The sequence below is a fragment of the Vicugna pacos genome, chromosome 5 (genome assembly GCF_048564905.1).
Source record: "Vicugna pacos chromosome 5, VicPac4, whole genome shotgun sequence".
NCBI classification, from domain to species: Eukaryota; Metazoa; Chordata; class Mammalia; order Artiodactyla; family Camelidae; genus Vicugna; species Vicugna pacos.
The window spans coordinates 54,419,145-55,572,577 of NC_132991.1; the positions used below are offsets into that span (position 1 = coordinate 54,419,145).

Here is a 1,153,433-nt window from a genome sequence, read left to right on the forward strand (position 1 = left end):
CTACTGATCTGTCATCTAGCATGGCCACATTTGCTCAGAGCAACCATCTGAACTGTGAGGGCTTAAACAATGTGTTCATAGGGATTAGAACAGTGAGGAGGTCATCAGACTACATTTCCTATAGTAATTGAGTCCATCTAGCTGTCTTTGAACCAGGTATCTTTTCCTTCCCAATTTATGAAAGAAAAAAAAAAACTCTTTTTAGGTTTAATCTGTCTTGGTGAAGTTTCTCCCAGGCCAATTTTGTGTCTGATCTTTGATGGAGAGCATTAGAAGTCTGATACATTGCATAAGATATATTGGTGCTTAGCCGCATCTAGAAAACATGTAAATGTTCTTTGCAGGAATGTGAACTTAGTAGAGATTATGGGACATAATATTGTAAGGTATTAATCTGTACATTTTATTCTTTATATATTCCTATTACCTTCCACCCCTGCTCTAGCAGATGGCAAATTTCTTCAAGCAGACAATCCAGAGTATGCTCTGGGAGGAAGGGGCAGAGGAGGGGCAGAGAAGTAAGGCACATCTTTGGGTCCTGAAGTAGAGGAACCTGAACCAGCACACGCCCAGAGAAATGGCCGCACTGGAGCACAGTCACCCTCACAATATTCTCACTGCCTCTGTGTGACATGAAAGGGGCTGGGGAGCCCAGTCCTAAAATGTAATAGGCATCTCCTCTGTTTATATTTACAACCAAGGCACAAAGGACTCTTGTCTACATTCTATACCATTAATATCTTGGTAGCAGCTAAGTTCCCAAGAGCTAGAAGTGGAGGAGAAAAACACCGAAAGGGAGATCGTCTCCTCTAGCCTGATAGAACAGGAGCTTAAATCCAAAATCCAGTTGTCACAGCTAAAAAACAAAATGACATTCCTTGCACAGTTGACCTTTACAGCCTGAAGTTCATATGCACTACATGTAAGTATTTTAAATTGTGTGCCCAGTGAACAACACTGAAAACAATATTATCTCCAAAAATGCATGGGATGTTCACATAACTTGCCAGTGTAATGTGCCATAAGGGTATATTCCTTTTAAAAAACAGAAATCATAGCATCCATATTATCTGACAACAATGCAATAAAATAAAAATTAGAAACCAAAGAATTTAACCATCCTAACTTCATTAAACTATTAATTTGGAAACTATAATAGCTATCTTTAAATAGTTATTTTATTATAAAGGAAATAAACAAAACATTAAATTATGTGACGAAGACAAAAATAGAGTAGTACATATTCAAATATTCATGAAGAGAGGAAACAGTAAACAGAGAAAAAAATACAGCCTTCAATGAATTTATTAAAAAGTAAACAACACCATGTGAACTTGCTATTCTAACGTCTATGTGTGCGTATGATCCTGACCCAGAAAACCTAGCAAATCATCAGTTTTTATTGTGTACTGACTCTGATGAATCTTCATGAAAGATTGGGTCAAGTGGCATTATTAGTTGTGATGGTTAATTTTATGTCAACCTGGCAGGGCTAAGGGATGCCCAGATAGCTGATAAAACATTATTTCAGAGTGTTTGCGAGGCAGTTTACGTAAGAGATTAAATTTTGAATTTGTAGACTGAGTAAAGAGCATCGCTCTGGCCAATGTGAGTGGGCATCATCCAGTCCCTTGAGGGCCTAAACAGAAATGAAAAGTAAGAGAAGGTCAAATTTGCTCTCTGCTTAAGCTGGGGTATTCATCCTCCTCTGCCCTTGGACATCAGCACCCCTGGTTCTGGGGCCTTTCTGCTCCAACCAGGACTTAAAACAATACCCCAACCCCGACTCCCCTGTCTTTGGACTTGGACTAAATTACACCACTGGCTTTCCTGGTTCTCCAGCTTGCAGACAGCAGATCATGGGCCTCCATCATCAAAGGAGCCAGTGCCTCTGATAAATCTCCATAAAGAACAAACTATTGGTTCTGTTTCTCTGGAGAACTCTGACTAATACATAAGAGAATTTATCCAATACTATAAACACAGTGGGGTTATTCATACATCATACGATTTTCCCTTACTGTTTTTCATTCCTGAACCTTTGATAGACCCTAGTAAGCTGCTGAGTTAGAAATGCAGCAGTTAAAGCTGGAGTCAAATGTTGACCAAGACAAGTACAAATCTCAAACATATCCTCCCATGTGCTAGCATTGCTCTCCCTCTGTGACTCTTTAAAGAAAGGATGTATATTCTTCTCATCTTTATTGTTGCTTATATTTTATGCATATATCAGCCTTCTTATCTCTTACTTTCCTAAAACAAAAAACATCTCTCTATTCCCTTACAGATTTGATCAATGTGCTAAAATATTTAATACTCCATTAAAAGACCAAATTCCACTTTGTGGAGTTAAAACTTGACCTCCCTAGTCTTGCCATATTTTGTGATTAATATTGACAAAAACTGAAGAGCATAGTATCCTAAATTTGATTTATCAATATATGATATTGATATCGATAATATATATCAATATATTTAAATAATCTAGCAAAGTTTGAATGCCTTCAACTATACTTTACTATAATTCACTTCGTTTCGTATTTTCAGAATCACGATTAAGTTTACACACTTTTTTTTTAGCCCCTATATGAGAGAGCTGTTCAGTAATTTTAATAGCATTCCTGTCGTTTTTTCCCCTATCTGATGCTGGCTAAAATTCAATTAGTCCTATTTTCTTTAGTGGGGAATAATTTCAGGGTTTGAAATCTAACACTAGGTGTATGTGTTAGAGTGTTTGATGTGATTATTAGAAATTGCTTTGGAGATATCTGTGGAATCTTAGTTTTTTGATTTTTGGTTTTTTTCTTTTTTTTTGGTGTATGCTAATATTCACAACTCTACCCATAATAACCAAAAACTAGAAACAACTCAATTTAATATTTATTAACTTAAGAGTAAATATTCATTAACATGTGGATAAAATAGCATGGAACACATACGTAAAACAACACGGACGACGTGGGCTGCTACCCAGCAGTGAAAAGGAATGGGCTGTTCCTGTGTCTAAAACATGCATCTCTCAAAAGGATTAGGCTGGAGGAGAAGCCAGACACAGACCACATACTACGTAACTCCATTTGCAGAAGACCCTAGAAATCCCACAGTTGTGATGACAGTTGGTGGTTAGTGGTTACAAACGGGAACATGAGAACTTTCAGGGTGACAGGCCGTTCTGTATTTTGTTCATGGTCATTACACATGGTTGTATACACTTGTGAAAACCTGTGCATTTAAAATGGTTTAGCTTTACTGTATGTATATTTTTCCTCAATAAACATGATTAAGAAATAAAAATAGTAAGGAACATGGAGCCCCAGATACTAGAACTGGAACTGACTCCATCACCGAGAAGGGAAATCCATTTCCTGAGCATCATAATTTCTTTTGTAATATCTCCTAGGCTTCCTTTACAGGTATTGAGGATTCATATTTAAATCAGAGAGAGAGAGACTGTGATACAAATCCCAAAACACACAAATGCTATGGCCATCTTACGATAACATAAACAATACTGTCTCTTGCTTTAGTAGTGTATAAGAAGGCTCTCAGCTGTGTAAAAGGAAACCAGAATGGTTAAACGGATCAGGGTCTCTTTTTCTCCCGTGGCGGGAAGTCCTGAGTTTGGTGGTGTAGGTATGGTATTCTTGTTCAAACATGTTATTGTAGATGGAGGCTCTGTCTCCTTCATCTTCCTCAGAGTTTGGGCTTTTGTCTTCTGGCTTGTCACCTCATGGTCACAAGACAGCTGCTCCAAACCTAGACATCATACCCATTGTCTAGGCAGGAAAAGGGAGGAAGACAAAGAGGGAGAATGGCTTTTCTTCATGAGATGCTGTCCTTTTATCTGGGAATTAAAGCCTTTTTGGACTTTGTAGCGGATTTCAAACCCTCACGTCTCCTTAGGCAGGATTTCTTGCACACCACTGGGCCATTGGTGGCCCAGGGGATGCAAATCCCGTGACTGCTTTAGACTAAGCACATTAAAGGCCTTCTGTTCCGAGATCAAGAGATGTCTGTGTGTACCGGGAAATGGAGGGCCCCTGTTAGCAAGAAAGCGAGATGACGACTTTGGACAGGGAGTGAACAGGCTCTTCCTCACCTACCTTTTGTTATTTCACATGCATTGCTGTGTTCCCCAATGAGATTATGTAATAAACATGTAAGAGAAGACCATATCATAATTTTCCATGGGTCACATTCCTTCACGGAGTGTTATGCACATACTGAGAGTGTTTGTTTATAAAGTCCTTTCTCCTAGATTATCTCATTTGATCCTCAGAGCAACACTGTGCGGTAAGTACTGAAAATTTTAGCCTGAATTTCCACATGAGGAAGTTGAATAGAGAGGTTAAAGCATTTGCCAAGACATGGTGGAATAGAAGTTCGTTGGGTTCAAAGTCAGTGCTGGTTCCACGACATCACACTGCCTCCCACTGGAGGGGCTGGGGAAGGACACTCACTAAAGGCTCCCAGGTAACACTGCTGCCCCCAGACCAGAGGCAGCAAAGAGCTGGGGAGTCTCTTGATGTGCCACTGGCTCCAGCAGCTACTGGCAGGGCCATGCCAGTGTGAGCTGGGCAAAGGGACAGGGAAGGAGCTGAGTCACCCAGATGGCAGCGGGGCCCTGTGGTCAGAAAGTGGAGCTACACTGCTGGACACCCAGGCAGCACACAGCAGACGTAGAGAGAGTGCTGACTGGTGCCTGGAGACCTGGCAGAACACAGAGAAGGGGCAGAGAGCCAGCAAAGCAGTGCAGAGCTTTCTCTGCGCTGTCTGGGAGTGGCAGGAAGGCGACCTGTCTTAGCTTATTTTTTATTCAAAAGAGGAGCCTTTCAGAGACCTACAGTAATGTGATGTGACAACCTTTCACCTTCAATTCTAAGACGTTAACTCAAATTTATAGGAAAATAACAACAAAATAAATTTAAGGAAATTTGAAGAAATCTATTGATTTTTAAAGAGCAAAATACACTGTAATAGAAAACCAATACATTGTGATCATAAAAATGTACTTTAGTGATCTCTGACTCCCCGCCAGGAGTGTAATTGCTAACAGCCCAGTGGCTGCCCTTTGAAATCCCTAACTGCGTTCCAGCTGAAGCCACACTTTGCAGGAGCTCCTAACCAATGGCCCAGTGTAACCAGGGAGCCTAAGGCCTGATCCCTGGGAGGTGGCACTCCTTGGAGGGGTGACTTCGGCTCAGAAACTCCCTGATAGCCTTGCCATGTGTCTTCTTAGAATTGCATTATAGTCAAAGATACTTCCACCCAACCTTCCTCCCATTTCCTTTCACAGGCTTTATTCCTAACAAATCACTTGCACTCCTAACCTGGTTTTGTCAATAAAGGTGGTTAATATGTATAATATTTTGTATGGTAAATATTGCAAAGGAGTAAAATAAAGTAGAGAAGGGATAAGATGTGCTGGTGCGTGGGTGGAGGCTGTCGAAATTTCAGATAAAGTGGTCCGAAAGGATTCACTGAAAAGGTGATATATTAAGTATTGACCTCAAGGAACTGAGAGAATGGGCCCTATAAATATATGAATTTACCAGGGAAACTTCACTCAAGACAGAACAGCAAAATGCCGTAAGCCTGAAGCAGGTGTGCTCACTGTGTCTGAGAAACAGCAAGGAAGTGTCTTTGCTGGAGGGACCTGGGGGAGAATGGGAGAATGGGCGTTTGGCGTCTTAGGTCAGAAGGTTAACTGGATAGCACATCTTTTAGGTTTTGTAGGTTCTAGGAAATTTTATTTTTCAATAAGTGAAATGCAATGATCTATATTTTAACAGGATCACTCTGACTCCTGTGTTGAGACTAGACTGCATAGAATCAGAGGCTAAAGCAGAGAAACCTGTTAGGAAGCTATTCCAATATTCGAGAAGAGATTAGGGTGGCTTGCAGCAAATTGAGAGCAGTGCAGATTTCGATAAGTGGATATATCCTTAATATATTTTGGAATTAAAACTGACAGAATATACCAACACCTTAGAAGTGAGGTGTGAGAAAAAAGAAGAATCAAAATTAATTTCCTTTTTTTCTGAGTAAGTAGTTGCCTAGAGTTCTTATCTATTGATTTGAATAGAGAGAGAGAGAGAGAGAAAGAGGATGGTTGGGGGCAGGGGTCTTCAGGAATTTAATTGTGACTATGTGAACTTTGAGACATTTTTTTTAGATATCCAAGTGAAACTGCCCATTAAGCATTTAAATTCCATGTTGGAAGTTTAAAAGAGAGGCCTGGCTAAATATTTATGTTTGAGAGTCATTTTCATTTTGATGTCAGGATAATAAAAGGGATCATTAAGAAAAGTTGTGAATTAAGCAAAATATGTCCAACCACTAAAACTTTGCAGGCAGGGAAAGCAGTCTGGGGAATTTGGAGGAAGACACAAAGGAAAGTAAGAAGCAGCAGAATGTGAAGAAGGAGAACCAGCAACTGTCCAGGAAAACAGGAAATTGTCTATGGATGATCAGAGTTACGTGTGTTACCCTGCTGATGAGTCACGCGAGGTGAGCTCAGAGAACTGACATTGGAGGAATTGATCACTTTGAGCATTTTCAGCGAAACAGTAGGAGCAAAACCTAAAACTGGGAGGAAAAAAACTCAAGACAGCAAACAATGTGAAATTGTTTCAGGGAGTTCTCCTTAACAGGAGGGAGAGGAATGGGCCAGTAGCTGAGGGAGGAGTGAAGACAAGGAAAAAAAAAAAGCAAGGGGGAATTAAGAGCTTATTTTTAAATCGTCTTTCTGGTCATCAACATGGGAAATGGCTATTTTAAAGAAATCATCTTGACAACTAGAGGCCACAGATTTCTCTTTCATGGAAGTACAGAGCAACTTCTGTGCTAAAACAATACCACACAGTTTAAAAAGGGCTGTTCCACATGTGCTGTGAGTCTATGGTAACAACAGGATAACCTTAAGTCAAAAAATTTTGAAAATTCTGTTTCCTTTTGCTTTCGAAGCTAAGAAACAAACCCATAGTACATTAAACTAAATCAGTAGTCCTACACCAGGGATGTGTTGAACACCCTTGGGACGTTTTGGTTGTCACAATTCGGGAGGGGGTGCTGAGGCATCTAGTAGGGTGGAGCCCAGGGAGGCTGCTGAACATCCTACAACACACGGAAGCACTCACAGCAAAGAATAATCCAGACCCAGATGCCAACAGTGATGCATTTGGAAAACCTTGTTACAGATACAGAAAGGCAACATAGGGAGTTAAAATAACTAACATTCCTAAGATGAAACTCTGACATATTATACGTCTATCAAAAGAGAGACCATGTCCCTCAAGAGGAAAGGTGGTGAATCTCAGACTCATCGAAACACGAGCTCTTCAAACGCCACTGTTGGCAATGACTACCATCAGGGCCCAGAAGGTAGGGGACCTTCCTCAACAGACTTAACTCCTACTGATAAGGGCAACTCTCCAGAGGGAGGAAGTCAATCAACTGTGTTATCCTGGATACACGTAGTTTATCTGACAGACTCCCATTGTTCTGATTTATTATTTTTCAATATGTGTTTAGACTGCAAATTGGCTTCCCATGGGGGGAGTTGCATATCACAGGAAGAAAATACATTCATCACAGATAGACAGATATACTGGTCCTGGTAACAATAAAATGTATTAAACCGTATAAGTTATTTTGTATTATAATCTGTTATCCATATAACTTTAGTAAGTTAGGCAGAACACTGACCAGTTCTTATGAGGATTACTGTCCATATTTTATATTATTTTTAAAGTGTTCTATAATCCACATCACTTTTTTGCATTGGTTAAGTCACGTCCATCTTTGAAATCCGCACCAACTCTCAAAGAGCTGAAACAGTAACATTTCTGAAACTTTAATGTTAATGTCCAAATTCTGGGTCACACAAAATCCACCAGGGAAAGTGATATCACTTTCCTGAGAAATAATCAATTGTTCCTTGATTTCACTGTGTCTGGACCAATCATGTTCCTTAAAGTTCCACAAATGGTTCTTTAAAAATCTATGCTTTATTCATGTACTCTGTATTGTATGTATGTTCTATCATGTGTACCCTAAGATGGCTTCAGGGGAAACATTAATATGTTAGTCACTTTAAAAATGCAAAAATATTAATGAGCACATATTTTCTTTCCTGAATTTTTCTGTGCTTATGAAAGACATATAAGATCCCTTGACATTAATTGAGTTATTAAATTTCTCAGAGGCATTTCTGTCAAAGCTGGTAATAATTTCACAGGTACATAATTATATTAAGCTCCCTCTCAATCTAGCATCTATCAGGGACTTGTTCTGTTTGGAAAAATAAAAATAAAAAGGTGATGACTCAAGTAAATTCTGTTTCCTGTTATTGAACATATGCTCCTTAATCTTATCCTCAGCAGGTGGAAAAATCTATCTACTTAATTTTATTAGTAAATGATTTTGTGGTATCCGAACACATCTAATACATCTAATAAGAAGAAGATAGCATATAAATTTCCAGGAAATATCAAGTGTGGGTACTGAGTATTAATTCAAGATAACGTCTGAAGGAATTTATAATAGTGCTCGGGAACTAGCTGGACCAACAAACCCTGTTTTACCTATTATGACAGCGCCATGAAAATCAATATTGTTAAATATTCAGCAGTTAACAGAAGTTCTTTCCCTAGCATTCATTTTCAAAACAAAATTCCAAAGCTGTTAAAAGCTGAACCAGCCATAAAACAGCAATGGCATTTAGATGAATGGTGGAAATACACATGTAAAGGTCATTTTAAGAGTGTGAAGGCCAAGCCTTTCTCAGTTAGTCTCACGAATTAAAATTGGCGAGATCTCTACTGTGTAAAGTTATATTTTAAAGAGCATATTGTAACATGGGTTGCTTCTTTTTGTTGTCTCCAATATCAGCCGGACAAAGGAAAAATAAAAGTATCTATACATAGCAGCAACTTGTGGATCAGCTCCCAGAGATCCAAATAAAGGGGGTGAGCAGGGTGCAGCACTGGGAATCCACTGTCAGCACTACGCGTAACTCCACATCATGCTGGGTGAGCTTCAGCCCAAACAGTAGACATAGATCAGATCAAGAAAGAACTTCTGCAGCAAAGCTGAGGCAGCAGCCTCACCGCGCACCCTGAACCTTGGAACAGCAGACTCAGGAAGCAGCCCCTCTCATCTTAATCATACCATCTAGGGAAGCTGGAAGAAACTCTTTTTATAGCTGAAATATCACCTTGCACAGCCCAAGGGGGTAGAGGCCCAGAAGTCAACACACAACCAAATAAGACATTCCAGACCCTAGTTTTATGGCCCTATTTTTCTGAAGAGTCTATAATAATTGATTCCATTGCTTCTCCCTGGGCATCTCAGTCACCGTAATAGTCATCATTTATCATTTTGCCGCAGTTTTCCATAAGTTTATTTATGGTGTCTCCTTGTCCTCCATCCCTTTTTCTCTCTCCAGTACCTTTGCACTATAGGCTCAACTTTTGCTCTCTTAGCACAGTCACTTTGTCTTCAACACCATCACAGAAAAAAAAAAATATATATATATATATATATACACACACACACACACACACACACAACTGAATCACTATGCTGTACACCAGAAACTAACAACGTTGTAAATCAACTATACTTCAACAACAGCAACAAACAAGAACATCAGATTTCTGTGACCTACTGAACGTCTTAAACTTGCTACGTATTGTATGACTACCCCCTTTCCCAACAGCCTGTTTCCCACCACCTGTTAGTTATCACCTTCCATTGCCAAACCCTGAACATCACTGCTTCGAGAAGTTGCTGCACCACTTCTGAAATCCCAATTTTCCAATCTCATTTTCTGGTCTCTTTCCCTATAACTCACTCTCTTTAATATCTTAAACAATATTTAGACTTTTTGGAAATAGCCAATATATTGATTCCACTGATTTATATTTCCTACTCTGCCCATTCTGTTTTACACTCTTCCTTGTCCACCTTAAGTTCCATGACCTATCTTTTGCTATTATTTACAGAGCAGTTCTATCAGTAAACCCTAATCTACCCTGAGCAGGGGCCAGCAGTGTATTCAGAATCATAAGCTAACATTGGCCTGATTGAGACTACAGGACAATTTCTGCAGATTAGCTGGATAACTATAGGATTTCCAGGCAAGTAAAATCTAAAATATTCATGATTGTGAAGACGGAGGGGAGATGAAATTGTGTCAAACAGTATGGTGAAGACAAATACTGGAAAACAGAGCATTTCTTCACAGGGCAAAATTAGAATGGTGCTAGAAAATAACTTAAGAAAAGCATTTGACAAAAATTTCATCCCACTGAATTTGTAGGGTAGAATATAAAATTCATATAAACATATGTGGATTTGAACATTACATTCCATAAGGATGCAGTGTGTTTTTAATTTTAAAAGTAACTGGCATCTATTTAAAAATTAAAACAAAACAAAATTTTTAAGTATATGAAACTAAACAAATCACGTCAAGGTGCTGGAAAGTGGTTTCAATTTACAGAAATCTTAGGAAAAGTCATACTAGTAGAACTTCAGAACAATACACTTATCAGTTGTATTCTAAAGAGATTAGGATTAGTAAGTTAATATTTAAATTTGTACAGAGGAATAATAGCCAAGAAATGATAACCAGTTACAATAAACATAGAATATATTAATATTTACTGTACACATAGCCACCAGAGGAAAAAAGCCTATTTTGAGCCATTGTAGATAGTATATAATATTTTAAAATTAAATTTTAGTAATAGATGTGCTATCATAATTACTTTTGGAATCACACTGACTGATTTTTTCAATTCCATAAATTTCCTAAGAATTTATTTTAAAAAAAAAAAAACCTTTTCATACATTTTGCTCTACCAAATGGTAGGTGGAAGAATTCTCTAATTATGTACCAAAGTACAAAGTAGTATGGTGTGTGAGGGGGTGTGACCCATAATCTTTATTTCATGACTGGCAGTGCTTATAGAAATTTTCAAAACTGTAAGGGAAAAAACCATAAATGAGTTATTTTCTATGTTAAAGAAAATGTGCTAAATCATTTGTTAAAGTTCAGCAATGATTTTTTTGGCCAGATTACTCTGGAGAGAATCATCAGTGCCCATTAGGTCCCAGCAAATGCAGAGATAGAAGGTAAGTAGAAAAAAAAAATACACCCCATCATTAGTGGAGGAAGAAAGAGCCTAATGAGAAATATGACCTGATTTAAGTTGATCTTAAGTCCTTTTTTTAAAGCTTTGCAACCTTGGGCTGTGAATAATTAATAGACAAAGCCCTTCTGAGTTCCTTCTTTCTGCTAATGTCAGTAAGATGCTGGAATCAGTTAGTAGGCAGAGATTTCCTCTCCATGTCCTTCATTTTTTAATTTGTCACCTAGTCCAATTATTTTTCTTAGTTTGTAAAACTTTTTTTAAATTTCCCTGAAATTCCAATATTGTTCCACTTAAAACCATATAAAATTTAAATGAGGTGCTATGATCAACAGAATTATGAAAAATATTAAGTGAATTAATGATTAGCTACCTTTGGGGACTGTTACTTATTTAAACGAAAGGGATAACAACAAAGATCACTTCTAGGATGCTCAACACCACAGTACATGTCATTCCAAATAGCAATCACACGTTTTCAAAATACTGACATTCAATTCTTCCTTTTGTATTTTTTCTTTGATTATAGTAGGACAATATTCAATTTCAGACTTACAAAAAATTGCAGTAGTAGTGCAAAGAATTTCTGTGTGCTCTTTACCCAGATTTCCCAAATGTTAAAAGTTTTATTGTGTTTAACTCAAGATAGACTTTTTTTTTTGAGTCATGTGAGAGGAATTTACAGGCAAGGTCCTATTATTCCTAAATGCTTTATCTTCTGTTTTCAAAAATCAAGACACACTTTAACATAACTTTAGACTAGTTATTATAATCAGAAAATTAACATTGTAAGATAATATATAATCTTCAATATTTAATTAGATTTAACAGTTTGATAATTATCTCCGTAATATTTTATAGAAAATTCCAGACTTAAATTCAACTTAAATTCAGTTGTCATTGCTTTTTAATCTCCTTAATCCTCGACAGTTTGTCCAACTTTGTGTGTCATGAGACTGATTTTTCAAACAGTAGGTCTGTTATTTTGTAGAACATCCTTTAGGCATGGTTTATTTGACATTTAGATTGTGTATATATATATATTTAGAGAGAGAGAGAGAGGGAAGAGTATCACATTCCTGATGTTGAATCCTTTTCTGTGCATCGTATCAGGAGGAACATGATTTTGTTTTATCACTTGCTGGTGATAGTCCGGCTTTGATCACTTGACTAAGACGGTGTCTGCTAATTTTCTTCATTATAAAAATGAGTATATTTCCCATTGTAATTAAACATGTCTTGTGGAAGGATGCTGCAGGAGGAATTTTGAGTCTATGTAGGTTTCGTTACCCTTCAAATTTTCACCACTAGTTTTAGCATCCATTAATGACTATTGCCGAAATCAATTATTATGAGAACCAAGTGATTTTAGGCCAAGGGCAGGAAAAGTAAAAGACATGCTTAGAATATCTTTGTAGTGACAGAAAGTAAGACAGCACTTAGAGATTAATAAAGGCATCTCAAAGAATACAGAAGCCATTTAAAGGGACTCCACTGGTCAAAACTGGGACAATTTGAGCATCAAAATAAGTAATACTAGTAAAGACTAGTCATCATGACTAAAATAAGAATCAATCAGACCATTCTGAAACAAATAAATTAAGAGAAAGGTTTTTCTTATAGTAGATATTCAATCAATAAATACAGAAAAAGTAATGGAATTTAAAAAGTCATCATATGAAGAGTTTTAATAAGGAATAGCATCCATGCTAGGGCTTCAGAGAAAGAAAGAGAATATCATCAAAAATCTAAATTCTACAGATGTTGAATTACAAGGTCACTGAAGAAGTTTGTGTACTTTTTACAATTTTGTCTAAGATGAATTCTGTTCCAGGTTTAGATCTAATTTGAAATGCCATTCCTGGGATGATTTGAAGTTAAATAAGATGTAATAATAAAAGCATGCAGAGTTGTAACCAGGAAAATAGAATGGACTTTAATGGAAAATCATCAAGGATGATGCAGCTGGCTGTTTTCCAGTTAGCAAGATCTCATAAACCTGCTAGAACTCTTAGAATCGTTGTCATACTCCTCTAGCTGGTTAATATGCAAGAATACAAATGTACAACTATCCCTTCTAATGAGAAAGAGAACATGACTTCCATAACCGAGATCTGCTGGCCTTCACTGAAAACTAGCGTATTCCAAGGACTTAATCAAATTTACTAAAAATAGACGTGCATAGGACATAGGATCATTTCAGATAGGTGTGTAGATGCTGTCTATGTAAAGACAAAGCATGCCTTTTGATCACTTGATGTGAGTGTAAGAAAAAGTGTGCATTCTTTTCTTGGAGAGACAGATCTGCCATCTTTGTCATCTGTTCTTTAAAGAGACAGGCAGATAAATTTCACTGCCTTTTATGAAATAAGTTTTGTTTGGCAAAAAAATGTGCACTTACTAGCATGATATGAGGTTAAGAAAATCCTAAATGTGCAATGACACGTGGTGGGGTGCAGGAGGGAGAACAGACTTTATTTTCTTTCTTGATCCAAAAGTTATAGAAGGCACCCAATAGAGGTCTAATACTGGGCTGTAACTGGAATATGGCATAAAGCAAGCATGACTGAATCACAGTCCCCAAGAAATGAAGCTGAACAATTGATGAAAAGTGAATGATTGTTTTGTAGATGAGTGCATCTGCAACAAACAGACTCAGACATAGTAAACAGTCTTAGGGTTACCAAGGGGAAGAGGGTGGGAAGGGATAAATTTGGGAGTTTGAGATTTGCAAATGTTAGCCACTATATATAAAAATAAATTTAAAAAACTAATTTCTTTCATATAGCACAGGGAACTATAATCAATATATTGTAATAACCTTTAATAAAAAGAATGTGAAAACAAATTTATGTATGTATATGCATGACTGGTACATTGTGATGTAATGTACACCAGAAATTGACACATTATAACTGACTGTATATATATGTATGTATATATAACAACAACAATAGTGAATACCTGGCAGAAATTAGTGGCCTAGGAATTAGAGGTATTACTGAGTTGGAATAGTATAGTATAAACGACTGTACTAGAATAAAACGTTCTCCCTTTGTAGTATTTTTCCCTTTGCGAGTCATATTCCTGCCACAGTGATCTTTCAGTTCATCAAATCCCAGCTTTCCCTAGCTCAGGAAGCCTGCACATGCTGTTCCTCTGTTTGGAATACCCTCCACCGCCTTTTCACCTATGTGATTGCTAACACCATTTAAATCTCAGCTCTATTATTCTGTCCTCTGGAATTCTTCTCTACTCTTCCCAGCCTGGTCAGATTCCATTATAAATAAGTCCTTATTTAATAATTATAGTCACACATTGGTTATAGTTGCAATTTAACATTTATTTGTTTGGTCCCTTAATTAATGATTGTCCCCCTCACTGTTCTATCATTTCTAGGAGATTCAGCATTACTTTTTTTTTTCTTTCACTTTCTCAGTATTCTCTAGGATCTGGATATTTCCTGGCACACAGCATATCCAAACTAGTGATTAAGTGAACAAAAGGTACTGAGGAGACGCTACACGTGAATATAGAAATAAAAGCTGATGCTGCATAACCAGGAAAATCAGTCAAGAAAATAACTGCTAAAGCAATTTCATTCACTTTTCCAGATGATTCCACTTATGTTCAGATATCTTTTAAGAAGTCAAATTTGGCATCATTGTCTCACCGTCTCAAAAGCATTAACCAGAAACAAACACAAAAATTGTAAAAATTCTTAATATCAAAACCATCCTTCTAAGTTACTAAAATACATTCTAAGTTAATTTTGTCGTGTGTGTTTTAATGTAACTCTTTAAGGTGTGTATTTTACTCCCTTTTAGATGAGAAATTTCTGGTTCAGAAACATCAAAGCTTTTACCTAAAATCACAATTAATATTGTGGTTCAGCAGAAATTCAAGCTTCTGAATTTGTGTACTGGGTGTTAGGTAGAAATCACAGTGCATCAACAATTTAGTTGGTATAATTTGTTAATAGTACACTGTTACACGGAATTTTTAATGATAATTGGATGCTTAAATTTCACCTCCCTAACACTGCCAAAGGTAAGCATGACTAACATTTACAGGTTGGTTGCAAAAGGGAAATGCAAAAATGCTGAAATAATCTTTAGATTGTCAGCTAGACAGCATGTTAAAAGGTGTTGGCATGACAAATATTACCACTGGTATTTGATTCATATATTGTCATTAAAACCAAATTATATTCTAAAATAATCAATTTATGTGTTCTGACCTCAAAATAAAAGCATTTGTAAAATATCAGATTCTAGAAACTAAACAGTAAATAAGATTTTGATGTCTGCTAGCTAAATTTTAGTGTCATCCTTACTTATATGTGGATATCCTATTATGTCCCTGATTCCTTTATACCCTTATTCACTTAATATGTGATCCTAAACTATTTCAAATGGGTTGTAATGAAGGTGTTTATTAAAAGTTTGTGTACAATGTATAATGAATAAGTTTTTAAAAAGAAACATTTATGGAGGCCTGGTTGTTCCTTGGCATGTCTATAATCTATTGAGGCAATAATGATATTTTGAAGAATCCAAGTGACTTTTAACAAATGAGCATCAGGCTTATGTAAGAGATCTATGTTTCCCACTAGCTCATGAGTGTTGCATATTGGGAGAGGATTTTTCCATCTTTAAAATAGCTTATATAGAAATGCTTATTTATGCAAAGCAAAACTTTTACAAAATGACGTAGAAAACATTCATTGTATCTCCAAACTTAATGCCAAGGAGAATTCCATTTTATCACTATATAGTTAAAATGCATCCATTTTTTCCTTTCTTCATGCATTCAGTTTATATTTCCCACATTTTTTCTTAAGAAATCTGAGATACCAGGCCATTTCTTTGTTTGATATAGCCATACTATATTAAATTTCCATCTTCATAATTTATTAATACCCTACATTTGTGTAATTTTCTTCACTTGCCCAGTGACTGTACCACATTTATCGCTTTAATTACAATAATCCTATCATAAGTAGGGCAGAAATCTGTTCCTTTTTACCCTTTAGGAGATGCACACTTAGAGATTAAAAGATTGTCTAAGATCAGACGGGGAGTAATGTGTGACTCTTAACCTTGAATCCAGTTCTTCTGGATCCAGGGATTCTGCCTGTTACCATAGGCTGCTTTTTATTAAATTTTGTAAGGTCCTATTTGCCTCAAACCTTAAACTTGCAGAAATTCCCTTTATCCTAATAAGTACTCCATTTTCATTCTGTGATTAATTTAGAATCCAGTAGAGGTTATGTTATTAGAAATTTAGGCCTTTATACAGTTGACTAAGTTATTTACATTGTTCTTATATGCCCATCAATTGTCAGAGGATATGAAGAGTAAATGTACTCAACCCACATTCAACATCATCATACAGAAGTAGAAACAACTACAATAGTATAGGATATGCAGAGTGCAGTGGGAACATGCAGAGCATGGGAGGCCTTCCAGGAAGGGAATGGAGTCTTCTCAGAGGGCTTGGATTAGACGGGGAGCTTTTTACGGGTGGTTGTGCAAGGGAATGAGGTCATCAAACCAGATGGAACCACCTCTGCCAAAAGTAAAGCATGAAGCCAGGGAAAAGAATTTAGCTAAATTTCACCATGATTTAAAGTGTGAAAAAGGTGGTATAATCCACTGTACATATTTTTTATACATGCACAAATATTCATATTTTTCCTTTCTTCATAGAGAACACATTAAGGTCAAGGACTTTATATTAACAGTCTCTGTAATTTTCTTGACACCCAATGCAGTAAGTGCTTAACGAACAAACTAAAGGAACTTGGTGTTTCGGTTCATACCAAAACAATAATGGGTTTTCATTTTCTGAACATCTCTCTTCCAACTCTTCACTTGTTTGAATTAACAAGTAAATTATGATTTTTTAAAATTTTTATGTTTGTACTGATGTCCCAGTCAGAATGAAATGAATTTATGTACAATAACCATATCATGGGAAAGTGTGTAATTAATTTTATCTTTTCAATTTAAAATAATCTAATAAAACTTTACTGAGTACCTACCAGATGGAAGAGAACAATGTTAGTTCCCAGAAGTATATGGGGATGAATGAATACATGGTAGCATTCCTGAAGAACTATTCTGTCTAAAAATCCTCAAAATTGTCTATGATTTTCATTGTAAGTATGTTTGGCTACCAGGTCAATAAAAAGTTTTATACACATACACGGACACACACATATATAATTAGTTAATGTAGCAAATTACTTTATATAGTTAAGTTTGAAAATTGTGGTAGAGATTAAAAAAATCACTGTATATTTATTTAACTATATTGTCAAATTAGAAAAAAGAGAAAAACATCTCATGGAGTCTTTGCATTTTTTAGCAGTAGCTATGTGTGACAGACATGGGGTGGGGGAGGCAGCCCACAGGACTCTTGCGCCCACGGGAATCTTCCTTTATTAGAATTTGTATGTGTATTTGTTTTCTCCAAGCCCTTTACATCCTCTAAATGATTTATGAGAGTAAAATTGCACATTAAAAAAAAATAACTGTGGGTGTAATTAGTTTCATAAACTAACTTACCTTCAATTTTAAATGCCAAACTGTCCATCCAAAACTACAATTAGCCACTTGTAAAAGAGAAGTTCTATTTGGAGAACCCCTTTCAAATGTCACTATAAAATTTTATTTTGCAAGATAATTGCTTGTTTGAATTGCCAAAAGTAATGTACTTTTCTAAGGAGGTTTCATAAAACTCTTTAACATCTTTATTTTTGTCAGAGATACTCAAAACTTGTAACTATTTCCAACTTTGCTATTACTTTGTTTTTGTTAATGTTCTTAATCTGTAAGATTTCACTAGAATTTTTCAAGACTGGAATGTGACAGTCAACATGGAGACAGTGGTCTGGCTGTAGGAAAAAGTGCCCTCACCAACATTCTACAAGAGCAAAATGGATTTTGATACCTTATTAAGAGTAGACATTTGTATTGGAGAAACCTACCCTCAAGGCCAGGAAGCTACCCACTAGGAAAAGATTTTGAGTCATATTTCTTCCCAGGGCCCATGCTGGAGACTAGCGTTCATTTTCTTCAGGACAGAGTTTAAAAGACATCCTTCCATCAACACTCTTAACTGATCCTACTCTCTTAATTATTCAGCATTTACTTATATATGTACTAATTCATTGTAAAATATGTATTATAGAGTATATTGAAGATGTAAAAGAATATATAAATATATGAAAGATTTAAAGAATAAGAAAATTAACCTACTTCTGTTCCACATTCCACATGAAAAAGTGAACATTGTTAATATCATCGTATCAAGTCACCATATTTACCATGTGCCAGTCGCCATTTTCATCCCCTTCCTCTCCTTTCTCCAAGTCACCAATATAAACTTTGTCTATTATTCCTTTCCTTTATTCAAAATGTTATATTTTCACATGTACAGTATTTATTTTTTAATTTTTTACAACACATACATGGAACAATTTAGTACTTTTTCAAAGTTTGCTTTTAGATTAATGATTAAATTCCTGCTCCTCCCAAGTGATACCTTCCCTCACCTATCATTTATTTTCACTGCCGCAGGATACCCCATAGTACAAGCAAGAAAAAGTTATGGTACATTTATCCACCGTGTCAGTGGACATTTGGGCATTTGGAGGCTTAGCGGCTGTCACTGTTATGAACAACAGGATATGGCCTTTACACATCCCGTATTGCACGAGTCCAAGGACTCTCCTAGAACAGAACTGATGAGACATGGGTATGTTCATTTTCTACTTAACTAAATTATTCCCAGTCATTTTCTAGTGTGCTGGTAGCAATTTCTTTTCCTTCTACAACTCTGCTGCTCTGCATCTTCACAAGTGTTGTTATCAGACCTCATTACTTCGCCAGCTTAACGTTGGGTAGGGGGCGGTTATCAAGCAGATTTCACTGTAGTTTGAGTTGATATTACTCTCTTTACTGAGATCTTCCCACATGTTGACTGAGTTTGCACATTTAGTATTTTCTTAAATTCCATTTCTTCTGATATTGATGTAACCACTAGGTTTTGTTGCATAATATTTTCTTTGTGTAAAATTTCCCATCATTTTATATTCAATACTTTTGTTTTTAATGTTTTAAGTATGTCTCTTGTAAGCACTAAATAGGTAAAAATTTTTTCTCACTCATAAAATGTATGCCTATTATCTATCTACCGATCTATCATCTGTTATCTACCTGTCATTAAATCTATCTATCATCTGTCCTTCTAAAGAGAATACTAAGAATCCTGGTCACAGCCTACACTCTGCTCTTAGAATCAGATGTCAGCAATCTTAGCATAGCTTCACAGTTTTGTTTGTTTGTTTGTTTTTCTGGTTTTACTAGGGTACTGAAAAATCCACAGACCATAGTGTTTTATATTTGTTTTTTTAGGATATTACCTACTTAAAATTGGATCCCTTAAAAGAATGGAGAGTTGAATTTGAAACAAAATACTCTTAACTAGTTTTCAGAGGAATGTGAATCAGAGGTCCATACTGACCCTTGGGTTGTATGAGTTTACAACCAACCACTTTACTGTAATTCATATAGTCAGATTCTCATATGCCTTTAGATCTTGCTCTTTCAACTATGCATTCTTAGTATTTGGCACAGGGTGAGCACCTGTCAATGCTTTCTGAATGAATGAGAAAAACTGTATCAAGTGAGTCTTATTTTACGAGATACATTGTAGTAGTAGTTGGTCTGAGTCACTGCCTCGGGAAAATGCACCTATGTGAAGAGGATAATAAAGCGAGTGCAATTCCCAAAGACTCATATTGCTTAATGGGGTATGTGTATTTTAACAGGTATAAAGCTTTAAAAGTGAAATTTTATCCTCAGTTTTGTAAAAATCTAAGTCCAAAATTGCATCTAGAGCAGCTAAATTAAGGAAGGAAATTATTCACATGTAGCACAGTTTCATTTTATAAATATTAATCTCAGCTCATCAATGAATTTGGTAAAGTTGCAGAACACAAAATTAATAAACAGAAATCTGCCACATTTCTATACACTAACAATGAAATATCAAAAAGAGAAATTAAGGAAACAATCCCATTTACCATCACATCAAAAAGAATAAAATATCTTGGAATAAAACTACCTACGGAAGCAAATGACCTGTAGTCTGAAAACTAAAAGACACTGATGAAAAAAACTAAACACCACACAGACAGAAATGTATACCATATTCTTGGATTTGAAGAAGCCATATTGTTAAAATGATCATACTACTCAAGACCATCTACAGATTCAGTGTAATCCCTATCAAACTACCAATGTCATTTTTCACAGAATTGAAACAAAAAAAAATTTAAATTTGTGTGGAAACACAAAATACCTTAAATAGCCAAAACAATCTTAAGAAAGAAGAATGGAGCTGAGGGAATCACTTCAGACAATACTACAAAGCTACAGTAATCAAAACAGTATAGTACTGGCATAAAAACAGACACATAGATCAATGAAACGAGATAGAAAGCCCAGAAATAAACCCATGTAATTAACCTACAACAAAGGAGGCAAGAATATATAGTGAAGAAAAGGCAGTCTCTTCAGTAAGTGGTGCTGGGAAAATTGGACAGCTACATATAAAATAAGAATATTCTCTAACACCATATACAAAAACAAACTCAAAATGGAGTAAAGGCCTAAATGTAAGACTGGGTACTATATAAAACTGTTAGAGGAAAACGTAGGCAGAACACTCTGACATAAATTGCAGCAGTATTTGTTTTTTGATCTGTCTCAGAGTAGTAGAAATAAAAGCAAAAATAAACAAATGGGCCCTAATTAAACTTAAAAGTTTTTGCACAACAAAGGAAACCATAAACAAAACTAAAAGACAATCTTTTGAGGTTGTCATGATTGAGGGCAGCATGCAATTCTAAAATGATTACTGTATTAAGAAAATATATTTTTTCCCACTAATAGTTGAAGAGCGACCAGGGTTGAGACCTTAAAGTTGATTAAAGAGACAAAAGTACACTTGCAACTGTGGAAAAAATAATGTTTTCCCAAACCACTGGGAAATACCTGTGAATGGTACTTGTGATGGTCACTGAGAGTCATAAAATTTCATATTTTTTAATTAAGTTAAACTTAAGAGGTAGGCTTTAGAGAATAAATAAAGCTAGTGCCCATATGCTCTGAGGAGCAAAGGAGTCAATACGGATGGACTCAGATAAATTTTGTTTGGACCTTAATGAAAAAGTAACCCTAGAATTGGAGACACCCACTGAAAAATTGTACAATTTTATTATGTTGTGATCATTTTTTTCTTCTCTCTCTGCTTTAACACTTATTTTTATCTGGATTCACCCTCTACTATCCCAATCTTTCCAACCCCTGCTTGGGTCTATGAAAAAAGATGTTAACTTTTGTGGAATTTTCCCATTTCATTAAGATACCAATTAATTTCCTAATTGAAATGCTCAACCAACACCATGATTCTATGGGTATTTTCTCATAAAGTCACAGCTAAATTTCAATTACATTCACTTGTAAAATTTCAAGTGTTACCCAATGGGGCCATAATGCTTCTAATAAGTACTAACTTGTTAAAGATCGTGTTTCATAGGAATAAATCTTCCTACTCCCTTTGGTTCCTTAGGAGTAGTCCAAATGCAAAGGTGTTGGCTCCATGTGAGTATGGCATTGATTCTAACTGTAGGAATCTTTAATGACAGATGCAAGTTTCTCAGAAACAGAAGCATCTTCTATTTGGCTTCATATTTCTACACTGTCTTTTATTGTCTTACTCTGTTAATGAGAAAAGGAAGGAAGGAAAGAGGAACAAGGGAAATTTCTTATTGAGGGAAAATACCTTAATTTTGTGTGCGTGTGTGTGTGTGTGTGTGTATAAAATGTTCTATTGAGAAATATATCTAAGAGGTCTTTGAAATTTAAGCCAAGAAAAGGAAGTACCATCTTTTATACTTATCCATTCACTTATCCATACATTTCCTACTTCCTGGAGTCTGATGCTTCCCATTAACGACCTGACCAGCTGATTGAGTAGAAGAGGATATCAACTGAGTAGTCTAAAAGAGAGACTGCATAATATGAATAATAGTTTGTAATCCTAAAATTAAATCTGTCTAACAGATCTTAGAAATGATAAATTCCAAGGGATTTATTTTACTTAATCTCCTAAAATTAGCCTTGGATCAAGGACTTCTTGTTAACTATAGCAGCTGTTCTGAACCCAAACCCAACCAAGTTCTATAGGACTCTCACCTTCTGTGATTTATAGTGATACTTTCTTTCATAAGAGGGAGAATTTTTTTCCTTTTTCTTTTCCCTGCAGTACAAATTTAAAATTGCTGGTGTTGAGTTATCTCTGCTGAAGTGAGGGAGGAGTGAGAGAAATAAGCCTTACTGGTAAACACCTGACATGATGAAGCTCGTTTTCTTATGAATTACACTAAAGGAATAGAAATAATTAACCTAGAACAAGCACAAGTCCTAAAAAGCAATGGATTCTTCTGCAGAATTGCTATGGTGAAAAAAAATCTCTTTTTTGCATTACACAGAAAGGGTAGAAAAATGATTAGATACATTTTACAAATACTCTTACATAAGAAACAAAAAGTTAAAATATACTAAATATGCTAGAAAAACACTATTTAAAATAGAAAGCTACATACTGTTTGTTTGGTATAAATAAAAAAAAACCTAAAATGCCATTTTAGTGAGATGCAAAGAGCTCCACACCAATTCAAGAAATCTCATTTTGGTAATTAATTTATCCCCTAAAGAGCTCTGTGCTCTTCTGCAAAGCACATTACTTTCTCTGTGTTAGTGTCATGTGTGAGAATGACAAATGTTGAATTAAATGAAATTTGAGGTCCTATTTAATTCTAACATTTTATAATTTGTGGAATCTTTTGTATGTTTTATATATTTATAAGTATATCATGTTTAAAATCTTTAATTGTAGTAAAAAGTATGGTGTGAAATTTACCTTCTTAAACATTTTTGAGTGAAGTTCAGCAGTAAGTATATTCACATTGTTGTGTGACAGATCTCCAGAACTTCCACATCTTGCAAAACTGAATTCTATCCCAATTAAACATCAAGTCCCCATTTCCTCCTTTCCTTAAGCCCCTAGGAACCAATATTCTACTTCTGTTTCTGTAAATTTGACTACCTTAGATACCTCATGTAAGTGAGTCATACAGCATTTGTCTTTTTGTGATTGGTTTATTTAACTTAGCATGTCCTCAAGGTTCATCCATATTGCAGAATGGGACAGGAATTCCTTCCTTTTTAAGGCTGAATAATATTCCACTATATGTGTATACCACAATATTTTTATCTGTTTACCTGGTGATGCACTTGTGGTTTCCTTCTACTTCTTTGCTACTGTAAATAGTGCTACTATGTGAATGGATATACAAATATTTCTTTTAGATCCTGCTTTCAATTCTTTTGACTATATACCCAGAAGTGAGATTGCTAGATATATGGCAGTCCTATTTTTATTTTTACTTTTTTGATGAACTACCATACCTCTTTCCATAGTGGTTGCAACACTATATATGCATTATATGTTTTTAAATTACATTTAATGTATTGCATCTATATATTGTGGTTTTATTTCTTAATCCTTAAAAATTAGGAGAAATTCCATAAGCCTTCTGAGTAGTCATACCCAGAAATCATTAATGTTTCTGGTACTATATCAAACCCTGTTATGAGACATCTGTCTAGGAAAGTTAACTGGGAAAGTTATGAGAACTAAGGTTTCTTATCTTACATTTGCAGCTACTGATATAATCAGTGGAGATTACCTACATCTTTTATTTTCCCATAATTTATTTGTATCTGTCTAAATAACTATTGATGTAACACAGTAAAGAGAATTAATTTTTCTTTTTATGAATGGGGGAAGAAGGAAGCAGATGGGGCCAAGTGTGATCATTTGCCTTTCAAACTATCTGCTCAGAATCCTTAAAGCACACTGTGACTTTCAAGGAGGAAGAGAGAATGGTGCCTGTACATTCTAGGATCCAGAGATGTTCTGTTCCTTAATCATTTGGAAGTTGTGGTATTGTGGATAGAAAGATCTGAGAAAACATTTTCTTTTTATTTGGAGCTGCTACTGTGATTCCAAATTCTCTCCAGGGACAGAGTTGCATGCCAGCGTCCTCTGGGAGGCTTCAGCTAAATTAATCCACTGACAAGAATCTGGATAAGAACGTGCGTCTTTAAAGCCCATATTCCAGGAGGAATATGGTTTAAAAGGCATGTGGCTTTCCATTTATTTCTCTGCTGCAAATATTAAGAAAAGAATAAGTAAGGTGTATTTTATCATTCAAAATTGCATGGAGGGATATAGGCTATGAAAAATTATGTACCATGGGAAGTTTATAAAGCATTGAACTTTTTCAGTGTTCAATTTTATAATTGTATTTAAATAATGCATGGACAGGAAGACAAAAGTAAACATGACTACAAGTTTTTATGTACTTACATATTCAATCCATCAAAAACTATTTAAAAAGTACAAACTTCCAGTTACAAAACAAATGAGTCATGGAGATAAAATCTACAGGGTGGGGAATAAAATAAATGCATTGTTATATATGTGAGGCATTGTTTTGAACCGTAAGGAGCTAGAACAGAACAATAACTAACTCAAGAAGACAGAAAAGACAAAAATGGACAGAAACCAAAAGTGTGCAATGAGCGTTAGGATAGAGGGCTGCTCAGATATCCATGATTTCACAGAGAAAGACCAGAAAATTAAGGGCTTTGTGTATTATGGTAATTGGTTTGAAGTCTATGGTGAACCACTGAAGGGTTTTAATTAAGGGTATTATACATTCAGGTTTATTATGGAAAGATCATTCTGGCAGTTCTTGGAGATTATATTACAATGAGGTAAAAGTGAAGTAGACATACTGGCCACTGTAGTAATACAGGTAAGAAGTGAGGGCAGATTTAGTGTGGAAATGAGAGAACAAATACCGAATGTATTTAGGTGACTAAAATGGACATAAGTGGTGTTCATTATGGATGAGGGGCATAACAGGACAACTCAAGCATGCTTGTAAATGTCTCTAAACAAGGAGAAATAGGCTCCTGACTTTGTGTCCAAGGTTCCACACTTAGTATGTATTATTAAGTTTACTTATCACCAAAGTCATTTCTATTTATAGATCCAGTCTTCCCGAGAAGAACGAACCTCTGGAGGGCAAGAAGGCAGTCTATGTAAACCACCTAGCAAGGTGCTTGTGGATGATACTGTTCTCACTACGAATAACCACCTCTTAAACGCCAAAGGGAAAAGGTCCTTTCATTTGTCCTTGTGCTGGACTTCTCTGTGGCTTTAAACATTACTGATAATCCCCCTCTTGAATTTTCTCTTCCTCATTTCAGTATCTGGAACATAATACTTATTCAATGATATTAATCTCTTCACCCCACCTGTTACTTTCTTTCTTTCCAAAGAGCCAATCTGCCCTCCCTCTTTGATAAAACATGTTCACTCAGTCTCCATCACCATGTTTATTTCCTACATCTTCTGCTTAAACTCAGTTGATTCCAACTTTCTGTTCTTGATCCTCTTGTTTAATTCTTTGTTTTCCCTTGGTAATTTCGTCTACTCTCATTTCATTTCTCTACTAGTATCCATAAACGAATGGTTTTTGTTTTAGTAGTCTGATAACTTTTCAAGTAAGTGTGTCTCTGTAAATGAATTCTGGATGTCAATATCCCAAGCACTACTTACGCTCATTGCATGTGGCTATCAGCAAATGGTCGTGTGGAATGTAGCCCAGGAATTGATTTCCTGGTGGGAAATCAGATGGGATTATCTTTAAAACCCAATTTGCCTCCTCTGTGCATACACAGAAATTGACTCTCGTACCCATCAAAAACCGTACCACTCCCGTGCTTCATGTCAACAGAAACAATTATTCATTTGGGGAGAGATCCTAGCTTTGTTCTATTACATGTCCAAGGCCAGGATTTTTGCAAAATGAAACTTGCTACAAAACACATGGAACTAGGATCACAGCTCTGAGCAAGTTGGGTGTCTTGTCTGGTGATGAGGAAATGAGACTCTTAAAATTATATTAAATAACATGTCTTTGCATTATGTTTTCCCACTGATATTAATTTTTCTTAAGTTGCATAGAAAATTTTTAGAAATGTTTTCACCTAATCACTAGTTTTAAAAGGCAAACAGTGTACTACCTAATAGTGCTCTAATAATTCTGCATTTCTGTTTTGTTTCAAAAAACCATAAAAGAATCCACCAAACGTTCATTGAGCTGCAGATGTATCTATAGTACTCCTTATCTTATTTCTTTTGGGGGGGTGGGGGGAGTAATTAGGTTTATTTATTGTTGGAGGAGGACGCATACATGCTAAGCATGTGCTCTACCACTTGAGCTATACCCTCCTCCCTGTTCTTTCAATATTAAAAGTTTATGTCAGCCTCCTTGTTCCTAATGTTTATCTTTCTCTGATAAACTCTTTTTGTTTATAACTGAACTTGCCAAATGTTTATTATCTTATCAAATTCCAGCATTTGGTTTTGTTTATCCAGTCAACTCTTGGTGCATATTTTGATTTCTTTTCATTTAGGTAACTTTTATTTTCTTCTTTATTAGTTCTTTTTTACTTTCATAGTCCTCATATAGCATTGGCTCTAGGAGCCAGTCAATGTTTTAAGAGCTTTGACAATATTAACACATTTAATCCTGATATTAGTTCTATGAAGAAGATACTACTATAGTTCTATTTAAAAGATGGGGAAACTGAGGAAAAGTGAGTTAAGTAACTTTCCCAATGTCTTACAGCTGGTGGGTGGCGAAACCTGAATTCCAACTGAGGTAGCCCGAATCTGGAGACCAACTTTAACCACAATGCTAGGCTATTTCCCTTGTATTAAGTTTGGATTTCCATTATTATGTCTAATTATAACTTTTAGAACTAAATGCTGATTTCACTTACAAATATAATTTCTCATTTTATAAAGAGAGCTTTTAAGGCAATACATTTTCTTCTGAACATCTCTTTGGCTACATCCAACATGATCTGGCATAATGCTCCCAGTGTCCTCATTCATTACTTTTCCCTTTGATTCAAGAACAATTTTGAAAGTTTTGTTTTTAATGTTATGGGGGGTGTTTTTAAAAAGACTTTTTAGAGCAGTTTTAGGTTTACATCAAAAAAAAAAAAAGGTACAGAGATTTGCTAGGTACCCTCTACCAGAACACATGCACGGCCTCCCCCATTATCAACATTCCCCACGAGAGTTGTACATTTGCTGCAACTGATGAAGTTACATTGACACACCATAATCACCTTAGGAATCTATAGTTTACCTTCAGGTTCACTCTCGATGTTGTACAGTCTATGGGTCTGGACAAATATCTAAAGACACATAGCCATCATTATAATTCCACACAGTATTTTCACTGCCCTTAAAGTCTGTGCTCAGCTTATTTATCCTTCTGCCCCTACTCCAACTCCTTATAACCACTGATCTTTACTGTCTATATTTTTGCCTTTTCCAGAATGTCACAAAGTTAGAATTATAACAGTACATGGATTTTCTAGATTGGCTTCTTTCACTAAGTAATATACACCTAAGTTCCCTCTGTATTTTTTTTGTGCCATATAGCACATTTCGTTTGAACACCAAACAGATTTCCATTGTCTCGATGTACCACAATTTATTTATCCATTCACCTACTGAAGGACATCTTGGTTGCTTCCAAGTTCTGGCAATTATGAATAAAGCTGCTATAAACATCCCTGTGAAGGTTTTTGTGTAGATGTCTTCTAAATTTCTAATGTAATTATACTACGAAATATATCAAGTAGAGAGAACAGAAAATAATTTTCAACACCTATGTAGCTACCACGCATATTTAATGAATGTTAGTATTTGCCACACTTTTTTTCAGGAAAAGATATTTGAAGGAAATAAAGGTCATAGACATAGTTGAAGTACTCTTTTTATCATTTCCTAATACCCTTGTCCTTGTTTTTCTAGAGATCACCATCTTTCCTGCTCAAGGGTTTATACTTTTTCATATACTTAAGCATAGATAATATTGTATATTTTTGTGTGTTTTTAAAAAGTTATTCTATAGAGCCAACTGTCACTTGCTTTTTCAACCCATCACTGTTTTCAGTATTTGAATGTTGATAGTTATACAAGAAATTAATAATTAAAAGTTGCTTGCAGTAGCTTTGCTATAAAAAAAAAAAAACAATTGCATTGAGGACATCCTGATGCTTGTGCTCATGTCCACAGATCTAAGAGTTCCTCTGGGGCATGTCCTTAGTAGAACTGCTTTTATTGTATAGTACGTACATCCACCAGTTTACTAGGTGTTACACAGCTCTCAAGAGTGAGTGTAACAATTTACTCTCTCATCATTTGTATATGAAATTCCTCTTTTCTGCAAATCCATTCTTATATTTAGGACTGCCAAACTTTCAAATTTTCTTCAACTTACAAATTATAGACGTGATTTTTTTCCTTACGTTTCTATGATAATGAATAAGGTAGAACATCACAGATTTACAGTCATTCTGGCTTTCTCATTTTTGAAACAACTTTTCAAACTTTTGCCTAAGTTTCTTCTTCCTTTTTTTTTTTTTGGTTTTCTAAAAGCTTCATAAAAATTACTTACATATATTCGATGCTAAATCTTGCATCGGTGTGTTGGTTGTTCACAATTGCATTTGGTTGGCTTATATTCGGGATGCAGTTCATATTACAACATGTGTCTCCCACGGCAGAGAAACAGGATGTGTTGCTGCCAGGCAGGCAGTCTCAGCAATTTGTTTCCTGAGGTTCAGAGGAGGCAGGACTCCATCACTCCTGGTGTTCTCGAAGCCAGCCAGGATTCTGTATGATTTGGCTGCTCAATACAGCAAAGGGAGAGGTTGACCTGTCGATCTCCTATTGATCATTACTTGAGGCTTTCTGCACTCCCATAATTGGCTCCCTCCGCTCTACCTCGGTGGAAATTCTCATCTGGGCTAGGTTTGGCTTCTGGCTTCCTCTAACTTTTCGATTTAATCTTTTCTAAAAGATTTCAGAAATTTTCCAAACCTCTGCCTTCTAATATCATCTATTCTTGATTTCTAACAGTTTTGGATTTAATTTTTAATTCCATATCCTTTTTGTTATTTTTAGAGTTTTAAGTAGGAAGGAAACTAGGGACATATATTAAACTGCCATTTTGGCTCACCGTCCGTACATTTTACTGAATACTTTATTTTTAGAGAAGTTTTAAGTTCACAGCAAAATTAAAAGGAAGTTAGATTTCCCTTATACTCCCTACACCCCCACATGCACAGTCTCGCCCATTACCAACATTCCCCATCAGAGTGGTACATTTGTTGCAATAGATGAAGTTACACTGACACATCATAATCACCCAGAATCCATAGTTTACCTAAGGTATGCCCACAGTGTTGTACATTCTATGGGTTTAGACAAATGTATCCATCATTACAATATCATACACAGTATTTTCACTGCTCTAAAAATCCTGTACTCTGCCAATTCATTCCTCCCCTCCCATCCCAATGCCTGGCAACCATTGATCTTTTTACTGTCTCTATAGTTTTGCCTTGTCGACATTTTTTTAAAATAGATCTCTGGATTATGAAGACATGCTTTTCCTTATATCTGTCAATCTGAACTGTGACTTGCTAGCAATTGTGGAATACCATATTGACTCCTCCTCATTCTAAGCTTTTAGTCAGAGGACTAAAAGAATAACTATATAAAACAAAACAAACCAGATAGCCTTAATTAACTTTAATTACTGGAAATGTCTTTGGAATCCTGATATTAAAACTGAAACTTAAATGTTAGCTAGCAGGCAGTGGCACCATACAATAGCTGAGATCAAGATTTATAAAATCATATATGAAGGACTACCTTTCATAATGAAAGATGATTTATAATTCTCAATGTATAATGCAGATTCGACAAAAGTAGCAGATAACTTGTGGTTATGTAGAATTGAATGGACACATTTCTCTCTACTCCTCGGTAACATCCTACATTAATTGTTATAAAGGTTCAAGAATGGTGTCAATTCATCAGACCAAAACAAACAAGACCTTTATGAAAATGTTACAAGTTAGAAAGCATAGGAGCAAGTACTAACTAATTTATCTGATCATAGGATAGGGAACAAGAAGAGAGCTGACTGGCTGGAGAAGTACATAATAAGAATTACACACGGGGGAAATCTGAATAAGATGGGTAGATTATACTCAGGTCAATATACAGTTTATGGTGTTATACTACAGTTTTGCCAAATGTTACCTTTAGGAGAAATTGGGCAAAGTTCATATGAGATCTCTTTGTATTACTTCTGATAGCTGCCTGTACCTTACAATTGTCTCAACCAAAACTTTAAAATTTTTTAAATGAAGGTAGAGCTTGCTTTCTAGTTCAACTGCATAAAATATTTATATTGTCATAACTAGGAAGAGAGTAAAGGAGGGTAAACTGTGTGTGTGTGTGTTTGTGGGGAGAGACAGAGGAAGAGAGAGTATGTGTGTACAGCGGAGGTACAAAAGTTACATAGCTTTACATGTTCAACTATGGGAAGTTGAACAATGATACCTAAAACTGAAATATAATTAAAAGATCATAATGATGTTAGTAGATAAAGTAAATTAAACACTACAAATAAAAGTTGATGGAGATAAAAGTGCTTGTGCCTGGCAAGTGATATTTGGGGATAGTGTTAGGAGAGGCAGAAAATAGTTATCTTCAATCTTAAGCTTTGTTGTTATCTTCATTTTTAAATTTATATAATAAATCATTGTACCTTGTTAATATCAAGTTAATAAATTAACAAAATAAAAAGATCATGTAAACATTAAGTGAAAAAGCAGTTTGAAAAATCTAATGTTTAAAAGTAAATACCTAATAAATTAGAACATACAGATATGTAAAAATGGGCTTATAATATTAATTACTCTTATCTCTGAACAACTGCAATATAAGTAATCAATAATCAATCCATTTTGTAATAAAAATTAATAATGCTTAGAATATTAGAAAACAGTTAATATATTCTTGGTTTTTAATACCTGGGTATATGCTGATTCCTAGACACTCACTTTTTTAAACTTCTTACATAATTTTTTTACCTTGTTTTTATAGAAAGAATATACCTGAATATAAATAAATGTAGATCCACGCAATTGTATTTACATTTATTTATGTATTCCTGACATGTTTGAAATAAAATTATCTTAAAGGCAAACAATAGACTTCAATATTATGGGTTTGGGCATGTTAGTCAGAGCAAGTGTTGAAATATTATTCCATTACTATTTTTGATTCCTGCATGTGCCCTATTCCTCAGCTCCAGGAAACCCATTGTAGGTAATGAGTCAGGTATATGTCTGTTTTGCTTATCCTTACCTCCCCAGAACTATTGCCTGAAACATATTAAGTCCCTAATAAATATTTATTGAAGACTTAATAAATTTCTATAGATACAAAGGCTGCTTCTACCTTTACTGTCATTTCAGAAAAATTTCCACATTCCGACTTCATAAAAATATTCATGCACATTTTATTTTGCTTTTAATATTACTTATTCAGTGTACATTAACACCTTAACAACTCTAGAATGTGGTTTTGCTACGGCATTTAAGGAGTAGCCACATACTTTTTTTTCTAAACACATAACTAGTATTTTAAACATTACTTTTAATTTTTTATTTTGGGGGAGGAGGTAATGAAGTTTACTTATTGAGGAGGTACTGGGAATTGAACCCAGGTCCTCGTGCATACTAAGCATGCACTCTACCATGTGAGCTATGCTCTCCTCTCCTCAAACATTACTTTCTGAATAACTACAATATCTCCACTGATTTCAAATGATACCCTTATGTATTAATATAGCACATTTCATTATTTGCAACTTTGTCATTTGTTTGCCTTCTCTAGTGCTCATATCATACAGAATTAATCACTGTATTTTTATTAAATGCTTTAATGTAAGACACTTTCTGCTTCTTTTCCTTCTCCTTTATTTTAAACAACTAAATATGAATAAATGTTCAGGGTCACAATTCAACTAGAGGCAGATAGAATGAAAAATTAAAGACTGATGTATTTGAATTGTGCTTTTTATACCACTTTTTCCCATTGAATACTTTCTACTTATATTCTATTTTATCCAGTAGTCATGTTGGTCCACCAATGTGTATTACTTGTGTTGGTTTTTCATGGTATATTTACTACCATCTCTTTCCCCACCCTTTTGCATTATTTTATTTTGAGTGAATCACTTATAAAGAGTATGTAGTTACTCTTCTATTTTCTTTCACTAATGCTAAGTTTGTCTTTCAAAGAAATGTGGTTTTCTAAATGATAAAAAAAAATCAAATTTAAATAATAAATACTTTAATATGTTACCTTAACCTACACCACATTCTGTAATTTAGGAAAAGTCACCTTATTTCTGTTTGAAAGTTGTGACATCACTTCATCCTGTCTCCCAAGCCTTCTCTTTATCTTCTTAATATTTCCAAGAAAACTGACAGCTATTCAGAGATTTCATCTTCAATTTCTTTCTCAGCATTCTTGAACGGATGTCACCCAGGCCAAGAGATTTGCATTTTTATAGAGCAACTAAGAGCCCTCTAAAAATATCCTTTCTTAAAACCTTCTCTCCTCTCTTAGGCTTCATATCACTTTTACCAATGTAGACTCTGCCTTTTATTGTCTGGGTGGCCATCCATCTGGCCAGAAAAAGCTGAAAACTTGTGTAAGTTTTTACTCATACTTTAGCAATAAACAATTATCTCAAAGTAAACTGGGCTTTGTGTTCAGTATTTTTTGTTTTATAGCAAATATATTTTAAAGGACCATTTTATGACCATTTAATACTTTTTCACAAGAATCATTTCATACTACCTTTGCTTTAAGAATCTATCTTTACAAGTTCATGTCAATTTGTTATAATTAGCTAGATTATCAGGCACTCTGTTCTTCTATGCATTTAATTTCAGTAACTGAACTCTCCATATATCTCACTATTTTCTCCTGTCTTACGATCATTCCTAACTGTATCTTCAGAATTTATTTCTGAAAGCAATCAATTAGCATGTTTCCTATTAATGAATCCTATATTGCTCTGTAAATGCTAAAACTTCAGTAAGTGTTTTTGTTATCTCTTATGATAAAAAAAAACCTTTCCTTTTGAAGAGTGTATATTTGACTAAACTCAAGTAACGAAACTTGACAATAATAAATCCTAAGAGTTCAAATTGAATCTCTTCCAGATTTTCTGTCATTTCAACTTCCCTGCCAGTCAGTTACTTCTTATTGGTTGGAATTAAGTACAGAATAGCAGTTCCTCTCATCATTCTCTCTGGCTTCTTAGAGATTAAATTGACAGTAAGGTGAGCCAAGTATTTACCAGACCCTGCTTTTAACAGAATGAGTTTTGTGGAAGGTCTGGAAGATTAAATCTCACCTCTTTATAATATTGTCAGTTCTTTAAACTCTGAGTCTCTTTTCCTTATCTGTAATGTGAGACTAATACTTTCTCCTGTTAGTCCACTTTACTTTTTTTTAAGGAACTTAATGAACCAAAGAATGTTGAAATAATTTGAAAATCTTTTAAAAAAATCCTCTATAAATATGCTATGGCTTTTATTTTATGTATGCATTTTGAAAATGGCTTTGTTTATTTGGGCCATAAATCCTATAAGATCAGAACTCAATGGAACACATCTGAATAAGTAGGTTATCAAACACCTAATTTGCTTTAGTATTTATCACGTAACTAGACACCTAATTAGACCCATAATAAATAGTTAATTGATACACTGAATTAATTTGAATAATTCAGGATTTCACAGGTCCTCTATTTAGTAACAGCAATAAACTTCCTCAAAGATGTCCTCCTCTTAATCCCTGGAACCTATGACTATGTTAGGTTACATGGTAAAGTGGAATCAAGGCTGCTTATCAGCTGAGCTTACAATAGGGAGCAAATCCTGAGTTATCCAGGTGGACCGAATGTAATCACAAGGGTGCTTACGAGTGGAAGGGGGAGGTTGTTGAAAGAATCAGTCAGAATGACACAGTGTAAGAGCAGCTGGCTGGAGGAAGCTGATTGCATTGAGGAAGACTGCCGTGAGTCAGGGAATGTGAGTGGACTCTACAAGCTGAAAAAGGCCAGGGATCAGTTTCTGTTAGAAGTTCCAGAAGGAATGCAACCCAGACACCACCTTGGTTTCAGCCCAGTGAGACCCATGTCAGATTTCTGACCCCCTGAACTCTTAAGTGTGCTGTTGTAAGTCACCACGTTTGTTTCCTTTCGTTTCAGCAGTCATAAAAAACGGATGCAGTCTATATTAGTTTGTTTTATTAGCACTATAACAAAATAAACATGTTTCTGAATAAAACCACTGCTGACAATGATATGAATTGAGCAACCATGGTTGTGGGGTTGTGAAAATAGGTGTCTTTTACTATTGTACTGCAGGTGCATTCCTTTTTGGTAAAATGATCAAATGAGAGGAGAGACAAAACAATTGCTGTATGTCTTTCCTGAGATCGATACTTAAGATGATTTCTTCCTTGGCAGTTCTCTTGCTAATCAATATGAAGCACTTTATTGCTTATGCAAGTCGCTAACCATTCAACAAAGTACGAAACTTCACCATTTCTCTTTGTTTTCAGTAGGTAATTCTCTAAAGCATATTTCTTGTGAATATATCACTACTAACAACTAGGAACTATTAAAACAAATTAGATGAAATCATAAAATTAAAGTAATTAACACAAAATACTGTCTTCACAAAAGTATATGCATACATGAATGCACAAGCCTGTGCATGCATGCAGTAAGGCATGAGTCCATGGCAAAAATCAGGTGGTTTCATGACAGACAATATTTGGCTGTATATTACATAGATAAAGAATTACCAAGAGATTTGAATTTAGTAAACTCAGGTAAGCTTTCTTTAGAAAAAAGAAGATACTTATTTTTAGAAGGAATGTTTTCATCATTTAATCAATCTATAGTTTACTATTTCTCATATAGTCTTAATCTCTCCAATTATACTAAAGTTTTTAGAAGTTATATATCTTTTCGGAGAACTTAAATTATTTGATGCTTTTTTTGTTAATTTATTAATGTCTATTTTCCTCAGTATATCATAAGCTCAGTGGAAGCAGGGTCTGTAAGTGTTTATTATTTTATCTCTAGAGCCCAGGCTTTTTGGTGGAGTAGGCATCAATGAATATTTGTTTAATGAAAGATTTTTGTTATAGAATGAGGTTTTAATATCATTGAGGTCTTTCATTTTCTGAATGTTCTGGATAGAAAAACTTCTATCTTTAAAAAAAAAAACTAAAAAACCCACTGGACTAAGTTTTTTCTATGTCAAATGACAAAGAAGCTAAAGACTAACATTCTGTAGCTTCTCTTGGATGATGTCTAGGAAATACATGTCAATCACCAAGAGAAAAAAATCCAAATTTAGGCTCCAAATTAGAGACTTCAAAATGATTCACTGGATATCACAGGTTGTCATCTATGGCACAGATATCTAAGAGTCTTATGTTATTAGGAAACAGTTCAGCTTCTGGTGTCTTCCATTAAAAAAAAGAAAACAGCTATTTTAGGTAACTACAATTTGCAGTGCTGTAATACCTGTAGACTAAAATATTTTAAATTGATAAAAATATTTTGGGATATTAAGTTTTTAATGTATTTTCAAAGATGCTATAAATAAATTAGATATAAAAATTGTGGATCAATGTAATACTTCCAGCAGGATTTTTAAAGTATGCCTCTTCTTTTACCCTAAAGACATTAAATAAATCCTTCAAAATGCCTATTCAAATGCCTATTCTATCCTATAGACAGGAAATGAAAATGGCAAAAAGGGGTGCCCACATGGTGTGATTACATGTTGAAGCATCATTATCAAAGCAAAGGCTTTTTTTTTTACCTGAAGTATAGGTTTTTCTGAATTCAAGGCAATCTACTGAGAAGAAACCAGAGGAACAAAATAACCTAGATGTTTTTAAATGGAAGAAATTATTAATACAAGCTAAGTTCCCAAATTATGTTCTCACCTGTTACAATATTTAAATATCTCACATCGTTTCAGGATCTAAGTTGTGTTTAATAATGTCAAAGCAGCCAGGGGGAATAGTTCAAGTGGAATAAGAATCCTAGTTCTGCTCAGCAATACAACCAGCTTACTGAATTTTACACCATTCATCTTTCTGACTAGTGTCCAATAAAGCTGCAATTTTTTTTTACTGATTTATACTCAGTTATAAATGATAAATGCACACAAATGTGTGGGTATATGTAGTAAAATAATAGAGAATACATACGGAAATTCAAAGGTACAGCACTTACTCTTCTATTTTCCAGACCATAATCAGAAGGAAATTCAAAACACAAAAAAATCAAAACGTGCATATAGAATAGCAGTTTGAGATGTTTACGCTTATTTTTAAATTACGTAAAATTAATTAATTTTTAAGAAGTTACGGAAGGTTTTACTACACTGATCATGATATATCTTCAACTGAAATGTGAGATAATATACTAATGTTTATCATCTTGTAATAATCAGGATATGATATGATATGATATGATATGATATGATATATATATATGTCTAATCTCAGTTCTACGGCTAAACAGGCTTGCAGCCTAAGTCTGTTTACCCCAGTGGCCTTATGTATGAAATGAAGATAATTCTTACCCTGCACATTTTTTGATAAAGATTTGAGATATGTGTAAACTGGCTCAAATGGTATACAGTATGTAGCAGACTCATAACATATGTAAAATAGAAACATGTTATTGGTTAAATGTGACTCATTCAATTGAAGAATATGAATTCCGTAACTAATAAGGATTTTATGGTGATATAATGAAGAGAATTCTTTATTGAATAGGAAGGATCTTAAACACAGACATGGGCACACACATATTCTACATGGTTTCATTTCAAGGAACAACAGGCTTAGCAGTGCTAGAGTGAAATCCATCCAGGTAAAATATACCCTTACACCACTGGCCATAAAAGTTTAAAGTTCATTTTCGGTGATCCACTTAGTAAACATAAAATGGGCCATTGATTTTGTTGATTTTTTTTTTAGGGAAAAATTACAAATAACTAAGATTTTCCAGCTCTAATACCCATGGCAAATACTTCAATAGAAAATGGCCTTTCTATAAAAGTGGAATAAAATAATAACATTCTTTTTGTATCCCTAGAGCAATAAACTTTACTTTTGTGCTCTCAGCCTAAACTCATTCTGAGAATTACTTCACTGTGCAAGAACGACATTTTGCTTTTTAACTGTCATGATGATCCCTGAGGGTTTTATTATTCAAATGTGAAATGCATTTTTAAAAAATATAAGGGCTTTGATGGTTGGTTTCTTATTTCTCATTGTTTCATATAAATTCCATTTTATAATGGGAAAATCATTACCTTTATCTGTAGGTCTCTTGAGATTTTAGAGTAAACTTGCCATATCATATTGCAGTCCATTTTTAGAAAACATTACTCCCTTCTAGTTTATGGTCCATTGCAGTTCAGAAAGAAATAAAACTAGAGGTTACAAACAACACAAAATAAAAAGAATAACTGTTCGTTTTGGTTTCCTTTACAGCCTGGGTCATTGTATTACACTGGATTCAACTAGTCAAAGTTCTTATTAAATAGTAATGCTTTGGAATTTTTTGAGAACAGCTTAAGGAGTATTCAAAGTATTTGGGGAAGTGTTATTGTCATTCATATTGTTTTTATATCAATTTGTTTTTATATTCTAGACAAATGTGAATATACCTAATATATACACATATATGTATCTTATATTTTATTTTAAAAATTATGATGTCCTTAACTTCATACACTAAGAATAATATGATTCCTAAAGGGGAAAAAGATACATATATTTGTTGATGATGGCTGTATTAGTCTTCTAGCACTGCCATAACAAAATACCACAGACTGGGAGGCTTGAACAATAGACATTTATCTATTTTCTCACAGTTTCCGAGCCTAGAAGTCTAAGATCAAGATCAGAGTTGGTTCCTGGCTAGGCTTCGCTTCCTGGTTTGTAGACAATCACTTTCTCACTGCGTTGTCACATAGCCTTTTCTCTGTGCATTCATGGAGTGGAAGAGGAGTGGAAGGAGAGGGAGGGAGGAAGGAGAGAGAGAGAAAGAGAGAGAGATCTGGGCTATCTCCTCCTCTTCCTATAAGGACACCAGCCCTATTGGATTATGTCCCACCCTTATGACCTCTTTTAAACTTAATTACCTACATAAAGGTCCTATATCTCCAAATATAGTTACATTAAGGGTTAGGGTTGTAAAATATGAGTCTCAGGGCAGCACAGCTCACTTCATAACAACATATGTTTTCATGTGTTTATGTACTCTGCATTTATTAAGGATCTGCTACGAGCCAGGCATTCTGTTTAGTGCCAGGGTACTATGTTAAACAGCACTGACACAATTCCTCCTGAATGGAACTTACATTACAGCCAGGAAGATGCAATGTTAAATGTGAGAAGTGTTAAGGGGGCACATGGTATAAAATGAAAATGTAAATGAGGAGATCTAACTTAAAGTAAGTTAATGCTAGTGATAATCCCTGCTTTCATAAATTACCATTCTAGAGGAAATAAAAATGTTTCTTGTGCATAAATGTGATATATTTCATACCTTTTCAATTTGCATGTTATATGTATATGTTTCTCTCTTTGGTTATAATGACCACAATAACTGAATGGTGAAACAGGCAAATGTGCATCAGCTCTTTAGTCTATATGAGAATTTGCATTTGCTTAAATGCTTAAGGCACTTTAAATCACATTACACTGATTCACACAAATATTATAAGGTAGCTGATGTAGGTCATGTTCAAAAGTGGTAGGTTCACTTGAAAAAAACCTCAGGATAGGATAATTCAGTGACTTCTGAAGATAAGCAGTACTGTGGTGATTTAAATCTTAATTGATTGATTTAAAATTTAATTGTATATCTGTTGCATCATGCTGACTTTCTTAGTCTAATTTATTCTTTTCAGGAAACTGACAGGAAAATTGTTAGTTTTAATGTTTTATAAATATATTGTCTCAATTTCTATTCTATTGTTGCACAATTCCTTATTTTGATTAAATTTTTAGGGAAGATATATGCAAATAAAGAAATGTATAGTTAAGTAATCTGAACTTAACTAACTTCTTAATAGGTAAATACTTTCATAACAAACCCATCTGTTATTTCAAGGAGAATTGATTATCAAATTCCATCCTCATTAGATGTCTAAAATATTCAAAATAACGTATAGGCACAAGGAGTTACTTCTTTGTTTCAGAGGGAAACTTACCACTAGTGCAGAATTCAAACAATTTTAAAAGGTATTTAAATAACCTGTGATAAATATTATTATAAACAAAGTCTATGGGCCTAAGTTGACACATACAAAATTATCTCAATACATTCTTCAGTGGGTTTAGGAGTTTCATATATTAGAACTTTTACCAGGGAATACTGAAATTTACCTAGATGAAGAGTAAGCTAAAGATGGAATAGTGTTTGCAAAGACCCAAGAATAGGGGAAGCATAAATACTAAAGCAACTGCAGTAAGTGCTATATGGCTTACATGAAGAAGGTGAAGTGGGAAATGACCAGAGGTGGAACAAAGGAGATGATGTGCCAAACCTTTCTCCTAAGTCCTTACATGGGCTATCTCAGGCATTCCTCAGAACAGCCCTACAGGTTGTTCAATAAATATTGTATGCTCAACAACATATATTTGCTAAGACATGGCACGGCAGCTGCACTGCCTATCAATTATTAGCTGTGCAACTCTCAGGAAGTTACTTAACCTCTCTATGCCCTCAGCTTTCTCACCTGTAACGCAGGGTAACGGCAGCCCACCTACTTCATAGTTATATTGAGGATTACGTGAACTAACAGAGAAAGCTCTTAGATAGTACCCAGCACATAGTAAGCATGTGTTTTAGTTATTAAATGGTATTACTTTCCACACATAATTTTTGCAGAAACTATTAGGGTGTTTCTTCAAAATATAAATTAGAATACATTACAGCTCTGATCAAAAGCCTGAGTTGAGTTCTCAGTTCACACAGAGTAAGAACTCAATTAAAGCCCTCAAAACCTCAGTTTTTACAGCCTCCTTACTTCCTCCACAAAAGCTTCATTTCCCACCTAGCAATTAGTCAAACATTCTGTTTCAGAACATTTACCCTCATTAGTCCATCTAACCAGAAAGCAATTCCTGCAGATATACTCATAACTTACACTTTCATTTCTTTAAAATTTCCTATGAAATAGGTTTTTAATGACCATGTTCTATGAAACAAGGAGGCCTCTCCAAGTGGAGGGAATTCAACTAGACATGTATACAATTTTATGACATATACCGATGATTTTCAATTTAAAGCTCAAGATACCAAGGACAATATATATGAAATAACTGTTTTCAGAAAATGGACAACAAAGGACTGTGATTCCTTAAAGAATGGAAATAAATGAGATGAGGACTAAGATTAACACTGCTCTCTTCCCAGGGGCAATTTCCGATCTGAGGGGGCAGAGAGGGAGAATCTAATCAGAATTTTGCAGATTTTCTAAGTTGAGAAGACAGAAGTCAGAGTCTGGGGAGCCTGAGGTGACTGGAAAATGACAGAAAGAGCAAGAAAGAGGAGGGAGCATTACAGAGAAAGAAATCCCAGAGATTTGCACATGGGTCCCCTTGAGTTTTTTGCAAGGCATGCCTAGAGTGAAACTCTACTTATTTGGGCAAAAACAGACTAAGGAGTTGTAAGCTTAAAAATTCTCAGAACTCATACACAATAGGAAACATCTGAATTCCATTCAGCCAGCGATCACAGGCATAGCCAGTAGCACTCCCAGAAGGGGACATGCCTCAGTAATAAGACTGAACTTTCCATGAAGTAGAGGATACTCGAAACAAACTTCTAGCAGGCCTATGAAAGATAAAATTAATCCACATGTAACCTATCATAACAGAAAATAGCACTCATTAACTGAATACAACAGAATCCAAATCACCAACAACATAACATTGATTCAATCAGCACTGGTCTCCTTGGGCTGCCATAACAAAATACCACAAACTGGGTGACTTAAACTACAGACATTTATTTCTTCACAATTCTTGAGGCTAGAAGTTCATGTTCAAGTTGCTGGCAAATTTGGTTTCTAGTTTGGGCTCTCTCCTTGGCTTGTAGACGGCAGCTTTTTTGCTGTGCATTTACATAACATTTCCTCCACGTGTGGAGGAAAATCTCTGGTGTCTCTTCCTCTTCTTAAGACATCTATGCTATTGGATTATTGCCCTACCTTTATGGACTCATTTAACCTTAATTACTTCCTTAAAGGCCTTATCTCCAAACATCATCACATTGGGAGTTAGGACTTAAACATACAAATTTTAAGGAGACAAAAGTCCATAAAAATATCCAACATCCAATCAACTATGACAAGATATGTCAAGATGAATGTACATGAAACTAGACGCAAACATCAGTAAACTGATCAGACCCAAAGATGACAAAGATGAAGTAAATAGCAGACAAAAATGTTTAAAAGGCTACTATATGTAACATAAAAACAAAATGAAGAGTTAGAAGACAAAAAGAGCTAAAGAAGCTCATAAAAATGAGTACTACAACATCTTAAATGATTGTATTGGTGAGATTTACAGAAGATTACACACTGCAGATGAAGTTAGAAATACAGCAGTAGAAATGATCCACAAGGAAGCACAGAGGGAAAAAAATGTAAAAAAGGAAGGAAGGAAAGAAAGAAGGAGGGGACAGAGGGAGGAAGAGAATACATTGGGGACAATCAAATGTGGTCTAACTTATATGTAATTAGAGTTCCAGAAAGATACAAAAGAATGGGTGTACAGAAAAAAGCTTTCAAGAAAAAAAAATCACTGAATATTTTCTAATTGATAAAAATATAAAGTAACATATACAAGAAGCTAAACTATCCCAAGGATGGAAAACAAACATACCAAAAAAAAAAAAAAAGATTTAAATAGCTAAAAATAATATTGAGAAAGATAAATATTACAAGCAGGAAAAATAAAATGCACTTTATATACAATGAAACAAGGATAAACATGAATGCAGAATTTTCCTGAGATGCTAAGGCAATCAAGAACAGAATGGAACAATATAAATAAAATAATGAAAAAACAAAATAAAGTCAATCTAGAATTGGCAGAAAAAATAAAAATACCATAAAAATGCCTTCAAAAATTAAGACAAAACAATTTTTTCAGATCGGTAAGATCAAATATACTTCGTCAAAAGCAGAATTGTACTATACAAATTGCTAAAGGAAGGACTTCCAGTGTGTAGAAAATACTAATAATAGGTGAAAACTTGCATCTAAGTAAAGATAATAGTGTGGAACATAGAAGCTTTTTATCATAAAATTTTTAATTTAAATTATTTTTGTTCTTAAAAGACTATAAAAACAAGACCAGATTTTATTTCCTGAAAAGTCAATTAAAGTGATAATTTCTTGCTAGACTGATCAAAAAGAAAAAAAAAAAAGGAAAAGGCTAAAGGGACCCACAAATAAGGATTGAAAAAGGGGACATAACTACACATCCTACAATTATTAACCATAGATAAAATAACTATAAATAACTTTTACGTCAATATATTTGTCAACACAGATGAAACAGAGATAATCCCTGAAAAACACTATTAGCAAAATCAATTCTAGATAAAATAGCATAACTGATTTCACAGTCTACTGTTTAAAAATTCAGTTTCTAATTTAAAATCTTTCCAAATAAAAAACTCAGGTGAATTTTGTCAATTAAAGAGTAAATAATATCAAAGCAGCACAAACTATTTCACAAGATAAAATACAAGAGAACACACATCCCAACTCAATTTAGGAGGCTGCATTTATACTGATATACAAATTAAAAAAAGATGGTACAGGAAAACTAAACCCTGAAACTCCCAATAAACGTAAATGCAAAATTCTTTTAAAATATCAGTAAATTTGTTTCAGCAAACTGAGAAGAGAAGGGACCCTCTTCAGTCTGATAAAGGTCTCCAAAACCCTAGCAGATATCATACTTAATGAGGAAGTACTATACGACTTTTATGAATTTTTCCAATCATAAGAATACCAGTTCTATTCCTATTTAACACTGTGTTTGAGGTCCTAGTCAGAGATAAAAATTGACTTAGATATTTAAAAATGAACAAATAATGTTTTACGTGCCCAATATTCAAATTTCGATGGGACTTTGCCAAGTTACCTGAAAGACTCCTGTGCTATAAGAATGAAATAAATGAATGGTAGATGTGTCCTGGGTAATACATTATAAGAAAAGAAAAAAGTGTGGGGGCTCTATTTCTTAAAATAATCAGAAAAAAATTGCTTAATATTTAGCCAAAAGTAAGTGAATTTGAAGTCAAATTGGTTTGGGCAAAACAAACGTATTGTTCTTACAACTAAGAAGACCCAATGTGAAACGAATTGATCCAAATACTTAGATATTATCATCAGGTTGCTCTAACTATCTAATTTAACTTGCTTCCTTTAGTGTTAACCTTATTATCTCATTCTGCATGTAGGCTTTCTCTGTATTACAGGAAAAAGAACCATGACAACAATATCTTTAAGATTTCACAACAGCAGGAAGTTATCATTAAACTATATGTACCAAAGGAATTCTCTATCTTTATATATATACATATATATATATATAATCATTGGAATATATTTATGTATTACAATGTATTTTATAATCATGTAATATATTAGATAATAAATTCCAATTGGCCAAGGGATAGGCACAAGATTGGTAAATCAGATCTGATTCATAAATCTTACCCCAAAGAAAGGAAAGGAGAAGGGGTGGTTTTATACTTTGGTTAGCATCCAGAAAAGGTTAAGAATCGTTTCCTAAAAGGATTGTGTGACATTAGATTATTGTTTGTAGAGGGAAGAAGGGACACTGGGTGACCAAAAATAACATGTACATTACAATTCAACTGTGATTTATATGATCTATTTCAACTTTAAAATTATATGAGCATAAAGTCCTATGTTCTTTAATGTTCTTATTGATTTAGTGGCAGTATGGAACCTACATCAGTACATTTATGAAATATCTTACTGATCTATGGACTTTCTTGAATCTTAACATTCTCTAGGAATTTCCTTATAACAGATGCAATGTCATGTAATTTAGGTTCACAGCTCTTTTGTAGGAAAGGCAGATATCAATCATTCCTATTTGTACTGTTAGTTTAATACAGAGTCTAAATATCTCAAACATCTTTGCCTCTTTGGAAGAAAAACAGGAAACTTTAATTAAACACATAACAACTTGTAGTTTAGTTAACTTTTGCTTCTGCTCTTAAGCTAGAATGCTTTATTCTAACACCAATCCATGTTTTTTTCAAACTTGAAATACCACAATAAATGATATATTTTAACCAAAAAAGGTGACACGTTTTCCTTAACACTTGCAAAAAAAAAAAAGTAAGAAATTAAAAAGATAAGTTTCATTTAAAAGATAAAAAAATGTAAGTAAATAAGAATATCTAGTAAATCTTATTATATTTGACTTTAAATTCAACTCCAAGCTCTTGATATTCCCTGGGTGTGGGGTAAGTGATACAATTTATATAGTTTAATTAAAAAGAAAGGGTAAAACTCAGATAAAGAAAACAAATTTTTGAAACTATACAAAGTTACTGATTGACCAATACATGAGACAGATCAGAAAAGTAAAAAGAAGCCTTTAATCTATGTCTTATAGAAGATACTAGTGTCCTCTGAGACAATTTATTTAATGTATCTCCACTCCAAAGATAAAACAGAATAATATTGCTATAATTCAGAAAAGTCACTTCTTCAGGGAATTGGAAGTACGGAATTGTAAACTGACCTAAACTGATTTATCAACTAAATTAAGATATCTCTAGTAGAATGGATATTTAGCTTGTCTCTGGGAAAGTTTCCCACTATTGCTTACTTTGCAAATAGGTCTGTGATGGCAGTTATGCTATAGACATTGATTTGAGACCTAGCTTCTGAAATATTAATGTTGTTTGGTGTTTCATGAAAAGAGGGTCTAATGCAGTTATATTTTATATTCTTGAGTGTGACTTTTATATTCTGGACTAGAACCTCACCTGGCACACAGTACATGGTCAATAATATTTTGAATGAATGAATAGTAAGAGGCTAACTCACATCTACAGTAGAATACAAGATAACACCCCAAACTGCCGATTGCATAACTTAAATATATCTAAAGCATAATTCAGGAACACCTTAAATGCTCAAACAGATATTTAACTAACTTCTTTAATTTCAAATATATAGAATGTTTTTAAAACCTAAGTACTTTTAAAAGATTTTCAGAAGGCCAACAAAACTGAAAGCAGAGAGAAACAGAAATCTGGATAATTCAGGCTATGGAGTTCTCATTAGACCAGGGTTGAGTTTAGTGCAGAGTGGATATGATAGGGCAGACAAGGAATATAATTAAACTGTTTGATTAACTATGATTTGAAATAAAAATCCAATATAGTGCTGGAAGTCCTAGCCAGAGCAATGTAAGAAAAATAAATAAAAGGCATCTAAGTAAGAAAGAAAATTGTCTCTGTTTGCAGATGACAATACCTTATACATAGAAAATCCTAAAGACTCCACCAAAAAAACTGTTAAAATTAATAAATTCATTAAGGTTGCAGGATCAAAATCAACACAGAAAAATTAGTTGCATTTTTATACACTAGCAATAGACAATCTAAAATAAATTAAGAGAACAATTTCACTTGTAGTAGCGCCAAAAACAATAAAATACTGAAGAACAACTTTACGGAGGTAAAAAAAAATCTATACACTGAAAACTATACAACACTGACAAAAGAAACTGAGGAAGACATAAATCAATGGAAGGATATCCTGTGTTCATAGAATGGAAGAAGTAATATTGTTAAAATGTCCATATTACCTACCAGAGAAAGTTACCTATCAAAATTTCAATGGCATATTTCAGGAAAAAAAAATCCTAAAATTCATATAGAATTTAAAAAAGCATCCCAAGTAAAGTAATATTGTCAAAGAAGAACAAAGCTGGAGGCATCACATGTCAGTACCCACATATAAACAAGTGTGTCTTGTTATCTATCCATTGTCAGTCTTGTTCATAATAACTGTAGAGATACTAGAGATATCTGGACTAAGATACTTCCATTCTCTGATTTCTGTTAGTCTACTCAAAACCAATGAAAAAAAGAAAGAAAACCCCAAATATTCCTAATTAGGAAAATAAAAAATTAATGTATTTTGGAACATGAAGACTACTTCCAAGGCTATGTTCTAACTGTTAGGATGTGCGTTGTTAGAAAGCTGCATATTGAGAGGACTTGTTTCTATAAAAATATATTTCAGCAAGCCATGGAAAGTTAGAAGCATCTAATTTTTTTTTTGAGGATGACTACATCTGGAATTTAAGTACAGTTGGGAGTAAAATAACTATGATATTGAGTCATAAAATTTTCTGCAGAAAAAATGTTGAAATAATGAGTAATATAATTAGGTTAACTTGTTTACATAATATAAAATACTAATAATATTGAAAGAAAATCAGTCTTTATTCTAAAAATATTCAACATAGCTAACAGATACTTTATTATAATTGTTAAAATTAAATAAAAAGGAGTCAATTACTAAGAAAATCATTAAAATATATATGCATCTAACAAATGAGAGTCAAAATACATGAAGTGACAATAATAAAACATAACGGAGAAATAAACAAATCCACTATTGTAAGTGGAGACTTCAACACCCCTCTGTCAGTAAATTATCTAGAAAGCAGAAAATTATTAAGGGTATAGTTAACATGAATAGCATTCAACTTGATCTAATTGACATTTATGGAATACTTCATCCAACAAGAAAATGTACATTCTTCCCAAGCTTATATTGAACATTCACCAAAATAGATCACACTTTCAGGCCAAAACACACTTTAATAAATTTAAAATAATATATGTTCTCAGACTATAAAGGGAATTAAAATGAAATCAATACGAGGAAGAGAGTCAGAAAAATCACTAAATATTTGCAGAAAGAACACTTCTAAATAGCATATGGACCAAAGAAAACTCCTAAAAGAAATTTAAAAATACTTCGAGCTAAATAAATTTAGAAATATAGTTTACCAAAATGTATTAGACGTAATGAAAGCAATAGTTAAGAGGAAAGTTGAAGCATACATTAGAACAAAAGGAAAGTATTAACTAAATGTCCTAAGCTTTCATCTTAGGAAACTAGAGAAAGAAGAACAATTTAAGCCAAAAGAAAACTGACAAAAATTAATAATAATTTCAGCAGAAATCAATATAGTTAAACTTGAGAAAACAATGATGAATATTAATGAAACAAGAAACTGGTCTTTCAAAAAGATTAATAAAACTGATGGACCTCTAGCCAGGCTAACCAAGAAATGAAGAGAGAAGACACATATTACCAATACTTCCTCTTTCTAAAATGAAAAAGGGACATCACTACTCATCTCATGAATATTAGAAGGATAATAAAGAACTGCTATGAAAATTATATGCCCAGAAATTTGATTACTTAGATGAAATGGACCAATACCTTGAAAGACAAACTACCAAGACTCTCACTGGAGTGGTAGATAATCTGAATAGCTGTATCTGTTGGAACATTTGTATCAATAATTAACAATCTTCCGAAAACATAACACACAGTACAATGGTTTTATTGGCAATTTTTCCAAATATTAAGAAATAATGCTAATTACTTAAAACAGAGAATATTTCCTAAATCATTCAAGAACAGAATTACTTTAATACTAAAACCATAAAAAAAGACATTACAAGAAAGGAAAGCTACAGACCTGTACATGTATCTTATTACCATCAGTGAAATATCCCCAACAAAATAATAGCAAATTGAATCCAACAATGTGTAAAAGTTACACATCACAACCAAGGACAATTAATACCAAGTCTGCAAGTATGCAGGGGTGGTTCAACATTTGAAGATCAATCAATGCATGCCACATAAACAGAATAAGAAAAAAAATCATCTCAAATGACACAGAAAATCATGTGAAAAAAACCCCAATATCTATTTATGGTAAAAAAAACTCCCAGTAAACTAGGAATACAGGGAAATTTCTTCAGCCTTATAAAGAACACTAACAAAATCCTAAAACTAGCATTATACTTAATGGTGTGTGATCTGAAATTTATCAGAGACCTGTACTGGTCAAAAAGTCCTTCCTATGACTCTTTTTGACAATGAAGCACTTTTGCAAAAGCATCAGGGTATAACAATAACTGTCTATAAATGACAAAAGACTTACACAGCCATGGTTCAACACCTGATCACAATGCAATCCATAAAGAAACTTGATTTCTATAACTGGAATTATGACTGATTATAACCTTAACCCTTGAAAACCTTAATCTCTGGCAAAAACCAAGAAGCAAGTATTTGTGAACTGTTTGTCATAACAGCATTTCCTGATGGAAAAACTTACACTTTAGTCTTCTCCTAAGAAGGCAACGATAGGTTAACTTAGACTTGCCCAGCAATTAACGTTCCAATATTTTATTGTATCTGAAATGACCCAGAGAGTCAATAAATTCCCTTCATTTAACTTAGTTTAGTTTCAGGTTACCAAAATCTGGAGAGACTATTTTAGATAGACATTCTCAAAACATAATTATTCCTATAGATTTTACCTGAAAGCTCTTATCTCATTTACATTTACTTAAAGTTTCATCATATCAAGTTATTTTCCTTGCTGACAAATCTGCAACAGATATAATAAGATCTTATTTGACCTCTGGCAAACCTAGGTACAACAGAAGTATTATACTTAACACTGATGACTCTAAAGACATGTTTTTATTAATCAAACCAGCAAGCTTAAGTAGCTTCAATACCAGACACTGATTCAGTACTGAGTATTTCCCAGATCATGTCAAACTGAAATTCATTCTGTCAATTTGCAATTCATTCTTTCACATTTATGAGAATTCATATAATCACATAAGCACATAATTTCTTTTAAGCCAATTAAACAGAGCTCACCCACAAACCAATCTTAGCCATGCAATTTGGAGGCAGAGACATCTTTATAAGGTACACATAGACATGCGTGTATCTCTATAGACACAGAGATCTCAGTTTTCCTGCTACAGCTTAAAAGACCTTGTTTTCTTTCACTCTCAGCGATTAAAATTCCCTCAAAGGCATAGGAAGAGAAATATCAATTCCTTATAGAAAGCTAACTTCTTCTAAGAGTATATGCAAAAACCAGTTTTAGAATATCAAAAGATTCCCATTTTGGCCATTTTCAGCGATTATTTTTTTTCCAGTTTCTAAATTCAGTGCAGTTTAAACAAGTAACAGTAATAGACAATAATACATAGCATTCACTCACAGTCATATGCCTCGCCTTCAGAGAAACATGAATCAGCATTCAAGTTAACCTTTGCCTCCACTGTTAGCTTAGCCTCTGTGGCCTTTCATAACGGCCACTGGGCAGCCGCATATAAACCAATAAAGTTAGAAAACTCCTTCACATCATACACTAAAATAAATTCAAAATGGCTTAAAGACTTAAACATAAGGCAGAACACCATAAATCTCCTAGAAGAAAACATAGGCAAAACATTCTCTGACATAAATCATAGCAATGTTCTCTTAGGGCAATCTACCCAGGCAATAGAAATAAAAGCAAAAATAAACAAATGGGAGCTATTAAACTTATAAGCTTTTTCCCAGCAAAGAATACCAAAAATAAAACAAAATGACAACCCATGGAATGGGAGAAAATATTTGCAAATTATGCACCTGACAGGAATTTCCAGAATATACAAACAGCTCATACAACTCAATAACAAAAAATAAACCTAATCAAAAAATAGGCAGAAGACTTAAAAAGACATTTCTCAAATGAGATATATAGACAGCCAATAATAGGCACATGAAAAAATGCTCAATATCCCTAATTATTAGAGAAACGCAAATCAAAACTACAATTCGGTATCACCTCACACCAGTCAGAATGGCTATAATTAAAAAGCTCACAAATGATGAATGCGGGAGAGGGTGTGGAGAAAAGCGAATCCTCTTACACCGTTGGTAGGAATGTAAATTAGTTCAGCGACTATGGAAAACAGTATAAAGATTCCTTAAAAAACTAAAAATAAACTTACCGCATGATCCAGCAATCCCACTCCTGGGCATATGTCCGGAGGGAACTTGAATTCAAAAAAGATAAATACACCCCAGTGTTCACAGCAGCACTGTTTACAATAGCCAAGACACAGAAGCAACCTAACTGTTCATCAACAGATAACTGGATAAAGAAATTGTGGTATATATACTACTCAGCCACACACAAAAAAAGGAATCATGCCATTCGCGGCGACATGGATGGACCTAGAGATTATCACACTAAGTGAAGTCAAACAGAGAAAGACAAATATCACATAATATCATTTATATGTGGCATCTAAAAAAAAAAATGGCACAAATGAACTTGTTTGCAAAACAGACATAGAAAACAAATGTATTATTACCACGGCGGAAAGGGGAGGGGAGGGATAAATTAGAAGTCTGGGATTTATATTTACTAACTACTATAAATAAAATAGATAAACAATAATATCTTACTGTTTATTAGCACAGGGAACTATATTCAATACCTTGTAATAACCTATAGTGATAAAGAATAAGAAAAAGAATACATATATATATGTATATCTGAATCAATATGCTGTATACCAGAAACTAACACAACATTGTAAATCAACTCTACTTTAATTTAAAAAAAAAAAAAAAAAAAGGCCAGCCCACAGCTGTGGCCGCTCCTTTATCATCAAGCTTTTCTCCTTCATTCTAATGGCAGCCAGTATCTCCACAATAGCCTTAGGGTGTCTGTGAGTTCCCGTACTCTCCTGGTGGCCCCACTTCATCACGGACAGCCACCACAGGGCCCCACATACTAGCAGACGGACACCCCAGGAGTCCCTCTGCAACCTTCGGGCCCCATATGTTAGTGGACAGCCCCGCAACTTTCCATTCCGTTTTTATTTCTAACATTTCGGCGCTCAGCGGAGTTTCCTTGGTCTCCTGGCTGGCTTTGCCGATTGTTAGGCTGCACCACACAGGCCTGTAAGCCATGTACTTGCCCAATTTCAAGAGTCTGGAGTCTGTGACAGAAACGTCAATAGTTTAAGGAATAGGGGGATCTTACCTGTCTGAAGCAAGGTCCTGCAGCGACTCCCCACCGTGTGGGGCGGATGGCAGGCAGGAAGTGGCGTCACCCCTTGCTTCCGGGGGGGAGGGGAAGGGAGGTTACCAGTTACAGGAGAAATTGAAGTCAGGTTTGCTCATAAGTTACCAGGGAAACTAGCAGAGGGGCATGCCCTCATCACCCCTTTAACAAGCTATCATGGTGTTGTTCTGAGCTAAAGGTTACAATAATCACCATCTGGGGCTGGGGCAAGCATGTGAGTGTGAATCCTTTCACAAAATATATGTATATGCATTTGCCACAATGTATACTTTAAATATCTAATTTTATGTGTTAGTTATGCCTCAATAAAAGCTGAATTAAAAAAAAAAAAGGGTTTATGAGCTGTCAGAAGAGAAATCCTTTCCCAACTTTGCTAGTCAAATTCAATCAAGGCTGCAAGACCCTGAAAGAAAATTGACCACATCAGGTTTATAGGCAACTAAGGTGCTTGCATAGTCTTCTCTGTGCTACAGCATGCTGTGCGAACCACAAAGGCCACAGTTTTCCAAAAATGAAAAAATAAACTAACACAGACAGAACCATAAGGATTTGAAGAAATTTTGTCAATAGGAATGAGGATAACTAAGTAACAGTTTTTGGAGCTCATTAATAAAATGATGGAAGTCTTTGCAGCTGTCTTCATGATCATATAAAATTGAGGACAAGTAACAATTCACTGCTACTATCATATACATCCTGTCACTAGACAAATCCCATAGATCTCAATTTAATTAAGCTTACAGCATTCAGGCCAAATAGGCTTCCAAATAAACTGAGTTATAAAAAATACAAAAAATTATGTATCTTCTACCCTAATTTTTTAGACTGAGATATATGCTTGCTCTATAGGTAAAAGGTCATTTTTCAGGCTCTGCCCTGCCAATTAATAATAGGAAATGAGTCTTTGGGAAACATTCTTAGTCCAAAAATTTGTAAATAGGGAAGTATAATGACAATACAACTTAATGTTTTTTAAACTCTATGAATTGTCCTTTTTCCTTCAATCATTTGCAATGTATCAGAGACTATATAATATAATGGAGAAATAAATTATGTGATTTCTGCCCTTAAGATGCTTTCAATCTACATGGAGATATGACATTCTCAATAATGTTTAATTGCCAGGACAAGTTATTATAAGACTTATTTCCAAGAAAATTTTCTTCTGAGGAATGGTAAGTGAATTTCAATGGATAATGTAGGATAGGAGCTGGCTGTGTGACATAAGAAGTTGAATATGTAGGATGGGAAAGGAAGAGAGCTTTGGTAACTGAAACTGCATTAGCAAAGACGTCAAAGTTGGAGATAAGCCTGGTTTATTTCCAGGGCAGTAGGGAACCTGGTGGGTCTAGGTGAAATAGGTAACATAAAATCATCTTAAGGACAATGGGTATATTACCCCAAATATAAACAAAAAGATGAGTTTAAGGGATAAAGAAATGTTCAGCGATAAAAAGAAATGGAATACTAATGTATGCTACAATGAGGATGAACCCCAAAAACATTATGTTAAGTAAAATAAGATGAAAGTTCACATGTTATATTATTCCATCCTATGAAACATCTGGAACAGATAAGTCCATAGAGATAAAAGCAAACTGGTGATTAGGAGAAGGGGAAAATGGGGAGTAACTGCTCAATAAACATGGGGTTTTGTGTGGGGATGATGAAAATCTTTTGGAACTAGATAGAAGTAGTGTTTGTATAACACTGTGAATGTAATAAATGCCACTGAATTGTTCAATTTAAATGGTTGTTTGTTATGTGCATTTCTCCTAAAGAAAAAGAAAAAAACTTAGGAATAATTTCCAGAGTGGGCTGGTGAGCACTGTTTATAGGAATATATAGATACCCTGTTTAGATAAATACACTTTTATACAAATACCCTGGTGAATAGGGTATTTATAGGAACTAAATATCCTGTCAAAAATGTTTGGGAAATGTTTCCATAAACTGATGTGTCATATTCAGTGAGTCCTAGCATTCTAGTTGTACACATTAAATATCTTAACCTGCTATCCCATTAGCTTAATTTCAACATATCTTTTTAATATCTCATATTTATCCAAAAGTACACATCCTCAGAAGTTTCTATTATTATAATCATTCTCCTAAAAAACATTATAGTAAATGTCTCCCTTTTGCCAAATTCAATCACAGTTCATTATTGATCATTTCTCTTTTTTATTGAAGTATAGTTGATTTACATTATATTAGTTTCAGGTGTACAACATAGTGACTCAATAATTTTATAGGTTATAATCCATTTAAAGTTATTACAAAACAACAGCTATATTTCCCTGTGCTGTACAATATATCCTTGTAAATTATCTGTTTTATACATAGTAGTTTATACGTCTTAATTTCCTACCCCTATCTTACCTCTTCCCACTTCCCTCTCCTCTCTGGTAATAACTAGTTTGTTCTCTATATCTGTGAGTCTTTTTCTATTTTGTATATACATTCATTTGTTTTATTTTTTAGATTTCCACATATAATTGAAGACATACAGTATTTGTCTTTCTCTGTCTGAGTTACTTCACTTAGCATAATATGTCCATCCATATTACTGCAAATGGCAGAATTTCATTCTTCTATGGCTGAGTAGTATTCCATTATATCCATATCTATATCTATATCTATATCTATATCTATATCTTTATCCAGTCATCTGTTGTACTTAGGTTATCCTAACTTTTTGGGTAAATAATGCTGCTATGAACACTGGGGTGCATGTATCTTTCCAAAGCAGTGTTTTTGTTTTCTTTGGATATATACCCAGGAGTGAAATTGCTGAATCATATGGTAGTTCTATTTTTAGTTTTTTGAGGAAACACCATACTGTTTTCCAGAGTGGCTGCACCAATTTACATTCCCATATTAATGATCATTTCTTCATGATAGCTTTTGCAGTTAGCACATCATTATTTTACGAATTGACAAGTCAAATAATTCCTGACTAGTTAGTCCCCCACTTTCTCCCTGTAACAGAATATCTACTCATTGCAGCTTCAGTAATTTTATCAAGTAATATATTTGTTCTATATATAGTATAATTTTCTCAGGTTAAAAAAAATAGACAATTAGTGAGCCCAACTTCCTTGTATCTTTCTGATACCTAATTCTAACCTATGGCTTCCATCTTTAAGGACACTTCACAGTCCAAGTTATCTCAAAACATCTTATACAAGTTTCAAGCAGCTCTAAAACAAAACGTGTGCAGTAAGATAGAAAAATACAAACACTACTCAGTTGAGTCAGCTCTCTTTAGGAAGCTTTCCAATAAATCTCAGACAATACATCTGCTCCTGTCTCATTGGTCACAACTGTGAGAGAGTCAAGGGAATAAAATGTTTTAATCAGACAATCAGTGCCCTGAATAAAACTGGAGTTTTTGTTGTTAAGTTGAATTAGAAATGTTTATTGGGCAGGTAATCAGCAGTCTCTTCCTTTGGCATATTAAATAGCATATGCATATTAAGTTAAATATTATTAAATATGTTACATTATGTATTTTATGTTATACTTTATGCATTATGTGTGAATGTTAACTATACCCAGCACTATATCATAAACTATACTTTTAGTCATTAAACAAATATTTGTTGACTACCTACTGTGTTTTGGCCGTAGACTAAGCACTGAAAAGCAAAATCAGACATAGTTCCTATTCTTAGGGAATGTATAGCCTAGTAGTAAGGGAACCATTCTTTAATCCAATAGACGTACAAGTAAATATTCATGTATAAATTAAGGAACAACCTTCCATGAGAGCATATAAGTAAGACATCTGACTTAAGCTGGGGAAAGAATCGTCTGAGTAGTCACCGTGACATTGGCACTTGAGCTGAGATTTGAAGGGCCATAGATGCTAAGTAAATGTTGGGAATGTTTCTAGGTACAGAGGACACAGTGGGCAAAAAACCCTGTGGAGAGAGACCTGAATGTAACTGGTGAGACTGGAGTTAAAGGGCAAAGGGCAGCAAGGTGAAGGAGCCTGGGTGGTAGACCATAACAGACTCTCAAAGGCCTTTTCAGCAAGGTTAAGAGAGTATAGGCATTTATAAGTGAGCACCACCACTCCCCTACTTCCTACTTTATCCTTAATCCAGAGGCATTTTTAATAATCCTGTACACAAAACGCTTTTCTTGTCCTTGCATCCATTGCACCTCTTGCCCCGCCTCCCTGGCTTGCTCGGGCACTGCCCACTTCCTCCCTGCAGACTTCCTCTGTCTAAATCACACACATCCTTTGATGCAGAGCACGTAGAACTTTCATGACGTCTTTCCTGATGTCAACCGCCTACCCTCAGTCATGGTTACAAAAATACTTTATCACAAGCTGTACACACTTGTCCTTTGGTTCTTTCCTCATAATTTTATATTTTCTGTTTTTATATCTGCCTCCCCCAGTAGACTTTGAGCCCTTTGAAGCTAGGAATATGACTTATTCAAGTTTATTTTCGTAGCACCCAGCAAAAGGCTTGGCACAGATATTGACTCAATAAATGGTTGGTGAATGAATAAATGAATAAATACTGGTCGTATTGATGTATTTTACTTTTTAAATCTAGTTCTAACATATTACATTATTGTACCAATCTGTCAGTGACTTGGAAATATCTTAAGAGAAAAGTGGTTTAAAATTTACTTTAAAACTTTTTAGTATTCTGGTTTAAGAATACCATTGGGATAGTTTGATGAAACTGTTCTGACACTATTACTGAATCTCTTTAGCACTAATAAAAGCACATTGGTATCTTAGAAGCTGAATTGTTAAGAGTTTCTTCTAAAGATGCTTTCTATTGCTTAATAAACACTTTATTTATTAATCCTCTAATTTATTAAAAGCTATGTGCCCCTTAGACTATCTGAAGTGGAGGAATTATTCCTATCTGCAGTGTGCATGCTGTAAAAACATATTCATTGAAAATTAAAATAATGGCAAATAAAACTTCATTATTTTGGGTTATGGTCAATATGTTCATTTGGAAGGAATTCAAATATATATATATATAGCTATAATTTCTATCTGCTTGCAGTAGTATTTAAAAGGATTCTGGACCCAATTCCACCATTGGTGGAGGGGTTTCCCCATACCACCAAGCAAGTCTTCATGACACCAGCTAGGTTTCCTGTAATATAATTCAATTCTGACACTATCTACCCAGGTTAAAGGTTCAGTTCTATAAGACTGTCTCTCCACCTACTTCAGATGCCAGTCATAAGCCAAGGTTGTTACCTGTGTTTCTGACCCATGGGCTGCAGGTTGAAGGATCCCATGATTCTCTGGACTTCAGATGCCCGTCATTAGTCCACATTGTTCTGTGCTTTGATTGACTATAAATCAGACAATCCCATGACTTCTCAGGTTCAATTCATTTGCTAGAGCTCACAAGACTGAGAGAACCATTTTACCTCCTAGATCACTGGTATATTATGAAAGGATATAATTCAGGAACAGCCAGATGGAAAAAAATGCATAGGGCAAGGTATGGGGAAAGGGCCAGGAGCTTCTATGCTCTCTCCAGACATGCTGCTTTCTGCACAAGTTTACCAGCCCAGAAGCTCTCCAAACCCCTTTGTTTTGGATTTCTATGTAGGCTTCATTGCATAGGCACACTTGATTAAATCACTGAATTCTGCTGCCACCCTTTCCTCTCCCTGAGGTCAGCAGTGGGACTCAAAGTTCCAACTCTCTAATCATAAGGTTGGTTCCATTAGCAATCAGCCCCCATGCTTAGAAGTTTTCCAAAATTACCTCATTAACGTAACAAAAGACATTTGCTCACTCTCAACACTTAGGAAATTCCAATGGATTTGAGGGCTGTGAGCCAGACACCATGGATGAAGACCAAATATATCTGAGACATAATTTGGTCATCTAAGTAATCATATATATATACACACATAAAATATATAATAAATATCAATATCACATATTAAAGTTTCTCCCTAAACAGTCTTTTTACCATCACTATGAAAGATAGAGTGTCTCTGAGAACAGTGGCACTCATATACATCTCTGCTCCCTTCACTCCAACACCTGACAACTCTGTATTTCCTTCTTCTGGAGTGCTCAAACTATTCTTTGCTCCATTCTTTCACTTCTCAGGTTCCTGACTTGTGTTGCAAAACTGTGCTCCTGAAATAGCTCGATCCTGTGACTCTCTCTGAAGACTGAAGTCGTTTCATAGGTTACACAGTTAGATGTCTCTTTCAATAAATTCATGAAAAGGACAAGTGTCTAGAACAGAGAAGGGGAGTAGGAGGAGAAAGAACAGTAACTTTTATCATGAGATATTCTCATTTACATTAACTAAATTTATCTTTTCCACAACCCTTAAGAATAAGAGAGCCAATATTATCATCTCCAGTTTACTTATCTGGAAAATGGAGATTTAATCATGCCAATTTCATATGGCTGCTGTGCACTTAAATGATACAAGCAGTTAAATTGTTTAGAACACTTCCTAAAAGATAGCAAGTGCCTAATCTATGTTAGCTGTTGTTATTATTCTTATTATTATGTTCCTCATTCCAAGGAAATATCTTAAGGTTGAGAAGCTTGTTAATTTGTCTAAAGTAATAGAGGTTAAAGCCAAGATTCAAATTAATCCCTTCTGGCTCCAAACATAGTGCTATCTGCATTATGTTTCTTAAAAGAGATTGCCTTTTCTTAAAAAGGCTTTTGAAATCACTCACCTTTACAATCAAATTCACTAATGAATTTAATGGGCAAAACTGCTTATGAGTTGGGGGAGGGTGGCTGGTAACACCTATTTCTGATCAAGGCAATCCAGAGGAGACTGACTAAGAGGAACAGATTTCAGCAGTCAAGGTTAACTGGAAGGAAAATAATTTAGTTTGGACTGCACATCAAAACTTAAAACATCACAATTTGACTTAAATTAAAGCATCGGTTTAACTATAAGCTATGATATTATGTTTCTCCAAAAAAAGACAGCCTCTTTGACAAAATATAGATAGCATGATTCATTAAGTTCCAGTGATAGGATAAAATATAGTTATCTGTGTTAGAGAGGCAGGAATGAAGCATGATGTTAACAGGATGTAATAAAGAGCAGATAAATGTTTATAAGGCTCGGTCAGAATTAGAACTTATTTTAGCTCATAAACTATGACTGCATTATTTTATAAAAAAAATTATGTGCTTATATTCTTTTTTTTCAAATGATCCTAATATACTCGTACATTGTAATGTGCCTGATGGAAAGCACTCATTTAAAAGCAAATTGGTAATCCTTTCATTTCTACAGCAAATAAAAAAATAAGAGAGGGGTGAGTTTTGGCATCAGCTAAATGGGAAATTGTTCTGTTAGTTCTTATTATCATGTCTTAAACAGTGAATACCAGAAAAGATGCAGTTCTTAGACAAGAGATGTCAGAGTATGTGGTGGGACAAATGAATGAGTGCCTCCAATTAATAGCAATTGCTATGCAAATTGCTGCTAATAATGTGAATATATAGAGATTTATAGAAAGATTTAAGAGAAGTTTTTGTTCTTCTCTTTAATAAATAAGAAGTTATTACCTGGAGAAAATTCCCTACAACTCTATGTTTAATGCATTCTAATGTAGAATTTATTAAATGTTTATGTATCAGTACAATAAATAAAATTCAAAAATTAGTTTTTATAAATATCAACTTTGATTAAACACTTAGCTCATCTTAAGCATTTACAATGCAATTAGATATTATATATGACCAATTATTTTGAATAGGTTGTTAGAGATTTTTAGGTTTATAAAGATATTTATTTCGATCCCTTCTTTGGTTTGAAGAGATCCTATAAAAGCAACAAGAAAAAGATAACCACCTCAGAGAAGCCAGCTTTATAGGACATGGATGATCAAGTCAGTGATTTTTGGTCAGAGTCTGGGACCTCATTGCTTCTCTCAGGTGATTTAGTTTTTTCAAAACTTTTATAATTAGGCTGAGTTTTCGCTTAATTTTTCAAAGTTCTACTTGCTAAGTCAGACACTTTTTTTTAATCACCCATGACTTTCACATAGCTTTTATTATATGGAAACACTTTATCTCCTTAAATCGTGAATTCTTTTAGACCAGATAGGTCAGCTTTATACCACCCACAGTGCTGTCATAATGATTTTTTAAAATTTGGTTTTATTAGCCTTACTAAAAATTGTGTATGCCTCATTTGTATTTTATTATAGTTTTGAGGAGCCATATAAAGAATCACTTGCCAGATACTAAGGGTTTTATTCTTTGTGGTCAATTCTTCATTTTAAGGTATTTGGATAAATTGTTGTTTAAAATGTACCCTTGAATGCTCCTTCTATCTGTGGTTTCACGATGCTAATTAGCTATTTGACTCCCACCTGGGTTATAAAGTATGATTGGTTCTTTCTATTCTTCACAGTGTTTTCTACTTTTTTAGTTATTCTTTACATGAGGCTCTTTGGCTAACTCAATGTTCTCTGTGTTTATTATTTTTTCTGCTTCAAAAAATTGATTGATTTGGGTGAAGAATAATAGGAAAGTTCATAATATATGTTAGTGTATTTAAGATTGGTAATGGACAATATGAGAAGGTTTCCATGAAATAGACCAAGGTGGGGATTTGAGTTCAGGAATTCACTGGGGAGTGATCTCAATATTGATACATGTGAGGAATTACAAATAGGTTTGGGCAAAGAAAGAAGTTGGGGTGCAAAATATTCACAACACAGTCCTCAGCCAGTCCCATGGCAAGTCTTGACACTTCAATGGTCCCGCAGTATTGTCCCAAAATGGGACCCCACATCCACTAGCCATTGAAGGTAACCTGATCCTAGGATTAGACATAAGTACTGGCAAAGTGGCTGTCTTCAGCAAAGTTTAATTAATTAAAAGAAAAGGACTTAGCTGAGAGGTGTAGGCAACTGACACTCTCAAAGGATTGGGGAACATACGCTTCAATCCTGAAGGCTAATTTATGTTTAATATTGTAGTATGAGATACATTCATTAAATAGTAGTGGAATGAAATCTCTTAATCTCTTGTTTTTTTATAGCAACAATTAAAATTTATTTTAAAATAATAAAGATGATGAGGGTTTAGGTAAAGAAGGTGATCTGAATACATCTCACTTATACCTATCAACTTTCAGCTGCAGCAATTTAGCCACCAGATCAAAGATGGCTGGTCATCTTGTAAAGGACTTTGGAGATCAGAAATTTGTATGATACCTTCCTCGTTCTTGGAGATGCAACTACAGATATCAGGGGATTTTTTGGTGGAGAGGGGGTGAGGAGATAGCAGATACCTGAGGATTTAAAGGACTCCTGTGTCTCTAGGGGCACTTGGAGCTAGGATCTCTGGTGGCCTGGCTGCCTTGAAATCATCTTAAAGTAGACACACAGTGTGATTCAGCGAAGTAGTAAGACTTCTCCACGCACAGGGAGGTGGACTGCTCTGTTTGCTTGCTGTTTATCACTGTAACAGACCGGAAAAAACAATTATTTTTAAAGCTAGATCATGTTGATAGACAAGGAGTTAGTCAGTCATCTAGCAAGCATACAACATCGTGAAAAAGATAAAACAACCTAATGGAAAATCACAATAGAGATATAAAAAGAATACTCATAGAAGAAAGAACACAAATAAGCTTTGCAAATTCCAGAATACTAGATATCAAGGAATGCATTCCTTTCAGTAGAATTCAGGTAAAATGAAAAATAAAACACTAATGATATGCTATATTTGCCTGCATCAGATTAGGAAAAAAAAATCAAAAACCTCTAACATGGAGGAGCATAGTGCACATGAAGCTCCTGTTTCTGCCTATGATAGCATAAAAATTCTTTCATCAGTGCTTAAAATGTTAGTTTATAAACTCTTTATTTTATAAATGTACTAATATTCAAAAATTTGTGTCTATATCCATGAAAACCTGATAAAGTATTTGATAGAGGATACATCAGTTGCCCTATAATACAAATAACTGAGGTTATTGAATTTATCCTACATTATGATATGTTACATCATTAGTAGGTATAGTGTGATGTCCTTATTTTACAAAAGAGGCTTAATTTCCTATCATTTGAAGTATTCAATGACTAAAAAATAAGGATAACATTTTCTGTAAGTGTCACATTTATTCTGTTATTAAAATGCATAGATCATAAAATCGATCTAAAATACTCATTCATATTAATGTCAATGATTACATTTTGGAAAATATCTTAGTCAGTAAGTATCAGTAAATGATTTGATAAAGTATGGATCATTTATCAGTTTTTCTCATATTTATGCATCCAGTCATTTAACATAAGAATTTTATTCAGATATTTTGACAAAATTCTATTTTTATTTTTTTTTAAGACTATTGATGTTGTCAAGGTTGTTCATTTTCCAAAAATGGATAAATTTTAGCGGTAGTTAGCAGTTGGTAATATAAGTCAGGAACACTGAGGTTTTTTATCACATTCAGAATATTTAATTTCCCCTCCATCTGATAATAATTTTGCATGTAAAAAATAACACAAAATTATGTCAATTTGAAATAGCCACCCACACACCTTATGGAATTAAAATATTGTGTGGGATTGAAATCATGAGTATATTCTGTAAGCATGATCTCAAAAGCATATTTTTCTAAAAAAAATTATAATAATGACAGTTGTTTGAACCAAATGATCTGATATTTTAACGTCAGGAACTTGCTCAATAGTCTCTGGCTCTTGATTTATAGTGTTAACTAGAGCATTTGGATTTCAAGGACATAGAGTCTCATGGGAGTAAATATAGTAATACAAAATTTTAGAATGAAGAGGGAACAGAAAGTCCATTAAAAACTATCATTTTTTTAGCACTGCACTGAGGACTTTTTTTTAGGTGCATATTTTTGCTGTAGATGGAAAGGTTATGTTCGTTACCAATCTAAACAGTACTTCACTAGCATATGGACACAATCTAAGATATAGGGTAAACATTCTCAGGATGCCTCTGAGAGCTAGCTTTAATAGCTGAACAGATTTGGCACCATATAAATGGGATATAAAGCATACTTCACAATTTCACATAACTCACTGACACTTAAAACACGATCAAAATAAATTCGGGGATTCCTTTCCCTCTTGCCATTCATTAAATGTGTAAATTGTTTACTGCACATACATGAGCCACTTGGTGCAATTTTCAGAATAATTTTTCTGTTCAAAAGCCCTTGAGTTCTAACTGTTCATTTTATATGTAGTTTTAAAGTAAAAGCAAGGGAGTTGTATTTTTATAAACATGTTCCCTATTTTTCTCATTAGGATAATTTTCATACACAAAACAATATTATAAGAAATTGAAAAAAGAAAGGATTTCATTTACTGCAAGTGAAATGTGTAAAACTAACAACAAAATGTAATATAGTCATTTAAACCTATACATCAGTCTTGTTCTTCTAGTGTCCTTATTAAAATTTAATTCACCAGATTTACACTCTAACAACTAAAGAGGATTTATAATTATTAAAATATATTGATTGCAATATTCAGACATTTTGGAAATTTGTGATTTAAATCATTATTTTGGGCAACTTAACTTTCCTTTTTATCTTATAAAAAACTAAATGGATTAAAACAGAAATCTGGTTTTTATTTTAATATTCTTAAACTTCAGGAAGTAGAAGATCTTAGTTTATTCCTCAATCAATGACTATTATTTTATCTATTTAAAAATATTAAGCAGCAAAGTGTCCTTTAAAGACAATCATTGAACTGTTATAGGACAAATGGTTAATTAGTATTTCCTAGGACCCTCACCCTAGATATGTTATAGGACACCGCCCACATTCAGATTCCCAGATACACTGCAGATGGATACATGGCACAGAGATGTGGAATGCTCAGATAATCAAGGGACAGAAAACAATAAAAGAAAATTACACAGTCATTAAAGTGAATGTTTAAAGTGTACAAAAAAATCCATATTCTATAAAGAGTTGGCCAAATATAATAAAATACTCACCATCTATATTCATGGTTAATAAGTCTTGAGAGACCATCTTAGAACCAAGGCTATCAATTACTGGTAACTTTAAAAATGTGTTTTTGTTGGTTTGTTTACCACAAACTTGGTGTTTTACTCTTTACTTGATCTATTTAGATAACTTGTTAAATTGACTTTGGTTAAGGCTTAGTAGCTGAGTTGAAGGAAATTATTTAATTGTGCCAGCTGTACAATACGACCACCGTATCAGCCCATTCTTAGAAAAATACCTATTTGTATATAACTGCTTGTTACTATTGTGGAATCATCTTGTCAGGGGATAAAAGGTCAGAGGAAAACACATAGTAGGTGGTTGGTGAATGCTCTGCCTCTGGAGAAGAGGTATGGGTAGCTTCGGATGCTGGATTGTCTGCTGTTGAACCACAAATTAAATCCAATTCAGCGGATGTTCATTATGCTCTTACCATGTGGCAAGACTTTATGTACACAGGAAACATGAGGAAGATATGGATGCTGCTTTTGTACAGTTCACAAACCTTGTAAGCCACAGGAATATGTAAACAATCAACTAACATACTTTACTGTAACTGGAGTCTATTTGGAACGTTGTCCACTGTGCAGTTAAGAGCCTGGTATCCCAGAGTTCGAATCCAAGCTCTACCATTTACTGGCTGTATGACAGTAGTAGAGCCACTTACACTCCCACAACCTCAGCCTTCTCTTGTGTAGAATAGTGATAATAAAAATTTCTTCATCGAGATGTCATGAGAATTAAATTAGACACTCACATGTAGAGTTTTAAGCTCAGTGACTAATGTACGTGAGGGATACTGGGCTGCTTCATTTCCAAACATTGGAGGGTTATCTAATCATCTTTATGTTACTGATTTTTGATTTTCTATTATTATAATTCATTTAAGTCCATTGAGTAAATTGAGTTTATATTATGAAAAGTTTTTGAAATGAAAACCATGTGTATTCTGCAATGCATCAAATTTTACTGGTACAGAGATAAACATTGTTCAGTTCAACAGCTACATACCTGGGGGCCAAATATTGTATTGAATTAATCCAATAAGAAGACTATATTACATTATTGTTTATATTAATCTACTTTAATATCCAAGATGCATTCACTTTTGCCATTCACAAACAAGGGAATAAAAGAGAAATGTAGCATGTAATGTCACTTATGTGCCTTTCAAAATTTTAAATGTAGTGCTAGTCTCTGTTATTTCCTGAGGGATATTGCGCTGTTTGTTGGCATATTATTTGGCAAAGAGGAGAAACTCAATTTTCTTCCACTTCGCTGTTCTTACCACAATAACTTTTTCTCCATGTGTCAAAGTAAATATTCAATTTCTAACGATAGCCGTTCTGACTATATATTCAGAAATTGGGAATCTATCTTGCTTCCATTGTCTTTCTAAGTCATACTGAAATGCAGTCCTAAAGGCTGGGAACAGTAAGGTGTAGGAATGTGAAATACAAGGAAAAACTGGCCTTCCCTTTTAAGTCACTGTGTCAGATGAGTGGCATAAACCATCACCTTGTCTTTAACGGAAAAGGAGGTGCTTTTCATAGAAATGAGGAGGAACTGTATCTTTTGGCAAGCATATATCCTCTGAAGCCTATACTTACCTGATAAATACACCAAGTTGTATATAAGGGACATAGAACTGTGAACTTAACTGATACTGTGTCCAATATCTTTGAATGGAGAAAAATTAGAGAGATTCTCAAATTAGGATACTTTGCTCTCACTCAAGCATGAGGTTCTTTAAGGCAGACAAGATATTGTTCATTCCGTCATTCTCAGTGCTTAACATACACTAACACATAAAATAATAAATATTTATAAAAAGAATGAATGAATATCATGGCTGAAACTTTTTTGTCAGACACCATTTTATTTTTGTTTTAACAAACAGAACATAGTTTCCAAGTTCCAAAATGAGTTTCAGGTTCTAAACAAAAGATTTTAAAATGGACCTTTAAACACAAGCAATGAAAAAAGTTGGGAAGAAATTCATAATCAAGACCTCAAGGATTTTAATAAAAAACCCAATCATTATCTGATGAACTAAAAAATTACCTGATAAACACTATAAATTCCAGTTTGGAAAAACATATCCTAATTGGCTATCCATATTTGAGTTATTTTTAAAATACAGATTAAACATACATTTTTAACTCATAATAACTTTCTATTTTAAATTTATTATATTCAGAAATTACAATATACATAATTAATTTTAATTTTGCACCAGCAATCTTTTAATGAAATTGAGATATATTAGTAGAGTTAGCAGAGTAAGTCTAATAGGTGATTTGCATATACCCTCCTAGACATATTAAAATGTAAGTGATGCCTGGAAGTTTCCTTTGTTCCTTTTGAAAATTCTCCCGTTGAGACCTAGCTTGAAAAGAATGTGTCTGAAGCTATTGGCAAACTACTTTTGTCTGAGAGATATCAGGAAAAAAATTATTCTAGCAGGATAAATATCACTAGACAAGAAATAATTGCTCCTGAAAAGTATTTTCTTTTCTTTGGCTCATAGTAGTAATCTGAAGGCCATACCATACCAACATTGTTTTAGGTGAAATTCCTCCACACATTAGCTATGGCAAAGACAATCTTTGACAATGTGATTCTCCATACAGATAAAATACGTATTATCTCTATTCCCTCGAGTCAGAACCTCTGCACTTGATTTGTTTACTTCAAAAATCTGGTTCAGAATACATTTTAAGGTTCTATTAATTTTTCTTTCCCTAGAAAACCCATTACCCCAAAATAGTTGCATGCATCTGTAGATCAAGTAATCAATAAACCAACTCAGGAGGCAGAGATTTAAAAGTTGAACTGTGTTCAAAGATCTGGAACAGCACACTAAAACTTAATTTTCTAACATTTTTGGAACTTTAATAACATACTTTTCAGGTTCTACAAACTTTATACTACCTTAATTTTTTTGTTGACGAAGTGTTTTAAATTCACATTCATTTAAATTATTACCTACATAATAGATTTATAACATTTTATAAAAATTGAGCACTATTAAGACCCTATAGAATTAATCTTATTCAGTATTCTTTTACACACAAGAAATCTAAGAGTCAGTCAGTTTTCAGGACTTGACAAAAGAAGATCTGATAGGGCAAGGATTGAATGATGGTTTTTTGATTTTAGGAATATGTCTGTATTTTTCAGTTACCAAGTTAAGGATCACACAATTTAGACATTATTCCCTGATTCCATAAACTACACTAAGTGCTACAGCTGTGTAACCTTCATCTACCTATATATCTACTACTCTCAAAATCATTGCCTAGTTATTCATCTGTATCACAAGCCTATAAGCCTGTCGAGCCGGAACTATGACTTCTTTATATATTATCTTATTTGTAGTGCTATAAACCACTCACAGAATAGGAGTTTGGTAAATATTTTTTAAATGAATACATTCAAGAGGCAATGAAAAAATCCTGTAAGTCCTGATTTATAGCCACAAAAAAAAGTGAAACAACTAAAATGTCTTTCGACAGGAGAATGTCTAAATAAACTGTGATACACCCATGCAATGCAATACTACCCTACAATAAAATGTAAAGAACTAACATGCACAAAAATATGAATGATGCACAAATGCTTTAATGTAAATAAAGGAATCCAGTGATAAAAGGAGACGTATTGTATAATGTCTTTTACAGCATTTCCTGAAAAGGCAAAATTATAAAAACAGAAAACAGATCAATGGTTTTTACAGGCTGATAGTAGGGGTGGTGGTAGACTACAAAAGGGCAAAGGGAAAGTTTTGGATGTGCCAATTTATGTCTTGATTGTGGTCATGATTACACTATTCATTTCTTATCATTGAACCGCACACCAACAAAAGAGTGAATTTACTCCATGAACATTATACCTCAGTGAAAGATTCAAATTTAAAACAAAGAAAACATCATTGCTATTTTACAATGTTTACCTTAGAAGACATAGTAAAATGTTTATTCAAGAATTACACCAATCATTACCTAAAAACTTAAATTAAATTGTTATTTATAATTGTTTATAATTTATATTTTTGTTTTGATAGTATATCATTCAGGATTCAGCAAGAAAAAAAAAAGAAGCAGGTGATACCTATTAAAAGATTTACTGCTTAGAATTGTCTTAGGCAATTGTGAAACTGACTTTGGAAGTTCAAAATCTAGAGAGCAGGTGGTCAGGAAGGACTGACTAGAGCTCTCAGTCATAGGCTGATGTTGCTGTCCACAGGCAGAATTTATTCTTCCTTAGGGAAGCCTCAGGTTTTCCTAAGGTCTTTCAACTGGAAGAACCAGGCCCACCAGATAACTGAAACTAATCTCCCTTACTTAACATCAACTAATTATGGACTCTAATCACATTGAAAAAATACCTTCACATCAACCCCTAGATTAGTGTTGGGCTAACTGAGAACTACATACTAGTCAAGTAGACACATCAAAAGACTATCATAGCTTTAGCACTTCCCTGAAATCAGTGTAATGATTAAAATAGCAACTTTGTATTCGGGGGAAAAACATTCTCATTTCTTGTATGCAATTCTTTTCTAGTTTTAGAAAAGAATTCCAGAATTGTATTATTTTTTGCAGTTCTAATCCATCATATGTTGAGATTCAGCTTGGGTGCTGTCACACTTTCTTCATATGCTATTGCTAAGTGTCTCCCCAAACCATTTAACTGCGAATAATGATGCTTTATCTTAACTAACTTACTCTCTACTAAACATTGGCCTAATTTTTTCCAAGATCCTTTTAGCATCATCTCTGCTATAGTCTTAGAGAAAGCCCCCATTATCAATAAAATGCAGAAGAAGCAGAACTTAACAAATGCTTACTTGTATCCTTGATATTCACATGTAAAATTCAATGGTTGAATTTTGTTAGTATGAAACAACACCAGTACTTATAACTTCTAAACATGTGCAAAAGAGCTTTGATTTCTTTTTACCAAGGATTTGTGCTAGAAACTTTCTTCTTTTGGAACTCTATTTCAGAGGTGAGTACACAATCCTAGGACAGCCAGGCCATGTAATTTATGAAAGACTATAACTTCTCTTAAATATATCTAAAAATAATAAAGAAAAGTGGTCATTCTGCAAGAGGAATGTATGTAGTATACAAACAGTGCTGTAAGTTTTTAATATCATGCTTATTAATATTCCAGAAAGTTTAAGGAGACCATTCTTTAGACCTAAAAATTATTTTATTATACTTTTTAAAGATTAACATATAATTTAAGTGAAAAGAAAGAAAGAAAATTAAATAAACTATAAAACACATGCAGGCTTATAAAAGCCAGTATAACTTCTAATCTGTCTGAAGGCTTGGCTATGAGGATACAGATAGAGTGCTCCCTCCCTAGACTTTGTCAATTATAAGAAACAAGAATTAACTAAAAGACAAATAAATAACATGTCTCTTTTTATCAAGTACAAGGTTTGTAATTGAGTCTTTTTGAAAAGTACCAAAATACCAGGAAAAGAGTGTCCTGTTCCTGTTCCTGTCACTGAACTATTTACTTTCATTCTTCAGTAGATACAATTCAAGAAAGTTTTTACTACATTTTTGTAGAAAGCAAAAAGTTCCCACCAAATAAAAATAAAGAAAGAGATAAAAAGTTCCAGACCTCTCCTAATGACCTCAAACAGATGGGGACATGTTTCCATTACAGGGCAAGTAAGGAGCATCTCAACTGGGGTGTCACTGGATATAGTATCTTATGCTTCTGTTGTGTTGTACTGGGACAAAAAATAAATTCAATACTGAAAAGTAAAAAAAAAATACTATTTTACCTGTTTAAGACTCTGTTATGAATTGGACTGTTAAAACAAAATATTTGATCAAAAAGCTTTCAAGAGAAATAACTGGCAAAAAACAAAGGGTGATGTGGATGCATATTTTTACTTTATAAAAGCAAGTTTCAAAAATAATTCTATATAACTCACTCTCTTCTGGAGTTAAAAAAAATGATGCAGGTTTTCAGAAAGGGAGGAAGTAGTTAGTCGGAAACATTTAAGAAACTTCATCTGGAAAATAATCTCCCCTCAAAAATTTTTCTATTTTAATTTCATAAACTAATACTTTACAAAATTTTCATCAGTTTCCTTAATAACAAAGGGGAGTGAAGTATATACACTGAGGCTCTGGGGAGCACATCTCAAAGCAAACAGTTTACCTACGCTTGTGTCTTATGTTTAATGTTTACATTAATTTTTGCATTCCTTTAGTATGTAATATTTATTATGTTTTACTAAGGAGATTTTACCAAACCTTCCAGTATAACTAATATTCAAGGAAGATGTGCCACTTTCATCCAGTGGCTTTTCATATCTTCGGAGGTATTCATGGCCTTATTAGGGAAAAAAACAAAAACAAACCAAAAATAAAAATCTGTATGAGTTTTAGTTTAATTTTTCATGTGTGGTTTCTTTGCAGGTACAACTTTGTACGTATAAATATAAGTTCCATTACAGTATGTGCTTTTGATGATTAGACTTCAGAAATCCTCATTTTTCCAGAATGACTATTACCCAAAAATAGAGTCAAAGGAATTAAAAATTCAATGAAAACAAGTACCATAACACCTGTTCCTGTCCCTTGGAACATTGCTGCCATGCCCCAAGTCATCCCCACCCACACAATACACATAGCCATACAAGTAGAATGGTACTGAATCTTAAAAAACGTAACAGATTTCTGCTTCACTTCCAATGTGTAAAGGGTGTGGAAGTTGATACATCTATCTTTACAACAAGGTTAAGCTAAGGAAAGAAACAAATTTTAAAAACTGACTTTCTTGGGACCCATCAGAGAAATGAGGTTGCAGGGCAAATCATCACCCTGAAAACTGGCAAGAGAGATGCATTCAGAGACTCACAGCTGAGATTTGCCTACTTGGAGAAAAAGCCACTTGAGCCATCAACTGCCAGGAACATATGAATGGCAATTGTCACAAACCACTGAGGTGTGATACAGTAGACTAGCTTAAATAGGAGAAACTCCTGAGGGCCTGCAGTCCTAGACGGGTCCTCATACGTTTGTGGGCCTTATCTCCAATAACTCCACCAGTTTCTCATGATGACGATCTGAAAAAGATTTCCTTGTGGAAAGTACATGGGGAGAAAAAGAGTAATAATTGTGAAATACACCTGGAACCCTCTCTATAACAAAAGCCTACTTCCTAAGGGAAAATAATTGACTCGAGCCTTATGCCAGCTGGAGAAGAGCATGCTTCCCCCTCGAGCCCCCTCTTTCCCCTCCGACATCACATCAGGGGCAGCCAATAGTCAACAAGGGCTAGGGCTTTAAGAAAATAGATTGGAAACATCATAGTCTCATAAGGGAGTAGGGGAAAAGAGAAAATAAACCTGTATCACTGGAGAAACACTTGGTGAAGGTCAGAATGCCGAAACATGGGGCCACTAAAAGTGGAGATGTGATTAAAACATTATAGTCTTTTCCTCCTACACATCTTACCACTGTAGCAACAGGGAGTGCTCTAGCACAAGGACAAGAGATTATAGCTGAAAGACCTGCAAGATACAGACTCCCTTTGAGGAGGAATAATCAGGAAAGCCTAAAATGCGACGGGGGATAAAACCCAGGGCACTAGAAGAACAGCATCTCCCTAGGCACCCACAGATACGACACACATTAAACACAGTCCAGCTCAGCATAATTAACATAAATGCACATGCTAAAGGCCTATTTACCTCAAGTCCTATTACTTGACATTACAACATTACCTATTACTGGACATTAGAACATGCCTAGATTTTAACAACAGTAACAAATTACAAGGCATGCCAAAAAAGCAAGGGAAAGAATACATACCCTGAAGCAACAAAGCAATCATCAGAAACATACTTAGATGTGACACAGATGCTGAAATTATCTGGCAGAGTATTTAAAATAACTGTACTATCCCCATTCTAAATTAAAATGCACATAGAAAAAAAGAATGAAAAATATATAGAACACCCAAGAACTGTAGGATAGTTATATCAAAAGATATAATCTACATGTACTTGGAACACCAGAAAGGGAGCAACAAGAGAACAGAGTATAAGAGATATTTGAAGCAATAATGACTGAAAACTTTCCGAAACTAATGACAGACACCAAACCAAATCTCAGGTGCATGAATCTCAGAGGACATAACTAAGTCGAATAAACACCAACAAACAAACAGGCATATTGTATGTGAATTCCAGTAAACCAATGACAAAAATATTTTTGAAAGAAGTTGGGGGGTGCTTATTTACAGAGGCACAAGGGTAAGAACTATAGCAAATTCTCATCAAAAATTAGGCAAGAAAAAGAGAATAGAGTGAAAGGAGCCCACTAATATAGAACTCTATACACAGTAGAATTGTTCTTCAAAGTGAAGGAGTAATAAAAACTTTCTGATGCATACAAAACTTATGGGACTTCATTGACAGCAGACCTTTCCTGCAAGAAATGGTAAAAAGAAGTCTTTAGGCAGAAGAAATATGGCATAGATAAGAAACATGGATCTATATAAAGAAAGGAAGAGTTTTACCACTGGCATTGTAATTACTGGGAAAAAATTTAGAAAGAAATATACTTCATATAATGAGAGAAAATAAAATGTGATCGTATAAAATGTTAGTTCAAACCAGAGAAGGAAGAAAAAGAAGAAGAAAAATTAAAAAAGAAATAAATAGGGCAAAGGAAAACATTAACCAGGATGTTAGCTATTCACCCAAGTGTATGAAAAATAATTTTAAAGACAATGATTTAAATATGTGAATAGAAAAACAAATTGTGTGGACTTAGAGGGCATTATGCTAAGTGAAATAAGTCAGACAGAGAAAGACAAATACGATATAACATCACTTGTATGTGGAATCTGCAAGATAACAACAAACTAGTGAAATAACAAAAAAGAAGCAGACTCACGTATATAGAGAACAAACTAGTGGTTACCAGCAGGGAGAGAAAAGGTGGGGAGGGGCAGTACAGCGTAGGAGTGTAAGAGGTACAAACTATTAGGTATAAAATAAACTACAAAGATATACTGTAAAGCATGGCAATATAGCCAATATTTTATAATAACTATAAATGGAATATACTCTTTAAAAATTGAGAATGACTATTGTACACCTGTAACTTATATAATATTATATAGCAACTATACTTCAATTTTAAAAAATCAATTAAAAAAGAAAGAAAATTGTCAGTGTATAGAAAAAAGTAAGAATATACTATATGCTGTCTAGAATAAACCTACTTTTAAGTATATAGTCTGATAGGTTGAAAGTAAAGCGAGAGACATAACATGGTAACACAAATCGAAAGAAATCTGATGTAGCTGTATTAATTTCATACAAAATGGTCTCCAGAACAAAAAAAAGATGTCAGGAATAGAAAAAGGTCATTACATAATAAAAAAGGAATGTATTATTCAAGAAGACAAAACACCCCTGACCGTATATGCAACTAACATCAATGTCAAAATGCATGAAGCAAACTGGTATAACTGGAGAAATAAACAAATCCACTCTTGTAATTGGCGACTTCAAACCTCTCCTTCAGGAACTGATAGATCAAGCCGACAGAAAATCAGTAAGAGTACAGAAGACTGGAACAGCAGTATCAGTCAACTTGAATGAATTGACATTTATGGAATAATCCTAGCTATTTGTCCAGTTGATTTGAAAATGTACGTCCACATAAAAATCTGCCTAAGAATGTTTATAGCAGCTTTATTCATAATTGCCAAAGACTGGAAATAATCAAAATGTCTTTCACTGAGTGCATGGATAAACAAATTGTGATACATCCATACAATAGACTATTATTAGGTGAAAACAGAGAATGAACTATCAAGCCATATAAAGACCTGACGACATGGATGAATCTTAAACGCATATTGCTAAGGGAAAGAAGCTAGTCTGAAAAAGTTATGCACTCTATCAGTCAATTTATCTGACATTCTGGAAAAGGTACAACTATAGAGACAGTAAATAGTTTAATGGTTTCCAGGGGTTTGGTGGGAAGATTGTTGACTACATTAAGCACAGGGGATATTTATGGTGAAATCATTCTGTATGATTTTATTTAGTAAGAACATATCAATATTTGTTCATTAATTGTGACACAGAGACCATATAAGATGTGAATAATAAAAGAAGCTGGATATGTGGTATATGGAAACTCTGCAGGATTTTTGCAATTTTCCTGTAAATTATTATCTATTTAAACTAGAAAATTTTAAAAATTGTAACAGTTTTCTGTTTGCCTGTGAAAGCCGTTTTTTCTCTTAAAACTAGAAATCAATAGCTTTGAGGAAAACAGAGGAAGCAACATAAACATGCAATTTTGAATTCAGAGTGGGCTAAAGAGAGCAACAGAATGAGAAAGGATACTTAGGTCTAGCATCAAATATACATTTCTCATTCTTCTGTCAAACTCTGTATATCTTACAGAGCAGCTCACAATTTAGTCTTGAACAAACAGCCCCAAGTTGTCATTGAAATAGAGCATAGCAATTGATATTCACAATGACAATTCTAAATTTATTAATATACCAAATTATGTTAGAATATTCTGTTTACTAAGTCAGTGAAGTATGTAACATATTTAAAATTGATGAGTTTTTAAAATTTTAAGCATATTGAAAATTAACTTAACTAGAACAGTTAAATCCCTAATGATGGCAGGTAAATTATTTCTTAACTATATGGTAAATTATGTGTCCTGAATTCCATAACAGCAATTAGATTATATATAAATGATGTTTCCATTAGCAAATCTCCTAGGAATGAGGCTGCATTATATAAAAAATATATTCTCATTTGATCTTATGATGCAATGTTTTATTCAATTCCTAATATTAAACTGTCCTGTATTTCTAGATTATATATGGACCAATGTGCTCTTGCATAAATTAAGTTTTCTATTGTCATTTTGCATGAGTATTTTTATCTTGGTATAGAAACATTATGTCAAAATGTTTTCTCTTTTAAGAAAACTTAACTACTGAAGGGCTTATGTAGCATAGCAAAGGAAAACTTGAGGAAAAAAATTTTCCTCCTTTGTAGAGCGATATTAACTGCAAGATATTTGTTATACTTTTTTTTTCATTCCGAAAATTATGAACTATTCTTCACCATTGTTTAATTGTAGGTTACTTGATTAACTTAGCCTGTATCACAGGGAATCTAACTGCAGTTTTAAACATGAATCAAGGGTGTAAAATGAGAGTAAATCAATACTCTTTCATACCTTCCTGGTCAGCTTTGTGATTCAATACTTGGTGCATTTGCTAGTTTGAATCAATTTGCTCTTTTTTGTTCTTATTTTGTGTGTTTTAATGAGAAGTTGGAGAGGAATATTCAAGCACTGCTAATACATCAATGAGTGTTCATTTTGTACTGCCTTGAATATCCACATTGACTTACTACTTTCTTTGTTACTCTCAAATAGAATTTGTAGAAAACTGGCTGACTCATCAAAGCCCTATCTCCAGATCTTGTGTCCTTCATTATCAGTTCCTTTCAGGACCTAGAAACCATCAAGCCTGGCACAGACCTTCTGGCTAATGCATGACTTTTCCCCACAGCATTTGCATCTATTACATTTGCATGGAAAACGCAGGTTGGATTTCAGCTACCTCTCCTACCCTAGCTTGAATCTTCCTCCTGCTCTTTATTGTCTACTTCTGCTTTTTATTCCGGTTGTGTTATCTGACACATTATTTTAATTAGTTTTAATTTTTCTTTAAATTATCATAGAATACTTCCATATGCATTTTTAAAAATCTTTTCAATAAACAGTATGACAACTCAGATACATGCTATTCTAATATTCTGCTTCACTAGTAACAGCCACTCTGTAGTGTATAATGGCATTAGTCTAAGCCATGGTCATAGGTGTCTCGTTACTGGTGATTTTTTTTTAATTACTTATGTTGAAGAATTAAATTTCCTTTGATTAAAGTATCTTAATGTTTGGTACTACCTTTGATCATTTGGACCCTTTTCCCAGTCCTTAAGCAATATTTTTCTTATAATTTTGAAAAATTTTGAAGGTTCAACTTTAAAAAAAAAAAACCTGGATACCATTTCAGCATATTGATGGCTCAGTTGAGAAATTGTCTGGCTCCCAACTTCAAAAGACAATAAAAAGAAACAAAGCAAAATAATACAAACAAACAAAAATAAGTCGGGTTGTGATAAATAGTTTTTTGACTGAATATTTTACTGTTACCTCATGGTGAATATCCAGACCTTTTAAGACATTTAACTACAAGAGATTTTCTGGTTCAGCAAAAATTTCTTGATGATCCTTCTCTATTTCTTAGACCAGTGGACTTTAAAATGGGCTTCATAGAATGCTGAGCCTTTACTTTGATGAGCTCTGGGTCCTAACGCCAAGCTTCAACTGAATTAGCTTATGTAGCATAAGGCTTCATTTGAACCAAGTGTTTTCCAGCTAAAAATAATGCCTATCCTATCATCCTTAAATTGGCAAGTAGACAGCGTAAACCAGATACCTGAAAAATACTTCTAGTATTTACTGGAAATACGACAGATCAGTCATTTAACCTATCAATTGTAGCAGAGTTTACTTGTAAATAACATCTCTGTGTTTCGGGATAACACAGTCACAAGAGGGAAGATAAACAACACCCATCACACTCTTCACATGGATTTCCTTAGAGTGAAAACACGAGTTATTTCTCTAGCCAGTGCGGAAGTCATGTGTTGTGTAGTTCATCACATTTCACTTGAGAGCTTCGAAAATGTATAAAGTTGGCAAGGCTCTAGCACCTTTATATAACCCTCGATTATACACCTTTGAGGACTTTATTGCCTTTGCATTTTTAATAACACTGTTATAACTGCCAGGAAAGAACCTCAGTTGCATCAGCAGAGAGAAATTCCTTGTCTAGAATCCCTGTTATTGAGGCACCTATCCCCCCATCCCACAATCATTCTGATGTTCATCTGTCTGCACTCACTTGACTATATATTCCAGACCTATCTATTCTGTACTGAGAGATTTCTAGCCCTTAGACTCAAACCCCAAACTACCATGGCTTCCTAATTCATATTATGGCTAATCATATTTCCTGCATTTCCTGGATCTAGAACTTTGATTTCAAACCTGCTTGCTTCTTACTCTGTGAAATCCCATTGGATTCCTCTTGTGTAAATAATCTCCCAGCCTTTGTATCCTCTGACCTGTCCAATCCTATTATTATGACTTGCTGTGAACAATCCAATTTTATTTCTGTACTCTGATAGCACAATTAAGCACCCTATTTCCAATAATACAATCATTAACATATTCTCCTTTAGAAGCAGCTGGATAGAATTGATAACTTAGGAAATTTGAAACTGAGACAATGTAGTAAACTTCTCTTTTCATTGCTAGCCATATGAAAATCTTATACTGGAAATATCCAAATCAATGCTTACAGTGTATCTTGGCTTCAACTGAAACAATTAATCTGTGTAGCCAATATCAGATGTTCTTTTTGTGTGTCATCCTGTATTTTAGTGGCATTTCAGATTTTCAACATATAAAATATGCTATCATAACTATAATTAAATTTATCTTAGGATATAAAATAAGGACTTTATTAATTATTTTATTTGACTATGATACTCTTAGCTGGTTAATATTTAATGTGGCCCTTTTGTTTTAATCCAATCTATTCAATTTTTAACATAGAAATTGTCCACTTTATTGTGAATTTATAGAGAGTAACTGCAAAATCATATGGGTTTTCTCACTTTTTATGTAATCAAAAAAAGCAACTGTTAGAATCAATTAAAATGAACTATTTGATTAAATTATAACTAAATACTGTGTATTCATGTATATTTTCTGAAGTATGATTTTATATTAATGGACAAAAATTAATACAATATGTATACATGTATGTGCTAATATACATGCTACTTTGGAATATTGTATTTGTTTATGTGATCTGTCTTGATAATCAATTGAGCACAGTTACATGTATTGGGAAAAGTACAGTCTTGACATGAAGAATAATAAAATTAATTATTGCCTAACTAAAAATTATTAAGCATATTAATATTTTGTGACATTAAACATCATTTCTGAGATATGATTGTAATAACTGAGAATACGAACTCTAGGCTATATTAATCTTAACTATACCAATAATTTGAATATCAGTTTTTTCTACCACAAAACACAAATAATAGTGTTAATTCCCAGTGTTGTGCATATTAAACGAGATAATGCATGCATAGGTTTAGGCAGTGAACATTACATAGTGAGCATTCAAATGTAACTTAATTAGTACCATCATTTTTACTATGAATACTATCTGCTCTTTCACAGAATTTCCAAGAGGCTAGACACTTCAGAATGATATATATACACACTGTAGAGAGGGGAGTTGCTATTTGATAAAGTGCTTGGATCTCTATGATATATAATTCACTTATATCCCCCTATGCTTCACTGGTTCATTGGCGGGAGAAGGTCACGTTTATATTTCTGTCCAAATAGGAGTACAAGCAACCTCCCACTTGTTAACAAGGATTCTAATATTTTGCAGGTGTCCCAATTCTACCTATTCCTATGAATCCTCAGGTTTGTTAATATGTTTTCATGAATAATAATTCCTTTTTATTTCAACTACTGCTGCTTAGAGAGCACAAGTAACTCCAATTCACTGTTCAGACTAAACTACAAATCCTGATCAATGGACAGCTCTTCCCTTTCATTTCAATTGCCACTCTATTGCCTATTTATCTCAATTGCCGCTGATGCTCCTACAGCTACCTGGTAGAGCTGAAAAAGCTGGATGCTTGAATAAAGTGCCTTACTAAAAGTTAAGGAAGGACATGGTCTCAAAGAACCTCCTGCTCTCCCTGACCCCATTCCCTTGCTAACCATCACTCCTATCTCTGTCAGCTACTGCTCTATGAATGTGTCTTCTACTGGTTGGCAACCAATCCTCTCAATGTCACATTTCATTAAGGGTGAGCCATGGAATTATTTCCTAGGTCGGTAGTTGTAAAGGTCTTTGCACTCATACTCATGTACCTATTTACTTAACGTATACCTATGAATACCAAGTTGGGTTTTAGCACTAGCTTCACCGTTTGGTGTTGGTATAAAGTCTGACTTTCTGATCTAGACTTCTTCAAAGTGAGTTTCATTGAGAGTCAAGCTTTATTATTTTCTTCCAACATGGTTATTGGAAAGGATATATGTTTTCTTTTATTTTAAATTCAACATGGGATAGGAGATAGTGACAATATTCCAGCCTTTTCTTTGCAAGAGAGCCAGACAGCACCTATGTAAATATGTAGATATGAACATATACATAGCCAAGTTCATTATGCAACATCAGGTTCATTGAGAGAGGTATATTTTCTCATAACACCTGCCAAATGTGTCTATGCCCAGTTAATTACCCAACAAAATTTTCCTAATAAAATAGAGAAGATCAATAGTTCATGGGATTTCTATGACTTCACTTCAAGCTGATCATTTTATTGATGAAGCAAATGTTAAAATAACTCTCTTCAGTTTCTTCAGGTATGATATAGGGATAAATTGTTAGCTGAGACTCAGAAAGTACAATATGACCACCTGTTATCTGGTTTGTAAAACACAGAGTATCCTACATGAACAAAATTTCCAATTGTCCACCAAAAATATTGTTAAATTTGCCTCCCAGTCATTTTCTGGAATGAATAAAATTTCATTTTATTAGCAAAACAAATGCTAATAGTAACACATAGGTGCATCAATTAAAATGATATAATTTCATTAAATATATATTTCCATTAGGAGATCACTGAATTGCCTATGTGATGAGAGAGATTAATTATTTAACTTTTTTCTACATAATTATAGAATTATGTCTGTTTATAGAATTAGGACAGTTTATGCACATACATTACTTTTATCTCCACATAGAATGTATAAATATATATATACATATATATTACATATAAAATTTGGTTAGAATATGAGGATGATTATGTTGTTGGAATTTAATCACAAACTTTATTTCAATTTTGGCAAGAGGATTTCAGAAATTCTTTGTAAAGTAATTGTTACAGAGTAGCTTTAAAACAAAACATACTACTTACTTTACTTGCATTTTTAAGTAGATAATTTTAAAACTATTTTTTTGATATTTAGAATGAATAATCTTATGAAATAGATGCAAGAACACTGAGAGTTTCCACTGAGATCATATGAAGAGAAAACTGCACTTTAAAGACAATAAACTGAGCTTTGCAAGGGCTATACTGTTCATCTGTTCATTGAACTTATGGTTCAAATAATAATAAGATCTGGGCAACCTCCCAAAGAAGTTTTGTGGTTGCTAAATAAGCATATGAGAAGACACTCAATATCACGTGTAATTAGAGAACTGCTAATTAAAAAATGATACCCCTACACACCTTTCAAAATAGCTGAAATCCAAAACATTAATAACAATAAATGCTGGCAAGGGTGTGGAGCAACAGGAAACCTTATTCATTGCCAGTGGGAATGCAAATGTTACAACTTTGAAAAAACAGTTTGGTGGTTTCTTATAAAACTAAACATAGTCTTAGCATATGATCCAACAATCATGCTCCTAGGCATTTACTCAAAAGAGTTGAAAACTAATATTCACATAAATACTTGCACACAAATGTTTGTATTAGTTTTATTCAAAATTGCCAAAACTTGGAAGCAACCAAGACGTCCTTCAAAAGTTGGATGAATAAACAAACCATGGTGTATCAGTACAATGGAATATTATTCACTAATGAAAAAGAAACGAGCCATCAAGCCATAAGAAGATCTGGAGGAACCGTAACTGCATATTGCTAAGTGAAAAATGCCAGTCTGAAAGACTACATACTATATGATTTCAGCTGTGTGATATTTTGGAAAAGTCAAAACTATAGAGGCAGTAAAATCAGTGGTCTCAGGGGCTTAAAGATAAGGAGGAAGGGGTAAATCAGTGGAGTACCGGGAATGTTTTGGGCAATGAAACTATTCTATATGATACTTTAATCATGGATATGTGACCTTATGCATTTGACAAAGTCCACAGAACTGTACAACACAATGTGACTCTTACTATAACATAGACTTTTGTTAATAATTATGCATCAATATTGGTTTATCAGTTTCAAAAAGTACACTAAACTAATGCAAGATGTTAATAATAGGTAAACTCTGTTCAGGGTCGGGAGAAAAGGTTTCATGAGAAACCTCTGTACTTTTTTCTCAATTTTTCTGATAACTTAAAACTACTCTAAAAAATGAAGTATATTAATAAAAATAAAATAAACACTGGTTTAGTTTCAAATTCTTAATGTGTTTGCCACACTACTGTCTTTTCATCATCATGTAGGTTGCTGTCCCCAGCTAAACTTATAGAATGTTTTAGACTTCCAGATAAAAGTGAATATAAAACAGAAAAATGCAGGGGGAGGGTGTAGCTCAGTAATTGAGCAGATGCTTAGCATGCACCAGGTACCCGGTTCAATCCCCAGGACCTCCATTACAGTAAATAAATAAATAAACCTAATTACCTCCCTCTCAAAACAAATGAGTGAAAACATAAATTGGAAAATATCTTAAATAAAAGCAAAACATACAAAATAATTATTTAATAATCATCTGGAAACTTAGTAACTTTCTTCAATAAGATTTTTTTTTCTCAAAACTGGTCAGAAAAAATACATGCTCAAAAAATGGCTTAAGGAAATTCGCAGCCATACGTTTTTCCATTGAAAATGGACACAGTGAAAACACCAAGCAAAATAAAAGAAGCATCTAAAATACCTTATTTTCTTCCATGCTTTTCAATCTATTTTCTTAATTTATTATTGGCAGTTATTACAAGCACTTATCTCTTTTATTTTTACTTGTTTGACCATTTAAATGTTTTCTCCATAAATTCTGAACTTGGCCTTAATGTTTATTTTTATACCTATCTACTTCTTCTGTAGTATTACTGTGATAATTTTCTTAAATTTAAATAAAGGTTTTGTGTAATTGTACATGTATCAGATTTTTTGACATTGAATTTTAAAACAGCATGTATATTATAGTATTTTGATTTGACACCATATTGTTGGTCAGTATCCTTACAGGGATACTGTAATACATGAGCCTTCCCATGATTATTATCTTCTTAAGATACTGTATTTTTGTGGACTAATTTTGTATAACTGAAGACAAAATTTGAAATGGCTTAGTAAATTGTCTAATGATCATCATTACCTGACCAAAAGATGAGAAAGTAAGCTTAAATGATCAGAGGAGAACTGCCCCATGTGTGTATGATGGAGTGATGACATCAGTCAAAATCTCTGCTCAGCCCTTGAAAAGACTGTGGTTATGACTTCAATTGCTCAGATACTGCAGTTCTGTTCGGAGAAAGAATCCATGGCAGTCAGAACTTTGGCTTTGCAGATGTAAGATTCTTAAAATGTGGTCCCCAGACTAGGGATCAGTAGCCTCAACAGCACCTGGAAACTTGCTAGAAAAGGCCCTACCTAGGACCTACCTACTGAATCAGAAACTGTGGTTCGATCTAGAAAATCTGTGTTTTCACAAGTCCTCCAGGTTATTCTGATTGCAGGCTAAAGTTTGAGAATCATTAGTCTACAGTTTTTGTCTCAGCTATAAGGCTGTAAGTCAAAAAGTAAAAAATTATCGCAAAGAGTAGCGGCCCTTAGTTAAGACTAAAACACTGATTATTAAAATTAAGACAAAAATTCCATACTATACTTCAGATACTCTTTTTTTAGATGGCTTACGATTAAGGTTGGAAAGTAGTAATGAAAACTCTTCCCAGTAGGGCTTGCAATCAAAGACAGCTGGATCTAATAAATACCTGTCACAAAACAGATCCCAGTCAGAACAGCACCCCAAAAGTTAGTTTCCTCAAATCAAGTCAGTGATATTAGGATATAAGTTTTCAAGTCTTAAATTCATTTGCTATATTAAACATACTCTTATGAAAAAAGGAAGATTAATGGGTAAATTTTTTCTATTAGTCAATCATTAAACCCATAAATTAACATAAGTAGTCATGATAAAATGGAAGCAAAGAATCTTCCTTGAGAAAATGTTTTTAAAAACGTACAATAGTCAGTATCACTTCCTTGAAATAAGTTAATTCATTGGGAGAGAAATTAATTTTTGTCCATGAGGCCAAAAGTTTAAACCCAGACTAGAAATATATGAAATGAAGACTAACAATAGAAATGCTAAGTTTATATGAAATAGTTAAGTCATGAAAGAAAAACAGGAAAGAAAAATATAGTTGAATGTCAATGTGAAATAGTTTACATTGGCATTTCTGGCTTATTGCCCCAAAATTCGACATTTGAAGGTTAAATATTATGGATTTATAAGATTTATAAGAGCTATACAGAAAGTAATAGCTCATATAAATACAATATATTTTCCCTTACAGTTGAATTTCCCTTTAAATTTCTTTCTGTCAGACATTACATTCCAATGTCATTTTCTCTTGTCTAGGCTATGTAGCACAATTGAAATGTTCTCAACTGCATGTATGATCCTATTTTCACAGAAGTTTTTTTGTTTGTTTGTTTTAAGAAAGTCAGTTCCTCACAGTTACGTATCTCTAAAATAAATTGCCCCATCAATTTAGGAACTTGATTAGGTGTTGCAAGACCAATTCCAATTCTTTTTTCTTTCTTTAATAATACAGCTTATGAATTTTAGTTAGGTATATAGCCAAGGACTACATTCCCAAACTTCCTGCTGCAGCTTTGTGTGACTCTGTGACAAAATCATAGCCAATTAAGTATGGGAAGTGTCATATGTCAAGAGCCATTCTCTTAAAGGGAAGGGCAGCGCCCTCCATTTGTCCTTCTCACCTTTGAATTTGCTGAAGCACGTTTGTAGCAATGGAAGCAAGAGCTAGATCCTAGCTCACAAGTTGGAAGCTGCATGTCCAGCATGGCAGAACACCACGGCAGAAGGTCTGGAGTCACTGACACAGCGCATATACTGACTGTCGTGGATAACAGAAACAAACCATTCTGCTTAAATTTTTGTCCTTTTAGCATCTTTTTAGAGATTTGATGTTTATTCTCACTTATACACTAGGGAAACCTTATTTATTTCATGTTTTATTGTTTATAAATAGAAAGGCAACACATTTGTTGATATAAAATAAAAATGAAGAGATTTCTCACAGGGAAAAGCATTATTACAATGCATTTGCTTTTTCGAATACTTGTCCAAATTCCTTTGCTCCTGGAACTCAGTCAGTCAACAATACTTACTGAACACATTCTAAGCTCAAGGTATCCTTCAAGGCTCCAGGGATGAAAAGGGGAGCAAACCAGCCAAAGTTTCTGCTCTAAAGGTGCCCTGATATTGTTGAGGAACTGAAAAAGTAAACAGCTAAGCAAATTAATTATATGAGGTTAATTTAAATAGGCAAAAAGATTTCTTCATTTATTTGAAAGTTCTAAAAAAAAATCCAAACAATATTATTTCCTCTCCACTTAAAATCATTAAAAAATATTATCTTATAAGAAATGAAGGCTGCCTTCACCTAATCTTCCTGACTCTTGCCCCTAAACCATTCAACTTGACAGTGTTGATCACTATTAAGTATAATTACTTCTGTTCCATATCCAGTCTTTCTGCCTTTCCTGTATGCTCTTCATGTATTTAAGTACGCATATTAGTGTTCTTTTAAATATGTAGAAGCAATTTTGTAACTGTCATCTTTATAACAGTATCTTAATTATCATTTTTATGATATTAAAATATTATAGTATTATTTACAATAATATATCTTTTGGATTACCTGTATTGTTTAACTATTTTCCATTGTTTAAATTTTATGTTGTTTATGGTATTTGCCTACCATGAATAACTGAAAAATAAATATCTGATTTCTTCCTTACAATTTGTAACTAGAATTCAGAATCTTCATGAACACGTTCAAAAATTGAATGTTATAGATTCAATTAGTTATAAAATCCAATTCATATGAACTTAAAGAACTAATTTTTAAAAAACTTATTGTGACATAATTGCCATATAACACTAAGTTTAATTTGTTGATTTGATACATTCATATATTGCAGTTTGATTACCATCATGGCAATAGCTAATAGTTCTTTTTTTTCCTTTTTCAGTTTTATTAAGTAGAATTATTAGTTTGACTGCACATATACATTATATTAAATAACTAATTTTATTATAAGCGTTCTGAGTTGTCACATAGAAACATATGAAAGCAAGTAGATCTTAAGAATATGTCTGTAGGGACATTCTCCATTCTTCATCTATATAGAAGATGGGCAATTGTAACAATAATACCACATCAGTGGGTACAGATACAGTTTATTACTTTAATAGATGCAAAGATGACCCTTTTGATAATTATTTCCTTTATTTCCAGTTTTTTTAATAACTATGAACAATTAAACAATGTTGTATTAAGTATTCTTGTGAATATCATTTTATTCTACGTAGAGAGTCCCAAGAATACAATGGCTAGGTCAAAAGTTATATGCAATTTTAATGTTAATAGAGGTAGCCAGATTGCTTTCCAGAGAGACTATAAAACATAGGAATGTAATAATTGTTCATCTTTATCTTACTTACAATAATATATCTTAATGTTATTCCTTTTGGTAAATTAGTTACATAGCATCCAATTATATTAATTTCTCTGGCAACACATTAGAAATGTGGCTTTGACTCTTAAATTAGCATTTTTCTGGCATCTATCCCAATGCTACTTATTAAAACTGAAAAGTGAGAGAATAAAAAAGATAAAACCCATTATCAGGATCAGATAAATATATTATACTGGTTGAAAGGTGAGCTAGCATTATTTTAAGACATGTGAAAGACGGTTAAACCTAAGCAAAACTGTAAAGTTTCTCTCTTATTGTTGACATTGGCATCAGTTTCCACATTTCCACAATTTCTGCATGTCCATCAACTATTCAAGACACACATCCTGAAGTAGGAAATGAAAATGGTGCTCTGTTCTGCCAGGCTTGACCAAATATCAGCTCTAGAGAAGTTGCCAAAAAATCAGAGAAATTAAAGCTTGAAAATTCAGATCATATTTAGCTTATTCCCTTTCTTCTAGAGGTGAAATAACTGAAGTTAAGGAAGTTGAATCATTATTTGTCTATATTCCATGGTTGCATTAGTTGGACATATTTTAAAGTGGTTTCTAGTTAGGCATTAGCTGTAGTAGTGTCTACCCAAATTTAGGTTCCATATATAATTGATTCTTAGGTGACTTTTTGTTTTTAAGATCTCTGTAATTCAGATGTCTTATAATCAGTGGCTTCCTACAGCTAATTGGCAGTGTGTTTTATCTATAGTGGAGATAAAAAGAGTACATCTTATAATTGATGGGGTATAAGATTTGTCAAAATATAGTGTTTGTTTTTAAAAGCCCCCACATTTAAATCCAGCAGAATTCAGATACAGAAATTGGAATATGGGAGATGGGCCTACTTTTAGGTTATAATTAACTAATAATTACCTAAAAAGTCACCATTTCCTTTCAAATCATACAATAATAGTATCAGCTTCAAATAAGGTCAGTAATGTTTTTCAGTACTTATCCCATGACCAGCATATACCAGTGTTCCCATACTTGACTAATACACAGATCCTTCACTGGTGACATAATTTTACTTAAATATGTTAACCTCAAACTAATTATAAAACCCCATATGCTTATAGCTCTTATGTAAATACAAACTAAAAAACAGAAATCAAATAAAAATACAACAGACAAAATATCCAAAATTGCAATCTTAATTTAATACAGCAGATGATGTTGCTTTGCTGAAACCAAATCCTATCTCAAAACATGAATGTGTTTGTGAGTATTTGTCTCAATAGTGATCTAAGTATGCCTGATGATTACAGTGAGTGTGGGTACTATATGGTCATATAGTTCTCCCAACACTTTTCTCCAATCTAATTATGCCACATCTCTGTTTATGCAGCATGTCCCTGACATCATTTGGTCTCATGTTAGAATAAACAAAACATTTATATGTTAAGTTCCTAGATTTTTCTTCATTCGTCCAATAAAATAAAAGCAGTAATACTTGACACCAATGTGATCACAAACATGGATGCAAACAAAAGAGACATAAAATGACAGAACTTAGTTACAGATTAGTATTAGATTATTACAGTAATGAAAAGATAAATTCTGAATCTCGACAATATATTCCGTAACCACTAAGATTACATCACAGTCTCATTTACAAAACACTGGAATATGCTGCGCCCCACCCTCCACCCCCTCCAGGATGACAAAAGAACAGGAACAGGAACTTGGCTCACAGAAGCTCAGGTAAGGCTGAGTTGCTGGGACCCAGAAGTGGATCTAATTTGTGCATCATTCACTTTAGTGACAGGAAGTTATCCAGACAGAGTAAAAGCATCCAGAGATTGTAATGACAGGAAGGAGGAAATCCAGGCATGCGAAGGTAGCAACATATGGTCTCAAATAGCAGTAGGCAAACTCAGGGAAGTTTTACTTCCCTCTGGAAGAACTGGACAGAGGGAATCACAGCAGGAATTCAGGATGCAGGGGTCTAGCCAATGGTCTGGGAAAGGAAGCAGGACCTTGATTTTAAATTTCAGGGCAATAACATTGTGCTAAAATTTTGTGTGAGACAGAAACAGGTCAGGAACAGTGCTCAGTTGCTGTGCAGAAAAATCTGGCACCCAGATTTGGGCTAAGTATAGTAAAATGAGGAACAGTGAATGAGGTAAGTTGGTATAAACACAGAGCATAGGGATCTTGATTTGAATCACAATGGTAGAAAGGGGAATATTGAAGAGGGAACTGCACCTGTAGAAAGGGCAGATTGAAGTGTAGTGGTGGCAAAAAATGAACTGCAATTTTTTTTAGCATGATGTCAGTTACTTAAAACTTTTATGTTTAAATCATTAATTGTAATTTTTTTTCAGCTGGTAAGTTGGCAATTAAACACAAGTGTTTGATAATTATTCCATAAAATACTTAAATTTTTATGATTAAGAAATGTCGATTCTGCATGTTTATAATAGCAGTTAGATGTTTAACCTAATATAAATTCTCTATGACTTTGAAAGGGAAATCTTTTGTTGTTGTTGTTGTTTGTTGTTTAAATCTTTTATTTTTTAAATTAAGAGTAGCATTGTTCCATAGAAATAATCCATGTCAAAATGATTACTAGTCACAGAAATCAGAATTGGTTGAAATAATGGGAATAGACCAGGATATCAAGGAGATTGTTGCATAATAGGAAATTTGAAGATGGCTCTTATGTACTTTCTTTGCAGCATGACAAAAGGAAAGACATGGGACCAGCACAATGGAAGGGCATAGCAATTTACTACTATTTACTGATTTTAATTTATTGCCACAGAAAGGTATGTTTTCTCCCTGCAATGATGGGGAAGTTCTGATTTCCTATTGGACTTTTCCCTTCATTTTTAGCAAAATTCAAATGAAAAAATTCTCTCCTACTTTAATAGAAGAACTCCATTGTGTCTAGCAGTTGTTTGTTATAATTAGAAACCAGAATGTACATGGTGGTGGCTCATTTTTCTCTTGAATTTTAAGGTTGAAGTAATGAAGCAACAGAGCTATAATGGTAAAGCCATAATGTGATTAGTGGTTTTATTTAAATGACCATTATAGATATGGCTACTCTATTGAAATGAAGGTAAACAAAAGGAATCTGCCCTCTCTTCAGAAATACATTTGTGCAAGTTCCAGGAATAGGTACAGAATCTTGCTGATTACATTCAGGATTAGGTAATGTTGAGACAGATTACCTCCTGTGTAGAAACTCAATGAGGATAAATTTTATGTAAAATGCTACATCCCTTTTAAACTGTCAACATCCTTCATGTATTAGCAACAAATTTATCGTGTGTTTACTACCATTTGTCCATCGACTTAGATGTGACAGTCAAAAGCCACCCCATCATATCATCAAGCTTGTAAGTGCCAATGGTACACTATTCTGACAGTAAAGTGAACCTTTTCAGAGATTACTTCACTAAAGTTTATTTTTTAGGATACACAGGGTATCATCTACAGGAATATGTGTCATATAAATGGTATATATTATATATAAACTTTGCCACTAGAAACACAGTATGGCATTCTCTGTAGATAATATTCTGTTCCAGGGACAACTCATGTAACTGTGGTTCCTGTTTCCTTAACTGGAAACTGAACTTCATGATATAGATACAGATCTGAACATCAGAAGTATTTTGAGAGAAAAATATTGCAAAAAACCTAGCTTAGATTAGTATGACTTGCACACACATGAAAACTACATGATATGATTCTTTCACATATGGGGCAACTTCCATTTCCTTAGGAGATTCCTTGGTTTGGTTCAGTAATAATGAGATTTTTATCTCCTGTTTAATAACTGCCAGGATCCACAATTTCAAAAGACATAATGAAAAGCATACAGGTTGTTAGTTGTTCCCAAAGTGATGTGTAGCGAATGCCTACATCCTCAAAATATAAATTAAAAATAATTTTAATGAAAGGAGCCAAAATGGATTAAAGTTGCACACAATATTTGCTAGAGATCACATAAATTTTTTTTCTAATAGGACTGTGTTCATACTGAATTCTAACAAATTATTAGGTGATCTGTTCCACAGAGTATAGAAGTTTTGTAAATTCTTGCTTTCTCTTTCTCCCAAGACTTCCAGACTCCCCCAAGTGGATATCTGAGAAATTTAAGCCAAGTACCTCTAAATAACTCTTACACTTCATAATGAGCTTTGATCATTCCACATCAACTTTTTTTCCTTTGTTTGAATTGAAGCACGACACATGGAGAATTTCCCTCAGATGAAGCTAGCATTCCCCTCTTATATGCCTGTAAGTTATAAATTACTCACATGACTATTGCCTCTCTTATAAATACTCTTCTCTCTCTCCTCTTCCCTTTTCAAAGGGTGAAATCAAACTGGCAGATTCATTTAAGGACTATACTGTGGTTTGAAGAGCCAATGCGATATAAAATCATATATATGGGTCACCCAGAATGGAATGTCTTGAGATCTTGACCTTCAAATAAACAAGATCACCACAGTTTATATCAAAGTGCAGGATGCTCTGACACAGGAGCATCAGAATGCCTGGAATCTGCTTTAACCAATTAAGCCATTCAAGGCAAGAGGAAAATAAAGCCTTCAGTAAATCCATTGAAGGCACCATCTCCCAGCCTCCCACTGCCTGTATCGATCCTTTTAAGTGCCGACTAATGAGTCGTATATATACCTGATGGGATGCTCTCACCCAACCACCTCCGAGGAGTTAAACTTACACAAAGAATCAACTGGGTGAAAGGGAGGACGAGAGGGCACATTCAGGCCGGTGTCTGCCTTGGCCCCTTAAAAACCAGCGCGATGGTTTCTCTTCAGGGACTGCAGCAGACCCCATCTCCTACTTTCCTAGGAACCCATTTGTTCCTTTGCGGGAGATTTTCCATTCAGGTCGCTGCTAGGGCGAACGCTTTTGTTCGCTACCACTCTATAGTAGGAAAAGAACTGAAGAAAAAATGCAAAGCAAGCTCGTGGCAGCAGCTTCTTTGCGGCAAAGCATCCCTTTTTGTTCAGCTTTGGCAATTTAGAAAGAACCCTAGGTTCTCTGGGAACGTGGGTGAGGGGAACTCAGGGTCGAGGAACACATAAACCAAGAGTCCCTGTTTTTACCTTGTATCCCCTTCCACTCGTATCACCATAACTACCCCTCCCCGTCCCTCCTCCCCAAACTATCAACACAAACACACGAATTCTACAAATGGGTGGTGGTGGAGGTGGTAGTGGGTGGGGGGACTTTTTTCCCTAAGATCCAGCCACCATGCTAAAAAAACACATTACAAACAAATAAAATCAAATAAGCCAAACCCACCGAGTAGCAACTATCTCGAGAGAGAAGCAGCTGCTGACACCTGCCTGGATACGCTGCAGTTGGAAGCAGTTGGCTTTTGCTACTGAATTATTAATTTATTTATACCCCCTCCTCCCCTCCCCCTTTCCCGACTGCTAGGCAAGAAATCTCCGTGTCTCTACATCTTCCCCTCCGCCCCCACCTTATAGGAGTCTCCCACTTCTCTGTCGCGGGCCGCTCTGCCGCCCGCCCGCCCGCAGTGGCCGTCGCGTCCCTGGCCCTCTGCAGCCGCCGCGCTGCGCGAGGGGCGTCCCGCTTGCCGCGCGCTCCCACTCGCGCCCGGACCTGCGCGGCCGTGGGTCCCGGCGGCGGCGGCGGCGGCGGCGGCGGCGGCGGGGGGAGGGGGGCGGGGGGGCGGGTGACAGATGTACTCCTCTGACAGCTCTCAGTATCAGCCCAGTGGCTCCCTGCCATTGGCTCAGTGCAATGGACCGGCAACGCCGCTCAATATAATAACACTCATGCCTGCCAGCACCAGCAACTCCAAGTGCCGGCGCCGAGCGCGGGGAATGCTGCTGCTGCTGCCGCCGCCGCCGCCGCCGCCGCCGCTGCCGCTGCCGCTCGGGCGGTTCCCGCTGCCCGGCTCCGCTCGGCCGCGCCGCGGGCACTGACTCGCGCCGCGCTCGGCGCTGCCTGGCCGGCCCCTCCCAGCCCGGGATCTTCCCGCGAGGCGCGTCGCCCCAGGGCGAATTAGGAGAGAAACGGAGCCCGACAGGGAGAGCGCGGCGAGCATGCGGAGGCGGAGGAGCCTCGGCGCGCGCGGCAGAGGCGTGTAGCGCGCCTGTCTCCGGAGGGCGTGCGAGAGAGGCGCCGGGCGGTTCGCCCTCCCGGCGGCGGCGGGTCCCCAGCCCACCCTCCGCGGGCTCCGGCGCGCTGCGGCTGCGGGCGCGGGGTGCATGGAAGCGGCGGCTGCGGCGGAGGAGGCGGCGGCTGCCCCATGGAGTGTTACTACATTGTCATCAGCTCCACGCATCTCAGCAACGGACACTTTCGCAACATCAAGGGAGTTTTCCGGGGCCCTCTCAGCAAGAACGGGAACAAAACTCTGGTAATCGCTTCTGTTTGCGTCTCTCTCTGTCTCTCTGCTGTTTAAGAGGGCATTTGGAGAATTGAGGTTTCTGTGAGATTATTTGAGGTGTCGCAGTTCAGTTTGGTTTACAGTATATTCATTTATTTATCTTGTGGGCAGGAGGTGAGAATTAGGTGAAGAAAAAGGGAGGAATCTGAGGGAAGCTGTGATGCATGGCTTTGGTTGACACTTAGACAACGCTCGGGACTCTCCACCTCACTCCGTAATGGTGAAAATTACCACAGCTTCTCCTTATTTGAACCAAAATGTGTCAACAGGGCCTCTTTTTAAGAAAGAAAAATAAAAGAGCACCCTAACCCCCAGTGACCCATAGCATCTTTCGGTCTAGGAAGCTGAAGGTGAATGAGGGTGTGGGTGCCTCTCATGGAGGCAGGGAGCCATGTGACTGGTGGCGCGGGGCAAGTGGCGGGATTGAGTGATGGTCTCAGAAGGAGTTTGTGTTCCGGCTGTCTCCGGAAGGACTGGCAGCAAACTTCTCTAGTGAGAAGTTGTCAGCACAGAGCTTAACAGAGTGACTCCAGAACGTCATGCCGTCAACTTTTAAGCTATTCATTAGAAAGAGGTTGGAGACAAGTGTGAAGGGTGAGCGTTCTGACACAATCAGAGCCACAAGGAAATATGCTAGACAGACATGTCCTGGGAGGTTCTCACCGGACCACAGAGCTTCTCTTTCAGCATTCTTGTAGGAAAAGGACCCTTGATGGATGAGAGATGTGCTGAGCATTGAGATAGTACAGGGTGATAGCGCTTACTTTTTCTTTCAAATTCCTTTAGCTACAAAACCTTCCTGCGGAACTGGCTGTCTTGGTATCTCCTGCGAAGTATACACTCCAATAAAAAAAAAAGAAGTAGAGGAAGGCTCATTAGGCTAAGTACTGCAAAAAAGAGTAGAGCCAGAGTAAGGAGATAATATGCAAATGTATGCCTCACTAAAGTCTGGGTCCATTAGCAAGCAGCACCGCCTCCTGCCCCCCTTTTCATAAGGTGAGTACTTAGCCCTGAATAGGTAGGGTAGGCGTTTAAGGACAGACTAAATTAGTCCAAAAGTAAATACAGTATTCTTAATCTACTTTTCTTTATATATCTAGTAAAATGATTCTACATAAATTAAAAAAAATGTGATGTTGCATGTGTTTTTCAAGAATGAAAAGTTCTCATCTGAAATTTTAAGTGAATTCTGACATTGATGTGATGCATTTAATATTTTTTTTCCCTTGTATCTCTTGGATACACTCCTCAGCTCTTTTAAGACTCAGAGAAGCAGGGTTAGTTTATTGCTTTTATTATTGTTCTGGATAAGATTGTTTATTGTTGTTGAAAGTGAAAATACTCTTCTGTGGTCTTCTTTAGTGGAGTACTATACAGAGCAGTAAGCAAAGGCTAAGTGAATTATGACAGTTATTCTGGCTAGACTTAGAGAACTCCATTACATGTGAAGACAGTATTTTTGGGGGAGGGATTTCATTTTGAAAAAAGTAAGCACTGGTTTGTTTTTTAATTCAAGTTTCACTTATGGGAAAAGGCAAACTTATGGAACACGATCTCATCTCCATAGTTACAGTGATGATGTAGGTGATCAAACCATGAAGTAAAGTTCATAAAAAAAATTTATTTGCCAGATCTCAACTTGTTAAAATTCTGTTAATTGTGATTCTTAAGTCAACCTTGGGCTTCTATCAAAAGCTGAACTTACTTATGCTGATATGTTTGTTGTCGGTCTGAAGTTGATTAGTTCTTTATCACTCATTGACAACAGCTAGGTTAAAGTGTAGATTTACCAGTTTAATCTTCAAATGAAAATAGGTGTTAAAAAGCAGCCACCTAAATGTGATGAATACACCTAAATATATGCACATGTCCGAAGCAACACACTGGGATAAAAAAAGCTTAGAAATAGCTCCTGCCTTATTTCCCTTGGTTATAGTAAAAGGACTTATAGGGACTTCATAGTTAATCCTTCAAGGTTGTGTTTATAAACTGCCCAAGTTTGTGTTTCCTGTGTAAGAGATTTACACTGCCTGAAATTACATAGATTTTCATATATGGTTCCCCTATATTTGAAACTATTACTTTCGAGTAATATATGTCATATATTTGTCTTCTGTGTCTTTCGATGGTTTTGTTTTTGAAGAGGGTGAGATTTATGCCTGTCTTTAAATTCAGAAAAGATTCTAAATATATTCATAAATGGATTTTTTATTAAAGAACTTCCTATACTTACCTAAAAATGTATCTTTTATAGCACATAGGATGCTATGAGGACTAAAGATAAGCTCAAACTTCTTACTATAAGCTAAAAACAGAAAACTGAACCTGTAACTTCTCGGAAATAGCAACCTTAATAAGAAACACAAATATTATTTTCAAAATGTATATATGCTACATTTTGAATATTTTGAAGCAAGAATTTATGGTTGTCACATTTTTAACCCCAGTTCTGTAGAGTAATAATTATAAGATCTTTTTTAGTTTCTTTTCTATTTGATTTTGACGTATTTTGAAGTTTTGCCTTTAAAAACATCACATTCTGCATTTTGCAATATGTATTAAAATAATTTTAATAGTATCTTATTCTTTTTTTTATTATTTCAGGAAGGCATAACTTAAAACATAAAACCCATTCAGGGAAGAGGTACTTTGGTTTTTCCAAAGAGATTCCAATTATTTTCAGTCACTAGATAACTAATGGATATTTTGAACATTTAAAAAAATTCACATTTTTAAAACATGATTTTATAGTCTTTAAAAGTTATTGAACTGATTTAAGATAGCCTATAACTGCTAACTGCAGTGTTCTTTCATGAATTAGAAGTTACCTATAAAGTTACTTACAGAATAAAACTCAGTTTTTAGTGACATTAACAACTTTATTCCTAAATCCAGAATGTAATTCTGTCACTCATATTGAGGAGATTATCAAAATGTCCAGGCCTTCCCATAGCTCATATTGTGTCATTTACACAATGAAATTTTAAGAAATACTTAAAGACTAAGCCTGTTGTTAATCTTGACCCTACTTTTGAGCTTTTAAATTTGTTCCTGTTCACAATTTTAACGGAAAATATACAAATTTCCATTTTGCAAGGTCCTACAAGAAAAGAGAAAGGTCACTCTATTTGTCATGATTTCTATTATAATTAGCATCATATCTATGATATAGCTTTAATACCATGGAATAAGAAATAAGCTAATATTTTATTAGTGCTCCAAAATATATCTGAATAAGATATATGATTTAATGACAATGAATGAAGTTTATCATCCATATATTCTCATTGTTTTTCCTTAGATTATTCCAAACCATCATTGCATTGTGTATGCAATTGTTTTTTGGATAAAGACATTTTGTTATACTTAATGTTTTGCAATTGATCCACAGTTTTTTTGCCCTAATTATATATTTTAAAACTTTTAATACAAATATTATTACATATATTTAATACATAATTTAAATATATATTTAATCACTTTTAATACAGAATTTGGAGTTTGTCTGTGGAACTTTGGAAATCATTATTAATTTGTTTATTACATTCTGGTAATACAGTTGGTCAGCATTTTTGTATTCCACAAGAGCATTTTGTCTGTTCTATAACTATGAAATTCAAAAATAATGAGTACTGGTTTTGAGGTCATACACTGGGTCAATATTATAATGCAGATTTCCTGACTAGACATATTTACTTTATAATTGATGCACTAAATTAGGGAAGCCATAGAAATTGGTATGATAATATTCATACTAATGAAGTGATGGTATTGATTTCATCTATTGTGTGAAGACATTATTTGAAGGCACTCTACTTTTCCACTTGCCTTTGGGCATGGAGAAAGAGTGCCAGACTCACAGAATAATTTGAATTCACATTTATTTTATTTATCATCCTCCAATATGCAGCCATGAGTAATTTTTGTCCTGCCTAAGCCTTGTTTTTGAAGGCTGTCCTCCGTTTCCAAAATACTAAGTACCAGGTTTGGTGAGAAAAGTTGTGTTGATTTACTAATCAGCTCTCACCATATTTGTTATTTAGTTCATTCAGATTTATCAAGATGCTTTAATTGCAAAGCACTATTCTAAGCCGCACAGGCTCTGTGCTAAGTATTGTGCACTAAATATTATGCATTAAGATATATTCATGGATGCTCCTGTTCATTTAGAATGTTTTGAAAAAATATTCACGTATTTTGACAAGTTTGCAAGTTCCTTGTCACTCAAGACATTTTCATATGTATGCATTTTGAACAGTATGAAAAAATTCTGGATTTTTTCCTTGTGTATATAGGAACTCACTAAAATTAGGTAGGCCTTTGAAATATACTATGTGGACTTTTGTTCTAATTATCATAATCTAATATAACATTATTATTCATGTTATTCTCTTACACATTTCTATGTCTCCTACAGAATATAATTTAAAAAGCTTCTTCACTCACTAAAACCCATTTATGTGGCACATTTAAGATTGCACATAAGACTAAAGAAGCCAATTGTTGAATTAGTGCTGCTGAAATGTTATTGTTGGATTAATATCCTCTAGAAAGGTCAGGGGTGAGGTTTTGGGTGAGCAATATATTACCAAACTTCCCTGCTTTATAAGCTTGCTCACATAATTAATAAGTTATATATTTCTCCAAGTTTCTCTTGAACTATTACACATTCAGTATTGAAGACTACCTTGTGTCTCACTTTTCTGAACTTAAGGTGTCATACATTCTTTGCTATACTTGTTTTTCACTCTGGCAAAACTTTACAACATTTGCATTTTCAGTGCACATTATTGGAATAAGGATAGTAACTGAAGGTTGAAATATTGACATTATGAACTGCTCAAAAATATAAGCGATGTTTTAAGACAAATGTTGTCAAGTAATACCCATGATTCTAACATATCTTTTTTAGTTCATCGATTATTTAACATATTTTTGATAGCTGAATTTCAAATAGTGACATATTGTCTTTTCTGTGTTTCTCAGTTATGCACCCAGTATGTTCCGGTCTATTGATGACTGTGATTACATGAACAACAAGAGCCTGGGGAGCAGTAGTCCAAAGGTTTCATATAGTTGTGTTCAGGGCCAAATTCAGGCTGCCGAAATAGTTTAGTGTGCACTGTGTTTTAAAGTATTTGGGCTTAAATGCCATTCAAAGAGAAAAACACTTTATAGTTTGCTACTGTCTGTACTGTTTTTTACTGTTATGTAAGTTTTCACTTATTTATATTACCTTCCTGACCAATGAAGGCACTTGAATTTTCTACCTCTTGTTTAGTCTGAGAACCAAATTTTACGCACAGGAAGACAGAAACATTTTCATCATTCTACATGTGCCCTTCATGGTGCCAACTTTTAGACAGACAGTAGTCTTCCAATAAGTTTTTGGCATATTCATGTGTTTCTATACTGTTAACTGTTTTTCGGTTGAACTGCTTAACAGTATTCTCCAGGTCATATAGCTAAGAATACTATCATAATAAAGAAATGTGGATTTGAAGATGATGCATTTTTTCATTTTAGAATTGCACACTTTCGCTCAGACCACAGGTGTTTGTGGTAATTTTTTGCTGTTTTTGGTCTTTTTAAAAATTAATTTTGAATGTAGTTTTATTCTTTATACTTTTGGTAAACATGTTTAGTTCGTGTAACATATTTAGAAAACAGTTTTGTGAAAGTATTATGCACACGAGAAATCATACTTTTTAATAATTGGAATCATAATACAGTGTTGAGATAATTTTCTCTAGGGACCCTGTTTAACTGAGATATTACTATTGAAGGCAATTGTTGTTTATTAGGAGTTTGAGTAATCTTTCTAGAGAGGAGAAAACATAGCAGTTTTAATCTGTGGTATACTGCCCCCAAAAATTCATCAAGAAATTATTTATACTTATTCATCACTTTTTATATTGCTAGCTACAAATTAATAATTGTATTAATTCTATTCTCTAAAAATCTTAGCCTGAAACCATTTGATCTGTTTTATCTCATTCTAAATTATCTTCTGCCTCTGAGAAAATTCTTATCGTACATAAAATATTGTGATGGTGTTTTCAACTATAAGATTTCATTAATTTTATAAACGTATTACAGTACATTTCCTAGCACAGTCTAAGATAAAGTGGGGTAATAAATAATTAAAACTCAGTCCTAGTTGTCAAAATAACAAAGTCCATTACCTGATGTAGTACTCTGGACTCTTTCATAATGGCTTGGCACCATTAGAAGAAAGTTACATACTTTTCTAAATGTAAGTACATTTAACGTATTAAACGTTTATGATGACAATGCCATATTCAAATGATAAGAAAACACTTTTTACTTAAGTAGCTTAAGAAAAATGAGCTCTGCTGAGTGTACTGACTAGTTTTACATATCAACCAGAATAGTCGCCAGTTATTTAAACAAACACTAATCTAGTTGCTGTGGAGGTATTTTGTAGGTATAGTTAATGTTTCTAATCGGTCAACTTCAAGTAAAGGAGATTACCCTCTATAATATGGCTGGGTCTCATACAATCAGTTGAAAGGCTGTAAGAGCAAATACTTGAGTTCTCCTGGTGAGGAAGAAATTCTGCCTCAGGACTGCAGCATCAAATCCTTCTCCGAGTCTCCAGCCTACTCGCCTGCCCTGCTGAAGCCCAACTGAGTCGATTCCCAGCTCCTTAAAATAAAGCTCTCTCCTCTTTTCCTCCCTGTCTCCCTCTGCCTCCCTCTCCTCCATCTCCATATGTTCCCCCCTACCCCGCCCCATTCTCTCTCCATCTCTCCTCTTGGTTCTGTTTATCTGGAGAGCCCCAGATGACACCCTAAGGATCAGTTATGACATCTCTTTTACAATAAAACAGCTCAATATTTGAAATATAAATCATATCCAATTCCAATTGGATTTAATTGGAAACAGGTGAAATTGACATCATTAAACTGTTCAGCTTTAAAAATTGATAGAACTTAATGTGGAATGGTTCCGTTGTTTTATAAAGGAATGTATAATAACTTTATTGTAATATTTGTCTGGACTACCTTATCTCTCGATCAATCCCCCGCCTCCTCCCAAAAAGCTTTAATAAAACTGTAAAATATAAGAAGCCTTATCTGTTCAGCTCCAATGGCAGCTAATCATACATGCATTTATTGTATTTGAAGAAAATCAGGCTGTCTTTAAATGAGAGGAAATATTTTTAAACTTAATATCAAAAGTGTTCATTTTGATAGCCTACATTTAAGAAAATTTAAAGAGTGGCTGTGTAAAATGAAGATTTTATGTTTTTTATGAAAAACATACAGAATGATGTCAGTAACCACTAGCCAAAACCCACCAGGAACACAGCTCTAGCCGAACCAAGTTGGACATATTGGTACTTGTTGGAACAAGATGAAGTGTACACCATGAGGGACCTTGATGCATCTCCTGAAGATGAATTAGGGAGAGTTCTATAGGATTTGGGATTCTGTAAGGTGATTTTGTGTAGAGTTTCTTAACACATTGTTTTATTCTGGATCATCCTGTGAGGAAGAAGGGCCAGTTCTCTGATTGGCTGACTTAGTGCTTTTTGTGTAGGAGATGAGGAACGGAGTGGGGTCAAGCTGTAGTTGGGGAAGAAGCAGCTTTTGCTCATGTTGGCTGGCAGATTGGAGGTTTGGTAACAACAGTGTTTTTGTTTTCATCTGTGCTCAAACATGATTGCACAGTGGTCTTGTTTTCTCCTACTTCCATTGTGCTCTTAGATGACCTCTTCTGATGTTAGTGGACTGGGAGACTGTTCATGTTTGATAACAGAACACCACACATTGCTTTTAGATCCAGACAAGCTCCTAGCTGACGCTTCGTCGGGGCTGCTTTTTTCTTTCTCAGGTATGGCATGAGAACAGATGGTTCCAAATGAGAGGGAGGCAGGACCATCACAGAAGAGAATTTCCAGGAAAGGAGATCGAAAGCCAGGAAGTTTTAGGGATGAGGGAGGGAAGGAGAATGGAGGACGTGTGCCCTGCACTGCCACATTAATATGAGGACTTGGGGAGATAAAACTCACCCATCCCTTGAGAGAATTACGGGGGAAGGAGTTTTCAAGAGAGAAAAACTTCAGTTGGAGCAAAATGGTGTAGTGAAACACCAGCAAAAAGTCTAAAGCTATAGAGATTTCATTGATATGGGACAATTCTGAATTCAAGACACAGTCCAAGTGTGTTAGGACATGTAGAAATACAGAGAATTGTGTCATAAGAGGATGTGACATAATCACATGGAGACTGAAGTCCAGAAAATGAAAAGGAATTTGGGCTTCTTGTGGCAACTGACATTATTGCGGATACAGGGCAGAATAAAGCAGGGCAGAATAAAATTGGTTCTGATAATCCCAGTGCAGGTAGCTGTAGCAGTGGAACGGGGGAGGGTGACAAAGAGGCAAGAGTCCTGAGGGGAACGCTCAGAGTTCTTGGGCTCACCTTGGACGCCTCCTGTGAAGCTGAATAATGCCCAGCTCTGATCTGAGCCTCACAGCTTTCTCCTGACCTTGCTGAACTATGGCAGAGGGGCTCGGTTAGTCCCGCTGCATGGATTTCCTCCCGTATTCAGCCCCTGGGGGTGAGGTGGGGTCAGTGTATTAATGATGACTCAAATCCAAATTGCCTTGTGTCCTTCAGATAGGAAACACCTAAAGAGTTTGATGTGGAGCAAGCAAATTTTATTTGGAGAGAATTTAGGAAATTGCCAAGCACCTTAGATGAATGATGGAACTCAGGAGAGTTTTGGACAATAAGTTAACTGGGGAGGAAGTGAAACCAGTTAGGAAAAAGGAAGGGATTTAATAATGAGGCGTTTGTACTAAATGGTTTTTCTTACAAGCGGTCAAGGACAGAAAGATGGGATAAAATATGGATTCTCTCTTTGTTTAATGAATGGGTCTCAAGTGACATGGTCCAGTGGCCTCCAAGGAAGTGTCAGTGAAGGTACAGAAAAGTTATCTTTGTGGTATTTCCCTCAAAACCTGTTATTTAGCAAATCACTTCTTGCTGAAATGGGACAAAATACCTTCACTGTAGGGAAGAGAATGACTATTTTCACTCCAGGATTGTGTTCTTGCATCCAGTCTAGCATGTCTTCATCAAAATACTTACTGTCATGCCTACATAGTGGCTGAAAGCACAAACATTTTATCACCAGATGGATCTGAGCTCAAATTCTAGATAGCTCTCTGTATCAGTAAATAGTGGGTGAAGCTTCTTGTAATCAAAATCCCAGATATCAACTCTGTATCTATATAGTGTTTTATAGAAAAATTTTAATAGAGTAGAAATATGCAACTAGATATTTTTGGACTTTAAGTGACTCAATAATGTCAAGGCTAAAGACTCTGATTTTATTTTTATTTTTCCTACAGTTGTAAGATGGTTATTGCTCCAGTCACCACATCTACATTCTAAGCTAGTGAGGAGGATGGACAGAAAGTCGAATTTTTTTTTTTTCCTAAGAAGTCCCACTCAGTGGTGTTTGCTGATATCTCTGGCTGCAACTGTGTCACAGAACCACTTCTAAGTGTGGGGAAGTATGGAAACATGACTAATTAAGCCAAGCACATTGCTAATCTTAATAAAATCAGTGTTACGTTAGTAAGAAAAAGAGGCGATTGATTAGATAAGAGAAGCCTACCACAGCTGGTCACTAGCTTTACGACCTTGGTCAAGTTCACCTCTCTATGTTATATTTTCCTTCAATGGAGATGATACTGATACCTGCCTAGAAAATAAGTTTGCACATCAAATGGGATGAAGCAAATAAAGTAATTTGCACAAGGTTTGACACTAATGAACTCCCAATAAATGGGGGTAGCTATTGACAGTATTTCATACTGAAACATTCATATCTAGGAAGTCTTCTATTCAATTCAGTATGTATAAATTTACAAAATTTGGACACTTTTAGTTTGAACAATATCAGTATTTTCATTTTTCTCCTCTTTTTACACCTGGCACCTCTTCCATGTATTATCCCCACCCCAAGATTTATAAAATCTCCTCCCTTAAATATGGATTAGGCCCTAAGTATTCTAGTAGATAAAGAAATGAAAATCTTATGGAAACTTTACGATATCAGACATTCTTTCGACTCATAAAGTTCTTGGAACTATGCTTTGTTCTCCTAGGAAGCTGGCTTTTTGGGAAAGCTTAGAATTTCTTTTAACTCTTTTCAATAATGATTTCAGTAGCTGTAATTCTCTTGCCGTGTCCTGGATCAGTGCAGTTCTGGTGTAACAAAATGAATATTTACACTAGGGGGCGGCATAGCATTTCCTCTTGCTATCATATAGCCGGGAATAGTAAATAATCATGCATTAATAAATGTGTCAACTATAGGGCTACCACAGTTTTATTAGCTAAAAAATCACTTCAAAATTTTACTGGCCAAGAAGTCAGCATGGAAATGCAAAATAGCTGTGATGTATTGGCTCTACACTTTGTGTACATCACCAAGTAATTATTCTTGCCCATTCTCTACCTTGGTCACATGTCATACGTGTAGTAAGATGGAGCTGACATACAGTTGGTGTCCAACCATACCTTACTAGAATATCACTGTTGGCTGTAAAAGTGTCCGTTTTCACTCTTTAAATTGATATTTCTGGTTACTTCTGAGCACCTTCAACCTACTAGTTTCATGATTCTTAATGCCCAATTTATTTTAATGTCATAGTTGATTTATAATTAAATTTGATTGATATTTTCATGAACTACATTGTTAAGCAAAATACAGATGGACTGTGAGGACCATTATTTGTTGAAACCCAAATAGCTACAACACAAAATAAAAAGTATGTGAAATTGTGAAATCCAACCTTGATTTTCATGATTGCCACCTGCGACATTACAGAAAAATTGTTTTAATAAGCAGAGACTTTAATTTCCCAGTTTTATTAAAATGTAATGGAATTTCCTCTGTAGAAATCGGGATTAGATTTCTTAGGGAAAACGTGCACATTGCGTAAAGTAGCACAAACTGTCCTATTTGTGTTACTAATCACTGTGAAATTATTGATACAGCATGAAAGATGCAATTTTTATGATCAGGACTTAGAGGAGTTGATACTATGATAGTTGTTGTACTCAAAACCTCACAGGGCTGTTTTTTTAGATATTAAAAATTTCAGACGTTGCACAGTATCTATTGCTATCCTGGAGAGCCACGTTTAAGACAATCTGTAACTATGTTATTCTACAGTAAAGGGTTAGTGAAGTTAATAATAATAATAATAATAATAATAATAATAATAATAATAATAATTAATAATGATAATATAGAGTCAAAACAAAGCATTCCTCTTTGTACAGTACCTAGCATAGCTTCCCTTGCCATAAGCAGGCTCTGCAATAAAACGGGCATTTATTCTGGTCCCCACTTTTTCCTCTTCCACTTTTTATGACACATTATTCTGTGGCTATCTATAGATTTCTATTCATATAGACGGAACACCCACAAATTTGAATGTGTTGGCACAATGTTGGGCACATTCAGTTGTAAGCATAATTTGATGGTGTAAGAAGAAAATTAGAGATAGGAGATATTGTTTACTTAGATGTTAAACTAAGTTTAATTAAAATACTGTATCAATAATTCAATTCAGATATGCCACAGTCTGAGTAAATATTCACCTTCCAGTCATTAAACATGCCAACTATTTTGACTCATTAATAACGTGCCAATACAATTATGTCAACTATAGAAACGACAGGTAATGTGAGAAATTCTCTTTTTTCTCAGTACTGTACGTAAAATGAGTATAGTATCTATTCTTGGGCGCAGGCGAAATAGATTTGCACACACAGAGCAAAATCGTGCACGTGCGTACCCCAGCACTCTCTCGCTCTCGCGCGCTCTCTCCTCTCTACCATCTCACATTTCCTCCTTCTTCCTCTCTTTTTCTCTCCCTCCAACCCCCTTCTTGCTATGCCCCCACCGAGTGGTCTAGAAAAACAGAGAGCATATTGCTTTTACAGTTTCAGCCTGTCTGAATGTTTGCTTTTCAGGAAGTACATAGACTTCTAGTAGCAGTTTTGGCCAGGTTCAGAGAGCAAAAACATTATTCACTTGCAAAGCAATTAAGAGCTTCCTTTCCCCTGACCTCAGCCACCAGATATAATATCAGAGATCTGAAACTAATACTGCAGAGATTTTGAGAAATCGGAAGCAACTAAATGGTCAAAGTTCCACTGGATGAGCACAATTCTAGGACTTAAAAATACATAAATAGAAAGGAGGGAGCAAGAAAGGAAGGAAGGTAGGAAGGAAAGGGAAGAGATAATTAATTCTTAGGCAGTAGGGAAGAGTGTAAGCTTATATCAGAAGGTTTATCAATTTAAATTATTAGATGATGGTACATGCAGGTTTGCCTGGGATAAGCCCTGTTTAGATTGTTGTCCTGGAATGCTCAATAATGGTACTGCTTTTAACTCTTAGAATTATTCTAACTTGGATGATAATCTGTATGATCATCCTGCTAAATATAGAAACTTCCAGAGTGACTGGAATCTGCCTGAATTGATCCCCCATTCTCTGTCCTGGCTTAAAACCTACATTCCTTTAGAATTTGTAGATTCTTATGAGAATGCTGTCCACAGATGCTGCGTTTAATATGATGCTTGGCACTTTTTCAACAATCCTAAGCCCTATAATCTGCCCTGATGAAAGGAATGTAGTTATTCTTCTCACCTTCTGGCAGGTTGGGTTGAGCCTCATAATGGAAGAAGGGATTTGCAGAGGCAGGATGATGCAAAGACACAGGGTCAGTTGGAGATCACTTGAGGCAGCTGCAGGAGAGTGAAGAGGAGAAGGGAGCCACAGGGATCGTCCAGTGGCCACAGACCAGCCACACCTTGTCAGAAAGAGTTTCTGGGGCTGGACAGCCAGCTGTGTTGTTCCAGGCTGACCACTTTAGTGGCAGAATTTTGCCCAGGCATTGCCAGTTTCTGTTCCTCAACAAGCTTCATTCAACAGTGTCACCTTTGAATCTGTCAGCTACCTAACAGTCTTCCAATACATGTATTTTATGCTTCATTTAATGAGTTAATTTTGATTATTTTTAGCTGAGAAACCTGACTAGAATTAGGACAACTGTAGAATTGTAATTTTTTTTCAAGAATGTGAACAGTTTGCTGGGTTTTACATCCAGAGAGTTTTGACAGTGTTTCACAGACTCTTTGCCTCCCGTCATTCCTCCTTTTTTTTTTTTTTAAATAAGTAATGGAAAATGTTCAGCCTCTGAAACTGAGGAGTCCTAGGTTTGAATTCTGACTTTGTCACCTGGCCCAGTTATTTAACCTCTCTTAGTTTCTATTTCTTTGTAAATAACAAAAATTATAATTCGTTTAGTCCCTGCTGTACACCAAATGTTATTTTAAGCATATTGAATAAATTATGTATAATTTCTGCTGAAATGCTTTAAGATGGGTATGTGAGGACACAATTGTTGTAAGGGTTAAACAATATAAGGGAGTTTTTTACTTCAGTGTCTGGCACATAATCAAAGCTATTGTTATTTTTAACTGTTACCGATTCTTAAAGAAGACTTGTCCTTCCTTCCTTCCAAAGCCAATACTTGGACTTGCGCTTTTCAAATAGAACATGAGAGCTACCAGATGAATGACACAGAATATAGTTGCTTTAGAGACTCCAGTGAAAAATAGGCCAGGGAATTAATTGATCATATAATTTAGTGTCTGTATATGGAATATGAGTAGATTACCTAGCTTATCCTGTCCAGAAAAACTGAAGCTCTCTGGCGTAGATCCTAAACTAGATGATTGTAATTATCACTTGAGTACTTAGAAAATACAACATCCTGGACTTCACTTCATAGCTACTAACTCTTAATATCAATAGTGAGGGTCGAGGAATCTAGCTTTCCTGAGAGCCCTCAGATGACTCTCACTTTCTCAGGATAAAATGCACCTGGGTTGGTATCAGTGGTCTTGTTCCAGTAAGATGTGTGGATGCCACGCATTTACACTTAGTATGACAGTTGATGCCCTGTTCTCCTCCTTTCTTAGGTCCTCTGCCCAGCACTCCTCATCATCCCACCCCTGCCCCCAAAGAGATCCTTTCCAGGCTGCAAAAATACATTTGTTTCATAGTGAAGAAAAACGAAATTAGAGAAAAAATTAGTTGGAAAATAAAGGGACTTAATCTTAAAATTTAAGAGTCCAACAGATGTAGAAGGGATGAAAATGTAAGACTTTACCTTGTAAGCAGCAAAAATTCGAGTTCTGGGTTCAACTTCATGAGACAATTTAGTTAACTTGGCCAATTTCCTTTTCAACCGTGCTTTGGATATATTAATTCATGTAGAAATTAGGGGTAATAATGCATTTCATAGTATTTAATAGTTTTCCATGTGTGCTGTTGTTTTTAATCATTGTATTGTACAACAAAGCAAATGGTTGAGCTAGTAAAGAGATAAACATAAGATAATTTACAAAATAAAAAAGTGTAAAGGTGAATAGCTTTATGAAATGCAAGGTGATACTAGGTACTTCTAAGAGAAGTATATCAAAGATTTAACATTGATAGCCTAGATTTATAAATAAAATCATATATCGTAATTATATTCTTATTAAATCAGATGATATATCTCAGTTACCTTTGTCATACAAATTCCTTTCCATATTTTATTTTTAAATTTCGCCTAGATATTCTTAAGTCATTGTTTGCATATATGGGATTACCTTTTATCATTGTTTAAAATTTTATTTGTAATGTGGCATGATCCCATCAGAATCAATTCTACAATAATTGTGTGGTTCTGTTAGTTATTTAATATAGTTTGACAAATGAGGTAAGTGTCTGTGATTAGTCCTATCTAAATCATATTTTCAAACTATAGTTTCAAATTCTAGGAATAAATCAACTCATTTATTTTAAGCTTTCAGTTTTTGCATGCTTATTCTCTCAGGTTCAGTGCTAGACCTTACATAAAATATTTGTTTAATCATTTCAGCAACTCTTTAATTTGGTCCTCTTACAATCACCACTTACAAAAAAAGACTTAGTTTTATTGAGGGTCATCATTCAAGGTCATCTCTGTTGTTTTTAATTCATAGCTGTCTTGTAGACACTGTAGAGAATGGATATGAATACTGAGACTTAATGTATGTATGTCCACGTCCATTTCATTCTCTTTAGTGTAGCACAGAAATAATGACGTCACATTCTCAGATCCTAGAATACATGGCTGTGTCCAGTTATAGAGATTTAGAATTAGGAAGTCTATATATAAAATCCTTAACTATTTCCCCCAAATAGCATGGTTTTATTTTCAAAAATATTTTTTAATTTTATCTTTCTAATTGTTTTCTTAATTTTGATTCCAAAGTCTGGATACTTAGTGAAAATTGGCCTCATCGTCCATTTGTTTGCATCTCAGTAGTATTCAGTGGAGACATTTTCATGTTCCTTTTTGTTCTCATAGGTAACTGAACAGAAGCTAGTTAATTAGTTAAATCATGTAAATGTCAGATTGTATGTTTTATATACATATATTGCACCAAGGCAGAAAAAGATTATTTAGTAAAAGATGATTTCAGTAAAATTCAGGGCTTAAGATATTTTTCTGTAGTTTGAATTCACTTTGCAGTTCCTTCCCCCAGCTTTTTTCATTTCTAGTGTTTGCAATCTTCTATTTACTGACTATTAAGTGTAATAAAAGTCTTCAAACTAAAGCAGATAATAAATTATTTGCAAGTCATTCATAGCTGAAAGAGCACCATCATTTTCCAGCATATATTATTGGGTTTTTCATTTATGGGAATAAGATAAGAGAAACTGTACATTTTCTAATCACAGGGCTTTGCAGCACACATTTGTAGAGGGCTGGCTTTCAGTTTTAGACAATTCATAACATGTAGGTTATCCTCCCATCTTTCTCAGAAGATTATTTTCAGGGAGAGTACAAGAAAATGAAAAGATTTGAAGCCTTTTAATACATTTTTTTGGTGGAACGCTGGTGCTTCTACATTTATTTTCTCCTAATTGCTGGCTGTGCTGCAAAGGAGAGGAACAGGTGATGGGAGGGGCAGGGAGAAAAGCACCTTGTGATGTGTGAACAAAAAGGAGCTTTTGAGCGGCCCTTTGGTATGTCTCGGAAAGAATTGTCTACTCTCTCTATCCTCATCAGTTTGGTCCAAGTATAAACTGTGTGTATATATATTTAAGATAAAAACTTTAAATGTAGTTACAAGCCCTCCTGGGGTATCTGGAATCTGGAGAGAATAGGAACATCTTTTAAAGATTGATGATATTGTTATGCTGAGAAAATATTATAGTAACTTTTTGATGTGGAGAATAAAGGAAGTCAACCTAAACCAGTACAAAACAGAAGCTAGAAACAAAAACTGTATGGCTAAAAATAAAGTTGATAATAAATAGTATCCTCACAGACTTGTGGTTACCGGGGGGGTAGAGGGTGGGAAGGGATAGACTGGGATTTCAAAATTGTAGAACAGATAAACAAGATTACACTGTATAGCACAGGGAAATATACACAAAATGTTATGATAAATCACAGAGAAGAAAATGTGACAATGAGTGTGTATATGTCCGTGAATGACTGAAAAATTGTGCTGAACACTGGAATTTGACACAACACTGTAAAATGATTATGAATCAATAAAAAATGTAAAAAAAAATTAATGGTACTGATAAAAAAAAAAAATAGATAGTATCCTCAGAGTAGAGACTCACAAGATAGTAGCATACCCCTTCATCACATTTCTTTTGAGTTCATATTTTATATAAACATGTGTGTTTAATACAAAAAGCATATTATTATTATTTTTTAAAATTTCAGGTCAGTCATAGAAAAGAATAAAATAATGTCATTTGCAACAACATGGATGGACCTGGAGATTGTCATACCAAGTGAAGTAAGCCAGAAAGAAAAAGAAAAATACCATATGGTATCACTTATATGTGGAATCTAAAAGAATGACACAAATGAACTTATTTACAAAACAGAAACAGACTCACAGACATAGAAAACAAACTTGTTTTTAATCAGGCATTATTGTGTCCATTTTACTTATGAAGAACTGAAGAGAGTCTTTGGACCTTGCCAGAGATTGTAAAAGCTTATGAGTGGTTCAGTCTACTTTTGTCTTAAGTTGTGTTTTAGTCACAACCACAGTACATGGTAGCTATTATATATATTTTATAACAATAAAACTATAAGCACTTTCATTTTACAAAGAATAGTATAGGTGAGAGGTCAGTTAATTACACAATGAAAATTTTATATTTTATTTACAAAGTACATATTCTACGTTCTACCCTTGAAAGTCTATGATTAAATCTATATATGATAACAAAAATATATCAAATTAGAAATCAAGTATACGTTTCCAAAATAAGTGTACAGGTATTCCCAGGGAAGTATATATCGTAGCTTTTATACATTTTAATTTTGTATCACATATGTAGGTTTGTCAGAGAATCAATAGTGAATATTTATTCTGCTAAATTAACAATACAAACTATTAAAGCCAGTTTGTATAGAAACATTTGAAAAATGGAGAATAATTACATTTGATCATGACTTGTTCAGCTGCTGTCCATAAATCCTTCATATCTATTTTGTGTACCAAATATTGGACACAATGAAATTAGAACTCAGTAACTTTAATACAAATTTAAAGGGACAAATTGTGCTACAGAGATTTCTACAAATATAAAGGAAAATATATTACTTTATTTTCTGCTAAAAATGTGTTAGTTTTGCAAATTGATTCACAGAAAGGAGAAAGGGATAAACCATGATTTTCATTGGAAGGAAGACTGTGAAAATAAGTTTGCATTTTGCCAGTAGATCGGAAGCTAAGTGATTTGATTTTTATTTTAGCAATTATCACTCATTAAAAATTGGCAAATGGCCTTTTGTATTTATTTATCAAATATGAATTGAGCAGGATAGTAACATGATCTGATGATTCTCCCTTTCTCCTCTCGTAGTTGCTTGGTCATCAGGGTGTGGAATCACACCTCTTCTTGCTTGAGCCTGTTGGAAGTCATCCTCAAGGAGTATGATAACACAAGTTGGGGGAACAGGAAAAGAGAATTGCAAATGAATGACAAAAATAGTAAATAAAATAAGAGATGTAATAGACACTCTGCGGAGAAGAATTTTAATCATTGGTAGGATAAAAAGTGTCATGATTACTTGATCAATTTCATCATCTATAAACATGATCACCCTGCAGATATATCTATAATTCCAGATTCCAAGGAAAAGGATAGACTATTATTTTCAATTATAGTAAATACTTAATAAGAAGTTAGCTGTAATTCATTTCACAATGGAGTATTTGAATTTTAATGGATCTTATTCTATAAATTTAATTTCTTGTTATTAAGAATAATGGCTAGATGATTGATATATAAGTAGGTAGCTGATAGATAATGACATAGATGAAAGGAACAGACAAGTATACATTGCTATTAATTTGTTAGTTTTGCAATTTCAGCAAACTAGAGAGTAAATATCACATAATCAGATATAAATTACTCTTGAAATTTTGTCATATTTCCCCAAACATTTTTCCATGTCTAATTTTATACAGAATCATTTAGAAAAGCTATTTTCCAGATAAAATATTTTTCTATTTTTAACAACATTGTCACATAATTTTTTTTAATATTTAGGTACTTAGGGTCAAAATTTAGAACCCTGACAATTTTCTAATAAAAAGCCTTATAAATTTATATATTAATCTTAAACAAATTATTTTTCATTATCAGCATTGACATTAATCATTACACATATATTTACATAAATTGTGTAACTTTCATCTACATTTCTAGATGGACAGGTTGACATAAGTCAAAAAGAATTGGATTTAGAATTTTAAGATAAATTCCTGCCTAATTATTCTATTTAATTAACTAATACTTAGTTTCTGGGTAATTATATATGATGCTTGAAAAGTATATATCTGCTTTGAGGTACATATATTCATTTATTTCTATATACCTGTAATACATATTTGTTGATTACTTCTATGTAAATTCTGCAAAAAGAGATTTGATGTCTATCCAAGGTCATTCTTTTTTATGCTGTATCTGTAGGGATTACCAATGACACTCAAAAACAAATGCTCACTGGAGAATGCTTTTTAGGTCTGTGATACTAAGTGCATCGGAAGTATACAAAAACACTGGAAATGAAAAATCTAATTGATTTGTAGAGGATGTTTGTGTGTGTGTGTATGTGTGTATTTTAACATCAACTAAAAGTGAGTCACTTTAGATTATTCTCTGCAGACTAATTTAAATAAATAAGCATAAAAGAAAACCGAGGAAGGAAAAGGATCTAGAACAGGGAAACATATTCTAAAGAAGATCTTTAGTAGTTGGAATGTCATTCAATTATTGCCTATAAAGTAAATTAGAAAATGGCATTTGAAGAAGGGGTATCCCCATGGCAGATATGTGATACTGCATTGAGAAACCAGGAATTGGAACAATCTGTTCCCCTATCAAGAGCAGTACTACACAAACTAAAAGGCATATGCTATTAGGCCCACAGAAAAGTCATTCTCTTTATTTGTTGGAAAAGTGAGTAGTGGGTATTTGAGCAGCAATTACTTTGTAATGTACAATTCTTTATTCCGGCCTTGGAAGAGGTAACTAAGAATGTTTAAACATTATCAGCTGTTCCTTATTTGAAATCCATGTAATAGTTGTGTATATAGGATTTTACCCTCAAAATTCAAAAGTAAACAAAAGGTTACTAGATATAAAATATTAAGAGAATGAAATATCAGAAGAGGTAAGATAATAGAAATAAATTTTTTTAAAGTAAAAACCTGACGTGACATTAAAAAAGTATGTATTTTAATGCCTGTATAAAAGAAAAAACAAACTCAAATACTAAATAAACAGAGTCCCTAATTATATCCCTTTTGCTTTGGGTAAAACTGTCATATTCAGAAGAATAGATAAATAAGAGGATTTGGAAAAAAGTCTAGAAATTATTCAAGATTTCTCAAGTATTTTGTGCCATTCTACTAAATGCATATAAATTCTAAACAAGGGCATGCCTCATTTTTCATATTTGTTATGTTAGTTGTTCCAAGAAACATTTGTTTTATTGACTTTTGTGTATTTCTTAGGATAAGATTAATGGTTATGAAAACCATGCCAAGTTTTTTCTTTTATAAATTAGCCTGCTGAATGTTATAATAATACACATTTTTAAAAGATGAAGTCCAAACTCATCGTTTAACACAAAAGGAAAGCCATTACATTTAAAATCATGATTGTCATTACACTGTCCATAATCTTAAAGAAAAAGAAGAAACACCCGCCCACACACACACCATATGTAATATGTGGCAGATACCAATAGCAAGATTATGAATGACGGATTATGAAAGGTGGATAGGTTAAATGCAAATCATTGCTCTGATTATAACATTCCACTAGGGCCCAAAAGTTAAGTAAAGAGAGTCTGATTTAAAGGGGGAAACATTATCAGGAGACACTTATGAAACAATATCAATAAATCACTTTGTTTATTTGGACAATCAGCCAGATGGGCTGAGGATTCTTAGGTATGTCTGACTGTTCCAAGAGTTTTGACAGACACATCAGGATGACTCATAATTGATTGACAGGAGTAGTTAAAACAGCACTGACCTATTGACCCCTTTGCAATGATCAGATTAGATAATTGTAGATTAAGTCATTTTGGCTCTCATTTTATTCAATACTATAAGAATGGTTGTACAACAGTACTAATGCACTTAATGCATATGAGTTATACACTTCAAAATAATTGGTAAATTTTATTTGATGCATATTTTACCGCAATTAAAAAAAAAGGCCTAGAAGTACTATAAATATGTCTAGCTGTAAATACAATGCTTCTAGCCTTCTGTGAAATTTTTTCACCCCACTTTTGTACGAATATAATCTTAAGTACCTAAATTCCAGTATTCCCATGAAAATGTACATACGGGTCTGCATGTGAGGGATGTAGTAAGTCTGTATCATATTTTCCCAGAGCACCAGCAATGAATATGAAAGACTGAGTTCATGTGCCAGCTTGGATTACGTACAATCTGGAGAAAACACATACTTTCATACATTTGTGAATTATTCATAACGCAGGTTCCAGGTTGTAACTAAAAAATGGAACTCCATCTGTAGCGTTCTAACTTCTAGAATACTATAGTAGATTTCTTTCCTTCTACGAGGAGCTGCTGTGCTTTTTTTTCCCTAAACACCTATTTCCCGTTTGTTTTAATTATGAAACATGGAAAGTTGCTATCATTCAGAATTGATTTCTGTATAGTATTGACATTTATAACTAGGGAGAATAGCAGCAGATTTAATTAATAAGTCATGCCACATTATAAAGTTTGAAAAATCTACCACTTTGGTGAATGGGGGTGGGTGATATGGCATGCAAACTGCTTCTGCATATTGGATTTCAGTATTTTATTATTTATAGCACTAAGTGATTGTTCCGTCTGTGTTGAGAATGTTCTCCTATTGCTTCTAATCATTAAAACAAGTAGGATGCTTTGATTATACCAGAAAGACACTTATGGTATTATCAGAACAATTCAGTCTTGCGGATGTCTGAATTTTTAATTCAAGAACATCCAAATGAAAATGTTAAGAATCAAGCTGATAGTGGTGGGAGGATAAGTGGTGTGTTATTTCTAGTAATATAATGTAAAGAATATAATTTTTAAGTTTACATTTTATAAAAATGTCAGTTACCAGATTATAAAAAATTATTAAGCAGTTATTGCTTTTCTATCTTTCTGTTTTTCCACAATGAATTCTATGTGTTGAAATTCATTGGAAAAGTATAGATAACTTGAAACTTTAAAATTATTATATAATGTAATGTTTTACATTCAGATTGATAAGGAACTGGTATTATCTGGATCTGTATTGTCAAGATAATCTGGAAAATGACATTTTTTGTGACATATAGATGAGTACAACATAAATAAGTTGTTATTTATAATGAAAAGTCGAATACATGGTTGGAGAGGTGGGTAAATAGCTAGATAAAAACAATTTTAAGGTGAACAGATTTTTATAAAACTTGTTTCAAGCTATTTTAGCTTTTCTAGTTTAGGGTTGAATGGAATGAATTAATGTGTATTATAGTTTATTACCATCTTATCACTTATTAATATGGATATTCTTTCATCAGTTTATTTTGAGCAATATTGCTAGTATTTACCATTAGTATTTTTCCTGGAAATGAATTAAAATGAAAAAAATTAAACACAATTTATTTTATTTGAGTTTTCATACAGCTAAACAACCAAAAATATCCTAACAATGAGGATTTCTTAATATAAAACACTTGGAGGGCAGAATAATTTTTCCAGTCTTTTTGCTTATAATCTCATGCTCTTAGTTATTGTGATTAAGTTGTACTTTGAGCTCATCTTCAGTGGTGAATTGCCAGCATTGTAGATGGAATAAAAATGTTCATTTGACAAATTTCTACATGCCATTCTTTTGTTTTAAGCTTTATTAAAGTCTTTATAAAACTACTGAATTTGTGCTTCTAAAATTTTTAAAGCTATTTTGAATACTTAATACCTGATATAAATTAAAATCCACATTGTCATCTAAAACTTGATAAGTTTGGAAAGTAGTTTTTACTTAGCCATATAAAAAGTTGCATACATTTTACCATAAATAATCATTTCTGCATCTGAATTATATAGAAATAGAAGGCCTCTAATGTCCAGAATATATGCTCAAAAAAATAAGAAACAATTATGTTTATCTATTATTTTTATTCTCTTGACAGTTTTTGTAATGGTCACAAATCCAGAAGTGATGTATTTATGACTGAAAATGAGAGCGTAGACTCTAACCACTGTATCAAATTACCAAAAGATCATTTTTTTAAACAGATCCACAATGTAGAACTAAATAACTAGTGTACCTTAAAAGTATTTTGATAGAAAGAAATTATACTGATAATAATTATTTTTCTTTCCTTCAGCTGTTCATTTATACAAATAAACAGTTCAATGTTAAAATTAAGATGAATATCAGCAGAAAAACAATGCATTCAAATACATATGTTATGTCATATGATATTATGTAGCATTAGAAAAGGAGAATTAAAACCCATTAACAATAAATGCATATTTCTTTATCAGTAGATAAAATTATAGTACCTCAGATGGGTTTCTACATGAAATCTCTCCCAGTGTCTAATTTAGCCCCAACTGCAATGGGTAAATGTATGGTTAAACAGAACACATATTTTAAGATAGTGCTTAATTCTAGCAATCTAGTCTGGTACAATGCCAGTGGTAGAGAAGGCTAGATAGGAAATTAATTAATTATGCTCTGTTTACCACTTTATTGTCAACTCTGATCATTAAGATGATCTATCGTGACTACTCTATTTAGTACATGAAAGTGAATCATAGTACAATTGAATTAAATCAGTATATCAAAATTCATATTTGTGCCTTTTCTAGAAAGAATAAATATGTTGAATTATTGCTATCTAGAATGAAGATGGATTTATATTTCATTCTAATTATATATTTCTCTAATTAATTTGCTTTTAAGAAGCTATTTTATTATACAGCAACATTTTGTTACTAAAATGATTTCCATTTTTTACTGTAAACTTTCTCAACTGTGTTCCATTTTTCCTTAAACAAATTGTATTATTTTTCAGAGATCTGCCTTGAAGTAATTGCATCTACAACATGCCCACACTGAACCAGTCTAATAATTAGTGTAAGCTTGACATTTGTTAGATATTATTGATTGAATAAGTAAATACACCATATAAATCCTGCATGTATAAGGAAAGGGAAAATAAGCTATTTAAATAATTTGTATTAATTATTATGATTTCCAAAGTTTGCCCTGATTATTAAGTATCCTTTAAATTGCCTAGATAACTAAAGAGATTAGGAATGGATTCATTCTAGGAAGCCATTCAAGTTATCATTTCAGCTGAGTCAAAAGCCCAATTCTTGAGAACCACCAGTCTTCAAATTCTTAATTCGTTACACCAATACCAATATGGTAGTGAAGTGACCTTCACTTCCCAGGAGAGTTTAGAGGGAATTAAAACAGAAAGGAGAACTGGTTCATTCGGTATTTATTCAACATGGAGTTTCTCACAGACTCTGGGAAAAAATGATGAATACAAACAACCCCTCTTTTTACTTCGTGGAACTTGGACCTGCCGAGTTAGACAGGCATTAAGCCAAAAAATTACAAAAGCAAATCTAGCATTGCTGTTGTTTAAAAGATTTATAAAAGAAGAGCTTTGTACTGTGAGAACCTGTGATAGGATTTGCTGTATAGCAGGGACATCATAAAATTGTGTTCAAGATACCCGCTAGGTTACAGTGGAAGGTTGAGTAGGAGTTAACTTAAGCAGAGTGAAGGAATGAGGGCAGCAGATGAAGCATCACTGAATGTCCCATATCAGAAGGAAAGTATGATTTATTTGAGAAGCTTAAAAAGACATATGTAGCTGAATTACACAGAGAGAGACTTGTTTAATATGAAATCCCCCCAAATGGGTTAAGAATCAGATCTGCAGAACTATTCACATAAGACTATACAGAGCCTTACTTTTCCCTAAAAGCAGTGTGTTCAAATAAGACATTTCTCAATGGTTATGGGCATGCATATGAACCCACTATATTTTTGTTTTTATACATTTATTCTCCATACGGGATAAAAAATAGAAGATATTCAAAGTGTATATGAGTTGGCTTTCTAAAAGGCTGTCGCAGTAGTTCAGACCCGTAATAAGGGCAATTTGAAGCTGAGTACAGATGTTTGAGATGGAGAGAAGACCATGGATTCGGGGATAGTGGTAGTCACCATGGCTGGGGGATAACTAGAACTAGAGAGGAAAGGCGGGAAAGGTGTTACAGATGATTTTCATTATTTCCTGTGGGGAGATATTCAACATCGAAAGAGGACAAGTTTGAGTTTACTATGTTATAAATACTTTGACTTGTCTCAGAATAGTAGTTTTATTTGCTTTGCTTTGTTTTTGCATAGTGTTTGAAGGTAGCAAAAGTAGTGGATTATGTAGAAGGATCCAGAAAAATTGGACAGATTCTTGATTTTATCCCATGTTTCCTTGTACATCATTCCTTAGGTTTTAAGGGACATCATTCCTTAGGTTTTTACTTCTAAAAGGATGTAGATAAAAGGTATCTAGATGAAAGGAGTGGAATACAAAAAAAAAAAAATAAAATTAATAAACTTAAGTAAATAGTACCTTGGTAAATTTAAATTTTAGTTTCAAATATTGCAGTTTTGCTTTAAATTGTGAAACAAAATGTGATAGAAATTGTTCTAAATTCCAGGTCTAGTTAAAATATTTTAACATTTTTAGTTTGTTTGCTTGTACCAAATTAGAATGTGCAGGAAAAATAAAATAACTTCATATACATGTTAAAAAGAGAAAAATAGACATTTTAACTATAATTTCAAGTAAGCAAAGGGGGATACTTACATAGATAAGGAAGTATTTAGATATGTAAGTAGGTAGGTAGGTAGATATAATCAAACCAGTAGAAGGCAAGAAAGAAGAAATGAATCAGGCACAGTTACTACATGAGCACTACAAAAAAGATGGTAGAAATACATAGAAGTATAATAGTAATTCTGTTAATTGTAAAATTAACTCATAAATACAGCCAGTTTTAATTCTTTAAAATATAGCTTTAGACATATCTGAAATAATGTGAGTAGAAATATTGAAAACAAAGGACAGAAAAACATACTTTAGGCAAACATAATCAAAGATGACTCACATATCTATATTATTATCATACAAAGTAGTATTTAAAACAATATTACTAATGATGAAACTAACAAAACACCAACAGTAATCATTAATAAAATTTCATCTGATGAGAGAGTCACAGATAGCTGACAAAACTAAAGAAGAAATTGCTGAACTGGACAATCACAGTGGGCATTTTTAACATTTCATTCAGAAACTGATAAGTCAAGCAAAAAAAAAAGAATTAGTAGATATGTAAAAGATTTAAAGGACTCAATTTTACGATTGACGTAGTAGATGCTTATGTATTTAAATGAAATGTTCATTTTTGAAGATCAATTATGGAAAATTATAAGTATTAATAATTTAAAATATTTGTTTAAATCTCAAAAATTTCAAGAATCAAGTATCATATGCCAAACTCAAACTTTTCAAATTTGGAAAATAGACTTTTGGATCCTGATAAATATAAGTGAAACAATTCCTCTAAATTAATTTTAGTCTCTTACTCAGAATTCAGTATTTTTCCATGAGAACATTATTGTTAATGTTGGTATTTTAATGACAAATATATATCTTTGGTAATACTATTTTGAAAGTCCTGTTAGTCGAGTTCATCTCACTTAGAATTAATGGTACTGAATTGTGGCATGTCTATTGCATGTTGGTGATACATGCACACGAGTTTCTTTTTGGTTTATAATTAGAAATGTAATGGCTCGATGTAGGGTATGTGCACATTCAAGTTTATCAGGCAATGTTTTCCAAAGAGGCTGTACTAGTTACTCCCTAAACTACAATATTTTGGAGACTGTGATATAACATACCTACTAACATTTGTTACATATTTAAAATTTTCCTTATTTAGTATATGTGAATTGGAATCCCTTTTTTTTTTTTTTTTTTGAGTGAAGGTAGATTTATTCAGAGAGATACGTTGAAAGGCAAGAGAAAGGCCACGAGGTGTGGGGGTTGGGTGCTCAGATTAAAAGTATGTACACACTCCTTAGATAGAGTGCCGGCAGTCTCCGAAGAGGAAGAGAGGGGGCGGCCAAATCCCATCTTGGTTTTAGTTTTTCTTTCCCCCATTTTCATTATTTTGATTATCTGACATTTGTTGAATAAATCTGAATATCCCTAATTTGTGAAAATAAATATCTTTTGCCTATTGACATTATTCACTTGTCCATTGCCATACTGAGTTACGTCTTGTTCCTGTTGATTTATAGGCATTCTTTAAATGTTCATTTATAATCCTTTGTTGATTTTGTGTTGAAAATATATTCACTAATTTCTACATTATCATTTGCTTTATTGTACTTACATTTACCAATATTTTTCTTGTATTCCTTGCTATTTTGCAACTTGTTTGAAAAATTATTTCTTAACTAGAATTAATAGTCTCCCATATCTGTATTGTCTAATATGTTAACCACTAGCATATATACTACTTACACTTAAATTTAAATAAACTAAAATCAAATGGAATACCAATTTCTTAGTATCACTAGCCACATTTCAAGTGCCTAGTAGCCTATACTTAGTGGTCACCATATTGGGCTGAGTAAGTCAATATTTCCATTATCACAAAAAGTTCTATTGAGCAGAGCTGTTTTAGTCTAAGAATTTCGTTTTCTTTTGTTTTATTTTATTTTATTTTTTGCCTTCACTGCTATGTAATTGGAACTTCATTGAATCTGCACAGCTCACTCCTTAGGACCATCAAAGCCATGTTCAAAAAGGGTTATGAGAGAATGAATCTAAAAAACTTTGACTTCAACTTGAAATATATTTTGGTAGTTGTTGTTGTTATGTGTGTGTGCCTATGTGTGTGTGTTTTTAAAGACCGTTATGGGGTTAAAATTTTCCTTTCTAGTCCGTTTCTTTGACCTGAAACAGCATTTTTCAACATTGTCATAGAAATTATGTTTGTCCACTTACATTGAGAACCATTAGTGTTATAGTTGAACTTATTTCTATAATCATATAATGTGCTATTTCTTTAACTTTTCGTAGTCTTCCTCCTACTTCCTCTTGTGTTGTTTTGAATTGGATGAGTTTTAAAATTATTTTTGTATCTATTTATTTATCTAATTATTTAGAAGGTATGTATTTCTTTTACTATTTTGTTGGTTTTTCTGGGTACATTAGGCCATGCTTTACTTAGTACATCCAAATATAACTAATGGCTTTTCTTCATCTCAGATAGCAAAGGGTCTTAGAATCATTTAATTTTGCCCTGTACCCATCATCCTGGCCCCCATTTACACTGTCTGTTACTGCCATCTTGGATTTAAGTTCTAATCTGCCCCTCCAATCTAGACATGAGTATTGTCTCACAAAATAAGTGCATGTTTAAATTATTTACAGACACATTTTCCTATCCGTTAGCTCAAGATTTTCTTTTGCATTTAATAGCTTAACTTATGGCCAGTTTTTCTTCTGAAAATACTTCTTAAATTTACTTTAGTGAGTATATTTGTGTGATTAAACTCGATTTTTCCCATTTCTGTCTGAAAATATCTTAAAGTCATACATAAAGGTAATTTTCTTATGCAAAGATTATTGACTGGTAGTTATTTATCTCATCTCATTCAGGGTATTTCTTCAATATTTCTACCTTCTGTTGTTCCTACTGACAACTCACTGGCCAGTATAGTTACTTTTCCTTTGAAGTTGCTTTATGTTTTCTTATTGGCTTTTCTTAATGTCTCTTTGCCTGTGCTTTTCTGCTGTTTCACTATGGTATGTCTAGGTGTGGATTTCTCATTAATTATCCTGATTGGGAATGAATGGACTCCTAGATCTGACTAATATTTTTCAAAGTTTCTAGAAGTTATTTAGCTATTATCTCTTTGAAGATTGTCTTTTTATTGCCTCCCAGAGCTCTGTTTAGATGTATATCAAGCCTTCTCACTATTTCTTCCATGTAATGTAATTTATCTTTATGTATCTGGACAGAAATATAAATAATTTATTTGGGTCATTTTTCCAGTTCACTGATTCCTTTCAGTTCTGTATGAACTACTACTTCATCTATTCATGAAAAAATATCTGTTTATAATTTAAAGATGTAGAAACTGAATTTGTTTTTTTTTTCAAATTTTTCTTTTATGTCTTTATAAAAAAATCTATTTTTATTAAGTTTGTTTCCAATAATTGCAATAGCTGAAATCTTTCCATGTCTATTTCTGCTATTGATTATATTAATTTTTATGTATGGTGCCTTCTCTATGTTTCTGTATATGTGTATATGAAGGTTTTTTTTTTCCTCTTTTGGTTTGTTTCATATTATAATGAGGTACTAATTTTCTTTTCAATTTCATTTATAGACATTCTTTATATCCTGAGTTGAGGTTGAGTTCATACAGCGTTTGCTTCTGTTTGCCAACCTGGGACAATTTTAAATTAAATTCTTTCAAATAACTTAGTTTTGCAATATGCCGTCTAAAGTGAATTTTGACATTTTTGGAGGGTTAAAGTTTCAGATGATGCATGTAGTTTTTCTCTTCCCCTTAATGCGATGTCGAGACAGATATTGACAATATTCCAGTTTGTCACCATCTTTAGAAGAGGCAGTTTGAAAAGAGTTGGGAAAGGAACATCATATTTCTTGTCCTCCCTTGTTTGTTTTAGCCCACATGTTCCAGGTCTAAGAAATTTCTTGTTAGTTTTCATACCTTGCGTGCATCTTGTTGCAGTTCCTGTTTTCTGTGACCTATGCGGTGTCAAAGCTCAAGGTCTTAGATTTTGTAGAAACACTCAGTGAGAATGCTAGCATTGGTACATACTTGCTTATTTCCCAGGTGTGTGGTTTCTGATTTTTTGATCGCTCTAATGTCTTTATGGTCATGGTAACTCACCAGTGAATTTAAAATTGTTCCCAATTTTAACAAATTTTATCCAGTGTTTTAGTACCTTAGTAATTAACATTAATCTCTACATATTTTCCTATAAAATAAATTATAACATAAATTCCACCATCTAAAATTTTTATACTAGAATTTTGCTGTTTCAGTTGTATGCTTGCACTTATTGCATGTATCAAACCTACAGGTAAACATTTTTCAAAATATGTGATGTAGACATTTTTATTGAAAACAAAATTTCAAAATGTAATCCATTTTCTTGGTAAAATTGATTTCCTCTTTGCAAATTATAGGGTGATATTTTGAAGTTTTTTCCCCAGGTCCAGAGGAACATGTGAATTTGTAGAAACAATTTAAGCACTGACTTTTAAAATTTGGTCCTTTATTTTATTTTTATTTTACTGTAGTAACTTATATTACATGATCACTATGGCAATGAGGTTCTTAGAAAATTTAAAAACATAAGTTACTGAAGCCACCCACAACAGGTAGTACTTAAGAGACTAGCCATTAAAACTGTCCAAAAATACATTGGCATATAAATTATGAGAAGTAAAAGTAAATAGCAAAATCAAAGCAATTAGTCATATGGTTAATTATATAACTTTCACTGAATAGTCTTCTTATTAAAACCTTTGTCTAATCCTTTTGGAAAAAAATTAAAAGAGAATTATTTTTAAAACCTTTACTTTCAACAGGTATCAGTTCATTTAAATGAACAAGTTTATAATTTGTTAACCTAATAATCTCACCTGCCAGAACTTTTCAGAAGTAAAGAATTCAAAACCCTATATTTTATGCGTAAACATAGGTATTAGCTATATTAGAGTACCTGAATAAAAAAATCTGTATGCTAGGGGTATCATTGTGTCCTTTATCACATCAAATTTAAAATATCAATTTAGCCATTAAAATTATATGCATAAAGAATTTGTGCAACCTGAATAATGATATAATACTAATAATACAATATTAAGGAGGGAAGGAAACATTTAAAATGTAAAATATACTTGCATATGCATTGACAAGAAGAAAACAAAAAAAGTGAAAATATTTATGTTGGCATGGTGAAATTGTGTATGCTTTTAAAGCATGCTTCATATATTTTTATGTTGGTCTTATAATCAAGACAACCTGAATAGAAGTTATGTCTAACTCAAGATTAACTATTTTATTAAAATATCCACATAGAACTAGAAACATCTATTTTAAATTGGTTAGCTTACAAATTTATATGATGATATAGCATAATTTTACGTGTGGACCGGTTATCATTTCTAGACTGTATGGTCTTCAGGCCAACTCATAACATCAAATTTCCAAAGTTAAAGGTCTAGGGGAAATTTCCTGCATTTTCAAAATTATTTGTGGAGGTTTTTTAATAAGATAAGCAGATGACCAAAAGAAATAAATTCAGGATCCTGAGAGTTGTTAGATGAACAAAAAATAGAAAACAATTGCATAAAAATATACAACTGTTACTTCAAAGAACACTTTCAATTTTATGTACCATTAAATTGAGAACCTGTTGGTGTTGGTTAATCATAATTGCTGTAAGCTAACATCATATTAGCCAAAGCATCAATATTGAAAATAAGAAATTCAGGACATTAGTCTCTAATCTGTTAATAATAATTACATTGAACATTCTGAAATTTCTTCTTGGACTAAATATCAAGTGGCTTTACTGAATATGTGTGTTCTTTTGGGCACAGAAGGAAATATGAGAGGATATATTGTACAGTTACTAGCTTTGGTTTATCAGACATTTATGATGTCCCTGGCATTATGCTGAGTGCTGTGTATACAAGGATAAAAGATCTCTTATGGAGTTTACAAGTAGAAAGCAGTCATGAAATAGGAATAATATTTGATCTGAAATCAACATATTAAGAATAAGTTTTAATGCAGTCTCTGACTAAAAGAATGACTGAAAAGCAGTATTGGTCTTTCAGGACCCTATTTAGTCTTTTTTGAGTCATTTCTGTATTCCTCAGTGGCTTTTCTAATCTCTCACTTTTAGCTATCAGGTCCTTTGCACTGCAGCAGGTTCCAGTGAACTCAAGATGAAATCTAAGTGGCTGTTAGGGACTGATATGTTACATTTCCAAGGAATTCTTCTATTTCTCCTATATTTATAGATTTTTTACAACTAGACAAGATCCTAGATTAATTTATTCAACTTCTATTCAGAAATTTGAATAGTGAGGTCCAGAGAAAAACTGTGACCTGTCCAAGATCATTAGCTATTAAGTTATAGAATAGGACCTCTCCATTCTCCATTTTAATATGGGTAAGATATCTAAGCTAAATACCTCCCCCTGATTATTTACAAAAACCTCTTGGTGCCAAACAGTTTCCTTTAACCTCTTACTTCCTCAAAGGAATAATGTATAGAAATGTAGTAAGGTATAATTCAATGCTTTACATGTTTTGTGGTTCCAGATGAAGAAAAAAATAGAAAAGGAATGATCCAAAATTCTTTCATTTACAAAATAATTTCTTTTGAATGCAACCCCACACAAAAGTAATATTAGAAGAAAATTCTAAAGATATGAAAACCCAACGTTTAGTCTACTCATCTATCATTTATAATGGAAGCAATGCAACTAATGATCCATTCATCATTTTGAAATTCTACTTCCAGTGTGTTAGGCTGCTAAATGCCTGGAGATCAAAGGACTGGAATGAGGCTATTGTATTAAAATAAAGTATTTTAAAGCTGGAAAGTGTGAAAAATAAACTCTTTAAAACTTATAAGAGTTATCAAGAAACTTGTAAATATATTTTAAAACACATAAATGAAATAAGCCATTTAAAAATAATTTTTAAATGTTCAGTTATTAAAATTGATTACAACATGATGAAGTATTTTTTGGCATTCTCTACAAATTAGATTTAAGAAATATGTGATACAAAGTGAAGAAAATATGTTTTCAGCCTGTGGAAACATTCTAACTGTATCATTGTTGAATTAAATCTTATTGAAATTTGATATAACCTTAGATAATTTTTTAAAATAGTGCTGGATTGTATGTTAATTATTTTAGGTGATAATACTAACAGCCACTGGCATAGCACCTTTAACTGTAATTATTTAATGAGGCGTACTTAATGGTAAATTTGGGAGCTTGTACAATATTTTGATCAGGAAAACACTGACACTGATCAAATAAAATACATATAGGCAGCATTGTAATCTATGTGTGGTACATAGTTAATATCAAGGTTGAAGGTAGAGATTTATCCACATTTTCCAGATAAATTAAATGGAATATGGGAAACAATAATCACATTGTTAAATTGATAAGTTGAGTTTTAATCTACTGGTTTCTCCTTTTCCCTTCCAAAAATGGATAATTTTGATTTATGAAACAAAAAGCGTCAAAACCAAAATAGAAGTTTTCTGTATTGAAGTAAAGGTGAATAGTATATCAAACTAGGAAGAATTTGACTTTATGAATCTCTGAGGCAGGGCACTTGGATTTGGAGAATATGAAAATAAAGTTATTTAGATAAATAGATTTCTGTGAAAAGGGGCAAAGTATATGAAGTGCCAGTACATAGAATCAGGCATATTAAATCAAATAAAATATGAAGATACTAAAGCTCACTGATTGCCTTAGAAACATTAGTTAGTAATAATAGAATATCAGACTTGACAAGGCAGTTAATGTCCACATTGGTGTTAGGAACTGGACACTTTTACAAGTTGTTGTTGGGAATATATAATGATCTACCATTTTTGCCAGCAATTAAGGAAGTATCTATCAAAAGTGTTAAATGTTCATACACATCACTACAATAATTCTATTTGTAACAAATTTTAACTAGTATACTCCAGCAAGGTTACAAATATACAGTTTCCTATTTTTAATCAGTGAATTCAACCATATTCTGTTAAATTAGTCTTCACTCCCCTTTCATAACTATGTTATCAGATTCTACTACATTTGGTAACTTTTAGTTATTACAGTACATACCACTTAGTTTTCATTGTTAATCTCATATTCAAATGTAATCTCTAGAGTGCCGTAAATCGTCTTTCTAAATCTCAGTGGATCCAATTCAGTTAGGGTAGGAGAAGGGAAAGGGAAAGAAAGGAGGTAAGTATCCCTTTCCTTGTCTGGCCAAAGCTGTAGCCTTTTTGGTCATATATAGATTCTTTTCAGTCTAACATTGACTACCTATAATATGCCTTTGTGTAGCAGATACATTGGATATGGGACTGAACTCTTAAAAAGGTAATATTTGGTTTTATTGCATGATCCTCTGATGGGGAATACCCAAATGAAGCTTAACCTTTTGTACCTGACCTCATCTTTGTTTACTAGGAGCTTTTTCCAAAATGTCTTCCCTTAGACAACCTTCTCGGGTAAAGCTTCAGAAAGATGGCTCAAGTCCCACTTCCTTCCATGGTGTCTACTTGGCTAACAGGAAACTTATCCTGCATTGCTATTCCCAACAGTGAGCTTGTAAACTGTGTCAATTCTGCCCCCTTTCTATCCTGCTACCTTTCTTAAGTCTACTTTCTTTAATCAGAAGAGTACTTAAATTTTATAGCATATTTTTCTTCTTTTGAAATAATAAAATAGGGTGTTCTGATATCAAATAGATTTTTATTATTTTAGAAAGTGCTTTGGTAGGGACCTATAGAGCTTTTGCAATTCATTTTCTTCTTTAATTTTATGTACCTGTTGGGAAGATAATGTATACACATTTAACAAGACAATATTGTCTTTGACAATACAAGCACTTTCTCATCTAAAACAACTACATATTGTTTATGTAACACTGGAAGGGATTTCCTGTGGAAGTCTAGCAATTAAATCAAGCCAGATGCTCCACTTCAAGAATAAGGAGTAGCTTGGCAGTAACATTATAAACCTGTCTACTTGTTTTTATTTAGAAGTCATTAAGCACTACAGCAAAGTAACTAATTACCACTGTTCAAGGTACTATAATCACCTTGCATAGAGAGTCAAATACAGGAGATAATAATAATGAATTGTATATGGTAAAAGTATTATTAAAGAAAGCAAATGAAAATGTTCTCCACAATTTTACCCTTTATACCTAAGTAAATCTGAATTAGTTAATAATAAGTTGAGCTTAATGGGTGTTGATAATTTAACAATTCAGTATCTCATTCTTCATTGCTGAAATATTCAAACTGAATTAAAAGTTTTGCATGTATCCTATTATCTTTATCAAAATGCCTAGACTAAAAGTGTGCAAGAGTTTTCTTATTGGGAATCATAATGCCATTTCATCCTCCTGCCCTGAATAAGTTACTTATTTACTTGTTTGTTGCAGACTAGTTTTTTTAACACCCCACAGTCATCAATGGGTTATTTGAGGTTGCAGATTTAGTAGCATATGCTTATTGAAATAGTTGATAGATAATGATATGTTAAAGAAATACTAAGAAACACTATTAATTCTCAATTATTGTATTTGAGCAGAAATAAAAGAAAAAAGGAACACTGTTTTTCTGAAATTCCACTGTGTTAAAAACATTGGAACTCTCAGATTTGTATTTCAGGTTATTTTATCTTCCTCGTTTGGCTTTATAATTGTAACATGGGTTATTAAGTAAAGCTTGAAGTAAATGAAAATTACCTTTAATATTTCAAAATAAATCTTAGTCTTTGTATATGCACAGACACATTTCAGACCAATTCTGCCATTGATGTTGGCAATGTTGAAACAAAATGACATTTGCATTCAGTCACCTTTTTTTTTTTTTTTAAGGACAAAGGATAAAAATATGAGGAAGAACATTCCTCTGTGGCCTGAAGGTTGTTTTCATCACAGAAGTGGATGTTTAAGATGATAGACTAGTGTGCCTGCTCTGAGCGTTTAATCTGTAGTGAAGGAACCTAGGAACAAAGACATCCCAGTAACAACGCATACCCATAATGGCCAGATCTTGGTTTCTAATACCATTTCCCTCTAAAAAGAACTGGGGCATCTCAGAAAAATTACTGATTCCAGAGCTGACTCAGAAAAAATAGAAGATAAATCTGAATATCTTATGAAAGGAAGTAACAAAGTGTTCAAAAAAAAAAAAAAGTGGAGGCATGTGACAAGGACACAAGGGCCAGTTTAAGGAACTCACACTGACTAAACTTGTGGTAAATAGAAACTCAAAACAAAGGGTTAACAATACTGAGTTAAAAACCATTTTAAGGAGTAGAAATGCATGTTCAGTAGGTCCTGAAATTTGCTGCAGATTGGAATTGTCTGAGGATCTTCAAAAAAAAGGATGCCAGGCTTTCCCCTCAAGACATTCTGTTTTTATTGGTACGTATGAGGAGCAAAAGGGACATCAGATTTCTTTTTTTTTTTCCTTAAAATTTACTATCTAATTATAAGTAATTGAGAAAAGAATAATAATATTTTTCTACAATATATGGGTCTTTTCTTTCTTTGACATTGATCCTCTAAGTAGAGGAAATACAGCTTTTTTCTCACCTCCTTGATAAGATTAGGAAACTGATACCCTCAGTATTTCTTATATTATCTGAGCAAAATCAAACAGACATTTGGGGGCAAATTAGAACATTTTCCTAATTTGGAAGTTTTTTTTTTTTTCAGTAAACTGGGCTTTCTGCTTTGCCATAGTGTATCTTGTGTCAGATTGAATGTTCAAAGGCTCCAGCAGGCTATAAGAAGTCAGATGTACACAATAATATGACACCAGGGGTTAAATAACTTCATCTTTTTGTTTCTTTCTTTCCCCTTATTTGCCCTACTATTTCTAGCAACAAAAGCTTTGAGCTTTTAGTGTTCAAAGTGTTTTTTTTTTTAATCATCCATTTGAATGGCACTGGTTGATACTTGAAGGTCAATTTTATAAAAGATAATCCAACTCTAGTTAATTCCATTTTTATTTATCTACTCTGATTTACTTTTTAACCTTACATGTTTTTACTAATGTTGTTCTTACCAGAAACTATATCACATTGTTTCACATTTTTTCACATTAATTCTCAGTGTAACACTGAAATAATCCTGTGCATATGAAAGTATCAGAAAACTAGAGAGGTCTTCAGATGTGAATGTGGTAAATACTTTAATTTTCTCTATCTTCATTAAAGTACTTGGACTAGAACAGAGAATGGCAGGTGAACACAAGGTCTGTGTTTGGGAGTACGTGAGAAAGTGTATGTGTGTATGTGTGGTGTGGTGTGCATTTGTTTCCCCAATAATAATGCAAACTATTAAAAAGCAGTCTTTCCACTTCATCCATTCTTTATTCCATTATTTTTTCAATATCCTTTTCTGTATTCAACTAATGCTTCTAATAATGAAGGTGTGTTAATTATCAAAATCTATACTTTGATAAAGTGTATCAAAATTAAGTCCTTAAATACTTTGAGCTATTAAGATATAAGGAAACATCTTTCTTAACAGTGGGGTTTATTTTCTAGGATATTACTTTTTTAGAAGTTATAATAAATTAAATCAGATCACTTTCATTTATATATATATGTATACTCATATATACTACTGCTATTTGTCAGTGGTGTTTTAAAATAATGTGTAAAATATTTAAAAATTGCTTTATAATGATGTAACCATGTGATCATTAGTTTCTGTAACAATATCAGGTTTTTAACCTGTAAGTTTTTCAAGTATTTCTTATTTCATTTTTAATTGCAGTGGATGGAACTTAAAATTAAATTACTTTTTTTAGAACTTGGGGCATTTTTCACTTTTAAGAGACCAATTTTAATCTGCTGTAGGTGGTTCTTTTAGAACCCATGATAATTATATAGTAAATGAGGAGAAGATAAGATGTGAAGTATTTCATGAAGTATTTTCCCCATCTTGGAAGATATTTTAGGCAGAATGAAACTTCGTACTATACTGAAAAATGCATAATGTTACAATAACTTGATACTCCCTAGGGAAAGAAACTGAGGAGAACATTTCCAGTAAAGTCTGAATGATTATATTTAAAGTGTTCCCATATTTCCTGAAAGATTTCTGTTTAATAACTAGTTATTATTTTATTATTATATTTAAGTATAAAAATGGAATATAGTGTTATCATCTGAAGTGAGTTATGGTCAGGTCTCATGGGCTAATAATTCTGTTTAAAGCAGGAATGGGAACATTGCAGTTACTTAAAATAGATATATGTTATGTTCATTTCTACTCCGAATTAATATGTCACAAAATATTCTGCAGGCATAATACATTCTTCTCTGTATTTTTAGAAAGTAACATTTTAGAAAATGACATTTAGAAAATAAATAATTCTGAAATAAATTTCAGAATTATTGTGCTTAATATTAATTTCATTTAGAACTAACGATTTTAATAAAACTTTAAAAATGTTTTATCCAATGTTTCTCTGGGACACAGTAACCTGAGGGTACAATAAAATCATAAGAACAGGAATCAAATTTTCTTATCTAGTGCTTACACTAAAAATTAAGGAATCCTTATTCCTTCATCCTACTCCATATCATTTCATTCTATACCTATGGGAAGCCAGAGGATGATGTCCTTCTCTGCTACTTGCTACTTCCAGTGATGTTCAAGTGTGTTCCTAGACAGACCTGTGCTTATTGGAAAGAGCCAGTTAAGGATTTCCCTTGTCTAGAATTGGCTGTATAGATGCTCTGCATCCTACAGAACTTGCCACTGTTCCCTGTTGCTGCGTCTAATTACTATCCTCCTGAAACTTAAAATTCAAGTGGTCCCTTAAAATATCATTAACCTAGGTTAAGAATTTTCCTAATTCTTAAATGAATGTCAAATATTCTCTGATCCTTCCTGCACAACAATGGAGGGCTGCTAGATATGTTCAGGTCTCACAGGAATTTTGCCAGCACAACTCTTCATCTTACTATTTATTCCATCCCCTCCCCTCATGGATGTGAATCCATTGAGGTATGATTAAGGAACAATCTGAATGACAAACTTAGTGCTTCAGAAATCACTCCTATCTGATGACAGGCAGACTTTGTATGTGGACCAAGTTTACATCAGGGTTTATTGGTCCACCAATGACCCAATAGTTACATACAAACATTTTGAGAGCTGTAAAGTTGAGGCTTCTATTCTTTCCTCAGTTCAGAGAGACATCATAATGAGTAGTTTACAAAATATGTTAAATCTTTGGATATATTTTTGATCATTTCAAGGATATTCCTTAAAGTCAGTACAAACTTCAAAATAATTTCCATCATATTTTAGTTACATTTATATAATTAATGAGTATATAAATTTGGTCACAGTAAAGAACTTATTAGATTGGATATATATAAACTAAGGTGGATTAATTTTATGTACTGCCACTGAATGTGACTGATAAAAGTCTATTTCCAATTTTCTGCCTCCATTTTTTATTATTTTTTAAGAAGAAAGAAGAATGGATACTACGAGGTATACAAATGTTGGATATTTCCATCTTCATCTTATCAATACTGCTTACCATCCACCATCCATAGTCCCAAAGCCTACATGCTCACATTTACCTTCCTTTACTCTTCTTAGTGAGTCCTTAATTCCAGCAAGGTCAGTTCGCAACAAGAAAATTTAATCATGGACACCAAATTCTACTTTTAAATTACAGTTTATACTGTTTGAATATAAACTTTCTAAGAAAGGGAACATTAGTAGTAGTTGGAGTGATCTGATGCAAGAATCGTTTCATTTTATATTTCAAAATATGTGCTTCTCCCTAATAAATTCCATTTATTGACATGATGTTTCTTTATCACTAATGGACCAAACGATCTTTCATGGTGCTGTCTGAAAATCTTATGTCATATAAAATGAGCTTTAAGAACAACCAGGGGATGATGAATATTAATGTCACTTGCATTATTTAACTTGGAAGATTGCACTTTTAATGTGGACTTTTTTTTTTAATGGTTAAGACCATTAGAAAATGAAGTGCTTTAGAGGAAATACATTTCACACCATCTTCTATGGTCTGCAAGCAGTAAACCATATGATATGTTCATTGTATTGAGTTGTGTAGGAGAAAATTGTAGTGCTTGTCATTTCCTGCAGAGAAGACAGTCTAAATAGCACTCCTGCTTCTAGCGTTTTCCAACTGAACGAGTGTTCAACACGAAACTCATGTATGTCTTCCATTTCTCACTGTCACTCGGAGGACAGAGCCCAAGATCTATAATGTGGCCTACAAGGTCTCCAGTGATTTGGAAACTGCTTATCTCTTTAATCTCACTTCTTTCCTTTCCTAGCTTCATATTTCATCTTAGCTGGGTTTTAGGCACTTTTTGTAAAAAATTTACGGGGAGTAGTCCTTGGGTAATTGATGCTTACTGCAGTAAGTGACTATCCAGGGGGCTTCAGCCGGGACAGGCTCCCAAGGGACCGCCAAGGCTGGGGAGACTAAGTCACCTCAGCCTGAAGGATTACGGTGCTTCTCTGGAGGAGAGCTTCTCTAACACGTTGTGAAAGATCCTTGGGAAAATGAACCACAAGTATCTCAACACTCGTCGTAGTCCTTTGTGTATTTCATGTTGTTCTTCTTCCTCATGCACTTGTTTGTATTGTTCTTTCTTACTGAGACACACTCTCACAAGGTTTATTTTTACCTATTTGTGAAGTGTCTTTCAGAGCTCAGCACAGGCATCACCTACTCTAGGAAGTCTTATAAACTTTGAAGATTCATGAGATGAACCTCTTCAGTAACACCAAAATATACTTTGTAAAACTACCACTACCCTTAATAGGTATTTTTAAGGCTCTTCACTTTTCTTGCTCCAGTGGATATCGATATTCTTGAATACTGAGTAGTTGTTGAATTTATTTTTAGAGTCCTAGCAGCAATCTCAGTTATCAAGAAATGCTTTTAAGTGAGTGGATGAAAAAGAACAAGACAGGAGATATTTTACAAATAATAAAAAGTTGTCAGAGTTGACACATTTTAAAATTCATCTGCAGTTTGAGTTGTTAGATTTTTACTTTGGGAGAGGATAGAAAAGGAGAGATCAAAGTAACTGAGTAAGCATATAAGTTTGGCCTCAGTAATTTCATAGATCTGAACTCAAATATGTGTCAAAATACAAATGAATGAACACAATTCTAAGAAATGAACATCATTAACATTTTCTACAAAAAAGAGAAGAGATATAACTTCTATATCATATGTCATTATTAAAAAGTTACATCTACATAAAATGCTTTGGTTCAGGGTTTCCAGTTTTTTGAAAGTGTTTATCAGGTGGCTTCATTGGTAAACTCTATAAATATTTAAGAAAGACATATTACCAACACCACACAATTTCTTTCATTAAATAAAGGAGGAGAAAATGCTTCTAAACTTATTTTAGGTAGCCAGCTTTTCCTTGGTGCCAAACTAGACAAAAACAATACAAGATACCTGCAAGTCGACGTCTCTCATGATCATGCATACAAAGACTATTAACAAAATATTACCTCTTGAATACATCAATAAATGAGAAGGATAATAATGCATTATGACCAAGTGATGACTAAGTGGGGTTTATCCTAGGAATGCAAGATTGATTCAGCAAATAAAAATAATTTAATTAATTTTAGTAGAATAAGGGAGAAAAAATTTTATTATTATAGATGCAGAAAAGGTTTGGACATAGTTCAACATTCATGTATGTTATTGGCTCTAAACAAATTAAAAGGGAATTTACTATTCTGAAAAAGGACATCTATGAACAAAACATAATTAACGTCATCCTCACAGATGAAAATCTGACTTACTTCCTTCTAAGTTTGGGAATAAGGCAAGAATGTCCATTACTTTTATTCAGTATTGTACTACTTGGTAATATAAATTATAAACAACAGATACATGGGACAGCAGACATAGATCTCAAAACATTATGCTGACAAAAGCATTTAGTCAAAGAAGTATAATCTATAGTGACAGAAAGTAGATCAGTTTTTGCCTGGGGCCAGGGATGGAATTGACTAGGAACAGAAATAAAGAAACTTTTTGAGTTATTGGAAATATTATATCACTTGTTTGTGATCACCATCAAGCAAATGTATACATTTTTCAAACTCACAAACATGCATGCTTAAAACAAGTGCATTTTATCATATGTGAATTATACCTCAAAATTTTTATTTTAAAAAGAAAGTACATTGTTTTATTATGGTATAGAAAACATTTACACATAGATATTATTGTATTTAATAGCAGATTATTTCTGAAAGAGCATAGCCAATTGTTTCTTAAATATTAAGAATTTGTAATTCTGCCATAAGCACTTCTAGCTTATATCTTATCTTTATGGTGTTTCACATTACATTTTCTAGACTTTAATTATAGTATATGCAATAAGTGAGAATTATTTTCTTCATTCCAGGTAAGCTCTTTTTATTAAATTTTCTGCCTTTGTTGATTGCCTAGGGTTAGAAATCAAATATTCTATATTAATGTAAATTAGATCTTGTACCCCAACAGATTTGCTAGAACATTGACAGAATAAGTGAGTCACAGTTCTCTCTGATTGATCTCATAATCTGAGGTGTCATCTCCTTTAACCCTTAATGTCGGGCCTCTCCATATGTACGTGCGCACACACACGCACACACACGCACTCACACTTGATATGCTCTCATTCCCATGGCTAAGGATTCTCCTCCAGTGCATAAAGGACTCAAACACCCTGCAAACTGCAGTGTTTGAAGGCAGTTGTTGCTTTTTCTTGATACTGAGTTTAATTATATAATTCCATACTTTTATTTTGAATTCCTTACTGATTTTTTTATGGTGTTAACTTTTTAGTGGGTTCTCTTAAGGGAAACAGTGTTTCCTTTTATTTTATTTTTAAATTTGGTCCTCATCTGTCCTCAGGTGTCCATCATTTAACATTGTTGCCTACACTCAAAGCCTCTCTACTTCACTGTTTTTACTTTTCTTTCAAAGAATATTTTCTTACTGATTGAATCTAAGACAGTCTAGATGAGGGTGTATTACTGTTCTCTATAACACAATTGATGCTTCGTATTTGCCCTCAAATACCCTTTTTAAAGATACAGTTTGCTTGGTTCTGTAGGCCAACATCTGCTTAAACTAATAGTTTTCAAAATATGTCAGTAAGGATATAACAGGGAAAAGAACTATAGAAATCAGATTGTATGTTTACTTTTTTCCCTCTCTTTTCTGTTTTCTTTTTTTCCTCTTTCTACATTATCTTGTGTAGGCATATGGCAACCAGTCGCTCAGGAAGCCAAGTTTCATTAGTGACTCTGGCAACATCCCCAAGTCATTCTTCCTACTACCCAAGCTCTGTACACACAATTTAAGCATAACAATCAGAGAAGCTCCTGTGTGCCAAAGACGGAAGAAGTCTGAAGAGCTCATACCTGAGAGCACACTCTCAGTTCTTTTTCTTATATTCTGATAAAGCTGGATTCTTTGCATGTTAAAAATCAAGATCTTTTGGAATGATGGCCTTCACATTTTCTTGAGAGAATAATGGATGATGGTGTGATATATTTAAGTGAATTTACATTAACTGATATTAACATAAGTATAAAAACAAGTATAATTCTCTTCTGTTGATTTACTACTTCTATAATGAGCATCATATTTATCTAGAATGGTAATACTAGATGAAAAATTGTAGACAAATTCATATCACAAAAACACATCTACCCGTTTTTTGCCGTAGCGTAGAGGTGATATCTTGATTGAAAATGTCACTTATGACCCTATTATTTATTTTCCTTTAATCATTGAAGGCTTACTTATTCCTTTTCTTTTAAATTTCTTTTCTATCTATGATGAAGAGAAGAATGTTGGTATACAGGAAATAGTGCAGGAGAAAGAATAAAACCTAGGTCTTTGTTCTGTTTCGTCACTTACTAATTGTATGATTTTGGTCATCTAAGTATTTTGAACTTTGGATTTATCTTTTATAAATGAGAATTAAAACATTTTCTAGCAGCCCTTTTCTCAGAGTAAATTTATGTAGAACGTGAAATATACCCTTTATAAGTTTGATTTGAATAACTAAAAGGAGATGTGCACATTTTAGGTACTATTACTTTTCTGATTTTATCTTATTTTTAACAATATATTTGTGATAAATTACTCAGGTGTTGTAAATATATTCTACTAAAACTTCAAATAAAACTGTATTCATAAATTTTCTGGCTCTTCCCATTGTGAAGAACATAGAACCAAAAATAATCATTTTATTACCAATTTTTTTAAATTTTAATAATACATATTGAGAAAGTTACTAATCTTGCAGGAAGTAAACTTAGATGTTGAAGTTAAAAATAGACAACACACACACAAGAAGCACTGGGAAACCAAGTACAATCCAACTGACAGTGTTACTGAGTCCAACCTCACATTGCTCACCCCGTGACAGGCCAGTAAACTAAGAGATGAGGTGTTGGGGCAAGGAATAGTAACTTTATTTGGAAAGCCAGCAGACCAAAAAGATGTTGAACTAGTGTCCCAAAGAGCCATCTTACCTGAGTTAGAATTCAGGCCTCTTTTATATCAAAGATGAGGGGTTGTGGCTGGAAGTTGCAAACTTCTTGGTGCTGGCCAGACCTCACCAGGAGAATATGTGATAATCCTTTGTTCTTGCAGCTATCCTTGACTATCCTGCAAACTTCCAAGAAGGCAACTGTTATTTTCTGTCCTACAATGTTTTATCTCTATATAAATGAAAAGTGTGAAGGTTTTAAAGGTCAAACTTGGGAGACAGAGCCTTGAAAAAGAGCTATTATGTATGTTTCAGGCTATAAGCAACATTCTCTGATTGAGGAAAATAAAAGTCCATGGCTAAAATAGGCAACAGAGCACAAAACTTCAAGCTAAAGGAATAGATTTAATATGGAGTCAAGTTTGTTCTCTGTTACAACAGTGTGGGTTCCCTGCAGTCAAGAATAGCCCCTGCAAAATAACTTCTATTCCTAGCATGATTCTAAAAATGAATTCTAAAAATAAAATTCTGAGAACACCTTAAAATGTCTTTAAGGTGAATCATGTTAATCCTCTTATCTGTTTTTAGTGAAGGGAATAGAGTATGGCATTAGGAACCCCTTGTGCTTTCTAGAAAACAAATAGTGAAACAAATATATGTAAATTTAGGTGCCGGGGTTAGAGGTGTTATAATAATCATTAGCAGAAAGGCAAGAACCAATGCGGGATATAAAATTGCAGTACAACTAAAAAGTTTATAATAAACACATGATCAATTGCATTTTCAAAGGACTAATTGGATGGATTATTTTAAAATAATTTATAATCTGTACTAATGCATAAGAGAAGTGTTTGTGTGTATATAATTTTGCCTTATTGTGTTTTAGCAAGTATTTTGTTAACTGGTCCTTGTTTCCTAAATGTAGATGAGCTAGATGCAAAGTAGACTATCAGAAGGCATAAAAATTCATCTTGATTTATAAAATTATAAAATCTATGAGTATATGTCTGACAAATAACATCGAATTTCATATCTTTCAGAAAAAAATCTCTGTAGACCTTTTATGTCCTGTAATAACATGCTCATTTAATCCTATACTAATATTTAATATTTACATCTGATGTAGGACAGGTTGTTCCTTTTTAATCTGTTATGTAAATTGAGATAAGATGCTTTCATTATATGAAAGTGTTTCAATGCCCTGAAATGATAGACAAGATGCAGATTTTTCAGAAATCTATGAAACTTAACTTTTTAGCTTGCTTTTCATTTCTTAAACTATTGAAGGGATTGTGTCAGGGAAATGTGTTGGGCATATTTTTTTTCTTATACTATTCAAGTCTCTGGTGTTTAATATTGCACCACACTGGGGCAGCAGATGGCAAGATGAATTTTCTTAAATAAAAATCTATCCCAAGTGCCTGGTGTTTGGCTTTATTTAAAAAAAGTAACAGGGAGTTTACATTTTCTTTCTTCATATATTTGGTTTCAAAGCTATTACCTGTTCGTAGTTTAATTGTGGGAAGCTAATACAGAGACATCTCTGATCCATTAAAGAATTTTGTGTACCAGATCAGCCTCTAAAATCCTGTAAGATACCTTGTGCATATTTACTCTAAAATTAATGAAGAAAGGCATCATGGTGGTAGCAATTGTTTTATATTTACTATTTTCTGCATGATTTCTGCCTTTTCATTCTGGTAAAACATCTCATCTTTCTCTGATATATTAGGTGTTCTTTTGCTTTTAAATAAAATGTTAATTATATTTGTGTATGTGTGCTCTATAAGTAAGTTGAGAGTTTAAAGAAAAGAGATTTAAGGCCACAACGATTATATTAATGTGTTTATATTAACCTGAGTCTTTGCTTTCTGTCTCCTCTACATTTCATATATTAAAGCAATGCTACCCATGTGGAATATGTTAGTTTCACATATACTTTTCTTAACACTGATGATACTTACTGGCATGATACTCTATTTTACATTGAAAACATATTGAAGACATTTGGTTGTCTCTGGTTTATTGCTAAGGACATGATGACACCAAAAAGCCAGTTTATTAGCAAGATAATTAAAGTGACTTTTTTGTGTATATATATATATATATACACACACACATTTTGTATACATATATATATTTATTGAAGTAAAGTCAGTTTACAATGTTGTGTCAATTTCTGGTATACAGCATAATGCTTCAGTCATACATGAACATACATATATTCATTTTCATATTCTTTTTCATCATAAGTTACTACAATATTGAATATAGTTCCCTGTGCTATACAGTATGAAATTGCTGTTAATCTATTTTATATATATTAATTTGTATCTACAAATCTCAAACTCCCAATTTGTCCCTTCCCACCCACTTAGCTCCCTGGTAACCATAGGTTTGTTTTCTCTATCTATGAGTCTGTCTGTTTTGTAAATAAGTTTGTCTTTTTTTTTTTTTTTAGATTCCTCATGTAAGTGGCTTATTTCACTTAAAATGATTATCTCCAGGTCCATCCATGTTGCTGAAAATGGCATTATTTTATTTTTTATAGCTGAGTATCCAGTCATCTGTCGATGGACATTTAGATTGTTTCCATGTCTTGGCTATTGTAAACAGTGCTGCCATGAGCATTGGGGTGCATTTATCTTTTTGAATTAAAGGACTTTATTTTTCACAGAGGAAGAGGAAGACAAGTTATTTTAACATATTCATTTTAGATATAGCTGTTTATAATTTAAAAAATAAAATTCTTTTGGTAAAATAGTTGAAAAAAGGCATTACATTGAATTTAAAAGGAAATGCTCATGACACTGAAAGGGTGTGAAAGCGAGGGAATGTTACGAACTATGACAGCAAGTCACTAACAACATTTAATAAAATATATTTGAACTTTTAAATTATTTCATTTATTGAAGTTTGAGAATGTGGAATTTTGATGAAATCCTTGATTGATTAATTTCTAGGCAGTTAAAAAATTATTTGTAAAAAAGGGCCGTTTGCATTCCTTTGTAAGTAGCACACCTCTCCAATATCTTCCTGAGACCTTTTCCTCATGCTGTGTTTAGTGTAGATTTATCTTTTGATCTCCTTCTGTAACTCTTTCTGCTTTGTTCTTTCATGTTTCCTCATTCCAGTGTGAATCGATACAATGGCAGTTGAAGTCATTTTGCTTGATTGCCGATTCAAACAACAGTTGATTGTCTTGTTTAATGGTCTATAAAATAAAGTAAAAATTAAATATTTATATATACAGATTTCCTCAACACTGTGTACATTTTACTCCCATAATGCAAAGCCATTTTGGATATAAACAAAGACTACTCAAATAACAACAAATGCTAAAATATTTTTATTCTTTTGCTATGCAGTATACATATTTTTTTTTAAAGTTGAAATCATGTTGTACACAGAAATTGTATCTTCAAATAAGATAGCAGCATCAATATCTCCAATGACAGGTAATGATTTTTAGAAGTAGGTTGTTAACTTAATATCTCTTAGCATAAGTGTATCATATGCTACACATTCCTTCACAGTTGTAGTTTGTCACTTCCCCTTTCTTTAAGTAATATCGTGATTATTTTTAATAATTTTCACTTAGTTAGGGAGGTCGCAGTTGTGGTTGCTACGTTTGGGTTATTGAAGTCTAATTCATTAGTGCTGCACCTTTGACAATTTCTGGTTTGGCAAATTTTAGCGTATTTTGGGGAGTGGAAATGTATTTGATTAATTTTGTTCCATAGATACTTGAAAAGAAGGTTTATTTCTTTAATTAAAACTACTCACACACACATTGTTCCTTTATTCAACTTATCTCTGCTCAGTTTTCTAATAATATTATATGTTTAATGTACGTTTTCTGTAAGCATTTGTTTCAGTGATTTTATTATATAGTTGATGCCAGTAAGCAGTACATTATAGTTTAGTACCAGAATAATTCTATAAGATTTCGTGTATTTTATTTATTATATAATTAAGATTTTTCCAGGTTAGTTTCTAAACTGAATTCAACATAAGTATTTTTGTTAAAACTCTGATTTGACTGATAATGTAAACCTGTTTCATTTGTGCGTAATTTAACTCTCTTTAAAAACTCAATGTAAACACTGTTTATTTTCAGTTGAGAGTTTTAAATGTTTTTATTAATTCACAAAACTCTTGTTTTTGGTCTAATTTTGATGATCATAGTATTATCTTAGTATTTTATTTTATATGCTTCATTTTTAGTTTTTCATTTGCCATATAATGTTTTATTTGATTGTTTTAATTTATTCTGTATTTTTGAAAGTAAAAATCTTTTAAATATCCCTGATAGTAATTGTCTTGCAACTTTACAAAAGATATGATTCAATCTGTATTTCTCAATCTTTTAAGTCACCAAAAATGTATCTCCAGTTGTCTCCTTGTGTAAGGTGGGGAATTTATTGTGCTTTTATACCATACCCAAAGTCTTTATCCTCTTCCACCCAATAATATAATCTTGGATTGGGGAATCAAATCACTGTTTCTAAATTACCTAAATGTGTTTTATGTCAGAATTATTTAACTATCCAAATGCTTGCTGGAAGGGTTTTTTTTTTTAGTAACTATTTTGTTGGGAACATAGTATACTTTTATCATCTTCCATTTCAAGTTTCCTTTTTGATCAGAAAATTATGTTCAATTATGATTTGGGATTTTATTTCTATTACAATTGGTGTGTTTAAAAAAATCATTATTTTCAATTATTGTGTCTTTTTCTGTTATGTTTCTACAGTTTATCTTGTTCCATCTAGCTCTATTTTAATCCCAAATTATGTTTAAACATCATCAGAGTCCCATTTCTTTTGCCTTTGTTTCTTCTCCCATCTGAGCTTTTTGTCTTCTGTTTCAATGAGGCCATGTCTTTTTCCTTTTTATCAAGAGATTTAAAAAGTTTTATAAAATGAATCCTTTCTATATTGAATACTTTCACAGGACACTTATTTTCTCTAAGCTAAACTTGCTTTCATCTTTTGATACATGTATTTTTTTTTACATTTTTATTGATTCATAATCATTTTACAGTGTTGTGTCAAATTCCAGTGTTCAGTACAATTTTTCAGTCATACATGGACATATACACACTCATTGTCACATTTTTTTCTCTGTGATTTATCATAACATTTTGTGTATATTTCCCTGTGCTATACAGTGTAATCTTGTTTATCTGTTCTACAATTTTGAAATCCCAGTCTATCCCTTCCCACCCTCTACCCCGCCCCCCCCCCCCCCCCCCGGTAACCACAAGTCTGTATTCTCTGTCCATGAGTCCATTTCTGTCCTGTATTTATGCTTTGTTTTTGTTTGTTTGTTTGTTTTTGTTTTTTAGATTCCACATATGAGCGATCTCATATGGTATTTTTCTTTCTCTTTCTGGCTTACTTCACTTAGAATGACATTCTCTAGGAGCATCCATGTTGCTGCAAATGGCATTATGTTGTCGGTTTTTATGGCTGAGTAGTATTCCATTGTATAAATATACCACTTCTTCTTTATCCAGTCACCTGTTGATGGACATTTAGGTTGTTTCCATGTTTTGGCTATTGTATTGATACATGTATTTTTAAAGTCTCATATTTATCCATCCTTTCATGACAAAAGACTTAGCTGATGTTTTTCATTAAAATAAAACTTAGATGTTATAACCTCTTTTTTTTTTAATTTGTTCAAATTGTTACTTCATTTCATTTACTAATGCATACAAATAATTGAAGAACACAGAGAAAAATACTTTAAATGATCCAACATCAGAGAAAGATCTTTCATCAACATTTTTTTTTTCAAATCCAGATAAGGGACGTTTGATGGAAAAGGTTTGTTTTTATTTTTGTTTTTAAAGAGACATCAAGAATTTTAGGAAATAGTAAAATATTTCTCCATTGAAACACTTAAAGAGCACTGGAATGTGGAACATGTTCAAGGATTCACTTATCATTTCTTTCTTAGGTAGCTTCCAGTACCAAAAATGGAGTGTTAATAACCATTATTTCAGTATTTGTAAACCAGAACACATTTTCCAGATGTCCTGCAAACTTAAACTTACTAAGAAGATACATGTTTTCTGGTCACAAAACTCCTTGTAGGTGATGATGCTAAAAGAAGCAATAGTCCTTTTCAAGATTAATATATTTCCATCTCAGTTAATACAGGACACTTCCAAATAAGTATTAAATTTCACAACTTAAAATTAAACTTATCAATGGATAAATATTTCCTGGTAAGGAAACTGATCTTGGGTGATGAGGCTAAAGGAAGGAATATTTTCTAAGGTAATAAGACACTCCCACCCTCATTATTTAAAAATATATAAAAATAAATATTAAATTTTACCACACTTAATTCATAGTACATGAAATGCATTATATTTACAGTATTACCAGTTATATAGATTTCTTAATATGATGTCTTCATTTTCACACACCACACACACACACAAAACTTTAGATACTTTGCCTCAGATAAAGCACAAATCTTGCCTAATGCACAACTGTTCATTTTACTGAATCGAATGCCAACTTAACCAGTGACATTGATTTTTTTTTAATTAGATTTTTTTCTGCTAGTTTAACATCTTGGAGAATCAACTGAAGGCAAAAATATTGCTCTTTTCTGATTTAAAGAAAATTTCAACTTAATATTCACCTCTTCATAACAGGCGAATATATATTCAAATTACTGTACCGTTACCTAAAGGGGAGGTTCAGAAGATCTCCTTCAGTATTTTATGCCAATAATAAATTGAAGTTTCATTGTTGAATGTGAAGTTTCCTTAAGCTTCCTGTTTGGTTTTAATAATGTCATTGTCAAATTTTCTTTGGTTGCCATTTGAATGTAAAAGTTAAGTAATGTTTTCATGTAGTTTTTAACTGATTCTTTCTCCCAAAGTAATTTTCACACAAAAATCCACAGCTGGGTAAACAAAACAAAAAGGAAACACAAGAAGGAGTCCTATGAAAATTTCTTAGTATGGTTTTTATTTTATCAAGCAGAGATACCGCATTAGGATGGAAATAGAATTTCACTACTTAATAGCCATATTTTTAGTGGTATTATCACTAATGAATCAAATATGAAATAAGCTGCATCTTACTAGATTATTTACATTCTTCTAACTCTCAATTGTTTCATTTGTTGTGCTTTATTATATTGTATTATGCTTTTCTCTGTATCCTTTCTCTGTTTCTTTTCTTTTTTTTTTTTTTTTTTTGGCTAGGCTGTAGAATTCTAGGGAGTCTCTGGCTATCATAAAGTGTCACAAAAATAATATTCTTAATAATTTATTATTTGAACTTCTATCTCACTGAAGTGCCTGACCACAGGGGACTGTGACGTATATTGATAACAGAGTGTTAGAATGACTCATTATAGAATTTGGGCTTGTGAAAAACTTAAGGAAGCTACATAAACAAGTGAACAAAAAAATTCTCTGAATGTTATACAGCAGATCTCCTTCTGTCCATCCTTCAGCCTCTGGGAACTATATGACTTAAGTCCCTCACAGACTTGTTCTCCCTGAGCTGCAGTTTAAGAAAGTGGTTTTTGCTCAAATTCAGAAGCAGAGGTGGTTTTTATGATTGGCTGTTATAAATCTTATCAAGAAAAAAGGCAAATTAGAGTGAGGATAAATCTGTAATTACTAAGGAAGCAGCAGTGATTCATATTAATTGGAGGAGGCTGATCATTTTTGTGTTTTGGACAGTGTTCATAATTCTGTCTGTTTAGACATGATTATAGAGAGTCTAATGCTTGTTTTGACCCATGACGGTGATAGAGCGGCCTTACTTGGTATTGATGATTTGTGAAACTGCTTATGTCCAGCAGGAGAACAAGAAGGCTCAAATGTGAGTGCCACATTATTTCCCAGACGTCGGGGTCTGTTTTTCTCTTTCTCACCTCAAACTCGACAAACTAGAAAAGATATTGTTCATTGTTTATATGCGTTTGTGTGTATGTTTCCCCTAACTAAAATTTCTGGATGCAAATTAGGGTTGAGAAACTCTGTCTAAGTCAGAAAAATTGTGCTGAGACTTGAAGTTACAAAGGCACAGGAAAATAAAATTAGTAAATAAGACCAATTTCCAGCCTAAACAAGGAAATAAGGAAAGAAAAATGAAAATATAAATATTCCTGAAAATATTTGTATTTACACACATTGATTTATTTATTAAAATAACTGAATTAATCAACTGAGAATTTGCCATATAATTATTGTTAAATAATTTTATTCATTGCCTACATAAAATTATTGAAGGAAAGCTTATTAATTCCATGTATTGTTTTGGTTATTTGAGAAATGCATCATCAGCTGAATACTATTGTTAAATATTTGCATGATATATGGGTGAGAACTCATTACAATTAGGATATTCAATAGGGTTTCATTTACTACACTTTTAATGAAAGAAAATATTAAAAAAAAAGAAAATATTTGTTAGAAGTTTCTGTTATTATCTGTGCTGAGACATTTCATTGTATTTGAAGCTCATACCAAAATAATTTTAGTTGTTATATAAAAACAGGGGTGTAAATAATAAATATGGCTATGGAAAAATCATTAAACTTGCATCATAATTCAGGACCACAACACAATCTCAGGAAAAACTGAATAAGGGCTTTATAAAGGAAAGTGATGTTAGATATGTCATGCCATTTAACCATGGGACAACCCTTCATTTGATCCACCAAGTCTTTCTGAACAATGCGTTGCTTGTTCCTCCTGATTTATTTTTAACCTGATAATATTTGAAAACTTCAAGAGAATTATTTAGAATGCTATTTGTAGAAAATCTACCAAAAACTAATTTTATTACCTTCCCAACTTTGTATTTTGAACATATTTGAAGTATATGAGTATTACAGTGAATACTTTCATAATTTATATTCTCCAGTAACATTTTACCACATTTTCTTTAGTTCTTTTTCTATTTGTGTGTATATCTAGATGTGTGTGGGGGCAGAATCGTTTGAGAAATACTTAGAACATAATTTTTCACCCCTAAATTTTTAGCAGCTATCTCAAAAAACAAAGACATTCACCTTAATAACCATATATTAACACACTCAAGATATTTATTGTTAATATTGCATTAGTTATAATATATACTCCATATTCATAGTTTTCTAATGATCCGTAATTGTATTTTGAATTGCATTTTTATATTATTTTCTGTGCCTTATTTCACTTTGCTTTGATCCAGATTTCAGTTGCAGATCACACATTACTTTTAGTTGTCATGTAGCATATATTTTAAAGTATTTTTCATATCCTTAATAACACTGTGTATATTTTTGATTTAGTGTATTTCTTTCCTTCTTTTGATGCCAACCCTTGGTAATATGTGTATCTTTTAAGAGTCTCAAAACTGACCTGGAGGAAGCTTCTCTTCAAATAATGATACAATACTATAAGAGATTGAAATATTAAAATACTTTATTCAATATATGTTTGTTAAACTAAGTGTTAAGTCAAGTGTTGCCTGACAGAATTACACAGATACTAAGTTTTCAGGGGGAGATCCTGTCTTCATGAGGCTGTCTCTACTTAATGTCCACTTATTTCCCCAGATTCACCTGTTTTTTCCCTCCTTATGACTATAGTATAACCTCTCAGATATTTTCTCATAAAAATCAGAATTTCTCATTTCATTCATAACAGACTACTTGCAGCATCTTTTCAGCTCAACATGGATCTGTTCTTATTTTACTCTTGTATACCACCGGGGGCAATGGGGAAGGCAGAGGAAGGGGTGACTGTCCAAAATCAGTGCACTTTGTTGAGGAACATAAAAAAGCCAGGATGAGGTCAAATTTGGATATAGTGTCTGTCTTACGTGCTTCCATATCATGTTATGAGACTTCTAACATGCAGTAGTTAGCAAATATACAGTATAGTTATCCTTGTTCATTTTGTATCGTGTTTAAGCTAGTAGAAAGCAAAGCACCAGAATAGTGTTTTTGAAAATAAATAATGGATGAAACTCAGAGACACTAGATAAAGGAAAATTACTAATTATCACAAATAGATTATAGCATTGAGATAAATGAGTGTTCTTTTTTGAAGCCTAATATTCATCTTAATATCATTCAGAGCACACAGCTTAAGTGAACAATTTTCAAAAAGCCGAGAGAATGAGTGAGAGTGAAAGAAAGAAGTAGAAGACTTCGAGAAGGAAACTTTTCAGAAAAATAAAAGACTATAGAAGGCAATCAGAAATAGTTATAGACTTTGTAGTTGTAGTTTGAGTGATGAATTTGTCATGAAAACATATTTTGTCTCTTTTGCTTAGTGTTAACAAATTATTTAAACATCTTTGTATGGAACATATGTTTCCCATATGTTTTATTTCTATTACCTGCCTAGTTTGTAAAGACATTCATTTGGATTTCAAAGAATGGTAGTGAAACAAACCAGAGATAAATGACAGTATTTGTATCAATTCAAGTATTTTATTTTTAAAAGAGTTTATATTTCATAAAATTTAAATAAAGCAATGTAAATAAATAAACAATGGAAACAAACTATGCATCTAAAAGAAATTTCTATACAAATACAAATTTTTCAATTAGGTATTCATTCATTATATATACTAAACACTATAAAGTATAAATTATATAGCATTAAATTAATAGTAGTTTATAAATCCACATGGTAAAATTGCTATGATTAAATAACATAAAAGTTAAATATTTATATTTCTAAATATATTCTTGAGTATGAAGAATGAAAGCTGTTTGGAGAATTGATAAGCTAATTCCCAGTTCTGTGCTCAAACTCTTCATCTGATTATCATATCTTGAGTTTTTACTTGAAAGGAATTTTTTAAAATACCATTTTGCTTTTTGTTATTTTATAGCAATAATATTGATCTCTCAGTTTATGTTGATCTTCTTTAGTTATATCATGTAGAGAATAATATTTTGATATAATCACCTGTATCAATATCAATATTATATCCTGTTTACATTCTACCAGTTCAGAAATTGTTTGAGCCAAAGGAAATATTGCTCTTGCAAGACCGCTCTGCAAAACAGCATTGTTCTTATGCAGTTTTTGTAGCTATGGTCTCTATATTTTATAGGCTATAATTATGTTCCTTTTTGTATTAATTAATTGAATTATTAATGAGAATGATTCTAAATGTAAATATGGAACTTTGGAATTTAAAATCAGCTGAGTATACAGAATCTTGGAATATCTCCAAACCTTTATTATAATAATTTTTAAAAAGCATAACCCAGTATTCAGCTAGTTTAAGTTTTTAAAAATAAAAAGCAGAATCTGGAACTGTATCATATCTATTTCAGAGAGCTACATAAATATCTATACACATACAGACTCCTTCTATTGAAAAATGACAAAATAGTAGAGGCAAAACATTTTCAAATTTCATAAAGATAACAATTCAAAGTTTAAAAAGTTAGTTAGTAATAGATTTTCAGCAGTTATAGATGACGAGAACTAGCATCCAGTTATGGAGGCTTGAAATTACTGCTTTACATGATATTTTATGATCATGAAGCTGTCCATGGGGATGTGGAATACAAAGGAAGACTGCTTTTATGAAATACACTATTTCTGTGCCCCTATCTCAAGGTTCCTTTGAGAAAGAAAAAAAAAAATCCATTCTCTTCTCCTAAGCAGCTTACCTAAGGAAAAAACTTATAAAGATGGGAATTTTAATTTGGAGATACTGACTTGTGTTATCATACTCGTTTTCTTTCTCTTTGTAACAAATTATTACACATTTACCAGCTTAGGACAACATACACTTACAATGTTACAGCTCTGTCTGTCAGAAGTCTGGCATGGCGAAGCTGGATTCTCTGCTCAGATTCTCAAAGAGTCAAGGGCTAGGCTCTTGTGTGGTAGATCTAGGGAATTAATCCACTTCTAAATTCAGTTGGCTAAGTTCAGTTCCTTGAGGTTGTAGGACTCAGGTTCCTGTTTCTTTGCTGACTGTCAGTCAGGAGCTACTCTGCTCCTGGAGGCTGCCTGCATTGTTTTCTCATGGCTCCATTATTACCTTCCTAGACCCTCAAGGGTGTAATTCAGTTCAGAAAAGGTTCATCATGAGTCCTCGTGCTTTGAATTTAATGACTTCCACCTCTGCCATATCTCTCTATGGCTTCCTTTTCTGCTTGCCTCTTCCACCATTAAGGGCTGATGTAATTATTCATCTAGATGATCCAGAATAATCTCTTTATAAAATAGCTTGTTGGTATGCTTAGTTACATTTGCAAAGTCTGTTTTGCAATGTAACATAAAATGTAATCATGGGAGTTACACCAAGAGGTGGAGATGATGGATGCCAAAATTCTGCCTATCACAATTATTTTCAAAAAAAAGATTTGCATGTTTAGTATAAAATGCTCATGTATTTTGAAATGTTTCCTGTACCTAACAACAAACATGTATAGTGTAATTTCAGTGTATAAGGACATATAATTGAATGTGAATGTTACCCTGAAAGGTAAAGACCCTGGTTCTTGTCATACCTGAAAGACAAGCTTGCAGTTGGAAGATGGTACATTGTGTCGTGAAAGGTTTTTAAAGATTTATTTAAAAAGAAAGGAAAAGTACACCTCCAAGAATGGGAGGTGGGCTGACCCAAGGGAAGAAAAGCTGCAATTTTTGTCTCCCCTTTTTCTTATACCATCACTTAGAGGTGGACTCTTGATTGATTGATGGCTCTTGTCCCTGGAATGCTTCGTCATGTTTGGCCCCTTTGCACATGTCCTTATCCATGGTGTACACAGAAAAACCCATGGGGTGAGGGGCACTAAACTGCAATGTTAATATAATACAACAAACATTGGGTGTCTAGTTAAGTCCTTTCTGCTGCTGCGACAGCAGTTGTCGGGTTTTAAGGAGTTTTTTTTTTGTTTGTTTTTTTTTTTTTTTTTTTTTGCTGGCACTCATTTAGAAGAAGTAGAGTCCCTCTTTGCTAGAGGCGGGCATAACGCCATCTTCTGGACCATCTCCTCGCTCTTGTACACCTATCTGCCGGGTGGCCCCACTTATCTAACTACCTAACAAATATACATTTTATTTATTGCAGACTTTAACATTGTATATCATAAATTGACTTTTTAAAAAAATATCAAAGTAAATGGTCTTTTAAATTAATATCACAATATATTCTTCAGAAGCTAGGAAAACAGTAATTTCAAAGCATACACGGAAATTCTAAGAAGTATGTTACATCTACAAGTCTGATATTATAATCTATTATACCAGATTCAGAAGACATGTACTTAAATTTTTTTAAATTATTGAAGTATAGTCAATTTACAATATTGTGTTAGTTTCTGATGTACAACAAAGTGATTCAGTAATACATACATATATATATGTGTATATATATTCTTTTCCATTAATGTACTCTAAATTTTTAACTAATCAAATTCAATGGAAAAAACACAAATAGCAAAACTAACAATCAATATCTAAGATGAAAAATTATATCTATATATTACCAATTTTAATTATAAGATATGATACAATTAAACACCATAGTAAAATGATTTTATGGTTATTTTGTATTACAGAAGTTGTATGAATAAGTCTTCTCATGATCAGCAGAAATTCTAAATTTCCAAATTATATACTATAATCTCAGATTAGCATAAAATTTAATTTGTGCCAATTAGCCAGAGGCGAGGGAGGGAAATTAACTTGACACATTAATTTTACATTTGCAGTAGTCTTATCATAATGTTCATGTGTGTATAAAATTTATTAGCTATTCCCTTTGCATCAATGTCAGAATTTACTTCCTCGGTTATCTTAATTGGAAGAAAATATTTGTTCACAAAATACATTGCAAATCAAATTGAATTACAGAAAACTGGCCATCTGGGGGGTAGTTCCACTGGATGATTGCATAGAACATAGTTTTTCTTAACCACATACAAATTTTGGTTTTGACTGTAATGATTTTAACTTTCAAATGTTTGTAACATTGAAGGCCTAGGAAGGCAAATAATCTAAAGTAGCAGATAATTTGAATTCTTTTGTGAAATGTGCTTCTTTTAAAATGTGTGGTATGTGGTATGAAATCAAAGAGTTTGACTATAAATTTGAGTTTTAGTGCTGTATACTGTATTTTTAATAAATGTAGCCTTTTATGACTATCCTTTGATTATTTTATATTATTCATTAATTAGTATCATTCTTTAGTTATTAAACAAATATTCTAATTTTTCTTGACATTTCATGATTCAGATCTACAGTACTGACTTTAATTAAGTTTCAGTAATATTATTTCTTTGATTTAATGGACATTCAGCATTTGTGAAACATCAGTAAGTAATTAATGGTTTTTTAGGTCTCTCTTCTTCCTTTTATAAGTTATCCAGTCTTAGATTTTATCTTTGGTAAAGCTTATTAGACAAATATTCACATATAATGATTTATTTCATCAGAAATTATGGTTGAAGGTCTGCTATGTCTAAGACACTATGTGCACTGCATATGGGCATTGCCTTCTGGGAGAATTACATACACAAAAGTGTCTGCAAACATTCATGTACATATTAGAAGAAGAAAAGCTATTGAAGAGTTAAAATCAGCAATTTGAGTTAGAATTGCTTCTTTCTTAGATTTTTAACTGTAACTTAATCCATTTAACAAATCATATAAATCTCAGTGTTTTTATATGTAGAATGGGGATACATATGTTAATTCACATATTAGAGAATACTTCTGAGGATTAAATGAAATATTTTTCACATAAAAATCCTTTTAAGTTTCTTAAAAGCTATTGTATAATTTATCTAACCAAAATAAAAAACTTCATATCCTTTTCAAAATATCTTCGGGTTATCAAAAACAATCTTTTAAAATGGCAAAAGATTAAGCAGTCTTAAAATCAGTACTCATTGCTTTGAGGCAGTGTGACCTCTTGGAATGTGAACTAAATTTTAATATTACCTCTTACAAAAAAGGTTAACAAAAGGTAAAGGAATTGTTACCAAGTTCAAACTTGTTCTGTTTGCCACAAGACAGGCCAATAAATTGTGAAACGAGATGTTGGGACAAGGAATAGTAACTTTATTTGGAAAGCCAGCAGACTGAGAGGATGGCAGACTAACGTCCTGGAGAACCATCTTACACAAGTCAGAATTCAGGCTCCTTTTATACTAAAAAGGAGGCGGTGGGGGGTTGGTTGGTGCAAACTTCTTGGTGTCAGAGTCCTTTGTTCTTGCAGCTGTCCAGATAGATCAGGTCATGGTGTCCCTGTAAATCTCCAACAAGATAAATATTATTTTCTATTTTGCAAATTTTTATCTTTATATGAATTGGAAAGTGTTACACTCTTAAAAGTCAGAGCCTTGAGAATGGGCTATCCAGTATATTTCAGACTATTGGCAACAATCTTTTTCAAAAGGTGCAGAACCAGCATGACTAAGCACAGGAAACAGAGTGCAGAGTTAGAGCCAAAGGAACAGATGTAATATGGAGTCAGATTAGTTCTTTCGTACTACAGAATCAGTTTTATAAAAAATAAGTTCCATTTATCTCAGGTGTAAGTGGAGGAAGATTAATTAGAACATTTATGAGATCCCATAACAATTCAAAGACATTAATTTCTATGTGTTTATAATAAATTATAAATAAAATACAATGACTTTTTAAAATAATTGCATTTAAACAGAACATCAACTTTTAGTTGATTATATAATTGAAATAACATTATTAACTTCCTTCACCCACTAATTTTCAAAAGAAAGCCTATAGTTTTCTGTTGTTTTCACAGTAAAAACTTGGCAGGAAATTTAGTTGCTAGAAGCAACAGGAACCACTCAGAAGGTTTGAAGAATCATGAAATATGCTACTATTGGGTCCTTGAAAAAGGAAAAATATTTGTTTCAGGAGCTATTTGGAAAGTTATACTACTTGACTGCAATGGTCAAGATTGTTCAAGATCAACCAAAGGTCAAATGTCCTTCCTGATTGAAGTTGTCTATTATTTAAAATAGCTAGAGAGAGCAATGCATCTACAAACAATAAGAGGAAATATTTCAATAGAAATAATAAATACAGTTTTTGAATTTAATTCATTAACATTTAATTACTACTGCCCTAGAATTGATCAGCCTAGGATTAAACTATGGAATTTGTCATTTAAACTTCTTTCCTTGTTGACAGAATATCTAAGGGACACCAGTCCCATTTGGTACCAATTTTCTGATGAGATGCTGAGTTTCATACCTGGTCTCTAGATTCTACCTTCTTTCCTGAGCCTTGTGAGGACGCTTTCCTGGTGGTTGCTAGAAACAAAAGTAGCAACAATGTCCCCACCCCCCTTTCACTGTATGAAAGGTTATGAGACAAAAAATAAACTACAGTTGACCCTTGAACAACATGAGTTTGAACTGCACTCATCTACTTATACAAGGATATTTTTCAATAGTAAATACCACAATACTACACTGTCTGTGGTTGGTTGAATCCATGGATGTGGAGGAACTATGGACACAGAGGGCCAACTATAAATTATATGCAGATTAATGCTCACATTGTTCGAGGGTCTACTGTATATGAAACAATTCATGTAATAGCAATCACAGCAGAGTCTCCAAAGGATAAATAACTATTTCTACATTCATGCAGATATACTGGGATCAGGTTTTCTTTTCTTTTCTTTTCTTTTCTTTTTTTTTTCCTGGAAATGCAGTCCCATGAGGTTTGAGGTCTTTATTGATTAAGTTGATGAAGTTCTTACACATCGTATAATTGTTTATTGGTTATAGGTCTCTTAATTGTGGGGTCTAAGAAAGAAGGCAGTTTCAAATCATACTTTACCTCTTATTAGCTCTAGTTCCTTAGACAAATTACTGATTTTTTAAAAATCTGAGCTTGTTTTCTCTTCTATTGAATGGAGTTAAGAAAACACATTTCTTAAATTTAAACATTTGGGCATGAATGACAAAAATAATTCAAATGATTTCTAATTTCCTTCTTTACCAATATTCTTCTATATGCATATTCACTGTCCACAGGGAAACATTGAAAATGGCACATGAGTAGTCACAGAATAATGGAATAGACCAATACATGCATAGAGAATAAGGGAATTCTTTTCAAATTATTTTATAATCAAAAAATTTAAAATAATATTAATTATCTTGAAATCATGTGTCAGTGATCCTTCTAGATGATTTAAATACCAAATCTAGTTTCATATAACAGGAAATTTGTGAATGAAGTTAGACATGATTCTTAATAAGAAAAAAGGAAATACTATAAAGTAACTTTAAATTAAGTGGATAATGCATTCTATACCACGTTTCCAACAAAAATGGAAATTATTCTCTTCCTGAATAAGTAGAAAATAGGAAATAATTTAAAATTATCATCCACTGCTTATTTCATGTTAGGAACTATCCTAAATGTCTCCTTTAACGTTCACAAAAACTTTATGAAGAACATTCCATTATTGATTGCAGTCCTACTAGTGATAAAGTACTCAACCTAGGCATGCACACACACATGCACATGTACACACATGCAGACTCACAATCAGAATTTTAAAAAAATATTTTTCTAAAGGGTTTCAACTTTTCAAGAAAAAAATTGTGATGTTTTATATTGTTTAATTACATTTCTGTGACAGATATGAATAAGTTCTAGGCCCAACAATTTTTTCTTGCCTTCTTCTGTTTTCCAAGTTGTATCCTTTATTAGTTATGGTCTATGGCTTTTAAACTATCCTACTGTTTGTTCACATGAAAGTGTTTATTTTTCCTAATTTTAGAATGATTACTCAGCAGGGTTAGAACTCTGTTTTAACATTTAGTTTTGTGCCACCTTATGGAGATTTTACTGCATAAATTTCTGCAATGCTGCATTGTTTGTATTGCGGAATTCTATTGTCAGCCTATTTGCTATTACTTTTAGGTAAATATACTTTTTCTATTGGATAGCTGTATTTTTTATTCTGAATGTTATGTATTACCAGCCCAATGCATTCGATTGTTGATTTGTTTTAATTTACCTTCACAGCTCATAGTGTGTATCTGTAATCAGAGTACTTGTGTCATTGTATTTCTAATTTTCCCTCTTAAAAAAGGATTGTCCCATCACTTCCTTTATTTTCTTCTTCTGGAACTTCAGTAAGACATATGTTAGAACTTTCCAACTTAACTCATGCCTTTTGATGGCTCTTTCATGGTTTTATTCCTTCTTTTCCTTTTTTTTTATATTGCATTCTGGGTGATAGTTTTTATTTTAGTTCTCTAATAGCTTATTTGACTGTGACTGTTGCAGATACTGTGTCTGTTGAGTTATTTAAATGCCTACATATATTTTGTTTGCTGCAGTTTAACATTTCCACTTATTAATCCATATCTGTGGAATAAAATTCAATGTTTTCTTATTTGTATGGATGCTATACTTTATTTCTTTGAGGGCTCTAAGTTTACTTATTTTATAGCATTCCATATTGCATTCAAATTTTTTTATAGAGTAAACACATCTTCTACTGCTTATTTTTTGGTTGTTTTTCTTTAATTTTTGTATTTGAGAATGCTAGTGGTAGATTCACCTTGAATTCTTGTGTGTGTGTGTTTCCCACCTTCTCTTTCTCAGCTCCCTTTCTCTTTGGTAAATATATATATATTATATAAATATTATATATTATATATAATATTATATAAATATTATATATTATATAAATATATATATATATATTTAGTTGCCTTCTTCTGACCCATCGTGGTTCTCAATCAAACTGCATTATACTATCTGCCTGGGAATCCCTTCCTGTGGTAATATTAGATATATTACAGATAGAATATCTAATCAACAGTCAAGTTTTCTCATCTTGATTATGAACTTAGAATTTGTTCACCTGCCTCTCTACAGTGCTCAGGTTCATATAATAATTCAGGAACAGTAAACACTGTTTGGGAACAGTGGTTAGGCCAGGCTTATCAGCTGCTTTCTTGGATGGAAGTGTATCACCTCAGGCTTTGTTTTGAGTCAGTGAGCCCAGATGCTTTCATTCTGTATCAGTTTAGGTATTATGTTGCCCACCCCCTGTCCACTATTGTGGTTTCATTATGATCTTATTTAATGTTACTAACCTCTATAGTGCCTATCGGTGGTCTTCCGTGTCCTTTGTCTACTGACTGGGTTCAGCCATGGGAGAAGCCATCCAGGGATAAATGGGAAGGGAAGAAGAAGAGAGTGGTTGAGGTATTGTTGCTTTAGGTAGTTCCCTGAATTGTATTGAACTGACCTAATTTTTATTGTGTGAACCTATCCTTCCATGTTTGAGTAACCACTGATCACTTTCATAAGTTGGAGTCTAAAGTGATAACAGCTTTCCCCTAGGGTGCAGCAGTAGCCCTAATGATTTTGCTATATCTTGACATTTCTTGTCAGTCAGTCCCCTTATTAGACCTTCCTGAATTATCTTAATTTCAATGTGTCACCGCTTTCCTGCTGATTGACTGATAAACCATCTTTCTGCAGGAATACTCCAGTATCCCTTGCTTGATTCTGCTACAGGAGTCTCATTCATCGCAGATTCAGATCTACTTACCCCTTTGGAGTTCTCTTCTGTATCTGTCCAATGCAATATTTAATTCAGTTTGTGAGTTTGGGCTATTATTTATTTTCTAAAATAATTCCTCTGTCATTGCTATGTACTTTGAGCAGAGCGTAGAGCATGTTCGTTGTTCATAAAATGAAATTAAAATATTATAGTGACTGATGTCTTGGCCCCCTCTATTTATGCAATATGAATATTTTGAGGCAGGAAAAGCAAGATACTCTACTTGTGATAGGTAGGGGGGAAGTACCTTCAAATTATCCAAGGAGCTATTTATAGGAATGAAAGTTAAATGAGTGTCTCTGAAGGCTTACTCACTGAGCACATTAGAATTTCTAAAGTGGTGTAGGAATAGTACATTTATAAAGATAAATGGAGGCTATGTTTGTAATATCCTTGCTTGTCGCATGTATTTCATGCCCTAGAAGCCTAACAGATTCAGAACAGAAAACCAGGTAAGTGAATGAGAAACTGGAGCTGAACTGGACGATAGCTTCAGAATCAGGCAGAGAGAGAAGAGAGAGCTCCTGCAGAGAGAGGGCTCATCAGTCAGCAACTTTCGGGCTGTTTCTGTCACATCCTCACTTGCTGTGATTACCTCAGGCTCTGAAGTCCTAACAGCTGATCATTTAAATTTAGAGAGAATGTCTATGAAACTGCACTGAGGTACATAAATGCCCAGAAAACATCTATGGAAATTTATTTAAATAATTTATTTTGTTACAATTCCATAAAATGTATTTATTCAAGAACTCTGGATTCTGATGAGGATGCATATTTAAGCATTAAATTTTATTAAACTGACTTTTAAAATTTCAGTTGCACAGCATTTTTTTTAAGAATAAGGATGATTTTTTTTTTAAATGACAGAGGAAGCAAGTGATTTGCCAGATGGGCAAAAGGGTAAATTTAATCTCTCCAGATGTTTGTAATTCTCACCATATTAAAAAGAAGAAAAAATAAAGGAAAAAGATATAAGGAAGAAAGGAAGGAGGGATTAAAAATAAAAAATGAAAAAGACAGGGATGGGGGAAGGAAGGAGGAAGAAAAAAAGAGCGAATTCAGAGCCAACTCAATTCTCATGTTTCTACATTCTTCCCAAAGAAAAAAGGCGTTGCTTGTGTTTAGTATTCAAATACATTGATAACCCATTTTTATGCTTTGTAATTAACCTACTGCTGCACCTTCTCAATATTTAGAATCTCCACAGCTCCCCATGGCCTTAGCCTTTAATTCAGGTACCTTTGTAACAAGTCAAAGTGTATCTACCGTATCGTGATTCTTTGTCAGGAAAGCTTTGCTTTACTTAAATCAGATTCGGATGTGATGAAACTTGTGCAGAATAAGTGTTGTTTGTGAGAGCAACTAGTTTTCCAAGGTCTATGAAATGTGACAGTATCCAGTTTACTGATAAATTGCAGTGTAGCAGAAATGATGATGCTACGATAAGTATTGATTTCTTTTGTGCATAGAACTCATTTTGCTACAGCTTGTGAATTGCCTTCATGAGCTGGCAATCTTTTAAGTATGACTTTGTGTGTCTCTTCCTTCATTATTGCTTTTATTTATTTATTTATTTTTACTACTTCACGTTTTGCTATCTTTAAAAGAGGTTACCAAAGAAAATGAGTAAAGGGAAAATTTAGTGGTAGCACCATAATTCGGAGGGAAATAAATGACTTTATTAGGTAAAACTGAATTTTGGCCACTACCTCCAAAAACAGACTGTAAAGAAATAGCTTTAAAAGAATTGCATTAAAATATCTTATAGAAAAATAGGTAATAGAATGACTTGAATTCTATTCTAAAATCTGTAGTTTTACTTTGACATTTTATACTACAATCAACACAAATATTTTACCTGCTATTGATAGTATTGTAGTTTTATGCATTTCTTCATGGGAGATCTGCTATTTTATGTGTGAATGCAAAGAAAATACCTTTAGAGCTTAACTACCACCATCCTAAATTGCCAATTCATATTTTTTGTTATAAGGTGAAGATTTAAAATATCTTATTATTGTTTTGTGTATGTTCCCTTAATTTCTTTATATCATTGCAGCTTAGAGTAACTGTTTAAAGTTAAATATGTAGTAAAATATTATGTTGTCAAAATATAAGATTCTTATGAAATTATTACTCCTTTTTTAATATTGGCTGGCTTCATCTTTGTCAGAAGGTGGTAGAAACACAATTCTGAAGCATACGAGAAAAAAACATATTTCAAATTAGCTTACAATAACTAGAAGAAAATGCATCCCTGCAGTGTCTGAAGGCATGAAAATGGAGAAACAGGAGCAGAAAGCCAAAAGTACAAAAAGAAAAGGAAATATATATATATTTTTTACACGACAACATAATAACATAAAGAGGCTAAATTTGAAAGAAAGTTAAAATCTCATTGGAAATCATAATGAAAGTTGACATTCTGAGAAAATAATTTTAGGATGTGGAGGAGCAATGTGGTAATTTAACTATATACAGGTATATATGATGAAGACCCTGGGGAGAAAACAAGAAAGAGAAGATGGACTATAGGATGGATATAATTAGAGAAAAAAATATAAGTGTGGAGGAAAGAGAGTGTTGACTCCACCTAAAAATTATGTTTTCCTAAGTTAGAGACCAGGAGGATAGAAATACAGATTTATTTAAATAAAATTATAGAAAACATTCCAAATCTAAAAAAAAAAAAAAACTCACAAAAATCTAAGAAGATAAAAAGCACACACTATTAAAGAAGTAAAATAAAATCCCACATGTTAGTAACTGTTTATGTATTAAGTGAATTTAAAAAATCTTATACATTTTTCTAATGTTTACCGAGTCAACCACGAACATAATAAAATAATATCAGTGGTCCAGACCCACTCATCCATTTTATAGCTAAAGTCACATAGTAGTCTTAACCATGTATGAGTGTATATATGGCTATATATACATATATATAGAGTGTATATGGATATATGTGCATGTATTTACATAAGGATAGATAGATGAATAAATAAGTAGAAGATAGATATATGCACTTCTGCATGTATAAATGTACATGCATATATATATATGTGTGGAGAGAGTATAAGTGTATGTTTATATTCACACATATATGTCATGCACATACATGCATATATAATGAAAAATACAAATAGTACACTTATTTAAAAATCTTTCTAATTGTGGTTATCATTGTTATTTTAGTTACATTTAATAAACTGTATGTTTAATTGCAGTTCAAAAATGCTATTACACATTTTTAACTGAATGCGGGGTTGCAACTGTGTACAATGTATCAATTTCTGGAGATTACATTAAATAGAAGTTTAGACCAGATAAGTCACTCTGCTGTCACAATACTTGAATTAAAATTTTGTGACCTAGACAAGTTACTCAGTTTCCATTGCTTCAATATCTTGATCTCTAATAAGAAATAATAATCATACTTGCCTCATATAATCATTGTGACAACTAAATATAATATAATATGTAAGATATTTAGCATAGAGAGAGCACTGAGTATGCATTTGTTGGTATCATTGTCATTACTGATACTGTTATCACTACTGTCTCCACAATCCAGAACTCACTCAAGCAAATTTTTGTTGGAGGAACAAGAATATGTCTGAAGTTAGCAAACCTAAGTCTTAAAAAGAAAAACCCAACACACATACAAAATATTGTTTTCCTCAAAAAATGGTAAGTCATTAGTAGAAAGTCACTTAGGTAAAAATGTAGAAGAAAGACTTACAAATTACCAAGATAAGTTACAGGAATATAAACACAATTTTTACTAATTCTATGTTCACTTTATCCTTGCTTGAGCAGTGAATTTATTTATGGTTGCACATACACACACTCACAAAACATACAACTTTTTAAACAAGAAATCACATGTATAAAAATCATAATCAAAATTAACATGATATATGTTATTCTATCTTGTTACATATATTTGAGAATCATTTTTTAAAAGATAAAATAAACCACTGATTACAGAGCAAACATTGTGACACATATATTGTTTTTGGTATTAATTATAAAACTTAAAAATTTTTGGACCTTATTTATATGTCAGATACTATTGAAGCTAATTTTGACTTATATTAAATCACAATCCATTTGCTAGTTACTATTTTTAATCTTCATTTTATGGAATAATAAAGTAAGAGCAGAGAAATTTAATAATTTTCTTATGGTTTTATAGCTAGTAAGTGAAAAATCCAGGACTATAACCTACTACCTTGTTTTTAATATCTGTATTCTGCCTCTGTGTTTTCTGTCATTTCTCTTGTCATTGGATAAGATTTTTTTCCCTCACCAAACAGGGTTGACAAAGAATAATAATACAACTTTTTAGCCAGAAAAGTAAATGTATATCCATTTTAGTACATATAGTATTACTAATTGTTTGTGTTTTTATGTCTTAGTCATCAAAACTTTGAGAACATTTATTAAATAAAAATAATTGTTTACTAACCTTTTCAAGAATGCAGTAATACTGGAAAGAGTGACAATATGTGTATTAATGCCATTTACTCATACCTCTTAAACAGTTACTTTCATAATAACATGAAAGCAAATAAATCCTATTGGCTATCGCCATTTAATGATTTTTCATAAATCATTTAGTTTGTTAAACTAAAGCTGATAGTATTTCACCCCCTGAGAATGTTTAAAGTTTATTTTTAATGAAAATATGCTGAGAAAAATATATTGAATCAAGTTTACAGTTACAGTAAATTTTCTACAAGGTCTATTATATAAATTCTTTGGTAAGAATAAGAATATTTTGCTTCACTCTTTTTCAAACCTTGAAGATCAAACATTGGAAATATTTTTAAAAGCATTGAAAAACAATAATGACAGATACATGTAAAACTAATTTTATTAACATGTTATTTACTGAAACTTACTCAGTTGGTTTGACAGTAGTACTAAGAATGGGATAAATCTATAATACTTGCTATTAAACATCAGTTAGCTTTTCATAATTGAAATGAAGCCTTGTATGTTTACAGGTATACCTACTAGGTACATAATGATAAAAGTGAATGGCCTCTGCCTAAACAATGGTTCTATTAATGTAATAAACAGAAAAGAAAAAAATTTTTTTCTGTTATTACCAGATATCTGTCAGATGACTTGGGCTACAATCAATGGAAAGGCAAAATCAAAATCAATCCGGGTCAAAGTATACATGGTTTATCATCTCATATAACAAGAATTCTAGAGCTTAGAGAGACTTCAGGTATGGTTCATTGAGATATCACCAATAACGTAATTTTCTTCTAGGTCTCTAGTCTGCCATTCTTGGTGTTGATTGTGGTTGCAGCAGATACAACGTATAAATAATAATACCTAGGGGAGGACAAGAAATCATCTTTTCCTGTTAGCAACAGTCTCACCCTCACATCTCATTGGCCCTGACAAGAAAAATGAGATTATCATGAGCAATGTACACAATCATCTACGTGGAAAAGATTTTGGGAATTAACTGTAGTACTGGAAACAGTCAGCATAACAAAACAAAACAAAAAGTATAAATAGGAAAATCCAAAATGGTTTTACTGGGAGAGTAAATTTCTCTAATGAGTCCTTCAAAATTTGCATATTTTATCCACATTTTTTGTTTCACTTCACAATTACTCTTGAAAATAATTTAGTTGTCTGAGGAATGTTAAAAATTATTTTCTGTAAGTTTCAATATGCTAAATAAACTATTGTCCTGTGCAACTCTTAGCTGAAGTTACTCACTAAAATTTCACACTTGAATTTCAGTACTTTTTTCCCACATATGCCATGTATCCTGGATGTTGGAGGTCACATAAACGATAAGCCCAAACATAGGAATTTTGAACTTACTTCCATCATAATATCTTTCCACAATGCATTGTACTTACTTATTTTCCTGAATCACTACCCCAAGACTGATTTTTCAGAGAATTGCTCTGCATCACTTTTTCCCCTTCAGCTTCAATGGCATGCAGAGTTGCTAAATGGAAAAATGTATCCAGATAGAGGCAAGGTAGGGGTGAGAAAATAAAACAAAATTATAGAAAGCTAGATTTAGGGACTTCATAGTGTATCCAAGGATATCTGAATGTAGATAATTATTTTTTAATCATTATATTAGATAAAATATCCTATCATTTTCTCCTTTATGTAGCAAAGAATTTATTTCATTTGTAAAATTGTCAGTACGCTTATCATATGTGCCATTTGATGTCTTTAGTAATAGCTAGCGGGGGCTCATCACTGTCCTTTGCTCTAGATAACATCCTGTACCCATCCGTTTCTTTGGTGGCATGTGTGATTATTTTTCCTCAATAACCTTTGATTGACTGCCAGAAATGTCTATTAGCTTAGTCTTCTCTTCCTTATTTAGTTAGCTATTCCTTTAAAACATAAGTCTGGCCAGATGTAACGATAAGCAGGCAGATGGCTCTAGAGCGATTCTTTTCTGATGAGGAAGTAGCTGTCCCTGAAGATGTGTCTCTGCAACCATCCTGGCCCAAGGCATAATGTATGATCTGTGAGCTTGTATGGGATACCTCTTAGTCTCATGACAGAAAAAAATTAAACATTAACACTGGTATGTAAGAATAAAGAACTCGTATTTCTGTGTGAATGTTATATTTCCCAGAGCAAGGGGGCATAAATAACATAAATGGGTAGAAAATTGAGTTTATCTGGGGGAATGGAATATTGCTGTTGATTACTACCCAGTTATTACAGATACATGAGAAAACTGAAATTCTGAAACTAAATTTAATTTGTACAGGGTTATTGAAACTCTATGTGATGTTATTGGGGTCTTTACTCATTCCATATAAACCCTGGAGTGCATTATTTGCATGAAGTCTGTATTTTATCATTTTAGGGACTATTGTGTATTTACATGATGGAGAATGGTAGTGCATATATTCCTGGAAGTTGTCAAAGGTCAGTACCTACTTATATTTGATTTATTCAGCATTTGTTGTCAATTTAAAAGATTTATTGAGGGTTAAGTCAGGACAATAGGTGAGGCAATAGTATTAAAAGATGGTGAAAGATGTCAACATGCTGAAATCTTTGAGGAATTGTGATTCATTCTTGTTTAAAGAATTTAATACAAGGACTAAAATTCACTGACTTGTTTTAAAAGTGAAATTTTAAAATTCAGCGTATTATACCAGGGGCAGAGAGGAGTGGAAAGTGGGAATTATTGTTTAATGGTTACGAGTTTCTGCTTGTGGTAATTAAAAGTTTTGGAAATACATACTAGTGATGATTGTACAACATTGTGAATGCAATTAATATCACTGAATTTTATACTTAAAAATAGTTAAAAAGGTAAATGTTTATGTATACTTTAACACAGTAAAAATATTAAGGCTAGCATAACAAATGTGAAGACAAATTTATGTATATTCAATAAGCACTTCAAGGTTATAGCATAAATCCAATATTGCATAAGTATTTTGAATATCATGGTAGGATGAATCATGTACTTTTTTTTCCTATTTTTTTGAGGATGTTAGACAAGATTTTTAGGCAAAATATATGTACAAGTGGAGTAACCCTCTGTATGTGTGTGTCTTCTCTCTGCCTGTCTGTCCAAAGTAGGTTTAACAGTCTGTAATAATACTCAGTATACAGGATTCATCTTACTTTTAATAATAAGCTCAAAAATTCTTTAAAAATGGCTTTCAGGCTACTGAATCTCTTTCTTTTCTCCAGGCGAACTTACTCCTAACCTGTCAGCAAAACTCAAGCTGAAGTTTAGAATTACTTTGTCATTCTTGCTTATTTTAGTATTTTAACTGTTATTAATAATTTTTCCACTTTAAAATTTCCTCAATACCTAACTCTTTTTAATGTTTACTTCCCCAGGGGTATAAAATTAGTTTTGGTCTCTGGATAAAATAATTTTAATGGATAGAATATCATGAACAATTCAATGAAATAATTATGCATCTTTGGGCAAAAGGGAACCAGTTAAAAAATAAAATGCACTTAATGAGACTCCTAAGCCTATTTTAAAAAGTCTCAGTTTGAACTATGTTATGTATCTGGCTATTCTAAGAAAATGGAAAAGACAGCAAGTGAGCTATAAACCGCAGTGTAAATCTGACACCATTGAACTACTTCTAATTTTTAAGGAGAGAACATCTAGCTCTTTTGTCCCTTATTACCAACAAATTTGTAGAGTCATATAGATGTGAGTGTGAATCTATACTCTGTATAGTGTTAATGAATAATTACTAACATTAAATCAGCACTCGTCTACATTGACTGAGATGTGGATTATGGCATCCATCAGGTAGTATGCTATTTTCTCAGACATTGAATTGATTGTTGCCTTATAATGGTTAATTTTCAAAGTATCTCTCACTTCCAAATCTTCACATATATTGAACAATGCTTCAAATGTGAAATTTCTCATACAATTGTATGATAGATGATTCATTTTCAAATGACATTCACCTAAATTTTCTCAAAATAAAGTGAAAATAAACTTGGAATTAACAGGTTGGTGTTCAAGTTTTCATCTTACCCTTGAACACTTACGTGGCCATTGGAAATGCATTGGGTCTCCATCGTTGCTGCATCTGTTAAAGACGTACACTAATAACATAGCTAGAGTTGCTGAAAGAATTTAAAAGAAAATATACTTGGAAACGATTGGTGACCAATAACATATTTTAAGAATATAGAGTAATTTTAAAAGTTTGGTCGTAACATTAGGGCTGTGGTTTAGGACAACAAGGTATCCCTTAATTCTAGATAGGTGATTTAATCTTTAGTATGTTTGCATATGTGATATAATTAGATATATTTAATGAGATTTTTATAAACGTAAAATCTTTAGCTCTCCATACATCTTGTTTAGACATAAAGTCCTGCTCCTCCACATGATTTCCATAACAAAACCTGGGTGCATGCAGGTGGCTCCTTGGAATTTTTCCAGATTTTTTTTTTGTCTCATATTCTGTGTAGCCTTTCAGTACACTGTATGGTATGAGACCCATGGCTGTACCTTAAACAATGTGCAATGTAAGAATAAAAGGATTGGGCAACTAGCCAATAGATGGCATGAGTTTTCTTCTTCTTGGAAATAATATATAGATTAGAATATCTCAGATTGTAACAGAACAACTTAAAAGAACAATTCATATCGGTCTACTTATAGAACATCATTTAAAAATCATTAGAAATAAATGTATAGATTTTCTAGTTAATAACATGAAAGACAACAAGGAAAGCTCGATTATGCAATGTGATTGTTTACCTTTCTGGTCATCCGTCAGATTGTACTTGCCTTGTATTTACTCATTCAGTTATAATCCTTGTACTGTGATATGTGAATAATTTGCTAAACTCTTTAATGGGTTTGGGTGAGTTAGCAAAACCTGTTAAGATATAAGATTTACAACTGCTTTTTAGTTAAGTATTTTAATTCAGAGCAGAAATTCTAATGATGGAAATTTCTTATATTGCTGGCCACTGTGTGAGATACTACTCAGTCATGCCAGAGAAAGGTTATTAGCACTCCCTTAGTAAGCCATTCATTAAATTAACAAGTATTTACTGAAGTTCACCTTTGTGAAATAACTAGTCTTCCCTTACCTAATCGTCAGTAAAGATGCATCGGGCAGTAGTGTTACCACCAAAAGTGACCATCTACTGAAACCGAATATCTCTCTGGAAACGTCCTATTTACTGTGGGCTCTTTAGAAAAGTATCATTCCCGTATTTTCTTCTGTGTTTGCTTCTATAACCATACATGTTAAACTACACTGTATAAACAGAGATATAAAAGCAGATTCTTTCAATTCTTTGTTTGAAAATAATTCATGGAAAATATAATACCTATTTGGTATACCAAAAAGACCCTCGGTAATTTGTTAATGTAAGATACACTGAGTATAATCTTGTAAGTAAGATATATTTAGTGAGAATAATTTGTTAAAGTAAGATCTATTTAGTGAGGCTCACTCCTGCATGGCAGTTCTGTGCAAGTCACTTTAGTATAAGCAGTTTGAAAGAGATGGTCATGATTTTTCTTACTGTAATTTTAACAAGGTGATGTTTAGGAGCTTGTTAGTATCTACAGATTTATGTCAAAGGACAGGAGAACAGACATTCTCTCTGATCTTTCAACTTGCTCAGCACAAAATCCTCAAAAGCTTTGCCTACCTTTTTTTTTTTTATCAGAAATACTAGTGTTTATAATAAAGTGCGGAGAAAAAAACTACCAATAATAGAATAAGTTAATGTACTACAGGATTCGTGTTCCTTTTGTTCTGAGCTAATTGCCATGAGATATAAAATCATATACAAAATATATTCTAAATGTTAATATTTAAGGTACAGAGTTAAATTGTTCTTAATTTTACATTTGTGTTTAGGAAGTGTCTTCTCTATTTAGACAAGTTAATTTACAAAGTGACTCTACATATAGAAACATATTTGTAAATATGTATAATCACAAACTTATACTTCTGTGTGAAATATCTAGAGTTTCTAAAAACAAATTCTAGTAACCTGATTTGGATATAATAGTGACATGAACTTTCACTTTTACTCTGACTGCAATTTTGAAGCAGCATTTATTTTTGTCTCTTAATAAAGGCTAAGGGGCTAAAGTCTGCCTATTTCTATTTTATTTAATACTGATTTTACTTCTCAGTTCACAGTTTTTCCTGTATTCTACTACATCGTTTTGTATAAGGGACTTGAGCATCGGGGAGATTTGGACATCCATAGGGGGATGTCCCAGAACCAATCCCCTGCAAATACCAAGGGATAACTGTATTCCTCCAGGAACTGTAAGTGAGAGCAGTTACCTGTGTGCTCTTGCAAATAACAGTTGGAGGAAGTAGAACAGAACAGAACTCAGAGAAGTGGTCCACTTCCTAATGAGAGAAACTGTGAGAAATCTTTTACAGTTTCCTTGTTAGATAACCTGCAGGTAAATTGATTTATAAGTGAAAGATAGTTTCTAAAGCTGTATTTTAGATGTTCCTTCTTTTAAAAAGGAAGTTGAACTACATAGGCTACTAAAAGTTGATGTTCGATTATGTATCTCTTTGCTTAGAAAAAAATAACTGGGCATAGAAATATATTTTAGGAGACATTATTCCCTTTCTTTTTTGCGGGGGGCAAGGGAGGTAATTAGGTTTATTTATTTTTAGAGGAGGTAGTAGGGATTGAACCTAGGACCTCATTCATGCAAAGCGTGCACTCTAGCTCTTTGAGCTATACCCTCCCCCTATTTTGGAAGACAAAAGCAGACAAGTAACGGCTGTTCAACAATATGTGTCTTCATACACTTTAACTGGTGTGTGTGTGTGTGTTTAAATCCAGGGCACAGCAGTTAATAGCAGCAACGCTTCACACACACTGATTCAGCACTTAATTTTTACTAGAAACCCCCAACTGTCTTCTCTCACGGTGTGAATGTTTCTGCCTCGAGGACCAGCACCATGTGTTAAATTCATTACAGTCTTTCATAGGATCCCAGGAGAGTTTATTCACAGATGTAGATTTACTGCCAACCACCCATAACTGTCTGTTTGGCCTTCATTGTGAGCACAAAGACAAGAAATTATCCACTGGAAATCATTCATAGCGGTGTATTAAAAATAATAAGCATCACTCCTAGTCAGTGATGCTGGAGGTTTATAATTTCTGACACTTGACTCTGGTTTTGTGGCAGCCCCCAGGATTTATGTGTAATATCATATGTCCTTTCCATGTCTCACAGCAGAGCCTGAGTTTTTACAGCTTGAAAGAAAGCTGAAGGATGCTGGTAGCATAGATCTGTCTATTTATTGATTTTCCCATAAGTGTATTTAATTATTCAGTGAAGGTTCCATTTAACAATCTCATCTATTTTTAACCAATTAAGTTCACATTAAAGATTTACCAATATCATTCTAATAATAGAATGAATCATGGCATTCAGCCAGCAAGTGCACAGTCCTGGGAGTCTATATCCTATAGTGCGTATAAAGATCTAAAATAAGTATGCTTTCAGACAAACAATAAAATATATATGTAGCTGTCATCCTACAAAGAATTAATTATTTAATTATTGAAGTGTTATAAAACTGTATGTCTTGACATTCGTATAAATATTAATAGATGAAAATATTCTTACAGGAGTAGAAATCTTCAGATGTGATATTACAAGTCTTAGAAAAAGTATGATCATATAAGATTAAAGGAGGCAGTGTAGTAATAATTCACTGAAGAGTCAGAACACATAATATTTCTGCTTATCATCCAAACACATTTACTAAAATATAGGGTCCTTATTTCTTTTTATCATTGTATTCCTTTTATTGCCATAGAAAAATATAAGATTAAAATAATTTATTTTAAGGTAAGTCAGTCCCAACTATCTTTTTTAAAGGGTCATAGAATTTATGAATTAGAGAGCTTTTAAAAACCATATATTACATACAGTTCATTTTTTAAAAAACGAATGCCCACAGTGGCTTACTCAAGGTAATCTAATATTAATAATATTATAGGTAGACCTCACACCATTTTGCCTCTTAATTCAAGGCTATTTCTACTTGGACTGTATTTTACAGCCCCACACACATAATTTATCTCTTTGTTGTGTTGCACTCACATGCCGTTTTCTCTGAAGCCTAATTTCACAATAAATATTCACACATGCAGGATATGTTACACTTGGTTCCTGTTACCTATATTCCTAGGAGGAAAATTCAACTTTGCCTTATATTGACTTCAGTAAGCATATGCCTTAGCACTGACATATATTTAATTTTAAATCTACTTAAAAACCAATAGTTCACACATGTCTGTGATTGCTTTTTACTTTCTCATTTTTCTTTGTTTTTGAAATGTGCACATAGCTAGCATTATTTTCCTATTGATAAATTATTTTCCTCCATCTTTTTTATCTTCCTCAACCCCTTTTCACTTTGTTACATGTAATGTCAGCTTGGAGTCAGTAGATATCAACATGAAAAACAGTAGAACAAAATAATAAAAAGAAAATCTCATGAATGTTCAACTGCTATGAGGGCAAAATCAATGATACAATTAACTTTATCTTTATTGTTATAGACTGGAATTACAATGTTCTGTGGTAAACTGCAAATAATATGAGAATTTCAGTGTAAAATGGAGACTACCACAAACAGTTCTTTCATAAATCCTAATCTGCCTATGGGTAACTTCTTTTAGAAGCTTAATTTTGCCATTCCAGGAGTAATTTTTTGTATAATGCATGTGTTCTTTATACCCATTACTGTTGTTACATAACACACACACATATTTTTACATAAATTAATCAGTATATATATTAATCAGTATAGATACATAGAGTTATCAGTTTTGAAATACATGTTTTATAACCTATCAGTATATAATTGGCATTATCTGAGGTTGGGTTTCCTAGAAGCAGACTCTAAGGCAAGATTTCAAGTGAATATAATTTATTGAAGAAATGCTCCCAGGAATAGGATTATGCAATTTAACAAATAAAAATATGGCATGTCTAGTGAAATTCAAATTTCAGATAAACAGTGAATATTTGTTTGAAATATCCAGGACATTTTTATATTAAAATAATGTTCATTCTTTTTTTGAAATTCAGATTTATCTCAGAGTCCTTTATTTTATCTGGTGACCCTATTTAAGAGAGAGGGAGTAAATAAAGACAGGGCAAGGGAAGGAGCTAAGCAAAGATGTGGAATCAGTTGGATGCTAGCTTCAGCCTGAGTCTTTGGGGAGTGCTGATTCAACAGGGGGTCTGAATTACACTATGAAGTTGGTCCCACACTAGGACTGACCTTTTGTACTGGTATTACTCCGGGAGTGGCTGCAGGCTGTGTGGGGCAGAGGTGGGATTAGGGAGGAACTAACCTCCTGGATGGGTAACTCCCATTTTAACAAGCACAATTCCCTAGAGAAGATGATAGCTTTGAGTGGTTAGTGGGCACTGGTCATATTAAATATAGACATGTTTATGTGTTCAGGCTTACAGACCTACAAAAGTACCTCACCTTCCTTGCAGTGAAAATACTTAGGTTTATCCTATCCAGTGTATCTGGTTATCAACAAAACATAAGGAATGCCTTCTTAGAGCAGGTGTCTAGGGCATTTCATAATCAAAAGGTGGATTTACACTTGTTCCTGTTTTTCATACTATCACCTCTTTGTCTTTTAGGAGTTTTAATGATTTTTACTCATAATTGAGACAGTTGCATCCTCTGCTTATTATTCTTACAAAACTTAGATGGAATGATTTGTTGAACAGAGTGAGATGAGTAGTTAATTATGTGTTCCCGAAGTTATACTCTATAAATAAGTTGTGATTTGTATAAACACTATATAAGAGTTCTAACTGGAGTAACCAATTACACTGTAGTATCTATTAGGTTGTTATGTTACTACTGATGGAGAACTATCATTTCTGTATTTACATGTTAACTTCAAAGATATTTCAGCTCTGACCAGAATATCTGCATATATAGGTCTCCTATGCCAAGCGACATTTGCCTGGTCTAAGGACAAAATAGTTGATTTCTAAACAGCTAAAAGCAGGTCATAGAATATTTTCCAATGAACCAAAGATTGGGTTAAGAAAATTAAGGGAGGAAGACAAATGAATTATGTTAGAAAAAGATTAATTTCAAATGATAGAAAAAAAAAAGACAGGAAACAACATCAAGTTCAAGTTAGGACTGAAGCCTCAGGTGTATAGACTCAAGTGTAGGATCTAGTGGAGACAAAGTACAGAGGTGAGGGCAGGTTGGAAATAAATGCTGAAGGTTTAGGATTATTGGGGAGTTTAGGTATATTTGGGACTTTCTGGAGTTTGCTTTGAAGGACCAGAAGTTAAAGGGATGGCTCACTCAAAAGAAATTGTTATAAAATGCTTAGTATTTCATGAAATGCAGTATCATTTAGCATACTTCCCATGAAAATAATATTTTTGTATCATTTAAATAAATCAATTAACTGACATTTTAAATAGTTTGACAATGTTAGTTTATTATAAAATTAACATGTTTCTTCATGGGATTTTGAAATATGAAAATGTGCAGGAAGAAATTCACCCTTAGTGAATCATTTTAAGGAAACAATTATTAACCCTTTTTCAGTCTCTTCCTGACTTCTTACTGTGTATATTAATTTTATGTAATTATAATCAAATGGTGTATATAAAATTAATTATGCTGATTAAAATATTTGTTCTTCCTGATTTTAAATATTTGCTGCTTGCAAGTAATTTAAAAAATGTAGAAACAAATGTAATGAAGAAATACAACCCAGAACCTAAAATAACAACTGCTGTTTTAGTATTTCAGGTTGTGTATTATCATTCAAGACTTAAAAAATCAACAGTGATTCCAATAATTCAATATAAATATCATTTTTACAATGAAAAAGTATAATGCTCTCTTCGTGTGTGAAAGAGTGAGCTGTATTTTAAATTCTATTCAAACAAGTCCTATTTTCGAATTCTAGCTGTTACTTTCATAAGATAAAGAACTAAATTGAGCTAAGAGGTGTTCAACAAGTCAGGATAACCTGTGAAATTTGTGAAGGGAATAGTGATGTTCAAGAAAGCCACTTTCTGTGATGTGCAGAGAGAGGAAATAAAGAAGCAGTTGAGTCTCCCACTGTCTCACCTTTGTTACTGTTCATGGAATCTGTATGAAACAAAAAATCCATATGAATTCCTGAGTTTCATACCTCAGATGATTAAATAACAACCACCACTTATATTAAAAATGTTAGAAAATCAGAATATATTGCTAATTCCATAATTGTATTTAATCTATTAATGTATGAATCTAAGTTCAGTGTTAGAACCACAGAATATGATCTATAGGATGTGGCCTCATGGCAGAAACACTGATTAAGAAAGAATAATTCAAAGAACTATTACTTATCAAAATTGAGCATCTACTTGTTCTTCTCAAGTTAAATCATGTAGGAAGTTATCATTGGAAAAATGACTTAAACACATAAAAAATCATCAACATGCATTTTCAATATTTTAAAAATTAATTTTCCATTTGATATATAGAACCCTATCATTTAAAAGCTAGAAGAGGGCTTTGAGATTTTAAACTATGCTCAGTAGAGCATCCAGATTTCACAAAGGGGACATCAGAGTATGATGCTGATATTCACTGAGTGGCTCTAGGTCCTTTGCTCCCAGTGAACCAAAGCATAGCTACTTTTGTAGCCCATGTATCTTGGACTTTTGCCTGGAATCTCATTTGGGAAAAAGAAATGTTTTGGCTGCTTTAAAAAGGAGGTGAAAATTTCAGATTTAATTTCAGCCAATTTTATGTTATATGGGAGAAATTAATGGTCGTTCCAGTCAAGTTCACACACTGGTGAATTCAAAACCAAGACTGAGTCTTTCTACAAGGGCTGAGTTCTTTCAACTGCACATCTTCACTGTCTGTGTGTATCTGAAGGCCTGTCTTCTGAACGTGCTGGAATAGTGTTCTTCTCACTACATCATAATGATGTTTATGAAATATGCAGTCTGGTTTAGGATATGGGAAACATGAGCAGTTCAACCATTATAAAAGATTAATATTCTTAAAGTTTTTAAATTAAACTTTAATCCCCCAAATTCTTTTCTCTAGATGGGGGCATTATAATCTTGATAACTTTTCCATTGAAATTAAAAAAAGTTTTAAGCATATTACTGAAAAAGAAATGTATCATTACAATTTAAAACATATAGTCAGTCAGTCCTAAAAATAAAAGTTTTTGGCTGAGTTAACCTCTTCTGCCTGAGTCTTTGTACCTTCATCTGTTTTGGGAGGCAAGGATTAAATGATATAAAATAATCCTTTCTATCCTGTATCATGTAGGATGCTTTGCATTGCAAATGGAAGGAAATGCTCATTTAAAGGTTTAATTAATGAGGAAATTTATTACCACACATAAAGAAATTGCAGAGATATGAGAGACTCTGGAGTTGATTCAGCAGCTCAAGAATGTCGTGCATGACCCAAGATCTCTCCGTTTCAGTCTTGTACTCTTAGGGTTGATGACATTCCTGGCTGGTAACAAGATGACTAAAGAAGTTCTAGGCATCATACTGAGACCCAGGAATGTCCTCAAGTAAAGGGGAAAAAATGTAACTTCTCATGACTTTCTCATGAAAGATAAGAATGTTTTTGTAGACATTGTTTTGCTAACTTGCTATCATATCTGATGGATTAGAGTTGGCTCACATGAATATTCTTGTATCCATTAATGGCAAGAAAGATGAACTGAACCAACCATGCCCACTCTTGGGATTGGGTATAGGTTCACTTTACCATGAAATGCTTGGCTGTATGCATGGCACATGAAGGTGGCCACCTGGAAGAAATTGGGAATCTGTGACCAAAGAGAGAACAGCAATGAATGACGATTAGGCAAATAACCATGTCCACAACACAATGCTCACAGCATATGGCTATATTTATAATCAGCAATCATGAATGGTAATGAGAACAGACAAAGTAAAACTAATCTGAATTTGAACAGAGTTCTCAAATATCACTCTAGGCATTCCTACCCAAGCCTTCTCTAACCATTTAAACCTTTGTTAGAATCAGCTTAAAAATAACAGAGGAGATTTGCATTGGTAATTCTAATCTGAATACTTTCAATGAGTTAAATATTTAGGTCCCATGATGCTTAATGATGCATTGATTAGAGAGAAAATTAAATTCTGAATACCAGTAACCAAATGACCTCAGGAAATTGGCATAGAAAATGACCAAAGCCTTTGCCCAACTGTAGACCTTCACTGTCCTTGAGGACTTGAAGGCTGGAACCAGCTCTTGTGTTACCATTACTTAAGCAGTGCTAGCAGGGAACGCTGTCTAACACTGAGTGGCATATCAAGATGACCACAAACAGTCCTGAAAATCAGGCTTACATTGCCATGATCATAATATAAAATGATTTCACTGAGCAGACTGGATGAGAGCAACTAAGAAATAAAACAGACAGTTATAAACAATGGTAGACAACATTTTCCAAATCCTTATTGTGAAGTGCCCAGCAGTATTTTAAGTGACCTAAAGGTCTGCCACAGATATAGAAGGCAGGTACTCTTATTATTGCTGTCATCCTCATTGTCTAGAGGAGAAAACAAATGAGTCATAGAAAGGATAGGAAGGTCATACCCTTAGTAAGTAGTGGAGCTGGTAATCCCACCCAAGCAGCATGGCACCAGGGCCCGCATACTCCTAAAATTTATGCTATCCTGCTAGTGCTATAGCCTCTTTGCTAACAGAGGTACAAGGGAGAAGAAATGCGTAACTCTAATATGAAGAACTGGCTTTATTGCTGAGAAGAGAAAGGGATTTATGGAGCTACTTAAGAAAGAACTTGGTAAAATTTAATTATTTTATAATTCTGGAAGATATAAAATGAATGCATATAAATTATTTTAGTGTATATTTAAATAGTGACTTATTTTTCTGTTTGTAGTATAGTATGTGCTTATTTATATCACTGAGTGAAATCGTTTAAAACTACATTGCACCAGTTCATTTACAGACTATATAGTTCTTAGAGAATATGGAATGTAGGTGTAATTTCATAACACTAGAATTCCAAAACTAAATTTATAAATGTATTTTAAATATGGGTCATTTTTCCCCTAAAAATAATGTCCAGTATTTTTATTAAATATGCAATTGGCCTAGGGAATACAAAAGTGTTCTTCAATGCATGAATGACTGAATGAGTAGATAAATTTAACTTAATAGCTTGGTAGAAATACTTCTGTCAGTCCCACATTTTCCTTGTATTACTGAAAAATATTTTCTGTTCAAAAACTATTTTTGGGGACACTTGGAACTTGTATAAGGCCATAAACATTCCAGAACTCTAGGCAGCCCATACAGTAAACCCTTGGTATTTGTGGCTGGTTGATTCCAGTACCCCCTACAGATACCAAAGTCTGAGGATGCTCAAGTCACTTATATAAAATTTATATAACCTATGCACATCCTCCTGTATAATTTAAATCATCTCTGGATTACTTATAATACCTTATACAATATAAATACTCTGTAAATAGTTGTAAATGAACTACAATGAAAACGCTATGTAAATAGTTACAGGTGTGTGGCAATTTCAAGAAGCAAGTTTTGCTTCTTGGAACTTTCTGGATTTTTTTCCTAATATTTTCCATCTGCAGTTGGTCGAATCTGCAGATGTACAATCTGCAGGTATGGAGAGCCAACTGAAACCAAAGTTAAATATTGAGAATCATATGAAGAGCATTTTAAAGTGATGGAAGTTAAGAATAAGAAGTGATTGACAGTGAAATAAAATAATGAAGGAAAGACTTAAGAAGTGACATTAGGACAGCAGCAAGTTTCAGGCATACCTCGTGATGCTGTGCTTCACTTTATTGAACTTTGTAGCTACTACTCTTTTTACAAATTGAAGGGTTGTGGCAACTCTGAGCAAATCTATCGTGCCATTTTCCAAAAACATTTGCTTACTTTGTGTCTCTGGGTCATATTTAGTTACGTTCACAATATTTCAAACTTTTTCATTATTATTATATTTGCTATGGCGATCTGTGATCAGTGATCGTTTTGATGTTATTACTGAGACTCTGAAGGCTCAGTTGATGGTTAGCATTTTTTAGCAACAAAGTGTTTTAAATTGAAGTAGAGTCAGTTACAATGTGTTAATCCCTAGTATACAGTCATACATTTACATGCATATATTAATTAAGGTATGTACATTGTTTTTTTAGACATAATGCTACTACACACTTAATAGACCACAATATAATATAAATATGACTTTAATATGTACTGGGTAGCCAAAAAATTTCGTGTGACTCACCTTATTGTGATATTCACTTTATTGTGGTAATATGGAACTGAACTTACAATATCTCTGAGGTCTGCCCATAATTCCCTTCAAAGGCAGCCTTAAATGACATAAAAGCAACACGAGGACAGCAATTTCTGGAAAACAAAATCAACAAAAAGATGTAACTGGTTGAAATTGCCATTGGAAATGTATTGTGCCTGAGAAGAGAGAAATTATCACTTGACATGGGGTGTTGTCTGTATCATGTCAGAACTGCATCAGCAAAGAACCTGTAAATTTTCTAAACAGTAGGTGAATATTTGTGGATAGTGGGAAAGGAAGGACCCTTGGTCACTATTAATCTGAAAGAGAGATAATGAAAAGAATGTTTTTGCAATGTTTGCACTTTTATACTGGCATACATACTAATGTAAAACAATGATTAAGCCTTCCTAAAATTAATAGTTTTATAATGAATGTAATATTATCAGGCACAAAAGTGATAGCACAAGAGAATACAGCCAAAGACATGGAGCATTTCTATGGTAAAACTTTCAGGACTAACTAAAAGCCTGCATTATAAGACAGTATAGAAAGGCAACAGAACCCTTTCCAATCTGCTAAAATAAATGTTCTGTTTCTCTCAATCCCAAAAGTTTTCTAGAATAATGTGAATGTATGTCTTTTTTTCTTCAAATTATGTTTTTTTTTATATTGTTGCTTGAAATAATTGCTAAGAGGGCAAATTAACATCAAGTTCGGTTCAAATGAAGTTAGCTGCTTGCCTGCCAGTCCTTTTAGTCATTTTATTATACCTTAGAAACATTTTATCTAAAGGAAAAAAAAAGATTGAGTGCCACTGGATTTCTAGAATAATCAAGGGGGCATTAACAGCTTGGTTTTCTTAGAAATCAGATTCATTTTTCTCCTCCAACTTAATATCATAAAAATGTAAAGGCAAATGAAATGTTGTAAATTCATAGAACAGTCTCCCTGGGAAAGTACTATTAGTGCAGAATTGCTAACTACGAACAAATTACTGCAATTAGTTACCTGAGTGGCATTGTACAGTCACTCTACCTCACTAACATTACATGAAAACAGGATTTGTGTTCCTTACCTTAATGTTAAGACTCTCTGAGTGAATGAAAGAAGATATTAATGATTGTTCATTTGATAAAGTGATTTAGTGTCATGAGGAGTTCTTCAGAGTTTAGACTCTTGTAAATTTAGAGCAATTATAGGTCCTTTGGGAAATTCAACTACATTTCTATCTTTAAATAGGAGCTACCAGGAAAACCACTCTATAAGCTAGCTGTAGAATAAAAACCATGCTTTTAAAAAATAATCTTGAATTCTTCATTCTGAAATGTCTGCATAGTCAGGAACAAATCAGAAGTACTTCAGAAATGAAGATATTTCTAGGCTCTAATGAGGATAAATGGAGAGTGAGAACTGTCTAAAATTCATATATTTCTCCCTCTTTATTTCTCTCTCTCTCTTTCCCTATCCATCTATATATCTATCTATAAAGAGATATAGATAGTACATAACTCATTTTAGCTAAACCTTCAACAGTGAAACTTGTACTGAAATAAATTTAGTATAGAATTACAAAAATCTTAGAGAAAAATCATAATTTTTAAAATGCTTTAGAATTTCTTTCAAGAAATTCTTTAAAATTCCTTAAAATTCAGATTACTATTTAAAAAATAACTTCTCCTCTGGTAGTACTTACTAGCTTCTTAAATCTAAGTCTTTGGAACTACCTTTTCAAATTTGAAAAATTCTTTTTTTTTTTTTAACTTTTTTTAGAGGAGTTACTGGGAATTGAACCCAAGACCTTGTGTATGCTAAGCATGTGCTCTACCACTGAGCTATACTCACCCTTCCTTTGAAATTCTTAAGTAATAACTTTGATAAACATCTAGAATCTATTTTAATCAAACTTTTCAGGAAGAGTTGTACAATAGATGACAGAATTAGAATCAAAGTATCTCTAAAGACAAAAATGTTTAAAACAATATGCTAAATTTTAACAAGACTAAATATAACAACCAGTATTTTGCTTCAATATGTTTTATGACTTTGACTCCATAAATTCAGATTCAGTTTTGATAAAAAGCATCATGTATCTGATAAAATTGGCTTTTTCCAATTAGAAAGCATTACCAAAATTTATAGAAGGCTAATAAAATAATTCAGTTAATAAATTTTGTATTCCTTTCCTTTAATTAGCTTACAGTCTATTAGAAGATATAAAGATATAATAATGATACAGTGGAGTATGGCCATGACAGTGATACGATCAGGGTTTTAAGTAGAGAAGGCACACCTCACCCTGATTGGCAGGCACAAGAAGTGGCTTCTAAGAGTGATGACACCTACACTGTGTTTTAATGGTGCTTCTTGGCTGTGTAATAAGATACACTGAAGAGAAAAATGGGAGCTAAAGTTGTGAGAGCAGAGAAGTCGTTGATCATTGGAGTCCCAGTATGGAATGCTAAAGATGTTGGCCTTTATCCTGTGAGTAATGAAAAAGCTGTTGCGATATTTAAGCCATGGAATGACAAGTATATTTTTAAAAGATTGCTTTAAAAACAGGGTAGAGTATAAAACAAAGTATGGAGAGACACTAGGGTTTTTAAGGAGTCCTGCATGATAAGAGATTAGAAACAAGACTTACAACTTTAATTTATTCAAATATTTCATACTGTCACGTATAAACATCAAGTGTTGTAATTTCACTTTTATTCATAGAAGAAAATGAACCATGCTACTTCTGCTTCAAAGATCTAATCTAGGCTGGTGTTTTGAAACAGTTTTTTATGGTGTTTTTTTTGTTTTTTGTTTTTTTCCTGTGGTTCCTGCTAAGTGCTGCCAGAGCCCACTTCAAGGGAAAAGGAAGGGCTGAGTGGCTGAACCAGCAGAGCTTTGGGGTCTACAGGTCAAAAAGTATATGAAACTGGATTAGATACATTATGGCGTCCATGTACTACCACATTGAATTTAAAGAGTCTGAACAACGCCGAATTGTGTAAACATACTTAAGAAATATGTGTTGATTCTAAAAGGTGCAGGCCGTCATTCTGATGTAATTTGCAATCAGATAGTAATTAGAAAATTCAATAAAAAGTTTCTAATAGCTCTGCATTCATTATCATTAGCATCATTGTGCTAGTATGTGTATATATATATATATACATATATATATACACACACACATTATTATATAAATGATTTATCTACAGATGTTTGTCCTTGTATGTATTTTATATATATATATATGTAAATGTTATTTAAGAAAGTTTTCAGAAGATTTTTTGACTTCTAAATCATTTGCCAGTGGTAGGAGTTATACATTTCTCCACTGTTCCCTAATCTGGTAAAATAGATATTGCTGTGGAAAAACAAAAAAGCTCAGAAATCTGGACTAGCTATACAACTGATGTAGAAGAAATGCCTTTTATTGGCAATTTCATACCTGGAGACTGTACCATCTGTACAACAGCATCTGGAAATGGGCACATTTGAGGTTTTCAGTGACTGGGGGCTACTGCAGACATTTAGTGGGAAGGGCTGGGTATGCTGAACACCCCACAGCATTCTCCCTCAACAAAGAACTGGTCCACTCAAAATGTCAATAACGTTAAGAAACACTGGTATTTAGGTTCAGGCTGAAGGAGATAGAACAACAATTGAAGCTAGTATTTATGGTGGGAGTTAGGGGTATCCCATATTTTAGCTGTTTCAGCAGCCATCCCTTGGCGTGTAATTTCTCAAACATACTCTTAAGATTCTGATTTTGGAGCCTAATACCCCTTTAAGTGCTCTGGTTATGCCGATTTAAGTCTCCAATCCTTACTTCTACTTTCTTTTCTATTGTGCGTATTCTCTATTCTTCTATATATATTTTGACATACCCTTCTGTGTATATGAAATCCATCCAAAGAAATGTACACTGAACAAAACAGTGATTATGTCCTTGAAACTTTGATTTCAGAATTGCTCTGGTTCATAATAAAGACATTATCCTGATTAGCAATAAGTTTAATATTATTTTGCTTCAGTCATGTATATGTCTTACAAAAAATCCAATCTATTACATTGCCTAGGAAAACTTGGAGGAGCAACAGTTTATTTAGTTAATTTTGAAATGGTTAACATTTGAGGCACCAATATTTGGCTTTTTTAATAGATTCATATCATCATTAATTAGTTGCTTTATTCGTATGTGTATTTATATAAATATATATATATTTAAAAGAAATTTATTAGTGGTAATTTTGTCCTTTCCCATTTTGCCAATTTTATAAATGTATTGGTACATAACATCTCAGTAAGCATTTTTGACTCTCTGGGTTTTTTATTTGCTATGCTTATGTCATAATATGCATATCAGAATATTCAGTCTGGCTTTTTCTTTTCACAGTTGCTCGCATTTGATTATGGGCAGTGAGACTGTTGCATACATATTACAACTTACCATGATGCTTCTTTGTCTTACATGTTCATAAACAGTTTATTATATCTATACTTTTAGGGAAAAAATTGTACTCCTAAAATTCTGAGTGTCACGTATATTTTTTCAGAACAATAATCACTGTAGGTTAAAAAAAAAAAGCTCCATATTGTCTTATTGTAGAGAACCTACCTGATGTAAATGAGATCTTTTAATGTCTCATTATAATAAACATCATCATAAACATTATCACTAAATACTGTTACATAAAATAGCCATAGTGAACATATACCCTGTAGCTGTAGTTAAAAATCATTAGAATTAAAATCTCCTTGCATGAAATATATTAGGAGAAGAATCGTTCACAAACAGGAGCTATATATTTTGGATGAATGGTACAATGTAGAGAGATCAAGTGTGCGTTTTTCTTATAGAGGGAAATGCCAAATTTAAAATAATGTTTACATAAAATCTGGAATAGTGCTTCTTGAAGAAAAAAATTGTTGATTTCAAATAAAACCAGAAAATCATTATGATAAAACTTAGAAACACATACTTATTTCAAAATCACAGAATTTTCAGTGTACAAGCTACTTGTTTTATCCCAAAAATGTGAAAAATATGAAGTATGATTCATCATATTAAGGATGCGGTAGGGGTGACATCTACCCCAGTGTCAATACATTCAAGAAAAGATCCTAGTTGAATTTACAATAACTGTTGGAATATAGAGAAGGGAGAGAGGACTTGCAGACTGAGTTTCAAGAAGGCTTCATAAAGGAGGTGCAAATGAATCCTGAGAGGTAGGTAAGATTTCCAAAGAAGAAACAGAGGAAAGATATTGAGAGGTTAGGTTAATATTGGGTGAGTTTAAAAGATGCTCAAAATAAGAGTTGAGGTAAAGTTCATGTGAAAAAGTAGAGGAAAAGTAAATCAGAAAGGTGGAGACTCTTTAGTTTGTGAAATCCTTTGAATTGAGGAGTTAAGGGGTTTGGACTTTTGTTCATAAAAATTTTTTTGAAGAGAGAATGAAAAACCCAAATCTAATGTCTTAGCCTAGGTTCCGAAGAAAGCACAGCCTGAGGCACACGCTTCTGCTTCTGTGCTATTGTTTTCTAGGGAGTGCATCTTAAAGAACAGAAAGGAGGGGCAAGGGACTGAAGCTGGGGAAGAGAAAGAGCCAGAACTAAGATTTTCTACAGCAAACAGAACTACTCATGAGGCCATACAGGCTGGGAGAGAGAAGACAGTATGGCAGGATGCAGCCACTTTGTCATGTAACTTGCTTGTGCCTTCAGGGCTCCTTGGGTCTGCTCTCATACATACCACATTTCATTTCACTGCTGCACATGCCCAAATATATGGCTTGATGGGTCACATAACTGAGCATCTGTCTTCAACAACACATAGATGACTGAGAGTAGCCTGGCCTGGTGTATCAGGGAGACTCAGGTAGGCTTCAGATGATTATCTCCCATCCTTTGTAACACCTGTCCAGCAGGACGGCTACGTCTTGGAGCTAAGTATTGGGCCATGTATTCTCTCACAGGGATGTACTGAAGTAGTTTTGTTTGCATTCTCTGTTCCAAATTCTGTTGGCTATCTGGTGTGCACAATATCCAACTCTGCGTATGTCACTGAGTCTTATATGTGTTTTAAGTATTTGGAACTTTTGTAGAATGTGTGCCCCATTACTGCTGTACATTTATTAAGTTCCTTTATAAAATAGAACTAGAACTACATGTATATCTTGGCAGCAAGCCAGGCAGAGTTTAAGTATGTATTTCAATAGTTTTAGTAAATAAACTCAGTCTACCAAAAGTCATGGTATTCTACCTTATGTATTAAAATTCTTTACCTAAAGTACCAGGTTTATTAAATTCATTACAATAAACAGACTCAAGGTTACTCATAACCTACTGCTTTAAAAGTCGTGTTGGATCATTTGAACTAACCTTGAAAATCCAAATATGGTATTGTTTCTGGAGCTGAGAAAAATTTAGTATTTTCTAGGATGGAGGCGTTCTTGCCTTACCCCAGAATTTTCCATCTAGGTACTTTTAATATGTCTACATGGGGAATTTTTTAATACAATATCATCTCATTAAGCATGTAGTATTTTGATCTATAACAAAAATATATCTTTGCAAATATGTAAACTATATATAAATAACCTTTTTATTGGGTAAAGAGGCTCATGGAATTTTAACATGTGAGCTACTTCATGATTCCTTCCTGCCTAAAATATTTCAAGCATTTCCCACTGCACTCAGAATGACATTCAAACCTTATTTTAAGTCATTACATGACTGCTTACTACTCCATCCCGTCTCCCACTTCATACCCTCTAAACTCCAGCCTTACTACCTGTAAGCCATCACATGAATGATTCCTTGTTTTGTTTTTGTTTTCTTTTTTCAAGTGTCAGACCATCAATCATCCAGGCGTTCACAGGCCAGAACACTGGGTGTAGACAATCCCTTCTTCTCTCTGCCACCTAATGACACCAGTATGGTAAAGCAACCACATGAGCAGTGCCTCTAGGGGCAGCTGGCTGATCCTTTGTTAATTAGTTTTCAGCACAAACATTTTCCCACATAGAACTTTCCTGGCCACCAAATCTTATCCCCTTGCACACTCCTTCTGTTACTTTACCCACTTTATTTTCTTGAGAAATATATTACTTTGTGAAATTCCCTTGTTAAGGTGATGTGGAAAAGTTTGAAGAGGCTTTGCGCTGCCCTTTGCGGTAGAGCCCCGTCTCCCTGTTGGCTTTGACACTTTGAGGCCAGACTTCAGACCAAAGTGTCAGAGGATCAAAGCAGATATATTGGTGGGATAGTGGTTTTGTGTGTAAACTTGACTGGGCCAAGAGATGGCTGGATATCTGGTTAAACATTGTTCCTGGGTGTGTTTGTGAGAGTGTTTCTGAAAGAGATTAGCATTGGAGTTGATCTACTCCATAAAGCAGGTGGCCCTCTGCAATGTGGGTGGGCATCTTACCCAATCCACTGAAGGCCTGAATAGCACAGAAAAGCAGGAGAAGGTTGAATTATCTCTGCTTGATTGCTTTAGCAGAATATCAGTCGCCTCCTGCCTTCGGCTCCCCTGGTTCTCAGAATTTAAGACTTGCACTAACATCTACAGCATTGGCTCTAAGCTTCTCAAACCTTCAAACTATCCCACCAACTTACTTTCCTGGGTCTCCAGCTTGTAGATGGCCAATCATGGGACTTCTCAGCCTCCACAGTCATGTGAGCCAAGGCTTCATATTCAATTTGTCTGTCTCTATCTCTGTATATACATACGTGTATGTACATTCCTACATATGTAGGACTCTTTCTTGATGAAACATCTCAAAAGTAACCTTTTTCCTATGAATGATAGTAGATTGTATATGCTCCCTTAATGAAATTTACCTACATAGGCATATGTATATTTCATAGTTTTCCCTCTGCGTCATAAGCTCCTCAAAACATTAACTGTGTGCCAAAAGCCATTGTAAAACTTACAGTACCTATTTCTCATATTTGGATAATATTTTCAGAGGAATTAAAAGTATAGTTAGATTACTTTACAGCATTCCTAAAATCCTAGACAATGAAAATGTTAATGATGCATTTTCTCTTATACATTACATTATAGAATGTATTATTTAAAATAATCAACTCTTAAATATTACCTTTTATACTGTTACTGTTCTTTTCCCATATATTAAAAAGCCATATCCAGTACAAGGCAATGAAAATTTGTCCTTAAAGCAGAGGAGGAAGTGATGTGCCTTTTGAGATGGAAATTAAATTTTTATTTGGGTTATTGCATATTTAAGTTAATACACATGAGGAATTAAATAAGGTCATCTTGAGACATTTTAGTGATGTGCAGGCACTTACTAAATAATAGGCCAAACAATAAGATTTTTAGAAACCACTGGTGTAGCAATTTAATGGATTATATCTTTAAAAGTTGTAATGAATCATTCCATTGTATTTTAATTTTTTAACTCTAAATACCTCTGATTAACTAGAATTACTGGTACACTATATCACGGTTTATTATCAAGTCCTGCTGGAAAATGGGTTATCTGTTCTGAGTAGTTGCCTTGTCAGACTTAAAATATAAAAGCCATGCAGAAAGATTCAGATGTCTTCTTCCTTCATCGCTTAGTGTTTATCTCATTTTCTCTGACAGTCTCAAATTAGCAAAAACTAAATCACAGGCACATATATACACTATTCCCTTGCTGCCAGCATTTAATTTCTCTATTTTATTTTAATGTTTGCAAGTGATTAAACATGCATTATCACTTGTGTGTCTACAAGCTACATATCTGAGTTTTATAATTGCTGCCATACGTTATTTTGTGTCTTAGAACACATTTAAATTTGATTGGAAAAAAGCTACCACCACCCAGTTTCAAAGGTGACTTCTGCAAGTTGTGAACTATTCCAAAGAGCTGAGAGGGTACATACCACCCTCCCCTGCCTCCACCACCAAAATTGATAACCAAACCATCCATAGAGAAGCGAATGTCCTCAGAGTCATCATTTTTTTCAAACACAAACAGAAATCACAGGGTCTACCTGTTACCAACTAGCTGCATCAGAGCAGGCCGACAAGACTATGAACTTGTGTAGGGGGGCGAAAAGGAGTAGTTCATTTTCTGGTCTATCTGAATTTGAATCTTTTGTTTTTTGAATTTGAGTTTTCCACAGCATTCTTGTGAAAAGACAGCTTACTCTGAGGTAAGACGATAAATGTGTTCCTTTTTGTATAGCCTCAGAATTTTTCATCTTTCAAGAGATCTTAATGATCCTTGCTTTCTAGACCTTTTATTTTACAGATGATGGAGCTGCAGGATAAATATTTGTAACTCTGGAAAGAAAAGTGAATGTGAGGAGTGGGTTTGGGGCTGTGGTGTTGAGAATGAGCCCTGAAGGAAATAATAAGGCCCATTGAACTGTCATAGTAAGAAAATCTGGGCAAATATGTCTTTATCTGGAGGTTGGATAAATCTTATAATGAACATAGATAAAGAAGATTTGGCATTATTTGCTCTCTTCTGTGCCTTATTTATACTAAAATGAAGGCATTATTGAAGGATGAGTGTTGGAAGGGGTCAGGTTATTGAACGTATTTCCCTGGCTTTGGCATGCTTCTGAATGAGACTGCTAGCCTGGCTCAGAACCTGTTATATAAAAGTTTGGACATTTTTTCAATAAAATTACAAAAAAGAGAAGTTTTTCTAGCCCCTTAGAGTAAAAAAACAAAACAACAACAACAACAACAAAAAAAAACAAAAAAAAACTTGAGGCCTCAAATGCTAATGCATCTGCAATACTGGATGCTCTGTCAGATGCGTGGAAACCAGAGAACATGCTGTTACTGGGCAGTGGGGACGAGGTGACGCAGGCAATGGTGGGTGAGCAGCGTTCACGTACTCCATGAAAATATGCCCAAATCTGGACCTGAGCTTTGTAGTTCTTTACACTTACTGTAAAGAGGAATAAATGATCTAAGAACAAGGCTTTTTGAAAGGTAATTGATATGTAATTCTCTGAAATATTGCTCTAACTGTGTCATATCTTATAGTTGCTTTTATAAATATTTTTCTTTATGAAAGAAAAATTGTGTGTAGATTGCATTTGGACTATCAGAAGATTTTTACGTTGGTAGAACTTCGCTGAGTCTGCTTTGCCTTGCATGGATACTGGCCTAGAATAGGCATTCATTGAAAGAATCCATGTTTCAAGCAGATGCTCAAACATTTTTACGCCAGCAGGACTAATGCCTCTAAGGGTAACATTTTGTGTGTATGTGTGTGTGTGTAACTTATAAGCAGTGAATTGTGTGTTTAATTTAAATCACATTTGGCATACTTATCAGAAAGTATTATTTAACTTTTAATTTTAGGAAATAGGGAAATAATCATTTAGAAGCCAAAGAAATATTACAGCTCTGGAATCACTAGGCATTTAACTGAGGACTGTTGCCATGTTTTCATATACCTTCTGTTGTTCGTGATTATTAATATTTGAGAGTGCTTCCTCATGCAATTCCCCCAAGGCTGTACTTTTACATTGTTGGGACGGTTTTGCAAATACTATTTTATATTCAGTTTTGTCCAGCTAACATTTTAATACAAACATTTTAATCGTGTTACGTTTCCTTTTAATAATGCTATAACTCCTGAATAATCGATGTAATAAGTGCATAATGTCTTATGATTCATGGATCAGTTAAAATCATTAAAAATTACAATCAAGAAAAGTAAAGGCTCATAATATAAAAAGGCAGAATGGCAGAAAGATCTTGGTTATGAGGTAAAGATGTCCTAAAATTTTAAAGCAAATGAGTTAGTGGATATTTACATGTGTGGAGACTGGAGTCACTCACCTTCAGTTGTTCATATTCTGTTACTAAGCTCGACAGAAACTCACCTGGTAGAAGTGGATTTAAGAAAAGCTGTGGTTAGGAGGTGTGTATGTTGTGCATATGCATGCAAAAGTACTGAGAGGTGTAACTAATATAAATGGAGAGAAGGGAATAATTGTTAAGTGATAATTAAATGTCAGGTGTGGTCCTTTGTGTTTTATATATGCTAATAAAATTTCTACCCCCACAGCTGCTCTCTTCTGACCACAGTATGGGACCCATACTGTGGAAGAACCTGTGTGTAAAGGCTATCATAACTCCTCTAAAATCATAACACGTAAACCCAAAATACTGCAGGAATCTCAGCCTGTCAGGGTGTCAGACTTAAAGACAAACCAATTAGACATCTTGAAATAATTAGAATAACTGTTTACTGTAACTTGCTGAAAAATTACAAAACATCTATTTATATAATACTATAAAGCTTCTTAAAATGAGTTTTTATATGTCTCGCTTAAGATCTTTCTTGTCCTTCAGGTGCCCTGAAATCTTTATAATTTTTAAAATTATTTTTTATAAATTTTTGTGATAAGACTACTTGACATAAAATATACCCTCATAGCATATGTTCCAGTATACAATATAGTATTGTTCACTATAAGCACTATGGTGTAGATCTCTATTATTTTGAATGCTCTGACCTTTCTCCCCTTCCTTCTAGATCTATTTGCTGTTGTTTTTACCAGTAACCGTATACCATCTTTTCAAGATCCGTTTAGGGCATCTCAGTGTTTTACCTTATCCAGTTTTCAAATTCTTCACAGTTAATGTCCAGGCCCTGATCTGGGCATTAGAAAGATGGAATTTTTTTCTAGAGAATGATGTGGGAGAGAAGAAGGAGATTATGAATTCACACAAGTGAGATTCTCTTTCACTGCCCTACATCCCAGAAACTGACGAAAAAGAACTATCACCTTACATATAAAGTGTCAAAGAAACCCATGGTCCTTTTACTTAGTTTACTTATAATTATATGCATTTTGTAATAAGTTGAGAAACTAGAGATATATGGACAGCAAGAGTAAAGAAAGTTTTTCCAGATAGTAAAATGTGACTGCTTTGGTCTATAATAAAGTTTCAAAGAAGAGTCAATTGTTCAAAAGTCAATTTGCCATGAAAATGCTGTGTGAAAATAAATCCAGTCTCACCACTGCAATTCCAATCATCCTGTCTTAATTATGTTAGTTTCTTGGTACCCGAGGGGAATTGGTTTCAGAACCCATCCCCGTCCACAGATTCCAAAGTTTATGGATGCTCAAGTCTCTTATATGAAATAGCATAGTATTTGCATATAACCTACCCACATCCTCCTGTTTACTTTAAGTCATCTCTAGATTACTTATAATACCTGATACAGTAATAACCTGATATAAAATTGTTGCCTGTGTTGTTGGCCTGGCAAATTCAAGTTTTGCTTTTGGAGTTTTCTGGAATTATTTGTGAATATTTTCATTCTGCATTGGTTGAATCAGAGGATGTGGAATCCTTGTATAAAGAGGATCTACTGTAATCTATTTGTGGGTCTACATCTGCAGTAACCAATTGAGACACTGCATTGTGATTAATACTTAGGACAATGTAAATAAGCCATCAGAGAAGTTTAAATTTTCTTCTGTATGTGTGCTTTGTTTAAAATGACTACAAAATAAATGGTGCACACAGAAACTTTCCATCTGAAAAGTTTAGGTTTTAGGAATTTTGTGTTAAAATTGGTTATTTAGAAAATGTGAATGTATAATAAAAGCTACTGTGAAAATTTCCCAGAACTGAACTTAGGTTCTGAATTTTCACAACTCTAATGTATATTTAACTTAGCAGTTATATTGATAATTATTTCAGAATTTCCCAGAATTATCTTCAGAGAACTTGAGAGTGAGAATGCTTCACTCGATATTGAATGTGAAATGCTTAAACATATCTTCTGAAAGTCAGATAATGTCACTGAAACACTTCAACAATAGAAATGATCATCTTTGGTTTGTATATTTATAACTTCAATATTGCCGACAGCTCTATACAGATAATTAAGGTGAAATTCTATCTTTCCTAGATGCAATCATCAATTTAACATTGGAATGACAGTCTGCAAAAATAATTCTCCCTTAAGAAGGTTTCATCAGAGTGAGAAACTCTGGCATTGAGAGACATCATAAAATAGTTGTAAAACTCCTTCATGTTAATAGTATTTACCCTACAGGAAAGTTTAGGCTTCACTTACAGTGTGCAACCATTCAAAACAGCATAACTTTGCTATGCTATTAAAGTAATCACCCAATTTAAGAACATATTACTGTGAAGACACCATCTGGCATATTATAGGATCTAGAGGGCAGGATTGGTTTTACTAAGGATTTTTAGAGAAAGTATAAAATAACATAGATAATCTGTTAAATAGCCCTGTACAATATTCAAAATTATCATAAACCCAGGAGGTAAAGTAGGTACATAAACACATTAAAGAATATTTCTTCTTTTTAAATAAAAACTCATTCTGAAACTGTTTACAGAAATTGTACATTTAGGTGGAAAATGGTCCACATGATAGAGATTTTTAAAAACTGCATTTTTCTGACACATATTACATGCTAAGCAATGAATCTGCATAACAACCGTATCCTTGTTTACTGTGCTTTCCTGTGACCTCCCTTGACTGGCTCCCCACCCTCCGTGACATCTTCTGTCTTTTGGAAATGAAGGTGATGGCTTGGGCCATTTTGGGGAGTTACAGGCATACCTCGTTTTATAGCTCTCACTTTGCTTCACTGCACTTTGCAGATACTGTATTTCTTATAAACTGAAGGTCTGTGGCAACCCTGCATGGAGCAAGCATGTTAACACCATGTTTCCAACAGCATTTGCTCACTTCATGGCTATGTCACATTTTGATAATTCTCCCAATATTTCAAACTGTTTCATTTTTACTGTACTTGTTATAATGATCTGTGATCAGTAATCTTTGATGTTGCTACTATGACTCACTGAAGGAAGGCTCATGTGAAGGTTAGCATTTTTTAGCAATAAAGTATCTTTTTCTGTACTCTTTTTTGAAAAACAAATTAAAAAAATATTTTTGAGTAGGGGAGGTAAGCAATAAAGTATCTTTTAGTGAAGGTATGTACATTGGTTTTTTTTTTATACATAATGCTATTGTAGCCTTAACAGAGTAGAATATAGTGTACACATAACTATATGCATTGGGAAACCAAAAAATTTGTGACTCTTTTTATTTTGATATTCAGTTTATTGCAGTGGTCTGGAACCAGATCCACTGTATCACTGAGGTATGCCTGGACTCAGTTTCTCCTCTCCCATGTATACAGAAGGTATACAAGTTGTTAAGTTTCTGTTTTTCTCCTGTTAATCTGTCGCTTATTCTCAGCCAAGAACCTAGGAGTATAGAGGGAAAATTATGCTTTTCTCTACAGAAGAAATAGTCATTTTATGGTTTAATATTCCTATAGAATAATTTGTAAAAATGTTTAAATTAAAGGTAAAACCTGTCTTCAAAGAGGAAATTAAAACAAGTATATGTGGATTAAAAGCTCATTTTAGTTTACATAGATTATAAAAGTTACTTTAGGCATAATACAACTACAAGTATTGGAACTATAATCTTGAATGAATATCAATCTTATTACTTTATAGGCATAACTTACCTCTCAACAGTACACGGTAGTATTTTGATTTGAATTTTTAAAAACCCTGATATACTTTTTAGGAGGATATTTCTTTAAGTAAGCTGTTTATTTCAAGCACTTCTTGCTTATTACTTTCAGCTCACATATTACTCTGTTAAATGTGCATTTTAATCACTATGAAAACAACAACTGCTTTCCATACGGTTAAGTGGCAATGTTGTCCAATGCATAGTAAAACTGCAATGATTAGCATTAGTACTTGCAGTGTTTCCAAGAATGTTTTGGTCCATAGGTTGGCTTCTAATGCTCTAGAAGTTTGAGGATTAAAGAAGTTTGTTTTGCTTCTATTCAGATATTTGTAAGTGATAGACTAGATGAATAGATAGCTAGATAGATTTTAAAATTATTTTCTTCTGAGAAAACTTGAATTGGCACACTGTCTTGAAAATGCGCATAAATCACTGTGTAGTATTACAGATTTACAAAATCTTTATATAATGTTGAACTTGTGAGGTTTGACATACTTTTGGATATTGTTTTATATCCCTCATACATACTCGTTTATTCTTCTTGTTTTAGTTTTACTTCCCCTTCTCAAAATCTCTCAACACTTTCATATAAATTAAATTTTTGCAAAGCTATGTACCAGAAAAAGGCCATTATAATCTTGCCTCAAGCAGCTTGCAGTAAAAGAAACATACTAATAAAATGATGTTCATAAATTCTTAAAGGTGGAATAAGAAATGACTTAGAATTACATTTATTACTTTATATAAGTAAATGAAGTATATAGAATATATGCATGTCATGCTCTGTGCACATTTATTTGTTTTAAGTGGAGAAGAAATTACAGCTGCTACAATTTAAAATGATATTTATGAGTTCCCCTATAAAGCAGAAAAAGAGGGCATTATGGGTGTGATGTGATTACAAAAGAATAGGAATCAGACTAATAATCAGAGAATCTCCCAACAGGGTATTACCTAAAAGCAAGAGAAATTTTAGGAGGAGGTGTGTTAAATGAAGTTGCTTAGGAAACAACTCAAGTTAAAAAAAGATACTAATACTGATATTGGTGTTGGAGAGAAGGAATTTTTCTCTATCCTTTAAAGGTTCTTTTGGTTGATCTAATCAAATTCACATGAGACAGATTAACAGAAGAAATTCAAAGTTAACTTTGTTCATATAGGACCCCCACGTCCATGACAGAAAGGTAAAATGAGGTATATATGCCAGCCTGAGCTGGGAATGGAAAGGGACCTGGGGCTTCCAATGGGAGGAGGACCATTCACAGGACAATGAAAATAAGAGCCGATGTTTGGTAGCTGGGTGTTTTCCTAGCCATCCAGATGGGCCACTCAGATCAAATTTATCTCTGGAAATAATTCTCATTCTGGGAAAGACCTTCATTGCAAATTCTTCTAGGTAGTTGAGGGAGGGGCAGAAGTTTCTCTGGAGCTGGCTCATCTCAGTTGTCTTTAGCTTAAGATAATCCGTATGTCAACGTGGCACATTTTGGAGAAGTTCGTTGCAAAATCCATTCTGTGGTCAACTGAGTGAGTAAATCACTGTGTTATTCACCAAACTCTTGCTAAATACATACCTGGTACAGATTCTATAAATATGAATAGGAAACAATTCCACTTGTAAAGGAGCTCACTATCTACTTATAGAGAAGGACATGTAAATAAATGAATTACGATACCATTTGAGCAGTGTTGGAAATGTCTGCGTTTTACAGGGACATCACAGATAATGAAGGTGCGGAAAGATGCACAGGAGTTTGTTAGAAAGATAGGAAAACAATTGTACAAATAGGTGACAATATTTGAAAAGTTTAATTAGAGAAATATACAATATGATGGTTTTAGAGCATTGGGCTAAAGCCTAAATTATGATAAGAGTAATGTAAAACAGTTCACATTCTATTTATGTAGAGAATTTTTTTAAACTTTATTGAATACATGGAGTTTTTCCTAGTGACATTTAGAATTTTTTAAAAGAATTAAAATGTTCATCACCAAACAGAGAAATAACACAGTGGTTAGCTGCTAGGACTTTGGAATCAGACAGTTTGCATTTCAATCCTAGCTTTGCCTGTTAAAAATAGAATGACTTTTGGAAATTTCTTATCTTTTCCAAGTTCACTTTCATCTTCTATAAAATGGGAATAACGGTACTTATCCATAAATTTGCTGTAAGTATACATAAAATGTGCCATTGGAGTGTGTAAAAATGGATAAATGTTAAGATATAACTATTAGCTTTGTATTATTATTGTGAAGAAGATATTTGAAACATAATTCTGTGTCTGCATTCATCAGCATTATTTTTGCTGTTCTTTAATAAAACAAATATATGGTGCTCATCATTATGTATAATAAGATTTTTATTACACAGGGGAGTAAAATAAGTATAAATCTAATGACTCTGTAATCAATTTAAGTAAACTTCTTTTACCCCCAGACATACTCTTCCACTGCCCAACATTTTTAAATTAGATTTTTGGGAAACTTTATTTTTAAATATTCATAGGTTTACAGGAAGTTGCAAAAACAGTACAGAGATTTCCTGGATACTCTTCACCCATTTGTCCTCATTAGCCATGTTTTCCATAACCATAGTACAATATTAAAACCAGAATGTGACAGAGACATACTGTATAGTTCTATGTCGTTTCACCACATGGGTAAATGTATGTAACCACCACCGCAATCAATATGCAGTATTATTCCACACCAAAAGATCTCCCTCATGCTATTCCTTTATAGTCAAACCAACCCCACTCCCTCATCCACTGTTTTTCATCCCTGAAAACCAGTGGTGTGTTTTCCAACCCTATCGTTTATTTTAAGAATGTTATATAAATGAAAACATATTATATGATCTTTTGATATTGGCTTTTTCAGTCAGCACGTCACTGAGATTTACTAATGTTCTAGGTGTTTTTCAGTAGTACGCAGCTTTCTTTACTGAGTGATACTCCGTGGTATGGCTGTACCACGGTTTGCTTAACCACTCACCTCACTCATAGGACATTTTTATTGTTTCCAATTTGGGGGCCGTTACAGATGAAACTGTACTGAACAATCATTTACATGTTTTGTGTGGACATACGTTTTGTAAATGCCTAGAAATGCAATTGCAAGATTGTCTCAAATGTATCTTTTTAGAGCTTTAAGAATTTGCCAAATGATTATTTACTGTGTTTGTTCTATTCTACGTTCATATCAGCAGTGCAAGATAGTTTTCCACATTCTCGTCAACATTTGACACCGTCACCATTGTTTTAATTTAATTGTCCTAATAGATATTTACTGATACTTCATTGTGGTCTTAATATATTTTATGTCAGAAGAAGATATTTATTTTTATAGAAACATATTTCTTAATAGGTAAGAAACTCCGTCTTTTTAAAATATTGAATGGACATTTGGAAAAAATAGTTAATTTTGCTATAAGTTATCAGGGAACTGAAGATAATGAGGGAAAAAAGATCTATTTCAAGTTGGTTGAAACTGAAACCAGACTTTTGAACCACAGTGAAAAAACATTCCACATTCCCATGAGAAAATTCATAATCTTTTCAATGATTTTCAAGAATAGCATTCACCAAAAGAAAAATAAAGATCAACTTCTCTCACTTATATGTGGAGTCTAAAAAAGTCAAACATAGAAGCAAATAGTAGAACAGTGATGCCAGGGGTGGGAGGTGGAGGAAATGGGGAGATGCTGGTCACAGGGTACACATTTGCCATTACTTGGGATGAGTATGTCTAAAGATACAATGTTCAGCACGATGATTTTAGTCTGTAATAGTATAGCAGATGCTGGAGTTGCTAAAAGAATAGATTTCAGATACTCCCACCACACACAAAAATTAGTGACTATGTTAATTAGCTTGACTTTAGTAATCACTTCAGTATGTACATGTGTATCAAGTCATCATGTTGTACACCTTAAACAAATGTTATTAAAAATAGTAATACAGTTGTGTCTGTTATCCATCTTCCTGATGAACCATCCCCAGAACTTACACTCATTATCTGAATATAGCTTTGAAAAAAGAATGCTTCTGAAAAAAATAAGTTGTATTTCTTGTATGACTGTTCTAAGTCTTATACGCCTACTAACAGTTAAGAATTCTATGGCTCTCAGCTTCATATTCCCTGAATTAAAAACAAAAGTCTGTGTGCAAAACATATTAAAAGAACAATTTTTTTAGTATAAAATGTGTTAATATAACATAATAGCAGAAATAGAATAAAACTCAGAATTTAGGTTCTCTAGCATTACTCACATTGAGAAATTACATGGCACTGGAAGATAGTTTCCTTGGTAATTTAACCAAAGTAAATCCTATCTGTAACTGAAATAGCACACACACACACACAAACCCATAACATTTCCTTTGCATTTTCTTAAAAGGAACTCTTTTTTACTTTTTTTTTTCAGAACATATGTTAGCATTTCATTTAGGGTCTTATTAAAAATGCCCTGGCATTTCCACTTGTCTGAATAGAATTTCACTGCCTCACACATCTTGAGCATTATAAAATATCGCATTAACCTTTCTAACAGAGCTTGATATGACACAGAAGATATATTTTTCCAGGAGAATGTATTATTCATTAAGTAAATAGTAGAAGCAATATGAAAGAATTGTCTGAGTACTAAAATTTAATCAAAGCAATTAAAGTCAAAGGTGTTAATATATAGCTAGACATATTAGAGTCATCAAATACTGTCGGGCTCTTCCTTCAGGGATGAAATAGACTCCTACTTCAAGTACTCATCTGAACTTTTATTACGTCTCATCCTTTTTGTACTAACTCATGATGCAGAATTTATTCCAAGTACTTGTGCATAGGATACTGTGAATTTTACATTATTCTTCCATTATGTCTGCAGTTGATAAATCATTTCTAACTCACTATTTATTTTAGTACTGCTTTACAGGTCTGCTATAATAATATACCAGAGGGAATATTTTAAACATGAATAGAAATGATTTTATATATCATACATTAATAATTTTCAGGAAAAAAAATCATTGCATGCAATGCTTTATGATTTTATAGTATATATTTGAATACCAATTGGTGTTATGTAATTACACTAAAGAGTTTTGCTTCTAATCAAATATGATGACAGGAGTTATAAGTTTATGAGCATCTACATCGTGTCATACTTCACACCAGATAGTTTGTATTCAGAATATCATGTGGTATTGTTATTAGTGGCATTTGCAAATAAAACTTGGAGAATAACTTGCTCTAGAACCTACAACCAGTCAATGGAAAATACAGTTTATGAATTGAGAAAATATTAAAAATAACCATAGGTGATCACCCAATACTGTGACAGGAAATAACCAACATATAGTAGTTGAATACCCATACCTAAGAATATGCTGGTTGAGTAAATCTTTTGAATAGAGTTCTCAAAAAAAAAATCCTTAAAAAAAAATAAATTAGGAACGTATTTAAATTCACTACCCCTATGGAAAGGAAACACATGATACATGAAACCACCAGAAATAGAAAATGTATTTCAAAACCTAATATGAACCGGCATCTATGATGCAAATATTATTAAAGTGTTATGTAGGGATACATAAAATTTAAGCTGACCTCCCACTTTAAACTATGCCATAGTTGGATGCTTTTAATTACAGTGAATGGGGAAACTCACATCACTAAATGGTAAGTATCAGTCAATGTGTATTATTATTTCTATGTCCTATCAAACTAGTTTCTAGAATAGTCAGGAAATACATGTTCTGCTTCCAGCTTTCAGCCTGTGATTTCAGCGTGGGGAATAAACAGTGCAAGTGCTGGCTCCCTGCCCAAGCACAGCTGCAGGATGGGCTTTGTGGCCGCTCAGGTTTTCTGGTTAGGCTTCCTAGTCAGGCAGGACTGGATACTATCAAATGATTATGCTGTATACCTTTAATTTGTACAATGCTGCATATCAATTATATCTCAGTAAAGCTGGGAGAAAAAAGGGCAAGAACTTTGTACTTGGAGATTTCTTCTGTCTGACAAATTGCTCTCTAAAGATGGGTGTCACTCTGATCCTTCTGTGCAGAAGTCTGAGCCATGTCTATGACTGTCATATTTCTCTTATTTCATTTGTGACACTAAGAGCAAAGTTTCTTTCTATTCTGCAACATAAACGTGGAAAATAAAACAACATAATTTTCAGAAAGGGGTTGAGTAAATTAGGTGACTGATGCCTCACTTGTACCTCTGAATCCTTGGAAAGAGGCATGAGATCTTGATTAGCTAGCTTAAGAAAAACAGAAAATAATCACAATGTGTTAATCTCTTTTGCTTCCCTTTGGTAAGATATTACTTTATGGAATTAGAAGATTTCAGCCTAAAAAGGAATACTGGATAATCTTCCATAAAAGACATATTAGTATATGTCAGTAATATGAAGCCATCTTTAAAAATAGTAAATTTTAAATGGAATCTGTGATTTCAGATCACTCAGTTCAGTTCATCTCTCAGCTTCTTGTTTTCAAAATTATTTTTAAACTATTTTAATTTCTTCAATGTTATTCCTTGTAAACCAATTTATAAAACCCAAGTAATCTAAGAATAATGCTGCTGTGCAGATTATTGAAGGCAAAACTGAAAAAATAGATTTATTTGTCTGATGGAAATGAGATGCTTAATCGAATGTTGACTGTAGAATATAGAAATCATTTTGTTACTGACACATTTTCTTTCCTTAACTCTGTGTATTTATATAGCACTTATTACTATAGTGTCTAGACATCTTGACAAATGTGTCATGCCAATATAAAACACTGTATTCTCTGGCCAAACCTATAGGGAGACCATATGGCATACTATTATTCAAAAGCAAACACAAAAATAAATCTCCCTGCATGATCAGACACTGAATATTATTACTATGTTATAATGGCATGATTTTCTCCTCACATGTTTGTCTGAAATACTAATGTAATTAAGGTATGTCATGGAAGTTATTAGAATTAGCCCTGGCTTCTAATAAAAGATTAATAAGTAGTAACTAGTACTATTAATGTAACTACTAATATGGTTACTTTTACTTGGACAAACTCCTGAAAATCTTGATAGCAAGATTCAGTTAAACTTCAGGAATTATTTTAATTCTTCATTTTAAGAAGTTCATAATTTCAAAAACTTGAACTGTTTTCTAGGTAATTGGCTAGAAAAGACAGTGTTCCTTCACTTGGTTACTTTCGAATTCCTTTTTGAGAATCATTCTTTTTCTTTCTCCCGTAAGTACAAAATCAGGTTATAAACACAATTAAATGCCTGGTCGGTAAAAGGAATAATTATATTACCCACAAAAATAAATTTTATGACTTATATATGTATTATTAAATAAATTATGTAGTTTTCAGGGTTGAAGGTAAAAAATAATGGTATTTGAAAGTGAACTGGAGGAAGTACTCTTAAGGCGGTCTTCAGATTAGTGCTGATTCATATTTCCTTTTCCAAGCAAATAAATTCAATTGAGGAGAATAATGGGAATATACATACATTTTATTAGTGGCAGAACCTAAAATATGGAAGAAGTTTATAAGAAATAGTGAAATGAAAGACTTAAAAACTTCTTTATATGCTTTTCACCTCCACCACTACCCGGGGACAGGCCCAGGGACACAGAGTGGTATGGATAAACATTCCTTCCCTTTCCTGTGTCCTTGTATGTCGTTCACTGCCATCTTATGAAGTTCATTTCCCGACTATCAGATCCTGAGTGGGTGGAAGTGTGGCTCACTGATTACCTAGGACTTTTCATGTCTTGTGGTTCTGATGCTCATTCTCCCCTCGGATTGATTGCAACACATGCATTTGCCCCTGGATGTCGAGGCTGCACTTCAGCTCTTTATTGATTGTTTTCAGGATGAAAAACACAGCCTAGGGCAACAGAGGTGATTCAGATGTAATCCTGACCTATCGAATTTCCTAGTATACTGAGAGGGGACAGTCTTGCCAGCTTCCCTTTCTTGATGATATTTTTGTTTGATATTTTATTCTTACAAGTTTTGAAATTAAAATGACCAATTTTTTTAATGAAAATATAGAGGTAATAGCTTTTAAATATGAAAATATGGAGCTAAAAGATAATAAGTAGCATTATCTATTAGTCTATATTTTTCTAAAAGAATATTTAGTATTTTAGTACTGGAACACTCTTTGTATTGTACTTAGTGTAATTAATATCCTAGCACAGTATGAGTAATCTACTGATACTATTAGTACTTATAGTATTAATACGTAGTATTTTCGTATGTCTTTGTTTTTTTAACTCAATATTCATTCATTCATTTTCCAGTAAGATGCTTTTATCATTTACAAATCATAAGATCTCTCTCTTCCCTTCTAATATTTAGACCCCATGTTCCTTTTTATTTTTCTATACAGTGATAGCCAGGATCCCCATCATTATATTAAATGGTTGTGTTAATGGATATCTTTGTCTTTAGCTCGGTTTTAAAGAGAATGTATTTTGCAAGTTTTGGCATTACTTATATCAAATTATGAAAAGCCTCATTTGTCACTAGGTCAGCTATTTTTAAAAAATCATTAAATAAAAGTAACCTTTGTCATATGAATTTTCTGTAACAATTAATAAATTGTATTTGTTTTCTTCTTTAATCTATCAATGTAGTAGATTACACTATCACTCCTGTATAATCTGGATTTAGAGTCCAGAGTGCTCACCATTATACTATGGAACCACCCATAGGTGGAATCTAAAAAAGCAAAAAAGAAGACAACGAACTTATTTACAAAATGGAAAGAGACTCACAGACATAGTGAACAAACTTACGGTTACCAGAGGGAAACAGAGTAGGAAGGGATAAATTGGGAGTTCAAGATTTGCAAATATTAGCTACTATATATAAAATAGGTAAACAACAAGTTCCTGCTGTACAGCACAGGGAACTATATTCAATATCTTGTAGTAACCTATAATGAAAAGGAATATGAAAACGAATATATGTATGTATATGTATGACCGAAACATTATGCTGTACACCAGAAATCAACACATTGTAAACTGACTGTATTTCATTTAAAAAAAAGAAACACATGCATCTTGATGGTGCTTATATAAAATGTTTATTGATCCCTATCCAGAGACTGCACTCTGACTTTCTGGTGCTCTGGAGAACAGGTCTCAATACACAGAATATTCCAGAAGCCAAATCTTTTGTTTTCCAAGCATAACACTAACGTTCTATTTTTTTTTCAAAATCATATTTCTTTATGATTAAATGAAAACCCTGAAAACTTACTTTAGAGATGCTATCTTTTAAAAATAGAGTTGAGTCTCATGTCCATTTCTTTATTAGGGCAAAAGAGGGCAGTTTCTATATTAAACTTTTAATTTTTGTTTGTAAATTTGAAGATTCAGTAATATTCTATGTTTTATATTCTACTTTTTCCTAACTCAATAATTTTTATTATATGCAATTAAATAATATCATTCAGTTGATATTGGGTGTTGACTAAAATAAATGTGCAGCCTAAAAGTTGAGAGTTGTTTTGTTTGGAGGGAAGACCAGGGACTGCTCCGAAGAGGTAGGGGAGGAGCTAGGATACACAGGAGCTTTACAACAAAGACCAGGTAGTTGGAACAATAAAAGATTACTTGTTATCTAATGAAAACCAGGCATCAAAAGTTAAAGAATTTAGTGCTTTTCTATATGTGGGAGGGAGCAAACATTTGGGCTCATTGAATTCATTCCTTTGACATGCATCTAGCTATCTAGGGCCAGTATCTTGTCCTTTATTATTCTGAGTGCCCTCAGGGTGCACCATTGTTAGTGGCTGCAGGGGCTGGGTTGTAGGCTTGTCTTCCCGGGGGTGGGGGGGGGTGGGGGGGGTGGCTGCTGATGACTTGATGGCTTCAGCATTCTTTGTTTACTGATATGGTTTACAGTATTTCTCATTCACATGGGAGATTTCAACCACAAAAACAGAGTGAAAATTACTTGGCCATTTCAGTTGCTTCATCCATAAAATGAGCTTAATAATAATACTTAATTCAGTAGTATATTGCAAGGATTATATGACCAATGGATATAGTTAATAAATATTAGCTATAAGGTTGTAAATATGAGGATTAAAGTACTTTCTTAGGTTCTTTTTTTTTTTATTGAAGTATGGTCGATTTACAATGTTGTGTTAATTTCTTGGTGTGCAGCGTAGTGATTCATTTATGTACATATTTATTCCTTTTCATATTCTTTTTCATTATAGGCCATTGCAAGGTGTTGAATACAGTTCCTTGTGCTATACAGTAAGACCTTGTTGTTTATCTATTTTATTTATAGTAATTGGTATCTACAAATCCCAAACTCCCAAATTATTCCTCCTTACCTCCTTTCCCCCCTGGTAACCATAAGAAAGTACTTTCAATATTTGCAAAATTAAGAAACAATTTGCAATACCATCACTTCTGACACCCATTGCAAATTCAGAGGTCCTCAAGACCACCACTTCTAACACAAAAAGCAACTTTAAGGGTTCCCAGAACCACCCTCAATTTCAATAATTTGCCAGAAGAGCTCACCGAACTGACTAAAAGCTGTCATACTCACAGTTACAGTTTATTTCGGTCAAAGGATACAGATTAAAATCAGCCAAGAGAAGAGATGTCTGAGGCAGAGTCCATGAAAATGTCATGTGCCCACAGAGCCTCCACTTGTCCTCTTCCCAGGGACTCCCAGACAACACTAGCTTTCCTGGCACTGACGTTTGACACACTCACAGAGTGTTGCCAAGCAGGGTCACTCGCTGGAGCCTTGATGTCCAGACCTCCGTCATGTAAACATAGTTGACTGCTCCTGTGGCTAACTTCAGTCTCCAGCCCCTCTGGAGGTAGAACTAATACTGCAAGGTCAAACCCCCCATCATAAATCACGTCAGTAGATTGTCTAGCATAGTACCAAGCCCCTAGCTGAACAAAGACACTTTAATCCAGCAAGACCTTCTAAGGATTTAGTGATTACCTCTCAGGAACTGAAGATAAACGTCAGATCTCTCTTTGGGCAAGGATAATTCTTTACTATACACTGTAGACTTTCTGATTGCTAGTATCAGTATTTCAAAGGGAAATTCAAATGTGTAGACAAAACAGAGATAAAAATTGCAGCTGCCCATTCTGTACAGTGTATTGCGTATCACCGATTTTTCACATTGAGTGAAACTGGTAATGTTTTTGGATGCAAAATGTTAATTGCATTAAAATAGTTTTTGTGTTGGTGTACAACTAACTAGAATTTTATTTGCCCTCTGGATAGCAAGTGATATTTTTTGACTTATAGATAAGCAATATGGTTGCCATTTTGTGCTTATTTATAAGCATTTTAGCTTTTTAATTTATTTGTTGTCTAGTCAATTTTTTTTAGTCTGTATTGAGTTTTAGGTACTGATTTTTATCAATAGGATGCAAAGTGTGCTTTTAAAAATGTAGCACTGTTGGCATAAATGCAAAGTACTGATTTACATATCATTTTGAAAGAAGTAACCTTTCTTTCTAATCAGTTAGTCTCAGATATGGTGTGTAACTATACGACAAGTATTTTTATGCATTCATTTCAATCATTATGATAATAAGTTTAAAGAGATAAAAGCTGTTCTATTTCTTATGCTACATTGTTAAAACCTGTGCAAGTGTTTCAATTACCATAATTCTGAAAAATTTTATGGCTTAAAATTTTAAGGTAATATATTCCCTTCCTTGTATTCTATTTTATTTTTTGTATTCAGTCTAAAATACCTGACAGCTGCTTTTGAATATGTTTTGTAGGTATTTGAAAAGAGTCAAGTGTAGGGTCGGACTGAAAAAAGGCTAGAACAAAGTTGATTCTGACAGCCTATCATGTGTTAAGAAAGAACAAGGTATTTTTGTGTATGGCATGGTACTTTTATAAAAAATAGCATGAACCTGCAGTAAAACTACTTGTTTATCAAGGCTTTTTTTTTTTCCTTTTTTTTTTTTTAAACTTCACATTGAATTTAACTGCTTCTGAACATGCTTGGTAATATTTTGGACAATAAACATTTCTAAATGAAGGTAAATATATAGTAAATATGTAGTTTCCAATTTCCAGGACATGAGACTCATAGGAGCAAATTTCAAACAACATGGTGAAAGTGAGCCACGTTGTATGCAAATAAAAAATATTCTGTAGCTCCCAGTTTCAGATTCATGGATGTTACTCTCTGCCAATCTAATACTGAGTCTTTATGTCTAATAGTGAGTCTTTCGTCTCTCAGGCACTGGCAATTTCTAGTATGTATCTTTGCCTTGTAGTTTGGATCTGTTACCCATGGTTGGCAGAAGCTTTTTTTATTGTCTCATTCACTAATAATCACCGACTTTAACACGACCTAGGTAGAACTTCATATCTGCCCCTCTCTCCTCCCCAAATCACCGAATCGGAATGTTTTCCAACTTCCTAGCTTAGGAAGCAGCACCATAATTGACCCAGTTGTTCAAGTCTAAAATTTCTCAATATCCTTAATTCTTCTTCTGTCATTCAATATAGACAAGGAATCAGCAAGTTTCCCTGAATGCATCTGTTTGTTTTTATCTCTAACAGAAATGGTGTTCCTGACTCACTTACTTATATCTTTCATAGGTAATATCTCATTGAACTATAGTTGCTGAGGCATTAATTTTGATAACTGGAAACAGTTACAGCCTAGATTCTTTCTTGAGGGCTAAGTGGTACTTTATCTTTTTTTTTTTTCTTGAAGTGCAGTAATATTTGAAATAGATGAATGATGGAGAAAGTTAAGATAAAAGCAAAGAAAATCCTTTAAAATTAAAAACAAAATTGTATCCCTGGAAGCCAGCGTATGGCACTGTGTTTAATAGGCTCAATAAATACCAAATTAAAAAAATATGCTTAGCAATTTTGAATTTGTGTATATAATACCAAATTATTAAATAAAATAGCATACATATGTAAATGTTATATATTTATGTATTATATTAAATAAAATATTAAGATGAGAGAAATGAGACTTCCAACCTATAGAATATTAATATTTAAGGATGGCATATTATGTGTGTATCTCTCCTTAGTTTATTCTTATTGAGATTTCTCCTAAATTTATAGTAGAATAAAATAGGTGATGCTACAAATTTGATAAGAACATCTTGAGGAACAATAGTAGTAACATTCAGAATAGGCATGGATTATAAAAGTCTGAGCTGAAGGGAGTTTAGCAGCAGCAGCAGCTGCCTGGGGCATCCTATACGTAATGTGTGGTCAGCATGATGTGGACATCTGTGTACTATTTCTGGAATGTGCCAAGAGCATAAATGGCCATGGTGAAGTAGACCCCATGGAACTCAGCTGCCAACACCAGTGTCAAAATTATATAGTAATGTGTAATTATAAGTGAGTATCATAGTGTATTTAATGCTGCTTGAAACATTTACTTGTTAATGGGCAAAAATAACGTGGGAAGTAGACAACTTTTCTGTTTCAGCTTTACCACCTCCTAGTCATGTGAGCCTAGACAAGTGTCTTTTCCTCTCCCGTCTTCATTCTCTTTTTGTCTGTTTGTTTGTTTTCTTTTCTTTTTATTTTTTTTTGGCTGTTTTTTTTTTTTCTTGGAGGTGGGTAATTAGGTTTGTTTACTTGTTTGTTCGTTTGTTTACTTTTATGGAGGTACCAGGACCTTGTGCATACTAAGCACACACTCTACCACTGACTGTACCCTCTTCCCCTTCATTTTCTCTATCTACTAATTAAGGCTAGGCAAATCTGCCCTTTGTAGCTCACAGATTATTACAAAGACCAGAACTAACACATTATAATTTCTTTTCAGTGCAGTACAATTGCAAATGTAAACTATTATTATAGAATATTTTCAAATACAGTAAATGGTTTCCTCAGAGAAGTACTAACAACCCAAGTAAGTATTAATTTACAAGTATGTATAGAATTCAATTAAGTGACTACAAATATAAAACTAATATCTTATTCCCAGGATTACCTCGCCACCAACACATATTTGTATAAATATACACAGTTGTTTTTTAAAACTCAACTCCCATATTTTTAAAGTAGATTTGCCCTATTTTTACCCCAAGCTCAAATAATCATCTGGAAAAAGAAAAATAAAATTATTAATAGCTCAGTCAATATGGTAAGAAAGCCCTGGGTTATAATCTTGTGTCTGCTATTTAATTGGTTTTTGACTGTAGGCAAGTTATTTGCAAATAGATTCAATGAAGATGATAAATATATATACATATATATTTTGGTTTGTTGTTTTAAAGGATAAGTGAATTTTTATACAGCAGTTTATATAACTTCATTGTGTCTGCTGCATAAACATATGCTTAGTATATTATAGTTGCTTTTTATACCATTGTCATACAAAATAGAGATAACATGTCATAGCTAGGGAGATTAAACCCTATATTATAAGAAGGAACCTTGATCCAAAGGATGAGACTGGGGCAATCATATGGATCTATAAATATGAATTTGGCTGTTCTATTTACCATGTACACTACCTAAGTTCTCAGTAGAAAGAGAAATTTGAAGATTCAGTACTTTAAAAAAAAAAAACAAGTATTTATTTGTTTTAATGTTCTTATTTAAGACAGTGTTCTACTGATATGTTTTTTCAAGAATGCAATTATCCCTACCCCTCGGGGACTGTATTTAAACTAAACTTATTTGTGTTGAGATATCAAGAACAAAAGCCTACAGTCTTATTTATATTGAAAAAAAAAATGTCCTCCAACCAAATGTACGTACAAACAGAACAGGAACTCATGAATATTTAATTCTTCTTCTCTTCTCTAGGCATCAGCAAATATCCCATTGTTAGAATATTTCATTTATTTAGCACAATGTGTAGCCAATGTCAGAAACAAATCGTTTACTTGAATTATAAGTTCTCATGGGCAAGATCATGACTTAACCATGTTTTTTTCTTTATCATCTAGCATACTGTCTAGGACAGAGTAGATAATGGAACATGTTTATTGGATAAATAAATTATGACAAAGAATAAAATCAGCTTATATCATATGAAATATCAAATGGTATATGAATTATCCAGAGTTATATGTTAGTAGTTTTGTCACAAATATAAGGAACTCTGACATTATTAAATAAAAGATTTCTTCTCAGGCTTTTGTGAATCAGTTTTTTTCCAGTAAAGATCAGGAATCCAAAAGAGTGTATTTTTGATGAATCAACCTGAAAAGGTTTTTATCTCATTTTAGACAAACACACAAAGGATTACATGTTTACTCAAAGCTTATCTGAATAAACCCAAATCCCTCTTCCAGAATCACACAAGAATCTATTTTTTTATAGCCTTCAAAATATTTTCAGTTCCTTTCCTTTGTTAGCAAATTTTTTAAGCTGTTTCAGCAATAACATTAGTAAAATTTAGTTAGACTTCTTAGAGTGGAAAAGTTACACTGTCCAACCTTTCCTGCTTGTGTCTGTGAAACATTAAATACTTAGGAAACTAAGCAGAAATATGTATACATAATGTTTGAATAGACAAACAACTTTTAAATATGTTTTCAAAAAATAGCTATGTTTCATCTTTTGAAATGTGTAAAAACAAGAAAAAATTTTACATTTAGAATAACTTTTTACGTATGAAGTAAGATGTTCATACCTTTACATAGTTAGTGAACAACTTAATGTTCTTTAACCCAAAATAAATAGAAATGGAAAAAAGGAATTTTAAAAGATAGGTTTAAATTTAATATATAAATTCTCATTTATTTTAAGCACTAAATATTTCCATATCAAATGAATGCCACTAATTTACTTAGGAGCTTATCTACAACTGGATACTGCACTTGTTATTAATGCTCACATTTAAATAAATTATCTCTGTTGTATTTTAAGAAGCTAATATATATGTATTGCTCACAATTTTAATTATTTATTATTAACCTTTGCAATAGAGCAGCCACGTTTTGGTAGGAAAAAATGAATTCTCTGATTTATGGGTTCTGGTATTTCTTGTATTTCATTTGTTTCATATATTCTATTTAAATTAAGTAACATTGTATTCAAATAAAACTCATTGATTTTTCCTTTATTTAGCTTTTACTTGAGATTCTCACTCATTGATTATTTTAATACAAAGTAACTCTTGCAAAAGATTTAAGATCCCTTAAAAGTATAAAGAAGATGTTAATTCTCATGGTTGTCAAAGAATTCTATTAGAATTTTTATAAAGATAATGATTATTTATACAATTACTTGGTTCTGAAATTGTTTCTAATACATGATGGTCAGATTCAAGTTTGGCAATTACCAAAGTTAAAGACTGTACAGAATGTGCTGTTCTTTCTTTTTACTACATTTTTATTTTGTACTTTTTATGTTGGTTTTTATAAGTTTTGTATTTTAAATTCCTAGATGATTGATAACTTAGCCTTATTAATTTCTTTAAATGATTCTGTAAACTAGTGTGGATAAATGATAATGGCAGTAAAGATGATCTTGTCCACAATTTAGCATGGCATAGCTGTGTGGTCAGACTCATTGAATAAGCAGTGAAAATTATTCAAGTCTCATTAGGAAAAAAAGATGATTTGTCCAGTAGTATGTCCCACACTATGCCAATCACTACATTATGTCTCATTTTGAAATATTAGTTGGCTTTTATTTGTGATGAATTGCCATTGGGGACATAATCCAGAGACTTAGTTCCCAGAGACAGTCATCTACATCATGGTCTAAGGTGAGGGTGGTCTAACCTGGGGTAAATATCATGGGTGGAGAGCACCACAAAAGGAAAATTCTGTCATGTTGTTTACGTGGACGCGATGAGGCCGTGGTTCTGAAATCTGGGACAGAAGATTAACTGATGATAACACAATGATTTGATTGGGGTTCTGATATTTGGCTTTATAGTTTCATAGTTGTTTAATATCAGATTTCTTATTTCAAGAAAAATATTTTAAAATTTGATGCTAATTATAAATTTGGGGAATGAGGCTGGTGACGTTTACTCCTAAAGGCAATAGGCTGGAGGGTTCCTCCTTCCATGGCCTCCTAGAATGACAGCAGAACTTAAACATAGCCATTCATATACTCTAGAAAACAGTGCTGAATGGCATATCATGAATACACGTATCACACAGCTCTCTTAGTCTGTGCAATACCAATCCTCTTACTAACCTATAAAATGTTGCTGTGTCCATCGTTTTAAAAAATGTGATGAAACAGCTAAATGTTATGATCTAAGGGCTAAGGGCTGAGATTGCCTTTCTTGCTTGGCATGGGGTTCTCTACCACTGCCACTCTGTAGTCTCTGATTGCAATCTAACATATGGTGGGTAAGTGTCGTGACATTCCAGTTTTACTTGTGGCAATGGAAGCCTATAGTGAATTGTTCATGTGAAAAGTCAGCAATGTGACTTCTCCAATTTAATAATCTCCAAGCATGTTTGGACAGAAATGGTAAAAAGGTTAGATAGTTGGAGGGATACTATACAAAGTCTTCATGAAGGAAGTAAATCTTTAGCTAACATAAGGAGGAAGGATAAAACTCTATTTTTCTTCCTTGGGACTAGATTTGCCAGATTATCTAATTAAAACAAAGATACTCAGTTAAATTTGAATTGTATGTGTAGACAAATACAGTTTGTTTTTTTTTTAGCATATCCCTAGGATGGCATGGAGCACACCACACACAGATTACATCGATATCTATATTGATACTGATAGATGTTAACGTAGCTATCAGATGTATATCTATATGTAGTTACGTACCTGAATGAAATTTAATTTAGCATTCTGTATTGTAACTGGAAGCCTTACTTGGGACAAAATCTTGAATGATTTAAGACTCCTCAGTAGTCTTTATCTATGTTTGTGTCTATGGTTTATCTAAGCAAAGTTAGGTGATCCTTCTCTGCTAAACATTAGAAAAGTAGCGTTAGTGGATATTGACAGCTCAGTTATCCAACTTAGCATATTTATGCTTAGCAATAAATTTTGTTTACTTATAGGCCGATACCAATCCGTGAAACATGTGGGATTAGAAAATACGAATCTGTCAAAGCTTATGATTGGAAAAATTTGTGTTTATATCTGAACTCTCTTATATAACCCTCTCACAACTTTTTCTCCTTCAAGTGTCTAGTGCCTTCCTCATGCCCATTGTCCTTTGTATATCTGTCAATCATGCTCACTTACTTATAGACCTTTAGAAGAAATAAATTTCAAGGCATTCTCAATTTCTATTATTCATTTAATTTTAAGCCTTATTTTTTCCCTTTGTGTAACGTATTTGCCATAGTTGTGGAAATACAGTGGAAGCAATTAATAGCAGAATTATTTCCATGTTAAACAGCATTTTCGATTTATATTAGAAAGAATTTGAAAGATGAGCCAAATGTAGTCTTAGAGGTTGCCCTCCTCACACACAAAGTGTCCCTTCCTTCTCTGGGGAGTACGAACTGTGATCCATAGGTCCGTGATGTATGAGCTTGTTCCATAGAGGTCTAATGCTGGCAAATGTTGTTGACCTACTGGAAATATCAAGGCCTCTCCTTGGAATTTAGAGTCAGTTTTGGCCAACCTTCTATAATGGGAATCCTTTGTATGAGCTGAGTGCTTGTCTCTGTCTATTTCCTGCCATAGCTCACAAGAGCTGGATGTAACTCTAACAATGCACATAATTCTACACCTAAGGCAGTCATGTTCATATTTTATATTTCTTGGCACTTTTGTTGTTTTTATGCTGTGTTCTCCACATATTTATAAGGCTGTGGGATGAACTCTTAGGATTCTTTTATTGTATTTTTTTCTCCTTGAATTTAAATGGTAGATGTTAGAAGGTAATAAAAATGGGTTCATTCCTCTCGTAGTGTTCTTCAGATTATAATGAGAGACATAGTGCTGTGATTTAAAGATTTATTGATAGGTAGCTACAGATTTGTAGATAAAGTGAATTTTAACATACCTGATTCTTAGCAGTGAATATTGTAAAAGCATGTATTAATGTAAAATAATTCTCGATGCATTTGAAAAAGATGTGTGTACTGCATCTGACTTCGTTCTCTTCAGATGCATTCCTGATTAGGTGCTTTGTTCTAGAATGGCCTACAGTGCTATAACAGAATTTTTTTTTTTTGAATTTTCCCTTACAAAAGGAAAGATTGTATTTGAAACACTATGCTATTTAAATTTTGTCATTATAAGTATCAAAATATTTATATTTATTTCATAGCATACAAATATTATTTGACGTTTAACAAAAGATTAGTTTGTTTCATTGTAATTAACTCTTACAAAAGCCAAACTGAGTAAACATAAGCATGTTTTAACTATAAAGCCCAAGGAAATACAGTTCTCAGTACTTACGAGGATTCATTTTGTAGTCCTGCCTTCTAATTCTACAAGTTTTTGTACTGTAATCTTTATTTCTTGGTTGATACTGTGTATTCAGTCTATAATAAAATATATAATGACTATGTATTTGTGATTATAATATTTTGAGCTTTCACTTATATCAGATTGATACACTTGTAGAATATTTTAGTATGTGACTGTCCCTTAATATTTTTTTTTCATTTTACGTATAAATTTCCCAGGTTTGTAGAGCAACGTTACTTTTTTTTAAATTGAAGTCTAGTTGATTTACAATGTTGTGTTATTTCAGGTGTACAGTGAAGTGATTCTGTTATACGTATATAGATATATATTTTTCATATTTTTTCCATTATAGGTTATTATAATATTGACTTTAGTTTTCTGTGCTATACAGTAGGTCCTGTTGTTTATCTATTTTATATATAGCAGTGTGTATATGTTAATCCCAAATTCCCAATTTATCCCTCTCTCCACCCCTTGCCCCTTTAGTAACCATAGTTTGTTTCCTATGTCTGTGAGTCTATTTCCAGTGTGTAAATGAGTTCATTTGTATCATTTATTTTAGAATCTGCATACAAGTGATATCATATGATATTTGTCTTTCTCTGTCTGACTTACTTCACTTAATATGATAATCTCTAGGTCCATCCATCTTGCTGCAAATGGCCTTATTTCATTCTTTTTTATGGCTGAATAATATTCCATTGTATACACACACACACACCCCTTCTTTATCCATTAATTGTAAATGGACATTTAGGTTGCCTCCATGACTTGACTATTGTAAATAGTACGAGCAGTGCTACTGTTATTCAATAATTTTTGGAAAAACAATATGATTCTTCATATCTAATATCCATAAAAGACTGCTTAAAATGGAAAACAAGGCTAAAAGGTCTGTGGATTATTTCATGGGAATATTTTAAGTAATACTACAGAAAATTAAATGATATGAATGTATGTATATATGTATTTAAATATATATGTATATATGTATATGTGTATAAGATATCTTTTATATATTTCTAACTTTGTAATATTGCTGAAGACAATCCTCAATTTTTTTCTCTGTTTTTATAATTGGTATGTTGAACACACTTGAGAAAACTAGAAAATTGAATAGCTTAGTGCCATAAAATTTATTAATTTAAACCTCATTTCTGTCTTCAGTTTTTCTTAACAGCTCTTTTATGTAGGTTTAATAACCTTGCAGGTTTACTTCAAAGTCTAGACTAAATATTCAACATCCCTCAAATCTCTCTCTAAATTATTGTGCCCTAGCCCTGAGCCTACAGTCTTGCTACTTCAGTGGAGAATCAGGAGAGTGATCTTCAGAGGATCACTGAAATTCATGTTGATATCAACTAGGTTTTGTTCCTTGGATCAAAGGTGAAGCTACATCTGAATCATTGCATGCAGTCTGTATTCTTCTTTTTCCTACAGTCTACAAATTCCAGTCACCAAGTCACACATCTTAAACACATTTAAATTTCTTCATCACCTTTGTCTGCATTATTGCAAGAACCTCCACATTGGTCTTTCTGGTTTCTTGAAAGTTCTTTTTCTCTCAAATCAATGTTCCATATTACCAGTGATTTTTAACTGTGGCCTTTTAATTACAGACTTGATAATCTTTACATTTTAGGTTTATTATGTTTTTTTTCTTTCAGTCTTTCTAAATGTCCTATGTTTATATGGCAAATGGTGACATTATGCAATCAAATTATTTGAAAAGTAGTTATCCAATAAGATGTTTGTCACAGTTTTAACAGTGAAATGTTAATATAAAAAAAGAAAAAAAACAAAAAAGCCCAGCTAGGCCTGTTCTGAAATAATCTTGAATTTCTATAAGAAAATTTTCTCAGAGGATGTCCCACTTATTCTTTCATTCTTACCATGAGTTTCAAAATGTCTATTTGTAGATTTGGGAAAAGAACAAAATAAACAAAAAAAAAAAAACTAACATAAGCAGGATGAATTTGCTGAACTCTCTAGCACATAAATAAGCACACGTCTATGTCTGTTTCTGTTTAGTGTTTCCATGATTTTTTTGAAGAAAATTATATAAATTTAGAAACTTCTTGAAGATTTCCCCTCTTTTATTGTATTGACTCTATTAGTTCAAACATTGCAAAGTCTAAAATGCATCACTGCTTAGCATTGTACAGGAAGAGCTATTATAATTCAGAATTTTTAAAGCATGAATTATAATGAGTCATTTTAAATACTACTATTTGGAAATTTGAAATCTGTTTTTGTATATTGCTACATATTTCTGGCAATTATTAAAGAATCACATGAAAATAAATAATTAAACTTCAGTTAAATATGTCAGTTTAATTTGCCACTGGTTTTCTAATGCAAGGAATGAAAAACAACGTATCATTTGAGATAGCAAATGTGATAATATGAAAGTGTTCTGATGATCGAAAAATTAATCATTAATAGTATTTTATGTAAAATTGATATATAAAATGATAACTAAGAATACCTATTATTTACAAGTCACTATTTTAAGTGTTTTATATAAATTCACTACTTTAATCTTTCCAATAATCTTATAAAGTCGATACTGTAATTAACTCAATTTTGCAGGTAAGGAGACTAAGGCTTAAAGATATTAACTCATTTTCCCAGTTACTTTTAAATGATATTGCTGGAATGCCAAGCAGATTGTCTGCCCTCATACCCATGAACTTAGCCACAAAGTTACAAATAGTTATTTTTTTAATCTAATCTAATATTTTATGAGAGCATATTCAAGTCATGCTCTCATTCACTTTAACTGATTTAAAAATTAAAAAATGGATTTATACACATCCACGTGCCTCCATATTATGACATAAACTGATACAAAACAGTATATTATTAAAATAGTATATTGTCTCTTCATTGTAATTTTTGATCACAAACTAAATAAGTATTTATATTTACACTTAAAAAATGGATTTTAGGTAAAAAGTATTGGGAATTTTACCAAGTAAAATAGTAAAGTACACAATTGCTTCAGACTTAGTTGGCAGGGAATACTAAGTCAGACGCACACATGCATTATTGTATATGTGTATAAAATATTATATATATGGTAATCTGTAGTTCTGACAGCATGTAAGATATATGTGTAAAATGTAAGCTATATATTACTTATATATAATAGATTATATATAACATATAATATGTAAGCTATATATATATAAAACATAGTATAATATGTAATAATATATATGGAGGTATTATTCTCATGATAACCTTTGGGAACTAATCATTAATAACTGTATTTGTTATCAAAAATAAAATATGAACAACTAACTTATAAAATATTACATTGTAAATCTGTAAAACAAATAGTAAGCATAGCATGCTAAATGCAGTGTGTCCTGGGTTGAACATTTACTCCAAGTAAGGGCATGGGTGAAAAACTGATAATATCCAGATAAAGTCTGTAGTTTAGTTAATAGTAATGTACTAACATTAATTACTTAGTTTGTCAAATGGACTATGGTTATGGAAGTTATGAATATTAAAGAAAACGTGTGAAGAGTACATGGGCACTCTGCATACTATCTTTGCCTCTTTTCTGCAAATATAAAATTATCCTGAAACAAAGACAAGTTCAAAGAAACAGAACATAAATACTAAATACTAAATAGTGAATCTTTCTATGGTTAGGGAAGATAGAAGATATAAATAACTTATCTAATAGAGATATTAAGCAATATTTTTATTCATTCTCTATGAATATTATATATCATGTAAAGTTGAAATAAAAAATCAATAAAGTATTTGGTATTATATAATACCAAAAATAAGTCATATGCATATATATCCAAAATTGTATGTTTTTATTAAAAAATACAGAATTTTCTATTGAGATAATACAGCTGAACTAAATTAAATCTCAAATCATTTCATTCTGAAAGAAATTTGATTTCTTTACTGTGTCTTCATTGGAAAGAGTTTTAGAAAGGCAGTCATGTATGTTTATGGCAGAGCTTAGGTGGGCATAATGTGTGAATTTTAAGGTGCTTGATCTTATACTGGCCAAACATTATAACATTTATTTCCTTTTGGGTCATCCAAAGGTATCTTAAAGGTCCTGCCTCCCTCTCCTGCCTCAAGGAACAGAAAAGCACATTCTGTCACGGACTGGCTGCATTTGCCTACACCCTTGGAAGAAAGAGATAACTAGGCTAAATGAAAGCTATCACAAGGCCCCAGCAGGATTTTTTTGCTGCTGTTTAGTTTTTTGTTTTTATTTTATTCGAGTTTTTCTGTTTCTTTTTCTCTCAGTATACCAAATCGATTGTCTTGACTTCAAACCCAGCATTCTTACTAAATGTCTGAGACCTTTCTGCTCTCCAAACTTCAATGTCTTTGTCTGTAAAGGGCTTAATTCACTGTCCAGCACTTGGCAAATTTGACAGGCCTTAGCTATTATTATAAACTAATTTCCATTTAATTTACTTTTCTCTTTGTCATAAAAATTAAACTGTTTTTATTTTTGTTATTATCAGAGCGGTTAGTAAGCTTTAGTGAGCCAAAAAATGTTTTTCTTTTTGAGTTCTTACTGGAAATACTTTCCACAGCACTTAAATTAAATTTACTACTTCAGCACATTTTACTGGAGGTATGTTTGAAAGTCAAGAGATAGAGCTGGTTTGTGATTTCTATACAAATTTTGCCAAACATAAAAGTGGCATAAAACCATTATGCGTGCAGGCAAGCGCAGTTAGGATATTTTCAGTCTGTCAAGTTTGCATTTTAAAAAATGTAGTAAAGCTGTATGAAAGAAAAAATTTGCTTTTCCCCAGTTTTGTTATCTCTTTCTTTGAATGTCAGGATACATTTGTAAATCAAATTGTGCTCAGCCAGATGATGCTCAAACCAGAAGCTTAAAGCTTTAAGGATAGTTTTTAGGCACTTTCATTGGTTAGTTTGATGTGCAGAAAGTGATTAAAAGAGCATTGTGAGTTTTCAAGGCAATACTGAGAATACAATTTACTACTAATAATGGTCTATTCAGGTACATATATTTAAACATAATGGGAAGATTAACCTGGCAGTTGTTTATTGCGTGCTAGACAGTCTGTAAGAGGACTGGAAGGCAAATAGGAAATAAAAAATATAATTAAACAACATGAAAACAAGTTCTCAACTCTCCATATAACTAAAGAAGGCAAATAAATTTGGGGTAATATTTATTTTCTTTCTTTATTTATATTGTTATTTTATTTTAATTTTTATTTAAAAAAATTTTTTATTGTCATGCACAATGTGTCAATTTCTAAATGCCACAATGGAAGTTGTTTATGCACAAAACACATGCAAGAGAATTATCTGAGATTGCTCCAGGGTGTCAAGGTTTTATCTGTTAACCAGAACATGAAATGGACTTCAGGGATCTTGAGTGGATCTGACAGTGTTCCTAGCTTCTAGTTATCTCAGGCCCCAGTGAGATTCTGAGATGGGAACATATAAGACTAAGCTTCTGATATGACTTTCTCAGGAAGGCTGTCTCCTCAGTCCTTGCAAGCCTTGAAGCATACTCTGCAGGTGTTACTCCTCAAATTGCTGATACACATCTTAGAGGCTGAGAAGGAAGTCAAGATATTTCTATTACATTCCATGATTTTGCTTCTTTTTTTCCCATTGTCTCCTTCTAGATTCCCCTTCTCTCTCTCCCTCGCATACCCTCCCTTCCTCCATTAGATAGCAATGCTATAGTGGTATTTTGCCCATAGTCTTCATTCATTAAACAAATTTTTATTGAGAACCTACTATTTACTGAGCATTGCTCTCAGTGCTAGGAATACAGTGTTATACAAATTAAATAAATAAATAAATGAATGAATACATAATGGGGGAGGTATAGTGAAGCCATCAGGGCATCACTGTTTTTAACTTGGATTAATGCAATCCATGATTGCTAGGTACCAGTGTAAGGCTGTGCCAGGCGTGACCCTAGGAGGAGCAGTCATAAAGGTTGTCAAAGCAATGTTGCCCTGCAGTCCTGTGCTGTGAAGAATCCACCTTGCATGCAAACTCCTTCCTGCTCTTCTAGCCTGAATTAGGCAACTTTCTTTAGCATTCTCCTAGGAATCTATGGTCTTACATATACCACATTTTATTGCAACTTTTTATTAATGTGTCTTTCTCCCTTATAGATTCTGAGTTAGATGAAGGCAGGGACCTATTTGCCTTTTACAAGATGTATATCCTGGGGCTATCAAAATTATATATGTAATAAACAGATGACAATTACATTATCATAAATTTACTTATATTAGTGATTTATTTTATATAAGTAAAGTTTATTTTATGGGTATAAAACATTATGTAATATTATGTATATCATATATATAATATAAAAATAATTCTCTTAAAGTCAAAGATGTTTAGTCAGTGACTTCCAGAAAGGAAATGCATTTTAAAATCAAGGAATTCGCACATATTAAACAATAGTTTGGTACCTAGAGCTGGATTCTTTTTGACTTCAAAAAATTCAAGTTGTGGACATTTGAGAGGGATATTGGATTTCACATATAGCAAGCAAATCATTAAAAGTAAGATAATACTCAAGACCAAAATTTAGTTTTTATATTTGAATAGTGCTAGCTATTAGGTTTTCAGTTTGGGAAAATGTGATGACAATATAATAGTTATATGTTTATATTGCCTATGACCTTTGGTATCTTCCTAGGAAACAGTACATGTGTATATATGCAGAACATATATACAGTATATACTGACTTTACCAAAGTAGACAAAGAAACAAGGGAATAAAAAATATTTGCTCATAAAGATATAATTTTATTTATAAGAGCTGTTCCTTTCAGATGCCCAACAAGAATTATCAATAGCAAGATTGTTTAAAAACAGAAACCAACAATCCTACAAAGTTTCTGAAAATTCTTGAAATTTTCTGAAGTTTTAGAGAAATTAATAACATAGTTCAGATGAGAAGCAGTGTCTAGGATTCACCAAGAAGTGAGGATATAGGGGGATATTTGTCCAAGAAGAATAGGCTATCGAGTCTCAATCCAGAGGAAAAAAGGGTTAAACTAGTAAAACTTTTTGGTTATCAAAGTAAAACTGCTTGAGGATATATAGTTGACAAATTATTTCTCATAAATTACTATCGTTATAAAATAGATAAGTAGTCAAATTAACAGCTCACTGTTTCAAAAGTGTAATGATAGTTTCTTTTTATAGTCACGGTAATTTAAAAATATCACACTATACTTGTACATGTTAACTATAGAAAAATAATGTGGTATTGAATAGCAGTTTAATTAAACTAAGTGTAGGCATATTGTTTCTAATCAAAATAGAAGTTAGTAACGTATAGAATAGATACATCATAAACTTATCAATAACTAAGTTAAACAACTTTCAAGTAGGCTGTAAAAAAAAAGGATAACTTTTTGATATATGCTTAAATTTATATTTGTTTTCTTAGTGGTTGTAGTTCATTTTAAAACCCCGCATTTATATCAATGCTATATTAATAGTGAGGGGAAAAAATGAAGAACACAAGGCTTACTACCTGACTCAATATATCTCCTCAATTACTGTATTTCACTGCTTTCCTGTGAAGCAGATTTTCTCTAAATATCAGTCTTATGACTTTCTCCCCTCCAATTCTCACCAGGCCTCCTAAAATCAGGCTTTTCCCAGCCAGACCCACCATTTATTAAGATCATTAATTACCATTATGATCATTAATTACCTTTCCTGAATATCTAATGTAAGGTACCTCTCCACCTCTCTGTCACTTTACTTTTTTTCTTCAAAGAGCTTTGCCTTTACTTGTGTATATCTCCAACTTATATCTGTCCCCTCCCACAAAGACTGGGACTTGTTTTCACTACTCTGAGTCTCTGTCCCTGAAACACATAATCAGTGCTCAATTATTTTTTGAGTGATTCAGTGAATCTTTGGTATGAAACCCAATTAATTATAGAAGACTTTTGTTAAGATCAAAACATCTTTTGAATAAATCAAAATATAAAAGCCATGTAACGTTTTTTTTTTTCCATTTTCCTGGTCTACACACTAAAGTTGTCCTTGCCAAAATAATCATTAAGCCATTTTTAGTTGGGGTTATGTGAGAGAGCATTTTGATTAGCTGGCTCATTAATTATAGCCAAAAGCTTATCTCAATTGGTGGTTTGAATGAAAAGACTCATAAAATCAACAAGGAATTTTAGTATTTTGTTCCTCATTTTCTCATTATGAACATACCACCTTTATTTTCTTGAGCTATTGACTGTCATATTCACTCTTAGGAAAAACTGACTTGACTTTTAGGGTTTAAACTCGACATAACAAAGTGGCAGGCAACTGGGCTTTGCTCCTTCCATGAAACCTAGAGCATTGCTCTGTTGGCTCTTTGTTGTATGATTCCACTTGCATGGTTTTCTCACTTCCTTTTAGATAAGGGCCACAACAGTTTATACAGGGACATGTACCTTACCAGTCAGAAATGTAACATCTATGAGTAGACAATTTACAATATAAAAGCATAAGACAATACAGCTGTTTTCCTAGCACCAAATCATCCCCTTGACATTTGTCAATTGCAGATGAGTTGAAATTAGATGAGTGAATTAATTTATGAAGAGATTTGTTTAATTTATGCTGTTTCAAATTTCTGAATTTTATAATTCATATCATTTATGACTATCATTTTAAAATATAACTATTTCAAGGAAATTTTAAAGTTACTACAGTAAATTGTAATATTTTTGTTTAGGAAAAACAAAACTATCAACAAAAATATTCTTGCTTTAAGAAAATGTTTATGAGTTAAGTTTGATTTTGAAAATTACAAGTGTACAGGTGATTTTAAGCCAAGTTTAGAATTGTCTGTTATCAATATATTTAGAATTACATAATTTTGTTCATGTCATTGCTTTGTGAAAATTTTTTGTAGAGAATCACAAAATGGTTGTGAATAAGCCAATTTTATATCTCACGTCAGTAGCATATGAATAGCTGACTTGGTCGAACAAGCATACAAGACTAAATTGGAACCCACTGCTGAGCCCCACTACCACCGTTAGAGACCGAACTTGAAAGAAAAGTCTGAGACTGAACTTGAAAGAAAAGTCCGTTCTTCCACTTCCATTACTTTCTTGTACCATTGAGGAGACTTGAAAATATCTCCCACAATGAATGGTGCCCGTAGGTCTCTGTGTATTTACCAGTTTCAAGTAGAGTTATATAACCATTGTATTTTCTACTGAAACATTACTTAGAAAAATCAATATAACACTTGGCTCCACATTATTTGTCTAGAGCAGCAAAACAAAATTCTTCTTGTAGAAATAAAATAGGAGTATGTTTCTAAGTTAAAGGAAAGTGGGCCATTATTTTTCCTCCAGAGTACATGTCAGTATACAATATATCACTTAGAAAGGATTTATACATATCAACTTGTTTATTAAATTATTAAGTTTGCTTTCTGGAATTCCTATGTTGATAAACAAACCAGAAGCATTCACTGGTAAATCATTTTTCTAGTTGAATATCAAATCATCTTTTGGTTATAAAATGGCTCTTCAGAGGTTTTGAATCCTAGTAGATAATATAGTTAACATCCTGAAGCCTTTGTATAGAATCATTATATCACTTAGATGATCATTCCTAGATACTAGGACTAAATACAGATCAACAACTATAACTATACTCAAAAGGTTTTTAAGATTACTTTTTCTGATGTGATTTTTGATTAGGAAACATATAAATATTGATGAATAGGCTAATCAAAGCTTCAGTTTTAAAGTGAGCACTTAATCTTGTCTTTGAGTACTTGGGAACCAGTAAGTTTATCCAACTAAATGCATCATATAGTGACTATTAAATGCCTGAGCAACCTTGACTTAATTGCTGTGGAAATTTAATTTTATTCAGTGAAAACATACTCTACCTTAAAACCAGTCCTGCGGATATTTCTATGATTTTTAGTTAGAGTACTTCTGAAAAACTGATGAAAATGAAAACAAAACAAAACAAAACAAAATTAACCTAAGACAAGCCATGACAGCTCTTTGGAAACTGAAGAATTTAGAAAGTGAAGCTAAACTTCTAGAGGAACAGTATTTATGTTCAAGACCATGTGTAACAAAATGTAATTAGATTTACAGGGTCCTAGACAAAGACTGAAATGGGTTTTGGCTGTAACTGCCATATATATCCTATAATTGTAAGTCTTAAATGTTCTTCAGTTAAGTGAAGTCAATTGTACCTGTAGTCTCAGTCTTCACACCACACACGCACACACAAACACACACACACACACAATCAAAAGACACATGATCAGGTAATATAGTAACCGAAAGTGAGAAAAATATAAAATTCATCATTTTTGATGTTATCACTTCTTTTATTTCCTTTATGAGTTACTTTTATTGACTAAGGAAATGAAAATAAATTGTATTTCTGACTGCTTTCTATTAGGTGATCCTCTGCTTCTTTCCTCAAATGATATAATTACATATCACTTTTGGGGGAAAGATAATTCAAACATGTATCAAAAACTTTATGACGTGCTTAAATAGCATAAAACATAGTAATAAGATTACATATTTTAAATTGTATTACAATTAAAATTTCTGAGTAAGCAGTGAATTCACTAAAGGATGATATTTTAACACACATTATTTAGTAGCCTATTGACTTTTAATTATTAATTTAGAAATTGATTTTTAATCGTTCGTTTACAAATATGGCCTATAAGTGAAATATGGTCTATTATGTTAACATACTCATTCTGCTTAATTGTAATTGATTTGGTCCATTTGTTTATTTTTACTTTTATTTTCTTATTTATTTATTTATTTATTTAGCCCTGGGAGACTGACCTAAGAAAACATTGCTACGATTTATGTCAGAGAATGTCTTGCCTATGTTCTCTTCTAGGAGTTTTATGATCTCATGTCTTATATTTAATTCTTAAGCCATCTTGAGTTTATTTTTGTGTATGGTGTGAGGTTTTTGTCTTTTCTTTTGTTGATGCGGTATATCACATTGATTGATTTGCACCTGTTGAACCACCATTTTGACCCTGAGATGCATCCAACTTAATCATGGTGTCTGATTCTTTTTATGAATTGTTGGATTCAGTTTTCTAATATTATGTGAGTTTTTTTGCATCTATATTCATCAAAGATATTGGCCTATAATTTTGTTTTTTGATAGTCTCTTTGGTTTTGGTATCAGGGTGATGGTGGTGTCACAGAATGACTTTGGGAGTATTCTCTCCTCTTCAGTCTTTTGAAAGTGTTTGAGAAGGATCAGTATGAGTTCTTTGTATGTTTGGTAGAATTCCCTGGTGAAGCCATCTGGGCCTGGACTTTTGTTTGCAGGGAGGTTTTGTTGTTGTTTTTAATTACAGATTCTATTTCACTTCTAGTGATTCATCTGCTCAAATTATCCATTTCTCTTTGACTCAGTTTTGATGGGCTGTATGTTTCGAGAGACTTGCCCATTTCTTCTGAGCTGTCCAATTTGTTGGCATATAATTGTTTTAGTATTCTCTTATGGATTTTTGTGTATCTGTGGTATCAATTGTGGTTTCTCCTCTTTCATTTCTTATTTTGTTTATTTGTGTCCTGTCTTTTCTTCTTGGTGAGCCTGGCCAGAGGTTTTGATTTTTTAAAAATAGTTTTAGAAAACCAGCTTGTGGTTTACTGATTTTTTTCTGTTGTTTTCTAATCTCTTTTATTTATTTCCACTCTGATCTTTATTATTCCCTTCTGTCTGCTGACTTTAGCTTTTGTTTGTTCTTCTTTTTCTAATTATTTTAAGTGGTAGATTAGGTTGTTTATTTGAGATTTTACTTGAATAAAACAATTCTTAGATACTTGCTTTATTAAGAAAATGTAAATGAAAACCATAATAAGACATCACCTTACATCTATTAGGATGGCTAATATCAAAAAAAAAAAACAAAACAGAAAGCAACACACATTGGTGAGGGTGTAGAATACTGGATCCTCGTGCACTGTTGATGGAAACATAAAATGGTGAAGGCTCTATGGAAAACAGTATGGTAGTTCCTCAGAAAATTGAAAATAGAGTTACCATATGATCCAGCAGTTCTACTTCTAGGCATATACCCAAGATAATTAAATAACTAAAAAAAGAATTTAAAAGAATCAAGGAAACAGTTGCAAACCCATATTCATAGCAGTATTATTCACAATGTTATCTTTACATTTACACATGAATTTAGAAATTGTAATGGCATTTTATACAAACTAAATGTTTCCTAAATGATGATAAAAGTATCTAAGTGCAGACTTGTTAACATCTAATTAATGTATCCTGTAGCCTACATCATTTTAGTTAATGAACCCTCTTTTAACTGCATGCATATAAACACAGGAATCAGACCATCACCATGATTTCCAGAATGAGGAATATGCTGTATCTAGATTTGATGTGCCAGATTTCAGCTGTCATACTCTTGTTCTGACCATGCTTTTATGCAAATATTTATAGCACTTCTGCACCTTGTGTGGTGGGTAGGGATGTTTCCCCCGTCACATTGCCTCTGCTTCACAGTCGCCGAATATTCCTTCCAACTGGTACGTGCCAACCAGGGAAGGACCTAAACTATTTGCATACTTTCTCTTTGCAAGGCTCTTGTCTTCTTCGTTTAAGGGATGAACACAATGCTACCATCTGGTTTAAGGACTATCTATTAATTTTATGACTAAGAAATGTATGACCCAATTGATTGAGGATTTAGGAAAGCAACAATAACATATGTGGGAGTTTTTATACTTTCCTTTTCTTTCATATTTAGAATGTAACTACTTCCAAACACAAACTACTTAAAGTACTATAAAACACGTATTCTGGTATAATTTGATAAACTATTGCTCCAAATTTAAAATTTTATGAGATAGAATGGGTTATAAGATTTTCACAAATCGGTGGGAAATAATATCTGTAAACTTAGTTGCAATTGCATTTGTAGCCATATACTGTTGTTCATCTCCCTTTAGAACTACGTTTTTTAAGGTACATGGGGAGGGGAAATGACTGTGTGAGTAGTTTACTCATTTAACAAATATTTTTAAATTTTTTGAAGCCATTTTAAAATTGTTTATGAAGCCATTGTACAAGAGATGCTGGGGATATAGGTGTAAAGAAGCAGACAAAATTACTATCTCAAGAAGCCTAGTCTATTTTTAGTAGAGAAATATAAACAATGAACAAATTAACATGAAAAATGCCAGAGAAATAAGGTAGCATAATGTGATAGCAAGTTATTTAGTAGGAACTATAGGTTTCCATTGCCAAATATCTAAAATTGAGCCTATCTGAAAAAAAATTAAGCAACTCAAATTTAGTACATTACAGCTGTAGGACTGAGCCCCTCAGCTCCTGCAGAGCCTGTAGAAAGTGAGAAAAACTAACAAGATAGAGTCTGTACAACGTAATATAATCATGGGAGCGATACTTCATCACCTTTGCCCTGCAGTGTAACCACATTGTGAGTCACACGCCATCTCCTTTGTCACCTCCTGTTGGTTATCAGCAAGTCACATGTCTCACTTACTCTCCAGAGGAAGGGGATACACAAAAGTATGAACACAAGGAGACAAAATCACTGGGAGACACCTTGTGGTCTGTCTGTCTGTCTCAATGGGATGTTCTACTTCTTGATGTTTTTTGTTGTTTTCCATTATTGGATAAAAGCAAGGTATTAAAATTACTTGAAAACATAACTTTTTTGCTTTTAATTATACTTTATTGAAATGTAGCTCACATAATGTTCACAGATTTGTGCAAACCATAACCATAATGAATTTTAGAACATGTTCATCACCCCTGCAAAAAATTCCATACCCACTAACCATCCACTCCTTATTTCTCCCACCCCAGCTCTAGCTACCACTATTCTATTTTCTTTCTATAGATTTGCCTATTCTGGACATTTCATATAAATGGAATTATGCAGTATGTTGCCTTTAGTGATTTGCTTCTTTCTCTTCCCGTAATGTTTTCAAGGTTCATTCGTGTTGTAGTATTTATCAGTACACAGTTCCTTTTTGTGGCCAAATGGTATTGCATTAAATGCATATATGACATTTGTTTATGCATTGATCAGTTGATGGATATTTGTGTTGTTTCTACTTTGGGGCTATTAGGAATAATACTGCTATAGTATTTATGTTCAAGTTTTTTGTGTGAACATATGTTGTCATTTTTCTTGGGTGTATACTTGGAAGTGGAATTTCTGAGTCATATGATAAAGCTATGTTTAAACTTCTGAGAAACTGTCACATTGCTTCCAAAGGAGCTGCATCATTTTGCATTCCCACCAGCAATGTGCAAGGGTTGCAACTTCACCACATTCTTAACAACATTTGCTATTATCTATCTTTTTGGTTGTGTAACCATACTAGTGGGTGTGAAGCGATATCTCATTGTGGCTTTAATTTGCATTAGCTTGATGACTGATATTTTTTTTAATATGGATATGTTTACTAGGTGAAAATTAATTGAGCTATATCCTGTGATCTATCTGTTTTTCTGTGTGCCATTGTTCATTAGGTTATTTTAAAAACAGTCAGTGGTGCTGCACTGTGATGTGCGGAGAAACAGAAAATTACAATTCCTCAGACTCAGTCCATATGGACGTTAAGCAGTTATTTCAGTTTATCTTGGCTTTGCCATCAGTCTCCTTTCAGCAGCCTTCAGTATTATCTCACCTGTGGTCTGTGAATACACTAATTCAAATGGAAGCCTTGGTGAATCATTGCCCCCAGTCTCTATTCCAAGTGATGCTCCACCAAAACAGAAAGAGAGAGAGAGAAAGAACCAGTATCTACATTATTAACTGTCACCTAGTAATAAATATTAACTATCACCTAGTGATAACCAGGAGTGGAAACCAAGTAAGTGATCAAGACTTACAACCATAGCAATGTAGTCCCCAAGCAAGAAGAAAACACCTTATCTGAGTTTAGTATTAAATGTTAACTCAAAGTCGGGAGGAAATGACAGAATTTAGGGAAATATTGGTTATTCAGTTCATATGTGCACATTGAATCTGGGTAGAAAGCTTGTATCAACAAAAGTGAGGAAAATACTTACATGGTCTACTGTACTCCAGAGCTGCCTGTACAATCAGCTTCTCTGAAATCCTGCCACTTTGATGTAGTTTGAGTATTAGATAAATGTTAAGAAAGTAGTCCTGCCTTTTTTTTTTTAAGTAAATGCTATGAAGAACACACAGAATTTAATTCTGTGGATTTATTGGTGATAGCTAAACTGTTTTTTTTTACTGAAGAATCTTAACTCTAATAAAAATATACATAATTAACTGGTAAACTATATAATGCAGTGGCAACTAACGTCAAGGTTGGCGAATGAAAATCATGTAGACATGTCTTACTCCGTGGACTTAAAGGAAGAATATATAATGTTACAATATGCTTCTGTAACTGGAAATGTATGGTATTGTGTCTTGAAAATATTATTTCTTTCTTTGTGGATGGTTCTCAGGGGTTAGAGAAACAAAAAATTTTGCCAGAAAAGAAGGAGAGAAAGTAGAACTTTTAAAGCTTTTGCTTTACTGGTTTGGTCAGGGATTGTGAAAGGGGAATCTTTTCTCCTTAACACAGGCTTGGACTTTAGCACTTCTGTTCTTTACCCCACCTGCCGCAGGGTGTGCTCTCTTATGTCAGTACCGCTGTCCAGGTTCATTCCTGCAGTTCATGAAAGTAGTTTGCGTGTTGAGATGAATAAACAGCACATGTCATTTCATCATGTGTGAAGTTTTTTGGAAAAGGATACGTTCTATTTTGAATTCCTTTATTCCAAATACTTGCTCTAAGGGCGGATCTTACATCTGATCTCAGCAATACATTTTTGCCACATCTGAGGTGGTGTTAATGAAAGAGGAAAAGGCCAGTGCGTATAAAGATGTGTGGAGAAAACCAAAGTGTGGAAAAGTTGAAGCACTGCAGCATGTGCCTGCTGGATGTCAGTTAGTATTATTAGTGATCCTTCACCGCAACCTATAATCAAAAAGAAAGTGGCTACACGCTGTGAGGGAAGAGATTGATTACTCTCTCTTTTTCTCCTTAATGCTAGATTTTATTTTATTTTTTTATGTTCTACATGAAAAAGAAATCAAAACAAAATAAAAGGGAGAGCCAGTAGCTCAGTGGTAGAGCATGTGCTCAGCTAGATTGAACCCAGGACCTCCATTAAAAATAAATGACTAAATAAATAAATAAGTAAACCTAATTATCTGCCCCTCACTAAAAAAATAAATAAATAAACTTAAAACCAAAACAAAAATCTATGTATTTGTTTCATAACAGAATTGCCTTAGTACCATGGAAAGAGTGATTTTGAGTAGTTAATTTAATCTGCATTTCCTAATATTTCCTCCTCATCTATTGTAAAACATTATGTAAATATGGAATTATGAGCATGTTTAATTGTATAATTTCCTCAAGTCTCTAAAATCATCTTTGAGTTCTTACGCACTTTAAAGATGCACTTAAGCAAAATTTCTAAAGTATCACTCACATTTATAAACAGCGCACTGAGAACTCACAGGCTTTTTTGAAAATCAGGTCGGTTATGATTATCTCAAAAAGATAGGTTATTTATCCTATTTAGAAAGCCATGGTACAAAACCACGATAACCACTAAGAAAGCAGAGGCTCTTAATTTTCATAAAATAGGGCCAAGTGTAATATAGCCATTTTGAAGCATTGTCACAGCTTCGTGAATCCGTGCTTTTCTCTACATTAATCTTAACTGCCTGCTATGAGGCTGTACAGCGGAGGGTGACATTCTTGGGGCCTATCTCCGCTTTAGAGAAACGGTATTATCCTTTCTGAACGTTGTACAATCACTGACTCCTGGGTTGGTTTTATAAATGTTTGTACAAGGAAGTTTTCTTCTTTGGGAGTGAGGAATATTAGTAAAAACAAAAAGACAAAAACAAAAAACCAAACCCAAATTGTTCTTCTTTTCGTATTCTCAGATAACTTCCCTCAGGCCATTCTCTAGAATTTAATTGTCCGCAGAAGCTTGACTGCTTGGTTATCTGGAATGACATAGTGAAGGATTTGTACAGCTAAAGCACTTCTTCTCCATGAAGCAACTTAAATTTGCACTAGTTCTTATTACCGAATATGAAGATGGGTAAATGGGGTGGGATGTTTGGATATGAGAGCAAATGTTTACTTAGCTAGATATTAGTATTTCATAAGTGAGTCACCAAATGCAAGAATTATAAAACTCTAGTGACCCTTTGGAAGAACTTTTTTTGGAAATAGTATTACATTTCATTATAACTATTGATGGCATTTACAAACCTGATAGAACTAAGATCATTCATTTTCTACAAATGGAGAAATGGATGGAGTTATGGTTTTAGCTTTTTAAAAATATATTTTGGTATGTGAGACACTTAACTAAATCTGGATTGCTATGGTCAACAGTATCCTCACTTCTTTCTTTTCTTGCTTATCTGGCTATAAGAGAAAACAGAGAACTTCTCTCTGATCTAAGAATTATTTTAGCATGTTTATAAAAAAAAGTTGATGCTTGGCTCTGATTTCCTTTTCATCCCATTTGCTGATTGATTTCATGGGGCATCCTGATTACCCAAAAGACACTTCGTAGTTCTTTTATCCCCTAGACTGTGATAATCTCTGTTTCCACATTCCCAGTCACCCATTCACCTAATAACCAGCTGGGCCCACAGATGTGCTACCTCAGGAATCTTAAAATCATTCATCCTGATAACACGTTCTTATCCTTCAGTGTCTCAGTTTATAGTGCTGCTGTACCTGTTTCTGAACCGCAGAAAGACTTCTACATCTTCGTTGTACCTTCCAAAGTGTTGACTCTCTTTTACCCTTCCTGCTGTGTTTTCTTTGTCTGTATGGTTTAAATGACATGATGATGTATCTGAACTGCTTTCCAACAATCACTTCATCCTCTTCCTGCACTTGCATCTTTACCACATCCCAGCCGACAAGATCCTAATCAGGAATAATTAACTGTATTCACATTCTTTACTACCATGTAACGGAAGCTAAACCCTACTTTTAAAACAAAAAAAAACCTTGTTTTAAAAACTCTTATACAACTGTAATTAACTTGTTTGATTAAATTAGAATCCAACTAAGAGCCAGAGACCTAAGAAACTACCTGTGACCTATCTGTGACTGATAGAGACCTATCTGTAACTGTTCCCCTGCAGTTTAGAGGAATCTACATTCAAATAAAAAATATGCACCCTTTGCTTTAGACTGATTCTGGGATTGTGCAACCAAGCCACTATGTTCAAGTGTTGCCCAAGACTCCTAAGTATTTTCTTGCTTTGCCTTCAGATAAAAAGCTTTTGACATGAACAGATTAGTGGTGGATTCGTTTTGTTATAATAATTTGCCACTTTCACATTAGATAATTTCCTCATCTGATAAATATCATTGAGCACTAACTTCCAGGAGGCCCTGTTCTAGATGCTTGGAAAATTGTAGCAAAGAAGCATGATAATATCTCACTTCCTCTTGGGCTCACATTGTGGTGATGAGAGAAAGTCCATCAGCAAACTAACATGTTCGTGTCAAGTGTTTATAACATTAGAGCAGCGGAAGGCAATGAGAGGGAGCAGGTTATGGGTGTTACCATGGATGGGATCTCAGGAAACACCTGCAATTTCTACCACCTTCATGATTCTGACACTATTTTTAAAAATCTCAAAATTGACAAGAATGTATGCTAATAGCCAGGATGCCTGCTAGTTAATGAGAAACACTATGGCCAGAAATTACCTTTCAGTGATGCTTCTAAGTCCACACAAGTCTTTCTGTAAAAATGTGCTTCCACATGTAGTCGTTGCATGAACATTCCTTGAGTCTATGTAATGTGCTGGGCACTGTGACTAACGCTGGGAGCACAGCAAAACAATGTAACCCTTAAGAAGCTTGGGGACTGGGCAGTTGGACAGAGCTTCAAACACTTGGCAGGTACATCTCAGCATCCCAGGCCTACCGATGCGGCATCTTTAGGAAAGGGATTAAGCCTCCTACATTTGCAAAGTCCCTGTAGGTTACTTTGGTGTGGAGTCAGAGTTAAGAATAAATCACCAGGAGAGAAATGCAATAGTAAATTTCTGTTTCAGCATCTACCAACAAAATTTCACCAGTGCTGCTTGTGTGTAGTTTCCAGGACTATCATAAGACATCATTCTCCTTTCTTCCACTCTTCCAAAAATATTCTGGTGGCTTTCAGGTCACTAGAATGTCATATCCTGAAGCTGCACCTGCAGGTTGTGTAGGCATGACAATCTCTGTGACTCTGAAGTCAGATTGCCGTTTCACCTGGGTTGCGGGGCCACAGGCCACTTCTGCTGTCACTCTTTGTTTCCATTTTTTTGTTCTTTTGTTTTTCCCCAGGCAAAAAATTCAGTATCGTAGCTATTTTTTTGTTGTTGTTGTTGCTTTTTTCCTATTTCTGTTGAGATTCTTTCACAAGTATGAGGAAGAATGTTCCACCTCCCCCAGCCATGATGGCTACATCTTAACTGCAAGAACCCATCAAGGTATTAGGTTATCTGGCAAAGGGAAATTAAGGTCGCAAATAGAATTAGGTTGTTAATTAGCTGAGATTTAGACAGGGATATTAGCGCATATTACCCAGGTGAATTCATTGTACTCAAAAGGGCCCTTGAATGTGGAAGAGGAAGAAGAAGAATCAGAATGATGTGAAGTGAGGAATACTTGAACGGCCATTGCTGCCTTTGAAGGATGCAGCCCCAGCCAAGGAATGCAGGGAGCCCCTACCGACTGGAAAAAGCAGGAAATTAGACTCTGCAAGAGCCTCCAGAAAGGAACACAGCCCTGCAGACACCTTGATTTTTAACCTGATGAGACTCATTCTGGACTTCTGACATAAGATAATACATTTGTGTTGCCTTAAGTCACTAAATTTATGGTTAAGTAGTTACAGCAGCAGATCGAAAATCAATGCAATCCCCAAGGTTTCAACAGTCTTAATTCTGGGAAGCAGTCTTCAGTATAAATAAATTTTGCAATAATTTTCCCCACTAGATACAGTGGTTCCCCAGGCAAATAAGCCTCCATCGGTTCATGCTTCATCATTCTTGACATTCCCAAATGTGAATATATTCACAGTGTGTGCAGAGCTTAGGCTGTGACATCTTCATTATACTATAAAATCAAGTTCAATCCTGATCCTAATACAATTGCACCTTAAAAAAAAAGATGAAGTGACCATTTCAGTAAATTTTAACTGTTAATAATCTCTGGTAATATCACACTGGTTTAAGTACTTGTTCTGTTTTATGGAAAGACTTTAAAATGTTCTTTTTTGGTCATTTGTGTTATCTGAATTCCTGTGGGCACCGCGCTATACCTTGGTTGCTTGGAGTTGAGAGGTTTTCTGTTACTGACTCTACTTTCCTGGTCCAGCTAAGCTCAGCAGTGACTAAATTGTGATAATTTTTACAAATGGCGTTCCACTCTAACTTCTGCTTCCTCACATCATCTTTGTACAAGAGAAAACATCTTTCTGAAATGTTCCCTTTTCATAATCAGAACAGAGAGATGAGAAACATGAAAGAATTGGAATTCGTTTTCCAGGGCCGCCCTAACACAGCACTAGAGACTGGGTGGCTTAAATAGCAGAAATGTGTTTTCTCACAGTTATGGAGGTTTTAAGTCCGAATCAAGGTGTCAGCAGGGTTGTTTCTGAGGCTTTTCTCTTGGTGTATGGATGGCCAGCTCTGCCCTGTACCTTCACACAGCTTCACTTTGTCTGTGTCTGTGTTCTGATCTCTTCTTAGGAGGACACCAGTCATACTGGATTAGGGCCAACCCCAGGGAAACGTATTTAACTTTAATAACCTCCTTAAAGACTCTATCTTCAAATACAGTCACATTTTGAAGTAATTGGGGAGGGGGCACAAGTCAGCTTATAAAGGAGTTCTTCTACAATAAGTCTTTGACATTTAGTTTTCCAAGAAAGATATTTTTTTTTTCCTGGACTCTTCTCCTTCTCTCTGTCCTTGGTATCTGAAGTTTAAAATTGGGATAAGCATAAAAATGTGAATTGCATTCAGTACCTTGTGGACAGCCTAGCATGTTCTCGTACCTAGTCTGCTCTAGTTTTTGTTCAAATTTGTTTGTGTACTGGTACTGTGTTTTTTTTCCCCCAGAGTGTGATATTTGTGCCCAAAATCTTAAAAAATACAAAATATATATACAATGACTTACTTGTTTAAAACGTATCTTCTGTAGAAAGAGTGATTTTTTTTTAAGGTAATACACTTTCAAAGGTGGATAATCCTACACTTTAAGTAGGTAGGCTACCACAGTGAGTGTGGGGATTGGAAGAAGATGGGTCAGAAAAATGCCTTAGCCCTAAAGTTCAAGAAATCCATATAAAAATAAATGAGGTAAGTGATTACCACAGCCTTCCAGGTTTTTAATGTTAAGCAGTCATGTTTTTATCCTATGTGTTAAGTCTTCAGTATCCCTTAAAATGTATAACTGTAACAATTAAAGACAATAGACTTCTAGGGATTATTTTTTGGAAAAGCAATAGAAATTTTGTGATACACTGAGCGATCATTATAAAATAAATTGTAAATTTTGTTATTTTTATTTCCCTCTCTTTTAGACCATAAGGTAGGTCTACAGAGCTGCAGGTTCTTGTTACGTGGCAAATTCACCTAACTTTGGTAACCAGTTTCTTTCCCTTTCTGTTTCTTTTCTCTTTTCCATCTTCTGCTGTTTCTGTGAGTTTCTGGTATCTCTGAATAGGATGCCTTACGGGTCATCTTCTCTGGGTTTTTTTTTTTTTTTTTTTTTTTTTTTTTTGGTAAATTGATAAAATCCTACCTTAAAATTTCAGCATCTCTTTAACTCTAGCAAAACCTTCCTCTCCCACAGTGTCCTTGCCATAACATGTCTAGGCTCGGGAGTCAGAGGCACTCATTTATTTTCCACATATGAATCTTCAAGAGATGACATGACTATTGCTCCTCCTCTATTTAGGCGTGAAACTGTCTGTCCCTGTTGAAATTACAGAAAGTGTTTTGTCAGTTTCTAAAGTAGCAGGCTTCTTTTTCAGCAGTATCGTATTCCCATAATAAATAGTGTTAAGGCAACGGCTTCATTTAGATGCAATTAAGGTATTAACTGTTTTTCACATTATTGCCAGAGCTAAGGCATCCTTTCTCTAGTTTTCTTTCAAAATAGTGTTTCCTAGTGAAATTCTCATTATGAAAAGGTCCAGCTAGGTTATCAGAAAGTTACTATTACACAGATTCATAAAGAAACACAAATGAAATGGTACTCATTATGTATGCTTTATGTCTTCCATATGGCTTAATACAGTTTTAGTAAGGTGAGCTATTTTGTCTTTTAAGCACTGAGGACAGTTTTAACCTCAGTTCCAAAAATATATTGGGTTTCAAACTTCTTTTTAGCAGCAAGACATTTTTGATATGTGACATCTTAGATATTAATATCTATCTACATATCAATATCTATCTATATCCCACATTTATAGGAATATATATTATTTTGTGTTTTGCATTTGCAATAAAAAATGGAGCATTCTCATTGAAGTTCTAATTGGCACCAACTTCATTATACTGTAATCTCTGAAAAGCCTTTTAAAAAAATAAATATATATATCTAAGGTTGTGGGGAATAGGTTTCACTTTCAGTAACTGAAACTATACTGAAATAGCTTGTAAGAGAATCTATTGTCCCAATGTGGTAGCATGCAGTTGTAAGTCTAATTTTAGAAGCAGGCAAAACTGTAGAAGAGGACGAAGTTTTTCAGTACTCCAGTTTTCCCCTTTTTTGTCAACCTGTTGTATTTCACTCTAAATTCTGCCCTCCTGAGACACATATTGTAAATTTTTTCCCTCTGAAATGATTGAAATTTATTTTCAGTTTCTTAACTTACATCAAACCTCTTCTTAAATATGACCCAGCCCAGGAATATTTGCATTTCAAAATCAGCAATACCATAAGTTCTAAGAAAGTAGAATCTAAGACCTCCATCAGTGGTGGATAAACTTGGACCTGGGTGTTAGGAGCCTTCCCAGTGCCTCCAAAATCAGACTGCTGGAGATGTGGGCTTCACCATCTATGCACCATCCTGACCCTGCCTGTCTCCCTACCTTTGCTACCTTTGTTACACATCTGTTACATACATAAAAGTTTACAAAAAAGTTTGTTCTCACATAAATGTTTGTATCATTGGGCTGGCATCCCTACAAAGTTGCCTTTCTGTCCCTGTGAACAAAACTCCCTGTCTTAGCTCAGGCTGCCACAGCAAAACACCATAGGCTATATGAATTAAACAACAGACATTTAGTTTTCACATTTCTAGATACTGGCAGTCAAGATCAGGGTGCCAGCATGGTCGAGTTCTGGTGAGGACCTGCTTCCCCATCGCCATGTTGCCGTGTCCACACAAAGGGAGATGTGGGTCTTCTCTTTTTATAATAGCACTGATCCTACCATAAGGGTCCCACTTCTATGACCTAATCTAACCATAATTACCTCCCAAAGACCCCACCTCCAGATATCATCACACTGGGGATTAGGGCTTCAGTATATGAATCTTGGAAGGGACACAACCATTCAGTCTATACCATCTTTAGATATTTGCAATTGACCCTACAGCCTCCATATCCCCTATTTACTCATTCACTCATCTACGTTTATCAGGAAGATAATTCCTGGGCCAGTAATATGTCATAAATGATTTGATACATCAATCTTCATAAATTAATAGTAATTTATTTTAAGACTCAAAAGAGCTTTCCAAGTCTGAATACGCTGTTATTATTTTAAGTGCTCTTAAAGTGCAATTAATGTAACTGAGTACTAACGAAATCTAACCACCACAATTGGATGGTGTAATGTGCCCATAATAACTATAACTTTTTATCTGTTAACACCACAGTTATCATTCACACCATTGGATCTCATGATATTATTGTGGAAAAATAAAAGTTATTAATATTTTATTAAAATTTCAAATGAAGACAGTGTACTACTCTTTTACTTTAAGTCCTATATTAACTTTTGAATGGTTAGACTACATAGAAGCCATTCATCATAAAAATGGAAATTTAAACCTGGCTTGACTTGGTGAAAAAGGAAGGTTGCAAAAGACATATATAAACATACAAATATAGGTATAGATATGCATATGTAATACATATGCACATGTCTACACATACACACATAAATATGCATATATTTATATATGTGAGATATACATACCACATAAAAATATATGAATATATAGGTGTATACAAACATCCATACATATGCACATATATCAGACTAGGATTTTGAAAATAGAACTCAGGAGAAAGAGCTGAGGCAACTTGACTCCTCTAAGTTTAGGTTCACTTAGTCATCTGAATGAGAAAGTTTACTTCATGTCAAGTATAGCCAGGAGAACTTACAGTACAAATACTTGTTATGTTAAGACCTAGTTGAGGTCAGAGATAGAGTGTTTGGATTCAAAATATATAAATATCAGCAAAAATGTGGAATCACAAATTTAGGAAAAAAACATGAAAAACATCTGTGATTCAGAAAAAAATCCTAATTCTAAAGATACTAAAATAATTCCCTTAAAAGTTCACAGGAGGCAGTATTTTAGCCTAATTCTTCTGGCTAAAAAATGTTGAGTTAATGGTGAGAGTGGGTGCCTTGTCTTGTTACTGATCTTAGAAGAGAAGCTTTCAGCTTTTCACTGTTGAGTATGAGGTAAGCTGTGAACTTGTCATCAATAACCTTTATTATGTTGAGGTACATACCTTCTCTACCTAATTACTTGAGAGTTTATCACAGAAGAGTATTGATTTTTTTCAACTTATTTTTATGTGTGCATAGAGATGATCATTTGATTTTTTTTGTCCTTCATTTTATTGATGTAGTGAAACACATTTACTGATTTGTGTATGTTGAACCATCTTTGTATCCCAGGTACTTCCAAATCTGGTCATATTTTTAATGTATTTATCTTAATTAACTATTTTTTAGAATATTTTTAGAGTTACAGAAAAATTTCAGTGAGAGTACAGAGAGTTTGTAATCTCCCTATAACCAGTTTCAGCTGTTAATCCAACATTAATATGGCCCATCTCTGCACAATAAATGGCCAATATTGGTACATCAGTATTGACTAAAGTTCACACTTTCTTCAAGTTTTCACAGGCTTTACTTGATAGGCTTATTTTTATCCAAGATCTCATCCAAGGTAATGCATTGCATTTATCCATTCTGTCTCCCTAGGCTCCTCTCAGCTATGGTCATTTCTCAGACTTTTCTGGTTTTTTATTACTTTGACATTTTGAGGTACACTGGTAAAGTATTTTGTAGAATGTCCCTCAAATGGGATTTGTTTGATGTTTTTCTCTTGGCTAAACTGGGGTTATTAATTTGGGGGAGGAATGCCACCAAGGTAAAGTACCATTTTCATTTCATCAACACAAGGTTGCATGCTATTATCTGTGACATCTCTGTTGATTTATTCTTTGAGCAACTGACCAAAGAAATGATCATCAAATTTCTCTACTGTACTGTTCCTCATTCCTGCCATTCAATACTGTCCTCTATGGAATAAGAGTTACAATGCATGGTCCATACTTAAAGATTGGGTAGTTATGCTCTGTCTCCTGGAGGATCGAGTATCTACATTAACCATTTGGAATTGTTCAGCACAGGAGATTTGTCTCTTCTCCGCCATTTATTAATTTAATCATTTATTTATATCAGCATAGACTCATCAATACTTATTTTATACTTTGGATTATAATCAATACTTATTTATTTTGTTGCTCAGATGATTGCATCTTTACCATGGAAACTCTTCCAATTAGCTTCTGAATGTCTCTGATATACTTCTATCTCTGTGGGGTTCTTTTGTTTGTTTTTAAGTACTTACTTATTTTCTGTCGCTACAATAAGGTCAAATTTTATTCATTTCCTCTACCATCCTAGAATCAGTGATTTTTTTTTTTTTTAAAGAAGCCCTGGTTCCCTTTATTGAAGAATGGCGTCAGAAACCAAGATCTGGACTCTATGTGTACATATTGCTGTTGGGTTGTCGTTGCTTCTTGGGCTTCTCAGCTGACAGAGCAAGAAAATATATGTGTGTATACTAACTTGTATGTATATACTTACCTACAAATATTTGTGTAAGTGGCTGTCTGTGTCTATATTAAGCAAAACATGAGTTCATGCTGATGCCTTTAACTCTAATCTATTACCATATGGTCATTCAAACCTCCTCCTTCCTCCATCAGTGAGAAGCTTGACTCCCACTATCTGTGATCCATTTACTTAATTGTTCACTTTCAATATACATGTATAGCAGAATCAGAATTGTTAACCCATACACCAGCAGAAAACAGTTTTATTAAGCATAGTGCATATGTACAATTTCTTTTGCTTTTAGTCTTAAAGACTGCACTCAATTAAAAATCACATGGCACCTTTCCTCCTACTCCCTTCAGTGTGGTTGTTGCATACATTTATATTACAGTTAGATTGGTTTTTTATATTTGACATTCCACACTGTGATTCTCCCAAGCTACCAATTAAAATTTGTAATAGCACACATTAAAGTTCACTCTTTGGGCTGTACAGTTCTATGGGTTTAGACAAATGCATACTGCCATATATTGACAGTTGCACTGTTGTACCGAATAATTTTGCTGCTCTAAAATTCCTATATGTTTTTCATCTATTCAACCTTCATCCTTTACCCTGAGTCACTGGAAATCACTGCTCTTTTTATTGCCCCTATAGTTTTGCCATTTCCAGAATGTCATTTAATTGGAATAAAATGGTAAAAACTTTTTTAAAGACTCACTGTTTTCACTTAGGAATGTGTACTTAAGGTTCCTCCATGACTTTTTGTGGTTTAATTTACTTTTATTACTACATTTACTTTTATTGCTGAATACTATTCCATTGTGTAGATGCACACAAATTTACCTGTTGAAGAAAATCTTGATTGCCTCAGGTTGGAGCTATTATGAATTAAGCTTGTATAAACATTCATATGCAGGATTCTAGTGGACATAAGTTTTCAAATCAGTTGAATAGTATCAAGGAATATGACTTCTATATCACATCTTAAGATTATGTGTAGTTTTGAAAGAGCTCATTGTGTACCAAACTGATTTTTAAAGTTGCTGTACCACTATACATTTTCACCAGCGATGGTAAGAGTTCCTCTTTCTCTTCATCCATCCAGCAATTGATATTGTCTGTGATTAGGATTTCAGCCATTCTAATGTGGCATAGTGATATCTCACTGTTGTTTTACTTTGTAACTTCCTAATGACATATAATATTAAGCATCTTTTCATATGCTTATTTTCTATTTGTGTATCTTCTTTGGTGAGCAATCTGTACAAATCTTTTGCACATTTTTAATTGTTTTTTATTCTTCAGTTTTAAGAGTTCTTTGCATAATGTGGATACAAGTCTTTTTATAAGATAAGTGTTTTGTGAGTATTTTTCACAGTCTGGGGCTTGTCCTTTGAGTCTCTAACTTTGTTTCACAGAAGAGAAGTTTTTAATTTTAAGAAAGTCCAACTTTCCTTTTTTTTCTAATTGTATCATGCATTTGGTGTGGTGTCTAAGAACTCATTGCCATATATTTTCTTATAGAATTTTGAGTTTTGCATTTTGATTTTTACTGTTTGATCCACTTTAAGAAAAATATATAAAATCTGCATCTAGTTTCATACAATCATCCAATTGTCTTAGCACCATTTGTTGAAAAGTCTATGCTCTATTTTTTTTCAATTTTAGTGAGATATAACTGACAAAACTGTAAGATTTTATCATTTATCAAATCATGGTGATTTGATATACATATGTACATTATGAAAGGATTCCTCCCATCTGGTTAATTAACACACACCATCCTACTTCGCTGAATTGTCTTTGCTCCTTCGATAAAGTTGAAATGACTATATTTTTTGTTTGCCCTTATTTCTGTTCTCTCTATTGTGTCCTTTTATGTTCTCTCTTATATATAATTTTACATATATGTATATAATTTTACTAATGCTATGTTGTCTTGATTACTTTTAGGGTGAGAGTAAAATCAGGTAATCAGTTGTGTTCTCCAACTTCACTCTTCATCTTCAGTAATGTGATGACTATTCTCCTTCTGCTTTTCCATTAGATACCTAATGAGCTTGATGAAATCTAAACAATTGTTTGCTGGGATTTTTAAAAAGATTGTGCTTAATCTATATGTCAAATTGATAGCAACTGACATCTTAACAATTTTGAGCCTCCCAAACCCATGAACGTGGAATATTTCTCTATTTGTTTACTTCTTTTTCGATACTTTTAAATCAGTGTTGGTAATATTCTATAGCTAAAGAGGAGAAGTCAATGCCTGGCTTTAAAGCATCAAAGGATAGACTGACTCACTAGTTAGGGGCTAATGCAGCTGGTGACTTGAAGTTGAAGCCAGTGCTGATTTACTATTTTGAAAATCCTAGGGCTCTTAAGAATTATGCCAAATCTACTCTGCCTGTGCTCTATAAATGGAACAGCAAAGCCTGGAATGACAGTAGGTGTGCTTACAACATGGTTGACTGAATATCTTAAGTCCACTGTTGAAACCTACTGCTCATTAACAATGTACCTGGTCATAATGGAGATGTACAATGAGATTAATGTTGTTTTCATGCCTGCTAACCCCGTGGTCATTTTGCAGCCCACGGATCAAGAAGTAATTTCGAATATCAAATTTTACTATATAAGAAATATATTTGATAAGACCATAGCTGCCATAAATAGTGATTCCACTGATGGATCTAGGCAGAGTAAACTGAAACTTACAGGAAATGATGCACCATTCTAGATGCCATGGGGAACATTTGTGATTCATGGAAAGAGGTCAAAATATCACAGGAGTTCGGAATAAGTTGATTCCAGCCCTCTGGAATGATTTTGAGGGTTTCAAGACATCAGTGGAGGAAGTAACTGCAGATGTGGTGGAAATACCAAGAGAACAAAAATTGGAAGTGAAGCCTGAAGATGTGACTAAATTGCTGCAATCTCATGATAAAACTTTAATAGATGAGGAACTGTTTCTTATGGATGAGCAAAGAAAGTGGCTTCTTGAGATAGAATCTACTCCTGGTGCTGTGAAGATGCCGTGAAGATTGTTGAAATGACAATAAAAGTTTCAGAATATTATCTAAACTTATTTGATAAAGCAGCAAGTGGTAATATTCTGCATATAGGCTCTGAGCATAATTTGTTAGATTTATACCTAAATATCTCATTTTCGTGTGTATGCACTATTATAAATGGTACTGATTTCTTAATTTGAAATTCTAATTGTTCACACTGGCGAATAATAAAACAATTCATCTCTGTGTATTAACCTTCTGACATGTGACCTTACTGTACTCACTGATTATTTCCAGGATACTTTCAATTGATTATTTGGGTTTTTATATATAGCAATCGTGTCTTCAAGAAACAATTTCTCTGTTGCATGCAATGCTATTTGATAGCATTTTACCCACAGTGTAAATTCTTTTAATTTATCCTCCTTGGTGTTCTCTGGCTTCCTGGATCTAAGGTTTGATATCTGTCAATAATTTTGGAAAATCCTGGATCATTATTATTTTTAATATTTTCTTCTTCTCCTTTCTCTTTTTCTTGTTTTGGTGTTCCAATTATGCATCTTTTGTAGTTGTTCCAGAATTCTTGGATGTTCTGTTTTCGTCATTCTTTTTTTTTTTCTTTCTGTATTTTCATTCAGGAAGTATTAAGTTCACTGACTCTTTCCCCAGCAGTTTCCATTCTATTGATGATTTCATCACAGGCATTATTCGTTTTTGTTACAGTGTTTTTGATCTCTGGCTTCCCCACCCACCCACCTTCTTTCTTAGTTTCCATATCTCTGCTTACATTAACCTGTTCCTCATGTGGCCTACTTTGTCCTTTAGAGTCATTAACATTTTAAGAATAGTATTTCATATTCTTTCTTTGATAATTTCTAAATCTCAGTCATGTCTGGGTCTGCTTCTGATGCTTGATTTGTCCCTTTAGGGTCCTTATTTTTGTGCCTTTTTTTTGCATTGTAATGTTTTGTTGAAAGCTGGGTTTGATGTTAAGGGTGATAGAAACTGAGAGCAATAGGCCTTCAGTGTGAGATGTTATGTTATTCTGGCTAGGAGTTAGGCTGTGTTTAATGTTTGCTGTAGCCGTAGGGGCCAGGAACTTCAAATTCCTCTAGTGTCCTATTATTATCATTGTTGCTGTTGTTCTCATTATTATTATTATTGCTATTTAACGTTCCCTGTTGTCTTTGGGATTCCTTAAGAACTACTCCTAAGATAGAGTCTAAGTCTTACAGCTCTTTCAGTTGTAATTCACTGTTATTTTTTTTTCGGGAGACCTGTTGTTACGGTGGTAAGGTGTCAAAGAAAGGACACCTTTTATAGTATTATGACTAAATCTTAGTCCCTTATTGTCCCTATCACTGGGTTCTCACTTTAACAAGTGTCTTTGCTTCCCTTCCCTCTTTCCTTTTATTTAGATGAGACATGATAGCTGGAGGGAGCTGGAGTTGGGGAAATGCACTTTACCCAAGTAGGGTTAGACTCTATCCATGTCTTTTTTTCTGGAAAGTGGGCCTTCATTATATAAAATGTCCTAATACCTAAAAATACTTAAGGGTCTTTCTTTTGTCCCTCACAGTAAAAATGTGTGAGTTCTTTGAGTTTAAAACCCACAGAAGTGTGGGGACTAAGACTAGCCTCTAGGAGTTTCTCACTCTCATGTTTGTCCACACTCAGCCTCTAGCACTTCATTAAAACTACTGTTCGGGTGTTCTTACCAGCCTATGACTCCAGTGGCAGAGGCTTTAGGTAAGCAGATCTAGGCTTGATCTCCCCAGATTTTGGGGTGCTGATTTGACTTGCAACTTCAGTTCCCTCTTGGGTCCAAGGAAAGTAGTTAATTTTGGTTTGTTCAGCTATTTTTCTTCTTTTAAATTGAGGAATGGTATCTTTCAAATTCTTTAAATAGCAGAGCTAAAATAGGAATTTCCCTGGTCATACAATTGTAATTGATTATTTCTAAATATTTTCCATTCATCTTCCAAATAAATTACACTTCTTAATTTCACCCAATTAGGTATCATTAGTGTGTCCTGGTTAAGAGGATGGACTCTGTAATCAGACTTTGGATTTAAATCCTGACTTCCACACCTCCTAGACATCTAGCCTTAAGAAAATGATTTTACCTCTTAAACTTTAACCTTCATCTGCAATGTGAGTACAAGTGACTTGTACGGTCATGGAGGATTTCATAAAGTAATCCTTGTGAATTATCTGGCACAAAGTAAACTAATCCCTAAATAAATATTAGCTATTAATATTTGTTATTTCTTTAGTTATTACTCCTACTCTATTACAACCACATTGGCTCCTTATTTTTTCTTGAACATGTCAGATGCTTCCCCTGGCCTTTGCACTTTCTTATCACCTTCACATCATGTTCTAGTCTTCAAATCTCATATTCTGATTAAAGCATTTCCTGACTGCCATGTTTAAAACTGCAGCCCACATCCACCACCCTCAGTTATAATCTTGATACCTTTTACGTTTTCCCACAGCATTATTATCTCCTAAAATCATATATGGTACAGGGTTATCTATATTGTCTAAAATTCTCTAAATATTGTCTAGAACAATATCTTATCTATTGTATATGCTCAGTAACATCTTAAAAGTTTGACTATTGCTGTCTGATGATTGCATAAGAAAGGAGCATTCCTTTACAGAATGTGCCCATGTGATAGTGTATTAGTTTCCTAGAGATACTGTAACAAATTACTGCAAATTACTTGCTGGCTAAAACAACAACAGTTTATTCTCTCACAGTTATGGAGGCCAGATGTCCAAAATCAAGGTGTCATCAGGATCATGCTCCTCCAAAGGTTCCAGAGGAAAAGTCTTTCTTGCCTCTTCCAGCTTCTAGCAGCTTCAGAAATTCTTTGGTTTGGGACCTCATCACTCCAGACCCTGCCTCTGTTTTCATATTGCTTTCTCCTTTGTGTCTACACCTTCTCTTCTGTCTCTTCTAGGGACCTTTGTTTTTGGATTTAGGGCCCACTGGGTTACTACAGGTGATCTCAACTTGTGATATTTAACTTAACACGTGTGCAAAGACCCTTTTTCCAAATAAGGTCAGTTCACAGGTTGCTGATGGATGTATCATTCAATCAACCATAGACAGTGTTATTTGGTGTATTGTTTAAACACTTGATAAATTTGTATCTAGATGTATTGGAAATAATTTCTTTGCTATTTAAATCTTGTTTCTGTGTCACCAGCGTGAACATTATCCAGGAACATTTTAGAAATGCAGAATCTCAGGTCCCACACTCACGTAATTGAATCAAATGCACATGTTAACAAGATCTCTACTTGTTTCACATGACGTTCAAGTTTGAGAAGTCATGATGTAGAAAAGAATGGAACAAAACCTAGATAAATAGAGAAATTAGGGAGCTATATAAATTAGAAACCCAAAGAAGACAGATGTTACAAGTTTTATGAAAATAGGTGGCAGGCAATTTACATAATTTAAATAGCAAAGGAAGATGAGTAGTTTAATGAATTCAGAGCACAGAACTCAGGCAATCTGTAGAGAGGGAAAGCTTGATCAACTGAGTTAAACAACAACAGGGACAAGAAAAAACACCTTAGAAATTAAACAGTGCACTTTTCTGGGATTAACTACATCTTCTTTAACTCCATTCAGATCTGGAGTGCATCACAATCACCTTCAATTCTTGGTAAAACAGATATTTTGATATGTACTCTCAGAGTTTCTGATTTAATAGGGATGGAGCAGGCCCCAGAAGTTTCAATTCTAACATGTTCCAGGTCAAGTTAATGCTTCTGGTGCAGGGACCACACTTATAAAACTTTTCCTTGGAGTTACTTAGAGAGTTGAGATAAATATGCTAAAAAGGGAAAAAAAAATGCCTACGGTTCTTGAGTTCCAAATTTCCTCAAGTACCTCCTTCTCAGATTTCTTTTAAACATAACATTAAGTTACAATTTTTTTCTACTTAAGAGAAACTGGTGGTGGTAGAAATGAAAGCAAAGTTTAGATGTGAAAGATCTGGGCTTAAAAAGTTATAACTATCTTGAATATTCTTAAAATTGTTAGTTGTTCAACAGTGATTTCTCTCTTTTATTTCAAAAATTATCATAATGTCTTGGTATATGCTTAAATGGTATTGTCAGATATTTATAGCCGGGGACCTAGCCTTGGAATGTGGCTCTTAAATGACTATTCTTAAATCACCTACCATAGTTCAGTTTGCCATAACAGATGATTCAAGCCTTCTGAGATATATTTCCAGATCTTTCCTAAATATTTCAGAACCTCCCTCAAAGATGTCATTAATAGAAAGTTGAAGAGATCTCAGAGGGAAAAATGTAGGCACTTCATTATTTTGGTCAAAACATTTGAATTGTTTTGAAATCAATAAGACATTCTGTCTTTCAGAAAGGTTTTAACCTTTATTCCAGTTAAGATAGTCCAAGCTTCAAGAAAATAAGCCAACAGCAGTTGAACTAATGAGAGAATTGAACTGTGCAAATATTTGTTGAGTCTGAAATTTTGACATTTATTGACATTTGGGACAGGGATTTAAAAAAATACTGAGTCAGTGAATTTTCAAGTCAAGGAATTTGTTCTCTCTGAAACAACTAGGAAATAAGTCAGTATCTTATAAGGAATTATGTTTCTGACCAATATATAGAAGTATATCGATAATTAGGATGTTTAGTATTTGCATGTATTATCACTAATTCTAAAGGGAATCAAGAAGCTGAACTAAGACTTTGAAAATGTTTAATCATTTCTAAACCAAACAAACATACAAGATACATTCATATCAAAAGAAATTAGAAAGTGTACACGTTGGTTTCTGGAATAATTATAGTAAGACTAGTCATTATTTTGTGTACCCATCACTGCTGAGTTAGGAAGGCACTTAATGTATGGCATTGAATAAGAAAGTAGGCAGTTTCTGAGCAGTCAAAATAGAATGAGTTCTCCAACACAATACACAGGAGAAACACTTGTAAGGCCACTGCTGCTAGCAGAGTAGTCCTATTCTTTTATCTATTCATAAGCCCTTTATTCCCAAGTTCATTTCTAATGGGAGATTATCAATAGAAATACTGGAACTTAATATTATCATCCCTTATAATGCTCACAATTTTAGTGAAATAAATAAACGTGTGTGTTTTAATATGGATGGAAACACCTCAGCAACATTTTAAAAGAGACTTTTAAAAATTATATTTTACATAGGAATACTTTCAGTGATGTTTTGATAAATGCTGCTAATTGATGGTCACGATCAGGATGATGAGCAACAATTTTTTCAAACAAGATAAAAAACAGGCAAATTGCCATGACATGTGCAATAATAGTAGTCACATCTTTAATATATAATGTATATGTAATAGACCATCTTTATAGTTGATATACATTTAGGCCAAATTGGTATTTTTATTTTTAAAAAAAAGTATTAAAAACAAGCTTATTGAACTAAGCCTGGGTTTACAAATGGCTAAAAATATTTTTTCCCCAAAGAAAAATTAAACTTGCCCATAAGATTATTAATGACTAAAAGGAAAGTAATGGTCAAATATATTAAAGCCTTTATTTAAATAAAACAAAAATTATATTATTAGATTTGAATGAAAATTCTAATAAATTATCAAAAGTCATGAAGAAAATCATATATTTACATGTTCACTTTTCATGATGAGGAAACAGTAGCTTGAGTAGTCTTATAATAAAATTTACCTATGTTCTTTCCAGATAGTCCCCTTCCAATTTAGTAAATGCTTTATCTTGAATATGCTAAAAAAGTACCTGCTACATATGTATATCAGATCTAAATCAGAAGCAAAGAAAACATTGTAACATTCACTCTAATCATATTACTGTTCCTGTAGTGTAACAATAGAATGCTAGAAAATAAAATTGCAGGACACAAACCTCAGGTGTCAACTTGTCACCATGTTACCCTTAAAGTAGTTATTAAAACCATTATGCTATCAACTCCTGAAGTTTGGATGTGCCAAATATAGCAACCCGGTTTAATTGCTCACCATTTTATTTTGAGTGAAAGAAAGAAAAGGAAGGGGAGATGAGGGTGGATAAAGCTGTATGTTTGAAAGATACTTACTTGTAAAGGGCTTCTTCTATCAAAATGAGATGAAAAAATATTTCTCAGCATGAGTATTGGATAAATGAAGTCTTGGTTGTTGAACTTAGATTTCTTATTGTCTTCACAATCAGGAGGGAAAAAAAAGTACCTAATTACCTGCACAGCTTGAAGAAAAGCTCAGCAAATGCTAAATAAAAACTGCAAGACAGCTGCCTTGATATTGTATATTTCTACTTTTAAAATTAAACAGAAAAAAAATCCCACAAGTTCTTTTTTTTCAATCTGTTTCAGTGATTGACTGATGAGTAGGATTGTCCCTGTTGAGTATAACTTGTGTTGTTTGTAATTAAGTGTCCAATATAGCAGTGCAGCCTAGGAAAAACACTTATTAAATCATGCAATTCTCCAGCTGCTCCTTTTGGCCTTGAATATTTGTGCAGAAATCAATATTACTTAATGAGAAAGGGCAAGAAATAGACTTGAATTCAATATTAGATTTAGAGTGCAAGTATGAATTTGGAATTATTACTATGTTTTCTTCCATTCCTTTATATTTTCAGTTAAAATTGAAAATTTACATTTTATACTTATGTGAAAATGCATTTTCTTTAAATTGCAGAATTACTCATTAAAAGGTAACATACCTTAACATACCTTAAATCAATATTAATGCGGGTTACAGATAATATGACATTATAAGGTAGTTCAGTTATTTTAATTTATTTAAATATTACAGAATTGTTAATAACATGAGTGAATATATATATTATAGATATATTATTATATATAATTTCAAATTTTTCTCCAATATCTTATTTTATGATACAGATTATATTTTTACTTTATAGTATGCTTTAGAATCATTTAGATATATATGTTTCCTCTGCTCACTGAGCTAAACCTGTTCTTTTAAAAAATTTATTTTTTTGTCTAATTTTTATTCATTGGGCAATTGAATTGATTTGTTCACAAATCCACATTTATTTTTTGCAGAAATGATGCTAAATAATTAAAATTTGAAGAGCTAAGTTATTTTCAGAGAAATTGTGAAGCCCATATATTTAAGGCAAGATATAAACTTAAATTTAATATTTAGTTATGGATAGTACAGATATGAAATTGTGGATTATAGCTTAGTGATAGAGCATATATTGTTTGTTTTTCAAATTATTTAAATTTCAAATTATTTCAAATTATTTTCAGATTATAGCTTAAAACACTCTCATTTTGTGCATTAATATACTTTTTTGGCTGAAGAGGCATTAAATACTTAACATTTGAAGAGCTAAATAATAGTCAAATTGAAATGTGAAACCCACATATTTAGTGAAAACCTGTTTTAGAATCCAGAAAAAAACATTAAAATTTAATAAAATGATTTAAAATTCAACACAATGACTTTTAATGTTTAAAATTTGATGTATTTATAATAGTCAATTTTTATTTTCCACTTCTGGCAAATATGTTTATAGGCATGTTCCTTAACACAGTCCATTATCCCTGTGTGTATATACATGTGTATCAACTTGTATTTTTATATATATATATACACACACACATATTTATTTATTTATTTATTTATACAGTGTATATACTATTTAAGTAACATCAATACTTGATTCTTCATGTACTATTTCATATCTTCTACTTATGTGTCAGGGGTACCATATAAACCCTTAAAATTCCACATCCCTTTGCAAAATATAGATATAAACATTTTGATTTCAGATAACTCTCCCATTATTCCCCAGTGAATTAAAATACTAAAATGGATTATGGCGATTGATTCTCATAAATGTTCATTCAACTTAAGTCATTTTTTAAGTCAAACATGTATTAGTTTTTTTCTTCATAGATCAAGAATGGGCAAACTGTGGCCCATGTGCCAAATCCAACCTGCCAACTGTTTGGGTAAATAAAATCTTATTAAAGCACAGCCGTACGCATTTGTCTCTGTATTGCCTATGACTGCTCCTCTCCCGACAATAACAGAGTTGAGGAATTGTGACAGATACCATATGGCTTGTAAGGTCTAAATGCTTACTATTTTTACAGAGTTTGCCAGCTTCTGCTATAGATGATTATCATACATGGTTGTAAGTTTCATCTGCTTTTCAGGATGTTAACAAGTCCATTATATATGTTCACAGCTGTCTCTTGTAGTCAGTGCACACATTCATATACATAATCATACAGTCACATCAACACAAACTCTCTATTTTTTTAATATAATGCTCAATCTGGGCAGACATATAACTATTCATTGTGATAATAGTCATTATCACTAGTTCTCTCTAAAATCGGAGCTATTCTTATTCCCGTAAAATCAATCAAACATACTGAAAACCATTCCACTATCAATTTCTAACAGAATACGAAATGTAGAAATAGTGTTTATGTGCCAAAAAAAAGTCTGAAATGTGTCTTCATATGTAAAGGAAATTTTCATTGTGTCAGATGTTACTATTACTTTCCTTACAAGGTAATTCTTTCCTCACACAGTATTATTTTCCCCCAGACTCTTTCAAAGTAGAGAATATTAAGACACTGGATCTGCAGATGAGTTTGTCAACGACAGGCTTTGAAGTGTTACAAGTTTGCTGTAAAAAAATCTGCTTTCCCATTTGTTGGATGTTCCACTTCAGGGACAGCACACCCTATAGGTGGAAAATTATGATTGCAATGAAATGCCAGGACTCAGCCAGGCTCATCAGTTATATAACATCAAAATTGTTGACAAGGAAATGACACATTAGCATCAGCTGTACTGCATACCAGTGTCTTGCTCTTCATTCCTTTATATTATCAGTAGCCTCACATAGTAATTTACTTTCACATTGTTCACAAGTAAAATCAGTTATTTAATTCAATTTATTATTAAGTTGAACTGAGAGAAAATGGTAACCATCTCTTTTCAGTTTCACTCGAAAGTGGTCAAATATATACGTTACTAGGTATATGAGTTTCTTGATTTTCTAGATACCTAATCTACAGCTAACTTCCTTTCCTTTCCCTTTTATTTCATTGTGATTTATAGAGTATTATTATACATGCATTATAGTACTATGATTACATTAGAAATTAAATATCCATATTTAGTATAACTGAATCTATATAGAATTTCAGCTGCTACCTTAATTAATATTTAATAATAAAAAATTTGTGATGTATGGCAAGGATGTAGAGAAAAGGAAACCCCAGTTGGTGGGAATGTAAATTGATACAGCAGTATGAAAAACAGTATGGAGGTTCTACAAAAAACTAAAAATAGAACTACCATGATTCAGCAGTTCCACTCTTGGGTATATATCCAAAGAAAACAAAAACACCACTAATTCAAAAAGATACATGCAACCCAATGTTTATAACAGTGTTATTTACAATAGCCAAGATATGGAAGCAACCTAGGTGTCCATCAGCAGATAAGTGGATAAAGAAAATATGGTTTATATATATGAAGGAATATTACTCGGTCATAAAAAATAATGAAATTTTGTTATTTGCAGCAACATAGATAGACCTGGAAGGTGTTATGCTTTGTGAAATAAGTCAGAGAGAAAGACAGTTACTGTATGCTATCATTTATATGTGGAATCTAAAAAATAAAATGAACAAATGAAAATAACAAAACAAAAACAGACTCACAGATATAGAGAACAAATCAGTGGTTACCAGTGTGGAGAGGGAAGAGAGGAGGGGCAAGATAGGGGTAGTAGATTAAGAGGTACAAACTGCTATGTATGAAATAAATAAGCTATGAGGCTAAATTGTACAGTGCAAGAAATATACCTGATATTTTATAATAACTTTAAATGGAATATAATCTATAAAAAAATAACTGAGTCTATTGTACGCCTGAAACTAATAAAATATTGTGAATTAACTATACTTAAAAAATATAACATAGCAGTCAAAATAATCATCTTAGAAACTTCCTTCCTAACTGCAGAATAATTCAACAGAGGGTTACAAAAAATACATTACAAATAAGTTGTCATTCTTTTAGAAAAGATAGCACCATCACTCATTGCTAGTGAATCACTCAAACTTGGGCCAAGTTATCAGTTGTGTAATTTGAATCATCGATAGTTTATCCCAATATCTAAATAAAATGCAAATCAAGACCTCTGAATTCTAACAGTACTAGTAACAAACTTTAAAGATATTAGATTCTTAAGTTTATGTATAGGAATATACACTTAAAAATTTGAATATTCAATTTTTTCAAAGTTCTATATTCCCTTCATGCAGATTTATCACCCACCGGCCTCCTAAGTTGCATAGTATTTCTGAGAACAACTAGTATCCAATTATAAGGGAATGGCAGTGCAGGTGAACCCATAACAGCATTCTAGTTCTGCTGACTCTAATTCTACAACCGCACAGTCAGTATTGAGAGTTTCTGTGAAATCTGGTTGGAGTTTGAGACAGAAGAAAGTAAAGGACCTCTGGGCCATGAGGAAGAAGTTAAATAAAGCAGAAAACAATTCTTTAAGTTTTCTTTCCCTTCCCTCTTAATAGTATCAGTTAAAATGAAGGAAAAAAACCCACAATGGAATCCATTTTTTCCCTTCTCTTCTCTGACAGCTCTCTGTGTCAGACTTGACCTTGGACGATCACTGAGGGAAAGTGTAGAGGGGGGATGCTCTTTAGGAAAAGATATAGGCAGCAGCCAGCAAAGCTTTCAGTTACAAGGAACACAGGGAATTAAATGTCTTGCAATATCACCCAAAACAAAGGTAAGCCCATCTCTCTTTCTGGAGGTGGGTCTGTCCTTGTGGTTGTAAGATATTTTCCTTTCTAGGAAAAGGAGCTAAGACATAATTAATACAAAGTAGGAAGAGTGTTGTTGGTTATGAGACTGTTGCCCTGACTATATTTGGGGCTGTTTTATTTCTCCCATTCTCCAGAAAATTTAAGAGCATTGATTTATTATGTTTCCTATCATTGCTGGAATAATAAATAAATAAGGATAAATAAGTAATAAAAATTATAATATGGGTAACATGAGACACTGGTGTTTACATCAAGCAACTCCATCTTGCCAATAATGGATAAGTGAGCTCTAGTATCATAAATATTTTCATATAAACTACATGTCTGTGTGGTTGTGAGGTGAATGGTGTCAGTGGGACAGGATGAAGACCCAGAAGTCTGAGAGTCAATGGCCAGGAAATAACATCTGAAATCACATTGTTCCTGGGTTTCATTGTTTCCATGTTCATTTTAACCAGCAAATTATTCATAGAGAAGAGTTACATTTTTTACTTTTATTTTTTATCCATTATAGGACACTCTGGTAGCCTCTATGAGAATGAAAACAAATTGTAAAATTAGCCTCTAATTTCCAGAGGCTTATAATCTATCTGGGGAAGTAAAGATAAGTAATACTAAAAAATACCCTGTAACAGAACTATTAAGTGCTCATTTCTGAATGGTGAGATCAGGAATTCTTGGGAAAATTGGGATTTGAGTTGCGTTTTTAAATTTTGGCAGAATTTAAATGAATAGAAAATAGGGCGTCCCTACAAGGAGAAACATCGTGACAAATTTTAGTTGGGAATCTGACCACCTTATAAGTAGATTTTTGCCTAAATTGAGAGTTTTTTAAATAATGTAGTAAAAAGTACCAGGGGCAGAATTAAAGGACTGAGCAAAGATCTTTTTTATTCTCATTGAAATATATGTTTATGAAGTGAATGAAAACATGTAGTTTTACTTTGTCGTTTATCATTTTTATTTAACTGTCTGTAAGGATTTTTTAAAGCAAAGTTTAATGTTATAATGACACCTGCCTAACTCTTCGGGTCTATCTCCTGGAATCCTCCACTTTCTCCTGTGCTAACCACCCAAATATGTCATAGATCCCAAAACATACTTTGTTTTTCCTCCTGGCTGTGCCTTTGTTTAGGTTATCCTCTTCTTTTAGCCTGTATTATTGGTCCCACCAAGAGGAAGCTTTTCTCTGACTCTTTCCCTTCTCTGATGCTCAAGTATATGTTAGGTTCTTTACCTCTATGTCCTTTAAACATTTAATGTACACTTTAGCTATAGCATGTTTTACACCTAATGATTGGTTATGCTCAGTAAGAAAGGCAGGCTCTTTGTCCTATGCACTGCTCTAAGCCCAGCACCCAAAACTATACTTAAACATAAACATTCAAAATTCTAGGTATTGACTGATGACTGTGATCTCCTTATGGGTAGGTATTGTATTTTATTAATCTCTGGAAAGCTAGAAACTGTTACGCAGTGCCACGGATTTCTTTGGGATTTGTCTCATAGACATGAATAAACTGCTGTTAGGTGGATGAATGGTTGGAAAGACAAACAGCTAACTTGAATCGTTTAATGTATAAAACTAACATTTTGATGGAAAGATCACTAGCCTGAGAATTTAATAGTACTGTTCTGATTAAAAATTGCTGAATTACACTCATCAAGTCAGTGAAGTTATTTGGATGTCAGTTTTCTCATTTGTTAAATTAAAGAGCTGGACATTGTACAACTATATTACTTGTTGAGAGCTGTTTTTACACGTTCACCCAGTACATTCTGCAGCAAAACTCCTGCCTCAGAGGTTGCTTTTTTGCTCCACAAACACGTAATTTAACACCTAATTGTCTCCACATTATAGGAAATGAGGAAGTTGTCATGGAAAGGTCATTGAGGAGAATTTATTCAGCACAGCATGGCAGCTTCGGGCTTTCAAGTGCTGCCTGGGATATAATCACTTGTCTAGCAGCTGAGAGGCTCTTCTAAACTTGAGTAGATTTTCCTGACCTATTTAAAACTCACTTAAATTTCTGGCATCTTTTTTGGAACGTGGGGACTTAATTTGACACATGTAAATGAGATCTCCTTCACCTGGGTAGTTGTTCTTGCATATCTGTGGGTTTAATAGGTAAGGCTTTGAGCATATCTTTTGTTTAGGTAGAATTTTGAGTATAAGGGAGAATCTCTTCCATCAAGAACCTGACATTTTAAAGTCTTGTAGCTTCTGTCTACACCAGATCATTACTATCAAGAACAGACATTTATAAGCCTCAGCTCTGAGCTCTACTTTGGGATATATGGGAACTTCTTTTTCAAAAGTTTAAATTATGCCTAAAGAAAAAATTTCTCAATCCAAACAATGTAAAATTTTAAAGTATTTTGGCACAAATGTTAGTGTTCTGATTAGGGGCTACCAATTTGTAGAATTTAAAAGTCAGTGACAAAATGCAGTTATTTTAAGAAATCTAGAAGTCTGTATAATCCACAGACTAAATAATTATCTACAATCACCTTTTTTAGATGTATGTAGATGTTGAAAAATAGCAAATTGACTTAGAATTATCAAATCCGTAACAGATCTTGCCATCTTTTTCTCTCAATATTTTCTCAAATAGTATGCGCTAAAAGTAAAACCATCATATTGAGTATACAAAACATCAGTTACTCCTTGGTAGTCCCTATTTTATTTCAAAGTATTGAGTTCATGAGAAAAGTAAATACATTATGAAGTTATCTTGATATGTTCAAAACTATATGCAATTTCTTATCTATTAGAGTAAAATATAATTATAGATCATTATGTAATGGCAGTAAAATGTTATCAAAATAAGAACAATGTAATATGCAGGCATTCCTCAGATATATCGTGGATTTAGTTACAGAACACATAATAAAGTATATATCTCAATAAAGGAATTTCCACAATTTCTTTTAGTTTCCCAATGTGTAAAAGTTATATTTCCACTACACTGTAGCCTATTCAGTGTGCAGTAGCATTCTGTCTAAAAAACAGTGTACATACCTTCGTTAAGAATACTTTATTGCTAAAAAAACGCTAGCCATCATCAAATCCTTTAGTAAGTCATAATCTTATTCTTGGTAGAGGATTTAAAATATTGCAAGACTTACTAAATGTGACACAGAGACAGGAAGTGAGCAAACGCTGTGAGAAAAATACCACCAATAAACTTGCTTGATACAGCGTTGCCACAAACGTTCAGTCTGTAAGAAACATAACATCCGCAAAGTGCAAAAAGGCAAATTGCAGAAAAACGAAGTATGCCTGCATTGCTACTTGATTTTATTTTCACTATTCATATTTTCAAAAATATGTCTAAAATAAGGATAGGTTATAAAATTAGTGTGTATGGTAGTTTATCGTTTAATACCTCATATAAAAGTAATTATTAATTTACTTATATTAAAGCAGTCATAATTTACTCGTATATTTGCTAGTGACCAGAATGTCAGGATACAGTGATGATCTTCATGGACAGAAATCCTAACAGGGTCTATTATGTAAAGTTATCTAATCTGAAAATAATCATACCATATAATACCGATAGTCAGCACCTTACAATGAATGAAGTGCTGTCACACTGACTTTGGCAAGACTAGGAAATGAGGTCTGGGTGCATGTGAAAGCAAGCCACGATCCTGTCCTGACTTTTGTTGTCGCTGTGTCACTATAGCATGTTAGTTTATGGCCCCTGTCAACTTTTCTTGTTTTGATACATATGAACACCCAAGTGCCTTAAATCTAAAATGTCATTTTAAAATACACAAGTACAGTACGTAAGCTGTCATTTGACAAATGCATTGTGAACACAGAGCCAGGAACATAACATCTTTCACCATCCCATTTTCCTCACTGCTGATTCTAGATCTCCTCAGGCAGTAAGACTCTAGAGATTCCTTAATGGAACACAACTTTAGGTCAGAAGTTTATTAGCTTAAACAAAGAACATAGAAATTGTTCCCAGATGAATTCAGCAAGCCACTAGGCAGCAATGATACCTAATTCCCCCAAGTGACTGTCTGATGTCTCTTTTAAGATCAAATTGCCTTTTACACAGGAAATTGGGCCATCAGTCCTGCCTTATGTTGAGAATACAGTTCTACCCTCGGAGAGACAGCTGTATTTTGGCGCTTCTCCATTAGAGAATTTCAAGACTTAAGAGAAGTGAGTTCTCTTTCTTTTTAAGTACTTGTAAGATTGTGAAAACACAATAATACAATGTTCTCTCTCAAGTTCAGAAATCTCTCATTTCCTGGCTATTTATTTTTCAATTAGCCGATCTCCAGGGCACAAAACAATCACTAAACATGGTTGCGTATCGGCCAATCTTTTCCTTCTTACATTCTTCATGACTTCTCTAGAATTTGGTCTTTAAATTGATTCATTTATGGCAGTTTTAAGTGGGCTCAAATCTGTCTCATTTATCAATCAAGCCCTCCTTAGAGTCCCAGTGTTATTCTTTTACCAATCTTTTACTACGCTTTTGAAAATATTGTCTCCCTATGCTGTCTTTTTCATTATTATTATTATTATTGTTGTTTGCCTCGTTTTGTTTTGTTTTTAAAATCCCTCCTTCAGTCTTCTGCTCAGATGAGGGCAGCATGGATGCTTGAATCAGTTTGAGTAGCTACGAGTACTGACTTGTCACTGGATCATAATTTGTTAGTGTTTAGTGTCAAGTAGGTGGAATACATGAAATCAGATTTAAAGAGATCACTGAAGGAGTTGTGGCCTGAATTACCTCTTGATTCTTGCTTAAATTCTTTGGCAGATTTTTTGAATTTTCATTGAAAACCTTTTAGAAGATGGAGATAGATATTGGACTGAAGGAAGGTGATAAATTCTAAATAGTGGAATTTATATTTAATAGACCTGTGGAATATACAAGTCTAAATATTTAGCAAGCAACTAGATATATTTGTGCATTTAAAGAGAAATAAATTCATTGCTGCTTCAACCAAGCATTGTATTTCAGATTACCCAAAAGTCTCAGTAATACCTCTATTCGTGAAGATTGAGACAATTCAACTTGATCCAAATAAAGTGTGAGTGTGTGTGTACATGTTCTATAGTACGTATCAGGTGAATTTGATTTTGTATTTTAGAAGAGCACAAGAATAGAAATAGTCATAGAAATCCTCTGATTAAGAGCCATGATTCTCAAAGTTTAGGAGCTTCTGATCACCTGATGCTGATCATCTCAGCACCTCACCCAGAGCCACTGATATATCCCAGAACCATTGACATGCAGGGAAGAGCCAAAGGGAAAAACATGTGATTTATTACTGATGCTTATTGAATCCTTTTGTCAAAATATGTATATCACACATGTATGGGATATTTGTTGTAGACAAAGTATTTTTGTTGTTTTGTTACTGGACGAACAGCCTTTGAATAAATGAGAAGAAGGAAACATGCTGCATTTTTGTCTGGTGTACTATTTCCTTGGTCTTCTGAATATATCTATTTCTGAATTCACTGCTGGTGGCACACTTGAAGGAAAGGAGACCCTTCTTGTAAGCATGCCTCTTATGAGATAAAACATGTTTAAAGTAGACTTGGAAGCACTTCTTTTGGCTTATTGTTATTTTTATTAATTTCTAAAATTTATAATTAGAATGTTCAGTTGGATGTTAATAAAAATTAGATTATTAACATGTATATAACTTGAAATGTAAATCATAAATGAACACAAGTTCTTGATATTAAAACTATGCTAGAGAATGGCAGTAAGAAATAAACATTTGTTTTCCCATTAAGCAATTAAATATGTGCTTAAAGCATATCTAGAAAAAATTTAGTTGTTGTATTTTTCTTTTAAAGCAGATTTTAAGTCTTTTATCAATACTATTTAATAAGCTTAACCCAATGTGGAAGATACATGCATAAATCTATTAATTATATCATTAATTAAAAATAAAGGGTTGGCAAAATCTAAATGCTGTCATAAAAAATGAGAGATTAATTATGACATATCCATTAGAATATTATATACCCAATAAATGCATTTGTGATATTATGATTTTTGTCATGATAATGATAATAATAGCAGCAGCAATTGCTATTACAGCTTATGTTACTGTTTTTTAAATTTATAAATTTATTTTTTCTTTTTAACTTTTGACTCCCTCCCTTCACTCATTTCTCTCACCCCTCAATGCCTGCCTCTGTAACTATGTTTTTGCTTCTTCTTTTTTTTTTTTGTTTAGATTCCACATATAAGAGAGATCATATAGTATTTATCTTTCTCTGTATGACTTACTTCACTTAGCATAATGCCCTCAAGGTCCATCTGTGTGTTGTCAAAAATGGCAAGATTTCATTCTTTTTTATGGCCAGATAATGTTATATATCACAATTTCTTTATCAATTTATTCCTCAATGGGCATTTAGGTAGTTTCCACATCTTGACTACTGTAAATAATGCTGCAATGAATGTGGGGTTGTAGATACCTTTATACAAAAGTTAGTGTTTTTGTTTTTTTCAGGTAAATGCCCCAGAAGTGGAATTGCTGGATCATATGGTAGTTCTGTTTTTATTATTTGGAGTAACTTCCATACTGTTTTCCATAGTGGCTGCAACAAATTACATTTCCAACAACAGTGCAGAAGGATTCCCTTTTCTTCATATCCTTGCAAACACTTATTTCTTGACTTTTTAATAATAACTGTTCTAACAGGTGTGAGGCGATATCTTACTGTAATTTTGATTTACATTTCTCTGATAATTAATGATGTTGAGCATCTTTTCATGTACCTATTAGGCCGTTTGTATGTCTTCTTTAGAAAATGTCTATTAAAGATCTTCTTCCCAGATTGTTTGTTGTTTTGCTATTGAATTGTTTGAGTTCCTTATAGATTTTGGTTAGCTAGTAGCCCCTTATCATATATATGATTGCAAATATTTTCTCCTATTTAGTAGACTGCCTTTTAATTTTGTCTATGGTTTCCTTTGCTGTGCAAAAGCTTTCTATTTTGATATAGTCCCACTTGCTTTTGTTGCTTTTGCTTTTGGTATCAGGTTAAAGAAATCATTGCTAAGACCTATGTCAGGGAGCTTACAGCCTGTGTTTTATTCTAGGATTTTTACGGTTTCAGGTCTTACATTCATCTGTATAATCCATTTTGAGTTAAGTTTTGTGTGTGGTTTAGGATATGGTCCAGTTTTATTGTTTTGCATGTGGCTGTCCAGTTTTCCCAGTGTCCTTTATTGAAGAGACTGTCTTTTCCCCATTGCATATTTTTGACTCCTTTGTCATAAATTAATTGGCCATATCTGTGTGGGTTTATATTGAGCTCTCTAATCTGTTCCATTTATCTATTTGTCTGTTTTTGTCCCAATACCAGACTGTTTCAGTTACCATAGTTTTGTAATATAGTTTGAAATCAGGGAGTATGAGGTCTTCAGCTTTATTCTTCCCTCTCAAGATTGCTTTGGCTATTCAGGGTCTTTTTTGGTTTCATACAAATTTTAGGATTATTTTTTCTATTTCTGTGAAAAATGCCATTGATATTTAATAAGGATTGCATTGAACCTATAGATTTTTTGGATGGTATGGACTTTTTAACAATATTTATTCTTCTTATCCATAAGCATGAAATATCCTTCCATTTATTTGTGCCTTCTTCAATTTCTTTCATTATTTTGGTTTTCAATATACTAGCCTTTCACCTGGGTGGTTAATTTTATTCCTGGGTATTTCATTGTTTTTGATGCAATTGAAAATGGGACTATTTTCTTAATTTCTTTCTGATAATTTGTTATTAGTGTATAGAAATGCAATATATTTTTGCATATTGATTTTGTATCCTTCCACTTTATTTGTTTATTAGCTCTAAGAGTTTTTTTTTTTTTACATTTTTATTGATTCATAATCATTTTACAGTGTTGTGTCAAATCTAAGAGTTTTTTAATGGAGTCTTTAGGGTTTTCTCTATATAGTATAATGCCACCTGCAATAGTTTTGCTTCTTCCTTTCCAATTTGGATGCATTTTATTTCTTTTTCTTGGCTAATTACTCTGACTAGGAATTCCAATACCATGCTGAATAAGAATAGCAAAAGTGAGCATCTTTGTCTTGTCCTGATTGTGGGAATAGCCTTCAGTTTTTCATCATTGAATGTGATATTAGTTGTGGGTTTGTCATAAATGGACCTTTTTATGTCGAGGTGTGTTCCTTCTACACTCACTTTACTGAGAGTTTTTATTATAAGTGGATATTGAATCTTGTCAAATGCCTTTTCTGCATGTATTAAAATTATAATTTTTATCCTTCATTTTGTTAATGTGGTATATAACACCAACTGATTTGCAGGTGTTGAACAGACTTTGCATCTCTGGAATAAATTCCACTTGATCATGGTGTATGATCTTTTAATGTATTGTTGATTTGGTCTGCCAACATTTTGTTTAGGATATTTACATCTATGTTCATCAGTGATACTGACCTGTAATTCTCTTTTCTTGTAGTATCCTTATCTAGCTTTGATATCAGGGTAATGCTTGTCTCATAAAATGAGTTTGGAGAGTTCGCTCTCCTTCTATTTTTAAGAAGAGCTTAAGAGGGATCACTGTTAATTCTTCTTTGGATGTTTGGTAGAATTTCCCTGTGAAGCAGTCTGCTCCTGGACTTTGTTTGTTGGGAGTTTTTTCATTGCTGATTCAATTTCATTACTAGTATTTGATCTGTTCAAATATTCTATGTCATCATGATTCAACCTAAGTAGCTTGTATACTTCTAGAAGTGTATTCATTTCTTCTAGGTTATTCAGTTTGTTGGTGTATTATTGTCTCTTTTGGTCTTTTGTATTTCTGTGATTTCAGTTGTAATAACTCCTTTCATTTCTGATTTTATTTATTTGAGTTCTCTCTTTCTTCTCGCTGAGTCTAGCTAAATACTTGTCAATTTTGTTTATCTTTTTAAAGAATCAGCTTTTTGTTTCATTTATCTTCTCTATTGCCTTTTTAGTCTCTGTTTTGTTATTTCTGCCCTAATCTTTATTTTCTTCCTTCTACTGACTTTGGGCTTCATTTGTTCTATTTGGTGTAAAGTTCCTTAAAGCGTAAAGTTAAGTTGTTTATTTAAGACTTTACTTGTTTTTTTAGGTAGACATTTGTCACTATGAACTTCCCTCTTAGACATGCTTTTGCTGTATCCCACAAATTTATATATGTTATATTTCCATTTTCATTTGTCTCAAGATATTTTTTTGAATTCTCTTTTTATTTCTTTTTGACCCACTAGTTTAGTAGCATGCTGTTTAATCTCCACGTATTGAAGTTTCTAGTTTTCTTCATGTAATAATTGTTAGTTATTGTTAGTTATATAATTAATAATTATTAGAATCAATTAATTATTTCATATCACATGGCTGAAAAAGATGCTTGATATGATTTCAGTCTTCTTACATTTATTAAGACTTGTTTTATGGCCTACCATGTGATCCATCCTGGAAAATGTTTTATGTGTATTTGAAAAGAATGTATTCTGTTGCTTTTTGATGGAAAGTTCTGCATGTTTCTGAGTCCATCTAGTCTAACATGACATTTAAGACCTATATTTCCTTATTGATTTTCTATCTGGATGATGTATCCATTGATGTAAGTGGAGTATTAAGAGCCCCTACTCTTATTGTGTTGCTGTTTATTTCTCCCTTTAAGTCTTTTGATATTTGCTTTTTATATTTATGATGTGTTGGATGAATTAATATTTACAAATGTATCCTCTTGCTGGACTGACCCCTTTATCATTATGTAACATGCATCTTTGTCTCTTATTACAGTCTTTGCTTTAAAGTCTCTTTAGTCTGATGTAAGTATAGCTACTGTATCTTTCTTTTGATTTCCATTTGCGTGGAGTATCTTTTTTCATCTCTTTATGTTCAGTTTGCATGTGTCCTTACATCTAAAATGAATCCTTTGTAGGCAGCGTGTAAATGTGTGTGTATGTGTGTGTGTGTGTGTTTTATTCAGCGATTCTATGCTTTTTGATTGGCAAGTTTAGTACATTTACTTTTAGAGTAATTATTGGTAAGTATGTACTAATTATCATTTTGTTAATTATTTTATGGCTGTTTTTGGAGTTCCTCTCTGTTCCTCTCTCTTCTCTTGCTCTCTTCCTTTGTGATATAATGACTTTCTTTTGTGGTATGCTTATATTCCTTCCTCTTCATCTTTTGTGTATTTACTGCAGAATTTTGCTTTGTGGTTACCATGGAGCTTACTTATATAACAACTTAGATCTATAGCAGTCTATTTTAAGTTGATAAAACTTAATCTTGATCCTATTTTGAAGCTCAACATTTTTCTCCCCTCCATGTTTTGTATTTTTAATATCACATTTTACATCTTTTTATCTTTGTATCCTTAACTAATTATTGTAATGACAGTTGTTTTTACTACTTTCGTCTATTAAAATTGTCATTCTAGCTTTATAAGTTATAAATCCATTACCTTAAATATATGTTTTATTTTCCAGTGAAATTTACTCTTTTCTATCTTACCATATAAATAATTAGTAACAGAGAAACATTTTTCTTTTATTTTTAACATCATTCTCTATAATAAAAAAAATTAGAAAACAATGCAAAAGAGTATTAAATTAGATAGATGAGTACATTTCTGAAATATATGGTCTCCAATGCATCCTGCTGGTAAGAAAAAGTCATATAACTTGCCTTTCAAGTATTATATTAAAATGTTAAAGAGAATAACACATTTTATTTCCTTATAGGTATGTTTACTTATAAAATATAAGATAGGCTTAATTTGAATGTAAACAGTTTCTTTCCCCCTATTTTAAGATTTTATTTCTAATAAACTCTTGATAGAGCGACAGACATGCTTGGAGTGTTCTCCCAGTGTGAAAACAGGATGCCCACTACTTTGTGGCTGTCCTCTATTCAAACATGTAGCAGCCTATAATTCAAAAAACAAGCAGAGATGAAATATATCTGGTTACATTCAATGCCACAGTGCAAGTGAATTTTAAATAAAAATCTCATCAAATGAGGACAAATTCATGTTATGTTTGACTACATCAGTGATAAGAGATACTGCACATACCGTTTATTTTGCAATTTCAACTTTTTAAACAGTTAAAGGGCTTATCTTTAGATGGTCACTAAGATATGAAGTGAGGCAGTCAAGCTGAATTTAAAAATATACCCTGATAAAGCTTATTAATCGTTATATGTGAGAAAAACATGGTGATATATAAATATTATTGGTAGAAATACCCGAATAGCAGTTTGATGTGCCTATAACAGAGAGCAGTTTATAGCTTAGAATGTGACTATGATTGTTCTCATTCTTTTCTTGCTAGGCACAGGGGATCCATTGGTGAGCAATAACAACAAAAATGTCACACTTTCTGCTTTCTGCTTTATTGTACCTTATAGTTCATTGAAAGAGACAGACTTACTCAAATTTTAAAAATAGCATATTTCTCAAACATATTTGATACCAGGGCTCTAAGAGAAAAGACCATATTGTTGTATCTCAAAGTGGTCAAAGGTGTTACAAAAAGGCTTCTTTGAGCAAAGGATTCTTATCAAGCTAAGTCAGGTAAAGAAGAGGTTCAATGGCATTTTAGACCCAGGGAATGTTATATTGAAAGGCTATTGTTCTGTTAGGAACAGGAAGAGTTCAGAACTGGGCAGTTAATACAGTCAGATTTGTATTTTCAAAATAAAGTAATAGATAGGATATGTATTACATATATGTGCATGTATGTATGTATATATGTATGTGTGTATCCTTGCCTTATTTACTTATTTAATATCAGAATGCTACCGATTTAATACATTTCAAAACCATACAATTATTTGAACACATTCAACAGTTTCACCCTGAAATTTTTTGTAATTTAGAAGATAAACATTGTTAAGCAATATGGAATTAAATGAGCATATTTAATGTGTCCTCTTGTGTCACGAGAAACAGACTTTCTAGAGATAGACTTTAAGATATTCCTACTGTTCTAATTTGTAAATATGAAATTTCTTTCCTTCTGAAGGAATGCATTTTCTCCTTAGATTAGGTGGCAATTAGTGAACCAAAATTTCTTTATATTTGTGGAGTCCTTAAAAATTATCAAAATTGTTGCATTTCCATGCAATTGTTGCACTTCCTTCTTTTCTAATTCCTAAAACTGCAAACAAACAAGCAAAAAGGGATAACTGTGAGATTGCTTTTCATTTACTTTATCCAAAATGAGTTTTATTTTTATTTTTAATAGGTCCTTGAAACTCTATTAATAGGCACTTGTAGTCCCTATTTATTTGAAATTTATCTTATTATTTGAAGAAGTTCAGAAAAACCTGTAAGAAGCATTATATCAAAGCCTGCTGTGATTGTTTACTCTTGTGCTCTTTCACAGCCAATCCATGTTTCTACTTAGCAGCTACATTAAAATAAATCTGTTGAAAAATGATAAATGGCACTATATAGGAAACAGTTAAGTCCCCACTGTCAAACTTTCAGAAGACTATTTTAACCTTATATACTTTTTACTTAATCTCAACAAGAATACGTGAAATCTTGTTGTTCATATGATTTTGTCCTGCTGGCAAGAATTCAGTCAGTTCACCTAAAAAATGTACTAGCTGTCAAATATCTTTAAGTTTTTAAAGATTAAGCCAATTTCTATAGCAAATCCTAATCATGTCCTGAACATGGTCAATATGTTTGACAAAGAGTGAAGGATTAGTTTTATTAAAATATAGAAAATTAAATGATCTAGTTTATTATAAATGAGGTATATAAGACTATAATGTCTCTTCATGGGAATAGATATTATTATATAATGGTAAATGTGAAAAGTCTAGTTATATATTTATACAGAAAGCACTCTCCCACACACACATCTAATATTGCCTTTTTAAATTAAAAATGGAGGTACAATCTATATACCATAATACTAATATATTTTAATTATTCATGACTGTTAACAAATACATACACCTGTGTAAATGTCACCCCAATTTTAATATAGAATATTAATCTTTCTCCAGAAAGTTTACTCATACTTTTTGTAGTCAGTCTTCCCACTGACCCCTGAACATTCACGCTAGGTGACCAATAATTGAATTAGTCTGCATGCTGTAGATGTTCATGTACTTTAATCAGAAAATATTTACTAATCTGTGCTCACTGTCTTTCACTCAGTACAATATATGTGAAATACATCAGACTATTGAATGAGTCAGTAGTTTGTTCCTTTTTATGGTTGAGTGGTAGGCCACTGCATGAAAACACCAAAATAAATGTATCTATTCACTGGTAACGATGTATGATAATATGTGTGTGTGTGTACATGTTGTATACATACACACACGTGCACACTTTATGCAAATCATCTCATGCATAAGTGAATATATCAATGTTCCAATTTCTCATTTTGTCTCAGTGACATTGTGTGAAAATTGCATTTCCCAAAAGAAAGTGAAATTCAAAATAATACCAATCAACAAATATATCTATGGCAATGATTTGATTTTCTTTAGTACATAAACATGTTCCAGTTTTTTTCTTTACATTTAATTAACTAGATTTCTAATGCATCAAAATCTACATCTGCCTGTTATTCCCAATATCTTATACCATTTTTGTTTCTTCCCTTCAGAGTTCATAATCACAATAAAAATAATTTGGTATTCAGATAATCCAGCATTGTTACCACATCCTCCTGCTAACTATTTCATTTAATAGTTTACCAAGAATAATACACATTTATGTAAACCATGATTAAGGATGCAGTTGAGTTTATATTAGCTTCTGTCAGCTCTACTTTTGTATGTCTAGGACTTAGTATATTTATATTCTGTTCTGGGACTATAGTAACATCTTGTTCTCATTACTTATAATTTGAATCTAAATGTTTATTACCAACAAAAAAGCATGTATCATTATTATTGTGAAAATAACCAAATAGTGGTCCTATAAAGAAAAAAATATAATCTTAAGTCATTAAAACTGTGTTTCTTAAGGTAGAGTCAATGCAAATATTAGATTCAAATGAATTTGCTTTCCTTAGATTTTATCAATTGTACAATTATGCATTTAACTATCACAATATACTGCCTGTAAAACATGATTTAGTAACAGTAATATTTTCATAAAGAGATACTTGAATGCAAAAATAATAGGAATAATACTTGAGCTCGTTAGTTCTAAATAAATTATGTAGAAAATTATACATATTATATATACCCTAATTCTACATGTAATAAATAGGGAACCTATATAAATTTCACATATGTAATATAATATTTTATTTAGCTTTAGATTATACATGTCCACGACTTGTGATATAATTAGGGAGCTACAGAAAAATTAAAATACTTTATGTAATATTTTCAATAATGTGAAAAATATTTTAAAGCATTTTTACAGGATTTAAGTATCATTAAACTCTCACATTAGTAGACATAGAGATTTTAAATGATCTTTTGTATTTCCTACTGACCTTCTCACTGTCATTTTAAAGATAAAAGTATAGGAACTATCATATTGGATTTTTCAAGGAAATATTCTGTTTATCAGAGGGCATTTCATGAAATAGTGGGGACAATGCCTCACAAAATATCTATTCTCCCTTCAAATATAACACTAAGTTTTGTTTTGCTTCCAAAAGAATTTCTGTTAGCTACTATTCAAATTATCAGTAAAAGAAAAATCTAGAAATAATATCTGACATAGACAAATAAACAAATTTTAGGGGACATAAATTATTTTACTGAAATTATTAGTTTTATTATGCAATTCAGAGATTGTCTTTTAATCTCTGGCAGCCAACTGACTGGGATTTTTCTCATTTTAAAACATAAAATAAGAAAAGAAACTTCTTTATTAATCCACTTGACAAAAACTTTTTATTTTGTAAATATTAATTATTCAAAGTATAATTATGTATAGTATAGAACAAATATATATTCATTTTCAGATTCCACTTACTGATAGATGTGACAGTTAATGATTTTGTGTCTATTTAATAGCTAAGTTTTGCAATCTACCTATTTTTTTATTGTAAGAAGCCTATCCTGAAACAGGTTTGAAAATATTATAAACCATTTGTGTACCTGGAGAAATATGTGATCTGTTTCTTTACCTCATAAGTCCAAGATTTAATAACAGGAAGAGAGATTTTTTTTTCAGGGGTTAAGCCTGAGGATTTATTTGACCTAGTGTTAGTTCCATGCTTTAAAACTGTCACTACAATTAAAGAGAAAAGATATTACATTGATGTTTACTTGAATATTTAGTCATTTGAGACAGATCTCTTTCCTTGTGAGGCTGTTAAAGTAAGGAATTTATGTACATCAGTGATGCTGTGGAATGCTTACATAGGGCTTAGGTTTTAGTAAGTGGTCAAATAACTCTGATCCATCCAACTCATGGGTGGTGAACTAGATTTAAAAAGAAAACTGTTAGCTCACAATTGAGACCACCTTGCAGTATCTGATCACCAGAACTTTAATATCAATATTTCAGGGACAGTCACCTTCTATCTTCTCCTAAAGAACTGAATTGGTTCTCTGAGGCACTAAAAAGATTTCCATCAGGATAAAGCATTTTACTAGATGATGAAATCCAGCTTGGGTGGACAAATAGCTATAATTTTTTACCAGATACTCCTGAAAAACTTACATGACACAATAAAATATAAATTATCTTTAACTGTAGCCTCAATTTGTAGAAGTAAGTTAGGGTGTAAAGAAGCAAATATGCAGTTATTCTGCTAGAATAAAACTATGCTACAAAGATGTTTTATAATCTTCAGAATATATTGACAGAAAAAAAACTGGTATATTTCATACAATCTTGAAAGCTGCTTTCAGAATGAAAAAGGATTAGAGAGCGTGTTTGGTTTCAAAAGTCGAGAGGGAAAAAGCCAGATTTTCCTTTAAAAGAACAGCACCCTCTATTTATATCCCTGGCTATTTGTATTTGCATATTATTGACAGGTAAACTAATACTCAACTTAATGGTTAGTGTTAATGCTAATAACCCCTCTTGTTTGGATTTTGGGAATTAATATTAATTTTAAAATATTTTTCTGTGCTAGACTTAAAATTTAGGATAAATATCTATTTGATGATTTGATTTAATTCTTTCTCTGGAGGGAGCTGATGATTGGTTATGCTATCAGAGGGTTTAACTAAGGAAGATATGGGTATTTTATATTATTTTCAAGCCCTTTGGAAAACATGAAAATATTTGAAACATTAGATTTTTGAGAGATTTAAATTTCCACTCATATTGCATTAAACTATCATTAATGTTACTTGAGAACTTCTAAAAAATTCAGAATCTCGGGCCCAGCCAAGACCTACCAAATCAGAATCTGCACTTTGACAGGTGATTCGAGTGCATACTATTTAGATTGAAACACACTTATTCAAATAGTGTCTCTTTTCTGAAGAAAAGAAATATCCTCATATGTGAAGTTGGCTGCACTAAACATGAAACCACTACCACACCAGCAAAAAGACACTTAGGGGAATGGAGAGAAAATTTTGGAGACCATTATACTTCCCACTGAAAATATTCCAGTTTCAGATTCTAGAATAATACCATGAACATAAGTCGAACTCTGAATTTCTCATCGTAGAAGTCAAAAATTCTGTCCGAACTTTTAACACTGACAGCTACACTTGACTAGAGAGAAACCTCAGTTTTTCATTCTTGCCATATATAGAAAAATTAGCAGTTCGGGGGGTACAGAGTCAATCAAGAATTCATTATACTTTTAGGGCTTTTATGCAGACTCTCATTTCAATGACCTGTAAATTCATCAAAGTGTACTGGGCTTTGCCAATTAATTATGCAATTTGTCCTTCTCTGTTATCCACATCGTAATCATGCATCCATTCCCCCGGTTTATAAGAAGTCATTGAGAGTCTGTCACAACCTGGTACTTTGGCCAGTGGGGGGTCCTGGATGTCCAGAGATCTCCTGTTTTGGCAATTATTGACACAGCAGGACTTTGCTGTGTGCTTGAAAAAAAGCAGACTTACGTGGCTCCTTTAGGATTCAAGCCTATTTTAAGTCTTCATGGTACAAAAGATCAGTAGGAAAACTATAATTAGAACTTTGTTTGGAGAAATGTCAAGTTTTTTTCCAGAAGTTATTATACCATGTTGCTTAAATGCTTATTTTTAATGCCTATTTGTCAGTAAAACAAATATTTTTCTTTTTAATATGACTGCAAATTGCAATAAAGTCAGTTAATGCAGACAAAAAAATGTAGGTAGTTTAATCTTTTAAACGGCTCTGGCCTACGTATTGGATGTAGTTATTTTCCTTTTTTATTTTGAGACTTAGATGTCAATAAATGAGTTAATCATACTCCTAGTTCATAGCACATTGTTATCATTCATTTATGTAAGACCTCACTGTTTTGTTCATACTGTCCTGTTTTGTGTTGTTTTATCCTTGATCCTCATTCCAAAAAGACATCTAATTTGTTTAGAGAATGTTCTTAAATGTACATGTGTTATACATACATACCTTATTTTGTCACATTTTGCTTTATTGCACTTTGCAGATATTGCATTTTTTTTTAACAGACTGAAGGGTTGTAGCAATCCTGCACTGAGCGAGTCCATTGGGACTATTTTTTCAGCAGCATTTGCTGTGTCATGGTTTGGCAGTTCTTGCAATATTTCTAACTTTTTCCTTGTTTTGTTATGGTGATCTGTGATTAGTGATCTTTAATGTTACTGTAGTTATTTCATTTTAGGGCTCTACAAAGCAAGCCCATAGAAGACAGCCAAATTAATTGATAAATGTGTGTGTTCTGACTGTTCCACCAACCAGCTTTTTCCCTCTTCTCAGGCCTCCCTGTTCCCTGAGACACAACAATTTTGAAATTAAGCCAGTTAGTAACCCTACAATGGCCTCTAAGTGTTCAAATAAAAAGAAGAGTTGTGGGTCTCTCACTTTAAATCAAAAGCTAGAAATGATTAATTCATGCTTAGTGAGGAAGGCATGTCAGAGCTGAAATAGGCCGAAAGCCAGGTCTCTTGCACCAAACATTTAGCCAGGTTGTGAATGGAAAGGAAAAGTTCTTGAAGGAAATTAAAAGTGCTATTTCAGTGAACATACAAATAATAAAAAAGAGAAACAGCCTTATTGCCGATTTGGAGAACTTTTTAATAGTCAGGATAGAAAATCAAACCACTGTCAGCATTCCCCTAGAACGAAGCCTGATGCAGAGTGAGGTCCTAACTCTCTTCAGTTTTGTGAAGACACAGAGAGGTGAGGACGCTGCAGAAAAATTTCTAGTTTATGATCTGTTCATTTTAAACCATTCTCTTTTGAGTAGAAATTCCTTAGTTTGATATGCTCCTGCTCTTTCACAAGAGTGTCATGGAAGTGATGGAATGTCCGTCTCGTTGCATCGTATCTTGCTGCACAGGAGACCAGTTTGTCCATCGCTGCCTATCCTAACTCTGATTACACAGGGGAAGGAATGTCTGCCAGGCCTCTGAACTATAACCCGTGTATGGTCCCTTCTGTAAGGAATAATATTTTGTGGGGAAATACTTTGAAACTGCATAAAGTCTTGTTTTTCATTAACCTTTCACCCTCTTATTTTTTGTATCTACTAATGATTCTTGCCTAAATCAGTTTTCACTGTGGTGCTTGTGAAATAGTCATTTTCCTGATTCCAGAATTATTTTTTTTAGTAGTTTGCAGCATACTATTTAAAAAGCCTTTTTTTCCTTCATTTTTTTTGCTCATTTAACAATTTATATTAATATATATTCATGGATTCCTATTTTACCCCAATGCTTTATATTAAGTTTCTGTATTTATTAATTGCTAATTGTATGCAATATTTGGCCAGTGGGTGACTCTCCAAGCTGGCTTCTGTTTTATTTCTGACATGTCCCACAATTCTTCCAACAGTTCCTCTCGTGCTGACAGAACAGGATATTCCGGGCTTACCTTTCCTTTTCTGTCTTAGCCCTAGAAACATTCATTTAGCCGAGATGCTCTGGTGCTTAGTAAAGGCACAAGCACCTGGGAGCGAGATACGTTGTTTTCTCCTGGAATGTGAGTGCTGCTAAGCCCGCTCAGTGAACAGAGCTGGATAATGCGCTGCTCTCACTCCGTTTCTCTATCTCTTTCTTTCTCTTTGTTTCTAATCTCTATCTCTCTTTTGAGTTCATACAGATAGATATATTCAATTCTAGTCCGTTGTCCTGCAAAAGAGGGTTCAGTTTAGTCTTTACCATTTTCTTAATTGTTTGCATGTGAGGAGCTCCATTTCCTTTCAGAATCATCTGTAAAATTTATTTGAAGCCTGACGTGAAGGAGCTATCTCCAAAGATTTATGTTTGCTTTTGTGAGGAGCTTAGGAGCACTGGTAATCTAGGATCTCTGAAGGCAGGTTTGTCATTAAAATTTCTAATGAGCATTTTAAACCCCCATTCTGCTAATTTATGCTAAGGAATTTTTTCTTATTGCTGTCAAGGCCTAGATTACCTCTGGTTTACTCTGACCCTGATGATACTGTGTTTTTTAATCCAGTCTTTGTGGGTGGAGGGTATCCTGAGACTTCCGACTGGCCAGGCTCAGAGCTGTGGCTTCTGCCTGCACATCTTCTTAAGGGGTCCGGAACTGAACCCAAGTTCCTGAAATATCCAAAAAAGCATTCAGGGCAAAAGTAGCGCTTTGCATTTATCTCCTCTCTGGGCTCGTCTACTACTTTACTTACTTTTCTGGAGATTTCTTACCATCTTATTGCCTCTGCAATGCTTTTGAAGTTTTTGATATTTCATCCAGGTTTTTTATTCACTTCCAGTGGGAGCATTAGCCCCAATAATTTGATAATCTTATTTACAGAAATAGAGGTTTTGATCTTAATTCTCCTATATAAAATTTTCTCATAAGAAATTCTATTTACATAATCCTATTTTATTTACATGAACTTATAAATTACCTCTGAATGAAATTAGTTTCCTACCAATCCAAGACTTATTTGGCTGCACCTTTATTTTCATCTGATACAATAGATTTTCTATCATTAGAACCATAGTAATAAGTTTAAAGTTAGACATCATTTTAATAACTCCACTGAGTTATACTTTGTATACAGTCCACTCCATGCATTTATGGTTTATATTGAATGGTTCTTATCATATTCACAGCATTGCACAGCCATCATCACACTCTAACTTAAGAACTTTTGATCCATATCCAAAAAAAGAAAACATATTAGCAGTTATTCCCTTCCACCAGTTACCCAGCCCTAGGCAATCACAACTCACTTTCTTTTCTCTATAGATTTGCCTCTTTTAGATTTTTTCATATAAATGGAATTGTACAATATGGGTTTTGTGTGGGTGTGTGACTGGCTTATTGTGCATAGCACAATGTTTTCAAGGCTTACCCATGTTGTGGTAGGTATTGGAACTTAATCCGTTGTCACTGCTGAATGATATTCCATTGTTTGGATATACCACATTTTGTTTCTTTGTCTTTTAGTTGGTAGACACTTGAATTATTTCCACTTTGGGCTATTATGAATAATGGTGTTTTGAATATCTGCATTTTTATATGTACTTTTTTTTTCATTTCCGTTTGGTGAAACTGCTGGGTCACATGATAACTCTATGTTTAACAATTTAAGGAACAACCAAATTTTTTCCCCAAGTTGGTGCACCATTTTACAGTCACATCAGCGATAAATGGTCTCCAGTTTCTCCACATCCTTTCCAATAAATGTTGTGTTGTTAGTTTGTTTCTTTGGTTGTTGGTTTTTAAAATTATAACCATCAGACTGAGTGTGAAGTGGTATCTCATTCTGGTTTGATTTTCATTATCTAAGTGGCTGATAATTTAGAATATCTTATGTTCTACCTAAGAAGGCTTTAACCACACTCACAGAGATTTTTTATGTTTTCTTCTAAGACTTTAGAGTTTTAGCTCTTACATTACTGTCTATGATCCATTTTCAGTTAATTATTGTGTATGACAATACACAATCTTCTTTATTTCAATAATGTTTATAATTGTTAATTTAAGAGTCTTCTACTCCTTTTGTTAAATTTATTTCAAAATATTCTAGTCTATTCAATGCTATTATAGATGAAATTGTTTTAATTTCATTTTTGGAGCATTTCTGGGTAGTGTTTGGAAAAACAATTGATTTTTGTATTTAGATCTTATATCTTATTAACTTGCTGAATTGTACATTAATTCTAATCTTTTTTTTAAAGTAGAGTTCTTTAGATTTTATTTATAAGAGATCATGGTATCTGAAAATATGGATGGTTTTACTTCTTCTTTTCCAATCTACATGCATTTTATTTCTTGTTATTGTCTAATTACCTTGGCTAGAACTTCCCGCACAATGATGGATAGAAGAGGCAAGATCAAGAATCCTTGTTGTTTCGTTGTCTTGGGGGAAGGGATTTAGCATTTCTCCAATCAGTAAAATATGGCTGTGGGATATGTGTACATATTTTTGTCAAGTTGAGGAAGTCTCCCTCTGTTCTTAGTTTGGGGAGTGTGCTAATGATGAAGAAGTATGGAATTTTGTCAAATGCTAGTTCTGCATTTAGTGAGATGATCTTGTGCTTTTTTAAAAAAAAAATCCAGTTAAAATGGGCGTAAGATCTAAATAGACATTTTTCTAAAGAAAATATACCAAAAATGCACATTTATTCTATTAATATGATGTATTCCATTGATTGCTTTTGTGACGTTAAGCCAATCTTGCATTCCAGAGATACGTTACTTGGTCATGGTGTCTAATACATTGTATATGTTATTTGATTCTGTTTACTTACAGGTTGTTGAGGAATTTTGTATCTATATTCCTAAGAGTATTGGTCTATGCTTTTCTTTAGTATCTTTGGTATGAGATCAAATTAATACTGGCCTCATGAAATAAGTTGGGAAGTTTTCCCTTCTCTTCTATTTTCTGGAAGAGTTTGTGAAGGAGGGGTGTTAATTCTTTCAGTGTTTGGTAGAATTCACAGTGGAACCATCTGAGTCTGGGCTTTTCTGTGTTCATAGTTTAGAAATTACTAATTAATCTCTTTATATGTTTCACATATAGCCAAATTTTCTGTTTCTTGAATGAGTTGCAACAGTTTGTATCTTCACAAGATTTGTTCATTTCAGCAAAGTTGCCCAATATGCTGACATCTTGTTTATTGTATTCCTTTGTAAACTTTAATATTTCTGTAAACTCAGTAGTGATGTCTTCTTTTTCATTCCTGATCTTAGTAGTTTGATTCTTCTCTACATTTACTTAGTAAATCTAGCTAAAAGTTTGCCAATTTTGTTGACTTTTCAGCTTCTATTTTGATTTTTGTCTATTATTTATCTATTTTCTATTCAGTAAGTTCTTCTTTAAACTTTGCTGTTTTCTCATCTCCATCTGGTATAGTATTTTTCTCCCTTACAGGCTCTTTTTCTTCCTTTAGAAAGCATAACATGATTGGTAATTATTTTTTATATCTTTGTAATTTTGTGCTTTTTTTCTGTATTGTTCATCCAGCCCCACCAGATTGTAGGCACCATGAAGACAAGGGCCATGTATAACTTCTTCACCATTTTTCACCATTTTAATGAGAGGAAAATGCAAAATCAAGGAACAGACTGGACAAAAAGATTTCATTGCTCTTTTCTTTACAACAAATGTAATATGAAGTAATACTCGTTAATTCCTGCACTGCTTCCAGACCTCTAATGGTCTGGGGCCTCCAGCTCTAGTTGCTACTTCGCAAGCAAGAGCTGGCAAAGAGAAAATGCTGCCTTTGCCTTGTAATTCAGTCCCCACAGTCAAATGGGGGGAAGTTCTGACCGTTCCATTATACAAGTCAGAACATGTGAGTCTTTGGTAACACAATCATAGCTCTCTTAACTCACCTGAGACGTTCTGGTTTAGTGTCCTATTTTTCTAAGATAGAAACATAGCAAATAAGCTATCAGAATTTCTAAAATAAAACCAGGTACCTTATCAGAAAATTTTCAGACATTTTATACTTTCTTTCTGCTTCTATTTCTCTTTAAAACTACTGTTATCTAGTCTATTGCCTTGCCAAAAGTATTATGTTCTTGTTTACTTTTCTTGCAAGTTGACAAGAGGCAAAGTTTATTGGTTCTTACTGACTTGCATTAAAAGGAAAATTTATCACATAAAGTTGTTGGAAAATATTCAGGGATGCTGCTGAGAAGAAGAATGCCACATAGTATAGGCATTTAGCAAATATTTGTTGAGTGAATAAATAACTGAAAACCCTTTGGAACTGTGTAACTAAAGTGACATAGTGATTTTGGAAAATACTTTTACATGGCTAGATTCAGTGTCTTCCTTTTTAAAGAGATTGGGTCATACAATAGTAACATCGCTTATTGATTTACTTGCCAAAAATTGCTTTCAGTATTTTTCCTTTCTAATTTAAAAACATAAAACTGTAAAATCATGCTCTATTGAGGAAGACACATGGTGTACTTTTTAAAAAAAGGATGCATTGATATAAAAGGAAAATAAAACTTAAGCAGATGAGCTATCCATTGATTCTGCTTGCAAAAAAGTTAGATGTAACTGAACCCAAAGATGAGGAAGTAGTTAACTACTCTCTGTTACTTCCCCTCCCTTGGAACTATAATTATGACACATTTTCTGTCCATGGACCATAGAAATGAATTAAACCTGAAACCATCATCAAAAAAACAACTTTGCCATATAAATTGAATTATCTTAAGGATACATTTTCATTTTAAAAATTACCTTGAAGACAGACTTGTTGAGGGAATTACAACACTTGCCCAGCTGAGTCTAATCAATTTCTTTTTCCAGTTTAAAACTCACGGCTCCCCATTGTCTATAGAACAAAGATCTAATATATTATCATGACACACAAGCCTTCCCAGCCTCAGACCAGGGCCCCTCGGCAGTTTTATCTTCTGAGATCTGCTTCACAAATTCCCTGGCAGCTCCAAACAACGTGCTCTTCCCATAACACTCTGTGAACTCCACACCTTTCTTCCTTCCTTTCTTCTGTTTCTTCTGACAAATACTCTCCTCCTGGGTTGGAGTCTTCATTTCTTAAAGTTCCACTTGATGCCACCTCCTTTTCGTCTTTCCTAGCTGATTTCTCTCTCACTCGTGGTCTGATAGTCATCGCGTGGCGTTATACCCAGCCCCCAGGTCTTCTACCCCACTCCGTTTGCTGAGGAAGGAACAATTTGTTTTTCATGTTTACATCCCACACCTTTTTTTGTTCTCGACACGTAGTAGGGACTCAACCTTTTTTTTTTTTGCTGTTAAATTGAATTGCATAACTTCAGGAATATAAATGAATGGTCAAGGCTTCAAAGCTGAGGTAAACAGGTGTGAATTTAAATCTTAGTGCTGCCACCTAATTCCTTAGAAATTTGGAAGAGCTGCTTAATCTCTCTGGGCTGCCTTTACCTAATCGATAGGTTAGGATTATTAAGAATACCTATCCTGGAGGATTTTTTGTTGTTGGGGGGAGGTAATTCAGTTTTTATTTACTTTTAGAGGCAGTACTGGGGATTGAACCCAGGACCTTGTGCATGCTGAGCATGCGCTCTACCACTTGAGCTATACCCTCCCCACCTCTGCATCATGGAGGATTTTTGTAAGGATTAATTCAGAAATGCCTAGCGTGGTGCTTAGTGCACTGTAGTTGTTCTGTAAAATGAAATTGTTTAATAACAGTGAAATATCTCCTGGGAGAAGAGACCAAAGACCAAGGATGGACAATGAGTGACAGTGGGGCAGTCTGTTCTCCCTGGGATGCCTGTTGCTGAAAACAAGGGGCTTCCTAAGCAGGGGCAGCCATCCAGGGCTGAGATCTATCCACGTTCACAAAGCTGGGGGAGTTGCTCGTGTACTCCTCCAGTTACAGACCCTGGGATTAACTCACGACAGGCAGGATACAGACTCAGTGCTCTAGAGACAAAAGTAATAAGTAGAGTTGAATTACAGTGGGGCTGTATGATTAAAATCAGTGATTGCAGACATTAATTCTGGGGAACTTTTAGAACAGAGAACTCAAAGTAAGATTTGATAAACTCGTTATAAATTATTTAAATATAAATATGTGATAGAATTGTGTTATTAAAATCAATGTGACTTTTGATCTTAAAATTAAACTTTTTTTTTAATCTATAGGTTTTGTAACACAGGCTTTCAATATCTCTTGCTTGAGTGGTTCTAAAACTGTTTGAACAAGCTTCCCTATTCCCAGTCTCTCTTCTTAATTATAATAAGCAACCCAAACAATTGCCAGCTCTTTTGTGTGCCAGGCACTTTGAGATCGGGCTTTTACCTCCCTCTCCATACTTGTCTCTTACACACTCTGTCTAGTACTTTAAACCCTAATGATATCACCCTACTCTTGTCCCCTCACCCCATCAGGTTTTTTCAAGCCTCTGTGGCTATGCACGTGGTGTCTCTTCTTGCTGGGAACCTGTTCAGGCATTTCTTTTTTTGGATACTTACTGCTCCAGCTCGGTTCAGTTGTCACCTTCTCCAGAAGCCTCCCTTGACTCTGAAGTGCCCGAAAGATCCTGTGACGCCTTTAACATAGCACTTAATGCTACTAGGCTGACACCAGCTATTCATGTGACCCTCTCTCTCACCAGCCCTTGTGTTCCTCTATTCCAGGAACCCTCTCGTCCTTCTCTGTAAACCCAGAATCTAGCACACTGCTTGGTAAATAGTAGGTCAGGCAGAGAACTGGGCGATCACCTCTGTGTCCTGAATAATGTGGCTTCTGTGATAAAACACTGGCTAATTTAGAACCCAAATTATAACATACGTTCTATCCTGAGTTTGACTTATTTTAATGTTTGTTATGGTTGCATCAGATATGACCGTTTATTTTCTTTTAGAAATAGTATTCACTTCACATTTTGTATTGAATACGATTATATATTTTTTTCAGTTCGGGGATTTTTTCAGTCTGTTTTTTTTTTATATTTAAAAAGAGAAAGTTAAAATCATTTATGGCACATATAGATACAATAAAAGATACAATCCTAGTAGTGATTTGTTCCTAAAGACAGAGAGAGAGAGAGAGAGAGAGGCTGATAGCAGTTTTCTACAGGAGGTTGCAATGTTCTGAAATGTAAGTTAGAGAACCAAAAACGGTCTGAAGAGAAGGATTATATTCTGTGCTTTCGTTTAGCCGTTACTTATAATACTTCATTGTATTTGAATGTCATTTTTGCATTAAGAAAAGGCCGTATCTGAAAGCTCACTGAGTGTGTTCTACAAAATGGAACGACATTCCTACGTTTGCGGGGCGCCTGGCACATCTGACTCTGCTCTCGTCCACAGCAAGGGAGGCCTCCGCCGTGGCCCGGCTCCTGACAGGAGTTACTAGCTTTAGTATGATCACCAGGAACCCAAGAGCCAACCCCGGGATGAAGAGCAGGAAAAAGCTGGTCACACGGCTCAGTGGGCAGAGGAGCCCTGGCAGCAGACATTTCTGGAGGCAGGACTTGGTAGGGGAGAAAAAGAGTGTGTATGAGGGGGTATGTGCCAGGAGTCAGGGCTACTCAAATAACAGGTAGGAGTTTAAGACAGAAAAATACCTTTTTATTACTGTTATTACCATCCCATTTTTAGTGAAGAGTACAGTCATTTGGGGCTATCGTGAATTGTATTGTTTTTTGTTATTGTAATGCATTGTCGTCAGCTTCCGTCATTAGAACACAACATTGGGGCCATTCTGCCTATGTTCAAATCCACAATTTGCCTCTGACTACCTGTATGACCTTGGGCAGGTTTCTTAAGTTCTCTATGTCCCAGTACCCTCATCTGTGAGCTGACAATAATAAGACCAAGTACATTAATTGTGAGAATTACATGATGTGAAATGTATGGCGTACTCTGGAGGGAGCCTGGCGTGCGGAAAGTACTATAGAAATATTCACTGTTAGCAGTACTGTGATTATTCATTCTACAGCTACCTCCGGAAAGCTTTTCTATTTTGCTAGTTGAGTTTTTCTTCCAGAAAGTCATATCAAAGGATAGAATATCCCAGAATATGTAAGTTCATATTCTCATTAAATATAATTTACAACATTTTGATATTCTGCATATGCCTTATTTGAATGGTTTGTCCTAGCAGGAGTATGAACCCTATAGACACCTTTATCAAATTACAGCCATACACAGCAACCTGGGATTTTTTAAATAAAAAACAGAGGCATTATCTCAATGGTAGAAAAATTTTAATATTGACTAGGCAATTCACTATTTGTTCTTAAAATGCACTCATATTTTATTTTGTAGAAATTGAATACATTGGAAACATTGTTTTCATAGTTTTTCCCCTATATTAGAAAACTAGACTATAAACTTTATCCAGTGATGTGATGACTCCTCCTGGCTAAAGCTTTTGTGGAGGTTACATGGCCACTTCCTTCCCTATTACTTACCTTGTTCAGAGCAGCAATCGCTGAAGTATCATATCCTTCTCATTTTGTTATTCAGACTAGCCTTCTCATATTTTAAGTATATATATTCACTGAATAATTCAAGTAGTATTAAATGTTTTGCATTATCACATGTTTACATTTTAATTAAATTTATATTTTAACAAAATATACTTTCTTCTAATTTTTTTAAATTCTTATTTTTTATGGAAGTGTAGTTGATTTACAATGTTAGTTTCAGGTGTACAGCAAAGCAATTCGGTTATACAAATACATACATGTATATATATTTTTTCAGTTTCTTTTCTATTACAGCTCATTATAAGAAATTGAATATAGGTCCCTGTGCTATACAGTAGATCCTTGTTGTTTGTCTATTTTATATATAGTCAGTGTGTATCTATTGATATTAATTAATAATTAAGATGTGTAATCTTTTTAATTTCTTTTAACATCTTTGTTCACATACATATATATACTCGTATTTTTTGTCATGTTAATTCTTTTAAGCCACTGTTGGTTCCTTCTACTAGAGAATCATGTCAGGCATGGAGAGAAAGTTCGTGGGTAGCTCAACAAGAAGTCAGACTCATCATGACATGGTAGAAGATCAATTATCCCTACCCTTGGAGTCTTGCTTTCATCATATGCAAAATGGGGCTACTAATACTGGCCTGAGGATTGACGCGGTCAGGCCTGCGATGACGTGAGCGCTGTGCTCGCTGGAGGCAGTCAGCACATGTGCATGTCCTTCCCTTCTTCATTGTGTCTTCTCCACCCAGATTTTAGTTGTAAGTTTTTCAAGTTAAAATGCTTCTCTCTGCAAAACGTCCCTTTTCTTTTGGATACCTGAAACGTATGATTATGTTCAAATGGGCTTTCCCTGCTGTGCTAACAGCATATCAAATGCACAGAATATCACTCCCATTTGGAGTTCAAAACAAAGCAAAATTAACCGCAGGGGCAGAGCCTGCTGGTGCTAATGGGAGGGCCAGCAGGTCTCCATATATTGTCCCTCCTGTTACGGAAGCTGTGGTTGCATTATGATCTTTGCACGGCATCTGGGGAACCCCTCTGATGTGACACGTACAGTGGCAGGCTTGCTTTTTGAGAAAATATTTTCTAAAAATGCATAAGGCTGAAAGTTTTGAGGCCTATTATTTTACCTTATTTTGTTCTCAGCAAGACAGTTACATTTTATAGCCAGGAAATGAAAAAAAGAAAAAGAAAAAAGAAAGAACTGTACAACTTTAGGAAGTAGTAGAACTTGTCTAAAATTAATTGAGCATCCATCTTTTCCTGTTTTTGAAATCTGCAGCATATAAGTCTGTGTGAATATTTCCATGAATCTAAGCGTCAGGCTGTGTCCCTTGTTTTCTGTAGCTGGAAGTGCAAGAGGCTTGAGGTTGTTCGAGTGCCCTTTTAACTTGTGCTCTTCCATATACACGTGCTCAGAGAGAGTGTGTAGCAAAGGATCTTGGCTTATTTCACAATGGTCGTTTTTCCCATTGACTTTCCAGAGACACAGTGGATTCCTTCTCAAATTATCATTATGAAAACCGGGTGGAGTTCATAAAAAGAAAGCCTGTTTGTGGGGTGGCTATGACTGTAGCCACCAAGAGTTTCTGTCTCACATCAGGTTTCTGTCTTGCACACTGTGTACATCAGCCCATGGAAATTCATCAAAGTTAACATTTCAGAGTTCCTACCAGCTCGTGGCTCAGCAGCTTCTGATCCCAGTAAGCAAATGTTAGTTGCTCCGTGTCTGAATGGGTCTGTCTCTCCAAACTTTGACGTGAGTGGTGTTTGGCCCTGTGACCTCTGCTCTACAGCAGTTCCAGGAGAAATAGTTGACTTCCATTTTCATAGGTCGTTCTTGTTGTAAGGACAAGAGTGATGACTTTCAAGCTTGTACATGTCAGGACTGGAACCAGAAATCTTCATCAGCTTCTGCCCATTTCTGGAGATCTCAAATGAACCACTTGATCTACGGCTCTTTGTCTCAGTGTTTGTTTCTGGGAGATGCCAAGCTGGGAAGGTCATTGAGAAAATTTGCTAGAGAAGCTGCTCTGGCTTACTCTAGATTACTCTTATACCTGAGACAGTAACGCATACGCATCAGATCATTACATGTCTTTCTTCTACCTCTCAAAGAAAATGGTTATTGTCTGCAAATTCTAGAAATTTCTAAGTTGAGCAAGTACTCTAAATTACTACCACTCATATTCTGCACTGTGATTCTTTGTAGAATCTATTTTTATAAGACCTATGTTGAAATTATATATATTATATATATATGAATGAGATTATATATGTAATATATATATTTGAACCAGAATACTATACACCTCAGCTTGCATTCAGCTTCAGTACATCTGATAATACTTTTTCTGCCTTGAAAATGAGATCCCCCACAGCCTTGCTTTATGCACAGGGAGAGTGACGAGTGATACTGAATTTCAGCCAACTATTAAAACATGCTGTCCCTCAGATCTCTCAAAACGTGAAGGGAAACGTCTAACTCAGTCTTTTGGTATTGTCTGACATTGTACTGAATATTGGCATAAATTAACCAGAGGGCCTAAAAAGTACTAGTCATGGGCTAGGGCTTCCTGGAGCATCCACGGGAGAAGAATGAAATGGATGCCTCCAAAGAGGCACGGTTTTGATGAGGAGGACAATGGCCAAGTGAGATGGACAAGACTGTACTTTGTCTGAGGCTTGGTTTTCATACTTCTTTTATGTGAGCAGGTTCTAAAGTTAGAAACCATGCTGTTTATCCAGTGGTTGTTATCAGCTAAATAATCACAGCATAGAAATAGATAAGCCTTACGAATGAATCCTCTTTCCTTGAAGCTAATTCTGAAAGAAGTTGTCAGTTGTGGGACACGGTTTTACTTGCTCCCATTCTTATAAACCTGGACATTAAGGTGCACGTTGTCCTGGCTGTTGGGTCGTGCTTGCATTAGCTCAGCAGAGTTGTCCCCAGAGATACGATGTTCAAGACACAGCCTTTTCTGTAGCAGTCAGCCTCTGCCTTCACCGTTGATGGTGGTGCAGATGAGTTTGCATAATGTGGAGCCCTTTTTAAAACTTTACATTTAAAGGCACATTTTAAACTATAATTCTGTTTAATAAATCTGTGACTTTTGATAAAATTGTGACTTTCTGACCCAACCCTTAGTTGTGCCTGTGTTCCTCAGAATTGTCTTGTTATCCATTCTTTAGCCATTGAGATAATAGAACTCAGCCTTTCAGAAGAGAATAACATATATTTTGAGACAATAGCACAGCATTTTGTCACTCCACAGTGGTTGCTCTCTTGCCTAATAGGGAAAGGATTTAAACCAGATAAAGACCAATATCAGTTTTTTTGTACCCCCTCTCTCCCTTATTGTTAATATAACTTTCAGGATTCATTGCCCAAAGGTGTTCTATCATTGTTTTCTTCTTGAATAAACTTTCTCTTCTTTACATTAAAATGAAAGATGAAAGAAAGAAAGAATGCAGAATAAAGTGTTTTTCTTCCAGAAGGGTGATAAAAGAAGACATCTTTGAGGAAAGAGTGTTCTGGCAGAGATCTGCTAGAAGTGAATAAGTGTTTCATGCAAACATCTGGTATAAGAACATTCCAGGCAGAGTAAGTCACAACTCCAAGTGTCAAAGTGGGTGTACAGTTTAAGTTTTAGAAACATTAAGGAAATAGAGGTGGCTAAAGCAAAATGAGAGAGAGAGAGATGTGGCAGGTAGAGTAGGACTTGGAGGTTGCTCTAAGGATAGTTATTCTAACAGTGATGGAGGGCTGTTAGAGAATTATGAGCTGGAAAATGGTATCATCTTAAATTATTCTATTAAATATGTCTTGTCAGAAAGACATTCATAGAAAATACACACACACACACACACACACACAAACCAACAACTGATATCTTATTCCTGTTCATCTTAAAAGTCAAACCCAGGAAAAGCAGACATGAAGTTTCAGGAAAGTAGAACAGATAAGAAAGAAAGGCTAATGTGAGGATATACTGTTTGTTACTATTACAAGTAATGATGCACTGTCTCACTGGGACCCTCTGTGGAATGTTAAGAAATGTGTCTCAGAAATGTTTGCCTGGTAGATAGGAGAGGAAATAATTTATCCTTGAGTTCTTACCCTCCACAGTGTTCAAGGGTGGGCCTACAAGGTATTAAGACCACAACACCCTCCGGTTGTGATCTGTTAGTGCAGAGTGGGAATCCACAAGCTCCCATGTGATGAGTCAGAGAAGCCCCTGGACAGGAAGGGGAAGATGCCCAGGGCAGCCCCTAGGCAGGTGGTATACAGGAAGCTGCTGGACACCAGCTCAGAACCAGTCACTTAAGTCGTAACTGGAACAAGAAATACAGACCAGGAGATGTGCAGTATTTTATGGGAAGTGTAGACTATGGATTTCCAGATGAAATGTCTTCTGTCTAGATATCCTGTAAGAAGAGAACAGTTTCATGATCTCTTCCTTGATATTTTATTACAATCAAATCTTTTCATTACAATCAAATTTTAACAAAGGTTTCTTGCTTTCTCTCTTTAGAGAGCCTATAATAAAATTTATCCTGTATATAAATCTCAAGGATGCTTTTATTCTTGATGGAGCAATGGAAGAGAAAGAGAGAGGAGTTTTTAAGTGTTAATTACATACAAAATTTTTTCAGCATTGAAAATAATTGTACACTAAGAGTACCTAACTTATTTATGTATTTGCAATTTTAACTACTTTAAATAGAGTATTTCTAGCAGAAATACTGCATGTAATATATGATTACAACTGCTATGTAGCAGTTTATACATAACATAATTTGGTATTAGCTCTAAAGATGTCCCCCAAATGACTGAGTACCACAAGCCCAAACATGGGCACAACTGCATTAATAATACTGTGTATCTAGTGCTGCTAGTTTCTGTTATGTTTGCTTTTTATACACATACAAAGCAAAAAGGGTGGTGCTAATATACTTTCGGAGCATCTGCTAGTGCTGAGCTCTGTTAAAAAGTCGGAGGATTTAGCAGCAAACAAAGCCAGTATAGACCCCTGTCTTCCTGGAATTCCCGTCCTCAAGGAATGTTACTATCTGCACCGAGTCACGGATGCCTTTTAAGAGAAGCTGAAGAGCCTTTGACACCATATGTTATGCTGAAGCCACCACAAAATGCATCATTTTGGAAAAGAACGTTTTCTCCTTCCAAGCCCTACTTCAGTGCTGTTCATTTTTAATATAGGGTGGGTGGAATGGCTCTGGGACAGCGGCTAAGGCATTAACTTCTGTTTCAGTTTGCTGTTCTGCAGAAAGTACTGCACTGCACAGTTGCTAAGGTTGCATATTAGTAGATTCTTGACTTTATAAACTTGGAATTATAAGCTGCTTTCCTGAAAGTAAGGGTTCAACCTTAACTGTTTTTAGATTCATGTAAAATGGGATGGATTTGGAGGCCCTGACTAGCTACAAGAAGCTCATCCCTTCTTCACTTTTTGTCATCACACTCAGTGGGGCATTTCAAAGTGTGTACGTCATTGAACAAAACGCGTTTGCCAGACAGGGAAATTTGGGAGTTGAGGCTGTGTGGGCAGTGTGCTCCTCTTTCATCTTATTCAAATGTATTTCTTACCTTCTGCAGAGGGATGGCTGTGTTGAATGTGTGCATGTTGTGCTTTATAGTATCAGTCAGTGCCTCTTTCAACACCATTCACAGAAGAGAAGGTGAGGGTTCATGGGGTGCTGAGTCTGTCAGTTCACATCAAGCTGAAAGTTCTCACCTAAAAATGTTTCTTACTGTCCTGTTATTTGCAGCCTTAACTTCAACTATGCCATGTTTCTTTTAATATCTTAGAGGAAGATAGAGAGATAAGGAAAGAAAACAAACATATGCCAAAATATTAGCAATGATTTGATTTAAGTGAAAGCCTTCTAAGAGTTTGTTGTTATATGCATATAATTTTCTATAGTTCTGAACATTTTTCAAAATGTGAGGTATAATCCAGAACATTCTGAAAAACCATATAATGAGAAATAAAACAAAGAGAGGGAAGACCTATAGCATAAAAAAGACTGAGAATCAAATCAGATGATGGTAATATATTTGGGCCTTATTTGAATCCTGTTTTTGAACAAACTATTAAATATTAGGCAGCTGGAGCTGTTTGAATGCACTGGCTGGATTTTTGATGATAGTAAGGAATGATTGTGGTCTGTTTCTTTGTTGTTTTCATTTGTTTAGATCTGATATTGGTTTCATGATGATGTTTTAAAAAGTTCTTCTGTTTTGAGATACATACTGAAGGATTTACAGGTGACATTGTGTGAACTTAGGAATTTCCTTTGAAAACTATGTGAGACAGGGCAACGGATCTGAGGTAGGGTAGGATAAAGTGAAACAAGATTGACCCTAAGTTGATAATTGTGAAACTGAGTGGTTGGTACGTGGGGGGTTTATAGTGTTCTCTCTACTTTATTTTTTTGTTTGTTTTCTGCTTTAAAGTTCAAACATAGTGAAGTGCTGGGGATCAGATTATTTGGGTTCAAATATGAGCTGCCCATTTATTTGTTATATATTGTTGAGCTAGGTATATTTAACTCTCCTGTGCCTAGTACTCTCACCTGTAAAGTGAGGCAATGTCTAGAATACACATTTCCATCATTAACAATGGTTGAGTGAGTTAATACATACAAACTCTAAAACAGCGACTGACCCTGAACAAGCGCTGAATAAATGTTAGCTATATTTTAACTTCGTTTTGTCCTTTCAAATCTAGGCTAAGGCTAATATTTTTGAAAAATGCAATTTACCTGACAACCTCAGTTTGCTTTACTCAAAAATTTCCCACTTTTGTGGAAAGAATAAGTAGGAAACAATTATTGCTTCTCTGGAGGAATATCAATCTTAGGCAGACAAATGAAAAAAAAGCCTGACACCGTAATAAGAAATAACCAAAAATGTAGAGAGAAGAAATAGCTTAGCTGTAATTGTAATTAATGGGCAGAGTTTGCAAAGAAATTGCTGTTCAAAAATACTGTTTTGAAAGCTAATTCAGCTTTGAACCAAAGACTATTGCCATTATAATACAGCTCACACTGATTGGAATTTTATCTCTGCTTCGCACACTTTAGCCATGAAATCGTAGTACTTAATTTTTGTTTCTTTTAATTTGGATAATCCACAAAGTATTATTTTGAAGATTTTGTAAAAATTCAGTAAGCAGTTTAGACCTATATGACTCATTTTCATCTTTTTAAACAAATGAACATTTTTTTTAACATCAGAAGTAATCCAAAAGAATAACAGGGACTATTTCAGGAACCTGTTGAGGAATGGTAAAGTAATTATTGAAATTGACCACTCATATATGAACAATCTGAATGACTTTGCAATTTATTACTTCTTGCTGTACAGTTGATAAAACTCATAAAACCTGACAAGGGATCACTGTCTTTAAAGTGAGACAGAGAGGGCTGTGTGTTCACAGATTATGGCAAATGCGCTATGCCTTACCAAGATCAGGTACTAGCTACACATACAAATGATGGTGAACATGTGATGTGTACACACGTGTATAGCACAATAAAGTAAAGAAAGTACTCATCATTCATTAAATGACCAGTAGTAAGACACTTTCAGATTTTGTAGAAGCAATTTAAACATTCAAACTGTGAGTTCTTTGTAGCCTGTATATTTAGTGAGAGGAGGATTGCCATTGACATGGAGAAGACTGTGCTGTTTCATCTCCACATCCTAGTGCCTAAGAGAGTGTCTTACAGTGGCGCCTGAGGCCTGAATATGTAGTTATTTTGAATGTTAGTGAAGTTGAGCCTGAGCCAGACTGTAAGTCAGACATAAACTGTATGCTGCGGTGGGGATGAAGTTTAGGTTTTTCTTTATATCAGTGCTTCAGTGAAAGACTTGGACAACATTTCAACATGTAATGTTTATTCATGTCTGGCAATGTTAACATTTAAGGAAGCATGAAATAGTAAGTACATTTAGATTTCAACAACCTAAGAGCCACAAACATTTTGCTATTTTATGCTTCGTAAATGAAAGCTAATGATAACTCACTGCGTTTTTCATATTTTCAGAAGTTTGATTACACAGTCATCTTTATTTACTGTGAGCATGATGAAAGAAATCTGCTTGTACAGTTTAATTCTTTTCACTTTAGGTAAATAACTTGCAGAAAAGAATCTCATTTTCCAAAGACTGGGGAATTTTTAGAAGTTCAACCTAAATTGATGTGACTCAAGATGAAAACATTAGTCAAATGAAATCTAGTTGAGATGAATAAGTTGCTATAGAGATATTTAGGGAAGCAAACAAGCAAACAAAAACACCAAACTTGAATATTTGCACACCAATATGGACTTCTTCATGGAGGACACATTTTGGAGGTTGTTTAGAATTTAGAAGTCTTACATTAGCTAAACCATTGCCAGAAATCGACAGTTGAATCAACAGCTAAATGAGTTTCTTTCTTTCTTTTTTTTTTTTTTCCCTATGCTAACATTGCAGATGAACTTATTCCATCAAGGGCTTCTGTTTTTTTCTTTTTTCGTGTGATTTGTTTTTCTTCTCCATATTTCTACAGTTCTTTCCATCATTTATGGTGACTTCTTCTGTTAACCTTTAATTTTCTTTAACTCATAACTTCTCGTAATTTGGTTTGCTGGTATTTTATTTGCTTTATTTTTCTCTTTGTCTGTTATATTAATCATTTCCAATTATTATACTAAAGTTGACAGCTGTCAGAAAAAAAGTAAATGCAGAGGAAAACTAATTGCTTGTTTTTTTTAATTTTATTTTTTAGGATTATGCTGAGAAGGAGAACACCATAGCAAAAGCTCTGGAAGATCTGAAGGCCAATTTTTACTGTGAACTCTGTGACAAGCAGTACTATAAGCATCAGGAGTTTGACAATCACATTAATTCGTATGACCATGCTCACAAGCAGGTAAGAAAGAAGTGTCCAAAGACACCTAGTATTTCTGAACTTTTATAATAATTTGAATTGTGTAGACTGTATGAATATCATATTTTTTCTTTGCTGTGTGATTTTTAAAGATGTCATTCTGGGATAATGATTTGATTACTTACAGCAAAAGTTTTAATTTTTTTAAAGAAAACACCAAAAGTAGAGTCTGAAACAAATAACTAATATAAAGAAATACCATTTATTTGCCTTTTAGTGATTGACAGTAATTTGAAAATTATATTCGTCAGGTGGTGATCCTCTGAATATTTTCAAATTTGTTAATTTTTAAGTATGTTAATCAACTAAAGATACTTACCAAATATAAATGAGTCCATTCATAGTTTCTTATAGAAGGCATTTCCCATTTAAACTACCGTAAAATATTTTTTTTAAAGTTTTGGTATGGTAAAAACAATCTAGGGTTACTGGGTTGAATAAATACTTAATATGTATATGATTTAGTTTATTTTAATGCTGTTTCATTTTCCAATTGATTGAAAAGCCAAGATTGATTTTTTCCCCCACATTCTATGTAAAGATGAATTTAAAATAGTGACATCAGAAGTGAAATTAATAGTACAGATTTTATTTTCTCAAATATATCAATTCAACTGCATACGTTGTTTAGCTCACTTGATATGGTACAGCATGCTTAGTTATCATCAACTTACAAATATTTTCCTTTTTAGCCATCACTTACAAGTATGATCCAAATACCATTTTTGGTATTAATAAAGGTACATTTTTTTTAATCCCATGAGCTTGCACTAACTTTCTATTAACATTAGAGTAATTTAGCATAAGTATGAAAGAGTGGGAGGAGATGATCACATTAAGTGCTTATGGACCAATGGCATCTATTTTCTTTTGTCAATTCTTCCATTATCTCATACCAACAAAACTAAGTTTGGGGAGGCTATTGCAGGGAGGACGTTAGTCTTCATTTACATATGTCACTAATTAATGCAGACTAAACTTCATGATCTGCCCTTGCCTTCCTTTTTCCTGGTAGTAGATCCACTGGCAAACCAGGTAAGGAAAAGGTTTTGATGGAAATATCATTCCATTTCCTACATAAAAATGCATACATATAAATATATCATCATTTGATTTGAACATTAAAATCCATCAGAAAATAGTATTGATTTCATTCTATGGTAACATGTATTTTTTAATAAAAAGATTCTGGAACCCTCTTCCCAATGTGGTAAATCTAAGAAAGCTGTTTCTCTGATTTTTCCTAATATATTCCTGTGTTCCTTATAAAAGTGCAAAGGTGGAATATGCTATTTTATCAGCAGGGTATTAAAATGTATTTATAAATTCTTTTTAGCTTCAGTCATGAATAAATATTTGCTGTTAGCAATTTTTAAAAAGTATGTATGTTTTATGGTGTAAACTAGGTATTTGGGAAAGTGTGTGTATATGTGTATTTTAAGAATATCTTATCAACTGGGCATTAATATCCTTTGCCAAAGAATGCTTCATTCAGCCATAGGTTGCCTGGGAGACCAAACTCAGATTATCATGAGGACCTTTCCAGCTCTAAATTCTTAATGAAGTCAAGATGCTGTATACTGTACACAAATAAGCTAAGGGAATTCAGGATAAATCTGGTTTGCTCTTTTGAAGATCCAATCATGTTATAATACTCAGGAGCGTCAGGCTCTGGAGAGAGACAGACTATCTAAATGACCATGAATTCTGGTAGACAGCAGAGTCTTACTTGATTAAATTAACATAAGACTATGTTACAGTAGCTGAAAATACTTGAATCTATATGAGCCCCTCCCCAGAGGATAGTAGCTCATCTTGGAGAGTGTCTTCCTAGAGAATGCACTCCCTTTTCGGAACAGAGACCTCATCCCCATGACAGCTATCACTGTTTCTACCACAGAATTTCCAAACCTTGGCCACTTTGAATGAAGTAGAGGGGAACAAAATTTTGAGGTGGGCAATTCAGATTTCTTTTTGTCCTGAGAACTGGAATTGAGATACCAAAAAACCTCAGCAAAAACAAAAAACAAAAACAAAGAACAAAAAAACCCAACCAAACAAAAACAAAAAACAAAAACAAACAAATAACAGCTGCCTACTCTCTGATTATAACTGGACCTAACACTTGAAAATGTCATCTTGCGCTGTGGCTAAATGCATTGAAAAGTTTAGAAAGCTGCTGGAGAGGACGAAACAAATGCACAGAGAATGAGATCTGTGTGGCCATGTGATAACTGAAGGGACACGAGTATGGAAATAGCAATTTCGATTTTGAATGACTTTCAGAAAATAGCGGTCTTTCCGGCAGTTTATCTGTAGATTCTATCCCTGGATTCTGAGAGATACTTCAGCTTGCTACTAATGAATGAACGTAAAAGGAAAAATGAAGCAAAACCCTAGCTCAATACTATTATTACTTGTGACCAAAAAACAAAGCAAAACAAAACAAACACCCTTTCATAAAATATTGACCTGTCTCAGTCTCAAAGCAACTTTTTTGGTCTCCCATAGAGAACACCTACGTGAGAAGTGCTAATACTCAAAAGTCTATGTAATTTACATTTCAGGTAGGAAAACCTTCATGTGATTAGGACACTTCTTGAATGGAATTAGAAAAAGGCAAAGAGGCCCCACATCTGATACAGTCTCTCCCTACAGGGATGTGATTCCAAGGCCACCTGCTGCAGGGAGAAAGGGAGGGGATTACTGGTGGAATGAGCCCAAGCCCTGCCACTTACCCACCTTGGGTGAAATAAGCAAAGGCTTGGTTAATTCCTTTGTTCATTCTTAAGGAGAATAAATGAGAGAATGCACATGAACATACTCTGCAAAGTGTGAAAAAAAAAAGTACTTAATTCATTTTTATTATTACTACTTACTAAAATTTCTTTTATTCCAGAATGTTTGGGACTCTGACAGTTTGCCTTTGAGACTTCCTTTATTTAGAATTCCCAAAAGAATCTATTTTTGCTTCAAAAAAGGCTAATAGAGTCTGAAACATAGGGTAGATAATCTTGACCTAAGAGCTGTTTTACCTCCCATACCTTTGCAAATCCGTGTTATGGTAGAATATGTGTTGCATTTGAATTCTAAGCTTCAAAGGAAAATCTGTTTGTCTCATCCACATGCTCCTTGGATAACTTCAGAATGTCTCTTGAGCTCTTACCACTAAGACCTGCTAACACAGAGTTAGAAAGAGGAAGAAGCACAGATGTATTGGCAGTGATCACAGTAGCTCACAAGTTAGAATTTATTTTTGAAATATTTTCTTTTTACCTTAGAAACTTGAAAACCTTTGGATCATAACCCTTTAATGGCAAAGATTCTTTTCTTTATATCTTCATCCCTCACAGCATCTAATGCAGCATTTGGCACAGGCTAGACACCTAATCAATGTTTTCCATACAAATAAATGTAAAGAGGCTAGTGTTAGATTCCTTTTGAGATTTTGTAATAAACCACAATTTCAGAGTAGGTAAGAGTTTCAAAACAATAAAATTCTTTACTTACAGATTTATACTTAGATGAAACTATTTGTAAGAGCATATTACATATGAGAGTGAAGTGACTGTTAGAAGGTGGATGGGTATTTTGAATTCTTCCATATTCGTGAGTATTTTTCCTTTGTAACAGTAATGTTACTGATTATAATAGAGCAACTACTTAAGTAGCATGTGTTTGGTGCATTCTTCAAAGTGTTTCCTATATATATAAAACTTTGTAATATTGATGTATTTTGGATGTGTATTGTCAATTATTTTTTTAATGTGGGGAAATTATTAAAAGCAAATAACACTTTTAGAACTACCTCAGAGGTTTCACTTTCAGTAGGGTAGCACACAAGAGTCTCCAAAGGGCTCTTGTCTTAGAAAACAAACAGATCTTCTACAATATAAAATTTTTATTGAATTAGTGAGTTTCTAGAAAGGGTGATATCTCCAAAGAGCCATCCCACCACCACAGGAGGGTGGGGGAGATGAGGCTAGTGGCGAAAACCTGGGCGTGCGTGCAGAAACTGAATGAAGAGGAAGCCCCACTGTGAGCTTTGTAGCCTGGAAATGAGCTGTGAGCAGCAGTTGATAAACTCGAAAACTTACGGATTAAAATGAATATTGCCTCTAGTTCTTGACTGAAACATATACAAGGTACTCTGGAAAAAAACAGACTTGATTTCGATTTTCCACTGAATATGATTAAGAAAATCCAAGGTCATAAGCAGAGATCAAAATCTCAATGTTTTTTAATGAACTTCACAAACTGATTCCACATTGTATACATAAGGGTGAATACAATCCTAAAAAGGCAGCTAACTAAAGTGGGGAGCTCTGTCCTACCAGGTACCAAGTCTGTTATGTGGAGCCCTGCTGGTACAGATACGGACAGATTGCTGAATGGAGCAGAATCCAGAGCCAGGACACGAAAACTCACTTATGTTTGGACATTTGTTAAACAACAGAGACCCATAGCACATCAGTGGTAAAAAGATGTACTTTCCAAAAAATTGTATGTAATGATTGGCTATCTTTATTCTCTTGATTTTAATAGTTAATTTATTTAATTTAGCTTTTTTTAAAAAAAAAATAGATTACTTCTTCACATAAAAAACAAATAAAAAGGCAAAATCAATGTCAAATGAATTAGAGTTTAATATAAAAAGCAAAACTTAAAAAATTTTAAATATATCTTGGAAAATATTTTTATGACTAAAGAGTAGCATATAGGTAATTAAAGCATTGAAAGCACACAACATTGCAGAAAGATTGATAAGCTACATCAAAATAATATTTTATTACAAGGGATTTTCAGTAAAGAAGGTAATAGGACAAGCCAGAAATTGGGAAAATATATTTGTAATACACATACCAAGAAAGACTTGGCATTCAGATCTTACTAAAAATATGAATGCATAAGAAAAATAAAAACAACCCAGTAGGAAACTGGACCAAAATAAGGGGGAAATTTACTAGAGAAGAAACACTAAAGCCCCATAAATATATTACCTCTTGGTCAGAAATGAGCAACCATTTTGCATCCACCAAATTGGAAAAAATAACTTTGATGATATCAAGTCATAATGATGTGCATCAAAGGAAAATCTTACACATCATTTGTGAAAGTATGAATTGATTTGGCAACTCAGAAAAACACGCTTACAAATTTATGCATTATCATACCAAAACAAAACAAAAAAATTCTTCTTTATAATAATATCTATGAACAACACAATTTGTAAATAAATCATGATATATTCACACAATGCAAAATTATCCTGTAGTTCACATAAACTAACTATAGGAAAATATAACACGAAAGAATCTTAGAGATGTAATAGTGAGTGAAAAAAAAGTTGGGAAAGAATACACACCTTTTATTTTGTTCATAAAAAAGCAAAACTTAATGCTATTTTTTTAAAGATTATAAACATGTGACCCGTTCTTCTTTGGGAAATGGAAATTGGTGCATATGAAACTCAGGATGGTCGTTACTTTGAAGGGTGAAGTAAGGTGATGTGATACCAAAGGGTCACATAAGCATACAAACTATGTTCTCATTCTTAAACTGGATCGTGGGATCAGTTTAAGGCTTCATATAATTGCCTTCATATGTCAAATACTAAAGACTCAATTGTTAAACAAAGAAGTAAAGTGAAGCAGATGTTTTCTCAAAGCCTCTGAAACTATTCTGTCACATTTGTAAAAAGCTGTCTTAACTGCAGTTAAGTAGTAATTCAATATTAAATGGAGAATTATAATTGAAGTTATTGTTAACTTTTCCAGGTGCCATTCAAATATTTCACTATTTTTTTTAAGTCAGCACTTCTCTCCTATTTAGTAATTTACCAGGATCATCTTGTTTGTTAAACTTCAATCAATATCAAAATAAAGTTTTCAAGGAAAAAATTTAAAAGGCAAAAATTTTTTTAAATATTAAAAAAAAATTCATTTCCATTGCTCTTTCTTATTATCATTTTACCAGACCAACTGTTTACTGTTAATGTAAAAAATGCACAAATTTTTATCATACTTATGTTTTTATAGAATGCTTTATTCAAAACCCCAGAGAAGCACAGGATTTTTTAATGTGCATAAAATATAATTATATGCTGATAAGTGACAGTTTAAATGCAAATCATTATTTTAAGCTGCATAAACATACCAAATAATGGTGGATTTATTACTTTTAAAACATAGAAAATGGCTTTTCATAACAGAAAAGACAATTATTTTAAGAACAGGGAGGAGAGTGAGGCTCAGTGGTAGAGTGCATGCCTAGCATGCACAGGGTCCTGGGTTCAATCCCCAGTACCTCCATTAAAAAAAATAAGTAAGCAAATCTAATTACCTCCCCCTACAGAAAATAAACAAATGAATAAAACAAAGAATAACTATACATCCCAATATCCTAGGACAGTCTCACTTTGTATACATCATCCTGGCTTAATTATTAATAGAGTTCTTACTTAAGTAATAAATAACATGGTTGCAATAGATATGTTTATTGAAAAGCAGCAACATTTTTGGTTACATTTTTTAAACAATCATTTATATTTTAATTGTAATGTGTTTTTCTGCATAGCATTTTCACAACATATGTGCTATAGATCTTTTTTGTTTTGGTTTGGTTTTTGATTTTAAGTGGAGTTACTGGGGATTGAACCCAGGACCTTACGCATGCTGAGCATGCATTCCACCACGGAGCTATACACACCCCCTTGGCTCTGTTTTAGAAAGATGAAAATTGAATGTCAATGGCCTAGTAAGTCTGACCATTCATGTTAGTTATATGTTTACTCAAACTCAGCAATGTCAAAGGAAGCTTTTAAAAAAATCTAAAAAATCACATACATTTTTTGTCTGTTTGTTTGAGGAAACTATATAAACATACATTTGTATGTTTAGCAAATGCACTTGAGTCAAGAGACCAGGCAGGCTCCATTACAAACTCCTGCTAAGGGCAGAGCTTTCCATCTTCGCCTTCCTGGGTCCATTTCTTCATCTATATCCAGAGAGCTGAAACTAAATGACCTCATTGGCCTTTCGGGTTCTAAATGTTAAAGATTCTGTATCCTTAAGTATAATATGTAAATCTGTGTGTTCATAAACAATCACGTGTATTTCCTTCTCAATTCCACATTTTCTAAGTGAGTCTTTTGTATAAAGAGATTATCAGAATAGTTTCCAGTGAAGTTGTCATTCTGAATTCTAGTGATTGAGATTAAAAACATTTTTTTAAGTGGGAAACTCAATATCTGGTAAAGAGAAAAGACTTTCCCTTAAACCCTTTCACCTGTTCATCCGCCCTGAAACTAGAGCCACACTGTGTCTGTCTTCTCACCTGGCGGCCTGTGGGCAATTCAGAGTTATTTTCACTGTAAGAGATTTGTCACGCTGCTGCTATGAAAAGATAGAAAAGGGAATGATTGCCTTATTGCTGCTGCCCTTCAAACATCTTGATTCTTACTTTAGCGGCTTCAGTGTGGCTGAAATATCTCCCCAAAGGCACCGAAGTGACCTTCACCCAGCAAGTCAAGATTCAGTGCTTTATAGCGTGCTGTTTTGTCCTGCTCCAGAGGAAGTCTCTGTCAGGCCGGGTCGTTGGAATTTGCTGTCCTGCAGGGACTTGTATTGCTATAGAAATGGAGCCGTTTTATTCTCAGATTTGAACGTTTCCTAATCATTTAAACTTCTGTCCCGTAATCTGATACTTGAGAAAGAAATCACCTCGATATTTGGGTGTAAATTTTCATCCACAAAACATTATTTAAAGGTTAGTAAGAAAATATGAGATACAGGTAAAGCCATGCATGATTCAATCCGTTTCAAACATCCTTCCCAAGAGAAGCACACACGTATGTCTAGCTCATCACTGAGCCGCACTGTTTTGACATTTTTTGTTCAAAAGCCGTGATTTGAATGGAATTAAACTGAAGGTTTTGTCCATTCTTGAGTCTGAGCCAGTCTCTGGATAAAACACTCATTTCTGGTATCCAAAGCGATGCCATTTTCCTAAACTTTCCCCAGTGGGGCTGAGGTCTCCTTCCCTTCCATCTTCTGCCATCTATTAGGTTGATGGCTGTCCATTGAGTCAATTCATGTTCAGGGTAGACGAGAACTACTGCAAGTTTAAGCACAGGTTCCTGCTCTGTGTCACCTGCATATAATTATTTTGAATAAGAGAAAAAAAATGGAATAGTAGAGGAATGAACCTAATGTTAGAGATTTTATTTTATAAAGTAAATTATGTATTATAAGCCAAAAATTAAAAAATGTTCCTCCACCCCTTTGTGTTTGTTACTACTAAAATTTTTAGTTTTAGGAAACAGCAACAATAGCAAAGGAAACCATTTTGAGCCAAAGTATGTATCTTTATTTTTATCACAATGATTATTTATTAACTCTTGGGAGTATATTCTTCCTGTAGGTTACATAATGCCTTGATTGGTGGCATCAATAAAGTTGTATCCCTTTATTTTACTATTTTATTTTTATTGTACTATTTTAATGTTGATACATTAATAAATATATTTGATGAGGCTGTATCTACTTTGGGAAATAGTTTATTTATAGATTTGCTTTATAGATTTGTCTTACATTTATATTTGTCCTACCTATAACAGATTGATTCATACCTTTTTTTTTAATTGAGACAGATTCTGGGAATTATTCTTAACAAAATAAAATTTTTAAGAATAAAATTGATCCAGAAAAGCTATTTAAACTCTAAGATTAGCATAATGTGAGAATTTGGGAGCTGTGGTTATCTTTAAGCATCCTGAGAATTGAATGTTTATCTCCTAATCAGATCAAGAACCAAACCTTAAATTATCTGCTCAGAGGATTGTCTCATAATAAATTTCAATATTTTCTTGGCTTCTATAGAAATGAAGACACCAGGATTTCTGTTATCTGTAGTAGGAGGTGGAAATGGTATAGAACAAAGAAACTTTAATTCCAGATGAATATTGGAATCACCAGGACATCTTTAAAAAATTGTCATCTCAGAGTCTAGTAGAGGTCCATGACATATGTCTTATGTTTGATACTTTCCAGGTGACTGTAATATGAGGCCAGGGTTGAAAAGGAGAGTGGAGATACCAAGAGTCATGAAGTTACTGTTTCAGTTGCTGTCTGATGACATGTTGCATGCTTCTTTGATATTGAGGGATAGTTAAAGTACAGTTCTTCTTGATCCAGAACAATTGTTGAATACGTAATAGAACAAAGATAGAGAAGGAAACAAAGAGAATGGAGAGAGAAGCAGTTTGCATATGTATTCTGATTTCTCCTCCTCAGGACACGATCCAGAGACAGGGAGAAGTATTACAAAGATATGGAGAAAGTTAGTACCTTGGAAGGGGAATGCCTTTTGGGCTGCCTGCTCCATATCAGTGTGAAACTCAGCCAGTATCACAATACATTTGGCAGCAGAATGTGTTTAAGAAATGAGCTTTGCTGTCTGGCTTTCCCAGGATGTTCTGTTTAAATATCCAATGGATAGTGCAGGGAATTTCTCCTTGCTCTTTTGGAGGGACTCAGAAGACAACTGATTTGAGAACCTGCGGTCTTGGCGTGGAGAGGGAAGAGATGCAGGTAGATTACGGGAGACAATGAGCAGAATGGAGAATATGACTGATTCCAAGATGTCTGTCTTGCCACTGAAAATGAACAAGGGGTTGAATTTAAGTCACCTGAAGAGGGCTACTGAGTCCTGACCAAAGTGAAGAAACAAACAATAGGATATGACAGACTTGAGAGATGGAGGCAGCACATGCCCTGTGGTTAGAGAAATTAGATACTGTACGTAGAGACACTGTATGTATCTTTATTTATTTGTAAAGATACTTAGCAGTTATTCCAAAAATACCCATTAATAGTAATGTATCCATTTAAAAATGGGTTGGAATGCTGTACCCAGAGGGGGATGACTCAGTTGGTGGGGAAGTTGATTTATTCAGAAAATAAAGAAGCAAACATATCTTTTTACATTTATGATATAACATGTAGAAATGTTCCAAACAGTGAAATATTTTACTGATGAGCATTTTATTGTCAATGATACAAATGTTTTTTGTTTCCTTTTTCAAACTCTGACAATTGACCAAGTCCAACCAAATTGCCAGGATATTTCAGATTATCTCAAATTTGATCTTGGATAAGTGAAAACTAAACAGCCTATAGAATGGTTCATGTATTATATTTGCCTGGCTACTTTAACATTTACCTATTTTTTAAGGATAAAATGAACTATTAAATTTAGAAGTCACCAGCTAGTATCTTAAACATAACTCAGTTTCAATATTCTAGATAATTTGTATAAGAACAAATCTTATTTGTAAAAATAGACAATAATGCCTCATAGAAATAGCAAGAAGATGAAGGCAAAAAAAGTATATATTCAAATGTATATTTGTATACATATGGTTATTATTTATATATTACATCCCACCTGCATTCTTCCTTTATCCAGGAATGTAAATATTTGCAGTCTTGGATATTTGAGGTTGGGTAGCACTATAAGTAATTAAATCTCCATGAGCAGCTTTGACAAAGAAGAATTCTGGCAGTCCTTTAACTCACTGCATTTTTGTAAGATTGATTTCTTTATTATGATCACACCTTCGGATAGCAGTACGTGATGGTATTTGCAACTCCGTCTTTGAGAAAAATTTCCTTTTTTGGGCATAAATGTCTTTTCTTTTACTGCATGTGTGGGTAATCTCTGCTTTTTCAAATTACCAAAGGTATGACACCTTTTAAAAAATAGAGAGGGAGACTTTGAAGAAGTCATTAAATTGGCAAACACAACTTGTGGTGTAACCTGATAGCCTCAGTTCTTCATATGCTGAAACGCTGTTGTGTCACTGTGATCATTATTCTATGGACTGACAACTCCTGAGGTGTCATGTATGATTATCGTGGTATTATTATATAGACCTTATTATAGTGACTCTAATAGAAATGTTTGTTTTAAGAGAGGCAAGAAATAGGCTAAATATAATATAGATTATTCATAATTCTATTGCATAATGCTAGCAACTTCTAAATGACTATGACTTGCAAATAGTAGTCACTCTTTTCATATTCCTTACAGCAAGATTCTAGTCATTTTCTCTTCATTTTCTCCTCAGCACATAAGTACAAGATCTTTTCTTTAAAAAACACGCAGGGCTAATCATTGGGTATTTTAACACTTTGTATTTTTCAGTATTCCTCCTTCTAATTTCAATGTTATCTAATCTACTTGAAAATAGCACTTTTCCCTAATGATGATATTATGTTCCTAGGAATAGAGAATGGTTTTTTTTAACAGCTTGTTGTTCTGTGCTATGTGTGTCACCATGGCTTTGCTTTGGTTTCTCTGGGTGTAATCAGTAGTATTCAAAATCCTTTCCTAGTATATAAAAAATAGCCTGAGGACAACTTAAAAATAGTTGATGCTATGTGAAGATAATTATGCATAGGATGTACCTTGGAATATATCCAAATACCATTATTTAACATTAAATTATGATAATTAGTACCTAAATTACTAATTAAAGCAGAATTTCAAATAAAACTACTCATAAATTCTCCCCAACCTCCACCATGTATCCTACATCTCATCTCCATCCCCTGCCCAGTTGTTGAATATCAAATGCATAAGAAATATTATGCGTGTGTCCACTGGAGAATATGTGCAGAACCAACTTTTAAGATGCAGTCTGCTGCGCCCCTCGCGCCACCGCAGCATCTTGTCCTTTCAAGTCCTTCGTTCAACCTGATTCTCTGACTTCTTTGTTTGTTGGTGTGTTCCAAAGTGAAATATATGAACTTTCAAGAGATTAACTTGCTTTAAAGTTTGAACAACACTGTGTCAGAATCATGGGGTCCAGAGCTTCATACAGTTACTAATAGAGCTCCCTTACACAAAGAGATCAGTGTATCAGGCACTAGAAACTCAGGGATTTTTGCTGTTGTTGTTGTTGTTTGTTTTCTTGTTTCTTGGTTTATTTTTTATTGGAGGACTATGAAAAGAGAAAAAGGCAGAAAAAATAGAATATGAGGAGAAAAGGAAGTACCTAGCCTCAGTTCCTCCTGGTAAATCTGATTGCTCTTACACGTTTCTTTCTGTTCAAAGACTAAATTTCAAAGCTACTTACATTTTCATGACTTGCTATTTCTTTTCATTTTTTAATTTTATTAAATATATATACTTTTGTCCTATGTATGTATATATGTTATATATATGTCATATATGTGTGTATATATATAAAAAACATATTTGAGATCTGGAAAAAATTCCCATGCTTGTTTACCCTCATAACAAAATGATTTTTTTCCTAACTTTCTTCACATGTGTGCATATTTTTAGATAGATAGATTTTGTATTCTACCGTATTCACTTTTACAGTAACAGGACTTGTTCCATTTTTACAGAATTTTCATAACAACTATTTTAATGGTCCATAATATCTCATAAAGTTTTTTTTTAATTTAACCATTCCCTATTGTTGGATCTGGGTTCTTTCAATATTTAAAATTTGTATAATCTAATTGCTTTTGTACTTACTTCAGATACTCAATTTTCCACCCTGCAAGACCCTGAAAATGCATACAAAATATAGAAATGATGTTAACATTCCCTAGTTTTATAAAATATATAGCAATCTAATTGAGACCTGACATACTAATTTCATAGAAGTAATTTTCAAAATGGTCATGCATGTCAAAATTTCCTTAATGATTTTATTTTTATCATAGTCAAAATAAATCTTACTTTTTTCTTTTTTTAATTTTTTTTATTGAGTTATAGTCATTTTACAATGTGCCAAATTCTAGAGTATAGCACAATTTTTCAGTTATACATGAACATACATATATTCATTGTCACTTTTTTTCACTGTGAGCTACAAGATCTTGTGTATATTTCCCTGTGCTATACAGTATAATCTTGTTTATTTATTCTACATATGCCTGTCAGTATCTACAAATTTTGAGATCCCATTCTGTCCTTTCCCACCCTCTGCCCCCTTGGCAACCACAAGTTTGTATTCTATTGTTTGTTTGTTTGCTTGCTTGTTTTTTTAGATTCCACATATAAGCGATCTCATATGGTATTTTTCTTTCTCTTTATGGCTTACTTCACTCAGAATAACATTCTCCAGGAACATCCATGTTGCTGCAAATGGCATTATGTTGTCAGTTTTTATGGCTGATTAGTATTCCATTGTATAAATATACCACCTCTTCTTTATCCAGTCATCTGTTGATGGACATTTAGTCTGTTTCCATGTCTTGGCTATTGTATATAGTGCTGCTATGAACATGGGGGTGCAGGTGTCATTTTGAAGTAGGGTTCCTTCTGGATATATGCCCAGGGATTCCTGGGTCATATGATAAGTCTATTCCTAGTCTTTTGAGGAATCTCCATACTGTCTTCCACAGTGGCCACAACAAACTGCATTCTCACCAGCAGTGGAGGAGGGTTCCCTTTTCTCCACAGCCTCTCCAGCATTTGTCATTTGTGGACTTTTGAATGATGGCCATTCTGACTGGTGTGAGGTGATACCTCATTGTAGTTTTGATTTGCATTTCTCTGATAATTAGTGATATTGAGCATTTTTTCATGTGCCTGTTGGCCATTTGTATTTCTTCCTTGGAGAATTGCTTGTTTAGGTCTTCTGCCCGTTTTTGGATTGGGTTGCTTGTTTTTTTCTTATTAAGTCATATGAGCTGCTTATATATTCTGGAGATCAAGCCTTTGTTGGTTTCATTTGCAAAAATTTTCTCCCATTCCGTAGGTTGTTGTTTTGTTTTACTTATAGTTTCCTTTGCTGTGTAGAAGCTTGTAAGTTTCATTAGGTCCCATTTGTTTATTCTTGCTTTTATTTCTATTGCTTGTGTAGACTGCCCTAGGAGAAAATTTTTGAGATGTATGTCAGATAATGTTTTGCCTATATTTTCTTCCAGGAGGTTTATTGTGTCTTGTCTTCTGTTTAAGTCTTTGATCCATTTTGAGTTTATTTTTGTGTATGGTGTAAGGGAGTGTTCTAGCTTCACTGATTTACATTTGGCTGTACAGTTTTCCCAACACCATTTGCTGAAGAGGCTGTGTTTATTCCATTATATATTCTTGCCTCCTTTGTCGGAGATTAGTTGACCAAAATTTGTGGGTTCATTTCTGGGCTCTCTATTCTGTTCCATTGATCCATATGTCAAATCTTACTTTTTTTCAATACAATATTGTTCACTCGACAGGAAATTTAATTATCAAAATAGAAATAGCATTTGATATAATTTTAGTTTTATAGTTTTGAATTACAGGTACTGTGTATTAAAGAATTGTATGCACATATGCATAGATATTTTTAGACTTGTTTAGATATAGATATATATCAATGTATACTAAATGTACATAAACACGAATACATATGTCTGTATTTTTGTTTTGATGGGAAAACTATTGTCACTGTTATTTAACGTTGCTTCTTATTCAGTTACATACTTAATCCAATACATTGTACCTAACAGGCACTCTAATACATATAAAATACATTCAGTTCAAAAATTTGTCAAAATATATTAATCCAAAAATCATTTTTTATACAGATTTTACTCTTTAGGACACTCTGCTATGATATCCTCATCTTTACTCCTGTTCCAATTTTATCTCAGTGTATTTGTAGCAATTTGGAAGTTGCTGCCTATGTACTCAGTCAGAAATAACTGCTTGTGTTTGTAGGATGAACAGGGATGTTAGTGGGGAAACAGCTGACACCTCTTAGTGATGCTCCCCAAGGCAGCCAAAGGTAAAGTTCAAATCATCAGCATGATGTTTTCCAACCAGGGAAGCATGATTCATGTCAAAAAATCTCTAACAGAATCCTCTACACAATTGTAAGAACTGCTTTTCTCAGCAGATCATTGTATGTTTTAATATAAAAATGTGTCGCTGTGCTTTCTTTCATCAACAAAGATGTGTGCTAAAAGCTTAAGTGACATGTCTGGTAAAAAGAAGATATGCTAGATGTTAACTCCAACTTTATTTTTACCCCAGATGTTTCTGGGGGCTACAGAGCCCTTTTACCCCTGAGCCCGTAAGAAATGTTATTGTCAGTGTTACAATCCAACGTGATTCACATAAGGGGAAAGATAAAGAAGAAATATGGCATTGTGTCGAAACGTGTCAAGAAAAACTTTTAAAGAAAATACCACATGGTGTTTATTTAGCTTATCTTTGGCCACAATGTTTTTATAGAGTAAGACAAATAAATATAGCAAACAAAATTATAAAAATTTTATTTTGAAAGTGCCTGACATAAACTAACATATGCATGTGCTGTGTGTATACAAATAGATATGTTACCTTTTTCCCTCAAGAAGTAAAATCAAATCATGACTATCATAAATTAAAAAAAGATGTATTTAAACATTTTATTCAGCTCATTAATTAAGAAAGCAGTAAAACTAAGACTGATCCAAAGGATCATTTAAAGAACAACTATATAGTTTTTCTGTGTAGTTAAATGCTATACAGTCAGTCAGGAATGCTTATATTAATATTTTAATACATCTAAACCGGTTTATATCCTACCAGATAATAAAATGTAATATTCTAGGTTACATTTGCTAAAGGACAAAAACCAATTGTATCTCTATTGGGGAAAATATATTTGCATTTCAATGGACAGTAATGTTTAGTTTACATCACTCTCTATTTTCTACAACCTAACTTCCTGTGTTCTAAGTAGCCTTATTAATGGAAACAAAAACACATTACCAAGCTTGTAGATACATAGATTATTCCCAGAAAGTTCCCTAGACAATGACCAGCACCTGACTGAAAATACTGTACACTTTTTGATTGTTTTTAAATCTTGGAAATTCCTTATTGTAACTTTGAGTGCAAATGTGACATTAACACCTGCATTATCAGCTTTTCAAGTAGTTGAAGGAAAAAGTAACTGTGAGTTCTTACAATGCTCTTCCCCCCATGGTATGTGTAATGTCTGTCAGATCAGCAGCATATTAGATCACAAAGCACCAGTGTAGTGAAAACTCTGCTATCATTCAGGAAACTTCATTTTGAAACTGAGCTTTTATAATTTTATACTGTGACAATTGTTCAGGGAATTATCTTTTCTTGTTCTTTCATGTAAGAACAATAATATTAAGACTGTCCCTGGGGGACAAGAGAGAGGGAAATATAATTTAAATAGGATTTTATTTAGTTTTATTGCTATAAATACAATGCATATGTCTAATACATTTATTGTAATAATATTCATTGTATGCATTTCCTGATATTATAAAGGGAACTGGCAGGGGGAAGAAAAAAGGAGCTATGTGATGATTTAATCAAAATGGTTCAGATTATGGATGTACATGGACCTAAGGAACTAATCTACGTGAATAACAATAGTGAAAGATTTTTCTTTCATTGAACTTAATTTGGGTGAGTCAAGAAACAAATTCACAACTCAGTATTTAAGTTTAGATAGTTACATCTTAGAAGAAAAATAAGAAGATAGAAGCTAAATGAGAGGCAGCTGTTATTTTAGATAAGAAAATGCGTTAAGACCTCTCTGAGGAGATAGCAGTCAGGCAGAAACTTAACGTGAGTGAACAAATAGCACAGATATCTGTAGGGTATTCCCAACACACAGTGGGGCAGGATTGTGTTTGGATTCTTTTAACAACAAAGGAAGCTGATATGACTGGCAAAAAGGTGTAAACTAGGGAAATTTATAGGAGATGAATTTGGAAAAGAAGCTTAAGGCCAGATTAGGTAAAAAATTTTTAGGCCGTAGTAAAGATTATGGGATTTATTCTAAATGCTGTAGGGTGGTGAAAATGTTTCCATCTGGGAAGTTGGATAATGTTGTTTCTTTTTTGGGGAAAAAGCACTCTGGTTATTATGTGTAAAATAAATTGGGAGAATGAAAGCAAAAATGGCAAAAAGGAGGCCAGTGGGAGTCTCATGCTACAATTCAGGGAACAGATGACAGTTACTGACTTAGGGAATACCTCAAGTTAAGCAGTGGTCAGAATCTGAGTATTTATGGCATGGATATGCCAACAGATATGCTAATGGATTAGACTTTGGGTGTAAAAAAAAAAAGAGCTCAAGAAAGGCCTCAAGATTCTTGTAAGAGCATTTAAGTGTATGTTGCTGAAGAAAAATAACCGTAATAAATGTTTATGGGGTTAGAGTCAGGCATCTCATTGTGGACATTTCAAGTTTGAGATGCCTGCTAAGCATCTAAATGGCGATGGGGTTATGGAGTTAGACGTCTAATCTGGAGGGTAAAACCGTGAAAAATTGACGGTCATCTAGGGAGTACGTAGGGATAGAGAAGAGATGTGCTAAGAGGAATGAACCCTTAGTACATGTTTAGAAGCTGGGAAAATGAAACAGAAACAGACTCACAGACATAGAAAACAAACTTATGGCTACTCAGAGGGGAAGAGGGTGGGAAGGGATAAATTGGGAGTTCGAGATTTGAGAATATTAGCTACTATGTATAAAATAGATAAGCAACACGTTTCTTCTGTATAGCACAGGGGGCTATATTCAATATTTTGTGGTATTCTATAATGAAAACAAATATATGCATATATATGTATGATTGCAACATTATGTTGTACACCAGAAATTGACACACTGTAAACTGACTATACTTCAATAAGGAAAAAAAAAGAAAAAAATAATAAAAAAGAAGTTAGGCAAAGGAAGAGGACCTAGCTTGGGGCTTGGACAAATGTGGCAGTGAAGTCAAAGGAAAACAGACAGTCAAGGAGTGCGGTGAACAATTGAGTCAAAGAAAGATGATTACTTGATGTTGGATTCGGAAAAGTGGAAGACTTGACAAGAGAGGTTTTGTAGAATGGTTGGAGACAAATTCTTGACTAGTAGATTTAAGTGAGAATGAATAAAAGAAAGTAAGTTCAGTTTCTGCTGTTCAGAAGCAAATGTGTCTTAGAAATGAATGGCGTGGAGAATACATTACCAATAGAGAGAATGAAAGAATATAGAGCGTTTAGAAGTTTTAGTGAAGTTTTAGACTTCACTAGCCTTGGACAGAGTAAAAGAAGCCATTTTTTTGAGTTCTCATGTCTATTTGCCATGTAATTCCAGATTTCTGTAAGTCATTCTCCTCTGTAGGGGACCTCCTGTTCTGGTTTTTGTATCTTTCTTGGACTCTACTTCATTTTCAGGAAAGGGGCCCATTTTCTTTTTGTAATTCCACGACCTTTTCCCACATTCTTTGTACCCAGAATCTAGGGTACTGAAACTAAATGAGTGGAATTTTTTTCTTATTTATTATTTCTGTCCTGATTCTATGTATCCTTAACAATCTGTATAACTGTAAGATTAACAATGTACATTGATATGCAGAGTATGGTCCTTTCTGGCTTTCTAGAACATCATTAATTTAAAATTATAACTTGGTATGACCTTGACAAAACACACTGCAGTGTTTTTCCTGAGACAAAAAATAACTTGAAATTAATACATCTAGGAAAACTCAAACTGCTAACATGAAAATTTTGCTGAAATTCTGGACGTAATAAAGAAAACACAAACAGTATTTGCAATATTACTACTGAACTCTTGGCAGATCATCTGCTTCTGCAGAACTTTCTTACTTCTATTCACCAGTTTATTTCATAATTATTAGTTTTGGACATCAAAGCAATATTTTTACACAAGTTTTATTTTTTAATGAGATTCTATTGCAAAGAATATTGACATTTGACATGTAAAGGCATTCCCCCTCAAATTTCTGTAACATTGTAATTAGTAGGGTCAAGCCACATGGTGTGCCAGTAGTTAGAGTCAGAAAGACAAGGTTAATGTACAGTTCTCTGTTAACCGAAAAGCTGTCAGACTGAATGCGACAGGATGAGAAATGATGGAAGAGGAAAGATGTTGTAAGAATTCTTTTCTCCACCTTCTGTTCCTCTTATTGTTTCATTTCTTTAAAAACAAAAAATGAACCTGAAATTCTTGTCTCATATATTTGCATGCAATCATAAGAGACTTTAATTCCACCTGGATATATTTCTGATTATATTTAATTCACTCTGACCTGTGTTGCAATCAATAATAATAGTTTCGTAGTGTCTTTAATAAAGTAACAAATGATCAACAGGAAGGCTATGGACAAACCTGTTGAGTTAAAACAACTAGCTTTTTTTTTTTCATTTTGACTGAGTAAATAATTTTTAAGACTTTATTTTCTTTAGCAGTTTTAGGTTCACAATAAAACTGAAAGAAAGGTACAGAGATTTCTTACATATCCCTGCCCACACTCATGCAGAGTTTTCCCTGTTATCAACATCACTCATCAGAGTGGTACATTTTTTACCAAGGATTTATGCATCATAATCCCCCAAAGTCCATAATTTACATTAGGTTTACAGTTGGTATTGTGCATTCTGTGGCTCTGGAAAAAAATATGCTGCTATATATCCATCCTTATAATATCATATAGACTATTTCCACTGATGTAAAAATTCTTTATGCTCTGCCTATTCATCTCTCACCTCATTACTAACAACCATTGATCTTTTTACTCTCGCCATAATTTTGCCCTTTCCAGAATGTCATAGAGTTGAAATCATACATGATGGAGTCGTCCAGTTGGCTTCTTTCACTTAGTAATATACATTTACATTTCCTCCATGTCTTCTCATGTCTTGATAGCTCATTTCTTTTTTTTTTAATAAAGATTAATTTTAATTTCCATTAAATTAACACATACATACAGCTTAAGAAGTCAGATAGCATACTATGATTTAATGAAGCAGTAATTTCCTATTGTCTCCCTGACAGCTGTCATCCCATTTCCCAGAAGCAAGCAAGTTTAATTCTTAGTGATATCTCTCCATTGTCCCTTTTTTTTTTTTTTTGGCTAATATTCTTGATAGCTCATTTCTTATCATTACTGAATAATATTTCATAGTCTGGATGTATACAGTTTATTTATCCATTCACTCACTGAAAGACACCTTGGTTACCTCCAAGTTTTGGCAGTTATGATAAAGTAGCCATAAATACCTGTATGCATATTTTTATGTGGATAGAAGTTTTCAATTCCTTTGAGTAAATAATAAGGAATATGATCACTGGATTGGTGGTAGAGTTGTTTAATTTTGTAAGAAACCATCAAACTGTCTTCCAAAGTAGCTGTACCATTTGCATTCCTACCACCAATGTATGAGTCTTCCTGTTGCTCCAGGTCCTCACTAGCATTTGGTGTCATCAGTGTTCTAAGTTTGGCCATTCCAAAAGGTGTGTAGTGGTATCTCATTGTTTTAATTTGCACTTCTGTGATGACATATGACGAAGAGCATCTTTTCATATGCTTATTTGCCATCTGTATGTCTTCTTTGGCGGGGTGTCTGTTAAACTCTTTGGCCCATTTTTTAGTTAGTTATTTGTATTCTCATTGTGAAGTATTAAGAATTCTTTATGTATTTTGGATAATAGTTCATTATCAGACATGTCTTTTGCAAATATTTTCTCCCAGTCTGTGACTTGCTAATTCTCTTGATACTGTCTTTGCAGGGCAAGCAAAAGTTCTTCATTTTAATTAAGTCTAGCTTATCAATTATTTCTCTCATAGATCATGTCTTTGATGTTGTATGTAAAAAGGCATCACCATAACCAAGATCATCTAGGTTTTCTCATGTTATCTTCCAGGAGTTTTATGTTTTGTGTTTTACATTTAGATCTGTGATCCATTTTGAGTTAAGTTCTTCTGCGCTCTCTAGAATGTTCCATTGATCTATTTGTTTCACCAGTTACCATACTGCATTGATAACTGTAGCTTTACATATAATTGGAATGCCTAGTTTAAAGCCCTGGAATACTTTTTAAAAAGTGCTCCAATAGGCAGTTGAAGATACATTATCATTTTTAATGATATATATAAGGGATATTATCCATTTTATATATATATATATATATGATATTATCCATTTAATATATAATGGATATTATCAACAATTATATCTTAAAATAACCCACTGTGTTATTACATATTATTAAGAAATAAATTAATATACTTGTTTGATGATATGTGTTTGTTCCAGATGATGTGAAAAATTTGATAATAGTGTAGCATGCTTTAACAATAGAAATAATATACTCACTTTGCTTGTTACTTACTTAAATAGTCAGCTGTTGTTACTTTTTAAATGTTTAGAATATTTAAAATCATTTCTTAATTTACATCCTAAATTTTCAGACACAGAGTTTATATGTTTATAAGATTGATTTCTTTTGGTGTAGAGGTATATCATACAATTATTTTTATTGTCTGTAAATTGCTAAGATGATTTAAATACTTGAACTTTTCCAAGAGCATAAAACATGTATCAATGTTAAATTTTCAAATGCACATTAATTATTTATAAACTCATATTTTTCTAAACTTTTCCCAACATGGCCTATAAGAACTTTGAAGGAAAAAATTTTACCAAAGAAAGATACAAAATTTAAGACATTCTTGAATATCTAATAATTTCATTACATTTTTATTTTCAAACAACTAAATAATAATGGATAAAATGTTTTAAGATTTCCTTTGACTCATAAACTATTTTAAGAAGTGTTGAATTGTTGATAGTATATTGTATGGACCTTTATAAACATGATTTTGAAATAACATTTAATGAGAATGTACCAATTATTTAATATATTGTAATGATAATTTTTTTGTCATTTATAAGGTGTCTTTAATGTAGTTTTATTCCCTGGACTAATGTCTAACTGATGGTGACTTATTCTATAACTCTTCTTATTTCCAAGAGGTTGGATAATCTTTGATTATGAAACAGCAGTAGTTTCACAGTGGTTAACGACAGTCCCTAATACTGTGTTCATAGAATTCTCCCATTGGACAAAAAGGTTTATTCTTAAAACCTTCCTTCCTTCTTCTCTCTCTCTCTTTCTTCCTTCTTCCTTTTCTCCTCCCCACCTTTTTTCCTTCCTTCAATATGTTTTACTTCATGTTTATTGTTTAGTAGTATCAGTCAGTAGCTTTAACTACTTTGCTCTTAAGATATTTCTAATGAACTTTTTGGGGTGAATTTAATTCTCATGAAAAAGGTGTTAATTTATTCATTTAATTTGCAAAATAACTTAATTCAAAACATTTTAGAAATTAAGTTTATTATTTTATTCATTTAGGGAGAAAAGTATTTAGCATGCATACCAAAAAAAAGTGCTGTAGAGAAGACAAGTTAATGAAATATATATCTAGAGTAGGCATTTGCAAAAGCCTTTCATTATACCATGTTTACTTAGATTATGAAGTAGTTAATTTTAGAATTTGCTTATAAGCTAATGTATAAAAGATGATATTGGTCATTTTAATCTCTTAAGATCATTGAATTGTTTTATTTATGGCTTGAACAATTAGCTAAAATGTAGACTAAGAAATAAGATTTAGAGAGAATTTGTGTTAATTGAAATTTGTGGAGAATATCTTTAAAATGTTTTATAATACAAATGAAACCATCATCTAAGATTTATCACTTGCAACCACTTTCTTAGAATAAAATATTCCATTCTTTAGCTTTTATTAAGTGCAATTAATATATTAAGCTAATCATCTGTTTATATTTGTCTAGTGGAAATCTTAATGTTGAAAAAGCACTATATTGAAAGACTTTTTTTGAAGTAGTAAAAAGTAAAAAGACTTTTATTGAAGTAGACTTTTATTGAAATCAATATAAATATTCCAAATATTTGAAGTTTGGACTGATTGTTTTCATCCACATAGATTCATAGTTGAGATCGCAGCAAAACTTCCATTATAGGACATAGTAATTTTATATTCCCCTAATTAAAATGGGGCCATTTCATCACATGTTAATATGAATAGCAAAATAAAAAATCATTATGCATCATTTATTATAAGTAATGCGACCTGGGATGTGATTTTCCTCTCATTTTATCCAGCATTTTGAGCATGAATAAATAGGATGAAGATTTTCCAAAATAAAAACTCTGTATTATTTATAATACATTTCAAGAAAATTATAAAATAGCTGGTAAGCTACCTATCTGTCTCATTAGGCGTCTTATGGGGTTTTATCTTGTTCTTCATTAGGAACATAATCCTCTGCTTTCTTTCTTCATTTGACTTTGTATGAAATTAACCAGAACCGTTAACCCTCCTGGTCTTGAAGGTGCGTCCTCGTGTAAGGAGGCTCCCTGTGCGGTCTGTGTGTGTCCAGTGGCTTTCCCAGCCCGGCGGGAGCTGAAGCGAGCACAGGCCAAGGCTTCTTCGGGGATGTGCCCAGGTTGTCATCTTGGCGGCCTGGGACAGGGTGCGGGGGCTGGAACCGGGACCTTATGCTGGAGGTCAGTGTGAGCCAAGGCTTCTGCTGGGCTGCACCGGCAGCCGCTGCCTGGAGGAGTAAGAGCCAGAGCTGGCGCTGCGGGGACGTCTCCCGGGGCGCACTGGCAGCTACTTCTTGGGTTGTGGTGGGGCCGGAGCTGGAGGCGCTGGAACTGGAACCCAGCACTGTCCAGGGCTTCTCCCAGGATATACTGGTGGCAGCCGCCTTGAAAGTGGGTGGGATGGGGCTTCTCATATATCCCGGGCTGAGGTGCCCAAGGCGGGGCTCTGACCCCTCACTCCTTAGGGAAGACTTCTGAGTTTGTGACATCCCCTTCCTCTTTTGGGTCGCCTGCAGGGGACGCGAGCCCTGTCTACATCGCTCCTCTTCCCCTCCTACCCATTTCGCTGTGTTTTTTTCCTTATACCCTTAGATGTAGAAGAAGAGCCATTCTGCTAATCTTTAGGTCATTTGGGGAAAGAGTTGTTCTGTAGGTTGTTGTGGTTTTTGTGTTCGTGGGAGCATGAGAACTCTGGGTCTTCCTATTACACCATCTTGCCCCTGCCCCTCTGTCATGACTGAGAAGATTCTGACCAGTCAACTAATCTAAAAGAGAACCTTACATTTCATACATAACAATAGATTGAATTACCTATAACAATAGATCCAATTATACGTATTACCTTGCGGTTTTCTAAAGTCTTCCATTGTTTATCTTTCTTTAACCTGTGAACTGATCAAAATACTTCTGCAAACCTCTGAAATCAACTCTTTCAACTTATTTTCACAATGTTTTATAATGTACTTTTTAATTACCTCTTTTTCTTCATTAATTCACTTGCTCATTAAATACTTCTAAAGTTTTTTCCAGTTATAAAACTAGTAAGTCCTGGGGATATAGTGGATAGCATGGTGACTATAGTAAAAAAAAAAAAAAAATCCCTTAATAATCTGGTATTAAAAATGCGGATCATTTTTTTCTTCTCTCTCATCAGAGTACCTCTTACTTAACTTTTAAAATAAAAGGATTCATGTAAATACATATTGGATTTAGCAAATTTTCTATTCACACAGAATCTCTTCTACACTGGTAATGATTCCATTTCCTTCTGTAGAATCTTAATGTGGATAAAATATTATTTCATTTGAATTTTAAAAATAACATCAAACTAAACAGAAACATGATTAAAACTGGAGTTAAGCAATCTTTCCAGATGCTCTGTTTGACACATAGCAATAATGATGAGCTGAAAATACTAGTAAATCATTTGCAGAGCTTTGTTAAGTTAGAACATCCCAGTGCGATGTTCATGTTGAATACTGAATCATTAACAAAAGCAGAGAGATTACTAAAAAAAAATTATGCAGCTAGGTGTTCATTAAAACAGAAACAGATATAAACAACACGATAAATTCATTCGAAGGGAATTTTGCTGACTGTTTTCTCACTCGGTACTAGTCTAAAAGCAGTTTTAATTCTGTGGCTAATCTTTCCCAGAAGGCTCCCAGGTCGCTTAATTAAAATGATTCTGAACCAGGAGACAATATGCTTGAAGTTCTCAACTCTCACAAAGAAACACCATGGAACTTAACTTACATCTTCATTTTCTTCTGAGTCCAATTTTAAAGTGCTCAGTAATCTCATTATGAAAAAGCAAGTAAACCTTAATTTCATCTTCAGTTCACACCCTCTTCACAGTATATATCTGGTTTTGCTATATACTTTTGTCTATGTGGACATTAACCTTCCCCCTTTTTTAAAATCTGTAATTCTCTATTCTTTAGGAATATAAAAACGGTAGGTCAGAAATATACATTGTGGTAATGTAAAAATGTATTGAGTTATTTCTACTATGAGAACATATGATCAGAAGACCAGAAAACTAAAGTTTATTAACAGCAGGACACTGCAGTGCCATTTGCAATACCTTATTAATTTTCATAAGCTTTGTGCAGAATTTTGAGTGTTTGAGATAATACAAATAACTGGATTGTCAAACCAGACTCACAAAACAAAAGTCTTAGCTAGTATACATCACTACTAATAATTTCAGGAATGCAAGTACTTAGGTACCATAGGCGAAGGAGGGAGAGTTCTGGGGCCCCAAACACAGCTCCCCAAGTCCTTTATTTCCATGTCAGGAGGCATCTGTGTCCCAACTTATATATGAGATCCAAGTAATACGTGTGATTCACATCACTCACACACAAAGGACCATTCAGGTCATGAAACATCTTCATGTTGTACTCAGATAATGACAGAATTTATCTGACATTCTGCAGAGAGTCAGCTTCTTAGATCAATAGATTCCCGCTTTGTTTGCTGTGACCAATACTAGAAAAATCAGATGTATCCTGCTGAAAGCATTCTGTAAATAAGGACTCTACTACTAATAAATACTGTGAGCTTGTTTGTCAGGAGGTCTGTCATTAGCATGTTTGTAGGAAGATCTGACTGGGTCACAAGTTCTTTTATTCTGAAAAACCTACCACTTAACCATATATATTTATTTACACATAGACAAAACATGATCTATCAATGACAGTTTCAATGGTTTTCTTTAAAAAATATATTTTGGGTTTTTTGCTTACTAGTCTAGCTAGTTAATAGAGTGGGGAAAAAAGTAGTCCTTGCTCATAAAATACTGGAGCGATATCTAAATTCACCATTAGAACTGATGTTTGTGATGAGCTTGCATTTGATACCCTTTGTCAGACTGAGGAGGTTTCCTTTCATTCCTTTCTTGCTAAGCGTTTTGCTAGGAATGGCTGGTAAATTTTATATGCACTTCATATTTGCTAAGATGATTATTACTCATCTCAACTAATTTCTAGATGTGTTGTGTTTTAGTAATTGATTTCTTCATGTTAATTGTATCTTGAAATCCTAGAATAAAATCCTAAAATTGTTCATGTTGTATTATTGTTTAATATATGCTAGCAAACATTTTTACAGTATTTTCACCTATGTTTATGCATATGATTATCTTGTAATTTTTCTTCTTCAAACTGATCTAGACAGGCTATAGGACGGGATGAGAAATGTTCCCTCTTTTTCTGTATTCCAGGATGATTGTGCAAGGTTAGAATTATTTGTTCCTTTGATATTTGGACTTTAAATATATTGCTGGTTCATTCATTTCTTTGTTTTATTTGTGGTGGTCCATGTTTGCGAGTGGCAGGGAGGGAATGCTCATTTGCCTCTGAGTTAGTTTTACAAAGTAGTATTGCCTGAAATTTGTCCATTTTGTGTAAGTTTCTTTTTTTTTTTTTTTTGATGTAGAGCTGTACATAACATTTTTCTTCTGGATTATCATTCTCAATCTTTTTGACAAACTTGCCACATTTGCCAAGTCATTAGCCCTTTCAGAGAACCAATTTTGGCTTCATAGACGAAGCCCCTCCTGACCCTCAAACACTATTGCTGTATCTTTAATTTCTTCTTTCATACTTAACTACTTTCTTTCTTCTCTTTTCTTGAATTTACTTTTCTTATCTTTTATCCCTTCCTTAGAAACGTTTTAGCAATATCATGTTTTAGCCTTTCTCAGTTTCTAATACAGACATTTAAGCAAAAGATTCTTTTCCTGTTTTTGCTTCATGCGGTAGATGTTGCTGTTTGCTATATAGCATTTTCACTTCTTCTCTAAATATTTTCGAATAAAGTTACTTTTAACGCCCAAGTTATTTATGTTTGTGATTTCTAAACATGAGGTATTTTCTTCCAAGTATCTTTTCCCTCAATCTGTTACTATTAATAAACTCTTTTATTCATAGCACAGTTTTAGATTTATAAAGAAAACAACTGAGCGGATAGTACAGAGCTTTCCCAAATACATGCCATCTTCTCACAATTCCTCCTGTTACTGACATCTTACGTTAGTGCGGTACGTTTGCTACAATCAATGGGAAACAACGTTGATCTATTACTATTATTAACTAAAAACCTGGGCACTAGATATGCTAGTTTATTCTTATTTTGTTGGTTTTCACCTAAAATTTTTCTGTTCCAGGATCCTATCCAAGATAGCACATGACATGTAACTGTCATGTCTCCTTAGGCATCACTTGGCTGTGACAGTTTGTTAGGCTTTCCTTATTTTTTAGATGATTTTTACAGTTTTGAAGAGTGCTGGTTAGGTATTTTGTATAATTTCCCTCAACTGGGATTTTCCTTATTATTCCTTTTTTATGATCAGACTGGGTTATGTTTTGGGGAGGGAGGAATAGAACAGAGGAAAAGAGTCGTTTTGTGATATCATTTCAAAGGTACATGCTATCATCAGGAATTATCACGAGTCGGTTTTGACTTGAGCACCTGGGTGAGGTCAAGTTTGTCAGGTTTCCCTGATGTAATTTTACTCTTCTCGCCCCCCTTCCCCCTTCCCATGCCGTAATCTTTGGGATGGAATCACTCTGTACAATGCACACCTAATTAATGGGGTGTTATGACCCACCACCTCAAGAGAAAGTATCTGCATAAATCATTTTGGAATTTTGCTACATGGGACACGACCCTTCTACTATATTTATTTATTTATCCAGTCATTTATTTACATCAGTATGGACGTTTGTTTTATACTTCGGGTTGTAACCTAATACTGCCTTATGTGCTTGCTCAAATTATTCCAGCTTATTGGGAGCTCTTTCAACTGGCTCTTGTGTTTCTTTGACATATCCCAGTACTCCCATCGTTGTTTTTTATGTGTGTGTGTGTGTGCTTCTTTCTTTGTTTTCAGTACTTCCTAACTTTCGAATGATCCATGCTCTTCTTTATTATTTCCTGCCCTGACCTAGAATCCGCCATTGCTCTGAGGGGCCCTGATGTCTTCGATTGGAAGATAGTATTAGAAACCAAGATCTGGGCTCTGGTTCTGCCCCTTCCTAGCTAAGCGTCAATGCTCCTAGCCTTTTCAGCCAACAATTAACACAGAGATATATGTGTATATAGTAACCCATGTTAATTTACGTAAGTATAAATTCCTATTTTTTTATACTCTATTTCTTTATATAACTATCTGGATTTATGTTAGGCTGAATCTATGTTTATACTGACCTCTAATTATAATCTTTTAAGATGTGGATCATTCTAGGCTATTCCTTTTGTTTATCTGTATATTTCCACTTTGCAGTGAGACACTTGGTTCTCACTGTCTGTGATCTATTTACGTAATTGTTCAATTCCAGAACTCTGTTAACTAAAATGCAGCACTTACGCAGTTCCTTCTACCTGTAGGCGTCCAGACTTCATTAACTACCAAAGTTACTTAGGTCAGCACCTTCTCCCACACCCCTTCAGCGAGGTTGTTTCAAACATTTATAATACAGTTGGATTTTCTTGTCACAGTCTGAATTCTTTTCTTAGATGCCTGACTTCCTAAATGATTTCTTTAAATTCACATCTGTTAAGGTTTACTCTTTTGCGTCGTAAAGTTCTCTGGGTTCTGGAAAATACATGATGTCATATATCCACCGTCTGAGTATCACACTGACTAGTTCCCTGCACTGAAAATGCCCCCATGCTCCACCTCTTCGTCCCTCTCCTCCTCCCCTTGAATGTGTGGTGACTGCTGAGTTGTTGGGTTTTTTTTACTGTTTTCTATAGTTTTGTCTTTTAAAGAATGTTATATAATTGGAATCATACAGTATATAGCCTTTTCCAACTGGCTTCTTTCTTTACCAACATGTATTTAATTTTCCTCCATATTTGTTAGTGACTTGATGGCTCATTTCTTTTTATTATGAAATAATATTCCATTGTATGGATATAACACAGTTTTTCATCCACTCATCTAGTAAAGGGCATTTTGGTTGCTGCCAGTTTTTGGCAATTATGAATAAAGCTCTTTACACATATCTGTGTGCAGATTTTTAACTGGACATATACTGCAACTGAATTTGGTAAACACGGAGGAGCGTGATTGCTGAGTTGTAAAGTAAGACCGTGTTTAACTCTCTAAGAAACTGCAAACTGTATTCCCAAGTGGCTGCACAATGTTGCATTCCCTTCAGCAATGAGTGAGAGTTCCAACTTCTTTGGCTAAATACCAAGGAAAACAACTGCTGGATTATATGCTGAGAATGTGTTTAGTTTTGTAAGAAACCACTAAGCTGCCTTCCAAAGTGTCAGTCCCCACCAGCAGTGAAGAGGCGGCTCTGTCGTTCTAAATCCTCATCAGTGTTTGGCATTGTCAGGTTTTAGTGTTTTAGCATTTGCAGTGATGTGCAGTGGTGTCTCACTGTTGTTTGTTTTGCAGATCCCTAGTGATAAATGATACTGAGCATATTTTCATATGCTTATTTGTCATCTATATTATCCTTTTGGGTGAGATGTGTTTTCAGATCTTTTGCCAATTTTTTAAATTAAATTTTTTGTTTTCTTAATGAAGAGGTTTAAGAATTCATCGTATATTTTGGATACAAATCATAAAGCATTTAAATATTTTATTATTTTAATTTAATATAAAAAATATTTTATACTAGCAAATGCTTAAACTTGTGTTATCCCATGGTTAATGAGCATTAGTGATGTACTGATACTAAAGAAGGAGAGAGAGCATAAGGAAGTCACCAAATTATGCTTTGAGTCTGCTTTTGCAAAGATGTTTGAACACTGGTTAATTAATACAATTAATTCTCACCCTTCACATAATCTGCAAAAAAATAGAAAGCTACACTAATAGTGCATAAAGCAGCGATGACTAGCAAAGAACTTTTGTATTTTTACTCTCTTCCAGTTCAATAGTTCTTTGGTTTGAAGTCTCTGTTGAAAATTTGCTCTACCACTTCCTTAAGGACTATAGAATACCAGCTCCAAAATAACTTATTTTTTTAATCTAAACTTTCTTTCCAATTCATACCTAAATCAAGCCTAGAGAGATGATAAAGATTTCATATTCAATAGAAAATTCCTCGTATAGTACAAGAAATCTTTATAGACAGTAAAGGAGAGCATGAAGAGACTGAAGAAGCATTTGGAAAAACTGTTCCATTTGTTTTTATTTTACCTTGTTTCAGACTGAATTTAGGTGGCTTGTAAAGATAGAGTTTGGAAATTCTCATATAGGATGTAAGCTTCTTAAGTATAGTAAGAAAGGCTAATTTTTATTATCATTTCATAACCTAACTCTTCTTTTTTCTCCCAATGGAAGAAATATTTATGAAAAATACTTCCATGTTGAGTCATTTCCAGTTTTATAAATGTAAAATTTTTGTGTCCTCCATTATACATTTTTTACATATATAAAAATGGTAAGGTTCTGATTGAATAACTATTTTACAGTAATGTCTGTGATTATGGTATTATAATTAATTGGCCTTATGTTTGGGGTTAAGCACTTTACTTTTTGAACTAAATATTTAGTTGTTTAATTTTATATTTTTTAGATAACCATTGTTTATAGTTGTGAAATTAAGGTTACTCAGTACTTTTATATAAGGAAAATCATCGTGTCAAAGGACTTAATTCATTGTTAATATTAATCATTTTAAATGGAATTCCACTTTATTCAAACTAATCTATTTGCAATTTTAACTTCATACAATCTTTTAATGTACATTTAAATGTAAAGTGTGTGTGTATATTTGTGTGTGTGTGTGTGTGTGTGTGTGTGTGTGTGACTATTTATAAGAATCAAATTTTAGCTTTTCAGTTGACATACAGAGATCACTCAGTGAGGTCAGTATGAGTCCCTCAGATTTTTAAAGCATGTTAAGTGTATCTGTTATTTCTAAAATCTCTTTTTTATAGATTAGATAAAAATAAAAATAAAATTTCTGTTTGTGTTTCTTGCTAAATGCAAGCAAGGAGTTTGTGAATGGATTAGTCCCATTTATTTTCCAAAAGCATGGTGTTTTTCTTAGGTGCTCTAATGCAGATGGACAGGTTCTGGAGCATTGAAATTTGTGTGTGTGTGTGCGTGCGCGCACGCGTGCGTGTGTTTAAAGTACAGAATATTTATTGGAATACTTTAGGTGAATCTGTGTTCTACAACTAAAAGTATAAAGAAAAATATGTTTGCATGTTGAATCGTCATTTACTTCAGTCTAGTTCACTCTACAGTACACAGCTACAGGAGATGAAGTCATCTTGGCTCTTACACATTGCCTTTCACTGTTGTTACTGCATCTCAGTTTTTCTTTATTCTATTGTAGAACTTCAGTGTAACTCAGTTGTAACCAGCAATGATGCTGTCCTTGTAGGAATAATTCACTCCGTATTTTCAAATGCTTGAACCATTGTAGTGTCAAGGGTATTCCACTTACCCGGGGAGGAAACTGTTAGCAATTAAGAGCCTACTTGGTGCCAAGAAGTTCTGTACCTCCCACACTGATTACCCACCAAGCAGTGATTGAACCAGTTAAAACGCTCCATCTTACCCATCTGCTTTCTCACTGCTGGCATAACTTGAGCTTGTTTGAATTTTTCATGCAGCTCACTATAAGACTGGATTTGATTTTCAAGATATTTTTTGGAAGAAATGACTATAAATGATAAAGAAGAGAGAAGCAGAGAATTCTGGTAGGAGGAAACTTCAGGCCACAGTGAAAGTCTGAAACCTGTTAAGGATGGGGGAAAAGAATTGGGTGGACAGAGTCTAAGACTGGGGCAGAACATCATGAGAGCTTTGGCCAGGCTCATGTAAGCCAAAGGTAGCCGTTACAGAAGTTCCAGCTCTTGCAGGAGTGGGCCTGCAGTAGTGCTGATGCCAGGCTCTGTCATAGACTTACGGCAGCTGGTAGGAAGCAGAACCTCTGCGTGAACACGGTGATCATCCTTCATGGCGAGCAGCTGGGGCCATGGATCAGTTATGCTTCCCCCAGCAGGACACTGAATGGTGAATTTTCATGGCTGTCACTCTAGGTACTCGTTCCTAAGGTCATCAATCAGTTGCTATGGTACGAAAGACTTGTTATTTAACAAACTATCAATGAGTATTGTTGCTCTAAATATTATCGTAAACTCTAGAAAACTGTTCATATCCACAAATAATCATGGAGGTAATGAGTTTGTTTCTTTTATTATTTTTCCTTTTTTATGTTTTGTTTCCTACAGAGTTTTGTCTTGGAATTTATGTTACAACGGCAGATTTCTAAAATAGAAGTGAGATTTGCAGTAATTTATCCGTGTATGTGTGAAATATTGCATGACACTTTATCTTATTTTCCGTTTGTATACTTACATTGATTTATTAAATATCTCCAAATTATACACACATTTGACTACCTTTTTCCCCCAAATGTACTCAAAGACAGTACAGAAAGTGACTTACACTAATTTGGTCACCTGGTCTCTGAAGGTGTGTTGTGTTTTGCTGTGGTTCTTGTGTCCGGGATGTAGCTGATTATTTCATTCAGGGTCCTGTTCATGGCAGTTTAAATGAGAAATGCTGATCCGGTCAGAGATTCAGGTGGAGTTGAACTTCTGAGTGTTTTTGTTCTTTTTACCTTATAGAAACCATGACATTTGTAAATGACCTTGTTTCCTTTGTCATTAGCTATGCTATATGCTTAAAGCCAATTTTGTGAACTGCATGAAATTCACTTGACATAATTTTGTCATTGTTTTTCACTGCCATTTGTCCTAACACTTTACCTTTTACTCTGACCAGGAAGCTCAGCTAAGGAGTGCACAATTGCAGAGTTTAAAAGCATTACATCAAATTCTTTCTTTCTGGTGACTTCTGATTGCAGAAAAAAAATTCATTATACCAAATCGGATCAGATAAAAAAAGATTGTGTCTGAGTTGTCCCCCATGCAGTGAGCAATATTCTCTATACATAAGTCAAAGGCACTTTATTAGGAATTTTCCAGGCTTATTAAGGTATTATGGACAAATAAAAATTGTATATATTGAGGATCTACAATGTGATATTTTTAAAGCATATAACATGATGATTTAATATAGGCAGACACTGTGAAGTGATTACCTAATCAAGTTGATTATCACATCCATCATCTTGCATAGTTACTTTTTCTGTGGGGAGAACATTTAAGATCTACTCTGTTAGCAAACCTCAAGTATACAATATAGTATTACAATATTATTAACTATTATCACCATGTTGTATGTTAGATTTTCAGAACATATTCATTCTACATAACTGAATTTACATCTTTGACCATCATCTCCCCATTTCCCCCACCACCCAGTCCCTGGAAACCACCATTCTACTCTTCATTTTTATGGGTTAAGCTTTTTTTTTTTTTTTGATTTCTCATAGAAGTGAGATCATATAGTATTTGTCCTTCTGTATTTGACTTAACTTCATTTAGCATAATATCCTCCAGGTTCATCCAGGCTGTTGCAAATAGCACTATCATCAAGGAAATGCAAATCAAAACCAGAATGAGATATCACCTCACATCTGTGAGGACAGCTGTTATCAAAAAGACAAGAGATGACAAGTGTTGGCAAGGGTGTGGAGGAAAGGGAACCCTGGTACACTGCTGGTGAAAATATAAATTGGTGCAGCTACTATGGAAAACAATATGGAGATCTCTCAAAAAATTAAAAATAGAACTGCCACTTGACTCAGCAATTCCACTCCCAGGTAGATATGCAAAGGAAATGAAATCTGTATTTCTGAGAAGATACCTGCATTCCATGCTCATTGCAGCATTATTCACAATAGCCAGGAATGGAAACAACCATAGAATATTATCCAGCCATAACAAAGAAGGAATACCTGCCATTAGGAGAGATTTTCTTAAGAGTTTTCAATTGCCACTGGCTACAGCTTGGCCAAATCCTAGTACCCTAACAGGTCTGTTTCCCTAATATGAAGATCCATCTTCTTCTGGTTTTATCAACCCCTTCTATTTTTTCTTATTCTCTATTACACCCTGCCAGCAATTCATATGTCTGATTTAATGCTCATTAAATACAAGTAACTAGAAACCCAGGCTTATAGCATGATGGTCACTACAGGTATAGTATACAAGTTTGTAGCATTCCAGTGCTCTTACTCTAAGCCAGAAATTGTGCTAAATGTTTTGAATGCTTTAATTCCTTTAATATTTACCACAACTGTATCAAGTAGGCATCATTATTATATCCATCTTACAACTAAGAAAACTGATTACACAGCTAAAAAGTGTAAGAATGAGGAGTTTAAGCAATAATATGTTAGAATCCAGTCCCATATTATAAACCATTGTCTAATTATATAATATGGAGGTTCAGATACTAGTTAACCAGTTTATTTTTTTTTGACCATGGCTTGGCATTTATAAGTAAATATACATTGAGGTTCACAAGCATGATTACAGCATTACATTTTCCAAAGGTGTAAAATCTACTTTTAGTCAATGAGGAAAAGCTTTATTAGCTTAGCAAGAATTAAAATCTTATAATATGTATAACTCTCTAAAAGGGATAATAAAATTAAGTCCTGGATTTCTTGTTTTCTCTTGACCATTTATATTTGTGAGTTATTTTAAAATGTAAAACAGATTTTAAAATTGTTAATAGAATATGTAAAAATAATTATAACATACAGAATGGTCGAGAACTATATTAAAAATTCTGACCTTATCTCTTCATCTCATTCCCAGATCTGAGAGCTAACCGAGTTTAACCATTTCTTTTACTGATTTATTAATTTTAGACTGATCTTTGATATACTACGATGAAAGATGAAGAATTTAGTATTTTTAATTTCTACTTTCCTCTATCCACCTACAATTTTTATTAAATACACTATTACCCATATGGTATCTAGTAGTTTTTTGTAATTTTAAAGTGTTTTTCTTCCTTATTTATTTCTTGATTCGTCAGCATTAGACATTATATACTGACCCACTGATATAAAAGATAAAGAACTTAGTCTGCTTGCATTTTAACTTTTTCCTTACTTCAAAGTTTTTGTAAGTTAGACAGTTTAAAACTGTTAAAAGAACACCATTAAATGTATTTCATTCTACAACCAGAATTAAGTCTTCAATGCACTGTTTTTATGTCGAATCATTTTATGCCCAGCACCAATATGTATGTTATGATTCAGTTAGGACTTTTTACAGAGTCGAGTTACAACTGAAGACATAAAGAAGGGAATGTTATCCTTTGTTACTAAATCCTGCTGCTTGAAAGAGACGATCCCTGCCTTCGAGATTCAAAGGGCTCCTTTTAACTGCCGTGCGCTTTCTTTGACTCTCTTTGATAGCACGCGACTGCTGCCGATTTCTTATATTTCATGTTGTCCTTTCGTAGCTACTTCTTTTTCTTTTACTGTGGTTTATCCTGCCAAAAGATCATATTGATGATAATCAGGTAGCATTTTTTTTTCGCTCTGGCATGTTTCAAAATATTTTTTCTCTCAACTTTTGCCTGAGTATGTAAAATTCTGGATTCAAGTAATTTTCCTTTAGAAATATGTATCAGTAGCTTTTTTGGTGTGGGGTGGGGGGTTCAATCATTCAGTGTTACTGGTTATCTCCGTTTCATTCTCACTTCTTTATATGTAATGTGTTACTTATTTTCTCTGGAAGGACTAGGCTCGTCAGTACAGAGAGATGAAATCTATAAATTAGTTTTCAGTGTATCCCCTCCTTGAACTGAGTGCAGATTCTGGGCTTTGTGTTTATTGGCACAGGGTGTTTATAGGCCTGTTTCCATCTGGGGTGATTTTATGGTGACTACCTGGAGGGGGTACCCTCCTCTTTCTTTGCTGAAGTAAGAGGTCTTTATTTTGCTGGATGAAGTCCACTGGTCTAGCTGTTCAGAATCCAGTTTTTCAATTAGTCTGATAATTACATCAAGACCACTCATCATTTTTGTATTTGTCCACTGACTTGCAGATTCTCAGAATTTTCCTTTGGAATCAACACAATTACTTCAGTGTTCTGCATGGCCATGTCCCACATCTGTATTTCCTGTCAGTTCAATCTCATTGTCCTTATAACCTGGATCTTCAAACATTTGAGTCCACTTCTGTCTCATTTTCTTGGTTTGGAGAACATTCATTATTTTTATTTTTTCTTAATGTTTTGTCTTCTTATTTGATCACTGGAAAGAAAAAGAAGGGAAGCATTTGCTGAATCAGACATTTTTCAAGTCATTTAAAATTGCAGATCTTCCTTAAAAGCTTCATAAAACAATATACAGGAGGGTTATTGATCCAGTTTTATATAATTATAGAATAGAATCCAAGCATTTTAACATAATATTCAAGACTTTCTGTCCTTAAGAGTAATGCATCTCCTTTTTAATATCATCTTTGCTTTATTCCTGTGATGGGTAGGATTCTACAATGACCCTCAAGATTCCTAGCCCCTTCTGCACACACATCTCTGTTATTCAATCATGCCTTAATCTCTATTCTACTGTGAAGTGATTTTGCAGATGCAATTAAGATCCCAAATTAGTTGACTTTAGGATGATCTCATTAGGCTTAATGTAATCCTATAAGCCCTTTAAAAACAGTTTTATTTGGCTTGTCTAAGAGGAAGTCACAGACGTGAACAATAAGCAGAATTTGGCATGTGAGAAATTCTCAGCTGGGGGCTTTGAAGGGGTAGGGACTCCATCGCAAGAATGCAGCAGCCTCTCACACCTCAGGGAAGTGTCTGGGTGACAACCAGCAAGGAAGCAGCTATCTCAGCCCTGCAACCACCAAGACGTGAATTCTGCCAACAACAAGAATTAACTTGGAAGCAGATTTTCCCCCAGGGCCCTGGGATGAAAACGCAGGTCAACTTTGACTGACACTTGATTTCAGTCTTGTCTGCCCTGAACAGAGAACACAGCCACTCTGTGCCTGACCAAAGGACCCATGACTAATAAACTTGTGTCATTTCAATCCATTTAATCGTGATGATTTTTGAGGCAGAAATAGGAAACTAATACATTCTCTCACCATTCCACATTTGTTATGATAAACTCTAAACATTCCTTCTATATCTTCATGTCTGTTTCTGACTTGAAAAATACCTGTGACGTTCTTTCTTTTATCTCTTAACATTTTGTTTTTCTATTATGATTTGTTTTATTTTTGAAAATTACCCACAGCTTATTTACAATTCTTCACCAATCCTTTCTGGGAAACATAATATCTTCTTCCTTTTCTGAAAAATGTCACTTCGTATCCCATATATAATACATTTCATTTTGCCAAATTTTATATTGATGACAGTAGGAGGCCTCCTTTGTAGTACTTATGTAGTACTTTCATTAGTGTCATAACTTGAAATTAAATAAACTACATTTTTAATTAAATTGTGACACTACAGAGACAAACACTGTAACAATGCAAACAGACTTCAAATCGATGAAAGATTTTAATAGAAAATATCAGTGTTGACTCAAATAAATGAATGATGATAGACACTTAGGCTTTCAAACTGAAATCAGAAGTTTCATTATCTAAATAATATAAGTAGCAATATTAGGTCATACAATTATATAACACTTTGTAGTTTGAAAAATATTATCATGTTTATTGTTTTATTTTGATTTTCCAAAAAATTCTAAAAGGTAGGAAGTTTGTATTTAATATTTGAGGACACAAACTTGTTTATAATATAATTTATAAAGGCATACAGATAGCTGTTAATAAATCCAAGGCTCTCAATCTTATAACTTAAACCTGATCTTTTCCCCACACAACCTGTACTCCTCCATTATGGTAAATTTCTGCTAGAAAATAGTTACTTCTTCCATATTGTATTAATTTACTATTGCTGCTGTAACAAATTACTAAAATTTAGCAGCTTAAAACAACATAGATTTATTTTACAATTCTGGATGGCAGAAGTCCTAAAAGCCAGGTATCAAGTGTCAGCAGGGTTGTGTTTCTTCTGGAGGCTGTAGGAGAGAACCCATTTTCTTGCCTTTTCCAGCTTTAAGAAGCTACCTTCATTCATTCTTTGGACCTCTTCCCCCATCTTCAACATCAGCATCAGTATAGCATCTTTAAATCTCTCTCCTTTTTCTCTCTCTCTCTCTTGACTCCCTGTTCGTCTCCCTCTCCCTCTGTCACTTCTGCTTCTGTCATTACACCCTCTCTGACTCTGACTCTCCTGCTCCTTCTTTCATTGATAAGGATGCTAGTGATTAAGTCTGGCCCCAGCTAGATGATCCAGGAACATATCCCCCTTCCAGGGTCCTTAGGTTCATCACATTTGCTAAATCCCTTTGCCATGCAAGATGATATATTTGCAGGTTCTGAGGATTAAGACATCTTCTGTCTACCACAGGCACCTGTAGTTATAATTATAGGGTGGCTATATCAATAGGTTTTATCTAGTATTAAGATTAGCAGACTTTAGAAAGACAGCTCTATATTAATATCACTAAATTCAAACAGTTTCACAGATTATAATTAAAGAAAAATAGTATAAAAGTATAGAAATTTTACTTTATTAAACATACATTGTTCACCTAGTATAGTACTAATTTCTAATAGACAAACAGCTCTTTACAATTTTCCATAATGACACAAAATTGGGTTATACATGGAATTCACGTTGCTACTCTGTGTTTAATGTGAGTTGTGTTTAAATAGATCTCCAGTGAAAGAGGCATTGGAATCATAAAAATAAAAAAGGTAAAAAACATCACTTGCCTTTGTTCTACAGCTTTGAGCACGTTTACAGCTAATTTCAGTTTTTGGAAGTGAAATGTCTCCACCACATTTTTTCATACTTATAATTCTATAATTTGAAATATTCATGTGGTAATTCCTTTGGAAAATGCTCAAACTCATAAGCTGATGAAGTTATAAACTGCTTTTTCATTAGGGCTTTTAAGAACTCATCTGTGAACAATTGTCTATCAGAGACAAGTCTGTTTTCAACAGAAAGCAATGAGGTAATGCTGGCTCAATTCCAGTTGGTTTCATTAAGAAAATATAGCAAAACTAACAGATAAATTAAAAAGACAAATTAATTACTTTATAAGTAGCTACTGAGAGCACTTATGTATTTAAAATGATTTATATAAATATACAACAGAAAATATTTGTTACATGCATTTTTCTATTTTATTTGTAATTTCTTAGAACACATGTGTATGGGCCATTGCTGTACACACACACACATATATATATGAATCAAATTGATAAATTAACATAAATGAAATATGATGTTGATTTTCTAAAATAGAAGGCATCAAGTGCATTCTAAAATCCCTTCTACCTTGAAAAATTATTTAATTTTTCTCTCCAACAGGAGTCCTTACATTCCTAAAGCAGTTTGGAGGCTCTTTCTTTTGGCATTTCGAGTTACAATTTAGTTGCCAAGGGAAGAGATCACATGGGTGGATGCGGGAGCCACTGAGGCCTAGAAGCCCTCTCTCACAAATAAGAGCAATTATACTGCAGGTTGCATGGGTGTAACTTCCCTGGTCCCGGCAAGGGACAGAGCTCGTTTGCACTCAGCAGAGTCACCAGTGATGGCTTCCACCAAATATTAATAAATCCTCCACATTCTTCCAAGTCCAAATGCCATTTGCCAAACAGAACTTTCCAAACAAGCAAAATTTCCTAATAACACAATTGATATTCCACATTTATTACATGCATAAGAAACAGAGCTATAAAGTTATACTAAGGTTAAACTACTCCATAGAGAAGATGTTTGCTAACCCTTTACTTATTATTTCTTTATTGTATACTATGTGCTAAATCATTTGTAATTACACATATAAAGTACTTTTGAGAGAGAAACAGGATATGTCTATGTCTAAAAATTGTAATATGTATTTCCCACAGACTTAGATTTCTGTTGTCCCTATTTACTATTTGCCCACTATATTTATACCAAAAAGATGACTAAAATATTGACAACCCACAAATATTCCATGTTGTTAAAAATCATGGATATAAAAATTCACCAGATTTAAATTTAAATTTAAATTTAAAAATTTCTTCTCAAAGTAAAACATACTAGTAAAAAAAATGGAAAAATACTATACAACAGGAAATAAAATACAGTCCTTTGATTTTACCTTAAAAAGTGAAATATTGTGGTGGTGGGGGGCATTTGACTCAGTGGCAGAACACATGCTTGGCATGCACAAGATTTTGGGTTCAATCCCCAGTACCTCTGTTAAGGGAAAAATAAATACATAAAAGAAAAGATTTTTAAAAAGTGAGTATTATTAACATTTGTGCATTTTCTGGCATTTTAGTCTGTTTTTATGAATGCATATACATTTAATTATATTGTAAAATTATCAGCATGCTATTTTTAAAACTAGCATTATACTACAATATTTCTAGTATTTTAAACTCTTAGTATTATTAGTAGTAGCTGCATAGTATTTCCTTATAAAATTGAACCAAAATTCTTAATTATTCTTCACTTTAGGGCACTCAACTTGTTTATGTAGTTCTTTTAAATAAAACTGTCGGTATTTCTTACACCTGTTTCCATTGCTTTTCCTCTACTACCAAAGATCTTAGTGAGATTTTTGTTAGCAAATTTTCAAAGCTTTCTATTGTATGCGGGAGTTAATCACTGCTATCCTGTGCCAATTCAATTTGACAAGCATTTGTGAGCACTTACAATGCACAAGACAGTGCTGATCCAGCACTTAAGAAAATGAACTGAATGGTAGGAAAATCAGTTTCAGACATAACACATACAAATTGCAAAGACTTTTATATTCGAATCAGAATGAGTTTTTTGTCCACAAAGAGAAACTTGAGTTAATGGAATCTAAAGAATGAGAGGCCTTGGGGAAAGATACTGTTCAGATCTGATATGCCATTAAGAGATTAGACGCTTTTAAAGCTGCCAAGAGGAAAGTCCAAATGATACACATTCATGATAGTAATGGGAAAAGAAATTTAAAAAAGAATCTTCCACAGGTTCACTCAGCATAATGCCATTGATTAAATAATGACTAGAAGGAAATTACACATTGAAGTGTGATACCGTTCACTTGAATATCTTAACCTTCCCTGAAGAAATATATTTGCTAACATTCTAATAGAACCCAGTGCATAGTGTCTTCCAAGAGAGTTAAATTGATTCAAGAAATAGAGATAGTGATTGAGCTGTAATTCTTTGAAGGTTTTATTCTATGTAAGGTAGAAAGAAAGCATACTTAGATTTTTCAAAAACCACTGAAAATCATTCTTGATAGAAACAACTCATGGGAATTTAAAGGAAAGTTTAAGCCTATGGAAACAGTAATACTGGGTAATATGTTAACTAAGATATATGAAACTAGGAACAGCAGTATTGGAACAATTCAGAGGACTAATGGATTTACTTGTAGTAGAGAAAACACTTCACAAGGTAATAATTATAATTATTCTAAATAGGTATTTTATTTAGTATCAACTGATTCTACCTTAAAAGATGACTTTGAAAGCATCAGTCTTAGAATGTGACAACTGGGACTTTAGACATCATCAGCATCTTCTGAGGAAACAAAGATCTAAGAATATGCAACTAATTATCCAGTCACACACCCAGTAAGTGGGTTTATAAGCTAAGATCACATTCAGCAGCAAATGAAAATAAACTCGGATAAAGCTGGCTTTTATTTATTTTGTTCAACTACATAGGTAATCAGTCCTAGGATAATGCAGTAATGTAACGATGCTATTAGGGGACGGGGCTCTTCTCAGTTTTTGCTCTGCTATCTTTAGCATCTAGGCCTTCTCTGCCAAGCTGACGGCCTTGCAATTGAAAGATGGTTGCTCCCCATCTAAGACTCCCGATAACACATCACGTGGGTAGGAAAGGGGAAAAAATGCTTAAAAAAAAAATAAAGAATTTTTCTTTAATGAAACCTTTTTTTTTTAGGCATATCCTCCTCAGAGGCACCTGCTTACAGTTAAATTAGTGAGACCTGTGTCATATATCCACTCTTATGTACAAGGGAAGCTGAAATTTTTATTAATTTCCCTTCCAAAATTAGAATTCTGTTAATGAATTGGAAGGATGTAATTGACAATGGGAAAGCAATTTGCATTGTTCACCACAAACATCATAACTAGACTACCTATCCTCTGGTGGAAACCAGAGTATTAATCAGGGTTCTCCAGAGACAGGAAGATAATAGGACATATATTATATCTATCTATATGTCTGTCTATCTATTGACTTATTTTGAATAGTTACTCACAATTGTAGGAGCTGACAAGTCCGGAGTCTTCAGGGAAGGCTGCCAGGTTGGAAACCCAGGAAAGAGCTGATGTTACAGTCTCAATTCCAAAGGCTGTCTGGAAGCATAATTCTTTCTAACTGGAGGACTTGTCTTATCTTTTAAGGCCTTCAACAGATTGAATGAGGACCACCCACATTGTGGAGGGTAATCTGCTTTACTAAGATTTAAGGAGTAAATCCGATTACTCATGTGATTTAATGTTAAAAATAATTTTAGATGGGACTAGCATCTAAAATGTACTGATTTAAATGGGAATCTCATCTAAAATTCCTTCATAGTGACATCTAGTCTGGTGTTTGACTAACTGTCTGGGTAACTTGGCCAAGCCAAGTTGACGTGTAAAATTAGCCATCACAAGTCTACCCCTTGTCAATTTGGCACCTATGGACATTTCCTCAATGATACATAATCTCCAAATAAAGACAGCAATAAGTAATATGCTGCCTGACATGATACAACTATGCTGTATACAACTGAAAATAAACTAACTTGTTCCCCAGAACAGGATGTAGTTGGGTGATGTTCATTCTTCTCTTCGGTATCTTATAACTTAAATACCATGATGTAAATTCAGTACATCTTGTATGATAAGAGAATAAAGGAGGAAAGAAAAAAATACGTATTTTTTCATAATAAAATGTGGAAGAAATATGCATGACAATTACAGTCCTCATTCCTATAACTAGTCCTGTGGTCATAGTTGGTATTCATAACTGCTTTATATCACTGTACGTGACCTTTGAGCTCAGCAAGCACCTCAGCTGGTCACGGTTCTTTCCGTTGTGAAGTAACCCAAACCCTCCTTCCTGAGGGATTCTGGGTCATTAGTAGTACTGCCTGAATTGGGTTGTTAGAGTTTTCCATTGACTTTAACCACAGGGCATGGCCCTAAGAGACACCAAAAGGGATCTCCTGTGTTCCAGACATCATCTTCCTTACCTCCATTGTGGTATAGCAGTTCTCTGTTCACTCGATAATCAGGATCAATCATCTCATCCCACACAGCAGCTCCCTTCTTTGCCTGTTGATTTGGTGGCCTGAGAAGCCCAAAGTGGCAAAGTAGCAGATTTAACTTCTAGTTCACTGGCATAATTGATGTGTCTCCTGGCAGAATTATTCTGCAACTTGGACCTAAGACTTCTAGGCAAGAAAAGCATAAAGTTGTGGGTACAGAAAGCAAAAAATGTTTCTAGTGTACACAGTTCTGAATGTCCACAGTTCTCTAGCAGGGGAGGGTATACCTCAGTGGTAGAGTGGTGCTTAGCATGCATGAGGTCCTGTACCTCCGTTAACAATAAATAAATAAATAAACCTAATTACTTCCCTCCCCCCACCCCACCCCCAAACTAAATATACACAGTTCTATAAATCAGCATTTGGGGGTTGATTCCAGCCATGTCAATCACTCAGTTATATCACAGATAACACAACAGTGCTGGCATTTGATAATCGACAGACTCCTTGATATTTAACTGCTATGTCAGTGGAAATGGATTAAGTCAAATCATAATGGTTAATTTGGAACAATAAATAGTGAAATTCTTGGCATTTCATATACTTGCTCTAGGGAAGAAAATATAATGCTTCTAACAAAAAGCAAATCTTAACTGGAACATATATGCATTTTTATATAATAGAAATTAACTTTTATTCTAAAGAGTTTATTAAAAATAGTCAAGTCCATCTTTCTTATTGGTTGCCTCCAGTTTCCCAAAGGATCTAGTAGGAAAAAGTCATGTCTACCCATTAAAGTATCACTATTTATGAATAAATTTTTTTAAAAAAATCTTTAAAATAATAGTTCTTTCATTGGTATTGCAACTTTCTTGCTTTATTTCACTTTGCATTTTGATTCTCTTGTTTATTTGAACTTATCTTCCACTTTCTTCAAATTCTGTTAGCATCCTCCTCCTAACATAAACCCTCTCTTGACTGAGTATCTCTTTCTTACAATGGCAAGTGATATTTCTCAGTAAAGGTAATGCATATCCTTTAGGTAACTCAATTATGCATATTCAATAAATCACCAATTCTACTTTTTCTTTCCATTACAACTCCCTTAGAAAAAGGCTCTTAAGGTTTCTTTCCTGGGTCATTGTATTATCCTATTTACTGGTGGCTTGGTCTTTAATCTTGTTTCACAGCAAAATTTCATGCATACTGATACCAAAAGAATCTTAGTAAAATGAAAATCCTATTGTGGCATTGCATTGTTTAAAGTCCTTCAATGTTTCCTACTGTCACATTTAGTAATATGATAGACAGGGCTCTCCATGATTTGGTTGGACCCCATAATTCATCAGTTTTCATTATTTCCACACATACACTCTGCTCTAGCCATACTTCTTTTTTAAGAATGTGCATGCTCCTATTTCTATGTTTATACAAAACTGTTTTATTTTCCTTGAACTGTCCTCCCACTTCCAACATCCAGCCCTTCTTCTTCATGCTTTTTTGTATTCTTCAAGACCCAGATCAGATGTCACTTTTCCCAGGTAGCCTTCCTTGGAATTTTTGAGGGCACCTCTGTTCTCAGATGGCACAATAAGAATCCTTCAGCCACTCACTGCCATTCTCTCTTCCTGTGTGTCTTCTCTCCCTACTTCTTCAACATGCATATCAGCATACACTCACACACTTGCCCATACATGCCAGATAAAGGTAAAAATGTTTTATTTACCCTTTTTTAAAATATCCCAGCCTTAACAGAGTGACTGTTGCTTGTGCTCAATAACTTGTTAAATGAGTCTTGATGTGACAGGTTTTAGGAAACAGAGATGACTGTCAAGACTATGAATATCTAAAATTTAAAATTAAAATGTGTTTGCCCTATTATACTCTAATTCTACATAATTTAATAATCAATAGATAATTTAATTATATTATAAAAATGTAGCTACTTTTAATCATCATATCTGTGTAATGATATCAAAGTTTTCCTTTCTATAAAATAATGAGACAATTGAGATATTTATGATATGGTCTATCTTTTATCTAAATTCAACTCTAAATAAACTCCCCCACAAACATGTCAATGCAAATGATCATTCTCAAAATATTTTTGTTTTATTTTAAAATAATTATTCTAGAGTAATCTCTTATATATATATGCTTATATATATCTACATACCTTATAAAATCCAATTTATTAAAATATTAGAGATTACTTGAAGTTGAAGTTATGGTTTTATGTAGGTGAAATTAAGCATGTACAATTAGGATGAACAGGAATCTAATACTCTTTCATCAGCATGACTAACTTTTTTTCTAGTAGGAAACTACTTTGGAGGCTGTAAGTGATTCCCACATAAATCAACAAATATTTATTGAGCAGGTTTTTTCTACATTAGGCATTATTCTAAGACCCTGGCTTGCATCAATACATATGTACAAGACATTTATGAACACTTTGTTCAACCATTTCATTAAGATGTTATTAGTGTATGTTGTAGTCTCTTAAGAGTCCTTTTCTAAGACTCTGACGTATCATGATTGCCTAACAAAATGAAAAAGAAAAAACAATACTTTAATCATTTTCAGTAACTACACACTGTCTCTGTAAAAGACTATGGTGAAAATATTTGGGGCATGGGACCACCTTGGTGTCCATTAATCATGCCACATATATGGCTATTTATCAGTTCTATTCAAGTTGCCACGTTCTTTTCCTGGCCTTCCACCCCCACCAAATGAGCTCCTTTAGTACAGATGAAAAATATGCTTAATATGAAAAGAATTTACATAAAATACTATTAATTTTCCTCTCAGATTGAATTATTTGGGAAATATGCCTGATATTTGAGGGGAAGGATTGTTTTAAATCACATTAGTAGAAGGCATTTGCCACATGAATTAACGTAAGATACTTACTCTTAAAAAATATGAAAAGGGTCAGATACCTTTCTAATATAGAGCACATCAAATATAATGGAATTTATTGTATATAACTGAAATACACAAGCTAATTGAATTTGTTTAAAAATTAGGGGTTTATAAGACCAAAACTTCATCTGAATTAAGCAGAGAACCTTAGCAGGAAACAATCAATAAGCAAAAATGAAGGTTTTCCATCCCAATTTACCTAAGACATAAGTATACCTTTTAATATAATATGATAATATGTTCTGGCATTTTTTTACAAGCCAAAAGTGCAAGAAAATATTTTATTAGAAGTGGTTTGCTAATGCTGTGTTTTCCTTAGATGATGTGTTGGAATATTCCAACAACAACAGTAACTTTGACATTGCCATAGACTCAGATAACGTTAATCATTTTCATGTTTTTTAATAGAGGCTCAAAGAACTGAAACAAAGGGAATTTGCTCGAAATGTAGCATCTAAATCCAGGAAAGATGAAAGAAAACAGGAAAAGGCACTCCAACGCCTGCACAAGCTGGCCGAACTAAGAAAGGAAACTGTGTGGTGAGTGTGCAGTGAAATGTTAAGTTTTCTTAAAACATGACAACAACAAAAAAAGGAACCAAATAAAGGGTACAAATCTATTTATTTCTGTACCCAGAATAAGACACTCACATTTTCATGGCTTTCTGTGGGCCATAAACAGTAAATTGAATTTGAATTTTATGCAAACACCTGTTTAATGCACATTTCAATAAAAAGCCAAATGGCTATAATTTTAGTTTGCAAAAAAAAATTACATTATTCTGCTATTTAAGCTATCTTAGTTGAAAGCTATTCTATTTCTTAGTGCAATTCAGAACATTTGACTGAAGAAGAGATCAAAGCACTATCTCATGGCTTTTGTTATAAATGGAGTTTAAGAGGAACTTACTTTTTAATTGAAAATTTGGAGAACTTTTATTTGAAATTATCTTTAAGAATATATATATATAGACATATATATGTCTGTCTATCTATCTATCTATCTATCTAGATACACTCACAAGGTTAGGAAGACTCTGTGCATGTCAGAAGCAGATCAACATTAGTTTCACAGTGAATGAACTCTATCTGGACTGTTAAAAGTTCACAACTTTTACACTTTGTCCTGCTTCTAACAGAGAGCAGCTATAGTGTTATAAATCAGAACTTAACAATTAGGCCAGGGCAATAGAATGAAAAGAAGACCACCCTATTGAGTGCCCCCTGCACCATTAAATCGGCCTCTCTGATGATTGTCTAAAACAAAGCTATTTTATACCAAATTTACTTTATACAGGATAATGTAAAAGGATATTGATATATCAAAATGTTGTTTGATATGTCAAATTTGGAAAAAATCAAAATGAAATTTAAATATATTTGGAATTGTATAGTGAACTATTAAAATCAAACGTAACTGCTATTTTATACTAACCAGACTCAATCTTTACTCTGTATAGTGATAAATTAAAAGTTATACAAGTGCAAGTTTACATTTCAGAGAATCATAGGACCTAGGTAATTTCATGTCCTATAAGTAGCATTTGCAATTATAAATTCTAACATATTGAGAGAACTATAGTTAATAAGACATGTACAAAAGAAGCAAAATACCTAAATTACTTTTCTTGGCATACAGTACATATGTCACATTACACACACACACACACACACACACACACACACACACACACACACACGGTTTTCACATTAATTCAGTGTCTTTAAAGAGGTGCAAACTAAGAAATAGTGTTGTTTCTTAATACCAAACTAGGCAATGAAACAGTCCATTGTGTTAGCAATTAAAGAAATTACTTGATTAAAAAAGATTTTGGGCTTTATAACTTCTGGGAAACTGACTTTTTAGAAAAGCATCAAAGATTCTGCACAGCATGATTCTGTCGGGATAAAGATAATATTTAGGTAGTGCTCTGTTTATATGCTGGTATAGTTCTTTGAATAAGAACTCACTATTAATGGGATACTGTAATGTCAAATGAATGGGAATCGCATCTTAAATAAGTAGCCTTTTATCCTATATTTATATATGATATAAAAGATAACTTCAGGGTAATTTTAAAATATTAAGAATAGTAACTCCAAAAGACTCAAAGCTCTCATTGAGTGTATCACCTGGCCAATGGTGGACTGTCACTGAGCACTGGTTGAACTGAATTGTTGAACTGAACACCCAGCCCTGCTTACATCATGATTGAGAGTTTTTCTTTAATTTCCTTCATATTCTCTATGTAGTATCAGTCATGTTAAGTATTTATGAATTAAAAGTAATTTTATGTTAGAGAATTCTATACTCCAGAATGTCCCTGAAAAGGTCATGGAGGTAAAAAATCTTGGTCTGGAAAACTGGCTGAGAGAATACAGATGTCTTTGACCATTGCCATTAATAGCTATAAAAGCCACTTAGGATGGCATCTCTGAGTTATCACAAACAATCACCAATAACTAAGTGAAACTGTGGTACTATGGAAGGCAATTGCACTATATGAAAGTAATTAACTTACAGACGTTTAAAAACTTGGGAAAAAAATCTTATAATGACATTTCCAAGATGTAAGTGTTTACATATTTTGCCTCAAAAGTGTCCTATCTGAAAACACACTTTTGTTTCTTTTTGTAGTGCTCCTGGAAGTGGCCCCATGTTCAAGTCAACAACTGTTACTGTGAAAGAAAATTGTAATGAAATTTCCCAAAGAGTTGTTGTGGATTCAGTTAATAACCAGGAAGATTTCAAATGCACTTTGATTCATAGTCAAGAGAACGCTAAAGATGTTACCACTGTGGCTGCAGATGCAGAAAGTGCAAATAGTTCTCCTGCCAAAAATAACCAACTTGGAGATCAAGCCAAGGGAATTCACAGACACAAAATTGGCTTTTCTTTTGCGTTTCCAAAGAAAGCATCCGTGAAGCTGGAGTCCTCAGCTGCAGCCTTCTCTGAATACAATGATGATGCCTCTGTGGAAAAAGGATTTAGCAGAAAAAGTAGATTTGTCCCTGGTGTTTGTCATCTTCAACTATCTTCACCAACAGACGCGCTTTTGAGTTCTGAGGAGAAAGTGAACTCTTTTCATCCACCAGAAGGACTGTGCACTGACAAAGAAACTGCTCAAACTCCAGAGATGAAAGATGTTTCTAGTGAAAAAGATACACTGTCATTACCTCCATTTTGCCAGTTTCAACTCCCTTTATCATCTGATGCAGGTAATTGTCAAAATTCAGTCCCCTTAGCAGATCACCTTCCACTGAAAGATGTAATCATTAATGAAGGCATGCCTATAAGTGGTAACAGTTCTGAATTTCTAGGAAATGAATCCATGGTTCTTAATATGGCTAATGACTGCCTATCTTTGCAAGCTACCACAGAGGAAACTAGTAAGGACCATGATGCATCCACAACTGAAGTTGAAAATAAAAATCACAGCCCTGAGATGTCCGCCCCTTCAAATTCTGAAGAGGATAACGTAAACTTACAGAAAAAAACAGATTTATATAAAAGACCATGTGAGCCATTTGTGCCCGTCCTTAACAAAGATGGATCCACGGTTCTTCAGTGGCCGTCGGAAATGCTGATTTACACATCGACTCAACCATCAATTTCCTATAGCTGTAATCCTCTCTGTTTTGACTTCAAGTCCACTAGATTAAACCACAATCTAAATCAAAATAAGCTGCCCTTCAGTAATCTTTATTCTCAGCAGAAGGGAGAAGACATTTACAAGAGACCAGTTGTGGACTGCAAGGACACATCCACTGCCGGACTCACTGATTATGAAAGTGGAGGTAGCAGAAATGAATACACCCAAGTCACTCCTCTTCTGGCTGAGGATACACTGTCCAATAGCTGTGATTCTGGGAAAAATAAGAGTATAGGTCAGAGGTATAAAAATATTTCCTGTAGGATCAGAAAAACAAAAAACTACACTTTTACTAAAAATCAGATAAAACAGGATGCTCTAGATGACAAATACAACAAAATAAAACAAAAAGATACTCATGAACACTGGTTCCATAAAAGTAGAAGGAAGAAGAAAAGAAGAAAGTTATGCCACCATCATTATGGGGAGAAAATCAAAGAGTCAGAAACTCACATTAAAATGGAAACAGAAAATAGTTATACTGACACAACTAGGAAAAATCTACTGGAAACAATTTCAGAAAAGCAGTATTTAGCTACGGACCAATTATCAGACTCACATCAGTTACCTGATAAAAGGCCCAAATCAGCATCCATTTACTTAAGTGAAAATGATGAAATGTGTAAAACTCAGAACAGTGAATACAATAGTAATGATGTTATCAGTTCTAAAAACCACAGTAAAAAGAACTCAGTTGTTTTACATGGACAATCCAATTCAACGATGATACATTCGGGGAAACATAATTTAACATTCTCCAGAACTTACTGCAGTTGGAAAGCCAAAATGTCCAACTGCAGTCATGATCACAGATGCCTAGTTCTTCAAAATGATATGAAATGCATGAGTCAGAACCAGGCTGTTAAAAGAGGTTATAATTCTCTCACTAGTGAATCAGAAAGATGCCATCGAAAACGTAGACAGCATTCACATTCTTATTCTTCAGATGAAAGTTTAAATCGACAGAATTATCTACCAGATGAGTTTGTGAGGCCACCCCGTGCTGCTGCTCCTCGTAAACCTAAAAGAAAACGGAGAAGAAAAAGAAGCAGATTCCACACCGGTTTGGAAGCTTTGGAACTCAAAGAGAAGACAGATTATCCCACGAAAGGCCATGCTTCCTTATGTCACCAGGATGAAATAATAAGTGAAGACAAAAAAGAGGAAATAAATCCACAAGAAATTGCAAATGTCCAAAGGAACTCAGAACAAATAGACCAAGTAGAAGATGAACTGGCTTTGCCCCCCAGCAGTCCCCCTCCTGAACCCAGTGGTGAGACGGAGCGTGTAATGGAAACTGCTTCTGGTGACTTGTCAGAGATTTCCAATGAGCCCTGTGGAGCTAGTGCCCCAAGGAAAGTACAAATCGACGGTACCTTGCTCGAACACAAAGAAAGAAGTGAGCGTACAAATATTAATGAAAAGCAGATTCCTTTCAAGGTGCCTAATATTGAAAGGAACTTCAGACAGTCACAACCTAAATCCTACCTTTGCCATTATGAACTGGCTGAGGCCCTTCCACAAGGAAAGATGAATGAGGCGTCAGCCGAGTGGCTGTGTTTTAATTCAGGAATCCTCAATGCACAACCACCATTACCATTCAAAGAAGCACATGTCAGTGGCCACACCTTTGTAACAACAGAGCAAATCCTGGCTCCGTTAGCGTTACCAGAACAAGCATTGCTGATCCCCATAGAAAACCAGGACAAACTGAGAAATCTACCGTGTGAAGTCTACCAGCACATCATCCCGCCGAACATGCTGGCCAGCAAGGTCAAGCTCACCTTCCCCGCCGCAGCCCTCCCGCCCCCCGGCGCCCCCCTGCAGCCTCTGCCTCTGCCTCTGCAGCAGCCCGGATGCTCTACCTCCGTAACCACCATCCACCACACCGTTTTGCAGCAGCACGCGGCGGCCGCGGCGGCCGCGGCGGCGGCTGCAGCTGCGGGGACCTTTAAAGTGCTTCAGCCGCACCAACAGTTTCTGTCCCAGGTCCCAGCTCTCACCAGAACATCGTTACCTCAGATCTCAGTAGGACCAGTAGGACCAAGGCTTTGTCCGGGGAATCAGCCAGCTTTTGTTGCTCCGCCTCAGATGCCGCTCATCCCGGCCTCGGTTCTTCATCCCGGCCATCTGGCTTTCCCGCCCTTACCCCACGCACTCTTTCCTTCGCTGCTTTCCCCCCACCCTGCTGTCATCCCACTCCAGCCCCTCTTCTAGTCCTCACCATGAAAGGGAAAGAAAATATTCATGTGAAAACTATTGCTATATGCATTAATGCTCATCTAAGTGGATAATTGCCTATTTAAATGGTGGGAATAAACTAGCCAAACTATGGCCTCCTTGATATGAAATCGTTTACTGTATGCAAATAAATTCCTAAGTTTCTGATATATAATCTTATTAAGGCACTGAATAGTTTGAAAATCAATACAACATATGCTGTATATTAAAAGGATGTCTTAAGAGTATGTATAATGTACATAAAATATATTTATAGTACTGTAATTTATGTTGTAAAGTATGCTCTTTGTTTCTTTTTAATCTCGTGTATTTGCACCTATTTAATGTTTAGACAAAGCTGATGGCACTATGTTTTGTACCATGTTCCTTGAAACTGTAAATTCAGTGAAAAATATCTCTTGCAATAAATTTTTGTTAAATATTTAAGTAAATCAAACTTTTGTTTTTAGTTGGTTTTCACTGGGGAATGTATGATAACAGTAGATTTTGCATTTATATTGTTTCTTCTGCTCGTTGGCATCTCTGAGCCTCAGAGGCTCAGCAAAATATCTTTGGAGTTCTATCAATACTTAAACTAAAATACCATCTTTCAGAATAACAGGGCCATTTGCTTTTCTGTTTATCATAGTGTTGTTTATACTCAGAGTTTACTATATTTCCTGAATACTTGGCCCTCTAGATGATAAACCATGGAAATTCTTGTTAAAGAAATATTAGTAATGAGGGGCAGGGTTGGTGGATAATGACAAAATATACAAAGTACATAGTATTCTTCCAGGAACTGTGAAACAGTACGTGTAGATAAGAAATAGCAAATAACTAATATAAATTCTTACAACATTTTTGTATGTCAAAATTATCAAATGTATAATGCTTATTTTCAACTGTTGCAGGACATATACATACATAAGAATGTTGGCCTGGATTAAGGAATAGATTTAATTAATTAATCTCTCCCCATTATCTAACATCTTGGGAAGAATGGCATAAACACGATCTGGATATACTCTTAATTGAGAACCTGGAAGTGGAAAAGAGAGTAAATAAATAACTCTTCCTTCTGCAAATCTTTCTAGTAGTCATGTTTGTATCGTATTTCCAAATCACCCGGGGAGCAATCAGAAAGTCTCCACTTCACCCTTCCAGATTCTACTATATTTTTAATGACCTCTACATTCTTGTTCACTCAAATGCTGCTTCTATGTGTACTTTAATTATTTAATAGAAAACTGGAGAACATCACGCTTTTCCCAAGAGAGTTTTCTAATGTGTACCTGCCCTAATCCATGCCATTTTTTAAGACAGAGTCTACGTGCCTAGTGGAAAGGATTCACATCACCTTGTGCAAATGACAAAGGATTGCAGTAGCCTAGCAATGAATCCAGGCAAACGAGAGGCCAACTGAGCCCTTCTAAAGGGAGAGCAACTTTTAAGTGATGCTGTACTGAGGAAATGCTATTTCATATGCTTACTATGTGAACAGGGTTACCATAAATAATACTGGAAATTAAACACATGTTCCCATATCAGAATAATCTATATTGAATTCTATTTTAAGTAGAGAAGTAAGGGGAAAATCTATGTTGTTTACTTTCTTGATTATGTGCCATAACAGTAATTGATTTAAAGATTTTCCTGCAAAATGGTTGTGAAAAACTGCATATATGCCCTTTTATGATTGGCAAATAAGAAGAAAAAACAGTAAGAGAAGAAATTCTATTTCAAATGCTCTAAGATAACATATTCCAAAAAATGGGAACTAAAATTGGAACAGATGACTTTTCCCCAAGCAAAATATTTGAAACTATCTTTGAAGATAATGTAGATGGCAGTCTCTACTGAGGAATGCTGACCCAGTTTATTTTTAATGTCAGAGCAGAACTGTTGCTTCTGCTATTTAAAATCAAACCAAGTGTTTCACTTCAAAATATGCAGATTTTCCCTCTTCTTTTTGTCATCTTGTATCATCCTTCATGTTCACCTCTTACCTTTTGTTCTTATTCTTTAATTTCTTTTTCCCCTGATCTTTCCCTTCTGAATTTCACTGTAAACATCATTTGTGTGTGTGGGCATTTCCTCTGCTTCTTTCCTTCATGTTATCATTCCTTTTATTTTCGTCTTCAATTCTGTTGCTCTCCTGCATTTATTTTTGTTAAATAATGTGTTTAGCAATGCTTAATTTTTTAGTTGTAGCAGAATATACCTGATTACTAAGTATATAACAGAAATTTCTAGAAAGTTAGAGGAAAGTTCTTTTAAGACTAATGGAAACTCAACCTAACAGATAAATTAATTGGCTTTCATGGATACCAGTGGCTTGACAAGAAAAGAATGTTAGTTAAGTATGTCAAAGCCATTCCTTTTATAAACAATTCATTTAGCTATTTGATATCTTTTGATAAGAGACTGCTTACAGAGTTTGAGCATCCGTTATACACTGGGGACTCAAAACAAATGTGTGATGACACACTTTCATCTATTCTGATAACCTCCAATCCAGAATGGAGGGAATCAGGCTGATGGGCTGAAGATCAGCAGACAGCAGAGCAATCAGACAGGTAAGTCAGGGTGGACTTAACAAGCAATGAAGCTGTCAGAGGACCACCAGTCCAAGCTCACAGTTGTGGCAGCAGGAGTTGGTTGGGTGTATCAGTACTCTGGAAGTAGATTTGGGCACTGGTTGATGGCTTATCCGTAAGTCCTAGACCTAAAATCCCAGTCCTATCCACGTGTAAATCATTGTACATCCTATATAACTGGAAAATTTCAATGATTCTAACACTCTCTCTTAACCAGCATCTCTGTTCTGCCGATTACAGACTTTGCTGTAGCATTTGTTACTGTAAAGATGAATGATTTGGAATATAAGATAAGACCTGAACGCAGAAGTAACAAGTAACTACTGTAGCCAAGTAACAAAATAACTCACAATGGATGACAGGAAGGAAACTCATCCCCAACTACTTTAACTATCTTCTCTCTGTCTTTCATATATGTATAGCTATGTCTATATGATATATATATATCTCCAATTTATTTTTTATGTTGAAATGAAGACCTGTATCAAACTGTCTACAGGACATCCCAACCTGGATATCCGCCATGTATTTTAAATACAAACTCAAACTCATGATCTTTCTTTATAGACACCACTGAAACCTATTAGTTGTCCTATGTTTTGAAGCTCTGTGAATGCCATTATAAAAAAATAAAATTAACTGTTATCCAAGTCAGAAGCCAGGGTATTATTCCATATAAAATCAATCAGTGAACACTTTGTCTCTATTTCTTTAAATTTTTCTCACCAGGATACTCTATGTAGTTCTCTAGTCCTAGTAGTTCATAAGCTGAATTGCTGACTTGCTATTATAAATTAATGTTTCTTTCCCCAATTTCCCATTCATATAATCTATACTCCCCACTGCTGCCAGGGCTACATTTTTTAAATGTAAGCCTATTGTGACACTCCTCCACTTTAAAACCTATTATGGTTGTCAACTGGTCTCAAGATAAACATCAAAGTCCTTACTGTGTCATGGAAAATCTATGGTGGTCAAGTGGGTGCCAGCCTCCCTACTCAGGACCATCCCTTCCAGCACTCCTCTTGGCCAATCATTCTCATCTTAGTTGCAATCATCTCTGAGTTTGTGTGAGCATGCTTTGCTCTGCAATGCCTTCCTCCCTGTGCTTCCTTTGCTTGGCTAAGTACTAACAAGTCATAATTCAACTTGTGTCAGTTTTTTTTGAGGATCCTTACCCAGATTCCCTCTGTCCCCAGATAAATTAGCTTCCTGTCCTCTATCCTCACATGGGCTACTGTGCTCAAATTTTGTTAATGAAGTATTCTCTGTGTTGAATATATTGTCTTGTTTTCAAATTCACTAGAGTAAGAGCTCCTTGAGTCAATGTAGCACATGACACATAGTAAATACTCAGTAAGTTGGTTAAATGAGGGGATAAATGAGTAGGACAAAATGTAATTAAAAACTATGCAGATTGTGTTGCAAAGTTCTAGAACTGTTATCCATTTTTACTCCAAATTGGTCCTAAGTCAGTCTAAATAAAAATCTAATTTCCAAAATAATTAGGCCTTCAAAATACCATTTCACATGAAGAATTTATTTTGTAATGGAACTATGAATTGTTTAAAATAGAACTCCATGAGCAATCATCAAAGCATGATTTGAATCCTTTCACCTACCCTAGAAGGAAGGCACACGCCTACCTACCTACCTACCTATCTCACCTTTCTATTAGTACTTGTCACCAAACATTAACATAGTATGTGTCAGACACTAAACAAAATATGGAGATAAGTAAATGAATAGAACACATCTGCTACTCAGATATTCAAGTCCAGTAAGAGAGGTAGACATGCAAAATCTTATATTTAGCTATCCAAAGTTTGTTCTTTCATTATAGTCTATCAAAATGTACTGAATTCCATTTACCAATGCCTTTTTTCCCCACTGTACGGTATGCTCCATTTCTCATTCCTATTTTTTTCCCTCTGTTTATTTGCCTAACTAAGCACTGTCGTGGGGAGTGAAAGTTATCACCAGGGATGCTGTCCAATAAGCCATTTACTTTCTCTCACAAATAACATGATAAAGGCTTAAGGCTTACTTATATCCTCAGTTGAGGTCCAACTTTTGCTTTAGAGGCTGCAGTAAAAGGCTGTGTAGCTCGTTCTGAGGTGTCAAGCATCACTGAAATCCAGCTCACCATCTGTCAGCCCTGTGGATTGTGTCTGCCTTTCCCAGACTCAGCATGGGCTACATTGGTACGGAGGAAGCGACCAATTTCTCTTCACTCCAAGGCACCATTGCTCACTAAGCCAAATGCTTAGAGCAAGATCCTTTCATTTATTCATAGAGGCATCTTATAGACTAGCACCTGCCTGAGCCCTCCTCCCTTGGGAACATAAGCTATGGAATCTACTTAAGCCTGGAAGCTCCTGATAGAAAACTATGAATATAACAAGCTTTTCTTTTATTTTAATCTCCTAATACCTTATTTTTAAGTAACTGAATTATTTCTTTTTACCTTTTTGTGGTAACATTTTGAATATATTATTACTAACATTTTCCTTTTATATGACTCTGGTTTTAACTGTTCCATTTAAATTTTTTATAATTTACTTCCAACATTTTCAGTATATTTTATGTATTTATCTTCATACTATTTAGAATATTACACTATATATTCAATTAAAAAAATAGATCTTGAAGTTCAATGTAATTAATCATACTTTGTGGTTTAAATTTTTTACCTTCCATGTCTAGCTTGTATTGATAATCTCTAAGACTATTTAAACTCCTTCATTGACTATTACTTTCACGTCATTCCTCAGTGTATTTATTGATGGGATCGGCAGGGAGCATAAGTTCTTTGGGAAGTGCCCACATATTAAGTAAAGGAGTTCTGATAACAGGCCTACGTTAACCCTTCAGGCTTCTCCAAATAGGTTTTCCTAATCTCTTCAGTATTTAGTTCCTATACCTGGCAACTATTCCCAGAACTGAATTTTCGCTTTACCTGCAAGAACTAGGGTGAAATGCTCGTGTAAACAGCCTGTTTCCTCTTGCTTCACTGGCTTAGTTCAACAACTGGGCTTCTAAAAGGAAAATCCTCTCAATGCATAAATGTCTTGGTTACCCTACTTAGCCCACGATCCCCTCTAGAACAGAAGCAGGTCTCAGGCTCCTCCCTAGCCCTCATCAGCGCTGCCCTGTGTTCTGCTGGTCACCCCTTCTCTGTTGCCCCTATCAGTCCGGACTTTCGTTGTTGCCTGAACTTGCTACCTGGACATTGCATCTTGATCCTCCTGCTTGTGCTTGCTGAAGCTCACCTCCGCTCTTGAGTTAATTCTGTCGGTCCAGAATGCTTATTGACTTACATGACATGTTACCCTCTTTTGAAGAAATTCCTATCATCTCCCAAGTCATAACATTTTGTATTCCAGGAGAGTGAGTTTTTAAAAATCCAACATTTCAGCTGCCTTACTTTTGTGGACTATATGAAATTTCCCACACTCTTGAAAACAACTAAGCTTCAAATTAATGCTTTGAATTTCAGCTAATCTGCTTATCTTTTTCAACTTACTTTTTAATCTAAATGATTTTACAAGTGGCTACTAATTTACCTTATGTAAGTTGGTAAGTCATTAATCTTTACATGACAATGGTAAGCCTAAAACTGACTACAGATTTTATGACATGGCTTCTATCTCCAGAACAGTTGTACTGAAACAAAAAATGACAGAAATATTAATATGTTCTACTGAGATGAGAAATCTGTTTTCTGTCCTGAAATGCAGCTGTCCTGACCATGAACTTTGTGAGGCCATACCATCTGCTAGGTAGTAGGAAACACAATGTAATATTGTAAATACATTTTAGCCATTAGCAATTTTAACTGCATTTTGCATATGCAAGGATTGCCAAGGTGCCTGCCTATCTGCTATACTAATACGTAACAGCAGTCAACACTATCTTTTTCAATGGTTAAACAAAGGTTTATTTATAAAATTGAGAATCAGAATGTTTCTCCAGTATTCATATGATACAGCATTATTCTCTCATATAGATAATCTTTGCCTAAACATGCCAGCATAGAAAGGACTTTATAGAAACTCATTCATACACTGATAAATGTAGCTACAATTGGAGGTAGGTATTAAAGCTCATGATTGTTACACTGTCAAGTTGTTAAGAGTCCCATCTATATTATGACCTGAGTTATGTATTTTCACTGCAATGATAGTTTACTAACAGTAAAGATGTTTTTTTAAAAAGTATAAAAATAAAACTCTCTCAGGCAGAGGGTATAGCTCGAAGGTAGAGTGGTGCTTAGCATGTACAAGGTCCTGGTTTCAGTCCCCAGCACCTCCATGAAATAATAAATAAATGAATAAGCAAATCTAATCTTCCTCACAAAAAATAAATAAATAAATAGAACAGAATAAAGCTCCCTCTACAAGAAAAAAAAAAACATAGTATTCCTATACACAAATTTAAATTGAATCCACCTATAAACAGTGAGCTCAGAGAGGGAAAATGTTTTTGTTTCTGTTTTTGTTTTTGTTTTTGTTTTTTCATCTGCTAAGTCGTTACTTAGAAACTTGGAAGCTGCTTTAAGGTACTGAATGCCTTTCCCTCCCCTCCCAGGGACCTGAGCTCATTGTGCTGTGTGCTAGTGACTGCCGGGCAGTCCTGGCCACTGTCCCTCTGACAGTGCTGCTCTCCCTCTTTACAGTCACAGGCAAGAGGCGGAGTGGAACAGGCCCCACCGCTCTGTGCCGCACTGTCCCACAATGCCTTCCAGGAAGAACACGTGTAGGTTCTGAGCTGATGTGCTGGGACATTTTGAAGGCGTGGAGGAATGGCAGAGCAGAATGTAAATGTTAAGATCAGGAGTTGACGACGACTCTCCCTGATCATAAACTCCGCCATTCACAGGAGGGTAATGTTTTAGTACCTCATCGGGCTCGTTGCACTCAGGTGTGCTGCTTCCCTCTCCAAATCCCTTCAAACCTGCATCCTGTTTTGAGAGATACAGACATTCCTGTGTCAGCAAATAACACATCTTCTGAAGTCTAACTCATTCAGTTAGGGTTAACACCCAGGCAAGACCCCGGCAGATCCTTCTCCACAGGTCACCCCTCCACGAGAACACAGAGCTTGAGGCACCGGTATTCCAAATTCCCAGTCTGCAGGATGAGTTTTGTCTCTCCAGATATACTTTGTGGAAAACACACACACACTCCTTCCAAGAACCGCCTGATGGTTGCTGCCTAGAATGCCCAGATGTCGTTCCCCTAACAGGATGCTACCCTCTGTCTCTCCACGATCACAGTCAAGAGGCTGAATGGAATATAATCTCAGGTCCATATAGTCGAAGAGGGGAAAAAATTCTTCACTGCTTGGAAAACTGTAAGATGCCTTCTTTTTCCATGTCATCAACAATCCTCCCATTTATTTAGGAGGATTATTTCAATGCCATGATAACTTTTCTAGTAAATTATTGAATAAATAGTTAGCTAAGGTTGCTGGTTCTCAGTTTTGATTAGCAATGAAAGGACTGAATGAACTATTTATGCCTACTAATATAATTTCAGGCTATGACTACACTATTTTCTTTTTGCGATAAACCCTTCAATTTATTAACTTGTTTAGACAAACTTGTCTCTCATGACCATTTATGTCTGCTATGCCCCAGGGCTCTACTAGGCTCTGGAGAGAGAGAGAGATAAAACCTATCAATAATGAGTTTAGAGTTGAAAGGAGGAAATAGATAAGTAAATTGGCAATTTTAATATGATGAGCTGCAGAATACAATAAATGTGATAAACAATATGTTATGAAGGAGAATATGACACATTAAGGAAACAAAACAGCAAAAGGGGGTCTTTTTGATAGATGAGGCTGAGAGATAAACAAGACAAAAGGCAGATCATTAGGATTTTATAGTTAGCATGATTGACATTAACAGTTTTTAAACATTGAGCTGAATGGCCTTTATCAGAAGTGCAGATCAGAAATATCACCAGGATTACATAAGGAGGAATGAATTAGCATGTGTGCGCTTGGGAGTACAGAGGGTGTCAGAACTAAAAGGAATTTCAAGCAGTAGCAAGCAAATAAATATAATGATGGTTAGATAATCTAGAAGTTAGGTAATCTAGGGCTATTTAAAAGTTGACTTTATAGGGGAAGTTTTGGAAGAGAGGATTTTAAAATGAAATTTAAGTTTCAGGCCTGGTCAGTTTGGTCAATATGATCATTTACCAATAATGCAGATAGAAGACTGAATGGAAGAAAATTTACAGAAGTCGGAGAGCTTAGGAGAATGGAAGATGATATGTTCAATATATGTATTTAAAAATGTTCAAATATATATATTAAATTTGAGGCACCTAAAATACATCCAAGTAGAGCTGCCTTGCAAACACATGAATATGTAGAAAAAATTCTCTTATCTGAAACAGTCAGAACTGGTTTATTGTCAGTCATTTGATTAAAGTGGGAAAGCACACACTGAAGCGCATATGCACACAGGGACCATCTCAACATCAGATATTAACTCATTATCTTACTGTATATCAGATTCACCAATATTGAGCTATAAGCCCAAGGCCTTTTCTTTGAGTATTTGTTAACCCATTTAAGCTGTTAGTCATCTTTTCTTCCGTACTTTTCACTCAAATCACCTATCACTTCCAGACATTCATTTAAAGTGCACTTCTGCACAAATCAAAATTTTTTTACTTATTATTTTTCTCCAGTCTTAATCTGTCGCCATACCCACACCATAGTCAATAGCAGCCCACTTCAGTTTAGAGTTTCTAAAGCATTAAACTTCATTGTTGTAGGGATAAACTTGGTCTCCTTGTACTCATAGTCCATCACTGAACACTGAGTTAAATTATGTAATTATAGTAATAAATGCAACGTGCACAAAGTGATTTGAGAAGAAATGAATTTGAATCTTGGTAAGCAAATTATCAACGGCAGTGAAGATAACTCCAATGGCATCACACAGAACAGCCTAATAGCTTCACATTGTGCCTTGGACTTCTATTTCATAGAAAATAAACAATTCAATCATTCTAAGATGGAAATACAGAACATTTGAAAAAGAAGCTACTGCACAGGTCTAAAGTTCAAAAGGGATATACACTAAAAAAAATTATCTTGAAATCATCACCCTGATCATTTTAATTAAAAGTCTTAGAAGGTTTGAGATTAGCCCCAGAGAGAATATATAAAGAGAGCAGTAGATCCTGAGATTACAACCGACATTTAAGCATGGGAGTAAGAGAAGGAAACTATGGAGGACACGGAGAGATTCCACAAAGCTAGAGTATAAACTAGAGAATAACAGTGCCGTGGAAATAATGGCAAGAGATAGTTTAAAGTAAAAGAGTACGTTAAGAGTTTCAATATCATTCAGTAGTTAAGTAAATAAGAACTAAGCATGTTTCACCTAAATCATTTTTATCAGTTCTGAGATAATAATTTTACTAAAATTATTGTTTTTGCCTCATTGTTGTGCCTCAAAGCCACATTGCACTGAGTTTAAGAGAGAATTTTAGGCAAGAAAGCGTAAGCAAACCTTTTAAGAATGTCTATGAAGTGGCAAAAAAGATGCAACTATGGTTGTAAAGACTACAAAAAATAGTTTTAAATTTTATAGTGATGTCCAAGACTACTGTAAATACATGAAAATTTGACAATTAATTATGTCTAGTATTAGTCAATTAATTATTTATAACTTCTTATATTCTTTACATACGAATTTAGAGATATGGATGTATGTCTGGAGCATCCTCTGGGTTTAAAATCCTATAAAGTAGTTTCATGCTGTTAATTGATGTTATCCAGTACAGTGATTGGATTTCTAGTAAACCAAATATGACTTATTGAATCTTTTCTTTTCATGTCATCATATATGGTACAGTTGAATACAAAGAGTGTAAGGAAACATCATTATATAAGAAAATCCAGATAAAGCCAACACATGACGCTGTGTGAACAATATGTACAACACTGGAAGTAGGCATAGGGAAATTGAGCTTTTTTTAAAGGTTTAACATTTCAACTTTACATGTGGTAGCTGTTCTTTTGTAAATCACAATGAATATAAATGTCAACATATTATGTATATTTTACTTGATATCATACTATGAGAATCAAAAATTCCACATCCCTTATCATTTAAGACTCTTCCACTGAGATAACATTAGATTAAAATCATTTATGATTTATCAGTTTCATAGTCAAGTTTTTTTCACTTCCAACTTACTACACTTAATAAATATAATTTCATTTTCCCTTGTATTAATTTATTGACCAATGAAAATAACAAGTTTTATGGAATAATATCATGTATTATTTCCTAGAAAACAGAGACTTTCCTGGTTCCCCAGTGTCCTTGTTGCTGTTTTATTTTTTTTCTTTAATTTGAGAACTATAACTTGACATGTCTATAATTTATAAAGTCATTTGTAATTGCTTTGTTTATTTAAAAAGATATAAATTTTGAATAAACTTGGTTATCATTCAACTCAGCATTTTGAAGTTTCTAACTCTCTGGAATGGTAGCATCAGGGCTGGACTGGAGGCTTTCTATTCCTTTTCTCATCCACACAGGTCCTGCAGTCAAATAAGGCAAGTTTGTGCTGAAAGTAGGAGGTTAGGCATAAGATTCATTCATTCGGGGGTTAATACAGTAATTTCAGTTTGTTTCTGATGATACAAAGACATTGCATCAAGAAATCTGCTTCTGTGTCAACAAGACTGCTGAGTTGGATTTTAGCTAAATACCCATCTAGATGCCTCTGGAAGTACATACTTCCCCTTGCAAAGTCTGTTCTGGACACCAGAGTGGCTCGTCTCAGTAGCCTCTACTCTCTGGAGGTACATCTATCACAGCATATGCAGGAAAGTTGGGAATCTCATTAGAGGCTTTCAAATTTCATAGGTTAGGTAATCTAACATTTTCTAAGGATTAGCTCTTGCACCCTCAACTGCAGTATCTCTACACTAGAAATACGATTGAAAAAAAAAAGTGAGAATATAGAGCAAAAAAGAAAAAGAACAACATTGGAATATTAAAAATGAATTTAAAAATATTTTCCAGTACATCACCATGTTAGGATGAATTAATATCTATTTTTAAGTATTAATTGATGTTCTCTCTCGCCTCCTTTGACTTTCCATAGTTCATTCCATAATATAATTGCAGTTGCTTGAGCTGTATGGCAGACTCATTGAATCAAAACCTCTGGATCTGACACCAGTGGACCTAGATTTTCTATAAGCTTGACTCAAGAACTCCTACCTCTGTGGACCAGAGAATTCTTATATTTTCATTCACCCTAACATTTGAGGAATACTGATTCCAAAGTTACTCTCAGTTGGAGTGTGTAACTACAGAATAGAGTGGCACCAGTAGCATCTGGGAGGCATCATCCATGTATACGTCTCTGCTAAAATATCTCCATGGACATATTCTTGACTCTTAACAAAGTTCAAAAGACTAAAAGCTAAACGAGAGTTCCTAAACTCTGTAGGGAAAGACAGAGTGATTGATTCACCTTCTTCACAACATACAGTGTTGAATTTAGAAGCACAGTCTTTGGATGGAGATGGTTCCAGAACTGGGCTCTGCTACTTACTATCTGTGGGACTTGGACAAGTTAACTAACACTTCTGAACCTCTCTTTCTCCTAAGTAAAATGGAATAATAATATCTACCTCCCAGAGTTGTTCTGAGGATGAAATCAAGGACTTACACTTTGCTAGAATATAATAAGTACTTAATAGCGGTAGTATCATTTAAAATTTTTTTTCTGCCTGTTTTTGCATAGTTAATGAGAATCAGAAGATTTCTTCTTTTTTTTGGCAAAAATGATTTACTAAAAAAGTACCCTCAGGAGAAACTAGAAAAGTAATAGGGAAAAACAAACAAAAAAAAGGAAATAGAAGTTTAAAAGAATGTTTTTTAAAGGAAGTTCTACAGATGGTAAATACAGCTGATCCCTCAGGAACACTTGGAAGTGTAAGCTTCACTTGAGTGTTTTTCTTGTTTAGAAGCCCAGTGAGCTTTCAAGTTCAGCACCAATCACTCATTGGGTAAGAGCAGCCCCTGAGAAACAAAATCCCAGCCTCTTTCAACTCTGCCAGGAGAGGCGAAGCGGCATCAGTATCCCAAGGGACCTTCTCTGAAGAGAGTTGCTAGGGTGGACCCTCAGAAATAAAATTGCAGAGGAGCCAGGGGGTGGTGCACACACAGAGTAAAAGAAGAAATCCCAGTGTCTGCAGCACTGGCTGTTTTTCTTCCCTTTTCTTTTATAGTTTAGCTCATTAGAATCAAACAACACTCTTGTTTTCAAAAAGGGTTTCTTTGTTTTTTCCACTCTCCACCTCCAAGAGTTTCAAAAAATTACTCTACCTTAGAAAGAGATCCTAATAAAACATTTTTATAAGGTGGAAGGCATTGACAGAAACTTCTCCATGTGTCTCTCATACTTCTGTAGGCATATAAGTGAGACATGGACTGCTTTTAGTTCTGAATTATTTTGAATAATGTTTGAATGGTGAACAATCTAGGAAAAGAATGATAGTTTCTCTCTAGAGGAAAGGGTAAGCATGCTTACTGTCCATCATTTTAAAAAAATCAGGTTCTCAAAGCTCGGCCTTCCTCTTCTTTAATGCAACCAACGATGTGCAGATGTCATCTGGTTCTTTACACATTACCCTGTTGGAATTGGGGGTCAGAGAACCTGCATCAAAATGCTGAGTCTCAGGCTAATGCTGCTGCTGTGAGTAAGAAGCACTGTCTTTCATCTCTAACCTAAGAGTCTCCTGTCTTCTACCAGAATCCATGAAACGGTGGAAGGCTAACTTACTTTCAAGTAGGTTAAATCTCAGACCTACCAGAGCTCTTGATTGAAAGAATTTCATGTAAAATTGTTTAGACCAATTATTGTTGGTTTACATTATTCTTGTTTGTTTTAGTCATTCTTTTCTAATAGTCTTTGCTCCATTTTCCATGAATAAAGTACAATTAAAGTAAAGCAAATGTTAACCTAAAACTATTTGAACAAAAATGATTTCTCTATCTTAGAATACACTGCTTATTCACGACAGGAAAAAAAAATTTACAAAAATAATTTTATTTATTGAATGTAACATTTTTCCTTTAGTTGTATTTGTATGTTTATAGATAACAGGCAGAATAATTCCAAGGTGTCAAGGAATGTTGAGGCCAGAGCAAAGACACCGGTCCATGTAGATGAGTAAGATAAATAAGCCCACAACTACAGAGGCTAGTGGAGATGCACCAGAACGGGCTGCGTGCAGGCCCTCTTCTATCACCATTGCCTTGGAAACTTAGGGGGAGCCTTCATTTTCAACATTTCGAAAAAGACAGAACAGAGACAGACAGATAGGGAGAGGAAATAGCACATAAAAACAGTGAAAGAAAGGGCAAAGAAAGTTTAGATGTTCAAAGAGTTCCTTTACAGACCACTTATCACAAACTTACACATTTTCCTTTTGTATTTTGTAGTGTGGTAGGGGAACAAAAAAACAAAAACTAAACTGGAAGTGGGTCAGGAAGGTAATTTTTATTTTTTAGCTATTACAGTAACTAAGAACATGGTCTTTAACAAGGTGATCGTCCAGTGATTTAGGGATTTCCCCCATTCTAATCAGGAAGCTGAATTAAATAACTCTTAATTAAATGAATGACTGTGTTTCATATGGTATTACATTATTTGTTCTAAATTATATCTCCACTTATCACTATATGTCCTGATTCTGGAACACTTAATAAGAAATTTTGATAATTCTCAAAATTGTACTTAATTTAAAATAATTGGCTGAAGGCTTTTAAAAGAGAAAATATATCTAGAATAGCAGCTAATACATAATACATATTATATTCTGGCACCCCCGGATTCAAAAAATGGGGTACCTTAGATGCTTTATACACTGATTACTTGTCCAGAATAGATATTAAGTGACTCCCTATTGATCTTTATAATTTATAAATTGTTAATATGTAATTTAATAGCAGCTCAGTTCATCTGAAATACAAATATGTTTTCCAAAATTCTAATTTATTAACTTTGACCTTAGACAATTTTGCACCCTGACAGTTAGTCTGGGCATAAAAAAATATTGTGAAGGAAGGAGAATAATAGTGTTGGTCAAAATCATTTAGAAAAGTTAGTGTTTATAAGAAAAGCAATGACGTTACTCTTTCTAGTCTCAGTCTCATGATGCTCTTAGAAAAGTAGGATGGATTTAATAATAGTGTTCTGCCTTTGCTATAAATCTCTGGAACCCCCAACTGAGACACTGCAGAAATAATATGATTGAAAATCAGGTACAACTGTGTGTCAACAGAAACACTGTTCTTTCTCTGGTGGCAAAAATAGATGAGGAGATTAAAATAAAGAACATTATACACATTGTGGCTCTACAAAGTTGTCAAGCAAGGGGCAAAAATATATTCATTATTGAGCCAGTTTTAAAACAAATTATAGTGATAAGACCATATTTCACCAAACGCCAAAATGTTGGATGAAAGAAAAATTATAGGACACTTCCTGGATGTCTACCCAATAGCCTTTTTTTAAAGCTGGTTACTTCTTACCATATAAACTCTACTTTATGAGATAATAAATCTCCCTTATTGTTTGTATCATATGAAATTGAGTATTTTATCTTTGGTAACTTTCATTTGAATGAAATCCTCCTTGATAGAGTTCCATCTGTGTAATAGGGACATGGACATGTTGTATTGTTAGGCAGTTTAGATAGAAATGAGCACTGGGCAGGGGGAGAGGGAGGGGAAAGGAACAACCCAGAGCACAAGGAACCTGTGCTGTCAATCAGCCAGAGCGCAGGGAACCTGAGTTGTCAATCAATCAATCAATCAATCAATCAGGAAACCAGGATATAAAAACCAGAAAACAAAGGAATGGCGCCATTTTTCCTCTCTTGGGTTGGCCCGCTCTCAGTTCTTGGGAGTGCACTATCTTTCACTATTTTTACTTCACTAATAAAAATTTTGCTTACATCATGCTTTTTGTCTCCCGTCAAAAATTTTTTTTCAGGTGACTAAGAACCAAGGTAATTCTTATTTCCCTTTCTTTGCCCGGTAACATTAATTTTGGTGTTGTGACTGAGATCACTTTCTTAAACCTAATCTTTCCTCCTTCATTTCCCTCTCCCTCCCTGGGGCTGGCTGTGGAGGCTGGAGCGAGGATACAGGGTGTGGTAAGTGAGCAGTAGCTGGGCCTGAGGGGTGGCTGGGCACACATTTGACTGCTCCAAGCACCGGTGGGGCAGTGAGTGGCCTATCCGGGACCCTGTGCCTGGCCCAGCCCGCAGAGCACAATCCCACCTCCCTCCCACCCCGCTCCAGGAGCTCCAAGCGGTGCTGGGCTGGTCAAGCAGCAAGTGGCCCACCTGGGACCTGGCGCTGGGCGGGTTGCTGTGCGAGGGTATCGAGGCCATGCGCCACCTCCCCGACACCCAGCCACATGCACGCCTGCCCCAGCGCGCTCTGCGCCTGCCAACTGTGCCAGCCATGGAGCTCCAAGTGGAGATAACCAGGCTTACTCCAGAACCACAGTAAACTAATCATTTCTGGCCCTTACACTGGACTGGCCTATAGAGCAGACTACTGATCACCTTGAAACAATGCTCAAAGGAGAAGCTACCAAACCAGGGAGAGAAGATGACATGTGAGGCAGACAGCTGATCCAAGACACCTGACCGATCACTTTATCACTCACACCTTTATATACTGGTCTCTGTCCTTTGCTAGGGGTCCTTGCTTTTGCTTTCTGACCTCTGCTATTGGGCTCTCTAAGAAAACACCCTCCTTCAATCTCTAACTCTCTTTTTCCCACTGGTCGCTGCAAGGTCCTATGGCTCCAACAAGGGTGCCTCCCTCCTGGGCTATTACTAACTTACTCTCCAACCTAAAAGAGAACTCTCAGTTCCCTAAGGCAGCTGGGGCCTTACCCCTGTTGCCACTATTTCAACCTGCGGTGCCCTGGGATCTCTTATAGCCATACCGTTTGCCTTCTTCACGGGCCAGCAAGTATTTGGCCACGTTTTTCATACATGGCTTGAGTAAAATTGTCCCTAGTGGTCTTTTCTAGAAAACACCACCATGGACAGTAACCGTGGGCTGCAACGTCTCTGACTCCTTTCTGGCTTCATGTCCCTCCGGCGACACTTGCTTAGGCAAGAAAACATCTCTGGCTTAGAAAAACGGAGCTGCTGGAGTTCTAGCTCAAGTTCTCCTCTCCTGCTGCCTTCTCCATTCAGGAGCTTCTATACAGACCCTCTACCCCTAACTCGCTCCTCTATTTTTGCTCCCCCTTTCTCTGGCTATCCCAGTTGAGCAGCAACTCTGTTTCTGGTTCACCGACCACCGCGGGGTTAAAACTATTTCCTTGGACTGCGGAGACTCCCAGCTCATGGTAAGACTGTGGCTGCTTTCCGCATCCAGAGAGGAGGCCAGGACACCGGGTCCTCCTTCTGCGGACCAAAGACCCTGGGATGCCAGACTCTCTTCGGTCCATGGCTTCAGGGTACTTTTGGCTACAGGCAGAAGACTGAGACTTCAGACTATATAGCCTGTGGGCTTCACCTTGGAATGCTGAGCTCTAAAGACTCCCCATCCCCTCAGTATCCTGCCCTGCAGATGGAAAGCCAACAGTTGATCCCTGCTGGGACTCCCCTGGGCTACATCCTAGACAAAAGCATTGCCCATAAATAGTAGCATAAATTCAACCACCTTGCTCCAGCTTAATCTCTTCTACAATACACAAGGCAAATGGTCTAAAATACCATATATCCAGATCTTTTATTTGGTGAGGGACAACAATGATCTCATAAAGAAATGCCAAATAACGACCTTAGGCGTGATTACTATCAGCAACCAGCTGTCCCCAACACCTCCTTGAGAGGGGGACTCCCTTAAACGTACATCCTCCCCTGCTCTCCCTACCATATACCCCTCATTTAAAGGAAAATTTTCTCACCCAATCTGCCCCCGATACTAGACAAAAACTCTAAGGCAATCCAGGAACCCAGAGTAACTCTTGGTAAATGCTAATCATTGCTGCCACAGGTTTTTTTTTTTTTAATTGAGATCAGGTACAAGAGGCCAAGGGTCAGGAGAAGGAAAGAAGGAAAGAGGCCAGGCTGGCCCAAGTGATTACAACCCTTCAAGGGCAGCCACCATCCCTAAATCCTCGGCCCCAGCAGCCTGAGACAAGCCTGATGATCAATACAACATCTGCCACTGACCTGGTCAATGGGCCAAGAAATGTCCCCATAAGGACAAACCTTCATGATCTGCCTGTTTGGGTGTAACAAGCAAGGCCATTGGGTGGACCTCTGTCCCTCGAGCCAAATGGCCCGTGGGGGATAACTGGCCTGCGACCTGCAAATGGTTGTCCGGGACTAAAGAAGCCCCCTCCAGTCAGCCCTAGTGCAAGAGATCTTCATCACCAGGCTGGAGCCACGGGTACAAATGCATGTGGCAGGTAGGACAATCACTTTTTTTTTGGATACCAGGACCACCTACTCTGTTCTAACTTCCTTCTCAGGAGCCTTCTCTAGATTCTGCACCATTATGGGAGTCACAGGTAAACCAACCTTAAGATTCTTTACTCACTCCCTTTGTTGTTTATGGGATGAGCACTCACTGGCATATTCTTTCTTCTGCATGGCAGAATGTCCTCACCCCCTTTAAGGCCGAGATCTCTTTTACAAATTGGGAACCTGAGTTATCCTGGGAGAAAGTCCCCAAACTTTCACCTCTTTACAACTCTTATTGCTCTCCAGACCTAGAGGCCTGGGAGAATAAAATTAATCCCGCTGTCTGGGATCAAGGTATCCCAGGGCGAGCAAAGACGCCTGCTCCAGTTGTCATGTCCCTCAGAGATCCTACCTGGTTCCCTAATCAAAAACAGTATATGACTTACTTATCTGCTTCCGTACTCGAGAACAGGCCATCCAACATGCAATCCAAACTCTTCACTTCTTGGCCGAGCAGGGATATAAAGTTTCCAGGTCCAAAGCCAAAATGGTCAAATAAGAGGTCACTTATCTAGGAGTTGTTCTGACTCCTGGCAACCATAGCCTTTCCCCTGAATGAATTCAGGGAATCTTACAACTCCCTAATCCCACTACTCGAAAACAGCTCAGGGCATTTCTCAGACTAACAGGTTACTGTAGGCTTTGGATCCCTAACTATGGGTCTATAGCCCAACCTCTATATTACAGCTTAAAGGGTAAGGATGACTCAGTACCTCTCCAGTGGGGTTCTTCCCAACAAGAAGCAATGGAAGAATTTAAAAAATTCTCCTAGTAAGATCCCTGGCCTTGGGGCTTCCAGATCCCACAAGGCTCTTCAGGTTACATGTTCCTGAGAGAGGAGGAATAGCCTTGGTGGTCCTCACCCAATGGCTGGGTCCTATCCAACAGCCTATGGGATACCTCTCCAAGTGGCTAGATCCCACTGCTCAAGGCTGGTCTTCCTGCCTAAGACTATTGGGAGCCCTCTCCACTCTCCTAGCTGACATCAGGGTCCCTCTTTTTACTCTTCCTTTAGTTCACTGGACTAACACTCCAACATCTGCCTTCCAAAACCTAAGCCAACAGTAAACACAGAAATCAATATTTTTTAAGACAATTTTTCCGTTTAAGTAGGTATGACCCTTGTTTGCCCCCTTCATCCCTTGGGTAGGATTAGCTCTACATATTTTGACCTCTATCTTTTCAACCTTCTTATAAAATGTGTTTCTTCTCATCTAAAGTCAAACTTCAAATAGCTATACAACAAGGTAAGCAACTAATCAGCCAAGACAACTCTTATACAAGCCCCCTTGATGGACACCGACCCTTTGCTCACATCCTGCCCAGTGACAGCCAGCTAGTCTAGGACCCCAACGAGCTCCATGGTCACCCCGAGATCAGCAGGAAGTAGCCAGAGCAGTCCTCACCCTCTATGTCCCAAAGATTTGGGGTCCTATGACTAGAGGGGGGAATGTTAGGCAGTTTAGATAGAAATGAGCACTGGGCAATGGGAGAGGAAGGGGAAAGGAACAATCCAGAACACAAGGAACCTGAGCTGTCAGTTAACCAGAGCACAGGGAACATGGGTTGTCAATCAGTCAATCAATCAATCAATCATGAAACCAGGATATAAAAACAGGAAAAACAAAGGAATGGTGCCATTTTTCCTCTCTTGGATTGGCCTGCTTCCAATTCTTGGGAGTGTACTATCTTTCTCTATTGTTTTTACTTCACTATAAAAATTTTGCTTATATCATGCTTTTTGTCTCTCATCAAAAATTCTTTTTTTTTTGGGTGACTAAGAACCATGGAAATTCCTATTTCCCTTTTCCTGGTAACAGTATGAAGTGAATTAACACTAATTGGGGTTCAATAATTTTGTTATGTTACATTAGTATATTTAGCATTCTTACATTTTAAATTAATCTTCATATGAAATCCATTTTAACATCTCATTTTATTAACAAGTAAATCACAGTTAAGAGATTAAATAAAGTGTCCAAGACCACTTTATAAATAAGCAGTAAAGGGTGTGTGTGTGTGTGTGTGTGTGTGTGTGTGTGTTTAAACTTAATCTGTAGATTGCCTTGGGCAGTATGGTCATTTTAACACTATTAATTCTTCCAATCAAAGAGCATGGGGTTTCTTTCCATTTCTTAAAGTCATCTTTAATTTCCTTAGTCAGTGTTTTGTAGTTCTCCACATATAAGTCTTTTACCTCCTTGGTCAGATTTACTCCTAAGCATTTTTTTTTTTGGATGTGATTTTAAAAGGGATTGTTTCTTTACTTTCTTTTTCTGATATTTCACTGTTAGTGAAAGAAATAAACTGATTTCTGTATGTTCATCTTGTATCCTGCTACTTACCAAATACTTTATCAGCACTAGCAGTTTTTGTGTGGAGCCTTTAGGGTTTTTTTTTTCTATATATATAGTATCATGTCATTTGCATATAGTGTCAATTTTACCTCTTCTCAGAATAGAGAACCCAGAGATAAACCCACAGACTTATGGTCAATTAATCTTTGACAAAGATTTGGCAAGAATATACTATGGAGAAAAGACAGTCTCTTAAACAAGTGGCGCTGGGAAAACTGAAGAGCCACATATAAATCAATGATGTTAGAACACTTCCTCACACCATATACAAAAATCAACTCAAAATGGTTTAAAGACCTAAACATAAGACAAAACACTATAAACCTCCTAGAAGAAAACATAGGCAAACCATTCTCTGACATAAATTTTGGCAATGTTCTCCTAGGGCAGTCTACCCAGGCAATAGAAATAAAAGCAAAAATAAACAAATGGGACCTAATGAAACTTAAAAGCTTTTGCACAACAAAGGAAACCATAAGTAAAACAAAAAGACAACCTATGGAATGGAAGAAAATATTTGCAAATGATGCAACTGACAAGGGCTATTTCCAGAATATGTAAACAGCTTATACAGCTTAATAACAAAAACAAACAAACAAACAAACAAAACAACCCAATCCAAAAACTGTCAGAAGACCTAAAAGGCAATTCTCCAATGAAGACATACAAATGATCAATAGGCACATGAAAAAATGCTCCATATTGCTAATTATCAGAGAAATGCAAATCAAAACTACAGTGAAGTTATCACCTCACACCAGTCAGAATGGTAACCATTCAAAAGTTCACAAATGATAAATGCTAGAGAGGGTATGGAGAAAAGGGAACCCTCTTACACTGTTGTAGTGTAAGAATGTAGTTTGGGAATGTAGTTTGGTGCAGCTGTTATGGAAAACAATACGAAGATTTCTCAAAAAATTAAAAATAGACTTACCATATGATCCAGAAATCCCACTCCTAGGCATAGATACATGCACCCCCATGTTCACAGCAGCTCTATTTACAATAGCCAAGATATGAAAACAATCTAAATAGCCATTGACAGATGACTGGATCAAGAAGTTGTGGTATATTTATACAATGGAATACTACTCAGCCATAAAAAAGAATAAAATAATGACATTTGCAGCAACATGGATGGACCTGGAGATTGTGATTCTAAGTGGAGTAAGCTAGAAAGAGAAAGAAAAATACTGTATGATATCACTTATATGTGGAATCTAAAAAAAGAAAAAAAAAGACACAAATGAACTTACTTACAAAACAGAAACAGACTCACAGACACAGAAAACAAACTTACAGTTACCAGGGGAGAAAGAGACTGGGAAGGGATAAATTGGGAGTTAGAAATTTGCAGATACTAACTACTATATATAAAATAGATAAACAACAAGTTTATACTGTATAGCACAGGAAACTATATTCAGTATCTTGTAGTAATCTATAATGAAAAAGGATATGAAAACAAATATATGTATGTACATGTATGACTGAAATATTATGCTGTACACCAGAAATTGGCACAACATTGTAAACTGACTATACTTCAATTTAAAAAGAAGAACTGCTAAGAGGGAGCATCCTTGCCTTGCTCCTGATCTCGGGGGAAAGCATCTAGTTTCTCACCGTAAGTATGGTGCTACCTGCGTGCTTAAAAAAAAATAACTGTCCCACAGTTCTTGTATATAATCTTCATTTTTCCCATCTTTTATCTGTTTGCATTTCAGGTTTGAAATTTTCTATTGACCTGTTTTCAAGCTCACTGGTACTCTTTGGCCACATCCAGACTGCTAATGTGCTCATCAAAGTCATTTTTCATTTCTGTTAAAGTTTAATTTAGTTTTAGCACTCCCTTCTGATTTTTGCTTTGAGTTTCCGTCTCTCTGCTTCCATTATCTATCTGTTGCACGTGCTGCCTACTTTTTGCATGGATACCTTTAACATATTAATCATAGAGATTTTAAATTCCCTAAATTCATTCTAAAATCTGTTTCATATTTCACTCTGGTTCTGATGCTTTGTCTCATGCCTTTTAGCACATGCCTTATGTTTTATTGTTGCTGTTATTGTTGAAAACCAGCATGACATATCAAGAAATGTAAGATTTTATGTTAATCTGATTAGGTGCTGGACTGTGTTTAATATTTTCTATAGATGTAGATGCCAGAAGCCTCAGTTTCCTCATTTGTATTTTTTTCTCCCCTGTTTTTTTGGGAGGGTGATTTCCCTAAGAACTTTTTAAAATTGAAGTATAGTCAGTTACAATGTATCAGTTTTTAGTGTACAGCATAATTTCCCAGTCATGTATATATATACACACACATATATTCATCTCCTATTCTTTTTCATTAAAGGTTATTATAAAAGATTGAATATAGTTCTCTGTGTTATACAGAAGAAATTTTTAAAATCTATTTTTATATATAGTGGCTAACATTTGCAAATCTGAAACTCGCAAATTTATCCCTTCCCATCCCCTTTCCTCTGGTAACCGTAAGATTGTTTACTGTGTCTGTGAGTCTGTTTCTGCTTTGTAGGTGAGTTCATTGGTGTCCTCTAAATAGAGTCTGTGTCTTGCAGCTCTTTCAGTTATAATCCACCCATTACTCTGAAGCCCCGGTAATACGATGTTAAGATATTGGGGGGGGGGGGGCAGGGAAGCATTCAAAAATCTGATAGTTAAACCTGAGTTTTAGTTGTCCTGAGTCACTGGGCTGTGATTCAGAAGCATTTAATCACCCATTTTTCCCCACCTCTCCTATATCCTTACTCCCTCCCTTTCCCTCTCCTTATCTCCGTAAGATATAATGGATAGAGGAGTCAGGAGTTCGCTAATTGCCCTTCCCCTGGTCAGTTAATTCTCTGGTAGAGTAGTTCCCCTGGAGGGCAAACTTTTGTGATACAGACAGCTCTGGGCAGATTTCAAAATGCTTATTTTTTTTTTCTATGTGTATTTCAAGATAGGTACTTTTCTCCTTCTCCTGACAAATACTAGATGTTTCTCTAATTTTCACAGTGAGTACCTGGTGGGATTGCTGGAGGTAAAATCCATGATAATTCAGGGACCCTTCTAAGACTGGGCCCCCAGGAGTTTTTAGTCAAGCTACTGTCAAGCTAGTACACACTCAGCCTGCAGAAATTCATCAAAATTACTATTTAAGTGTTCCTACCAATTAATGGCCTCAGCTGTTTCAGCTCTAGGTGAGCGGATCATGGCTGTGATTGTCTTTTTTTGCCTTTCTCTCCAGATTTCTAGAAGGCTGTTTGTCTTGCATCTTTAATTCTCTGGAGGATCCAAACAAAGTCAGTGATTTTTGGTTTGCTCAGTTTTTAGCTTATTGTGAGGATGCAAGTGATGAATTTCCAACTCTTATATGATGGAGCTCAAGCCAGAAGTCTGTAAAAGGATGTTTTAATCTCAGTTCTATTTGAACGTGGATGATGAAACTATACCCAATAGCTCATGAAGAAATGATATATAAGGAGTGAAAGTCTCTATGTAATTACAATATGAAAGATTGCAAAGAAACCCTAGATCTAGATTTACTTACTATCTTCAATAACATCTTTCTTTGTTGTAGATTCGTTTTTGAGGGCATTTTTTTATACCAATCAGGAGTTTTTCAGGTACAAGTGGCAAAAAGACAACTCAATTTATCTAACGCCAAAGATCAATGTTCCTCACATGACTTGAGAGTCCCAGGGTGAAGCTTACATCAGGCTTGACTGGAGTCAGGGTCTCAAATATCACAGGCAGGGATTTCTTTCTGCTATCCCCATAAGATGGGAAGTGAAGCATGATGTTTGGTATCCCAAAAGGACCACGTGCTTGCCAACCAACAATTTATTATCTCAGCTCCAAATCCAGTCTTTTCCCTCTGTTCTGCAATAATGGAGCTGAACTCTGAGAATTTTTCCTTGGCAGAAAATAGGATGTTAATTTTTGTTGGTATAGGGTGATGTAGACATAGGGCTGGAGAGAAAGACATCTCTTCCTGGTCCAGTGTACTTCCATTTTAATTCTTTTTCTGCTCATCTCCCTGCTACCAGTATTGAATGTTGGAGAACATCCAGTTACATTCTGCCCAGCTGTGATCCTGGAGAAAGTAGTCGCTCAGTGAGCTTACAGCCCTGGTCTTGGTTCAGTGACAGCCTCAATGAAGCCGTGCCTACACCAGCATCACACATCCAAAGAAAGAAAGAAAGAAGGACAGGCTCACAGTGTCTGATCAATGTTTGTTCATAGCTAGACATAAACATTTATAAAGACATAAACATTATGTATGGGAAGAAACAATCGAGCATTTCTAAGCTGGTGAAAGGTGGCATGTTAGTATAATCTATAAGTATTCAGACAGTTTTACTGGGAACATCTATTTGTCAACTTTCACACGTTTTATTTCTTGTCATTGCCAGTTTTGTTGAATAGTTTCACAAATTACTTTCTCTTAATTCCTGACAGAGTAAACAATGGACTTTTACGCCACTGCTAAATTTGTCATTGTTCCCTCTACATTTATACCAAATTTCTATTGTATGTTTAAGAACCATCTGTTTCTTAGACTTTTTCATCATCCCATTACTTTTATTACCAGCCTAGTAATTAGATATTCTCTAGTGAGCATTCTACAATAAAGAAAATTGTGTTCTCCCCCCAGCTCCCTGGGGGGATGGCCTCCGCAGTGAGAGAGAATGAGGGTGGTGTGACCGACAGGGGCTTGGTGTGGAGAATCCATGAACCGCTCTTGCGGCTCAGTGTCAAGGGGGCAGACGGCACGATTGGAGGGTGGCTGGAGGCCCTGGGTGGGCGTTTTTCCAGGGATGGCCATCAAGTACATGGCGGGGTGCTCCATGTCCTTGATTGTTGGAGAAGAGCAGATCGGGGCCAGAGTGGGATACCACCTCGCACAGGTCACAGGGTGCTGTCCTCGAGGGGTCTACAGATGATAGGTGCTGGGGAGGGCGTAGGGGGTGCCTGTGCACTGTTGGTGAGGTATAAATTGGTGCAGTCACTGTGGAGGGCAGCGTGGAAGTTCCTTAGACGACTGAAGGTGGAGCTGCCATGTGGTCCAGCGATCCCACTCCTGGGTGTATATCCCAAAGGAACAAGGGCTCTAGTTCGAGGAGATGCATGCACCCTAGTGTTCATGGTGGCACTTTTTGCAGCGGCTGGAATGTGGGGACAGCCCAGGTGCCCATCAGCAGACAATTGGCTAGGGAGAATGTGGCGTATGTGTACAGTCAACGTTACTCAGCCATGGGAAGGAGCCGGGTATTGCCATTGCGGCAGCATGTATGGATCTGGAGAGTATTGTGCTTGGCAAGGTAGGTTGGACAGAGAGGGACAAGTGCTGCATAATGTCACTTGAGTGTGGAGTCTAGGAATGATACAGATGAATGTATGTACAGGGCAAGGGTGGACTCGCAGACATGGAGGGCAGACCTGAGGTTCCCAGAGGGAGATGGGGAGGGAGGTACAGGTTGGGAGCTTGGGATTGACTCATGTAGGGTGGATGGACGGTGGGGATTTCCTGTGTAATTCAGGAGATTGTATTCAGTATCTTGTTAATGATCAATAATGGAATATCATCTGAAGAATGGCTGGGTTGCTTCACTGTGCACTTGAAGCTAGACCAGTGTTGTAGATCAAATGTACTTCAATAAAGAAAAAAAATAACCTTTTTAAAAAAAGAAACGTGTGTTTGTTAATATTAAGAAGACTTGTATGATAAGAAGTTATCACATACGTAATAATGACTTACAAACATTTCATATATATGTAATAACAAATTACGAACATTGCCTGGGTCCCTTACAAAATCTAATGAGGAAATTTTCTGCCTTGACTGTCCAAAGAAAGTTTATCCTAGGAGGTTTTTCTTCTCCATTTCAATATCTTGTAGACTAATAGTTTCTGGGTTATTAGTTGTAGAGTCTTGACAGAAATAATTGAGAATCCAAGATGCTGTTCCATAAAGTATTAGCAGAAACTGGCTGTCATGCTGTGCGCTTGGGTGTGTGAGAGAGAAAGTGATTCTTTTTGTTTCTAACTTGTAGCTACTCTTCCACTCCCACGGAATGTCTACTCCAAGATGTTTTCCCATTGGAATCCAGATTCAGGCATAATATTTTGCCAAATGGCACAGGGATAATTTAAAATTTCAGTGGCCATTCTGGGAAGCTTTTGGCATCTTACGTATAATACATCTAACAGAAGCCCTAGAAAAGAAGGGAGGGCAAGTTTCAAGCAATATATAGTTGGTCATTTTTTTTTATTATTATGCGGAGGCCTTAACATAAAATTCTGAATCCAGAATATCTTCCCTCGAAGACATTCTAATAAAGACCGAAGAAAAGAAACAACTACCGTTTAAATCATTGGGAACAGGTCTCTCTTGTGCTCCAAGTTCTATACCCTACTTTAACTTCACCACCTGTTCATGTAGCTTACAGCCCTTCTTCCACTCTCCTAAATTCATATGGGAACCACCCTTGTACTCAAGATTTTCTACAGAATGCTCCCGTTTTAGTGATTGGTTGCAAAAGACTTTCAAAAATACATTTTAAAGTGTCTCTGACAGCTGACGTGATAATAAGCACTGCCCTCTGTTTTCATAAATGGATCAAGATCAGAAATAATGTATTAAACAGAAAAATGAATTGGAATGAAAATGTTCACACCTGGCCAATCAATCTCTCACATCAGGCCAAATACTTTCAGAGGGCCTTAGAAAACTGAGAAGCTAAGAACAAAATCCAGCTCTGGACAACAAGAAAAACAACTATTATACAGAAACAATACCAAAGGATCATCTTTCAAGAAACAGGCATCTCCTACTAAGGGTACTTGCAAATACGCCAAGGAGAGGGCCTCTGGAAGAGCCAGTACCCTATACTAGGAAAACAAAGGCATAAAGACACAAAACATACCGTCTAGGGAAAACTCCCAGCCCCTCATTCACTCACTGCTCATAGAGTACTTCTCTACACTCAGTAACATTTCACCTCTTGTCACCAGATGCGCGGGTTTATTCCCACACCCACCGAATCTCAGACATCAGCCTGGTGTCCTGTAATTCAATTCAGTTCTGACGCTGACTGGAGTTAGTGCAGACCCCTAAGACTGCCCTGCTACCGCCACCACTTCGGATGCCGATTGCAAGTTCAGGTTGTTACCTGTGCTTCTGACAGACTGGTTATAAATCAGAGGTTCCCACAACTTGCTACGTGGGTTTGATTGATTTGCTAGAGTGGCTCATAAAACTTACTAGATTACTATTCATGACAAAGGATATTAAAGGCTGTAAGTGAAGAGTCAGATGAAGAGAAAAGTAGTGTGAGGTTCAGAGGGGTCCTGAACCCAGGAGCGTCTGTCGCCATGGGGTTGGAGTGAACCACTCCTACAGCATGTAGACATAGTCACCAATCCAAAACCTAATGGGATTTTTATGGAGGCTTCATCATGTACCCATGACTGATCATTAACTCAGTCTCCAGTTACTCTCCCTTTCACGGAAGGTAGAACACTAGTTAAAGAAAGATTATTGGCTATTCAAAATTCTTCAAAACCAGTAACAGAAGGGCAACTGGGGGAATTTCTAGAATTGATTGGATATCATAGACATTGAGTACGCAATTGTTCTGAAATAGTAAAATCCTCATATGATTTGACTAAGTACTTTATTTTACACTTTGTCCATAGAATTCTGGATTGAGAAGCTCTACATTAGAAGACAACCAAAAGCGGTCAGGTAAATAGAACAGTGATGCTGCAGGTCCCAAAGACAGAATTTCTCTACTGTATTTTCTTTTAAATTAAAGAACAGTTGTAAAATAGTTAATATCTGAATATTTTCCTGTAAGATGTGAATCTTTATGTCTGGCTCCTGGACTCAAATTCAGCAGGTGATTTTTCTTGCATTTGAAAGAATTTTGAATAGGAGTACAGATTACTACAGCAAACATCATAATGATATTAGTCAGATCTATCACTTAGAAAAACAACAATTGCTGTTTCAAAAATGAAGTTTCCTCTGGATATTTAAATAGTAAGATGCCTATAATTTTACAACACACTTTTCCCCTAAATTATAATATGTCATTATAAATATTTCCTTATTTGTGTTAGAGGTTTTTGCTAGTGATTCTGGATGCAGTATATTAACTATAAAATAATAGTAGTAGTAATAATAATAATAATAATAATAATAATAATAATAATAATAATAATTAGAAAACTGCCAAGCATATAACATAGCTGAGTAATTTAGCTATAATTTTTTAGATTTTTTTTGTTGTTAATGTGGCTTTCTAGTGAATTAAAAAAGAAAAATTAAAATGGGTTTTCCACTTAAAATAGGCAATAAAATGTAACAGTCAATTCTTCTCCGCATCAAAACCTACCACTTGTCAAATATTTAAGATTTTCGTGTGTGTGTGTGTGCCTATGTATCTACAAACACATACATATACATATATACAACCTCCACACAAAAGTGCATTATTTAATTAATAGTACTTTGGTCTATAAATGTTTATTCATATTTAATTTTATAGCAAATACCTTTTCATATTCTGTAGGTCAACTTTTTAATAACTTTTTATAGTGTTAATTTATTTATTTATACTGTTAATTTATTGACATAATTTTCTCATCTCCTTTGTAAACATTTTATTTTTACCTGTGTGGTTTTATCCCATCCTTTATCCTTATGTAATTTGCTTTCCCCTCTCACTCTCTTTTCTTTCATTGGTCATACTTTCTAAGAATCAATGTACTGTTCAATGTAATTTCTGTATCATTTTACAACCAGCTTTGAGGATCTGTCCTTTTTTGTCAGTTTTTCTATATTTTGTAATGTGTTAGTTTTTCTTTTGTATTGATTAGTTTCTTAACCTTTAAGTTTTCTCTTTATTTAAAATTTAATGGATTTACTTACATTTTATTGTTTAGTAATAAAAAAACAGCTTTCACAACATCCATAAATTGAATTTAAGGCACTATATATTTCCAGCTTTCATTTTGTGTTTATCACTTCGATTTACTCTTTCATTTAGAAATTATTTTAGAACAATGCTATTCAATTATTTCATATATCTTTAAATTGAACTTCATTTCTTGTTTTGTTATACTTTGATCAGAACGTTCTCTGCAGCATGTCTATTTGGAACTACTAAATGTCTTTGTGACAGTGTATTATACTTAAATATTAAAGTCAAGATCTTTTACACAGATAATCAGTTTCTAAAGCTATGATGCACTCAGTCCTGTGCCGAGTCAGGCAAAACAATGAGGCGAAGGTACAGTGTACAAAATGTGGAACTGGTAACTTCCCTTTTACAGCTTTTTATGGTGGCCAACTAGAACTTTTCATGTAGCTATTGTAAATGTGAGAGATAAGAGGTGATGTTTGGTGTACATTTGATCTTTTTTGGGGTTTGATATTTTCAGAAATCAGGTTGTACATCTAAAGAACTAACTTGCCTCTGATTATGGCTGAAATGTTAACCTTTTTCCCCCACTTCTTTTTGAAATACGCTTCATCAGAAAGGGACTTTCTCTAACACTAACACTATAGATATCACTTGCCTTTTCCTTATCTTAGTGGATAAAAGCCTTAATGATTAACTTTAAGTTGTTCGTCACCTCCCTTTATGTGTGCAGCTTCTCCAGCACCCCATTATCTGTTAACTGCTTAATGCCGGAGGATGGGAATTCCTGACACAAAGTGACATCTCATTAGCATGAACAGCTGGAGCCTGGAATGGAAGGTACCATAGGGACTAATTACCTGAAAAGATTTAAATAGCAAACACCTACCAGAATCTTTCTCACAGAAAGCAAAGCTCTGTTAACCCCCATATAAAGCCTCTGAAAGACTAAGACTAATATTTGTTTGAAATTTAAATGTTTTAAAGCCTCTCTGTTGTAATGCTGCCCCGTGACAAAATCTATCCAGGCCAGTTGCCTCATTCCCTGTGTCTTATCCTGTGGTATTAGGAGCTTCACCTGGCCAGTGTATTTGATGTGGCAGATCTCAGGGATATGTGTCAGCGGATACCTCAGAGAGGCACATGCGTTTTCTCATCGCTGCTGTTGTGAGGCACGAGGAAGCCATTTGGATCTATTTGACTAGAAGATAATTAAACATTTGTCAGCCATGTTTGAACAAGATTTCTGGTCCCAGGGTCCCTGGGCTTCAGAGGCTCTAGAATTGTAGGCAATATTTTATGTGTTTGTACATTTGTCCATTTTCTTCAGAAGCAGTAGATTCTCTGGAATTATACACATCCCAAAGTATTAAGATGCCCCAGAGTATCACTGCCACATAGTCTCCCCTCCTCCTAGGGTTAAGGACCACTCACCTTGCTGTTTCTTATTCTTTCAAGTTAGAGAAAAGTTACTTGTATTTTTAAAAAAGAAAAAAATATATATGTGGTATATATTCTTGAGGGGAGTGGGCAGGCTCATTTGATGGAAAGCAGGAAAGATAAAGCTTACTAGTTCCAGAAGGCAGAATTCACAGACACAGGTCAAGAATATCAGTGGAGGAATTTTTTAGTCACCTGTGATAAAATGAGAAAATAGTGTTTTCAATTTTAAAGATTACCTTTTTTTTTTGCATTCTTTTTTATTGAAGTATAGTCAATTTACAATGTTGTCAATTTCTGGTGTACAGCATAACAGTTTCAGTCATATGTATACATACACGTATTCGTTCCCATATTCTTTTTCATTAAAGATTATCTTTTAATCCAAGATTATATTTTGCTATATTTAACATTTGAACTCTTGTTTTCTTTAATTAATAATAGTGGAAATAGCAGTGTAGGTTTCTGTTTGTTTATGTAATCTTATGTGGTAAAATTCTATTTATTCAGGTATGGTGAGGTTAACAGATCAGGAGATGATTGACATTAAAAAATAACTTGTGAATGGGAGAAAATTTTTGCAAATGAAACCAACAAAGACTTGATCTCCAGAATATATAAGCAGCTCATATGACTTAATAAGAAACAACCAAACAACCCAATCCAAAAATGGGCAAAAGACCTAAACAAGCAGTTCTCCAAGTAAGACATACAAATGATCAATAGGCACATGAAAAAATACTCAATATCACTAATTATCAGAAATGCAAATCAAAACTACAATGAGGTATCACCTCACACCAGTCAGAATGGCCATCATTCAAAAGTCCACAAATGACAAATGCTGGAGAGGCTGTGCAGAAAGGGGAACCCTCCTACACTGCTGGTGGGAATGCAGTTTGGTGCAGGCACTGTGGAAAACAGTATGAAGGTTCCTCAAAAGACTAGGAATAAACTTACCATATGACCCAGGAATCCCGCTCCTGGGCATATATCCAGAAGGAACCCTACTTCAGGGTGACACCTGCACCCCCATGTTCATAGCAGCACTATTTACTATAGCCAAGACATGGAGACAGCCTAAATGTCCATCAACGGATGACTGGATAAAGAAGATGTGGTATATTTATACAATGGAATACTACTCAGCCATAAAAACCAACAACATAACACCATTTGCAGCAACATGGATGCTCCTGCAGAATGTCATTCTAAGTGAAGTAAGCCATAAAGAGAAAGAAAAATACCATACAAGATCGCTCATATGTGGAATCTAAAAAAACAAACAAACAAACAAAAAAACCCATAAAGCATAAATACAAAACAGAAATAGACTCATAGACATAGGATACAAAGTTGTGGTTGCCAAGCGGGCGGAGGGTGGGAAGGGATAGACTGGGATTTCAAAATTGTAGAATAGATAAACAAGATTATACTGTATAGCATAGGGAAATATATACAAGATCTTATGGTAGCTCACAGAGAAAAAGATGTGACAATGAATATATATATGTTCATGTATAATTGAAAAATTGTGCTCTACACTGGAATTTGATACAACATTGTAAAATGATTATAAATCAATAAAAAATGTTTAAAAAAAAAAAAAGGCAACCTGTACTCACAGTTTCTGAGGGGGCTGGGCATGCCTGCCGCACAGCACACAGGGAAAGACCAGGGTCGTCAGGAGGCAGACGACAAAAGGGAAAGGGAAAGCAAGAGCCTTTATTGCGGTTTCTGTGGAAAGGAGTTGCTGAGGCAGGGGATGCAGGTTCAGGATTGGCTAGTTTGAACATTCCCAGTGGGCCCCAGGGGATAAGGGCTGTCCCTAGTTGCCTGATACAGCCTGGGGATTATTTGTGGCTGTGAGCATAAGGGTTCAATAAAGGAGGGGGTTGGGGAATACAGGCTTTGAACTGGGTAGTTTGCTTTCGAAAATCATGTTCAGAGACAAAGCATTGACTGTCTCTAGGAAATGACTACCCTGAAGGGGCAGTCCCGCCAGGGTTAGCAAGGCCCCAGATATCAAACCATGGGAAAACAGAGGATAAAAATGGCATGATTAATACAAAATATGTATTCTACTATTTCTCCTTTATTTCTCCTTCTCTTACTGTTAGCTTCATTGTGAAGCTCGGTCATTAGGTGCTTAAGTATTCAGGTTGTTATATTTTCTTGGTGATTTGTCCTTTTTATCATCATGTTATGTCCTTCTTTATCTCTGGCAATATTCCATGTACTAAAATCTGCTTTCTCTGAAATTAATATAGCTTTTTCAGATTTCTTTTGATTAATTTTGTATGGTATTACATTTTTCACATTGTAACTTTTAACTTGTCTATGTCTTGCTACATAAAGTAGATTTCTTGTAGAGAGAATACAGTTGGATCTTTTATAAATTCAATCTAACAATCACTACTTTTAATTGAGATATTGAGACCATTTATATTTTATGTAATTACTGCTATGATCAAATTTAATTTCCCATCTTGAAATTATTTTCTAGTTGCCGTAATTTGCTCTTCGTTCCTTATCTCTCAAACTGCTTTTGGATTGAGGATATTTTATTACTACATGGTTACCTCCACTATAGGCTTTATGCTTTATCTATTTTTCGAATTTTAGAAGGTTCTCTAGATTTGAAGTACATATCTTATTACAGTCTACTTTTGGATAATATATCACTTCACATATAGTCTATGAATCTTACAGCAATATACTTTTAATTTCTCCCTCCTATCTTTTGTACCATTGTGGTCCCATATTTTCTTTATATATGTTATATAGCTCCGTATCATGACTTTTTTTTTGTCTTTAACAATAGACTATCTCTGACAACAATTAAAAAATGAGCAAAAACAACTTTCATATTTACCTTTATTTTTGCTAATCCCATATCAGTAGATGTGACTATGTCTCTGGCATTTTCCCTGTGCTTTAGAACTTCTTAACATTTTTTTGAAGCACAAGTGTACTAGAAATAAATTCTATTATTTATCTAGAAAATGTCTATTTCACCTTGTTATAAATATATCCTCACTGGTTTAACTGACTGTTTTTTTTTTCTTCCACCACTTAATGATTTTGTCATATTGTCTTTGAGCCTGCAATATTTCTGACAAGAAGTCTTGTATATTTGTTTCTTTGCTCTTCTGTAAGGAATATGTCTTTCTCTGGATGAATTTAAGCAGTTCTTCTTAAGTTTTGCCTTCATCAGTTTGAACATGATAGATCTATTTATACACGTGTTGTATGAATTGTTATGGTTAATAATAGCATTGGAAATGTTTATCCTGTATATCTGCATTACTTGGCTGTGTGTTTTTCCCCCCACATTTTGTCCTCTTGGTGTATTCGAGTGATTTCTGTTGACCTTTTCACAAGGTCATGAATCGTTTACTCACTTGTGTCAATTTTACTGATGGGCCCATCCAAGCAATTCTTCATCCCTGATACTATCATTTCCAGGTCTAACCTCGTATTGGACTCTTTCTTAGAGTTTTGCCTCTCTGCTGAGATTCCCCCATGTTTACACATGTCCATATTTTCCAATACATTCTAGGTATATCAATCATAGTTATTTTAAAAATTCAGTTAGTTTCAATATTTGGATCATCCCTAAATATGATTCTGTTAATTGCTTTGTTTCTTGACAATGGATTTTGTTTCATTTCCTCTCATTTTGTTTGTGTGTTTATGTGGGTTTGTGTCTAATAGCTTTTGATTGAACACTGGGAATCTTACACAGAACAGAAGAAACTAAAGTAAATAGTATGTATACTGGAAATATGTACTCCTCTTGTCATGCAGGAGAATGAGGGACTGAATCAACTTTGTCAAGAGCTGCAATAGGTTTAAGTTTTCTCTTTGCCCTGTTTTCTTTCAGTGCAACACAAACTCCAAATTAGTTACTGATGCCTTGTACTTAGGTGGGGGTGCTGGGGTTCAAAGAGCATTTCTTAATGTTTGTGCTCCATCTTCAGTTTTCAACTCTCTAGGAGTGCTTGCAAAATAGAAGGGCTTTCTCTTAGAACGCTAACCTGTCCCTGGTGATAGATTCCCAATGTTTGCAATTCTACTAGGTTTACTACTAGGTTTCTACTAGGATTTCTATGGCTCAGTGGTGATGGTGAAGGGGGAGGCTTGCTTCATTGGTATCCTGTCCCAGCCCCACTCTTAGGCCTCCAGTGTGAGACATTCTCAGCATCCCTGTCACTTTCTCTACGGCAGACAGCCAAAATTCTGCCTGTGTTTCCACTGGTTATTTTAGGGGACATAATTTTTGATATATTTCAGACTCGGGATTTTTTTCTCATTTTCCCCATGGGTAGAGATCTTTTATCTATATCCTTTTCCTGTGTTCTTGGGTATCAGGAAACCCCTCCTTTGATGCTTAATACTTTTGAGAGATGACCCATTTCCTCTCCAGGGGTCTAAACCTCCCCTATACCTGTTCCACCGAGGAGAGCGCTCACTGGTTTCCAGACCTGTCTTTTATTTTCTCATTAGCATAGAGTTTTGAAGCAAAAGGGCTGTGAATGGGTACAGACTTCCCTAACACCGCATTTTCTTGGGCACTATACTGTCAAATTAGCAAACTTGTACTTCAGACATTGTTAATATGCAAGAACGTGCGTTGCACGAATGCCGATGTGCCTGACGCCCTCGGTGATGGCAAGGGACTCGCTATCTGCTACACGCAGCCAACCGAGGCTCCCGCGGCGTTGCCCTATCCTGTTCCTTTATATGTTGGCCCTGTCATTCTTGCTCTGCTGCAATTAAGAAAGTACAGTGATGCACTTTCTTCATGATGGATGGAGCTGTACGTCCTTTTAACTTCTAACTACTTGGTTCCCTGAAAACTCCTCTTTCTTACAGTTTCTAGAATATTTGCAATTTTTTTTTCTGGTTTATTCCCCTTTATTAGGGTAGGGATCATCCTCTTTCCAGCTAGCTGAAAACTAGGCAGAAGTGGAATCAACCTCTTATTCTTTCTTCAAACACATTCACTCACTCATCAATTTATTTAAATATTGACTAAATATATATTAACAAACCAAACTGTAGACTCAGAACTGACAGATTAACTAGAGAATTGCCCTCAAGAGTAACACATTTAGAAAAGAAAATTTCAATCTGTCCTTCACAACTCATCCCATGTCCCATAGCCATATGAAGAATTTTAATATTGGGCTTTAATCATCTAATGCAATGGCTTTAAAAAGTCACTATTAATTCCTACCGACATCTAACCTACATTTATTTGCCTGATTTTCAACTACCACCAAATTAGCTTTCTTTATTATACTTCCACAATCAGGACACATTTTTGCACCTTCTTTCCCTTCCAAAGACTTACAGCTTCCAAATTTTCTTTACCAGCTCCTCCAGTTTTCACCAGCACTGTTGCCTTTCAGCACTTTTATAACACTAACATTCTGGACCATACAATATCATAGAAATATTTCTTTCTTTCTTTTTCTCTAGCTCCTGGCTTCATGGGGAGAAGGGAGGCAGAAGTAACTCCTCATAGTACATGTTTCCCACGTGGCCTAGCAAGTTCTGGTCTCCTTTATATTTTTATTACAAATCAGAATACTAAGTAAAAAATTTGCAATAAACCCAAGAACAGGTCAAAATATTCCTAACTACTCTACTTGAATAAACATATGGAATGTACTTAAAATCCTGACGGGAAAGATATTTTCTGACAGCTGGTTATCAGATTAATATAGTCTGCAAGATTAAAGTTTCCAAATTAAGGGAAAATGACATAGCAAGATTAATGCTTTCACTTGGAGCTACGTTAATTACTTTGGGGTTTGCTAGAGTGATCATGGTCATGAATGTTGTCATTTCAATGTATACATTGAATACACCATAGCAAATATGCTCATTGTGACAATTTTAAAGACCTGTTTATATGGTGCTTGTTTCCAGGTTATTTAAATATTTAGGTAACCTAATTATGCTCATTTTAATTATCAGCGTGAAAAGGGGAAACATTGAGATTGCTCTATTTTTTCTCTTTTCTGGAGTGATAACTCTCTTCAAGGAGAAAGATTTGAACGTTTCTATGATGGTCCTAATTCTTTATAAGTACAGTCAGAAGTAGACTCTAGAGAAATGTACATGTGATTATTTCCTGAAAATGGTGGCATTCAGGGGTAAATGGCAAGTGAAAGTACCTAGACTCATTAACCAGCAACTTTAAATCCGAATATGGGAACAAATATCAAACATGTATATTTAAGACTTTTCTGCCTTGATAGAGAAGAGGTAGTGTGAAACCATTTCTACAGGAAGTGTGTTGGGGGATTTGCAGATAGAACTAGCTGCTAATGTTATATCTGTGGCCAAATGGGACACTAATTGCAGGATTAATTAGTCCCTCTAGTTTTTCAAACTTATACTATGTTACTTATAAAGCAGTTGGAATGGGTTGGGAATAATAAAATTCATGATTTAGAATACTGATCTGGGTCTCCACTCCAGGCAAAGTGAGGGTAGCCTGACAAGAGGTAAGAAAGTATGAGTTCTTCTCCAGGTATATGTCCAGGAGTGGGATTGCTGGTTCTAATAAAAGCAAAAATAAACAAATGAGATCTAATTAAATTTAAAAGCTTTTGCACAGCTAAGGATACCATCAACAGAATGAAAATATTTGCAAATGATGCAACCAACAAGGGACTAATTTCCAAAATATGCAAACAGCTCATACACCTTAATATTTTAAAAAAAAGCAACACAATCAAAAAATGGGCAAAAGACCTAAATAAACATCTCTCCAAGGAAGACAGACAGGTGACCAACAAGCACATGAAAAGATGATAAACATCACTAATTGTTAGAGAAAGGCAAATTAAAACGGCCAGAATGGCCACCATTAAAATGTCCACAAATGATAAATCCTAGAGAGGATGTGGAGAAAAACAAACCCTCCTATACTGTTGGTGGGAACATAAATTGGTGCAGCCACTATGGAGGACAGTATGGAGGTTTCTTAAAAAACGACAAATAGTCTGGATAAAGAAGATGTGGTATGTGTGTATATATATATATGAATACTACTCAGCCATAAAAAAGAATAAAACAATGTCATTTGCAGCAACATGAATGGACCTGGAGATCGGCATTCTAAGTGAAGTAAGCCAGAAAGAAAAAGAAAAATGCCATATGATAACACTTATAGGTGGAATCTGAAAAAAATAAACACAAATGAACCACTTACAATTTATAACTTAGATGACTGATTTCTTTAATATGTGTAAGCACATTTGACTGTCCTTTATGATTGGATCACTGCATTCTGCTGATTTTTACTTTGTAATTGGCTTTATTCCTTTGATAACTATGTAAGTTTAAAAAGCTAAAGCTCTAAATTGTTCTTAGAAGCAGTGAACACTACATATATCTAAATTAAAAAAAAAGTGTGATACATTGTATATATATATTTATATGCAATATATTGTATATGTGCAGTCAAACTGTATAAATTTTACCTAATAAAAATGAAAAATGAAAAAAAATTATGAGTTCTGTATAATTTGGTATATTGGGTACCTTGTCTCCTCATTGACTCAATACATCAAACTGGCTAAAGCAGGCTTGATTTGTTCATGTGTTATGACAGATTTTAGCAGTTTTTCCCTTTCTAAAGCCTCTTAAATATTTATCTTCTGGCCAAGTTATAGTTTCCTACAGCCAAAGGTGCCTGCTCTTTGGTAAGTTATGGTGTTAGTCCCAGAGAATTCTTTCCTATTTTTGCTCAAACATATGTCTAAATCCTTAAATTTCAGTTTAAGTCCCCTGTTGGTAGCTAAACTCCAATAGTGTTTGTTTTTAACAGATATTCAATGTCATATTTATCCTATTTTATTTTAGTTTGTATGTATTACAAACTCTTCAGTTCCCAGGACAGGAATGGATGGTTTGGGATGGTGGTCATGTGGCAATCAATGAAGCTGTGTAGGAAAAATTGATCTTGATACCCTGTGGCAATAAGCAAGTTTTCATTTATCAAAATAAACCACTTCATTTAATGTCTCAGATATGCACACTGAGAAAGCAAAGGTCAGGGATCTCTAAATCTTTTTAAATAGCTAAATATCACATCATACATATTTGCAGTATTTAAATAATGTAATATTAATATAATAATATGATATTAAATATTACCTTAATATAATATCAAGAGCAACCTTATTTTCAAATTAAGAAGCTTATATATCAGTAAAAGAAATACATCATTTTAACTAATGTTTGCTCAGTAAAAACACATTGAAAAGTTCATCCAAAATGTTATAACTGCATTAAAAAGAATGCTATTTTCCTCTTATGTTATTTCCTAGGTCAGAGTCTCAGTGATGCTTCTCCTTCAGTATTTCTAGCCTTCATTTCATTTCTCATTTTCCCTTCCTTCTGTCATTTGCAGTGTTACAGCTGAGCCCCGTCTCATTCTCTCTCTCTCTTTTTTAACTTGAATCTCTTATTCTACAAACTTGCTCAATGGTAGCATTCTGGAGAATACAGAGTTTTTATAACTTCCTCGCACGGAATACAAATAATCATCACTTTACATAAAATAATCTGCATATTCAAATTATATTAAGGGTGATGTGATATTTCTATGTGATCTGTCAGGGTCGGTCTTGAGTCTTCACGGTGAACATAAAGTACTGAAGATAGAGACGTGTAAACATGTATCCTTCTCTAGTTTACTTATTTCTTATTATTTCTCCTTCATAATTGTGATCTAGAAGAAGTGCATGTCTTATATTTCTTGTATTACTTGTCTTAAAAGAACACCTGAAATGTAGTAAATGCTCAATAAATATCCAAAAGTCAATGAGTTGCAGAGTAATAATACCAGATACCTGTTTTACCAGCTCACTGTGAATATCATGTTTCCCTATGGATAGTATTTATTAGGTTCCAGTAAAATATTTATAGTTATTCCTAAATATTTGCAAGAATTCAGGATACATCCCTAATAAGATTTTAGTCATGCCCGCGCCTTTTTACAAGGAAAATATAGGTATAGGGAACAATGGCAAAACAAGTCAAAGAACACTTTATTATTGATCTGTTGGCCTTGTAATCGATACCAGAACACTGTGAACTTCTCTAGGCTGTTTGAAGAAACTTTACTTAGCTAACTTAATCAGTTTGAGTGTCCTAAAAATAAAAGCAGTACAAGTCTCCAATTTATAGATTTTCCTAATTCCAAACATAAGACTTAAAACTTTTTCAACGGAAAAAAAAAGCACATCTATTAATAAAAAGGCAATGAAATCTGGGAGACCCAGGGGAAGAATGAATGGGCAAGTAATAGTTTTAATGCTTCCAAATGGATAACTTAGATGTCAGCCCCAATCTTCAACCAAGTATCGCAGCAGGTATTCCCCAGTAGCTCCTTAGATGACACAAAAGGCAAAGAAGGAAAGGGAAACATCTGGGCCTGAACCAAGGTCTTTTACCACAGATATGCAGAAGGAAGACAGCTAAGAAAAGACACGTTACTAATATATGCTGACTTTGTAACAAATTCAAAATCTCTACCTTTAAAAAAATCGGTTCAACCCATGTGCTTGAGTCAAATTAATCAAAATTAGTTATTCTTCATTTCTCTTATTTTAAAATGGAGAGGATTTGCCTTTGATCTTCACTGGCGATGAAGTAAAATCGTCAATTTATGAGGAGTGGAGGAAGATGAAAGAAGGGTAGACTTGAGTACCTCTTTAAAGCCAATCATGTATTTATTCAAGCACATGCTGACTCGCTGTCATTAGAGCCTGTTATTTGTATTTCAGGATAAACTAGAATTGGCTTTAAAAAAAAGTCACCAAATTGCCAACAAAGACTAATTCTAAACTTTCACTGTTGCATTTTTTATTACACATGAGCATATAACCCAGTCTTCATTTATAATTATTATTATATTTGGATAGCTAATATTTTAATGATATGTATTTCTTCAATTTTCCTTTTTGAGACAAAACTTTTTCTTTTTACAACATATTTTTTTTGTTGCAGATATTAAGGCAATTATTACTTCTATCTGGAATTACGATGGTAGTTTGTATTTGTTTCCAGATAGAATGAGTCATAGTATTTCAGAATTATTTCATTCTTCAAATAATTCAGTGTATTGTGCAATTACAATGGCAAGACAACCCAGGTTTTGGTTCAATTATGTGAGTTTCAAATTTGTTTTAATTCCTATGAGACTATTTTTTTTCTTTGTTAGTCATGGCTGAGACATATCACTACAATCAGCTATACAAGAACTTAGAGCATATTGTTCAGCTCAAAGTATATATTTAATATCAGTTCTACCAATTCTTTGTCTTATAACAACCTTGTTTTTATTTTCTAGAACAGCTTAAATATATATTTTTTTCTATGGATGTTTTGCTTAAAACTTGATTTTTTGATTCTAGGTGACTTTTTAAAACGCCTTTATATTTTTCCCATAATGTTACAAATTTTTTTAATTAGGCATATATAAATAATCAAAAAGTAATTTTATATTCAATATGGGATATAAAACTGATTTTTCTATAGTCTTATAATAATATGTTTATTCACTTAGATTATTATCAAATTACATTACTTCAATATGTTGCATTATCTGTTAGTTGGGCACTAAATTTTAATCCATAATTATTCATATTTGCTGTTTGAAGGAAATACAATTAAAGTTCAATTCAGTAAATTTTTCTGCACTATTTTCTACATTTTAGAGTTGCATGTCTAATGGATTTACACAGCTGTTTCTAAGTGTTACTTCTTCAGAAGATTCAGCTTCTGACAATCATTTTCATATAATTATACTAAGTAATAGCATAGAATTGGATAAGCTAAATCATTCTATCTTATGCTACAATACTTTCCCAGAAACTCGTCATTCACTAAATACCTCAGTTATTTGACATCTTGAGAGCATTTAGAAGTGTGCTGACTTATTCAAACTGTTCCACAAATTACTTCAAATAAAACATGATTTGTGAGAGTAAACTTAAAAAAAAATCCCACTAGAGCAACAAAACAAAAATCATTTCAAAGAAATAAAACTTTTATAGAATGTAGTTAAAAGAAATTACATGTAATTTATTAGTAAACTTCTAGGAACTAGATTATAATAAAATAGTTAAAACACAAATATTTCACATGACAGTATTTTTGTTATAGAATGTCTTATGTTACTTCAGAATTAGTACTATGACAAAGTATTACTGATCTTCATACCATGCAAGCATAATATACATACTTGGGTTACATTGAAGGTAATGAAGACTTAATTAATTTTTGTATAACATCTTTGGGTAGATAGTAGAATGCCAGACACACCAAACACACAGAAAGATATTGTCATAAAGAGATTAGACCAGCACCTCATTTTTTATAGAAGTTTAAAAAAAATTTTAATCCACTGCTACATGTAAGGTGTTTCATATATCTAAGCACCTGTTAGATCAATTATTGGTATACCAAATGATTTCCCCAAATTAAAAAGTGTGAAAATTGAGAAAAAAACCCACTGTTTAATTATCATTAGATTTTTCATATCAGAAATATCATTTCTGAGGTTGGAAAACAAAGAACACAGTGTTAATCACAACTTCTGCCTTTAAAAAATTATAAAGTCTACATTTAATAGTATAGCATCATTTCAAGATGTAATATTCAACATATACAACAACTTGACTAATAAGCAATTATTCAAGGTAGCTTTTCAGGCACACCTATCAACTAAAGAAAGAGCAAACAGAACTTTCTATAAATAAGAGAAGTTAAATTTAAACTGGCTAAAATTAAGAGTGAGCCAGAAAGAGAAGAAAAGATAAAGAAATGATTGCATTATCTCTGTGAGAGAAGTGGAAATTAATATAGTCATATTACAGAGGAGTCATTCAACCAAGTATTCATTGGTACAGCTGTATTGGTTTTTAATGGCCAGCATCCCTTATGATTGCTTGGTGCCCATGTCACCATGAAAGGAGACATTATTAAGTATTCAAAAGGGATTTCAAAATTAAAAGGAAAGTCCTGTGAACTGCATATCATTAAAACGTGTTAGCTTATATAAAGTACATATGTCCTAGAAAATAGTAGAGAACTTGAACTGTGGTAGAATGATTTAAAAATTAATCATTAGTACAAATCTTGCTACAAAGAAACTAAGTAAAACACCTGTTACTGTCAGAGTTAGATAATCATATTTCATAACACTTTTCAGATAATATAAAAATAGGATGTTTTTTAATTTTGACAGAATACTTTTAATTTTTCAATGTTTTTTAAAATTAAAAATTAAATTTTAAATTTAATTCTAATTTCTAAAAGAATTCACAATATTGGATAAACTATAGAAAATCATAATCATGAACACAGAAACAGCAAAGTACATTTTAAAATGTATAAAAATAAATATATCATGACCATTGGATACTTTTCAAAGAATTCTGAGTTGGTTCAATGTAACCTAAGTAATTCATAGTTTTCAGATCAAAGTTTTCCCATTTATTTTATTTAGCCCATTTATTTTATTTAAGAAGAAAGTTTAGCAGATATACTGGATATATAATAAAAATGGAAAGGTCAATTTTATTATCATACACCTGCAACTAATAGTTAGAAAATGTATTTAGAAAAGATGCCTGTGGGGAATGCTGTGATGTACTGCCAGTATTCTCCTTTGTGAATGAAGCTCTCCCTAAATAGCCCAGCTAATGGGAGTGGTGCCCACTGAGAGACCCTGCTTTCACATCGGTTCACAGATCGCCTCAGGCAAAGAAAGCCACTCCTGCCTATCACACCACTTCTCAGCCCCCCATTTACGAGACTGACAATAGGAGTATAAAGTCCTCACCACAAGGGCCCTGGTCTCCCTTTGAGGCCACCCTACTATTAGCTACTCAGTTGGCTCCACACCACAGTTTGGGCATTTTTCGTGGCACAGTAATTTAATCTGAGAACTTTCAAGACTCTTGTTCCACAAACCCGAAAGTCTTTAAATTTATATCCTCTATGGTCTTCGACAGATATGGTGATATTGTTCTCTCCCTAGTCAGTCTTATCCCTTGCCAGAGGAAGGATGGATATTCCTTTCTGAATATTCCTTCCAGAATAGATCCACTCATCTCTGCCCACGGCTACTGACCTATCCTCCATGACGGTGTGTGGAAGACTGGGATGTGGTCATCACTGAAAGAGATCACATTCTAGAAGTGAAGTAATTATGGTCTAAAAAAACTCAAAAGAAAACATGGTTAGAAGATGTGCTGTTCTACACCAACATTATAAAATTCTGAATGGTAAATTAAACGTGGGCAGAAAAGGAATTTTCATTCACATTTTTCTACAGAATATTGGTACAATGTCCACTTGTGGTCATCACTAAGAAAGCACAGTAACAACTTTTGAGGGAGTCACTGGAAACCAGTATTCATGAGAGATGGTACAGCATCACGACTAATGATATGATCAACATCAGCATGAAATAAATGCTGAAAGGAACTGAAGAGGCAAGAAGATCTGTATTATGGTGTCAACGCAAAAAGGTTTCTAAGAGCCATGATATTATAAGTAGTAACTGCACTGGTACTCTGTTCATGATGAGACATATACACATTTAACAGCAAAGAACATGAAGAGATGATTCCTGGATCTAAAGAGTAAAAGATCATTCCTCTAAGTTACAAAGAATCTTCACGTGCATTGACAGGACCATAAAAAAATAAGTATCTCTACTCTACCCATTATTCTAAATCTACATGAATTAAACCATTCTACCCAATGTGAGTACATGAATCTTATAATTCATTTTTGTAAGAATTGTTCAGCAAACAGAAGCCTTGCACAATATTTACCCAGGACTTCATACCCTAGGATTGGTCTGTATTGTTCTAAGAAAGATATTTATATTAAAAAATAAAGAAAAATGATATCTACTTTTCATCCTGTACAAAATCTATTTAAAATAAGTTATATACTTCATATTTTTGAAGATAAAAAACAATGCCTTTGTGAATCTAACACAAAAAAGACTTTAGAAAATGATGTTAATGTGGTGATGGCCCACTTGCAGGAAGATCACTCAGATGCTTATTCCATTGTGTACATTATTTTTTAAAAGCCTTTCCTGTTCTTTATTTATGGTAATAGTCATATAGAAATTATAATACAGATCCTCTTGCCTCTTCAGTTCCTTGTAGCATTTATTTAACGTTGATGCTGTACACATCATTGCTCATGATGCCGCATCATTCATCATGATTAACGGTTCCCAAAGACTCCCTCAAAACTTGTTACCATGCTTTCTTAATGCTGACTACAAATGCACATTTTACTTTTCCAAGAAATCAAAGGTTGACAAATATTATATTGGGTATACAACATTATTTTTTAAGCTAAATGTGATAGCTCTTATTGGTACCCCACCCATATCTCCTAATTATTTGCGTGATTTATTTTGTTGTGATTTTTGCAGGCTTGCCTGACTACAAGTTATCAGCCCCTGTGCCTCTTTGCACTAGAGAATTCTCTTGTTGAAGGAGAATGCACTTACCTATGTGAATTATAAGCCAGATATTTGGGGTAACAGAAATCTTTCCTCATCAACACAACCAATGACTGGTTGGTGCATTAATTCAACAACTCCATTACTCAAATCGTAGGAAGATTCTGAAGTGCATGTTCTATATTACCTCCCAAATATTGTAACTTGCTTAACAGTATACTCTTTGCTGTATTTTTCCCTTTTTATCTCAATTCTATCTAATAATTCAATTCTATTTATTATCCTCCATCAGTATTTCTATGACATCTTGTTAAATGACAACTAGCATTTATTGTTTTGTCTCAGGCTGTTCCTGGGGAGACCATACAGAGGACAGATGCTATTGTATGGGGTCCTAGAAAGCAAGACCTCAGGACTGAGTTCTGGAATTTAATCACTTTTCAGCCTTTTTTTTTTTTTCTTTTCTTTTTTCAAAAAGGACACTTATCAGCAGGAAGGCAGTAGTATTATCTCTGGCATGGTGATTTGAAACAGGGTGCAAATTAAAAAAAAAAAAAAGATGTGGTCTTACTTAGAATCTCCAACATTTGAGAGCTACAGGGGGAAATGAAATTATAAGGAGGATAGTTTTTTTGTTCTTACCTACCACTGAGTTACTGAAAGAAAGAAACCAAGTAAACAAAGAAACAGGATCTGGTCAGCCAACTACAGACTCAGAGCCCAGTGTGAAAGTCATAAGGCTTCTGTAGCAGCGAAGATCCTCATCGCCTGCAGCTAGAAGGCAGACTGTGCAGGAAACTGGCCTAAAGTCTGATTGTGAGAATTTGTCGGTTTGCAAGTTTGTAATCTGAAATTGGCTCCCATACACTGAGGGCAGGGAGAGACAGAGAAAGAGGCAGACCACTCCAGATTGGTAGGCAGCAGGTTTAACGAGCAAGGGAACTCACATTGAGGCTGCAAAATGAGTGGATCTCTGCACCAGCTCGCTGGAATCTTAGAGGCTTTAACTGGGTTTAGGCATGTATTCAGTCCAGACGGTCTCAACACCACATTGCTCTCTCAAGGCTACAGACTTGAAAACTGCCTCCACAGTGGGAATGGTGGGCAGAGTGTACTTTCCAAGGACAGAGGAGGAGATAAGGAGCCTCTGAGTCCAGCTCACAGGTCAACTGGCAGTCATCTGATGACTTGACTTCCTCCAACAGAATTAACAGAAAAAATTGCACATCCATCCTCCAGATGCCTCTTAAGCAAAAGCAATGGCACTGACAGGGAAATAGAGACACCTGAATGGATACACTTGAGAATCTTGAACCCTGAGATGTCCATGCACCATCTAGGCTATCATAAATGACTTTCTTTCTCTTGCTAGAGGATACTAAAGTTCCTTTGACTGGATACCATGAAAAAGTAACATATGAGGCAGATGACATATTCTCCTAAATTTCTGACCTCAGCTCCCACTGCTATTACTTCTAGAGCAATGATTAGGGTTAAGTCAACTATAGCAAGACAAAGACACAGTAATCAGGGTCTCAGACCCCTCAAGGATGAAGATCTGGGTTACTATATAAGGCAAATGACTGAAGTTGGTAACTGACTTAAAGATGAGGAATTATCTGGAATAGATGGTGAAAGAGTGAGATGATAAATATCAATTGTATCCTCAGGACCAAATAGCAGCAGGTGTAGTTTATTCAACTAAACCTCCTAATGTAAGCCTGTTTTTTAGATAATGTCATTAGCAGGCACCTTGGAAAATCAACGATAAGAGGGAATGATTTTAACACGGGCTGTGAATGTACCTGGGTAGACTGAGGAGTCTACCAGTGCGCTGCCTATATCAACTGGACACCTCATTTCCATGCACATCAGCTATATTTTCAATTGCCAGCCACTGCATCTTTGCATCTTTGGCAGAGGGCAAATCAGTAAGGTTTTAACCAACAAAGCACAAGCAGAATGTGTACACACACACACACATTGGCTTAGTTTATACAGTTGCAAGAGTTGGCTAAACAGGTCTGAAATCCATAGGGCAGGCAGAGTGAGGACAGAAAGAAGAGAAGAACATGGTAGGCTGAAACACATGAACAAGGGTCAAAGCTCTTATAAACAGGAAGAATTTCTTCTCTCTCTCAGAGAAGCCTCAGGCCCATGTGTAAGCCTTTCAGCAGATTCAGTCAGGATCAGCCAGATTATCCAGGATAATCTTTACTTAAAAGTCAACTGAGAGGCACTTTAATTATGTCTGCAAAATCTCTTAACAGCAGTACTTAGATTAATGTTTGACTGAATCACTGGGGACTACAATCTGGTCAAGTTGACGTAAGAGGGCTTTCTTGGGTTGAAAGAGGACACTCTATGCATTTGTGGGCCAGGCTGACAGAGCCAGGGGATTAAGTGGCCCCTTCCAAATGGTCCTCAACCAATGATGAATGAGTGTTTCTGGAAAGTATCTCAGCTCTCTGGGCACTTAGGCAGACTAACTCTAAAGTCTGTATCCAACACTGGCTCTAAGAGGTCTTGAGTGGGATTAAGTTCTAGTTGCTTGCAGGAATGCTTATCTGATAATTTACTCTTTACTGAAGCGTCCCTCTTCTTCCTATTCTTCTACAAGTTTCCAAATAAACTACTTTCCCTGGATATCTTGCCTCTGGGTATTAAAAAAGACAATAAGTAACATATTACACTACTGTTGAAGATCATATTTGAATATACATTTAAGAATATATCAAGAAAATATTATGTTTAAGTTTTTTTAAATCATTATACTTGATATAATATGCTATTATGTTTAATTATAATAGGTTATGTTTAATAGGTGATATGTTAAAGGTATGTTTCTTAGTTCATCTGTAGAAATATTAAATAGAAACTTCTGAAAATATTTTAAAATCAAAATAAAAGAATTTCTAATGCAAACATAATTATGCTTTATTCTTTCTCTTCCATGATTAAATTAATTATGTGGCTGTCCATATACTGAATACCACTGATTTTCTGAGCTCCTATGCTCTAAATACTTTCTGAGTTTGAGAAGAATATATTTATCAGGACAGGTAAGGAGAGAATGACAAAGGATAAGCAGAAATTTTTACAGGAAATGCCATATTTACATATTTACATGACCAATTCAACTTACAGGCTCCTGTCATATCTATTTACATATTTCACCATCTGAAATGTTGAATTAGGGATGAGACTAGAATGAGAAGGAATACAAAAAGTGGATAATTTGATTTGGCCAGCTAGTAAAAGTTGGTTAATTTTCTATTAATAAGTAAGATAATGCTTTAAAAACTTGCAAATAACTTGATATTATTCCTGCTCTTTGAATACAGAATTTTAATTTGTAATGTGAATTTCATGTTAAGTACATTTCTTATCAAAAGGATTTTTAAATTGCTTAAGATTTCATTGCGTTATAAAGACATTTTTGTTTCCTTAAACTTGAAATCCAGTCTATCTTCCCTGAAAATTACTCTCATCCCTAATCTACTGCCTTTGATAAAATGTAAATTATTGCTATGTATTAACTGAGAATTATATTAAAAAAGCAAGGCATCTTCTTAATTCCACTCTTGCTATTGCATCTGCTAAAGTAAAACTAAACCAGTATGACTACAGTTTAAGATATTAAGATGGTGCATATTGAAGATTATTAAAGTGTTTCCAGCAAAATGTAGCAATTTTTCTGCATTTACCTTAGTAAATTATGGGTTGTTTAATGGGTTGTTTCAGAGTAGGAAATGAAACTTATTTCTTGCAGCAATTAAATTTCTTCAGTAGATTAGTATTCTTCATGAAATTATGGTTAGAAAAGTGTATATATTAAAGCTAGAGTAAAGATACCAAAAACTAGTATAATTTTTAAGGACTTTTTTTTTTTTAAAGCACCAGTACAGCCTTTGAAACCCTATGCAGTTATTCATACAGCTACATTTTTTTTATTAGAACATCTGTTTCATGAAAATAATAACCTACATTTGAAAATAACTCAATAGAACACTGTGTCTGAGACTCTTAAGGACAAGCATGAAATTGTTTTATCTCCATTTTCTGTAGCACTTGGACAGCTGATAGAGATGGTATAGAGAGCACCTGCTGTGGGGGTAACTCCTGGGATCCTTCAGCTTGTGTTCAGAAATAACCACACAAAATAAGACACAAAATAAGGAGAATTTCTAATCATACTGCATTTAGAATGTTGTTCAAAACTAAAAACTATGCAATTTAGAACTAAAAGCTTTGTTGGACATTTCAGAATTTTTAATTAACAGATTATTCTATTAGCTCCTCTATTTCTCTCCAGGTGACTGAAACGGATTTTCACTGGGGCTTTGTTTCCATATGTCAAGAAGTGTTTTTAATAAGTAAGTAACATATTGATGTATTAATTCTGATTTCATAAGCAGACTGTCATACAAAGGGCAGGAAAATAAGTCATTGCACTATGTCACGATCTCCTTTTGAAACAGCATTGCCAGTGATTCTGATTTGTCTGCATGATTACACTATTTTTCAGTGACTGAAAATTATGAATACCTTATAAGGTGATTGATTTTTCAGAGAACAATACAAATGACTTAGGCAATACAAAATTCTTGATTAATTCCAGCATATGCTATTTTTTTCAACTATATATATGTTTTATTAGCTTATATAGTTGTCATTACTTTCTTCTGATTAGAAACCCTTCTTCACATAACTGGTTAGCGGTTCATCCACTGTTAGAAAAAACCTAGAGAGTTGTTATTATTAAATTTGTTATTAGATTTTTTTTGCTGACTAAATGGCTGGAAAGCAAAAAAGACTGATGTTAAAAGATTGTTATAAATTCAAAATGATTAATTATCAGGTGTGCTTAGAAGTCCCCTTAGGAATACAAGAATTGCGAATGCCAAGTATTCCAGGTCGATGACAGCAAGAAGCATGCTTAGCACTTTTTTCCTCGATACTTTCTTTACCCCGTGCAACTTGAGACCATTAATGAGAAGATGAAAGTATGAAGGAATCCAGCATATACCAATGTGGTATAAAAATTATTTTGAGCTGAAGATATTTGAGAATCAACAGATGTAGAAAAAGGTTTTTCCTGTACCCTACCCCCTCATCTGCCTAAAAGCAGAGACTTCTGAAAAGTTTTTATTGCCACAACTCCCCCTTCAAGGGAAACTGACCCTATAACTGGAAAGGAGAAGTCAGCACCTGAGTGAGAAATTGCATAAACAAACATGGTCACAACACTATCATACCTCCTCTATAAACTACTAAAGTTCTGTGTAGTCTTTTCTATGTCATTTAAGTGACCTTTCTCTCCCTGCCTTCCCCTATGAAGATGGTATATAAACTCTAAATTTTAGCTACTTATGTGAACCACCATGAATTTCCGTGAATAACTTTTGTCTTTTCTCCTGTTAATCCTTTTTTTATCAGTTTAATTTACGGGCCTCAATCACTTGTCCTAAATGGGTAGAGGCAAAGTTTTTCCTCACCAACAATGACAAGGACAATGAAATAATTAATTCTATCTAAAACTCTCGCTTCTGTTTCTCTACTTTTTTCTTTGCTTTGTGGTCTTTCTCTTCTTCAATTTAATAACCTCAAAGATTGAAACATTAAAAAAAAATCTCTTTCTTAACATTGCTTCCTCATCATCCTAAAATCTGTCATGGCAATAATAGCAAGTATTCTGAGTTATGGATTTAATTCATTTTGTGACATCTGCTAAGAGCTTGCTTTTCATTCACATCACCCGCAGTGAAATGAAGTACTTAGTAAGTGTATGTTTTCACGGATTATTGTGGTTTCAACACCCAGGGGCTGAGCAAGCAAGTAAGGAGAATGGAAGGCAAAGGCACATATGTCCTCCTCTAGGGTACACTTCACTCTGACACAGATGTGAATAACTTGCAAATATTTTATGGCCACTTGAATTTTCACTCATATTTTGTCTGTATATATACAGGATGATATATTCACTATTCACAGTAGAGCTAAAGCAAACAACTTCTAAAATATTATTAGATATTTCTGAATAGACTCAATATTTAAAATGTTATTCTCCATTACTTTAATAATAAGTATGTATTCTCTGTTAATATACTTAACCATTAACATGTGTAATATAAATAGATGCTCACATTTGGCTTAATCAATCTTTCAGATTTATTGGAAAAATACTGTTTTTACATATGGCTAGCTAATCTATACTTGTCATTCATCTTCAGTGTTCATTACCCTATCACTGGTGTTGCAAACTGTTGACCTAAAAAAACAGACTGCCAGATATTTCTCCAGCAATGATGGGTTTATTTGGAATCAGCAGAGAATTGCAATTTGGTGTCTGCAGCCATGGCAAGCCACCTGTAAGTTCCCACAGGGCAAGGGAAGGAGAATTCTTTATAGAGGGGAAAAGGAAATTGAGGAGCTGCAATAAACAAAGAGTTTGTGCTTTTTATTGGCTGAGTCCTTGTGGGTTCTACTCTGGCGCCCTGTGAGAGCTCCCTCTTCTGGTCTACTGACTAGTTAATTGAGGCTTCTATTTATTATTTTTTTACACACCCCTGGTTATGGTGCATGTTATACAAATGACAGTTAACTCAAATTCCCCTTGCAAATTCATGCCCCATTTCTTCTGGGTAAGGAAAATGATAGCATTGCCAGTATGGTTATAGTTGCTGTACTTACTGCTTAAAGAGATCCTATTACTTTTGCATTTTCTGTGTGGCCAGGTGTGAAATTAACTGGTCAGGCTACTTTGGAGGAAAAAAAAATTTTTTTTTCAACTGATAAAATGTGATTGGAGGGAAAGGAGGACAGAGCAGTGATCGTGAGTGTCTGATTTGCAGCATGTGTCTACAAAATATTTTTTCAGCCATAGCTGTTCAAACTCCTAATTAAAATTGTCTTATGCTGGAATCACCTGTGTGACCATAAATTGCCATATTTCACTTTCTTAAGTGTTGGTATTCATGGTTGTAGAATTATCTAATAGGACCTGTATTCAAAAAGAAGCCTGATTTGAAAGTAAACAAAGTTCAAAATTTTATGCATATTTCCTCAAATTTTTATGCATTTTTTCTTAAATTTCCTACAAGTATAAGTGATAGATAACTCATTGTGAATTTTGATAGGAATTGCATTGCATCTGTCGATCACTTTGGGTAGCATGGACATTTTAACAGTATTAATCTTTCCAATACATGAATATGGGATGCCTTTCAATTTATATTTGCCTTCTTCAATTTCCTTCATCAATGATTTATAGTTTACAGTGAATAGATCTTTCACCTTCTTGGCTAAATTTATCATTTTTTTTTGACACTACTATAAGTAGGATTGTTTTTAAAATTTCTCTTTTTGTAGGTCATTGCTACTGTATAAAAACACAACTGATGTTTGTATATTGTTTTCATCTCCTACAGCTTTACTGAATTTGTAAGTTTTACAGTTTTTTTGGTGGAGTCTTTAGGGTTTTCTATATATAAGATCATGCTATCTGCAAACAGAGACAACATTATTTCTTCCTTTTTGATTTGGACATGCTTTTTTATTCCCCTAATTTCTCAAGCTAGGTCTTTAGTACTATGTTTAATTGAAGTGTCAAGAATGGTCATCTTTATCATTTTCCTGATCTTTGTGATCTTTAGAAAGCTTTCCATTGTTGAATATGACATTACCAGGGAGCTTGTCATGTGTGACCTTTATTACAATTGTGTTACATTTCACTTGTACCAAATTTGCTAGGAGTTTATATCATGAAAGTTTGTTGAATTTTTTCAAAAATTTTTTGCATATACTGAAATGATGTCATGATTTTCCCCCAATTCTGTTAATATGATGTATCACATTTATTGATTTGTATATGTTGAACTATCCTTGCACCCCAGGATTAAATCCCTCTTAATCATGGTGTATGATCCTTCTAATGTGCTGTTAATTCTGTTGTTGTTGTTAATATTTTGTTGAGGATTTTTGCATCTATGTTCATCAAGGATCTTGGCCGATAATTTTCTTTTCATGTAGTGCTCTTGTGGGTCTTGGCATCAGAGTAAGGCATCATTTTCTTCAGAATCTGTAGATGTCATCAAATTTTAAAAATATGACTTCACTATTATAGGACACTTAACGTCTGTTTCAAAATGTTACTCCTGTGGTGTGTAAATTGCCAAAATATAAATTGATTTTGTTTAATATGTTATCAGCTTAACAGATGGTATTCATGTGTGGGCATCCAAAAGACCATAGATGAACATCAAGTATGTATGTCTGAGAGCAGAACTTCAGGCCAAGAATGCTGAGATTGTTATCTTTCTTGAATATCTGTACCTCAATGTCAGTAAATTTTCAAATCAGGAGCAGTAAAGAGGTGAACAAAATCTTTCATAATAAACAGCATAATATGGAAAATATTCAACTAATCTCATGCTCTTTACTACACACTCTTTCAAAAAAAAACTTTAAGTTTTTTAACATTTTGGTATAAAGACCATTTTATACATGGAATTTGTTAGCATAAGACAAGAGATTGTGTTGTGAAGGAAATTGAGAAAATGTTATGTGCATCATAAAACTTGTAAGGCAATCTTCAAAATATTTATAATAATGTTGACTTCTGTTGCCTGTATGTTTGTGAATTATGATTTTTTAGAACACAGCAGAATGACCACATATTGAGTACATATTTTTATGAAAATACATATGACTTTACTGAACATTTTTAAGCTAGCTCAAAAGTGGAAATTTTCAACTTCTGTTTTTTATAAATGAAGAAATATGGGGCCCACAAACGCTAAGAAAATTTCTCAAGGTCTTCTGTGAGTTAGAGCAATCCTGAGGCCAACACTTGGTTTAGCACTACCAAAATAATAACTTTCCCACTTATTTGAATGGCTAAAATGTATTTGGTAAACCTCTACTTTTGAGGTGCAGACAGCAGCTGGAAACTATTTCAATATAGAGAATGAAATACAAGGTACAAATTAAGAGGTACATTCCTCAGTGGATTAAGAATGATGGTCATGGGTCCAAAATGACTTATGTCATATTGTACCTCTGCCATATACTAGCTTTGTAACTTTCTTCAATTTATTTCATTTGTATGTACTTCCTTTTCCTTATATGTTAAATAGAGACTTTAGATGCAATTACTTCATCAAGTTATGACGGCATTAAATGAATGTATGCATTAGAAGCCTACACTGCAATGCCTGGAACAAAAACATTCAACACATGTTATCCATCATTATATCCATTACCAATGGGCTAAACTTGAAACTCTTATACCTATTTCATATGTAAGAAAACAAAAAGTTTGAAATTAATGATTTACTCAAGGCTACACAACTAGTAATTGCTGGGGCTGTAATTTGAACAATGAAAATAACTGACTTCAAAGATTATGCTATACCCTTTGCTCCTCTACCACAAGATCTGCTTTCTTTCTGACTCACTTCAAGCTATTTATATTGATCCAGGGAACCTGTTAAGTCCTAGCCCACAAGCTATTCTAAGTGGATTTGCCTGGGTCATGTCCCAGATTATGCCAGATGCAGAAGTTCCAGGCCAGAAGCCACACAAAAATGAGGATGAACATTTCTCAAATCATGCTGCTTTTTGTCATCAGTTATAAAAAAGTCCATTCACTTCTCTGTTCCCGGGCTAGATTAACATGTAGTATAAAATGAATGTGATAATCTAGGGCACATAAAATGTAGAAGCAGAAGACTCTATGCAAAAGCTATGTCAGAATTAGTAACATACTACAGTTTCATAACCACAAAACCAGGATAATAGGGTTGTTAAAGGTTTATTTTGCCTAAGTAGAAATTTCCATATTATACAGACTATTTCATGGAAGTATTAATATAATCATTTCTGTGCAAGTAAATATATAACCATATCTTTTATAGTGCATTTTACCTAACTCATGTTAAAAACTACAAGAAATGTTTTATAAACTAATTTCTATAGAAAGAAATTTATGGACTAATATGAATATATAAACTAGAAAAATTTTATTGCAGCCTTATCTGTGTTGGCAATATTTTAGAAACAACTGCCCACCCATAAGAAAATGGATAAAGACATCTATTTATTATAATTATGTGGAATAGTGAAAATAAATGAACTAGAGCAAAATGTATCAATATTCATAAATCATGCAAACAGAACATTGAATAAAGAAAGCCTCTGATACAATTCAATTAAAATTTCAAAATGTGCATTTTAATGGATATATAAGTATACAAGTATGCTTCAGAATAATTATAACAAACTTCAAAGTACTTGTTTTTGGTCACTTTAGGGGAAAGAAGAGAAGTAAGATGCTAAATACCACAAGGAGGAAACTGTATTCATAATCTTACACTCTTAATATAAACTAATGTGAAGCAAATATGACAAAATGTTCATATTAATTACAGCTAGATATTTCACACTTGCACATGATTATCTTATTTTTTGGTTTTGTGTATTTTTCCCCATAATTTGTGATGCTTCAAATAAAACACTAAAAATATTACTTACAACTCAGGTAGTCTTTATCTACTCAGATTTTGCAATAAATATTAGATTTATTTTGTTTCAGTGATTTTTAAAATATGTGCCTGATAAACTTTTCTTGTAAGCTTTCCCTGATTTTCTGTCTCTGAGAAAGTGAAAGAAATTTTGTGTGAATCCCCTGAAGAAATCTTAAAATTTTCTTCAGTAGCCAGAATTCCTTTCCGTTTGAATTCCCCAGATAATTTCCCCTGCACTTTATTTTGTGTTTCCTGTGTACTAGTCATTTTTATAGCAGTGGTATTCATTACGTTGATCCCTGACCATGTTACAGCAGTTTTTTAAAGTAGTTGTGTTGGCATGCAGGCAAACAACAGAAAGAAATTCCCTTGGGCTCTTCTCTCTATTCCCTTACAGTGCAAGAAAATAAAAACTTCCTACTTTTTAATAAATACTTTTATTACAGCCTTGTGAAGAGGGATTAGATCTTTTTTTTTTTAACTCCAAGGGGCAGACAGAATTAGGGCCAATGGTTATAAGTTTCAGAAACATTTTTTTGTTCATTATGGAAAAGAACTTTTTGGAATTTTATGACTAAAATTGTAATTAGCTTTCATTTGAGGCTTTCAAGTTTATCTTAAGAAAGCGATGGAATGGCAGCTCCCACTCGCAACCCTTATCTCCCCATAAACTCACACAGACACACTTCTGCGATGTTGCACGAGTCACTCCTACATTGTGTCAGAGACTGGGCACAAGGATTTCTAAGGTACTTCCAAATATATAATCTATTTTACAAAGACAAACATCAGATACCAATACAACAGTTCATTTCCAGAAATGTAAGAAAAAAATACTAATTAATAGGGGTTTTTGGTGTAATATTTTTACTTAATTGTAGAAAAACTGCATTTTGTATTTCTGAAGACTACCTATTTTCAATTTTGTGGCTCTAAAAAACAGAGCATATCATTACCATCTGTTTTTGAAAAAATAATTGTGATACTCTCTTTGAAGTAATTCACAATATATTATTTTAATTAATATTCTGAATATTAATTTAAATTAAAAATTATTAATCAGTTTGTTTGTAACAACATAGAAGGTTTCTTTTATTTTTTTTGCCCTCCCATGTTGTTTGATAATCCACATTTATCCTCAATGAGTCTTAATGCTTCTATTTGAATGTGTTTATTTCTAGTTCACTTTTGAGTGGACTTCAAACAATGCCTGTTTTTGAACAATGCCTGTGTGCTATTTTTATTTTTCAGGCTTTCAGATGATCTCATAAGTGAGTGAATATATTAATAAAAGGGCAATAAGCCAAATGTTAAGAGTACAGAGGCACAAGGCTGACTTCAAATCCCAGATCTATCATCAGCTAGCTGGGACATGGGCAAACTACTTAAATTCTCTAATCCTCAATGTCCTTAACTAAACAGAACTAGTTCTTGTGCTTACCTTATAGAACTATTTAATGGATTAAACATGAATAATGCATGGATGGCCATAGAGTAGTCTAAATATAAATTCTGGGGTTAAAGTTTATCTCACTCTTCCTTGGCCACCCATATGGGCTAATCAAATAAAGGGCATTAAAATGTAGGCCGTTAAGACAAAGTTTAATATATAAATGAAGAAGTAAAGGCAGCAATCATACACTCCACCTGTTCTACAGCCAATGGTTCTAACCTGGAATATCCTCCTGCCTGGGTATCCTGTCTCTAGATAGGTACAGTGACATGTGCCCTACGGTAGTGCTTTTCTGTGCATATGGAATATAGAAGAAATTATCTTCCCATTAAATATTAGTAATATTCTCTGTACAAGAATCTAACACATAAACACTCAGAAAGAGCAGGCTAGCATTATAACCAAAACAAAAATTTCTCCTATAGAAATTATTGTACTATATGTTAAAGTTATGAATTCTGCTATGTATATCAATGCTACAATTTACTGCTGGGCTTGATCTGTGGTAACTAAAGTTCACATAAAATAAGATCTCATAGCAAATCTTTTAGTCAGATGAAAATATGACAATGCCCCTTTCTAATGTCATTAAAATTAACCAGGCGATCCTACCCCGTCCCCTTCAAATTCCATCACCTTCTCCAGCTTATCCAAGTCTTGTCCACATGTTCTTAATTTAACAGAGTTTAACAATGACTCTACAGGTCAGATTCTTGGTCTTTCAGTACCCTTCATATTCAAAAGTCACTGTTAATACAATTACATAAACACTCTAGTTAGGGTAGCCTTACAAAAAAAAAAAAAAAGTTACCTACCTAAGAGCTTTTACTAGTATATCTCTCCCAAGAATTCCAAGAAGTTTGATTGGGTCCCTATGTCTTTAAGGGCTACAAAGTGCTATATATCTCAACATCTTGATTCTCTGGCTAAACCTTAACACTTTAGATTCAAATTTTTTGCTGGATCCTGTAGAATTTTCATGATATTAAGCCCGTTTAAGTTAGCTGATGTTTGAGCCTGCAGTTAGTTATCAGCACAGGTCTTGAACTAACACTATTCTGGTCTCTGATCTCTTCTTCATCTTAACCTCAGGACTCCTCTCCTACCACAACTTTGTCACATATTCTCAATTTCACCTCACATGATGTGAAATGTATACCTGTATCATGAAATAACTACGTAGAGAGTAGTGGTATAACACTTAATTCTTGCGTGTCCGACATATATATATATATAGGCTTGGTTGGTTGCACAGAAACCATAGAGTTCAATTAAGCATGCTGTTAAAGTAATTTCTTAATATAGCTTACTGACACGTGAATACATATTATATGCAAACATTGTTACCTGTTAATTTACCACCTACTGAAGAAAGACAGTGAAAGTCTTACTGTTTATTTTGTAAGACTTCATTATGCCATTAACCTTTCACTTCTTCAGGCCACTAGAAAAAATTTCCTTAGTTAAATTACTCTTGTAATAATGCTCTAAAAATGAAAACAGTGATTTGTAGTATGCCTTACCAAAAGTTCACTAACAGTGAATTATTTTCTAATGCTTGTGCTTTGTAAATGTTTGCATAAATATGTCCATAGAATGCATAAACACTGAATTTTAGCTAGAGGGTTTCTGCCTTCTGAATTGAAAATATTTAAGTATACTTATATAAAACTTGACCTTTGAAATATTTCCATACCTTATTTTATTTGTAAGTGCAAAAAGAACAAATAAAACAAAAAATGCTAAGGTCTTTCATACTTAACTTCAACTTAAAAAAACAAAGAAAAGAAATCTAACTTTTGATTATCACGACAATTTTAAAACATAACATCTTTTGTAAGGTGTTAAATGTCTACCATGATGAGTGATCAATTAATATTATGTTGATATGAACTATATATGTACTAGGTTGTGAAAAACAGTACTATTTTATTAGCTGTCTTGATTAAAAAAATAAAATATAAACATTTGTTAATGATGGTCATGATAATAATTTGAGGAATAATAAGATAATGAATCATTTTCTCCAGATATTGAAGTATTTATGTACCATTTCATAGCTATGAAAATTATAATAATATACAGAGTGAAAAAAATCTATAAGCCCTTAAATTAAAAATTTTAAGCCATAGAATGGAAAAAGATTGATTAGAAAGTTTGATGGCCTTTTTTTTCAAAACCAGCTTAATTGAAATTTCATTTATCATTCACTTGTAAAATTTCAATTTATTGTATCTTTAGAAATAATATATATTTTATTAAATCTTCTGCTTATTCTTAGCATTTGTTTTGGACATATTGGATAAGAAAAAGGACACCTACATTGGGAGTTGTAAATTATTATTATAGAAACTTGATTTTGGAAAAGAGAATGATTAATATGTGGCCCAAGTAATGATAATGTAATTTTCCTGAGCTTCACACTAATTCAATTTTTAATTATTCTGTTTTCCTAATTTCAAAACAAAACGGATTTAATACTTAACAAACTAGTGGAATAGAAAATCATGAAAGAAAAAAAATTCTACTCAGTGGTAACTACTGTTAAATATCTTTCCTGGTTTTTTTTGACCACTCACATTTTTAAGATAAATGATATGATACTAAACATATTGTTTTATAAGTGCTATTTTAAAACATGAACAGGATATAATGTACCTTATCACACATATTTCATGCTAAAGATGTATAATATATCTATATTTATCTATACTGCAATAGCTTCACATCCCTTTCTTGGTCTTTAGATTGTTTCCATTTAACAGTTTTTAAAATAATACCATAATAAAAATTGTTTACCTGCACCTCTGTATACCTCTATCTTGATGTTCTAAAGATACATTTCTGGATTTGCAATTACTGGATAAAATAGTTTGTACAGACATTCTGACTCAACCCCAATATGTAAAGAGCTTAGAAGTCATCTCTTCCAATTTAAGAATAAAAATAAAGCTGGAAAAACTGAAAATTGACAACTTTTCATGGATGTATCAGAGAACTCAGGTTGCAGAGCAGAACACTCTGAAATCAGGACAAACAGAGATCTAGAGAGACAGAGATCAAGAATCTCGATCTAGAAAGACAGATCTAGAGAGTCATAACTGGTATATGCTTACCCAGTAGTAGATGCTGCTGTGGCCATAAACTGATATAAACATTACATGTTATTTATGACGAATTTCTGGAGGCTGAGCATGGACTGGCACAGGAGTGAGAAATTCCTGGGGCTGTAATCTTAAGGTGGGAGAGTGTAGGGAGGGGCTAGGTTATGCGGCACCCTTTGATGGATTTTATATCCAGGAACCACACTAGGTTCTCATGGTAAAGAGGCAAGAAGATCTCCGCATGGCTGTGACAGGTGATGAGGAAATGAGTTGAAATAGACCCAGAATATTCTCTGTAAAAAAGGCCAACTCTCCAGGAGAAAGAAAAGAGTAAAAATCTAAAAACAACAAAAACAACCTTTACCAGGGCCTTATCTCACCTGAAGGAGACCATTTTCCTGACTCCAGCCCTTTCCAGGCTTATTGTCTCACTTAAGGGAAGGAAAAAAGCTAATAAAACTTGTGATGGTCACTGCCCAGGGACACCATGCCTGTTTAAAAATATTATTTAATCATAAGATTATAGAAGGCTCTCCTCCCCACATACTACCCCCACAAAAAGAAGATCCAATAAATAACTCAGATTCTAGGGCGGAGTTCTTCAAGAAGGCCAAAGACAGCAGAAGAGAGAAAACCAAGAACAGGAGAGAAAGTTAAAGTCTGGCAGCTAGAGCTACAAGAACTCAAAACAGCTAACTCCTAGCCATCCGAACATAAAACCTCACTAAAAGCCCATTACTTTTAGTTCCTATTGCCCAATACACCATGCTTGGCTTTAAAAGAATGAAATGAACAAAACAAACAAAACAAAGCAAAACAAGGCATGTTAAAAAACAAAGAAATAACACAGTCTGAAGAACATGGATCAGAACCAGACATGACCAGAGACAGATTTTGGAACTATCAGATGGGGAGCTGAAAATAATTATGACTATGATAAGACCTTTAACTGAAAAAGTGGAAAACATACAAAAAACAGACAGATAATGTAACCAGAGAGGTAGAAACTCTAAGAAAGAATCAAAAGAAAATGCTAGAAACAAAAACCACTGTAACTAGAATTTTCAAATGGTCTCATCAGTACACTGGACATGAATGAGAAATTATATTAGTGAACTTAAAGATATCAACAGGTTATTTTAAAAAATGAAAGACAAAGGAAAAAAACATAGGAAAATTTCAAAAGGTATAACCTATATGTATTTGGAATACAGAGAGAAGAAAGAACAAAGCAGAAGAAATCATTGACATAATAAAGGCCAAGAATCTTCCCAAATCAATGATAGACACCAAATTGCAGATCCAGGAAACTCAGTGAACAAGGAGCATAAATAACAAAAAACCACACTAGAAGTGCCATATTCAAACTTCAAAATACCAAGGACAAAAAGAAAATCTGGGAAGAATAAAAGGGAAACAACCAAAAAACAGAAAACCCTTACCTATAAAGCAACAAGGATAAGAATTATATTGGAATTCCTTTAAGGGTATTTTCTGAGAAAATCTTCAGTAAGTCAACATTTAAAATATTTATTTAGACTGGGTGTCTTTGATATTTTTGATAATGGTAATTTTTTGAATAGTACTTTTTAAAGTTATCATTACAAAGGCCTAAAATACTGGATTTATTCTTGATTTCTCACTTTCTCTACAAATTACATTCAATTCATCAGCAACTCCCAATGACCCAAACTTCAGGTGATTTCCAGAATCTGACCTCTTTGAACTACGTCCCCTGCTAACATCTTGTTCTTTGCTTTGCTCCCAAACTCACCCTGGTTCTTAGAGTACTTTTCAGCCTATAGTCACATGCTGATGGTGCACAGAGTTCTGATACCAGTAGTGGCTATCAAAATGAAGGGTTTTAGAATGCATGCGTATTATGATAAAATCCTGAGACAATACTTAGTGTTTCATTTAATGCTAAAATAACATATACATGTGTATCTTAGAACTGTATGATTATATGATCACACACACACACACGCACACACACACACACACACACATTGGTAAGATCATGCCATTGATAATGCCACAGTAATGGGTTTAACTGGTCTTTCTGTTTTCCATTGTGTCACTTGTACTTTTTCCAGAATCTATCACAAACTTATTCCAATAAGCGTAAGAATGAAAAAGTGAATGTGGAATGTTTTGGACAATTCCACTCCATTCATAAATAATTTTAGTCTCCATCAAAAATAGGTCAGTAGCATCAAATTTAAAAACAACTGTAAAACTATCATATTAAAACTGATTGTCTTTAGTAAGCACCCTTTCTAAATTCTCACTGCACTAAAGATAATATTTTTTGCTACAAATTTATGAACTTAGGAAGATTTTAAAAGAGGTTACCCTGTTCCTAATAAATCCTCAGCTTCATTTAGAGCTGCACTGCCTACTTGATCCCTCTGTTGTTTCTATGCATATAAAGTTTTTCTGATATTTCAGTTATTTTATGAGTGCAAATGTTCCAATGCCTGTCATTCTGATGTTAAAATTAGTGTAATCATCAACCTTTATAAAAATTCCTTTTCCTTGGCATTCTGCTCTATAATTTCCAATGACTTAAATGTCTGACTGACAGTAACTGTGTAGAACCATTTATTTATGAGTTATAAGAAACTTAATGTCAGAAATTAGCTAAATTCTAATGATGAAAAAAGTTATAGGTGTATTTTAAAAATATTTTAGTATTTCATACCCAGAAAACTTATATGCAATTTTTTCCTATTACTTCACGTCATTTATCAAGATGCATACCAGTGAAGCTTAAATTTTCATGTAACCAATTAGCAATTTTAATGACACTCTTATTGGTAAGCAAGAATATACATCACAAGACTTAACTTCCTGTGTAGCAAAGTAGGAAAGTAAAAAAGAGCAACAGAAGATTTTCTAAGAATTTCTTAATTTGCATAATAACCCCTTATTCAAAATAAGTAACTTTCAAAAAGGAGTTATGCAATATTAAGAGTCTTGCAGGACCTTGGAATTCATTCAGTTAAGCTTGTCACCTAGTACAAAACTGTATCTTTTATGTATTTGTCACAGTCATTCACACTTTCTTTTTAAATACCTTAATCAATGATAAAGTCACTCCTTCACAGCAAAGACCAGGCTATGTGTTGACACATTCTGATTTTATAAAGTTATTTCTTTTTTATATAAAGTTGCCAACAATTTCCTTTTCTTATTTTTCCTCTTCTTTCCCAGCACGAAAATTTTTACATTTTTCCCTTCTTTCCTTCCTCTCTCTCTCCCTTTTCCCTTCCTTTCCTCTTCCTTCCTTAATTCTATCTTCTTTTTTCTTCCATATATATATATATATATACACACACACACACACACACACACACACACATATACACACACACATACACCCACATATACATGTATATATAACAAAACTTCCTTGGTATTAGGCACCATGATAGGTGCTATGGATATCATGATTAAAATAGAATCTCTTTTTCCAAGAACTTCAGCCCAATTGAGGAGAGAGACAAGTGATCAGTAAAAAAAATAGTGCATTTTACAGATGCCATGTGAGCACACTGGAAAAGCAGGTTTCTCATTTGTGAAAAGGGGAACAAGAGAAATTGAAGTTATGCCTGTGCTAAACCTTGAGACTTACTCTGTAAGTATGTAGAACAAGAAGGAAAGCTGTTCTAGGAACAGGGGGCATCATGTGCAAAGTCACTGAATAAGGGGCCAAATAGAGTTCCTAGATTTGGTTTTAACAATCAATATTGCATATTTCAGTTTTCAGTCATCCTACATGGCTAATGGCTAATGTATTAGACAGCACAGCTATAGAGTATTTCCATCATTATAGGAAGTACCTTTCAACAGTTTGTCCTGAAATGTATCATTGTAATCTGTCTGTAATCTCAGTTACCAAGTAACTTTCTCAATGAGTCCTTGCTTCAGTATCCAATAATCTTTTCATTTCATTGGGATTTCTAACACATTAATCTTCTTTTACACAATCCTCCACTTCCCTTATGCCATCTTTTTCTTTCTTTCTTAGGTTAAACATTTATTGTCAGTTGCATGCACATACTGAGGGTGCCTTCAACTTCTTGGTGTCCACGTATTGCTTCTTTGCTTTCAAAATTAGCTTGATAAAACCACAGTTGTAATTATCCGACTCTGCTTTTATCTACACTTGAACTATGTAGCTGACCTCACTGGTGAAACTATACAATCATACTAAATTACACATTATTCTGTGTTCACTAATTTCAGGTGGATCTTCCATGGTTACTCACAATCATGCTCCACTCCTCTAGTCCATTAACCTTCTCACTCTTTTGGATAACTGTTACATATGTTATGCAAATTTCCTTTAACTTCTGTTCACATTATGACTTATTTCACCCTAAAAATAAGAGCAATCAGAAAAGAACTTTGAATCATTTCCTCTACCAGGTCTACCAAACGACTTGCACGTAAGCTCTGCTTTGTCTACTACTACTACAGATGAATTCTCTGTGCCCAAAACTGATGCCAGCCTTTCATGTGGTTACTAGACACCATTCTTTATCATTTATTCAAGGGCTTGAACAAAATGTTATAACTTTTTTTTCTTTTAATAAAACTCTTCCCTCTCCACTATAGCTTTCATGTTATCATATAATAAAATCCTGATTTAAAATGAAAAACCACTTGACCTCACCAGTTTCTGTAACTAGTACTCTATTTCTCAATTCTGTTTATAGAAGAAAACTCTTTAAAAGAATTTTTTTGTATTCATGCTTTTCTGTTCCTTTTCTGTTTTCACTTGAACCCACTCCAGATAGCCATTCAGACTCATGAAGCTGCTGAAATTGTTCTTAATGTCATCAAAAATCTCCTTTTTGCTAAACCACATAGCTGATTCTCAATATTAGTCGTGAAATTTCACAAAAGCATTTGACATAGGGGATCAGCCTCTCTCTTACTCTCTCTCTCTCTCTGAAACTTTTTTTTCCCTTTTTTTGTCTCCAGAACAAAGACAATTAAAATTTTTTCTTCTTTGTTAGTTGTTCCTCGGTCTTCTTTGCTGGTTCTTCTTCATCCTTAAAGCCCCTGCACTACCTTGGGATTTCTTCATTAGACTTCTTCTCCTTAACCCCTCCCCCAATTTATTTGTGATCTTGTCCAATTTCTTGGCTCTAAATAGCATCTACAGTCTGACAGCTTCCAAATTTATATCTCCAGCCAAGAAGTCCAATTGCCTTGTTGATTTCTTCATTTGGATGTCTAGCAGGCCTCTTGAACTTAGTATCAAAAGCCAGCACCTGTTCCTCTGAACTAAAATCTGTTCTGTTCATTGCCTCTTGGATCTCTTAAGACTCTCCTCCTCATTATTGTTTTCTACCAGGTTGGCCACCTTGTTATTCTTTAAACATGCCCAGGATGGTCTTACTTTCTGGTTGGAATACAATTCAGGTAGATTTACACTATCTTGCTCTCTCATCTGTTTCTAGGTCTCTACTCAAATGCTAACTTCTCAGGGAGCACATCCCCACACACAAATATTCCTCTTTTTTTTTTTTTTATGAACTTGTTGCTCCATAGCACTCATCTATACATCACACATTTTTACGTTTTAATTGTTCTTGGAGAAGGAAATACAAACATTATGAGGCATATATGTATATATACACACACACACACATATTTCTATTTTGTCATCTGTGTGTGAGAAGAAAGGTGTGTACAAAGGTTCTTGGCTGAAATTTCGTAGATAGTAAATGCTGTTAATTAGTCCACTAAAATAATCTTTTCTTCGTTCCTGGACTCATGGTTGCTGAGCAGCCTACATTTTTTTTTCTGCCTCATTTGCATCCATATTCAATTTTCTGTTATCTGGATCCTGGATATGATGGCAATCTCTTTAACTATGCTAACAGTAATACTCTATGAGCCTATATGGGAAAATATTAAGATTATAAAGAGAAGGAATAGCCAGGAAATAGGAAGAAACCCAAATAAGTGATGCACCAAGATTCTAAGGAAAAATCATTGCTTACAAATGAAGAGAAGGTGACCAGTTTCTGCAGTAAATAAACTGCAAAAGAAATTTTTAAAGACAAGATGAGAGATTAATAAAGAATTAAGGGATGCATCAACAAACTGAAAAATAGGTCCCTTTCTTGGATTCTGATTCAAAAGAAATTTTAAAAATGTATAACATAAGAGAATTTTGTAGTTATGTTTATCAAAGGAATCTTTTTGTTTTACAGATATATGTGGAAATATTCACTGATAAAATGAAATAATGTATGCAATATGCTTTAAAATAAGACAGTGGAGGGAAATAACATTGAGGATATACATATGAAAAAAGACTGACCATGATTTGGTAATTATTGAAGCTGGATAATAAAAGCGTGAAGATTATTATAGTACATATTTTTGTATACTTTGGAAATTTTCCATAATAAAAGTTGAAAAATATGGAAGAGGGGATGATGAAAGTTCAACTAAAATATATTCAGGGACATTGAAATGTAGCACTGTATTTCATGTCATTTTATAGCAGTTATGTAATAGAGAAATGGCTGTATTAAAGCTAATAAAATATGAATGGTAAAGGAAAAAATACAGAAATAAGGAGTAGATAAGTGAGGTAACACGGCACTTCAGAAATGTGCCTTAAATTGCTTCTTTTCCTCTAACCAGTATCCATGCAGAGCACAAGATATATGTTCACCGTGTGCATGAGGTGCATGTATACTAGCTAAAGACCAGAAAACAAAGATGTTAACATGCTGACTTTTGAGATGCTGAGTTAGTTGTTAATTAATCACATGATAGACAAAGAAGACTGGATATCTTACGTTAAGCAGAAGACAGGATTTTACTTTCACCCCTAGTTTCTGGCTGGAGAAAACAGAGCACAATTTTAGAAAAAGATAAACAGGAGATCAATTTGGTATTCACACACCTGCTTTTCAAAATTTAGAATTTCTGAATGAGAAGGAATCCTTCCCACTGCCGCCATTTTTTCAGGTTGCAACAAAAAAATGGTAACTATCATATGCATAGCACATCAATAGATGAAGGAACTACAAGAGAGGTATTGGCAGGGGGTACTCAGTCATTAGAGGGCCCTGGTGCCAGGCAATCAATTGAAAAGATCCTTAAGTTTTCATGGACTTAAGGGTTCTTCTAGGTTAAAAGTTCATGTAACAAGGTTAGCTGCAGGGACAGAAAGTAGTATGCATTATCTGTGAGATGACCTTGACCAGAAGACTGAATGGGACTGCATTTGACACTCTCCAGATGCCTTAGAGCTTTTCTATTTTTGGAAGAGGATGATGTTGATAATAAATTACAGCATATAAAATGGGCAAAACACTACTCAGACACTGTGCTCTTGTCAGCAGTGCGTGCATGACTTCCCTTCCCACCTACTTCCCTCACTCCTGAATATAAAACCCAGAACCCAAGTAAGAGAATAAAAATGGAAAATTTTAACTAGACTGTGACAAATTTATACATCTCAAATTGATTCATTAATCACTGGATTGGACTAAATTTAACTGAAAGCTGTTATCTGTCATTAGAAAGACTGAGGACTCAGAGTCAGAAATTGGAAGTCAATTCTAAAAATAAAGAATAGTCCATTTTCTAAATCTGAATTAGTGAATGAATAAGTTAGACCTCTTTGAGACAACCATAGGAAAAATTTTTGAATAGAAAGCAGGAAATAAGGTAGGTTGGGTTAGGGGTTAGATAAAGATAAATACTTTATTTAATTCAGGAGAGAATTGGTCATGTTTAAGACCTAATGAGAAAGATGCAATTGATAGAAATTTTGAACATTCAAGAGGAATAGGAGATTATTTGTTAATTTAAGGTTTCTAAGGAGCCATGAAAAAACTACTGGAAATAGGTATGAATTTCTTGTCATTGCAGGAGATGGCAGGGCCAGTTTAAATATAGGCAGGTTGGTAGAACTGGTAGCCAAATTTGAGAAATTTTACATGGAGAGAAAATATTTGATTTTGTGGTGTCCAGGAAATATAGAAGTCATCCAAGTCCATTTTGTGATACTAAGGCTATTTACTAACACATTTAAAAGTAATTTAAGGTGAAAAATCATAGAAATATAATATTTATATAACTTTTAATGTCTATTTTTCTAGAAATTTGATGACCATGTGTTATTCACCAATATTTTAATTTTGGTTCACTTACTTGACCCATGATTATAGTTATGTTTATCTACCTTTCATTAAAATATCATGAATACATTACCCTCAACTTCCTGCAACATTTTTACATTTCAAGTAAAAACTTGAATACATGCTTGAAGCAATTTCAGTTTTAGAATAATTTGAATTTTGTTGTAAAATTCCTCAATTCTTTTGATCAAGACTTATTCAATACCTTTAAAAATTAGTCAGAATTTAACTCAGCTTTCATAGAAACAAAGCTCTCTTATTTCTGTTACAGATCATGGTTTATATAATAATCAGTGTATATAATTTGCATGTGTACTTGATTTAAAATCTGCTAACTACTGATAAGCATACCTTTCAATGAAAATTCTAGTACTTAATCTATTAACTGTGATTATTCTGCATTCAGAGGCCATCAGTTACTATATTGTACAGTTGAAATAGTGCAGTATGCTGTATGTTGACTAATCTTTTATGTTAGCTAAGTCATTTTGCCAAGTTTTAATAAGGAAACAAACAAGCAAATCTACCTATGCTAAGCTTCAATCTAATTGTGTTATTTTTATTACCAAATATATATACTTTCAGATATTTATTAGTTATTTGTATGTATCTATTTATGTACTGTACTTATTTTTATTAGTGCCCTAACTTTTATCATCAGTATTACAATCTCCTCTATTTAAGCTCCTCTATTTACCAAAGTTTAATATCTGTTTTTCTCTTTAAGAAAGTTTTTAATTCTATCTGATGTTAAAGTTACTACTATTCTGTATATTAGAAATATTAGAATAAATTGAATCAAATAATACCATATCTGATATTCAAATTACTACAATTAGTTATTAGAATTAGAACTGATCTCTTTCATTGCATTTTCACAGTTATCTTTAATACACTGCCCTTCTGTTGGTTTCAGAATTTCTCCTGAAAGTAGCATATTAATTTTGTTATTTGATATAAACTAAAAGCTTCTATATTTAAGAGTCAAATATACCTCATCCATATTCATTGTGGTTAACAATATATTTCAGTTTAATATTACTCTCACTTTCATGTTTTTCTTTTTCTAGACTTTGTTTAAAATACTTTTCACTAGATTGACTTAGCTTTATTTGTTTCCTGTTGTTTTCCTCAAGTGGCTGAAAGTAATGCATATTATTTTTACTTTTTTGTTAGTTGTATTAAACATTTTAAGACATACATTATAACTTTTGTTTCTTTAACAAACTTTAGAATTAATCCAAATGTGTGTGTGTGTGTGTGCTTCTTACTACATATAAAGGCTAGTCAAGAACATCAACATTTTTAGAAATCTATTTTCCCCTCTGCCCTGATCATCTTTATTTTGATACCATCTGGGAATTTTTTCCAAATTATGACTCTGGAAAAAAAAATTAACAATTACACTCAACAATGTTTACTTTAGTTTCTAGGTGTATTTGTACATGTTTAGCTGTATTTTCAAATAATACATGTACAATGGCATATGTTTAAGGAAAATAGTAAGATAATATTAGCCCTCATAATATTTGTCAAATATGTTATAGTGAAGTCTTTGACTAAAATACTTACTGAAATGCAATGGATTTGTGTTTCCATATTGTTCAAACCTCTCATTACGTCTCTAGATAAATTGGAAGGGCTTTGCTTTCACCTCATGCATTTGAATATTATCATATATACTTCAGATTTATAAAAAATATCTTGAGTGATAGTTAGGTTCGTAAAAGATTATGTAAGCTTTCTGGAATTCTGAAAATATAATCAATATTGATAGGGAATTAATCTGAATTGTAACCACGTTTAGTATTATCTAATATTAAGCCACATTAGATTGAACACAGTGCTATTAACCTTATTCAAGAAACATGATCAAATGCCTCCTTCTGAAAAAATATTTGAATGTGTTCTTTTAATTTCCCTTTTCATTAGAGAAAATGTGAAACACATTAAAAAGCAATTTAAATACAGTTTACTTTAAATTTTACACAGTTCTTGAAAGTTAAGCTATGAAAGTTTCAGACTCAAAGTCCGAAGCCCTCTCTTTTTACATGATTGTAAAACTTAATAGTTCAGACAAGATGGAACTTTTCCAAACATTTTTATCTTCGTCAGAAAGAAAAAGAGTAAGAGGATATCAATTAAGAGAATGGTCTAAGTAAAAGATAAATGACATAGACAACAGAATCTTAATACTACTGTTTTGGCAGCAGGATACATGCTTTATTAGGAATGACTTATTTTCGAAGATTAGAAATGTTCCACATACACACTGTGACAGGAGTAGGGGACATGGCTGAGATACGTGTAACTTTTGCTAAGGATATCTTAGAGTGAGAGAGAAGTTTCAATCAGTACCCATTCTGCACTGCCGAAAATATGAGTGAGGCCATAGGCACAAAAGCAGAGGAAATGTGCTTAAGAGCACCAGAAATTTATACAAATTTCAACCAAAGCATAATGTGGTATAATAAACTAATTGATGAGCATCCAAGAGTACATATAAACAGCTTAGGAATTTTTTTACTATTGGAGTCTTAGAATATACCAATGTTCATAGCTACAGGAACTTTGGTTAATTGCCCTCTTTACCATCCAATAACATTTTTGTTAGAAAGTTTTCAAAGTTGTTAGAATAATGATACAAGCAGGCAGATTTCCTTTTTCTGATAGTGGCACTTTGCTGGTGTGCATAGGAGGAAAGGGCTTATAACACCATATTTAGAACCTTCAATCACAGATGCACAGGGCTTTTGATATTTAACAGCTACTGAGAGTTTAATTATCCAGACAATATGGAATTGGTCTAGAGACTTCAGATAAATTCTAAGCTGTGTTCTCAGAATTCACATTCAAACAGGAAGATGCTGATTATCCACTGGTGGTAATCAATCTTTTTGTGATTTTGAAACAATTTTGAATACAAGAATTTGAGTGGCATAATTGAAGAATTAAAAATATTCAAAGCAACACAAAGGAAGTCAGGATTAATTACAGTAAAATTAAGTGCTAAAGTATAAAAATATCTTTCACTGTCTATCAATACATCTAAGTTAATGTACTATTATGTGTTTGGTTGTCCTTCAACATTTTTATGTCACTGTCTGAATTAAACTATTGAGTTGCCTAACTTCCTTAGTGCAAAACTGGACCACATTGAGAAAGTTTGCCTTTCCTGATTAAGTGGAACTTCTAAATGGTTGTGAACAAAGAGAAAATTAGCCAAAAGCTAGTTGCTGTTTTTCTTCCTCACACTTGATTAAGCATTCTTTTGGAAATTAATATAAATGACAGTGTAGGAAGCACTACCAGCTGAATTATTTGAAGTAAAGTGATGCATCTGCCCAGAAATGTGTCCCAACCTTGGTTTTCTGGGTTTTCTTGCTTTTTAGTATTTTTGACTTGTGAGAAAACTGTTACAAACAATGTTAGAAAGACCAGGACAAAATCTTGGGAGAAAGAGACAGGACCTGGCTATTTTAATTAAAGTGAGGATGAAAAAAGAAATGTCTCTAGATTGAAAAAATACATGAAAGCACAGAGGACTTATCATGTGAGCATCAGAGGAGTGAAGAGGAGACAAGTCATATGGAGAGACACTGCATACCCTTCCCAGTTTAGAATTACGCAGCATGCAGATGCATTTTTCACGTTTTTGCTGATTTTTCTGTCATATTTTTTATTTACTTGAAAAATTCACATATATTTTTTTTCCTCTGGGGCAATCTGTACCCACCTGCAGAAAGTTCACCACAGACATCACCAGGCCCTCACGTGAGACATTAGAGGCAAGGCAGAGACTAGAGAAGGCCCCCATGATGGTGCAGGTCTTGAAAGTGGGGCAGCCTCCACTGTGGGGAGTCATCAAGGCTTGCCCACATCCTGTCTTCTCTCCTAATCTCCCTGGCACATGTTCTAATCCTGGTTTTCTGACAATCTCTTTGTTCCTTTATAGTCTTTTTGTTAAGACGTTGAATGCCTGTGTTCAATGAGAATATGCAATTTAGAAAGTGAATTGTGAGAAAATTATTGCAAAGTGATTTTAAAAGTAAAACAGAACAAAAACCTGAGCAAAAGAAACAGGAATTGAGGTTTCAATCAATGCGAGATAGAAGACAAACAAAATTCTTTAGGCTGAAATAACATGAGGAATCATAGTGAACTTACATGGGAGGGGAGAGCAGAGATGGTAATAATGCATAGCCAGTTGCTTTCCCATCCATTTTCTTTCCTCTGTAGTCTAGGGAGGCTGCCTTCAGCCCTAGTCTATTTTCTGTTCACCTCTCATATGGTCAGGCCCCATAAGATGGATGCTCCCTTGCTTTCTGTATATCCTCTGCCCCACCTAGCCCTGCCTCACGTTACCTAATACATATGATTGCCTCCCCCTTCCAGGCTCAAAGTTTAATCAGTAATTACAAGCATGATTAGCCCGACCCCCAGCTAAGGGCTGTTCTAGCCCTCAGATCAGAATAGCTCCAGTACGTTCAGTCATCAGCAGGAAAAAGCAGCCTCACCAAGGCTCCCAACCCAAAGAGCTGCAGGGGCACGTGTTCCAGTAGGAGCCCTTCTGACTTCATGCCCCCTGTAACTGATAGCCTCCTCCTCCCTGTACAGGGAAGATTACTGCCATGTCTGACCTGCCATTGGCCATACACAATGGGGTGTCACTCCAGGACCTTTCCCTCTGAGTCGTAAAGAGTCCCTGTCCAGTAAATCACTGATGTCTCTGTCGCTGACCCCAGGTCCTTTCTTCAGTCTCACAGCTGGGCAGCTGCAAAGATCGCAGGACTGCAGAGCCCAGCCCAACAATGGGCCAGCCAGCCAGGAAGCTGAGGAAATGTCCATGTGTGCCAAGATGTCAAGGAGTAAGGGGGGAATCACAAGAGATTCCAGTTTGTAGGTCCATCTGTTCTGGGGTAAATTCCAGGGTGCCCATCCATTAGCATGTGGGACCCTGTAGCTGCTGTCCTTGATGAGTGGGGGCCACCAAGAGAGTGTGGAGAGTTAAATGACATGCCAAAGAGATTTACAGAACTACTGGCAGTTACCACAGTGGGGAAAAAAAAACCAGATAATACGGTAGTTGCCGCCGCCTTAAGCTGGCCTCTGCTTTCTTTGTTTAGGAAGGACTTAGATGCAGAACTAGCAGCAAAAACGAAAGTGAGACACCTAGGGGAGGAAGTAAAACATGAGAGAAATGCCAGGCTGGCCCAAACTGAAGTGGCAGTGATTAGGCTGTGGGCGCAAAATGGGAAGTTAGAGACCTTAGCCAGTCATGTATGGTGACTAAAGGGACAATCACTTCCTAGACACAGGGTCAGAATGGTTACGGCCTGTCCGAACTGGGACCTCAAGGTGTGGGACCCCACAGAAAGCACTGATAAAAAAGAAGAGGACTGGGATGAAGTCACAGAGTCCTGGTTGCCTCAAGTCCCCCTGTTTGCCCAGTGGTGAGCACTAAATACTTATCAGTCCACTCAGGGAATAAATAAGGATCAGCTCCCTCCACCCGCTGAAACGTTAACTCCAGTGAGGGACTACACCCTGATGAAATTGGTAAAACTAAGTAATAAATTCAAACAAAAAGGAAGGGAATCAATGTAACGTGGCTGCTCCACAGATGGAATGTCATAGGAAAGGGTATCAGGTTCACAGGTCAAGAAATGTCTAGAAGGTCCTCTGTGACTAGTCACCCACGTGGTGCCAGCACTTATTCAGGGCCATGGGGCTAAATAATGAAGAAAAAGTGATTTCTCTCCTCTCTTGGATAAGGGCTACTTGCTGGGCAGCCTGGCCTAATGAAGGGGATGTAAAAGCCACAGCTATTATGACTTTCTGCAAGCATGGCTTGTCTGTGTTTTTATGCAACCTTGTTTCCTTGAAATAATTTGAATCCCATCAAGTCTGTGAAGCCCTGGCCCAGCTCTGTTCACCCGACTCCCAAAATCAATTGATGCAAAGAAGGCATCTGTTTCCCACCTTAGATAATGCAATTATATTTAGTTAGTATATTTCTCGCTGGCTGGTGGTTTTCTGAGATTTACAAGTGCATGGCACTTTCATCCAGACGTTTTGGTCTCTGAGGCTACTTTTTCCCCCCACATACTGTAGTGTGGTTCCTTTTTGAGTCTGAATTTTTGGGTAGGATTTGTCTGCTTTTTGAAATCTTAGTTAATATGTACATTTAAGTTATATAATTATACTCTGCTGTATGTTTAAAACAATTTACAATTCAAAAAAATAAGGGAATGGTAACTAACATGACATTATGAGGAATGAAAAGGAGGTGTCAAAGATAGTTTGAGAAATTTTGGTTTTGCAGATGTGAATTTTATCAGTCTTACATTAAATAGCTGTTTGGAAATGGCCAATTCTTTAAAAAATTTTTAAAATATTTTCTTCTCATAAGATATTTGAATTTCCTTTCTTTATATACCCAGGTTTTAAATAATCTATTCGTTTTGTATGTCTCTTATCAAACTTTTATATCTCTTTCACCTGTTTGATTTTATGTGCACCTTCATTTTGATATGTGCCTTGTCTCACAGATTGTATACTTAATTTCTAGACAATTAGATCAATGTTTTATCATTTTCCTCTCACGCAGGGTTCTGCACAGTGATGATGCAGAAATATCTGTAGATCATTATTCAATTAGACATCTATCTTTACGTTAGCAGTTCTTGCTAAAGAGCCCCAAGCTGGTTCATATTGGCAATTTGGCTCCTTGGAGAAGACTGCAAACATCGATTACTTAAAAGAAAGCACTGCAACTGCTGCCTCTTGGTATGATGATTCTAAAGCTGCAAGTCTATACATGTTGATAACCTTACCATATGACTTCAAAATTTGCCAGTATTCAGTCCTCATTATTTGGTTTAGCTAATAGTGAAACTGCAAATGGTTATTTTCATGTTTTTTCATTGAACTCCTCTTTGTTTTCAGTTGAGCTTTAAGAAGTCCAAGAGGAAGTGACCACTTAAATAGTACTAAGTGACTTTGCAAGTGAGCTTGGGATTTAGACAGAATAATATTTAAATGGAGTAACTTATTCTCTGCACCATAAAACAGCTATTTCTCCTAAATTCACTAGAACATTACATGACAAAATTTTTTTAAAGAAAACTCTGATAAAGTTTGGTGTCCACTGTTATTACCCATGTCTAACATCACAATAAAAATATTTTTAACAAAGTAGTTCCCTTTAATATCAAGACATGATAGATAAGATCAGTATCTACATGTATTAGTAACATAGTTAGACATTTAAGTCAATATGACTTACTGTAAATACTATTTGTTAATAGTATCAGTGTGTGGTAGATATGCCTGAGCTTCAACTGAAGATTGATCAGAAAATAAGCTTAGTAGTCCTGCTGATGTTGATAAAATCAGAACAAATGACTATTGAAGCTATGGCAGAATTTTTAATTTAAGGCAACAAGCAGTTCAATAAGCAGACCAATGGTGGCGTGGTCAGGTTTGGCCCAGTAGTATAGAACTAATGGGATAGAATTATACTTTATGTTTGAATTTATTGCCCTTTGAAGATGAAGAGGAAATGTTGCTTTTTTGTTTAGAATACAAAGCTTTACCCCAAATTTCCCATTAAAACACTTTTTATAATCGCTCCTTACTGGAATGAAAAATTTTTGAATTACAACATAATGCAATAAATAGTGGATTAGTGATGACATATCTAAAGAAGAGATGACAGACATTTGATTTTTTATGCCTGAAGATCCTGTCAACAACAGCATTTTTGGCCTATACACGGTCTCTGGGCTGCAGTCAAAGCCATCTGTCTGAGTGGCAAACTGCCTATTCATAAATTAGTTGGACCATTTCATCAGGGCAAAAATGCCAAGGAATAATAACTACAAAAGAGCAGATTATATATTTCACCAACTGCTGCTGCGTCTATAGGAAACTCACATTCATTGCTACACTGTTGTCACAGTAATGATGCCATCTAATCTTCTTGAAGTGGGGCCCTAAAGAAAGGCATGATGGAGACATTTAGGTTATTCAAGATGTTGAAATAATTTACATATCAATCTTGAACTGAAAGGGATTTGTGAAGCATACATACAGATGAACAAGTCCCGGAGACATTAAAAGTAAGTTTATATATATAAAATAACCTTAAGTTGTGGTTGTAGTTATCATACAATGATGGTATCTTTCCTCATGGGGCAACTCCAATGATCATAGTAAATACTTTAACAGTGAGAAAGGGAAAAGGAAATGTGAGTGTGGGTTTACGTACATTACTTCATGAAAATAGTACGTTTGGATTTTTGTATCAATAACTTATTAGAAGTAAACACCCCATATAACTTCAGTTAGATAACAAATTGCATAAATAAATATAATTTATATATAATTTATAATTTATTTTGTAATTCTTTTAATAATTGTCTTGGTAAATTCACTCAAAAGATTGATGGTTTTTCATGTATCTTAAATAGGAATTCATCTTTTATCACAGTTAGTATGTATACTAATCTTTTATTACAGTCATTCATTTTATTTCCCAGGAATACATTTATTTTGCACAAGAAATAAACAGAATAATATTCTATAAGTGAACTACTTTAAATATTTTGATTATTTAATAATTATTTCATGTTTTAATTTTTTAAATAGTCTAAGCATGGGAATTTTGCTGCCAATTTCTTCACACGGAAAGTATATTTAGTATTTTTCAAATCACCATAGCATTTCAAAGCAGAGAGAATTACCTAGCTACAATAATGCAGACTTGTAAAATTGACTGTGAAAGAAGTATAAGCAGGTTTTGCATAATCCAGAAACTCCTTCAGTGTCAACTAAAAGTTAAGTTTCCTATATGATGAACAATGGAATTGCATATGGATGTTAATGGAGAGAAGCTAAGACGGTAGACATAATTTCTAATATATGAGGCAGATTCCTGGCATTACGCTGTAATGAAAGTGCTCAACTCTTACGGTTATGGGAGTTCCAGGGCCCTGTCAATATTCAATTCAATAGCTCCACTAGATCACCCTTTTTTTTTTTTTTCATTCTAAAGCAATAAAACATTAGCACTGCAGAGTCAGCAAAAACTTTGTGAAGCTATACCTTTAAAAAAATTGGATCTTTATCCAACCCTGAATGACCCAGAGTTTTTATTTAGTGAAATAATTAGCCTGACACATGAAGCCAGCAACTTAAGAGGGTAGTCTGTGATTCTATCTTCAGACCCCTTTCCATCTAGTATTTTTATTCTTTTTATACATGAAAATATTCATTTTAGAATGATTGTTTTAAGCTATAAGCTGTTGATACTGAGCTCTATATGTATATACTCCAAATATGCATCACACATTGGGTTATATTAACAGATAGTTTTATTCTTTGGGTATTTATTGATAACTCACTTTGTTCTACCTACTTTAGGAATTTCAGGATTCATAGGACATTGTAAAGACTTAAAGTCTCAGCACCTCATAGGAGAGAGAAAATTTATGCATATGTATCACAAAATGAAAAGTGTAAATCACCAAGAAGAGGAGTAAATTAAGTTCTATGGGAACTTAAGAAGAAAGGGAAGTAGAAATTTAGCTAAAGGTAGGAAAAAAAGAAGATCATTACGGGGAGAATTTGGTATTTAATTTTGACCTTGCATAATCGTTTGGGTAGGGAAAAGGGCCTACCTAAAACAGAGAATAAAAATGGACAAAAGAAAATTCAAACTATGTCTAATCAGTAATCACCAAGAACAGAGTCACAAGCAATCACATTCTACCTCAGAGGGAAGGTCACAAGCAGAGACAGAAACCCACTCAGGGCCAAAGGGGTAAATGGAAGACTGAATATTGAGAGTGGAAGGAAAATATTAATTTAAAAGGTAATTTTTTAGTAGCTCTAGCTGCACAAGGTAATTCCAGAGGAATTTTATGCCACTGACTTATTAAAAGTAAACATAGGAAAACAAAACAAAATGAAACAAAATCAAATCCGTCTCAACTCTGGACTAGACTGACTAAATCCCCACAATATCCATCAGGCAGGAAAAAATATGCCTTTTTCCAGGAATGAATGCTATTTGCCTCAGTTTCTGCTGTTCTATGTCCAGAATTCAATGTCCATCACTCAGATAAAATTATAAGAGAAGAAAAAATTTATCAATCCACTTTTAAAAGATAAAGCAAACAATAAAACCAGATTCAGATATGGATCCATTTGAAGGAACAACAATATAGAGAATTTTAACTACCCTTACATTGTGTACAACATATAATGTGTAACATACACATTAAAGTTTCTAGTGGGACTTATGGAAAATATGCATAACCTAATGGGGAATTTCAAAAAGTAATGGAAATAATATAAGTCACATAGAAATGCTAGAAATTGAAGCTACTGCAACAAAGATGAATAATTATTTTCAAAGGCTCATGAGTGGACTCATCATGGTTGAGGAAAGAACCAGAAGACTTGAAGACAGATCATTAGAAATTTACTCATACTGAACTACCCAGAAAAGGATGGCAGGAAAAGAAAAAAGTGGAAGAGACCATTCAGAAACTGTGGGACAATTTTAAAAAATGTACAAGATTGGAATCCCAGAAAAGAGGAGAGGGAAAATGGGAAAGAAGAAATATTTAAAGAGGTAAGGGCTGAGAATTTTCCAAAAATAATTTAAAAGACACCAAACTTCAAATCCAGGAATCACAGTGAACCCCAAACAAAATGAACAGCATACACAAACACACACACACACACACACACACAGAGCACCTAGACATTTCATATTTAAACTACTAAAAAAAGATATAAAGAAAGTATTGAAGGTATCCAGACAAAAAAAGAAACACATTTCATGCAGAGAGATATAGATAGTAAATACAGCAGGCTTACATTTTTAAACTGTGCAAGCAGAAGACAATGGAATGACTTCTTTAAAATACTGAAAAAAATCTCAAATCAGAATTCTACACTGTGCAAAAATATCTTGAAAAACAAAAGAAAAAAAGACTTTCAGCCATATGAAAACAGAATTCATTGCCAGCAGATCTGTGTTATAAGGAAGATTAAAGAAAAAAAAATTTTTGATTCTAAATAGAAACTTAGATATGAACAAAAAGAGCTCCAGATATGTTAAAATATAAGAAACATGCAAAACTCATTGCTGATGTAAGTCTAATGAAAATAAACAATGTTTTAAAGGGAAACACAGGGAAGAATGGTGTGAGACCATTTCTATGGAGAAAAAATATGCCTCATAACATTTCAACTGTCACTCATGGGTAGTAGCATGTGTATTGGTGTGTAAGTTGGTTAGAATCTTCAAATTCCTACTAAGATTAAAAGTGAATGAGAATGGAAAACAAGAGAGAATAGGACATGGGAGATAGAGAACACATTACAGGGAAACAAAATGGATGAGGCATAAAGAAAAGAAAGATAGAGAGAAAACAGCTAGTAAGGTACTTTGGTTAGATTATGTGAAATAAATAGAAAATATAAAGTAATGAAACAGGTTTTAACCAGATCATGAACAGTCTGAAAAACAGACTAAAAAGTATATAATTTGTTCAGTTGGTACCTCAAAATCAGTAAGGCTTGTGAGTTTTATGTTGTATAAGTGCATGTATGCTCTATTCATTTTAACTAAATGTGTAGAATTTAATACTGGGGTTATAAAATGAGTAAGATACTGCAAGAACCTTTAACAGATATTATTTACTAAAAATATGTAATTTTAAAATGAATATTTAAAGAGCTTTTCTCCTGTCATGTAAAAGGGAAGGAAGAGAGACAAAATAATTTGACAAAGATGTACTTGTGGTTATTATACCTTGAAAGAAAATGTTTATTCCAATGAGGAAGAGGGAGGCAGTCAGGGCACTTGCTAGAGAAGATAAATGTGGGAAATGAATTTGGTAATGAATTGTTTGACTTTGAGTTAAAATGTGCAAAATGCACAGGGATGTGATTTTGATGCTCAAGGAAGCAATCTTGTTAGGGATTATAAATTTTGGAGGGTTTGGCATTAGAGGAATGTAAAAATCATGTCATCATTCAGAAACTGTCTGGAGAAAGGCACTGGAATTATGATCTCAAAGCTGATTCCAGATACAGAGAAACTGGATGGACATAATTAAAATGGTTTATATGAGCAGTAATGAAAAATTGGTCTGGAAAGATGGCAACAGGATGGAAAAAGTAATAGAGAAATACTTCAGTGATCAAGTGTGCTTAACTTGATAATAAATCAGTTAATGCTTTTAAAATGTGTAATGTAATGAAACAGCTTTGTTGACTGTCTTTTTTGATTTTATATTTTGAATATTAGGTTAACCAATATTAATATATATTAAATGTCCTTTAAAAATAGACACATTATATATTACAATTTTAAACTTGTAATGATTATGTTGCAAAATTTTATGCTAAAATTTCACATTTTCCCCATTGAGTGTGTTACACATTTATAGCTCTCCTTATAATATAAATGGTCATAGCATCTGTTCTTATATTAACTACAAGTCAAAAATCTTTAAGTAGATAAGCACTTTTATGTTAAATAAGCTTAACTAATTCTTCTCAAACTTTAATGTTCTTATGAACCACACAAAATCTTGTTAAAATACAGATTCTGACGTTGTATCTGGGTAGAAGCTGAGATAATATGGTTCTGATGTACAGAGACATCCTTGCTACTGTCTGCAAACCATAGCTGGAGTAGCAAAACAACATCAAAATAAATGGAAACAAACTCAGATTTTTACAGCAGTGTGATTAATGAGACATTACTTGACAGGTGCTTGTGTCTTGAATTTTGGCTTTTCTTGTTGCTCTCAGAAACCAGAAATCACCAGGTAAACACTCAGAGCCAGCATGATGGGGGAAAACACATCAACTGGAGTAGAACTGTGGTGGCTCATAAAACAGTAATCCAGTCAAACATTGAACATGTCATCCAGGCACCAGCCAACATACAAATTACTTACGAATTAGTGAGAGAGCCTAGCAGAGGTCGTTTAAGTTAAATGAGACAAAAAACTGCACAACCAACCCACAGAATTGTCAGCTACATACTGCTGTGGTTTCCGTGTATAAGCATGTATTGTTTCTAACGCAGTAGTAGCTAAACAGTAAACATAAACACCAAATGTGTGGTTTTAGTCTGGCTCTCTTTGACCGTTTCTTTCCCTGATCTTCCTGATTTTCCTTATACCTCTTGCTGCTCTGCCTTTATTGTATCACATTCAGCTGCTACTCTTCACTGATGGCTAACTGATGCTTTATTCTTTTTGACAACATGATGGGGCATAAATGCCCCACAGTCTGATCCAATAAAATGTGGGCCCCTTCACAGGGGCAGGGTGTTGCTACTCTTTGAGGCTGATTCCAGAGGACTCATTTTAGCTTTCTCTATCTCTAATTTTCCCTGTGTTAAACTTTCACTCGGTCTTTCATTTTCTCAGCGTCTGTACCATAGAGCTACCAGCCCCCTCTTAGTGTCCTTTAGACATGAACTTCCCATTCTTTGTCCCAAATAAAAGAAGCCTCCTTAGACAAACTGGACAGAACCTCTGTCCTACTGCCCTGAGGCTGAGGCTGAGGACACAGACTGCTTCTGCTCAGTGGCATCCTTTCTCTCTAAGCAGGAGGGCACTAACCAGGGATGACAAGTCACTAGTCTTCTTGTCTTGCTCACCCCAATATGGAACCTCCACCTCATGAACAATAGTAAGGGTAATCTGGGCCCAGGATTCTCAGCCTACTGTCTGGGATAGAATCTTGCCCTCTGAGCTCTTAAAGGTGGGTTAAGGGAACCCCAGTCCTCTTAGCCATGTCTACTTGGGAGAGAGCTTCTGCACTCAGAGTTAGGGATATGAATGTTAGCACCCTGGCCCAGCCAGTGTGAAACTGTAGCTCTAAACTGAAACGACAGTGTTAGGAGTTCATGGAGAAAGGGAGTCTAGTTTTTTGGTTATATCTGACCAGTGAAGAGCTGCTATGGGGAAGAGGAGAAGAGGAACTTGAAGTGGGCTGTGGCTCAAATGCCACAACTCTCACTCACTTTCCTGAGAACTAGTATACAATTCTTGAATAAATATTTCTCCACGTACTGTTTGCCCTTGGTGAAATGTTGACCTACTATCTAAGATCACTTTGATAATTTTCACCAGTTAAAAGATTCTGCTGGGGACAGTGTCCACCAAGCTACTCTTACTACCATTCTGGATGTCCCCTCTACCAACTATTCAGGTTTCCAAAATCTGGCATCCATTCCAAGTTAGAGCAGTGCTATATAAAGGAAAAAGGAATATGAAGATCTTTATTATAGGAAAATAGTCATCAATTCAAAACTGAAATACGAGTTGAGCATACAAAGGATAAATATGTTTAAACAACCTGAAGGCAATGATAAATAATTATACATTGGCAATGTTCAGTTTCAAAGTTAGTTTCTATGGAGGTGCTTTATACGTAATGATGAAAAGTAAAGAAAAACTGCTGTTGTGTGTAAAATTGAGAAGGATGTATCTGTAACTGTAACTATACCTATACCTATACCTACGTCAGAATGGAGGAAGGACAAAATGATTGATTGGTAAGAGCAATGTAATTAAGAATGAATTTATAGAAAAGGTTATGTAGAAATGACAGGTGGGAGATGCAGAAGGAAAACAGTTTTGAATATGAAATATGAGATGCTAATTTTTCAATGATAATTCACTACAATGTTATACATACATTGGTTAAATATTTCTGGTTGGGAAAATTTATTCTAACATATCCATACTTGTAGGTCTGTATAATTATATTTCCTATTAATTTGCTTATCTTGTATATATGTATGAATATATCTATGAGATACATTTCTAGAAATTGAATTGCTCTGTCAAATATATAATGCTTTGAATTTTGTAAACTGTTAACAAATTGCCTTAAAAAGAAGTTTGCTGCTTATTTTTAGAAATGTGAGGATAACAGAAGTGTTTTATTTATTTCGAACTCACTAAGCCTACCCATTTGATTTATCCCTTTAAGCACCTTCAGCAATGTTTTGAAAAGATTTAATCATTTAGAGTGATTTGTTATCAATGGGAAATAATTGAAGAATAAGCAAACTTATGAAGAATTAGATAAATTACCATCAAATGAACAGTATTAGCTCTGATGCAGTTTTCTGCACAACATTTTAAAGTTCATAATTTGGGGAATAATCCCAATCTGTTGATTTTACTGAGTATCTTCAGCCACTGCTAGGAGAACAGATGAATCATTTGTATGCCAGAATGAAATTCTTTAAATAAATTATAGATGAGTACACAAAAAGTCATTGAGTGGGAGAAAATTGATATTTGTACCACTGTGTGATATGTTTTACTCTCCTACAAACTGACATAAAAAGCTAAAAGTGAAACTGATTGAGGAATATTTACTTAGGATAACTTTAATATGGCAAGAGATTTCATGGTTTTGGCTTTTTTTTATAGAAAGTAACAAAATCAGTCAAAGCAAAGTGGAGAACTCATCTATACAGTCAATATACTCTCATAAAATTTAGTGAAAAATAGGTAAAGAATATTGAAAAAAGGAAGTCATTTTGAAAAGACCCCTTTGTGGGAGTGTGTACACAAATGAGTAAAACATATCATTTAGAAGTTTTATAAAGAGATTTAGTTCATGCTGTTCCATTTTTTCTGTTAGTGATTTGTGTTAGTAATTTTATTCTAGCAAGATAATTTGACTTAATGGTTTAAAAATAACTTATTTCCTTGCAGTTCTGGCCTTATATGGAGGCAAATTATTTGGCTGTCTACATACACAATGGTTTGCATGATGGAAAAATATACCCCCTTCTGCCAACTCTCTCCCCTCCTCACCATCTGCCAAAGAAATTTGCTTACAACATAATGTTGAAAAGATCCATGAAAAGATTCACAAGAAGTACTTGATAATGTCATAAATTACCAATGTACCAAATGCATGATTAAGTTGGATAATTTGGATAATAAGAACTACCTAAATTTTTTATGTCATTCTTTTTAGTCGTGATGATCGACTTTTTCCCCTTGATTTTTATTAAAATACCTCTAAATTTCTTGAAGTGCTTCTCCTATCTTAATCTAATCTCCCTTTAGATCTATGAAGGTTTTCTATGCAGCTGATTCCCATATAATTTTTTATCTCTAACTCAGTATACATTCCTCAAACTGTATTCTTTTTTCCAATTCTCCACTGAGTATTTCTGCTTAGATACTTCATTGTCATAAGCAGCCTATGACCCAGTTTGTTGTACCTGGGTAGTTTCCTTAGGAAGAAAGCAGTAAATTTCCTACAGACTAGAAGTGTTCAGGCTCAAGAGAGCACGAAACTAGTCTCACAACACCATGATTATTCCTCTTTTTATACCATTGATCATATCTGATCATCCATATTTTATGCATATAAATTTACACATATAAATATACCATTAACATACATATTTTTTGAAATATTTGCTTTTTTCAAACACAAAACTCTAGAAAAGAAATTTTTCCTCCACCAATGCTTTGCACTGTCACACAAAAAACAAGGAGCGAATAAATGTAAAGTTTACACATTATACATCTATTCTGTTTCTGCCCTATTAAGCTTTATTTGATAAGTTTTAGAAGATTTTTTTTGCCTTCAATTAGATTATAGCCTAATAAAAAAAAAAGATAAGTTTTGATAAACCCAGTAGAGGGTAGCCCATGCTATGGTACTGTGGAACCATGTGCTCTTCACGTCCTATACTCTATGGAGAACTTCCAGGCTTTTCCTCTCACTCCTTCTGGAAGTAAAGCACTTGTGTGGTTCAATGATTTAAACATAATAATGCTATTTTTAAGAATTCTGTGAATATTTTATATATAAAGTCTTGATCAGATATTTGATTAGCAAAGATTTTCTCCCAGTCTCGTAGTTGATCTTTTCATTCTCTTCTCAAGATTTTTCACAAAGTTTTTAATTGTGATGTCCAATTTATATATTTTTTACTTTTATTTGATCTTCCTTTTGATGTTAAGTCTTTGCCTAGCCCAGGTTCCCCAAATTTCCTTTTTTCTTAGAAGTTGTATGTATGTACAGATTCTGGAAAAGTTTTGGCAATTCTTTTATAAACTAAAAATAGACTTACCAAGGGACCCAGGAATTGCATTCTTGGATATATAACTCAGACAAATGAAGATCTATTTTCACATAAATATTGCACATGAATATTTATAGCAGCTTTATTTGTAATAATAAAAATCTATAAACTCCCCCAAATATTCTTCAGTGGGTAAATGGCTAAAAAACTGAGGCATTCAAAGCATGAAATAAAACTCAGCTATTGAAAAGAATGAACTATTTATACACATAACTTCAATGGATCTCAAGGAAATTATGTTGAAGGGGATCTCAAGATATTAGATGATTCTACTTATCTAACATTTATAAAACAACATAATATAAAGATGGAGAACAAATTAGTGACGGAAGGGGTTAGGGATGGAATGGAGGGTAGAATATGGTTATAAAGAGACAGAACGGTGAGTCTTGTGATGATGGTGCTGTTAAGCCTCTTGACTGTGGTGGACTACCTGAAACTACATGTGTGATAAAATGATAAACTTCCCTAGAGCTATACACACAGAGATATAGGTACGTAAATGAGTGCATGTGAAAGTTGTGAAATCTGAATAACCTCTATGGTTTATACCAATGTCAATTTCCTAGTTTTGATCATTGTACTATAGTTACATGAGATGATAAGTGGTTGGAAGCGAGTGGTGATAAGACCTCCTTGTAGGTTTCTTTGCAATTTCTTATGAATTTACAATTACTTCAAAATAAAAGTTACAAAAATTTTAAATTAACAGATACTAAATTTTCAAAAAAAAAGTGACCATAAGCTCCAATAGACCTGTTTTGAACTCTCCCCTGGCAAATGCAGACTCACCGTGATTTGTCAGCCTTAAAAATAAAAAGCAGGTTATTGTGATGATGACTGTCATTTTAGTGCATACATATTCTGAATGTTAATATGGCAACTTTCAGCTGGTGACAAAGAGTCTTTTAATAGCATTTCTCCACTTTTGATGCACTTCCTTTATCTCAACCTCTAACCTCCTCTAGCCTGTTTGAGCAATAAATGTTTTTCTTAATCTTTCTTTTCTAGGTCTGTTATATTAGAGATTATTGTGTATACAACTGGCTTATTTATCCCAAATAGCCAACAAAAAAGTGGGACATAATTATTAATTGCTTTAGTTTGATTAAAGATGCAAATTGAAACTACCATAACGTATGTTGGTGTGACCAATGGTTATATGCCAGTTTAAAGGTTTGTTTTTTTAATAACTCATCCTGTGTTCCAATGAAAATCATCCTCAAACTGTAGAATTAAGTACTTCTATTTAGACCTTTAATTAATCTCTTTTCAAAGTGAAATAAACACAACAGTATATAGAAATTTTTCATATGAAAATAAAGCTTCCAAGATGAGATGATTATCCCCCAAATTTAGAGAAAATTGTATATATATTTGGGTGCTAAAAAAACTATACAAGTTAAGACAAGTAGAAATTTCTTCTCTTTACTCTGTGCAGGAAAAGTATTAAAGAGAAGGTGGAAATAACACTTTACTTAAAGGATATGTTTGCTGGTAGATAATAAAAACAAACCTGTACAACTACATTCTAGACAGAGAAAAAGGTCATGAATATAGGTAGGAAAAAAACTATAAAACTTGGTGTGCTGCTGAGCCATGAGGGAGAAACTTCCCTTAGTGTGATATGTCCATCATCATCTAAGTGGGCAAGTCAAGAAGTCATTTGGTTATAAAACTCTAAGGTGTGGGATGAAGATACAAATTTGGGCATTGTCAACATAGTTATTTAAAGCCATGGGACTGAATGATATCACCAAAGATTTGAGATGGAGACGTACAGATCTCAAGGACCAAACTCTGGGGAACTCCAAAATCATGGAAGAGAAAGAACCAGATATGGACAGAAAGGAGAGATCGATGATGTAGGAACAACACCTAAAGAGTTTAGAGCCCTGGAGATCAAGCTTAAACTGCTAATAATTATGACAATTTTTAAAACAGAAAAACATTCATTCTATCTATAATTTATTGGATTAAGGCCAAGCGTATGTGGTGGAATTACCCACATGGCCTTGTATAGATGGGCACAAATGATGACACTGTTTGCCATCATCTGAGTCCAAGTCATAGCTTGGCCTCCTTAAAGCATTTGAATATTTATTAGTAATTATCCTTGGCGAGTATATCACATACATACTAAATTTATAGAATCTCCCACTAGATCCAAGAGGAAGGATCTGTACCACACCTCTGTGGCTCTGACTTAGGCTTGAATTGATGAGCAATTTAAACCCAGCTCAGTAACCAGGGAAGGGGCTCCATGCGATAGGGATTTTCCAGAGACCACTGAGACAAGCACAGAGTTCTAAGGCCTATGTTTTGGTTTTCTTCATGGTTTTTGTTAGAAGACTGACTAAAGATTCAGGTTAAAATCTCAATAACAAAATGATGAAGAGAAATTAACCCAATAAACACAAAAATAGTCTTTGTGCACTCTCCTATCAGAATGAGTCCCCCAAATATTTTTCTTCAAAGAGGGTCCCTGAAGAAGTGAGGCAAGGTAAAGTAAATGTTATTCTTGGAAATCCCTTATGTATGTTTGGGAAAAAGTCTTGAGGCTGGAAACTGAACTTAGGAGCAATGATTTTATTTACCTTGATCTGGCCACAGGTGGAAGGCTTCTAATTTGAAGCATTTCATCTCAAAATGGTAGGGAATTTAAGGTGGTACAGTTTTTCCCAGTATTATTTTACTTGATTGAAATTTCAGTTAATAATCCTATTTTCTACCCTGATATTGTAAATTAAGTTGATAATAAAATAAAAACACAAGATCAGGCATGCTTATCTTAGTGAAAGAACGTATACTATTGGAAATTTCTTTGTTACTCACATTAGATACTGACTATTAAATTTTAAAAATCACACTCTTATAACACTCTATGTTTAAATAATAAATATCTGTTAAAACAAATAAGTGTAAACCAAAGTTCTTAAGGAGGCTTTTAATCAGTAATAACAACATAAAAAAGCATCATCAGCTAAAGAAAATCTAAATGTTAACCCTTCTCCACATTGCCTCTCAAAGAACAAAGAGGAAGAGGAGGCTGGGAGATAACCAAAAGAACTCTCCAAGCTTGTAAGAGTTTAACATCTGGGCCTGGGAATGCACCTGGGCTTGGAGAATCCATTTTAATAGCACCCATCACCTAAACAGCACAATCCAAACCCTCAGTGGAGGAATACAAGTTAGGGGAGTAGAGGAAATCTGGGTTGCTTGGGACTCTTGCTTTTGAGCTATGCTAAGTAATAGGTTTTTATGACATCTGCTCAGATTTCTTGATCCTAAAATCCTGAGAATGCATATAACTTAAACGCTGACTTTCTTTGCCATCTCAAGCTCCTGAATATCTCTGCAATAATCATCCATGTCTGAGAGCACGTTGGGACTCAATAAAAATGTGGCTTACATAGCAAGCTAGAGGATAGGCACTCAAGAACAAAATTAAAACGTTTTAAACTAGGAGTATAATTGAGATTAAGAAAGTTAAAATGTGACCTTTGGCTCAAAGTTTGCATTATGAAGTATTAGGATAACTAAGACATAAATATTTCTACTAGTATTACTACTGCTACTGCTGCTGCTTCTCTGCTACTACTACTAGCAGTGCTAATGACACTATCGAAATCCTTTCTTCAGATTAAAACAGAGGGAAAAACAGTATGTAAAACTGACAAAAACAGATATATTCTGTTTAAATTAGAGGATGAAAGAATTACAGCTGTGCCTGCTCAGGCCCTACTCCTACCATTCTCCAGGAGAACCATCAGGCAAAGATGGAGTACAATTTGGAACCTCTGTATGACGACACATTATTATGTTGTAAAACAAAAATGAACTTGTTTTAAGAAATTAAAACTAGTGCTTGTGTTTGGCTGTATTATCAGAGAGAAAAATAAAGCCCCCCCCCCCCCCAAAATCAGTTGCCTGACTATTGAGATAAAATACCTACTGGATAAATGGACATTAGAAAGGAGAAATTAAAAATTGCTAGAAACAAAAGAAGAGGAAGAAAGAGTGAGGTTTGCTAACTGACTAGATTGTCATGACAAAGACAAGTCACTAGTAAGAAAGATGTTCTGTATCTGCATATGCTAATATGACAGTAAGACCAGGGGCTTTGGAGTGAGATTTATCTAGGTTGGGTAGAGATGCATATGAACCTTAGAATCCCAGCTCTGCTACTGATTAGCTATGTGATGGTGGGCAAGTTATTGAAACCTGGTTAGCCTCAGAGTCTGCACTTGTAACAATAACAGTGTCTTTCTCTTCTAATCATTAATTTGTTTGTCCAACAAATGCTTATTGACCAGATGTTATGTGACAGGCATATTATTATGGATTTTTCCCATAAAAAATGCAGATACACATCAAGAGGGTCTTTAAAATGCAATTTACAAATTAAGCGGAGAAACAGAAACTGAATATATACTTTCAAGTGTAATGAATATCAGAAAAAAGAACTAGAAGATGTCAGGGTAGCATACAACAGGATTGTTGTGAGGATTAATATGAGACAACATAGGTAAAGATTATAGTACAATTCCAGGCTCATTCAGAACTGTCAGTGGTTACTGTTACTGTTTGTATTTGGAGATAAATAGGATATTGTTGAGACTGAAAATATCTGAGTGATTCCTCAAATGGATGGAACCAGAGGACACCAATTCAACTGTTCCACAAAGGGAACGATCTGAAAGGATAAAACAAGTTCTCATCATTCATAGTTGATTTGAGAATATGATTTTAAAAATCTCACTCTACAAAATGAGAAATATAAAACTGGCAAGATAGAAAATTATGATTTTTCAAGGGGGATATAAATCACAGTCATTATATACAGATAGTGGAAAAAATAAAAATAGCCATAAAAATTCAGTAGCAGCAAAGGGGTATAACAACAACAAAAAAAGTCCAGGATAGAATATTAAGTCACAAATTCTAGGTTTAGTTGAAGTGTTTGAATATCTACATTTAAGAATGCTGCTGGGTTTTGTTGTTGTTGCAAAACAATGATTAAAAAAGGGTAGAGTTTTGATTAACATTGATTTGGTTACATAAGGAAGAATAAACTTGCTCTCTAAAGCTCATTTAAATTATCAAAATAAGACATTTTTAATGGAAGTTTTGTCTAAATGAGACAGGGAAGGGGCAGGGCACAGCAATTCAAGGAATGTCACAACAATTAACATCAAAATGGTAGAAGATTCAACCCCCAGTAGGCCTTGAGGCTCAAGATGATGAGAGATTTAACTTCTAGCAGATCTTGAGCTTCATTATACGCCCATTGTAATACATTAAAATGGTGAATAACAAGCCCACAGGCACCATGTCAGTCCCAAGGCTAGCCACAAAAGGTCAAAGAGTGGGAAATGGCCAACTTCCTGGGAATCCCAGTCCCTTCCCCAGGCTACTTGGACTGGTCCTTCCACTTATTAGCATATGAAGCCACCAAGCCCATAAAAACCAGCAACACAGTGCCTTGAGGCCTCTCTCTCCCTCTTGGGAGATGGCCCGCATTCTGTCTACGGAGTGTGTACTTACTTTTAATCTGAGCACTCAACCCCCATACTTCGTGGCCTTTCTCTTGCCTTTCAATATATTTCTCTGAATAAATCTACCCTTACTCAACTGTGGCTCGCTCTTGAATTCTTTCCTGCACGAAGCCAAGGACCCTTGCTTGGCGGGGCACATCCCAGGGGCTCAATCGAAGCCTGGGACACAGCCCTCCTTATGCCCCACATCTGTTTTCCTGCATCATAAGTGCAAGGGATTATCAGAATCTGAGAATCGGATATATATTACTGAGATTTTTAAGTCAATATTTCTTTTATTATATTTTCTATTCATAATGTGAAGACATAATAATAATAATAATTGTTATTATTTGCTTTATTGAGTAATTCTGTCTGATCATAAGATTATTCCAGTTACTTCTTTTCTTATAAATGTTCCTATTGAGCATATAAAAGAATATCTGAGAATAGAAAACATTCAAAGAACTTTTACTATACTGCATATTTTTGTTTACATCCCTCATTTGCTTGGCTTTACACATACTTATTTTGACAAAAGCATATTGAGAAAATAGAAACCATTTTCAGATATCTGTAACTGGATAATGGAAGAGACCATTATATAAACCAATGCAGACATTATTTAAATTTGGATACAAAATGAAATAGAATGCTCAAAGTCACATACATCTGTGCTTTGATTACTTCCCATTTCCAGTTTGCATACCCCTGAGGCACCAAAACTGAAGCTCAGGCACAAAATTAATGAATAACTAAAAACTAGCTATACTCTCTCTAGAGAATCAAAAAATAGAAAGTTAGAATATATTATATTCTATAAAGCTAACATCCCTGTAAATCATTTGAACCGAATGTTTATTCCTTGATTGTTTCACTTCACTCATAGAAAAATGACTTACATAGGATCTAGATTCCCTAGAGGTAAGAAGCACCATAGAGTGAAGAGTCAATATGCAAAGTGTCTCAGAATTGTTTGGCACATCACTCAAGCTTTCCACATTTTGTCCTCACACAGTTTCTTTTCAAACATCTGATCTATTCCTTTTTGGAGTAGGGGAATCTTCTGATTAATATGCACTGGGGCACCACATGGTTGCCCATCTGTGTGGGTCAGTCTTGAATCACTGATCAGGGCTCAAATTGAGTTGAAATTTAGCCAAATAGCCAGCAACAATGACCTTCAAATCGGTCGTGGCTGGCTGATGAGCAGCTCTAGGGAATTTAATTTGTTTTAGAGCTTATAGCTCACATTTATGTATGATTTTTAAAATGAATATATTTCTCCTATTGATTTTTGCTTTTCTGCTATTTAAGTTTTGGAAAGATTTCTTTTAGGTTTCCAATAGCAGACTCATCTAATAACATTCTCCAAAAATAATAACTTGAGGAAATCAATACATCAGTCAAATAACATACATTTATGTAATTTTGATAAGAGAAATACTTTTCTTTTTTTTCTTTCTCAAGTAAAGAAAATTAATCTATGTCCTTCTCCCTCTAATAGCACTTAACATACTCCAATTAGTACTTAGATACTTTTTTATTACCTAGACTAGACAAAAAGTAAAGTAAATTTATTTAAGAACTGGGATAGATGACTTTTTAAAATGAATTGAATTTGGCAAAGTATGTACATTTTTGAAAGTAATCTAAGTGCTAACATTTTCATAGCCTTTTTGTTTTCTAATCTCCCATATTTGAGAAATGGATCTATGAAGTTTCCTAAGACATAATAAAGCTAATTGCCTCTTCATGTTCCTGTAAAGATCATTTCTATTTTTCATAAAACTCAGAGGACTAGTTCCACGTCCCTAGACCTTCTATGTATGCAACAAGGGTAAGTTTTACATTGACAAGTTAAATATCAGATTATTGGCCTAAGAGGAGAGATGATTCTAAGACTTTCATACATCATACATCATTCATCAGAATCATCAACAGTCTCTGTCTTCCTTAACCCCCTTTCCTTTTCTTTCTTTAAGATATCTAGAATGTGCTACTCTTTGCCAAGAGGTTCAAGAACAATAGTAATAAACTCAATAGATTATCTTCCAAGATAAGACTTTGCTTCAGATTGTGGGTGGTGCTATAGGTCTTCTTTCCTTGTGGCCTCATTCTACAACCCAAGTTGAAAGAGTAGCCCCCATTTTTAGAACATGGTCTTCTTATGGAATAGACAACATAAGGAGCAAGAGGAATAGCCAGATCATGCATTTTTAAACTTGTGCTTAGAGATAGCATATGTAATGTTTACTCACATTCCATTGACAATGGTTCAGCTAAAAAATTAATAGGGTTGGGAGAGTATACTCCAACAAGGGGCATAGCAATGAACGGGGAAGCAAATAGTTGGGTTCAAATATAATCTATCAAAGACTTCTATCTTGATTACATACATTTGTTTCTGCTTCATAAAACTGAACATAACATCCATTTATGATAAAAATCCTTAGTAAACTATAGAGGGGAACTTTCTCAACTTGATAAAGACCATTTACAAAGAATCTACCACTAACATCATATTCAATAGAGAAACTCAAAGCTTTCTCATTAAGATCAGATAAAAGGCAACTTTCATTAATATCAGGTACAAGGCAAGGATGTCCCTCTGTACATATCTCACTACTTATGTATATAATTTATTTTCATTTCTGAAAAAAACTTTTACCAAAGTACGATCTTGCTAAATCCTGATACAAGGTCCCCATATTCTCATTCCTAGAAGACTACTATGGCCTCCTAACTGATCTCCTAGTTTCAACTCTTGGCCCTAGTATTTTCAATCCACTAGCCAAAATAGTCCTGTCACAGTTAATTAGGTCATAACATTTCTCTGATTAAACTCTCTGATTGTTGCTATTTATTTAATATATATTTACATTTCAATGTAAATACATGTAATTTAAGTGTGTTTAAAGATACAATTTATTCCTTTAAATTAACTATTTTATAATCAAATCAATTTGTCAATATATAAATATGTCATACATTATTTAATGTTGATTGCTGTGAGGTCACCGTTTACTTCACAGACATACATGTCCAGACAATATACTTTGCTGTCACCCTACTCCTAACAACCTGTGAAGCTCTACATAGTCTTATTTCCACTTCCATTCTGACCTTGTCTCTTAGCAAATCCCCTTCCTCCTCCTCACTCTGCTCCAGCTAAATCCTTTTTCCATCCTCCACAGGGCTACAGTTTATGCACTGCCTGTTCCTTCCAGGAGCGGAAAGCACTTTTACTAGGCATCTACATGATTTGTCCCACTGTTCTTCAAGTATCTGCTCAAATGCCAACTTCTCAATGAAGTCTACCCTAGATATCCCAATTTGCAACTAAATGTACCCATGCCTTCATCACCATATACTTCAGAGAATGTATTTCTTTTTCCATAGCACTTATTACCTTCTCAAATGTATAATTTACTTATTTATTATGCTTATTGTTTATTTTCCCCTGATAAAATGTAACTTACACAAACGCAAAGACCTTTGTCCATGATTTTTGGTACTTGGAACCTTCTAAGCACACAATAAATACTTACTGAATAATCGAACTGTTTGGCAACTCGCTTTGTTTTTAATATAGCAAAATGTATAGAGATTTTTATGTCCATAAAGATTCACGGACATTTATTTACATAATAAATTTACTTACATTTTTATATGTGTACTATTGTATGAAATACATTTAAAATAAATGCTTGGCCCTCATTACATTGATGAAAGCTTGGTTGTTTTATTATTTTAATTTTAGAAACTTGGCTGCAACTGAAATATTTGTTTATGAATCTTTGTATATCTGCTTTTGTATAATAAATACCTAGGAGTGGAATTGCTAAGTTAATATTTATACATATTTCATAAGTTGACAGATATCTTCCAAAATTTTATACTTATTTATACTTTAACATTGTAAAGATGGTACCCATTTATTTTTACCCATACCAACTTTGAATGTTTTAAATCATTTAAATTATTCTATTCATATTTTTTCCTCTTGCCTTACTTAGCATTACTCTGATTACAAGTACAGTAAAAATCTTTGCATATACAGCTTAAACATTTTGTATTTCTTCTGTGAATTGTCTGTTTATGTCCTTTGCCTTCATCAGGGCCAGAATAAGCCACTAGGTACTTTGTTGAAAATAGAAAACAAAATTTCTTCCAGGTAGATATAACTCCACACTAGCAGGGTTTGTTGAGCACAGTGTAGACTGGAATTCTACTGGAATTCTTTTCCACTCAGTAATCACCCTTATACAGGGTACAACCTACTAACCAAATTTATAAAATGGCCCTTATTTTCTTAAAATTTGCACAATTTCTTTATATATTAATTAATGAATATGAATTCATGATATGATATATGATATGTATGAATATACTTATATATGAACATATATGGCAATTATTTTCCAAGTATATTTCTTTTCTTTTCATGTTATAATCTTATGTATAAAAATTTAAAAATCCAAAGCAAAAGATGTTTTGAAATTTTCCTCTCTGATTTCTTCCTTTCATACAGATAGATGGATACAGATAAACATATGTAATATACTTTTACAAATATTTTAAGTTTTCATAATACTATTTGTCCTCTATTCACTAATTTAAAATAACTTCATCATCTTAAGTTACCATATGTATGTCTTTTTTGTAATACTATATTATTCTTTCTACTTCATTATTATTGTTATTATTATTATTATATTATTATTATTACTTATATATCCATTAACATATTTAGAGAGAACTGAAATCTTCAATATATTGAGTCTTTCAGTCATTAACATGGAATTTCTATTTTAGAAGCATATTTTAGAGCCTCTTTTTGTTCTTGAACTGTCATCACTTTCTTGATAGAGATTTTACACATATCTAGGCAACTTTACTCCTAGTTGCGGTTTTTGTTTTTTTTTGCTATATCTGAACAAAGTATTTACCCATGAGACATTACATCCTGCTATCTGATTAATTTGAGAACTACAGATTTCGTGTATTGCCTATAGAACACGCTATCTTGCTCAGCTCCCATATTAATTTGGACAGTATTTTACCTGATTTTCTCTACTTTTTACATGTTTTCTCAGTCTGAATACCCTGCTTATTAAGATGACATGCCATGTCCCAGTTCAATACTTTGATTTTTACCTTCGAAGAAGCAAATAAATGGAGCTGCCAAGTAAGGATCAGTTTATGATCTAAGAGGCATCACATATTAGTAGCCATCAGCAGGCATCTCCATCATCATGTGAACACCCACACCAAGACCTGCCCTGAGATTAAAACATGGGAATTCAGGGAAAATGGCAATGTGGTGTTTTCACTTATGCCTTTGTCTACTGCAACAATGAAGTAAGCCTTCAAAAAAACCAAATGTCTAGAGTCTGGTATTTAGAATGCTCTATTTGACCAGCTAACAATGGGCTAGATTAGATAAGAAAGGAAACTCTAAAAATCCCTTTTCTCTCACACAGATTCCTCCTAACCCAAGTGCCAGCTGAAATTCATGTGCTTGTAAAATATCCACACCACATCATAGGCTTTAACTTAAAATACTATGAAACTATTTAATTGAATAAACATACCCTAAAACAAATATATCCATTTGAAAATGTATCACTTACAAATGAAATCTAAACACACATAATATATCCCAAATTTTCCCATTCTTCTTATTGATTTTTTACTCACGTTTACTGACAATTCTGTTCCAAAATTTCACTTGATTGTCCCAGATGTCCTGGTTTTCCATTGTATAAGCTAGTTGTCTCTGAAATATATAATGTAATGTGTTCTATTTGGTATGCTTTTCTTTTCACTTTCCCAGATCTGCCTTTTATCAAGATAACATTCTAAGTCATTGAAGCAAATTTTAGAAATTATCTTATATTCACCCAAGCAGAAAAATCTTCTTTCTCTGAAGTTGCTTACCATTTTCCTTTATTCTCATCTTCTCTACCCAACACCACAATATGAGAAATAAATCTTTTTTCTTTAGAGTTTCAGTTTAAGTCCTTTGCTTTAGTACTTTAGCCCCACAGGGCATAGCCACCGTGAGCTCTGTGTGTATAAAGTATGAAAGCATGTATAATATGTTTTGCAAGAAAGGAAACTATCAAAGCAGACTAGTGAGATTACATGTTTAGTATAATAACCATTTGGGGCATTTAGAGTTTAATTTTCAATAAAAAGAGAAAAAAGAATGTAGTCATTCTCATAATTAACTATTATTTTTAAAAAATCAATTACATGTACAATCATGGGCCCTGGAATAAAGTGGGCATATTATAACCAGAGAGTAACAACAAATTTTATATCCATCTGAAAAACATGTCATCATAAATGTTGTGATATATGGAAACATAAAAATCATACCTAAAGTTGTCCCTTTTTTCAATAGTTTTGTAGCACTGCCTTTTCGTATATGCTCTCCCCCGGTAAAACAGTCCCCACCCTAACTGGCTCATTCTCAAAGCAAACTTCTCACACCATTTCATCTGATGTAAGTGCCATCTCTTATATTCAATAGTTTCCTGTTATGCGCTACTATAACAGTTAAAAATATTTGTGTGTTTTATTTATTTACTTCTTTTCTCCCTCCTCCCCAATCAAAAAAAAAAAAAAAAGAACAAACGAAAGAAAAGAAAGAAAGAGAAGAAAAAGTGCATAATGGTGAGAGAATTTCATGTTTCCAAAACTCTTAACACAATGACAGGCACATATTAAAAACAAGTAAAATTTGGTGAGTTAGAGAGAGAGGGAATTCATTTTGCTTCTTAACTGTATTATGTCCTGATAAGTGATTGAACTTAATGCCATAGATGAGAGCCCATTTGTTTGTACTATACATTGTTACTATGCTTGGATAGTTCTAAAACATGAAAGCTATGCTCAGAATTATTTTTTATCTTTTTTTAGTCTTAACCAAGTACAGTTTTCAAGTTCAAAATACATGAATTTGTCAAGCTCTTACATTCTTACATGGACTGGAGCATTCTTTCTAGTGGTGGTTCAACTTCTAAAACCATTAGTTCTTTAAACAGACAATTTTGTGAACATCTAAGAGATCAAAAAAAAAAACAGTATAAGAAGTACGTGATTTGAAAATATCATATGTCACTGCAAATTTTTAGCTTTTCATAGACAATCAACAATACTAGAAAGCTGTTCAAGCATTGTATTTTCTCTGTGTGTGGGCAGGGTAGCAATAATCTTGGACTCTGCTCTAACAGATGAACAGCAGAGGGAAGAACGTCATGAGATTAAAAGCTAAAGACCTAGTGAAAAAGTGCCAGTGCTATTCTTCTTAGGAGTGTGTAGATTTGTAAGATTTTTTAAATTGTTTTTAAAATCTAAGTGGGTTGGTATAACAAATGAGACTTGCTGATAAAAAAAATTATTTTAGTACAAAAACAATATATGTCAAATCATGCTACAAATTTAAAAACTATTAAAGAGTATCACCTTTTAAATGCATTTTGAAACACAGTAAGAATAGGAAAATGTTGATATCTACCTTAGAAGTATGCTTATTTTTGATAGATGTATTCCCTGAATTTTTTCAGGGTAGATGAATAAATGCACAATGATTATTTATTCTCCTACTGCATAATGGAAGAATTGCTTTGTCTTGTTAGATGTCATCTCTTAAACGTGTACATAGATAGTAGCAGCCATGAATACACACACAGACACACACATACCCTTTACATCTCTGTTCCAAAATACTCTGGAATATTTTTACAAACATTTTTGGTCTCCACTTATATCAGTCATCTTGCTAGGAAATAGAAAGCTATTGCTTTGAATTTGTGGAGTCTGTATTAGTTCAAATTTGCTGAACTCTCCTATTAGTTAGAAGTGTTTGCTGATTTTTTGATGATAAATTCTGTTGCCTTCCTGTAAACAAGCATGCTATTTACAAATAATGAGAGTTTTACTATTACTTTTACCTAATATTTCTATTTTATTTATTTTCTTATTTGTATTATCTAGAATATCTAATAAAATCTTGAAGGTTTTCCTATTAGTGTATATCCTTAATTTTGATTTTAATGGGTATATTTACACTTTGTTAATTTGGTTTCTTTTTCCCTCATTTAAAATATAAATTCATGAAGATTATTTTGAAATATTAGTAAATTTTCACTGCCTTTATTTATTATTCCCCACATTTTAAGTAATCAAACATGTACTAAGTGATTAAATAAATCAAGGGAAAAATGAACTAAGGAATCCTAAAGACAGATTTACTTAAGAGAATTTCTCTATAAAGTTCTCTGTGTAAAATTAGTTTATCCAATTTCCCAGTCTTGAAGATTTTAATTGAGAATTTCATCCACAATCATGAGTTATCCAATTTCTTGATCTTTAAAAAATCAGAAACACTGATACCAAATTTAAGTGATGTAGAGTTGACTTGAAATATATCTTGTAGTGATGCTATCTTTTCTTTTTTTTTTTTTTACTATTAATAAAATGTAATTCAGAAACTGAAGAGTAATGAAATTGACACTGAATTTCCAAACCTCTTAGTTTTAATTTGTTATAATTAAAACATATGAAGATTATAAAATGAAGTACTATTTTCTGTGTCCTAAATATCTCTTTTAAAAACGGCAGCTCTGTCTTCATAAGAATGCCATCAATCCTCTTCAAAATGACCATAACAATGATACTCAAAAGGAACATAGGTCATAGCCACTGTGTATATGGTAGGCACCATCTGTGCATAGTCTTAGTGCCGCCAGGCAAAAAATTTTGGGAGAAATTGCAAAAACCAAGAAAAGCACATGAATACATTGATGTGGTGACACAGTGACATAGTGCAGTTTTGATCGTGTGTATTAAGAAATTAGTAATTTTCTCTAACCCAGTGCAAAGAACAGTGGAGCATCCAATGCCCCTTTTTGGCAGCTTGCTTTCCCCTCAGAGGCAGGAGATAATTGGACTCATGGAGTTGTACATCTGTCCATCCTTGCCATTTTACAAACAAAGTTCATAGTCACTGGGCTTATGTTCATAGAATTGATGTGAAAAAATTGGATTGATGTAAGAGAATATATGCAAATTTGTATAGAGAAAAATAAACTATAATTTGCATTTCTGTCAGCCAGGATCAGTTGGATTTTGTTCACAAATATTTATAAAACCTCTTCTTTTTGCCAGGCACTCTGCTAAGTACAGAGAAAAAGAAAGATTATGTGCCTTTCAGGGGTGAACATATAGTGGATGAGGTAGTCTGAGAAATAGATAATTTTAACAAAATGGTTTCAAGACTATGGTACATTATTACAGGTGGGCACAATGAGCTATGAGAGGGGGAGAGAAGCTAACCAACCCAGCCTGAGGGTGAGCGTTTCGAGAACAGGAACATGTGTCCTCTGACAGGATAACTAAATGATAATTTGATAAATAATAGGGAAAGATAATCCAAATATTGTCGTTTAAACATCCCGGTTTGCAGAGACACAAAACAGCACAGTGTGTACTAAGAAACTACATGACGTTCCACGTTCCTGAAAGATAAAGTACAAGTCAGGACAGTAAAGATGAGGCAGAGAGGTAGGACGGTTTAGATAAGGCAGAAGATAGTAATTTTGAAGAAGTGTGAGAGTTCCTGCTAAGTGTCTAAGCAAGTGTTTGTGTGTCACAGTCAGATTGTATTTCAGTCGGATTCTATTTTAGCAGTGTGATGGAACATTGGTTTTAAAGTGGGTCGAGCAGGGAGATCAGTTAGGAGAGATTACATTTTTTTTCTGAAATAATGCAGTGTGGAATGGAGTGGAATGTCCTCATTTTGGGTTCTGCACCCAATTCCAATGTATGGAGTGGGGGTTTCCCCAAACCACCACCAAGCAAGCAATTCAATGGACACCAACTAGATGTCCTATAATTCAACTCAATTCTGATACTCCCTGGGGATAGCATCACATTCCACAGGTTAAGGGCTCTGTCCCACAAGACAGCCCTCCTCTTTAGATGCTAGTCACAAACCAGCTGTTACCTGTGTTCCTGACTAACTAACTGCAGATTGAAGGTTACCAGGAAACCTTCCTTGGACTTCAGACATTAATTGAGAGACCCAGGCTGTCACTGTACTTCTGACCACCTGGCTATAAATCAAAGGTTCCCAAGACTCCCTCCTTGGGTTTGTCTAGTTTGCCAGAGCCAGGGAATAAAAAGAGAGGGAAGTTTAGTCAGAGTGCAAGCAGTAAATTCCCTGGCTTGAGGATGGGGAGAGGTCCTTGGTGGATGTATATTGGTCAAGAGATAAGTCTCAGACTTCTGTAAATCAGGCATTTACTGGAAACTTGTCTCTCAGTTCTTAAGTTCCCTTCTTCTGATGGTGCATGCATGAGATTCTCCATTTCATATCCTCTAGTTCCATTTTAGAATGGCAAGCTTTCAGACAGTGATGAAGATGAGAGAAATTTAACTTTCAGATAAGGCCAGTTAGCAAACACAGAGAGCCTATGATCCTATCCACTCCAGCTCTTAAAAAAATATCTCCCTCCCATTGCTTCAGTGGAGTTTACTTCAGACTGTACTCTGGTTTCTCTCACCTATTACAGTAGTCTTCCTTACATGCTTAGCTTTGGTGCAGTTTTTGCTTTGACACCACCATTTTCATAAATACATACTTCTACTTATAAATTTCCAATGAAATGGAGGATAACAAAACTTTCCAACTATTTCTAGATCCATCCTTTCTGCCTTAGTGACTGATCTGTATGAACTATATCATCTGCTTCCTTGTCTTAGGTTTCTGGAGGATTTGTTTCAATATTTAGTCCTAGAATGCAGCCAAAGAGAGGAATTAGAGTAAAATCAGGATCCTTAATTCCCTGGATTCTTCCCTATAAATCTCATTGGTTGGCTGTGTCATTTTTAAAGGGATGATCCTCTTTGGTTTCTGATAACTCCTCTTTCTTCTAATATCTAGTTGTCAATATAATAGCAACTTGTGATTCTTACACAGTCTCCTCATAAGTTTCTAAAGAATTTACTTTGTTTAAGTTTCTTTAAGTTAGTCTAATTTTAGTGTCATTTGTTTCCTACAGGGATGATGACAAATAAAATTTCAGGAAGCAAACTCTGAAAAAAGGTAGCCTAGAGTGAGGCGGAGGGTATAGAGCATGAGGTGATACAATTAGACTGAGGAATAGTCTTATAGATTTTTCAAAATTAATGTAATAAAATAAAATCATATTAAATTTTAAATATTGTATTTTAATTATACCCCAAGATCATGCATGTACTAATTGTTTATTTATAGGATGAACTCTGCTAATATAATTTACTTTTTTTTTTATTGAATTCACTTAAACAAAAACAAATAAACAGGAACAAAAACAGTTTTCCCATTTCTCCCACCCTTATCCCTTGCCTCTGGAGACCATTAATCTATTCTCTGTATCTATGAGCTTATTTTATTTTATTTAATTTATTCTTTTAGCTTCCACATAAAAGACAGATCATACAGTATTTGTCTTTGTCTATCTGACTTGTTTCACTAAGCATAATGTCAAGTTCTGACCATGTTGTTGCAAATGGAAAAATTTAGTTGTTTTTATGACTGAGTAATATTCCATTGTATATTTATACCATAATTTCTTTATTCATTCATCCATCAATGGATTCAGGTTGTTTCTATACCCTGGTTATTGTAAAGAATTCTGCAATGACCATGGGGGGGCATATATCTTTTTAAATTAGTGTTTTTGTTTTCTTCAGATAAAAAGCAGAAGTTGAATTGCTGGATCGCATGGTAGTTCTATTTTAATTTTTTGAGAAACCTCCATACTATTTTGCATAGAGATTGCATCAGTTTACATTCTCATGAAACATTCTCTTTTCTCTACATCCTTGCAAACACTTCTTAATTCTATGTTTTTTGATAAGAGTCATTCTAACAGGTGTAGGTGATATCTCATTGCAGTTTATGACTTGCATTTCTCTGATGATTAACGATATAGAGCGTTTTTTCATGTATCTGTTGGCTATCTGTATGTCTCCTTTAGAAACATTTCTATTCAGCTCTTCTGCCTAATTTTAATCTTTTATTCTTTGTTTTGGTTTTTTTTTTTGCAAATGACTTGTATGATCTCCTCATATATTTTAAATATTAATTACTTATCAGATATATAATTTGAAAATGTTTTCTCCCATTAAGTAGGTTGTCTTTTCATTTTGTGGATGGTTTCTTTTGTTGTGCAGAAGCTTTTTAGTTTGATGTAATCCCACTTTATTTTTGCTTTTATTGCTTTTCCTTTTGGTTCAAGATTCAAAAAAATCATTTCCAAGACCAATGACAAGGAGCTTACGACCTATGTTTTATTCCAGGAGTATTATGGCTTCAGGTCTTACATTCAAGTCTAATCCATTTTAAGTAAACTTTTGTGTATGGTATAAGATAGTGGTCTGGTTCCATTCTTTTGCATGTGGCTGTCTAATTTTCTTAATACCATTTATTGAAGAGATTGTTCTTTCCCCATTGTGTATTCTTGACTCCTTTGTCATAAATTAATTGACCACATGTGCAGGTTTAATTCTAAGCTCTATTCTGTTCCATTCATCTATGTATCTGTTTCTATGCCAATATCATACTATTTTAATTGCGAAAGCTGTGTAATTTAGTTTGAAATCAGGAAGCATTATACCTCTATGTTTGTCCTTTCTCAAGATTGCTTTGGCTGTTCGGGGTCTTTTATTGTTTCATACAAATTTTAGGATTTTTTATACCATTTCTGTGAAAAATGCCACTACAATTTTGACAGGGATTGCATTGAATCTAATATAATCTACGATAATGTATTAATACAGTAATATATATAATAGAAAGAAAATATGTTATTATTTCAATAAATATCAAAAGTCATTTAATTAATTTAAGATTATTAAATATCTGTTCAAAAAATAAGAAGTGCATTAAGATGTAGGTTCAGTTTTATGATAGTCATAGATTAGGCATTTTTCATAATAATTCAATGTGGTGGAGTATTTTCTACTTTTGTGTTTCTCAATATTTTGTGCAAGCTTAATAATTATCAAAATTAAATACTGACTAAGGGTCAGAACTGAGTCAAAGTTATAATCACGCAATTAAGAAATACACACACATATAAAGTTTTAGCCTTAGGTCACTGCAAAGTGAAAGACGCATAAACAATTCAAATAAATTTTTTTAATATCCAGTTTAAATCCCCAACTTAATACTTTCCTTGGAACCTGTTATGTAACATCAAACTTTAATCACTGTATACACATGGTAAATTCTTGTTTAGGGGCAAGAGTGCAAGTATTTTTGATACTTGTCTAATGTTTATGAATAAAAAAAGCAATAACACATTCATGAGTTTGTTTTTATATTATTGTTCATAAAATTGATTTTATGATTAACTGAGCATGAAAATCTACACTTGAAAAATGCAAATATATGAAATTTAATTATAAATAAATTCATTGAGTGTCATAATTGAGTTAAAAATTTTCAGTTTCAAAACACACATCTCTCCTTATAAACAGGGAGTGTGTATGTGTGTGTGTGTATATATATATATATATATATATCTGAATATACAAATACATGCACACAAACACAGACACAATATTAATATAGACTATATGTTATTAACATGGTTTATAATTTCTTAATAACCTAAATTTATTTTGGTAAATTCTTCCTATTTTTTTCTCCTTAAATCTACAGATTTTCAGAAAGGCTTAAAAAACAATTGATTACTTTTTAAATAATTTCTAAGTATTATTAAAAAAACAATGTGTTACTTGTTGAAAGGCTATTGCCCAAAGGGAAGGTATCTGCATATACTGTTACCATAAAAATCCTGGATTTTTGCTACTTGAAAGGAGTCTCATACAGGCTTACTTTAACACTGAAAACAAATATTTCAACTAAATTATTATCCTGTAGATATTTCAAAGAGTTAATTCATATTTCAAAAAATTAAATGATAGATAGCTGAACTAATTAACTCAATTTTCTTTTGAATTTGGGAAAGATGAAACAAGGAAAATAAATGAATTTTTCGTATGAGTTTTCTCTTATTTTTCCTTGTTACAGTCTCTGTTCTTCCTTCTCTGCCATCAGTATCAGCTAGTGTCAGGAGAAACGGCCTCTGCTAGGCTCTGCACAGCAGCAACCTCTAGCAACGTGCCTTTTGGAGTGTTAGAACTGAAAGCGATTTTACCGGAGAAAATGTGAAGATTCCTATCCCTTCGTAATGTTTTTAAAGACCCGATTTCTTCATCAAGTCAGAGAGAATCAGGCTTATCTACAAAAGCACGATATTTTTTTTATCTATGAAGAGAATGTTTGAGTTGACTGAGGTTTTTTTCTTTTTTTTTTTCCTCACTCTTTTTTAAATGCATTTCCAACCCCTGGGATATCAGGGTATTACACACACACGCACACACGCACGCACACAGATTTAATTTGCTGTAAAAAGCAGAAAATGGTCCAGATAAGAAAAAAAAATCCACAACCTAAGATCTGGTTTTAAAATTTCATAATAAACAGAGTAATAAGTAGTCGCATTTTTCCTAGGAAAAGAAGTTATTGCATAAGAAATAATATATACCTGCAAACATAATACCTAAAATAACAGAAACACAGAATACCAAAATCCCTAAGTTATTTGAAAGGAATGACTTTCAATTTCCTATTGGGAGTTATTCATTTATATTACCAAAAAGTGTTTTTTAAAATCTAGAAATGTGATAAACAGGTTGATTGGAAAAGAAATTGATGTTTCAAGTTGTTTGCAAGTATTTACCACTATATCCTAGATAGTTATTTCCAAAGACAAAATCACATCGGTAAATTTTATACTTCTCTACTTCTTGGAGTAAAATATCAGTAAGACTATGGGAAAATATTTGAGAAAGAGCTGTATTTTTCTGTGACAAATTCAAGGAAAATTTATTTTGTATGGCTATGTGATAATGACTTATTTAAATTTCCATAAAGTAAGAGTCAGCATTTTAATTTGCCTACATTGTTAAAATTAATAAATTACAGCTCCCATCCTGCATTAGCCCTTGACTCTTTCTAGGAGAAAGGAAGTATTTATTGTCCTACTTGCCTTTTACTTAAATCCACTGGGATAAAGATCTTTTAATGAGGTTTTGAATTTTGAAAAGCCAGGCTAAGCTTGACTCATTTGTAAATCTCTCTAGCATATAATTTGTTTTACATGGCTTGATTAGTGTTTTTGTTAGTCATGATTAATTTAGTCATAATCAAGTAATGATATTGAAAAATTGTTTTATTATTTTTTTAGTTTGTCTCTGTTGTTCTGTAAACCACTCAGCTCAAATATACTCAATTACTGGATTTCAGGTCTCCTACTGAAAATACGTAGATAATAATTACTTCCTTTATCCTATTTTTGGGGGGGAGATAGAAAATATGAATGAATGTAAAGATTTCCTTAATATGCTTATGCATGTATTTTTCATTAATGTGTCCATGCAGAATGATAAAACTTCATTTACTACATTAAGGCATTTTAAAGATTTGATAACTAACTTCAGCAAATGGTTTGCTGCACTGGACCACATTCCTTTAGCTTTATTGATTTAAGCACAGTTTGTGTGGAGATAGATTTCTAAGATGGACCACAACAACCCTGCCTTCTAATATTTTACACTCTTGTATAATTTCTTCCATCTAAATGAGTTGGACTTAGTAACTCACTTTTAAAGACTAGAAAACAACATTGATAGGATGCCACTTCTGTGATTAGGTTACAAAGGACATTGCCTTCCATCTTGCTTGTACACACTCCTTCTATCATGTTCTTGGCTTGAATGCTTTGATGATGCAGATTGCCATACTAGAGCGGCTGTCACGGCAAGAACTTGGGAATCCTGAACCTATCAGTTTGAAATTCTTCCCCAAAACAGAAAATACCTCTAATTTATTCTATGATGCCATTATTGCTTGATGCAAAAGATAAAAAAGCTTACTTAGATAGATAATACCATAGGCTAATATTCCTTATGAATATAAACATAAAAATCTTTATCAAAATAATAGTAAAATGAATTCAGTACATATAGACAGGATTGTGTTCCCTGATCAATGGGCTTTCATCTCAGAAATGTAATGTTTGTTTTACAGCTAAAAATCTTTGGATTTAATTCAAAAAATTAAGAGATTAAGGAAAAATACGATTATTTTAATAGATGCAGAGAGAGGAATATCCATTCATTACGAGAACATTCAACATACTAGTTAACAGAAGTGAACTACTGCAACCTGACAAAGGGTATCTAGAAAACTGATTAACAGATCAACAAAATATGGTATGTCCGTACAAGGACAATATTATTTGACAATGAAAGGAATGAAGTACTAACACATGCTACAACGGGTGAACCTTCAAAACATAATGCCAGCTAAAATGTCAGCCTCAAATTAGCACGTACTGTATGACTTTATTACATGACATTTCCAGAATAAACAAATCTATAGAGACAGAAAGTAGATCAATGGTTGTAGAAACTAAAGGGGAGGGGATAATGCTTATGAGGTTTTTGGGGAGGAATACATAAAACATTCTAAAATTAAGTAGTGACGAGAGCACAATCATGTGTTTACGTAGAAAAGACTAATTGTTTAAAAGGGTGAATTGCGTGGTATGTAAATTAGAACTTAATAAAGCTATTTCTTTTAAGAAGAAAAAAAGGGGGATTTTTTACTTTTACATTGAAATGGAATTGCCAAAAGTGGAACATCAATTGGAATGTTTTGAGATCCAAATACAGGGAACATAAAATATGTTAAGAAATTTAATAGAATGCTATCCTAAACGAATAGAAAATTATTTTTACTTATAATTAATAGAAATTGTTTTGTCAATAGAAATCTCTCAATTAACTCAGCAGAGAATAACAGACAGAATGACTTGACAGTTCCCAAAATTTGCCACTGTCCACTTACAGCACTAATTAAGGAGATCTGCTGGTGAAACTTAGAACTTCAGCAAACTGTCTACTTAACACGGATTATATTTGATTAATTCAAATTTGTATTTTTCAAAAATATTATGACCTTCTTGAAAATTAACATGCCTTTAACACAACTTACTTTCATGCTTTTTGTAGTTAAATTTATATTACAAATTTATATCAAAATAATGTGACTAAGATATCTAATTAAAGACATAATTCCAAGACTTTGAGAAGAATGTTTAGAATAAATTTAGTGGTGCATAGCTACAAATACAATTATCGTTGACTAGCATAATGGAAGGAGTGCTTGTTCTGGGTGTCAGGTCCCTAGAAGATCTGAGTTCAAATCCTAGCTTTATGATTAATTTGCTCTCCTGATCTGTTCAACATCAAATACTCTCACTGTCCTCCAATCTCTCAGGCTGTAAAACGATGGGGGTGGGCTGTATGACCACTTAGGCTGTTTCCAGCTAAGTTCCTATTTTTCATGATGTCTGTAGTTTGGAATTTTTACTGGTGTTGTGCTAATACCACTAAATTTTGAACACTACTTTTTAAAAAATTTATTTTAACCTCTTTTTTTAAAATTGAAGTATAGTCAATTTATAATGTTGTGTCAATTTCTGGTGTACAGCAAAATGTTTCAGTCATATATATAGATGCATATATTCCTTTTCATATTCTTTTTATTATAGGTTCCTATAAGGTGTTGAATATAGTTCTCTGTGTGTTATACAGTAGAAACTTGTTGTTTATCTATTTTTTAAAATATCAATTACATACAAAACCTCCCAGAGCACCCTTGAATGAGAAATATGATTCCTTTTGAAATTAAATAAAAACATGACTTAATTATATTCATTTAAGAAAGGAAACTAAATATTTATAAGCAGGCTAATTTAAGATTAAGAGGGAAAAGTATAACAATGAATAAATTAAGTAAACACATTCTAATATTTCAAACTTCAACACTTGTATGCTACTTTAATCACTTCAAAGATAGTTTTAATAGTCTCTGTCTAATGCACACATGTTCTATTTCTTATTTTGATTTTTGTGCTGTTTCTTCATTTTTGCTTTCTTCATTTTAGCTATATGGCAAATGACTTGAGACTATTTCAGTATATTTCAATGCTGATTACAAAAATTTGTAGACCAGAGCTAATTTTAGGAAAATATACATAGTCCAGATAGTAGATAAAAGGATTGCTTAAATAAAACACTGTATGTGTTTGGATATATTTAGTAAAAGATTTCCAGACATCATATAAAATGTAAATCTAAATTTTTCAACCTGACTATGAACAGCAGAGAATTAGATAGTTTACTCCTGCCAAACAGATGCTTTTTCTAATGGAAAGAAAACAGCCTTGGAAGAAAGGAAAGAGCATAAAATGTCCTCGTTACTAAATATGGAACATGCAAAATATAAAAAATATCCAGTGTAAACAATATAATTAGAACTATAAATTTTAATTCTGTGCTCTAGTTATTTAGCTGAGGATGAAACAATTCCCTGATTCGCACTTTGCATTTCTACCTCTTTGATATTCTACTTGTTATACCCCCGGACAGTGTTGCCTTGGCTATGAAGGGTGTCTCCCATTCTTTACTTTGTTGCAATACTGGTGAAGAAAAATCACACCTGTCAAACTTTTGTTAAAATAAGTTATAACCAATTTTTGACAATGCAAGTAAGTTCAAAGTATCCATAAAAATAGTTCTGGAAAAATAGCCAGCAGCAACGTAACCCATGGGACAGTCCTGCTATATCTGTATACACAATGCAAGTCAGATAGTGGTGTTTCAGAATTTAATTAAGTCTGAAAGATTGAGTGTTGTAAAGAATTGATTTAAAGCTATTTTTATGGTAAAAAGAAAAGGATTAGAAGAAGACACTAGTCAGCAACCGATTTCCAATGCACCATAGTTAAGAGAGATTTAAAGTAATAATGACGGTGGGGAAAGGTTTGACAATGGTTAATAAAAATTTAGTTTGTAGTTATAGGTAGATTGCTTATTATTAACAAGATCTTTGGTTTCTCCGATTTCTAAAAAATCCTTTAGTTCTTCCTAAAGTTCTGCTGATACAGCACTACTCAAAATTATACTATAAGTTAAAATTCAATCTAGACATTATTCTACATATAAATCAACATTTTCAGTAACTAATAAAACCCATGAATCATAAATTTCAGGGTCTGAATTGCAAGATAATTATTAACATGTGAGTACTACAGAACTACAAGGAATAAATTCAGCTAAGAGAGAAAATTTGAAGTTTTTATACTTCAAGACTTGATAAATTGACGTATAATTCTCTCTTGTATATTAATCAAATGATACATATTTTTCATTTTTACATTTGTTTTTTCTTTTTTAATGTTTGTTTTTAATTAATTTGAAACTATTCAATAAATTACACTGCTTAAATATAACTTTAATATTAAGGTCACTGTGTGCTAGATTCTAAATGAGCACATTTTCTACCATAATGAGTATAAACTTTTATTCGTTCAGCGATATATCCAGTAAAAGAGCATGAGACACAAGTAACATAGAATATTTTATTTTCCAGTATGATAGAAGGCATGTCAAATACTATTAGTAAGTGCATTGTGATTCCTTAATCATTCTATTTGTAAGGATAGTTTTGCTTTAAGCTGGCAGTTATTACAATTATATGCATTATCCGTAGAGAAAGTCTTCTTCAGGGTGACTTATTAAGATCATTACAAGAATTAGGAGCAGCACAATTAAATATATATTTTACATCTTTTTTTTTCTTTAAACATACTAGTTCTTTGACAAATTTTTGGCAAATACTATCTCAAATAATAAAAAGAAACATTCATGATACAGGGGCATTTTGTCCACTATTTATTCTCTGAATAAAATTTATTTCCTTTTTTTTTTCATGGAAATATATGGAAATATTTTACTGTTTAATATTTTTCAAAACTTGCACAATAGATTTTATCTAGGTAACAAATAAGATCGCCTTATTAGGGAGAGAGAGAGAGACAGAGAGAGAAAAAATAGAAGAGAGAGAATGAGAGAGAATATGAGGAAAGGGAAGAGGGGAGGGGAGTAGAAGAGAGGTGTGAAGAGTTGAGGAGGATTATCTGACAGAATCTGTGAATTTTGGCAGTAGGTAACAGCCAGCCAACTGAGTCTGCACTGAGGGATGCTGAGCAATATATAATCAATCTCTCACCTTGCCCTCTGACATCATGCTAGTGTGTTCTACTGGGCAACACATGGGAAGCCAGAAGGGAAGAGTGTTGAAGCAACCCAAATAATCAGCCTTCCAAGGCTACAAGGTGGAGCTTGGATCTGGAAGTGCACATGGGAGATAGCCAGAACACCAACCATAAAGGAAAAATGAACATCAGTACCTAAGAAACTGCATCATGAACCATTTTTATTACATCAGATGAGGTATGTCTTAATTTCTATGAGGTGATGAATGTTAATCATTAAGGCAACATTTGACAAGTTATCTGAAATGTAATGTAAACTTTATAGACACAATTTGTTTGGATAGAGACATAATTCCAGTTTATATCAATAACGAAAAGGAGAAATTATCCACGTAGAGCAGGAAGTAGTTTTTACATTCTCTGAACATAAGCCTAGGCTTAGCATTAATAGATGAAGATATCAAACAACTGAAACACCTTAACATTTTTCTTCTACTCTGAGTAAATAACGATAGCTTGTATAATAAACTATGTTAAGAATAATGCTTATAAAGCAATTGATGTTGTTAAGATGTTAAATAAACAATAATTAAAAATACAAACATAAGTCTAGTCTATACATTCAAGAAGATTGACTGAATTAAGGGTTCATAAAGTAATTTTCGTTTATTTTGTGAAGTTACTAGTCTTTTGTCACAAATGAAGGATAAATTCAGGAAAATGTTTCTTATATGTATAATAAGAATAAAATATCTAATTTTATTTCATAAATAACAAAAGTTAGCATTTGTAATATTTTGTTGCTAGGTTTCTTCCTAGGTGTCTATTTTTCTAATAAGCTGTTTTAAATGTTTTAAATTTAATTTACCCAAAAGAAATTAAAAACAAGTGAAAATCAAAGAGTATGCAACTCTAGATTTGTTTTCCTTAAAATATAACAGCTAATGTATTCTTAAGTTAAACAAAGATTAGAAGTTGAGGTTGGTTTTTTTTAATCTTACACATATGTAAAAATAATACTACACAAAAATGTTAAAATTCAATAAGACAATAAACAATCCAATTAAAAAATGGGGGGAAAAAAGCAATCCTGAGGAAAAAGAGTAAAGCTGAAGGCATAACCCTCCAGGATTTCAGACAATACTACATAGGTACAGTAATCAAAACAGCATGGCACTGGCACAAAAGCAGACATACAGATCAATGGAACAGAACAGACAGTCAGAAATAAACCCACACACCTATGGTCAATCGCTCTACAACAAATGAGACAAGAATATACAATGGAGAAAAGACAGTGTCTTCAGTAAGTGGTCCTGGAAGTACTGGACAGCTACATGTAAAAGAATGAAATTAGAACAATGGATTAAGAATCTAAATGTAAGACCAGAAACCATAAAAATCCTAGAAGAAAACACAGGTAATACTCTCTTTGACATAAACTGTAGCAATATTTTTTTGAATCTGTCTCGTTAGGCAAAGGAAACAACAGTAAAAATAAATGACACCTAATCAAACTTAAAAGCTTTTGCACAGCAAAGGAAAGAAATCATCAACACAATGAAAAGACAACCTATGGAATGAGAGAAAATACTTGTAAACAATGCAACTGAGAAGGGCTTAATTTCCAAAATACACAAACAGCTCATAATACTCACTATCAAAAACAAAACAAAACAAATCAAAAAATGGGCAGAAGACATAAATAGACATATCTCCAAAGAAGACATACATATTGTCAACAGGCATATGAAAAGCAGCTCAACATCACTAATTAGAGAAGTGCAAATCAAAACCACAATGAGGTATCACCCCACAACAGTCAGAATGGCCATCATCAAAGAGTCTACAAATAATAAATGCTGGAGAGGTTGTGGAGAAAAGGAAACCTTCCTATACTGTTGATGGGAATGTAAATTGGTGCAGCCATTCTGGAAAACAGAGTGGTTTCCTTAAAAAAACTAAAAACAGAGCTACCATATGATCTAGCAATCCCACTCCTGGGCATATATCTGGAAAAGATGAAAACTATAATTCAAAAAGATAAATGCACCCTAAAATGATCATAGCAGCACTACTTACAATAGCCAAGACATGACACCATTTAGAATGATTAAAATCCAAAACCTAAACCTTATTAATGTCAATTGCTGACAACGATTCAGGAACTCTCATTCATTGCTGATGAGGACAAAAAATGATACACATTGGAAGATAGCTGAATAGCTTCTAAATGTGCTCCTACCATATAATCCAGAAATTGCACATGCTTGGTGTTTACCCAATTCAGTTGAAAACATGTCCACACACAAGTCTGAATATAAATATATATAGAGATTTTATTCATAATCATCCAAAAATGGAAGCATCTACAGTATCCTTTAAATACGTTAATAGTTAAACTATGCTACATTCATATAATGGATTATTAAAAAAAAGCAAAGCATCAAGACATGGAGGAATTCATATTGCTGGTGAAGGAAGCCAACCTGAAAAAGCTATTTAGTTTACAATTTCAAGCATAGGACATTCTGAAAAAGGCAAACCAAAAAGACAGTAAACAGATTAGGTTTTACCAAGGGCTTGAAGGCTGAGGAGGGGGTTAAATAGCTTAAACACAGAATTTTTTCAGGTGGTAAAACTATTCTGTGTAATACTGTAATTGTGGGTACGTAACCCTATGCATTTATCAAAATATGTTGAAATTTACAGTACAAAAATTAAACCTTTATTTATGTAAATTTAAAAAAATATATTTTAAGAGGTCAGAGTGTCCCAGAATGATGCAGGTTGTGGCAAAAGGATCAAAGTGTATTACAAATATATGAAACTAACTGAAGACAGTGAGAGAATAAGGTGCTGACATAAACAACTTTGGAAAAGAGTGTCAATAAAAGTAAAAGGAATTGTACATAAACACTGAGCTCTCATGGATAATGCTTTCCCCTCACCCAACCCCCCAACCCCCCAACCCAACAGAGTATGGGATAGTAATTCTGAAATCACTATACCAAAAAAATGGAACTGAACTATTAACTAAATCGGTGGGAGGAGCAAGTGGCAGTAGACAAGTCTCTCACTGTTGGAATGGGACGTTACAGACAAGCAAGGGGAAAAAGCTAAAAAGATTTATGTGGTAGTGGATTAGAGTTGGAGTCATTAGCACAAACTCATGTTTAGTTTAATATAAATATATTTGGTTATATATGGAAATATTTCACATGTACATATGAGGGTAAGTTTGCAATCATATATCTCCTTGGAAAAAATGGCTAGAACAGGAAACATACAGGATGACATTGAACTACCTTGTAGTGGAAGCAAATAAGATCATATTTAAATAAATAAATAAATAAGGGAGCATCATATCAAAGGAAACAGGAAAGCTGAATGTCTCCCCAATGACTAAATAGATAACAATTTGAAAAAAAAATAAATAAGTAATATTGGATTATATCCCTGTGTACAAAATAAATGTCTTTGAGCCCATAATGATATCTATCAATGATAGAATAAATAAATGAGAGACAATAAATCTCCTGTGCAGAATAAGTTTTTGATACTCTGCCCTTTAGGAATTAGACCATGACTCTCTATTTCTTGAGTATGGGCTGCATATAGTGACTTAATTCCCAAAAGTACAATATGGAAAGGAGAAATAATAAGGGTAACTTTACAGTGGAGAAACCTGACAAAGTCCATCTCAGCCAGGTGATTTAGGTCAGCATCAGAGTGATAAGTCATAGTGATAGAATACACTTAATGGGATGTGATGAAAATGTGCACTGTACATCTACAGTCTTTCTCCCAAAACACCCTGGTCTAATCTTGAGAAAAACATCATTCAAATCCCAAATGAGAGACAATCTATAAAGCATAGCTAGCAATATTCAACACCGTCAAGGTCATCAAAAAACTCAAAACATCAAGGAAAGTCTGAAAAAGTTTCACAATCTAAAGGAGCCTAAGGAGACACGACTACTGAATGTAATGTAATCTGAACTGGATCTTACAACAGAAAAGATAAATTAGGAAAAACCTGGGGAAATTGCAATAAACTATGGACTTTAATAATGACTCATTAATTGTGATAAATATACCATTCTCATGTAAGATAGTAATAGGAAAACTGAGTGGGAACCATAGGATAATGTCTGCACTATCTTCACAATAATTCTATGTCTCAAATTTTTCTAAAATTCAAAGTTTATTTTTAAAAAGTTTTGTTTCCATATTTTAACTGCTTTTCAAATCCTCTTGTGTGATTGATTGTTTAGTTTGTTATTGTGGATTATTTATGTTCCTATTTGCTTCAACTGTATAGTAATCATTGTTGGTATATTATTTGTGGATAACAAATAAGGTTACACCATATGAGAATGGGGGAAAGAATTTCTTGACAAGTGTAATAATTCTTATTCCATGACCCTAATCCGTCCAAAGAGGAAAACAGAAGTGTAGGGCTCTGCATAGGACTGATTAAGCATTCTGATTAGCCCACTTCTCTTTAGGAAATACATGCAGATAACTGGAAAGTAAGTGCCCTCAAAGGCTCGAATTCATACGCTTTTGTGATTTTACTTATGCACCGAAGGCATTTTCTTTTTTATTCCACATCAATTTTGAAAAATCAGAACTCACCTCAGTCTTGTTTACAAATCTCTCTCACAGCCTATATAATTTCTCCTGCTTCTCACCAACACTTCCCTTTTCTCCTGTACTTTGCTTGCTTTAATTGGAGCTCTGGGTCGGAAGGTAGGCATATGACCCCCGCTGTTTTTCAAACAGTCCATTCATCCATTGTCTCTTGGTGATAAACATAAGGCTGATCACTAGATTCTTGACAGTGAGTTTCTTGTGGGCTCTCCTGGCAAGAAACATTCTCCACTATGTCCCAGCCAATTCTGATTATTGTTTACTTAGTCCTAATTTTTTTTTAAATCAAGTGTCATCTATTTGCTATTTTCCAGAAGTTCCCTAAATATTTTCAGCTACCAGTGACATACTTTCCTATTTTATATTTTGGTGCTGCTGTGTTATTAATTTTTTCTTATTTTCTCTCTCTTGGAGGGAGGTCAGGTATACATGATGGTTCTGGTTGAGTTTTAAATGAGAAATCTCTATGAGAATCACTTGTGGAATTGCCTGAAACATTTTCTTCTGTCTACCATAATATGACCTCAATATAAAATTTGATTTAGAACGAGTTCTGTCAGTCTGATATGTAATGCTAAGGAACAGAATATATTTCTAGAACAAATTGGTATAGCTTGCTACAAAGCCAAAAAATGTATATATTTGTCTTAACATGAGCATTAGATTCTGCAATCATGTGAATAGAATCATAGTACCTGGTGCTGTTTTATTTACTGAGATGGTTCACTTACTCTTCTTCACTCTTATGTCCTCTAGCAAAGCTAAAACACGTGTAGTGCCTTTCACAAAGGTGAAAACTTCTGGTTGGACGATGTGGAAATGGACACTAATAACTAATTTTAACCAATATAGATACATAATAATGAGGTTAAGAATCAGGTCAAAAAAAATCCCCCCCACCATTTTTTATCCTATTTTATTTGTTTCTGTTATAAACTGCTTCATAAAAAGGTCACGTCTATTGGTCATTCACTAAACTCTTCCATGATGACATCTAAGTAAGCTGTCTTCTTGTATAATGTATGAAATACACTTTAAAGGGATAAGTATTTTATTACTCATCCAGTATGGCTTTACATTATTTTCATTATAATATATTTTAATTATGTAGAAGTATAAAACTATGATTAATTTGCTTATTATTGACACATGAAATAATAAATCTAAAATTCAAAGTGACATAAATTTAATACAAGTGAGGGTGTAGTTCTGCTCTAATTGCATTTCTTTGTATGGTATATAAGGCACTGATGTCGGCAGTGCAGTTTCTGTTGACTTTTATATCTCTACACTTCTTGATATTGTGTGATGATTAACTTCCCCACTACTTTTTCTGCTTAAAGCACTGCAAAGCCAAAATTTTTGTCTAGCAAATCAAGGCTTCTTTTGACTTGACTCATTTAAATATATTATTTACATTAAAAATCACCTCTGTCCTTTTGTCATTTGTGTTTCCATATATATTTTACGAGGTACACTAAAGTGGTACTAAGACAATTAAACTGTAAATGAAAAAACAACACAGCAACAGAAATTGCTTTGTAGCAATTGATTTAAATTGCTTACACAAATGATTCAGGAAATATTCATATGAATTTTTGTGTGATTATTTAAAATAAAACTATATATTTACACACACACACACACACACACACACACATATATTGCATATGTACATAAATGTAACCTGAGAAACTTGGGAAACCTTTCTCATCTCTTCTCTGAGTCATTGGAAAATTGTGGAATGGGTAATCAAAAACATATTCCCATCAGCCTACCTCATGTAACTGGCAAAGTGTAACATTTTCTAAAAGAGTTTTTTTTCTAAGAAAGAATACTAGCAGTTGAATCTATGGCTATATAGTGAAAACAATAATAATCTATATAATATACCTCATCAAGGATGTAGAGATCATTATGTATAGTTGTATATGTTGGCAATATTTGAAATATGGTTCACATTAAAAAGAAGCCATCAGAGTTACTTCTTTTGCTTGAAGGATGTCGAGGTATTCCATTAAAATTGCTAAAGACCATTCATTCTATCTTTAGCTGAATGTTGTCAATTAAATGTGCCTCACCAGCCAAAAAAAAGCTTGATTGGTCTGCGTTTCAGATGTGTACTGGGACAGCATTAATTTTCTGTCATCCGGAGCTATATATAGTGATAGAATTAAGGGCAATTTCATTTTCTTAATGAGACTTCTCCTAAGAGAGTTGGGCAGAATGAAAGACATGTCAGGAGATTTAACATGGATACATTTAAAAAAATAATACTCCTCAGGAAAATGTCACTCTTTCAACAGTGTAAAATTAAAAACAAACAACATTCAGCTGAAGAAGTATCTCTTTGCAGTTGATGCTTAAATACTGAAGGACGCCCCACCCAATATATGCCACTTTGACATGAAGATTATTTTGAGTTGAAGACTTTTGAAAAACAGCAGATGCAAGAAGAGCTTTCACATCTCCCCGTTTTTACCGAAAAACAGGAGATAAAATTCCCAAGTGAAAGATGCCTTCCCTATTTCAGGAGGAAAGAAACATTCTTATCACCAGAGATGGGGAGTAAAGGCCCAGAGAAATATGTACAAACAGGACTTGCTAAAATGACTCTCACCTTCCTTTTCTCTCCTCATACATTTTAGTTACCTTTTCACAATTGCTTGTCTTCGTTCAATCTAGATAAAAACACGTGGGCAAAGCCACTTCTTTGGGTCTTCATTTTTCTATGGGGCTTCCCATGTATATGTAAAATTATGTATGCTTTTCTCTTTTCCATCTGTCTTATGTCACTTTACTTCTTAAGCCCAGTAGGGAGCTAAGAAGGTAGTGTTTTGCCTCCCTTACAATATTAAGGCAATTTTTATACAGTAAGTCAATAGAAATGATGGGTTCAATTTTCTTTTTATTAATTGGGTACTGTGCATGTGTTCAGATGACAGTTACACCTTTTTGTTTCATAGTAACCAAAATATTGATTGGTCTAAAACTATACATATTAGTATATGATATGCATTGCTTAAATCCATATTATTTATTGGTTATACTTTACTCTTATCAGTCCAGCTCTGAAATCTCAGCACCATTAGAAAATTGCAATAAAATGCAGTGAGAGCAACAAATCACAACAATACTCAAAAAGGTGACGGAAGTATTAAGCCTAAACTATCAAAACACTTCTTCTTTATTTGTGATCAAATAAACTTATGAAATTTTTCATGTCAAATTTTAAAAATAATTTAGCACATTAAATTTGATTAGATACAATTTACACTAGAGATAGATTGATGATAGGTAGAGAATAGATAGATGATAGATAATGAATGAAATCACAAGTATTCATACGGCTTTGTATATGTATCAAAGTAGAGGAACAAAGATGGGTGTTAAGGGTAATGGCCGAATATAAGTGACAATTGGTACTTAAAGCTACAACAGAAAAAGAAGAAAAATACCCGTAAGAATCTAAGCGCAAGTAAATGCAAAGTTATCTGAGAATTCTTGGGAATTGGTAGACCAGAATGACTTTGCAAGCAACACTGAATCTTCAGTTCATTGCAGATTGTCTTCCCACTCATCTTTTCCCTACCTCCAGAATGTTTATCAACAAAACCATCAGTGGCCTTCTTATTATAAAACTCCCAAAACACTCCTTAGTTTTCTCTCAGCAGCATTTGATGTATTACCCACTCTCCTCTTGAAACAAGTCATGCTAAACTTTCAAGAAAAATTGGAGTGATTTTTTTCTGATTCTCTGAATCTTTTCACAATTATTTAATGTCTTTCCAGTTATGATAGAATTATTGTTAATGGCTTTATTGTAAACTGTTTTCCCTTCTGCTCTAGTATACTTACTCTCCATAGATGATAAAATCCTATCCTATGGTTTCAATTATGTCTTCACCAGAATTCTCTTCTGAACTTTAGTTCTGACTACGTTTAGTCAATTTCACTGGAGTCTTTTGTAAAAACCTCAAATTTAAATGAAAAACAATTGAGATTTAAAATTTTTCTTCCAAACTTGATCATTCTCCTAATGCATAATCTCAATGAGATAATCTAGTGCTCAAATCAGAAACCTGGGCATTATGTCAGGATGCCTCCTTCCTCCTCACAGACCATCCCACGAATTCAATCCCCACAGCTCTTATCTTTTAGGTTACTTTTACACTCATGCACCTCTCCCCAACAGTGCTACCACTGAGCTACTTCAGAAAATACATTGCAGTAGCTTCTAATTAGTTCCTAAGCCTCTAGTCTTCCTTCTCCAGAATCAATTTTTCTTATTGTGAATAATGAAAACATTTTGCAAATATCTAATCTTGTCAGAAGACTAAAATCCTTCAGTGACATCTACTCATACTTAGTTTAGTGCCTAAACTCTTGAAATTGGCTCACAAGTCTCTATTCTTGCTACTCATCTATTGATTACTTTTCACTGCCTCCGAACTTTACACTTACAGTCACATGACAAGAGTTCATTCTGTCTTATCCCAAGCCATCATCCATCTACTTCTCATTTCCTGGAATATGCCTGTTCTCTCCCGACTCCATATTCATTCACCCAACTTCTACTTACTCTTCTGCCCTAAATTAGACATCATTTTATTCAGGAAAAACTCCTGGAACCCTGAACTCTAGGTAAGTGGCCCTTCATGTGACCTTGAAGCCTCATAGCACTGTGCTGTGCAAACATTATTCTCAATTCAGAAATGACAAGATTGCCTCAGAGTAGGTCAATAACATGCCCAAGCAAAAACATCAGAGATCGGTGTGAAGTCCAGTGTATTAATCTAGTCTCTTTCTTACTTTAAACATGCTAACTAATGCAGGTATATAAAAATAGAATCTATCCAGAAGGCTAAATTATGACTTGTATTTAAAGTAGTTTTTAAAAACTGTTCAAATAATACATTCACTGGCATATTTAAGAAAATATGATTGATGACCATCCAGGACTGATTAAGCAAGGTAATGAAAAAAATTTAAATTGACCTGTTAAAATTTACTCCATACATGGATATATTTAGTTTTATCCCTGGCCATCAACCTATACGTTTATCTACCTATCTATCTATTTATCTATGTATCTATCATCTGTCTCATCTATGCCAATTACTATCTTGCAAAGCAATAGCAAAATTCAAATGCCCACATTAAGTTCTTGAAGAGCTCCAGATTTAGTCAACTCTACTATGATAACACTTAACATCAAAATATCAGCAAAACATGCTGACAAATATCACATATCAACTAAAGGTTACCCTGCATCAGCTGCTGGTCTTCTCTATGTGTCTTATCTAGAATTGAGGAGCTCCTATTTTCCATGTTATATTTTCAGTCCTGAAGAAAAAGAACATATGAACTGAGGGAAACATGCAATAATTCTTAAATCACCTGTTCAGATGTGTACATTCCATCTGCTCTCAGACATGGCTAAATCCAATGTCATTGGGTTGGAACTGCAAGTCATGGGACAGTGGGGTGGAAAGTATCATACTTTTACTGGAAAAGAGAATGAAACTTGGAGAAAAAATACTGTCTCTGATAGCTATCTCTGTGACTAGGAGTGTTTACTTTTTTATTCCACCTTCCTTTTATGAGCCTTAGTCTAATCCCACTTAATGTGCATTGATAATTAGCTTGGGAGAGGAACTACTGCTGAAAATATGACGGAATATGCAGCCCCTAGCTACAGGTCGTATAAACTCTGTGACAACATGGAGCTTCAATTATTCCATAAGGAAATTTTATTTCATTCTCCATATGCTTATATTACTGTTATTTTCTCAATTTTTTTTTATCAGTTTGTCAGTGAGAATTATTTTTGCAGTCAAGTCTCCCTCTGTCATTTCATCCTGGAATTTTTGATTGGTTTTTTTTAGTCAGACTCTTGGGAGGTTCCTCCCCCCCTGATATTTTTTGCCTATATGTTAGAAGTAAAGGAACAGAAACTTTTATCTATCTCCTGTTTTTATGCTCATTTTCCAAAGAAAAGGCTTCTTTTTCATCATTGAGGACCATTGCTTTCTGATTGTGTTTTAATTCATCCCAACCATTTTGGTCTGGAGGATGGGATGTACTGATGGAATATGCCAATTGAGTCTACTCTTAGAATTATTTCTACTTAAAAATACATACAGTGAGTGTGTATGGGGGTGCTATTCCCCCAGACGAAACTGAGAATTTATTTCTAAAGAAATGGAAGTAAATAAAAATTGAGCATTACACTCAATTGTAAATGATTAGTTTTCCCCCTTTGGCAATATCCTTTGTGTTAATGCAACATTACATTTTAGAAAAATAACAAGGATAAGAATGAGAAATAAGCTAGATAGATATATAGATAGATTATAGATAGGTAGAAAAGTAAAGGACAGATAGATGGATATTTAGATACATAGAGACAGAGATATGTTTATTACAGAAATTTGTATAAACAAAGCTATTGTTTAATCAGTGTTTTTTAAACTATATGTGTAAGAAATTAAAGTGAAGAAAATTAATGGAAAAATCTAAATTTAACTTTCATTCTTACAATGTTAGTTATATTCAGTTTTGTTGAAATATGTTTTCAGAGAATCACTTATTGGCTAACATGTTAGAAATCTATATTGCATATCACAAATATAAATACAATAGATATTGCTTATACTGTCTTTAAGACTCATCAGCACTAGAAACACCTACCAGTTGTGGATGTCAGCTTAACATTATCCATCTGTCCATCATTGTGTTTATGAATAACTCTTAAAATTTTCTCAGAACACTCAAAACATATATCCAGTGTTAGATAGCTTTGGCTTCAATGTTTTAAATATTTTCTTCAAGCACTTAATAACCATTATTGATCTTTTTTAATTTTTTCATTCCTTTTTATACATTCTTTTATGCAATTTCTCATCTTAGTTAAGATTTTTTTAAAGCTAATATTACAAGCATATGTATTATATGCCTTCCAACTGCACATGAATACAGTAGTAACACCTTCACTCTAAAAACATTAATGCATTATTAAAAGATAATTATTTTCCCATGACCCTAGCAAAAGTGAAGCTATTTTTGCATGTGCTCTTTCAATTATTGTTCTATGCATACTCATCCATTTTCCCAATAAAATATTATTTATTATCTACCATATGCCAAGCTCTGTTTTACTATGAAAGATATGGTAATATAGAAAGAAGATAATGTCTTTGCCATTTTAGATTGTATATTCTTGTGGGAGGAGATAATAAAATATGTAAACAAAAATAAATACACCAACACACTAACTTCAGAGATTAAATAAGTGCTATGAAGAAACTTAGTGATGTATCAGAGTGAATTGATGAGTGGAATACCATACAATGAGTGGCCAGGGAAGGCTTCTTTGAACATATCACATGTGAGCCAAAGAATACAAGGTCATGTGAAAGATCAAACTTACTCAATGGCTAAATAATCAGAATCATACAGCCCATAAAAAGTAGTGTGTATTTTTTCTCTAATTAGCAAGTTTTTTATCAGAGAAGTAACAAAATCCATTTTTAAATGGTCATTCTTAAAACCATGTAAAGAACTGACTGATTGCAAAAGTATGAAAGACACAACAGAAAATCTAGTTACGTAGCTGTTACAATAATTCACGTCACTTACACCAAGAAGGTGGCAGTGGAGATGGAAGGAAGATGGGTTTGAGTTATATGGTGATAGAACTGAAAAGACTTGCATTTGAACTGGACATGACAGTTTAGTTAAAAGGAAGAATCAGGACATCATGAGTTTTTGCTTCGGCATTTGTGTTGATGGTAGAACCATTTGGTAAGGCAGGGAGAAGCAAGACTGAGGGAAGAGTAATCAAATATAAGGTACGATGTGTACTAATATCAAAAAACAATTCAAGAATACTAAGAAGTAACTAGAAAAAAATTTTGAAACATGTAGCAGAAGGCCTCAAGAGATACATAGTTTAAAGACACCTGTACATAGATGCCTTTAAAAACATTAGAGGGGGGCCTAGACATGTGTTCTAGGACATCCCAACATTTAGATTTAATTAGGAGATAGAGGAACCAGCAATGAGGTTTAAGATGTGTTCAGTGAATTAAAAAAAAAAGAGAGAGAGAGAGAGAGAAAATACTGTCATGTCAACATATCATATCAAGAAAGAAATGTGTCTTAAGAGAGAGAAAGTTTAAGTGAGGCAAAAAGATGCTAAGATTAAGGAATAGGACAAAAGAACGTTACTCACAGGATTTTACACCACGGAGGCTGTTGGACCTGAAAGGATTAGTTTCATTGAGGTGGTTGACAGGGAAGTAAACTGAGGCCAGATTAATACCAAAAGAGAATTGGCTGCGTTTCACCAACCCCTCAAATATAAAATTTGAGGGAAATTATTTTTATAAACAGAGATGTGAAGGTTGTAATTGCAGAGTAAGAAAATGATTAAAGATTTAGTCATAAAAACAACATAATCTCAGGAACAAAGTTTTTGAAAAAATAAAGGCAGATTAATCTAAAAGATGAGCATGGGTTTGGAGCGGTATGCTTGACCCATTATAGAAGCAGAAACGTTTATACACTTTAACTTTAAAGAAGATATCACAAGTAAGAAGGGAAGAACTTTTGTAGGTTTGGCATTATGCAACAGAGGGAACTTCTGCCTGATTGCTTCCATTTCATTAAAAGACTTAGAACAGCTCTTAGAACCGTGTCTAGCCCCAGGTAAGTATAAGTGTTAGCTATTAATATTTCTTGATAAAATATGAAAAAAGTCATCAGCTGAACATAACGGGGAGGGCAGAAAAGTGGAAAAAGGAAAAGAAATGTGAAATAATCTTTCTTAGGGAGCAACACTTCTTTCCACCCCACTCCTGTGTGTAAAGAACTTTATTTGTTTGACTCCATTAGTCTTTCTCTGATCCTGTACCCATTCTGTCCCTAGAAAAGTAGAAAAATCATATCTTACTGGCAAATTTTGAAATAATACACTGAGAATGTATAGTTTGGTTACACCTAAGTGTCCTCTTGGCAGTAACCCCTTTGAAGTGAACAAGCGATCTAAATTCCTCCAAGACCTGACATCAATTTAACTGGGTTAAAGTGCCTCCAAATTTGAGATCTGTTTTGGTTCAACACTGCCCAACACTGAGTTTTATTGAGTCTGTCTACTTACCTCTAAACATAAGCTGTGTCCTCCAAATTAGATTTTAATCATGAACAGAATTGATGATGTAGCATCTGTCTACCACCTCTTTGTCTTGGTGGCCACTTACTTTAGACTGGAAGCAAGGAACAAAGGAGATATTTAATTGATCTCCTTAGAAACAACTGCTATCTTCCTAAAGATGACTGGTTGTATAGTTTGGGGCAAATTAATTAATGTATCTTTACATCAATTTCCACATCAATCAAATGTGGATAATAAGAGAACTGATCTCATGGGGCAGTTTTGGACATTTATAACAATAATTAAAAATATGCATTCAAGTTAGTAAATGCTTTTCAGTGTAAGGTCTTTTTTAATGTAAACTCAAAATAAGAATAATAGTTAATTGAGTGAAACCAAGGACCAAAAGCAGAAAAATAACAGCGCAGAAAACCGTTGGAGAAAGAGGAAGAGAGTATGTTGTACATATTTAGAAGATCTCAATTAGTCCATGAACAATTTTGGACTCAACTGGGAGATAATTCTTCAAATGGCACATCAAAAATCAAAGTTATTCTTTACTCCATTTCCCAAGCTGTTTATAGGGAAGGTGACAAGTTGAATGTGGGAAGATAATGAATAGATTTTCAAACCAAATTGGCAACATAACACCATGAAAATGACAAGATTGCCTTCTAGGGTACAAATTGGATTCTATTGTTTTATTTGTTAACCTTAGTGATAAATATTCATCGATGTAAACAGTTATTCAACAGTTTTATTGGCAGAGGTCATTGATTTGCTAGCTAAGGGGGAAAGAATTAACTGTAGCTATGATTAGCATGGTATTTGAATGGTGAAAGGTTGGTGGGTACATGAGGTAAATTTGTTTTGCTTTTTAGGTTTGTTTTCTCCTCCCACACTCATTAGAAAATAGAAGGAGTTGAAATCAAGAGATGATATTTCAGTCAGAGAGAAATACATATGCAAAGATATGGGGATAAATGAGAAGTGTTTAGGAAATAGAATCTAAGCTATGGGGCAATTTCAACAGGTAAAGGTAAGTACCTGGGGGTTTGTGTTCCACAAAAAAAGTTTGAATTTTATTCTTAAGGTGAAGGGGAACCAGAACAAGATGTTAAGAAAGGGAGTGGAATAAAAAGATGTGTTTCAGAAAAATCTTTTCTTTCCTCCCTCCCTCCTTCCTTCCTTCCTTCCCTTCCTTCCTTTCTTTTCTTTCTCTTTCTTTCTCTCTTTCTCCCTTTCTTTCCTCTCTCTCTTTCTCTCTCTCTTTCTCTCATTCTTTCTTTCGACAGGATACAGTAAAGGCCTGTAAAAGGGTTGTTACCATAAGTCAGATGTGACTTACATGAAGCCTGACTGTAGTAGATTGTCTTATTCTTCAGTCTGAAAGAATAACACATCTACTCCCCAGATGACGTGCAGTTATTCCCTCCAAGCTAAGGATGCCTCCCTGGCCTGCTGACTGGCTTGGTCACATGACTTGTTTGGAGCCATGAACTGCAAATGGAGTAACACAGTGTCATTTCCATGGAAATACTTTTTAAGAGCCAGGAAGTATATTTTCCTTTTACTCACTCATTTTTCCTGCAATAATGATAGTATGTCCCGAAGAGGGTCTGCCTCTTCACCCTGGGGGTCAGAATGTGGAGATGTGTGCAGCAGAAGCTGAAACAGTCTGCCAGCAACTGCTGGTATCTCACATGAGAGAAAAAGAAATGTCTATTGTTGGATACCATTGAAATTTGGGGTTTCTTGTTACCTCCATAATATATTGGCAAAACATACTTAAACTGCATCAGTAAGAGCAAAGTAAAAGCAGATGAAAGAGATATAAGCGGGATGATAAAAAGTAAACAGTGACTAAGAAAAATCAAAGGTGATTCTTAGTCACCTGGTTGTTTAACTAACCACTATTAAAATTAAGGCACTGTACTCATTTTATCCTCAAAGCAATGCTACAATGTAAATGTTGTTTTTTGCCTCTTACAGGTGAAGTACTTTACACTCAGAAAGTCTGTCCTAGGTCAAACAAATCGTTACTAGGAAACAAGCATGGCATATCACACCCCATTGTTAATGAAGGAGGAGGAATAAATTTATGGATAATAATGAACAGTAAATATAGGATTTTCTCAGTTGTAAGAGACCCACTTTAAGCAGACTCAGTGATCTGGTTGTTTCTAATGTATTTGAAGACTTAATCAAACTACAGTCACTGTTAAAAACTGTATCTTCCAGTTGCTGTTCCTCCTTCTATGTATCTTGGGTTTTATTTCTTTTACATGGCTTAATTCCTGAAGAGTTTCACATAATGGGGAACAGTATAGCTGCATGCAATTTAGAGATGATCACAGAGGAAGACAGCCAAATTAAAAGAAATCTTTTGAATAGAATCTTATTTGGTCTATTTAGATCAGGTGTCTGTCTCCTGGAATAATCACTGTGGACTGAGGAATGACTGACTAGGTCTGCAGCTTGAGATGTGCAAAATAATGAGATATAGACTGTCCCTTGAGAACTAGTTGAAGTTATTAAAGATTATTATAAAAAGTAAGAAGGGGATAGGTATAAAAAAGTATAAAACTACATACAAATTTATTTTGAGCTTTATATGGTGCATCCAGTGACAGCTGCTTATATATTTTGGGACTCAAAAGAAAGACATGCAGCAAACCTATAGACTTTTAAATTCCTGGCAGACTTACAGCAATTAAAACCTTAAGTATTTCTGCACTAGTTCTATGAATTTTTTTCAGTGAATTTTGTGTTTTTTATTTTCCAATTTATCTTTAAGTATCCTTCATAGTTCAGAATGAATTTGAGTAAATAATCATTGATTAATACATTATAAATTAATATCTGTGTGTGTGTATATACACACACACCTTATTTGCCTTGATGGAAATATATCATTTAAATTATTCTTTTTTAAAAAAATTTCATCACATGATCGTTCTTCAAGTATTAAGCCATATCTTAGAAACAGCAAGATCAACATCATCATTTAGAACCAGAGATGTGAAGAAAGGATGAAATAATTTCAAGCAATTATGTCAAATTGGATGTATCTGGATCTTTGCTCAAATGCTCTTTTAATCTACTGTGAAGAGAAAACTCAAGAACAACCACCCACCTATTATGGAATTGAGAGATTCAGTATACATTATTTTTTAAAGATTTTTTAAAAAACTGACATTTTGCACCCAAACAATTTGACAAAGGTTCATAGTGTAAGGTCTAGTAGAATAAATGTTTTCTTCTTTTGAACCTAAATGGCAAGGAGTGCCTTGTTATAAGAAGCATATACTGTTTTAAAGGAAAATGATATATTCCTGAAACATTCAAGTACAATTAAAATTAGGACAAATTAACCTTTTTACACCAGGTTGGCCAATGGGAAAAAGAAAGAATAGAATACAAAGAACAGAATAAGTGTTCTAGGAAAGGCACCTTATAAAAGACAAAATGTAGTACCTGTCAAGTTAGTAATTATCCTAAACGATCTAAATTAATGTTAATGAAAAATTTATTTTCCAAGTATCCATGAAAAAGAATTAACATAAACATTAATTCAAAATTTATGCAAGAATGTGTTCCAAAATCCCTTTTAAAAACTGTGCAGTTTAGCAGAGCATAAACAATGCCACAGATTCTCTACTATGAATGTTTCCTTTATTCCTGCTGAGTCTCTTAACACACTTGTATATCAAGGTGTCTTTCTTCACCTTCATATTTTCATCTCAGCTTACATCTGTTTTTAGTTGTTATCCTTAACCATTCTGCATTAAAATATTTAAAATAACTAAAATAACTTAAATTTAAAATAACTAAATACAGAGAAATGTTGAAAACATCAACACAAGCAACTGTATTCTTACATTGATTAAGGTACGTGACAATTATGTATAGACTCTTAGGTGACAAGTGCCATAACCATTAACAAAACCAATTATCTTCACAGGGTGGAATTTTTTATTAATTTCCCCGAGAGTCTGTGTGAATTATACTGTTGTAACTGAAGTGTTTTGTTGTTGTTGTTGTTGTTGCATTTTCCCTTTTTTTTTGTTTCTGTTGCTATTAAAGGTTTAAGGGGACGGGGAAAAAACATTTGAAGTGGCTACTATATTCACTAGTAAGAAACTTTAAATAAAAAGACTACATTATGAAACTCAGTAGCAGAGTGTTCAGTTAAAAAAACTAAAGACTTTTTAATATGCTATCCCATTGTGGGTGAAAAACAGGAAGCTTAGAAGGATTTCTTTTCATACTGAGATATAATCAGGCTAATAAATTTTGAACATATAAATATTAAAATGTCATTGTTCAAACAAATGTAACTCATATACACCAATTCTCATCAAATATCACAATTTATATTTAAGGAACTTTAGGCATTTTTCTTTACCTTCCAAATCTTCCATATAATTTTCTAGTGAATTATATGCTATGAGATTTCTATCAGAACTTACATTACTGAGACAATAGTAAATTTTACTTTTCTATGAATATCACTAACATTACTTTTTAGTAGTTAAAATTCAAATTTGAACAAATATTATTGAGATAATGAAAATATTAAGACAAATTTGATGTTGATTATATTATAAACCAATGATGTTCTATTATGCCCCAAGAAATAGCTGCAACAAATAACACAAGGATTGAAAACTATTCAGGAAACAGTAACTACCAGTTTGGGTTCTATTATGCCCCAAGAAATAGCTGCAACAAATAACACAAGGATTGAAAACTATTCAGGAAACAGTAACTACCAGTTTGGAGCATTACAACTTAAAGAATCTATAGAGAAATATACCTAAGCATATGCTCTACTTGACATTGATATACTTTAATATTTCTCCCTTCAAAAAATCTTTATGTAGGAAGGGATTAAAGATTGAGCCAGTTGTGTCCAATAGTAGGATTTAGGTATATCTAGGCTTGATGCTAAACTAGTAAATTTGCCCAAGAAAACTGGTGTGCAAATGTGCTAGGAAAGGGCTCAACCCAGGAAATAAAGAGCAGGCACCTATGAGTAAATCAGTAATTCAGCAACAAAGATTCTGGGAGAAAGGGGCATATGTAAACCAAACTTAAGAAAAAAGCCACTATAAACATGTAACCACAAAAAATTACTATGTTGGAACTGCCTAAGAAAAAGAAAAACCAAAAGTAAAGATGTGCTTTCTTATTTTTCTGAGAACTACTGTATAAACCTGGACACCACAATGCAATTATCATCAACAGATATGACACAGTAACAGTCACGATGAGAGACTTAATTGTCCTTTAAGAGGTTGCAGTGGAGTTTCTATCTTGATGGAAGAATGTAATGACAGGGAGACAAGAGAGAGAGAAAAGGGAATGAGGGAAGGGAGAGAGAGAAGAGAGGAAGAGTGATTGCAGTCATCTAGAAAAGAAGAGCAGTGATGTTTGGGAAGAGACTGCTGCACCTGTCAAGAGGAACTGCACCAGTGGTGAGAGCCACATGCTCAATGGGAGCCAGAAGAAGAGCAGAAGCCCCAACTATAGATTGGAGTTATGCAGGTAAGTAGCAGAAATGCTCAATAGAAAATACGATTTTTGTGTGGGCCAAATTCACCTGGGCATTTTTAGATTTCATTCATTTTCCTTATGGCTGGGGTGAGTTGTAGAAGACATTGAAGAGGTTGTGTATTTTACATCAACCCATTTGGGCTAAAGGTAGTGAAGTTTGAGTTAACAGAATTCTGATACTAAAATTGTATACATAGGATATAAAGTTCTGAGATGCATGCGTAATATTTAATTCCTAAAGAAAAATAAAACAATATTGATTCTCTATCATTAAATATGGAATTGAGGCCCAGTGGAATAGCAGAAGCCTTAAATAATAGATTGGCATAACCTAAGAATATTCATAAAAGCTCCAGAATGATTGTTTTAAAAAGCAGTTACGATTGATGTTTTGGCCTGATTGCACTAATAGTTTGCCTACAGGCAGCTGTCAGCAAAGACTAAAAAGGGCATTTTTGCTGATAGCGCACAGAAAAAAGTACATTTATAAAAATTATGGTCACTATAGTTTCTTGAACTATTTTGTTTCCATATTAATATATATGACCTAGAAAGACTCATTTACAAAGATTGTCATATTTTCAGAACAGAAAATATATATATAACATTTACACAAGACACTTTGAAATGCCTCCAAGTTGTTTCTGCCAAAAAAGCATCTCAAATTATAAAATATTCTCTCATGCATTTCAAGTTAAAATTATACAAAATACATGTTAAGAATAACATATGGTGAGTAAAATGACTTGCTCTCACAACCAAGAGAAACTGCTTTGTTTTATTCTAAATGCATCCATAAAATCCTCAGAGCAATAAGCATGTCTTTTTTTCATCTTTGCGTTGCTCACAATGCCTAGGATCGTGACTGACATGAATTAGAGGCCCCCTAAATGTGAGTTGATTTTTTTCCTATGATTGATTTTTATAGATATAGGTATAGCTGTAGAGAATACAGATATAGACAGATAAAGATAGATGTTTATATCTATTAAAAACATTTGTACATCTTTTGAAACCAAAATAATTTCATGAGTGTGAGCTTCACTGGGAAGTATGGGTATGAATTTTAGTGACTGAGTGCATTTCAAAGCATTGTGTAGGAAACTTACACAATAGTAGGAATCATTATTAAATGATTCTTAAATATAATTAAATATTACTAAATATAGTTATAATATATACTTATTGAATATAGTCAAATAGAATACTGCATTGCAATATATTTAATATAATTATATAAAATTATTATTAAATATAATTCAAGAATAATATTTAAAGAAGGAAAAGAAAATAATAGAGCAAAACCAGAAATAAGACAGAGGCCCAAAAAGCTGTGGCTTATGAATAACACATATAACCATTCCAAAAGTTTTTTTTTAAAGATCAAATAAAAGGAAAAAATTCTGAAGTGTTAAAAGACTTAGAGGCTTAAACTACCAATGACTACAATGCCACAGGTCTGTATTACACGTTTTAATTGCTCTTCACAAATCATTCATCTATGGTTTGCTTGATAAAGCAAATGCTACATTGTTAGAGAAAGAAATGATAAAAGACTCTTTGATAGTGGTATATGTTCAAAGAAATAACTCCCAAGGCACTCTCCAATAAATACTGAAGAACCTAGACCTATTTTTGTAAACAGGATACAGAAAGGAAAATTCATAGAGATAAATGTAGAACCCAAAGAATAGGGATCATTTATTTCCAGTGTAATAGTAAATTAACTATGTGGGCCAAGCCACTCTCCACAGAGTTTTCATTGGAATCATGTTAAAAAGTGTACTTTAGGGAGATTCTGCATCTTAAAGATATGTAGTCTTTCTTTTTTTTTTTTCCCCATGAACAAAAATGTGTGTCTGATTTTGCTGAATATTCTTTATCCCAGCATATAAGGTTTTATATACCTTTAATATAAATTTCTGGACTTGGTATATTTAATGTAATTTTAAATGTGTTATATTTCACTAGCATATCTAGCATATCTGACATATATAGAATCATTTTTAGCACTCCTTTCCATACAGAAATAAGTAATAGATTTTAGTAATTTATTAAAATAACTTAACACGTTTTTCATGTTTACTTTTCAAATAAGGATAGAATTCACAATGTTAAATATGTATTCTAAAAAAGTTTCATGATATGGGGAGGATAAAGCTGAGAAATGGATTAGGAATAAATATTCCTCCAAAAAGCTAGTGAAGACGCTGTGAGTATTGGAGTTAACCATTTAATTAAAAATACACATCTAGTTTTGTGGGCATTTCTTGCCTTATATCTCTTTGAATAACTATAAATTAACTTTTTATATAAACTTTGCTTTTATGTATGTTAATCTTGCCTGAAATTAACAATTTCATGCTTCCATCCATGCCACTGAGCTGCCCACTGCGGAGGTGAGTGTGGGGCTGCAGGAGGCTGGGGCAGTATGAAAAAACAAAACAATGAATTTCACCATTCAGTTCCACCATCTAAGAAACATGGAGCTGATGATTAAATTGAGAAACTGAAGTTGTCATGGGTTTATTCACCTATGCAGGAATATCTGAGTTGATAGTCTAACATCTTGAAATGAGAGAGGGTCTTTTTAAATAGACTCATTTTGGAAAATCCTAAGAAGGATTTACATCAGGCCATATTTTGTGAAAAGGATAAACATTCTCCAGTTTAACTCACAGGTTTACCACTAAATGAGGCAACTGATGAGTCCAGCGGAATGGAGTAATTTGAATGTACCCCAACCAGAAGAGGGCACAACATAGTTGGAATGTCCTCTGAGAAGATGACTTCGACCCAGAGATTATTATGTAAGCACAATTTAACAGGCAAATTATTTACAATATTATTATTTCTATCTAACATAAATATAATGAGTTCAAAAATTTTAAGCATAAATTTTATTATTGCAAACACACCAGTGTACCATCAGAATTAATTAATAGAATAATATAAGAAAAAAATCACTTTACTTCTCTATCCATGTAACTAACCCAATTTTCCTCCCCAAAGGTAACTGATACTCCTACTGCTAAAACCCTTGCTTAATTTTTCCTGTTTTAAATCTTTCTGTAGATAGATTGAATCACTATGTATTATTTTGTGCCTGTCACTTTACAGTAACATTTTGAGTTTTATCCTGTAGGTAGCAATTGCCTTTTATTTTCTTATTATGGTACAGAATTCCATTCTGTGAATAATCCACAATTCATATGTCTTTCTGCTGTTGATGGACATTTAATTTCCTTGAAAGTTTTGCTTGCATAAATATAATTTTACTTTGAAACTTTTTGCCTTTTGTTGTGTCTAAATATAGACACAGGCATAGATACACAATGAAGTGTGAAATTTCTGAATTGTATATTATGTATATATTCCCCTTTGGTACCTGCCACCAAAGTGGACATACTAATTTATATTCAACCAGTAGGAAATCGGAATTTGAGCTGCTTTAAATCTTTGCTAATATTTGTATTATGAATTTTTTTTAAATAACCATTTTTATGGGCATAAAAGGGTATCACATTGTGGTTTTAATTTGCATCTCCCTGGTGAATAATAAGCTTAAATGTATTTTTGTATTTCTTTAACATTTTGATATACTCTTTTGCAGTGTACCTACTGAGGTCTATTTACACATTTCTCTTTCATTCTCTCCATCTTTTAACTATTGATATTTAGAAGTTCCTTATAAATTCTGGATATAAGTTCTTTATCAGTTCTTTGTTAAATACCCTACCCCATTTGATGACTTTGTTTTTACTCTAAATGTTACCGAACCAACTTAGGTAACCATTCTTGCGCAGTAAAGCCAATTTACTGACACTGGGTTGTGGTGAAGGAAAGTGCAATGTTTATTGTAAGGTGCCAGACAAGGAATCCAGGACACCTAGTGCTCAAAAAGCCTGAACTCCCCAGTGGAGTTTTTAAAAACAAGGCAAAGGAGGGAAGTCCCAGGGTATGTGGTCAGCTCATGCATAATTTTCTGATTGGCTGATGATGAGGTTAAGTAAAAAGGTGATAAGTTGTTGCAAATATTTCCTGGTTCTGGCCAGAAACTGGAGGGGACGTATTAATTTCTTCCATTTGGAGGGGGTTTTAGCATCTGCAAAACAACTCAGGAAACTGCATCAGACATTATTATCCAGGTACTTCAGGAAGGAGCTAAAGCAGAGGACATGGGGGAGGGGTCTGTCCCAGGAAGACCTCATAGGGTCCTGTTTGGTTACATAAATGGTATGCAATATTTCCTAATCTTAACTTAAGAATCTTAAGAATCTTTTCCTTTAATGTCGATGAATTTTGTCCTGCTTTCAAACAAAACAGTTCCTACCTTAAGGTTATAAAGATACAGTCCTATGTTCTTCTCCTGGAATATTATTTTATCTTTCCAACTCACTATTATGATCCATTTTTAATTAATTTTTGTGTATGCCATAGAAGTTAAAGATAATTATTTCCTTATACATAATCAATAGTTTGAAAAAAGCTTTTATCCCCATTGAGTTTCACAGGCATCTTTGTAGTAGATTAAGTGGCCATGTATCTTTAAGACTATTTCCAGACTTTCTATTCTATTTGTCTGTCTATCTTTGCACTAACATACACAGGTTTGCAACAAGTCACTTTCAGTTAATCTTGATATCTGTTAACCTAAGTCCTCCAACTCTGTGTTTCATTGGATATTCCCTCTCCTTCCCTTCTGCTTTTGTACCAACATTTTTAGGCAGCCCCTGGTAAACTGGAGCCTCTTCAGCTTCTAAACAGAGCTCCCACATCTGTAGAGAATGTCATGGCAGCTGCAACAATCTATCTCTGGAACCACTAAAATGCTGTGAACTCTTAGTGGAGCTCCAAAGGCCAGGAAGCAAGTCAAGGCACCACAGAGAGGGCTCTGAGCAGGGACGTGACAACTAAGCAAGTCTAGTACAGTCTCAGCGATGCCGTATCCGCTCTGATATCTGTGTGTCATAAGAGAACAGAATAATCTCACTTCTTCCCCAAGAAGTGAGACACAGGTCTAATCTTTCAAGATTGGAGTTAACATTAGAAAATCTGGTGTAGTCCCTTCCCCTATGCTGCAATGTGAAGATCATGGAGTGGAATACATGACTTTAAAGCAAATAAATCAGGAAAAGAACTTTGGGGGACACTGGGGAATTTTTGGCTTGGACTGTTACCTTAACATGATATAAAAAATGTTATAAATTGTGTAAGGTGTGATAATGGTATGGTGATTATTTTTAAAAATAAATTCTCATCTGTTATAGATACATTCTGAAGCATTTATAGTTAAAATGATATGTTTTCTAGGTGTTTCTTTATAATATGAATGACAAAAACACAAATATACTGGGAGGAGATGAATGAAACAATATTGACAAAAATGTTGTGCTGATATTTTTAAAGCTGGGCAATAGGTACCCGAGGAATCATTATATTATTCTTTTTACTTTTGTATATTTTTGAAAATTTCCGTAACTGGGTAAAAATAAATGCATATGCTATTCCATTTGAAAGAAAAATATTTACATTAGTGAACACAAAAAAACTTAGATTTACTCCTTAAATGGAAGTATGTAAAAGACCTTTTTAGAGGCGTAAAAATCATCTAATTGAATTGATAGTTTTACAGCAATAGGAAAATCTGTGTTTACACGTATAACTGCTAATCAATTAGTACCCATTATAAAAGAAAATTCATATCTAAATTATGAAGCTACGTTATTGGCATCACTAGGCAAATAGCCTTATAGAAAATTATAAAATGATAAATTAAAAGGTTTTATTAAAGCAAATGTATTTGAAATATTTTTGCGCAAATGTTTTCTCTCTGTTGTGTTTTTCCAAAAATACTTAACTCATACAATAATGTACTATAAATATTTTGAAATATTCAGCATTCACTCTGATGTTGCTATTAAGAAAAACAAAGTTTCTATCTCTTTTAATATCATTTTTATCCCTTAGAATTACTTCTCATCAATTATTTATTTCATGATGAGGTACTCTTCATTATTATCATTACAGTGATGTATCCATGGCTTAATTTGTCTATGACGAAAACATTTCATACTACCAACTTGCACTGTTTTTCAGTATAGAGGTGATTTTATTTTATTCTTTTTGTTATTATATTATTAGTCATAATTTCTTAAGTATAAAAGGAAAAATGTTCCCTTGTAAATAAATTGTAATCATAAAAGTTGGGTTTGAAAATGGGACTGGTGTATTTTATGTCTCTCCCACCCTCACTTCTAAGGTTCTGAAATGAAATGGAAGCACAGAGGACATAAGACAAATGGGAAGAAGTGCCACTCTGTTAATGTCTGGGTAAGATTCTGATAGATTTTTATGAAATTTCATGGCTCAGTTCAAAATGTACAACAAGTACCATCAACGGTTTTTCACTGGAAATTGAGACCGCCAACTCTGTAAAACGGACTGAGTTAAAACAACCAGTAAGTCCCACACAGAGATGCTGGAAGAGGGTAACAGACCATTTGAACCTTCCTCAGAGTGACAAATCTTGGTAGCATCTATTACAGATGGTAGAACAACCAAGCATACTATATATATATAGGAAGTAGCTAGAGGATGAATTTCTACCTTCAAGACACAGTTAACCCAACCCCTTATTAAACTGTGCTGCCAATGAAATGCCTTAGCTCCAAAAATGCTGTATCTCTTCATCAATTTTAAATTTATAATCTATATAATACCTTCGGCTTGCATATTCATGCCAATGGAGTTAATTATCACTCTAATAGTATTGCCTATCTCCTATACAAATCATAGCAGTATTCTTCACAACTCTCTTGAATCTTAGATCTTATCCTGATTAGTAACTCAACCTTCACCACACTGTCTTCCCAAAAAGCTTCCCCTTCATATGCATGCCTAGCAACAGGAAATCAGTAATTCACTGAATGCCTGTAAGACCCAGGCACTGTTCTAAGCACAGAAAATAAAATATTTTAAGAAGTGAACAAAAAGAACTGAAAACAAGTAAACATCAGATATTTTTGCCCTAAAGTAGTTTATGTTCTTGTATGGGGCGATGGGGAAAATGGTCATTTGAGCAAAGAACTGAAGGAAGTGATAGAGGAAGCCATTGGAATAGCTTGTGATGGGCATTCCAGGCAATTGTTCAAAGATGGGGCATGACCACAGTAGCAGGGCCAACTAGCATAGCTGGAACAGAGTGAAAGAGATGGAGAACAATTAGAGATTAGGCTAGTGAGTCAATGAATAACTTCTGATCAGTTACCACACCCTGTTGATTCACCTTTCTAAATATTTGTTATACATATAATCTCTTACATCTCTACTGCCAACTATTATACATAAATCTTTATCATCTTTTGGTTGGCTTCTTACAATTGTACACTTATCTTACTCAAGCCTTAATGTAATGATATCTTCCATGGGAAACTTGATAGAGCTCTTTCAATGTGAAAATTTGAATAAAACATCCTTACTGATTCCCATTGTTCTAGTCTTACTCCCCTAATTTGATTTATCAAATGCAATTGAAAATTTCTTCAAACAAACCAGTTTGACTGAAAAAGTTCTGTTATATAATATGGCCTTGCCCTTCCTCTTGCAGGCCTTTTCTGTTGTTCGAGCTGTTCCTCCTTTTTCTACTACCTTTCACCACTTTGTCTTTCTATGTGTCTTACACGCCCTCATTTCTTTCCTATCCTCAAGCAAGGAACTTTTTTTTTTTATCCCATTCCCATGAATGTCTTCTTTGTGCTGCATTCGATTCATCTTTCAGGACACCGCTTAGAAGTCCACTTACTGAAGATTGTTCTTTTGATTCCTTCTTTGCAACTTAAATTAGGTATACACTTGTTATTTCCTTTCAAAACACATGGTATCTTTGTTTACAGTATTCAGTTACCAGAACTGATAATTTTACATGTATTTTTATACCTGCAGTAACTCCATATTAAATAGATGCATCTTGAGGACACATCTGTTTTGCTTATTCTTTTCATCTCAGAGTATAACATGATACTCACCATGAAGTAAGTTCTCAAAAAAAATTTGTTAAAGTAATATTAAATAACACATTGCTAGTAATATTCATTTGTTTCCTAATTACCTAATACGGAGTAAGCAATGAGTTGGAATATATAGATATGGGCACAGATCACAATTCTGTGAATCATATATTATAGTGCTATTTATGAATTGTAAAATTCAGATCAAGGTCTTTAAAATGAACCCCCCAAATCACAAAATTAATAAGGTTTAGGTACAGGTTGAAACCAAGAATGCCAAATTCTCTGCTTTTTCCTCACATTTCTCTTTCATCCTCTAAAACTAGAATTCTTTTCAAGGGAATGTATGGGGTTGTTATGCCAAAATTAGTATAAAATGACACAATCATATCATAGTAGTATTTGACAGTATCGCTGGTGATTGATTCCATGTTGATGTATTAGTTTCTTAACTCTGTTCAGGATTTAAATGTGTGAGTTCTCTGGGTATCTGCCAAGGGATGCATGTCATAGAAGCCACCAAGAATCACTTGTAAATAATCAAGTCACCATTAAGCTTAATTGGTTTCCTTAGTAACATACCTATTGCTGACACTGACAAGCTAGAGACAGGCTGCTTCTTCTAAAAATGATGACATATTTTATGGCTTTCAAACCCTTTTTGGCTCCCTTGATGGCAAAACTTTCCAAGACTTACTGCATACTGACAGTTAACACTACTGCATCTTTCCAAAATATACACTTCATCTCATCCATCTCGTTCCCTCTAAGAAATCACTGTACCTCTCTTTTTATAAATGAATGTACTTCCAGGCATTAAAAGTAGAACTTCTCTTTACATGATTTTTTTAAGCATTCTATTTATATTTTCTAAAAGCTAATAATGGAGCATTTGTTTCCTGTAGATTGATGTTTGTATCACTGACAGTATGGTATCTTTTTCCCTTTAAAAAATAAAGATTTAAAACTACTACATTACAGCCTTCTTATATTTGCAGCTGTACTATTACCTTGCCTTTTTTGCTCTTTGTTTCATTAAGTTGTTGGATCATTTTAACCTTTATATCACTGTTGTTTTAATTATAAAGTTACTAGCATTTTAAATGAAATATAGTTTGTTATTATTTTTATTTTGACCTTATTTGAATCCCACAGAGTGCTTTAATATATATATGAAGCCCCACAAGTTATATATAGTTCTGTAAAGATATTTTAGGCATCTTGATTAAATTGACAGCATGCCAAAGACTTTGTGAAACACAATGTGTTTCAGAGGATGCTCTTCTTTGGGGAGAAGCGTGTTCCAAAAAGTTGCTTGAGAGCATGATGATTGAAAGGTTACAAAATGTGATGACATTCCATATCATATGCTTCTTGTGGTTTGAAATGATCTGTAAGTCTTCAGATTTGGAAGAATTCTATCTTAGCTTCCAACATTCTTTAGGTATTCAAATTCACTTTGTTCATGTGTAGAATGCCTTGCCCTACTGTCAGAGCACCTGAACTGGATTCTTCTGTGTATTTTTAGCACTGACTTAAGTCAGAATAAGACAAAGAATGACTAGGAATCAGAAAACGGTATTGTATTGCAAAGTACTAGAGGGAATGAAGGTTTTCATCTGTGACAATCACAGTCATCTGTACTTATCCTGGTGTGTGTATTAGGCTGCCTACAAGGAAAGGAGTGAGACATGATCCTTGTCAAAAAACAACTTTTAGTGATAAGACCTTCTTACCTGGTTCCCAATCTCGAGCATTATAATCTTTAATGCAATAGTTAGGCAAAATCCAACTAGCCCAAATAGCTATTTGTAACAAGGCCAAGATTTTAAAACCAAATTCAACAATTCTCAAGAGATGCTTAATTACTCACAGGTGATGTTGCTAGGCAACCACTTCACCTTCCAATTCTGCTGCTTCACCTAAGTGCGGTACCCAGTTTGCTCCATTGTTACTGAATGTTAAAAGAGATGGAGAAGTGCAGTCTAAAGAATTTATTTTAAAGCAGGTGAAAATAGACAGTTAGGGAAAGAGACTTTAAAATTCAGTTCTGGATTTATAGAAGATATGCAAGCACAATTTTAAACTGTTTTTCCCCTAGTTTGAGAGATTCTTTTTAATGAACAGAAATTTAAGATGGACTTTCAATTAGAACAGAAAGGTTATTTAAAGAAAAAGTGTTATATTTGCAGTCATAAATGATTTAGAGCAGATGTGCTGGGTGGCAGGATCAATGAGCCGCGTGGTTGAACAGAGCCAGGAGTTCTCAGTTTCAGGTTCCTGCTGCTTCAGTGAAATTGACAAGGACAACAACTCCTAGAGATACTATCACAAACTTTCTAAAACTCAACTATTGCCCCCACATTGCCTTTAATTTTCAATAATCAGTTCTTGACCTTCAATTTAGAATCTTGATGTTTTCTTGCTTTTAAGAATTCGGTATTCCTTGTTTGAACTATGAATAATTTACCCATGGCCATTTTTTTTTATAGGCTACATAAAGTGTCAGTACTATTTCTAAGCTATTTCCATACGCATTGTTCACAAACTAGCTTTCCATTTTCCCATGTTTTCAAGGGAGTTAAAACTCACGTGGATACTGCTCTTCGAAGTGGCCTGGATGGAAAAGACTTCCCCAGATAATTAATACCAAGGGGGTAGCCCATCCTCGTGCTCCACTAGTTGATAACTGCACTTGAATCCACCTCTAAATCCCTTCTCTCATGATAGCTAGATCAGTAAATATGAAGGTAAGCACTGCATATGATACATGATTCATTTATTCTTTGTATTAATAAAATTAATAAATAATCAGTATTAGTTCAACCACATCAGTATTAATTCAGTCACTCACTCAGTGACTCAACAAAGACTAATTGTCTGCTGAATACCAAACACCATCCTCATTCCATGCAGTTACTTAACAGCTGAACACTCATTTGTCTTTATGCAGCATACCCTGGAAGGGAATGTCCCAGCCCATTTCTTGTCGCACTTCAGATTCATTGTTCCTTAACCAAGATGTAACACTGTTTTTCTGTGCTAACCAAAGCAAAATGGTAAACCAATATACATTTAGAGAGAAGACTCTCTCTAAACTTTTAATAAATGGATTTGCCAGATTATCCAATGTCCCATTTTTACTGTAAAATGATCTATGTCCATTGTACACTAAAGGTTTATGGCTAATAGTTTACTAGATACACAGCAACATATGTCTACACCTACTAATTGTGATGTACATTTACCAAAAATTACAAACTGTTTTATTCACAACCTGTTTATACCTATTGCATTTGGTATTGAAATTATATAATAGGATAAAATACACTTAAAAATAAGAATACAAAGGCAAAAAACTGTTCATCTTCTCCTGTGGAATAATTTTATTATTTTTAATGTCATTATTTAACAAGTCTACGAAAGAATTGTGTAATACCTGTAAAAGGCAAACAAATCATAACCATCTAAAAAGACCCTCTATTAGGATCGTTTCTCAAGTATCTCTGAATCTCAAAACTACATTAAGAAGACAGAAACTGCTAGCTAAGACAGTGAACTCTGTGCGATTTATGTTTTTCTGACACATAAATTATATTAATGTACTGCATGGTGTACTACCCACTTGTAAAGTCTTGTATTAGAATTTGAAGTTGAATATTAAGCAGAAAACATTCATTTCTAAACAATTTTCAATTAACTCAAACTATAAAAATTACCATCCTGAAAGGTATAGTTGGTAGAAAATTATATTTGACTTAATTTTAAGTAGGCTGCTCAATCTGGTTAAAACAAACAAACAAATAGTGGTCAAATAATTCTGAGAGCCTTAAAGGGGCATTCTTCTCTCAGCTATGCACCATGTGTATTAATTGATAGGAAGAGTTCTAAAATAATCTGTTTAACTTTGTTTATAATTCAGCATTCCTCATCACCATTGACCACTGTTCTTGGTTTTACATAGAAACTAATAACGTCCCAAGAACTAGTGACTGTGAAACGCAGGTTTAGAAATGCTGAGCTACAGACGCCTTTTGCATGCATCTATGGATTTTAGTGGTCTGTGTGAAACTCATCTGCATCACCGTGAATTACACATACCAGCTGTAAATGAAAATGTGTTACTGAAGTAATGATTTGAAAGTAGTCATATATTATTAAGTACACCCTTTACAAAATGAAAATCTCAAACCCAGACTTCTCCAAGTAAGTGCTTACACTAGGCTGGTGTAGCATGAAGGACATGTTTCTTAAAGCCTGTTTTAAAATATTTGGTCTTATTCTACTCCTCTGTTTTTGGTTTAAAAATTATAGTAAAATAGTTGTAAGAACAGAGAAAATATATACACTTTATATTGGTATTACAAGGTCTAAATTTGGGAAATTTTAGTTGCAAAAAGTGTGAAAATTAGTTTCCCCCAACAACACAAAATGCTTTAGGTAGGATTTAGGATTTTAGAATTAAATGTAGATGAGGTTTTACCATGTAAAGCAATGAGAAGACTGAGGAGCAGTGTGTTCAGACAGGGATCAACCACGTTCATCAATCTTTTCATCCTTCTCTGCATGCGAATGTAATTAATAAATGTAATGTACACCAGAATAAAGGCATGCCTTTCACACTATAAATATTACGTTATCAGTATTCAACAAAGAGAATATAAATATGCCTACTCTTATGTCAAGGAGATCGAGGTTGATGTAAAATGCTTGCCAGAATATGCATCCACTTGAACATAACTACAGCTGCTGTCATATAATTCATATTCTTAATGCAGGACTTGGCAAGAGTGGATTTTTTGTTGAAGGAAGTAGGGGGGTCAGATCTTATATTCCAGGCAATAGCTCTTTGATGAATAGTGTAAAATGAACTACACTTTGCATTATGGTGCATCACTTAAAAGTCCAAGAATAGACAGGCAATATCATCAGCACATATCATTCTGTAGATTTTTAAAATTTGGCAACAAGCTCAAATAACAGGATTAGTCATATTAATACACAGATTTCAGATTAAAGCCAATTTTATATATCCATGTATCCATATATATATGTGTGCACACACACGCATTCACATGTACACACACAGCTGATACCTCTTGCCTCATATTTAAGATAATATTTTAGGTAGAAATGTTACAAATGCTATTCTTAGTGGTCTTACCATATGCCTCAGCACTGCTAATGTAATTAAAGTTGACACAAGAAAAGTGATCTATATTGTAAAATCACCTATAAATAAGAAGCCAGGAAAAGTCAAAGAACCTTAGAGCTTCAGGAACAGGAGCGGTGACTTGAATGTAAAGCCTTTTAGAAGTTGCCACAGAATAAGTTCATGGGATTAAGCTTCAGTTTTCCATCACTGACATGAATGATTTACTCTATAGCTGTCCATTTCCTTTGATCTTCCTAACAGGTGATTTATTCACTCCTACTTTTATATCTTTTCATTCCTCATGGGTACTGATTATTTTACTCTTACTTTCTATTTCTTCACAACTTCAGATTAAAATCACCACATCATGATATCTTTTAGCTCATACATATTTTCAGTTTCAACTCCTGCTAGTGGTTGATTAATTTTCTATTTCTCAATTCATCTTCCTGAGAATGAGAAACTATGACATTCCAGCTACATTTTCACAGGGTACAATAACACAGTGACTAAACTCTCTAATGCAGCTTGGGTTACCTGCCTTCCAGATATCCAATCATGTTTAATTGTGAGATGGGATGCTGTGGCTTGTACAGATGACCCCATGTGAGGATCAGCAGGTGGAGTGGGACCACAGAGAACTCTTCATGGTGTGTTAGGATCCATGATTAGCACATGAATGGAAGTCTGATTATGTTCGGCTATAATTATATTTTGAAGTTAATGCTTCAGTTTGCCTATATTTACCAACTAAAATGCGGTGAGTTGCTATACAGATACATATCAGATGCTCCTCTTGTGAAATACAGTTGCACAGAAGAAAAGAATTGTAAGTCCCTGTGCATATTTTATTATGAGAAATCCTTCTGTTATTGGGTACTATAACATTTTAAATTATTTATATTAAATACTACTAGATGCAAGTGAATGTTTATGAAGTATGTATGTGTAGGTTAAAAGAGTTAAAAACAAGTAGTACCTGTATATCTTTGAGTTTTTTATTTAAAGTAACCCCTTCATCTCTGTCAGCTCGTGTGAGCCCTTCTTTGATCTCATTCCCCTCTTTCACCTAAGAGGTGAGCAATATCCTGAGTTTTTAATATTTAACATTTTCCTTATTTTTGTCACAGTTCTATCATATACTATCTATGCAGGCCTAGTATATTACATTACAGAATTTTGTTCTCTGTAAAATTGAGAACCACATTACATGTATATTTTTACACCCTGCTTTTTGCATTTAATATGATGTGTCCGAGGTGTACTTATGTTATTGCAAGTTGTTGTGGTTTACACATTTCCACTGCTGGTACTATATGGGATGAATAAACCAAGAACTTTGTTTACCTATTCTGATATTGATGGGTATTTGAATAGGTTTCAGTATCTTGCTATCACAGAGTTCTGCTATAAATTGTCTTTACATCTTTTCCTGGATATGCGCAAGTTTTTCTCTAGGGTGCAAGCTCAAGAGTGGATTTTGCTGTTTTAAGTATGTGCATTGTAAAACTTACTATATAAAGTGATATCTTTCCCAAAATGGCTGTGCTAATTTACATTCATGCTAGTAGTGTATAAGGCTTCCATTTTTCTTCATTATTGTCAATACTTCATGTTATCAGTTTTAAATTTTTTGTGTATTTAGTAACTTCGAGTGGGTAAAAACAGCATATTGCTTATTTTGCTTGTTTTCATTGTTATTTTGCTTTTATCTGATTACCTGTGTATGGCTAATAACCTTTAGTTTTTATTTACTGTTAGGGTTTCCCCTTTTATTAAGTACTTACTCAGGTCTTTTGCTCATTTTTCATCTGAATTTGTTCATTCATATTTGTTTACTAAAAGTTTAATGTATTTTACACCAATCCATTTTAAGTTATATATATTTACACATGTAGCCAATAACTCCTTCTCATCTGTGGTTTGTCTTTTCAATATTTTAAGGAACTTTGATGAACAGAACTTCTAAATTTTACTGGATTAAAGTTTATCAGTCTTTCCCTTTGAGGTTTGTTCTCTTTGTTTCTTACTTAAGATGTGTCCTTCTCTCCCTAGCTCATATGGGTATTTTCCTATATAGTCTATTAAAGTATTTTACCTCTACCTGTCAATGCTAGGTATTTAATCCACATGGAATTAATTCGGTATCTATTTTGACAGAGGAGTCTTGTCACTTTCCTTTTACTTATTGATTACTAAAAGTCTAAAACTAATACGTTTAATTCAATTTTTATGTCCTTAGTCAGTTTTTATTTTATCAATTAATGTATGTTAAAATCCCCTGCTAGGTTGATGGATGTGTCTATTTTTCTCAGTATTTTTTAAAAGGAAACAAAATAAATTCATTGATTCAATAACTGAGAAATTGTGAGTTGATTGAAGTCTTATGCACAACTAGATTCAAAGACTCTGACAATAATATTAAGACTTGATCTTACACATCTCTCAGTTCTGCTTTGCTCTATTTCACCTTTCTCAGATAATTTTACTTGGTAGCTCCCAAGAGATAATCTGTCTTTGCAAAGGTTCCAGTAAATATCCTGGGCTTGGTCTCATTGGTCCAAATAGAAAGACCTGCCCATTTCTGATTAAAATTGGGAGCAAGAACAGCTAATTGGCTGAGAATGGAGCACATTCCCATTTCTGGAACTGAGACTGAGCTGAAAATAAGGAAGAAAATGCGCCCCCTGCCAGACATTACCCAGCCAAATTCACTTCTAACATCCTAAATTGTATTTTTAATGAACTTTGTATAAATGAAATCATATAGTATAAATATTCTGTTTCTGCTTTGGGAATTGTATTGATAGTGTCACAAGAAGCAGTAGTTCACTAATTGTCATTGCTCTATAGTATTGCATGAATATATGATCAACTATTCATCTATTCTAATGTTAAAGATAGTTTTAATTTGAGGCTATTCAAAATAATGTGAACATCCATGTATGTGCATTTGGGATGATTGTGTATATGTGATTGTGTGCAATTAGTTTTTTGTTGAGTATCTACCTAGGATTAATAATGCTGGGTCATAAGGTATGCATATATTCAGCTTTATTAGATATTCCTAAATAATTTGCCAAAATAGTTGTTTCAGTTTGTACTCCCATCAACAGTGGGAGTTGTTCAAATTCTTGTCAACTCACCAATCTTTCTTTTGCATTGTGGTTTTAATCTGCATTGCCCTGATGTCTGATAAACATAAGTCACATGCTTAATGGCATTTGGATACCCTTTTTTTTTTAACTGGTGTCTGCAAAAGGCTTTTTCCATTTTTCTACTGGGTTGTCTTTTTCTTACTGGTTTGTAAAAGTTCTGTTTGAAGCACTTATTCATCTCAGTCATTCATTTTGTTTTTATTCTTTAGTCTATGTGTTTTATATTGGATAGTTTCTAACATATCTTTCCAAATTCAGTAATTTTTCTTTTGTGGTAACAAATCTGCTATTAATCCCATCTAGTGAATTTTTCATTTCATATAGTTCAATCTTCATCTCTGGATATTTGGTTTAGATCTTTTCCATATCATCTATGTCTCCACTTAACTTTTGAACATATGGAGTAGAGTTATAATCACTTTTAATACCTCTCTCTGTAAATTATAACATCTGTGTCAGTTTGCAGTTGGTTTAAGATTGACTGATACCTATATTCATTATAGGTCATATTTTCCTGCTTCTTAGCATGCCCAGTAATTTTTTTAAATATTATTATATGCCAGATATTAACATTGTGAATTTTACCCTGTTTGGCTCTGGACATCTTTATCCCTATAAGTATTCTCATCTCTGTTCTTGTCCACAGATAAGTTACTTGGAAACAATTTAATCATGTCAAGTAGTGATTTTTTTTTTAAAGTGGGACCTAAGTGTGCTCAGTCTAAGGCTAATTTTCCCTTACTACTCACACAAGAACTTTACCCAGTGCTCCAGGAAGTCTGAAGATCTCCATTCTGGTTTGTAGGGACAGGAACTATCTCTGGCCTGTAAGAGTTGGGTACTTGTACAATGAACTCTTCTATGTGGACCTTCTTAGCTTCTGGTAGTTTCCTCTCATGCTCGTGCCTATTAGCAGTCAGTTGAAAACTCATCACATCTCCTCCAAATGGCCAGTGGTTTTGCTCTGGTGCTGCCCTCTCTCTACTCTTGATACTCTGTTCTATGAAATCTACCCATCTTGGGTTCCTCTATTTCATCACCTCAACTCAGGAGTTCCCTGGGTCCTAAATTATCCCCTCTTGTACTGCCTTAGAAATGGCCTCAAAACTGTCTGCTAAAGCAACTGTAGCACTCACATTGCATTTCTTCTTTGTTTCTAGTCTCTCAGGATCATTCTCCTTAGTTGCTTGCAATGGGTTGAATTGTGTCCCACAAAAAGTTGTTTAAGTCCTAACCCTTAGTACTTGTGAATGTGTTCTTATTTGGCAATAGGCAAATGATCAAGTTAAGATGAGGTCATTGGGAATGGGCCCTAATTTAATATGAATGGTGTTCATGTAAAAAGGTGAGTTTGGACACAGACAGGGATGTGCAGAGGAAGATGTGAAGACACAGGGAGAATGCCATCTATAAGCCAAGGGACATTTGAGGCTACAAGATACTAGGAGACAGGCATGAACAGTTCTTTCTCTCACTCTGTTCCAAAGGGAAACAATCCTGATGACACCCTGATTTTGTATTTTTCATCTCCAGACCTATGGGGCAATAACAATTCTATTGTTTAAACCAACCAGTTTGATGGTTTGTGGTGCTTTGTTACAGCACTCCCAGGAAACGAATACATTCCCTATGCCCTATGTCTTGAAAATCGCACAATACACACTTTAGCTTTTGTTCAAGCAACATCATAAATCTGGCCCTTGTTAATACATTCTGACCAAAAGCAGAGTACTTTTCCTACAAAATTAGTCAACTGTGTTCTCTATCTCTACATTTTACCAAGAAATAGTTAGCTAGTTTCATAAAAAGTCTTCTGTCTAAAAAATAATGGTATAATTGTACCTTAACTTAAAGTCACTTAGATAAATCCTGGGAATTTTAGATAAAATATTGTCTTGGAAGAAATAAGAACTTGGGCAGGATTTGTCTTTAAGCTACATCAGGTAAGTAGCAGCTTATTTCTCCTCTGTGTGGGCACAGAAAAAGATGTGTGCAACTTACTCAGATTGTCATTTTGGGCCTGCTTTGATTATTATACAGCACCTAAGTTCTACAGAAAAAATATGTAAAACACTAGTTTTATAATAATGAAACCACAAAAGATAAAATAATAGACCAGAATCAAATTGAAAAGGCCATAGACCTCATGAAATTTTAAATATATTCTTTGAGACCAATTTTCTGGGGTTTTTTTCCTACTTAAATTTTAAAACTGTAGAATTACTTACACATGCAACATCAAATTTTACAGATGTTGTTTTACACAATTTCCCTATGATACAGTTACCGATGGAAAAGTAAGGATTATTAACTATGTAAGTGTAACAGAGGGAGGGCATTCATAAGGTAACAAATTACTTCCAAGAAGGAATATGAATCATGATTTTTCATGTGCCAACTATTTTTCATTTTTTGTGCAATGCTGATAAAATGTCTTATATTCATGTAAATAAATGTGTTATTTTTCTCTAGGTTTATACTAATGCACGCTAGTGACAAATTAGTCACTATGCTGCTATCATGCTCTGGTTGAATTTCACTGCATTTGCCTTTTGATTTACATAGGTCCACATAACTTTAGCATTGGGTAGACAAGTCAAACTTACTTAAACATAATACTGCATAATATATTTTATTATCCAAAGTTGAAAAAAAAAGTTAATTCCTTATAGGCCAGCAAAGTGAACAGTAATCATATAAAGCATATGACTCAGGTCTACTACTGTTACACATTTGTTATCCATAATACCCAGTAGTCTCAGGTGATAACTGAAAAAGGAAATTTTCTTTTTGTCTTTCCATATTAAGTCATGGGTCAAATAGACTCAATTCCCTGGATCTCAAATAGATTGAACAAATTTATAACATCTCAGTATTCATCATTTAGCAAACTCCATAGATAGTGCAATGCACCTAAGCATTGCAAACGTTGGCATTTTGGCTCACTTGTTCCTGTTCAAAGAATTTGTGGCTTTTTGAAGAAAATGAATCCCAGAAACTGAACATACTAAATTTGACTTTTAAAAGGCTAAAATTTAATGGTTAAAATCCTGATGTAAAAAGATTGACGGTTTTTCTTTTCCTTTACTTTTTAAAATAAATTTGTTTATACCAGACAAAACTAACGCATTATTGTGAACCATATTATCAAAGAACAAGCTTGGCCATCTGGATTTCCAGCAGATGGTAAATATTTAATAAGGGAATGCCCCATACAGTCTCTTGTTATTAAATATAAGCCATTACTTTTTTTCATTATCCTTCCTGCTTATTCTCAGAATTCATGTCTAGGCAGTGTGCTGTGACACAGACAAAAATTTTTAATTCTGTTATTTGTACGTAAAAATCAGGAAGATGTATTCCAGAGTAAGATAATTTCATTTAGCTAAACAAGACGTTAAATGCACAGTGACTTGTCCTGGGAATTGGATTATTTTACATGTCAAAAACTTGTTTGAATATAATCCATTAGTCAAAATGAACATGGCTAAATTCCAAATTATTTTTTCTTCTGTACTGTCAGCTAATCTGGAACATGCTGACAATGAAGTGACCCATTTTAGAATGCTCTATCCTTCTGAATAATAATAAATTATGGTAAGACTTAAGGAAAAAAAAGATATATGTCAGCATTTAAATCTCCAGTGTAATTAAAACACCATGGCTTATCTTAAGCTTCATTCTAATCATGAATTGATAAATGCTGATGAAACAACACTCGATCACACTCCCAACTGTGCTGGATCACTAGAAATAAGATTTTCTCAAGTGCACATCTCCACAGGTTTCCATATACTCTCAAAAGATTTACTAGGTTTGCAATTTCGATTTTTTTTTATAGTGCATTCAATGTTATTAAAATAGTCTTAACTACCAAGAAGCACTGCAGATGATAATCAATGGCAAAGAAAAAGAAGTGACAAGGCAATAAATTGGTTATTTCAAGTATATTAAGCAAAGTATTATAGAAAGCATGAAAAGATCAAGTTAGGACTTGGCCCTACTAATGACCAGCCTGGGCTTCTTACTGTATCGTTGCATGTTTCCTCAGCTGAAAAATGATGGAGAAGGTAATATGATATTTTATGGCTTCATTTATTCAACAAGTATTTTTGTTGAAATATATTTGACTATATGTAACTTACATACATAAGTTACATAAATTTAAGGTTTACAACATGCTGATTTGATAGTTAAATGTTCTAGTATGATTGCTGTTGTAGCAACAGTTAGCACCCACATCATATCACATAATAATCATACCTTTTTCCAACAAGTATTTTTTAATTACTTTGTCTATCAAGAAGAATTTATATGTTTCTAGAACAAATTTCTCTAGAAAAATGCTATAAATTGCTCCATCATGGCCAAAAAATGAGTTATATTTGAGAAATAATAATGTGCTTTATACTATTGTACCTGATAATACTTCTTACCTCTGAAAATGTGTATTTTTTTTTACTTTTTAGTGCTTCTAATTCAGAGTTACATTTCATGGAAACAATGGATTTTTTCAGCACAATACTTGCAGGTTCCAATTTTCTTGAATAGCACCTAAATGGAACTGTGTCTCATCTCATCTTGTCCATCTCATCTTGTAACCTGGCATTCCTGGGAGTGTATTCACATAATTTTACTCCTAAGTCTAATCAATAGTACTCAAGAAACACATTCACTGAAAGTGTTTACAGGCAGACCTCATTTTATCGTGCTTCACTTTATTGCACTTTGCAGATACTGTGTTTTTCACAAATTGCAAGTTTTGTGGCAACCCTGTGTCGAGCAAGTCTATCTGTGCCGTTTTTCCAACGGCATTTGCTCGCTTGGTTTCTGTGTCATATTTGATAATTCTCTCAAGATTTCAAGCTTTTTCATTATCATTATATTTGTTACGATGACCTGGGATGTTTCATGTTACTACTACCAATCCTTGAAGGCTCCGAAGATGCTTAGCCCTTTTTACCAATAAAGTATTTTTAAATTAAGGTATGAACATTGTTTTTCAGACATATGCTATTGCATTTAATAGACTGCAGTGTAGTGTAAACATAACTTGTATGTTATGGGAAACCAAAAAATTCAGGTGACTTGCTTTGTTGTGGTATTTCCTTTATTGTGGTGATCTGGAACCAAACCCACAATATCTCTGAGGTATGCTTGTACTTTTCATATAATCATAGCTTATTCTAAGTAATTATCTTCAATAATACAGAAGTAACATTTTATGACTTGCATTAGTATTTCAGAAATGCCATTTCAAATAGTTTTGCTGTGAAAATAATAGCATACTTATTTTAAATTCTGATAATGATGAGTTTTTTGACCTATCACAGATTGATCTATTAAATCACCTTTTTTAGGCCTTAGAAATGGACGCTTACAGTTTAGTATTTATCATGTTTTTATGAGTTTTATTTACTATGAGTAGCAAATGAAGTTCAGAGTCAAAGTGCTTTAGAAGTGGTGGAAACTCAGTCAGAATTACCCTTCAGAGAAGACCATTCTGAGAGATTTCTAAATGAGTTTTGCCTATCTCTCCATTAAGAAAGAAATCTCCAAAGTTCCTAAATTGTCCACATATCACAAAGGTTAGATCACATTTTTCTTTCTTTACTTTCCCTTTTTGTGTGATATATAGATATGACTCGAAAGTAATATGTGAAAATAAATAAAATATAATCTGCAGTTTATCTGCTTTGAACAATTCAGAGATTTTGGTGTCAGCTCTCAAGTCTTTGATCATCATTATGTCAATATCACTGTGTTTAATTTTATTTAAAAAACAATAAATTTAATTTTGAATTCCATTTTGAATATTTACAATATAATCTGAAAGAGATATCTTGCAAAAAAAAAAGTATATAAAGCTGGCCCAACAATTATGACATCATCCTAATGTCACTGGAATTGAATATGACTTGGGGCTACTCATGGCAAAAACAAAAGGAAGATCTCCTAGGGGCTTGTATTTGAATTTTTTTTTCCCAGGATGACCCTTGTTCTTTTTTTTGTGAATGGAAACAAGCAAACAACACCCAGTGTGTTATATGATTGTTCATTTATGTATGTAGCATCCATTGCTAGTTTTTCACATCCATTTTCATTGTATCTGGTTATTAATGTTTTTTGAGGGAGCCTATGTTTGTGTCTCTCTCTGACTTTTATATATTTAAATTAGATAAAAACAATGTTTTGGCTATTTATTTTAAAATATTATCTTTATCCAATGACAATTTGTAATAAGAAAAATTATTTAAGTTTAAAATATGTCCAAATAACAAACATCTTGAGTTTATGACAAAATTGGAGACACTGACCACAGAGAGTATTTGGACCCAGTAGATTTAACCTCTCCAAAAAGATAACATGACAGTTTAGTATTTTATATATTCAAAGTCAAGGTGTGGTTGTTATTTTACTAAGAACTACAAATGAGAACGAACAAGACAACTTGTCAGAATTTCATGTAAAGTAGCAGTAAGTTTTAGCTGTTGAAACTCTCTTTCTTGAGGCAGCAGTGGGCCTCATTTCAGTACATTCAAAGGTGAGTACTGGGAATGACAAGAAAGCAGAAGCGTTGTAACAAATTGAGGTAAAATGTGGGGGAATTTATCACTTTTCTGTTTTGAAACAATGTAAAAAAGTGTATTCACATATTCATATACATTTTGTTAATTGTACTGAGAGAAAGGAGAATGAAAATATTCTAAAAAACAAACCCAAGTTATTACTTTAACTTTGGATCATAAGAGACAGGTTGTCATCTAAGTGACTGTCAGAAAAATGAGTATATTTCAAATCAGTATATTTCTCACAAATGCTATTGGAAGAAGACAATTAATTTGCTTTCATATACTTTGACTGTTCATTCACCTGCATAAGTTTCTCCTAGAGTGCATAAGGTATGTAGCATAACTGGGAGCTGTAAAGTGAATAGAGAGGAGTTAAGTGGGAGGCTAATAAAAGGGAGTGTCTTGAATTGTAAGTGAAGAGGAGGGAAGGGAAAGAATAAGAAATGGGAAAACAAAGTGAACAGTTGTGTGGAAAAAACTATCCTGAAAACATTCCTCAAATTGAAAAGGGAAAGGATGGGAAATTTGATTAGGACTAGAAAGAAGTTTTAGAGAAAAAAATGAGTCCTTACAGAAGAATGCTGTTCAATAATAAGCATCTCAAGTTTATGGAGGGTTAGGACATTGAACTGGTGGATTAGACCACTGATTTCAGCAGAGACTTCATTAAATGTGTTTGCATAGAATTGTTACTGACAAGGCAACTAGTGTTGGCATGAAGAGCTAATACTATAGACATAAAAAAGAGGAGGCAATCTTTTTATCTATGGTCACATTAAAAAATAATGACATAGAATGACGTATTTGGAGTTTTCTTACAAATTATAAAAATAGATGATACCTCGTTAGGAAAAAGTACTTTTAAGGTTACCATCTAAAAGGATCCCAAGATTTCTTAAGGTGACTCAAGTGTTTTAATATAAGAATTTGAAACATGATTACAGTGGCTACAGACTCTGATTTTTAAAGTGGCTCTCTACTTTGTACTTCAAAGGCATGCTGGGGCTTTCTTTAATTCATTCATGGCATATTTATGGGAGCTTTTTAAAAACTGCCTTGGATATGACCAATAATCAGATCATGAGCTTAATATAAAACAACTGAAGATTCATGGTTTTGTTAAATTGGTAAATGTGCTCAAGCAAGACAGAATAATTCCTAAGGCAACTGATCAGAAAACCAGGAAGACAGGGCTATCCCGTTACTTCATATAAACTGGTTATTTAATGCAATTTAGAATGTCCACAAGCATTCCGTTATGATTTGAAATATATGGTTATGTTTAAGTTGACAAACATGTGAACAAATATTATATATAAATAAGTCATTTTATTGATGAATGAAGAAGAAATGCTTTTAAAATGGGAAAAAATAGATATTTGTATTATTTATTATAATCTAAGCATGAGAAAGATCCTTTGACCCTAGCAATGATCAAATTCAGTCACTAACTGGGAAATATCAAACTTAAAAACCCTAGGATGAATTATTATTTTTGGTACACAAAATAGAGTTCTTTAATATCTAAGCATGAGCACCCTAGCAACTGATTGCATGTAAATATATCAAGCTTAATAAATGTTGCTCACAGTTTAATTCTAAAACAGACACCAAATCAAGAAGGACAGTAGTATCAGAAAGACAAAGTTAGCGGACTTATCCTCTGTTAAAACTTCCTGCTTTCAATTACTGTATTTATCATTTAAAAATTTATTTGCTGCTTTTTCAGGTGTGTTTTGTTTTCAAATCTGTTAGCTTTTATTTTATTGTGTCTGAATCCTGAAAACATTTTCAAGCTTATCTTTTCGATTTTTTACTACTTAGAATTGTTTTGTAACCTGTGCCTAACAAGTCCAAATCTGAAGTCTTTGTGGGCTTCTTTCTTATAATTGGAGACTTTGTACTGACTGACTACTTTCTTTCTGGCTGCTTTTACACATGGTGCCTTAACTGCTAAGGTGTTTATCATTTGCATACTACTCATTATTGTTGGAAATTTGGGGCCTAGAATGAAATTTTTTAAAATTTCCCCATTAGAAAATATTTCCTCTTGCCTTTACCAGGGTCAGAGTGCTTAGTACTTAACACCACTATATTCACAAACTTAGGTTCTTGTAGCCTCAGATGAGCTGCCTCAAACATGTTTTTACCCTGTTCTTTTCTCCCATAATCTGTCAGTGTCAAGACAGACTTCTTTAAAATCCTCTAGAAGACCTTATTTTATAATACCTGAGCTTTGGTACTTTGGTGCCTCAGATCAATGTGAGAACATCTCCTCTTAACTTCCCCACCATATGCAAACCCTGCTGACCTTTGACTTCTATTCCAGCACTGTGTAAATCCACCAAAGTACAATTTAAATTTGTTTGGATTATTACACTTCTTCGGGACAAATGTGAGTCCAGTTGTATGGTACTCAGTGTAGCAAATGGAATTTGCTCTTGGGGTATCTTGTCAGCTTTTCTACTGCAATATCAGTTCTTTGATAGTTTTAAGGAAAATTTAAAAAAAATATTTTGCCCAGTATTTTTAGTAATTTTTAGCTGTTGCTGAAAATGGAAGTACTATACACAGACTTTCCTTCAGTGCTGTCTATCTAAGATATTTTTCTTTCTCAATGCAGAAGTCATAAACATATTCATATAGCAGAAGGAATGAACTGAGCACTCTGCTTGACACATAGGTAAAATTAATTAACCTTAAACATCCACCATTTTGTGTTCCATTATACAATGAAATATTTTTAATCTCTATTTTACATCTTTACTCTGAGGCCTTAGTAGAATAATTTTTTTTTCCTGCCTTACTTTAGAATGCCCATTTGGCTCTACATTTGTTTCTATCAGTTGTACAGACATGGATCTTAAATAATCCTAATCGCTTTTTGATGATGTCACCCTTTTATCCATAATTTCTAATTGGCTGCTGTAAGATGTACAAAATTTTTTTACTCAAATCCATAATTTAAACCTAACTGTCTATTCTGTTTTCCATGATTCTACTATACAAACAGTATGGATATGTCTTGTTAGTTCCTACTTCCATGCCTTTATTTCTTGATATTTCTCTCTCAAAATTAGATCACATACATATTTCTATTGAAATAGTCACCTACTTGCTAGAATTCAAACTGAATGTCACTTTCTGCATTTTTCAACTCTGAACAATTTAAAATTCCTCTGAACTTACACTTTTAATTAGATATTTTAATGCCTAGCGTCTTTTCTTTTTCATTCCCAGTGTTGCGTAAGCTCATGAGGTAGAAATATTATCTTACCTATCTTGATTCCTCATAGTAGTTAAAACATTTTCCACATATATTAGCATGTGCATATATAAATACACATGTGTACATCCATATTGATTGGAATAGAGTTTTTTTCAGCCATATTTATCTTTTTAAATTACTAACATCCACTTTTTGCAGGGAGTGAGCAACTTGTACTCTTGTGTAACAATTCTGTTTGATCCACATGGTACGTGAGGGAGTGCCTATGTGATTTCAAACAGGCCAAATCAATCACATTATTTCATCTTTAAGATCATAACAAACTTATTCAATGCAACACATGTCCATCCAAGCATAAATAAGGTTTAAAAAAGGATTTTAATAGATCTGTTTAATTTATGTAAAAGGTAATTAATTCAATTACTAATACAATTTTTCCTAAATTGTGCTCCTGGGGTATTTTAAAATAATCATGTTTTCTTGGTAAAATAAAATAGTTCAGAATATTTTGTAAAATAGCCTCTAGCCTGAAGGACACCTTGATCAAGTCTTCCATGAAACACCAACACAGAATTTCTAGGAGTGTACAGTATTAGAGACAATGAAAAATAGCTGAGGACAACGTATACATCAAGCAGCTGTGTATCCTTGTTGAAGTTGTTGATCAAATTCTAGTTAACTGGTATTAGTAAGATGTAACTTGGAAAATAGAAACAAAGTAGTTACCTACCCCATGATCTGGGGGACTGACAGAGCTGATGTCTTATCTACATTGAGGTGGTCTGCTCACACTCAACTTCTGTTCAACTTTATCTTTATAGTATTTTGGAGTCATTACCTCCTAGGTGCAGAGTAACGTGGGGATATTCAGCTTTAGCCATTAATCAAAACTTCACAAATGGAGACCTGGTTGAAATAGAAAGACATTTATTGGGGGTTTGTTAGGAGTAGACACATATTCAAAAAGCACTTGAATTGTGTTTACTGGACTACAAATTGTAGGAGGCTTATAAAGGCAAAAAACCCCACAAGGTTACATAAGTTGTTTATCAAGAATTATAATTGGAGCTGGCAAGAAGTAAAGGTGCTTATTAATGGGCTGGGGTCCAAAATGGTTGCATAGGGGGTCCAAAATGGTTGCATAGTTACATGGGGCAAAACCTTGAGGCCATAAGTTTGCAGCTGGTGATGTTATTTTAAAAATGTCTGACATCCTTGGGTTTGGTAGAGTTCACAGAAAGTTCAAATTTTCATTGGTAAAGGGATGTGTCTGAGACCAGATCTTAAATGGCAATCTGACTCAACTTTTTGTATTGAACTGTGACTATACCATTATGATTTCAATTTGTCATCACCATGCCTGTTGTTCTGTTGTGCACTCTGTACCCCTTTGAAAGGCTAAATAAATTCAGCATTGGGTAAAGACTATAGTGTGTCATGAAGTTTGATTTGTTAATCTGAATCTAAGATTAGTATTACTGTCTGAGCAGTGATATCATGGTATTTCATTATATATGTATAAAAATTACTGGGTTAAAATACATTAAAGAATTTTGTACTGTAGAATTTTCAGAGGCTTTAATAGAGCTGTAGAGAAGGGAAATATGTCATTTACTCGGTGTTATTTGACACAGAGTGCATTTCAGACAGCACTCTGTAGGAACTGTATATTCAGAAATCTTCCCCTGGACTATGTAAGACCTGGATAGTGTCACTTTGGCAGTTAATTTAATTATTTGTAAGTTAATTTTTGGCAGTAACCTAAATTGTAGGGGAAAAACATATAATCTGCAGATTTTCTAAAATAGTTTCCTAAAATTAAAGGCTATAAATTTAAAGAAGTAAACAGAAAAAAATATGCTTATATCATGTCATCATACTTAGAAAGGGAATTTTGAAATGAGCGGCCAACTGATCCTATATGATTTGATTAAAAATAATCCAAAGACTTGGTTGAAATCAATTATCAACTAGATTACAACTAGTGAATATTAAGTTTCATTCTAATTAACTATGTGACCTGAAACTGAACAGTTTCATTGTTAATTTGATTTGTTGCTGGAGAAATAGCACACACAAGCCTATAAAACTTGAATAATAAATACTCTTTCCTTTCTTATTTAAGAATGTTATCACTGAAGTCATCCCTGCCTATCATATTTGGCTATAAATTTAAGGTTTGGGGTTTTCAGTAAAAGCTTTTACGTGACCCACAGGTAACGCTGTTGTTGGGTTTTGGCTGGAGTTCCTCTGTAATGCGTGGCATCTTTCTGTCCTGCCATTTCACCTTACAGTTTGACATATTGGTTTAAGAAGAGCTATTTATTTTGGTCTATGAGCTTGGCTCATCAGAGTGGTCTGTCAAATGTTTCCCAAATCTATAGCTTTTCTATGTTTCTTAAGTTTGTGTGTGTGTGTGTGTGTGTGTGTGTGTGTGTGTGTGTGTGTGTGTGTGTGTGTGTGTGTGTGTGTGTGTGTATTTCCTTATACTTAATAAACCAGGTCACCTCATGGAATCTCTTTCCTGAAAACATTCAAAACTGAAATTAATTTGGCACTTTTTATCAGAAGTATGGAGATGAATTCAGTAACTGCCTTGAATTCTTTTCATTTCTACTTAGATGTGGATTCATTTATTCATATTATTACAGTAGTCGCCCCTTACCCACAGTTTTGCTTTCTGTGTTTTGTTACCCACAGTCAACCAAATTCTGAAAATATTAAATGAAAAATTCCAGAAATAAACAAGTCATAAGTTGTAAATTGAATGCCCTTCTGAGTAACATCATGAAATCTCACACTGTCTCATTCCATCCCACTGGTATGCAGATCATCTCTGTTCAGCGTATCGATGCTAACACCACCTGATGCTTAATCCCTTAGTAGCTATGTGGGTTATCATGTTGACTATCAAGGTATCACAGTGCTTGTGTTCAAGTAACTCTCACTTTACTTAATAATGGTCCAAAGCAGAAGAGTAGTGACGTTGGCAGTTAAGATCTGCCAAAGAGAAGCTGTAAAATGTTTCCTTTAAGTGAAAAGGTGAAAGTTCTTGACTGAATAAGGAAAAAAAAAGTTTGCTGAGGTTGTTAAGATCTATAGTAAGAATAAATCTATTCACAGTTTACACATGAGCCAAATGCTTTCAAAGATACCACGCTAAGAATAACAGCAACAGCAAACATTGTTTTTGCTTTACTTTTCCACAAACTTCTTTTGGGCTTCACAGAAACCTTAGCAATGAACATAAACTGTCTATGATAACATCACGTCCTCTTTACTGAGAATCACTGCTTATCGCTTATGGTTTATTAATCTTCCTTGAAAATTACATGTATATCAGATAATTTATGGATACCTCTAGCAGGTAAGGGGCACCAATGCAACCCACCTATGGGAATTTCTGAGTTTGTCATGACTTGAAAAGCCTTTGATTCCCAGACGTACAAAGGTTGCTTAGGCAGTGACTGAGGTTCATGCAATTCTGAGATGCCTCTGTAGAGTTGAAGGTTCAAATGGGCAGTGACCAACTTTTCTCTAGTTACTTTTTATATCAGCTATCAATGTTTACTTTTTTCATTTTCACTACAATGTACATAGGTTTGATTTTTTTTCCTTTTATATTTATCTTGTTTGGTGTTTGCTGACTTTGGATTTGTGGTTGTATATTTTTATCATTAATGAAAGCTCTCAGCCATTACCTTTTTAAACAGTCCTGCTCCGTTGTCTCTCACTTCTCAGCCAAAGACTCCAATTGCACATATGTTATATCTCATCCTACAGATTTCAAAAGCTCTGTTCTTATTTTTTTTTAACTGTTTTTCCCACTTTGACTGTCAGACTGGGATTTTTTTTACATTATTCTGTCTCCAATATCATTGATATTTTCCCTTGCTATTAAGCCTACTTATGAAGTATTTATTTCAGATACTATATTTGTCATTTCTAGTCTTCCCATTTTTCCCTTTTGTACAGTTACCATTAGTCTACTAAAAGTCTCATTTGCCAAAATATGTTGTCCCACCTTTGCACGTAGTTATAGTGAAATCCCTGCCTGATAAACTGAACATCTTAACCACTTCAAAACCTTTTTCTATTGTTTTTCTATTTTGATCACAGTTCTCATTTTCTTGCTTTTCCATGTCTTTTAATCTATAATTTCATGTCAGATTTTTTTTATAAAAGAACAATGGAAAAATAATGCCATACTATTTTTCTACACAAGAGGGGCATATCCCTTTTGCTGTCAGGCCCTTAGAGTGAGAACGGCATCTATCTGAACTTTGGTTGAACTGGGTCAGGTCTTTGTTATAACTTTATTCTGATTCAATTTACCAGTGGCTATAAATGTTTTCAGAACAAAATCAGGATTGTCCTATGGGCAGAATTTGGGTTATAAGGACAGGAGAGGCTATTTTCCCCATATTATAGCCCACCTGATCTACTGATTGAATCTTTGGGATATTTTAAAGATTTTTTAATTCTCTTTGTGTTAAAATTTATATTGATTTATCTTCAAGTTCACTGTTTCATTCTTTTGCTGTGTTCAAGTTTCTGCTAAGTTCAAAGATAAATTTATTTTGCTTATTATATTTTTCTAGTTCTACTGTTTAAATTTAGTACTTTTTATACTTCCTATTTTCCTGCTGAAATCCCCTGGTTCTTAAATTTCATCTCTTTTTTTTTTTTTTTTTGGAATTCTTGACATTTATCATAGCTATTCTGAAGAACTTACATGCTGTTTCCAAGTCCTCCATAGGACTGATCCTTCTGTAGATTTATTCTATTGACTGGTATATTCTCTTGACTCTGGGTCATTTTTTTTTTCTTTTTTGTGTCTCAATTTTTTTAAAAAGTTGTATTTCTAAAATTTTGCTGGAGGGAGTGGAACAGAAGAGACTGAAAATAATATTTGCTGCCAGAGAAAGGTAGACAAACTCCATCATTCTTATGGTTGTCTGAATAGCATGCAGAGTTAATATCTTTGTAGTTGAGCTAGATCCTTGTAATTATTTCATACTAGCTTTAAATATTTTGAGAAGGACTGACTTTCTGTTCAACTGGCTAGTCTTTCATAAACTCTCTGTGCACTTACAGCCTGTTAAGATCTTTAACCACTCTGTATTTTAGAGTTCAGTGGCCAGGTTTTCAAGCCACTTGGAAGTTTCCTTTGCTCTACAGCCTGCCCTCACCCTCAGGTTTTCCATGCCACACTGCCAGCTCGACCCAGACTTTGGTCACTGCTTTGTGCTCAGTGTTGGCTCCATGCAGTTTAAGGAGATAAAAATTAAAACTGAACTTCTAGAATGAAACATACAAGAAAAATGTGGCAGAACATTTTTGAGATGTTGAATAGGCAAAATTTCTTAGGCATGACTTAAACATTGAAAAAATATTGTAAATTGAACCTCATCAAAACAGAATTTATTTGCTCTTTAAACAACATATTTAAGACAATGAAAATTAAGCCTCAAACTGTGGAAAAATATTATGTGTGTGTTTGATTTGATATATATTTATCAATGTACAATATTTTATTGGTTATATCAATATATAACCATTTTCATATATATATATCAAAGATCTTATATACAAAACATAAATTAAAGCACTCAATAAGAAAAAGCTCAATCAATTGGCAGAATATTTGAAATGACATTTCACAAAAGATAAATAAATAACCAATTATTAACACACATAGCTATGAGAAAATACAAACTGAAATCCATAAAATACCACTCCACACTCACTTGACTGGCTAAAACAAATTTTTTAATAGATGTACTAAGTTACAGTTAGAATGTGATAAAACTAGAACACTCAGACATTGCTGATGGTAATGTAAAATAGGACACACATTTTGGAAAACAATTTAACAGTTTCTCACATAGTTAAACACAAACATAGGCTAAGACTGAAATATTCCAGGCCTACAAAACCACATCTGCACACACAAGGATTTTCACACAAATGTTCAGAATAGCTATATTTATAGTAATCCCAGGCCTAGTCATAATTTTCAGCAGCTCAGTGGATATAAAATTGTGCTACATACACTAAATTATGCTTCTCAGAAACAAAAATAGGCAAACAACATGGATTAATCCTGAAAACATGTTTATCAAAGCAAGCCAAATTCAAAAGAGAACATATTCTATAATTTACATGAAATTCTAGATTAAGCCCTAATCTATAATGACAGAAACTAGATTCGTGGTTGTCAGGGACTGACGATGGGGAAATCATAGCAAAGGAAAATTTAGGGTGATGGAAATGTGATATATCTCAATTGTGGTGTTTATATGGGTATATATATATTTTCAAAACTCAGTTAACTGTATAAATAAAGTCAGTGCATTATGTTATATATAAATTTTAAATCAATAAAGTAGATTTAAACAATAGAAGAATATAATTCTCTGTCACATGCTCATCTTGTTAAAACACTGGGGATAGCTGCAAAGGTGAATCACAACTGGGTCAGAGTGATTAAACTGTTTACACACAGGACTCTGGAAATGAGGTTGTGGATCTTTCTGTTTACAACACAGAAAGCATACACACACACACACACACACAAGTTTATAAAAGTTTGTGCGGGTTCTCCTTACTCCCTTCGTATAAAGCATTATCTCTTCTTGGGAATCTTCTGTAATTAGGTGAATTATGTTTCTTTGCAACCTCAGCATTCTAACAGCTTTTCAAAAGTGTATTTTTTTTATAGTTTAACTAGTTTTATTTGTTAGATATTGAACAACAGTCTCTTAAGTCTTTTGAAGTAGCCAAAGGCCCCTTTCTTTGATGTTGCCTATGCTCATGTCCCTTTCAACACATAAGCCCCCATTCTAATATCTCATACACAATCTTAAATACACATGCATATTGGTAGACTGTGTCTTGTACTTTTAAGCTTTTAATTTATATGAATAAAGTGATTTACAAATCTTACTCTACTTTTTTCACTCAAACCAGCATTTTTACAATCTCTCTTTGCCGTTTATAAGTTCTTCACACTATCTACTATATTTGAGAACAGAATAAAAATATTTCATACATAAAAGGGCAGCAGGTTCCCATGCCTTCTTTGGGAAACCCATATAAATATACTCTTGCAATAAGAATATCAAGACCTCCACAAGCACCACCATGAACAACAACAGGAAAAGGGTAGGGAAAGGCAACAGGCACCAGGAAATTGTGGAACTATCCTAAATCAAAATTGGATGTCATATGAGTAGAATTCCTAGGAACCTACTAGTCTTGGGGGAGATGATAGATGGCTAAGAAGAAAAATAATTAAAAAGCAGGAGGTAATTTTTGAAAAAAAGGTAAAGCTATGTGGCTACCAATGTAGGAAAAATTAATAATGAGAGAAATGCTATACAGTATCATTCCTGTCGATAACAATATTGCACACTTAAAAATCTGGTAACGGATAGATCTCATGTTGAGTTTTCTTACCACAACAAAATAAAATTAAAAAAAAGGAAAACTAAAAGTGGATGGGAAAAAATATACCAGCTCTAACACCAAAAGACATCAACACAGCTGTTTATCGTCAAAAACATAAGGATAGAAAAAAGTGGATCATTATAATCTGGAATAACTCATCAAGGAAGAAATGCAGCTGCTTTTTCCAGGGCATGACTTCTTCTCTCCCAAGCCAGGGAATGTGGTGGTGGTTGTGGTGTAAAGACTGTTAAATCTTAACTATCACAAGAGAAAATTAATAGATAAAATCTAAATTAGTAAAATATTGTTAGTCATAAAATTTAATAATGGTGGGGGTACTAATGGTAGAAAGAATCTCAAAAGATATGTGGCTGCCTGATGTTGGGGGTATGGGGACTGAAGGTTAGGACTGGTGGGAGGCAGCAGGTTCATACTCTTGTTTTTTTTTTTTTTTCATTCATGTCATTCAATATTATTTACCTAGATATGTATTATTACAATAAAAGAAAGAGACTACATAGAGACTATAAAAGAAAGAAAAACAGACTATAAAGAAAGAAGAGCTACTGATTAATGAAGCAAGGTCTTAGAGGCAAATTCACCCTTGAGAACAATTTTCTAAACTATGATGACACAGATGAGCTCTACAAAGTGCAGCTTCTGTTCCTAAGCTTTGTAACTACAGAAGTAGACTTTCTTAATGTACTCATAATTTACCTGACTGCGGAGGAATTTTCTGACAACTAAGTTCATAAAACACAGTAATATATAAAGCTGACTGTCACATTTCTTATTGAAAATTCAAGAATATAATCATTCACCATATTTGCACAAGTAGAAAACACATATCCGCATTTAATATGTAGTTTTGAAATAATTTTACATCTACAAAGTTTAAAAAGGCAGCAACATTCATATTTGAGGAAGAAACCACAGGGAATACTCGGTAGAAATAAAAGACTTAAACATTCAATTGTCAATGTTAGTCAACCAAGAAAGAAAAAGATGAACATAACATTCCAAAACTGTTGTCTCATCTTCCATCAGTCCAGTAACACATGGATGAATCTTTTCCATCATATTACAGTTCAGTTTCTGATTGGTACTTTGTCATTTTTTCATCATTCTAAACAATTCCAATCTAAATTATATGATAGTGGCAATCTAAGTACCTGATGTGTCTAAATGATGAAACACCAATCCTTGCCTGAAATGATAGATAAAGCAGCACACACTCAGTGCTAGTTTTGAGAGTTACTGGCAGTTCCCAGGTTAGTCTTTCCTTAGCTGAAAAATAGCACCAATTGAGTACAGGATAACTTATAGACTTGAAAAATCTTTCCAATAATTTTTAGAAATTATTTTGTACAACCTGAAAATATAAAAGATGTAATTCTCATTATTTTCATTTAAAAATAGTAGTATTTCTCTTTTATTTTAGGATTTTTATATTCTTACATAATGGCATTCATGAATACTTAAAATCTCTAAAAGAAATGACAATTGCACCATCTCCAAAATTACTATAAATTATATTCATGAGAAAACAAACAGGTGTTTTATCACTTGGTATTTTTTTTTATTGAAGTATAGTTGATTTACAATGTGTGTTATTTGCCAGTATACAGCATAGTGATCCAGTTATACATATATATTCTTTTTGATATTTTTTCCTGATAGGTTATTACAAGCTATTGAATATAGTTCCCGGTGCTATACAGTGGGACCTTGTTTATCTATTTTATACATAGTAGTTAGCATCTGCAATTCCTAAACTGCTACTCCATCTTTCTCCACTGCCCTTCCCCTTTGGTAACCATAAGTTTGTTTTCTATGAGTCTGTTTCTGTTTTGTAAATAAGTTCACTCGTGTCACTTTTTTTAGATTCCACACAAAAGTGGTACCATATGATACTGTCTTTCTCTGTCTGACTTACTTCACTTAATATGATAATCTTTAGGTCCTTCCATGTTGCTGTAAATGATATTATTTTATTCTTTTTTATGGTTGAGTAGTATTCCAGCATGTATATGTGTATGTGTGTGTGCATCTGAGCATGTCACATCTTCTTTATCCAATCACTGTCAATGGATATTTAGGTTGTTTCCATGTCCTAGTTATTGTAAACAGAGCTGCTGTGAACATTGGGGTGCATGTATCTTTTTGAATTAGAGTTTTCTCTGGATATATGGAAACTCTATTTTTAGTTTTTTAAGGGTTCTCCATTCTCTTTTCCACAGTAGCTGCACCAAATTACATTTCCATCAGCAGTGTAGGAGGGTTCCCTTTTCTTCACACTCTTTCCAGCATTTATCATTTGTGGACTATTTAATGACGGTCATTTTAACTGCTGTGAGGGGATACGTCATTGTAGTTTAGATTTGCTTTTCTTTGATAATTAGAGATAGTAAGCATCTTTTCATGAGCCTATTGGCTACCTGTATGTCTTTACTGGAGAAATGCCTTTTTAGGTCTTTTGCCCATTTTGGATTGGATTTTTTGTTGTTGTTGTTATTGAGTTGTACGAGGTGTTTGTATACTTTGGAAATTAAGCCCTAGTCAGTAACATTGTTTGAATATATTTTCTCCCAGTCTGTAGATTGTCTTTTCGTTTTGTTTATGGTTTCCTTTGCTGTGCAAACTTTTAAGTTTAATTAGGTCCCATTTGTTTATTTTTGCTTTTATTTCTATTGTCTTAGTCAACTGGCCGAATAAAACACTGCTAAGATTTATGTCAGAGAGCGTTTTGTCTGTGTTCTCTTTCAGCAGATTTATGGTGTCTTGTCATGGTTATGTTTTTTAAGCCATTTTGAATTTATTTTTGTGTATGTTGTGAGGGAATATCACTTGATATTTGATAGATGTCAAACAGCAAACCATCACCTGACAAAGTACGTGTATCCTAAGATAGAGTACTTTTTTTTAATGTGTAGCACTGATAGATGCTAGATTCATATGCTTTGTGACTACAATGAACAGGATTTGGTTCCAGTTGTTACACTTTGAAGTCACGCTTTTAGTTTAGTTTCAATATTTCAAGCTAATATGGAATTACTAAATTTATATATTTTAGTACAAGATAATTAGAAATTAATACTTTGAAAAATAAGTAAGAGAAATGAATCACTATTTGACCCAAGGGCTATTGGGTCAATGACCATGGACTGAAAATATAACAAAAGTATTATTTACATAAATACATATGGCTCCATTCTTTCAGATATTTGTGCTTTAGTTTGTGGTTTATATAAGTTATTTTCTGTATTTATAAACCTTTAAAATCTTTATCTAAAAGACTGTGATAAGGTATAACATATTACCTATTTGTATTATACAAATGTCAGTAAAAATATAATGAAACTATTATAATATAGATAGCATTAACATATGGGGGAAATCAATGCTGCATTTTCTGCCCAGATTTAACGTAAAGAAACACAATTCTGTGAAGTTACTAAATACTCACCAATGTTATGTATCTCTGAGCCTCCAACAGTATACTGTCAGATTTATCTGGTTTTAAAAACTGAAGCTTTTTTTTACCCATGTTTCCAGTTTAAAAAGTGATACATTTATTATTTGAAAAGCAATATATGAAAAAATATATAACTTCGGAGTTTCCAGTTTGTGGTAAGATGAAGCAAGTGCACCTCTTTCTCTTCCACAACTATAAAACTTTGACACAATGCATAGCTCTTTGAGGACTATGAAATGTACAGTAACAGGCAGATTGAAATAGAACATCATAGATCAAAGAACCTCCAAACTGGTGGTGAGTTTTCCTTTTTTTTGTTTTTGTCCTTTAGTATCTCCTGGCCTGAAATTAACTCAGTTGGGAACCTCAGAGTGGACAGTGTGGGGCAACAACAACAACACAAGCAAAACAGCTTCAGGAAAAGATTTTTAGTTCTAGCTTGAATAGTGGGAAAGTGAGTTACTAAAGTTCATAGAGAGAGAGGAAATAATATGTTTTCTCCCTTTTATATTTTCTTTCATACCCTAGACTCTAGGTAATTCTAATGAGGTGGTGGTGGTGGTGGCAGCAAAAGGCAGTCTGCAGGAGCCAACAATTCAAAAAATGGTAACCTTTTCCCTGTTCTCTCTGGGGGCACAGATTCAGATGGTAGGGCCAAACCCCAGCTGTCTACTCTACTTCTATATCCTCTTACTTCTTGGCTCCAGACATCGCTCCATAGCAGAAGTAGTTGCTTTATGCCTTTAACGAAAAAAAAAAAAAAAAAGGACCCCAAGGGAAGAGAAAAGTGCTAGGAGACTTTGGAGAGGGAACTTGGAAAGTCAACCCCATAAATTTGTTTAGGACTTACTGGGCCCAATTCTGGCAAATGTTTGAAGTGCAACAGAAAAGAACAAATTCGATTCCATATTGGATCTATTCCTTTAGCTCTAACCCTTGTATTTTGTTGCCTATGCTTAATCATGCTGGCTCTGCACCCTTATAAAAGAATGTTGTCTGTAGCCTGAAATATACATGACAGCCTATCCTCAAGGCTCTGACCCTTTAAAGGTATACTTTTCCATTCATATAGAGATACAAATTGCAGAACAGAAAATAACAATTGTATTGTTGGAGGTTTATAGGAACATTGTGATGAGATCTACATAGACAGATTCAAGAACAAAGAATTCCTACACCAAGTTTTCAACAACCAGCCACACCCCCTTCCCTTTTAGTATAAAAAAGTCTGAATCCTAACTTGAGTAAGATAGTTCGTTGGGATGCTAGTCCACTATCTGCTTTGTATGCTAACTTTCTGAATAAATTTGCTATTCCTTGTCCCAAGGCTTCATCTTTTGATTTATTGGCTTGTCATGTGGCAAGCAGTATGAGCCTGGATATGGTAATATAAGGATCTAATTCTAATTAGCATGTAAAATGCTTTAAGAACTGATACAACGGAACTCTGTCCAAGTCCTTAGCCAAACCCTGTATGGCATACAAGGCAATTGTATAGCACTGCAAAAGGTTTGAAAAATGAACCGACATTGGAACCACAGCCTAGAGAATGCAGGTTAGACCTTGAAGCATGACCATAACTGGGTGATTTTCATACTAAAATATAAATGTTGACATTCTTCCTTGGATTTAAACAAGACTCAGTGTCTCAATGTGTAAAAGTCAAAATCTCCAAGATTATCCAAATTTACTCTGAATTATTCCCAAACTGCTCAGTAATCAAAATTACTCAAAATTCATGAAAAATTACTCAGTGTACAATGAACCATGATAATATCAACTTGCTTAGGAAAAAAATTCAAAAGAGGACAGAGATGTTGGAAGTAGCTATTATAAGAATGTCCAAACACTTTTGAAACAAATGTTAAAATATAAAATACAGAGAGCATATATGACGTAAAGAAGAATCAAATGGTAACTTTAGAACCGAAAAAGCCACCAAACAAACTCAGTACTGGAGTGGACATAAAAGAGGAAAGAGTCAGTGAACTTACAGAAAGATCAATAGCATCTACTCAGTCTGAACATCTGAGAGAGAGGGAAAAAAAATTGAAGAAAATAATGAATAGAGTTTCAGGGACCTATGGGACAAAAACAAAAGGTTAAAACAGCCTTGGACTTCTATAAGGAGAGGAAAAAAATGATGTGATGCTGAAAAAATATTTTAAGAAATTATAGATTGAAAGACCCACATTTGATGAAAGACGTAAGCCTACAGATTCATGAAGCTGAATGAATCTCAAACAGAATAAACACAAAGAAATCTGTCCAGATATATTATTTAAAAACTGCTGAAAACAAAAAACAAAAATCTAACAGTTCATTATCTATGGGAGAACAATGACTGCAGATTTCTTACCACAAACCTTGGGGCATGACAGCTTATGAGTGGTAAAAGACAGGAACTGTGAAGCCAGAATTCCATATTGAGTAAAAATATTTTTCAGCATGATAGTGAAATAAGGATACTCTCAAGTGAAGGAAAAATAAAATATTGTGCAGTCTGCAAAAGGCTCTAAAAGTAAGTGTTAAAAGAAGTTCTTCAAACAGAAGAGAAATGATACTAGAAAGAAACTTGGAAAAAGAAGAGTAAAGTATCCATACAATAAAATACTAGCCATCAAGACATGCAATAGTTTGAATACATGTTGGTAAAGGCAATGACTTGAATGAATCTAACAATATTCTGCTGAAGGAAAGAAATCATTTTTTAGAAGGTTGCATACTATAGAATTTCATATCAGTAACAATCTTGAAAAAAAAACTATAGTAAAGAGAATAGATGACATCACAAGGTAGTGTGACTATAAAGGGACAGTAAGAGGGAGTTTTTCTGAGATGATGGAAATGTTCTCTATCAATATTATGTTGCTGGTTACATAAAATTATATATATTAAAATTCATAGAATTATACAACAAAATTAAAAAAGAAGTCTACTTTACTGCATCATAATTTTTTAAATTAACCAAGAAGAAAAAACTTTAAAAAACTGTATTCGAGATATGGACAATTCTTGATTTTTCAAGTTACTCTCACTTTTAGTTGCTAGAAATACACTAGTATTTTCAATCATCCATGTGTTCTTGATGTAATTTTAAAGTAAAAAGCAATCACATCAAAGGTCCTATTTTTGTTAAAAATATATATTTTTATTTTCCTTTTAACTACAAAAATAATTAAGTATATACTTTCAACTCTTTTCATTGTTGACCATATGCATTCTTCCCTCTCATATCAACCCAAGAATAACTGGAACTATGAATAAAATAAAAATTCCACTTCTAATACTCTTACTCCATACTCTATGCCCACTGACCAATTTTGCTTATTTGCATGTACAAAATATTTCAATTTGATCCAGTTTGTCTCTAAACAAATGGATCATATTAATGTATCAACTGATGTTATTACAGGAAGCCTGAATTTTAATGAACCCTGTTTGATTTGGATGAGTCAAGACAGGCATAACACAATTGAGTCAATTAGCAAGAATTTTGTAATCAATGTTGATTAAGAAAATGGGATAATGGTATGTGCATAACTTGGAGGCATTCCCTGGCTTGAACATTAATATAATGAGACAAACATTCATATTTTAAAGGTAGCACATTGCTCTGAAATAAAAAGGTACATATTTTTGATACATGTAAATACTAATCTGTATACCTTTTATTATACATGACTAGAAATCCATTTAAAGCAGAAAGAGCAATAAATTGTTCAGATTTCATCTTCTAGTAAAACATAACCATTAAATCTGCTATTGCTAAACACATAAAGAAATAAATGTAGGATATGGTGCATAATTATGGTGATTAGGCTTTTGTCCTATACATCACTTTGGAGTTTTTTTTTTTGATGTAATTTACACATTATATATGGATGCTGTTCTGTCACAGCATATTTTTCTTATGAAGAAACCAATGCTCTTAACTGCCTTAGGTTTACAGATAAAATATGTACACTTGTTTTCTATTTATCAGTGCTTTATAGAACCAACTGTTTTCCTTTTTAATACATTTACTTTTACTTTGCAGTTTTTGTAGGGGATAATTGTATTTGGCCTACTCTTAATGCTTTTTTGAATTATAATTTAGTAGGCCATTATCCCATGTCATTTAACATTCTTTTAATAATGATTTGGGGACATTATATGATTTCATATGGTATCCACTTGAATAATATATGTGAATAGTCTTTGATAATAAAGTCTTCAAAGAAATAAAATCATTGTATTTAAAATTAAAACTCATGCTAAATAAGAGACACAATCTGTATTAATTCATATAAAACAAAGATTTAATAAATTAAGATATGTCAGGATTATGATACTGAGAGAATGATTTAAAAATTAAATATGTAAAACAAAAAAAAAGACAGATCAGAATAATAAGCTATTTTATGGGGATAATGAAGTTCTATTACATAAATTTTGTATCTGCCAAACATCAAACCTTTTCTTGAGTAATTGTTCTTGATTTGATTCCATTTTTGTATGTAATTTAGCTTCATCAACCAAAGTAACTGAAAATCCATTAACATTTTCTTTCTACTTATTACTTGAAATGATATTTGCTTTCCCAAATATTATAAAGTATCATGAACACAATTTTGAGTACTATTAGCAGTCTCTACATTAACTTTGAGAGGTATACCAATATTATCCTTGTCATATAAAACTGAAATACTATTATACTTTCCACATGCTTATTTATATAGTATTTATTTTTCTTTTCATCTATTTGTTCATTGTCAAGAATTATAGCATGTTACATTTAAATAATTATTTTTGTAAAAAATTGTAATCAAGGGATTCAAGTGCATCTTTAGTATACTTTTTTTTTTTTTTGCTGGGAGCTATTCTCAGAAAATTCTCCCTACATTAAAAAAAATGTTTAGTATGAATTTTTCTGTAAAACTATGATTTATTTAAAGGCACAGCATTTGGGGAGTGGGGAGAGCATATAGCTCAAGTGGTAGAGTGCAGACTTAGCATGCACAAGGTCCTGGGATCATTCCCTAGTACTTCCTTTTCAATCCCTAGTACCTCTTCTAAAAATAAATGAATAAACCTATTACCTCCCCACCTAAAAAAAACCTAAAAATAAAATTAAAAAGACACAGAGTTTATAATAGGGCATTTGGTCAGCATTGTGATAGGCATCAGGGTATTTCAGGAAAGAGGCCAACAATGTTTCTGGTGTGGAGTAGAACATCATCTCTGAGTAATGTACAACATGCTAAATATTACAAAAAAGTTAAGCAGAGTGCTCTTATGGAAATAGAGGACAAGGAAATTTGATATGTTTTCATTGAAGAACTCCCTGAAGAATATCTTTTATCTTATAGACAGCATATAGGCACATCTGGTTTTCTTATCCTGACAATAAATGTCACAATCTCTGTCTTTTAAATGATTTAGAACGTTCATGCTTAAGGTGATTGCTAATATGATTCGATTAAATTATGTCATTATCTTATCTATTTTCAATGTATTTGTTCTTTCCTTCTTTTACCTTTTTTTCTATCTTTCTTGGATTTAACAGACCATGTTTTATGATTCTGTCTTATCTCCAGAATTATTCATACTTCTAAAAATTTAGTGGTTTCTCTAGTTTTATTATATTTAAATAATCTGAGTTCACCTTCAGAGAATATTGTACCACTTCATGTTTAGTATAAAGATCTCATAACAGTAATTCCCAATTCCTTCCTGCCATACCTTGTAACATATTTCACTTTCACATATACTATAAAGGCATAATAATTGTTACTATTTTTGCCTTAAGCATTTAATTATCTTTTAGAGAAATTAAGCACCATAAAAATGATTTCACCTTCATTCATCCCATTTCAAATGCTCTTCAAATATTGGTTTTGATTAATGATTCTTTGGCCGATATCATATATATCTTACCTGAAGAACTTTCTTCAATATATCTCTTACAGAGTATGTCTGCTGACAATTAACTCCTTTACTTTTATTCATCTGAACAGATTTTTATTTGTAGTTAACTTTTAAAGGATATTTTATAGAATATTTCTTAAAATTCTGGTTATCTTTGTTTTTTCATCATTTTAACAGTTTTACTCCATTTTTCTCTTGTTTACATGGTTTCTGAAGAGAAGTCTGCTGATTATTATTCCTGTTCCTTTGTATTTAGAGTCTTTTTCCCTAAATTATCTTCCATATTTTCTCTGCATCTCTGGTTTTTGGCAATTTGAATATAGATTTTTAAAATATATTTTTCCTGCTTTTTAATCTCTAAGCTCTGTGGATACATGGCTTTATATCTGTCATTAATTTTGGAAATTTTTTTGCTATGTTTTTCTCCAAATATTTCTTGTGGGTGAGATGGATCTGAGTGGTTTTGGCAGTGGCTGTTGCTCCGCTCATGCAGCCAACACCATGATGGAAGCTATTTCTTGATTCTTCCTGCGGCTGAAAGACTGGTGACATATCTGTGGGAAAATTCTGTTGAGTTATTGCAAGCTTATCATGTCTGCGGCCCCCAGCTATCTTCATACTTTCACTCTAGCTTATATATAGCCTTTGGATATTTTGTAAAAATGTCTGGATCTCCCTACTAGCTTCCATGGTATAAACAGGATCTATCTCAGGTAAGCATATGCCTGGGTAGTCTTTCTACTTGCGAGTACTTGCAAACACCTTTCTCCAGATTTTGAATTAGCTGTTTGAATCATGACGTCAGTTCACTGATGGGTTCAAGAAATGTCATTAATTGTCATTTTGCCCAATTTGTTTCTGAAAGTGAGAGCAATGTTCTTTTGCTCCCTGTATCTCCAAGCTGAAACAAAATATATATTGTGAGAGTTCTGTTTCCTAGTGCAATCACATCTAATTGGGTATTGATCTTTTTAATAAAGTTTTTAAAGTGATATAAAGTTCATAAAAGACTGCTCAATAACCTACGTAAGTGACTATACTCGATGCAGGGCTGCCCCCTTTCTGATCTACACATACAACTATTAAGCCTAATTCCCAATTTATTGTCCTCAGTAGGTACTGTGCACAACCAACTGCAACTCTTCATTTATCAGAAAAAATGTGTTGTTGTCATTATAATGAATAATGTAACATTTCAGCTAAATGCATTTACTCTTGTTTCACATTTTCTATCTTAGAAAAATGTGTTGCATACAGGGAAATTATCTGTACTGTAGATTAAATTTTATTGATGTATCCTAAAATCCTTTAATCAATTTACATTTCATTTTGAAAAAGTCAACAAATTAACTATGTTCCACTGCTAAATTGTTTTTATTGAAATCTATGTAATTTATTATTGTAGCAAATATCAGACTGACATTTTCAGAAGTATAATCAAGAGAAGGCAAATAACTTAGAGCTTTTATGAGATTGAATGTGATACCATCTAAGAATATAGTATAAACTAAGCCTATTCATTTTTAATTTTACTTAATGTGTTTCTAAATTTAAAATAAGTCACTAGAGTTGAAAAATCCGTTTCAAACTTTCAAATATTCCTAAAGAATTCATTATATATATATAAAATCCTTGGAAAAGTTTGCTTTATACTGAGATATTCATGTATTTATAATTGATTTAACATTGAGATGCAAAGGAAGTTAGTGTAATGTAGCGATATGTATTTAATTAAATATTTAATGAGTATTACTAGTTTAACTGATGGTCACTGTGTTAGTGTTCCTTCCTAGAAATAACATCCTTAAAAGTAAAGATTTGACAGCATAGTATAATGTTTACGCAGATTCTAAAGCCCTAAGTGACTAAGTTCAAATATTTTATCTAGCACTCAGCAGCTGCCCAAACTTGGGCAAGTTTCTTAAATATCCTATGTCTTAGTTTATTTGTCTGTCAAATGAGGATAATAAGAGTATCTACTTAATTGGCTTGTGAAAAGGATTAAATAATTTAAGTCATATCAAGCACTAACAAAGTTCTTCAATAGACAACCATTTTATGGTTTTATAAGTCACATTTTCTTACCTCCTTAGTATATTTGATGCTCTATGTAAACTTGTTCAGCATCAAAAAAAAAAAAAAGACTAGAAAACACTGTGTTCAAAATTAAGCTTAGAATTAAATAGCAGTGACTGGATTCAAACCCAGGTTCTTAGGAATTCAAAGACAGTTTTTCAACATATAAGGGGGCAATGGGTGAAATAACTGGTGCCGAATATCACTATTATTGTTTTCTTCCTTAAGCAACTGGCACAAGGATTCTATCAGCCTGGACATCCTACTGCAGGAGATTTGACTGTTCTGTGTGCCTTTAACCTATTACTTTCCAATATTCAACGACTATCATCTTCTCCTTCCCTCTTCTACAATATAAATTAAGTGAACAACTTTTAGTTTGTGAAAAAATGACTTCTGTGTCTATACCTGCATCCTCACTGAATATACGGGAGTAATTATTTTGGCCCTTGATATTTTGTTTATATGTTATCAGATCATTCCTCTAAGCCTTTTCACGTATATTTGTTCATTTAACAAAAATTCACTGAGCAATCACAATGCAGGAACTGAGATACACATAATCGATAATGGGGAGAAACTGTCTGATGAAAGAGGAAAGAAGCAGTGCATCAAGGTATGGATTTTAATTTTGTAAAATTCAATATGTGGAGTGTTTATTTTTAAATAGAGAAAAGTACAGAAAAAAATCAAAATTACACACGAACAATGGATAATGCTAACTATGTAATGCTATTTTCTTCTTTTGCATTTTAAATATAACAAATCAATTGCCAACATTTGATGATTCCTAGACTCAAGGAATTTTTATATATTTCTATGTTATTTTCAATATTTAAAATGTTCATATGTAAGTCAAATTACATATTAAAGCTTGTTTAATCTTTACATTTTTAAGACTTATCTTGATTGATATCCAGTCTTTGTAGATCTACAAGCTCTGATATCTAGACGAATTTCTAAAGCTTCAATTCTGGTTCCTTGATATCTTACATTCAGCGTTCACCTCCCTCCAACTTGGGGGCAATCTCTGTATTATGGATTTTATTTATTTATTTGTCTGTTTACTCATTAATTCATCTCAGCTATGGGTTTTAATTTTAAATATAATTTAACTTGTTTTATTAGTTCAGTATTTCTTAGTTCAAGATACTTGGATTGATTAACATTTGGAGGGACAGATTCTATCTATAATTCCACCTTATTGCTTGGAATCGGGCATAATTTCAAATACTTGTGACACTCTCAGGGATACTGAATACAAAACACATGCTTTTTTAGCACAAGAGGCGAAAATGGTACCTATAAAATATGAATTGTCAACGTATATTTTCTTATCCAAATAAATTAATTTTATGTGTCAGATAAAGTAGTATTGTATTAACAAGAAAATCTCTATTAAGGGAAGTCAAAAGTGTCCTTAGGAAAAAGTGAGGACTCAAATTCTAGAAATAAAGAAATATGGCGTTCTTGCATGTGCTTATGTTAATACATCAAAATAGAACTTTACCTTACTTTGTGATTTACACATAGCAGACAATATTAACCTCTCAATATGGCACATTTGAAAATCAGAAGCATAAGGGCCTCAACTAATATGCCTAAATTTAGATTGATGATCAAAGTTTTAGCACATTTATCAAACTATATTAAAAACAAACTGTAAAATACTGACATAATGATATTCACATCTTTTAGAAATTGCTGACTATATAAGAAAATAAAGCTAATTTTGTAATTCCACAAATATTCTCTACATTATATTATGTTATATCATAATGGAGAAAGGTGACACAGCTTCTATTTTGCACTTGGATTAAGATAAGTTGATACCTGGGCTTCTTTATATTTCAGTTGGGCAATATAGAAATATATTGTTGTTATATTGTACATACATACTTTAAATATAAAATTAAAGCATGCATTCACCATGAACTATCTGTTCATAAGTATAAGAACGGCAAAATGTATATCTGTATGTCTGTTGTGATTGTCACTGAGTAACCTTTTATCACCATAATACTAATACAGTTTTGTTTATAATATATGAAAATATTTTTATCTTGTGTTTTCCTGTTACTACAAAGTTTTCGTAGATGTAATTTTATTATATAAGTTCTTTTCATATTCCATTTTATTTCTTTAATCAAAATTCACAGAAATGAAATTTATGATTGATAATTTATCCTTATTTTTTGCGGAGGAAAGGATTAACTGACTGGAATGTTTCCCTGAAAATCTTTTGGCAACTTATTCTTTTAACATCAATAAAAAGAGGACAAATTTTGTTGCTGTTCATCTAATTGTAATTTTATTTCATATTTCTTTGATTAACAGGAAGTTTGAACAGTCTCTCTCTCTCTCCTTCCTTACTTCTTTTTTTAGAAATACATGTGCCTACAATTCCTTTGATTATATAGGAAAGTTATTTACTCTTGACTACTTTATATTTTTGAAATACAGTGTAAATGTGTACTCGATAACTTACTGTGTAATAAATTGTATAATTATAAAATTTAAATATCAAATATACTAAATAAATATAAAATTCTTATATTTTGACATATATGGGAACTAGTAGGTATTAACCACAAATCCTATCCTATAGAATTGGGAAGATACCAATATATTACACAATTTGTATAAATTTAAATATACGCACAATTGAAACAAAAGCTAATTTTATAATTGCTTACTTTTTCTTTATTGTAACTTTTTATTATGATTTCTATATCATATATCACTAGTGTGTTCTTTTTATTTGTATATTTTCAAATAAAAATTATACATATTCAAGGTGTACAAAGTAATGATTTGATACACATATACATAATGAAATGGTAACTACAGCCTAATTAACATCTCTAATCACATAGTTACCATTTTTTATGTGTGATGAGTACACTTGAAATCTACTCTCTTATCATATTAGTAGTGTTCAGTACAGTACTATTTTCATTAATTTGTTCTATAGTCTCACATTATCAATAATATTTTAAAACAATAACCAGACAACTCTAATTTTGATAAAGAAAAGAGAAATACAAAAGTGAAACAAAAACATGGGCCTCTATATTGGTACAAATTGTGTTACTTCACCACTCTGTAAACTCTATGGCAATCCATCTTCTAGGAATTGCTACTAGGTGTTTACTAATTATCAGCGTAAAAAATGGCTATAATTTTTCAAGTTGTAATTAGTTATGGTGACTGATTCAGATCAAGCAGTGGGCCGTCAGCTGTCTTAGATTATGAATGCAAGACATTACTTGCTCTCTTCCAGTCAAAGTAATTCATTAGTTATGCTGTTGGAGAGCAGCTGTACCCTTTGAGATGTGATTTATTCAGATTCCCTCAATATCACTGCAGAAGCATAGGGAGATAAGTGATTTGATGAGGCTATGTATTTACTGTCAAATGCTATTATGTTTTGAATGTGCAGTAGCAGTGATAGTAAGTTTGTATTTTAAAGGCAAAGGATTAAGACAAATGAATAAAAAGCACATAAAATCTGAATGTACAAAATCATATCCTCTCTAGTTGGGCATGCATTTTTTGAAGAAGCTTATAGAAATCATTAAATATTCACTTTGCCATTTCTGTTTATTTATTAAACTATGAAGAGTAGATACATTATTTAAAGAATAAGCAGAAAAACACAATTGTTCAAAGTATGAATTGTCAAATCCTTATCTACTGAAAGTAATTTTAATTACCCTGTGCTCATTAACATGATTTAACTTATATGTATCTATTTCACAAAAATAATAAATAAAAAGGGAATCTGACCTAAATGAATTATGTATTCAGACAATTTGATTTGAAAGTACTCTCCTGAAGTTGTATGATATAAGATAAATAAGTCAAATGTTTACTTACAGTGTTTCTCCAACATCCATCTTTAAGGTCACTGAGAAAAGTATTCCAAGAAAACTTATATATATTCTAATACATATTATAGTGGCTAGAAACCTTGAAATAAGGTATTTCAGTTATTTTCAAAATGTTTCATCACTGTAACCCTTTTATATCAATACAGATTTTTAAGAATTATATATACATACACAAGTAGATACAAGTTGAACTTATCTAGTTTAAAATAACTTCTGATATTCATTCTGCTTCCTTCATTTGGCTTTTTCTGCCTATGATACCCTTATTGCTTGTCTCTATTGACCAACTGCTTTAAACCATTGATCTCACCTAGTCTATGTATACTAGAAGTGGAAAGCTAATTTCAGAGACTAGAAAGTCACATGGCATATGAAGCAGCCAGGGCTTGAACCCAAGTCTTCTGAATCTCTGCCTAGTGCGAATGACATTCTATCAGGCTCCTTCATGGAGAAAAATAAAATGTTCCAATGACCATATTTCTCAAATCTTCCATTAATCCTGAGGATTCAGCCATGGCTATAACTATATAATGCAGCTGATTGGTATAGAACATTTACAGTTTTATTTACCCTATAGGATTAAGTTTATGCACAAATGTTTTGCCCAGCACAGTTTACAATATTTTTCTTTTCCCAACAAAATAACCACTGTCAGTTTCAAATGATCTGGAGAAATAAGCAATGATAGTGGCTGAAGGAGAGAAGAAGCAAGAACAAAGAGAGAGAGAGAAAAGAAAAGCTGAGGCATGGGTTTAAGAGTTTCATATACCAACAACTACCGCAAAACTGAAATCTAAAAATCTATACTAAACTTCTAAAGACATTAATTATAGACTCTTCTAAGTTAAAAATGCTGAGTGAAGAAATATGAGCGCAAATAGTCCTCAATGTACAGTTTCTGGAGGAAGAAACATACACAAATATTTACAATATAGTAAGTTAAGAGCATGTAAGTTGATATGATATAGAAAATGATAATTAATTCAGCCTGAGGTTAGAAAGTTGGGATATTTGAACTAGACCCTGAAGAAGGAATAGCATTCAGTAAACAGAACTAGGATGAAGAGGCAGTGAAATGGTCCAGGCAAAAGGACATGTTTTCATAATTAATTATCATTTTAGAAGTAATAATCATAAGAGTAACTAACATTTGAACCCTGTGCCAGGCTCAGTTATAACCCAAATTTATAACCATTTTGAAAGACTGTTTAAAATACTATGTATTGACTAATTCATAAAAATTTTATTAACTCTAATCTCTCAACAACTTATGAGTTTGATGTTATTATTATACCATGTTATAGGTTAGGAAACTGACACAAAGGGTAGTGATTTTCCCAGGATCCACACAGCTAAGCAAATGGTAGACCTGTGCTCACATCTTGTCAATCTTACTTGAGAGCTAATAACATTTTTAAGAGCATACTAGTCTGCTTCCTTTAGGATGATGCATAAAACCATAACTGTTATTGAACATAAATCATCTATTCTCATCATTAAACAGAGTAAAATTTAAAACACAGAATGAGAGTTCGTGAGTCATCATCAATATGCAATAATTTACAATTATAAATTCAAGAATTTCAAATGAATCTTACGAATAGAGTAAAATATGTTATTAAATTGCCTTCAGTTGTTATCAGCTTTAAATAGACTTACAAATATAAGATGTATTATGAAAGCCTCATGGTAGTCATAAAGCAAAAATCTGTAGTAGAAACACAAACAATAGAGAAAAAGCATCAAAGTATATCACAAGGAAAATCATCAATCCATAAAATAAAACACCAAGAGAGGAAGAAAGAGACAAAGGAATGATATAAACAATCAAAAAATAAAAATATTATGTTCTAACCTATCAAGAGTTATTCTAAAAGTAAATGGTTTCAGTTCTCTAGTTATGACACAGAGTGGCTGAATGGATAATAAAAACCCAACTGTATTGTTGCTGTTTACAAGAGACTCAGTTAATCTTTAAATAGATTCATAGGCTGAAAGGGAAGTGATAGAAAGAGGTATTCTATGCAAATAGAAACCAAAAAAGAGCAGAGATAGTTCTACTTACATCAGACAAAATAAACTTTAAGCAAAAAGCCATAAAAAGAGACAAAGAAGGTCATTATATAATGATAAAGGGGTCAGTTCATCAACAGGATTTAACAATTATAAATGTATGTGAATCCAATATAGGAACACCTAACTATCATAAATAATTATTAACAGATCTGAAGAAAGAAATAGATAGCAATGCAGTAATAGTAGGGAACTTCAATATCCCACTTTCAACAATGAATAGATCATCTGGACAAAAAAAATCAATAAAGAAATACTGGACTTGAACTACACTTAGACAAAATTGATCTAACAGACATTTATGGAACTTCCCACCCAACAACAGCAGAATACACATTTTTTACAAGCACATACAGAAGGCTAGAAAATTACAAATTTGTGAAAATTAAATAATACACTCCTGAATAACCAGTGGGTCAAACAAAAATGGAAACACAACACACCAAAATTTATGGGATAAAGCAAAAGCAGTTCTAAGACAGAAGTTTATAGCAATAAAAATTTGCATTAAGAAAAAAACAAAGATCTTAAGGAAAGTGTTTAACTTTATACCTCAAAGAACTAGAAAGAGAACAAACTAAGCCCAAAGTTAGCAAGAAAAAGAAAATATTAAAGACAAGAGCAGAAATAAAGTAGAGACTAGTAAGAGAACAGAAAAGATCAATGAAACCAAGTTAATTTTTGGAAAGATAAATAAAATTATAAATGAAAGAGGAGACATTGCAACTGATACCACAGATATACAAAGAATCATGTGACTACTATAAAAAATACTATGCCAACAAATTAGATACCTTAGAAGAAATGGATAAATTCCAAGAAACATACAACTTGCAAAGAATGAATCATGAAGTAATAATCTAATGAGACCAATAATGGACCAAGATATTAAATCAGTAATCAGAAATCTTCCAACAAAGAAAACCCCAGGACCAGAAGGCTTCATTGATGAATTCTACTAAACATTTAAAAAAGAATTAATACCAGTCCTTCTCAAACTGTTTCAAAAAAAATCAAAGAGGAAGGGATACTCCCAAACTCATTTTGCAATGCCAGCATTACCCTGACACCAAAATCAGAAAAAGATTCTATAAGAAAATTACAAACCAATATTAGTGATGAACATAGATGCAAAAATCCTCAACAAAATATTAGCAAGCAAAATTCAGGAGCACATTAAAAAGATCATACAACATTCCTAATGTGGAATCTTTGAAAAAAAAAAAAAAAGGCCAACTTCATATAAACAGGAAGTAGAATGGTGGTTGCCAGGGGCTGGGTGAGCACGGGGAGAGGAAATAGAAATAAGGTCAAAGATTACAAAGTTTCAGTTATAAGATGAAGAAGTTCTGAAGATCTAATGTACAGCAATGATGACTATAGTTAATAATACATTCAAGTTGTATACTTGAAAGTTGTTGAAAGTAAATCTTAAGGGTTCTGACCCGACAAAAATATAAATAAAAACATAGAGAGTTAACCATGTGAGGTAATGGATGTATTAATTATCTGATCTGGCTAATCATTTTGTAATGCATAAATATATTATTCATTACATTGTATAATTTACACTTATAAGATTGTATTTGTCAATTATTCCTCAATAAAGTTAAGGAAAAAAGGAAAAAATTGATTCCTCTCAATTTTAAAATGCAGCATTTTCCAATTCTACTCATAAAAAGTAGAGGGTCTCTAGGCAGATAAAATTAGTAAATGTATTTAAAGTTTTCAAGGAAACTAGTAGAAAATGCAGCTGTGTATAACTCACAATTTAGCATAACACAATTTAACATGTGTAATAACATGCACAATAATATATAATGTTTCTGAGCACACAGATAAGGGAAAAACTTTCTCCCTATTGAAAGATCTTACAAGCATATATATAAAGAAAGTAAACTTAAACATTAGCAGTAACAACTCATAGAACGTAACTTAGTGCCTTTAGTGACAGGTGATTAAATTTCTCCCATCTGTACATTAGACATTAATAGTATGTGAGAATATTAATTGTATATTATTCAATTTCAGAATGATAATTTACACTCATGATTCTAGCTTTATCATGACAGCTTTAATTTCTAGAAGAGAAAAAGATCATAAAGTGGGAGAAATATTTTTTTCTTTTAATTCCTCAACTTAACTATGGAAAGAGCAAAGAGAAATTTCTTAGGTTAATACAAAACTCATTAAAAAGTATTTGTTGGATATATGAATAGAAGATTTTTTTCTCCTAAACTAAACCCAGAATCTTAACTTGCTTCACAGCATATTTTAACAGAAGTTCTTAATTTCAGTTAATTCAGGTTTATTATATTTTTCTTTTTGATTTGTGTTGTGTCCTATTTTTTAAAATCTTTGACTGTCAAAATCATTATGGCACTTTCCTAAACTATATTCTAGGCACTGTAAGAGTTTGTATTCGTATTTATATTTATGACTTATTAGGAATAAATTTTTGTATACAGAGTAATTAAAATGGTCAATACTCACACTTTTTCTAAAAAGGCTATGCAAACAATGCAGTACATATTTTTTAAATTCTTTTTCTGCATAGTATTGAAGCAGGGTTTTTGTGATAAGTAGGTAACTGAATATCTGTTACTGGACAATCTATTTTGTTCCTTAAATCTGTTTTTCTACTCTTGTGATAATAACACTATCATGAAATTTATATACATGTAAAATTAATTTTGTTTTGCACAGCAAAGGAAATTAAAACAAAACAAAAAGACAACCTACATAATGGGAGAAAATATTTGCAAATGATGCAACTGGCAAGGCCTTAATTTCCAGAATATACAAACAGCTCACACAATTCAATAGCAAAAAAAACAAACAACCCAATCCAAAAATAAGCAGAAGACCTAAAGAGACATTTCTCCAGTCAAGACATACAGATGGCCAATAGGCACATGAAAAGATGTTCATTATAGCTAATTATCAGAGAAATTCAAATCAAAACTACAATGAGGTATGGCTTCACACCACTCAGAATGGCCATCATTAAAAAGTCCACAAGTGATAAATGCTGGAGAGGGTCTGGAGGAAAGGGAACACTCCTACATGGTTAATGGGAAGATAGTGTAGTGCAGCCATTGTGGGAAACAGTACAGAGATTCCTTAAAAAAGTGAAAATAAATTTATCCTATGATCCAGCAATCCCAGTCCTCAGCATATATCTGAAGGAAACTCTTAATTTGAAAAGATACATGCACCCCAACGTTCATAGCAGCACTATTTACAATAGCCAAGACATAGAAGCAGCCTAAATATCCATTTACATATATGTAAAATATATACAGTGGAATACTACTCAGCCATAAAAAAGAATAAAATAATGCCATTTGCAGCAACATGGATGGACCTGGAGTTCATTCTAAGTGAAGAAAGCCAGAAAGAGAAAGACAAACACCATATAATTTATGTCATCTAAAAAAAATGACACAAACTTATTTTTAAACAGAAACAGACTCACAGCCATTGAAAACAAACTTACAGTTACCAGGGAGGGAAAGGGAGGTGATAAACTGAGAGCATGGCAGTTACTGGCAGTTACTAACTACAATATATGAAATTGATAAACAATAAGTTCCCACTGTATAGCAGAGAACTTATTCAATATCCAATAATTTTTTTAAAAAGATGTTATAGACAGGGCACTGAATCTTTTTGTTTTGAGCTATGAGCCTAACCATTTCCTTAGGCATCTTCCCTTCTAAAGGTGCTCATCCTTGTCACTATAATTGTCACCTGTGGATTACTTGAGGCATTCATACAAATGATAAAAACTTTAGCTGGCTTATTTATAATGAAAGGGAGGAATAACAAGACCGAGTTTATTGTAAGCATATTGGAAAGATTAGAGAATCAAAAGAAGCCTGGAGCAATAGCCTTTTCAACACAGGCAGCAGAAAATACAACCATTACAGACCACAGAAATAATTTGTTAGGATGGCCTACGCCACCTCTGCACACTTATTCTGCTATTGCTGGACAATGAACTTCACTCTTGCTCTGAATTACATAGCTGACTTCCCTGGTTTCTCTGAGACACTCACTCTAAATTCAAACCAAAGTCCCAGCTGGTCATGGCTGTTAAAAATGTCTACGTCTTAACTTTTAGAAAGAAAGAGGAAGAAATGTAGTTCACTTCACTCCCAAAGTTGGAAAATAGGCCTTATCTTTCACAAAAATGTATTCAGTGAAAGACACTAGATCACCAAAATAACACATATGTGCTCTCTACTTTCTTATTCAACATAGAGACATACTGTATCTGAGGTCAGATTACAACACCTCCATGTCCTCTGAATGGACAATCATTTTTTCTGTCAAAATTTTAGACAGATGTTCAAGCCTTAACAATTACACCACTGGGACGGCTAATTACTAGATCTTATTAGTCACCCAACTCACATGGAAGAAGTTACCAAGGAAAAATACTTAAGGAAAAGATGCTTATCAAAACGGCTAGACATGTTTTTAGAAGTATATTAAGAGAGAGCAAACATAATGCAAAAAAACATGGGTAGTACCTCATACCTAACTGTATCCGCTCTAATGTTCTCAAGATATTTATTCTAAAAAGACTTTTTGCTTACATTTTTAACTCCTTTTGCTATAATTTTTCCAATAAATATTCTATTTAAAATGTTTATGCTAATATTCACTGAATACTCAATGTATGTTGGATACTGTTCTAAGTGCTTTAAATGTATTGAATTAAATTAAGTCTCAAATAACTGATCAATTATTATTATCTCTATTTTGCAGATTGGGAAACTGAACCATGGAGAATTAAATAATTTAGCCAAGATCACACAGCTGGTAAGAAGTAGAGCTGGATTTGATTCCAGAAACCATGCAATGAATTGTTAATTACATACACATACATGTGTGGTAGATATGTAGGTAGAGGAAGAAAGAGACAGAGACAAAGAGACAGAGATTGAAAAAGAGCCCAACACAATTATGTCTGTGATATAATCAGGTTATAAAGTACTTTTGAACTAAAATGACAGTTCAATATTGTCAAAGCCAAATTTGCTTTATAAAATACCAAAGCCAACTTTTTCAAATAACCACTGTGGAAAAGTAGACAGGATATTCTGCAAGTCCCAGTGCCTCAGTGTTCAATTTTTTCACCTGAAAAAATTTTAATAAATAAAACAATCCCCAAAAATGACAGCTTGTCATCTTTTGTGATTTATAGCACTGAGGTACTTCAGCACAGAATGAATTAGACTGGGGGAGCTGGTATTACAGGAAATCATTGATGAACTGGTTTTATACTAAGATGATTGGTTTGTCTGCCTTTTCTCTTAAGATAATTCATCATTTAGCTGCTCACATCAAGTATTTTGGAGAAGAGTGTTCTTTCATTGGGGATCATTTTCTTTTTGTGAAATGAGAAATAATGGACACTTGACAAATAGTTTAAATATGCTTCTGCGCTTCCCACTGAAATAGTCTTTGGTAGCAAGTTAAAAAAAAATAAATGCAGTTGTTCCATAGGGATATTTGTCATTTCCTTGAACTACACATTTAACATGTCTAGAGGTCTCCGAATAGAGTGACTGACCAACATTCAGGTTATACGATGATAAGAATCTCTTACCTAATTTGTAATGTCTGTCATTTGAAAACAACTTTGCTTAAATAAGGTTGTCTTACTGTTTTAGAGAACAAGGAATCAACTTGCTAAATATTATTTTGAAATGTGAAAAACATAGAGGCAAGTGGATAGATGACATAAATCTAAACTATTATGATGTGTACTTTATAAAATGTCACTTGGTAGAAATATATTAAAATGTTAAATTAACTCTTCAAATAAAAATATTCAATGATATCTGATTTCCATTAGAGATAATGAGGATTAACATTATACATTTGTGTAAAAGAGGCCATAAATTTCTTAAGAAAAACTTCGTAAATTACTATATGTTAACTGAATCATTAAATAACTAGTAGATTTATTTAAAATTTTATTGTAAGCCAGGAAATGATTTTAATGTTATTACATGATTAGTAAGATACTACTACATGATGTTAATATTTAATCTAATGAGCCATCCATGCCAATTACATGATTTTCCCAATATATTGAATCTAAGATCTAACATTGTTGAGACTACAAACCAAAAATCTACTTATATAATTCTTAGATAAATAATTTACTTCATGCTAGATGTTTGAATTTTTTTACTTGGACATATTCTGAATTTATCATTGAGGTCTCACTAACATCTAACAAGCTTGTTTACTCCAGATGCAAGTAATAAATGAATGTCTATTATCCAGATAATTATGCTTTATACTTTTACTAAATGCTATCATATTTTAAGTGGAAATGCAAATGCTTAAATAAAAACTTGTCTGCAATTATATAACATTATCATAGAAAGAATCAAATAAATGTATAAATAATTATCCTCAGTAGTTTTTTTCTAACTTTGAATAATGGCATATAATTTCTTTGTTAATATTTCATAAGTATAATATTGAAAAGTATCTATTTATCTGTTGTAATTTTGAGTATATGAAAATATTTTTAAAGTATTTAACACATTGACTCGACTGGAATAAAAATAGTCACCATAATTAAGTAGAGATATTCTAGAATCAAAAATTGTTTGGTGATGGAAAAACCTGTTAATATAATTCATCAGAACCATAGTTTAAATCATACAAAAAATACAACAGATTCCTCAAAAAGTGACCCCAAAATATCATCCCACATCAATTCTTCATTATTTTTCAGAAACTTATGTGTATTTGTCACAGTATAACGCTTATTTTAACAAGTAATCCCCAAGTATCAGTTGCTTAAGATAAAAAGGATTATTCCTTTTTCAAAATGCTCAATGGAGTTAGGGTTGGAGACGCAATAGGACCAAGTAAGGGCTCAGGTCCACAGAGTCATTTAAGAATCAGTCTTCTATTTAGAGGGTTCTCTCCAGCCCTCAACTGGATCCTCTGCATCGAGGTGACATTCAGGGAAGGAGGAAGAAATGGCACATCAGGTTTTAACCACCTTAGCTCAAGGCCATATATACAACTGTGCTTGTGTGACAGGTAGTTACATAGCCTTATCTAATGCAAAGGATCTGGGAAATGTAGTTTAGCAATTCACCAAGGCAAAAAGGAATGTGGATATTGAGAAACAGTTTATGTTGTTTCCACCACACAAGAATTACAGAACTGTTATTCAGTATAATTAGAAATATGTGAATTATTAGCATTTATCTCATACTAGAGACATTCCCAGTAAAACAAAACAAAACAAAAAGTTTAGTACCACAGTTGCTATTCAACTTTTTTCAAAATTTCTACAAAAATTTTAAGCAAGTGAGAGGGAAAAACAGCAATAAGTATATTTATAAAATTGTTACCATTTATTCATGATATTATTATTTGGAAATCTCCAGAAAGACACAAGAAACTAATAAAAGTAATTTTAAAACACTAAATTGATCAATTAAAATTTATATTTAAATAGCAATCATTCTCCCAAAAACGTGGTCCGTCTAAAATCCAACTCAAAAGAGATATAAAGTAGAAAATTCACTCTTTCAATTTAATGAAAAAAACATTAAATAACTGGAAAACACTTCTTGTATCTGGATTATCTCAGTGAAAAATTAATCAATAGTCAATCTATTTATAGATACTAACTACTGTATATAAAATAGATAACAACAAAAGAATCAATAAAATAAAATAAAATAACCCTTGAAAGTGGTCAATCTAAGAAAGAACTGGAAAATTTTATTCAAGCCAAACTGGAGATTGGCGTATAATTTCTTTGTTAATATTTTATAAATATATACATATGTAGAGATCTCTGAGAACTGTTTTGAAGAGATAGGTGGGGTGGCCAGTATATATGTGATTTTGGCACAGGGGTACGTGAGATCAAACACACACCTCAGAAGAACGTTGCTGCTAGTCATGAGGAAGAGATATCCTAGTTAATGGTTTTAGTGCTTTTCCAAAGTATGAGAAGATGCAAGAATCTAGGTTCATAAAAAATTTCTCCTGAAAATATCCAACTATCTGAAAGGCTGTTCTGTCAGTTTTTCCAGAGCACAGAGTGCCTGATCCCAACCTTTGCCCTGAATTCCTTCCAAGGTGTACTGTAGGTCAGCCACTGCAGTGGCTAGTGACTTGATTCTTGTAGAACTGGATGGTGCGGAACGTTCATTACTTTACAATCCTCTCCCTTTCAGTCTTAATTTTGACCAAGGTTTGGGAGGCATTTTGTAACCAAATCGTCCCACTAGGCATGCTTATTCCCTGGCCAGCTGAGGATCTTGTTGATAGGCCGCTCAGTATGCTGTCACTGAAAGAGGCCCTGCCAACAAGGACCCAAAGCCTCTGGAATGCCTGTCATACCACTCTGTTATGGTCCGGGCAATGGTTCCCTTTTGTTGCTTCTTCTCATATCTAGAGTTACACTGCTACAGTCATTGATCTTATAAAACTACATAGTTGGTCAGACATTTCAAGTCACCTAATCATCAATAGTTTTATTGGAGGCTCAGTCACACATTTGGTAATGCAAGAAACAATAATCTTGAAAAATAGGCAGAATTCAAGCAATATCGCTAGTAACATTAATAAGGTCCCCAGTACGTTGGTAAGCTAAGCACTTCCATCAGGTGCAGCCCACTCTCTCCTCAGGTCGTCTGACCAGTCTGTTCTGCATTAATTGCTATCTGTAAGGAAAACTGTATGTTGGCAGTGTACTTAAAGCTCACCAAAGATGTCTGCACTTACATTGCAAGCGGTGGGTCAGTGTGACCCCTTACAGGATTGAGAAAGTAATGTTATCTTCTAAGGGGTTACATGGTTGGCGCCAGCAGGAGAAATTGATCTTTATGGTTGAGTAGGTATTTCTGCCATTGGGGAGGTCTGGTTAACACATAATGCAGATGCACATGCACACTAGAGGGGAAGGAGGAGGCCCAAATGAGCAGAGAAAATGTTTTATGTTCAAATTTTTCTTGTCTTGCCTTAAAATGTGAATTTTTATTTCATTAATGAGAAATCTTATTAGTGTTATAAGGTCAACAACTTTCTGTAAGTTTTATACATTTAAGTTTTATACATATACATATACATATACATATACATATACATATACATATACATATACATAAGACAAAAACCCAGAACAATGAAAAAATTTAGGTGGGGTGGTGGGAATTTAAAAATGTAAGTACAAAAATAATCTGGAAAAAATTTAGTGTGAGACAGAGGAGTCATTATAAAACATTTACCCAGCAAAAATAAACCAGTGAAAGAAAATATAATCATACAAAATACTCATGTAATCATACAGAACAGAATTTCTCAACATGTAAAAGGAAACTATAAACAAAAGGAGGGATACTTTTGACTATTTCTACTGTTTTGCTGTTATATATAGAATATACGCAAATATAATACTGCCATTAAAAATGAAACAGAACAATTAAATGTCTTGAATTTTATTGACAATATATTTATATCTGTAAATATATTTATACAGATGTTTTAAAAGTCAGTAAGAAAATATGAAGACAATTAAAATGACAAGTAATCATGACTTTTAGCTGTTCATACAATTGTCACAGTAGAAAATAATTTTCATTGTTGAGGTATTTTAACATCATCTGTTTCTATTGACCATTACAGTTCTTGCATACTCTCTATTCTTAGAGCAATGATAGCTTTTAATATCTGAGAACAGCATTGTAGTAGAAAACGTCAAATCGTATTGTGTCATGCTATAATTCTACTTTACAGTTTTAGAGATTTAGTACATAAGAATTTTTGCTGTTCAGTATTTTTTTAAGTATTCAAAAGACACCCTCTATATGTCAGGGTAATTTTTCAAAATCCTTAATGTTGGCCACAGTTCTAACAGAGTTATTTTGAGTTGCTCAAGCTCAGCATTTTCATACTCTCTCTGTCTTTTAGACAACACATATAATTTGGGTTTTAAATACCACAGGGGAAAAAATTATGAAAACTAGAACGAACTAATATATACAGAAATGCATTGTTAATTTTATCTATAAACAGGCCACTCCATCTGTTCAAACATAATGTTCCAAACCAAGGAATATGTTCCAAACCAAAGAGCATGATATTTGACAGATGGAGAGGTCTGTAAGCCTGTCTGGAGCACAGAATACTATAGAGTTTGTAGCACAGTCCAATTTTCCACACTAAATGAATTCTAGTAGAAATTTCCTCCCAATAAACATCAAAATCAGCACCAATTTTACCAATTGCTATGCATCACAGACCAATTCATTTTATCTATTTTCTTTCTCATACACAAGAAACCCATATCTACATTCTGAGTCAATTTTTTTATTTTTGTGGTTGTTCTTCTACATAAATAAGCACAAATACCAAAAATATTTTCTATAAAGTAAAAGTTACTAATGAGTCAAACACAGGATGACCTACTTTTTAGTGCAAATACATCATGTGAGTGCTCTTTTTGGAAAAGCTAATCATTTAAGGATCATGCTATAGTATATAAGACTCGGAAAAAGCTTTGATAGGATTTTGGTAAGTCTCTTTCATTTATTCAAATAAACAACAAAAAAGACACATAGGATATCTGCACTTTCCTAAAAGCATATAGCCAGTGAGAGACTGTATGAGATTTCTCTGCTCTTGTCCAGTGTCCCCTTTTAAAATCCAGCATTCAAACTCTGGAAATTGTGTCGTCATCATTAAAATTTCAGTACCATTATGCTAGACAAAAATTTTGCTGAAAAGGTGTGTCATATGAGTTGCTCAGAACTGAGAACACCACTTATACTTCTGTTGCTGGAAAGAATTCAAGAGTGAGCCATAATCCACGTCATTCCCATATAAAATGCTCTAAGTATTCTTTCTCTTAAATTTACATGATTCTATGAAATGCTATTCTGTGTTGACATGAACTGCCTAATGACATACTCTCAAACTTTGGTTCTGAGGTAAATTCCTAATTATATGAAGTTTTACTGGACCATATCTGTCTACACCAATAAAAATTAATTGAGAGGGTGTAGCTCTTCAGACACTTCTTTGGATTTCAGTGTAAATTCATCTTTTCTTTTTAGGTCCTGCATATTAGCATGTCCCCATTTCCTTTATTCCCATACCCTTCCATTTTTCTTATGATTTCTAACCTAGCATATCTTGTAACACTGGTAACTGCTGTTGCCAGATTGCCACTTCACCTTCATCCATGAGTTTGAGAAAATAAAGCAGATTTAGAAGGGATAAACTTTCTTGTCCAGGAAAAAGGTCTTCTTTTCATCCAGACCACTAGACTGTCCCTATGTGGATCTCTCCTCACAATTCCATACTCATAAATACTTCCTGGGAACACAGTAAGAACTCTAATGAACTACAAACTCTGGTGGGGCACTTTGGGACCCTTGTACCTGGGGACTAGAAGATTAAAAAAAAAAAAAGAAGAAGAATCACTATTAGGAGTAATTGAGCCTATCAGAAGGAGCAAGGGCTGCTTTTAATACCGAGAAGGATTGTGTGCCCCACTCCTCCAACTCCTGCCTCTTGTTTATAGAAAAGCGAAGTCTCCCAGGCCTCCCTAAGTCATAGAAGAACAGGCTCAAACAGTTGCTTAGGAGGAGCCTGCAGGCACAGGGGGATGGCAATGACTCTGACCACCTATCTCAACAATTAACTGAGATTACTTCCTTTCAAACTTTCATCGCAGAACAGTATCTTCAGAGGTTTTTTTTTGTTTTTTTTTGTTTTTTTGTTTGTTTGTTTGTTTTTTACAAGGGGGCTGCTGGGTCCATCAGATAGATTATAGGCATTCTGATCAAAAGCAACTTTCCTTTGTTACCAAGGTTGTTGCCCTTAGAATCATACTTCCCTCAAACAGAAACCAGTTACTCTTATTTAAGTCTCAGGGGGCAGTTGCACTAAGAAGAAACAAGAACTGGTTTGAACCAACAGAGTAAAAAGATGGAGGATTTGACTTCCAGTGGACCTTGAGCTTCACTACATGGTCGTTGTAATGTATTAGCATGCTAAATGAGACACCCACCAGTACCATGATAGTTGACAACTGCCATGACAACAACTGAAAAAGCCCATACAAGGACTGAAAAGCCCATACAAGAACTGATTGGCCCCATCACACCCAGAAGGAGGACATGATGGCAGAAGCCTCCCATAAAAGTCCACATGGCCCAACCCGGACCAGAACTGTCTCTACTGGCCATCTTGGCTGATGGCTCCCCACTGGAGCAATTCCCTTCCCCATTTCAGTGCTTTTCTTTCCTTCTTCCTACTCAAGCACTTTCCTTGCATTTCCCATTATGAGCAATAAAGCGGCTATTCACTTCGTATCTCCACCACTGCTTCATGAATTCTTTCACAGCCAGTGGAAAGGACCCACACTTTGGTAAGCTTCCTAATTTATAGATCCCTCCATCCACTAACATTCCTACAATGGAGGCAAAGAGAAATACATTTTGAACACAGGTGATCTGCTTGGTTGTCTTCTGGTACTTACATCCTTGAGCAATTATGATTGTAAATGAACAGAGATAGTATCCCTTACCTGAGAGAAAACATGTTGGCCAGGGACTCATATCACTCAGGGGTGAGGATCTTGCTGGGACCAGCAGAGATGGTAGCTGAAGGTGAAGGGAATGTAGAACCAAAGTAGAAGAGAAAGATGATGAGTAGCAGTTATGTCCCTGAGGCCAACTGTAATGGTGGGAGCTACCATTCTTCCCAATAGCCTTCTTCTTCTAAGTTTCCCCTAGAAAGAGAGGTCCACCAGAATCTGGAAAGAATGCCAAAAGACATTCTCTACAAATGTGTATAAAAACGTTGAATCCAAGAAACACGAATTATGATGGTGATGGACATGGACCTCTGACATCTAGGTACTCCACCTAGGAAGGAACTGTCTATCCGTTTCCTGGGCATACTGTCAGCAGAAAGTCTTTAGATGTGAGTCCCTGGGATTGCTTTAGCTGCAGAGAATGGCCTCACCCAAGGACACACTTATCTTAGGGTAACTTCAATTCAATGACTAAAGAAGATGGGGGTATAGAAGTCTGGCCATTTTAGCTAAACAGGGAAACTCTAGGCCATATTTAACTCCAGAGCTGTCCCATCAGCTTACTTTTCCTGCTGTCTTATCTTGCTTTGCTTTTTTATCCTTCCTTCCCTATTTGTAGATTCCAAGAGCACTCCCCAATAAACATCCTGCACATTAAACTTTGTCTCAGAATCTATTTCCTACATAACTCAATCTGCAACTCTGTATTAATCTTAACATTGACCTGGATTTGCTGTTGTCAATACTCCACAACGATGAAAAACAATGTAGTTCTCAGCTTTCCTTGGTTTTTGATACACTATTTTTGCTTGCTTAATAGTAGAATTGATTCATCACACTTACGGGAGCTATGTCTCTTTTGAAGACTTAGCCCACTCTGTTTTCAATATTTTTAACTTGAGTTAGAATTATGACTGCTTAATTTTGCTCTTTCTAGTCTAATATGGTGCTTATTTCTTTTTGTCAAGACTAAGCCAAAGAGAGAAATAAGATATTATCTACGGAGATCACTCAACTCTAAGAATAATTTGGGAACTTCCATAATCTGATTAGATGCCTCCAAATTAATTTTGACTGTGATTCAAACAAAACCATTCTTCAATAAACACTGAAATTCTACCACAACTATTTTAAACATCTGAAAATAAGGTGTGTATACTTCTTGGTGAGAAAGGAAATATATTGAGTTTTTTTTTTTATTGTAATTACTCATTCAGTTGAGAATGGGTAAAACTCAGGCCTCTGTCTATCCTGTCTGCTTGTTATTAAGAACTCCAGATATGCTGAAAAGCTAGAGGTATAGTACAGCTATTTTATTGGGAATTTGATTTATTTGTCCTAAATGTGTCAATGTTACAATAGTTATCCTACATTTTTTTGTATTTTTTTAACACTATGTGCCCAGTTAGTAATCCAGTGTTAGCCTGTTTTACTCTTTTTTTAAGTGTCTGATTTAGGATTAACAGCATTATTCTGTATAGTGGATTTCTTGATTCTAGCCTGAATGTTTTTCCCTCAAAACTTAATATTTTATATTTATTTTAAATATGTGTTTGAAATCTTCATCAATAATGCCGGCTATATATACTTCACAAGCTTATAAAGGTTAAAAAAAGAAAGAAAATGTTTTTCAAAATGCTTTGAAGCTATACATTATGTTATATAGGTATTAATAATTGAATGTTACTAAATAATTAGTAATTAGTCCATCTTCAAAGATTTATATTGAGTAGCTTACTAGTTCTGCACTAATTTATACTGAGTTCTTCTGAAACAGGTTTGATTCTGTGTCCAAACACATATGAAATTATGCATTCATTAGGGTTCTTCAAAGAAACAGAACCAACAGGATATATTTATATAGTAAATATATATGATGTGTATATTAAATATATACATGTATATGTATGTATACACACACACATCCTGCTGGTTTAGAGAGAGAGAGAGATTTATTTTAAGGAACTGGCTCATGTGATTATGGAGGCTGGCAAATCCCAAATCAGCAGAGTAGGCAGGCAAGCTGGAGACCCAGAGAAGAGTTGATCTTGAAGCATGAGTCTAAAGGTGGTCTGCTGGTAGAACCTCTCTTCCTCTGGGAAGGTTAGTCTTTTCCTTAAGACCCCTACTGATTAGATGAGGATCATCCACATTATGAAGAGTAATTTCTTTGCTCAAACACTACTGAAAATGTTAATGTCACCTAAAAAAATACCTTCACAGCTACAGCCACACCTTTGACTATCTGATCACATAGCCTAGCTAAATTGACACATAAAATGAACCATCAATACACACAAGGTGTTAGGGAAAAAAAGTACAGTCTTACATTTTAAATTAGATAGGCATTTTATCTATAAAATATCAGTCTCAGCAGCACAAGGCATGCTCTTCATGTTAACTTTAGAAATGTAAAGGAAAACTGATTTGACATTTCTCACATGTTAAACATATTTCAGCCTAGGTGTAAATATATGTCTGGCTGTAATCTGCCTTTTCTGTGGACTCATCAATGCAATTAACTAGAACTAAAAGAACCTAAATTTCAGGCTTTGTAATATATAGCAACTATTAGTATCAGTTATCTTGTTTAGAATAAAACTGATCACTCACAATACTGCAAAAAGAAATGAACATTAGAATTACTTATAGATATTGAAATATATACTTTCTAGAGATCTTACTCATTGATTCTGATTTTATAGGTTTGAAGTTAAGCCCTGCATTAATCTGCATTAATAAGAAACTCAATAGACTGTATTACTGCTCACTGTTGAATAAGAGTCACTGAAACAGAGCATGCTGTAGAAGGAAAAAAAATAACTTGTCTTTAGAATTAATAACAATCTGGAAAATAAAAACACTCAGGGCTCATTTGGTCAGTTGATGAATCAGAATTTAAAGACACAGATCATAGACACTACTAGTGGTGTAGGATAGGTAGGGCTTCAGAGGATGAAAAGTTTTCCAGCTAGACAAAAAGAGCATTAAAACTGGAAAGCATGGTCAGCTAGGCACCAGGTTGGCAGATAAAACAGAGGTCTATGTTCAACTAAATTAGCAAATATCCCTGAAGGAAACTGACTGGCATTAATTTTAGCCATACCATTGATATGAAGATAATTTCAAAAGAAAGAATGAGGTTTGAGAAAAAGGCTTCCCATTCACTAAGTTTCTTTTCCTCAATGTCCCCTGCTGCATTTCTTTGTTAGAGTGTTGTTTGGCTGCTCTTCTGTTGATGCATGATTTACATGAAGTAAAGTTTACCTTTTTAGGAGCACGGTTCTATGAATGTTGACAAGTTGAAACAAGTATCACCGTCATCACGATTAGCTTTTGGCAACTGTTGATCTGATTTCTGCCCCTGCATTTTCTATCATTATAGTTTCAAATTGTTATTTAAGAAGAACTCTTCAGTATATGGCCTTTCAAGACTGACATACCTCTTTCAGCATAAAGCTTCTGAGATTCATCCATATTGTTGCGTGCATTTGTAGGTCATCCTTTCACTGAGTTATATGTCATTATATGCATAAATGACAATTCTTTAAACCATTCATCAGTTGATGAACATTTGGGTTGTTTGTAGCTTTTGGTGATTATGAATAAACTTGCTATAAATGTTCATATACAGGGGTTGTCTGTATATGTCTTCATTTCTCTTTGAGAAATATCTAAGAGTAAATACCTAAGAGTAGGAATGTTGGGCCACATAGTAAATCTGTTACTTTAATATTAAATTGCCTTACTCTTTTCTAAAATGGACATATTATTTTGCATCCACACTAGAAATACATGAAATTTTCAATTTTTCCATATTTCTGCTAATATTTAGTATTATCAAGTCTTTTATTTGAAGCAATCCAATAGATGTAGCATTTTATTCTGGTTTTAATCTACATTTTCTAATTTGTGGCATTTCTTTTCATTTTCTTCATGGTATGTTTGAAAGAGCAGAAATATTTTAATTTTAACAAAGTGCAGTTTATTTTTGTTTTTATTTTTTGTGTCCTATATAATAAGTCTCTGATTAACCCAAGGTCACAAAGATTTATTTTCCTATGATTTTTCTAGGAGTTTTATACTTTTATGTCTATTATCTATTTTGAGCTAATTTTTGAACATGATGCAATTAGAGGGTAGAGATACACTTTTTTGCATATGAATATTCTATTTGTTCAGCTTCATTTGCTGAAAATACTATCTATAAGAATAGTTCTCAAGAATATAATTTCCTTGACAACTACATCAAGATTGAAATGACCATATCTGCATTGGGTCTATTTCTGCATTTCCTATTCTATTTTTTTGATCTGTGTGTTTATACTTTTGGCAATACCACAATATCTTGATTATTGTAGTTTTATAGTCATTTTTACAATCAGTATAAATTTGCTCTTCCTTTTCAAAATTATCTTTGCTATTTTAGATCTCTTGTTTTCTATATAAATTTTGGAATCAGCATTTTAATTTCTACACACAAAAAAAAATGTCCGTGGAGCTTGTCTGAGATTACCTTATATCTATAGAGCATTTTGTGGAGAATAATATTTTGGGATTTTTTTTATCATCCAATCCACAAACACATATATCGCTCCATAAATTTTTACCTTACTTGATTTCTCTCACCAAATGTTTCATGGTTTTTAGTGTTAAAAATCTTCCAGATACTTTGGAAGACTAATCAATAGATATTTCAAATTTATTGGCATTATTGTAAGGGGTTCTACTTAAAATTTCAATTTCCAATTGTTGATTGCTACTGCAAAGAAATATAATTGATTTTTATATATCGACCTTGTGTCCTGCAACCTCACTAAATGTACTAACTATATCTGGCAGCTTGTTTTGGATTTTTTGAGATTTCCTACATAGAAAATTAGGTCATCTGCAAATAGATACAGCTTATTTCTTCCTCTCCAAAATAAATGCCTTTCATTTCACATTCTTTCCTGATTTTACTGGCAAGGATCTCTAGTAAAATTTTGAAAAGGAGTGGTGAGAGCAGACATTCTTGCCTCATTTCTAAGCTTAGGGAGAACACATTCTATCTTTGAGCATTTAATATGATGATAGCCGTAGGTTTTTATGAGAGACTCCCTATCAAGCTGAAGAAGTTATCCTTTTATTAGTTTGTGCAAATATCTTTATAACATATGGATCTTGAACTGTCCAAAACATCTATCAAAATGAACCTTTTAAAAAAATTATTAGTTTTAGGCTACATTAGTTGATTTCTGAAAGCTAAACAAAACTCCTAAAGTGAATTCTACTCTAACAGGATTTATTTGAGAGAGAGAGAGAGAGAGAGAGAGAGAGAGAGAGAAAGAATGATGATGATGGTGATGCTTTTTTCTATGTCCATGGGGACTATACTTGTATTTTCTTGTAAAGTTTGCTTCTGGTTTTGGTATCTGCATAATGCAAGCCTCTTAAGTAACAAAATGTCTCTCCTCTTTTATTTTTTGCAAATATTTTGGTGGAGTCATATTTATTTTGGTTGGTAGATTTCTCTAGTGAGGACATCTGGACCTGGGGATTAGATTGTTGAAAAGGTTTTAACTGTGAATTCAGTAGCTTTAATAATTGTAGTAAGATTTACGTTATCCATTTCCTCTTAAGATAGCTTTGGTACTTTTTATCTTTCAAGGAATATATTCATTTCATATAATAAATTGATTGGCATAAACTTGTTCTATAATGTCCCCTTATTTTCCTGTTAATGTCTATAAAATCTGTTGTGATTTCCCACTTTTTCATTCCTGTATTGGTAAATTGTGTCTTTTTCCCCTGATCCATTTCACCAGAAGTTTACAGCTGTGTATTTTGTTTCTCCAGTAACAAGCTTCTGATTTTATAGATTTTTCTCTGTCACTTCTCTGTTTACAGTTTCATTTATTCATTTAGAAAACTGTTCATGTCTATGTTATTCTCTTTCTTTGTCTTACACTGAGTTTAATTTGTACTTATGTTTTTAGTTTTGTAGGGTGTGATTTTAAAAAAATGCAAGTTAAGCAGAATTTCAGGTGTCAAAGCTCGGATATAGATAGATTCCAAGAGGAACATAATTATAGGGGCTTGTTTGTTTGTTTTCTCTAAATTTTCCCAGACTAGCTATTTCCAGCTCTACTGAAGATAGGTCTGCCCAGAGCATGCCAGGGGAGGTCAGATATCTCCACCTATGTATAGGAGACAGGGAGCCATGCAATATATTTTATACAAATAAATAAACATTTAAGTTATTAGCTTAATAATTTTTCTCAAATAAAGCAATTTGTGTTAAGGGTATTTTGTCTTGTCATACTGTCTGTGTTATCTTCTACATGTGAAACTAAAATATTTCCTTTCCAGAAGCAGAAGTAACCATTTCTTACTCTAGGAAGGAAAAACAGGAGTTAAAAAGAAACCTGGTCAATAAAAATTTTAACAGACTCGAATGGCTTGAGAACCAAAGCCTACAAAGTGTGGTTCTGTGCCGCATTTAGATCATAGGTGGGTTCCTTCACTGAATGACGTATCATTGGATGGAACTTAATAAACAGACTGTCCATTGTCAGGTACTCAGAGATGGTATTTGAGCCACTATACTTTGAACCTAATGGCATATGGTTTTTTCAATAAGTCAACAGAAATATATGTCTACTCTGAGGCAAGAAATGAGTGTTTCTCCATGTGAAGTTAATTGGTTCACATGGGACAGAACTGATGTTTTTGCCATGATTTATATCAAGGAAGCCAGGAGCCAATTCTACCTGCATCATATTTCTAATAACAAGTGAAAAGGTAAATTAAAAGATAGTGTCTCACTTTGCAATTGCTAACTGAGAAGAACTTGCTAAAGAATGTCTACAAGTTCTTTCTTAAAAAGAACATTTTATAAGCAGTGGATTTGAAACTTGCTATAGCCATCCACTAAGAAACAGGATTCAGGGATATAAAAAATATTTTAAAAAAGACATCACATTTGAGAATTCATGTAGGAAATACTGATTTACTTGAAATAGGTATTTTTGGATAGTTAAAAAAAGGAAAAAGCACTGTATTTATTTTTATTGAGATTTGAAGCAATTTATAACATGTAGCTTGAATTCCAAAATAATGTACCAGTTACTCTTTCTAAAAAACCACTGCAATCAATTCATTAAGATTTTACCTTTAGTGTAAAATAAAAGTGATGTCCTGATTCTGGAGATACTAAATAATGGAAGCTTAGAAATTGAATTAGACAATTGTTCTGTCATGAAAATATATATTATATTAATTCCAAGCATTACAGTTCTCTCACTAGTATAGTGAATATGTATCTGCTACTAATTTAGAAAAACTAAACTGTATAAAAAGATATTATACCTTTAATGGTAAGATTTAGGCTGATTTTCACATTTTGGCAGGTACTGTGAAATTGTAACCGAATAGGACTCTATGGGGCCTTCCTACAGACCCTCCCCCATATCCTCTGCGTTAGCTCCTCTCTGAAATACTTAGATACTGTTACCTCATGTGTATTTCCTGAGTTTTTCAGATGATAAAAACCACCACCAAATGGAAGAGATTAACTACTTGATGATCATGAGCATGTAGCCCCCAGATCATATGGTGCCTAAGGACTGATCACCATCAACTAATCAGAGAACTGTGCACAGCTGATCACACATCCTGGGATGCCCCGCCTCACCTTGCCTTTGAAAATGCTTTGCTGAACCCCTTTGGGGAGTTTGGGGTTTTTTCAACATGAGCCACCTGTTCTCCTTGCTTGGTCCCGGAATAAACCTTTCTCTACTGCAAACCTCAACACTTCAGCTTTTTTGGCCTCACTGTGCCTGGGGCCCAGGAACTTGTATTTGGTAAATAAAATAACATTTGAAGAAAAATGTTTGGTATTTAGTAGTAAAAGTTTAAGAACATAATGTTTTAATAAGTCTACAACTTCACTTGATATTTACTGGGTATCATTCAGTTCATATTCAGATATTTCTAGACCTAAAACTATCCATAGTATTTTCTGATTATATTAGATTGCCATCTTTTTGCATTGCTTGTTATGAATTATTTTGCTTTTTCTTCAAGAAAAAATATATATTTCTGTACAATTCTATTTTTTTCAAATAAAGTTAAATATACATGTGTGTGTGTATACAAACATCATACACATACACAGATATTTATTTCTATCTCTTAAAAAATGGTATGCATTAAAAGATTAGTATAAAAGCTTCAATGAACATTTCTGCAAAGCTTGTGTCATTAAAAACCCTGATCTGAGCTCAGTATTTCTCTATCACTGTGAAATAAGTTTTATAAATCCTTAATTTTCACATATAACTGAATGTGCATTTACCAGATAAAGTAGCTAAATTTTTATTCATTTAATCTAATGCTTAATTTACTTCATTAGAGCAGTAGGATATTTGGCAAATGCAATAAAAAATAAACAAGGAAACAAGAATCAACAAATTCCATCTCAAAATAATAACCAGCTTTATCTTTGGGTTCGTCTTTTTATTAACATCTATAACTATTATATACAACAACTTTACTTTACCTAAATTTAGCTGAAATAAAATGTATTATATAATCACAGAGGTGGAAGACACAAAGCAGGGGCTAGAAGGCAATTGGTATTAGGTTGGTGCAGCAATTAGACCGGAAATAGGTACAGATTTATTTCTCAACCTGCTTCTTTCTTCTTTCATTTCATTGTTCTTGCTCTTCTCTCCTGCTTCCCTCACTATCCTTATTTCTATACAGCAGGGTATGGCCGCTAATTTATCTTACAGTCCATCAAGATGTAGAAATTACCTGATTCTGTTACCCAGCTCAGAATTACAAAGAAAGAATATCAGGTTGGCTCAGCCTAGATAAATTTTCACCAGAGTTTGAATGAATTCTGTCACAGGGTCAGAGGCAGAGATTCAAAATTAAGCAAGTCATTTATATTTAACAGCATTCCTTCTGATTAATAAAATGGGTTTTCATTCCTTACATAATTGTTCACAAGACCTAATGAAATTATAATCATAAAGAATCTAGCAAAGGGCTTGAATAGGCTTTTTTCCAAAGAAGACAAACAAATGTCCAACAAGTACATGAAAAAATATTCAACATCACCAATCATCAGGGAAATGCAAATCAAAACCACAATGAGGTATCACCTCACACCAGTCAGAGTGCCTATTATCAAAAGTCTACAAATAATTAATGCTGGGGAGGGTGTGGAGAAAAGGGAACCCTTCTACATTGTTGGTGGGAATGTAGTTTGGTGCAACTACTATGGAAAACAGTATAGTTTCCTTAAAAAACTAAAAATAGAGCTACCGTATGATCTATAAATCCCACTACTGGGCATATACCCAGAAAAGATGAAAACTCTAATTTAAAAAGATATATGCACCCCAATGTTCATAGCAACACTATTTACAATAGCCAAGACATGGAAACAACCTAAAAGTCCATTAATAATGACTGGATAAAAAGTTGTAAGAGATATATAGATATATATCTATCTATCTATATATCTATATATCTATATCTATATATATATCTACATACACACACACACACACACACACACATACATATTCTCAGCCATAAAAAGGATACGATAATGCCATTTGCAGCAATATGGATGGACCTGGAGATCATCATCATCATACTAAGTGAAGTAAGCCAGAAAGAGAAAAATACCACATGATATCACTTACATGTGAAAGTTAAAAAAATTTAAAAAGGCACAAGTGAACTTATTAACAACAGAGACAGACTCACAGACATAGAAAACAAACTTATGGTTACCACGGGGAAAGAGGGTGGGAAGAGATAAATTGGGAGTTCGGGTTTTAAAGACACTAACTACTACATATAAAATAGATAAACAACAAGGTTTACTGTATAGCACAGGGAACTATATTCAATTTCCTGTAGTAATCTATAATGAAAAAAATATGAAAAGGAATGTATGTATGTATATGTATAATTGAAACATTATGCTGTACACCAGAAATTGACACACTGTAAACTGAATATACTTCAATAAAAATAAATAAATAATTTTTTTAAAACACACACAGTGAACTATCACTTCACATCTGTTAGAATGGATGTCATCAAAAAGACAAGAAATAAGAAGTGTTGGTAAGGACGTAGAGAAAAAGGAGCATTTGTGTGCTGTTGGAAATGTAAATTGGTGCAGCCACCATGGAAAACACTATGGAGATTCCTCAAAAAATTTAAAATAGACTTACCATATGATCCAGCAATACCACTTCTGGGTACATATCCAAAAGGAGTAAAAATAAACATGATACCAAAAATGAATTTGAACTCCTGAGTTTATTGCAACGTTATTCACAATAGCTAAGATATGGAAACAACCCACGTGCCCTTCAATAAGCAAATGTATAAAGATGTTTTATGTATATATACATATATATATACATATTGAAATATTCAGCCATGAGAAAGAAGGAAACCCTGTCTTTACAACAACGTGGATGGAATCTGAGGGCATAATGCTAAGTGAAATAAGCCAGACAAAGAAAGCGAAAAACTTCATGATATCAGCTTGGAATCTGAAAAAAAAAAAAGGTTGAATACATAGAAGGAGAGAGTAGAACTGTGGTTACCAAGGCAGGGAGGTGGAGGAAATGAGGAGATGTTGGTCAAAGGGTACAACGCTGCAGGTATGTAGTATGAATAAGTCTAGAGAACTAATGTACAGCATGATGACCACAGTTATTAATACTGTTTTGAATACTGGAAATTTGCTGAGAGGAGACTTCAAGTACTTTCATCATTCACAAAAACAATAGTAAATATATAAAGAGAGGATATGTTCTTTAGTTTGACTGCAGTAATGACTTCACTATGCATAAGTATATCAAACCATGTTGCACACCTTAAAATATATATGATTTTTATTTTTTAAAATGTTTAAAAAAGAAATATTAGTGGTAGCTTCAAGCTGAAAGAAACCATGGGTTTGGGGGGGTGATAGCTAAAGGGTAAAGAATTCCTTTTTGGAGTGATGAATATGTTCTAAAATTGATTGTGGTGATGGTTGCAAAACTCCGTAAATATAATAGAAACCACTGAATTGTACATTCTAAATGGGTGCATTATATGGTATATAAATTAGATATCAATAAAACTGTTGCCAAAAAATTAGAAAAAAAAGAACCCAGCACAATGCTTGGCAGAGTCAGCACTGTTAATTCTCATTACTATTAACTGTGTCTATTATTGCTGTTTTTAAGACTCTACTCTCTGAAATTAGACTCAATGAATTCACATCCCAGCATTATTATTTACACTTACTAAAGATGACAACATGATCTTGGAAAAGTTATATGTTCTGTCTAATTTTTGAAATTTGTATCTATCAATTTAGGGCAATCATACTGTTATTTCATGGAATCAATTAGACTAATATTATTAGTTCTCTGACTATAGTTTCTTGACTTTTTCCTGAAGGAGTAAACTTTGTCTCCATCTCATCCCCTAAACGCAGAGAACCATGGACCTTTATAATTTGTGAGAATTTTCTGGAATTTTCAATCTCTGACTTGAATCTATAAGGGTGGGAGAGAAGACAAGCGGTGCAGGGACTCCACTGCTACTGCGGACAACAGTGGGGCACGTGAGGGATGGAGTGGGACCGCTGCTCAGTGTCTGTTTACAGCGGGTCCCGATCTGTTGAGTCAGAGGGCATTCTAGGAAGGGACAAAGGTCACTCTCTTTTCCCAGACTTTGTTTTTCATGATGTGAAACCATAATTTGTTAACCCTGGTTAAGCTTTTCTAAGTCCAGCTTTGATTGCTTTAAAATTACTGCCGATTCTGACATAATGCTTTCTGTCAGTCTTGATTTTCAGTGTTATGAGTCTTTTGTTTGTGTTTCATTTTGTTTTCCTGTGTTTTCATTTAGTGAAAAGTTGGAAGAAGAAACATTAAGGACTGCTATCCAAATTCCATTTCAAAGCAAACCATATGAATGCTTTTTAAAGACACTATTTCTTCATTAGTGAGTTTAAAAGAGACATATTAAACATTTTAGGACTCTACCTAAATATGACTCAGCTTATATTTTAAACTTAAGTGGGTTTGTATATGTGCCATCAAATACATAGCCCAAAATGCCTTGTGGAAACAATTTTCTTTAATGATAACATTAAAAGGAAAAAATATCAATATTTAATTTAAAAATGCCTGTAATGTTTATGTTGGAAAACAAGTTTTTTTCATTCATATATAACAAAGAGATCCAGAAATAAGATCACTTATTTTTATTCACAGAAAATGCCTGGTAATTTTGCTGTTGTGAGGATGTACTGGATGAAGTGGGTCAAAGGTGCTGAGGAGGACTAAGTGAGCGCCCGTGGGAGGAAGAAGGTATTATCAGATCTGTACACATGTCACATTCAGCAATATTCTGTGTGGCTGCTGCTGAGCTCTCATCTGTTAGACCTCAGTAGAAAGAACAAAGACTAGAGATTCTAGCAATTCGAGAAACATGCTTTTACTAGCTGGCCAGAGAAGTAAAAAAGGACGAGCCACTTTCTTCCTGTTATACGTTATTAACATGTGTTCTACCTCGTCACATCACATTTTAAACAAAATGCTCCCAACCACTTCACTGTTATTTTCTTAAATAGTCTTATTTCTCTAAACTTCTTAATAATAACAAATATATATTTCAAATATATACTATTTCTGTAATCATTTGGCAATGTGCATTGTTATTGGTTGAACATCTAAGAGTCTTCAGTAAAACTGCACTCAGTCATTAAGACAGAGTTATTATTTGGTAGAGATATTGCGAAGTGTAGTATTGGTCTTCCATAGTGCTTTAAGTAAAAGAAAAATAGACTTTTCTTAAGATATGAGTTAAATTTAATATTTGCATATCCATCATAAATGAAAAATAAAGTTCTTTACTCTAATGGTGCTATTAGAAAGAATTCAGCAAAATAGGTATCTGGGAAATTAAGCTGAAAGAATTTTTTTCCAATTACAAGAAAATTAATGATAATGTGTCACAGGTATACAAATTCTACATTTTACCTCTTAGTGTCTCTTCATCTAACAGTGGACCAATAAGTATCATAGAAATCTGCTTTTAATACTTTTTTTTCTTACTGACAGCTAAAGTAGCATTGATTTATTCCTGTATCTTAGGTGAACACTTGAAATGTTTATACAACGCATACTTTAAGATTGAATACAGAAGAGATTTTTTGACATAAATGGAACTAAAACCATAAAAAAGTTCACATAGAAAATTAATATGCTTTTGAGTTATGGCCCATTGTGCTCTAAAATGAGACTTGCTCAGATTGAACTACTCCTCTATATATGAGACACCAAGAAGTTAATGTTTTATTCAGTACGTATGAACGATTTTGCTATGTCAGACACTTAGCCATATACTAGGACTACAAAAAAATTAATAAATAAGACAGATACAGACAAGTAGCTCAAAGTTAAGTAGAGGTAAAAGAAACAAGCACAGATAAATTTACTATAATTGACATGTGGGGAAGAAACATTACATGACAATGGAAATGGTACTGGAAGATAAAAAGAAGTTCCTATCCAAGTGTGGAGGTTTCTAGTTTGGCACCAGGAAGATGAAATTCTTTACCTGTATCATGAACAATAATTATTAGTCAGGTAAAACTTGAGGATATGTATGGGGCAACGCAAAAGGATGTATTTAACATCTACAGGTAACTTGGTTGTGCTGGAATAAAATACATGAGGTAGAGAGTGATAAGAATTGACCTGTCGCATCTTAGAAAAATTCATGGAAGTCCTAACGCAACCTAGAAAGAGGTTCAGAGTAAGCTTACATATAACAGTTAGATACTAGAGTGTTTGAAATAGAAAGGTGGGTATTGCAGCTGGCTGCCACAGCCTCATTACAATGGCCTTAGCCCAAACTGGAAGTAATCTGTAGCTTCAGTTATAGTTCCTATACCCACTAATGATTTCCTACCTCAAGCACATGATTCTCTGTTGGACAACCTTCCCTAACTTAAGGACTGTGGATAGCCTTCACGGGGCAGTCAACTCACCTTAAGAGTAATCTTCAACCAGTGAGAGATGGGAATTGGCAGAGAAACTACAGCTTTCTTGTGTCTTAGCAGTCATTTCTGAGGTGTGATATACAATTCTTTTAAAGGGTTCTAAACAGATTGAGCCCCAGTTTCCCAAGGTGGTAACTTACTTATTAATACATCATTTATTGACTTTCCTCCATCTCCTGTCTCACTTCACTTCAGGATGATGCTTTCTGGGGTCACCTCCCATGTAAAATAATAAAGTACTTGCACTCAAATCGTTGTACCTCATTTGGTCTACATTTAGTGAAAGTCAAAGAAAGATAGTTAAGTTAATGCTTTAGAAAAATCTTTCAAGCAGAAACATGGAAGAAAGCACTTTAGCATGATGGACTAGAAATCAGAAAAGAGTTAGTGGCCATTCTGGTAATTTAAGTAAGAAATGGTGAAGATTTGAATGGGAATAGTTGCAGTGGGAATGTATAACTTAGAGCAGGTTTGCAAAAATGCACAAGAAATAAACCCAACAGGACTTGACAATTAATCAAATGTAGCTACAGAAACTGAATGTATGTAATGGAAATAGAAAGAGGAGTCAAGAATGATCTCTTGGTTTACTAGGGCAGATAACTATACGGAAAGATTATGTTTTCAGTTTTGAATAATTTTGTGTTAGCCATGAGTAAAAAGTAGCTGTGTACAACAAGACGTTGGATATGTGAACCTGAAATCTGTCTGAAATACAGATATCAGTGGTGTTCAAGACCTATGGAGTAAATAGGATCACCAGGGGAGAATCTGTATTATCTCTTGGGCAGGGAAAGAGAAGGCATGAAAAACACATTTTCTAAGCAATCGGAGGAAAGTCAAAGAAAATGCAATGTGTTGTATCTGAAGAGGGATTATCTACACCTAGGAGGAGATGTATAACTGTGATAATAGTTAGGAGATGTCCAGATAGACAGTCACTGAAATATAATCTTTGCTTTGAATAATAAATTACTGGGGCCTTAGCCATTGTAGCTTCAGGACCTGAAACAGAAGTAACTATTTAGACTGTAACAGATTGGGGACTAGCGTGCAACAAAATAGATACCACGACTAACGAACACTCTTCTTGATAAGTTTTAATGTAAACATATATAAGAGTATTAGATAGTCACCAGAATGTTTTCAGGGTCAAGGATTTTTTTCTTAATAAAAATATATGTTTGTAAGTTAAGGCTGAGAAAAGGGAGGAAAAGATTGGTAGAGTGTGCATGACCAATGGGTAGAAGACGGAGTTGATACAAGTAGAGGGGTTAATCCTGAGCAGGAGGAATCTCTCACTATCTGAGAACAGAGAAATGGTAGCGAGTAAAGGTCATAGGCAGAAATAGTGTTTGAACTTGAGCACAATTGAGAAGAATACCCATGACCACCTCAGTTTTTTAAGTTGTCTATTGGAAATGATGGCGGGTGGACCTAAAGTAATGATTGTAGGATTGGAATGTTTATTATGTGACCCTTGACCAAGAACAGACACAGTGAAGACCCAGGTGAGTTTTGAAATCATTAAGTTATAATGACCTCTATCTACACAGTTGGTGATTTTTCTCCAACTTGCTAGCTAAATAGACTTGAAAATTTACAGGCACACCTGGTTTCATTGCTTTTTGCTTTACTGTGCTTCACAAAGACTGTGAAAAAACAAACTGAAGGTTTGCTGCAACCCTGCATTGAGCAGGTCTATCAGCACTATTTTTCCAACAGAATTTACTCACTTTATGTCTGTGTAACATTTTCATAATTCTCTCAATATTTCAAATTTTTGATGACGATTATATTTCTTATGGTGATCTGTGATCAATGATCTTTGATGTTACTATTGTTACTGTTTTGGGGCAACATAAACAGCTCCTGGATATGATGAAAAACCTAACTCATAAATATTGCTTGTGTTCTGGCTGCTCCACCAACCAGTTATTCCCTCATCTCTCCTTCTCCTCAGGCCTTCTTACTCCCTGAGACACAACACTATTAAAATAAGGCCAATTAATAACCTGCAATGGCTTCTAAGTGTTCAAGTGGAAGGGAAAGCCATACCTCTTTCGTTTTAAATCAAAAGTTTAACATGATTAGGCAGAGTAAGGATGACATGCCAAAAGCTGAGCTGGGCCAAAAGCTAGGCCTCTTGTACCAAACAGCCACATTGTAAATGCAAATAAAAAGTTTTTGAAAAAAATTAAAAGTGCCATTCCAGTGAACACAAGAATGATAAGAAAGCAGAACAGCCTTATTATTGATATAGAGAAGGTTTGAGTGGTCTGGATAGAAGACCAATCGCCACTACATTTTCTTAAGCCAAAGCCTAATTCAGAGCAAGGCTCTAACTCTCCTCAATTCCATGAAGGCTGAGAGAGGTGAGGAAGCTGCAGAAGATAGGTTTGAAGCCAGCAGAGGCTGATTCATGAGATTTAAGAAAACAGGCTGTCTCCATAACATTGAAGTGCAAGGTGAAACTGCAAGTGCTGATGCTGAAGCTGCAGCAAGTTACCCAGAAGATCTAGCTAAAATAATTCATGAAGGTGGCTTCACTAAGCAATAAATTTTCAGTGTAGACAAAATAGCCTTCTATTGGAAAAAGTGCTGTCTAGGACTTTCATAGCTAGAGAGAAGTCAATGCCTGGCTTCAAAGCTCTGAAGGACAGACTGACTCACTTGTTAGTGGCTAATGCTGCTGGCGACTTTAAGTTGAAATCAGTGCTCATTCACTGTTTTGAAAATCCTAGGCCCCTTAAGAATGAGGCCAAATATACTCTGCCTGTGTTCTATGAATGGAACAACAAGGCCTGGATGACAGAACACAGGTTTGCAACACAGTTTATGGAATATCTTAAGCCCACTGTTGAAATCTACTGCTCAGAAAAAAGATCCCTTTCAAAATGTGCTAATTGACAACATACCTTGTCACCCAAGGTCTCAGCTGCAAGGAGATGTACAATGAGACTAGCACTGTTTTCATGCCTGCTAGCACAATATCCATTCTTCAGCCCACAGATCAAAGAGTAATTTTGACCTTCAAATTTTACTATTTAAGAAATATTTCACAAGGCTAGAGCTACCATAGATAGTGATTCCTCTGATAGGTCTAAGCAAAGTAAATCAAAAACGTTCTGGAAAGGATTCACCGTTCTAGACCCTACTGGGAACATTCATGATTCATGGAAAGAAATTAAAATAGCAACATTCAAAGGAGTTGGAAGAAGTTTACTCCAACGCTATTGAATGACTTTGAGGGGTTCAACACTCAAACTGGAGGAAATAACCACTGATGTGGTGGAAATAGCAAGAGAACTAGAATTAGAAGTGAAGCCTGAAGGTGGGAAGGTATTGCTACAACATCATGATAAAATGTGAATGAGTGAGGAGTTGCTTCTTACGGATGAGCAAAGAAAGTGATTTCTTGAGATTGAATCTACTCATGGTGAAAATGCTACGAAGACTGTTGAAATTACAACGAAGGATCTAGAATGACAAACTTAGCTGACTAGGCAGCAGTGGAGTTTAAAAGGGTCGATTCCAATTTTGAAAGACACTTTGATTTTCCTTATTCAAAAATACATTTTTACTTCAAAATATGCCTTATATACCATCTATTAGGATTATCACTTAGAATGCAAAACACTCGGTTAAATTTGAGTTTTAGATAAACAACAAATCATTGTTTTAGTGTAAGAATATTTCAAATATTGCAGGGGGATACTTTAAAAATTGTTCTGTAACTGAAATTGAAGTTTCATTGGATGTTCTGGTTTTTATTTTATAATTCTGGCAATTCATGCATTCTACCTACTAGAGAGACAGTATCTATAGTATCATCCCAAGAATTTATCTGGTCTTCAGCAAAGGTAGTCAAGAAGATTTAACCAAGTATTAAAATTGGTAGATGATGCGCCCATGCTCAGGAAGGCAATATATAGCATATGAGAAGTGTAGTAAAGTGAAGTAGTTGGATTTTTTTTAAATCTAAGGAGAAGTAATCAGGGAGTATGTTTTTTTAAAAAACAAGAAGCAAGCCAACTTTATCTCCCATCTCAAAAAGTGTGGTAGCTGGAGAATTTAGCAGCCTCTACTCTTCCTGTGGCAGAAATTCAGAATTCATTTATTGACAGGTTTTTTTTTTAATGGTTTAATATCCTAGATGACTATGAAACCAAGGAATGCAGAGAACACAGGGGAAAAATTTTGGAGAAAGCTAGTGGGGAACTTAGATTAGGTAAATAGTATCTGAGTAGCATGCCCATGAGAATAGAAATCAAGGGGACTTTTATCATGGGTTGTGACCAAAAGTGACAGGAACTTTAGGCAAGATACGATAAATGGACTTCGAAATGCCAAACAGAATTCTGATACAGTAGCACCATTGATGACAGTGTGAACTGAAGTCAGAAGAGTAAGTGTCAGAGATCTGGCAAAACCAGAATTCTTGGTACTGGTGTCTCTTGACGCTATCGACTAGCTTAGGCAAACATCACATGATTGCAGGGTTTATCTGAAGGACCCAGGCTGGTGCGTGGATAACTCCCAAGTTTGTAGAAGCTGTATCTGTAAATGCTGTAATCCAGTACTGAACCAGACTCTGGCTTCATTAATTTGATGATAAAATCAGTGTAGCATACACTAACATGTTTACTGAATTATTTCCAGTATTCTCATTGATTAATGAGCCATTAAAATATATTGTTTTGGTTGTGTAACACTCTAATGTTCTCCTTCCTCGCATCCTTTCAACATGCAAATCTGTGTGTTTAGGATATTCCCTATATAAACCATTCCCTGATTGTATAGTGGCCTAATCTCCTAGAATAATAAAAATGAAAGAAATGAGAGAAACTTAGAAAATATCTCATAATTGCCTTTAAATATCCAGATGAAGCAGAAACTCAAAAACTAAATAACTTGCCCAAAGTCCAACAGAGCCACTGGACACGCTGTCTCCTATGTACTACTCACTGAATCCCCAAATTATGCTTCTTTCCCTACTAAAGTTCTGTTCCTCAGCCCCTGCTTTGTATAAGATGGCAGAGAGAGAGCTTCAGAATTGACATTTGCTATTGTGACTAATAACTCACGCTCTGTTGCAAGACTCTTGCAGTCAAATCCCAACCACCCTTAATAGATGTAGAACCTGATATGTTACTTCAGTCTTCTGGGGAGAAAAGAAAAAAGAAATAAAACAAAAAAGAATTGTCATACAAGTAAAACTCCATAAACCTTTAGAGGTATACATGATTTCTAAGAAACAAAAAAGTGTAGAAATACTAAATCTGAATAAGTTAGAGAAAGTTTCACATATGTAAGTGGCAATTTAGCTGATACTTAGATGATGGTTTAAAGCAGGAGTTAGAAGCCATCTATTTTTCTATGGCTTACAAGGTAAGCATGATTTTCACATGTTTAAATGATTGAAAAGAACCAAAAGTATAACATTTTGTGACATGCAAAAATTCATGATATTTAAATGTCATTGTCCATAAATACTTTATTAGAACACAGCCAGACATACTTACCTATGTCGATGGCTGCTTTTATGCTACACAGTAGAGTTGAGTCTTTGCAGCAGAAACTGTATGGCCCACAGGCCTAAAATGCTTACTGTTTGGCCCATTATTGAAAAAGCTTGCCAAACACTGATTTAGAGAGAAATGCTACTAAAGCACCAGTCTGCAACAAGTTCAAGAGTTTGTGCCAGTATGTGAATTAATGTACTATTTCCTACATAGAAAAAGTCTTGCTATAAAAAAATGGAAGGGCCAACTAAACCATGTGTTTAGTCATGTGGTAGATTAACTTTAGGACTCAAGCTCTTGTCATGGATGGAGAGCTAACAGTTTGAGCACCTGTCAGTAATTCAAAGACATTTTGAGTCCAAAGACATTTTGAGTACCACTGTTTCAAAGCTTGCTACATGTTGAGAGCAGTGGACATGCACTCCAGGCAGAAGGGACTGAACATTTTAACATAATTTGAGGAATAATTATAATCTTACTACGTGTAAGTAGTTTTGATTATGTTTAAAATATGGGAATAAACTGTGGGGTGTTGAAAAATTTAGCATATGTAAATTTTGAAAGTTCATAAAAAAGCAGGCCCAAATAGAAGAAAATTTAATAGTATAAAAAACAATAACACTAATTTGTCTGGACACAGTGTCCTACAGGGTGTCAGTCAAAGAAAGAGTTCATTTTAAAGATAAATTCTTTGAAGGGTAAAATGCAAATGTATTACTGATTTCAAAACTAGCATATAGGGCTTTACATCATCAATTATCTCTAGAGATTTAGTAATTATGATCAGCTCCTGCTTGTTCTCACATATCCCTTTATCGTCATTATGAGTTTTTGAAACTGAAAGACTGGCCCAGCTTGAAACAGAATACTTAATTTTAATATTTTGAACATTAAAACCTTAAAATTTACAGCAGCATTAATATTATGAAAGCAACAATCCCTTTTTATTTGTCAATGGTATTTCTATTGCCTTTTTATTTACTGACAGAGGAAAGAGACACAGAGTCAGAAAATATTTAATTTTAACTGGATATATTGGTAAGAATGATTTAATGAAATTAAAAAGTAACTGCTTTGAAAATGACCATTACTACCTATAGGGTCATCTGATTCTGCACCCCAAACACAGTATTAAGTATCAATTTTTATAAACTTCTTTTGGGTTCTCAAATAGGAACTTTTTAAAAATGTCTTCGTTAATTTTAATAATCTCTCAAATTAAGTTATAATTTTCCTCTTCAAAATTTTTAAAGCATTTCCAGTGTGTTATTTTATCCTTTTCTTCTTGTAGATACATATATTAAAAAAAAAAGTTTGTTTTCCTAGTTTTTAATGGTCTTTTTTAGGATACAATTCATTATATTGAAGTAAAACATTGCCTGAAGTGTATATTTTGCAATAATATTGGATATTAGGTACATTTCATTATATTACGGCATGCTACTTCATTGGATCTATGCTATTATTGGTCTTTAAATAAAATATTTTAATCCTCTGTAGCTATAAGATATCCTTAGAATACAAAAGGCTTGTCATTAGCAAGACAAATAGTCTGGGGCCAGGTTAACAAATACATATGCAAATATAGAAAGATACCAATGATGGTAAGTGGTTGATCTTCTGTGTAGAAGACTTGTAGGCAGGATTCAAAGGAGAAAGAGGGCAGGTGAGCTAGTAGAAGCACTGTCTGTCTCAGAGGATACTTTTATAATGTAACTCCTTGGAAATGCTTACAAAACATGGCCTTCCACTGATTTCTCCTTGCACACATTGTGTGAATAATACACCTTTGAAATAGTATGTTAAACGATGTGTCTGTTGAACACAATGCTGAGTGACAGACTGCAGACCAAGAACACATACCATATGATTCCATTTACCTGTGGTTCTAGAACAGATAAAAAAAAAATAATCATGAAAACATTTTTTTAAAGAAATGACTGTCTCTTGGGAGAACTGCCTAGGGAGCATGAAAGAATTTTCTGAGTATATGAATAGATATATTAATGGGAGTATGGTTAAGTGAATGTGTTTGTCAGAACACATCAAATTGAATTCTTAAGACCTGTATATTTTACCATATGCATATTTTACCTAAAAAAAGTAACTGTGAATTAATATTGAACTCTAGCTTAAAACTTTGATCTTTGTAGTGAAATAAGGCATCAGTTATTAAAGTAATATCTGCATATTCTATGTTTGAACAAATGAATAAATACACTGAGGATAGTAAAAGTCAAGTTTCTCACTGTTGCAGAAGGCAGTTAAAAATACAGAAAGTGAAAAGTCTAGACTGCAGCATATGCCACTGGATCAAAATTGGAGTAGAAGCAATGACAGACTGTTAGCAGTGAGCATATCTAAGTATCATTCTCCACTAAACAAATCAGGTTTTGGGTGAAAAAAGACCGATTCCAGAGCTCAGAGAGAAGATTCTCAAATTGGGTACCAAAGTACACCTCAATTAGAAAGTGACATTTAATCTGAGAAATTAAAGATGGACAGGAATTAATAATCTAAATATCAAATAAGAGTAACACTTGCCAAAGCCACAGGCAGTGCATTCAAGGGACTGTTCCTGAGAACTTTCTCCCTATAATGTGAAAAAATTTCTGCTCTGGGATCCAGCTCTAGGAAACTAGAAGATGGGGGAACCACGTCCTAATTCAGAATACAACTTGTGTCACTCTATTATGTTACAAGCAGACTATTTTAGTATGCTGTTTAAAAAAGTGTTAACTTCAGAGGTGTGCATTTCAATGAAAAATACAAATAATATTAATAATAATACACACATTTATATAATAATTACAACATGCTAAGCACTGTTCTCAGCACATTTTATCTTTAACCAATATATGATTTTTACAATAGTTTCATGAATCAGATACCATTATTACCCTTAATTTATAAATAGGAATCTGGAGCATAGATGAGTTGATTAGCTTGTTTACAGTCACACAGTAAATGGTTGATTTAGGATTTGGACCTAGACAGTTTAGTATAGACTCTTTATTCCTGACCAATTCACTGTACTGACTCTGCCACGTGAATTTGCTTCACAGCTATTTTTGTAGCTGTTTATTAGCAATTACAAAAAGAAGTAGCTAGACCACTGTTCCTGTTTCTACTCTTATTTGCTCTTCCTGGCAGATTGTGTACCTTCCAATTAACTGGAACACCCAACACCAGCATAGTTTCTTTTCTTGGCACATAATTCTGTTTCTGTACTACTATGAACACCTAATGATTTTCTGGAAAATCCATGAACAAAAAACTCCAAAATATAAACATATATGAATTTTTTTTCTGGTAAAAAACAGAGCCACTTCCTACAGAACATATCATAATATGTAAGACACTATACATTTTCTTATATCTTCCTAGCACTGGTTTTAGGATTTATTTTTAAAATTATGATCTTAAAAACATATGCTTATTCCAAATTTTTTTAAGTTGTTCCTTTGAAATATATATATATACACACAATTTATTTTGAGGAGAATGTTCTTTGGATCTTTCTATGAATATAACATTGCAGCAAAATGTCTATGTTAAGAAACTAATTTTTCAGTCTATTTCCCATATGCAGTTTTTGGGGGGTGGTTAACTGATCACTTCTCAGCTGTAATTTTGAGCTCCACTGAACTGTTATGGATGTTCCATTTTAAAACAGAACATATGTGAACAGAACTGTTCCTGTTATGCTTGACTGATGCCCCTGATTGTGTTCTAAATTCACAACTATGCCTCTAGTTATGAACTAATAACTTTGATTATTTAGGTAAGTCAGATCTTCAAATCCAATCCTGTCTGTTTAATTGAAAAGCAAGTAAAAAATGCACCTTCCACTATGTAGTGATTTTTTTTTTCCTTCAGTTTAGAGAGATCTCATAATTTAGGCTGTAGGAAATTCTTGACATTACCCAAAATCGCATTATATCGAGTCCACACTTAAGTCAACAAACAATTGTTTACTGGCATGAGAAAACACAAGGTTGTTCTCATGAAATACTGATATAGTTTGAATACACATGGTGATGTTTAGAAATAGTTCTAATGCAATTAGAGGACAAGTTAAAAACATCATCCAAAATCAGATTTGTCATCCATCCAGTTTCTACTGTAGTTCTAAAAAATAAAAAAACTTTATATAGAAAAGCGTGATACTGTTAAAAACTACTATAAAAGCTGTTTTCTCAGGACCTGAATTCTAGCTTCAGCTCAATTACCTATTTGCTAGATATATTTGGCAACTCATTTAACCTTTTTATTCTTGCTTCTCAGATTTATAAAAAGGGGATCATATCATCACTTAAATCTAATACCTACATCTCTGACTGTGTAAAGTTTAAATAAAACTTTATGTGTCAAAATATATAATCATTATAAATGTTACTTATTGCTATTTAATTCTGACAGAAGACTCCTTGCTGAGATAAATTTAGGGTGTAGCAGATATCATAACTTAACAGTTCTCTAAGATTGTCTGCTCATGGGCTATCCTAAAGGATCTGCATTTTAGTCACAATCCTAGTCTCATGATTTAAGCTCCCTTACAAAGCAACTTCTGCTTTACGTAGTCACACGAGGATTTTCTTTGTTACCTGTTCATTGACTGTTACTCAAAGAGTGACCATTTACCTGCAGTTACATTTGCATCATTTTTTCTTAAATTTTATTGTCTGCTGGATTATTCATATATTTCTAGCCAGAGATGAGCATTTGAAATAATGACCATAGCTTTTTGAATCTTTTCTTATGGAAACATAAATATGTCTTATTCTAACATCTTGTATGTAACGACCTCTTTATTTGTTTTTAATATTACATAACAAATCAGTTTCACCCAAGTATATGCATTACAGGTGGAATTAATAGCTTACATTATTCCTGTTTTATATATATATAATTTATTCTTTCCTTTTGTTATTATGGTATGACATTAGTACTACTCTGTCCTGTCTTCTCCATATCAAGTAAGACATTCCCTTCATCAAGGAAAATCTGTTTCTATGTTTACAACCATTCTTCTTTCCCTTTCCTAGCAAATCTCTCTTGTTAAACTTTCCCCTCTCATTTCTACAGCATATTTCAAAAGTAAGATGTTCCATTCTGTTGGATATTATAGCCTTTAGGGAACTTTTTACAGTATCAGGTCTCTACAGCTTATTTAAATTACTGTCTCTAATTTTATAAATATATTTTTTATATTAGTCTATTAATGCAATAACTTAATATTGTATTTTAAAGTGGGCCACTGTTTCAACCTAGGTCCCATCTGGAAATGCAGGAAACACTCAAATTAGAAAACTGAGAGAAGGGTTTATTCACAACTGGTCTTTTCGGAAAGATGTGAAAGGTAAACAGGTGGTTTAATAGAGTAACTCAGAGCTAAGAGAAGCAGGGCTCTTATCATCTCAAGCCTGAAGGTGTAAGTGGAGGTAGTGATCATCAGAATCATAAAGACTGACTTGTGTAGAGTAAACCTCCTGGAGAGAATCAAAGGATGTGGCAAGTCCATGCTGATCTCCGAGGAAAGGAACCAGGGGAATAGATTCCTTGATCTCACTCCTCTCTCTTCTTTCTATTTCATACCTAGAATTCCCATTGGCTTAACTCAGCTGGAAGCCAGAAGACACAGGTGATACCTGTGTAACCCAAAAAGCCAGCCTGTTCAAGTAGAAAGCAGGGGTAAGAAGGATGACTAATAGACATCTTTCAGAGTCCACTGATGTTGCCCTTCACCCAGTTGTCCCCTACCACACACATTCCATCATTCACTATATAATTGTGGGGTAAGGCCAGCTCACTTATATACCCACTTAAACCTAAAATATTAGCCATCTCAAGTTTCTTCACAAAAGGTATAGGGAGAAGGAAGATGGAAAAACTGATGTCTAAAAGACAAAGACAATTAACCACCTCAGTACTATTCTGAGGCTTAAGACAGTTATCATGGCTGTCCTCTTTCACTGCTCATTCTATGTTCCCTTCACTGCTGCCAGCCTCTCAGCTGCATAAGGCTTTTAGTCCAAGACAAATACTTCAGAATCTGTATCCTTCTACTCAGTCTGGGTTATTACAATTTGCTATTCACCAGTACATTTGAGAAAGGTATTACAAATCAAAGCACACCAATTAATCCACTTCATTTTAACCATAGTACTGTTTACCATCATTGTGAACCAGCAACTGAATTTACTACTTGTAACTGGGATTTATCTTTCAAAACAATTAGTGACCACTTTCCTCCCAAGCTCATTAGTAGAGTGGCATGGGGGACACAAAATGGCTCAATGACAGATTTTGTTGCCCAGTAAAATCATCTTTGTCCTTTGCACAGAGGTGATGTTGTGTACAATGCCACCGTGCTGAATGAGGCATTCTACAAATTTATTAATAATTGAATTGGCAGAGTATTCTATCAGGGGATGCAAATCTATATCTGGAATATATGGCCAATTCTAGGAGGATGAAAGTTTGCCCACTTCATTACAGGAGGAGTGTTATAATGAAGTTTATCTTCCATCAGGTAACTATTTGACCCACCAGGAAATGGTATCATATTAGCATTTATTAGCAGGAATAGCCAGATCAGCCATGATCTGAGGAAAACCAGTTGGTTGAACCCATGCTTAGCTGACATTACTTTCACCATGACTACACCATACATGTCCTCAATGAGTAAACACTAGGATAGCTGAGGAAAAAACTAATCCATATGCCTAGAACAGACCATCTTGTCTATCTAAATGTTAAGAACATTTTCTCCATAGATGCTGTCTGGTGAGGATTTACAGAGGACACAAAGATCTTCATACTCTGCACATTCTAGAAGGCTCACCCGCAAAATCTTATCACCATTTATTCCAATTTTGCTCTTCCCAAGTCCCTGAGTAGCAAGACAATCCCTTAGCTACCTCTTATAAGTCATTTTAGAACCGTACCACAGGCTATATGAAGTAAACAATGAGATGTATGCCTAAAGACCTCCCACACAGAGGATTTCATTTTGTCAGTGTCTTGAAGGTCACTCTTCGGTAAGGTGATTGTATAGCAGCCATTCATCTTGACTGGTTGTAGCCCAGCCTACAGATCCAAACATGACTCAGCTTGTACTTCTTTGTTTATTAAATAATTAAACCAAATTCACCAAAAAGCAATAACTAGTGATTGAGGGAGAAGCAGTAAATGTATAAGATCACATTTTATAAAGATTGTGAGCAATGTGTCCTAGTCTGGAATATACTACCTCCCTTTTAAAGTGAAATGATTTCATGCAAGTCCAATATTCAGTGGTCATATGGTCAAGGTTTCAGTTTCTCCTGGGGTCTAGCGGCAATCCCAGAACTACTTTTCAATGACTTTCATCAGAAAATGGCATAAATTTCTCCAAAATCTGAGCAGCCTCAGCTGAGATTTCCTGAGACAGTGAGGCGTTACTGAGGATCCGTACATCGTCTCTGTCTGCCAGAGCCACTTCTGATTCTATCAATCAGCTTGGTCATGAAGTCAAAGTTACAGGGAAGACTGCAGCAGAGTCAGCGATGCAGTCATTTCTTGCTCTAGATACCACTTGAAATTGGCAGCACCAAGAGCTACCAGTAAAATGGTTAAAATAAATATGATATGTGTTACTTCCGAAATCCAAAGACACTATCAGGTATTTTTAGTTCTATATTCATGGTTAGCAATATTTGTCCAGTGATGTGCAGCATTTCATCTCTCACTTCAAAAAGGAGTATCTCTTCATGCCCAAAAGGAGGCCTTACAAACAGTCACCAGATTTGTCTTGCGTTCTCTGGCACATCCAGGGTGCTTCTACTTTCTGCTCAGTAGTATGAGTATAATGTCAGTAATAAAACAGATTAACATTAGAGATCTACAGTATTTCAAGATTGCAGAGGTCCGTAAAGATGGTATCAAGAAAAGTACCGGGGAGTTCACCTAGCTCTGGCAAGAAACTAAAAGTATCCTGTTCTTTGTGCCAAATTAAAACAAACTGCTTCTAAATTTCCATACTGATTTCTACTGATTCTTGGTCTCTTAAGGTAGAAAGCTTTCCTAGTTTGAATTGAATAATTACCGTAAACAGGCTAGAGAGACTTTGAAGAAAACAGTATCTGCCTTAATTCTTGATGAGCTTGGCTCCAAAGACAACAATGAGATGATTTCAGTGGAAGTAGTTTGCTATCTTAGCATCACTGTTTATTCTTAACTGAATGTTTTCCCCTCTTTAAGGTGAGAAAAATCAGTGTCAGAAATGACTAATGAAAGTCTGTGTTCCATAGTAATTAGGCAAACGCTTATTTATATTTTGTCAATGAGATCATATGAGGGAGGTGACCAATTCAGTTATCAGATGTAAGAAGAAAATGAAATTCTCTCTGAGGCTAGAGAAATGCTATGGGGGGTTAGGCGTATAAGCACAGTACAGATGACTAAAAATAAAGCTAGAAGAAAAAGAGCGGAAAAGCCCTCAAAGAAAGAATCCTTCTCTTGTTTGAGTGGAAGCTTTCTACTTCTCACTGTCATCTGTTTAATTAAAAGATCTTGGGTTAGCAGTCTCCCTCCTAAGACTGTTTGTGAAGGATTCTTAAGAATATTCTGTTTCACTTTTCAATATTGCATAATTTTTTAAAATTTTTATTCCTGCATACCAGGTACTGTTGCTTTAGCAAGAAATAAGCAGTCAAAAATCAATCCCTTCATGATTTACTGCTGTGATATCAATTAACATTACTGGTAAGACCTTTCCCAAGGATTTCCAAGTGCAATGCTTTTCTTAGGATTACTTTTCTGAGGATTATTCTGCTATCAAAATACATCAATCTTCTAATTTAGGATCATGTAGTGCTTTCCTGGCAAGGGTAGAAAGCAGTATTTGTTGAGGAAAACACTAATAGTTCTTGATTATTTTTTTTAAATGTTAACCAGAACAGAAGGTAGTAGAACAGTGAAGGCATTAACAAGTCTCTTAGGCCTTTATTTCACAAGTATATTATGAATATCAGAAATTTACAAAGTACAGAAACCTAGAGACCAAATTTTGTCTCTATTTTATTACCAATGTTTGTGTCCTTCTGTAAACAAACATAGGTAGGTATATTGTTTTAACCTGAAAAGTACACTATCACTGAATCATTTCTATATTAATATTTCTTAAAACAATCTAGTTAGACTAAATTTTGTTTTTGATTTGTTAGATTTTGGGGGGCTCAAGTTTGGTAAACAAAAAAAGCTCTCAAAATATTTGTAACTTAACTAAAATGTAGAGATTACCAAACAAAAGTATTCTTCTTATCCGTCCTTTCAGAATTTGAAAGAACAAATATTATTCAATTTCTATTTACGTAACCCAAAGATAGTTTCAATGTAAAAGTTATTTTCATAGATTTTTTTATTCTGAATTTGGTACTTGAGTTAGGGAAAGACAAAAATCAATAAAACTTTTCAAAGAAGAAAAGATAAGAACATAAGTCTTAAGTTTATAAAGAAAAGATGGAGATTGTATTTTAAAATTCAACAATAAATATTAATTGTATTTCAAAACAGTATTTTTCTTAAACAATAAACTTATATTTTAAAAGGTTTAAGATTATATAAAAAACACAATAAAACAAGAGAGTATGTTGGTGATAAAAGGACAACTGGGCACAGAATATTTGGTCATTTTAAACTGAAGAAAATTAAAAGTTTATTTTTATTTTTATTTATATAATCTAAGAAAAATTGCAATAAAATGTCTTTATACTTTTTTCTTTCTTACAAACACTAACACAGATAATATAATTTAACCAAGTGTATTATTTTAACATATTTCATTGCTCCCATCGAACTTACCTACTTACACACATTAGACAGAAGGATAATAAAGTTTATTTAATGTAGCTCTTCATTTTTTATCCCCCCTTTTTTTAATATCTCTGCATGAACTGAAACTTTTTCCTTTAACAACATTTCCTTTAAAATGTCTCCTTGATAAACAGAAAGATATCTATGATCTTTCATAAACATCAGCTGTATTTTTATACATCTTATTTTACATTTATTCTAAAAAAGAGAACATTGATATTAATGTAAATCAACGACACTTATGCATCCTTCTTTAACCTTTTAACTGAAGTCTATTAAAATTTTGTTGTACAGAGATAGAATATTATTATCTATTTTTTATATTACATTAAAACCATAAAGCTAATCAAAGATCTGGAAATTGCAAAATAAAGTTCACATGTTAAGTGTCTATCATTTGTAATATTGTAAGAATTTTAAAAGATTAACTTCTTGTTTTTACTTCCAGTATTCAAATTTATTTAAATAGACATAATTTTATGTTTTTGCAATATTAAACAATTATAGGATGAATTACAATTTTCCTGATCATTAAGACCAATGTAAGAAATTTACAAAGTTAAGTCATGGAAAATGAACCCTAACCTTGTACAAACTAAAATACTGTAGTCTTGTACTATATTAAATTAAAATACTTCATGCTTTGGTAAAATTAAGAAGGAGATATAAATATTTTCTTGAAACCATTTAAATAAGCTTAAAATATACAAATATTCATACTGATAAAAATCTTCCATAAACTTTTTTCTAATATAATTTAGAAATCTTGAAATTGAAAAATCTAATTTTAAAGAATATTTAGATCATATTTTAAAACTGAGTGTCCTGCTTTTCCCTTTTACTATGCAATATAGTTAACAAGGCCGATAACATAGCACCTTATTTTTCTTTTGTAGAGCTGTTTCTTCATAAGAACCAATAAAGTAGAAGAAAAGACAGGTGTTTCTTTTTACCATTGGAAATTCTTGAATTCTTTAATTCCAAATATATACAAACCTTGAACATATCAAAATTGTTTGTAAAAGCCTATTGTAAAAGCTCACACCATTACACTCTAGGAAATGTTATCCTATAATTTGTCCCCTTTTGTGTTAGATCTATTTTCTACAGCAGATATTCTTAGAATATGTACATTTCTATGATGAATTAATTACCGAAGTGAAGAGGAAAATAAGAGGAGAGGAAGAAAAAAAAATGGAAATTAGAGTGCACCAGCCACAGACAGACATAAAGTTCAGTGTAGAGGCTAATTGTGTTCTCTTTACAAGACAGGAAGAAGGAATCTCTGAAGCAAAATTAATTTTGATGAACGAGAGAGAGAGACTGTCACTGTAGCTTGTTTAAACAATAATTTGGGTCCTTCACAATTCCATCAAGATTTCATGATTAAAATTTGGTACTTATTAATACTTGCAGTACAGAAAAAGATGGAGGGAGGTCTTCTTATTAAACAAAGTAATCTCTTTTATATAAACAAGATTTTATTTCCCTGGAAGTTTTTTGTGCGTTGTTTTTTTTCCCCCACATTTTATTTCAAGGTGCATCTTGAATACACTATTTTGGTTATATTTAAAGTTCTCCAAAGTAACTACTGCAATTTTAAATTGTCCTTGGTGCAATCATGCCCTTTAGAAAGATAAATACAGGAAGGATAATACAAAAGCAAGTGCCAGGAGGTAACAAATTTACTAGCAGAAAATCCATTAGAGACTGGCTGACAATCAGTCAGAAGTAAAGTATCTCTTGTGCATATCTTTGATCCTCAACATTAAGGTCAAGATGCTTCTGCCTGCTGACCTGAGAAATCAGCAGATCCCCTGGCAGGTGGAATTTGTGGAGAGAAAATATCTTTAAAAGCCAGCTTTGTATCCATTAACAGGACTGAGGGAAAGTGTTGATGTTGTGTTGATTAATGACACAAGGCAAAGTTTGTCCCCGAAAAGATAATGTCTAAGGAGAGCTTTTAGTCTTCAAGTTCAGCTGGAAAGACATTTATCAGACCTCTGTGGATCTTGAACTTCCTCTAATAAACAAGGCAGTACCAACCAACAAATAAACAAAAAATAGAGAGGATGGTTAAATGCCCAAACAATGGTTTGTCAGTCCTTCAATAAGGAAAATGAGTATAAACAGATCAGATTTGCAAAGAGTTTTGAGTCCTTCATTCTTAATGAGGAAACAAACAAAAAAAGAATCTTGTAAGGCTCAATAAAATATTTAGAGTACAGATTCAATATTGACTTCCCTCAGTATCAGTGGCAAGTTTGCCTCTAGTAGGTTTAGACATAAGATGAGCACACTGCTTCTAAGATAAGGGTATTAGTCTGTGGTGACAAGAGTCTCAACAAAATCTCAGTGGAAGCTCCAGAATTATCAAAGCCCACCAACAGAGCTTATCAAGAACACACTTTTCTCTAGATTAAAAAAAAAAAGATTTATTTAGCTTGCTGAAGTAAAGAAAAATCACCCAAGGGGAACTTCCAGAGCAATTTAATTAGGAGAACAAGAGGTGTCTTCTTAAAGGATTTAGGGTTGTAAGGACTATTCTTAAGGAAAGTCAGGGTCAGTTCTACATCGATTGCTATAAAGAAGTGGGAGCAATTTGGCATCTCGCTATCTCAGTAATATAACAGGGTTCCCTAAGCCTTAGGGATATCCCCACATTTACCTGATGTTTCATCATATCAGTATATTCCCATGTTTCATTACGGCAAACCCGTATAATAGAAGGAAAAGAAACATTTTATTTTTCTTTATTCACAAAGTAAATGAACCTAACACTGAAAGGAAATCAATATAATTTTCTATTAGATCTGAAAATAAATGGTTTAAAATAGAAATAAAAGTTCATATTATTGTTACTTCTTTACAAATTGTATTTATGCTACGGCATCCTTGGGGCAAAGCTTGAGGTAGCAAGCTGACCATAGCCAACAACCTGTGGAGTTTTCTCCCTGCAAGGATAGGGTTGGCTGCAGGAGTGCTGCACTCCATCTATTTTCTGCCTGAAAGCAGGCATAGAGGGTAAAGAAAGGCCAGGAATATGGCACAGTGGAGAAAATATTTACAAGATAGTCATTTCAAATGATAGTAAAGGCAGAAAGTGTGGGTTCTTTCTGCTAATATAACTGTGAGTCTCTCAGAAAACATGGTTATGAATAACCACAGATGTATGGCTTCCATAACACTGTAGAAGAAAGTACATCTACATATTCATACAATATATTCTACTCTTTAATAATTATATATGAGATAGCAATGTATTTGATTTTTAACACATGGGATTTGTGCTGTTGGACTGCTATGACTTTTTTAAAGAAGTCACAAAGGAGGGAGGGTATAGCTCAGTGGTTGAATATGTGCTTAGCATGCACAGGGTCCTGGGTTCAATCCCCAGTACCTCCATTAAAAAAAAAATTAATACATAAATCAATCTAATTACCTCCCGCCCAAAAAAACAGAAGTCATGATATCCCTGTGTCCATATATTTAAATATCTATTTTAAGTTAGTGTAGTTAGGAATAGCTAAAATATGAAACTCAGAAAATACTGTGGTTAATTATGCTATTTCAAGATTCTAATATGCTGCTAATGCTGATTGGAGAGAAAAAAATAAATCACCCACTGCATATGCTCAGCAATAAATTTGGATATGTAAAATTATGACCATATTTTAGAGGTACTTTTACTTTAATACATCAACATTAAAACCTAAATACTTATGAAATTGTGTTTATCACAAACCAGGTCCTATCTAGAGAATATTAAAAATCAACTAAAGTCATAAGATTTCACTTTAAAGATCTCTAAATCAAAGCCAGACATACGAATTTAAATATTTTGTAAATAAAATATGCAAAAAAATTTAAGCCTGTGAGCCAAGTTTTAATCTGAAGCAACCCAAAATAAGCAAGATTACATCCTGAAAGTTTCCTGTAAATAAAATGCAGATGAATATATTACTCATAACTCAAAATAACAGTATTTCACTACTAGCCATTAATAAAGATTTTCAAGTTGTTTAGCAATAGAAATTAATGCAATTTATGCACAATAAGAAATATTTACTAACAGAAATATAAGAGCATTGAAATGATAATTTTCCCTTTACTATCTAGGTTCAAATATTTTAAATACATCTTATCTAGGTTAAAGTAGTTATTTTTTTCATCACTTTGCTATGTGAAATTTAATGCATTATGAAATATTAGACATAAACATATATAATGATCTACATGTAATCTCCTCCACATAGTGTCATCACCACATTACAAAGGTGTTTATGGTCATCCAAAATATATGATGCATCTATTGTTAATGGAAATAATACCTACCATTAGGTTTATAATACAACATAAGCCTAAATCACAGTATTTGAAATACTGGGTGTATAAAAATGTGTAATCTCTTTTATCATGGAAAAATAAACACATGCACACATTTGTGTAATTATATCAAGATATAGTTACATACCCATATGGAGATAAAAATATTTCAAACACTCCAAAATGCATGAGTTTCCTCCCCAAAGTAACTGATCAAATAGAAACCACAGAAAACAAAATCGAGAAGTAGAAGCACACAGAACACTGAGAGGGCCGGTTACTCGCAGATCTCCTGAAGGGCAACCTGAGTTCAAAAGCAATACAGTTCCTTTTGTTTGCAACAATGGGAGTGGGAACCTGACTTAGAAGAGCTGGCAGGGATAGCTTCCCTAGATCTTGCCTGGTTCAAAAGAGAGGAGCTACATTTGCATGAAGAAGTGTATCTTTATGTTAGTAGAGATAAACAGAACCTCTGGGTTTTGAAAATCAGCTGGTCTGAAAAACTATGATGCTTCTCATTTTTACCCACTTATGTCAGAAATTTCCAGCAAATATCACTTTCTGAAAACTCTAGATCACTTAAAGATAAATAAAAAGAAAGAAAAAAGTGGCATAGATCAATAAATACACTTTATAAATAAGTGAGGAAATTAACAGCAGAAACCTACTGACTGAGATGAAAAATTTACAAGAAACACATTGCCACCAAGTAAGAAAGAGGGTTCAAGCATTTTGTCAAGAATTGAATGTTTTTAAAAATAATAATTGCTTTATCATTAAAGCAATTTTATCATTAAAAACATAAACACATTACAAGATTTCAGGAAAGAAATCTGAAAACTAAATATGAGAAGACATGATATAATAAATAAAGGGATAAAATAAACCACATAAAATTGAAAATAAAAATATGGGGATTTTAATAGAGAACTGATGCTGTAGTAAATGTAGTGAGTAATACAGATGTATATAGAAATGAGAAAAGCTAAGAAAAATAAACATAAACCAAAAATAGTAAAAAAAACAAAGGGATTTACAGTTTCATTTTTAATTGAAGTATAATTTTTCTACATTAGTTTCATGTATACAATAGTGATTCGATATTTTCTACATTATAATCCATTTAAAGTTTTTGCAAAATAATGGCTATATTTCCCTGTGCTATGCAATATATCCTTGTTGCTTATTTATCTTATACATAGTAGCTTCTATCCCCTACCCCATCTTACCCCTACCCCCTTCCTTTGACCCATTGGTAACCACTAGTTTCTTCTCTATATCTGTGTCTGTTTCTGTTTTGTTACATACATTCATTGGTTTTACTTTTTAGATTCCACATATAAGTGATAACATGGAGCATTTGTCTTTCTCTGACTTGTTTTTATAATACCCTCTAGGTCCACTCATGCTATTACAAATGGCAAAATTTCATTCTTTTCATGGCTGAGCAATATTCCATTGTATATATACACATCACATCTTATTTACCCATTCATTTGTAAATGGACACTTATGTTACTTCCATATCTTGACAATTGTAAATAATGCTGCTATGAACTCTGGAGTGCCTGTATCTTTTTGAATTAGTGTTTTAGCTTTCTTCTCGTATATATACAGGAGTGGAATTGCTGGATCATATGGTAGTTTTGTTTTTAGTGTTTTGAGGAGCCTCCATACTATTTTCCATAGTGGTTGCACCAATCTACATTCCCACCAACAATGTACTAGGGTTTTCTTTTCTTTATATTCTCACCAACAATACTCATTTCCCATTCCAACAAACCTAAGGCACTTAAAAATAATGCTAAATCTATTCTGCCTCTGCTATAAATGGAACAATATAGTCTAGATGACAGCACATCTGTTTTCAAAATGCTTTACTGAGTATTTTAAGGCCACTACTGAGACCTACTGCTTAGGGGGAAAAAAAGATTCCTTTCAAAATATTACTGTTTGTTGACAATGCACCTGGTCACCCAGGAGCTCAGATGGAGATGTACAATGAGATTAATGTTGTTTTCATGCCCGCTAACATAACATCCATTCTTCAGCTCATGTGTTACCAAACTGAACTTGGTCCACTTGCCTGATGTATAACAAAGCCAATCTACTGACACTAGGTTGTGATGAAGGAAAGTACAGCATTTATTTGCATGGCACCAAACAAGGAGAAAGGGTAGCTAGTGCTCAAAAGACCCCAATTCCCAAATGGCTTTCAGACAAGGATTTTTAAAGGCAACATTAGGGGTGAGGGTTGCAGGATGCATGACCAGCTTGTGGATATTCTTCTGATTGGTTGATGATGAAGTAGCAGGATTATGTTTCAGGAATCTTAATTATCAACCTGATTCCAATCAGTCTGGGGTCTACATACTTGCAGTCAGCATGCAGTCACCATCCTCCACTGTGTGGAGGTTTTAGTTTCTACATAACAACTCAAAGATATGCATCACATTGTCACCTATATCCCTTCAGGAAGAACAAGGAGTCCAGTGACTCCACTGCTCAGCTATTATTGCTTTTCTTTCTTAACTGCTTTCTTTTGTTTCTGCATTTTCCATTTCTCTAATTATCAACTGTTTAAGTCTGCTCTTTGGAACATGGGGGAGGCCAAGGAGACTAAAACTTTTTCTACAAACAAGAAGCAGAGACACAGAGGAGCTTGCATCCAGGACTGCCTCAGGGTCCTGCTTGGTTTTGGCCCCCATTTTTTCTTTGATACTTCTCAATCATGAGGGGTAAGGGAATGATACAAGAAAGGAAATAAAGTTATATTAATATATATTAATATATTAATAAACAGGTTAATCATAAACTCAGCATGGAAACTCAGTTTTGGGGGGGATTATTTTCACATGGATCAAGGATTAATTTTGACCTTCAAATCTGATTGTTTTAAGAAATACATTTTTATACAGCTAAAGCTGCCATAGATAATGATTCCCCTGATAGATATGAGCAGATTAAATTGAAAAAATTCTGGAAAGATCCACCATTCTAGATTCCATTAAGGACATTTGTGAATAGAAAAAAAGTGTGATTCAATTAGTGGCCAGAGCTTCCACTTTGAGAAACTGGAAAACAAAGAGCAAATGAAACCTAAAGTAAGTAGAAGTAAGAGAGTAATAAAGGTCAGAGTGGAAATCAATGAAACATAAAAGACAAAAACCTACAGAGAAAATAAATGAAACCAAAAGTTGATTCTTTGAGAAGACCAATAAAATTGACAAACCATTAGCCAGCATAATAAAAATAAATAGATAAAAGAGAAACAGAGAAAACAAATTATAAATATCAAGCAAAAGATGCGACATTGTAAAGGGTCTACAGATTTGACTAGAACTATATCTATTAAAGAAATTGTACTTGTAATTAAAAACCTTCCCACACACACAAAAATAATTCTAGGATTATATGGTTTTACTGATAGACTACCAAATCTTTAGGGAAGAAATAGAACAATAATCAAATATCCAGAAAACTGAAAAAAAATAAAGAAATGTTTCCCAACTCTCTTTGAGGCCAATGATAAAGTCAAAGACCTCAGAAGAAAAGTAAACTAATGGCCAGTGTCCCTCTTAAACAAAGATGTAAAATTTGTAAAAGTTTTGTCAAATTGAATCCAACAACATTTTAACACCATAATACATCAAGACCAAGTGTATTTATCCCAAGAGTCCAATTTGGTTTTATATTTGAAAATCAATTAATGGAACTCATTATATTACCAATAGGCCAAACCAATAAACAAAGAAAAAGCTCTCAGCAAACCATGAAAAAGGAACTTACTCAACTTAATTGTGATCAATACTAATGCTACTATATGCTAATGTTACACTTAATTATGAAAGAATGAATATTTTCCTCCAAATCACAAATAAAGAAGAATTTCCACTCTCACAAATTCAGCAATATACTGGAGGTTCTAACAGGTTTAATGAGACAAAGGGAAAAAAATTGTGTTTCTAAAAGGGAATATATTCATAGATGATATTATTGTCTATGTAGAAACTCTGACATAATCTACTAAAAACTTTCTAAAATGAATGAATTAGTTAAGCAAAAATTCAAGATACAAGATCAATGTACAAAAATCAATCATATTACTTATTATAAGCAATAAGCAAATGTAACAAAATTAAAGTAAATACTGCATTAGTACAAACACATATGGAAAAATTTAGGGGTAAACCTGAAAAAACATACAAAAGATTTATACACTGAAATCTACAAAACAGTGCTGACTGCAATTAAAGAAGACCTAAATAGGTGGTGAGATACACTATGCTCAGACACTCAGTGTTGTTAAGATGTCAATTCTTTCAAATAGATTTATAATTTCAACACCATCTCATCAAAATTCCAGCAACCTTCATTGTAGAAATTGAAAAACTGATTCTAAAATTCATATGGAAATGCAAAGGACCTCGATTAGTCAAAACAACTTTGAAAAACAATGGAACTGGAGCAGTAACACTGTTTTCTAGACTCACTATACAGCTGCAACAATTAAGACAAAGCAGTATCAGCATAATGATAGACAACCCGGTTCATCAAGACCGTGGAGAATCGAGTAACAGGCCAGTATTACATGGAAAATTCATGTTCAACAGAAGTGCAAAGGCAATTCCAAGGAGAAGTTATCACTTTTCAACAAAGGGTACTAAAACAATTGGATATCCATATCTAGAAAAAAAATTTTTTTAATCTATACCACACAACAATGAACAAAAATTAACTGAAACTAGATCACAGACCTAACTATAAAACACAACACTATAAAATTTCTAGAAGAAAACATAGGAGAAAACCTTTCTGACTTTGGTTAGGCAAATATTTTAAATATTTTGCAGAGATATTTAGCACCAAAAGCATAATCCATAGAAGACTAAATTGATAAATTAGACCCAGAAGAATTAAAATCTTCTGCTCTTACAAGATACTGTTAAAAGAATGAAAAGACGAGTCACAGATAAAGAGAAAATATTTGAAAATTATATATCTGATAAAGGTCTTTTATCCAAAATACATCAATCTTTTCAAATGCAATAATAAATAAAAGCTTTTAAACCAGTAAATGTTGTGAACACATGCTTAACCAAAGAAGATATAAAGATAATAAATAAACACACGAAGTATCATTAGGGAAATAGAAACTAAAACCACAATGTAAAACTACACACATCTGTTAAAATGGCTAAAATAAAAAAATATATATTTAATGCTATAATGATATGGAGGACATAGATTCTTCTAATTTTGCCTGTATGAATGAAACGAAGTCCTACCACTTTAGAAAAGAATTTAACAGTTTCTTATAAAGTTAAACATAAACTTACCGCATAACTCAGCCATCCCATTCTCAGTGCGTTGTTAATTTACGCTCACACAAAAGCCTTGACCTGAATGTTGATAGCAGTTCTATTGATAATCACCAAAACCTATAAACAAGCAAGATGGATAAAACCGTGATATGTACATGTAATGGAATATTAGTCAGCAATAAAAAGTAATGAGCTTTTAACACATAAAACAGATGAATCACTAAATAATTATGTTTAGTGAAAGAGGATGGACAAAAGTAAATATTCACTTTGTGGTTTCATTTATATAAAATTCTATAAATTTCAAACTAATCTATCATGACAGACAGAAGATCAGTGGTTGTGTGGAGTAGGAGATGGAGGAGCATTGGGAAGAATTTACAAAGGGGCATAAGAACTTCCAAGGATGATTGATATGGTTGTTATATTCATTGTAGTGTTGTTTTCACAGGTGTCTACATCTATCAAAATGTATCATATGGTACACTTCCAATACATGCAGTTCACTGCATGTAAATCACACTTCACTAAAATTTTTTTTTAATTAAAAATATTCAAAACAGCTATTGCTCAGGCAGCACCACTTGACTCATTTAATTCAGTTACTCAAGTGGTTTTACAAGTGTCTATAGCTAAATACAGACAGAGATTATTGAATTTTTGGACAACACTGCCTGATACAGGTCCTCAATGGATACCTTTTAAAAGACAATTGGTAGCTTGCTACCAGGTATTAGTTAAGATTATACTATAGACATATATCAGGTCTGAACATATGTTCAGCCCCAACATAGCTATCATGTCTTTGGTAATGCTAGAGCAACATAAGGATACAAAAAGACCTGCTCAGCAGATCTTACTCAATAAGCAAAAATGATATAATCAGGAAAATGCACTGTAAGGGTCCAGATGAGTTCAGGGAGTTGAAACCACACATATATAGTATGCTTCTCTGCCTGTATGTTTAATGACAGATCCCTCCAAGGATCTTCCCACAGCCACTGCTAGCTGGTTTGAATTCTGTTGATTCTTTCCAAACCAAAGGAAAACAAGATGTATGCTTTTTTGTTTTTTTGTTTTTGTTTTTGTTTTCTTGCTATTTGAAAATGAGATATAAAATATCCTACAGATTGTAAAACTCTGGGAAAGGAAGGTAACACGCCTAGTGGAAGAGAATAAGGGCAACTTCACACCATCAGTGGAGCTGGGAGCTACTGTTCAGAAATTCAAGTTAGGCTAGTGTCCTTGCGGCAGGGGGGAAGTTAGACATTTATAGATCCTAAAGCCATAACTAGGCTAGTAATATGGTTAAAGAAATGGGCCCTATATGATTATGCAATAAGAGACTCTCCATATGCATACACTCAATTTAGGGAATATTTATGGAAATTTAGAGAGAAATTGAGGTGACTCATGAAGATTCATCAATAAAACCTGGTAGCCAGCTCGGAGATGGACTGGAATACTTAAACTACTGCTTAAGTAAGATCCCTAGAAGTCGGTTCAGATCTGGGTTCATGAAAGAAGTGAATTTAAATGCAAAGTTGGGTCAAATGATTACACATTTGCTTCCACATGTTCAAGTAACAAATGTGGGGTAACTGAGTACTTTCTTATCAGTGGGAAAGAAATTGCCTGAATACAGCCTTAGACAAAATTCCCAGAGGAAAAGTATCTGCTACTAGCTGGCAAGGAGGCTACATTGGACCCTGCTAGTAGCCCTGAGGGGGTTACAACTGGGTGTTGACTTGAATTGACAGCTATTCTGTTCTAGGTTTTCCTTATTCTGTAACAGAATCAACTGTAGTGAGCATAATTAAAGGACTGTAGCTGCAAATGGTCTATCAGTTTGCTCACAAGCATGTATTTCCCGTGATCAAAGTATGTACTTTATTGTTACTAGAATACGAAATCAAGTGTACACAGGCAAGGTAACACACTATTACATAGAAATACCACAGTCCTTATCACCTGCAGAACATTGGCCCAATTGGTCTCACTAAATACGAAAGAGACAATTAAATATTCGCGATTTAAAGTAAGTGGTAGAAAAGGCTTGAATGGCTGCCTAAATGCATGTTTTCACAAATGAAAGGCAGTATAGATAAGATTCCACTGGAAATGTTTTTAGAATTTCGGGTGACAGGGTGGGGAAAGCTACATCCACACAATACAACTTTATAAACTTTCCACCTCCCAACACTTTTTTAATATCATATGATTTATCAACATTAGAGAGAGATACCAATCTAAAGGACATGGCATCCATACTACTAAATTTGACTGATGCATGTATAGCTAGGGGATATCAGGGTAGATTACAACTTCTCCATGTAGTTATATAGTTAGAAATATATTTGACTATGGCCATGTTACTAAGTGGCAGGATCATGACTCCAATTACTTTCCTATTATCTTATATATCTTCCTAAGATCAGGCTGAAGAGGAAGCCCTGATGAAAATGATGCACCTGTCTGTTCTCTAAGCAAGCAAATGCCACCAGGGGAGGAAGGGTATGGGCTAAAACAGGTAATAAGTAGACATGGAAAGAGACTGTAGTGAGTGGGAAGAAGGCACAAAAGCTAGATTATAAACATTTGGGAAATAGAAGGAATGTAGTAACTTTATTTCAATGACAGTGTCCCTGAGCAAGAAAATAACACCCTTAGGCATTTCTCCCAATCTGTTGTTGATGGACAGTGGATGCTGACAAAAAGGAAATAGGACTCCTGAAGATTTACAGCCTCAGCCTAAAGACAATCTGAATAATCTGAAGAAAAGATTTGACACAGAATCCTCTGTTAACTCAACTGATAGGCAATTCAGACTTATTATTTGCTTTATAATTTCTGGGCTATATTTACTAATTTGTTTCTTTTTCTAATAATCTAGGAGGGAGATTACCTTTGATTTGCACAGGGTAGAAACTGCTGAATAGCCAGTCACCTATAGCTCGTGTGAGTATGAATCAAGATGACACATCGCTAAGATAGCTGTCTGTGCATGACGGGTAGCAGATTGCAACCACATACCTGAAATAGATTTGATTTGCTCTTTCATCTACACTGAATATAAATTGGATGGAATGCCTTTAAAGAAAGTGGCAGTGGAACCTGATTAGTTTGAAGGCAGACACAGGGTGGTATGATTGCCTCATTCCACCAATGACTGTCCTTTTGATACTTCGGAGAAGACACTTCTCAGAGGATGTATGGCACGTTGAGTTTAGAGGTGGAATATGACCAGTTGATGGTTTCATGAAGCACACAATATTTTGGTTCATATTGTATACTTAACCGGTACCTATGCCATAAATGCCAAATGTAATCAGTATATGAGGTAATTTAGCCCTACCAAGTTTGATGTAATCGGGGAATTATATGATCCAGTTTAGAATTACTCAGTTAAATAAATCAGTATCATTTTAAAAAATATGTGCTAACACTTATTTACGATACCATCTGAAAGACAACACCCTGAAAGTCTGTGGTGCTAGTTTACAAAATATGCACTAAGCTTTGAGGTGGTGACCACTCTACATGGGTCTATTTTTCCTACAGTCAGAATACTTAGATCTGGGAATCAAGGTGCAGAAATGGCCCTTCTCACTAATATGCCTAAAGATCCACTGACATAATTTTCTTATTCCTCTCCCTGAAACTTTAGGTCTGCCTGAGAATGTTTCCACAACATGATGTAATATTCACATTGAACTGGAAGGTGAAATTTACTACTTGGCTACTTTGGGCATCTCATGCCAATGAAACAGGATAGAGAAAGGAGCTGCTATAATGGCTGTGGTGATAGATTCCAAGCACCAAGTGGAAATTGGCTTTCAGCCTGCCAGGCAATGAGAACAGGAAGTACTATGTGTGGAATACAGAGAATTTCCTGGATGTCTCCAGATAGCCAGTCACCAACAGTCTCCAGTTTTGTGGGGGTTAGGTACTTATTTAAAAAGGGAGGCTGGGAATCCTGCAACACTGAATATAGGTAGAGAGAAAAACAGAAAAGAAAAGAAACATTTTGCTTGTAATTCTACCCAAGAATAATGAAGGTTAACTGGGGGCAAAATGGATTTCTTATACTTAACTTTAAATTTTGAAGTACAATTTGTCCTTAGAACACAAGCAACAATTTCAGTATAGGATAGTGTTAAAGGGCCTGGTCTTGGCATTAAATGTAGGGCTTCTAAATTTTATATTGTATATGTTATTGAACCTATTTTTTTTAACATTTTTGTCCCTGCACTATTTAATTTGTATAATACCTTATATATTTGTTGTCAAGGTTAAAAAAGATAATACAAAGCGTTTATCCCAGTATCTAAGACAGTTACTTAGAAAATAATAGTTTTTATGCATATGACAACATATTATCAGATGATCATTAACTTGAATGTGGAATCTAAAATACTACAGATGGAAGGAGATAATGACAATTCATTTCGACTTTTTAAAATTGAAGTACAGTTGATTTAAATTTTACAGAAGAGAAAATTGACCCAGAGGGAGAGATAAATAACTCTGGCTAAGGTCAGAGTACTAGAAAATGTGTAAAAGTTTTGAAAATCAATTATTAAGGAATAAATAGCACCTTTATGAAATTTGTAGGCAGAAATTTATAAGCAGAAAATAAACATTTTAAAATCACAGTAGTAAGGTTAATTTCCAGCCACAAATATCAAAAATCTGATAAATCGATATATTCTCATCAGAAACTCGTTTGGCATACAAAAATTAAAAATGAGATTGTTTGCTGAACTTGAATCCATGAGTCTGGAAAACAGCCATCGGCTTGTGAGTTAACATTTTTATTTTAAATTAAAGGGATTCTTAGGCAAGTTTGATGAGTAAAGTAGTCACAGATATAATATTTATCAATGATTACTTACTTTTAACCTATCTTTGTGTAAGTTTAAAAATATAACTCTGTGTGTGTGTGTGTGTGTGTGTGTGTGTGTGTGTGTGTGTGTTGAGGGAGTGGCATTTGTGTGTGCTTGCATTCCTCCTGGGAATAAGATAGAAAGCTGCGTAAGTAGGTATTTTTAAAGAATACAATTATGTAATTCCAAAATGTAAATTAGAAAAGGTACCCTATTTCTTTCCTGAAACAGCCTGGATCACTGACATTTATATTGAACTACTATATCTTACATAATCCTATGATAATCCCTGGCTGATTAGAATGTTTTATCATATATAGAAACTAATGTTAGAATTTGGGGAAGAAATATAATTAGAACTGAACAAGAGAAACAGTCTTTGGCTTAAAATCCAAAAAAAGAATTTCATACTCAGAAAAATAATAACACAAACTAATACTCTATTAGATTAATATTAGAATAAAGTAATTAAAATTAATGTAAAAATAAGGTGCACTTATAGGCACAAGATGCATTGCTTATAGTTAAAATAGCCCTAAATACAGAGCAAACTTCACAAACCTTGCTCAAAATTAAGAAATAAAACTTTAAAAGAACAAGACTCATCAAAGCTCAACACAGACTTTTTTGTTTGATTTTTCTTGCCTCAAGGACTATCCAGGAAGATATTCAAGCTTTTTGGCATATGAGTATTTGCCTATGTCATTCTTTTAAAAGGAAAATTGACTGCCTCAGCTTCTTACCCTGGAAACACCTTCAAAATAAGCTGTGAAACCTACATCTTAATTTAGTCTTTGTAATAGAACCATTATTGGTGGTAGAAAAAGTCACAGGGTGATTTATTAAAGACCATTGACTCTCTCTTGCTTTCTTATGAATTCTTTAGCTGTTCTGTTTGAGTTTAAAAGTTTAAATATAATAGAACTTCTAATCTATGATTTTTGGTATTGGACTTCTTGAAATAAGCCCTACTTCTCATTACCAGTTGAGGTATTGATCTTCTAAAGGGCAGATCTACATGCCCTCTCTACCCGATTTCAAAAGCCCAGTGCTGTTGCTGCTCTCTTGAAGTCAGACAAATCTTTGCTTAAGGGAGTCAACAAATCTTTGTTTAAGGGAGTCTATTTATGTCTTAAATAAAATTTCCTCTGCATTTATGCTGATAACACTTCACTGCAGAAAAATAGCATAGGGCATTTACTTTTGAAAAGTCCTTTTCTCCAGCTTCCAAATGTCTATTTTTTTGTTGCCCCACTTCACATTGATAAAATACAGCTTTAAATCTAGGTAGATGTAAGTTTATGTGATAAAACACATAGAATACTTTGGTGAAGCTTAATTTTTAAAATATTTATCTCAATCTGATCTTTTCTACTGGTCCTTAATAAGTGGAAACCCCCACACACATCAGTTCTTGCAGAAGGAGGCAGAAAGCAGACAGTTCTGAGTACTAAATTCAATCAAACAAAAAAATTTTCAAACAACTAAAAACAGCAGTAAAAAATCAAAAGTCACTACAAAGTAATGCAGTGACAAGAATCAATGCCTATTCACTGTAAAGATTTCACATTAGATTGCACATTTCCAGAGGCCACTGCAATAAGGCAAGAAATGAATAAATCTTAATCAAAGTCAAGGTGATGGAAAAGTGGACAGAACTGACAAATATTTAGAAGGTGGTAAAATCAGAAGGACTTGGCAAGTTTGAATGAATATTATAAATTAAAAAGGGAGGAATAAATGATAAAGAGGCTTCTAAGTTATAACCATTAAAATGAGGTCATGCATAGGGATGACAGACAAACTGTCATAGCACCAAGGAACGCAGATATAAAACAGAGGTTATTAGGGGAAACTTGCAATCACATAATAGTAGAACAAATGCAAACCTACAAATACTCATTATCCTTCATCTTAAGCAGGCAAATAGCCTGCATGTACCATGACCTAATTTTGTCTCTATTTCTGGGATTTCTATTGGATACCCAAAGTGTTTAACAAATTTCTTAACCCTATCTCTCTTATTTTCCATGTTTTTCTTCCTTTTGTAAGGAAATATTTTCAACTTTACCTTCTAAAAATTGTATCATTTTTTTAAATGTTCCGCTTTAGTACTTTTAATTCAAATAACCTCCATTTTGTTCTCTGAGTACTTCTTTCCATTAAAATATCTTTCTCATCTTTCTGAGGAAATTTGATCTTCCAAGCTTATGTTTTCCTGCAGGTGTATTTCAGTATCAGATTTTATTTTACTTCATCTTTAAATATCAGATTTTATTTTTAGGCGTTTCCCTCAAACATTTGAGGATTCATGCCTGTACACTCATGTTTAAGAAGGAGGCACTAAAATGTTGAGAGAAGCTTAGCACTTTTAGGCAAGGCTTATCAAGTAAATACTTCAAATTGATAATCTGGCAGCATTTTCAGAGATTTATTTCAGGAGAGTTACAATACTCAGAAAAAAATCTTCTTATCCCCTGCCCTGAGGATATAAACCTGGCTGCCAATAAGAGATGAAGCCCAAAAAGGATACACTGGAGTGCTAGCCACGTGCTGTGGTGCTGACTGTGTCTCTGCTGTAACAGGGAGTCTCCATTAACATTTCACCAAGCTCCACTGTGAGGGTGAAATGAATCTCTCCCCTGTTAAAACAAACTTCCCTCCCTACATAATAAAGCTCTCTGTTTCTTTTGATGATGCCAATGAATCTAACTCCTTTTTTCTTTAGAAATGAGTCCTGCGCCATGAAATGCAATTGTTCTACATCTGTTATTATTAGATTAGAATGCAGCTACTGCCTTTAAAAAATATTAAACTAAACTGATCCTTAAATTAAGAGAGAGAAAGAAAGAGAGAAAGGGAGAGAGAGGGAGGGAGGTGAGAAGGGGCCTGGATTTTGTCAGTGGTTATGTGGGTTTTCAACCTTATCCGTTTGTTTGAAGTTAAGATATTCCTGGGTGCATCTAAAGTTAGATGTTCTCCTGAAGTTAAAATACCTGGGTGCACTCTGTACAGATGCCTGTGGACCACTCTTTCCAAAGACCAAATTTTCAGTTTTCACCTAGTGTAAATGAGACTGAAAATTCACCCCTTAAAAAAAAAAAAAAAAAGCCCACCCATTCAACAAACTCATTTGCTTTCAAGCCAACTGTATCCTATTATTTAGACTTACCAGTTTCTGAGATTTTTATGACTTCTGCAGTGAAAATCATGTTGCTTTTGCACTTCTTCTGCTACAGTTCAAGTATTATGTTTTTCAAATTTCCTGAATTATTTTCCACTAATCCATGCACTTTTCAGTATCTAAAATTATGTTCCTATAGATTCCTTTTTTATTATTTTTGTACTTAAGAATGCATTATTTATTTATATGAACATTTTACTGTCATTTTAGTAAAATTTTAAGAAGAAATTGGGGCAAATGCATGTGCTTAATTTGCCATCTTTGAAAGGAAGCCAATCCAATTGTTTATTGGATTTTAAATCTCAGTTTTGTTTTTTTTTTAAATGATGTTTAGATCAGTATCATGGCAGTGTGAGTTTTTCCTTTTTTCTCTCTCCTTTGACTTACAGCTAATCTGGCATCCATAACTGGAAAAAATAAGCCTCTGCATGGTACACCAGGACACCTGAGAGATCTATCGATGTGTGTACCCAAAAGTAGGTGGATTGGACTGCGGAGGAGGCAGCTAGGTGAGGGAAGCAGCAGTAAAGCCAACAGCGGCAGAGGCAGTGATAGCAAAAAAGGCAGTGGCTGGTCCAGCAGAAAGCCAGCAGACCTTTATAGTAGAGGAGGCAGTGAGTGACAATATGCCCCGCCACATGCACTGGAGGGATCAGTTCCTCCCTCTGAAGAGATGGCATTGACCTGGGGGAAGGAAAGGAAAGAGAAGTAGGCAGACAAAGAAAACTGAAGAAAACTGTCTCCTTCTGTCTGTCCAGGAGGCAAGACATGGACCTCTGGGACCCCTCAATTGAGGATCTCCCTAGCAAGCCAGTGGGCATATCCAAAGCCCAAGTGCTAAGTACACAACTTTCCCCTTCTTTGCCACTGCCCTTTGCTTTTTTTTTTTTTCCCTAATGTGTGTCCTCCCAATCTTGGAGGCAAGTAAGTGCCCATAAGGGAAACCAAAAACTGTGCTATAATGTCACCTTCTGCTAAACAAAGGAAGGCCCCTAACTACCAATCTGTTGAACTTTTAGAATCAAAGTACACAAATCCTTGCCTAAATAAGAAAGGTGTTTGCTACTTCAAATGCAGAGACAGAGGCACTTCTCATTAAACACCATGAAAAATTACTGTAATACGGTATCACAAAAAGAAAATGACAGTTTTTTAGCAGTCAAACCCCAATACATGGAATATTGTGATATGATAAAAAAAATTTAAATAGCTGTTATGAAGAAATTCAATGAGCTATAAGAAAATTTAAAAGGCAATACAATCATCTCAGGAACAAACTTATAAAAGTACTTTACCAAGGAGACTGAAATTCTAAAAAAGAACCAAACAGAAATTCTGGAGCTGAAGTACTCGAAAATGAGATAATGTATTAGAATACACTGCAAATAAAGCAGAACATGTGGAAGAGAGAATTAGTGAGTTCAAGGATAGAAATATAAAAATGATTAAGGGGGAAGAGGAGAGAACTAAAAAAAAGTAAAGAAATCCTATAAGAACTATCTGACTCCATTAGAAAAGCCAACATAATATTAATGGGTACCCCAGAAGGAGAAGAGAGGGAGAAAGGAACAGAGAGAATATTTAAAGAAACAATACCTGGGAAATTCCCAAACCCGGTAAAGAACTGGATATACAAGTCTGCAAAGTTCATAGAATACATTATCTTCTCAACACAAAAAGACTTTCTTCAGGACACATTTTACAAGAAGAGGAAGAATTTTAAAGATAGCTTAGGAGCTGGGGGTAGACAGTAACCTACAAAGTTACCCTCATTAGGCTATCAGCAGATTTCTCAAAAGAAATTCTGCAGGCCAAGACACTGAAAGATTAAGACTGTCAGCCAAGAATACACTATCCAGCAAAGTTATCTTCAGATAGGAAGGAGAAATAAAGGCTTTTCCATATAAACAAAAGCTGAGGGAGTTCATCACCATTAGATCTGCCTTACAAGAAATGTTGAAAGAAGCTCTTCAAGCTGAAACAAAAAGACAAAAGTACACAAAACTCTGACTAAGGTGATAAACAGTCAGAATTAGAACATTGTAACTCATTCTTAAAATAGTACGTTAAACTCAACTGTAGCTAAATGTTAAGGAAAAAAGCATTAAAAATAACTGTAGCTATTACCACTTGCAAACAAAAATCACAACATAAAAAGACAATTTGAGATATCAAAAACATAAAAGGGGAAAAATAAAAATATGGAACTTATAAGAAAATGAAGATAAAATTGCTGTCAGCAGAACATAGACTATTTTATGTGATGTTTTATGTAAACCTCATGGTAACCACAAAACAAAGATCTAGAGCAAAGATGTGAAACATAAAGAAAGGGGAAACTGAGCAAAAACCATGGAAAGCCACCAATTTACAAAGGTGGAAACAAGGAAAAAGAAACAATGAGAGATAAAATAATCAAAAGGCAAAAGATAAAAAGGCAGTAGCAAATCCCAACGTAAATGGATTGAACTCATCAATCAAAAAGTGCAAGCATGCTGGATGGAATATATACACAACATTTTATTCAATAGCAGCAGAATACACATTCTTCTCAAGTGCACGTGAAACATTCTCCAGAATAGGTTATATAATAGGCCATAGATCAAATTTCGCAAATTTGAGAAGACTGAAATCATACCAACTGTCTTCTCTGACCACCATGATGTGAAGCTAGCAATCAACAATAAGATGACAGTAAGAAGATCTACAAATATGTGGAAACTAAACCATGCACTTTTAAACAACGAGTGGGTCAAAGGACTCAAAATGGAAATTAAAAATTACCTCAAAACAAATGAAAATGAAAAAAAACAGCATATCAAATATTGTGAGATGCAGCAAAATTAGTTCTGAGAGGAAAGTTTATAGCAATAAATGCATATATCACTAAATTAGAAAGCTCTCATATAAACAACTTTACAACTCAAGAAACTAGAAAATTAGCTGAAGAAAGGAAATAATAAAAATCAGAGTGGAAATAAATAAATAGAAATAAATAAATAAAATAGAAACTAGAAAAACATGAAGAAGTATCAACATAAGTAAGAGTAGATTCTCTGAAAAGATAAACAGAACTGGCAAACCTTTAGTTACACTAAGAAAAAAGAAAGAAGAGTCAAGTATATAAAACTAGAAATGAAAGAGGAGACATTACAACCGATGTTACAAAAGACATAAAATCATAAGAGACTTCTGTGAGCAATTATATGCCAGAAGCAATTATATGCCAGAGCAAATTACATACCCAGAAAAAATAGATACATCTTTAGAAGCACATACCCAACCAGGGCTGAGTCAGAAAGAAATAGAAAATCTGAACAGACTAACAATGAATCAAGAGATTGAGTCAGTTAAAAAAAAGTAAATAAATAAAACCTCCCAGTACAGAAAATTCTTGGGCCAGATAACTTCACTGGTGAATTCTACTAAACATTTAAAAAATTAACACCAGTTCCCCTCAAACACTTCCAAAATATTGAGGAGGGAACATTTTCAAACTCATTCTACGAATCCAGCATTACTTTGATATGAAAACCAGAAAAGGTACCACAAGAAAACTATACACCAGTATGCATGAAGAATATAGATGCAAAATTTCTCAACAAAATATTAGCAAATTAAATTCAAGAACACATTAAAAGAATTATACATCATAACAATCTGGGATTTAACCCTGGGGTGCAAGGATGATTCAACATCTGCAAATGAATAAATGTAATGTATCACATTAATAAAATGAGATAAAAACCACATGACCATCTCAATAGATGCAGAAAAACATCTGACAAAAATCAACATCCTTTCATGATAAAAACCTCTAATAGACCGGGTATAGAAGGAATATACCTCAACATAATAAAGGTCATATACAACAGTCTTACACTAACATTATATCCAGTTAAGAGAAATTGAAATTGTTTCCCCTAAGATCAGGAACAAGGATGCCCTCTTTCACCATTTCTATATAATATGGTACTAGTAGTATTAGCTACAGCAATTAGGGAAAACAAGAAAACAAAATTTAAATTGAAAACAAAAAGTAAAATTATAATTATTTGCAGATGATACCATCGGAAAATCCCAAATGATCAATCTAAAAACTGTTGGAATTAATCAACAATTTCAGTAAAGTGGCAGGATACAAAATTAACATACAGAAGTCAACTGCATTCCTTTAAACTAATGATGAAACAGCAGAAAAAGAAATAAAGAAAACCATCCCATTCACAATAGCATCAAAAACAATAAAACACTTAGAAATAAATTTAACCAACGAAGTGAAATATCTGTACAATGAAAACTACAAGGCTTTACCAAAAGAAATCAAAGACACAAACATATGGAAAGATATCCCATGTTCATGGTTTAGAAGCGTTAATATTGTTACAATGGGCAAACTACCTAAAGCCATTTACATATTCAATGCAATTCCCATCAAAATACCAAAGGCATTCTTACAGAAATAGAAGAAATGATCCTAATATTTGTGTGGAACCATAAAAAGCCTCAAATAGCCAAAGCAATCCTGAGGTTAAAAAGAACAAAGTCAGAGATATCACTCTTCTGGATTTCAAGATATATCACAAAGCCATAGTAATAAAAACAGTATTGTACTGGTACAAAAATAGACACATTGCTCAATGAAACAGAATAAGAGCCCAGAATTAAACTCTGGCATATACAGTCAACTATTATTCAACAACAAAACTAGGAATACACAATTTGGGAAAGAATGGTCTCCAAAAAATGGTGCTGAGAAAGTTGGAGAAGCACATGCAGTACAATAAAATTGGACCCCTATCTCCCACCACTCACAAAAAATTAACTCAAAATGGATCAAACATAAGGTTTGATACTGTAAAACTCTCAGAAGAAAATGTAGGGAAGAAGCTCAAGTATTGGTTTCAGCAATAATTTTTTGGACATGACACAAAAGCACCAACAACAAAAGAAAAATTGACAAATGGGACTACTCAAAATCTTCTGCACAGCATAAGAAACAATTAACAAAATGAAATGACAGTTTACAGAATAGGATAAAATTTTTGCAAACCATACTTTGGATAAAATCCAATCCAAAATATATAAAGAACTTAGTCAACTCAATAACAACAACAACAACAACAACATAATCTGATTAATAAATGGACAGAACTAAATAGTTCTACAAAGAAGACATCAAAATGGCCAACAGACACCTGAAAAGATGCTCAACATCACTAGGATGTAGTGTAAAGAGAACTCATACATTGGTGGTAGAAATGTAAATTGGTGGTAGAAATGTAAATTGGTTCAACCACAATGGGAAAAAATACGGAATTTCCTTAAAAAAATTAAAATAGACCTGCCAGTTCTTGTAACCATTTTTTAAATTGGATTGTTTGAGTTTTTGATGTTGAGTTGTATGAGCTATTTATGTATTTCAGATATTAATCCCTTATTGGTCACATCATTTGCATAAACATTTTTCCAAAGAGAAAATGCAGATGGCTAACAGGCACATGAAAAGATGCTCAACATTGCTAATCATCAGGGAAATGGAAATCACAACCACAATAAAATTATCACCTCACACTTGTCAAAATGGTTATCATCTAAAATAACACAATTAACAAACGTTGGTGAGGATATGGAGAAAAGGGAATCCTAGTACACTGTTGGTGGGAATGTAAATTGGTGCAGTCACTGGAAAAAAGTATGGAAGTTACTCAAAAAACTAAAAATAGAACTACCATATGACTCAGCAAAATTCCACTCCTGGGTATATACCAGAAAAAAATAAAACATTAATTCAAAAAGATATATGCACCCCAATGTTCCTAACAGAATTATTTACAATTATTACAATTGCCAAGAAATAGAGGCAAGATGTGATGTATCTATAGACAACGGAATAGTACACAGCCATAAAAAAGAATGAAATTTTATCATTTGCAGCAACATGGACGGACTTGGAGGGCATTATGTGTTTAAGTGAAATAAGTCAGACAGAGAAAGATAAATGCTGCATGATATCATTTTCACATAACCCACAATTATGTTACCACAATATTATTACATAATCCAGCAATTCTACTTCTGAGTATATACAAAGAGGTAATGAAGACAGGATTCTGACCAGATATAAGCACTCCCACATTTATTGCAGCACTATTCACAAAAGTAAGATATGGAAACAACCAAATGCCCATCAACAAATAAATGAATAAAAATAATGTGTTATATATACACAAAGGAATACCATTCAGCCATGAAAAGAGGGTATCTTCTCTTTTGCAACAACATGGTAGACCTTGAGATAATATGCTAAGCAAGATAAATCAGACAGAGAAGACAGTACTGTATGTCACTTGTATGGGGAATCTAAAAAAAGTTAAAAAAACAGAGAATGCAATGGTGGTTACTAGGGATGATGCCACCTGGCAGAAGGGTGGTATGTAAGAGAAATGATGTTTACAGGTGCAGACCTGTAACAAGTAGTAAATAAGCCGTAGACCTCTAATGCACAATAAAATAAATATAAACAATAATATTGTACTATATGTAATATGAAAAATATCACTACATCAGCAATCATATTGTAATATATGAATATATAAAAGTAACACACTGCACACATTAAACTTACACAATGTTACGTATCACATTTATCCAATAAAAAATAAAATGTAAAAAAAGGCTGTTTAGTCATGCTATCCATTCTTTACCTGGTGAAATCCAATTGGCCAACTCCCAGGAGACACGATAAATTTCAAAAATTGTACGTTTGAAGCTAAGCAGAATTGAATTAAAAATTCATTAATAGTGCATGATAGTTGTATGATATGAGGAAAATGATCTCATATTTAATAGTACTGTCTACCATATTTCTAAAATGGATTTATTCTTAACCTTAAATATGTTTAGTGGGTTTAAGTAAGCTAATTTTGAATTATAAAGTTTCTTGGTACCAGATGAGAAGAACACAATTCATTTATATAAATCAAATATTTAAGCCATTCATCTTTAATAGCAAGATGCTGTCATACATCTCACAATGTTATATTCTTAGCAATCAACAAAATATCTTGAATCCTATTGAAAGCAGTTCCCTAAATAGACGTCTATATTAAAGATATCCTCATCAGAGAAGCTAGAGATAATTGAAACTCTTCTGCTAAAGCTTTCTTTCTCTTTAAGAATATTCAAAGAAAAATGTCAAAGTTTATTTTTTATTATATATCCATGACAGATTGAAAGTTACACTTCTAGTATTTGATATAAGATTTGAGCACAAATATTTCTAAATCTAAATCTTATGTTTTTCCAAGAAGAAATGTTTTCACTTTTTCTAACCTTATTTTTAAAAATACAGAATCATTCTTTCCTTTTACTTTTGGAAATAATCCATGAATATTCATATTGCCATGTAGTTTTATTTTAATAATTCAGGTTATATTTAAATTACACATTCTAGTAAACCTCTTACACACTGCTATACTACCAAATCACTGTTTATATAAGCATACTAACTAGAATACATTTGTGTAATGATGCTTAGAAAGGACAGTACTTCTCACATCTAGCAATAATATTAGACAAATAAGTCTTTCACTTAGGGTATGCCAGGCTATTTTTGAAGTCTATGTAAATAAAAACGGACTGAAAAATCATTATGCTTAACCCTTTACATTTAGGTACTATTACTTATTTGCAAAGATCTTCTTTTATATCTTTCGGTAATAACAATCAATTTTAAATATGTAATCAATGTATATTACAAAATGCATTTTAAAAAATGCAAGTACACAAAAAAGTAAAACTACAAAGGGATGCACAGAAATTGAAAATGTTTTTCTATTAATTATTATTGAAACTCCCTGCTCATGACTGCTATATAACTAAACTCTCTTAATTCTCTTCATACTTCCTTGAAATGTTTTCTCTTTTTCTTTTCTGAGATCTTTTTGTTCCATTTACATCTTAAATATAGGTAATTAGTCAAGGCCATTTATTAAAACAACAACAAAAACAACAACAAAACTTAGTAGTTCCCAAGTTCCACAGGATAAAATCTAAACCATTCAGCAGAGCATAAAATGCACCCTGTGATCTTACATTTGCTTAGCCCTCTAAGCTCATCTCTTTTAATTCACATTAATCTCCAGAATTTAAACCATTTATTGGGTCCCCTACACACAGCTGGTGTTTCACTTTTCTGTCATCCAAACTGTTTCTTTTCCCCAAAAACGTTTTTGTCAGTTTTCCTCTAGTTTATCTGACTAACTCAGTTCTGAGGTAGCTTTAATACAAAATCCTCTTTATTCTAAAAAATTAAGCTTTAGTACCACCTTCAGCATGTTCATATTACCATATTCTTACATGTTAAATTGATGCAGGAAAAATGGATGTGGGGCGTGAGGATGATCGTGTCCCAGGCTTCAGATGAACCCCTGGGACGTGCCCCGCCAAGTGTGGGTCCAAGCGAGCCACAGTTGAGTAAAGGTAGATTTATTCAGAGAGATACATTGAAAGGCAAGAGCAAGGCCATGCGGTGTAGGGGTTGGGTGCTCAGAATAAAAGTAGGTACACACTCCATAGACAGAGTGTGGGCCTTCTCCAAAGAGGGAGAGAGAGAGAAGTGCCACGAGGCACCATGTTGCCAGTTTTTATGGGTTTGGTGGCTTCATATGCTAATAAGTGGAAGGATCAGTCTTACTAGCCTGGGGAAGGGGCTGGGATTCTCAGGAAGTTGGCCATTTCCCACTCTTTTGACCTTTTGTGGCTAGCCTTGGGACTGCCATGGTGCCTGGGGGCATGTTGTTTACCAGTTAATATATGACAATGGGCATATAATGAAGCTCTAGATCTGCTGGAAGTCCAATCTCCCACCATCTTTAGCCTCAAGGCCTACTGGGGGTTGAATCTTTCACCATTTTGATGTTAATTGTGTATCATTCCTTGAATGGCTATGCCCTGCCCCCTTCCTGTCTCAAAATCATTGTATGTGTTTTATCTTTATTTTTCCTATTAGACTAAGTTTGTTGTCTCCATTAGTATTGTCTTCAACTGAAAGTAGCAGAATACCTAACTAAAATGCCTGAATGAAAAAAGGTATTTAATTGGTCTTACATAATATTTTTGGAAGTAGGAGATTCAAAGTTGGAGATTCAAAGATTCAGGGAATTTATTCAAATCACCAAAGACAGAGCCTCATTTTATATAGTCCCACTCTACCATCCTTGATACTTTGAACTCCAATATTTACTGAATAAATGTAGAACATGCTGTATGAACAGTAATTTATCTGAATCTTACAGTATGTGCTTCATTGTATCACAAAATTATAGTGCATTTAGTTGGTCATAATTATAGTTTAATTAATACACTGAGATCCAAAATAAAGTATTTTTGAATTTAAGGTAGCAAAGCCTAAAAATGCGGATGAAAGATATCTTTTTTAAAATCACATTGTCTAGGACGGGCTACACAGTCACATCTAATTTACGTTCATTTTTTGTCAATGTTTCTTGTTCTATATATTAACTCAAAATGAGCAGAACTTTCACAGAACTACATAATTACATTAAGGATGAACTAAGAAAAAAAAGGAAAGAAAAAACACTGTTATCTGATAGCTTGTTAAAAATGAGGATTTATGATCTGATTTCTACTGCTTAAGTATAGTAAATACTCAACTTATCAATGAAGTTGAATGATAAATTTATGTACAAACAGATTGTTTGATAAACAGAAATTACTATCCAATAGAAACTTTTTTTTCATGTTTACTAAATTTTATGGTAGACAGTACAATATCTATAGTGCTTAAATTTATAGTATTTTACTAATGCTTTAGAACATGACGAACATATTCAATAGTAAGATGAACTTGGAATAACTTATTTAAACTTGCAATCTTCCCATAACACAGTAAATAACTCTCTTAATAATTCTAACCCTGCAATGCCTCCTCTTCCATCCTCCATGCTTCTCTGCTTTGCCTTGTGCTCTGGAATGCTGGTCTTTATAACCTGCATTTCAGGCTCCCTTGCTCTCTGGCTGCATGTTGAGACAGGCTATTGTGAGGCACTCTCAGGAGATTAAAAAACAAAAGAGAGAGATCAGAATATTCATTCCTTTGGTTCCTTCCTGGCTAAATCCCAGATTGTCTAGATTGTTGGTGATGCATTTCTTTAAGGCTGTAGTTTCTGTGGGGTGTAGCACCCACCATGCACTGACTTATGGCTTCCTTCCCTTGCCAATTCAGATTTGGATATGGTGAAGGTTTTCCAGTATTGCTAGCTCTGTATGCTTCCAAAACTATGTCCACTCTTTTGTAATAGCCCATTTATTAATTTATTTTAATCACATTTCTGAAAGTGTTAATTTTTTTTCTGCTGGCACCCTGAGTAATATATTCTTCTCTAATTCTTAACTTTTATTGCACTTATTACCTTTTAAAGTACTATACAGTTTAATATTTATTGTGTATAATATGTATTGCCTATTTCTCTCTAGAACTATGTAAGCGGTCCATGAGAAGGAGAGTAGCCCTGTGTCCTAGAATAGGACCTAGCATAGAAATAGGCATTTAAAACATTTGTTGAATAAATAATTGGGAAATTGGATTCAGAATTCCTTTTTGATACACTAAAGACACATCTCCTTTTTTACTGCTAACTTGGCAAAGAGATCAGCAACTCCTCACCCCATTACTGTTAGTGTATTGGAGCAGATATTCTTTTGTATCATTATCCATTTTTTCAGTCAATAAAAGCAGCTCCAGCAGAGCAGGCTGAGTTCACTAAGACTATGAAAGGATCTGTTTGAGTTGTGTTGAAAGCACAATAGAGCTTCAGGCCTCTCAGCTGGGGCAAACCCCCAGATTGTCCTCTGTGATACTTTGAAAAGGAAAAGAATTTCCTTCCCTTTTGACTGCAACACCTTCCATTAAATAGGTCCTTATGTTTCATGTGCAAATACATCTTTAATTCTACCTCCACTACTAGCTAATCCAGCCACTTTAATAAAGAGGAGAAAACTGAATTAATTATATCAATAGAACCAGAATTCCACTTAGAAAAAAATGTCACTACTTGGGAAAAATGCTCTGATTAATTGCTTCATTTAGTAATGGTGTCACTATATAACATATTGAAGGTGAAAGAGGGCACAATTGTAAACCAGAACTCCACTGGGCAAAGCAGGACATATGTTGGCAGTAGTTAGAAAGGAGTTAGAATTGCCAAATGCCAATTGGTGTCAAGAGTTCAAAGGAGTAGAGAAGTGATTATGTAAAATTTAATATTTATGATCAAAATATGAGACAGAGCAGAGAAGAAACACAGTTGAAGGGAAAAAAGAGAAGGAAGCAAGAAAAGTGGCCTAATACTGTGGGGTTTTGTTTATGATCTTGATCTGGCACATCTTTTATATATTTATTGCCAAACCGTGAGCAATGAAATTCTATCTTAACTGCCATGATGCTATTTATTTATCCAATTTAATCTGAATATTTGAGTTTCCATGCCTAGGCTGTCTTTGAAATGTAATAAAATATGCAATATATACAACTTATCTCTTTAAATCATCTCCCATAATTTGAATTTCTAAATACAAAAGGCCCATGGATTCTGACTTTTGGATTGCAGACTTACAGTGTCTTGTTATAGCCTCTGCTCTCTATTACTAATAGTGATGTTAATTTTATGTGTCAACTTGGCTAGACTATGGTGTCCAGCTGGTAGGTCAAACACCAGTCTAGACGTTACTGTGAAGTTGTGTTTTAGCTGTGATAAAAATTTAAATCAATAGACTTTGAGTTATCCTCCATAATGTGGATGGACTGCATCAAATCAGCTGAAGGCCTAAGAAGAAAAGAATGAGATCACCTCGATGAAGTAGGAATTCTGCCTCCAGACTGCCTCAGACTCAAAACTGAACCGTCAACTCTTTCCTAGATCCACCCTACCCACCTGCCCTGCAGAATTCAGTCTTGCCAGCCCCCACAATTCTGTTAAGACAATTTCTTTAGAAATCTCTCATTTATATCTGTATGTATTGATATATTAATATTGATATAGACAATATAGACCTGTGTCTTGATACTAGTATCTACAACTGATTGTGTTTTCTCTGGAAAACTGAACTAAAATGCTAACTTTTAAATTATAACTTACAAATTCCCTTTAAACCTACTTTCTTTGTATGCCTCAGTTCCCTCTATTATATTCTTCTTGTTTTACATGCTACAGCCAAGTTGTTGTTGTTGCTTTCCTTCCATTTCCTAAATGTGCTGTACTTTGTCCTACCAAGAGGATTTCTTACAAGCTCCTGTCTCTCTGAGTAACATGCTGCATGTTCCTGAATGCTGTTTGTGCTTTATTCAACATACATATTTTAATCTAATAAATATGTTCTTAGTGAGATCTCCCAATCCTCGATGATTAAGAGTGGTTACCTTGTTTAAAGCTTTCATGAATTCTTTTTTTTAAACTGAATTTATTTTAGAGCTATTTTAGGTTCACAGCAAAATTCAGCTAAAGGTACAGAGATTTCCCATATACCTTCCAGCCCCACACATGCATAGTATCCCCTATTATCAACATCTCCTACTAGAGGGGTAATTTGTTACAATTGATGACTATACATTGACACAGCACTATAGTCCATAATAAACTATATAGTCTGTAACTCCATAATTTACAATATGGTCCACTCCTTGTGCTCTGTGGATTTGGGCAAATTTAGGACATGTACCCACCATTATATCATGCAGAGTAATTTCATTGCCCTAAAAATCCTCTCCATGAATTCCTAGTATTTTCTTTATCTTATTTATCACAGTTTTCCAATTAGAGGTTCTTATGAACTTTGGAAAATTATTTTTTGAACAAAGTTACTTAAAGTAAATCCTTTAGCAGGGCATTAAAATTTTATTGTAAATGATAAAGCAGACAGTGAAAGTAAATGTGATGAAAATCATTTCAATGAATGTACATACTTAAAATGTTTCTTCAAATTGTAATTACATACTGAATAAATGAATGAATGAATAAAAATGAATTGAGTTGATAATTTTTCAGACAAAATTGTATCATTGTAAACTAAATCATCTTTGCTTTATGGGAGGCTATCAAAACATGATCACATAAATAGGTCATTGATGTCAAATAACCTGAGACTTTATCATTTTTTTTAAGGACCACTTATATTGATATAATAATCATTTTCTTTTGAAATATATCATCTATCATCATCTTTGTCCATTTTCTCTTTTTCACTTGGTAACTAGCTTATCTCTATCAGGTCCCTAGGTGCCAAAGGCTTTGATATGTTTTTTTGCAAAATATTTACAGTTGGTATGACATGAAGACACAGCATCCAAGCAGGCACTGAACCAATACATATTAACCAATTATCAGCCTTGGGTTTGCACATGATTATATTTTCAAAACAATGTAATTGATCTCATAAGATAAATGTTTCATCTACTGAAAAGAATAAGGCTACCATAAGACTCTAATGGAAACCATCGTTTAAGCATTTAAGGGATAGCCTGATGATAAGCAGCTTACAAAGAAGTTGGACAAAATAATTTAAAAGGAAAGAACAGATTTCAGTGGGTTGAGGTGTAAAAGATTATATATTTTGACAATTCACTCAAGAAGTTTGTCTATAAAATATGAAAGCTATAGAGTGATATCTTATAATAAAAATTCTGAAAAATAATCTTTTAAACTTAGTTATATCCTCACAAAAATTATATGAAATAGGCATTTTTATATTCACTTTTCAGCAAAGTAGCAAAGTCATTAATATATCGACTTGCTTGAGTTTACATTGTTGATTTTCTAAAAAAGCCATTTGTAGACTCTGTATTCATTTATATTATAAATATGTTTTAATTATCTAACAAGTTCCAAGCTTCATGTCTGTGTGCTTTTACAACTGCATATTCTAATACCCATTAAACTGAAACCATTGACTGAAAAAGTTAAATGGTTTTGAACTCTATGAAATTTATTTAAATAAACAGAACACAAATGATGGTGATAGAAAAATGACATTTATATAACTAATTTGGTGAGGAGGAAAATGCTACATTGCTCTTACACATGGAAATATTCCAAGTTATTTTGAACTGTGATAGATAATTCTTCATCATTTAGTCTTAAGCAGAGGCTTTGTGACTATCTTTCATATATTCTGTTGATTATATCTTTTAATTTCAGAAAGAGTAAAGAATATATTAATTGAAGGATCCCTTCCAACCCACTTATTTGTACATAATTTCTTTCTTCCTCTATCCCTCCATCTGAAAAATGTTGTGCAGTTGTTATATAGTAGAAATTGTATTACGTACTATGTATGTAAAAATAGTCAGTAATGAATAATTAGAGGTCATTAAGCCTTGAAGCTGACAAATATTACCTAATTTATATAGAGACACATTTTTTAAATTACAGGCTAATAGCTCATAGTTTATCCTACAATATTCTAAAATATGATTATTATTTCTGTAGGTCCTTAGAAAAGGAATTATTGACAATAGGTCTCAGAATTTGTTAATATGGAAAGAGGTTAGTTGGTTTCAGTGATGATAAACTTAATAAAAAATTTTATGTCATTATGACAGTACAGTCATGCACAAACGTGGCATCTAGCCCTCTGTAAAATTACACTATCACATCTTATCAGGAGGGTTATGTTCAGGGAGGAGGTCTCATTTAAAATTGAATATTGACTCATAGGAATGTACTGGAATATAAATTAGGAAGTAGGAAAACAGAAAATTACATCCCATGATGAAATATCTAAGATGGTAAAAGAAGAGAACTATGGAGTAGATATGAGTGATATTGTTATGTGTAGGAACAGAAAGCATATAGTACCTGGATTGTTCATGTAGTTGATACTAACCTGGGATACAGACTTACAGTTTCTGTTTTTCTTCCTCCATGACTCTTCTCTTAAATTTCTACAAATTCAATGTTTCTTATTATGTTAGAAATTATGTGGATGGGCAGAAAACACAAGTAAGTTTTACTATATTTCTGGCTTTTATATTCCAAAATCCTAAATTTTTGGATGAGATTAGAGGGTTTGTAAAAATGAAAAAGAGAAGAGAAAAAGGTTCAGGAAAATCACGGGTTCTAACAATACTTCCTCATCCAGTAGTTTGGGGGAAATATAGAAGAGAGAGAGAGAAATGTGTGAGTCTCAGAGAAATGAGGACCAGCACCCAACTGGCTGACATCACTTCTGGAAAGTGCGTGGATTCCAGAGAAGATCTTCTAATATGTAAGACACTTGGCATGGGATAACCAGCCTCAGCAGTTAACTTTTCCCAAGCATGCTAAAGAAGTAATTTCCAGTTGATTAATGATGCTCATATTCTTCTACCCTCCCTTGTCCAAACATATAATACCTTAGCTCAGCAATAGATTCCAGAGTCATGACATAACTGAGGAAAGGGATAAGCTTAAGAATCATTTACATTAAGCATTTCATAAATTTGGCCAAACGGTTCTCCATGGTAGATATTAAGCACCTCCATACAAAATCATGAATTATTTCTTGCACATCTATCTTCAGGAGTTGGTTGGATCAACAAATGGAAATTAAGAGAAGGCATATTTTGTTAATAGCGCTCTGTGACATATAGATGCATTTAACAAATACTCTGTTTCATAGGACAATTAAGTTTTGTTTTGTTTTGTTTTTTCCTTCTGGAAGGGCTGAAAGAGAAATGACTTACCATTGTTAGGAAAGTTGTGAAAAATATTCTATGGAACAAGAGAATGACATAGTGACACCTGGGGTTCCCCTTCATTCCTAGTTTCTATTATATTGATTTTATTGTACTTAATTCTTATGGTATCATTCTCTTCAATTATCTCTGAAATTTGCAAAAGCCTACCAATCAAACCAACAACAACAAAAAAAGTGTTTTTGCTGTTTTCGATATGTGTAAAACCAAGTAGAAAAGCTTGTGACTTTGCCAAAACCTGACTGAACTAACATCATGTAAGTAAAAGTTATTATGTTCTATTCGAGAAAGAATTCAACAACTAGATGCACTGAATTCTCAGGACAGTACACTAAATTTGACTTAAAAGGACAGTAAATAGTCCATCTCAGCTGTTTGGATAAATATTTTAAAGTGGAAAAATCAGTGACTTATCAAATACTCTACATGATCTTTTTAACTTGATTACAACATTATTTTAAAACATCCCAAATATGCAAATAAAGCATAAAGTGGTTATATGAATACATTCTCTAGAGAAAAAAGAAGCCCATGTTAAGTTATATTATTTCTGTACATTAATTATATTGCTATAAAATTTAATTATTTTGCATAAATTAAGAGGGAAATATAATAAACCAAATGTGCATAATTTGCATTGTGTCTCATTTTTCCAGAATCATTTTTCAATCATTCATAGTCTGAGTTAAGATTTCTGCTTTTATTACTTTAACAAATTACCTTAGACTATCGTTACAATGATATATATAGAGCATTACTATAGACCATTAGTTGACAAGAAGAGTTTGTGATAAGTTAAAGTACTGAAAGTTCTATTAAAAAATTACATTTACTATTTTTAAACTATATTATAAAAAAACAAATGAAAACATAATGATAAAAATGTATATATATACTACTTAGAAGTAACAAATAAAATATTGTCAAAATCATATCCCATCTCTTTACTATAAAAAATAAAGATGGAGTTAAATCCTAATCCTCAATATTTCTTTGCTATCTTTCTTATACAGAGGCAACTGTTTTATGAGTGATAACATATTGTTTATTTTTTACAGTTTTTTCTTTTAATTCCCATTTCTCTGTGTGCTTTTTAAATATAAATACTGAGAATGCTTTTTGTTTGTTTTTCTTGACCTATGTTTGTATCAAAACAAAACAAAACAAAATAAAACCAATTTTTTAAATTGACACTATGTAAGTTTATTGTCTTAGGAAACTGGGATAACATAAGAGCAAGATTTTTGAAGCAACCTTACTATTTCATATTGATTTCCCAGGGTTTAAAAAGAGTACATATCACATAATAGGTATGACTGAATGCAGACCTAGATCAAATTAACACATTGGATTAAAAATCTAATGAAGAGTGTTTCTGTGTACTCTGATCCTGCTGTTTCCGGCAAGATATTGATTTCTTATTTCTTTCTTTTATTTATAGTCTGCTTGGGACTGCTAACTGAGACAGTTTATAAAGAAAATAAACTGAAGAAAGTGTAAGAAGTTTTTTATCAGAAAGGTAACTGAAAGCTAGTCTGGTCTCAGGAAAAAGGTGGTCCATTACTGAATAGAGGACAAAGTGTTAAGGAAAAAGTAGAAAATCAGGACTACTACAACAATAATCTGGAATAACTGAAGCAACCAGAAATTGAAGAGATGAATTAAAAATGAAAGAAAGGGGAAAAAAGAAACGAGTACATAGTAAGCTGTGGCTAGGCCAAAAATTCAGTCACATCTTCTATATTGAATGCAATCTCTCTCTTTCTCTCTCTCTGTCGCCATTGTAACATCCTCCTTTAAACCATTTTTATTTTGAATTTGCCATATCCTGGAAGAAGGTAAAAATGAATTTAACTCTGTTAAGTTTTTCTGCAGTGCTGTACTGTAATCACAGTAGTGCTCACCAAATATTCCATTGTCCTCTCCCGATTTCCCAGACTCCACCACTTGGTGAGGCAGATCCACACAACTAGTTCGGACTAGTAATCTGAAGTCTGAAATCTTCCAAAGTAATTCAGGAAAAGTCCAAGTGTGGACCCTCATTTTCCTTCTCCTGCTACAAATATTCAGGAGGCCATACGTTACAATGTTCCAATAAGAAAATGTAAGTAAAAATGTAGAAAATGTAAGAAAATATAACATACAGCTACAAAATGTGTAAAGCCTATGTGAACTGATCCCTGAGTGTATATAGAAAAACCCCTGCAAACTATGAAAAGAAATTCAACCTTTGATGTAAGACATCATAGAGTTTTATTATTATTTTTGGTATTATCTAGCCTATCATGATTAACATCATACCTATCCTAATCATATCCTCTCTTCAGAATAATTTCATGATTATTGTTTCATTTATCACACTCTAATCCCGTATTCCACCATTTAATTTAATCTTCTCTATCAAAGATTACTTTGTTTTTATTCTTTGAATCATTGACTGCCTTTCTAGAAATTCTTTCTTTTTTTCCATTCATCATGTTGTAATTCCTAGCTCTTCCTCATATAAGAGAAACTTATTGAGTGCCCCAAAGAGTTTAAAACCTCTTTGGGACTTTACCACATAGTGGGAGAAACAGACATGTATGAAGATGCAATCAGTTTTCAAACATCATCTTCTTTGGGGAATATTACCATGAAAGAGAAAAATCTCAACATTGACTTGAATATGATGATAATAACTTTGATAAATTTAAATGTATATTTCTCTCCTCAACTTCTCACAGGCAAATGAAAAGGACAACATTCTAAATTTATGTTTATTCTTCATTCTCTGCACTTTACAAACTATTCTTTTTATATCAAAATGTTCATCGCTTGATTTGAAAAAATGGCAAACGCCTTTACTATGTCAACTTCTGCTGAATAATTCATAATGTGAGCCTTATTTACAAATTGATAGAAAGTTTATTTTATTTTGTAAGCATGGACATTCTAAGCACTTTACAATGCATAAGGCTAGGTAACTACACATAACATACATGTCTACACATAGATGTCAGAATTCCACAGAGAGAAGGCTGTGGGCGTAGTACTCAGGTCAGTTTTAAGCATGTTGAGTTTACAGTGCCAAGTGACTTGCGTAGGGGTTTAATACAATATACTTAGGGCTTCCACCTTTCCTCAGTGCAATCTGCAGGGCTTCTGCACTGTTGGAAACTTCAGTTTGTTCAAATGCAAAATCCCAAGGAAAATAGAGATACAAATTGTGATTAACACACAGGTGAGAATATTTTTTTAACTGTATAGCCCTTACTCTGTATTAGACATTGTTCTAAATGCCTTCCAGATGTTAACTCATTTAAGCAAAAGATTGTGAGTAAAATTATCCAGGTATGGTTCTTGGGTAAGAAATAAGGTACAACTATTACAGATTTCAGGGAACACTAACGTATAAGGAAGAACAATCAGTAAAATGGTGACTAAAAAAGACAAGCCAAAGAGGTTAACATAGTGCCTAAGAAAGAGAATATGATGGAAGAAAGTGGTTAACATAGTCACTATATTCCAAGGAGTCAAGCACAATAAGTACTGAAGTTTGTCCACTGCAGGGTGTACACTGACGGGTAACCTTATAAAGCTGATTAAGTAGAGCACTGGGAGCAAAAGTCAGATTGTAGGAGTTGAAAAAAATGGGAAAGAAGGGAATGAATACAGTGAGTACATAATCTTTCAAGAAAAGTGTCTATGAAATAATGGTTGGAGACAGGCATACGTATGTGTGTTGTGGAGCAGAGATGGGGTGTAATTTATTTTTGTATTTAAGATGGCAGATTCTTAATAATCTTTAAATAGTAATGGAAATGAGCCAGAATAGAAGGAGCAATTGAATACATAGGCAAGAATGAGACAGACAGTCCCCTGAAGTCATTCTATATCTTTCCATTCTTTTACCCCCTATACATACTTACTGTAAATTTTATTCTTCAGTCCTAACCCTCCTCAGAGAGTTCATAGAACCCAGTGCTTAACAATCATCTCTCTGAAACCGATTCTAAAATCCACATCTCCAGTCTAATCTCTCTACTTTAAATTTCAATCTTGGATCTCTTCATTGCCTCTGGACATTTCTATTTAAAATTCAGACACATCTAAAGGCTAGCTCTTCATTCTTAGGAAAAATCATCTTTGCCTCCTGACACCTCTTTCTGGAACTTGTAGTCTGATACCTCTTCTCTAACTATTCTTTCTTACTCATTCCCTTGTATTCAAATATTGTATCTACCTTTAAATAACTGTGCCAGCTTCTGTTAATCATAACCTCACAGAATTAATTCCTTATCTGCTTGGAGTACATGACCTTTAAGTTATCTTCCAAAACTAATTTTGCCTGATTCTAGAGCGGACATAAATATAAAGCTCAGTTGAAACATTGCAATAAAGATTGTCTAATTTCATGGATCTACTTTATGAATGTAAAAAAAAATAAAAAGGTAATTAAACTAGCAACTGCTCTCTCCCCAAGGGGACTTAAAAGGGAATTTTTATTTCCTTTTACTTTTAGCTCTTATGAATTAATCATGTATGGTACATTTGGATTATTTTTGATATTTGCTATAACTAAAATACAAATGTAAGAATTCTGGGGGCCAAAAAAATTCACTGATAATTTAGCCAAGTTAGGTCAGAGAATATTCAGCAAATCATGCACAATGAGTTCCCTCAAGGATGTGTTTCCTGATGAATTAGTTCATTTGATAAAGTATCCTAAAGCAATTAAGTAGCAATATATTGAAATTTTGAAGTTAGTTGAGATTATGACTAAAAATGCCTCAAAGCAATTTTCATTTAATTAAGGGAAGATAGTATGTCTCATTATGTTGATAATGGGGTAGAGATGTAACCTAGAGTCTCCAGTTCATTCCAAAGACCTCTTTGTTCCTGGTTGATAGCCTAAGACATAGGCTTAATTGCTCAATTGCTACTGTTGCCATAGATTATTGTAAAAACAAAGTGGCCAACAATTTTTTGTTAGAAGTAGGCACCTTTAACACACACATATGAGCATATGAAACACACTAATCTAAAACGCCAAACTAGAGGAAAGGTATCAATGACTGTAAATAATAAAAGTAGAATCAGGTCCTCCATTGTGGCATTAAAGAGTCTTTAATGTAAGTCAGCTTCAATAGTAATAAGTGACTCTAAACAATGCTTGAGTCAACTGTGTGATTTACTTTTATCATTTAGGTCATTTTACATAAAATCAAATTTGTTCAACACAGCTTTTAATGGAACACTGACAGCAGGGCAGAGTCTATTAATTTTTACACCCTCTAAAATATCTTTTATCTAAATTAAGTCAAACTGTGAATTGCCAATATTCTGCAATTTTTTTAATTTATAAAAACAGTAAATTCATTTAGTCCAATCTAATAGCACATGTCTTATAAATATCCATTGGTAATATAACTGGTAATAACATAGCACGGTCAGCATGAAATAGATGCCACTGGTGACAGTGAAGCTTTGTAAGGTCATGCTTACTCTTAACTTTAGACGAGGATTAAAACATACTCAAGATATGTAACTAATGAATGGTAAACTGAGATCCCCTGATTTGGGTTCAGGGTACATTCAATTATCTGCCACATTGCTACTCCTCTGCTGCTTATTATCCAAACAATTCTTGAAAGATTAAAAAAAAAGAAAGAAAGAAAACTTGTATTTTGAAATAAAATATAATATACATGCTTTTCATGAACTCAGAATTAATCCTTTATAGGAACTGCAGTCAAAAGTATTGTTTTTTATTCATTCTTGAATATCCATTCGTCTATTTTCTCATCCAACCATACAACAGATATTGTAGTATCCATAAAAAATATTGATAGCATATATGGTATAATAATCTATCAATATATTTTCTGAGTTTTCTTTCAGACACAAAACAATAGATACAATATTATCTTAAAAACTCTAAAAATACTATTTTTTTAAATTAATTAACTAAGCAAGTTTTTATTGAATTTCTATGCATTAGACATTTTTCTAGCTATTAGGGACAAATTGTTGAGAATCTATTTCATTGTCCTCAATGAGTTTATATTCTGGTGAGAATGGGAAACTATACATGTATAAAATCAATAAATAATATTTTATAATATGTGAAGAATGCTTTTTTACTTATCAACATACAATATAATATTTATATTATAATTGGAATAATTACACATAATATTCTCTCTATATATACATGATAATATTTTTCTATTATAGATAAAAATTTTTAAAAATCTAAAGAAGTAAAAAATACGATGTCTTTCCTCTAAAAATCAAAATTTATTTGGAAATACTGGAATATCCAGCTCAAATAACACAAAGGAAAGTTTGTCACACATAACCAGAACTATAGTTAGGCTGCTGCTTCCTTCACTTCAGAGGCTCAATCAAGTCAGATCCAGGATTCCGAGTTAGTCAAACTACAAGAAAGGTAGGGAAACTGAGTACTTAGCTTTTAGAAACTCTCTTAGTAGAATTAAGAAAAGGAGGAGGGAGTTGAGATTGGGTATTGCTTTAAATTATGTTCCACAGAATCAGACCTTTAAGTTTTGTGTGAAAGTGATTTATTTATAGGGAAACGTAATAGAGACAGAGGGGGTGAGACAAAGAAAGCAGGAAAGCCAAGCGAAGGTACAAAGGCAAGTCAGTTACTCCAATGGATGATTTTGACTTGGTCCCATAAAGAATCTTTAGAGTCAGTGGCAAGGCTACATCACTGTCTTGTTTGGGACAAGAGAGAAGAAATATTTATATTCCCACATCCACAGGTCACTGGTTCAGGGCAGCTTCCTAGAGAGAGTAATTGCTCAAGAAATTTCCATACTTTATATCTGAGTTCTGCTAACCTGAGGGAAACCCTCTGAAAAAGAGATACAAGGGGTGGCTACTGGGAATGAAGGCACACCAGGAGCCTGTGCACCTGAAAATGGTAAAGACCTACAAGGGGACTGGCAGAGCACTGACATCACCTGTTACAGGTGCTGAGCGAGCCTAACCTATATTCTCTACCAGCGAGTCAAATATGCAAACATAAAAAGTTAAACAGTTAAACAGTAGCAAAAGTGACATTGCTAGAGATAACATCAGTGTATTTAAGTGTCAATATATTAATAAGTCATACACATGGTGAAAAATTTGAGGATCAGTTTCAATTGGTCAATTTTGATTATATTCATTTATATTTATAGAGCGTCAGTTTTCTTAAGTACATGACGTGGAATGTGGGGAAAAAAATTCAGTATAATCATTGTGAGAATGGTACTCTACCCAGGGTCCTGAAATGGAATTGTAAGAGTAGAATGAAGAAACGATCTTGTCCTGGTAAACAATTATAATCAACACTTGGACTTAAGAAAGCACATTGATTATTTTTCACTATGCCCAAATCTTTACAATACGTTTGATTTTATTCATGTTTTAGTGGCTTTAGAAATCCACTTGAGAAAGCATGACTTGAGAAAGTAGAAAATATATTTTGACTAAAAATTATTCTCCTGAATTACATATCCTTCTGCTCTCTAGTTAAACTATAAAGAAAATAACCTAAAAATAAATCTATAAGGGGATTATTAGTAATAATATATTTTCCTATAATAGTTCAAATTTAATCAATTATTTCTTCTAATCTATTTTTAAAGATAATCCCCAAATACATGCCTGATAAATCAATAGATTCCACTTACAAGGAGTGATTCGTATGATGGCAGAAATTAGCTACTTTATATATTCAGTTAATTTGTTCTCACTATTGACTTTTAAAGCCCTTTGAACAATGTTTAGTGTTGGTGTCTTTCATCTTACTAATCACATTCAATCGAGATGAAGGAAGCAGTCGAAAATAATCTGTCCAGGCAGAAAAGTGCAATAGCTATCCTCTGAACTGTGCTTCAGTGTAACTCTACACGGTAGCTACCGTTTTATTCCAAAGGAATGTTTACCGATGAAGCTCTCTGTTTGGGGGAAAAAAATCTTACTTGTATTGAGCTTTACCTTTTGCATAGGGCACAGGAGCCTTTTGTTCTGATCCTAATATGAAATCACAAATCAGTTGAATGTGATAACCCTGTTTTTTAAAGTGAAAAAGATGTATTGTTTTCACATCTTCAGAAAATTAATATTGGTTTTTAAATAAATATCAGTCAAACCCTCATATAAAGACACTAATACTTAATAGATCTTTGCTTCACTTTTAAAACATTACTCTCATTACTTTCCAAGAAGCGTTGAACAACTTTGTAAATCAAAGCGATATTTATATGTGCAGTGAAGTAAAATTTTACTTAGGCAGTTTCTTTAAAGAGTAGGACTGTTTTCCCTTTATCCTGCTCATCATTCAATGATTATAATAGTTTCTTCTAATTTAGCATAAGTAACCTAAAACCAGTTTTGTCAGTTATTTCTTTAATAATTATGGCAATGTTTATTGAACAGAATTAGTTAAGATAATATCTCACATAACAAGCTTTGAAATACTTTATAAGTAAATGTGAAAATGCAATTAAATTTCCATGATGATTATTTTGCCAACCTAATTTATATGTATGTATCAGCAGTATTTCACCTTGCTCCTTGAGCCAACTATTGGATATATTCAGAAATCATGACAAAATGATCGGTGATTATGAATTCCAATTTGAGCCCTATTTGTTTGAAACAATTTATATTTGGCAATCCAGCAACAGCTCATGAAGACTGAGTGCTTTATTTTGGTCACTGAAGATATAATCAAATGTCACTTAAATAACTTTTTTTTTTTTTGTTTTTTTTGGATTTACTAGTTGAGGTAAAAGAGTGCTTAATTGCACTTTGAAAAATCTGTGTTAGAAAGTAGAGACACCTAGTGTGTTTCTGAAACATTGCAATAACATTTACTGTGGGCTTGCTGTGTTCCTACTTTTTATTTAGGAACTCTATTTTCTTTACATCAGATAATCTTCCCAGCTCTGTAAGAAGTCATAGCAATTAGCTTTCATTTTCAGGTGAGGAAACTGAGACTTCCGGGGTATAGTAAATTGGCAAGGTCATGGCTAGAGACAGAATACCTACACAGATTCCAGCACACAAATTGTCTTACATAAATTCTTTTTCCCGAGGCCCCTCAAACTTTGTGTTCTTAAAAGAGAAATAGAAATATATTTTAAAAAGCATGAGCATGTCATAATTGCTTTGATGGCAAAAAGTAAGGACTAGTCAAGTCTACCTCAGAGCCTGGAACACTCCATAGAGGGGTGATATCTGAGCTAAGCTTTGAAAGGACCGCTGGTATTCAAAAGTAGCAAGTGGGTTGGGGTCATTTGAAGCAGATGTAATGATAGGACAAATTTTACAGAATTGAAAAAAATTAGACAATTTTAGGGAATTGTGAATAGTTCAGTATTAAAAGGAGTATGCTGTGTGACTGGAAATTAAGAATGCAAAGATGACTGTAATACCCTGGGTAAACTGACACAATCAATACTACTAATTATGTATCTCAAAGAAATCTCCAATAAGGTTTCTCTTAAAAGTAAACAATATCTAAAATATTATTACTATGTCCAATGCTGCTCTGATCTTTGGAAGATTTCTTTCAGAGTGTAAAGAACTGATCATTTTCAACTCTAAAATATTACTTCCATAGATCTTACTCAATATGCAGTCAGCAAATGTTCTACAAGCCAACAAAACTCATCAGAATTTTTAATATTAAAAGCAGTATTAACTTGAGCTCAAGATCATAATTTTCAGAATATTAACAAGTATAAAATGTTTATTCATTTTTATTGTTTTCAAAAATCATCAGGAACCAGTTATCACAAGTTTAACTCAAGCAGGTGCTAAGACCCCTGGAAGTAACACCTATTGTACTGATAGTATAATAATACACTATAACATGCTAAAATGACGCTAAAAAGCACTTACTCTTGAAAAAGTTAAATCACCTAGATATGTTGCTTTTATTACTTACAAAATTCTCCAGAAAGAACACATCTGAGTGTCATTCTATTGGTGATGACAACTGAATAATACACACAAAACGTAACTTTTTCAGTAACTAAAAATTATCAAAGATTATAATTATCCAATATTGGGAAGTTTAGAACAAAATGCAATTATATTGTTGAGATAGACAACAGAAATATTTTGACAATATTGCTCCAATATTACTAGTAAGCCAAGCACAGTGTTATACATACTAGACTAATCATTGATAAAAAATAAATTTGAATCTACTAAAAGGAAGTACAATATTTGCTGTCAGTAAGGCCAAATTTAGGCATTTGAGCACAACAATGTATTTTTTATCAGCTTGACCTCTTTGTAAAACTATAAAACTAGATGAATTATAGGAAGAAACTTTTTTCACATGTTGGAAATCAAGCAGTGCAGGATTTCGATACCTGCGAGAAGAACACGATGGAACAGCACCCTTAAAGCACAGGAAGAGCAATCTGTCAAGTTACAATTCATTGTCAGGTGAAAATATTTGTTAAAAATAAAAGACGAAATAAAACTACCCAAAAATAAATTAAAACTTAAGAGAATTTGACACTAATTCTATGGACCACAAGAAATATTAAAAACTATAATTTGAACAAAAGTAAGATGACACCCAGTGGAAATTCAAAAACTACTAGAAAGAACAGAAATACTCTGGAGATAATAAATATAAAAACATTCATTTTTTTCTAACTTTTTTAAAAGATAATTGAAATTTGAAAGCAAAAACAATCACAGGGTGTTTAAGAGTTTGTAATATAAACAGAGATATAAGAGAATAAGAACAAATTGATTTATACTGTGATATTATTCTTATAAACTGTATAATACTGATTCAAGGGGCATTGTGCAAAATTAGTATGAAAGTTGAGATTCCTAGAGAAATCACTAAAGGAAAAGCTATACCTAAAAGCCAGTAGATTTTTTAAAATACTCAATTAATTACAATGTAGAAGGAAAAAAAAGGAACTTAAATCAGATGAGGTAAAGAGAAAGCAACTATTAAAGTGGTAGACTTGAAACTAGCTGCAGCTGGATTCTATGTAGACAGATATTGTCAAACTGGATTAAAAAACAAGACACAGCTATTTAATGCTTTCAAAAGATGCACTATAAATATTAAACATGAGGCAAATATTTCATAAAAGAATATAGAAAGAGATAACCATAAAATTTTATCAAATTGTATCTGCTCAAGAGAAAGAGAAGAAAATGAAGAGGGAAAGCATAAACTATGTAATAAATATTGACAATGCATACATTTGACAGGAACTTGTACTTTTCATATACAAAGAACTCCTACAACTCAACAATAAAGTTAAAAGATTAATCCAATTAAAAATGGGCAAGATCCTCAAAGAGACACTTTGTAAAGAGTTACCAATAAAGACATGAAAACACACTCAACATCACTAGTCACGAGATAAATGCAAATTAATACATCAGTGAGATACCATTAGGTCAAGAGTCTGGCTCCTGGTTAAAAATCTATGCGTGGTTTTCTAGGTCTGAGCATAGGCAATTACAAAAGCTTTATTTGGCAGACCTCGGGGGAAAGCTTCCTTCCCCACAGCAGACTTGGTGTACAGCCAATGCACTGTAATCTTTGAAGGGAGAAGCAGTTAAGGATTCAGTCCCCACTGGCAGGTCATGCTCTTCATATATTTGCATTCCTAGCCCTGTGCTCCCATTCCCAGGTCTCTTTATCTGATTTCTTGGGCAGAGGTCTTCTTCAGGTGCATCTGCCAAGACCTACTTATGGTTGAGGAGAGAGGAGGTGCCCAAAAGATGAAGGGAAACTGGGAAGACACTTTTCTCCACTCTGACTCAGAACCCAATATTTTCCACTCTTAGCCTTTCCCCCTCATCCTTCCCACTATCAGGGCCTTTTGTTCTGCCTTAACAGTGAGAAAATCCCCACATGTGTGCTGAGCCACATGACCCTCAACCAGTGGGCAATTTCAGGAAGGGGAATGTAACAAGGAGAATCAGGGCACTTGCCTTGATTTTAGCCTCTTGCTTACACCATCACAGTAAGCAAGTAAAGGTTTAACTCTTTTGTTTTGGCTTGTTGCTTTAATGGGCTGCTCCAACACCTGAGAACTCAGCTGTCTCTCAGCCTAGCTGAGCTCTTGACACTACATACATAGAAGAGAGGCAAAAATAAGCTTTAATAACAGTTCAAATTCTAGTGAGGATCTGTAGCAACAAGAACTCATATGTTACTGGTGGACTACAAAATGGTATCACCTGTTTAGAGAACTGTTTACAAGTTTTTTATAATGTCAAAGATTTACCTACACACTATCTAACAATTACTTATCTAGGAATTTGTACAAGAGAAATGAAAACACAAGCTAATAAAAAGACTTGTACAAAAAGTTTCACAGAAGTCTAAAACTGGAGGGAAAAAAAAAAGCTCAGATTTTCATTACTTGGAGGATGTATAAACAAATGGTGGTATATATGTAGTGGAATACTGTCTAGCAACGAAAAAGAATAGACTAATACATACAACTTGAGAGAATCTTTTTAAAATTTTTGCTGAGAGAAAAAAATCCAGATACCAAAAAATACATAATATAACATTTCATTGTTGTGCAGTTCTATATCTGGCAAACATAATCTTTGTTGAATGAAATAAGAACATTATTTGCCTATGGTGAGTGAGATTCACATTGACAGGAAAGCCACAGAAAAAATTCTTTTGGGTGATGGAAATAAGCTTCTGTGAATATGTAAGTTCCAAACAATGTAATTTATTCTATGTAAACTGAACCTTCATAAAAACTAAATGTGTCTGTCAGTCACATCCCTTCATCTATGAAACTTTATAGACCTTGCATCTGAAAGAATCAAAGTCATATCTAAATATTTTATTTTCATTGTAAAGAATACAATCTCCAAAAATTATATTTATTCACCATGACTTGATAACTATTTGGGAGTCCATCTTGATTTTACATATCAAATACATTCTTAAGATAATAAGTTAGGGAATAAAAATTTGATGTAACTGTCAATTATAAAGAAAGACTACAAGATAAGGATTTTTGAAATGACTTTAACTGTTTAGGTTTCCTATTTGCAACTGCTATCATAGTATTTGGGTTATGTGCACCACATTTTGCATTCCTTCACTAGTAAAATCTTAAGAACTGGCTTTGACTAGTCAGGTCCCATTAGATATGAATTGTTATCTAACCCTAAAGCATCATTGTTAGAAATACAGTCAATTAAGAACTGGGGTTAAAGCTAACTAAAAAGCTGTCACGATGCAAATTTCCCAATGACTGAGTCATAGTTCATTCAACAAAAACAGAATAAAAAATTTAAGACAGGAATAAAATATTTATTCAGCCACCAGATCACATCAGCATTTTGATTATTCAGAGAGAACTTGTACTTGACTGAAAATTGGTCTTCTTTACTTTCAAAGTATAAACAATCATTATCACATATAAATCTACATGTTTGATCCTTGACATCTACATTTTGTATTTAAGATGTGTGTCCGTGTGTGTGTGTGTGCATGTACGTGGGTGTAAGGATGGGATCTGGCACATTAATTTAGCTAACTGAAAACTGTATTCACTTCAATTTCTATTGTACTAACAGACAAATTGGCTACAGCTGGCAACAATTGGTTTTGAAAAGGATTCAAGAACATATTATTTCAAATACAAATGCATACAGTTGAGCAATGATTAAACAACTGCACCACTCTATCCATTCAAAAGAGTATTTACTGTGAACATCAAGCAAAGAGAAATATGCACATACTAAAATTCTGAGTTTCACCTATACTACTTATCAGACAGGTTGTTAAATTTGTGTAGCATATGTAAATGATGAATGCTAATACTTGTCAAAACTACATGCTGATAATGGATAAAAAAATAAACATAACTTTTTTTTTCATCAAAACTAAAACTCTCAAAAACACCGCAGGTTTATTTTGCAGAAGTTGACAAGTTGAATCTACAATTTTTCTCAAAAAGGTGAGGAAACTAGAATAGCAAGAACAATTTTGAAAAAGAAGGAAGTTTAAGAACTCACACTAGTAATTTCAATACTATTATAAACCTACTAATCAAGATAGGGTAATATTGGTGATGGACAGATATGTAAATCAATGGAATAAAATAAAAACTTCAGGAATACTCCCAAAAATGGTCAATTAACTTTTTCTAATGAATAAGCTTTACTTTTAGAAGCATTTGTATTTACAGAAAAATTGACCAGATAGTACAGAGAATTCTAATGTGCTCTCAACCCTTCCCATCCCACATAGTTTCCCATGTCATTATTTTGTAATTGTATGGCACATTTATTATAACTGATGAACCAATATTAATACATTAGTATTAACTAAGTTCATGGTTTGCATAAAGGCTCACTCTAAAGTATTGCTACAAGGTCAGTATTACCTTAGTAACAAAAGACATTAGAAAACTACAACTACAGACCAATATCCCTTAGGAATATAGACACAAAAAATAACAACAAAAAAAATTAAAAATCCAATAAACAAAAAACTTCAACGAAATACTACCACAACAGATCAAACAATGTATAAAAGAATTACACACCATGACAAAATGAGTTTCAAGTGAGGAATTCAAGATTGGTTCAACCTAAGAAAAATCAATCAATGCAATATACCACATTAATAGAATGAAGGAAAAAACACCAACAAATGATCATCTCAATTGATGGGGGAAAAAAAGCATCTGACAAAATCCAACACTTTTCATGATAAAAACACTAAAACTAAACAAACTAGTAATAGGAGGGAACTTTTCACCCTGACAAAGCATTTACGAAAAACCCATAGCTAACATCATATTTAATGATGAAAGACTGAAAGAGTTACTCCTACAATAAAGAACAAGACAAGTATGTCTACGTTTCCCAGATGATATGAACTTGTATACAGTAAATTATAAATAATCCATGGGAAAAAGCTATATAATAAATGAATTCAACAAGAATACAAGTTGCAGAATACAAGATCAATAAACAAAAACCGTTTGTATTTCTTACACGGGCAATAAACAATCCAAAATTGACATTAAGAAAACAATTCCATCCACAATAGCATTACAACCAATATGATCCTTTGAAATAAATTTAATAAAAGAAATGAAAGATTTATACACTGAAAACTATAAAACATTGTTCAAAGAAATTAAAGAAGACCTACATAAATGGAAAGACATCCTGTATTTATGGGCATGAAGACTTAGTTTTGTTAAGATGTCAGTTATCCCCAAATTTATCTGCAGATTCAACACAACTCATAAGAAAATATAACCTACCTTTTCTGTTGAAATTTACAAACAGTTCCTAAAATCTGTATGGAATTGCTGGGGACACTGAAAAGCCAAAGCAAGCTTGAAAAAGAACAAAGTTATAGAGTTCATATTTCCTGATTTTAAAACTTCACTACACATATATAGTAATCAATAGTATGTGGTATTTTTTTATATGGATAAAAATACAGAGTAATGGAATGTAACTGAAATGTCAGAAATAGACTCTTACGTTGATAATCAAATGATTTTTAACAAGAATGTGAAGACAATTCAAGAGGAAGTGTAGAATTTTTAACAACTGTTGCTGTGCCAACTGCATATCCACAAACAAAAGAATGAATTTGGATCCCTATCAATTAACACTTAAAAATACATCAAGCAGATCAAAGACATAAATGTAAGATCTAAAACTATACAATTAGTAGAAAATTTAAATGCATATCTTTGTGACCTTGCGTTAGGCAATGATTTTACAGATATGAAACCAAAAGCAGAAGAATAATAGAAAAAATAGGTAAATTGGACCTCATCAAAAATTTTTAAAATTGTACTTCAAATTATATTATCAGTAAAGTGTAAAGTTAATCCACAGAATGAAGGAAAATATGTGCCAATCATACATCTGGTAGGGATTTGTATCAACAATATATAAAGTATTCTTACAACAAAACAATAAAAAGATAAATATTCCAATATGAATATACAAAGGATTTAAATAGATATTTCTCAAGAGATGGACAACTGGCCAATAAGCACATGAAAAGGTACTCAAAAACTTTACTTATTAGGGCAGTGCAAGTTAAAACCACAACGAGATACCACTTTACATCTATACTACTATAGCTGTAATTAAAAGATCATAAATAACAAGTATTTGCTAAGATACGAAGAAATCAGAATCCTTTTTAGGGGGAGGGCATAGCTCAAGTGGTAGAGTGCATGCTTAGCATGCACAAGGTCCTGGGTTCAATCTCCAGTACCTCCTCTAAAAATACATAAATAAACCTAACTACCCATCCCCCCCAAAATAGAATCCTTATATACATGCCAGTGGGAATTTAAAGTGGAACAGCCACTTTTCAACATGTGTGATAGTTCCTCAAAAACATATGCATAGGGTTACTAAGTGAGCTAGCAATTCCATACCTAAGTATATACCCAAGAGAACTGAAAACATATACCACACAAAAAAGTACATGAATGTTCATTAAAGCATTATTAGTAACAGCCCAAAGCTGGAAACTACCCAAATATCCATCACTTGATGAATATATAAACACAATGTTGTATTGATGCAACATTCTCCAGTTATAAAAAGGAAAGAAATACTGATGCAAGCTATAATATCGATGAACCTTGAAAAAAAATGATGCGAAGTGAAACAGTCACACAAATAAGTTCACACAGTTTACAATTCTATTTATATGAAATGACCAAAATAGGCAAATCCATAAAGACAGAGAGTATATTAGCATTTGGGACTAGGCAGGGAGAAATGAAGAATGACTGCTTATTGGTACAGGGTTTTGTTTAAGGATGATAAAAATATTCTGGAATTAGAGGTGATGACTGCACAACTTTGTGAGTATGTTAAAAACCACTATACACTTTAAAAGGGTGAATTTTATGATATAAGAATGATTCCCCAATTAAAACACACACATTTACACACTCACATGTTGACACTGAAATACCACTATCCACCTGTTAGAATGTAAAATGAAAAAGAAAAAAACAAAACAAAACCTGACAATATCATGTGCCAGTGTGGATGCTGAGCAGCTAGAATGCTCATGCATTACTGGTTGGAATCTAACATGGTACAGACACTTTTGATATACAGATTGGCATTTCTCATAAATGTAAACACACACTTACTATATGACCCAGCAATCCCCTCCCTAGAGATATTTCCAAAAGAAATGAAAACTTAATATACATGCAAAAGACCTGTGAACAAATGTTTACATCATCTTTATTCATAATCACCCCAAAGTGGAAATAATCAAAATGACCATCAATTGGTGAATATATAATCATGATACATCCACTCAATATGGATATGCAATAAAAAAGAGTATTTTACTGATACACAACAACATAGACAAATCTTAAATGCAATATAGTAAGTGAAAGAAGCCAGACTCAGGAGACTACACACTCTGTGGTACAATTTAAAATACATTCTGGAGACAAATCACTGGGGAGAGGGTTTGACTAAATAGACATAAGAAGACTTTGCAGGGGGATATTGGAATTATTCTATATCTTAATTGTAGTGATATGAGACAAACGTATGTGTTTATCAAAATGCACAGAAATGTACAATCAAAAAGTCTGTATTTTACTGTACAAAAAAGTCAACAAAAAATCAATAAAATACACACTACTTCCATTTTTTAATTATGTCAGTCATAAAATAAAATGTTTCATTAAGAAAGTAAAGTGCTCATTAAAATCAATAATTATATATATCAGTTTAATAAGCACAGATAAAATCAGTATGTTTCTGATACATCAAAAACAATAAGAAAATATAAAATTAAAATATATTATTCAAAAAGTAATGATATGCATTATAAAATACCTATGAGTAAAATAAATATTCTAACTGCTTTGAAAAAAATACATAAAATCGTGATGAATATAAAAATAAAATTTCATATTCCATTACTTAACTAAATAAATATCTCTTCTCCCTCATAAGTTACATTGTTCTGGTTTTGACTGCACTATATTTGAGTATGTCTATTCCAAGCAAAATCTGAAAAGGATATATTTTGGAACTTGATTAAATCATTCCAAGATTCAGCAATGAGCAGATAAGAAAAACACAAATATATTGAAAGTGAAAAATGTGGATGGATATATACTACCAGGACTAAACCAAAACACAGCTCTAAAGTAACTAAATCAGTATGCTAGAGAACCAAGAATTGAAAGGCAGATAACTTGAACTGAAATCAAATCCCAAAGGCAACAAAATTATTTCAATATATTCATGATAAATTAACCATCAGACAATAAGCAAAATACGTAAAAATAGTGATCAGATAAATTAAAATTTAAACGTCTAATTTCCCTCTCACAAGACCATCTTAGAAAAAAATATATAAATATCTTTATGTTCTTGATATTGGGAAATTGTTCCTAGCTCTAAAGTGACAAAAAAAAATCATAAATCACATCTCTTGATAAATATGACTAAGTAGATATGACTAACTCTTATTTTTAAATATCTAGAAATAGGATAATTTTCCAAGTAATATTAAAGTAAAAATGACAAACTGATTAAAACTATTACAACATGCGTAGCAGACTCATTATCAATATATCTAATATAATTAAATTATGGTTCAATTATATACCTATGGATATCTGTATATCTATATGGTTATAGCTATATAGATATATACAATATATATTAACTATAATCATGTCTATTAACCTGGCCAAAATTACTATAGATAAAATTACCCTTTTTAGAGGGCACTGCTAATACTATAGGTGCTCTTAAATTGTTATCAAGATTATTTTTTAAAGTTCTGCAATATGTATCAATAGTCTCAAACATAGCATAAATTTTGACATTTTAGTTCTGTTCTAGCCATTGTTCTTAGGAAAAATGACTATAATGGACCATTTTGATTAAATGATGTTTACTATGGGAATAATTATATTTTTAGGCAATAACTGGAAACATCTTTAATACCTAACAATCGGAATTTCAGGGAAAAAATTACATTAAAAATGAAATGTAATAATCAAATAAAAATAGTTTTCCAAAAATATGAGTACCATTAATAATTTTGAGGTAAAAAAAAATCAGGTTATAAAATAGTACAAACAGAATGTCAAAAGTCTGTATATATTTATATCTACTTACATTTCCACATCTATTTGTAATATCAATATCACATAAGCAGATATAGTAACTCTGTTTATTTGGTTTAAAAATAAAATCATTGTTTGAAACCTAAGTATACACATTATATAAATGGAAAACTGCATAGGTGATTACAGCCAGTGTTGCTAGAGAAGTGATAGTCAAGAGAGGTTAGCATTAAATTGTAAATTATAGCAATTTTAGCCCATGCTGCAAAGCATGGGTTATTGTAAGGCAGCATAACTCAGGCTGTATTTCACAAGCTATTGGTGGGTTCGGATGTTAATTTAGTAGATTATGACTAATTTTAAAAATACGTAATTAGGTAGAAAATATAGTAGAACAGAATAAAACAGAACAAAACAGAAATATCAGAGTATTTACACTTGATAAGTTTTTAAGTTTCATGAAATTCTTACACTAATGCATACAGATAGAGATAGATATATAAATGTACATTTGGTCATAAGGTAAAGTATCTTTTTCATTGTGGGATCAAAATAAAAAAACTTAAAAATCATTATTATATGCTGGCTGATGCAAAAAACAAAACAAAACACAGAAAGAGAATATTTCATGGCATGTGAAAATTATAAGAAATTCAAGTTTTAGGTTCTATAAATAAAGTTTTGTTGGAACACAATAAGGCTCCTTTGTTTATATATTGTCTATGACTATTTTTTTGCATTACAATGGCCAAGTTGTGTTACTGTAACAGAGAATGCACAGCCTGTAAAGCCTAAATATTTACTATCCATTCTTCTACAGAAAATATTTTTTCAGCCAGGGATTAGACAATAAGCATTCGCCAGGAAAATGAAGGAAAAGGGAAAATACTACCTTTGGGAATTTCTGTAAATAAATGTGGATTTAAAAAATAATCAGATAAATGTAATTTTGACCCTTGAAACAGCAGAAGAAAGCATATTAAAAAAAAAAAGAATTCACAGTTACAACATTATTACACAAGTTCCTAGAATGTTAATGGTTAATTTAAAAATAATAAACACAGAAGAATAAATTTACAATTTGTTTAAATGTATGGATAGCATTTATTTCTTAAGCAACTGCTGTGTATTCCCAAAATTGTGATGAGAGAAGTGAATAGGATCTAAGTCTTAAGGCTTATTTAATATAATGGAAGCAATCAGCACCTTTCATTAATTAATTTTATTCATAACTTATAAATTTTGATAATTTCCAGAGACTGCAATCACACATCCTGGTATTTGAGGTGTGGGGTTACTTCTCCTTAAGATCAATAATTTCACTGACTTTCAAATTCACTTTACTATGCTGTTCTAGACAAATGACTAATTCCAAATTACATGAAATAATAATTATGGGCAGAAGTCTATGAGTAGGAGTTATACCCCCATATTCACAGTGAGGCTCATTCCCTGGCCAAAGAAAGTTAAGTATTTTGAATAATCTGGATTATGACTCCCAACTTCTCAGTGACCCCTTCCTTGTCACCTATTCACTCTTTTGAAAATCAAGATAGTTGTGGTTTCAGCAGGAAACATATATTCCAAATCTTTTCTGGCTCTGCCTTTCCAAGTTGGATGGAGCCAGGAAAAGAAAAAAGAAAAAAGAGTCCAGGAATCCAGACTTTCTGCAGAGAACCCTGCATTTTGAGCATATTCACAGTGGCACGAGCCCTGGACTGGGAGGCAGAAAAATCAGCATTCAACTCCCTGTTCAATGTCTAACTGGTTGTATAGGTCTCTGTATACCATTTAATTTCTCAGGACTTTAGTTTCCTCCTATAAAATGAGATTACTGCAAATAGTCTATCTTTTCTAGCTTTAAATTTATTCTTTAGATGGCTATAAAAATATAACCTTCACGTTTATAAACAGATTCAAAGAAAACAATTTAACACAATCGTATATGGCATATGTGATACAGTTACATGGAGAGGTTTTGTCACATTGCCATCTCATAATTCCAAAATAATATTAAATGAGTTGTGAAACACTGATGGAAGTTTTAGAAGTATAAATGAAAGAGCTTTTATAAGCAAATTAATGCATTGTGACAGACTTGAAAGAGGTTAACATATGTCAAAACAACAAACCTGAAAGATTAGGTTTATTATTTTTAGATAAGAATCAGATGGACTTAATTTGGGGATTTTTTTTCTGTTATCATTCATAGGAATAAAAACTTCAATTTCTTGGGTCTAATTAAAATGGAGTATAATCCAAAATCAAAGTTACATTTAATAATCTGAGCTATTCTTACTGTTTAAGGCATTCTGAGATTCTTAGTAATAATCTTCTTAGGATTAAAAGAAAAAATATTAGCTTTATATTTTACAAAATTTGCCGCTATTAAGCAATAGGAAAACTAGTAGTATATTTTCCTTCCACTGAACGTAGACTTAGTTCATAAATAAATGTTCTATTAGTAGTATCAATATTGACCAAGTAAGTCAATATAATTATTCTCTATGTTTAGCTATTCCCTTCCATTTCTCCAAATTTTGCATTTCTTCCCCTATATGTAATCCTTTAAAATCTTCATATTTTTCTTTTCTATAATCTTACTTTATTTAAGACCTGTACCACAATATCTAAGATTGTCCCCATATTCCATATCTTTTTATAATTTCTTTTTTCTTATGTACCTTGTTTTTAAATCCCTCTAGTTACTTTCTACATATTTGACCTGGAATAGAGACTTAAGCAAATACTAACCTCTCTACCTACTGAGACATTTACTGTTTTTATTTGAAAATTTGAAAATGTGTAAGAAATTTCTCTTTTCAAAAGAGCATGTTCACTCAAATTTAAAACCATGAAAAATGCTAAATTTACACAAGCCCAATAAAGACACAATGTTGTAAGTCCTATGAAGAATATGAATCTGATTCCACAATGTCACTAAGGAAATACTATCACCAAAACAGCATGAGCTATGATTACAAGGCCATTACTCTAAAAACAAAATATGCCAGAGAACATTTTTGTAGTTTCACTGTCTAAAGTTAAATTGAACACTTAGTCATCTTATGCCAGTAATAGAACTGTTCACTCAACTAGAAACACCTGTATTGTATATACACACACACATATTGTGTATTTTACTTCTGTGCATTTCATTTTATACTAATTATAACTCAATAAAGCTGAGAAGAAAAAAATTATTACATGAAATTACTGGAGAACTAACTGAAGTTAAAAATAAAAATACTCCATTTTTATTTAAATGCTATGTAGTGTAAACTTAGAAAGACCATTATCAGGTAGACATCTTTTTTTTTTTAATAAAAAAGGAGTTTCAAATACAAAGGAGTCTTGCACAAGACCTTAAAGGAAATGAAAGATAGAATTATATCCATATATGGGTGGGGAGCATACAAGGTTATTAACTACTCATTATTAGCAGTTGATAACAGAATAGAATAAAAAATAGTAATATACTTTCAACTTCAACTTAGTGTAATACAATGATTAAGAGCAAGCTGTCCAAGGTCTGGTGACTTCGTTTTGAATATCTGTCCCAAATTCTCTAGCTCTGTGATTTTGGATAAATTATTTAATCTCTCTAAGCCTCAGGATTTTTGTTTATAATATGGGAAAAACAGCAGCATGTACTTTTGGGATTTGTGGTGAAGATTCAATGACATAAAATATATAAACTACTTAGCACTGGGTTTGCTGAGAATAAAGGCCTATGTATTTTAGTGGAAATTAGACACAGCGTTAGATTGGGGAAATGTTTACCAGCATAGACTGTGCAGTAATATGATGAAGCTGTATTTTCAAACATACTGCTTCACAACACTTCTCCATGGTGATAAATGCAGCAGTGGGGAAAAGAAAAAGTAATTTCCCCATTAAGTAAAGTTCATATCAATGATGAAGTAAATTTCAGTAGAAATTAGGATAATGTCTCTTGTGACATCCCCAAACTGCACCCCAAACTGCATGTGTGTTCAGTGGTATCACAGTCTTCCTTGTGAATGATATCTGGGCCATGCTCCTCAAAATCTCTGTTTATTAGCCCAATCTGATAGAATGAAAAAGGAATTTCAAACTTTTATGGAAAATAAGAGTAGTGGAGAAAATTTGAACATTCCATGGACTAGGTTTTGCCTAAAGGGCGTATAAAAAATAATCTGACATAAAAATGAATGTGTGGAAAACACTGATATGTAGGGAACTGTATCACCACAAAGCATCAGACATAGGGCTGTTAGAGTTAAACGATGTTCTGCTTTAAAAAGGAGGGGAAAAAAGGTAAAATTCTGAAGAGGGAAAAAAGCCAAAGTTGAAACTGATCGTTTTTGAAAAGGTCAACAAACAGTGCAAACAAAACTCGTGGCAGACTCCGAAGTTTCCCATATTATGTGCAGACGTATGTGCTATTCATATGTGCAGACGTATGAACAGCTCTGAAGTTAAGTAAAAAGAATAATTATTGCTTTAACCAAATACATCTCCAAATGAAATCTAGGGCAAAATAGAGCTATTCGTTGTCATAAATTATAAGGACTTAGTTCTCATAGAACTCATGTTTCTTATGACTATTTTCATGTCACGTCACAGAAACAGATTGCTGAATATATTTATTCATTAACCAAAGTCTCAGTAAGTCAGTTCCACAAAATAATAAATACATAGAGAACAAAGAGTAAATTGAGTTTGAATTTTTAATGGCATGCATATCCAACTTATAGGATAGTTAACCATATGCTAAAAACTCTGGTTTCTTGATACCATTAATAAAGTCACACTCAATAATGTTTTTTCATTGAAATTATCACTCAAACTATCTTTTATTTCATCATTATATATACTTCAGTGCCCACCAGGAACCCCACTATCATCAACACTTATAGTCATGGTGAACAGATTATATGGCAGTGGAAGATGATGTACCATATACCAGCCTCCCTCTCCGCATCGTATTAACATACTAGAGACTAAGCTAGTTCTGACACATTAGCAGGCTCTCAGAACACATATACGTTACTATGCAGGTGAACATTAGATCTGGTGACTTGTCTGACAAGTCAAAGCTTCTCTTTAAATGTTTATTCATCCAATTTTTCTCTTATAATCTATTTATGGCACTCAAAAGAGTCTTTGATGAAAATATAGTGGTTGGACCAGATCTTTAACCTCAAGAAAGTTAGATTTTTTTTTTTTAACATCTGCTAAACCGTGTTGTCATATACACTCCCCCAGTGACTTTCACAAGCATCACTCTTGTGCATACACCAGAGACCTCATGTCGCAAATACTGCTTGAGGCAGAGATTCTACCACTAGGAATCCTACTTAATCATTGATAAGTGTGTCAGCCATGAGGAGGCCTAAGACTCTTGCCAGTAAATTCCAAGTTGTCTGTAAGGCACTACAGGCTCCAAACTATTTCTTAAGGATGTACGTCTTTGGAATAATATGGGCAATAGGTACATTATCTGAGTTAAATGAGCACCATATATACCCACTGACATCAGACATGTAAAGACAGGAAAATTAACAGAAGAGGTCTTATTAGATGTCAGAGTAACAGTTACTAAGTACCTCTGTAGTAGACCATTATTCCACAGTTTCCTGAAAATATCCTCATGTCTTAGTTTCTTTCTTAGCTTTCTATTTTCCTCCTGTGAGTTACTTACTTCTGTTTCATTTGACATCATTTACATAATCTGTCTCTACACTTGTTCTTTTTCTATTGTCAGTTATTAAGTGGTCTAAGCCACCGTACACCGTAATTCACTACATCCAGCTTGTGACTATCTTAATTACTTGGACTAGCAATCCTGACACTATCAGTTCCACCCACCTTTACTTATTGCCAAGGCCCACCTTTTTGAATGTGGTTGTTTTTATCTACAGTTTACAAGAAATGTAGTCGATTATAATTCATGGAGTATAATATAGTCTGAAAAGACCATGAACCTCCATGGAGCAACACCCAGAAGAGATGAACAGTTTTAGGTTCATGCTGCCTCAGTGAAGGGACATTCTCAACCAACACTGAGTTGACTCTAAATCTTAATTACAAACAAAAACAATTCCATTAAGAGCATCAGGGAGACTGTTCACAAAAGGGGCAAAGTAGGTAGCACAAACTGTCAATTTCACACTCTATCTCTCTGGCTGACATCTCCGGTAGTTTACAGAGAGGACTTATATATGCCAACAACATCCTGAATCTCTGCTCTGGAGATTTCTCTGGCCTGGAAGGATGTGAGGCAGTTACTCAGGGCATACAAGATAATTCCCTGGAGCAACCCCTCCCCCACCCGCCAGAATCCCAGGGGTTGTAGGTAATTTCTCCAATTTTTAGTTGCAGGGCCAGGGGTTGTAGATAAGTTTTTCAATTCCCTGTCACTTAGTGGGAAAATTCTGTGCCGTGTTTTGCACAGTCTTTCAGTGGTTTCTGGTGATATTAAGCCCAGCTGCCAACAGTGGTAACTTGCTCATTAATTCTTCTTCTACTGGCTTTATTCCATTCATTTCTCACTTTCCTTCTTTCTCAAGTGGTTCTAGGGATCAACTCACGAAGATATTTATTGTATCTAAATTCTTGTGTTAGTATATATTTATGGAAGAACCCAAATTAAGAAAAAAGATAAGGACTTGTTCTCAAAATTATAATATTTATAGTTCACATAGTCCAAATTGTTACCTATATACTTTATTATTTTGACCTCTGCCTCAAAAGGTTAGAAAAGTAGTTAGAATATACTTGTTTAAATTGTTTAAATTAATGAAATCAAAAATCATTATTTATATACATTTTGTTGAAAGACATTTAGTGTTTCCTTTTAGCAGCTTAGGAATTAAATTAAGGTGGTACTATATTATTTCCCCCCCACCACTGGTTTATAATCAGATAACAAAAAGGATCAGATTGTCGATCATAGTCACACAAATCAGAGCTCTTACTTGGTGTTATGAGTTGAATTGTGTCACTAACCAAAAAAACAAAACAAAAAAACAAACAAAAAAACATGTTGAAGTCCTAACCTCTATTACCTCAAAATGTGGAAAAGGGTCATTGCAGATGTAATTAACTGAGATTAGGTCATACTGGAGTAGGCAGCCCTTAACCAACATAATGAGTATCCTTATAAAAAGATGGCACATGAAGGACACACACACAGAAAATGCCATGTGGTACTAAATGAAAACAATAAAGCTGCAAGCTAATGGCACCAAAAATTTCCCATAGACAAAGAAGCTAGGGTAAGACAAGGAATGATTTCCCTATGGCTCTACCAACAACTTGATTTTTAGACTTCTACTCGCCAGAACTATGAGAGAATACATTTCTGTTGTTTTAAGCCACCCAATTTGTGGTCTGACAGTCCTAGGAAACTACAACACCTAGTACCAAGCTATATTTAAAAATTCAAGGATCCTAGTAATCACAAGGCAAAGGCCAACAAAGATAAGTATAGATCAGGCACTGCAGCACCCCAGGTCTTTTCTTTCCATATTACACACATTTTGACCAGATTAATTTAGAAGTATCTAAGAAATATATGGAGACACAGTCACAATGCAGAAGGGAGCCCCTCAGTTGTCTCCATTTTATACTTAAATATTTAAATAGCTAATAGGGTTTTCCCTAAGATCCATGCCATATACACTCATGCATTCCAAATGTATTTACTTCAGGCATCATTGAAAAACTAGGTAAACCCTTCTAAAACCATTCCATAGATAATGAGTCTCCTACTGGCAATACCATTAAATAGTTTGCTTGAAGATCTGTCATTAGCACGTTTACAACATTTGATAGGGCCTTTTATCCCAGCAAAGGGAGAAAACAGACTGACCTACTGACCTACTGCTTAACTATTCTCTTCCTACATAACAAAAGTATATTTATAATGTCTTAAACTCATTTTTTAGCTCTCTATAAAAAATCATTTTGTATATTTACTTTTTATAAATAATTTATTGAGGTATAATTAACATAAAATGAACTTCACATATTTAAAGTATAATTTTGACATAGTATACACCTAGGAAAACACCAAAATGCATCCATGACAGCACCATGTTTGAGGGGAGACAGTGATGGAGAAGGAACATGCCGGGAACTTCCAAGATACGGGTATTATTCTATTTCTTCTTCTGAGTATTTATTCCACAGTTGCCTTTGTAAAGTTTCACTGCGTTTAATACTGAGGAGGTGTGTACTTTTTCCTAATGTATGTTATATCTCAATTTAAAAAATTACACTCTGATTTGTATTCAACCTTTATGCTTTCTTTACTGAACTTTAATGTTTATTTTTGTGCAGTTCTTTTCTATACAAAAATATTTTTTACATATCTGACTAAAGGTTCAAATCTCCCAGGCATCATAAGAGTCTCATGGAACTGTATGTTCAACTAACTCAAGGGTTAGATTTTAATATAAATAGTGATCTACTGTTAACCTAATTTAAAGCTGCATGACCATATGTAAAAGTATTAAGAGTTAGAAGAGTTCTGCCTGATTTATAATCTAAAGATTTCAAGTGACTAAAATTCCCTTAAAATAAATTAACTTTTAGAGAGTTTTTCTCTAAAAGGCATACTAATTAGGTCTCTAAAAACAGAACTAAAATACTGATTATATTTTTCTTGCAAAATTCCTCATGTCTTGTGAAGGACTACCTTACATTTCAGCATCCACTGAGTTCATAAACATCCCCTGAATGTTTTCACACTATGTAATTGTGTTATGTGAGAAAAGCAGTCCTTTTCACCCTTAATTGTCTTCTAATGTATGCTTATCATATGGCAAACTGCTGAGTATAACAAAACAGTGATGTTAATGCTCTCTTATTTTACAGAAATCTGATAGTAAGCAAACACATCAATAATAATCTTAAACTCTTTTTTAAGTAGAAGGCGTGTCTGATGCAACCTCTCCAGAAAGACTACCAAAATAACATGTTGATTAAAATAGATAGGTTTATTGCTTACTACAGTAAAAGAGTGAACTTCCTTGACAGTCTCAGGAGTACCTAGAATGGAAAAGTCAGGACAGGATATTTATAAGATTTGAGGGATCCAATTAAGGGTGGCCCTTTCAGTGAGAGAGTGTACTTGAAATTGGGTCAGATTTGGAGAATAACAATTTATTAGTGGGGGACTCAGGTAGGGTTGTTAAAGTGAAATTTGATGAGTCCATTTGAGCAGTCTATGGCTGTGAGAAAAGAGTGATATCTCAGGAGAGCTAGTTAAATATTCTACTGTTTGGGTATATGGATTTTCATAAAGTTCTTGGAGCAAACTTATTTGTAACTCTACCTTTCTGGGTAAGAGTTTCCAGGAAGAACAGACTAATGTTAATGCAGACTGTTGAATAGTAGAATTATGTTAATGCAGACACAGCTTTCAGTTCTCAAGGATTTTAAAGAAATTTATCCCAAGAAATAGCTTGACCAATTACCAAAAATGCTCAAACTTACCACTAGTAATAGGGCAATGTCTTTTCTAGAAATACTGCATGTTTGAGATGCTGAGAACTATATAAAATGATAATTCAGTCAACAATGTAAAAAATTGAATAATTTAATAGTTAAAAGCATAAAAGCAGTACTAAGTGAATGTAATGGAAAAGCACAAAATTATTTTACTAAAGTGTTTCTCGTAATGATTTTCATCATTTTCTCTTTCCAATATGTTGTAAATTTTGTGCTATTAATTTTTATTTTCAGTATCAGACTCCATGGTGTTAAATTTGTTGAAATATTGTTATGTAGGTATATTTTAATCTTAAATATTTAGGAATTCAGTAAGCACTATCACTGATAAAACTTGAGTTTAATCAACAATGGGGATAAAATTTGAGGTTATCAATTAGTGTTTATGAAACAAGTAATTTCAAATGCAAATCGCTAATTTAGCACAAGTAGCACCAAATATTTTCTAAAGTAAATTATTTTAAGAAGTTATTAACATCAACATTTTATTCCCAATGTTATATGGCTTCTGAATTGTAAGTTTGAGTTTATTAAGTTGATCCATCAATTCCAGGGGAAAAAATTCCATCATTGGATCCTTTTTAGAATGACCTTGGCCTTAAATTATGTGCTTAAAGAGATTTTAGCATTTAAATGCTCATTGTAAATTAGATTACTGAAGTTCAAAATAGTGCCCTATTTCTGAGCAATTATTTTTTCCAAGTTTTCTATAAGGAAATTACTGTTAGTACATTCTATTTTCCAAATAATTTGTACTTCAAATTCACTGTATTTCTTTATTAGTCTGTTTAATCATTTCATTCATCCTTCAATCTAAGAAGATACTTCAAACCAAAGCACTTAACTATATCTGTTTGAAGAGAGATGATGGCTAGCTCAGTTCTCTTGTGTGTATGCTCTGCAAAAGTCTAAGCGATGATTCCAATATTCACTTGAAATGGCTTTTACGGAAAAGCAAACACCAGTAAAGAAATTCCAGGCATCCATTAATTTGGTCTTCACAATATGAGTACATTCTTTCTTAGACTCCAAGCACTCATGCTTAAGTATAAAAATAAGTTTTTATCACCTTCTCTCAGGTGAAGCCACATTTTTCCTTTTATTAATCTGAGCACTTGAACTTTGACTATGTCTATTTTCAAGAAGTGTACACATAGATAGTCTCAATATTTCTGTTCTTTATTTGTCTCCTCAAAGTTATCCAAATACTGTTACAATGTACTTAAATAGATATTTAAAAGAAAATTCAATGGTAATTTTATAAATACCATATTTAAATAATTTGTAAAGCCTTAACTAATACAAATATTTAAAATCAAAGTTTAAGATTTAATGCATATAAATTTATTTCTCTTCTCAGATTATGATTATAGAATATAAATTCTGTGGAGTCTTTAACAAGTGTACAACTTTCATAAAAGTTTTGTAAAGATTATTTTAAAAACTCATCAGAACTCAGTGCAGGAAGGAAGACCTTTATAATTGGTTAGCTGAGGTTATGGTAACTCCTGGCATGAAAAATATAATCAGTCAGATAGTTGAGAGATACCCCAACAGCACAATGAATAATGCCAACACCACACTCCCCTAGAGGCCCCCAGATAAGGCCCCTCGGACCAGAGGAACATACCTTGAAGACAGGCAGATTGAGTTCACTGTCATGCCAAGAGTACCAGGCAATTGCAGGTACCTCTTGGTTATAGTAGACACACTGTCTAAGTGGAGAGAAGCATTCCCTGGCAGAACTGAAATGGCAGCTGAAGTGGCTAAGGCATTACCAATAGAAATAATCCCCAGGGGTGGACTCCCAGGATCCCTACAAAGTGATAACCATCCAGCATTTGTGTCCTAGTGATGAAGAGATAACAAGGTCCTGGGCATAAAACAGAACTTGCAGTCAGCCTGGAGACCCCAATTGTGGGGGAAAGCAGAGTGATCCAATCAGATCTGCAAATAGGCCTTAGCCAAGCTACGTCAGGAAACTCTAGAAAACTGGATTCAGTTGCTTTCCATTGCCCTGCTCTGTATGCGGTTAGCCCCAAAGTATATATTAAAGTTAGGTGAATTTGAACTCATTCCCCAAGCCAGAGAGAAGGGCCACCTAAACCCTGGTGAGTCCCTATACTTCAAGTATGGCCTCCAGGTAGGAGAAAACAAGAAAGCTCTCACAGAATTCAGTAACCAGGTGCTGCCCCCACCCACTGACCTGGCCCTCCACCCCTTCTGGCCAGGAGGCTGGGCGAACCTAAAAACCTGGAAAACTGGCAGCCCACAAGATCTGCTCACTCCCAAGTGTAAGGGACACCACCCATTCTGCCCTGAACCTGCAGAGGAGCACTCCCTGGGACATCACACTCAAGTGAAGAGGCCCTCGAGCCCCAACCTTCAGAGAGACAACCTGGGGCAACAGATTCCTGTGATCCGCTATTTGATCTGAAGCTTCTCTTTCAAAAAGACGAAAGAAAGAAAGAAAGAAATAACAAAAGTGGCCTTGGCAGTAAGCCTCGACATCAGGGAACACTTTGTGTACAGGAAAAAGACCTAGAAACCTTCATTTTTAGGGGAAAGAAATGACTATTACTCTCTTGCTAAAATTTGGGCCATGTATCTTAAATTGTCTGGTGTCCTTTGCCTCCAAAAGGTCAGATAAATGGTGGTGGATCAGGGAGAAGAACAGTGAGGGCTGAGGCCGAAGGACAGGCAAGCACATCCGAAGCCAGCTGGGGAGAAACTCTGCTCCTCTACCCAGAGTTATGACCAAAATCAGCAGGAAGCAGTTACAGAAGACAGACCTTTGCCCTCAGCGTCCCTCAAGAATGTGGAGGACAAAGGACAGAGGATTTGTCACCAGCAAAATCCATTAACAATTCCCAGGAAACAAAAATAGAATCTGGGTAACAAAGTCTAACCTTTTTTCCCCTTTTCCTTTGCGCTTCGGCTAGTTTCACTTGTTCATGGCGGGACGTGTGAAGAGGCTCATACCCGGCACTTCAGCCCCGATTACCGAGTGCGAAACGGCTGCGCCGACCCCTAAGCTTGGAGACCGGGGACGACCGAGCGCGGAACCCCCGGGCACCACAGGCCCCGCAACTCAAGATGGCGGCAGCGGGTCCCGCAGAGATGCTGCGCCCGGCGCGACCTGGAGCCCGAGCCACACAGCTGCCCCGGCCTCGCGAGAACTCTGCCCCCTCCCTGCTGCTGACAAGAACCCTGTAAAGCAGCCCTGCTCACAGCCTTTCTGGGGAGAGTGTGTCCTCTGGAGCGGGAACTCATACCTCTCCGTTCTTTGATCAAAGAATAAAGCTTTCCTTCTGAACCGAGCCCATTCTCATTCTACTGGCTTGAAAGACACTAGGCAGGAGGACCCTGACTGTGGCCTGACTTGAAAGGATCAGTAACTGTTGCACTTAAGTTGCTCCTGCACTTACACCATCAGCATGAGAAGGACATGCGTGGGCTCGCAGCCTGATCTCTCCTGGGATGGATGCATCCTCCTGGGAATAAAGACCTCTGGATGATAGGGACATCCAGGCCCAACCTACATCAGGTGACCTGAGCCAATTGTGGGTATAAAAATTATCTCAGCCACAATCATCAGAGCTGCCCAACTAAGCTCAGACCGTTATGGGGAGGAGGGGAATAAAAAGTTACCTCAGTTCTTTATCACACACAAAAAATAAATTTTTAATGGGAGACAGAAAGTGTGATGTAAACAGAAGATTTTATTAGTAAAGTAAAATGGTAGTAAAATATAGCACACCCTGGCAAACTGTGGGCAGGACATCCCCAGAGAGGAAAAAAGTGGTGCTGCTCCTTTGTTTTTCCTGTTCTTACACTCTGGCTTAGGGAGCATTTTGGTGATTGATTAGTTGATTGACAGCTCCTGTTCTTTGAGTGCTCAAGCTGATTGACAGCTCATGTTCCTTGTGCTCAGGCACACCCATCTCTTTTGCACATGTTCTTACCCATGATGCACACAGAGAAACCTATGGGAGGGGGCTCAAACTGTGATGTTAATCCCATTATAATGAGCATTGAGTCAACTTAAGCCGGGTCTTTCTACTGTGCAGTGGCAGCGTTCAATTTTAGCTGGCTTTTTTGCTGTCCTTCATTTAGAGAAGGTAAAAGTTTTTGGAGTCCCTTATCCTGAGCACTGGTGTACTGTTATTTTCTGGATTGCTCCCTCCCACTTGCACTCCCCTTGCCTGGTGCTCATTTCTATCTAACTGACTAACAAGACGTGATCAGTAGACTCAGCTGATCAACAGAGGCATGAAAAATGACTAGTTAATGTTGTATGCCACTGAGATTTTGAGGTAATTTGTTATGAAGCAAAAGCTAATGTATTCAGCAACATTTAATGGCCAAAATTAGTGGAGTGACATCTACAACATTCTCATGGGAATAAACAAATTTATATCCAGGCTTTTTTCTTTTACATGAAATAACTATAGACAAATCACTGAACGTGCAATAACAAAGGGAATATCGTTAGTGTGAGCCTTCTAAGGAAAGAGAAATTTCTCTTGCCATTCAAGTGAAACTTTGGAAATTTGAGCAAAATACATGCCACTGATCATTTAACATATTAATTAAAGATCCTTGGCTTTAAAATGAAGATGGGATAGGATGAAGAAATGAAATGCATACATTTCACACATGGACAATGTAGAATTGCTCCATCTAAAAGAAAGAAAAAAATGAGAAAAATATACAGGAAAAATAAAAATGCTCAATGCATGTTTCATTTATAATAACAGAGTCAAAGGTGACAAAACAAGCAGTAGAAATCTAAACTTATTCAAGGATACAGATGTAAACTCTAAGAAAGATAATACTAGTGACACAAATTAGGAGGTGAAGCTAATTTTATTGTTCTTGTATCAAGGATCTGTTACTGAAAATAAAAAAGAAGGAAGCAGATATATAAAACTCTAAGTCTAAAATTATGTAAGGTACCTACCTCTCTTGTCCCTTCTCTCAGTTTCTGAGCCTGCATTTTCCTCTAGCCATTGCTATGACAACTAGTTTCATGTAGCTGTACAGCTTTACAATTGTTTTTTTCTTTCTGTTCCAGCACTTTCTCTGAAATCTATGGTTGTGTTGTGATTTTTGTTAAACATTTGTTAAGTGGAACACTGGGGTGCTGAATGGTGAGCCAAGTTTCAGCAAAAGACTGCAAGGGAAAGTGAAATAGAGAAGTTTATTACTCACAGGTCCAGAGGAAGTACATGGCCTCAAGGGAACACACAGAGAGGTCAAGGCAGGGTGCAGACAGAGAGCTGGCAGCAGGGCCTGGGGCACGTGCCTTTACTAGGATCCCTGGGTGGAGTGTTTTGGAGTTCCCCAGCTAAGAGTGAATTTATTCATTCAAACCTCAGAGTAGGGTTTGGGTGAGCTCAGTGGGGGTCTTATTTAAGGGATGCACAGGCGAAAGAGCTGGGAGGCAGGAGAGATTTTATCACCAGGTGGAATAGCATTGGGAAGTCACATCAGGAACTTAAGAACTAAAATTTACTTGTGGATCTGCCAGCTGTTATCTTGGCCATGTGGGAGTGTTTAGTGTCAGTCCAAGGACCCTGCATGTCTCCTGGTCATGCAAAGTGGATGCGAAGGCAACAATATTATGCAGTAGTTTACCTAAACTCTCAACAGGTTGGGACTCCTGAGAAAAGCCACAGGGTCCTCACTCATTGACAACCTGGACATGTTTAGGGGTTAACAGTCAATGCACCAGGAAGCAACTGCTTGACAAGTAGGGAGTGAGTGCTACTGGATCAATCTTCAGAACATCCGGGAGGAACTGAGCATCACTGCCCACAGCTGCGTGCATTCTTCCCTCCATTCCTAGTTTCACTCTCCCCAACCCCTGACTCTTGTTCCCTAGGATCACTTCCCAAACAAGCCTGCACAAGAAGCCCTTGTCCTCTGTGCCACTTTCTGATGGGAATCTAGGCTAAAAAAAAAAAAAAACAAAAACAAAGATAAGCACAAAAACAGACATGTAAATATGAAAATATCAGTGATTATATAGGAAAAAAGTCACAGGTGCTGTTTATACTAGCATGGTTTGTTGTCTGTTTTCATAACTGAAGGAAATGTCAATTTTAAGATCAAGGCTAAGAAAAACTAAATATATAATTTTATTCCCATCCAGTTTTATGGACCCACTAAATTCTATCAGTGGAACCCTGAGTTAAAAACTCCTAGTATAATTACTGATTTTTGTAGCAAACTAATGCACAAACTGATATAAATTTTAATCCCGTTTAAGAACTTACACTCTTCATACCAAGGCAATTTTTTTAAATGTTGGTAATCTTTTAAAGAACTCTGGTTCATCTTTTCAAATGTCATTGATCATATACACAAGGTGTATCTATGTATTTTCTTAAGTAAAAACAACTTTAAAACTTTCATAAGACAAGTTTTGTTGAGTTCATTACTTACAGAGTAGGAGAAAATAGCAAATAAATTCAAGACTTGCCTAAAATGACTTGACTAATAAGTGCAGGAAGCTGGCATAAACCCAAGTTAGCAAAAGGACTCCTTGCCATAGGTGGGTACAGCAGGCTACAGAGTTCCCATATCTGATATGATATCCTAGATAATCCATTTAACTGGGTACACTCTTTGAATGTTATTTGCAAATTGAAGATGATCTACTCCTTTTACAAAATGTTGTGAAGATTACTGAAAAAAAATCATTTATCAGAGTGTTTTATTTATGAAAGATTTTCTGTGCAAGTACACTTAGTATATAGAGGTGGTCACTGTTTTAAAGAAAATGCTGGTGAGATGAGAAACCTTTACAGTAAGCAAATGGAGGACTGGGATTTGTATAGCCACTGCATGTGAAAAGTGAGAATAGTTTTCAAATAGCTAGCCACAGTCAAGTCTAGATGAAGGAAATTCTCTCTACCTTCCCGCCAAGCACTAAAGTAGCCTCAAGAATATCCTTGCTGGAGAAAGTTAGATACTTGTCCCTCCAAATAAGGAGAGGGATGGGAAAAAGAGGCTGACCAATGCAGGCTGAGTCCCCTCACATTCACTAGTCAGAAAAGTTGTTCCTTTTCCTCTGGAAAGGATGCCCTAATGGAGCACTCTTCACATGGAAACAAAATGCGAATTGGGGAATAAGCAAACCAACTATTAAACATGAGAATTTTCATGTCACTTCACTTCACATCTGTAACAATCAGGTCAGCATTACAAAGTGAAGTATACTGATTACATATTAAATAGCTGAGGGAAACAGGAGATGAGACAGAAGAGAAAAAACTGGTAGAACATTAGTATCATAAACCAAGATCAAAGCAAAACTCAAGTTCATTATGTCAGTCCAGTCATGGGCAGAAGAAGAGAGGGAGGAATGAAACTAAAGAAGTAAATCTGACATACAGAGGACATGTGAACTATTAGTATGATGGTGAATTCCTAAATGAAGATAAAATTCATGTCTTAATGGAATTGTGATTTCATTATAGTGTGAGTAGGTAGCTGATTTTGGCATGATAGAGGAATTAGAAAACATAGAATCTGGGTAATGTAGTTAGTGAATTAGGAATTTATGTATGAGATTAGAAATGTCATAAACCCAGACTCTAATAGTTTACAAACAAGAGCCAGATGAGATAAACAAGTTGAGTTGATTCAGAGTCAGAAAAGTATAAAGAAAGCTCCTTTCCAAGAACTAGAATTTTAAACAGATTTTTGTGGAGCTAGGGTTTTGTGTAGGGGTTAAATAGGTATCCTTTGTAAGACAGGGCAAGGGGAAGAAAACAAGCAGTTCTGACACTAAATAACACTACATTTATATTTTAAATCAAAGAACTTCAGGTCTGGAAGTGTCTTGAAAGGGCATATACAATTCTTGCATTATGCAGGACTGACTGCAAGTTAAAAGAAAGTCATTGTGAATTGAAGTCCAGAGAAGGCAAGAAATGACTTTTTAGAAATAAAAACCTTTGGCTACATTAAAACAGCTTTTGAGTTATTTTTATACCCTGCCTTAGCCAAAGAACTTCCAACATCAATAAATATAAAGGACTCAGGTTACCATTTAACATTTTTACCAATTGAATATGCGATGATAAATTTCCTTTTGATAAAAAGTTAAGATATTTTCTTAGAGACGCTCCATTCTTCATAAAGTGTAACTTACTAATCACCTAAACAGCACAACATTCCCATCAATCTATGCCATTAAAAAATGAGTTACGTCAGCTGCTCTCTGTAAAAGGCACGTTTTGTTCAAATTTGTGTTTTTATACTAGGGAACATAAAATGAACAAGCCTCAGATATATATATACAATCCATTTTCCTTAAAGGGGAGGATTATGAAGGAATAAATGCTTAGTCATACAGTATGTTTTGTGTTCTGTATTCAGAACAGTAGAACAAGGACTTAATTGCATTATAATGGTTGATTAATTGCAGTTATTTGATATTTTCATACAAATGCTATTCAAAACAAAGTATAAAGAAAAGCTGCAATTTCTTGGGTTATTATGTTATTCAGTGTGATACAATGAACGATATGTGTTCTTTGTCCCTAGTTCCTGACACAGAGCTTCAAAAATCCCTTGGAATTTCCTAGTTGATAGGAGTGTCTTTTGTTTTTCATAATGAGCCCCTTTGGACCATACTTGAATTTATGCTGAGAGATGACTCAAGGTGAGCCCTTGGACAATTTCAATAGCTTCAAGGGACAGGCTGGCCATGCCAGAAAGACCAAGCACTTGATTAGAGAGTTGGAACTTTCACTTTTATTCCTCATACTCTGAAGAGCAGAATGCGACTGGAGATTAAGTTCAACCACATGGTCAATAATGTCATCAATCATTTCTATTTAATGAAACCTAAATAAAATCTCTTAACACTGAAGGCTAGTGGAGGTTCTGTGTTGCTGGACACACTGAAGTGCTGGGAGGATGGCATGCCGGGATTCTGCAAGGAGAGAGGGTGGAAGCTCGGCACCACCCCCCGCCCTTGAGACTATGCCTGACTGACTTCTTCCATTTGAGTGTTCCTGAGTTATATCCTTCATAATAAAACTATAATTACAAGTAGAGCACTTTCAGTGAGTTCTGTGAGTTTTCCTAGCAAATTATATAACCTGAAGCAGGGTCATGGGAACCCAAGAATTTGTTGTCTAAAGTAAGAGACTTTGTTGGAGACTTTGCCCTTTAACTTGCGGGATACAACACTAACTCTAGGTATTTAGTGTCAAATTTAATTGAACTGAGTTGCAGGACACCCACTGGTGTTAAAGAATTGGTGGCAGAATGCATTCATTAATGTTAAATAATAAACAAATATTATATTTTTGGCAAACAAATATATCTTTGAAGGCATGCTGGCACTTAACAATTAATTTTATGAAAATAAAATCAGAGGGAAAGAAATTAACTATAATTTGCATATCATAAGAACACAGAAATGTTACTATGGGGTTACAATTAGGGAAGTATAAAATTCTCAGTTATTTGTTCAAGGGACTTGAACTTGTTCAATTAATAAAGCTGAGTCAGAACTACACTTTTCTTTGCTGTAGTATTCATAACCATTTTGTGAGAACAACTGTTACTTTTTATAAATATGATAACCAGTTTCTAAAATGGTCCCCAACGATCCTCACCTTGACACTTACTTTCTTGCATAGTTCCCTTCCATATTAAATCAAGACTTGTCTGTTGATCAACAGTATGTGTCAAGGGTGTGGCTAGTGAAGTGTTGTCACTTCTGCCTTGGTCTTTTGTATTGCTCATTCTGGGGAAAACCAATTTCCAAATCATGAAATCATTTAAGTATTCCATGGAGAGGCCCATGTGGGAGAAACTGAGATGACAATAACCTGACAATAACCTGTATCAATTCACCAGCCATACAAATGAGTCACCTTGAAGGCAGATTCTCCAGTCCCAGAAACCTTCAGATGATGGCAGCCCTAGCCATCCTGACTGCAGTGTCATAAAAAATCATGGGCCAGATCATCCATTTAAGCCAACCACTGTTTTGGTTAATACAGAACAACAGATATTAACACAGATAGCTAACACAGAATTTGGTACCAAAAGTAGCATACTTCTACTTTAAAAAAAGTAAAACTAAAACTAAAATATGAAAGTGGCTTTAGGAACAGTCTGTAGCTAGAATGGAAGCTAGAAACACATTGAGGAAAGAATTCTTGAAAGTTTAAAGAGCTTCAAGCATAATGCTGAAAGGAAGCCTTTTGAAATTGAAGATGTTGACAGAGAGGACCTAAAGGAAAATGAGGACAATTCTGGCAAAAAGCTTTAGAATCAAGGAATTTTTGTGATGAAGAGGTAGCAACACTGCTGTTGAAGTAACATGAAAAGTGGAAATAAATTAATGAACTGGGTAACCAAATTATGAAGATTTCCATGCAGCCCTGTAGATGCAGCCTGGCTTCTTGATGCTTATATTAAAATATTAGAGCAGAGATAAGCCCAAAGAAAAAATAAACATAAAGGAGCCAGACTTGCTTGGTTTGAGTATTTTGGTTTCTCCAGACAGCAAATAAGTCAAATTTTAAGAAACAGTTCTCAAAGATGAAGAGGAAACTGTGACAGTTTCTAACTACTGTGAGCTTTAGCCTAAAAGAAGAAAAAAGCATAAATGAAGGTAAAGTGATATATGCAGAAAAATTACATTTTTATGGGTTGGAGGAAATTCCAAAAACCTCACATGAAAGAGCATAAAATGGTCTCAACAGGATACATGAGAAAAGAAACACAATTAGTATAAAAGGTGGAAACAATGTTAATGGCTTCCATGCATTGTTTTACATGCACAGCTTTTTATCAAAATCACCCAGGGAATTTTAGAAATACTGCTTCAAAGGCTGCACTGAAAATCAAATACATTGATTCTATGAGAGTGAGGCCTAAACATATTTAAAATGTCCCCTAGAGATGATTCTAAACACTCAAACTTGAAAATAACTGTTCTAAGAACAAAATGCACATCCTATAAAAATCAAGAATTGTATTTCATCAATCATCTATCTAAAATACTGGATGAAAGAAGATTATTAAGTAAACCAAATGTTGAATAAAAATAACTTTAACATAAGTTTCTATAATCAATTTTATGTTAAACTAGATATATGCTTTTTTAAGGTGCACAGGACTCAAATATGTTATCTCATAGAAACATGCTGTGAAAAAAAAATTGCAAAAAGTACATTAGCTGAAGTAAAATTAATCTAGGAGAAAGCCATTATATGGAAAGCAAGATCAATAAAGATTTCATTTAGATTTACTTTTTTAAAACACAATATTTAAATTATTAGACAAATAATTTTTAAAATAGAAGAAATAAGTTTAATAAAACACTTTAATAAATCTTTGGTAAGACTGACAATAGAAAGAAGAAATAATCATGTATCAGTTAGAGTTGGTTTTTTCTATTTGTTTTTGCAAGGATCAGAAATTAACAATGGATGGGTTAAATATAAAACATACATTGAAAAACAATGGGAGAGTTCATAGAATTTACTTCAAGTGCAAAAGAACAAGGCTTGGCAACGGATGGGATAAAAGAGGCTAGATAGCAGGCAGGCCCACAGATACAGCAAGGGTTTTGCTGCTGTCAACACTAAACCCCAAGAGCCAGAGCTTGTACCACTGGTGCCAGCCCAGCAGACTGGCACAACTGCTAAAGCCCCACTGATGCAGGAGAACGGACGTGGGGCATGAGGAGGGATATGTCCCAGGCTTCGGCTGAGCCCCTAGGACGTGCCCCGCCAAGTGTGGGTCCTTGGCTTCACGCAGGAAAGAATTCAAGAGCGGGCCCCAGTTGAGTCAAGATGGATTTATTCAGACAGATACATTGAAAGGCAAGAGCAAGGCCACGAGGTGTGGGGGTTGGGTGCTCAGAGTAAAAGTAGGTACACACTCCATAGACAGAGTGTGGGCCTTCTCCAAAGACGGAGGGAGAGAGAAGTGCTGCAAGGCACCGTGTTGCCAGTTTTTGCGGGCTTGGTGGCTTCATACGCTAATAAGTGGAAGGCTCAGTCTTACTAGCCCGGGGAAGGGGCTGGGATTCCCAGGAAGCTGGCCATTTCCCACCCTTTGACCTTTTGCGGCTAGCCTTGGGCCTGCCATGGTGCCTGTGGGCATGTTATTCACCATGTTAATATATTAGTGAGGTATGATGAAGCTCAAGATCTACTGGAAGTTAAATGTCTCATCATCCTGCGCCTCAAGGCCTACTGGGGGTTGAATCTTTCACCATTTTGATGTTAATTGCTGTAGCATTCCTTGAATGGCTGTGCCCTGCCCCATTCCTGTCTCACCACCATTCACTTTCCAAACTCACAGGTAGTCAAGGTAAATGGGTAAGCATGGCTGTCCAGCATAAAGGCAAAGGGCAATAAAATACATTCCCGATATTTACAAGGGAAAAAAAAGCATTTGGGGAATTAAGCCTTTGCTTAATTTACTTCTTTGTCTTCCTGACTCTTTATTCAAAACCTATAGTTAGTGCTTTTGATTGGATGAGGTGAGGTTCACATGCATAAAGGGCAGACAAGACTGAAAATGAAGTACCTGGAATATTCATTCTCAATAGTAAAGGAAGGAGTTTCTGCCTCCCACCTCATCAAATTTTTCCTGTAAACCTCATGTCTAACCTTCATTAGCTAACAGAAATGTTTCCCAGTAAAATATGTTCAAAATCTCCTTAATTACAGTATCTAGAAACAAGTCTTGGATTTTTAGGTAAAGGAACGTCCTTTTACCATCCTGTTATAATTTCATCTGGACTATCTGTGAACTACAGCCATGTGATATTGTGACTTATAATAATAAGTACGTATTTGATCTTTGTTCCCTTTTCTGGCACAGAGATCCTAGAACTTTAGGAAAAAGATTTCCTAACTGCTGAGAAACAAAGGTGTCCTTTGCTATGTTAATAAACTGACACAAGGTTGGCATCTGGTTACTAGGAGAACAGAGCATACAACTAGAACCTTGGAATTTTCAGTCCCACTCCCCTGATCTCCAGGGAGGGGAGAGAAGAGAGAGAGAGTAAATCAATCTCCAACGGCCAATGATTTAATGAATCATGCAAATATAACGAGGCCTCCATGAAACCCTAAAGAGACAGAGTTCAAAGAGCTTCCAGGTTGGTGAACACATGGACATTTGGGGAGAGTGGTTCCCCCAGAGAGGGTATGAAAGCTCCGAGTCCCTTCCCCTGGCATCTCTTTCCTTTGGGTGTTTCTGAGTTACATCTTTCTATAATAAATTGGTAATCTAGTAAGTAAAATGCTTCTCTGAGCTCTGTGAGTCACTCTAGCAAATTAATAGAACCTGAGGAGGAGGTCCTTAAACCTGTCTATAGCCGATTGCTCAGAAGAACAGAACCTGGGCTTGCAGCCTGAAGGAAGGGGGGAGGGGCAGTCCTGCATGACTGATCCCTTAACCTATGGAATAAGATGCTCTCTTTTGACAGTGTCAGAATCGAGGTGAATTGTAGGATACCCAGCTAGCGTCAGAGAAATACTTACTGGGTGTGCTGGGAAACACCCCTCTTCCTTCACCTCCTGCTCCCCCATTGGAATTGGGTACACAATAGGAAGGAAGCCAAATTGGTAATTTATATGATGTAAAATAAAATTTCTATTTTATTGTAAGACAAAAAAAATTTAAACATAAAAACTCTTCTCTGCCCTTTGGCCTCCTCTCTCCCCTCACTGTGCATTGGGTATCGGCATTATGCATCAGCCAAACCTTCCCCATCGGCAGAAATGCCTACTCAACCATAAGGAGCAACTTTTTTCTAGCATCAATAAGACAACTCCTTAAAGATAACATTCCTTCTTGATCTTTTGAGGGGTCACATGGCACTTAGATCTAGATCATGTAAACTGTCAATAATACCTCATTTCATGTACAGCTCTCTGTCTTAAAAAACATATATAACTCTGCCTTGACTTCTAACAGACAGAACAGTTCTCAGAGCTTTCTGAGATGCTCTTCCTGGGTTATAATTGTCAAATTTGACTCGAATAAAATTTTCCATTTCTTTCCTAGATTGGTTGATTAATTTTTCATTGACATGAACATATTTTATATAAAACCACGAATAAAAATGGGAGGAAAGAAAAATGAAATTTATTTTAAATATATAAATATATTCTTAATTACACACTTTGAAAGGAAATATAGTCAGATAATGCTGTCCTAGTTTTTATGTATTTGTCAGGAGGCTCTAGGTGATACTAGAAATTATCCTCTTTCATGGTCCCTCAAGGCCACTTTATAAGAGTACCCATAACACTGTCACACTAACATACGTCTCCACTTCTGAGTATGCTAGCATATTTACAGAACCCTCTGTAAACCAGGCCTGATTTTTGTTTCTCCTCCAACAAGTATACACAGAGGGAACACCCCATGTGACTACAGGTAAATGTTGAAAAGTTAGTTGCAATACAGCAAATGTATATGTACCGAAAGTTAAGCCCAATGTTTGTGCACCTTCCTTTGGCCTGGTCCTTTGTGATAATGGAATCCGCTTGTGTGCCCTACTTTGTGGCTTGATGATAAGAAAGAACTAGTTGATAACGGGAACTTGAATTACGTGGTCACCTGAATTCCCATAATCAAATCTTTTCTGTTTAACTGGAACCAGAAGCAAAAATACTCCTCGAAACTGGAGTAGTAAATTGTCAAAGATGGAATCATCTTGCTCAAAACAAAAATCCAGTGTGGATTTTAACTAGGGATGCTCTAAGGCTCCTCACCCTTGAAGACTTGAAATCTTTAACACTGGCACTAGTATTTGTGATTCTCAATTTTCTTCTCCCCAACCCCACTCTCAGATTATAGTTAAGTTTTTGGTTTAAATTTTGGTTGAGATGTAGCTGCAGATTCTTGGCTCTTCACATAATAATAGTCCTTAGTCTAAGGGCTGGAGTTATTCAAATGTTTATTCTTACTTTCTTAGTCCTACCACCCTTCAAATATAGCTCCCTTCTCCTCCTCCTTATTGTAGAAATACTTTTTGAAATAGTTACCTGCATTCACTGTCCCTGATACATATTCTTGTTTTCTCTTGAACTTATTTTAATTAAAAACAAATGGTAAATTACAGAATTGAGAAATAATTACACATTCTCATCTCAAAAACATTATATTACTCAAATACTAAATACTGCAATAGCTCCTATTAATTTTAGGATTAAAACCAAATTTTCAAGAATGACATTTCAATGCTCTTAAAGTCTGCTGCTCAAAATATATATCAGAATCAATTTCCTCCTATTCTTTCAACTTTTTCTATGAACTTAATATAAACCACTTGCCATACCTTTTAATTTTATTACATTATCTGCCATCATGCTTAATTTTTCTAATTCCTACTTGTCCCTAAAGGTACAATTTATTTATTGTGATTTATAATAAGAAACATATATTTGATCTTCATCCCCATTTCTTGCAGAGCTTCTAAAATCCTTGTAATTTCCTAAGTGATAAAAACTTTGAAGGTGTCTTGATAACTCAATATAAAAAAAAACCCCACAAATAATCTGATTAAAAAATGGGCAGAGGACCTGTATAGGAATTTTTTCCAAAGAAGACATACAGATGGCTAACAAACACATGAAAAGATCCTCAACATCACTAATCATCAGGGAAATGCAAATCAGAAATCACCTTACACTTGTCAGAATGACTTTCATCAAGAAAAGAACTAAAAAGTGAATGTGAGGATGTAGAGAAAAGGGAACCCTCCTGCAATGTCGGGAATGTGAATTGGTGCAGCATCTATGGAAAACAGCTTGGGGATTCCTCAAAAAATTAAAAAATAGAGTCACTATATGATCCAGCAATTCCACTTCTGAGTATTTATCCAAAGAAAACAAAAACATTAATTTGAAAAGACATGCACCTCTATGTTCACTGCAGGATTATTTATAATAGCTAAGTTATGGAAACAACCTAAGTGTCCACTGATGGATAAATGGATAAAAAAGAAAGGGTACCACTTCTTCTCTATCCATATATATGTGTGTGTGTGTATGTGTGTGTGTGTGTGTGTGTGTATATATTTGACACAGCCATAAAAAAGCATGACATTTTGCCATTTGCAAGAACATGGATGGACCTAAAGGATATTGTGCTAAGTGAAATAAGTCATACAGAAAAAGACAAATATCATATGTTTTCACTTACATCTGTAACCTAAAAACGAAACAAATGAACAAATATAACAAAACAGAAATAGACTCACAGATACCGAGAATAAACTAGTGGTTGTCAAAGGAGAGGGGTTGGTGGGTTTGGTGAACATAGGTGAAGGGGGTTAAGAGATACAAACTACTAGTTATAAAATAAATAAGTCACAGGTATGTCAGATACAGCACTGGGAATATATTCAATTCAGTAATAACTTTATAAGGTGTATAATGTATAAAAATATGAAATCAGTATGTTATACACTTGAAGCTAATAAATTATAAGTGAATTATACTTCAAAAAAAGAAGAGTTGTTTTACCCCATCTAGTTGCTAAAGCAGAATAATTGCATATTTGTCATCATTCTCTCTTATTCTGCATCCAAATTAGTTTTTGTTTAATAGTGCTATCTCTTGTGCCAAATATGGCTGATTTAACATACCCTCTCTCCACTAAACTTAAAATCGGTTGCTAAAACGATACAATAGTGGATTTTTAAACTTGTAACTCATTAATATATTCTATTTTTTATAGCTGTTGTTAGAAAGGATACATTCTAAAAATTTGACATCTTTTTCTTCTTTCTTTTATTTTCTTGTATTTTATTTATGCTATCTAACTATATTCATAGGCTAATCCTGGATAATATTAAGTTTGAAGACTCTGTGGGAAAAGCATTTTAAAATGACACTTGAAAAATTAATTCAGATACCTTTTCTTTCTCTCTCTAGTTCTTTTATGTTTAAAAATGTGAGAATAACTAGTGGATAAAATCTGTAGTTTAAAACTCCCACTCACTGTGATCTCCTTCATTTCTCTTTGATCTTTAAAAATGGCAAAGTTGTTTTAATTGTTCTTTTTTAAACTCATTTCATTTGTTTGGCATATACTTTCTTCGTTGCTATACAGACCTTGTTTATATACTTAGATATCTTCTAAAATTTAGATTCAAGATCAAGCTTGCAGTATTGTGTTTTGATTGTAATTACTAATACATGCAATTTTAGCATCTATTTTTATCAACATAATTAAATTACTTGAAAACTCCTCTTTAGATTCATGTTATGGCTTTATTTGCTTTTCTTTTCAGATTTAATGGATTATTGTGCAGAAAACCACAAGCTTAGAAAAAAAATACTAAGCCAAAGTTCAGGGTTTATGATGAAATGATTTTTTTCTTTTTCCAAACTACCCTATTTTGCTGTGATGATGTATCCTTAAGAAGCAAAAGTACATTGTCGATACAAAAATTCTTAATGGGCTGACCTTTAGCTTGTAAAGAGCCAGAAGTGAAATTCAACAGGTTACTTTTAATTAGTTAAGATGTCATTAAAAAAAAACAAAACTCAAAGTCATAATTCTGGTACAAGTTTTGTTCAATCGAATTTGAGAAAAGCTGACAGGAGGCAATGCTGTCAAGCTTTAATAGCTTCTGAGCCTGTGTGACAACACAACATTTCATTACAAATAGGTTAAAGTTAGCTTGTCACTCAGTGGCAACACAAATATACATCACAATCCCTCAGCACACACGTCAGAATGAAATCAGCAAAACTAAGAAGAAAGGATTAATGTTATAGATTCATTTCTGCTTCCTGTCAACAATTTATAAAATTGTCAGAAGTAGAATGCTGTAAACTAAAAACGTATAGAGGAAAACAATAAGATATCCATAACATGTATTTCTTTCTATAAATGCTATTCAGCAAATGACTAAATTGACAAACTCAGAGAATGTACAGATCATTGTGTTTCTCAACTGTGGGAGAGATCAAGTCTACAGTTATCAATAAGTTTTATTTATTTTTTAATTATTTTTTAAAAATTCCATCTTCTCTAGTCATACTACTGATTAGAGTCAGGAAAATGAATATACTTATTAACATTTTATAAAGAAAGAAAGTTTAAAACTTTGGAATTTGGAATTGTTGATGAGAAAAAAGCTAGCTTGTTCTTATTGCTAAAAAAGCTAGTGGTTTATTGTTATAGCAGTTTGTTTGCTATAGCAGATATGTTTTCCTCCTGAAATTTACTACCCACTTTTCTCCCACCCCCCCCAAATTTCTCTTTGACTTAACACAAGAAGGAATAATTGCATGTCTTTGTCTTGCTGTTACTCAAAATTACCCCTAAGTTCATTCTTATTCAGCTTTTGTTTTCTCCTAAGCAAGAAAATGATATCAAGTAACAAAAAAACTGTTATCAAATGTATGCATACACACATAAATATATATACATACTATGTATAACTAACAGTCTAAAAAGCCAAAATAAAAATAAAAATAAATCAACAGAGACTCCATTTAGTTTTTAATTTTACACCTGTAGTGATGTTGCTTTATTTTCAGCTTCTTTTTCTTGTGGCTTTTTTTTTTTAATCAAAAAAAATGTATTTTTCATTCTCTGAGGAAAACAGAGAGATGTTGAGAAAGACTAATCATCCACAATCAAACCACTATAAATGTTGTGTTGTATTCCTGCCCAGTGTTTATCATACACTTTCATTGCAATCTTTGAAAATTCCTTTTGCATCAATTTGCCCACAACTGACTGGCAACCTCGTGGGTAAATTCAGCTTTCTATAACAATTCACAGAGCTGAATTTGCTTTGTTTGGGTTTGAGGCATACTACAGATCAAAGAGTATTAAGCAATTATATATTCAAATTTCATTTGTTTTAGGTATGTGCTCATAGCATTATTTCCATTGATTTTACTTCTGCTTCAGGTTGACACTAGCTATGCTTAATTGATAGGCACCTAATTATTATTTGGGTACACTAGAAAAGAGATGTTCACCCCAGATAAAATGTTTAGGGGTTTCCTAAGAGTAGTGTAACTTCTGGTCATTCCTAAGCCAGTAAGAGGTTTACTTCCAATTCTAAACTACAGAAGCTCATCTATTGTTGCACCATCACAAACACAGCTGTATCTAATTTATCTTCCTTTTTTCACTGGTCTATGTCTACAAAGATTAGTGACCTAGAGTTGGTAGCAGTAGAATGTAACACAGTCTTATTGAAAAAGGATCTAGTGTGTTTATGTTATAGCCGTTACCAATGGAATAATCTGTAATTTTTTCTTAATGTAAATAAATGAGGGAAAGAGCCCATTGGTTCACTTGGGAACATACGTATCCCCAAAGAGAAAAACAGACTGTACCTCACAGAAGGTTGGAACAGTGTGTTTGTACAAAGAGGGAAGGAATGATGGTTGCTCTCTTTGAAGGCAACCTACCATTCGTTCTTGTAAACCACCAATTTACCACAAATAGCTGTAAGTGCTTTATAAATATTGATTAATTTTATCTTTCTGAAAACACTGTGGTAATTATTATTATCATGAAATAATAATATATGTATACAATAAAAATGGAAATAATGTGTTATTCTGTTTATCAGCTGCTGTTCCATTTTATTCCCTTTTGGAACTGACTGTCTATATAACCTCAGGACCATCAGTATTGGTTATTAGAGAGAAAAAGAGGGAACTACAAGTGTTTTATCTCTTAGGCTTAATAACAAAGAATAAAAAGGAAAAATACAAGGAGGCCCCTGGCTTTTGAGATTTTATCTAAAACTCTTCACTGGCTTTTTATTTATAAGTCAAAATATAGTCTTAATTTAGCTGATATTCACTATTTGAACAAATCATTTTTATGTCTAGTTTCACAATAAAATTGTTCATTTCTGCTATAAGATTTTTTAAAAGGAGGCCATATTTTTTTCAGGTTATTAACTATAAAGGTAGAAGATAGTGAATTTATATTAAAATTAACTAGAAAAAAATGTAATTTTATTATGTCCCTATAATTTTTAGAACATTATTTTCCAGTAATTATTAGTAAAAAGCAAATATAGACTTGATTTGCAGCTCATTCTAATGACTATTGTGTGATTTTCATTTCCTTTAGATAAGAAATGGAAACAGCTTCATTTGCATTTTAGGAAAACTATCTTATTATTAAAGAGAATAATAAATTTTAATGATAAAATTCATACAGAATTTAATTCAACATTTTTTTTGTTTCACTGTGCAAAATAAGAGTCTCATGCTCTAGCTAGCCGGGCGCCCACTGTGCAAAATAAAGCCATGAAATCTCCAAACTAAGAATTGATTAATTTCACAGTATTCTTACACTATGCAGGTTTACAAAGTTTAACTTTTAAAATAATTTAATGGCTTTTAAAATTACTTCGAATACTTATTAGAATACTTATTAGAGTTCTAGAATTGAGGTACCTAACTGAAAGCAGGGCTAAAACTCAGAACTTTTATCGGTATAGCAAGTGTGCCTAATACATTTTAAAAACCATTTTATATGAAACTTCTTTTAGGCAAGTGAACATGGCTATTTAATCACTTCTTTTCCTGCTGATGCTGAGAAGCTATGTTTCCAGATCAGAATTTTTAAAAGACATGGAACTTTTGTTTATGTATGTATTTATTTATTTATTTAGCTTTATTTTATCTACAGTCTTTAAAAGTTTACTGAATATTAATTTAGATGTGCCATCATATAACTATGTATTTCTTTTTATCTTTTGATAAATCTTTATATTATATTAGTAAATTTCACTTTAATAAAAATAATCTCATTTCCTAAGATAGTTTTTAATGAAGGAATCAAATTATTAGTTAAGAATATTATTTTTTTATAAAACCATTTTACTTCAGTATTAATTGATAAACACGTGATATGCTTGAAAAAATAGATTTTCCTGGAAATTTTTATCTTCTTAATTTATCACTTAGATAATCCACACGTATGACCTAGCCAGGACATATAAGTCACCTACTTACATATACACAAACATACATTCTTCAAACACAAATTTTACTGCAAACTTATTACTTTTATTAGGTCAATCATTTTTTCCTCTAATTATGAGCTTGTTTTTTTCTTAATGGAATTTTTCTAACCAAACAGTTGCTCTCTAATTTTTGGAATATGCAAATTTACAGTTTTACCAATCAGTTTATTAAATGTTTTAAAACCTACAGAGTTACTATTTTCCAAAACAATTAAACAAGCAAAAAAAAAAAAAACCCTCTGAAACTCTGATTGCAAGAGAATACAAACACCCATTCACACATTTTTTAAGATATAATTATTTGTGTCTAAAATAATAATGTGAGATTAGGACAGTTACAATTTAAACACTTTTATATTCTCAATTACGATATCTCTTTTTAAATGGGATTTAAGAATTGGTGGATATTCAAACTGACATATGGAGGATTCGGTTCATTTGTCTCCTTTTAAAAAAATATAATTCAGTAAGTGTTTATTTATAAAGAAACTACAAAAATGTGAGAAGGGATGGTGTAGGGTAAGTAACAGAGGGGGTGTCTAAATGGAAGAGTGGTGAACAAGCCGGAGCTGATTTCTGCTCTCTCATGATGTGGGAGTCATGTACTGGCCTGCTGGGAAGGAGCTGAACCTAACTCTTTTCCCTTCATTTGATCTCCTATAGGAGCTCTCCATTGACCCAGCATAAGCCAAAGGGCTTAGGAATACATGTCAGCTTCCTCAGCAGTGAACTGAGTAGAAAAGAAAATGAAGAGGATCCGAAGAATCAAATGGAAGAGGTCTAGCATATGTGGCTTCTCCAGATCATCAATGAAAACGTCAAAAAATGCAGGGCCAGGAAGACATTCTTCGGCACAACTACTAAAAACCATTCCAGTTAGACACTGAACAGAAAGACACATCATTACAAGGCATATTAACCAAGGGAATTTCTCTACACTGTCAACACACTGATGCCTTCTTTTCCTGGTACTGTTTTCAAAGCTATTTTTATTATGTTTCCCATACTATGCATTGAGTGAAAAAGGCATAGTCTGATTTCTCTTTCCTGATCCAAATTATTTATGATAATAGTAGTTATTAACTGAGTACACATCTCAGCACTAATAAGGAAGGGTTCCAGTTTGTATGTTTCCAGAATCCATACTCTTTACTATACCTACACTTACTGTTAGAAAACATGAATATTTTCTGAATATGTTATTAAATATACATGCTGAATAGGTCCTCATTTTTGTGTCTGTTCTGTTTTTGCAAGAGGAAAATGAGACCTTTGCCTTATTTTTCTGAGCTGAATGCCTACCCCACCTTTTCTAAAACTACCAGAATCTACACTCTCTCCAAAATGCACAATACACTCATCCAAAATGTAAAACAACAACCTCATTCATGGCAATATTTGCAAGCATGATGCCACAATTAAAGTCTATCTCTAACAAAGCTGCAATTCCTTCACTGGTTATTTAGTATAGATTTTGACATCTACGGGAAGATTGAAATTCTTTGGAAGTGAGACCCATTTTACAGTTTGCCTTAAAAATCAAGTTAATACTCCTTGTGGTTAAAATAGCCCAAAAGTCAATTCAACTATGCATAAAACTACACATAAGATGGAGCAGCAGACAATCAAGGACAAGTCAGAACAGCTTCTCAGTTCTTCCTTCAGTTCAGCAATATTGATGCTTAGACTTCAGTTTTATTTTGTTGTCCTCTAATTGATGAGCCTTTTTAAGTCATTTCAGGCCAAGTCAGAGAGAGTCTAACATCATTGTAACACCACAGCTGTGTGATGTGGCTGTATGTATGAAGGTGTGTGTGTGCGTGTGTGTGCATGTAACAGTGCTCTCAACCTCTGGTGCTGTGGCCTCTCCAAGGAGCAGTGGTATGCAGAGACAAACGTAATCCAGAAAGTCACTATGTTTCCATAACTTTCATATATTGAAAAAAAAGGGATCTTTGAATTTTGCACCATATTGTAGACTCATCCACATAGTTTCAGGATTGATGAACCATACCCAAACTCACATATATACATACATACACTAATACGCACATACACACATGCTGGGTTATTTCCTAGAAAGGGTATTTAAACATATACTCTCATATTGAAAACATACTAAACATATAATGAAGTCAGCAAAGAAAATGTTTGTAAACTGATATACAAAGTCCTACCAACTATCCATCAGACTTTTATTAGAGTTTTGGGCATCTAAATTCAGTGCATAACATATATTCAGAGAATAACCACAGTAGTTTGGAAGAAGATTCATAAAAATAAATTTAATAGAAATGGTTTTTAGCCTCAAGAATATAGGGCTTTGAAGTTTAATAATGGTTTTATATTATAAAAAAAAAACCCACGTGTTTTTTGAAACATAGTAGCAATAGATTTTAATTGCCATAGGCACTTCAGAAACTTCTTTTCCCACATGCTGTCTCTTGTTCTTTTTTTCATCATCCAATATAGTTCAGTTTATTAAGTAACACTTTTTTTAACTGTACAGAATCAAAATTTCTTAGATTCAGACAACTCTCATCACAAAAACCTGACTATAACATCCAAAAAAAAAAGTGGGTTAGTTTTTGACTGCAAGGAAGGTCCTACTTATATTTAAACTTGAGGAACTATCTTCTTTACTAGGTAAATCAATTTAATAATATAATATGCTACAGTGGTAATCAGGACCTTCTCCTGCCCAGGGAAATGGACTTGCCTTTGTGATGGTTAATTGTATGTGTCAACTTGGCTAGGCTATGGCTTGTATTTTTGATCAAATGCCAGTTGAGATGTTGCTGTGAAGGTATTCTTTAGATGGGATTAACAATTAAATTGGTAGACTTTGAGAACACCAGATTACCTTTCATAATGTGGGTGAGTCTCATCCAACCAGTTGAGGGCCTTAAGAAAAAGACTATGTTCCCAAGACAAAGAAGGAATTCTGCCTCCAGACTATCCTTGGACTCAAGACTGCACCATCAACATATCCCTGGGTCTACAGCCAGTAGGCTTGCCCTAGGGATTTTGGAGCTTCCAATCCATGCAATCATGTGTTTGTGAGCCAATTCCTTAAGATTAATACACCTTCAAGACTGAGAAGGGTATCTGTTTTGCCCAATTCGTAGAAATGAACTCAGAAAGTCAAACAAAATGAGAAAACAGAAGAATCTGTTCCAAAGGAAAGAACAAAATAAAAACTTCATAAATAAAAACCTAAATGGAACGGAGGTAAGTAATTTACCTAATAAAGAGTTCAAACCAACAGTCATAAACATGTTCATGGAACTCAGGAGAAAAATATAGGAACACAATGTGAACATCAACAATGAATTAGAAAATAGAAGAATAAACCAATCATAACTAAAAAATATAATAACTAAAATAAAAAATACACTAGAGGGAATCAAAAGCAGATTGGATGATATGGAAGACCATGTAAGTGCCTGGGAAGACAGAATAGTCAAAATCACCCAATCAGAACAGCAAAAAGAAAAAGGAACTAAAAAAATTTGCGAATAGCTTAAGGACCCTATGGAAGAACAACAAATGTACTAACATTCACATTATCAGGTCCCTTAAGATAAATCTTTGTCCATTTGAATGTATATCATACTGGTTCTGCTTCTCTAGAGAACCCTGACTAACACAATCTTTACATTGCTAAAAAAGCATATGTATGTTCTCAGAATAGGGTATAGGGGTTGATATTTCTAATGAGACCTTTAGGAAATATTTTTACACAATTACCTAAATGGCAGGGGAGCACATTTTTAATACTGGATGCTGCATTCTGGAGGAAAAAAATTACATAAAGCCCTTTAACTTCTCTGAATACCAATTTTATCAAGTGTAAAATAACTGAGTTAAAAGGCTAGAAAATGAAGTAAAGGGCAAAGACTCTAAAATGCCTGTTCTTCCACTAAAGATCAGTAACGTAAAATTATTTGAAACATATTTTATATAGAAAATATTTATTTTAAATTAACAGATACAAATAATTTATAAGGTTTTACCATATATTAATATTTTAAACAAGCTTTCTTCATAACTCTCTTTTTGTTTGGACAGTATGGGATCATAAAACTTATGGTAGCAGGAAACTGAGAATAAAAATTATTTAAATATTTAAATATGAAAAGAAAGAAAAATACAATGATGATACATAAATGTTTTTCACAAAACTAGCAGTGATGGAAACAAAATGTACACTAGTGATTTCAATGAAACACCCTTTTTTTGTTTGTTTTTCAGATTTAGGTACTGTTTTGTGTGTCATCTGGCTCATACGTTAGTTCTTGCTATGACTGTAATACAGAGATGTTATAGTATTATATTCTTCAAAAAATAAATGGACAAATCCAGGTTTCTATCATTCTTTAGTTTTCAAGTCAAATGTATTGTAACTTTTGACAAAAAATATGATGGCTGATTTTCCATTCTAGAAAACATATACTCATTTCAACTTTGATCTTACTGCTTAAAAGGCACTGTCGTACAATCATTTCAAGAAGGATACAAATCTTTGGTAAATCATAACTGAATTTTTCTTTTATACATGGTAAGAAACAAACAAATGTTTATATAATGTTAAAATTAAATCCCCAAGTGTTTCTCCAGAACATTTAACTTTCTCATTTTAATTTTGTGCAGACATTTATCTTGAGCTTGAATGACAATGAGAGATGGCTTGTTGCAATCAGTTCTCTATCGCATACGAAATAGCAAAATAAAATTAACTACAAAAATTACATTTAATGAAACTTTAAGGAAAAGCAAGATAGATCTTATTAGTGGTTTCTCAGCTGATGTTTTTGTGAAGTCCTCCAGTTCACAGATTCCTCTGATAGTGGAATAAACAAAATTAAAATATAATAAGAAATGGACTTTCTAATTCCTTTCAATGTCATTATAAGTTAAAGCCCCGTATATGTACCCATACTACTTTATATTATTAAACTTTTTGGTTTAATTTTTATTTTGTTGGCTATATTAGATTTCAAACTTGGTCCACTGTTAGTTCAAATTCTCCTTATCAAAGTTCTGAACTTTATATTTGTATATTTTATATGCAGTATGGATGATTCAGTTCATCATTTCTATCTCTGGATATCATATAATTCTTGTGTTTGCATCCCTTCTAGAATCTTGTCATCTAAAAATGTGATAACCATTACCACTAAGGTTTCTCTGACTTACTGACAATTTGAATAATGTGCCTTATATTTTTAAAGACATGCCTTCACATAGGTAGTCATCAACTATTAAAACTTGAGAATTTGCATTACTCTGTCTTCATTTAGACCATACATTCCAATTTATTCATGGATAGTGTTGATGGAAAATTAAATACCATGATTTTAACATTCCCTGCTCACTAGGCATTTTGACACAATAATTTGTTCTCAAAGAAATTATTATAGTTTTTCCCTTCATAATGCTTCCATGGGTTCCACATTATTATTTTTATCCAGACATATGTCTAGAATTTGTAACATCTAATTTCTCACATCTTTATAAATTTTGGAAGCATTTTGGCCAGTGTCATCAAGCCCTCTTTGATCTTTTTTCCCTGAAATTATACCATATTAAGCTTCACACACATTTCTTATAAATAACAATCTTGGCCAGGAAGTTAGGTTTATTTTAGGAACTCAAGGGCTTCCTTGCATATCCATAGACCAGTGAGAAACCACAAGATCAACTATACCATTGGATTAGGCATTAAGAGTAAATTCCTTTTAGCCTACTTATGTGGTTCCCACAGTCCAGGCTCCTCACCTGATCCCAGTAAGTCATCATTCAAAAATTGACAACATCAATACTAAGTGAAGTGAGCTAGAAAGAGAAAAAAACACCATATAATATCACTTATATGTGGAATCTCAAAAAAAAAAAAAGGACACAATGAAATTATTTACAAAACAGAAACAGACTCACAGACATAGAAAACAAACTTTGGTTACCAGTGGGGAAAGGGGATGAAGAGGGATAAATTGGGGGTTTGGAATTTGTAGATACTAACTAATATATATAAAATAGATGAATAATAAGTTTTTACTGTATAGCACAGAGAACTATATTCAATACCTTATAATGACCTATAATGAAAAAGAATAGAAAAAGGAATATACATATATATATATATATAAAGCATGCTGTACATGAAAAATTAACACAACATTGTAAATGACTATACTTATAGATCAGTAAAAATGTAAAAAATTTAAAAAATATTGACAACATTGAAAAATTGCATAGGCACAATACTAATACTCAACTTTAGAAACTTAATTCTCATTTGTAGACATAAGGGAACTAAGATCTCCTTATTTCTATCACACAGAGTAATCAACTGCTCTGTGTTAATTTTTTATACATTTACTTCCTGTGGTAAGTCAAAAGCTCTTTGAGGGCTGAAATAATGACTCATTCATCTTTATCCTAAACACAGTAGTAGAAAAAAAAGATAGTCAATCTCACTTTATTGTCAACTTGTATTTTTGTCTCTATCATACAAATGAGCTGAATTATTTCTAAGTTAATAGCTTTCTTCTTAAAAAAAGCCTGAAATAATACATCATAAATTCTCAAATTTAAACTCACTAACATTAATATTAAATTACCTGCTGGAATTAGCAGCACAATTACTTTATTTTTCTTAAAGTAATTTTATGGTTGACATCATTTTTGAAAGTCCATGACAGTTGTTTTATAAAAAGTTTATATAGTTAGCTACTTTAGCTTATAATTTCATACATTTGCTTTTAAAATTCTAGAGCATCTGGGAACATCCACATAGTTACATAAATTGACCTAAATATTTTCCTTCCCTTCTATATTATTGTAATTATTTGCAATTACATACTGAGCATGATTGCTTTAGAGGTCCTGATTGCTTTGTTTAAAAGAAGGCAGCAAATTTAAGTTGTTTAACAATGTTAATATCTGTCATCATGATATATTTAACTTTTGGATATTTGAGGTTCCTATGATTCATTTATTCACAGTTTATAATAAGAAACTTACTGGCTTATTTGACTATGTGTGGTGGTAAAATATCTTAAAGAATTAATCAATGATACCTGCCACTTTTTTACTGATCTTGATATTAAGTGCCTAGTGTCTCCTAGTTGGAGACATCTATTGATATAAAGTTGTTTAGGGTTATTATTGAGGAAATGCACAGAGAAAAGAAATCAACATTTAGCTTTCATTTGATTATTTGCTTTTAGAATATATTTTATTAAGAAGGTAAATTAGATGTATTATATCATATATTGGAAACTTCATAATAATCTCATATATATATACACACACACATATATATATATATACACACACACACACACACATACACACACACATATACACACACATACATATATACTCTTTGAGGAAATAGTGTTTAAACTGAGACACATGGATAAAAAGGAATTAGTCATATCAAGAACTGGCACAAGATTGTTCCAACAGAGGAACTAGTAAGTACGACACATCTGTGGTGAGAAACGGCTACTTGTGGGACACTCTACAAGGCCCTGACCTAGAAAAGCCTGTAGTAGACAGGAAACGCTAGCCTCTGAACTCATGGAGCTGCAGTCTAGTGACTGTGACAGACATTAGACAATTCATTGTACGGTCAAGGTAACCAAATGCTGTGAGAGCTCATATTGCTCAGTAGCACCTGATGCAGGCTGAGGAAGGTGATCAACAAGTAATGAGGAACATCAGCTATGACTTCTAAAGCTGAAGAGCTCTGCACGTGCGTGTTCATGAATTCCAAACATTTTAAGCCAATTATCAGCAGCAAAATTTTATCTGAAGTGATGTGAACCATTTACAGCCTTTATTCATCCCACTTACTGTGAATATTTATACATATTATTGGAAAAAGTTACCATTTTGAATATGTATGTAGATTCAGACTCTGCTGGGTGTGTTAAATAAATTCTAAACGCTACTAGATTCAAAATAAACACATATAACTTTGAGGTTTTTAGATAGTAAGATGTAAAGTTGTATTTTCAGGTTTTCCTGAAATAGCCAGCTAATGATACACTAAGAGCCAGTTAATGACATCAGGAAGAAAAATGTTGCATATAAAAAACAATGCAAGAATGGTCAAAACAATCATGAAAAAGAACATTAAAGTTGATGGACTCACTCCTTCCCATTTCAAGATCACTACAAAGATGCAAGATAATGTGGTATTAGCATAGGATAGAAATACAGATCAAGAGAAATGACTGAGCATCCAGGAACACACCATTCCATTTATAGTCAATTGCTTTTTGACAAGGATTCTAAGACAATTAAATGAGGGGAAAAAAAACCCAAAAAATGACTTTTTAACAAATGACCTCAGAACAACGGGATATCAATATGCAAAGGAAAAAAGCTGATCCTCCCCTTACACCATATATGGAAACTACAATGGATGATAGGCCTACATATAAGAGCAAAAGCTATAAAACTCTTAGAAGAAAACATAAGAGTGAATATCTGTGATATTTATTAGATAAGCTTTCTTAGATGATACCAAAAGCAACAAAAGAAAAAAGGATAAATTAAACTTCATCAAACTAAAAATTTTCGTGTTTTCTGAAGCACCATCAAGGAAGTGAAAAGACTGTGCACACCATGATGGTTTTAAACTCATCTAAATGTGCCCAAATCTAAAAAAAAAAAAAAAAAAAAAGTTAAAAGACAACCTAAAAATAGTACTATTTGCAAAACATATCTGATGAGGAACTTGGATCCAGAATACAAAAAGAACTCTTACAATTCAATAATAAAAATATAAACAGTTTAATTTTTAAAGAGTGGGCAAAGTATCTAAGTAGACATTTCTCCATAGAGGGCATATGAATGACCAGTAAGCACATGAAAAATGTTCAACATAACTATCTATTAGAGGAATGCAAATCAAAACCACAATCAGGTAATAATTCATACCGACCAGAAGGACCGTAAGCAAAGACTAAAATAACAAAAAAAATTGGCAAAAATGTGGAAAGATTAGAAACCCTGTTTATTGCTTGTGGGAATGTAAAATAACACAGCCACTTTGGAAAACAATTTGGTGGGTCCTCAAAGAGTTATGCATAGAACTACCATATGACCTACAAATTTCACTCCTATGTATATAACAAAAGAATTGGAAATATATTCCAGCTATACTAATCATTATTTTAAATGTGTACTGAGTAAACAGATCAATTAAAAGACAAAAATTGTCAGAGTAGATAAAAAAGAATCAAGACCTAACCGCGTGTGTCCACAAGAAACTCAGTTTAAACAGAGCCTCAACATAAGTTAAAAGCAAAAGGATGGGAGAAGATAATACATGCTAACACTAATCCAAATAAGGTTGGAGTAGCTATGTTGATTTCAGACAAAGCAGAACAAGGGGACAATTATCAGGGAGAAAGAAGCTATTAAATAAACACAAAGGAATCAATTCTTCAACAAGACATAATGATCCTAACTGTATATCCATCTAAAAACAGTGTCAAAATACATGAAGAAATAACTGATAAACAGAAAGGAGAAACAGATAAATCTAATAGCTGGAGAATTCAACATATTTGCTAGTGCTTCTCAAAATCATTAAAGTCATCAAAAACAAGGCAAGTCTGAGAAACTTTCATAAACAAAAGTTGCCTTCTTACGATTAACTGTAATGTGATAGACAGGGTGGGATCCTGGAACACAAAAGAGACACTAGGTAAAAACCAAGAAAATTACATTAAGTGTGGGCTTTAACTAATAACAATTTATCAATATTGGTTCATTAGTTGAGACAATTGTACCATACTAATGTAAGATGTAAGCACTAGGGGAAACTGCACATGTGAAGTCTATACAATTGTCACAACTTTTCTGCAAATCAAAAATTCTCCCAAAACAGTTTATTAAAAACTAAACAGGGTAGAAATAAAAATGTAGATATCTCTAACTTTGAAAATGGAAAAAAAAGGAGATCAGAGTTAAAGAGTTCAAACATTCTTACATTATTAAGAAGGATGCTAGCGGTAGAAATGATAATTAAATATGCATTGTTAAATGAAGTATGCTACATTAACGTTCATACTAATTTGTTTTTCTACAAAAGGGGGAGAAGATATATTGCTAAATAAAGCAATCTCAGCAGTTGTCTTCTCAACCCAGCTGTTCTTGGTTTCTCCCAGCCATCTCTAGAGATCTGAGAGCACTGCCCTTCATTGCCAGCCTAAGCTCTCTTTTTATGGGAAGACATCATCCCCATTGTTACTCCCCATAATAAAGAAGCAGTGGTGAATATTTGGGAATGAAATGCCTAGAAACTGCAATTTCAGTACCAAAGCTCTCAATAAATTGGTTTCTTCTAGACATCTCCTGCTCTGATAATCAGTTTGTGACAGAGAACATATTTTGCAGGGCTTCTAACTTCTGTGGCAGTCCTCTTTCATTCTTTCATTCCCATGCTAATATAACTTTTCATTTTCAATCATATCTCCCCTGATTTTCATTGTTCAACTGGATTTCATACAGTTTCTGTTTCACCAAGAGCCACACTTATTATTTTCAAGCACTATTCTCTGCCTCTCTATCTCTTTCTCTTTCCCCCTATTTCCTCTCCTTCTCTATCTACCTAGATACTTATCTTCTATCCATAAGCTAGTGACAATTTTCCTTTGATTTGGGGGTATTTGTTATCGAGGGGGCTGGTTTGCATCTATCATTTTGAAGCAGCCATCCTGTCCACAAAATTATCCACGTTTTAGTCATTCTCTGAGTAGCGCCTCTGGTGCTTCTGCCTTATGGGCATTTATCTTAAATCAATATTTTTATAAGATGCTTTTACAGCTCAAGTTGCATGAACTTTAAAAGACAGGAAAATGGGAATTGGCAATTGGACAATGTTACATAGAAATGAGCATTAGTAGTTCTCACTAAGTGACCCTGATCACATCACAATTTTGTTTCAGGACCTTTGATCATTTAACAGTAAATTACTTTAATAATGGATTCGGTTGGTCATAAGCACAAAAAGTATCATTATTAAGCTATTTAAAATATCTAAAAAATAGAAACGATATACAAATATTATATTTTCCTTTTATTTTCATTAAACAAGTGAATTCACATTATTTTTATGAGACTGCATCAGTAGCTGGGAATGCAAGTATTTATTTCTCTAAGTGTCTCTTTTTTCCTTCCCCATATACTAGGAAAAACTCACCATATAAAAGACTATGTGATACCATTATAAAATGATGATACAATTATTTCTTATTTGCCATGATACTTCTTCCCTTAGAATAATCCACAGCCCCTATATGTGCCTATTTTTATAATATTCTGATCCAAATCAATTCAAATTGCCTGACTATGTTACTAGTCTCCAAGATGTATAAACTTCTTAATGATTACAAATGGATAAAAACAATATTAATTTTTAATACTCACCTTTCTTCAGTTTGAATATTACTGTCATTTCAGTTTTCACACCTGAAGGCATGCTATAATAAATGATTAAATAAAAATATAAATATTTAGTATTACATTATAATGCATAAAAATACGTAAGACTAGGTGTGAAAGTTCATGTAAGATCATATATCTAAAATAACCCAGGTTTAATAAGCATATTCCTTGAAGCCATAAGATAATTAATTCAAGGAAAAATTTGATTACTAGATTAAATTTGCAAGATTTCTATGTAAAGCCACAGATAATCCTAACAACAAATCACAAATATACAACAAAGTCACTGATTATATATCCACATCTGTTTCAATAGCAGTATATTCTCAGAAAAAGCTATGTTAACATGTCAAGGAGGTGTTGATTATCAACACGAAAGCATCATCTCTACAGCAAGAAGAAAACCTAGCACAATGCCCTCTAAATATTGAGTTGGCCAACTTACATCTTCGCTTTAAACTTTCATCCAGACTTTTCAATCCCTACTATCCTAATTCAAAAGTTGATTTTTTAATTATTTTTTATCTGACCATCCTGATTTATTTCTTAAACTTTGAACTCTTACTCTATAATGTTTCTTTAACCTTTTTCTGAAAGTTAGTATCTGAAAAACAGATACTACAGTCAAAACTACGTTCCAAATTGTGTTAGATTCTTCATCAGAAGCATGTCAGGGTGGCTCACTGCTGAAAGCAGCAGTTTGCCAATCAGGCCGCATTATAAAATCACCTCAGGAGCTTAAAGGCAAACAATACTGTCTTAGCTCAATCTCAGAAATTTTTTTGGCCTGAGGCAGAGCCCATGTAAAGTGTTTTCTAAATCTCTCTAATGAGGGGACAGGGTTGAGAATGACTGAATTGAAGGCTGAAGTCCAAAATCCTTAGAAATGTAATGTTCTTCCTATTTTTATAGTTTAGTTCCACTTTATCTACTTCCCACACTCTCAGTCACAACATGCTGCTCACAATCCCTGAGTCTAGTCTTACGTTTCTCTGGACTAATTATTCTCTCCCATTCCTTCACGAATAACTCAAATCCTTGTAACTTTTAAAGGACCATTTTAAAATTTACCCTGATGAAACACAACTTAATCACTTTTATCTGCTTCTTTTAAAAATCATTTATTATTAATTTTACCTAGCTGTTTGTGTTTATGTATTTCCCAGTTGATTGCAGATGCTATTGTGACCAGCATAACAACTTGAGTTGTTCAGTGAAGTTCTGTCAGTATTTTATTTTATTTTATAATATTGGTTGGGCTTAGCACAAACCTATCAGTATTACAGAAGTCAGGTTAGGTCTGGGTTTTCTTAATTTCTCAATATATTGCCTTCTCAGTATATATATATATATTATATAAGCAACAAATGTACTATTATTTATTTAAGATTTGATTTGTATTGATTCATGTTTTTATTTAAGTACATTTATTTTAAAAGAAACTTTGTAATCTTGCTATAAATACAAAACTAATATTTCTGGCTATAAATATAAGCACAACAAGAAGTGTTATTCAATTAGATCCGATCTGATATCACAGTTTTCATCTTTTTGAAAGGAAAGCATCGAGTTTTATAAAACTGCTTTTGAACCTGGTCATTTCTCCTTGACAAATCAGAAAAACTGAGAGATTAAAAAGGAGGTCATTATTTGTAACTCTTTAAGATGTGATTTATATATAATTTTATTTACTGCTTTATCAGTGTGCTACCTAAAATCCTTTTATGTATCAAGAAGGCTCTTACATGTTTTTATATATTAACATTAAAAATGTTCAACTAACTCAAATACACAAACACACACATACAGTATAAATTTTTCACATGAAATCATTCCAGAAATGACTATATTTTGAATATCCATGTTTCTATACAACAACTGCCTTTTCAAAAGGAAAACTCAAGACTCCCTTTAGTGATTCTGGATTGCATGCTCAATTTTTCACCTATTTATATCCCACCAAATCTGTGACTCATGTTTCCAGTGGGAAGACAAGGGAGTAAAATTTTACAAATGTGTTAGACTGAAATATATTTTACTTTTGTAAAAGTGTTCTCTGGGCACCTACAGATTTAAGGAAAGGCTTTTTTAGAGGAAGCCATTTGTCTACAATTTTATAGGTCTATATAAAAAATCAACTTAGTTTTTAAGTAGCCAGCATACTTGATATATTAACTTAGCTCTGAAGAGTTAATTGGAAGCAGTTGAGACAGTCCTAAAAATTTCAAATTTTAAATGTTAAAAGAGTTGAAGACAGTTATTTGTGAAGATATCTCAAAAGATAATTTAAAATACATTATAAAATGTTAAAGGAAAGGTTAGCCAATGCTATAGCTAAAATTTCTAAGATATAAATATTTTGGTTCTTTTTTGACATTTATTTTTATTAGTGGACTAATTATGGCAAAAAGTCCCTTTAATTGTTTCCTCCCTTGGTATAAATAGTATTTTCTATTGGCTTCTTAGGAAAATGTATCATGTAACCTAGGCATCTAGATACATTTTAAAAGCCCAATGAGTCCTTCCACAAATAGAGAAATACCCTTGTGTTATTATTGTCTGCTTCAGAAATTGGAAATTAAAAATGGAAGTATTCATCTCTGAGTACAGAACTATAAAGTCAGTACTAAATGGGTCAAAATAATGTTATGAAATACTTTAAAAGAGATATAAAGAATCTTTGGCCCTGTGACTTCAGGGCAAGTTGTTTAAAATTATTACTATGTGTAAATAAAGAATTTGAGATTAAAATCAAGTGTTTGAATGCAATGAAAAAATCCCCAAGAGATTATGAAAGGAATCTAAGAGACAGACCTTGGTGACATTTTCTAGGCTTCACTGGGTGGTGGAAAGAGCTCCAACTCAAGAATAGGAATATTAGTCGAATGTGGCAAGCATATCCCTAACATAAAGACAACTGCTACAGGCTATTTTAGCTTCTTCAATTTAACGATTAAGATCTTAATTCAATTACAGTCCCTGATTTCTTCCCCACATTTCCAAACTAAACTGTAATTGAAATATAGCTAATTGGTAGGCTATTGTATGTATTCCTACAGGAAGGTAGTTTTTTATAGCCTGCCATATACTTGCAAATTTAAGGCAATGAATATTCAAGTGGCTTCAAATTCAGCATAACATTTTTTACTAATTGATAGTTTTTATTAGGTTAAAAATAATAGTTAAGGACTTATCCAAGACCACACTATACTCTCTCTCTCTGTATCTAGGACACTTAAATATGGCAATATCCTAAAGGCTTTCTGAGTGAATACCAATATTAATAGTGGGGAGATGGATTAATAAATACTATTTAGGATAAAAGTAAAACAAGAAATTGAGTGATGAAAATTCAGGAAGTGAAAACAAATTCGGCATGGGAATACTTATTACAATGATATCCCAGGGTCGGATAATTGAAGGGACAAGGCTGCCCAGGGTATACTCATGCAAGGATTTAGTAATAAAGGATATGGAACCGCAGGAAAAAGAAAGCACAAGCAATAGTAGAGTCGTCCAGAGATTTCCAAACAGCTCCCCAAAGTCCCTTCTCCATCGCACAGGTTATACTTTAGTTTTGGATCATGAACCACCAAAGTGTGTGCAATATTTCTCAGTTCTAGAGGAGCCCATATGGGAGTTTACTGAGGGGTCATTTTTAACCATTTTTTATTGAAATATAGTTGACTTACAAAATTATATTAGTTTCACATGTAACATAGTAATTCAGTATTTTTATAGAATACAAAGTTATCATAAAATATTGACTATATTGACCATACAAAGTTATTATAAAATGTTGACATATTCCATGCACTGTGCATTACATCCCTGTAACTTATTTATTTTATACCTAGTAGTTTCTGCCTTTTAATCTCCCTTCAACTATTTTTCCCCTCCCACCACCTCTCTCCCCACTGGTAACAACTAGTTTGTTCTCTGTATCTGTGAATCTATTTCTGTTTCATAATATTTGTTCATTTCTTCTGTTTTTGAGCTTCCAAATATAAGTGAAAACATACAGTATAGGTCTTTATATGTCTGACTCACTAAGCATGATACCCTCCATGACCTATCTAAGTTGTCAAATGACAAAATTCCATTCCATGGGGGTATGTGCGTGTGTGTACCACATCTTCTTTATCCATTAATCTGTTGATGGACCCATAGTTGTTTTCACCTCTTGGCTGTTAAAAATAATGCTGATACGAACATAGGGGTGTATACATTTTTTCAAACTGATGTTTTTGTTTTCTTTGGAAAAATACTCAGAAGTGGAATTGCTGGACCTTATGTCAATTCTATTTTTAATATTTTGTGGAAGCTCCATACTGTTTTCCTTAGTGGCTGCACCAATTAACATTCCCATCAATAGTGGGTGAGGGTTCCCTTTTCTACTGAGTGGTTTTTATACTCCATATGTCACTTGGCTAAAGCAAGGCTTTCTATCTGTTAAACCAGGAATAAACTATCAACATTTACTTCTCTAAACAATAGAGACAAGTTAGTACCATGTGCTCCAAGGAGACTTTTGAATTTTAAACAGCACATTATCAATCACTAGCTAGCAGAGCTCATTCTTTTCTTGGCCAATGATCAGTACCAGACTTCCAGGCTTCCCTGAGATAAGCATGAAGCTGCCCCAGTCCAACTGTAAAATACCTCTATCCTTGCAATCTCATCAAAGACTGAATGATGTGAACCTGCAAGAACTATTTAAACCTCAGCCTCAGCGTGCAAATTATTTTGTGGGCCCTATGGTCCCTATCGTGATCATTCTGAAAGCACCTAAAGAAATATAAGCTCAGCCTTGCATTGAGGTACAATACAACATACCCAAGTAGTGTTTATCTCAAAATTCAAAGGAGGCTTAGTCTATAAAACACTGACTGGTAACCACAGTAAATTATCAATAAATAATAGTTACAAACTAACACAAACCACTCCAAAACTCCTCAGACTAATAATGGTTACAAATCAACACTATATTAAACAGTGCACTTCATACCTTGACCATGGATAAATGTTGTGGTAGTATTTTAGCAAACCAGTTCAGGCCAGTTCTAGGTCTACTGAACTTAACCTTTACAGCATACAATCCATGAGGTAAAGGGCTTAATAATTAAGTAAAATAAAGGATAAATAAATTAAGCAAAAATAATGACTATTCATACCAAATATCTGCCATTTCTGAGGCCCTGTAAGAAGAATTTTGCATTAATCTCCCTTTTAATCTTGTAGCAACACTGTATAACTTCTCCCTGCTTTTCCTTCCAACTTTGTTGAAGTTTAATTTATATACAATGAAATTTTCAACAATTTTGAATGTACAGTGTGATGAGTTCTGGAAATTGCATATTGTCATGTAACAACTTACAACTGAAATTCAGAGCATTTTCTTCACCATGGAGAGTTCCCTAGCAATCTCCCAAGTCCCCAGCATAAACAAAAGTTGATTTCCTTTATGTCATTAAATCTTTATCTTTTTTAGAATTTTAGGCAAACACTTTCACAGAGAATGTAGTGTTTTATGCCTGGCTTTTTTCATTAAGTATAATGTTTTGAGATTCATCCATGTTATTGCATTTATCAGAAGTTCATTCTGTTTTACTGCTGAGCAGTATTCATTTTATAGAAGTAACTAAGTTTATTTACCAGTTGATGGACATTTGGGTCATTTTCAGCTTCAGGCTATTATGTATAAACTTTTTAGTAAAAGTGTTTGCATGGACATGTTTTCCTTTCTTTGGGGTAAATACTTAGGAGTGGAAATGTTGGGTTGTATGTATGGGTAGTTGAAAGTTTAACTCCATAAGAAAATGCTATTGCAACTACGTGGATGGATCTAGGTGGTATCATGCTAAGTAAAATAAGTCAGAGAAAGACAAATACCATGTGATCTCACTTATATGCGAAATCTGAAAAACGAAACAAGCAAACAATACAAAATGAAAACAAATCCATAGATATAGAGAACAAATGGGTGGTTGCCAGAGGGGAGGGGGGTTGGGAGAGGGGTGAAATGGGTGTAGGGGATTAAGAAATAATTAATCTTCAGTTATAAAATTAATAAGCCACAGTGATGTAATATACAGCATAAAGAATATGCTCAATAATATTTTAATAACTTTGTATTGGGACAGATGGTTATTAGACTTATCACAGTGATTATTTAAAAGTGTATGCAAATGTCAAATCACTATGTAGGACATCTGAAACTAACACAATATTGTATGCCAACTATATTTCAATTAAAAAAAAGGGAAAAAGAGAAAGTGCTACATTATTTTAAAAGTGAACGTATCATTTTGCATTCCTACCAGAAAGGTATGAAATTTCCTGTTCCACATGTGCACCAGTACTTGTATTACCATTCTTTTTATCATTAGCCGTTCAGGTGAGTTTGTAGTGCTACCCTAATTATAAACAGGAACAACTTTCCAAGAGAGAAAAGATCCTAGAAAGATAATTTATTTAGACTATCTTTCACATTGACATTATAACACTGAGCCAATTTTTTACTTATTACTATCCCTACAAATGTTCTGGACTAAAATGAATAAAATTACCTGTACTAATTAAGACTCTCAAATTAAGTAATGAAAGTGAAGCTTTAATTTAAATCTTGGACTTTGAAACAACCTATAAAAATAGGAAATTTGATGTGAATGAGTTAAAGCTCCACAGTATCTCCTTTGTGTGTGTTTCTCTGTGTGTGATTGTGCCTGTCTGTGTGTGTGTGAGAGAGAGAGAGTGAATACTCCTATTATTGTTGTTTTAGCAATACTTCCGAGAGATACCATAGTCTAAGTAATGGCTAAACATGAAGAAAATGAATTAAGCCTGATTACCACTGGCTTGCCTAAAACATTGGTTGAACATGAACATCAAAACAGTATTGGGTAATTCCCTATGAATTTTTTTATTATTTGAGAAATACATTCCAATATAACCAACTGATAGGACCTATCTATTAAAAACTGAAAATATGCCATTCAGACTCTTAATTTAAGAGGATCACCTAGTTTGGAGGTTAGATTGATGTTTCAAAAATTAAATACCATGATTGGTAAATAGAAAAAAAACCAGAATGTTTCATAAAATATTCTACCAGTGTTTCTACATGCACAAAACTTCAGCACACCAGAGTACAAAACATCTTCCCTACTTCTCATGTTATGGTCTCATTTTCAAATGCATTAACTTCATGTGGATTTATAGCAAAAGGTATTGTCAATCTTTCATTTTTTGGTGAGGAGAAGTGGGTACAAAGTGCCCACTTACTCAACCAACTATCCTAATAAACTATAAGCAGACTCAACTTGTACTAAGTACAAAAGTCAATCAGTTTCTATGAAAATTTTTAATCTGAAATATATTGAACTTAAAGTTGTTTCTAAATAATTTCAATTTTATATTATCACTGATTATCATCTCCTTTATTTAGCACTTTGCATTCCACAAAATTAATTTAATTTGTTTGATATTTGGAGAACCCTCTCTTTAAATCTCACTTTGAGGTTTTAGGGATCACTATTAAAGAAGTCTCTTTATGAAAATATTTATTAAAGCATATTTTGGGAAAAGTCTTAGTTACATTGTGAAACAAAGCATGTACATTTTAAAATTAGAAAGTGAAAACAATTTTATTCAGCAATATACTAAAGGCCTGTCAAGTTGCCCTCCAACAGTTATAGGTATCATTTATTTAAATTGAGACTATGACAATAACACTTGAGGTGGCAAATTTCTATTCCATATTTATTAATCTGGCAGTGTAGATTATCCAGAACCAGGTGACAACTTGCAAAGAAACCCAAGGTTCTTTTAAAAAGTTAAATTATATGTTTAAAAGCCCATAAGCAAGAGTTGCACATTTGAAAATGTTTACCTGATTTTATATACTACAATATAATAAAAACAGTGATTTAGAAAGGGAAAGAAAATATTACTTAGAGGCAAAAGTGACACTTGAGAAACTGAAAAATAATTTTCATTCTGGTTTCTCCACAGAAAATAGATATTGGGACTATATGTCTAGGATATTCAGTGTAAGGAATAGCCAGTGTAAGCAAAACTATTTTCAAGATAAATATTGAAATGTTACATTTAGTAATACTGTCGGGTAACATTTTTTCTAGAGTAATCATGCTATATTTTCCAATGCTTAGATAAAGTATAATTGCAATATAAATCAAAAGAAATTATTATTTTTTTTAAGAATAAAAAAGTTTAGTCATTTTCCTACTCACCTGGCAATTGGTTAGTCAGGCATCTGGGTAGAAGGTTGTAATTAGCATACATTTGTGTTGTGAGTTTGGAAAAAACTTCAAAGAGATTTTGAAACACTGGGAATACATGCTGGGAAATACTCTTATGGAGAATGCACTGTGTCCATGGAAAGTCATGGACCATGATTTACTGGGGTAGGTGAGCCAACACACCTAATCAATAAATACAAGTTTTAAATAAAACAGATTTCTTCCCAATGTGTAATTATGTCAACTAATGTATTCTGTCTTGCCTTATTTCATCATATATTTGCAATTTTCTTTCCTTATGCTAGCTTTCATTTTGTGGCATTTAGGGTGTATTTGCAAAATTGGTACATTTTAAAAAACGTTAATCCACTTAATCTTCACAGCTCTACAAGGTAGATATTTTTATTATGTCTATTTTAAATATGTAGAAGCTGAGGTACAAGGATAGGTAACTAGACCAAAGTGGTACAGTGGGAAAATGACTGGGTTACGATTTAAACACAAGCAGTTGCCCCCAGAGGTGGTACACTTTACCTGAAAGTATACTAACTCTATTCCCACCATCTTAAAAACTCTACCCTTATTGTCAAGAGAGACTACCCCCAAATAAACAAACCAATTAAATATATATATATATTTAGAAATTTAGACTGCATCTTATAAACATCTTTTAATCTCTCCGCCATAATCTTAATTTTCATTAGAGATTAGTAGAAAAGCAATTGTTTTCAGTACTCTTAATTTTTTTATTGTTTTTTGTTTGTTTTTTCTTTGGCTTGAACATGTCAGTAGACAGGGAAACAATGAAACTCTCTTACTTAAATGGTAGTACGGTTTAGGAATCCAGATACATGAGACTACTGCCCAAGACCATCCTCTATTCTTTCCAAAGGTTCCCAGTGGATTAGAGATCCACTTGAAAGAATGGCAAGGGGAGAAAAGACACATTTTGGGTTGTTGAGCTTTGAGTTTAACATCCCAGGTGAGAAATCTGGTAAAAAATAGACTGAAGCATAACAAAAATGGGACGTATATCTGCTTCCCATGCTCACAAAATTTTACAGTTCTTCAGAAATCCACAGAGGGTGGTGGGGCATCTGATCACGTGAGAGGAGGAAGCAGAAGAACATTGCACCCAGCTGTTGATGTCACGATACCATGTACACATACACACCCTATGCGGAGAAAGCTGATGGCTACTCTGAAGCTTTATTAAGTTACACAGTCTTATATGGCAAAGAAAAATGACAAGGGAAATGGTTAACAGGCAGTGTCTGACTCAAGGTCAGAAGACCCTTTGTGTTTTGGTAAATCATGTTTGTGTTGGCATCAGCGAGCCTTACAACTTATCAGGGCGGAACGTATGAGAAACGGCTGCTTCACAACATTCTTCTTGGACTCAAGCGACTGTGCCTGTCTTAGGTTACCCCCCTCTGGGGATCTTACCCATCATTGGCTAACCAGCCTTCTCACTTCTGAGTCTGCAGCTTTTTATAACTTGTTTACCTTTCCGGCCCAAGGCTCGTTCCTTTTTCCCACAGTTGGGGGCCTACATCAGCCCTTTTCGGGGAAATGTTTGCAAACATTTTATATTCAGTGTCCTGGAATATGATCGATTGGATTCGTTACCCTAAATGCCTGCAGGAAACAAAGTAAAACAAAACAACCACTTCTCTCCCAGTCTTTGCAGCATGGATCTGAATTGGCTAGCTCCACCGCCTAAGCCAGGCCACCTACAACTCTGCATCAGGGTTCACTACCTGTGAGCTCAGAGCCCAGAGATGCACCAACTTCACTGATACGAAGTTTTGGGTTAATTTCCAGAGTTCTCAAAAAGTTAATTCTACCAGTCTTTGCTATCTTATTTCTGTTTCAGTGGAAGAACCAATTTTTTGAGCTCCCGCCTGGCCATTTTCTGTGCTATCAGTCTGTGGCCTATATATATTTCTTACAGCTGTCTTTAGTGCCTAGGACACATGAGGTAGGTTGGTTTGTTTTTGCTCCAAAAATGAATTCATTTATCCATTTATATAGCTGTTGAATGAATAATCAAAAGAAAAGATATTATACATGTACTTACCTCCAAAATATAATTATAAATATATATATTTTTGTTATTTAATTGAGTTAAAAATATATTTTCAAATTTTCACTGAGTACACTGTGTTCTAAATTCATTTGAATTACTTATGTTCAAAATACCACCCTGACATACAATTCAGTGTATTATTTTCAGTTTGTTCATGAAGTGCTCTTTTAAATTTTGGTTTAATTTCAATTTAATAAATTACTTTTTCTTCCAATCAATGAAAGTCTTTGGGAGAGATCCATTTCTTTGTATTTCTCAACTTGTAGCGGTCCCCTGCATTTCTTGGCTTCTGGCCCCTTCTTCACATCACTACAGCTTCTTGCTTGTGTTGTCCCACCTCCTACTGTCTCCTTTTACCTTCTTGTCTCCCTCTTATAATAAACTTCATTTAGGGCACATCCAGACAATAAAGGCTGATCTCTCTATCTCAAAATTCTTAACATGATTACATTTGCAAAGTCTTTTTTTACTATGTAAAGTAACATTCACAGGTTCTGGAGATTAGGATATGGATATCTTTCAGAACCATTATTCAGCATACCACAGAAATGATTATAAAGAAAACAAAACCAAGAAAACAAGCAGCATCAATAACAACATAAAATTACTTTTATATTCTATAAAAATAATTATAAACTACACTAGAAGTTTATGGTGTTAGAAATTTTGCATTTAGGTTTGGATTCTCTTGGTTTCTACATTAAAATATTTCATCATTACAATTACTTTCATAAACTCTCTGGATCAAAGCAGATGCCTGCATTTCTCTTCTGCATTTTAATACTATGTGATTATACTGTGACAGAATTATTAGCACCAGAAAAATTGAATGGCCCCAATTCAGTAGAATCAGCCAGTTAATTATGGTAAAATAATTTATGGGCATTTCAGGCTAATTTATCACAGGAAAACATGTTAAAAGGCCTTAGGCAGATCCATTTAGTAAATGTAGCCTGTGGCTAGGAGAAGTGGAGTTCAAAGTTGGTTAATATGAGCCACTGAGTTTTCTGTTGACATGAACTTGTAGATGAAATTGTTATTCTCGGTAACTTCACTATCTTAAATTACTTTCAGGTGTATGTTGCTGAGTTCTTGCTTTTTTCCCTCCCCTCCCCCCTTTATCTTCCAGCTAGAATGTAAGCTCTATTTGAGCAGAACACTTGTCTGTCTTCTTCACTACTTTATCAGTGCCTGGCTGATACTAGGTTTCAATAAATAATCAATAATTAATGCTTTCATTTGATTTTTGTTAACTGTCAGTCAGTTTGTTTCGAGTTGTCACAAATCTGCATATGAAAAGCTTATAAAAGCATCTAACAATAGAGCATCAAATTACATGAGGCAAAAACTAACAGAACTGCAAGGAGAAATAAATTTACTATCATGGTTGGACACTTCAAAACCCCTCTCCCCAACATGGACAGATCCAGCAGGCAAAAAATCAGTAAGGATGCAGGTGAACTCAACAACATCATCAATCAACTGGATATGATTTACATCTATAGAATGCTTCTCCAACAACCAAAGAATACACCTGTTTCTCAAGCTCATGTGGAACATTCACCAAGGTAGACCAGATTCTGGGCTACAAAATACACATTAACGAATTTAAAATAATAGAAGTCATATAATGGCTGCTTTCAGACTACAATGGAATTTAATTACAAATCAATAACAGAAAGATAACTAGAAAATCCCAATATATATGAAGTTTTAAAGCACACTTTTAAAAGCACACGAGACAAAGAAGAAATCTCAAAAGAATTTTTTTAACTAAATGAAAATGAAAACACAATATATCAGAATTCATGGGATGCAGTAAAAGCAGTGCTTAAAGGGAACTGTATAGCATTAAATGCATATGTTAAAAAATCAGAAAGACGTAAATTTAATAATCTAAGTTTCCACCTTAGGAAACTAGAAAAACAAGAGTATTTAACCCAAAGTAACCAGAAAAAGAGAAATAATAATTAGAGCAGAAATCAATGAAATTGAAACTAGGAAATCAATACTGAAAATCAACAAAACTGAAATGTTTCTTTGAAGAAAACAATATGATTGATAAGCCTCCATCCAGGCTGACGAAGAAAAAAACAAAGAGGAAACAACTAACAACAGACTTGAAAGAGGGGATGTCATGACAGAGTCCATGGAAATTAAAAAAAATAACAAGGAATTACTATGAGCAACTCTATGCCCACAAATTTGATAACCTAGATAAAATGGACTGAATTAGTTAAAAGACTCAATCTGGCAAAATGTGCACAGGGAGAAACACACAATCTGAATAGGTCTGTATATATTAAAGAAATTGAATAAATAATTAATAACTTTCCAAAACAGAAAACATCAGGCCCAGATGGGTTCACTAGTGAATTATACCAAATATTTAAGAAAGAAATTATATCAATATTCTACAATCCCTTTCAGAGGTTAGAAACAGGGGAAATTCTTTCAAACTCTTTCTACGAGGCCAGCATTACCATAATTCCAAAACCAGATAAAGACATTACAAGGAAACAAAAACTAAAGATAAATATCCCTCATGAACACATATGTAAAAATTCTCAATAAAATATTAGCAAATTGAATCCAAAAAACTTTTATAAAAAGAATTATACATCACAGTCAAGTGAGATTTATCCCAGGTATACAAGGCTGGTTCAACATTTGAAAATCAATTCAGGGAATCCATCACATCAACAGACCAAACATGAAAAGTTACATAAAAAATTACATGATCATACCAATAGAATGCAGAAAAAGCATTTTACAAAATTCAACATCCATTTATGATAAAGATTCTCAGTAAACTAGGAGTAGAGGGGAACCTTCTCAGTTTACAAAGGCCATCTACAAAAACCCTAGATCTGACATCATACTTGATGGTAAGAAACTCAAGGCTTTCCCACTAAGATCAGGTACAAGGCAAGGATGTCTCCTCTCACCACTCTTTTTCAACACTGTACTGGAAGTCTTTGCTAATGCAACAGGCAAGAAAAGGAAACAAAAGGTAAACTGATGGGAAAGAAGATAAAACTGTCATTGTTCACAGATGGCATATTTTTCTATTTAGAAAATCTGAAAGAACTGATAAACTCCTGGAACTAATAAACAGTTACGGCAAGATGGCAGGCTATAAGGTTAATATACAAAAGTCAGTTGTTTTCCTATATACCAATCATAAACAAGTAGAATTTAAAATTAAAAATATAATATCATTTATATTAGCACCTCAAGAATAAAATACTTAAGTATAAATGTAATAAAATATGTGCATGACTTATATGAGAACTATAAAATGCTGATTAATGAAATCAATCAGAACTAATAACTCATATAATGACTCTGTATCTATGAATTTGTGTTCATTTTGTTTTGTTCACTTGTTTTATTTTTTAGAGTTCACATATAAGTGAGATCATAGGGTATTTGCCTGTCTGATTTATTTTACTTAGCATAATACCACATAGATCCATCCACGTAGTCGCAATAGCATTTTCTTATGGAGTTAAACTTACAACTACCATACAACCCAACATTTCCACTCCTAAGTATTTACCCCAAAGAAAGGAAAACATGTCGATGTAAACACTTTTACCAAAAAGTTTATACATAAACTTTCTAAGTAGTTCTAAGAAGTTCAAAGTAATAAACGCCTACATTAAGAAGGAAGTAAGATTCCAAATAAACGTCCTAACCTTATGCGTTAAGGAACCAGAAAAAAGAACAAACTGAGCCCAAAATTATCCAAAGAAAAAATAATAAATATTAGAGCAGAAATAAATGAAGTAGAGAACAGAAAAACAATAGAAAATCATAGCCAAACTGAGTTGCTAGGGCAATCAGTCAAGAAAAAGAAATAAAAGGTATCAGAATTGGAAAAGAACTAAAATTTTCTCTGTTTACAGATGACATGATTTTATATTTAAAAAATTCTAAAGACTCAACCAGAAAACTATTAGATCAATCAATGAATTCAATAAAGTTGCAGGATATAAAATTAACATGCAAAAATTGGTAGCAATTCCATACATTAGCAATGAGTTTTCTGAAAAAGAAATTTAAAAATGATCTTTTTACAACAGCATCAAAAACAATAAGATGCTTATGAACAAATGCAACCAAGGAGGTGAAAGATCTGTACTCTGAAAACTACAAGACAATGATGAAAGAAATTGAAGAAGACAGAAATAAATGAAAAGGTATCCTGTACTCATGGATTAAAATAATTAATACTATTAAAATGTCAATACTACTAAAAGCCAGAATCAATAGAATCAATGCAATCATTATCAAGAGTCCCACACATTTTTATGAACTAAACCCAAGCAAATATGGTCAACTAATATTTGACAGGAGAGCCAAGAATACACAATGGAGAAAAGACCATTCACTAAGTGGTTGCTGAGATAATTGGATATTCACATGTAAAATAATGCAACTGGACCCACATCTTACACCACTAACAAAAATTAACTTGAAATGGATGAAAGGCTTAAATGAATACCTGAAATCATGAAACTCCTAAAAGAAAACACAGAAATAAAGCTCCTTGACATGAGTCTTGGTAATGGGTTTTTGGATATGACACCTAAAGCACAAGCAACTGAATAAAAATAAACAAGTGGGACTACATTGAAGTAAAAATCTTCTGCACAGCAAAAGAAGCTATCAACAAAATGAAAGAGACAATCTATGAAATGGAACAAAAATATTTCCAAAGCACATATCTGACAAGGGGTTAATATTCAAAATATATAAAGAACTCATACAACTCAATAGAAAAAAAAAAAAACCCAAATAACCCATTACAAAATTGACAAAGGACCTGAATAGACATTTCTTCAAAGAAGATATATGAAACGCCAACAGACACATGAAAAGATGCTCAACATCACTAGTAGTTCGGAAGTGCAAATTAAAACCACAGTGACATATCACCTCATGTCTGTTAGAATGGCCATCATCAAAAAGGCAAGAGATAACAAATGTTGACATGCATGTAAAGAAAAGAGAACCCTCATACACTGCTGGTGGGATTGTAAATTGGTACAGTCACTATGGAAATAGTATGGAAAGTCCTCAAAAAGTTAAAATAGAACCCCCACATGATCTATCAATTCCACTTCTGGGAATACAGATGGTCCTTAACTTCCATTGGTCCAACTTACAACCTTCCAATTTTACGATGGTTTGAAATCAACACACATTCAGTAAAAACCATACTTTGAATCTTGAATTTTGATCTTTTCCTGGACAGCAATACATGGTCTGACACTTTCATGATGCTGGGCAGTGTCAGTGAGCCACACCTCCCAGTCAGCCACACAATCATGAGGGTAAACAACTGATATACTTACTACCACTCTGTTATTCACTATCAGTATAGTATTCAATAAGTTACATGAGATATTCAATATTTTATTACAAAATAGGCTTTGTGTTAGATGATTTTGCCAGCTGTAGGCAAAATTAAAGTAAATAATTCAGTGCATATTTAGGAAGGCTAGGCTAAGCTATGATGCTTGGTAGGCTAGGTGTATTAAATATATTTTGATCACTATATTTTCAACCTATGATGGGTTTATTGGTATGCAGCCCCATTGTAAGTTAAAGAATATCTGTATATCCAAAGGAAATGAAAACTCTAACTCAAAGAGATATCTGCACCTCCATGTTCATAGCAGCATTACTTACAATAGCTAAGACATAGAAACAACCTAAGTGTCTATCAATGGATGAATGGATAAAGATGTTGTGGTATACCAATAAACAATGGAATATTATTCAGCTGTAAAAATGAGAAAAATCATACCATTTGCAATGACATGGATGAAAACTGAAGACATTATATTAAGTGAAATCATTCAGAAAGCAAAAGCCAAATACTGTATGATCTTGCTGATATGTGGAATCTAAAAAAAAAAAAATTAGACAAAGAGATCTGACTTGTGGCTACCAGAAGTGGAGGGTTGGGGGAGGAGGAACTGGAGAAAGCTGGTCAAAAAGTGCAAACTTTCAGTTATAATATAAATAAGTACTAGGGATGTAATGTACAACTTGACAATTATAGCTAACACTGCTGTATGATATATAGGAAGGTTAACAGAGTAAATTCTAAGAGTTCTCATCACAAGAAGATACTTCTTTTCCTTTTTTTCTTTACCACTTTCCTTTCTTTCACAGAAATAAATGAGTTTATTTTTGTATTCTAAATAATAAATACGAATTTATTCATATAAATTTATATGAAATTTGGTTTCATATGAAAAATGGTTATTAGCTGAACCTATTGTTGTAATCATCTCACAATATATATAAAGCAAACCATCATGCTGTATGCCTTAAACTTACAGAGTGATGTATGTCAATTATTTCTCAGTAAAACTGGAAAAATTGTGGATAGTGACATAGGTTTATTTATTACCTTTTTGTGACCAACATTGGTATTTGTCTTCAAAATATATATATTCTATTAAATTATTACCAACAGATCTTTTTTTTTTCAGGACAGCAAAATCACCCATTAAAATTTCTCACCTACCTATCTATCCTTGCAACTAGGTTCTGACCAATGTGGTATAACCAGAAATGTTCTGGTTGATGATTTCAGACATTTTTTCCCTTCAGGAAAAGGTCAGAAATCTCTGTCTTGCAGAGAAAGAAGAGTACTTACCAATACCTTCATTCTAAATTTAATTTAATTTAATATTAATGCTGGTTTGATCCATTTACTCACATCCATAGGTCTTCTTATCTACTGACACTGAACCCAGAATTTCCACAATGTTCTATTGAAAAGGGTATATGTTTATTAGAAGTTTCTTTAATAAATTTTTACAGTTACTTCAATGACCCTGCACCATGGTTTGCTGGGTAAGGTTCCAGTTCATGCCTCTTGTTCTAGTGTACTTATTAATAGTAGATTGGCAAGGACAGGACAATAAGTGATATGTTCACCTTGTGAATAACCTCACTTGAGTATGATTATGGCATCTCTTTCCTGCTGTGATCTTGATAAATTATATAGATCATTATATAATACAAATTATACTTAATACTTATTCAGTAAATGGTATGTGAACATGATTACTTTAGCTCTTAATAACAAATTATTAATAATATATACATCCAGAAGTCATCGAGAAATTAAATGTGAAAAAGTTTTATATCCAATTTGGCATTAAAATGATGAGAGCTCAAACTTGATTTGTTATTTAGTTCAGACTTAACTGCAGAATAGGAAATGTGTTAAAAATTACTTCATTCAGCCCATGAAGTGACCTTTTCACTGCAGAGGGTGCCTGATTAATGAGAGTTTTTAATATTCTTTTGTGGGTAGATTCTCTAGTAGTATTCTGATGTTACTAAAATCTTCAATGTTGTTTAATCTCATGTTTCCATCAGGAAGTATAAAACAGTCTGAGTAACCCATGACAGTATGGGTTTTACGGTAAGAGATTCGAAGATATTTATTGAAATCCTCACAATTTAGAAAAGCAGAATCAACAGGCTCACTGATATTCTCACATTATTAGTCCAATTGTGAAAAACTGCCTACGAAGAGCTAATAATATACTTTGTTCTAGCTGTTAGGAGAATTTCAAAAACTGACCTCAGCTTATGTTTACCAATAGTTTTTGCTGCTTTAGGCTGCTTACTGTGAATTGAAGTCCCTGAAGTTAATCTTTTCACATACTAGAAATCCATAAGCTATTATTTTGTAAATACAACTATTTTTCCAAGAATTAACAGATACATATGTGCATTTTCATTTATACTACATTTACTTCTCATTATTGGTTAAATTTTGTCCCCTCCAACAGTTTTGTTGGAGTCCCAACCCTCAGTACCTCAGAATGTTACCTTATTTGGAGATACGAGTCTTTACAGCAGTAACCAAATTAAAATGAAGTCATTAGGGTGGGCCCTAATCCAACATGACTAGTATCCTCATAAAAAAAGGGGGAAATTTAGACACAGAGATAGACGTATACAGGGACGATGATGTGAAGAAATAAAGAGAGAAGACAGCCAACCACAAGCCATGTAGATCCTTTCCTCACAATCCTCAGAAGAAACTGATAATGCTGACACCTTGATTATGAACTTCTAGCCTCCAGAACCGTGAGACAATACATTTCTATTACTTACGCATTCTAGTTTGTGGTACTTTGTTACAGCAGTCCTAGAAACCTCTTCCCAAAAGTGATAAAATATTTCCACTAAGCCAGTCTCTGAGCTTTCAAGCAGTCAAGGCAAAAAAAAGGATCACGTCTTTTGTTAGAAGAAAAAATGAGAATCCTGTAGACTTTTTTTTTCCAGTCACTGTATTCTAGATAGATTCTTTTTCATAGATCACACTAAAAATAAAGGACAGCCAATAATGTACTGACAAAACCCTTATAGTGGGAATTGCAAGAATGTTCTTCTATAAAATATTTATTAATAAATATCAAAGGTCATTTTTGTGTATCTGCTAACAGAAAAAATAGCATGTTTCTATTCTTCATGCTGTCACCAAGATCACCTTAAAAAACCTGGAATGTATTTCAAATAAAAATTTATTTGAAGACATTATAAAGTTATCACAGAACCAAAGGCTTCAGAAACAATATCCTGGTATAAAGGAAAACACAAGGCTGGTTTCTACAGCACTTAACTTCTTGAGGCATTTACTGATTGGTAAGTGGTACAGGATAGAGAGTCTAAGAATTGGAACAGAAAGAGGCAGAGGCAGAAGCCAGTGCTTGAAATACAAGGGGAAAAAAAAAAGAGAGAGAGAGAAAGAGAAAGGGACTTGGTAAACATTCCAAACTTAGTTAGAATTCCAGAAGAGCTATGCCCTAGAGTGAGGTAAAGAAACAATCCTTAAAAAATATTAAATCCAGTCTCAAGCCAACACAATTCTAGACTGAGTAAAAGTGACCTAATCCTATCAATACTGCACACCAGAAAGTCAGAATTCATCCTCACTGGATATCCAAACTCCTTAAACAAAGCCGCACGCCTTGACATTTTCACAAGGGAGTTCAACCAAACTTTGAAAGACTAGGCAATCTTATGTCACATATTTTTTTTTCTGGAGCAAAGTAAATTAGAAAATATTTCAATTCTTTAATGCAGCAAGTATAATATTAATAACTAAAAATGATGACATGTATAAAATAAAATTATCACAAAGATTTAGTAATAACAATAATAAAGTTATGTGCAAAATCTACATGAGGAAAACACTATTAAGTGCACTAAAAGTCAACTGAACAAAAAGAAGGGTGCCTCTTATTATTGGGTAAAAGGACTGAACTTTATACAGGTCAATTCTTTCTAGGTTTCTAATTTGATCAATTTTACGTAATCCCAATAAAAATATCTTGGGTTAGAGGTTTTTTTTGTTTGTTTTTGTTTTTGTTTTTTTTTTTACTTATTCAATGAAGTTAGAGATACCAATACTAAAGTTCATGATGAAAAATGAATATGAAAAGTAGGTAGGAAATCACTGAAGAGGAAAGTCTTCAAGAGATGGGTAATTCCTAGCAGGTATTAAAACACACATAAGCATAATTAAACCATAATTAAATTGGCCTGAGCACAAAAAGAGGAAAGCAGACAAATCCGTAACATAAAAAGCCAATGGGTAGACCCAAGTACACAGGAGTTTCTAGTATATGACCAAAACTGGCATCTCAAATCACCAGGAAATAGAATAACTTTCTTTTAAAATAAAGGGTGAAGCAGTAACTGTGTAGCCAAAAGATAAATAAATAAAGTGGATCCACAACTACCATCACATGCAAGAATGAACTCCAACCAGACTGGGGACCTAAATATAAAAGTGAAACCATATAAACACTAGAAGATAACATGACTGTGTTTCTCCATATCATCATAAGCAAAATCAAAGACAGGTGAAAACTGAAAAATAATTGCCACATAAATCATAGGTAAAGAGCAAACAGTCCTAATATATAAGCATCACTTAAAATCAGGAAACATGAGACCAAATCACATAGTAAAACTTCATGAAGGTAAAAAATGACATGTAAACATATAAAAAAGTGTTCATTTTGCCTTAATATATGAGAAAAAGAGAAATGCAAATAAACCTAGGCAGAGATACAATATCTCAACTATTAGTTTGGCAAAATTTAAAAAGCTTGACAATATACCTTTTTGGCAAGGCTACTATAAAACCGGCACTTTCATACATTGATGTTGGGCATACAATTGTACAACTTTTAAGGAGTGTAATTAGTCAATACCTTAAGAAATTGCATATGAATTTATCTTTTGGCTCAGGATACTCATTTTCTAAGAATGTACCCTGAAGGAACATTTCTAATATGAAATACATCTGTGCAGGACTGTTGATTGCAGCATTATTTGTGATCTTAAGAGTCTGAAATGATTTAAAAGCCCTTGCGTGGGCTGAATAAAATGTAGTCCATACTCACAACTGTGTACCAAGTAGCTACATAAAAATAATAAGTAGATATTAATAAATTGGTATTTTATAGTTTCTTGGCTATTTTGTCAAGTTAAAAAATACAAGAAGCAAAATAGTATCTGTACTGTGTTATCCCCTATTGTGAAAAAGAGGAGCATAAGAAAATATGCAGGTATCTTCTAATTTTTGTAAAACAAAACCACATAAAGGGAAAATCAGAAACTTACGAATTTGTTACCTACAAGGGTGGGTAGGAATGGGACAGGGATAGAGAAGAGAACATCTAATCTCTGAGTTGTCTCCTTGAACTGCAGGTTTTGCTAAGTCCAGCAAGACCAGATAATCTTCTGCCACGTAATTTTTCCAGAGGACAGTAAATTTAGAAAATATTTCAAATTTTTAATAAAGCAAGTATAATATTAATAACTAAAAGCAATTAAAATGTATAAAATACGAATCATAGTTAACAATAACCTCCTTCAGGTCTAGGTGTATAGTGGTTATTACTAACCTCAGTTTTTTCACTTTTCCTGCTTGCAGCTTTGCAAATGGTCCCTTCGTTAAATTTTCCTCAGTCATCCCTTTTGAGTAGCCATCTGTTTAGGGACAAAACCAAATTGATATGTCTCATCTATAAAAATGTTTGATTAACTAATCATGCCTATATTTTTCCATCTTTGAATGTCTATATTTGTGGTCTTCCTACCATTCCATTTGCAGATTTGGTGGTACGTTGAGGCTGATACCTAACTTACCTCTTAATTGTAGGATATTCAATGCCTATTTTGCTACATTGATTAGGATTCATGTCCCAGTTATTCAAGACTAAGTTAATAATATGTCAATGACAGTCTATTCCACACATGGGAGTTACTCTTTTTTTTTTTTAATTTTAGGAACCTAGAAATGCTAGAAGACACTGGAAACATACTCCTGGGAAGAAAATAGTCTTAAAAACATTTAGAGTTCTATACTATACGATAAAATATATACAGAAGACAGTGAAAAAAACAAAAACAAAAACAAGTAACAACACTATCAAAAAAAAAAAAAGAAAAGATAAGGAAAAAATTGTCTACAATTTTGCCTATACTTTCTGGTTCCTGACCATAGAGTATTTATACCTGTACATTTAATGTTCTATAATATTCACTGCAGTAAATACACCAACTATTTCTTTTAGTTCCAATTTTTTGCTAAGCCGTCACTTCTGTTTTGCTGTTAGAGGAAATATCTTTAATTTAGTTGTATATGTGCATTTGTATGAAGAGCCTAATTTCCATACACAACCAATATGGTGTAAATGACTACATTAATCAGAAAACAGTATTCAAATCTATTTGGATGCAAACCAATGTGGTAAAAAAAATAAACTTTCTTAACTCCCATTCACATCCTAATTTTTAACGCATAAATAGTATGAAATAACCTATATAGTATAAGAATTGATAACAGATATGACTTCAAATCTGATTACACAATATTATTTTAAAAAAACAGGTGCATAACTTCAATTTTAGTCTTCAAATAAGAATCCCAGGTTTCAAAGCTTGTTCTGGAGCAAGAGTTTGGCACATTGGCAGGATAATATTATTACAGCAGTCTTTGCAAACTGCCAGTACCCTCTAGTGTATATTATCAACAAAACCATCAAATAAAATGAACAACATTGCCTTTCTTTTAACGATTAACCATTTCTCCACACTCTCTTTGTTTGTTTTAATATTTCTAAGCATGCAATCAAGCAATGATTACCTAGGTGAAATGATGAAACATGCTGATTATAAATATTTCTTAGCTATGGGGCAATCCATAGGAATCTATTCCTTGGTTCAGGGCTGTAATTCCTATTCATGTTCATGTCAGTTAAAAATTTATATTGATAGAAGAATTAGACTTCAAAGTGGTTCTTATTCGAAAGTTCTGTCATGGTTATTGATTTAAACTATCATAGCATGTCACAAACATACACAAATCCCTGCACATATTTGCCAAAGCTAATGAAAATGCAGGAAAAAAAAAACTTAAGTGACATGCAATATTACACTAATTTAGTTGCCTTTAGGAATTATCTTGATTAAGCAGAATTCCTATTTCTGGCATTAAGCCTGAAATTCTAATTATGCACATTGGGACACCCTCAATATCACCCAGATGCTGCATCTAGTACATAATAAAATATTTTTCTACTTGAATATTAAGCTATTGCTCTTGAGTTCACACTGATTCTCCAATACATACTAGCACAAGGAAAATCAAGTAACATACGGGATATGCACATGTGGGGCCAGAAAAGAGACACATTCCAACAACAAACCTTACTTTCTAAAACTATTGTGAGTCAAAAGAGCATTGGAAAACAAAAGTCCTAACAGTGTCAAAGTAGTTTACCAGTTAATATGCTCAGCTATTTATAGTTTACTGTAACAATTATATTTTGCAGTTAGTATATAGGGTAATATTTCAAAAGCAAATTGGTTGTCAGAGGAAATTAAGCATTGCTGAGAATGTAGATTTATCACCTGAAGGAAATAGCTATTTATTTCTTGCATATAAACAGACAACCATACAATACGGTGTTTTCATACAAGAAAGCCTACACCTACTTTGTATTTTTAGATAAAAAAGTGCATTTTTAAGGAAAAACCGTAACAAGTTAGAAGCTATTGTTTAAAGGATCTGAGAATAAAGATTGAATAAAGGAAAGAAAAAAGCTTAAGTGAAATATTAAGATTATATTGTGGCCCTTTGTTAAGCAATTATACAGCATGAAGATTTAGGGAGAAAATAATACTAAATTTTAGCAATTGTCAGGATGTGTGCTCAAAGCTGAAATAAACATACCACCCCACACACACACACACTGCACACGCACACCTACATGCACCACTCAAACTCTATCCTCATACTAACCAGACAGGAGTAATGACTAAAGGAGAATTGGAAGAAGGGACAACTGGAATATCTCTAAATAGGTATCTGTTATCATGTCCCAGTGGCTCCTGGGAATGTGATTTTTCTGAAAGAAATTCAAAATTAATTTTCATGATTAGATACTATTTTAGAGCTTACTAAATAAGCCAGAAAAATATAATCAGAATAGTCATATCCCTTTATGCAATAAATGAATATTTTCATTTCAGTTTGCTTATTATTTTGATCTCTCTATAATTTTTATTATAATTTTCATATTACTCCAAAATTATCTTTAAAATGATAATATGTAAATAAAAATATACAAGAATGGATATACAAGGGAAACTATCCATTCCCATTAGAAATAATTAGTAATTTCTATATGTTTTTTATTGTCACAGAACACTGTAAAGAACATTGATGTCTTGAGGAAATCTTATCTCATGCTGAAAAAATGGATCCAAATAATTTTTCTGGAAATAAAAGTAATTAATACCTTCAAGTAGTTAAATCTCAATATTGGAGAAGAGATTTAAATTAATAACTGTTTGTTTTATAATACATAACTATTACTCTTTTAACTTATTGCTTCCATTTTACTGGTTATTATTTGACTCAACTTAAAAAATGGATTAGGGTAAGACTTCTCTTTAAAAATATTTTCCGTAAAAAATCCTCAGGATTCTGATTTCAATTTATAAAGGAATACATGAAGGTTAATTTCATTTCTGTTGATTTGAACCATATGAAGTCATTAATGTTCTGATAATACATTTATCAACTAAACTCAAATTATAATTATTTACTCTAGGGATGAATTTATTGCTAAAACATTTGTGTATGGAGTAAATCAGTTTGAGACCTTGTCTGCTGAAAAATAATACTGTTTGGACTCTTGTGGCTGCTTCAGCAGAGATCACAACCTTTGCACCTTCCCAGACACAAGCCTTCAAAACCACAGCTTAGTCTGAACTGAACTGGCCTTTGGGAGTCAAGAGGCAAAGCTGTGTTTGTTTAGGAGAGTTCTTCCTTCCCAGCGTTAGGTAAGACGACAGTTCAAAAGCAAAAATAGATTACTTTCAAAAAAGTTAAGATATGTATTATTTATAGCTATGTCATTTTCTTTCATTTTATAGCTCTTCTAAAATGGCTTTTAAAATCCTGAACCAAGTCTAATTGTAACTATTAAATAAGTAAATATTTTTTCTTATCATTTTAAATTAAACTTTGCTAAACATTCAAAATGATTACAAAAATCTTTTATCCTGAGGAAAGTTTATGAAATTTGTCAAAACCCTGTATGTTGCTTTTGACAGGTTTTAAAAATTTTATAATTTATTTCTTCAAAAACATGAGAAGAATCTTCATTCTAGAACATTATAGAATAAAAAGAATAAAAATAGAGTAAAATATGTTAATAATAAAGCAAATCTATTAAAAATAAAAGCTGGATGACTATATCTTAAAATCTTAATATAAAAAGACTATAAATATTATACAATGATATTTATAATTCTAAAATACATTAAAAATTATTATTAATTGAGGAGATAAAAATTTTGGAGTGATTATTATATTACTACTAAAAAAATACTGCCTCCATGAGCAATAAATAAAATACTGACTCTATGAGTTACAGAACAAAAAACCAGAGGTGGTTATATTTGTACAAGAATATATTTCATCGTGTAATTTCTCCTAAATTTCTAGCGCTTTAATAAACAAAGATCTGCATAACATCTTACTGCATAACATTAAATAAGCATTTCATCTGGTACTCACAATCAGCATATACAGTATATTTTGTTATTATCATCAATTTACTGATGAGAGATTTTCAAATTTGATATGGTATATATAACTTTATAGGTTAAAAATTAAGTTATGAAAATCTACACTTTAAACCAGATTAAATGATGAGGCAATCTTTTCAATACATTAGCAGCACATAGAATAAAAAGTTGAGATAGGTGTAGGAATAGGGAAAAAAGCTGCAGCAATGAACTATTTCAGAGAAATATTCAATTGATACACCAAAGATATAAGCAAGGGTGTTTGCTGATCTATTTTATAATAGCAAAAAAGAAGTAAAATTATTGTCCATTAACAGGGAAATAATATATAAAATATAATTTTGCTGATGCTATGCAATATTATGCAGCCATAATGAATGGAGTAACTCTGTGTGTTTTTCAAAGAATCTTTAAAAATTCATGCCCAGTGAAATAGGTTGTAGCAAATAGTAGGCACTTGTCCAACAAGTATCTATTGTACCTATACTATGTTCCAGGTGCTGTTCTAGACTCCAGTGACCCATTTATTTTGGAACAGAAACAAATAGAAAAAAACAAAATTAATTTTTAAAATCTACTTATATTCACATGTTTTAAATTGGAACGATCTCAGAGGAAGCAAACAAAAGTTACTTTTGAGAAACAGAAAGAGTGCAATTGTGGTGAGAGATCAAATTAAATTATCTACCTGTATTGTTTAATTTTCTGTCAATCTTCTATTTTCAAAGATCAGTTACAGTTACCATGTTTTAGTAAAATAATACCAGTGTTCCAACAATACAGTTCAAATTTTAGTTATTATATTAACTGTGAGTAGTTGCATAAGGTATAAACTTCACTGCCAGCTTTTCAGTCCACAACTCATTATGTAAATAACAGACGCACATCACGATCAGTGATCAATCATCTTTCAATCTTTCAAAGTTTGTCAAGAGTTGGTCACTATAAATCTGTTATGCAGACAGCAAAACCCATAGTTGTGCTGATTCCTTATCTCACAGTGATAAGCTCATGTGGAATTTACAAAAAAAATGGATAACAAAATGCGGCAACTGGCTAACAAAAATGAAAATACAGCAAAGAAATGAAAAATATTTAAACAGAAAAAAAAAGGGAAATCTTCACTGAGTCGAAATGGAAATATAGAAGAAATATGGGGACACTCCTGCTGCCACAATTCTAAAGACTCTGTATATGCAGCCAGAAGATCTTAGTGAAGGCAAACTTAGAGATATCATGAGAAAAGTGATTGCAACAAAAAAAGATAAAAATGTCCAAGCCCCTGCTCCAGAATATTGGACCTAATAGTAATACAACTAGTATCAACCAGAAAGACTGGTTACCATGGTTTGAGAATCACATTACAAAAGGACTTGAATGGCATTGTAAATAATTTGCACACTTCTTAAGCAGTAAAGGACTGTGAATATTCCTTAGGAAGAAAAAGGTTATGGAGGGGATGCATGATGGGTCTGCTGGATTTGCACATTTAGTGTAGCCACTTAGAACTCATATATGTATGCCTATGCTGTTTGTACAGCTCCTAACGTTCCATATGGTAGTCAGAAACATTAATCAAAAGTTGAGGTTCTCATACCTCTCTGCCTTAAGCTAAGTGTCTGTCTCAACTTGAAAATCTTTAAATTTATATATATATTGCTGAGGTGATGTATTGTTTTCAAGGATATTAACACTGTATTTGGCAGGGGCATTGCCAAAGCTCCAGATACATAAAATCTAAAATGGTTAACTGTCACTTATCTAAGAGTATTTGTAAGCTTCAAATATAACCAAGACATAATCTTAAAGGGACTACTGAATAAACCACACAGAAATGCATTATGTTCATATTTTATAAGATTATTTTATTTTAAGAGCAAGTAGATTATATAAATTGCAGAGGAAGCCCTAAAGCTTAGCTGTCAGAACTAATATTGTAGATTCTGGGATATAAGATTTTCACAGTTCAGCAACTCTTGCAAGAGAAAACAGAATATTATTGACATATTTGAACTTATTAGCATCAGCGTTTTAGCCTTAAGATAATTTTCATGTTTTATATAGATAGCCTTCTCATACAGATATATTTAATCTCTTTCTATAAAAGATGGAGAACTTAAAACTGTGAAGAGCACCTGATGTATACAATTAGAATAATTTAAATTCTGTCCTGAAGGGTACGTTTTAAACACTGACCAACTACTGATCTGCTTAACCGCTTAAGTATTATTCTCTTCTCATAAGACTTAAATGCGTAGAGTTTCATGCCTGTAAAGTGGCAACTTTTTATTTTTCTGAACCAAACAAATAAAATTTTGACTTAATGATATTCCCTGCATAAGCCTTGGATGTAATGACTGCAGTTGCAAATTAAAATTTTAAACTGGCAGAAATTTAGAGAATGGAAAGGAAGATTATGCAGGAAGCCAGAAATCCAGAGATGAGGAGGACAAAGCAGCAATAATCTTAGAAACAGAGGGTCTTAAATTATTGTGAAAACTGTGGAGATGGAAGAAAGAGTGAACCATAATAAAAACAACAGTAGTCATTCTGCCAGAGATAGTTTGGATATTAAATAGGTACAATTTTTAACTGACTGATGCAGAATACACACACACATATACACAAAGAAATCATTTAAAACTTCCAAGTAATTGATACTATTTTTTTGGTGAGAAGTGGCATTTTATAGATAATGCCATATTATTTTAAAAAACATATTTTATTTCTAAGAGTATTTTTAACTCAATATATATTTTTTTAAATTTTGTAATTTTTTGAGATGAGTTTATTTACCTTGGAAACCTTATCAAAACAGTCAGAAATCCCATCCTTTTAATAATCTAACTTTGTATCATTAGAAAGGCTGTAATAACATATTCTTGGATTAAAATGATAGCATTTGTTATGCTCTTAATATTACTAAAGGGGTGCCTGCACCTGCCAAAACTTGAAGTACTTTGAGAAAAGATTACCATAAAATAGTTACTTTTCAACCACACAATAGAACAAATAGGGAGGAGGGACAGAAATGGGTTCAAAAAATGAGTATCAGAGGAAAATCAGTAAAATACTTGTTATACTACAGAAAAATAACTCATCTGGATTTTTTTATCCAAAAAAATTGACACAGAAAGATACATTCTCAATAATGTGTCCTGTCATTCAAGGTTTGGGGTGATCAAAGCTGAGAATTAGGTGTTTTTAGCTTGGTGGAAACTTTAAGATCAGGTCTCATCTCTGACCTAAACTGGAATTTCAGAAAGTGCCCTGTCAAAGTCATGCAAAAGAGTGAGGGCATTTTGAAATAAATGCAAAGTAGTTTCTGAAAGGTTAGGCAGAACAAAATACACATGCAAGAGGCAGAAATGAAAGTTTGGGTCTAACTGTAAAGAGAATAGCCAGAAAGAGAAATATAAAACATACGAGAATCAGGAGAGAGACAAGTTTAGCTGGAGAGGAAATAGTATCCTGTGGTTAAAGCTGACAATAAGCTCCAAATGAAATGGAATGAAAATCAAGAGAGAGAAGCTAGTTGTCTCATCTCCTGAGCTCCCATACACTGCAGTAAATGAATACATAGATGCATAATGCACACAGTCCAGCCCAGTAAATACTGGGAACTAAATGGTTAATTCAGTGATGGGATTAGTGCGACCCACAACTGAATGGTTCATTTGAAATCAAATGGCCTCACTTTAGACAACTCTTACACCCCATATAGCTTAGCAGCAAGGGACAAAGATCCCAACCAAACTATTTAATCAAAGGATTCTTGAATCATGTAGTGAAAATTTCATGTAATGAAAATGAAAACTGTAGCTGTTGCAGATGTGCAGACAATGTCACTAATGTATCTGGGCTCACAAACTCTCTCCTAGCCAAATGCCTGCAAGAGCTCCACCTCTTACTCACCCTCAAGTTCACACATAACAAGGAGGAATATCTGTCTCTGTTCCAGAAGTACAGGACAGATCTCTTACTCCTCTTGGTTCCGGTGGAAACAGTCCATGTAAAGATGTGATACACAGATGGGCTTAGGCTTGGGTCACATGCTTAACTCCTCGGCCAGGCCTCTCTCAACTGAAATGCACTGACTTAGAAGTTGAGTAGATAAAGAGAGACAGTTTTCAAATTAAACATACAGATCTTTTCTACATAAAATAGATTTCATATTGGAGAGACAGATATCAAAAGTTTAAATGCTATGTCTGCTGGTAAGCCTGGGAATGGAAAATTAACACTGACTCCAGTTGTACTTCTCATATTTGCCATATCTTGTTATTAGAGTTTACTTTGAAAGAAGTGTTATATGACAGTTAATTTGCTCAGTCTCTCGAGCTAAATTCAAATACTACATCCCCCACTTTCTAAGGAGTTAAATTTCAGCAAGTTATTAAGTCAAGATTTTCTTTCTGTAAAATGGGGATCTCATTAGTACCTACTTAATAGGGTTTTGTGACAAGTGAATGAGAAAATGCATGGAAGCACTTCACACAAAAATTAACTTATTGTTAGCATTTTATCAATAGGAGACTATACATAGAAGGGGTAATTTAAATTCTAAGATAATAGAAAACACTAGGAAGAAGTAGGAAAAGTATAAGTACTTTGAAAAAATAAAATGAAAATGAAATTCTATTTCTAAATGCCCTAATCACAGAGGGATTAAAGTAAAAAACAAAAAATAAAGTGGCATGTTCATGTAAAAACAAAATAGTACAGAGACAAATTTCACAATCAAAACTTGGATGAACAAAGAATAATTTTCCTACGTTTATGCCTAGGCCTATACCCCCATTCCATTTAATACATGGAAACAAACTAGAGTCTAGCCATTTCATGATTAACTCATCTTTTCTGTGTATCCTTGGTTATTTTTGGATTTTCTAAATCAATTCAGGGTTTAAACTTCATCTATAAGAGATTCGGTTCCTTCACCCTCTATTTCCTTGGAATGACATCTGTGTTCACTGGGGAGAGCTGTTTGCATATGTCATTGGGCATCCGATGCTCAGCTGTAATTTGTCCGTCTTGGATTTCTTCTTCTGTGGTGTGTAATCTCCATTGGCCCTCAGGTGGCATCAATCCTTGAGAACCAAGACACTGGTCCAGCTACTGCACCTTCTCAGTATATCTTTAAGCCTTTCTTCCTGCCAGAAGTTCAAGGACCTTCTCAGCCAACTTCCTTCCTTTAGTTAAGCTTTTTAACACTTCCTTGGAACACTGGAAATGTTGGCTGATCTCCTCACACAACACAGTGATACACAGGCCTGGGAGGCTTCTCAGATCTCCTCCTCCCATACACCCTGGTAGCTACCATTGCTTTGGTGCCACGCTGGATGTCACTATCTCCACCAGGATTATGGTCTCCATCATGTAACTCTAGGGAGTGGTTGGATTCTGACCCATTTCAAGAATCTTCCCACTATATGATAGAGTATTCTTACAAAAGTCTAATCAAATCGAAAACAGAGACAGAGCTTGTTAAGGTCCTTCTGGGCTTACATGATGCTTTCTAGATTTATCCACATCTTTCCCCCATCAGTCATTTCCTAAGTGTACTATTATGTGATATAATTTAGCTCACTTAGCTCATGTGAACTGTAATTAAATTGTGATAAGCTGTTACAAGTTCTACAACCAAGAGTATTTGGATTACAAAACATATATTTGGCAATTTGTATTCTCTCTTGAATAACTTCAGTAAATATTGAATCCCACTGAAATAGTACAAAAAGAGAAGAAAGCAATAATTTTGCACCTGTAATTTAAAGCACTCTTTTTATATCAAGCTCATGTGGGAAGGAGAGGTGTTACATTTTAAGATTAGATATTTACCACGAGTAACAGATGTTCCTAATCTAGCCTAACAGGAGTCAGAACATTATCAGAAAAGCTGCATCCCCCTGCTTATTGGAACTTGAGACCACTTTAAATTTCTTCTAAATCATTTGGTTGTTTACCAGGGATTTTCATCTCATAACACATAACAATTTTCTCTTTTCCTGCTCCAGTCCACTTTGGTTAACTCTAGATGCTTTAGAGGCTTGAAATTTACAGTTTGATCTATGGACTACCAGTGTCAATATCATGTAGGAACATTTTTCAAATTTAGAATCTCAAGCCCTACCTCAGACCTACTGAATCCGAATATTCAAGTTCCGTAAGATCCCCAGGTGATTCATATGTATATTAATGTTTGCAAAGAACTGAATTAGATGACAAAAGTGGGATGTATGGATGCAGCCAATGACCAACCTACTGCCATTAGGGCTAGAGCATGCTACTTGGACCATATGGGCTGGTTCTTGCCCACGTCCATATTGAAGCTACTCATGTTCAGTGTCAGTCATGCTGTGTTTGCTCCTCGGGCGTTGTCGTGCCACTGCTAAAGCAACCAAAGCACTACCACCTATTACACTTTAGACACTGCTTATATCAATGTTGTTGATGTTACGTGCTAATGTTTGTGTATTTGCTTATTCTTGATCACTTACTGAAGCCACTCTACCCTAGAACTGAAAACCATGAATCCAAAATGGGTAATCAGAGCACAATATGAGTGACAGAAACTGTATTTTATCTAGAATTATTCCCCCCTCAGACATAGGCCAATTGCTTCTAATCAAACTTAAATGTTCCCCCTCTATTCTAGGCATGATTTCTTTCTCTAGAAAGCTCCCCAGGCTTAGAAACAAATTCAGGTCCTACTGATGTGCCCAGTCACACCTAAATCCTAAACTGAAACAATTTACTCAGAGTCTAAGATCCTTGAATATCTTAGATATCTGAACATTTTTGAAATAGGACTAGAGATATCCAGAGTCATCAAATTGATTGCTTACTCTTTATTTTGTCTTAAGGAAAGAGGTTATTTTGACAGATTGATGGAGCATTTTAAGTTTCAGAATGATAGTGTGTAATTTTCTACAATCGGGGTAAATGGTCTTTTCTTTAAGAAAATAATCTGCCACTGTTATAAAAGGTAAATTTAAATAGAAATCATAAAAACTGTTATGTTGGCAATTATATCAAAATAAAGTAATAGTTATTTTACATCTCAGGGCAAAAAAAAAGCAGCTTATCACATACTTTCAGCCTTTCAGGAACAGAGGTTGAATCAAAATATATATTTAAGTTTTGAAAATAATGATATGCCTTCTGACAGATGATGTATCTTGTAGTGACAGAAATTTTGAAGAAAGGAGGAAATGATACAAATTACAAAAGAAATTCTGGTCAGTTTTTAAAAGGTGTTTCAGTGGCATTACAGGAAAATGTAAATACATTTGGAGCGCAAAGGAGCTTCACATTTTTACTTTGGTGCTAGTCTTTAAAGCCTCTGTTTAAGCAAGGATGTTTCTTCCCCATTGTCTCAATCTGTTTAGATCTTTTCTAAAATAATGTTGACACACTGCCACATCAGCAACTAATAGTAGTTATTAAAATGTGTCCAAATTCTAAAATATCTGGTACAGTAATATGATTCTAAAGGATGTTTAATAATTAAAGATACATCAACTTTCTGGGGGTTTCAGGGTAGTCTGGCTAAATTTCAAATGGAAAATTACATTCTATCTATATTCCCTAGTGTTTTCATTTGTTTGTCAAGTTCTTCAAAACAGCAAAATAAAGCAAATGAAGTACAAATAAAACACAAACAACAAATTTGTCATGTAATGGAAATGCAAAGAATATTTTTTTATGCTCTTATTATCTTTGGCCTCATAAGAGATGTGTAAACCTCTGCTGTATCCATGCATCTTAATGAAAAATGCATTAAGAGGTCACTTTGATAAGTCTTGAAATATTAATTATTCTTTTCAAATAGGGAAATTGGGGTTCCTGAGTAAATTTATAAACAACTATCTTTGTACATTCATTCTTCTACCAAGACTTGAAGAAGAACATACGCACATACAGAGAAACACAGAATGAATTAGGCATTGTGTAAAATCATCACTCCTCTATACACAAAGACCTTGTCATTTGGATCCTGGAAACATATCCCCTACCACCATGTATTTCTCTCACCTCCCACCTTGTATTTTAGAATTCTCTATGAACAGAAAGAAGCAAAGTTTACTTTTACTGAGAAAACACTGAGGTATAATTTTTTCCCTGACATTTAATCTCATATCTGTTTCTTCCTATTTTTTTCATTTTAAGCAGGCATTTCAATGTAAAGCTAGGATCACAGGTAAATCCAAGGTTTTAATAGCAAGTAAAGAAGACATTTATGCAATGTCCGTATCAGCACGCTATAGAATTCAAATGCACTATTCCCCTGAGTTCACCCTAGTAAGAAATAATCTTCAAATATTAAGGACAGTTAAACAGCTTCTATATATAACCATAAATATTAAGGGAATTAATTAAATGTAGCCTATGTATAAATGCATCCATGATTTGGTAGTTGTTGAAACATCAGAGAAAATTACAAAGGGTTATTTAAGAAACCTCAAGGCATGCTGAGGAAATATTTCGCTATTAGAAAATATTGGCTTTAATGGTTTGCACATGATGTGGAAAAGCAGGAAATGGATTTGCTTTTACTTTATGATGATATAGTAGACCCTCTTTCCATTGTATTTGAGGAATTATTTTAGAAATATTTCACTGAGCTGTGAGAAGTAAGCTACATTATCTTCCTGTTGAAAAGATGAGGGATAGCAAAATCGGAAGGTTAAATGGTTTGCTCACCATCTCATGTTAAGTTATTGGCAGAGGAAATACAAGAGAATAGCCTCTGGACTTTAAGTCTGTTGCTAAGCTACTGATCCACAATAGCTCCCAACTGACTTGAACTACAGAGTACTAGACTAGAGAGTCTGAAGACTCCGAAAAGATCATGCCTCCACTGAAATGAAAAGTGGAACAATCTGCCAACAGATTGCTCTGTACACAAACCATTTGATCACTCTCATCAGATAGGTTCTTGTATTTGTATTTTCAATTTACTTTCAAATTTTCATATTGTCATAAATAAACTCCTAGACGATACTGTGTTGTAAATATCCACTAGAAAATAACTACCTTAGTTCATCTCAAATAATCTCTTCGAAATATATGTAGGTAGAGGAAATTTCTTAAAGTAATCTTCATATTTACTTAACCTCAGGTGTAATAAGGAAAGCTATTACAACAATCAGACAATATATGTTGTCATGCACCCCACTCTTCTATAAAGGATAACTGAAACAGAATTAATACTTTTTTTAAGGTTCAGATAGTAAGCATATTTTGATTTAAAATATACAACAGGTCAGGGAAAATTTCATTTAAGTCAGAACAATCCAAAGAAAAATGTCTTGATTTTTAGTTTCCTCCTACCAAAAAATAAAGACGGTTTTAACTGATCAATTGATTTATATCTGATTTTTTTTTTATTTCACTGTACATGTCTTAAAAGAAATATCTTTAGCCCTTCCCATCCGGTATTGATGAGTAGAAGTTGTTCGCAGAAAGGAGAATCATCTCTTCCTTTCCTATATGTTCATCTTGCTTAAAGAGATGATAATTTGTTCTCCGCTGTGACCCATCTGATTCCCTCTGCTGACCCTGTTCTATTTTTCCATGAGCAGATGCACAAACCTCCCAGTACTGACAAGAAGAGCCCTTTAAACTGCAGACTGTGGAACTGCTCAACTGTAAGACTGAATTAAACAGGGAACCAGGAGAGGGAGCTATACTTTTCTGAGTATCTGGTTCATTTCAGTCAGAGATAGAAGTTAGCAGAATGTGCAAGATAACATGAATATACAACTATAAGACAGATTAACAGGGGAGCGGCCAAGATGGCAGAGTAGGAGGACGCCGAGCTCACCTCTTCTCATGGCACACCAAGACTGCAACTATTTATAGAGCACAAATTGATGAGAATGACCTGAAGACTAGAAGAAAAGATCTTCCACAACTGAACACATACAGAAGGAACACAACCAGATAGATAGGAGGGGAAAGATGCAGGCTAGTGAAGAACCGCTCCCCTGGGGAGGCAGCCCAAGAAAGGGAGAATAATCACAAGCACAGAGGTTCTCCTCAAGGAGAAACGGCTCCCCAGCAGAGTCCTACAGATTTTATTCCAGTCTATTTAAACTTCAGAATAAACTAAGAATCAAGAACATCTTATGAAAATGATTTTCAGATCAGAGAGATTTAAAGAAAATAAGTCATCCAGAGAAATTCCCAGGGATATTTTTTTAAAATGCCAAACAGTGCTCAAAGTGCTCAAAGTTGAGGAAAAGACACAATCCATTGTATGAATGCTGAGAACAAAGGAAATAAAACTTCCAAATATGAACCTAGCTTAACTCCTCTCCCTTCCAAGTGTTGGTGGGTCAGCAGAGTTCACATACCAATTCTGAAACAGTAGGTTTATGCTGTTAAAAATCATATTGAATGATTTTCTTTTCTTAATCAATTACTAACTTTCAGCTTTGGCTGCATTGTTATACCTTTTTATTTTCTTTCAGTCCCTTTCATTTCAGGGCCCAATCTCCCTTAAAAGCAAAACGTCTGCAAAATATATAATACATATTTTACACACTGAAGTTCTCAGACATTTAAATGTATATAGCTCCAACGTGCATTAAGAAAATAATGATCCCTTGGAATGTAAGGTTAGTTCATAATAGAAAAGCCTCAATAAATGCACTTTCCAGAGAAAGACAAATTATTTTCAGGATAGCACCTTACTCTTTTCTCTAGTCTTGTATTCGGTGACATTTCTTTTGATTTAGTAACAGGTTATTTTGTAGACAGCTATATCTTTTAATTCAAGTTACTTTAACAAGGAATCCTCCTATATCAATAGACATCACTGAGCATGCACCAGGATCAAAGACAAAGCCTGGAAAAAATAAAATGTAAGATAAAATAGGAAACATTGAGTTGTAGTATGTGAGTTCATGTGAAGTTGTAGGACTTCATCTTATAGTGAAAAATGGAAAAAAATAACGATACAAGTAGTTAATTGGTAAGTAACCTGTTCTATCAATTTTAACAATGACTTGTTTATTTTTGCAAAATAATGAAAGCATTAAACATACTATATTTGAAAATTAATCAGCAATACAAATTCCAATTAAACAATGTCGATTTTTACAAACTTGATTCCTTGCATTGTTTAAACAGTAGAATGCTAATTAATCCTCCTTTTTAAACATGATGTAGTCACTCAAGTGCAAACATCATGATCTACTCTTCAGATCTTTCAACCTGAGACTTGCTTATGAATCATTTCAGAAGCTGTAAGTGCATACAAAATTTTAAGAAATAAAAACAGTACATGTATGAATGTGTTTAGAATATTCAAAATAATTTACATGCAATGTAGCAAACCCTGTGATCTAGATAAATGTTTTAGTTCTTGGCCAAAATAGGATATGTTTATGAAGCAGAGACCCTGTGATACCTTATTAATCAAATCACGTAGAATTCCATCTGTACACATACAAGTCCACCTGCCAACTGCTTTTATCTTATTGGAAATGAGGTCTACTGAAATGACAGAAATCATCCTCTAGGCTTTTCTTTTTTATGTTAATAATCATTTGTAGTTAGTTTCCTATTCTACATTCTTCCATCCTTCTACAAAGTTATACTAATCTCTATGCTATTAAAGGTAAAGATGCCTATACAAAAACCTTACATATATATGATCTGAGACCAAATCTTGCTTTCCTATATTCCTTATCACCAGAGTCCAGTTGAAGACAGAATACAATATATTCAATGCCTATGTCAGGATAACTGGCTACTGGTAACTACAGCTTGTATTGGAGCAAACTTTTAGAGGCATCAATCTTGTGAAAATGTTATAAAGAGGACTGACAGCCATCCAATCCAGTCCTAACTGGATATCACAGTGAATCTCACCTATTCCCTGATAATGTTCTCTCATCTGGTTGCAGTTTATTTTTAATTCCTCATTAACCTCTCGATATTGCTCCAGTGTACTGTAGAAAAATTATTTTTCCCAGGCTACATTATATAATCTGATCTGAAACAAACTCATATCTGTCACACTAGAAAATAAATGACACTCCCAAACCACAAGCAATCAATGCAAATTTTAAAAGTCTACTGTACTATAAATATACTCTCCCTCTCAGTCTCACAAGAGTAACACCCCAGTAAACCCCTTCTTTCCTGCCTCACCTGTATATAGTCATCACATATATATTCATATACTAGTGGTCTTACACTAATACATTCTCTATAAAATTTGATTTTATCTTTGATATTTTGGAAAACTGAGATCCTTTGGAAAATGCCCTTTTTGTGTTATTTTTTATTTGTGACAATTAATGGGCTGTTTGATACTTACAGAAACTATCTCATTGTGTCACTTTATTAACTTAGAAAATACAGATAAAGGCATTAAAACCAGTCTCTTTATAATAAAAGCCTTTGAATAAAATTCCCTGCCATATCTTATATTAACTCTTCATTTGCTGGTATCTTTATAAATTGCATAATACTTTTATATTATAATTTTTATTTATTACAGGAAAAACTAAAGAAGTGCAAACATCAAAGTAATAGTAAACTTTAAAGTAGTTTTACTATTAAGAGTTGATATTAATTTTTTAACTTGAAGACTGGTATTTTTATAGTTGGATGCAATTTAAGTGTTCAATAATAGAAAATTTTTAACATAAAATATTCTATATTCATAGCATATAATATTATGCAGAAATTAGCAATAGTGCTATAATTCACATTTATTAACATTAAATTTTATTGAAATTAAAACTATGTATTATAGAAAAAAATGCACGTACATGTGTATGTGCATGTATGTGTATTTTTTAAACAGAATTTACTGAGGTATTGGTTTAAGGAAAAATTCCCCTTTTATCTTTTTTCTATTTCCTAAATGTCTAACATGAGCATCGATTATTTATGTAAAAGTATAAAACAAAATTAGTTGAATTGATGAAAATATTTCTGCCTACTATAACATACATTTGATCTTTGGCTTTCATTATTAACAATTTATGAGTGCTCAGTCACAATTGATGTGAAATTCTATGACAATATGTATCTATTTTGCAGATTAATAAAATAAGTTTATTATTCCTTTTGATAAATTTATTTTAATTAGGCATAGCCATTTTTCAGGACACACAAAGGCATGTCCTGTTCACTGCAATAAAAACAGAGAGACTGAAAAAGCTTCAAGCTGGGATGGAGACGTAGCAGAAGGGAACAAGGCTCAAACACAGTTGCAGGTCTTGGAAGGAAGCACAGTCAGCGGCAATGTATTATCCCCAAAATATAATACCAGGTAATATTTATACTACACCATACAAAGGGAGAATTCTGCAGAGTGGGAAAGGAGTATGAAAATGATACCAATAGAAGGTGATAAAGAGAGCTATACAAGAAGAAAAAGATAATTAGTCACCTAAGAGATGTCATTAGGTGGAAATGTATTTGCCAATTTGGGCCATTTCGAATGTCTATGGAAATAAAGAAATCTTGAGAATAAGATGTGATAGAGAACCAGATTCCACTTTTTTAATGGAGTGTTTTTTGAGGTGAAACAGGTATCAGGCAAGTTATCTAGAAAAGTGCTTAGACACAGTGACAAGATGGATGTTAGAAAATGATCTGAGGCATTTTACAGAAGCAGGGTGAAGTTAAAGCCAGGCTGGAAGCAACTGTGACAAAGAGAACACAATATAATTAATATTATATATAGAAACAGAAAGTAAAGGAGTAACAGTGGTTAAATGAATTAATATATTTTTGTATACGTCAAAGAGGGTAATCTGTGTTACTGAAAGTCAACTGATTGTACATGTTAATTATGTCTACATAATGCCTTCATAGCTACATCTAGACTAATGTTTGACCAAGCAGCTAGGCACCATTGACTAGTCAAACTGATGCACAGAATTAACCATCACAATAGGTGAGGAATATACAGTAATTCTCTACAGTATCTAGATTTTTTCTCTAGGTCTAAATCATTCCAGAATGTAAAACATTTTTAAAGAATAAATATAACATGTATCTTAGTGTAATAAAGTAACATTAAAAATGTTAATATTGAATATCTAAATACCAAAATTTAATATGTGAAATAATTATTTGGGGTATATTTTGAGGTAATTCAATTTGTTTCTTAGCCATCTCTGTCTAATACCATTTTTTTTTTAGAATAAAGTACTTTTAAAAATATGGTCTGAGTTTCATTCTTTTCAAAAAATTGTCTGTAATTCTTCAAAGTTACATTTAATAATTAATTTGAAACTGTGGGTATTGTCCGTTGACTCTTCTCTGTTCACCATGTTAGCATGTTTTAAACTTATTGGACACTATTACCTGAAAATTATCTTAAGTTTCTTTTTCTTCCATTTCCTGAGATAGAAAAATTCATGGGGATAGAATATAAAATCTCTTTTTTTGTGACTTTAATTCCACCTTCAAAGAGAGCTCTCATGTTTCCTCCTTCACTTCCAGTTGTCTTCTTTTATTTTCACCTTAGTTCCCTGCCCTTCACTTTTCCCCCACCAAAGAAGCAAGGAATGAAAGGAAATTAAATTCAACAAGAAGATATTCTGCTATTTTATTTTTCTAACCCTCAAACTATGCTTTAAAAAAATCAGTTACTCTTGTGTCACATCCTTGTTTCCTCTCCTCACTGCCAACTGACTTCTACCAGATCAAATACAGAAAGAGAAGCTAACTGGCCTATTTTTGGACAGAATTTTCTACTGCTAGTATTAAGAACAATGGACAAAGATTTGTTTTAACACCTTAGAATTAAGTTTCCAAGATTTTGCAAAAGTAATAAAAAATATGAATTAAATGTCATCTCCAAATTAGAATATGTTGTGATCTCCAGAATAGTGTTTTTGACAAATTTTTACTTGAAAATGAAACAATTAAGACAAAATGCTAACATGATTACATTTCATTCTTAGTCTGTTAACTACATTGAGCAGCCCAGTCTTTATACCAATTATACTGTCTTAAATAAAATATAGAACTATTTTACATAAGATTTAAAATCATTATAATGTTAATCTCATAATTATAGTTATGGGACTGAAAAGATACAAATATTTTTAAAATGCAGTTAAATTGATTTTAGTGTGATAATATTTTTTCAGAGATTTAAATATCTTTTTTCCAATGTTTTTATCTTTAAAAGTGAGATAAATTGGATAAGTCTTAGAATAATTACTGGAAATTTCAGGATTTACAAAAATCATTCACTCTGTATGTTTTAAGATCGAGTGAAATGTGAAAAGATAACTGAAACTAACAGGGCAAACCTAGGTGAATAAATACAAAAGTTACAGTTTACAGCTTTATAATAACACTTATTAGTTTGTTATATGCTGCTAATTGCTGGAAGTTTCATAAGTACACGTAATGTGAAGGATACTACTAGGTGCTGAAATTAATTTATTCTAGAATAAAAGTATTTTAAAACAAACAATTACGGCTAATTTCAATAAGGAAAAGGCATTTATATTCACTCCCTTAAGAAAGATGACAGGAAAGCAACTACAGAGGGGATAATATGGAAATTTATGCAAATATACTGAATATGTGAAGAGCACACTATTAAATTTAGGCAATGAAAAGACAGGTAAAAGTTACAATTCACGACGACTTGTGCACTGGGAATTGTACACCTTCCTGATTGCATTAATTGAAGACTAGATGAGATAGTGATTGTGCAGATGTCACTCTGAGTGCTGCATAGATGTGCACAGCTGTCAGCAGCAGGTATGCCACTATTGTGTTTAATTTCTATATTATATGCATGTACCAGTGTGAGATGGACAGGCAATAAAATATATTCTTGTCCTAAATAACTTAAATGGGCTCCAAAATACCTAGAAGAAGCCCATAGAAAACAATTCTACATATGTAACATGGAATGATAGTAAAGAAGAATTTGTCAGATTAGAAAAGCAAGAGATTACTTCTCATATTAAAAAATTATGCTGAAGCAGATAGTTGGTATTTAAAAGTCGTATCATACTTATACTTGACATGATTCATTATATTGATGAGAATAATGGGTAATATGGTAACTTGGAACATTTATAACAGCTGAGAATTTTGTGAGAAACTTTGAAAACTAGTGGTATTTACTAGTAGTAAAAATTAGCACACTTTCAAGGGCTTGAAATCATTCAATGACACATACTTCCTTTGTGCTTCTCTTATTACCTACTATCTCTTAGAAGGTCAGTAGGAGAAAATTATTTTTAATGTTACAATTTGGATACTATTCTGATCTTTAGATCTAATTCCTGAGTGGCTATTTAAATATCAATTTTCAACAGTTATAACAAAAGTTGACATTTGTATGTTAGCATTTTGTTACTAAGGAATAATATTAAGTGACAATGAAAACTTGGGAACACAGTTGTGAAATATTTCTTACTTCGTTACAAAATTTTACTTATTTGACCTTCTTCCTTTTATCAAGGATTAAAATAACACAAAAATTCTATGACTATATAATATGAAGGAGTATCATGTAACTTTCTTGGAAGAAAAAATACAGCATTTCTCAATACAGTATGTACTTCAATAAATTTTTTCAAAGATTATAGTGGACTTCTATTAATCAATTTGTATCATCTTTCCAGTTTTATTGCCCAGGCTATTTCACATTTGTAAGATATTGTGGAGTTTTGGTCGTATCAACTGAATCTAAGGATAAAAAAGGAAATCCCTTGGTCAATATTATCCTCAACTCTCAAGTTTACTATTGTTTACATCAGTTAATTTTTTAAATAATCACTGGTTGTAAGCAAGGACATGTATAGAATATAGAACAAATAGTTCTGTACAAATCCAATATAGGACTTATGAACAGCACTATGGCAGAATTGCATGGATTATTTTGATTGTTTTATGAAAATTATCCATATAATGAAAAAAATACTTATTTTTGATTCTTTACTCTTTAAAAATTTAATTGACTGAATAGACACAGTGAAACAAAAATACTACTTCATTGGTTTGTCTGATTCAGAGCTTCATGCTATTTGAATATGATAGGTAGATGATTAGATAGATAGATAGATAGATAGATAGATAGATAGACAGACTTTCAATCATTAAATATATATGTTGCCAGAATAAATGGAATTACATATGGGTTCATTCCAGGATAATAGTGAAAGGTCAAATATATACATTAACATTATGATTTCTTTAGAAAGTATTCATATTTCAGATCTTTTTACATTAACATATGATGTTAGCTTGGACTATGTAAATGTAAGCTATTAGGTTTGAATACTTATGTAATTTGGGGGTTGGAGCACAATGTGTCACCTATCTTAATTTAGTGCGTTTTGAAGGGGAAATAGTTGCTATACAACTTTTTCCTAATTCACAGACACTCTACAAACTTTTTTAGAAAATTTTTAAGGTGCTGTTAAAAGACAAGACAATTTAAAACCATTGGTTCAAGAGAAATAAAGATTGTGAGATCATAAAAGGACAAAAAAAAATGATGAGTCATAAAATGGTCTTAAATCAAGGTCCTCTATTCCCTTTTATTTTTTGTCTTTTTAATTGTTTTGTTTTGTTTTATGGAAACTCAAATATTGTTATCTAGATAAGGATGATAAATCAGAGTTGAACATCCTAAAATACAGAGTATAGAGGAAATCCTTTTATTGAAAAATTAGCTTTCAGTGATTTGTAAAATCTTGAACAGAGTATCTGCATATTTTTCTACAAATTTTTAAAAAAATTAAAAAGAAAAATAAACCTCTTTTAATATCAGGATCACTTAGGGAGGCTGTTTGACAGGAGATCTGACAAATTAAATTCATTGTTTTGTTGATATACCACAATTAAGATTTTTGTTGTTCCAGCTTGCACACTCAGAAGCCTGATATTGTTAAGACCTGTTGGCACAGATTCACGTAACTAAAATCATGAAGTTGCTTAATTAGTGGACATGTTAATTTATTTATTTTTATTATAAATGTAACTGAAATCTATCAGTATCTTCTTCTCACCATAATCAATACAATCACTTCCCACAGCTAGATTACATGAAAAGCCAATTCCTACTCCTAAATTTATGTGAGCATAAAATAAAGGTAAATAAAGCTAAGGAATCAATATACGTCTGATGGTATTAATGCGACTATATTCCTCTGGTTTAGAATATTGGACCAGCATAATTGTAGACTACTGGCTAAGACCTCATCTCCCCTGGTGAAGGCTTGGATGGGTACTGTTAGTTTCCATGGGTGAAGCTACTTTTGAAATTATCTTGAAATAAAATCACTTTTCACTGCAATATAGAGCATCTTACATGATTTCAAAATTATATACATGATACATGGTTATTTTAGGATGTATCGGAATTTCAAAATAGCAAAAATGTAAAAATTATATGCCATTTCATTCTATTCGCTAGAGTGCTTTTTTTTTTTAACTGAAGTATATGCAGTTTACAATGTTGTGTCAATTTCTGGTATACAGCATAATAAATATTTCAGTCATACATATACATACATATATTTGTTTTCATATTCTTTTTCATTATTTGCTAGAGTGTTTTTGTCAACACTTTGATATGTCCTTCTAATTAGCAATTTTAAAATGCTAAACGTCTATCATCAAGTGTTCTTTTTATGTTTTTAAATGATTATTTCTTTCTTCATTCCCTTCCTATAGCATAATTTTATGTATTTTATACTTTTCACATATGGATTGGAAAACTACATTTTGATGAAGCAGAGGAACAGCACTCCATCTTTATCAGCCGTAAGAGCCCATGTATTCTTCATGTAATTATTTTTTCCCACATTACACCTCCAAAGTGCACTTTATCTAGTGTTCAAGTGACTCTTGTGGGTTTTGAAATGGTCAGTATAAAAGATCCTTGTCTAGGGTCAGTACTAGAGGTCATATCTTAATAGCTGCTAGGTAGATAGAATAAGAAATTAAGAATACCAAATAATTTTGGTTTCTATTATTTCAGGAGTTATAAGAAGCAAGAGTTATGAGTTTTGTAAAGTTATACACATATCTGAGGTAAGAAAAACACATGAAAAGATTTGGAAAGGAGCAAGAAAGATGATTTTTTTTTACACTGATTTTGATAAATCATTGGAATTTCAAATGTATCCACATCTAGTACTAGGCTATTGGATTTATAAATCTGGTTATATCAGTTTGAAGGTGAGAAGCTCACCTGATGCCACTTCAAACAATGGCTTGGATTACGTTGAATTAAATATCTATTAGAGTGAAAGTAGCACGAAGCCAAGGGGATAGGGTGAAAATCAACACATTTGGATAACTGAAAGAAGATATTTATGAGAAGTGAAAGGCAAAGAGAGAAAAGCAGAAGACAGTAGAAAACAATTTCAAGAAAAGATAATAACAATAAATATCAAAGAAAGGTTAATGTGAAAAGAAAAATAAAAATCTACATTCAATTTGTTCTTTTTTAACGGCTGACTGTTCAGAGTAGTTTTGGTGAAACTGAGGGATACATGGGAGATAAATGACTAAGTGAACTGGTGAGCATACACCTTACTTTCAAGAAGCTCAACTGTTAAGAATGACAGAGGTGATAGGATAAGGACTAGTAAATAATTTGAGGTTGAGAACCTAAAACAAATATTAATAATCAGGAAAATATTAAAATGCATGAATTTTATAAAGGGAAATTTGAAGACAAGAAATAAGCAGAGTTGAGTGATGAAATCAAGGTCACTTTGAAAGCAGCTTTTAGTAAGAGTGGGACAACTGATCAACTGTGCTAGGAAAAAAGAGAAAAAAATAGTATTTTAGGGAATGGAGAATAGGGTGAAGACATTTATTCCTTTATATATCCTAACCTTAGTAACTTAGAATGTGGCCTTACTGGAATAGGATCTTTACAGAGGAAATCAAGTTAAAGTGAGCTCATTAGGGTGGTCCTTAATCCAATATTACTGGTATCCTTATAAAGGGGGAGATCTGGACACAGAGACATATACACAGAGGGGAGACGATGTAAAGAGACAAAGGGAGAAGACGGCCATCTACAACCAAGGAGAGAGGCCTGGAATGATGCTGCCTTCAATCTTCAGAAGGAACCAACCTTATTCATATACTGAGTCTGGACTTCAAGCCTCCAGAACTGAGACAACACTTTTCTGCTGTTTAAGCCACCCAGTTTGTGGTACTTTGCTACGGCAGTCCTAGCACACTAATACAGGGGGATAATAATACATCGGTAAAAAACAATAAATTAAAAGATTCTATTTAATTAGTTTATAAAAATGTCCAGTGATTTTTCTTCCCCCCTAAAAAAAGACTAAAATTTTTCCTAAGTATGCAACAACTGCTTCAAATTTTTCATTTTATTTTATGAATATGCAACATAATGAATATGTTTTCACTTGAATTTATATAATGACATTGAATTTATATAATGACAGCAGAGGTTAATACTATATAATCTGAGCTAGATGGAAAGGATTCTAGGTAATAGTCCTAGTTCTACCAAAGTCTTAACAATAATAGTGAACTAAAAACATATAATTTTTCCTCAGTAATTAATTGGATATAATTCTACCCACCTACCCACTTCATCTGATTATCATAATAACCACAAATTTTTCAAAACAAAAAAAATTTATAAAATACAAATTTGTAACAAAATTAACAATTAACATTTACAAAAGTATTTTACTAACAAATTAGAAAAATGTAACTTGGCATATTAACAAAAATATAGACTTTTATTGATGTCTTCAATCATTCAAAGTACAATCTAAAAGGGGATAAGTTTTAATTGGCAAAATTTTAGTTTTATTTTCATATAAATTTAATTGAAATGGCTATAAACAGAAAATAAAAGTCATTTAAATTCTGTACACTCTTAAAGCAGGGAGCATCTGTCAGCATAATAGACCCTTTAGCCTCCTGCTGGGCAAACCCAGCTAGTAGACATTTTAAAATTGACTGAGTTTGAGAAGAAGCAATTTTTCATGCAAAAGCTGGCAGTTAAGGAGGAAAATGTTTTTATCCTAATTGGATTGGATTTGACCACTGGGATTTTTTCTATTCAACACAATAAATTTAGAAACCTTTTGCAAATTTATACCACTCAGGATTTTCCTAGTTACCTGATAAGTTACCGAACTCAGCTGATGGTGCTGCATCTGCTCTTTGCTTCTCTTAATAGTTTTCTGCACTCTTTCCCTTGTGGGTTCCTGAAGAGTATAAGGAGGGAATCCGGGTTTATTTAGCAGATGGTGTCTCCTGCTAATGGCTGACGAATGGGCACCCCTTGAAGATACTATTTGCTTTGCTTCTCTCTTAACTTATCCTGCTTTTTGAGGGTGTGTTTTGAACCTGTCAGGAAAACAGCACATGCTTCAAGAGTTACATTTGCAATGTAATGCCAATTGTTTCGTCTTGGTTTACATTTTTTAAAGCAATTTGGGATAATATGTTGCAAACATTGATTATGTTTAGCAATCAAAATTTATAGTTGATTAATTAGTACTAGTACCTAAACTGGTATTACTTTTTAAGCCTGCAATGAAAACTGTGATACTTGGATATATACTTGGTTTAATAGTTATTATTAATGATTTTCCCTTAAAGTATAGAAACACTCATGCACACACACACAATCACATATACAATCATATGATTCATTATTTCCATTGGTTGAATTTTTGAATGAAAATAATTAGTATAAAACCTAGTTGAATACATTTAATGATGATTTTTTCCCTGAAATAATGCTAACATAAATTATTGTAAAATTCCATAATCTAGTAACTAGTATATTTTTATATAACTTTGAATGATATTTTTCTATTAATTTGGATTGAAAACTGGCACCTGAATCAGGGGTAAAAAACACAATATATACCTAAAAGAGGGTTAAAAAATTGGAGGCCAGACCTCCTAAGTGGGGCTAAATAAAAAAACAGTTATACTAGCTCTATTATCCAGAAATTGTATGTGCATCTCCACACAGCCCCCTGAAGTTGTATATGCAGAATTCTAGAAAAGAAAGAAGTTTTAGAATTCTCCAAAGAGTAGGATGGCATAAAAACAAAAACAAAAAGAGACAAAAACAACAAAAAAAAACCTACTAATAAAAATTGGAAAAATAAACATTGGAAAAACTGACACAAAGGAAATGGTGGTACATCATTCTTAAGTCACACGTCTGCCTACTTAGGAAGCAAAATTACTGACCAGCCATGTGCCTATTTGATCAAGGAAATGAAGATTTAGGGAGAAGGCAGGGTGAGAAAAAGGACCTCAGTGGATCTCAGTCCATTCCCAGCATCTGCTTTGTTTTGATTAAGACTGTGTTTCCTGCAAATCAAGTAGGCAGAGCTATGCAGTAGAAAAAAGGCCAGATATGGAAGAACTTTGAGAGCCATGGTTAGGTATTTAGACTTTATCTTAAGGCCAGGAGAATTACAGAAGATTTTTAAACAGGAGAATGTCATAACTGGATTTTTGTCTTGGATTTAATAGAGAATGATTTGGATTTAATAGAGACTGGTCGAGAATGGTCTGAAGGGTAGAAGCACTGAATCAGTTAAGGTTTGTGTTTATTGTTAGGTTTTGTGTGTGTGTGTGTGTGTGTGTGTGTGTGTGCGCGCGCATGCGCGCGCGCTTTGCAGTAATCTGAATGAGGAATGATCACTTAGGCTCAAGTGTAGAAATTGTTGGAGATTGGTCAGTGATTAAACAGGTCTTTATGGAGAAAGTTTAGGAGAATTGTTAGCTATTAAGTGTGAAGCAGAAGTCAGAGGTAAAACCCCAAGATCCTAACTTAAGTTACCAGAAACAAAAAAATTAGACTTTAGGGAAAAGGTGATATATTCAGTTTCAACATCATTAATTTGAGGGACATGTGATAATCTGAAAGTGATTTCTATGGGAGATTTTTTGTAAAGAATTGAAAACCATTTGTATTTGGTAGGATACAACCAGAAAGCCTTAGAAGTTCACAGAATCTACCACAGTGTAGTAGGTTCTGAACTCTACCTAACTGTTTCAAGTGATCAACAGCCTACGAGCCTGTTTAGTAGTAAAGAAGATAAAAATTTAGGAATCCCTATAGACAACCTGACCAGGGATATCTGAGTGTTAATTTGCTGAAATTATTCCAAGAAACAAAGTTGAACAGATATTTTTCTCTAATACAGAGTATGAAGAAGAAAAGGGCAATTTTTGAACAATCTGTTGTTATGTTTTTAGAATAGCTCAATCACATAGGTAGGAATCAAAACAAAGTCGGTTAAGGTGCTTCTGCTGTACTCCAGGTCTTTCATTAGTGAAGTGATCTTAGAAAAATTACTCATCCTTTCTGGGTTTTATGTTTTTTATTCATCTCATAACTTGTAAAGAAAAAAAAATGGGCAAGACAACTCCCAATTAAAAACTAGTTTATAGACTGACCCACTTAAAAAAATACTTCATAGCTGGTGGGAATGTAGTTTGGTGCAGCCATTATGGAAAACAGTGTGGAGATTCCTCAAAAAACTAAAAATAGGCTTACCATATAATTCACTCTGGGTATATATCCAGAGGGAACTCTAATTCAAAAAGATAATGCACCCCAATGTTCATAGCAGCACTATATATAATAGCCAAGACATGGAAGCAACCAAAATGTCCATCAACAGATGACTGGATAAAGAAGTTGTGTTATGTTTATATATATAGATATGAATACAACTCAGCCATAAAAAAGAATAAAATAATGCCATTTGCAGCAACATGGATCGACTTAGAGATCATCATTCTAAGTGAAGTAAGCCAGAAAGAGGAAGAAAAATACCATATCACTCATATGTGTAATGTAAAAAAAGAACAAGAGAGCACAGTAATGAACTCATCTACAAAACAGAAACAGACTCGCAGACATAGTAAACCATCTTATGGTTACCAGGAGAAAGGGGGTGGGAAGGGATAAATTTAAGGGTTTGAGATTTGCAAATGTTAGCCACTATATGCAAAAATAGATTTAAAAATTCTTCTGTATAGCACAGGGAACTATATTCAGTATCTTGTCATACCATTTAATGAAAAAGAATATGAAAATGAATATATATACGTATGTGCCTGACTGGGACATTGTGCTGCACACCAGCAACTGACACATTGTAACTGACTATATGTCAGTTAAAAAAAAATAATAGAAGAAAAAAGCTTCTGCACAGAAAAGGAAATAATCAAAACTTGAAAAGGTAATCTATGGAATAGGAGAAATTATTTAAAAACCATATATCTGATAAAGAGTTAATAAAAATATATAAGGAATTCATATAACAATATTAAAAATACAAATAATCCAATTAAAAATGGGCAAAGGATGTGACGAGACATTATCCCAAAGACAACATACAGATGTACTTTATTATAAAAGATAAAAAAGATTTTTTAAACTGTTAGTATAAATATATTACAGATACATAGGTAAGAAGTTAAGCAATCGAATATAAATTTTTTGAGCATAGATAAAGTTGTAGGAGAAACAAATCATTATATTCAGTCAGTTGATATTTGCTACCTCATCATTCATTGGATATGGGACAAGGAGAACCTATTAATATCTTATTCTTGAAAAAGATTAATGTTAATAGAGACATCATTTTTAACATGGAAATTAAATTTTTTAAATGCTAGTGTATGTCTTTTAATTCAAAAATATAACTGAATTAATAGATTTTTTACTAAGATTTCTCTTACTCAAGTTGCAATTCAATTCACTTAATTTACAACTTTAATTTCACTCACTTTGTCATTGCTACAGAAAAATTAACAATTAGTAAAATATAATTTTTATTGCATAAGGCCACAAAATCAGCTTATGTAAGACTAGTAAAAAGCCTCTTAAGTTATTGCAAACAGTTTCACTATGCATCTTAAATATGTATTCCTTACACAATTAATTTCTTAATGAACCCTCTCACATAGAGGAAACTTGAATATATGGTCATTCTATTAGTCGATTCTTTTGTAAAATAGTTTTCTAACTAGCTTCTTCAAATGTTCAATATTCAGATTTTAGTTTTAAAGCATAAAGTGATTTCATTCTATTGGCAAAATAAAACAAAACATTACAAATTGATAAAATAAACTTTCACAATTATTTCCTTAAATTATTAGAGGCTTAAGAATGTGAGAAATATAATGTCCTCACATTTCAAAGTGAGCTCCACACATATTATTATTTAGCTATTAATTTTCTGTGCCACTTATTAATTCCATATACGCCTCCTGATGAGAACAAATGAAGAAACTGATGAAAAGTAACATTTTTAGGTTGTAGTTTTGTTCCTCTAACTTTCTATTCAGTTCTACTCAAATTTTGGTATTATAGAGAGAGAAAAACATAACTCAAACTGAATTTTAAAAAGTGTATAAAATATGATTTTATATAAACTTTTTCATCTCTACAAACTATAAATTCTATGTTGGAGAAATCTTCTAGCACAAGTGGCCTAAAGGGCAGATTAACAGTACTCAAAGTCACTCTGTTTAAATACTTATCAGTATATTCTTTCCCTTAAAGTCCTCTAAGGCTTATTGTCTTCAGTCAGTGAAAATTTTGCCTGTGCATCTGCCTACAGTACTAACCTCATGCCAAAATTGTTATTGCTACATAAATTAATGAATGTATGTTATTTTACAAAGTTTTCAAAACTCTATAATTGCACACAGTGGGGAAGATTATCTCATAATATGTTTTAGATTGGCTTCTATTCAAACAGAACCTGAACATTGCTGAATGTATTTCTGAAAATAGCTAGATCTGATATTAAGCTTTATTTTTTGTGTTACTGTTTATCATTAGAGCAAAATAGTTGTTTCAGTAATGTTAGGAGAATTATGAATCAACTCTGAATATCTGTACTAGAGATACAGAGTAATATATAAAATATCATCTATTCGCTTCTGCATCTTAAAAATATGAGAAAAGAAAGAAAATACATATTATGTGCATTATCACAATATGTATTAACCTAATAGATAAATGTGATATAATTCTAACTTCTAAAGCCTAGGAAGATATTACGAGGATACAAATTGAGATTAATCTTAAAAATTACAAACTGATGATAAACTCACTAGTATGAACATATCTTCAGAAGAAATCAAGAGCTACCCATAACTTCAGTACCGTCTGACTTATTCCTCCAGCTTTATTGAGATATAATTGACAAATAACATTGTATAAGTTTTAAGGTGTACGATGTGTTCAATTGATGCAAATAAAAATTAGAAAAATGATTATAACTTTAAGATCTATTCTCTTAGCAACATTTAATTATATGATACAGTATTATTAGTTATAGTCACCTTGCTAATCACCATGTGTACCATGCTGTACATTAGATCCCCAAACTAGTTCATCTTTTAGCTGGAAGTTTGTACCTTTTGACTAATATCTCCCATTTTCTCCACTCACCCTGGACCCCTAGTAACCACCACTCTACCCTCTGTTTCTATGAATTTGACATTTTTAGATGCCACATTTAAGTGATAGAGTATTTGTCTTTCTCTGGCTTATTTCATTCAGCAAAATGCCCTCAAGGCAGGACCCCACTGACTTTCATTCCATTAACTTCCCTGTTCAAGATCATATAATAACGATTCAGTCAGCTCAAGTTAAAAGTATTTTAGCGCTCTCACTTACAGTTTCAAAGAAATTTGTTCATTTAAAAAAACTCATCGCTTACTCTTCCTTGTCATGTTACAGATACGCTTAAGTTTAAAACTGGACAATTAAAATTATTTCATGAGTTGCCTCTTGAGTATAGTTTGCTATTTATTACCTTCAGTGCTGCCAACTCATGACAATTCAGTGAGCATTGTCTTGTCTTTTTCTCCTCCTTCTCTTTCCAGAACTTTGTTTAGTTAGAAGATGGAAATTTTCACTCTGTGGTTTCTCTTTACATTTTTCTGTATTCTATCTCTTTATTTCTTCATGCGGCATTCTATTCAGATTCTTAATATCTACTCTCAGTTCACCAATTTCACAATTTAGTGTGTTCTTAAATCCAGAAGTTTAGACATCATTTGTTTTGTTTTCCTATTGTGGATTCTATTTATACATCTATTTATATATATATTTCACATTATATATTTTATGTTTAACTAGATTATATAGTTATAAATCTTTTTTTCCAGGATCCTGGTTAATTTACTGTATCCTCTTATTTCTTATCAACTATACAAACATTTCTTTCATGTTTATTATTTATTTTAAAAAATATTGAATACATTGTTATTTTCTGTATCTTAAAATTTTAGCATATAAAATATTTGTAGAGCTACAGTTAAGAATGTTGCTGATGGTTTTTGTTCATATGCCTTATTTTCTTGTGTTGTTTTCAATTTTACTCTCCCAGCTGCTCATTTTCCTTGTACAATTATTTGAAGCATTTAACTCTATCATTATGTTTATTATGATCTTCCTCCAGAATACATTTTGTTTACAGCTGCCAGAGACTTGAGGAATCTACCAGTCCCTGACAATTATATACAAAATTCATAGTCTGAGTTTTGGAGTGAAAGAGGGGATCACTCAGGGGATTTGAATTTAGGGTGCAACTCTGTGTTAAGACTGGCTTCTGATTCAAAATTCTCAGGAATGAGTTAATTTCTCCCTCCGTGTCAAGGTAACTTTCATTTCTTCTTCTGGATGGAAAAGGGGCTATTTCTGTTTTGTTTTTTTTCCTGAGAGTACTGTTCATTGTGTTCTCAGCTTTATGAATCGTAGGCTTCTATATTACTTTTCCAAGTTGGCCTTAGGCTTCTGTGCAGTTTTCTTATTTCTCCTTTACAAGAGTCCATGAAACTAAAGATCAAGTGCAAGAGAATAAACAGATATCCTTAGGGGAAAATAAATTTGTATTGCTCAGTTTATTACTAGTCAGTTCCTCTTTGTTCCTGCTTTCATGTAGATTTTGACCTTATAATTTCTTAAAATTGTATCCTGTCTTTGGTGCTACTAAAATAGTTTTCTTCTTTATATTCAAGGTCTAATTAATTAAGAAATTAATTATTAAATTTGAACGCTATGAAAGACACAGTCAAGGTGTATGGCTCTTCTTATAACCAACAATGGAAGTTCACATTAATTTATTTTTTTCTATAAAAAGAAATTTTTGGTTAATTCTATGCAAAGGAAAAGGTAAGAATTATACATTTGGTTCACAGAACCCAAATCATCTCCATAAGCAACATATGATGCAGAGAATGAGACAAGAATGCCTTTATAATATCTGCGAATTTTTAGTATTTTTTCTTGTAAATATAGTCATACTGATTTTTAAGTTTTAAATATCAAAATACTTATATTAAGTATTAATAAACAACTCTTTATTTTGTTGTAATCTCTAAAGACAGAAAATCCCACTCTATTTTGTTCTCTTCACTTTTATATAACTTTATTTTCATAATATATCCAGGGAAGTCACATAAGCAACATTTTTGTACCTTTTCCTTTTTTCAGGTAGGTAGCATTTTCTGGTAAGAAAAATATCTTCCTTTATTTCTTCAGAGTTCCAAGATTATTTTATTCTTTAATATTTTCCCTTTTAAAATTTTCAAATGGGAAGATAATTAAATGGTTATTATTTTATTAATAATTAATAAATAAAATAATTTAATTCCCATGTAGTAATGAGAGTGTTGCCATTACAGAAATAGTACTGCTGATAAATGTGTAAAAGAATATAAATGAGTCAGTTTAGCAGATAAATGAATTAACTTAAAATAACACACAGGCTCTCATTTTAATTTTTATAGTAATATAACCATGAATATAAAGTATTATAAACTGGGTAATGTTGGAGGTGGTTCAAGAAAAGGTTTTCTTGAATCAGTAGTGTAGATTGACAAATGGTAAAGATGTCATTGCTTAAACTGTTTAATTACTTCAGGGGTGTCAGTATTGCCTGAAATTGCACCAGGAATCTCACTCTGGGCTGCCTGGACAACGAGCTAACTGGTAGAAGAGGCTTCTTACTTTTTACGGAGGAATTTCATTGATTTCAGCTTTTCACATACATCAAATCCTCCAGGCGTTAAGTACCTGGTGTTTTTCAGACAATTACAATAAACAGTTGGTAGCTAAACTGTATTGCTTGATACTCACATGGGCTGCTTCTCTCTCCACTGATAATATTGTTCTCATGAATGCCCTATAGAAATACACGAGCACCCTAAAGGAGAGAGAGGGAGAGGGCACAGGATCTGCCACTGGAGCACACGTCCTCTCACCACATGCCCCCAGCATACTTCTCCTTGACATACTGGGAGGACAAGGGACCTGTACCTTTGTACAGGGTATGAATGCTTTAGATCACTATATCTGATTTGTGACTAGCAGCTACCTATTATGTGTATCCATCACTTTGTGTCAGTCTAAGTATCTGCTCTGACCACATTACGCCATAATTGATTAACATGTAAAAGTGAAGAATGATCGATTGAAGTACTATTAAATACTCACAGAGGTAGGGGCCAACATTTTCTCCCCAAACTTTGTCTCTCACATCTTAGATAATGTCTACACAATGGTAGGCAACCATCTATAAAAAGATAAACTCTACTTAGGCACCATTTACTTTGTCTACCAAGATACTAAGAATTCTATTCTGTCTTAGTTTGGTTTTCCTTTTTCTATAGATTGGCAAATTGTTTTGACCTTGTATAGATACAATTTCAGTTATCATATATACACAGGTAGTATGCCTGTGTTATAGAAGGTAAATGTGATAGAAAATATGAAGAAAGGTCTAAATTGCTCCAAAACTGTTTTCTACGTCTAACCCCCACCCCACGAAGTATACATATACAATCACTCCTGTTTCCCAAAATGTTAACTATGGTTTTATTTTGGCACTGCAATAGCGACATACACATTGCCCTGTTTTCAACTATAATTTATCAAGAATGGAAGCACTGCAGATACAAATAGAAAACCAGAGAGAGGCAGTCTACCTAAAGATGTGATATATGTCTAAAAGCTATAGAAAATTTTTCTGTGTGTGACATTCTAACTGTAGCCTCGTCAACTATTTTAGCAGTTGACACGTCTTCAGGTGACTTGCTGGTGGACAAGAATCTGGGTGTATGTATTAATTAGTTGGGCTCATACTATTTATAGCTATTTGAGGTGTGCATTAGCCCTCTGCCTCCACGGGAACCATTACTGCTTTAAGGACTGGAGCCCACACAAGGCAGCTGAGAGTGTGACAGAGACAGCAGGGGCCCACTCGGAAGCTGCTGAGCCCATCTGTCATAGCACGGGTTTTAGCTTTTACTTTAAAATCAGATTTCCATTCCAAAATGCAATTTCTCCAACCACTAACTCTTGGAATATTATATATATTTACTCCGTTGCTATTTCTGGAGCAACTAGTCATGACTATCTCTGCATTAAAATTGACTGAAGAAATGTGTAGTGTGTATGTATTAAATCCGTGGGTACATTAAACTTTGCTATTTGAGATGACTGGGGAATACTGTGTTTCAAGGAATTAAGTAAATATGTAATTGTCACACACACTCCCCAAAAATGAATAATACATTTCTCCCAAGAAATATTTAAATTTGTATAAGTACTTTTCAATGTTCAGAAAGAATATAATTTATGGATTTTAAAATGCTTAAAATCATCTTTAATAACAATAACACTTTATACTTAAATGACAGTTAATAGCAATTTTCAATTGATCAAAAAATAAAATCTAGTTATAACTATTTCTGAACATATGTGTGTACTAGCATGTGTATATGGTATGTATGTCCATATACACATGTGAATATGCACCATAAATACACACATTAACATTCACTATATAGATACAGATGTATATGGTACATATATAGATATATATATTTTGTGTGCACTATATGTATGTGTATGCACATACATACACAAATGTGGACACTATCCATATCTATATGTACACACATGTTCCCATATACAAATGCATTTGTATATGCACAAATTCCTATACATATGCATATTTTTGGATATAATATTATAAAATCTGTAGTGCTTAATATATGTCAGTTTCCTCTTAGCTATGCAAATTATTTCAACTGATGATTGTTTTCCTCTCTCATATATTCATTATCCTTTAACTCATTCCAAAAATAGGTTATAGGATAAAGAACTTAAAGTGCTTGTTTGAATTAAATTGTAATTTTATGTATGATTGAGAGAATCAAGCAGGTAATGGAGTTATATATTCAATCAATGCCTCTCAGTTGAAGACAGTTTTTTTTAGAATTTTTCCCTCTCTTATCGCTCAACAATCTATTATTTCTACTAAGAATGAAATGAAAAGTGATGCAATCATTTGATGTAATGTTTGTTCACTCTGACAGGTAAATAGTCTATGAAGAGAAAAGTAGTGTTGATTTCATCAAAGAAAAAGTGTTGAAAAGCAACAGCTCTCATACGCAGCTAAGAAAATAGTCACCGCTTTTCAAATCATCAAATGCTTTCAGTAAATGTCTAAAACCATGAGATAATTAAAATGTCAACTAGCAATTTTATTAAGCATTTTTGTGGGTTTAAAACAAGAAATAAGTCACAGCATGTTTTCCCTTCTAGATCTATGTACTTGTGTTCAAAATCAGGAGTAAGCAAGCCCCCTCAGAGCTTGCATCTCTGCGTCCAAGCAGCTCCATATACCCATACGAGAGCTGACGCTGGCCCTTGTTGCCCTGACACCTCCCAGAGAAGTGCTCAGTGTTTACAAGGGGCTTTGCTGAACCGGCAACAAAATGGTGAGAATCAAAATTTGATGTATTTCATTAAAGCACAGGAAAAATTATAATTCCCAAACTACAAAGGACATGATTCCAAACTTTGGCTTTTTTACATGATGGAACTAAAAATGCTGACAGGCCTGTGTAAAGTCGCCTATTTATTCATTAGCACATCTTTACGCAGCCCAGAGTTCTCACATCTGACACATGTTGCACACTGTGTCTTAGGGCACACAAATCTGGCCCAGACACAGTTATCTGTTCTTAAGTATTTTTGTACTGAGGTATAGTTAACATAAAGTAAAATGCACCAGCGTTCTTTTCAGTGAAATCTGACAACTGATTACACCTGTGTACCTACCACCCATCTCTTGCTTAACATTTTAATGGTATTGTCAGTGTGGCCCTATGGAAATGTCAACCTGAGCAAAAGTCCTGAAAAAGTATATAAAATATAGGTCATAACCATATATTTGGTGATTATTAGGTTTGATAGCATCAATTAATTCATGCTACCTATATTTTTTTGGAACTGCTACTATGTGCCAGACAAATATTAAAAAAAAAAAAAGCTGAGTGAAAAATAGGTATCTTCCTGAGTATTTAAGTAAAGGTGGTAGATAAGGCCACATTTATAACTGTATTTTTTATTTGTTAAAAAAAAACAGTGAGAAGGAAGACCTGAGGCATGATGGCTAACCAGAGAAGTTGTTTCTATTTATTTTTGAAGGGTTAATCAGAATTTTGCTTGTGGAAGTTTCCTGAAAGTCCCACGTTTTCATAGGCTCCTATGAATTTGCATGTGTACCTTACCTCCGCCAACTTGATTTGTTCAGTGAGTTGGTATTAGTTAGAGTTTTCTATATATAATCGCGTGTCATCTGAAAATAATGACAGTTTAACTTTTCTGTTCCTGAACATGATATATTTTGTTTTTGAACACTACTGAGTTCAGCTGGCTAATTTTTATATTTATGTTTGCAAAGAAATTTGTCTACAATTTTCTTTGTGCCTTACTTGTGAAGAAATTCTTATAATCAACTTCATAATAGCTTTATAATATAATGATATTTTAATTTATTTTTTTCTACTTTCTGAAACAGTTTTAAATGGAGTGATCATGTGCTCCATGAAGGTCTGGTAAAGCTTAGCTTGGGTCTAGTGACCATAATCATCCATTTATTGCAAATTCATTTGTATGAATTTGCTCTAAATCTTTATAAAGAAATTTTGAAAATCTCCAGTTTTTCAGTGTTTTGTTTATAATATTAATTCTTCTGATTTTTTTCTGTCTTTTAAAATGATTAATCTCTAATGTTTATTACTTTTTATTAGCCTTTTCAAAGAACAAACTCTTGTTTTCTTTATTGCTTATGTCATTTTATTATTTCTTTGTTCCTTTTTAATTAGTGTCCTTCCTTATCTTTATTAATTTATTTCCTTCAATATATTCATATTTACCTGTTGTTTTTCCTAGAGCCTTGTGTTCAAAAAGTAACTTAACTCACTTATTTTTTGGACCTCAAGGACACAGAATTACAACAATCATATTTTTTGATTCATGGCACATTCTTGTCAATAGTCCATATATGAACCATGTAAAATAAAGCCATGAGATTCCACTTCAAAATCAACTTGATAAAGGTAGAAAAAGAGCTTTATGTTACAGATTGTTGTTGACATGTAGGGAAAAAATCTCACTGTGGGGATATAAAAATTGGTGTATACATATTAAAGAGCAGTCTAGAAACAGAAATTTTGAAAAAAAAATTATGTATTACAACACACTGATTTTATTTCTAAATATAAATCCTTAAGATATTCTCACACAGGTAAATAGTAAGATATGCATAAGAATGTTCACATCAGCACTGTTGTTATTGCAAAGTAATGAAAACAACACAAATCATTGGAGTCTCAAAATGTTTCATCCATATCTATTAACTGTTCATTCATTTTCTTTTTCTTTACCATATAAATGCAATCAATTATAAGTGAATTTTTCAATCATAATTCTTTCCAAGCTATAGTTTATTTCCATATGTTTCATCTTAAATTTCAGGAACCACCTTTTTCTAAGTCTTATAATCAGCTTCTTTTAATGCTTCAAATATTTTCCATATATTAGTTTTAAAATCTTTTAATCCAGCAATCTCATTTCTGAATATATATCCAAAGGAAAAGAAATCAGAACCTCAAAGAGATATCTACATTTCCATGATTATTGCAGCATCATTCACAACAGACAAAATATGGAGACACCTAAGGGTCTGTCAGTGGGCAAACTGATGCGGTATATCATTCAGTCATGAGACAGAAGGAAATTCTGTGATTTGTGAAAACAAGAATGAACCTTGAGGGCATTATGGTAAGTGAAATAAGTCAGATAGAGAAAGACAAATACTGTATATCACTTACATGTAGAAATTTAAAAAGCCAAACTCATAGATACAGTAAAACAGTGGTTGCCAGGGGCTGGTGGTAGGGGAAATGGGGAGACTTTGGTCAAAGGGTATAAACTTTCAGTTATAAGATGAACACATTTTGGGCATCTAGTGTACAGCATGGTGATTATAGTTACTAATACTGTACTATATACTCAAAAGTCACTAAGAGAATAAATCTTAAATGTTCTCACCACAGTGAGAAATGGTGATTATGTGGCGTGATGGCAGTGTTAGCTAACACTGCAGTGGTAATAATTTTGCAATATATACGTGTATCAAATCAACACATTGTATTCTTAAATAAACACAATGTTATATATCAATTATATCATAAAAATAAAATAAAATCTTTTCAGATGTTACTGTTCTAATTGTTGATTTTACTGGCTCCGTATTTATTAGATATATGTGTAGGTTTGCTTATTTTGAGTCAAAAGGTCTTTCAATTTTTTGCTCCCATGCCTTCTTCCTTTCACTCAATCTTCATTTTTTAAATCATTTTGTCATTGTTACCACTCGAGATACAAAATGATGCCTTTGTAACAGTTAAGAATTACTCACCCCTTGTTAAGGGCATGGAGAAATAATCAGGGAGGCAGTGATATTAAGTGGCTTTATTTAATTTTTTTGTAATGAGGCTGGTTTTTACCCCTGCCTTCTGAGACCAACAACTTTGAATTTAAGAAATCTGTTAGAAGATAACAATAGTAGTAAAAGGTTAAAGACAATAAGTAAATAAGTAAACAAGCAAACAAACTCTTTAATGGTGAGAGACCCTCATCTATGTCCTAGCATGACCAGTAAACCTTGCTCAAATGTGCTGTCTAAAATAAATGTTTGTAGTTCTCATTTCCGTGAAGAAGCCTCACTTCTGTACAATAAGTGCCAGCTTCCTACACAGTATCTAGCTAGTTTATTGCATTAACTATTGTTTTAACATTTTATATTTCTTTCATGTTTGAAATCTACAGGTAAGTAATTACGGGGTTCAGACCCAGAGATGTATATTTAGTTACTTATCACTTTTCATACATGAGCCAATGTGGTGTGCACCACTTCTGGTAATTCCACTAAAAATGTTCCATAAATGATTCTTCATGCTTTTTCTACTTCCATGAGTGTGATATAGATGAGAACAAATCACCATGAAAGCAAGTTATAAATGATGGTGAGAAAAAAATGTAAGGAGCTTGGAAACTAAAATCAGAACTTGAGGAAAAATATGTGCTAATCCAAAGCAACTATTTCAATTTTTACCTAGGAGAAAAGTTTTATTATTACACATTTTAGGACTTTTTAATTAATAAAGACACTTAAAGGACAAATAATAAAGTGGTAGTTACTACAGAAAACCTGATTAAATTAGAGCTAAAAAGCTAAAACCAGAAAAAAATTTTTTCTCTAAGAACCAGAAAATTTTGATTGAATAAAGTGGTATATGCCAGTAGAGACTAGAATGGCAGTTGACCCTTAAACAATACAGGTGTGAAGTATACAGGGCCACTTATATGAGGACATTTTTCAATAGTAAATACTACAGAACTGCACAGTCCACAGTTGGTTAAATCTGAGGATTCAGAGGAACTGCAGTTATGTGGGGCCAACCATAAATTATACATGGATTAATCAACTTGTTGTTCAAGGGTCAGCTGTATTCTTAAATCTTACATGAGTAATTAGTATTAAAGGACAAAATATAATATTAGGTGCATATATGACCATCAGAACTCTTGTAGGATTAAATGTTGAGTTAATTTTTTAACAGATAAGTTTTGAATAACCAATTATGTAATTAGATAGATTAATATGAGTCTCAGGGCTTGAGAAATAAATGTTGGATCGATCAATACAATATAGATGGTCTTTACAACAATAAGTCTGGTATGATCAAATAGTCTATGGAGAAAATTCTCCACTATTAAATATTATAAAAATTAGAAGTGTAATATAAAAGCAAATATGAGAATAGAATGATTAAAGACCAAAGTAGAATCAACTAAGGGAGAATTCTCAACAAATCGCACATTCAATAAATAAGAATAGAATGGGAGACACTTGTGTATAAGAGTCCAGTGTTTTAAACACAGATATATGGTAAAAATTATACAGGTTAGATATCTAAGTAAGATTTCCCATTTTATTCCTAACTTCGATTTCAGATTCTTTTATATTTCTTGTATTCTAAGTGAGCAAAAAAACTTGAAAAAATATGGAGAGATGGAACATGATGAATGCCAACAATTAATTCCTCATGTATAGAGAATATCCAAATGGAAGCAGGGTCCTGACAATAGTTTAGCCATAAGCAGAGACATGCACTAGTTGCTAACTCTACAATTTTGTGAAATATTAAGCAAATGTTATATATTCATGTTTTCAAGGTTGTAGTAGGGAAAAATTTTCAAAAATCTTGTTTTGTTCAAACAGGAAGAAAATCAAGGAGATATATATATATATATAATATATACATACATTGTGTGCCACCATAAGTAAATGTGAAGGATAATGACTCTGTCAAATACATAATAAAACACAAAGGTATGCATCAGAAGTAAGGGACCAGGGAATTTATGATGTAAGCATTCTGGGACTATTCCAGTAGTCCAGGAAAAAAAATAGATTTTGCACACAAGCCAATGAGCAACTTGACTACCTTATATTTTACATCATTTTTTCTGATTATATGTCTTTGACAAGCCAAGCCAATTGCTGGGATCACTTTCATGGGAGAATTTGATGGTCCCAGAGATTGCTACTGAAATCTGTCCAGGACTCTAGTATTTGCCCAGAGTTAAATAAATGTGTACCAAAAATAAAATTCCAGCAATTCCACTCTCACATAAAAGAGAACTACAAGCTTCTGGATTCCTATCCATAAGAAAACCTTTTCCATAAGAGGGATTCAAAAATTGACACTGAATCTTAATAAATGGACTGTGACTTCAATTTGAGAGGGCTTAATTTGGCCAGAATTAGGCACATTATAGATTCTACACTTCAGTGTTGACTCTGATATTTTAACCAAGGTTTATCATCAACTCTACCCCATCTTTCACCATAGCCCTCCCAGTATATGATCAATGAAATCTCTCTCGAATGTGGCCATGTCTCTCCAAACACTGCCTACCCCACTTTCTCTCCATATCACCCACATATATTTTCCTGCCCTTGTAGAGAGCTCAGCTAAATCACTCCAAGGCGTTGATGCCTCAGCATCCATCTTGTTTGGTCAGCTGGCCTGCAGTGACTTTAAATTAGCTGCTCACGCATGCCCTAGATAGCAGCCTGCAGAGTCACAAATAAATGTAAGTTCCTGATATGACGTCCTCAACAGCCTGATGATTAGCAGTCTTCCCTGCCATTGGATGCATTTCCCTCATGAGCTCCTTAGATAAGACTCCCATCGGGCTTACCAAAATCCTGCTCTCTGGGTTTGAACTGACCAGTCTGGCCTCAGCCCAGGTACCCCCAAGCACTTGGCCCATAGAACCTAATAAAAGCATGTGCCCCAGGTCCTGTCTCTCTACGTCTGCACTCTGCATTGACCTCCCTGTGTGGCCCCTCAAGGTATGCCAGGTACTTCCTCCAGGACCCGTGAGTAATAAACTTCTCCATTTGAATTTCCTGTGGTCTGTTGTTGAATGGCTGCTCATCATGCAGCGCCCTGTGCTCCAGTTAACAGGTATTAAGTTGAGAAATTCATAACCTCCCTTCATCATTTTTCCCTTGGTTCATCTCACCCTGAACCAAAGCATAGCATCAACAGATTTCAAATCTCTCCCTACTCTAATCGCTCCTTCCCATTTTATCCTCTATACTTCAATGAAAGTTTTAACATCCTTAACCTCTTTTACTTACTCACACAGCCAACTCAGCCATTACAACCCCTCATTCCGTACACCCCAGCAACATACTGCTCATGAGGAGATCAGCTCTGAGTCTGTTGAGTGTGGAGGCTGAGGTGGTTCAGGAATCCTTGGCACTGACTACGTCCACAAGTCTTCCTATGCTTTCAGTCACGGAGATGTTGTTTGACAAGCCAGTAGAGGTACATATTTGTAGAGGAAGTCCAAGGAGAAATTTTTCTTATGGTATTTCAGTGGTACATAAATCACCCAGAGTCTAAAAGGGCATGGCAAGGCAAGACCTTAGCTTCCTTCCTGATTCTAGGAGCAAGTATAAACTGAGGCACAGTAACTCAGATGGAAAACAGGTCAGAGTCTCACAAAAGTACTGCACATCAGCCTCTGTTCCACATAACAGCCAATAGTCTGTGCGTTCTGTATCCTTGCCAAAATTAACCAGAAACTTCATAACTGGTGTGTGATGTGGGGAGGGCGAGGAGAGGGTGGGAGAGTCTCATAAATCTATGATGCTCAAATGCATTTTTATCCCTTTGTGATTTTATGTATTACTTCTCGTAGTTATAATTCCTCTCTGAAATTATTTTACAACTTCATGTCTAAGTGACCTTCCCTTCTATAAATATCCCTGATCAATTTCTCCACATAAATACCAACGCATACACATATATGTCACATATATGTCCATGTACAGATATATATACTTATTGTATTCCTCTGCCCCTCTGCAGATTCCTGTGTTCCTCACCCTAACCTCCCACTGTACCTGATAAGTGCTTATTTTATAGTATTGATGACAGAGTAATAATAAAGGATATCATCAGCACTAAATACTAAATAGTACAAGCACATAAGAAGAAAGTGCACAGTTAACAACTGCTAATAATTATAACAAAATAATCAGGACTGAAGATAAATTCACCCACAGTTATATAGAAAGAACGGAAAGAAATGAAAAATTTGGAGGTTCTGACCTGTCACAAAAGTAAGTGTGGATATAAATGACAGGAATCTATAAATACTGGTTTCTGGTATTTGAAACATTTGCTGTATGAAGTAAACAATTTTTTTTTCATTAAAAGTAATTCTCCTACCGAGTATGAGGTTACATTTAATTTCCCGAATTATTTTAGGCTTTTCAAAATTGACCACTCCCTTCACTTTTATTGTCCCTGAGCCAATTTTCGTAGATGCTTATTTATGATCATAATAATATTTTACTAGTGTTTAAGTTGCCTTAAGTAGCACAGATTTAAAATAGTGAGTACTGTGTGCTTTTTGATCTCCTTAAGATAATAATCAGTCTTTCTGAAAAACTATATTCTTCCCTTTGTCTGAAATATTTTCCTCTATGATAATCACGATACTTAAAAAAAAAATCCATACAAGGCAAGTATTTTAACTCTCCTACTGCCTTTTATACATTTAGTGATGCTTCATAATGATAAAATAAGTTTACATAATTATTAAAATGTGGGTTATTCATAAAACACTATATTGAGTATAATATATTTATGTATGTATATATACATATTTATATTTACGGATATCTAAATATATGTACATATATCTTTTTTTCTAGCAGAATTTCTCAGCTAAAATACACTTGTTTATACTCAAAAGGCTAACTCCAAGTTAGAGCCAGATACTGCATCCCTTGTAGTGTAACTGCTGCACGACCTGAGATATTACTCCCTTGACAGAATAATTTTAATTGTTGTCATTAATAACTTTCCTACCTATGCGGAGTTTCCAATCCCCTTGTCATATTCTATTTAGTAGTCTCTAAAGCCAAGTTTACTCATGTTCATATTTAGAAGGTAAATTTTGCAGGATGAACTAAAATATCTCACTTCAGAATATGTTCTTTCCTAGAAACATGCATGTTTTAATGACCTGTGGTGTTCTTGGCTGGCACCCCTGCAGGTTTTGTTGACAGCAGAGAAATCAGTGTTGCTCTGGAGTCATCCTAGTTATCTTTTATACTTGGGAAATATGGCATTTTGCACTAATTTTATTCTTGATATGGAAAATGGTGTCTGTTAATGCCCAGAATAGAACAGTGGTATTTTGGTATTTTGTTAGTGAAGGGCATTTCTTTTTTGCATTTCCTTATTTAGAATAAAATCTTGCAGGCAACTATATTTGAAGACTTTACTACAATATACAATCTAGCTCAGCCCATATGTATGTGTATATACATACACATATACACATATATACATACCCATAAATATTTCTACTCATGAATTTTGAATATTTCTTGTAATAGGGAGCTTGCCAACTCAAGAAAAGGTATATTTGTTAACTTGAGGGGTTTTTTGCACAAAAAAGCAGTTTCTTTGGACATCTTACCAAATAAACAAGAAGTCATATTTATTGAATATTCAAGAATGCATCAGATTAATTACAGTAAAAGATTTAAATGACTTTAGTCTTCTTGCAGGTATATTTCTTTTCTTGTTTTATTTGAGACAATAAAAAATAAATATCTGACCAGTTTGAACTCTGAAAAAATCTGGAATGATTGTTAGACATAATTTTTTAAAATAAAATAAGACACAATTCATTAAACAAAGAAGTCTTGAAGGCACATCTAGTCCAATTGTTCCAGGGAGTACGTATATTGAAGGACTGTCATATTTTCTAACTTCTTAGTAAAACTTCCTATCTTTTGCTCCATATTTATCTTTCTTATAACTTTTTTCATGTGCTTTAAACTCTCCTTTCGATTTCTCTATATCTCTCTCCTCACTTTTACTTCTTTTCTATAACGTATTGTCATCATAATTGTTTTTTTCTCTCCTATGTGAGCTGGGTTGTTTTTCCCCTCATACTACTCTCTGTCTCTGCCTCTCCCCATCTCTCCCTTGCTCTCTTTCTTTCATTTTCTCTTTATAGATAGACAGATGATAGATATTGATATATAGTATATGGATATATATCCTTTATATATATAATATATATTATGTATATTCGTTCCTTGAAATTCAGTATAAATTAAGATGCATTTAATAGCAGAAACCTAATCAAATGTATTTAGACACTAAGAGAAAGACATGAACTGTTATGAAAATTATACACAAAGGTGATCTTGACAATTTTGAGAGTTCCTAAAAGATATTAATGTGGAAGTATTTCTATCTCTGCTCTGCTTTCTATGATTTTTGACTTTATTTTAATGCTGCCTCAGTTAAGAGGCATATTCCTCTTTCACATTCAAAGGATAAGTGATAATATTTCTGGTATCTTCTGTGCAAATAGAGGGATTCTGTCACTCTCATTGACCTGAGTTAGGTCACTTGCCCATAACAGAAATGATTATTAGGGCCAAAGAGTTGAAGAACTGATTTTCTCCTCTCAGATGGGACTACCAGTGAGCTCCAAGTGAGCTCAGCACAACCCCCACCCTGCACTGCAACACATACTCTGAATTCTACCCTGGAAAAGGACTGACTTTCTCAAACGGAAATCAATGGCATTTTGGTGGCAATAAATGCTAGGGAAGGACTCAACAGATGCCCATATTTTATGGTTTTTTTCTTAATTCAGACCTTTTCTTCCAATATACTATTTCTTTTCATTCCCAAACTTCCAACTTGGTTTTTCAACTTTGATGAGAATCCTGGCTTGTTTTACTCTCAAACGCTTGTTTTCATGTTTCTTCTACCTCATATTCTCAGCTATTCTAAACCTTACAATGTTTTCCATGAAATCATAGAGGGGAAAATTCCAAGGTGCTACACTTAATATCAGTTTGGTCTTCCCCAACTATATAAACTTAAATACACCTAATAATAAGGGAATAAGCCACACAACTATAAGTTAATTTGTCTTCACAGGTGAGCTTTCTGAAGACTGCTTCTCTGAAAAGAATATGGGAAAATATGGGAGTAATTTTTCATACTTAAAAACAAATACAAAAGAGAAACTTATTCTATCAAAGTAGTTTCAGAAAGCCTCAACTTCAGACATGCAATTTTTTAAGGGGATAATTGAAGTGATTTTTGAAGGAAAAATAAAAGAAAGAATGGAGAAATTGGGTTTAAACTGCTGGAGTTGTCTCTACTTACTTCTAGGGAATATGTTCTCTGAGAACTCTTTCAGTGAAATAACCTTTTAAACTCTAAAACAACTATTTCTAACATTTACACATTATATATAGAATTATAAGATTCTATAAATACATCAACATTTTTATATGGATATGTTACTTTCCATATCCTTATTCAATATGGCAGATCTTATTAATTTTTCATGTTCAACATTAATGTAACAGTGTTTAGTTTTTATGTATGTATTTTATCCCTCAAAACATTTGAACTATATATGTAAAATGCTGTTAATTAAGATAAATTACTCATTGTTTCTCATTTATATGTCATTTACTACACAAATGTTATGTTCAACTATTTCTTCAAGTAAAAATGAATGTTAATGTGCTCAGCTATTCTGGTACTTAGTTGAAAATTTTCATCCTTAATTCTCATCCATAAATCATGGAATAATCGACTTTTAGATATGAGTCTTTTGGTTTAAAGGGCTAATCTAGTTCCAGACAGGATTGTTGTGAAAAGTTAATAGTTTATATTTACAAAACTATATCCTGATAAAAGTCATAACCTTAGAAAAAAGCAAAACTCTCAGAAGCTTCCATAAAAGAGGACAAATTATCTCTTAAACTACAATAGCTTCTCAGTTCCAGTATCTTCACTTCTGGAATTTAGAAGACAGTGGAGGGGGTGGGGGAGCATAGCTCAGTGGTAGAGTGCATGCTTAGCATGCATGAAGTCTTGGGTTCAATCCTCAGTACTTCCTTAAACAATAAGAAATGCTGACAGAGTCCTGTACTCCTCTTAGTAAATGACATCATCATCCAAATAGTTTAAGTCCCAAGTGTAGGAATTATTGTTAATTTTTCTTTTTCCTCATGACCCATATCTAGACTACTTGTTCATTTAACAAACATTTATAACCTGATATATTTTCACTCTTACGGAATTTACACATTTTGGCTATGTGCAAATTTCAGTGATGCTACACCAAAATTACAATTCACCCCCTTATAAAGAGCTACCATTCCACTACAGCCACAATTTTCTTTTGTTAGGATAACTATGAGAGACTACTAAATGCTTTTCCTTTTCATTCTTACTCATCTATAAATGTCTTCATACCACCTCTGGATTGTGACAGTCGACTGTTCAAAGTACTTTAATAACTTTCCATTTTACTTAAAATCCAAACTTCTTACTTTGCTCTTCAATGCCCTTTGTGGTCTCAGCCCATACATTTCCAAACACATTTCCTATCTACCATTTTCAACTTTAGTCACTGACCTGGAAATCTCATAAGTCTTTGTGTTTCTAGAACAATGTGAGTTTTTTTTTTTTCTTTCTGCCTTGGAGCCTTTGCACTGGCACTTCCCTCTGCAAAGGAAGCCTTGCTATGGCTGTTCCTTCCTCTGTTTCAGTTCTAAGCTCAAGCATCACTAATTCAATGAAACTTTCCTTGACCAATTATCAAGTCTTCCAGACTCTCATATTTACTTTTTTAAAGCATGTAGCATTAAACGTAATTTTTAATTATATTTTCATTCATTAAATATCCCTCCATCCCCATCTCCTACTATGTACACTAAAATATAAGTCCCACAAGATCAGAAACTTCCTTTTCTTATACCCTGATTTATAGCTGAAACAGAAAAGTGACAGAATTACTGGAAGAAGAAACATGATTTTCATGTTTGGAATGGATATTAAATTGACTTTATTTATAAGTTGAGAGTCACAAGAATAATTTCAAGAGTACCTTGAACTGTACTATTTTCTTTTCAATCTGAATTGAAACAGAGAAGGATTCCAAAAAAAAAAAAACTAACCTCATAAATTTCATAGTAGTAGGTAGCTTTTAACCACATGAGACTCGTTAGCTGATATCCTTTTTCACCTAATGGCTCTTTGTCTCTGAACTTTCTTGTAATTTTGTCTCTCTTGAGGTCACTAGAAGACTTCATGCTAGGATATTAAGCTAATCCCAACCAAAACCCCACAATTTCATGTGGAAATATCGAACGGAGTAATAAAATACTGCGGTAGAAAGAAACAAGCTTGAACTCACTGTTAGATGATCTTATTTATTCTGGCCTGGTGAAGCATCTGTTGTTTTTGTTGCTGCTGTTGCTGTTGTTTTCAATGAGCTAAAGATAAAAAGAATGTTAAAATTACTTACATATCAAAGTTGATTTTTACTCTCAACTCAATTTATTGGTCATTCATTAAAGACGATTTAACTGAAGAAAGGTACCTAGTAAATCGTGTCTGAGTCTAAGATGGTAAATTTTATGACAGTGTTCCTAATATATAAAACACTACAACTCTATGTTTCACAAATGCTAGAAAGAAAGAGAATCAACTTTAAATTAGTGAATAGGTGAAATGAGAAAAGATATCTAACACCAGAGAGGTTCAAAAAGGCGAGCATGCAATAAGAATGAATTATTTTGTGAAGCTCTGCTGCTAAATAAGTATTACATCACTTTTTGTCTCTCACTAATTATAATGGGCAAATTTATTGAGTAAACAATTCAAATTATAATCAATTTTGTATAACTATAAAAATCATCCCTTAAATATATAAACATATGTAGGATATTCAAAAGTAGAAATCCATAATTTTGCTCTCTTTTAATTCCACCAATGCCATTTATTTTAGAACAAAGTATAGCCAGGATAGACTCTGATTTACATTAAAATATTAAACCCCGTTGTGAAATGAAATTCAAATATAACACACTTATAATTACATTTGTGTGTGTGTGCATGGGTGAGTGTGCAAGTATATGATTCCTTGTCTATAGTATAAAAAATAAGTCATTTAAAACAATACTACATTAGTAGAAACAAAGAAATAAATTTTGCTCCTCATAAAAAATTAATGAATGTGATAGTTCAAATGCAGACTGATAAAAGTGCACTGTATTTGTAATTCAGTTTCTGTTGCAAGGTTTCTGATTAACAGTTTTTAGTAATGACCCCCAATAACAGAAACAAAAAGTACTACCCTCCTTTTTTAATATGCTAGTTTTATTCTTAGAAATTTTAATAAATATTACAATCTTACAAAAATAGTTTGTGTTCATTTGGAAGATGAAATGATCAAGTATTTCACCTATGTGACTGACAGCAGAATACACTCAGGACCAATTTTCACTTTTTCAGACTGTCCTGCTGTATGTATGTAGGATGTCTGACATATTTGACCCTTTGCCAAAAAGTACCCCAATCCTTATAATGACAACCAAACAACCAATAAGGGTACCACTGACCTGGAACAGGGGTTGGAAAACTATGGCCCGCTGTGCCAAATGTGACCTATGGCCCCTTTTGTATGGCCCATGAGCTAACAATGGTTTTACATTTGTAAAGAGATTAAAGAAAACAAACAAGATGAAGAAGATATGCATCGGAGATACCATCTGTCCCTTACAGAAAATGATGCTTATCAATCCCTGTACTTGTTCCATTGTGATACATATTCTGTCTGCCTTGTTCGTTGCTATAATAGGACTAGAAATGCTTCCAAAACATGGAAGGGACACAATTAATATTTGTGTAAAGGCAGGGGAGGAGAAACTGTGATTAGTGTAAGAAGACTATAAAAAATTAAACAGTGAAAGGAATTTAGTAATCATACTAAAGATGGTAAAGAGGATCAAAATGGTTAAATTAATTCATCAAAGAACTCAGTTAGGACTGAAAAGCCAACCTATTTTATCTATGACTTCCAGTATGTCATTTATGCATTTATGTATATGTATGTGTATACAAAATAATACAACTTTATATGCTACAGTACACAAAATGTTATGTCCTGTTTTTTTTTTCCTTGCATTTTTGGTAAGGATTTTCCTATATCATTAAGTTATTAGACACATGTTTTTTAATATGCACTTCTACATAGTACAATGATTTGCATCCTGCTTTTTCTTCTATTTTTATTTTCTTATTATAAAATAATATCACAATATTAATTGGAATATGATTCTACTAGTATTTTTGTATCTATATCTATACTTACATATAGTTAACAAACCAAGATACAAGACACATCAAAGTGAACTGAGGAAGAAGTATAAGGTAAAATAAAATCTGGACTTAAATAATAAAACTTATGGTATTGAGTAACACGAAATTAAAACCACTGTAGAAAGAACCATTGCCAGATAAAAATTATTAATTCATTTTCCCTTGGTGAAGCTCTGCAAGAGTTTCATTATGTTGATTAATGGATGGTTACAAATGGTTGAGGATGGTTCACTGAATTACATACAAATTGGTGACACTTGGTGAGGTTCGCCATATCTTACATCTTAGTAAGGCTGTTAGTTACACAGAAGCGGCACAAAAGATGTCTACTTCTAAACACAAATTTTCCAGACTAGGTATTACATTATTATTTAATCAATATATTTTCTCTCTTTATTTTGTTGCATATGTAAGACTGCCTATATAATTAAGCACACCTTCACGTCATTCTGTTTCCCATTTGCCTATGTGATACTTTGAGGGGTAATATAAGTAAAACTTATGTCAGCGATTGGAAAGTGGATTCACATTGAAATACTCATTTATTTAAAACTGGTAAATTCTTTACAATTAGAAATACAACTAAAATATCCCTACTACCCTTGCCTTTATTGCGCCCGCTTCAGCAGCATATACGCTAAAATAATCTTGCCTTTATTGAACTTATTGTATCCTCTTATAATTAGTATTTTTATCTAAAAGATATACACTAGTCAATAAATATTAAAAATGTATTTAAAGGCAACGTGCAAGAAGTATATATTGTGTGTGCATGTGTATGTTTATTTTTCTGTGTCTGTGCATATGTATTTGGCATCTGTGGATCTGGTGTGCCTTTTGCTTAGGACAAATGTACCTTAAATAAACCTTCAACTATAACTTGCTTGTTCCTACCTTATTGAATTCCAGCATGACGATTTACATAAATTCAGCATAGTTATTTTGTATGCAGCTTTCAGTAACTCCCACATATTCTGCACACTGTACAGAGTATAGTGAGTTTATTAGGTGGGTTTATAATACATTCATTCTCTAGAAGAGGGGAATGCTTGACTCTCTAGAATTATGAATTTATTTGGACACTACTATTGATTATATCAAAGCAAAAGTGTTTTTGAAATTATTTCTTCTCAGAGAATGGCAAACCAACCATTTAATTCTTTCAAAAAATGGAGTAAAATTCTTTGGTGTCCTAACAAACAAATATAGTATTGATTATGCCTTCTACTCAAAAATGGTTAATCTTTAATGGTGTTTCATTCAGGAATAATCTTTATCAAAGACTGTTCAAAGCAAAGTTTCCTAAAGTCTTGTTCTTTCAGAATATTGTCATACATCATTTTTTATTTTAACTTTTCTGAGAAATGTTGCATATCCAATTTCATTCTCATAAGACTACACTATTATAATGTAAGCCCCTACAAAATACAATTAAATTCTTTTCCTTACAGTGAAGTGCATTGACTTGATCTGCATTTAAGCAAAATATAAACCATTAGGACCAAAAAACTTCTTTATTATTTTGATGCCAAAGCTTTCTCAATCCAGCCCAAATTTTTGTAACATTTCATGAAAATTAATCTCTGTTGTATTATTTAATATTAATAAGAGTAACATAACATTATAACAATATAATTACTACTTATTAACAAAGTAACATTAAGAATAAGAGTAGTTTTAACAGGGTAATTTCAATAACATTATTACCAATGTTAAATAATTAATTAAAAAAGAAAAAGTTTTTATATATATTATTGACATTTAATGGTGGCTCAGAAATAACAATGTTCTGTGTACTTATTCTTAAGAATGTTGGAGAAACTTGCACAATATTAAAAATAAAAATGTTCAACTATCACTAAGTACATTTTTATAACTAAATTAATATTAGCATGTAGAAATAACAAAAAAAAACTGTTATTAGATATTCCACAGAAGTTAGCAAAGGCTTCAATATATTTGAGAGAGTAGAATTTTCTCACTATTTTAGTATTTAATTCTATTACCTTTGTCATTTTCTGAATTATTGTGAGTAAAATCAAGAACTCAGTACTCATCTCAAGCAATTCTGGACCATTATGTAAAGACATTTCTCTCTCATATAGCAAAATTACTTGGATCAGTCACCATTGCAATTGATTTTAGTCATATTTTAATGAAAAGTGAACTCAAATCCTCCTTGTCAATAATGTTATTTTAAACAAATAAAATAGTTTAAAATAAACATTAAACATTTGTATGATTAAAAGAGTGAACAATTTTTATATTTCAGTCATTTTTTTCATACTTAGATTTCTATTCAGGAAAAATAAATACTTAGAGTAGCTTAGAGTGACCCACATAACTGACATTTATTTTTTGTTTCTTTTCTGGGTTTTATTTTGAATGTGATCTGTCAGTTGGTTCACATTCTGTCACCGGATTGATTTAACCCCATTTCAAACAACAGAAAGTGCTGACTATGCTCTCTAGAAGTTAGGAATGGGGAACAGGGTAAAGGAGAGAAAGGAAAAAATTCTTTTTGATTTACCCACTCATATTTTAGATTTACAGTTTTATTAATTTAATTTCTACATTGTTATTTATTTTCAATGAGTGTTTTTTTTTGTTATCAATTCAGGCATCCCTTAACTTCTCTCTCTGGGAAACAAATTCATTCCATTATCTCTTTGGACAGCAAAGAGAAAAAAAGTCTGCTTTTTTTCCTCTTCCTTTGACATAAAGAATCCTTAAGATTTTTCACTAAAATATATGACCTTGACTCACAAATATCTAAATTATTTAATACCTCATTTATTTATTAATATATCAAATAATTGTTCACATTTCTATATTTAGAAACATTATTTTATTATGAATATCAGAGGTTAGGAATGTGTTTGCAATTTATAAATGAAATCTAAATTTCCTTAAGAAAGAAAAATTTTAAGTGTTAGTCTAAAGACAATACAATAGAGGAATCAGCAACCATGAAGATTTAAATTCATAATATTGGGGATAACCACAGCAAACAAGGAGCCAACAAAATGAAAAAGGGTGATGAGCCCTAAATACCTGATTGAAAATTCCTAACAAAATAAATACATCATTCATAACAACATTGTGAAATGAAACTTATTTCAAGACATGCAAATATCTCTCTCTCTCTCTCTCTCTCTCTCTACTATATATCTTGTAGCAGCATGACTCTTTTACAAGCATGCCTCGGCACAGGATTATTCATAGTACAGAGCCACTAAAATGAGTATTTTTCTTGAAAACATACACAGGAAAAACTGCATAGAGAATACTGTTGAAGAGATTAAACTCTATCATAAGAAGAGCCATGTGAAAAAAAATTGCTGGGGCTAGGTGTCATTTAATATTGCTAAAAGAGGATATTGATAACTAAAATAGAAAAAAATGTGTTGAATAAAAAGCAAAATATTCTACTAATGTACGTCTGATAATCATATAAATACATATTTAAGTATTTAAATGTGTTCTATATTTTCAGATATATTTAAATATATACTATTTAGTATATTTTTAAAATTCTCTCTGATATCTTTGTCAAAATGAACTGCTGTTTCCTATGGAGCAATTTTAACTTAAAATTAGTTTTTAACTAAATAATAAGTGGAATCATGGGAGAAGAGGATGATAAAGCCAGTTGTTTTGTCTTATGATTCTTCCAAAGAATATGATCTGATATTTCCTTGACCTTCTGCAGAACAATTTTGTCAAGCATTGAAAATACTGAAATAATTAATTAACATGTGTCTGATGGTTAGCAACTGAAATAAACCCTTAAATTATTAGAATGCATATTTAGATGGTAAAATAATTCATCTGACAACCATTTGACTTCCAAAGGGCATTATTTTAAAGAAGCATATAATTCATTCGATTACTGCCAGTCACACTTAGAGGAATAGGGCTCTACCATGAAGAACTGCCAAACTGTTTAAAATAACATGCACCCTAAGAAAAGGAGCAATCTTACCAAACAGAATAGAAAACAAGTAAGTTGAGCAAATCATTGAGTGGTTCTAATCAAAACTGAACAACGAAAAACCAATATAACAAATCACCTTTCCCACACTCTCCCCTGACCCAGATACTAACCAGCATACAGACCTAATCACCTTCTCCCACAGATTGCCCATGACAAATCCATCCTTTCTCCTTTCCTTTGTCAACTAACAAAACAAACCAACAACGACAGCAAAGAAGACATTGCAAATAACCTAAGACTGGCAGTGCAATTTCACCATACTTATGTTTTATAAAACTGTTTTCATAATGTTTAAGCCTGAAAAAGCCAATCAAGATGTACCCTGTTTCCCTTTCGGCTATAAGTTAACCATGCTCTGAGGCAGGAGTAAAGGGGAGAAGTACCGTGCCTGGACAATGCTACATTTGTCACTGACAGAGGTGGGATTCCTGAGACAGACTAACAGACTCCACAGAACAGCTGAAACCTGCTTCTTTCATGGCATGAATTTTCAGCCACATTTTGAAGGAAAGAGAAGAAATATTTTCAGGTAAGAGATGACTAACATGAGCCAGGGCGAAGTGTGGGTACATACTGTTAACCAAACATGCCATGTATTTTCACATTTCCATATTTTTGTGTATGATGCCACCTCTGCTGAAATTGAACTTTCTTATTTACCTGAGGAAAAAAGTTCATTCTCCATGAATCAAGTTATACATGTAGTGAAATAATACTGTGACACACTAGCCCTGGTGCTTCTCTCCCTGCACACCTGCAAATACTGCCCTTCAGCCAGGTAGATATGCGTTGTCCATAGACTCAAGAAGTTGACACAGCGGAACCAAAGTCAAATACTGTAGTGCAGGCCTTGTAATAAGCAATATATTTGAAGACAAAATTTTCAGCCTGTTTTTCCCCTTCCACAAAGGACACACTAACATTTAAGTGGAAGAGACGATTAGAGAGGGGGCCGCAAAGTGAGATACTGGTTCAAGTGTGGTACCCTATTCATCTAACATCACTAGGGCTGGCATGAGGAAGGGCAGGAGATGAAACATGCAGAAAATCTAGAGGATCTGTGAGTAGATACCACTTGTGCTTTGTGTCCTATCTGGAACTCTGGCTGTTAAGAGCTTCACAGACTTTCAACTCCCAGCATGAACAGGGCAAAGATCAAAAAGAGGCTGCACTGAAAGGTAAGCCAGCATTACTGTTTTCTGCAAACCCAAAGGATGAACAGGAGTAGGTGAGAGAACTCTTATCTATAAGAAAGAACAAGAAGACTTTTTCTAGTCTAAATAATAGGACATGCTAGCAGATGTAACACGGGCACACAGGGAACACAGGTATCTTAGCAGATGACCTCCTTGGGGGAGAATGGTTACCACAGATTATATGAAATCATATAAACCCTACTGAATGCCATACAATGGCTTTTGGTGGGGTTTTCACTTATTCAACACATTTTGCCCACTTAAGCCATGAAACTATTAAGTATCTCCAACATAAGTGCAAATCAACAAACCACAGGGCAAAAAATTTAAATTAATCCATGAAGTACTGAAGTAAATTAGTTTATTCTAAAATTATCAAGTTAAAATATCCACTACTGGGAAGACTGGATAGTATATGGTGGTATATGGGAAAGGACTTACATAAGTGATCTAAGAAATGTTTCCACTTGCCTGATACACGGCACATTATATCATACTCATGACCCAAGTCATTTCAAAATGAAGCCTTCTGTGTTCCTCTTCCTTGTCAAATCAATTGTTCTTTCTGCTTCACTATAGTACTTTGTCCACAGCTATTTTACAGCAGCCAATGAAGACTTCTGTATATCAGAATCATTTAATGTATATGTTAGTCTCCTGGTACAAGAGTAAATTTCCAGGTGTATCGAAAATGCCTCAAATACAGATCTCTCAGCTCCTAACAGAGGGCTTGGCATCTAGCAGATGCACCATAAATGTGAATTTAATTGGATTTAACCTATGAACTGAACTAAAACTGTGGAAGAGGGGGTCCTAAATGCAGTGAATAGCAAACATATTTGTGAAGATTAAGTGTTGGAACTGATTTTGCAATAAAAAGCACGAAAGACATTTATATCAGGTGAAAATAAGAAGCTTCATGAAAGAGAAACTGAAGCACAGAAAAAAGAGTATCAGACTACAAATGAAAATAATTGCTTCCTGGGTCTGTCTGTTAGAAAAACAACTCTATGATCATGAACAAACGAAAAATGTTTTATTCTTCAAAATGGTCATAATATTTGTCTTGTAAATCTTACAGAACTTCTGATGTAAACATTAATATTTATGAACATATTTTCTATAATATAAAGAAGATTACAATGTAAAGTGCTATTATTATTGCATTTATTAACATAATATATAATCATGAATAGCTATAATGATATTTCATTGGAAAATATATTCACTCAATAAGCATTATATGCAAAGCACCATTCTAGGTGATGAACATTTAAGAAGGGAAGAAACAAATATCTTTTCCCTCATGACTTTTAATTTAGTAAATTATATCATACGGTATTCTTGCCAGTTTTTGAACAGATAAAAAATTTAAACTTTAGCTCTACAACAGTTTAATTTTATGCATCTATTGAGGGATATTCCTTAGAGATACTGCTGTAATAATGAATGACCAGAAAGGAGATTCAACATTAATTATTTTGAAAATCTTGAAAAGACTTCTCTGTAGGCTAACTCACCTTAAAGTTTCTCAATTCTGAGTTATTAAACATTCTTTTTGATCATTCTCTAAATGATTATTCATATCCTTTAAGAAAGAATCAATACTAACCGAGGCAAACATTGTGTTCACAGTGCTATTTGATCATGCATATGTGGCATGCAGAAGAATATGTATATTGAATATACAGAAGAATTCATACTTACAGAAAAATGAAGAGTGGTGAAATCAGGTCATAGTAAAGAAAAAAATTAAAAAGTAAAATAGCTAATGAACACTGAAGTGAAATACAACTGAAAGACAATTTAAGATAGCCGAATATTGTAAGACAATCACCAATAAAGTGAATCACTTGTTGAATGAGCACTAAGAAATAATTTTCAACATTTATAGTGAAAATTATACCAAAAATTCTGAAGATCTTCATATGCAGATGGAACTCAATATTTGATCAATAAATAAAGTCAGTTTGTATGACATTATTCAAGGATTGTACTTAAAGGAGATGGTGTATAAACAACAAAAAATAAAACAGTAAGTTGACCCACTCATTCATCCCCCAAACAAATGGCAGGCATCACACTAGCCTCTTATCATAAAAAGAGAAAACATAGGCTTTTTGGTTTCAAGGACACACAGGTTGATTTCAATAACTGTGGTAGAAATAAGTATTTTGTGCTCTGCAGATATCTGCAAAGTGGTTTTATCTTCCCATCTGTATTATTAAGAAGAAAATGTCCAAAGAAAAATTAACCTCTGTTGCCAAGTAGATGAGGTTTTTTATATCAGCAGTCACTTCATTTTCCTATATTTTGATAAATCCCAGACAAATCAATGGAGCCTCTCCAATAGTATTTAAAATTGCTCTTAGAAAAACTAAGTTCATTTCAACCACTGTTCAAACACCAAGATAATTAAATTGACTGTCCTGCTCTCTCTTCCCTTCCTTGGAAGTAAGAAATAGAATAGGGTAGAGGGAAGGAAGGTCTAAATTCTACTTTACATTCTGAAAAAGCATCTCTAAAAATGGATGTCTTTTCAGAGTATAGATAACAAGAACTGGGGTCACTGGCACATTGGAAATTAAGAATAAAGATGAGTCTTTATATCTCTAATTTTTCTGTATATGCACTTGGACTTGGTAGGTGCCCTTGAATTACACCATTTCTAACATATGAAATTGGCCAAAAAATTGGTAGTCTGAATCTGGAAAGCAGAGTTTAGAGTATATAGCAAGATGGCTAAAATACACATTCCCTTTGACCCATCAATTCCAAATGAAAGAGTTGAGTCTATAGAAATAGTAAGAAAGGTGCAAGCCAAAAAAGTACAAGAATGTTTATCACAGTATTATTTATCACAATGAAAAGTTGGAAACTTTCTAAAAGATTTCTAAAATCAAATAAATTATGGTATATCATAAGATGAGTAGCAATAAATCTTGATATAAATAATATTTAGAGGATAGGAAATTCCTCACTGTGACACATTAAATAGAAATAAACACTTATTGTAAAGCACCATCATCACAATTTTGAAAATATTTTTATAGGAGAACAGCATGTGCACTTCATGCTATATTTGAACCCCAGATGTGATAAATTTGGATGTCAGATTTTTTAATAAGCTTTTCCTCAACTTTTAGAAATTGAAATGTTTCACATAAAAGTCTGACAGACATACATATCTTAGAAATCATAATATTTCTTAAAAATAATATGATCATGGGACATGACTACAAGGTGTCCACATATATCTACTTCTTACAGCAATTTTAATTTGCTTCTAAATGAAAAACTGTTCAAAATTCTATTAGTTTTACTTTTAAAAACTTAAAGATGTGTTTAATCTCAAGATACATAATCAATCTCCATAGGTAGGGGAAAATATCATTTGAAAAATGAAAATACGTTTATGTAAATAATAATAATTTGCCAGTAAATACATACGGTTTATACATAAAATTCAATGTAACAAAGATTTATGTTCTCCAAAAGAAGAGAGGAGGGTGGCTGCCCTAGGGGAGGTCTGCCAGGGAGTGATGCTTCGGAAGGGCATTCTTCTTCTTCCTATAGCATTTTCTTTAGAAACATTTCAAAGCTTTGGTGATTCACCATTATCTTTTATTAAAATTATAATTTAAAAAGTTATGGCACAGAAAATTACCCTTTGATGAAATAAAATCTAAAGATAAACATGCTTCAAGACACATGGAAATAGCATAAGTACTAAAAATATACTTTGGAATCAAAAGATGGATACATACAGCTTGGACACGTCCACAAAGCAACAAGTTGCACAATTCAGATTTGTTTCCTATGATAAACTACAACTAAACAATATTATTGAGTGAAGTGATCTTTTCCTAAAAACATAATGTCAAAATATTGTATATTTATTTAATGTTTTCTATTGAAATATATTATACAAAAAAAAGTCATTATTCAGAAGGTGACAGCTTTTTGAGAGCTATGATGATGCAAAGTCACAATGGAGCAGTCTGTGTGTGAGGTGACTCTGCAGGGGCAGCTTGTTTGGCCTGCAGACCACCAAAGAAGTTAGAAAAAAGTCAGATTTTCAGGATATTTCCTGGAATCCCTTTCACCTTGGAGTTCTGAGAGCATGGACATTCATTAACTTTAGGAACTTGATCATACCATGCATAAGGTAATGTCTAGGCTTATTAAGAGGTAATTTTTCATTAAATCATTTATATCTGCTACAAAAGGAAAAGCCCTCATTAGGTACCTATAACACCAATACTCTCCCCACAGGCTATTATTTGGCTCAACTGACCAAACATATAGTTAGAGATAAAAGATAAAGTAAATTTTAGAAATAAGTTTTTAAATTTTTATTTATTTTAATATAAAATAGAACATTAAAGTGCTTCTAATAATACAGTAAGCAGGCATAAATGAGGAAAAAAACTGCCATAAAAATGATTTAGAATTCTTCCAAAAAAGTAGTCATCACTAAACATTTACACCAAAATTTTAGACTTTAATATCATCACATAAATATTAAATTTTTGGAAAAAGAACATAAAGAATTATTTTAGAAATATAACCCTTAACATTTAAAAAACCTAACCCATTAAATCTCATTTGTTTTAGAGAAAAGATGTAACATTTTAATTAATTTTCTTAGTAGGCCAGGCAACATCAACACTACTTATAGATTCAAATGGATGTATTCTGGAGTTTAATCAAATATAAATTCAGAGATTTAAACATATATCATTAGAGGATGAATATAATCTAGAAAATGAAAGAAAACATAAATACCTCATTTAGAAATGAGTGATTTAAAATTTTATATTATTTTCACAATATTACCAAGTATCACTTTTTGGTAAGAAATCACTATTGTAAAACAAACCTCAAAGAGAGGAAAACACCTGCCCAACTCTTACTCCTATTATTAGTGGCTGAGTTACCAAGTAAGTTTACTTTCACCATACTTATGCCAATCTCAGATCTTCAAAAAGAATAACTTAAATTCACTAAGAAATTGTTATCTATTAGCCAATGACTCTAAACTTTCCAAGGTAATAGAAAGAGAAGAAAATAACTTACTAATAAGCATAGTCAAAAGGCAAAGTACAAGTTAAATGTAAGTAAATTCAAGGTAATGCATTGAAAAATAAATATTGTAAATGTCACAAATAAAATAAAAGCTTATGTAACTTATTTATACCCCAAGAAAAGAATACAGAAAACCATAAAAATAATTTCACTAAAATGTTGACTTCAAAAAATTTTTTTAAAAATCTGAAAGTGACATACAACACGGTATCACATCTTTAAAGATAATTATCTAGTGTTTTTATGGTGTCACTTTGCAATTTAATGCCGTTTCACAGGCTGTTTTAACACATTTGGTTTTCAAAACTAGCTTATCACTCCTATTTCAAAACTTCTCATCCTTATTTACAAACACCTAAATCAAGAAAGTTAGATACCTTTTTAGACTAGTGTTAATGTGTGGTGATGAAGGAACTACAAAACATTAGGTCTTACTAATCCCAAATGCACATTCCAACCCCAAGATTTTATCTCACAAATACTGAAACCTCTTCTCCAATTTAAACTCTTCTCCCCATCCCTGCAAATGCCATAGGGTATACCTCAAACTGGAAAGTTTAAGACTGAGAAAAAATACAATCAAAATTTCAAATTCAAGCTGAAAATACCTTGCAAACACATCTGAAAAGATGAGACCTGACTGATCCCTTCCTCATGATTTGTTCTTTCAAATGATTATTTTCACCTGAAGCAACCAGTGCTGGGATCAAGAGGGTAATTAGGTACAAGTGAGGGCTTTGTGCGAGCTGGATTCCAACACAACAATAGAGCAGGTCTCATCATATAGGAAAATATGCAGAAGAAAAACAAGCACTGTGGTGTGGAAAACACTAAGCCTGTAGAGAAAAGAGCCACTACCTTATTTTTTAATATGATTAGACTAAAATTCATTTGTAGGGCAGAGAAGCGATAGCAACCATCAATGGAATAGAAAATACAGAAGAATTTCCAAATAAGTAGGTAGAAAAATAAATTGAATTGCAACTTAAGAATGCAAAAATAAAGGGAAAAGGGTGAAAGAGAAAGGGCAACATAAATAAGAACTAAACCAAGAAAAACTCAAATCACATATGGAAGTCATTAGGCTAAATGAGACTAGTAAAGACAATTAAATGAGAAAAAAGAATTTTCAGATTGAGTTAAGAATAGAAAGCTGAGATACATGCATTTTAAATAAAATCACACAATACAAAGGGACAAAACAGTTGAAAAGAAAAATCTGGACAAGGATATGCATGACAAAAACAAGAATGATGAAGTAATACTACATGTTTTAGAGCAAGGATAATTGTTCTAAGATACCAAGTGTACCAAGTGACATTATTTAATCACTAAGATCCAACTTACTAACATTATTAAGAGTGATAAAACTTAAACTATAAAATTCAAATGTACATACACACATATATTGATATTTAACATATTACAAAATATATTAATATGTTAGAAATAAAGAATTTAAGTGGATAGCAATACACCTCCTGAACTGAGAATATAATCCTCCTGTCCATTGAACATATACAAAAGTTGTTCTTATACTTCTTCATTTTAATAAATTTAGATGGAGATAAAGCTAATAGAAAAAATTAATGAAATGATAAGAGATGTCAGTAGAGACTGAGCTATTAGTATATATTGTTTAACTGTTCATTGAGGTTTACCATAAACATACATAAATTTCAATATCCTTTAGTAAACAGCTCAATTGTTTTTTCAATCAATATGCACACATGTCAAACTATCCAGATCAGAATACAGAACATTTCCAACATCCCAGAAGGCTCCCCTGTGCTCCTTTCCAGTAAGAAAATATCCTCTATTTTGACTTCCATTACCATGAATTTTGCTTTTTGTAAAACTGAATTTCAGCGTATTTAAGGAATACGAAATCATAATACAGTATGGAATCAAAGATATCTGGATTCTTCAACTCAACATATTACCTGTGAAGTTTATCCACGTTCTTGAGTACATCAGTAGATTTGTGTGTGTGTGTGTGTGTGCACGCGTGCGTGCACGTGTGACTTATTCCATTTATTTATACAGCACAATTTAGTTAGTCATTCTCTGAATAATGGGTTTCAAGTTTTGTCCAGGGTTTGGAGACTATGACTAAGGTTGCAATGAATATGTATTACCATAGTTATGTGCATGCAGTTATCCTGAGTGATATACCTTAACAGTGTGGTACTTGAATCACAAGGGAAGAAGGATGTCTAATTTTCACAGATGCTAAAAAGAGATGTCCAGAATCGTTGTAAAACTGTATCTACCATCAGCAATGTATTGACAGTTTCAGTCATTTAATATCTAATGCCATCACTTAACATTCTCAATATTATTAATTTGAACTCTGTTGGTGTGAGTTTACTATTTCATTATGGTTTTAATTTTCATTTACCTGAAAATAATTAAGTTGAGGATATTTTTTTCTTAGCTAATTGACCATTAAGACACAATCTTTCATGAAATGCCTCTTCGAGTAGTTTGTTCATTTTTTAGTTTTTTTCTTCTTTCTGAGTTGCAAAGTAGTTTTATGTTTTTATTAATTTGTATATTTAAAGTAGGTTTTATGTATTTTGCCAGATATGATAAATAATCCATATGCACTTAAAAATAATGTATTTCATAGGTTAATTGAGGTCAATTTGATATAGTTTTGTTCAATTTTCTAAACTTTTACTGAGTTTATGTTTGTTGTTTCTGTTACTTAATAAGACATATTAAAATTTCCAAATATGATAATAGTTTGTCTATTCCTTTCAGTTTGTCTGTTTTTGCTTAATTTTTGAAAGACTATTATGTATTTCTGGTTAACTATTTCATCAGTATGAAACATCCTCCTTAATGTCCAGTATTATTTCTTGCATTAAATTGTACTTTGTTTGATGTTACTATAACCACGTTTGTTATTCTTACTTATTATTTTAATGACATATTTTTCCTCCATTCATTTACTTTCAGCCTATCTTTGACTTATTTTTAAAGTGTCTTTTTAATAACATACAGTTGGGTTTTGTGTATTTTTCTCCATTCTGACAATTTTTATCTTTTGATTAATGAGATCATCCCATCTTTATTTACTGTAATGACTGATAAAATTGGGTTTAAATCTGCAATCTCACATTTGTTTTATGTTCCATTCATTGCTGTTGTTTTTCCTTTATTCTTCTTTTTTTAAATGGAAACCATGTTTTTAAAATTTTAATTTGAAGACCTCTGGTATCCAGTTCCACATGTAAAGAGAGTAGAAATCACCACTTTGTCCAAACAAAAAGTGAAAAGCTGAACAGACGAAAAACATCAATTCTTATTAGATCCGTAAGAGGGGAAAAGACAAAGGGCCTGCACAAGCGGAGAGACAGGTGACAACAGGAAGTGATGGCTCACTGCAGCAGACTCAACAGCTGGAGCCACCGCAGGATCCAGTTCCAGGGCAGGAAAACCTCAACTGTGACTGATGAATTTCTGAAAGCTCAGTGTGGCCAACTCTGAGAGTTTAAAACTCCATGGGACCTGGTCACGGGGAATACCCCACAGTAATGTGAGATTTACTTGGAGGAGCTTACCAGGTTCCTACAGTAACTATTGGAGAAAAATTCCCTCAGCTTTCCAGCAGGGGGAGGAGAAAATAAACCATCTTGAAATACACCAGAGCACTTTTTATCTTAACAAGGCCTGCCCTCAAGGCAAACTAGTTAAGCAGAGCCTAACCTGATGGAGTATTATCATAGCCTAACTAATGCACCTAACAACAGAGTGTAAAACTGCAGAAGGCAAACACTCATAGACCTGCAAGGAGAAACAGATGAATCCACCATCATAACTGAAGACTTCAGCTCTTCTCTCAGAAATGGACAGATCCAGCAGCAGGAAGAAAGAAAATCAGCAAGAAAATAGTTAAACCCAACAACACTACCAATCAACTGGATATAACCGAAATCTACAGATTACCTCATTTAACAACAGCAGAAGACACATTTTCTCACGCTCACGTGGAATAGTCACAAAGATAGACTACATTATGGATCATAAAACACAATTTAGCAAATTTTGAAGTAAAGAAATCATACAGTCTCTGCTCTCAGACCACAATGGTATTAAACTAGAAATCAATAATAGAATAATAACTGGATAAACCTAAAATACATGGAGATTAAACAACACACTTCTAAATGACACATGAATCAAGGAAGAAATTTCAAGATAAATTAAAAATATTTTGAACTAAATGAAAATGAAAACTCTATCAAATTTGTGAGATGAAGAAAAAGCAGCACTTAGAAAAATATTTATAGGATTGAATGCCTACAATAGGAAAGAGAAATATTTAAAATCAGTAATCTAAGTTTCTACTTTGGGAAACTAGAAAAAGAACAAATTAAATCCAAAGTAACCAGAAGAAGAGGAATAATAAGAATTAAAGCAGTAATTAATAAAACTGAAAAGAGAAAATCAACAAAAACAAAAGCTAGTCTTTTGAAATGATAAAAAAAAATTGATAAAGCAATATCGAGGCTAAGGAAAACAGGGCCAGGAAATGTATTACTAATATAAAAAATGAAAGAGGGGACATCACTACAAATCATAAGGACATTACAAGAATAGTAAGGGAATATCATAAGCTACTAGTCCATGCCCACAAATTTGATATACCCTAAGCATTTTAATAAACATTAAATAATAATAATATTTTAATGATTATAATATTGCTCATGCAAGGAAGGAGTGTAACCTGTCTTTAAATATCACATAAGACTGATGGAAAACTGAAAACAATAAACTTGGAAAAACAGTGTCTATAGATTGTTTTGATATTTTCTATAATTTAATTATCAACAAAATGATTATATATATTGCATATGTGTGATTTTATTAGAAAATATCTTGTTAATCTGATTTATAGTATGTATTGATATTTATCTTCTATCAAAATAATATCAATTTATCAGAGCTAGAATCCATTTGTTTTATCAAAAGAAGTTAAATTTAAATATTTATTCACAGGATAACCATTTAAACTGGGATAAATTGGGAGTTTGAGATTTGCAGTTACTAACTAATATATATATATACAAAATAGATAAACAACAAGTTTATACTGTATAGCACAGGGAACTATATTCAATGTCTTGTAACCTATGGTGAAGAAGAATATGAGAACGAATGTATATATGTTCCATTGCGACTGAAGTATTGTGCTGTACACCAGAAATTGACACAACATTGTAAACTGTACTTCAATAAAAATATATTTTAAAAATAAACTGGCTACTGACAGGATTCAACATAAATTTTGAATATATGGCCTCACTTAATTCACTCTGGAAAAAAAAGAAAAGAATATTGTTTGCTTGATGAAATTGCTATAAGTATCTTCTGCCATCCCCATCAATATCCGTCCAGGAGACCAGCTTCTTTATGCTGAATTATTATTGCACACTGAGGGAACAAATTTATAGGTTTCATAGTCATTCTCCATGTTACTCATCAATGTGCATACTTTCAATTAAAACAATGTGTATCAATATTTTAAAATTTTAATGCAACAAAGGAGAGTTCTTTTTCATTAATCTACTTATAATTTATGTTGTTAAAGAAAGAAGGAAGCCTCATATGACGCCAAGTTTCTCAGGTGAACAATGGAAGGGTAAAGTAGCCATTAACTAAGATGAGGTGATGGCACAAAAAGCAGGTTTTTCCAGGGCAGAGATCAGAAGCTCACTTTTGGCTATGTCAGGATCATGGTCCCTAATATATGTAGAAATGAAGATGTTGACTAGGCTTTAGGTGGAGTTCAGAGAAGTGTAGGTGGGAGACACAAATTTGGGTGTTGTCATCTTACGAAAGTACTTGAAAGGCATAAAAGAGGAAAAGTCCCCTAATAGAGTGTGTATAGCTAGACAAAAATAAAGAAAGAAAGAAAAAGAAAAAGAAAGGAAGCAAAGCAATGCAAAAATTAAGGCCTAAGAGCTCTGAGAAATAAGCAGGAACCAGCAAATAATACTGAGGGATAAACAATTTTCAAAAAAAATTAGGGAAACCAGAGGACTATGATGTATTGGAAACCATGGGAAGCATGTGCTTTAAAGAAGAGGGAGTCTTTTTGCTGTGACAAATGCTAATGATGATTCAAATAAAAAGAATCTGAAAATTAAACATTAGATTTAGCAAAAGTAAGGTCTCTGGTGACTTTCGTTAAATGAAGCAGTGGAAGAAAAGCCAAAAGTTTTGAATGAGTTTTAAGGAGAAAGAGATGAGAAAAAAATGGAGACTGCCTAATTGCTCTTTCAAGTATCTTAGCTCTAAAGGGAAGAATAGAAGTGGTGTTATTCATGGAGAGTGAACTAAGTCCAAGTGAAAGAATAACATAGTTATACAAGCTCAATTGTTATTTTGCTTGTAAAACACTCCAAATTCCAGAAAACAAACATGAAAATATGTCTCAATAAGTAATTAAAAATTTCAACATATGCATTTTTTAGCCCAATATGTATATTTCCTAGTTGATGCTGAAACACAATCACGGAATAAAAGTAGAATAATTTGAAATGATTACAATAAGAGAACACAAGTTCTGCCCACAATTTAATGAGATGACATTTTTTAAACAGAGACTAGAAGTGTAGTACATGTCTAATTAGAGAAAAACTGCTGATTCCACCAGAACAAGAAATTCTGCCTCCTAATGAAAATTTATTGTTGTATGTAATAATCACTATTTCTATTATGTAGCTACGAATTTTTATCCTCTAGTCAAGTATGCTTTCTCAAAAGATATTTCAGTTAAAATGTATGTATATATAGTATATGTATGTAACATAAAATACTCAACCAAAAATCATATGATGCATACCATCTGACACAAATTAACAAAATATTATAACTCTCACAATTTTATCTGTGTACAGAGTCTACTATATATATATTTTTTAACCAAATATACTTTCCTCAAGGTAGGTATATATTGATTAAGTGTTTACCAAGCTCTTACAGAAAAATCACAACACTGGATATTGGAAGGTGATGTCTGTACTAAGTAAGATGGTGGCATCTACAAACTACGCTTTCCACTTCCCTCTGACATACTTTTGTTTAGGGGCTTTTAAGTGTCTTAGACTTCAAGTTCTTACTTGACCAATTGACAAAATGATAAACAAAACCCACTTAAGCAACGATTCTTTCAAAAAGCTTTTCTTCAGCTGAAAAAATTTAAATAATTATGTACTGCACAATAATTTCAGAAATTCAAAAATTTTGTCAGACAGTATAAAATTTTTATTGAGGGCCTCAACAACATTTACTAATAATATTTATGAAACCCTCAAGAGGACTTTATGATTACTTCTATGACAGTGACTGGAGATGAAAGTCCATGTACCCATAACTGTGGTGTATATATAGAAGTGCTATCAAGTCTCTGCATTGCACTAACATCCATCATTAAAGACAGAAAAAAAAAAAAGACACCTGTATAAAATGAACCTGAAACTCTGGTTTCAGAATTATAGTTCTAAATATGATTTAAATTTGTAATAAATTTTTGTGAACTTTTATTTTTTTAGGGAGTTATAGTATTGAAAATCATATATATGGTTGCTTTTCTTCTAGAATCTACTTTCCTCTTTTTCCTCCTATAGTCTTCCTAAATTAGCAACCTACTGCCCACTTCCTTTGGCAAACTACATAACTTCTCACCTGGCTTATGGAGGGAAAATTATTCTGGCTGGGATCTATTCTTCTATTCTTGGCACTTACCACCTGTCCTCCACACACCAACAAAAGCAGTATCTTAAAACTACAGATCTCACTATATTTAAAACTGCTTTTCATCTACAAAATTCCAATCTGCATATTATGACCCATATGCTTTGCCTCTGATGACTCTCCTTCCACATCTCTAACTGTGCATCCAACTGCTTGCTGTCTGCATACCAGTCTTCCTTCCATTACTCTGTGAGGTTCTACCTTCAGGGTGTTTCAGTTTCTGTTCCCTCTGCTTGAAACATACAATCCTCATATTTTCCTTTTGTAACCCAGATCATAGCACAAGGTCAGCACTCCATAGAATTATTCTTGACCAAAAGTCATTCCTTCACCACACTCAAACCTGACTCAAATATCAGAGTTCCCTTGTACAGCTGACCTTTGAATAATGTTGAGGTTAGAAGCATCAGCCTCCTGAAGTTGAAAATCCAAGTATAATGTCTGACTCCCCCAAAACTTATCTACTAATAGACTACTGTTGACTAACATATATTCTGTATGTTACGTTTTATATACTGTATTCTTACAGTAACATAAGCCAGAGAAAAGAAAATGTTATTAAGAAAATTACAAGGGAAAGAAAATATATTTACAGTATTGTATTTGTCAATACTGTAAGTTTATGTCATCTGTTTACAAGATGAATCATCTTAGTACCTACATAAATATTGTCTTATATGATTCAAAACATTATAGATGTTATACATATTACTGACATCAAAAATTTAAAGATAATGTGAAAAGAAATTACACGTTTATTTATAGGTATAATGGTTCATGCATTGATAATGAAGAGGAAGCAATATGATTACTTTAGAGTAGCATAGTATAATCTAAATGATTGCTTCATGGAAGCCTATCCTATACACTAATCAATGAATTGTTATAAAATTTTTATTATATATGGTATTATTGTAATATCTACTATTCACATTGGAAATATTGTTAACTTTAGTAGTGTCTATTATTCAGATTCAAAATATTGTTAATTAAAAAAAATGACTTACCTGTGATGATAGGCTAATACAGTTTCTCCAGCTATGAGAGAGAGGGGCATATAGTATAGTAATGTAATTCTTTTAAAGCAAAGTTATGAAACAGTAAGAAAACCAAGACATGATTCATTTTATATAAAATACCACTCATATTATGCATATGTAAGGATAGACTAGTATTTACATATATTTTGTGCATTCATGACATATCAAACTTTTTCTTAATTTTTTCAATTATTTCTAGGCTATGCGGTTCATCTTGTCAATTTTGTTGCAAATCTCCAAAAATATTTCTAGTGTATTTACTTCCAAAATCTGTAATAATTAGACCCATATACTTCAAACCTGTATTGTTCAAGGGTCAACCGTATTCTTTTTTCATCTTATCTCAAACAGGGTTTGGTACATCATAGGCATAGAATATGTATTTTATAGATGAGCAAATATGATTCACTAATGTATGCAATTCTTAATTTATGGATTTCCTAATTAGTATAAAATTGTGGAAAAGATAGAAGAATGGCAGAGGAAAAGGCAGTGACTCCTATCAAAGACTGGAGCTCAACTATCTTTTCCATTTACTCACTGTATGGGCAAAATGTATAACATGAATTGAGTTTTTCTACAGAAAAATAGCTTCCTAAAAATAGTATTTAATAAATGAAATAAATTTGTACTTTATATGTGCGGAACTACTTACAGCTTAATAAATATTAACTTATTTTTTTCTTTTCTGTGTAACAGTGCTTAAAAATAACTTCCTGAGATATATGTATTATCTTGTGCAAGGGAAATTTTCTGGCAATGACTACATTCAGAAGGAATAAAAATTTATTTAACTGTGTTGAAGAATAATAAAGAATTGAAAAGTTTTGTTTAACATTGTTGCCACTAGATAGTTATGGGTATTAATCACACAATACAAATAGGTACAATTTAGAAGCCTTCAAAACACTTGTCACATATTTTTCCTACATAGAAGTCATAAAAGCCATTTGTTACTATATGTGTGTTTACAGGTTAAAAGCAATTTAATATACAACACATTTCATAAGAAATATGGAAATGAATCACTTTTCTCATTATCTACGTGTAGAACAAATAACTTGCTAATTTCCTTCTGAACAATCCCAACTGTTTCCACAGATACATATATCACAATAGTTCTAGTTTTTTAAATTACAGAAAGAAATCTGATCTCGAGTAGCAGACTTAGAATCTTCCTTCTCAGAGGGCATATCCTTCATGTTCTGTATTGAACAGTTAATGTCATTAGAGGATAGAGAATTAATAGCTCTCATTAAAAATATCTGGAGAATTTCAGCACCACCATAACTGCTGCCAACTTGTACTGCCCAAGTGGAAATCAAAGTTATATCCTTATTCTTGCTTTTAAATTGCTTCCAACAAGTTTATAATTATCCAAATGAAAACTATTTTAATATATGGAGATTCAAATTTGGTTGCTATTCAGTAGTATAAAACACTGCATTAGTAATTCAGTTTAATGGATAATAAAAAATTATCATGACATAATATCAATTAGTATAGGAAAACCAATACTGTTTTTATTTTCTGCAGTTAGAATGACAGAATGTTCTATCCTTGTTATGGCCATTATTTCTAAGGACTTCAAGAGAAAGTAAATGATTTTTCATTAACTGTGCAGTTGATACAGAACCATGTAGCCTTAAAATTATTTCCTCATATACAAAGTCTCATAGTGGTAATCTAATTCAGTAATACAAAAGAGATAATACTTATATTATAAGTCATTTAAATTGATTTTCAGTTCTCAAATTATGAATTATATGATTCAGGCCAGACCTGCTGGGAGAGGAGTGGAGTCTCAGGACCCCAGCAGAAATAGAAGGCCACCGGGGGGACACAAATCTTTCATTATCCCAAGGATAAACAAATTTTTTTGTAAATTACTACAGTTCAAAAACTATTTTCAAACAGTAACACCCACTGAAACATTTTTATATGCCACATGTCAGTTTATATATATATATATCAACTTTTGCCTCTAGCCATGATTACATACATTAGTTGTTCAAAGAAGCGTTTATTAACTCCTACATACTTGCTATTTCATTAAAAGTATCAGTTGACTGACAACAAAATAAGCATAAGAAAAATTAAAATGCCCTAAAACAATTTACTATATGTTGAGGGAAACAGAATTGACATCTGTGAAATCTATACAGTTGTGAACAGGTGACATGGGCTTTATCAGTTTATCATTGAAGACTTCAAGGTAAGCTGATACTTTGAAGAAAGTCTTTTTATAACAATGTGCATTCTATCAATATGATTATTTTTCCAAGGTCATACATTTCTTTTGAAAAGGATATTAATTTCATAAATAATATTCAAGCAACAAATCTACATGATCAGTTTAATGAGTTGGCACACTTGCTTCTTTCACAGATTTATAATTAAGATATCCTCTGATTGTTCAGTTTCTTTCCTTAGGTAATTCAATCACAAAGGTTGAGGTTGTGTCAAATATTGTTTTTGCCATTATTATTTGTATGACTGATATTTTACTTCTGAATCAACAATTATAATATGCTGAATGTCAAGTGGCAGTAGAGAATAGATAAACTGAAGGGATTCTGGTGAGGTATGGGGATGGGAGGTCAGACCATTTGAATTGATTCCCAGCTCTGCAAAGTAATAACTGTATGATTCTAACCATGACATCGTCATGGTCCTTTAGTTTTCTATAAACTGGGGGCAATAACATTACCTTTCTCATGATATTGTGAAATTAAATAAATTAATACAAGATAAAAATAGGAATCCAGGGGTATTAATGGAATGTTAGTCATTAATATTATAAATTTAGTGTCATTGACCCCAAACAGTAGAAAGCATTTTCCTAGATTTCACACATTCAAACACATTATATTATTCCAAAGAAAAGAAATACTACTTTCTTCTATGAATCAGGGTATTATATGACTGATACAGAAATGTAATCCATCACTTCAGCCATGACAACCCCATCTTGTTAAGAGACTGTTTCCCAAAATATGCCCTGTTAAATGCTAGGTTTTCTAAAGATGTTCTTGGAAAATGGTTCTGTACCCAAATAAATTTTACATCATTCATCAGGAGAACAACTTGTTTACTATATAATAAGCTGAGTGAAAACTACAGTCAAAAAATTTTAAACTCAGCAAGCTGCAAAATCATATCACTACAGCACTCATTTTTACGTGTGTATATGTGAGCAAGAGTAATTTAAAAATACACTGAAGAAGTAATGTTCTGTGGAACACGGTTTGGGAAGTTTTGCTCTGAGTCCACAGATGTCCTTTTAAATAGGATCAAAAGAGAACTATGAGATAGCTTAAAAAAGAAAACCTCTCAATATGGTGAGAGTTTCATAAATATGCAAAACTTTGACTACTTATTAAAACTCTTCAAACATCTTAGGTTTGCAAAAATTTCCTAGAAACCTAACCTTTTAAATACTAGCTTTATTATTAGATTGCTCGCGATTGCTGCTTCCCTTCAGGCTAGAAACATAGAAAAACCTTTGAATGATTTTACTTTTTTGGAATCTAGAAAATGCAGACATATATAAAATATAAGAAACTTTAAAGTTGTAAAAGTTAAGTTTTGTGAAACTTCAAATTGCAGAAGTTCAAGGAGTGTAACGATCAATCTAAAATAATTTTCTTACTTTTAAACTGTCATTTCCAGAAATTATTAAAAGCAGAACCAACCAAAGTCAGTTTTTCTACAGTCAGTATATTCATAATCTTTGGACATTTTGAACTGTAGGTCTCTTATACCTTTAACTTAGCTGAGAGGAAACGTACTTAATTTAATCTTTATTTTTTATTCATAATATACCTGTATATGTAAAGTTGAATGTATTAAGTTTATAAACATGAGTTCTGGCTAAGTGTGGCAGGAATATCAATTTGAGGAAGAGATAACTTGTACATTGAGTTGCCCTTATAAAATCAGCACTACAGTTTGCTTTAGCAATGAGTTAGCAAACATTCTGCACTGTCTACAGTCCAAAAAGGCTTGTATAAGTAGAAAATAAAAGTTTCAAATAGAGGTCAAATTTTTCAAGCCAGCTTCACTAAGAAAATATGATAATGAAAGCTAAAGATTAATATGTTAATTAATTAACTTTAAATTTAACATACATTGGATATAATAGATCCAATATTGTTTTTTTCATATATGCACTGTTTATTTTATTCTTTCTAAAGCACAGATGTCTTTTGAAGACCTGTACAATCTTCCATATCAAATGATAGAAAAGAAGTTTACAAATCAGGAGTTTGGGGAAATTCTGATGAGGTCTAATATTATTGTGGTTGATTGTACTGTACTATGTATGGCACACTAAGATTTCATCTTTCTGGTATTAGACAAACTCTTGCAAAGAGCTTTTGCAGCTAACTGCTTGTCAGGCAGCTGGCTTTGTCCATAGTATAAAGAACTCCTTTTTATCCCTCTCCTCGCTTGCCATCATTAGCTCACAGAGGCAGAGACACTGCTGGTGCTAGAGAGTGACTGCCATCACAGAGGCAGCAGCCGCGGGTTCAGGTACACTTTCAAAAGTAATTTGGTATTACAATCTTGGGTTTATACCTAACTTGGTTTAACAAAACAAATGTACAAAATGTACTCTACTCAACAGGGGAATTGATAAAAATTGTAGTGTATTTATATAAAAAGGTATTATACAGTAATGTGAAAGCAGCACACTATTGGGATACGAATCAATGTGGATGAATCTTTTAACTATCAAGTTGGGTGAAGGAAGCCAAACACAACAGAGCACATCCGTATCATTACAGATAAACAGGTCAGAAACTGGTGAAATTAATCTCTAATTTCTTTTTTTTTTTCAATTTTAAAAACACTCCTTTGTCATTATCTTCCAGTATTTTATCTAATTGGTTGCTAAAATGTTAAGACAACTATCTATGTGTATGTATAAAAAAAAATGATCATATGATCTAAAAATGTATTGGGAATTGAGGAATTAACTTATCCTGAACCTCTGTCAGTATTAGGACTGCTACACTGTTATCTTTGTAATTTTCCTTTTTTAAAGTATTATTTAAATAAATATGAAAATATTAACTCTACAATTTTATGAAATAAGTGAATAAAAACAGCATCAAGTACTTTTTAACACTTTAAAACATATATATCAAATTTAAAAAATATTAAGGAGTGTTTGACTGTCCTAGGAATCAAAATGACTGGTTTATTATAATGTATTTGTTCTCCAAAAACAAAGATCATTCAATTATTTTTATACAAATTTAAAATGCATAATACTTTGCATAAAGGCTTTTGGACATGTTATTTTGATTTCTTAAAGGATAAGATCCACCCTTAATTTCATATGACAACAATTTTTAACACATAAATAAAATAGAACAGATCTGTATGCAAAATGATGATGAAACAATGGGTCACCTAAACTCATAAGTAGTAACTTAAACTTGACTAATTCATTGCTATTGATCTTTCTAAAAGATTTTCTTAAAAATCTCTCTCCAAATTATTTAGAATCTCTTAAAATTTGCCTTCTGTTATTTCACCAGATAACTGTACCTTTTTCATTGCTGAAAGGAGATGAGAAGCAGCAGATAATGTAATTTAGAGTTAGTTTCATAATAAATATTCTAAGAGAGCTGTCAAAGTATGCAAGTATGATTGGGTATTTCTGAAATCTTTCACATTTACAATACTATCACAGAATAAGAAAGCATATTATTTTAGAGAAACTGCCAAAACACTACTGACCTTGCAATAACATTAATTTTGCAAAATTATTTTTCATTTTTTCGATAACATTATGGACAGGTTACAGTTTGTAAGGCACTGTGCTAAACACTGAAAATACAAAGCTGAGTGAGACATACTTCCTGATGTTGAGGAAATCTCAATCCAATGGAAGGTGTAGATGTATTAGCAAGTTATTAAGTGAAGTTTTGTAAATTTAATCTTACAGAATGTTAATTAAGGTGATGACATAATATGGAATCAGGAAGCCTTTCTGGGAAAGAGAGTATAAAAGCAGAGATTTTAAAGACAAGTAGGAGCTAGCTAGGTAAATCAGCTGGAAAATGGTTAATCATTCTCGGCATGTGGGACAGAGTAAGAAAATGGTAAATCATTCTTGGCATGTGGGACAGTGGCAACAAACTGGTAGTACTGTAAAATATATTATTTGAGGAATTTGGGGAGTTTAAAGTAAAGATTAGGAAGTGATGAGAGGTTATGCTAGAGCAATACGTAGGGATCAAATCACGGAAGGCCTTGTATTTCACACATCCCATTCTGACTTTCATCTTGTAGCCATTTCATAGGCATTGGGTATTTAACTAATAAAAGAAAAGACATCATCAGATTTCAAAATTAAATAGGTCACTGTGCTGAATAAAGAACTGATTTGAGGAGAGTATCCCAGAATTGACACAAAAACGGTTGAATTTATTTATGAGATACATCATGAGGACCTGGTCCAGAAAATTTATTTGGGGGAATGGTGTGCAAGGAATGCAATTAAGAAGTGATTACAAAATGAACCTGTGGTGTTTTTGCTTATTTAATTGTGGGAAAGAATTATCATGTCTTTTTAATTTGATAACCAAATGTCCTTGAAATATTTTATTTCAGTAAAGAACATTAAGATGAATTTTATTGTAGAGAGAGGATACAATCACTAATTCATTTGACAAGATATAAAGTAACCAAAATTATGTTAAAGATACTTTAGATTTTTTCTGAAACTCTTTTTCCTTACATATTCTTGAAATAGTCTTCAGGGAGGAGGTGGTCATGATTCAATAATATGAATATAATAACTTCAATAAGGCAATCAATAAATATATTTCTATTAAACATGGCAAAATGTGTCCATGTTATTTTATTATGTAGCCATAAGCCAAATGATATTCATTTGATAACTTATTTACAACTATTTATTAAGCACCTAATCTAGGCAAGGAATTCATTATAAGTATTGGGTAGGAAATTATATTCTCACTTATGTTCAAACCTTTAAAAATCTATCAGACTATAAAAATATAAAATCTATAAGATTATAGAAAGTAAATTGACCAAACAATAAAGTACACGAGATTAGCTTCACAAAGGTGATGCAAAAAGTGTTGACAAATTTTCACCCTTTCCATTTTGTAGATTGTGTTGTGCAAACATGGTCAACTATATGAAGAATATAAGCCAGTAACATTTAATTGTATGATTTTTGTAGGATTTTTATCATATTGCATTTAGTTATTTTTACTGGTTTTATTAAAACTGATAATAATTGTTTTACTCTAAAGAATTTAGTGTAAACAAAAACCTTTAAATGTATTGTACATACTTTAAAGCTTTACTACAAATTGGATATAAATTTAAAATTTTTAATATCCCTAGTATATTGATACTTTTCTGACTATAAAATGTCTTTCATTAGCAATATTTTTTAAACTTACATTTAATGTTTCTACAATTTTTTGGTTAGACAGTATTCATATGAAACTTTTTTCATACTTTCACTTTCAATTTTTCTGTTTTTATATTTAATATGTTTCTTTTTTATGTGACCTGCTTTTTATGTGACCTGTAGAATTTCTCCCCTGAATTCAATGTGAGAATCATAATCTTTTCTTTGTAGTGTTAGTTGGTTTACATTTCATATAACTACTGATAATATTTGAGTTGTAAGCTACAATTTTAATTTTTCACATTGGACATCTAGAGTGGAAAAGATTATGGAAAACCAACCAAGCTTTAAAGTGAGTAAATGATAGGTCTTTGTTAGTCTTACTCTACTTCCGTTTCTTTGAGTTTTCCCTGAAGGTCTACGTACAAGTATTACTTTTGTTTAGGGAGGTGATTTAAAAAAAATCAGTAGGGGAATGGCATTATGAGACTAGGAAGAGAAAGATAATGGAATATGATTTTGCCAAACCTAAATAACCCTGTTAGTCTCAGAATTTCTTACTTAAACTGGTTTGATTTCTCTCTCTGTTTTAATTTTTCTCCTGAACATATTCTTTTATTTGCATGCTCTGGATCCACATAACACACATCCTATGTACAGAAACTGAGCCAGCAGCTTAGTTGCTGCCTCCACATTATTTTTTGGCATGCTTAAATAAGACAGCTTTAAATGAGAAACTTCCATTCCTGTCTGCCTGAGGACCACATCCATTACCATCAGTGTCAATAATCTTAAATTAGTCTCTCTCTTTGTTCATTAATAAATCAGTCCAAGGTCTTGTACTTATAGCAGTTTAACCACTTTAAAAGAAGTTCCCCTTTATAGGTAAGGAGGGGTGTGAGAAAGTAACTCTTCTTCAAATAGGTCTGTCACAGCCTCTCCTTAACTTAATGGAACAGACTGTCATGTCATTCAGAAGCATGTATTCATAGAAGTTTGTAGCCTCTTAGGTATTTATGGTACTGTTATTTAATTTTTTCATGTAGTACCTAAAATTAGCAATGTACCTTCCTGACCACTGAGTATATAACCATGCCTTGGCAGACCAGACTTCTGTTAGCATTTCTCTCTGAAATACTCAAGTTCTTTTATAGAATATTCTTGGGATTCAGTAGTCACTTGATCTTGTCCTCCAACTACAGAACTTCCTGTAACTGTAGACCTTACTTACTTTAATTTGTAAGTGAATACTCCAGGTAGCATAGAAGAAATAGTAGGCCTTCTAATAATAAGAAAAAAAAAAGAGTTTGACAGTATTTCTTTCTCTTTTAAGGGTCTCATTATCACCATTGCTGCTAGCAACTGCCAGGGAATAGAATTTTAACCTATTAACCTAACCCAGGGGATCGGATTGTCAAATCAGACTCATCAATACAAAGTTTTACTAACTACTGTGAAAGACAAAATCGACCATAGGCTTAGATGAAGCAAAGAGAAATCTGGTATGTCAGAAGTTATTCCTCAGGTCCTTCTCACATAAACTCTACCCCTCCAGCCCAGGAAAGACGAGTTCTCTGATTGTGTTTCAAGGGATCATCTCATACAGTAGCAGTAGTTAAATTATGAAAGATGTTCATTTTATACTCCAGAGACTTGCATAGCCTTGACATTCTCCAGGCAGTCATGTCTTACAGACCCCTAGTTCTATTACATAATCCTTGACCAGAGACATTACCTTGGGCATTTTAGAGATAAACTGTCTTCCTCTTAGCAAGTATCAGCAATCTACTTACTGGGTCATCTTCCTTTTTTTTTTTCCTGGGTTATCCTACTGAAAAGAAGAATGAATGGACCTTCCTTTAACTCCTTTCTCCCATTGCTTTTCCCTTCTGGCCATTGCTCCCTATCATTCCACTCAGTCTCCTCATGGGTCTAAATCTATTTTCTCCAAATTTCATTGGTGAACTTTCTCCTTTATAATTCCTTTATTTCTTCTTGCATTTAGCTTTACCCAATAATCTGTTGGTCCAGAAGACAATATCGTTCATTACAACAATCTGAGCTAACACGTAACACTGAACACCATTGGACACATATGTGCTTAATAGGCCTTATTAAAAGATAAAGTCTCTGATAATTCAGTAGGTTACTATCTCACACAGCTGGGAGCAATTTAGTTACGAATTACCTGCATTTGATATATCAGAAACTTAGACGAAATTCTCCTGGGAGTCAGGGTTCATACTCCATAGGTTTTGGTGTGTTTACCATAGGAAATTCTAAACTAAGTGTTACGGATTATGTGTTTGTATCCTCCCAGAATTCTTATGTTGAAACCCTACCCCTCAACAGAATGGTATTGGGAGTTAGGACATTTGGGAGGTAATTAGATTCAGATGTGGTCATAAGGTAGCGCTTCCATGATGGGATTCATGTCCTTAAAAGAGAAAGAGAATAGAGCTTGCTCTTCTGCCATGTGTAGATCCAACAAGAAGGTGGCCATCTGTCTACGGAGGAAGATGGTCTTCACCAACAGCCTGACGGTGCTGTCATTCTGGTCTTAAACTTAAAGCCTCCAGAATTGTGCAAGATAAATGCTTGTCTAAGGCAATTTGTTATAGCAGCCCAACTTAAGACACTAGAGATAGTTTGCTTAAAGCATTTCATTGATAAGGCCTCATCTATTAGATAACATTAGTTTATTAGTCTAGACTTCAAATTATTGAGTTTTGAACAAAATTAGATTGGATCACCTGTGTGCCTTTTTTCCCCCTAGAATTTTCCTCAGTACATAGCTTATCATTAAAAGATTACATTTCTTTTGAATTTAAATTGATTATCAATAGATACAACTAAATTGTATGTGCCTTTTAATATCCCCCACTGCCAACTCACAAACTATGAGGAAAAAGGGATACACACATAATCTTGTGTTTCCTTATGACAGTTACATAATTGCTGTTAATTACATAATTACTTTTCTTCTAATAATAAAAATATATACATTGAATCCAAAAATCTTATGTCTAAATCCCAAATCAATGCTCTAGGTACTTCTGTACTCATTCATGGACAACCACAGAAAGGCAGAAATTTTGAGTTGCTCAATGTATATTCCTAACTGATGTTGAATGAAGTGACAGTCTGCTTTCCTATTTCAGTTCTCATCTTGCAAACAAGTGTTCTTTTCAAGGTTTACTTATTTTTTTGCATTTCTGTGCTTTTTGCTATTTAAAATGCCTCCAAGCATAGTGCTGATGTGCTGTCTAGTGTTGCTAAGCACAAGAAAACTGTGATGGGTCTTATGGAAAAAAATATGTGATTTAGATAAGCTTTTTTCAGGCATGAGTTGTAATGCTGTTGGCTGTGAATTCAATGTTAGCGAATCAACAGTATGATACATCCAGAAAAAGAAAAAATTCCCCAATCTGTACACGAGGCCACTTCATAAAGTACTAAAGTAACACTATAGTTTGTGATAAAGCTATAGAAAATATGGAAAAATGGCTAAATTTGTGGATTCATAAGATGGCAGCTAATTAAGAAAAAAAAAGCACAGCAGTAATGCTGAAAGCAAAGAATTTTATATTCTTAGATGTTCTGATTTAATAGAACTGAGATGGAAATAAGAATCTTTATATTTAACTAGAAAAATGGGTAATTCAGATGCAGGCAGTTTGCTCTTTGAAAAACAGTAAAAAAGAAAAATAGAAATAGCTATTTTCAATTTAAGGACTTTTTTGTTTGTTATAAATCAAACTTTTTAAACTATTAGAGCAACATCATGAAGCACTAATACTTCAAAAATATCACTGGGGATTCCAATCTAGGTGGTCACAGGAAGATATTGATTTCCTCTCCCCAAATCCCACAGCCTTTTATATAAAAAAGAAAGAAGTGGGTTGGAAATAGATTGATTGCTACTGTAATGTTTGAAACAGTTCCAAAGAAGACTGATAATTATTCAGCCATGTCTTCCTTTAAATCTGTATCCTTTTATATTGGTAGCAACCTAACCAAGGGTTGGTTTTCAAAGTTGTATATTATTTTCTTTGTACAAAAAGTAGAGACAGTGATAAATTGTATATATATTTTTTAATATTTTAAATTTTAAAAATACTTTAAAAATTATTGATGTTCTTATTTGGGTGATGTTTACATTCAACTAAAATTCTGACTGGTTGTAATCACAGAAGTTTTATGGAGTTGCAATGATCTTATAGATTAATATAGTTTCAAAGAATACTAATGTCAAGATAATGTTTAAAGTGTTGCAGTTTTTTAACAAATTTTCAAAATGTTATTATTGTTAGTCTATTTTTATTGATGATGTAAGCTTAATTTATAAATATTGGCATCAATTGGAATATGGAGATTAGTATATATCTTTTTGTCTAACATGAGGACTTAATCGGCATTGCTTAATCTTATACATACATATATAGCTGAAATTCAAGTGATAAAAGCAAACTTTTGACTGCTTTGCTATATATATTTATATTATAGCATTTTGATTTGTTATGTAGAGAGTAATTCAGTATTTTCCTTTATCATGTGTTTTGAATACATGTTCACATTTGCTGATTACATTTCTGCAAGGGCTTTCCACCATCTGTATTCTATAGCTGCTGAAAATGTTAAGCCCAAAGGGGAATAAAAACAATAATCATTAACATGAAACAACAATAGAGAATCTAATTTTGCAAGCTCAGAATTTGCCTACAGTTTATGATTAATGAAGGTAAATATATAATGAAAGCTGGTTATGTGTTTCATTTTATGTGATGCCTCAGGGGCTACAGCTTAAGATAAGCAGTACTGGAACCTCTCAAATCTCAGTACAGTTCAATTTGTTTTCCCACTTGCATTGATTTTTGGATAGTACCTAGCAAACTGAATCAGCAATATTACCTTTTGTCCTACAGCGAATTTTAAGCAATTTGAATTTATCTCCCAGTCACCAGAATTAGCATTGTTTCATCTAGTAAAACTATGACAACTTGATACTTAGATTAATAAACACTCTTCAAGACAAATAAAAATGTGTCGCCATGCAGTTCTTGAGACTTTTTACAAGCTCTAATTCAATTCCTGAGGTTATGGCTTTTTGTTGTTTTGTTTTTTTGTTTTTGTTTTCCAGCTCTAATGTCTCTTAAATATTTCCTCTGGTTTAATTTGTTCAAGTAATTGCAAAATTTGTCTTACATAAATACCTAGGGTTTCCTTCACATTGGTTCCATTTTTCCAATTGCTGATCCATGATTTACTCATCAAAAAAAAATGTTATAAATAGTTTTATTTTTAAAATTGTGTAAACCTAACAATAGAATCATGCCTGGTATGAGATTTCTAGTTGTTCATATTTTTTCAGCCTATCCAAAAGAAATCTAAACTTTTGTTTATATTTAATATTAATATGTTAATATTTGTTACTGATTTGCATTAACTTATAGATAGAAGTTATTATAAAATTTATGTTTATCTTTGATCCTATATTTTTATGCTTATAAACTCCTAAGGGCCTATGTTCTAAACTGCAATTATGTGTTCTCTTTAATAGTTTCTTCTAATAGTTTAGAGGGCCCAACATTTAAAATTTATAAATTTGATAAATTTTTTTAAAATATTAAAAGTATTTGGTAAAATATTGGCAAACTATTAAAAAATGAGGAATTTGGGTGAAAGATAAATGGGAATTCTTTGTACTATTCTTGATGTTTTTCTCTTTAAGTTTAATGTTATTTCAAAAAATATACATAAAAGAACAAGTAATTTTAGGAGTTGAGCATTTTAAGCTATTAAAATGAATGAAAAATCATTTATATCAGGGAATTATGAAATAAGGCACTGAATATGTTGACCATATGGACTCTGAAAGCATGCAAGATGGTGAAACATATTTAATAGGGATGAAGATAATAGCAAGCCAGGTCCAATGTCCTTAATGAATGTGGAGAGATGAGTGGGAGTAGATAAAATAGGAAGGGTTTAAGATTATTTAAAAGAGTTATATATTGCTAAAAAATATTTATGATTTGGAAGAGACAAAAAATATAACACATCCACTTCTTCCCAACTGAGACTCAATTTTCAATTAAGTAAGTGACAGAACATTCAGTAAAATAAAATTGTATTGGGGATATTTTTAGCAAACTTCGGCAAACTGAGAAGTATCTTTCTAATTGCTTTTTACACAATCCATAACAGGGTCATCAAATCAATTTTCTGAGAAATAGGCAGCATATATGTAGAATAATAGAATAGAATTTATGTGCTTAGGTTAAGTACTGCTCATGACTTTTCCCAATTATACTAGTATTTAAACTGCTAAATATGCAAAATGTAATTCTTAATGTGGAGTAAAATTTTTAAATGTTTGAAAAGTCAACTGCTCAAAAAAAAAAAAAAATTTCTATTGTTCCAGAGGATTTAATGGAAAAAATTTGAAAGGGTTGGGTACCTCTTAAGCAAATGGATTAGTGCAACGGAAGGGGAGAGAAAAATGTGGATGACAGTTTAAGAGGGCAGATATTCAGATGACTGATTTTTAAGTTCACTGAATAAAAAGGACAAGTAGAAGTTAGCTAACTTTAAGGGTCTGTGTAAAAGTTTTGCATAAAGTTTATTTAGTATAAAGTTTATTAATTTATGTGGATTAATCTGGGATCTAACATTCTCTTATGTAGGTGTGTCTGCTAATTTTGCCACTGTGAGACTTTCCAGGAAATTCAGCTGTTTATATGGTGACAGGTTCAGTAAAGCATGAATGTGAATTTATTACATTATTCTAATTCCTTGAGTTTTCTGTTTCCATGTTGTCATACCTGGCCCACTGGCTAAGAAGCATGATTAATATTGTGATTCCAAAGGACTGTTTAAGTACTTGAATGACCTTGTAGTTAACTTCCCGTAAAATTTGTTTAGAATCATCAGGGATACTTAAATTATACTCATAAACTCCCAATATGGAAGATTTGTATTATACTCAAAGTCATTAACAGACTCTATTTCTACTGGGAAAGAGGAATATACATATGAAATGTCAGAGCGTGAAAAGCATAATCAAAAAAAATTAATTTCCCAGCTTTAGCATTTTTTGTAATCCTGAAAGAACTAATCCAATATATAGTGGTTGTTTTGTCAGTAACATAAAAATATTTTTCAGGAATTTTGGACCGAGTTATTTCAAGATCCTACAGATATTTAACATCACTTAAAGTTATGATTCATTCAAATCATTTTATATAGTTATGGGAATTAAATCAGCATCATATACTAAAGTACCAAGTTGAAACACACAATATATTTTCAATCAGGACTTAAGCTGAAAGAATATATGTCATTTGAAGAATGATGGTAATTTTAAAGTGATGTTTCAAACTTTAACAAAATGGAACAGAGGAATATTAGATAATTGTTTTGTGCATAAAACCAATTATTTTTATTTCCTTTAAAATATCCTTCCATACTATACAATAAAGTACATAAACCAAATTTACTGAAACTGGTTTTTACATGATACTTTTATTGAACTATCACCTGTCAAGATGAAAAAATTTCTAGCATCTCAGAAAGCTCCTCACATGCCACTTCCCAGGACTCTCCTCTCCTCCCTTGCCCAAAGACACCACTATTTTGATATCTGTCACCATAGTTCATCATTGCCTTCTTAAATGCCAAATACATAAATTATATAACATGTGCTATTTTCTGTGTAAATCTTTCATTCATCCATAGATCTTTGATATTCATCACACTTGCTTCACCATAGCAATTCTTCTTCACTGGTGCATAATACTCAATTGTTTGAGTTGTTTGAATATACTACAATTTACTTATATAATCTACTCTTAATGGACATTTAGGTTGTTCCCAGATTTGACTTTTATAAATACCCTGAAATAAACATTCTCGTGCATATACTTTTGAGGGATATAGGTACTCATTATATATGGGTATGTACATAAAGCTGAAATTTCTAGGTCATGGAGTAGGATATTACCAGTTTTCATACATATAGCCAATGAGTTTTCCAAAAGGAAATTTACCACACCACCGGAAATATGAGTTTTAGTTGCTCCACATCCTCATCAAGACTTTATTTCAGTCTTTTTAATTGCAGAAAATTTGTACATAGTAGATAATTCGGTGAATGTGTAGTAGTATTTCATTACGTTTAACGTGCACTTCATGATGGAAAAGGTATTGAGCACCTGTTCATGTTCTTATTGAGCATTCCTATTTCTTATTTTGTGAGGTGTCTGCTCAAACTGTGGACTCTTCAAACTTCATTCACTTTTTTTTTTCTTTTTGGCTGACAGAATTTTAAAAATATATTCAGGATACAAGGCATTTTTAGATATATGTATTTTTAATATCTTCACTTCAATATTTTATTTATATTTTAAATTAAGACTGGAAGTTTGTACCTTTTGACTGCCTTCATCCAGTTCCACCACCACTCCTCTCCATGCCTCTGGTAATCACAAATATGATCTGTTTTTCTATGAGTTTGTTTGTTTGTTTTTGAAATATGTCTTTGGCCTATAACACTATGTTAGTTCTGCTATATAACACAGTGATTTGATATTTCTATAACTTTCAAATGGATCACCAGGCTGTGTAGTTACCATCTATTCCCATACAAAGTTATTAACTTATTATTGACTATGTCCCCCACACTAGATTTCATCCCTGTGACTCATTTATTTGTAACTGGATGTTAGTACCTCTTAATTTCCTTCACCTATTTCACTAATTCCCTCACCTCCTTTGCCCCTGGCAATCACCCGTTTGTTCTCTGCATTTATGACTCTGTTTCTGTTTTGTTGTATTTGTTTGTTTGTTTTGTTTTTTTAGATTCTACATATAAGTAAAATCAGATGGTACTTTTCTTTCTCTGTTTACTTATTGCACTTAGCAGAATATTTTGTAGGTCTATCCATGCTGTCACAAATAGCAAGATTTCATTCTTTTTTATGGCTGAGTAGTATTCCATTGTACATATATACATACAACATTTCCTCTTTATCCATTTATCTATCAGTGGCACACTTAGGTTGCTTCCATACCTTTGCTATTGAAAGTAATACTGCAATGAACATAGGGGTGCAATAATCCACATAAGAAATAACAGTGGTTAGGGATAAAATGTTAAAAGTGGATTTGGAGAGAAATTATGGTATTTTGGATATAGTTTAAGAGAGGGGTAACAGAATTAGCTGAAGAATTATGCATAGTATATAAGAAAGAGAGAAAAGTAAAAGTGTCTTCAAGGTTTTTTTCATATCAACTGGAAGAATCAAGTTGTCATTTTCTAAGGTGGATAAGTATATGGGAAGAAAAAACTCCAAAAAATGACTTTTAAAATGTTACACTTGAAATGATTGATTAATCATGCAAAAGGAAGTGCTGAGTATGTCATTGGATGTAGGGTCTGAAGTCCAGGAACAAGATTTGACTGAAGATATATCAGCTATATAAAGAAGAATGTAACTTTCAAATTTTAATTCACAGGATGTAAACGACTATTTTCAAAATTTAAGTTTTATTTGAGTTCAGATTTTTAATAAAATAATAGTAAATATGCAAAAACATTTTCTTTTGACTCAGAAAAAATAAAACTTTAGTTTTTTTAATTTACTGAGATAAAATTGACATACAGCATAATATCAGTTTTAGGTATCAGTTTTTATTGAAATAGAGGATATTTTTAATTTTTAAGTAGTTATCAAAGTACAACCTTGACAAAATCAAGTAGATTGCATACTATTTCCAAAAGTAAGATGTGATATTAAACAATTATTAACTTATAAAACTTAATGTAAACAATGTTGAGTTTTTAAGTTTCCTCACTTATTAAAGTAAATTCTTATATTTTATAAAAATTTAATAATAGTTGCAATTTGGTGACTTCATTTTGCTTAAGGCAAAAACCTTCCAAGTTAGGAAAATCCACAGGCCTCTCAAAGCAAAGTATCATAACATGTAACAAAACAGTCACCTTCAATATCACCTATTTCAGCAAAGATCAGCCAAGTTGCTTATATTTTAAAATGTCTTCAGTATTGGTCTTATGTTGTCTATGGTCAGGAAAAGATACATTTGTTCTTTCAATAACAAATTACAACTGAGAAGTTCCTTTTGAAAGAAAAATCCCCTTTTCCCACTGCTCTGTAGAGTGGCATTATTGTCAAGTAAGGATGTAAACCACTAAACCTCATAGGATGGAAATGGACTTCTTTTCACAGGAGAATTTAAACAATCTTATATGAATTCTTTGTATAGGTGCTGATTTTAAATTATTTCATAAGATCAAGGCTTCCTTTAGAAGTCTATAGCAATGCTGCATAAAAACATTTTAGAGGTATTTTCTTATTAATATAGTCATTAAATATTCCGTGCACTCACTATATACTCAGCATCACACTAGTCACTTGTCTTATAAAGATAAATAAAGCATCCTTATTAAATAGTATACAAGAAAATTTGTGGGAGAGAGTTCAGTCTAGATTTTCATTGCATGCAGTTTATTGAAGACAGTTCTCAGGAATGAGAACCATAGAGGAATGAGTAATGTAGGGTTAGGTAAAGGGAAAAATTGTACTTAAATGCTGTCGTCACAGAAGACTTGGCTCCTAACCAGGGGCTCCAAAGCAGGGATGGACCTTCAGAAATGTTACAGATTGGGGTAGATTATGCCTTTGTGTCCTTGCACCTACCAGCCTTTAAAAGAAAGATGCTCCCAGGGAGGAAGAATGGTTTTTGTGTGGGCAGCACCACTAGCAGAAGAAGCCTCTCCCAGAAAGGAACAGAACTATGAGCAATTAGCTACCCAGCAATCTCTGAAGTTGAGAGAATGTGAGATTTGGTCTTCAAGTCGGGGGGACCTGGGCTCTTGGAGCTGCAAGTGATATTCAGCATCTTCACCTTCCATTACAATCTGAGATTTCTATTACCATTGGGTAACCAGATCTTCTTCTCAAAGGGATCAGAGTCTGTGGTTACATTCCCTTCCTAGGCTTCAGAACTCCTGTACTTAGGCAGGGAGGCTACATAGCTCAGTGGTGGAATATGCGCTTAGCATACACGAGGGTCTGGTTTCAATCCCTAGTAGTTCCATTAAAATAAATAAGCCTAATTACCTCCCCCCAAAACAAAGCAGAACACAAAATTTTTTTAAAATATGACTGTAATTGAGTGAAATACATTAAATCTACAAAAAAACCCATGAGTACTGAATAATAATCAAAAATAAATTCAAAAAAACCAAAACAGAACTCTTGTACTTGCCCATTTTCTATCAAAATTACTTACAAGAGAGTAACACAGTATGTCACAGTGAACCACCTAAGTGAGAGTTACTGTTTTTTCCCCCATTTTTGTATGGTAAAATTCACATAACGTAAAACTTACTGTCTTAACTATTTGTTCTTAACAGTGGTGGATGACACAAGACCTGGCTAATAGCTCAAACAGCTTAACTGTGCCCTTCAACCTGGCTCATACCTAATTGCAGGTGTACCATTTCCAATCAATGATGGATTTTTGTTACCATCTTATACCTCATCATAATGACTGAGTGTGGCTGACTGAATCCATTTTATAATGGGAAACACTTCTTATTTGTTCACTTGATGCTCCATGCCCAGAAGGATGCCAGGAGCTATTTCTGAATGGTCTCTCTATTCTCTGCTGTAGGTAGCATGCTTTTATTCCAGAAACTAAAAAAATCTATATTATGATTCTCCTATTGGGATTTAGCATAAACTTCATGTAGCATATTTTTCTCACCACAGATACCACTAAATTATGCAATTTCCACCACACATTAAAAGGATCATACACTATGAACAAGTGGGATCTACTCCAGTGATGCTAGGATGGGTCAACAACCACAAATTAATCAGTGTAATATACCACATTTAGAAAATGAAGGATAAAAATCACATGATCATCTCAATAGATGACAAAAAAGTATTTGACAAAGTTTAACATTGATTTATGATAAAAACTCTTAACAAAGTGGATGAAGAAGGAACATATCCAATATAATAAAGGCCATATATGACAAAGCCCACAGCTAACATCATAGTCAATGGTAAAATCCTGAAAGTGTTTCCTCTAAGATCAGAAACAATACAAGTGTGCCTACTCTGACCACTTTCATTCAACAAAGTGTTGAAAGTCCTAGCCAGAACAATCAGGGGGAAAAAAAAAAAGACAGATAGGAAGAAAGGAAAAAAAAGAAGATAGGAAAGTAGAAAAAGAAAGGACATTCAAATCAGAAAGGAACTAAAATTGTCACTCTTTGCAGATGGCATGATAGTATATATAATCCACAAAAGACTCCACAAAAAACTGTTAGAATTAATAAACAAGTTCAGTAAACTTTCAGAGTATAAAGCTAATATACAGCAATCTGTTGTTACTATACACTGATAATGAAGTATTAGAAAGATAAATTAAGAAAATAATCCTACTCAAAAAATACCTAGGAATAAATTTCACCAAAAAGGTGAAAGACCTGTACACTGAAAGCTGTTAAGACATTAATAAGAGACAATGAAGAAGTCACGAATAAATGGACAGATATGCTGTACTAATGGATTAGATAAGTTAATATTGTTAAAATGCTCATACTATCCAAAGCAATCTACAAATTCAGTGCAATCTTTATAAAAATTCCAATGGATATTTTCACAGAACTACAAGAAACATCCTAAAATTTGTATGAAACCATAAAAGACTCTGAAAAGCCAAAGCAACGTTGAGAAAGAAGAACAAGCTGGAGACATCATGCTCCCTGATTTCAAACTACAGTTGACTCTCTATAATTGTAGATTCTGCATCCACAAATTCAACCAACCAAATACCAGACAGTGGTCTTGGCAATGATTTTTTTTTTGATTTGATACCAAAAGCAAAGGCACCAAGAGTGAATATAATAAACTGAGACTACATCAAACGAAAAAGTTTCTGCACAGTAAAAAAAAAAAATCTACAAAATTTTCATTGTACACACACACAGTATATAGAAGTATTATTTATCCATGAGAAAGAAGAAAACCCTGTAGCTTGCAACAACATAGATGGAACGTAAGGGTATTAAGCTAAATGAAATAAGTCAGATAGAGAAAAACAAATAATGTATGATCTCACTTATACGTGGAGTAAAAAAAAAAAATGGGTTCATAGATACACAGAACAGATTGGTGGTTGCCAGCAGCAGGGCTTGAGGTTGGATAAAATGGGTAAAAGGGGTCAAAAGGCATCAACTTTCAGTTATAAAATAAGTAAGTCACAGGAATGCAATATACAGCATGATGACTAGTTGCATACCATACTGCATACTCGAAAGTTGCTAAGAGAGTAGGTCTTAAAAATTCTTATCACACAAAAAAGAAAATTTTGTAACAATGAATAGTAACGCATGTTAACTAGATTTGTCGTGGTGATCATTTCACAACGTATACAAAAGTCAGAAGATTCACAGGATTGAGGAACCTATGGGGATTCAAGGTTTCTGAGTGCATCATTCCCAGATGTCTACATGTCAAGTCTCAGAGTCTTATTCCTTCCCAATCCGAAAAGGTATACTTGGCATAGTAGAATGTCTGGGAACAATAATTCAACCTTCAGTAGAGCACTGCTATTATTATAATATACTCCAGGCCGTATTCTCAGCTCTTTCTACTCTCTGTCTAAAGGAGATGAGAGTATTTTATATACTGGCAGGGAGGCTACCTAGTTTTCACACCCTAATATAATTAAGTGATAAGTCACCCTCAACAATTTGTTATCTTTCAACAATAGTCCTCCTGTTCCTTTTTCCATAATTACTACTTCTTCTGGACCTCCCAGAAGTCTGAAATACTGCACTTGCCAGTGCATTTCCTTTAACTAGGACACCCTACTATTCCAGCTCATCACTGGTGAAAATTTTAACAATTCCACTGTCACCTTTTGCCTTTGTCTGTCTGTTTCTGCCTTTAACCAGTGAGTGATTGGGTCCTCACTGCAGATGCTGTGGCCTATGGCAATGCTGAACCATGGCAAGTCTCAAGAACAGAAGATATACTTGGAAATATAAAGTACATACTCTAAAGTGCAGTACCCACTGAGATTTAGGGACCACAGGAGGCATACTGCTTGCCCAGGTGGTACTGTATGCAGCTTTAGCAAACACAGGTAGTTTTCCTTCATGTTTGTATCAATTTATATTCCTAAAAGCAATGTAGAAAAATTCAAGTCACTTAAAACCCTTGCCAGCCTTTTCTTCATTTTAACCTTTATGTTAGATTTATTATATCAAATTTTAGTTTTACTTTTTTAACATTTTTTATTGATTTATAATCATTTTACAATGTTGTGTCAAATTCCAGTGTAGAGCACAATTTTTCAATTATACATGAACATATATATATATTCATTGTCACATTCCTTTCTCTGTGAGCTACCATAAGATCTTGTTTATATTTCTCTATGCTATACAGTATAATCTTGTTTATCTATTCTACAATTTTGAAATCCCAGTCTATCCCTTCCCATCCCCCACTCCCTTGGCAACCACAAATCTGTATTCTATGTCTATGAGTCTATTTCTGTTTTGTATTTATGCTTTGCTTGTTTGTTTGTTTGTTTTTTAGATTCCACATATGAGCGATCTCATATGGTATTTTTCTTTCTCTTTCTGGCTTACTTCACTTAGAATGACATTCTCCAGGATGCTGCTGCAAATGGTGTTATGTTGTCGGGTTTTATGGCTGAGTAATACTCCATTGTATAAATATAACACATCTTCTTTATCCAGTCATCTGTTGATGGACATTTAGGCTGTTTCCATGTCTTGGCTATTGTGAATAGTGCTGCTATGAACACTGGGGTGCAGGTGTCATCCTGAAGTAGAGTTCCTTCTGGATATATGCCCAGGAGCAGGACTCTTGGGTCATATGGTAAGTCTATTCCTAGTCTTTTGAGGAATCTCCCTACTGTTTTCCACAGTGGCTGTACCAAACTAGTTTTACTTTTAATATTTCTGGTAACTAGTTTAAATTAAGCAATTTTTTTCAAAAAAATTTTGACCATTTAGATATTTGTTTTTGTGAAGCACCTACTCTTCTATTGGATTACATGTCTTTTCATTACAAATTCTAATGGATTTTATATTTTAGATTTGAGTACTTAGTCCTGTGAGTAGAATTTTTTAATTTCAATACATCCCATTTTATATTTTATTTATCTTTATCATTTTTATTTCTTATTAAGGTATCATTGTTTATCCCAAATCATAAGGCTTTAGTCCATTTTTTTCCTAAAAGTTTTATTGTTTTACCTTTCACAATTGTGCCAAATTTATAGCATTTTATATCTTTTGGCTCACAATACTTTTTTTGAAAACGAGAACATTCTTATTATTGTTCCTCTAAAGCTAAAGTGTAATATGACTCTTGTTACTCTGGTTTTAACAGTGCTATGATATGCTCAGTGTATATGTTCTTGTATTTATTGCACTTAAAATTTGCAGGGATCCAGAGTCTCTGTAATGGGTATGATGTCTTTTCTAAGTTTGAATGTATTGTGAGCCCTTTTCTCATCAAATATTCCCTCTGAAATCTCAGATATTTTTAAGAATATTTTGTATAACTCTCTTAATTGTTTCCTTACGTGGTAAATTTTATGAGGAAAAAAAAAAACCTCACTTCTCTCACAAAGATTCTTTTGAATTTTCTTTTGGCAACTCTTCTTTCTTCTAAGTATTTTGTTAGAGTAACCCACCACTGGTACAAGGTTAATGTATGGGTAGATTGTGACCATAGATATTGAAAAGCTAATGAATGTTTTCTGCAGTAGGATGACAGTCCAAGGATTCTAGGAATTACATCTTTAAAAGAATACATGTAACACTGAGGAGAAAAGTTGTATTAATCACTGGAATCAGGGAAAACATTTAAAATGTTTCCCTCTAACCATGTAGGTAATGACAGAGGGGTCTAAATTTATGGGGAAAGTAGAGGAGGGGTCAGATAGGGAAAAATATTATGAACTCAAATGTTTATCCAAATTTAAAACAATCCCTTATTCTTTGTGATGAAGATATAGTCTCTTTATTCCATAATATGATTAAAATTTGCCTAAGGTAAAGTCTTACAGTCAGAAATACTCTCAGTGAAATTTTTACTATAATAATACAGAACAGGAAATTCTTATAAATATAAATATTTCTTACAGCAGCACAAACATACTGATTTGCCTGTGCTCTGGTTTTCCACATCTAAATAATATTGCTAGTGTAGAAATATTACGTTTCCCTTTAGTATAATCACTGAGTAATGCTACAATTGGTGTTATTTCTGTCAAAATGTTGCAAAGCATAACCAAAAATAAATAAATAAACAAGATAAAATAAATAACACGTTCTCCAGGCACTAAAGAGTAAGCTGAAAGAGTAAAGTGTGTTTTCACTGTATCATGACAGACCACAGCAGGGTTCTTCACAGGAAATGCTACAAAACGTGTTTCAATTGAAGCAATGCACTTTAATAGGAATTCCATTTTACCCATGAATGTATACTGTGTGATAATCTCAAATCTATTTATTCAACAGCTGGATCTCAAGATTAGAATGAAGGTGACAAGAGCATAGAGAATTATATTCCTACAGAGTAAGCAAAATCCTATTAACCTTTAATGACCTATTTTTTTTTTCCTGGGCTTTTAATTTAAAACTCTGATATAACCTACTGGTTATTTTGCTTTGTTTTAGGGGTTAGACTCAGTGTACAAAAGGAAATGTATATATTTTATTAATAATAGTCACTTTAATTTAGAGAATGAGTCCAAGGCCAGCGTGGGTATTTAGAGACTAATTTTGAAGTGGCACAGGGAAACCTAAAGAATAATGTATGCAAAACATGAAAGCCCTGGATGCCATAATAATGCACAGCACTGTACGTCTAGAAGTTAAATCTCAGTGCTATAGTACTTCCTGTACTAGTCAACACTGCCTCGGTTCATCTATCTGCACAGCTCTCATATACAGCAACAACAAAGCCTTTCATGGTTGACTAATGAGCTATGCTATTAATTTAATTATAGCCTGGCCACTTAGAGACTCAACTTTTTGGAAAGGAAATGGTGATTACTACAATTGGCAACTCCCCTTGGTGCATACTTTATTCAGGACACTACCTCATGGACTTATTACTTTGCTATTTTACATACAAGTGGGGCCTAAACATTTCATTAGTGAATTTTCTGTTATATACAACAACACTTAAATGTTTATTTTGTGAATGTTTAAATGATAAGTCTTATAAATCTTACTCCACTGTATTTATCTGCATTTGATTATGTTAAATTAAAAAATAATAATACTCATTATATTCAAGACACCATGCTAAATATTTGATATGCATAAGTTCATATAAGACATGGCTCATGTCTTAAAAAATGTCTTAATAGGAAAAACAGAGCATGAGATAAAACAGTTAGAATTTAAATAAGTTTTGTATACTTGCCATAATAGCAGAACAAGCTTGAAGTACAAAACATATGAAGTTAGAAAAATATTTATCCTGAGTATAGTGACCAGGGTAGGCTTAGAAAGGTGAACTGGACAAAGAATAGACTTTTACTGAAAAGAGAGTGAGGAAAGAGAAGAAGAGCTAATTTGACTTTTACACAGATTGAGTTTTAGGATATTCCAGAATATTCAGAATATCGCTTAAATTAAGAAGCTGACATCTAAGCCTAGATTTTAGAGACTGAGAGATACTGGTATGAAATGTTAACAAAAGAGGTGGGAAGAAAGTATACTAGGGAATAAGAAAATGTAGAGATAAAATAGAGTCTTTGGGAAGACTATTTCTCAATGAACATGGGGAGGAAATTGACTGATAGAAGGAAATTCAATGAATCAGAAAGAGAAAGGGAAAACCTAGTAAGTGTCATTGGATGGATGCAAGCAACTAAAGGTAGACTGCCCAAATGCTGAAGCAAGGTCAAGTAAGATGCAGCAGTGCTTTGACAATTAAGAAAGCATGACTGAACTCATAAAAGAGAGAAGTCAGAGAATAAGTGATTAAGTGATATAACAGCCAACTTCTGTTTAACTTGCTTAACATCTTATTGTTACATAACCTCCCAAGCCTAATGATGGTGATGATTCTTAACACTAACTCAAATCCAAGAAGATCCAAGACACTAGAACAAATTAGTAATGCTAAAACTTAATAATAATTTATACATACTGACATTTGTTTTCCAAGTGCCGCTTGTACAGTTTTATGCATATGAACTTACTCATTTCTTCCAACAGCATTATTATTAGCACTATCAGATAAGTAAACTGAGAAATAGGCATTAAGTAACTTGCCAAATACCAGAAAGTTAGTAAACAGATGTGCCAGGGAAGTCCAAACATCTGATTCCAGAATCTGTGGATTTAAGCACTAATGTTTTTGTTATTGCTATTGTTGTTTTATTAGTTTTTCCGATTTTATTACTGACTAGTTCATAATATTTATTTCCAACAAAATGAAGAAAAATTGAGTGCAAGAGGACCTAACTTAAAGTGATTATTGAATAGAATCTGGTGTTTCATCAATCAATATATTGTAGCTTTTTTCTTTTTTAAGAAAATGTTTTCCTTTTCTTAATAATTTTACTCCCCTCACAAGATATTTTCATTATTCCCTGTAATTTTTATGTTTAATTTCTAAATACCAGTTAATAAATTATTAATATAGTCAAAATTACTAGTCTATTCACTCTCTTTCAGTCAAAACATAATCTGTGAAATACTTTATATTAAGTATATAGAATATGTGTGTATAATATATATGTGTATATAAAACTATTACAGGTTTTTAACCTATATTCTGCATTCCTACGTAATGGTAAGACCTAATTCAACAGTGGTTATTTATGCAGTTAACAAGCAGATTCGGGGGAAAAAGACAATAAAATTTTGTTTGAGCTGTTAACAAAGCTATGTTAAACAGATAAAAAGGATGTTTTCTTTCTTTTTTGTTTGTTTGTATGTTTAGTAGGATCAGGGGATATAAGAACTAACAATATAATGTGGTGAGAAGAAAAGTATTCCTATAGAGTAACTTTCTTTAAAAAAAAACTAATATTAAAGTACATTTGCTTCTTAGATTGATTAGATTAAACCTCCATTTTACTACTAAAATTGTCTTTGACTAATTGGAAGTTGAAAATTACATGTAGAAGAATGAAATTATAGTTTCAAAATTATCAAACAATGTGTCATTTTCATAAATTGATATTAAGAACATACGAAGACAACTTAATTGAATATAACTGGCCTTGCTTATGAAACATTATTCTGGCAAAATCTATCATATCTTACAATGAAACATCTGGCAGGCTACATGACACTTATTAAATCTAGCTTTTCCTAATACAAAGCATGCCAAAGCATCAACATAATGAACATTGATGGCTGATGCCAGTCATTTGTTCCCGGACAGCTCAGATATACATATTTATTTGAATGATTTGGGGCTACGTGGCATCCAAAATAAAAGAAGCAATGTCACTGAAGTCAAAATTGAATCAAATTATTACACATATATATGCACATTCTAATTTATAGCTAAAAGGAGTATATAGTCATTTGGAACTGTTTTATTGATAAAACTTCATTCTATATGTAGTGGAAAATACCAGAATAGAAAAATAGGAAGCAAATAGTTGATAGAGGAGGTCCCTATACAATTATAAACTGTGGAAACCTAGCCTTGGAACTGCCTAGCATCCTTCTCTTGTTCTAGTACAGAACAAGAGTGTACAGACTGACAATTCATTCCCTCTGTGCCTGTCATCCTTGCCCAAAATACAGGCAACAATCACAGAATGTTATTATCTCCTTTGTCCTAATTATCATACACATCTTTCTCATGATTGTATCTTTCTTTCCTTTTAATGTCATTGGAATACTCTTTCTTATATAAACAAATTAGGTCTTTACCTTTTTATAATATTTCTCCATAAGCTTTCCTTCATTGAAATTATTCTCCTGGAGGCCAATTTTGTTGCAATCCTATGGAACAAAGCCTACACTTTCTCTTATACATCTTTTAATTCAGCAGAGAAAGATCAGGGATACTTGAGAACTCTAAATTCTTCCTTTTAGAGATTTTATCTTGCTTCATATCAAGCATGAAGAATTCATATGGATCTCTTATTAAGTTAAGTGTTTTTTGTAAGTTTAAATATGATTATAATATTGCTTTTGGAATTATTTGCTATAATTTCCTCATTTAATTTAAAATCAGTTAGGGTTTCCTTTTAGCAGTTACCTAGCATCTTCAGAAATTCTTACAAAATTTGAGAACCTAACATTCAATTTTTTTTTAATATGGATTTAGCCTCCTAGCTACTATTTTCTGCTGTGCTTTCTGGGGCCTCCCTGTGCAAAAAAAATGAGGGGAATATTCTGGAAGTTGGGTGACTTACTTTTCTGAGTTCCTACCACTTTTCATCTCAAATTCTGACCTGGGCATCCTCAATCTAAAAATACTGCATCCCTGGACTTTTTCAGTAAAGCTGGAACTATAAAAAATTGTCTTCAGCAAAACATCCCAGATGAGTGTGGTCTTTATTCATGTTTCCCTTTTTCAGGTATTGTAATCCCTCAAGCCTGCTTTAAATTGATGTTCCTCCAATGTTTAAAACAGTGTTTTGTTAAAATTCTGTCTAATACATATAATTGCTTCAGAAGAAGGGTTAAGTGCGATGTAAGCTACTTTATCACAGGCAAAACTGGAAGTCATATTGAAGTGCAGGGTGTGGGTGTATCTCTCTACTTAGGAAATTTCAATCTTTCCTCTACATTAGTACAGTCAAGGTCCACTCTATATCTCACATTATGTGTAAATCTCTCAGAAACCTGTAAAAGCAGCTTTGAGTACTGCCTTATGTTTACCACCATCATAGAACCTCCCACACCACATTGCTTATCTTTCACATGTATGTTTATTTGATTTTAGAGAACATACCTTATTAACTCTTGTATCATTAGCAACTCACTCAGTTCTTAGTACAAGGTAGATGATCAAAAGTGGTATTGAATAAATAAATTACAGAATAAATCTGAAAATATATGTTTGTTACAATCATCAAAATCTTGGACTATTTGAGAGAAATTTCTTTATCCATTCTACAAATAATTGAGTACTTTTGATCTCATTGGAACACCAATCAGAAAAGACATAAAGAAAAGTTATACTGTTTGAAAATCTATTTGAAATAAATTTACTATCTAAAATATCTCATTTTAAGAGACTTTAAACTATAAATTAGGTTTAATGCTATAAACTCCAAAACAGTTTTTTTCTTTTTCATATTATTTTTATTATAGGTTATTACAAGATATTGAATATAGTTCCTTCTATGCAGTAGAGCTTTGTTCTTTATGTATTTTACATACAGCAGTTTGTATCTGCTAATCCCAAACTCCTAATTTAGCCTTCCTTCCAACTTTACCCTTTGGTAACCATACCTCTGTTTTCTAAGTCTGTGAGTCTGTTTCTTTATTCTTTTAAACATTTTTTTATTGAGTTATAGTCATTTTATAATGTTGTGTCAACCAAAATAGTTCTTAAATGCAGGTTTTAAAAATTACTTTAGGATACCGTTTCTAAAAATTTTAAGAATATATCAGATAATCAGGATATGAGAAAAATGAATGGATTTTTTTTAATCCTAGAGGAAGTATAATTTCTATGCTGCATTTTGTTCCCATAGCAATATCTAACAGAGGTTTTTGACAATATTTTTAACTTGACAGATACGTATGACATAAAGTTATTTAATTGTTTTGGTATTTAAATGTGTAGCATCTTTCCATTATGGTAGAGTGATCAACAACTCAAGCGCATTTTGTTAGACAAACTAAATTGATCCAATAGAAAAAAATACATTTAAACATAAATAACTGACTTGGCCTAAAGAAAAAGTAGATTATGAAAGAAAATGTTTAGTGAACGTATCACGGTAAAAACTGATACTTAAGAAAACACGAAGAATGAATACAATTTTGACTATAGGAGAGGGAGTAAATGATATTACATATATAGAAAAGCATATAAAAAGGCAGAGTCAAATTACATATAAGTATACACATTTGAAAGAGTGGAGGAAAAATTATTTTTGAATTTTATATTGTTCTGTAAGGAAAGTTACTAAAGCATAAACTGAATGGCTGACATAATCTGATATAATTTAAGAATTATTATTCTGACAACTATACTGAAGAAGGTATGGCAGTAAGAGCAAAAGAAAGACCAATTCAGGTCTTATCTCAATAACCCAGTAAGAAGCAGCAGTGGAGATGGAAAGGAGTAGATGGAAGCTGAATGACTTGGTTCAATGCCGATGTATGGGGGAGGAAGAGAAAGAGTCAATAATGACTCAATTTTTCTGACAGGCAATTGAAAGCATAATGGTAGCATGCAGTAAAAGAGTAATGCAATTGTAGCTATAGTTTTAAAATACAATATTATAGAGTTTGACTTATTAGTTAATTAGTACTAGAGAGATTGACCATGCTAGCACCCTTGACCTTGAACTTTGCAGCTTCCGGACTGTGAGAGATAAATTTCTGTTGCCTAAGCCACCCAGTCTATGTTGTTTGTTACGGCAGCCTGAGCCAAGATAGAGCTTGATTGAAATTAGAACTGATAACTTTTTAGAGTTCGATTGGCAGTTCCAGTATAAGGAAAAAACAGACCATTACATTAAGAATTAAATAAGTATCTTTATATCACACTTTAAAATGAAGAAGTGTGATTATCTGACCAAATATTAGTAATGCTAGCCAAAAAAATTATGTAGCCTATGGAAAGATATACGTATGGATGAGATACATAGGTACATATAGATATGTATCTTGCTCACATTTTAAAGTAATGTCTAAAATTTCAATTAAAGAAAGGTTAATAACTCAAAGAAAATATTTCCACTTAAGAGTAATTCAAAAATAAAATGTGATACCAGTTACCTGTGGTCAACCATGATGAAAATATTACATAGAAAATTTCAGAAATATTTGTAAGTTTTCAATTATGCACTGTTCTGAGTAGCTTGATGAAATCTGTCCCACCTGGCAAATGAATCATCCCTTTGTCCAGCATATCAACATTGTATACACTATCTGCCAACTAGTCACTTAGTAGCCATCTCAGTTATCAGACATTCAGCTACCTTGGTGTCACAGTGTTCAAGTGACCCTTATTTTCCCTAATAATGGTTCCAGAAGCACAAGAATAACGATGCTGGCAATTCAGATATTCTCTTACTGTGCCTAATTTATAAATCAAGCTTTATTATAGGTATGTATGCATAGAAAAAACATACTATGTATAGCATCTGATGCTATTCGAAGTTTCAGGCATCTACTGGGAATCCAAGATTCTGAAACTTATATCCACGTATATCCAGTGGATAAGAGGGGGCTAGTGTACAATCAAATGCTGTAACTTATTCTTTGGCTAAACATATCTGTAAAGTTTTATTTCTATAAAAACAGGCACACAAACTGAAACAAAAAATTATTAAACTTTAGAGTACAAGCCATATTTTTTATCAAGTGAAACCAAACTCCAAAATGCAGAAATTCACTATTTTGTGTACTTGTTTGAATGAAACCAACAAATACACTATCTTAAAACCAGTTCATCATCCTATAATGAGCAAAGCACATGTTCTTAGATATGTCTGTAAAATTAAATGAAATTCTCAATTATACAAATTTAATCAGAGTTCACTACAATATTTCAATACATTTCATTGTCCATTTCTTGTGCTAAGGTGTGAATTTCTTTAAATATATATTTTCTGTATGTATTGAGAGATTTGTGTAAGTTTTTTGTCTTTTCTTATATTATTTTCTAAGGTAGGGAATTGCATGATAAAATTACCATAATGATCCTTATTTTAATTCCTTGTCAAGCTGAACTTATTTGCAATGTTCATTATTCCAATCGCTAATGATTTATTTGGGACTTTTGTACTTATTAGATTGGCCTATAATTTTATTTTCCAATAAAGACATTTTATATGGTAGTTTATATGTCACAGTAGCTTTATGAAGTAAATATGTTAGATTTTCTTTTAAGGTAGTTATTCATTATATCTTGCTATTACAATTAGAGAGTTACAAATTCAGGACTGTTGCATATTCTACTAGGGTAGCCATGTTTTTATTATTCAGCAAATAATATGAACTTTATAAAAGTTCTTTCTCTACATTCAAATTTAATTGATAAAAGTACTAGCATCTAAGCTACATTTTAGTTATATTTCCCTGGTTTATCTTTCTTCAACCTTTTTGTGTCTTTTAGTGCCTCATTTTGTAAAGCGCGTATAACTAGACTTCATTTTGTATGTTGCTGCTGTTCCTCTGTATACTTTAAAAAATTTTTCATTTATACAGTTATAGTTGCTATCTTTTAACATGATAACTCATCCAGTTTGCATATATTACGATTACAGATATATTTGGACTTATTCACATAATTTTGTTTTCTATGTATAATATTTTTATTTGTTTTTTAAATCTTCTTTCCTTCCTTCTCTAGGATTGATCGGTTTTCCTTGTTTCTTCTGCTTTGGGAATTTTAGCCCTTATTTTTACTGATTTAGTTTAATTTTTACTTGTAGACTTAGTTACCAAAGCCCATAATTAATACTCCTATCATCCTCCTCAGCTGATTAAGTTTAACTGAACCCTTTAATGCTATTTTCTTCCTGCTCCCCACCAATTTTCTGTTATTATGATCTGCAATTTGAGTCTGGTCTTCTTTTTAAATAACCTTTCACTAGTCCACATTGTTAACATGTAATTAGATGTACTCACAGTTCTACTGATATTTTTAATCAACTTCTTCCCGCCAATGTCACATTTTTGCTTTCAAATTCATCACTTCATACTTCTTTTAGGTTATATTTTTAGTATTTATACATCTGGAAACATTTTATTTCACTTTCAATCTTTGAATTTACCTAAGTACAGAAGGTTAAGTTGACTGATTTCTCCTGTCACATATTGTGACTCATGGAAAGTTTACTGTATCATATCTTTGTAAACAACCTATTTTTCCCTCACAACTGTCTACATTTTCTGTTTGCTTTTATGTTCTACAGTTGTACTACAACGTGAATAAGTATAAATATATTTCAATCTATGCTGCTTGAGACTGTATGAGTTCTTTCTGTCTGAAAAGCCATATCTTCCACAATTTTGTCATTTTTATAACTATTAATTGTCTGAATATTGAACTCTGCCTCACTCCCTTTCCTAAATCCACTTTTTTTCTCTTCTTGCAATTTCTATTAGATAAATGCTAGGTCTTCTTTTTTTATCCTTCATAGCTTTTAAACCATCTTTCTTTTACTTTCTACTTTCCTTCCTGCCTTCTTGCCGTCCTACCTTTGTATCATCATTATTCCATGCCCTGCAATAAGGGCTAAATCCTCACTTTTAAATTCCCATATATTAATTATCTTTGGCAGTATTGCTCAACAATCAGCTATACAATAAATTGTATATACCTTTTGCTCCCAGAATTCTTTATTAAATATATGTGGACTTCTTTCATACTATTTTGTTCTTTCCTTACAATTTCTTTTTGGACTTTTGAACCTATTTATTTTAAATATTCGTTCAGAGAACACATTATATGTTTCTTTTTGGAGAGCTTATTTTCTCATGTTCTTCTCCACAGTGAGCTAATCTTTAGTTGAGGGGATCTTAATTTAATGTAGAGGACCCTACACTACATAGACAATAGTGCATTTGCCTCTGCCTGGACCCAGTGGATTTCACTGGTTCTAAACCTTTTGTCTTAAACCTGATGCCTTTTCAGAATAACAGTCAAACCACACAATGTGAACTTCTAAATCATTTCTATGTACAAGGAAAGCCTAGGATTCCGTTTTTTGTACATGACTCCTTTTTACTGTACCACCAAGTCCAACAGTCCATGTTTTAAGAGATTTCATGACTATTTGATTTATATAGTAGACTTACGTCCAATTCCATAAATCCATAGACCCTCCATGCTAGAGTTCTCTCCTCAAATGGACCTTAAATACAGGCCCCAGATGTCTACACATATCTGTTTATAATAATCCTAGGAGCCGTTTTATCTTTACCTCCTACTCCCTGTTCTGAATTTTTATCTTCTTTCCTTCCTTTCTAGTACTAGTGATTTTGCTTCATTGGCAATGCATTTTAAACCGATTTATTTTTTGGAAAATATATCACTGTTTGGTCTGTGGTAGCATAGCAAGGGTGGGGGAAAGAGAAGATGAGTGAGTAGTTTTCATGTTGGCTAAATCTACCATATTATCTTAAATCAACAGTTGTTTTCATGCAGCACACTATTTTGATTTGCTCATCAAATATATACAGGATTTTCTACTTTGTTCTAGATACTATTTTAGGTCCTGGAAATAGAGCAGTGACTATAATAGACACAAACCCTTAAAGTCTTGGAATTCACATTTAATGTAAGAATCTGAAAATAAACAAAGAAACAAAAACAGGCAGATGTGTGAAAGGAGAGATTAGTTCCACACCAGTGAGCAAGGCTTTGAGTTTGTTTTTGGCTTCCAGGAAGGAGCATGTAAATGAATTTCCAATGTTTCCGGTTCACACAAAGCTCTATATCATACACCAAAGTCTTTGCGGCTGACACCTTTGTTACTAGGCATTTCTTGACTAGGCAGACACAGCTCTGCCGCCTTTCAGATGGGAGTGTGAGGACTGCTGACCCAGTTGTGATAATATGTCTTCCTCCTCCTACCCAGAGGAGACCGAAAAACAACAAAGCACTGTGCTGGCAGCTTGATTCAATTCCATCACTTGCTTGTTCAGTCTCATTAAGAGGTAGGTAAGTATATTCTGATCCTACCCACTTTCTGCACTAGGACTTCTTCTCATATACCCCTCATCTGCCCGGTGGGATTCTTTGTATTTTCTCTTCCACAAAGCCAGCTTGCTGTTAGCATCCTATCTTCATCACCACAGCTGTCAGGGTCAGAGATTTTACTCTGCTGAAAAGCTAACATTAACCTATTAGTATTTTGTGGATGCTTGCAGAAGATACAAGACTTGGGCCCAAGACACATGGCTTTTTATTACACTTGGCACAACAAGAAGCAAGAACATCAGCATTTTCCCATGAGTTTTTGGTCCCTCATGCCAGCGAGGCAATATAAAGAGGCAATGCCTGCTATGCTTCCAATGGTTTGTGTCATAGCTAATGAACCTTGAACTTGAAGAATAAAGGAAAAAATCACTACCTTGAAGTGAATTCTAACTAATAAGGGACTTGATCTTCCATGAAAACCTGACTTGCTTAGAACTCAAAGAAAGGAGAGTTAGATATAGGATCAGAGTTAGCTTGATCTCTAATTAGTAAAACATTGCTTTCCACTATCTTTGTCCTTTATATACTAAGCATGGGAAACATAGCAGTGAGGTATTATTTTTTCCTTTAGACTAGGGGTTAGCAGAAGTAAAAGGCAAAATAATAAATATTTCAGGCTTTGTGAGCCATATGTATATACAGTCTGCAACTACTTGACTTTGCCATGGTATCAGGAAAGTAATTACAGACAAAACAGGTGTTTAGCCAAATTTGGCTTGTACGTCACAGTGCACTGACCTTTACCCTAGGCTCAAAAGTTTGAGGGTTACAACCACAGTATTGGAATAATTTGCTCTGTGAAACCTAAGACTGAAAATGATACCACTGGAGGACTAGAGGGAAGGAATCTGCACATAAGCATCCAGGAATCCCACAGTTTAAAGGTCAGAGCCATCAGCAGCTTATAAAGAAGTCAAGTTCTCTGGTCAACAGCCCCTATACATACATAGTACTCTAAACTTTTTATGGTATCACTTTATGTATAGGAAAAGAGAAAAAGATCACCAGAAATTTGAAAAACCTAAAACATACAAGAAAAAATGTGGTTAAAAAAAGAAAGAACAACAACAATAAGGAAAGAGATACTTTGGCAACAGAAGGCAATTTAAATTATCTGACATTATAAAGAGGACATTGCAATCACAAAAAAACCCCACCAAATTTTGTACAAATAAATTTGAAATAGAATAAATAAATTTAGATATTGCTATTCATTGCTTACCTTAAAAATCAAAGATGTCCAGAATACAAAATCCAAAAATAAACTTATAGAATAGACAAAAAGAGCCCAGATACTACTTAAGAAAATTAAAAGATAGAGCCTCTATTTCAAAAAAGAGAATAGAGAAAAGAGAGTGAAGCAAAAATTTGAATGGACAATATGCAAATTTCTTACAGCCAGAGGAAATACATATTCACATAGAGAGGGCTCTCTGAATAAAATGTAAATTTAAAAAACAATATCACCTTTGAATCCTATCCTCAAATTATTAATCAAGTGTGACAATGGACTAAAGTCTCTAGGATGCAAAAACTTACAGTCCAAATAATCTTTACTAGGAAATTATTTTAAAATATTCTATAGAAAACAGAGAAGTTAACCTGCAATTGGAAATAGGATTAAACATAGGAGAGATATGACATCTAGTTCCAGAGGTTCAACAAAGCAGCGTGTTGAGATAGGTATGTTACAGAAGAATTAAGGGGCTCCAGTCTTTAAGAAGTAAGATAATTTAATAGAGTGGTTAAAATTATTTAGACTTTGAAAAATTTTTATAATAAGGTACAAATAATTGATGGTGTCTGAAAAGAAAAACCCTTTTAAGTGTTACTTAGAATTTCTTTAAGAGTTTGGGAACACCAGATCCATACATAATCAAATGCAATGCAAATTCATTGTAAAGTAATATATTTGGTAATAATTGCATAAAAGCTACATACTGATTTTCTGTTTAGTTTAATAATATATACAAATAATAGGGGACTTAACTATTACCATACAAAGCTGATACCATAGGTATCATTATAGCATAAGATAAAATACCACGGAAATTCCATGAAAATTTTAGAATTTGGCAACTGCTTGCATTAGATATGTGTACTTATATCTGTTAAGGCTTCCTTGACAGATTAACATAATGTCTCTTCAGCATATTCTGCTATGCAGCAAAATGCTCTGGCATTCATCATCAAAGACTCAACTATGTACATATTTCCTTTGATTAAAAACAAACAAAATCTACCTGTCAAAGCATTCTAGCAATATAGTGATTGAAGCCTAAAATACTTGTAAATCTCTTCAAATATTTTTTACAATTATCCTATTAATAAAACATAGCTTTTCACTTACAGAAAAGTATATATTTATATTCAAACTATAGTCTAGAATAATTCCTTAGTACATTTATCTCATTAACTTAAGTTTTTCAGTCTATATTTTGCTATCCATATACCAATAATTGATTTGTCATAAACAGAAGAGTCATTGCAACAGTGGTTTTTCTTGGCACTTCTTTATCCAAGCATATCAGGACCAGCACATGTTTTTCATTAGCTCAAAGCACAAATGGTTGACAGTTTGGGAATCTGTACAGCATTTCTTGCTAATTTCATTATTCGATCTGCTTTGACATAGGAAAGGTTGTTATACTAGTGTGCTGACAAACTGACAAACCCCGCTTCTGCTCTTACAACTTTTTAATCAACATCATAATTAATATTCATCTGGTGTTTCTCAACTATGTACCACAGGAGGGCATATATTCATTACAGTTAATTGAGAAATCAGTATGATGATTTGGACAAATATTAGAAGTGATGCTGTTAATGATGGCAATTTATGATTTCATACAAATTAAGAAAAATCTGTGTCATATTTTCACTCATGTGAGTATGTGGCAAAAAGTACTTGGTTATTCGTCATAGTATTTCTCACCGTCTACTATTTTTTTTCTGTTGTATTTAATTTTGTTCCCCTATGTTATCACTTTAAATGTATTATTGAAAGTTTATATTGAAACACCAAAATAATGAAAATAATTTTTAAAAATCTAGGTAAAAGATTTAGGTATAGAAATAAAAATTTAATAGCCCTATGGCATTTCACCCATTCTATCTATGCAAATCAACATGATGAGGCAGTGAAATTTTCTCCATTTAGATCTCAGAAGGACAACAGCTATCTGAGAAGGCATTCACCTAGACAGTCACTAGAAGGCAGTACAAATGTAAATGTGAAAAATGCATTACTTTCACATTCAGATTGCTTACAATCCAACCATACCTCTATAATTGGCTATTTTACTACTGATTCTTGGCATTTATTGGGTTCTACCAGTCTCTGTTTTTATTTTTTTTAAATGCTCTTAATAAGGATCAAATTTTTCATACATAATCATTCCAAATACAATCTTTGAGGAAACCAAAATACTCTCAACCCAATTTCAGAATAGCTATAAACATTATAAAAAAAATTTCACTTTATATAACTGTAGAAAAGACTGATATGTCATTCTAAAGTCTGCCTGAGATTTTATTTCCCATGACATTTTCTCACATCTTCGTGTGTGTGCACAGTCTCCGCTGGTCAAGAACACGTGGCTCATACTAGAGTCTCTGTTGTGTATATATACAGTTTCTGGTCAACTCAAAACATCAATTTTGGCTGAGATATGGCTAACTCACACCTAGAACTCCCTCTTAAATCCCCCAGCAAACTCATTGGTCTATTTCTTGAGCCAAACAGGACCACAATCTCAGGCTAGTGGTGTCTGTAGCCCTCCTGTTTGCTTGCCACTAAGATTGCCACTTTAATGACAATATTCTACGTCAAGTGAGCCTCTCCTAGCAGCAACAGGAAAGCGGCTGAGAACATTTCACAGCTTCTTGCACCCTTGTCCAGCAATCATGCTGACAGAGGCAGGTGAGAGTGGGAGCCGTTATGCTTACTGGGATTTTAGAAGATAACCTAGATTTCATTAGAGATTTGATGGCCAGCAAAATATTTCAGAATCATGCAATGTATAGCCTTCATTTGAAGACAGATGTCAATGTAAACACATTTCTATTATATTCAAGGGCATAACAGATATAAAAATTATAAAAAGAATGAGTATTTCCTTCATAAAATTGACAGAAATTAACTGGCCATTTATGTGCTCTATGACTTTAGTACAAGATTCCTCCAAGCTACAGTTTTTTCATCTGTGTAATAGGCTCAGTATAAGCACATGGATAAAATAGACAGTTGTGATGTTGAATGCAAGACAGTATTTATTTAAAGCATTCCATCATGTCAAACTACAAACTATGATGTCTCCTCAGAAAGCTATTTCCCCTAATTTTAACCAGCTGTTTTCACTCTTAGGTTTCTAAGTTGTCCTGGTAATAAAGACCTGATCAATAGTAATTATAGTAGATTACTCTGTAAGTCCTAGAAACTATAGACATCTTACCTTTCTACATTGCTATTTAAATAAACATACGACATCATAGAAAAAAATGTCAAAGATAAATAGAACTTCCATTGTATCTTGTTTCATTATATCCATTTTCCTACATTTATTTAATTTAAAACAACATTTTCTGACTAGGTACAGAATAAATTCTCATAATGGGAAAATTTATAAACTGCAGAAAAGAAAAAAATTGAAAATAACAAGCATCCAAAAACATACATCCACAATGGAAATTATTAACATTAAGTATTTTCTTTTCAAAAGCTTGACTTTTAAAATGTATTATTTAAAAGTATTATAACTTATTCTGATATTTTATTCTGATATTTCAGTTGTTACCTAGTAAAGTTAATTTTTTTCCATTTGCCTAAAATCTATTTGCTATTCCTTTTTTTTTAAAAGTTACTTTTAGGATTCTCCATATGTCGTTTGTCAATTTTTTTGTTTGTTTGTTCAGAATAAAGTTCTATCAAAAAGTTTACTTAACTAATATATGAAGGAACCAGAAAGATTGTAAACCTGCTTCAAAGAGAAGCTACTTATAGGCATACCTCGTTTTACTACACTTTTCTTTAGTGTGCTTTGAAAATACTGCGTTGTTTACAAATTGAAGGTTTGCAGCAACACTGTGTCAAGCAAGGGTACTGGAGTCATTGCTTCCAATAGCATTTGCTCACTTAGTATATCTGTATCACATATTGGTAATTCTAACAATATTTCAAAATTTTATTATCATTATATTTATTATAGTGATCTGTGATCAGCCATCTTTGATGTTACTACTATGACTTACTAAAGGCTCAGATGAAATGAGAATTTTTATTTATTGTAATAAAATATATGTATTTTTTACATATTTTAATATATCTTTAAATTTAGGTATGCACTTTTTTGACATAACATTATAACATACTTAATAAATGAGAACAGAGTATAAGCATATCCTTTATATGCACTGGGAAATCAAAAAACTTGTGTGACTCATTTTACTCTGATACTCACTTTATCATGGTGGTCTGGAACTAAGCCTGAAATGTCTCCAAGGTAAGCCTATATAAAGGTTGAGAGAAAGAATACTTAAGATTTCTAACTTACATTCTAAATAAAACCATAGGTTTGGGGTTGAAATTTTCTATACTGTATGAAAATCAGAAATTGTTAACATCTCTACTTGACAAAATTAGTTTTCTTTCCTTTCACACAAAAACTATTTGCATAAATATCAGCTTTCTATGGGATACTATCAACCCTTACAGCACTGTAAAACCCACCGATCAGTAGTAAAGTGTAAGTCAAAGATACTCATACATGTAGAGAATCAAGTAATCCTAGATGAGCCTGCTGAAAACACCTACTAGACCCTGAAGGAACACCTTGTATTTCTTCTTGTCTATTATCAATTCCTGGGCTTCTTTTCTCCAACAGTAATTCTTGTGACCAGAAATAATCTCCAAAGATTATTCCTCATCACACAAAATAGGCTGCCTGCATTATAGTTAGCCTGCTTTTGTTTTTAATAACTGCAACAAGAGGCTTTAACAGACATACACGCCTTCTTGTCTTCATGGCATTTAACAACTATTAATGTCAAAGAATTAACTTCACTTTGGAGCTTTTGTAAATATATTGTGAATGTCTCGAGATCTTTTCTTTATTATTGCTGTTGTTATTGCTTGGTCTGGTTTTTGGAGGGGGATTAGAAATTAAAACTAAGAAATTTATCTCCACCATATTTCACTAGCACTACTTATAAATGAAGCTGAATTCATCTCTTTCAGGTCTCACAAAATTCTAAGATTCCCTCTCTACTACATGAAACACTGGACCAGAATAAACCATCAGACAGACATCACACAGGTTTGCTGGATAGGTTTAGTGGAAATTAGCTTTTCATATGAAGTATAACCCATGTTTCTTAATGATAGGCTTGCCATATTTTTCAAATAACATTTATTTTCAGTTTCCTTATAAAACTGACATAAAATAAAACAAAAATACTTCCAAATTTTAAAATATCAGATCAGTATGTAATTAAATCAGAAATAAACATCAATAAAGCATCTATAAAGGCAAGAATATCTGCAAATTAACTAGTTTAATTCTAAATGGCCAATTGTTAAGAAGGAAATTGCAAAGGATATTAGGAAATTGTAGAAATTCAATGATAATGAAAGCATAACTTACTGAAAATTTTAGAACACACCTTAAGCTGAGCTTAAAAGAAAATTAACAGCTTTAGTGTACATTAAGAAAGTTCTGAAATAAAAACTATAGGCTTCCACCATGAGAAGCAACAAAGATAAAGATTTAACCCAAAGATCCAAATATATGCTATCTATAGGAAAAGAGACAAAATATATTTTAAGCCAAAAACCATCACAAGAGGAAAAAAAAACATTATATAATGATATACAGTTCAATTCAACAGTAAGATATGTCAATTATAAATATATATGCACCCAACATTAGAGCACTTAAATATATAAAGTAAACATTGACAAAATTAAAGACAAAAACAGACAGAAGTACATTAATAGCAGATTTCAATACCCCATTTTCAATAATGGACAGATCAACCAGACAGAAAATCAACAGCAGGGAACTCGAACACTACAGACCAAATAAATCTAATGGACATATACAGAACATTCTACTAAACAGCAGTAGAATATACGTTCTTTTCAATTGCACACGAAACATTAACCCAGGATAGATGGCAGGTTAAAACACAAAACAAGTCTTAATAAACCAAGGAAGACTGAAGGCATACCAAGTAACTTTTCTAACTACTACGGAGTGAAACTAGAGAATAACAGCAGAAGGAAAACTAGAAAATTCACAAATATGTGGAGATTAATTAAGAGACATTGAACAAATAACAGTTCAAAGACTAAATCAAAAGAAAAATTAGAGACCATCTTCAGATAAATGAAAATACAATATGCCAAAACTTATGAGATGCAGCAAAAGCATGAACAAAGAGGGAAGTATAAAGCAATAAACACTTATATTAAAGAAGAACAAAATATCTCTAATAAACAACCTAACTTTACACCACAAGAACTACAAAAAGAAAAGTCAAAAGTTATCAGAGGGAAGGGAACAATAAAAATTAGAGCAGAAATAAACAAAAAATAGAAAAATCAAAGAACTAAGAGTCTTTTTTTTTGAAAAAAATAAACAAAATTAACAAACCTTTAGCTGGATTACCGAAGGAAAAAAAGAGTCAAGATGCAAATAAATAAAATCAGAAATGAAAAAGGAGACAGTAAGGCTGATGTCACAGAAGTAAAAGGAATCACAGGAAAAAACATACAAGTTTCTAGAAACATGCAACTTATCAATATTGAATCATAAAGAAAAAGTCTGAACAGACTTATAACTAACAAATAAGAAGACTGAAAGAGTAATCAAAAACCTCCCAACAGAGAAAAACCAGGATCAGATATCTTCATTAGTTAATTATATGAAACATTTAAAAAAGAAATAATGCCAATCATTATCAAACTCTTCCCAAAAATTGGAAAGGAGGGAAAGACTGCAAACTCATTTTATGAGGTTAGCATTACCTTCATCTGACATCAAAAACAAATGAAGACCCCACAAGAAAAGAAAACCATAAAACAATACTGATACACAGAGAGGCAAAAATTCTCAACAAAATACATACAAACAAATTCAATAGGACATTAAAAGAATCGCACACCATAATCAAGTGGGCTTTATCTGTGGGATGAAAGGAAGATCTGCATACATAAATCACTCAACATGGAATACCACATTGACAAAAGAAAGGTTAAAAATCAAAATATTTTCATAATAAATGCAAAAACACATTTGACAAAATTCAACACACTTTCTTTCTAAAATACTAGGAATAAAAATAACTTAGCTCAACATAATAAAGATCACATATGAAAATGTCATAGTTAATATATTCAGCAGGCAAAAACTGAAAACTTTTCTCTAAAATCAGTAAAAAGGCAAGGGTGTCTAATATTGCACTTCTATTTAACAGTAGTGAAAGTCCTAACCAGAGCAATTAGGCCAAGAAACAGATGTAAATAGCATCTAAGTCAGAAATAAAGAAGTCAAATTACCTATTTATAGATGACATCATCTTTATATATAGAAAATCTAAAAATTACACACATACACACACACATGCATAAGTGTTTAGACTAACAAATAAATTCACTAAAGTAGCAGGAAAAAAATCAATATACACAAATTAGTTGCATTTCTATATACCAACTACTGAAACGAAAATTAAGGGAAACATTCCCTTACAAGCATCAAAAAGAAAAGAATACTTAGCAGTACATTTAAATAGGAAGGTGAAACACCTGTATGCTGAAAAATAAAACACTGATGAAAGAAATGAAAAAAGACACAAATGAAAAGACATCCCATGTTCATGGATTATTACTGTTAAAGTGTCCATACCACTCAAAGTGATATACAGATTCAATACAATTTCTATGAAAAACCAAATGGCATTTTTTTAAAGAAATATAAAAAATTTCTAAAATTCTTGTCCAAAATAGAAAATAACCTAAATAGCCAAAATAATCTTGCAAAAGGACAAACCTGGAGACTTCACACTTTCTGACCAAACATATCACAAAGAAATAGTAATTAAAATGTTATAGTATTGGCATAAAGACAGCCACATAGAGCAGTGGAACAGAAGAGAGAACCTAGAAATAAATCCTTACCTATAAGGTCAAATGATCCTCAACAAGGGTGCCAAGAATGTACATGGGTAAAAGCCTTTTCAACAAATGTTGTTAGGATAACTGTATAGCCACATGCAAAAGAATAAACTTGGACCTATTTCTTACATCATGCAGCAAACTCAGCTGAAAATGGGTTACAGACTTAAACCTTAAGACTTGAAACTGCAAACTCCTAAGAGAAAACATAAGGGAAAAGCTTCACATCATTGGACCTTGAAAATCTCATTGATATGACAGCAAAACACAGCCAATGAAAGTGAAAATAGACAAGTAGGACTAGATCAAACTAAACAAGATCTTATGGTAGCTTACAGAGAAAAAAATGTGACAATGAATATACATATATATATGTTCATGTATAGCTGAAAAATTGTGCTCTACACTGGAATTTGACACAACACTGTAAAATGGTTATAAATCAATAAAAAATATTAAAAAAAAATAAAATATCCTAATGTAAAAAAAACTAAAAAATTCTGCACTGAAAAGGAAATAGTTAACAGTGAAAAGGCAACTTATGAAATGGCTGAAGATGTCTGCCACTCATTTGACAAGTGGTTAATATTGAAAACATATAACAAAGTCCTATAACTCAATAGCAAAATAATTAATAACCCAGCTAAGAAAACTGACTAAAGACATGAACAGGAATGTTTTATTCCAATAAAACATAAAAATAGCGAATAAGTATTTAAAAAGATGTTAAATGTCACTCAATATCAAGGAAATACAAATCAAAACCTCCATGAAATATCACCTCATATCTGTTAGGATGGCCATTATCAAAATAACAAAAACAGAAAGAAAACAAACAAACAACAACAACAAAATAACATGTGTTAGAGAGAATGTGGAGAAATTGGGACACTTGCACACTGTTAGTGGGAATGTAAAATGACGCAGCCACCATGGAAAACAGTATGGAGTATCACCAAAAAATTAAAAATAGAAGTACCACACGATTGAGTGATCTCACTTCTGAGTATTTATCCAGAATTGAAATCAGCACCTTGAAGAAATACTAGATCTCCAGTGTTCACTGCAAAACTATTTGCAATATTCAAGATGTAGAAACAACCTTACTGTCCATAAACACACAAACATATAAAGGAAATGGGAGATATGGAATATAGATATGGAATGTGTGTATATATATATATCTATATATATTCTGGAATATTATTCCACATTTTAAAAAAGAATGAAATCTGGGGTGGTGAGGGTGGGTGTAGCTCAGAGGTAGAATGTACGCTTAGCATGCAGGAAGTCCTGGGTTCAATCCCCAGTACCTCCATTTTTTAAAAAAATTATCATAGAAACATAACTACCTTCCCTCAAAACAAAATTTTTTTTAAAAAAGAATGAAATCCTGCAATACGCAAAAATATGAATAAACCTGGAAGACATAAGGCTAAACTGAAATAAGTCTGTCACAGAAAAACAAATACTGCATGATTCCACTTATGCAAGGTATCTAAAATAGTCAAACTCATAGAATTAGAGTAAAACAGTAATTATCAGAAACTGTATATGTAGAAAGGGAAATGAGAAATTGCTAATCAATTGGCATAAAGTTTCAATCACACAAGATATGTTCTAGAAATCTGCTATACACATTGTGTCTATAATTAACAATGCTATATTGTATATTTAAAACATCTGCTAAAAGAGGACAGATCTCATTTTAAGTGTTCTTACCACAATAACATTTTAAAAAAATCTGTAGGTAGACTGACCCCAAAGAGAAAGAGAACACAAATTACCCAAATTGGAAATGAAAAAGGGATGACTACTATACACTACACAGGTAAGAAAAGAAAAAAAAAATGCTATATTAGTACATACTATAAAGATTTTATTAAAAAGATGTATGTATAAACTTTATTCTAATACATTTAATACCTTAGATAAAATAGACAAGTGACTTGAAAGGCAAATGTTATCAAATATGCCACATGAAGAAATAGATATCTTAATAGCCTGTTATCTAATAGAGAAATGGAATTTGTAAATGAAAATCTCCCACAATGTAAACTCAAGACTTGAGGAATTCACCTGTGAATTCTTTATAACACTAGTAAAAAACCAATACCAAATCAATAAAGATTATTTTAGAAAAATAGAAGAAAGAAGGATTCTCAAATTATTTATGATGGTAGCACTCTGATACCAAATCTAATCAGAGACATTACTGTAAAAGAAAACTATGGACCAAATATTCCCCATGAACAGTAATGCAAAATTCACTAGCCAAATATTAGCAAATGAAAAGAAAAATATATAAAGCATAGCACACATTCTGCGCAAAAAGTTTTTACAAGAATGCAAGGATATTTGACACTCAGCTATAAATCAATATAATTAACTATATTATCAGAATAAAGGGAAAAATAAAATTTGATCATTGTAATTGAAAGAGAAAAAAGTATTTGGCAAAATTATACACATTATAGTTATGTATTAAAACTATAAGTAATTCTACCAACTGTACAGATACTCTGAACCGTAAAGAAATCAGAAAAATAAAACAAGATGTTTCTAATAGGAAAATAAAAGACTAATCATACAACAAAAATCAATGAATCCTAGAGAAGATAGGAAAATAAGAAAAAAAAAAAAACAAAGAACACATGGGGACAAATAGAAAATAGCCAAATAATATATTTAAATTTAAGCATACAAATATGTATCCCAATTTAAAGGGCAAATATTTTCAAGTTGGATAATACAGCAATCTCCATTGATATGCTACCTACAGGAATAACATTTTATGTATAAAGATACAAAAAGGTTAAAAATAAGACAGAAGAAAGCACATCATGCCAACTCTGAACAAAAGGAAGCTGAAGTGGCTATGTTAATGTGAGAAAAAAAATAAGATTTAGACCAAAAAATACTTGAATAAGACTAAAGAAGTTAATTTTATAATGATAAATGGATAAAGAGATCATGACAATCTTAAATAATTATGCACAGTAACAGAGCTTTGAAATACATGAAGGAAAAGTTGACAGAATTTCAGGAGAAAAAAGAGAAATCCACCATTATAATTGCAGAATTTCATGCCTTTCTCTCAATGATTGGTAGAACAAGCATAAAGAAAATCAGTAAAGACACAGAGGATATGAATAACGCTATCAACCAATTTGACCTGTCATTGTGATTATTCAGTTTTAACTGTGAATGCCTTGATACAACTCACAATAACCCAGTAATTATACCCAGGTTCTCTCCAATGTGATGCAAGTTTCTCCACTGTGAAGTTAATATTTTCCCCTTTGTAATTGCTGTTTTTTGAGAAATTTTGAAATAATAGAAGCATTCTGTTCCTCATGATACTTCCACCACTGACTTTTATCATTATTGATGACTTTTTTCTGAAGCCATTATTACTCCAATATATACTATAGTGTTTTTCTATTTCCTTCATTTGTTATATATTTGTTTCACTTTTCACCTATTAAATAGAATTCTAATTTTAGAAAGAGTTTGTCTATCTTCCCCATTCATTTATTTATTTAATTATTTGTACTAATTAGTTAAGATTAGTTCATAGATGTTTATATTATTCTATGGGTTCAAATCCATTATTTATCATTATTTATTTCATTTGTTATATAGTGCAAGTTGTTCCAGATTTGGCCATTGGGAGCTACATCAGGTTGGTATATGTATACATTTTAAATGTTTACATCATAATTCTGATATCCTGATATTAAAAGTCCAAGAGTTGTTTTTTTAAGTTCACTTGTTACAAAAATTGAACTTTTATCTTAAAAATTTTAAGTTTTAAATTTACCTTCAACTTTTCAAATAAAGCTCCATAAAACATTCTTTTACAAAATGTTGCGTCTTGTAGAAACAGGTACTCTTTACTGTAAACTGATAGTCTTTTTAAAATCTACTTTATGTGACAGTCTGAGAGCAGTTACCTTGCTAATAGAGATTCAAAATAAAATTGCATTTGAAATTGATAAGATGAATAAATTTATCGATAGCAAACAAATGTTAAAACTTATAAGCTTTTCAAAGATTCTCTAGTTTCTGATTGAAATTGCATATCTGTAATTTGTTTCAACAAGATTATTTCATTTCTTTTCTCATGTATGTTTGTAGCTGAGTGAGTTTTAATATTACTTATGCACAATTTTACTGTCTTTTAACTTTTATTAAAGAAATTTAATCAAGTGCAATAAAAATCCCTGATAGAAGATCTTTTTTTTCTTTCTTTATTAAAATTAAAGTGCTGCCAAGAGTCTGGATAAAAACTATATGATTTTATACTCAACAGGAAATCTATTTTTAATAAAAAAAAAGAGACTCGATAAACTCCGCACTTGAAGCAAATTTCAAAAGCATTTGCTATAGCCACAGAGCCTTTTAATTCCTTAACACTCACACATAAATCTTAATAACTTCCCTTTTGACTATAGGTTTAGCCACTTCTCTGAAAAGGAAATGGGTTTAATGTCTACATTGTAAACTTAGCAAAAATATATTTGAATATGTTATGTTGAATTTAAAACTTTGTAGCTAATAAAATATTAATCTCATCAAATATTTGAATACTTCTAATCCTTTAAATGCCATTTCTCCTTGTTTCCTATGCAGCGAAAAGGCAATTTCATTTCAAAAAAATTCTACAGAGAGTAGAAAGAAATGTTTGCATAAAATGAATAATTCTGAAAAACACCTTCTGTGTTTGTTAATAATGCTAAAGTAAGTATGTATCCCTTAAATGTAAATATAGAGCTTTTGATAATTTAAGCAAGGCAAATATCAGTTTTAAATCCCATAAGAATAAAAAAAAGTCTTTGTGAGTAAAGCCTGCTCATAAGATGCATATTTGGCTTCTTACTAGAGAAAGGACAAAGATCACAATAATGTTTAACACGATTATCATGCAAAAAGATATTTTGTAGAATTTATTATTCCAATCAAATTAATATACTTTTTAAGAAATATTGTTTCTAACTTTGCTCTTTTGATAAATGGTCTGTGCAATGATATGCTGTAAATAGACTTCTATAAAACATTGGTTTTCTATAGTTTATTTGTATATCAGGTATACTAAACATGGAGAGAACCTATTGATATTTTAGGCCATTATAGATAAAATTTAATTTTAGAAACTTTTATTTTAGATTCCATCATACCATAACATTTTACAATTATTAGTTAAAGAATGTTTGTACTTTTTGATACACAAATAACAATGTTCTACTTATTAGAAATTTAACAAAAAGATTTTGTTCCTGGTTAAAGCATATGTAAAAATAATATTCATATTCACTACCCTCTCCAAAAATTACAGATACTACATAGAAACATTAAAATCAGAAAAATTAATTCTACATTCCAAGGAACAAAGATGTAGTCCTATATTAGCTACCTCTTACTACACAATGCATTAATCCAAAATTTAGTAGCTTAAAACAATAAGCATTTATTATCGCATAGTTTCTGTGGTCAAGGATCCAGATACAGCACAACTGGGTCCACTTCTTCAGTCTCTCTCACAAGGCTGCACAAAATGTAGGCCAGGGACATAATTGTCTCAAAGTTCAACAAAAGCATGATCTTAGTTTCTAAGTTCATTCAGAGACAGTTGGCAGAATTCAGTTTCTCACAGGCTGTTAAACCGAGATCTTACTTCTTCAAGAGCCAGTTGCTGAGGCCACCCCCTAATTCCTTGCCTCTCTATAGATTATTTTACAATGTGACAGCTAGCTTCATCAGAGTGACCAAATGCGAGAGTAAGAGAGTGCCAGCAAGAGAGAGAATGTGTTCCAGCCAGCAAGAGATATTGCTAGCAACATAAAAAAAGTATGTTGATAAAGTAATTATAGAAGTAAACCCCATCATCTTTGTCATAATCTATTTTTCAGAAGCAAGTCACTACACCCGGTGCACATTCAAGAAGAGGGGACTACACAAAAGCTGGAAAACCTGGATGTGAGAATCACTGGGAGTCATGTCAGATGCTGTCTAACACAAGCCTTATTCCTAATCACAAACTGTGACATACAGAAGTTAAATGCCTTACCCTTTTATCAAAACAAGGGAAAATGCTGAGGACTACATCCCTTGAGTGCATGTGTGTGTACAACACACATACATATGTACGTACATACATGTACATTTATGCGTACATACAAGTATATTTATGTGTACATACATTCCAGTGATGCCATTAATGATTTCTCCTTATCTATTTATAACCCTATAGTCAGTGGGAAATGTCCATTTATAAATACGATATAATGATAAATATAAACTTAATATGCATATAGCATTCAATCTATATGTGTGTGCATGCTTATAGGGATGATGAGCCAGTTACCTCACCAAGTTGAGAAAACAAAGATGGGAGTTTTGAGAAGCTAAAGCAGCTCTTTCAAGAATAAAACAGACATCAACAGACAGATCTTTCAGTTTATTACTGTCCATCCATGTCAGTGTACCTCAGTCAGGGAGATGCTTTCAAAATGTGTAGGAGTTTTCAAACTATATCCCAAACTTGCCTCATTTAATATAGCAAAATGAGAGGATGCTAAACATCGTTTATAAAAGTTTCCTCAGAAGTTCTATTTTCTAGTCCAATTCTCCCAAATATCTGCAAAAATGATAAAATTAGACATCATAACTATACCATCATTTATGGAATTCATGAAAGTGCTATCTATAGTAGTAATACTTATTTTGTATCAATTATGTAATTTCAAGTTAGCATTATGAGTTTTCTAGATTCTATTTTTTTGGAAATAAAAGGAAACAGGAGAGAGAGAATATTTTGGTGGAGTAGAACTCTTGGTATCTGCTTCTTAATTTTTTCAAAAATCAAGAATTATAATATATTCCAAAAGTAAACAAATACAGTATTTAGTAATTATATATAAAAATTTCACATGTATTTTATTATAAAACTACTTATAAGAGTAATATTTCCTAGCTGATATCTTTAAAGATGATGACATTTATTGTATTTATTCCAGTGATGCCATTAATGATTTTTCCCTTATATATAACCCTATAATCAGTCGGAAATGTCCATTTATAAATATGATATAATTATAAATATAAACTTAATATGCATGTAGAATTCAATCTATATGTGTTTGCTTGCAATCTTACAGCAAAATTTTATGAGTTTATGCTAATACAATAAAGGAAATAATTATGGAAGTGTTAATATGATACTGCCATCTCATGGCTAAATCTTCATGAGAAAGAAAGATTGATATAATTGTTTTATAAGTTTAATTGTCAAATTTAAAAATATTCTTATTCTTTTAGAGAATTATCCTGTTTTACTTTATTTTTAGAGTATTCAAGCCACATATTTGATGCCAAACAAAATATGTTCCTTTTTAACAAAAAGAAAAAAATGTTACATTTGAATGAAAATGATGTTAAGTATGTAAAGAGTTATAAAAGCTCTCATTATTCATTTAATTATGTTTCTTAACATCTTGTATCTTGATTAAAAAGCTGAATCTTAGATATATAAGTTGATATAAATAATTTCTTAAGGTTCTAATTTTTCAAGGAGTATAATCAAAGATAGTCACAGAGATGATGAGTTGTTTGTTTCATCAAATAATTTTATCCATTTTTATATCTTTATATTTCAAGATTCAGCTAGGCATACTTCAGACATTTGTGGATGAAACAGAGAAAAGAGGATTTCTGAGAACCCAGAAGTAAGCAAAGTAACTTATATAGTGTGGAAGAAGTTATGTTAAGGGGTTCTGTAAGAAATAACCTAATCAAGTATATATTTACTATATATAACATATACATATATTATATCACTACCCAACAAGTGATAATCCCGTAAGGCAGATAGCATTGATGGGGTTAGTCCAAGACAGTCCAAATGGGTGAATCACGTAACTTGAAATATATGAACAACATTCAGAGCTGGAAAGTCGCAAGCAATCACAAGATATTTTGGACATCAAACAGCAGAGTTCAGTCATATCACCAACAAATCCTTTTACAGACCCTTTCATCTAATTAGAAGTTATAAGACAGAATTCCTTTTTATACCCTACATAAATAAAAAAAAAACTTTGGTAATTAGTCAAATGCAATTCCATGATTTAGTTCTTAATGGTGTTGTTTGATTTTTTTAACAGCTATATTGAGAAATAATTCACATGCCATAAAAACCCATCTAGTTAAAGTGTAAAATTTAGGGTTTTAGTAGAGTCACAGAGTTATGCACACATCATCTTAATCTAATCTTAGAAACTTTCCATCTCCAAGAAAGACCATACTAATTAGCAATCACTCAACATTCCATCCCTCCTTACACCCCAGGCCTAGGCAACCAGTGATTTACTTTCTATCTCTATAGATTTGCTTATTCTGGACACTTTCTATAAAATACACCAGACGATATGCAGATTTTTTTGACTGGCTTTTTCACTAATCATGTTTTCAAGGGTTTACCCTTGTGTGGCTTGACTCACTATCTCACTCCTTTTTATGATCAAATACTATTCCATTGTATGGATGTATCACACGTTATTTATCCAGTCAACAATTGATGAACATTTGGATTGTTTCAATTTTTTTTGCTATTATGAATAATACCATAAACATTCATCATAAGCTTCTGTATGAACATAGGTTTTCATTTTTCTTGGGTATACATGTAAAACTAATATTGCTAGATCATATAGTAACTATGTTTAACATTGTAAGGAACTGCCAAATTACTTCTAAAAGTAGCTACAACATTTTAAATCCCCACCAGCAATATATGAGGGTTTCAAATTCTCCACATCCTTATCAACACGTGTTACTCTCTTTCATTCTGATTACAGCCTTCATGATAGGTGTAAAGTAGTCTCTTTTAGTTTTGATTTGCATTTCCCTCATGACTAACAACACTGACCATCATTCCATGTGTCATTTGTATGTTTGTATGTCTGTAGTCATTTGTATTGTTTTAGAGAAATATGTATTCAAATCATTTCACTGTGATGAGAAAAGATACTTTGTATGAATTCAATTTATCTAAATTTACTGAGACTTGTTTTGTGGACTAAAGTCTGCTCTAGCCTGGAGAATGCTCCATGTGCACCTGAAAAGAATGTCTATTCTGCTTTTATTGGATAAGTGTTTTATACATGTCCAATAAACATGAATAGCTGTTAAAGTCCAGTATTTCCGTATTAAGTATTATTCTATCTAGATTTTCTATCCATTATTGGAAATGTGATATTGAAAACTACAACTATAATTTTATAACTATTTCTCCTTTCAATTCTGTATATTCTTCATATGTTTTTGGACTCTGTGGTTTGGTGCATATGTGTTTACCTTCCTGATGAATTGACCTTTTTTATCAATATGTAATATATGACTTGGTTTTTTGTAACAGTTTTTGACTTAAGGTCCATTTAGTCTGATATTAGGATAGTCACTCTTGCTTTCTTTTTGTTACTATTTGCATATAATATATTTTTCATCTTTTCACTTTTAATCTATTTTATCTAGATATAACGTTAGTCTCTTGTAGATAGTATGTAGTTGGATAATTTATTTTAATTCTGTCAATCTCTACATTTTGATTGGAGATGTTAATCTATTTACATCCAATTTCTATAAAGGAATAATTTATCTCTGTCATTTTGTTATTTGTTTTCAACGTGTCTATCAGCTGTTTTGTCCCTCCTTTCCTCCTTTAGTGTCTTCTTTTTATAAGAGGTTTGTGGTGTACAATTTAGCTACCCTTCTCATTTCCTTTGGTATTATTTTTAAAATATTTTCTTAATAGATAACATGGAGAGTAAAATTAATATCCTAAATTTACTATAATCTAGTTTTAATTGATACTTACTTAGCTTCAATAGCATACAAAATTTTCTCCTGTACAGTTCCATCTCCCCTGTATAATGTTGTAGTAATAAATTATATCTTTATACTTATATAGTATACTTTCATATACACAGTATAATTATTATTTTATGCTTTTGCCTTCTAAATACTATAGGAAATAAAAAGACAAGTTAAAAACCAAAATAACAGTAACAATAGCTTTTATATTTACCTATATAATTACTTTTAATCAGGTTTCTTATTTCCTTAAATAATTTTGAGTTACTACCTAGTGTCCTTTTATTTCAGCCTGAAGGAGTCCCTTTAGTATTTCTTGCAGAGCAGGTCTACTAGTACAAAACTCTCAGTTTTTAATTTTTTTTAATCTAGAAGTGTCAATTCCTTTATTTGTGAAGGGTAGTTTTGTCAAATATAAAATTCTTGGTTGACAGTTTTTTCTTTTACCATGTAAAAAATAACATCCACTCTCTTCTGGTTGCCATGGTTTGTAATGAGAAATCTGCTACTAATCCTTTTGAAGATACTCTGTACATGAAAAATCACTTCCCTCTTCTGCTTTCAAAGTCTTTCACTTTGTCTTTGTCTTATTGTAATGTGTCTTTATCTAGATTTCTCTGTGTTAATTTTTCTCTGATTTGTTAAGCTTCTTGGTTACATAGGTTAATTTTTTGTAATAAAATTTGGAAAGTGTCAGCTATTACGAATTCAATTATTCTTTCTGTCCCATTCTCTCTTTTACACCTGGGATTTCCATTATGTATATGTTGATATACTTCATGATAATCCACAGGTCTCTTAGTCTTTGTTTACTTCTCTTTATTCTTTCTGATCCTGAGAAGAACTGACCTATCTTCAAGTTCACTGATCCTATCTTATTCCATTGATTCTATTTTCTGCCTGCTCAAATTTGCTATTGAGATTCTCTAATGAATTTTCATTTCAGTTACTGTAATTTTAAGCTCATGAATTTATTTGTTCCTTCTATAATTTCTCTTTATTGACATTCTCAAAAGTTTATACAGCATTCTCTTGATTTCCATTACTTCTTGCCCATGATTTCCTTGAACACTTTGAACATATTTGAAAGTCAACTTATAGTCTGTATTCAGTAAATACATCTGCTTTCTCAGGAACAGTTTTTGTTAATTTTCTATGTAAATGGGCCATACTTTTTTAATGTATTTTAAAATATTTTGCTAAAAAGCTGGGCATTTTGAATATTTAATATGTTACTTCTGAAAATCATATTCTTTCTCTTCCTCAGAGTTTTCATTCATTTTTCTAGCTGTTTGTTTAGTGACTCTTCAAAACTATTCCTCTAAATGTGTGATCTTTGTCATGTATTGTCCCTGAATTTTCTGTTCTTCAGCTTGTGTTCAGCTACTGGTTTGATAGATATTTCCTTGAATGATAAATGCAAAGATAAAGACAGAGAGAGCTCTCAGTCATTGCTGATTGGCTCTGTAATGTGGCATTCCTTTGATTCTTAGCTAGGCTGTTTACAACTCTACCTTAGCTTTTACTTCCTGATGGCACCGAGAGTAGCAAAGTGGTAAAATCTAGGGTCTCTTCAGATGTTTTCTGAGTATGTGTCCTGCCCAGGGCATGCACATGACTTTTCAAATTCCCCCGGGTAAAAAGGCAATTTTGAATTCTCTAATTTTCCAAAGAACTCTTTCCCCAGATTTATTTTCCCAGACTTTAGTTGTTCTATTGTTTGCTTCAACAGTAAATCATTGCCCCAGGACATTACAGGTTTTTATGTTGTTTATTTACTTTAAACTATTTTTGAGAAACAGTCACCACTTTTCCACACCAAGTGAGCTCTGATTTAGGCAAAACAAAGACAATCCCTTGAGTCAGCCCTTCAGGCATTTCCCAGACAGAATAAACAACATAATACTTTGATAATAAATTCTCTGCTCCCTCTGTTATCAGGGATCAGGGTTCTACATTAGAAGCAAAGGGTGCCATCTCCAAGCCACGAACATGAAGGGGTAGGAGGTAGGGCAAGGGCAAGTAAAAGTGCCACATTTTTCTACCTTTTTAAAGTTCCCTTTTTCTTGATTCAGTTGTAAACCTTTGACTGTTTTCTAGAGTTCCAACAAAGTTGATTCTATGTATCTTTAAGAAACATTATTTATTTTTAATGGTGATACTGAGGATTAAAACCAGGACCTCATGTATGCTAAGCATGCACTCTACCACTGAACTATATCCATCTCTCCTGATTCTACATATCTTGATTTTTTTGTTTCTGTGGAGAGATGTTTTTGAACTTTCTACTCCACCATTTTTGCTGACATCTTCACTTTAGCCATTTTTAAATAGTAGATTTATTAAACACAAATTCTTTTAGTTTTCCTTCATATGCCAATGTCTTTATTTCAGCTTTATTACTAAAGGGCATTTTCACCAGATATAAATTTTAAAAATATATTTAACATTTTATATTTACATTATAATGTATTATATATGTTTTAATTTTATATATATATTTTCAGTTCATAGGTTTCTTCTTTGAGTACTTTTGGCTTCCATGTTTTCACATTAGAAACTGAATGCATTTCAAATTGAGATTCTCTCATCCCAATGTATCCTTTCTTTCTGGCTGATTAAAAAATAATTTTGTGTGTGTTCAGTTTTTAGAAATTTAATTGTGTTGTATTTTTGTGTGGATTTCCTTGTATATTGCATTTGGTGTTTGTTCAGTTTTTGAAACTCTAGACTTAAGTCACTTATAAAATTTGACAAGTTTTCAGTCATCATTTCTTTAAATACTTTTTTGGTTCAACACTCTGTCCTTTCTTTGGGGAATCTGATGATAAGGAGGTTACCTTTTAAAAAATTATCCTCAAAATTCTGCGAGATGTTTATATTTTTTCAGTCTATTTTGTCTGTTACTCAGATTTGGCACATTCTATTGATTTGTCCTTAAATTCATTGACTCCATCCTCTGTAGTCTACACTCTAACACTGAGCCCAACCAATGAGTTTTTATTTCACTTACTGTATTTTTCAGTTCTATTATTACCTTTTAGTTATTTTTATATACAATTTCTATTTCTTTTGAGAGATTTTATGTTTTAATTTGCTTCAAGAAAATCCATAATTACTATTGAAGAATTTTAATGATAGTTGCTTTAAAATACTTGTAAGATAATTACAACATTTGATTCATATCAGTATTGGCCCCTATTGTCTTCTGCCATTCATGCTGTCATTTTCCTGGTTCTTGGTATGATGAATAATTTTCAATTATATCTTTAATATTTTAGATGTTATGACACTCTGATTCTTATTTAATCTTGTTTTCACAGCAGGACGTCTTCACGGTGAGGTGTAGCACACTGGCCTGGTGGGTGTGTATATTCAGCTTCCCCTCAAACCCTATAAACTCCACCTCATCAAAAGTGGAGCGCTTACCCTTACTGTTCCATTGCAGATAGGTAAGATGGAAGTTCAACTCCCCTTGGGCCAGGCTTACACCTTCCTAGTGAGAGAGGACGTTGACCCATACTATTTAATTGCCACCTAATGGGGTATCATATCACCATCAACAAGGAAGCTGGAAGTGGAAGGATTACTCAGTTTTGTTGTTGGGGCAGGTTAGGGGCAGAAGCTCTTGTCTCCTTTGGGGCATGCTGACACCAGGAGACAGTGTTGCAGAAATAAAGTGCCAACTAGGCTATCCTCCCTCCATATCTTTCTGCTTCACTGATGCTAGTTGGAACTTCAGTTATCCACTGGATCCCTCTGATACCAAGAGGACTAAAGCATTGACTATTTCATCTTGATGAACTTTGTTCTGCGTCATTGATGTCAAGTGTGTGTGGAGTCTCAGCTTGCCTTTTGACTCATTGACATTACCTCCAGAGTTGATTACTCCACCTGTACCCCCAGTAAACATTATATTAAACCAGCAATATATCTAAATATATGGCATATCTTGTTATTCTCCCTTTGTAATAGTTCAAAGGCATTCTGTTATTCTTTGAATAAAATACAGATTTGTTACTGCTTCATGAAACTTATTTGTTTGTTTCTTGCTAATCTCTGCTTTATCTTTGGCCACTTATCCATTAGTTGTTTATGTTTTAGTTATTTTGAACAATTACAATGCCCAATGCTCTCTAGTGCATAGTGCATTTTATATTTCCTTGGATGTAGATATGCTGGCATATATGTATGTGTGTGTGTGTGTGTGTGTGTGTGTATACATGCAATACTTGTTGCTCATGGAAACATGTATACTGTGGTAGAGAAATACTTGTATGATATTATCCTTAATTAGTCCTAATTTTGTCACCTAAATAACTAAAAAGACAAATAGCTAAAATTCAAATTTAGTCAGTTATATCACAGCTTGGGAGATCTCCAAAATACAAATATGATATTACTATAAGTAAACAGACAAGTGAATGAATAATATGAATTAAATATTTTATTACCAGTATCTCATGGAAAATTCTTTCAGAGAAAGAGTTATCTACTATACAGACTCATGGGGACAGTGAGAATCACTTCTCATATATTGTTACACATGTTATATGCTAAACCCAAACAGATAAAATCAAATGTACAGCACACTACACAGGCTGACTGTCTGCATATATTACCATCATGGCAGGTAAACCTTCCCTTTACTGTCAAGTTAGTTACAGATATTAGATGTTGTTAATGTCTCCAGTAGCCCTGACTGGTCTAAAATTGAACTGCTTTTGAATTTAAATCTGTGCCACTGTTTTGTTTGTGGTGTGATATGCTAGTATAAATACAAAATTTCTATAAACAGAAACTCAAGTGTCATCTGATTACTAAAGACTCTGCCACCTACAAGATCACATTACGTGGAAATGAATGTAATTATGTAGATGTATGACATGATAATTTTACTTTTGGTCAAAGAGGACAAATGTAGAACAGCTGGATTTTCTGTTTTAAAATTCCCCTCAGTCAGTTACAGTACACTGATCTGAAAACAGATGGCATTGAAGTCAGGTAGAATTCTCCAGCACTGAGTACTCACATGCAGGAATTTTATCAATATAGAATATCACCCATAAAATAAATCCTGTATGATATTTATCACTGTGTTCTTCATTTTTTTTATCTTTTAAAGAAGTTAAAATGATTCTCTATTGTTGATTGATGTGGCATTATATTTATAACCCATTTTCTATCCTAGTGGCCACATTCCCTAGAAAGAATAGTTAGGTTTTCAGTGATTTTTTTTTGACCAGATGGCAATTAAATGATCAGATTTATCAGATTTTTTTGGATGACTACTGAAACATCTGTTCTCAGCATTGTTCTGCTTTCAGCAATTCAGCTTGTTAGTAGGTGGAGAGAAGTTCTCCTGTCTATGAGGTGTCTCCCAAGTTGAGACTTATAGGACTACATTTTTGTAGTAATAGTGAGAAAAAACTGGTAGCACCCATATTAAAAATGTACAGGTTCATTTTATAAACTTTTCCTACCACTCTACAGATGCTCATTGAATTAAATCTCTTTATGCAAAATGACAGTTGATTTATTTCACTGCCTATAGAATGTGAATGCTAAAGTATAACATGTTATATTCATTGCAAATTAAGTATAAAAGCAATATGTATATATACCACAACAGAGCCTAAGGAAGCAGAACTGCACTGATTCTACCACTTAATAACTAAGTTCAATGTAAGAAAACACGCATATGTTGAAATAAATATTTAAGAAAAAAATACTGGCAAAATACTTCCCTTATAAGGTATAATTTCAATATTTCAGTGAAATAGGTACAAATAAAACAGGACAAAATAAGTTTCAAAATTACTGGAGGATTTATGGTTCTAGCAAAATAGATGATTCCTTCCACACCCTGTACAAGTAAAACAATTCAGCCACAAATAAGCACAGGAAGAGCGATAGATGGAAAGAAGAAAGTCAGCCTGGGGACATCTGCACACAATGAATAACACAATGGTGAGACCCATGGGTTTTCTCATTACCTCTCACATATCCTAATAAAACATTACAGAATATAGCACCTATATTACAACAGTAACAATTCTAGATAGTAATAGGGTAATGTCTTCCTAAACCTAAGGTAGGCAAAGGCTTTTTTCACATAGAAGACAAAGAGGATTAATCCTAAAGAAAAAAAAATGAAATGTCTAATTATCAGAAATAACACTGAGAGTGAAAGTGAAAGGTACAAACTTTGAAGAGATGTCTGTCAACCGTAAAAGGCATAAATGACTTGTATTCAGAATATATTTCATATCAGTTTTTAAAATTAGAGAATTGCATAGAAAACTGGTTAAACTTTGAATGGCTATGTCACAAAAGAACATATATAAATGACAAACAGAGAAAAAGGGTTCAATATCATAGTAATTCGAGTAATGCAAATTAAAACCTGATTAATACACTACATATCTACCAAAATGATTCATCATTTTGAAAGTAATTTTACTGGGTGAACTACAGATCTAAATAAGAATAAATTGTTTTATCATTATTTATATCTCAAAAATAGAGTTTAACCTATGCTGGAATATCATTAAAATAAATTGTTTATATATGGATATAAAATATTCATTTTCTATCAAGCTATGTGAGGTTCCTCTTAAGAGTGAATTCCTGAAAGAGTTGAAGTTATTATTTAGGTGGGTGCTGATAAAACAGACTTTATTAGAGCGAAAAATAACAAATTTACTTTGGGGTTCAACACATGGTAGAAGTTGATTTTAAAATCATGAGTACTTTCTTTCCCAAAGCAATTGTAACTGAATATCTGTAGCTTTCAATTAGTAACATAATTTCAGTAATAGAAAATTGACATTATCGATGGATTGTACTGAACTAGAAGTACCAACTTCCTACAAGCTCTCACATAAAGTTTGGTTATGAAGGATGCCATATATAATTAAATTTCACAGTCAAAGAAAAAAGCTTTTTAAATGCTTTTGTTAGTGTAATAACTATACATTTTCAAAAGGAATACAATATCAAGCTTTGTAGTAACATTTCTGGTTTTCTCCCCTACTCAGAACAGCACTGTCAAATTATAGTTAATGACCCATTTTGAATCCCTCAAATTATAGCATGAATGATGTTGAGTTAATGTGCTCCCTTACTTTTTTTTTTAACATTTCTTTAGTAGTTTTTCTCATTTAAACAAAATATATATTTAAGTCGTATCAAAAGTTATGTTCAACTTTTCCAGAAAGGGAAGATTGTTTTTCCAATTTTCTTTCTTTTACATAAAATTTTAAAGCAAAGATAAAGCAGTATCTATAAACATATCACTTGATTTAACTCAGTTGGGTAAAGTTTATGTCTAAAAAAAGATCAAAATAATCACATTTTGGAAATAAAAAAAAGTTTTATAATGAGAAGTGATGTTGAAATCTACATTCTTCTCTTAATTATCCCCTCTACTTAATTAAACATTAGGTTTATAGTAAGACAACACTTTTCTATTCTTACAGTGATTCCTATTTCAGATAAGTAGTTCTTTCTGTATTTTCCTAACAGTGTCTGCCACGTGACAGAGTTATGGATTCATAGGTATTGATGCACATTTGAAGGAAATGCCTTAGAGGATACACAGTCCTTAGCTAATAGGAAGTTTTTCATGGAAGCTTCTTCCTGGAAGTGCAGTGGCAGCTGCTTGGATATATAAGTTCCAAAATTACAAGACATTACTCTCTTGTGTCTACAAACTATGAAGGGGGCAAGAATTGATTAGTAAATGTTAGACACTGAATATTGCCATCATGACATATACAACAGACATACAACAACCAAAATTATTTTAAACTATTTAGGGTCATGGAATATATATCTATGGTGTCCTTTCTTCTTTTACTCAGTAAACGCCTACTCTTGGCAAATTTGGTGAGGTTGATGGCTGTGTTAATTAACTTGACTGTGATAATCGTTTCACAATGTATACGTATATTAAATCCTCACACTGTACACCTTAAAAATCAGATTTTATAACCTAAATATATATATAATTTTTATTTATCAATCATACCTCAATAAAGCTAGAAAAATATAATATAAATAAGGCCATAACTAAATAAAACACAGACGTTTCTCATATTTTAAAAAATGCTTACTATCTGCAATTGCCAAGGACTCAGCTAGGTATTTATCTGGTGTGATTTAAAAAACGAAATATTTTTCAAAGTCTGTAAGTTGAGCTTCCAAATGTTGATTTAATATAACTATTTTTTGTTTCCTTTTTTCTTTAAAACTGAAATGTCTCTCATTTGAACTAAGTAGAAAACTCTTCTGAACTGCTTGAATAGATCGATGTGTAAGAAATTTTGTGGTTATTGTAATACAGTGGATTAAAGAAATGTAAATATTCTCCTCCTTTAAACCTCTAGAAATTATAGGTAAAACGTAACAAATTTATTTTAAATTCAAACCTGATCTTGCCTTAAAGAAAAAGAAATTTCCAGTTTCCAGGCATAAAGTGGAAACTTGAACCCAGTGACGAAAGCAGATGAGGTGGTGCTGCTCAAGTGTGAAGTTCCAAGGGACAGGAGCACACACTAGGAGAGCGCTCCATCCACAGAAGCCCAGCAGACTAGGGCTTGTGCCCACAGAGGACAGAGGGCAGAAAATAAGATCGCTGAAGATAAACTAGGAACCCCCGCTATCCGTAAACCAGACCTGAAATGTAGGTAGACAGAGAAGTGCAGGGACTATTACAAGCTTGTCGGTACCTGCATACGCTATGGGTGAAAACAAACAAAAATAGGCTTCTCAATTCATCCCAGACATGCCCTGTGCATCCCCAAGCCATGAAATTAACATAAAAGTTGGTCATTGGCATTTGAACTCCTAATATATCTGATGAAAGCAAACCAAAACCCACTGTGTAGACTTATTCCAACTCTCAACTCAAAACCACCAGCCTTCCCAGATAAGTCTCACTGAAGAGACTCTCACAGGCAAAAATTACAAACATGTATGATAAGAATACCATATGAGCAAAAGACATCAGAAACAATTAACAGCAGAATTTTACTCCTAAATATTATTATTCTTACATTAATCATTGAACAATCTTCTAGGAGCAAGCAAATGAATATTTTAAGTAAAGACACATAAAGTAAAGGTTTGTAATCAATGAAAAATAAGAAAAAACTACTAAGAAGGTGAACAAACAGAATTTGAATAAAAAACTAAAAATATATTAAGCAGAAGATGTAAAAATACTGCGTTAGAAAACATCCTGGATTTTTTTACAGAATAAAACTAAAAGAGATAGAGAGATGGAAGATGTGAAAAGACAGGTTAACAGAAACAGAGGTTAGAATGACTATATACATACATATATGTTATACATATATATATATATATATCTTCAATATGACTTTCTAAATATATATAGATATAATGGAAGAAAGACAAATTTTCAGAGATAAATTTTATCAGAAATGAATAGAAGACAAGATTTTTCAATGCAAAGAAGCATAAAAGCTTTCAAGTAAGATAAGTGAATAAAAATCACAGCTGAATATACCTTAGTGAAATTTCATAACATTATAAAAAAGACAATTCAAAAATAATCATAAGCAAGGGATAAAATTAGATCTATAGCAAACTTTTCATGAGCAAAATCAAGAATCTCTGCCTTTGTACCAAAATGTTCACCTTTGTAATTCTAGCCTTTAGCATTCGTTCAGCTATTACCGCTGCTAACTTGACAACAGTACTTTGAATGAATAAGGTTATATTAATATAGAAATAATGTACTATTGAATTTTGATGCATTATTTCTAAGTACAATTAAACAAAGGTAAAGAAGAATTTTCTTCTCCTGTTCAATTGATACTACAACCTTGCTACGTTCCATTCCCTTTTCTACGTCACACAAACCTACACAAAATAATAATATAAGCAAATAGTCTTTCTTGCATACTTGTTTTATGTCTTCTTTCTGTGCTGGACAAGATATTAGAATAAAAAAAGAAAAGACAAACATTGGTAGCTTACAGTTACGAAAAAAATATTTTAACTAAAAATGGAAATGAATCTATCAAGATAAATTATTTGTGTTAGTCTAATTTTCCCAATTCACAAATTTCTCAGCTTCCCTTAGGATAGAGAACTTTATGTGAATGATCTGCCCATACATTTGTTTTTCATAAGCTTATTTTTCTCAAGGATATTCATATGTTTATATAGTTCTAGTAACATTTATTATGATCCCAGTTTCAGAGAATCCCTCTGAGGAAGGTGAACTATGTAACTGTCCAGTCCAAATATTTCATAAAATTTTTAATTGTACAATTTATGATATTAAAATTTTAGTCAAGATATATGTTTAAACATAAGTTTCCTAAATGTTAATTTTAATGTTTCATTATCCAATGTACCTTTAATTTTTGCATATATCTTTAACAGGAATACAATCAGAGTATGTACAATTACATATTCTGCTTTTGCACTTAGTATTTTCTAAAAATGTTTCACATTGTTACATAATCTGAGTGGTTATTTTAATGACTGTTTAGTTGTCCATATATGTTTCATATATACAAAACTTTGATAATATATATGTGTGTGTATATATATATAAACTTTTGATGCTTTGCTACTATTTATATGTAAAAGGAGCTACATTAATTTTAATAATAAAGATGTCATATGTAAATATTAATAAAATGGTTACTAAAGCATTTTCATTAAATTGTGCTCATGGGGGTAGTGTTAATATACATGTGCTGGAAAATTCTGTTGCCAAATGTAAAGAACGAAAATGTATATTAGGTACTCACTTTATTTGATGAACTAAGGTATGAGAGAGAAAGAGAGAGGAATGACTAGGATTTTTTACAATAGAAGTTTACAGTCTAGTCAGAAAACTCAGTATAAGCAATTAATTTAATAAAGTATAAAAGGTATCTGTACTCATGGTAGTCTTTAAAGGAACCCCATCAACTTGTTACTTCTTGGACAAAAATCAGGAAAGGGGATGGATTAGGGTGAGATGAATTACAAAGAGAAAGTCATGCTCAGAATATGCTAGAATCTTGCTATTTATCCTGTAGGAGATAAAATGTATGTAAATTATACTAATTAAAAAGAGGAAGATTAAATGTACTTATCTTATTCTTCATAATTTGTATATTATACTGATATGTAATTTAGTAGTATAGTAAAATATGTATATAGTTTATGAAAATACAAATACAAGAATCTGAGAGCTTAGTATGTTTTTACCATAAGGTAAACTGCACATAAAGCTGTGCAATTGATTAAATTTTGGCACCATATTGTTTCAGAGGAAAAATTTGAGAAAAGGAAATAAGAGGCAGAAAGCCATTAAGAGAACAGAGCAATAAACTGGAGATAGTTATAGACTAAACTAAAGGAAAGTCTTCCAAAAGAGTAACAGGTCATCCTGGGTGTGAGGCCTCAGGACTTGGGATTTGTCCTGGTGGCCCCAGCTATAATTCATGATACTTGGTGATTTGGCATCATGTTATAATACCTCTGCATTCACAGATTAAATAGCATCATAGCTCCCCATGACTTTAGGTCATCTAGACAATACACTCATTCTGATTCTGCTGCCTCAGAGTCTGTCAGCCTGCGTACAGCCACTTGCATTGCTCCTTTCCTGTGCCCTATGGCCAGAAGAAATCTGGAGAAAAGCCTAGGCTCTTTCTTCCTAAAAAGTCAATGATGTACCCCAGGGTTGCAAACAGTAAGCAGGAACAAGCTCTCTGTCTTACATGTAAAAGAACTATCTGGAGCTTTTTATTACTTCCCCAATTTTGGCCTGAGAGGGATGAGGATAGAGTTAGCTGAGGGGAACTTTATTACAAGGAAGAATAGATAGGCAACTGTTGCCTGGTAGAGACAAAAAAAAAAAATCATATAGTGCTCACTTACAGGGACTCACTATGTCTTAAGTTGTATTGCAATTCCAACCTCATAAAAACCTGTGACATCTGTGACCTGTGGCAGCTGAGTCACTGCAGCAACCATAAGCATACAGAAAATGACCTTCCAGCCCCTCTATAAACCTTTATTGAGAAATGAAAGCATTCACTTGCATTTGATACACAAAGATAATGTTGAACTGTCTTACAGACCAATGAAATCAGTATCTAGCACAAATTTCTCCATCACTGGAAGATTAAATTTGTCACAGATATTTCAGTAGGCCACAGAGTCCGCCATAAACTCATAATAGAACTTTTTTTTTTCCTCAATTTTGCTTTCCCAGTAGTGCTTTCTTTTTTTTTTTTTGAGGGTGTCAAGAAGTAATTTAGATTTTAACCATGAGGTCAAAGAGATCAAGAAGTGTTTCCTTTTTTTTTTCCTGAGTTGCAGATAGTTCATTGGCATTTATATGTTTTACAATAGAACTCATCTTGCAATATACTTTTCTATGAAATAATAATGTTAAATCAAAGCAGTTAGAAAGAGTAGGTTTATTTTGTTCGTGGTAGTATATGTATAGCCTTGAGAAAATATTTTCAAAAGCCACCAATTACTGATCACTTTCAAAATTGCCTCATGCTATAATAATATGCCCAAACTTAACTTTATAAAGACCTTTCTAAAAAAATTAATGGAAGTGAATTGGAAATATTTTTATAGTTACATTTTAAAAATATTCCCTATGATATTTATATCTTAAGACAAAAATAACACTAGGGAAAGCTTTAGAAGCACAATAGTTTATCATTGTCAATCTATTTTGGAATTGATACAAAATCCACAATATAAGAACTAAAGATTAGCTAGTAAGCAAGCTATTTGTTGATCTAGCAAATATTTATTGAATGATGTTGTGCAACAGGATCAGTTCTAGGTGCTAAAAGATAGTAACACGATCAATAGAGCTCTGACCTCATTTGTTTATAGCAGACCAAAAAGAAATCTAAGTTGATTGGAGAGTTAGCTATATTATAAACTTTCAATTATAGCTAATGTGAACCAAGTCCCTACAATGTGCAGGTGGACATTTTAGGGGCTCAATTATATGTCCAATAACAATATAAAGTATGATTATTCTAATTGGACAAAAGGAAAAATGAAGGGTTTTCATTAGATTAAAACACCATAAAGCTAATGAGTGGTTGAGTCAGGTTTAAACTCTTCCTTTGTTTCTCCAAAGCCCATGTGTGCTCTTTCTCTTGAGGTTCCTCATGCCTCTGTTCTCTGAAATTAGAATTTTCTCAAAAAAAGACTAGCTGCTAATTAGACAGGGCAGTTATCTCTACAGTTGTTATCAGGTTGATGCCTTTGAAAGTGGCTTGTAAAAATAAAAAATGGTTAGCATTTTTCAGCAGCTGTGGGAATCATTTGTGCAAGATATTTTGCTGAAAAATTCCCTAAATTGCAAGAAATGGAACATCTTTCTTCTTTGGTCTTTCGCTACCACTGAAAGTTGATCATTTCTGGGTAACAGAAAGAGAACAGGCATAAAAAAGAATAACCTGGCCCAATAGACTGTATTTGTTCCAACACAGAAGTTGTGCAGGTAGTCCTCTGTGAGCAAACTGCATCACATCTTAGACCAGAGGTTAATCAACCATCAGAGTGATCCCTGGTAAAAACTAAAGCCTGTCTGTCTCCACCAAAAGCTGTAAAGTGACCTTGATAACCTACCTTATGGAATATTAGTGAAGTTCTGGCTCTATTATATGCGTTATACAAAATGGAGAAAGTCTAATTGCTTTCCTTTTCTTAATTACATCTCTTCATGAATCACAGTTCATATAAATGAGAAGAGCATTGCTAATAAATAGAATGAACACAATGGTTTTGATGGTAGATGAGCATTGATGACCGAAATACAACTCTGATCTTGTATTTACTGTATGGAATATTGCAATATAACAGCCAGTAAAGTGTATAGAAGAATTTGTAATAAACTAAAGATATATAACGGTAAGTTAATTCAGCAATTCTATATAATGGCCAAGTGTACCAATGAATAATCCACCTAATTAGTATAAACACTAGCTCAAAAAGTAAACTGCAAACCTACCCTGATTACATATACCATCAATTTCTATTTGCTTCATTTTATAGAAAGCAGTCATTAAAAAAAAATAGTCAGAAAAAACGTGTTAAATAATGTTTAAATGGTAATATATATATACACACACGTATATACATACAATACATATACATGTATATATCAATTAGATTTCACTTTACTCACACTCCGTTCTAGATTTTTTAAGGTTAGGGGCACTCCAGGCTGACATACAGACTGTCAAGATATTATGGAATTGGAGACAATATGCACGTGGAAGAGCTTAATATGATTAAATTTGTTTTCTTAAACAGAAAGAAAACATACTTTTTCATATTTATTCACTTGCTTTTCCTAGTCCAAGGATAATTGCATATCTACCAAATTGAAAAAAGAGGAAAGCAATGCTTTAATTTCACATATCTGCTTATTGTAGACTTTACAAGACCTTTCAAATCTCAAATAGGGTGAAACAAATAAAATGCTGGTGCTGGGTTCATTAGCATTTAATGAATCACAAATTAGCTTGCCTGGGCTAGTAATCTGAATTAGTCTTCCTCCTGAGTTTTTCATTTATGTTATCTTCTTTCATGCAAATTAAGGAACTACACAAACACAATTAGATGTGGCAGCTATCTCTGTAGCAAGTAACAGGAAATAGGCTCTGCAAAATGAATTACAGACATATTTCCTCTTATACCAGCAACAATCAAACACTACAGTTCAGGCAAATTTTAGACTTCTTTTCATTTCACCATCTCCTACAAGTTAGAGGGAAATGTAGTTCAAAGTAAATGTTTTTAAGAAAATGAATTAAGTTGTTTTCCTCATTCTGTTTCTCCTCACGAATAGTTGATTTCATGAAGTCTTGCGGGAGACGAATGTTAGAGCATTTCTGGGGAATCCAAGGTGGTGCACCTTCCACTACTCTCACCAAGCAGAGGCACGAGCGTAACCACACCTTTTCCCACTTGTCCATTCGTTTGGCTTTGTGCCCTCAGTAGCAAGAGTCAGGTTCTTTAAAACAAAAATAAAATTTGATTCAAGTTCTATCAATAATCTTTTCAGACATAAGTAAAAAGTGCCTGCTTCATGGCACAAGTGAGTCCAGGTGAAACTGTAGAGTAAGCAAAATTTGTCTCCAGTTGCTGTAATATTATTCTACTTATGCAAAGAAACAGTCCAGGCATTAAATTTGCCTTAGTTGAACATTAACTCATTTTGCATGTGTTAAACAATTTAATCCTTCCCATAACTCTGTGAATTAAAATGAGCTAAATTTTAATTCAGAGAAGCTAAGTAAGTGAAAACAAATTACAGAGTCAGTAAATGATAGAGCTAGTACTTAAAGACAAGTCTGAATAATTTCAAAAGAAATGCTCTTAACTCGATCACACTGCCTACCAGAAAACTGGGTTTTTCACAATTTCTTGAACATGGTAATTTGGACTAAAGGCTCACCTCATGGGGTCCAATTCTTTAACTAGGTCAGTGCTGCTGGGTCTACTTCTTGATTTCTCCCTTAAGCCCAGTATGCCTGTGACAGCTAACATTAAGTCTTTCACTGATGCAGTCGCTCATTTTAAGTACTTGGTAGAAGTGGGTTATTATTTTTAGTGCCAAAGGGCATGGCTTCTGTGCTAAAGTAGTTTGGAGTCCCGTAGAACAACAGATAGGTGATGAAGTCCTGGAAAATGATTAAAGGTATGCAGGTAGACTTGTGGAAAAAGAACTGATGCTTTCTGCAAGCTTCTGCAAATTTCCAGGGGAAAAACATTTACATGGTGATCTCTGGCTCATTTCTTGTTCAGCAACTTGCGAGTATTATTTTCTTCAGTGACACAAATGTGGAATTCAGCTCTTTTCTTTATATTACTACACACAAAACTAAACTTTAAAAAAAAACAAAAAAACTTGCCAGTCTAATCCTGAATGTGAAACTTTCTAACTGGGTCAAGAGAGGAAAAAGAGGAAAGAGTTAACTCAAAACAAAATGAACATTAATCAAACACTATACGTCTTTCTCCTTGAGGATTCTTCAACAAATCTTCTGAGTTGTCCTTACTATATCCCACTTTTTTCTCCTACTCTCTCCTTTCTTCTAGTCTCCCACCACCCCTAGTATCCTGTTTGTTCTGTCAATTAGAAATCTAACAAAATTTGTGTGTGTATGTCTTCATATAAGACACGCATCTTTTATCCCAAGTGATTGTCAATCGTATTTTCCTAAATAAAATTTCTTTCTCTGGGATAGAAACTTTGATAATAACTCCTGAAGCTATGCAGGTAGGTAAAGTCTCTCAAAGGAGAGTATGAAAAATACGACCAACAGTAAATTTATCAGAGTTGCCTGTGTAAGGCTTATCTAAGTAAGAGGAGTTATCCATGTATGAAAAGGATTAAAAATAAGCTTAATAAATACTGAGAAGTAATTTATAGTATGGTGGGTTTCACAGATTGCAGGAGAGGAAAAACTTTCAGGAAGAAGAATGAGTAAACAGTGTCACAGATGCCGGAGAGACGAAAGACAAGAAACAAAAGAAGCCGTTGCTTCTGGCCATGGGGCAGCTATTGCTAACTTCTGCAAGAAGAGTTTCAGTACCATATGTAATGCCGGCCGATTCTTATATAAAGATTCAACCTAAAGATAAGCACTGTTCACAATAGGAACGTTTTCCTTAAAAGCTCAGCTAAAAAAAACAAAGCTTGGATAAGTAATTTACCATAAAAATACCTTAGTTTGATTAGAGTATTACTATTTTTAAAAGCTCTAGGTGGATCTATAGTTTTCACAAGTTACACACCAGACAAATGCACACACAATGTTCTCCTCATCTAAAATAGAGAAATAATTTCATTCCTTCAAACAATACCTCAGAAATACAAAATATCATAAGAGAATACTACGAACAACTATATGGAAACAAATTGGACAGCCTAGAAGAAATGGACAAGTTTCTGGAAACATACAGTCCACCAAGACTGAATCAAAAAGAAATAGACCACTGGAACAGACAGATCACTAGAAATGAAATAGAATTAGCAACAATAAAACCTCCCTGAAAACAAAAGTCCAGGACCAGATGGATTCACTGGGGGAATTCTACCAAACATACAAAGAATAACTCACACTGGTCCTTCTCAAACTCTTCTAAGACTGAAAAGGAGGGATTACTCCCAAACCCATTCTATAAAGCCACCATAACCCTGATACCAAAACCAAAGACACTACCAAAAAAGAAAATTACGGGCTAATATCACTGATCAACACAGATGCAAATATCCTCAACAAAATATTAGCAAACAGAATCCAATAGCACATAAAAAAGATCATGCACCATGATCAAGTTGGATTCATCACAGGGACACAAAGATGGTTCAACATACGCAAATCAAACATTGTGATACAACACATCTACAAAAGAAAGGACAAAAACCACATGATCATCTCAATAGATGCAGAAAAAGCATTTGATAAAATTCAACACTGATTTATGATAAAAACTCTTACCAAAGTGGGTATAAAGGGAATATATCTCAACATAATAAAAGCTATTTATGACAAACCTACAGCCAGCATAAAAACTGAAAAACTGAAAGCCTTCCCACTAAAATCTTGAACAAGACAAGGATGCCCACTCTCACCAGTTCTATTCAACATAGTCTTCGAAGCCCTAGACACAGCAATCAGGCAAGAAAAATAAAAAAGCCTAGTCAGGCTCTGTCCTCCTCCTGGACCCCTGAACTTTGTCCCACACTTGAGCTCAAGCACTGAAATAAAGACCAATGTCCTATTAATGGCACCTTTTGAAAGTCAGCTGACCAAAAAGAAAACATTTTATGTTGAGTTCTTTGATCATGCTACCTGCTCACCTGACTCCCTCCACACCTAGTTCTTTCTAGTTTTATTTTGCTTCTCCCTATAAAAGAAGAAATCCCCTTCTTTCTTTACTCCGAGATACTTGTAGATCCAGTGGTCAGAGCATTCTTCCTTTACCACTGTCTTTTTGAATAAAATCTTTCCTTATTTAAGTCTGGGTTTATTTTTATTATGATAGGTTAAAATATTTTCTATTTTAGGCTGACCTTGGATAAAGTTAGGAGTAATATTTTTGAGGACATAAAAGATGGCTGTGTTGAAGAGAACTTTAATTACTACCCTAAAATCTTTAATTTAAAAAGATGAGGAATTTCAGAGTGTAAACTAGCTTTTTAGTTTTGAAAAAAGCAACTAAATAATTCATTTTAACTTAACTATTATTGAGTATCTGCAATGAGACAGAAAATGTATTGTATGCTTTCAAATACTTCATTGCCTTCATGTTTCCCATTAATTTCTGCAAGTTTAACTCATTTCCTGAAAGAGGTAAATGAAACTCATGGGTAAGGAATGATATGTTTTGACAAGGTCACACAACTAACAGTAATATGGACAGTTGCCATTTGAATGCAAGTCTCATGATGCCAAACCAAATGCTGTTTACGAACAACAGCTGCAGCATAAAATGTGTGCACTATTTGATTATAAAAGAAAAGAAAAAGCTTATCTGTATAATATTGAAAGTTAAACACAAAGTCATCTTGGGATTTAGAGGTTTAGAGAATTTTGTTATTAAACAAACAAACAAGAGGAAGGACACAGGGAAGTCTTTTCCCATTTATAAAAGTTGAGGTTACTTATGAATATTGTGCAATTTTTCCATTTGCTGTTGGTATTCAAGAGAATTGATAACCCTATTTTAAAAGTATGGAGCACTTTGGATGTTGCCATGTAATTATTCTTCCTTACTTGTGAAGAATTGGGCTTTATATACTGTCATTATTTAAAAAAGCATATGAAATACTTCAAAATGATTTAAAAATCAATGTAGGTTATATTTTATTGTTACTCAAAATTATTTTTGGTATAAATAAAGAAGTGAAGAAAATTTTTTTCTGTTATGATTGTCTCCTTATATTCTTAACTTTTTTTTTCCTGTACTTGAAAAGATGCAATAAATTATTTGGGTCTAGCAAATGAAGAGAGTCATCATTTATCTTGACAAGACTCTAAATAGGTATTCTTACATTTCAAGGTCACAGATGCTATATCCCACTGAGGCAATTCCTCCAGACCGTGTGGAATTGGAAGTTAATAAGCCCTTACAGAACATAGGCCTTGAACTCTGAATCTGGTTCAGCTGCAAGCCCAGTTCAAAAGAAGCCCTCGCTCCAAAAAGGCCACTTGACAAGTGGTAAATTCTGATTTATACAATTCACTCTTTCTTTCCTTTTCTCCTCTATTCTCCTCCTTCCTTCTTTCCTTCCTTCTTTCCTTCTTTTCTTCCTTTCTTCTTTCTTTCCTTTTTGTTCGTTCTTTCTTTCTTTCTTTCTTTCTTTCTTTCTTTCTTTCTTTCTTTCTTCTTTCTTTCTTTCTTCTTTCTTTCTTTCTCTCTCTCTTTCTGGCACATTCTACTTAGAACTTATTTTTATTCATAATGCAAGTCTTATTTGGAAGAAACATAATTTGGAAAGTTTCAAGTGCCAAGGCTCTAGTATATCCTGCACACTGCAATAGTGATTCTCTGATATCTTTAAGTAGGATAGTTATTTAAAGATTATCTCTCTCCTAAGAAGACCCCTATTGTTTTCACATTTCCACCTATTTACCACTTATTTGTGTCTTGGTCATATTTTTTTTAAATTCTACTTCAACCTTAGTGTTTGCTCTGAGTCTTGTTAGAGAAGTATGCTTCTGACACTTTGGTAATTCCTTATGCCATGGAACAACCAAACCCATTCGTACATTCATTCATTCAAGAAATATTTATTAAGCACTTACTATGTAAAATGAATTGTTCTACTTATTAGAGCTTTGGGAGTATAGGGAAAAAAGACACAGTGCCTATCCTCTTGAAGTTTACACTGTACTGGGGGGGGACAAGAAATTAATAAATAAGCATGCAATGTCCTATTAGGTCATAATAACTACTATATTGAAAAATAAGCAGGAGACAGAAACAGAGAGTTTGGATAGCAGTGAGGGAATAGAAAATATTTTAGGTAGGGTAGTTACGGAAACTTCAGTGCCAAGATATTTGCATACAGACCTGAAGTGAAAGCAATGGAAGACAAGAATCTCAGACAGAAGGAACAAAAAATGTGTGAGATTTCTGAAGTGGAAATATCTCTGGGCTAACCAATGAATAATAAGTCAGCTTGCTTAATGTTAGAGCAGAATGAACAATAGAAAGAATAATAAGTGCTGAAATTGGTAAAGTAGCCTGGGTTAAACTCTTGGTTTGAATTATACAGATGTTAAGAATATGATCAATGGGAAAAATGAACAGGTGTCAAAGTTCATGGGACTTCCTAAATCTAAGCAAGAGGACTACTGTGAATAAATCTAAAATAAAGGACTGTTCCATGAAATTAATTAGGCACGAATTTTACCTTCACTTTCTTTATGATTTTAAAGACTTGAATATGATAAATATGTAACTACAAATACAAAAGCAGGCAATCTATGATCAAGTACAAAAAGAATATTTAAAAGTGTTGCCATCAAAATCTTGCCAATAAAGAAGCAGAAAAAAAAGGCAAGAAATAAGGAGGCAAAGCCTGATTCTTGACAAATATGAATAAGAAAAGATTAATGAAAATATTTCACAAAATAGAATTGAGTCAGAATATCTCCACTCTTTACAATCACACCAATGAAAATATATAGCCGATTCTATATATATGTGTGTATATATATATTTATTTTATTTTTGTTTAACTATTATGTATGTTACTATATTTAAAGTAATAAAATATTATTTTGATGTAATCTGGAAAAACAAAGGAAGTCATATCTTGGCATATAAACGCCATTTCCAAAAACCTTTAATTTTCTGCTATTTCTTACGGCAAATATGTCCTTACTTAAAATGCTGTTGATAATTTTGTGAGGGGAGTCCAAGGCATCAGAAGATGGGTACAATGAGTTCTCATAGGAACTAATAAGTGTGACACTATAAATACAGATATATCATGAGTAAGTTAAAGCACCAGTGGAAATTTAAGAATGTTCAACCAAAGTATCAAGCAATCAATGTAATTTCACACACTAAATGTGTCACTCTCATAAGTAATGAGGAACCTAAATTTCAAACCTGAAGTGACAATTTGTTTTACTCAAGAGCTACACAGGCTCAACCAGGACCATCTTTATGTCTCTGCCTTAGGCCATGAAATTCCTAGATCTGGATGTAGCTCTTACAATGTATAGTTCCATTGATAGATAGAATATTCTGATGTTCACTTTGGGGTTACAGATAGGGAAGAAACATAAAACTGAGGTCTTCCAATTTTCCAGTTATGATATTTCCTAGCATCAAGCATGGTTTATCAGGATGGGAAATTAACACATGAGGTAGCCTGATACATGTATTTATCAAGCTCTTCTGATTGTAAGAAACAGTCAAATTTTCTGAGGAAATAAAGAAGTTACTGAAAACAAGTATCTGAGAACCACAGAAAGAGCAGAAACTAAACTTATTCAAGATGCTGGCCACTTTCTAATTTTTCTCTTTCATGGCATTTCTATTTCAAATTATTTTGTTTCCTCTCTCACCTAACTGACTTTTGCTTCTGCTTCTCTCTTTTTCAACATGTGTGGAATTTACAATGACTTCGACTATGATATTTACCGTAATTCTCTCTTATCAATACTCCACTTAAATTCCTCTGGCATAGCAGGAAATTCTCATTCACTCAGCTCTAGGAGCATGACCTGTTATATAATTTGAAAGACCCAGTGAAAAGTGAAAATGATGGGCTCCTTCTTCAAAAATTATTAAGAATAAAGAGGCAGAATATTAAATCTGGGGAGGAGTCCTTCTAAGTGTGGATTATACAGGTCATATACCCATGAAACTGGCCCTACCCAGGAATAGAATTAAACCACTCAACTTCTTTTTTTTCCCCAACCAGATCATAGCTTTTGGCCAGTTAATGAATGAGCTGCTTCTGGGTCTAATGCTAGTGCTTGTATCAGTATAAGTTGTAACTCTTATAAAGAGTGTGGTCACGTGGTGTACTGTTTAGAGTAAAGCTAGCTTCTGTAACAAATACACCCAAATGTAAAACACAGGAGAAATTTCTTCTTATTTATATGATGATTCAAGAAACTGGCATTCCTTCTGTGGTATTTCTCCACTATCCCTTGTAGCTTCATTGTCACTGTCTTTAGCCAGTAGAAAGATAAAAGTTAACCAAGAAGAAATACATCCTTTCTTAACAGTATCAGTCCAGAATGGCACTCAGGATTTCTACTCACATCTGACTGGCTGGAATGAGTTACACTGGCACATCCAACTATAGGGAAATCAGAGGATAAAGTCTAGTACTGTTGCCAGGAAGAAAAGGAAATGCATTTCTGATGAACAGGTACCATTCTCTGCCACACATGGCATACAACATAGCTGTCTGGGCCAGTTTTCTTACCATAATATGAATTTTATACAAGGATTCCTTCCCAGATCCTCCAGTCTAAGTCAGATTCCTTTATAATGTCCTCATATAAACTTGTGGTTTTCTTCCAGTGTGCCCCTCTCCAGTAATAGATCCATTAACAGTAATTTAATTAATATCTGTCTCCCTCCACTAAATTTATGAATAAATACAACACTAATATAAAATGGTAACTCAATTATACTTCAATAAAAAGCAGCCATAAAAATAATTGGGGGATGATTTTTAAATATAATTTTTAAAATTTTATTAGAGTAACAATACATGTACCTAGTTTTAAATGTATACAATAGTGTTTCAAGACTTATAATAGAAAGTAGCATTCTCCTAATTCATTACTGCCATTTCCCAAGAATTGACTCTCAACATTTTTATCCATTCTCATTATTAGGTTCACATTTCTAAATTAAAAAACTTTTCTGCTATTTCTTGCTTTTTATCATCCAAATATACCTATTGGCCTCTATTAAGAAGATTATTGAAAATAGATGATCCTAAATGTAGCTAGAATAACAATCCTGAAATTTCCCAGGAGTTATAATAGCACTCCGAGAAAAATCCAGAGAAGGAGGAAAGCAGAAGTCCACAGAAAGAGAAATTCACCATCTGCTCTTCAGTTTATAATCCAAAAGGTGGCATATGTCATTCACACACACAGCTCATTGGCCAGGACTAGTATGCCATTCTATGCAACTGCAAGGAGGTGGGAAGCATAGTCATCTTGGGCATCATTAAGAAGAAGAGAATCTAACACAGCTCAGCACTTTAACATGTTCACAGAAAAGAAAATATTTTTAAGCTTTGCATATCTGAAAACTTTTATTATATCATCATTTTTGACTGGTAGTTTATGTCAGTATGCAATTCTATAGAATTAATTTAACTAGGTTTTAAAATAAATTTTCCCATTATTTTATTTTTTCCAATGAATAAATAATTGCTTCCAGTGATTGATAAATCTATCCACATGATTCTTGGCCCGTTGAATTCTATAATTTTGCAAGAATGTGTCTTACGTTAGACATTAAAAGTTAGCATAAAATATCAATTGCAGAAAAATTTCTATCCTTTCTGGAGATTTAAAAATTTTTGATAACTATTCCAACCTTTGAATTCTTCTGGAAATACTATTTAGATATTGAATCAACAGAATTGAGAACTTAGATTAATTAATAAAATATTTCAAAAATTTTAAGCCTGCCCTTACATTTTGCACTTGTGTCTGACTTCTAGTGAAGATAGAAATGAAAGATAGTCTAAATTTCTTCATCATTTCTCATCTCCTAGTTTATCAATACCTGTATCTACTTTTCCCACACCAAGGCATAAGCATCACTCCTATCCAAGTCTAACATCTCAAGTCAACGCTTTTGGCTCCACCTTCTGACTCTTCCAGAAACTTAATCCCCAATCAAATGACTTTTACTTTCCACCTCACCTCCCTAAACACTCGTATATTTTGTCTTCAAAGAAATGAAACTCATATAAGATTAATTAGTTGAAAGCCAACAATTTGGTGGTACAATTACAATACTGTACAATCATCTCATCTATCTAGTTTCAAAACATTTTCATCACCTCAAAGGAAAACTCCACATGCATTAAACATTTAGTCCCCATTCTTTGCTCTCTTGATCTACCCCTCAAGCCCCTGGAACCAATCTGCATTATGTCTCAATGTATTTATTTATTCTGAATATTTCATATAAATGAAATAAACCATACAATAAACAATCTTTTGTGTCTGGCTTTTTTCACTTAGCATAATGCTTTTGAGGTTTATCTACGTTGTAAGCATGTATCAGTCCTTTCTTTTTATGGCTAAAAACCATGCTATTGTTCAGACATCACATTTTGTCTACCCACCCATCAGTTGATGGATAGTTTGGTTGTTTCTACCTTTTGGCTACTATGGGTAGTGCAGCTATGACATTCATGTACAAGATTTTGATGAGTACGTTTTTTTCATTTTGGGAGGTATATACCAAGGAATGGGATCCTGGGTCATATGGTAATCCTATGGTTAATCTTTTCAGGATGGCCATACTGTTTTCCAAAATGGTTGACCCAATTTACATTCCCACCAGCAAGGTATAAAGGTTCCTATTTATCCACATCTTCATTATCATATGTAACTCTCTGTTTTATTGTTAAAATGGAAGAAAATAGGAAGTGACACGACAAACAACTGAATTACATTCCAAAGAGTGACAAGCCTCACAAAAGAGAGACATCACAGATAAACTGTGTCAGCTCTGGGAAAGCACAGCAGGAAATGGTGGCTGCCATACAAGGAAGAAAGAAGAAATTTGGTACAATTTTAACAAATTCATAAAGGCCTATCACGGGATAGCATGTCAGTTTGATCTAGCTGATAATCCCAGCCATAAAGGGAGTTCACACTCACTTGCAAGCTTTTTTCCATGGCCTCTTCTGAGTGCTCACAAAAAGAATTCAGAGCTTCAGAGTGGAGCAGATGCCTGGAAACAGGCAAAGATCCACAGTTTCAGGGGGACAGAGAAAACTCTCTTCCCTACTTGAGCCCTCTTGGGCCCAGGATTCTTTATCAATACAAAGTAGAGGTCTGCTACCACTGAGAAAGGTGAAGGAAACTGTTTCCCACCCCAGATCCGCCACGAATGCAGGGCAGAGCTTGGCTTTCACTGGGAGAAGGTAAGGAATGCCGAGAAAGACCTGCCCCCAAGAATCAAGCACACGTGCCTCAGCCTTAGGCGCTGCAGTGAGACTGATGTACCAGATAATAAACATCACCTTCCGCCACTGGGAGAGGGACAAGAGCACGGAGCCGGCCCCGTTTGTGGCACAGACTTACAAGAACCACTGGAAGTTGAAGGTGGAACAGAAACACCAAGGAAAGCCCTCTGTGATAGATGGTTCTCTAAGCACAGGATAAGAGCAGCCCATTGCTGAGGTATTTGAAGTCTGTAGTGAACTGAATGCAACAGTAGCAAAGACAGAACTCAAACTCAGTTCAAGTATTACTAGATAGACTCAGTCTTCCACGCTAGCAGTCTGACAGAGGAGGCATGCCTGTCTTTGGATATAAGCACTACTTACCTCAGCCTTCTTTCGCACACTACGTGTAATGCATAACCAAATACTGCAAACACAAAATAACAAGGAAAAACAAACCATTTTCAAGAGATAAACTATAGAGCCATACAAAAATATGATCCTACTGTTGGTACTATCACACAGAAGCCTTAAAATAACCATGACTTAGAAGTTAAACAAACCAGCAGAAAATGTGGGAAACACACATGAATGTACAGGGAATTGAGTAAAGATATGAAAACTACAAAAATAATCAAACAAAAATGCTAGGAGGAAAGTCACGATCTAAGAGTTGAAGAATTCCTTTAATGGGCTCATCGGTAGAATGATCATAGCTGAGGAAGAATCAATTAATTTCTGTCAAATTGTCAAAACAGAAACAGACGGAAAAAAAATGAAGAAAAACCAGAAGAGAGTATTTAAATACCACAGAACAGTATTAAAGGCATAACGCATGTATAGTATAAATCTTTGATGGACAAAGAGAATGAGGTAAATAAAAAATTTGAAGAGATAGTGGCTGAGATTTTGCAAACTTAACGGATGACAATAAACACAGATCCTAAAAGCTCCTATTGTTACATTCCTTCTTGGAATTTAAGATCTAAAGCCCAATGTAGTCAATCAGATAAGTAATTGGAATAGAATTTGAAACACAATATAATTTCATAAAAATTTAAGTGATCAGTGAGAAGGCTGCAAGCTTTAATTTCCATCTCACAGAACAGGATCAGCGTATTAAGTGGTTTAAACATCTGCTGTGACTAGGATAGCCTCTACCACACGGTGGTTGCCAAATAAACACTAGTTTTCCTGTCATTGTCTCGTCTCTCTCCTGATACGTTTTAGTCAGCCATTTTTCAAACATGCGTTAGAGAAAACTGACAGATGCATTCACAATTCTACTTTCTTTCTGTTTAACTGTGAAATTAAATATAGAGAATTTATAGTCCTTTCTACATTAAGAAGCAGATAATCTGTTAGATGTCACTGTGCGTTATCATATAAACACATATTCTTTATTTTTCAATAGATATGGAACTTTATTCAAGTTAGGAATTTGTCTAAACACTTTTAATGCCTGATGCTATATAATTATACTTCTACTCTGAAGGCAATGATAATGGAAATTTATAAAGCACGTATGTTAACTTTCATGTGACACGATGTAAAAAGCACTGTATTTTTGTTCCAAAAATGTTTCAAAATGTTTTTCCTTAAAATAGTTTTGCTACCAACATAAAACAAAGAATCCATTTTTGGTAAACAAGGATAATATACAAACTGACAGAATTACCTTAAATAATTATAAGGCATCATCATCATCTTGCATTTATATTTTGCTCATTATGTATCAGACACTGTTCAAACCTTTTAGAATTATTTTATAATTCTTATAAATGGTTATTTCCTTATAATGATTATTTCCTTTATACAGATGCAGAACCTGATGCACAGAAAAGTTAAAAAAAAATGCCTGTGTTAGAATTGGCATTTAACTCAGGGAGTCTGAAGCATTATGTTCTTAATCACTCAACCTGTCTGTATTTTTTAACATATGTCAGTTCAGGCTGCTCTAACAGAACATCATAGACTGGGTAGCTTAAGCAATGCAAATTTATTTCTCACAGTTCTAGCTGCTGAGAAGTCCAAGATCAAGGCACCACCAGATCCACCGTCTGGTGAGAGACAGCTTCCGAGTTTGCAGCTGGATATTTTCTCATAGTATCCTCACATGGAGGAGAGCACAGGAGAGAGATAGCAAGCTTTCTTTGTCTTTCTATAAGGGCATTAATCTCATTCATGAGGGCTCCATCCCCATGATCTAACCACCTCCCAAAGACCTCATCTCCTGATACCATCACAATGTTACTAGAATATCAACACATGAATTTTGAGACACAAAACATTCAGTCCATAGCAATGTTAGTAATTCAAATTAATATATTACATTGATCTTTGAGTGAAAAAAAATTTAAATAGAATTTTTTTTTCTAAACTTGGTACCATTTCATATAAAATATATTTATTTCAGGAATTCTGTTATGCACAAAATTCTGTTATGCACAAAATTGGCAAAGAGGGAAACATTTTTCTACTTTCTGTAAAATAGGTTTAACAGAAGCATTTTTGTCCTTCCTGGTTGTTCATTTTGAGAACTAAATTACATAATGACTAGAAGTAAAAGTCAAAAATGTAGAACTTGTTCTTAAAATACTAACAAGTTTAAAATAAAATTAATAGTTTAATTATTACATTTTCAGTAGTAATTTTAAATGACAGTACCATTCAAAATGCTGTCTTCAAGTATGATTTTAACGTTTCTGTATATTTGTTACATTTTATTTTTCCAATAATGAATTATAGTAGTCTGTCTAGTGAAAACAGTACTATTCTGTTTAACTTACTCAAGATATTCCATTTCAAGCAGCCAGAAAGTGAAAAAGGTGAAGATTTTATGAGCATACTACAATAACCAAATTCTCTAAAAGTAAATGGTACTAAGGAAAACATTAACTACAAATAAAGTATTTTTAAGATGTCACAGATTACTCTTTGTATTAATACTAATATGTGTATATGTAGATCTCTAAAGGAGATCAGGGACTATTTCTTTAGATAAGATAAAACAAATTATTAGTTTTGATCTTAATATTTCTATTTCCCATTTTGATATATGAAATGATCATCTAGAGTATAGAAATAAGTTTCCTCTTAAATATTGCCAGGTACAATAAAGAAGTGATCGCTTATGTGGTTAATTGCTCTTAAATGACCATGAGTTTATTTATTTGCTTAATCTAATAGAGAGGTCAATTTTAAAACTCTTGACTCTCTATCAGTTGGCAATACTGCTAGTATAAGTTATACCTTCTGTCTTAAACTAATAGGTTCCAAATACTTTCTTGTTGGAAATTAAAATCTCTCCATTTAAACAGTGAAATTTGGGAGAAATATTTTGCAATAGAAGAAACATTAACATTGTTCATAAGTATTTCCAACAAATGATTTTTCTGTGTCTATTATTAATTATTCTGAGCATTTTAATAGATAATACAATTTCCATATGATATGTGACCTTTGTTGCTTTGATAAATTGTGTAGGTATGTGATTTGGTCAAAAATTAATCTCCTAAAATTAACATGTATCTTCTATTCTCTACCAGATATCACCATTTGTGGCTTCAAGAAATACTTAATTTATCATTTCCATCAAATTCTTCTCTCTCAAATACATTTGTCTTTTTGCATCAACAATCTCATAACACTACTACCTTCCTAACCAATTAAGTCAAACATTTAGGAGTCAAATTACATGAATCTCCTTCCCTCATTTTCTCCTTAACACCTTAACATTGAATTTCCATTCAAAAATCGACCTTAAAACATATAAAGTGGTTTTCCACTCCCCTTGGATGTGACTTACAAAGACGTTTAAGATCTGTACAGTAATCACCTCTACAACCTTCTCATCAGCCATTCTCTTGCTATCTATGCTTCAATCTTGCCGATTGTTTATAATTTGTTGTTTTCGTCATAGTGTTGTTTACCTCTGGTCTATCTGTAATCTGCCCTCTCTTCACATAACCCTTCGTATGTGTATTTTGTATCTCAGTGTATATGCCACTGCCTATAGGAAGACGTTCCTGAGTATATTTGGATCACTCAAAGCACTTACTACACATCAAAATAGTATCTCAAAGGCATCTTCCCCATCTCCCCTCTCTTTCAACCCTCAAAGTTCCATGAGGGCAAGAAGATGTCATTCGTTATCACCTCAGTGTCTATATCTGAAAGAGGTTTTTAAATCTCTTGAAAATTTTATTATATATTATTATTCAGTACAATGTTATTATTCAGTATAATGACTGATTAATTAACAAATTTTTGTGTGAGAATAACTGGAAAGTGTTTGGTACATCACATAAATGTGCTATGAAATTTCACAAATTAAATAAATACCATAGGGTTCAGTTAATTGAATAAAGATGAAAATATCTTTCAGAAGTATTGCTTTGAATATTTTATATATCAATGACATAGAGTAAAATATATACAATTTTCAGTATAGATAAATATATCTTCCTAAATATAAAAATGTTAGCTAATTTAATCCTTTTTTTCTTTTTAGGTATTCATATGTACTTTTCTCTTTCATACAACTTTTTTTACTTTAGACTAATAACTTCTAAATCCCTAGATCTTTAATCTTCAATGAAATTATTCATTTCTTATATTTTCTGCTAAAGATCCCTTTACGTTCATAAAAATTATTAAAGACCATAAAAAGCTTTCATTTGCATGAACTATATTTACTAATATTTAGTATATAAGAAATTATAAAAGGAAAAAATTTTAAATATTTATTAATTCATGTAAAAATTAAGATTATACACCAACCACATATTCATTTAAATAATATTTTTATGAAAAAACTACATTGTAAAAAATTAAAAATAGTGAAAATCTCTCTAATACCTAAATTAGTAAAAGTCAGCCAGATTCTTAATGCTCTGCATTCAGTCTTTTACAAATATGTTGTTTCATTTGAAATAAATAAATTTCAGCATAAAACAGATATGTAGTAGAATAAAAGAGGAGTATTTCAAAAGTCTTTTCAGATTATGCAGATATTATTCCTTGATATTACTTCAAAACTCGGCAAGTGGTGATTTCTTGAAAGGCATTCCAATGCAGAATCTGAAACCATGTTGACATTATGTTAAAATCCATTGGTCTGTCTTATAATTTAAATGGATCTTTAACCCACTCATAATTTTGTAGTATCATGCATTGGTTATATGGAAAATACCAGTTCACTGAACAATGAAGATCTTCCACTTGTTGATATATTTCATTACATCATGTTTTTAAATACATTCATTTGTATCACTACTGTTCTCATCAGAAAAGTATATTTAAGTATAAGGAGACTGCCAAGGTCATGGTGATGAACAGAAGTTTTCCAAAGTTCTAAACTTAGCCAAACCTTACAATTTATCAATGGCAAAATATCTCCACTGTTTTCCTTGAAGTGACAGCCTCATTCTTCGTTTCTGAGATCCAAATAAACAAATCTAAAGTTTCCTAGTAAAAAATGCTGGTCCATGAAAAAACTAGTTCAGCTCACAACTCAAACAATCAAATTATTTTCCTGTAGACAATTATCATGTTCCAAAATGAAACATAATGCTTCATTCATATTTCCAATATTGCTACACAGCCTATTGAAAACAATTCCACTCAAAGCTCAAGATTTAATAAAATCTTTTTCTGCTTTATCAAGAATATTCTTAAGTGAAACTGACATTTTAAAACTTGTTATAGTGTGGTGGTGACAAATACAATAATTACTAACATTTGGAATGTATAATGCTTTCACATAGCTAAATTTATAGTCGGCCTAGTTGCTGAATTTATGAACAAATTAGAGCCAGCTTGCAGCACTGTACCTGTGATAAATGTTGGTAAAGTGAATCAAGTAGAAAAGCCACGTAAGAAGATAGATTGAGAATCAAATAAAACACTTGAAAAAGTACCAACACAAAGAGAAGTAGTCAGAGAGAAAACCTGCTCAATAATTATATATAGCAAAAAGATTTTGAAAAAGTTTGCAAATAGAACCTAAAGAAATTCCTTAAGATATTAGCTAGTAGCAATCCAGCTATCAAGCAGAAAAGGTAGTGCATGGCTTCCAGGTTACCGGCACAAAGCAGGAGAATGGAAACAAGTTCAGAATGTTGAGGGTGCTGGCAAGAATTTGTTTAGAGCGTCACACAGTGGAACTTAGGCTACATAAGGAATGAGATAAGACAGTAAGAACACTGGCGACTAGTGGCAGAAGAGTAGGTCTGGTGAGAGTTTTTTAAAAGATCCAATTTCAAGATTTATTAACTTTCATAAATTCAGTTTTAAATAACCACATTAATGGGAGTGGATGAATGAAGTAACATGAAGTCATAGTCTAATCATAGTAGTAGTGATTATTAAACATGAACTACTGACTCGTTCATAAATAGGCACACAATTAGAATACTAGAAGAAGCAACCCATCCAAAATGAGAAAAAAATAGTGACTGAACCACTAGATAGGTCTCTTACATGAATGTTACACTCTTGCAGAAAAGAACTTTTACTTGAATTTAAAAGAAAAGCTAAAAAAATAAATAAATAAATAAAAGAAAAGCTAGCAGTTTGGTTCCAAAGATATTTATCAATGGAAGAAAACTCTGGGTATGGGGGACAGGCAGTAAGCAGATGGTATCAACAGGATCAATAAAGAGAAATCTAGAACCAAATATAAATACAAAATGAAAAGGAGAATTCATACAATAGAGATATATAAAAAGTTTAAGAACCACAGTGGGAATCAGCATCCTCGGCGTCCTCAAGTGGTGAAACAAGGTGCGTGCAGATGCTGGTTCTACATCTAAGGACTGTGGTGCATGGGGTCAGTGAGCCAGAATCACACAAGAGACTTCTGAGAACATACCATTCTCTTAGGGGAGCCAGATTTGTTATGAGAATAAAGATGAAGGTTATTCTGTGAAGAAATCCTGAAGGGGAGGTGTGGGTTTTAATCTGTATAGAACACAGGGAACAAAGCATCGTCAATGAAATGAAGAAAAGCGGCATGTGGAGGAATACAAGGTCATATGTAAAATTATATGATAATATTGACTGGAATTGATTTAAGGGGTTTACCTTTTGGAGAGTGGCTGATGCTTAAGACGAAGCATAATCATGGGTTTACCCAGGCCCAAGATTTTGAATAGATGTATGCAGAGCCTAGGAAGTGTCAGAGGTCAAGTGAGACTCATAAGTGTTCCAACTCTAATAATAGTGAGGAATTTCTGGAGATCCTAGAAGTGGACAGAATTGTAGCATGTGGTGACAAGAAGACATCTGATCTTCAAGAGATCATTTTTCTAAGTGTTCGTCAGATGAAATATACTGTTTCCAAAGAAACTCACTGCCCAGAGAATTAGTCACTTAAGCCCTTTAGTGGTGATAAACTCATGATAAAGAATCACTCAACTGCACTCTTAGTTCTGAGATTCCATCTCTTGGTCTCATTTATATGGCTGTTGGGTGTAACTCTACCTAAGTTAGAAATATCACTACAAAGATATCCCCCAAATGAGGTAAAGACATTAGCAGACAGATGTCTTATCTAGTGACTATTTAGCATAAACTACTGACTCATTTACAAATGGGCCTAAAAGAATACTAGATGAAGTAATCTAAGAGAAAAATCTTGTTTAGGGATTAAAAACTAAGATACTATTTTTAATCACCTTAATGTAATAGAAGATTTCATGGAATTAAAAAATGAAATTAAATATTTGGTCAAATTGAGAAAGTAATTCAAAATAGTTTTATAATCACTCTGTTAGCCAAAAAAAATTAACTAAATATTTATACATAAATTTCAGAAACAGTATCATTATTGAACAGTTTTAACACTAGTGCCTTCAATGCTAAATATGTATCTTCCCTTGCTTATAAAACTTTTATTGTATCATATAAACATTTGTAGATAAATTGATCTGCTTGCAAAATAACTATATGTTTTAGCACAGCTTATGAAGAGTCTTAAAAGTATTTTCCTCTGTGCTCCTGAGAAGTTTTTATCTGTGCACTTCAAGTCATTGCTTATCGACCAACTAATAGATTAAAATGAAGACTGAAATATATTTCTGTAAAAGAAACACTCATGAAATTTATATTTTCATTAACTACAACATGGCATTATTTCTGTGGAGCATTAAATAACATTAAATTTGATGAAAAGCTTTTATAATTTGCCAGGGGCTGGAATTAATGCCTTGGAGCAATGTCTTTTTACTTGAAACCCAGATAGTCACTGCTCAAGGAGTAGAAAAGTAAGTCCTTATCACTTGGAAAATGATTTCTATAATCACATGGGTTATATATTTGCAATATAGTCTGGCAGGAATAATTCAGTACTTGATTTACATCCAGAAATCAGAATACTATAAGAAGTACGGATATAAGTATATTTTTAAAAGTCAGCATTTATTGTTATATACTCCATTTACTCCACTGTTCTTATGCCAGTTCCACAACATGACATTTGACTCCTGGAGGGATGACATTTGGTATGAATTTAGTGTGTTGTCTGAATAGTCACAGATAACTTAACATTTTCAAAGTATATTACTTTTACTGCTGCTATAAAAGATCCAAATTAAATTTCCCACAAGGATTTTTAACTGCTATATTAGGATATATAAATTTTTTTTAACAAGAGGGACAGCAAAAATGAAATTTCAGTTCATTTTGATTATGACAGATGTCATAGAGACAAAAGAAATTATAGATCAGTCTTTGGAAATTTTCATTATAATTTCATCTATCACAATATTTGAAATGCGTGTAGTGCAGATACATAAAGAGAGAATAAACATATATTGACTGCAAATATCTACATTGTTTATCTTTCCAAATATCTTTCTAAAGCCTACTTTACTCTCTGATGGCATGATTGAGCTTCCTAATTGGCAAAATGAAAAAGTAAAATGGGTAAACATACAATTATATTTTGGAATAAACTATCAGTCAATGTGAATTCTTATTTATGAATCAATATGAACTTACTGAATGCAATATGAACATTTCACTGCCTGGTTTTTAATCAAACAGTTCTCCATGATTTGGTGCAAATCCAGAAAAGGGCACATATTTGACTTACACATTTTTTCTGAAAACTTATAAAACTTAACACCCCCAAACAAAGTATGCTTGAAATTCAGCTTTTTGTGTATTTTTTATCTTTATTCATCAAGACAGCCTCTAATAAAGTCACACAGATTCTGATGTATTATCAAGATAATCTATAATCAAATCATTCAAAATTCTCATCATGGTTCTAAGTACTTCAGTCACTTTTGAAAATAGGGATTCCCAGGTGTTTTAGGCCTGAAAGAAAAATTTGAGACAAATCTCAAAAACACCTGATTTTGATCCTGCTGCCCCTATTACTATTGTTGCTTTCTTCTGGTTTCCTCAGAAATAAACTGTTCAGATGAAACCACATCAATCTTGCAGTCACAAGGAAGACAGATGGAACAAAACTAGTTAAAACTAAAAATGCAATAATATTCAGTGTATATGTAATGTATGTTAGTTACTCTTCAAATTCTATAATTAAAAGTATACTTGAGTTACAAAATGTTATCTTTCTAGATCATGTGTGTTTTGTGTGCTTGTCTCAGCCTATAAATAACTAATGCTGTGGCTGGATCAGCCCTTGTAGTTCTTATGATTGCAAAACACTCTTCAGAAATAACAGGAAACTTTTGGGGGGAAAAAGATTTATTACTTATAGGTCCTGAAAAGCACATGGCACACCTGAGGCCACGGCCACACACACACACACACACACACACACACACACACACACAAACACCAGGAAGTCACAGGGAAAGAGAGACGGTGCACAAGTGCAGGGACCTGGAGTTCTGCTTTTACTGGGGTTGAGGATGGAGGATGCAGGCCTAGGGTTTCATGGGCTCACTCTTTATTGGTAAATTTAAAATGTAAGACTGGGAATTTAAAGTGCAAGAAAAGAAAAACCCAGTGGTCCAATGGTCAGTTATCAAAATCAAACAAGATCTCTAGAGCAAAGGAGCCAAGGTGAGAAGAGGAGAGGCCGTGCCCGGCTCATTACTTAGTCATCTAGTCCTGTGACTGGCAAAGTGTTTATTGGAGATAGTCATCTCTGAAATGGTTGCCTCTTTAAAGTGGATGCCTTGGCAGTCAAAGCTTAAGGCAGGCACTCACATTAAAAATAGAAAAAAATAACTCTAAGGGCTTACCCTACAAAGTAGTGATAGATACAGTACAAGGGATAGCATTTATATGCAACTAGTGCAGACTACAAATTCCATATTAAACTGTTCCCAGATATATTACCACACTTTTTGTTAAGGTAAAATAACCATTAATTCAAATGATGTGATTCAAAGATTTCCAAAGGATCATCTAGAAAACACACTCTCCTCTTTACCAGCTTATAATTTTGAGTAAAGGTGTCAAATATATTGGTAATCTCCATACCTGAAGACCATTAAGAACACACATGAACTCAAACAAACTTAGATTTATTAGCTTGCTCTAGGAAGAGAGAATACCTAACCACAGAATTGAGATGGTCTTACAGAATGTGGGCTTATGCTGGATGATTTAGAAGAGACAAAGAAGTGGGTGTCAGTTTTGAATTTGGTGCTATTAGCAAGTAGGGCATTCAGTTTCCTTAGGAGAAGCATGATCCTCTTGGAACCAGGACCTCTAATGTAGCAGAGTGTAAACTGCATAGACAGCAAGCATAAATTTCACCCACTGGTGGGTAGGAATGATAGTGAGAGGTCCAGTACTATTTCTACCCTTTGACTTAAAAAACCCACGCATTCTAACTATAGGGTGCATAGTGCCATTTTTTGTTATCAATCATAGGTTTAGTATATATATTAAATTCTGGAAGACATCACTCTGCAAGCTGTCATTTCTGAGTTAACAGTTTAGTTATACTACAGGGTTACCTGCATCTAGATGATGCAATACATGCAAGCAACAGTCAGTCTTTTGTTTATGTGCCTATTGCCACACCATCCTTGCAGTGAAATCAGACATCTCTTTGAAGGAAGGATATCATGCAGGTTCATCATGCTTTCTGCAAGCCTTCCGACAATGGTGCTGGCAGAGACACTTTAGACAGGAAAAACAAAACTATGTCTAGAATAGATGTCAGTTTCATTGAGAACAAACTGCAGACCCCTCGAGGGTGGAAAGAGATGAAGTGTTGCCAAACTGCCACCAAATGGCTAACTGAAAGAGGCCGTATCAAGAACTCAGTGTCATACTCTGCTGCAGGCACACTGAGTATTTAGCAGTAGCAGTAGCTACATTGACCGTGATGAAAGAAATTTCATGTTTCTTCTGATTAGCTATAGCAGTGTAACCAGACACTCAAAACTGCTGTCTTAAAATAACAATCATTTTATTATGTATTACAGTTTCTTTAGGTCAACAATTTGGAGATGTTTTCCCAGGATTGTTGCGCCTCATGCACTCTTGTATCACTGCAGCCAGATGGTGACTGAAACTAAAACAGTGGGGGGTGGAGCAGCTGGAGCTAGCCAAGCATCTCTTTCCTCTTTCTGAGGTTGTAGGACGTCACATTGGGTTAGACTGGGCTTCCTCGAAGCATTACTGGCTCAGAGTAGCCAGAGTTCTTATTTGGTGGCTGGAGGATTTAAAAGCGAATATTCTGGCAAAATTACACTGTTTATCACCTAATCTGGGAAATTACACATTATCACTTTTGTACATTCTCTCTATTGGTTGAAAAAGTTACAAAATTCCACACAATTTCAAGAATAGTGAAAATCAATCCCTCTTCTCAAAGGGAATAGTGTCCAAAACATCGAGGTAGAGGAAAGTAGGTAGTATGGATTTAAAGTATTAGATGATGGTTTTGTATCTGTATCTATCCATCCATCTATACATGTATAATATATATATTATAGGTATTCTATATATATATATATATATATATATGAAGTTTATTGAATAAACTTTAGAAATGTGAATGCTCTAATAATTAGTTATAATGGGACGGACTTTTATTAGTAGTTATCTTATATCTATCTCTCCTTCCCCAAAAAGGATAAAAAAAATATTCTTCTTTTAATAACATTCAAAGTCTAATCAACTATTCCTGATTCCTTAGCAGGGTTTTTCAGCTCTGCTAACATGATTTAGTTATACTTTACATTTTCTAAGTGTGAACAGATAGGATGTATTTTATTATAACTTCTTAACATTGTTTACATTTAAATGAATTTTTAATCACCTGATAAAGGAAAATTGTTCAGCAGAAACAATATTTATTTTTATTGTCTTCTTGCTAACAACTCAAAATGATAGAAAGTTAAAATGTGTTTTCCTTCCTTTTTATTTTGTTTTATTTTCTCTTAAAAGATCACAAGTATATTATTGACATATTTGTATTTTATTTTCTGATGTAAAACTTAGATGTGCACCTGGAATGTTTATATAACTCTGTTTTTCATCTGGACCATTAAAATTTACTCTGAACTTGGCATCTGTGTCTAACCTTCTTTTCTCTCGTAAGATGTTTTAAAAATTAATAAATTACATGTAAAAGTGGGAATGCAGATGGAACTAGAGCAAAGGGGAGTGTTAAAATCAGAGAACCATTTTAAACAAGATGCAAAAATGGATAGTAACTGGCAAAACTGTAATGTTTGAATAGAGGGGTAAAACTAATAATTTAGGGAAAGTGATATTAATAATTTATTACCAGTTCTTTTCAATGCATAAATTAAAAGACTGAATATGCAAAGCTCAGAAGGCACAAGGTAAAATGTAGCCTTGCTGTAATAACTATAAGGGGGCATGCGGATCCTGCTGATTAGTAATATTGCTGTTGCAGATAATATCTGGCCTCGTGACTTTGAAATATCATCTAATGCTTCATTCCAGATCTCTTGTCCAAATTCTGATTTTTTTATTGCCAACTGATTACATCTTCATCTGGATGTCTGTTAAACAAATCAAATTCAATATGTCCAAATGTAAACTCTTCCCCCTACGTTTGCCATCAAAGTTAATGGCAATTCCATTTCTTCCAATAACTCTGGCCAGAAATCTTGATCTCATCCCTAACTTTTTTTTCCCTGTCTTACACTTTATATAAGATTAATCAGGAAATTCACTGACTTTAACTGAACATATATCCAGAATCCTACCTTTTTTCCCACCTTCACAACTATCATCTTGCTCAGCCACCATCACCTCTCACTTGAAATACAAAAATAGCACTCTAAAGTTCTTCCCAGTGCTATGCTCTCCCCTACCCCAGTCTGCTTTTCATAGATAATCATTTTAAAATACACCACTTCAGTCCCCATTTCACTTAAATAAAAGCTGAAAGATCTGTGACGTCTTATATATATCACTTTGTCCTCAGCTCCACAATACGTCATTTCTTCACATTCTCTATTCCATCCACATTGCCTCTGAGTATACCAGGTATACTGCTTTACTTTAGCTCTGTCTGTCAGCAGCACTCCAGCCTCAGATATCTGCATAGAGGGCCCTTACTTTTTTTCAAGGAGTTTCTTAACTGTCACTTTCTTAGTAAGTTCTATTCTTGCCACCATATTTAATGCTGTATTCTGCAATATCTCACCCCACAAAATTGTGACCCTTCTTTCAGCTTCATCATTTATTTTCTTCCATAGAACTTATCACATGCTAGATTATTTATTACCTTTATTCATCTATTATCTACCTCTCATCATTGAACTATAAGTATCAGAAGGGCAAAATTTTTCATTTGATCTGGTCACTGATATAACCCAAATGACCAAAAGAGGATCTGGTACTTAGTGTGTACTCAAATATTTTGTTTCAAGGTTTGGGAATATATAGTTTATAATGATAACACATATTATATGGCAAGGATAAACTCAGTATAACAACATCTCTATGGATCTTTGTATTAGAAACCCTAAAGGCTTCATTATCTGTTGAATAATAAATACACCAGACTATTCCCAAATAGACGTAAGTCTACAGTTTAGTAATGTTAAAAATATTATCAGGCAAGAAAAATTATCAAATGAAATAGTGTGAGTACCAGAATTAATACAAAATTTTCTGATTTCCAGGAATATTTCACATAATTTTTCAGGTTGAGGTTCCAAATTGTGTTCTACAGACTAACTGCAATAGTATCACCTTAAATTCTTGTTTACATTGTAAGTTTCTTTGGCTCTACCTCAAATATATAGCATCAGAATTTGGGGAAGTCAGGTGATATCACCTAGGAATGTGAATTTTTCCCATTTCTTTTCCAGATAATTTTTGGAAGCCAGTGTTTAAATACAATTTTTTATTTAATTGAGAGTAATGACACAAAATCTAAATGCATGTGTCTTCCCTACTTACATTTTAATTAACTCTTCTTGATACATGCTACAATTTATTTGAGTTTCACTCAATTAGATATACAGAACGTCCCTTGTAATATGCTGAACCAATTATATCTTCTTCGCTTCTTCTCCTATTTCCTCTATTTTACCTTCAGAATACAAACATGATAAAATCCCACCAGTTCTAAACCTCCATGGTCTCTGAAATTTTATAAAGGATGAAACTGTTAAATCAGACTTTCATGAAACAGATATCTTATCCAACATCAAGCTTTACTAAAATTTTAAGGATACAGGAACTTAAGAGCCAAAGGTAGGGAAGGAAGTGGTCCAGGATTCCTAGTACATCTTCCCAGGTCCTGGTTCTCTTTATCAGATAAAGTTTCTAAGTGATGAGGCTGGTTTACTTCATTTACATGGAAGGAACTAAGTTATGAAAACCTACATTTAATATCCAGATAGTTATGTAGCTTATCTGACATTTTCCTGGGAGATAATCGCCCATAAATCTAAAATTTCATGTTTGTTTAACATAAGCAACGGGTTCATGGGCACCCTGCTAAAAACATTCCCTAAATTTAATTTTCTCAATAACAAAAATAACTTATTTTCTAAGTAATTATTTATGAGAATGTTTATAAGAATATCAGACTGGATCACCTGCCCTCTTTTCTTCCAGAAGTATACTCTCCCCTCAACAGAGGAGAAAAACTATTTTCAGGCCAGTTTCTTTCCTTTTAGTTTTACTCTCTGAATTTGCTTATATTGTTTATTATAATACTTTGACCCCTTTCCTTTCCTGTTGATTGAATTATTTTTAAGAAATAAATGTGACTTACTATTACATTCATTTTGTAAAAAAGTAGGGATTCGCCACTATATTTTACAATATTCTCGCAAAGAAAACAAAAGGCTTTTTTTTCCCTTGGAATTTACACCAAGAAATGACAAAATCCATGGAAACAAATGTGTTTTTTGCCTTAGGAACACTATTGAGCTTCTAACAGTTTGTGATTCCATTCTTTCTATGCTTTCCATATCTAATAAAGTATTCTGTGCAATATCCACAAGTTGGCTTTACATTACCTTCTAACTTTCTCTAGATTTTCCCATATTCTAATATGATTAATTTTTGTTATTTATTTTTCTCACTCTTTCCAGGTGACCGTGAACTAAGAATAGTCCTTGACCACAAGCTAGCAAGAAAACAGGGACCAAAATCTTACAGTTAAAAGGAAATGGATTCCATCAGCATGTGAACATGGAACAGGGCCTTGAGCTTCAGATGATATCACAGTCCTGGCTCACATCTTGATTTTGGCCTGGTAAGGCCCTAAGCAGAGGAACCAGCCTAACTACACCTAGACTCCTCATGCTATATTTGCAATCTTAAATCAAGTTTGTGGTAATTCATTACACTGAAATAGAAAACTGATGTCGATTTTGGTACCTGGCAGCGGGATAGGACTCTAACAGATACCTAAACATGTGACAGTGGCTTTGGATCTAGCAAAGATGAAGGCTGGAGTGATTTTGAGGAGCATGCAAGAGAAAGCCTGTATTACTTCTAACAAACTGTTAAAAATACTTTTTGGTAAGAACTCTGAAGGAAGTGAAGAACATCCCATTGGAAATTGGAGAAGGGGAGATCCTTGTTATATAATGGCAGCAATTTTAGTGAAAATGTACACTGCAATTATGTGCAAAGCAGATCTTATAAAGGACAAATCTGATACATAGTTTAAGAAATTTTTGAGCAAAATTTTGAAGGTGCTTGTCTGGGTTTCTCTTGCTGCATTTAACAAAATATAAGAGTAAAGAGATAAATTGAGGAAAGAACAGTTTAACAAGAAAGAACCAGGACTGTTTAATTTTGAAAATTTGCAGTGCCCCCAAGTGGTAAAATATTCCAAAAGTCAGAAATGGCTACTGAAAGTATGACATACGGTAATGACTAAGTATGTGACAATTTAACAGTTGTTAAAACCCCAGAAAGATCAAAAGGTCAGATACTCAGTACACAATGGGCTCTTTCCAGGAATGAAGGATATGTCTTACAGTCCTCAACCAAACCAGAGGATCCCTAAAGCTTAAGGGTGCTGACCCTTAGTCATCTTAGCAGGAAGCTATAGTAGAGAAGGGATTATCCCGAAAAGATCTATGGATCTGACTTTTATCAAACAAGGTAGATACAAGATATATACATGGAGGGCCCCCAAAGTTCTTGAGAAAGTTGTTTCAGCAGAGACACCCCCAACTTGGACTAAGAAAGACAGAGAAAATACAAAGTAAAAGGAGGCTATCAGATCATTAAAATTCTACTGGCAGGAAGCAAGTTCACAAAACAACTCAGCAGCAAAGATACACTAACTTTTTTGAAAAAATATGATGACTCAGATGGAAGCCAGAACAAAGTAGGCAGAGCTGAGAGCAAAGAAAAATTATTACTAGCCCTTAATACCTAATGAAGAGAGTCCCAACATTTGACTGACTGGATTTCAGAACAATTTCAGACCAGTGACTGCTTTGTGCTTCCATTTCCCCCCCCCCTTTTTAATTTTTTTTTTAATTGAAGTATAGTTACTTTCAATGTATTAATTTCTGGTGTACAGCACAATGTCCCAGTCATGTATATACTGACAAATATTCATTTTCACATTCTTTTTCATTAAAGGTTATTATAAGATATTGAATACATTTCCCTGTGCTGTACAGAAGAAATTTTTTTTATCTATTTTTATTTATAATGGCTAACATTTGCAAATCTCAAACTCCCAAATTTGTCCCTTCTTACTTCCTTTCCCCAAGTAACCATAAGATTGTTTACTATGTATGTGAGTCTGTTTCTGTTTTGTAGATTAGTTTATAGTGTCCTTTTTTTTTTTTGATTCCACATATGAGTGATATCATATGGTATTTTTCTTTCTCTTTCTGGTTTACTTTACTTAGAGTGATGATCTCATGACTGGATATGGAAGTTGTGGTATATTTATACAATGGAATATTATTCAGCCATAAAAAAGAATAAAATAATGCCATTTGCAGCAACATTTCCCCCTTTTTTTGATCGATGCCTATAGTTATTCTTACATGCTTCTCCTACCATTCCACATTGGGAGTCTTGGGGTCAGATAACTCATCTCTTTAGTTTCACAGTCCCACAAATGGCATTATGTCCCAGAAGTTGATCATAATAGATGATACTCAGGAGCTTCATCCATACCTGACTTAGATGATTTAAATGAGATTTTGCACTACAAAAATTCATAACTCATTATTTGTTTTCCTTGTCTAGCAAGTTCTGAGAATAGTGTGCTAAAATCTTTAATAATAACTATTGATTTTTATATTTCTCTCTGCAGTTTTGTCAATAAACATTTATGGCTATGTTGTTAGGTGCTCATATTTTAAAAATCATAATAATACTTTTTAAATTTATGAATCATTTTACCAATATTCTTCACATTCCTAAGGATATTTAGCCTTAAGTACTTTCAGACATTTATTAAAATTGCTACTCAGGGTATCCTCTGGTTCACCTATTTGGTCTTTATTTATCATCCTTGAAATTTTCTACATAATCACATCTTTTCTTTTTCTATATATCTGTTATATAACATATATTATTGAATTTTTAAAACTGAATCTGATAATTTCAATTTAATCAGTAACTTAAACTCACTTACATGCATTTTCTAATTAACATTATCTTGTTTTAATTTTATTATCTGTTTTCTGTTTACCATTACAATGCTCACTAGGGAATCTTTTCAGTATCAACCAAATATCCAAACTCACAAGACTAAAAAGGTCACATATGGCATCAGAGTTACTTAGAAGCATACAGGGTAGGAGACATAGCTTGTCATTAGGAAAGTATCAGGTTCCCTCTACATTAGGAGTGGTCTTTGCAGCAGTTTATATAAATATCCAGGAGATATTCTCTGAGTCCTCAAGTCAGTTCAGGTGTAAAGAGACCAGAATCACACCAGTGGTAAGGGATTCATTTGGTTTGGAAATCTTAAGCTAGTATCTCTTATAACAAGTTCAGAAGAATAGTTCTTAGAAAGGTATGAGCTCTATTATCAGGAAAACACAAAGTTCAGGCTACTTCTTGATATTTATTGCTCCTCCAAGTTCAGTTTCAATTTACTATTCAGTAGTTAATTTTACTATAAGTAACACTGCCTAGTTAATATTCCAATTTTAGCAAGCTTACAGGGAGAAAAGCTAGAAAGTTAACAATTAGTCAAATTCTTATGAAGATTAGGAAAATATTTTTCTTAATACTTAACCAAAATTGCATTTTCTTTCCCTTTGGTTTCAATTATAAATATCAAAACATTTATATAATATTTTACTAGTCTGAAAAAATTTGTTATTATTATTCAGATTACTCCTAACATAACCTATTTTAAGTTATTTTTAGTTACTCATTTCTTAATCTTAGCAATGTTTATAAATCATCCAAAAACCACAGACATATCTATTACTTTTCTCTGCCTGTTCTCTGGTATCACTTTACTTTAAGGTTTTAGTTAGGAATGTTGCAGATATTTTGTTCTCTTTCTTAATGTCATTGCTTATCTAGCTATCAGTAAACCTGATTTAGAATTACTCAGCCATCCTTCACATAATTCTAGTATTCTCCATGATTATTTCTTCTTTTACCAGAATACTTTCTCCAAGAATTCTTTCAAAGAGAGCCTTCATGTGATAAACAGGGTGAGTTTGTATATGCCAATGAATATTTTTATTTCTTCTGTTCCTTTAATTAGGAGTTTACCTGGATATAAACATGATTAATCATGTTTACTTGAACCTAAGTGTGATAGTCAGAATTTTAATGTTACCTCCAAGATTCCTGCCTCCAGGAGTATATAGTCTGTATAATTTCCTACCTTTGAGTTAAGCTGGATCTGTTAAAGTGACGTGATGTCATTTCTGTGATTCGATTATGTTACAGGACAAAAGTTTGATGGGATTAGGTCACTAATCAATTGACTTTAAAGCTAATCAAATGTGGATTTTCTTGGGTGGTCTTGAGCTAGTAAAATGAGCACTTTCAAAGAGGATCTATTGGTTTGAGATTTTCCTGTTGGTCTTGAAGAAATTTAGCTACCATGTTGTGGGAGGCCAAATGGCAAATATTTGAGGGTGGCATCAAGAGTTGCAAGCAGTCTCTGACCAACAACCAGCAAGAAAATGGAGACCTCAGTCTGCAACTGCATAGAAGTGAATTCTGCCAGTAAATCTGAAGAAACTTCAAATAGAAATCTGAGCTCCAGATGAGAATATAGTCTGTCTAACAGCTTGAGCTTTGTGAGATTCTGAGCAGAAGAGCCAACAACTAACCCTTGCCCAGACCCCTGACCCCTGGACACTGTGTGATCATAAATTTGTGTGATTTTTAAGGCAACAGAAGTTATAGATTGAATTGTGCCCCAACAAAAGATGTGAAGTCCCAGCCCCTGGAATCTGATACTTGTGAATGTGACCTTATTTGGAAGTAGGATCTTTGTAGAGGTAATGTAATCAAGTCAAGATAAGGTAATTAGGGTAAGCTAAATTCCAGTATGGCTTGTGTCCTTATAAAAGGGAAATTTGCATACAGAGAGAAGAACACCATGCGAAGAAATAGACAAAAAACACTATGTGTGTTCCCTGGTGGCAAGGACTGAAGTACCACACCTGCAAGCCAAGGAATACAAAGGATTGCCAGTAGATTGCCAGTAGACTGCCAGAAGCCAGGAAGAGGCAGGGAAAGATTCTCCTCTACAAGTTTCAGAAAGCATGGTCCTGCCAACACCTTGAGCTCAGACTTGCAGCCTTCAGGACTATGAGGCAACACATGTGTTTTAAGCTACTCAGTTTGTGGTACTTTGTTGCAGGAGTTCTAGAAAATTAACACAGTAAGTTTGTAGTAATTTGTTACACCACAATAAGAAACAAATATACGAGGTTTTGTGGAGCAGTCTGATGTCAATTTAATAATTCTTTCATTATTTTTCTGAAATTTTATAATGTCTCCTTTTTGATATATTTAATTTTAAAGTATTTTTCTCATTTTTAACTCAATCATGTTTGATAATTATAATTATTTTCAACCTAAAGTACTACATCTGTCTTTAATTCTTGACAATTCTTGCTTATTATGTATGTAAACTCTTCTGTATTACATTCATTTTTTCATTCTTTCTCAAATATATATACTTTTATCTCCTAAATATTATATATTTGATACTATGCATTTTTATTTTTAAGTGTATGTTGTATATGTGTGTTTATGTATACACTTTACGTCATCATGACAGTAATATTAACAGTAAAGCACCCATGTAGCTCACACCCAGCTTAGGACTTAGAACATTAACATTAGCTTTAGAATCACCTGTGTGCCTCTCCATACTATTTCTTTGATAGAATAGCCAGTGTTGGTTATGTGAGAGGAGGACAACTCTTTGATAAGTGTGTCATTTTGTCAGAAACTGAAAGTCCCATGCTTAATTTCATAGCTTAATTTGAGCAATGCATTTCCTCATTCAAAATTTAAATCCCTAATTAACTCTTGGCTACTACAGATTCTAATTACCAAGGCTTCCCTCCAGGGTTGGGATGTCTAGCTGGTTGGAATTTTTTTTTTTAATGCAGGCAAATTTACTCTTTTTTTTTTCTAATCTGCTTAGTCTCTTTTTGTGGTAGTCTGGGATTATTTTAAGCAGTTCAGTTTGCCTTGTTGGCTCAAATGATAACTGCAATATCCCATTTTAATAAAATATTTCCCATGTTTTAATCAAAACCAGTGATTGCAAACTTTTGGTAAGAGCTGAATTCAAGCAACAAATGGGTTTTATTTACCATGTATATGAGGTTTAAAAATTATGTTTGAATACCTTAAGCGGACATGAAACTGCTAAAGGAGTTCATCACTAAGACAGGACTGTCCATTTGACCTGTAAGCTGGACCTAGGCAATCACAGGCTCCTCATCCCCATTCCTGTCCTTGGAATGTGTGATCCAATTTGCTTTTCCTGAGCTAGAAGCTTCCCAAGGACACACCCTTGAGATGGTAATGTGGTGCTGAAACCATCTTGACTGTGTACTTGACTGAACCCAGCTAAGGCTTCTATATAAACTTTTAAGATTTGGTGAGTGGGTGCAGAAATCCACTCATTTTGCGGCCACCCAAGACAAGCCTGATCAGTAAGTTTCCTTGCTTATTAAACCTACCACAAGGAGATCAACATGGCAGAGTAGAAGGACATGGAGCTCACCTTCCCCCATGAAAAAAACATCTGCGTGTGGAGCAATTCCCGCTGAAAACAACTGGAGACTGGCAGAAAGGCTTTTACACAACCAAAGCTGTAAGATCCACACAGAGTCAGGTAGGAAGGGAAGAGAAGCAATCACTTCTTAGTTGAAACCTGCATTGATAGGAGGGAACACGGCAGAAGAAGGAGATTATATGGGTTCAGAGATCCTCCCTGGGGAGTGAGCCATTCAAACAACATATTGGGCACTTAGCCCTGGGGTCCAACATTGGGAAGATGAGTCTCCTCAGGTGGTTTGAAAATCAGTGGGACTAACAACAGGACTGTAAGAAACCTATACTTCATACTCTACTCATGAAGAGTGGGCACATGCTTGCTTACTTCCAAAACAATGTGGGGGAAGCTTATTGAAACTTCTGAAAACTGTAGCCAGTTTCCTGTGACCATACCAGTGTGTGCCCCAGTTCACACTGGGTGCCCACTACAGTCCTTCTTGCCACACAGCACATTTCCACACCAGGGGGCAGGCTGCCATGCTGAGGAGAGTGCACAGTTGAGAATGGAACTAGTTCAGAACTCCCACAGTATCCTCATGGGCCAAGGGCAGACATTACTGGTGTTCATGGAGGCAACATGTCAGGTGCAGTCTGGAACACAGTTGCACCAGGACCACCCCAGCATAAGTCCAACCCACACAGGGAGCCCTGTCCAGCCCTCCTTGCTCCATGGTACATTCGCCACTGGGGTGAAGGCTGCCGTTGCTGAGAAGAGCAAGCAGTTGTGGGGGATGGAGCCAGCTCAGACCTGACATGGCATCTCAGCAGGGTATGGGCAGCTATTACTAGAACTCATGGAGGCAGCAGATGGGGAGCAGTCTCGACCTCTATCTCTGGCACATACAACAAACCAGATGTTGAAAATGTAGTCAGATAGGATTTCTCAGCTTATTTGACTACTCTAGATTATATGCATATTTATTTGAAAACATTATATTTTAAATAGATAAAATGTGTTACATATTCAAAACATAAAACTATATTTTATTATGAAGAAACACATATAAAAGGAAAAAAGTGAAAATAAAGTTTCCCAAATACAGAACCACATAGAAGTTGCTTTAACTGAGAATGGATTTATAATGGAGACAAGCTGGAAAAAATACATGGAGAAGCACAAGGGTACACCATAAAATTCCTATGTGACAAATAGCTCTATGAAGAATGCATGTTCGAATTATCACAGTGCAAACTGAGCAATTGAAAGCTTTGGGAGAAAACAGTATGAGTTATACTATGTATACCTTGATAAGAAAGGAAGTATACTGGTGCCCAGTTCAGATCCACTGAATTGAGAGGAAATTCATGGAAACCAAGGAAAGAAAAACTATTTTAGCATAACTACTTCATTGTTTCTGGAAAAAAGATACACATTTTAATAAGTAGAAGAAGAAAAAAGAAGAAAAGAAAATAGCAACGTGTTATGTAAAATTAAAAGGAGCAAATCAACATGTTCCCTAAAAACAGAGACAGACTAAGTATAAAATATTCAATACATACCTGAGATAAAAATAAACAGAAACAACCAACTGCCAGAAAAGAAAAGACTAAATACGTTTAAAAAATGGATGCAAGAAGATCCTCTGGTTTTATACAGGCCCTGGAGAGGGTAGGTATTTTTATGCCCACGTAGCTTCCCTTTCTGGCTCCATTAGGCAGAAATTGGAATTGCCATGCCAGATCTCAAAATATGTTTTAAGACCATTGTTTTTGAATAAATTTTCTTCCACATAAATGAAAAGTTGAGTGAGGTTATATCTTTGTAAATAAGTGATGTTGATGAGAAAGGGGTAGAAAATGTTTCTATAGGTATAAAATTAATTCATTCTGATGGGATAATTGACTGATCTGAGTCTATGGGAATCTACATATTTAACAAGATTCCCAGCTGATTCTTGGGCACATTAGAGCTTAAGCAGCACTGACTTGGTGATATGGTCCAATAAAAATAGAAGTATTCTATTCCAGATAGACTAGCTCAAACTGAGTTTAAAGAAAAGACAGTTTATTCCATTTGATTGACCATTGACTTGCAGTTATTTTATATTTAATGCTGAAATAAGATGATATATAGAGTATCAATGTCCAAAAAGAGGCAGGAAAACATTTTTCCTTCAGGCAAACACCTAATAGAGAAATTATTCCAGTAAGTCTAGTATATTTCAAAAGTGTTTTAATTATATTTTAGTGGCACAAGTAGCTAAATATGTGTCCTTCTAAAAATCATGGTAGTTTCCAGAAATTTAATATTGAAATAAAATACCCTTCATATCAATAGCAGATTTTTTCTCATTATTTCTGTAGAAAATTGGAATGTTGATTTAATTATTATCATGCTTTCTTCCCTTTCTCCTAGGAACTATCTGATGAGCCAAAGATACCACTATCTGGAAAAGACGTTTGATCATCAATTGCTTAAGTGATAACAGTCATTCAAACTGATTTTGTGGATTTGGAATCAAAAAGATTTTGATGGCTTGTTAATTTATAATAAATATTTATTAAATGTCTTCTACACACAAGTAACTGAATAATACAGACACTCTCTGTGCCCCGTTGAATTCATCTTCAAGCATGGAATAGTTACAATTGGTTGAAATCAAGATTTGGGGCAGAAAATTTACTCGTTTATCCTCCCCCAAATTAAGAGAGAAAATGAATATTGAAAGTTGGATTACTTTGGAGTACATGAGTTTGCTTCTCTTCTGAAGGGAATTTGAAATTTGGTCATAAATGCTTAGAGCACATCTGGCACATAGGATAGATAAAATGATAAGTCATTAGACAAACTGCAAAGGGTCACAATGGAGTGTGTGCCCATGAATGAATATGGGGACTGCACCCTGGGGGAGTTTAATTTGTCCTACATGATTTGTTAAGCAAACAAAAGAATATGGAAGCTTGCTTGTCTGAGGGGGCCAAGGCTGCAGTCAGGCACTTCATACATCCCTTCCACCCCACCACTCCTATGAGAGCTGCAGATGCAGAAAAGCTGGCTGCTGCACGAAGCTAAAGATGACCCAGTAGCCAATAAGAATTATGAACTGCAAAAATGTGAACTACTGATGCTGTATCAAAAAATACATAGAAATGGAAAAAACAAAAACAAAATTTTAAAGGCATGAAATACTCATAGAAGGCAAAAATTAAAACTCATTCTCTTAGCTATCTACATAAGTAAAGTTTGTGTATTTATATTTGAGGTGAATTTGCAAATATTGCCATGAATTATATGATAATAATATAGAAACTTGAACATGTTGGAAATTGAATTTATGGAGGAGAAAACTGTCACCTGTGAGGGAAAATGGTTTGCCAGCTCATACCATAAATTTAAAGCAGGGCTGAAATTACAACTCAATCCTCATAATTCCTACTCTAATCCTAAAGCATGCTGCCTATTTCCCATCATAAATAACATGCTCTCTATTATCACCAATATCACTCAAATTATATTGCTGTTCAACATGCTATTTGATTATTTTCTCAAATATTACTGCCTAATAAATTTGTTACTACTTGATGTTTTGATAACATATGAAATGAACATGTACAACTTTTGTTAAATTTCTTATTTTATTGAACAAATTATAACAGTAGTTAAAAATATTTTACTTACTGTAATATATATTATAATTTTTCCTGTGACAATATTAGTGCCATTTAACCTTTTGTTTTTAGGTTTTTTTCAGTTCTTAAAAATTAGATCTACTGTACTCTTAATTCTCAAGGAATATTAATTATATTTTTTAAAATGTCTCTTCCATTCTTTATTTACCTCAATATGTTTTCGAATCTGTGGTTCAGTTTTTATACCCTGATCTTTCTCTTCCTGCTGCTGGCTGTCTACAAATATCTGTTAATCCTCAATTAGTATTTCATATTTATGAATAAAGAAATATGTTGCTTAGTGTTGATATTAGCATTTTATTCTTTTGTAGGGGTGGAAGTTTGCAGACAATTTAGTTTTATTCGCATCATTCAAGGAATATATCTAAGTACTGGAAAAATGGGCAAGTTCTAAGTAGAGGCAAGCTTCATTTAAAGTTATTAAATGATTGGTGGGGAAAGAATAGTTCAAGTAGTACAGCACATGCTTAGAATATACAAGGGTTCAATCCCCAGGACCTCCTCCAAAAATAAATAAGTAGATAAACTTAATTACCTCAAAAATTTTGTTAAAGTATACTGTTAGGGACATGCTTAAGATTCTCCAACTCACTATAATAATAAGGATGCTCCTCTGAGGTTAGCCTAGTTAATATTTATATTATTTCAAAACTAAGTGGCACTGAGTTCCTTGCCTCTTTTTTCCTTCTTTAACTTGGGGATTGAAAATTGTGTTAACTTCTGTCTGCTCTTCAATTCTCACACTAGTTCCCTTCTGTAGAATAGTTCATTAGAAACCATTTCTCGGGTTCAGCTAAGGGCAAATGTTACAGCCAGTTGCTCCTTGTACAGAGAATGTATCAATTTTTCAAAGAAAGTTCTTTAATTCATTACAATTTCTTCTCCAAAAGTCCATCACTTCATTTAGATTTTCTATTGCATTCCCTTCTATGCAAAATTAGAGTTACACATCCTATTCCTCAGATGTCTCAGTCAATAAATCACCTGTTCTTTCTCCTCAGGAATTTGCCAGTGTTTCCCTTCTGTTGATGCTACTATTTATTATTTTGATATTGACTTATACTTTTGTGATTACTATTTTGTATACATTAACTATTACTTCAATTAGATTTTATGAAAAAAGGGTAAATTATGTACTCTGCCATCTTGAATTAGATAAGCATTTGCTTTTTTATTATTCATTGTTGTTTTGACTATATACTTCAAAAATCCATATAAATCTGTGTCTATCATTTCTTTTTTTAGTTTCTGTATTTGTAGTTTTTATTAGGAAGATTTTGTCCTCTCTATTAATACAGAGTATTTTTATTATTTCAAAGTTTTATCAATTTTTTTCTCTCTGCATGATGATGAGAAACTCAATAGGAAAAAAAAATAAACAACAATTATGAGCATCAACATATGATTTACCTAGCTCTACTCGAAGGAGAAATTAGTGTGGCATTCTAGAGGGAATTGTGTGATGAACAAAGTATAGAACTAAGATTGTGGGGACTTGGGTTTTTAAATAGATTATACTATAATGAGAATGTAATTAAAACATTTATGAAACACCAAAACCATATAGTTCTCCCAACTGGCATGAGTAATAATCAATGTAAATGAACTAAATATTAAGAAATCTAAATGTTTACTTCCTCTATCTTGGCCTTGTTTTCTGAAGGACACTTCAGAGCTAGGAAATGATGGTGCCAATCCCTGGCTTCACCTATGATCTGGCTAGGGCTTTTATCATCGAAGTATTAGTACTAAGAATGCTAACTGAATTAGGAGAAGAATAGATGAACATACTGATAATTTTCATAAGGAATTGCAAAATACAAAAAAGGACTCATCAGAATTGGAAAGTACGATAACTAAAATGAAAAACACAGTAGAAAGAATTAACAGCAGAACAGTTATACAGAAGAATTCATAAGTGATCTGGAAGATGGAATAATGGAAATCACTCAGTAAGAACAGAAAAAAGAAAAACAAATTTAAAAAAATGAGAACAGTTTAAGGAACCTGTAGGTCAACACTAAGCATGCCAACATGCACATTATAGGTGTACCAGGGAAAGAGAGAGAAAGAGGTCAAAAATGTGATAAAATTATGGCTGAAAACTTCCCAGAGCTAAAGGAGGAAACAGATATCTAAGTACAGGAAGTACACAGAGTCCCAAACAAGATGAACCCAAACAGACCCACACCAAGATATATCATAATTAAAATGGCAAAAGTTAAAGAGAGAATTCTAAAGGCACCAATAGAAAAACAAAGAGACACATAAAAGGGAACCCCCATAAGGTTATTAGCTGCTTTTTCTGCAGAAATTACAGGCCAGAAGTGGGGAGCATGATATATTGAAAGTACTGAAAGGGAATAACCTGCAAGTTAGGATATGCTACCAAGCAAGATTATCATTTAGAATTAAAGAAGAGATAAGACCATCTCAGACAAGCAAAAATTAAAAGAATTCATCAATACTAAACCTACCCTAAAAGAAATGTTAAAGTGTCTCCTCTGAGTGGAAAATAAAAGGCTATGACAAGAAGTAAGGATCTATAGGAAAGGAAAAATTCAACTAGTACAGGCAAATATAGAGTGAAGGCTGAGGATCAATCACTTAAATAAGCTACTAGAAAGATCAAAAGAAAAAATACTGTAAAATCAAATATAACTACAATAATGAGTAAAGAGATTAAACATAAAGATGTAAAATATGACATCAAAAACACAAAACATGAGAAAGGAGAGTAAAAATGTAAATATTTTAGAATATGTTTGAACTTTAAGGACTACTCATTTTTAAAAAATGAGATATAAGTGAAAAATATATGAATCCCATGATAACCACAAATCAGAAACCTACAATAGATAAAAACTAGACAGAAAGGAACACAATCATATCACTAAAGAAAATCACCAAGCAACAAAGGAAGAAACAAACAGAATAATAAAAGAATAGAGAAGAACTATAAAAACATCCAAAAAACATGTAATAAAGTGGCAATAAGTGGCAATAATCACTAAAATGTCAATGGACTAAATTCTCCCATCAAAAGACATAAGGTGGCTGATAGATAAAAGAAGATCCATCTATATGCTGCTTACAGGAAACTTATTTCAGAGCTAAAGACATCCAGAGTCCTAAAATTAGGGATAGAAAAAGAAATTTTCTCTGATACCAAAACCAGACAAAGACAATACCAAAAAATGGGGGGACGGGATTGCAAGCCAATATCTCTGGTGAATATAGAAACAAAAATCCTCAGCAAAATATTAGCAAATCTAATTCAAAAATATATGAAAAGGATCATATACCATGACCAGATTATATTCAAGGAATGTAAGGATGGTTCAATATTCTCAAATCAATGTGCTACACCATATTAACAAAAGGAAGGATAAAAATCACAGGATCATCTCAATGGACACAGAAAAAGCATTTGACAAAATTCAGTATCTATTCATGATAAAACCCTCATCCAAGTAGGTTTAAGAAAACATATCTCAAAATAATAAAGGACATTTATGACAAACCCATAGTTAACATCATACTCAACATGAAAAGCTGAAATTCTTTCCACTAAAATTCGGAACAATCAAGAATGTCCGCTTTGCCACTTCTATTTAACATAGTATTATAAGTCCTAGCCACACCTATCTGTCAAGAAAATTAAATAAAAGACATCCAAATCAGAAGGAACAAAGTAAAGCTGTCACTATCTGCAGATGACATAAAACTACACATATAGAAAACCCTAAAATCTCCACAAAAAAACTATCAGAACTAATAAATCAATGAAGTTGACGGATATAGGATTAATATGCAGAAATTTTTGCTTTTCTATGCACTAATAATGAAATATCACAAAAAGAAAGTTCTTTTTTTTTAAAGCCCATTTAAAATCACATCAAAAAGAAAAAAGTACCTAGGAATAAACTTAACCAAGGAGGTGAAAGACATATGATCTGAAAACTATAAAACACTGATGAAGAAAATCAAAGATGATACAAACAAATAGAAAGATATCCTGTGCTCTTGGCTTGGAACAACTAATATTATTAAAATGTCCGTACTACCCAAAGCCATCTACAGATTCTATGCAACCCCTAACAAAATACCCATGACATTTTCACAGAACTACAACAAATAATCCTAAAATTCATATGGAACCACAAAACATCTCCAAATTGCCAAGCAACCATGAGAAAAAAGAACAAACTGGAGATGTCACCCTCCCAGACTTCAGACTATACTACAAAGCTACAATAATCAAAACAGCACAGTACCTGCACAAAAAACAAGTCCACAGATCAATGGAAAAGAATGACAAATCCAGAAATAAACCCACGTACCTATGATCAATTAATCAATCACAAAGGAGATAAGAATATACAATGGAGAAAAGACAGTGTCCTCAACAAGTGGTGCTGGGAAACTGGACAGCTACCTGTGAAACAATCAGATTAGAACATTTCCTCACACCATATACAAATAAACTCAAAATGAATGAAAGACCTAAATGTAAGACCGTAAACCATAAAACTCCAAGAAGAAAACACAGGCAGAACACTCTGACATAAATCATAGCAATGTTTTTTTGGCTCTATCTTCTAAGTTAAAAGAAATAACATCAAGAATAAACAAATGGGACCTAATTAAACTTAAAAGCTTTTGCACAGAAAAACCATCAACAAAATAAAAAGACAACCTACTGAGTGGAAGAAAATATTTGCAAATGATATGACTGATAAGGGCTTAATGTCCAAAATATATAAACATCTTATACAACTTCATATCAAAAAAACAAATAATCCAGTCAAAAAGGGCAGAAAACCTGAATAGGCATTTTTCCAAAAAATACTTACAAATGGCCAACAGGCACATGAAAAGATGCTCAGCATTGCTAATCATGTTTTTGTGTTGATTCTCAGAATCATATTTCTGCTTTTCTGAGTGTCTGGAACCTAGGCTTTATTTTCCCCTTCTTTTTCTGAGGATTTATTTCTAGGTATTTGCTGATCCTTTCTGTATCTATTTAGGAATTGGATTTAGCTACACAAAACAAAGACCTGCCCATAAAAGGTTTAACAAATAGAGGGGTTTTTTGTTTTGTTTTTGTTTGTTTGTTTTTTCTCTCTCATTTAATTAGAAGTTACTAATTACAGAGCTCACTCAGATGTCAAAAAAAAAAGTTTCTTCTATCTTTCAGTATTTGAGCCTCTTTCAAACCTCATAGTCCAAAGAGGCTATTCTGCCCTCATTCTGATAGTCTCCTATCTGTATTCCAGGGAGAAAGAAAAAGGCAGGATGAAGCCAAAACTTTCCCAGAAATTGACTTCTACTGACTCTTCATCTTTCTGTCCAGAATTGTAATACTTGGCCACACTAGCTGCAGGAGAATCTGAGGAGGTAAGAGTATTTAAATTGACACACTGCCTTTCTCAACAAAATTATGAGTAGTAAAGAAGGGGAACACTAGAAATCAGGAGTGCAAATAGCATAGTCTGCCTCAAGTCAAGAGGTTTCTCCTACAACTTCTTTCTGGATTCCTCAGTACAATAATGAGAATAGAATCCATTTTTAAAATTTACATCAATAGTTCATGCTTTCCAAGGTAAACAAAGCAACTGATTTCACATATACAATGTTCTTTTATCAGAATCTTTCAAAGTGCACCAAGTGTGCCTGTCTTCCACCTGAGGATAATCATATACTCAGTATCACTGTTTGTTGAAGAAATCTCAAGTTGATGTGAAATCAGAACCCAGATAATTCAACTTCCCACATCTTTTTTCCTCTAGCCAACCACATTTTGTCCACTCCAAAACCGTCCCTCACAGATCTGACTATCTTTTAATAAAAAATAAATAAATCATGCATAAATAAATAAATAAATAGTAAAATCCTTCACCTATATCAAGAATTTATTAAACCTGCCAGTATGCTATATCATGAGACTGTATAAATCTATATTTTACCTTCTACACAGATATTTCTAATATTTTAAAGTTCTGCTAAGAAAAAAGTCATGGTTAATTTTAATAAATTATTCAAAACATGTAGTATTTGTCTATAATTTTATTTGTTATTTATCATTTTCCATCAATCTGGTCACCAAGTTTTTCTCTTTTTTCAGGGGGAACTGACATAGCAAACTGCATCAAGCTAAAATAAACTTTTGATTCAAATTGTATAGGTTTTTTTATCTGTAATTTTTAAATCAAGGTTGTTAGACTGTGGCTCTTTACTTAACTAGTTTCCCCATAAATAATTTCATCTTTTTCTGATGTATTTCAAAGTAAATGCAAAGTAAAGTACACTTAATCCCTGAATACTGCAGTATGAAAAAAGTTCAATATTTGTTCAAGTATTTAGTTTTTTTTTGCTTGATATAATATTCACATACAATAAAATGCACAAATCTTAAGTGTATATTGGAGAAGTTCTGATGAGTGAATACTCCTGTGTAACCCATATCCTTATCAAGATAGAGAACTTTGTCATCATCAGAAATCTCCTTTATTTCCCTGCCCATTCACTTTTACCCACACTCCAAATGTAAGCATTGCTATGCTTTTTCCCCATAAGCATTAGTTTTATGTGGCCTACAAATCCGTATCAATTGAATCATTCAATATGCAATCTTTAGAGAAAGTATATTTTGCTCAACAAAGCATTTTTAAGATTTACCCACGCTGTTGTGTCTATCACTAGTTCGTTACTTTTCATTTCTGGGTAATATTCCATTGTGTGAATGTATCACAGTTGTTTAGTACCTCTTTGCAATTTTAATTTGCATTTCCTTAATGACTAATCATGTTGACTGTGCTGCTTTGAGTCTTCCTCAGGTATGCATGGTTTTGGAGTCAGCCAGAGATTTTATCAGAATTTAAACATAGAATTTGGAGCTTCTCATCTCTGTATTTTCAGATCTAATATTTCCATCAGTTTTCTCTCATATTTGCCATTCCTCTGCTGATATTTCCTATGTTTTCACTCATTTTAAGCATATTTTCCTTTACTTCAATGTACATTAGTTCATTGAACAATACTAAAAAGAGTTATTTTAAAGTCTTGGCATGAAAATTGTAGCATCTGAGTTAATTAGCAGTCACCATTTGTTGATAGCTTTTTCTTGACACTTGGTCACATTTTCCTGACTGGTGAATAATTTGATTTTGTCCTGACCATTGTGAATAGAATGTTGCATAGATTCTGTTATACTGCTACAAGAATACAAATGTTTTTGTTTTACTTTGTTAGACTTATAGCTAACTCTTACACCTGCACTGGGTGGCAGCTTAGATTTCCACTCAATTCCTCAATCTATGGCTATAAGCTGCTTTCAGTTTGACTTCATGTGCCTCATTCAGGGACCATTCAGTGACATGGACTGAGTTAATGAAAGAATCAGTTTTCTCTTGGCTTTCCCCTTACTAGAGACTCCTTCCTCACTTTCAGGCAGCTCTGGTTTACTGGAACTTTTTCACTGGGTTCCTCTAGCTTCAAAGATTTCACATTTTTTCTATTAGGCTTTTGGAACCCCATGCTGGCACTTTTGCAACAATGGTGGGTCCATGTTGATCGATTCTCCCAAGTTTTCCTCCCCTCAAAAAAAATTCCCTACCCTTTTAAAGCTATAGAGCTCTTAGGCAGTGCAGTGCTGTGTTTTGTTTTTTCCTCCAAATTATTAGTAACTTATCTGTGGGAAGACCAGCATGTTAAATACTTACTCCTCTGTGGCAGACAAAACTTCTTGCAGCCATATGTATTGACTTTACTGTGTCAGACTAAAACTCTGACATTTAAAGTGTCACAAATAACAGCAAGTTACTGAATGGGCTAGCCTTCTTAAAAGTATTTTTGTGGACTTTTATCTTTCATTTGAACTATATTACTAAACCAGAATCAAATGAATTCAGGGTATTTCCTGTGTATCTGCTATGGGCAACCATTCTATTAGCCCAACTATTCCAGCAGTCCTTTTCATTTCTCCAACTCTTATAAATGTTTAGACATGTAAGACATTTTAATAGTGGATAGATGATGTAGGTAGAGGAACTGGAAAAGCAAATATTATTGTGTGTCTACAATTATTAAGTATTTTGCTAGAGAAATGAACACTAAATATCTGGTCCTGCCTAAGCTTACTCCAGCTACTGAATTTCTCCATGTGGCTCTGATAGCAAAACTTTAAGTGCTCAAATATAACTTTAATAGTATAAGTAAAAACTGAAATCTAGTTACTAAATAGTTGTCAAATTTTCAACTTTTCATAGTAATTTAGCATATTTAATCAAAGTAATTTGGAAGTTTAAGATATAATTTTGAGACAGATTGGGAGATGAAATAAATGCATAAAATAAGTACAAATAATTTCCACATGTAAAAAAAGATTTAGAAAGATATGATTTTCTTTATTTGAACATAATATGGAACCAATAATAAATATGCCTTAAATTTTGACTCAGGTTAATATTTTATGAACTTCTGTCTAACCTGCTGATTAAAATCAATTTCAAGAGTCAATTTTTCTTTCTTTTCATTTTCCTATCAAAAGGATTTTATATCTTATGAATTAATAATGGCCCTTCTACTCCAGATTTTAGATATACTGTATATTATTTCTACTTAAATAATAAATGAATCTTAGGCTCCCTGTGATTATTTTACAGGTATATCATTTTTGTTATGTATTTTACAATAGACTGAATTTTAAAATGCAATTATTCTTTGAGTTACTTTATCACTATTTTAATACATTGAAGATCACACTAAACCTAATACAGACTGAAAAAGTCCTTCTATTTAATGAAATCCAATCATTCTGTATGGTTCAGTCTACTTTCATAAAGCCTTTCAATCCCCTCACTTCTGATGATGATATCATGCAACGTCACTCAAGTGGAATTAATCATATGCTATCTTGTGACTTCATTTGTAGTATTAGTTCTGTTTTTCACACAATGTCCTGTTGTCCTAAATAAACAATCTCAGGGAGATTACATTGTACTTAAAATTGTTCCTTTATACAAAGAAACTCACAAAGATATATACACATAATCTGTTGACTACATATAAAAATGAAATACATCTGTTTGAAAACATGAAATATCTTTTTTGTCCTCATATAATAAGATAACAGAAATATTTCATTTCTGAAGATATAAACAGAGAAAAGTATTCCAGAATGTCTACAGTTGAATTCAAGTAATTATACATATCTTTTATTATGCCATCCTAAGATTTTATTGTGCATACATTTTAGGTTGTTAGCTGGTTTTGGTTTTTGACTTTTTGATAAATTTGCTGTTACATTTTGTAAATTTAAAGTACATAGTGTGTTACTTTGATACATTTATATATCATAATATGACTACCATTGAAGCAGTATCACATTACATGATTATAGCACAATATTATTATCTACATTTGTTAAACTGTGCATTAAGTCCCTATAGCCTATTTACTATTTGTTACAAGTTTGTACCCTTAAACACCATGAATACTATCACCCCAACCACATCTCCTGGTAATCACCATGTTTCTATCTTTCTTTTTACAAATTTGACCTTAATAGATTTCACATATAAGTGATATCATACAGTACGTGCCTTACTCTGTCTAATTTATCTTTTAGTATAACATGCTCAAGGTCTATCCATGTCACAAATGGCAAGATGTCCTCTCTTCTCCTTGCTGAATAATACCCCATTGTGTGTATCATTTTTATCCATTCATCTACTGATTTCTGGCTGTATCCATATCTTGGCTATTGTTAATAATTCTGTGAAAAACATGGGTATGCATATATTTTGTCAAAATTCTCTCTTCATTTCCTTTGGGTATACACCCAGAAGTGGAATTTCTGGATTGTATGGTAGTTCTACTTTTAAATTTTTTAGGAACCTCTGTATTATATTCCACAGTGGTTGGACTGATTTACTTTCCCATCACCAGTGTTTAAGAGTTCCCTTTTCAACACACCCTCACCGACACTCGTCTTTTGCTTCTTGATGACTGCCATTCCAGCAGATGTGAGGTGATACCTCACTGTGATTTTATTTGCATCTCCCTGATGATTAGTGATGTTGAGCATCTTTTCATGTGTCTATTGGCCACTTTAATGTTCTCTTTGGAGAAATATCTTTCTAGTTCTTCTGCCCATTTTTAAATTGGATTTTTTTGTTGTTATTGAGTTGACCGAGTTCTCTATATATTTTGGATACTAATTCCTTATTTGATATATAATTTGCAATTTTTTTCCCATTCTATAGGTTGCCTTTTCATTTTGTTAATTGTTTCTTTTGCTGTGCAGAAGGTTTTAAGTTTGATGTAGTCACATTCATGTTTTGTTTATTTTTTTTTCTGTTGTGTTTTGTGCTTTTGGCATCATGTTCAAAAAATCATTGCCAAGGCCATTATGGATAAGCTTCTTACCAATATTTTTTTCTAAGAGTTTTATGGTATCAGGTCTTATGTTTAAGTCTTTGATTCAAGTTAATTTTTGTGAACAACATGAGATTGAGGTCCAATTTCATTGTCTGTATTTGTTATTCCAAGTTTCCCAGCACCATTTGTTGAAGAGATTTTTCTTACCTCATTGGATTTTCTTGGTTCCCTTGTTGAATACTAGTTGACTGTATATGCTGGGATTTAATTCTGGGCTCCCTTTTCTCTTCCACTAGTCTATGTGTGTTTGTGCGCCTATGGCATACTGGGTGTTTGTTTGTTTGTTTGTTTGTTTTATTGCTATGGCTTTGTAGTATCGTTTGAAATCAAGAAATGTGATACTTCCAGCTTTGTTCTATTTTCTCAGGATTGCTTTAGCCATTCTGGGTCTTTTGTGATTTCACACAAATTTTAGGATTATTTCTATTTTTGTTAAGAATGCCTTTGTTACTTTCATGGGGATTGCACTGAATCTACAGATGGCTTTAGGTGGTAAAGCCATTTTAACAATATTTATTCTTCTGAACCACAAATATGGGATGTCTTTCCATTTGTGTCTTCTTTGATGTCTTTTAGAAAAGCCTGTAGTTTCCATTTTTCAGATCTTTCACTTCAGTTAATTTACTCATAAGTAACATTGTTTTGACACTGTTGTAATTGAAACAGTTTTCTCTGTGTCTTTTTCTAATGTTTCATCATTAGTATAAAGGAAATGCCACTGATTTCTATAGTTTGAGTTTGTAACCTGCCACTGTATTGAAATTGTTGATTAATTCCAACAGTTTTTTTTAATTGATTCCTAGGGATTTTCTATATATAAAATCATATTGTCAGCAAACAGTGACAATTTTACTTCTTCCTTCCTAATTTGGACAGGATGCCTTTTAGATCATTTTCTTGCCTAAGGGCTCTGACTGGGACTTTCAGTACTGTTATTAAATATGAGTGGTGACATTGAGCAACCTTGTCTTGCTCTTGATCTCAGAGAAAACTCTTTCAGTTTTTTTCTATAAGTAAAAAAGTCAGCTGTGAGTTTGTTACATATGATCTTTATTATGTTGAGGTATGTTCCTTCTATATCCAGTCTGTTAAGGGTTTTTAATCATGAAAGGATGTTGTATTTTTATCCACACCCTCTTCAGCATTTATTACTTGTAGACTTTTTGATGATTGTGGTTTTGATTTGAATTTCTGTAATAATTAGCACTGTTGAGCACATTTTCATGTGCCTGTTGGTCAAGTGTATATCCTCTTTAGAGAAATATCTATTTAGGTCTTCTGACCATTTTTTTTTATATTGAGTTGTATGCATTCTTTGTACATTTTGAAAATCAGTCCCTTGTCAGTTGTGTCATATGCAAATGTTTTCTCCCCTTCTATAGGTTGTCTTTTCATTTTGTTTATGGTTTCTGTCCCATTTCTTTGGGGTTGGTTACTAAACCGTATAGATTTCCTTTGGCAGTATTATATTTGCCTGATTCTTCATGATCAATGCACACTTGCATTGGTGGGCAATTCCTCCCAGTCCCTTGGTAAATGGGGCTAGTGGCAGGACCATGGCTAATGGGGCTGTGGTCTGCTCCTTAGGGGTACAGAGCTGTTTCTGGGTCTGTAATCAAGACCATAGTTGGCAAGTCATCCTCTTGGGCACAGGCATGCTTTCTCAAAATGGCTTTCCTCAGTCTTGGAATCCACTAGAATTTCACAACTTCCTACTTAGATACCAAAATTCCCACAAAGGCAGTTTTCCCATTTATGGTTGCCAAGGTATTATTGCTGAGGGAAGATATGAATGAGGACCTCTTATTCCTCCATTTTGCTCACTTCATCAATTTCTTCTTTTTTGTCTTTTGTCTTGTATCTTTTCTTTTCATAAAGTATTGTTTCAATTTCTTTCCATTTTCTTTCCTTTTATCAAGGTAACCAAGACAGGAGAGGCAGACATGGCTGGGGTAGAGGTAACTGGCAGGATTGGAGAATGGTTAAACAAAGGAGTCATGAAAAATAAGTAAATCTATTAAAGATACTGGATACCAGAAGGGAATTAAAACACAAGAAAGATGAAGACAAAAATGAAGCCTGTGGCACTGGACTGGAATTGGATAAACTGGTATGAACTTATATTGTTAATAAATGGAGATGAACAAACAAAGAAACAGGTATAGGTCTGTGTGTGTGTGTGTATGTGTGTGTGTGTGTGTGTGTGTATCTTCACTCTTTCTACTGAAAACACTTAGAAGAGATGAGCATATTTAATGTCTAGGGGCTTTTTTAATAACAGTTTCAAAAAACAATAATAGTAATGGGAAAGAACTAGGATTGAGAATGAACAAATAAGTAAAGAAGAAGGTAAGATCATTTTTACACTATAATCACAATTAATAGACTTTAAATACATAGAAGGAATAGTAGAATTAGAAAAAATCAAAATTTGGTAAACATCATAGTCATTTTTTTCAGGCAACTATCCTCAGTGGATACTAAAACTCATGGATGGAAATGTTTTGAGCAACAGATATAATATAGTCTTAAAATATCTCCCATGATTCCACTTAAACTGATGGCACATTTTTGTTTTTGTAGAAATTTACAAACTGATTCTAAAATTTATATACAAATGGAGAGGGTCCCATATATTTAAGATTGCTTTGAAGATGAAAATCAAAGCTGGATATTGTACAACACGAGATAAATCAATGGTAATTAAAAGAGTATGGTATAGGTATGAGGACAGAGAAAGCTCAACTGAACAAATGGAAACACACTAATTCACACTAATTCATATTTTGTCACCTGGTTTATGTCAAAGGACCACTGCACTGAAATAAGGAATGGTGTTCTTTTGAAAAAAAAAATGATGGATCAGTTGAAATCTGTATTAAAAAGAACATGTCTTTATACCAACCACACACAAATAGCAATTCCAAATAGATTATAGACCTAAATTTGAAAGTTAAAACAATAAAACCTTTAGAAGTTAAAATAGGCAAATATCTTCCAGACCCTAAAGTAGACAGCAATTTCTGAATAAGTATATAAGAAACAAATATTAAATAAAAGATACACTGGACGTCAAAAAATAAGAGATTCTGTTCATCAAAAAACATGATTAGAGTTAGAAAATTAGGCCACAGAGTGATAGAAGATATTTGCAATACAAGAAAACAACAAAGATTGTATCCAAGTCACAAAGAACCACTACAAATCAATAATAAAAAGCAGACATGCCAGTAAATAGTCAAAAACTTGAACAAACACTTCACAAAAGAGGATAAATAGCTAATAGTATATGAAAAAATATGCACTATTAATAGTCATCAGAGAAATGAAAATTAGATACCACTGCATGTCTACCAGAGGGCTAAAATAATTTTATCAAATATTAAAAGAATTGTAACTGTACCAGATTATCTATCTCTTCTGTACCCGTCTTTACCACAACCTTGGTAAGAATAAAAATTGGTTTTTCTGGAATCTTCTTCCCTGTAAGCGCTAGGTTAGAATTTCCCAATGAAAGTAATCTGTATGAAATTTGGAAGGCAGAAGTGAAGTAAAAACCATTATTTTCAGAGATCAGCCATGGTGCCTTAATCAGAGCGACACTGTAGATGTCTTTAAGGTTCACACTGTCCCACTGTGGCAAGCTTTGCAGAATTCTTCGTAAGCTCTCTCTTCACGCTCCCATCTTTGGCTAGATGCCTCCTATTACTGGGCTGCCACTTGAACAACAGCTTTTCCTCCTGCTCCAGTGCTTTAGGCTGAAGTTGCTAGTTATTGTTTCACTGATCATCCAGCTGGAGCATTCCAGATGTTCATACTAACTTTTCCTGCTTTTGTATAAGCTCCAATTCCTTTTATTAAGCCCCTCATTCCTATAAAAGTTTAATGGCTCATTTTTGCTGAGTGAGAAGCCACTTTGATATTTTACATATCGAAGTTTACCAACTTTACTGCCACATTCACTTTGTTATTAAAAAAAAGAATAGAATAACTTTCTGAGATTTCTTACTTACTTAGATTTCAACTTTAGATTTCACTTTTCATTAATTTTTAATAACGTAACAATCTTCATACTTTTAAAGGTTGGCTGCTTCCTTTATCAATCTAGAAATCCTTGGAAACTTCACCAGGTAGTTAGTAAATTTGAATTACTTGGTACAAGAAAGATTTTTTAAAATTCTTGCACTTTGTGAAGGTTACAGAAAGGGTACCTTGTAATAATTTTGGTTTTAAAATATATTTTATGGAAATAATGCCATTTGCAGCAACATAGATGGACCTAGAGATTATCATACTAAGTGAAGTTAAGCCAGAAAAAGAAAGAAAACTACCATATGATATCACTTATATGTGTAATCTAAAATATGATACAAATGAACTTATTTATAAAACAGAAAGAGACTCATAGACATAGAAAACAGACAAACTTATGGTTACCAAAGGGGAAGAGGTGGGTAGAGAGACTAAATTAGGAGTTTGGGGCCAGCAGATACAAGTACTATATATAAAATAAACAACAAAAGTCATACTGTATAGCACAAGGAACTAATTTCAATATCTTATAATAAACTATAATGAAAAAGAATATATACATATACAGATATATATATTTGTATCTGAATCACTTTGTGGTACACCAGAAACTCACACAACATTGTAAATCAACTATACTTCAATTTTAAAAAACTAATAAAAATTTATTCTTTAAAAAATTTAAATGAAATAAATAAAATATATTTTATGAAACTCAACAGCTATATATATCAAGATTTTACAATGACAGAATGATGCTAATCACCAAAAATAAGAAAGTGTTCTTATTTAAGATTAGCTGCAAATGAAGTCGGAATTTAAATGTGTTATCTTTACAGCTTTGGACACCAGATACTCATTGGTAAGTTCCCGCTTTAGTGGTAAAATAGTCTGCAAATAGATGTGATGAAAATACTATCTTTCAAGTAATTTTTGATGAAATCTGATAAAGCACAGAAAACTGCATTATTTGAGTAACAATTAATGAGGAAAGTGAAAGTTGCCCAAAGAAACAGAATATGCATTTAACTCTTAGGATCACAACCAGGCATTATGTATTCAAGTTCTCACAATAATTCTTGCTTCCATAGAGGGAAGAGGGAAAAACTAATGTAAAGAGGAAAAGGAGGAAAATAACATTTATTGAGGGCTATCTATAAGCCACTGCACAGTTTCTTCACATATGCTATCTCATGTTTTTAATAATGATTATTTAAAATAGATATTGCTATTATCATTGCCATTTTATGAATTAAGGGACTGAGGTTCATAACTCATCAGCTAACAGCTGGTAGAGTAAAGGCAAACTGAGAACCATCTTGTATGAAAGCCTGTTGAGATTTTTTTAAATTAGTTTGACGAAAGTAAATTATTCTTAAGAACACACTAATATATAAGAACTCTAGAGTAAGAGAAGAATCACTTTCTAATTCTGTAAACTTGAACAAGTTATTAACCTTGAGATAAAAAAAAGATTCCATTCTCAAATCAGATTTACATGAATCAAAGACCTTATCCAATATAAAGCTTTCCTAATAATTTCAAAGATACAATCAATTAAGAAGAACACGTAAGGCAGAAAGAGGCCTCAGAGTCTATTTGTATCCACCCTGGTCCCTCTGTTAAAATGACTTTAAAAAGAAAGGACCAGGGTGGATTGGATGTATCATGTACATTATATATGTATTAACTTTAATTATTATATATGTATATAAAATATACATCATATAGTATATGTTATATATATTATATGATTATATCATTTATCAGTATAACATATTAAAATATGATACATATATCATATGAGATATCTATATAGATATATATAGATAAATATCTCTATCTCAGAGTAATTAATGGATAAAATAATTGAGTAAAATGTGCAGGTCACCACATGGATCAGTTAGCATTTAGGGTATGGAAATCTCCATTTTATATTCAAAAAGTTACATGCCTTATGTGACATGTTCCAAGGAGCCATGACACATAAATCGATAGATACTGGGTTTGTTTACCATAAGCAATTTTAAACCAGAGACCTCCTACTCAGAGCATCCCATATATAACAACTCTTTCTCCAAGAAAATATCATCAATTTATTCTTTAGGATGATAATTTTTAGTGTTTCCTGTAAGACTTTATGAATCACTGGTCCTATTCTCTCCTGGGAGCACCCTCCACCTCTACCTAGGTACGGAAGAGAAACGGATTGCAGGTTATCTGCTTTTGTAAAGGTCCAAAGAGCTAATCCATGTAAAGCGCTTAGTACAATGCTGTTAAAACATTAATAATGCCAATAGAAATTGTTATTACCATTATTGGCTATACTCTTTACATTGGGAGTTTATAAATCATTGACAATAACGTAACAAGAACAAAGATGTACTTAGTTTTGCAAAATGCAAAACTGTTGGTACCCTCTTGCATTCATTTTTGGTCTAATCACATAGTGGAAAATATCTTCGTGAAAGCATATTTTAACAAAAAAGTTACAAGTCACAAATTACTATCCAGGTATTCAACAAAAGAAATAAGGAATGAGAATAAGTGGGAGAGGTAGGAGAGAGGAAAGGAGAAAGAGTAAAAGAATGAAAAAAAATCAATAAAGGAAAAGATTAAGATAATTTAATCTATGGTAACATTGCTATGCTAGAGTAATACACAGACTTTTGCTAGTGATTTGACACTAACTTTCTTCTAAATATTTAATTCAAAAGTACATAATAGCTCACTTTTATTTAACAAAATAAACGATAAACATTACTTCTTCACCTTTCAATTGCATTATTTAGTATTACCAACTAAGAGAAATTATAAAAATCATTATTACTACTTTTTGTAATACCAGTAATCATCATGCAAAGATGTATTTACAAGTCTACATTTTTGTAGCAAAGCAAATACATTTTATTACAAAACTAAACTGTGAAGTGGATTACATTTAAAGAAAATTTTTACATTGCATGCTTTTGATAAAACATAGTGCAAGCTTCTGAACATTAAAAGCTAATTTAGGCAAGTCAATTGCTTTATTCTTTCTAATACTAAACAAGAAAAGAAAGAGATCTGGAAAAAGAAGCTTAATAAGCTATTATCCAACACCCTAAAGTCCTCCATTGTAGGGATTGCTTTTCATGACAATTGTTTTTACATAATTATCTACAAAAATAAGTTTCAATGATTACCAGGGTTACCAAAGGAAAATACAATAAATTTAAAATAAGAACAAATCTAATGTATTTCCAATATTCAGAAACATCAGAGACTAATAAGATCATGTTTGAAATGAAGCACCCATATAAATGAGAGCACGTGAAAAACTCAATCCTTAAATCACAAACTTTTTCTGAAATGTCTTCCCCTTTTCACTTGAAGGAAATATTTTAGTTTTTGTATCTTCAAGATTTCAGCAAGAAACAATGGCTCTGATGGTGTCTTAACGTTGGCCAGAATTTTTAAGAGATTACTCCCTCTTACATATGCACTCCCTGGGCCAGAATAAAAATATTACAAGCACATCCTTATGAGTTCATAATTGAAAATAATTTATTAGTACTTTCTGTGTAAAGATATCAAAGAAATCTAGAAGCATTTATAAGGCAATTAAGACCTTTAATAAAGTTAAACAAGAATGGGAATGAGAAAGAATCTTAGTAAACAGCATAAAATAATTTGACTGAGTAGAATATACATATTATTTATGGTAATAAGTAAAATAGGTTAATCTATTAAATTTTTAAAAAGAAAATTTCAATTGTCCCACAAAACAAAGCCCAACTACCTTCTGTATTTTGGAGTTATATCTAAAATTGGTTCAGAAGGATTTACAATAAAGAGGTAGGCAATGTCACGCCAAACGTATGCAAACACTAACACAACAGAAATGTGCTACTAGTATCAAACAGGTAGAACTGGAAAGTCTCAAAAGAAAAAGGGAAGAATTGAGAGATTTTTTTTCCCTACAGAATGTCCTCTAAGGTCTTTTTTATTCCCACCTTCATTACTTTTGAAATCATACTAAAGATAAAAATTTTCTTCAGACTGTTCACTAATTAGGTGAAAAATTAACCAACCAACCAAACAAAAGCCCCACAACTGATAAGGTGTTTCCTGAAATAATCTTGTGATCCCCTTCAACATTAATATAAATGACCAGCTGGCAGAAGACGATAAGGATGTAGTAATGTTTTTAATTGGTACTTATTCTGAACACTTAGAATAGTTTTAATATCAACTACATGAAATTATTATTTAATATCAACTACATGACAATTATTCTATGTTAATAAAAAAAATTCTCTTAATTCACTATTATAAGGATAAAAAGTAAAAAAAAAATAACCTCAAATAGAGGCAATTATTATTTAAATGAATATTTATTCTTTAACAAAAATTGAAAAGAACCACCACATTTCTATGGTGATTGCACTTAACTGTAATAAGTGTGTTTACTGATAAAAATTAATCTTTATTCTAGCTTGTCTGAGTAGAATGGATCCAAAGTAACATGCTTGGACAGCATAAAGCATTATGTTCTCTTAAGCTCCACGATTTAATGGAAAATTGATAGAAGAGTTGAATTACAACCTTAAATTTTCCATTAATCTACTAGCAATTTTGGAAGATTTCATTTTACTAATTCCCTGTATCCTTATTTGTAAAATAAAAGTGTTAGTTTAAATGTCTAATACCATTTTCTGTTCTAATTTTCTGAAGGGTTTTCACATTTTAGCATCTTTTACTGAAATATAAATGTTTATAATCCATTATCTTGTGTCACTTTCAAAATTTCCTTCCTTAAAGTCATAATACACACATTGTATACCATATATTTACAAAGGCAAAATATGTAAATTATATATCTATAATTAAAACAAGTTTACATAAAGTAATAATACTCTTGCTAAATCTGAAACACACTAATTTCTATTCTTCTCTCTTTTATCTTTAAAAATATTTCCTTGATCCACCGAGTTAATTTCACAAGTAACTACCAGTTTCTGATCCTCCATTTAACAAACTAACTACATCTTTATGCATACTAGCAAGCCCTGAACTTTGCATAATCCTCAGATACTGATAGGTTTTATTAGTATCACTGTATGAAAGTGGAACAATAATTAAAATATTCTGACATAATCAAAGAAAATATGCAACAGAGTTATTACTACCAATTTAATTATGCACTTATAACTTAAATAAACAAATCAATGAGAGTAAAGGAGAAATGACAGGCTATAACACAGTTTTTTTGTTTGTTTTTTTTTAGACTACTCGATAGCTCACATTTTTAATGTGGTGTAGGGAAACAATAATTTAGGGATTTAAAATGTGCGATGCTATCCGAAAGAAGATAGTGTCAATTAGAAGGATCACTGCTCACAGATGGATGCAAAAAAAAAAAAAAATTAGAGATATCCGGAAGCAAACATTGGCAATGTCGGTTTAAGGAGTGACCGGGGGAAAGTTAACTGATTTACTCATTTACCAAAGTGATATTCATTGAGTCTTTTCTATTCAACAATAATTACCGGGCACTGATCTAATTACTGAAGAGTACATTGAGCAATATAGAAAAAAATCTTCCCTAAAGAATTTTCATTTCACTGTGATGAGAGGGACCCATGTCTTCACATGGTCTTTCCTCTGTGCCTGTATCCTGACCTCCTCTTCGCATAAGGCTACCAATCATATTAGATTAAGGCCTATTCTAATGACCTCATTTTAACTTAATTACCTCTAAAGGCCCTCCCTCCAAATATGATCACATTCTGAGATACCGAGGGTTAGAATTCCAGCATAGTAATTTTAGGAGGACACAATTTAGTCCATAACAAAGTCCAAAGTTTTCAAGGTGGCTGATTACATAAGCACCTGCTCTCCAACACAAATCAAAATCCCAGTGCCCAGGTAGAAAGCATGTGCCCAGCATAATCTGCACTCTTTTCCCAGGCTGTCTAGGTACAGTGAATCTATGAAATCAGTTAGGGAATGGCTCAACTGCCAAGTTCCCAGATGCCAGTCATGAAAGAACCTTGTAAGCAAGATTCACCAAAAAGACAGCAGGCCCAGGCCCACTGTATTAACCCTTGTGTACACAGTCAGGCTGACAAGTTCAAGGTTATTTTTAATTTGTAATACATTTTAGACTGTATATACACATATATTTATTATGATTATTAAATATTGCTTTGATTTTTAAAGGAGCAAAAATTACAATATTTTGCAGGTTAGTTTATAATAAGCAATTTGGCCGAAACTTTCCTTTTACTCATCCCCTAAGCTTATATAACTTTAAATGCATGTAACAGAAAAGTATCCAGTGTTTTGCTTAAAGTTAGCATAGTAAATATTTCAAAATTCAAAAACACAGCGTGAAAATTGAGAGAAAAGAATCTCTATTGTCTCTGAAACAAACAAACAAATTAGAAAAACGAGTTTTAAGCCATGACTTGAAAACACAACCTCTGAGAAACATCCATCCCAGATAGAAAGTAGACGATAATAACAGGCACGTACCTTATCAGATCTCCGTCTGTCGGAGGATAAACTAGTGTAACTGCTTTGAGGAAAACACAGCAATATCTACAAGAAAAAATAAATAAAATCAATATACCCTTTAACCTAGGAATCTATATAAAAGGATGCTTAATATAATTTTTGTAACAGAAAAAATCTAAAAATTCATAAATACAAGACTAGTTGAATAAATTATGGTAATTACAGCATTACATACTATGTTTGTGTAGTTTAAAACTAAATTAAATCACACTGTGCTCCTATGGAATGATCTTCAAAATACATTGCTCACTGAAAATTGAAAACTAAATGCTGCATAGAATATGTTTGCATGTGTATAATGAAACACAAGAGTACTGTTGTTTGCCTCTGGGTTGAGAGTCCAAGGATCTGAGAATAAGGGTGAATTATTTTACTTTTTATTGTTTAGATTTTTCCCCACATATGTTATTATTAATTTACCCATATAAAATTTCACCTTTTATGCCTCTGAGGGACACCAAAATGATTAAATCAATTAATAGGATGAAATCTGAGAAGGGTTATCATAGAAATCAATACATCTTGGAATTCAAGATAACATAAAGGGTTAGTTTGATAATTCAGAACCACAGGACTCAGAAACCTGATCCAGTATCAAATGTTACTAATGATTTCAAGGATATATGTAATTAGAAGGCACAGGTAAAACAAAGAAAGGTCCAAGACCTCAAGCACAGTTCCCCAAGTCCTACCATTCCATGTCAGATGCACTCTGACCCAAGTTAACAGATGAGGTTTCTGTGAGGAATGTGGGTTACCTCACTTTCATAGAAGGAGCCAGTTAGATTATGAGACATGTATATTTTATATTGAGAGGGTACATGGATTGTGTAACATTTTCCAACCAGTCATTGTCCATAAATCCTTATATTCCAGTCTGTTTACCATAAACAACTATAGACAATTAGGCACATCCTGTGAAAAGCATTCCATAGAAAAAGGCCCTTTTGCTGGCATAAACCTTTGTTGTTAGTGTTGTTGTTGCTGTGCCAGTTGGGCCATCATTAGAATGTTTATAAGGGGACTGGTGCAGGTCACTTGCTTGCTTTCTTGCCCTGGAACAGCTCCAGTGAAGGGAAATATTGCAGATCTGCAACTTGACTTTTTCCATCCAGAAAACAAGGGAAAGCTACCAAGGACTGGTTGATCAACCATATTTACATCAGAATGAGAGAAGTAGTTAATTCTTAAAGTCCAAGAAAGAAATTAGTATTTAATTCACAATATGGTGAATTTACATTCTTCTGTATTAAGCACAGAGATTTGTTAGAATGAATAAAAATAAAAATAGACATTAATAAACAAATGAATGGGATCTGGGTGAATTACTGAAATACGTAAAATAGTTTAGAGATTGTATCTTCAATACCTGAGATAAAATCAAGGAGAGAAATTAGTATATCCACCCTTTTATAACCTGTTCCTCATGTCTCCTTCAGTTTCTGCCAGGGTCATAACGGTGCACAGTATAAATGGTGAAGCTACACCCATGTAGTTTTCTACTCTTCTCCCCAATTTTATACTAGCGAAGTCCAACATGAGAAGCATAGAAAACTATGTACACAGTTTTTCATGATTCAAGGGGAGAGGAAATTGGTGGAAGTTGGTCAAAGGGTTCAAACTTGCAGCTATAAGGTAAATAAGTACTAGGGATGTAGTATGCAACATGATGAATATACACCGCTGTATGGTATACAGGAAAGTTGTCAAGAAAGTAAATCCTAATAATTCTCATCATAATGTGGCCTGAGAATAGGTTGGAACCTATTCTCACACAGGGAAGAATTCAAGAGTGAGGCATAGTAAAATGAAAGCAAGTTTATTTAGAAAGATGACACTCCATAGGGAGAATGTAGACCATCTTAAAAGGCAAGAGGGAGAGAGAGGTTGAGAGGTGTGGGGTTTTCAGTTTAAAGTAAAAGTAGATACACACTCCATAGACAGAGTGTTGGCAGACTCATAAGCCACAGGGACCATGAGGTGCAGGGTTGTTAGTTTTTTATAATCTCAGTAATTTCACATGCTAACAAGCAGGAGGATTATTCGAACTATGTTGGGGATGGGACGGAGAGTTCCAGGAATTGGGCTCCCACCCACTTTTTGACCTTTTATGGTCAGCCTGGGAACCATCATGGTGCCTGTGGGTGCATCACAAAGCTCAAGGTCTACTGGAAGTCGAAACTTCAGCCATCTTGGTTCTAACCAGTTTGTCCTGTCCTCAGTTGCTGTCATTACTTCAGTGGTTGTGCCCTGCCCCTTTTCCTCCTGTCTCAATAAGGAACTTTTTTTCCTTTTTCTTTCTATTGTAGCTATGTAAGATGATGGATACTAATTAAACATATTGTAGTAATTATTTCACAATACATGTTGTACATATTAAATTTATACAGTAAGGTATGTCAATTATTGCTCAATAAATTGAAAAAAGTTAAGATGTAAGCAATTATTTTATTTTAAAAATGATGACGAGAAAGAATAACATTCTGCTGGCTAAGAACTCCTTAGAACTTACAGCCAACTGCAAAGCTTTATGATAACAGGCAAATAATTTCTCCAAGCCCAATCTCCCATTTGTAAAATGGAGGTTGCAATAATGGTCTCACAATGTCAATAAAAGGATTTAATGATACACACCTTGCTAGCTGCCTACCACAATGAATGGTACATACTAAGCATTAGTTATTTATTGCTATGTGACAAACTGTCCCCAAATTTAAGAGCTTAAAACAACAAACATTTAGTATCTCACAGTTCCTGTGCCTCAGCATTGTGGGCACAGCTTGGCTGTGTACATTTGGCTCAAGGTCTCTCACAAGGCTGCAATCAAGCTGTTGGCCAGGGCTGGTATTTTAAAAACAAACCACAGCTACCTGATTAATAAATAAAAATACTCATTTTTTCTGGATGATATTTTCTAAACTTCTTCCCCCAAATATACCAAATGTATATATTTCCATGAATAACAGTGATTGGGATTGTGGGGGTAACGTATTTCAACATTTAAAATGACTAGAAATACATCTGTAATAACCAGAAAGTCTAGTCCCTCAATGTCTCTATGATTTTACCTAGAAGATGTGGTACAGTGGTCAGTACTATACTAACTGGGGCAGACTGCCCGTTACTTAAATTAATCACGTCCCTATTTTGGGGGAGAGGGGAAGTAATTAGGTAGGTAGGTAGGTAGGTATGTATTTGAATGGAGGTACTAGGGATTGAACCCAGGACCTTATGCATGTTAGGCAGCTGTTCTACTACTGAGCTATACGCTATCTCAATCATGTCCCTATTAAAGTCACTCAATCAAAGTAATGCTAATAATAAAGCTATCATTGATTAAGCATCTCTATGGGCCCATGCATTTTGTTAGTGTTTTTATCAATTTAACCTATTTAATAATGCTATGAGATAGGGGTTATCATTATGCTAGTTTTAGAGATGAGGAAACTGAAACCAAGAGTTGAAATATATCGGATTTAAACCCTAAGTCTGCACTATTAATACTGCACCCCTAGTGCTTCCTACTACCAAGGAATTTCCTCACCTGTGATGTCTTGTATGACTGGCTACCTTAAGTTTTATGCTGTCCTCCTCTGAATGCTTATATTGGAAATATGTTTGAATATTACTTTTTAGTATTTCACTGTGATGTGTTTGTGCTGTCACTTAAATATATATATATATACATATACATTGAGAATATATGAATAAAGATCCCAACAAATATTTAATTCCCTTCTTTCTGCTGGTCTGAACCACTTGATAAATCAGGAATCTCTTCCGAATCAGCTTTTCATCATCATTAAATATTATATCATCATAATACTAGCTGTAGTATTTTTAAAATAATTAAAGTATAATACAAAGTGTTTAAATGGGGAGGATACTGGATATTGGAAAAGAAAGACATTTCATATTATGAAAGGATACTGTGTGGTCCTTACCATATCCTCTGTGTGTGTGTGTGTGTGTGTACACACACATGTGCATGCACAAACTTTATTTAGCAGTGGCTAAAGGAAGAGTAGTCAAGAAATACTGAGCAGCCCTGGACACCACTGACCCAGGGGATCCAAGCAATATAACTCTATAACTCTCATCAGAAGCACCTAGAATCTTACTGAGGATGTAAGACCCACAGGAGGAGCTCTAAAACATCCATGTAAAAAAAAAAAAGCATGGTCTAACCATCTGGAGGATGAAAACAACATTTGTAGAGAGTGGTCCAGCAATCCCAACCATTCCAGCCATCTCAGCTGAGGTCCTGGACATGAGAGTGAGGTCATCTGAGATAATCTGGCCCAGACAAACAGAAATGCAGGCCAATCCAGAGAGTTGTGAGGAATAATAAATCAATGTTTAAAGCCATTAAGTTTTGTGAACAGTTGTTATGAAGCAAAGACCAGTAAATACTGTCTCTGAAAAGACCCCAAAGTTCATAAAAGTTCAGACACATACTCCTCTAACATTTCCAAGAACGCACCAAATCCTTCTCAACACAAAAACATCATGTTCTTCCTGCCTCTCTATTCTTGCTTTCCAACTGCTTTCCTTATGAAAAGATGTGGGTTTTTTTCAGGGAATTCATTTACTTTTCTGGCTAACTATTCCCTCCAGATCCAAGCTTATCATCTACTCTTGTTAGCTTCAAAACAGTGATCATTCCCTTTAACTCCATTGTTTAAAAAGTGGGTGAGATAAGGAAAATCCAAAGTTATGACAGTGTTGCCTCAAATATCTCTTTAACCCATTCTCTCTTCTTCATTCCTATCGTTTTTGACTCATTATTGCAGTACCTGATTGTTTATGTGATTATGTATCATTAGGTCTCCACGGCCTTCAGTCACACTCCTGAATCCACCCCCTATATTGTTGCCAGACTTACCTTCTAAAATGAGAATTTGCTTAAAACCCTTCAGTGGGTTCTCATTTAGGTCTGCTTTGGTCAGGACAACAAAAATAAACTCAGGACTCACTAAATTCTTGCTAAGCACTATGCTAAGTGCTATGTTTCCATGTTTCATGTCAACGGCAATTAAGATTGATGATGGAATTATGTTTGCTCATCAGCTGACCTTAAAGAAATTATCCTGGGTCATCTAGATGGGGCCAATGTTTTAAAGTATAGAAGATGGAGGCAGAGGTCAGAGTCAGAGAGAGACCTGAAGATGCTACACACTGGATTTGAAGTGGAAGGAAAGGAGGCTTCTAGACCAGACAGAGAGATTGTGCCCTACAGCCTCCGGAAGAATGCAGCCTTGCCAATACCTTGATTTTAGCATAATGAAATTCATTTCAGACTGCCGACCTCAATTATTATAAGATAATACCGTTGTGTTGTTTCAAGCCACTGAGATTGTGGTAATTTCTTACAGAAGTACAGGAAACTAATATAGGGACCAAGTCACAGAGGCTGTTACATGCTTTAAGTCTTCCTGAGGGCAACTAAGGATTTAATGCAGGGGAGAGAAATGGCATCAAAGATCAATTCAATAAAAGTTGGACTGCTGGGATGAATGGTAGCAGGGAGATGTTATAAGGCTGTGGTGATCATACAGACTGAAAAAAAAAATGATTGGTTTAGCTGGCGGAGTACTATAGAGACAGACAGGAGATGCCCAATTAATTTCATGATAAAATTAGAAGGACTAAGAGGTCAACTGAATGTGCGAATTAGAAAAAGGAGAAGTATCTAGGAGGATTTCTCAGTTTCTGGCTTGGGTAGATACTGATATTGTCACTGAGATGGGAAATTTAGGAAGAATAACGCCTTTGTTTTGTCCTATTTGCATGAAAGGAGTGGGTTGAGATTACAATACATTGAATTTGAGATAACTGTGAGACATCCATGTGGCAGTGGATTATAACCCAAGGTTAGATTTCAAATTTAGGCATCTTATGCATATGCATGGTATTAAAACAAATATAGCAGATGTAAAATTAGAGTGTATTGATTAAGAAAATACCTCTGGGGCCACTATTTAATAGGGATTGTCATTCTTCTTTAATCTTTGGAAAAATAGGGTAATTTTTGACAAAGCTGTTACAAAGATTAAATTAGTGAGTAGCGTAATGTCTGGAGTTAGCTAATTTTCAATAAATGAAATGTCCCAGAAATAACAGAGAACAACAATAGACAAAGGAATCTAAGGGCTAAGTCCACATTCCTGACAGTCTCTGCCCTCAAAACCCTCAGAGTCTAGTTTAGCTCCTTGAAGGACCGGGGCCATGTTGTTCTCATCACTGTAATCCCAGTGCCCAGCTCAATGACTGGCCCAAAGGAGTCAAGCACTTTATGAATTTTGCCCGGATGTGTCAGGCAGTTAGATAGAAATGAGCACTGGGCAAGTGGAGAGGAAGGAGTGGGGAGCAACCAAGAAAAGAACAGTACACTTGTACTCATGATAAGGGGCTTCAAAAACTTTTTACTTTCTCTAAATGAAGGCCAGCAAAGAAGCCAGCTAGGATCAAACGCTGCATAGTAGAGAGAAGGACCAGGCTTAACTTGACTCAATGCTCACTATAATGTAAGTAATATCCCAGTTGGAGCCCCCTCCGGGAGGTTTCTCTGTGTGCATCATGGGTAAGAACATGCACAAAAGAGATGGGAGTACCTGAGAAGGACCAGGAGCCTTCAATCAGCCTGAGCACAAGGAATGTGAGCCCTCAATCAGCCTGAGCTGGAAGAACATGAGCCAGTTAATCAGCCTGATCACTCAAAGAACCTGAGCCCTGAATCAACCAATTATAAAAACGCCCCTAAGCCAGGCTGTAAGAACAGAAAAAACAAAGGCCAGCGCCATTTTCCCTCTCTTGGTCTGGCCAACCTCTAATGCTCGGGGGTGTACTATACTTTACTACCTTTTTACTTCACTAATAAAATTGTTTACATCACACTCTTTGTCTCCCATTAAAAATTCACTAAGGACTGAGGTAACTTGTATTCCCCTCCTCCCGGTAACAGATGTTTGTGAGGAGAAAGAAGGATAAATGGGAAAGCAAGGGAGGCAGAGAGGAGGGAGTGGGAGAGAGAGCAGAGCTAGAAATGGAGGAGGACGCCTAGAGGAGGGAGGAGGACAGTATGCCACCTGGACCTGGAGTGGAAAGAGGTTATGGGACCTGGGGATGGACTACGGGCACAGTGGCTCCAAGGGAGCACATGTAGAAAGCCAGAGCCTCTGGCCCTAGAAAGCGCTGTACAATCAGGCCTGTTTTGTTTGTTTTCCGCAGGAAACCAAACCTTCCTGGAGGTTACGAGATATCAGCCAGCTAACCTGCCAGCAAAGCTTTGTACGTTTGATTGGGGTTCGGTTTGACTGAGAGCTGTGGGCATCAGAGAGCAACAATACTTCGCCCTTGGTGCTCAGGTGCCAGCCCCCAGCCCGGATTTCCGCAGCTCCGCGGCGCTCCAGCCTTAGGCGCGAGGGGTCGGCCCTCGGGGGCGCGCTGTGCTTCCGGCGCCCGCACGTTCGGAGCCTGGAACGCCGCGAGGGAGGGCCTCGGCGACGCGAGGTACCGGCCACTCCGGGTCCGGTCGGGACGGAGGGACGACGACGGGGAAAGGGTGCGAGGGGAGGCGGGAGGGAAGGGCGGCGGGAGCGCGGAGGGGCCCAGGTCGGCTATGGAGCTGTACCTCAGCGCCTGCTCCAAGGCTGCCAACGTCGCCGCCAGCAAGACGGCCTCCAGCGGCCTCGCCGAGGACAGCCAGCAGTGCGGAGACGTGAGTGGCAGCCAGCCTGGTGTCGCTGTCCTCCGCCGGGCCCCTGGCCTGGGGACGGGGCGGGGCTAGCCCCGGACGAGTCACGTGCTGTCCGTCAGTAACGCCCGCTCCTGGCGTCCACGTGCGGCGCGGCCGGCGGCGGCGGGGCTGGGGCGGCGGGGCTGGGCAGGCACTGGCCGCGACTGGCTGGTGACTCGGGAGGCGGGAGGCCCTCGGGGCTGCCTGGCAGGGCGGGCCCCTCGGACCCTGACTGTGTGACTCTTCGGTTCCTTTGGTTGGAGTAGCAGAGATTGCTTTAAACTAAATGAGTAAAGGAAAGACCAAATTCCCAATATATCTGACAGGGCGTGCAAAAAACCCACCTTCCGGGGGTCGGAGCGGCTCAACTACTGGATCTGCCTCTTGGGGTCAAGCTGCCTCTGATCCCAGGAAGCAATACTTTATTCTATACTACGAAATTAAGTGAAAAGGTAAAGTAATTTTTAATTGTCTACTTTGGTTTTTGTCCTTTTCTACTTGCTGTTGAATTCAGGCGCTAGCTACATCACACAAAGTCCTTAATTAAGGGAATTTGCACTGATATTTGGGGGGTCAGGGGAGGAACATAATCAAACCCATATCTAAAGGTATTGTTTGCAGTGCATGCCAAGTAACTTCATCTAGTATGGTTCGGACAAAATTATGGGCTAGAAAGTTTAGATACTCAGTTCTGTCTGTCTTAATTTATAATTCATGGAAGCACGCTAACGTTATACCACATCACATGTACCTAATCAGTGAGATTTAATTTACTTAGAAGCGTGTTTAGTTGAAAGGTGGAAGGTTATCTGTACTGGCTGGCATTTAATTTCATGTTGTGATTTTAACCAGTAATAACTTGGACAGAACTCTCATTACTGAACAATTTTCTTTGTTTTATTTTGAGCTGAATTCTGTTTCACACACGAAGTGAGGAGAAAAGAGTTGAAATGAGTTACCGGGTTTAGTATTTTAACCTCATTTTAATATAAGAAGGCTCTGTCTCCCTGAGGAGGCGCCATGATTTGCTCCAGCTGCCCGTCCAGTCTTTTCTCCACTGCAGAGCCTCAGCTTTTTCCAGTTAGGGACTTGTACACCTACTGACGTAAACCATGTTAATGTTTCTGTGCTTCCCAAACCTGGCATATCTTCTGCTCTTCTCCCAGCTGTGAATTTGGGCCATCTTTCAAGATTCCTTCTCAACTATCACAGTCCCCAATTAGCTTATATTTCCTTAGAATTCGCATTGCCATTGAGTATAATTTTACTCAACACTGTAATTTTATAATATAATCATACTGGGTTATAGTGTATACTGCCCTCATACCCTTTTATGTTTTTAAGTCCTCAAGGCTACCCCGACCCTCAAACCTCCCCATTCCTTGACTCTGTAACTCATGCTGAAGGAGTTTCCATACATTCTTTCTAAGTGGTTGCTTTGATCAATATTGCAAGAATTCTATAAGGAAGAATTCCAAGTGACTGCTCCTTACCCATCTACTCTCTATGATGTCATAGGAAATGAGTAGGGGCCCTTTATATTTGATGCTTGCCGAATAAACGTGATTTCTTAAAGTAAATTTTATTTGGTGGGACATACATAATTTCCCATTTTAAAACCAAATCTATTCTACTAGAATAGAGCAACTAAACTTAAAAAATGCCCACCTCATACAGTTTGATGGAGTCACATCTGTACAAGTCATCTGTCTTTAGGCATGCTTGAAACTTGTATCACTCCTCTTTAATATGTAAAATTAACTCTGTGTTTTGTCTGCTTCCTCAAATATATTGTTTGCTATGTTACATTTTCTCTGTTGAATATTAATTGTCGAATACTAGTTGATAAACTTCTTTTTTAAAAGACGTTCTCTATTCTTTATGACATTAATTTTCCACTAAACTCTTTATTTAATCATAGTTAGGCATGATTTCCCTGAAGACTGGATTTGTGCTATCTTTCTTTTTCTTTTAGTACAATTTCCTCAATGCAGGCATGCTTAATATTCAAACTTGTAGTTTCTTTTTTTTTCTTTCCAAGGGGAAACCAATTATTTTAATTGACAACAGAAGGGTTACCCTGACACTAATGAATGGATTTGTATAAAAAGTGTTGTTTACAGGTCAGTAGCCCAGGATGCTCTTGAGAAATATATGTCATCAAAGCGAAAATTCGGCATCTAAAAGAAGTTGAACAGCTAAATGTCAACATCTAAAAGAAACAATCTACTCCTTGACTCATGATTGTTTCCCTTACAGGAAAGAATCAGGCTTTATGCCTGGTCCCACTGAATTCAAGACATTGCTCTATAGAGTCCCCCCACCCCTTCCCAAGCTACCTTTTTTTTTTTTTTTTAATTTGCCTTCTCAAGGAGATACTGGTAATTAGGCATTCCACTTTATGACTTAGGCCCCTTGGAAGAGATTACAGTCTGGTATTAAGCAAGAGGCCAGAAACTTACCAAGAAAGCTTTTAAATGGATAAGGAACACTAGCTTCCTGTCAGGTTCCTCTAGGCTGCCCCTTTACCCACATACACAGCATCCTCACATTTACCTTGAGGGAGTTCCTTTTAGGGTTCCACTCAGCCAGGCTCCTGAGTGGTCAGAATCTGACTGAAGTGGCTACTGCCAGACTGAACACAGAGGTCACAAATTGGTACCCGCAGACGGGTCTGGATTGGTGAACAATGCATGGGGTCATAGAAGTTGAATTGGATGCCTGCAAACAGGGCAGGTACTCTCAGGATTGTCACATCTCCCACACATTCTAGTTGCCTTTCCCTTGAGCCAATTCCTGCTTAGACGTTACTTTAGACTGAAATTTCTGTTGTTCTGGCCAAGAAAACCTAAAGAAAAACAGAGATAGGTTGCAAACACAACATTTGGACAACTTCCACACTTACTTCCATCCTCCCTTTTCCCTTTTACGGGTTCCCCATTGCTCATTATCACCATCCTGTTATTGAAAAATGGGCGAAGTACTCACACCAAAAAAAATTAAACACCCTCTCTTTGGTAATGTTTTAATTTACAAATGAGATTAAATAACTCATCTGGTTCCTCTAAAGTAATGGATATAGAAACTATTACTTGATATTTTCCTTTTTTATGTGTTAATGGTTATTGCATAGGACCTTATTGTGTAAGGTCTTTACACAAATGGAGAAACCTCAGTCCCTATTAATATCCTTTCTAACTGGTTCTTCAATATGTTGAACTTTATAATATAGACTTTAAAGTTTTCCTGACTGTAGCACTCTGAAATCATTTGGTTTCTTAGATTAGGTAAGACCAGAAAATACAGTAACTCTAATCCATCATCTTTAACATCTGAGTTTACTTTTCACTATTTTTTGTCTAAGTTGTTTCCATGAATGTTTATGAAATATTTTAATATTTCTTCTTTTTCAGATTATTGGGCTATACTAATGATAATTGATATTATCCCTTTATCCTTCGAATGCAGTGCCTTAATCTGGAAGAGGGAGGAGGAAAAGGAAGAATCTTAGTATTAGCTTTATACATTAAAACAGATTTTATCCTATTTCCTTTCTTTTCCTTTTCTCCTCTAGCTTTGGGTCAGGGACTGATGGAGATGGGGCAGAAATTAATTGAGTGAGGATGGGTTTTAGAATAATTGAGTTCAGTGAAGAAAAGAGGTAGGGATAAACAATTAATGTTACCATTCCAAATCTTGTTGTTGCTGGCTTTTCCCCACTTCACAGTCTTCTTATTTTCATGAACAATCTAGTCATTTTAATAGGTTGATATTTTAAAAGTGAAATTCATTAATTGTACATTTGTATTATGCTTGAATCTATGTTTGCAGCTTTTTCGACCTTCTTACGGTTTTAACCTGACTGATCCTTACTGTCACCTTTTGGAAAACCAATATAAAAGTCTCCATGATCCACACTTAAGAGCCTACCATAAGCGTAAAGATATCCTGAGGAGATTAAAGAAAGGTGGCTACATTACCAGCAATAATAAAGTGGGTTGAAGATTACTTCTTTTTAATCATTGAAAACCTCCAGAACCAAATAAGCTTGCTTCTGTTACCTCACCATGCATTAATGGGAAATTCCACAAATTACTCAGTATTTGTGTCAAGGGAAATCAGACAACAGTTGTTTCTAAATGAAACTACTTCTTCCTTCATGTTTTTTCTTTGTAATGTCAAAATATGATTACCAAGTAATTTGAGGATATAAATATAATTTTCCCAGCTACATCATAGTCTTTTTTCTTTGTCTTTAATGGTACTGTATGCTTGTCAGGGATTATGTCCCATATACTTCCAAAAAACCAAAGACAAAATAAGAACTTAGCAAAATCAGCCTGATAGAGGCTTGATAGACTCTATTCTCATTGGGGTTGAAAATTATTATTGGTATTTTATTTTAATAACTCCAGTTGTTTGTGCTCCATCCCTTATCATGGCTGAGTCATATTAATAAAGTAATGTTTTTTGGATAGCAATTTCCTATAGATTAACAATTTCAGAGAGATACTACTTATAAACTTGTTAGCAATTTATTATTCTACCAGAATGTTTTCAAATGGTATATTATTCATATTTTTCAACTGGAAAGTGCTATGATTTTAAAGTATTTGTATTTATATATATTTTGTTAATATTTTGTGTTTTTTTTTAGATTGTATGTACCTTGAGGGAATTGAATAAGTACAGGCAATATCTTACCAGTTTAAAATTAGACTTTGAAAGAAACTATATAAGAGAACAAGTAAGTTAAATACTTAAATTTGGTTTCTTTACATAGGGTTTGGAAGAAAAGTTTGCAAAGTTTTTGTTTGTTTTACAATATTTTACCTTTAATTTTGACAAACTCAATAATTTTCCAAGTAAAAATTTAGATCAGGAATAAATAATATTTTGAGGTTGCTGTATTGGGCCAAGGAAGGGAAAAGGACCAGGTCATCTGTTAATATGCCGGTGGTAGCTGACAAAATTTCATAATTAATTTGCTAGTCAGATGTGTCCCTCCTACCTGAGCTGAAGCCAATAGGAAGTGACTGTTGTGGAAGCAAGATTCTTAAACTGGAAGCCAAAACAGCTTCAGTAACAGGAGAGGAACAGTATGAATAGTTACAACATCCTAGAGATGACTCAAAGAACATGTACAGTGTATGTTTGTACCCACACACACGCAGATGTGCTCACTCAGTAAAAATTGTTGTTCTTAAAGGTGAAGTGGAATGATTTGGTATAGAGTGGGTATAGTGACTTCCTTTCAAATTTTGATTCAAAGTCTGTGTAAGACTGTTTGTACGTGTGTGCCTGAGTGTACAGGTGCGTGAGTGAATTCAAGTTTTAGAGTCAAGAGAGTTGGATAAAACTGAGAAAAGTGTGTATAGGTGTACTTTTACAAATCTATGTTCTAAGGTCAAGAGAATTATATAAAAATTAGAAAGACTTCACTATACTTTTAAGTGTTTTATTTTTTCCCCCATTCCCTCCTCTGTGCCTAGAGTTTCTCTTCCACTTTCTCGGTATTTAAATTTCTTCAGAATGGGTAGAAAAGTAAAATAAAAGTGTTTATCTTTTATTTTCAGAGAGAGAAATCTTTAGTTCAGTTGTCCATGTCTGCAGTGGATTCAAAATAGATTTAAATACAGTTAAACAAATTTAGCTACTTACAGAGTATGGGAATTTTATTAAATACTAAATATGAAAAGGCATATCAAAAGACAGTTTTATTTCTGGAAAATGTTAAAATTTTTATATACGTATATACATACATATGCATGTCTATATGTGTGTGTGTGTGTAATACACACTTTTTTTTGATAGAAAATGCTTTCAAAACAAGTGAATAAACTGCAGGAAAATAGTCAAATACCTGGACATTCTAATGTTGCACAGTTTCAAAACTGGTTGTTGCAAGAAGGCACCCAGTCTGTTAAGGACCAGGAACGATTAATAAGGCAGAGGTAAGACTGAAATTAATGTATATTTTATGTATATATTGTGGACCCAAATAAGTTGGAAAACACTATAAAGGATTGAAGGAAGGAAATTTTAAAGTACTGGACACTATTTAATTCCACTGTTGCCCTCAGTATGGAGAGGAAGGGAGACCAAGAGGTATAGGAATTGGGAACTTTGGTGCCAAGGATATGAGGAGGAATTTCTACCAGAGAAGATAGTGTTGCTGGGCATCCAAGAGGTAATCCAATCTAGTAACTGAAGAACAAATGAGATCCAAAATCCTTCCTATAGTAGGAGATGGAGGGAAAGTATCTTTAGCATATGCCTCTAATAGTTTATTTTTAACTGATTCATCTTTAAGGCTGACAGCATTAAGTTTGAGGGAATTAAGTAAAGTCAGGAAAGGAAGTTTTATATGACTTCATCTAATACTGATATAAATATGCATTATCTCTAAAAGAACTGTAAAAGCTGTTTAGATATTATCTGCTTACATTCATTCAATCATTACCTTTCTGTGGTCAAGACCATTTCTTAGGAGGTGAAGAGATTTTATAGTTCTTGTTCTTCCTTCTCCATTAAGGTTAGGAATTAGGCTGAATTACCGGACTCTTAGACGTTCCATAATAGTTCCATAATACATATTGACATACCAGGGACCAAGACTGTAGATGGAAGGTTTGTTCAAGGCCTTATAAATTACAAGGGACTCAGCATACATTTTGGGATATTCAAATCTGATTTTTTTCCATATTTGAAGTCAGTGTTTCAGTTATTTCAGCCTTCTTTACAAACTTACATTTCTAAGCCTACTGAGTTATGAATACACGCTGTGGAAAATGATTTTTTACCAGTCTGCTCCACATTTCATCATTGTCTTAGCCATAACAGCAGATACTTACCTCATAGGGAGACTTCTATAATTAGTGAAATACAGTGAGTTCATGGGTCAGCCTGGCTTAAAGTCCATAAAAAGAGCTGATAGAAAACCTGTAAAATTCCTGTAGCTCAAGAGATAAAAAGCAAGCAAGGAGGTGGTTTTGGAATATCTAAGCAGATGATGCCATCATAAAGGAAACCCCCAATTCATCTTCAGTTGTATTTGTATCTTTATTTAGATATTTGGATATGGTAAGTAGGGAATTAGAACAACTTGAGCGCACAGCAGAAGAGCAACGTCTACTCCGGTTGGATAGAGAAGAAAGAAGACAGCGGGAATACACAAGAAGAAAACTTAACCTCCGTAGAAAAATTGAAGAGGTGAGAAATAACAAACTTAAAATATTGAGAGAAAAATTGTATATATTGTTTCATTTGTAAATAATTTTAGCTGTCCATCGTACTTCTTGAAGCCATTTCAGAGCTGAATAATTTACCCACATTGATCTTTCTTCACAGCTGTTAACATGCAAGTTGTTACATAAAATAATGAGGCTGACACCACAACTACATATGAGCCAATGTCTGCTTTTAAAGAGATGATGGTAAAAGTGACTAGACACTGCTTAACACTCCTGTAGCCCTCAGTGTGGAAACGAAAACATTTTTAATTTAGCTCTGATTAAAAATAATCGTCCTTGTATTCCTGATAAAAGTGCAGTAAAGAAAACCCATTTTAAAGCAAATGTGTAACTTTAGTCGTACTTGACCTGGTTTCTGTTAGACTCTTGACTTGTTTTAACTTGCTTGTTGGTAGTAGAAAAAATACAGAGGTTTACTGTGAGTAAATACTGAGTACAGTCACATTGTGCTCTCTAGGAATGGAAGACAAAAGAGATGTTACTCCTGATGAGGATCGGAGAAGATGTTAAAAGAGAAGCTAGGATAGAGGAACAGCGGCGTAGAAGCAGAGAAGAGAGTGACAGAAAGGTTGGCTGAGCTTTAATCTCTCATTGAGACTATTTGAGGACAAGCTTTTGCTAGTTTTGATTTTTGAAAGTTCACTTTGTGAGATGATGATGAAACAGTTACCCCAACTGACGTGTATTATACAAAACTGAAAGTTCTGAAAATGTTTACTCTATTTTAGTCATATTATATTGTGACTATACTATAAAAAATACTTTCCTATTTATTATTTAACTACTTTTTTTGATATAACTACTTTTGATTTTATCTCTCATATCATAAACTACACTTGTGATTCCTATAGAAAAAAATGACATAGTTGATTGTTTTTCTTAGAATCAGCTTTTCTTGGAGAAAGTTGTCAATTTTTCCCCACCAGTTAATTCTTTTTATAGTAACTGTTTCTAATTTTAAATAATATAAAATATTTTATGATTTAAAGTATAAATCAGTATAAAGAGAAAGAAAACTCATTTGTAGTTCCAGCACCACCCTATTAATGTATTGATATACACACACACAACTACAAACAAACATACAAATTGCATAACATTTCTATGAATATTTACATATTCCAATAAATAAACTGATATTATTAGACCTTACAGGCTGTTTCATAGATTGCTTTTTCATTTAATAGGATAACATCGACAACTATGTCAATAAATACTGGTCTAAAATAATATGAGTAATCTAAATAATCATTTTAGGTTATTTATTGTCAACAATAAATGTAAGTGTAAGATTTACATAACTTGGTTATACCAATATATACTGTTATATAGAAATTTTTTAAATATTAGAAATTGAACTGTATTGATAGTCTTTTATTCTACGCTTGTTGCATGTACCTTTTAGTATTATCAGGGACTTAACTGTTTATATGGCAAACTCAGCACATTCCAATTTACTGTAATTATTATTTTCCAATATTCAGTTTTTTCACCACTTTTTTTCAATGGGAATTCTTTTCAAATTGGCCTTTTATTGTTTGTTCCCAGACATCTCTGAAAGCATCTTTGTTTTTGGAGAGCAGCAGAGTGCCCCAGGTTTCCTCTTACTTTTTGCCTGACAACATTTACTAGTCAAGTAGTCCTGGCGGATTTTAGTGACATCTAGTGCAGTGGATCAGATTCTGGCCCTGAGAGTACCCATTAGGCGTGACCACTGATAGTAGGCATGATGGCACCCCAAGCTGCTAGAAGTGCTTCATTACAGAGTTATCAAACTCTTTGACATTTTGTCTTTGCTTCTGTCAAAAATCAGTTGTGTTAGGGTAATTTTGGACTCTCTTTCTGCTCTTTTACCTATTTGTCTGTATACTGTCTTGATTATTGTACATTTAATAATTCTTTAAATCTGTAGTGCTTGCTTTCCAAGTTTGTTTTTCTATTTTGAAGTTGTTTGGTTAATCAAAGCCCTTTACATTTTTATGTAAATTTAAAAAATCATCTTTCAGTTTCCGCCAAGAAATCTTAACTGCTGTTTTGTTTGGAATTGTATTGACTCTGTAGGACAGTTTGAGCAAAATAGGTATCTTGATAATACTGGGTCTTCTGACTCAAGAATCAAATACCTCTCTCCATTTATTAGATTTTACTTTATTTTTCTTACCATGTACTTTATGTAATTTGAAGTGTACAGCTCCTACACATCTTTTGACAGATTCATCCCTAGATATTTCATAATTTTATGCTATTGCAATTTGTATTTTTATTTCAAATTCTGATTATTTGATAGGATATAGAAGCAATTATTTTAAAATATTTATCTTGTATCTTGTATTGATAAAAACACTGGTAGTTTCTTTCCTAGATGCCAGTTGATATCCTACATAAATGATCATGTTGATAAAAATAAAGGTAGTTTTTACTTCTTCTCATTGAACATGGATGCCTTTTTATTTCCTTTTCTTGCCTAATTGCACTGATTAGAACCTCCAGTATAACATACAATTGAAGCAATTGTGGTGGATATTATTATCAAATACTTCCTTTGTTCTGTCTCATCTCTCTACAGACATATTAGGCTCCTCGACATTGTACCAGACCTCACTGATATGCTTTTAATTTCATAATATTTTGATATTGAAATGTAGTCAATGTACAAAATTAAGCTAGTTTCAAGTATATTACATAATGATTGGATATTTTCATATATTATAAAATTATCACTACAGTAAGTCTAGTAATCCTCTGTCCTCATAAAAAGTTATCTTAATATTATTGATCATATTCCCTATGCTGTGTATTATATCCTTGTGTTTTATTTATTGTATAACTTGACATTTACACCTCTTAATTCCTTACATCTGTTTCACCCACTCCTCACCCTATCCCTTTTGGAAACCACTATTTCTCCTCTATATCTGACTTCTAATTTTATTTTTCAGATTCTATATGTGAGATCATTCTATATTTATCTTACTCTGACTTACTTCACTTAGTATAATATCCTCTATACTTACTTAGTCTTACTATAAGCTTCCTTCTTAGAACTGCTTTTATTATGTCCCATTGATTTCTGGATCAGTTGTGTTTCCACTTTCTTTTATCTGCAGGTATTTTTTAATTTTTTTTTTATTTCTTCAGTGACCATTTGATTGTTTTCTGGCATATTGTTAGCCTCCACGTGTTCTTGGTTTTTTGCAGTTTTTTTCTTTCTAGTAGTTAAGTTCATTGTGGTTGGAAAAAGATGCTTTATATGGTTTCAGTCATCCTAAATTTACTCAGAGTTGTTTTATGGCCTAATGTGTGATCTATCCTGGGGACTGTTCCACGTGCACTTGAAAAGAATGTGTTCTGCTGCTTTTGGATGGAATGTTTTATCTGTCTGTCATATTTGTCTATCTACCTACCTACCTATCTATAGTCCATCTAGTCTAGTTTGTCATTTAAGGCCATTGTTACCTTATTGAGTTTCTGTCTGGATGATCTAGCTGTTGACGTAATTGGAGTGTTATAGTCCTTTACTATTACTGTGTTACTGTCAATTTCTCCCTTTATGTTTGTTAATATTTGTTTTATGTATTTAGGTGCTCCTTTGTTGGGTATGCAGATATTTATAATTGTTCACCTTTTTGGATTGATCCTGCTATCATTGTGTAATATCCTTCTTTGTCTTTTATTACAGTCTGTTTTAAAGTCTATTTTGTCTGATATAGGTATTTCTACTCTAGCTCTTGTATGGAGTTCCTCTTTCCATTCCATCAGTTGCAGCCTGTGTCTGAAGTTAGTCATTTATAAGCAGCATGTTTATGGGTCTTGTTTTTGTATCCATTCAGCTGCTGTCTTTTGATTAGAACATTTAGTCCATTTACATTCAAAGTAGTTATTGATATGTATGTACTCAGTACCATTTTGTTCATTGATTTCTGGTTGTTTTTGTAGTTTCTTTTCATTCTTTTATTCTTTTGTTCTCTTTATGATTTGATGAGTGTCTTTAATGTTATGTTTTGATTTCTTTATCTTTTGTGTGTGGTTTATTATAAGTTTTGATTTGTGGTTACCATGATGTTCATGTGTAAAAACCTATATATTAAGATGGTTATCTTTGTTGATGATCTTTTGCATTCAGATGCATTCTGGCAACCATGCATTTTTACTCTCCCACTTTTAATGTTTTTGACATCATATTTTACATATTTTTATTTTGTGTATCCTTTAACTACTTATCATGGATATAGATGTTTTTACTGCTTTTGTCTTTTAACTTTCCTACTAGCTCTGTAAGTGGTTGATCTACTGCTTTTCCTGTATGCTCACCTTTACCAGTGAGAGTTTCCCTTTTATATTTTTCTTATTTCTAGTTGTGGTCTTGTCCTTTCTGCTTGGAGAAGTTCCTTTAACATTTCTTGTAAAGCCAGTTTAGCAGTGCTGAACTCTTTTGCTTGTGTATAAAACTCAAGAGCTCTCCTTCAAATTTGAATGATAGCCTTGCTAGGTATTCTTGGTTGAAGGTTTTTCCTTTCATTGCTTTCAATGTATCTTGCCACTCCCTTCTGGTATGCAAAATTTCTGCTGAAAACTTAACTCAGAGTTTTACGGGAATTCCATTGCACATAACTAGTTGCTTTTCTTCTGCTGTTTTTAAAATTCCCTCCTTTTTAAAAATTTTTCCAATTTAATTGTAATGTGTATTGGTGTGGATGCTTTTTGGACACCCTTGGATGTCTGTTTCCTTTCCCAGGTTAGAGAAGTTTCCAGCTATTATTTCTTCCAATAAGTTCTCAGCCCCTTTCTGTCTCTCTTCTTCTTGGACCCCTGTCATGCAAATGGTAGTATGGTTGATGTTGTCCAGAGGTGTCTTAAACTGGTATTTTCTTAATTCTTTTTCTTTTTTTCTGTTTTTTCTGTTTGGGTGATTCCCACTACTCTGCCTTCCAGTTCACTGATTTGTTCCTCTGTATCATCTAATCTACTGTTGATTCCTTCTAGTGTACTTTTTATTTCAGTTACTATATTCTTCAGCTCTGTTTTATTCTTCTGTACATTTTCTAACTCTTGTTAAACTTCTCACTGTGTTCATACATCTGAGTTTTGAGTATCTATTATCATTACTTTGAACTCTTTATCAGATAGGTTGCTTATCTCTACTTTGTTTAGTTCTTTTTCTGAAGTTTTGTCTTTGTTTGGAACATATTCCTCTGTTTGCCTAATTCTTTGTTTACTTTTGTACATTAGGTAGGTAGGTTACATTCCCCAATCTTGAAGAAGCGTCCTTAAGTAGGTGACATCCTATCTAGCTCAGCAGCACATTCCCCTCTGGTCATGAGAGCTATGTGCTATGGAGGTGTCCCCTCTGGGGGCTGCATGATCCCTTCTGTTGCTTCTTCTGTGGCAGGGCTGACTGTTTGGGTGCTCTGATAGGAAGAACTAGCTCCTGGTCTGGTTGACTGTCAGGCCCTGCCTCATGTGATGGCTGCCTGCCCAGTAGTAGGAAGGGCTGGGTCCTGGTGCAGCTGGTTACATGGCTCAGGGCATCTCATGTCTGTTACCAGCCCATTGGTGGGCAGGGTATGTCCCTATGACTGTGTTGGCTGTGGGGCCTGTGCTGGCTGGGGCAGGTGCCAGCTTCCTTTTGGGAGGTGTTGGGTCCCATTGCAGCTGGTTGTATGGCCCAGGTGGGTAGATCATCCCACAGTGCTCATAAGCTAGAGGGAGGGCTCCAGAATGGGACTTACCAGCACCAGTGCCCTCATAGTAGAATAAGCCTCCAAAAATGGCTGCCACCAGCATCTCTTCCCCAGAGGAACTGCTCGCTGCCTCCTGCCTCTCCAGGAGTCTCTCCAGAATGAGCATGTTGGTCTGATCCAGGCTTCTTTCAACTTACTGGCTCTGCGCTGGGACTCAGAGCTTGTGAGGTTTGCATGTGCTTTTTAAGAGCAGAGACACTGTTTCCTGTAGCCCTCTGGGTCTCCCACACGCAAGTCCTGCTGACCTTCAAAGCCAGACATTCTGGAGGCTCGAGCGTCTTCTTGGTGCAGGGCCACACCCCCCCTCATTTTGTAAATTTTTTCTGTCAGTATTCCTTTTTGGATGGTTTCTTTTCCTGAATACATGTTAATTAATCTCTTCCACTGCAATGTCTACTCTGTCATTAATGCATCCATTGCATTGCTCTTCTTCACATTTTTTTTTTAAAAATTGATTTTGGCCCTTCTTATATCTTTGATGTCTCTTGTTTTCCTTGAAAATGTGTGGAATGCTGTTATGTTATCTATTTTAATGTTTGTATGTTTAATTCTAACATTTGTATTATTTCTGGGTCATTTTTGATTGATTACTGATTTTATGGATCATACTTCCATGCTTCTTTATATGCTTGGTGTCCTTTGTACGCCACGTATTGTGAATTTTATTTTTTGTGTGCTGAATATTTCCAGCTTTTTAAAAATATTCTTTAGCTTTTTTTCTTGGACGTAGATACTTTGGAAATGGTTAGATTTTTATAGGTCTTGCTTTTTAATGGGGCCAGAGCCATATTTAATCTGGGACTAGTTATTCCCCACTACTAAGGCAAGACCTATTCTTGTACTTTACTCATTGCCCTGTGACTTACGAAATTTCTCTGGGGTGGCTGGTGAGAATAGGCATTATTGGTAGGTGCCAGGTACTGTTTTCTTTAGTCCTTTGGGATGGTCCTATCTTTGGCCTTGGGTAGTTTCCTCACATACATGTACTGATTCATTCTCTCACTAACTACTCTAGGTAATATACTGAGGACTTCTGAGTTTTTCTCCATTCAGTTATCTCATTTTTGGTACATCCAGTGTCAGTATTAGCCCAGAGATCTACAAAGAGAAGCCATATTTCATGTATGATATTACGTTTACCTGTGGGAGGCCTGAGTAACTTTTGGTTAAGGAATCCTCCAACTGAAGATGACTTAGAAGTTGCCTAAACTCACCAGGAGAGCTTATGCATTAAGAGACTCTGTGTGAACTGAAACTGGACTAGTTCCCTGAGGTATATGGCATCTGAGGGTTAAATGTATTCTTAATGTTTGACCACATATGGAAATTTATCCCTTACCGCCTTTCTGAGTTTGTACTCAGAATAACCTTACAAATCACAAGATTGGAATAACTCCTCATTTCCAACAGACTGTCACACGTTAAATATTTATTTTGCATTTCTTAACAGCAAGTTGATGTTAACCAATATACTTTCTTAATATTTTAGAAACAAGCCCTTCTAGAGAAAAAAATGGCTTATCATTTACAAAAAATGCAAGACAATGGCATTAAAAGAGAAGAGATGAGGAAAAATATAGTTGATTACAAAGAACAAGATGGACCACGTTATGAAGGTGAGTACATTAAGAGCTAAAGTGGCTGTGTAGAAAGTGCTTGTCTGTATATTTAAGTAAATTTTTTTTAACAAAACTCCATTTACTTAGGCTTTCTAGCTGCTTTGTGCCAGGGCAGGGTTCTAGGCATTTCCATATTACAGTTCAACTTGAAAAGTAGGCATATATGTAAAAATTAAAACAAACTAAAATAATTTTATCAAGTGGTTCAGCAGATAAGCTTGTCTATACTGCAGTTCTAACTAACTTCCCTATATTTAAAATAATGTATTTTTTGCTACTGAAGCTTTAAAAACTTGTCTGTAAGGTAATTGCTATTGCATACCAACATGGTATTCTACTATCTTACCAGCCATAAAGCATAGACAGTATCAGAAAAGAACAAAGGGAAGAAGAAAAGGAGGTAGAGAAAGAGGGAAAGGAATGAAGAGAGTTTAAAAAGGAAGAAATAAAGGAAGTTTAAAGGAGGAACATCAAGTCATGAGTTTGCTATGCCCAATATCTACTAGCATCTTTTGATTTTTAACATTATAAGACTATCATAGGAGTTATTAAATTAATTAATGATATTAATTAAAATTTCATAGCCAGAATACAAAAATGCAGACTTCTTTTAATTATCTGTGATCATGTCTATCAGGAAAGAACATCTTCCATGCATTTATCATAGCATCTCATCAATCCTGTTATCTGTCCCATCAATCCAATTTCTAGGTGAGAGCCTCCTTTTGTCAGTCTCCATTGGCACTTATTTTTACCTACCTCAAATCCATTGCTCACACTGCTACCTAATTACACTTAAAATTCTGTTCTGATGGTTTCTTCTCCTGGTCCCAAACTTAAAGATCCCCATTACCTCTCAAATGAAGCTCTGACATCTTAGGCCTTAATTACCATCTAAGTTTCAACCCAAACCTAACTTTATTTCATATTACCTCCTTGAAGAAGTCTGCTGTGATCTAGGGGTGAAGGGCATAGGTTGTGGAACCAAACCACTGAAGTCCAAGTCCTGCTTTACCATTTTCTAGCCATGTAAACTACTTAACCTCTTTGAACAACACTTTCATCATCTGAATTAAAGAGAATTCCCATAAAGAGCCCATAAGTTCTAGCCCATAGTTAGCACTCTTTATTCAGTCAAATGAGACTACTGACCATTCCTAAAAACACAAGTTAACTTTTATATTCCTGTGCCTCTCTTTATCTAAGTTTCTAGTCTGGGATGACGTGTTCAGTGTCCATCTATCCAAATCCTACAATTCTTTAAGCGTCACGGTAAATAACACTGTGAAAAATCTTTCTTAGTAAGTGTAATTGGAAGATACCTCTCTGAATCCCTGTAGTATGTTGTATTATTCTTAATACACTATTCATACTTCCCACTATCTTAATTATGTGTGATACTGTAATTCCCACCTTTGTGTTCACACAGCACCTGGTACTGTGTGTATATGTACTAAATATATGGTTGCTGAATGAACTAGCTGATCCCTGCCTACATCAACAACTGTTAACTTTCTCATTTAATTGGAGTAGAGTTTCAAGACATCTTAAACATTTGTTACCTCAGATCCACTTTTTTGAAGAAGTGGGATACAAATGAATTTAATTTATATTACAAGGTGACAGAATATCTATTTCACAAGTGAAATTGAATTATACTTCTATAGTAATGCTATCATCCTCCATTAAGTAGACAGCTTCCAGAGGGATAGAGAATAAGAGAGGAAAGGAATACTGGGTTAATCTTCTCCAATGAGAAGACACATCACTGTCACATTTGACAGCTTTAATGAAAACCCATTGAGCGCACATGCTGTAAGGATCCTTTGTCTTCCTAAATGGTTAGACACAGGAACTGTAAGGTCCTGTGTCACAAAGGAGGAGTGTGTATATGATTGCTTATGCAAGGCTAAGAGGCACATTCAGAAACTGCAGTCATCACTGTGGGCTGGTGGATCTCCAGCCAATAGCTATGTTGGTATCCATCTCTACACAGAGGAAATGACATGTTACTGTTGGGCTACGGCTAGCTTTTCTCTCTGAAGAAAGAGAAGAAAATTCCATCCTTGTGGGTATATCTTTTAACTTGAAGGGATAATATTTGAAGGTAATTGTCTTTTTTCCCATTGCACATGCCTCCATCTTCTCCAGTACTTCCCAGCAAACTTGCATTTAAATTAGCACATGGTTCACTTCCTCTTGGTCATGAAAAGAGAGTCTATCTTGGGTAAATCTGTCATCACCACTGGTGAAAAAAAAATGTTTTATTTTATTTCTTTAAGCTTATTATTCTCCAAAGAAGAAAAAGAAGATTTCTGATGACATAAAGTTAGTTTACTCTGCTGGTGACCAGAAAACAAGCAAGGGAGCATATGGTAATTGAATATTGTGATAAGAAATACTAATAGTATTTTGGGAAAAACTGAGTTTGGATGGCCTCTTTTGCTTAAATGCAGATAATTCCTCTGTTCTTTGTTGTCAAATGACTGATTTAGAGTGATGCTTACCAACAGTGATACAACCTCTATTGCTGAATTTGATCTCTAGTCGCTGATTTAGTGTTTTGAAGTTACTATATCATCATTTTAGAAAAATTAAATGATGAGTTTGTTGCTTTTAAATGAGCATTGTGTGAAACATAACAAATTGCAAAATAATTTTTTAATGCTCAAAATGATTTTAGAAAACTCTGAAGCAGGTCAGAAATTAAATACATTAACTCTAACCCCCCTGTAAACCCCATTGAAATATCACTTTATTATTTATCCCATACTGTGTTACTTTATGTTGTCTATTAGAGCTCACTGTTTTATCCCAGGAACCCAAATGACATCATAAATATCTTGCAAATAACATACTATCAAAAGTATGAGACTGTTAAAAATTGAACAATATGAATTCTTGTCACATATTAAATTTTCAGGGAAAAAGTGTAAAAGTTAAATCCCTTTGTCTTTATCAGTTAAATTCTAAATAAAAAGTTTAAAATCTTCCTCGAACATAAAGTTTCATTAGTATCATAAAGTCTCTGGGAGAAAACAGGCCTGCCTTAGCTGAGGCTGTCTTCCACTCAGCACTACTGAGGTGTAGTTAATTCAGCTCTAAGCTCCCATTTTTAAAATCTAATGCTTTTTTATAAAACACCAAAGAGTTAATACAACACGTAAAATTGTGACACCACCAGCTGCACACCTACTGAATGTAGACAATAAAACTAAATTCTCAGTCTCATGCAGAAAGATCTTCTAAAACTCCAATGTTTAATGCAGGCCAAATTGGTCAAAAAAATCTCAGTGATATTGGAGTTGGTGGTAGATGGAAAATATTTTCAGCTTCATCAGGGTACCAGTCTATCTGTGATAACTGAAAGGATCAAAACTAAATTTAATTAAGCATAGCTGGGAAATGTATTCCATTAAAATATGAATTCTGAAACTATATTGATACATAACTGAGGGGAGGGGGTCTATTTCTACTTTCCATTCTAAGAGAATGACATGTGAATCATTCTGTCTTCTTTGTGAGTTTTAGAAATGTACACTAGTGACATCACAGTTCGTTATGTATTATTAAAAGTGCCCCTCTTCCCTGTCCACCATAATCAAACCTCTTTAGTCTCCATTTCACTGTTGAGCCAAGTATAAACTCCATACAGTGTCACAGCCTTTACACTCTTATGGGCAGTTTGCCTCACGTTTTGTAGTTGTCAACTCTTCAAGCAGAGTGCAGAGCCCTGAATTCTCTGTAGACCTGCTTCTGATCTTGACTCTACTTTTTCACTCTCAAAAAAAAAAAAAAAAGAAATCCTGAGGTAATTTATTTTTATTTCTAAATTACCCTAAAGCAAAGTGGAATTTTTTGTCTAATTGCATGAATTTTAACACACATATGTATTTGCATGACTTCTACCACAATCACATAAGAACATCCCTAACAGTCCAAAAATGTCCTGCAGTGACACCTTTCTCCCTCCCACTAATAACCCCAGGCAATCACTGATGTATTCTGTATCACTATCTTTTTCCTTTGGGGAATGCCTTATAAATGGAATCAGATTAATGGTATTTGACCTTTTGATAATTACTCCTTTCACTCAGCATTATGCCTTTGAAATTTATTCAAATTTTTTGTCAGAAGTTTACTCCTTTTTATTGCTGAGTAGTATTCCATTATGTGTGTATACACCAGAGTTTGTTTATGCATGCATCATTTGAAGGATATTTGGCCATTTCCAGATATTAGTGACTATGAATAGAAAGAAGCATTTGTAGTAAGCTTTTTATGTGAACAAGGGATTGTTGTGTATATTTAAGTTTATAAAGAACTGCCCAACTGTTTTCCAGAGTGGTTATAACATTTTGCATTCCAATTAGTAATGCACAAGAGATCCATTTGCCATGCATCCTTGCAAACATTGTTATTATCAGTAATTTTTATTTAGTCATTCTGATAGACATAGTGGTAATCTCATTGTGGTTTTCATTTGTATTTCCCTGATGGCTAATAATATATTTTCATATGCTGTTTGCCTTTTGTAAATCCTGCTTGGTGAAGTATCTGCTGAAGCTTTTTGCTCATTTGTAATTGGATAGTTTTCCTACTGTTGAGTTTTGGGAGTTATTTATATATTCTGAATAGAAGTCTTTTTTAGGTATGTTATTTGCAAGTATTTTCTCTTAATCTGTGACTTGCCTTTTCATTTTCTGTTCCTGATTGCTCTGTGTGTCTGCTTCCATTTCTGATTCTCTGGTTGTCCCTTTGCTCAGATTGCACTGTCTTTGATTATTGTAGCTTATTATTGTCTTAAAATGAAGTAGCATAATTCCATCAACTTTATTTTTCCTCAGACTTTTTATGGCTGTTTTAATTCATTAGCCTTTTCCATGTAAATTTTATAATTAGCTTTTCTGCAAAAATTATGCCAGGATTTTTGAATGAAGTATATTAAATCAATCTGTAGATAGATTTAAGGAGAAAAGAAATGTTTACTATACAAGATCTTCCCATTCATAAACATGGCGTCTCTTTCTATTTGTTTAGATTGTCCTTGATTTCGTTCGTAAGTATTTTGTAGTTTTCAGCATAGAAATCTTGTGTTATATTTATACATAAGTGCTTCATTTTTGGTACTATTGTACATGGTATCTTTATAATTTGATTTCCAGTTGTCCATGACTATTGTTTTTATTATGTCTCTTTTACAGATTTTTTTTTAGTGATTGTTCGAGGTAAGAATTTACTTAGTTATCTTTGCACAGTCAACTCTAACTAAATATTCTACCTCTTTAGTGGAACATAGAAACCTTACCACTATAAGTGTCTCCTTATCCCGCTCCCCTTTGTTTGGGTATCTTACGTATTACATCTGCATACATCAAACCCCCATTCAGACAAAGTAATCATTATTTCAAGTGGCTAAATAGGGAAAGAACAGTCTATTATATTTGTTCAAATAGTTAACATTTTGGTTGCCCGTGCACTTCAGATGTTTCTGGTCCCAGATTTCTTTCTGATACCGTTTTCCTTCAGTCTATAGAACTTCCCTTAGCATCTCTTTGAGAACAGATTTTCTTGAACTGAATTATCTGAGTTTTCCTTCATCTAAGAATATTTTTATTTTACTTTGATTCTTGTCTTGAATGATACTGTTTACACTTGATATAGAATTGTAAATTGTCAGGTTTTTTCTGCCAAAACTTTAAAACTGTTGTTCCTTTTCATTGGGTTCTCCATGGTTCTGATGTTTAATGTAACTGATATGATATTATATACAGTCTTATGTGACTTATTTTTTACATTCCACATTTTGTTTCAAAAGTTTTATCTATGTGTTACCTGATATTTTACTTCATTTCACTACTGACCCTGTCCCACGGTGTGACTATCCCATTGTGTGAATATACCACAATTTTTATATCTGTTTTTCTTTTGGTGGAATTATCTGTTATTTGAACAATATTGCACCGAACATTCTATACATATCTCCTGGTACTCGTGGACGAGATTCTGTAGGGATTATATGCCTCAATATGGGATTTGTGCGTCATGTTCCCTCTTCTGAGAAACTGTTTTCAGATCTCTTTGTTTATTTTCCTACTGGGTTATTTTTCTTATGAGATTGAAAGATTTTTTTTTTGTCAGACATTCATCTGTTTTATATATATATATATATATATATATATGGTATAGCAAATATCTTCTTCCAATTTGTGATTTGTTTCTATTTTTATCCTTTGATATACAGAATTTCTTAATTAAATATAATAAAATGTATACCTTACTGTTTGTGTATTTTGTTACATTTTATGTGAGGTTCATTTATATGAGATATTCTCTTAGATACAGCAAAGACAATCTTTTGTCTTATTTGTGGGAAGTATTTCCATAATTTTGTTAATGACTTTTTTTGGTTTTTCTCATCAAACATTTCATATATAAGCAAAAACCAACAGAATCCTTATGTGCCTATCTTTCAGCTTCAGAAGCTCACGGACAATTTTGTTTTGTCTGTGCCCTCAACTTCTCTCTGCTGCCATATTGTTTTAAAGCACACCCCACACATACTGTTTCATCCATCAGTATGTCAATATGCACCTAAAAGATAAGGATTATTTTTAATGCGTAACCAGAATACCATAATCACATTGCACAAATGAATAATTCTTTAATGTAATCAAATATTTAATCATTATTCAGCTTTCCGGTAATCTCATAAATGTCACAAAAGTATTTTGATTACTTTGAATCTACAGTGACACATACTGTAACAGTTTGTCTTATGAGTCTCTTAATCCACAGGCTCTCCTTCCATATATCCTTCTTCTTTCCTCCTTCCCTCCTCTTTTTTAAAATTACAGTTTATTTGTTGAAGAAACTGAGTTGCTTGTCCTGTGGAGCTCCTCAGAGACTGAACTTTTGCTGATTGCATCTATATGGCTTCTGTTATTTCTTCAGTATTTCCTGTAAAGTATTAGTTCAATCTATACACTTTCAGGTTCAGTTTCTTTAGCAAGACTGATTCATAGATGGTGGTGTGTCTTTCCATCAGGAGGCATATAATATCTCATTGTCTTTCTCTTTGTGACATTAGTAGCCATTTAAGTTCAAGGGCTTGATCTGTGAGTTAATTAGGGGTTGCAAAATTGGGATAGTTTAATGCCATCATTCCTTCTTCATGAATTAGCTAGAATGTCTAATAAAAAGAAACTTTCCCTCAACTACTATTTGGTTACGCTGTGGTACAAGATACTTAGGAAAAATAGACTGTTGCTTAATATTTTGTCGTCATTCATCAGTTTTCAGAATGATGAATTGTCGGTGAGCAGTTAGTTTTGTGTTATGAATTCAGATTTATGTAAATGTGATGTGCTTAAATTCATTGCTATTATTGTGCTTATTAATGCTGAAATTGTGACAGCTCTGGCCAGTGACAGCCCCTTGAAGGTAACTCTCGAGTCCTCTTTGACACAACTGTAGTGATTTTTGTTAGCTTTTTTGCTGTCTGAGAAGATAGGATTATCCAAGCTTATCTTGTACACATTCAGTTGCTTCAGCACCATTAAGTTTCAGTGGCATCTTTGAAAAGATAAAGTGGTCATACATAGTTGGAACTTTTTCTGGACATGGTCTTCTGTTTTATTGGTCTGTTTGTCCTTATGTGAATACAGTATTCTCTTAATTACTGTAGCTTTATAGTAAGTCTAGTAATTTGGCAGTTTTACTTCTCCAACATTTGTTGTTTATTTCCTTAGAAAATTTACTTTTTAGAAATAAATTTCCTTAGAAATTTCCTTAGAAAATTGCATTTCCTTAGAAAATTTATTTTTTGTTGAAGAAAGTTGATTCATAATATTGCATTAGTTTCAGGTATACAGCATAATGATTCAGTTATTTTTTGTAGATTATAGTCCATTATAGGTTATTACAAGATATTAATTGTAGTTCCCTGTGCTATATAGTAATTCTTTGTTAATGTATCTATTTTATGAATAGTAGTTTATATCTGTTAATCCTGTATACTCCTAATTTGTCTCTCCCTCATTCCTCTCCCCTTTGATAATGATAAATTTGTTTTATAAGTCTGAGTCTGTTTCTGTTTTGTGTAGACTCATTTGTATAATGTTTTTATATTCTACATGTGATACCATATAGTATTTGTCTCTGTCTTATTCCACTAAGTATAATATTCTCTAGGTCCATCCATGCTACTGCAAATGGCAGTATTTCATTCTTTTTATGGCTGAGTAATATTCCATCACACACACACACACACACACACACACACACACACACACACACACTCATGCCACATCTTTTTAAGCCAATCATCTGTTGATGGCACTTGGGTTATTTTCATGTCTTGGCTATTATAAATACTGTTGCTATGAACAGTAGTGTGCATATGCCTTTTCACCTTTCCCATTTCTACAGCATAGTCTACTGGGATATTATTTGGGTTCACCTTTCATTTCTTTTTCTTGCTGGCTAGGACCTCCAGAACAGTGTTGAACAAAATGGTGATTGTGTACATCTTAATCTTGTTGCAGAATTTAAGGCTAAGTGATTTATATAAATTAGAATATTAGCTCTGGATATTTGAAGATAGCTTTTATCAGAGGAAGGACATACCTCCATACTCCTTATTCATTAGGGAGTTTCATCATGAAGAGTGTTGAATTTTATCATGTTTTTCCTTGAGCTTTTGCGATAATCATCTGAATTTCCTCCTTTTTTCTCTTAATATGGTGAGTGACTTATTTTTGAATGATAAAACAACCCTGCATTCTTGGAGTAAGCCTCATGTATTATCTTTATTATACATTGTTAGATTCAATTTATTTTATTTATAACTTTTACATCTTTTCATGGGGGGAAATGGCTCAGTTTTTCTGTTCTTGTACTGTTTCATACTGTATAAAGATTTTTATATTTGAATGATTCTGGTCTCAAAGTTGGGAAAGGAGTTTACTCCTCTTCAATTTTCTGGATGAATTTGTATAGAGTTAGTGTAAATTCTTCCTTAGATATTTTGTATAATTCAGAAGTGAAGTCATTTGAGTCTGAAGTTTTCTTTATGGAGATGTTTTTAACTACATATTCCATTTCTTTAATAGATATAAGGTTCTTTATATTTTCCATTTATTTGTGAATGAGATTTGATAGTATGTGTTTTTCAAGGAAATTTATATGTAAGTAATGTCCTTTACATATAAATTTTTAAATGTATTGCTATCCATTTTTCATAATATTCCTTTATTATTATTTTTAGTATTATCTGTAGACTCTATTGTGCTGTTGTCTCTAATTTTCCTGATGTTGGAAATTTGAGTCTTTTCTTTTCCCTGATCAATCTGTCTTTTCAGTTTTATTCAACTTCTCAAGGAGTCAAATGTTAGTTTATTTTCTCTCTTGTTTTTCTGTTTCTTTTTCACTTTGATCTTTACTTATTTCCTTTCTTATGCTTACTGAATGTTGAGAAGGATATGGAAGAATCAGAACTCTGATGCACTGCTGAATGGTAGATGATACAATCACTTTGGATTAGGCATTTAGGCATTTCTTAAAAGTTAAACATATACCTACCATATGACTCAGCCATTCCACTACTAGGTATTTACCCTACAGAAATGAAAAACATATGCCTACACAAAGACTTGTGCATGTAAGTTCATAAGTATTTGTAAGTTGCCAAAACTGGAAGCAACCCAAACAACAGGTGTGTGGATTTAAAAATTGTGACATAAGCATACAATGGAATACTTCTCAGAAATCAAAATAGGAAAAATTATTAAAACATACAATATTATGTTGAGTGAAAGAGCCAGGCAAAAAAAGAGTGCATAGTATATGATTCCATTCATATAAAATTCTAGAAAATTCAGGTTAATCTTGTGTGAGAAGTACAGAACAGTGTTGTCAGAGGATGAGAAGAAAGAGATGGATGGATTACAAAGGTGGATGAGAAAATTTTTAGAGATAGTAGAAGCTTTATTTTTGTTGAAGTGATGGCTTCACGGTTGTAGACATTTTAAAGTTGAGGAAACCATGCAATTTAAGTAAGTACAGTTTATTGCGCTTCATTTATACTTCAATGAGTTCTTTAAAAAATATGCTATTTGTTTCATTTACTTTTAGGATCCTCAGTAAACACTATCCATCAATCTCCGAGTAGTTCTAAGAATGTTGATAAAAAGTCATCACCTTCTAGTGCTTGTCATCCAGATGTACAAGATAATGATACTGAACAAAAGGTATAAAATTATGTCTCAAACTTGTGTATGGTGATTATTAATTTATCTAGTAAAATTTTACTACTATGAACCATCTCCTTCTCTAGCATGTTACTGACTGGTTAGGCAAATTAGGGTCCATTCCTGAGAACCGATCCCTTTCCCTGGATATGTTGAGTTACCTTTCTGCTAAACTCACTGTGTAATTTAGCAGAAACTAATCCAAACAAACATTTAGCAATTACAATGATAATAATATCTATTATTTATTGAGTATCTCCTGTTACCCAAAGCCCTGTACTAAGGCAGAAGGATAGGAAAATGAAGAGATTGGTTACATAGTATACAAAGAAGAATAAGACATAATTATTCCTCTTGAGGGCTCGTTGTCTAGTGGGGCAGACAGACACAGAAAAATGTTATTGCAATAAATTGAGAGCCGGGGATGATAAATTTCATTTTGATTCTAAGCAATATGTTTTTAAAGCATTAGATTAGATTAGAATAGGTTGGATTGTATTTCCCTGAAACAAATTGAATGACTAAACTTTTTAGAATGAGCCATTCAATAGATTACCATGTCTTTAAACAAAATATGAAGTACTGGAATAGGAGCAGTTTTATACCTGGCTACATATTAAACTCAATTTTGAACTAGTTCAATTTGAGATCCCTGTGAAAGGTATCCTAGAAGGTTGGTAATAAGTATTGTCCCAGAGACAATTTTCATGAGAGAATTAGAAGATAAAAGGGAATAGAATCTGTATTAATTTGGTTGATTACTAGAAGGCAAAATCTGTTTCAAAAGTAAAGTGACTAATGAATGTTCTTATGTTTAATGTACCATATAGAAAGAAGGAGAGACAAGTAAAAAATCAAGTATTTTTGATGATAGAGGTAAGAAAATAAAACATTCACAATTGTTCTGTCATTTGTTAAGTACCTAATTGTGGTTTCATCATACAGTTTCTCAAGTTATTTGTTTTACCTGATTGTAAAAACCATGGTTATTTTGGAAGATAAAGCATGGTATAAAATTGTTTATGAATTTTGATGTTATAATTAGCCTATATTTGAATGATTGATTGATGAAATCAACTTTTGAAACTTGCAAAGTGTAGAAAAGTTGGAGTGCCTACTATCGCTGTTTCTGGTGATAGGTAGAGTAAGGTACTGACATGCTATGGTTCGATAGGTTGCAGTACAGAGAACTGTCCCCAGGAGGTTCCTCATACTCCACTGCCATCAGTTCCCCACAGACAATAAATCCTATCTCCCATCTCCCCTTGAGTGGAATATACAATAGCGAGTTTCTCTGTACTTTGTTAGATTCCTGAAAGTCACTAAAAACACTCCCATGCACATCTTACATACACACAGAGAAACTACTAACTACTACACACCTCTATCCAGTGGCCTGTGACCACCTGACATTCAGTACAGAAACCAAATTCCTCGTCTTCCTGATCCTTCTGTTTTTATTTAGGCACAAAACTTATCTTATTTCTGACTCTTACTTTCTTGAATTTTGTATCCCACAGCTGCCACTTTCTAACTCTTTAGTTTCTCTTTCCCTCTCTTTTGTTCCATTTCCACAGCTGCTGCCTTTGTTTCCTCCATCCTTGACTATTTCAGTAACCTTCCTCAGATCTCTTCCTCCTCTTTAATCTACTATACATCTTGGTGTGAAATCAGTCTTCCTAAAACACAGTTTTGATTATTCTGCTATTCAAGTTGTGAGTGGTTTTCCATTGTAGACTGAATGAAATGCAGACAGTTAAATCTGCCAGTGATTTGTGGGACTAAGATGGTATAATATTAAGTAAATTAGGAATGGAGGATAAGGATCTCAGACTTATTCCTGAGGGCAATGGTGAACCACTGGAAATTTGTAGATACTGAACATAAAGAAAGGTCATGTTATTATTGAAGATACTTTCTTAACTCAAGTAAATACCTGATTGATATAAGCCAGTTATTGTGGCAGCTCTGTAGAGAGAACATGGATCAGTTCTACCCATTAATGTTGACTGTTGTTCCAGAAATATTATCTTCTCATCTATGTAAAAGTATCTCTTTTTTTTCTCCAGGAGATGTATGTATCTCAGCTCAAAATTCAGTTATTTCAGCTCAGAATTCACCTACAAGAAATTTTCCCAGACTGTCACACTCTTCAGTGGATCCTCCAAAAAATGAGGTATATAACATTTCTTTTGCCCCACAAACAGTAAATGAAGTACAATCTTATCATCATTGGTATAAAAAATTTTATTCATGAAATGACCATACAGGACAGCTCTATTCCCTGAAATGATTCATACTCTAACAAAATGTTAATAGCTCTAGGATAATCTTCCTAAATATAGGTAACTACATGGTAGTTCACAGTACATACCTGCAGCCTTCAGAGAAAGTATCAGATTGGGCTTTGACTACTACTGATGGATTGTTCAGAGGCAGATATATCATCTCTCCCCATTCCCTTTTGACCAGTGGTCAGTTACCTGCTGTTGAAAAGTTACTGACAAATATTAAGGGTGCGGCTTCTGAATGTAACACAGATTTTTATTTATTTTTATTGAAGTTTAGTTGACTTACAGTGTGGTGTTAGTTTCTGGTGTACAGCATAGACTTTTTCTACGGGTTGCCAGCTTGCTATTTATTATAGGAGTCAGAACATCTTTCATTCCATTAGTTAGCACAGTACTAACCGATTCAACTGTGCTAAAAAAAAAAGTTAACATGGTTTGAAAGAGATTTCAGTAAGCTAGAAATGTGTAAAATTCTTTCCAAATGAATTCTGTTTGATTAGACTAGAAAGTATTATCATTTTGCGTGTCCTCTAATGCATGATGATCGAGAGACTACATTATACAAAACTTGTAAATGTGGTTTGTTTACCATAATATGCTTCTCTGTAGCATGGTTTTATTGTAAAGAAACATTTTACATTTCAGTGTTTTACTGTGTTAATGTCTACATTAAGCATGCTGAGTCAAAAAAAGAAATTTCTTAACTTTGACATTTAAAGTTCTCCTAGTGCCCAACAAATGTCAAAGGGTATGCCATTTACTAAAAACCAAACCAAGACAAACAAACAAAAAACCCCAAGTCTTCTTTAAAAATAGTGTGTAAATTTTATTATTGAACTTTTTTGAATAATGTGTATATTATTAAATATGTCATCCATAGTGCTCTAAAATGAGTATTGAATGTCCACAAATAACTAATTTATCATGAGAAATACCATGAGAATTTTATTATGGTAAGTATTACATCCTGTTTCCCTCATTTTGTACAAAGCCTACCACTGTCAGAAAAAGTATTTTTGGTGATCTTTGATCAGCTCTGAGACCTAGAAATAAAAAGGCTATTGCGCTGGACTTACTACCCTGAGCAGGATGAGTTATTGGACTAGTCTAGAGAGCCAAATCCTCATTTATTCAGAGAATCTACTCACTGCCTTCTAGCTCTACTTAAACTTTTCTTCTTTTGTTAGCATTGTTAAAAAGCACACATATTCATTTGTCCCATCATGTTGATTAACTTCCTTACTAATCAGTCCACTCCTAAGATAGTTAATTTACAAATAAATAATGTTGTGCAGAAAAGAGTTAACATAGCAAGCTTGGGACTACCATCTTTATAAGGGCCTGCTTGCAAGACTGGCCTATGGCTAGTATTTGGGAACTTAGCTCTTCTAACATTCCCTAACTGATAGGGAACTTTCCCTAACTGAATGGGTGGTTGCACTGTACCTAGATTCTGCAAACAATATGATTTTTGCTGAACATCTGATTTCCTTTTGGGAGGCTAGAATTTTAGATGTGCACTAGGCAGAGGATGTGTTTATGACCAGCCTTCAATAAAAACCTCAAGTGCTGAGTTTCTAATGGATGTCTCAGGCAGAAATGTTACATATGCATTGCTGAGTTTTTTATTGCTGGAGAAAACCATGTTCAAATGTGTCCTTTCATAGGAGGGAGAGAACATAAGGAAGACTGTGCATGGATTTTTCCAGACTCAGCCTATATCTTTTCCCCTTACTTATCCCATAGTGTATCCTCTTATTTTAATAAATATTAGGTGTAAGTACAACCATATTCTGAGACCTATGAGTCTTAGCAAATTACAAATGTGTGGATAGTCTTGTGGCCCTCCTATGATACAACTTTGAACTTTTGAATTCTGTAAATATTAGATGTAATATAACCATCAAAAATGCATGCATTTCTTAAAAATTGACATTTAAGAGAAGTTCTCAAAGTCCTAAATCTCTATATTCTGAGTATATAAATAATAGTTGATGTTCAAATCCTGGAAAAAAATTCTTTGAGGATGTTTATTTGTTTTGTTGTTTGGATTATGTAGAAGGAGATAAACGCTGATTGGAACAGAAAACCAAAGAGACCAAGCAACCTCTGTGAATCAGGTAAACATCAGCGACAGCAATTGACAAAATTGTATCGTCTCTTAATTCATTCTTTCAACTAACATTAATTGAGCTCCTGCTTCACGCCAAGTATGGTGCTAATGACTGAACAAAGAAAACCTATGGTTCTTACCCAGGGCTGTTACAGTGTAGTAAGGAGATAGTCATGCCAGCAAGCATAACCCAGTATGATAAGAACAACAGTGAAAGCAGGTGTGTATGCAAATCAGAGGAAATACAGAGAACTCAGTGCCTAGGTCTACCTAGGGTCACCAGAGAAGCCTTCACAGAATAGGCTATCCTTAAAACACGAAAGATGAGGTGGAATTTTCTATTGTAATTTTGAAAAAATTGATACCTTTAAATGTTAATTGTTCTCTCTTTGAATATTGAATGCCTTTCTATTTGTTTAGAAGTTGCCTTGAAAATTGTTTTATTATATACATCTATATGACATAAGTATGTGATAAAGGAAATATACTGGTTTCTGTGCTTAAGTTTATTCCTAAGTAATTTTGTTATTTTTGCCATTTTTATAAATATTTTCCTCCATTCATGCATAGATTTCTAATGCTAGAGAAACACTATAGTTTTTCATCTTGTATCCAATTACCTTACCAATATCTCTTAATTTTATATATTTTTCCTAATGTTACTTGTTTTTTCTTAATGGTTACATGAGAGTTTTAAAAAAACTTTCCCAAATGTTTATACTCACTTTAATATCTTGTCTAAATACAGTTACTGGAACTTCCAATATTAAGTGACATGGCAGTTAACAATATACCTGTTAAATTCTGTGTTTTACATGAAATAGCTTTTGTGTTTTGCCAGTTAGGTTATTTGCTCTTGGTTTTGGTAAATATACATTATTCTCTTTAAATAGTGTCTTTTCCTAACTTATTTGTAGTATTGTGGCTGAAAATGACATTATTAATTTCATTTTATGAAATAAAATTATTAATTTTTGAAAAATCTTTTCCAGTAACTATTAATATAATCATGTGATGTCTCCTTTAATTTATAAGGATTATGTTGATAGATTCTAGCATATACTATTTTCCCATTTCAGAAATAAATCACACTTGTATTATACTTCTGTATATTTTAAAACTGAAGTAAAACATACAAACAGAAAAGACCAGAAAATATAAATATACAGCTGAATGAAATTATCACAAAGCAAAACATCCATGAAATCACAGACTGAGAAATAGAACATTGGAAATCCAGCAGAAGGCCTCATTATATTCACTTTTGATCAATACTCTCTCTTTTCTCCACTGTCATTATCTTGATTTCTGATATTATAGCTTAGTTTGTATATCCATTTGTGTATATTCATGCAGTTCCATACCATCTTATTATCAAGCCAGTACTGTACTGTCTTAACTACAAAAGCCTTGTAGTAAATGTTGACATCCAGTAGGGTAACTAAAGCATCTTGGCCATTCTTAGCTTTTTGCCTTTCCATTTAAATTTTAAAGAGCTTGTTGAATTGCAAAATAAAATCTTACTGGGATTTTTATTGGAATGGCATTAATCTGGAGATCAACTGCAGGCAAATTGACATCTTTTAAAGTGTTATGTCTTCCAACCCAAGAACATATTTAAATTTCCTTTAATTTCTCCCAATAATGTTTATACTTCTGTGTCTTAAATTTTATTCATTAGATTTATCCCTAGAAACTAGATTTTTATATTTTAAAGAGTATCTTTTACACTTTATTTTATATTTATTGATGTTATAATGAAATAAAACTAATTTTTCTATATTGGTCCACAACCTGGGTAACTTCAATGATTGTTCGTAATAATTTATCTGCAGATTATTTTAGACTTTGTAGATACATAATAGTGTTTTCTACAGATGTCAACTTTATTTCTCCCTTTTCAATCCTATAGCTGTTTTTCTTGACTTATTAAACTGTCTATTATCATCAGTCTGTGTTGAAGAAGGCTCTCTTTTTGTTCCCAATCTGAGAGAGAAAACTTAACATTTTGTAATTAAGAATCCCTGCTTACTTTTTTTTTTAGGTCTTAACATATTAAGGAAATTGTCTTAAATCTTAAGCCTACTAAGAGCTTTCATTATGAATGGATGTTGAAATTTGTTCAGTTGGATTTTTTGTTTTACATCTATTGATGTTCATATGCTTTTTCGCCTTTATTCTGTTAATGAATTATGTTGATTTTTAAAATGCTGCTCCAAACTTTTCTTGCTTCAAATAGAAAATCATTTGATCATTATGTATTATCCTTTTTCTGTGCACCTATATTCATTCTCTTCATGTTTTGTTTTACATTTTTTTGCTTCTGTAGTCATGCAGCGATAGGCCTGTTACTTTCATTTCTCATTTTGTCTTTTTTGGCATAAGGTTGTGCTATCCTCATAAGTGTTCCATCCTTTATTTTCTTCTGGAAGATAAAGATAATTTTTTTTCCTTAAAGGTTTCATAGAATTTACTGGTGAAGCTCTCTGGGCAAGGAGTTACTTTGTTAGGTAATTTTTAATTAAAAAATTTTAAATCTAGGATCATTTAGTTAGTCTTCGTAAGTTTTCTTTTTCTAGAAATTGATTGATTTGCCTAGGTTTCCAAATGTATTAACATATTCATAATTTCTCATATATATATATTATACTAATATTTTAACTTTTTAATTAAAATTAAAAGCATTTAGAAAGTACAAATTTTTGTGTTCAGTAAATTATCACGAAGCACACAAACCTATGTAAACCTCTGATATGAACAATAAAATAACCTGCACTGCAAAAGCCCTCATTCTGTTCCCTTCAAATCAAAACACCCTGCCTCCTTTTTGTCCTCTTGATTTCTACCACAATAGATAAGTGTTGCCTGTTTTTTTAACTTTATGTAAATGTAATCATGTTGTTTTCTTTCTGGCTGCTTCTTTCAATATTATATTTCTGAGATTCATACTGTCTTTGTGTATAGTTATAATTCACTTTAATTGTTGTATATAGTATTCCACTTCATGAATGTACAATTTATTCCACTGTTCATGGATATGTGGATTTTCCAGATGTGAGCTGTTATGAGTAGTAACTTATGAACTTTCTGGTATATTTGTGTGTGTGTGTGTTGTGTGTGTGTGAATGTGTTCTATGGCTATATATCTAAGAATAAAACTGCTGGACTGTTGGGTATGTATGTATGTGTTCAATTTTAGTAGACAATGCTCAAGAGTTTTCTGAAGGGATCTCACCAGTTTCAACTTTCACTAGCAGTTAATGAGAGTTCTTGTGGTTTCATATCCTTTTCAACACTTTGGTATTGCAGACTTTAATTTTAGCCATGTTGGTAGATTGGCATCTTATTGAGGTTTTAATTAACATTTCTTTTAGTAGTAATGAAGTTTCAGTTCTTTATTGGCCATTTGGATATCCTGTTTTGTGAAGGATCTACTTAAGTTACTTACCCATTTTTCTATGAGATTGTGCCTCTATTTCTTATTAATTTGTTAGGTTTTTTAGACTCTACATAATGAATCCTTTGTTGTATATAATAATATATTCTCACAATATATGCCTCTCGTTTTCTCTTATTATGGCTTTTGAAGAACAAGTTATTATCATTCAAATTCTTTTATTTTTGATGAGTTATTTCTGTGTCCTGTGTAAGAAATCTTTTCCTAGCCAATGTTAAATATATTTCTTTTTTTTTAAATATATGTGTGTGTGTGTGTAAACTTAAGTTCTATTTTGTTAGCAAATTTCAATTATGCAATACACTGTTATCAACTATGGCCACTATGTTTCACATTAGATCCTCAGATTTATACCTAAAACTTAATACCTTTTACCAGTGTCTCCCTATTTAACTCATGCCCCAGCCCCTGGAAACCACCGTTCTACTCTCTGTTTCTGTGAGTTCAACTTTTTAAAATATATATTCCACATGGAAGTGTTATCATGCAGTATTTGTCTTTCTCTGTCTGGCTTATTTTATTTAGCATAATATGCCCTCCAGGTTCATCAGTGTTTTTGTAAACAGGGTCTGTGTGTGTGTGTGTGTGTACCATATTTTCTTTATCCATTCATTCATCAACAGACTCTGAGTTTGTTTCCAGACCTTGGCTATTGTGAAATTGTGAATAATGCTGCTACAATGAACATGGGAGTGCAGATACCTCTTTAAGATAGTGATTTCATTTTTTTTTAATGGAATTGGGGATTGAATTCAGGACCTTGTGCATGCTAAGCCTGTGCTCTACCACTGAGCTTTTACCCTCCCCACTCATTTTTTGGTATATACATACATATACCTGGAAGTGGAGTTGCTAGATCATGTTGTAGTTCTATCTTTAATTTCTTGAGGACCCTCCATACTGTTTTCCATAATGGCTATACCATTTTACATTCCCACCAAACAGTGTGCTAGGGTACCCTTTACCCACATCCTCACCAGCATTTGTTCTCTCTTGTCTTTTTGGTATTTATCCTGACAGTGAGATGATATCTTGTGGTTTTGATTTGCGTTTTCTTGATGATTATTGATGTTGAGCATCTTGTCAGATACCCGTTGAACATTTGTAGGTTTAAATTGGAAAAATGTCTATTCAGTTTCTCTGCCTATTTTTTAATTGGGTATTTTGCAGTTTTATTGCTATTGAATTGTATCCTTATGTATTTTGGATATTAACCACTTGTCAGATATCTGGTTTGCAAATACTTTATCCCATTCGATAGGTTATCTTTTCATTTTGTTGATGGTTTTCTTTGCTGTGCAAAAGCTTTTTAGTTTGCAGTGACCCCACTTATTTTTGCTTTCATTGTCTTTGTTTTGCTGTCAAATCCAAAAAATGCAAGACTGATGTCAGGGAGCTTACCCCCAAAATTTTCTTCTAGAAGTTTTATAATTTCTTGTGTTCAAATTTAATTTATTCTGAGTTGAATTTTGTGTATGGTATAAGGTAGGGCTCCAGTTCCATTCTTTTGTATGTGCTTGCCCTGTTTTCCCAACACCAGTTTATTTAAAGAGACTATGCTTTCTCCATTGCATATTCTTGACTCCTTTGTTATGTTAGTTGAATATGTATATATGTGGGTGTGTGTGTATGTATATATGTGCACATGGGTTTATTTCTGGGCTCTCTGTTCTGTCCCATCTACCTCTGTGTCTGTTTTTATGCCAGTACTATGCTGTTTTGATTACTATAGCTTTTTTTGTGTGAGGTTACCATGGCACTAACATAAAACATTTTATTGGTATAACAGTCCATTTTAAGCTTATAACAATTTGAAATGCAAAAATATACAGAAGCTCTGTATTTTACACTTTTTGCCTACACCTATTTTATGTTTTTGATGTCAAAATTTAGAGTTTTATATTTTATCCCTTAACAAAATACTATGTTACAGTTTTCAGTACTTTTGTCTTTTAACTTTTAATCTAGACGTCTGAGTCCTCTACCCACCACCGTTACAATGAATATTTCAAATTTAACTATATATTTACTTATACCTGTGCTTTATATTTTCATGTGTTTTCCTGATAGCTGATAGTATCCTTTCATTTTAATTTAAAGAACTCCTTTAACATTTGTTGTAAGCTAGCCTGTTGGTAATGCAACTCCTTTGGCTTTTGTTTATCTGGAAAAATCTTTCTTTCTCCCTCAATTCTGAAGGACAGTTTTGCTGGATAGAGTATTCTTGATTGGCAGTTTTTTAATATATCATCCCAGTTTGGGGGCCTTCAAAGTTTCTGCTGAAAAATATACAGCAGCAATATGGGAGTTCCATTGTATGTAAAAAGTTCCCTTTCTTTCACTTCTTTTAAGATTCTCTGTCTGTAACTTTTAACAGTGAAGTTTAATGTGGTTGATGTGGGTCTCCTCGGACTGATTTGTTTTCTTAGGCCTTCCAGGATCAGGATAGTTGTTTCTCTCCTGGATTAGGGTTGTTTTTAGCCATTATTTCTTTGAATAATGTTTCCACTGTTTTCTCTCTCTTCTCCTGGGATCTGTGTAATCCTCATGTTGGTCTTCTTGATGATATCCAATAAGTCTTTTAAGTCATCTTCACTCTTTTTCATGCTTTTCTCTTTTTCTCCCCGGATTGGTTGAATTCCAGTCTCTCCTTTCAGTTTGCTGATTCTGTATTGTCTGATCTAGTCTGCTGTTGAACTCCTCTATTGAATTTTTAGTTCAGTTATTGTATTCTTCAGCTCTATGATTTCTGTTTGGTACTTTTAAATCTTTTCTCCTTGTTGAAATTCTCACTTGCTTCGTGCATGCAGTGCTATCTAGACCTTAGTAAGCCACCTTTGAGACCATTATTTTGAACACTCTGTTGGTAAATCACTTATTTCTGCTTCATTAAGATTGGTTTCTGGTGATTTATTTCTGGTGATTGTTCTTTTGTTTGGAACACAGAGTCCCTTGTCTCTTCATTTTCTTGACTCTCTGTGCTGGTTTCTGCCTATTAGATAAAACAGCCGGATCTCTCAGTCTTGAATGAGTGGCCTCATATAGGGGATAAGCCTTGTCAGTCAGCCCAGCCTGAGCTCCTGGTAGCCTTTCAAACCTTTCTTATTGTCAAGGCTGTGATCTTTGTTTCTGGTGGCTACCAGTAGTTGAAGAGCCACTAAGTCAGTGTCCCCAGTAGAGGATCACAGTCATTATCTATTGTAGGCTGATTAGAAGCTGGACCCTCAGGTATCATCGAGGAAGTTTGCAGTCAAACCCCTTCCGGGGAGAAACTGGGAGATGGGCTCTGTGCTAGTTACATAGTTGGAAGGGAGTGTGCCTGCATACTTTTAAAAACTGTTTCTTTGATATAGTCCTGTGGGACTTAGAATGCAAGGCCTGTTGACTATCAGAGCTAGGTGATTTAGGGGCCCGTCCCTATGATGACGGACATAAAGTTTGGCATGGTAGATGTATGAATAAGCCCTCACTAGGGAGGTGTTGGTGAGTTAGTTTTATTTTTGACCAAACTGGAGGGAGATGGTGGTCAAAGTGCCCACTGGCTGCCCCGGGTTCTGGAGAGAATCTTAGATGGATGTTATTTAGAAGCTGGAACCTCAGGCAACAGCTTGTGAAGGATGCATTCACATCCCTTCCAGGGGAAGACTTGGAGATGTTTCTGCTCCCTGTGCACTGAACCCTGGGGAGATAACCGTGATGAGTGCTCATGTGCCCACTGAAAACTACTTCTTCGTTTGATATAATCCAGTGAGACTCTTTAATCAAAGCCCAATTGGCTTTCAGAGCCAGCTGTTTGGGGCACCTTTCCTTCAGATAGGGTACTATGTGCATTGTCCAAACACTTTGCTTTTCAGGGAGAAGCAGATTTGGAAGTTCCCTCCCAATTGTATGGCATTGTGCCAGGGATGTGGTTTATGCAGAGTGTGTCTCAGCCTTTCCTACCCATTTTGATGTGGGTGCTTTCTTAATTTCCTGATGTGATGGAGTCACTGAGCTAGTTTCTGGATTTCTCTTAGAGGAAGTTGCTCCAGGTGTAGCTGTTCATTTGGTATGTCTGTGGAAAGAAGAAAATTCAGGACCTCTCATGAAACCAACTTGATATGAAGTCTGGCTACTGTTTCTTAGTATTGTCTGTTACGAGTTTTAATGTCCTGCCTTTCACAGACCGAAAATTCATCTGGAATTGATTTTTCTTCATAGAGTGTTAAAGACTATTCAGGGTTTTTTTTTAATTTCTTTTGTCATATTTTGTAAGTTATTTTTTTTGAAATTTCATCACAATATTCAGAATTATTTGTATACATTTTTTCTTAATATTACTGAAAGCCTGTTGTATCTAGTGATGTTCCCCTTTCATTCATGATGTTGCTTATTTGTGCCTTCTCTCTTTTCTTTGATCAATCACAGGGGCTTATCAATTTAAAAAAACAACTTTTGAATTTGTTGATTCTCTGTTGTGATTTTATATTTCAATAATTTCTACTTCATCTTTATTCAGTTTTTCTTTTTACTTCCCTTTGGTTTATTTTTTGTTTATTTATTTTGATTTCAGTTCTTTTTGTTTTTCCTAGTTTTATAAGATGGATGCTAAGCTCTCTGATTTTCAGACATTCTTCTTTTCTAATACATTCACTTAAGGAAGTATTTCTAATCATGGATTTAGCTGTATACCAGAAGTCTTGATAGTTAATCTTTTTCTATAAATGAAAATATAAAGTAATATGTGTTGTGGTTTCTGATACGTCATATAGGTTACTTAGAAATACACTTTAAAGTTTCTAAATATATAGTTTTCTCCATTTTTTTATGATGGAATTCTAACTTGATTTCACTATTATCAGGAAAACAATCTGCATTCACTGAGGCTTGCTCAATTTAGGTAGCATATCTGGTCAACTGTTACAAATCTTTGGTGTACCCTTGTAATGAATGTATATTTGGCTGGTTTGGGATGTGAAGGTCTATATATATCAGTTGATTTTAGTTTGTTAATTATGTTACTCATATCATATATATCCTCACTTATGTTTTCTGCTTCTTAAAGCAATGATGGAGAAGTGTATTTTCAAATCTACAATGTAATTTTGGATTTGTGTATTTTTCTATCTAGTTCTTTCAATTTTGCTGCACTTTTATTAGATGCATGCGTATTTATAATAGCTTCATTTCCTGGGTGAACTGAAACCTTTTTGAATATGAAGTGATGAATCTCTAAAAAGGCTAATTTGCTTTGAAATATACTTTATCAGAATATTAATATAGCCACTTGATTAATGTTTATATGGTATACCATTTCTTACACTTTTTCACTGAATCTTATATTTAAGATACTCCTTTTAACGTGTAAATACCTTGGTGTTTTTTTTTTTTTTACTTTCTCTTTAAATGGAGCATTTAATTATTAAATTTCTAAAAATTTTAAGGTATTTCTAAAATGTGTAATTTACATTAAAAATGCATCATAAATTATCACAAAATAAACACACTATCCACTGTCCAAATCAAGAAATACAATATTGACAGCAAGCCGGAAATCCCTCCACCTCTCACCTTTTACTTCCCAATCACTAGTATCTCTGTTTTACAGAAAAATTCTCTCTATTCCTGTCTTCTAGTTACATAGACGGGGTTTTGCTGTTCCTATACATGGTAATATAGAGTTAATACATTTCTGTTTGATTCTGATGTATTTTACTCTTAATAAAGGGAAGTTTAGTCAAGTTGTTGACTATATTACTAGTTGACTCATGTCATTCCTGTATAGTATTTCACTGTATGAATCAACCAGTTTATCCATTTTGCTATTGAGATACACTTGATTATTTCCAATCTTTGGCTATTATGAAAGTATCTTCTTTGAACATTTTTTTCATGTCTTTTGGCACATGTGAACATGCATTTTGATTAAGTATATTCCTGCTAGTGTTACTGTTGATTTATGTGGTATGCTTATGTTCACCATTAGTGATTGCCAAATGGTTTTCTAAAGTGGATTTTTATAAATTTTCACCTCCATCAACAGTATGTGACAACTATTATAGCCCTACATTCTCAATTTTATTTTTGTCTTTTTAAATTAAATCATTCATGCGGGTGTTTTATGCCATATCGTGATTTTAATGATGACTTCCTTAATGACTATTAAAATTGTACATCTTTTAGGTGGTTAAGGGTTGTTTTTTTTTTTTGACCATTTGAATATCCTGAAGTGTCTGCATTATTTTTGTCCACTTTTATTTGTCTATAATTATAGATTTCTAAGAGTTCTTTATATAATCCAGACAAGAATCTTTTGTCTATTTTATGTATGGAAAATATAGTCTTCCATTCTGTGGCATGCCTTTTCAGTTTCTTTAGTCTTGTCTTTTATAAATAGTAGTTCTTGTTTAAAATGCAGCCCAGAATCTCAATCTTTTCATCCCATTTAAGAAGCCTTTGCCTACCTAAGTCAAAAACATATTCTGCATTACTTTCTGGAAGTTTTATTATTTTACCTTTCACATGTACATTTGCAATCCAAATAGAAATGATTTTTGTGAAGTGTTGTGGTAGGTTATGTACATTTAATGTAATTTCCAATTTTGTTTGGTTTAAGTACTTCTGTTTGTCTCAGATATTCTTTTCCCACTTTTTTTCCTGTTTTCTGTGAGTTGTAAGATTTTTGTGGCATTCTGTATTACTTCCTCTGTTGATCTACTGGATAAAGACTTTGTTGTTCTTAGTGGTTTGTCTAGGTTTTAACATATTTATCTATAACTTATCACACTCTACCTCCAAAGAATACTATACTACTTCACATTTAATGTAAGGACCTTACAGCAGTACTGTACTTCTATTAAAACTGTCTAGAACTTTGTTAGTGTCATCACATATTTTATTTCCATATGTTTTAGATTTAAGAATACAGAATCACTTTTTGCTTTAAAACTTTTAAATAAATTTTAAAAGTATATAAAAAATTGTTCTGTATTAATCCATACATTCACTGTTCCTGTCATTCTTCGTGTGTGTGGATCTGAGTCTGTGGTGAACTTCCATTAGCATTCCTTGTCGTGAGGTCAGCTGGTGACATACTAACTTTTGTATGTCTGAAAATATGATTTGCCTTCTTTTTTTAAAGTTTTACATTTCCGGGCATGAATTCTAGGGTGACAGGTTTTGTCTATTTTGATTTTCTTTTAGCATTTTAAGGAGGCCATCACATTTTTTTTTTTAAGCTTGCAATATTTTTTTAAAGGTAAGTCTGTGGTGATTTTTCTATTTCTTCCTTTATATGTAATATGTCTTTTCTCCCCTCTGGCTGCTTATAATTTTTCTCTCTTCTTTGCTGTAACACCTTTATTGTGGTATGATTCCTTTACAGGAAGCTACATATATTTCAGGTGTACAATTTGGATGAATTTTGATAGATGTATACACCCATGCCACCACCACATTCATAGCTAACATTTCCATCATTCCCCAAGAAGTGCAAATTTTAAATTCCAAATTTATCCCTTCCTACCCACTTTATCCCCTGGTAATCATAAGTTTGTTTTCTATGTCTGTGAGTATGTTTCTTTTTTGTAGGTGAAATCATTTGTGTCCTTTTTTTTTAGATTCCACATATAAGGGTATCATATCATATCATATTTTTCTCTTTCTGCTTACTTTGCTTAGCATGATGATATCCAGGTCCATCCATGTTGCTGCAGATGGCATTATTTCATTCCTTCTTTTGGCTAAGTAGTATTCCATTTTACACACACACTCACTCTACATCATCTTTATCCAGTCATCTGTCAATGGAAATTTTGATTGTTTCCATGTCTTGGCTATTGTAAATAGTGCTGCTGTGACTATTGGGTGTCTTTTTGAATTATATTTTCCTCCAGATATATGCCCAGGAGTGGGATTGCTGGATCATATGGTAAGTCTGTTTTTAGGTTTTTTGAGGAATTTCCATACTGCCCTTAATAGTGGCTGCACCAATTTACATTCCTGCCAACAGTGCAGGAGGGTTCCTTTTTCTCTACACACTCTCTAGCATTTATCATTTGTGGACTTTTTAATGGTGGCCATTCTGACTGGTGTGAGGTGATATCTCATTGTAGTTTTGATTTGCATTTCTCAGACAATTAGTGATGTTGAGCATCTTTTCATGTGCTTGTTGGCCATCTGGATATCTTTGGAGAGATGTCTATTTAGGTCTTCTGCCCATTTTTTGATTGAGTTGTTTTGATATGAAGCTGTATGAGCTGTTTGTATATTTTGGAAATTAGTCCCTAGTCAGTCACATTATTTGCAAATATTTTCTCCTATTCTTTAGGTTGTCTTTTTGTTTTGTTTGTGGTATCCTTAGCTGTGCAAAAGTTTTTAAGTTTAATTAGGCCCCATTTGTTTATTTATGCTTTTATTTCCATTACTGTAGGAGCTGGAAAAAATTATATCGGTGATTTATGTCAGTGTTCTGCTTATGTTTTCCTGTAGGAGTTTTATAGTATCGAGTCATACATTTAGGTCTTTAATGCATTTTGAGTTTATTTTTGTATATGGTGTTAGAGAATGTTCTACTTTCATTCTTTTACAGGTAGCTGTCCAGCTTTCCCATCACCACTTGTTGAAGAGACTTTTTTCTTCATTGTATATTCTTGCCTCCTTTGTTGTAGATTAGTTGATCATAAGTGTGTGGGTTTATTTCTGGATTTTCTATCCTGTTCCATTGATCTATGTGTCTGTTTTTGTGTCAGTAACATACTGTTTTGGTTACTCTAGCTTTGTAGTACAGTCTAAAGTCAGGGAGCATGATTCCCCCAGCTCTGTTTTGCTTTTTCAAGACTGTGTTGGCTATTTGGGGTTTTTTTGTTTCCATGCAAATTTTAACATTTTTTGGTCCCAGCTCTCTGAAAAATGTCATTGATAACTTGATAGGGATTTTATTGAATATGTATATTGCCTTGGGTAATATGTTCATTTTAACAATATTGATTGTTCCAATCCAAGAACACAGTATATCTTTCCATCTGTTTATGTCATCTTCAGTTTCTTTCATCAGTGTCTTACGGTTTTCAGAGTACAGGTCCTTTGCCTTCTTGGGTAGGTTTATTCCTAGTTATTTTATTCTTTTTGGTGTGATGGTATATATGAGATTGTTTCCTTAATTTCTTTTTCTGATATTTTGTTGTTAATGTATAGAAATGCAACTGATTTCTATGTATTAATTTTGTATCCTGCAACTTCACCAAATTCCTTGATAAGCTCTAGTAGTTTTCTGGTCACTTCTTTAGGGTTTTCTGAATATAGTATGTCATCTGTGTACAGTGACAGTTCTACTTCTTTTCTTATTTGAATTCCCTTTATTTCTTCTCTGATTGGTATGGCTTGGATTTCCAAAATGAATAAAAGTGGTGAGAGTGGGCATCCTTGTGTTGTTCCTGATCTTAGAGGAAATGCTTTCAGCTTTTCTCTATTAAGTATAATGTTAGCTATGGGTTTGTCATATATGTCCTTTATCATGTTGAGGTATGTTCCCTCCATGCCCACTTTCTGGAGAGTTTTTATCATACATGGGTGTTGAATTTTATCAAAAGCTTTTTTCTGCATCTATTGAGATGATCATATGGTTTTTATTTGTTAATGTGGTGTATCTCACTGACTAATTTGTAGATATTGAGAAATACTTGTATCCCTGAGATAAAGCCCACTTGATCATGGTTTATAATCCTTTCAATGCATTGTTAGAGTCAATTTGCTAGTATTTTGTTGAGGATATTTGCATCTATGTTTATCAATGATACTGTCTATAATTTTCTTTTTTTTGTGATATATTTGTCTGGTTTTAGTGTCAGGGTGATGGTGGCTTCATAGGATGAATTCAGAAGTATTCCTTCCTCTGCAATATTTTAGAATAGTTTCAAAAAGATAGGTGTTAATTCTTCTCTAAGTGTTTGGTAGAATTTGCCTGTGAAGCCATCTGGTCCCGGACTTTTGTTTGTTAGGAGTTTTAAACTACTGATTCAATTTCAGTACTGGTAACTGGCCTATTCATATTTTCCATTTCTTCCTGGTTCAGTCTTGGCAAACTGTACTTTTCTAAGAAATTGTCCATTTCTTCTAGGTTGTCTTTTTTTTTTTTTCTTTTTTGGTGTATAGTTGCTCTTAGTTGCCTCTTACGATGCCTTGTATTTCTCGGGGGGGGGCAGTTGTGGCTTCTTTATCATCTCCAATTTTATTAATTTGGGCCCTCTCCCTTTTTTTCTTGATGAGTCTAACTATAGGTTTATTAATTTTGTTTATCTTTTCAAAGAACCAGCTTTTAGTTTCATTGATTTTTTTCTATTTTTTTAAGTCTCTGTTTCATTTATTTCTGCTCTGATCTTTATGATTTCTTTTCTTCTACTAACTTTGGGTTTTGTTTGTTCTTTCTTTAGCTGCTTCAGGTGTACGGTTAGGTTGTTTATTTGAGATTTTTCTTGTTTCTTGCAGTAGGCTTGTATCGCTATAAACTTGCTTCTTAGAACTGCTTTTGCTGTGTCCCAGAAGTATTGAATCATTGTTTTCATTTTCATTTTTGATTTCCTCTTTGATTTCTTCCATGATCTATTGGCTGTTTAGTAGCATATTGTTTAGCCTCCACATGCTTGCAGTTTTAGCAGGTTTTTTTTTGTTTTTTCTTATAGTTGATTTCTAACCTCATAGCATTGTGGTTGGAAAAGATGCTTGGTACAATTTCAGTTTTCTTAAATTTACTGAGACTTGCTTTGTGGGTCAGCATGTGATCAATTTGGGAAAATGTTCCATGTACACCTGAGAATTTGTACTCTGTTGCTTTCAGATGCATTGCTCTATAGATATCAATTTAAGTCCATCTGGTCTGATATATCATTTAGGGCCTATATTTCCTTACTGATTTTCTGTCTGAATGATCTGTCCATTGATCTAAGTGAGGTGTTAAAGTCCACCACTATTTTTGTGTTGTCAATTTCTCCTTTTATGTCTGTTGACAATTGACTTATATATTAAGGTGCTCCTATGTCAGGTGCATATAGATTTTCAATTGTTATATCTCCTTGGATTGATCCCTTGAGCATTGTGTAGTGTCCTTCTTTGTCTCTTGTAACAGTCTTTAAGATCTGTTTAGTCTGACGTAAGTATTGCTACTCCAGCTTTCTTTTGGTTCCCACTTTCATGGAATATGTTTTCCATCCCTCACTTCCAGCATGCATGTGTCTCTAGCTCTGAAGTGGGTCTCTTATAGATAGTATATATGTGGGTCTTGTTTTTGTGTCTATTCAGCCAGTCTGTGTCTTTTGGTTAGAGCATTTAATCTATTTACATTTAAGAAAATTATCAATATGCATGCCCGTATTGCCATTTTGTTAACTATTAATTGTTCTGTTAATTTGTTTTGTAGGTCCTTTTTTTTTTTTCTTTCTTTTTTCTTTTTGTTCTCTTTTCTTGTGGTTTGATGACTAGAGAAGTTCCTTTAACATTTGTCCTAAAGCTGGTTAGGTGGTGCTGAATTCCTTTAGCTTTTGTTTATCTATAAAGCTTTTAATTTCTCCATCAGATCTGAATGAGAGCCTTGCTGCAGAAAGTATTCTTAGTTGTAAATTTTTCCCTTTCATCACTTAAAATATATTGTGTTACTCCTTTCTGGCCTGTAGTTTCTGCTGGAAATTCAGCTGATAACCTTATGGGAGAGTTCCCTTGTATGTTATTTGTTGCTTTTCTCCTGCTGATTTTAATATTTTCTCCTTATCCTTAATATTTGTCAGTTTGATTACTGTGTGCCTCAATGTGTTCCTCTTTGGGTTGATCCTGTGTGGAACTCTGCGCTTTCTGGACTTGGCTGTTTCCCTTCCCAAATTAGGGAAGTTTTTGGCTATTCTTTGTATATTTTCTCAGGTCCTATCTCTCTTCTCTTTCTGGGATCCATATAATGTAACTATTAGTGCCTTTCATGTTGTCCCAGAATTCTCTTAAACTATCCTCATTTCATTTTCTTTTTAAATTTTTTCTGTTCTGCAGTAGTGATTTCCACTAATCTGTCTTCTAGCTCACTGATCTGTTCTGCCTCGTTTAGTCTATTTGTGGTTTCTTCTAGTCTGTTACTCATTTCAGTCATTGTATTCTTCAACTCTGGGTATTTATTTTCTCTTTGCTAAAAACTTCCATCTGTGTATCTATACTCCTCTTGAGTTCTCTGAACATCTTCAACTTCCTTATTGAAGGAAGAATCACTCTAAACTTTCTTAGATAGTTTTCCTATCTCCTCATCATTTATTTCTTCTTCAGGGATTTTATCTTGTGCCTTGGCCTGGAAGATACCCCTCTGCCAACTCACATTTTCTAACTTTCTATTTGTATTTTTAGCTAGGTTAGTTACGTTTCTCAACCTTGAAAAAGTGGCCCTCTGTAGGAGATGTTTTATGCATCCCAGCAGTACACTTCTCTCTTGTCACCCAAGAGCCAGGGTCCAGGCAGTCCCAGAATAATTCCCTCCACAAGCTTTGGGATTGTTTTATTTCTGTTTCCTGCCTTTTGTGGATAAGGCTGGACTAGAGGCTTGTGCAGGTTTCCTGGCAGGTGGAGTCAGTGCCTGCCCACTGCTGGGTGGAGCTTGGTCCTGGCCTTCTGGTGGGTAGGGCCCTCCCCTTCCTCCCCAGGAGACCTTCCAAAACCAGCAGGCCATAGGGCAGGAATTAGCTTCAGTGTTTGCTTACCACTCCATATTTGTATTCCCCCAATATTTTACTGTCAAGGATTTCTCTTATATCCTTGAAAGCTTAGCTGTTTTTAAGAGGATGGTTTTAATGTTTTACACAGAATTATAGGAAGGTATTTTTAGAATATTTACTTTGGTTTTTATTAGCTGCAGAAGAGTTTCTGATTTTGATTTTAAAATTGTGTTTCAGAATTTCTGAGGTCTCTGAACTCTTAATTTCAGGTACTACCTCTCCAAATCTGAACACATACAAAAACATCTACACAAACTCAAAAAGGTTCATAAGATTTAAATAAGACTTTTTATACACATCATGGGTACCTACTGGTTACTCATTTATTGGGAGAAACAAGAGTTGACATTTACACTTGACTTTGAACTGGCTCTAAGTACTAACACTACTTTCTGTAACCAGGGGATTCTTTTTGTCTAAAACTTTTATTCATTTGTGTATTTGTATAGTTAACATACACCAAATCCAGTGTGCCTGTAGAGATGGGCAGAAAAACTTCCTATGTCATCTATATGTAGAATCTTTTATAAAATCCAGTAACTGAATCTTGCTAATTAATTACAAACAAAGTAAGTTAGATGATATTTGTGTGGGAGGAGATTAATGGCCAACAAACCAATGAATAAATGTTGAGGAGACATCAATTAATGCTTTAAAAAATAAATGCTAAGGATACCGTGGTAAATTTATGTCCTAATCAGGGAGACAGAGTAAACGTTTAATTACAATATAGCATAATTAGTTTTACAATAGTAACATGTAGAATGTTTTAGGAGCACTAGAGAAGAATTTTTTTACTTAGGGAGGTTTCAAGGAAGGCTTTCTAGAGGACTTAACACAAGTTAAATGAGACCTAAAAGAAAGATAAGAAGTTGAAAGAAGGCATAGGGTACTCCAGAAAAGGAAATGGCCTGGGAAAACAAGGACCTGGGGGCATTAAAACATGATACATTTTTAAGAAGTAAGTTCTTCTCTGCTTCTGACCAGAGAATGGAAAACTAGCCAGAAAAGGCACCGGAGAGGTGGGTAAGATCATCATATTGTAGGTATATTTTATGACTTGCTAAGTAATTTGGACTTCATTGTGCAGTCTCTGGAGACTTTTCAACAAAACTGTGACAACAGAGAATAAAGACCTACTAGGGGATATTAATTACTATTTTAAAAGTTGTTGGGGAAGGACACAAACTAATTTCTTTTTCTGGTAAATAGGACCTCAGGCTCCTGCCACAGCCCAGGGTATTTTCCCTTCTCGTGTTTTCTCAAATATGTAAGTATTAAAGAAAATTAATGTATAATTATAAATTAATATTTTAATAAATACATGAGTGTTATTCAAAAGTAAATAATTACACAGAATCATCCATTCTTGTAGTTCTACTTAGATTTAATGAAACTTCTGTCTTTTGCACATTCTCAGCACTAAGCTTAAGTTGCGGAGCAAAGTTAATGTTCTTTCTCATCTCTGTTTCCTTATCCCCACTGTGGTTCTACATTTTCCCTGTGTTTAGAGCTTCATGCCATTTTCGGGTCTATCCTACCATGACCTCTTCTCTTCAGGTAGCTTTCCAGGATCTGGACTTGTCCTTTTGTGTTTCTCCCCTTTGAAATCTTCACCATTCCTTACACCTGTTGAGATTATTGGCTTCCTAAGGATGGTAATCAGTTTTAATTTTTAAATTTTTAATTAGTCATTCCTATCCTAAAATAATAATCTCTAATGATGGAACATGGCAGTCTTTATAGAAGAAATTTGGGAGCCTGAGAGATTTTTTTACTTCTCAAACTTTGGTGATGACCTATTTCTGTTGGTGTCTACATGGCTTTCTCAACTTTAGCGCAATTTAGACCCAATACTATCGCCTTAAAAAAATGAAAAATCAGTAACCCAAATAAGGTTGAGGATAGACTTTACAAACCCCAAATTCCTATGAAAATGGTTGGGTAAAGTGGTATATGGTAGTAAGTGGTGCTGACATATTCAGACCAAGGCTTCTTGGAGGAAGGATCTTGACTTTAGGACTGAAAACATAAGTTTGACTGACTGACTGAGAGTTCATGGAATACATAGCACTGTAATAGATGCAGAAAGAAGGTGAAACTGGACTAGTCTAGTTTAAAGCAATAGAACAAGGTGGAAGAATGGCAATCATTTTTATAAAATGATGACTTTAATTTTACTTATTGAATTAATGTTTATTTATTGAAAATGTAAATATCTGCATCTTTATAAAGTCTTTTTTTTAATTGAAGCACAGTTAATTTACAATGTTGTTAGTTTCTAGTGTCCAGCGTAATAATACAGTTATACATATTTTTTCATGCTCTTTTTCATTATAGGTCATTACAAGTTACTGAATATATTTCCCTGTGCTATATAGTAGGACCTTCTTTATCCATTCTGTATATAGTAGTTTGTATCTTGGTAATCTCAAACTCCCAATTTATCCCTCCTCACCCCTCCCCCTTTGTAACCATAAGTTTGTTTTTTATGTCTGTGAGTCTTTCTATTTTGTAAATAAGTTCATTCATGTCATTTTTTAGATTCTACATAGAAGTGATACATGATATTTGTCTTTGTCTGACTTACTTCACTTACTATGATAATCTCTAGGTCCATCCTTACTGTTGCAAATGGCATTATTCCATTCTTTTTTATGGCCGAGTAATATTCTGCTGTATGTATATAGACCACTACTTCTTTATCCAGTCATCCATCAATGGACATTTAAGTTCCAATAATAAAATCTTAGTTGCTGCTTCATTTTTCTCCACGCAAGATGATAGAAGTACAAAGTCACTTAAATCTTTCACAGCAAATACTTCAGTTACTTTCATTAAAAATCTTAGCTTAAAAAGTTGAGTGACTCTATGCATTACATAGAGCTTCTTCACCATTTCCTCCTAAACTGAAAGGGAAAAATACCTTTAGTTGCACCCAGGTAGCCTAACATCACATGAGAATACAAACACGGCTAATAGTACTGTCTAGTCTGACTCTGCCCATCATACAAGTCACATTATTCTCATTCTGATTTAACTCCAGCTTTCATAAGGCTTTACTGTGGAATCATCACATCTGTTCCACCAAATCTGATTAATAAAGCATGTGGGCCAGTATCAAAGGGGGAAGAGAAATAGGTGGTGGGAGGTGGACAAAAAAGTTTATTCTTTTGAATTTCTGTAGAAAAACTCTCATATAAAGAGAAGAAACTGATGCAGTGATTAGAAGTTTTGGAAAAAGTTACACAAATTTTTGACTCTAAGTAACTAAATCATTAATGTTTCTTGACCTTACAGACAACAGAACGTCCTACAAACTTGCTCGCAAGAAAAAGTATGTATCATAAAATGCATTGATAAAGCAGCATATTAATGTGTCATAACAGTAAAAGTCTATGATTAATCATCTATTGATGTTACTCTCTCTTTTCCCTTCTTCTTTAAAGTTTACTTTCAGGTAATTCTTAACTTTGCAGTTGTCTGGAGTACTCATCAGAAGATTAAAGTTTGGCCTTTCGGGAAGAGGTCTCAAGGGGATGCCAGGGGGCGGGAGTTCTTTAAGGGACCCAGCCATTATAAGAATAGCATCAATGAACCACGAACCCATTCTGTCGTGGGAAGCCATTTACACAACATCACTTTGCAGACTTGACTGTTGAGTTAAGGTGCCTGGGTTTGTTTTTAGCCATTTTCATGGGAAGAGCCCTACTTACCTAAGAAGGTCATATAAAAAGGTACCTGGTTACCTATGAGCTGAGACTTGGAACAGTTAGATAAGAGGGTTTATTTTTTGTAAGGCCCCACTCTGGATCTAGTCAGACCAGTCAGGAAAGAGAAAGGGGTTAAGAACATATTTTTTCATGTGGACTCAATTTATAGAACCTGTAGCAACATGAAAGTTCAGTTCATAGAACAAGTAGTAAATATGAAAGATTTGATTCAAGGGAATATTTCTCAGTTTAATATTATAATGGAAAATAACTGAAAACTAGGTTCTATTTATCATACTTTACTACATAGGAAACTAGGAATATCTTTCTACCATAAGTCAAGGTTGGAATCTTTTTCTCATACCTAGCATAAGTAATAATGTAAGTCTGTTTATTGTCTCTGATAGTAAGAAATATATCGAATGTCTTAATTTATGTGTTGTAGATTATAATAATTTCTTTGTTTTTATTCTTAAAATACTTGATTTTGGATGTAATTATGTAAGTGTTACAGAAAGATGATGTCATCCAAAATACGTTTTCAAACCACTAGCCATTGTACAATAAAAAACGTCAGGAAATTCAGTGGTTAGAGCAGAATAAAATGGCTTTCCCTGGGGTGCCACAATACTGAAACGTGTCAGGAAAGAGTATACTACATAGATGTTAACTTCTCTTTGAATGTTGGCTTGAAATGGGAATAAGATTCTGCTAACTTGAGACAATATTTTGGGTGTGAACAGTCCCATTACAAGAATCCTATTGCTTATTCTCTTCCCTGCATGGCAGCCTTCCAGGCTTTGCTGCCAGTTACTTGTATTTGCTGCTTTTTATGTCTTAAGAGTAATAACTGTTTAAAAATGGACTATTAGTTTATTATAGGCAAGAGGATTTTTGAAGCCCAAAATATATTTTCAGTACATAAGTAGAGGTATATAGAAACAGATGCATTCTGTTTCTACTCATGGTCCATTTAAACATCCAGGATAGCACCACTGACCATCAAGGAAGTGGTCATTCAAATCTAGTCCCTGGATTTTTATTTTTGGCTCAAAGTGAGGAATTCTCCAACACTTACCTTTGCCCAGCACTCCTGACATTTTGAGACCCCGTTCTGGCTTCCTCTGACTTTTCTGTCTAAACTCATTTATTCCTTCATTGCATCATTTTTTCTCAGGCTTCCAATCTCAGGCAGTTTGCATTGACACTTTTTTGCTGGATGCAGAGCCATTCAATCTCCATAAAGGATAAACTTTTTTGTTGCCTATCAAATAATTTTTAACAATTACGTGTAGTTACTTCCATATATACGCACAGACTCACCCTCTGCAGCAGGGAAGGAGGATGAGAGATGGCTTATTTTCCATCCATACGTCTTAGCTACTAGACAAATGCTTCTAAAGGCTCCCAAATGTTTTGACCACATCTGTTTTGAGAAATTCTTTGCTGGGTTGTAGATACTGTGTTTCCTCTTGCCAAACTACATGTATTTAATGTGCACTGACAGCAACTTGGTGATTTTTTTTTTCTTTTTTTTACCAAAAAGTCATTTATCCCAGCAATAAATGTACAAAAAAACACAAAACAAAAATCTTCTCAGGGAATGAGATTTAAATGGAAACTTATACATAAAATATTTTACTATAGTACAGAATAAACCAACTTGAAATTAATTTGAAATTCTAAGTAGGTTTTTTCTTTTACTACGTTCTCTTTATAACCATGATGGTATCAAGCTATGCACTGTTTGACATAAAAAAAAAAAAGTTACCCTTTGTCCCAGAACAGATAAAAGTTGTTACATGATTTTTTTCCATTACTCCTTGCCTCTTTTCCAGGTAACGTCTGAAGAACTGAACAGCATAATTCAGAATATAATGACCTGGGTTGTGGCTACAGTGACCAGTATATTGTACCCAGCCATCACCAAGTATGAAGAAAGGTTGCAAAGTAAAGCATACCCAGTGTCAGATGACTCCATCCTCTCTTCAGACAGTTCGAGTTTCTGCAGCACATGCAGTGAAGAGTTCACATATGGAAGCTACACGTCTGCAGCAACTAAAACACTCCAGAGAGAGCCCTGCACATGTGCCGTTGACATATCAGTAAGGCGACCAGCCACACCTTTAAAACCACCATCTGCCAATGTGGAAAGAACAGTTGTGGGAAAAACATATCACGTGAAAGGACAACCTGTAACATCTGAACTCAAATATAATAAAACCAGCACAATATCTACTTACCCTAAGCTCAGAAGTTGTAAATCTGATAGTCACCTAGCATCATTTGAAACAGGCACAAAAAAACTGAAGGATGCTACCACTGAAACAAATGGCTTAGAGAGTCCATTGCTTTCTGATCAAAAAGCAAAAACCGTGAATGAAATGAAGAATTTGGAAAATGTTTTTGTTAACTTTAAGTGTCACTTAAAGGGGGAAACTGAATTGATTTTGGAAAGCATTTTTCAAGAAATAATATCTGATTTAACACAGGCCATTCCTTCTATTTCTTCCGTTACTGCCGAAGTTTTTGTTGACCAAAGTAAGCCTGAAAAAGGAGACTTGGTCTCCAATGTTGATATCTGCTCAGTAGCTTCAGAAATCGTGGAAAATATGCTTGAGAAGCTACAGTCTGCAGTCGAGAAAAAACGTGTCCAGATGTTTTCACAAGAAGATTTGTCAGTCAACATTAAACCAGGCTTAACACCCAGTGGAGAATCTCTCATTCCATCAAATGGAAAAGTTTTAACAGCCTCACTGCCTTACACTGTGGAACCCATGTGTGATATTGCAGAGGATATGGTGCATGCCATTTTAGAAAAACTGATGACTCTTGCATCTTACAAACAAAATGAACTTCCTCATCTTGAAGATGCAACTAAACTTTCCCATCAGCAAAATATGACAGACCCAAGATGTATGTTCCTTAAAAAAATCAACAAAGAGAAATGTAATCCTGAACCTGATGCAACTAATTTAACTGTTAAAGAAGAAATACAAAATTTAATTTCAGATATTTTTTCCCAGTCCTCTTTAGCTGGCTACATAGAGGAAGCAGTCAGCACCATACTAGGATATGTACAAACTGAACTTAATAATGAGAGACTTATTGCATCTGACGAAACAGTAATACTCCTTCAGCTACTCGACGATATCTTCACTCAGCTACACCAGAAACAAGTAAAAGTAGATGATCAAAAATGTAGACACTCTAGACTGAGAAATCCTTCTGAAACTGAAGAAAAGTACAGACTCACTGGCACTAGATTATCGACTGGCTCTAGGTCTGGAAGGCCACTCCCACCTATTAATGTTCCCGGCATGGTCCTTTATTCTGAAGATGATAATGAAGAAATAGATAAAATAGTGGAAAATGTGCTTGCTTCTTCTTTCAAAGATGAACAAGCAAAATCACAAGAACACATTCCTGCGCATTGGTTTACCAAAGGTGACACTTGTCTTGAATACAAAAGAAATAGCAAACTGCCTACAAAGCCCACTTCTCCGAGAAGCAAGGTTGCATTCTGTGATCGGAGGTTAAAGGCTGAGCTACCATCTTTTAAGAATAAAGAAATGTTAAAAGAAAAGCCCTGTTTGAATAAAGAAATTTTGTTCAGCCAAGATCAAAAGTATCAAATACAAAAGGCTTCAGAAAACATAGTTAAAAGTATTTTAACAGAAATGCTCAAGGACATACCTTCTGTTCATCCTGGTCACTTAGACAGTAAAACTGACAATGAAGCTTCAGTTCCTGTTTCAGAAAAAACTCAAGGACTATCGCATCAAGAATGGATGGCCCAGATGTTTTCTGTGTCAGAAATTAGTACAGTGGCTCAAGAAATAACAGATGCTGTGTTAAATATACTTCATAAGGCAAGCTGCTTTCCCAGTACCACCAAAAGTTCCATTTCATCATCAGTTCATCAAAATATTCTCGACAGTTCTGACACTCTCCATCTGGTCAAAGCAGCACCAAATAAAAAGCCCCTAAAAATATGGTTTGGCAGTGAAAAGAAAATGAAATATTTATCTTCACTTGATGTAGATCCTACAAAGCCTTCCCTGTTACAATCTGAAGAAACTCAACCTAAACCTGTAGGTGACCTTATTGGTAAGATCATTGATACAGTTTTTAAAAGGCTGAAGTTACTAGTTTGTCCAAAATTGCAAGTGGGCTATAAACCTTCATCTACAGGTCGGTCTTCATTACAATCTGAACTTAGTACTTACACAACAAAAGTAGTAAACATTGTTTTGCATGCTATCCAGAATGAACTGAAATGCAATAAGAAAAACCTAGATCTTAGGGAAACAGACCACACCAAATCCCTTACAGAAAAAGGATTTTTTGCTGACACTGATGAATTAGAATCTGTTGCCTCAAATCTAAATGATGACATTATGGCATATCCATTATTAACTTGTATTTGTGAAATGTTATCAAGTGGACGTTCAGATCAAAGTGATATTTCACTCCCTTCAGATAATCCAGAGCCTACAACTTCATATGGATCTGACAATGTTGATAAACAGAACATTTTGCCAAGTAGGCAGGATAAAAAATCTTTTTACAAATATTTATCTACTCCATGTGCTCTCCATAGTGTCTTTAATGGAGAAGATCCCAAAGAGAATTCCAGACTGCAGGTGTTAGACAGCATTGGGGAAACACTGTATGAAATGTTATGCAAGCTAATAGGAGCCCCCTCTCACTGTCAGCCATCTGGTAGTCAGCTAAACGAAGAGAAGATCATGGAGCATCAGCAAACAGCCACTGAACTGCAGTCTAATATTCAGCTCATTTCTGCAACAATTTTGGAATATATCCTTACAAAATTATGTAATGTTGACATGGATACTAGTGTTGTAAGTTCTGGAGTTAAAGCTGTCTCAGAGTCTCTTGATATTGACAGCCTATCATTTGCTTCAATTATTGAGGAAATGACCAAATGCACTGACATAATCTCCAGCATAATTTCCAGGATGGTTCAGAAGGATAATAAAGAGATGACCAAAAGCAAGGAAAAAACTATAGTGTCTGTGTCTTCCAGAACAGGGCGTACAAAAGAAATACATTCAAATAAACTGAAAGCTGTGGCTTCAGATATTCTTAATACGGTTTTTGCTAAACTGGAAGGGTTTGCCAGTGGAAATTTAGAAACTATGGTTTCCATTAATGATGGAAATGAAAAAAGCAGTAAGATGGACTTGGCATGTGAAAGTCCCCGTGTTTTCGCAGACACACTTCAGTCTGCTTTATACATGCAGGCAAAGAAGGTATCAAGTACTATTTTGAAAGCTATTCAAACAGAATTAAATATGAACTCTTTAGATTTGAAGACAAGGGTAAAAACCACACCACCTGAGAAACAAACACTTAAAAATATAATCAATTTAATTTTAGATGGACTATCCTCAGATATGTTTAATGAAACTGAATCTGAAGAGAGAGGCCCTGAAACTTACCGGTACAGGCCAACCTATGGAAATTTTCTTCCTGGCGGAGCTGAATCAGATTCATTTCTAGAAGATACTGCAAATACAGAGAAAGAATTCACTGGAGAGAGAACATCACTAAGAGAAGAAACTAAATCAGATTCTCTTCAACAATGGGTTCTAGAAAGGACTTTAAACAAAATTGAAGTGAAACTCAAAGAACCACAGAAATCTCCAGTCATTCCCATCATAAGAAACATTTTGAATGAAATTTTTCAAAGTGCTTTGGTCAGTCAGTTAAATGTGCTCTCTCTCTCCTATTCAGGTGGCATCCCTCAGACTGTCGATGGGCCAGTTGCTCAAACATCTGTTCAATGTATAGATAAAATGATGGGTCCTTTCGTGTCTGAAGCAGACGTAACTGTAGTGACAGATGATGTTGTTAGAACTGTGTTTCATAAACTTTATTCAGTGACTATGACAGAGAGAAATGCAAGTGAAAGTAGGTATAAAACCATCACCTTTTCAGCAGATGTTTCTTTTCATGACCACAGCTTCGGAGGAGGAAAGCCTTCCATTACAGTGCCGGACAAGAATCCATCCACTCTTCAGTCCAAATTCAGTGCTGACAAACAGGCTAAAGTAAACATAGTTGAAGATATTGTACAGGCAATATTAACAAATTTAGAAGCTTTTGCTACTTCTAAAGTAAACTCTCTCTTTTTTCCCCAAATAAACTTCACAGTTCCAGTGGCTTTCCCTATTCAGCAGGATAAGAGTACAGTAAGCAAAGCATTTTCAGCCAAAGATTTGTATTCTGATGATCAATTTTCCTGTTGCTCAGTGTATCATATTATGTCAGAAAAGACCAACTCATCATGTCAACTCTCTCTGAATAAACTGAATACATATGCAACAGAAGTGGCCAGAAAAGTTTTACAAGGAATCAAACATGAATTAGATAAAGAGAGGGAAAATCCTTTCTTAACTAGTAACATTGTGGTTTCTGAAAGTATTGCAAGTCAGATTGTTAACACAGTGTTAGATATTATATCATCTAAAGGAAAATGTGACGACAACAATTCTGGCAAAGAGACTGATTCAGATCAGCAAGAAGGTATTGAAAAGCTGTTTAGTAAGACTGCATATCGACAGGCACTTCAGTTTCAAATACAGGATACCATTGAAAGTATCTTATGTGATATTTATGAAAAGACACTGTATCAAAATAATCTCTCATTTGCCACGCCTACTTTGAAATGTAGCATAGTTGGTAAACATTCCAGAGCAAATTCTGAAATGTCCATTGAGGGTGAAAATCAGCTTCTTCCAAAACATTCAGTTCCTAAATCAGATGTTACTTTGATATCCAATGACATGGTGGATATTGTTCTTCATAATCTCAGTTCTCCAGTCATACTTGGCATAAATGCAAAAGATTCTACTTCTGCAAGATTGCCCTTAACCTTTTGTGATATGTTTCCAAAAGCAGTGTGTCAACAGCCTCTTTTTATGGGTTCAAAAAGTGAAAGAAAAACAGAGTATTTTCCATCTTCAAAAAATCTGAAATCAGCTTATGCTAATGATAGTCAGATAACTGTAGGAGAGAGAGGAGAAACCAAGAAATCTGTTCCTGACTCATGTGAGGAAAATGCTGACTTTATTACTAAAACTATTTTCAATCGGTTAGAATCATTTGCCACAGAAAGAATAGATTCGTTAATTAATCTCACTTTCCAGACTAAAGAAAAGTCACTTATGAGCCCGGAACTGGAAAACTGTAAACAAGATGACAGCATCTTTCATGAATCAAGCCAGGGGGAATCAAATGTGAATATTCTGAAAATATCAACTGAAACTATTCTCGGCCAAGAGCTCACAGGTTCCACTTTTGCCAGTTACAGAGAAAAACTTGGATCCATAATTCACCTATCACAATCTAGTCTTAAGGAATATGCTGATTTCATTGCCAGTGCCATTTTGAAGCTTATTAAAAATGACTTAGACCTTGAAATCCAAAAGATGCATCCACATCCAAACAACATTTCATTCCAAGAAAACATCACTGTGAGTGAAAATGTCAGCAGTATCTTAAAGATTTTATATGATAAAAGATCTTTAAAGGAAATTAGTTTTTACTCAAAAGACAATCCTAACTTACTTTCACAACTAACTGTATCAAATGAAGTATCTCTGGGACAAAGAGATAAGGAAAAAACAGACAAACTACATCTGTTTTCAGAGTATCTATTAGAGCAAAACCAAATGGCTTTGGAAACAGAAAGCCAGGTAATTGTTTTGGAAGAAATATTTATGAGAAATGAAGAATCAAAACAAAAAGAAAGAACCGCATTATTCAGTGCAGTGGAAGAAGTTTTAAATAAAGTGCATCAAAGAATAATGAAAATCATAGGCTATTTGCCTTCATTTAAAGCAATCCCTCACTTTATATCTAATTCTAAAATTAAAACATCAGCTATAACACAAAAAAATTTCTCTCAGTCACATATTAATAGGGTAGCGAATGACATAATTGAAAGTGTTTTGGAGAAAATGTACTCTGTAGTTGTGACAACATTACAGGAATGTAATAAAGTAGAAGCAGATGACAAAAATATCTTACCCAAGAAACCATCATGCATCAGAGAAACTAAACAAGCAGGAATAGGAAGTAATCTCACTAGATATGTGCTACCACAGGTTTATCCCTATGCAGGCAATCAAAATGTTTCTGTATCTTTTTTACAATATTCACCATTGCAAATGGGTAAGGATTTAGTCCAAGTGGTTCTCAGAAAGATCACAAATTTTGCCTCACTTTATCTAGAAGAGACGCTGTCCCGTGAAGGTGGTTCTGACGAGTCACAGCCTATAAGACTACACAGTTCTAAAGTGAGCCCTAAGGGGAGTCCTAAGCCGAGTTTTAAAACGAATTTAAAAGCAAGATCGAAAGTTACTCCTTTGCCTAAATTTAGAACAAAACGACACGTAGAAACTAGTCATGCTAAGACCAAAAGCAAGACCAAATTAGGTCCTGGAGAGAAGACTCCAAAAGAGAGCTCGTCCAAGACTGCCATTGGGCTGCCACAAATCCTGTCAATGGGAGATGCCAAAAACTTACTGGAAACAAAATTACCTGCTTCAGAACTAAAAATGTATGCCAAGGATATAATAAGTAATATCCTGAAAACAACTGCAAAAGAATTTGAAAAGGTGAAGCAAGCTAGAGAAACGGTAAACGCTAAAGCTTTACCAACTGATCAAATCATGGCAGCAAATAAAATAGTTAATACAGTTTTGCAAGGATTAAATGCTACAAATAACCACAGTTTGGCTAATCCGATCAAATTCTCACATCTGGATGATCCCAAACTTTCACAGGGGACTATAGATGCAGGGTCTCTTGCCAAACCACAAGCATGTTTTTACTTGGAAAATGTTTCTTCACAGTTAGAACAGATTTTTCCTAAAGAAGGTATATTTAAGAAAATGTTTGACAAATGGCAAGCAGAATCAAATGGCATGGAAAATGAAAAATGTAAGCTATTGATGATAGCTGAAAATGTTTTCACTGAAGTTTCAATAAAGGCAAAAGAATTAGAATATTCTCTTTCACTTTTAGATTTGCCACATCTTGAGGATTGTGAAAGCAGGCTTCATAGTTATTTTAAAGGAGCTTCTTCTAGAGCTGAAGACACCAAAGCACAAATTAATATGTTTGGAAGGGAAATTGTTGAAATGCTGTTTGAAAAATTACAGCTGTGCTTTCTGTCCCAGATGCCCACCACACACAGTAAAGAAACTCTAGAATGTAGGAAAGAACACATTACTACTAAAAGTAAACATGGCTTTCCAACCAAGGACATCCTCAGCAGTGTACCATTATATAACACTAAGATAAAAGACCAAATTTCTTTTGACTCTAGCAACCAAATTGTTCGAGAAATTGTAGAAAGGGTTTTAAATGTGTTAGAGTCATTTGTAGACTTACAGTTTAAACATATCTCTAAATACGAGTTTTCTGAAATAGTGAAAATGCCTATAGAAAACCTTTTTCCTATCCAACAGAGACTATTAAGCAAAAATATCTTGCCAAAATTACAACCACTAAAAAAATTTTCTGATGAATCCAAGTCAAGTACTGTTACTTCCAAGGAAAATGTACAGAATACCCTTCTACAGATTCATTCATTCCATTCAGAATTACTTACATATGCTGTTAACATTGTCAGTGACATGCTTGATATAATTAAAAACAAGTTAGACAAAGAAATAAGCCAAGCAGAGCCATCTTCAACTAGCATATTGAAAGAGAACATGGCAGCAAGTGAGATCATTGGAACACTGATGGACCAGTGTACTCATTTCAGTGAGTCTCTGATCAAAAACCTTCCAAAGGAAAGTTTGTTCCAAGGAGTAGAAAATACCTACATTGTTAATCAGGTTGAATTAGCCACTAATGTGAAAACACCCATGTCAAAGTCAAAGGAAGCAAGTTTTACAAATAATTCTCCACAGATCACTGTACCTGGTTTGGACTTCTATTCAGAGGAAGAGATGAAAAAAAAGTATAAGTCTTCATCAAATTTACCTTCATATGCCAGAGCCCCTGTGGAAGACACAATTAAAAGCTCAGAGCCAATGGAAAGGTCTGCTGCAGAAAATACACCATCATGCTCTAGAAACAAAGTACAAGACTATAACCCAAGGGAATCTGACTTTGGCTATTTTGACCAAGCTATGAAAGGAAACAGCTCCCTCCCTGAAGGCACTGTCTTGCAAAAACTGTTAAAGAAAGAAAATGAATCCACAGAAGCAGCATTAAAGCAAGTCATGTCATTCATAGAAATGAGAAAAGGTGCAAATCCAAGAGTATTTCATTATGAGATCCCCAAACCAGTTGTTGAGCCAAACCAAATTCAGACAACTGTTTCTCCACTCAAAATATGTTTAGCTGCAGAAAATATTGTCAATACTGTTCTGTCAAGCTATGGCTTTCCAGGTCAACCACACTTTAATGAAAGCATGGAAACAATGAAACCATTTTTCATATCAAGGCAAAACCCTTTGTCTGTAACATCTGGAGGACAAAAGAGTGAGGAGAAAAGTTTGCTTAGAATGTGGGATAAAAGAATCAGCTATATACCTGAAGAAGAATACAAACAAACTGAAGCCAGTAGAGGATATATTTCTTTATTGCAAAAGTGGGAAAGTAAGAATTATCCTACGTTAAAGACTCTGAAGGAAGTTGAAGTCATTGCTTTTGCTGATCATGAACTGGGTCCAAATGAAATTCACCTGGTAGCAAGACACGTCACCACATCTGTGGTCATGTATTTCAAGAACTTTGAAACTAGAGGTAAGCAAGAGATAACCTACTTTAGAAGTGGGCATAATTTAGAAAAAATAGATACATTTAAATGATCTCCTGTATAAGAACCTGCATTTACCATTTTTCTGAGAACAGTCTTGGAGGTAGGGTATTACTTCTTAATATATAAGGATATAAAAAAAGTTTAAATATTAACATGGTTTGAATCTGAAAAGGTCTGTTGCTCAATTTTCTGTATGTGCAGTTGGGAGAAAATGTGTCTATTTCAAACCAGGGGATTTTGTTCAACATGAGGTATAAGTCCCAAAGAGTTCAGAGTTCTCATACATGGCTTCTTCATAATCATACCAAATGTACAGATAACTAACTAAAGGTTAGTGATTCAACTTTTCAACGTGTACAGTTGAAGTGTCTGCCATTATTAGTCACAGTTTATAAGAGCAGTAATATAAAACATCTGGTTTTGTTTGCACTCCAGTATTATTAAATTCCTAATAATATGTTACAAAGATAAACATGTTTACAAAGATACTTTCACTCCTTTTAAAAAATGTTTATATATATCAGGTTGAACCATATATGATAGCCACTTTTGTAGATCAAAATCTACTGATTATTGGAAACCTCGTAAAATTCAATTGAATATCATAGCTTTGAACTGGATCGGTAATTCTAGTTACCAGTAATTTAGTTGTTACTTCACCAGTCCAGATATATCACTTACCCATCATTCAAACAGAATACATCCTACCAGTCCTATCCACCTGCACAGCAAGGCTATCTTCTATATTCAAAACTGGTGTTCTTTTATGGTGGACAAATGTGTGCCTGCAATTGCAAGGTCATAAACAGACGTTCTCCAGGTATTGCCTAATTGAACTTAGAGAATAAAGAAACACAGCAGAAACAAGAGAAGATTCATGATTCCATCCTATCAGTGTTTGGCTCTTTCTAGCAAGTCTATTTTCTATTCCGAGATATGTCCAGGGCCTTCCAGTGATTTCACTCATGCCCCTCCTTTTATGTGGATCACTCTTTCCTCCTGTCATTTCAATATAGCCAAATATTGAGCCTGTCTAGCCATCAAAGCTCAGCTTAAAGCCTCCCCTCTCCACAGAGTCTTGCCTGATTCTACATGCAGAGGTATAGAACACATTATTAAATTCTGAAGAAGTTTTGAGAAAAAAAATATGTTGATCTGGTCACCATTCTGAGAAACTGGCCATCCCAAGTAGGTATGTGATTTGTGATAGTCTGTTGAATAGAAGAAAGAAGAGAGTCCTGTGCCTGGCTGGGTTGGCCCATCATCTTTAATACAAACTAACCCAGGGATAAACTACTACAGACACTACAATTTATCCCTAACCTTTGTGGAGTGAGGACATGTTTATTTCAAATTGTTATTGCAACACGACCCTTTAGCTTTCTGAAAGTAATACACAACATCAAATGTTTTGACTAAATACATTTTTTAAATAACTAGATGAGGTCTGTAGAGATCACTGCAGACATGCTAACATGTAACACCAATCTTGGAAATCATTTCTCTGTGCCAGGATTTCCAACATCTTAGAGCACTTTAACCATGTAAACAAGACAGGTATCAGCTTGTGACTTAGAGATTTTAATTTTTCAGTATTTTCTCAACTTTATGGCTAAAATTAAGGCTCCATAGGTGGGAAGTAACTACTTGAAGAAAACCCAGTATCTTTCTTGACTAGGTTTTCCTTTTTTTTTTCCAATGAGGTGTTCCAAAGGTGAAATTCATATGTAAACAATGACCAGTATATTGAATTTTCCATATTTCCCTTAACGCATGCTAAAATGGTAATATTTTCTTTGTTAAGTTTCCAGGGAGGAGAAGGTGTCTATTGTTTCCACACTGTCAAGGAAAAAATATGAATCAAAACAGCCTCTAAGAAGCATATGCAGTGATTCTTCCCTTTATCAATTTTGTGAACATCTCACTGAGTCTGTTATTTGCCATTTAATTTCAAGCATTCCTGATAGTACCAAAGATAGCCAAGAAAAAGAGAAAGCATGGGAAAGACAAAATGCAGCATTTAACATGATTATTTCAATTGATTCTCAAGTGTCTGAGAGTAAGTCGATTTCTATTGGCGAACTTGCTTTAAGTATTTCTGAAACCATTACTGAAATCCTTTTAAATAGTAACATCATAAAGGCTGACACTGCACAGCAAATGTTTTCATTAAAAAAGAAGTACATTTACTGCCCAGGAGTAGCTTCTGCAGATTTTGATGATCTCTTTCAGGATCTCTTAATAGGAGTGATTCATATATTGTCCAAGGAAATAGGGTTAAATCATCACATTGAAAATAGTGGAAGAAATATACCATTCCCCATGCTTAGAAGCAATCATGTGCCCATTTGTGACCAAAAAAATACCATGCAAAGACAGAAAGCTTCCAGAGAACAGGAATCATCTATTCACCAAATTGAACATCTCATTCAAAAAAATAAATTAAATTATCTGGCATATAAATTAGATAGTCTGGCTCATAGCCTAAAAACTCATGAATCCAAAGAAGTAGTCAACAAAGTTTTTAATATTGTTTTGGACTTATTTTTACCAGATGAACACTCAGGTGAGGCTATGGATTGTGATAAAAAAGCAAAAACATTTTTCTCATCATCAAATGACTGGCAAAAAAATAGTATACTTGGAAATAACTTAGGGCTTACCCCCAAATCAGTTTTTCTACTCAATATTGTATGTGAGAAACTTATTAGAACACTTTTGGAAAAATGCACAAACTCTGTCTTTCTTGATAATAGCCCTTTTTCTGAAGAAATATCAGCAGGAGAATGTCAACTTTTCAAAATACTTCAAAGTGTAGAAGATGAAAAATTTGATTATTGTAAGGGAGTGATGGACTGTGAACAATTTCAAGGAGATTATGTGTTGGACATTTTGGAAAATATGGCAGAAATGGATCAAGATTTATTGTCATCAGATTCTATGCTTACTATTATTTCCCATAGATTGGTTAAATCACTGATGGACAAGCTATGTCACAGTGTACAACTCCCTCAAAGTCCACCTTTTGAAAACAAGCATTTGAAGCATAGAACAAGAGAAATACAGTCTAGTTTCTTGAAAGCAAAAAGACCAGAATTAACAGGATTAGGACAAGGTCAAGATTCTTTAGGACTCATGAGTTACGGCAATGCTTTGACAGCATCCCTGAATAATCCCAGTATAGTTAACTCCAGAATACAAGCACCGTTTGGCAAGAAATACTCAGTAACTCCCTCTAATGTGTCACCTTTTAAAAGACAGGGAATGAAGGATATGGATACAATAGCCACCCATAATAAGCTTTATCCAGGAGATATGAATACAGGTGTTTATTCAGCCACATTTTTGGAGGAAATAATTTCAGAACTGTTTTTTAATCTCTCGACTTCACTGTGGGTCAAAAATGAAAACATTTCTGAGGCCCAGCTCAATGAGTTGAATGCATTATTTGTCAACAGTGTGGTAAATGAGTTCAATAATGCAGGAGTCACTGTTTTACGGAATTCTGAAGAAAGGTTGTGTTTTCCACCAGTTCATAAAGACATTGTTAGTAGGATTGTTGACTCAGTTTATTATGATGTTTTACAGCAATATGAATTGAAAGTGACCTGTGGTGGTAATCTGGCATGTGACAGTATTTCAACAGCAGAACAAATAACTAACAGCATATTATTAGAGATTTTAGACTACCAACTCCCATCTTGCTTCAGGGGGAAGCTCTCACATACTTCATATTACCCTCTCAGAGCTGAAGTTATATTACAGAAACTTCAGAATAACCTGAGAGAATTTACTTCCCAATACAGGTCTTCAACAGGCTATAGCACCATGTTACCACACTCATTTGTAGAAGATATCATCAGAAGACTTCTATCTCAGCTCATTCCTCCACCCAGTAAGGCTTCCTCTTTGGGAAAAAAATATTTAATGAGTTCAGATTTTAATGAAATGTCTACCTGCATAATAAATAAGGTTATATCTGCCATTTCAAAACATAAAATTTGGTTCACTATATATGATAATCAATTTCTATGTACTGGAAAAAACCTCCAGAAGATGGTGGATTCTGTTTATAGTAATATTGTGCAAACATCTGACTCTCTTGTTTCAGTACAGAGAAGTATAATCAGTCGAAGCCCAATTATGGTTGACCGAATTGCCAGCTTTATTATCCAGGAGATTATTGAAAATCATCTTCAGCCTTTTTTGTGTGGAGAAGGTTTGCCTCGTCCAAAGACTCCATCCGATGCAATATCAAATATGGTTAAACAGGTTCTCAGTGAAGTCATAGAGTCACACAGACCCCAGACACCCTCACCCTTGCGTATTTACCCTGAGACTTTTGTAAGGGAAATTGTTGCCAGACTTTTATCAAAGATTTTCAGTCCAAAGTTCAACACTGAAATTGAGTTGGGAAACATGACCCAAAAAATAGTAAATTCAATAAATAACCATTTTGACAAAGCTGAAGTTCACCTTTTGTATGATGACAAAGGAAAGTCTTACCCTTCTGTGCATACAGATGTTGTGGATGAACTCGTCACTTCCGTTTATAGAAATGTTTTAAAACAGCACGGACTAGACCCCGGGGTTGATAAAAAGCCTGAAGTCAGTGATGTTTTTGTGGAAAAAATTACAAACCTAGTTGTAGCAGCTATTTCAGATTACCTTCTTCATCCACTGTTCTCTGGGGACCTGTCATCTTCTTCATACTCTATTTCAACAGCGGAGAATATCATTCAAGACGTTCTTAGTAACATCAGTAAATCTACCAACCCAAGTCAGAGTTTATCTCCGTATAACACCTTGCTGCCATACACGTTTTTAGAAGACATGATCAGAGTACTGTTATTTAGAATCTTTCCTTCCGCATCCAGCATTGTTCCAGACAGAGAAACTCCAAAAGATAGATCAGGAGTTAATTTCAATGAAATTGCTTCAGAGATAATCAGTGATATTAGGATGAAAGTTTCCCAACATGAAATTGGATTTTCAAAAGATGAAGAAGAAACCAAGTTTGTTTATTCAGAAGATGATGTTCAGCATCTCGTTGACTCAGTATTCAAAAATATTTCACAAAGCTCTGAATCTCAGGCATCACTTGAGCAAAATATCACAAGTAGTGATGATGTTCTTATCGATAGACTAGCAGGTTTTATCATTAAACATATCTGTCAACAGCATCTTCAGCCATTTGTGGACAGAAAGTCATTACCTTCATCATACACATATTTTGGCAATGAGAGAAGGCAATGGTTTTATGCCAGTGTTTATTCCTCAACTTTTTTGGAAGATGTAGTTTCTGGGGTTTTAAGCAAAATATTCCACAGGGGGTTAGGCATTGTACAAACAAAATCAGTAAAAGATTCAGAAAATGAACTGTTTCATAAAGTTGAAAAACTCACACATTTGATAACAGAGGAATTCTCAAAGGCCCAAGTTAGCATTTTAGAGAATGCTGAGGAAAAAATATGTTTGCCTCCAGTGGAGAGAGATACAGTCAAAAACATTATTGACAGGGTGTACAGCCAAGTTTTGCAAGAATATGAAATGGAAATAATGCCTGATAAAGATTTTCTAAATGACACATTGGCTGCAAGGATAACTAAAGTCATCCTGGCTGAAACTTTTGATTTCCAAATTCATCCAAATCTTATAGAAAAGCTTCCATTTAGGTCACACTCCAAACTTAGTACTGATGTTTTGATAAAGAAAGTTCAGTGTGACATTACTAAATCCAGACTCCAAAGACAGGCTTCAACAATATATACTACTATGTTATCACATACTCATTTGGAAAAAATTGTCTCTCAGCTTATATCTCAGATGAGTCCATTGGCCTACAGTGCAGAACACCCAGATATTTCTCAATCAGAATTAAGTGATACAGTCATAAAGCTGATAAATGAAATCATGTCAATAATTTCAAAACATGCAATATGTATTATTAAGCATGGAAATGAAAAGCAAAGTATGATTTCAGAAAAAGATATCCAGTCTATGGTTGATTCCATTTATGCTGATCTTTCACATACAAATATATACCAGTCTCTTACAAAAGATAAAAAAGGTATAAGTAATATGCCTGTTTCAAAAATAGCAAGTTTTATAATAAAAGAAATCTTTAACCATCATCTTCAGTCATTTTTATCTAGAGATAAATCTCTGCTTTCAGCTGCAGTTGATCAGAAATATAAACAGAAAGCAGCAGATCCTAAACAAAAAGAATTGTCTTGCATCGTGAACTCAGCTGTCTTTTTGGAGGAAGTAATTTCTGAACTTTTATGTAAACTCCTTTATGCATTCTCACATAATGTCTTGGCTGCTGAAAACCCAGAAGCTGTAAAAGCCAAAATTACTGGCATTGTTACAACATTAGTAAAATCAATTGTTCTGGAGTTCAGCACATCAGAGATTTTAGTTGCAGATAACTATGATGGTGATATTTTTTTTTCAGAAGGCTATAAAGAAATGGTTCATAAAACAGTCAACCTAATTTATGAAAAAATACTAGATGAATATAAGTCTCTGATTCAAATATATAGGGCTATACAAAGTGACACTGTTTGTTTTGGAAGAAAAATATATAATTTGCTGTTGGGAGAAATTTATGATTATCAGGTGCAGTCATTAGTTTCAGGACAATTAGTGTCTTCTTCATATTCTTCCCCTCAAGCTGATAACATCATCAGAAATGTGCTCAGTGTCATCATGAGGGACAGTCATGCCTTGCCATCATGCATTACTGTCCTGCCTCGTTCTCTTTTAGAAGATATTATTTATAAGCTTCTAGTGCATATCTTCCCTTCATCTTACAGTGAAAGTGAAATGAAAGAGGAAGAGGTTTCACCAGATTATGAGTTTGTAGATGCAGCATCAAAACTGACTGATGAGATTATCAGAGAAATTTCTGAACATGAGATCTATCTTGCCACAGCAGAAGAGAATGCAGAAAGTATGCAGTCAGAAGTGGTTGAGAATTTGGTTGACTCTATATGCAGTAATATTTTGAAAAAATATGAATTTCAAGCTGAAGTTGAGAAAGATGCAGACAAAAAAGGGGGCTTATTCCTCAGTAAAATAGCTGGTTTCATCATGAAGGAAATCATGGATCATCACCTGCAGCCATTTTTACATGGTGAAGAATCATCTTTTAGTAACTTAACTAATTATGACCATGTCTCTGTACTTAGTAAACCTGGTAAAGAAAAGAGACAGTCTTCTTTATATTCAGCTACATTTTTGGAAGATGTAATTGTTGACCTTGTTCGCAAGTTTTATTCTCTTCCAAGTACTGCTGAAGATTCTAAGAGAACAGAAACACCAGAGCCAGACATTGTGAGCTTGGCTATAAAATTTGCAAAGTCTCTGATAGGAGAATTTAGAAAAAGTGAAATTAAAGTTCTACCAAAAGCTGAAGAAATATTTTCTTTTCCACCAATTGATAAAGAGACAGTTGACAATATATCCAATTTTGTGTATGATCAGTTCATAGCAAAGTATGGATCTAATGATATTCAGAAAGATGAAAAAAATAACATTGTTATAGAAATGGTTGCTGCTTTAGCCCAGAAGGCAATCTCTGTGTTCAAAATTCAACCACTTTTTTCAGGAGACTGGTCTTCCACCTTCTTCTCATTTCTAAATCCAGATAACATTACCCAAAGGGTTCAACACCTTCCACAGAAAACCTCTACACCAATAAATAGATGTTTAAAAGGGAACGAACTTACTTTACCAGAACACTCATACAAACACACTTCTCTAACCTCAGACCAGAAAAATGTGTTGGATACTTTGGGAATAGATAAAGGTACAATGAGTAAAAATAAAAGTTTCAAAACTAAGGAGACATTAATGAAAAAAGGTGACATCCAAGATTCAGTAGTTACTTCTGTAACTAGAATTATGAAAAGCAATATGGATAGCCTGGTATCAGGGTCAGCTGCGGGTGTGGCAAGTAAAAAGAAAGCGAATGAAAATAAAATGGGAATTTCAGTTCAAAAATCTGATGTATCAGTAGTTACTTCTCTAACTACTAATGTGAAATGTAGAGATACTCTCAAATCTGGCTCCTGTGTAACATTTAAAAATAATGAAATTGAGAAGAAGAGCATATCAGCTTCAAAAGATAAGGAGAGGCAAGGTAAAGAGGTACACACACAATGTCTAGTAGCTACTAATGATACAGAATGTGAAAAGAAAATACCTGGATCATATTTTGAAATAAACCATGAAAAGAAGAATGATAAAACAAGAGAAAATCCATTTAAAAAAGAAGACAAGCCCTTTCAGTTACCTCCTTTGACATCCAAAGTGAGAAATACAGGGATCACAACAGAGAAAACTTTGAAAGTGACCCAAGAGGCAAACAATGAGGAGAGAAAAGACACTCCAGTTCAAATAAATACAAATGAGGGACAGTACTCAGATTATGAAAGTGTTCAAAATGTCATTGAAAATATTTATGAAAATATCTTAGAAATATATCATTCTCAAGAATCAGCAGATTATTCAAAACTCCAAAGTCCTCCAGGTCATACAAAATTGCCTGTAATTCAAGAGGTTGGCAAGGATGTTACACAGCCTGTTTCAATTATCAAAAATCTCTCTGCCAAAGAGAAGGAAGAAACAGAGAGAGAGAGAACAAGAGAAAGAGAAAAAGAGAGGGACAAAGAGAAAGAAAGGGGGCAAAAAAGAGAAAGAGATAAAGTGGAAGTTAAGAAGATTAAAAATGAGCCTAGTAAACTAGACAGTCCTCAGTACCCACCAAAAAGTAAACCTGGAATTTTTCCTGCTAAATTTTTAGAAGATGTAATCACTGAAATGGTTAACAAATTGATCTTTTCTTCCTCAACAGAAACACAAACATATGATACATGTCAAAGCGTAAGTGATGATGAAAACCAAGCTGAACTCTATGACACAGCTATGAGACTTATTGATTCACTGCTAAAGGAGTTTTCAGATGCTCAAATTAAGGTATTTAGGCCTAATAAAGAAAATCAGTTTTTTCCACCTGTGTCATCAAGTTCTAAAGAACCACCCAGGCATAAAGAATCAAGTATAGGTGAAGCATCATCCAACATTAAAAAAACAACTGTGGATGAAATGCCACATATGCATAAAGTAACTGAAAAACCCTCTTCAAGTAAGATACCTTTCCTAGATAAAATTTCTGCCATTGATGAAACATTGGTCAGCAAAGTTGTTCATTCCTCTGTATGCAATATTTTGAAAGAATATACATCTCAAGGCTCCATTTGTAAGAATATAAAGAGTAATACAGGGGATTTAGCAAGAAGACTAACTAGTGCAGTGATAAATGAAATTTTTCAACATAAGCTTAATTTGATACTGTGTGATGAAGTACCAGCCTCATCATGTTTGCCTCTGGAAACTAAGGATGTTGTTAAAAAGATCCAAAAGGTGGCTCAAATGGCCAGCAAAGAATGTCAAACATCATCACCATATACCATCATGCTGCCTCATGAATTTTTAGAGAATGTGATTTCTGCTCTTTTATCTAAAATTTTCTCAACAGTATCCAATACCAAAGCAGAAGCATCTGAGGGCAACTGGTCTGCAGAACTAGATTTCCTTCAAATGAAGTTATTAAGTACAGTTACAGCAGAGATCTCCAAAGACGAAGATACGATTATTCAGTATGTAGAATCCTTACATCCCAATGATGATGAAATTATTCAGTTAGTGGTTCAGTCACTTTATGATAATCTCTTGTCTCAGTTTGGATCACAAGAGATTATACAAAATTGTGTAGCCAGTGGATGTAGAATTCTTTCAGAAACTGTAGTTGACTTAATTCTACGAGAAGTGGCTGGCAATCAGCTGCAGAACTACTTTTCTGGAGAGCTCACCCCGTATCAGTGTGCAGAAGTTGACAGTGTTGTTGAAAATATTCTTAAGGATGTTATCGAAACTGCTGATGCTCCCCAGCCTCAACCATCACATGCTCGTATACTGCCTTACAACATAATAGAAGAAATTGCTGTAAAATTTTTATCAAAGCTTTTAACTATGTTTCCAAAAGTGGATAAGGAAAAACCCAAATCTCTAGAAACTGAAATGCAAAAAATAACCTCAAAAATATTAAATTCAATGCAAGAATTCATCTCGAAAAGTAAGATTAAAGTTTTACCACCAGCGAAGGACTTGCCTGCTGTACCTTTAGCTGACAACAAAACTATTGAAACAGTAGTTAATTCTGTTTATACCAGTGTTTTAAAACACTCTGGCTCACACATGTCTATATTTAAAGATTTAATGGGTAAGAGTAATGTCCTCTCTGATATAATAGGTTTCTTAATGGTGAAAGAAATTTCCAATTCTGAATTTCAACCTCAAGTGGAGGAAAAATTGTCAAATTCAGAATTAGTTCTGGAAGCTGTAAAAATTATGGAAAAAGTGGTCAAAATTGTTGATGAATTTAGATCCCAGGAAAAAGCTTCATCCAAGAAAGGTTCTTTGTTAGATGCCACGTTTTTAGAGGAAGCATTGGCTTTGTTCTTGGCTAAAATAGTAAGGTTGCCAAGTGCCTCAAGCAAAGATGCGAAAAACTTATCAAAGCCTGAATTAAATAAAATTGCATCTCAACTGACAAAATCTGTGACAGCTGAAATTTCCAAAAGTAATATTAGTCTTATTGCCGCTGATCCTGAAGAACGCTTTTTAAATACAAAAAGTATAGAAATGATTTCTCAGGTTATTGATTCGATTTACAGTAATATACTACAACAATCTGGAACCCATCAAGAACTTTATTATGATATAAAAAATGCAAACAGAGTTTTCCCTAAAAAAGTGGCTAGTTTAATTATTAATGGAGTTTCAAATTTTCCCTTAGATGTATGTAGTCCACAGAATTCAAGTGTTAGTATCTATGAAGATCTAGACATTGATAGAATTGTTCAAAAGGCACAAGAGCATGCTGTTGAAATGATCCCTCACATAGATAAAGGAAAGTCAGATAAAAATTCAGTTGTAGCGGACTCTCCAATTAAAATAGTTCCATATGTTGGGGATAAACCAATCAAAATAGATCCAAACATTATCTCAGAACACTTAGCAGTAATTTCTGTAAAGACTCAACCTCTTGAGAAACTTAAGATGGAATGTTTAAAAAAAACTGGACACAGCATAGCAGAACTAAGAAGAGCATCAATAAGTGGAAGAAGTTACTACTCGTCGGAAATGTCTGCTGTAGGAGAGTTAAAGAGAGAAAGACGTACCTCACTGAGTAAGACAGGACGACTAGATATAAAACCCTTTGAGGTAAGTGCAAAAACAAAAGCTAAACAAAGTAAGACATGGTTGTTCTCTGGTTCTCTTCCTCAAATAGGTAGATGAGAATGTATTTTTTTGTTGTTACTACCAGCCCAATAGGAAAACTGGGTCCAGCAGTCCATCTGTATAGTTAGATGTGGCAGACTCTAAAGGTCTCAGGCTAATTTTCCTAAGACAATCAATTAAAAAAAAAAGTAAATTGGCTTAAAAAATTAATGGAGATACAGACACCCTTAAGAGTAAAATCAGGCTGACTGAAATTAGAAAACTAAAATAGATTTCTCAAGCTGCTGTCTGTACAGCAGCAGTGCTACTCTCATTAGCAACATTCATCAACAAACATTAGACTACAAACTCTCAGATTAGTTGTTTCTTATTATTTCACTTTAATTATATTAGCTTTCCTCAAGTTATTGTACACTCTCAAGAAGCACCAAGTCTGCTTCTGTCCTTGCTCTAGATCTAGCTGTTTTAATGCTGCATAGTTATGAGCATGTTTCTTCTTGCTATAGACCCCAGCTCGCCCTGAAGCTCCACACTCAAGCCCCGAATATATTAAACTGAGACCTTAAAACGCCAAAACAATGTCCTTGTTACAAAACTATACCCCTGAGGACAATGGGATGGTCTGCCCAATACAGTTACACTGATTCACTGCACATTTTGATTTTTGTCAAAGCCCCTTGGTGCTAATTGATGGTATTCACTCATAAGAGAACTGAGTGAGTTTAGGGATATAATCTGTGGCCTGAGCAATAAGCAAATTCTTACAGAACTATTCTCCCTGGAGCATAAACTTTAAATTTTCTCCAGCACTGTCCTGCAACCCACTGAACTAGGTTCCAGGGCTGTTAAATATGTTAATTGGTGCATTATGTTTTCATACCCAAATATTGAGATTTTTATAGACTGACATACTACTTGCCCTAAATTTTTGGGCCAGATGATAGTCCTTTCAAACTCTAAAATTTCCTCCTCCATATGGATTCCTGTCATTGTATTAGCATATTATTTGGTATCTTCATGCATATATAAGTAACCCCTTAGGAGTACAATTTGTTTGAACAGACTATAGAATAACGTTAGTCAAAATTAGTTTTTAATTATCTATAGAATTGTCTGTCACAAATAATAAACCTTTAGTTAACAGTTCTCTTTAGTTATTGATAGACCACAGAAAGCAGGAAGAGTATATTTAAACCAAAATAATTACCTCTATCCTCTTAAGGGGAAGAAAATCTCACCTAAAAATAAAACACAAAGAAACAGACCTAGAGAACTCTGTTAAGACATATGATTTGTACCAATCTGGGTACCAATGCTGTCAACCTCCAGAACAGGGACAGAGACTAACTAAAGAACAGTAGATTAGATCAGAGAACCTAGACACTTACTGGCTTCACCTCGGGAATTCATTTTCTGTTTTGAAATATCATAAATTCCCAACACACTAGGTATATACATATTATAACCATATATACTAACAAATTCCAAAACCACATAAAATGATTTTGGATTTTCTAAACCACCAGTTCTCTACTAACACAGAAAATCAAAAAACTCCTTAAGGAGGTTGTTTCTATATTTTGTTTCCACAGAAGATACTCTTTTAGAGCACCAATATGTGAAAAACAGATTACAATGTTATAAAGGAACATTGAAGTCTAGGATTATTAAATCAATTTGGAGGTTTGGTGGCATCATCAGCTGCTACTGAAATGGGGAAGTTCTGTTATTTAATTATAACTGTCTTTTGTTTTTAATCTGTCTTTGGACACTGTAAATGGAAACTGAGATTTGACTAGGGAGGTGAGAAGAAAATGAAGATTTGTGTTTTGAAAATTCTTTTGGAAAATATGTCCAAAGGATCAGGAGTGGAAGGATAGGGATTAAAGAGTCAGAGACCTTCAAATGTTGGTTATTCATCATTTTTAAAAGTCAAGATCAGATAATACCTTGCTTTTTTGTCAAAGATATGTATATTTAGGTTTTGCTACAACAATTTTAGGAAAACATATTATCATGTCTACTTCTGTCACAAAACTTTCAAAGTAAATGAAAAACAAAATAAAATGTAAATTTTATGCTCTGGAATAAATTATGGTAGATTAATAAAATAATGCCTGAAAGTAAAAGAACTGATAGATACCAATACATAGTTTTGGTATAGTACATGGTAGAATTTTGGTAAAATACATGATTTTCATTTCTTTTTTTAAATATTATTGCTAATATAAAAGTGGCATCTGAAGATACTACTTTTACACTGAAGCTAGAAATCATACTAAAATAGCTATATTACAGTAGAACCACAGGAGAAATTGATTGAGGCATTTGTTTTTGATATTCGTTGTACCCTCAATTTCAGGTTGTTTGCAGAAATTCATTTCAGAATATAAGAAAGCCTGATATCACCAAGGTGGAGCTTTTAAAAGATGTTCGGAACAAAAAAGAACTTATCATTCGGTTAGTAGCTCATGATATTGATCAAGAAATTTCAGGAAGTAGCATAGAAGAGGGACTAACGTCTGACGAAGATGAAGTTGTTTTAAAAGAGATTGTACAAGAAGAATACTTAGAACAATTTGAGGATCAAATGAAAGAAGCCAGGAAGCCAGTAGAAAGCAAAGGTGTTTCTCCCAAACCAACACGAAGCACAAGCAGCCTGAAAAAATTTTTTTCACTAAGCAAATGTTGTCAGCCCACATCCAGTGCAAATGCTGAAAATACTGAAGCAACTTCAAATCATGTAATAGAACCTAAGGAAGTACAAGTTAAAAGAGCTGTTGCTAAGCTGGACATGACCACCTGTTCAAGAACGTTGACTGAAGCAGATTCTTCTTGGGAGGAAAGACCACAGAGGAAGGTGAGTGAGAAATATAACTGTCAATGACCAGATACCTATAGAAAGATGAGAGATCTTCAGAAATTCTGCCCAAGAGTGTACCTTAATTGGGCAGAAAAATACTAAAATGGTTCCAGACAGTCTCTTCCTAAGCCTGGTAACATTTACAGTATGAGAGAAATAACTAACAGATGAAGCTGTAAAACTCCATTGAGGGAAAGCAGACAAATGGAAAGAGACCTAGATTAGTCAGAAGTCCAAGAACAGAAAGTGGAAGCTTCTTCATTATGTAGTGTCCTTGGACTTGCAGGGCATTATGCTAAGTGAAATAAGCCACATCGAGGAAGACAAATACTGTATGATATCATTTATATGTGGAATCTAAAAAATATAACAAACTAGTGGATATTAAAAAAACCAAGCAGACTAGTAGATACAAGTGATACAAAGACCAAATTAGTAGTTACCAAGTAGGGAGAGTCAGGGAGGAGCCAATACAGGGGTGGAGGATACGCTCAAGGATGTATTGTACAACCTGAGAAATACAGCCAATATTTTGTAGTGACTGTAAATGGAAAGTAACCTTTAAAAATGTTTAAAAATTTTAAAAATTAAAATGTATTTTTTAAAAAAGAAACGAAAGCTAAGTATTTACATCTATTTTTAAAAATATATTCCAGCCCTTTTATATTTTGGTGACCAGACAAGCTGCTTCTCTGTTTCCTCTTTTTCACTATATCATTAAATTATTTGTAAAGTCCAGAAATGGAAAACTGTATCCTTCAGACTTTGTGCTAGGTTTATCTTTGAAGTTTAGTCAAACGCCAGTATTATAATATAGATCATCTTCACTAGCCATTTCTAAAGAATTATTTTGGAAAGATATATTTTAATTAGAATTATAAGGTTAATCCTATTTTATAGTAATCTTTGAAACTTTTTCTCATTGTAGTGTAGATTAAAGGGCAGAATATGCCAATTAGGTGAGAAAGTTCGTATCAGACCCTACTTCCTGTAATTCTTGGTTTGCACTTTTCCAGAAAGAAGAAAAAAAAACCATTACTGAGCCAACACATTACTTCATACACAGAATTATGAGTTCATCTTCATACAACCAAGAAGATCTGATTTCATATGCCGGGTACATGAAATTAAAGCAATATTAAAAGTAGAAATCTGAGATGAAAGTAATGCTTATGGGAAGAGCAGGGTCCCTGGTAAAACTATTAATTGGGCAAATATTCAGCCCTAGGCCTTCCCTCATTCCTTCCTACTCTTCCCTCCCTTGGCTCCCCATTGTGGACACCCCTAAGACCTCTCCTGATCCCTCATTTCTAGTTACTTGGCCTCTGCATTCTTCCTAGAATAGCAATGTCTTGCCTCAAGAATTTGCTCGTATGTTTTGGTTTTGGTTTTTCTTAATCTAGAAGATAGTGTAGATACTATTTTGAGCCACTGCCTGTCAGCCGAAAGGGATCCTGCTCAACTCTCTTAAGTAGATAAATGGTCCAGTGTGTATAACTGCCTGTACAAAGAATCCAAAGATGAGAGGGAGCAGTCCAAGTTGGAGCATTCAGAGATGAAATCTATAAGGCAATGGAGTTTCATGAGGGACTGTAAAGATGAACAGCATTTACATGAGGAAGAGACAGTCCAAGTTTGGATGACTATAGGAGCAAAGTCTGGACTGTGTGGCATTTATAGAGGACAAAAAGAACAAACAGATTGTAGACTTGAGATCTAATGAATAACTAGAACTAGAACAGTTAGAATTTGCCTGAAATTATTAATTTTAAAAGAACATTAATAACCTAGAAGGGGTAAAATTTCTATTGTGGGAGAGGCAATGGGTATAAGGAGAAAAATCTACCTGGTTACAACTTTTTTTTCTTTTTTTTTAAACACAACATTATGGAATTGTTTCTTTTTGACACTGACATTGACATTATTATGGGACATCTATCTGTTCCTGGCCCATCATTTGCCTCTCTTCAATACTCCTAAAATTACTGATACAAAAATATTCAATAAAATACTAGTAAACAGAATTCAATAGCATATTAAAAAGATTATACACGCTTTAAGGGGGATTTATCCCAAGAGTACAAGGAAAGTTCAACATATGAAAATCAGTCAGTGTAATATAACACATTAACAGGACTAAGGGGAAAAAAATATTCTTATCTAAATTGATGCAGAAAAAAAATTTGACAAAATTCAACTTTTCATGATAATAACACTTAACAAACTAGGAACAGGAGGAAATTACCTCAAAATAATAAAAGCCATATATAGAAAAACTACAACTAACATTGTACTTAGAGTGAAAGCCTGAAGGGTTTTCCTCTAAGATTAGGAAAAAGACAAGAGGTCCCACTCTCTCCACTTGTTATTCAGCATAGCACTAGAAGTCCTAGCCAGAGCAATTAGGCAAGAAATAAAAAGCATCTAAATTGGAAGAGAAGTAAAAAAAATAAAATAAAATAATAAATAAATAAATAGGAAGAGAAGTAAAATGATCTCTATTCACAGATGACATAAGCTTATATGTAGAAAACCCTGAAGATTCCATACAAAAAAGAAACAAAACTTTTAGAATAAATGAATTCATCAAAGTTGAATGCAAAATCAAAACAGAAAAAAGTTACATTTCTATACACTAACAATGAGCAATACAATAAATTAAATTCAATCTGTACTGTATCAAACAGAATAAAATATTTAGGAATAAACTTAACCAAGTGGCAAAAGATTTATACACCGAAAACTACAGAACATACCCAATGGAGATTAAAGGACACACAAATTAAATATTCTGTGTTCATGAATTGGAAGACTTAATATTGTTAAGGTTTTAATATTTTCCAAAGTCTACAGATTACAAAATCGACAGATTAAAAGCAATCCTTATAAAAAATACTTAATGACTTTTTTTTGCAGAAAAATAAAAATTCATTCTGAAAGTTATATTGTATCTCAAGGGACTCCTAATAGCCAAAGCAGTCTTTAAAAAGGAGAACAAAGTTGGACTTCCTGATTCCAAAACTTACTACAGAACCATGGTAATCCAGAGTGTGGTGCTGACTGAAGGCAGACATTAGATCATTGGAATAGACTGTAGAGCCCAAAAACAAATCCTTAATATATGGTCAAATAATTTTTGATAAGCATACCAAGACCATTTAATGGAGAAAGAGTCTTTTCAACAAATGATGTTGGGAGAACTAGGTAAACACACACACAAAGTTAGACCATTACCTTATATTGCATATAAAAACTAACACAAAATGGATCAAAGACATACATAAAACTATAGAACTCTTACAATAAAACATAGGGGGAAAGCCTCATGACATTGGACTTCACAATAATTTCTTGGATATGACACTAAAAGCACAAGCAATAGGAGAAAAATTAGATAAACTGGACTTCACCAAAATTAAAAACTTAAGTGCTTCAAAAGACAAGGTGAAAAATCAACACGTAGAATGGGAGGAAATATCTGTAAGTCATATATCTGATAAGGCATTACTATCCAGAATATATAAGGAATGCTTATAATTCAACAACAACAAAAGAACCAAGCAACCAAATTAAAATTTAAAAGTCCTAGCAAAGGACTTGAATAGGTACTTCTCCAAATAGGATATACAAATGGGCAATAAACATATAAAAAGATCCTCAACATCACTAATCATTAGGAAAATGCAAATCAAAACCACAATAAAATGCTATTTCACACCCATTAGGATAGCTGTTATCAAAAAAGAAATTTCAGAAAATAATGTGTTAGCAAGAATGTGAAGAAATTGGAACTCTTGTACAATACTGCTAGGAATTTAAAATGGTACATTCACTACAGAACACTGTGACAGTTTCTTAAAAAATTAAGTATAGAGTTACCATATGATACAGCAATTCTACTTCTGGGTCTACACCACAAAGAACTGAAAAAGGATTCAAACAGGTGTTTGTACACTCATATTCATAGCAGCATTGTTCACAATAGCCAAATCGTGGAAGTACAGAGGAGTCCATTGATGGCTGAATGGATAAACAAAATACGGTATATACATTCAAGAGAATATTATTCAGTTTTTAAAAGGAAGGAAATTCTGACACATGCTACATATAAGCTTTAAGACATTCTGATAAGTGAATAAGTCAGTCACAAAAGGACAAATATTACACGATTCCACTCATATATAAGATGCAGAGGCAGAAGGACATGGAAAGAGAGGTATGCCATGTTGGTATTTACGGATATAAAATTTCAATTGGGGAAAATGAAAAAATTCTAGAGATGGATGGTGGTGATGGTCGCACAATAATGTGAATGTACTTAAGTATAGGAATGTACACTTAAAAATTGTTAAGATGGTAAATGTTATATATATTTAACCAAAGTTTTTAAAGTGGGAAAAAGTCAATTTAGAAATCATTTGCGTTCAATTTGGAAACTCAGTGATTTACTATTCCAGGTTTACTTCCATGTGAAGAATGACTGACAGATTGTTCTTTTACTTAACTGGTAATTTCTTCATTCGTTAAATATACAAAAAATGAAATGTTCTTTTTCTTTTGTTTTAGGGAGACTGAAGATTGTACCCCAGATACAAATACTCAAATTCTGGAAGGTTGGATTCATTATTTTTCTTGATTTAAAGTAGAAAGTATTCAAGAGGACACTAGTGCTTTGATTAGTTTTTTTAGTTTTCAAACCTGAAGTTGATCTTTGTTTTCCCTATGAGCTTATCTACTTTTGGAAATGATCCAGTACTACATCACGCAGGTGTTGAAATAAGCGAACTAGTTTGCCTTATTAATGACTTTGTTAAAAAATATGGTGGGAATAATATGAATTTGTATTTATCATGCTCCTATAAGAAATATCCACAAACTCAGGATGTGTTATATGACAGTTTCTAGCTGAACCAGAACCCATGATACTAGGATTTAAAATTTTCTTTGAGAGGTTATCCTTCCTTTGTGCTTAACCCTATCAAAGTGCACCCAAAAAAGGCTTATGGGCTAAATTTATTCGCTCACATTAAAATCTGGTTAGTATGGACCTCATTTTTTTAAAAAATCCATAATAGTAATAATGACTGCTTAGAACATTTGTGTGGGGATTGCTTGGTTCTCTACTGTTGAAACCTCAAATGATTAATATGGTTCTGACAATGATAGCATCTCCAAGAAGCAGAGTGTCATTTTTACTATAAAGTGGCCTTGAAATTTGAACCACAGGTTTACCCTGGGTATTTCAAACATAGCACTCACTCAAGGAGTTACAAGAAACATATTCTCTCAACTTGGAAGTAGAAATCATTTTTATTAGGATGATTCATAGAATAACAGTAAATATGCCAGAATTCTATGAACACATCATAACCAGAAGGTGTCAAAATAATCACTGATATGATTCCTGTGTAATGGGCTCATAGGCTGTTAAGAGTCAGAAACCACTTAATATAACTCCCCTCATTGTTTGGATGAGGAAACTGAAGCTTAGGGTGAGGAAGTGACTTGTCCAGGGTTACTCTGAGTCAGAGCCAGAGCCCAGTCTGAATCCCAAGTCTCCTGACCCTGAATTCAGTGTTTCGTTTTTTCCCAAAATTGTTGTAATGATCAAGCTTAATTACTATATCTTTTAGAAATATTGCAGCTGTCCAATTCAATCATTTATTTATTCAGTCATTCAGAGATTTTCCTGAGCACATAAAATCCCATGTGTGAACAAGACAAAGACTTTGATCTCACAGAATTTTTATTTGTAACTTGAGGCACAGCATCAAAGGCAAGACATAAATAAGTTATTTCCAGATACAAGTCTTTCCCATCTCATCTGGGACAAAAGCCCAAAGAAACGGCAATGTCCTGCAGAACTCTACATCATCTGGACATCACCCCAAGCCCCTACAGCCTCTTTAACCTCCGTCTTTGTTTCTTTTTCTGGCTCACTCTGTTCTAGCCTCACTGACCCTGCTGTTCCTTAAACATTCCAGGCATTTAGCATCTTTGTACTTGCTGATCATCATGTAGTGCTCCTCTCCCTCTGTCGACATGGCTCACTCTTCACCTTCAGATCTGTGCTCGGTTTTCACCTTCTCAGTAGGTCTTCCTTGACCACCCTCTTTGAAATTTTAACCTTTCTCACGATGGCATTACATATTCCACTTCTTTGCTGTTTTTCTCCCTAGCAGTTATTACTGTATATTTTAATTGTTTTTTCACTGTATCCCTCTAGAATGTAAGATCTGTGAAGAGCGCAGCTGTATTCCCAAGAGCCTAAAATAGGCATATAGTAGGAGGAGGCAGTTAGTAAAATAGGAAAGACTATGGGAATAATTGAGGGCGATGCACAAGAATTCTATTTTGGTTATGTTAAGATCGAGGTACCCATTAGATATTTAAGTTGAGGTGTCACATAAGCAACAGGATATTTAAGTCTGAAGTTCAATGACAAGGTCAGGGTTAAACATACACATTCTTAATTTTTGTTTATAATTTTACATAGAATATAGAATAAAATCTCCAATAACTTAAATCTGAGTATCTTAGATCCTGAACCATCAGGAATTTTTCTGTGACTCCTCATCAAAACAAATTTCCTAGTGTATCCTGGAAAGCTGGTAGCCATGTAACCTAGAAACATAAAAACTGATGTTTGGAATGATAGCCTGGTATTAAACCCAAATGTCCTCCATCATTTAAAAGCAAAAGTCAGTTCAATTATGTGTGATACAGAGTCAGACATTAGAAATTTTACCAGGTTTGTCAGATAACTCAAATAATCAGCTCTTCCCACATGACTTAACTGCGGTTTTGCTGCTACTTTTTTTTTCCCCAGAACCTACAACTTGGGTTGATCTTGATGAGTGCGTGTCCATAAAATGCATAGTCTTTACGTATAAGATATCTCATGGTCCTCCTGTGAGACAGGCAGGAAGAGAGTCTCACTCACATTCTGTGTATGAGGAAATAGTCAGAGAATAGTTAGAGTCCATTTGCTAATACTTGCCCAGCTCTGAGTAGTGAGGCGAAGGCTCAGACTCAGGTTTTCTGACTCCCTAGCGTGTTAGCTGCCTTCCTAGTGGTGGGTCTCTGAGAAGCTTATCTCACAGTATCATTTCTACCTCCTTAAGATGACTTTCTTTTACTGGTGTATTTTAACCTCCTTTGAAATTCAGGCAACTTTTAGTTCTGCAGCAACTCCACCAGATTTCCTTTTGATATTGCCTCAAAATTTTCCTGATTCTCACCCAAAGAATTTCATAAGATTAGCCATCTTCCTCTTTGTTCCAATGATCTGCTTTTGATTAGCTGTGTGGAATCAAAGAGTGTTAGAGCTAGAAAGGCCCTCAGGAATCCCCTATAGGGTAGTGTCTCATTTGACATGTAAATAAATAGGCTCGTAGAGACTGAGTGGTCACACATAGACGTATGGCTGTTACGTTGCAGAATCTGCCTTTCTTACTCATCACACTTCATCTTTCAAATTTCCTACAAGAAGGGCTAAGGCGCCCCAGAATTCTAGGGCTCCCACCTATTTCAGGTTTGTTCACCCTGTCTAAATAATTAATAATAATAATAATAATAATAATAATAATAATAATAATAATAATTTCTTCTATCTCCCTGAATTCTATGACTTTTTGATGTAAAATAGTATCAGGTTTGTGTCAACACTATATTCATCCCTCAGAAAAAAATAATATTTTTTTATTTTTTTCTCCCCTCCACAGAACGTTCTCAGGAACAAAGGCCAGAGTATTCAAACAGCGTTAAGGTAAATAATTTTCAGTAGCCTATAATTAGTATACCTGCAGTCCAGCTGAATACAGCTGTTTTCAAGGTCAAATTAGGGACTGTGTGGTCCTGTTTGAGAGACATCGGGAAGCATTCCCAGTAGTTTCCTTATGCTCAGATCTCTCCTCCTGGCTGAGGCTTGCTCATGGTACCCAAGAAATCCATTAAGCAAAATTCTCATCTTAGGGTTAAGTCATCATTCCTTGTTTAAGTGTACAGGATAAGCCTCTGTTCCTCCCTAGCACCTAAATACAGTTTCATTCCTTAACTCTGTTACTGCAATCTCTGGAGAAAGAAAACCCTGCCTAGGGCAGGCAGACCCAAGTGAGGGACTTGGTGGAGGCATGGAGGAAATAGAAGCTTCAAAATGGAAGAGAGTGGCTTGCAAGAAATGAGTGCCGATTCCATGTCTCTGTATTCCTAAGGACTAACTGCCTAAAGGCAGTTTTCCAAAAGGCCAAGCGACGCTCCAGTATAAACTCTGGAAGTGTCCTCTTTCCTATCCTTTTTAGAAACTTTCCAGTGAGCACTCAGGCTCCACATCCTCTTCTGTTGTTTGTTTGTGGCTAAATTTCTTACCATCTTTAAGCAATCCATCAATTATTCAGTCCCTTCTCATTACCAGAATAATTTTCAGAACCAAACCTTACTACTCATACTTAAGATATCTTCTGTCAGATCTCTAAAGATGCTGGGTTAGTTCTTTACTCAACCTAATCTTCATTTTTTAATATAAACATCTATTCGACAGCCTCAGCCTTTACTTTGGCCATATTGTCCAAGTAAAATCATATGGCACTAAAGGGGAAACAATAAATCTCTAGTCTGAGGACCTGATGACAGGCCATTGCTCGTGCCAAGATGAACTGCTAACTAATCTGGACCCTTTTGCCTTTTGTCCTTTTCCTCACTTGCTGCTTTTTCCATGGTAAAACTATGGTTAATGTTGTTACTCAGTCCAGTTCTGACTGAGGTGGAGTAAGCATTCCACCTGTATTGCTCACGGACTAAAACTAAAAACTTCGGACAACTACTGAAGATTCTGAAAAGTAAATAATAGCAGGAGTTTGCGGAAAGAAATTAAAATTCAGAACACAGTACCATTATGAGTTTCCTGGGTTCCCCCTACACACACACACACACACACACACACACACACACACACACACACACCCTCCTAGCTTAGACCGAGGGCAGTTCAAATCCTGTAATTACATAGAGGGAATGGACAAAATAAGAAAGCTCCAAGAGAAACCATTGCTCATTTGCAGAATTAGGAAGGAGCTCCTCTGGAATGGGAAGTAGGGAAGCCCACTTTTTACCTCATTTCCCCCCTCTTCCCCCTTCCTCAAGGTAAGTCTCAGCCATGAAGCTGCACAGTGGCAGCAGAGGCTGTGAGGCACTTAAAACGGAGAGAAAAGCCTTCTCTCTGACCAGAGGAATTAGGAGAAAGTCTCCAGTAACCTGAAGGACATTATGGGAAAACCTGCTACTTTCTCTCTGCTTTCTCTTGTTGATTTACCCTGGGCGTGGATGCAGTCATGGGATGTGTGAGACAGCGAGTAGGAAGGCTAGAGCCACAGCATTTTAGACATAGGACCAAAAAAGAGGACTGCTGGTGAGAGTCTAAAAGAAGTCAAAGAGAGGAGGGATATAAAAAAGGATTCCCTCCAAACTGTTTATAAAGTCTGTCCTGAGCTGTGCATGCATGGAACTGACCTGAAGTTCTACAGACAAAAAGCTATGACAGATTGAACTATATAGTCTTAATAGTGGTACACACATGGGATCCTAAAAAGTTACTGCCAAGACTTTGAAAACTGAATTTACATCGGAACTATTGCCATTGAAGGCAGGGTTGGATGTGTGGTCTGAACCTTGATGGGTTAATTACCTACTTAAAAAATATAACCCTCAGCACAGAGGATTTTAACAGTTCTTAGAATCATATAAATTCTTTAAAATGCTCAGGACATAATCCAGTATTACTCAACAATGTCTACAACTTTTATGGGAAAGGACAAGAGATGCCAACTCCAGCATAGCCAAGATTTTGAAATTTTCAGACAAAAACCTTAAAAAGCAGTGATTTTAACAAGGTTCCACAAAGTAACAACAAATACTCCTGAATCTAATGGAAAGCTAGCAGCTCTCAGCAGAACTTAAGTATATTTACTCATCTCAGACGCATGACAGCATCAGCTCCCTGAATACAGATTAGAGATCAACTCTAATTCTCACACATTAGAGTCATGTGGGTATTTTTTTTTAATACCAATATCTGCTCCATCCTAAGGAATTTCAATTCCTGTGGTGGTGTGGGGCCAAGGGATTCATATGTTTAAAAAAAAATTTTTCCACAGATAACTCTATTGTGCAGCCAGTGATGAAAATAAGTTCTTCAGATAGTCTCTGCTCCGTTTTATTTTTCAGATGTCCTGTTCAAATGATGTCAATACACAGACGGCCTCAAGTCCTCTTAAAAGAACTATTGTAAAACTCATATTAATATCTGGTGGTTTCTGAGTAATCTGCATGCAGTACATTTTACATTGTGTGTGTTTAGCTTTACTTCACTGACTTTTTAACTTTCTTTTTAAATTACTAGCACTGCAGAAGGGCTACAATGAAGTCCAGCTGCCTGGCCCAGGCTGTTTTATGCCTCTCTGGGAAAACCGCTGCTTTTGCATTCAAAGATATAAAGGCCTACAGAGTAAAGCCAGTACCTGAGCCATGTTCCCTGCCCTCGGTCCACGTAGTCACTTTATTTCCCCAGAGTCCAAAATGGCTAAGATTTCCATAAAAGAAAATTGAAGTTACATAGTAAACATCCATTTTCCTTCTCTTACCTCTATTATCAGAAAGTAGCTTATAAATTATTATTCGCTCCAGTTCATCCAAGAGGGGCAGAGACAGAGCTGACACTTTTTGTCACTTAAGATGCCTGAATCTTTGGTCATCATTTGGTAACTAAGGCCCGTATTTACAATAAGAGTCAATCCTAGGCATGCTAATTGGCAAAAATTATGAGTCTCTGTCTCAGAGAATAATACTTTGGGACTGCAGTAGACAGGTATTACTCACGTGAAATGCTGTAATGACTGTACTACATCTCTTGAGGATTTCTAGGTGTCTCCAGTGTGTAGTATCCAACAAAGGACTGAGTCAATGCTTTGCTTTGTCTTGGCAGTTTATCAGCTTATTTGAAGGAAACAAGAATATTCTTGGCAATGCGAATCCCTCAAAAGAAGTCATTTCAGGTACAAATTATACTCTTTTTAACATTACTCCTGGAATGAGTGGTTATTCCCTGGCAGTATTGACACCTATTATTAATGAGATTGATCGAGATATACGTGTGTGTGTGTTCCATTTGCAGTTTGTTATGCAGTTCTTAAACCAAAGGAGTAATAGATAATGAAGTGACATTGATTAGGTATCAGCTATCTTCATTTTACTGAAGAGAGAACAAAGTAGGTTAACTCAAGGTCACCCCAAGCTAGTAAACTGCAGAGCTGGGATTCAGATTACAGATCTGCCTGATTTTAAAGCCTAAGCTCATTCAACAAGACCATAGTTCACCCACTCAGATGTTCACAGCAGCTAGGTAGGTAACATAAACAAGAGCTGTAGTTTGATCAGGGGTCTATGGTCCACTGGAGATGGCATGTCCCATCTGAAAAAGGGAGCTGCTACTCAGGTCCAATCACTGGCATGCTGGATTGTTACCATCCCCCCTTCTAATTCAGGTCTTAGCATTTTTCAAAAGAAACTGGAGATGGAAATTTTATGTGAAAATTCCTGACTTCAAGTTTTATCAAGTAATTCAGAATTCTGTGCGAAGCTGTATGGATCAAAACTTGTTCATGTCTTCTACACCATATTATACTCCCTCTGCAAGTCTTAGAGCCCTGACTTACAAGAGAAAATGGAGGTAAATAACTGTCTGAGGTTATGCAGTCAACAAATGGAGAGCTTTAAGGCTCAAAAACACGTCTTCTGACTTTGAGCCTACATTCTTTCTACCCTCTACATTGTGGTTCCACATAGTTGCTATTGCATCCCAGAATTAGGTCTTCACTGGGTAATGACCAAAGATAGCTTATAGTTTCGCTGTGAAAAGAACAATTAACTGATAAAGGGTTCACTATTCTCTCTGGTGATGATGCTATTAACCTGGGACACCAACCACCTACCAGTCATCTAATAGTGAACATGGATTTGGACAGTGTCTTCACTGTGTTTCCAGGAGCTGATCTGCACTAGAACCACTCAGGATACCTTTTAACAGTGAAGCTTCTTGGGCTCTCTCTAGACTGGCTAGTTTAGCATCTTGGAGAAATGGTGTCCAGGAATCTGCATTTTAAACAAGACTACCAGGTTTTCAGAACATTAACTCTTACCTCTCCACTGAGCATTTCAGAAGCCTTGTAATAATGCCTCAATCTTGTTAGTAAATTTTTTATTCTTGCTTTTTCAGAAAATACATCTTTCACTTTCATCCATGCTTTTGTCTTATCTGCTGCAGATTTTGGTTTTCCTTTTTAACTTTAGGTCATTTAAAAATTAGTAGCACAGTAAGAAACCTAAACATATTTTTTTTTGTTCTTTATGCTTCTGGCTTTCTTAGCTTTAAATTTGCTGTTGGCTATGTTAGCTTTAACCATAGAAAGTTACCTTGCTAGAAAAGACAAATCTAGGTAACTGCAAGAGGTACAGTCAGGACCTTTGGCCTGTACTGGAACTAATATGGGCTTTTACTATCATGTGTGTTTTCATGTCCTGTCACATCCTGTCATAAAGTTTTAGAAAAGTACATGTATGTTCACTTCTGTCTTTACACGTAAAATACTCATTTTGTTAAATTATAGTATGATATGCTCTAAGAGCCCATGCCCAGGAGAAGTGGTATAGAAAAAAAAAAGACTCCAAATGGAAACTCTTATTATCTACACAGTCTCCTCTCATATGACCAAAAAATCACTTGAAGTTAGTCAGTTGAAAATTTATCCAAAGTGGTGAGAAGTTATAACAGTTTTAATTGCACTTCTGTTTCAATTGAGCACTCTGAAACAAGACACCCTCACTATATAGAGTTGACATTTACTTTCCCAAACGAGTTTAGCTCATCAAGCTTTTTCAGAATGTTTTCTGCTAGAAAAAGAAAGGTATCTTCGCACAGCGGGCTGGAGAAGCAGCAGAGCGCAGCAGGTATAGCGACGAGAGCCAGGAAGCAGGACTCTGTCTCAGCTTGGCCACTTTCTACTCCTGCGCCTTTAAGCAAGGGGTCTGACCTCACCAAGGTTCATATCCAGAAGTGGAGCCAGCCTTCTTCCTGCTTCCTTCTCAGGAGTGTTGGAAGGATCAAATCAAAAGAATCTTTGTGAATGTTTTTTTAATCCCACAAATTATTTTATAAATGTCAATTTCTGAATTCTAAATCATCAATGCTATATAGTGTGACTGCCTCAATTAGAATGTCTAATAAATGTCCATGTTACTTTTTGCTTTGTCTGCAGAAACTCCCAAGCCCAATATCTCCAAACAAGGATCCAAAATGCTGGCAAAGGTATCTTCAGCTCTGTCAAAGGTGTTTTCTCGAACCAACGCCAATATTTCCAAATCTCCCTCACCACCTCACCAGGACGGACCCTGAAGCTTCCATACCTGATACAACTATGCTTACTTCCCTTAGAAAATAAAATATTTTTAAAGCATAACATAGTGTCCTGTAAGATGATCTTAATAATACTGAGCAAAAAGAATTAAGAGCAAGAGAAAGTATAACAGAGACCTGGGTAAGAGAAAGTTGTGATAAATGCTTTTGAAAGCTTTTTGGTGTGAGGAGAGGCAGAGTGCTAGTACTGCGTATGTGCCTTAAGGATAAGGAGTCAAAGGGGTACCTAGTAAACCAGTCAGCCCTCATTCCAGACCAAAAAATGAACTTGAATTTTTCCTGTCAAATTTTTAGAGGGCATTTACACTAAAATAGCTAGCAAACTGAGATAAAACTTAGGCTGAATTCTGTAACACGGCTATGAAACTGATTGGTTCACTATAAAAGCTATACTGGATGTCCAAATAAAAGAATCTACACTACCTGCAGATAAAATTCATCAGTTTATAAAATATCTCCCAAACAGAAAGACCCAGCTATAGACAAAGCACCTTCTAGAAGAATTAGTGGATAGAATATTATACATGCCTAAAGTGACCCCTGTGATTAAAACACCCTTTTCAGACAAGGCACCTTTTGTGGATAAACCTCCACCAATAAATAAATAGTTGGTCAGTAATGTTACTAATCATTCATTTAAATAGCTTATATAAATACAGATATCAGGATTCTATTTGTAAGAACATAAAAAATACTGAGGAAAATTTAACAAGATGGATAGCTAGCTACTACAGTGATAAAAGAAAATTTTCTAAATCAGTTAACTTGCTACTTTGTGATATGGATCCAACTTCTTTTAGCACGTTTGCCTCTGGTATCTAAAAATCTTGTTTAAAAGAGCCAAATGGTGGACCAAACAGTGAAGAATGTCAGTCATCATCACTATCTATCCTAATGCTGACTCATGAATTTTTGAAGAATGTGGCATCTTCTCTTTTATCTATACTTTTTTTGACAGTAGCCAGTGCTAAGGCAGAAACATCTGAGAAAATTCTGTTTTACCAAATTGAATTTCTTTTGATAAAGCTAGTCAGTAAGGTTATGACAGGTAATGCCAAAGAAAAAAATGTAATTATATAGAATTTCTACATTCCAATGATGATGAAGTTATTCAATTACTAATTTAGTCTATTTAGAATAAACTCTTATAAATTATTTGATCTCAGAGAGCATACAAAATCATGTACCTTACAGGTGCAGACCTTTTTCAGAAATAATAGTTGATGAGAAATGACTGGCAGTCCAGTTCAGAACAATTTTTGAGGAAAACTAATTCTACCAGCGTGCATCAGCTGACAGTGGTGCTGAAAGTATCCTTTCAGATGCCATCCGGACAAACCACTGATGCTCCCCAGCTTTAGACATTGCATGCTTTTAGGCTGCCTTTTAACATAAAAAATTTTACAGTAAAGTTTTTTTTTTTATCAAAGCTCTCATACATATTTTCAGAAGTTGATAAGGAAATAAGCAAATCTCTAGCAACTGAAATGCACTCTAATTTTAAGGCATTCTGGTTCCCATACTTCTCTAGTTAAAGATTTAATATATAAGAGTAATGCACTCTCTGATAGAGGGTTTTTTTTTTTTAATGGTAAAGGAGATTACCAATTTTCTCCAACTAAGGAGAAAGAAGCATAAAGTTCAGAATTAGGTCTTGAAGTTATCAGAATTATGGAAACAGTGGTTTAAATTACTGATAAATTTAAGTTCCAGGGAAAATAACCTTAATCCAGAGAAGTTTGTTACATGTCATGTGTTAAATGAAACTTTGTGGATGTTAGATAACTTAGTGGGAAAGATGCTAAAAGTACCAAAGACTGAGTTGAAAAAAATACATATTACCTGACAAAATCTGTAGTAGCTTACGTTTCTAGAAGTAATAGTTTCAGAGCTGTTGATTCTGAAGAATACTTTTTAAATCTATACGGTATGGGAATGATTTCTCAGGTTGTTGATTCTGTTTCTGTTGTACTAAAACAGAGGCTGGCAACCTTTTTCCATAAAGAGCTACATAGTAAACAGTTCTATAAGGCATAATGGTCTCGGTCAAAACTATTCCACTGTGACTTTGTAGAACAAAAGCAACCACAGACAATACACGAACAAGTGAATGTGGCTGGGATTCAGTGAATATCTATGAAAAGTAAAATTTGAACTGATTTAACTTTTGTATAACAAAACGTTAATAAATGACAGACAAGGCGGTTTGCTAACTCATGTCCTAAAAAAAATTGGGGACCCACAAATCATGATATTAAAGGTACAGAATGTTTCTAAAAACAATGAATTTTACTAGTGAAGTTTAAATTTTATTATAAAAAATTAATACATAATGCTCACATGTTCATCTTTGTAGTGATTTGGTTATTGAATACATTGCCAAGAAGGCACATGAGCATTCTGCTAAAATACACCTTGCCTTAGAAAAAGAAAGTTAGAAAAAGAAAAGTAGATCAAGATTTAGCTTGAAGTTAAATTTCCAGTAAAAATTCTTTATTACCTTAGGAATAGCCAATCAAAATGGATCCATAGTAGTCACATTTGTGACTTAACATTAGTCTTGACTGCAGTAAAATAGAGTATGCAGCTAAGAGTTCCCACCCCACTACAGAAAATACTGATAAACAAGCAAAAATTGTCAAATCCAACTGTTCAGAACTCTGGAAAACAGTTAAAGGTTTTATAGTAACTAACTTAACTTTGAACCAAGAAAAAAGTAACTTTAAAATAGCAGCAAAGATTCACGATGTTTTTCCTTGCTCTTCCCTGCACCCCTTACCCCCACCCCAACCTGCCCCAGCACAGTCTTAAAGAAAGAAACTTGCATTCTTTGTGCAAGTCCTTGGTCCCTGGTTCTAGAGGGCGCAGAGCAGACTTTATTGGAAAATTATTGTGTTTGCCTGTTACAGATGATCTGGGAGCTGCAAGAAATAGTGGTATTAGGCACTTGTCTGTTCATCTAACTAGGAACTCAGACCAAAAAAGTGGTGGACTTTGCTTAAAAAAAACAAAAAACAAACAAACAAACAAAAAACAAACAAAAACAACCCTGCAAGCCAAACTAACAACTCAGGAAAAAAAGTATGATGAAAACATAAAACAGATGCCAAAGGACCAGGAATAAAAGTTAGGGAATTTCCTTAAGAAATCAAGACATTCAGAAGCACCCATGAGAGGAATTTAGAAAGCCACACACATGCCCAGAGCAAAACTCATGCTCAGCAAAGATATGAAAGACCCTGAGATTTCCCCTCGAGCCAATCTTTGGGCTCAGGGTAAGCCTACCTGAGTACTGAAGTAGTACCCCTCATAGATCCAATCTGCAGACTGGGGGATTTGTTACTTTGTTTACTTGTTTTTGTTTTTGTTTTTTTAATTTTGCGGGTATGGTTTTTAGCTCCTGGTGTTCAAGGGAATCTCTGTCAGAACTCTAGTTTAACATAAGGAATGAAGCTTCAGTGACCACACAAGATGAGGAACACAGCCTTTGAAAAGTAGTTTGGGAAAGTCACCAAACAAATGGACTACTATAGCCTTAACAATCAAAAACAACAACAAAAATCATGGAAAAGAGGGAGGTCTGATTATACCCTGAGGAAGTGCAGACTTTGGAGTAATTATACGAAGACCATAGGACAACTATATTAAATATGCTTAAAACCCTAAAGGAAAACATAGACAGAGACTGAAGGAAATCAGGAAAACAATATATGAACTAAGAGTATTGATAAAAAAGTAGAAATTATAAAAGGGAACCAAACAGCCACTGTGGAAAATACTGACAGTTCCTCAAGAAGTTAAACATAGGATTGCCACATGATCCATTAATTCCACTTCTAGGTATATATACCCAAAAGAATTCAAAGCAGGGACTCAGATACTTGCACACCAATGTTCCTAACAGCACTATTCACAATAGCCAAACAACCCAAATGTTCATAAATAGGTGAACAGATAAACAAGACATAGTAAAGACATACCATAAAATGCTATTCAGCCTTAAAAAGGAATAAAATTTCTGATATACACTACAACATGGGTGAACCCTGAAAATATTATGCTAGGTGAAATAAGCCAGACACAAAAAAGAATAATGTATGATTCCACTTATCTGAGCTACACAGAACAGGAAAATTCATAGAGAAAGTAGAATAGATGTTAATAGAAGCTGGACAGAATGTGGACTGAGAGGTTACAGTTTGATGGGTACAAAATTTGTATTTGGGATGATGAAAAAGTCCTGGAAATGGGTAGAGGTAATGTTTGCACAACATTGTAAATGTACTTCATGCCACTGAATTACACACTTAAAATAGTTAAAATGGAAAATTTTTGTTATGTATTTTTACAATAATAATAATAGTAACTTGTAAAAAAATGGAACTACACAAATTCTTGAGATGAAAATTACTATAATTGAAATGAAAAATGCACTAGAGGGGTTCAACAGAAGACTTAAACACATAGAAAAAATAATCAGTGAACACGAAGACAGAAAGTTTGAAAATATTTAGTCTGAGGATCAGAAAAAAAACTAAACAGAGCTTCAAGAACGTCTATGAGATACCATCAAGCAGACTAAAATATGCATTGTGTGAATCCTAGAAGGAAAAGAGAAAAAGGACAGAAAAAATATTTGAAGAAATAATAGCCAAAAAAAATCCCAAATTTATTGAAATTCAGGAATCTACATTTCTAAGTTTCAAAACTGGATAAACTCAGAGACTCTCACCAAGACACACTGTAATCAACCTGTCGAAAGACAAAGCATCATGAAAGCAGTGAGAGAACTGACACCTCACGTTCATTTACAAGGAACCTCAATAAGATTAATAGCTAACTTCTCCTCAGAAACTATGTGGGGAAAAAGACAGTGGGATGACGTATTTAAAGTGTTGAAAGAAAAATACTGTCAACTAAGAATTCTATGTAGAACAAAACTGTCCTTAAAAAGGAGGGAGAAATTAACACATTCCCAGATAAACAAAAGCTGAGGGATTGAGTTACCACTAGACCTGCCCTAAAAGAATTTATAAAAAGAATCCTGCAGCATGAAATGAAAAGATGCTAGACAGTAACTCAAAGCTTTACAAAGGAACTTCTCTGGTAAAGATAAATACATAGGCAAATATAAAAGACAATTTTTAACTTTTGGTTTGTAACTCCATCTTTTCCTATAGTATTTAAAAGACAAATATATTAAAATAATTATAATTTGATGGTATTGGCCACATCATGTATAAATAAGTTCTTTTATTTTGCCTTTTTTTTTTTTTTACAGTAACATACAGGGAGGAGGAGGAGCTGGAGCCATAGAGAAACAGATTTCCTATGCCATTAATGTTCATATCAATTTAAATTATATGTTGTAAATTTAGAACTGTAAATATATTCTCTCCATGGTGTCCACAAATAAAACATCTAATATACACAAACTAAAAATAGAATCAAATGGTTCACTGCAAAAAATCAACAGTAATGAAGAAAATGAAGGACCAAAAAAAGTGGTAAAGCATACAGAAAAAAATAATGGAAGAACCCTTTCCTATCTGTAATTACTTTACATAGAAATGTATCAAGTTCTCTAATCAAAAGGCAGAGGTTTTCAGAATGAAAAAAATAATAATACAACTCTATACTACCTACAAGAAACTCATTTTTTATCCAAAGAAATAAATAGACTTAAAGGATGGAAAAAGATACTCCATGACACTAGTAACCAAAAGAACCCTGGGTGGCTATACTAATCTCAGACAAAATACTTTATGTCAATAGTACAAGAAAGAAAGAATGGAATTGTATGTTGATTAAAGGGTCTATATGTTAATAAAATTAAACAATTATAAATATATATGAAAATCAATATATGAATCTGGAGGCAGCACAATTCAACCCATAACACAGTACACTACACTGATTAGTTTTCTCATATTGAACCTTCCTTGCATTTCTGGGATAAATCCCACTGAGACATGATGTCTAATCCTTTTAATATGCTATTTAATTCAGTATGCTAGTTTTACATTTTTGCTGAGGATTTTTATATGTGTATTCATTAAGGATTGGTATTTAATTTTCTTTTCTTGTGACGTTCCTATATGGCTTTGGTGTCAGGATAATGCTGGCCTTATAGTGTAGGTTAGGAAATGTTCCTTCCTCTTCCATTTTTGATAAAGCTTGAGAAACACTGTTAATTCTCATGTAAATGTTTAGTAGAATTCACTAGTGAAGGTATCTGGTCCTGGATTTTTCTTTGTTGGGAGGTTTTTTAATGCCCTGTTTCATCACTGCTATTCAACATTGTAATAAAATTTCTTACCAGAGCAATTAGACAATAAAAAGACATAAAAGGCATCCAAATGGGAGAGGAAGAAGTAAAACTATTTGTATTTGCAGATGAGAATAGAGATCCCCAAATATGCAAATCCACAAGAAGGCTACTAGAACTAATAAATGAACTCTGCAAGGTTGCAGGATTGAAGACAAATACAGAAAGTCAATTGTATTTCTATATACCTGAAATAATCCCTTCTAAAGTTAAGAGCAATTCCCACTACAATAGCACCTAAATAAAATGATAGTAATCAATCAGTCAAAGAAGTGAAAGACGAATACAATAAAAAGTTCATAACATTTCTGAACTAAATTTTAAAAGGTCTCAGTAAATAGAAAAAAATCTTCATGACTTTATGGATTATTAGATAAAACACCAAAAGTAAGAGCAACAAAATGACTTTATCAAAAGTAAGAACTTTTGTGCATCAAAGGATATTATCGTAAAAGTGAAGAGAAAACCTATAGAATGGATGACAATATTTTCAAATCATCTAATAAAGGTTTAACATTCAGAATACATAAAGAACTCATACAACTCAAAATTAAAAAACAATTAAAAACATAGTCAAAGACTTGAATGGACATTTCTCCAAACAAGGTATAAAATGGCCAATAAGCTTATGCAAATATATAGGATTATTAGTCATTAGGAAACTGAAATCAAAACCACAATGTGTTATTATTTCATACATACTAGGATGACTATTTTTTTAAAAAAGGAAAATGACATGGATGGCCAGGATGTAGAAAAATTAGAACACTCATAAATTGCTGTTGAAACTTGCATCTGCTGGGAAAACAGTTTGGTGTTTCCTCAAAAAGCTAAACATAGAATTACCGTATGATTCAGCAATTCGACTCCTAGATACATATCGAAAAGAACTGAAAACAGGAACTCAAAATACTTATATGATAACATTCATTGCAGTGTTATTTGCCAAAAAGTGGAAACAACTATCAACAGATGAATGGACAAAAAAAGAAAAGAAAACAAAACAAAACAAAAAACTAAAACAAAACAGTGCTATATACATATAGTGGAACATTATTCAACCATGGAAGAATGAAGCCCTGATACATGCTATAATAGGAATGAACCTTGAAACCATTATGCTAAATAAGTGAAATAATCCAGCCACAGGACAGATATTTATTCTACTTAAATTATATATTATATACAATAAGCAAATTTAGAGATAAAAAGTAGATTAGAGGTTACCAGGAGCAGAGGTTGGAGGCAGGAATGGGGATTACTGCTGACAATTACTGCTTAACAACATGTTGTAGTTTCCACTTGGAGTATTAAGAAATTTGGGGCAATAGTAGTGATGGTTGCTCAACACTGTGAATGTAATGCCACTGAATTTTACACTTAAAAATGTTAAAATGCCAAATATCACATGTTCTATCACAATAAAATAAATTAAAAACCCTCAACTTCTAGAGAAACTAAATATGTTATATTTAATTTGGATTAGTCATAGAATAACTGAACTGAGAAGTGAAAATAACTGAGAAGAGTTACTTACTAGGCACATCCAATGCAGAATACAGAAAGACAGACCTATCTCATTAGACAAACCTAGACAACTGGATGTAAACTTTTTAAAGGTAGGTGAAAAAAGCAATGATGAAAAGAAATGAGTGGGCAGTTAGACACAGTTCCTCTGTTACTTTCTCAAACTGGACTTTGGTAATGGGAATAGAGTAAAACTGGCTCAAATTGTAATCCTTATTGACCATTCAGAAGAAATGCAATCTTTTAGTTTCTACAATTATTTTGGATATTCATTATTGTAACACTGTAGAGATGCAAAAGGGCCAGTAAACAGAATAATGGATAAACTAACTCTACTATAGTTTTAAATCCTTAAACTAGTGTTCCACAGTACTACTGTTCTTATTTTAACAATATTAATTAGAGTTTAAATACTAGGTTTCCCTCATTTTTTCTTACTATACTCTCAATATATAAACCTTTCTCATACATTTTCACGTATAAATAATAAATAATAAAATAATAAATAAAACCAAGTTCTTCCTCTTCTACCTTTTCCTAAAGCTAGCTGTCCCAGTGTTGCAACTTTTATGCACCAGTTTCAATTAGGAGCTTACCAGGTCAATAGTCTTATCTCATACAGTATGTTTTGGAAAATACAGATATCATGAGCAAATGCAATGTGCAGTTTCCCACTGCAGCACGATCAGAAACGCTGGCCTATACCATTTCTAAGGAAATTACGTATGTCTGTTTTTTAAATGTGTACCAAACTCTACTTTGTCTAATACCTGACTTGCATTTTTTTCTATAGAAGAAAGGAGACCAATTACTGAACCCACACATTACTTCATACATAGAATTGCGAGTTCACCCTCCTATATCAAAAAGGATCTAATTTCATTTGTTGGTTACATTCAATTAAATCAATTAAAAAATATAAACCTGAGGTGTAAGTGAAGCATATGGGAAGATGGGGCCTTTGTTAAAACTTTGGGGAAAACCGTGACCAACCCTCAATCTTTGCTGGCTTCCTGAGCATTCCTACATTCCTGCACTCGCGTCTATGGTCAGTTCTTAGACTTCCCTTTTCCGTTTGCTTCCCTATTCCTGTTTCCCTGATTTCTATTTCCTTTTCTTGAGACCAGATTTGTTGTGTAGCAGTGATGCAATGGATCAAATTTTTGGAATGTGTTAGATTATTTAATTGGGAGACAGGGACTGAGTCAACAATAGTACAGTGCCTGTACTACAGGCCCAAAAGTTCACTGATTCATAGCTTACATTTTTGTTTTTAGTATTCAATTATTCAGTTTACAAATTTAAGTCTCCTTAAACTTGTAAACACAACTTATGATCTGTCACTTACAATAATCACTTGTAAATATAGTAATTTGTGTTAAAATTAAAGGTGCTCACATTTACTTGTGTTGTTTAATAGGTCATCATTCTGACAGCAGGGAACTACCTTAAATCTTTACCACAGTTTACAAATTTCATTATGTAAATTCCTTAAGATATTTCAAGCTACATGAAAATATTAGTCTGTTTTTCTCAAGCATTCAAAATATCTACATCTCAATCTAGACAACAAAGGCTTCCTACCACTTACAAAACTCTTAAATTTAATAAATCAGAATTTTAAATTAAAAGAAAATAAAGCACTCAACCATTTCAAACAAAGCATGAAGAAAAGCAAGACTACAAAATTTGCCAGTGTACTTCTCAAATATATCAAATAAATTAGCAGTGCTATGGATTTTTAATAAACATGCACCTGTTCAAGTACACTCATACACACAAATTTAAACATTATTATAACTGCAAAACAGCTTTAAGCTTTGTGACCAAAAATAACATTTTCAGGGATACATTTTATTGGTGGGTGTCATTAGATTGCATCCTGAAATGACTAAAGGTTACCAGAACTACCTCACCATTCTAAGAACCAGAACAACCTAAGAGTAATGATTATAGAGGAAACCCAACTGACAATATTTACTCAGTTGAAACAGTCATCTCCAAAAGACCATTTGTCCTCTGATACACTGTTTCAATTAACTCAATATATAACTAAAAGAGATTATTTAAACAATAATAATCTAGGATGTTGTTAATTAAGAAGTTTATTTTCCCATGAGCAGAGTGAGATCCCATGAAAGATCAAGGGAAGGAAAATTAGAACACTTAGAGATTGTTTTCTTTCAATATCTAAGTATTGTCAGTACATTACATGTGCAAAAGTTGTGACTGGGACTTTTGGCTATGACTTTTAAGGAGTTTAATGAATACTATTCCTCAAAAACAAGTATAAAATTAGTCAAAATTATCAAAGCAAACCATATCAAGAATCTGGTGCAATGGAAATATTTATGCCAGTTATAATAAAAGTCTGGTTTTTGAAGTGGAAGAAAAAAATGAAGGGTTGCAAATGGCAAAATATCCTTTTTATGGGTGAGTTGTATTCCATTACACGTATATGCTGCATCTTCTTTATCTATTCATCTATTGATGTGCACTTACAATGCTTTCATATCTTGGCAATTTTAAATAATGTTGATGTTAATAGCGGGGTGTATGTATCTTTTTGAATTAATTATTTTGCGGTTGGCTTTATTCCTTTGATAACTATGTAAGTTTAAAAAGCTAAAGCTCTAAATGTTCTTAGAAACAATGAACAGTACATATATATAAATTTTAAAAATATGTGCAGTATACCGTTTATATGTATTTACATGCAATACATTGTATATGTGCAGTCAAATTGTAACAATCCTAATTAATAAAACTGAAATTTTTTTTAAATTAAAAAAGAATCTGGAAATAGACAGAGGGCAAACAAGAAATTGGGAAGGCATTATTCATAACAACCTTCTGGAATTGCAGGTAAGAACAGAGAATCTGTTTTTTGCATTGGAGGCTGCTCCCTTCCTTCTCTCTTGCTCAGCAAGGACAGTTTTCACAGGGCATATGGCTGACCACCATCACCAGAAGCTTTCCTTCCAGAAAGGCACATTTAATTTGGTGACAAAAGGTAAAATTTGTAATGATTTTTTTTCATTAATAGTAGTGAACAGAGTGGGAAATTAAGGGGAAAACCTGCAACTCTGCTAGGAATAGTTTGTAGTCCTGGTTGGTACAAAGAGTGCTCTAGCCAGAGACCTGGATACTGGAGATACAACCATTTCATAAACGGATGAAATAAGCTGACATATTCCTGGTTAAGAAACTCTGTCCATACATAGGGGATACCTGACAGGTCCTGAGATCTCTGATCCCTGAGATACTTCAGATACCCGAGAAGCGGAAGCCAAAGAAGGCTGGGTATATTCTGAATACATTTCAACACACATGCAGGTAATTCTGCCAAGGTTTAAATCCTTAAGGACTTGAGAAGTAGAAACACATCCTCTTCCTCAATCACTGGCTGCAGCATTGCAGTCTTAGTTTCTAAGACATCAAGCTAGAAAATAATTAGAATAAAAAGTATGAGGAGAGACATAACCAGATATATTCTTGGAGATGATGGATTTGCCAGTTGAATCCAGGGGAAGTTACCAAAAAATAAAAAAATTAAGCAGAATTCAGACTTACTACAATATATTCCCTAAAATGCACAATTATCAATGAAGTTAGGAAACATGCTAAGAATCAGGAAATCAAGACCCATAGTCTGGAAGAAAAGCAAGCAATATAAATGGACTTTCAGAGGACCCAGATGTTGGACTTAGTAGACAAATGCTTCAACTATTTTTTATATACATATGGTGCAAATATAGCTGTATATATATAATGTATGCATTTAAATATATATATAAAATAATGTATACATTTAAAAATTTTAAATGTTATAAAATAATTCATTTCTAGTTATTTTACAGTTATTTTTAGTTTAATTCCATTTTGTTCTGAGAACAGACTTTATGTGATTTCTATTCCTTTACATTTGTTAAGGTATGTTTTTATGATTCAGAATGTGGTCTATTTTGATGAATAATTTATGCATGCTTCAAAAGAATGTATATGCTGCTATTGTTGGAGAAAGTGGTCTACACATATCAATCATATCCAGTTGATTGTCCTTATTGATTTTCTGCCTGCTAAATCTGCCCATTTATAATATGGGGATGTTGAAGTCTCCAGCTTTGTAAATGGTTTATCTGTGTTTCCTTTCAGTTTTGTTAGTTTTCGCCTCATGTAGTTCATCACTCTGTTGCTAGGTGCATACATGTTAAGGACTGTTACAGCATCTGAGAGAACTAATCCCTGTATCATTATGCAAGGCTGTTATTTATCTCTGATATCTTTCCTTGCTTTGAATTCCTCACTGTCTAAAATCAATATAGCTACTCCTTTCTTTTGATTAGTATTAGCATGTTATATTTTTCTCCATCCATTTACCTTTAACCCATATATGTCTTCGTATTAATGGAGTTTCTTGTAGACAAAATATTTTTGAGTCTTTTTTTTTCACCCAGTTGACAATCTCTGTGTTTTAATAGATACATTTAGACAACTGATGTTCAAAGTTATTATTAACAAAAAAGGAAATTAGAGATCAAAACTACTAATCTTCCCAAACTTCATTATCATTTATCATTTTAATGTCAGAGCCTTTATTGGCAAAAATGAAACAAAAAACAAACAAACAAACAAAAAACCCTGGTACAAATATAGCTATATTACAAACTAATCATATGTTATTACAAAATGATCATATGTTTTCAAAAGCACTAAATTGTAAATTTTCCAATATCACAAAGAAAAATTGTGCTCTCAATTAAACATTTCTATGCTACAGCACTTGTAAGAATGTCATTTAATAATGCTACCGAAGTTTTCAAAAGTTGAAAAGTATAATGTAATATATTTTTGTGATGGAGATTATTTTATGATGGTACATATAACTTAAGTCTTAATTTTGATGGAATAAAATCACCACTTTTGGAATTTCTAAGAAAACTTATTTCAAAAATTCTTACTGAGTAAAATTTCAAGAAAGTTGTAGCAGAGAGATGATTTGATGAAAATAGAAGAGTTATGAGAATTAAATGATTTACCAAGTATAAAGCACTTAGAACAGCCTGAAACAGAGTAAATTAAGAAGTGCTCAAATGAAATAATTAACATACATTTCCAACCAACCTCTCATTCCTAATTTCTTCTCTGGATGATTAAAACAATCCAGAAAATCATATTGAAAGGCACCCAGTTTGCTTGAGACCAAAAGCAGAGTTAAACGTTATATAATGTTTTCAAAGGGAATTGGTGACAACTAAGGGGCCTATGGCAGGAAAAGTCTTATAATACTTTCATGTGAGGTAAAAATCTTAAATTTGAAGATGTGCTAAGAGTTCTAGGGGTAAAAAAAAAAAATATTAAATATACTTAGGAAGTGCCCATATCAGTTACACTTGATTCTTGTAGGAGTTAACTAGCTCTTTTTATCCCAATGAGCATGTAGAGATGTTGCGCTGGTAGGATAAATGTTCCCAGTGGGCACAGTGGCTTCCTTAGAGAATACTGCCGCTTGCACCTAGAAAGAGCTGAGTTAGGAGAGACAAGAGGTGTAAATGGCTTTTCACCTCAATATATGCAAACTACAAGGGCTATGTTGATGACCTCAAAAGCTAAATTAAACTGTACATTTTAATTTTAGATGTCTGTCCTGATGCTCTTGAATGCCATGAAGGGGGATCGCATTAAGTATTTACTGAGCTTCCACCATGTCTCAGGCACTGCTCACACTGGGGTACAAAGGAATAAGTAATAGTTTGCAGTCTTTGGCTCAATATAGTATACAGGGAATAATACTAACTGATAAGCACAGTAATGTGTAATAAGTAGTAAGGCTAATGTAAATAAAACATGAAAGATAAATGGAAAACATATCTAAATGTAACAAATAGCATAATTTTTAAATCACCAAACTTTCAGTTCCATAGGAATTACACACATTTGTAGAAAATGAAAACATAAATATGTCTTTTGTAATAAAAAGCCAGTAAAACTGATGGAGATACAAGCAATATAGAGAACTCTATCAACATCATAGAAAAGAATCTGGGAGTCAGATATAAAAACACATAAAAAACATTTGTAAATATGCATGTATATAAGGAGAAGCCTGAGAAGGTGATATGGGACATTAAAACTGTTGTGTCAGTTCTGAGTAGCATTTATTTTTTTCTTTCATAATATATTCTTGAGGTTAAATTTAATAAGTGAAATTAAATACCTTATAAAATAAATGATGAATAATGTACATTTGCATTTTAATATAAATTTTTAATATTAAAAATCATATATTTTTATTTCAATGTCATAAAGCTTCAACAACTTTTAGCCAATTGAAACAGGTGAAATAATAGTAAGGTTAGCAATGTTAGAAAAATAATTCTATAAAAATGCATACTTAAAGCCACCCTTCACTACCTCAAATGCATTTGGGTATGTAAATTCTGAAACATGAACTTTATTTTTCTATCTTCCATAGAAGTGCTCAGTTTCTCAGTTGCATAACCCATGCTTCAGTAGATTATCCAATCACATGATATGGAAAAATCATCAGATTTCTTTACACATTTCCAAATTTACAGTCAGGATTTTATCAACTCATTTTTCCAATAAAATCAACATTAGGAATAGAAAGCAAAATTTTTACTTCTCTCATAAATATCCACTGAGTAGTGCTTCCTCAAACAGTCACCTTTCAAACATATTTAGATACTGCCAAATGTTATGCTTCTGTTATGTTTTGAGTAAGACGAGAGTTCATGTTTAATTATTAATAAAATATATTAGGTAGTAAGTACATTGTTCTGATGCTTACTATGGTACAATAATCAATATATTTAGCTCATTTATACAAAATGAATTAAATTCTCATTGCATTTCACTGAAAGTAAGATTATTAATATTCAAACAAAATAAAATTTGTTCATAAGACAACAGGACATTGTTTATCCCAATTTCAACCACTTTACAGGGGAAGATCACGTTTCAAAACTTTTCTAATGAATTCCTAATAAATAAGACAACACATTCCCAAAACCCTGTTAACATTAGTCTAATCAAATGTGAGATAGGTAAGCAACACATTCTCATTCAATTTAGTCAACAAATATTATAAGGTAAGCACCATTTGATTGGAGAATAATAAGTTATATAATAACTGTTTCTTTATCTGATGAATTTCTAAAAGTGTATTAACTCATTCAAAAGACATTACTAAACACCTATTCTAAATCCTTTCCTTAATGTTAGCATATGATAATTGTCAGAATTTTAAGTGATCATACCAAGACAGAAAATTAACTCATATTATTTCACATGACTGTGACTAGAGAAAACAGCACTGAAATACATAGAAAAAAATATATATGTCAAAAACACAGGCAGAAATAGGACCTTTTACAAAGGATATTCACAAAGCTTTTGTATAATACTAAATATGAAGCACTAAGAAATTGATGTTAAAGATTTGAAACTTTTTTTCTGAATAATTTCATCAATAAGAAAGAATACCCCAAAACTAGAAAAGATGGCAGCATGTGACCAAGTGCCAAATACTTTCTTTCCCTCCACCCTTACTTGCTGAAATGTAACAAAATAGCCAATGAAAAATTTACTTATAGAAAACAAATACATGCTGAAACTAAACAATGGTGACAACCCCCTAAGATTAACCTTAATTGAATACAAGCAATAAATTAGTCAACTAGCATTTCCCATTATTAAAATAAAATTTTAATGTTCTTTGAAGTAGGGCTGGCAAACTTCACTGACTACCTCATTTGCTGAGAGTTGAAAAAGACTGTGAATGAGAAAAAAACCACCTTCCATCATCCACCCACAACCACCATACCCAGAGAACAAAGATGAAAGAGGATCCAAACACAAGGCCAAATGATTTTGGGGAGAATATCTTCTTCTATTTGGGAGCCAGCCACCATATTATTACTCAGGGGTTAAGGGTAGAAGAGAACATGAAAAAATGGGAACTTCTTTATTTGGAGTTACATTTTGCCAACACCATGGTTCAAGAATAACTAGATATTACATGAAGCCAGCAGACACTGGGGTAATAGAGAAACAACCATGAGTTGATATCGCAAAATTTATACTTAAATGTATTCCCTATAGATATTCATATGGCAAAAACAAAAGAATCAACATCAACTCTTAACCTCACATAATACAAAAAAATTTACTCTAAATGGATCATAGATTTAAATGTAAGAGCTAAAACTAAAATCTCTAGAAGAAAATATTGGAGAAATTCTTTGCCATCTAATGTAAAATTTCTTTAGAAGGCAAAATATTTTAAGACATTTTACAAAAACAGATTCATGGATGAACAATAAACATATGACAAGATGCTCAGCAGGTAAGTAGATTAAAAACAATGGTAGACCTCTCTGATGGTATACAATTCTACAGTATAATGAACCACTGCTGTTACATGAACAACATGGATCAATTTAAAAATCACTCTCCTGTGTGAAATAAAATAGACAAAAAAGTATATATTACATGATTCTCGTTGTGTAAAATTCCAGAAAATGGAAATACATATAGTGACAAGGAGCAGAGTATCTCAAGCCAGAAGCTGCAAAGGTACATAAGAAATCTTTTTTGGCATGATGGATGTGGTTTTTATCTTCACTGTGGTAATGATTCCACAGGTATTATTAACACTAACACTTCACAGAATTTTATACATTCAGTGGATTACTTTACATAAATTATAACTCAAAAATTTGATAAAACAATATATAAAAGTATATTTACACAAGGATGTGCATTGTGCTACGATTTTATACGATTTTAAATAGCAAAAAATAAAACATGGCTAATTTTCAATATATGATTTAAATAAATTATGATATAGTTGCCAGACTTTACTAAAAACAGACCTTATTCTTAAATGGGCAAAGCAACATTGTCATAACTGAAGTTTTTTTGGACTGTCAAAATACTTTGGCCTCAGAGACCAGAGTGAATTTTTCTGTTTTAAAATTTGGCTTTGTAAATTCTTAGAATGATTATGTTGAGCTTCCTTTTTGTTTTTATATTAACTATCTACTACTGTGTATTCTTTCTATTATGAATTTCATGTCCAAACATATGGTTTTTGGTTAATCCATATTTAAATATTATAATGTGGTGAGTGATAACACAAAGTTGGGAAACAAACATCCTTAGAGCACATTCCCTCTCTGTTACCCACTATCTTGGACAGGTTACGTATTCTCTATTCTCGCTGCAAAATGGGACACTAAGAATTCCTATTTTGTAGAGATGTGAAGAATTAGAGACAAGATGCTCAGTAATTGTTATTACTTTCAATTATCATCAACTATTTACCTTGGAAAGCAATTTTATTTCAGAGATGAGAAAACAGATCCAGAAAAGTTAATAGACTTACCCAAGGTCATAGGTTATAAAATTTAAAGCCAGATTTACAACTATTTATTCTAAATAACAGTTACTTTTTGTATAATATATTGATGAATTTTAGTTAAATTTAACATTACCTCAAACTTTTTCTAAAATTAATGAATTGACTTGGATTCATGGATAGTTTTCATTCATATCAAATATCCTCAACACCGTAATTTAGAAAAATGCCCTACTGTTCCTTCATGGGCCAGAAATATTCACTCCACTATTGAGTCTTGTGCGGATGTTCCAAACTCTATAAAAACATGAAGAGAAGCTAAAAATCTCACCTACCCCAACTCCACACTAAACTCTTGCACTACAGTGACAAAACTATTTACAGGTAATAATTTGGGAAAATTTACAAGACTCACATTGTTTGCTTTTCTCAAAGGATCATAGACTTACACTGCATTTTGTCCAATATCTGAAAACAATTATTTCATATTTTTGTCTGCCTTTGGATTTTATTTTAGCATGTGAATGAAAAAAATGCAAACCATGTCAGTAAACAAAGAATGCTGAAGCCATCAAAGCAGCAGCTGCCGCCACCCCCTAGTGAAAACAAGCCTGCAGCCCAGCCCGTGCAGCCACTCACACAGTGCACCCTGAGGGGACTCAGAATAATAGAGGACAAGATACTGGCCCTAGATAGCTAGATGTTTGTCAAAGGAATGAATTCAATGAGCCCAAATGTTTGCTGCCTCCCGTACATAGAAAAGCAGTAAATTCTTTAACTTGAGATGCCCGTTTTTCTTTAGATAACAAGTAATCTTTTATTGTTCCATCTACCTGGTCTTTGTTGTAAAGCTTCTATACATCCTAGCTTCTCCCCTACCTCTTCGGAGCAGTCTCCCAGAGCCATCTGAGAGGCTGTCATCCCGGCTCAAGTCCTCCCACCAAGTAAAACTTAATTCTTAACTTTTAGGCTGAGCCTTTATTTTAGTCGACAGTTATGGTGACCACGAAGGGACCCAGAGCAGACTCCTCTCCTTCGCCTGAACTCTACGAAGAACCAGAGCCTTGGTATCAGTAGAGGCCCTTTGTGCCCACTGCCTCCTCGGGGAGTCCAGACGAATTTGGGTGAGTCTCTCCTAGTTCTCGGATCTACCATATTGGTTGATGATCGTGAGTTTTATTTGGCAGTGTATCCAGGTACCTGGCCCTCCAGTTAAAAGATACTGGGGGGAAATACCCACCCAGTGGAAAGATGCTGGGTGGGGCCTGGTTGAAAGATACTGGGGTCTGGGCTGAGTAGTTAAGAGGCTGGTCTAACGTTTTCCTCAGTTTGGCTACCTCCATTGAATTTGTCAGGATAAAAGTAAAAATCTTATGAGGAGCCTTTCAACTCCCAAAATGGGACCTTCCTCCTGGCTGGCAACAGCCTTCTTGGGTGACTGAGAAACTTGCAGGAGTGGTGGAGGCAAAGACCTCATGCCGTGCAGCTGTCCCTGCAGGAAACCCCCTAGTAATTTCATTCTGACAACCATACCTTAGAATGGGGACTAGAACGTTCAAAACAAAAGAAAAAGAAATGACAGACTACCAGCCCCCAGCTAATACCCCAGCCAGGTTTATGTACGTATAAAACTTACAACTTTAATTGGGCATTTTAAAAATCTCACCCTGAAAATAATTAGCCAGGCCTGATAAAAACATTTTTCGGAATTCTGACCTTACAAAAACAAAAGCCCCTTTAGGGGGAACCTGGATTTCTCTTCCTGTTGAGACAGAATGGAAGGGGGCAGGGCACAGCCACTCAAGGAATGATAGCAATTTAACACCAAAATGGTGGAAGATCCACCTCCTAGTTGGATTCACCTCGAGGATTAAGAGGTTTGACTTCTGGTAGAACTTGAGCTTCATTATATGCTCATTGTAATAGCGTAATCAAATAGCATGCCCACAGGCACCATGACAGTCCCAAGACTAATGTAAAAGGCCAAAGAAGAGCGGTGGCCCAATTCCTGGTAATCTCAGCCCCTTCCCCAGGGCAACTGGAATGGTCCCACCTGTAGGCCTGTGAATCTACTGAGACCATAAAAACTGACACCACCACACCTAGCAGCCCTTTATCACTCCCTCCTCTTTGGGGACAGTCAGCACTCTGTCTATGGAGTGTGTACCTAATGTTACTTAAACCTGAGCACCCAATTCCCACACCTCTTCCCTTGCCTTTCTCCTGACTTACACTCTATGCAGTATTGTGAAGGAAAAACAGGGCTGGTCTGACAAGATAACTCATAAGTCTAGGAATGCGAAGGAGAGGCTGAGCTGGGCTAACAAGTCTAAGTATTGGAATATTGATCTCAGTTCTGCTGGACTAACTTGTAAATCTAGATTAATTAGTGTTGGTTTGCTGTTCATGTTTTTTTGCTAGCCAGCTGAATTTTCAAAGATACATATCTGGCTTTGGAATGTTGGTTTGCTGCCTCCCTGCCTCCACTTTCGTGATGATAATGCTGCTAAAGCTGTTCCATGCCTATTGGCCAAATACCCCAAGCTTGTACTTTACCCTATAAAACCTCATGCGCACATCTTGGAGGTGCTCAGAGCTTTGGAGCAGAAGCCCCTCTGAGCCCGCCGGCGTAATACATCTGAGTACTCCAACCCTCCGAGTGGTGCTTGTTTCTTGACTGGCCTGTCGTTTCCGTAACATTTCTGGAGGCACCAGCGAGATAGAACCACGCCGGCCCCTTGAGCCGCTGGACTGGTGGCTCTGGCTGACCGGGGGACGGGATTCCGGCAGCGAATGAGGTGGCGCCGCCCGACAGTATTTCGGGTTCTCCTTCGTGAGGGCAACTCGGTCCCCGGGTGGCTGGGCTACAACCAGATCCAGACTCCATGGAGGGACGGACAGACTCACCAGGTGGCCGTCCGGACAAGGAACCCCCAGAGGTATCAGGTCCTGTCCCAGTGGACAGAAGAGGAGGCTGATCCCCTCCTACAGGAAACAGGATATTGGAATTGGTGGGAGGACTGTTGTTAACGTGTGTGTGTGTGTGTGTGTGTGTGTGTGTGTGTGTGGCCTGTGAAGCATGCCATCAGGCTTGAGTTTGTAGCTCCACATTCTGCTACGGAGTTCGAGTGAGTCCCAACCTGCAGTTCCGTGGTGACCTCATACGGCTCAGGGCGGTATCGGTCCCTCAGGGTCCCAATCAGAGTTAGCGGCTTATACTGACCCGCCAAAGCTAAGAGGCACCTTCGTCCCCGCGAGGGGAGCGGCCAGGCAGACGCCACGAAAACCCTCCCTTGTTTTGTCTGTGACACCGGCACAGGGTGGCTACACTGGGAGGGAAAAGGACATAGACAGCCAATGAGTCCACGCCCCTGTGCCCTCGGAGGCTAAGATGCTATTTCTTTGAAAAAGTCTCCTACCTGATTCTGTCACAGAACACCTGAGACTTAGTGTTCCCCTACAGAACAGACCCAAGTAGTGCCCCTTTTGCCTAGCCCCAGACCCCCAGGACTCGAGTTTAGAAGACAAATTCCTTCAGGACCGGGCTCACCTGGCCTTGGAGGTCCCTTTTCTAGTCCATTTGTTTAACCATCTGCCGTCAATCCCATGCCCCTGATACATTAGTTCAGGATATAGAGAGGATTTAATGAAGAAAGTCCCTGGAAATGCTTGAGGGCCTTGAGCTCCAGAGACATCAGCTGTGACTGGAACCCAGACTCCCTGACCAAATTAGCCTTCAAACAACTCATAGACCCAGCAAGAGAGCAGTCTCTCTGGGAACTCCGGTGTTTTGAGGAGTGAAGAAAGAAAAGATATAAAGGCTACCTTCCCAAACATCTAAAAAGAATGGGAGGCTCTAAGTCGAAACCCACCACACTAGACTGCATGATTAAGAATTTCAAAAAGGGGTTCTCAGGAGACTGGAATTCGAATGACCCCTGGCAGGCTCCACACTTTGTGTGAGCTTGAATGGCTGGCCTTTGGAGTTGGGTGGCCCTCAGGAGGAACTCTGGATCTAGCAACATTGCGAGCAGTCTATCAAATAATCACTGGAACCCCAGGCCACCCAGATCAATTCCCTTACATTGACTCCTGGCTGAATATCGCCCAGACTCAACCCTCATGGATTCGGTTCTGCTCAAATGGACCTCGACAATGCAAGATATTAGCAGCCCAGCCAGTCCAGGCCAAAAAGACAGACAGAAAAAAAGCCTATTTTCCAGGGAGACGCAGAAGACAGATATGCCTACCCCCTCCGTATGCCCCCGGGACACCAACACCTCCCATCTGAGGACCAAGAGGCAGAGCCCAGCCCCCATCCTGAGCCATTAGGAAGGAGAATCTGATCACAAGCTAGGAAGCCAGCACCACCAGCACTCCAAATGCCGCTGCGGGAGACAGAAGGGCCACAAGTTGGGGAAAACGGGACTGTTCAGTCCGGGCACCCCGTACTCTGCTACCAATCCTTTAGCACCACAGCCCTTCTCAATTGGCGCCATCATACTCCTTCCTACTCTGAAAAGCCACCCAGCAACAGCAGCAGCAGCAGCAGCCCCTGCAGCCCCGACACCGCCTCCACCTCAGCCGCCGCCTCCATGGCAACTGTCGGGGAGCACCGGCCCCTGCCCAGTCCCGAAGCGATGCTGGGACAGCCTTGGGGCTCTGTTGCAAAGTCATGCAAATATGTGGTCTCTGTCCAGCCCACAATGATTTCTACTTTGTGGTATATGACAACTGTAATCAGGCTGCCAAGCCGCAGGCTATGATTGACCTCGTAGAGTCTATCTTCCATTCTCACCGGCCCACCTGGGAAGATGTCTGCTTCTGACTCTTTTCAATACGGAGGAGAGGAGAAGCATTCTCAATGAAGCACGAAAATGGCCGCAGAGCTGAGCCCCTGGGGACACAATAGATGTTGAGGGATGGGCCACGACACATGCCCCTGACACCAGACCAGATTGGGACTTTAATACCCAAGAAGGAAGAGAAGTGCTGAGTGAGTACCAGGAGGCCATCCTACAAGGGCTAAGAGCAGGAGCCAAGAAGCCAACTAACATGTCTAAAACGACCACGGTGACCCAGAGGCCAGATGAAACCCCCACTGACTTCTATGAGAGACTGTGTGAAGCATTCTGAGTCTACACTCCTTTTGATCCTGAGGCCCAAGAAAAACAGCGGATGGTCAACGCTGCCTTTGTAGCCCAATCATACCCAGATATACGCCGGAAACTCCAAAAACTGGATGGATTCGCAGGGATGAACGCTACACAGCTGCTGGAAGTAGCAAACAAAGTTTTTGTAAACCGAGAACGGGAAGCCCAACGAGAAGCAGACCAGCGAATGAAGCATAAAGCCGCACTCCTTGCAGCAGCGCTGGGGAAAACAAGCTTCAGCCAGAATCCTGCACCACTTCGGAAGAGGGGACCCCAACCATGGATGCCCCTGGGCCGAGACCAGTGCGCATACTGCCCAGAGACAGGGCACTGGAAGAACAAGTGCCCAAACAGAAAGCATTGGAAAAAGGAACCTCTCAAACCAACATGGAAGGGACCATATTTAGTGGTATTAACTACCCCTACAGCTGTTAAAAGTTGCAGGAATCATCCCTTGGATCCACCACTCCAGGGTCAACAGAGCGACTGCACCTCAGACAGAGGGTCCCTGGAAAATTGAGAGTGTCCCGGGAGACCCGCTCAAGATCAAGGTGGACCAGAAAAGGATCGACGAGCCCTGCTCTAGCCACACCCAGAAGCTGGCTAGTCAACGCACGGCCAAAGCTTGAGGAAAGCTCAACGCAGCTGTTAAACGTATTTCTTTTGTTCTCCCTTGTCTCTTTATAGCTGTTTTATACCTTGTTATAATTAGCGCTGTTACTGCACCATCATGTCTAAGATAATCATAAGGCTGATGTTACTGACGCTAATGCCCTCACTCTCCTTGGCTGTACAATGCACCTGTATGGAACTGGGTGACAGGTGGTCCATGTACCAACTTGTATTTTCAGCTTACAGGTGAATTCAGCCACGATCTCCAACAAATAGCAGAAACCCTGGGAACTCTGCAAAATCAGATTGACTCTCTGGCCGAGGTGGTCTTACAAAACAGGAGGGGTCTGGACCTACTCACGGCCAAAGAGGGGGGACTATGCCTCTTCCTAAACGAAGAGTGCTGTTTCTATGCCAATCAATCAGGAATTGTCAGGGGAATGGTTCAAGAGCTACAAGACCAAGTGGAAAAGAGAAAACATATTTTAGATAAGAGCCCATGGACAGGCCCCTGGGGCTGGACCTCCTGGCTGGCACCATTCATAGGTCCCTTACTCCTGATTGTTGCAGTTCTGCTGTTTGGGCCCCGTGTCCTAAACTTCCTGACCCACTTTGTCAGTGAGTGGATAGAGGCTATATAATTTCAGATGTTAGCCTCTAATTATGAGCCCCTGCAACAGATAAGTGATGATGCTTACTCCAACTAGAGTTGTGAAAGCATTAAGAGGGGGGAATGTGAAAGAAAAACAGGGCTGGTCTGACAAGATAACTCATAAGTCTAGGAATGTGAAGGAGAGGCTGGGCTGGGCTAACAAGTCTAAGTATTGGAATATTGATCTCAGTTCTGCTAAACTAACTTGTAAATCTAGGTTAATTAGTGTTGGTTTGCTGTTCATGTTTTTTTGCTAGCCAGCTGAATTTTCAAAGATACATATCTGGCTTTGGAATGTTGGTTTGCTGCCTCCCTGCCTCCACTTTCGTGATGATAATGCTGCTAAAGCTGTTCCATGCCTATTGGCCAAATACCCCAAGCTTGTACTTTACCCTATAAAACCTCATGCGCACGTCTTGGAGGTGCTCAGAGCTTTGGAGCAGAAGCCCCTCTGAGCCCGCCGGCGTAATACATCTGAGTACTCCAACCCTCCGAGTGGTGCTTGTTTCTTGACTGGCCTGTCGTTTCCGTAATAGTATGTATCTCTCTAAATAAATCTACCTTTACTCAACGGTGGCTCACACTTGAATTCTTTCCTGCACAAAGCCAAGAACCCACACCTGGTGGGACACAGCCCTCCTCATGCCCCACATCCATTTTCCTGCATCACTGTGTCCTTGAAATGTAAATGTTTTATCTTTCCTTGGGTGTTATATGTGTATGCATGCATGTATGTATGTGTTGATTTTTTTAAAGAAAACTTGGACTCTACCATCCAAAAGGTACAAGTATGGTGTACATATGGTGGCCAAGCAGATAAATTAGGATTCTGAATAATCCTTTGATTATTCCAATTCTCAGGCATTTTGCCATCTTAACCTTTGTTGCATCATCCTGGACCACAAAGGCTTTTTTACCTTTTGGGGAGTAAACTTTTGAGTAAACCCCCTACTCTCTTGTGGGAAAGCCTCTTCCTCTTATTGGTTTAAAAGCACTACTAATATATATATAGTTCCCATTGATGGCCAAATGATGGATCCTTTAAATTGGAGAGACTTCTAAATTGGTAAAAGTTGAGAGAGCGGTCATTATAAACAGCTATTTTATTGGTACCTATTAAAATCAATCTAGTTTTAAGGTGGAAAAATATATCTAATGATTAACTTAAGAACTTAGCAAAAAAAAAAAAATTTAAAAGCTGTATGTGTGTTTTCCCTTTCCCCTCAATGGGTTTTAGAGATGCTAATAAAAATATTAGATTAATGTTAATTAGGTTGAGTAATTGGAAAAAGGAATGTAGAAAATGTCTAAAGATTTGTTCTTAACAAGGAGAAAAATAAGGGACTTATCCCAAATGGATAAATATTTTTAAATGGTTATTTAAAATGGGATAAATAAAATGGACATTTATGGATTAAGATATAAGGTTTTGATACTACACTATGTAAAGTTAAAAAGGCCAAAGGGATCACCTGCTGGTCCCCAACATCAAAGTTCAAACAAGTCTGCTTTATTTGCCCCAGTTTAAAGTGTATATATTTATAGGACTGGAAATATATATATATACATATGTATATACACACACTGAGATACTTAATGATTGGGACAACAGACCAATTAATCATATTAAAAACTGACAAGCACCTGAGTCCTTTGGCTCCAACTTGTGGATCCCAGAGACTAATATAAAATTAGATACAGTGGACAAGAAATTAAAGAAAAAGGCTTCTAGCACTTCTTCTAAAAACAAGGCTTATTGATTAAACCTAATAAATATTAAAGTTAAAGATATAAGAGTTAATAAACTGAGATAAAAGTTTATAAAATTGGTGTATTTAAATGGACTTTATATAAACCTCTAATTATGTTGTGGGATAGATATGTTTCAACGGAGAATGCTTCCCCTTCTTGGTATTGTAAGGCTAGGCACATAAATCTGCCCCTCAGAAAATATTAAACATACTAAAGGAAACCAACAGAGTTACCTGAGCCATCCAATGAAAGGAAAACTAAAAACTAATATACAGGGGCTAATATTAAAAACAAACAAAAAAAGATTTACCCTGGGTTTAACATATAACTCAAGGAAAAGAGACCTTACTAAATGCCTTACGCAAGCCTTTAAGAACATGATGAAGTTAAGCCCTAAAGTTTTAAAACAATAGAACTCTTTATTTGGAGGTCTTCTCACTGATACAGAAAAGCAAATTAAGGAGACACAATTGGACCTAGGTGACCAATTCTTTCAGAGAACTGGAAGCAACTACCTGTGTCTTGCAGATCAGAAATGTAAATACAGCAAGCAATGACCTGAGACTGAGCCTAATTAGCTCAATGATGTAAAAAACGAGGCCAAAAACCTTTTTGGCATTTTAGAACTCAGAACTCTGATGGGTCCCTCAGACTTTGTCAAGGACAAATAGAAATCTTACAAGTCTCTTTCATAAACAGTAAGCCTTAGTGATTTGAGCAAACAAATTCAACTTATTCTAACTGTTATTTATAAGCAGTAAATTTATATTGCAATACCTTGCTCATAACTAAGTTTTAAAGTGAAGCTATGAGGTCTCTAATTTTGTCTGTTTATGACAAGTCTGTGTACACACTATAGATATGAGATGTCTTTACTGCTAAAAATTACCAAAATTAAATTTATAAAAGGGCTCTATTTAATTGACCTTAAAAGTAAGCACTTACAAATTAAATATTTCTAAAATAAAAACTGACCAGATTGATTTTAAGATTCACGTGAAATGAAAAATATTCAGTATTAAGTTAATACCTGGTATTAAGTTTAGCTTAAGTTTGTTCTAGTTAATATTGGCATTGTCAGCTGAAATAAATGCGCAGCCTAAAAGTTAAGTTATGTTTTATTTGGCGGGAGGACTCAAGCCAGGATGACAGCCTCTCAGATCACTTTGAGGGACTGCTCCGAAGAGCTAGGGGAGGGGCTAGAATATATAGGAGCTTTACAACAAAGACCAGGTAGTTGGAACAGTAAAAGATTACTTGTTACCTAAAGAAAAACAGGCATCTCAGGTTAAAGAATTCAGTGCTTTTCTATGTGTGGGAGGGAGCAAATATTTGGGCTCATTGAATTCATTCCTTTGACCAGCACCTAGCTATCTAGGGCCAGTATCTTGTCCTTTCTTATTCTGAGTCCGTTCAGAGGGCACCACTGTGAGTGGCCGCAGGGGCTGGACTGCAGGCCTGTCCCCACTGGGGGGTGGCGGCAGCCGCTGATGACTTGGTTTCAGCATTCTTAGTTTACTGATATGGTTGCAGTATTTTCACTCACATTGCAGTATTTTCATTCACAGCGTCTTTAGAGTCATCAACATTAACTATAACACCTTTACTGTACCTAGGCTTAATGAAAGTCAAATAAGATCTTGTTATATCTGTTACAGATTTGTCAAAAAAAATAATAGTAATCTGGTGTGACAAAATTCTAATTAAATTAAATACAAATGTGGTAAGAGCTTTTGGGTAAATATTTTTAAATAAGTATAATTTTAAAATGTATGCTTAAAATAATCTCTGCAAATTTTGGTATCTTAAAATTCTAAAGTTGTGCTAAATTAAGTTAAATGATGAAAGTTTATTAAATAACTAGGTCATTCCAAATAAAGTAAGATATTAAAACATTAATTACTAAACACAGGCTTCCCTTTACAGAGAAGCTAAAGGTACTTGGTGCTATTGATAAAATATGTCTGGTGCCACCCTAAGAGATTCTCTAGAAGAAAGCACATGCTTCTAGAAATAATTATTGGTATCCATGTTTGTCAATCTAAAAATGCTAATGTAAAAGACAGCTCATAATTGCTTATTTTCTAGTTTTCACTGAAAATTAAAGATTTTTAAGAGTTCAGTGTTCTAATTTAAATATGTAATTAAAGCTACTATAAATAATAATAAAATCATTTTTGGTATACAGTAAAAAAATAGAGTATATGTTTTCAGCAAAAGGTATAAAAAAATACATTCTGTTACTTAGAGTTGGTAGTTTCTACATGGCAAAAATAAGGGATAAAATAATATGGATACAAAAAGTAATAAAAGGTTTGTGGAAAAGAAATCCTGAAAAAAAGGAGCTCTGTATATGGTCGGGATTAACTAAATGGATTTGTTAAAAGTAAGTTGGCACAAGACTGGGTTTTAATTCTCTGTATTAAGAAAACAAAGTTTCTTAGAGCGCTACTTTTGATAACAGATTATGTGAGTGTGTTTTAAATGATTTGTATCTGTTTTTAAAACCACTGTCACTTTGGTTAAGTAAGTATTGTTTCACAGTGACCTATATAATTTTATCCGACTAAGTGTTTTAAAACCTTTTAACAAGCTTCCTAAATATCAAATTTTGATTAAAGTTCTTTTGACCTCCAGTTAACTTTGGGATGCTTCAGAGGGTCCCTGAAACATCCCAAAAAGAGATATTAAACTAACTAGACTTTTTAAAAAAAATGCCAAGTAATTGGGGATAAAACTTAGATTATATTGTAGACATAAAAGACACTAACATAGTTATTCCAAAATCTAGTATGTCCTGGTATTAGTCTAAATGCTAATTTTACCTTGAAATGTGATATGTCAAAAATATCAAAGTTGCTTATCAATTTCATTATAATCTAATCTTTAACCACGCCATTTTAAGTCTTGTCATTTATATAAACAGTCATTGTTTTACTCAGGTTTTATAAAATGAAGATCTTCAGGAAGATTAATAAAAAAGGGACTTCTAAACAAATATGTTTCTGATAACTAACCTTTATATTATACCACTGAACTGGGAAAATTATGAAACTCTAATGGAAACCTGATGACTTCATCCAGATAAACAGAAATTAATTACATGAAGCTAAATGAACTGAAAAATATGATTGATAATCTTATAATTTTTTTGAGATTTTTGAGAAACATACTGGCCTTTACTCTTTATTTTCCAAAATAACCCTTTACTCTTATTCTTTGATCTACAAGTTGATAAAGTATGCCTTTGTAAACAATGATAAAACATCTTTCTCTCTCTACTTGATCATTCCAGAATTTAACTTCTCCAGCTGGCTCCCCTGTGGATTTGAGGGTTATTGAAACCAGATTACAACTAGTTATACTAATCATTGTTTTAATTTGTTCTTTGTTTCTAAATTGTTATGTTTTGTATGACTTTATTAATGTTACTAACTGTATTACTACTTGTAGTATTTCACAAGATTGTTCTTACATTTCCCAGTATGTAACTAGGTCTCCAACAAGACTGGTGATGGCTAAACATCTTAAGGAAATAGATCATAATTATAACCCTACATAAAATAATTGTCATAGTGTGATTCTAGGTATGGGAATGAGCAATAAGGGGTAAACATTTCCTGGATGATAATAGACTAGTAAGACAGGTGATCCAGAAAATTTTTAGTATCAACAGGGCTTGATCCAAAAACTAGCACTTTGAGTGGCATGTCAACAGAATCTTTGCCTGATCTAAGAATGAGCCTTCCTAGGGCAGTGGTACAAAATTGGTCATGAAATGTCTCCCAAAATATTGGTCGAATTTAGGACGAAGGGGGAGCACTGTGAATGAAAAATACTGCAAACCATGTAAGTAAACAAAGAATGCTGAAGCCATCAAGTCATCAGCCTCTGCTGCTACCTCCCCCAGTGAAGACAAGCCTGCAGCCCAGCCCCTGCAGCCACCCACAACGGTGCACCCTGAGGGGACTCAGAATAAGAGGACAAGATACTGGCCCTAGGTAGCTAGACTCTTGTCAAAGGAATGAATACAATGAGCCCAAATGTGTGCTCCCTCCCACACATAGAAAAGCACTAAATTCTTTAACCTGAGATGCCTGTTTTTCTTTAGATAACAAGTAATCTTTTACTGTTTCAACCACCTGATCTTTGTTGTAAAGCTCCTATATATTCTAGACCCTCCCCTACCTCTTTGGAGCAGTCTCCTAGAGCCATCTGATAGGCTGTCATCCTGGCTCGAGTCCTCCTGCCAAATAAAACATAATTCTTAAATTTTAGGCTGCGCCTTTATTTTAGTAGACAAGCATAAAGAAAGAGGGTAAATCTAGTTCATTACTCTGTAATAGATGGAAAAGGAAATTATTGTTTTATTTTGACTAATTAAAAAAAATTTTTGGTAACCATTAGGTAATTTTAGTTGGAAACTTTTTAGCAGGTTCTAGTTAGCTGGTATACTAAAATATTTTATACACTATAGAGTTTAATCAATTCACTTCATGATCAAGAGGGTTTTATATACATTCCTAATGGAGCACATAAATTTCCTCTGCACTTGAAACATCAAGTCTAAATATCCCTGACCTTAAAAAATGATTAAGAGTATATGAGGTGTTTTTTTTTTTGACTTGAGAAGTGTGGGTTAGATCATCACTTTTTGATATTCTAAACTGGTTCATCATATCATTCAGGACCAAATATTTGTGTTTAAGATTCCCATTGCTAGTATGTCCCAGGCTTTGATATAATATATTTATAAAAATTTTACATCTGATTCTCTTTTATGGATGATTACACAAAAGATTCCAAAATTCATAAGCTTCAGTTCCTACGAAAGTTTGAAATGAGTATTATTTATTTAACTAAGAAGTAAGAGTTTCAAAATAATACTATAACAATCAGATAATTGATCATTATCAATATGTTCTGTTTTAAATTATATATTCATGTTCTGAGAATTATACATTTCTAACTTGCTGATAGCCTATTTTAACACTGAATAAACTATCTTACTCTCTAATGTATTTATCTTGTGATTTATTTTTTATTGTAATATAAGGAAAAAGAAAGCAGCTGCATTCTCCAGCTGTGACAAAGTGTTTCAATATATGAAGCAAGCAACATCAGTAATAAAGCAATTTACTTCTTTACAAAAATGACTATCTCTATTTAATAGCAAAGCTGTAGCGAGTGGTAGAGCCTAGCAGCTGGTATGGCTACGGTGAATACTCACTGGGAAATTAGGCTGCCACTATATCAGCTATATCGTGCTGACGAGGGCATACTAAGGTTCCCAGGGAAAACATTCACTAGCTTCCTTTGGAATTCACTACCAAGAAACTATCTCATTTCACTTAGGTCACTGATGACAACTCAGTGACAGAATGCAGTCCGCTGCTGCTACTACAAAGCAATTAACTTCCACTTCGCATTGTAGGCAGAGAGCCCAGAGTGCCCCTTTAATGATAAATTAGACATGTACTAAATTCGTAAATAAGGCTGATGCAAAAAAAATAAAATTATATTGCATCTCCACAGGTTGCTATTTCTAGAACAGCTAGGGGTTGTGGAAATAGAGTAGGTTCCAATATGAAGCTTTCAGGTAAGTAATCATTTTATACACATACACACTTCCCCAGTTGTCAACTATCACAAATTAGACTACTATGACAATATTAAAATTTTCCAAAGTGTCTTCAGAACTAATTGTATTTTCCAGCAATGACTAATCTCTAAGGATTTATTGGTTAAACTGAGTTTTCTAATGTCATTGTTCACTAGAGAAACCATGCAACTACCCAACAGTTATGTATCAGCCATCAACCTGGAGTCATATTCTCACACCAATATCTGGACATCAGAGATCAACGAGTCATCTATTCATGGATTCAGGTATGTGTCTTGAATTTACATATGTCAACAAATAATAACTAGCATTATGTTCACACTTCACTGAAATATTTATAGCTTATATTTGGATACCACCTTACAGTTCACATTACATTTTGGTATGTATGTATATGTTTAATATATGTAAGATAGATATGAGCGTGTTGACAGAGAAAAACAAGCCTAACTCCATAATGGAGCCATCCCTTTAGGTCTGTTGTCTGTGCTTAGTTGTCTGTGCTTAGTCATGCTGGCTCTGCACTTCTGTAAAAGAATGTTGTCTATAGCCTGAAACATACATGATAGCCCATTCTCAAGGCTGACCTTTAAAGATACAGCACCTCTGCATTCATGCAGAAATAAAAAGTGGCAGAACAGAGGATAACATGTCTTGCTGGAGGTTTACAGGAACACTGACTAGACCTACATGAACAGCTGCAAGAACAAAGAATTCCTGCACCAAGAAGTCTGCAAAATGAGCCATGCCCCTTCCTTTTTAGTATAAAGTAAGCCTGAATTCTAACCTGGGTAAGATGGTTCTTTGGGACACTATTCCACAATCTTCTCAGTCTGTTGGCTTTCTGAATAAAGTCACTATTCCTTGCCCCAACATCTTGTCTCTCAATTTATTGGCCTGTTGTGTGGTGAGCAGTACAAGTTTGGACTCAGGAACAAAAGGAATTATTGCCCCACTGGATATGAGACCACTGATTTCAGAAGAATAAATAATTACCTAATGCTACATATTTAATCATTTGCAATCTGTTTGCTACACTGTAAAAGGGGAAAATTACACAGAGTAAACTGTCAAAAGAAAGTCACAGTCATTACATTAATACACCAGTTTAGGGAAATAAGTTAATGATAGGGGAAAAAACTTTCATATAAGAGATTTAAAGGAGAAACAAGATGGTTACAAAAGAAATTTCTGATGAACTTGCATGTTTTTCATCAATATTTCATCCTATATCCTTTAACTGTATGAACTGAAATTTTGGCACACAAATATCATATATTATTTGTGGAACAATTCTCCATTCTGAGTGTGCTGACATTCTCATCAACTTGCTTGAGCTGCTAAATGCTCGGCAGGTACTTACTCTTAAGAATTTTTATACCCCAAGGTCTGACACTGAGGACAAAGTGGAGAATTTTTCCACAGCTGTCAAATAGTACAATAAATGATAATAGCAAACTAATGGGTCACTTAAAAGGCTACGTCTTGATTTTCTATATTTCATAAAATGGTCAGTGTGGTAAACATTATTTTCTCAATGATAATAATAACAATATGAAGAAGTAGTAGAAGAAAAATAAAGAGGAAAAAAGGGAGGAGAAATGGGGGAGAAGGACAAAAATTTGCCCTTGCACACTGCTCTCTTATGAGTATTCCAGACCACATGATGTATGGTATTACAATTGACTGGCTAAGCTCTCTTCTGTTGAACCAATCATGAAAGAGATTTTCAAAATGACAAAATGTCACTTTTCTTGCTATTTTTTGTGTTTTAGATAATAAAGTTATTTTTACAGTTCTATAAATATATAGAATATTTTATAAATATTTCATAAAGTATATTGTTTTATTTATGTTGTTATATATTATATTTAATATCTATTTTAAATGAATTAATATGCTAACATTTCTCCATTTAAATTTCTAATATGGCAAATACAGATAGAACTTACCCACATCAAGGTTCTCTATAATTTTTAAGAATTTTATGTTTCTGAGAGCAAAGTTTGAGAGCCACTGACTAAATTACATTTTAGTGTGTGTTACATCAAGTACATAACTAATATATTCATCTTTTCAATTGGGCTCAAAGTTCTGTTGATGCTGCATATAATGTAGTAAGTTCTTTTTATCTGGTCTACTAATTTAAAGTTTTAGATAACTACTTTCTACTGACAATTTGTCAAATATTGATAAACTATCATTAAGCATAAGTAAGTGAAATAAAAATTTAGATAAGTGATATAGGTCAAAAGTTTGTTATTTGATAATTTATCATTATAGGTAAAGAACTTTCCTTGCCATAGTCATGACAATTAATTATTATATTGGTGCGTGTCTGTAAAACTTATCTATGTCAGAGTAGTATAGAAGAGCTACAGCTTATCCCAGAGATACAAGATGGATTTAATGTTTAAAAGTCAATTATTCCAATATCAAATCATTATGTTGTCTACCTGAAGCTGTCAATTGTACCCTAATAAAAGTCAATTAAATCCACCATATTAATGAAATAAAAGACAAAAAACACATGCTCATTTGATAAACAAAGGCACATATTTGAAAATTTATCAATACCCATTTACGATACAAATGCTTTACAAATGGGTAATAATAGGGCCATTCCTGCACAATCTTGGAAGGGAGCAAAGTGGAGCTTGCAGCCAGCCTTCCAGCATTCCAAGACACTCCCCCTGGGAAAAGGGGAGGGTGACTTATGGTGCCCATCATACCTTGGTGAGATTAGGAGAAGGTACACAACCCTGAAACTTCTCCACAAGAAGGAAAAAGGAGTCAGAGTGTATACCCACAGAAATGTTTCAGAACTCTCAGAATGTCAAGCCAGGCTTATTGGTGAATATTTTTCCCCATAGAAAAATATCCATAAAGAATGGAAGAGCTAGCTGCTTATTCAAATGCACAAAGGCTGACACAGGCTACAAGAAATAAATCTCCAGTAACTGAGCATAAAGAAATGAATTACCGATAAGCTGTCTGAAAGACAATTCAAAATAATAATCTTTAAGAAGCTCAGGGAGCTACAAGGAAACACAGACAACAAAAATCATGAAAACAATACATGAACAAAATATCAAAATAAAATATTACAGATTCGAAAGCCATGAAAAAGGACCAAATTCTGATGCTGAAGCATACAATAACTGAACTGAAAAATTCAATAGAGAGTTTCAATAGCACATTTGATCAAGCAGAAGAAATATGCAGTAAACTTGAAAACATTCATTAGAAATTATCCAGTCAGAGGAGCAAAAGAATAAAAAATATAAAACAGTGAAGAAAGCCTATAAGAATTGGAAGCACTATTCAAGTGAACCATGTGATATGCATCATGGGAATCCCAAAATGAGAGAGAGAGAGAGAGAGAGAACTTATTTCAACAAACAATGGCAGAAAACGTCCCAAATCTAAAGAGGGTAATAAAAATTCCAGATTCATGAAGACCGAAGTTTCCAAATAAGAAGAATTCGAAGAAGCCTACACTTCTAACAATATTCGAATTGTCAAAAGTGAAAGACAAAAGAGCATTTTGAAAGCAACAAGAGAAAAACAACATCATATACCAGGGAGCCCCCATAAGACTGTTAGTGGATTTCTTAGCAGGAAGTTCAGGCAAGAAGGGAATGAGATAATATATTTAAAGTATTGAAAGAAAAAAAAAAACTGCTACTCAAAATAGTAACAGTATTGGCCAAACTGTATCAAAAATGAAGGAGAAATAGAGAGTTTCCCAAACAAAAGCTTAGGTAGTCTGTCACCACTAGAAATGCTTTACAAGAAACGTAAAAGGGAATTATTCAAGTTAAAAATCAAAGGATGTTAAAGAGCAACTCAAAATTATACAAAAGTAACACTCAATAATAAAAGTAAATATATAGAGTATGCACTAATACTGCATTGGTGGTGCACAAATCATTTTTCATATTAGCATGAAAGTTTTTAAAAAGCAAAAATATTAAGAATACCTATAATCCCAAGAATTTAATAATTCACAATATTTAAAAATTGTGACAACAGCAACATAAAGTATGGGGAGGGAGAAGCAGACTATATAATTATTGTGTAGGATTGCAATTAGATTGATAACAGCTTAAAATACATTTATAACTATTAAAAAACAAAATTTAAAAAGAAGAAATCAAAGAATAACAGTACAAAACATTAAAAGACAAATGAAGACATCAAGAGAGGAAAAGAGGAACAAAAGAACTACAAACAGAAAACAACCAAAGACCACATGGTTTCACTGATGAATTCTACCAAACCCTTAAAAATTGGTAGCTATTCTTCTCAAACGCTTCCAAAAAATAGAAGAGGAGGAAACACTTTCAAACTCATTTTAAGAGGCCTGCATTACCCTGATACCCAAACCAGTCAAGAAAAATACGAGAAAAGAAAATTACAGGCCAGTAACCCTGATGAACACACATAAAACTCAACTCAAAATGGATAAGACTTAATGTAAGACTTGAAACTGTAAAACTCCTAGGAGAAAACAGGAGAAAGCTTCTCTACATTGGTCTTTACAATGATTTCTTGATATGGCACCAGAAGCAGAAGCAACAAATGTCATGTATAATAAACAAGATGGACTATGCCAAACTAAAAGCTTCTGCATAGAAAAGGAAACAATCAGTACAGTGGAAAGGCAACCTAGAAAATGGGAGAAATTATTGCAAACCATGTATCTGATAATGGGTTAATTGTAAAATATATGAGGAACACCTACAACACAAAAGCAAAACAAACAACCCCCCCAAAACAGATACTACTATATATAAAATAGATAAACAATAATAGTAAGCTACATTTAATATCTTGTAGTAACCTATACTGAAAAAGAATACGAAAACGAATATATGTATGCATATGCAGGATTGAACTCTTATGCTGTACACCAGAAATTGATACATTGTAAACTGACTGTATTTCAATAAAAAATTGAATTAAATTAAATTAAAAATCAAACAGAAAACGAAGCTGGGCAAAACACTTACAACTTTTCTCCAAAGAAGGCTAACCAATGACTAATACAGGTATATGAAATTCTCAAAACTACAATGAGATATCACCTCACACTTCCTAGTATGGCCATTATTTAAAAAAAAAAAAAAAAGGTAAATGTTGGTAGGAAGTGGAAAATTGGAACTCTTGTACACTGTTAATGGAAATGTAAAATGGTACAACAGCTATGGAAAACTATGAAGATTCCTAAAAAATTAAAAACAGAACCATCATGTGATCCAGCAATCCCACTCATGAATATATATCCAAAAGAATTTAAATCAGGATCTTACAGAGATACTGCGTTCCTACATTTATTGCCGCGCCATTCATAATAGCCATGATATGGAAACAACCCAAGTGTCTATGTACAGATGAATGGATAATGAAAATGTATTACATACATACACTGAATTATTATTTAGCCTTAAAAAGAAATCCTGCCATTTCCAACAATGTGAATAAACCTAGAGAGAACATTATGCAAAGTGAAATAAACCACTCACATGACAAATATTATATGAGTATTTATACAGTTTTTTAAAATAGTAAAATTCATAAAAGCAGAGAATACAATAGGGTTTGTCAGGTGCTGGAATTGGGGAACATGGGGCATTGTTATTCAATGGGTATAAAATTTCAATTATGCTAGATGAATAAACTCTGGAAAATATGCTGTACAACATAGTACCTACAGTTAACAATGCAGTATTGTGCTCTTCAAACTTTAGGAGGGTAGATCTCATGTTAAGTGTTCTCACCACAATAAATAAATAGGAATTCAAGAAAACTCTGGGAGGTATTGATATGTATATTACCTTGATTGTGGTGATGGCATCAAAGTTGTTTGCATATGTCCCAACTCATCAAATTATACACATTAAATACATGCAGCAGTTCTTTGCATATCAGTTATAACGTAATAAAGCTGTTAAAAACAGGGAACTCCCTCAGCCTGACAAAATTAATATAAGAAACATCTCCAGCCTAGATCTACATTAATGAAGGAAACCTGAATATTTTCCCAGTGTAACTTGGAAAAGGGTAGTAATTCCCACTTTCAGCACTCCTGTTCAGCATTGTTCTGAAGGTCCCAGCCAGTGCAGTAAGGCCAAAAAAAAGCATTAAAAGACATAGAAACAGGAAAGTTAGAAGTAAACCTTTTGCAGATAGTATAATTGTTTAAACAGAAAATTCCATGAAATCCACAGTTACTAAAATCTACGAATGAATATGGTAAAATTTAATGATAAAAGATTAAAATACCAAAATCAGTTGTATTTTTACTAACTGGTGGCAACAATTAAAAATTAAAACATTTAAATTTCCATTCACTATACACAAAAAATAAAATACCTATGAAAAAGTCTAACAAAAGGTGCACTGTGTCTCAACAATGTAAACAACAAATCATTAATGATAGAAGATAAAAAAGACAACTGGAGGAAGAAATATGCAATATTCATGGACTAAAACACTCAATATTTTTAAAATAGCAACTCCTCACACTTCAACTAGGCATCAAATACAATTCAAGTTACACAAGTTCACAAACTGATTCCAAAACCATTCTGAATAAAAAGAAAAAGTTTTAAGACTTACGCCACCCAATTTTGAGAATAAAGCTACAAAATAAAAAAAAACTGTTTGGTATTAGTGAAAAGATAGATATAAACATCGTTGTAACAAAACACAGCACCCAGAAATACGTCCACTTATAGAAGGCCAATTTGTTTCTGACAGGGAGGCCAAAATAATTAAATTTAACTTGTATGCATAAAGATTGAGCATTCTCCCTTCTCTCTTGCCATCATAAAAATTAACTCCAAATGAAAACCTTACCTAAATATCCAACAACAAAAAACTGTAAAATCTCTTAAAGAAAACACAGTGTATTTGTCATATGGCAAAGATTTCTTAGATAAGCTAAACAAAACATGGAACATAAAAGCAAAACCTTCTAAATTGGGGCTTAATTTTAAAAAATGTTCTTCAAAAAAACATTATTTATACAATTAAGAGAAAAACTGTTGTGCTGCCAGGTATTAAGGTGATAAATAGGACAATGAGCCAAACCAAAAGTCACAATCCGGACTTCGTTGGGTCACTGTGTGTATTAGCTTGTTAGGGCCGCCATAACAAAGTACCACACAAACTGGGTGGTTCAGACTTACAGTTCTGGAGGCTGAAAGTCTGAGACCAGGATGTCAGCGGGGTGGTTTCTTTTAAAGCCTCTCTCCTGGGCTCGTAGCCAGCCATCTTCTCCCTAAGTCTTCACACTGTCTTCCCTCTGTGCGTCTTTGTTCTAAAATCCTCTTCTTACAAGGACGCCAGTCCGACTGGATTAGGCCCGTTCCAGCGACCTCATTTAACCTTACTACCTTTTTAAAGTCTGTATTTCCAAATACAGTCACATTTGGAGGTACTGGAGGTTAAGACTTCAATGTATCAGATTTTTGAGGCCACAATTTAGCTCCTAATACTGCGATAGTGCTGGCAAGACCGAAAGAAAATAAAAAGCACAGGCCAGCCAATGTTCCTCTTCTCCCCACAGAATGATACCTGGAGAAGGTCAGTCAGAAGATACACAGCCCAGCGGGGGAAATCATCTAAACACTGTAGATCCTGAAAAAGGGAAAACGGAAACCCTCCTGCCTTTTATAGACCCAGGATGCCGAGCGGCGGGGGGGAGGAAGTGCTAGGGGTGAACGGGTGCTGAGTCAGAGGAGAACGCGTTCTTAGTAAAAAGGTTTCAGCTGAGGCACCTCAACCTGCTTCAGCTGTGCTGTGGTCTCTGCACGGAAGCACCTACTTTAGGAAAGCTGATATGCATATAAGTGTGGCTGTGGTGGGGAGGGGGTGGCTGGGTCTGACTGCCACTCACTCCATGCTTACAGTCTCAAAAATGGGTGTTCATGAATACAATGTATAAATAAGGGAAAATCAACATTTTAAATATAATATTAGGAATATACGTTCTAGAAGCAATTAAAATAAATTTAAGCTGTCAGGGTCCTAATAAAGGAACTGTGGAAATAAATAAAGACTACCCAAATGAGAAAGAGCAAAGGTTATTTATTCAGAGCTTGCTATAGCAAAGGAGTCAGCGGTCAACCCTTTTATTGGCAGAAACTTACCTGCAGAGAGACGAGTAGGAAAGCTTTGTATGGAGAAAAAGGGTAGGCTTCAAGTAGCCTCTGACTGGAAGCTGTTGCCGTGGAGAAGCTGTAAGCAGGTTAACCGGAAGCAGGGTGGCCTGTACGATTGGCTAGGGGAGCATGCTTGGCTTCTCTGTTGGTCCTAAGTTGGAAGCAGGAGCAAAAGCTAGAGAAGCTCTCAGCTGCTGATCACATCCTGGCTGTTTTGGGCCGATAGCTACTGTTGCTGTTGTTTAGCTTCCTGGACTGGCTGCTGCAGGTTGAGGGTCAGAGTTCTACTTCTATGTATGGTTTTGAGATAGGCTGGGACCTGGGACCTCCTTTACTGGAGTGCTTGCACCTGGACAAATGTGTCCTCCTTAAGCAACGGAATACAAAGAAACTATAAGGGATTAAAAACAACTGCATGCACGCACAGTTGGGGCAAATTATCAACAGTAAGATACAAAAAAGCCAAAGACCAGCTGCCACTCCTGAGGTTCTGCGAGCAAAAGCAGGGTACTGGGCATGATCCTTGCACACAGCAGCACCAAGAGGATGGGCAGACCACCTAAGCCACCCCTCCTCCAGCCCAACCCACCAATCCACACCTACCCTCCTTCCATGTAAGGAACCAGCTTGCCCTACCCATGAGGAGCAAGCAAAGGCACCTGTTAACTTGTTTTCTCTCACTCTTGGTGCAGGATGAATCCCCGTAAAACCTTGCCTGAGTTTTCTCATCTGGCCTCTTATCAATTCCTATTAATTAAAGAGTCCGAGGACCCAAGTCCGTAACCATTTGGCTATTGTCCATTTATATATTCAGTCTCTCAGTGAGAAAGCAGTAGAACATCAGCACAGAATTGCATGACCAAGTTATAATGTAAATTCCTGGATAAAGCCTAAGTAACATATATTCTTTTGGATCTATTTCTGGAAGCTAGAGCTTATATGTGGTATTGAAAGTAACACTAACATGACATACATAATAACAATTAATATTACATTGTGAAGAAGGAAAAGTGTTCATGAAGCACAAAATTAAGTGCAATAAGCATGAATATACTATGAGATACTGAGGAGGAAAATAATCAAAGCTTGGAGTTTCCTAGAGGATCGTGAATGCATGTTAAGTCACAAATAATGCATAACACAAGATCAGCAGATCAGCGATCCTAAAGGCAAATTATAATTTTTTAATTCGCCACATTTTTTTCCAGGAAAAAAACCCAACAACTTGGAATAGCATGTTAGAGAAGGCATATATTCCAAAGCATTTATAAAATTAATGACAGGAGAACAAACAAAATTCTAAGCTGTCCCTCCGCCAGGGTAAAAATAATTGCATTTGCTCACTTTACTTGAAAGAATGAAGAATACTGAAACCTCAAAAAAGAGAAAGTAATGCTTTAAACACAGAAAGAAATTTCTCACAGTCCAGTAGTTTGATATGATGATTCATAGTATAGTCTCTAAACTCAGTCTTCTTAACAAATTTTTAAATACATACATACAGTCTTCCTAAGGTCAAGTCCTATCTCTGCCACTTACAAATTGTTTCTCTCTATGACATGGAATTCTTGTCATGCTTATGTATCATGTATTTAAACCACGTAGACATAATGCCCAGCACCTTGGTTAATATCACTTCAAAGTTAGCTATAAATACATTATTCACGTAAGAAACAAGCACTGAGTGCTTAATAATGTCTATTCACTATTTTAAACACTGGGGATACAATAGTAAACCAAACAGACACAGTCTGTTTGCATTCTGGAACAAATTAAATGCTATAAAGAAGATTAGCTTAAAGTAAAAAAGTTCCCTCACTGTGATAGTGCAGAGAGGTGTTCTCAGTATAGAACAGACCAGGAAGAACTCTTCAACAAAGTAACCTTTGAACAGAGACCTGAAAATAGAGAAGGAAAAGCCACAGGGCAAGGCAGAAGAGTGTGTTTCACGGAAAAAGATCTGTGGAGTGTCACATACATTTCAATGCATTCTTAGTCTGTCCCCAAAACAACAAGGCCATATTGGTGAAATGAAGACCATGACATATTTTGAGCAGAGCAATGACTTGATTTTACTTTCAAAGTATTTTACCAGCTGCTTTTAGCAGTATGAACTACAGGAAGGCAAGACAGAAGAAGAAAGATCATTATCTTTGTCAATGTCTCGCCCTCTCTGCCCCCTATATATGTCATCTATCTACCTACCTCTCTAAAGTATATTATATGCATAGTATATGTAATATGCATGTGTTATGTGTATAAAAGAAGAGCTACTATTATATTTGCCTTGATCATTTGAGGTGATATAATGAGAACTCTTTTGGAGAGACCTTTTAAAACCAAAGTAAACAGAGGGTATTTTTTTGATTTGGCTTTTGTTTTCTGTCTTGCTATAATTTTAATAAAAGATCAGGTACCAGTAAAGTGAAATACAATGAAAGCAAGGCTGTAAGGATCTACGTATTCCTGAGTTGGTATCTTGGTTCTGTGACCTTGGGCAAATTATTTAACCTCTCTGTGAGTCAATTTCTTCATCTTTAAATTAGAACAATGCTAGTACCTATAGCAAAGTTGGGGTGTTTTTCTTTGGGTGTGCAGTAAGTTAATATATGCAAATATATAGAAAATGCCTGCAGTATATATTAGCATTTAATAAATATTAGTTCTTCTTCTTCTCCTTCTTCTCCTTCTTCTTCTTCTTATTGAAGGAAAGAAGAAAAGAAAAAAGGAAAGAAAAAAATGACTTGATTGGCCAAACATCAATGTGGCTCTAAAAGACTATTTTAAGTTCTAACTTTACTAGTAGCATTGTGTCAGCGTAGGTGATTTTGCTCAGCCGCACAGTGGGGAGTCTCTGGGTCAGAGACTCTGAAGGACAGCAGAAGCTTGGGGTCTTTTATAGATCTAGGTTTATCATATGTATGGCTAGCAGGTGCTGAGTGCAGTTTTGCAGTATATGCAATGCAGACAGCCTATACATGGCCTAATCTGAAAAATCTGAGTTTGGTGCCCGAGGGCTTTTGAGCTAAAGGGCCTCAGCCTGCTATGAAGAAATAACTAACATAGGGCCAAAAGACAGAAGCCATCTTTGTCTTGTTTATATAACGGAGCCTCCCACGTTTCCCATGTGGTGTGGACGTGATTGGTTCAGAGCCAAGTTCGTAGTCAGGGACCCTGAAATAGCAGAGTCCCAGAAAGCAGAAGGAAGATCCGACAGAGAAACAGAGAGGTATCCTCTTCCACTCAGGATCAAAGGAAGACTGAGAGGGACAAGGGCCTTTAGTGGGTCTTTTTCAACATAGGGAGGTAAGAGTCTTTGTTATCCTGTCATGGACTTTTGCTGCAAAGGCTATCTGGGCAAAGAGTGACCAAGGGACACCAAAGACAGAAACATTCTGTGCCTAACCTAATAAGAGATCCCATCAGCATGTGGAAAGAAGTTCGTTCGTCTAACACAAAGGGAAATGTTTACAGGAGAAACACTTACTCTGGTTTCTCCGTCTGTTTCCTAGTGCCGAACTGAAGTTCCTGCAGTTTTCACAGTAAATCTGGGATGGAGCTTGCACCACCCCATATAAATGTACATAGTGGAATTTTCAAATAAAAAGAAACTTTGTGTTCCCAACAAGCTAGCTGAAGGACGGCTTTCACACAAATTTATCTCTCCAAACTCAGCATGTGGGGAGACTTTCATTCATCTAGCAAAAATGGAGCTAATTGCAGGAGAAACACTTACTCTGGTTTCTCGGTCTGTTTCCTAGTGCCAGTGGGAAGTTCCTGCAGTTTTCACTGTAAAACAGAGTTGGAGCTTGTACTAACCCATATATATGAATGTAGAGGAGTTTGCAACTGAAAAGAAACTTGGTCTTCCCAACAAACTAGTTGAAGGACGGCTTTCACACACGCTTATCTCTCAGAACTGAGCATGTGGAGAGACGTTCTTTCATCTAGCACAAAGGGAAAGGGTTAGTGGAGAAACAGTTAGTATAGTTTCTCTGTCTGTTTCTTAGTGCCGGTTTGAAGTTCCAGCAGTTTTCACTGTAAAACCGTGTTTGAGCTTCTACCTTCCCATATATATGTATGTAGTGGGTTTTGCAACTGAAAAGAAACTTTGTGTTCCCAACAACCTAGGTGAAGGAAGGCTTTCACACACACTTGTCTCTAAGAACTGAGAATGTGGAGAGACATTCTTTCATCTAGCACAAATGGAACTGCTTTAAGGAGAAACAATTACCCTGGTTTCTCAGTCTGTTTTCTAGTGCCGGTTTGATATTCCAGCAGTTTTCACTGTAAAACCTAGTTTGAACCTGTACCTCCCCATATATATATATGCACTGGGGTTTGCAACTGTAAAGAAACTTTGAGTTCCAAACAAGCTTTGTGTAGGAAGGCTTTCACACTCACTAATATTTCAGAGCTGAGCATGGTTTATAATATGGTATATTCAATTATAAATATAGTAATGTTGTCATTAAATACTTTTATTTGGAATATTTGGGTTTTTAACAGCTTTATTGAGGTATAATTGCTACACAAAGAACTTCAGATATTTAACGTATACCATCTGATGAATTTAGACCTGCGATACCATCACTACAGTCAAGGCAGTAGACAAACCCAACACCTCCCAACGTTGCCTTGTATTCCTTTGCTGTTGTTTTTTAATTTTTCAGTAAGACACTTAACATGAGATCTACCTTCCTAACAAATTTTGAGGTGTACCATATCTATTGTTAGCCATAGGCACTATGTTATACAGCAGATGTCTAGAATTTATTTACCTAGCATAACTGAAACATGTATTCATTAAACAACTCCCCATTTCCCTCACCATCCCTGGCCCCTGCAACCACTATTCTATTCTCTGCTTTTATGAGTTTGACTATTTTAGATACCTTATATAAGTGGAATCATGGTTAATGCTCAATTAATTTTCATTTTCATAAGTAAATTTCTATAAACATCCAGTAATATTTACAAACTTGATTTTATCAATTCCTTAAGACATTTCAAACTACCTCTGAAAATTTAGTCTATTTTTCTCAACTGTTTGAAACAGCTACTTCTAAATGTAGCCAGCTTCCTGATGTTGGAAAAGTTCTTTTATATCTACTAAATCAGACCAGACTAAATCTTTTCCAGTCCCCTTAAGTGTTTCAAATAAACATAGAGACAAGCATAATGATTTTAAAATTTGTCACTACACCTGTTAAATACAACTTAAACCAATTAATGTTATATTTAAATTTATTCATCTATAAATGCAAACATTAATTTAAATGTATTAATGTTACCAATTTTTATTTTAAAAGTCACACGTACAAGCACTCTCATGCACACAGGCATAAATATGGATAATTATAGGCATAGGGGACAACATTAAAAATAAATGTATCAACTACTTAAACACTGACCCATTCATAGACACCTCCCACCTTCTCTCATCCCCACATTCATGGCTCTTACACCACATTCAAACCATCCAAACATGCCCATATCCAAAGCATAAGACTCATTCATCCAAAAGCATACACAGACTCACACCGACATATACATATACAAATATAACTAGAATGCATTTATAAATATTATTGGAATAATATCAATCCTAAAATAATCTTGCCATATTAATCTATTCTAATGCTTTAAATACACATGTGGTATAACAAATAATACCAAAATACTTATAACTGAATTGCTTCATTCAGTATTATAATATAAAATAGTCACATAAAGATTCTTGTGGGATTAGCAATAATATAGCACACCTGTTCCTTTTTGTTTAAAATACATCATTTCTTGGGTGAAGATTATTAGGTCCACATCTGTAACTGGTCATTTTAGTCCCCAAAGTGAACATCATGAAGACTGGAACATACTTGTATATTTCCTTAGATCTTGTCACCTACTTCAGCCTTGTTTCTGATTGTTTTAGACTTTGCATCTTTTAATCTGGACATCAGAGTTTTCACTGCAACATCTGAACAAGCTTATTACAAGCCCATGGAGTTGGAAATGACTGGCTGAGAATGGGCATTACAAAAAGAGCACCTGAGTTGTATACTCAGGAATAGTAGGATTTGCAAAATGAAGCAAATAAAAAAGCCTAATTCATTCTCTTAAGACTGTATTTTAAAATAAAAGAGATAATTTTATATAGTAAATGATTTATTCATTTCTCAAAATAATAACCTCCTGCTAGTTACCTCCTGAATAAAAAAGCATTTTTGTGTCTGGATATAGATAGATAGATAGATAAATAGATAGATTCCAAAGTTAATCTGAGGATACAGTATATTTAAATATACTTCATTATTAATGTTGAAATATGTTATAATTCATCAACAGGTTTATTTTCAGTTTCAGTATGAATTCATAATTAGACCAACCATGGTTTGAACATAGTTTATGTTTGCTGCAAAGAAAATGAATATTTCGTATAATTGAATCATAAATTTTACCCATTATACCTGAACTTTACATCTATATCCTTCAAAAGAGCTCTAACATCCTTAACTGCATCCTGTATTATTTTTGTAAAATAGCCTTGTTTTATAGATTTATTGTGCAATTATTTCAGAACAATATGAGGACACCAAGATACCACATTCATTTTATAAGCATATTTTTCCTGCCATTGTGTTTTATTATTGTATGAGGAACTATATTTCTATAATTTGTATTTTATTTGGATATTGGACACTACATTAATTGAAATTATTAAAAACTTACAGTAGTCCCCAGTGAGAAATCTTCATTTCAACCATTTTGGTAGATGAGGAGATGTACCACCACATCTCCCATTAAGAAGGCTTACTGCCTAACAGTGGAGAGAAAGGTCAGTAGACAGCTTCCAGCCTGTAACTTCTTCAGAGCCTGCGTCATCTGCAAAGAGCTGACCTCACCCAACTTCCTGAACTTCCCAGGGCACCCCATCCAGTGACTGAGAGAGGTGAAGGGACAAGGGCCTGATCCTTTGGGCGCAACAGGGTATCATCTGACAGGCAGCACTCTCTGGAGAGCTCCCTACCAGGTTGACCAAGGCTTTTCTTGACTGCATTCCAGTTTGAGAATTTTTCTACACAAAGCCCATCCCACCCACAACAGCAGCAGTGATTAGGATCTTTTAAAAAATGCAAATTCTCGGCTGATCTCTAACTACCCAATCAGATATTCTGGGAGTGGATATTAGCCATTTCTGGGTAATTCTGATGGACGCTGAAGTTTGAGAACCACTGATCTCCTCATTCCTTCTTCCTCTCCCTCCCCATTACAGATACTAATCTCTAATAAATCTCTTGCAGCCCAATTCTTTCTCAGTACCTGCATGATGGAAACTCATCCTCAGCAACAAGTTTGTTGTACCAATCTCTAACTGAACCAAGGCTCTTAATATCAACCTGAAAATAAGTATGTATGACATTTTAAGAGCTTACAGAACATTATCTGTGGTCAGGTCATTTTTAATCTCAAAGCATCACACTTTCTGTTAGGGAGTACTTACTGACCTTAGTCTGTTAGTTTCAAGCCTACCCTCTATTCTCTGCTCAGTGATGCTGGGGTTGGAAATCTGCAAACCATATTTAGCCAACACCCTTACCACCTGAGAGTTACTCTCTCCTAGTAGGAGTCACTGGTGGAAGATTAGAAACCTGGAAAGAGGAGAGGGGCTTCCAGCTCACTGGTCTGGTTGACCTCTCTCTGGTTAGGACAGTTAGGTCCAGAATCCAGCTTCTTTGGACACACCCAGCAGTCATGTGTCATTCTACCTGGAGTATGAGTAACAGCCCAGAAGTATGTGTGTGTGTGTGTGTGTGTGTGTGTTTTCTTTACTGACCCTGATACAGAATGTTTTCTCTGAACTGGGGTAAAGTGGAGTGTAAATCATGATACATCAAGAAAATTTAGTGTATACACATAAACATTATGAAGACACAACGTGAGAAGATGTAACAGCATGACAGCACAAGTCAAGTGTTCTTGAAACTCCTATATTGGAAAATTAAAAAATAATATGTTTAATAAAATCAATGTTTTAAGCAGCGATCCTTTCTTCACAGCAGGTATATATACAAAATAAGACCTAGGAAGCATAAAAAAAGGTAACCAACAACATGTAATTAGAATCTGCTAAATTATAATTTATGAGATACACTGAGGAAATTTTTCATTCATTCAAGACTTGTGGTTTCCCCTCTAACACATGAAGTATATAATATGTTTTGTATAAGCTTTGCAATTGGGGCAGTATTTTACTCAGTATTATGGACAACTCCAAATCACTACTGGTATGTATGTATACAAAACTACTGCAGTATGCAGCCTTGAAGATGCTCCCCACCTCATCCCCCCACTGCCCCCTGCCCTCTGGTATTCAAGCCCTCGTGTATTAACCCTACCCATGAATGTGGACTGGACTTGCTGGCTCATTTCTAGTGAATATACTAGAGAAGACATGAAGAGACGCACTCTCTCTTGCTGTGTCTAGGACTGCCCAGTCAGAGGGAAACCAGCTGGCAGCCCCGTGGAGAGGTCCACATCACTGTGCCTAGAAGCGGATCTTCTGAGGCCTGTCAAGAATTACGCAAGTGAGCTTGGAAAAGAGTCCTGCCCTTGCTGAAATACGAGACAACCGCAGTGCCAGCTGCCACCGTGCCTGCAGTCTCCTGAAAGGCCATTAAGCAGGAACACCCAGCCGATCCGTGCCTGGCTTCCTGACTGACAGAGGCTGTGAAATGTAAATGTTGGCTGTTTTCAGCCGCTAAGCTTTGGGGTAAATTATTAGGCAGAAATAGATTACTAATACAGATTTCGATGCCTGAACGTGAGGATTACAAAACCTGCCATTACAAAAACCTAAACTATGGGAACAGCTTTGAAACTGAGCAGCTTTGACTCTGAGGAGAGTGTTGATGAAAATTTAAAGCGCCTTGAACATTCTGTTTGTGGAATTTTGGACTTCACACTGTGGGTGAGGGCTTATGAGAAAGTGAGAAAAACCCTCTTGAAAAGTGGAAAGAGGAGAATCCTTGTTACTTAGCGGCAGGAAGATTGACAGCACTAAACTGCCTTGTGTAGAAAGTAGAATGCATGCCTAATGAGCTGGGTGGTCTCCCTAAAGAGATGTGTAAGGAAAGAGATGTAAGGAAAAGTTTTGAAGGTGTGGCCTGGTGTCTTCATGATGCTAATAGTGAAATGTAAGAGAAATGAGACAAATTGAAAGACAAACTTTAAAAAGAGCCAGAACTTAATGGTTTAGAAAATCTTTAGCCTCTCCAGATAGTACATGATGTGAAAATTAAGAAAGTGCCAAATGAGAAGAGGCCTTTGAACCTCCAGGTTCTACTTGCAGGAAGCAGGCTACTACGTCCTTTTAGCTACCAAAAAGTGCTCCCTTTCATGCAATAGAAAAAATGACTCCTAGGGTTAAACCAACAGCCCAGAGATCAGATGTGAGTGCCAAGGAAAGTTATTTCCAGGCCTTGAGGCATAATCATGGAGCTTCCAACATTTGGACAGATTTTAGAATTCTTATGGACAAGTGACTACTTGTCTCATTTCTCCCTTTTTAAATTGAATGTCTATAGCAATTATCCTATGCTTGTCTCACCATTAATGTCAGGTATTTTGAAGGTCGATAACATGTCTTCTTGGTTTCCAGGGTCTGCAGATTCAGAAGAATTATAACTGAGGAGCTGTACTTAGGAAACACACCTAAAGGCTTTTTCCAGGTATGGATCTGATTTAGATGACGAGATTCTGGACTTCGACCTAATTAAGTAACAGGATAAAGAACTCTCTAAGGAGAGATGTATGATGTATACAAAAAAATAAAACTTTTCAAATGGGAAAGAGTTTGCAAAAACTACCTGAACTTCATTAATTTCTAAAAGAGCATAAGGAAGAAAAAAATTAAATTTATTGTAACCCTTTGAAGTAAAAAGCAGTTTTTAATTCAGAGTCAGAAAAAAGAAAATGGTAAACAGGTGAATGCCCACTGATATTATTAAACATAACTTCCTACAAAATAAATCATTTTTATTTCATACTTCAAAATTAAATTAGTTTCAAATTCCTCAAGTGTTAGAGGTAGCAATTTGATTAAGATTAGAATTAATGGAAAATATAAATAAAGATTAAATGGAGTAATTTTCAAGAAGAATTACTTAGAGGTTACAAAAGTATATTATAAAAAGCCTAGTGTTTTAGTTAGAAACAGAAAAGAAATTAAAAATATTTAGCAAAATAAAGAGGAATTTTCCTTGAAAGTATATATTTTTATGTGTTAATATAAATACATTTTTAAAAATAAAATAATAAAAGCTTCCTACTCAAACCAATTTCCTTAACTGAGTTATGAAGTATTCTTTAAACTAAACTTATAAACGAGGGTTTAGTGGACATAAAAGCACAATAATTTTGTTTAAATAAACTGTCAGGGCAATATCCCTGATAGATTCAAAAATCCTCAACAAATGATTAGCAAACCCAATTCAATAATACACTAAAAGGATCAAAGACCATGATCAACTTGGATTTAGACCAGGAATGTAAAAATCAATAATGCGGTTAATCAATAATGTGATAACAAAATGAAGGGTAAAAATCATATGACTATCAAATGACACCAAAAGCAAAGACAACAAAAGCAAAAATAAACAAGTGGGACTACATAAAACTAAAAAGTTCCTGCACAGCAAAAGAAACCATCAACAATGAAAAGGCAATTACTGAATGGGAGAAAATATTTGCAATCATATCTGATAAGATGTTGATATCCAAAATATATAAAATGCTCACACCACTCAATAGCTAAAAAACAAAAAATCCAATTAAAAATGGGCAGAAGATCTTAATAGGTATTTTTTCCAAAGAAGACATACAGATGGCCAACAGGTACATGGAAAGATGTTCAGCATTACTAATCAGGGAAAAGCAAATGAAAACCACAATGAGGTATCACCTCATACCTGTTAGAATGGCTATTATCAATAATATAAGAAATCACGAACATAGGCAAGGATGTGGAGAAAAGGGAGCCCTTGTGCACTCATGGTAGAAATGTAAATTGGTACAGTCAGCATGGAAAACAGTATGGAGGTTCCTCAAAAAATTAAACACACAACCACCCTATGATCCAGCAATTCTACTTCTGCATATTTATCTGAAAGAAAACAGAAACATTAGCTGAAAAAAATACATACACCCCTATGTTCATTGCAGCATTTTTTACAATAGCCAGGATATGGAAACAACCTAAGTGTCCATCAATAGATGAATGGATAAAGGACATGTGGTACATATATACACAATTAAATATTATTCAGCCATAAAAAAGAATGAAATCTTGTCATCTGCAAAAACATGAATGACCTTAAGGGTATTTTGCTAAGTGAAATAAGTCAGAGAAATACAAATACCATATGATCTCGATTATATGTGGAATCAAAAAAGCAAATAAACAAACAAAAGCAAGCCCATAGATACAAGGAACAAACTGGGGTTACCAGAGGTGGCCAGGGTGGTAGGGTGGGTGAAATGGTTGAAGCAGGTCAGAAGGCACAAACTTGCAGTTATAAAACAAGTCATGGGAATGTAATATACAGCATGATGACTATAGTTAATAATACTGTATTGCATATTTGAAAATTGCTAATAGAGTAAATCTAAAAAGTTCTCAATTCAACAAGGAAAACAAGCTTTTGTAACTATATGTGGTGACAGATGTTAATTAGACATATCATAGTGATCATTTGCAACATTACAAATACTGAATCATTATGTTGCATACCTAAATCTAATATAATGTTATATGTCAATTACACCTCAAGTTTTTTAAAAAAGCTGCATAGCAAAAAAAACCAACAAACAAAACTCAACTTTTGAGGACTTTGAGCATTTTGCATGCAAGAAAGGTATGGGTATTTTGCATGCAGAAAGAGGACCAGGGGGGTGTGCTGCAGTTGGTGTCTCTATGATGGCCCCCAACATTCTTTGCCTCCTGGTAGTCACATCCTTGTATAACAGCCTCACCTTGTATATACGCTGAACTCATTGAATCACTTCCATTAAATGAATAAGAGAGAAGTGATGGAATGTCATTCTGAGATTAGGTAAGAATGTCTGGGGTGCTAACCTGCCCTCTAAGGCAACCCTGTGGAGAGATGTCCCTGTGGCCAAGGCTGCAAGTAGACCTGAGGCCTCTCAGCTGTGTGAGTGAATCTGGAAGCTAATCCACTCCCAGTAAGTCTTAAAATGACTGCAGCCTTCATCTACATTTTGACTGCAGTCTCATGAGAGACGCTGAAGTAGAAAAATCTAGCTAACTCCACCCAGATTCTGGGCCTATAGACTGTAAGGTAATAAAAGTTTCTAATATTCAGTTGCTCAGTCTTGGGCAATTAAGTGCACAGCAGTAACTAAGTCATAAGGCAAGTCATAGAATGGAAGGAAATATTTTCGAAGCTCAATAATAAGAACATAATCTTTTTCTCATTTATTATCAGATTATGTTCTTGTTATTGTTGAGTCGTAAGTGTTCATTATATATCTGTGTACAAGCCCTTTATCAGATACGTGTTTTGAAAATATTTCCTTCCATTCTATGGCTTGTCTTTATATTTTCTTAAAATAACTACTAAAGAGTATCATAATTTTAATTTTGACAAAGTCCTATTTATCATTTTTTTGGATTTTATAATTCATGGTTTTTCTGTCCAGTCTAAGCCTAATCCATGGTGACAAGGTTTTTTTTCCCTTGTTCTCTACTAGAAGCTTTATAGTTTTAGGTTTTACATTTAGGTCAATGATCAACTCTGAATTAAGTATTGTAAATGGATAAAGTAAGCTTCTAGGTTCAAAGTTTTCACATGTGGATATTCAACTTTCTCATCACTACTTTTTTTTTTAAACTATCATTTCACCTTTATCAAAACTGAATTGACTATACACGTGCAGGTATATTTCTGAACTCTCTATTTTATGCCACTAATATATATGTCTATATTTAAGTCATACTATGTTACCCTAATTAATGTAGCTTTACAGGAAATCTTAAAATCAGGCAGCTTAAGTCCTTCAACTTTGCTCTTCTTTTTCTAAAACGTTTTGGTTTTTCTAGGTCCTTTATATTTTCTTTTCAATTTTAGAATCAGCCTGTCAATTTCTGAGAACTCCCAGTGGGATTTTGATGGAATCTAATGTTTGCCATATTTTACAAATGATTGCTTGCTAAAGATTAGTAGTATACAAGAAAAATAGCTTAACTTTCAGAACTGCTTACTCTAGGAAAATGCAAATTATTAATTAGACAGTAATATGGAAAAACATCTTGGCTGATAGGCTTTTAATAAATTAATAATTTTCTTCATTAAAATACATAAATCCAGCAGTGACTCTCACATAAAAGAAATGCAATATTGTCTAACTCCCTTTCTGTATCTGCTTTACATCACTGAAATGTCTTCCTCACTAGACTACAGGTGAAAATTAAAATGTTGGTGCAAATTAACAATACTTGCTATAATAAGCATAGCATAGACCCCTTTTAATGTTTCTTATTACTCATTAATGTGATATCATTTTTATTTATTTTATTTTATTTATATATTATTATTTATATATTATTTATTTTATTTATATATTATTATTTTTCATTATAAACATAATTAGCACTCTTAGTCTTCTCAGATGCACCACTTAATGAGTCTGATGATACAATTCTCCAGAGAGAGAAATATATGGTGCCGCATGGCTAAAAGGCAAATTTTCTTTTAATTGCTTATCTCGGTAATAAACTAAAAAGTGCATATGGATCTTATAAATATTTAAATTCTGTTTAAATAATAGAATACCAATTTAACAATACACATCATAATTTTTTTAGATTTAAGTAGGTACATTTATGACCAGTCACAACGTATCTGTCAGTTCTTTTGGTCCACATTTATAATACACAGCCTCAACAGACAGGCATCACTGGACACTTGCACATTTACTGGCTGGAATGATAACATGAAATCATGTTGAGTGGAATATATTTATTACTGGAGAAATATGTTTAAGGATTCTGACCTCTAGGGAACAAAGGCTCTGAAGTATCTAATCCTGGCACTGTTCCCACCAAGTGAGCTAAAAAAGGCAGGCAGGGTCCTCAGGGAACTAGAAGGGGTCAGTGTTTATAGCTTACTTGTTACTCAGTTTCTCGATGATCAGTATGAGATTGCCAACTGGCTAATCATCTTTCATAGTCAGCATGTCTAGACTGACACATACATCTGAAACTCTGACCACTTCTTACTATATCAGTGCTAGTAACCTATAGCACCACCAATTCTCAGTTAGGTCATTATAATAGATTCTTAACTGGGCTTTCCTTGTATTTCTATGTTTATTCTCTACTCGAAAGCCAGTGTGAGCCTTTGAAATCATTATTCAGATCATCTCATTCTATCGTTCAAAACCATTCAGTGGCTCTCTGTTTCACTCAAAGCGAAAACCAAAGTTCTCACAATGGTCTGAATGACACTCCAAGGCCTGTGCTTCTCTGTAAAGTCTTGTCCGTATTTCTTTCACAACAGTATTAAAGGCCACAGAATGATCCAACACAGTTCTATAATCTGACATTTTTCTACTTAGCTCTCTAAACTTCCAAACCCTGTAGGTCTGTGTTATATGTCCACACACACACACACACACACGCATGCACACACACACAGAAAGAGATCATTTTACCAGCTGCTTTATTATTAAATAAACATTGTAAAATTCCCACTTGTTAGTGAAGGAATATTCCCATCCTTCTAATGACACCAAAAAATTTATACTTCAGAGCCTGCCAGAAATCACACCCTACTTCCAAATATCAAATTAAGTGTTAGAAATATCCGACTGCAAATGATATCAATACATCTCAATCTAGTTCTAAAAAAAGAAAATGCAGTGCCTAACTTGAGAATTTGAAGAAGGGAACTGAATTCAGTCCTCTCTTCTCCCATCGACTTGCTTTGCTTCCTACTTGCACAGGCCCCTTTTGTTCTACAGGTGGGTTTCACCATTCAAACAGACGGGATGACCACCAGAGGACCTAATGCCACATCTCATGGTTTAGCAGGTTTAGAGATATTTTTCCCTCTTTCCTTATTTCTTAAAATCAATATTTGAGAGTGTATCTCATTGGCATTGTTTAGATCACATGCCCAATTCACTGATAAACACTGCTGAAGAAAAAGGAATCACAATTGGCCTGGTCTTGGTCATTGTTCCGCTAAAACCTGTAAGTGCCTCCCCAGGATGATGTAACAGGCAAGAGTAATTCCCCAAAGGGAAGGATGCTACATACACACTGGGAAGAGGAAAAGCCTGATATTTTTGCTGTTATATTGTATATCTGCACTTCAATGATAAGATATGGAAGCCAGTAACATCTGCCAAATTCTGCATCTTTCATTGTAACAAGGATTTCTACCCTGAACAAGAATGCAATGTTTTCATACAAGAAAACAGCAACAGGCTCAATACTGAAGTTTTGCTTTTAAGAAACTTTTATGGGTGACTTACATCAAGCAGAAGTCAGGGGCTACTGTGGTATTTATGAAAATATAATACAGTTTAAAGCCATACATGGGTAAGGTCTCAAAAAGTTTAAATTGTATGATACAAATGGAACCAAACTGCTATAATTATTAATAGAAAGAGGACACATTGTTGGATCCAAAAAGACCCTATAAATTGATAGTATTTTTCAATATTAAAAATAATTATAACACAGAGGCATAAATAAATAATAAATAAGCAACTAATTATTTTAAATACTTTAAATTTAATATTTAAATAAATACATAATACTTTAATAATAATTTAAATTTAATACTTAAATTTAAATAAATAAAATTCCCTAACAAAAACTACATAAAACCTTAATGCACAACTTTTTAAACTCTATTAAAGAACATAAAAGAATACCTATATAAATGCAGACATATGGCATTCTCATAGTGATGAAAAATATCAATATTGTAAAGATGCTATTCTCTCCAAAATAATTTAAATATAAATTGAATTCATAAATTTAAGTCACTATGATGAAACAATGAAATTATATGAGATCTTGAAATTTACATGGACAATAAATGCCCACAGTGAGCAAAAGTGATCAAAAGGAACACACATAAGAGAAGCCAAGCAAAATGCACCCTAACAGCTGTTAAGTTATCTGAAGCCATTGCAATGAAAACAATAAAAAACTAACATTGACAAATAGACCAAACAGAATCCAGAAATCAGTATGATTTATGTACAGGCATCATCACAAATAAATCTGAAAATACTAGAATATTCAATAAGGTATTTTGGGAAATTTGACTCACTTTATGAAAAAAAATACGATGTTATTATGACTAACTCATATCATGTGTGAAAATAAACCTCAGATAGATTAAATATCCAGATATGACAAGCAAAATTATAAAGCCCAGGAAGACAAAGCTAAAATGATTTATGGATTGGGCAGGATTTCTAACACATGGCCTAAAAAACACAAACTGTAAGGTAATCTTTAATGAATTTTACTACCAAACATAATGATAAATGCATGCTTATTTAGCTACTGTAATTTGGTCTAAACAATCTCCATATTCAATGTAAAATCATCAGTAATTAAATAACAAGTTAAAATATAAAAATAATACTGGAAATACAGAAAGTAAATAAGACAAAAATCTCTATTTTCAAGAATTTGATATGTGTATTAATAAAAATTAAAACTCCAAGCAGAATTTGATGGATTTTTAAAGATAATTCAAATTACTTGTCATTTTCCCCACTTTATACATTTTAAAGTACTATTTGTATGTATCTTTTCCCTATTTCAGAGAATTTAGCATAAACGATACATTCAATAATCTTTATATCTTTTCATTTATGATACTATCAGTCAAACTTACTAGTATGTTTGCAAAGCTGCTTCAAAGTCTCTATTCATTTCCACTTAACTTTATCCTAGCCTAAATAAGAAAATGTATAAATGTTTACAATAGCTTTTTGGCGAACAAACCTGTGTGCTCTAATTATAGTTGTTAAAAGTGTAAAGGCTTTTCTCCCCCATGATTTTATTATGAAAACATCTACGTAAGCCATATACCATATGGACCACACCAGAGAAAATTCATTTAATATGTTATAAAAGGTTGTACTCCCCTCTTTAATTAGGACTTCAGTGCTAACAAATTAAATCACATTAACCACTGCATCCCGAGTTAGCCACAAAATTACTAACTGCAATGCTTAGATTTAATTAAACATTTTATAATCTCTTTTCTCTGGCAAGGATGTTCATCCTTTTCCCATGTACACTTGTAAGAAGAGAATGGTAAATAGCTAATAAAGTAGAATTAGTTTTATAATTTTATATCCAGAAAAATTACATGTTTTGGTATGCATTTTAGCTTATCTGGAAATAACCTAAAAGTGATGTCAAGATCTAACCAGGTAACATTATGGCATCTGTTCTGTTATATTCAAGTATAATGGGTGGGTGTGGTGTGTTAAATGACCATAATTCCAAAAACAAATAATATAATATATCACATATTTTAAATGTTCAATAAATATCCATTTATTGTCCTTTCTCTTAAGACAAAGATAACATGCACTCATGTATGGAATGCCGTAATAACCTCCTGTTGACCTAAATTTTTACGGTAAAATGGAGCAAGCTCAAAACAGTCAAAAAAATCAGGCTATAATATTGAGACCTTCATGAATTTCACAACACTGGGTCTCCCCTCTGATATGCTAAGACTCTCTCTAGGTAGTGCTCATTCTTATCATGGAAGGTAATGAACTTATCTTAGTCTTATTAATAAATTATTTCCATAGTATTTGGGAGGGGGCCAGTGTTTAACATTTGTCATCATTATATACTATGTATTTGTTTACAGTCTGTGTTCCCAGCTAGATAACTAGAAATTAAAACAAATCCTAAAAGTCCTTTGAGAAACTAAGAAGTAAAGATACTTTGGGCATAAGATATAATTCAGAAAGAAATAAGACCATAAGCCTAGGGAAAAATTATATGTGATGCTTGAAACTTATTTTATTTTAACACCTGAAGAGAAATTTTGAATCTCAGGATTTACTCATTCTGACATATCTTGATTTTGAAAATTATTTACAAGCAAAGTGAAACAAAACACAAGTTCAAAAGCCATAAGTACTTTGTGTCCACTTAAAGGGAAATAAGGATAGTTAGGAACTGTAAATTCTGTCTTTATCCCTAATTGAGCCACATGGTGAAAGAAAGATAATAGTCAGGAAATCAATTATTTGGGAGAATCACCACAACTAGCCTAATGAAAAAAAAAATGTGAGTATTATTCGAGTGAGAGACCAGGCTCAGAAACTGCCTTTTGGCTCACACAACATTCTATGGCATTGTGTCTCAAATACGCCAGATGGACTGAACTGCTTTGTCTGGGTGATGGGTGGGTTAAGAGGAGACTACTGCAGGCTAACTCCTTACTTCCCATAGTTAAGGGCTCAGAAACATTGAAGAAGAGTTAACAGTGATAAAAGGTGGGGCTGATGGGACTTTCTCCTGGCCCTAGTTCCCTAGTTGGGCTGCTGGTAACACTGCCCAAGGATCACAGGGACCAACCACATTTGAGAAAAGTCAGTAATTACTGGCACTAAGTCTTTAATGATTCAAGTTTCCATCCCAGCAGAGGGTGGAGGCTGGGGAGAATATATGAACTTCTTTCTTTCATTTAAGGGAATATGAAATTCAGTGTTAGGGAAGCCACCCATTCACCAAAGGAGCAATTTACAGAGTTTGCAGGTGTCCTGGGAGCCATGGCTGCCTCCTCCCATCCAATGTCTCAAAAGGCACTACCAGCATGAGTACATACTGCACACACACCAGCTAGAAGATAAAACAGACTTAGGTTAAATGGCATAAATATCATGCAATGAGGACAGGAAAGGAAGCTGTGTGGGATCAGGAGCTTGAAGTTAGGAAAATTGAAGTTTCAGATAAATAACAGATGAAAATTCAGCACTCCCAGGAAACAATGGTGGGTTTCTGGAAAGCTACTACAGAAGGTTAAAATTTCTTAATTTTACAAAAAAGGGTAAAACTATATCTATGATAGTTTGGGAGTGAAACAGAACATTTAAAGGAATTTGTCTGAATCACTTACTGTCATTTTTAAAGGATGTAAACATTTCTAAAAAATCTACATAATTATAATTTTAAAGTTGGTGGATTAAGCCGTTTATATCACAGATAAGGAGCAGACATCTAGAGTTTAAGTGAAATACCCAAGGTTATACTAATAGAAACAGAGCTATCCAGGAATATAACCTCAATTCTCTCACCCCTGAGGAAGTTTTCTTTTGCACTCTATAATATCAGACTGTCTACTTCAATCAATTAAATTGTGTTCTAGTTATTCACTATGTAAAAACAAACATTTTAAAGGCTCTACCATCCACTGGGGAAAGTATAAACAGTGGTGATCAAAATGAGTATGTTTCCTCCCTTCATGTCCTTTACAGTTTGACATTATGAGGAAGTAGTATTGGTAGAGTGCACATGTCAGGCCCCATGGTGCTCCATATAAAGTTAGGGAAGTGGGACTTCATGATGAATGCGGACTAAAGGAATATTCGGGGGGGGTGGTCAGAGTCCTCTTAGTCAGCATCACACTGTTCCTATTTTACACTTAAAGAGAACAGAGAAGGCATTGCTAGCTAGAATGGTAATATAAGCAAAGAAGAGGACAATTGGGTGAAAGAAAGCAATCTTGCATTGCTTTATACTCAAAACTCTTTTTATGTATCCACATAATTTAATTTTTAGAAATTTCTGTAATTTAGTTTTAATTTTTTGTATTTTATATTTAAGATAGCTTAGATTTAGAAAGGCAGTGAATGTGCTCAGGGTTAGTTAAGCTAAAAAATACCGAAACTTGGACTAGACCATGGGTTTTCTGATTTCAAGTCTAGTGCTTTTCTACTACAGTGCTGCATAAAATATAGCTCCGACACCATCTGCAGAGGAAAATAATCCCAGTTGATGCTGTGCCTGATTTTGTGTAAGAAAAAGCTGGATCTGGTGACAGAAATGCCAATTCACAATATTAATATCCTAATCATTCATATCTGGAATAATTTTTCAAAATGTGTGACATTAATTTGAAGAAATAATTTGCTTTTCCCCCAATTTCCAATATATGCTGTAATTTTATCACTTTAAGTTGGACATTTAGTGTTAATAACCATTTTGAAAATCTTCAGTATATTCAAATTATTTAGCTGAAAGCAACATAAATTTTTCTCAACACTCCCCTATTAAATAAATATTTATTCTTGGGATAATATAAGAAGGACCATATTTGAATACTAGAAATAAATTATGGAATATAGAAAAAAATATTTAACCTTTATTGCATTAGTATTATCCACACTGTTTAGTTTTCAATCCCTGCATTTAAATTACAGACAAAGAAATATAGAGAGTTAATAAAAAATAAATTTATAGCCAATAAGGACTCACAAATGTTGCTGCTATGAGATAAATTATAGAATCAACCTGTTTTCCCTTTTTCATACTTTTAAAGTGTTCTACACTTAAATAGTCATCTTCTAATTTACAGAACTCTCAATAAATAACAGTGCTAAAAGCAAAAAAATTCACTCCTTTCCTCTACTGAAAAATGTATATTTCATATCAATTACCATTGCATAGATTATAAAAAGATAAGACAGAAAAAGATAAAGAAAGAAAGACAGAGAGGGAGGGAGAGAAAAGGGAGGAAAGGAAGGAAAGGGAAACAGAGAAATAAAGTTAGACATCATAAAATCTTGAATTATGAATTTGGTTTTATGACCTTTAATTTGTGATCATTTAATCCTAGGTTTTTAAGTGTTCAGAGTGTGAAATGATGAAAGTAGTAAAAATACTAGAGGGTTGTTTAATATATACTTAACATCTGAGAAGTCTATATTTTTAAAATTCTTACATAAAGCTTATATGTATATAACTAATTAATGTACAGAGAGAAAGTTGCTAACTTGTGGCCATTTCTATTAAGCTAATGGAGTACGTAACTCAAGCATAAACTAACTTTTTTACTGTTACAGATTTATAACTTCAGAGCTTATAGCTTTAATTTTATAGAGTACTTTTTTAATCATATGAACAGCTTTATTAGATAAGCATTTATAGTCCTAGTTACGATGATGAAATGAAGGTTTGAGTGGGCAAGTGATCTTCTGAAGACTTACTAGTAAACAGTAAGTCTAGATCCAATGATGTCTTCTGAATTTAAAGGCTGTTCACTATTACTAATACTCCTTGGAATGATTTTTCCTACTTAGTGGTCATAATTAAGGCAATACACTCGTTAATTATTAACTCTAAGCACAGAGTCAAAACAGCTTAATGTCCATTGAATTAGTTCTTTTTTTCCTTGTTATATAAAGCAACTTAAGCATGCTTGAAAATTTTCAGATGCCCAGGTCTGCTCCAGACATCAAGCATGTTACCTATCAGAGAAATTACTGTCTGTTAGCTATAAAATTTTGCTTCTTATCTCTTAGAATTCACCTAAGTCTGGTGAGGAGGAGAAACACTCATCATTTTCCTTTCTCATTTCCCTAGCTCGATTTTCTGCAAAGGAGAAAAATCTATACTCCTGAAATGAACCCTAGACCACAATATTGCCTTGAAATGATGATGTCTAGAAAGATGAGCACATAAAACAGGAGAACTTCTAGATGTTTCTGTAAGGATGTATATTGACTTGAGGTTTGAAGAATAAGATCAACAGGATGGTGAAAATGCTTTAGGCAGAGAAAACAATGTGGGCAAAGCCCCTCTGGCAAGAAAATGTGACACATTCAAAGGAATGAAAAAGGTCTGCATGACTGGCCCAGACAGGGAGAACTTGATGGATGTTATGATAAACTTTTGACATTCCTTCTCACTTTAGCTTCTCTGCTGTCTATTGCATCTGCCCTTTGTGGCTTTTCTTTCTTTCTTTTTCATTTTCTTTTTTTTCCCCTGCCATCTTGGTCCTTTTAGTCTTTTATTTTTTTCAAAAAGATAAAAGGCAAATGAAACCCATTATCAGATACTAAGTAAATTTATCAGGCTTCCAAGAACTGTATACCAATAAGTAAAAAATATATATCAAATTAAGCAGTCTTTCACACATTTTGTTTTATATTAAATAGTTTAACATTTTAACTAAAATGCTTATTTAAGTTATTCTAATCATTTAAAACCATGATGATTCTGAAAACATGACAAGACTCTTTTTTGTAATTTATAGTCCATAATTAATATATATTCATTTAGTAAATATTAAATTAATTCAAAGCCAAAAACAGCTAGTAATCATATTTTTACTCCATTCCCGTCACTACAGTCCATTAGGGAGAGTGAAAGACAGAGCGTTACTGAATGAATAATTGTCAAGTAGAGACTGCTTTGAAAATAACCAGTGGAAAATATGAGAACTGGATATTTAAATCTATTTACAATTCTCATACAGTGTGTAAGAGAACTTGGCATATTTCTAACTGCAGATTTTCTTGCATGCTAATTGTACTTCAATAATAAACAAGAACATACATATCTGTATGTCTGAAAAAATTAGGTTTTTTGGCTATTACATTTTAAAAATATATTCTGATATTTTAGATAGCACTAAATGCCTAATAGAAAGAAATACAATAAAAATATTAAAAGTTCAAACTAAGTCTTTAGTCATCCTAAACTAGTATGTAAACTAACTGTTGTTTCAACATAATTTCAAAGTTCTCTGACACTAAATCCAAAATTGAGGGGAGTAGAGAGGAAACACTCCATTAGGCAAAGAAAACATGAATGATTTGAATTTTTAGACAGAAATCTATAAGCAATACAAAGATAGAAAACCTCTTTCTTTCCTGATAAATGAATATATGGGTGTATTATCTCGTGGAAATTAAAAGAAAACAAAATATCAATGAACAATATTTCCTTGATGTTTTCAGAGTGAGCTTCAAAAAGGCAACCTATTGTCTTATATATCAAGATCTAATCATGCAGCTCAGTGGCCTGCATCTATGCCTTTGCTGCTTGAGAGTGAATTTTGCCCATAACTATAACTAAGGGCTAAATTGGAGCTCAAGTCAATCCATCATCTGTGTAAAATTTTTTCACTCATGATGACATAAAAATTACTAGGCAGATAAGGTCTAACTCTTGTCAGATAATGTAAGACTTCCTCCTGTGCTGTGCTTTTCCATTTTATTTAGTAGTTTTAAGAACATGTTTACAAACCACTAATTCCCTCCAACCTAATGTAACATTTTTCTTTTTCTCTAAATTTTCAATCAAATTCGCATTTTAGGGTAAAAGACAGAAATCGGTTCAGTTCAGACATAAGCTGGAAAACCTTAGCTTGACTCCCAGAGGAGTGTGCACCAGGCCAAAGGTCTGGGGGTCCTCTCTCCATGCTGTTACCAGCTGTGCTCCACAATGTCAGACTCCCCGTTGTTGCCATCTCCTTGCAATATCCTCATTTGTTGCCACCACTCACTTAGAATTCAGTCTTCATGTCATCTAATTAATATCCAGAAATTTACACTGCCTATTTGTAGTTGTAACATAAGCTCAGCCAAGACAGAATTCTCTAAATTGGTGGTTTTTAATCATTTTTTAGCTCACAGATGCTTTTGAGAGTGTGATAAAAGTATGAATTGACTCTCCCAAGGAAATATATATGTGTACGCACACATGTACACAGGCACATTTATACGTATGTATCCACATACTTATTATATATATGCACACCTATAAATTATCAAATTATATATCCTACTGTAAAAAAAAATGTTTATAACAAGTAAAGGACCCTCAGTGGCTCCTGTAGGTTTTTCTGGATCCTAGACTGAAGAACCTTTCTGAAGTAGGCCTCCATATTTGGCTTTCCCTACTCCGGGCATTACCATTTTTGCGGGTACAGATTTCTCTGTACATCATTATCTGAAGTAGACTTTTACCCACGTTTTATGAAATTGGCCAAATTTATTAATAATAACAAAACTGAGGAATAAATATCTAAAATAATAAGTGATATAGACTGTGGTTCTAATACCAATTTCTAGAACACTAAAACAACAGAAAAACTACCATATAAATATTGTGGAGGAACTAGGAAAAGTTTGAATAATATTAAGACCAGGAGAGCAAGAATATTTGCTTCTCATTGCATTAAATATAATAAAGTTCTTTGTGCTTTCTCAATTTGGAGAAGTTTCCAGCCACTTTTCTATATAAGCAGAGAGATGATCACGAGGGAAGAGAGCTCTGTTCATTAGAGATCTTTGAGAAGCTCTTAGATTACACAAACTTAAATACAATTAACACTGTGCAAAAAGAAATTCTCAGTATAGCATGACTACACTATGCCTTGTTATTAAAATTCAGGAATCTAAAGAAGACGGACTTATTTACACAGGATATAAGAAAACCAGAGATCTTGGGAGTGAGAGTGAGCAAGGAAGCAAATCAAACTGAATCTCAAAGCTTCAGAGTTCTGCACACCTGTCAGATGGATCTGAGTATCCTTGATCAAGGTATCACTTACTGCTATTTTCCATCATAAATGGCATTAACTGACTGACCATGAGAGAAGAGTCAGAACTGATGATGTGAGCTTAAAAAAAGGACAGTGTGTTCCTCATACAGCTGATTTGATTTGGGAAAGACCCTGAAGCTCAGGGTTGGGAAATTATTTAGCAGTCTAAGGAGGCGCCTCTGTTACCTACTGTTGGCTCCACTTTTCTGAGTGAACCCTAACAGATACAGAATTTGGCACTGAGAGTGATGCCAGAGGAACAGACTCTTAAGGATGAGTTCTATGATTTAGTTCTAAGATTTATGGACTGAGATCTCTGATCTGACTAGGTATAAAAGCACTAATGACTCTGCTTCTAATGTTAAAGGAGGCACTGACAGTCTGTGACGTGCCATGGGAAAACAGTTATTCACATTACCATGCAAGATGCTTGTAATCAAGTATCTACAAAAGGCAAGGCTCTGGGTAATTATGCATTCATTCCCTTAGAATATTTTAGTGAACGTGAACGGAGTAGTGCAGATGGTTGCTTGCTTGCTTCTCACTGTGCTGGAGGTCTTGAGAAACGACAATTATGCACTCAGGGCTTTAAATTCCTATCCAAGGCCTTAAACAAGGTATATGAAAGTCTCTGTGGCTTTCCTGAAGATACTCTTATTTCTGTAGCTACAAAGCTAAGACTTCCGAAAATCAAAACAAGCAAATCGAACTCCTAAACTTGTCAGGTCTCTTTTGTTAAAGTTAGGGCACTGATTGGGAAGGAATGAGATTCTGACAACTGTATGCGGTGAGAGGACAGATTCCAATATGGGAAACTTGAAGGAGGCTGAGAGAACTGCTGAGCCGTGAACATGTGCCACATTTCCTGAAAAAGAAACGTGACTCAGAAGAGCCCAGAAGGTGGAGCTCAAAGTCACAGAGAGTTATTCCCAAGCCTTCAGACTATTCAAACTTCAACAGCATTCTGTATGGACTTCAGACGTTCTACAGACGAGTGATTCACTTGAGCCTCCTGTTTCCCACATTTTGAACAAGAATGTCTATCATGGTTATCCTATATCTGCCCCACTGTCGTATGTTAGGTGTGTGGGGAGCAGATAGCTCATCTCATTTCACAGATCGAAAGGAACTATGCTTAAAAAGCTGTAAACAAACTACACTTGAGGCGCCTCACCCACACACGGACTTGATTTAAAGGACAAGACTACGGACTTTGAGCTGATGCTATGAGGTGAGACTTGGGCGGCCTTGGGAGGGAGAGAGTGTATTTCATACGTGGGAGGATGTGAACTACTGGGGGCCAGAAGGCAGACTGTGGAAGAAGCATCCCAGATGGCCCCAATCATCTCTGCTTCCTGGAATTCATCCTTTTGCATAATCCCTCCGCCTCGTGTGTGGACTAGATCTAGTGACTCAATTCTAAAACATAAGATTTAAGTGATAATTTACTTCCAAGATTAGGCTATAAGTATCTGAGGTGCAGTCTTACTCTCAGATCACTTATTCTGGGTGAAGCCAGCTGCCATGTTACGAGATTTCCATAGAAAGTTCTACATCCAGGGATGAAATGATGCCCTCAGTCCAACAGCCGACAAGGATGCGGTCTACCAAAATTCTGGCGAGTGACTTGAGAAACAGATTCTACTCTAATCAGCCCCTCAGGTGAGAATACAGACCTAGCTCACAGTTTGACTGCAAAGCCTAAGAAATCTTGAGCCAGAATTTGAGCTGCTTCTGAATTCATGATCCACAGGAATTACCTGATTATGTTTGCAGTTTTTTTTCTGTGAACATTTGCCCCAGAACAGGGCTTCTGGGGCAAATGGTTAAGTCTATGTTTCAATTTTTAAGAAAGGGGCAACTTTATCCAAAGTGGTTGTACGATTTTGCATTTTCACCAGTATGACTGAGAGTTCTAGTTCCTCCATTTTTGCAGTTTTAAACTGCTAAATTTTGGAGTAATTTGTGGCACAATACATAACTAATATAATACTTCTAAAATGAATAAACAGAATTGTATAAGCAGAGTATAAACTGTGGTTCTGATAGCAGTATCTTAGGTTTTCTACTAGCAAGTGAAAAGTAAACCTACCAGCCTTTTCAAGAGAAGGGTACCTTTTCTGGCTAAGTTTGTATCATATTTGTTGTTCATTTTTGCTGATTCTCTTTAGTAGATCTACTGCTCTATCATTTCTTCCTATTATCACTATTAGAATTCCACTTACTTGTTTCAATGCTCTTACTATTCAGTATTTAGCCTTTGTATGTTCAGTGCTGTAAGTATCTCAAAAGCACTGAATCTTTATCATTTGATTTTCACTGCAGTCTATTTCTAACGTGTTCTACAAAATGCCAGCTTTCTGCTTTACTTGTTAACCTTGCAAATGACTGTTATCTGTTTGCTTGGCCCTGCAGGTCCTTCTGTAACTAATCAGTCTGCCTTGAATTCATATTTTTTTTTACTCAGCTGTGCCATCTCTATATGCTGGGACAAACATGAGTTTTTATTATTACTTTAAATAAGTAGTAGGAAAAGGGAGGGAAAATGTACCTGCAATCTTACATAGTTATGCAATAGCACTTTTACTGAAAATTGACTTTGGGGTGGTAGTCTCAGTTTATGCCTATTGTCCTGGCATAATTGTTAGCACATCCTTTCACTCTAGAAAGTGTCCAGATATGAATGATAATTTTTGGCAACTGCATTTATAGTCCAAATTGTCCAACCTAAAGAGGTGGTATTGAATTGTGGTAAGGAGTGCCATTTCTGTCACCGGAAAACTGTAATTGAAATTCTGTTGTTATCTTTTCTCAGCTTTTTGCTCCTAGGCAAGTTATTTACCTGCTCCTCATCGCCATAAAAAGAAAAAAAGTAATAGGAACTCATAGGTTTGTTGTGAATATTCAATAAATTAATACATGTAAAATCCTGAGCAAAGTAACTGTCATACAGTAGTCACTCAGTAAATATGAGTATTGTCATGATCGTTTTTCTGTGTTAACTTAACAGGAGTGCTCAGATATTTGGCCAAACATTATTCTGGACGTTTCTATAAGGTTGGTATTGTTTATTATTATTGTTTTATGTTTCACAACAAAATAATATTTTTACATGGATGAGATTAACATTGGAGTTGGTAGACTGAGTAAGGCAGCTGGCCCTCCCTACTGTGAGTGGGCTTCATCCAATCAGTTGAAGGCCTGAATAGAATAAAAAGGCTGACCCTCCCCTAAGTAAGACAGAATTCTTCCTGCCTACCTTTAAACTAGAACATTGGCTTTTTCCAGCCTTTGGATTTCAACTGAAAGATCAGTACTTCCTAAACTTTGAGGCTGCAGGCCTTCAGACAGGAACTACACCAGTGTGCCAACTCACCCTGTGATCTTGGGACTTGTCAGCCCCCCTAGCTGCGTGAGCAATTCTTCTTAAATAAATAAACAGTCAAACAAACATCCTATTGATTATGTTTCTCTGGAAACCCTGACTAGTACAAGATTATGTAGGCTGTGAGAAAAGTGCTTAATAACCAAATGTGTACACTAGAGAAGGAAAAAAATATATTCTTTGACTTTTCCACCTGTAGGTTTTTGAAAAGGGGGGATTTAACACAGATCCTGAGCAAATCCATTTACAGAATGTTCTGTAGAGAATGTGAGTAAAGTAGCTTACAATGAAAAAGAAAAGTAGTATGTTATACTTCAGGGATTGGGTCTTCAGACTTCCGATACCTTAATAAAGACGATTATGGTGATGACTATGGATCTGGAAATCAAAACAGCTGTTACAGTCATCATTTACCTTAACACAAAGCCAGTAAGATGCGAACCCAGCAGTGAGGTAGACAATATTTTGAAACAGATTTCTTCTGTATGGCACAGCGAACTATATTGAGTATCTTATAATATCTTTAATGAAAATGAATACATGTATGTACATATACATATGTATGACTGGGACATTATGCTGTACACCAGGAACTGACACATTGTACCTGACTTTATACATCAATTAAACAAAGACCAAAAAAAGTCAAAGAAAAAAATGCTTCTTATCATTAACATATAAATATTTAAATTAAAATAATAATAAAGCACAATTTTAACCTATCAGAATAACACAATATTTGCTTTTCTTTTCAAATAACAATAATTGGTTTTGAACAGCATCCGCGAAATAGGTAGTTTTTTAGGTTTAAAGCAATTGTAACCTTAAAACTAACATATCTAGGAAAACAGACAGACATGCACACCCAAAAAAACAAATAAAAAATTAGTCTTATTTAAAAGGGTGAATAATTGAAAAAGCAGTGACTATTCAAATTATTTCAAACTGTTTGAACAGACTTGTATGCCAGTATTAAAATTATACCAATAAAAAATTTTTAATGGCATTCCAAAGTAATGTTAAATGACCAAAACTCAGGATGCAATATGATTACAAACAAATTTTTTAAAATTCCTGAAGAAGAAAAATAAAGCATAATGTTCATTTCTGGGTAAGAAGATCATAGTTTTTTAAGGTGATATTTTTTTTAAATTTTAAACATATTTTCCCAAATTCTCACCAGTAAGCATAGGGTGGTGAAATTATATGGGAAAGGGGAGAAACAACAAATATTATAAGCAAAATAAACAAACAGAAACTTGGTCTGTTTATCTGCTATATATTTTGTGCTCAGCAGCATGCCTATAAGGAACTTACAATCTAATTGAGGAAATAAATAAAATATTTACTGAACAAAGATGAGCTTGGTATTTGCCATGTTGATTTTAAAGCACAATAGGGCTTAAAGCAATCTCTTGTGTTGTATGAGCCAGGAATTACCTGTCACTTTGAGTGCCAATTTTGCAAACAATATAAGCCTTTCACCCTCAGGAGCAAAATAGGAACTTATAGCTCCCACACAGCAGCATCCATATTATGAATTCTGGGAGAATATGACTGAGTGACTGCATTAAAGTCCTAGATTATTTTAAGTGCATTATTTCTGAATCTCTACAGTAACAATGCCATTTCACTGAACTTTAATATTCTTGGTTGTTTTCATTCCATATGAATTAATAGACGTACAAATGTCAACAATTCCAACACAGTATATTGTTCTTAGTGAAAGTCTCCACTAAAATCATCTACAAAGGACAATCATTATTAAGGGTTCATGTTTTTTTCCTCTAAATGTCTTTCTAGTCTGTCTGTCTCTCTCTTTCTTCATCAGTTTATATCATTGGATCATGCTATAGAAACTATAAAATGAATTTTTCACTTATTACACATATATAATATCTAAATCTATCTAAAACTCAGTTAACAGAGTCAGAACATGGATTTTGTAGTCATTAACATTGCATTCAAATTCTACTACATACTCTGTTCGTCACTTGGAACAATATTATGTAAACCTCTCAAAAGCCCAGTTTCCTAAAATATAAAATGCAGATCATGTTTTGTGACTCATAGGATTCTAACAAAAATTCAGTGAGTTAATACATGTAAAACTCTTAGCACAATGCCTAACAGGTGAATGCTGTATATGTTCAGTTGTTTTTACTTGTTGGTATTGTTTATTATTATTATTTTATGTTTTACAACAAAATAGTATTTTTACATGCATGAAACATTTCCTTCCACCCATTGCTATTGCATATTTTTGTTACTACAAAATAGTTATTGTTATGAATACATAATGGCTAAACATACCCATGCAAATATTGCTTGAGGATTAATTCATATACGTGAAATAATTGATCTAAATTTTTTCATCTTAAATGTTTTCAAATAGTTTTAACCTATTTACACTCCTTATAAAAGTGTATGAGAATTATGACAATGCTTTTTTTACACGATCTCATAAACAATGAATATATTCTGTTTTTTAAAAATTTTCCCAAGATTATTTTCTCTTTATTTTTTAGGTCTTTAAAGCATTTCAGCTGAACATCACTATTTCTTAATGTTTGTATATTAGAGATTTGAATTTGATAGCATATAACAGAGAAATCCCTGGTACAGTTAAATAAACAAAGGACGAATTTAGAGGTTAATTTCTTTTCCATAAGAATCAGGAAATAGATAGCTTTATGCATCAAGTTTCTCTTTCAGGTAGAAAGATAAAAGCATTTGTAGCACATATCTGAGAAAAGTGAACCTTTTTCAAATGCCCAACATTTCTGCTTATGTCTAATTGACAAGAACTGTCATATGGTTAACTGCCAGAAAGCTTGGGAAAAAGATTTAGCTGGGTTCATCACTGCCTGATCTCAGATTTCCAGCCGCCAGAACTGTGAGCAATAAATTTCTGCTATTTATATGCTACCCAGTCTGTGGTATTTTGTTATAATAGCCTGAAAAGACTAAGACAAAATTGGTACCTAGAAGTGGCGGATGCTGCTGGTAACAGACACCTAAAAATGTAGAAGTAGTTTTGGAACTAGACAATGGGCAAAGGCTGGAAGAGTTTGAGGCACATTAGAAAAAGCCAATATTGCTGCGAACAGACCATTGAAGGCAAGTCAGGTGAAAACTCAGAAGAAGAGAACACTTGCAGAGAGAATCTCCGTCTTCTTACAGGATACCTAAGTGGTTGTTAACAGAATGTAGGTAGAAGTATGAACAGGAAAGGCCATTCTGATAAAGTCTCATATGGAAATAAGAAACATGTTATTGAGTACTACAGGAAACGCTATCCTCTTTATAAAGTGTCAAGGAACCTGGCTGAATTGTGTTCGTGTCCTAGTGTTTTGTGAAAGGTAGAACTTGTAAGCAATGAAATTGGATATTTGGCTGAAGCTATTACTAAGCAAAGTGTTGAAAGTAAAGGCTGACTTCTCTTGAATACATATAGTAAAATGTGAAAAGATAAATGACTTAAACAGGTAATTGTTAAAAGGGAAACAGCAATTTAAAATTTGGAAAATTCTTATCCTATCCATATTGCAAAAAATGAGAAAGAATGTTCTGAAGAAAACACAATCGGTGTGACCAGTCAATCCCTTGATAAGGATATTAGTACCACTATGAACCATGGATTTAATTAGTGACCCCAACAGGAAAACAGCCAATTTGGACTGAAGGGGAAGGAACCTTCACCACAACTATTCAATATATCACTGAAGTTTCTAGCCAGTGTAATAAGCTAATAAAAGGAATAAAACTGCCCCTATTTGCAGATGACATGATAATCTATATAGAAAATCGCAAGAAATCTACCAAAAAAAAAAAGCCTAGAATTGATGAGAGTTCAGCAAGTTGGCAGAATACAATATAAACGCACACACAAAAAAACTGTATTTGTATGCATTAGCAGTGAACACATGAAACCTAAAACTAAAAATACAATAAAATTTACAATCACTCCTGAAAAATGAAATGCTGAGATGTTAATCTAACAAAACAAGTATAGTGCTCGAGTGCTGAAAACACCAGAATTCTGTCTTTAAAAAATCAGAGTTCTAAATAAACAGAGAAATATTCTGTGCTCATGCACTGGAAAACTCCACATAGTAAAGATGTCAATTTTCCCCAAATTGACATACATATGATATGGAAAGTCAAAGAAACTAGAATAGCTAAAACAATTCTGAAAAATTAGGAAGAACTATTCAATCTGATTTCAATACTTATTATTGCCACGGTAATCAAGAATGTAATGTAGTGGAAAAAGGACAGACACATAGATCAATAGCCACATAGATCAATGAAATAGAATAGGGAATCCAGAAAAAAACTCCACAAAAGTACAGCTGACTTACTCTGATAAAATACAAAAGCAATTTAATGAAGCAAGAATAGTCTTTTCAACAAATGATCTTGAAGCAATTGAATCGATCAACAGACATACAGACAAAATGAAAACCTAGATCTCACACGCTGTACAAAAATCAACTCAAAATGAACCACAGACTTAATGTAAAACATAAAACAAAAAACTTTTACAAAATAACGTAAGAGAAAATCTCTCAGATCCAAGGCTCAGTGAAGAAGTTTTAGAAATGACACCAAAGAACAATCCTTAAAAAATTCTGGTAAATTGGACTTCATCAATATTAAAACTTTGTTCCATAAAATATCCTGTTAATAGGATGAAAAGATAAACTACACATTTAGAGAAAATATTTAGAAAACCATATATCCAAGAAAGAACTCATATAAGAATATATGTAAGTATTCAAATCAACTGTAAAAAAAAAAACCTAATTCAAAAAGGGGCAAAAGATATGGACATATATTTCACAGAAGATAAGTGGATGGCAAATGAGCACATGAAAAGATGTTCAACTGTCATTACTCATTAAGACAAAAATGATATCACTACATACTTACTAGAACAGCTAAAATAAAAGGTAATAATTTTTAAATTATAATAACAGTAACTTGTTTAAAAATATTTAACCTTAAATAACTTAGTTAAATAATATTAAATATAAAAATAATATTTAGTATTGTAATATGGCAGATGACATATTATACATAGACAATCCTAAGGATGCTGCTAGAAAACTACTAGAGCTCATCGATGAATTTGGTAAAGTTGCAGGATACAAAATTAATATACAGAAATCTGTTGCATTTCTATACAATAACAATAAAATACCAGAAAGAGAAGTTAAGGAAACAATCCCGCTGACCATCGCATTAAAAAGAATAAAATACCTATGAATAAACTTACCTAAGGAGGCAAAAGACCTATACTCCAAAAACTATAAGATGCTGAAGAAAGAAACTGAAGACAACACAAAGAGATGGAAAATCATACTATGTTCTTGGATTGGAAAAATCAATGCTGTTAAAATGACCATACTACCTAAGGCAATCTACAGATTCAGTGCAATCTCTATCACGTTACCAATGGCATTTTTTTTTATAGGGCTAGAACAAAAAGTGTTTACATTTGTATGGAAACACAAAAAAACTCCAAGTAGTCAAAACAATCTTGAGAAAAAAGAACAGAGCTAGAGGAATCATTTTCCCTGACTTCAGACTACTACAAAGCTACACTAATCAAAGCAGTATGGTACTGGGACCAAAAAAAAAAAGACACATAGATCACTAAAACAAGATAGAAAGCCCAGAAATAAACCCACATACTAATGGTCAATTAATCTATGACAAAGGAGGCAAGAATATTGGGAAAAAGACAGTCTCTTCAATAAGTGGTGCTGGTAAAACTGGACATTTACATGTAAAAAAAATGAAATTAGAACATTCTCTAACACCATATACAAAGATAAACTCAAAACGGATTGAAGACTTAAATGTAAGACCAGATACTATGAACTAGAGAAAAACATACATAAGACATTCTTTGACATAAACTGCAGCACAATCTTTTTGATCTGTCTACTGGAGTAATGGAAATAAAACCAAAAGTAAACAAATAGTACTCAAATAAACTTCAAAGCTTTCGCACAGCAAAGGAAACCATAAACAAAACAAAAAGACAGCCTACAGAATGGGAGAAAATATTTGCAAATGATACAACCGACATCAATATTTGAAAATATTTGCTAATGATGCAACAAAGTTGTGGTTACCAAAAGGAAAGAGGGGGTGCGATGAATTTGGAATTTGGGATTAACAGATACATACTACTATATGTAAAATAGAAACAACAAAGACCTACTGTATATGTATAGCACAAGGAACCATATTCAATGTCTTGTAATAACCCATAATGGAAAAGAATCTGGAGAATAATATATATATTATATATGTATAACTGAATCACTTTGCTGTACACCTGAAATACTGTCAATCAACTACACTTCATTAAAAAAATTAAAATAAAAATAAATAACGATAACCAAATCTGGCAAGGATGCAAACAATTTGATCTCTCAGACATGCAGGAAAAACTATATAACGGTACAACCATTCTGGAAAACTACTTTTGCAGTTTCTGGGGAAAAACGATTCCTAAACATACATTTACCATACAACCCAGCAACTGGACTTTGGACTTTAGGGCATTTAGGCCAAAGAAATGAAAACCTACGCCATCACAAAAACATGCCTATGATTGTCCACAAAGCATTTTTTAATAATTGTGTCCCCAGATGGGAAATAACCAAAACATCTCTTGATTGGCTAATGGTTAAACACAGTACAGTTCATCCATACCATATACTCAGCAATATTAAGAGATGAGCTATTGATACACACAACACCATGTATGGCTCTCAAAGATATTATGCTGAGTGAAAAAAAAATCCATTTTTAAACATCACATACAGTGTGATTTCATTTATGTAACAGTATTGAAATGCCAATAGCATAGAGATGAAAAGCAGATTAATGGTTTCCAGGGTTTAGCAGAGAATACAGATTAGTGGTTTCCAGGTTTGGAGGGTGGTGGATGGAAATAACTAAAAAGGTATTTCATGAGGGAGAAATCTGGAGTGATGGGATAGTCTATATCTCTACTGCAGTGGTGGTTATATAAATCTATCCATGTGATAAAATGACAAGAACTGCACACACCAATGTCCTTGTACCAATGTTAAATTCCTGGTTTTAATTTCACTGTACCGTTGTTATGTGAGATATAACCACTGGTGGAAATTGGGTAAAGGAGACATGGAGCCTTCCTGTACTGTCTTTACAAGTTCCTTTGAATCTACAATTATGTCAAGATAAAGAAACTTTTAAAAAAGAAAACTGCCAGATAATATACATATTTCTTTGCATCTGGAAAAAAATTTGTCCTGGAGATTATTCCATGCTACCTATTTCTTTAACATGGCTGCTTATTATATCAATTTGTTTTATTCCAGCATTGTTTGATATTTTGGTTTTTTCTGACTTTTTGGTATGATAAACATTGTTGCAATACATAAATAGCATGAGATATCAGCAAATGCTTATCACAGCACATTCATAATAGCTGGCTATAGTGGTAATCTATTCTAAAAGATTGGGCATATAATTTGATGGATCAGTTCCATTAAAGTATTGGCTATAAAGGTTTTATATGTCATACTAATCTATATGATAAATTTGCAAGAATTAAATTACTGGATAAATCTATTTTTATTAAGCAAACTTTAAATTAGTTTTAATACTTAGTAAAGATGGTTATCTCCTCAGTACTTTTGATTTTTACACAATTTCCTGGGAATCTTTGTCCATTTATTTTAATGTGAATTTAGAATCAGTTCTGCTAACTAAAAATTCACACTGCCATATTATTGAAAATATGTTAAAATTATAGATTAAAATAGGGAGAAATAATGCCTTTCTAATACTGAGTCATCTCAAGATCATACTGTGAGTATAACTCTTCAGGTATTCCTAACTGTTCCTTAATTTTTCATATAGATCTAAAACATTTCTCATAAAATTAGTCCCATTTTTGAGGCTTTTATGTACTGTATGTTTTTCTAGTACATTTTCTAACTGTACTGAATTTTTTTAACAAGAAAATCATTGATTTGTGTTTTAGTTTTAAAAGCTCCCTCTACAGAATATGGTTCACTGTGTTTACTACTTGTTCTGTTTTCTTCCTGAATACACAATAAACACTTCCCAGACAAAGTAGACACACACACACACACACACACACACACACACACACACAACTTATCTTGGAGTTGGATACATCCAGGTGATTAAGTTTTGCCAAACAAATGTGGCAGAAGGGATTACCCATGGAAACTACTCACATCACCTACACATTCTCTCTCTTTAACTAAATGTGAAGGGTCTAACAGAGCACTCCAAAGCCAAAGGAATAGCTTGATCCTTAAATCATCAGGAAAGCCAAAAGGATGATCAACTGTTAAACACCAGCATTGAACATGGAAGAGAAATAAAAGACATCAAGGTGTTTCTTCCATGACATATTAAGATCATTTAAAAATCAAATTGGAGTAACTGTGGTTCAGGCATCCAAAATGGAACCAGATGGCTGTTGTGGATGTGGTTTTAGACACATTCCTGCATCACTAAGAACTTACATTTTCTCTGAACTGTATCAAACTTTAGGACACCACCAGCCATTTTAAAAACACTATCTGCTAGCAGCTTCTAGCTGCAACCTTGTAGTTTGAAAGTTCCTCTCTATGAAACTACGCAGTCATTTCAGACCCCAACCAATCCTTGCTTAACAAGCCCCTTACTTCTTTTCAACTCCAGTTCTAATTATCAACAAACAACTGATGTAACCTGGTGGTTTTTCCTTTTATAAGCTTCCTGCATTTTGTAGTCTGGCAGGACACAAATCTAGCACTTCTTGGATCTGCGTCTCCCAGATTGCACTCCTAACAAACCCCAAATAAATGCTCTTTATTTCAGTCAAGTACCTGTTTCTGAAATTTTTGGCTAACTTCTTAAAGCAGTGCATAAGTGCAACCATTTCATGTTTCATTATCCTTCAACTGCTATGGGCTTTGAAAATGTATTTATAAAAGTATCAAGGAATTTTTAAAAATTACTACAATTTTTTTAAAATCAGAAGAAATTATTAATATTTTAAATAAAATTATACAGTTTGAGATGTTCAAAATTAAACATTTTTTAAATCCAAAAAACAAAAGAAATAAAAAAACATGCTGAAGAATATTAAAGTATCCACTAGGTTTATTTTTTTGAAGTAATTCTCTATTATTGAACTATAAGAAATAAAAATGCACTTTTAACTTACTGACACTATGATTTAAAATTTTAAATAATTGTTTCTGTACATTGAAAATTTTATTTAAATAATATATGTATTCTATCTAGTCTCATAGAGGGGACAGATACAGATATAGAGGTATGGAGATAGATGATGATATTAAATAGATGATAGATAAGATAGGTGACAGAAATATATGGATAGATAAAATATATTAATATATTATTATATGTGTATACCTATATCTATAACTTTAACTTCTCCAAGATGTTTTAAAATTAAGCATTTGGAAATTTTGAATAGTTTCCAGAAATCTGAGTTTATGCAGAAATAGAAGCTCTAGTCCAGATGAAATGGCTTATTAAAGGGCTCTTAATTTTTGTGGGGTAAAGATAAAATAATAGGAATTTTAAGTACCTTGTTAACTAGGATTTTACAGGACATTAAAAGAATTAAAGCAATGTTCCTTCACTTACAGAAATAAAATTTATTTCAATTTCAAGCTAAATTATAGTTTCATAAGTAGAAATATATTTCTTCTCATAATTCACACTCCTACTTCTCTCATTTTTATGGTATTTACTTCTACTTTGTCCTGCCTGAGATTAACTTTATTATATTTCTTTTAAAATATCTTTTGGCAAACAGGCACCTGAGGGTACCTCATATTACTTTCCCTTGTGTAATGGATCAGCTTGAATTGGCCTGGAGGCTTTTGCATAATGATGTTTAAGATACTCTGTAAAAATCATTAACTCACATATCTCAGTACTGTCAGGAATTCTTGGAACATTTATTTCTCACTCCCAATGGTTTTCTACTTCCAGTCTCCTCTAATATTTTATATTACTTTTAATTAATATATCTAGCTATCACACCAAGAAAAAATTACAGCCTTCTATATTATTTCTAAAAGTTTTTCTGAATGAGTCTCTTAAATCTAGTTATTTACTATTTATTTTCTTTCCCTAATGGTAGAGTGTTTTGTTCAACTTCCAAAAATTTTATTTAGTTGAACTTATCACCATCCTAGAACAGTTATATGTACATTATATCTTTGGTTAGATTTTCCCTTGAATAGAATTTTCTTTCAATTTTAATAACTAAAATATTAGTCATTAAAATGTGTTACATTTCTTGGATTACAACTATCCATTCCTTTCCTTTTTAACAATTAAGAGGCACTGATGAATTTTATAAGTCCCACTACAATTTTTTTCAACATTTACAAAACACCAAAAATAAGTCACATAGTCAAGTGTAAAAGAACCTTTCATTTTCTCATTTACTTTTATGCTAAATATACATGGTTTTGGCTTTTCAAGGAATTTTAAAGTATGTTTTCCAATTGAATGAAGGTTTTTCAAATTTCCATGAGAAATATTTGCAGTATTTTATTTATGTGTTACTTTTAAGTCCTTGTTTGGAAGGAACATAGTTGTGTGTGTGTGTGTCTGTCTGTGAACACACGTATATGAAAGAGAAAGAAAGACTGATTCTGTGTATGTGCCTCTGCCTGTACTTTCATTTTTTTCTTTTGCTGTTTGCTAGTTTTATTATGTTATAATCAAAAATGGTGTCTGTACTGCTTATAATTTATTAGAATTTCAGGTGTCTAACGCAAGATGATTTTTTTTAAATGTCATTCCTATGTAAGGTCAAAGAAGAAAGAAAAACAGAAGTTACAGATAACATTGAAATACACTGATATACAACTAGGGAAGTGCAGAGGAAACCCCTTCTAAGTTCTAAATATTTACATTTATAAAAGAAAAATAAACATCAATTAAACACTCAATTCAAGAAATTATAAGGAAAACAACAATACTACTTGATGAAAGGAATGTAAAAGAATTAGGAAAATATTAATAAATTAAAAGACAGAAAAAAAGTATAGAAATAATCCATAAAATCAAATGTTGCTTGTTTACAAAAAACAGAACCATACAATAAATAAATCATTAGCTCACCTAAACAAGAGAAAAAGACAAAAAGCACAAACATGAAAAATAAAAAGCAGCACACATTTTAAATTATATGGGAAAAATCAATCTTAAATATATCCATTCTTAATTCAAAATGAAGATGAGATGACAATCTACTGAAAAGAACCTGATTATATTCTATAACCTTCCAGAAAAATCAAGTAACCACAGTCTATTCTAAAACTCAATTATGTCACCTAACTCAAACATTTTCTGCATTATTTGTATTCAGGGCCCAAGGCAAAACACAAAGTTGAGACCAGAGAGACAGTATTGAGAATTATAATAAAACATGGGTCACTGACTACTGAAGTAAAAATTATTAATTTTCCAGAATGCATAAGAGTCATGAGATTCAACCAAATGATATCAAGGAAACAATGAAATTGATCATGGGCAGCTCCAGCCTCTTAACATTGAATTTGCCTTTATGTAGATAGGCTTAGTCCTGGAAGCTCTTTGATGTCCTGAAAGTATTGTTTCCTTAAATAGAAACAATATTTTAGTACTTTATTTTCATGAAATAATAGAATATACCACTTTATGACTGAGGACAGGCTTCAGACTGACCTTAACATGTTCATCTGCAATCCCCCCCGGTTTCAAGGGCGAACAATCACATGTTGTCAGTGCTTCCATGAATGAAATGACTGTAAATATCGTGGCATGAAATACTCCAGAACCAATAGCTCAAGCCACCTAGGAGTCCAGTTGTCTAAACCAACCTAGCTGTCAGTAAGCTGCCCACTATTCTTCACCCTCTGTCAATGGAGAGATGTGAAATTCAGTTTTGCTGAGTCCTTCCCACAAGGCTAAAGTTGGGTCTACAAACATCTGCACCTAAAAATAGTAACAACAACAAATGCAGAAACATTGAGAAATGACTGATAAATATCTAGGGGAGGGTCTATGGTAGCAGATCGTATCAGTGTCCTGGGAAGCCTGGAACCTGACCCCCGGTCCTATTTCTCTCTGGTATCCACGGAGTGCTGTCGTCAGAGTGGGCAGACAGGGGACACAGACATGACCTTTCAGACCCTGCCCTCCAGTCATCACAGAACTACCCACCACACACACACACACACACACACACACACAGAGTTGACTAAGGGTAAGGTCTCAGCATATTTTGGCCTATTCCCCTATCAAGTATAGGCTGCAGCAAGGCATGAGTGAAAAGTGCTTCTTCCTTGCCTCAGCATAGTGTAAACCTAAATGAAATACTCCAAGTGCTGCATAAGAAAAGTTTTCAAGTCAAAAGGGAGATTAAATATTCAAAAATTAGTTGCAAATGATGTAACCTGACAGACTCATGGAACAGAATCAAACTCAAGGCCAAATCAGATTCAAAGCCTGGAAGAATATTGCATAGAAACCCATATTAACTTTATACAGTCAAGGTGCTAATGCGTCTGTGTGTGTCTGACTTTTCAGTAAGCTGCAGCTAGGGCAGAGGTTTCTAATCTCGACTTCCTGTTGGATCTTTAAAAAATATTCATACTGCGTACCAGATCACCATCAACCGTATGATTTAACTCGTTTTGGTACAGCCCGGGCATCAGATTTTTTAAAAGTTTCCCATTTTCGAACATGCAGCAAATGTTGAGATCAGTACCGCTTAGTGAGAAAGGCACCCTTAGAAAATGTACCTGCCCTCCCATCCCATCCCCCAAGGTATGCGGCTTCTCAAGTATCACTACACCTAACCAAGTAACAGGATAATAAAAATAGGATTCTCTTTTTGGTTTATCTTAGGTTCTAGGGAAGAGACTGGCAAATTGTGTCCCTTTGCCTATTTTTGTAAATAAAATTTTACTGGAACACAGCCATACTTTTATTTACTCATTGCCTATTTTTGTATTAATATGGCAGAGTTGAGTGGTTGCAATGGAGACCATATGTCTGTCAAAGCCAGTTGGCCCTGTACAGAAAGAAGTTTACTGACCCCTGACTGAGGGACTGGCTAGACCTCTCCCATCCTTCCTTCTCTTCCCTCCATGCCCTCCTCACTATAGCCAGTGGGCTAGAAGAAAGACCAGGAGACCAAGGCAGCCAGAGGGAGAAGATGCCACAACTTTAAAGAAAGTTCCTAATTTTTAAATTTTATACTGGAATAGACATAAAAATTACTGAACTGATACTGTTTTGAGACTAGAGAGAAAATAAAACTTTGTTTACTAGCTGTTACAAACTCAATGTCTCTCTCAAATTGATGCCCTAACCCCCAGTGTAACTGTATGTGCAGACGGAGCCTCTAAGGAAGTAATTAAGGCTAAGTCATAAGACTGGGACCCTGACAGGATTAAGTCTGGATAAGGAGTGACACCAGAGAGCTTGCTTGCCCCCTCCAGGAACACACAAGGAGGAAAGGCCACGTGAGGACACAGTGAGCAGGTGGCCATCTGTAATCCAGAAGAGAGTTCTCAGCAGAAACCAAATCAGCTGGAAACTTGATCTTGGACTTCTAAGCTCCAGAACTGTGAGACAATTAATTTATGTTGTGTAAGCCCCCCACTCTATGGTATTTTGTCAATGGTAGTCCAAGCCAACTGAGACACTAGCAAAAAATCAAGAGATAAGCTACAGGTTAAGCAGAGAGAAAGGGAAAATTAGCCTCAACTCACAATTTTGAGGTCAATTTAGGGACAATAAAGTAGTTTCCTAATTGAATCTTCCCTCTAACTTTTCTTTGAACATTTGCACAAAGAATTCATTGTCAAATTGAAAATTTTTTAAAGTAATTTTTGATACAAGGTAGATGTTTCCTTTGATAAAAACCTGGTTTTGTTTCTTCCTCTCTTTTCTTGCCTTCTATTTAGTTTTTGTTGTTATTATATAGTTTGTTTCTATGCATTGGGGGAAATGCCTTAATTTACTTCTTTATATAAATGTGTGACATATATACAATATGTGTTGTAAAAATTACTCTTTGTTTAATGATGTAATAAAAGCTTGATTCCTGTCCTAAGGGACCTTCCCTTTCTTTCAATTCACCCCCATTTATACCACACTCCATTAGTGGGAGCTCATGGAATCAGGAGAATACACACACACAAACATATATATATATCTGCTCTCTCTCTATATATAAAATTTACAAAGAAAATTGCCCAAAGTTAATTTTCCCTAAAATTATTGTTCAAAGTAATATACCTTGAAAAAAAAGTAAAACAAGATGACAATAAATATTTTTCTTTAAGATGTTCTGGTTCTGACTGAAAAGAAAGAACTGGCTTTTTTTATATATATGTACAAAAATGCTTGCTTTGGGGAGATGTTTCTTTCTACTCATTCTCTTGATTCTACTTAAAAGAGAATTTCAGTTAATACTTTGCGAAGTCAGACTAGCTAGGTTATTAAGATTCTTTACATCTACTTATGAATAACTTCTGTTATTTTACACTTTTATAAACCAAATATGTCTATTTTAAATTTACCATAGAAATATTTTAAGTAGTTTGTAAATGAACTGTCACGCAGAACTCAAAACAGACAAGCTTATAGTGTCTGTTTCACATTTTCTGCACACAAAATACCTTTCTGTTTACCAACAGACTATTTGCAAAATTGCAGTGCCAATGTCCTCTCTCCCTCTGGAAGGAAAGATAAGCAAGCTTACTGTCCATTATAACAGGCTGGTGTTCTCTAAGCTCCAAGTTTTCGTGTAGTACAACCACTGTTCGTGTATGTATTATCTGACCTTCTCCACATCTCCCTGTGGGAATTGGAACTTAAGAAACCAGTGAAGAAAATGCCAATACTCTGGCTCCTGCTATTTCTGTGAGAACTAGTATCTTTTACCTATGACAATGAAGTTGTGTGTCTGCTCCCAGGTCCCATGAAGCTGTGGCAAGTGTACTTGGTAACTCACAAGTAGGGTGAAATTCACAATTCTTGACAACTTCCATCCTCCAGCAAAGCAGCCTGGCTGTGATGGACAGTTTTAAAGTAGTCTCATGATTGCCACCTCCGGGGTTCACACCATTATGGGATTCCCTCCCCTTGAGCATAGGCTGGACCTGTGACTTGGTTCAAAACTTATATATAGAACATGGCAACAGGGATAGTAAGTATGTAGGTGATTAAGTGTATGAGATTATATAACATAAGGATGCAGTACTTATCTTTTGAGTTTCTTTCTCTCTGGTTGGCTTTAAAGTAGCAAGCAGTCTTACCGAGAAGCCCCACCTGGCAAGGAATGACAGTATGCCTCTAGGAGCAAAGAACGGAATTCCTCTAATAACCTGAAAGAGCATAGACGTGGATCTTTGTCAAACCTCAGATGAGACTGCAGCCCCAGCCAGTATTTTGATTTCAGCCTTGTGAGATCTTATAGAGAACTGAGCAAAGATGTGCCTGGACTCATGCACCACAGAAAATGTGGTAAGATTAACATGTGTTGTTTTAAGCCACCAAGTTTATGGCAATATTGTTATGCAGCAACAGATAACTGACACATTGCTTTTCTCAGAGTAGCTGGGGGAACATTCCAAAGGACTAAAAGTGGAAGATGCAAGATCTTTTAAGGTCTAGGCTCCAAAGTCAAATAACATCACTCTAATCACATTCTGTTGGTCAAAGCAAGTCAGACATCAGGTTGATATTCAAAGAATGGGGAAATAAACTCCAAAGTCTTGAGGCAAAAAGCAGAAAATTACACTGCAGAGGACAATGACAGGAATTGTTTCAAATATCTTTTGAAACAATCCCATACAGTCTGCTCCATGGTCTCAATAATTAATATCCCTACTATGTGCAAAGTAAATTCATTCCCCTTTCTCAAGACCCCCAAAGTCTCACCGATTATGGCTTGAGGCTCAAAACTCATGAGATGTAGATCAGGTGCCTTGAGAGTATTCTTTTAAAGGTTTTACAAATTGGCTTTTTTATCTTTTTGTAGCTGAAAGAAGGAAGTCTAGAGGAAAATGTTCCCTGTCACAATAAACCTAGTCATATACAATAAAAAATAAAACCAAATAACTGGACACAAGTATACCCCTAAAAAAAGAAAAACATTGCTACTTTCCACCGCATCTTACTCTTTCCTCTTTCTCCAAATGCTTAACTCAGTTTGACTTTCTGTCTTAAACTTTTCCTCCCAATGTACCGACTACAACCAGCACTGAAATCACCAGCTGAATCATTTGCTTGCCCTGTGGCCAGTAAGAGCTGATAATCCATCTTTCTTAAAAATGTCAACAATGAAGTTTAGCAGGAAGAAAATGTAACCAGAGTGTGTCAGAGCAGGAGGAGAGCATAAATATATTCATCCCAGCCTGGAAACAGAAATTACTGAAGTACAGATTGTTGAAGATTTGGGGTTGATATTGTCATCCTTGCTTTCTTTTCTTTTTCTTCAAGTGAAATAGCTGTAATTTCAGGCACTGGAATGTACACATTTTTAAAATGATGGGCAGGTTCCCTTACAACCTGATAACCTTTCTACTTGCTAGCTTCTACTCTCACCCACATATTCTTCTTGTACGGATGAGAAAAAAGCTGAAGATTAATGTTAAACAAATCTGCCAGATTACTCCTTATACTCTAGAACGGTGGTTGGCACACTTTTTCTGTGAAGAGCTAGGTAGTAAATATTGCAGGCTTTGTAGGTTACATGTTGTCTGTTGTAACCACTAAATTCTGCCACTGTAGCCTGAAAGCAGCTAAAGACAATGCGGAAACACATGGGTGGAGGGCTACTTTATAAAAAGTGGTCATAAGGGTTGGATCTGGCCCACAGGCAGTAGTTTGCTGCCTTCTGCCTTAGGGCAGCACTACCGCTAGAAAAACATGAGCCACACGTGTAATATTACATTTTCTAGTGGCCTCATTTAAAAACATACAAAGGAACAGAGAAAACTAAGTTCAATACTGTAGTTCATTTAACCCACTATATCCAATATTTCAACTGTAATCAATATACAAAATTGTTTAAGTAACTTTCTTATGAAATCACCTTATTTTGCATGCTTTTAAAATATCTAAATAGTATCTTTTAAAAAATATCTCTATATATTTCACATTCTTTTCCCTTTTCGTACTAACTTCAAAATATAGTCTGTGTCTTATAAAGCACATCTCAATTTGGACTAGCCATGTTTCACATGCTTAATAGCCATGTGTCTAGTGGCTACCTTATTGGAGAGCATGGCCTTATGGAAGGAACAAAATGAAAACAACATGAAATACTACCCAAAACCTATTTCAAGCTTCCTGTTTCCAGTTCAATTTCTCTTATATTATGTCTGAATTAAAAGTTTCAGTAGATACATTAGGAAAGGAAAATTTGCCACCCCAAAACATCTCTTTGTCCCTTTGGCAGGAGGATTAATTATTTTTAAGAGAGAGAAGACTCAAGAAGAGTTTGTTTTTTTTTTTTACTTCCCACTTAGCTGCCGAAAGAATTTAGATAAAGGGACTATTCCCAGAATAGAGTTATTACCAGAGAGATCAGCAAAGAATACAGGCTGGTTGTGGCGGGGGAGACTCTAGGCCCGGCCTCAAGATAAGTCTACTCTGTGTCATCTCTCTGCCTGGCCCAGCAAACATTTGTTTACCAAACTTTTGCTTGTCCATTTCCATGTGAATTGCCTTTCTCTCCTGTGAAGTCCCAAACTACTACCCACCACATCGTCTTTTGAATTCAGTTGAAAGTGATATTTAAGGTGGAGGCTCACCGTGTCGAGTTATTCAGTTTTCCTGAGTCTGTCCCATCTACGCATGTTAATAAACTTTTGTTTGATATTCTCCTATTAATCTGTCTTGTGCCAGTTTAATTCTTAGACCAACCAGAAGAACCTAGAAAAGGAGAGAAAAATTTCTTCCTCCCCAGCAAAATTTAACAAGAAAATTTTATATAGGGTTTTTCCAAAGACATAAACTTACAAGGGCCATACACAGAGAAAAATGCTGCTGTAGTTAAGTGATGGTTCTAATTTAGTGGTTGGATAGTTTTACAATAAATTTTTAAAATAAATAAATTTTGTGGGGTTCACCCAAAATAGTCTGGCCTCTTGTTAATCATATAGAATTCTCTTAAAGAATCTATTTCAATGGAACTGGACTTGGGCTGAAAAATTCATATTTAGTAAATATCCTGTATTTTTTTAAAATCTAGACATATTTATGTAATTATCTGGTGAAGATAATAATATGTATGTCTGTATACATTGATTTATACAATATCCTGGAAACTAAAATTAAGTTTATTCTTTAAACAGCTACACAAACAAAATCAAACAAGAAAAAACACTCCCTTGGTATAGAAGTGGATTGGAAATTTTTATCATTCCTTTATTCAACAAACATTCCTTATCCATTCTCCATTTTATCTGCTTTATTTTCTCATGTGTCCTGTCTTGATTTTATTGTCCTTTTATTTTTCCATTACCCCTTACAAGGTGAACTTATTTCTTCATGTGACCTTTCTCTCACCACCCTCAGGATTTTAGTAACAACTTCTCACTAATGGATTTATTCTTTCCTTTCTCCTTACTTTTACTTCCATCCTTGGTTCTCTTGGTGCCACTGGATTCCTTGTAGCATTCCTCCATTTATCTGCAACTACATCCATAGCTTAAATCATCACTCCAATAACCAGCTTTCACTTTATCCAGTTCAAAATTCTTCTTCAATAAAACTAACTGAAATAGAGCATGAGATTTCTTCAATTTGCTACAGACTGTTAAAAATGAAACAGATCTTAAAAATAGTTCCTGCCCTTTGAGATCCTGGCTGCAGTGGACAGAATTTTTCACTTAAGCGATACATTCCAGTATGTTTCCAGAGGATGGAAGACTTGTTGTGTTCTACACCCATCTTCAATAGTTACAGTAATAGTGTAAATATAAAATGAAGAGACACATGTGAAATGCTTTGGACATTTCAATTAAAGAACAGAAAGTGAACAGCAGAGAAAGTAACACACACACACACAAAATAAAATGACAGAGATAGGAATCATGGAAAGACAAAGAGGCACAGACATAAAGACAGAGAAAACAGAGACAAGGAAAGAATAAAGAAAAAGAGAAACAGGAAGGAAGGCACCCTCTCCCAGGAAAGAAGAGACTAGAGGAAAAAGCCTGACAAAAAATACATAAAAATAATATGATTAAGTATCTCTGAATGACATCACTATAAGATATTTTCATTTTCTATCCTCCTTTATTTTTCATGTTTTCTACCCATAAGCATCCATTACTTTTATAACTAGCTTAAAGATACATTTATGTCACAATCAGAAAAATAATATAGAGTTTTTTAGTAGAGTTTAATATAAAGACCAAATAATTTTACCCATCCTCATGTAAAAGTATGGCATACATTTACACTCCTGATCAGAAATAAAGGTTTTAAATCATAGATGAACCTAAAAAGTTTTAGTATAAATCTGAGTTTTAATCTCAGAGCTGCTTTATCAAAATAGTAATTAAGCTTTTGCAATCAAATCTAAGCTCCCAAAATTGTAATTGCTCTTGTTCTTTAAAAGTGTTAGTTTTCTCATCTTTTTTTCTAATAAGCAAAGTTATGAGCAACTAAAATCTTGATAGCAAAGATCAAAATAAAACTTCAAATCTATTGCTCTGGAAAACTCAAATATTACTGAAAACACAATAAATTAGAAATTCTTTAAAAAATGAATTAACAATAGAAGTTTAATATTGAACTGTGTGAGACACACAAACTCTCAATATTATATTCAACTCAGATTTTATATATGATATTTCCTACTGGACTTCCTAAATTCTAAAGCATTCTTCTTTCAGGGCATATCTGTCCTCTTCTAAAAAGGTAAATTACCTAAGTCAACTGCCTAGTCATTTCCTATGTATAGTTTAGCTTCTGCTTTATGCTCAGATTTGTTCCAAACCCTTAGTAGAAAAAGATAATTTAAAAGAGCCCTGCCTTTAAGATCTTGTAAAATAATATTTACAATTTAGTGTTATATATGCTCAAGCAAAGGTAGGGATGAAGGATTACATTCAACATCCCCATGCACTCAGATAAAATTTCATAAATAGTAGGTGTCCAAAAATATATAATATGTTTTAAATTAATAGATTGGGTAGTATATAGTCAATACATCTGGAATTTATGCAGAATTGATTTGCCCTGTTTTTTACAAACTGAAAACAAACTGGCAATGCCCAATTCCCTTACATATAACTTGGCAATGCATCTTGGGGAGACCTTTTTTTTTTTAAAAGGATAAGTAATACTGTTGGAAAAATAATTTACCAACAACACTATGCAGAGCCAACACAAGCTTAGTATATCCTTTGAGGATTCTGTTTGAATTCTTTCTTTTAGAATTCTATTTATTCTGTATCTGGCCTTATTTTTTATAAATCCTTTCTACCTAAATCTTCTTTAAATCTTATTCTTTTCTGTCTTTGCTTTTAACTTAACAGTATTTGAGAACACTGTAACTTAAAAGATTCAGAAGGTAAAAAAAGGAACAAAGAAAAGGTGATTTTTGAGACTTATTAACCTAAAGCTCTGAAACAAAAATAAACTCAGTCTTCAAATGACAGTAATTTTAACATGCAACAATTTGTATAGATGCACTTCCCCTCCTTTTAAAAGCCCCTTAGTATCAAGGGAAGACATGCAAAAAGTAAGAGGGCTTCACACAGCAGTTTTCAGAATGAGAGAATTAATAGAGGGAAGTGGTTCCTTTCATCTTTCAATTTTTTTTTAAGACAAATACTCGTGTTAACCTAACTATAATCTAGATTCTGAGAAATCAAGACAAAAAAAGTTTGTTTTTAATTTATTTATATAATTTTTATTTATATAATCTGGTGTTGAGCAGATGCAGCTATTAAATGATGAGAAGAATCATCTATGAAAATGTGATTACCATATAATTATAATAAGTAATGAAATAAATGCAAAAAATAAGGCATACTGATTAATAATAGCATTTTACTATAATCCTCTAAATATATAATATTGGTTTATTACAAGTTGCCTTGGAAACTATTCTAGGAGATTTCGTTTTCAGAACTAGAATGATTTTCCTAATGAGAACAAAGAAATAGTAAAGGTATGCAATCAATGCCTCTGCCTCCTCCTCCCCGCCCCCCAAAAAATGGGAATCCTTTGTGTTTGATGTTAGCTGCTTAATGCAACCACAATCTTCAAATGTTTAAGCACAATTCTCAGTTTGCAACAACAGAGGAGGATAATGCAGTGTTGCTATTACCAGGAGTTGTGTTTCCATGTTTTGTTAAAAAAAAAAAAAATCACTACCCAGTAATGAAGCAAGTGGTTCAGTAGTAAGGCTTTGGAGCCACATGGCTTGGGTTTGAATCCCAGCTCTGTGATTTATACCTGAGTGTTCATGGATAAATTTTTAAAAATCTCTATGGTTTAATCAGCAGAACTGAAAAACAAAAGTCTTGCACTTGTATTGTAGAACACATAGCATAACTTCAGTAAACAATAATCATCTCTGATAAAGAATACTGACAAAAACCTCACCAACAATACTGTGGGAACCCAATCCTGTGAGGTATCTACTGTTACTTCCCAGTTTTTAGATAAGAAATGTTTCATCTAAACTTAACTAGTTTTCAGATTAAAAAAAAATGAGATGGTCTCATTCATAGAAACAGAAATTCTCTATGTAGATCAAAATCTACTTTCTGTCTCTATGAATTTGCCTATTTCAGATATTTCATATAAACGAAATCATGTAGGAATAGAAGGAAAACAGTGAACATAATAAAAAGCCATCTATGAAAAGCCCACAGCTAACATCATACTGAATGGTGAAAAAATAAAAGCTTTTCCTCAAAAATCAAGAACAAGGCAAGGATGCCCACTTTAACATAATACTGAAAGTCTCATGATGTCTTTATCTGGTTTTGATATAAGGGTAATGATGGCCTCACAGAATATGTTGGAATGTGTTCCAGAATACAGGCTCTGTCTCAGTACCTAGACGCCTTCTCTTGTTTTTATAAAGGCAGTTAATTGGAGGAAACAGTAAGTCTAACATCATTTGGTCTCATTTGGTGGCATGAGTACAAATGAAGAATTATAATGGGTTCTTAATCCACATTCTGTCACTAGCCTTACTTACGCTTAAATATTTCCAACCTATGAAAGGTATTCAGTTTATAGCATCAAGGTATCTAACTATTATGAAGAAATAAGTCTTACTTTCCTAAGTTAATAAGACTTTCTTATGCTCTAAAGTTGTTTAAGTCATTTCTACTTAAAGCTGCATGAATCAGAAATGTATATTTTAAACACTAAATTAATTTCTAAATATCTTCTCTTATATGAAACAGAAGGCATTATTATAGCAAAAAATGTAGAAGTTTTTTTTTAAAGCATCTATATTAAAACTAAATGAATATGACAAACTTAATTTAAGCCTTGGTTTCTGGAGCATTTAAAGAAGAGTGCTTTACAGCACACACACATGGGGCATGCACATATGCAGAGATAACACACCTTAAAATAAATGTATATATAATATCATACTCCTTGTTAAAAATACCAGGCCTAAAAATGGCAATCATAAAGATCAATTTTCAGGAAAATATAAATTATTTATATCACATATTTACAGATTTACTTCAATTTTTTTTATTATTCCTGGCACAAGACATAAAATTGGACAATAACTATTTTGAAAATTTTTAAAAGTCAATGCTCTTTGATAACATTTAAAGAAAGCAATGGTTATTTAGAGATTACTTACCCTGAAAATGAACATTTAATTACTAAGATATATATTAATTCTCTAAGGGAAAATTTAAAAGCTGTAAATTATTGATAGTTGAAAGTCTATTCATGAAAGATCTAACAACTGGGGAGAGCTATTGGTATAATTTAGTATTAACCTACTGATCCAGCTAAATTTAATTTGAGCTAAAGTTCATTTCAAGCTTTAGAAAAGATTTTGTGCTGAAGATTTAGATAAAGAGTTTGTGCAGCAACTTCTAACTTATAAACTAAAAGACAAGTTATCTGACCCATGGACCCTCAATAAACAATGGGAAAGAATGGGTGACACATATCAGTCAACAACTGTGACAGATAATTTTATGTGGCAACACAGACATTTAGTCAAACATTCTTCTGGATTACATTAACATTTGAATCAGTAGACTGAGTAAAGAGGACTGCCCTCCATAACGTGGGTGGACCCTTTTTAATCAGTTAAAGGCCTGGATAGAGCAGAAGGCAAACTCTCCCAAAAGTGAGGGATAATTTTATCCTGCCCGACAGCTACAAGCTGGGACATAGGTTTTATTCCTGCCTTTGTGAAAAATGCTGGTCTTTCTTGGGTTTCAAGCCTGTTGGCCTTCAGACTTGGACTACACCATCTACTTCCTTGGATACCTAGCTTGTCAACTGTAGATCATGGGATTTGTCACCTCCATAATCTGGTGAACCAATTCCTATTACTATTTAAGGAGTTTTTAGGGAAACCCAAAGACAACAAAGAAGACAAAAATAAAGACACTAGAAGAATTCAAAGCCTCTGGCAACTACAGGTACAGCAACCACCAACACAGTACAATTCCTAGCAAGTTTAACATACAATTTCACACTAAAGGCCTTTTACCTCTAATAACTTAATACATCATAACCGGTTTTCAACCACAAATTAAAAAGCATGAATAAAGCAAGAGAAAACATAATCTGAAGAGACAAAACAAGTATTATAACCAGACTCAGTGACACATACTATAATTATCAGACATGAAAATTAAAATAACTATGATTAATGTGTTATAGACGCTAATGGAAAAAGTGGAAAACACAAAAGATCAGGTACATTATCCAATGTAGGCAAAGATGTAAAATTGTTAATATACCCAAAAATGGTAGAAATTTAAAATATTGTAACAGAAATAAAGAATTCCTTTGATGAGCTCATCAGTAGGCTGGCTAAGGGAAGAACCAGTAGACTTGAAAATATATCAATATAAACTTCCCAAATGAAAATGCAATGAGAAAAAAGACTGAAGAAAAAACGTTTACAAAAGGTGTAACATAATGGAAATACCAAAAGAAGAAGAAGGACAGAAAAGAACAGGAGAGATATTTAAGTAATAATGACTGAAAATTTTCCAAAATTATGGACAGACACCAACCAAAGATCTTAGAAGCTCAGAGAACACAAAGCAAGTTAAAAAATTAAAAAAAAATTTGTTTTTAAATACAGGGACACATATCATGTTTAAGCTGCAGAAAATCAAATACAAAGAGAATCCTTGAGACAATCCACAGGAAACCAGCACCTTACATACAGAAGAACAAGAATAAGAATTAGCTCAGACCTGTCTTCAGAAACCATGCAAGCAAGAAAGAAGAGTAGTAAAATACTTAAAGTGTTGAGAGAAAAAAACCACCAACCTAGAATTCTGACCAAAGTAAATTTTCTTCAAAAGTGAAGAAGAAATGCTATTTCAAGCCACCAAAAAAATGGAGAGAATCTCACTGATAGACCTGAATTGTAAGATATGTTAAAAGAAGTTTTCATAGAGAAATCATACTGTTACAATATCAAATCTTCCAATTTATATTGGATGCATTCCCAATCAAAATTCTAGCCAGTTACTTTGTGAATATTAATAAACTGATTTTAAACTTTATATGGAAAGACAAAAGATCCAGAATATCCAATATCCAAATATCCAATATTTGAAGAAAAAGAACAAAGTCAGAGGACAGACACTGCATGACTTCAAGACTTATTATAAAGCTACAACAATCAAGGCAGTACAGTATGTGAAAGAACAAACAAATGGATCAGTGGGACAGAATAGATAGTCCAGAAATAGACTCACACAAACACAGTCAACTAATCTTTGAAAAGGGAACAGAGGCAATGGCAATAAAAAAAAAAAATCATCTTTTTCAACAAATGGTGCTGGGACAACTGGATACCCATGTGAAAAATGACCTTACCATTTTCACAAAAATTAGACATCAGTGTAAAACACAGAACTATAAAACTTCTGGGAGTTAACATAGGAGAACATCTAGTTGACTGTGGGTTTAGCAAATGTTTTTAGTTAAAACAGTAAAAACATGATCCATGAAAAAAAGTATATGTTAAATTTCATCAAAATTAAAACTTTTCTTTGCAAAAGGCAATGGAAAAATAAGACTGACAATAAATATTAGCAAAAACAAGTATCTGATAAAGGACATGTACCCAAGTATTCACTCACTCAAAAGACAACAACGAAAAAGGCAACACAATTAAAAAGTAGGGGAAAAGATGGGAATAGACACTTCACCTGAAGATACACAGATGGCAAAAAAAAAAAAAAGGAAGAAGAAGAACTGCTGCACATCAGAGATCATTAAGTAATTATAAACTAAAATGAAAATGAGATACAACTATACACTTACTAGAATGGCTAAAATTCAAAACATTGACAATACCAAATATTATTGAGGCTACAGAGCAACAAGAACTCACAAACATTGCTGGTGGAAATGCAAAAGGGTCCAGCCACTTAGGAAGAGAGTTTGGAAGTTTTTTAGAAATACTAAACATAATCTTATCATATAATCCAACAATCATGCTCCTTGGTAGTTACCCAAATGAGCTGAAACTTTATCTCTATACAAAACACTACACATGAATATTTACAGCAGCTTTAGTCATAATTGACAATATTTGAAAGTAACCAAGATCTTCAATAGATGAATGAATAAACTGTGATAATTCATTCAATGAAATAAAAAGATATAAAATATCAAGTCATGAAGAGACATGAGAGAACCTTAGATACATATTACTAAGAGAAAGAAGCCACTCTGAAAAGGCTACAAACTATATGATTCTAACCCTATGACATTCTGGAAAAGGCAAAATTATGGTGACAGTAAACTCATCAGTGATATCCAGACATTAGGAAAAATATGAGAGAAAAACAGAATTATATAAAATGTTGAGTGAAAACTGGAAAAGTCAGAAAAAGAGAGAAAGGGAAAAAGAAACAAAGAACAAATGCAAGGAATAGAAAATAGTTACAAATATGGTAGATATGAATGCAACTCTATCGATAATGCAATTTGTCTAACTATGTCAAAGAAAACAGATTGTCAGAGCAGATTAGAAAAAAAAACCCAACTGTAAGCTGTCTACAGAAACCTGCTTTAAATATAAGTTCTCTGATAGGTTAAAAGTAAGGAGATGGGAAAAGATATATCACACGAACAATAACCAAAAGAAAGCTGAAGTAGGCAAAAAGACTTCAGAACAAGGAACATTATCAAGAATAAAGAGGCAAATCAGAATGATAAGTCGATTTGCCATGAAGACATAACAGTTCTTAGTGTATGTGTATCTAAAAACAGAGTATCAAAATACTTGGGGGAGAAAACCTATAGAATTGCAAGGAGAAACAGACAATTCACCATGATGGCTGGAGACCCACTGTAGTCAGCAACTCTCTCTCAGTAACTGGTAAATCAAACAGGCAGAAAGTCAGCAGGGATACAGATGACCTGAGTGGGACTATCAATCAACTTGATCTCATTGACATTTACAGGATACTCCATTAAACAACACAGGGATACATGTCTTTCTCAAACTCACATGAAACATTCACTAAAACAAACCACATTATAGGCAATGAAATATCCCTTTACCAGTTAAAAAGGGTAGAAATCACGTAAAGTATATTCTCAGGCCACAAAGAAAATTAATTAGAAATCAATAAAAGTCAATTAAAATAAGCTGGAAAATTCTCCAGATAGTTGGGCATTAAGCAACACACTTCTAAGCAAAACGTGTCAATGAAGAAGGTTTATGAGAAAGCAGAAAAAATGTTGAGCTAAATTTAAACGAGAATACAGCTTAAAATTTGCAGAATGCATTGAAAGCAGTGTTTAGAGAGAAATTTAGAGCATTAAATATATACATCAGGAAAGAAAAAAGATCTAAAATCAACCATCTAAACTCTACCTAAGGAAACTAGAGTAAAAGGAGCAATTTGAGCCTAAACAAACAGAAATAAAGATATAATAAATGTTAAAGCAGTAGTCAATAAAATTTAAAATTTAAAACATAAAAATAGAGAAAATCAACAATAGAGAAAAATCAACAAAATCATATGTTGGTTCTTGGATAAGATCAGTTAAATTGATAAATCTCTAGCCAGGCTAACAAAATAAAAATAAAAGATGACAAAATCAATATTTAAATGAAAGAGGTGCATCACTATTTACCCCATGGACCTTAAAAGGAGATAATGTAGGGATATTATGACTGTTCTAGGACTGGGGGAAGATACATAAGATAAACAGGCAACATATTATTTATATTGCCAGAAAGTAAAGAAGTATTAAAAGCAACAAGAATAACAACACACTGATGGGGATATGTCAAAGTGTTTTCAATGGCCAAAGCTAAAACAATTTGAGCAAGAAAGTAATGAATTAATTATATAATAATACCCCTCGCTTCCCTCACTTGAGTGAGGAGTTCACTCAACTTCCTTGAAGGGGGAGTATCTATGTAAATTATTTGAAATTCTCTTACATGGGGTAGTTGTCTCTTATCCCCCATTTATTTATTAATTCAATCACTTTTGCATATCATGATGGAACCATGGGTATTTATGTAATACAACATACCTGATCAGTACTCCACAAAATTGTCAATGCCAAAGAAAGTCTGAGAAAGTGTCACAGACAAGAGAATCCCAAAGAAACATGAGAACTAAATATAATGTAGTATTCTGAATGGAATACTGGCACAGAAAAAGAGTATTAGGTAAAAACTAAGAATGTGTGAATTATGTTTGGATGTTAGTTAATGATTATTCATGGACTTTAATATCAATATTGGTTCATTAACTATAACAACGTACCATTCTAATGTAAGATGTTAATAATAGAGAAATTAGGTATGAATATATGGAGATTCTTTGTACTATCTTCAATTTTTCTTTACGTCTAAAACTGTTCTAAAATGCAATGTCTATTTAAAATTTGAAGAAAAAAAAAACCAGAATCAGTGGGGAGGGGCAGTAAGACTGAAATGCAAAGAAATATGAGAAATGTTGAAGTAGGAAAAGTATGAGAAATCTTAAAAACAACTCTGGATGCAACCAGTTCCACTTATAGATCACTTGGATGTCATAAATAATTGCCTTTCCAATTGTGCAAAGCCTCATATTTTGCTTTTCTAGACAGAAAAATCTATATTCTTTTATCACATTCAATTCCTGAGTTCATTTCCTGCTCATAATTTCATGGTAAAGATAGCCAACAATTACCAATCTGCCCTATTAAATTTATCTTTTCTGATCTCCTCCCCTAAAGCATGGTTTCGTCCTCAACTAGGAGCAAAATTTTGATTTCTGGAGTAATTTGCCAATGTCTGGAGACCTTTTTTGGCTTTCACATCTGGAGGAAAGCTACTAGCATCCGGTGGGTAGAGGCCAAGCTTACGCTAAATATCCCATGATGTAAACAACATTCCCCAACAATAAAGAGTTACCCATCCCAAAATGTCAACAGTGCTGAGGTTGAGAAACTCTGCTCTAGATTCACAAGTCTGCCTCCCAAGTTACTTCAGGTCAGAGCTTTATCAAATATTTGCCATCAATAACATAGATCACCAATTTTCTAGTCTTCACTTCACCAAATAAAGAGATGTGACAAGTTTTGAGGTTTTGTTAGTGCTGCACTCTTATTTTAGGACCAAATTCTTTCTCAGTTTGGGTATGCTATGTTATGCTAAAATAACACAAAGCCAGAAAATAATTCTTTTAAGTTTCATTTTTGGTCAATTATATTACATATCCATTTTGTACAGTTTAGAGATGCTTCTCAGCTCAGTCCAAAGCTCATAAAAGCTCCATCAGAAAGAATATCATCGATTATGGTGGCAGGGAAAAAAGAGAGAGATGAAGGCCTTCCACCACTTATAAAATCCTGCAGCCCCAAATCACTGTCTCCCACAGCTTTTTGATAAGAACTAACCCTATGGTATCCACACAAGTATTAGAGGGGCAGGGACCTACTCTGTGTCTGGCCACTATGTGTCTAGAAGTAGATAATCATCAAATAGGATTAAACATATACCATTTTACATGGTTATTACCAGTATCAAGTAAATACTTTGTTTGCTTTTATATATAACATTATGCCTAAATGCTTTTAGATACTGTCACATAATACTCAGAATCATTATTTTTGTGTCAAGGATATTTGATAAAATGGACTGATACTACTTCAAGAGTCATTCCCTAGTGTGAGGTGTTTATATTGTTTCTACTTTTTGATGGTTTACATGATACTTGGATCTGTCGGACCAGCCAGGTTATGCTGCAGTGACAATGTCCTAATGTCAGTGAGTCAATGCAACAAAGGTTTACTTCCTTCTCATACTACAAAGTCAACATGGTGGTTAGGCAATGGTCTGTTCTCTACCTCTCTCTCTCTGAGACCCAGGCTAACTGAGCAAAATCCATCTTGAATATCTGGAAAATTGCTGATTGCCACTGAAGAGAGAGGCAGAGAGAGGGAGAATGAGAATGAACAAACTTTTGAAGATATAATACCAGCAATATAAACTCAAAACAAGAAATAACACATATCACTTCTGTTTACAACTGATTGGCCAGCTCTGATCACTTGATAAAATGCAAACAAAAGAGACTGGAAAGTACAATATTGCCATATGCCTAAGAGAGGAAAAGCTATAAGTATTTGGTGAACAGCAATCATGACTACAAACATTCTGTGACTTTGATGATCACCAACATTTTTTCTAGCATACTCTTCAATTCCACATGGAAATTAATATTTGAAACCACTGATAGAATATGAACTAAAATAGCAAGAAAAAGCTGGGTATATTAGTTATCTATGTTGCATAAGTCACCCCAAAAGTTACCAGCTTAAAACAATAAAAATGTATTATCTCATATAATTTCTAGGGATCAGGAATATGAACAAGACTTAGCTGGGTGTTTCTTATTTTGAGTCTTTAATGAATCTAGACATACAGTCTCTAAAAACATAATTAGGGATGGAGGATCTATTCCAAGCACACTCATGCAGCTGATGACAAGAGACTCAGTTCCCTCCCACAGAGTTAGGCATAGGGCTGCTCTCCCCAGATCTCATCATGACTTGGCTTCTCCCAGAACTAGCAATACCAAAAAAAGAGAACAAAGGAGTACCCAAGATGGAAGCCAAAGTACCTTGTATATGTACATCTGAGAAATGACATATCACCACTTTTTCTGTATTCTCTTGGTCACAGGCCAACCATTGTAGAGTGTGGCTAGGAGAGGGAGACTACAAAGGTGTGAATGCAAGAAGGTGAAAATCACAGGTACCATCTTGGAGGCTGTCTTCTATAATCTATCCTCTAACTTTCAATGATTTATATCCATTCTACATACAAAATACATGAATACTTTCTCAAGACCCCTAAATATCTCAACCCATGACCTACGACAACCAGCCCACAGTCTAGAATCTCATCATCTAAATAAAATCTGAATGTGAATGAGATCCCTTAGGTGTTGTTCCTTATGTACAACTACTTGAGTGTGGTTCCTCTTGATCTCAATACTTAAAAATCAAAGAGAAAATTATATATCTCATAACACTCAACATGTTGACACCAGAATAGGTTAAACGCTATGGACATTCATCCTCAGAGATGGAAAACAATTGGCACACAATGGATACTGGTACAAAGCAGTTCTTAGATTCATCCAAGTAAATGTTGTAGGTTACTTACTTCATTTTAGAACTTAGTGCCATCTCTGCCTGGAAATGACTTAAACTTGTCTCTTGGCTCTACCACCAGCGTCCTTCTTCCACATGCGAATTCATTTTTTCTATTATATGTAGAAGTTAGCACATGTTTTTTGCTGAGGAGTTTTTATCAACTTGTTTTCTGTTTGTAAAGGTTTAAAAGTCCAAAAGCCTCTTTTCATTTTATACTGCCTCTTTCAATCCAAGATATAAGTATTTCAATTCTTTCAATCCAAGATATAAGTATTTCAATTCTTTCAATCCAAGAGAGCAATGTTTCTGCTGATACAATTTTACTAAAAGTATTGTGAATCTTCTACCAATGTAATGTAAGTTATTCCATTAGACAAAAGCCAGGCACAAAATCTATTTGAGATAGGCCCTTCTCTTCTCTGAGCTTCTGCTGAGTTGACTAAGGAACAATGATCTTAAGCCTCCTACAAGCTCTATTATGTGATTGAGAGAATCGGAGGAACACCCTTAATCATTTACAGGGCATTTTGTATGAGTCAGATCTCAAAAAGTGATTTTACAATTATACCTTTGTTCATTTCTAGACCATGCTTTCCTAAGAGTTCTCTTGATTTGATCTTTGCTTAGAAACCATTTAATTTTAGCTTTCTTTGCCATCTAAAAATGTTGGTAATCTTCAGCATCAGCAAGTGCCAGCTTTATTATTTAATGGTCCTTCCATTAGCTTACCTTTCTCTTCTTGCATTTTGCTATAATTAAGACATTTTTTCACCCTATAGCTATAAATTTCCTTAGCTACATTACCCAGTTCACTGGGCACAGTGTCTCATTTGTATGTTACTACAGGCAACAAAGTTGATAAACTTTATGCCACTACATGATAAGGATTTCCTTTCTTCCAATATCCAGTAATATTTTTCTCACTTTAAGACCTCACTAGCAGCCTCCTCAGAGTTCAAAATATTATAAACAGTGTATTCAAGGCATTTAATTCTTTAAATAACAGTCTTCTCAAAATCCTTAGAGTCCTCTCCAATTCCATTCACTGCCTGATTCCAAATCACTCACGTATTTTAGGTTTTTGTTATGACAGTACCCAATTCCTGCTACCAAATCTACTTTGTGATTTATTGTTGTGCAAAAATTTCCCCTAAACTTAGTAGATTACAACCCCAAATACTTATTACCTTACATAGTGCTTGAGGTGCAGGAATTGAGGAGTACGCTTTCCCGGCCTGCTCTTAGGAAGTCAAGCTGTCAGCCAGGGATAGTCTCTAAAGATGTGATTGGTTATAAAGAATTCATTCTGAGCACACTCACTTGTTGGTATGCAGAAGTTGCAGTTCCTCACAGTGTGAGTCATTTCAGGAGGGTGTTCATAAGTTGGCTTTCTCTAGAATAAGTGCAGAGAGAAAGAAGAAAGTAATGATGTGTTTTACAACCTAATCTTGAAAGGGTATTCAACTGGTACACAGTAAAACCCTGGCACAATTCAGGCAGGAAGTATACAAAGAGATATAATGACAGAAGTTAGAATCATTGGGGGTCATTTTTGGAGGCTAGCCACCTTAGCAACTTATGTGAATTCCCATGCAGGTAGAACAGTAGAGTTGTAAAGAGTAGTTCATTTTTTTTCCCTTCAGTATAAAGCAGGGTCATCAGCTGAGACTGAGCAGGGCAAGACAGTTACTAGAGTTCTGTGGGAAGGAGTGAATGTGAGATTCTCAGAGAATACGATGAAAACAGAGTAAGGATATATGGGATTGTTGTGCTATGCTAGGCAGCCACTTATTCTCCGCTACAAATTGAAAGTGTGACCAGTCCATATAATGTTCTATTGCTTGTTTGTAGGCTCAGTGTAGATGAGCTGTTGAGTTAAAATAAGGTGAGAGTTTTGCAACAATAGTGAAATGGATGAAAAAAAAAGTTGCAGGAAACAAAAGTGTCTGACAAGAAAATATTAAATGCAGTTAATGAAACTTTGTAATGGGTAAACTCAAGGGAGTAGAGCTCAGATCAGAGTAATGGTTAGAGAGTAAATTCTCTAATTTTACAATTTCCTTACTTGAAAGAAAAAGTTTGTAAGTCTTCAGGAATGTACAAATGCTTTTCCAAAGAAAAAATTGCTAATATGTGAGTCATTAGAAGGTATCTGCAATTATGCTTTGAGGAACTGTCTACAGGAATTGTTTTCTTAAGTAGAAGTAAATTTAAATAAAAATTCATCTAAAAAGTTATTAAAAAAAGAAGAATTAGGCCCCAAAATAACTGTCACACAAAATTGGCAAATGTGTACTTTATTTTATATATGCATACTGACCACAATTGCCTTCATATTCTACCTGTCACACAACTGACAGATTGGAAACAATAAAGATCTCATTATTTCCATGTAGTCTACTGTGTTATAAATATGTCACAACTTCAAACGACTTACCTTAATTTTTTTTAAGTCTATCTTTGACATTGACAAATGCATGTCTATTGGGAATGAAAAATTATTCCTCACTCAGGTTATAAATTGTGATACAATAAAATTACAGCCCTATCACTTAGTAAATTAAGTAGTCTAACCAAGCTTGAGAAGATCTTAGAGGAAAAGTAGATTTTCATATTATCATATCTCATATGTGAATGAGGAAGAGGTTATTACTTGTTTTCATATTGATGGAAATTATCTTTTCTTGATTGGCTTCAACACATGATAAAAATTTTTAACAAATACTTTAAATTTTAAAAGTAATTCAGTAGAAAAGAATCATGTTTAACCACACTTTTTTTTAAGTAACAATTTCTTATAAGTAGTTCTAGTGAGAATAGCAGATTTTAGTCTCCTGTTTGTTAAATATCTCAGCTTCCAAAAAAAAATTTTACTTTAGCTACTTAGAGGAAAAGCTGAATGCTAGATTCTAGGTCATTCTCTTTCCTGAAAATAATAACATTTTTTAAATTATAAAAACCATTTAGTAAATGAATAAAGAATTTATATCAGTAAAATATCTATTTTTAATATTCTATTTTATATTTTTTCTATTTAAAATAATGAGAGGGAGAAAAACAATGATTCCTTTAGATTCCTGTATTTACCATAATTGTATAGTTTTAATACAAATTGTTGTAATTGGTGGGAGGATTCTGGTTAGACAAACTCTTTATTCAGATTTGTTTTTGTGTAGACGTGGGAGAGTATATAATAAACAGATCCATTTCCTCTTTTCTTCTTTTGTGATGTCAGCATTTAATATCATAAATTTCTCTTTAAATATCCTTTTTTATGTATGCCACAAATCTTGATAAAAGTATTTTCATTATTACTCAGTATTAAATATTTCTAATTTTCATGTTTTATTTCATTTCATTCATAATATTTTATTTTCATTTTGACTCGGCACATATATTATAGAAAAATGGGGATTTACCTTTCCAATCCTAAGGGAATTTTCACAGTTTCCTTTATTATTTAATTGTAAGTTAATTTCATTGTGGCCAGCAAATTGGTCTCAATTTTTTTGAGAATTTTTTAGGATCCAATAAATAGTCAATTTTAAAACATGACACGTTTGTTTGGAAAGAATATGTATTCTCCAGTACTAGGTGTGGTGGTAGAGATGATAGATAGATAGATAGATAGATAGATAGATAGATAGATAGATAAAGACAGACAGACAGACAAAGATTTACATACACAGATGGTAGATCAATGTAAGTACAGAGACATACAGAGATATTGAGATAGATAAATGCATAATATGCATATACTGGACCAGTTATGTTTGCAGTTTTCTTAAATTATTTTTATATTCTTACAGATTTTGAGTTTGAATAATCTATAACCTAATGAGAAAAGTGTGTAAAAATTTCATCTAAAAAGTTGTTAATTTCTTCTATTTAACTCTGTTAATGTTTGTTTTATATATTTTCAGGTTATGTTATTAAGTACATACAAATTTATTGCTGTTACATATATTCCTGGAAATGTGAATCTTTCAAAAGCATGCACTGGATTTTTTAAAAAATTTCTAGCAATACTTCTTTTGTCAAAAAGTTTATAGATGTACAAAAGTCTTTTCCTTGTACTTGCTTAGCCATGCCTTTACTTTCAGGTTGTCTTTGTCTATTATCATACTCCAGGTATGATTTTAGTAAAGTGTGTAATATCACATTTTTTCTCATCTAATTTGGCAATGTTTATCTTCTATTGAATGGTTAATTTATTTATACGGAGTATTGATGGATATATTTGAATTCATTTCTAACATCTTTTGTACTTTTTATTTAATCTACTTTGTACATTTTTTTCTCTTCAATATACTTTATGCAGCTTTTTCTTTTCTCTGGATTTCTTTTATATTATTGAATTTATATTTCTTTTCCCTGAATCTGTGTTTTTCTTCCTTGCTTTATGTGACATTCCCTCATATAAATTCCCAATCTCATCCTTGCCCCTTAGAGAATAGCTCATTAAAATCAAGACTTTATTTCCTGGTCCCCAAGGAAGTGGCTCATTAAAACTATGGGGCTAGGCCATCAGAAATAAGCACCAAGAGGAAAGATGCCAAATCTAAAGACTTTTTAATTAAGGATCATCAGACTATCTTGTGTGTTTAATATCATTAAAGTACTTGACTACAGCAGCAAGAAGAAATAAACCCAGGCTCCATGCAATGAACATATTTCCCAGGAGAAAACAGTAATGCTTATAATTTACCCAAAGACCATGTTTGTTTTTTGCAACTCACTCACCTAGATTAGTTTCCTCTTCACAATGTCTACATAGTCTCTGTATGTGCTGGCCTGTATCCTGTGCTTCTTACTCTGGATTAATGTTTCCTTGTTGAACTGTTTAGTATCCTATCAAGAAAAGAGAAACCTCTCTAGATATTCCAAGCATGAGACACAATGCAGGGGACTGGATAAGGACCTGGAGGAGTAAAAGAAAAAAGGAGAAAATACATGAGGGACTGAAGGATCCTATGGAAAAAAAGGACCTAGAAGATGCTTCCTCCTTGGGCTGGAAGCTATGAGCCTGCATGTATCACAAAAATGCTAGAAGCAATCCCTTTGTTCTTCTGCATTTAAAACTGGACTGTGGCCACCTGAGAAGCCCTCCATCTTGTCATACCCCATCTTGTCAGTACTGCCCGGATCCTATGGAAGCATGGATCTATTTTCAGTCACCTGCTGCTGTTATTGCCGGCAATCACTGATAGGAGCAGAATATAAATAGCTCCTGTCTTCTTTCTACCTTTCAGTCTTTCTTCTATACTTTCTCACTGGCAAAGCTAACATGGAGTCAGGAACTCTGGAAAGTGTAATTTGCAGGCTTCCACCCCAGTGAAGAAGAAAGTACAGGTTTCTACTCAACTATCTGAAAGCAGAGCATTCCCAGGATAACTTTCATAAGCCAAGGTGGTGTAAAGTAAAGAAGCAATTACTTAAGGATACTTCTAGCTAATGGGTGCACAAAATAAATCCAGATAAAACACAGACACAGTCCAAAGTTACAGTGGCTTGATGCTGAGATGCTGAGTGAAGTTCCAGTGGAAGGAGCTTGGGGGTGCACCGGCTGCTCAGGGTGCAGGCTGCCTCTGTAACAGCTGGCTGCAAAATGAACAATGAGGACTATTTTTGCTATTTGCCTTTTTTGTAAAGTGAACATCCTCTTTGTTTTTTTTTTTAACATTTTTATTGATTCATAATCATTTTACAGTGTTGTGTCAAATTCCAGTGTTCAGCCCAATTTTTCAGTCATACATGGACATATACACACTCATTGTCACATTTTTTTCTCTGTGATTTATCATAACATTTTGTGTATATTTCCCTGTGCTATACAGTGTAATCTTGTTTATCTGTTCTACAATTTTGAAATCCCAGTCTATCCCTTCCCACCCTCTACCCCGCCCCCCCCGTAACCACAAGTCTGTATTCTCTGTCCATGAGTCTATTTCTGTCCTGTATTTATGCTTTGTTTTTGTTTGTTTGTTTGTTTTTGTTTTTTAGATTCCACATATGAGCGATCTCATATGAACATCCTCTTTGTATTTATTTCAGTTAGCAAAAACTAATGTAGGTACTATTGTAGGTCTTTTGCAAAAACAAAGCATAAAGCAAATTTTCAAAAGGTGGGAGATACCTGTGGAGGTGTGCCAATGTGAGGAGAGCCAACAGACATCAGATGTTACAGTCTACCCCTTTCCCGACTCAGCATCCATATACATTTCTCTACTTGCTAAAGACTGAATGTTTGTGTCCTCCCAAAATTCATACATTGAAACCTAATCTCCAATGTGTTGGTATTTGAAGGTGGGGTCTTTTGGAGGTGGCTAGGTTGTGACAGCAAAGCCCACATGAATGGGATTAGTGCCCTAATAAAAGAGACCCCAGAGAGCTCCCATGCCTCTTTCATCATGTGAGGGCACAGCAGAAAGACCGCCGTCTAAGAACCAGGAAGAGGGCCCCCACAAGACACTGAAACTTCCTATGCCTTAATTTTGTACGTCCCAAATTTGAGTAGTGTCTCCAGGACTGTGGCACATACATTTTCCAGTCCAGGGTATTCTGTTACAGCAGCCCAAACAGACCGAGACACTATTCAAATTTAAATTTCTGTTCAACAATAATAAAAATAATATCATTTTTCTACCTAGTAAAATGTAACAATAGATCGTACAAATGAAAATAAGCTCATCCTCGCCCAAAAAAGGGGAAACAAAATCTCATCAGTCACTGTATTCTACTCTGAAAGATGTTAGTTCCTCTTTTGCTTCACTTGGATATTCTAGAATTAAAGATGTCATTTTAAATTTATCTATCAAAAATGCACTTTACAGAAAATATTAGTAAAACAGGAGAATAATTAACATATTCAAATATGGAATAATAAGTAAGTACATATAATCCTAGTTTTATAATTTGTTGTGAGGTCATACATGGTATTTATAATTTCCATGAGATATTACAGGTTTGTTTTTTTTAACCTGAGCAAGAACTTCACATGGTCAAGGATCTTTACTAATGGAGTATCCCAATCCTCATTAAATCATTAATTGTCCTGTCTTACTGTGTTGCCTTTTTCTTCTATGACCTTTTAATAGATTATTTTTACTGTTTGTTGAATCAAAAAAAATATATATATAAAGGTACTCATTTAATAAATGCACAGATCAAATTAATCCTTCTCAAAATTAAACACACCTGTGTAATCAACACAGATAAAAATCAACATTACCAGCAGTTTGGAAGCTCCTCTGATGCTGCCTTCCACTGATTCTCTTCCTTTCTGAGAGTACCAGTTATCTTGAGTTCAAACACCTTTTTACCTACTTTTAAACTTTATTTACTTTTACCTGCTTTAAAAACTTACATAAGTGGAATCAATATGATATAAATCTGTATTAGTCAGAGTTCTCCAGAGAAATTAGTAAGATAGATAGATAGATAGATAGATAGATAGATAGATAGATAGATAGATTTATGATGATGAATTGGCTTACATAATTATGGAGACAGAAGTCCCACAATCTGTCATCTTCAAGATAGAGACCCAGGAAAGTCGATAGTGTAATTTAGTCTGAGAATTAGGAAAGCCAATGATGTAGATTTCAGTTTGAGTCTGACGGCCTGAGAACCAGGAGCACCAAGAGGAGGAAGACTTCCATGTCCCCGCTGAAGCACTCAGGAAGGGGAGAATTCTTCCTTCCTCCACCTTTTGTTGTCCTCAGGCCTTCAGTGGATTGGACAATGCCCACCCACACTGGGAAGGACCACCTATTTATTGAATCCACCAATTCAAGCTCTAATCTCATCCACAACACCCTCACAGACACACCCAGAAATAATATTTAATCAGGGCACCCTGTGGCCAGTAAGGTTGACACATAAAATTAACCATCACAGTATTCTTCCTCAAAATTATGTTTATGAGATTTATCAGTATTATTCATGTCACTTCAGATTCTTCATTTTTCCTTTCCATTGTGATGGAAATTTGATTAAGTTCTAACTTTTGGGTATTAACAATAGTAGTTATATATACATTCTAGTATACTGCTGTTTTTTTTAATAGAGTATGGTCAATTTACAATTTATGGTTAATTCCTGGTGTACAGCATAGAGATTTATATATATATATCCCTTTTCATATGCTTTTTCATTATAGGCCATTATAAGGTATTGAATGTAGTTCCCTGTGCTATACAGTAGAATCTTGTTGTTTATCTATTTTATATATAGTAGTTAGTATCTACAAATTCTGAACTCCCAATTTATCCCTTCCTACTCTCTTCCCCCCAGTAAACATACGTTTGTTTTCTATGCTTATGAGTCTGTCTCAATTTTGTAAATAAGTTCATTTGTGTCCTTTTCTTCTTTTTTAGATTCCACATATGAGTGATATCATACGATATTTTTCTCTCTCTTTATGGTTTACTTCACTTAGTATGACGTTCTCCAGGTCCATCCATGTTGCTGCAAATGGCTAATTATTTTATTCTTTTCTATAGCTGAGTAGTATTCCATTATATAAAGATACCATAGCTGTTTTATCCAGGCATTCTGTTGATGGACATTTAGGTCGCTCCCATTTCTGGACTACTGTAAATAGTGTTGCTATGAACACTGAGGCGCATGTATCTTTTTGAATTAAGAGTTTTCTCCAGATATACACCCAGGAGTGGGACTCCGGATCATATGGTAAGTCTATTTTTAGTTTTTTAAGGAATCTCCATACTGTTTTCCATAGTGGCTACACCAAATTACATTTCCACCAACAGTTTAGGAGGGTTCCCTGTTCTCCACACCCTTTTCAGCATTTATCGTTTGTAGACTTTTTTTAATGAATGGCCATTCTGACCAGTGTGAGGTGATACTTCATTGTAGTTTTGATTTGCATTTCTCTTAAAATTAGCAATATGAGCATATTTTCATGTACCTATTGGCCATCTTCTTTGGAGAAATGCATGTTTAGGTTTTCTGCCAATTTTTTTATTGGGTTTTTTTTTGTTATCGACTTGTATGAGCTATTTATATATTCTGGAGATTAAGCCCTTGTCAGTCACATCATTTGAAAGTATTTTCTCTCCTTCCATAGATTATCTTTTCATTTTATTTAGTATATTGCTTTTGATAAACATATATATTCATTTCAGTTGAGTGTGTAAACGAAGTGGACTTGCTAGATCCTGGAAAATACATTTGGTTTTAGCAGATATTGTCAAACCATTTAATCTTCCATTAACTTTTACTACTGGACAGGGAACACCAGAGACTGTCTTGAGTTCCAGGCAGAGCCCTGGAACTTGCATTGTGTAGCAGAAATCTTACTGAGTATAGACATACCTCAGAGATATTGCAGTTTGGATCCAGGCTGTCACAATAAACTGAATATGGAAATAAAGCTAGTCATACAAATTTTTTGTCTACCAGTGTATATAAAAGTTATGTTTACACTATATGATAGTCTATCAAGTGTTCAAATAATAGCATTATGTCTAAAAATACATATACTTTAACTAAAAAATACTTTATTGCTAAAAAATGCTAACCATCATCTAAACCTTTAGCAACTCATACTCTTTCTGCTGGTGAAGGCTTTTGCCTTGATGTTGATGGCTGCTGACTGATCAGGCTGGTAGTTGGTGAAGAGCTGGGGTAGCTGTAGCAATTTCTTAAAATAAGACAATAATCAGGTTTGCTACATCAACTAACTCTTACTTTCACAAATGATTTCTCAGTAGCATGCAATGCTGTTTGATAGCATGTTACTCACAGTAGAACTATTTCCAAAATTGGAGTCAGTCCTCTTAAATGCTGTCACTGCTTTATCAAATAAGTTTATGTAATATTCTAAATTAGTTGTTGTCATTTCAACAATCTGCACAGCATCTTCACCAGTAGATTTCATCTCAAGAAACCACTTTCTTTGTTCATCCATAAGAAGCATTCCTCATCTGTTAAAGTTTTACGGTAAGATTGCAGTAATTCAGTCACATCTTCAAGCTCCACTTGGAATTGTAGCTCTTCTGTTATTTCTACATCGTTGGTTACCTCCTTCACTGAAGTCCTGAACCCCTCAAAGTCATCCAGGTGGTTTAGAATCAACTTCTTCCATATCCTGTCTGTGCATGTTGATATTTTGACTTCTTCCCATAAATGATGAATGTTCTTCATGGCATTTAGAGAATGGTGAATCCTTTCCAGAGCGTTTTCAATTATTGGCTTTGCCCAGATCCATTAGAGGAGTCACTATCTATGGCAGCTATAACCTTCCAAAATGTATTTCTTAAACAATAAGACTTGAAAGTTGAAATTATTCATTGACCTATGGTCTACAGAATGAATGCTGAGTTAGCATTAATCTCATTGTACATCTCCATCAGAGTTCTTGGGTGACCAGGTCGGTGCATTGACAATGAGCAGCAATATTTTGAAAGGAATCTATTTTTCTGGACAGTAATTCTCAACAGGGAGCTTAAAATATTAAGTAAATCATGTTGTAAACAGATGTATTGTCATCCAGGCTTGATTGTTTCCTTTAAAGAAATAGGCAAGGTAGGTTCAACATGATTCTTAAGGGCCCTAGGATTTTTGGAAAGGTAAATGAGCACTGGCTTCAGTTTAGAGTCATCAGTTGCATTAGCCCCTAACAAGAGAGTCCACCTGTACCTTAAAGCTTTGAAGTCTGGCATTAACTTCTCCTCTCTAGCTATGAAAGTGCTACATGGAAGCTTCTCCAATTCATTTACCTTGAAGACTATTTCATTCACCTTGAAAATATGCCACCTTCATTAATGATCTTAGCTAGATCCTCTGGATAAACTGCTGCAGCTTCTCCACCAGCACTTACTATTTCACCTTGCACTTTTATGTTACAGAGATAACTTCTTTCCTTAAAACTCATGAACCAAACTCTGCTAACTTCAGACTCTTCTTCTGCATCTTCCTCATCTGTCTCAGCCTTCATAGAACTGAACAAAGTTAGAGCCTTGCTCTGGATTAGGCTTTGGCTTAAGGAAATATTGTGGTTGGTTTGATCTTCCAACTAGACCACTAAAACCTTCTCCATATCAATGAGACTATGTCACATTCTTATCACTTGTGCGGTCACTGGAGCAGCACTTTTAATTGCCTTCAAGAACTTTTCCTTTGCATTCACAACTTGGTAGACTGGTGTGAGAAGCCTAGCTTTCAGCCAATCTTGGCTTTCCATGTGACTTCCTGACTAAACTTAATCATGTCTAGCTTTTGATTTAAAGTGACTCTGCCTTTCACTTGAACACTTAGAGGCCATTGTAGGGTTATTAACTGGCCTGATTTCAATATTGTTGTGTCTCAGGGAATAAGAAGGCTTGAGGAGATGGAGAGAGACAAGGGAAGGGCCAGATAGTGGAGCAGTCAGAACACAAACAACATTTATCAACTAAGTTCATGGAGCCTAAAGCAATTACAATCATAACATCAAAGTTCACTGATCACAGATCACCTTAACAAACATAATAATAATGAAAAAGTTTTAAATATTGTAAGAATTACCAAAATGTAACGCAGAGACGCAAAGTGAGCAAACGCTCTTGAGTAAATGGCACCAATAGACTTGCTCAACGCAGGGTTGCCACAAACTTTCAATTTGTAAAAAGCACAATATCTGCAAAGGGCAATAAAGCGAAACACAATAAAATGAAGTATGCTTACACTTGCATTAATCACTTCAGTTTATTCAATCACTCCCTATTTTGCCTGTTGATGCAGTGCCATGAGAGCTCCAAACAGCCAGAAAGCCATTTACCTTCAAGTTCACTTCAACCACTATTATGTTCCTCAGTAAAAATAGTTTTCCCTTGCAAAATAACATTACTAAACCAGGTTCAAACCTCAAGAATAGAAAGAAAATTGTTCAAGTGGTTTATTAAATGAAATAGCAAAAAACAGCCACTCCTGCTTCCAACCCTTGATTCCAAAAGGATATGTAAACAAAAAGAATTACATATGTCAATGTGGTACAAATACAAATACCAAAACCTGTAAAGGAGCTGTCCAACTTGGCAAGATGCTATCATCTCCAAATGGCATGGTAAATGTCTTCAACTGGTCATTCTTATGTTATGCAATGCCAGTCACTTTCAGATGACAGAGTATATGGCAAGACCAATGAACTCAACTGGCATGAGCTCGTTATTGAATATATTTTTGGTGATACAATAACCATGATCAGAAGCAAGGCTGTGTGAGGCAACATGGTAGTAAATAAGTATTTTGTAAGTTATTGAATGGTGCTGCTAGTAGAAGCTTTGTGGCCAAAAAAGGCAATGCCTTCTCTAGGATAAATGTCCTCTTCAGTGAAGCAGATGATTGTTCCTTTCTAATTAAGGTGAATTCAACTGACATTTACAATCTACAAGCAGCAATCAAGTTTTCAATTTGATATTTAACTGCTACAGCCCTTTAGCTTTTGTTATTGTTTTGTTATTATTTGTCTTTGCTGTAGGAGGGACTGGCTAAAAATTTAAATATTTGAACTACGCATTTTCTTTCTGCAAATTATCTAATGTAGTCAGAAGACGGTGACTACTGAATGTTCTGCAGGTTCTGAAGGAAGTCACAGGATGGTGGAGGGGGATTAATTGTAAACATACGTCAAAGTGAGAGCGAGAGGAACTCTCCAGCAGCATAGAAAATTGGCTGCAGTAACTACATAGCACCTCAGCTTCTCCCTCTTCCCAATCTTGCCTTCCTCACTCCCTAACAGTCAGCATGCCCCCAGAGAACCACCCAGTAAAATCACACACATGAATTTCCACTTCAGTCTATTTCCCACAATCCCCACCTGAAATAAAGACTAAAACAAACACCAATGTATTTGGCAGTTGTGAGTATATAATGACACTGTAAAGAAGAAATCATTTTGTTCTGCTTCTGACATTAAAAAATAAAGAGCTTAGTTATTAATTTTCTAGTTTATACATTAATATATTCATAAAAATATATGTATAAAATAAAATGAACTACAGGGATAGACAGTTTTTCTTTTCATATTAGAAAATATTTATAAAATCATATAAATTTAAAATATTTCAATATTCACATCTGCTGAATGAGATAAGATATTCTATTATCTCCATTTAGAAAGCAGCAATTGTTTTAAAATCAACTGACTGATAAATGATGGGATTAAGCAGTTAATCCCAAAGAGAACTTTTTTTGGAAATTTCTCTAGTTAATGCAAAACATTTATAACTGATTCGTTTTCAAAGCAATAACAATACAAAGAAATACATGCATTTCAGTCTATTCTATCAATATGCAATCATATTTCCTTTATAAATATGACTTGTTCTGAATTTGTCTCTAGCAAAAAAAATCGTATCAATATGCATTATATAAAATTTCCACTATATTGCAAAGGCAAAATATATGCTAAAGACAAAACAGATTTTTCAACAGTATATGGATCTCTTAGTTCAGTTTTATTGATATTATATACAGAATACATGAAGGGTTAAAATCAAAAGACTAGAAAGAGAAAGTATTAGAATTTCTTTTTTATTTTTAATGCACTTTATAATAAGAGACAAATTAAAACTGAATACAACCCATGAGGGTTTGCATCCATTGAAGTTATATTTCTGACAGAAAAAAGTACATAACTATGTAATACATTCTATTAGTGGTAGAATGTTCTTAAAAACCTTATCAATTTTGATAACATACCAGTTAATTCTCATTGCAAGGTTTCTAGCTAGAAATCTTTTTGTTGCAAGAAAGGAAAACACATTTAAGGGAACTCATAAAAAGGAAAGTTCATTTAAAAGAACAAACTAATCTGAAATAAACAAAAACAAAAACAAAAACCCCCAAACAAAAACAAAAACAAACAAACAAAAAAACTTAGGAAAATCTGACACCCAGTCCCCAGGAGGATCAAAGACTGCTGAAGATTCAGGTAGTTACCCTATCTTGTCTTCACTCTTTCTCAGAAGCTCTCTTTCTGAGTATTGTCCCCAATATTTTTTTTTTCTTTTGTGATTGGTCTGCTCTCTCTGCTTCTTCACCATCCACAGAGCTGATAATGCCTGCCCAAGATGGCACCACCACTGAAACATCCCTTTTTACCTCTTAAAATTGCAAATAAATGCAATTCTCCCAAATTATCTCTGTGAAACTGACACAAATCATGAGTGCCTCGTCAAACCAAGATTGGTCAAAACATATATAAAAGGATTTAAGATCATATAGTACTAATGTCTCAGCAGAACCTGTAAGTGGAGCATCTTCCCCTAAAAAGGGTGATAGCTTATGAAAAAAAAATATCTTCAAGTAGAGAGACTCTGTGATATATAGTAGTCAATTTGCCTCCTTTGATTTGTTTTGTTCTTTTCATTTTATATTTGTTTTTAAATATCACATATCTGTTAACTCCAGGCATCAGATAAGAACTAAGAAAATTAACAGAGAAATTACTGAGTAGCAAAAAAGCTATTGCAATACCCTGGCAATATGATTCCTGAGAGAGAAAAAATCTCCCTATGACCCTAGAAAAACAAATTTGTGAGAAATAAGGGGAACTCTGCCTCTGTAATGGCAACGTGAGGACCTCCACAGACCTATTTCCTAGCAAAACAAGTATAACTGGCGGGAAAAAAAGGTTTTTTTTTTTTTAATGAAATTTCTGGTAATTGTCCTAAGGGCAGAAAGTAAATAGCAAAGATTTATTTTAAAAAACCTATCAGAACTCAGTAAAAACAGAAAGTCTATGGTATTTGAACCATGACTTCCTCCTTCCCCTATTAGCTCACATATTGGAGTTCCATTTAAGATGGCTGCATATACATGTGTGACAGAATCACTGTGCCGTACACCAGAAACCAACCCAACATTGTAAACCAACTATACCTCAATTTTTTAAAAAAGAAAAAAAAAAAAAAAAGATGGCTGCAGCCAAGATTACAGGGTTCCTTCTGCCTCTGATTCCAGTCAAGGGCTATAGTATTATGAGGAAGGAAGAAATTTTCGTCTACTCTCTAGGTTCTTCTGGCTGGCTAAGAATTAAATTGACATGAAACAGAATAACAGGATAAAATCAAACAAAAATTCAATAACACATATACATGAGGGAGACCCAGAAAATCTGAGTAACTCACAAAAATGGCCAAAACCCTCACCTTAGACACCATCTTCAGCTAAGGACAAAAGAGGATGTTGGGGGTAGTAGTTTGGGACTTCAAAGGGGAGGATGGCAATGCACATGGAGATGGAAAAGCAAATGCTTAGTAAGTAAATGTTTACTGGGCCAGGCAGAGACAATGGGACACCAAGCGGACCTCTCTAGGCCCCTGCTGAGTCTCCCCCACCACACCTAGCCCACAGTCTCTGCAGGTATCTCTGGTGATAGCTCTGTTCCAGGAATAAACTCTCTATCTAAATTATTTTAGGCAGCTAACAGGGAGGTCAAAGTTTCTTCCTGAGTCTTTATGTCCTCAGCTCAAAATAATCCACATGCCAAAGAGACACTTAAAGGTGGCAAGTTTTACTCCCCTATAGTATCTTCCCAGGAGGAACAGGCTGCCAGGATTTCTTATCTCTGCCAGCTGTGGGTTGCAGAAACTAAATCCCAGGTGAGTGTGGCCAAGATGTCAGAGGCTCTCTGTGTCCACCAGTCCCCACTCATAGGGTAGAGGATCAACCTCAGGTATGAAAAGCTAGGAGAACTGGGCTCCAATCTACCCTAACCCTAGCTCACTCACATAGTGAAGGTTCCATGCCAGGAGACACAAGCTGAGAAGACCAGAGGCTACCACCTCTTCCCAGCACCCTGCTCTTAAAGTAGTGGTATCACTCTGAAAAAAAGTTGGCCACTGTCCCATCCCCAGACCCAGAGCCATAGCTCAGAGATTTGGTCAGAGGACAGGCAGGCCTTAAGAACAGAGGGTTGTCAAGTTCTCCCTAGTGTAACGACTTCATTTGAAACAGATGGTGGCAAAGGTCAAAGATAACGACGCTCTCAAAAACAATGAAGGGTTTGATGATAAGCAATTAAGGCAGCTTCATAAGAGAAACAAATTAACTCCTAGAAAACCAAGTTAATCAGAGAAAACCAAGTAAACAGACAACTAAGAACTTTCATAAGATCAGCGGGAACCTCAAACATTGGCCTCCAAAACTACCCCTCTAAAGGGGCTTGAATTTAATGAGATCAGACAATGGAGCAATTTATACTCCAGGGCATTGTCAAAAACACCAGAGCAATTAGTAGAGTCCAACAGCTGGGTTTAATTAGGAAAGGAGACAAAGAGAGCCCTGCTGAAAACACTGTCACCCCAGGATGAATGTATGCACGCCCAAGACTGCACCTCTGAGCAGTAACATCAGAGCCTTCACACTGCAGGGAAAGTAGATGTCACTAAGATAGTCCAGCTAGTCACTTAAACAAGTAAACAAACAAACCAGAAGCCTCAGGGAGAGGGGAAGCCAATCGGTATGCAGAGCTGCTTCAATATATTATCTAAAGTGTCCACTTCTCGACGAAAACAAACTACAACACATGCAAATAAACAGCAATGTGTGACTCAGAAAAGCCCCAAAACAATCTTGAAAAAACAAAGTAAGCAGGCTCACACTCTCCATTTTCAAAAGTTACTACAAAGTTACAGTAATCAGGACTGTGTGGTACTAGCATAAGAGTAGACATGCATGTGTATGGAATAGAAATGAGAAACCAGAAATAAAAGCCCTCACACTTACAGCCAGTTGATTTCAAGATGGGTGCCAAGACCATGCAGTGGGTAAACCACATGTGGTCTTTTAAACAAATGGTTCTTTGACAATCAGCTACCCATAAACAAAAGAGTGAAGATGGTCCCCTACCTCATTTGATATACACAACTTAACTCAAAATGTATCAGGAAACTAAATGTAAGTGCTAAAATTATAAAATTCATAGAAGACAACATAGGAGTAAAATTTCATGACTTTGAATCCAGCAATGATATGACATTCTTAGATACAACATGAAAAAGAAAAGCTGTAAGAGAAAAAAATTAGGTAAATAGGACTTTATCAAAATTTAAAAGTTTAGTGCTTCAAAGCATGCTGTTAAGAAAGTGTATAGACAGCCCCCACCGGAAGGGAGAAAGTATTTGCTCTACTGAAACCTTAAAACAAAAAAAAGGCAATTTATAAAGTAATTTTTTTAAAAAGAAGGTGAAAAGTATAAAAATTCTCTGAAAGGTAATCTCTTTCCACAGAAGTACAATATAGGTTAATTTGAAACCTATACATATAAATGGCAAGATTTCTATTATGTTTCAGTAGAGAGAACATAGAAAAAAGAAAAATAGGAAAAAAATTGCAGAAGACTTTGACCAAAATGAGTTACCTTAAGATAAAAACCTGTAATTTTAACCAGTCTTATTGTGACATTTTGAATTCAAGGAAAAAATTTTTTTTCAGCAACAGGAACCCACAGTACATATCAGAATGATTAAAAGCTTGGCTTTAGTGTTCTCAGCATGCCAAGAAAATTGGAAGCATGTCAAAGTTATGAACATTGGAGAATATCCAATGAGGGAATAAAGCGAATTTTTCCCCAATTGTTTAAAAAAAAAAAAAGGGATTTCTTTATATCCTTGCAATTCGAAATGTTCTGTTTCTGAAATGCTGGTATGAGTCCATAATCTCATGAAGCAGTCAAAACTATAAATTATTACCTGTGAAAATACTGTTTTAAATGGCAATTTGGGTATGTAATGGGGTATTAATATGTGCTATGTAGGAATACTGCTAAACTGCAGACATTATGTTATATATAGACACCTTTATGACTAACGCACCAAGGAGAAAATTCTGGCAGAGTAACGTGTGTTCAAATTCCCTGCTTATAACTCCACTGAAACCTTAGGTTGAATTGTATAAATCATAGTTATTATACCAATATCTAACTTTTTTTTTACTGGCTCTCCTGGTTTACAGAAAATAGCTATAGAATCAGCTCACTTTTCTACCTGCAATATATCTACTTTGTGGAATTTCCAGTGATCTTTAATTTTTTATTCTAGTGTCTTGAATCATGTTACAGCACAATAACTAATTTAAAGCCATCTAATACAGGAAAATTATTTCAAATCAAAAGGACACCAGATTGAATATTGGAAAGTAAACAAAAAGGGTAAGAAACTAAAATACTGTTTGGATAAGCAAAACTAAGAATTTAACATCTACAGATGTAATTATACCACAATATGGCTCTATAATATATTCCAGAAATGACATAAATACACGGAATGTCACATGGTCCACTATAAACTCCAGTTTCAGATGGTGGACCAGGGTGACCAACTTACACACAGTGAAATGGGAGTGAGACCCATTTGGATTTCTTCTCTATTAAATCATGCATTTTTACATGTGATGAAGCTTCCTGTTTCATTACAGTTTCATGGCACTGAGAATGACAATGGTATTCAGAAAAGTTATCATATGTTCATGCCTTTAAAATTGTGAAAAATCACACATAGTTCTGTGGCCTGTTTCCAGTGTCAACTCACCAGAGACATTATTCCATCATATACTTTGATGAGTCATTTCATTTTATTCAATGTTTTGGGATTTTATTTATCAACTGACCCAAATGACAATAATTTAAAATGTTTCCTTGGATATATTAAGGAGTAAAATGTTTATTAAAAGGGGGGGGGGTCTCAGTTATATTCCCCAAATTTTATTTTACTCTTAAATTTCAAAAACACTATGTAGTCATAAGGAATTAATTTACAGTATTAAAAAAAAACTATACACCTTAACTACAGCCATCTATCCTCTATATTTATTACTTGCTTAGGTAAGTATTTTAGACATGCAAGAGCTACCTACTGAGTTAACTGTAAAATAACTAGGAGTTCACAGTGAAAGAGCCTTTCTTTGTCGTACTAATATAACCCAATTGTTACCACATTCTTCCTCCACAATAAAACTGTTAATCTTTAATATATGTTTATGTTAACTGCATTCATACTTGCTTAATTTTTCTTACTTTATGTTCCCTACACAAACTGTTTCATAAAATGGGTTGGGAAAAATTTGTTCATACACCACATTTCAGTGACATCAACAAGTAAGCCATTTAGTTGATTACAAACTGTTAATAACAGTTTTCTGCTCTGGTTCAAAAGCCTAAATACCAAGAATGTTGCTATATATGGTTAAGAAAGTTTCTGAGAAAACGATTCATATGGACTTACTTGAAAAATAAAATCAAATAAACATTTAATCCCTTACTTTGTACACTTTTGCAACCAACATTTTTAAAAAAAAATGTTTTGTGGCAAGCCAATAATAGACAGAAGATCTCAATTCTCCATCTTCAAAGACCATTGTGCTATATTCCCCACAGACAGCATAGGAGGGTCAGGTAACCAAAAGGTGGAAGTGGCCTTGCTTACCATACCAAAATATGTACTTGGGGCAACCATGCTTTCCATTCTTGATGATGTTGGTCTAGAGTTCCTAGTTCTCAAAGGGACTGTTTATATCACAGGAAACAAGATTCTCATTAAGTGTTGGCTGTGGACAGGTTACTTCAGGCTCCCTGTGCCAAAAGAACAGCAAGCAAGGAAAGAAGTCACCACACTGGCTAGTGAATTAACTTTGATTATCAAGAGGAGATGGGGATGCTATTATATACTGTAGGCAGAAAAGAATACGTTTGTCTCCCTGGAATCCACTGGGGTGTTTCTTAGTATGCTCATTCTGCCTATGTGGGGCAGCAAAAGGACAAATGCAGCAACCCCAGCCTGAAAAGGCCATGATAAACAAGCGCTTGGACCCCTCTGATGTGAAGGTCTGGCTCATCTCATCTTATAAGTCACCTAGACTAGAGGCGGTCCTGGCTGAGGGTTAGGGAATTTAGAAGGAGTCATAGAGGAGGGAGATAAGGAGCATCAGCTGTATCATCAAGACCAACTGCAGTTGTTTGGAGCTGAGTCCTTTCCACCAACCCACTTCTTGTAAGCTTCCCCTAAATCCTAGAGAAGGTATTTGTAGATGAGCTAACTTACTACATGGTGCAAGTGGATCTGAGTGGCACAGAACAGACTGTACTGGATGCTGTGGGGCCCCACGAAAATTGCCCTTTAGGCCTGAGGTATCTTCCCTCAGTACTGCCTGCTGACATCTCACACCTGATTCCCTCTCCAGAAATTGTCCTCAACCACAAATAGCTTCCTCCTCATCATACTTTCTATATCCACAGATTTGTCCGTGCAGGGTACTGAGATCTGGTTTCCTCCCACTGATCCAGGACAACTATGAAAAACATCCAGTTCCAGAGTTCTCCATGTAACTGGCTTCCCATGTAATTTTTTTTTTTTTGCATCAAAGTTTAACATCTTTCCCGCCCAGTTCTGCTTCTCTTTCACACACCTATTATTCCCAAGAACAACTCCTAAGATACCTCTTGCATAAAACTTTTTGCCTCAGGGTCTTAGACTGGAATAACTAAATCTAAGGCAATAGTAAAATTGCATGATTATGATGGATATTTTTGAGTGTGTTATTAAAACATGTCAAGCAATTCTGGCTGGAAAGAGTAGGAAAATACTAAATAACAATAGGCTTTTTAGAAAAATGAAGTTAAGGATATTTTCTTTCTTCACAACAAAAAATGAAAGCTGCAAAAATATCAAGAATCTGAACAATAATAAAAATATTTATGGAATTCAATAGACACTCTTCAGCCTGTCTAATCAGAAGGAAATGATGAAATTGGAAAATATCTATTTTGTGACTCATAATGAAAAAAAAAGGATGTAAGCAATGACCATCAGCACAAAAAGATACAGCCAGACATATGTGCTCCCTGCTGTACATAAACAACATCAGAAGTATTTTACTAAAAGATAAATATATGAACCTGAATTGCACTAGGTCTAATTACAAAACCTATAAGAATTCATTACATGACACTACAGGATAGGAACCAACAGGTTCAAACAACAGGAACCATGGGACAAAAAAAAACTGTCTAATAAATAGAGAAAGGTGGGCAGAAAGAAAGAGAATGATGTGTGTAAAATCATGGGGATTTGAACATTGATATTAAAGAATTACGGTGGTAACTATAATTTATATTTACTAATATTATAATTAGTTCAGATTAAGTTTGTGTATTTTTTAGAATTGCACGCTGAAATATTTACACGTGAAACTATAGGATTTAACTCAAAGGAAAACCAATGAGGTATAGAGAATGGGTTGGCATTTGGATGAAAGAAGATTGGCCATATGATTATTAAAACTGGGTGAAAGGTAAATAGAGGTTCATTTCACTATTCATTCTACTTCATTGTATATTTGAATTTTTCCAAGTTTCAAAGTGAAAAAGAATGAACCCATAAAAAATTGAAATAACAAGCCACCCACATGGAGAAAACAGCTGCCATTCTTAACTGACAAGGTATTTAATAATCGGACATTTCATTGACCATCTTGCTATTGTTACTGGGGTCTTTTCTTTAAATGCAGCTTCTAACTGTCTATAGTTTACATGGAATAAAATTGATTCCCAAACATTAATATTACACCCAGCATTTTTCTAAATTCTTACTCTCTTGGATATTCCAAACAAACATATTTTTTATACTCCTGACATAACAGAAGTATATCTATTGTTTTCCGTAGAGTAATTGTGGTTTTTGGATTGGGCCACATGTATATTTTATGATAATAAATAAGTATCTATTTATTCCAATTTCACAAAATGTTGTCAAATATATTGTTAGCACCTATGGAGATGATTTATGATTTCCTAATACTGGGTCATCTTTTCATTACTGTATAAATTTCACTTGTTCAACGTTTTTTATTCTCTCACGTGCTGCTATTTTTTTTTCTTTTTTGTAGCAACATTCAAAAATTTGGCTTGGTTTCTGGTTTTCGTATTTTGTTTTATCTTTCACACTTTGGTTTCTTCCAAAGAATCTGGAATTTGGAATTGTTTCTTTTTTATATTCTTCCTTTCATGTTGTTGTTGTTTGTTTTTAAATGATTCTTTTAAAATGCCTTCAGTTGCTGTTATTTCAAAATGGCTTTTCTCCTTTTTTCCCTCATTTTTATATGCAAAGTGTTCTGTTTGGATTTTGTATCTCTTTTGGCATGTGCATTTTATATTTTCCTAAAATTCATTCATTTCAACCAGGTTTTCAAATTAATTTACATAACTTTGAGTAAAATGAGTTTGTTATTTATTAAGATAAGCATTTAAGGGTACAAGTTTTCACTCAAGCATTACTTTAACTGTTTGTCAGGTATTTGAATATGAAATACTTATGTTGTTCATTTATTTTAAGTCTTTTGCAATAACAGCTTTGATTTCTTCTGTGACCCAAAAGGTTTTTAGAGGTATCTGGGGCCTTTTTAATATATATTTTGTTTCACATTGGTAGAAGTGTCTTCTAGGCAAACTCTATAGGAACAAGAAAAAAGTGAGACTCATAGAGGATGTCACACTTGAGCTGAGACCATAATGATATGTAAACATTTTCCAATGAGAGTAAGGGTCTCCCAAGAAGAGAAAACATAAAAAAGGAATAAAACCCTGGTACTTAGAGGAGTTATTTGTAGATCAAGAACATTATCTCAAATGTAGCATGAGGAGCACTCTATGTATTATACTGTAGAGTTAAACAAAAAGACATAGATGATAGAGGTCCTTATATGCCATGCTATGCAATTTCTACTTCATTCTAAAGAACAATAGGGATGTTAGTCATGGAAGTAACATCATCAAGTTTAAATATTGTAATCAATCCAAGGCACACAGAAGAATGGAATGGAGAAGTAAAGACTGGAGATTACTTTAGAGATTTCGGCATTATTCAAGCAAGAAATAAAAAGAACCTAAAATAAGATGGTAGCAATGGCAACATTATCTTTACCAATTTTCTTGGATGTGGTCCCTTTTATGAACTGAATATTTGGGTCACGGCCTCCAAATTCATATGTTGAAGCCCTACCCTCAGTGTAGCTATACTTGAAAATGGGGCCTCTAAGGAAGTAACTAAGGTTAAAGCAGGATGGGGCTATGATCTGATAGGATTAAGTGTCCTTATAAGAAGAGACATCAGAGAGCTCACTTGCTCTCCACAAGAACACAGAAGAGGTCATGTGAACCCACTGTGAGATCACGGCTGCCTCAAGCCAAGAGAAGAAGCATCAGCATGAAACCTACCTGCTGACACCTTAATCTGAGGCTTTCCAGCCTCCAGAACTGTGAGAAATAAAATTCTGTTGTTTAAGTCACCCAGACTATGGTAATTTGTAATGGCAGCCCAAGCAGACTTATTCAGTCCCTTACTGGATACTGAGATGTGATGGGAAGAAAAGAAAAAAAGAGTATTTTCTTGGTAGAATGATTGAACAACAAATGCATTAAAGAAATTTTTAAACATCCAGTTAGAAAATAAACAAGTACTACAAATGTAATGTACAACTTGATAAATGTAATTAATACTGCTGTATGTTATACATGAAAGTTAAGAGAGTAAATCCTGAGTTCTCATTACAATAAAAAAATTTATTTCTATAGTTTTGTATCCATATGAGATGATGTATGTTAACTAAACTTATTGTGATAATTATTTCATGATGTTTGTAAATCAAATCATTATGCTGTATACCTTAAACTTATATGGAGCTATATGTCAATTATATCTCAATAAAACTAGAATAAATAAATAAACACATATTTGACTGCTCTTGAAAATGTTTCATGTCAATATGAAATACATCTTAATGGAATACATGTATCCATATTATTAAATTGTTTAGAATAAATATTTAAATAATTGATTATATTTATATAATTTGAGTAAAATAGCAACAGGACACATATCATTAATTTCAAAATTCCAGTTTTAAAAGTTATAATCTTTTCAAGTACTTCATTTTATCTCTGAGGTCTAAGACCTTATTTAGTTGATAATGCCTTCATGAAGTCTCTGAACATCATAAGCCTGTGTAACTTCATATTCTAATGCCTCGAATGGAGCTGCTATTGCTTTGAACATGAAAGGACTAAGGTGAGTGGATTCCTCTCTATTCCTACTCTACATATGCCTACCAAATAAATAATAGAAAATAAAATATAATCATAAGTCAAATCCATTTTTACAGGTATTGCAATGTGTGTACCAAATTATACGATGTTAAATTAGTGGTATGAATCATCCAACTACAGGGAAAGATGGTCATTCCCACACCCATTAGATGGAATCTTTCACAGACATGTTATAAAAGACCTTCATAATCATCACACTCACCCCAACACACAGTCCCAATAGGCAATGCCTGTTCTTCCTTACTAACTAACTAACTAACTAACATTGTATCAACTAAAGGATGAGGTGAAGGCCCCTACAGTCATATAGACACACACACAGACACACACACAGCCCTCTGTCCAGGTTAGAATTTATCAGTAGAAAGTTTATGTTTTAGATTGTTAAAGAGAGCCTGGAAAGATGTCACACACTTTCAGTCTCATCAGTTCATTAGTTTAAACCCAACAGAAATGGTACCTGAAGTTGGAATTTCAGGAATGAGACTATATTGAAAGATAATTTTGGAATACACCAAAAACAGATTTTCTGATTTAGAAATGCTGCTTTTTGCCAATTCTTTAGGCATTACACATTGTGTTTGTCAGTCTCAGCACCTCGGAGAACCTCTGTACCACAGATAAAATTGCTTTAAGGTCACATAAAGCATTGGTGTGGTGTGTCGCAGATTGTACAGTCTTGACAATAGGGAGTCAGTGTGTATACTCAGAGAAATGAGGGACAGATAACGACAGTGTGAAATCAATTATATATACACATATATAAAAAATATTACTCAACCATAAAAAATAATGTCATTTGCAGCAACATGGATGAACCTTATCATATTAAGTGAAGTAAGTCAGACAGAGTAAGATAAATATCATATGATGTCATTATATGTGGAATATAAAAAAATACAAATTTTATTTACAAACAAGAAATAGACTCACGGACTTAGAAAACAAACTGTGATTACCAGGGTGGAAAGGAGGAGGGAGGGATCGATTAGGAATCTGGGATTCATAGATACACATTAGTATATATAAAACAGATAAACAGCAAGGACCTACTGTGTATAGCACAGGAAGTTATATTCAATTTCTTGTAATGAACTGTAATGGAAAAATTCTGAAAAAAAATGTATGTATGTATATGTATAACTGAATCACTTTGCTGTACAACTGAAACTAACACTGTAAATCAACTGTACGTCAATAAAAAATGAGAATTTGAAAAAATAATAACAGAAGGGAGCACTGAAAATAGACATAGTGAAATCTAAATCATTACTGTAAATTTGACTACCAAACTGAAAGTAGAAATGTCCATTCAGTTTTCATAGAGGTTTTATAATGTGAAGGTAGTTTGCTAATAATGTGGATCTGTAATTCAGATTATGTTAACATCTGAAAGATGTAAAGAGGCAGGAACATAGAGGAGATCGTAAATAAGTAATTGTTTTGCCTCAGAAAAAAATTTAAAATAGAAGCTTCTGGTGAGAGTGATATTTTCCATTGCCTTCATTTGTTATCAATATACTACTGACTCTCCAAATACGTGTCTGTGCTGAGAAAAGTCCCTCGAGTTCTAAACCCACACGCTCCCAGGCCAGGTGGGCAGCTCCATTCGGATGGCCCACTCGCACCTCCATCCCAGTGTGTTTAAAACTGAACTCTCCTCCCCAACTTGAACCTGTTCTGTGGTCTTTAATAAGATGTTAGCATCATGATCCAGTTTCCCAGGCCAGAAACCTGAGCCTCCACTTTAAAGTGATCATATAATCTCGGTTTTTGCTAGCGTCCCCTTTCACTCTCAAAAGTATATTCAGTTGGACAGTAAATAATAGAATTACTCTGATCGTCTTTGTCTCTTTTATTGCTCTTTCAACTTGTATCTGAACAAACACCAGGTCTTTTCCTTCTGTTTCTTATATGTATCTCAATTTTGTCCACCTTTCTTTTTCAATGCCACTACCCTACTTCAGAGAACTACTATCTCTCCCCTGGTGGTAAAAAATTAAATAGAATATTTGAAGCATCTTGTAAATCAAGGACTATATCTAACCTGTTTAATTTTGTATTCTCAATCTAGTGGGGCACCTGTTGTGAACTTATAAACATTTGTTGTTTAAATGAATTATCCAGTGATACTGAAACAGCCACACCTTTATAGTGGACCTTGTAGATTTGTCCATCCAACTCCCTCACCCCATCCTTGATGGGAGCAGCAATGATTGTAGAATATAGCCTGTGCTAAGATCTGCAACCTGACTCAAACTCAGCAGATGAACCTTACCCAGAGTAACAGAATCAGAACCAAGGATTCAAGAATCAGTCCAGCTACTTTCTCGAAAGGGGAAAATATAAACTTAGCTGAGAAACAGCGGATGCTTGCCTGTAGGGGTAGAGATGAATAAAGCTGACTGCAAAAACAAAAAGGGATCAGAAAGCAGGCTACAAGAGAAGCCCCTGGTGGGGCACCTTTCCATGCTCCCAGGCTCTGGCTCTAGTCCATTTTGGGGCCAAGCCACATCCCTGCTTGTTTCTGGAGCAATTTCTGTATTCTTAGAATAAGTTTCCCTTTTATAAGATAGCTCAAGAGGAGTTTTTTTATTTATAACCTAAAAAATCTTAATTAATTCAGTCTCACTATCATCTGTGAAGATTTTCAAAATAAAAATGACAGGGCCCACCCCAGGAGATTCAGTCCCAGCTTGAGACTCAGTGGGAAAGGACAGGGATGCTGGCCTCTCTCACGATATTTTTAACAACTTTACAGATCATTCTGATGCTCAGTCAGGGTTGAAAACCACTAAACTCTACTATGTGTTGTAGGGAAATATAAAAGAAAAGGAGGACAGTAACCCAATACTCCAGGGATTTTAGATTTCATTAATTATATTGGACATGCATATGTAAATAAGACTTAAGCACCCTTTCAAAGGAATGTATCAGATGTTTGAACTATGTTTAGAAGCACTGAACGAACAGGAGGGACAAGGGACACTGGCATTACATTACAGCAAACTGTTTCTTTAAAAAAAACGCATTTATCTCAATCTGAAAGACACCTTTCAGCGCTATACATTAGAAAATTTTAATTAACCTCTTAATAGGATAAAATGATGGTCATTTAGGTAAAAATAACATAATTTGAGTTTTAAAAAAAGCTCAAAATGCTCAAAATATGCAAATAAATTGTAAATTAGGATTAGCCTCTTGAAATGTTAACACCATAAAACTGAAATTTTCATTTGATTTATTGCCAGATGAATCCATTCTATGTAAATTCTATATATCTGCCCTGGGCTATTCTTCTCTGAATTACATGGTATTCATCATCCTGACATTACTAAAATAGCATAAACTTCTATTGATAAAGATAATGCATTTTAAATGTCATTGTTGATATTCTGTTTATATTTCCATGTACATTGGAAGAGGGTCTTGAAAATTAGTAATATGTAAATAACATATTAATGAACAATTTGACCCCAGAGAAAAAAAATGTCTAATCATTTATCTCCATTAAAATAACTTGTTTATCCCTCATAACAACTCTTTTTATATAAGGGACTATACACAGAGAGATTATTTATAAGGCTAGAACCATACAAGTCTATCAACTCGTAGGCCACTCCTTTCCACTTACTTATGCATTCACCTATGTTTTCTACAGTATAAAGCCTGCATATTCTTTCTGGTTGGTAAGAAAAGGAGATATTCTTGCTTTCCCTTAATTTCACTTTATAAACTGAATTTCATCAGCAATTGTTATCCTTTTGAGCCTATGATTTTTGAAGTACTATGATCACTCAAAAAATTTTCCCTTTCAGAAAGGTGTTATCACTGTCTGTAAATTTCAATAAATCTATAAAACCTGAACGTACAATTAATTTCTTAATATTGGTTTTGGACCCAGAAGGTAGAAGTGAATCTTCTAAATGAAGATTTCACTTTCTAGGGTCTGAAACTTACAGGCACAAAAATGAGATGATCATTTGCTGAATGCTTTTTTTTGTTTATCAGTCATCTGCATTAATATTTTTCTGAACTGTCTATCCAATTTTTGGCCATTTTTCTGTTGTATTACTCAGCATTTTATTATTGATCTGTAATAATTTTGTATCATAAATCTTTATCATATGCATTGCCAATATTTTTCCCATTCTTTTTTTGTTTTTCTTTGATTTGGCATTTGCTTCTTAGTTACCAAAAGTTTTAAATATTTGTGTAATTCAAACTATCATTTCTTTTTGTCTTTATTGACTTATCCAGTCTGACCACTATTCAGAATATTTATTATAGGTAATATAGAAGTAAATATTATCAAGAAAATAAACATGGCTAAAGGCAGCTGTATCAATAGAGATTTCGTCTGTCATCTTTCTTGGTTCTTGGCATGATGTACGTAGTTGAGCACTCCTTCTTTCTTAAAATTTTTTCTTTGTTCTCCATGATATAAACGTTTCCTGGTTATCATCTTTCCTCTTTTGCCCCTCTTTCTGTCTTCTTCACAGGGCCATCCCACTTCACCCAAACAATAAACATTCCAATTCCTTCAGATTTGGTGCTAGGATGTCTTCTGACATCATTTTGCACACTCCTCTTCGGAAACCTCATTGAAACTGATGAGTTTAACTGCCAAATATGGCCCATTGATTATGCACATCTTTATAGCTCCAACCTGAATCACTCATCTGAATCCCATGTATATTCAACTGTCTAGTTGACACACCTACTTATAAACCTCAAAGTACCTGAAACTCAGATGTACAAAACTGAGATCTTTATTTTTCTCTCTTCCTCCCCAGTGTAATTCTCTTCCAATATTTAACTATCAACATGGACATGAAATTCAGAAATTTAGGAGCCTCTCTGACATCACATTTTCCTTTATTTCTATACCCCATGCACTGTGAAATGGAGATACAATTATCCCTCTTGGATTCACATGTTACTGTCTATCTTTGTGAGCTTCCATTAGCTCTCAGCTGGATCACTACAATAGCTGAAGTCAGAAGTCAGTAAACTTTTTCTGTAAAAGGCCATATAATAAATATTTTAGGCTTTTGGAGCTTTGTGGTCTTTCTTTGCAACTAAACTCTGAGGTTACAGTGACAATAACAGCCATAGACGGTACATAAATGAACGAGCAATACAACTTTATTATGGATGCTTGAATTTGAATTATATATAATTTCCACATGACATAAATGTTATTCTTCTTTTGATTTTCTTTCAAATATTTAAAGATACAAAAAAAAAATTTTAACTCATGGGCTGCAAAAAAAGCAAGTGGCAAGCTGGATCCCCGGTTTGCTAGTCCCTCGTCTAGGTGGTCCTCCAACTTCTACTGCATCCCTTCTACATTTATTTTTGACACTGCAGGCAAAGGGATCTTGTAGAATTCAGATCTGATTATATCAAACTCCCACTCTATGACTTTCCTCTGAGTTTAAGAAAAACATGAAACTTTCTGACATTGTTTCAAGGCTCTGTGGGATCCAATGTCTACCTTTCTCTATTCTCATTTTATAATATCTTGATGGACATTTCATCTCAGACACCAAGAATTTTTGACCAGTACTTCTTATCGGTATAAGTCAGAGACTCTGATTATTAATTTTGATGTCCTGCCTCACATATATGGCATGATTACCAAGTATAATTTAGAATACTTTAGTTAGAAAAAGTTCTCTTATAAATTGTTTATGGAAAGTGAATTACACATCTTTGCTTCCTTGAATTAAAATTTATAAACAAAATATATATTTTCTGGTTGTCAGCTCCTATGTGATAATTGTGTGGTGTCAATTATAATCTTCAAGACGGTTTCTAACTCTATTTCATGTATTTCAAAAAACCATGCTAAGCACCTAGGAAACATAACTGAATAGTTTAAGACCTTGTAGTGGAATTAACATAAATTTACTCATTATGTGTAACATAACAAAAATGCTTATTACTCTGATTTAAATGTTTCTTTCTACATGAGTAATCTGTACTGAATGCCATTTTTCTAATCAGTTTACTTAAATGACTTTTGACAGGCTATTAAATAATGTCCATAAGCCAGTAAATCAGAAATGTGAAATTGTTATTACATCTGACACTTGACTCTGTTTGGGGCACCCTGCACAAGTTAATCAAAAGAAACTCACCTTGTTTCTGTACCTATGCTGACTTTCCACAGTGCCAATTAAATGAGTTATCTATGCTAAATCTTATTAATATAATCAGGACATGAAATGGTAAAGATATTAGTGGATGCATAAATATGAATTTCTACAGTCTGAGTAATAGCAACAATGACTCTCAACTCCTCCTATTAAGAATCATAATCCATTGTTCAAAACATAATCCATTGTTCAATTACAAAAATTGAACCAAGTCTGAATGTTACAAATTCTGATTTCTTACAATGGCCAACCCAACAGGCTAAAAAAAGACTATGAGAGTAGGACAATTTAAGATTGAGTTAACTAATATGATTTAAAGTAGAATTTAGGGCTAAAATAACTAATTAACTGGCTTCAGGCAAGTCCTTAATTTATCTTAGTCTGAAATATGCCACATGGAAAATGGGCTACTTGTAACAACCTCATCATATACATTAGATAATTCTGTATGTGTGTGTGTGTGTGTGTGTGTGTAAACACTGTCATACACTTCTAAGGTATTACCATGCTCAGGGTGCATTTGCCTGAAAGATCAGTCAACCTTTTATTGTTGGATAATTCTAAAATATAATGACACATTGGATACAAGCTGAACAATATCATGCTCAAAGTAGGTTTATTCCAATCCTACTTTAAACTGCAACTCAAAGAATGTTCCCTATACCCCACACTCATTATCTACCCTGCTCGTTTTATTCCACAGCATTTATCACAGTCTAGCATACAACAGTATATATATGTATATATAATTTTCCTCTCCTTCTACTATATTCTAAGTTCTGTGACTGAGGAGTGCAAAATAATTTTCCTATATTGTGCAGAGTCGAGAACAATGTTTGTCACATAGCAACACTTAGAAACTATTCGCTAAGTAAATGAATTAATGAATTTTACACTTTGACCTTTTCATGCCTTCATTTTCCTACGTAGTCCAGGAGAGTCACTTTAAGTCCCATTCCAATCCTATACATCCCCATTGATGCAAAAGACATTCCCCTTAGGCCAGTTTACTTCTCTGCACTTCCCCATTTATTCCTCTAATGTGAGTAGTGTTAATGATTTGGTTATTATAATCATTTCAATCAGCTTTCCAAGAAAGCAAATAGGTGTTTCATCTAATCCTGTGGGAATGTTTTTGTGAATCAGTGACTGATTTTTTTCTTGGAACTCTCTTATACCAGGGAAATAGGTTACCACAGTGCCTGCTGAATTTAACAAGCACAGATCATCCAACAAAAATAATTTACATTAACCTAAATTATGAGATAAAGTGATATGCTGTGTTAATTATGATCATTCTTATTCTAAATTATTAATTCTTAATTATATAATGATTTTATCATTTATTTTTCTTCTCTCATTCTTGGAAACATAAGTATTTTGGTTACTTTGAAATGACCACTTAAGATATGGCTGTTTTAGAAAATTTGAGGTAATAAAAATTGGTATAGAAGAGTCCTTGGAACAAAAATTTTAGGTCGTAATTCACTTTTGTGGGAGGCATTCAGTGATAATGATAACATTAGCATGAGATTCATTCGAGGATTGTCTAAGTCTCTAGGTGTGCAAAAGATTGACTACTGGACATGATACTTTTGGACTGGTAATAAATGCAAAGGATCAGCCATAACATACCCTAAACCACAAGTCAGTGCCAAGGCTTCAAAATAACTCAGAAGATGGCAAAATTCTCAAACTTCCAAAGGTCTTAATTATCCATGAAAGTAAGCCCAGAAGTGTCCTTATAAAAAGAAATATATGTACCCTCAGAATCTCTCCCCAGGCAGGTAAAAATATTTTTTAAATGAAGAATAATATTTTAACTTTAAAAGACAAGTAATTTAAAAAGAACAATTACCAAATAATAACAATTTAAGCATTTAGTCTATTCTTGTACTAGAAATTCATTCAGGTTACAAAACAGGAAAACTTTAAATAAATACCTCAGAATTTGACTCAGTATTATTTATTTAAAAATTATTGGATTAATAAGTAGAGATAACTATTATAACAACAGAAAAATACATTTTAGATTATATTTGCTTATATCTCTCATAAATTTTTCAATGTAAATGTATCTATTATGATGGTTTGGGCAGCAAGTAGCCAGAATTCTAACTCAAATTACTAACAATGAGTAAGATGGTAAAAGGTAATACCCCTCATAACAAAATATCCAACATCTGCAATTCAAATTTCATTAACTTAACATATCAAGTATTCATGCCTTTTCATCCCCTCAGACATTTTCAGAGTGTTTTCTCTGCTAGTTTCCTTTATGGACACAGAATGGCTTCCACAGGCTCAAATGTCCCATGCAGAGAGAACGTGTAGAAAATATGACAGATGCCAATCCTATGTTTCTTACTGTAAGTTAGGAAGTGATTCTTAGAAGCCAGTCTACACGTATCACTCCACATCTTACTATCCAGAGAAAAGTCACATGCCTATTCAAAAGAGCATCATTGGCAAAGGGATTGGGGTTATATGATTGGTTACATGAAGCAGAGGACCCTGAGAGGGAGAGAGCATTAGCTGAACAAAATGAGGATTGTGTGTGAAAGGAGTGGGGGCTGAGGGCAACCCACTAAACGTTATGTGACCATTCAATAATGTCTCCTACACTGGCTATTTAATCTCATTTATCTATTAAATAAATGTTTACTGAATGTCTGCCCTGGTGCAGGCACTGTGTATTAGACATCAGAAATAAAACCAAGAACAGGAAAAGCGAGATCTCTTCCCTCATAGCATCTGCTTGTTAATTGAAAAGAAAATTCCAGTATGAGAATTGAAAATAGTGAATATTACTAAAGAAAAATATGTGGATATAAAACGTATTTTAAAGAGGTATAGGCTGATGGACAGAATGCGAGTGGTGAGAACCAGGCAGAAATCTGCACGGACAAGTAAATTCACTGAGATAGTAAAACATGTTTGAAGACCAGTTTTGTGGGAGAAATGTGGGGATATCAGGGGTCCTATTTGGGCTGTGTAGCTCTGACATAGACATGAGACATCAAAGTGAAAATCCTGGATACCTGCCCCTGGAGATCTAAGGAGAACCCCAATTGAAAGATTACATATTCCATAGAATTACCTCATGTTCTCTGGATAGTCCATATTTTCACATAATTAAAAATAGAGTTTATGGTGGGAATGCAAAACGGTACAGCAATCTTGAAAGACAGTTTGGAAAGTTTCTAAGAAAACTAAACATACTCTTACCATAGAGTCTGGCAACTGCACTCCTTGGTATTTATCCAAAGGAGCTGAAAACTTATACCCACACAAACATTACGTGTGAATGTTTATAGAAGCTTTATTCTTAATTGGTAAAACTTGGAAACATCCAAGATGTACTTCAATAGGTAAGTGAATAAACAAACTGTGGTATATCCAGACAGTAGAATATTATTCAGCATTAAAAAAATGAGCAATTTAGCTGTGAAAAGCCAGGAGGAACCCTACTTGCATGTTACTAAGTGAAAGAAGCCAATACAAAAACCATATATTATATGATTCCAACTATAGGACATTCAGGAAAAGGTAAAACTATGGAGACAATAAAAGGATCAGTGGTTGCCAGGGCTTTACTGGTGAAGCACAGAGGATGTGAGCACAGTAAAACTATCCCGTATGACACTAAAATAGTATATACATGTCACCATACATTTGCCAAAACCCACAGAATACCCGACACCAAGAGTAAACCCTAACGTAAATCATAGACTGTCTGATAATGAAGTGTGAAGTAGCTTCACTGACTGAAAGGAATTCAGCAATCTGTCATGGCTTGATGGACAGTAGGGGAGGGTGTGTATGTGTGCGGGCAGAGGCTAAATGGGAACTATGCACTTTGCGTTTAATTTTTTTGTGAACCTAAAACTATTCTGAAGAAAAAAATTAAATCAAGTTGCAGAAATATATTTTTTAAAATAGACTTTACAGGTAGAGATTTAATAATTTCAGATTGTGAAGAAGTTCTTCCATCTTAATACTTTGCTGAAGTAAACAAAAACCATCACTGAGGACTGATTATAGGAAGTGAGAATATGAAAAACAGGTTTAAAAAATTATTTTCCAAATTGAGTTATCAGTAGATGAATTCCCTTTTTTAAAAATTACAGGCACAAGTTCATCAACCCTGTCTCCAGCAGACTTGATCTTTCTTTTTCTCTTGTTTCCTAAGAGCCTTGAGGTCTTTATATAAATTGCTTTTGCAAAATTTAGAAAGCTAATTACTTTTTTATTGACATTCAGTGAGCCTGCTATTGAAATCTGCACGCTTTCTGAAGAGAATGTGCCCTTTTCCTTGCAATGATGCATAACACTTGTTAATTATTTCACCATATCAGATTTCTTTTATAACATAAAGAGACAATTCCATGAACAATGATATATGATTGTACCAAATAACTCAAGATTAAAAAATTAAATAAGAAAAATGACTAAGATCTTAATTCCAGGAAGCTAAATACAAGTGATATATTCAGTTAGCGAGATATTTATCTGACAGCTTGATGGTCAGGGCACTATACTAGATGTCTTTTGAAGATATAGGATGATGAAAAGACAGAATCAGTATGAAGACACTACATAGAAAGAAGCAATATTTAGAAATTTACTAACAACATTAGCTGTTCTTTGGACACTTGGAATTCAGAAAAAAGGGGGAAGGGAAGGCTTTATATTTTTCACCACAATTTCTGACAACACGATAACAACAATTTATTTTTGTCAGCAAATTTGTACTAAATAGAACCAAAAGGGGAAAGGGAACAATTACAAGATAATTATAAAGAACAGAATGAGTAATTATTTATATAATTTTGGTAGATAGAGGTTTGTGTATTTAGATTACTATTTGTAATCCCATGGTGAAAACTATTTGGATGTAAATATATACATCAAAGTTAGTCATTAAATCCATGGCAAATGCTCCATGGTAGTTGCGATTTTTTATTACCTGGAACTAGACAAAACTGATAATATTCATAACCAACATGTGAAGCTGATTTGAAATTTCTGTGAAAATTGGTATTGAATAAACTGTAGCCATGCATCAAAATCATAAACTGACCTTTGATCAAATCTGAGACTTAAGCCAGCTTAATTTTCTTTATAATATTAAAACACTCTCTAGACTTTTGCGAGATTTCCCAGAGAAAATGTTTTATTGCTATATATTTCATCATATCACATCAAATTATTTTGCCTGCGGTGCTAGTTGTCATTTTTCTTTGACATATCCTTTCCCATCATTCTTGCTAAGAGAATTTGTTTCTCCTCAAGAGCTCAGCAGAAAAAAATTTTTTTTCAAATTTTTATTCTAATGTATGAAATTACTTCTTTGTTATAGTTATAATTCTTGGTTTTGCACTTAAAAAGTTATATATCTGAATATTTAAGTACACATCTATACAACATTTTAAAATCTTTGACATTTAGTTGAAAACAACCTATGAAACATTTATACAAATGAAATTCTTCAACTAATACACAAATACCAATGTAAATTTGTAAATATTCAATTAAATTCAGATATAGAATTATTTCTACCTAATAACAGAATAATATGAAGTTATTTTCATGAGGTTTATTATTTGATTCTGAAGAAATAAACTTTTGCCACAACATATAATATAGTTATAATGGAATATAAAATATATTACATATACCCAAACATCATAACCATGTATAATCACTTCAAAACAAAAAAAGCTTTAGGTAGAAGGACTGAAAAGGAATTTTATTATGGTGATTTACTATAATATTTATTTATTACCGTATACTCATAGTTTTATAATGGTATGACTAGGATTAATTATGCTAATCACAACTTTGAGCATTAAGATGTTTAATACTATCAATTTATTAATATTGTTTTAAATATAAATACATATAAAGGAACAGAAAAATGTTCTGTAAACCTCTGAAATGAATACTGTACATCATTATAAAGTAAATTGAATGTCTTTCTAACTTTTGTATGGCTTTTCTTATTGCTCTAGAATACGTCCCTGTATAGCTACTTAGGAAATGTAAAACCACATCTTCAACCAATACTGTGATATTTTCTCCTGTCTTTTCCTATTGTCATTCACAATTTATTTTTGCCATTAAATATTTTATGTTTAAGAGATTCATCTCAGCAATTCTGCAGAAGACCTGAGTAGACATTCCTCCAAAGAAGACACACAGATGGTCAGCAGACACATGAAAAGAAGCTCATCCTCGCTAATCATCAGCAGTGATACAACCCCCTACACATACACACACAATACACAATGGAATACTATTCAACCATAAAAGTAATAAAATCCTAAATTTGCAACAATATGGATGGACCTGAAGTATAGTATGCTTACTGAAATAAATCAGAGAAAGACAAATACTCTGTTACTACTTATATGTGAAATCTAAAAAATTAAAAAAAATGAATAAATATAAGAAATCAGAGACAAACTCACAGAAATGGAGACAAACTAGTGGTTACCAGTGGGGATGGTGGAGGTGAGGGGCAAGACAGGGGTAGGAGATTAAAAGGTACAAACTAGTATGTATAAAATAAATAACTCAAGGATATAATTTACAGCCCAGGGGATATGGCCAATATTTTACAATAACTTTATATGGAGTATAAACTTTAAAAATTTTGAATCGCTATGTTGTATACCTAAAATGAATATAATATTGCAAATCAAATAAATACCTTAATAAAAAGGAAAAGAAAACAATCCCATTTTCAGTTGCATCAAAAAGAATAAAATACCTTGGAATAAATCTAACCAAGGAGGTAAAAGATCTGTACTCTGAAAACTATGAGACATTGATAAAATAATGTGAAAACAAGACAAATAAGTGGAAAAATACACTGTGCTCATGGATTGGAGGAACTGATAGTGTTAAAAATGTCCATACTACCTAGAGCAATCTACAGACTCAATGTAATCCTTATTAAAATACCAATGACATTTTTTCACAGAATGAGAACAAACAATCCTAAAATTTGCATGGAAACACAGAGGAGCCTGAATAGCCAATGCAATGTTGACAAAGAAGAACAAAGCTGGAGGCATCACTCTTCCTGATTTCAAACTATATTACAAACCTATAGTAATCAAAACACTACAGTATTGGCACAAAAACAGACATATAGATCAATGCAGAATAGAGAGCCCAGAAATAAACCCATGTATATATGGTCAATTAATAAACCCATGTATATATGGTCAATTAATCTATAACAAAGGAGGTAATAATAGAAAGTGGGAAAAGAAGTTTCTGCAATAAATGATTTTGGGAAAACTGGACAGATACATGCAAAAGAATTAAACTGGACCACTGCCATGTATACAAAAATAAACTCAAAATGTATTAAAGACTTAAATGTAAGACCTGTAACCATAAAATTCCTAGAAGAGAACATAGGTAGCAAACTCTTTTAACATCAGCCTCAGCAATATCTTTCTGGATCTGTCTCAGGCAAGGAAAAAAGAAAAAAAAAAAAGCAAAAATAAACAAATGGGACTGCATCAAAAAAAACCTGTTGCACAGTGAAGGAAACCATCAACAAAACAAAAAGGCACACGACTCCTGTGACTAGATGCCTAGGGTGTCACCAGTCTCATAGCCAACTTCAGTCTCCATGCCATTTGGAGTTGCATTGATCTGGGTTCTAATACAAGTTAAGCCACTTATTTATTATGACCTTGGGCAAGTACCTTAACTTTTATGAGTTTAAATGTCTTACGTCAAAAAACATGGAAATATCATTACATATCTCACAGGTGAGGCTTTTTTTGGGAAATTTAATTAAGATGATGCACATAAATCAGATAGCTTAGTTCTGAAACATGAAATGTGTTAGTAAATATCACTAATTATTTATTCTGACACTGATATCACGTGCCCACCCCAATAAAATTTCCTCCAGTGATTTCTTACCTCCTCCAAAAGTTTTTTATATTAGGTACAATACTGTTTTTTGTTTGTTTTTTGCATTCCAGATACTACGTAGTATCTAATTCTAAGCATATTAAACTTCAGCTGAGACTGAGCAGAGTGTTCAATTTCTTAAAAGCCAATCATTTGGTGGTATGTTATTTCCAGCCCCATTTAGGAAGAAAAACCTATGCAATTGAGCATAATATTATAGATATACTTTTGTGGCTTCCAGCAAGGTCTCAAAGTTGTCAATCACAGTCTAGTAGATCAGCAAGATGGCTCTCCAGAGACATTACACAAGGCAAATCTCTTAATATTTTATCAGCTGTTGCTGATAGGAGGCACTTCAGCTTAGTGAGTCTTTTTATTACTTCCTTTCATTTATTCTTGAGAAGCTTTTATCTCTGTTTATTGATTGCTACTTTTTAAACTTTTATTTAACACCGGTAAGCAGAGAGATATGATTAATAAATCTGATTAAATTTTTCAGTGGAAAATTACTTTAAATGTGCTTTCACAAATCTAATTCAGTAATCTTCTCAGAGGTATTTTTGTATGTATTTGTATTCACTCCTTTGTTGGTTCTCTGAAGACTGATACTCAAGTGAGGGAAATAAAGCAGAATTGTAACCAAAGAAACGGTTCACGTAACTCTTGGAAAACTCGTTTCAGGTTATTTCAGAAGAGCAATGCACAAGAGGCCACATGCCAAGGATCAATCAAAAATCTCAAAAAGAAAGAAAATAACAGCTACAAATATATATACAGAGAATATTTATTCACAAAAATGACTGAAATTTGCACGTGCTTCTTCCTCCAAGTATGAAACCCCAAATAACATCCAATTGTCACATGAGAAATTTGCTAAGTAGGCGGAAAAAAATTATTCAAAAGCCTCTTTTAGCTTACAGAAACTTGCTGATTTCAATCTTTCCCATTTTTAGCAGCTGCAAACGTGAACAAAGTGAGAAACAGCAGAGCTAACGAAAGTCCATTAGACTCAACATATACCCTCATGAAACTTATTATGAAGATGTCACTGCTGAGGACGGCAGGGCATCTTTCAAAAGACTGCTGGGTTAGCAAGCTTTACCACAGTGCTCTCCCAAGCCCCATTAATCTTACGCTGGCCAGTTGTGTTTCTTAGACTAGGTGGGGGTGGGGCTGATAGATCTGCTTTTTGTTGTTATTACTGTTTGTTTGCTTTAATAAAACTAGCCAGGCAATTCTGCCAAATACAGGAAATTGGGGAATTTTGGACTGATCCTGACCACAAAGATGATTGCTCACCAACCCTAGGAGAAAGGAAGAGAAAATACAGTAAAGATCAGCTCTGCTTTAAGCCTTCAGTAGGAATTCTTAGGAAGCTGGTTTTTCCACATCTCTCAAGGTGAGGGTAGTGATATGAAAAGGCCAAGTGTAGGAGAAAGGAGTCCAAAGAGGCCCCTTGTTTCCAGGCTCCCCTGCATTCAGCTGGGGCAAAAAGAAACCTCAAGCTGATAAATGTTTTAATCAAGCGAACTAGTATAAAATAATTTATTTTCTAGAAATGTTTCTGTACTTACACTCCTTGGAAACTTTCTGAATCGGAAGGTATCTCGTTGAGTCAGGGACTAAGGGTTCTAGGTGAATCTTCCTCACATCAGGACATATTACCATGTACAAAATGGTGGGGTGTGACTGGAAATGTATACAGAGATTAGATTAGTCTACAACACTGGTTCTCAACCTGTCAACCTTGGCTGCACCTTAAAAGCACTGGGGAAATTTCAAAAAAACACCAGGATGCCTGGGCTACACCCCTGGCCATTAAATCAGAATCCTGGGGGTAAGGGGCAGGCTCGGACATTAGCTTTTCATAAGCTCCCCCAGGTGAATAAAATGAGCCACCAAAGATGAGAACAACTGCTTGAATATACATGCTTGCCTTCTAGCAATATTGATCTATATTTTGTCCTTGGGAGGTTACAAATACATGCATAGAAATGCACATAAATTCCTTTGTGTTGTCAGCTACTTATGACTGTGCAGCTAAAAATAATTTGCATACAACATGTACACATGCTATACACACACATACACGTGCTCATTGGCCCATTTACATTTAGTCCACTAGGAAACTTGGGTGGGCTTAGATTTATTAAACTTTCTGAATAGACATAAACTAAATCTCTTCCATTTATATTTTTTCGGGTTACCTTAGTCTCTTTTAAGCAAATGATAAGTCTTTAGCACTTCATTCACCACTAAACCCTTCCCCCAAGATGATACCTAGGGATATATGTAAGGAGATGTTTATAGGTCTTCTGGACTATTGAGAGAGAAAAAAAAATCTCACTTCTGGGAGTTCTTTTCTGGGTATTTCAGAATTATCTAATGGCGGTTGCTGAATAGCTTTCATTCCAGGCTCTCTGACCTTACTTTGTGCTTCTTATGCTGCAGTAGATGGTTTTACCTGATTCTACTGGGTGCTTTTGTCCCTTGCTGAAATCTAGAGTGTGGGCCACAAAGTCAAGACCTTACATATCTACCAGAAGTTCTCCATCTTCTGGCTCTTGAGTTACTCTTAAATTTTCTCATGATTAGTGAAATCTCAGCTGCATCCTATGAACCATCTCTGATTCAGTGAGATCCCGATGAGGAGGAGTCAGTAAATGAAGATCTGGAGAAATTATGTACTAGACAGCAAATCCAAACACCTGAGTGGGAAAAACTTGGCCTGATGAAAAACAAGAAGGCAACATAGATCTTAGTAAGTCAGAGGGGAAACTGGCAAAGGATGGCATGGCAGAGATAAACTGGAGTCAGACCACAGAGGAAGCACTGTAGACAAGGACAAGAGATTGCATTTCACTATAAGTGCAATGGAAAAAAGAGAGAGGATTTCTGTTGAGAGACAAGAAGGTCTGATTTAATATTGAAAAGAGAGTTCTACTTTCTTTAGAGGAATAAACCATAGATTACAGGAGAACAATTATAGATTATAGAAGTAGGGACAAATAGTTACGGGGCTATTATCAATAGGCTACATGAGATATAAGTGAGGCCTGGGCTATGGTGGCAGCAATGGAGATTGATCGAAATCAACAGGTAAGGAAAATGTTTAAAGAAAACATCAGTTGAATTTGCTAATATACTGCATGTGTATGGGTCAAGAAAATAGATAAATCAAGAACTATGCCTGTACTCTGGCTTACACAACAATAGTGGTGTCGTTTATTGGAGGAAGAAAAGTAGGACAAGAAGAATCAAGAGTTCTCATTTGTCCATCTTATATTTGAATGAATGAATAAGATCCAAGCATTGTCAAGTAGGTAGTTACATGTATCAGCTTTGAACTCAGCAGACACAGACTTGGCAGTTATTGATACAGAGAAGACACTTAAAACCAGGAGACTGATTGACATCATGAAGGTAGCAAGGAATAAGCTCTAGGGAACTTCAACATTTAGAGAGCAGGCGGGAAAAGAAAAAACACGTAAATAAAACAAAGATAGAAGAAATCCAGGAAGAGGGGTGTGTGTGTGATATCAGAGGAAAACAGGTTATAACAAGGGCCAGGGGAGCCACTCGGGCACACTGCAGAATGCCAGAGACCAACTTGTATGAGACAATGTCCCTGTGGAGGAGAGCCAGTGACCTCACCTGGGCTACTGGAGCATGAGCAGTTAATGAAGCATCCTGGCAGAGGGGCGATGTGGTGCCACGTATCGAGCCGGAACAGAATGAGGAAGGCATCTCTGCAGGTGGGGGGCAGGGGAGGGCAGTGGCGGCAACAGGAGGTTAGTTACACACAGGATTGGCCAAATGGAGTCTCTGTATTGAAGCTAGTAGGAGTCAGGTTTCTCACACTCAGACAAGGGCATGTGGAAAAGGAAAGAACAAGGACAAATCCTCAGCGTCACAGCAGAACTGAAGGTATTGCTGTTAACTCAGGTAATTTAATGTATACAGAGAAAGAGACAAAGACAGAGAGAGACAAAGAAAAAAAATATGGATGCAAAGGTGTGTGTGTATAGAAATAAAAACAGAATTAATATCGAGGTAAATGGATGTAGGTATGCATGTATGTACATACCCATATTCCTTAGATCTGTCATACTGAGCGGGACTGAGAGGGGTGGCACCCCAATATGAATAAGTGCACCTTATTAATAAGTGCTACCAGATCTTGGTTTCTAAATACCATTCTTCACTAAAAGGGACTGAAGATCTTTGGTGAAATAGCTGACTGGATCAGGGAAAGCAGAAAACGGGCCTGGAAAATCTTACTGTGCTGGAAAGAAATAAAGTACTTAAAGAACAGTTTGGACGTGTCAAAAGGACCCAGAAGTCCTACTGAAAGGTCTCTCAGAGACGGAGAAGATGGCGGAGTAGAAGGACGTCCGTAAGTCACCCTCTCCCACAAATACACCAAGACCCACATCTACAGACCCACTCAGCCAACCAGAGCACCTGCGGAACTCCGACAGATCATCGCCCTCTTCAAAAGATAAAGACGCCAAAAATCTGGTAGGAGAAAAGGAAAAAGAAAGAACAACAGGCAAAGCTGCGCGAGACGGGTCCCGCCGGGAGGGAGCGGCAAAGGAGGACTGGCGCTCGCTTGCTGGGTCTCCCCTCTCCAACTGAGAGGCCAGCGGGACGGAGGTGGAGCCTCTGAGGCTCGGATCTGTACAGAGCAGCCCTTGTCTGACAGAACTAAGTTAAACGGGCACAGAGCGTCCCCCCGACACCCAGCGGCCCCCCGACACCCAGCCTGAGACAGGGGCCGGCAGCGGCAGGCAGGGCCAGGCTGCACAAGCCGGGCGGAGGACGGGGTGGCTGCACGGAGGCAGCCCCGGGGGACTGCAAGGGGCTGGGCGCCGTGGCTGTGGGTGTACAGGACAGAACAACCTGGGCGCTCCATAAAACAGCAAGGTTGATGTGCTCTCGGGGGAAGGGTGCATACCCCCATCTCTGAAAACCCGCGGAAACTTTTCAGGGGAAGAGGGGCGGGGCCCAGGCACAGCCGCCATATCCTCCAGTGCTGAGCACCCAGGTGGGGGCAGGGGCGAAACCTGCATCCGCATCTAAGGGCTCAGCAGCCTCAAGGGCCAGACTGAGACGGGCCTACAGCCCGGGGCAGGTGGGATCCTTCCATCCTGGTCCCTCAGAGAACTTGCTCCACAAAGACAAACAAGGAGCTGGGTCTTGGCTCGGAGCAGGGACGAGGCTGCCCCTCGGTCTTCCTCGAGCCCACCCGCGGAGCGCGGGCCAGGGCGGAGCGCCGGCCAGGGCGGAGCGCGCAGCCGCACAGAGCAGCAGAGCTACCCCGGCGCAGGCAGGGGGAGAGCGGCCCCCCGCCTGTTGGGCAGGAACACAACCCCTGACCGAGGTGCTGGAAGGGGCACGACCCGCACTCCTGCCTGGCCAGTCTGCAACATCTGACTGCAGCATCCAGAGGGGCAGTGACCCGCCCGCCCGCAGCAGAGGAGAGCTGCATCTGACCCCGTGTTAGGAGGAGGCGCGATCTGCTTGCCGACAGGTGCTGGGAGCAGCACAGAAGAGGGCGCCAACGGAGGGCCTATGAAAACAAGCTGAGCTTCCAAAACAGGAGGAAGACAGAAGGACTTCACATTAAAAGCACCAGACTCCAGGAGAACACCGACAACGCTGTTTTGTTTTGTTTTTTTGTTTTTGTTTTTTTGCTTGTTTTTTATTTTGTTCTTAAATCTGTTTTTACCTGTTTTATTTTCAATTACTCTTAATTTTTACTTCTTAATTCATTTCTATTTCTCTTGGGTTTTGATGTCCTGTTATTGATTAGACACAGGCTTCAAATACATCTATCCATCTCCCCACCCCTTTTTTTTTCTTTTCTTTTAAAGGTTTTAAAAGGACGTCTCAACCCGATTAATACTCTGCTTCAACTCGCTCTTCTATTATTCATTATACACTGTTTTCAAACCCTCTTTCTCCCTTCTTTTAAAAATCTTTCTCTCTCTCATTATTTCTTTTTTTTCCTAAGTTCTATTCCTAAATAGGCATTAGATAGATAAAATCCTTAAGATCCAAAATAGACAACTGATACTCCATAAACCACAGTGCCAGAGAGGTATGAGCAAGATGAAGAAGTAGAGAAACCTTTCCCAATTAAAAGAACAAGAGAAATCCCCCGAAAGAAAGCTCAATGAAATAGACATCGATACCCTACTAGATCAAGATTTCAAAAAAGGAAGGAGTGATCAAATTGCTGAAGGAATTAAAAGAGATAATGCTTAGAGAAATAAAATATGTCAAAAATGAAATTGAAGCTATAAAGAAGAGCCAAGCAAAATGGGAAAACTCATTGACAGAGATGAGGAATGATCTAACAGCTGTGCAAAGCCGACTAGTTAATGCAGAGAAACGAATTAGTGATCTAGAAGACAGGGCAACAGAAAGCACCCATTCAGAAGAACTACAAGATAAGCAAATAAAAAATAATGATAATAGCATAAGGGACCTATGGGATAATATAAAGCATCCCAATCTTCGCATAATAGGGGTCCCAGAAGGGGAAGAAGGATCAAAGGGGATTGAAAAGGTTTTTGAAGAAATCATGACTGAAAACTTCCCAAATTTAAAGAAGGAATCAGATATACAAGTACAGTAAGCTCAGAGGGTCCCAAACAGGAAGAACCCAAATAGACCCACACCAAGACATATCATAATCAAGATGGCCAGAGTCAAGGATAAAGAAATGATTCTAAAGGCAGCAAGAGAAAAGCAAAGAGTGAATTACAAGGGAACCCCCATAAGGCTCTCAGCTGATTTCTCTCCACAAACACTACAAGCCAGAAGGGAGTGGCAAGATATATTCAAAGCCCTGAATGAAAAAAAGATGCAGCCTAGGATACTTTATCCAGCAAGGCTGTCCTTTAGGATAGAAGGAGAAATAAAGAGTTTCACAAACAAAAAAAAGCTGCAGGAGTTTAGCAACACTAAACCCATGCTAAAAGAAATATTGAAAGGGCTATTCTAAATAGGAAAGCAGCAGGATGCTACAGAAATGAGAAACTCACAACTGGAAAGGTGATAACTCATGAATTACAAATAAAGAAAGCACGAAATTATAAAAGAAGACATACAAATCACTGAGAGTGGGAGAGGGAGGCAGGGAAATGTAGAATATTTTTTTTCTTTCTTTTTTAAATTTTTTTAACAGTAGGATGGGTTTGAGATCATGTTACTATCAGTTTAATAAAAACAGTTACAGTAATAGGTTAATAGATTTACAAAAAAGGGTAACCACAAGTCAAAAATTTACAAGGGAGTCACAAAAATTAAATAAAATCCATGATAATACAAAGGAAAATTACCAAACCACGAAAGGAAGAAGAAAGGAACGAAGAGGATATACCAATTCAACTGCAAAGATAAGTTCAAAATGTCAATAAACACACATCTATCATTAATTACTGTAAGTGTTAATGGACTAAATGCTCCAGTCAAAAGACATAGAGTGGCAGACTGGATAATAAAGCAAGAACCTTCAATGTGCTGCATACAAGACACCCACTTTAGGGAGAAGGACACATATAGATTGAGAGTGAAAGGATGGAAAAGGATATTCCATGCAAATGGAAAAGCCAAAAAAGCAGGTGTTGCAGTACTGATTTCAGACAAAATAGACTTTAAAACAGAGGCCATAAAGAAAGATAAGGACATTTTATAATGATTAAAGGAGTGATACAAGATGAAGATATTACACTCATTAATATATATGCATCCAATATAGGAGCACCTAAGTACATACAAGAATTACTAACAGAGATAAAGGGGGATATTGATGGGAATACAGTCATAGTTGGAGATTTTAACACTGCATTAACATCACTAGACAGATCTTCCAGACAGAAAATAAACAAGGCAACAGAGAAATTAAATACTACAATAGAAAAACTAGATTTGGTAGATATTTTCAGAGCATTACACCCCCCAAAAATAGGATATACATTCTTTTCAAGTGCACATGGAACATTTTCCAGGATCTATCATGTACTTGGGCACAAAAGAAACCTCAACAATTTTAAGAAGACAGAAATTATCTCAAGCATCTTTACTGACCACAATGCCATGAAACTGGAAATCAACAACAGAGAAACAAAGGAGAAAAAAAGGAAAGCATGGAGATTAAACAATATGTTATTGAAAAAACAATGGGTCAATGAGGAAATCAAAGCTGAAATTAAAAAATACCTTGAGACAAATGATAATGAAAGCACAACCACTCAAAACCTATGGGACACAGCAAAGGCAGTGCTAAGAGGGAAGTTTATAGCGATACAGGCCTTCCTCAAAAAAGAAGAACAATCTCAAATAAACAAGTTAACCCACCACCTGAATCAATTAGAAAAAGAAGAACAAAAAGCCCCAAAAAGCAGCAGAAGGAAGGAAATAATAAAGATCACAGAGGAATTAAATACAATAGAGATCAACAAGACCATAGAAAAAATCAACCGAACCAAAAGCTGGTTTTTTGAAAAAGTAAATAAAATCGACAAACCTCTGGCCAAACTCACAAAGAAGAAAAAAGAGAGAGCACAAATTAGCAAAATAAGAAAGGAAAATGGAGAAATTACAACAAACAAAATAGAAATACAGAATATCATACGAGAATATTATGAAAAACTATATGGAACCAAACTGGATAACCTAGAGGAGATGGACAAGTTTCTGGAAACATACTGTCCACCAAAACTGAATCAAGAAGAAACTGAACACTTGAACAATCCGATCACTAGAAAGGAAATAGAAATAGCAATTAAAAACCTCCTTACAAATAAAAGTCCAGGACCGGATGGCTTCACCGGGGAATTCTACCAAACATACAAAGAAGAACTCATACCAGTCCTTCTCAAACTGTTCCAGACGACTGAAAAAGAGGGAATACTCCCAAACTCATTCTATGAAGCCACCATCACCCTGATACCAAAACCAGGCAAAGACACTACAAAAAAAGAGAATTATAGGCCAATATCACTGATGAACATAGACGCCAAAATCCTCACCAAAATTTTAGCAAATAGAATCCAACAACACATAAAAAAGATTATACATCATGACCAAGTGGGGTTCATCCCAGGGACACAAGGCTGGTTCAACATACGCAAATCAATCAATGTAATACATCACATCAACAAGAGAAAGGACAAAAACCACATGATCATCTCAATCGATGCAGAAAAAGCATTTGATAAAATTCAACATCCCTTTATGATAAAAACTCTTGCCAAAGTGGGTATAGAGGGAACATATCTCAACATAATAAAAGCTATATATGACAAACCTACAGCCAGCATAGTACTCAACGGTGAAAAACTCATAAGCTTCCCACTAAAATCTGGGACAAGACAAGGATGCCCACTATCACCCCTCCTATTCAACATAGTCCTGGAAGTCCTAGCCACAGCAGTCAGGCAAGAGAAAGAAATAAAATGGATCCAAATTGGAAAAGAAGAGGTAAAAGTGTCATTATATGCTGATGACATATTACTATATATAGAAAACCCTAAAAGGTCCACACAAAAGCTACTAGAGCTGATTGAAGAATTCAGCAAGGTAGCAGGTTACAAAATTAACGTTCAAAAATCAGTTGCATTTCTTTACACTAACGATAAATCAACAGAAAAAGAAAGTAAAGAAACAATCCCCTTTAAAATAGCACCCAAAATAATAAAATATTTGGGAATAAATCAAACCAAGGAGGTGAAAGAATTATACACAGAAAACTATAAACCATTGATGAAGGAAATTAAAGAAGACTTTAAAAAATGGAAAGATACTCCATGCTCCTGGATTGGAAGAATCAATATTGTTAAAATGGTCACACTGCCCAAGGCAATCTACAGATTTAATGCAATCCCTATCCAATTACCCAGGACATATTTCACAGAACTAGAACAAATCATAATAAAATTTATATGGAACCATCAAAGACCTAGAATTGCCAAAGCATTACTGAAGAGAAAGAAAGAGGCTGGAGGAATAACTCTCCCAGACTTCAGACAATACTATAGAGCTACAGTCATCAAGACAGCATGGTATTGGTACCAAAACAGACATATAGACCAATGGAACAGAATAGAGAGCCCAGAAATGAACCCACAAACCTTTGGTCAACTCATCTTCGACAAAGGAGGCAAGAATATACAATGGAATAAAGACAGTCTCTTCAGCAAATGCTGTTGGGAAAACTGGACAGCAGCATGTAAAACAATGAAGCTAGAACACACCCTTACACCATATACAAAAATCAACTCAAAATGGATTAAAGACTTAAACATAAGACAAGATACAATAAACCTCCTAGAGGAAAACATAGGCAAAACATTATCTGACATACATTTCAAACATTTTCTCCTAGAAGAAATAAAAGCAAGAATAAACAAATGGGACCTAATGAAAATTACAAGCTTCTGCATAGCAAAAGAAACAAGAAGTAAAACAAGAAGAAAAACTACAGAATGGGAGAAAATTTTTGCAAGTGAAACCGACAAAGGCTTGATCTCCAAAATATATAAGCAGCTCATACGACTCAATAAGAAAAAAATAAACAACCCAATCCAAAAATGGGCAGAAGACCTAAACAAGCAATTCTCCAAGGAAGACATGCAAATGATCAATAAGCACATGAAAAAATGCTCAATATCACTAATTATCAGAGAAATGCAAATCAAAACTACAATGAGGTATCACCTCACACCAGTCAGAATGGCCGTCATTCAAAAATCCAAAAATGACAAATGCTGGAGTGGCTGTGGAGAAAGGGGAACCCTCCTACACTGCTAGTGGGAATGCAGTTTGGTGCAGCCACTATGGAAAACAGTGTGGAGATTCCTCAAAAGACTAGGAATAGACTTACCATATGACCCAGAAATCCCACTCCTGGGCTTGTATCTAGAAGGAACTCTACTTCAGGATGACACCTGCACCCCAATGTTCATAGCAGCACTATTTACAATAGCCAAAACATGGAAACAGCCTAAATGTTCATCAACAGGTGACTGGATAAAGAAGAGGTGGTATATTTATACAATGGAATACTACTCAGCCATAAAAACCGACAACATAATGCCATTTGCAGCAACATGGATGCTCCTGGAGAACGTCATTCTAAGTGAAGTAAGCCAGAAAGTGAAAGAAAAATACCATATGAGATCGCTCATATGTGGAATCTAAAAAACAAAAACAAAAACAAACAAACAAACAAAAGCAAAGCATAAATACAGGACCGAAATAGACTCATGGACAGAGAATACAGACTTGTGGTTACCAGGGGGCTGGAGGGTGGGAAGGGATAGACTGGGATTTCAAAATTGTAGAATAGATAAACAAGATTACACTGTATAGCACAGGGAAATATACACAAAATGTTATGATAAATCACAGAGAAAAAAATGTGACAATGAGTGTGTATATGTCCATGAAGGACTGAAAAATTGTGCTGAACATTGGAATTTGACACAACACTGTAAAATGATTATAAATCAATAAAAAATGTTAAAAAAAAAAAGAAAGGTCTCTCTTTGGCTAAATGTGGAACAATTTGGGAATCAAAATAAGTAAATGTGCTAATCCAAACAAATAAATGAATGAATGAAAAGTTCACTAAAAATGGAACAGTCTTGAAGTAGCTCTCCACAAAATTTCTATTCGTTACAAGTGTAAAATGAGTGGTTTTACAGAGGAGAAGTCTAGCAGACATGATTTTAAATATGTAATCAAAGTTAACATTACAAATAATGAGACAAATCAAAATCATTTGCCTCCTGATAGGAATACAACCTCATTTCTGTGATATTTCTTCTAAATGTGGGTAACTAGAATCTAATCAATACGAAATATCAGACAAACTCAAATTCAAGGACAGTCCACAAAATAACAGACGTGTTATTTTCTGAAGTGTCAAAGTTGAGAAAGTCAAGGAAATTAACAGTACTCAGAGCTTTCCAGACAATTGATTCCGTATGAGATAATGAATTTTACACTCTCTACAAAATGCTGTAGATCAGAAAATTGTATCTAAAATCAAAGCATTTAAGCAACTTTTAGTTATTTTAGGATAATGCCCATATTTTCATATCTGTCAATTAGAATTTTTAGCTTATAATCAACTATTTTTTACTAATAAATTACATCACCACAACATATTGATAATCAAATCTAAAGTGAATAGCTTGTTTTAGAAAAACAGGCAATGCTTATTTTCTTTTCTTATTTTATCTGTTAAGTTAGAATATTATAATTATTTTTACCACTACTAATAATAACAATTCAGATACTGTTTTCACATAGCTAAAATAACCCAAGTTTAAAATACAATAAAATATTCCATTCCATTAACATCTAAACCACAGCCGTATAGTCATCTTTGCATCTTTGACTATAGCTAATTTAATTTTTGAAAGAGCATTTCTATCAAAATTGATTTTTTGCCCAGTTATGATTAGCAAGTTGAATTTATGTCACCTGAGCGTAAGCTAGTAGCTGCTTATAACAGCAGTGCTTTGAATTTGTACCTCATTTGAATTATTTTTGTACAGTTCCATGGCTTTTTAGCCAAAAAGGATTTATAGCTTTTGTCATTTCTGTTACATTGTTCTTATATTATATGATTAAAACGTGAGAACTGTTTTCAAAATGATAAATGATATAAGAGCATGACCAATTACTTGTCATCACACAAGATAAGCTACTAGTGTTCCATGTCTTCACTTGGACTCTACTGGACCATATATAACCTCTTTGGGCTGTCGGATAGAGCACCTAAAAGCATTTTAGCCCGCTGGTTCAGGCAACCTATATGTCAAGCAGAAAAATAAAACCACCGTTCTCAGGTCCGTGTTTCCCTAGAGGAAGAAAACAGTTTGATGCAATCTGTCAAAGGCTGGAGTGGTACTTTAATGGACAATTTACTTTAAATGGCTGCAGTTATTGCAGAACAAAGGCCCACAGCCCAAGATAAAAAATCCTTTCCAATTGGTTTTACTCAGATTTAATTCCCTAAGATTAACTAAGGATATCTAACCTTTCATAGTCCTCATCTATCTAAAAGCAATAAAAGTAATAGTAAAAACTTCTCAGCTTCTGGAGTTTCTTCATTTTTAATATGTGAAATGCAATCAATCCCCTAAATCTGGCATCCTGTTCAGACACCTGAGACAAGAAGCGAATCAACAAAAATGACAACCACTCCAAAAAAACCAAACTTCCCAACTCAAAAGAATTGTTCAGTTCTTGGGTAAAAGTTCCGAATAACCTTAACATTTTTATTAATGTATTTATACGTAAATGTATCTATATGTATATATTAATGTAATTTTCAAATGAAAGATAAATTGAAAGTTTTGACATATAAACATTTAAGAATGTTTCTAGTTTATCTTACAAGCAAATTTATAAAGTACTCTAATGGATTTCATAATAGTCATGACAGGGATTTTAAGAAATATATACTCAAATTTCAAATTTGTTCCTTTCTATCTTCCTGCCACTATTAATTCTATGATAATACTTGGAATATTTGAGATTTTACTGAAAAGAAGTACCATTGTGATTCTGTATATGTTTAGCTCTCTGCTCCAGACTCCTCAGTTCAAAGATTAATCCCGAGTGGCAGAAGGCAGGAAGCGCTGAATGTGGCCGTGTGTTTGCCTGCAGCTGACCAGAGTCACACATGCTCCCTCTCTGCAGTGTGAACTGATGCTGGAAAAGCGCCAGCAGCCCCAGAGACAGTGAGAACCAGAAAAATGAAACTGGTTCAAAACAGAAGTCTAACATAACAGGTGAGAACAATTTTACATTTCTGTCCATCTTTCTATGTATGTCTCTCCATGTATAATTAACCTTTTAGGAAGGATTGCACAAGAAGAAAATTCCAAGAGACACAAATCAGCACTAAAGTTCTCAGTCCCAGTCCCCACATTAACCCACCTGTGCCTGTAAGTATCTGCTATGAGCATGAGCATGAGCGTGAACTAGACTTGATAGGCTCATGTTAGTTCATATGATTACTCTATGCGTTATTTTCAAATAAAATGAATGCACACCTTAATACTTACATGTAAAATAATCAAAAGTTAGCTTGTGAAGTACCAGAAAGGCAAAATTTTACATTCATCACCCACTTCCATAGACTACATAAAAACACATCAGAACTTATACTACATGATTTTATTTTTCCATAAATCCGGCAGAGAAATGTCTGGATAGTATCAACCTCAAAAGGTAAACTTTCTCTTCTTTAAATGGAATTCTGCTCCATTTAGGAAGAAACAGACTATTTTCACACACCACATGGATGAATCTCAAAATAATTTTGCTGAGTCAAAGAAGTCGGATAAAAAGAGTACATATTCTATGATTCCATTTATATAAATTTCCAGAATATGCAAACTAACCTACTGTAACAAATCAAATCCATGGCTGCATGGGAAATGGGAGGGGGCAGGGAGGGATGAGCAGGAGGGAACACGAAGAGCACCAGGAAACATCTGAGGTTTTCACTGGTGTGTACATACGTCAAGCCTATGTATGCAGTGTGTTTTATATAGCTGTTATCCTTCAATAAATTTGTTAAATTAAAAACATAAAACTTTTCTGAAAAAAATTTTAGTCCTTTACATTAATAATAAGGTGTCAATACTGGTTCATCAATTTTAACAAACTGATTTATAAATTGTTACAAATTGTAACTAGCATAAGATAATAATAAAGGAAACTGGACTGGGGAAGTGAAGAGAGGATACATGGGAACTCGCTGTACTTCCTGCTCAATGTCTCTGTCAATCTAAAACTACTCCGTAAAACAAAGTCTATTAATTTTTAAATGCATAGCGAAAGCTTGAGAGTGAAGGTTTATGATATGTATGTAGAATTTTAGAGTTGTGATTGAGGGATTTCATGTAACATGGGTAGAAATATACAACAGACTTCAATAATCATATATCACATCTCTCATTTTCTGTAAAAACAAACGTGAAAATTTTTGTACCGGAACCCTTGTGAGGATGTATTTATTTATCAGTGTATTTCAGTGTACTTTTTTCTTGCCTCACGTTATTCTTCGGATATAAAGAAATAATGAATTTTTAACAAAGGCACTATTTTATGTTCTGAATCTGGTTGATCTGAATGTAGAAGATGATGGGTAAGGTGTGAAAAACATCAAATTGATCCTGGCCTCTGAATCTCATGGTTTCCATTCACTCTCCGAAGGTAAGACATTGTGATTCTCCTTCTTTATAAAAATGCATTTATATATCTGATTCTTCATTATAGTATTTTTATAAAAAACTGAATATATAGATAAGAGACACCTCATTCTAGCAAGGTGCCACAGTGAGGATCATAAGATAACAAAGACGAATACACTGAGTTCCTCTAAAAAGATGATGATGTTGAAGTAAATTGTTTCATGTACTGAAATTCTGCCTTCACCTGACCTTACAAGGATCATAAATGACCACCATGGTGACTTAAAGTTTAATGTCACTCTACATGTACTGAACTTATCCTATAATAAATTTATCCTATAATAAATTTACAGGTTGAACAAGAGCCAGGAGAATAAAAAGTGCTCAGCTATATTCTTTAACATCACATAACAATATCTGGGTCAATCGCATCCAGGTATTTTCTCCTACAGCTATCCTTACTTTCTTTTTGTTTTTTTTGAGCTTTATTGATGCCTAATTAAAAAGTAAAAATTGTATATATTTAAGGTGTGTACAACGGGATGGTTTGATACAGGTATATATTGTAAAATGACTACTACAACCAAATTAACTCACACATCTATCATCTTACATAGTTACCATTTGTGTGTGTGTGTGTGCGTATGTTAAGAACGCTTAAGATACACTCTCTTAGAAAAATTTCAGCATACAGTACAGTATTATGCCTTCTCAAAACTCTACCAGGTGCACCACACTGGCCATAAACAAACTTAGTGACCTAGCCCTCATTCAACTTTGCTTTCAGTGACTTCTTTCAAATGACCCTTGATTCAAGATCAAAGTAAATTTATAAGGTAGTAAATTTAGTTATATTGTATCTAACCCCCAGAATGATACAATGTATTTTTCAAACAGCACTTCTGACATCTTCCCATTCTGCCCGCTAGACATACGCACATACTCACATTTCCGAGGGAGAAAATTAAACCAAATCCAGGAGTGTGGAGAAGTAGTCCACTTTGCAAAACTATTTTGTAACCCAGCCGTTATGCAAAAGCTTTCAATTTGTGGCTTCCTATTACTTTTTCAGCCACGGACTTCACTTTTGGCATGTAGTTTATCAACACTAAGCAAATAAGTATACATTGCCAACTTCCAGGCACTGTGCTGTTCTGGGACAGAGCAGTGAGTAAAAGAAGAACCACTTTCATGGAACTTACAATATATGGAAGGAAATAAAAGATTAAAGAGACCGTAATACAAAAAAAATAATTTTGAGCATATACATTTAGGGTGTTATGAGAGCATATGGTAGGAAAGAGCAGGAGGTTGGAATATGTAGTATCTATGACCTATCACCTTGCTACCCCAAGTGTGTACATACACACACACACACACACACACACACTATGGTCAAATAGCTTTGACATCACCAGGTAGTTTTTAGAACTTCAGAATTTCAGACCCTACCTCGGACGTACTGACCCAGAACCTAGATTTTTGTAACATCTCCAGGTGATTCATACGTAAATTAAGTTTGAGATGCATTGCACTAAAGGCAACTTAAATCTACTCACCCCCAACCAAAAAAAGCTAACAGGAATCAAATTTATTGACTTCAAAATAACATGAGGCAATTCCTTGCTTACCATTTCTAAATAAGAAAACATTTTATTTTCCTGGTATATCAGATTATTTTTATCTGTCAATCAGCTAATTCAGAAAGGCAAAAAATTCGAGATTCTTAGACAATCACCAGTGTAATCAATCTCCTGAAATAACTGACAGGTTTTTTTTCCCATTATTATATATCAGGAATTTTTCATATGGAACCATAATCTCATTTAATCTTCAGTTCAGATGAGAAAAGTAATGGTTCATACAAAACTTGGTTTCAAAATCAAGCTTGCCTGGCTTTATAGTTAAGGCTGACAGAATGCTCTTCAACATCCCTCATTTTCAAACAGAATGAAAAACAAACATTTGTTTGTAGAGAAGTTTAGTATTTCTGTCTTTTTCATCCATATGTAGGCTGAAATAACACTTTTAATAGAAAATAATGCTTGGAGAAATCCTAACACTCAGATTCACCAAATGTATGTTTCAGAAAGTATTTAATATTAATTTCAGTTACACAGATCTACATGTCACAATGGCTAAATCTTTTAATATTCAAATATTAGTTTAGATTTTCTGTGCTTATAATGGTGCATTTTATTTTCAATTATGTATTAGATAATTGAATAAGTATCTCGAAGAAAATACAAAAACATAGCAGAAAAAAATCAGAAAATTATCTTGCAAATTCAGCTGCACTTTGTCATTCTTTGGACAATGATTATCCCATAATATAAAAGCATATTAAAATCATATGTAACAGAATCTAGGATGGGACACAAACATTCATTCTGTTTTACTGATATATTTTCTAAAGCCACTTTAATTTATGATCACCTGTACAACAACTCATTTTCAAATAAGACATTTCTAAATCAATTTTATTGACATTGATTAAGTCGAGAACAGCTGCCACAAAATCTCTACAACTTGTCTGAAACACTGGTTTAGTCCTGCTTTCCAGCCAAATAAAAGACAAAGTGGGATTCCTAGTCAAGAACACCACAATATTGTGAGAAACAAAACTGCTCTTAAAACTGAAGCTAAAAGGCCTTTAACAAAACAATTGGGGTCAGGCCCTTTAGCATGTACCAAATATATCCAGAATCAGTTTAATATGTTCTGCGGTCTGAGAGTAAAATACAATTGATATCTGATCAATGATGGTGTTGAGAGCACGAAGGTTTTCAGACATTCACAGCAGTAAATCAATATATAATAAAGTTTTTAACTTATCGGGCATAACAAATGGCTACAAACATAATGAAAACCATATGGTAGCGGTTAAAGAATTGGAGTAGAACATGAAATTTATAATAAAGAAATCAAATGGTACATTTAATGTCAGCGTTAACTCTATTTCTCCACAGATAATGGCTATGAATTTGTGCAGCACGGTTGAGTGACTCACTTAATTCTATCAAGTGATTTTCTATGTAGTAACAGGGCATTTTTCTCAACAGCTTAATTTCTGAAATTGTCAGATCATCTGTGACACGCAGGTCTTAAGTCAGTACTTACAAGATTAAAAAAACATCAACAGTTACACTGCAACTATATCATAGGTACTTAACATACATGAGCAATCTGGCCTTATAAAAAGTATATATGAGTCTTTTGCAATAACTTGCATGTCTGTTTGACATAAAAAAGAATGAAATAATGCCATCTGCATCAACACGGATGGACCTAGAGATCATCATACTAAGTGAAGTAAGCCAGACAGAGAAAGACAAATATCACGTGCTATCACTTATAAGTGGAATCTAAAAAGATGATACGAATGAACTTATTTACAAAACAGAAATAGACTCACAGACATAGAAAACAAATTTATGGTTACCAAAGTGGGAAGGGGGAGGAAGGGATAAATTGAGAATTTGGGATTAACATATACACACTACTATATATAAAATAGATAAACAATAAAGACCTACTGTATAGCACAGGAAACTATATTCATTATGTTGTAATAACCTATAATGGAAAAGAACCTGAAAAGAATGTGTGCGTGTGTGCATGTGTGTGTGTGTGTGAGTATAACTGAATCACTCTGCTGTACACTTGAAACATTGTAAATCAACTATACTTCAATTTTTAAAAAACTAAAAAAATTTCATTGTATTACATCAGATGTTGCCACTTTTTAAAATACGAAATTTATTGTATATAATTTTAATTATAAAAATAATGTGTCTAAAAATTTTGAGAAAAATAATAAAATTCCTAAAAAGCTTACCAGTAGTTTTTTGTTATTTCCCCTTCTCTTCCGTGCATTAAGTATCTCTTTTCTAAAGCAATCTTTTCAGTTAGAGTTAAAAATTCAAGTCATAGAGAATAGTTTAAAATAAATAAATATAACCGCTTTTCAGTTTCGCTTTTTCATTTCCTCTACCAGACTTTTTCTTTAAAAAGAGTAATTTATAATTTTCCTAATAAAACTTCTCTTTTTCCCACCTAGCTCATGATATATATTCATCATAATTTGTAATTCTAATTCTTACATTTATCATAGAAAATAATCTATTTAAACCTCTTGCTCCATCACCTTCAAGCTGATCTACTGGCTGATTTAGAAAACTATAGATACCTTTTACTTCTCTTAGTGTTTCAGATTTCTGTCAGTTACACTATGAATTTTGGTTCTCTAACTATAAGGTTTCTATATATTGTCAATAGAAAAATCTCCATAATTTTAAAGATGATAAAACAGCCATTATATTATGCACTGTTGGTGGGAATGTAAATTGGTGCAGCCACTATGGAAAACAATATGAAAGTTACTCAAAAAATTTAAAAAGGACCTAACATATGATCCAGCAATCTCACTTTGGGGCATTTATTCACAGAAAATGAAAATACTAATTTGAAAAGCTATATGCACCCTCATCTTCACTGCAGCATAATTTACAATAGCCAAGATATGGAATTAACCTAAGTGTTCTCTGACAAATGAATGGATGAAGAAGATGTGATATATATATAGATCATATACATATACACACACATACATACCAATGGAATATTACTCAGCCACAAAAAAGAATGAAATCTTACCATTTGCAACAACATGGCTGGAACTTGAGGGCCTTTTGCTAAGTGAAATAAGCCAGACCAAGAAAAACAAACAGCATATAATTTCACTTATATGTGTAATCTAAAAAAAAAACAAGATGTGGTATATTTATACAATGGAATACTAGTCAACCACAAAAATGACAACATAACGCCACTGGCAGCAACATGGATGTCCCTGAAGAATGTCATTCTAAATGAAGTAAGCCAGAAAGAGAAAGAAAAATACCATATGAGATTGCTCATATGTGGAAATTAAAAAAAAAAAGAACATAAATACAAAACAGAAACAAACTCATAGACATAGAACACAAACTTGTGGTTGCCAAGGGGGCAGGGGTGGGAAGGGACAGACTGGGAGTTCAAAATTTGTACATATTGACAGGCATATGCAGAACAGATAAACAAGATTATACTGTATAGCACAGGGAAATATATACAAGGTCTTGTGGTACCTCACAGTTGAAAAAGAATGCAATAATGAATATATGTATGTTCATGTATAACTGAAAAATTGTGCTCTACACTGGAATTTGACACAACATTGTAAAATGACTATAACTCAATAAAAATGTAATAAAATAAAATAAAATAAAACAAAAACAAGAAAGCAAACAAATAAAAAACAAGTTCATGGATACAGAGAACAGATTGGAGGTTGCCAGAGGTTGGAATGTGGGGTGTGGGCAAAATAGGTTAAGGAGATCAAAAGATACAGATTTCTAGTTGTAAAATAAATTATTATGGAGATGTAACAGCATGGTCATTATGGTTAATAAAATGTACTGAACATTTGAAAGTGGCTAAGAGAATAGATCTTAAAATCCTCATCACAAGAAAAAACTTAACTATGTATGGGGATGGATTTTAACTAGACTTACTGTGGTGATCATTTTGCAATATATACAAATATTATATCACTATACTGTACACCTGAAACTAATATATTATATGTTATTTATCAACTATGCCTCAATTTAAAAAAAAGAATGTTGTATAAATGGAATCAAATATTATGTAATCTTTCAATATTAGCCGTTTTCACTCAGAATAATTTCCTTGAGAGCCATCCAAGTCATACTCCATAGGTTGTAGGTGTGTTTACCATAGGAAATTCTAAACTAAGTGTTACGGATTATGTGTTTGTATCCTCCCAGAATTCTTATGTTGAAACCCTACCCCTCAACAGAATGGTATTGGGAGTTAGGACATTTGCGAGGTAATTAGATTCAGATGTGGTCATAGGGTAGCGCTTCCATGATGGGATTAATGTCCTTAAAAGAGAAAGAGAATAGAGCTTGCTCTTCTGCCATGTGTAGATCCAACAAGAAGGTGGCCATCTGTCTACGGAGGAAGATGGTCTTCACCAACAGCCTGACGGTGCTGTCATTCTGGTCTTAAACTTAAAGCCTCCAGAATTGTGCAAGATAAATGCTTGTCTAAGGCAATTTGTTATAGCAGCCCAACTTAAGACACTAGGGATAGTTTGCTTAAAGCATTTCATTGATAAGGCCTCGTCTATTAGATAACATTAGTTTATTAGTCTAGACTTCAAATTATTGAGTTTTGAACAAAATTAGATTGGATCACCTGTGTGCCTTTTTTCCCCCTAGAATTTTCCTCAGTACATAGCTTATCATTAAAAGATTACATTTCTTTTGAATTTAAATTGATTATCAATAGATACAACTAAATTGTATGTGCGTTCCTTTTTATTGCTTAGTAGTATTACAGTTTAACCAGTCATTTATTGAAGGATATCTAGTTTATTTTTAGCATTTGTTATTACATTTCTTTTGAATTTAAATTGATTATCAATAGATACAACTAAATTGTATGTGTGTTCCTTTTTATTGCTTAGTAGTATTACAGTTTAACCAGTCATTTATTGAAGGATATCTAGTTTATTTTTAGCATTTGTTATTACAGATAAATCTGTTGTGAGCATTTGTGTACCAAGAAATAGCCATTATAATACTGTTATTATTATGTACCATAGAAACAAATTTAGTTGTATTTCACCTAACCCTAAACTCTTCCTGCTCAAAGGCAAGTGCTTCAAGAATCTAAATTCGGTGGATTTATTTCGAATTACTGTTGACTCTCTTTACTCCTTTCAGAGCATACTTAGCTGCTCTTCATTGTTGTATCCTATTTTCTGCTCTTTTGGGCTATGAACAGAATTATAGATTCAAATTCAACTTCCCTTACAACTTTCCACTTTCTGATCCTGTGCTGTTAAGTCATCTGAAGTCACTCTCAGTTGAATTCACTGGTTGTATATTTTTTTCCTGGATAAGCTTAAATCACCTACTTTTAAACCTAGAGTTCTAAAATTTCAGCAGATGTGTTTCGATATGAAGTGTTTTTATAATCATCTTTTGGCAGTCAAAAGGTCTTTTCCACCCAAAGAATTGAGTATTTCTTAATTTCCTTCCCAATTATCTTTCTTTCATAACTCCAAAGGATTCAGAGAAGTCTTCATTATCTATATTTGTCTGATTAGCAATATGACCATAGCATCCCATACATACTTCTACTATTGAATTTATCACATCATTTCAAACCTGTCCTTTAGGCCTCAGCAACTTGACAATGGACTCTGTTGAAAAAAAGACTGGATGCCTTACTCATTTTTGTATTCTCAAAGAGCCTAAAATATAGCACGTAGTCAACAATCATTTGTTCAACTAAACTGAAGTTAATATATGGTATGAAGGTTTAAGTTTGAAAGGGAAGAAATTGAACTATCAATTAAAAATTATGCCTTATATTTAAATTAAAGAACATATTTTTTTCTTTAGGCAGTACAAATCATAGTCTTCTAACTGACCTCTACAAACTCTAGATTCCCAAGTGACAGCTGATAACCATGGCACCCTGCACACTTCTGACTGGTAGGGTTGTTCCCAGGGGCTCCAAAGTGTGTTTGTTATCTCCAGTTGAGAACACTTTCACAAAATTGGTAATATAGTTACAAAACAGTCTCTTGACAAGATTATTCTCTTTCGGTCAATATTTAGCTTGATTAAGGCCACTGATTGAGGGATTTTGTGATTATTTCAGGCTTTATTGAACAAGTGGATGGTGGAATGTTGAGACTTACTGTATCCTACTGCCAGACACTGTCAGGGAAAAGCAGACAGGAATCTTTGCATACCATCCATCCAAAAGGTGAAAGGAAACTACTGTAAGATTTTCAGTTGAAAAGTGAAGTAATCATATATATGTTTTGGAAGCATCTTTCAAGTAGCCCGTGGGCTGGTGACTGCTGGAAAATGAATCTGGAGGCTGGGAGACAGAAGGCTATTTTTAAAAGCCTATCAAAAGATGATGAAGGAAACAGGCATAAAGTTTCAGCTAAGCGAGATGAATAAACCATAGAGATCTGCTGCACAATATTGCACCTATGGTCAACAATTATGTATTTTACACTTAAATATTTGCTAAAAGAGTAGATCTCATGTTAAGTGCTCTTACCACAATAAAATAAAAATTGTAAAGATGATGGGAGGTGGGAGTGGCGTGTTAGAGGTTAAGGAAAATGAAGCATCTGTGACATCTCCCAGATTTCTACCAATCTACCTTCAATCAGGTTCTCGTTGGGTAAAGTATCTGCTGGTAGTGCCGAGAGAGAAGTAGTTTAGGGAGAAGTGCAAGTTTATATCACCCTATTATGCAGTTCCTAAAATTACAATTAGCAGAAATCGAAAGCATTAAAAAATATTTCTATATTTGAGACATTCATCACACAAACAGTATATTCTTAACACGCTTTCTAGAAAAAAAAATCATTCTTGAGAGGCTGAGAAAACCAAAAAAGAAACTGGTTCTCTCCATTTAATTTTGATCCACAAAAAGAAATGGTTAATAAAGAAAAAATGATGGGAAACTGCATTCAGAAAACGTAATCAAGTGATGTGAAAGCATTTATAATAACCAAGGTTAAAACCAACAACCTGATCAGAGCAAGATATCAAAACAAGCAAATAAAAACAAACAACGCACTTTTTTAAGTGCAGACATACTTCTTTCACTACCTTCCCCAAGCTAATTCCTACTCCATGATTTAGATCCCTAAACCCCTAAAACTGTTTCATGCCCCCTCTGAGTGCATCTACGGTACCTTGTAGTCTACTGTCATCATAGTACTTATCTCAGTGTATCACATGGACTTTCTCCACAGACGCTGTGACTATCTTATTCACAATCATGCGATCAGCATATACGCCAGACACTCAATAAATAAATGTTGATTTAATCGATAAAGATAGAAATGATTCTATGGTCTATCTCTGAAAAGAAAGATAACTAATAGGTTAGACATCTTGAAAAAAAAAATTCCGGCATAAAAATATTAAGTAATTCTGTTAAGGTAGTTATCTGATTAACAGATTAATAAAGAACTAATAAAGAATAAAGACTAATAAAGAAAGAGGAAAAATATACAAAACCAAGAATTATTATAGGAAATTAACAAAAAACCCCCTAGAAAGCCTAAAATTTATAATGAACTTAATTTGCTAAGATTGCTAAGAGCAATAACAAAGACTCTTGTTCGGTGCAGCGTGAAAAATAGTGCAAGAACCAGCCACTGAGTGTCTGTTACGTGCAAGGCACTGAAGTAGGTTCTGGGTACTCTATTACCTTCAGATTATAATCCAACTGGGAAGAATGTGTCCTTTAGGGAAGGAATCTATAATATAAAAATTGTACTTGTGAAATCATCCTATAGACAATATACACCACAAAAATACAAAGAAGAGAAATACTTCTTCCAGCTGGATGAACTGAGAAGACTCCTGGGAGATGAACTAATGATGGAGAGATGAGTGATTTAACAAATATTCTGTTAAAATGAAAGAAGACAATTCTGCCCGCCATCAAAGCATTGAAAATGAAGGAAAACACATTTGAATGTATTTTTCTCATGTATATGTGTTTTTCTTAATTACAGCAAGAAAGAGAAACAAAAAGGAGACAGAACACAAATGAACTAAATTTCCCTTTCAAGTTTGAATGTTCAAACTCTGCTCAATAAAACGCCTTCCCATAGGGAACACCTTCATATAGGTCCAAATTTAAAGTGACAATTTTTAACACCTTAAAATTCATAAAAGCATACACAGCCCTAAAATACTAGATGAAGGAGATAGACCAAAAATACACGATGAAATACATTTTTTAACCTCAATAGGTCCAGCAAGGCTCTCTAGCATTCTCTCTGCATCTGAGATTTTAGCTTTTGCCCTTGGATATGTGGACACCTTTTTACTCCAAAGATGAGAACCTCGGACTCTGTCAGGGTTGTCAGGGCTTTTATTTTCCCTCAACTTCAGGTAAGAAGTTTATTCTTGGCAATGAATGTCTGTATTTTCATTCCCTTTCAAGAGCCAATGCAAGGTCAAGATACAAGAAGTCAATGGTTAAATATAATTTTACCTTGCTTTGTATAGAAAGTATAAAACATTTTTAAAATGGTATTCAATTTTTTTTAGTATATATGGTGATATCTATATACAGACCCCAGGGGGAGAAAAAAACTAAACAATTGTGCAGCTCCTGTCTTTTTAGATATTTTCATGTTGAAAATAATGATAAATTTTTTAAATGGACATTCTTTAAAACTTTCTTGCATAAGTCAAAAATATGCCAGTTAAATGATTTTTTTTACCTTTTTACAAAGTCATTAGAAACAGAAATGAAAATGAAGATTTCAATTCTCAGGTACACTTTATATTAAGAAACAGAACACTTAAAGTATTTTAAGTGATTTAAGAAACAATTATTATAAATATACACTACTTATAGCATATTAATAAAGCCATATGGCCATTTTTATTATAGTTTAATCACAAAGAGCACTATGGCAAAATGATAAAGAACATTTTAATTTAAAACAAAAGGAAATATTCCTCTTCTCACCCAGGGCCCTTGCACCTGGAGTTTTCTGTCCCTGGAATTTTTTTTTTCCTGTTTCCTCTTTTTCCCCCCTGCAGAGCAAGCTTCTTCTCATCCTTCCTTTTTAATGTTAAATTCTTAGAAAGCTTCCTGATTAACCCATCTTCCACCCTCTATTATTTCCTACCTCTGACTCTCTGGCAAATACCACAAATTAAAATTGTTTCATTTTTTGTTCATTTTTCCATTTCCCTCATTAGGTCAGGTACCTTGTCTCTCTTGTTGGTCACTAAAACCTCAGCACTCAGGACAATTATGAGATGTTTTAAAAACAATTACTGAAATCATATCAAGTATTTTTTCCAACCAGAATGATATGAAGTTAGGAATCATTAACAGGAAGAAAGCTGGAAAACTCACAAATATGTAGATAAAACAACACACTACTGAACAACCAAAGAGTCAAAGAAGAAATCAAAAGGAAAATTAGAAAGTATCTTAAGACAAAAGTAAAGGAAAATACAAAATACTAAAATGGATGGGATGCAGCAAAAGCAATTCTAAGAGGGAAGTTTATTGCAATAAATGTTAAATTAAGAAAAAAGAAATCTAAAATAAGCAAACTAACCTTGCATCTCAAAAAATTAGAAAAAGAGAACAAAATAAGCTAAAGTTAGAAGAGAGAAGGAAAAAATAAAAGTTAGATCAGAAATAAATAATTCTAGACACATAATAGAACAAAAATCAATGAAATTAAGAGTTGGGTTTTTTTGACAAATCTTTAACTGGACTAATAAAAAAGAGAAAAAACTAAAATAAAATTTAAAATGAAAGAGGAAGCATATAGTTATTACTACAGAAATACAAATAATATGAGGTTACTATGAACAATTATAAGCTAATAAACTGTACAATTTAGAAGAAGTGGATAAATTCTGAGAAACCTACAATCTACCAGGACTGAATTATGAAGAATTAAAAAATCTGAAGAAACCAATAATGAGTGAGTAAGTTGAAGCAATAATCAAAACCTCCCAACAAAGAAAATCTCAAGACCAGATGACTTTATTGGTGAATTCCAGCAAACATTTAAAGAAGAATTATGCCAATCCTCCTCACCCTCTTGCAAAGACAGAGGTGGAAACACTCCCAAACTTATTTTAGGAGGCTAGTATTACCAGGATGCCAAAGATAGACAACAATACTACAAGAAATGAAAACTGTCAGCCAAATTACCTGATTTAATCTATAGATGCAAAAATTCTCAATTCTAAAAGTGGGCTCCTCTACCTTTTACCAGAATTCCTGTTTTCAATGTGTTTGTTGTAACATTTTTCATCGGCACAGATTAAAAAATGCTTTTATATCACGTATTTCTACCAAAAGTGATAAAGAGAAAATGTTGGCCTTTATTTAAGTCTACCCTCCTGCTCTCCAAGTGCTTTTGATAAGCCCAACTCCTCTGTACTGACTCTGACACCCTCTCAGCAAGATTTATGGCAGGCCCCCAAATCACCTTGCAGACATAGCACCTAATCTATAAGTTAAATTTAGGAGCCCACAGAGACCTATATTTAAGGAAAGATCCTCTCCAGAAATGCCTGTTCTAATGCCACCCCTCCACTGCATGTAGCTCTCCTTCATATAAGACCACCATTTCTCCACCACCTTGAAGGATTATATTCCTTTAAACACCTTGAACCTTGCCTTCTGACAACTGTCTGAAAAATCAATTCCAAGAAAAAGATAATCAGAGTTGATTAACTGCCTAATCAGTTATCTCGTTTACTTCACCGAGTGCTACTACCACCGGTGCAAATCTCCCCTATCTGATTCTGTGCACGTGTCTTACTCTACATCTCACCAGACGCAGACACAACTGATTATGCCATTCTTGAAACGTCTTTCCTTTTGCTTTGCAGACATCACCTTTTCCAGATCTTCATATCTCACTGATGACTGTTAATGTTCATGGCTGACTTCTACTTATTTCTATATTATTAATATACAGATGAATATCAAATTTACATGTCCTGAAATTCAGTCTTAGTTCAAGACTTATGTGTCTACCTCTCTAGACAACATTACCTCTGGGATGTCTGAGAGTAAGCCAAGACTAACACATTAAAAAAAAAAAAAGTCTTGCATTTTCCTCAGTCTCATTCATCTCACTAAATGGTACCACCATTCTTTCCATTGTTTAAGCCAATAAAACAACATCATAGTTTTTATTTCTCTTGCTCTCCCACCTCATATCTTATTCATTACCAAGTCAGATCAGCTCTATCTTAAAAATATTGACTGAATCTAACCAGTACTTACCATTTCCACAACCACAATCCTAATTCAAGCCACCTTGCAACATCTCTTGCAGGATAACTGAAATAGTTTCCTAACTGGCCTCTCTTGTTCCACTACCCCCACACCACCTTCTATCTCTCCCTGTGGATCCTCCCAATACTCATATATCTACCCTTTGACTTACCTGTTGCCTCCTGTACCCAGCTTTGAAAAGTGAACAAACTTTTAAAATATTTTAAATGAAGGAAACAAATCTTCCTTAACTTTACCTACTAGCTAACATTCCATTGCCTTGCCTCCTTTCATTAAAAAAAAGAAAAGTGTTTAATGGAAAATTAACCTTCTAGAAAATGGTTTAACATTCATTCTTCACTGATTTCTAAAGGGCCATCAATGACCTTTTAGTTACGAAATATAACACCCTTTTCTCAGTTTTCATTCTCCTTGTCCTCTATAATACTACTCTAAATATGGTAGTGTTTTAAGTTTTCTTTTCCTCTTTTTCTTGCTCTCCTCTCTAATTTTGATAGTAATCATGTGGGTTCTCAGTCTACTTCACTGACCACTCTTTTCCTCACTGATTACTTTTCCTCTTCTCAAAAAGGTTTTTAATAATCTACTCAACGTCCTTAACACACCACATTTAATTCACACCCATGAATTAAATGTTTGTTCGTGTATTTATTTATTTATCTGTCTCTATTCATCTATTTATTTTATAGAGGTATAGTTGATTTACAATATTATACTACTTTCAGATGTACAATATAGTGATGCAATATTTTTATGGATTATACTCTGATTAAAGTTACATAGTTTTCTGAGTATAGGTCTTTTACCTCCTTAGGTAGGTTTATTCCTAGGTATTTTATTATTTTTGATGTGATGGTAAATGGGATTTTCTCAATTTCACTTTCTGATAGTTCATTGCTAGTATATAGAAATGCAACAGATGTCTAAATATTGATTTCATATCCTGCAGTTTTCCCGAATTCATTGATGAGCTCCAGTAGTTTTCTGGTGGCATCTTCAGGATTTTCTACATATAGCATCATGTCATCTGCAAACAGTGACAGTTTTACTTCCTCCTTTCCAACATGGATGCTTTTATTTATTTTTCTTCACTGATTGCTGTAACTAGGGCTTCCAAAACTATGTTGAATAAAAGTGGTGAGAGTAGACATCATTGTCTTGTTCCTGATCTCATAGGAAATGCTTTCAGCTTTTTACCATTGTGTACATATGATGTTAGCTGTGGTTTGTCATATATGGCTTCTATTATGTTAAGATATTTCCCTCTATGCCCACTTTCTGGAGAGTTCTTATCATAAATGGATGTTGAATTTTATCAAAAAGCTTTTTCTGCTTCTATTGAGATGATCATATAGTTTTTACTCTTCAGTTTGTGTGGTGTATCACATTGATTGATTTGCAGATACTGGAAGATCCTTGCATCCCTGAGATAAATCCCACTTGATCATGGTATATGATACTGCTAATGTTCTGTTGGATTCAGTTTGTTAGTATTTTCTTGAGGATTTTTGCATCCATGTTCATCAGTGATATTTGCCTGTAATTTTCTTTTTTTTGTATGATTTCTTTGTCTGGCTTTAGTATCAGGGTGATGCTGGCCTCATAGAATGAGTTTGGAAGTGTCCATTCCTCTATAATTTTTTGGAATAGCTTGAGAAATATAGGTGTTAACTGTTTTCTAAATATTTGGTAGAATTCACCTGTGAAGCCATCTGGTCCTGGACTTTTGTTTGTTGGGAGTTTTTAAATTACTGATTCAATTTCATTACTGGCAATTGGTCTGTTCATATTTTCTGTTTCTTCCTGGTTCAGTCCAGGGAGATTGTACCTTTCTAAGAATTTGTACACTTCTGTGAGGTAAAAGATCTGTGCTCAGAAAACTAAAAGACACTGATGAAAGAAATTGAAGAAGACACAAACTGATGTAAGGATACACCATGCTCATGGATTAGAAGAATTAATATTTTTAAAGTATCCATACTACCCAAAGCAATCTTCAGATTTAAAACACTCCCTATCAAAGTACTCATAACATTTTTCACATAACTACAACAAATAATTCTAAAATTTATATAGAACCACAAAATACCCCAAGTAGACAAAGCAATCCTGAGAAGAAAGAACAAAACTGGAAGCATAACCCTTCCAGACTTCAGACTATACTACAAAGTTACAGCAATCAAAACAGGATGATACTGATATAAAAACAGACACATCGATCAGTGGAACAGAATAGAGAGCCCAAAATAAACCCACACACTTATGGTCAATTAATCTACGACAAAGGAGGCAAGAATATTCAATGGAGAAAAGACAGTCTCTTCAATAAGTGCTGCTGGGAAAGCTGGACAGCTACTTGTAAAAGAATGAAAGTAGAACATTTTCTAACACCATATATGAAAATAAACTCAAATTAGATTAAAGATCTAAATGTAAGATCAGATACTCTAAAACTCCTAATGTACATAAATAACAGCAATATTTTTTGATCTATCTCTTAAGCAAAGGAAACAAAAGAAAAAATAAACATATAGGACCTAATTAAACTTAGGCATTTTGCAAAAAATGCATTTGCGCAGCAAAGGAAACCATCAACAAAATGTAAGGACAACTTGATGAATGAGAGAAGATATTTGCAAATAATATGACTGATAAGGGGTTAAAAGCCAACATACAGAAATAGTTCATATAACTCAACTCAAAAAACAAACAACCTGATTAAAATATGAGCAGAAGAATTGAACAGACTTTTTTCCAAAGAGGCAATGCATATGACCAACAGGCACATGAAAATATGCGCAACATCGTTAATCATCAGGGAAATGTAAATCAACACCACGATGAGATATCACCTGACACCTGAAAGGATATCATCAAAAAGAGCACAAATAATAAATGTTGGCAAGGATGTGGAGAAAAGGGAACCACTGTACACTGCTGGTAGGAATGTAAATTGGTGCAGCCACTATGGAAAATAATATGGAAATTTATCAAAAAAACTAAAAATAGAACTACCATGTAACCTAACAATTCCACTCCTGGGAATATATCCAAGAAAACCAGAAACACTAATTCGAAAAGACACATGCAGCCCAATATTCATAGAAGAATTATTTACAATTGCCAAGATATGAAAGCAACCTAAGTGTTCATCAATAGATAAATGGATATGATTGCCAATGTGATAGTTACACATCTTTCTGTGTGTCTGCTGGCCGTTCTGATGCCCTCTTCAGAGAAATACCTAGTTAGTCCTTCTGTCCTATTTTTTAACTGGATTGTTTGTTTTTTTTGTTTGAGTTGATTGTGTTCTCCATATATTTTGGATATTAACTCCTTATTCAATATTCAGTTTACAATAATTTTCTTCCATGCTGTATGTTGTCTATTCATTTTATTAATTATTTCTTTTAATGTGCAGAAGATTTTAGTTTGATATAGTCTCATTTTTAAATTTTTGTTTCTTTGTTTATTTTCATGCTTTTGGCATCATGCCCCCAAATTTACTGCCAATACCAATATCAGTAAGCGTCTTTCCAACATTTTCTTCTAGGAGTTTTATCAGGTCAAGTCTTATGTTTAATCCATTTAATTTTTAATCCCTTTCAAATTAATTTTTGTTTATAGTGTGAGATAGGGGTCCAGTTTCATTGTTTTGAATATGTTTCTCCAGTTTTCCTAGCACCATTTGTTGAAAAGACAATCTTTTCCCTATTGAGTATTTTAGCTCTCGTGTTAAATATTAGTTGACTGTATATGTTGGGGTTGAATTCTGGGCTCTCTCTTCAGTTCCATTAGTCAATGCATCTGTTTTTGTGCCAGGGATCATACTGTCTTCAATACTATGGCTTTATAGAATAGTTTGAAATAAGGAAATGTGATTATCTCTGGCACTGTTATTTTTTCTCACAATTGATTTGGCTTTTTGGGGAATTCTGTTAAAGGTTCGACACAAATTTTAGGATTATATCTTCTATTTCTGTGAAAAATGACTGTGGTATTTTGGGGGGACTGCAATGAATCTGTAGATGGCTTTTAGTAGTATGGCCATTTTAATATATTAATTCTAAGAAAAAACATCCTTCCATTTGTTCATGTCTTCTTTGATTTCTTTCAGTATAGTTTTCAAGTTTTCAGTGTACAAATCTTTCACTTCCTTAATTAAATTCATTCTCACTTTTTTGTTTTGTTTTTGATGGTTTTCTTTATTTCTTTATGATGCTCCATCATTAGCATAAAAGAATGCAACTGTTTTCCGTACGTTGATTTTGTATCCTGCCACTTTACTGAAGTTGTCAGTTAATTCCAACAAGTTTTTGTTACTGATTCTATGGGACTTTTGATATATGAGATCACATCATCAGCAAATAATGACAATTTTACTTTTTCCTTTCCAATTTTGATGCATTTTCTTTCATTGTCTTGTCTAATTGCTCAATCTAGAACTTCCAGTATATATTAAATAGAAGTGGTGAGAGCAGACATCCTTACCTTGTTCCTGATCTGAGAGGAAACACTTTCAATTCCTCTCCATTTAGCGTAATGTTAGTATATAGTAGGTTTGTCATATATGTCCTTTACTATGTTGAGGTATATTCCCTCTATACCCAGTCTGCTGAGAGGTTTTTATCATAAAAGGACGTCAGTGCTTTTTCTTCATCTATTGAAATGATCATGTGATCCTTCTCTTTCACTTCACTGATGTGATTTATTACATTTACTGATTTGCATAGGTTGAACCATTCTTGCATCCCAGGTATAAGTCCCACTTCGTCATGGTGTACAATCCTTTTAATGTGTTCTTGAATTCTTGAATTTGTTAAGATTTTTGTTGGGAATTTTTGCATCTGTATTTATCAGGATACAGGGATATTGGTCTATAGTCTTCTTGTGGTATCCTTATCTGGTTTTGGTATCAAAGTGATGCTGGTAGATGCTCATAGAAAAATTTAGAAGTATCCCTTCCTCTTCAATATTTTGGGAGAATTTGAGGAGAACTGATGTTAATTCTTCTTCAAATGTTCGTAGAATACTCCAGTGAATCTGTCTTCTACTGGAGATTTATGTGTTGGGAGTCTTTTGACTACTGACTCAATCACTTTACTCACTACTAGTCTGTTCAGATTTTCTATTTCTTCCTGATCCAATCTTGGTAGGTTGTGTGTTCCTAGAAATGTGTCCATTTCTTCTAGGTTATGTAATTTTTTGGCATATAATTGTTCATTGCAGTTTCCTATGGGTCTATGTATTTCTTTAGTATGAGTTGTAATTGCTATTTGAAATCTTCTTACTTTCATAATATATGCATTTATTGTCATAAAATTTCCTCTCTGAACTGCTTTGGTACACCCCACAGTATTTTATATGTCATGTTTTCATTTTCATTTGTTTCTAGAAAATTATATTTCCCTTTTGATCTCTTTGACCCAATGTTTAGTAGTGTTTTAATTTCCACATATTTGTAGATCTTCTCACTTTCCTCTTATTGCTAATTTGTAGTTTCATACTATAGTGGTCATACTATGGTATTTATTTATTTTAATGGAGGTTCTGGGGATTGAACCCTGGACCTTGTGCATGCTAAGCATGTACTTTACCACCATGCTATACCCTCCCCACCACAAACTACGTCTTTTTATGCTATGGTTTCACTATCAACTTGTAGTAGTCATAGTTATTTTTAATGTTCTTTTCCTTTAAATTTTAAGCTATAGTTAAGAGTTTAATATACTATTCTAACAAATATTTACAGTATTCTATTCTGACTGACTACCACTTTAATCAGAGTTTTACGTACTTTCATCTTTTTGTTTCAGAGCTCCTTTCAACATTTCTTGTATGGCAGTTCCAGTGTTGGTGAACTCTCTCAGCCTTCATTTATCTAGCAAAGCTTTAATTTCTCCTTCATATTTGAATGAATTTTGCCAGACAGGATATTCTTCGGTGGCAGTTTTTACCTTTCAATATTTTGAATATGTCATTCCACTCTCTCCTGCCTTACAGAGTTTCTGCTGAGAAACCCATTGATATCCTAATGGGGATATCTTCGTAGGTTACTGTGTTTTTTCCCCATCTGCCTTTGAAGTTATTATTGACTTTTGATATTTTTAAGATAATATGTCTGGGTGAAGACCTTTTAGCATTGAGATAATAAGGTGTTCTACTAGCTTCATGCACTTGTATATCCAGTTCCTTCTAGGTATGGGAAGTTCTCAGATACTGTTTATTTAAATACAATCTCTGTTTCCTTCTCCCTCTCCTCTTCTGGAGAAATCCATTATTCTTATTTTGGCGTTTCTACTGGAGTCAGATAGTTTCTTCACTTTTTAAGAATCATAGAGAGAACTCTCCTCTTCCACCCAAATTATTTCTGTTATTTCTTTCCTTGAGCTTGGTATTTCTCCCTTCTATATGTTCTGCTCTATTTCCAGTGCAATCTAAGGTATTTTTAGCTCATTTACTGAGTACTTCAGTTCCAGAATTTCTGTTTGGTTCTTTTCAGAATTTCAGTATCTCCAGTAAAGTACTCCTCTGTCAATTTTTATTTCTTAGACCATTGTATTGCCTTTCTGAATCTTCCTTAGCTTGTTGGATTTCTTCATAACAGCTATTTTAAATTCTTTATCATATAGATCACAATATTCCATGTCTTTGGGTTCAGTTGCTGGAAATTTGTCATTTCCTTTTTGCGATACCACATTACTGTGATTTTTCATGGTGTGAGATGAGAAGGGCCTCTGTCACTGCATTTGGCCTAGCGAACACCCTTCTTGCTCAGGCAAGGCTTTCTTCACTTTGATGATAACAGTTCAACAGATTGATAGACAGGAACCTTTCTTTTGTTCTCCAGAACAAGGTGCTGTAGCACAAGTTTTTGGTTTTTCTTATTGGAGCTAATTCCTGCTAAGGTTGGGAGCTCACACATTAAAAAAAAAAAAAAAAGCAAATGGTGGTGGCAGAGCAGAGTGAGGTATGTACTTAGCGTTAGCACTTTAGCACGTGGGACTTTGGGTGCGCCCACAGCTTGGTACAGAGATCCTCAAGTGCAGGGTCCCGGAGCTCTGTGGGCAGTCCTCTCGCCTCCCAAGGCAGACAGCACGAGGCATTTTCCTTCTGTTCTCTCTGTCTATTTCCCTTTCCTTTCCCTCCCCTCAGTCACTGCAGTCTCTTCTCAGAGAGAGCAGCTGGTCTCTCCCGCCGTGCACATGTAGCCAAGCAGACCCCCATTCACTGCTTTCACTCTCCCCCTCCTCTGCCAGAAAAGTTGTGCTGGCTCACTGCTGGTCCAGCCACTGTCATCTCTGCCACCACCGGCTTTGCGGCCACTTCCCTTACTCTGCCATCTCCTCCGTCCAAGCCTCCCACTTTGGGGCGCATAAATAAATGGATCTCTCAGGTGTTCCGGTATGCTTTGCAGAGGCACTTTTCTTTTGGTTATGGTTGTCTGACTAGTTATAAATCAAAGAGAGAGAAAAAAAAATGATTCACACCACCATGACGCTGATTCCATGCAACTATCCCTTTTATATGATTAAGAAGGACTGGAATATGAGAAAGACCTCAGGATTAGGGGTACACATATATATCCCAATTGTCCATCTTTAAATATATTAGCATCATTTTTGTGTAACCATATTTTTTCAAATATATTACAAAACATATATAAATTATTTTTCATAACCAGACACCTATTCTAATCATTCTACTTCTGCTTTCTATCTCTGGAACCACTGCTATTAACTCAGGCTCCAGTCATCTCTAAAGATTACCTTTCTTTCATGTCCCATATCCAATCAGTGATTTTTTTCCATGCCAATGCCTCTTACAACTTCCCATTTCTTTCCATTTCTGTTCAGGCCCTTATCACTTCTCACCTGGGTTACTGCAATAGAATTATAATTGGTCTCTAGGTTTCAGACACTTCTCTTCACTCTCCATTTTGCTTACTATTGATAGATTAATCTTCCTAAAAGGCCCACGACACACTTTCCATCATGTCATTTCACTGTTCAAAATTCTTCAGTGAGAGAGAACAAAGAAAAATGAAAATAGATCATTTGCTTGGGAAGGGATGCACGGACAAGTTATTTTCTTTTGATTTTCCTTCTAAATCCTACATTAGTTTTATATTGTTGCTTTGTGTAATTAGTGTAATAAAATTACCTAGAAGTTAAAATTCTAGTGACCTCTACAATGTGCTTCCAACATTCTTTCTGCACTTTTTATTCCACCGCTCCATTAAATAAAGCTTCTGTTCTCTCCATACTCCCTTCACTTTCAAACCATGAGAATTACATCCTTGAATTGCTTTTCACTTAAATCCCCATACTGTGTAAATTTCTTGCTTATACTGGCCAGAATTAATTTCACACAAACCTAATTTCTTATCAGAACCAAGCATTTGACCCTCATCATTTAAAGCTTTTCATTAGTATTTGTTTCCATTTTAATTTTTCTTTCCTCCTTTAATTGAAAAAAGTGCATTCTTTAGAACACGCACTCTTTGTCTTCTCTGAAGCAGAAGCTACAGTGACCGGAAAACACACGGTAGGCATTTAATAAATATATATTGTTTTGTTAGGTAAATAATCAAATGCTTCAAAGGCAATAGGGTATTTTCTCATTTTTTTTTAATTTTTGTTTTAAAATTAGAACCAGGAGCAGAGAAGCAGAAGCCTTCCAAAACTCTTCCAAAGGAGCCAACGTTATAGTAATTGCTCAATCTAGTATCAAAAGATTGAGTATAAATGTGACACCACACCCACTACAGCAATTCATTTATTGAGTATAAATGAGATGCTCTTCTCTCATCCAACTAAATTAGAAGGTGCCACTGGGCACCTGGCTCTCTAACTTGACCTCAAGCTGTAGGGAATATGAGCAGCACTCTAACTGTCCTTTTGTTTGGCTTTGTTTTCATGTGCATCACTCAGAGATCAACACTAACTTGAATTGCTATCATTGTGGAGCCTGGATGGGAGAAATTTACTGGAGCTATCATTAATGCTTTTTTAATGACATATCGAATTGCCGTGGCACAGAGTGTATGGAGTGAGACAACTTAACGGTAGCCTAAGGGAGGGGGAGACTTGTAAACATATAAATAATTAGGACATCATTTCCCTTCTCCCTTCTTTTCCAGTGAAACCACTAAGCTGGATCAAAGAAAGCAAATGAATATATCTAGCTTCTTGGACAGATTAACTGATATTTTTACTACACATTTAATCCATGTTTCACTGCAGTAAGCAATACAGGCGAAGATCTGATTACTCTATTTATCATTCGATACTCTTTACAAAAGCTGAAAATTACACTCATTCTAAATCTTATGTTAGCTGGCAGTAAACACAGCTCAGAGCTGGCCAAGCGGCTGCTTATGAGAAGCTGATAAATTGCCAGAGCTCTTCCGGCCTCTGCTGTCCAACCCAGTTGTCAGCAAAAAAGAGGTGGCAATACAACCACCATCTCAGCCACCAGTTTCTACTTGAAGTTTCGATCCTAGAGGAATTTGAACTGGAAAAATAATTTGTCGACCAGATTTCCTATGTGCAAGGCACATATTAAACCTGGAGAAGTAGAGCTTTCATCCCACTGGTGGTGACTACAGTGACCCTGAATTCTCTTAAAAACTATTTCAAAGAAAGATGGATCAAATCATGTAAGAAAGTATTTTTTTCCTTAAACCCAAACCTAATGAATAATGAATATATGAAATAAAGGAAATTTCTATTTAATTCTCTCTGTTCATGCTGACCTTGGAGTAGATTACAAAGTCCCAAGGGAAAGATTTTCTTAACTCTGTTTCCTACCATTGCCACTCTAAAGTGTATAAAAGAAACTCAATACAGTTTAAAATTCTACCATTATCTTTTGATTCCAAATAAAATGTTGCTGCCAGTCATAGCTATTTGATGCCGTTTGTTGGATGAACAAATGACATCTGTGTCTCAGAGCAATCATATTACTTCTTTATACTGTCAATCTCTATTTATTACCTTCACCCAAATAGATCCATAACCAGGATTATTTCTTCACACACTGCATAAAAGGAGCGTCTTGCTTTGTGGCACCAACTGACACCTGCAGAGTCTGAGGATTTTTGGGATGATGACTGGCTGATTTCCTGCTTCTGTCTCCCAGTGCTTCTATTTGCTTCAATTCAAACTCTCCCTCAAGATGTCCTTCAATTGTGTCACCTTCCACCCCTCTAATAGTTTTTGCCACTGTCATCTGTCTACATTGACAGACTGTGCTTTAAACTGATTTTATTCAATGATAGGAACAATATTCTTCTGGGACCTGGAAGCTGATCTTAATAAAGTAGGGCTTTTTGAAATAAACACTGAGGAAGCCATTCTACAGTGTCAGGCTCAGGTCCTATTATCCACTGAAAAGACTAATATGTTACCAGCGCCTTGAAAATCTTAAACTGGATTTACAAACACAACCATGATTGTGACTTGTCACTGGTTTTCTTTTTATCTGTTTCTTTAATGTCCTGTGTCTTTCTAAAAATAGATCCTATAAATGAAGTAGGATAACAACAAAAACACATATTAATTTCCCATTGGACTGCTAGATGTTAGCCTCAGATTTATTACTGATATTCTTGGCAGCCAATGCAGAAAGGGAAATGAAATTTGTACTCTTTATAAGCCAAAAAATGTGTATCTTTTCTTAAGAGAAGCAAAATTTCCCTGTCAGTGTTCTAAGCATATTTCTCCCATGGATCCCTATAAATGGATACTTCAGAAAACACTGGTTGAACCCTGCAAATGTAAATTATGAACCAACGTGCTTCTCAAAGTTCATTAAGTCTCAAATTTCAGTTCCATTATTTGTATTGGCATTTCGGGCTTTGTATTCTCGCCTTCATTAATTATGACACTGTTTGGCAAGGTGTGTCTGTTCTCCATTTCAGTCCAAACAAGGACATAGACTTCTGTTGTTTCACTGCCACATCCCAGGCACCAAATCAGTACCTGACATGTAGTTAGCTCATTAACATTTGTCAAAAGAACAAATGAAATTTGCAACTTGGAGGAATCATATAACTTCTTTATATAGTCTATCTTCATTTGTTACCTTGATTCAAATATACCTAAATCCCGAGATTATTTCTTTGCAGAAATCTTTCAGTCTTTCTAGTTTTCATATAACTAGAAATAGTGGTATCTTCCAGATTTCTGCTTTTCATAACAAGCAAATAATTTACACCGTTTTACTTTGTTTCACATTTACTTATCTTTCAACACTCTGCAAAATAGCAGTTCCTTGCATTGTCAGATTTTAGGCCTTAGGGTCCCAGGGACTAAAGAATGTATAGGTAAATAATTCAAATAAATTCAATCTATGTAGTCAGAAAAAAATACGTAATATCTATGTTATGTTTACAACAATTTGTTACAAAACACATTTAAACAATTTTAAAACAATAAATACAATGCAGATTCTAAAGAGGAAGATGGTATTTATTAACAACCTCAGTCTTGCTGAGAATATCAGTACAAGTTCAGCAATACAGAAGTTGCTATACATATAACCTCAGAAATTTAGAGACTGCAAATTCCCAGATGTTAGAATTATATTGAGATTTAACCCTGAGTCCAGCCAACTAACAGTTGCAATACTTAATTTGCCTTCTCTCCCTTTAGGAAAGCTGTACGATTCTACTCTGCAAGTAAGGTTTTCCTACCCAAATTTTAGAGGGAAAAAAAAAATCTCTAAATTTCAAGGGCAAATATAGAAATGGGCCTGCAATTGATGAGTTTATACCATTTATTTATCCATAATGCTTCTTAACTCCTTCAACAATCCCATTTTAAACTCTAATCACTTTAGAACTGTACTGTAGCAAAAATCTGTCTAAATCTGACCCTTCTTCTTCTTTCTCTCCTACTCCAATAGACTGAGCTCAGTTCAAGTCTGCCGAGGAGTATCAGTTATTAAGAGCTGGTAGGTTGGGAATTTACCAGAGTGGGTCTCGCTGGACACAGCACTGCTTCCACAGTGACCCTGCCTAAACATTCTTTAGTGTTCCTGTCTCAAAAAAACTCATTTCTGGTAAAGGCTGAAAAGAAATAATTCTCATATTCCAGCTCCAGATCTCCTATCTGGATAGATTCATTGAATGTACTTAATATATTTAAAAACCAAAAACAAAACAGTAACAATAACCAACCCCTGGTTGCCAGCTGGCAGCCATGAATTTCAAATAGCAGCTCAAATGACTACAATTAAATCTATTTTATGATCCATCACTCAACTGTCCTTACTCATCATACTGTATTTTATAAAATTCTGTGTATGCTTCCTAGACATGTATTAGAGTGAATTATAAATGAATTAAACATTATTAATCCAAGACTGTAACTGGCTATTATCTGATGCTGCTTAGTGACTTAATTATGTTAGACAGACTAAATTGTTTCCAATGAACCTTCACAAAGGTCCTTAATAAAATAAAGCAGTGATTTTATTTTGTGTTATCTACTTTCTGCCAGAAGGTTCTCTAGGGGCCTCTGCAGTTTTCTTTTCTTTCTTATTAGTTAGAAAGCACAGCCTAGTAAGCCTGTGAACCTTGCAGGAGCTTACACTGAAAATATTTCTCACTTCTTGACAAGCACTGTGGTAAGAGTTGGAGCTGCTGTGTAAGCAGCAAGATTTAGTGGTTTTCTCTTAAGGGAGCCGGTTCCTGAAGTGACTTAGAATGCCTTAGGAAAGAAAGAAAGGAAGAACTTTCATACTGATGGTGTGTGGAGGGGATAACTTTATATAAAATTTTGAGTAGAGTAGACATTCGAAATAGAGAGGAAATTTCCAAAGGAGAGTTTAAAATGTCAACAGATTCATAGAGGAACTGCCTCAGACAGCAGGCTGTCAAAGATTACATTTTAAAATAAAGGGTAACATTGTCTCTTCAGTTTGATTTGCGCAACACCAGAAGTTCATGAATGAGGGTAGGCAATTCGTCTATTACGTCCAAGACAGAGCATATCAGCCGTGACTTCACTCAGAAGGAGGCCCCTCACCCGTGCGAGGTGAGATGAGAGGCTGAATGTGCACAGTGTATTTCTCACACCCGCAGCAGTCTTGACAGGCAGGTCAAATACGTGGAAAAGGATAATGGGATAATAAAGTGACTACACTTCTGAGCAAGATGTGCAGGGGAGCAGTCAAGGCGTGGGTCTTTGTGGGAAAGTAGCAGACAATAGTGGTTCTCTGTGGGAAAGAACTGCTTGGGACGGTGGAAGCTTTCTAGACTAGGTGTTGCTATTCTTAGTCTTTCCTCAGTGTGAATCCTATGCTCAGCAGAGCCAGGCCGTTGTATGGAATTATTTATTTCCCCTTTTCCTGCACAGCCCAACAAGAAAACACTACACGCATGCCAACAATGTAGAACTCTCCTATTTAGAAATTCTTCTATTTTTGACATTCCTTACTTATCGAATACCAAATCACACTGGGATTTTCCAGATGTTTTAGTCCTTTTGTTTCTGAGTATCATCGCCCTTGTGTAAAGCACAAAGAGGCTGACTGCAAAAAAACTGGAAATCAGAGTAAGAATTCCATTTATTGTCATTGAAATTTTCTGTCATTTTGATGCACACCTTAGCTTCTAGCAAGGAGGTCTCTATCAAGAATGTATCCCCAGTTCTACTTTGAGCTTTACATATTTTAATTAGTCAATATGGACAAATACAAAGGCCATATTAAATCTGAAAGCATTTAAATATTGGCCAAATAAGTAGCTTCGGTGAAAGCCCCAAATCTCATATGTTTTACTAGAGAAAAGGAGAAACATAAATACGGTTTACGCCACACAGGTGAAGAAGAAAGACACAAATGAGGAAGTAAACAGCTTCTTTCCAGCCAATTGGGAAAAGCATCAACAAAGCGCTCACCAAATTTTAAACAGTATTAGTGCCCAGAAGGAGCCTGGCAGGCATTCATAATTCGACCCTTGGGGAAACACAAGAAAGAAATATAAAGCTGAGACAGTATAAAGCAAAGTCAGTTTTCAGGAAGTATATTGTCAGAAAGCAACAAGAACGAGTTTGGTTTTAAAATATGAACTCCCCAGGAGTCAACCCTGATGCAGAATCTTTGAATAGCCCAACGTAAAATACAGCGGACCTTGAGAAAAACAAAAAACTCTCACCACCTCAAAAACTAGGACTGACAGTCAATTCACAGCACTAATCTGAAAGGAATTTACACCAAGATATGAATTGGACTGGGAAGCAATCATTACTTTTGCCAGAATCTAATAAGCAAAGTTGCTAGCCGGAATCAATGGCAGAAGTGTATTTTCTCAAGTACTCCAATTTCCCCTGGGCAGATGAATGCAAAATCTGTAAACAATAAAACTGGTCATCTCTTTCATTTCTTTCAAGCAACTTGAGAATTGGCCACCCACCTCCTCTGTAATTACTTTTGTCTTCTATTTCTACATCCATTCTGAGATGGATGCTCCTAGAAAAGAGTGGTAAGAAAATACACGGGAGGAGGGGGCTGCAGGCAGCAGAGACCATTCTGTTAAAGTGTAGATTCCAAGCATAAAACTTTCAAATGAAATGACAAAGGAACGTGAGCTAGAAAGCTCAGTGCCATCAGTGCAGTTTACAGAATACAGTTTTTCATGTAACTTTCCTCATGTAAGTATCATAAAACCAGTCAAAAGAGATAGATTTTATCATACAAGAGTCTCACCTAACTATATGGGATGAATGCGTTCTTAGGTTGGACTAAGAGCAATGCGCATTCATGTGTGTTCCTGATATTTTTCTACCAAAGAAGTGGATTCAGTTTTTCCCCAGGTGAACTGAAAACAGGATCAAGCATTCTGACTTTTGGCAAAACTTTAGTCTGGAGAAACTTTTCTTTCTTTGACAGTAAATTAACAGAAAATATCAATATCAGTAAAAATGGTAATAATACAACTCTCCTGAATCAACACTGAAAAAGAAGGTAAATTTTAGTTCCTTCAAAGTTCTGTTTGTGATTATCAACGTGTAGATCCGTGATGCAAAACAAAGCAAGAGTGTGGGTATGGGAAGTTCCTCACATAGAATATTGCTGACCTTCCTTCCACTGGAAAAGACAAGAAAAGGCAACATAAACATGTTGGTGTCAGAAAGTGTGTGTTTAGACCTAAAATGTCTCATGAAGCAAAGATATCGTTGCACACATCAATATCAACCAGCCAGAAGATTCTGGTTTATCAAATATCTATTGCTAAAGATTTTTAAAAAGTTGAGTCAGTTGTAAGTACAACTCCACTGACTCTAAAGAAAAAATCATAATAAACCAAAGAATATTATTAGATCATCTTACCCTTCTGCCTGCACCCTGTATTCCCCAATATACACACACACACAACACACACACATACACACACACACACACACACACACGGTCCTCACACACTCCCCACACACAGACACATACACACTTCCCAAAACAGCTATAGTGAAGAAAGAACCAGGGAAGGTCTAATCACACCTTAGTGTAAAAGTACTAGGGAGGTGGAGTGGGGGTAGGGGGTCACATTGTAAAATGCCATAAGCCTAATTACACCTTCTACCTTCTAGGGTTGCCTTACATTCATTTTACTTAGATGATTCACTGAGAAAATCACATTCTACTGATCATATAAAAATTAAGAGAATGAGAAACTAAGACACAAAGACACACTGCTAATAAGTGGCAGAGTTAGCATATCCATGTGGTAAAGGATAAAAGTAAATCCCTACCTCACACAAAAGAAAAATAAACTTTACATGGATTAAACATCTAAAAATCAAGAGCACTATCATACATGTTAGAAGAAAATATTTTGTTTAACAAAGGATATTTTAACAAAGAAAAGGCATCCATTATAAAGAAAAAGATAGATACACTTGATGTCATGAAATATAAAAGCTTCTAACCAAAATCAAAATAAACGCACCAAACACACCATTAAAAAGTAAAAAGGCAACCAGATCTGGCGAAAACATTTATAATCAAGGCTGATCTTTAACCAGCATGCACTGGGAAAGTCATGTCTTCTTTAAAGTAATTCAGTAGCAGCTATGATTAACAGCAGCTGCTATGAGCCCCGCTAAGACCACTGCTTCTGGCCTCTCCTGCCCTTGCAAGAGCTCCCAGACATCCGCATGGTCCAGCTGAGGGCCTCGAGTCACTCTGAGCGACCTGATGTTAATTATTTTGATTGTCACCCTTGCTTGTAACTCATGTGATCAATAAAGGCGAAGAAAATATATAGAGGGTCACGGTATCGATGACATCACCTCCAAGACTGAAAAATATTGGTATGAAGCCAAAGTTAAAACATTAACAAGCTGGGTATGTAGATGTTTACTCTGTTAGTTTTGTATGTTTGAAATATTTTTAATTAAAAAGAAAGATTTGACAATGAATGAGAATTACATGTTATATACCAACAATAATGGGTATTTCTAGTTTTTGATCCAGTCATCATCTCATTACCAAGAGTCAACCCCTCAGAAGTAACAAGCCACAGCCATTTAATACATGAATTTTCCTACAAGCTAAAGCCCTACTGTTCCAGAAAAACACTCCTCTCTTACTTCATCCATTGCCTCCAAGGGTAGCGCCAACTTTTCCCTGCATGAACCCTTTCACTCTTTGATCTGAGAGTGCATTTACACACCCTGGGTTTTGTGCCTGGCGCACGTTCTTTGTCAACCCCTACACACTGCTGTTTGGGACTGTGCCCTGCTTCCTGAGACTACCTCACCAGCTTGTATCTGCAGCTGTCAGCCAGCACCAGGCCAACGCCTCTGTGCAGTGTAGACATTAATCCTGAGGTCCTCCCTTCCACTAACTTTGGCCTCAAGAGTGAGGTCAGGCAATTGTTTGGGTCAGTTTTCTATTGCCACCTTCAAACTGTAGTGGCATAAACAACAAGCATTTTATTTATCTGTAACTGTGGGTTACCATTGGTTCTGTGCTCATCTAGGTGGTGTTTCTACTGTCTACAGCAGGGTCACTCATGCAGCTGCACCAATCTGATGGATCGACTGTGTCTGGATGGTCTAAAACGCCCTTACCCACGTGTCTGGAGACTCTTGCCGGCTGTTGGCTGGGCCACGTGTCTCCAGCAGCCTAGCCTCGACGTCTGCACAGAGACAGCAAGCCCGACATGCAAGCATTTTTCAAGCTCCAACTTGCATCACATTTACTGATGTTCCATTTACCAAGTAAGTTGCCTGGCCAAACTCAGAGTTCCACGTGAAGGGGAAACTAAGCAAGGACATTAACACAGAAAGATACGTCACTAAAGGTAATTACTTTACTATCTCTTACAATTATATTACCTATACGAATAAGAAAATTAAGCCTAAACACAATGATGTGACAATTAAGTAAATTATTAAACATTCATTTTATAAAGTATTATATAGCCTTTAACAATATAGTTACAAATCTATGGAGCCACAGAAAAAAAACTGCTGAGTTTAAGAGTTTCAATGAAATAATAATTCAAATCCATTAGCATAATCATGAAAATCCACTTATGAAAATAAGAATGAAAGAGAAAATGATAATTGCTATTTTAATATTATTTATTTTTAAATTCCAAATATTCTGTGGTACTGTTATATAATTTTGTTATGAAAGTAAATTTTAAATATGTGATAGGAGACCTTGGCATAGTATCCTGTTGAATTCCAGATTACAGAATTTATTTTTGTTTGTAGGCTTGTTTTTCATCAAGTCAGTTAGGGACATTTTAAATTTGCATGTGTGATTCAGATGCATTAATCTTTTAAAAGACAGTGGATTATGGTTTTGCATAAATTCACTGCTTTTTCTGCTTTATTGTGCTAATTGGTAACATGAAGAATAAAGATAAAAGTGGCTAAATGGGTAAATATAATTAAATCTTTGAGTTCCGCATATATCATCTTTCCATTTTTTATGGGAAGTTTCCAATTGAGATCTCTTCAAAATGAATAGATCACCAAAGTAATCAACCAGAGCTTTCAGATCTTTCAAAATCCTCACTCGTTTGCAGAAATATCTGAATTAACCTAAATGTCAATATATCTCAATACCTGAAATATAATCATATTTTCATCTGCAATTTCGATTGATGTTCTATTTTAATTTCATCCTTATGTAATGAGTAAGATGATTAAGTTAAGCATTAAAAACCTTAAACTACAAAAAATAGTTTCCATTTGTCCCTTCTCTCGTGTTTTTGAACTAAGTATGTCAGATTTTTGTTTGTTTGTTTCAAATTATCTTGGTATCCTAAATTTTAACTGTTTCATTTAATGTTAGAAAACTAACAACTGGCTTTTGGGCATCATGTGTTAAATGGCTAGAGATCTGACAGTCATACATAAACTTTAAAGTATTACACCATTCTTCATTATCAATAATTCTTTTTATGGACTCTAACTTTTGATGTCTAACTTGGTTTCTAAAATTTAAATTTATATTACTCCTGTGAGGTTTTGTCCCTAACTTTACCAAATGCTACTTTGGTAACAGACCATAAAATACAGCTTTCAATTCCACTGAAATCAATATGCACATTCACCTGGAGCAGTAATTGTTTTTTGGGGTGTCAGGGTTCTTTACATTTCTTTTTTAAATAACAGTGCCCTTAACTATTGAGCATTCAGTTTTGTGACATCTGCACAGCTCTGTACTTCACCTAACACAAAAAGCAAGCCAATGTGTTAAAATCAGACTGCTTGGGACTTTGAAGGGACACAAGCAGGTTACTTCTTTCTAGACAAAAAGGAATCAGCACAATAGCCTAACATCGCTTGCTGGATGCGTGCTGACCTACGAGTTATTCACTTGTGAGGAACCAATTGGCCCTAAGAACTAGAGATGGACACATATTGACTGATAAGTGAAACGTCATGTGTCCTGAGAGCTTTGTTACCAGTTACAGCACTTCTTTTACAACTGGTGATGCTGGAGGACATTATTATTTCCTACACAAATTGGACATTTAGAAAAGATAATTTAAACACTGTAGAAAAAAAAGAGTTGTGTTATAACTGTGATAGCTGACTTTCATGTACATGTTCCAACGGAAAAATTAAGGAATGCATTTGCAGATGTTTTAAAGTATCAATTTAAATAACAATCATATTTAACTTTGACGTTTGTGTCAAATGTCTGTGTGGATTAAATGGATATCCATATCCACTGTGAAGGCTAATGAAAGCATAATTTTATATTCTGAAAACACATATCCAATGACAGAGGGGTAAGGTGGTCCAGACACCATCTGTTCTTTGGCAGGAAGCTGGCAATTTGCATCTAAAATTTGCTACAGAGATAACTGAAAGTTAACCCTAAGTGTGGGATTTATTACCTCAAATGTAGGTATGTGGAAATATGAATCCAACCTATTTTAAATGGTAGCCAAATACACACACACACACACACACACATATATACATACATCACCTTATTTGTTATGGTGGCCTACAGTAAGTTAGGTAGAGATGTCAAAACTGCCTTACAGAGTATTGATGAGGGGAGGTGGGCATGCTAGAATAAATTCATATATATCACCAGAGGGCCCACCAGTTGACTATATTTTTTTTGAAATCCCAGAGGGTGCTTTAATAAACAATAGGAAATAAGTTAGTGAGTTTGGCACTGGTGCTGGTGAGAAGCTCAGTTGTAGCTGTGCTTTGGAGACTGCGGTAGACAGTAGGTGGACAGTAAGCAACTATCATGATGGAACTGAACTACTCAACATGATTGGTATTGATAGGATTCTGGAAAAGCAAGGGTCTTTGGGAGGCAGGCCATCAGAGGCAAGTGGACATAATCACCACAAAGGAAGCAAATTCAGAATGATACTCAGTGAGCTGCGTCTCACATGAATTCTTGGCCATGGCTAATAGACATTGGCATTCCCACAGTTCCCTGACGATGTATTAGGGAGGGTCACTGTTACAAAAGAGGGGACAGGAATGAGGATTCCTGGATCCAAGGAGACTGACTGGGGTGATCGGTAGTGGTTTTTACATCTATTGTTAACTCTAAATAGACATTTGCAGCCCCTGCAACTTGAGAAGCATGGTAACCAGGAGCTTAGACAGCCACTCATTAGGGTCATGTTAGCCCAACCAAGGAAGTGAATGTAGAACAGCAGAAGCAGTTTCCAAGGGGGAGAGGAGTCTAGGTCACAAGGGAAAGAAAGAGCAGGCACGGTAGTCTTCGTACCAATTTCATCAGGATGGCTGTAGCTTTTACCCCCACTAATCTCCAGGCTTTCAGGTTGTCTTATTTTTTTATGAAGTGTAACCAGACATCACCTGGACAAAGCAGTCACGAGATGCAATGAACCTAAAGTAAAACGTGAGTCTTGAGTGGCGTGAGGAGTGGACTGCAGGAGACGTTCTCAGGACACCACTTAGCTTAGACCTGACCATAATCAGTGTGCGCGAGACAAGTTCCAGGGTAGTGTGTCTGTATCTCTGTGATTAAAGCCTGTTTCTGAATGTGCTGGGAGGCTGCTTCACCCATTTGCAAAGGCTAGAGATGCCAGGAAATTCACCACCAAAAGCAGCCTTCAGCAAATGAATATTGGGAATTGGTTATAAACGTCTAATCACCCTCACCACTCAGATGGGATAAAAAGGCTTTACTAAAATGCAATTCACATCATTATTTAATATAGAGGGGTATAATTTACCTATTTAAAGCATACAATTTCAAATGTACAATTTCAGGATTTTCTTGTAAGGTATGTCTACCAGTAACAATTCCTCTCAGTTTGTATTTCCAATGTCTTTATTTTGTCTTCATTTTTGAAAAATAGCTTTGCTGAATATAGGATTTCTTTGTTGATAGTATTTTTTTCTCCCCCACCCCCTGTGCTCTTTGAGTATGTTATCCCACTGCCTGCAGGCCTCCATTGTTTCTGAAGGGACATTAGCTAGTCATCTAATCTAAAGAGTTATTCCTGCATATGACAAGTTTGGCCTATATATCTGATGAATCTACCAATCTCCTCCAAATTGTCTCTCACAACTACCACCACTACAGCTACTCTACAACAATACGACTACCATTTTTGTGAGCACACTAAGCCTTGAATTTTTCCATCAAGGGTCATAAATAAAGTCAGTTCCTTTGGGAAGAGGTTAGGAGCTACCCTCCAAGAAAACTGTGAGTCACGACTCTGGAGTGAGGCACATGAACAATGGTACACTTCTCTCTGAGTGACACTCTCCACTTGAGGAATTGTGTGTCAAGTTGGTGTGGACCAGGGTGGGGTGAGCGGGTGCGGGCAGTAGCCCCACATCATCTCAGGTTGCCTCTCCCAACATGGAA

The 1,153,433-nt window shown here is 33.9% G+C and overlaps 2 protein-coding genes, 1 long non-coding RNA gene and 1 other non-coding gene across 14 annotated transcripts; 2 read left to right on the plus strand and 2 right to left on the minus strand.

The window, feature by feature from the left end:
• Window positions 1-90,920: 90,920 nt before the first annotated feature.
• Window positions 90,921-338,320, plus strand: ZNF804A (zinc finger protein 804A). Its single transcript, XM_006217404.3, has 4 exons — window positions 90,921-91,649; window positions 285,501-285,644; window positions 332,410-332,540; window positions 334,639-338,320. The coding sequence occupies exons 1-4, from the start codon at window positions 91,539-91,541 to the stop codon at window positions 337,868-337,870; spliced, it is 3,618 nt and encodes a 1,205-aa protein (XP_006217466.1). The 5' UTR covers window positions 90,921-91,538; the 3' UTR covers window positions 337,871-338,320.
• Window positions 182,071-182,201, minus strand: LOC116280700 (small nucleolar RNA SNORA17). Its single transcript, XR_004190191.1, has one exon. It is a non-coding gene; the product is annotated as a small nucleolar RNA SNORA17 (small nucleolar RNA).
• Window positions 320,186-879,960, minus strand: LOC116280595 (uncharacterized). 9 transcript variants are annotated; one of them, XR_012072737.1, is made up of 12 exons: window positions 879,865-879,960; window positions 872,190-872,255; window positions 726,204-726,282; window positions 677,794-677,878; window positions 656,465-656,517; window positions 571,546-571,647; window positions 495,665-495,840; window positions 434,951-435,029; window positions 329,059-329,259; window positions 325,945-326,042; window positions 321,640-322,005; window positions 320,186-321,240 (listed from the first exon to the last, which is right to left on the minus strand). It is a non-coding gene; the product is annotated as an uncharacterized lncRNA (long non-coding RNA). The 9 variants fall into 9 exon arrangements; XR_012072735.1 differs by adding an exon at window positions 368,890-368,954 and having other exon boundaries at window positions 320,186-322,005; XR_012072734.1 differs by having other exon boundaries at window positions 320,186-322,005.
• Window positions 879,847-967,616, plus strand: FSIP2 (fibrous sheath interacting protein 2). 3 transcript variants are annotated; one of them, XM_072961270.1, is made up of 24 exons: window positions 879,847-879,951; window positions 880,296-880,421; window positions 883,801-883,962; window positions 884,627-884,716; window positions 885,784-885,923; window positions 887,040-887,181; window positions 887,680-887,790; window positions 894,453-894,579; window positions 896,865-896,957; window positions 904,717-904,832; window positions 905,663-905,708; window positions 906,902-907,008; window positions 909,183-909,243; window positions 926,625-926,682; window positions 928,713-928,749; window positions 930,964-939,919; window positions 941,740-941,994; window positions 944,047-951,227; window positions 953,608-954,105; window positions 955,125-955,225; window positions 958,675-958,721; window positions 961,833-961,876; window positions 965,087-965,156; window positions 967,416-967,616. In XM_072961270.1, the coding sequence occupies exons 1-24, from the start codon at window positions 879,853-879,855 to the stop codon at window positions 967,550-967,552; spliced, it is 18,804 nt and encodes a 6,267-aa protein (XP_072817371.1). In that variant the 5' UTR covers window positions 879,847-879,852; the 3' UTR covers window positions 967,553-967,616. The 3 variants fall into 3 exon arrangements, with proteins under 3 accessions (XP_072817371.1, XP_072817370.1, XP_072817372.1); XM_072961269.1 differs by having other exon boundaries at window positions 941,740-951,227; XM_072961271.1 differs by lacking the exon at window positions 941,740-941,994.
• Window positions 967,617-1,153,433: the final 185,817 nt, after the last annotated feature.

Excerpts from the sequence above, each read along its gene's own strand:
- ZNF804A (XM_006217404.3), top strand. The coding sequence starts at position 91,539 with ATGGAGTGTTACTACATTGTCATCAGCTCCACGCATCTCAGCAACGGA. Across the intron at positions 91,650-285,500 it reads AGAACGGGAACAAAACTCTG|GATTATGCTGAGAAGGAGAA; the intron begins GTAATCGCTTCT and ends TTTATTTTTTAG. Across the intron at positions 285,645-332,409 it reads ATGACCATGCTCACAAGCAG|AGGCTCAAAGAACTGAAACA; the intron begins GTAAGAAAGAAG and ends GTTTTTTAATAG.
- FSIP2 (XM_072961269.1), top strand. The coding sequence starts at position 879,853 with ATGGAGCTGTACCTCAGCGCCTGCTCCAAGGCTGCCAACGTCGCCGCC. Across the intron at positions 879,952-880,295 it reads ACAGCCAGCAGTGCGGAGAC|GGCGTGCAAAAAACCCACCT; the intron begins GTGAGTGGCAGC and ends TATATCTGACAG. Across the intron at positions 884,717-885,783 it reads GAAACTATATAAGAGAACAA|AAAATGCTTTCAAAACAAGT; the intron begins GTAAGTTAAATA and ends TTTTTTTGATAG.